Source organism: Gorilla gorilla, chromosome 4 (assembly GCF_029281585.2).
Source record: "Gorilla gorilla gorilla isolate KB3781 chromosome 4, NHGRI_mGorGor1-v2.1_pri, whole genome shotgun sequence".
NCBI lineage: Eukaryota > Metazoa > Chordata > Mammalia > Primates > Hominidae > Gorilla > Gorilla gorilla.
Window position 1 is genome coordinate 54,947,597 of NC_073228.2, and position 1,153,433 is coordinate 56,101,029.

General features: G+C 43.1%; 12 protein-coding genes, 2 long non-coding RNA genes, 1 other non-coding gene and 4 pseudogenes across 90 annotated transcripts; 10 read left to right on the plus strand and 9 right to left on the minus strand.

Moving 5' to 3' along the window:
• The first annotated feature begins 3,904 nt into the window (after positions 1–3,904).
• Positions 3,905–89,229, plus strand: LOC115933340 (neurofibromin-like). Its single transcript, XM_063706488.1, has 12 exons — positions 3,905–4,048; positions 39,239–39,381; positions 42,252–42,335; positions 46,423–46,613; positions 53,151–53,257; positions 64,609–64,676; positions 64,906–64,981; positions 65,702–65,859; positions 83,256–83,429; positions 83,871–83,993; positions 84,244–84,318; positions 89,108–89,229. Exons 2-11 carry the CDS (start codon positions 39,301–39,303, stop codon positions 84,304–84,306), a joined length of 1,125 nt encoding a protein of 374 aa, XP_063562558.1. The 5' UTR covers positions 3,905–4,048; positions 39,239–39,300; the 3' UTR covers positions 84,307–84,318; positions 89,108–89,229.
• On the minus strand, positions 9,748–9,854 carry LOC129534015 (U6 spliceosomal RNA). The gene has a single exon (XR_008680426.1). It is a non-coding gene; the product is annotated as a U6 spliceosomal RNA (small nuclear RNA).
• A 24,842-nt stretch (positions 89,230–114,071) lies between the features above and the next one.
• Positions 114,072–128,788, plus strand: LOC134758471 (14-3-3 protein epsilon-like). Its single transcript, XM_063705967.1, has 5 exons — positions 114,072–114,209; positions 115,682–115,782; positions 116,394–116,499; positions 125,452–125,709; positions 126,115–128,788. The coding sequence occupies exons 1-4, from the start codon at positions 114,072–114,074 to the stop codon at positions 125,545–125,547; spliced, it is 441 nt and encodes a 146-aa protein (XP_063562037.1). The 3' UTR covers positions 125,548–125,709; positions 126,115–128,788.
• A 47,395-nt stretch (positions 128,789–176,183) lies between these two features.
• On the minus strand, positions 176,184–190,465 carry LOC129533536 (tigger transposable element-derived protein 1-like; annotated as a pseudogene).
• Positions 190,466–224,794: 34,329 nt separating this feature from the next.
• HNF1B (HNF1 homeobox B) lies at positions 224,795–284,163 on the plus strand. Of its 4 annotated transcripts, none has more exons than XM_004041863.5 (9): positions 224,795–226,064; positions 230,948–231,147; positions 236,839–237,025; positions 238,751–238,986; positions 260,324–260,484; positions 265,950–266,082; positions 269,810–270,004; positions 271,794–271,912; positions 283,628–284,163. In XM_004041863.5, the coding sequence occupies exons 1-9, from the start codon at positions 225,721–225,723 to the stop codon at positions 283,646–283,648; spliced, it is 1,596 nt and encodes a 531-aa protein (XP_004041911.1). In that variant the 5' UTR covers positions 224,795–225,720; the 3' UTR covers positions 283,649–284,163. The 4 variants fall into 4 exon arrangements, with proteins under 4 accessions (XP_004041911.1, XP_018884113.1, XP_063562572.1 ...); XM_004041864.5 differs by having other exon boundaries at positions 225,513–226,064; positions 236,761–237,025; XM_063706502.1 differs by lacking the exon at positions 271,794–271,912 and having other exon boundaries at positions 225,509–226,064; positions 236,761–237,025.
• LOC134758533 (uncharacterized) lies at positions 281,502–361,080 on the minus strand. Of its 2 annotated transcripts, XR_010133814.1 has the most exons (6): positions 360,897–361,080; positions 352,962–353,045; positions 305,423–305,587; positions 286,597–286,806; positions 283,774–284,003; positions 281,502–281,682 (listed from the first exon to the last, which is right to left on the minus strand). It is a non-coding gene; the product is annotated as an uncharacterized lncRNA (long non-coding RNA). The 2 variants fall into 2 exon arrangements; XR_010133815.1 differs by lacking the exons at positions 352,962–353,045; positions 360,897–361,080 and adding an exon at positions 327,374–327,500.
• DDX52 (DExD-box helicase 52) lies at positions 327,378–357,902 on the plus strand. 3 transcript variants are annotated; one of them, XM_019028431.4, is made up of 15 exons: positions 327,378–327,576; positions 328,602–328,800; positions 337,511–337,641; positions 338,631–338,816; positions 340,762–340,905; positions 341,808–341,919; positions 343,626–343,698; positions 344,520–344,723; positions 346,185–346,275; positions 349,106–349,228; positions 349,349–349,499; positions 349,677–349,752; positions 350,786–350,857; positions 352,242–352,334; positions 356,275–357,902. In XM_019028431.4, exons 1-15 carry the CDS (start codon positions 327,490–327,492, stop codon positions 356,330–356,332), a joined length of 1,800 nt encoding a protein of 599 aa, XP_018883976.1. In that variant the 5' UTR covers positions 327,378–327,489; the 3' UTR covers positions 356,333–357,902. The 3 variants fall into 3 exon arrangements, with proteins under 3 accessions (XP_018883976.1, XP_055244380.1, XP_063562571.1); XM_055388405.2 differs by having other exon boundaries at positions 327,446–327,576; positions 352,242–352,345; positions 356,275–356,359; XM_063706501.1 differs by lacking the exon at positions 327,378–327,576 and adding an exon at positions 335,326–335,378 and having other exon boundaries at positions 328,674–328,800.
• Positions 361,081–361,136: 56 nt separating the features above from the next.
• SYNRG (synergin gamma) lies at positions 361,137–451,241 on the plus strand. Of its 50 annotated transcripts, none has more exons than XM_055388362.2 (24): positions 361,137–361,327; positions 370,197–370,237; positions 374,252–374,373; positions 384,157–384,287; positions 385,278–385,383; positions 385,949–386,060; positions 391,298–391,600; positions 393,119–393,352; positions 394,312–394,389; positions 398,730–398,926; positions 399,832–400,080; positions 401,789–401,922; positions 407,814–407,932; positions 408,146–408,208; positions 412,714–412,761; positions 415,651–416,595; positions 427,147–427,740; positions 429,177–429,340; positions 430,481–430,534; positions 431,306–431,402; positions 433,593–433,741; positions 449,061–449,171; positions 449,495–449,530; positions 450,628–451,241. In XM_055388362.2, exons 1-24 carry the CDS (start codon positions 361,251–361,253, stop codon positions 450,757–450,759), a joined length of 4,296 nt encoding a protein of 1,431 aa, XP_055244337.2. In that variant the 5' UTR covers positions 361,137–361,250; the 3' UTR covers positions 450,760–451,241. The 50 variants fall into 50 exon arrangements, with proteins under 50 accessions (XP_055244337.2, XP_055244340.2, XP_055244343.2 ...); XM_055388365.2 differs by having other exon boundaries at positions 429,240–429,340; XM_055388368.2 differs by having other exon boundaries at positions 427,282–427,740.
• A 4,962-nt stretch (positions 451,242–456,203) lies between these two features.
• DUSP14 (dual specificity phosphatase 14) lies at positions 456,204–491,158 on the minus strand. Of its 4 annotated transcripts, none has more exons than XM_063706510.1 (3): positions 491,040–491,158; positions 458,895–458,982; positions 456,204–457,514 (listed from the first exon to the last, which is right to left on the minus strand). In XM_063706510.1, the coding sequence occupies exon 3, from the start codon at positions 457,420–457,422 to the stop codon at positions 456,826–456,828; it is 597 nt and encodes a 198-aa protein (XP_063562580.1). In that variant the 5' UTR covers positions 457,423–457,514; positions 458,895–458,982; positions 491,040–491,158; the 3' UTR covers positions 456,204–456,825. The 4 variants fall into 4 exon arrangements, with proteins under 4 accessions (XP_063562580.1, XP_063562582.1, XP_063562579.1 ...); XM_063706512.1 differs by lacking the exon at positions 491,040–491,158 and adding an exon at positions 479,952–480,326; XM_063706509.1 differs by lacking the exon at positions 491,040–491,158 and adding an exon at positions 479,609–479,764.
• On the minus strand, positions 488,735–557,279 carry TADA2A (transcriptional adaptor 2A). 7 transcript variants are annotated; one of them, XR_008680167.2, is made up of 17 exons: positions 557,185–557,253; positions 552,769–552,890; positions 546,642–546,748; positions 544,083–544,142; positions 533,285–533,376; positions 530,472–530,629; positions 528,485–528,573; positions 526,366–526,438; positions 512,532–512,595; positions 508,980–509,023; positions 504,065–504,175; positions 502,072–502,143; positions 499,080–499,212; positions 498,475–498,518; positions 494,988–495,061; positions 492,040–492,812; positions 488,735–491,573 (listed from the first exon to the last, which is right to left on the minus strand). XR_008680167.2 is itself a non-coding variant. In XM_055388360.2 (17 exons), the coding sequence occupies exons 2-16, from the start codon at positions 552,791–552,793 to the stop codon at positions 492,627–492,629; spliced, it is 1,332 nt and encodes a 443-aa protein (XP_055244335.2). In that variant the 5' UTR covers positions 552,794–552,890; positions 557,185–557,270; the 3' UTR covers positions 488,735–491,201; positions 492,584–492,626. The 7 variants fall into 7 exon arrangements, 5 of the variants coding, with proteins under 5 accessions (XP_055244335.2, XP_063562577.1, XP_030867172.2 ...); XR_010133816.1 differs by having other exon boundaries at positions 488,735–491,583; positions 492,151–492,812; positions 557,185–557,250; XM_055388360.2 differs by having other exon boundaries at positions 488,735–491,201; positions 492,584–492,812; positions 557,185–557,270.
• An 8-nt stretch (positions 557,280–557,287) lies between these two features.
• On the plus strand, positions 557,288–881,660 carry ACACA (acetyl-CoA carboxylase alpha). Of its 11 annotated transcripts, none has more exons than XM_031011317.3 (56): positions 557,288–557,873; positions 628,120–628,166; positions 637,902–638,154; positions 680,559–680,691; positions 682,154–682,292; positions 687,565–687,674; positions 688,456–688,537; positions 689,526–689,624; positions 691,279–691,385; positions 695,011–695,121; positions 702,089–702,298; positions 706,432–706,602; positions 707,588–707,749; positions 708,095–708,258; positions 712,934–713,084; positions 713,868–713,971; positions 717,308–717,389; positions 717,825–717,970; positions 719,008–719,158; positions 720,780–720,914; positions 721,261–721,407; positions 722,437–722,625; positions 723,946–724,046; positions 725,436–725,524; positions 730,898–731,022; positions 739,536–739,649; positions 740,882–740,995; positions 742,393–742,482; positions 744,153–744,271; positions 755,505–755,528; positions 758,199–758,342; positions 759,120–759,216; positions 760,127–760,234; positions 765,500–765,556; positions 765,800–765,844; positions 772,567–772,608; positions 773,675–773,890; positions 774,707–774,862; positions 777,516–777,719; positions 784,595–784,750; positions 786,538–786,684; positions 803,893–804,162; positions 810,143–810,240; positions 814,462–814,582; positions 815,915–816,025; positions 835,671–835,814; positions 836,404–836,524; positions 840,089–840,185; positions 843,253–843,349; positions 844,390–844,525; positions 852,602–852,779; positions 854,248–854,360; positions 868,689–868,843; positions 869,511–869,681; positions 877,602–877,738; positions 879,217–881,660. In XM_031011317.3, the coding sequence occupies exons 1-56, from the start codon at positions 557,836–557,838 to the stop codon at positions 879,338–879,340; spliced, it is 7,152 nt and encodes a 2,383-aa protein (XP_030867177.3). In that variant the 5' UTR covers positions 557,288–557,835; the 3' UTR covers positions 879,341–881,660. The 11 variants fall into 11 exon arrangements, with proteins under 11 accessions (XP_030867177.3, XP_055244334.1, XP_030867183.3 ...); XM_055388355.2 differs by having other exon boundaries at positions 557,298–557,873; positions 637,992–638,154; XM_055388357.2 differs by lacking the exon at positions 557,288–557,873 and adding an exon at positions 602,394–602,561.
• On the minus strand, positions 577,912–591,932 carry C4H17orf78 (chromosome 4 C17orf78 homolog). The gene is made up of 4 exons (XM_031011325.3): positions 591,824–591,932; positions 590,002–590,088; positions 588,587–588,832; positions 577,912–578,023 (listed from the first exon to the last, which is right to left on the minus strand). The coding sequence occupies exons 1-4, from the start codon at positions 591,879–591,881 to the stop codon at positions 577,935–577,937; spliced, it is 480 nt and encodes a 159-aa protein (XP_030867185.2). The 5' UTR covers positions 591,882–591,932; the 3' UTR covers positions 577,912–577,934.
• LOC101136489 (large ribosomal subunit protein eL20-like) lies at positions 802,803–803,327 on the minus strand (annotated as a pseudogene).
• LOC129533802 (high mobility group protein B1-like) lies at positions 821,599–822,304 on the plus strand (annotated as a pseudogene).
• Positions 822,385–829,626, plus strand: LOC129533801 (small ribosomal subunit protein uS5-like; annotated as a pseudogene).
• Positions 881,661–909,785: 28,125 nt separating the features above from the next.
• Positions 909,786–1,019,634, minus strand: AATF (apoptosis antagonizing transcription factor). The gene is made up of 12 exons (XM_019028176.4): positions 1,016,653–1,019,634; positions 1,015,463–1,015,654; positions 1,012,576–1,012,986; positions 1,011,965–1,012,102; positions 979,213–979,327; positions 977,224–977,425; positions 976,535–976,699; positions 975,094–975,177; positions 947,262–947,329; positions 945,312–945,392; positions 934,986–935,057; positions 909,786–910,062 (listed from the first exon to the last, which is right to left on the minus strand). Exons 1-12 carry the CDS (start codon positions 1,016,741–1,016,743, stop codon positions 909,999–910,001), a joined length of 1,683 nt encoding a protein of 560 aa, XP_018883721.3. The 5' UTR covers positions 1,016,744–1,019,634; the 3' UTR covers positions 909,786–909,998.
• LOC109027035 (uncharacterized) lies at positions 913,711–921,435 on the plus strand. The gene is made up of 3 exons (XR_002006155.4): positions 913,711–914,404; positions 920,676–920,754; positions 921,066–921,435. It is a non-coding gene; the product is annotated as an uncharacterized lncRNA (long non-coding RNA).
• Positions 1,019,635–1,021,263: 1,629 nt separating the features above from the next.
• On the minus strand, positions 1,021,264–1,029,066 carry LHX1 (LIM homeobox 1). Of its 2 annotated transcripts, XM_063706513.1 has the most exons (6): positions 1,028,616–1,029,066; positions 1,027,493–1,028,122; positions 1,025,348–1,025,574; positions 1,024,977–1,025,254; positions 1,023,499–1,023,664; positions 1,021,264–1,023,113 (listed from the first exon to the last, which is right to left on the minus strand). In XM_063706513.1, exons 2-6 carry the CDS (start codon positions 1,027,660–1,027,662, stop codon positions 1,022,734–1,022,736), a joined length of 1,221 nt encoding a protein of 406 aa, XP_063562583.1. In that variant the 5' UTR covers positions 1,027,663–1,028,122; positions 1,028,616–1,029,066; the 3' UTR covers positions 1,021,264–1,022,733. The 2 variants fall into 2 exon arrangements, with proteins under 2 accessions (XP_063562583.1, XP_030867321.1); XM_031011461.3 differs by having other exon boundaries at positions 1,027,493–1,029,066.
• Positions 1,028,888–1,058,877, plus strand: LOC101135405 (uncharacterized). Its single transcript, XM_019028456.4, has 2 exons — positions 1,028,888–1,029,302; positions 1,058,334–1,058,877. Exons 1-2 carry the CDS (start codon positions 1,028,888–1,028,890, stop codon positions 1,058,531–1,058,533), a joined length of 615 nt encoding a protein of 204 aa, XP_018884001.3. The 3' UTR covers positions 1,058,534–1,058,877.
• The last annotated feature ends 94,556 nt before the right edge of the window (positions 1,058,878–1,153,433 follow it).

Genomic DNA, 1,153,433 nt, shown 5'->3' on the forward strand with positions numbered 1-1,153,433 from the left:
ACTACTGAACTTGTCAGTAGGCACATCAGTGATCTCCTACATGCCAAGTCTCGTGGACATTTTTCTTCATGTTGTTTGACTGCTGCTCTGCCTGACTGGATATTATAATCTCCTTTCCTTGAAACCCTAGGCTACTGTAGCACTACACTTTACTGGTTCTCCGCTTACCTTCGTCACATCTCTTTTGTTTTTTTTTTCCCGGATCCCTCCAGATGTGGCCTAGGAATCCTTTTAAACACAGTGCTCCAGGCAGAAGTTAGTTGGAGGTAGTTCACAAGATGCAATTTATTTGCCATCCACCCTTGCATTTCAGCTCCATTATTTGTCCTTGCCATGCCTATCTATAAAAACACTTTCTCCTTCCCAGAGATGGCAGCTAACAAGACCTAGCAAAGAGAAATGGGAATTTTCATTCACAATTTCATAGGGAGAGCAATTGGTAAGATTATTTTACTGCCAAGGGTAATAAAATTAATGAGAGAGTTGAAGAAAGAGGCACGAATTCTGAAACTGTCTAGAACCATCTAAGAGGTAAAGCTGAGGAGTTTTATCCATATTTGTAGGCTGTGATTATTTTCATAGAAGTACTCTCTGATTTATGGGTATGTCACTGATTACCACTAGAATTGCAGATTGGGCACATTAAGCACGTCAGCGTAAAAATCCTTGACATTTTGGACAGGCGCGGTGGCTCACGCCTGTATTCTCAGCACTTGGGGATGCCGAGGTGGGCGGATCACAAGGTCAGGAGTGTGAGACCAGCCTGACCAACATGGTGAAACCCCGTCTCTACTAAAAATACAAAAGTTAGCCGGGTGTGGTGGCACGTGCCTGCAATCCCAGCTACTCGGGAGGCCGAGGCAGGATAATTGCTTGAACCCAGGAGGTAGAGGTTGCAGTGAGCCAAGATCTCACTGCTGCACTCCAGCCTGGGCAACAGAGGGAGACTCTGTCTCAAAAAAAAAAAAATCAAAAAAATCCTTGACATTTTAAAAATACCTCTGGCAGGGTTTCAGTGTAGTCATGATATTTAAAATATCACCATGATTTGTCAGTTTCTTAAGTATAATTTTGTTTAGTTGCACGTATGATAAGAACATACAGACTTCTTGCTGGGGGCATTGGCTCATGCCTGTAACGCCTATAATCCCCACTACTCAGGAGGCTGAGTCGGGAGGATTGCTTGAGGTCAGGACTTTGAGACTAGCCTGGACAATAGAGCAAGACTCTGTCTCTTACAAAAAACATAATCATAAATAGATTTCTTGGTTTGTGGGGTTAACTTTTTAAATTTTCCTCTCATTAATTTGCCACATTTTAAAAAAAATTTTTGAGATGGAGTCTCACTGTGTCACCCAGGCTGGAGTGCAGTGGCACGATCTCGGCTCACTGCAACCTCTGCCTCTCAGCTTTGAGCGATTCTCCTGCCTCAGCCTCCCGAGTAGCTGGGACTACAGGCGTGTGTCACCACGCTCGACTAATTTTTTGTATTTTTTTAGTAGAGGTGGGGTTTCACCGTGTTAGCCAGGATGGTCTCGATCTCCTGACCTCGTGATCTGCCTGCCTCGGCCTCCCAAAGTGCTGGGATTACAGGCGTGAGCCACCACACCTGGTCTAATTTGCCACTTTTATCTGACTAAGATACCTTAACTTTATTTATTCTTTGGATTGGTAATACAGTGAATGATTAGGGCAGGGTTTTGAAACCAGAGAGATCTGGGTTCAAATCTTGGTGTGGGCTGTAGATGTTGGGGGCAATGGCCTTAAATCCTCTGACTTTCCAGTGATTTTTCAATGGGTAAAATAACCCTTACTTTGTGGAATGTTGCAAAGATTAGAGAGGATGTATATAAAATGTTTACCTATTACAGTGCTTGCTATGTAGAAGATGAATTCTACAATTACACTGACCCATTTTGCCCATTGCGGCTTTAGAATAGAAAAGTATACTCATACACTAGAATTGTGCACCTAGAGCTAAGTGACTCCAGCCCTGTGGAACCCTTCAATGCCAAAATGGCATGTAGGACTAGGTAGATGAATGTCACCTGACCCTGACTGTCTATTAAAACTCACTGTGTTGGGCCGGGAATGGTGGCTCACGTCTGTAATCCCAGCACTTTGGGAGGCCGAGGTGGGTGGATCACGAGGTCAGGAGATCGAGACCATCCTGGCTAACATCGTGAAACTCCGTCTCTACTAAAAATACAAAAAATTAGCCGGGCGTGGTGGCGGGCGCCTGTAGTCCCAGCTACTAGGGAGGCTGAGGCAAGAGAATGGCGTGAACCCGGGAGGCGGAGCTTGCAGTGAGCTGAGACCGCGCCACCACACTCCAGCCTGGGCGACAGAGCGAGACTCGGTCAAAAAAACACAAAAAAACCCCCCAAAAAACCAACCAAACAAAAAAAACACCTCACTGTATTTTATTATTATTATTTTCGAGATGGAGTCTTGCTCTGTCGCCCAGGCTGGAGTGCAGTGGGGTGCAATCTCGGCTCACTGCAACCTCTCCCTCCCAGGTTCAAGGGATTCTCCTGCCTTAGTCTCCCGAGTAGCTAGGATTACAGGCACCTGCCACCACGCCCAGCTAATTTTTTGTAGTTTTAGTAGAGATGGGGTTTTGCCATGTTGGCCAGCCTGGTCTCCAACTCCTGACCTCAGGTGAACCACCCGCCTCGACCTCCCAGAATGCTGGGATTGCAGGCATGAGCTGCCGGGCCTGGCCAAATCTGAAATACGTTTGATGCCAGGGTAGCCTTAGTGGAGTGAAACGCTTATTAACAATGACAGTATTTGAAAAATATGAGATATACAATCATCAGAATTGAATGACCTTTCTAAGGAATGGTTTTATCCTAATTAAGTAATGATCAGAGTCGGGCGAGGTGGCTCACGCCTATAATCCCAGCACCTGGGGAGGCTGAGGTGGGCGGATCACTTGAGGTCAGGAGTTCAAAACCAGCCTGGCCAACATAGTGAAACACCGTCTCTACTAAAAATACAAAAAAGTACCCGGTATGGCGGCGCGTGCCTGTAATTCCAGCTACTCGGGAGGCTGAGGCAGGAGAATTGCTTGAACCCCAGAGGCCGAGGTTGCAGTGAGCCGAGGTCGCGCCACTGCACTATAGTCTGGGTGAGAGCAAGACTCTGTATCAAAAAAAAAAAAAAATCCGATTATAACATCTGTAAATGGAATAATTTGTAGACTCTTGGCATGCAAGAATTTGATGTTAGCTTTCTCAGCTGTTTATGAACCGTAAAGGTTCATGATGCGTATGTTCTGTTGAGATGGAAACTTGAACGCTGTGTGCGGTGGAGGCGAGGTTGAGGACGTCGCGTGGCGGATGAGTAAGCCTCACCCATCTGGACAGCAGCATTTACACTTCAACTTCACTTGTAACTTCGTATTTGCTGCTTGTTGTTATTTACGTGGTAACTAGCATGAATGATTCACATACACACGTACGTATTCTTTGTCTCCTTGTGAAATATTACACCAAGGAGAAAACACCATTATGAAGCTAGTGATAGTAAAGTAGTCCCCAGACACAGTGCTCTTCAGTGCAAACGTTTGAAGTTTATGGAAGAAGCTCTGTGTCAGTAATAGCCATAAACTTTTGGAATATGCAAAGATCTTGAAGTATATCTCTCACTTATACCAGGGATTTTTGTAGAGTAGAGAATTGAATTTTGAGCCTATGAGAGCTGGTAGCATTGGATTTTTTCGCTTTTTGCTTTTTGTCTATCAATCCATTCATGCGGTTTTTTTTTTTTTTTTTTTTTTTTTTTTTGAGATGGAGTCTGGCTCTGTTGACCAGGGTGGAGTGCAGTGGCCCAATCTGGCTCACTGCAAGCTCCACCTCCCGGTTCACGCCATTCTCCTGCCTCAGCCTCAGGAGTAGATGGGACTACGGGCGCCTGCCACCATGCCCCGATAATTTTTTGTATTTTTAGTAGAGACGAGTTTTCACCGTGTTAGCCAGGATGGTCTCGATCTACTGACCCCGTGATCTGCCCGCCTCAGCCTCGCAAAGTGCTGGGATTACAGGTATGAGCCGCTGCGCCCGGCCACCATTCATGGGGTATTTTAAGATTTCATGTCAAAGCTCCATTTGTCTCAGATGGTACAATTGTCTGCCGTGTTGAAATAGGTGGTAACGCAAATTAATATTACACTGAAACAAGACTTTGTTTATTTTATTTTTTATTTTTAAAATTTTTTAAAATTATACTTTAAGTTCTGGGATACATGTGCAGAACGTGCAGGTTTATTACATGGGAATACATGTGCCATGGTGGTTTGCTGCACCTATCGACCTGTCGTCTAGGTTTTAAGCCCCACATGCATTAAGTATATGTCCTAATGCTATCCCTCCCCTTGCCCGCCATCCCCTGACAGGCCCTGGTGTGTGATGTTCCTCTCCCTGTGCCCATGTGTTCTCATTGTTCAACTCCCACTTATGAGTGAGAACATGTGGTGTTTGGTTTTCTGTTCCTGTGTTGGTTTGCTGAGATGATGGTTTCCAGCTTCATCCATGTCCCTGAAAATGACATGAACTCATTCTTTTTTATGGCTGCATAGTATTCCATGGTGTATATGTGCCACATTTTCTTTATGCAGTCTATCCTTGATGGGCATTTGGGTTGGTTCCAAGTCTTTGCTATTGTAAATAGTGCTGCAATAAACATACGTGTGCATGTGTCTTTATAGTAGAATGATTTACAATCCTTTGCGTATATAGCCAGTAATGGGATTGCTGGGTCAAATGGTATTCCTGGTTCTAAAAGTCTTAAAATATCCTCTAAAGTAGATTTCAAAATACAACATACATGAGCCTGCAGGAGACCTGCTCACAGAAGGCATCTGTAATTTATAGGAAGATGATGCTGACACTAGATTAACCATGCATTTAGCACACCTCAGTTACAGTGAAAATCCAATTTTGTGCAAAAAGTGGGAAATAAATGGAGGCGTGTTTGCTTTACGAGACTTTATTTGATTTTTGTAAATAGAAAATGGTTTTATTACATGTAAAATATAATTTCAATTGGTCACTGTGAGGAATCGCCACAGTCTTCCGTAATGCTGGAACTAATTTACACTCCCACCAACGGTGTAAAAGCGTGCCTGTATCTCCACATCCTTTCCAGCATCTGTTGTTTCCTGACTTTTTAATGATCTCCATTCTAACTGGCGTGAGATGGTATCTCATTGTGGTTTTGATTTGCATTTCTTTAATGAGCAGTGATGATGAGCTTTTTTTCATATGTTTGTTGGCCGCATAAATATCTTCTTTTGAGAAATGTCTGTTCATATCCTTCACCCTCTTTCTGATGGGTTTTTTTTTCTTATAAATCTGTTTAAATTCCTTGTAGATTCTGGATATTAGATCTTTCTCAGATGGATAGATTGCAAACATTTTCTCCCATTCTGTAGGTTGCCTGTTCACTCTGATGATTTTTTTTTTTTTGCTGTGCAGAAGCTCTTTAAGTGTTTATTTTAATATTTGTGTAATAATGCCCAGTTTTACCAAGCAGAATGATCTACATAGGAGCTTTTATGCAGAACTCATTGTTCTTCACTAAGAGATTGTTAGTCCAGTAGTAAAATCAAATCCATCTTCAGTTGCTACGTGGCTTTGTTAAACAGTTAAACTTGAGTTGGAGATGCTCTGCTATAGGGAGGAATTTTCTCTCCCCACATGTGTTTGTATGTAATATAATGTATTTTTCCCCTCTCCCCTGTGGAAACTTTGTGGAAAGATTATTTCAGTGTTAACCCTGATTGACATTTTAGTAATCGAACAAGTGTCTGTTACTCCTTTATTCGTTCATTTATCAAGTGCTTAATGGGTGCCTTCTGGGTGCCAGACACTGTGTTAGACTCTGGGGAATCACAGGTGAATCACACTTAGTCTCTACCCCCTGGGAATTTATTCTGGTTAGAGAAATTGTAAACACATAATCATGATCCTATGGGATATTTTTAAAGTATGAAATGAGATAATGTGTGTGAAAAAGCTTTGTAAGCTTCACACATTTAAGATTTTTTCTCCAGTGCATAGCATGATGTCTGACATATTTTAACTGCTCGTTACACTCTTGAATGAACTGGGGAAGAGCCAAGAGTTATGAGAGCATAATACTAGAGCGTAGATGAATTAGTTCTGCCTGGATGGACAGGAGGGACGCGGAGGCTTCCAAGAATATAACTTTTGAACTGGACTTGGAAATATAAGTTGTTTATGTTAAGAATCGAGAAAGGAGGTTCTGGGGGGACAGCTATCAGTCGTTAAAGTACCTGGATTTAGATGAACCACATATCTACAGGCTTATGCAGTTTACAAGATGCTTTTGTTTACAGTATCTCTTTTGAGCCTTATGACAGGTCCATGAAGTGAGTTCATACAACCAAGAGAAGCCTTGACCAGAACCTGGGTTCTAGGGTGTAAGAGACAGCATCTGGCCAGTTTATTCTTTACACTTTCACAAATGTTATGATTGCTAATATTATTGTATTTCTATTATTATATTTGTGAAAGCATGGTTTTCTGAGTTACAAGTATATGAAAGACAAATGTGTACATGTAATAAAATGCATAGTTTTCTTTTTTTCTTTTTTTTTTTTTTGAGACAGAGTCTCGGTGGGTCCCAGGCTGGAGTGCAGTGGCGCGATCTCGGCTCACTGCAATCTCTGCCTCCGAGGTTCAAGCTATTTTCCTGCCTTAGCCTCTCAAGGAGCTGGGATTACAGGCGCCTGCCAGCATGCCTGGCTAATTTTTGTATTTTTAGTAGAGCGGGGGTTTCACCATGTTGGCCAGGCTGGCCTCGAACTCCTGACCTCGTGATCCGCCCACCTCGACCTCCCAAAGTGCTGGCATTATAGACGTGAGCCACCGTGCCCAGCCATGGTTTTCTTCTGATTTCTGTAAAGCAGGTTAGCTTGTATTGATACATGAGGAGGTTTTTTCCAGAGGTTTCAGAAACAAGCTAGAAAATGCTTCCATAATATTTCATAGATTCTTTATGATTCAAGCAGTTTTTCAGGATTTTCAGTGCATTTAAACCATTTATCTAACAAACACTAAGTAGAAACTATGAGCTCTACATTCTCTCGTAAGCTTTCTTTTTCTGTTATAGTTGAGCAAATTTGCTGACATTTTTATTTTTATATTTATTTATTTATTTATTTATTTATTTTTGAGTCAGAGTCTCACTGTGTCGCCCAGGCTGGAGTGCAGTGGCACGATCTCAGCTCACTGCAAGCTCTGCCTCCCCAGTTCACGCCATTCTCCTGCCTCAGCCTCCCGAATAGCTGGGACTGCAGGCGCCTGCCACCACGCCCAGCTAGTTTTTTAGTAGTTTTAGTAGAAACGGGGTTTTACCGTGTTTGCCAGAATGGTCTCGATCTCCTGACCTCATGATCCACCTGCCTTGACCTCCCAACATGCTGGGATTACAGGTGTGAGTCACCATGCCCGGCCCAGATGTAGCTCTTATGTTTAGGTCTTCGATCCATTTTGAGTCAATTTTTGTGTGCGGTGTAAGAGAAGTGTCCACCTACATTCTTTTGCATGTAGATAATGCAGTTTTCCCAACATTATTTGTTGAAAAGAGTCTCTTTCCCACTGAATGATCCTGGCACTTTTGTTGAAAATCACTTCACCATATAAGCGAGAGTTTATTTTTGAACTCTCTATTCTCTTTCAGTGCTCTGTTTTTATGCCAGTACAACACTGTGTTTTGTTTCTGTTTTTGTTTTTTTGAGGTGGAGTTTCACTCTTGTTGCCCAGGCTGGAGTGTAGTGGCCTGATCTCGGCTCACTGCAACCTCTGCCTCCTGGGTTCAAGCGATTCTCCTGCCTCAGCCTCCCGAGTAGCTGGGATTACAGGCATGTGCCACCACGCCCGGCTAATTTTTGTCTTTTTAGTAGAGACGGGGTTTCTTCATGTTGGTTAGGCTGGTCTCAAACTCCCGACCTCAGGTGATCCGTCCGCCTCGGCCTCCCAAAGTGCTGGGATTACAGGCATGAGCCACCAAGCCTGGCAACACTGTTTTGATTACTGTAGCTTTGTGGTAAGTTTTGAAATCACGAAGTGTGATGTCTTCACATTTATTCTTTTTCAAGATTGTTTTGACTATTTGAGGTCTCTTGAGATTCTACATGAGTTTTAGAATGTATTTTTTTTTAATTTCTGCAAAAAACATTCTTGGGATTTTGACAGGGATTTTATTGAATGTGTAGATTGCTTTGGAGTAGTAACATCTTAGCAACATTAAGGTGTTGCAATCCAAGAACATGAAATGTCTTTCCATTTATTTATGTTGTCTTCAGTTTACTTCAGTAAAGTTTTATGATTTTTCTGTGTACAAGTCCTGCATTTTCTTCATTGCTGACTTATATATACTTGTTTCTTTTGTTGTTGTTGTTGTTTTTCTGAGATGGAGTTTCACTCTTGTTGCCCAGGCTAGAGTGCAATGGCACGATCTTGGCTCACGGCAACCTCTGCCTCCTGGATTGGAGCAATTCTCCTGCCACAGCTTCTTGAGTAGCTGGGATTACAGGCATGCACCACCACGCCCGACTAATTTTCTATTTTTAGTAGAGACGGGGTTTCTCCATGTTGGCCAGGCTGGTCTTGAACTCCCGACCTCAGGTTCCTGGTGCTTCCTATTGCACCATCTTCCCAGAATCCTCTCCCTTCCCGTTGTGCTTTTATAGCCACACCTGCTTTCCTCCTGCCGCCAGACTTAGTCGTAACTGCTAATGTATTCCTCATTTTGGTAATTTTGTTATCTCAAGGATGTTATATAAATGGGATGAGAGAATTTGTAATTTTCTGAAGGCCAGGTGCCTGGCTCACGCCTGTAATCCCAGCACCTTGGGAGGCTGAGGTGGGTGGGTTACTTGAGGTCAGGAGTTGGAAACCAGCCTGGCCAGCATGGTGAAACCCTGTCTCTCCTGAAAATACAAAAATTACAGGGATTAACCTGTAATCCCAGCTGCTTGGGAGGCTGAGACATGAGAATTGCTTGAACCCAGGAGGTGGAGGTTGCAGTGAGCCGAGATTGCACCACTGCACTCCACCCTGGGTGACAGAATGAGATTCTGGTCTAAAAACAAAACAAAACAAAACAACATGTAATTTTCTGGGATTGAGTTTTTTACACTAAGTTTAATTCCTTGGAGATTCCTCCGGGTTGTTGCTTAGTGTTTGTTACGGTTATACTGCACTTTGTTTACTTATTTGCTGAAAGATAATCTCAGTTATTTCCACTTGTAGGTTATTATGAATAAAACTGTTACAAACATCACACAGGTTTTCATGTGAACGTAAGTCTTCATTTAGTAATGTTGATAGGTGGGTAGTGATATCTCATTGTGTGTATTATTATTATTATTATTATCATTTTTGAGACAGGGTCTTGCTCTGTTACCTAGGCTTTGAAGGGCAGTGTCATGATCATGTCTCATTGCCACCTTAACCCTCTGAGTAGCTGGGACTATGGGTGTGTGCCACTACACCCAGCCAATATTTTTAGAAATATGTTTTTGAAGAGATAAGGTCTTGCTATGTTGCTCAGGCTGGTTTTGAACTTCTGAGCTCAAGTCATGCTCCAGACTGGTCTCCTAAAGTGCTGGGATTACAGGCCACTACACACACCTCATTGTGTTTTTAATACGTATTTACTTAGTGGCTAATGATGTTGACCATCTTTTCAGGTGCTTATTTGGTATCTTTTTTTTAAAATATGGAACACTTTAAGAATTTGCATGTCATCACTGTGCAGGGAGCATGCTAATCTTCTCTGTATTGATTCAATTTTGGTATATGTGCTGCTGAGACAAGCAGTAGTACCTTTATATATCCCCTGTTCATCACTTTTGGCTGTTTTCTTTTTTTGAGACGGAGTCTCCCTATCTCTACTCAAAAACAATACAAAAATTAGCCAGGCATGGTGGCACATGCCTGTAGTCCCAGCTACTTGGGAGGCTGAGGCAGGAGAATTGCTTGAACCCAGGAAGCTGAGGTTGCAGCGAGCTGAGATTGCACCACTGTACTCCAGCCTGAGCGACAGAGTGAGACTCTGTCAAAAAAAAAAAAAAAAGTATTCCACTCTTGCTGGGTGGAATGTCCTGTAAATGTCCATGGATCCAGTTAGTTCATGGGGTTGAAGTAAATATTCTTGCTGTGATCATATGTGTAGTTTTAACAGTTGTTACAGAGAAATACTGAAGTCTCTATAGTGGATTTGTGTATTTCTTTATTCTGTTCCATCAGGTTTTCTTTCACAGATTTCGTAGTCTGGTTTTTTGCTGCATACACATTTAGGAATGTTATGTCCTCTTGGTGGATTGACCCCTCTCTCAATAAATAATTTCCTTCTTAGTCTCTAGTACTTTTTCTTTGCTCTGAAGTATACTGTTTCTGATATTAATATAGTCATTCACTTTTCCTTAGTGAATGGTTGCATCATATACCTTTTGAATTTTTTTTTTTGCTTTCAACGTGCTTAGATTGTTATATTCGAAGTAAATGTCTTGTACACAAAATAGTGTTAGGTTATGTTTTCTTTCTTTCTTTTTTTTTTTTTTTTCTTGAGATGGAATCTTGCACCGTCGCCTGGGCTGGAGTGCAATGGCGTCATCTTGGTTCACTGCAACCACCACCTCCCGGGTTGAACCGATTCTCCTGCCTCAGCCTCCCGAGTACCTGGGATTACAGGTGCCCACCACCATGCCTGGTTAATTTTTTATATTTTTAGTAGAAACCGGGTTTCACTATGTTGACCAAGCTGGTCTCCAACACTTGACCTCTTGATCTGCCTTCCTTGGCCTCCCAAAGTGCTGGGATTACAGGTGTGAGTCACTGTGCCTGGCCTTTTTTTTTTTTTTTTTTGAGACATGGTCTTGCTCTGTCACCCAGGCTGGACTGCAGTGGCACAATCATGGTTTACTGCAGCCTGGACCTCCTGGGCTCAAACAATTCCCCCACCTCAGCCTCCCAAGTAACTGGGACCACAGATGTGCACCATCACACCCGGCTAATTTTTTTATTATTTGTAGGGACGAGGTCTTGTTATGCTGCCCAGCCTGGTCTCAAACTCATGGGCTCAAGAGACCCTTCTGTCATGGCCTCCCAAAGTGCTGGCATTACAGGCGTGAGCCACCATGCTTGGCTGTAGGTTATATTTTTTAAATCTAGTTTGTCAATCTTTGTCTTTTTCTTTTTTTTTTTTTTTGAGACGGAGTATCACTCTGTCACCCAGGGTGGAGTGCAGTGGTATGATCTCGGCTCACTGCAACCTCTGCCTAGTGGGTTCAAACAACTCTCCTGCCTCAGCCTCCAGAGTAGCTATTACAGGCGCCCACCACCATGCCTGCCTAAATTTTTTTTTTTTTGTATTTTTAGTAGAGACAGAGTTTCACCATGTTGGCCAGGCTGGTCTCGAACACCGAACCTCAAGTGATCTGCTCTCCTCAGCCTCCCAAAGTGCTTGGATTATGGTTGTGAGCCATTGTACCTGGCCAGTTTTTGTGTTTTATTTGCTGTTTTTAGGTATTTGGGTCATTTACATACTTACAGATGTTGTCAGAATCCTTTTTTTTTTTTTTTTTTTGAGACAAAGTTTTACTCTTGCCCAGGCTGGAGTGCAGTGGCTCAATCTTGGCCTACTGCAACCTCTGCCTCCCGGGTTCAAGCAGTTCTTGTGCCTCAGTCTCCCAAGTAGCTGGGATTACAGGCATGTGCTACCACCCCCAGCTAATTTTTATATTTTTAGTGGAGTTGGGGTTTCACCATGTTGGCCAGGCTGGTCTTGAACTCCCGGCCTTAGGTGATTCACCCACCTTGGCCTCCCAAAGTGCTAGAATAACAGGTCTGAGCCACCACGCCTCGTTTTAGTTTTAGTTTTTTGATTGTTCTTTTTCCTGCTTTCTTTTGAGTTACTTGAATATTTTTGGAATCCCATTTTTCTTGTCGTATTTTTTTTCTACCCCAATTCAGTATGCCAAAACCATTTTTCTTTATTGTATTTTATATCTGCTTATTTTAGTTCATTGATATGGTTTGGATATTTGTTCCGCTGAATTTTGTTTTCTTCTTTTTTGAGACAAACTTTTGTTCTTGTTGCCCAGGCTGAAGTGCAATGGCGTGATCTCAGCTCACTGCAACCTCCGCCTCCCAGGTTCAAGTGATTCTCCTGCCTCAGCCTCCTAAGTAGCTGGGGTTACAGGCATGTGCCACCATGCCCGGCTAAGTTTGTATTTTTAGTAGAGATGGAGTTTGTCCATGTTGGTCAGGCTGTTCTCCAACTCCAGACCTGAGGTGATCCACCCACCTCGGCCTCCCAAAGTGATGAGATTACAGGTGTGAGCCACCATGCCCGGCCTAAAAATTGTTTTTGGGAGGCCAAGGTGGGTTAGTCACCTGGGGTCTGGGGTTCAAAACCAGCCTGGCCAACGTGGCGAAAACCCGTCTCTACTAAAAATACAAAAATTAGCCAGGAGCGATGGCGGCACCTGTAATCCCAGCTGCTCAGGAGGCTGAGGCAGGAGAATCGCTTGAACTTGGGAGGTAGAGCTTGCGGTGAGCTGAGATCGTGCCAGTGCACTCCAGCTTGGGCAACAGAGCGAGACTCCGTCTCAAGAAACAAACAAACAAAAAGCAACAACAAACAAACAAAAAATTTTTTCAGTTAATTCTGATGTATCTGTGAGATATTAGAATTAAGATATCTTGATGTTTGCATTTGTTTATTGCCTTTTTCCATTCAATTTGAAATCTTCTGGATTCTTCATATCTTTTTGGTATCACAAATAACTTTTGATTGAAACCTGGGCATTTTTGTGTTGTCATGAGACTATGCATCTTACTTAAACAACTGTTTTAGTTTTTTTGTTTTTTTGTTTTTTTTTTCTTGGAGACCGTCTTTATCACCCAGTCTGGAGTGCAGTGGCGCCATCTCTGCTCACTGCAACCTCCGCCTCCCAAGTTCAAGCGATTTTCGTGCCTCAGCTTCCGGAGTAGCTGGGACTATAGGCACCGGCCAACACGCCCAGCTAATTTTTATTTTTCGTAGAGGCGGGGTTTTGCCATGTTGGCCAGGCTAGTCTCCAACTCCTGACTTCTGGTGATCCACCCGCCTCGGCCTCCCAAAGTGCTGCGATTATAGGCGTGAGCCATCGTGCCCGGCCCTGTTGGGGATTCTTTTTTTTTGGTCTGTGTTCATCGGTGTCCTGATGTACTCACTTCCTCCATTCCAGGAGTAGGATACATTAGGCAAAAAGAAGAATACCCAGGGAATTTACTGCTATATTGTGCCTTGTGTCCTGTGATCCTGAGCTGATTTGCCTTCTCTCCACCTTTCAGAGAATATTCGTTTTATTTACAATGTTCACAGTTTAAATTTGTACTTCGTGGGAGGAACAGGGAAAAAGTATGTCCATTCCATCGTCCCGGAAGTGTAAGTCTAACCTTTCATTTCACTGAGTGTGCCCTATTTTTCTATTTCATTGACTTCTGCTCGATCTTTCTTTCTTTTGCTCTAGTTTCTTAAGGAACAAGGTGAAGTCACTGATTTCTTTCTTTTCTAATATAGTCATGTAATTGTATAAATTTCTCTTTCAATTACTGCTTTAACTGTCTTAAAATACTTGATATATTTGTCCTTTTTTTACCCCTTGGTGTTATGGGTTATGTTATGTTGTGTTATGTTATTTATTTTATATTTTGAGACAGATTCTCGCTCTGTCGCCCAGGCTGGAGTGCAGCAGCGTGATCTTGGCTCCCTGCAACTTCCGCCTCCCGGGTTCAAGCAATTCTCTGCCTCAGCCTCCTGAGTAGCTGCGGTTACAGGCGCCTGCTACCATGCCCGGGTAATTTTTGTATTTTTAGTAGAGACGGGGTTTCACCATCTTGGCCAGACTGGTCTTGAACTCCTGACCTTGTGATCCACCTGCCTCGACCTCCCAAAGTGCTGGAATTAGAGGCGTGAGCCACAGCTCCTGGCCCCCATTGGTTATTTTAAAAGTATGTTTTGATTTCAAATATGGGGATTGCCTATTGATTTTTTTTTCTGTTACTGATTTCTAAATTAATATCACGGTGGTAAGAAAAAATTCATGATAAGACTTCAAACCTTTTAAATGTACCAAGAGTTGTTTTTTTGGCCCGAATATGGTATATCTTGGTGAATGTTCCAAATGCACTTGAACAGAATGTGTATTCTGGTAGGTTGTGCAGAGTGTTCTAAAGTTAGTTAGGTCAGTTTGGTGTTATTCAAGCTTCTGTATCCTTACTGATTTTCTGTCTGCTGGTCCTGTTATTATTATCATTCCTTTCTTTTGAACATGATGTCGCTCTGTCACCTAGGCTGGAGTGCAGTGGCATGCCCAATCATAGCTCACTGAGCCTCCACCTCCTGGGCTCAAGTGATCCTCCCACCTCAGCCTCCCCAGTAGCTGGGTCTACAGGCATATGCTACCACACCCAGCTTTTTTATTTTATTTTATTTTATTTTATATTTTATTTTATTTTATTTTATTTTAATATTTTATTTTATATTTTATTTTATTTTATTTATTTTATTTTATATTTTATTTTATTTTATTTTATTTATTTTATTTTATTTTATTATTTTATTTTATTTTATTTTATTTTATTTTATTTATTTTATTTTATTTTATTTTATGTTATTTTATTATTTATTTTATTTTAATTTTATTTTTGGAGATGGAATCTCTCTCTGTCGCCCAGGCTGGAGTGCAGTGGCATGATCTTGGCTCACTGCAACCTCCATCTCCTGGGTTGAAGCGATTCTCCTGTCTAAGCTTCCCGAGTAGCTAGGATTACTGTTGTGTGCCACCACGCCCGGCTAATTTTTGAATTTTTAGTAGAGACAGGGTTTCACCATGTTGGCTGGGCTGGACTTGAATTGCTGACCTCAGGTGATCCGCCTGCCTCTGGCTCCCAAAGTGCTGGGATTACAGGTGTGAGCCACCACGCCTGGCCCACCCAGTTAATTTTTAAAACTCTTTTTGTAGAGACAGGGTCTCCCTGTGTTTCTCAGGTTGGTCTTGAACTCCTGTGATCAAGCAATCCTGTCTCGGCCTCCCAAAGTTCATGGATAACAAGTGTCATTCACCATGCCTGGGCTGGTTCTATTACATAGAGAGGTTTGCTGAAATTTTAAAATATAATTGTGGATTCTTTCATTTCTTCTTACAGTTCTCTCATTTTTGCTTTATTTATTTTGAAGCCCTGTTATTAATAGGTAAATAAATGTTCAGGATTTTTGTGTGTTCTTGATGAATTAAACCCTTAATGTATATAAAATGATGCTCTTTTTTCCTGATAAAATTTTTATTTTTGTCCACTTTACGTGATAGTATTATAACGATTTCAACTTTCTTTTGATTTTGTAGTGTGTAATAAGATCTTTTTTTTGGCTGCATTGGAATTTTAATTTCTGATTGTAGTCATTTTGGTCATGGTTTACCCTGTTTTTTGGAGATGGGCTTTTATTCTGTCACCTGGGCTGGAGTGCAGTGGCATAGTCATGGCTCACTATGGCCTTGACCTCCTTCTGCCTTAGCCTTCCTGAGTAGCTGGAAGGACCACAGGTGTGTGCCACTACCCGTGGCTAATTTTTGTGGGGTTTTTTTTGGTTTTTTTTTTTTTTTTTTTTTTTTTTGAGACGGAGTTTTGCTCTTGTTGCCCAGGCTGGAGTCAATGGCACGATCTCGGCTCACCCCAATCTCTGCCTCCCGGGTTCAAGCAATTCTCCTGCCTCAGTCTCCCGAGTAGCTGTGATTACAGGCATGAGTCACCATGCCCAGCTAATTTTGTATTGTTGGTAGAGATGGTGTTTTTCCGTGTTGGTCAGGCTGGTCTCGAACTCCCGACCTCAGGTGACCTGCCCACCTCGGCCTCCCAAAGTGCTGGGATTACAGGCGTGAGCCACCATGCCAGGCCATTTTTCATGTGTGTGGTGTGTGTGTGTGTTGGGGGGGTATGTATGTTTTTAGCGATGGGTTCTGCAATGTTGCCCACACTGGTCTCGAACTCCTGGCCTGAAGCGATTTTCCCACTTTGGCTGCCCAAAGTGCTGGGATTACAGGCATGAGCCACTGCGCTCAGCCACTTTTCTTCATGTTTCTAGCGAATGATAGTTCATTAAAAGAGTGCCTTGTTATATATGCTTATAATTTCCCTCAAATATGTGAAAAGTTGTTGGCCATGATTTCTAAAAATTTTTTTTCTATATTATCTCCTGTTTTGTGGCTCTAGTTACAAATATGTTTGGCCTCTTGAAGTTATTTCAATTATCACGTATTACATTTTTTAGTGGTTTTTTTTCTGTTTCATTTAGGTTAGTAATTTTGATTTCATGTGTTGCAAATTTCAAAGTGTATTTTTCATCTTAGACTTTGTAATTTTCATCTTTAGAAGTTCAAATTTTAAAAATAATTCATATTTTTACTTAATATGTTGTTTCTTCTAGCCTTCTGATCATATGAAATATCATCATAATTGTTTTAAAGGACTTGTCTACCAATTCTATTTTCTGTTTCATTTCAAAATTGGTTTGTTTTTTGTTTCATTATGGGGTATAATTTCCTGCTTGTATGTAAGTCTTATAAATTTGGATTGACTTTTGAGCCAGTGTGAATTTTACCTTGTTTTCTAGTTTCTCTAGTTTTGTTTGCCTTTTAAAAATATTTGTGGACTTTGTTCTGTGGCATTATTAAGTTGCTTGAAAACAGTTTCTTTCTGTTGGGTCTTTTATGTTTTCCTTGTTTGGACCAGGGCTGTGTTTAGGGTTAAATTTTTCCTCCTTCTGAAGCCTTTTCTTTCTTAGTATTCCAATGTCACATCTCCAATGTGATATAAATTATATCACATCATTTCCTTTTGGACTTTTGGGTGTGGGTACTATACACATCCTTAAGTCAGTTCTGGATGCTATTACGTCTAATTGTTTTGGTGATTTCTCACCTTGCCCTTGGACAGCTCCTTTACATTGCAAGTGCTGATATGTCATTCAACCAAAAGTTCTAGGGTGAGCCTTTGTAGATCTCTTCATTTCTCTCTCTCTCTCCAGCTCTCTACTCAGTGCTGGTCTCCCTTGTGAGCTCTAGGCACCTTGGCCTCCTTGGACTTCCAGCTCCATTTCCTCAACTTGGGGAGACGACAGGCTCTGTCTGGGTTCCTCCTCCCTGTTCCACGACCTGGAAACTCTCTCAAGGCAGTAAGCTGGGCACACGTGTGGCCCGTTTGTTTTTTGTCTTCCAGGGATCACTGTCTTTTGTTACTTGTCCAATATCTTCAGTGCTGTTGTTTCATTCATTTTATTAGGTTTTTATTATTTCACGCAAGGAGGCTAAATCTGGTCCCCTTAATTCACTCCATCTTGACCAGAAGTGGTATCACGGTGGTTTGAATTTACATTTTCATGATAACTGGTGATATTGAGCACGTTTTAGCTTGTGTGTTGGCCATTTGTGTGTTCTCTTTTGTGATGAGTTTGTTCATTTCGCCTTTACTGTTCTTTGTTTTCGTTTTTCATCTATTTGAGTTGCAGAAGGTGTTTATATGTCCTAAATACTCACCCTTTGTTAGATAAATGTTTTGTAAATACTTTCCCCAAGTCTATGTGGTTTACCTATTTATTTATTTATTTAATTATTTTTGAGACGGAGTCTCGCTCTGTCACCCAGGCTGGAGTGCAGTGGCGCGATCTCGGCTCACTGCAAGCTCCGCTTCCCGGGTTCACGCCATTCTGCTGCCTCAGCCTCCCGAGTAGCTGGGACTACAGGCGCCCGCCACTACGCCCGGCTAACTTTTTGTATTTTTAGTAGAGACGGGGTTTCACCGTGGTCTCGATCTCCTGACCTCGTGATCCGTCCGCCTCGGCCTCCCAAAGTGCTGGGATTACAGGCGTGAGCCACCGCGCCCGGCCTACCTATTTATTTTAACTGTACCTTTTGATGAGCAGAAATATTTATATCTGCTAGGTTTAATTTATCAGTGTTTTCTTTTGTAGTTATTGCTTACTGTGAGCTATTGCTTACTGTGAGCTAAGACACTTTTGCCTAACCTCAAAGTCTTCAAGGTAATTTCCTTTATTTCCTCTAAAAGGATTTGCTTTTGCTAATTTATATTTAGGTCTGTGATGCGTCTGAAGTTACTTTTGTAAGTCTGAGTTTTTTGCATGTGGCTATCCAGTTGTTTTTCACCATTTGTTGAAAAGAGTCTCCTTTTCTCACCGGGTTGCTTTGGGAACATCGCGTGGCTGCATAAGTGGGATCTCTTTCAGAAATCTTTATTCTGCTCCAAAAATCTGTTTGTCTAGCCCTGTTGGAGTATTCGGATTATTTGGTAACTTTATATTGTCTTGAAGTCAGAATTGCAAGTCCTAAAACCTTTTTCTTCTTTTTCAAAGTTCTGCATACTCTACATCCTTCACATTTCCGTATAAATTTTAATCATCTCTTTGCTGTCTTCTCCAAAAAAGGCTGATGGGATCATGATTGTAATTGTCTTGAATCTGTTGATCAGTTTGAGGAGAACTGACATCTTAACAACCACTGAGTCTTAGTCATTAGTATAGTATATCTCTCCATTTATTTAGGTCTTTTTTGTTTTGTCTGAGCAGTCGTTTGTTGCTTTTAGCCTTTGGTCTCGCATGTCTTCTGTTTTTAAAATTACTTAAAGTATTTAAAAAAAAAAATCAGCATCTGGACTGCAGTTGAGCTCCCTAAAGATCCTACAACATTTTTAAGAATCCAGTGTAATTTGTGATTGTTTCAAATCAAAAGTTAAAGAAAGCGACAATTCCCACAACTTCTAGGCCCAAAAATTCTTTCAGAAACTTTTATGCTTGTAACACAACATATACCAAAATTTAATAAAACACTGAATTAAAAGAGTGCATTTACCACATTTAACCTAGTTTTTAAAAAAACAACCATTTATTAGTTCCATATGCGTACCATATTTGAAAGCATAATTCAGTTTCTCTATAGTTCAGCCCTTATCCCTTAAGTCAGGCTGCACCTAACCCCTAATTCACAAACATTGAGTTTTAAACCATATTTTAGCATTTTTCCAGGCGTTCAAAAAAATGCCAAAGAATACCTAAAAATACATATCATGATTTGGTTAGAAGGGAATAAGAATGGTAAACAAGGGACATTCTGCCATATAAGACCAGTTATATGACAAATGCTTCTCTTCAAGAGCATGGAAGATTTTATTTCATATATTCATTCATTCAACAAATATTTATTGAGTCCCTTCTATATGCAAATCACTTTTTTTTTTTTTTTTGAGATGGAGTTACGCTCTGTCACCCACGCTGGAGTGCAGAGGTGCAATCTTGGCTCACTGCAAGCTCCGCCTCCCGGGTTCACGCCATTCTCCTGTCTCAGCCTCCCGAGTAGCTGGGGCTGCAGGCGCCCAGCTGTGGGTTTGTTATAAATAACTCTTATTATTTTGAGATGCTTTCTGTCAATACCTAGTTTATTGAGAGTTTTTAGCATGAAGGGGTGTTGAATTTTATCAAAGGCCTTTTCATCTATTGAGATAATCGTGTGGTTTTTGTCATTGGTTCTGTTTATGTGATGGATTACGTTTATTGATTTACATATGTTGAGCCAGCCTTGCATCCCAGTGATGAAGCTGACTTGATCATGGGGCATAAGCTTTTTGGTGTACTGCTGGATTCGGTCTGCCACAATTTTATTGAGGATTTTCACAGATGCTGAATTTTTTTCTGGGAAGAATTTACTTTGACTTTTTCATCCTACAGGAATTATTCTGGTTCTGAAGGATGCAAGTGTTTCAATGGTGTCCCATTAATATCCCCAGGCCTAGCACAGTTCTTGCTTGGTTATAATAGGCAATTAACTGTTGAATGAATGAAATAATTTTAACTTTATTCTGTGGGTTACAGGGAGCCGTTGAAGAGTATTAAGCAAGTGAGTGGCATGCTCACATGTTTTGAAGAGTGTTTCCTGGTAGTGATATAGAAGATGGATTTGAAAGGACAGTAAAGGCAAGAATACTAATTAAGAAATTGTTATAATAGGGATAATCTGAGCCAGGGTACTCATAGGAAATCAGGGGCAAGCTGGACATGAGATTTGTTTAGGAGATGAAATTGGAAGGCTTCAGATGGATGATAGGGGTAAGGAGGAAAGGAGGAGATTTAATTGAATAAGAGAAAGGAGGAGATTTAAGTGAATAAGAGTTGAGAGGGAGGAGTTGTAAATGACAAGTTTCTTGTTTATTGTTTTGAATAAAGGGGAAAATTGCTTTCAGTTATTCCTAAAGGACTTAAAAATGGGCTTTGATCCCAAAAGTTGTTTTGAAGTTATTTCCTGCTTTATCTTTGGAGACCCTTCCTCCCACCCCCACATCAAAGCAAATGCCCTCAACTGCTTTAGATGCAGTCTTGCATTGAAATAGGTATCACATTGTTTTATTTTGCTTGAATGGGTGCTGTTGGCTTAAACATCTAATTGCATCTGCTTTGTCTTCTTTAGTTGTTGTCTACTTATGGGCCAAAAGAGCATTTCTACCTCTGTAATTTCATTTGCATATTGGTTTTCAGATAAGCTGAAATTTAATTATATGAAGTGTATGGTTTGTAATCTCAATTGAAGGTGAATTTTTTATTTTCCTGGTTGAATATAATGGAATCATTTTGGTATGGAGAAGAAATGGTTAAAAATAGACTAGTGGGTCATCTCAATGTGAAAGTCAAGAGGACTTCTAGGCTTAAGCCTCGTAGCTAAATTTCTATCGGCTCTACCCTCTTCATGATGAGTCCAAGTTTATTTTGATCTGCATCTTTCTTTTTTTAATGAATGAAATTCTCCTTCATTCAGCCTGATAAGTAACCTGGCCATTAGTACATGACTAAATAGCTCAAGCTTCTGGCTTGAATTAAGTTATAAACTTAGCACAGTGGCAGGTGCTTGAACTGCCATTTTAAAACTAGCTCATAGAATCTTTGCCATTCAAAAACTGTTTTCTCAATCCCATGAAGGAGATGAAGCCTACATGGGAATCTTCACTGATTGTGCTGACTTTTCTTCTACAATTTTTCATTTATTACTTGTATAGTTTGTGAATTGTGCTAGGATATTTTGTTAATATGTTCTTAAAAATTCAAATCTCAGGTAAACATCAAATAATTTAATTGTGGCTATTTGACTTTATGGGAGAGTTAACAACCATATTTATATATATGGTTAAATGTGTATAATCTTCATTCTCAGTCTTTCAGAATCCTTATTTTCCATTTTCATTTTTAGCATTAGCTGCATTATTTCTTTATACAGCGAGGAAAAGGGATTATTGAGAAATTTGGCTGATGGCTTTTTATTTTGTAGAGACAGGATCTGTCTCTGTTACCCGGGCTAGTCTCTAACTTCTAGTCTCAAGTGATCTTTCCACCTCAGCCTTCCTAGTGTTGAGATTATAGGCATGAGCCACCGCACTGGCCAGATGGCATTTTAAAGAATAATGTTAGGAAAATAATTAATTTTTGCAAGTGAAGATAGTTGAAATGTAAAATGATGACCTAGAGGCAGCTTGTTTTGGTAAATATCTTAGTCAGTTTAGGCTGCTATAACAAAATACCACAGATTTGGTAGTTTATAAACAACAGAAACTTACTTCTCACAATTCTAAGGGCTGGGAAATCCAAGAATAACATTCGTTTAAGCAAGGTTGAATGTACCAGCTTGGGCGATAGTGGCAAGTAGCCTCCTATTCCATTGTTCATTGCATTTGTTCTAGAAAGCATTTTTTCTCTTTTCTATTATTTTTGTCTCTTTGTATGTTTATGTGTTAGGGGGAGAAGGAGAGAGAATATTTTTGTATTTTTCTTTTGGGAGGATATTTTTATTTTTAAATTATAAATACTTCTAATTTGCAAATGATCCCAGATATAGCTGAAGCTGTCTTTAAACCGCTCTCCAATCCCATTCTATCCTCTCTGTTAACTACTATTCTGGAGTTAATTTGTACTCTGTCGATTTTTATCCTTTTATTACATGTGTTTGTGTTCATAAGAAGTTACAGTTTAACATTTTTACATAAAAAATATTCTTGTAAATATTCTGCAATTTGCTTTTTTAAATTTTATTTTTTATTTTTAATTTCTTTTCGTAGAGCCAGGGCCTTGCCTTGTTGCCTAGGCTGATCTCAAACTCCCGGCCCCAAGCAATCCTCCTACCTTGGCCTCCCAAAGTGCTGGGATTATAAGTGTGAACCACCACTCCTGGCCTTGCAGCTTGCTTTTTAAACCTATTCTAAGACTTGCTCCCTATTTATACATTGTATTAAGTTAACTCATTTTAACTGCACGTATAATATTCTATTATCAGTATGTCAGTTTATCCATTTCTGGTATAGAAGAACATTTAATTTGTTTTCAGGGTTTTTTTTTTTTTTTGCTTGTGTTTTTGTTTTATTATAAACAATGCTTCAGGAAGCATATATTGTATTCTTGAATTTTTTTTTTTTTTTGAGACAGAGTCTTGCTCTGTCGCCCAGGCTGGAATGCAGTGGTGCGAACTCGGCTCACTGCAAGCTCTGCCTCCCAGGTTCATGCCATTCTCCTGCCTCAGCCTCCCGAGTAGCTGGGACTACAGGTGCTCACCACCATGCCCGGCTAATTTTTTTTTTGTATTTTTAGTGCAGGTGGTGTTTCACTGTGTTAGCCAGGATGGTCTCAATCTCCTGACCTGGTGATCTGTCCGCCTCGGCTTCCCAAAGTGCTGGGATTACATGCATGAGCCACCGTGCCTGGCCTTGAATTTTTATTTGACTTAAAACATACTGTGAAACTTGTAAGATTATATGAATCATGTTTGTACAGTTTATACTTAAAAAAAACATGGTGAACTCTTATCAATTCACAAAGTAAAAAAACAACATTCCCAATGCTGTGGAAACACCTCTATGGCCCAAATCACAGTTCTTTTCTTACCATTCCCCCTACCACTATCTTGAATTGTATTTTAAAATTTCCTTGCTTTTCTTTATGTCTCCATGAACAATGTATTGCTTTGTTTACTTATTTTGATTTTCATGTAATGGAATAATACTGTAAGTATTCTGATTTCTTTTGTAAGCATCATTTTTCTTTTGAGCATTATCTATGGTATTGTATGCAGTTCATTCAGTTTTACTGCTATACAGTAGTTCATTATTTGTATATGTCACTATCTGGGCTATTGATGCACATTGGGATTGTTTCTAGTTTTTTGCTATTACTAACAATGCTGCTTATGAACATTCTTATTCATGTCTTTTGTGCACATGCAGGAATTTAGAGTATATATCTGGGAGCAGAATGTTTCATTTTATGGGGTATGGGTTTGTTTAGCTTTACTAAGTAATGCCAAATTTTTCTAATTTTTAGAAATTTTTAATTAATTTTTTTTTTGAGATGGAGTTTCTCTCTTCTCCCCCAGGCTGGAATACAATGGCATGATCTGGGCTCACTGCAACCTCTGCCTCCCGGGTTCAAGCGATTCTCCTACCTTAGCCTCCTGAGTAGCTGGGGTTACAGGAACGAGCACCATGCCCAGCTAATTTTTGTATTTTTATTAGAGACGGGGTTTCACCATGTTGGCCAGGCTGGTCTCGAACTCCTGACCTCAAGTGATCTGCCCACCTTGGTCTCCTGAAGTGCTAGGATTACAGGTGTGAGCCACTGCGCATGGCCACCAAATTATTTTTTAAAGTGATTGAATCAGTTGACACTCCCAACTGCAATGTATAAGTATTCCTATTGCTCTGTGTCCTTGCCAAAGCTTAGAATTGTTTCTTTAAAAAATTTTATGGGGCCGGGTGCAGTGTCTTATGCCTGTTCAAGGCCAGCCTGGCCAACGTGGTAAAACCCGATCTCTGCTAGAAAATACAAAAAAATTAGCTGGGCGTTGTGGCATGCGCCTGCAGTCCTAGCTACTCGGGAGGCTAAGGCAGGGGAATTGCTTGAACTTGGGACGTGGAGGTTGCAGTGAGCTGACATCCTGCCATGGCACTCCAGCCTGGGCAACAAGAGCGACACTTTGTCTAAAAAAAAAGAAAAAAAATTATGTATCTGGTGGGTAAGAAATGTTGTTTCATTGTAATTTGAATCTGTATTTCCTTGACTGTCAATGAGGTTTAGTTTCTTTTCAGATATTCATAGAGCATTTGTGTTATTTATTCTGTGAAATGTATTTGTGTTTCTAATCCTGTGAAATGTCTGTATATACTTTTTGCCCATTTTTCTGTTTGGATTGTTTAATTTTTCCTGATTGATTAATAGCAATTTTTTATGGTTTTAGATCTAACTCTCTTGTTTTTTGAGACAGAGTCTGGCTCTGTCACCCAGGCTAAAGTGCAATGGTGCAATCTTGGCTAACTGCAACCTTGGCTAGGCTCAAGCTATCCTCCCACCTCAGCCTCTTGAGTAGCTGGGACTACAGGTACGCACCACTGTGCCCGGCTAATTTTTGTATTTTTTGTGGAGATGGGGTTTTGCCATGTTCCCCAGGCTGGTCTTGAATTCGTGAGCTCGAGTGATCCACCCACCTCAGCCTCCCAAAGTGTTGGGATTATAGGTTTGAGCCACAGTGCTTGGCCTAGATCTAATTCTTGATTTGTGTTGCAAATATCTTTTCCGATTTATGATTGGATTAAAGAAAACTTTGGTGATTGAAATTCTTGATCTTACTGCAGCTGAATTTATCAGTCTTCTATGATTTATGTTTTAAAATTTTTTTGTGTCTCATATCATTAAGATAATTCTCTATTTTCTAAAAATTGTTTGCTTTTCACTTTTACATGGAAGTCTCTAATCCACATGGAAAGACTTTTTGTAAGGATCCACTTTTATTTTTTTGCCATATGATAACAGATAACTGATTGTTCCAGCCTATTTATTGAGTAGTGCATTTTTTCTCCTGTGATCTCAGTGCTTGCTTGGGTGAATATTAAGTGTCAGTATATGCACAGGCTCAGTTTCTAGACTCTCAGTTCGGCTCTCTCCTCTAGTGCCAGTAATCCACTTGATTATTTGTCCTGATTGTGGTTGCTTTATAATAATTCTTAGTATAAAGTATGGCAGGTCCCCAAAAGACTGATAATAATGCCTTTCCATATTGGTTTTACAGTCAGCTTATTGATTTCCACAAAAAATGATACCGGGATTTTGAATGGTATTGCATTGAGTCTTTGGATCAAGTTGGGAAGAATTGATTGACATTGTTATGATATTGAGGCTTCCTATTTAAGAACATAATATGACTTTCTATTTATTTTATGTTTTAAAAAATCATTCCAGTTAAGTTTTATACTTTTATTCTTATGTAAAGAACTTCTACATAAAATGTCAATTTTTCCTAGAGTATTTTTATTATTTATACATATTTAAAAAGTTGTATTTTCTGATTGTATATAGAAATGAAACTAACTTATGTTTTGTCTTCATACTTTTTTTTTTTTAATTTAAAGAAACGGGGTTTTGCTATGTTGCCCAGGCTGGTCTTAAACTCTTGGCCTCAAGTGATCCTCTGGTCTCAGTCTCCCAAAGTGCTAGGATTACAGGTGTGAGCCACCACATCTGGCCTGTTTTTGTGCTTTTATTGACTTATATCTAGATTCTTTGGGGTTATCTATGTAGACAGTGGATGATCTACAAATAGTTGTAGCTTTGTTTCTTTATCTTCAATCTTTTTTTTTCTCTGTGTGTCTGTTGAGGGCTTTTAATGTTGAATGGGGAGATGACATTGGGAAGCTATGTATTGTTTTTAATTAATATATTTTTTTGTACATTGACCTCTTCTGTACCTTGCACTTCTGTTTTGTTTGGTTTTGTTTTTGGAATGCAGTGGCACAATCACAGTTCACTGCAGCCTTGATCACCTGGTCTCAAGCCATCATCCCACCTCAGCCTCCTCAGTAGCTGGGACTACAGGCGTGTGCCACCATGCCTGGCTGATTTTTGTATTTTTTTTTTTTTTTTTTTAGAGATGGGGTTTCATCCTGTTGGCCAGGCTGGTTTCAAATTTCTGAGCTCAAGTGATCCACCTGCTCCGACCTCCCAAAGTGTTAGGATTATAGGCGTGAGCCACTGCACCCAACCCTAGGGTTGTTGCTTCTTTATTGAGCTTGCCACTCAGTGCCTTTTAACTGGGGCATTTAGCCCGTTTACATTCAAGGTTAGTATTGATATGTGTGGATCTGATTCTGTCATCGTGTTGTTAGCTGGTTATTATGCCGACTTGTTTGTATGGTTGCTTTGTAGTGTCACTGGTTATGTACTTAAGTGTGTTTTTTTTTAGTGTCTGATAATGTTCTTTCCTTTCCATATTTAGTGCTGCTCTCAGGAGCTCTTGTAAGATAGGTCTGGTACTAATGAAGTCCCTCAGCATTTGCTTGTCTGAAACGGATCTTATTTCTCCTTTGCTTATGAGGCTTAGTTTGGCCCAATATGAAATTCTGGGTTGGAATTTCTTATCTTTAAGAATGTTGTGGCTGGGTGTGGTGGCTCACGCCTGTAATCCCAGCACTTTAGGAGGCCGAGGCGGGCAGATCTTGAGGTCAGGAGATCGAGACCATCCTGGCTAATGTGGTGAAACCCTGTCTCTACTAAAAATACAAAAAATTAGCTGGCCATGGTGGCCGGCGCCTATAGTCCCAGCTACTCGGGAGCCTGAGGCAGGAGAATGGCGTAAGTAAACCCGGGAGGCGGAGCTTGCAGTGAACCTAGGTCGCACCACTGCATTCCAGCCTGGGCGACAGAGCGAGACTCCGTCTCAAAAAAAAAAAAAAAAAAAAAAAAGAATGTTGAATATAGGCCTCCAATCTCTTCTGACTTGTATAGTTTCTACTGAGAGGTCCACTGTTAGTCTGATGGGCTTCACTTTATAGGTGACACGTCCTTTCTCTCTAGCCGCCTTTAACATTTTTTTCTTTCATTTCTACCTTGGAGAATCTGATGATTATGTTTCTTGGAGATGATCTTTTTGTGAAGTGTTTTGCGGGAGTTCTCTTTATTTCCTGAATTTGAATGTTGACTTCTCTAGCTAGGTTGAGGACGTTCTCATGAATGATATCCTGAAATATGTTTTCCAAGTTGCTGCCTTTCTCCCCATATCTTTCAGGGATACCATTGAATCGTATATTTAGTCTCTTTATATAATTTCATATTTCTTGGGGGTTTTGTTTGTTCCTTTTCATTCTTTTGTCTTTATTCTTGTCTTATTTCAGAAAGCCAGTCTTCAAGCTCTGAGATTCTTTTTTCAGCTTGGTCTGTTCTACTGTTAATACTTGCGATTGCATTATGAAATTTTTTTTTTCTTTTTTTTTTGAGACAGAGTAGTGACGTGATCTGAGCTCACTGCAACCTCTGCTTCCTGGATTCAAGCGATTCTCCTGCCTCAGCCTCCTGAGTAGCTGGGATTACAGGCGCCCGCCACTACACCCATCTGATTTTTTGTATTTTTCGTAGAGACGGGGTTTCACCATGTTGACCAGGCTGGTCTTGAACCCCTGACCTCATGATTCGCCTGCCTTGGCCTCCCAAAGTGTTGAGATTACAGGCGTGAGCCACTGCGCCCGGCCATGAAATTCTTACAGAGTGTTTTTCAGCTCTATGAGGTCATTTATATTCTTTTCTATACTGGCTATTTTGTCTGTCAGCTCTGTATCATTTTATTGTGGGTAGCTTCCTTAGATTGGGTTTCAACATTCTCCTGAATCTCAATGATTTTCATTCCTATCCATATTCTGAATTCTGTTTCTGTCATTTCAACCATCTCAGTCCAGTTCAGAACCCTTGCCGGAGACCTAGTGCAGTCGTTTGTTTTAGAGGAAAGAAGATGCTCTGGCTTTTTGAGTCATCAGAGTTCTTGTGTTGGTGCTTTGTCATCTTTGTGGGCTGATGTTCCTTCAGTCTTTGAAGTTGCTGGTTTTTTTGTTTTTTTTTATCCTATATGATGACCTTGGATGTTTGTGGTACAAGGTGGGTTCAGTTAACTGGCTTCATCACTGGAGGGGCCAGGGCTCATCTCAGGACTCCCAGAGCACATGGGTCCTTTAACTCTGGGGGACTGGCATTGGGCCCCAGCTTTGTTCTCTGGTTCTTTAAGGTTAGGAACCTGCTGCACTGGAGGGGCCGAGGTGCTCCTGGACCTCTGGTCACAATACTCCCGTGGGTTGTGCCAACCAAAGTGTAGGGGGTGGCAGTGGAATCAATTCTTGTTCGCATGTGCCAGTAGCAGTGGCAGCAAGGCCACAGGGTGCTGGCCTCCATGTGGGCATTGGCAGCAACAGTGGCAGTAAGGCCAGGGTGGGGGGCTGCTGGTACACATGCACTGATGGTGGTGTTAGCACAGGGGCAGGGTGCTGGTGGGTGCAGGACTGGGTGTGCCCTCTGTGCACGTTCATGCTGGCTTCAGTGGCCGCTAAGGCGTGGGGATGGGTCCTCTGTTTTCTCTGCCTAGTTTCATCTTGGTGCAGGGGCTCAGTGCTGGTGGAGATGGCACTGGTGGGCTCTGTACCTGCCAGTGCTCCCTTGACAATGGCCATGGAGGGATGGGCAGGGTGTACTCACGCTGGCTGCAGTGGCATGGGAGGGTGCTTGCACATATGTGTGCTGGCGGGGAAGGGAAAACAAGGTACACCTGTGCACACATGTGGGCAAAGCATTTGTGGGGTGGCCATGGGTGAGTGCCTGCCGGCAAAGCAGCATGGAGCAGCCTTCAGTGGGAGGAGGGTATTGGCAGGCTCGTGCTTTTCCACAGGGATCACGGTGGTGGAGCACTCTGCCTGTCAGCACCTTGTCAGTGCAGGAGCTTGTATGTGGCCCCCCTGGCAGTACTGCAAGCATCCTGGCCAGGCTGGGGCCCCATGAGAGACCAGCAGACTGAGGGTACTCAGGTCACACCACCCCCACCTTATGGGCAAGACTGCCCTGCAGAGTTCAGGTCTGGCAGTTCCTCTAGGGCTAAAGTCTCCTATGGGAGCAAGTCGAGCCTTGGGGGATGGGCATTCCTGGCCCTGTTGCACTACAGATGCTCCAGCACCAAAACCTCTGAGCTCTGCTCTGGCTGGAGTTCTGCCCCTACCACTTCTCTAAGCAGCTTTCCCTGCCAGCTCAAGTGTCCTTGGTGGTTGAGGGGTCTCCTTGTGGAGGAGTCTCCTCCTGCAGGGATTCCAGAGTCCCCTGGTGAGAGTGGGTTGCTGCTTCCCTGTTCAACTCAACTGCCTCTTCAGGAGTCACTGGGGGCCAGGAAAAAGTCCCGGTGCGCGGTAGCCCTGTGCAGGGTTCCTTGCTTCTTCCCTCTTCAGTTCAGCATCTGTGTCTTCCCTCTGTCAGCACTCAGTGCTTTCCCTCTGAAGATCTGCTAAGAGTGTGCGAGTCATCCTAGTCCTTTGGGAGATGTTCCTACTGGCTGCAGCTAGTTGGCCATCTTGGAGCCCCCTCCCTGTGGCTTTTCGTGATTTCTAATAATTACATTGATGTTACATTTTGTGGGCTGTTCTTATTGAAATGTAAAAATTTAACAAATCAGTTGTTGGTGTAAACTTGCTGATATTTTGTTTAGGATGTTTGCATCTATGTTTGAGTAAGATTGGTTTGTAATTTTCTTATATAGCCATTGTCTGGATTTCATATCAGGGTGGTTCTAGCCTTACAAAATCAATTGGGGAGTTTATATAATCTATTTGATCTCTGTGTTAACTGAAGTTATGTCTAATATTTCACTCCTAATGTTTATTTCTTTATTTTTTCTTTATTTTTTTTTCTGTTTGTGTATTTCATTTTATTTTTTTGAGAGAGGATCTCACTCTCTCATCCAGGCTGGACTGCAGTGGTGTGATCACTGTTCACTGCAGCCTTAACCTCCTGGGCTCAAGCAATCCTCCCACCTTAGCCTCTCAAGTAGGTGGGACTACAGGCACTTGTCACCATCCCTAGCTAATTTTTAAATGTTTTTTTGTAGAGACGGGGTCTCACTTTGTTGCCCAGGCTGGTCTTGAACTCGTGGGCTCAAATGATCTTCTTGTCTTGGCTTCCAAAAGTGCTAGGATTACAGGCGTGAGCCACTGTGGCTGGCCTCAGTGTACCTTTAAAGACTCATTTCTAGGCCAGACTTGGTGGGTCATGCCTGTAATCCCAGCACTTTGAGAGGCTGAGGTAGATGGATCACTTGAAGTCAGGAGTTTGAGACCATCCTGACCAACATAGTGACACCGTTTCTACTAAAAATACAAAAACTAGCTGGGTGTGGTGGCGGACGCCTGTAATCCCAGCTACTCAGGAGGCCGAGGCAGGAGAATCGCTTGAACCTAGGAGGCGGAGGTTGCAGTGAGCCGAGATCATGCCGCTGCATTCCAGCCTGGGCCACAGAGTGAGACTCCATCTCAAAAAAATAAAAAGACTCATTTCTTAGCTTTTTAAACTTTGTTTACTGTTTTGTTAATTTTGTTGTTACACTTTCTTTCCTTGGGTTTATTCTGCTATGCATTTTTCCCCTAACTTTTTAATGTTACTTATTTATTTATTTTTTGAGACGGAGCTTCACTCTTGTCGCCCAGGCTGGAGTACAGTGGCGTGATCTCAGCTCACTGCAACATTTGCCTCCCGAGTTCAAGTGATTCTCCTGCCTCAGCCACCCAAGTAGCTGGGATTACAGGCGCTTGCCACCATGCCTGGCTAATTTTTGTATTTTTAGTAGAGATGGGATTTCACCATTTTGGCCAGGCTGGTCTCGAACTCCTGACCTCAGAGGATCTACCTGCTTCGGCCTCCCAAAGTGCTGGGATTACAGGCATGAACCACCGTGCCTGGCCTTAATCTTATGTTTAAGTGTGGAAAAATGTACATAACATAAAAGTTACCATCTTAACTGTTCCTAAGTGTATAGTTCAATAGTGTTTTAAGTACATTCACCTTGTTGTGTAACCAATCTACAGAACTCCCTTCATCTCAAAAAACTGAAACCCTTTTCTCATTAAACTAGAACTTCCCACTCCTCCATGTTCCCAGCCACTGGAAACCACCATTCTACTTTCTATTTCTATGAATTTGACTACCCTGGATACCTCAAATAAGTGGCGTCATACAGTATTTGTCTTTTTATAACTGGCTTGTTTCCGTTAGTATGATGTCTTGAAGGTTAATCCACATTGCAGCATATGTCAGAATTTCCTTCCTTTTAAAGGATGAATAATATTCTGTTATTTGTGTAAACCACATTTTCTTCATCCATTCAGGACATTTGGGTTATTTTCACCTTTTGGTTATTGTAAATAATGCTGCTGTGAACATGGGTGTGCAGATACCACTTCAAGACCCTGCTTTCAGTTCTTTTGCATATGTACCTAGAAGTAGGGTTTCTGGATCATATGGTAATTCTATTTGTAATACCTTGAGGAACTGTTTTACTGTTTTCCATAGGTAGATGCACTATTTTACTTTCCCATCAGTAGTGCACAAGGGTTCCAATTTCTCCATATCCTCATTTACATTTGTCATTTTGTGTCTTTTTTTTTTTTTTTTTTTTTGTGACAGAGTCTCACTCTATTGCCCAGGCTTGAATGCAGTGGTGTGATCTGGGCTCACTGCAACCTCCGCCTCCTTGGTTCAAGTGATTCTGCTGCCTTGGCCTCCCTAGTAGCTGAGACTACTGGCACCCACCACCATGTCTGGCTAATTTTTGTATTTTTAGTAGAGATGGGGTTTCGCCATGTTGGCCAGGCTGGTCTTGAACTCCTGACCTCAAGTGATCTGCCTGCCTCGGCCTCCCAAAATGTTGGGATTACAGGCATGAGCCACTGCATCTGGCCTTATTTCATGTCCCTTTTTGATAGTAGCCATCCTAATGAGCCATCTTGGCTAACACGGTGAAACCCCATTTCTACTAAAAATACAAAAAATAGCCGGGCGTGGTGGCGGGCATCTGTAGCCTGAGCTACTCAGTAGGTTGAGGCAGGAGAATGGCGTGAACCTGGGAGGTGGAGGTTGCAGTGAGCCGAGATCGTGCCACTGCACTCCAGCCTGGCTGAAAGAGCAAGACTCTGTCTCAAAAAAAAGGAAAGAAAGAAAATACAGTAGTCTCCCCCACCCCAACACCACTTATCAGCAGTATTGCTTTCCATGGTTTGTTGCCCACAGTCAACTGCAGTCTGAAAATGTTAAATAGAAAATTCCAGAAATAAACAATTTATAAGTTTAAAATTGCATGCTGTTTTGAGTAGTGTGATGAAATCTCACACAGTCCTGCTTCGTCTTACTTGGGATGCGAATCATCCCTTTGTCCAGTGTATCCACGCTGTGTATGGTACCTGCCTGTTAGTCACTTAGTAGCCATCTCATTTATCAGATTGACTGTCATGATATTGTAGTGCTGTGTTCAGTTAACCCTTATTTTATATAGTAATGGCCCCAAGGAGGAGGAGTAGTGACGCTGGCATATTGTTATAATTGTTCTTTTTTTAAAATTAGTAATTATTGTCGATCTCTTACTGTGTCTTATAAATTAAACTTTTTTGTAGGCATGTATGTGTAGGAAAAAACATAGTATATATATAGGGTTCGGTACTATCCCTGGATTCAGGCATCCACTGGGGGTCTTGGAACTTATGCCCCGTGGATAAGGGGGGACTACTGTATCTTTATTTCTCTCTTATTCTGGAATGATAGTTTTGCTGGATATATAGAATTCTGGACAGTTATGTTTCCCTCAGTATGTTAAAGATACTATTTCACTATCTGTCTGCTATCTAGCCATTGAGAATTCAGTTGACATAATTGCCTTTATTTCATAGGTGATATTTTCTCTCCGGTTGTTTTTTTAGGTCTCCTTTTTGTTCTGTAGTTTCACCAAAATGTTTGTAGGTATATGGATCTCTATTTATTCTGCTTTGAGTTTTTGGACTTCTTGGGACTGACATTTGTTGTTGTCTAACAGTTCTAAAAAGCCATTACCTTCTCAAATATTGTTTCTTTTCTGTATTTCTATTAGTTTTCTTCTGGGACTACAATTAGATGTATGTAATATTGTTTGAGGCTGAGCCAAGTAGTGTACTGTGATTAAGTTTACTTTCTGGTACAATGTTTGTGTCTCCTAAATGTAATAAGTCTCATTTAGTCTCATTTTTTTCATTTGCTTCAGTTTTTATGTCCCTATTGTTATTTCTTTACATCATTAACATGTTCTCAGTACAGTGTTTCACATAGGGTCAAACCTGTTAATCTGTCCGGTGTGACCATTTTCCTTGAGGGTTTCCTCCCATGCTACTGTTTAGAATTGGCTGCTTGCTATGCCAGGTGTGCAGCTATCATCCTGTGTTCTCCCTTCACCATCATTTTGGAAATTCCTATTGCTTGTCTCCTGTGTTGATTTCCTTGTTTTGTGGATCTCATTCATTTACAGCACACCTTCCACTAGCTTGCTGGAAAAAAAAAAAAAAGTACAAAGGAGATAAATTTTGAGACCTTGAATGTTTGAGAATGTCTTTATTCTACCTTTTTTGAAAAAAAAATTGATAATTTGTCTAGGTGTTAAGTTCTAATATGAAAATAATTTTTTTTCTCAGAATTTGGAAAGAATTTCTCCATTGCCTTTTAGTTTATCACTGAGATTATTGCTAACCCCAATGCCATTCTGGTTTCTGTTACATTGTCATCAATCTGTTTATTTTTTCTCTTCTAGAATCCTTGGAATTTTTTTTTCTTTATCCTTGCTATTCTGCAGTTCAATAATAACATGTTGGGATACCAAATGGGTCTTACTTAGTTTAGAGACTCTTCAAGTCTGGAAAACTTCTTGTATTATTCTTTGGCAACGTCTTCCTATCTTATTTATTAATTTTTTTCTTTTTTTCACATGTTGGAATTGATTACTCACGTAATTTTTTACTTTTTTTTTCTTTCATGGTCTTTCTTTTGTTCTTTTTTTGTAGAAAATATCTTGACTTTATCTTCCAACTCTTTAATGTTTTCTTTCTTTCTTTCTTTTCTTTTTTTCCTTCTTTTTCTTGAGACAGAGTCTGGCTCTGTCGCCCAGGCTGGAGTGCAATGGCACGATCTCAGCACTCTGCAACCTCCACCTCCCAGGTTCAAGTGATTCTCCTGCCTCAGCCTCCTGAGTAGCTAGGATTACAGGTTCCTACCACCACACCTGGCTAATTTTTGTATTTTTAGTAGAGACAAAGTTTCACTGTGTTGGCCAGGCTGGTCTTGAACTCCTGACCTTAGGTGATCCACCCGCCTGGGCTTCCCAAAGTGCTGAGATTATAGGTGTGAGCCACTGCACCTGGCCTGCTCTCTTTATATTAAAAATAGCATTCTTTAATTTTTTTTTTTTTGAGTCTGCGTCTTGCTGTGTTGCCCAGGCTGGAGTGCAGTGGTGCAATCTCGGCTCACTGCAAGCTCTGCCTCCCAGGTTCACGCCGTTCTCCTGCCTCAGCCTCCTGAGTAGCTGGGACTACAGGCTAATTTTTTTTTTTTGTTTTGTTATTTTTAGTAGTGACGGGGTTTCACCGTGTTAGCCAGGATGGTCTCAGTCTCCTGACTTCGTGATCTGTCTGCCCACCTCGGCCTCCGAAAGTGCTGGGATCACAGGCAGCATTCTTTACATTTTTAAGTACTTTTTGAAGATACTAATAATTTACTGTATTTTGAAGTTTTCTTCTCATTCTTCATTATCTTTTTTCTCAAAATTAGTTGTGTGTACTTGGTTCTTTTTCTCTCATGCTAATAAGGTTTCCTTATACCTGGTGATTCTGAGCTGTTTTCACTTTAAATATCTAAGTTTTGTTTGTTTTGTTTTTTGAGACAAGAGTCTCATTCTGTCGCCCAAGCTAGAGTGCAGTAGCATGATCTCAGCTCACTGCAACCTCCACTTCCCGGGTTCAAGAAATTCTTGTGCCTCAGCCTCTCAAGTAGTTGGGATTACAGGCATGTGCCACCATGCATGGCTAACTTTTGTATTTTTAGTAGAGACAAGGTTTCACCATGTTGGCCAGGCTGGTCTGAAACTCCTGTCCTCAAGTGATTGGCCTGCCTTGGCCTCTCAAAGTGCAGGGATTACAGCATGAGTCATTGCGCCTGGCCTACTCTTAGATCTTAAATGTTTTACACAGACACACACACACACACACACACACACACACACGGTAACTGTGATGATGGATGTGTCAGTTGATCGTGGTAATCATTTCAGAATGTATACATCTATTAAATTATCATGTAGACCTTAAATTATTATTTTTGTCAATTATACCTCAAGCTGGAAAAAAATGCAGATCTACTCTTAAATGTGAGATAATTGGAAGCTCATGTGCATGGGCTAGGGTAAGTTGGTGGAGAACTAACTTTATTGTTGGAGGCTTTCTAAATGTATGTCTTTTCTTTGAACATTAGTTTGTTCCAGAAAATATTGCGTGGTTGGTTGCCTGGGAAGATATATGTCTGATTTTCGGACTTGGAAGCAAGATAAAGGAAAGAGGCTGCTGGTTTATGGTATAGAGATTTTCACTCATTAAGGAAGTAACAAAGTAAGGAAGTAGGATAATTGTAGAAATATTATTTTACAGTTCAAGTTTGTAAAACACAGGTGAAGGTAATCGTTGGTGGGTCTCTTCCTCTGAGATCACCAAATTATCTGTAGACTGGTTGGTAGACTTGCAGAGACCACTTGTTCTTGGACAACAGTTAGAAGCATACTGCCCTAGGCAGTAAAAAGGTGGTTGTTGAGGGCAGCAAGAGGCGGTGTAACATACCAGTTCGTTTTTCTTTTCTTAGCAAGCATGTACTAATTGCCTTTTAAAACTCCTGACGATAGGGATAAAACAATTACAAGAAAGATACCTTCCCTGCTCAAATGGAATTTACATTCTAGCACAACAGTGGATATTAAACAACGTATTATCTGGTTATGTAATTACAGTAATAAGAATCATGTAGGAGAGGTCAAGGAAGCTTACTGCTGTGGGGTTCAGGATGGCATCTCTGAAAATATGAATAAGGAAAGTGGTGGGAGAATAAAAGGAGAGTGGCCGAGACTCAGACTGAGAGATTAATTGGGATAATGACAATTGTGGGACTCAGTGAGGTGTATAATGTGTTTAGTGCCTGGTACTTGTGCTCAGTAAGTGCTAATTAGTAGTTGTTTATAGCAATACTGTTATCTTGGATGATCAAATAGAAGATCCCTAGCAAGTAATTTTATAGAGACAAAAATTTCGTGTCAACTCTATAATAAAACAATATATCCTTAGAATCAGTTATCACTTAAAATCCTTATTTTATAGAAATTTTTGTGTTTCAGAAGTATAGCTAGGGCAAGTCCCCCTTCAGGGTGGATACTTAAAGGAAATGAAATCACCTCATAAAGGTGTCTGCACTCCCATGTTCATTGCAGTGTTATTCACAAGGTAGCCAAGATATGGAAACAACCTAAATGTCTGTTGATGGCAAATTGATAAAGAAAATGTGTGTGTATGTGTGTGTTTATACAATGGAACGTTATTCAGCCTTTAGAAAGAAGGATATTCTGTCATTTGCCACAACATGGTTGGACCTTATGCTAAGTGAAATAGACCACACACAAAAAGAAAAATACTATATAATCTCACTTATATGTGGAATGTTTTTAAAAAGTCAAATGTACAGAGACAGAGAATAAAACAGTGGTTACCTTGGGCAGGAGGAGGAAGGAAATGGGGTTATATAGATAATAAAATAGCAGATATGTAGAATGAAGAAGTCTGGAGAGCTTATGTATAACATGAAAACTATAGTTAATAAAACAAAATTGTATTAAGGATTTTTATTAAGTAATTTAGCTGCTCGTAACACATACACACACACACAGAGTAACTATGATAGATATGTTTTCACTGTATTAACCATTTTGCTCTATCTATACACATCCCAAGATATCAGCTTGTAAATCTCATATACACAAATTTTTTTTTTTTTAAGGTATTGTTGGGGCAGGGATCAGGCTTAACGACCTGCTTTCTCTTGCATAGATGCTTATACCACACCAGTATTTTTGTTTTTTGTTTTCCAGACACAGGATCTCGCTCTGTTGCCCAGGCTGGAGTGCAGTGGCTAGATCACAGCAACTTTCTGGGCTCAAGCAGTCCTCCTGCCTCAGCCTCATGAGTAGCTGGATTACAGGCACACACTACCAAGCCTAGATTTTTTTTTTTTTAAAGTAAAGATGTCTCACTCTGTTGCCCAGGCTGGTGTTGAACTCCTGGACTCAAGCAGTCCTCCTGCCTCAGCCTCTCAAAGTGCTCGGATTACAGGCATGAGCTATCGCTCATGTCGCCAACCAGTTTTGTAGCTGTAAATGGTTTGTTTCTATTTGTTCACTTCTCTGGGTTTGGGAATGAGGGGCCTTGTCCCTTCATTTTCATGTAGATGTTCATCAGTTTGTGGTTTTACTAGAGAAATTCTAGTTTCTTTGATTTTTTTTTTTTTTTGAGACAGAGTCTCTGTTGCCTAGGCTGGAGTGCAGTGGTGCGATCTCAGCTCACTGCAACCTCCACCTGCTGTTCAAGCCATTCTCGTGCCTCAGCCTCCCTAGTAGCTGGGATTACAGGCATATGCCACCGCACTCAGCTAACTTTTTGTATTTTTAGTAAAGACAGGGTTTCACCATGTTGGCCAGGCTGGTCTTGAACTTTTGACCTCAAGTGATCTGCCTGCCTTGGCCTCCCAAAGTTCTGGGATTACAAATGTGAGCCACCGCACCTGGCCGTTTCTCTGATTTTTATGGGATACTTAGGGAGATTCACAAGCTGCATTTTAGTTCCTGCTGTCTTCTAAAAGTTCCATTTTTGGCCTTTCAGGTTTTTTTCCTCCATAATCTTTATAATTAACATTACGAAGTTCTGTAGTTTCTGTTCTGCCCCCTCCTTTACACTCTAAAAATGCTCCCCCCGCCCACCCATTTCATTTAGTATTTCCTTTTTTTTTAATTTGAGATGGAGTCTCGCTCGATCGCCAGGCTGGAGTGCAGTGGCGTAATCTCGGCTCACTGCAATCTCTGCCTCCTGGGTTCACGCTATTCTCCTGCCTCAGCCTCCCGACTAGCTTGGATTACAGGTGCGTGGCACTACACCCAGCTAATTTTTGTATTTTTAGTAGAGTCTGGGTTCACCATGTTGGCCAGGATGGTCTCAATCTCCTGACCTCATGGTCTGCCAACCTTGGCCTCCCAAAGTGCTGGGATGAGCCACCGTGCCCAGCCTATTTAGTATTTCTTTACTATCAAAATAATCGTCCATTATTAACTGATTGAGCAAACTTGGGCATGCCCCTCGGTCTCTTTCCGCCTTTAGTTGTACTGTGTTAAAAATGAGAAAGTTATATTCAGGTTTGTTTTTTTCACAGAGGAACATTGCTAGGTTTCTCTGTTAACATTAGCAGGGTTTAATATTAACAGTAAGTATGTCCATGATGCTTTAAATACAGAATGCTATTTTTGAGCAGAGTAGAGATGAACTTCTGGACAGTGGAACTTAACTCATTCACAGAGAAATGTAAATGTGATCTTCTCATAGAATATTTTTTCTCATGGGATTTATCTACTTGTGTTCTGTTATCCCTTCAATTGTGTAGCTGAGGATGCTTATCTTACTGAGTCAGTCTTATTTTTTTTTCCCAGGTTTTATAGTTTGTTCTTGATTCTGAACAATCAGCAGTTGTTTGCCATTATTGACTAGGGGTCTAGGGCATAGATTTTCTTGATCTGTTTTTCTTTTAATGTTTGAGTTCAATGGATAAGGGAAACGGTTGTATGCATTTTATTGCAGACATTCTCTGAAATAATTTTTAGCCACAAGGAGATAGCTCTATTTCTGTGAGTCATCATTTCTTCTTATATAGTGCTGGGTAAAGAATTTAATTTTGTAGATAGAGATTTATGACTTCCAGAAAGAAAGCTGCAAAAATGGAAGTTTCCAAAGAATTTAAGATTTGCTATAATAAATGCTATCATATATTGGTGTTTGAGATGCAGATATACATATCTGTGTATCATATATTGGAGTTTGATTGAAAATCGGAGTTAGAGATGCAAATATAGGTATCTGTGGTTGATGCAGTTTTCCTAAAACGTCATGATTTTCAATGGGAAGTAAGTTATTTATAGTCGTTTTTAAGGATAAGCTCTTAACGTGTTTTTTTTCTTTTTTTTCAGCTTCCAATAAAAATAGGACAGCAGAACACACATACCAAAGTCAGTACTGAGCACAACAAGGAATGTCTAATCAATATTTCCAAATACAAGTTTTCTTTGGTTATAAGCGGTCTCACTACTGTTTAAAGAATGTTAACAATATGGTGAGTATTTGGGTTACTGTGTTTTGGGGAATTTGCTTTCTTTTGTTTTTGATTAAAAAGTTTAGAACAGCATATTTTGAAGTATGGAAAGTGATTTTCTGTGGACTTTGGATATAACCATTAATCTTATTGTGTTTACGAGCACAGATAACCTTTTTAATTTTATTTTGTCAAATTTTTAATCAGCTGGGTTTTAGATTCAGTGAGTACAACTGTAACTTTCATTTTAATTTATTATTTCCCTTAGAAACATCTCCTATCCTTTGTGACCATGTCTCCTGTTCCAGTATGTGTCTTGAATTAGGATTTCATAGAGCTTTTGTGGCATACATGAATTGACCACAGTAATCTATTACACATATTTTTCTTTAGCATCTTGTTGGAATTTACATATGATTGTCCCAGCCCTAAGTAGATGATAAAATATGATCTCATAGTCCTAAAATGTGGGTTGATTTTTTTATGAAGATATTAATGTGTTTTTTCTTCCTTCTGTAACCTGTGACAGATTCTGTAGTAGTTACCCTGTTGTTGAAACAGTTTTTCTCAAATACCAGTTTCATCAAATAATTCTACTGTTAAAAGCTCATAATTTCTTTCTTCTTCCCATTTTCTAAAATCGATTGACATTTCCTAGACTTCAGAGTACTCCAACTGTTCTCCCTCTGTACCTTTGAACATATAACATCTTTTATCTTTCTCAAGTGATCCCTTCCTCTCCCTAAATTCCTATTTAACATCTCCATTCCAAGCTGTTTCAAACTAACATACTGCGTTCATGGCAACTGATGTGGATTTTTCTTGATTAACTCTGAACTCTCTGCCGGTCTTTAGCATTTATTTATTTATGAATGAGTGAATAAATGAATGAATGAATGACAGGGTCTCATTCTGTCGCCTGGGCTGGAGTGCAGTGGCGCAATCTCAGCTCACTGTAACCTCCCCCTCCCCAGTTCAAGTGATTCTGCTGCCTCAGGCTCCCCAGTAGCTGGAATTACAGGCATGTGCCACCATGCTTGGCTAATTTTTTTGTATTTTTAGTAGAGATGAGGTTTCACTATTTTGGCCAGGCTGGTCTCAAACTCCTGACCTTAGGTGATCCACCTGCCTCGGCCTCCCAGAGTGCTGGGATTACAGGTGTGAGCCACCACGCCCAGCCTGCATTTATAATCCCAGTTTGTGTTTGTTTGTATTGAGTTGTGAAACAACTTCTGGTTATAGATTGTGAAGATTGTTCCCCCTCCCTTTTTTTTGAGATGGTCCTTTGGTTTATTAGATAATATTCTAGTATGACATTGGAAAGACATGAAATTATCTTTTTGCCTTATTCCCATATTTTAGATACTTTTTCTCTTGTTCTATTTTATTTTTTAATTGACATACAATAATTGTACATGTTTATGGGTACATATTGATGTTTCAATACATATAATACATAGTGATCCCACTAGGGTAATTAGCATATCCATCATCTCAACATTTATCATTTCTTTGTGTTGGGAATATTGAATATTCTCTTGTTATTTGAAACTATATAATGTTAACTATAGGCCAGGCGCAGTGGCTCACGCCTGTAATCCCAGCACTTTGGGAGGCCAAGACGGGCGGATCATGAGGTCAGGAGATCCTGTCTAACATGGTGAAACCCCATCTCTACTAAAAAAAAAATACAAAAACTTAGCGGGATGTGGCGGCATGTGCCTGTAGTCCCAGCTACTCAGGAGGCTGAGACAGGAGAATGGCGTGAACCCGGGAGGCGGAGCTTGTAGTGAGCCGAGATGCGCCACTGCACTCCAGCCTGGGTGACAGAGTGAGACTCCTTCTCAAAAAAAAAAAAAAAAAAGTTAAGTATATAATGTTAACATAGTCATTCTACAGTAGTACAGAACACTAAGTCTTATTCTTCCTATAAAGCTGCATTTCGGTATCCTTTAACAAATCTCTACCCACCCCGATTCCTCCTACCCGACCCTTCCTTCCTCTAGTGTCCTCTCTTCTACTTTTTACTCTTTTTAGCTTCCACATATGAGTGAGAGCATGTGGTGTTTAACTTTTTGTTTGCATCATCCTTGGTGTGTTTCCTTTTAAGAAAGTTGCTTACACAATACCCTAAACTTACAAAACTAGTAAACTGGAGGTGTAGAAAATCATTTACCTTCTTTATGGAAAAAATTAGTATTTTCCCCCCAAAAGCAGGACCATTTATAAATACGTAAAGAGATTTACGGAAAGACATTTAACATTTTTTGTAGCTCCTCTGTTGCAGTGTGTGGGGCACAGTTTAGTATTTGCACGTATGAATATGTGGCTGTGTTCCCAGTTAGATTGAAATATTTTAATATTTGGGACCCTCTTTTCAAAACAAAACAGCATTGTTATATTGGCTTTCATTTAGTGCTTATTAAATAAGTTTTCAAAACCATAGTCTGTTGTTAATAAATACATATGTAGTATTCATTTTGAGGATAGTGAGTACTTAAAATTCACTGTGGTGCTATAGCATGTTTTTGCTATAAAAATTAAGACTTTGATTATTTCGTGGCATAAAAGTATAGTTAAATCCCCAATTCAAGATTCTGGTACAGATCTGTATGCGTGTCTAAATCCTACATATTTTTAAAGCATGAAGCAAAACAGCATCTTTTACTGTTAAAAGGTTAATGGCAGACTCTAATAAATGCCATTTCTGTTTGCCTTAGAATTTAGTTTTTATGAGGATTAGGATAAAATCAAATAATATATTTAGGTATAGCATAATCTGGGAGATAGAAGACTATTGTTGGTCTTTTAGTCTTTCACTTTTCAGATGTGTGTTGATTGGTAGCAGAAAGTGAAACTAACTTTTATGCTCTGAATATCTTTTCTGTTAGAGAATATTTGGAGAAGCTGCTGAAAAAAATTTATATCTCTCTCAGTTGATTATATTGGATACACTGGAAAAATGTCTTGCTGGGGTAAGTAAATTGATCTTTAGCAGGCAGGCTTTGTGAATTTAATCTTGAGAATGATCTTATGTCCCAAAGTACAGATGTGGACCAAGAGGACAGTCATATGGACTTTTGTCTGAGACATATGAATATGAGTTTTGTTAATATAGCTGACCTGGTGACAGACAATTTTTCATGAGAAAATTCTCTCATCTTTTGTAAATTAAACAGATATTAAGTTTACTTATAAAATGTTATGTTTCAGCCACATATCTGTCTCTCAGGTTTTAAGGAAATATTTTATGAAGAGATCACTATTTGATTTAACGGATCTCTCAGAGAGTTGTGGGAGAATGGGATTCAGAAGACCAACAGTAATCTTGTATTTCCTCCTGTATGAATATGATTTTAATATTCTACTTTTCAAATTTATGTAAATGAGAACTTAAAAATTAAACCTATTAAGGATAGATGTTACCTTGAGAACACTTGTTTTATGTAGACACACACATATGCGATAGGTATGTGGAGGAGGAGAGTACCAAACAATTATTTCTCTGGTTTCCTGTAAGTCGTTACCACAGTGTATTTCAACCATGACTTAATTTGAACTTTTTCAAGAGTATTTCTATTGTGTAAAGAAAGTATTTCTATACATCATTATCCTTAATTCTTCCTGGAACATGGTAAGAGTTTATATAAATATATAAATTAAATACCTCCGTTTTAATGATCTGCCTAGTCCATGTGTATTGAAATTAACTCATTTTGTATGTTCTCTCTTCCTTTGGCTCAGAATTCAGAATTTTGCTTTTATTCAGAATTGCTTCCCTCTTCACATTATGTTGCAGTTCTCTATAGTAAAACTAGTTGAAAGAGACCTTAATATATGAGGACTGATAGTGTGGTTGAGAAGTGTTGGTGGAAGCATTGGGATAGGGAGTTGAAAAAAAAAATTAAATTGACACAACTGTGTAACCCTAGGGAAGGCTGTAAGCCAAAAAATCTAAGCATAATATATATATATGTATTTTTCCTTTGAGACAGAGTCTCAGTCTGTGGCACAGGCTGAAGTGCAGTGGCACCCTCTCAGCTCACTGTAACTCCACTTCCAGGGTTCAAGCTATTCTCATGCCTCAGCCTCCCAAGCAGCTGGGATTACAGGCATGCACCACCATGCCCAGCTAATTTTTTTGTATTTTCATTAGCCATGGGGGTTCACTGTGTTGGTCAGGCTAGTTTTGAACTCCTTTCCTCAAGTGATCTGCCCATTTTAGCCTCCCAAAGTCCTGGGATTACGGATGTGAACCACCGTGCCTGCCCTAAGCATAATATTTTAAATTTTCTTATTGACCCTTGACCATATTCCAAAATTGTGGAGACAGTGTTTATAAGTTTTCTACTTAAAATCGAAGGTGAGCTAGTTGTTTTTGCATGGTATTTTCCGTTAACTTGTGATATGCTGTTGTTCATGTGTAAAATGGAGTGAAAGAGCAAAAGAGCTGCTACATAGGATGATGGAACTGGGAAGGTGGGCAAATTTTAAACTTTTCTTGAATCAGTTTTTTCCAGTGGTCTTATTACTTTGACTGCAAATTACCAGTATATCAGCCACACCCATGACTGAATGGTGGGGCGTGGGATCATTTATTGCCTTGTTCAGTTTCACAGCTTTTCTCCATTAACATTTGTAATTGAGAGGTAATGATAAATGTATTTTGGAGAATGGTTACTGATATTATTGGCCTCTGTTTGATTTACTGCTCTTTGAAGATAGCCTAATAGAAATGCTAATAAGTGGGCCTAGTATAACTTATATAATGCATATTATCTTGCCGTGCTCTACTGTTGAAAAATGTGTATGCTTTTTCATTAAATTTATGATTTAAAAAATAATGCAATTTATATTATTGAACAATTGTTTTACTTCCTTCAGTGATTTTACTGATGTTTCTTGCTTCTTAGTTTTAAATCAAAGTAAATTGAGGCAGTTTAAGAAGAACGGAGCTCACAAGTACACGTTTGTCATATACATAGTTGGAATAGTTAAGTGAAAGAAAAATACTTACCAATATGTTACGACTGAAATTTTGTAGAATTTGAGGAATCTGAAGTATTTTTGTTCCTGTGAATATGACTATTATTTAAGATTTAATACTTCTCAGATTTTTATTTGTTAAGAGTTAACATCTGTATTGTTTGGTTAGCCTATAAACAAGAAATAGGCATTGTAATGTGAATTCACAGGTTTTTGTGAAGTCTGTTTATGTACTGTCCCTATGTTCCAGTGTATTTGCATCTGAGAGTGCTTGGATTGCAGTTAGAGAATTGAGCGTAGCATACAATTGTACACATTTTTGTTCTTTGCCATCTTGCTCAGTGTTATTAAAATTCTTATCTGCATATAGTTATCAAGACTGTTAGGTGAAATAGTGGTGTGGAACAGCATACCTACAGGATAGCTTATCCATTGATTGTGTGTTAATTGTAAAGTATATATTTACTTTACAAAGTAGAGATTTCACTGTTAACACCAAAGTTATCAAACTTGGTGTCAGTGACGGGACCACCTGGCCTTATGTTCTCATGGTGTGATGTAATATAACCTATAGTGAATCCCCTAAACTGTTTAACCTCAATCTAATCAGACCATTAGGTTTAAATTTTAGCTTACAGAAAATATACAGGCCGGGCGCCGTGGCTCACGCCTGGAATCCCAGCACTTTGGGAGATCGAGACAGGCGGATAGCTTGAGGTCAGGAATCCAAGACCAGCCTGGCCAACAGGACAAAACCCCATATCTGCTAAAAATACAAAAATTAGCCAGATGTGGTGGCGCATGTCTGTAGTCCCAGCTACTTGGGAGGCTGAGGCAGGAGAATCACTTGAAACCAGGAGGCAGAGGTTGGAGTGAGCCAAGATTGTGCCACTGCACTCCAGCCTGGGCCATAGAGCGAGACTCCGTCTCAAAAAAAAAAAGAAAAAAGAAAATATACAATACAGTAACTAGAAGAGCAAATCAACCCATGTCCCTGGAAAATAATTAAATCAAGGATATGGAACATTCTGTAAGGCAGCTGGCCCACTTAAATTCATGGGAAATAAGAGTGTTGAATACGGGCCAGGCGTGGTGGCTCACGCCTGTAATGCCAGCACTTTGGGAGGCCCAGGAGGGTAGATCACTTGAGGTCAGGAGTTCGAGACCAGCCTAGCCAACATGGCAAAACCCCCGTCTCTACTAAAAATACAAAAATTAGCTGGGCATGGTGGTGGGTGCCCGTAATCCCAGCTATTTGGGAGGCTGAGGCAGGAGAATCGCTTTAACCCTGGAGGTGGAAGTTGCAGTGAGCTGAGATTGCGCCCTTGCATGGAATAGTGAAACTAAGGAAACATCATGTTGCAATTGGTGAACTTTTTTGGATCCTTATTGAATAAAAATGCCTATGAAGGACATTTTGGGGGCAGTGGTGAAATTTGAGTTCAGACTTGGTATTAGATGATACAAGGGAATTGTTTATTTTTCCTTGGTGTGTTAATTGTATTGAAGTTACATTAGAGAAAATTCTTACTTTTAAGAGATGCCAAGGCACATGGGGTGAAGTATTCTATTTATAACTTACTTTGAAAAGATTTAACCAAAATAAAATTACTTTGAGTAAGTAGTGTCTGTTTCGGTCAGTCTGCACAAAAGCAAGTGTGATGGCTCACCCAGGAATTTACTTAAATGGTAAGACAGATGACACAATGCACTCATCAATCAACATGAGTTAAGTCGATTCTGTAATTGTAGAACTCACAGCAAACTGGGGATTCCCAGGGAAGGGCTCATTTGATGAACAAGAGAGCAAGCAGGAATGGGAGGACTAGTAAGGATGGCAGGGGGATTGAACTTTAATTGTGATTATGGGGTCAGAGATGGAACCATCCTCTTTATTAAGCTATCTATAGAAAGATGTAGCAAATATGATGAAACGTTAACAGTTGTTAAATCTAGGTGGTGTGTATGTAAGGTGTTCGTTATTTTTGTTCTGTGTGTGTGTTTGAAAATTTTCATAATAGAAAATGTTTACAGGTAAAATTAAAGTTTAGAATAATGTGATTATTTCTATTTTAGCAACCAAAGGACACAATGAGATTAGATGAAACGATGCTGGTCAAACAGTTGCTGCCAGAAATCTGCCATTTTCTTCACACCTGTCGCGAAGGAAACCAGTGTGCAGCTGAACTTCGGAATTGTGCCTCTGGGGTTTTATTTTCTCTCAGCTGCAACAACTTCAATGCAGTCTTTAGTCGCATTTCTACCAGGTTAGTGTGTAAATTCCACATGGGACTACTGAAGTAATATGAATATTAGAAGTCTTGTTTTTTGTCTACATAAAAATAAAAAGTTAATGGAAATGAGGTTTTTTTGTTTTTGAGACAAGTTCTGTTGCCCCTCACAGCAGTTTCGACCTCCCAGGCTTAGGTGATCCTCCTACCTCAGCCTCCAGAGAAATGAGTTTGTCTGCGCTTTCGTAGAAATTTTATGCATTAATATCTTTGACATTTTAATTATGTAATATTGTGATATTGATATGTGCAGTTAAATGAGAGCACTGTTATGAATGTGAAAGTCTAAATTTCAGATAAAAATATCTGCCGTGAGCAGGCTTTAAAAAACAATACTAGGTATGAACTTTTGGTTTGGCTTTTTAAACATATTATCCCTTTAAATGAAACTACCCAATCAGATGGAATAATTAATGAGAGTAGTCAAAATTCAAATACTTTCACAACTCTACCCTTTATCACAAGATCTTAGGTTACCAAAAAACAAAACAAAAACAAAAACAAAAAAAAACCTAAGTGATGTGAAAACACAAGGAAGTGAATAATTGCAAAGTAGAATTCTCCAGAAAGTGGACTGCATTTTAAAGGTATGTAAAATACTGCCATTTATTGAGTATTTACAGCATTTCCTTTGCTGTCTCATCCTCACAGTAACCCTGATGATACCTCCCTCATTTTACAGGTGAGCAAACTAATACTCAAAAAAGTTCAGGTGATGTGCCAAATAGTGGAGGACCCAAAATTTCTAAGTCAGGCTGGCTTCAGAATTTATATTAGTTTCACTATACCAGATTGCTTCCCTGTCTATTTTAGCCACATTTTGATGAAATCCGTTTTCTAAAATATACTTCTGTTTTTAAAGATGTATCAAAAATATAATTTAAGCTTTTATTGGTGACTCAAAATCATTCTGAGCATTAGTTGTGATATGCTACATACAGGTGGAGAAATTACTATAGGTAGTGCCCTATGGGATAGAATTATAAGTGACAGTAGCAAGTAGCTGCAAATTGTTGTTATGCACATGATTTGCCTTTCTAAGGCAAGTAAAGTCAAATGGGTTATTAACTTAATTAGAAAGTATAGCACAAATTATTTAGTGATTCGTGAATCGAAGACTAATACGGAATAGAGAAAAACAATCCTCTTTGTTGGTGCCTGCATGTTTGGCTCGTCAGTGTTGTACGAACAGTGGACTTTGATTAGTCAGATTTACTGATTCCCTTGTTGTTTTCCAGCAGGTGTGAAAGACAACATACATCACCATTTGAGAATTTGTGTTACGGTTTTTTGGGGGAATTGATTAACTTCAAAGTCCTGCAATCTTTTTAATCAACAATGACATTTCTATAATTAAAATCCTAGGCAGCAATATTTTTCAACCTCAATGCAATGCTTGATCCAAAGAAAATTAAAGTTTTATTTAATAGTATATTATTGATAATCTTGGGTAATATTTATATGGTAGAAAAATGTTTTCATGAAATCTTTTGAGCAGTAACATTTTATATTCTGAGTAATAATACAGTGGTTGAGTCAGCAAGGTAACAAATACCTAGAGAATAGGAGGGTGGAAAATTGTATTTAATAAAAAACGCAAACCCTTTTCATTTAGGTGACTGCTAGGCCAGCCTTACTATTTGAAATACCTGTTACATTGAAGGTAGAAAGTGATACAAAAATACCCAAATGTCTTTTAGTCTATCAATGCATGAGCTGCCTTAGAGAACACAACAAATGTGCCACCTTGGAGAATTCTAGAAAATTTCTAGTCACCAAAGGTTTTACTTTATGGGATTTTGCAGCATTAGCACATGTAAAAATAGCAACTTTTGTTTATTTCCTGAATCTGGTTCACTGTTGCCGGAATAGAAACCAAGTGTCTAAAATTTTATTAGCTTTCAGAGGACAGACCGCTCAGAAATGGCATCTGTGAAATAACATTGTTTCAAACAACTGCATTTGCAGTTTCGTTTAGCTTGTATCAGAAATAGGAGCTGATCTTGTGATCACTCACTTAAAAGACCATTATGATGGTTTAGTTTAGGTGGGAACATCTTATGCTGTCATAGTATTAGGTGACTTAAAATATGTGTGTGGCTTGAATGGTAGTTCTTTCTAAAGATTGATTTTATATTTTATATATAATAGATGAATCAGTATCATGAAGATGTTTCGTGTTTCTCCATTCTCCCCGTCAGTGTTTCTCCTTTAAGATTAAGATTTGGTTTTTATATTTCTGACCTTTACTTTTCTTTAGAGGAAGATAGGCTATAGATTTATTTCTTTTATGTTTTTGAGACACAGACTCTCTCTGTCACCTAGTCTGGAGTGCAGTGATGTGAACATGTCTCACTGCAGCCTCGACCTCCTGGGCTCAAGAGATCCTCCCACCTCAGCCTCTTGAGTAGCCAGGACTACAGGCACGTGCCACCATGCCTGGCTAGTTTCTTTAATTTTTTTATAGAGACAGGGTCTTGCCATGTTGCCCAGGCTTGTCTTGAACCCCTGGGCTCAAGGGATCCTCCTGCCTTGGCCTCCCAAAGCGTTGGGATTACAGGGTGTGAGCTACCATGCCTGGCTGGCTATAAATCTTAAGATAGCTTTATTTTTCTCTGGGAGTATACCATTTTCTGTGGCTCATAGTATTTATGTAGCGGAGTAACTGCTTTCTTCACAGAATTACTCCACAAATGCAGTTGATCTAGTTGTTTTGCATGAGAAGGTGCTTCAGAATATCTAATTTGATATACCACCAGAAGCAGAAAACTCAATGACTTTAAAAGTCATTTGGTTCTTTACAGTTTACTATTTGGTTCTATATAAATCTGTTTGTTATGATTTTTTACTCCTGTTTTAAAAATAGTTTTCAGTTTTTGTATATGTCTCTGATCATTTAAAACATATTTTACGTTCTCTTTAGTATTGTTTAATATTGATTTGTTTGTGCTGATTCATTCGTAGTGAATTGTTTCATCTAAGTTTTGGAATCCTCGATTGCAAAGTTATCTTTAGTGTGGCCTGTATTTTGTTTGAGAATCCTTGTAGCCTTGGGCTGAGAGAGTGTTCTAGTGATGGTTTTGCATTTGCATTTGCCAAGTGCCCAGTTCTGGAGCTATTTTTTTCTTAATTTCTCAGTCCCAGCCTGTATGGGCAGTATAAATTTGAACCCTAAACTCGTAGAAGGTAAACAGCTCTAGATGACTTTTTTCACTTTATCCAAAGTTTAGGCAGAGCAGGTGAGCTTCTTTGTGCTGGTAGGTTTTTTTCTTTTTTTCTTTTTTTTTTTTTTTTTTTTTGTGGGGAGTGGGGGCGGCAGGGGGAGTGCATTGTTCTTTCTAGTTCATGTTTTATGCAGGGCCCAAGTTAGAATCCTGAATTATTGGGGTACAAGGCTTTATATCCAGTCTCCATGTGGATGTTAAGCCCCAAGCTCCTAGGTTAAGGAGATCAAAAACCTCACTCATCTTTCCTTTGTTGCAGGGCCGGGTCATGTACTCGTGCACTTAACTCTCTGGTTTTCAGTTTTCTTCTTCTTTTCTGGACCTATACATTTAAAATATCTTTCAGTATGCCTAGTCTTTCTAGCTGTTTTAGTGATAGGTTTTCTACTCTTCATTTCTTTTGCTCAGACTACCCTTTATTTGATTTCTCTGCTTCGGAAATGATGTTTAACCTTCACAAAATACCTGCTCCCTATAAGGGTACCAGACTATAAAAGGGACAAGATTTTTCTCCCATTTTTCACAAACAACCACAAGAGTCAACTTTTCAGAAGTTGGTGTTGCTGATCTGTGATGTTGTGTTTTCTAAGGAGCCGTACTCCATATTTCTACGCGCTTTGCAGCATCTGTGGAATTTTTAGCATTGAGGACAACCTCATTCCCAGCTTGAAATGCTGAGCTTTTCTTACCCTGATGATAGGAAGAGAGTTCATGTAAGTGCTTAGAATAGTTGTACTGTTAGCTGTAGTCTAGTTAAAGCTAAAGTGAGTGAAAGGAGAATTTGAGAAGGAAGAATGGGATTGATTACATTCTTATCAACTGAAGGTTTAGTGTGATGATTAATAACTCCTTTGCAAATTGCACTAAATGATTGAAATTCAAGTTAATTCGTATAAATTATAAGACCATATAGTATTTGTGCCTTTTCACCGTAGCTCTATTGCTGCATTTATAAAAGTTTGCAATTTAATTGTGCTGCTTATATTTTTGATGTCTATTAATATGCATAATGAGTATGCCTCATTAGGTAGCATAATTTAATAGATTAACAATACCAACTTTTGAAAATCAGCACTGTGGTTTTTGGTGTAAAATGGAAGAAAAGTTTAATTCCTTTTATTAACATTTAGGCTAAGTGAATTTCTTTTATCAGTTTCAAAATATCTACATATCTGTTAAGTGTTAAATGTTTCTACATTTGTGATAACTTCATATTCAACATAAGAGAAGCTTGGGTTTAAACAGATACTCCTGTCTTTATAAGCTTACGTTCTACTGTGAAGGAGGGATATTAAGCAAATAATTACATAAACACGTGTACAAACTGTGAAAAGTGCAATGAAAAAAGGCTTACTCGGTTTTCAAATACAAAGTAAATGTACCCTGTGAATATAAAGTTTTGTTCGTGTTTCAAAAATCTAGTTGATAAAAGTAGAAGTTAGTAAAATCAAGCTTACTTATTACAGTTTTACTTTTAATTCAAGTTATACTTTTACTTGTAATTGGAAATATGAATTTTTAAAACTATTCATTGTGGAAAAATTAAAAAATACACATAGGAGAGAGAACAGTACTTCAAATCCCCACGCATCTCTTACCCCGCTTTAACTGTTTCCGGCATGCTGTGGTTTCTCTTCCTCCCTTTTCAGTAATTTAAAGCAAACCCCAGATGTCATTTCACCTGTAAATATTTCAGTATATATCTCTAATAAATAGATTTTTAAGCATTTAACTATAATATTGTCATACCTATCAAGAATCATAATTCCTTAATATCATGCATTGCCCAATTTGTGTTTTTTTTCATTATCTCAGAAATGGCTTTTTTATTTGTTTTGTTCAAATTAAGATACAAACAGGATGCATACTTTGGAATTGGTTGATATTTCTCCTGAGCCTCTGTTAATCAGTATCATTTCTTCATTTCTTCACCTTGCTCTCCATTTTTTCCCATGCTGTTTATTTGTTGGACTGCGTTATTTGCCTTTCTACATTCTGTATTTGGGTTTCACTGGATTCAGGTTCATTTGGTTGGGGGGGACAAGAATACTTTACTGATGATGCTATGTGGTTCCTAATGAATCACATCAGGAAACATGTCCTATTATTGACTTCTAATGTTATGATCAGTGATAGGATTTCGATGTTAGCAGCATTATGCATTCATTATACAGTTTCCCATAAATTTTTACCTAATGTTTTTAGTAATCACTGATGATCACTGCCTGGATTCCACTTCACTGGGGGCTGCAAAATGAAAAGTTTTCTATTCTGTCATTCATTTTTTATTTTAAAATTGTGACTTCTATGAAAGATTTTTGCTTCGTTGTGTGTTTTAGTTATCTTGCAATACAGTCCATGTAGGGAATGCAGGATACAGACTTGACTTTCATTATTCATTATCAGAATGAGTTGGTACCCTAACAGTTGCGAAAGGTTACCCATGAAGTTTTTTCTTTCAATATTATAATAGGCTCATGTAGTTTAATTTATTGTATGTGTTTCCATTGTAGACATAATTCTTTTGATCCTCAGATTATCCCATTTTTGACAGTTGAGATGCCTAAAGTGCATACCTGTGTGATATTTGACATGACTCTGATAGTTGTTGATAGTTTCCATGTTTTCAAGCCCAAGGTGACCTGCCCTCACCTTGTGTATCTTTTGCCCCCATCCTGGAATTAACTAATTTTCCCAAAGAACCCTGGCGCCGAAAGTCGGAAATATCTAGACACCTCAATCTTAAGGATAAGGATGCTACGATGCTACGTTTACTGGATTATCATGGTTTCTTGTATCATATCCCTTAAGTTAGTTATGTTCCTTTAGGTTTTTATAAGAAATATTTATTGCCTTATTTTTATATGTGTCTTTACTCTTATGAACTCATCTTTGGGGGAAGAATCTGTTGAATTCAGAATTTAGAGATACCCTAAGACTTTTTTTGTTTTTGTTTTTTTTAAGAGATAGGGCCCACTCTGTTACTCAGGCTGAAGTACAGTGGTGTGATCACAGCTCATTGCAGCTTCAAACTTCTAGGCTCAAGAGATCCTCCTCCCTTAGCCTCCTGAGTAGCTGGGCCTATAGGTGTGTGCCATCATGCCCAGCTAATTTTTGTATTTTTTTTAGAGATGATGTCTTGCTATGTTGCCCAGGCTGGTCTTGAACTCATGGCCTCAAGTGATCCTCCTGCCTTGGCCTCCCGAAGTGCTGGGATTACAGGTGTGAGATAGCACACCTGTCCCCTAATACTTAATTTGATAAGTTATTTTTGGTTTTTACTTTTTAGGTTACAGGAATTAACTGTTTGTTCAGAAGACAATGTTGATGTTCATGATATAGAATTGTATCAGTATATCAATGTGGATTGTGGAAAATTAAAACGACTCCTGAAGGGTAAGTTTAAATGTATAATATATCTGAAAAAAATCACTGGGTCAAAAACCAGTATCATGAATGTACTAATTATATTAATCGTGCTGAACTAGAACATCAAACTGGATTTTATAATGACATTTCCTTGTGAAATAACCAGTAATACATATGGTTAATTATTTTTCAATCTTTGAAAATAATGCAGTAGAGAAAATGAGCATTTTAAATCTTGGCAATGGAAAGTTTTGCTTAACTACCATTTTTGTTTTCAATACAGAGAATGCAAGGGTGCTATTATTTCATTTTTCTGGAATTTGATCTCTCAAGGCAGGCTATAGGTTACAGAAGCTATCTGTTTAGCTATTATAGCGCTTTACAAAATTGTCTGTAGTGGGATATCAAAGTTTTATTGCAGAATGGAACGAGGAGATTGTGATGTTATGGTGAGAGGATGAATTGAGCCAGAGATTTCATTTCTGACATTTCTGTTTTCAGCTCTCTACTGACTGACTTTACAGCATTACAAAGTCCCTTAACCTTCCATTGCCTGGTTTTGTCTCCTTGTAGAACAAGTCAGTAGTAGTTCCACATGGGGATATTATAACACCTAATATGTGACTTTAAAGCTTTGGAAGTACTTTACATGATTATGTGGATTGAAATAAATGATCAGAAGGAATTGAGATATATTCTGTAGTAAGCAGTGATGTGTTCATGTAAATCAGATATCAGTGAGTATTCATAAACTGAGTATGAATATCTAAATTTCATTTTACAAAAAAATGTTTTTTAGTTTTTGGCATTATTAGACCCTGGCTAATTTAGATATGAAACCTTATACAGTTTACACATATTTTTATTTGTAACTTAAGGAATTGTCAAACAATAATAATTTTAATATCTGACCTAAAACAGATTGAATTATATTAGCTTCAGAAACGTCAGTTCTGCAATGTAGTTTTCAAAATACCTGGTTTTGTTTTCTTAATATTTGCTTTAAACTCAATAACTATCTCACCAGAGATGTAAAAAGGCAATACCTATATAGAGGAATAATATAAAGCTGTGTTCTATTCATATTACCCTTGTTCATTACCCTTGTTCATACTTTATGATTTTAGGTCATTACCATTGTGAAGCCAAGCAACAATTAATTCAGTAACTTTAATAAAGGAAAATATAGGGATGATTTTAGCTGTTATGCCAAGATACAAACATGTGGACAGCAATTATTTTAGATTATAATAAACCACCATTGAATTAATAGTTGAGATTTGCAAGATTTTAATATCTATTATTAAGTGTTGAGCAGTTGAGGAACTGAATGGTAAAATTTAGAGATCTCTGTGAATTAAAGTTAAGAAGTATTAGTGGGATTTTATGATTTTTCATAACTATTCAGTGATGTTTTGGAAACAAGTCTAGTCCAGGTTGCCTGTGAATAGATGTTTAAAACAATAGAAATGTTCAATCCATAATAATTAATTGAAATGGCTCTTGTGTCCAAATAAGAGAAACTAATTGAATGTGTGGGTAAGTGACTTTCTTTTATACTGAAGTAAGTTTCCCATTGAATGCAGCTCCCTCATAAACATAAATTTAGAATATATGCTGATAAATATATAAAGTATAAAACCAATATTAAATAGGCCAGCAAAAGATGGCTCTTGGTGACAGTGGTAAAAGGAATGCACCCTTTCAGTAATGAGCAGTAAAGGTAGTAATGTGTTTTAAATACAATTCAACAAGCATTTGTTGAGAAACTATGTATAAGAAGCCATGCTAAGTGCTGGAATTACAAAAATTAATAAAATATGGAATCTGTCCCTAAGGAGCTCATGGCATGGTTTATGAGACAAGTGATGTCATTATCAATTTATTTGTGGAAAAAAAACTATGATAAACTCAAATAGGGTGAGTGTAAAGTGAGAGAGGAAGTATATATTTGTTTGAGGGGATGAGAGATGAGCAAGATGTGAAGGTACAAGAATAGGTCAGATCATTTTAATAAAAATATGGCCAGGCCTGGTGGCTCACACATGTAATCCCCACACTTTGGGGAAGCCGAGGCAGGAGGATTGCTTGAGCCGGGGCAACATAGAGAGACTCCCATCTCTACAAAAAAAAAAAATATTAGCTGGGTGTGGTGACATGCACCTGTAGTCCCAGCTACTTGGGAGGCTGAGGTGGGAGGATCACTTCAGTCCAGGAAGAGGTTGAGGCTGCAGTAAGCTGTGATCATGCCACTGCATTCCATCCTGGGTAACAGAGTGAGATCCTGTCTCTCTCTCTCTCTCTCTCTCTCTCTCTGTCTCTCTCTCTCTCTCTCTCGATATACCTATCTGTATATAGATATATCAATCTATATGTATGTATCCAGATCTATCTATAGATATATCTGTATCTCTATAGATATATCGAGAGAGACAGAGAGAGAGAGAAAAACATTTGTTATATTTTCAGTCTGCACCGGGCTTTGCGCTATGCAGTTTGCATGCCTTTTCTCATCAATTCTTACAATAACCCTGTGACGCAATACTAGTATTAATATTATCATCTCTTGTGTAGATGAGGAAACTGAGGCCTAAGTAAATTTCCAAAGTCACAGAGCTAGTAATTGTTCAGTAAAGATTGAGTTCACATCTGCTCGTCTCTAGAACCAAAATGCTTGACTGTTGTGCTTATGAGTTATACGAAGCTTTATTTTAGTGGCCCTGGGAAGTGATAGAAAGGCTTTGAGGTAGAGAATACCTTAATCAGTATTTTATTTTAGATATATCCCTTTGCTTGAAATTTGCAGGATGGCTTGGTAGAGGGTTACCTGAACTTCTGGGACTTGGTTATACAGTAATATATGTGAGAAATAATGAGAGTTGTGGAGATCCAGATGATGGAATGGGGTAGGGTAAGGATGGGGACCAGTTTGATAGGTATTTAAAGAAGTGGAGGCTGGGCGCAGTGGCTCACGCCTGTAATCCCAGCACTTTGTTAGGCTAAGGTGGGCGGATCACTGAGGTTAGGAGTTCGAGACCAGCCTGGCCAACATGGTGAAACTCCATCTCTACTAAAAATACAAAAAATGGGCCGGGCACGGTGGCTCACGCCTGTAATCCCAGCACTTTGGGAGGCTGAAGCGGGTGGATCACGAGGTCAGGAGACCATCCTGGCTAACACGGTGAAACACTGTCTCTACTAAAAATACAAAAAATTAGCCGGGCGTGGTGGTGGGCGCCTGTAGTCCCAGCTACTTGGGAGGCTGAGGCAGGAGAATGGCATGAACCCGGGAAGCAGAGCTTGCAGTGAGCCGAGATTGTGCCACTGCACTCCAGCCTGGGCAACAGAGTGAGACTCCGTCTCTAAATAAATAAATAAAATAAAATAAAAATACAAAAAATTAGCTGGGTGTGGTGGCACGCGCCTGTATTCCCAGCTACTCAGGTGGCCGAGGCACAGGAGAATCCCTTGAACCTGGGAGATGGAGGTTGTAGTGAGCCATGATCACGCCATTGCACTCCAGCTTGGGCAACAAGACCGAAACTCCATCTAAAAAAAAAAAAAAAAAAAGAAATGGAATACATAGCATTTGGTAGTTAATTTAGATATATGAGGTTAGAGAGATATCACCAAATATTACAGAATAAGCTGGTTAGAGCAGAAAAGGGAAGAAAAGGTTGATGGCAGAAGAGGGGTTGACCAGGAAAATGATAAATTCAGTTTTAGATCTTCTGAGTTTGAGCTATCAGTAGGATGTCCAACAAGAAACTTGTAGAACTGAAAGTTACTTACTTTGGCTTTGAGAATAGATTATGGTGTATAACACATTTAAGATGTCATAAAGGTAAAGTTGTTGCTAAAGAGCACTGTGAAGAGTAATGTCATTATCTGAAAATCAATGGAGGGTGAGAGCAAAGAGAATTCAAAGGGGTACTTTTAAAAACTGATTTGGAGAGTTACTTATTTGCAAGTCTAGAAAAAAGACTCATCTCTCTCTTAGACACTTACATAGGTGTAGTAAAAACCTTTATCCCTTCATTAAAAGTCAACAGGAGAAGTTCTTTGCCGAGGGACCATTGCCAGTAAAATCGTTTATAGACAGGTGATTTTTTCCAGACATAAATCTTTTTCTAGATGTGGATGATAAACTTATAGAAGAAGAAATTAAAGAACCCAACATATTTATATGGAGAAATGTTTACTGTTACTTGCGTTAAAATGCAGTCTACTATTTTGAACACTCCAATTAACAAAATAAAGAAAATGAACATGGTTTTATGATGACAAAGATAGGATGAAGGCACTTTCGTATGCTGCTTGGTGATAGCAGCATTTGGCCCAACCCTAGTGAAAGGCAGCTTGGTAATCTTTTTCAAGGGCCCTAAAAATATTCATCTCTTTGACTAGACACTTCTAGAGATTCCTTATCTTAAATAAGCAGTGACGTGGGAAAAGATTTTGATATAAAATATTTATTAATGTTATTTATAAGAGTGAAATAACAGAAATAACTTCAGTGTTAAAACTGGAAAACATTTAAATAACCAGTGACTTAATACAGTGACTTAAATATTATGAGGGACATCAAAGCATACTGAAAAGACCTTGGTTTTAAAGCCTAATTCAATCATTTATTAGATCTGTAACCTTAGACACACAGTTTGTTCATCTGTAATATTCTGAAAGCATTAAGATTCCAAAAGAATTAAGTATATCATACTAAAAATACATGATATGTTTTGTTTGTGTAATAGTTACTATTGCATATAGAGCCATCAAAAATAGGCCAGGCACGGTGGCTCACACCTGTAATCCCAGCTACTGGGGAGGCTGAAGCAGGAGAATCGCTTGAACCTGGGAGACAGAGGTTGCAGTGAGCCAACATTGCGCCATTGCACTCCAGCCTGAGGGACAGAGTGAGGCTCCATATCAAAAAAAAAAAAAAAAAAAAAAAGGGTTTTTACTGATATAGAAATAATTAGGGATGCTATGAAAAAGAACAGGTTTGATATAGCCTATGTGATCTCAGTTATGTTAAATATATTTGTTTTCTACATGCATAGGAAAAGTGATGGACGTAAAACCACCAGATGTTAACTGCGATTGTCTCTGAATGATAGAATCATTGATGGTTTTAAAAATTTCCCGTAAACGCTTGTGCTTTTGCTTTTTTTTTTTTTTTTTTTTTTTTTGACGGAGTCTTGCTCTGTCGCTCAGGCTGGCATGCAGTGACATGATTATAGTACACTGTAGCGTTGAAATCCTGGGCTTAAGCTATCTTCCCACTCCTGCTTTCGAAAGTGCTGAGATTATAGGCATGAGCCATTGGGCCTGGCCCTGTATATGTTTTTAAAATTTTTTTATTATACTTTAAGTTCTGGGGTACATGTGCAGAACGTGCAGGTGTGTTACATAGGTGTCCATGTGCCATGGTGGTTTGCTGCACCCATCAACCCGTCATCTACCTTAGCTATTTCTCCTAATGCTATCCCTTCCCCCACCCCCCACCCCCACCCCCACCCCCACCCCCCGACAGGCACCGATGTGTGATGGTCCCCTCCCTGTGTGCATGTGTTCTTATTGTTCAACTCCCACTTATGAGTGAGAACATGTGGTGTTTGGTTTTCTGTTCTTGTGTTTGCCGAGAGTGATGGTTTCCAGCTTCATCCATGTCCCTGCAAAGGACGTGAACTTATCCTTTTTTATGTCTGCATAGTATTCCGTGGTGTATATGTGCCACATTTTCTTTATCCAGTCTATCATTGATGGGCATTTGGATTAGTTCCAAGTCTTTGCTGTTGTGAACAGTGCTGCAGTAAACATACGTGTGCATGTGTCTTTACAGCAGAATGATTTGTAATCCTTTGGGTATATACCCAGTAATGGGATTGCTGGGTCAAATGGTATTTCTAGTTCTAGATCCTTGAGGAATTGCCACACTGTCTTCCACAATGGTTGAACTAATTTACACTCCCACCAACAGTGTAAAAGTGTTCCTATTTCTCCACATTCTCTCCAGCATCTTTTGTTTCCTGACTTTTTAATGATCGCCATTCTAACTGGCGTGAGATGGTATCTCATTGTGGTTTTGATTTGCATTTCTGTAATGACCAGTGATAATGAGCTTTTCTTTATATGTTTGTTGTCTTCTTTTGAGAAGTGTCTGTTCGTATCCTTCATCCACTTTTTAATGGGGTTGTTTGTGTTTTTCTTGTAAATTTAAGTTCTTTGTAGATTCTGGTTATTAGCCCTTTGTCAGATGGGTAGATTACAAAAATTTTCTCCCATTCTATAGGTTGCCTCTGCACTCCAATGGTAGTTTCTTTTGCTATGCAGAAACTCTTTAGTTTAATTAGATCCCATTTGTCAATTTTGGCTTTTGTTGTCATTGCTTTTGGTGTTTTAGTCATGAAGCCTTTCCCCACGCCTGTGTCGTGAATGGTATTGCCTAGGTTTCTTTCTAGGGTTTTTATGATTTTAGGTCTTGCGTTTAAGTCTTTAGTCCATCTTGAATTAATTTTTATATAAGGTGTAAGGAAAGGGTCCAGTTTCAGTTTTCTGCATATGGCTAGCCAGTTTTGCCAATACCATTTATTAAATAGGGAATCCTTTCCCCATTGCTTGTTTTTGTCAGGTTTGTCAAAGATTAGATGGCTGTAGATGTGTGGTGTTATTTCTGAGGCCTCTGTTCTGTTCCATTGGTCTATGTATCTATTTTGGTACCAGTACCATGCTGTTTTGGTTACTGTAGCCATGTATAGTTTGAAGTCAGGTAGTGTGATTCCTCCAGCTTTGTTCTTTTTGCTTAGAATTGTCTTGGTTATGCGGGCTCTTTTCTGGTTTCATATGAAATTTAAAGTAGTGTTTTCTAACTCTGTGAAGAAAGTCAATGGTAGTTTGATGGGGATAGCATTGAATCTATAAATTGCTTTGGGCAGTACGGCCATTTTCACGGTATTGATTCTTCCTATCCATGAGCATGGAATGTTTTTCCATTTGTTTGTGTCCTCTCTGGCTGGCGTCTGGTGGGTGCCCCTCTGGGACAAAGGTAGGAACAGGCAGCAATCTTTGTTGTTCTGCAGAGGTAGGAACAGTTCCAGAGGTAGGAACAGGCAGTAATCTTTGTTGTTCTGCAGCCTCCACTGGTGATACTCTGGCAAACAGGGTCTGGAGTGGACCTCCAGCAAACTCCAGCAGACCTGCAGCAGAGGGTTCTGCCTGTTAGAAGGAAAACTAAGAAAGGAATAGTATCAACATCACCAACATCAAAGACCAAAGGTAGATAAATCCACGAAAATGGGGAGAAACCAGTGCAAAAAGGCTGAAAAAAAAACGAGCACGCCTCTTCTCCTCCAAAGGATCACAACTCCTCACCAGCAAGGGAACAAAACTGGACGAAGAATGAGTTTGACGAATTGACAGAAGTAGGCTTCAGAAGATGGATAATAACAAACTCCTCCGAGCTAAATGAGCATGTTCTAACCCAATGCAAGGAAGCTAAGAACCTGGAAAAAAGGTTAAATGAATTGCTGACTAGAATAACCATCTTAGAGAAGAATATAAATGGCCTGATGGAGCTGAAAAATACAGCATGAGAACTTCCTGAAGCATACACAAGTATCACTAGCCAAATCGATCAAGCAGAAGAAAGGATATCAGAGATTGAAGATCAACTCAATGAAATAAAGTGAGAAGACAAGATTAGAGAAAAAAGAGTGAAAAGAAACGAACAAAGTCTCCAAGAAATATGGGACTATGTGAAAAGACCAAATCTACATTTGGTTAGTGTACCTGAAAGTGATGGGGAGAATGGAACAAAGTTGGAGAACACTCTTCAGGATATTATGCAGGAGAACTTCCCCAACCTAGCAAGGCAGGCCAACATTCAAATTCCGGAAATACAGAGAACACTACAAAGATAATCGTCGAGAAGAGCAACCCCAAGACATATAATCGTCAGATTCACCAAGGTTGAAATGAAGGAAAAAATATTAAGGGCAGCCAGAGAGAAAGGTCGAGTTACCCACAAAGGTAAGCCCATCAGACTAACAGCGGATCTCTAGGCAGAAACCCTACAAGCCAGAAGAGAGTGGGGGCTAATATTCAACATTCTTAAAGAAAAGAATTTTCATCCCAGAATTTCATATCCAGCCAAACTAAGCTTCATAAGCGAAGGAGAAATAAAATCCTTTACAGACAAGCAAATGCTGAGAGATTTTTGTCACCACCAGGCCTGCCTTACAAGAGCTCCTGAAGGAAGCACTAAGCATGGAAAGGAACAACCAGTACCAGCCACTGCAAAAACATACCAAATTGTAAAGACCATCTATGCTATGAAGAAACTGCATTAACTAATGGGCAAAATAACCAGCTAGCATCATAGTGACAAATTCACACATAACAATATTAACCTTAAATGTAAATGGGCTTAATAACCAGCTAGCATCATAATAACAAATTCACACATAACACTATTAACCTTAAATGTAAACAGGCTAAATGCCCCAATTAAAAGACACAGACTGGCAAATTGGCTGAAGAGTCAAGACCCATCGCTGTGCTGTATTCAGGAGACCCATCTCACATGCAAAGTTACACATAGGCTCAAAATAAAGGGTTGGAGGAAGATTTACCAAGCAAATGGAAAGGAAAAAAAAAGCAGGGTTGCAATCCTAGTATCTGATAAAACAGACTTTAAACCAACAAAAAAGATCAAAAGAGTCAAAGAAGGGTATTACATAATGGTAAAGGGATCAATGCAACAAGAAGAGCTAACTACCCTAAATATATATGCACCCAATGCAGGAACACCCAGAGTCATAAAGCAAGTCCTTAGAGACCTACAAAGAGACTTAGACTCCCACGCAATAATAGTGGGAGACTTTAACACCCCACTGTCAACAATAGACAGATCAACGAGACAGAAAGTTAAGAAGGATATCCAGGAATTGAACTCAGCCCTGCACCAAGTGGACCAAATAGACATCTACAGAACTCTCCACCCCAAATCAACAGAATATATATTCTTCTCAGCACCACATTGCGCTTATTCCAAAATTGACCACATAATTGGAATACAACACTCCTCAGCAAATGCCAAAGAATGGAAATCATAACAAAGTCTCTCAGACCACAGTGCAATCAAACTAGAGCTCAGGATTAAGAAACTCACTCTAAACCACACAACTACATGGAAACTGAACAACCTGCTCCTGAATGACTACTGGGAAGATAACGAAATGAAGGCAGAAATAAAGGTGTTCTTTGAAACCAGCGAGAAAAATACACAACGTACCAAAACCTCTGGGATACATTTATAGCAGTGTGTAGAGGGAAATTTATAGCACTAAATGCCCACAAGATAAAGCAGGAAAGATCTAAAATTGACACCCTAACATCACAATTAAAAGAACTAGAGAAGCAAGAGCAAACAAATTCAAAAGCTAGCAGAAGACAAGAAATAACTAAGATGAGAGCAGAACTGAAGGAGATAGAGACACGAAAAACCTTTCAAAAAATCAGTGAGTCTCCTGACCTCGTGATCCGCCGCCTTGGCCTCAGTGAAATCCCATCTACTAAAAATACACAAAAATTAGCTGGGTGTGGTGGCCGGCACCTGTAGTCCCAGCTACTCAGGAGTCTGAGGCAGGAGAATGGCGTGCACCCGGGAGGCGGAGCTTGCAGTGAGCCAGGATCGTGCCACTGCACTCCAGCCTGGGTGACAGAGCAAGACTCTGGTTAAAAAAAAAAAAAAAAAATCAATGAATCCAGGAGCTGGTTTTTTGAAAAGATCAACAAAATAGATAGACCACTAGCCAGACTAACAAAGAAGAAAGAGAGGAGAATCAAATAGACGCAATAAAAAATGATAAAAGGGATATCACCACCAATCCCACAGAAATACAAACTACCATCAGAGAATACTATGAACACCTCTATGCAAATAAACTAGAAAATCTAGAAGAAATGGATGAATTCCTCGACACATACACCCTCACAAGACTAAACCAGGAAGAAGTCGAATCCCTGAATAGACCAATAACAAGTTCTGAAATTGAGGCAATAATTAATAGCCTACCAACCAAAAAAAGTCCAGGACCAGATGGATTCACAGCCAGATTCTACCAGAGGAGGAGCTGGTACCATTCCTTCTGAAACTATTTCAAAGAATAGAAAAAGAGTGAATCTTCCCTAACTCATTTTATGAGGCCAGCATCATGGTGATACCAAAACCTGGCAGAGACACAACAACAAGAGAAAATTTTAGGCTAATATCCCTGATGAACATTGATGCGAAAATCCTCAATAAAATAATGGCAAACTGAATCCAACAAGCACATCAAAAAGCTAATCCGCCATGATCAAGTTGGCTTCATCCCTGCGACGCAAGGCTGGTTTCAGCATACGCAAATCAATGAAAGTAATCCATCACGTAAACAGAACCAATGGCAAAAACCACATGATTATCTCAATAGATACAGAAAAGGCCTTTGATAAAATTCAGCCCTTCATGCCAAAGACTCTGAATAAACTAGGGATTGATCAGACTTATCTCAAAATAATAAGAGCTATTTATGACAAACCCACAGCCAATATCCTACTGAATGGGCAAAAACTGGAAGGATTCCCTTTGAAAACTGGCACAAGACAAGGATGCCCTCTGTCACCACTCCTATTCAACCTAATATTGGAAGTTCTGGCCAGGGCAATCAGGCAAGAGAAAGAAATAAAGGGTATTCAGTTAGGAAAAGAGAAAGTCAAATTGCCTCTGTTTGCAGATGACATGGTTGTATGTTTAGAAAACCCCATCGTCTCAGCCCAAAATCTCCTTAAGCTGATAAGCAACTTCAGCAAAGTCTCAGGATACAAAATCAATGTGCAAAAATCACAAGCATTCCTACACACCAATAACAGACAGCCAAATCATGTGTGAACTCCCATTCACAATTGCTACAAAGAGAATAAAATACCTAGGAATCCAACTTACAAGGGATGTGAAGGACCTCTTCAAGGAGAACTACAAACCACTGCTCTAGGAAATAAGAGAAGACACAAATGGAAAACCATTCCATGCTCATGGATAGGAAGAATCAATATCCTGTGTGTGTTTTATACTTTTTTTTGAAAAAGCAAGTTATTAAAAACAAAAGGAAAAGCTCACAATCATGGACGTCCAAGGCATATTTGCTGTGTATGGAATTTTTCTTTCCTAGCAGACAACTACCGAGTTTTGGGTTTATGTTGGGTGTCTTTACCTTTCATTGCTTACAGATAATATTGGAGCAAAAGTAATATGTAAATGGAAAGTTATTTTGCTCTGAGTTGTATTTGTGTTAACTTATTCTAGAGTTAATTTTTAAACATTGTGTTTTTTCCAGAAACAGCATTTAAATTTAAAGCCCTAAAGAAGGTTGCGCAGTTAGCAGTTATAAATAGCCTGGAAAAGGTAAGTTACAACCTCTCTGGTATTCAAAGTTTGTTTTCGATGATAAAATTTGCTGCTGTTAGCATTCTGAATCAAAAAGTTATGACTTGAGTGATGGTTTCACATTAATTTTCAGGAAGAATACATTGTAATATTATTATGAAGGAAGTTAGAAGTTTGTGACATTTTATTTACTATATCACAAAAGATCACTGCTTTCATATAAAGACATGTGGTTCTTTATTTATAGGCATTTTGGAACTGGGTAGAAAATTATCCAGATGAATTTACAAAACTATACCAGATCCCACAGACTGATATGGCTGGTAAGGATACGATTGATTTTTTTTTTTTTTTGTCTTTTAAATGCCTACTTGTGACATAAAAACCTATCATCATTTTCCAAGTTATTTGTGTTATAAAGGTGCTTTTACATCTTCTATTGTCAACTGGTGTCAAATAGGAAATACTGTTTTTCTCTTGATTTCGAAATTACACCCAATCCTCTTCCTTTCCTTGGAGCAAACAAAGTAGTTTGAAATGAAGATCAGATCTTTAGAGCTGTGATAGGATGGGATGTCTGGCTCTTTGTTGTAAAGAAGCATGTGCTCTGAAGCTTTATTTTGTATTTAGGGAGATGTGTATAAAGTAGTAATATTCTCACCTATAATGTAAGACACAACTGCAAAGCAGAGAATACAGACTCCTGGAGAACTTTGGTAATTCTTTTTGGGAAGCTGTTCAGTCTTTGTTGCTTGGGTATATCACACTTTGCATAAGGCCCTTCACGGTGAGACTGAATACACAATCATCCATTCTAAAATGTAAGCTTTTCCAGGATAGATCAAGATAGCTCTTCTAACACTTAGAGAATATTACATTGCTTGTCTACTTATCAGAATGCATTTGTGTAGTTGCTTAAATGAAGTTTCATGTTTATCTTTTAAAAATGTTGCCCTTGGGTTTTTACATAGTGTCAGCTTTTACTTTAATGCCAGGGATTTTGTTCCTATATAATAATGTCATTTAATATATTTTTCATGCAGAATGTGCAGAAAAGCTATTTGACTTGGTGGATGGTTTTGCTGAAAGCACCAAATGTAAAGCAGCAGTTTGGCCACTACAAATCATTCTCCTTATCTTGTGTCCAGAAATAATCCAGGATATATCCAAAGATGTGGTTGATGAAAACAACATGAATAAGGTAAGGAAGGCAAAATTATTTCCATTATATCTAGATGTGAAGCAGTTTATTTTACTCTAGGTGTGTATTACTTTAGGCTTATTATTTAAGCAAAGTATTTCAGGGAACCATTTAAATTATCATTTTAGGTTTCTTTGTTTGATGGACTTAGAAGAGACATACTCATACATAATTTTATTTGGCAGAGGGAAAATAATACCAGGCAATGATCAAAGATTTAAAATAATCCCTTAATTTCATTCTTTTGTCTGAGAAGACTAAACGATACCTCTGTTATTATTAAACGTAGTTTCTCTAATATTCACTGAAAGGATTGCCCTACTTGAGCTCATCACTTTTATAGTGTGTTATTTGCATGTACTTAGGGTGTGTGTCCATATAGTGCTACTGAAATTATCTAGTAACTCATTTTAAGTATTTTAGAACAGTTTTCAAAGAATTTTGCCAGGAAGGTAAGGCTTTCGCATATACCATCTATAGTGAAATTGGCACCATGACAACTGGTAATTCTAGGAGGCTCTTAAAATTTTTTTAAATAATCACCTAGGCGATTGAAAAAAAAAAGAACTGAGTATTAATCTTAGGGTTTTACTGAAATTTCAATATGCAGTTTGTTTTGCAAATTTTTTTTTTTTCATTTTCTGCTGCTTTTGGAGAAACACTCTTAGCTGGCTAAACATGAGATGGGTTCCTTCATGTTTGCCTGTAGATGGAGATGTTCAGAATCAGCTGAATGATTTATTACTTCGTAGAAGTATTGGACAGGGAATTTATACATTAAAGGGTGAATAAATGAACCAGGTAATCCTTGAGAGTCTGTGATTGCGTGTTACTCCACTTAGGTGTGTATCTCAACTTTTCCATTATGAGGACACCATTTTTCATGGTAGATTGTTTTGGAGCCCTTCAAAATAGTAGGTTTGATGATAAATACTGAGTGTCAACTTGATTGGATTGAAGGATCCAAAGTATTGATCCTGGGTGTATCTGGGAGGGTGTTGCCAAAGGAGATTAACATTCGAGTCAGTGGGCTGGGAAAGGCAGACCCACCCTTAATCTGGGTGGTGCACCATCTAATCAGCTGCCAGCATGGCTGGAGTACAAGCAGGCAGAAAAATGTGAAAAGAGGGAAGGGCTTAGCCTCCCAGCCTACATCTTTCTCCTGTGTTGGATGCTTCCTGCCCTCGAACATCAGACTCCAAGTTCTTTAGTTTTGGAACTTGGACTGGCTCTTCTTGCCTCTTAGCCTGCAGACGGCCTATTGTGGGACCTTGTGATCATGCTAGTTAATAGTTAATATCCCCTTTATATAAATATTCTATTACTTCTGTCCCTCTAGAGAACCCTAATAGAGATTTTGGTACAAGCGGTGTGGTTCTAGAGGAACGGAATATTAAGGATGGAGTTTCTTAGTTTGGGGGTTTCTGGAGTTTGCTGCTTAATATGATTAGACCCTAAAATGCTAAGGACTCTACTTCTAATATTGTGGCGAACACGGATAGTCGTTGGTGTGAACTGTTTAGAGAGTTTGCAAAATAAATGCATTTGACACTCCTGATTCACCACTAATGAGAGGCAAGGAGTTTAGTGACTCTATACATAATACCTTTGACCATATATGGAGAACCAAGGAACATAATGAAGCTGGTTGGTTGCTCCTAAATTCAGTGGACAAAGTGGTGAAAGAAAATGATGAACTCAGGGATTCTGTCTCCCAGCTTCAGAAGCAGATACTGAGCCTCAAATCTGCTAAGATTGACCTGAGTGAGACCCTTATCTCCTGTAGAAAAAGAGCTGAAATTGTGAAAAAACAAACACAAACTCTTATCATGCAAGTGGCTGACCTGCAACAAAAGGTGCATGTACAGCCTAACCAGGTGTCTACTGTTAAAGTGTGGGCATTGATTGGAAAAGAATGGGACCCTGCAACTTGGAAAGGGGATGTGTGGGAGGACCCTGATGAAGCTGGGGACTCTGAGTTTGTAAACTCTGATGAACCTTTTTTGCCAGAAGAAACAGCTTCCCCATCCCCAGTAGTGGCAACATCCCCTCCCTGAGCCATGCTGCCATCAGCCTTTCCACTTTTGTCTGAAGAGATAAACCCTGCACTGCCTGAGGCAACAGGGATGGCCTCCCCTGAGGCAGTTGCCAGGCAAGATAATGTTGATTCTCCTCAGGAGCCGCCCCCAACACCCCTGTTTGCTTCTAGACCTATAACCAGACTAAAGTCCTGGCAGGTCCCTAGAGGTGAGGCTGAGAGTGTGACCCATGAGGAGGTGCACTACACTCGTAAAGAACTACTTGAGTTTTCTAATTTATATAAACAAATCTTACTTGGAGAGACCTTGGTCACGTTTCACGTCCACAGCATATGACACTGGTCTATTACATTAATGATATTATGCTGATTGGATTCTGTGAGCAAGAAGTAGCAAACTCACTGGACTTATTGGTGAGACGTTTGGGTGCCAGAGGATGGGAAATAAATCCGACTAAAACTCAGGGACCTTCTACCTCAGTAAAATTTCTAGGGCTCCAGGGGTGTGGGGGCTGTCAAGATATTCTTTCTAAGGTGAAGGATAAGTTGCTGCATTTGGCCCCACCTACAAAAAAGAAAGAGGCACAATGCCTAGTGGGCCTACTTGGATTTTGGAGGCAACACATTCCTTATTTAGGTGTGTTACTCTGGCCCATTTATCCAGTGACCCAAAAGACTGCCAGTTTTGAGTGGGGTCTAGAACAGGAGAAGGCTCTGCAACAGGTCCAGGCTGCTGTGCAATCTGCTCTGCCACTTGGGCCATACGACACAACAGATCCAATGGTGCTTGAAGTGTCAGTGGCAGATAAGGATGCAGTTTAGAGCCTTTGGTAGGCCCCCATAGGTAAATCACAGCGGAGGCCTCTAGGATTTTGGAGCAAGGCCCTGCCATCTTCTGCAGATAACTACTCTCCTTTTGAGATACAGCTGTTGACCTGTTACTGGGCTTTGGTGGAAACTGAATGTTTAACTGTGGGTCTTCAAGTCACCTTGTGACGTGAACTGCCTATCTATGAACTGGGTGCGTTCTGACCCATCTAGCCATAAAGTGGGTTGTGCACAGCAGCATTCCATCATCAAGTGGAAGTGGTACATACACGATCGGGCTCAAGCAGGTCCTGAAGGCACAAGTAAATTACATGAGGAAGTGGCTCAAATGCCCATGGTCTCCACTTATGCCACCCTACCTTCTGTCTCCCCACCTACACTGATAGCCTCAGGGAGTTCCTTATGATCAGTTGGCAGAGGAAGAGAAGACTAGGGCCTGGTTCACAGATGGTTCTGCACAATATGCAGGCACCGCCTGAAAGGGGACAGCTGCAGCACTACAGCCCCTTTCTAGGACATCCCTGAAGGATAGCGGTGAAGGGAAATCTTCCCAGTGGGCAGAACTTTGAGCAGTGCACGTGGCTGTGCGCTTTGCGTGGAAGGAGAAATGGTCAGGTGTGCGATTATATACTGATTCATGGGCTGGAGCCAGTGGTTTGGCTGGATGGTCAGGGACTTGGAAGAAGCATGATTGGAAAATTGGTGACAAAGAGATTTGAGGAAGAGGTATGTGGATAGACCTCTCTGAGTGGTTAAAAACTGTGAAGATGTTTGTATCTCATGTGAGTGCTCACCAACGGGTGACCTCAGCAGAGAAGGATTTTAATAATCAAGTGGATAGGATGACCTGTTCTGTGGATACCACTTAGCCTCCTTCCCCAGCTACCCCTCTCCTCGCCCAATGGGCCTATGAACAAAGTGGCCATGGTGGCCGGGATGGGGGTTATGCATGGGCTCAGCAACTTGGACTTCACTCACCAAGGCTGACTTGGCTATGGCCACTGCTCAGTGTCCAATTTGCCAGCAGCAGAGACCAACACTGAGCCCTTGATGTGACACCATTCCTCAGGGTGATCAGCCAGCTACCTTGTGGCAGGTTGGTTATATTGGACCTCTTCCATCACGGAAAGGGCAGAGATTTGTCCTCACTGGAATAGACACTTACTCCTGATATGGGTTTGCCTATCCTGTATGCAATGCTTCTGCCAAGATTACCATGCATGGGCTCACAGAATGCCTTACCCACGGTCATGGTATTCCACACAGCATTGCCTCTGACCAAGACACTCACTTTATGGCTGAAGAAGTGTGGCAGTGGGCTCATGCTCATGGAATTCACTGGTTTTTTGTTTGTTTGTTTGTTTGAGATGGAGTGTTGCTCTGTTGCCAGGCTGGAGTGCAGTGACGCGATCTCGGCTCACTGCAACCTCTGCCTCCCGGGTTCAAGCGATTCTCCTGCCTCAGCCTCCCAAGTACCTGGGACTATAGGCGTGTGCCACCACACCCAGCTAATTTTTGTATTTTTAGTAGTGATGGGGTTTCACCATGTTGGCCAGGATGGTCTTAATCTGTTGACCTTGTATCTGCCCCCCTCGGCCTCCCAAAGTGCTTAGGATTACAGGCATGAGCCAGTGTGCCTGGTCACACTGGTCTTACCATGTTCCCCACCATTCTGAAGCAGCTGGATTGGTAGAACAGCAGAATGGCCTTTTGAAGTCCCAGTTACAATGCCAACTAGAAGACAGTACTTTGCGGGTCTGGAGCAAAGTTTTCCAGAAGGCTGTGTATGCTCTGAATCAGCGTCCAATATATGGTACTGTCTCCCATAGCCAGGATTCCCGGGTCCGGGAATCACTCACCATCACCCCTAGTGATCCACTAGAAAATTTTTCTTCCCTTTCTTGAGACATTATGTTCTGCTGGCCTAGAGGTCTTAATTCCAGAGGGAGGAACGCTGCCACCAGGAGACATAACAGCGATTCCGTTAAACTGGAAGTTAAGATTGCCACCTGGACACACTTTGGGCTCCTCCTATCTTTAAGTCAACAGGCTAAGAAGGGAGTTACAGTGTTGCCTGGGGTGATTGACCCTGGCTATCAAGATGAAATCAGTCTACTACTCCACAGCGGAGGTAAAGAAGAGTATGCATGGAGATCCATTAGGGCGTCTTTTAGTATTACCATGTATTGCCATGCCCTGTGATTAAGGTAAATGGGAAACTACAATAGCCCCATCCAGGCAGGACTACAAATGACCCAGACCCTTCAGGAATGAAGGTTTGGGTCACTCTACCAGGAAAAAACCACCACTTGCTGAGGTGCTTGCTGAAGGCAAAGGGAATACAGAATGGCTAGTAGAGGAAGGTAGTCATCAATACCAGCTACGACTGCATGACCAGCTGCAGAAACAAGGACTGTAATTGTCATGAGTATTTCCTCCTCCTTTTGTTAAAAACATGTTTGTGCATGTATACACCTGTACTAAGAAAAATCTTCATTTTATTTCCTTTTTCTTTTATCATATGACTTAAGATTTATTGACTTCACATCAGCATTTAAGTATTGTTAACTTTTAGTATTTGGGTTGGGATAGGTGTGTTTCTGGTTGTATGAAGGATAGTTGTATTATGTTAGGCATAATTATGACCTCATTATCTTTATTTGAAGAGTATGTATGATCTCAGGAGATATGTATGGGTTCAAGTTGACAACGGGTGGACTTGTGATGGTTAATACTAAGTGTCAACTTGACTGGATTGAAGGATACAAAGTATTGATCCTGGGTGTGTCTGTGAGTGTGTTGCCAAAGGAGATTGACATTTGAGTCAGTGGGCTGGGAAAGGCAGACCCACCCTTAATCTGGGTGGCTACCATCTAATCAGCTGCCAGTGTGGCTAGAGTATCAGCAGGCAGAAAAATGTGAAAAGAGAGACGGGCCTAGCCTCCCAGCCTACATCTTCCTCCTGTGCTGGATGCTTCCTGCCCTCCAGCGTCAGACTCCAAGTTCTTCAGTTTTGGAACTTGGACTGGCTCTCCTTGCTCCTCACCCTGCAGACAGCCTATTGTGGGACCTCGTGATCATGTGAGTTAATATTTAATAAACTCCCCTTTATATAAGTGTATATTCCCTTAATTCTGTCCCTCTAGAGAACCCTAATACAGTAGGGTGTTTTGTTTTGTTTTGTTTTGTTGTTTATTGGAAAAACAGAAATAAATAAGCTATAGATTCAGTAGTAGTCGAGTGAATTTACATTTTAATAATCACAACTGTAGCTTTCTAAGTGTTTACTGGTTATTTGTGTATCTTCAGGGAATTGCTGATTTTTCCATTGAATTGTTTGTCTTTTATTGATTTGTAAGGGTATATGTGTACATTTTTACTTGGTTTCATTTTTAAACTTTATGAGTTCTTTTTACTATATAGATATTTAAAATTTGCATGTAGTCACCTCAGCCTTGTTCCTTTTTGTCTCCTAGCTTTTTTGATCAGATCTCTCTTCCCAGAAGATATTATTCATTTTATGGAGATATAATTCACATACCATAAAATTTATGTTTTTGAAGTGTAAAATTCAGCGATTTTAGTACATTAACAAAGTTGTACAATCATCACCATTGTTTCTGTGCAGAACATTGTCATCTTCCCAAAAAGAAACCCGTTAGTAATCACTCCCTGTTCCTCTCGCCTCACTCGTAGCCCTTGGCAACCAGTAATCTAGTTTTTTCTCTATAGACTTACTTATTCTAAACTAGACATTTCATACAAATGGAATCATTCAGCATGTTATGTTTTTGTCTGGCGGGTGCCAAGATTTTTGAAGTATGCTTTTTAATTTTTTTCTCGTATTTTCTAGATTTAAAAGTTTAGATTTTTAAATCTTTCTGGATTAAAAAGTTTTTTTTTTTTTTTTTTTTTTTTGAGACTGAGTTTCACTCTTGTTGCCCAGGCTGGAGTGCAGTGGCACAATCTCTGCTCAGTGCAACCCCTGCCTCTCAGGTTCAAGTGATTCTCCTGCCTCAGCCTCCTGAGTAGCTGGAATTACAGGCATGCGCCACCACGCCCGGCTAATTTTGTATTTTTAGTAGAGATGGGGTTTCTCCATGCTGGTCAGGCTGGTCTCGAACTCCCGACCTCAGGTGATCTGCCTGCCTCAGCCTCCCAAAGTGCTGGGATTACAGGCATGAGTCATTGCACCTAGCTAACAAATGTATTTTTTAAAATGTATTACAAAAAAAAAAAAAAGTTGGCCGTGGTGGCAGCCTCCTGTGATCCCAGCTACTCTGGAGGCTGAGCCGGGGAGAATTGCTTGAACCTGGGAGGTGGAGGTCGCTGTGAGCTGAGATCATGCCACTGCCTTCCAGCCTGGGCGACAGAGCGAGATTCCATCTCAAAAAACAAACAAAAAATAAAAAATAAAATAGTATTGTCACCCTTTTCTACTCACATTCCTTCTGAGCTGGTTAGTGTTATTGGCTGGGATGTATCCTTCCACTCACATCTATTTACCCATGTATTCAAATGCAAAATATACATACGTAGAGTGGTGGTGGTGGTTGTGTTTTAAAATGAAATTATTTTATGCACATTACTCTGCATCGTTATTTATCTAAGAAAATATTTTAGCTGTTCCTCAAAATAGTTGATAGAGATCTAACACATTCCTTTCAGTATTAGGTAACATTCTGTTACACTAACGAGCCTCATTTACTCAGCCATTTCACTGAATGGGTGGATATTCAGATGTTTTCAGTTTTTTGACACTATAGCTAAGCCTTAAGTAAATATCTTGTTCATATAGCCTTGTTAACTGATGCTCTTAATTCTATAGACTAGAATCTAAAAACTGGGGGTTCCTGTGTCAAGAACATTTGCATTGAAAATTTGTAATAGTTATTACTAGATTTACATTCCCCAACAGTTGCAGCAGGTCAGAGTTTCATCCCCACTGAATTGCCTATTTTCCTGCATTTTTTCAGGATTAGCTGTTGTTCAATCTTTAAAATTTTGCCACACTAACAAGGTAAGATAGTATCTCATCTCAGGTATTCTTACCTTCTCTTTCAGAGGTAAACTGTGTGATGTGATGGGTATGTTATTACCTTGATTGTGGTACTCATGTTAGAATGTATAAGTTTATCAGAACATCATGTTGTACACCTGAAATATATACAATTTTTATTTTTCAATCATACCTCAATAAAGCTGAAAAAATGCCATTCAGAAAGGAAGCAAACAGTAGATACTAGCATTAAAAATATGTTGTAAATTTTCAAGCATAGAATGATAAGATTAGGAACAAGAATATGTGTATAGACTTAAACATTTATATCTGTGAATATTAATGCATAGATACAAATGTTGAAGGCAAGTTACAATCTTGAAGAAAATGAAAATTATGTTGTGTACCTATAATATGAAAATAAAAAATCACACAAAGGCATATACCTTCACTCAAGGATGTATACTCGAGTATACATATTATTTATAATAGCGCAAATTTGAAAACAGCCCAAATGTCCATCAACTGGTGAATGAATAAACCAGTGGTGATGCTTTGAAACTGTGGAATACTATTCAGCAATAAAAAGGAACTAACTACTGACTTGGCAACGTGTGTAAATCTCAAAAATATTATGCTAAGCGAAAGAAGCCAGGCTCAAGAGATGACATACTGTATGATTTCTTAAAACTTCTAGAGAAGACAAAATTCACGACAGAAAGCAGATCAGTGGATGCCAGAAGTGGGAGTTAGGGGAGGAAATTTATTGCAAAGGAGCAGTAGGAGATTGATTGTGATGTTTGAAATGTTCTATGTCATGATCATGGTTGTGGTTACATGACTATTCTGAAAGTTCATATTTAATAAGTGATAAAAGAAAAAAGTATTAATGACTTAAACATTAATTTTCCAAATGAGAGCACTAATAAAAATTCTCAAATAAATGTTGAGAACAAAGATAGTATCTCATTGTAATTTTTATTCTTTTTAAGGTTAGCGAGGTTTGAAAACAGTTCATATGTTTCTTTGCCATTTGCATGTTTTCTTTTGCAGGTGTCTGTTGACTTCCTTTACCTATTATTCTGTTATGTTGCTTCCAGTTCCTTATGAATTTGCGGAACTTTTTGTATATTAAGAACAGTAATCCTACATTTTTAGTCTGTAAATGTTTTTCCAGTCACCTGTTTCTTTTGACTATAGTATCTTTTTTAAAAAAGAAGTATTTGAAATGTACAAAGAATATAACAGTTCCCCATATTCCTATTAACATTTTTGTATTTTGCTCATCTTTTAAGAAATTCATATATGTGTCCACGAAGAGTCAAACTCTATAAAATATTTTAAGAGATTTATTCTGAACTAGGTACGAGTGACCATGGCGCGTGACACAGCCCTCAGGAGGTCCTGAAAACATGTGCCCAAAGTGGTTGGGATACAGCTTGGTTTGATATATTTTAGGAAGGCATGAAACATCAATCAGATACATTTAAGAAATACATTGGTTTGGTTTAGAAAGGCGGGACAACTCAAAGTGGGGGCTTCCAGGCCATAGGTAAATTTAAACGTTTTCTAGTTGGCGGTTGAGTTTGTCTGAAGACTTGGGATTAATGGAAAGGAATGTCCAGGTTAAGATAAAGGATTGTGGAGACCAGGTTTTGTTGTGCAGAGGAATCTCTCAGCAGACTTCAGAGAGAGAGAAGGTTGTAAAATGTTTCTTATTAGACCTAAAAGGGTGCCTGGCTCTTAGTCGATTATCTCCTGGATCTGGAAAGGAAGGAAGGAAAACAAAGGGAAAAGGGGATTCTCTATAGAATGTGGATGTTTTTTCCCCACAGGAGACTTTGCACGGCAATTTCAGGTGTGGCAAGGAAATATATTTTGGGGCTAAATATTTTTTCCTTGTCTCATAATGTTATGCCAGAGTCAGATTGAAAAGTAAGTCACGATATATAGTGTCAAATAAAACCCATCTGATGAGAATTTATGGTTTGTAGGGCATGACTTCCTAGACCCCTTAGGTAGGAGTTTGGGTAAGTTAAAAAATCAGAGCTTAGTCCTCACATGGCTTTTAAAAATTGTGAATAAGTAATACTTCCATAAATTCTGACTTAATTACAAATCCCACTAATTTCTTTTTTTTCTTTTCCAGGGACAGCCACTGCAAAGGGTTAAATGTGTATTCTTCCAGTCTAGCTTCTACATTTTTATGAGGATGGGGAGCTAGACAGAGAAGTATATAGCTCAGTGTTTCTCAAAGTGTGGTCTTTAGACCAGCAGCCTCAGCGTCACCTGGAAACTGGTGAGAAATGCCAGTTCTTAGTTTCTAACTAAATACTTAGTTTCTCACTAAAAACAGCAGTTTTTATTAAGTCCTTCAGGTGATCGTGATGCACATTAAAGTTTGAGAACCATTGTTCATCTAGGTCATCGTCTTTAACTGCTGTATGGTGTTCCCCAAATTGAATATACCCTTTTTTTAAAAAGAGACTAAGTCTTGCTATTATGTTGCCCAGGCTGGTCTCAAACTTCTGGGCCTATGGGATCTTCTTCCACCTCAGCCTTCAGATAGCTACAGCTATAGGCATGCACCACCGTACCAGTTTGAATGTGCCATATTTTAAATTCCATATTGTCAAGCATTTAAGTTACTTTCCTTTAAAAAATTAACGTTAATGCAAAGGAAACAACTGGCAGAGCGAAAAGACAACCCACAGGATGGGAGAAAATATTTGCAATGTATGTATCCAGCAGAGGATTAATATCTAGAATATACAAGGAACTCTGACATCTCAACAGCAAAAAAAAAAAAAAAATTAAAAAATGGGCAAATGACCTGAATAGACATTTCTTAAAAGAAGACAGACACATGACCAACAGATATATTTTTTAAAAAAGCTTGACATCAGTAGTCATCAGGGAAATGCAAATCAAAACCACAGTGAGATATCATCTCACCCCAGTTAGAATGGCTACTATCAAAAAGACAAAAAATAGCAAATGCTGGCAAAGGTGTGGAGATAAGTGAACTCTTAAATGTGGCTAGCGGGAATGTAAACTAGTATAGCCACTATGGAGAACAGTGTGAAGGTTCCTCAAAAAACTGCAAATAGAACTACCATGTGATCCAACAATTCGTTATTGGATATTTATCCAGAGGAAGGGAAATCAGTATATTGAAGAGACATCTGTACCTCCATGTTTATTGCAGCACTATTCACAATAGCCAAGATATGGAATCATCCTAAGTATCTAACAACAGATGAATGCATAAAGAAAATGTGGTATATATACACAATGGAATAGTATTCAGCCATGAAAAAGAATGAAATTCTGTATTTTGAGGCACGTGGATTGAATTAGAGGACATTATATTAAGTGAAATAAGCCAGGGACAGAACATTAAACACTGCGTGTTCTTATTCATACGCGGAAGCTAAAAAAAAGTTGATCTCATAGAAGTAAAAAGTAGAACAGAATACTACAGGCTGGGAACGATAGGGTGCGGGGAGGGTAGGGAGCGATTTCTTAAAGGATTCAAAATTACAACTAGATAGGAAGAGTAAGTTCTAGTGTTGTATACCACTGTAAGATGGCTGTAATTAACAATATGTTACACAGTTTCAAAGAGCTAGGAGGAGGATGTTGAATGTTCCCAGCACAAAGAAATGGTAAGAGATGATGGGTATGCTAATTACCTTGATTTGATCTCTGTATACCTATGAAAACGTTACTATGTTCTTCATAAATATTAATACATCAAAAAATTTAAAATTAATAATGAAGAAAAGATAAAGGGCCCTGAACTCCAGTTTTAGAGCTGAATTGTATCCAGTCAGATAGTTTCGATGTTACTTAAATGTTCACTTTAAATTTGGAGCTGAAATATATTTGGAAATCTTTACTTTTACTATGTTCATTTGTGTGTGTGTGAGGTAAACTTGGTTGGCTATTGGCAAATATATTGGGTCGTTAATAAAACATTTCCTTCCAGTGCTTCAGCTTTCTGATGCTTAGAAAATATGTATATTTAACATAATACGCATTATCACTTTTGAAAGTAACTAATTATTCTAACAGTTATTTGTGCCAAATTAGTAATGTGAATTCGGGAACTATCAGTCTTTTCTATGGCCCGGAATAATTTAAATAATAGAAATTATCTGATAGAAATCATTGTAAAATCATCAAGGTTAGAAGCTGTTAAGATTTTCTTTGACTTTTGCTTATCATTAGTTGTAAAGAAAAAAATAAATGGACATAATGGAAATTTTCACTGTACATCAGGAAGGGAATTCAGTGGAAAAGTAAGCTTGCTATTCACTCTTGACCTTCAGTTTATACTTTTTTTCCTAAGTCAAGTACTGCTACTGGTTTCTTATGCTGTTTCTAGAACTAGCCTATCTGTCTATTGCCTATTTAAAATAACTCATTAATCACCTTTTATTTGAGCTCCCTTATGGATCTGTGTAGTTTTTCTGTCTCTTTTTAAAATTTTGTATGCGGTAAAATGCACATAACATCAAATTTACCATCATAGCCATTTTTAAGCACACAGTTTAGTAGCACCATCTTTCACATCGTTGTGCAATCAATCTCCAAAACCTTTTCATCTTGCAAAACAAATTCTGTATCTATTAAACAGCTCTCCATTCTTCCCTACCCTCAGCTCCTGGCAACCGTCCTTTTACTTTCTGTCTTTGTGAATTTGACTACCTCATATAAGTGGACTCATACAGTATTTGTCTTTTTGACATGGGCTTATTTTACTCAGCATAATGTCCTCCAGTTCCATTCATGTTGCCTTGAAAGACAGGATTTCATTCTTTTTTCGTGGCTGAAATAGTATTCATCCATGTTGTAGCATGTCAGGATTTCCTTCCTCTTTAAGGCTGAGTGATACATTCCGTTGTATGTATATACCGACATTTTATTTATCTAAATTTATCTGCCAATGGATTTTTCAGTTGTTTCCACCTTTTGGCTATTATCAATAATGCTACTGTGAACATGGGTGTACAAATAACTTCAAGACCCTGCTTTTAATTCTTCTGAATATATATCCAGAAGTGCAATTGCTGGATCATATGGTTATTTTATTTTTGATTTTTTGAAGAATTTCTGTTGTTTTTAAAGTCACTTTTGATGGTTTGTTCTTTGCTAGAAAATATATATTTCAATTTTATCAGTGCAGAGTTGTATATAATACTTACATATTTTACTTGTACAATTATATAAAAGTTATATTATATTTCCATATTCTCATATAATTATCTTTAGTATCCATGTTTGTAACCGTTTACTCATTTCTCTGTCCTCGTTCATGTTTACTATTTTATTGGTCTTTAAAACCTAGGCTTTGATTTTGTTTCCTAGCATTTAAATTTTTCTGTTTCATTAATTTTAGCTTTCATTTTATTTATACTGTTATTTCTTGAGGCAATGGCTTGGTTCATCTATTTTCAGTTTTTAAAAAAACTGTAAAGTATTTGTAAGGCTCTAAATTTTATTTTATTTTTTAGTTATAGGAATTTTTAATATATTCTGGTTATTCATCCCTTATGAGATACATTATTTGCAAGTATTTTCTCCCACTCTGTGGATTGTTGTTTCATCTTCTTGATAGTGTCCTTTGATACACAGAAGTTTTTATTTTGATGAAGTCCAGTTTCTCTGTTTTTTCTTTTGTTGCCTGTGCTTTTTTGGTATCTTATACAGGAAATCTTTGCCAAATCCAATGTTGAAAATATTTTTTTTCCTATATTTTCTTCTAGGAGTTTTATAGCTTTACTGTTAAGTTTTGGTCTTTGATCTATTTTGAGTTCATTTTTGTGTATGATGTAAGAAAAGGGTCCATCTTCATTCTTTTGCATGTGGATAATCAGTTTTCCTAGCATCATTTGTTGAAAAGACCGTCCTTTCTCTATTGAATGGTCTTAGCACCTTTGTCAAAAATTGGTCATATATGTGAGGGTTTCTTTCTAGGCTCTCTATTCCATTGGTCTGTTTGACTGTGCTTATGCTAGTACCACATTGTTTTGATTACTGTAGCTTTGTAGTAAGTTTTCAAATAAGTGTGAGTTCTCCAACTTTATTCTTTTTCAAGATAGTTTTGACTATTATGCAGCTCTTTTGAGATTCCATATGAATTTTAGGATGAGTTTTTCTTTTTTTTTTTTTTTTGAGATGGAGTCTCGTTCTGTCGCCCAGGCTGGAGTACAGTGGCATGATCTCAGCTCACTACAAGCTCCGCCTCCCAGGGTCACACCATTTTACTGCTTCAGCCTCCCAAGTAGCTGGGACTGCAGGCGCCCGCCACCACGCCCGGCTAATTTTTTTTGTATTTTTAGTAGAAACGGGGTTTCACCAAGTTAGACAGGATGGTCTCCATCTCCTGACCTCGTGATCTGCCCGCCTCAGCCTCCCAAAGTGCTGGGATTACAGGCGTGAGTCACTGTGCCTGGCCTTTTTTTTTTTGGAAAGAAATACCATTGGGATTTTGATAGAGATTGCACTGAATCTGTGTATTGCTTTGGGTAATATTGTTACCTTAACAATCTAGGAACGTGTGCTATCTTTCCATTTATTTATGTTTAATTTCTTTCAGCAATGTTTTGTAGTTTTTTATTAAGTTTTTCACCTCCTTGATTAATTCCTATATATTTTATTTTGGATGCTATCATAAGTGGAATTGTTTTCTTAATTTCCTTTTTGTGTTTTTCATTGCTAATGTTTAGAAATCCAGCTGATTTTTGTGTGCTGATTTTGTATTCTGTGACTTTGAATTTATTAGCTCTAACAGCTTGTTCTTGGTGTGTATGTGTCATCTTTAGGGATTTGTACATATATGTCATCTGTGAATAGTCATAGTTTTGCTTCTTTCTGTCCAATTTCAATGAGTTTTCCATCTTTTTCTTGCCTACTTGCTCTGTCCAGAATTTCTAGTATTATGCCAAATAGAAGAAGAAAAAGTGGGCATCCTCATCCTGTTCCTGATCTTAGGGGAAAAACTTTCAACCTTTCACTATTGAGTATGTTGTTAGCTATTGGTTTTTAATACATGGCTTTTATGATGTTGAGGAAATTTCCTTCTATTCCTAGCTTGAGTGTTTTTTTATCATAAAAGGTGTTGAACTTTGTCAAGTGGTTTCTCTGTATTGATTCAGATGATCATGTGGAGTTTCTTCTTCATTCTATTAATGTGGTATATTAATTGATTTTTTCATTGTTGAATCATCTTGTGCTCCTGGAGTAAGTTTCACTTGGTCATGGTGTGTCATCCTTTTAATAAGCTGCTGATTTTGTTGAGTTTTTCATCAATATTCCTAAGGTGTATTAGTCTGTAGTTTTCTTGTAGTATTTTTGTCTGGCTTTGGTATCAGGGCAATGTTGGACCATAGAACTAATGAAGCGAAGTGTTCCCTTCTCTTTAATATTTTGGAAGTGTTTGAGAAGCATTCTTTAAATGTTGGGTGGAATCAACCAGTGAAAGCTATCTGGTCCTGGCCTTTTCTTTGGGAGCTTTGTGATTTCTGCTTTAATCCCTCTTTACTAGTTATAGTTCTGTTTAGATTTTCTATTTCCTCATGAGTTAGTTTTGGTAGATTGTGTGTTTGTAGAAATTTGTCCATTTTGTCCAGGTTATCCAAATTGTTGGCATACAGTTTTACATAGTATCGTCTCATAATTCTTTTTATTTTTGCAAAATCAGTAGTGTCACCACTTTTTTGTGTGGGGGGGGTCGGGGGGGGATAGAGTCTTGCTCTTTCGCACGGGCTGGAGTGCAGTGACAAGTTCTTGGCTCACTGCAACCTCCGCCTCTTGGGTTCAAGTGATTCTCGTGCTTCAGCTTCCCTAGTAGCTGGGACTACGGGCGTGCACCACCATGCCTGTGTAATTTTTGTCTTCTTTACAGTAGAGACGGGGGTTTTACCATGTTGGTCAGGCTGGTCTTAAACTCCTGACCTCAAGTGATTCGCCTGCCTTGGCTTCCCAAAGTGCTGGGATTACAGGCATGAGCCACTGCATCTGGCCATGTCACCACTTTCATATCTGACTTTAGTAATTTGGTGTTCTTTCTCTCTGTCTCTCTTTTATTTATTTATTTTTTTGTTAACCGATCTAGCTAGAGTTTTGTTGACTTTTTCAAAGAATCAGCTTCTGGTTTTGTAATTTTTCTCCATTGTTTTTCTGTTCTCTGTTTTCACTCTGATTTTTATTATTTTCTTTCTTCTGCTAGCTTTGGTGTAGTTTACTCTTTTTCTAGTTCCTTGAGGTATATGGTTAGGTTATTGAATGAGAACTTTCTTATTTTTTGATGTAAATGTTTACAGCTTTACATTTTTCTTTTAGCCCTGCATTCACTGCATCCTATAAGTTTTAGTATGTTGTGTTTTTGTTTTCATTTGTCTCACTTTGGTTTCAAATTTCCTTTGTGATTTTTTCCTTTGATCTATTAGTTAACATTCACAAATTTTCACATATTTGTGAATTTTTTAGTTTTTTATCTGCTGTTGGGTTTTCATTTCCATTATGATCACAAAACATACTTTGTATGATTTCCATTTCTTTAAATATATTAAGACTTATTTTGTAGCCTAACATATGGTCTGTTTTGGAGAATGTTCCATGTACACTTGAGAAGAATATATTATGCTGGTGTTGGGTGAGTTTAGTTTTTGACATGTTACATTTGAGCATTCATTTAGGAGAAAAGCCAAGGGAAGACATTTGTTAATGAACTGTAAAGAGGGGTTGACATCACAAGAGTAGGTAATTTTTTTTGAGAAACAAATTTAGAGCAACAGAACAGCCTTGAATATATTCTTATTTAGAAGGCTGAAGGTTGAATATAACCTGGAGTGTTAGAAAAGGGTGGAACAGTTTATCATAGACCAGAGCCAAGATAGTATAATATTTAGACTTTAAATATCAAAAAGAAGATATGATCAGCTGAATTCAAAGTTGAAGACTAAGCGTGGTGGCTCATGCCTGTAATCCTAGCACTTTGGGAGGCCAAGGCAAAAGGATCACTTGAGCCCAGGGGTTCAAGACCAGCTTGGCCAACATGGTGAAATCCTGTCTCTACTAAAAATACAAAAATTAGCCAGACATGGTGGCAGGCGCCTGTAAACCCAGCTACTCTGGAGGCTGAGGTGGGAGAATCGCTTGAACCCCAGGAGGCAGAGGTTACAATGAGCCGAGATCGTGCCTTTGCACTCCAGCCTGGGCAACAGAGGAAGACACCATCTTGGGACAAAAAAAAAAAAAGTTCAGAAAACAGCTTGTTTGGGAAGGACTGTTTTTTGTATTCCTTTAACAATTCAATAAAGAAAATAGAAAAAGGTTTTTTTAAATTTGAGAAACATTTAAATGATGACCACTACTTAAATTATGAAATTGAAAACCACAAATAGAAATTAAGCATTCTTTATAGTATGAGTTTTAGAGGCTGTTAATTTGCTATAATATTAGGTACATCTGGAATAGAAGAAACTTCATATATTATCTTATTGCTATATTTGCATTCTGTAGAAGTTATTTCTGGACAGTCTACGAGAAGCTCTTGCTGGCCATGGAGGAAGTAGGCAGCTGACAGAAAGTGCTGCAATTGCCTGTGTCAAACTGTGTAAAGCAAGTACTTACATCAGTTGGGAAGATAACTCTGTCATTTTCCTACTTGTTCAGTCCATGGTGGTTGATCTTAAGGTAACATGCTTATTCTTTCTCTACTACAAACTTTAAGAAAATTAAATGAATTTTCTAGCATAAGTATTATGTCAAAGATAATTGCTAACATTAAAGTTCTGATTCTTCATTGATAAGTTCATAGGACTTGCTTTTGTTGTTACTGTGTTCATCAGCCTAAATGGACTGAGAATATGAAGAAAACACCATTTTCTTAAATGAGCATAAATATACAGACTTGGGTTTAAAATAATTTGGCAATTAGGGCCTGAAAGGAACCTATATATGGTATAGGAAGAATTGTATCAGACTGATGAACCACAGTATGGGTGCTTTGTGCTTCTTCTGGCAGCTGGATTTTACTGCCATTTGTGTGGGTAATGTGTTGATGTTATTACATGTTAGTAAAGAAATACTGCATGGGTATTTAAAGGCTTTTGTTTTCTGTTGGGATTTTTATAGAACCTGCTTTTTAATCCAAGTAAGCCGTTCTCAAGAGGCAGTCAGCCTGCAGATGTGGATCTAATGATTGACTGCCTTGTTTCTTGCTTTCGTATAAGCCCTCACAACAACCAACACTTTAAGGTGAGAGCATTGGTTTTTATCTAACTGTATTTACTGACGCTGTTATCCTTTATAAACAAAAAGACTATAGAGATTAATAGGTTCACTTTTATCTGTATTTCTCACTATTATGTATTGATGTTCGTTTCAAGACCTTAAAAACTTAGTGTTTTTTTTTAAACTTTCTATTTGCTGTTCTTTTTGGCTTCATTTGTATTATTGAGTATTTTTCTCATAGAAATAATCTGCTATTTTTTTTCTTTTTCTATAGATCTGCCTGGCTCAGAATTCACCTTCTACATTTCACTGTGTGCTGGTAAATTCAGTCCATTGAATCATCAGCAATGTAAGTCCAAAAGATATTGCTAAATTACTAAAAAAACTTTTTCTTTCTTTTCTTTCTTTTCTTTGCAATTTCTTTTTAAGAAATGCACTCCTGGTTTTCAAAAAGGTTCTGAATTTAGATGTATGAAATAGGAAAATTTCTCCACAGTGATTCTATTTGATAATTGATAAATATTTGTATTTTTCATATTAAGTCTTGTCCGAAGGGACCATATTAAGGAAGATGGAGTTAATAAGATGCTTTGGAAAGATTAAATCTAAAACGTTTTATTCAGATCAGAAGCCCTTGAGAAAAATGTCACTGAAAATACAATTTAAAATTTTCATGCCAAAGCTTTTCAAACATATTATTTGAATACTCTTAGTCCTTTTACAGCATTTGATACATTGACTTGCCACCTTACCATTTAAGTTAAAAGTAATAGTATTTATGTTGTAGTCTAGTATAGCACATTGACAAAATGATGGGACTATATTTGATGGTACTTTTAAATCTTTTGATCCTAAATTCATTCATAGTGTAAAATTTCATTTTTCTTAAACAAAATGAAATATTAACATACTTTAAAGTAGGTATTCACAAGATACAAAAGCATATCAGACAAAGTAAGTGAAATCATTAAAAGGTACTTGCGAAACCTTCAACTCTGTCTGACGTGGAGACATTAAATAGACAGCAAAACTTTATCAGATTTGGACTGTGGATTTTTAAAATTCTGTTCTTGTAATTATGAACAACCCTATTTTGAAAGTTTTCAGGTGTTATTTTCCATTGTTCCACTTTTATCAAATGATACTCACATTTATGGGTAAATTGGTTGATGCTTTCCTTCCTTAAAGGAGGCTGTAATCATTGATAACTTAGTATATTTGACCTGTTTATAATCAAATCCCATTTTAAGACTGTGCCTCTGGTGAGTTGAAAATAACCCTTCACCTCATTTGCCCTGGATGTTGTATTTATTTAAAATAAATACTGCCCATATTCTATCCATTCCTGCAGTGGAAACTTAACTGTTGATCAAGCTATTTGGTGACACATTTAATTTTTCTCAGCAGGTGTTTAGTGAGCATTTTGGGAGGACAGTCCTTTGTTGTGCAGGATGCCTTGGGCATTGCAGGACCTTTAACATCTCTGGCCTCATTTCATTAAATGCCAGTTGTGCTGCATCTCCCCATCCCTAGTCATTATGAACAAATAAACATGCCTGAGGGAATGATACCTCCTCCCTTAGTTGAGTATCACTGAGTTAAATTGTAGGTGAAAGTAACATTGAATATGCTTTGTTCCAAAAGGGAAAGTTTAATGAAGATTGTAAATAAGGTATGTTTGTATTAAAAACTTTAAAAAAAATCACTGTACTTTTGTCAGCATAATGAGCCAGGGCATTGTACCTTCAAGGTTTACTTTCAAGGCCATTAAAAAAAAAAAAGATGATTTCCCCCCTCAAGTTTATGTGTAACTCAGAAATAAGACATTATTGCTTTTTTCTGCTGTGGCTCAGAACACTAAAAATATTCAGAGAGTGGATAGCTTTGCATAAATGCTTAAAATTTGTATATAATAAACCCAAATATATACTTTTTTGATACTTTGTGGCTAGTTACTTTAATTGTGAAATATTTTTGTCTACAACTGACTACATAGAGCACTTTGAAGCATGGACTTGGCACTGCTGTAAGTGGCTGAGCTGCTCCTTTCTGGGTTCCAAGCATGCCTGGAGTGGTGCTTCATGCATGCCTCAGTGTACTTGGTGAAAGTGGCTGTGCATCCTCTTCTACTCTAATGAGCACTGCATGTGTGGAGGGTGGAGTGTGTCTGTATCAGAGATCAAGTTATATGAAAATCTGTTTTTATAAAGAAAAAAACTACATCGACTAATTTTTAAATATTAAGTATCAATAACTTTTCAATGAAATAGCTTGAAAAGGAACATAAATATTAGTTCAAAGTATCTTTTTAAATTATGCCTTGGGTAGTGACACTTTATTATTATAGATAGCATGGGAAATTGTTTCTCGTTAGGGTATTTTGTCCCTTGGTTTGAGGCTAATCGCTATTGAATCTGAAGTACTCTTTTGGTTGAAAAGGACTATTTATAAAGTGAATATACAAATTTATGAGATTGCCTATTTTAGAGTTTCATTGAAGACATTTATTATGGCAATATTTTTGTCTTGAAAAATCACAGGAAATTATTCTTAGATATGTGGACTTCTGATCTTAAATTCATTCATAGTGTAAATTTTTTTTCTAATGATTCTTGGTTCAGTGTACCTCATAAGTTCTCTTCTCCCATGGTTCTTTAGCCAGTCCACACATTTTTTTTTAAAGCATCACATTCTCAAATAAGACAAAAGTTTTACTGATGTGTATTGAGGGTTTGTGTAGAAGTAGTAAGGTGTTTGGAGTTCTACTTTTGTGAAACATACTCATACTCAGTTCATAAGTACTGAGTTTAGATCTAAAATATTCTAGTGTTTCTTCTTAGAAAATCTTAGAATATATCCACTATTTGATTCTTATTATAATGCAGGTTCCTAGCAGTTGCTAAAATAGCAGTTGTACCGTCATCTTTTTTATTATGATGTGCCATAAGAGATGAATTATAGTTGTAAGATCTATGTTATATGCATAATCTTCATAGACTTCCTTTAGGTTAAATTAGATATGTAATTGGGAAATTTAAAAAGTAATATACACACTTATGAACCAGTTATCTTAGCCATCACTGGTACATGCTATAGCTGGTATATTACTTATTTCTGTTTTTTTCCTTACGACAATTTATCGTAATTTACATATGGATAGTTCACATACTGAAAATGAGATGATTTCTTTCTACTGAGAGGTTGTAGTTGAAAGGAATTATTTCCAAGGCATTTGAAAATTATTTAAATCTCTTGAGGAATTGCCACATAGTTTGTTCATATCATGTTAAGTGTTGCCATTTGGCTATAAACATGGTATTTCCAAGGAAAAAAAGAGTAAGTCTACTTTAATTGACTGGTGTTCAGGAAGGGCACATTTAGTAACTGCTCAAAATACTAAACGTTTTTGCCAACCACATGATGTCTAGTTTTTCATGCTTATTTTATTTGAAAATGTATATTTTACTTTAAAATGAATATATTATGAAAAATGAAAACTATGAAAATTACTAAATCTTAAGCCTGAAGTTATTTTATATGGTGCACCTGGTACCACAATACAGTTTCAAAAGCTATTAAAAAAAAGACACAGTAATTTGAATAGGATGTTGTATGGGATGCCTTTCTTAATCAGTTTCTGACAAGATCTTATGAGATGTGTTGGGTAAGGAAGACCCTTCACTCAATGACTGTTATTATTCAGCTTTTTGTTACTTTAGGCTGATTAACACAAGCTGTATAATTTAGTAAGTATAAGAAATCAACTTGTATTGGTTGCTTTGGGCAAGTCAAAGTTGCTGAGAGTTGGAGGAATCCATTATACTATCAGACTAAAAATTGATCATTTGTAGGAACTAGATTAAATAAAGTAGGAGTTGAGGGAAAAATGTAAACAACCATACTTTCCCAAAAAAGCATTTCTTCCCTCCCAGTTTTGGGATTCCTCCCTGAATGAGTTCAGTATTCAAAATGTGTATCATAAGTTGGTTTTATATTTTACTATCCGGTGAACAGGATTTGTAATCCACAGTTTGGGTTAAGGTAATATAACTTGATGCTATTCAAAATATTCTGAGAATTCCAAGTGAATAAATTAAAATGTCGAGACTTCAATTAGCTTAGTTTTGAATAAGAAAAAATGTGGGAATGAGATGTGAGAGATGTGAGCCTATTCAATCTCTCTTATCTACAATTTGAATGTATTATTGTTCCAGATATTTTTTATAAACATCTGGAGTATTATAAATTAGAAGCCTGCATTTTAGGTCATTTAATGCATACTCTACATATGTAGTGAAAATTCATCCAGTCAGTTTTGTATTAAATGATAGACTTTAAAGATACAGTGATTTTCACAATTGTCATTTTTTAATAATATATCAAATCATTCATTTTAAAGTTAAAGATATACTTCCAAATAAAATAGGCCCTAAAAAGTAGACATCAGAGCTAAACAGGTTAAATTGAAATAGAAAATACATAAAATAATTGTTTAAAAAATATTTCACTAGGATCAGTTTGTCTTTGTTTATGGTAATTGTTAGTCTCCCATGTATCATGTCATCATTGCATATCAATTTAAGATTATAGGTTTCCTTAATAGTTTTATTTCATTTACTGATTTCATGTTGTAATTATCATTGTTGTCTGTAAACATATAAGTAATGGTTTTCCACATACACTTTTAATACTGTGTTGAACCATTAATCACTTTTAAAGCTTTGATAATAGCATTCTTACCTGGGAAAATATATGCCATGTATGCATGTGTTGCAGAAATTGTAAAACATTAAACTTAAAAAAAATAAAAGAAGAAGATTGGCTACAGATTAGCTCTCTGAAGAGTTTATTTTTCAAATTCACTGGCTTATCATTGAGAAAAGATTGTCTCACATGCACATGCTCATGAAGTGGGCAATTTGTCTCGTGCCCACTATTATGTTTTGTAATATAATATATATGAGTTAGTGTTTGAATTAAAGACATTGTTTGAAGACTTTGGAAATCATGGTGTGTGTTTGCATGGTCTTAGAAAGTTCCCGACAAAAGGATAAAACTTAAAACTACAGTGATAAAGAGAGCATACAACTCATGTAATTTTGTACTTTTTCTTCCTTATGGTCTTTGTTTTTTTCTAGTCGGCATTGGATTGGTGGCCTAAGATTGATGCTGTGTATTGTCACTCGGTTAAACTTCGAAATATGTTTGGTGAAACACTTCATAAAGCAGTGCAAGGTTGTGGAGCACACCCAGCAATACAAAAGGCACCGGTAAGATAAATCACGAATTTTGAATCTCACCTCCTTTCTATTGCATTTTTTTAGTGTCTTTATCCCATTCCTGCTGCTTTGGTTATTTTAGAGAATTGAATGGGTCCGTCATTTCCTCTAAATGTGTGGTATGTTGTATATAGAATATTATTGAATACTAGATTATAATGCTTTTTTTCCACTGTTTCCATGAGTTGAACTTAACTTTTCTTAGATAAATTTTCTCACAAAACATTGAAAGTCTTAATGAATGTCACCTTTTTTTTCTGTTTTTAAAGTTTTTTTTTCTCTTTAAAACTTTTGAACGAAAATATTTTGATTAGCTTCTCACATTTTGGGGATGAGTAAGGGAAGCTGACTCCTGGGTTAGAGTGAATGTTGCTGCTAATGCACATTTTAGCTCATTGGATGGTGGCTATTACACATAGGAAACGAATAAAATTTAGAGTTTTTGTATTTAAAATAAGAATATTTTATATTTCAACAAATATGCCTTGAGGTTTTACAAATGACAGGAACTTTGATACGGACATTTGACTCTAAACTTAATAAAAAGCAGACTTAAAATTGGGTGTTCTCACAGATTATTACTCTTAATATGGAATTTAAAACTCCTATGGAATCAATTTAAAAAGATAATTATAAGATTGTGGAAGTCATTTTTTGGGGTTTACATATAGCAAGAGTATTATACAAGAGCAGCTCTTGACATTGATTAATGGTGCTTTGTCTTCTGCTTCTTATTTTCTATTATTGGCTGCTGTCGCTGACATGATCAGATGCCAGCCAGTCACAGTTTTGCATGGCAGTGGGCTTCTGTGGCTGTATGACCCATTGTAACTATATCAGAAAAGTCCTTGGTTTCTTTGACTTTTCTGTGTATAGTTAACCATTATAGTCACATCTTGTCATTTCAACTGAAAATATAGCATGTCTTCACCTGTTGGTTTTATCTAGTAAGTTAGTCATTTCACAGTTAGGAGATAATGTAAACAGCTTCCTCCCTGGCATGCTTCTCTTTTTCCAAGTCCCCTTAGTAAAATATTTTGGTTTTATACAGTTGTGGTTCACTCTTATCCAGTTGTCAGTAATTATTCCTGAGGATTGTTTATCTTAGATGTTCAAATAGAGAAGTTTTTTATGTCATATATTTCGGGATTATTGAGCCTAAAAAATATAGCCAAAAGATCATGGCAGTGATGTTTCCTTAAGTAAACTTTAAAATGCAAGGTTACCTTTTAGTTGACTTTTTGTAATGCCAAGTACTTCATTTTTTTTTAAGTTGAAAAAATTTTCAATACAGGTATAAGTTGATTGGAGGTAAGCATAAATAATAGCTGTTTAAATGTTATTTACAAGACGTTTTTAAAAGATCTTTAAAAACTACTTGAAGTAAGTTGTTTAAAAGTTATTTATTGACCTGTTTATTCCAGAGATCTTCTGGGAAATTAGAAGTTTATTTGACTTTTTTGTTTTAAGTTTACTACCTTTTCTGGTAGAAAATTAATGGCCTCCAATAATAGGGCTTGGTGGGAGGTTAATATTCACTTCCTATTTAACTTCAATATCCACTTCACCAGCTGCCCATAGTTTTCTGTGAATAAGGACTAAAAATGAAAGTAAATGATTATTTTGAACAGAGGTGAAATTTGATTGGTAGTCTGAATATGTTCTCTACACTTAGAAGTTATTTTACTTCTTAGCCCTAGTTATAAGCTGATTCTCAGAGCTACATATTATTTTACCAAAAAGCCGTAACTAGAGAGGATTCCTCTTTTGGCCCAAGGATACCTGTAATAAGAATTTAGTTTTTATTTCTAATTATTTTCTGAAAATATCAATATACATTTAATTTTCAAAATCATTCCTAAGCTGTTTATGTTTTTGAAATGTTATATGTATGTATTTTTGTACATAATGACTAAAGGACAGCTTTTGGGCTGACATTTCCAGGAGAGAAAATAAATAACAAATTTAATATGAAACAATTTTTAGAATAAGAAAATTTTAGGTTTTGAATGGCTGTTAGGGTAAAATCTCACCCCTCATAAACTTGGTGAGTTAACAGTCAGATAACCAGTATGGAAGTATTGACCTTCTACTTTTTGCCAGGGAAGCATGATGAACTAAACATACACAGCACTTCCCCTCACTGAGATTCCAAGCAAAAGGCTTATAGCTTTTGCTTGAAAATGCATAATGAAGAACTCAACACCGGGCACGGTGGCTAACGTCTGTAATCCCAGCACTTTGGGAGGCCAAGGTGGGCGGATCACCTGAGGTCAGGAGGTCGAGACCAGCGACCAGCCTGGCAAACATGGCGATACCCTATATCTACTAAAAATACAAAAATTAGCCAGGCGTGGTGGTGCATGCCTGTAATTCCAGCTACTCAGGAGGCTGAAGCAGAAGAATCGCTTGAACCTGGGAGGCGGAGGTTGCAGTGAGCTGAGATGGCGCCATTGCACCCCAGCGTGGGCAACAAGAGCAAGAATCTGTCTCAAAAAAAAAAAAAAAAAAAAAAAAAACTCACTACAGGTGGTATGGAGTCTGGCAACACAGGCAAATATATAATAAGTGGTTTACAGATAATATCTAACATCAGAGTTTCCTACTGCTGGCACTATTAACATTTTGGACTGGATAACTCTGTTATAGGGGGCTGTACTGTGCATTGTGGGATATTCAGCAGCATCTCTGGCCTCTACCCACTAGATGCCAATATTCCCTTTACCCCCCAGCCCTCCCAGTCATGAAAACCAAACATGTCTCCAAACATTTCCAGATGCCCCCTGGGGGACAAAATCACCCCCAGCTGAGAACCACTGTATTACAGAGTATGTTCAGTGGGTTGTCTCTCATTTGTATTGCCTTAAATGATTTGAGACTGATAAACCTGAGCCATTAACTTGCTTCAGAAGTAGCAATCAAGGAGTTCTGTTGCAAAACAGTAAAAGTAAAATAATATCTGCTTCAAGGCTTTACTAACATTTTGTATTTTGGAGAGACAAGTTACTTGTTGGAAGGAGCTAATTATTTGAAAATTTTCTCTTCAACCAAGATAGAATCATGTCTCTGTCACTTCCAGCCATCATTGATCCTCTTTCTTTTGGAGCTCTATAGAATACTTCTGATTCTTCCACAAGGTGGCCCTGCAGATATTTGAATAAGGTTATTCTGTACTGCTAGAATTCTTTTTATTTTTATATCGTTTTGGCATTGGAAGGGATTTTATTCTTTTAGCTCTCTCTTTTTTTTTTCTTCTTGAGACAGAGTCCCACTCCGAGTCCCACTCTGTCACCCAGGCTGGAGTGAGTGCAGTGATGCAATCTTGGCTCACTCCAACCTCTACCTCCCAGGTTCAAGTGATCTCCTGCCTTAGCCTCCCAAGTAGCTGGGGTTACAGGCGTCCACTATCATGCCAGCTAATTTTGTATTTTTAGTAGACCATTCAGCACCATTTTGGGCAGGCTACTCTTGAACTGTGACCTCAAGTGATCCACCTGCCTCGGTCTGCCAAAGTGCAGGGATTATAGGCATGAGCCACTGCGCCTGGCCTCTTTTAGCTCTCTTTAAAAGTGTATGTGTGTTTGTTGGGTCTGTTTTTATAGCTAAAGAAACTGAAGCTTAAATAAAGTTATATTAACAACAAATGCATGGTTAATGAACAGTCAACCAGAGTTAGTTCTGTGGTTTCTTGACATTCAGTTCAGTGTCTTTATCAGGTTCTTTAGTTGTCGTTCTTCACTAGCAAGTTAGCTTGATGAAAGCAGTAGCTTTGTCTGGCTTATTCAACACTGAATCCCTAACTTTTGAACAACATCTGATACATATTGGGCGTTTAGTACATGTTTGCAGAATGAATGAAGGAATGAATTTCTTACTTGATCTGGTTTCAAAATCGTCGTCCAGGCCAGGTGCAGTGGCTCACGCCTATAATACCAGCACTTAGGGAGGCCAGGGCGGTCAGGTCACTTGAGACCAGGAGTTTGAGACCAGCTGGGCCAACATGGTGAAACCTTGTCTCTATTAAAAATGCAAAACAATTAGCCAGGCATGGTGGCAGGCACCTGTAGTTATAGCTACTCAGGAGGCTGAGGCAGGAGAATCGCTTGAACCCGGGAGGCGGAGGTTGCAGTTAGCCAAGATTGTGTCACTGCACTCCAGCCTGGGCAACAGAGCGAGACTCTGTCTCAAACAAAAACAAAAAACCAAAACCCTCCTGTTTCTGATTTGCTTCTCTTCTGGAAAGACCAACCTGACAAAAATTTTTAAAATTAAAATGCCATATTAAGATCTGATGTTAGTGATACAGATGTAATACTATGATGTAACAATTGATAAAAGCTATTAAACTGTTGTGTTTGTATACCCTGTTTCTACTAATACAATCTAAGATAGTATTATTATTTTATATTGACTTTTTAGTTATTTAAACTCTTTGGCCATTTTTATATGAATGTTGAGCCATAACTTCTCCTTTGTACTTTTGTAGTATTTTTTTAATATTTGAAATATTTGTTTTAGCACTAATTTTACTATTTGCAAACTAACATCTCCTGCTTTTATAAAATTCAAAACTGCCAATAACAGATGTATGAATTTTCACAAATATTTGTTATTTCTCAACATTTTTTATCTTAAATGGCATGCTGGCTCACCTGGTCTTTCTTACATGCCTGTTATTCAGTCACATGGTCTAAATTAACAAGTGGTTTGGGCCTTTAATAGATATCTGAAGACTCTGGTTCATGAATTTCTTCCCAGACATGATTGCATCTCATCTTTGGCCAGATCACATGTACCAGCTTGTATTCCTACTAGTACCTGCAATATAGGAGATCAGCTAATGAATGAATGAATTTTTTTCTTACATTTCTAATTAAGAAACACATTGCTTCTTTAGCATGTTGTTCCTGACTTTCTGTAACCCACTAAAATTAAAAGGTATTTGAGATGAATTAAATTTATTGGAATTTCTGAAGTCATACATTTCATATTAGGCAGCCATGTTGGAACAGAATTTACATGTTAATACTTGGGATTAAGAGGTGACATAATTAAACTAATATAGTCATACATCACTTAATGACAGGGACATGTCTTGAGAAATGAGTGCATCCTTAGTGATTCAGTCATTGTGCAATCATAGAGTCTGCTTACATGAACCTAGATGGTTATATAGCCTGCTACATACCTAGGATATATGGTTTAGCCTACTGCTCCTAGGCTGCAAACCTAGGCTAAACAGCATGTTACTGTACTGAATACCGTAGGCAGTTGTAGCACAATGGTAAGTATTTGTTTATTCAAACAGAAAAGGTGCAGTAACAATAAAGCATAAAAGAAAAAATATATAGGACACTTAACACAAATGGAGTTCGCAGGACTGGAAGTTGCTGTGGGTGAGTCATTGAGTGAGTGTTGAGTGAATGTGAAGCCTAGGACATTACACTACTGTAGACTTAAAATTTTTTTAAATTTATTTTACTTTTAACACTTTTGCATTTTTCTCATACTCAGGATCTACACTGTAGACTTTATAAACACTGTACACTTAAGCTATATCAAATTTATAAAAAATATTTTTAAATGATAATTAACTTTACGGTAGCTTTTAAAATATAAACTTCTAAATTTTTTAATTTTTTGACTCTTGTAATAACACTTAGCTTAAAACACATTGTACTGCTAGCTGTATAAAATATTTTTCTTTATATCCTGTAAGTTTTTTCTATTTGAAAATGTTCTATTTTAATTTTTATTTTGAAAACTGTTTTAAGATCTGGGACACAAACATAGACATTAGCCTAGGCCTACATGGGGTTAAGATCATCAGTCAGTGTTACTGTCTTCCACCTCCACATCTGCTCCCATTGGAAGGTTTTTAGGGGAAATAACGTGTGGAGCTGTCATCTCTTGTGGTAACAATGCCTTCTTCTGGAATACCTCCTGAAGGACCTTCTGAGGCTGTGTTTCATAGTTAACTTTTTATCTTTAAGTAGGAGTATAACAATACAAAGTATACTATAGTAGGCTGGGCCTGGTGGCTCACGCCTGTAGTCCCAGCACTTTGGGAGGCCAAGGCAAGTGGATCACCTGAGGTCAGGAGTCGAGACCAGCCTGGCCAACATGGCAAAACCCCTTCTCTACTAAAAATACAAAAAAATTAGCTGGGCGTGGTGGTGCACGCCTGTAGTCCCAGCTACTTGGGAGGCTGAGGCAGGAGAATTGCTTGAACCCAGGAGGCGGAGTTTGCAGTGAGCCAAGATCGCGCCATTGCACTCCAGCCTGGGCAACAAGAGCGAGACTCTGTCTAAAAAAAAACAAAAAAAAAGAATTGGACCCTTCATCCTCACCACTGCTTTCTCTGAAATAGGCAAATGTTCCCTGGGCAAAAGTGGCCAAAAACTGTACCTAGGACTTACATTCTTTTCCCGTGTTAGCCCAGAAATTCCTCACTATCACATCAGCTCCTTAATACCTTCAGTCAGGAGACTGAGGCAGGAGAATTGCTTGAACCCAGGAGGCAGAGATTGCGGTGAGCCGAGATTGCGCCATTGCACTCCAGCCTGGGCAACAAGAGGAAAACTCCATCTCATAAAATTTATATATTTAATACCAAATTAAAAACTTTTCCAATTAAAATAGTGAAATGATTATTACTAATATTAAAAATATTGACACCAAGATAAAAATAATTTCATGTTGACATTTAAAATGATTAAGATTATTAAATTTTATCATAAGTAATTATTAAACTTTTAAAAACTCTTTTTATAGTGGTTCTCATTAGTAGTGTTGATCTGAATATTTAGTCTGCCTGTATAAGAAGTGTTAGTGCCAACATCTGAATTTATAAATGTTTCCCTTTATTTATGTTCCTGTACATCATAACTGGGGAAATGATTAAGAATGCTTTTTTTACTAGTGGTTTGAGTATTCTCAAGCAATGGAAGTAAGACAGCAATGAGAATTTGTTAATGTCCTTGTTGTGCATTTGTTTCAATAGACATTGTAGGGATCTGTTAAGGAAGTTAATGATGTTAATTTGCTTTTGATAAAACTGAAAAGATGACATTTATTTATTTATTTTTAGGTTGGGCCCATGAGGTGTGTGCTCTGTATATTCCGGAGGTACAATTTGCCAATGTTTCCACAATGGAACCAATTGTTTTACAGTCTGTTCCACATGATCATTGTAATAAGGTACAGTGGATATTATTTTATTACTGTTTGAATATCACTGCTGGGAAGTAGAAAGGAAGTCTTTGTGTTTTTAAAATTATAGTTCTCCCCAACCTGACTAATACGGTGAAACCGCGTCTCTACTAAAAATACAAAAATTAGCTGGGCGTGGTGGCGGGCACCTGTAGTCCCAGCTATTTGGGAGGCTGAGGCAGGAGAATGGCGTGAACCTAGGAGGCAGAGCTTGCAGTGAGCCGAGAGCGCACCACTGCACTCCAGCCTGGGCAACAGAGCGAGACTCTGTCTCAAAAAAAAAAAAAAAAAAAAAAAAAATTGTAGGTCTCCATCAAATTCAGGGAGATGTGGAAAAAAAATTACTACACCAAACTACAGTTATTAAAATGTTATTAATATGTTACTAAGGTCACAGGAGTACAAAGCAAGCAAAACTGTGTTACCTTTCATAGTAACCTAGGTATTTAGTATTCTACGATTTACAGGATATTTTAATCCTTACAGATTGGCCCTTTATGAATTACTGACCTCTTTTGCTCTTTCAGGTATCAAGAGTCTGTTAAATTTGAATTAATTATTATTTTGCATAATATTCAATACAATGTATCATATTCGTTTTTGAAAAACAGTCCTATATTAGAATGTTACTTGTCCCCCCCCCCTCAAGTTATTTGTACCCCAAGATACGGTTTTTATTGTTGGCCTTAAAAAAAGAAAACTTAATGTTTGCTTTTTTCCTGTATATTTTTCTTCATTTAGTATGTTATTGTTTTATTCTCCTCTGCATTTTAGGTTTCACCATTACCCAGTGTGCCTTTAAATACAGTTTTACCACTTAATTGAAGGTACACATTCCAACTGTGGAAGAAATTGCAGCCAGCTTTAAGATTTTAAATGTTTTTGTGCAAAAAAACTTTTTATTCTGTAATTAATATTTATTTTATTTTATTTTACTTTTTATTTATTTATTTATTTTTGAGACAGAGTCTCACTCTGTCACCCAGGCTGGAATGCAGTGGCACGATCTCGGCTCACAGCAACCTCTGCCTCCCGGGTTCAAGCAATTCTCCTGCCTTAGCCTCCTGAGTAGCTGGGATTACAGGTGCCCACTATCACACCCGACTAATTTTTCTATTTTTTAGTAGAGACGGGGTTTTTTCTGTGTATTTTTGCTTATAGTATATACTTATGAAAAAGTTGAATTGTTTTGCTTATATTTTTTGTTTACTTTTGAAAATTACACAGCATCTTATGTGTGTCAATAAATTGTGTTTCTGTGTATTTTTACTTATAGTATATACTTATGAAAAAGTTGAATTGTTTTGCTTATATTTTTTGTTTACTTTTGAAAATTACACAGCATCTTATGTATGTCAATAAATTGTGTTTCTGCTGTATTTTAATAGATATTTAGTCTGTAATACAGAATATCATGAGATTCAACAAACTGTGAATTTAATTAAGCAACACTTTGTGGTTGAAGGGCCTAGTTTGGTGTCTGGCGTTTAGTATACACTGCTAGCATCTGTGTAAAAGTGTGTGAACATTTTGGAAGCTTCAAAAAATACATTGTGTGAAATCGTCCTCTAGAACTTACACTGTATTAGCTGCATGTGAGATCGCTCATAACCCTATATTATGTTAGGTACACTGTGTTACCCTTAAAAAAATCTTTGCTATTCTTTCTAGTAAAAAAAATATTAAAATGTTTGAATGAGTTTCTTTGAGTACTGGTAAGGTTGGTTATTTTAAAGTTTTTTTTTGAAGATTATTCATGCATGTTAATTGACCTTCCATATCTGTTTATTTTAATATTATAATTTTTTTACAAAGTGTTTTATATTAGAGATCATATTCTTTTGTCTTGTATATTTGCTATGTGTGTTTTTTCCCATAGTTTAACGTTTGGTGTTTAATTTTATTATGTCTTCATAGTTTTTGTTATTGGGATTCTAGCAGGTTAACTTTTTCTAACGCAGAAGTTTACATTTTTGAGGTAATTTACGCAAATGCTCTTTATTGTTTCTGCCTTTGCTGTGCAAAGAAAATCTTTACATTAATGCACTTTTTTTTAGTGCTTTGGAAGTTCATTTTTAAAAACCTTGCTTTTCTTTTTAATTTTAAAAGCATTAAAACTTACAAACAGGTTGCAGGAATAGCACAAAAGAACTCTTCCTTCCCTAAACCATTTGAGAGTAACTTACCAATATAATACGCTGTCACCCCTGAATACTTCAGAATTTCCCATAAAGAAGGATATTCCCCTGGGAATATACAATATACCATCAAAATAAGGAAATTAACAGCGATGCATTATTACTGTCTGATCTTTGGAACCCATTCGTGTTTTTGTAGACATATTCTTTATAGCAAAAGGATCACAAAGTGCATTTTGACTCTTTGGTCTTTTTATTTATTTTTCTTTTTATTTTTGTACAGAGTCTCACTCTGTCACCCAGGCTGGAGTGCAGTGGTGCAATCTTGGCTCACTGCAGCCTCCACCTCCTGGGTTCAAGTGATTCTCATGCCTCAGCCTCCCGAGTAGCTGGGATTACAGGTGTGCACCACCACGTCCAGCTGATTTTTTTGTGCTTTTAGTAAAGACATGCTCTTGCCATGTTGGCCCGGCTGGTCTCGAACTCCTGGCCTCAAGTGATCTGCCTGCCTCAGCCTCCCAAACTGTTGGCATTACAGGTCTGAGCCACCACGCCCAGTCCTCTTTGGTCTTTTTAAATCTCAAATAGTAACTCAGTCTTTCCCTGAGTTTCATAACTTTGATACTTCTGAATATTACAGGTCAGTTATTTTGTAGAATGACCTCCTATTTGGATTTGCCTGATGTTTCATCGTGATTAAATGCAGTTATGTTTTTAGCAGGAGTATCACATACGTGATTCTGTGTTTTTTGTTTGCATCCTGTCAGGTGGTACATGATTTCAGTTTTTCCTTGACCGCTTGGTTAAGGTGTGTCTATCAGGTTTCTCCACTGTGAGGTTAATCTTTTTTCTCTTTATAGTCAGTATGGATTTTGTGGGGGAAGTACTTCGCATATAAACATCTTGTTCCTTGCGCCTTTTCCTCACTAATTTTAGCATTCATTGATGTTTCTTGACCTAATTTATGACTAGGATTGATGGCAAGTAGTGATTTTCTAATTTCACCTTTTCTTTCACATTCATCAGTTGATGTTTCACTGTAAGGTGAAGCTTTCTTTACTCCCTGATTATTTGTATTAGTATCGACTTATGCTATTTTATTTTAATGGGTCATATTCCACTAATACCATTTATTCTGATGTACATACTGTCTCAGGTTTGCCTGGTGGGACCTCTTTAAGCCGGCTTCTGTGTATTTTTACCTATCATTTCAGAGAAGCATTTCTCTACTTCTGACACAACAGTATAATCTAGGCTTATCTTATATTATTCCTGCTGTAGTTCTGAAATCACCATTTCTCTGAGGAGCCTTGATTCCTTTTAGGTGAGAATAATACTTAGAAGCCAAAGTGGGTGCTAGGTGTGGGTTATTGCTACTCTCAGTCAGCATGGCTAGGAAGTTGTGTGTGTGTGTGTGTGTGTGTGTGTGTCTGTGTGTATTCCTACAGAGATACATATTTCTATACATTCACATCGTATATTGTTTTTATATCTATGTAGAAAACTGTGGGCCAGGCGCAATGGCTCACACCTGTAATCCTAGCACTTTGGGAGGCCGAGGCCAGTGGGATGACTTGAGGTCCGGAGTTTGAAACCAGCCTGGCTAATGAAACCCCGTCTCTACTAAAAATACAAAAATTAGCCGGGCATGGTGGGGCACGCCTATAATCCCAGCTGCTTGGGAGGCTGAGGCATGACGAGAATCACTTGAGCCCTGGAGGCAGAGAGGGTGCAGTGAGCCAATATCACACCACTTCACTCCAGCCTGAATGACGGAGTGAGATTCTGTCTCAAAAAAAAAAAAAAAAAAATTGGCTGGGCCCAGTGGCTCACGCCTCTAGTCCCAGAACGTTGGGAGGCCGAGGCAGGTGGATCATGAGGTCAGGAGTTCAAGACCAGCCTGGCCAAGATGGCGAAACCCCGTTTTTACTAAAAAATACAAAAATTAGTCGGGTGTGGTAGCAGGCTCCTGTAATCCCAGCTATTCAGGAGGCTGAGGCAGGAGAATTGCTTGAACCCGGGAGGCGGAGGTTGCTGTGAGCCAAGATTGTGCCACTGCACCTCAGCCTGGGTGACAGAGCAAGACTCCATCTCAAAAAAAAAAAAAAATTAGCTGGGCATGGTGGTGGACGCCTGTAATCCCACCTACTCGGGAAGCTGAGACAGGAGAATTGCTTGAACCTGGGAGTCGGAGGTTGCAGTGAAACGAGATTGTGCCACTGCACTCCAGCCTGGGTGACAGAATGAGATGCTGTCTCAAAAAAAAAAGAGAACAAACTGTGAGGTCACAATACTTTTGATTCATTATGTGAATATACATACGCACTCACATCTCTATTACTGTATCCATCTCTATATATTGAACTCCATATACTCATATTAACTTTGCCAAATCCTACCCAACAAAACAGGGTTCATTTTAATTTTTCCCCCATATTTATGATTCTCAGACAGAAACCTGACTCTCACTATTTTTAATAGTTTACTTATTTGATCAATTTCTCCTGTTTTGACATACCTTCTGTTGCTGCTCCACCCAAGGCATCTTAGGTGTTCTAAGATGTTCTAGAACTGGTGTTCTAACCCAGTTCAGGGTTGCTGCTACTTTCCTGCATGCCAGTCCTTTTCACCCCTCTTGGGATTTGATATTCAGCCTCAGTTCACTGCTTCCACTTTTGTTGATCTTTTCACCTTGCTCTGAGATTGTCCTCACCCCTATCCCCAACCCCTTAGGGAAGCCAGCCTTACTCAGGCTCTTATACTAGTATTGGACTGCCCCCTCCAATATCCATGACCCCCTCATGGATAATTACTATGCTTGAACTCACCTCATGGCTTTTGGGTCTCATTTTGTCACCCAGGCTGGAGTGCAGTGGTGCAGTTTTGGCTCACTACAGCCTCGACCTCTTGGGCTCAAGCAGTCCTTCCACTTTAGCCCTCTAAGTAGATGGGACTACAAGGCGCACCCATCCCACCCAGCTAAGTTTTCTGTATTATTTGTAGAGTTGAGATTTCATCATGTTGCCCAGGCTGGTCTTGAACTCCTGAGCTCAAGTGAACTGCCTGCTCTGGCCTCCCAAAATGCTAGGATTACAGGCATGAGCCACCATGCCTATGCTAGGATTACAGGCATGAGCCAACATGCCTATGCTAGGATTACAGGCGTGAGCCACCATGCCTATGCTAGGATTACGGGCGTGAGCCACCATGCCTATGCTAGGATTACGGGCGTGAGCCACCATGCCTATGCTAGGATTACGGGCGTGAGCCACCATGCCTAGCCCCATCTCATGGCTTTAAGACTAAAGTGTTGAAGCAGAAAAGGAGCGAGGGTAGACCAAAGAAGGAATTATTTAGATATAAATATTTTATTAGTCTAGAATTAATTTTAGAATATGGTAAGATACATGCCCAACTTTCCCCTCCCACCTGGTTAGTCAACTTTTTCAACACTATTGCTGAATAATCTATGTTTTCCATTGTGATTTGAAATATTGTTTGAATCATTACTAAATTCTTGAATACTTGAGTATGTTTCTGGACTTTTTATGTGTTCCATTGGTGTGTCTATTTTTATCCTGGTGCCACACTATTTTAAATTATTATAGCTTTATATACATTTTAGTATATGGTAAGACAAATATTGTCATCTATTTTTCTAGATGAACATTAGGACTAATAAAAGCACAATTTAGACTGTATTAGAGTTACAGTGAAATACTGTTTTAGGGATGAATATATTTTTACAATATTGAATCCTTCCTTCCAGAAGCATGGTGTATCTGTTTATCAAGTTTATTTTTTTCTTCTATTTCTTTCCTTTTTATAGCTTTTCTTATATGCGATTGCTTTATGTTTGTCGGATTTTTGTTGCTGATGATTTGTTTTGTTCTACTTAGTGTTAGAATAGGCTCAGTGGCTCATGCCTATAGTCCTAGCACTTTGGGACGCCCAGGCAGGAGTATCGCTTGAGCCCAGAAGTTTGAGTCCAGCCTGGACAACAAGCGAGACCTTGTCTCTACAAAAAAGAATAAATTTAGCCAGGTGTGGGGAGGCACACGTGTCTGTAATCCCAACTACTCAAGAGGCTGCGGTGGGAGGGTCCCTTGAGCCCAGAGGTTGAGGCTGCAGTGAACCGTGACTGTGCCCTGCACCCCGACCTGGGCAACAGAGCAAGACCCTGTCTCAAAAAAGAACAGCAAGCAAAGAAACACAAAAGAAAAAAGAAAGAAAATTAATGGACCGGGTGTGGTGGCTCACACCTGTAATTTCAGTACTTTGGGAGGTTGAAGTGAGAGGATTGCTTGAGCCCAGGAGAACCAGACCAGCCTGGGCAACATTCTGAGACCCCACCTCTGCAAAAAAGAAAAACAATTAGCCGGGCATGGTGGTGCTCGCCTGTAGTCCCTCCCAACTACGCGAGAGGCTGAGGTGGGAGGATCTCTTGAGCCTGGGAGGTCAAGGCTGCAGTGAGCTATGATCGTGTGACTGTACTCCAGCCTAGGTAACAGAGTGAAACCCTGTTTCAAAAAAATAAAAAAAGTTAATAAGGTTTTGTTCATATAAATTCTTTATGCCTAATAATGGGGCATGCAATTCTGAAATGACAGGAATGATTGGAAAATGGGCTTGAAGACATCAGTCCTTAATGGATGGTAGGTAATAAAGGATAAGTTTGGGAACATTTATTTACTGGGCATTTACTATGGACCTGCTTTGTATCAAGCGTTGTGTTAGATACCAGGAATTCAAGGACAAATAAAATAGAGGGTTTCCTCCTCAAGTAGGAAGACAAGTCAATAAATGTATGAAAATTAAAATATATATTACATAATAATAAGGCTGAATGGAGTATTATGGGTAAATAATGAGAAATTATTCTTGTCTCAGGAATTGAGTAAGGCATACAAAGAGCTTCTAGGGCTTTGCAGAATAATTAGGCATTTGACCTTTGCAGAAAATGATCAACTAAAAATTCCAGACAGAGAAAGTGACGTAACCTAGGGTGGCAGGTGCAAAGGGAAGAGGTGGCAGGTAGGCATGTTCAGAGAGTAAGAAATACTCCTATGTGGCTAGAACCTTGTGGAATTCAGAAAAAAAATGAAATTTTGTGAGTACTGGGAAAAAATTCACTAGAATATCTTTATTGTATATCTAAATAGCAGAGAATTCACTGTATTGACCTGTCAAATTTTCTACATGTCGTTAAATATATAATGGCCAGTTTTAAAAATATTTCTTTCTTTATTTCAGTAGGCTTTTGGGGAACAGGTGGTGTTTGGTTACATGACTAAGTTCTTTAGTGGTGATTGCTGAGATTTCGGTGTACCAATCACCCAAGCAGTGTACACTGTGCCCAGTGTGTAGTCTTCTATCTCTCACCCCATTCCCATCCTTTCCCCCAAGTCCCCAAAGTTCATTGTGTATCATTCTGATCCCTTTGTGTCCTCATAGCTTAACTTCCTTTTATTTATTTCTTTGTTTGGTTGGGTTTTTTTTTTTTTTTTGAGACAGAGTCTTGCTCTGTCACCCAAGGTGTAGTGCAATGGTTCACTCTTGGTTCACTGCAACTTCTACCTCCTGGGTTTAAGCAATTCTCATGCCTCGGCCTCCCAAGTAGCTGGGATTACAGGCATGCATCACCACTCCTGACTAGTTTTTTGTATTTTTAGTAGAGACAGGTTTTCGCCACATTGATCAGGCTGGGCTTGAACTCCTGGCCTCAAGTGATCTGCCCGCCTTGGCTGCCTCCCAAACTTCTGGGATTACAGGTGTGAGCCAGTGCACCTGGTCTATTTATGTTTTATAGAAACAGGATCTCCCTATGTTGCCCAGGGTGGTCTCTAACTCTTGGTCTCAAGGAATCCTCCTATCTCAGCCTCTCAAAGTGCAGTCGTGAGCCAGCATCCCTGGCCAGTGGCCAGTTTTTGTACAATTTAAAGCATTGTATCCTATTTTTATATTTTTGACTGCTAATATTTTCTTCTGTAACGTGTTAACTCATCATTTCACTGACATGTTTTGTTAAAATTACCTTTTAATAAGTTTTCAGAAATGTGAAGATTGTGGCAACAAAGGAATTTGTGAACTTTTTTGGGGTAGAAGCTCGTATTCTTCAGAGTCAAGGAAGCATTCATTTTAGAAAGCTACAGTTTGCATAGAGAGTAGTTAGCAGATGATGACTATATCATATGTATATGTGTATGTGTATATATATATATTATGTGTATGTGTGTGTATATATATATATATATATATATATATATACACACACATACACATATATGCTTCAATAGTCCTTCTTTATTGGATAGCCCTGAAGTAAAGATTGTTTATAAGCATAGGAAGGATGATCATAGGCCAAAGAAACAAAGAAAAACATCAAAAAACATGATGTCATCTAATTGTAAGATTAAACCTAATGGAAGGCTTAGAAATTGCTAACCTGTCTCCCCCTTATTTTTTTCCAAAAGTAATAGTAGTGGATAGCAATTAAGTTTTTATCAGTATATTTAGCGTCTGTGTAAAAGATTTTTGATTTTTTTTTTTTTTGAGACGGAGTCTCGCTCTGTGGCCCATGCTGGAGTGCAGTGGCTCAATCTCGGCTCACTGCAATCTCCACCTCCCCAGGTTCAAGCGATTCTCCTGCCTCAACCTCCCAAGTAGCTGGGACTACAGGCCAGGATGGTCTCGATCTCCTGACCTCGTGATCCACCCACATTGGCCTCCCAAAGTGTTTGGATTACAGGCGTGAGCCACCTCGCCTGGCCAGGACTTTTTTTTTTTTTTTTTTTTTTGAGATGGAGTCTCGTTCTGTCGCCCAGGTTGGAGTGCGGTGCTGAGATCTTGGCTTACTGCAACCTCCGCCTCCCAGGTTCAAGCGATTCTCCTGCCTCAGCCCCCGAGTAGCTGGGATTACAGGCATCCACTACCACACCCAGCTAATTTTTTATTTTTTTAAGGCAGATTCTCACTCCATCACTCAGGTTGGAGTGCAGTGGTGTGATCTTGGCCCAGTGCACCCTCTCTGCCTCCCAGGTTTAAGTGATTCTCGTCATGCCTCAGCCTCCTGAGTAGCTGGGATTATAGGCGGGACCACCATGCCCGGCTAATTTTTGTATTTTTAGTAGAGATGGGGTTTTGCTATGTTGGCCAGGCTGGGCTCGAACTCCTGACCTCAAGTGATCCAGTGGCCTTAGTCTCCCAAAATGCTGGGATTACAGGTGTGAGCCACTGCACCTGGCCAAGTAAAAGATATTTTTGAAAGCACTAAATATTCTTTATGGGTTTTAGGACTCCCAAAAATGAGGTTTCAGGTAAATAGGGAAGCTAAACATTTCATCTATCTGCCCATTGATCTCGTCCTCATTTCTGGCATGTCCTCTTATATGTACCAGGTCTGTATGGTGGATAGACGGGCATCAATCGGTGATTGTTAAAAAATAATATGTGCAAGGATTTTCGAGGTACAGTGAATGTCCACCTAACCTTTAACAGGACTGAGGAAAGAGGGAGGAGGTATCTTAGAAAAGGTCGCAGTTTTTCCTAAGAGTAAGAAACCTCCAGGCGCTGGCTGTGAAGAGAGGAGAAAGGAAAGAGCACGTGAGTGGCTGTTGATTTTACAGATTGAAGGAGCAAAAGCTTTGAAGTGGAAAATAACAAGGAGAGTGGTGAGCAGGGGGAGGGATTTGGGATGGTGGCAGGGAGAAGGGTGGTATTGTTAGGACCCTGAATGTGCTAGAATGCTGAGAGGGACTGTCAAGGGTAAGATGTTCAGGCACCTCATGCATCATGTTAAGGAGCCTAAAGTTTATCCCTAAAGTTATTGAAGGGTTTTTATGTTCAGAAAGGATATGCTTAGGTCTGTCATTCTAATGGATCGGGGGAAGGAGGATTGGGAGATGGAAGACAGACGAGACAAGAGACCTAGAATCTATTTAGACTCCGACAGTGTCCCAGACACTGGAATGAGGATCTGAAGTAGTAGGAACAACGGGACAGAGACATTCGGTAATATGTAAGAGCTTCAGCTGGTGTATGTAATATGTAAGAGCCTGGTGATCAGTTTAATGTGACAGAGAAGAGGGAGGAAGAAATATCAGAATGGGATTTCCATTTCAAGAATATAAGTACTAGGCTCATCACCACCACGTGAGATAGAAAACATACACACACACACACACACACACACACGGTGAGTTAACTGAAACATTTCTTAGAATGAAGAGATAGACACTAAGTTTTAACTTCCTGGCTTACGTTCATGGAACATATTACCCTGCTTGTAAAACAAGTCTTGTGTCTACAAATTGTTCACTGGCGTATGTTAACAAGATGATAATAAGGCCCCCAGATATTCACATTTGTACGAAAGCATTGAATATATTTGCATTTGTCTATAGCTAATAAATGTTTATTTTTGCTTGGCACTTTATACTAGTTACTTAGATGAGTGCTTAAATTAATTTTTCTTTTCTGGAGAATGGAATCATTTTGGAAAGCTAAATCTTGAAGTTCTATCGGTAAAAAATTATTTTGCTCTTTTTTTATAAATCAGCTGATTCTCATTTTGAAATTTCCTATTTGACTTCTCTCTGTTGTCTTTGTGTGCTCTCTCTCTCCAGCCCGCTCTCCCCAACCCTAGTTACACATTCTCTCACATTTGGTATTCTCTTTTTCTCAGGAATAGTAAACTATTATTCATTATATTTGTTTCTTGTGGTCTCTCCTCCCCTTCCCCTCCCCTCTTCTTTTTTTCCAACATGGTCTTACTGTTCCCCAGGCTGGAGTGCAGTGGTGCAATTACAGCTCACTAGCTTCGACCTCCCAGCCTCAAGTGATCCTCCCACCTCAGCCTCCTGAGTAGCTGGGACTACAGGCATGCACCATCATGTCTGGCTACTTTTGTTTTTATTTTTTGTAGAGATGGGATCTCACTATGTTGCCTAGGCTGGTCTTGAACTCCTGGATTCAGACAACCCCCCTGCCCTGACCTCCCAAAGTGTTGGAATTGAGCCACCATGCCTGGCCTCTTTGTGTCTTTTGTGCTTGTCAACTTTATATATTATTTGCTTTCTTACTCTCAACAATTCCAAGACTCAAAGGCCTATTTATTTGATAAGGACTGTGGAAGAATGGCACTATAATATCCCTCATTGTTATTTCTTTTCTCTTAGCTACCAAAGGCAGCAAACATTCCAATCTAAACTTTTGGAAATGGGAGTGTATAGTAGCTAACTTAAAATTGTTCATGAGATTAAAATCTATAATCTCACTTACCAACATTACCTATCTCAGTGCTTTTCTTTTTGTAATATTTATTTATTTAGAGACAGAGTCTTATTAGTCCATCACCCCAGGGTGGACTGCAGTGTACGATTATGGTTCACGATAGCCTCAAACTCCTGGCCTCAATCAATCCGTCCTCCCACCTCAGGCTCCCAAGTAGCTAGGAGTACAGGTGCCACCACCACACCCAGTTTTATTTTTTAATATTGATAGAATTGGTAGAGAGACAGAGTCTTGCTATATAGCCCAGGCTGGTCATGAACTCCTGGCCTCAAGTTATCCTTCCAACTCAGCCTCCCAAAATGCTGGGATTACACTCAGCCACTATGCCTGGCCCTATCTCAGTATTTTTTTTTTAATGTTCATTTGGCTTCTGGAGTACTCTAGATGATAGGTATTTATATAATATAATCTGATAAGAAACTGATTAGGAGATTTTACAAAAACTGATACTTAAGGGGAGGATACATTGCTGGGAAACATGGTATCAAAATAAGACAGGTCAAATTTGAGAAATCTCTGATTCTACAGGTTACCCTACAGGTAACTGACTCAATGTCTCAGTCCTAAATTTCCAGGAGAGCAATTCTGATGTAAGCACCTGGATTTAGAAGCTGTTTTCACCTAGACAAACATGAGTACCTAGGCACTATTCCATTATTAGAAATTGAGCATAGATGCCAATTTCTAGAAAAGAGAGCTGGCTTGTCCAGGTGGGCAAGAAGTTGCAGTTTTGATCAGGCTGCTGCTGCTGGTAATTTTTTTCCAGTTACAAAGTTCCAGGATACACAGTTTGCCTCTTTCTCCCCTACCCCCGGCTGGCCCCCCCCCATTATAGGTCAAATTTATTTTTTTTTAAAGTTGATAGCATTGACGTATCCTGGAATTGTGACCATTTAAATTCCCAGATAATACACCATGTGATCATGTTTTTATAGGGTTATGTCAAGAACCTTTTGTATGTACCACCTCTTCCCCACAGTGATGAAGAAACAAAGAATGCATGCTAGTTGCAAAAAGTCTGAGTGAAGTAGACTCCTAGATTAACGTGTCTTCTGTGACACTAGGAGCATATAGATCATTTTTAAGGGCATATAAGTAACCGTGATGATTAATGTTTACAAATTGGTTTTAATTTTTTGAAACTGTTGTTGTGCCATGTAATCGATTATGGTTTTCTTCACACAAACATTTAAATGGAGTTTTTTCCTTTTTCTAAACTCTTAACCAAAAAATTTTTTTCTTCTGTTTTGAGATGGAGTCTCACTCTGTTGCCCAGGCTGGAGTGCAGTGGTGCAATCTTGGCTCACTGCAACCTCCTCCCCGCGAGTTCAAGCCACTCTCCTGTCTCAGCCTCCCGAGTAGCTAGGATTATAGGTGTCTACCACCATACTCAGCTAATTTTTTTTTGTATTTTTAGTAGAGGCGGGGTTTCACCATGTTGGCCAGGCTGGTCTTGAATTCCTGATATCAGGTGATTTGCCCACCTTGGCCTCTGAAAGTGCTGGGATTACAGGTGCGAGCCGCTGTGCTGGCATTGATTGATGTCTTTTATACCTGATATAAAGAACAGCTTTGGGGCCTATTTCCAATTTTATTCCACTGTTTTCTAATTTGTTTGCTTCTGCTTTTTAAAGCTTTAATACTTACTCTACTTATTATGACATTGTTTTGTTTATTAAGAATTTATTTCTGAGCCGGGCGCAGTGGCTCATGCCTGTAATCCCAGCACTTTGAGGGGCCAAGATGGGCAGATCACAAGGTCAGGAGATCGAGACCATCCTGGCTAACACGGTGAAACTCTGTCTCTACTAAAAATACAAAAAAATTAGCCAGGCATAGTGGTGGGCGCCTATAGTCCCAGCTACTTGGGAGGCTGAGGCAGGAGAATGGTGTGAACCCAGGAGGCGGAGCTTGCAGTGAGCCGAGATCGCACCACTGCACTCCAGCCTGGGTCACAAAGCGAGACTCCATCTCAAAAAAAAAAAAAAAAAAAGAATTTATTTCTGAAATTGTCAAATATATAAAACAGTAAACAATAATATAACAAACACCGTGAGTACATTCATCAACCGATTCTAAAACATGAACAGCTCATAGCCAATTTTTCATACACCCCCTGTAGTAGTTTCCTAGGGCTGCTGTAACAAAATATCACAAACTGGGTGGCTTAAAGCACCAGAAATTTCTTCTCACAATTAAGGAGGCTACAAGTCTGAAATCAAGATATCAGCTGGGTTGGATCCTTCTGAGAACTCTTAAGGGAAATCTCTTCCATGCCTCCTAGCTTCTGGTGATGGGTGTCAATGATTGACACTTTTTTTTTTTTTAATCACCCTAATCTCTGCTTCTGTCTTCACATTCCATTCTTCCTTTGTCTCTGTCTCCATATGGCCATCTTCTTATTAGGAGATCAGTCATATTGGATTAGGGGCCTGCCCTACTCCATCATGTGACCTCATCCTAATTACATTTGCAATGATCCTTTTTCCAAATGAAGTTACTCTCTAAGATACTGGGGGTTAAGGACTTCACATACATTTCTTGGGGACCACAATTCAACCCATAGCAGTCTGCCTTCTGGTCCCGCCAAAATTTATGTTCTTTCCACATACAAAATAGATGTGCTGTATCCCAGTATCCCCCAACAGTGTTAATCTATTTTGATGTAAACTCTATAAGTAAGTCTCACATCTTACCTGAATAGAATAAACTCAGAAAGTCCCAAATCTCAACTTCTGAATCATCTGAATTGGCGATGGGTTAAGACGTTGGTTAATCCTGAAGCAAAATTTCTATCTCTGCTGGGCATGGTGGCTCACGCCTGTAATCTCAGCACTTTAGGAGGCTGAGGCAGGCAGCTTACCTGAGGTCAGGAGTTGAAGACCAGCCTGGCTAACACAGTAAAACCCTGTCTCTACTAAAAAAACAAAAAGTAGCAGGGTGTGGTGGCACACGCCTGTAGTCCCAGCTACTCGGGAGGCTGAGGCAGGAGAGCTGCTTGAACCTGGGAGGCAGAGGTTGCAGTGAGCCGAGATTGCGCCATTGCACTCCAGCCTGGGTGGCAAGAGTGAGACACTGTCTTAAAAAAAAAAAAAAAAAAAAAAAAACCTTCTATTTCTAAACCTGTGATACATAGAAAACAAGTTATCTGTTTCTGAGATGCAATGGTGGGACAGGCAGAGAAGCATTCCCACTCCAAAAGAGATAAATTGGAAGGAAAAAAGGGGCTTAAAGCAGGTTTGTAAGTCTGCAGGACTAATTCCATTCAGTTCTGAGACTTGAAAATAGTTCTCTGTGGCTTGATATTCTGTTCTCTAGGCCCACTGGCACGGCCTTACCCCTTGGTCCTGGGTTGGCAGCCTGCCCTTTTTTTTTTCTTATGACTACTTAGTTCCTGTTTTGTTTTGTTGTGTTTTTCTACCTTTTTAATCTTAAGTACAGATGCTTCTTGAGTTATGATGAGCTTACATTCTGATAAGGCAGGAAGATTATTTGAGCCCAGGATTTTGAGGCTTTAGTGCGTGATTATTGCACCTGTGAACAGCCACTTCACTGCAGCCTAGGCAATATAGTGAGACCCCATCTCTTTAAAAAAAGAAAAGAAAGAAATATACCTTATTTATCTAACACCTTGGCTTAGCCTAGCCTACATTAAACATGCTCAGAACACTTACATTAGCCTACAGTTGGGAAAAAATCATCTGGCTACATGGTTCACTGGTCAAGCAAGCATTGGTTGTTTAGTCTCATGATGGTGTGGCTGACTGGGAGTTGTGTCTTGCTGCCGCTGCCCTTTTATTTTATTTTTGAGATAGGGTCTTGCTCTGTCACCCTGTCTGGAGTGCAGTGGCACTGTCATGGTCACTGCAACATCAACCTCCCAGGTTCAAGTGATCCTTGCTGCTCAGCCTCACAAGCAGCAGGGACTACTGCCACATTGTCGGGGTAAATTCAGTCCATGATATTTCACATGAGTTCTTTTCTATTTTCCCTAAATGTCAGCCGGTCTGAGAAATAAAGGGAAACAGTACAAAAGAGAGAAATTTTAAAGCTGGGTGTCCGGGGGAGACATCACATGTCGGCAGGTTCCGTGATGCCCCCTAAGCTGCAAAAACCAGCAAGTTTTTATTAGTGACTTTCAAAAGGGGAGGGAGTGTACGAATAAAGTGTGGGTCACAGACATCACATGCTTCACAAGGTAATACAATATCACAAGGCAAATGGAGGCGGGGCGAGATCACAGGACCAGGGTGAAATTAAAATTGCTAATGAAGTTTTGGGCACACATTGTCATTGATAACATCTTATCAGGAGACAGGGTTTGAGAGCAGACAACCAGTCTGACCAAAATTTATAAGGCGGGAATTTCCTTGTCCTAATAAGCCTGGGAGTGCTATGGGAGACCGGGGCTTATTTCATCCCTTATCGACAACAATAAAAGACAAACCTTCCCAAAGCGGCCATTTTAGAGACCCCCCCACTTAGGAATGCATTCTCTTTCTCAGGGATGTTCCTTGCTGAGAAAAAGAATTCAGCAATATTTCTCCTATTTGCTTTTGAAAGAAGAGAAATATGGCTCTCTTCCGCCCGGCCCACAGGCCACCAGACTGTAAGGTTATCTCCTTTGTTCCCTGAACATCGCTGTTATCCTGTTCTTTTTTCAAGGTGCCCAGATTTCATACGGTTCAAACACACATGCTCTACCAACAATTTGTGCAGTTAACACAACCATCACAGGGTCCTGAGGTGACATTCATCCTCAGTTTACCAAGATGACGGGATTAAGAGATTAAAGTAAAGACAGGCATAGGAAATCACAAGAGTATTGATTGGGGAAGCGATAAATGTCCATTAAATCTTCACAATTTATGTTCAGAGATTGCAGTAAAGACAGGTGTAAGAAATTATAAAAGTATTAATTTGGGGAACTAATAAATGTCCATGAAATCTTCACAATTTATGTTCTTCTGCCATGGCTTCAGCCGGTCCCTCTGTTCGGGGTCCCTGAATTCCCGCAACAACATGCCATCATGCCTAAGTTTTTTCTTGTTTGTAGTGACGGGCTATGTTGCCCAGGCTGGTGTCAAACTCCTGGGCTCAAGCTATCCTCCTGCTTCAGTCTCCCAAAGTGCTGGGAAGTACAGGTGTTTGGCTCACTGGCCTGGCCTTCTTTATGATTTTTAAAACGATTTTTCTTGGGTTATTTTCTTAGTGGTTGTTGTAGGGCTTACTATCTTTATCTTGCTAGACTGTACTTAATTCTAGTAAGATGTATAAGCATATCTGTTTTTTTCTTAAGCATATCTCATTTTATTGGACTTCTATTTATTGTACTTCACAGGAATTGCATGGTTTTTTTTTTTTTTTACCAAATTGAAGGTTTGCGGCAACCCTGGAGTAAGCAAGTCTATCAGTTTCATTTTTCCAACAGCATGTGCTCACTTAGTGACTCTTTGTCCCTTTTTAAAATTCTCATAATATTTCACACATTTTCATTATTATATCTGTTATGGTTATGTATGATCAGTGACCTTCGATGTTACTATGAGGTGAAGTTAATAAATGTTGTATGTGTTCTGACTGCTGTACTAGCTGGCTGTTCCCTCATCTCTCTCTACTCTCCTCAGGCCTCCCTATTCCTTAAGACACAGCAATATTGAATGTAGGCCAATTAGTAACCCTTTGACAATGCACATAGTTACCTAGGAGCTCTGATGAAGATGTATGAGAAAATGTTCTTTTCATGCCTGCTAACACAACATCCATCCTGCAGTCCGTGGATCCAGGAGTCAATTTGATATAAAAGTCTTATTATTTAAGAAATACATTTCGAAAGGCTATGGCTGCTATATAGAGGGTGATTCCTCTGATGGATCTGGGCAAAGTACATTGAAAACTTTCTGGAAAGAATTCACCATTCTAGGTACCATTAAGAACATCTGTGTTTTATGGGAGGAGGTGAAAATATCAACGTGAACGGGAATTTGAAAAGAAGTTGATTCCGTCCTTCATGGATGACTGAGAGATTCAAGACTTTGATGGAGGCTGCAGATGTGGTGGCCAGTAGCAAGAGAGCTAGAATTAGAAGTGGAGCCTGAAGATGTGACTGAATTGCTGCAACCTCATGGTCAAACTTGAAAGAATATCTTCTCACAGATGAACAAAGAAAGTGCTTTCCTGAGATGGAATCTATTTCCTGTGAAGATGGTGTAAACATTGTTGAAATGACAACAAAGGATGTAGAATATGCCCTATACTTAGTTGATAAAGTGGCAGCAAGGTTTCAGAGAATTGGCCCCAATTTTGAAGAGAGTTTTACTGTAGGTAAAATGCTGTCAAACAGCAGCACATGCTACAGAGCAATGTTTTATGAAAGGAAGAGTCAATTGATGTAGCCACTTTTATTGTTATTTTAAAAAAGGGCTGGATGTGGTAGTTCATTAATCACAACCTTTTCAAAGACAGTAGGATTGCTTGAAGCCAGGAGTTTGAGACCACCCAGGGCAACAAAGCAAGACCTTGTCTCTACTAAAAACAAAACAAAACCAAAAAAACAGTGAAGTGAAAGTGCCACAACCACCACCTCAGTGAGTCGGAAGCCATCAACACTGAGGCAGGACTTTTTACCTGCCAAAAGATAAAGACTTGCAGAAAGCAGTTTTCTCCTGTAAAGCTCCATTGCCCTCTTCCCCCTTTTGCTGTTATTAGAATAAACATTATATAGGAAATCATGCCACTGCACTCTAGCCTGGGCAACAGAGTGAGACTCCTGTCTCAAAAAAAAAAAAAAAAAAAAAAAACCAGGCCGGGTGCAGTGGCTCATGCCTGTAATCCCAGCACTTTGGGAGGCCGAGGTGGGATGATCACAGGGACAGGAGATCGAGGCCATCTTGGCTAACATGGTGAAACCCTGTCTCTACTAAAAATACAAAAAAAAAAAAAATTAGCCGGGCATGGTGGTGGCGCCTGTAGTCCCAGCTACTCGGGAGGCTGAGGCAGGAGAATGGTGTGAACCCGGGAGGCAGAGCTTGCAGTAAGCTGAGATGGTGCCATTGCACTCCAGCCTGAGGGACAAAGCAAAACTCCGTCTCAAAAAAAAAAAAAAAAAAGGAAGCAAGCTGGATATGTGCGTTTAGAGGTGCTGTACATTTTCAGCATTATAAATGAAGAGAGATGAGTGGCAGTAGTTTTTTTGGTCCATAGATTTTTGGTATCTTAACTAGTTTTGGATCTCTTCCACTAAAGGGATTGCCTGTTCAACGTTGTTAGGAATGTAAGTACTGAAGGCAAAATGCCTGGGTTTGAATTTTGTTCTGTCCCTTGCACCCTGCCTGGTTTCAAATCCTAGCTCTGCTTATTAAGTTCTTTTAAGGTGATGATCTTTGAGCAAATGTCTTAGGTTCTGCTTTCCCAGTAAATGGATACAATAGTTGCTACCTTGTGAAAGATTCATGTAATTGACCAGCATTTACCAAGAAGCATCAGTGTTTACTTTCAGTCATTGGTGATTCTGCAGTTGGACTGTGAGGGGGTATTGGGGTGGGGGGTGGTGTGTGTGCAGCACTTAATTGCATGCAGGAAGGAAAAGATACTTTTGATAACCGACAGGCAGCTTTTCTCTGCTTTTGTGTCAAAAGGGAGGAAGGGAGTTTGGAGAGGGAAATGAATTCTCTGTAACACTAAGCTCTCTTCCACAAAAACAGAGGTAGATAGAATGTGTAATAAATTTACAGAATTTCTAGACTGAAACAGTCTGATTTTTTAAAATTTATCTTTATTTTTTCTGGTTGAGACTGAGCTAAAGTTAATCTGTGGCGATGTTCTGGATGCACTGGACAAACACCTCATTCCAGCAGCTACCACTGGCAAGTCCAAGGTTTTCTATTATGAAATGTAGGTTCTATACTAGAAAGGAAAATGTAAGATTAAAAGTTGGCCTTTTTAGAATCATGACTTTCTTCTATGTAGGTTTCCAACTTTTATTTACAAATAATTGTTTAATGTTAGAAGGATAGTTGATGTTGGAATAAAAAGATGGTCAGGCTATTATAAAAATGCATTAGCTTTTGCTTTACTTATTTATATTGTTTTGCTTTCATGGGACCTATCTCATTCCCCTCCCCTAAACGGCCACACATTGCACAGTGCTGGCTGAGTGTTTCATGTAGAAATTTTATCTTATGATTAATACACTCGTGCCATTTCTTGAAACCACTTGCTTGTTTAATTCTAGTCTATCAAGCGATAGTTTTGTTGATATTTAGAGGCTCCTCAGTTAATTTCTGTGGGATTTTTGGTTATATTTAATAAGGAAAATAGTATGAAATGTCTAAGAAAAAAATGAAATGAAGCCAAATATTCCTGAGATTGTTTAAAATTATTGAAGTACACTTGTTAATTGTTACGTATATTTTTTGTCACATATGTTATATAGAACAATTTTAGCTATTTTACTTTAAAAATCATCGTTCCTGGTTTAATTTTTTTTTTTAATTTTGCTGTAGGAAAGCGGACTACCACATGTATCTGGCAGAATTTGCCACAGGAAATGACAGGAAGGAGGTGGCAGAGAACAGCCTGGTGGCTTACAAAGCTGCTAGTGATATTGCAGTAAGAGAACGTTCACCAATGCATCCCATTCATTTATGTCTTGCTCTCAATTTTTCCATATTCTCCTGTGAAATTCTGAATTTCCCTGACCCTGCCTGCAGGTAAGCTGTGGGGAAGAACGCAAGCTGTCAGTGTGAAAGTGAAGAAGGATAGCCATTTGAGTGTTCCGTCTTGTTTCTTGGGACTGCCTTTGTAGGCCTGGCTGCGTAGTAATTCTTACGGCTCTTAGTTGAAGCTGCTTTGTATTAAAAGAGACCTATCTCAACCCAGTAGCATAGCAGTCAGGATAATTATTTTGATGTGGCATATTGTTGTTGTTAGTGGACTGAAAAGAAATCTAACATGTTAATATAACTAGAGGAAGGAAATGAGAGAAAATTATAATATTATCTTAATTTTTGTATATTAGTGTTCAGTCTTTGTGGGCATGTTTTTAACAGTTATTCTCCTAGCAAACATCATTTTATATTTTCTGTTTTAGCATAAACAAGTTTCATTCTTACTGATGTGTGTTAAATTGTTCCCCCTTTTATACTTCAGCTTGTTCCCAGTTTTTGATAATGTAGATACAAATTTAAGGAACATTTATATGTATATAACTTTTTACTTTTAAAAAGTTGTGACAAAATATACATAAAATTTATCATTATAGCCATATTGAAATGTACAGTTCAGTGGCACCAAGTACATCAATAGTGTTGTGTAAATACCACCACTATGTGAAATTTTTTCTTCACTCACACAAAACAAACTATAGCCATTAAACAATAACTCTTCATTTCCCCCTCCCCAGCTGCCAGTAACCTCTATTTTACTTTGTCCCTATGAATTGGCCCATTTTAGATACCTCATAGAAGTGGGATCATATAATATTTGTGCCTTGTGGCTGTCTTTATTTCAGTTAGCATAATGCTTTCAATGTTTTGTTAATATTAAGCGTGGATCAGAGCTTCAGTCCTTTTTATGACTGAATAATAATCCATTTTATGTGTTTTTCACACATCGTTTAGCCATTGAACTTTTGATGGACAGTGAGTTTCTTTTCACCTTTTCCTATTGTGTGACTAATGCTGCTATGAACATTGGTGCACTATTTGCTTGAGTTCTTGTTTCAATTCCACCTGGGAGTGGAAGTGGAACAGATAATTACTTTTCTGTAAGACACAGGATCTTATTCTGTCCCTGCACTGGTGCAATCATAGCTCACTGCAGCCTCAACTTCCTGGACTCAGGTGATTCTCCTGCCTGAGCCTCCCAAGTAGCTGGCACTAGAGGCTCGTGCCACCATGCCTGGCTCATTTTTAATTTTTTTTTTGTAGAGGCAGGGTCTTGCTATGTTGTCTAGGCTGGTCTTGAACTCCTGGCCCAAAGTGATCCTCCTGCCTCAGCCTCCCAAAATGCTGGCACTACAGGTATGAGCCACTGTACCTGGCCTTTTTGCCCATTTTTGAATTTGTTTTTTTGTTTGAGTGTTTGGAGTTCTTTATCTATCCCAGATAGTAATCTCTTTGTATTTTCTCCTGTTTGGTAGGCTGTCATTTTGCTTTGTTGATATTGCTTTTTGTTTTTTTCTTTTTGAGATGGAGTCTCACTCTGTCTCCCAGGCTGGAGTGCAGTGGTGCGATCTCGGCTCACTGCAACCTCTGCCTCCTGGGTTCAAGCGATTCTTCTGCCTCAGCCTCCCAAGTAGCTGGTACTACAGGTGCGTGCCACCTCACCTGGCTGATTTTTTTTTGTATTTTTAGTAGATGGGGTTTCACTGTGTTGGCCAGGCTGGTCTCGAACTCTTGGACTGAAGCTATCAGCTTGACTTCACCTCCCAAAGTGCTGGGATTATAGGCATGAGCCACTGCACCTGGCCAAGAAGAAAAATTCTCTCTGTTTGCCCATTGATTTTCTATGTAGAGAACCCTGAAGATTCTACAAAAAATTGTTAGAGCAAATAAACCAATTCAGCAAAGCGCAAAAATCAGTTGCATTTATATACGATAGCAATAAACATTCCAGAGAAAAGAAAATCATTGTAATAGCATCAAAAAGAATATGGCACTTTACAATAAATTTATCCAAGAAGGTGAAAGACTCACACACTGAAAATGATAAAACCTTGCTGAAAGTAATTAAAGAAGACATAAATAAATGAAAGACATCCTATGTTTACGAAGGAAGACTTAATATTATTATGATGTCAAGACTATCCAAAGCAATCTACAGATTCAATGTAATCCTTCTGAATATTCCAATGGCACGTCTGATTTTCTTTCTGAAATAGAAAACTCATTCTAAACCTCATAGGGAATTTCAAGGCACCCTCCCTGAATAATCAAAACAATTGTGAAAAGGAAGAAAAGAGTTGGAGAACTTGGCCAGGCGTAGTGGCTCACGCCTGTAATCCCAGCACTTTGGGAGGCCAAGGCAGGTGGATCACGAGGTCAGGAGATCGAGACCATCCTGGCTAACACAGTGAAACCTCGTTTCTACTAAAAATACAAAAAAATTAGCCAGGCGTGGTGGTGGGCACCTGTAGTCCCAGCTAGTCGGGAGGCTGAGGCAGGAGAATGGCATGAACCCGGGAGGCCGAGCTTTCAGTGAGCTGAGATCATGCCACTGCACTCTAGCCTGGGCAACAGAGTGAGACTCCTGTCTCAAAAAAACAAAACAGGCTGGGTGCAGTGGCTCACACCTGTAATTCCAGCACTTTGGGAGGCCGAGGTGGGTGGATCTCTTGAGGTCAGGAGTTCGAGACCAGCCTGGCCAACATCGTGAAACTCCATCTCTATTACAAATACAAAATAGCTGGGCATGGTGGCGTGCACCTGTAATTCCAGCTACTCCGGAGGCTGAGGCAGGAGAGTCACTTGAACCCAGGAGGCAGAGGTTGTAGTGAGCCAAGATCACGCCACTGCATTCCAGCCTGGGTGACAGAGTGAGACACTGTTTCAAAAAAAAAAAAAAAAAAGGGAAAAGAAAAACCAGTGATACTGGCATAAGGACAGACATCTAGATCAATGGGGTGAAATAGAGGGCCCAGAAACAAACCCTCACGTCAGTGGTCAGTTGAGTTTTGAAAAGGGTGCCAAGATGTGTTGGGCACAGTGGCTCACACCAGTAATCCTAATACTTTGGGAGGCTGAGGCAGGAGGATCACTTGTGGTCAGGAGTTTGAGACCAGCCACGCCAACATGGCAAAACCTTGTCTTTACCAAAAATACAAAAATTAGCCAGGCGTGGCGGCGCATGCCAGTAATCCTAGATACTCGAGAAGCTGAGGCACGAGAATCACTTGAAGGTGGAAGGTTCAAGTTGCAGTGAGCCGAGATCATTCCACTGCACTCCAGCCTGGGCGACAGAGTGAGACTCTGAGAAAGAGAGAGAGAGTTGAGGTTGCAGTGAGCCAAGATCACTCCACTGTACTTCAGCCCGGGTGACAAAGTGAGACAAGAAAGAGAGAGAGAGAGAGATAGAAAGACAGGGAAAGAGAGAAGGAAGGAAGGGAGGGAGGGAGGAAATAGAGAAAAGAAAAGAAAGAAAGGAAAGAGAGATGTGCCAAGACCATTTAATGGGGGGGAAACAATCTTTTCAATAAACAGTGCTGAGAAAACTGAGTATATGTAAAAGAATGAAGTAGGATTCTTAACATACACCATATATAAATTTAACTCAAAATGGATCAAAAACATAAGAGCTAAAATCATGAAACTCTTAGAAGAAAACATAGGGGAAACCCTTGAAAACATGGGATTCAGCAGTGTTTTCTTGGATATAACACCCAAAGCACAGGCAACACAGGAAAATAGATAAATTGATCTTCATCAGTTGAAGAACTTTCATCAAAAAACACCATGAAGAGAGTGAAAAGAGGCCAGGTGTGGTGGCTCATGCCTGTAAATCCCAGCATTTTGGAATGCCAAGGTGGGAAGATCAGTTGTGCCCAGGAGTTTGAGACCAGCCTGGGCAACACAGGGAGACCACCATCTCTATAAATAAAAACAATAAAAAATAAAAAATTAGCTGGGCATGGTGGCATGTGCCTGTAGTCCCAGCTACTTGGGAGGCTGAGGTGGGAGGATCACTTGAGCCCAAGAGGTCGAGGCTGCAGTGAGCCATGATTACACCACCACACTCCGACATGGGTGACAGAGTGAGACCCTATCTCAAAAGAAAAGACCAAAAAAAGTGTGAAAAGACAACTGACAGAATGAGAGAAGATATTTGCAAATTGTATGTACGATAAGGGATTAATATCTAGAACATATTAAAAAAACTCCTACAACTCAACAATTACAAAAACAAGTAAGCCAATTCAAAACTGGGCAAAAGGCTTAGACATTTCCCCAAAGAAGACAAGCACACATGAAAAAGAAGCTCCACATCACTGATCACACCAGGGCGGTGGCTCATGGTGGAGGGAGGATGGTTTGAATCCAGGAATTTGAGACCAGCTTGGGCAACATAGTGAGATCCCATCTTTACAAAAAGTAAAATAAAACTCAGCCAGGCATGGTGGTGCACACTTGTGGTCCCAGCTACTCTGCGTGGGGCGCCAAGGCAGGAGGATCACCTGAATCCAAGGAATTCAAGCTTGAAATAAGCTATGATTGCATCACTGCACTCTAGCCTGGGCACCAGAGCAAGACCTTGTCTCAAAGAAAAGAAAACTCAGTCTAAACTCAATTTTCATCCTTCTGTGTTCCCTATACATTTGCAAGATACCACACCATTATTCATCATTAAACAGCAATGGCTGCATAACTTTCTAGCCTTCAGATGGCCATAGTGAAATTTATTCACCCTTTCTTGGTCATGTAGGTCATTTCTCTGTTTTTTTTTTTTTTTAAGTGTCTTGCTATTGGCTGTTTATTAGTCTTTACTTTCTGAATCATTTCTGCTTCGGGTCCTGTGGCCCTGCTTGGCTCCTGCCCCTTCTTTCCATTGGCTGCCACCTCTCCCTTCCTCCTTTCCCACTGGGTCAGGGACTTCCTGGGAAAGACACGTCTGGCTTTGTGTGCCTTGCCCATAGCCATGGTTTTACCATGTGATGTCACCACATCACTGACACTTGACTTAAGGAGATGACTCATAACTTGTGCTGTCATTTCTCTCCTGAGAAGCTAAATTAAGAGATACAGGAAATGCTCCTGAGCAGCCCTGGAGAGCCATACTGAAAAGCCACTCACACTTGGGGCTGAGGCCACCGATTTTATTTTATTTTATTTTATTTTATTTTATTTATTTTATTATTTTATTTTATTTGTATTGTATTGTTTTGTTTTGTTTTATTTTTGAGACAGGATCTCACTCCGTCGCCCAGGCTGGAGTACAGTGGTGCTATCTCGGCTCACTGCAGCCTCTGTCCCCCAGACTCAAGCGGTCCTCCTACCTCAGCCTCCTGAGTAGCTGGTACCACAGGTGGATGCCACCATGCCCGGCTAGTTTTTTGTATTTTTCGTAGAGACGCGGTTTTGCCGTGTTGCCCAGGCTGATCGTGAACTCCTGGGCTCAACTGATCCACCTGCTTCAGTCTCCCAAAGTGCTGGAATCAAAGATGTCAGCTATTGTGCCCGGAGGCTACCATTTTGCATCACCCATGTACTGATGGATCAGCCTAGAAAGTGTGTTGTGACAACTCAAGCGTCAGTTACAGATTAATGGGTAAAGAAATGGTGGTAGAGACATACAAGATAATAACATTCAACCCTAAAAAGAAGGGAATCTTGCCTTTTGCAACTACATGGATGGACCTGGAGGACATTATGCCAAGTGAAATAAGCCAGGCACAGAAGGACAAATACTGCATGGTTCCTTTTTTTCTTTTTTTGAGACGGAGTCTCGCTCTGTCGCCCAGGCTGGAGTGCAGTGGCGCGATCTTGGCTCACTGCAAGCTCCGCCTCCCGGGTTCACGCCATTCTCCTGCCTCAGCCTCTTGAGTAGCTGGGACTTCAGGCACCCGCCACCACGTCCGGCTAATTTTTTGTATTTTTAGTAGAGATGGGGTTTCATCGTGTTAGCCAAGATGGTCTTGATCTCCTGACCTCGTGATCTGCCCACCTCGGCCTCCCAGTCACAGAGTGCTAGGATTACAGGCGTGAGCCACCGCGCCCGGCCGCATGGTTCCATTTTTATGAGGTAGCTACAACAGTGAAACTCACAGAAGCAGTGCATGCAATAGTGGTTAGCAGGGGCTGGAGGGTGGGCAAAATGGGGAGTTGTTCCATGGGTGTAAAGTTTCAGTTATGCTAGAGGAATACCTTCTAGAGATCTGCTGTACAACACAGGGCCTGTGAATAACAATGCTGTACATTTCAAAATCTGTTAAGTGGGTAGGTGTCATGTTGTGTTGTTACCACACACGGAAAAACCCAAAACAAAACCAAAACCAAAGAGACACAAGGAAACTTGGGGAGGTGTTGGCTATGTCTGTTCCCTCAGGGTAGTGACAGTATCATGGGTGTTTGCAAATGTCCAGACTTACCAAATTGTACACATTAACCACGTGCAGTTCTGTGCATATCAGTTATTCCTTGATAAGGCTGTTTCTTTTTTCTGTTTTTGAGACAGCGTCTCATTCTATCTCCCAGGCTGGAGTGCAGTGGTGCGATCATAGCTCGCTGCAGCCTTGAATTCCCAGGCTCAAGTGATCCTCCCGCCTCAGCCTTCAGAGTAGCTGGGACCACAGGCATGTGCTACCAGGCCTTGCTAATTTTTATTTTTTTAATTTTTTGTAGAGATGCAACCTCGATATGTTGCCCAGGCTCTTCTTGAACTCCTGGGCTCAAATTATTCTCCTGTCTTGGCCTCTTAAAGTGCTGGGATTATAGGTGTGAGCCTCTGCGCCTGGCCTCCTCTCTCCCTTTTTCTGTTCAGGATAAGCCAGTGGTCCCTGGGGTCCTTTCTCATCTGTACCCCAGGAGTCTTCTGGAGCTGAACCGAGGCTCTTGCACACGCACATCTGGGCTTGGACCCAACATCATCAGAACTGACACTCCAGACACATGGCTTTGACTCCTTTCATAAAACGTCCACATCAGCAGCTTTTACCCATTTGTTCAACAAATACTCATTAGCAGGCTCCTGTTCCCTCAGCCTTGGTGTAGGCCCTGGGGTTACTGGGGGTAATGATGGGTATGGCCCCTACTCTCATGAAGGTTAGTGGTGAGAGAAAGGAAGAAATAACTACACAAGATGCTTTTGGTGACGAACGCCCTGAAGAACAGAAAGCAGGGAGATGTGGAAGTGCCTGGGGTTGGCAGGGCAGGCCTCACAGGGGCACTTGAGTTGAGACCTGGACGATAGATCACGTCAGAGCACCAAGCGGGGCTGTTTGTCACAAACAACAGGATCCCACTCTGGTTAACAAAAGCAGAAAAGGAATGCATGGGAAGGGGTGTCAGGTGGTTCAGAGAATGAGCTGGAGGCCTGGAGAGCTGGGCCAGCACACAGGGGCTTCCTAAGGGAGTCGGCAGCCAGAACCTTCAGCGGAGTCATGCTGCAGAGGGATCTGGTGGGGACCGAGCTGCCGCCACCCTGGATACTGGACGCCATTTGGGCCTTGAAGGCTGGACCCTCTGGCAGGCCCCCAACAGAGGGACCTTCAACCTGGGCCTGCTGACCTGCCCCAGATTACAAGTTTGTCTTCTACTGGGCGTCTTTTAGAACTGAAGATGGCTTCCCATCTCACGCATAGTGAAAGCCACAGTCTTTATAAAGTTCTACATGTAGCTGGTGCAGTGGTTCACGCCTGTAATCCCAGCACTCAGTACTTTAGGAGGCTGTGGTGGGATTGCATGAGCCCAGGAGCTCAAGACCAGCCTGGGTAACATAGCAAAACCCCATCTCTGCGAAATAAAAATTAAAAGAATAGCCAGGCATGATGACACATGCCTAGTCTCATCTACTCAGGAGGCTAAAGCAGGAGGTCAAGGCCGCAGTGAGCCATGATCACACCACTGCATTCCAGCCTGGGAGATACAATGAGAACCTGTCTCAAAAAAAAAAAAAAAAGTTTCTACATGACTTGGGTCCGAGCCTCTGCCCTCATCCATTGTTCTTCCCTTGCCCCATCCTGCTCTGGCCACATTGGCCACTTTGCTTTTCCTCAGTCATGCCAAGCATGGCTCTGCCTTCAGAACCTTTTCCCCAGGTGTCCCCATTGCTCCCTTCCGCCCCTCCTCCAAGTCTTAGCTCAACACTTACCTCGAGGCCCGCCTGAGCTCCCTATTAAGCATAACCTTGCCTGCCCACCCAGTTCCTTTATGCTCATAGTTTTTGCTACTGGTCACCTTCTAACATACCATTATTGTGTCTTCATAGATGATCTCACTGATGACTGTCTCTCAGGGGCCCAGGCAGGGACTGATGTTAGAGTCAATACTCCACAGCTGTTTGTTGAATGAGTAGGTAACAGCATGGCTGACTGGTCCTGGTGCAAAAAGTCTTGGGAGGCCTCAGTTTGAATCGTGCTTCTGTCATCAGCCAGCTGTGTGATTCTGCACAAGTATTTTAACCTCTCTGGGCCTCAGTTTCCCCATCTAACTTGGGGGCCTACCTCAAATGGTTCCTGGTGAAGAGTAACAAGACCATACCCTAAGTTCCAGTTGCCTTTTCCTCTGCCTTTCCACCTTCCCTTCCAGCCCCTCCAAGTCTTTTTGGTTAAGACAGGGTCTCACTCTGTCACCCAGGCTGGAATGCCATGATCTCGGTTCACTGCAGCCTCTATCTCCCAGGCTCAAGTGAAACCCACCACAGCCTCCCAAAGTGCTGAGTGCTGGGATTACAGGTGTGAAACACTGCACCAGCTACATGTAGAACTTGATAAAGACTGGCTTTCACCGTGTATGAGATGGGGAGCCATCTTCAGTTCTTCTGCAGCTGGGACTACAGGTGCGTGCCACCACACCCGGCTAATTGGTTTTGTGGTTTTTTTTGTTTTGTTTTCTGTTTTTTTTTGTGCAGACGGGTTTCTCCATGTTGGCCAGGCTGGGCTTGAACTCCTGGTTTCAAGTGAACCTCCCACCTTGGCTTCCCAAAGTGCTGAGATTACAGGCGTGAGCCACCATCCCCGCCCCCTGAAAATCTGTTAGGACGACAGTCTCGCCAAGGCAATGCAGTCGCAATATGCCGTTTCCGTTGCAATCACAATATGACATTTCCATTTACTTTGGATTATACGTCATTATGAATATTAACAAGACTTAAAAAGGACACCTTCGGGTATGTCAGATGAAAGTACAAAAATTGCGTTGTGGGGCTGCAGTTTGAGGACAGTGTCTGCAGCCGTCACGTGGTAGCAAAACGGTGTTAAGCATTGCAGGAGAGTCTGCATCGACGACAGCCAGAGTCCATACGTCGGGAGGTTTATTCGGTTTGAGAGGGAACAACAGGCAGGATGGGCACCACCCGGGGCTGGACAGGCAGGCGGGCTAGGGTGCGGTTCCTCGCACTCGCCACTAGAGGTGAGGCGTTTACCGCTTCAGGGCTGGAAGATGGGCCCTCGGGGACTGGCTAGTGCTGGCCCGGGGCGGAAACCTGGGCGGGGGTTGGATGCGACGCCTCAGGCGGCCCCCCTGGTTACTGACACCCGACTTTGGCATGACTTTTTTTTTTTTCCCCCATCAGATTTCCTGTCTTTGTGGGCTGATGGACTAGAGGAAAGATGCCTGTTGACGGTCAAAGGCAGAGCCTCTTCGGCAGCTTCTTACAGCGCCTTCTTTAACAGAGAAACAATCTGCATGGGGTCTAGAATGGTTCTGAAATCCTGCTGAAGGTTTCAAAACTTCCTGGGGGGTCTCCTGCCAGAGCGCCTACGCTGCCCCTGGGCTGGCTGGCCAGTGAGCCCCGTCTCCCAGCCTGACAGTCCCCGCATCAGCCTGGACCGTCTTTCGGGACCAGCCCCATTTGCACAGCCTGAGCTGTAGAGGGCCCTGGAGTTCGGGGTTCTTGTCCCAACTGTGCCCCTGCAGGCCCGTTCCACCCCCTGAGGCTCAGTTTTCCCATGTGCCTAATAAGGAAGTCATGCTAGGTGGGGCTTACAGCCTCTTGCAGCTTTGCCATTGATCACTTCCGTGTCTTCAGAGAGGCTGCCAAGTCTCCTCTGAATGAAGTTCCCCAAAAAGCAAACGTAAGAAAATACACAGAGCTTACCCAGACACCAGGCCCTTTAGAAATAGACCATTTCTTACCTTAGGCCCCCAGAAGGTCCTCATTCTAGCTTTGTGGAGAAAAGAAGAGTCTTTGCCTCAGCCCCCAGAGGTTGGGGTGGGGTGGCTGAATTTTGAGGCTGGGATTGGCAACTCTGGTGAAGCCCAAAGTGACACGGATGGTTTCAAAGCCACCTAGAGGATAAGGTGTCAGGACAGTGACAAGACCCCAGGTCCCTATCACACACCAGAGCTCACTGAGCCTCCACCTGGGGTCTCTGCTGAATCTCTGACAGGCTAGGAGAGAAGGGACTGGGGGTACTGACCCCCAGAAAGTCAGAGAATGTGGCAGTTGGAGGACCTGGGTTTGAGTCCTGGATCACCCCTTCCCCACCTTGGCAAACTACTCAGACTCTGGAAACCTGTTTCACCTGTAAGATGGGGATGACAATCAAACCCACCTTGCAGGGCTGTGAAGATGCTTAAGACAAGTGCATGCAAAAACTTTCACACACACAAAGCCTTCCTAAAGATGGGGAGACAAGGCATCATGAGCAGCAGGTGGCCAGGCACTATGTGGGGGCTGGAGTCCTGTTTTCCCTGCAATCTGGGAAAGGACTGATGGGCACTTAGTAGGTTTTGAATCATGACCCTGGACCTCAGGTGGCGGTGTGCTTTGTGTCTGCAGCAGAAGGCCCCAGCCTCGTGCCTGTGAGTCCCACTACCAATGTTGAAGGGGTGGACAGCAGGCGGGTGAGCCCCAGGCTGGCAGCTAGCAAGACCTCTCACGTGTGAGCCCAGCACCCCACTTCCCCTGAAATGTGATGTCCAGTGCTCCAGGCTGGGGGCTGTGGATCCTGATTCCAGCTGTGTGAGGGCTGGAAGGCCCTAGGCAGGTCACCTGACCTCTCTGGGCCTATTTCCATCACACACTTGAGGGGCTGAGCACACTGGACTCTATAGCTGTACAACTCCTTGGCTCTGCTTTTGTTCCTGAGGGCCCCTTAGTAGGCAGGGAAAGTTTGAGGGCCTCAGGGCTGGGCCCCAAGACTCAGATGCTCTCAACTCCCCTGGAGTGCCTAACTCAGGGGAACACACAGGCCCAGCAGGCAGGGTGCCTCTCTTGCTCAGCTCGTGGAGCTGTATGTTTTTTTAGCTTACTATTTTACTTAAGAATAGATCATGAGCATTGACTATTCTAAAACATGACTTTCATGACTATATAAAAGTCCATTGCATCAATATACAATCACTTAACCAATTCTTTATTGAAATGGTGGTGTATACATACAAGAAAATACCCTTCAGCCCTAAAAAAGAAGGGAATCTTGCCATTTGCAACCACATGGATGGACCTGGAGGACATTATGCTAAGTGAAAGAAGCCAGGCACTTGTTTTCCAATTTCTGGTTGATTGATGTGTAACTCTTTAGACATTGAATCTTATTTGGACATGAGATGTGAGGCACAGACGGAACTTTATGCCTTTCCAAGCCCTTAGTCAATCATCCCTGCACCATTGATTTAATAATCAAGACATCCACTCCTCAAGGCTTTGAAATGCCTCGGTGCCCATGTACTTCATTCGTACATTCCTGCGGGTCTGTGTGTGGGCTCCTTTGTCTACTCATCCCACTGCTGTTCTATTCTCGTGCTAGTCCCAAACCTCTTTGACTTTGTAGCAGAAAGTTCAGTGGCCGGATGACCAACCACGCAAGGCTGGTTCTGCTTTGGTTCCTCTACTGGATAGGGCTTGACCCCTGCTTTTGCTTGGGAATGTCAACTGCAGCCAGTTGTTACTGAACATTTAGTATTGACATGGAAAACCAGCACTTTCTATTTAAGAGGGAAAAACTGTTGTGATGATTGTGGAACTAGCTCTTCTAACTACAGTCGTCATCCTTAAGAACGCCCATCATCACCCATATCCAAGAGACTGGGAAATCTCAAGAACTCTGGTGACACTGACTTCTTGCAGTTCTGTAAAATGATCCCAAACTACTACTCTTCTGTTCTCCTAACTGCTTTTTGAAATTATTGTCTCCTTCCTTGGTGTCAAGTCATCCGCAGTCACTTCTTGCCTCTAACAGCTCTCCTTGTCATATTCTGTCCTGATCACCCATGGGTTGCAAACTCCAATAATTAAGCTTGGTGGTGGTATTGGTTGCTGCTGTGTACTGACTGCCTCTTTGTGCCAGGCTCTGCTAGACAGTGTATTTCACCTCGAATCCTTACCACAACTTCGTTATGTAGCTATGATGATCCTTAACATTTTGAGATGAGAATTTTTTAGCAGTGAATAATAATAGACTGTTTCTGAAACAAGGTGGATAGACGTGTATCGGAAACTCGAGGAAGGATTCTCTGGGAAAAGCATCTTAGTAAAGCCCCCAAGTCTCAGTGCATGGGAGGAAGAAGGGGAAATGAAAGTCAGGTTGCAAAGTGTTATCAAGGAATGAGGACGAAGAGGGAGCGGGAGTAGAGAAAGGCAGGGGGCCTCTGGCAGAGCAAGGTGTTGGAGGGGTAGAAAGGGAGTAGATGGAAGAGTTGAAGTGGAGGCATTTGTTCAGAGGAAGGGGATATCCACTCCTCTGAGTTATCATAAAAGGAGGAGAAGCTATATAAAGATGCAGAGAAATGTGGAGGTTAAGCCAAGTGTCTGGTCACAGATGTTTTGTGGGAAAGGAGAGAGAAGTCATTGGATAGAGTTGTGGAGCTCCTTATTGGGATGAAGCTCAGTTGCCCATAATGGTAGCTGGCTTGAAATTGCACTCTGTATTGACTGCTTTCACTTCCCTACCTGACTTCTCTCTCTGCCAGTGTTTCCGGGGATCACCTCCCAAATAAGCTGCTTGCCTGCCTGCCTGCCTTCTTTCCTTCCTTTTTCTTTCTTTCTTTTTTTGACATAGTCTTGCATTGTTGCCTGGGCTGGAGTGCACTGGTGCAATCTTGGCTCACTGCAACCTCCACCTCTCAGGTTCAAGCAATTCTCCTAAAGCAAAACCAAAATTTTGAAAAAAAATTAGGCTGGCGCGGCGGCTCACGCCTGTAATCCCAGCACTTTGGGAAGCCAAGGCAGGCGGATCACAGGGTCAGGAGATCAAGACCATCCTGGCTAACATGGTGAAACCCCGTCTCTACTAAAAATACAGAAAAATTAGCCGGGCATGGTGGTGGGCGCCTGTAGTCCCAGCTACTCGGGAGGCTGAGTCAGGAGAATGGCTTGAACCCAGGAGGTGGAGCTTACAGTTAGCCGCGATCATGCCACTGCACTTCAGCCTGGGGGTCAGAGCGAGACTCCATCTCAAAAAAAAAAAAAAAAGAAAGTTAGGATCCTGTCTTATTTACCTGTCTTTCTACTTAGTACTGGACCAGGCACATGGCAAGCTCTCTGTAAGGCATTAAATATCTCTTATTTTACAGATCAGCAAACAGGCCTACAGAGGGAAAAATGACTCACCCCAATGACACTGCTAGTCAGGGGCGGGGCAGAATGGAATTAAGGATTTGGAGACTCTGTTGTCCGGTGCTGTTCCCTGCACTGCCCTGTTACTGTACAGTTACAGAAGCCGGATTTAGGAGAAATCAAAACACAAAGAGTCATTATTTTCAAGTTTATTATTTTTTACTATGCTTGACTCTGGTCTTTCCAAACATGGTTTTCTTGAAAATTCAGGACCTGAGAGGAAAACCTTCACACAGCTTTGCTCTCAAACGGGTCAGAAAGAGCAACTGGCACTTTGGGAGGCCAGGGCAGGTGGATCACTTGAGGGCAGGAGTTCAAGACCAGTCTGACCAACTTGAACTCTACTAAAAATACAAAAAATTATCTGGGCATGGTGGTGGGCACCTGTAATACCACTTACTCAGGAGGCTGAGGCAGGAGAATCACTTGGACCCAGGAGGCAAAGGTTGCAGTGAGCCAAGATCGGGCCATTGCACTCCAGCCTGGCGACAGAGAGAGACTCCATCTAAAAAAAGCCAGGAGGCCGGGCATGGTGGCTCACACCTGTAATCCCAGCACTTTTGGAGGCCGAGGCAGGCGGATCATAAGGTCAGAAGATTGAGACCATCCTGGCTAACACGGTGAAACCCCGTCTGTACTAAAAATACAAAAAATTAGCCGGGCGTGGTGGCGGGCGCCTGTAGTCCCAGCTACTCAGGAGGCTGAGGCAGGAGAATGGCGTGAACCAGAGAGGCGAAGTTTGCAGTGAGCCGAGATTGCACCACTGCACTCCAGCCTGGGTGACAGAGCGAGACTCCGTCTCAAAAACAAAAAACAAAAAAAAACAGGAGCAACTGGGGCATTAGAGCTGAAAGCAGCCTCTGGGATCATCTAGTCCACCCACCCCACTGCCTCCTCGAGAGGGGAGGTGACTCTTGCACAGTCACATGGGGGGCAGCCGAGCTGGACTCCTTTTACAGTGCTCCATTCATTCACAGGAAGTCAGGTGGCATCGGCATGGGCTGAGCAGCAGAATGGAGCCTGGGTATTTACAGGACAAATGCTCACAGAAGCCTCCGGCACTGGCAGTGAAGCCCTGCAACCTCCAACAGGTCCCCACAGAGGCAGCAAAGCCCATGCAGGGAGGGAGGCAAAGCTTAGGGGGCAAGACAGGTTGGCCTTGCCCCACCCGAAGGACCTTTCTTGTCCATGCTCTTTCCCGACTGCTGCTATGCCGTGCTCTTTACAGCTTTGTCAAGAGGAGGGCAGTTACCATCTGAGCCTAGAGATTTATGGCTGAAGAAGGAACCAGGGATGTCCCACCTTATTCAGCCCTTTGAAAGTGGATTTACAGGATTGATCTCTGGGCTGGGGCACTTCGCCTTATCTTCAGGAAGGACTGTCCCACCCAGTTCTCCTTTGCTGCTGACACCTGCTGGGCCCCATGGCTGGATAAATGAAACACACTGAGCCTGAGACTGGGAAATGCAGGTAGATGTCCCCACGGGAGGGAGACGTGCGTGGGTCTCGCTGGTCCAGGTCGGGGGTTGAGCAGGCCCTGCTGAGTGCCCCCAGGGTTATTGCTGGGACTCAGGAGAGCACAGTTGGGCAGCTGGTAGGATTGCACCTGGTCACGGCTCCTACATAGGCCAGTTTCATTCACTCACCTCTTCATCACACCACCCAACATACATATGCCAAAAAAAAGAAAGAACCCATCACCTACCATGAGTCAGGCAGCTACAGGCTGAGGATCCAGAGAAGAGTAATATCCCAGCCCTGGCCTTGAGGCGCTCCTGGACTAGAGGCCAGTGAACACAGTTACAGCCCGCTGAGGGAGAGCAGTCAGGGAAGACTTCCTAGAGGAGGATGAAAGATGGGAACAGGCACTTCAGGAAGAGGGACCAGCCTGTCCCAAGGCGTGGAGGTGTGGATGGGCAGGCACATGTAGCTCAGCGTGGCATGTGCAGCGTGGGTCAGGGAGAGGAAGGAGGCAAGACGGGTGGCAGTGGACACAGGTCACTGAGATGCATGTGCATCCTGGGGAGCTTGGATTTTATTGTGGAGACCATGGAGAGCCACACAGCGGTTTTAAGAAGAATCCAGATCACACAATCAGATTTGCTGTCATGGAGGCACTTGGGTGGCAGGTGATAAAATGTGGATCAGAAGGAAGTGGGTGCTTGGCTGTGCATCGTAATCACCTGGGGAGCTCTGGGAAGCACTGATGCCTGGGTCCCACCTCCAGAGGCAAACCTGAATGGGCTGGGGTGTGGCCTTAGCATCACGAAGGGGAAACTCCTTCCCCTGTGCAGGTGAGGGTGACCAAGTGGAGAGGGATCCCCATTAGCAGGCACTGTAGCCTTCCAGGTATGAACTGAAGAGGTGGTTTCCGTGCAGATGCAAGTGAGCACAGATTCAGGAGGGAGAAACACAGCCCATACTTATGAGTTGGATGTGGATTCATAGAGAAAAGGAAAAAAAAAAAAAGTGGCAGGTCCTCAAAAGGTTACACACAGAGTAACCAGATGATCCAGCAGCCCCACTCCCAGGTTCATGCCCAGGAGAAATGAAAGCATATGTCCACCCAAGAACATGGACAAGCATGTTCAGAGCAGCAGTTTTTTTTCTTTTCTTTTCTTTTTTTTTTTTTTTTTTTTTTTTTGAGGCAGGGGGACAGAGTCTGGCTCTGTCACCCAGGCTGGAGTGCAGTGGTCTGATCTCCGCTCACTGCAACCTCAAGTGATTCTTGTGCCTCAGCCTCCTGAGTAGCTGGAATTACAGGCACGCACCACCACACCCAGCTAATTTTTGTATTTCTAGTAGAGACAGGGTTTCACCATGTTAGCCAGGCTGGTCTTGAACTCCTGGCCTCAAGTGATCCGCCCACCTCAGACTCCCAAAGTTCTGGGATTACAGGTGTGAGCCACTGCGCCCAGCCCAAAGCAGCATTTGTACAGTAGCCCCAAACTGGAAGTAACCCAAATGCCCATCAAGTGATACATGGATAAACAGAATGCTGTGCCTGTATGCAATGGAATAGTGTTTGGCTATAAAAATAATGCAATACTAATACAGGCAAAAGCATGGATGAACCTGGAACACAGTGTGCTAAGTCAAAGAAGCCAGTGAAGAATGTTGTATGAGTCCATTGACATGAAATGTCCAGAACAGGAGAACCCATGGAGTCAGCACATAGATCAGTAGTTGCCACAGATGAGGAGGAATGGCGGTGGGGGTGGGGGAGCTGGAGGGCGATGTTTAAGGAATATGGGGTTTCTTCGAGGATAATGAAAATATTTGGGCTGGGCACAATGGCTCGTGCCTGTAATCCTAGCACTTTGGGAGGCCGAGGCAGGCAGATCACCTGAGCTCAGGAGTTCGAGACCAGCCTAGCTAACATAGTGAAATCCCATCTCTACTGAAAATACAAAAAATTAGCTGGGTGTAGTTGCATGTGTCTGTAATCCCAGCTACTCAGGAGGCTGAGGCAGGAGAATCGTTTGAGCCTGAGAGGCGGAGGTTGCAGTGAGCCGAGATTGCGCCAGTGCACTCCAGCATGGGTGACAGAGCAAGAAGCTGTCTCAAAAAAAAAAAAAAAAAAAATTCGAAGATTGTTGCAGTGATGTTTGCATAACTATGATATACCAAAACCCATTGAATTGTACTCTTTAAATGGATGAATTCTATTTTATGGGAATTATATCTCAATAAAGCTGTGAAAGAGAGAGATAAGCTGGGTGCAATGGTGCATACCTATAGTCCCAGCTAAGTACTTGAGAGGCTGAGGTGGGAGGATCGCCCGAGCCCAGGAGTTCAAGTCCAGCCTAGGCAACATAGTGAGAAGTGAGACCCCATCTCAAAAAATAAAAAAGACAGAGAAAGGGAAGACTCAAGTTTGGGTTCTGACACTTGGATGTCAGCTAAGTGGTGGTTACATAGATCAGTTACAAAATAGAGGTAAGATGAGCAAGTTGGGGACAGTATGATACTGATTTATTCACTTATTCAGCAAATATTTTTTGAGCACTAGGCAGTGGGAAATATCAGTGAACAAAATAAAAATATCCCTTTCCTGTAGCTCTTACACTCTAGTGGGAAGAGAAAATTATACAATAAATAAACCCATTTGTAAGGTGATCAGTGCAATGGAAAAACCTATAGCAAGCAAGAAGGATGGCATGCCGGGAAGGGCTGCGGCTTTAAAAGGGGTGGGCAGGCATGGCCTTGCAGGAAAGGTGACATGTGAGCAGAGACTTGAAGGCAGCAAGGGATGAACTTGGGTGACTGAGGGAAGAGCATTCCAAGCAGAGGGAACGTTGGTGCAAGGCTCTGAGGCAGGCGTAGTGGAGGCACAGTGGGAGGCAGGGCAGACAAGCAAGGCAGGAAAGAGGAGAAGGGGTGGAGGAAAGGGAGAGAGGGCAATAAGAAGTCGGGGCTCAGCAGGTGGGGAAGTGGAACCCTGCAGGCCGTGTCCTCCACCCGGAGGGTATGCATCTTACTCTGAGTGATGTGGGAGCCATGGGGGATTGTGAGCAGAGCGGTACCATGGCCTGACCTACCAGGTAAAGTCTCCCTCTAGATCAGGATTTCTCAACCGGGCACTAGTGACACTTGGGGCAGGATCATTCCTTGTAATGGAGACTGTCCTATGCATTGTGGGATGTTCAGCAGCACCCCCGACCTCTGTCTACAAGACTCCATGAAGGACCATCTGTCTTAGTTGTGGCAAACAAAAATATCCCCAGACCCTGCCAGATGTAACCTGGGGGGCAAAAACACCCACATTTGAGAACCATGGTTCTAGGATATAGGAGTGTGTACACAGGCAGCTCAGGTCTACACGGGCTGGATTTGAGGTGCCTGTGAGACCTGCGCGCTGAGATTCCTTTGAGCAGGCAGACAGGAGGGGCTGGAGCCCAGGAGAAAAGTCTGGGCAGCTTTGTTGTCTTCAGGCTCAGCGGCTGTTAGAAGGAATTTCGCAGAAAAAAAGAGTGATACCCAAAGAATCTATTTCATTTAATTTAACGTTTTGAGCAAGGATTATGCTAAAGTCACCAGGCAACAGACCAAGATAAGCCCGCCTCACAAACACAGAAACCTCAGATCCAAGGCAGCTATGTAAGGTACAGAACGTTCCGGACTGTAGAAAAGAGAGGGTTAATCCAACCTGATCAGGAGAGAAATGCCATTATCCACTGAAATATTTCTTGACTATCTCCTATATGCTAGTGAAACTCACTAGCATTATCTCATTTAATCTTTGAAAAACTAAATAAAAGTGTGAAGTAAATATTTTCCCCTCCCTTTTTTTTAAAGATTAGAAAACGGGTTCAAAAGGACCCACATACTCAGAGTCACCCTGTCAATGACAGAGTGACTCAACCTGGCACTAGCGACATTTGGGGCAGGATCATTCCTTGTTACTGGCTGTTTAATGCCAAAGCCCAATACTGGCTTCTGGAAGCTTCTAGAAGGTGGGGCTGGAACTTCTCATTGAAGAGGTTGACAGGCAGTGTTGCGGGGAAATGGGAGAGTGAAACATACCAGGGAAAGGGAACTGCTTGGGCATGGCTTCGGCAGAGAACAAGGTACAGAGATTTGAGGACAGGGTGATTTCTTGGAACACAGAGCTTGGTTCAGTAGAAAGAGCATGGGAAAGCCAGGATGTGGCCAGTTGAAAGGGAGGGGCTTTGACCATGTGGTGAGCCATTTTGCATTTTACTCTATTGGCATCAAGGAGACAAATAATGAGAACTCTGACTTGGGAAAAATGTTAAGGATCAATTTATCTCAAATATCACATAGCTCTTAAGTCTGGGGGCCCTCTATTCCCCATCTTACCTAAAAGGCACAAACACACCTCTCCAAGTCAGGTATAAGACCCCCAACAATAGTTGCCCAGTCAAAAAATGCATCCTCAGAGTTGACTACTACTACAATAAATCTGGGGACAGTTTCTGAAAACTTGTTTCCCTAAAGTTTTCATCAAACTATATTCAGTGACATGTAATGATAATCATCAAGACTAAATCACATCCCAGGAGGTATCTGAGTGCAACCGTGAGGTGCTCCTTCATGTCTGAAGATGCATTTATAACAATCTGGAAAACAGTCTAGAAGATCTTCTTGGAAGTTAGACCTTCAACTTTATCTGAGTTTTGATGACAAATCAAGAAGAGCTCTTATTGTGCAGTTTCTGAGGTTCTTCAAAAGAGTGACTTTCTCTGTTTCCCCAGAAAGACTACAATGTGTGGTGTGTGTGTGTGTAGGTGCATGTGCACATATGTGAGTGGGTGTGAATGTGCCTATATGTGTGTGTGGATGGAGTACGTATACATGCTGTGAGTGTGTGTGTGGATGCGGATTGTGAGTGTGGGTGGGAGATTGTGAGTGCATGTGAGTGTGTGGATGGAGTAGATATACATGCATGTGAGTGTGTGTGTGGATGTGGATGTGTGTAGGTGGGAGTTTGTGTGTGAGTGCATGTGAGTGAGTGTGTGTGGTGAGTGTATGGAATGGGTTAGCTCATGCACAGAGCATTTATTAGCCTACTTAACAGCTTAGGAGCCACCTCTTCCAGGAAGCCTTCCTTAACCTGTCTTTCGTCCTGCCCCTCGGGACCCAGGTGACACTGGGCACGCAGTTGCTCTATCGCTGCAGGTTTGCCCCCAACTCATCTCATCCCCAAACACAGACACATGCAAGAATGTGACCCTCCCTTCCCAATACAACACTAGGACATTTTATTCTCTTTGTATTCCTGGTATCTGGCACACGGTAGGTCATCAATAAATAATAAATTGAATTAAACCTTGCAAAGGCCTCCAAATATCAGAATTGGTAAGCTCTAAAGGCTCTGTTTATTCTTGCAGATTCCTTCTCAGGTTTCAGCAGATTATAGGGAAAACCTCTCCCGCCAGTCCTAGTGTCAGTGGGACAGTAAAGTGAAACAGAACCACCACCATCCACTACCCCCTCCCCTTCAGTCCCTCCAAATTGAGCTGCCGCTGCTGGGGAAACCAGAGCTAAGCTTCTGCAGAGGCCTGTGCCCATGTCACTCACCCCAGCTCCGCAGTCCTACCTGGCATGAGTCTTCCCATAACTATACCTAGGCTTGCTGACTGCTCTGTGGGGACACCGAGCCTCATTGCACCACGGGATGGGGCAGTCAGAGCAGGGCTTCTTACACTTTAACATGTGCACGATCACCTGGTTAGCATGCAGATGCTGATCCAGTAGGTCTGGGATGGGGCTTGAGATTCTGCACATCTAACATGCTCCCAGGTCCTGCCCATGTTGCTGGCCTGTGGCCCATCCTTCCACTGGAAGTGCTTAGAAGGCTTTAGTCTTCTCGCGGCTGTTCAAGAGACCATGCGGTGCAAATCGGGTGCTGAGTCATTTGGTCACTGCCGCTTCTTGTTAAGTGGACTTCTATCATTTCACATGCATAGAAGTTTTGACAAGCCCTTGAGTCTTTGTTTCTTTCTGCACCCCAGTAAAAAAGAAAGAACAGGCCGGGCGTGGTGGCTCACACCTGCAATCCCAGCACATTGGGAGGCCAAGGTGGGCAGATCACGAGGTCAGGAGATCGAGACCATCCTGGCTAACACAGTGAAACCCCGTCTCTACTAAAAAGACAAAAAATTAGCTGGGTGTGGTGGCAGGCGCCTGTAGTCCCAGCTACTCGGGAGGCTGAGGCAGGAGAATCACTTGAACCTGGGAGGTGGAGGTTGCAGTGAGCCGAGATCGCACCACTGCACTCCAGCCTGGGTGACAGAGCGAGACTCCATCTCAACAACAACAACAACAACAACAACAACAACAAAAGACAACCAAAAACAAAAAACAAAAAACTGATCCTATACTTATTGCTCCCAGTCTACTAAAGCAGAAAGAAAACTGGACCCGTGACCTTCAGCAGGAGGGACCTCACATGACTCATTCAATCATATACAGAGCTTCTCTATCTTCTAGTGCTCCTGGTCCAGCCACCTCATTTTATAGAAGTGACTTGGTCCCAGAGAGGAAGCGTGACTTGCTTCAGATCACTCAGCTCGTAGATGGCAGTGTTAGGCTTAGAATGCAAGTAAAACCCAAGGCTATTACTCATTAAAAAACAAAATTATTCTTCAATAAAATTCACTTTTCAGTCCAGACACAGTGGCTGACGCCTGTAATCCCAGCACGTTGGGAGGCCAAGGCAGGCAGATCACTTGAGCCCAGGAGTTGAAGACCAGCCTGGGCAATGTGATGAAAACCCATCTCTACAAAATATACAAAAATTAGCCAGGAGTGGTGGCACACACCTGCGGTCCCAGCTACTCAGGAGGCTGAGGTGGGAGGATCACTCGAGCCCAGGAGGTCAAGGCTGCAGTGAGCCATATTCCCGCTACTGCACTCTAGCCTGGATGACAGAGACAGATCCTGTCTCAAAAACATAAAATAAAATTCACTTTTCAATCCCATAATTATTCATCTCCATCACTTCCTTGCATATCCTCAACTCTCTCTTCCTTCACTTCACGCTGCTTTGCCAAAACCACAGCCCTGGTTAAATCCAACTCTGTTTACTTAGCACCTGACCCTGTGTAGCTGAACAAAATTCGTGAAGAAAGCACAACCATACCAGCTGCTCTTGCATTCACATTCACATTTAATGATGCCAGGGAGTCATACTACACATTCCCAGTCAATAGATATTGGCACATCCCACTCAATATTTGTTGAATGAATGAGCTGAATGCATGAATTTTCATTAGGGTCTCATTAATGCTATAGTTCTGCTTGGCTTGTCCGACTTTAAACATTTCACAAAATGAATTTTGAAACCAGGTTCAGGCTGAAATGGTAATATTGTCATCTTTGTTTGGAAGCTGTCTTAATGGTGTTTGCCTGGGCTGGTTCAACCTATAGGCGAAGGAGGCTTTTACTTGATTTAAATTGTTGTTGGAGCCAGGGCTTGACCTGAGAGCCTCAGGACTTTTCTTCCTCCAGAAAGAGCCTTTTGAAACAAGTCTAGAGGTTGGTCCAAAGCTCAGGAGCTGCAAGTCAACTTACAATGCCTTTTTATAGTGTTACTTGCATAAGCTAAATAGTTGGCTTCCTATTTCAAGAAAAGATGTGTTTGTTCTTAAGGCTGTCTCCTGGCACCCATTAGGGATGCTGGAAAACACACCTCTGCCCTCCTGACATTGCTTTGAAATAGCTGGCGCAGTTTGGATTCTTTGACCACAAAAATAATTGTATGCTGCAGCTGAAATACAAGCCACACTGCTTCCTCGGCTCCGCTTTGAATCCCATCTGTCCCCTACCTCATCATAAAGCTTACTAAGAACCTGGCCTCCTTTCCACTCACTGTAGGTGCTCATGCTGACGATATGCATTATTTGTTTTTTATTGATGTCAGCAGTGCTAATGATTAAGTGAAACACTCCGCTCCATTCAAATATCTTGCTTTCACCTGCCGAGCCCATTGTGAAGAAAGGTGCAGCATGCCTTCCAATATTTCTCCTAGAACAGCTCAAGTGAGGTGAAACAGTGGAAAGTCAGCCCTGTTGATTTGAGTCATGCCACCCCACCTTACCAGCGCCCCAAATGTCGGCCTTCTTCCCACTCAGATGTGGTTGTCCTTGGAAAGACCCAGAACAGACATTTCATCACCAAGTGGTACTAGACAAAAACAGAAGGTATAAGCAAAGCAGACATAAGTACTTATCAAGGTAGGTACTTCAGTCGTGCACTCTTTATGTAACTGACAACCCAATTGAATTTTTTTTTTTTTTTTGAGATGAAGTCTCGCTTGTCACCCAGGCTGGAGTGCAACGGCACAATCTCGGCTCACTGCAACATCTGCCTCCTGGGTTCAAGCGATTCTCCAGCCTCAGCCTCCCAAGTAGCTGGGACTACAGGCACGTGCCACCACACCTGGCTAGTTTTTGTATTTTTAGTAGAGACGGTGTTTCACTATGTTGGCCAGGCTGGTCTCGAACTCCTGACCTCATGATCTACCTGCCTCGGCTGAATTTTTTTTTAATGATGCAGAATTCTAGCTCATGTTCTGACTAAGGTAGGATTTAGGGGTGGGGGCAAGCAAGAATGCTATTACTCTGAGGTCTGGGTTGTCTTTAACAAGAGAACACTAAAACGGTGAAGAAAAATTGCCAATTGTTGTTTCAAAAAAAGAACAATAAAAGGCAAGCCCCCTGCCCCTGCCCTCTACTCTTTCCCCCTTAACACTCTCAGTCTCTCCATGAGATTTAAAAAAGAAAAGCCCAGGAAATCCCAAGCATGAATGCCTCCCCAGATAAGACAGAAATGGAAGAAAACCAAACTTTGAAAAGTAAGCATTTTGATCTTCATGCAAACATGGAGTTAATCTGGGGACAGCTAGGCACAATTACACAGATGAATTCATTGTGTGAAATGGTCGCTGAGCGTAGAGAATGTCAGTGCCAGTTCAGAGTCCAAGCTCTGTAGGGGTCATACCTGAATCTGCTGAGCTGAGCACATGGAAACCTCAGTGTGCATTCAGCCTTGACCATTCTTTTTAATTTATTTCAGAGTGGCTCACTGGGGTGGCTTCAGGAAATACAAATCAAGTATCCACCGTGGTGTTTGAAAACATGCCAGGTTTTGATATGTGTTTGACTGAAAATAGAAATAAAAATCTGTGGATCTCTATTTACATGTGTTAAAGTTGTTCTTAAGATAATCGTATGTTTTTTAGACTCTTTTACCCTTCAAGTCAGCTTGTATTCATCTGGAGAGGAAGCCCTCTCGAGTGACAGCCTTAGGCTGATGGCAGCCAGGTTCTGACTCTGGTTGTGTCAAATTCCCCAGGGGTCCTAGGGGACATCATTCCTTGACTCTGGGTCTCCACATCTGGCAACTGAGGAGTCCCAGAACTGGTGGCTACAGTGCAAGTGAGGTGAAACAGTGGAAAGTCAGCCCTGTTGATCTGAATCATGCCACCCCACCCTTCCAGCACCCTGAATGTCGGCCTTCTCCCCACTCAGATGTGGTTGTCCTTGGAAAGACCCAGAACAGATATTTCACTACCAAGGGGTACTAGACAAAAACGGAAGGTATTAGCAAAGCAGAAGTATGTGCTGGACTAACTCCATTATCCAGTTCTCTAGTTCTGAGGCTCCAACTCAGTGGAGTTTGGAAATACCACTCCATCTTGAGGATTTGATTTTAAACAAATGGCTAGTATTTGGACAAGGTAAACTGCTTGTGACTCTGCAGCCTAATTGACTTACCAAACCCACAGACTCAGGGCCCCAGCTGGAAAGGACTCAAGTCTTTTGTTTTAAACTCCCATCCCTGTTCCAATCAAGAAAAAATTCTAAACTCATCAGGTATCATAGGCCATGATGCATGTGTGACATTTAGCATTACAAAGGAACTACATTATTGAGAGGGTCTTCACAGTGTTTATAATTATAAAATATTTGCACTGAAAGAGTCCTTAACAAGCACATAAACCCAGAATGATTAAGCAACTTGCCCAAGAGCACACAGGCAGCAGGGAGGGAGTCAGGACCAAAATGCAGGTCTCCTGGCTCCCAGCCGGGTTCAGGCTCCTGCATGTGCCCTTCAGAGACAGGAAAGTTCACCTTTTGAATTTGCCTTTTCATATTCACCTGCACCCTTAACAAATAGGGAATGGAAATGTTGAATTTTGAATGTTGGAGTTAGAGCATGTTGCAATTCATTAGGGAAATCAGGATTGATGAAAAATTCACAGTTGCCTAGTCTGTAGGACAGATGATGTTCTTCATTTGACGCTGCCCCTGTTTCGTCACCAGAAGCAGAGCAACCAGGAGACAACGGAAGGAAAGAGGCCCTGGTCTCCTCGGGAACTGTGTTACTGACAGAACAAGGAACAGCTTTGGCTGGAGATGTTTATGCTGACTTTGGAGTATGGATCAGAAGAGGGTCCTGGCTTGCTGATGGAGCTCAGGCCTATGGAAAACAGGATGATCTTAGAGTTAAAAACAAACAACCCTGGGTGTGGTCTCAGGGCCTGGGAGGAACGGATGAGTCAGCTGAAACTGATGGAAATTAACGGTAAGTCTAAGAGAAGCTAGCATGGCACTGCAAGGTGAAGTGGGGGGAATGGCCCAGAACCAGAAGAGCTGAGCTTTGCTACATTTGGGCTGTGTGACCTTGGGCAGGAAATTTGCCCTGTTTCCTTTTCAGTGAGATAAGGAGAACCATACCTCCTGAAAGTATTAACGGAGAAGATTTATATCTAGTTCCCTTCCTCCCCCACTTTCCTTACCAGAATCTCTCAAGAGATGCTGCCATTTCCTGAGCGCCCATGAGCTCATCTTATCCTCACAACTGAAAGTGCTTTTTCCGATGTCAGACATGGAAAAATATGGCACCTAAAAGAGGATGTCACTTTGACAACCAATACTCCGCCAGCCCAAAACCAATTATTACAATCACTGATGAAACTGTGATATGGCCTGTGATTCACTTACATACTCTTCTGTGTCCATAAGATCAGCTTCTGTCTTCCGCTTCCACCACTCCCAGTTCTCTCTCACTCTATTCCTAGTGTTACCTCTTGAAGATGATGCCTGTCCCTTAAGTAGCAGAAGCAGCTTTCTGTATCTGGAAGAGGAGGGGCCACACTGGGCTTGAGGAGACACCATGATTTATGGTCCTAGATGATGTCCCCTTCTCACCATTCCCACACACAGTCACCCTCTGAGCTTGCACCATCCTCCTAGGGGACCCTGTTGGCACTACTATGTGGGGGAACAGCGACCCTCAAGGTTCAGGTGCAGAAGCAAGCACCCGTCAGGTGTGATCCTGGCTCTGCCACTCACTGTGGGACCTAAGCCAATCCACTTCCTCTCTCTGAGCCTCAGTTTTCCAAAGGGTAAAAAGAAGGATCTAGATGAGATACCTCTCAAGGGCCACTCCAGCTCAGATCCTCTGACTTGCTTAGTGTGTGATGAGAGTTATCTTCTCCCAGAAAAGGCTTCTTTTTCTAAAGCCAAGTGTAGTAAGGACTCCTCTACTCTTTCTAGGCATTTCAGACTTTCTTTAAAAAGATCTTATTTTGGCCCAGCGCGATGGCTCAAGCCTGTAATCCCAGCACTTTGGGAGGCCGAGGCGGGTGGATCACGAGGTCAGGAGTTCGAGACCAGCCTAACAAACATGGTGAAATCCCATCTCTACTAAAGATACAAAAAAAAAAAAGAAAAAATTAGCCAAGCATGGTGGTGTGCACCTGTAATCCCAGCTACTCCGGAGGCTGAGGCAGGAGAATCACTTGAACCTGGGAGTCAGAGGTTGCAGTGAGCCGAGACTGCACTATTGTGCTCCAGCCTGGATGACAGGGCAAGACTATCTCAAAAAAGAAAAAAAAAAAGAAAGAAAAAAAAGATCTTATTTTACCAGGCTTTTTGGGGCCCACTGCCACTCAGAGGCCAAAATTCTCCCAATGTCAGTGGCTAGAAGAAAATCAGATCAAAAAGCATCCCTGTGCCTCATCTGAACCCAATTTCTGCTTTGAACCTTTTGCCAAGTCTAGGGCTTATCAGCCAGAGTGTGTGTGAATTACCATATGAAAGGACTCTCTTGGATCATATTTAAAAGAATCATCATTCCAATTTAGATCAGAAAAACACCCAGTCCTTCAGAAAATACATATAAATTCTTCTCTAAATGTCCAAACAGATTTATGCCATAGAAGATGTAATTATCTCCTTCTGGGATAAAGGAATCTTCTAGCTGTGAGGGTGAGCCAAGAAGCCAGAACTTTCTGCCTAAGAGGAGACTGCAGCAGGGCCACTACAGAAGGTTGTCCAAGTTGTTCACTGCACAAGGGCACTGGGCCAAAAGTGGGTAGGGGAGGCAGGAGTAGCTGCTTAAATCCAGCCTGAGCTCCACCGGCCAAGTCATGTGTTCAGTGCAAGGTTAGGTCAGTTCAAATGGAGGTGCACCTTTTGGTAATTCAGTAGAGGCACTGTATATGCTAGCAGGCAGCCACTCAGCATGGAAAAATGGGTCTTTCCTTTGTTAAGAAACACAACAGCTCCCAAAGGCTCACAGCAAGAGCAGATGGCAGGAAAGCAGAAGTGAAGGCTGGGTGGTGGGGCAGGCGTGGGGAGAAGACGGGGAAACGATCTTGGGTGTCTGTAGAGGAGCTTACACCCTAATGCCTCCCAGCTGGCCTAAATGAACACAGTTCTGAGAAGACCCCAGTAAGAGACTGTTTCCAGCCCCTCCCCTCCTTTACTGCCCCTCCTTTCGGGCTCTGCTCAGCCTTCCCTGACCTCCCAGCCTACATCAGAGTCCCCATTGCAGGTTCTCTGAGCACCTTTGTTTTTCCTTTACAACACTCAAGCTGCACTTTGTAATTATGTGGGTGTAGGGAATTTGAGTCACCTCTATTCTCCCCCCATTAGACTGGAAGTCGTGTGAAGGCAAACTATGTTGGGTTTTGCTCTTGTATCCTCAGGACCCAGCATAGTGTCTGGGGCATGAAGCAGGAACTATGAATGAATTAAAATGGTGTGAATTAAAGGGTGTGGGCCTTGCACTCTGCATCCCTTTTTGCCAGGCCTAGGAGGCTGTCTGGGCACAGTGACATGTGGTCACCATGATGTAAGTTCTGTGCCCACCCCCAGGAGACACAGTCCAGAAAAGACATATCCAACCCTGGCTAGGCATTCAAAACACATATGAAGACCAATGAAAACAGCTTCCCAAAACCCACCCCAAGAGATTGTGATTCAGGGCTAGGATTTGTGTATTTAACAAGGTCCCCCAGGTGACATGAATCTGCCTATGAGAACCAACAGATACTGTTGCAATAGATACAAAGAAGCACGGGGACCAAAGAGAAGGAGGTCCCACATAAAGATCTGTGGAAGGCTTTCCAGCACAAATGATGTCCCAGCCAGGTCTTGATGGCTGGGAAGGGCATTCTGGGTCAAGGGAATGACATAAACAAAGACAGAGACAGAGACATTGGTGCACATGGGGTGAACAAATGGGGACAGGGCAGCAGGGTTGAATCCAAATGACAAGAATCCATTCCTGGGGGACGATCAAGCGTAATTCACCCACCACTCAGCTGGGCTCCCAGAGCCCTTTTAGGTAAGAAGCCCATATTTTGGCAGTCCCCAGAGGAGTTCCTCTGCACCCCCATTTTTCATGCAGTTTCCATCCTATTTTCAGTCCCATTTCCTGTCTCCCTCTTTCTCATGTTCTTTACCTAGTTAGACTGTGGGCTCCTGAGGTCCCATGGCCATCAGGGAAGTATTGCCATGGACTTCTTTGATAAATAGGCCTGATTTAAGAACTCTAAACTATCCTGGCTGGATATAGGAGACTGCTGAAGCTGGCAAAAATAGTAGTCCCTAAAGCCGATATCTACAGCCACGCATCTCCAGTGTGGCAGAGAAGGGTCATTTTACTTAATATAAAAGCAGTATCTGGAGCATGAAAGTCAGGCGCCAGAGAGGCCTGCACATCATGCTGCACTTCCATCTTTTTTTTTTTTTTTGAGCCCAGAATGCGGAGGTTAACGTTAGAAACAACAGAGAGGATGCCTGTGGGATGGGAGGGCAGATCCTCAAAGACCTGCCTGAGCCCTGCCTGAGCTGGAGGGGAGAATCCACACGCTGGGTGACTCAGGCTGTAGGAATGAGCTCTCACCCCAGGCTCCCATCTATCCTTCCACATCTTTCCATGACTTCCTCTCTCCCCACCCCTCTCCCTCTTCCTCCAATGGGCCTGGGCGGGGTTGGCATGCCGGTGCTCTCTCTTAACTGGACTTTTCTAACGGGCCTGCCTGTTGCCTGGACATGTTTTCTACAAGTAAATATGCTGGAGAGAGGAATCAGAAGTCCTCAGCACGTGGTTCCTCTCTTTGGACCAAGTGGCCTCTGGGGAACCGGTGAGGATCTGAAGTTCCCAGCCTCTGCACCAAGCTGCAGACCCAGGTGTCTTTTGAGCAATGCCCCGCACCACAGTTCAGTGCCACCTCGCCAAAGCCCGAACTATCTTGTCTGCTGTCCGGTTATAAATTAATCTCTTGTCATCAGTGATTAACTTATTCAAGACACAGGAGCTGCTGAACCAAAACAGCCCCTTGGGGTGAAAGAGCCTCCAGCATGGTGTGGCGTGTAGGTCTGCCTGTGACCCTGGCCATGCTGGCTCTTGTGCTGTGTCAGCAGGGCTGCAGGGATGGCCAGGGCAGGGGTCCGGCTCTGGGCACTGCTGCCCTGGAATGTTCACTGAGTCCCTCGAAGTGGAGATCCATGCTGCAGATATCTAGGGCTTGTTTTTGTGTGTGTGTTTGTCTGCAAGGAAGGCTTTGAAAAGGGGGTTGGGGTGGGCCATGTCCCTAGGGGCACATGTCACCTGAATACAAACAGCCTGGACTGATAGAGGAGCAGAGGGGAGCCCAACTTTGGAATTCACAGATGTTGAGGGGAGTTATGGGCCACCTATTACAGCATAAGCCATCACAGTGGAAAGAGGCCTCCAAGGTCATTAGCTCCAACTTCCTAATTCTATAGAGGCCAAGGAAGAAGGCTTGACTCACCCAAGGCCACACTCTAGAGCCGATGGGGAGGAAAAGAACAAATGTCAAATCTTGTCTATATGTCAGATAAAGGCTCATTTAGTCACCACCATGATGATAGGCAACAAACAACTTCCTTAGGAAAAAATTTCCAAGGAATCCTTCTATACCCCACCACTACCATTTAAAGACCTCAAAAGTAAGATTTCTCTGATTTTTTTCTGAATAGCCCTGGTAGATTTGGTCTCACTTCTTAGTTCAGGGCACCTCACAGCAATTTAAAAATGGTGCCTTTATTCACCTCTAGGGTGGTCCTCCCCCAGAAAACCGTAACCCCAGCCTAACCAGGAGAAAAACATCAGAACAACCCAAAGCAATGGATGTTCTACAAAGAACTTCACCCCTACTGCTCAAAACTGTCACGGTCACCAAAGCCAAGGAAAGCCTGAGAAACTGTCACAGACTGGGGGGCTAAGGAGACACGATGATTGAGTGCAATGTGGCACCCTGGATGGGATCCAGGAATAGGAAAAGGTCATTAGGAAAAATTAGTGGAATATGAATAAAGTATAGAGTTTAGTTAACAGTAGTGTAACAATGCTGGCTCCTTAGTTGCAACAAATGGGCTACAGTAATGTAAGTCTATGGCCACACCACCCTGAACTTGTCTAGAGTAATGTAAAATGTTAACAATAGGGGAAACTTGGGATGAGATACACAAACTCTGTACTCCTGTTGCATCTTTTCTGTAAATCTTTTTTTTTTTTTTGAGATGGAGTCTTGCTCTGTCGCCCAGGCTGGAGTGCAGTGGCGTGATCTCAGCTCACTACAAGCTCCGCCTCCAGGGTTCAAGCAATTCTCCTGCCTCAGCCTCCCAAGTAGCTGGGACTACAGGCGCCCACCACCACGCCTGGCTAATTTTTTGTATTTTTAGTAGAGACAGGGTTTCACCGTGTTAGCCAGGATGGTCTTGATCTCCTGACCTCGTGATCCGGCCGCCTCGGCCTCCCAAAGTGCTGGGATTATAGGCAATGAGCCACTGCGCCCAGCCGAGAGTTTCTTAAAAAAGAGAGTTACTTTAAAAAGACAGAGTTTCGTCCTTGTCACCCAGGCTGAAGTGCAATGGCACAATCTCAGCTCACTGCAACCTCTGCTTCCCAGGTTCAAGCGATTCTCTTGCCTCAGTCTCCCAAGTAGCTGGGATTACAGGTGCCCGCCACCACGCCTGGCTAATTTTTGTATTTTTAGTAAGGATGGGGTTTCACTATGTTGGCCAGGCTGGTCTCGAACTCCTGACCTCAGTTGATCCACCCACCTCGGCCTCCCAAAGTGTGGGGATTACAGGCGTCAGCCACCGCGCCCGGCCCTTTTCTGTAAATCTAAAACTATTTTAAAACAAAGCATTTATTTAAAACTTTTTTAAAATGGTGCTTTTTCGTTTTCTTTAGTCTGGAACCTTTATCAGAAGGTTCATTACAGTGTCCATAACATGGTAGGTGTGGAATAACAAGTATTTGAAAGAGGAAAGAAAGAATGAGAGAGGGAAGGAAGGAGGACTGGAGAAGAGAGGAAGGAAAGAAGGAAGGGCAAGAGGGAGGGAGAAAGATATTAAGGGGCAAAATACGAAAGTAAATAGAACCAGTCAGGTGTGGTGGCTCACACCTGTAATCCCTTCACTGAGAGGCCTAGGCAGGTGGATTGCTTGAGCCCAGGAATTGGAGACCAGCCTAAGCAACATGATGCGACCCCATCTCTACTAAAAATACAAAAAAATTAGCTGGGCATGGTGTCGTGTGCTTGTAGTCCCCACTACTTGGGAGGCTGAGGTGGGAGGATCACCTGAGCCCAGGAAGTAGAGGCCGCAGTGAGCTGTGATTGGACCACTGCACTCCAACCTTGGTGACAGAATGAGACCCTGCCTCAAAAAGAAAAAAGTAAGTAGAACCATTCATCAACTGATAAATGGATAACTGTAGTATCTCTATGCAATGGATTCAATGGGATATTGGGCCATAAAAAGAAATTAAGTAGTAATACATGCTATAACATGGAAGAGCTTGGAGACATTATGCTAAGTTAAAGTAAGTCCGCCAAAGAGACCACATATTGCATGATTCCATTTATATGAAATGTCCATATGCAGATATGAAATGTCCAAAGGCAAATCCGTAGAATAGCAAATAGATGAGTGATTACCATCTTATCTGTTGGGGACTGGGGAGGAGAAACAGGAGCAGCTGCTCACGGTCATAGGGTTTCTTTTTGGGGCAATGAAAATGTCCCAGAATTAGACAGAAGTGATGGTTGCACAATCTTGTGAATATATTAAAAGCACTGAATTGTACACTTTAAAATGGTGAATTTTATGGCATGTAAATTACATAATAAAGTTTAAAATAAAATAAATGAAAATTTGCAAAACTCAATACAACCCGATCTGTACCTTCAAGGAGCTCACAGTGTACTGGGGGCACCATTTCAGTCCAGGTGACTATAAGCCTCTCCCCTTGTCTGTAAACTCTATGGGGGTAGGAGCCATAAGTGTTTTGTTCATTCTTGTGCCCAGCACCTGGTAGGATCTCAGTAAGCACTCACTGAATGAAGGAGTCAGTATGTGAAGTCTTCAGACAAGTATATGTACAGGAGCTCTGGGGCCACAGAGGAGAGGCTAACTGTATTTATTTATTTATTTATTTATTTATTTACTTATTATTTATTTAGTTTTGAGACAGAATCTTGCCCTGATGCCCAACCTGGAGTGCAGTGGTGCCTTCATAGCTTACTGCAGCCTCAAACTCAAGCATCCGCAGCAGTGGGGACTATAGACATGCACCACCGCGCCCAGTCTTTTTTATTTTTGTAGAGATGAGATCTCTCTATGCTGCCCAGGCTGGTCTCGAACTCTCAGCCTCAAGCAGTCCTCCCACCTTGGCCTCCCAAAGTGCTTGGATTACAGGTGTGAGCCACTGCACCTGGCCAGAGAGGCTAACTTTCTAAGGTATTCAGAAAAACCACAGGCTCTGATGTGGACAAGATTTAACAAATCATGACACCATAAAGATTTTGAAAACTCTCCCTAGTGACTAATCCAGGCAGTTCCAAGTCCCCAAGCAAAGCCCTGAAAAGGTTGCTGCTTCCAGCCCACTGCCCACTCCCTGTGCTCGGCAACCACTTTCTCTTGAATACCCACAAACTCCTTGGGGAAATGTGGTCTACCCTATCCCAAGAACTCATAGTCTAGAGAAAGGGATGAATCTGCACACCCCCTAACACCCTACCTCTGCTGCTGCAGTATGCTGAGAAGGAGAGCAAAGGGATGTGCCCAGGGCCATGACTAGCAGGTCACGGCCCTGGAGCAGCTTTGGTGACATCATATCAGTATGAGGGGCCTTGAAGCACAAAGGAATGAATTTATTCTGAAATACAGTTTCTGGGTTGGTCTATCTCCACTATTCCTCCTACAAATGGTTGTGTGTTTTCTTCTTCCTCCTTTCAAGCGGGAGTGCTTCATAGATCCTTAGATCTAGCCTTTAATGTCATCAAGGCCCCAGTAAGACCTCCAGGTGACCTGACTACTCAAAGCTAAGTGCCACTAAACAAAAAAAAATGAAAACTGCTTTTTGACTTCTTGAGCCACCCAGAAGGAAGTGAATATTTTTTTAATCTAGTTTCAAGTACCTAAAAATACTGGGCAGCTCTGGCTGGAAACTGTCACAGATACAGAAAGGACTCAGCAGAGAGCTCTTGATCACAAAAGTGAGCTTAGGGGGGAAAGAAATCTACCCAACTAAGCACTGCAGTCTTGGCAGATCAGAAGTGGAAACGCAAAGGACTTGTAGGCGCACAAGGCTGGATGTAATAACAGCCCAGCTATGTCAGCTTAGGAAGGTAAACTCTGAGCCTCATGTGTAACAAGAGGATATAGTGCCCACCTCACTGTGTCATTTTTAGATTACAAAGATTATGGGTGTCAAAGCATCCTGATTAAGGTCTGGCAAATAAGAGACAGTAAACTGCAGGTCTTGTTTTTCATTGTTGCTATTACTATTATAATTATACCTTGTAAATTTGGAAAGTATTTGGAAATAAATTTTTCATCAAAAAACTGTCTCTAATCCTCCAGTGTATTCTAAAGCCTATTCAAAGAACAAATTGAGCCCTGGATCTTTATCCTGGACTAAATTGCAAATAGCGTTTCTATGCTGTTTTGTAATGAGTACGTTGTGATAAAATCACAGAACATCAGACACCGGATTTTAGACACCCACTCCCCTGCCTTTCAGCCTTGTCTGTAAAACAAAACAAAATACAACAGAGCACCAATCAGCCGCAGTGGATAGGCTGAGAAGGAGATTTTGGCCCTAAAATGTCTCAAACTTCACGTGAAATCTGATTTCAATCTTTATTTCTTATTAAAATGTCAGCTTTGCAGGAATGCACTACTTTAACACCTGATAGAAGTAGAAACTCACATGGTTTAAACAGAAGAAGGAGGAAGAGGGGGAAGAAGGGGGAGGGAGAATAAGTGGTAGCAATATAGCAACTGCTCTGCACCAAATAGCTCTGATCTTGGCTAGCTACTAACTTTTGAATTTCTGGAAAATCAAGGGCGATGCATTACACATAGGAGTTCTAGGAACCAGGTTTACCAAGTTTGATTTACCTAACTCATCAATTAGCACATGCTTCCCCACAACCCCGCTCCCCCAACCCCATCACCACCAGTGACCAAACACTATTTGGAGGTTGTCTTCTCCTTGTCCGCCTTCTAAATCCTGCCCACCCTTTAGGGTCCAATCCCCATTCCCATGAAGTCTCCAGAAATGATTCACCATTCTTTTGCTTTGATGAACTCGGACTGACAGAAACTTAAGGTTGAAGTGGACAGTGGAGTTTCTTACCCACCCTCAAATACTGCAAAATTCCCGAGCCATCACCACCTGTGCTGAAATATCTCTGGTAACAGAGAATGCATCACTGAACGTGGCATTCATAGGTTCTGTTGCTGACTGCTAGAAACAGCAGAACCAAACTCAGTTTCCCTGCTACTTCCATTCATAGAGCCCCAGTCAGCCTCAGGGCCACAGAGGGTAGATGTCATTCCTCTTCCTCAGCAGGCTGGCGTCAGGACCCTGGACTCAGAAGGGCACTATGTGACAGGCTCTGCTTTAGCCACAGGGCATTCAATTCAGGGGTGTTTAAGTCATGGTCCCTGCCCCCACCCCCTGCATTTGGAGTGGGTGGCAGACAAGGAAGCAGATTATAAACAAGAGGTTCTCAAAGTGTGATCCCTGGACCAACACCAGCAACAGCACCTGGGAACATGTCAGAGATGCCGAATCTCAGAGCCCCACCCCAGACCTGCTGAGTCAACAATGTTGGAGGTAGGCCCAGAAATCTGTTTGAAGGAGCTCACCAGGTGGCTCTGATGCACACTCAAGCTTGAGAACCACTGACATAACACAATATCATGCAGCCGCTGAAAACTGTGTTTCAAAAGATACTTAATGACATTGGAAAATGATCTTGATATAATGATAAACTAGTGGGGAGAATCAGTTTACAAAATTAAGTATAAAATATGACAATTTGGGGAAGCAGAAACTACAGAGAGAAAAGTGCTGGAAATAAATACTATCAAATATTCATAGTGGCTCTCTCTGGAGCTAAGTTAGTTTATATTTTCTTTTTTTTTTTCTGTGAGACAGGGTCTCACTCTGTCGCCGGGCTGGAGTTCAGTGGCGCGATCTCGGCTCACTGAAACTTCTACCTCCCGAGTTCAAGTGATTCTCCTGCCTCAGCCTCCTGGGTAGCTGGGATTACAGGCGTGCGCCACAATGCCAAGCTAATTTTTTGTAGTTTTTAGTAGAGACAGAGTTTCACCATGTTGGCCAGGATGGTCTTCATCCTTGACTTCATGATCCAACCAACTTGGCTTCCCAAAGTGCTGGGATTACAGGCATGAGCCACTGCGCCCGGCCTATATTTTCTTTTTTATGTTGCTCCATGCTGTCTGTATTTTCCACTTTTATAGGCAGAACCTTACTATTACAATAGATGATTGTAATTCACCAAGGCCCTGCCTTCCTTGTCAAGTCCGTGAAGCCCCATTCACACCTAGGCCTGGGTAGTTAGCAGAACTTACATACCCCTTCTCTCTGCTATAACATTTGGCCCCTATGACCAGATTGTAGCTCATCCCAGATCTGGATTCTCTCCTCCAGAGTGGTAGGAATCTACCCCCTTAGCCTCCTGTCTGGAAGAAGAACAGCATTTACTCAGTGCTAGTTACAGGCTAAATGCCTTGCATGTGTTACATTTACTCTCTCTAAGGTTCCTAGCAGGTTGGTTAAATTCTCCCTGTTTACCAATGAGAAAACTGAGACTCAGAGGAATTAAGTCACTTGTTCAAAGATCACACCTTTTTTCAGTCTGGGCCATTTCTGCTAATAGGCATTTTAACCCTGGCTTCATTTAAAAGCTTTCTGAGCTGGGCGTGGTGGCTCACTTCTGTAATCCCAGCACTTTGGGAGGCCAAGGCAGGCGGATCACCTGAGGTTAGGAACTCGAGACCAGCCTGGCCAACATGGTGAAACCCCATCTCTACTAAAAATACAAAAATTAGCAGGGCATGGTGGTGGGCACCTGTAATCCCAGCTACTTCAGAGGCTGAGGCAGGAGAATCGCTTGAACCCAGGAGGTGGAGGTTGCAGTGAGTCGGGATAGCGCCATTGCACTCCAGACTGGGCAACAAGAGCGAGACTCCGTCTCAAATTAAAAAAAAAAAAAAAAAAAAAGTTTTCTGGAAAACTTAAAAGAAAAACAACAAAAAAAAAACAAGCCTGATTCCCACTACAAACCAATGATATCCACATCTCTGGGGGTAAGGTCCAGGTATTGGTATGTCTTACAAACACCCCAGGTAGTTCCAATGTGCAGCCAGAGAGAGATCCATTAGGGGGTGCCAATTCCTTGAGCTCTTAACCATCCACCCAACCCCAGTAAAATAGTAAACAGGAAATACTTGCTTCTTGTGTCTTCCTCCAGGCCCAGTTGGGTTTAACAGAATTGCACCAACCCGACATTTATTGTACTTGATAGATACTGCTGGACACCACGTGCTTATTGTAAAATAATCACTTGGAGCACTAGGAACCACAATAGATCAAGGCCAGCACTGTGCATTAGCATTTAATAGAGGAGCCCAAGGCCTCAGCCAGGTGGGTGTGGCTATTTAAACACTTGATGACTTAAGGGATTTCAAATATTCACTGGACAATCTAAACTACTGGTCTCATCACAAACACCACATCCAAAGAAGAAAATTAGAATTTTTTTTTTTTTTTTTTTTTTTGAGACAGAGTCTTGCTCTGTCGCCCAGGCTGGAGTGCAGTGGCACAATCTCGGCTCACTGCAAGGTCCGCCTCTCAGGTTCACACCATTCTCCTGCCTCAGCCTCCCGAGTAGCTGGGACTACAGGTGCCCGCCACCATGCCCAGCTAACTTTTTTTTTGTATTTTTAGTAGAGACAGGGTTTCACCGTGTTAGCCAGGATGGTCTCCATCTCCTGACCCTCGTGATCCGCCCGCCTCGGCCTCCCAAAGTGCTGGGATTACAGGCGGGAGCCACCGCGCCTGGCTGAAAAAAATTTTTAAATAATTTTTAAATTATAGTTCTTTCTTTTCAGCTTTATCCCATCACGGTTTCAGGTTGTTTCTGAAGTTTCCTTCTGTTCATGTCACCACTAGATGGTGCACATTACAAAACATTAGCCCAGGAGTGGAGCTGCATTTGTCACTTTGCAATAACTAGAAGGGAATCAGAGGTAGGGCTGCCAGATTGACCAAATCAAAATACAAGACTTCCAGGGGCCAGGTGCAGTGGCTCACACCTGTAATCCCAGCACTTTGGGAGGCCCAGGTGGGTGGATCACGAGGTCAGGAGTTCGTGACCAGCATGGCCAATATGGTAAAACCCCGTCTCTACTAAAAATACAAAAATTAGCTGGGCGTGGTGGTGGGCGCCTGTAGTCCCAGCTGCTGGGGAGGCTGAGGCAGGAGAATCGTTTGAACCCAGGAGGTGGAGGTTGCAGTGAGCTGAGATCACACCACTGCACTCCAGCCTGGGCGACAGAGCAAGATTCTGTCTCAAAAAAAAAAAAAAGGCTTAAAGTTAACTTTGAATTTTAGCTAAAATATCGCATGGGACATACTTATGCTAAAAAAAATAAAAATAAAAATAAAACCTACTCGTTGTTTATCTGAAATTCTAATTTAACTGGATGTCCTAAATTCTACCTGGCAACTCTACTGGGGTGGGGGGGGGGACTTCAGGAAATAAGTAGATAATACAATAGCTCTTAGCTTTTTCAAACACTAGAATTTTTGCTGGCATGCTTGGAGGGATCAAAAGACTCAAAGCCACAGGAAACAAGCCAGCAATTATGACAACACCATCACAACTACAGCACAACAATGTCTTCAGGGTCCAAAAGCCTTAGCAACGAACCCACTACTTCCTGGTTTGCCCCAAGTCATTGCGTTCCTGCCCTGAACACATCTCTTATGTAATCAAGGCAAAGTTCTTGAATGCTTCAGCAAACTCCCTTGCTTTCCTTGGCAATGGCTTGATGGAACCTTGCCCTATGCCATCTAGATCTTAAAGTAAGTTGGACCTAAACTATTTTGAGGCATAGAACCTCAGTGTTCAATTTGACAGGGAAGAGTGTAATCATTTGTAAGAAAACTAATTTTTATATGTTGATCAAAACTTAGCAGCATATATGTAAACGTGGGTATTGCACCTCCTGCCCATAGCTGGCAGCCCTTGGCCAGCCTCAAGTTTAATAACTCGTGGAGAAGAAAAGCTACTTAACCTGCATTCGGAGCTCTTTCTTGACATGCACTGGCTTGACCTGCTTGACCATAAGCCCTCTACAAGAAGGGACCATCTTTACAGCATCTTGAATAGAGAAAAGCTGAAACGCAACCTTGAATTCAGGGCATTGCACTCTGAATCAATGTTGCACTCAATATGCTTTCTAGAAAATTGATTGTCCCCACTTTGTGATCCAAGCTGTCGTCCACAGATCTACCTGTGTGACAAAGGGGTCCCTGAGTATAGGATAGGGAGATGAAAAAAGAAAAAGAGAATTGGAGAAGCTCAGATTGGAAGCATTAACCGTCAAAGCTTCAGAGTTGGAGGCCACTCTGATATCTGATTACTCTCTCTGTTGAGAGGGTGAGGAAGGCCTGATGGTCAGCTAGCTCAGTCTGAACTCCACTATTTCTTTCTCCTGGAAAATGATTGCTTGCAGGAATAGGTAACATGGGAGAAAACATAGATGATACAATTCATTCTTGACTATGCTCTGAAACTTGTGAACACATTGAGAAGAATCAACTTTCTTACTTCTAGAAACCCATTCCAAGTAGAGCAGCCCCACAGAAATGCTGCCTCCCCCATAAGACTAAAAAGAGAATATTCGGCTGGGCGTGGTGGCTCACACCTGTAATCACAGCACTTTGGGAGGCTGAGGTGGACAGATCATCTGAGGTCAGGAGTTCAAAACCAGCCTGGCCAACATGGTGAAACCCCGTCTCTAATAAAAATACAAAAAAGTAGCCAGGCATGGTGGCGTGGCGCCTGTAGTCCCAGCTACTTGGGAAGGCTGAGGCAGGAGAATCACTTGAACCCGGAGGCAGAGGTTGCAGTGAGCCGAGATCACACCACTGCACTCCAGCCTGGGCGACAGAGCAAGACTCCATCTCAAAAAAAAAAAAAAAAAAAAAATAGAATATTCATTTTGCTGGTGAAGAGGGGACATTTGGGAGCTGGGGACCTCCTCTTGGTAGATTCCTGACAAGTTGTGTAAGTCGTTAGGCCCAGGGGAGTTTAGAGAAGATCATGAGGTTTTTCACCTGCAGAATGGGTACATGATCCCTTCGCTTCCTCTCAGTAATCCTTAACTAACATACTCACACCTAGGAAAATTTAGGTCCTAAAGTAACATCCTGTTTAGACAGTCACATAAGAATCGTCAGGCAGTGAGATGATTTAGACATTTTTGCTCTGTGAGATATCCTGAATTCCTTAGGTTAACACATAGATAAACATGCAAAGGAAAAGACCCCACATTTTTCAGATTTTGCTCACAGTCCTCAAAGCATAACCGTTCTGGAGGAAGCTGAGCATTCCTACTTGGGAAGGGAGGGTAGGAATCAAGATTGATTGAAGTGAGTCATCCTAACTCCCCTGCTGAGAGGTTCCCATCCCCAGGAACTCTGCCTGTCTGCACGGATTCATTCCTCACACACCGTTGAGCATCTTGTGTGCCAGGTGCTGCAGATGAAAATATCGCATAGTTTTGCAAGTGAGAAAACCAAGACTCAGAGAGTTCCCAATATAACATAGCAAGTGATGCAGCTGAGATTTTAACCCAGGCAGCCTGGCTGCAGAGAAGCTGGAGTACTCAGCCATTATAGAAACTTCAACAACAATCAAAACGCAGTTCCTGGGCCGGGCGTGGTGGCTCATGCCTGTAATCCCAGCACTTTGGGAGGCCGAGACAGGTGGATCATGAGGTCAGGAGATCGAGACCATCCTGGCCAAGATGGAGAAACCCCATCTCTACTAAAATACAAAAAATTAACTGGGCGTGGTGGCACGCACGTGTAGTCCCAGCTATTCGGGAGGCTGAGGCAGGGGAATCACTTGAATCTGGGAGGCGGAGGTTGCAGTGAGCTGAGATCACTCCACTGCACTCCAGCCTGATGACAGAGCGAGACTCCATCAAAAAAAAAAAAAAAAGTGGTCCCTATTCTCGAGGAGATTACCATTAAGTGAGGAGAGCAGATAAATAAATCAATAATTAAGTAGAGACAGAGTGGTATTAGAGGTGAATCATATAGGAAAGCCACAGAGGTACCAACCAAGGGAACTTAAACCGGTGGTGGGTGGAAGTGAGCACAAGGCGAGCACAAGGAGATTTCCTGAAATAATGAGTTTTGAAAAACAAGGAAGGATCTTCCAGGGAAAAGAGGGGAAGAATTGTTACTTTGTAGAGAGAAAATAGCAGATGCAACGTTTCTGATGCAGTAAGTAGCTTTAAGAAATCTAAAAATATCAGTGATTGGAGCAGAGGGCAGAAGTGGCCAAGAAGAGTAGTAAGAAGTGAGACAGAAGAGGCAGGCAGGGGTCAATAACAAATGGCCTTTTATAGTACTTGAAAGTTGGATTTTATTCTGAAACTAATGGGATCTATTGAAGGATTTTCGACAGAGAGGGCAAGGTAATCTAAAACTTTACCAAGTTTGCTTGAGCAATATTATGGACAATGGATTGGAGGGGCACAAGAAGAAGCTAAAAATACTCAAAAATATCTTCCATACCTGCTCCAGTCTGAGCCAATTGTTCTCTAGAGAAGACACACGGCTTTCTTTGTCGCCCTTCACTCTATTGTCTTCCTACATTGGCTTTATCTTCCTCTTCCTGTCCAGACCTTGTTGGAGTAGATTCCCATGTAAAAATACTAAGGAAATCTGCTTTATAGGAAAAATTTCTGAGTTCTTGTACATCTGAACTGCCTTTATTCTGCCCTCATTCTTGATAGATAATTTGACTGGGTATAGAATTCTAGGTTGAAGCTGCAAAAAAAAAAAAAAAAAAAGAAAAAGAAAAGAAAAAGAAAAGAAAAGAAAAAGAAAAAGAAATATACTTAACCAAAGAAGTGAAAGAGTTCTACGAGGAAAACTACAAAACACTGCTGAAAGAAATCATTGATGACACAAACAAATAAAAACACATCCCATACTCATGGATAGGTAGAATCAATGTCGTGAAAATGACCATACTGCCAAAAGCAATCTACAGATTTGTTCAGTTCCCCTCAAAATACCATATTGTTCTTCAGAGAACTAGAAAAAACAATCCTAAAATTCATCTGAAACCAAAAAAGAGCCCACATAGCCAAAGAAATACTAAGCAAGAAGAACAAATCTGGAGGCATCACATTACCTGACTTCAAATTATATTTACAAGGTTATAGTCATCAAAACAGCATGGCATTAAAATAGGCATGTAGACCAATGGACAGAACCCATAAATCAAATCAAATACTTACAGCCAAATGATCTTCAACAAAGCATACAAAATATAAATTGGGAAAAAGAAACCCTATTCAATAAATGGTGCTGGAAAAACTGGCAAGCCACATGTAGAAGAATGAAATTGGATCCTCATGTATTACTTTATGCAAAAATCAACTCAAGATGGATCAAAGACTTAAATCTAAGACCTGAAACCATAAAAAATTATAAAAGATAACATCAGAAAAACTCTTCTAGACACTGGCTTAGGCAAAGAATTCATAACTAAGACCCCAAAAGCAAATGCAACAAAAACAAAAATAAATAAACGGGACCTAATTAAATTGTATACCCATTCAAAAATAAATAAATGGGGCCTAATTAAACTAAAAGTCTTTTGCACAGCAAAAGAGATAATCAGCAGAGTAAACAGACAACCCACAGAGTGGGAGAAATATTCATAAACTATGTATCCGACAAAGGACTAATATCCAAAATCTACAAGGAACTCAAACAAATCAGCAAGAAAAAGATAAATAATCCCATCAAAAAGTGGGCAAAGGACATGAATAGACAATTCTCAAAAGAAGACAAACATGAAAAAGCACTCAACATTGCTAAGTATCAGGGAAATGCAAACTTAAGCCACAATGAGATACCACCTTACTCCTGCAAGAATAGTTATAATTAAAAAGTCAAAAAATAATAGATGTTGGCGTGGATATGGTGAAAAGGGAACACTTCCACACTGCTCATGGGAATGTAAACTAGTAAAACCACTATGGAAAACAGTACAGAGGTTCCTTAAAGAACTAAAAGTAGAACTACCATTCGACACAGAAATCCTACTACTGGGTGTCCACCCAAAGGAAAAGAAGTCATTATATAAAAAAGATACATGCACGTGCATGTTTATAGTGGCAGAATTCACAATTGCAAAGATATGAAACCAACCTAAGTGCCCATCAACTAACAAGTGGATAAAGAAAATATGGTTTATATATGCTATATTGGAATACTACCCAGCCATAAAAAGGAATGAAATAATGTCTTTTGCAGCAACTCGGATGGAGCTGGAGGCCATATTCTAAGTGAAGTAACTCAAGAATGGAAAACCAGATATCACATGTTCTCATTTATAAGTAGGAGCTAAGCTATGAGGATGCAAAGGCGTAAGAATGACATAACGAACACTGGGGACTCAAGGGGAAAAGGGTGTGAGGAGGGTGAGGGATAAAAGACTATATATAGGGTACAGCATATACTGCTTGAGTGATGGGTGTACTAAAATTTCAGAAATTACCACTGAAGGACTTATCTATGTAACCAAAAACACCTGTAACCGAGAAACTATTGAAATTTTTGTAAAAAGAATTCTAGGTTGAAAAAAACATTTTCCCTCGGGACTTTGAAAGCATTGCTCCATTATCTTCTAGTGATCCCAGTCTGGTTCTCTTTCCTTTGCTCTCCCATTCATAAGAATTGTCTTGTATTTCACATCATCTTGGGCATTACACTTCAGCGGTGCTGGCCTTCCTCTTGTTCCTTGAACATATCAAACTTTACTTACCTACCTCTTGCCTCTTCCTGAAATGTTCTTCCCCCAATCCCCTTGTGGCTGGCTTCATTTCATCAATCAGGTCTGAGCTCAAATGTTGGCTCTGAGAGGACTTTCTTTACCAAACTAGCTAAACTGGCAAACACTAGATGTGTAAAAATACTGAATTAATTTAAAATAATTAATTCATTCATCAAATCTAATTAGGCCAGGCACAGTAGCATGTAATCCCAGATCCTCAGGAGGCTGAGGTGGGAGGATTGCTTAAGCCCAGGAGTTTGAAACCAGCCTGGGCAACATATTAAGACCCACATCTCAAAAAAAAAAAAAAAATTGAGGTTCTGCAGAATATTTCAAAAAGGAGTTAGTATTATTTGAACTGTGCCAAATTCACAATTTTATTCATTTTCATGACTATGCATGTGGGAAACAAATGAATCCCAAATGCCTACCTCACACCATACATAAAAAATAATTTAGGTGCCTTATAGATCTAAATGTAGAAGAAAAACTAATAAATATTCTAGAATAAGACATAAAATATCTTCATGATCTTTGTAGGATGGCAGATTCTTAAGCAGGACATAAAAAGCCTTAACCAAAACTTAATAAATTGGACTAGATTAAAATTTAAAGCTTCTGTTCATCAAAAGACATCATGAAGTGAGTAAAAAGACAAATGAGAATAGATATTTGCAATACACAATGCACAAAGAACCCATTTTTAGAATATATAAAGAACGTTGATCATTACTAAGCAGAAGGCAGACAATGAAGATGTACCAACAGAAAAATGAGCAAAATATTTGAACAAATACTATTCAAAAGAAGATATCCAAGTGGCTGTTAAAGATATGAACATAGTGCTCAACTTCACTACTCCTCAAAGAAATGCAGTTTAAAAGCATAACATAATATCACTATACATTCACCAGAGTAGCTAAAATGAAAAAGACAAATGGTATCAAGTGACAGCCAGTGTTTGGAGCTTCTAGGACTCATATTCAGTGCTGGATGTGTATACTTATCAATTTCCTTTGGAAATCATCTTTAAAGCTAAACATATCCATGCACTGTGACTTGGCAATTCCACTCCTGGAAAAATTCCCGATAGAATTGCTCATGTATTTTCATCAAAAGGTATTTACCAAAAGAATGCTCACAGCAGAACTATTAGTAATAGCCCAAAACAGGAGGCCAGGCGCGGTGGCTCACGCCTATAATCCCAGCACTTTGGAGGCCAAGGCGGGTGGATCATCTGAGGTCAGGAGTTTGAGACCAGCCTGACCAACATGGAGAAACCTTGTCTCTACTGCAAATACAAAATTAGCTGGGCGTGGTGGCACATGCCTGTAATCCCAGCTACTCGGGAGGCTGAGGCAGGAGAATCACTTGAACCCAGGAGGCAGAGGTTTCAGTGAGCCAAGATCATGCCATTGCACTCCAGCCTGGGCAACAAGAGCAAAACTCTGTCTCAAAAAAAAAAAACCAGGAAACTACCCAAATATCTCTCAAAAGTAGAATGGATAAATTGTGCTGTAGCCATAAAATGGAATACTATTTAGTATGAGAATAAATGAACTATTACATGCAACAACATGAATACACCTCATAAACATACATAGTAAGAGAAGCAATATACCAAAGATTTTATATTCTGTTCCATTTATATAAAATTCAAAAATAAGCAAAAACAATCTATGGGTTTAAAGTTATTATCTTTGCTTTCTCTTGGAGTAGGTGGGTAGTGGGGGCTGAACAGAACTGAGAGAGGGCACCAGTGAGATTTCTGGGGCACTGGTAATGTTTTTAGCTTTTGATCTGGGTGCTGATTACATGGATATATTCACTTTGTGAAAATTCATCAATCTATACATTTCTGATTTGTGCACTTCTCTGTATGTATGTTATAGTTCAATAGAAAGGTTGCCAAGAAATGATGTTGTGGGAATTAAATAAGATAAAAAATTAAGTGCATAGCAGATGGCAAGTACCCATTAAATGTTTATTGTTAAATTTCATAGTATAGTAATCATAGTGAGCCAAAGTGAGACTTTTTTTTTTTTCCACGGTAAAAAGTGATTTTGAAAAACAGAATCTTACCCATTAGGATGGCCATTATTTGGGAAAAAAAAAAAAAAACAGACAATGAGAAGTGTTGGCAAAGATGTGGAGACATTGGAAACCTGTACACTGCTGACAGGAATGTAAGACGGTGCAGCCACTGTGGAAAATAGTATGGTGGTTCCTCAAACAATTAAACATGGAATTACCACATGATCCAGCAATTCCACTTCTAGATGTATACCCAAAAGAATGGAAAGCAGGGACTTGAAGAGATATTTGTACACCAAAGTTCATAGCAGCAATATTCACAATAGCTATAAGGTAAAAACAACCCAATGTCCATCAACACGAATGTATAAGCAAAATGTGGTATATCCATACAATTGAATAGTATTCAGCCTTAAACGCTGGGCAGGGTGACTCACGCCTGCAATCCTAGCACTTTGGGAGGCCAAGGCGGGTGGATCACAAGGTCAGGAGATCAAGACCATCCTGGTTAACATGGTGAAACCCCGTCTCTACTAAAAATACAAAAAATTAGCTGGGTGTGGTGGCGGATGCCTGTAGTCCCAGCTACTCGGCAGGCTGAGGCAGGAGAACGGCATGAACCCGGGAGGCGGAGCTTGCAGTGAGCCAAGATTGTGCCACTGTACTCCAGCCTGGGTGACAGAGCGAGTTTCCATCTCAAAAAAAAAAAAATTTAAAAAAAGGAATGAAATTCTGACACATGCTACAACTTGGATAAACCTTGAAGACAGTATGCTAAGTGAAATAAGCCATACATAAAAGGACATGGTCTAAAAAAATCTTTTCCAACTGCTCTGAAATATTATCTTTATCATAAATCAAGTGGCCTATACGTGTCAGTTCACTTCTAGACCCTCTATTCTATTCATGCGTTCGTCTATTTTTGGTCCATAATACCATACTATCTTAGTTACTGTAACTTCCAATAAGGTATGATATGCAGTAGTATAATCCTTCCAGCTCTGTTTTGCTTCAGGATTATCATGGCTATTTGCATTTCTATGCATATTTTAGACTCCCACTGCTTATCAATTTCCATTAAAGCACATGCTGGGATTTTGAATGAAATTGCATTGAATTTATGGATCAATTTCATAAGAATAACGATGCTTTGAATTAGTAACAATCCCCATTATGGAGATGAGAAAACAGATTTGAAGAGATTATGTAACTTGCTCAAAGTCACACAGCCAGAATTTGAACCCAACACTGCACTCTTCTATGTCTGACTTCAGAGCCTTCACATTGAACCATGCCTTCTAAGTAGACTAAAATATCTCTACTACTACTGTCACTCATTGCCACCTGAGGACAGAAATTATGTCATCTATGTTTGTATCTACTTAGCTGCTAGACATTGCCCAGGACTAAGAAACTGTTCAATAAGTGCTGATTCAGTGATCAATTAAATGGGTGGGTGAGTAAGGGAGTGAATAACTAGCTTCTGAGAACATAATGCCTTGCTGGCTGCTAGATGCATTTGCATTTGCCCCTCAGAGACAAATACCTAAATAAACAAACCAAACAGACTGGGTGTGGTGGCTGTCATCCTAGCACTTTGGGAGGCCGAGATGGGAGGATCGCTTGAGTCCAGGAGTTCAAGACCAGCCCGGGCAACATATGGAGACCCTGTCTCTACAAAAAGAAAAAGAAAAAAAAAATAAAAATGCTTAAAAGATTTTTTTTTTTTGAGACGGAGTCTCGCTCTGTCACCCAGGCTGGAGTGCAGTGGCACAATCTCGGCTCACTGCAAGCTCTGCCTTCTGGGTTCACGTCATTCTCCTGCCTCAGCCTCTGGAGTAGCTGGGACTACAGGCACCCGCCACCACACCCTGCTGATTTTTTGTATTTTTAGTAGAGACTGGGTTTCACCACGATAGCCAGGATGATCTCGATCTCCTGACCTTGTGATCCACCCACCTCGGCCTCCCAAAGTGCTGGGATTTTTAAAAACCAAAACTGACATTAATTAGATAAAAATTTTGTTCTGTTACTTTTTTCTTTTTCTTTTTCTTTTTTTTTTGAGACGGAGTCTCACCCAGGCTGGAGTGCAGTGGCGTGATCTTGGCTCACTGCAACCTCCACCTCCCAGGTTCAAATGATTCTCCTGCCTCAGCCTCCCGAGTAGCTAGGATTACAAGATGTGTGCCACCACACCCAGCTAATTTTTGTATTTTTAGTAGAGATGGGGTTTCACCATGTTGGCCAGGCTGGTCTCGAACTCCTGACCTCGTGATCTGCTCGCCTCAGCCTCCCAAAGTGCTGGGATTACAGAAGTGAGCCACTGTGCCCGTCCTGTTCTGTTACATTTTAACCCCTAACAGCTTAAGTCTTACCACCTAACTACTATTTGACTTCCTATAGAACTCTCCAACTCGTTCTCATTTTGATCCAACTGCCATGACTGAATGGAATAACGTCTACAGTGCCATGTAACCAACATCACTAGGTGTAAGGGAAGTCTGTTGGATTAGAACTGCCCCACATTTACTCCCCATCCCTAACAGCATCCTAGTTTCCTTTATTGGAATCACCTCTTCTGCACCAGGCATAGGTTGGTGGTTCTACTTACTCCTAGCTGAGAGGTGGGCGGGTGGCCTAAGCTTGATCAGTCTGATGTTCTTTCCCTGGCATTGGAATCTTGAGCAAAGAGAAAATAAGCAGGGATTGGCCACAGCACCATGCCACCCTGCCCCGCACTGACCAGGCAGTTCCTCGAGAGGATGGCTGCTGAGGTTTTCCAGCCATGCTCTCCAGTCTCCTGATGATTCTTTGAGCCTCTGGGAGCCTTCCAACATCTTTCTTTTTTGCTTAAAATTTTTTACTACCAAAAGTTTCCTCACTGATACAGAATCTAATACCAGAAGTGGGATGTTGCAAGGCTAAGTGGAAGCATTTGAGTGAAAAGAAATAATTGACATCTGAGAATTTAGTAATTCTTTGTTAAGTTATAGTAAACGGCTGGTTAAACCATTGCCTAGTAAGTCCTGAGATTTAGACTATATGCTTCCTGAGGCTTTAACATTAAAGGATGTTGTAAAAAAAAAAAAAAAAAGTTTTGGATTTTGGAGTGTGCTGACAACTTCTTCAGTAAGGTCTTCCAAGCAAGAGGTAAGATTAGACTGAAACTGTCAGGGGCGTTTGAGCCAGAGCAACTCCATCTTGAATAGGGGCTGGGTAAAATAAGGCTGAGACCTACGGGGCTGCATTCCCTGGAGGTTATGACATTCTTAGTCACAGAATGAGATACGAGGTCAGCACAAGATACAAGTCACAAAGACCTTGCTGATAAAACATCATGTGGTAAAGAAGCCTGCCAAATCCCACCAAAACCAAGACGGTGACAAAAGTGACCTATGGTCGTCCTCACTGCTCATTATACGCTAATTATAATGCATTGGCATGCTAAAAGACACTCCCACCAGCACCTTAACAGTTTACAAATGCCATGGCAACGTCAAGAAGTTACCATATACTGTCTAAAAAGGGGAGAAAACCTCGGTTCTGGAAAGCACCCACCCCTTTCCTGTAAAACTCATGAATAATTCATCCCTTGTTTAGCATATAATCAAGAAATAACCATAAAAATGGCCAACCAGCAGCTCATGCTACTGCTCTGCCTATGGAGTAGCCATTTTTTATTCCTTTGCTTTCTTAATAAACTTGCTTTCACCGTATGCATTCACCCTGAATTCTCTTGCACAAGATCCAAAAACCCTCTCCTGGGGTCTGGATTGGGACTCATTTCCAATAACAAAACTGGCCCATCTAAAAGCAAGAGACAAGAGAAAATAGCAGGTTTGCTAAGAGTTGCCTTTTTTGCCACTGGCCTGCTGTTCCATTTGTCCGGGAGTACAGGAAAAGCTCCTTTCTTCACCCTCAAAGTTGGCAAAAGAGCTGGGCATGGTGGCTTCTGCCTATAATCCCAGTAGTTTGGGAAGCTAAGGCAGGTAGATAGTTGGAAGCCAGGAGTTCAAGACCAGCCTGGGCAACATAGTGAGAGTCTACCTCTACAAAAAAAAAATTTTTTTTAATTAGCTGGGCATGGTGACGTGTCTTCCCCCCTACTAGGGAGGCTGAAGCAGGAGGATCACTTGAGTGCAGAAGTTCAAGGCTGCAGGAGCTATGATCACACCACTGCACTCCAGCCTGAGTGACAGAGGGAGACTCCATATAAAATACAATACAATACAGTAGGAAACATAAAGTGAGCAAAAGAAAGGCAGGAACATGGGAACAAAACAGGAAATAAGATTGAGGCCTGAGAGGCAGCCCTCCCAAGCACCTCCTATTATGCCTTGAACAAAGAAGTCAACACTGCCCTTGGGAAGATGCAGCAGGATGCAGCCCGAGAGCAGCACACAACAGGGATTATTGCTCCACGAGGACTGCGGGCCCAGGCCCCCTGGGGTTGAATCCCCACTCTGCCACTTACTAGCAGGTTACTTTATTGCTCCATGAATAGTTTTCCCAAATTGTGCATGGTAACAGTTCCTGTCTCACAGGGCTGCTTATGAAGATTAAGTGAGTTAATAATACATATAAAGACTTTAGAACAGTGCCTGCCCCGTAGTAAGCAATCAATACATGTTACTCCTAATATTCTTGTTGTTATTATGAGGAATGAGTAGTTTGAGTCCTCCCCACCCACCCTATTATTTTGGCTTTTCTCCAGTTGAGGCCAAGACAGAAGCATCAAATTGAAGGGATCAGGGGATGGCCAGAGCACTGGGCCCCATGCTAGGAGGTTGATATTCCCAGGGAGTGTTTTGTTTCAAAAAGTATGACATGGTAAGATCTCTGACTCTGGGTACTCTCCATGGCATTAGCCAGGAGGAAATAGACCAGGACCTCGTTAACTTTTTAAGGGTGTCATTTTGCCAAAGAATCCTCAAGCCTGGCCTACAATGGCCTAGGATGGTGAATTCCAGGCTTCCAAACTCACATCAACAGAGAGAGAGCTGCTGAAACAGAGCAGCTCCCAGAAAGGGGTACCCCTCCTCAATGTGCATGTCACAGGGTCCCATGAAGGACAATCCACAGGACAGATTTTCCCAGACAGACAAGCAGGGGCCCCAGAAGCCAACAGGCAAAGGGAAGCCTTGCAGAGGGCAGAGCTGGGGGAAGTCACTTATTTGCTCCCAGGAGACCAAGTCCATGTGATTTCTGGCAGAGTCAGATATGGGCTATGGGCCAGTGACCACTAGGAGTTGTTTCCTATTCTTTCGTTTTCCAAAGGAGAGTTATTACTGCAATTTCCCTGTTCTCTCTCTACCACTGTCTACTGAGTGCTGATTAAATTTACCATTTAACCTCAGTGGACCACAGGGGACCAATAAGAGATCCGTGTATGAGGACCACACATCACCCAGAGAACCAGAACTGGATAAAATCATGGCTTGTCTCTTTGAGGGAAAGAGGTTGGTTGGGTTTGGTGTGGAGGGTGGATATTTTCGAAGGCATGTTTATGGAGATAGAGGTAAGTGTGGCTTTTGGGCAGCTAGAGGGGGTAGACTGTACTAGACATATGTTGTTTTTGCAACCCAGCCTCCACTCAGTCTTCTGATAAAATAGCCTCTTCCAAATGTGGTTGGGTTGGCATCCCAGTCCTATGCAAAAATCGAGGGATGGGCCTTGATTCTCTTAAGCCAATTGACATGCCCCCACCTATATAAAGAAAGCCAGTGAAATTTGATACATGTACTAAGTCTGGAAAAAGAAGAGTTTCTCACTCCTCTCTCCATCTGTCTTCAACAGAAGTTACTGGAAAGAGACCTCTCTTCCCCTGGATGGCATCGTGTGAAGACGTGTGACTTGCAGTCACTGTGGACATTTGTGACCACAGAGACCCATGAAACTGGATGATGAAGCCAAATCTAATACCACAGAAGGCAGAGCAAGGAGAGGGGGAGAGGCTGGCCTTGGTGACATTGTTTGAATCTAGTCTTCTCTGAATCAGTCCCACCTTAGCCCTTCTCAATCATGTAAGTCAGAATATCCCCTCGTTTAAGCCACAGCTTCTGTCATAGCGTAAGGAGTTCTCATAGGCTCATTAGCACAATTGGTGCTTTTTATCTTTTAATAATAAAACATGTTATTTATCAAGAGCTTTATAGTTTACAAAACATTCGCATAGACAGACCTCTTTTGATGTTGTTACCTCCCAAATATGGCGGGCAGACCTTGCGTTATTATCCTTCTTTTAATAGATGAGGAAACTGGGCTTAGAGAGTCTACTGCCAAGGGACACTCAGCCAGTAATTAGAAGGGCTAGAGCTTGAACTCAGGTCTTCTGACTTTCAGAAAAATTCTCATGTTGCAGTAGGTGTTGCACAGACCCATAGCAGAACATAGCTTCTGTTCTAAATTCTGCAGTAGAACAGGATAGTCCTGCACCCAACCCAACTGATGTTCTCTCTCCATCAAATTCTCAACAGTCTTGCCTGGATTTCAAATCCTGAGCCCCGGAACAATCGCTTCTGCAGGAGGGGAAAGGACTCTGAGATATCTCTGGGGCAGTCATGCGGGAGATCATTTTCCCTTGTGGTTTCATTGATTTTATGATCAGGGAGTCTGTGATCTTAGTTGGAAATATTTATGCTCTAAGGGGAGAGATTCAGGAGTCTCAATCATGTCTGTAGGCCACCCACCCCCAGGGACCTTCTTAATTTAGTGATTCCTCCCCTCCGACCCCCCTTCTCCTGTCAGCCTGCCTTTACTCAGGGCGAGCCAGAGTGGGTGATGTATTTATGAGAGTGGAGTTCCAGAGCCCACGTGGAGGAGTAAATTACAAGTGAATGCACCTCCAGGATGGGGTGGCCTCCTTTGTCCTGGCGGCACTTCAAAGCTTCCTGAAAATTCCCCAAAGAGAACAGCCAGTCTCAGATGGCTTCAACCCTCTGATGGCTTTGTCAGACATCTGTCCAAGCATCCTACAAGATCTACCAGCTTTAACTCACTTGTTTCCTCCAAGATCTGCCAGCTTTAACTCACTTGTTTCCACACCTGCTCACACAGAGAGCGGTGCCCCTTTGCAGAAGGAGACATGGAGGTGCAGGGAGGCCCAGATTATAAAGTTAGAAGGCTCAGGGGCTAAATCCACCCTCCAGATGCCCTTCTGGAGTTCCATCTACCAGCACTACCTTCCCTGAAGGGCCAGAACTGTGTCTCATCTGTCTTTAAATCCCCATCTCTAGCACAAACTATGGCCAACAGATGGGGCTCAGTACATTTTTGTGGAAATCTTTGGCAATTTTGCCATCCTTTTGATTAAAGTCCAACTTGAATTTCCCATTCCTTTAGGCCACAGAGAACAAAGACCTTAAGATGCTCATAGGCATTGGATAGTAACCCATCTGATTCCTCAGTAACTCTTCCAGGTACCAAAATAAAAATCATTTACATTAGTAAAATTGCTTTACAATTTACAAAGCCCCTTTACTTATATCCTGCCATTCATCTCTACAACCATGAGGCTGGCACAGGTTCACCCATCTCAGAGATGAGGAAATGAAGACACAGAGAGTTTGGGTAATTTGCCAAAAGTCACACAGCTGATAAGTGACAAAGACAGGACTCACACCCAGGTTTTTTAATTCTGAGTCCAGGGTTCTTTCCACTGCATCATAACAAGCAGTGTTTCTTGTTTTGTTTTGTTTTGTTGTTGCTGCTGTTGTTTTGAGATGGAGTCTCGCACTCTTGCCTGAGCTGGATGGAGTGCAATGGCGTGATCTTGGCTCACTGCAACCTCCACCTCCCAGGTTCACGCGATTCTCCTGCCTCAGCCTCCCGAGTAGCTGAGATTACAGGCGCCCACCACCACACCCGGGTAATTTTTTGTATTTTTAGAAGAGACGGGGTCTCACCATGTTGTCCAGGCTGGTCTCAAACTCCTGACCCCATGAAACGCCCTCCTCAGCCTCCCAAACTGCTGGGATTACAGGCGTGAGCCACCGCGCCCTGCTATGGTGTATTTTTATCACCACCTTCTCACAGGTCCTGATGGGCTACTGGAGAAAGAGGAAGCTGAGTCCAGGGTGGGAAATCCCCTACTCCACCTGAGGCAATGGAGCAGGAAGATGAAGGTTGTCTCCAGGCTTCCTCCACTTCCTGTGCACCTACTGCAGGCCAGGTCCCTACACACACTGACCTGCTTCCAGGAGAGGATTTACAGAGAAGCTGAAGCTTCAAGCCCCTCCTGTGGCCCCGGTTAATGAGTGCCACCAATTGACTGCACAAGAACACCTGAAATACCCTGAGCTCATAAATAAAAGAAACCTCAGAGAGGTTTTCCCAAATTTGACAACAATCCTAAAAATGTGCATGACATTACAAATAATGATTAGTGGCACTGAATAATAAGCTCCCAGTAATCAAAACCAACTTTTGATGAACCGTGCTATTAAAAGACTGAATTATACTTCTCTTCTGGCTATGGACAATATTACAAAATCTTTGTCATTGTAGGGAGTGATCAAACAGCATTTAGTCAAGACATAGGAAAGAAAGTATTTCAATTTTATTTTATCATTTATTTATTTATTTATTTATTTATTTATTTATTTTTGAGACGGAGTCTCGCTCTGTCTCCCAGACTGGAGTGCAGTGGCACAATCTTGGGTCATTGCAAGCTCCACCTCCCGGGTTCACGCCATTCTCCTGCCTCAGCCTCTCTAGTAGCTGGGACTACAGGTGCCTGCCACCACGCCCAGCTAATTTTTTGTATTTTTAGTAGAGACGGGGTTTCACCATGTTAGCCAGGATGGTCTCGATCTCCTGATCTCGTGATCCACCCACCTCGGCCTCCCAAAGTGCTGGGATTATAGGCGTGAGCCACCGTGCCTGGACAAGTATTTCAATTTTAGATTTGGGGGTATCTGTGCAGGTTTGTTACAAAGATATATTGTGTAATGCTGGCGTTTGGGCTTCTCTTGAATCCCACCCAAATAGTGAACGTAGTGCCCAATAGATAGTTTTTCTACCCACCCTCCCGTCCTTCCTCCCCCATTTTGGAGTCCCCAGTGTCTATTGTTTCCATCATTACGTTCATGCACACCCATTGTTTAACTCCCACTTATAAGTAAGAACACGCAGGATTTGGTTTTCTGTTTCTGCATTAATTTGTTCAGGATTATGGCATCCAGCTGCATCCATGTCACTGCAAAGGATATGATTTCATCAGAAAGAAAGTATTTGAAAGAGCTTTGTTCAGGTAGTCAATTTTTTCTTGGATTTGTGATATTTATGCTATTTGTTGGCTTTTAAAACATATAATTCTTATCAATTCTAATTGTAAATAAATGCTCATTTTGTACCTAACTTATTATAATTTTCCATCCTGTTTCCTTAAAGAAAGCCCCATCAAACTGTAAAAGCCTCAGGTTGGATCCAACCCTGCAGGGCCATCTCATTTAGATATTACTGGCATAATTATGAAAGAATTACTATTATTATCTTCATTTTACAGGTGAAGAAACTAAGGTTCGGAGATGATCATTTTGTCCAGATCCCACAAACTAGTCAGGAGCAAGTCTTGGTTTCAAACTCAGATGTGACCCACAGTCCAAGCTTTTCCTACTGTGTGATTACTAGAACCAACCTTTGTGGAAATTCATTTATGGTCCAGCCACTTAATGTTTTGGGAAACTGTGGTTTTAAAATACGTCCACAAATTATTTGGTACTCTTTCCTCCAAGAGGTCATCCCTAACTCCGCTCCCATTGTGGGCAGGCTGGACTTAATGACTTGCTTTGAGCAAATAGAATATTGAGGATGATGGCAAGAGATTGGATCTTGAAAGATGCTGGGGCTTCCTTCTAGTTCTCTCTTTCTTGGACTACTCTTTCCAGGTCATGCTAACTATCATGTCATGAGGACACTCAGGCAGCCTATGGAGAGGTCCACATGGTGAGGAACTGAGACCTCTGGCCAACAGCTTTTTAAGTCCACCATCTCAAATCTCCAACCCCAATCTAGCCTTCAGATGACTGTAGCCCAACCAACATCGTGACTGCAATCTCATGAGAGACCACCCATTGCAAACCTGATCCTGGATTCCTGACCCTCAGATACTATGAGATAATAAATGTTTTTAGCTGCTAAGTTTGGGGGTAATTTGTTATGCAGCAATAGATAATTAATATGGGAACTGCTTAATGTTGTTGTAATGGAGATGCTGGCTAGGTGTTTCTAAAATGTTTACACGGGAGATTGATTGGGAGGGTGCAATTGGCTCCCTGCAAATCCATCACTACTGGAAAACAATTTCATACACATGTTTTACCAAGGGTGGATCAATATTGTATTTTATTCTGCATTTGCAAATATCCTCTCAATTAATCAGATTAGCTGTGGTGGTGCAGATATTCCAGCTGCCCTCCCATCACCAAAATGATCTCTTTACATTGAGGACCCAAGCGAAGGTTAAGAAGGAAAATATCTCATTTTTTGTTATCTCTCTCACTTGACAAAGGATTTGAAACTTTTTATAATATTATATCCTTTTAGCATATAAATAAGACAATGAAAAACAAAAGTCAAAAGCAGAATGTTGAACAATCTGAAGATCAAGACTAGAGCAAAGTTGGAATGTGCTATGCAAGCTCCAGGTCCTCCACAGTTATTCAAAAAACAAGCCATTCATTTTGGCTCCGAGCTTCCCAGAGGAAGCACAGGAAGCAAATTCCCACTGTCAGGGCCAGCTTCATGTGTCAGCAGCCAGTGAAGTTGCACAAGGCCCTGTACTCCAAAGGGCCCCATACTTGGGAGTAGTGCCCTGAGGTTGCCATTTTGAAATTCTTCAGTATTTTATCCTTGAATTTGTGTTTTGTAAGTGAAATCTGACATCCCAATGGAGCATATAATGGGGATTTGGAGCCTCTGCTCACAGTCTGTTCCTGCTGCCTGCTGCCTGTCACCTTCCTGTCCCCTGGTGGGCTATGCTGGCCCCACCTCCCCTTCCCTTGCCTGCTCTACAACAGCCACCACCCTCCACCCAGGGAGGTATCAGCAGAGGGAGGCCACCACCCTGCCATCACTCTGTGCCCTGCCACAGGGACCTGGGCATAGATGTGGGTAGGATAAGAGGTGTGTGCCCCAAGGTGTGTTGGTGCAGGACAAGGTGGTGGTCGTCCCCACCTCTGGTTGGCAGTGCCCCACGTGTCTAAAAGGAATCCTCCCTACAGCTCTCAGGAAAGGAGAGACTGAGGGATATTCTTTGCTGCTGTGGCCAGGCAGAGGCACTGGCACCGGGGTGAAGAGTGTGGCTGAGAGGCTCCATCCCAGCCATGCAGAGTGGCAGGTCACCTTTGGCTGCAAACTTGGCAGAGGTCTCGTGTCCACCCCGGATCCTGGTACCAATCATGCCCCAGCACAGAGCTTGCAGTCCCTGGGGGTCACCTGTCCACCGTGGGTGGGGCAGCAAGTGCATGGAAAGGGGACATTGACTTCCCAGGGCCCCACATTTTCATTTTGCACTGAGCCCACAAATTATTTGGCCAGCCTTGTCTATTGTGCCCTTGGGAAAGAAGAAATCCGTTTCTGAGAGTTAAGGAAGTTTTTCTGTCCCACGGGTCTAAAAGGAATCCTCCCTATAGCTCTCAAGAAAGGAGAGGCTGAGGGATATTCTTTGCTGCTGTGGCCAGGCAGAGGCACTGGCACCGGGGTGAGGAGTGTGGTGGCTGAGAGGCTCCATCCCAGCCATGCAGAGAGGCCAGCTGCCCAGGGACCCACCCATGCAAGGAGCTCTGCAGCCTCCGAATCCAACCCTGAAGCACCAAGTGTCTGCAGCCCGGCTGAGCTCTCTCAGCAGCCCACGAGGTGCAGAACAGGCTGTGCTGCATTCTCTGTGACTGGAAATTCACTAGGCATTCAGTGAGCCTACTCCATGTGGTTTGAAAACGCCACTAAAATGTCGTACAGGCTTGGCAGCCGGTCCGTGTGTCCTGGGGGGAGTCTCTATGCCAGGGGCTGCTCCTTTGCCTGGGAGCAAATCACAGTGTCCCACACAGGTAGGCTGACTTGGTAAAGGAGGGGACACAGGCCCACCCTGTGCAGGCAGCAGGGGTTTGTCATGGGGGTCTAGAGTCTGACCAAAATCAAGGGACTCTATGGGAAAGATGTGAAGACAGAGTTTACAGACTTGCCACATGGACCTATTTACAGCAGTCTCCTCCTCTCTGCCCTCCCATTGCCTCCTTGTCAAATGAGGCATTTCCAGGTATCTCCCTCTGCAGGGTCTTTGGGGCCAGGCTTGCCAATCCTGAGCAGAGTACAGAATGCACTGGGAGGAATTCATGTCATATTTCATTCCTAGATGGTGAGCTCTTCTGATTCCAAAGGAGTACATTTCCTTTTCCATCCAAAACAAAAATCTCCAAACACTCCCTTGGGCCAACAAGTCTACCTGAGATGTCACCGGCATTTAGGGTTTGTCCAGGACATTTAGATCGTCGTCTTTGTTTGTCCAGGGCTGAGGGGTTTCAGTGCTAAAATGAGGCCACTCTCAGGCAAATAGGAAGGTTGGTCATCCAGTTGCCATTTAGATAACTGAGAAGCCAGGTAAATCCAGATTATTTTTTTCAATAAAAAATTAATGATCACATTTATCACTCACCTTCAGGAGGACATATCTTAATATGAAATAAAACTGTGTGTGCTGAATTTCCTCAGGAAAGCCCAGGGGTCTTTCATGAGGATACAGTAAGGGAAAGGAAGGACAGAGATCTGTTTCCCAGACTTGGCCTCTTTGCCTTAAAGTTGAGTTTTATCTAGCAGCACCTGCAAAAGATAACTCCTCGGATAACTGTGCTTTTCTAGAAAGGCGAGTAAGGTGAGAGGTCAGTTGTTCTCTGTGTACACACGCCTATGTGGGAGAAAACTGTTCAACTTAAAATGCTAGCAAGGGCCTCCTAGGGATGCCTACTTTTCAAAGGTTTGCGCCATTCTTGAATATGAAAATGAGCCTGCAACATCAGCTGTGCAAGAAGATTAACTTTTTTTTAAAGCTCTTAGCTTAAGTTCTACCAGGAGTCTCTGTTGTATTGTGGTGGCGGAAGCTTGATCTTAGCCTATTCTGGAGTCCCCATCTTTTCTTCAGGGTTAATATCGAAGTTAGGAGGGGTCAGGAGAGGGAGTACTTAGTGTAATGCCAAGGTGTAAGGCAAGAAGGTGGGGGCAGTGGCATCTCATGAGACCAGGAGCAAATACTTAGTGAGCACTTCCACTGTGCCAGACACTAAAAGCTTCATCTGTGTTCCATCTTTTGATATCTTGGATCAGTAGTGATCCGTATGATTTTTACCCACATTTTATAGATGAGGCACAGAGAAGATAAGGGGCTTACAAAAGGATTACTTGGCTAGGAAGAGGCAGAGCTGAGATTTAAAACCAAAGGCCTGATTCCAGAGGTAGCACACCTAAGGTCATTCATTTAACAAATATTGACGGATCACCTATTATCTGACCTAGGCCCACAGGATGGAGCCTAAACAGAAAGGAATCCCTGCCTCAAGGAGCTTCCATTCTGGCCTCTTCACTCCACTGTTTCTTGCAGCAGCCATGAGGCATCCACTCCCCGTCCTGGTCCTGGGGCATTATTTCCTCCAGGCTGCTTTTTTCCTTGCTCTCATTCTAGGGGACCCTTCGGGCCCTGTGACTGTTTACTTCCACTCTTCTCCTAGGAAGGTGGGCATGCATTCTGCTGTCTGCACCGTGCTGGCTCGGACCCCTTCTACTTCCACCTGCTCACAAACTCAAAGCACTTCTAAACCCCAGGCACATCCGCTCACTCATCATGCCCAGGGCCATTTCAGGCTGGCACATCGACCATGCACACGGGCCATTCCTGCTCTGGGGCCTGATCCCCAGAACTCTGAACATCTAGCTCAAATGGGGAACAGGGTGTCATAACTGCCTTTCTCAGGAAGATCTACGCATGCCTCATTTCTCTTCTTACTCTCCCCTTTCCCTGGTGGTGGGAAAACTGGTTCTAACTCACCCACTTTTTTCTAGGTCCTGGGTCATCTCACAGCCATGGATTTTAAGTTTCCAAACCCTAAAGCATTCTCTGCTCGCTACAGAAAATCCCTTCCCTCCCACTGGGTGTGTGTGGCTGATCCTAAGTAGCAGAAGGGTCAAGCAGGGAATAGAGAAAAGACAGGGGAACGAACCCACCAGTTAACACTGCACAAGATCCTTTCACTTCAAACACCTGCCTGTTATGATTTCTACATTTCAGGCGCCATAGGTAAACACTTTTCATGCACTACTAATGCTCACCATGCCCTTTTGACAAATCCCCCTTTGTGCCTCAATTTACTCACTTGTAAAGTAGGAATAATGATAGTGCCCACCTCGTACAATGGTTGGGAAGATTAAAATCAGTTACAGAGTATGAAGTGCTCAGAACAGTTTCTGGCAAAGAGGGAGTGCCGTGTACATTGTTAGCTATTATTATTATGATTATTATCATTTGTTGTTGTTGTCATATTTGTCTTTCTCATTACACATGTTTCAGGGTGAAGATAACGTTTGAAAAATTTATCTCCGTATCTGATTCAGCACATACCAGGGCCCAGTACACAGTAGATATTCAGTACATGTTGATTTATTGTTTTTATTTATTTTAGAGACAGGGCCTCGCTCTGTCAGCCAGACTGGAGTGCAGTGACACAACCATAGCTCACTGCAGCCTTGAACTCCTTGACTCAAGCGATCCTCCCACCTCAGCCTCCTGAGTAGCTAGGAAAACAGGCACACACCGCCACACCTGGCTAATTTTTTAAAATTTTCTCTAGAGATGGGATCTCACTATGTTGCCCAGGCTTTGAATTTTAACTGAAGAAACAAACTGTTGCGTTTTGTTCTGTCTTAATAAAAATTCAGATTCAGATCTTTGATGTAAAGAAGTCACTTGACTCGTCCCCATTCACCACCCACCCCTACTGCTTACAAAAGATTACGTTCCTTAGACTGTCAGAGCTGGAAGAGACCTGGGGGATCATCTGGTCTAAGCTTAGTTCACAGAGAAGAATTACAAAGCCCAGGAAGAGGAAAATGAACGGCTCATGGTCACCTAGTGGGTAAAAGAAGAATTTATAAGCCAGCTGGTGGGAATTTAATCATTTCCTTTGCAGGACTGCTCTCTGAGAAACAAAGCTCATCCCTTCCTTGTGCTCATGACTCATTGACAACATTTAATGAACACTCACCCTATGCCATGCTTAGGAGTGGGAAGACTGCAGGCCATGAGGCTAGGGCAGGGTTCAAATCCCAGTTCCACCCCTCGACAGCTCACACCCTTGAATAAACCGAGCCTCATTATCCTCACTTATAAAACAGGGACAAATAATAAAGAGATGGCAGGAGTTTTGAGGGGAGTCAATGAACTAAAGCATTCATGTTTCTAGCATATAGTAGCAATGTTCGTTCCCCTCTTCTCCACTCTGGTAGCAAGCCAAAGAAGCAGAAGATGGGCCCTTGTCCTCAGGGAGATTATGATCCTGTCTCTTTGCAAGATGAAGAAGCTTGAGCAGAGATGATGAGCTGAGTGGAAAGTCAAAGGACAGGGAGAGTTAACTGGGAATGTTTAATGGGAGAGGCAATTCTAGTTTTAAAAGAGAGAAGGAAGATCGCTTGGCAGGGAGCATTAGAAAGATTTCCTAACGTGCTCTTCAGAGAGGCTTCCCCTGACCACCTGTGCAAAGTAGTCCCCCATCACTCTCTGCCCGCTTGCCCAGCATTGTGTGTCACAGCATTTACAGCTCTGACACCCTTGCTTGTCTTTCTGTTTGTCATCTGTACCCCCAACTAGCATGTATGCTCCAAAGAACAGGGAATTCTTCATTTGCCATCTGCTCGGTGCTGTCACTCCTGTTCTAAACAATGTCTGGCATATCATAATTGCTTGAAAAATGTTTGTCATGTGAATATAGAGTGACGAATTGCAAACGTAGCTGAGTGATCTTGGGAAGAAAGGAATGATTTGCCTGGGAAGAGCATCTATGTGTAAAATATCAAGGAATTAGTGAATGGTGCTACAGTACTAACGGCTGGGATTTGACCATTTCTGATGGCAGAAAGGAGGCCTTTTCTGTTGAGCTGGTGCAGTAGCTTCCCTCCCTGGAAGGCCCACATTCCCGACCTTTGGCCAGCTCTTTTCACTCCCATACCAACATGAGCCGAGATAGGTAACCCCACCTCCTCAAGACTCGGGGTGCCTTTAGGTTAGCGCTTTACATGGGATCATCTGAAGTCACAAGTAATTCTCGAGTACGTCTGACTTTGTCAGCTAAGTGTTAGAGAGATGGATGCTCACAGCCCACAAATAGCATGGTTGAATCACCAAGCATCTTGTTTGTGTTAGAGAGTGAGATAAACTCTAGGAGCCTTCACCCATAAAACTGTCTGCAGTATTGAAAACATGCTTCATAAAAACTCCCTGATGACCAGGAATGTATCCTTCTAACATGGGATTGGCTGAAAACACTTTCGAAAACAAATTACTATGGGTTGTCCAGTTTTGCTCATATGCAGTAGGGGGCGCTGTTGATACAAATTCCATCAGTACTACATGGACTCCATTACACTAACCACAGATGCGCCCTGTTCACAGCTTTACCCGGACATTTAGCCCTGGTTCTTAACACTGAAGAGTTAACAGGTGTGCCAGGAGAAGAACGTGGCTTAGTCAAACCGTTTGAAGGATATCATTTTCTTCGTTGGCATCCTATCAACTCTTAACTAGTTCTCTTCCTACAGAAACTTTTTCACCTTTTTCAGTTCTTCCCATATAACATTGACTTTTCTCCTAAAGAGATTATTTGTTGTTCATCCTAAGGATTAATGTTTGGTGTCCTGAGAATCACCATATTGGAGAAATGTCAAGATGTCTAAAATGAGGAAACCCAAGTCCTACCCACCAACTAGAAGAAAATTTAGACAAAGTCAAGTTGAACCCAACTCTCCCAAGAGATGAACTTACTAGGGCTGCAAAGGTACTTGTCTGGAACAGCTCTCTTGGGTTTCCCCATAAGCAATATAGTCATTTAGGGAAGAAAGCTGCCCCTATAGAAGTCCCAAAATGGGGTGCATGAGAGTTTCCGAATGCCAAATATTGTAGGGATATTCACCCACTTAGAAATTGGGCCATAGATTTGCATTTCTGGAAGCTCCGAGCTTATAGAATAAGGGATGGATAAAGGGTACCCTGGACCATGAATAAAAGATGCCCTCCAATCCTTCACCCTCTCTTAAGCAACAACCTTCCAAGGCTGACTGGGCTTCACCAGATCCTGCTTTGGCCATCTTGGGATGACCAAATTACCACGTGGGTGAAGAAAGTACCGAGAATTGGGGGGGGCTATGAAGATACTTTGACCTTTTCTGGAGTCTAGGACCTTCACTGTCCTCGACGGTGCTTCTATTCTAGTTCTTCTAGCAGAGGAGGGCAGTGTTCCTGTGAAGTTCCCATGCTCCCTGTGGCTCAAAGCCTTTGAAACTGGGGATCCTGGCTGAAGGCTGACTCAGTGTCTCAGGACCCAGCAAGCCCCTCAGCCCCTCAGCTCCTTCAGCCTCCCTCCACACAATGCAGTGGATGGAGGTGCCAGAGAGAGGCTGCGAAACAAAGGTGGCTTTCACCCAGAGCCAGCTGAGAGGTGCCGACTGTGGTGGCGGGGTCTGCAGCCCTGAAGCTGGGTGCCGTCCTGTGACTCTGAGCTCAAAAATGTGTGAAATTTCTTTTTGCTGGGTATTCTACATCAAGCGGAACCTGTTCTCAGAGAAACATTCCATTTCACAGACCCTAATGGCTTTCCTCTGTGCTGATGCATTAATGAGGCTCCGGCTCGTTCTAATCAGAAGGAAGCCATGCAGATAATTGCCTGAATTTTTAATTCAGGGTTATGATAGGGGAATCAAAGTCACACTGCAGTTGCTGAGGCTGCCTCTAGTTCCAGGCCATTGACTTTTGCAATTTTCTTTGATTTCCCCCTCCCTGTCTCTTTCTCCCCACTCCCTCTTTCTCTCTCTCTCTCTCTCTCTCAGGCTTGGTGGAGACCGACAGTCAGTTTCAGGTTGGGGTGGAGTAGAGAAATAGGGGCAGCCCTTGGGGTCTCCCACAGTCTTTCTTCCTCCTCCTCTTTTGCAATCCTTCCCCTCCCCCATGAAAGCGTGGATCCTGCCTGCACCTGTCACCCCAGGGCTGGTTCTGGGAGAGTGCCCTGCAACTGGCCTTCCCACTCAGGGTCTCTGTGCCCATAAACAAGGACAGGAAATTTGCCCCAGGAGAGGATCTCCCTTGGCAATTTACTTCTCATTTCATCTCAGGTTTTAGGGCAAAGGAGAGAAATGATAAAGGGAAGGGAAAAAGAGATCAGGTGGCCAGAGCAGCTCAGCATCTTCCAATTCCTTGCAAAGGCAATTTGTTCTCCATTGTTGCTGAGACCAAGGGCAGGTGGGAAGTTGGAGGAACCTAAGCCTGAGGTCCTTCCTGAATTTTTTCCCCTGACATAATCATCACTGAGTGCTAGAACTTTAAAGAACTTACAGAACCCTGACAACTACAAGTGGTAGACAGAGGTAAATGCAAACTGGCTGTATGATAGGCCACTAACCCACAAATAAAAAAAAGGACCCAGAGGCTGGTACAGAAACAGCTCCCTGACATTGGCCAGTTTTCCCAGAATGTCCAGGACCTTGGGCTGACACAGAATTTGCTAGGGTGAGAGTCGGCAGCCTTTATGGCTCAATTCCAACCAATAGTCACTTTCCAGGAGAGTGATTATTCTTGCAAGGGAAGTTTCTTCTCCCAGTATGCTCCAGTGCTGGCTATAGCAACACTATCGGCACACATTTACACTTTAAGCCAGCATTCAGCAGAGTGATTCTTTCCCTTCCAGATTGGTCTCCGAATCACTGGGCACCACACACATGGCATCTAAGAGCAAAATGTATCTCCACATCTCTGGCTGTGTATATCGGTTCAGGATTTTTACTTTTAAGAGACAGAAGATAATTTTCACTGGGACTGACATCTCCTGGGTGCCAAGGACGTTATATACCGTCATTCCGTTTAACCATTACCAGTACGTTGTGAAGAAAAGATGACTGTCTCTACTTTCGAGATCAGGAAACTTGGGTTCACCAAAAAAGAACAGAAATTTTACTGCCACCTGCACCTCACCTTCCAGGGGAAGTTTTGTTATGTGGAATCCAGAAATCCCTTTAAAGGTGCATTTCCAGGGCTTAGCAATGCTACTGATAATGCAGTCTTTCCAATTGCAGGTTACAGCTTTCAGAAATCAAAAGAGGCAGTTACCTTTATTATGCTGGTGGAATTTGACCTCCACTGGGCTTTTGTTTCCTCAATAAAACATGGCCTCATATCTGAATAGCCCCCCTCTCCCAAGAATGCCAAAGCAACCTCACAAACTCTGCAGTCATCCACACACTGACTCCTTAAGAACATCCCCAACAGAACTATCACTTGACCCAGCAATCCCATGACTGGGTATCTACCCAAAGGAAAATAAATGGTTCTACCAAAAATACCATAATAGCAAAGACATGGAGTCACCTAGATGCCCATCCACGGTGGATTGGATAAAGCAAATGTGGTACATATACACCATAGAATACTATGCAGCAATAAGAAAGAATGAAATCACATCCTTTGCAGCAACATGGATGTAGCTGGAGGCCATTATCTCAAAGGAACTAATGCAGGAACAGAAAACCAAATACTACATGTTCTCACTTATAAGTGGGAGCTGACCACTGGGTACATACAGACACAAAGATGAGAACAATAGACACAGGGGACTCCAAAAGGGGAGAGGGAGGGAGGGGGGCAAGGGCCGAAAACCTGCCTATTGGGTACTATGCTCACTACTTGGGTGATACGATCATTGATACCCCAAACCTCGTTGTCATACAATATACCCAGACAACAAACCTGCACATGTACCCCTGGATCTAAAATAAAAGTTGAAATTATTAAAAAAAAAAAAAAAGCAGTCCATCTCTTCTAGAACAGTGGACCTCATCATGGTGCTAGACTATTTTATGATAGCACAGAATATCTCCGGGGATTTTTGGGAATCTCTGTTGAACTTTTAAAGCAAAATCAGTTACCATTTCTTTTTTTTTTTTTTTCATTTTTATTTTCATAAGAGACGGAGTCTTACTTTGTTATCCAGGTTGGTCTTGAACCCTGGGCTCAAGTGATTCTTTTGTCTCAGCTTCCAAAAGTGCTGGGATTACAGGCATGAGCCACTGCACCCAGCCAGGTTTCTATGTCTTTTAATTTTTTTTAAAAAAAGCATGTGCTTTGGGATGCCTTTAGGCAGAGTTAGGGCCTCATTTATTCAATCAATCAGCCTATATTTAATGAGCACCAACTATGCACCAGATTGTTCCAAGCACCGAGTCCTGCCCTCCGAGGGGAGCATCACAGTTTAGCGGGGTAGGTGAATGCAGGCTGAGGGATGTGGCAGAGGGAAACACAATCTGCTATGAACGTTCAAAGGAAATCCTGAAATCAAGCTAACAACATGTGTAAACTCCAACAAAATTGAGAGTAACAGCGAGTGCCCTTGTTCCTGAGCCCAGAACATAGATCCATTCAGGGATGAAAAACCCCATTCTAAACTTTGGTCCCCTCCCATCTCAAAAGCCAACGTTCTCTTAGCTCCCTGGAGACCCGGTCTGCTCCCCAGGTCCTGTGCATTCCAGCTTCAGCCCTGTGAACTTGGAGTTAATGATTAAACCACGTGGTAGTGCCATGGCTGGAGGCCGAGGCTTCCTTGGGGTGAGCTGGGTGGCTCAGCCCTGGAAACTGCCAAGTTCCTGGCTCGGCTCCAGCCAGGGATGGGCCGGAGACAGATCCAGCCCCCACACCCACATGCAGCTCATTTTCAAAGTTGGCTGCAGTCTCAACAACCTCTAGTCACAGAATCCCCTGCTACAAACCTAAGGCACTGTGGTATAGTGGAAAATCCAATGTAAAAGGAAACACAAGTCTTGGTGCAAATTCTGATCCTACTACTAATTCACTGGGTGACCTTGGGGTAGTCTCCTCACCTTTTCTGGGCTTCAGGTTCCTCATCCGTAATGGAACAATGTCGGACCAGAACGTGCCATGTTCTCTTACAATTCTGTGCATTTGCACATGCTGTTACATTTGCCTGGTACACCCTTCCTACCCCTTTTGTCTTCTCACTCATCCTCCAAAGTGCAGCTGAGGGGTCACCATCTTCAGAAAGCTTTCCCTGACCCTCTCCCAACAGGCTAAGCTAGATGCCCCTTCTTTTAGTCCCATAGCACTCTGTGTTTCGTTTATCATAACACTTAGCCTACTGTTTTTACAGGTGTATTTTGGAGATATCGTGGGTTCAGTTCCAGACCACTGCAATAAAGCAAATATGGCAATACAGTGAGTCACACCAATGTTTTGGTTTCCCAGTGCATCGAAGAGTTGCGGTCACACTATACTGTAGTCTATTAAGTGTACCATAGCATCACATCTTTTAAAAAGTACATACCTTAATTTTAAAATACTTTGTTGCTAAAAAAAAAATGGTAGCAATCATCTGAGCCCTCAGTGAGTAGTAATCTTTTTGCAAGTAGAGGGTCTTGCTTCACTGTTGATGGATGCTAACTGATCAGGGTGGTGGTTGCTGAAGATTGAGGTCGCCGTGGCAATTAAAAAAAAAAATAAGACAACGAAGTTTGTGACATAGATGGACTTTTCTCTTTACAAAAGATTTCTCTGTAGCATGCAGTGCTTTTTGGTAGCATTTTGTCCACAATAGAAGTTCTTTCAAAACTGGAGTCAGTTCTCTCAAATCCTGCCACCACTTTATCAACTACGTTTATGTGATATTCTCAATCCTTTGTTGTCATTTCAACAACGTTCACGGCATCTTCACCAGGAGTGGATTCCATCTCAAAAAACTACTTTCTTTGCTCATCTGTAAGAATCAACTCCTCATCTGTCAAAGTTATATCATGGGAATCCAGGAATATGACACAAAGGTGGAATAGACATTAATTTTGTGCATTCTTTGGGACCCATGCACACGTGTGTTTATTGTGGCACTATTCACAATAGCAAAGACTTGGAACCAACCCAAATGTCCAACAATGATAGACTGGATTAAGAAAATGTGGCACATATACACCATGGAATACTATGCAGCCATAAAAAATGATGAGTTCATGTCCTTTGTAGGGACATGGATGAAGCTGGAAAACATCATTCTCAGCAAACTATCTCATGGACAAAAAACCAAACACCGCATGTTCTCACTCATAGGTGGGAATTGAACAATGAGAACACCTGGACACAGGAAGGGGAACATCACACACCGGGGCCTGTCATGGGGTTGGGGGATGGGGGAGGGATAGCATTAGGAGATATACCTAATGTTAAATGACAAGTTAATGGGTGCAGCACACCAACATGGCACATGTATATATATGTAACAAACCTGCACGTTGTGCACATGCACCCTAAAACTTAAAGCATAATTTAAAAAAAAAGAAAGAAAAAAACCCTTCCCCCCCAAAAAATTGTGCTTTCTTTGGTAATTTGTTTTTGTTTTTTGTAACTACAAAGCTTTGCTACAATTTTATGCATTTCATTCAAGTCAGTGATGTGTGTTTGTATAATTTCCACAACATAATTGTTGATCATAAAAATGTAACATCATAATTACATTTCTAACTAGAATTAGTATGTCTAGTTTTGTATCTTTATGCTATATTTTTTATTTTATTTTATTTTAAGTTCCGTAATACATGTGCAGGATGTGCAGGTTTGTTGCATACATAAATGTGTGCCATGGCGGTTTGCTACATCTATCAAACCATCACCTAAGTATTAAGCCCTGCATGCATTAGCTATTTTTCCTGATTCTCTCCCTCCCCCACCCCCCAACAGGCCCCAGTGTGTGTTGTTCCCCTTCCTATGTCCATGTGTTCTCACTGTTCACCTCCCACTTATAAGTGGAAATATGCAGTGTTTGGTTTTTTGTTCCTGTGTTAGTTTGCTGAGGATAATGGCTTCCAGATCCATCCATGCCACTGCAAAGGACATGATCTCATTCCTTCTTAATGGCTGCATGATATTCCATGGTGTATATGTACCACATTTTCTTTATCCGGTCTACCACTAGGTTGGTTACACGTCTTTGCTATTGTGAATAGTGCTGCAATGGACATGTGCATGTATCTTTGTAATCGAATTATTTATATTCCTTTGGGTACATACCAAGTAATGGGATTGCTGGGTCAAATGGCATTTCTGGTTCTAGGTCTTTGAGGAATTGCCATACTGTCTTCCACAATGGTTGAACTAATTTACATTTCCACCAACAGTGTAAAAGTGTTCCTATTTCTCCACAGCCTCGCCAGCATCTGCTGTTTCTTGACTTTTTAATAATCGCCATTCTGGCTGGCGTGAGATGGTATCTCACTGTGGTTTTGATTTGCATTTCTCTAATGATCAGTAATGTTGACCCTTTATTTTTATGTTTGTTGGCCATATAAATGCCTTCTTTTGGGAAGTGTCTGTTCATGTCCTTTGCTCACTTGTTAATGGGGTTGTTTTTTTCTTGTAAACTTAAGTTTCTTGTAGATTCGGAATATTAGACCTTTGTCAAATGGATAGATTGCAAAAATTTTCTCCCATTCTATAGGTTGTCTGTTCACTCTGATGATAGTTTCTTTTGCTATGCAGAAGCCCTTTAGTTTAGTTAGATCCCATTTGTCAATTTTTGCTTAGACTCCCACACAATAATAGTGGGAGACCTTAACACCTCACTGCCAATATTAGACAGATCATCAAGACAGAAAATTAACAAAATATTCAGGACTTGAACTCAGCTCTGGATCAAGTGGACCTGACAGATATCTACAGAACTCTTCACCCAAAAGCAACAGAATATACATTCTTGGCACCACATGGCACTTACTATAAAATCAATCACATAGTTGGAAGTAAAACACTCCTCAGCAAATGCAAGAGAGCTGAAATCATAACAGTCTCTCAGACCACAGCACAATCAAATTAGAACTGAAGATTAAGAAGCTCACTCAAAACCACACAACTACATGGAAATTGAACAGCCTGCTCCTGAATGATACCCGGGTAAATAATGAAATTAAGGCAGAAATCAAGAAATTCTTTGAAACCAATGAGAACAAAGAGATAACATGCCAGAATCTCTGGGATGCAGCTAAAGCAGTGTTAACAGAGCAATTTATAGCACTAAATGCTGTAACACAAAAAGGTAGAAAGATCTCAAATTGACAATCTAACATCACAGCTAAAAGAACTAGAGAGCCAAGAGCAAACAAACCCCAAAGCTGGCAGAAGACAAGAAATAACCAAGATCAGAGCAGAACTGAAGGAGATAGAGATACAAAAAAACCCTTCAAAAAATCTACAAATCTAGGAGCTGATTTTTTGAGGGAAAAAAAAAAAACTGCTAGCTAGACTAATAAAGAAGAAAAGAGAGAAGAATCAAATAGACACAAAAAAAATGATAGAGGGGATATCACCACTGACCCCACAGAAATACAACCATCAGATAATATTAAGAACACCACTATGCAAATAAACTAGAAAATCTACAAGAAATGGATAAGTTCCTGGACACATACACTCTCCCAAGACTGAACCAGGAAGAAGTTGAATCCCTGAATAGACCAATAACAAGTTCTGAAATTGAGGCAATAATTAATAGCCTACCAACCAAAAAAAGCCCAGGACCAGACGGATTTACAGCTGAATTCTACCAGAGGTACAAAGAGGAGCTGGTACCATTTCTTCTGAAACTATTCCGAACAATTGAAAAGGAGGGCCTCCTCTCAAACTTATTTTATGAGGCCAGTGCCATTCTGATACCAAAACCTGGCAGAGATACAACAAAGAAAGAAAACTTCAGGCCAATATCCCTCATAAACATTGATGCAAAAATCCTCAATAAAATACTGGCAAGCCGAATCCAGCAGCACATCAAAAAGTTTATCCACCACGATCAAGTCAGCTTCATCCCTAGGATGCAAGGCTGGTTCAACATATGCAAATCAATAAACATAATTCATCACATAAACAGAACTAAAGACAAAAACCACATGATTATCTCAATAGATACAGAAAAGGCCTTCCATAAAATTCAACATCCCTTCGTGTTAAAAACTCTCAATAAGCTACGTATTGATGGAACATACATCAAGACAATGAGAACCATTTATGACAAACCCACAGCCAATATCATACTGAATGGACAAAAGTTGGAAGCATTCTCCTTGAAAACCAGCACAAGACAAGGATGCCCTCTCTCACTACTCCTATTCAACATAGTATTGGGAGTTCTAGCCAGGGCAATCAGGCAAAAGAAAGAAAGAAAGCGTATTTGAATAGGAAAAGAGGAAGTCAAACTGTCTCTGTTCACAGATGACATGATCCTATATCTAGAAAACCCCATCTTCTTAGCCCAAAAGCTCTCAAGCTGATAAGCAACTTCAGTGAAATCTTAGGATAAAAAATCAATGTGCAAAAATCACAAGCATGCTTATACACCAAGAATAAACAAGCAGAGAGCCAAATCATGAAAGAACTCTCATTCACAATTGCTACAAAGAGAATAAAATACCTAAGAATACAATTAACAAGGGAAGTGAAGGACCTCTTCAAGGAGAACTACAAACCACTGCTCAAGGAAATCACAGAGGACACAAAGAAAAGGAAAAACATTCTATGCTCATGGATAGGCAGAATCAATATCGTGAAAATGGCCATACTGCCCAAAGTAATTTATAGATTCAATGCTATTCCCATTAAATGACCATTGACATTCTTCACAGAATTAGAAAAATTCTTCACAGAATTAGAAAAATTCTTCACAGAATTAAAATGTTATGCTGCATTTTAACACTTTGTATTACTTAGGTTATTTTGTTTTGGTTAAAAAGGCTCAAGTAGAAAAAGCAATCCAATCCGTATTAAGACAATGTAAAAACTGTAAATAAAATGTGTACAGAGAATTGTCTTTTAGGCAACTAGATTTGTCCTTTTATTTCTCCATCTCTATAGAAACAATTTGTACCTCTTATTGCAAGGTACAATTGCAAGGCAGTCTCTATTGTGTCTTCTTTTGCAGTGTCTTCCATGTGAACAGCATAAGCTTGGAGCACCAGTTTGATTATTATGTTTATTACAATTTGTAATAAATTGAGAAGATAGTATCATATATATTGAGAAGATAGTATCATATATATCATGAGATTGCAGCAATTCAGTCGCATCTTCAGGCTCCACTGTTTTTTTAAGAAGCAGGGAGGAGGGAACAGGCTCCATTTCTAATTCTGGTTCTCTTGCTATTTTCACCACATCTCCAGTGACTTCCCCCACTGAAGTCATGCGTAAGGGTTGGAATCAACTTCTTCCAAATTCTTGTTAATGTTGATATCTTGACCCTGACCCATGAATCATGAATGTTCTTAATGACATCTAGAACGATGAATCCTTTCCAGAAGGTTTTCAATTTACTTTGCCCAGATCCATCAGAGAAACCACTATCTATGGCTGTATAGCCTTATGAATGCATTTCTTAAATAATAAGATTTGAGAGTCAAAATTACTCCTTGATCCACAGACTACAGAATGGATGTTGTATTAGCAGGCATGAAAACAACATTCATCTCCTCGTACATCTCCATTAGCGTTATTGGGTAACCAGGTGCGTTGTCAATGAGCAGTAATATTTTGAAAGGGATCTTTTTTCTGAGCAGTAGTTTTCAACAGTGGGCTTAAAATATTCAGTAAACCATGCTGTAAACAGATGTCCTGTCATCAGGCTTTGTTATTCCATTTCTAGAGCACAAGCACAGTAGGGTTAGCATATTTCTTACAAGTCCTAGGACTTTTGAAACAGTCAATGAGCTCGAATGCTCATGCCTGTAATCCCAGCACTTTGGGAGGCCAAGGTGGGCAGATCACGAGGTCTGGAGTTCAAGACCAGCCTGGCCAAGATGGTGAAACCCCGTCTCTACTAAGAACTACAAAAAATTACCCGGGCGTGGTGGCAGGGGCCTGTAATCCCAGCTACTCAGGAACCTGAGGCAGGAGAATTGCTTGAACCTGGGTGGCAGAGGTTGCAGTGAGCCGAGATTGCACCGCTACACTCCAGCCTGGGCAACAGAGTGAGACTCCGTCACAAAAAAAAAAAAGAAAGAAAGAAAAAAAAATAGTCAATGAGCATTGGCTTCAACTTAAAGTCACCAACTCCATTAGCCTCTAACAAGAGAGTCAGCCTGTCCTTTGAAGCTTTGAGGCCAGGTATTGACTTCTTTCTAGCTATGAAAGTCCCAGGTAGCATCTTCTTCTAATAGAAGGCTGCTTGGTCTACACCGAAAATCTGTTGCTTAGTGTAGCCGCCTTCCTCAGAGATCTTAGCTAAATATCCTGGATAACTTGCTGCAGCTTCTACATCAGCACTTACTGCTTCTCTTGCACTTTTATGTTATAGAGATGATTTCTTTCCTTAAATCTCATCAACCAACCTCTGCTAGCTTAAAAAAAAATATTTTGCAGCCTCCTCACCTCTCTCTGCCTTCATAAATTTGAAGAGAATAAGGGCCTTTCTCTGGCCCTGGCTAAGGCTTTGGCTTAAGGGAATACAGTGGCTGGTTTGATTCTCTATTGCCATCACCCAAGCTTTCTGCATATCAGCAATAAAGCTGTTTCCCTTTCTAATCATGCATGTGTCCACTGGAGTAGCACTTTCCATTTCCTTCAAGAACTTTTCTTTGCCTTCACAACTCAGCTAACTGTTTGGTGCAAGAGGCCTAGCTTTCAGTCTAGCTCGGCTTTCACATGCCTTCCTCACTAAGCTTAAGCGTTTCTAGCTTTTGATTTAAAAAGAGAGATGTGCAACTCTTCCTTTCACTTGAACACTTTGAGACCACTGCAGGGATTATTAGTTGGCCTGATTTCAATATATTGTGTCCCAGGGAATAGGGAGGCCCAAAGAGTGGGAGAGAGATGGGAGGACACCTGGTCGGTGGAGGAATCAGAACACGCATATTTATCGATTAAGTTTGCTATCCTATATGGTGAGGTTTGTGGTGCCCCAAAACAATGACAATAGTTAACATCAAAGATCACTGATCACAGATCAACATAATATATATAATAATATGAAAAAGTTAGAAACATTGCAAGCATTACCAAAATGTGACCCTGAGACAAAAAATGAGCATATGCTGTTGGAAAATTGGCACCAATAGCATTGCTCAATGCAGGGTTGCCAAAAACCGTGCACTTGTTTAAAAAAAAAAAAGATTCAGTATACAAGAAGCACAATAGAATGAGGTATTGCTTTGCTTAGCCTCATTCTCAGCCCTGCCCCACCCACTACTGGACTATAAGCTTTTGAAGACAGAAGCTTTTGTTTATCTGTTTTTGTATTGGGCACAGCATAGTGCCACGCACCTGGCATCAAGTGCGTGTTCAGAAATTTTAAGTTTCCTCCAATTAGAATTATTATGGTTAATGATATTTGTGAATTTACTTCTACCATTTTATTTTGTGTTTTCTTTTTATCTTTACTTCTTTTCTCCTCTTTTTTATTTTTATTTTTTGCATTCTACCAATTGATCACATTATTTTTCTTCGTTGGTTTGAAAATTTTACATTCCATTTCTACTCTTTTAGTGGGAACCCTTAAATTTTTCATATAAATACTTGTCCTAATTAGTCTAAAGTTAATCAATATCTCTAATGACTTTTCCCAAAATATAAAACCTTAGGACACTTTAATTTGCCCTTGTCAAATGTCTACTGTGTCCTAGTAATTTAGTTTCATCTTATTTTTAAACCCACCAAAATTACTCTTTTAACAAATTTTTATAGGCCAGGTATAGTGGTGCATGCCTATAATCCCAGCACTTAGAGAGGCCGAGGTGGGAGGATTGCTTGAGCCCAGGATTTTGAGACCAGCCTGGGCAACATAGCGAGACCCCATCTCTACAAAAGATAAAAAAATTAGCCAGGCTTGGTGGCCCATGCCTCTTGTCCCAGCTACTCAAGAGGCTGAAGTACGAGCACATCCCTACGTATACATCTTGGGTGCCTGGGGTTCTGGGTTTTTTTTTTTTTTTTTTTTTGAGACAGAGTCTCTCTCTGTTGCCCAGGCTGGAGTGCAGTGGCACGATCTCGGCTCACTGCAACCTCTGCCTCCTGGATTCAAGTGATTCTCCTGCCTCAGCCTCCTGAGTAGCTGGGATTACAGGCATCCGCCACCACACCCAGCTAACTTTTGTATTTTTAGTAGAGATGAGGTTTCGCCATGTTGGCCAGGCTGGTCTCGAACTCCTGACCTCAGGTGATCCGCCTGCCTCAGCCTTCCAAACTGCTGGGATTACAGGCGTGAGCCACTGTGCCCAGCATGTGCCCGTTCTGCATTTCTAACAAGCTCTCAGATAATACCAGTGCTGCTAGTCCATGGACCACGTTTGACCAGCAAGGGTCCAATACAACCAGACACTGTGTTATGAACATTGGCAATGTGGGGGTTGGAGATGGTGAGTTTAAAAAGAACAACAAAGTTTTAGAAAGGAACACCCAGACTCTCAAAGCTCAGCTTTAGTGACTACAGGAAAATACACTACAGTTATGGTGAAGGGTTGCCTGTTCATACATATTATTCTAGGTGCCCAGGAAAAGGAAGAACAAATTATTTCCCTGTGTGAACCACAGAAAAGGACCCCCCTGATATATTTCTTTGCATTCCAGCCACTTCCCTCTTTAGTGACTAATGCCAACATTTTTTTTTCCTGAGTTCTGAAGCAAAACTACACCAAGGCCACCTCCTTATGGGCAGGGGGAACCCCATCTTCTTATGTACCCACAAATGCCACTGCAGCATAACTACATCAGGTCATTTCATCAGATTACATTGCACAGATGTCAGCCTATCTGGTCCCTCTGAGCCCACCTGCTTGGAGAAACCATCCCAGAAACGTTGAGAATTCCTGAATTGTTGTTATGGCGTTGAAAGAGGGAGAAATTGCAATGATAGGGGCTGGCCATCTGCCTATAAATTTTCATACCTGTAGCTTGTGTTGTTCTAGAGAGCGCCTTCACTACACTTCTCTGATGCCATCAACCTGCTGTTTTTATTTTTAAAGAGAAAAAAAAACCCTATTCCAGTAATAATCTCATCTACATTTAATTATATTGCCCTGGGCACTTTTCTTTCACTGGCAATGAATGCGGCCTGTAAAGTGTCTAGGGCCCTCAGGCCATAGTCACTTCCTGCAAGAGAAACTGAGATGGGATCCCCCAAGCCTGCTTAGAGCTGAGTGGTGCCCAGGGTCTGCACTGCTCCCCAGTGTCATGGGCACACCAAAACTGACCCCGAACTCCCCAAAGAGTTTTTTGAAATAGGCTAGGAAAGAGAGCAAAAATGAAGAAGGACGTTCTCTGAAGGGGCCACTCAAATTCTGTTGCTCTCCAATTCTGTATGTTCAATCTTTTTTTTTTTTTTTGAGACAGAGTCTCCCTCTGTCGCCCAGGCTGCAGTGCAGTGGCACGATCTCAGCTCACTGCAAGCTCCGCCTCCCGGGTTCACGCCATTCTCCCTCCTCAGCCTCCCGAGTAGCTGCGACTACAGGCGCCCGCCACCACACCCGGCTAATTTTGTTTTTGTATTTTTAGTAGAGACGGGGTTTCACCGCATTAGCCAGGATGGTCTTGATCTCCTGACCTCCTGATCCACCCACCTCGGCCTCCCAAAGTGTTGGGATTACAGGCGTGAGCCACCACGCTGGGCCCAATCCTTACTTTCTTGAAGACTGACAAGGAGAAAGCAGCTAAACTTAGTGGAGTTCTACAAAATCCACAGGCCCTAAATGCACAGTGGAAGCAGAGCAGTGGCCCGCACAGCAGAGCTACAGTAACCCTCAACCTTAGCATGGGGTGGGGGTACTTTCAGAGAAGGAGGGACCTCAACAGTTGCCTAAATCAACCCCTCGGTTTCCAGGGAAACCAAGGTCCAGCAAGAAGAAGAGAGGACTGGCCTGCAAATATCCATAGGGTATTTTTAATGCATTTAAAATACAACAATGGGCCGGGCACGGTGGCTCACACCTGTAATCCCAGCACTTTGGGAGGCCAAGGTGGGCAGATCACCTGAGGTCAGGAGCTCGAGACCAGCCTGGCCAACATGGCGAAACCCTGTCTCTACTAAAAAATACAAAAATTAGCCGGGCATGGTGGCAGGTACCAGTAATCCCAGCCACTCGGGAGGGTGAGGCAGGAGAATCGCTTGAACCAGGGAGGCAGAGGTTGCAGTGAGCCAAGATTGGGCCACTGCACTCCAGCCTGAGCGATAGAGCAAGACTCCTTATCAAAAAATAATAATTAATTTAATTAAATACAGTAATTTTTTATTAAGTCCCCTTGGCGTATTGTCACAGAGAACTTCAGAACTGGTTTTTGAAAGCTCAAAAGCTGTAAACCATCAGGCACCAGGAACATGGCCGCCACAGCAGTGAGTCTCACTGTGGAAGGCATAGGAATTTGGGGAATAAGTAGCGATTTTCCCCCAAATTACACTGTGAGGTAACGAGAGAATCAGTCCCCGAATCCAGATCAAACAATTCTCAACACAGTGCTCTCTCCACCCCACTCAAGAGATGTGTTAGAAAACATAAAATATAAATGAAAAGATCACAGCACTGAACTTCACCCCCACACAAATAGGAAAATAGGACTTGTGCACTGAGGTTTACTATTTGATCAAGTGAGCCAGTAGTTTCAATGTATTATAAAAATCAAGATTAGAAAAACTTGTTTTTAATAGTTTAATGAATTCCCCAAGAAAAGAACTAGAGAGGAAGTGAGTAGAGGGACAGCGTTAACCCTAAATGCAAGACTTAGACAGAAATTCCATTTTAGGTTTTAAACCAGAAATAAGTTTAGGAAGAATCCTGTTTTAATATCAAATACTTGAGCCCTGAAGGAATATATGCGTTAACAAACTCACAGATGGTAAATAGCTGCCTTTTGCTGGTCTGCAATTATGCCCAGCCTAATTTCTATTACTTCCTACTGTCTTCAAATTTCTGGCTTCCAACATCAAAATTCCACAAACTGCAGCCTCTTGGTTCCTAAAGAACCTACTTATTACTGACCTGAGTTACTAACGTCACTAGTTGCACACCTTCTTTTGCTACTAGCTTTGGATCAAATACTAATTACATTGCCAATGATTATGTGAATTCGTATCAGCTTTCTAGAAGGCAAATTGGCAATACATGTCAAAAGCCACAGAAATGTCTATACCCTTGGGCTAAAAATCCCACTCCTGGAACTTTTCCTCAGAAGGGAAGTCAAAAAAAGAACAGACATTATAAAAGATACCCATCATGGCGTCATCGAGAACTATCCAACAATAAGGTCAACAACAGCACATCTCTAAGAACAGCTACCATTGGCTGAAGAAATTCTCTGCCAGGCCTCTACATGCTTTACTTCTAAACCTCACAGTAACCCTGCCACGTCTGTGTGACCTCCCACTTCACAGATGAGAAAATAGGCTCAAAGCACAAAGCAGTAACTGAGCCAAGGTCATATGAGTAGTAAGTGTCAGAAGCAAGGCTTGAACCCAAGGCTTTGTGACTCTGATACCTCTGCCTGTTCCATTCACCCCTGGGATTGCTTGCAACCAAGATGCTGGAGCACTGAGTCCCAGGAACAAGCCATGATGCAGTAGCTTCCATGATAAGCAGGAAGAAGCAGCAGTGTCGAAAAAGCCTTCCTGGGCCGGGCATGGTGGCTCAGGCCTGTAATCCCAGCACTATGGGAGGCTAAGGCAGGCGGATCACCTGAGGCCAGGAGTTTGAGACCAGCCTGGCCAACATGACGAAACTCTGTCTCTACTAAAAATACAAAATTTAGCTGAGCATGGTGGCACACACCTGTAATCCCAGCTACTTGGGAGGCTGAGGCAGGAGAATCGCTTGAACCAGGGAGGCAGAGGTTGCAGTGAGCCAAGATGGTACCACTGCACTCCAGCCTGGGCAATGGAGCAAGATTCCATCTCAAAAAAAAAAACCCTTCGTGAAATAACATTCAGGGAAAGAGAAGGAGATTAAATTAAATTAAACCTATAGTATAATTATAATTTTTATTAAAATATGTATAGCATTTAAAAGTGATCACTTTTAAATGGAAATAATTGGGCTAGCATTTGGTCGTGGGGAATGGGTGGTGCTTTATTCTATTTATAGTTCCTTAAATGGTGTTATGCTAATGTCTTAACAGCAAGCCTTAAAAAAATTAATAATAAAGACTGACTTGACCACTGTCTGAAGCTTAATAAAAGCATGTGAGTGTTTTTCTCTCTCTCCTACCTTTGGGTGAGTTCTCCACCCTGCCAGTTCTCTCTCGGTTTCATGATGCTTGCACCTTGTTGAAACCACAACTTCCCTCCAGAGTGTTGCTGAGTACTCAGGAGAGAGTCACTGGTAGGCCTTTTTCAGTAGAGGTGAGAGGACGTTGGAATAATGACATCACTATTCAAATGGCGAAGGAGAAAGGGAGAGCACCAAACAAACTCACACACCAAGGAGAAAACCAGTGGGCTTTTATGGCTCTGTTTATGGGAAGTGCCTCACCAACTGAAAGGTCAGGAGCTGACGTGTCCAACGGCACTGGAGCATTACATGAAATTGCAAAAGTAGAACCTTATAAAAATTCATAAGCTCATGAAACACCCTCTTGACTATATCAGTTAGGGGTACAGTGCCCAGGATTCTGTCAGGCTCCAGAAAAAGTGAAACATTAGCAGCCACATCCTGAGCACCCCAGCGTTGTCTTAGAACAATGTCCTCAGCATTGTTCTAGGTCCTTCTCCTAGTAAAAAATATGCATTGGGTGCTTACTGTATGCCTGTGCTTTGTGGAGCTCCTCCGGTGTTAACTGTTTTCATCCCCATGTACAATCCTATAATAGACACTATCAGCTTGCAGGTGAGAAAGTCAAGGCTTAAACCTACAGTACGATTATAATTTTCATTAAAATGTGTATAACAGCTAAAACATGATTACAGAGGGAAATAGTTGGACTGGCATTTTTGAATGGGGTTAAAACAAAAAAACTTGCCCAGCTGAGATTCAAGTCCAGGTCTGCCTGACACCAGTTGCTGCACTCTGCAGCCTCTCACAACATCACACCACCCAAAGTCTGTTTCAGCCTCTCAACACCCTGTGTGGCTCTAAGCACTGTCCCCTTTGTATGGAGAACATGGCCCTCTGCCTGCATGATCAGAACTGAGTGAGAGTTCACCAGGCTTCCTGCCTTCTCAGTAAAAGAAAAGTGTTCCATGATGGAAAGAATGCGGCCTCTGGCACTAGACGAATCCAGGTTTGCATCCTGACTTCTGCATTCAGTAACTTTAGTAAGTCACCGAACGTCTGTGAGTCTTCATTTTCTCATCTGCAGAATGGAAGCCCGCCTCTCAGTGATGAGGACTGGAGTCCAGCACACAGCCTGGTTAGAGCAGGAGTGTTTTCATGTGGTTATCCATTGATTGTGGAGGAACCGCTAAGGTCCAGCTCTCCCCACTCCAGTGAGGCTGCTGTGAGACAATCATTGGTTATTAGAAGTGCTCTCTAAATAGTGAAGGATGAGCAAGAGGTTCAGTGGCCCCTCAATGAAAAAAACTAATTACCCAGGATGTTTCTCCAGCTGCTACCTTTGCCATTTCCTTCCGCTCCTTCCAACTGATGCCACCAGACTTTGCCCAATTCATCCACCAGTGGGATGTCTCTATCTTTTGATAAGACTATCCATTCCCCAATCTCCTAAGATGTTTATCTTCATCCTCATTGTGCCTAGTCATTGATTTTCTTGTTTTACCCCCCTTTCCAAGCTCACCAGATGCTCTGTGCCTCAACTGTTCCACACTGCTCTTTGCATCTCCTGTAGTTGGCACACAGAAAATTCTAGTAGGGTGCATGACACAAGGGCAGTGACCACATCCCCAGGCCCAAGCACCATGCCTACCATATAGGAGGTGTTCAATAAATGTGTGATATGTGGGTGAATGAAGGAAGGAATGAATCATTAACAAGTTGTATGTATGGCCTGAGTGGAGAGTGAGTTATCCAACAGTAGGTTCTTGCAGAGGACCTACTGTTGGCTGTGAGCAGAGACTCACAAGACAGGTCAGCCAGGCTCCCTGGGAGGCAGGGCGGATTACGTGCAGCCTTTCTGTTACATGTTTCATATGTATCAAGCCTGTCCAACCCATGGCCCATGGGCCACATGTGGCCTGGGACAGCTTTGAATGCAGACCAACACAAATTTGTAAATTTTCTTAAAACATTATGAGATTCGTGATTTTTTTTAGCTCATCAGCTATCGTTAGTGTTAGTGTATTTTATATGTGGCCCAAAACAATTTTTATTCCAATGTGGCCCAGGCAAGTCAAAAGATTGGACATCCCGATATATATCATCTAATTTAATTCTCAAAAGAACCCTAGCCATGCAAGGGGAAACCCCATCTTACAAAGAAGACTCACTCGCCTGGTTACCCAGCAAGGTGGGGAGTCTAACCCGGGTCTCTCTGACTCCAAAGCCAGTGTCGCTTCCTCACGCTGGGGGTTAAGTGCATGGGCTCTGATGCCAGACAATTTGGGTTCATATCCTGATTTGCCTCTTACTAGCAGAGGGAGCTATGACAATTCAAAGGACTCCCAAGTCATGATTATCTTTTTTTTTTTGAGACGGTGTCTCGCTCTGTCACCCAGGCTGGAGTGGCACGATCTCGGCTCACTACAAACTCCGCCTCCTGGGTTCACGCCATTCTCCTGCCTCAGCCTCCTGAGTTAGCTGGGACTACAGGCACCCACCACCACGCCCAGCTAATTTTTTTGTATTTTTAGTAGAGACGGGGTTTCACTGCGCTAGCCAGGATGGTCTCGATCTCCTGACCTCGTGATCCGCCCGCCTCGGCCTCCCAAAGTGCTGGGATTACAGGTGTGAGCCACCATGCCCAGCCCCCAAGTCCTGATTATCTGATCTGTAAAATGAGGATAATTATATTTCCTACTTCAAGAGTTGCTGTGAGAATTACATGAGATAATATAAGAAAAAGATCATGAGCCAAGCGCACAGTAAGTCTTCAGTAGCAGCAGTAACAGCAGCAACAATAGCAATAGTAGTAGTGGTGGTGGTAGTGGTACTAGGAATGGTACGAACAGTGGTAGGAGTGGCAGTGGTAGGGGTGGGATTCATAATGGCAGGAGTGTAATTAATAGTAATCATAGTGGCCAAGTGCTGTGGTTCACACCTGTAATCCCAGCACTTTGGAAGGCCAAGGCAGGAGGATTGCTTGAGGGCAGGAGTTCAAGACCCCATTTCTGGAAAAAATTTTTAAAAATTGGTCAAGTGTGCTGGCATGCACCTGTAGTCCCAGCTATTTGGGGGCTGAGAGAGGAGGATTACTTGAGCCCAGGAGTTCAAGGCTGCAGTGAGCTATGATTGCACCACTGCATTCCAGCCCGGGCAACACAGGGAGACACCAACTCTTAAAAAAAAAAATAGTGGTATATTGGTGGTGGTGGTATTAATCGCGGTAGTGGTAGTAGTAGTAGCAGTATTAATAGTGGTAATCATGGTAATAGTAGTGGCATTAATGGTGGTTGTAGTGATAGTAACACTAGTGGTGGTGGTGGTAGTGGCAATAGTGGTGGTATTAATGGTGGTAGGCGTGACCGTAGCACTAGTCATGTAGTGGTAGCAATTGTGGTATTAATAGAGGTTGTAATGGTTGTTGTAGTAGTGATATTAACCGTGATAGAAGTGGTGATAGCAGTAGTAATGGTAGTGGTTGCAGAGTAGGGTATTAGTCGTGGTGGCAGGAATTGAGTGGTGGTAGTAAGTAGTAGTAGTACCAGGGTGATTTTAATGTTGACGTATCCTGAAGGCATGGTGGAATTTGAGGATGTCAAGTGGGCTTGTTAACTTAAGGTACTTCCACTCTGGGAGACGGGGTGAGTATAGCAGTGGGAGAGGGATGCAACGTAAACCTGTATTCTGGGCACCCAGTTGTCCTTATGAGCAGGAGAGCTGTAATTCCCAGGCACAGCCACAAGGCGGGGGCAATGATTTGACACTCATGACATCGGAACACGCCTAGGAAAAAATAACTGGCTCAGGAGCTGGGAGCACCCTGAGGACCCCAGGAGACTCCCGGGAAATGAAGGAGAGTTGGCTGGCTGAGCCTCAGAAACAGTTTGATCCTTGGGGTTTAAGACAGACATCAGCAAAGCAGGGTCAGCCACAGGAAAGCAGGAAGGGAAAGTGCAAAATGGGATGAGAGCAACAGGGGTGACCCCAAAACTGTGGTTCTCAACTTGTTTCCACCTGAGTGACAACATTGGGACAGGGTGTGTGTGTGGCCCTCACTTCCAGGGGTGGGTGGACGCAAATGGGCCACAGATGACGAGCAGTTCCCCTTTCTTTCTCACTCATCAGGACCCTCTATTATGTGGTGGGTGTCCGAGAGTTTGAGGACCACTGATCTGGACCAGAACATGGTGGCCAGAGGACGCAGAGAGAAAGTTTAAAAGGTACAGTCATCTTTCAAGGAGCTACCTACACACAGAGGACTAGAGTGGCTGAGGGTGGGCTGTGGGTGTCAATGCTAAAAACATGGCTTTAGGGTTAGGGGTTATAAAAGGGGCCCAGATTCCAATTCTGGCTCTACACTTTTAGCTACGTGACCTTGGACAAGGACATAATATTAGTACTGGTAGGTTTGTTGTCCAGAGTAAATCAGATGATATCTTTAAAGTGCTTAGCATGTGCCTGGTAGTAACTACAGTTAACTGCTCAAAAAAGGGCAGCTATGATTATTACTATCATTATTGTTACATGGGCGTGATGACGGAGAGAGATTGCTTTTAAATCCTCTCTCTACAATCCCATCAATGTTACACGGTCTTATACAGGAGCTGTCCTGTATTCTGCTCAAGGTGTGTTATGTGTAATAGAACTGGCTTCCCAATGAGATTTCAAGGCCCCCCAGGGTAAAGCTATATGTCTCTTGACTTTTGGACAATTCCAATTATAACTCTGGACATAGAGTAGTTGGATGATCAATATACTTGTCCATTGGTCTGTTGTAAAATTGGTAGCCTGTAAATTTTCCGGCATGGCACCTAACAAAGCAATGCAATCATTATTTGCTAAAGCACCCGCTGTACGCTGAGAACAGTGGGATAGTCTAATTTGGGGAGATTATCCTATGCATCCCTGTCTTCTCATTGCTAAGCTATGACTCTGGGGGAGTCCACTGAATCTCTCCTCTTCCCTCTACTCTGACCAAACTGACCCCATTTTTCTGGGCAGAAACACTGGCATGGAACAGAAGAGACAGTACTAGAAACTAACTTGCTTCAGTGAATGTAGGCCTTTGTTTGTCAAGTTCACAAGACCATTTCCTGAGGGACTAGACAAAATCGATATAAAGTTGCTGTGACACTGAAGGAAAGGAAGAGAGAAAGAACCGAAAGTACTGCTTAAATAAACTCAAAGGAAGCCAATGGGGTAAAGGTCCACATTAAATATCTTCTCTGGTCTCCTTGGCCTCGTTGCTCTTCTGCCTTATGGGTCTGTTTCCTCATGTGGAACATAAGGGTACAAAAGCAGTGGGTTGCCAAGGTCATTTAAGGACCCTGGACATAGCTCTATGTGGAGACTCACGGTGACAGAATTCTGGCTGCTTTTTAGTCACTAACCCCCTGTGTGGCCAGGGCCCCGGAGTCACTCATCCTCTCCGTACCTCAGCTTCCGCAAGTGCAGGTGACCTCCAAGTTTGCCCTGGCTGACCTTTAAAGGCCATCCCAGCCGGGACACCAATACTAACGTTCTGCCCAGTTCTGCCTGCCCTGCTCTCACCCCTGACCCAACACTGTTTGGGGTTTGAGTGGTGGGTGAGTTTCACTTCTTTTTCTTTGTCTCGATGGCAGGTAACTTTCTTGATGACATACTCCTGCAAAGATGGAGTGGGACACAATTCTCATGGATGGAGGTGAACATGACTGTCCCTTGATACAAGGGGTAGAATTGATTGGGTTGCTGTTGTCCTTTGAGAATCACCACCCGACTCTATGTGGCTGTTTCTTCAATTGCAAAATGAGAGAGCATGTTTCCTTTTTAATCAGCAATATTACCCTTAAGGAAACCTTGAAGGGCAGTTCTATTATTAAATATCTCAAGCACAAACTTTGATAAATGGCTTCTTTTTTTGCAAATTACAAATTGAATAGCCTTCTCTCCTCCTGTGCTCCTGCACTCTCTTCAACCCCGAACCACAGGGGCTCTTTCAAGGGCAGTTACCCCTTTGAGATGGGGAAAGAGGTGCCATTAATATGAACTTTCTCCCTCATCCTGGTTCACCCTCCATTTCATTGCTGGCTGAAGGCCTCCTGTACAACCAGACACATTTGAATAATTAATACTCAGTAAGTTGAATGGTTGACCTTCAACAGCTGTATGGCTCCTGAAACTGAGAATGTTGTCTGTGAAGGCAGGGTCTTATGAAAAGGTCCAGGATGGTGCCTGAGGGAGGCTCCCTCATTAAACTCAAAGAATGTGGGATGAGAGCAGAAGCTGGCGTGACTGCAGCCTCACCCAAGCCTCTGTGGAGAGCATCTTAGGTAGGAACTGGGCTTAAGTGAGAGTCGGTGATAAATGAGTGGCCATACCACATCTCAGAAGAGTGAACATGTGACTGAGATAAAAATGATCCGGTCTGCAGATCAGGAAGAGATGAGGCCCTAAGACCTGTCAGGGGACAGGGAATGAATGTCCTTCATTCATCCACTCAAAAAACAGGTATTGGGTCCGGGCGTGGTGGCTCATGCCTGTAATACCAGCACTTTGGGAGGCCGAGGTGGGCGAATCACCTGAGGTCAGGAGTTCAAGACCAGCCTGGACAACATGGCGAAACTCTCTCTACTAAAATACCAAAAAATTAGCCAGGCATGGCGGCGCACGCCTGTAGCTACCTGGGAGGCTGAGGCCGGAGAATCACTTGAACCTGGAAGGCAGGGGTTCCAGTGAGGTGAGATGGTGCCACTGCACTTCAGCCTGGGTGACAGAGCGAGACTCTGTCTCAAAACAAACAAACAAACAAACAAAAAAGCCACGTATTGAGAGCTACAAAGTGCCAGGCATTGTTGTAGACACTAGGGTTATATTAGTGAACAAACCAGAACCTCCCCTCCCAAAAGAGAAACCCTGCCTTTGTGGGGCTTACATTCTAGTTGGGGAGATAGATGACAAATAAAACGAACTGGTTCAATGCATCGTTTGCCAGACGGTGATAAGTGCTTAGAAGGAGAAAGGAGGCAGAGCGTGGGGCTGGAGAACATTGGGTAGGAGATGAGCTGCAGTTTTAATAAAGGTGGGCAAGGGAAGCCTCCCCGAGGAGATGGCAAATTAGCACACATTTGTGGGAGCTGAGGAGTGGGCTCTGCAGCCATCTGGGGAAGAGGGTCCCAGGGCAGGAAAACTGCAAGTGCAAAGGCCCTGGGGCAGAAATGTGTCCTGATGTGTTCCAGAAAGAGCCAGGAGGCCCCATGGGGGGAGTCAAGTCCGTCTCATAGGGCTTTTGCTCCCAGTGAGACCAGAAGCCATTCGAGCGTTTATCAACAGAGAAAGACATGATGTGGCTTCTGACTTAACAGGATTCCTCTGGCTACTGTGTGGAGAAGAGATTGTAGGGAGCAAGGGAAGATGCAGAGGGACCAAATAAGATGACAGGAAAGATGCCTGGTGTGACTGAAAGGAGAATGGTGGAGGAGCCAAGAAGTGGTCAGATCCTGGGTTTATGTTGAAGGAAGTTTGGCAGATTTGCTGAAGGAGTAGATACAGGTGTAAGAGAAAAGGACAAGTCATTGGTTCTTGTTTTGGGGCCTGAGCAGCTAGAAGGATGAAATTCCCATGTATAGAACCGGGAGAGATTGCAAGAGAGTTGAGCAAGAAAATAGGAAGCAGCATATGAACAATGCGGGGAGGGGACGTGTGGCATGCCTGCCCCACCTAGGAGAGTTCAAGGAATCTTACAAAACCGTGTCAGCTGGGGCACGCTGCACAAGCGGTGCTGCAGGGTAAGAGAACATCTTCTTGAGTCAGAGCACCTGGCTTCATTCAGGTCCCTCGTCTGCCAGTCTCTAGTGAAGGGATTTGGGACACATCATTTAAGCAACCTGTGCTTCAGTCTACTTATCTTCAAAATCCCGGAGTGTGTGTGTGTGTGTGTGTGTGTGAGAGAGAGAGAGAATATATATATAGCTTCTTAAAATGCAAAACATGGCCGAGTACAGTGGCTCATGCCTGTAATCCCAGCACTTTAGGAGGCCGAGGTGGGCAGATCATGAGGTCAGGAGATCGAGACCATCCTGGCTAACATGGTGAAACCCTGTCTCTACTAAAAATACAAAAAACTAGCCATGCGTGGTGGCAGGCGCCTGTAGTCCCAGCTACTCAGGAGGCTGAGGCAGGAGAATGGCTTGAACCCGGGAGGCGGAGCTTGCAGTGAGCCGAGATTGTGCCACTGCACTCCAGCCTGGGGGACAGAGTGAGAATCCATCTCAAAACAAAAAACAAACCAAGAAAATGCAAAACATTAAACCCAGAGGCAGAGGTACAGTGAAAGGAGATTAGACTTTGGAATCGAAAGAGCTGCAGCCCCTTCCTAGCTACATGATGTTGGGCAAGTTTCTTTTTTGGAGACGGAGTCTCACTCTGTCACCTAGGCTAGAGTGCTGTGACGTGATCTCAGCGCACTGCAACCTCCGCCTCCTGGGTTCAAGCGATTCTCCTGCCTCAGCCTCCTGAGTACCTGGGATTACAGGCGTATGCCACTGTGCCCATCTAATTTTTGTTGTTGGTGGTTCTTTTTTTTAGTAGAGACGGGGTTTTGCCATGTTGCCCAGGCTGGTCTCAAACTTCTGACCTCGGGTGATCCTCCTGCTTCAGCCTCCCAAAGTGCTGGGATTACTAGCATGAACCACCATGCCCGGCCAATGTTGGGCAAGTTTTTTAATCTCTCAAAGTCTTGGTTTCCTCATGTGTAAAACGGAGATAGCACTGCCTACCTTACAAGATTGTCATGAGGGTTTCAGAGATGAGGCTTTTAACATCTAGCAGAGAGCTAGGTACATAGTAGGAGCCCGATATAGCTGTTACTACACATAAAATAACAGTTATTATAGGTGTATCTATTTGTGTGTTGGCCACCTGGGTGGCCCCAAAGCCCGGCAACATAGATGATATTATTTTATCTCGTGATGTAACATCAATAAATGATTTATTATGTATTTGCCTGTGGCCACATATACTCTGTGAGATTATGAGCTTCCAAGAAACTCCTAGGAGCTGAGAAATACTAAAAGAGGCTTAAATATCCAATCAAACTTTCTTGAGACAAGGGATCTCATTTTATATTTTTTTCTTTGTATCTTTTACTGCAGACCTGGTTCAATGACTACACTTAAAAGTTATTTAATAGGTAGATAGGATCAAAGAAAGGGAGCTTAGACATTCTTTTACTTAACCACTTTCATTTAAACCTGAGAAAACCAGAGCCCCGAGAGGGCCAGTGACTTGCCAGAGTGAACCAGAAAGTGAGTAGCTGATCTAGGGCTGGTATGAAGCTCGCCTGCCTCTTAGATCGATGGCTTTCCACTCTACTTCTCATCGCTGTGGAATGAATGGAACCAGGCGTGGTGAAATCAAGATCCTTTATTGACTTGGACCCTCTTTGATGGGCTCATCCAGTCTGACAAAGATTCAGAAGACTTCTTTGTAATTCCTTGTAATGACAATAGGATAAAGCAAGGGTTCTTGAATGGTTTCTTGAGCTTCTTGGATTTCTCTGGGCCCTGCAGTGTTTGCACTGGTCTAGACATTTTCCACTGAACCTCCCAGCAAATATTTGAAGGCCTTGATACAATGCCATACAAATAAACATATCTAAAGCTCTCCCGCGTAAACAGCCTGAAGTCCTCAGTCAGTCAGCTGTGATCGCAGAAAAAACAAAACAAAACAAAACCAAAACTTGGCTCCTAGAAACAGTTCTTAAAAGGAAAACCTCAAAGACGACCTAAGAAGTAACACATTTTTGTTGTGGTTAAAGTCACAATTGTTATTTATACCATTCATTGACAGCTGGGAGAGGTGTGTGTGTGTGTGTGTGTGTGTGTGTGTGTGTGTGTGTGTGTGTATTTTAACAGCTTTTCAAAGATACAGAAGAAATTCCCTCAGCAAATGTTATTTTTTAAAAGTAACTTTTAACTTTAAAAGATCCTGTGCCTCTTGTTCTGTTCCAAGTGTTGCACGTATAACATTTAAATTTTAATAAGAGGTAGGGAAAAGACTTTGGAGTTAGATCAAATGGAGAAAAAAAATTACTATGGAATTTTGACGTGGTTCGTATAATAAGTTTCTTGTCATTGTCAGAGAAAAAAAGCAAGCACTATCTCCTCACATATTAGCAGTCTGGCAGTAGCACTAAAGATTTGTATAGGGAAATGCACATGAAATCTCAGGAACAGTAGTTAAGAGTTTATGACCAAAGAAGCCACAGCCAGACACCACAGATCAGAAAGTCCCAGGCCATCACCTAGCCGGACTACCTACTTGTCCCCACCCACTGCTTCCAACCTCCACAGTCTTCATAATTACTTCTGCACTACCTCCCATCCTTGTAAATTAACAATCTTATTTCCTAAAGCCTTCTACTTTATTTATCCCCAGTAATCACAGGTTAATCAGATAAACTACCCTGTGGTCATCAATAAGCAAGTCCTTTAGCAAAAGCAAGTAACAAAATAACCTAAATGTATTATTGATAATCATAGCAACTAACATTTCTGTTGCTTTATGAAAATACTGTGCATTATCTAATTTAATCTTCATTCAAACTATGAATTTGCACTTATATTATCTCCATTTTTACCAATGTAGAACCTAAATTCTAACTAGTACTCTATTCTAGTTTAAATACATAAAGGATCTTTAGCAATAATTGATAGAATTTGAGAATTATAAAAGTCTCTAAGAGATCATATAATCTTAACGTAGCGTATTGCATGTTTATTCTTGTCACTAATATTTGATTGGCAGTAATTCCTAAGCCGTAAATAGGACCATACTACAAAAATGTTTGAAACTTTTTTCAGTTAATATATTGAGATATCATTAAATAAATAAGAATTAGAAAGTGTCAGCAACAGTTGAGGTTAAAGAAACTTGCACTTTCTCATTTTGCTTTAATTTTTTACAATGATTGTATATTACCAAGAACTAAAAAAAAAAAAGTTATTTCCATTTTTAAAAGTTAAAAAGGATTGCAGTGCTTTATAGCAGAACATTGACACAAACGCATTGATATAAAGTTCAGTCATTCATAGGGAGGGGAACATCACACACCAGGGCCTGTCGGTGGGTAGGGGGCAAGGGGAGGGAGAGAATTAGGACAAATGCCTAATGCATGCAGAGCTTAAAACCTAGAGGGCGAGTTGATGGGTGCAGCAAACCACCATGGCACATGTATACCTATGTAACAAACCTGCACGTTCTGCACGTTGTATCCCAGAACTTAAAGTAAATTTTTTTTTAAAAGTTCAGTTATTTACACCAACCTAGAGCTTTATGGTTTGCAAAGTACTTTTGCATGCACATTCCACTTTAATCTTCACAATAACCCTACAAGATATATAATTTTCTGGGGAAGGAAACTGAGGCTGGGCATGGTGGCTGATGCCTGTAATCCCAACACTTTTGGAGGCTGAAGCAAGTGGATTGCTTGACCTCAAGAGTTTGAGACCAGTGTGGGCAATATGGTGAAACCCTGCCTATACAAAAAGTACAAAAATTAGCCAGGCATGGTGGCTCACGCCTGTAGTCCCAGCTACTTGGGGGCTGAGGTGAGAGGATTGCTTCAGCCCAGGAGGTGGAGGTTGCAGTGAGCCAAGATTGTACTACTGCACTCCAGCCTGGGTGAGAGAGTAAGACCCTGTCTCAAAAAAAAAAAAAAAAAAAAGAGTGTATAGTGTGTGTGACTCAAGGTTATATATATATATCCTTAAGGTAGAACTTGAACTCAGACCTCTGGACCCCATGTGCTGCACATATTCCATGACCCCAAGACTTTCCTATAATCACTTATCCATGTATCCCGGGTCCTAAATGCTTTCTGGATTCTGTTCTGTCACCTATACCTAGAAGTTTATATTATGAGTTTTCACTTCCAGGATCTACTATTTTGAAAAGGATATCCACCGTGTAACAGCTGCTTCTCATCACTGGAAAGAACAGAATAATGCTGTTTCTGCAGCTGCTGCCGCCGCTGCTGCTGCTGCTTTTTTCAAAGTCTCACTCTGTTGCCCAGGCTGGAGTGAAGTGGTACGATCTCAGCTCACTGCAGCCTCAACCTCCCAGGCTCAAGCAATCCTCCTGCTTATAGCCTCCTGAGTAGCTGGGACTGTAGGTGTGCACCACCACACCAGGCTAATTTTTTTTTATTTTTTGTAGAGAAGGGGTTCTCACTTGTTGCCTAGGCTGATCTTGAACTCCTTGGCTCAAGTGATCCACCTGCCTCGGCCTCCCAAAGTGCTGGGATTATAGGCGTGAGCCACCTCACCTGGCCAATAACTCTTCTTAACTAGACCCTTCGGGGAAGATGATACCTGCATCCTAGGCATGAACATAGCGCCTGCTAAGAGGTTCTCCCTTTCGCTCTCCTCTTGTTGCCACAGACTTCCTTGAGCCCTGACGTGGGCACACAGAGCCCACGTTATGGAAGAAACTTCCGGAAGCGCATAACCAGTCAGCCCTGACTGTATGTTTCCTATGTGCCAGCGTGTTCCATTGTTTTCTTCATTAAGTCTCAGCAATAATATTATCCCACCTTTCAGATGAGGAAACTGAGCTTTAGAGAAATTAAATCACTAGTGAATGGTCATAGTGAGTAAGGGGAGGAATGGAAATTCCAGTCAGCCTTCTGTTCCCACCTCCCACATTCTTAAGTTCTCCTTTTGGCTCCCTTTGAGGAATGTACAAGGGGGAAAGGGAGAAGAAGGAATCAATGATCTGTTTTGGTGTTTTTGTTTTGTTTTGTTTTGTTTTGTTTTGAGACGGAGTCTCACTCGGTCGCCCAGGCTGGGGTGCAGTGGCGCGATCTTGGCTCACTGCAAGCTCCGCCTCCTGGGTTCACACTATTCTCCCGCCTCAGCCTCCCGAGTAGCTGGGACTACAGGTGCGCACCACCATACCCAGCTAATTTTTTTTCTATTTTTTTTAGTAGAGACGGGGTTTCACCATGTTAGCCAGGATGGTCTCAATCTCCTGACCTTGTGATCTGCCCACCTCGGCCTCCCAAAGTGCTGGGATTACAGGCATGAGCCACCGCACCCGGCCCTGTTTTGGCTTTTAATAGCATATATGCATGCGTGCATGCACGTGTGTGTGTATATCTGTGCAAGCAGGCAAAACAGTACAAAGGAAACAAATAAACTGAATAGCAATTGCCTAGATAAAGAGAGGAGATTGAGAATAAATCTCAAGGAGGAGAGGTGACAAACAGGTGAGAAAGCAGACTTTCTCTTTTTGCTTTAGTAAGTTTTGATTATTGGAATTTATCATAATGTTTATTTGATCTTTTTAAATTATGATAAATACACATAGCATAACACCTACTGTCTTGACCATTTTAAGTGTCCAGTTCAATAGTATTTTAAGCACATTGTTATTATTGGGCGATCATCAGCACCATTCGGCTCCATAACCTTCATCTTGCAAAACTGAAACTCTGTGCCCGTTAAACAATAACTCCCCATCCCTCACCTCCCAGCCCCTGAAAACCACCATTCTACTTTCAGTCTCTATTAATTTGGCTACTCTAGATATCTCATATAAGTGGAATCATACAGTTTTTGTCTTTGCGTGTCTGGCTTATTTCAGTAGCGTAACGTTCTCAAGGTTCATCCCTGTTGAGATATGTGTCAGAATTTCCTTCCTTCTTTTTTTTTTTTTTTTTCTGAGATGGAGGTGTAAGCCACCACGCCTGGCCACAATTTCCTTCCTACTTAAGGCTTAATAATTTTCCATTGTATGTATACGTATATACATGTATATATAAAATGTATATATGTATGTATATATGTTGTATACATGCTATATATGTATACATATAATGGAAAATTATTGTGTCTATTGAGAGATGAATGAATAAACAAATACCTATATATATATAAAATCTCTTAATAGACAGTTGAAGCTGGGCGCAGTGGCTCATGCCTGTAATCCCAGCACTTTGGGAGGCGGAGGTGGGAGGATCACTTGAGGTCAGGAGTTCAAGACCAGCCTGCACAACATGGTGAAACCTTGTCTCTACCAAAAATACAAAAATTAGCCGGGTGTGGTGGTGGGCGCCTGTAATCCCAGCTACTCAGGAGGCTGAGGCAGGAGAATCGCTTGAACCTGGGACGCGGAGGCTGCAGTGAGCCAAGATTGCGCCATTGCACCCCAGCCTGGGTGACAAGAGTGAAACTCCATCTCAAAAAAAAAAAAAAAAAAGACATTTGAGTTTCTTCCACCTTTTGGCTAGTGTGAATAATTCTGCTATGAACATGGGTGTATAAATATCTCTTTAAGACCCTGCTTTCAATTCTTTGGGGCATATACCCAGAAATAGAATTGCTAGATTATATAGTGATATTTATCAGTTTTGTAATTCAAAAACTAAAAGCCTTTTTAAAAGGTGAATGCTCACATAGATTACAATAATATTCAATAACAAGACAGGGAAGACAGTAATGAAAATGACAGGCATAAGGGTCACTGCAGTTGTCATGGGCTGTGAGCTTCCTGGGGGCAGGGGCCAGCTTCGCGGCTTTATACCCCACCCCACCACCCCATGCCCGACACATGCCTGTCTTCTTTAGGTGCTCAATATGTTTAAACTCAGTCCCATTGCCCTAAAGCAATGACTTCACCAGAGTAGCTAGGCAAGTGATAAATCTTCCCAAAGGAAACCAAAGGCCTGCATGGAGGCAGTGCCCTGGTGACAATGGAGGACAGGTCTTGATCACCTGTTCACTCACTGTATGACCTTGGGCCCTTAAGTTCTGGGGCCTCAGTCTCCTTGGTTCCATGAAGATCCTGTCCACCTTGCATTGTCACAGAATTATCGTGAAAATTCACCATTTATTCCTTCAACAAATTGCATGCCTCCTGGTGCAGGTCTAGATCAAATTTGAAAGTAAAAAATTTCATTCAAAAAACATTGCTTGTGTTTTCACGTTTGTATTATTTGCATAGCATTTTTTCATTATTTTCTTTTGTATTCCTTGATTCATTCTACACTGAAATGCCTTGTCTCATTCCTTTGTTTTTAATGCAAGAGTCTAAAAAGAAAAAGAGCTCAGGGTTCTTTAAAAGCTTGGAACATGACTTTCTTCTGATGGCCCCATAAACCAGATTATCTCCCATGCTCTACAGGCGAGAACTCCTGGATCAGGAACTTCTGGGAAACTGTGCATTCCTCTGCTCTCTGAAAAACCTGTCAGCTCTTCTACTCCATAATGGTCATCTCCAGCTGCAAGGAGAAGTTAATGAGGTGTGCAGGACAGTGATGGGAAAAGGTCAGCCTCCACATCACTCCTGACACCACTGCCAAGTGAGGGCCACGAAGGGGAACTGGCCATCGGGTAAGAGAGCTGGACCAGAAAGCAATATCCATTGCATTAGCTGGTGGTTCTGAATGTGTGGAAAGAGGCCAAGGTCCAGCCTATGGACTGTGACGGAACATTCTTACAACACTGAGAGGTCTGAGCAAAGGCCGGGCAGACAGCACAGGCACTGCCTCTGTCCAGTGGCGTCTTGGGGGTATTTTTTCCTTACTTTTTGCCTTTCTCTCTCCCTCTCCCTCCCTCTCTCCCTCTCTCTCTCTCTCCCTTTCTTACCTTCCTTCTTTTCTTTTCTTTCTTCATTTCTTTCTTTTTCTTTCCTTCTCTCCTTCCCTTTTATCTTGCTTTCTTTTTTAAAAAAAGAAAGCTTATTTCTTTTATTTCTTTTCTTCATTATCCCCCTTTTCTTTTCTTCCTTTCTGCCTTTCTCTCTCCTCCTGTACCTCCAATCAATCTCCCTTATTCTTTTCCAAATCGTAAAAAAGTCCTGAGAGGTGTCTGTCTAGTGACCTCTAGGCAAGTTTCTTCTTATCCAAAAATAAAATAGTATTTAGTACTTTTCTACCTTAGAACAGGGGTCCCCAAGAGGGGGAAGCACAAACTGATATATTGAGGGTACAGGATGAAAATCTTGGGTCTTATTTTTTTTTTATTTTTGAGTCGGAGTTTCTTTCTTGTTGCCCAGGCTGGAGTGCAATGGTGCGGTCTCAGCTCACTGAAACCTCCGCCTCCTGGGTTCAAGCAATTCTCCTGCCTCAGCCACCCAAGTAGCTGGGATTACAGGTGCCTGCCACCACACCCAACTATTATTTATTCATTTTTTTGTATTGTTAGCAGAGATGTGGTTTCACCATCTTGGCCAGGCTGGTCTCAAACTCCTGACCTCAGGTGATCCGCCCGCCTCAGCCTCCCAAGTACTGGGATTACAGGCGTGAACCACCATGCCCAGCCTTATTTTTATGTTTATGTTAACTCCATACTTTTTATTCTTGTGTTAGTCTTATAATGAGCATAAAATATTAGTATGGTAGCACATGTAGTAAGTTAATTAATTAATTCATACAAATAGTGGAAATGAGGTGTTCAAACTTTTTTTAATTGAGAGGAGTAACTTGGGAAAAATATTTTCACACAAATGCTTTAAAGAAAAGCCCTTTAAAAACTTAGCAACACTTCATTCAACTCATTCCTACTTATAGTCAGTGTCTTTGCAGCTCAGAAGGGATTTCTGGGCATGCATAGGGCCTGTATGGTAGGGTGGGTGGAGCACACCAACATCCCAAGAAGTCCGAGTTGATTTCCAGCCACACGTCACTTTTGAACCTCCTTCCCCGGGAAGATCCCTCACTTACAACAGAGTCCCGCACACTGCCTTTTCACTGTCCCCTGCCCTTTCATTGTTCTCAATCATACATCCTCTTGTGATACACCACGGATTGACTTGCTGCCTGTCCCTGGCTCTTGCTGGCAGGTGAGCTCTGGGAGGACAGGGGCTCTGTCTGCTGCATTCACGGCTGCATCACCAGTACCCAGAATAGGGCCTGACACAGACACATACTTGTTGAACAAACCAACCAACTGCTGTAAAGGTCTGAGTTACAAACCCAAACGAGGCTTGAGAACTCTCTGTTACAAACATAATTTTCTAATTCTGGTGGAATTAAAATTCTGCTGAATTTTCTCTCTTCTCTTCTTGATCATTAGTTTTCTGAAGGCTAATTTCACAGCAATTATGATGCTTAATTACATGGAGTTACAACACTTTCTGGCCGGGCACAGTGGCTCACGCCTGTAATCCCAACACTTTGGGAGGCCAAGGCGGGCGGATCACGAGGTCAGGAGTTCGAGACCAGCCTGGCCAACATGGTGAAACCCTGTCTCTACTAAAAATGCAAATATTAGCTAGGCGTGGTGGCACTCACGTGTAGTCCCAGCTACTTGGGAGGCTGAGGCAGAAGAATCACTTGAACCTGGGAGGCAGAGGTTTCAGTGAGCCAAGATCATGCCACTGCACTCCAGCCTGGGCAACAGAGGGAGACTCTATCTCAAAAAAAACAAAACAAAACAAAAAAACTTTCTAACTCCCTGGCCACACTGAATTCCTTGAGAATAGAAATTGTATCTTTAGGCTGGGAGCAGTGGCTCACGCCTGTAATCCCAGCACTTTGGGAGGCCGAGGCGGGTGGATCACCTGAGGTCGGGAGTTTGAGACCAGCCTGACTAACATGGAGAAACCCCGTCTCTACTAAAAATACAAAATTAGCCAGGCGTGATGGCACATGCCTGTAATCCCAGCTACTCAGGAGGCTGAGGCAGGAGAATCGCTTGAACCCGGGAGGCAGAGGTTGCGGTGAGCCAAGACCGCGCCATTGCACTCCAGTGTGGGCAACAAGAGCAAAACTCCGTCTCAAAAGAAAAGAAAAGAAAAGAAATTGTATGGTAAATTCTGAATGGATGTTTGTTGAATGAATAAATGAATGTAATCTGGGCCTTGGACATGCAGAAAGGTAGACACAGAACAGAGCAAAAGACGTTGTTGCTTACAGAGCACCTGCTGCATACAGTGCACTGTTCTAAGCACAACTGAGCAACACAGAAGACTTAGACAGTTTATTTCCTGGTGAGGCATGGTGGCTCATGCCTGTAATTCCAGCACTTTGGGAGGCTGAGGCAGGTGGATCACTTGAGGTCAGGAGTGCAAGACCAGCCTGGCCAATATGGTGAAACCCTGTCTCTACTAAAAACACAAAAATTAGCCAGGTATGGTAGCACATGCCTGTAATCTCAGCTACTCAGGAGGCTGAAGCAGAAGAATTACTTGAACCCAGGAGGTGGAGGTTGCTGTGAGCCAAGATCGTGCCACTGCACTCCTGCCTGGGCAACAAGAGCAAGACTCCCTCTCAAAAAAAAAAAAAAAAAAGTGTATTTCCTGTGCTTTAGGGATTTACAATCCACTTAGGAAAGATACAACAATCATGTAACGCCTCAAGAACGGCTATAAATGGTTTTAGACTTCCAACAAACACACACACACACACAAAACAATAGGTTAAAATATGATAAAGTAAGTTCATCAGCTTGTCTGCCAGTACAGTCAGTGAATTACTATGCCCCATCACCACCTTAGGTCCTGGTGCTAAGGATCTGAGATTGACAAAAATTCAACCCTGTCTTTGAGGAACTTCTGGTCTAGACACGTAATGAGGTCATTTCCACAACCTGAGCAAAGAGCCAGGACAGAAATCAGCACAGAGGGTGTGGGAACAGAAAGGAAGTATACAAAATCCCATGTTTCTCAACCTCAGCCCCGTGGACATTTTTTTTTTTAATTTTTAAAAATAGAGATGGGGTCTCACTATGTTGCTCAGGCTGGTCTCGAACTCCTGGGCTCAAGAGATCCTCCCGCCTCAGCCTCCCGAAGTGCTAGGATTATAGGCATGAGCCACCTCGCCCAGCCCCATGGACATTTTAGACCAGATAATTCTTTGTTGTGGGAGGCTGTCCCGTGCACTGTGGTATGTTTAGCGACATCCCTGGCCTCTACCTACTAGATGCCAGTAGCACCCCCCTCAGCCATGACAACTGAAAACGTCTCTAGACATTAGGACCAACTACATAATTTGCGAGGCCCAGTGCAAAAAGAAAGTGTGGGACCCTTCGTTCATAAAGCAGAGGGAAAGTGCCATTGAAGATACTCAGATACAAAGTGTTTTCGTTCCCTAGGGATAGGCACACTAGCAGGGTGAGTGCAAATCCTTGTAGGTGTCTGGTGACCCCACCCCATGACTCAGCATATACACACATGCAACCCACCAGCTGCCATGTCCCCGCTCTGACCAGCCACTGGGCCATGCATTTGCCCTTCCGAGGGCATGGAAGTCAAACCAGGTCTCCCTTCCCACAACTCGCTGCCCCAGCCCATGGCAGATGGACATCCCCCAAGGGCATTACAACCATGGCACAAGGACACCCTTGGTCCAGAGGTGGGTAAAAAGCATGCTTCCCATGTAGCCTATTGCCTAATGCTCCATGGCACTGCCAGCCTGGGTCAGGGATGGCCACTGCCATGCTCCACCCTGAGATGCCGTGCCGCAAAAGCACACTATCTCAACCTCTCCATGCCCACATGAAGACCCCCTAAGGACAGAGAGGGCAGCGGTGGTTGCTGAGTGGGAGTAGGAAGAGAGAGGCCTGGCCAGGCTAGGGGCATCAGTGGATGGAGAGCTGGGGCCTGAAACCCATGCTAGAAAGGCAAGGAGGCAGCAGAAGGGGGACCACACGAACTGAGACTCTAAGCCCCTGGCATACGCTCTATTGTCCCATCAGCTTCATCTACAAAACACAAAGTCAAAGATAAAACTATTAAGAATTTCAAGATGGCAACTACAGTGCATTAAACCCCAAGCACACTCATGAAGCTGGCCCTACCAGACATTACCAAAGCCCCCTAGGAGTTAAAACCATGCCCAAGTGAGAACCACTGAGTAATAACTCAACCTAGGGTCAGGTGGGGCTTCTCTAAGGACTCGAGCTCTCAGCTGATCCCAGAAGGTTAAGGGGTGGGGTAGGGGGGATGATTAGAAGGAACAGCGCTAGTCGGGAAAGCTTCCAGCGGCTCATGAATTTTAAACCACATTCTCAGGGAAGTTGCAAAGTCTGGTTTGCCTGGAAGGAGCTCTTCCAGGTGGAGGAAGCGGCAGGTGAACAGGTATAGGAATGGAAATTAGCAAGGAGCTATAGGGGCTAATAGGGAGAATGGTTTGGCATGGGAAGTGTGGGGAGAGGGTGAGTAAGATAGGGGTCTTTTAACCTTACATAAATTATATCTGAACTTTCCTGTTGCCCTACTGTGGCTTCTGGTGAGTTGCTGAACTTCTAGGCCTCCTCCTGCATGTGGTATGGGCTGTGACTCACTCTTCCTAAGGCCCCGGTGCGTGAAAGCCGAGGGGCACCCATCAGCAACCTTGGAGAGGCTCCTTCCACGGAGACCCTCATCTCCGCCCTGGTTTCTTCCCCTCTGTGCTGCCCTACAACACCTTCACTCACCTCCTGTGGACAAAGGCTCACTGGAGGGTCTCCATCAATGAACCCACTGGGACCGCTTCTCTCTAAGTGTGTCACCTTGGGCAGTCATCATCAAATAAGAGCTATTGGGAGCTTATTGACAGCCTCTCTTCTAATTGCTTTATATATGCATTGACCATTTACTCTTTACAACCTCCCTGTTAGGTAAATGCTATCTCCATCCCCATTTTAAAGGTGGGAATGGTGAGCCCCACAGAGGTTTAGTAAATTGCCCACGTACAGTTAGTGAGCTGTGAGTCCAAAATCTGATTCCTGGCAATTTGGCTACAGAGTCTTCATATTGAACCATTTCACTCAGTTTCATAAAATGGAGATAATAAGAGTAACCTCAGGCCAGGCACGGTGGCTCATGTCTGAAATCCCAGCAGTTTGAGAGGTGGAAGCAGGAAGATCACTGAGGTCAGGAGTTCGAGACCAGCCTGGCCAACATGGTGAAACCTTGTCTCTACTAAAAATACAAAAATTAGCCGGGTATGGTGGCACATGCCTGTAATCCCAGCTACTCGGGAGGCTGAGGCACAAGAATTGCTTGAACCCGGAAGGTGGAGTTCGCAGTGCACCGAGATCATGCTACTACACTCCAGCCTGGGTGACAGAATGAGGTTCCATCTCAAAAACAAAACAAAACAAAACAAACAAACAAACAAACAAAAAACCAGTAACCTCAGGTAATTTTAAGGATCAGATGACATTACACTGTAAATCTTTGCACAGTGATATAGGTACACAGTAAGTAGTCACTACTATTGTTATCGTTGCTACAAGCATTCTTTAAAAAAAAAAGCAAATTAAATAATGGCTTATATGCCATTGAAAACTTTGAGATGCCTCATTGGCTAAGGAGAGAGGATGAGACCCCCAGGCCTGGCATTCAGTGTTTGCCCATGACCAGCCCTGTCCTTACTTTCCAGTGTCATCGTTAGCAAGATTCCTCCATGGTCCAGGCAGCCCAGCTTGCCCTCCTCCCCCGTCGCCTCATTACCTGCTTTCATGCTTGGCTTGGCTCTTCTTTCTGCCTGAAATGTTCTCTGGCTTCTCCTTGATGTCAAAATTCTATGTACTCCTCAAGGGCCCTGAGCCCCGACGGAATTTTGTTGGTTCCCCTATTATTATTGACATTTGCTTCTATTTATTAATTGTGCCAGGGGGGTTTACATATACTATCTGGCCTGCAAATTTCTACACTGTCCTCCTTTTTACAGATAAAGAAACTGAAGTTCAGAGTGTCAGCTTACCCAAGGTCACATCTGAAAAGCAGCAGAGACAGGTTTCAACCCAGATTGGGCTGACTCCAAGCCCCATGCTGATTCCCTGTGGCACCTGCCTCTCGGCTGGTACAGAAAACCAGGGAAAGCTGTATTTGAATCTCAACCCAATCTGAGCAAGAACAAGCTCTGTGCAACTCCAACAGTTTAAGCATCAGTTAGGAACACTAAAAATAATAATAATAATAATACTGTCTCATGGGCAGTTACGAGGAGCAAATGAGATGCTTTGTGTAAAGCAATCAGCACAGCGCTATGATGAAGCCTGCTCCACTCTGTCTAGCAATAGAGGTGTGTGTCCGTGTCTGTCCCTCCCTCTGGATAACCAACTCCTTTAGAGCAGGAAGTGAATCTGGTTGCTCCAGCAGTGCCAGACACTGACTGCATGCCCAGCACATAGCGGATGCTCCATAAATGTTTGCTGCATTGACTCAGCAGCCCTGCATGGCTTTTCACCCCCAGGCCTGGAAACAGGGCACAGTCATCAGAGCACAAAAGGATACCTCGGTCATCCCTTAGTGTGAGGCTGAGTGGTAACTCTCATGCCCAAGGCACAGGTCATGGACAGCACTCCCGACCAGACACAGTAGGGTGAGTGGAGGCAGAGTCCACCTTGCTCCTGCTCTGCAACCAGGACCTCTAGAATCTGAGAAGACTCATCGGTGGGGAGAAACAGGATAACATCAAGTGGGCAGGGGCTGTTGACTCACAGATCGAACTCTTTCCTGGAACCTTTACCAGAGAGGAAGGAAAAAGCCTTTGCCTCACTCAAGCATGGCATCAGGAGCAGAAACTGGGGTGTCTTATTGTATCTTCCTCTTAAGCCTGGTCCCTCTTCCTGGGCTGTGCTTTGTGCTGATCTTGTCATTATACAAACACAATGTCGTGGAGAAAACACTGGGTTCTAGATGCGGAAGTCTCAGGTGGTGATTCTGGCACCTTTTGGGGGTCGTTTTTCCTCTGGGCCTCAGTTTCCTCATCTGTGAAATGTGGGTAGTAGTGCCTGCCTTGCCTTCTTTGCAGGACTCTTTTGAAGATCAAATGAAAGAGGAAAGCTCTTTGCACACCATAAAATACTGTATAAATAGCGTAGTTCTTTATGTGCCAGGTATCTCCTTTGACAGGGAAGACTATGATCTCTCTCACCCTGTCCCCTGTCTCCTTTCTCCCTCTCTCTCTCCCTCTCTAAAGCAATCACAAGATTTCTCCGTGTGCTGAGACTTTCCAGGGTGCTTCTGTGTGTGCCCCCACCTGTTTCGGGGCTCGGAAGGTGTCAAAGTGTCACAAACGAGGCACTTAACATGGGATCTGGGGGTCCTCCGTGCGAGTCCGGGGTTCTGCTCCTTAACCGTTTGTGGGTCCTTGGGCCAATCCTTACCCTCTTGGAGCCTCCATTTCCTCATCATTAAAGCAGGGATGGAGGATATTGCCTACTTCATAGTTCTGTGAGGGAGGAAAAAGGAGAGAGTGTAGCTAGGGCACCTCAATAACACTTATTTATTTAAATATTAATCTGAAAACAGGTTCCAGAAAATTCTAGTAAAGATTATTGCTTTTTTTTCTGAAACACCGCAGCCTAGCCATGATCACTTATTCAGTAAACATTTATGGAACACCTGCTGTGTGCCGGGCCCACCATTTACTCCATAAACACTCATGGGGCACCTTCTGTTTGCTGGGCCAACCGCCAATCTCATTTTTCACGGATGTTGTGGTAAAGAAAGAGAAGTAGGTGGTTGCTCTGGAGCGAAGGCTCTCTATGGTAGGTGTAGTATTTATTAGTTTAATATCATACTAGGTTGCCGGTTTTTAATTTAATCTTTTACAAGCTACTGGGAATACCCTATTTCTAAAAAATGACCCAGCAGAAGGATGTGGGTTGTTGAATCAAAATGAGAGAGAAATCTTCTTTACCTTTAGGAGTTTCCCTGGCAATGATCACCTAATAGCAGCATGTCTGGGAAATAAAAGCTCGGAGCCGAAAGGGATTTCTGGAAAGGAAGCTGATAGTGGGGATTGGTGGGATCTGGAATCTTCCTGTATCCATTTGTCATTTCCTCAAAGTGCTCCCCAGAGTGCTCCACGCAGAGTAGACACTCAGTAGTGTTTGTTAGTGAACTCAGACCAGAAACTCTGCATTTTGAAGGAAGGGAGGGAGGACATGAGGGAGCCTCTGAGCCGTGTGCTGTGATCAAGCAAGTACTCCATGTGTTCCCAGCTCGTGCCAACCCCACACAAGGTGTTTTTCTGTGTTCCTTTAATTCTTCCAACAACCTTATAAGGTATGAATTCCATTATTATCACTGTTTACCTTTGGTGATAATATAAGTCTGAAAGAAATTTAGTAACTTGCCCAAAGTTATGGCTACACACTCCCAGAAAGCAGGTGGCCCATCTGACTCCAGAACTGATTCTCCCAGCGTCCTGTGCTCTTGGGAAAGTCATTTATCCTCCCTGAATCTGCCTCCTTATCCCAAAGAGGAAGACGTGAAAGGGGATGATTTTAAGGTCCCTTTTGGATCTGTGGACTTCTAGTGGCCTAAGTGCTTTATCCACGGGTTGACAAACTGACACATGGGCCAAATGCAGCCAGCTACTTGTTTTTGTAAATAAGTTTCATTGGAACACAGCCACACATATTCATTTATGTATTGTCGATAAGAGCAGAGTTGAGTAGCTGTAACAGAGACCATCTGGCCCACAAAACCTAAAATATTTACTATTTTGCCCTTTATAGAAAAAGTTTGCTGACTCCTGGAATATACTAAGCTATAGACCTTAATGATGATTAACTACAATGATGAATAGGAAAAAATCTGGAGGACGGAACACCAACTGTAAACTGTTGATGGGGGTAAGAATATTATTTACACTGTTTTGTTTTGTTTTTTGTTTTTTGTTTTTTTTTTTCAGATGGAGTCTCGCTCTGTCGCCCAGGCTGGAGTGCAGTGGCACAATCTCGGCTCACTGCAACCTCTGCCTCCGGGGTTCACACCAGTCTCCTGTCTCAGCCTCCCGAGTTGCTGGGACTACAGGCGCCTGCCACCACACCCGGCTAATTTTGTATTTTTAGTAGAGACGGGGTTTCACCGTGTTAGCCAGGATGGTCTCGATCTCCTGACTTTGTGATCTACCTGCCTCAGCCTCCCAAAGTGCTGGGATTACAGGCATGAGCCACCGCGCCCGGCCCTACACTGTTTACATTTTATACTTGCAGTAATTTATTTAATTTACTTTATACTAATTTATAACTTACATATGGCAACATGCACAGATCCCACATGTATAGCCTGGTGATGGATCCACCATCCCAATCAAAATATAGAACCATTTCTAGCACCCCAGAAACCTCCAGCACCACGGATTTGTTTTTAAACTTTTTAACTTTATATAAATGGAATCACACAGTATATACTCTTTCGCGTCTGGTAAAAGTAGTTATTTATTTATTTAGAGAATGGGGTCTCATTCTGTCACCCAGGCTGAAGTGCAGTGACACGATCATAGTTCAATGGAACCTCAGACTCCTGGGTTCAAGCGATCCTCCCACCTCAGCCTCCTGAATAGCCAGGACTGTAAGCATGCACTACCATGCCTGGCTAATTTTTTTATTTTTTATTTTTGTAGAGACAGGGTCTCACTATTTTGCTTGAACTCCTGGGCTCAAGCTATCCTCCCACCTCGGCCTCCCAAAGCACCGGGATCACAGGTGTGAGCCACCACACCTGGCAAGTATTTAGTTTTAACAGTATTGTCCAGAGGCAATCACATGTTCGTTTACTCATTAAGCATTTTCTTGAGCATCTACCATGCACCAGCACTTCTCTAGGCACTGAGGAGTAAGACATAAGATGCCTGCCCCTCATAGGGTTTGCTCTCTGTGGTATATTTTTTCGTGGCTAGTCAAGGCTTCATGTCCACTACTACATAGAGGTCTGGCCTGAGCTCTTGACCCATCTGCCCGAAGGCCTGCAAGTAGACACCCTAATAATTTAAGACCTTTTAGGAATTTCAAATTATACAAAAAAGTTGGAGGACCTAAATGGTTATCCAAACCAATGGCCATTTTTCAAAGGTAGAATCAGAGACCCAGAGAAGGTGCTCACCAAAAATTTTGGGGAGATGAATCACCCAGAAAGAGGTATTGTAGCCAGAAGAAGAACCTCAGGCTCTTTCCAGACCCTGATGTCTAGAATGTTCTCCAGGTTGCAACACTGCTCTCTAACAAGAAGGCCCCTGACCTCCTGCAGAACAGGTTAGGATGGTATTTATGTTTTACTCTAGAGATGATTTTATTTTGAGGCCTTCTAGATACTCTGTGAACCAATGAGAAAGCCTGGGAGAGTGGAGTGGCAGGGGTGGAAATGACTAGAATCTCTTCTGTAAACAAAGAAGTGCAACCGTGAAAAGTAGGGGAAAGATTGCATGCACAAATCAGAAAAGAAATATCACTTGTGCTGCTAAGTTCCAGGGGAGATGAGTTCACAGAAGCCACATTTGCCAATCTGTGGAATGACCAGCATGGTGCTCAGAACACCTTCATAGAATGATGGGTCAACTGGATTTCAACTTATTTTATACCAGGGATTGCACCTCCTATAAAGAAAAAAAAACAAACCTTGGGATATGAACTGCAAATTCATCTAATTTGAGTAGATGAAACTGATATGGTCTTTTCAAATTCAGTAGCTCTTAAAAACACGCTGGGACTATAAGAGCCTAAAGACATCAGTTTCCTCAGTTCTCAGCATGTTTTCAAGATGTGCCTCTTCTTTCTAAATATGTGAGAGCCCACCATATTCTAGGAACCTGTAGTTACTAACTCACCTAATCTTCACACAGGCACAGTAGAGTGTCATTATCATTTTGCACTGAGGAAACTAAGGATCAGAAAGATTATGTAACATGCCAAAAGTCACACAGCAGGTGAAGCAGATCTTGGGTTCAAGTTTAGTTCTGTTTGACTACTCCAAACCCTGCTCTCTATTCTCTGCTGGGTATCCTCCACCTCTCCCCCACAGAATCCCTCTTTCAACTTCTCATCCCTCAAAACAATGACAGCTAGAGACCCTCCTCTTTCATCCTAAAACCCTGCTCAAAAGTTCTGAGCCCCAACCTCAACCCTTCCATTAATTTGCTGAGGTGGCTACAAGCAACCTGAGACTCTCCCATATCTTATTTTTCCATCTTTAAAATGGAGTTATTATATCAGTCCATCACGACTTTATTCTGTGTGAAGCATAAACAGATGTTATTTCAATCCTACTCCGTCTTCCTCTATTTGGGGGAAGTTTAACTGAAGAGTTTTACAAGATAGCTCACTTAACATTATGATCTGCATTCTGAAAGACTATCTGCTGGTCTACTTTACACATCTCTTTTTAAACTTCCATATGAAGGGATTGGTGAATCTGTTTGAAGATCTATAGTACAGAACAATTACTTGATAAGCGCTTATATTGCACAAAGTGGCATATTACAAGGTAGGACTAGGAAGGAGCATTACAGGAAGTTGCTAGATATGAATAGCCAGATCACCTGGAAAACATACCTGGACACTCATAGGAAGTTTGTCCTATCCTCTGTGTGAAATTGCCTGCACATTCACATAGTTAGCTGGGGTGTGGGGAAGAATGGGTTTGCTGACACCTGAATTTTGAGAGAGAATGAGGCTTGGGAATCAGATGGGGCACACAGCAGCTGGAACTGTCAATCAAAGTTTTGTTGTTACAACAGAAGTGATTGCTGTTTTTTAAATGGGTTTTCCCAGCTTAATGCAGAAACTGATCTTCATTACACTTGATGCTTCTATCCTGATAGCGAGTGAGAGACAGAAAAAGAGATTGTTCTTCAGGGACATTTACTCTGAACACTTCATTATCCTTCTTGAGGCAAGCTGGGTAGGCAGAGAATGTTCTTCCGTTGGGCAGAATTATGAGAAGCAAAGATTTGCACCTATTACAACAAACTAGAGGGAAAGAAGGTGAAATGAAAAGCCAACATTTTCATGAAGTTATGACTCCCTGTGGCACCCTGAGGAGTAATGGGTGTCTGGAGGCTGAAGGATGGAGAGGTTCCTGAATTTGGGATTTGCTTGTCTCCGGGAAAGAGGGACTGAGATCAGTGTAAACTTTCCTCAGGCTACACGCACACAACCATCCCGCTTCCTTCTGGCTCTCAGCACAAGTGGCCCAGGCACCTGTAGCAGACCCTGTATTTAAGAGGCATCCTAGCTCCTTAACAGCCTGACATGATAAATTACACCATCAGCCCCTGCACGCCTAGGAGATTAGATCCTGCCCCTAGGCAGATGAGAGCTGCTAGACTCTTCCTCCTCCTGCTGAAATTCCTCTCTATCCCTAACCTAACCTTACTTCCTCCTAGATATCTTTCAAGGGTGGGAGAGGAAGGAAAATGTGCTTAGAAACTCCTTTGCAATTTTTCTGCTGATTCTGAAACCCTAGTCCCCCAATCCCTCCAACCCCAGCACTGTATCACCAATTCTGAATACCCTAAGTTTCCAGAGTAACTCAGTTTTACTACTGGGAACTGGCTTCCCGTCTTCTCAGACCAGAAAGTGTTGAACTTTATTATTAGACCAAGAGGTTGCACAAGTGGCCTCAGTCAATATACACAACCCCCAAAAAAAGGTTATCAGTGGTATCCTCTTTTTGCAGATAAGGAAACTGAGGCTCCCAGAAGGGAAGCGTTATGCTCCTTATGCTCCTCCCCAGAAGCTTTAGGTCTGTGTGTGGTGGAAGCAAAGAAGCCCCTTTCCCTGTTCTTCTACAGGTCAGGTCCTAGCTTGCAGGTTTGGGCGCGCTTCCGCCGCCCTCCCCTCCTGCCCGTCACCAGGGGAGAAGCAGGTGAAACTCCAATAGTGCTGCAAGGCCTATGGCTTCCTACCTGGCCCAGGCCAGAGTGGGAAAAAAAACTTCTTTCCCCCAGTAGCTCTGTCGACACCTTCTGTACTAGGAGTGCAAGACTTCTGCCACTGCTGCAGTGACCTCGTCTACAGAGCTCGTCCCCGGCCCAGGGAACCACAGATGTTCTGGAACTACGAATAAACCAGAAATGAGTGGGCCGGGGGGACCCTCGTCTGCAAGTGTCCACCCAGCTGCAGGTCAAGCTTTGCTTTCACTGCCTCACCATCCTAGTGCCTCACCATTCTGCCTCACCATCCTCCCCCAAGGCGGAGGCGCCTTGACATCCGGGTTTAAACAGGAGAGTGAGGAGCCCCAGGGGTCCAGCTCCCCAGTGGCGTGGCCAGGCTGGGCGCCGGTGCAGCCCAGCTGCTGGGGGAGCTTCACTTTGGCTACTCTCTGTACCCATAAAGTAGTCTCTTTCCAAGAGTTCTCCCGGACTCCTTCACCTTCGCCTACGCTCTCTGGCGGGCAGTTCTGCAAACCCAAACCGCCAGACCAGGCCAGGGAGGTTCTGGGGCCTGGAGGTAGTAACCGAGGTAGAAATAAATGGAGACCCTCCAGGGCGCGCTCACCTCACCTAACGCTGCCTCACCTCCCCCGTGGCCTCGGCGCCCCTTCCTAAGTGGTCAGTTTCTCTTCCGCCCTGCGGGCTCTCCTGGCCCACCACCTGCGTCGGCCGGGACGCATCCAGGGTCTCTACCCTTCGCTTCCTCCTGCGTCCCCTTCTTCCACGAGCACCCCAGCTTCCTCTGGCTCTCACCTGAACCCCGAAGCGTAGTGTCTTCTCTCTGGACTAAAGCGGAACTGAGAACCGGTGGAAAAGCCCCGCGCCTAGGCTGCAAGGCACTGGCTTAACAAGTCCAAAGGTTAGGTGAAGTTTGGCTGATAAGCAGAACCAGTAAAAGAAGGTCTCTAGCCCCCCAGCGTGAGTACAATGGACCCTGGCAAAGCCCCGCTCCCGGCCCAGGTCTTCTGCTCTCCAGGTCTGCCCCTCCGGCTCTCCTTCTCTCCGGGTTTCCCCCTCCCCACCATCATTTGCATCCAGCCGAAAGCTGGGCCCTTCCCACTAATTTGCATATCTTATATGGCCTAATGGTGGCGATCATGGCAAGTTAGAAGTTTTCTGACTCTTTTCGGAGGAGCCTCCGGGACCCCAGGGAGTAGCAGGTGTCCGGAGGCTGAAGGGTGGAGGGGTTCCTGGATTTGGGGTTTGCTTGTGAAACTCCCCTCCACCCTCCTCTCTCGCACCCACCCACCCCCTCACCCCCTTCTTTTTCTGTCCTTGGAAAATGGTGTCCAAGCTCACGTCGCTCCAGCAAGAACTCCTTAGCGCCCTGCTGAGCTCCGGGGTCACCAAGGAGGTGCTGGTTCAGGCCTTGGAGGAGTTGCTGCCATCCCCGAACTTCGGGGTGAAGCTGGAGACGCTGCCCCTGTCCCCTGGCAGCGGGGCCGAGCCCGACACCAAGCCGGTCTTCCATACTCTCACCAACGGCCACGCCAAGGGCCGCTTGTCCGGCGACGAGGGGTCCGAGGACGGCGACGACTATGACACACCTCCCATCCTCAAGGAGCTGCAGGCGCTCAACACCGAGGAGGCGGCGGAGCAGCGGGCGGAGGTGGACCGGATGCTCAGGTAGGCGCAGAGCGAGGTGGAGAGGACCCACCCGAACCCCTGGAGCCCCGGCCCCGGGCCTGAGTGACACTGCGCCCGACCACACTCGCCAAGCCCGTTTCCCACCAGAGAAGTCCCCCGGGGGGCGCTCTGCTTCTCTCCCAACACCTGGACCCTTCCCAATCCCTTAGCGGGACGACCCTGCGGCCCACCCGGCTTCTTCTCCCCAGGCCCAGGCCAGCGTCCGAGACCCAAGGGCTTTTCCCCGCGGGGCTGGGGCTGGGCCGGGGAGAACTGGAGCTGTGGAGCCCTTTGCCGGGAGGTTTGCCCACGCGACTGAAGGTGCGAGTGGGTGCAGTGAAACCGCTGCGACTTCCCGGGAGCAGAGCCTCGCGCCGCTGCAAGCCCCAGGCCGCGCATTTTTCCTGCGCGCTGCCTCGGGTCTGGAAAGCCGCATGTCGGCCTCGGACACATTGACCTGCATGATGACCTGCAGTTCTTTGCCGAAGGACAGGCGGCATCCGGAGCCGGGATCTGGGAGGCGAGTTCCCTGGTGGGCACTCTTGTTAGCCGCGCCCATGCAAGGCCCGGAATTATCCGGGATCCCCAACGCGGGTTTAGATTTGCAAAGGGCATGTTCCATGTAGGGTCCGGGTGGACCCGCGCGGGGCCAAAGAAACCAAGCGCGGTGGTGTGGGGGCGAACGCGTCTCAGACCTCAGTTCGCAGAGGATCTGGTCTCAGTCTGAGAAAGGAGGGCGTTTCCAGACCTCGCTGCCCACCCCCGGCCTCTCCCCGGGAGGTCAGGCCGGCTGGCAGTGTATCCCCAGGGCCGGGATCGTTTGTGGGTCCTCCCCGACCGCCCTAGGCTTTGACAGCTGGTTACTAATTATCTAAGGAGCCGAGCGGTTCCCTGAGACAGCACGTCGCTCCCGGGCCACTCCGCTTTAGGACAGAGCCCATCGCGTTGCTTCGGACACTGAAGCGCCGCGATTTCGGGGCTGAGCCTTGGCCGCACGTCCGCAGCGGCGGTTTGGGGTGGGATATGACCTTGCATTTGAATTTGTGCTCCGAGGGCCTGGCGGTTTGCCCTCTAGCCAAAAACAATCAGGGGAACTTGTAGATTTTTTTTTCCCCCAAACACACTTTGGTGTAATTCATAGGTTTGAGGTTCTTCCCTCGTCGCTCTCCCGCCCGGAGGTGATTTCTCTCCTACCGGGAGAGAACTCCTGCAAGAGAGTTCCGCGAGGCGGAAGGTGTGAGTCGCGGAGGCTAAGAGGGGTCGAGAGAGTGGCCCCTAGGAGCGGCTGGGGCGCCAGGGCTGCCGGGGAGGTCGCTCAGGACCTGGCGGATGAACCAGGCTCCCACCGCCGGCCACCGGGGGCCACAGGGCCTAGGCCCTCCCGCCCGGCCGCAGGCGCCCGCTTTCTAGCGCGGCGCTGGAAGGACCTGGGGCGCCCCTCCGCACCCAGCCCCGCGCCGGGCTGGCCGCAGCTGAGACGAAACATAAACTGCAGCACGTGGAGTTGGGGTGTTATTAATTTATTTCTATAAATCATCAACAGAAAGATACACAAAGAGCCGTGATTAGGTTGAAAAGAGAGGCGGGTTATTCATTGGTGAAGTTGTAAACGCGGCTTAGAGGGGGGAAGGAGATCAAAACGCGGGCGCGGGGCTGCTCGCCGCTCCCAGCGCGCACCCAGCCAGGCGCCCCGTGCGGCCCCGCGGCCTCACCGCTCCGGCGCGGGACGCGGGCTCTCTGAGCGCCCGAGCCGCCCGCGGAGCCCCCGGGTCGCCGACACCCGCAGGCCCGGTCGACGGCCAGGCCCGGCCCAGGGTCCTTAGACCCCAGCCCCCCTCTTCCCTCCCCAAAGCCCCAGGCCCCAGCAGGGCAGGGAGAGGGACTGGGGAGCCGGAGACCCTCGCCGAGTTGGAGACGCGGGACAGACCTGGAAGCTTTTTTCTCCCGTCCCGAGCGGGTGCTGCCTTTCCTCCCCCGCTCCCGGGAGCGCCGGACTTGATTAAAGTAATTTTTCAAGAAATCGCTAGCGGTTCTTAGGTCACTGCACAGGGGGCTCCCGAGCCTCGGGCACACGCACTCCCTTCTTTTGCCCACCGTGTTCCCTTAAGACGAAAAGCAAAGAGAAAGAGAAGTCGCGTTTTGGAGTTCCTGGAGTTCTAGTAAACCTCCTGGAAGAGAAAGGCAGGGAAGGAAGGTCGGGACTGCGCCTTTCCCAGTCCCCGGCTCCCGGCCGGAGCTGGCTTTTCTCGCGGCCTCGAGGCAGGCGCGCCGGGGGCGTCTAGAAAGTGGGCTGCATTCTAAGAAGCCGAGGTTGGGCTCCTTAACGAACGCGCTGCGGACTGCGCTGGAGTCCAGGCTTCTCTGCTCGTGGGCAGCGAAGTCATTGTTTGAGAAGGAGCGTGCGGGACGGACCCTGCGGGCGCCGCGGCCGGCGTTTGACACCTGCGCTTGGGACACCATGGCCGCAGGCCCTCTTCTGGACCGGTGCCTTTCTCCGTGTTAGGGAACCCCTGAACCTGAGCTGTGTTTTCAAACAAAAAAAAAATAACCAGCTCTCCCGGCTCTTCCCGGTGAACACACGTGAATTCTGGGGTCAGAGAGCTGTGAAGGTATAACTGCGCCATCTTACTCCTCACTCTTTTAAGTCGGACTTAAAAGGTTTTGCCATTATTTATAAGGTTTTTGGGGGCTTTTTTTTAACCCTCCCCAATTGTTGGGCTAATTCACTGTTTCCACAGAATCATTCCCACTTAGAACAGTACCCTATTTTTCTAGGTTTCTTAGGCATACAAAATGAACACAGGTAAAGGCATTTAAACAAAAGAAAAATAGCCGAAGAATTTGCTAAAGCAATATTCACTTTTAAAATGCAATTTTTCCCCTAAGGTTCGAGGCGTCTTGTTCGTAGCCGTTGGAAGTATTTTTCCATCCTAAAAATATCTGTGGAAATATTGACCAGAAATAAACTTTTAAATGATCTGTGATGTTTACAAGGATATGTCTAAAACGTTTATTACATTATTTTCCTCTTAATGTGAATTCTCCACGTTTGAAACTGTAACTCGTTTTCTCATTTTTTGTTCTTGTTGTTACTTCCTCATATTGTGTACTTGGAAAGTACCTTTGTAAATACTTGAGAAATTCGTTCTTATATATAATTAATATAAAAAGTTTGCATTTCTCAAAAACATCTCTATCAAAGCCTGTGTTCTCACGAGTTTAATATCAAGATCTTGATAAAATAATCACAACTACCCAAATGATTATAAAATATGTTCGATTACTGGATTTTTATTCATTAAACAAAATTAATTTTATTTGACATATTAAAGGCGCCATTTAGAAATAAAATTGCTTATTATGCTGCAATGCTGTATCTATTTCAGCCTCTACACCGTTTTCTTTTTTGTTTCACCTGAAACTAGTTTTCCCTTCCGTTTTTTTTCTTGTTCTATCAAGCTAATATATATATCAACATACAGTAATGGGGTGCTGGTTTTTGTAAGTTAAATATGTACCTGCATTAAATAAATAGTAAACATGTATATATTGCTTCTTTAGTACTTTTGTTCTGTGCTGCACACTATTTTAATTTCTAGTTTTAAATTATATCTCTCTTTTCAAAGCATCTGTTCAATAAGCAAGAAAAGATATTGGCAAAGTTGAAACCATTCTAGACAAACAAAATTCAAAGGTGCTAAAACTAGCAGTTTACACACCTGTGTTTATGAGAAATGAAAAGTATAACCATGTTCTTATCCAGCATTTAAAATTTATGAGAAACATAATACAGGAAAACAAGCATCTAAAATTGTTAATGTCCGAAATTGAAGTTATTTGTCCCCATTAGCCCAGTAGATTTTGTCTGGAAGGTGGGGCTGTGGATTTTTTTTTTTTTAACTACTTGCCTCACCTCAGTGGTGTGATCCTCCCATCCCAAGGAGATACAACATTGTATTTTGGAAAACTTTTCTAAAACTCTGAAAATTATTTGCTATTTGGCTAAGACATCCTCCTTGCTTCTTAGAAGGTGAACACATACACTTCACCCCTGTTTTATAAGAAATGGAGATACCCATTCAAAAGGAAAATAATGTAGGAGAGGTTGAAGCTAAAATTGGGCAAATTCAGAAACTGATGCTATCCCTACTTCATTGTAGGATCAGTGAGTCCAGCCCCAAGCTAAAGGCATCCCCACTTTCCAGTGGGCCTCCTGCCTTTTAAATCTCCCACATTGCAGGAAAATGAAGGAAAGCAAAATAAAATGGCCAGGCGCGGTGGCTCACGTCTGTAATCCCAGCACTTTGGGAGGCCGAGGCAGATGGATCACCTAAGGTCAGGAGTGTGAGACCAGCCTGGCCAACAGGGTGAAACCCCATCTCTACTAAAAATAAAAAATTTAGCTGGGTGTGGTGCTGGGCATCTATAATCCCAGTTACTCTGGAGGCTGAGGCAGGAGAATCGCTTGAACCCAGGAGGTGGAGGTTGCAGTGAGCCAAGATGCCGTTGCACTCCAGCCTGGGTGACGAGCAAAACTCCACATCAAAAAATAAATAAATAAATAAATAAATAAATCAAATAAAACAAGAGCTTTTCTTTTTGCTTAATAAGAGAGAGTGGTGGTGGTGCTTTTTTATTCCTGAAGATGGGAAGTCCTCTTTTGCCCACTAACCTTGGAAGAAAGGAATGAGGTGTACCGTGCAGGGGCAGTCACCTTCTCCTCTGTTTAGCTTCCATTTTGGCCTCATGTCTATCCCAAAGTTGTAGCTTAGATGGGTGGAAAATTCAGAATTTTGCATACCACAGGTAGCACCCCCTAGAAAAAGGATGTTTCTCCCCAGACGTCTCCCACTAGTACCCTAACCATCTGCTTGTCTGTCTAGTGAGGACCCTTGGAGGGCTGCTAAAATGATCAAGGGCTACATGCAGCAACACAACATCCCCCAGAGGGAGGTGGTTGATGTCACCGGCCTGAACCAATCGCACCTCTCCCAGCATCTCAACAAGGGCACCCCTATGAAGACCCAGAAGCGTGCCGCCCTGTACACTTGGTACGTCAGAAAGCAACGAGAGATCCTCCGACGTAAGTGTTTTCATCCTGCCTCTGCTTCAACCTGAAGTGACCTTTGCCCTCTCACCCCATGGGCTGCCTCAGTTTCCCTTTCATCGACAAGGCCTTGTGAGCACTTGGCAGATATGAGGAAGGTGGCAAGTAGATTTGGCCTTGGTGGTTGCCGCACAATGGATTGGCTTCTGTCATGTTCTTCAGTCATAGCCCCCTTGCTACCCAGCCAGTTGCTCTGAGGAGCCTGTCAGTGTATGCAGCATACCTTAAACTTTTTGGCCCCTCCTTCCACCCCCTTCTCTTTGAAACCAAGTAGGTGACAGAGTGAAATATCTTCCCTGAGAGAAAACCCAGCATCTCCCCTTGATACGTGACCATCAGTCAATTTCCAAAGAAGACATTTCGTTGCAGTCAATAATATTGATTACTATTACTGTTAATTTCCTCCTCTCTGGAAAAAGTATCAACAATAGAATGCATTTGTATAGAGAGATATATTCAGAATTTCACCCTGTTCTTGGAGGATAGTGGGAGGGATTGAATCCTGAGGCAATTTAAGGTGTTTACCCACATTTACCAACATTGGTAGAGTGTGGGGACCTCAGCTGGTGGCCCTGCTCATGAAGAAGCTATTTCTGGCTAAGGCAGGGCACAGGAAAAGCATCTGCATTTGGAACTCTGACCCATCAATTCTTGTCATCCCCATTCCCATCCCAAAGTTTTTTTTCTGTCCCAAGATTTCTCCCACCCAATAATTCTAAAAGGTTTTTGTTTTGAAGTACGTCTAGAGAAGTTTGAACTGCCTGTGAATAACAAGAGTAGGAATGACATACTGTCTGTATTTTAGGAAAGTATTCTTTGACATTACACTTTCATTACTTTGATCCAATCCTTTTCCTGGAAAATTTGTATCGGTTTTCACTCTCCCCACACACTATCCTCTGGCTTTATCTGGGCTTCTCTGTCTTTATCAAGATGTTAATTTCCACCACTTTCTGGGTTGGGTTTTTTCCCTGTTGCTTTTAAAATGACTCTTGTCCTCTGTTACACACTGCTCTGAAGTGATTGTTTCAGTATTTATTGTCTCAATGTCCCTGGGCTGGTGAAAGGAATGGTTTTAGGTGTTCATTTCATATTGTGGTGTTTGTGCTTTTGTTGGGAGCATTACATGAATAGATTGGAAGAAGCAACATGAGAGCTATTTGCTGCTTAGAGCGAGAGACCTTTCCAAGAATGGGTTGGCCCCCCATACTTGGTGACTAGCTCTTTAAGAATTTGTGTTCCTGACATGAAGCAACTCTCTGTAGTTCCTGGAAAGCCTAAAAAAATTCTCAGGAGCCATTGTCTCCAAAGACCCAACAACCCTTGGGCCCTGCCCAATTTAAGCTTTATGCAGCATCTCCAGTCTGTGCTGCCTCTCTGTATTCAACGAGAATTTCTTCAGAAAGGAGAAGGAGGCAGGAAAGGCAGACTGGAAACTTCTCAAAAGACAGAGGTCCAGAAAGTTTCTCAAGATACTGAGGAAGGGATGTTTTACAAATACAACAGCCTCTTCAAGAGATTGTTGTTATTGTTATTTTTGTTTTATTTATTTATTTACTTAACTTTTTGAGACGGGGTCTCGCTCTGCCACCCAGACTGGAGTGCAGTGGCGTGATCTCGGCTCACTGCAAGCTCCGCCTCCCGGGTTCACGCCATTCTCCTGCTTCAGCCTCCCAAGTAGCTGGGACTGCAGGTGCCCGCCACCACACCTGGCTAATTTTTTTTTTTTTTTTTTGGTATTTTTAGTAGAGACGGGGTTTCACTATGTTGGCCAGGCTGCTCTTGATCTCCTGACCTCATGATCCGCCCACCTCAGCCTCCCAAAGTGCTGGGATTACAGGCGTGAGCCACCGCACCCAGTTGTTATTTTTGTTTTAAAGTCACACGAGACATAAAAGCTTAAGAAACATTCCTTCCTTCTGTAACTATTATACAGGCACCTACTATGTGCCAAACACTATGCTAAGCTATGGAATACATAGGTTCTTTTCTCCAGGGACTTACCTGCCATCCAGTGAAGAAGTGGAGATGTTTAAGTAAATAATGACATTCACTTTCTAAGAGCTGTTATAAAGATATACACGAGGGGCAGCAGAGGAATTGCTAAATTGCCTGGAGACATCATGGGAGGCTTCCTAGAAGAGGTGACATTCAAATCATGTCTTGAAGGATGAATGTAAGACATGCAAGCATGATATAAGAATTAGGAAGTAAGAGAAATAAAAGAGGGACACAAGTGAATGGGGTGGGGAGAAGGAGGAAGAGAGGGGAGAGAATAAAAAATGATACCTGATTACAAATTTCCTGGAAAAACTAAAAATAACAAATGGTAATATTCATGGGCCCCTCTACACACACAGAACCTCCTTGTCCAAGCAGCCCCCAAGCCTATAAAGAGGCTACTGAAGCCAACTTCTCCAAGATAATATTCATGGGCAATGAACATTTTCTTCCCCAACCCCAATTAATCTGAAGGGAAGTAGAGAAGAGTTGTTGGTGGCTAGAGGGAGCAAATGTGGGAGTCTAGTTCTTCAAAAACTGGGAGAGGCTAGAGCCAAGCCCCTGATGTCAGTGGAACCCGAATGGTTCTGAGCACCTACAGGCAAACCCACCTGGCTGATTTGAGGACACACTGAGTTCTGAACGCTGTTCAGCCTGCTACCTCCTCAAAGGGCAGGTGAGAGACTGAGGCAGCCCCCACACTGGGGAGCAGCTGCGAGAGTGTCTCACACCCACCAGACACAAAGCTTCAGGAATCGGTTTTGTCACCTCCACACAAGTCAGATACGAAGCGTTTGCGGGGTACGTGGCTTGGGTTTTGTTTTTAGTGAGAGGTGATGCACAGGCTGGTAGTTAAGGAGCCTGCAAGCCTGCAGGCCGGGCTCATGTCCAGGCTCCTGCCCCAAGGCCACATGACTTTGGGCAAGTCACTTAACCAGTCTGAACCTCAGTTTCTTCATCTGTAAAATGGAGGTGGCCATACTTCTCACATGGAGCGGTCGTAAGAATTAGATGAAGGAATATATTTAGAGGATTTGGCACGATACCTCACCATAGAAAAGTTTCAATAAATGTGAACCGTTATTGTGTCTGTTCACATTAAATGAAAAAATCTCACATTGCTCCCAGGCCCTTGGCATGATCCACACTGGCTTTCGCCATTGGTGACTCCACTGGTGCCACACAGGGCCCACGGGGAGGAGGGAAGACACTGTGACAGACCTCACTGAGCAGGGGACATCTCATTCTCCCCCTTTGATTTCCCCTCAAGTAACTGCATTTAGAGAGCTGCTGTGAAGCCAAATACCATAAAGGGGCTAAAGCACTTTGAAAAGTATAATCAGGTGGGGCATGGTGGCTCACTCCTGTAACCCCAATGCTTTGGGAGGCTGAGGTGGTGGGAAGACTGCTTGAGGCCAGGAGTCTGAGACCAGCTTGGGCAACATAGCAAGACCCCGTCTCTACAAAAATAATTTTTTTTAATTAGTCAGATGTGGTGGCCTGCACATCCGTAGTCCCAGCTACTTGGGAGGCTAAGGCGAGAGGATGGCTCGAGCCCAGGAGGTCAAGGCTGCAGTGAGCTATGATCGTACTACTGCATTCCAGCCTGGGTCACAGAGCAAGAACTTGTTTGAAAAAAGAAAAAGTATAACCCCCAAAGGAATTTGGGCCAACATCACTATCATCCTGACTAGGGGTAGATATTCTAAAAGACTAGTTAGTGTCCCTAAGCTTTCAGTCAGTCTCATTCCACAGCTGGGGAGACTAAATGATGAGGGAATTAAGCTGGGGCCCCACATGATCCCACTAGCAGTGACTTCCTGCTAGTACATTTGACAGGGACTCTCTCAGGTCTATAGTGGCATTGTTGGGCACCACTGAAAACAGAGCCCTAAGGTGGCCTAAGAATCCTCCAAGGTGAATGGGCCGAAATCAAAGGCCCCAGTGACACCGTCAGTCCACAGTTAAACAAAGCCCAACACCACCTGCAGTTGGGATCGAAAGTCCTGGCTGGCTAGGGGCCCTAACCATTCCTCCCGATGGAGCAAAATGGAAATGAGCCTAAGATAGGTGGTAAGTTCCCTGCTGCTGGAGGCATATAGCCTGGAGGGCCACTTGGTGTGGGGTTGTAGAGGGGATTCAAACGTTAAGTAGTAGCCTGACTTGAACCTTGAGGATTTTGGATCCAGTTGTCCAAAGGAACAAGAAGGATAGCATGTAAATGATGGCACATCATTTACATCACAAAGGGAGGTGGTAGCCTTCCACTTTCTGTGACCTCTGGGAGTAATTACAGGAACTGAGAAAGAAAGTCATCAAGGTCGGGCACGGTGGCTCACACCTGTAATCCCTGCACTTTGGGAGGCCGAGGTAGGTGGATCACCTGAGGTCGGGAGTTTGAGACCAGCCTGCCCAACATGATGAAACCCCATCTCTACTAAAAATACAAAAAATTAGCTGGGCATGGTGCCGCACACCTATAATCCCAGCTACTCAGGAGGCTGAGGCAGGAGAATTGTTTGAACCCGGGAGGCAGATATTGTAGTGAGCCGAGATCACACCACTGTACTCCAGCCTGGGCAACAAGAGGCAAACTCTGTCTCAAAAAAAAAGAAAAGATATTAAGATCCAGAACATAAGGACCCAGAGCTAGGAGATGAATGTGTTATGTGTCTTTGCTCAGCAGAGTGCTTAGCCTCCATGTTTATTCATCTTTAAAGTGGAATTAATCACTCCTGATGAGCCCTGCTTCATGCAGATGTGAAGACGAGGACAGCAAAGCTTTCTTCTTCGGTAATGTAGATATCAAATCTCATTAAACCATGTGGGCTGAGGCATCACCTCTGGGCCGAGCTGCTGGTTCTCATTCATTCCACAAAAATCTCCTGAGGGTCACAGTATGCCTGGACTCAAGGAATTGGACAGACAGGGAGCATCATTTCCAGCTAATTAAACACTACTCCCAGACAGGTCCTGTGTTTGTAGTCTTTGAAATTATTTGAGATCTAAAGCACATTTTCTTTTTCCAATACAAAGCTCCAGTTATATTTATTTCAAAGCATGTTTCAAAAGGTTTGGGGTTTTTCTAAAAACCTGACTTTATAATGTAGATACCTAGGATATAGGAAGAGGGAGGAGAGGTGGGGAGTGCTATCTACAGCCTCTGAATATTTTGTGCAAGTGTAAATTGTACCTTTGAGCAGTTCTCCCCTGGATGTGAGACTTGACTGAGCTCACCCACTTGACATCAAATACAAGAGTTCAGGATGCAGAGTGTTGCTTCATCTCTGAAGGCCAGTGAGCCAAAGGGGAAAAAAAAATGATTTTCTTAAAACTACGGCTGGCTATGTTTGAGCTCCTTCAAAGAAAGGAAAAGGGTGGCTTTGCTGGAGCAACTGAGGTGGGCAGTAAGGGCCTGTGCTGAGGGCTCCCCATCTCCAGCTCCACATGCAGTGAGAGAAGGTTGCAAAGCTTAGTTAGACGAGGGGAATAAAGGTGTCTTCGTCCGTTGTCTGTCTGTCTGTCTGTCTGTCTGTCTGCTGAGTGAAGGCTACAGACCCTATCAAATCTACTCCTTTCTCTTTTCAGAATTCAACCAGACAGTCCAGAGTTCTGGAAATATGACAGACAAAAGCAGTCAGGATCAGCTGCTGTTTCTCTTTCCAGAGTTCAGTCAACAGAGCCAGGGGCCTGGGCAGTCCGATGATGCCTGCTCTGAGCCCACCAACAAGAAGATGCGCCGCAACCGGTTCAAATGGGGGCCCGCGTCCCAGCAAATCTTGTACCAGGCCTACGATCGGCAAAAGAACCCCAGCAAGGAAGAGAGAGAGGCCTTAGTGGAGGAATGCAACAGGTAACACCACCAGAAGCTCACCTGGGCAGGTGGGCAAGTACACAGACCCAGGAACCCTCCCCTCGGTCCTGGGATATTGAGGCACTAGTTATACAGATAAGTGTGGCTAAATCAGAGCTTCTCAAAGTATGTTCCACAGAACCCCAATATCAATTCATTAATCAGTAAGTCTGAGAATCAGCATATGGATACTTCCCCTTAGAGAGTCACAACATATATTAAAGGTTCCGAGAAGCCCTGCAGTCAAGAAACCCACTTAGCTCTGTTGAATTGGTTGTTACCTATGGAATCTTCAGTAGAGTACAAACAACCCCATGAATTATTCTTCCAGGGAAGATACTCTGGAGAATGCTAATTTAAAATATGATACTTGGGAAGTGAAATTGTGTGTTTGACCTCCCTGCAGGCCAGGGTAAAACTTTCCCTTAGCCACAGACTCTAGATCTGGCCTCTACCAATTGTCAGACATGCAGTGGTCCAAAAGGAAACTTGGCAGGAGAGTAAGAATTGGTCAGATCTGTTCAGTCCACTCTGCCCCCGCTGACTCAACAGAGTTCTTTTTACTTGTTAACTACCAGCCAGGCACGGTGGCTCACACTTATAATCCTAGCACTTTGGGAGGCCGAGGCGGGAGGATTGCTTGAGCCCAGGAGTTTGAGACCAGCCTGGGCAACATGGCGAAACCCTATCTCTATTAAAACAAAAAACAAAAAACAAAAAAAAAATGCTGTGTTATTTTATGTATTTATTTTTAAGATGTGGTCTTGCTATGTTGCCCAGCAGATCTTGAACTGGGCTTAAGCGATCCTCCTGCCTTGGCCTCCTAAATAGCTGGGATTACAGGCTCTAGCCACAGGGCCCAGCTATTTTTTTTTTAAACGATTGGAAAGCCTTGGGAAATCTTTTTACTTCATTCCTGCCCTGTTCTCCCTGACTCCAGTATTGACTTTCTAAAACTTCAGCTCTTTGGTCTGGCCAAGGCCTATGTGCGCTTTCTCTGTCTCTGGGCTGGGCTGGCCTTGGCTGTGGGAAGAATGCAGCCGGGGAGGTCAGGCTGGGAAGCAGGGAGGCCTGTATTGCCACTGAGTCCTCAGGCTGTGCTCCGTACCCCGACTAATGAGATGCCTTGCAGCAGCCAGTAGTGTCTAAGAATCTCTTGCACCTGGTTTTGAGTTTTCACCAGCCCTGATAAAGCTAGAGACTGGCCATCTCAATGCACCCTGCTTTGTACCCCACCCAGCCTGCCTTTTGGAGGAGATAAAGCATCTTGCTTCCTGGCACTCTTTCAGGGAGTTCAAGCCCCAAAAGACCAGAAATCCTCTCGAAGTGCTTTGAAGCCACTCAAGACAGAGCCAGCGAAGGGCTTTGCCTTTTGTGTGGTGGGAAGAATGGCTAAATAAGGAAGCCCCATCTGGACCTTCCCCTGGACTGCCTGTCCCCGGCTTGCTCTCTTCTCCTCAAGAGCCACACCAGAGCCTAAGCCCCTGACTCCCAGGGCGGCATAGCCTGCTCTGTCCCTGCGTTCAGGCCCACTTCAGCCATCTTCATCAGATCGCTCCATGGATTGGCCTTTTCTCTGCATAGGCCTCTCCTCCCCAGCCTTCCATTCTGCCCACGGCCCCTTCATACTCCCAACCAAGACTGCTGTGATTGTGTGTTTTTGGCCAAGCACCAACAAGTCCCCCCGCCCCCCTCACTCACCATCTCCCCTCCATCCATTCCCAGGGCAGAATGTTTGCAGCGAGGGGTGTCCCCCTCCAAAGCCCACGGCCTGGGCTCCAACTTGGTCACTGAGGTCCGTGTCTACAACTGGTTTGCAAACCGCAGGAAGGAGGAGGCATTCCGGCAAAAGCTGGCCATGGACGCCTATAGCTCCAACCAGACTCACAGCCTGAACCCTCTGCTCTCCCACGGCTCCCCCCACCACCAGCCCAGCTCCTCTCCTCCAAACAAGCTGTCAGGTAAGCAAAGGTTGGGCCTCACTGCCTCGGCAACCCAACCATCCTGGTTCTTCCCACGGATCTTATCTGGTTTAAGGGTTTTCAGAGAAGCAAACGCTTTTGAGATGATCCTAGGGCCGCTCTCTCATTGCCAGAATATACTCCCCTGGAAATAATGTGTGGCTCTGATCAGTTTCCTCCAACTCCTGGTTCAGCCATTGCCCTGTGAGGGCTCACTCGGCTTCCAGGGAGCCCTTTACCCTATTTGTCTCCTTCCCTCTTCTTCTCCCTGTGTGGCTGCGGACTCAGCAGTCATTCTACACTGAGGAGGCTGCCTTATGGGTGGGCCAGATCCAAACCGCAGGCAAACAGGTCGTGATGGCGCAGCAACTCTCACTGTGTTGGAGGATGGCACTCTGGCCACCTCCTCCATCCCTGGCCATATCCTGCCCCTCGCTCGGTCCGGCTGCCTTATGGGTGGGCCAGATCCAAACCGCAGGCAAACAGGTCGTGATGGCGCGGCAACTCTCACTGTGTTGGAGGATGGCACTCTGGCCACCTCCTCCATCCCTGGCCATATCCTGCCCCTCGCTCGGTCCGGCTGCCTTATGGGTGGGCCAGATCCAAACCGCAGGCAAACAGGTCGTGATGGCGCGGCAACTCTCACTGTGTTGGAGGATGGCACTCTGGCCACCTCCTCCATCCCTGGCCATATCCTGCCCCTCACTCGGTCCGGCTGCCTCAGGAGAAGCTCAGTGGCCTTTGGGGACGGCCACTCTGTTGGTGGCCTCTGCTTGTTGGCTTCCGTGTGTCATCAGGGTTGGTGGGGGTCAGTCACTTGAAATCTTTGCAGCAATGAGTTGGGCAAAACTGACCGAGTACCTGCTCCATCATGCTTGATTGAGTGCTCCTGTGTGCTGGGCCCTGGCCTGGATTAGAATGCCTCTGCTGTGGGCTTTGGGTTTGTCAGGATGGAATCCTACAACCTCCTTGGGGGAAAGCACACCTACATGCTGAGCACTGTGTTAGGCACAGGCTGGGACGGAGCACTTCTTCTGGTCCTTCATTCTTCTGGCAAAGCTGGCTTCCTAGAATTGATGTGCTCACTGGGGTCTGTGTGGTGCCCATGAGGACAAAGTGCAGCAGCCTCCTGCCTGCTCCAAGAAAAGGGCTTGCGAAAGGAAAGCCAAACACTGTTTCTAACTCAGGGGTGATTCTGAAACCTGTTGGCTCCCCTCACCTGTCGGTTGCCCTTCTGATGAGAAAGGCCTGAGGGCTGGGGGCTGACCCAAGTGTTGAGGGGACCAAAGCCACCAAGACAGGCTCAGAGCCATCAGCTGGGTGGTGTACAAGCATTTGTTCCATGCCTGCTGTCCTCTCCCATGGCACTGCCTCTTCTAGGGCCTCTGGGAGCCTGACAGTGCCCAGCATGAAGCTGGGGCCAGTGCTGGGGGTTTCTGTAGGTCCCACTCCCACAGAGGAGAGAGGCTCAGCCACACAGGAAGAAAGTCTTGGTTACTTAAGAGGCAGAGGAGCCCCTAGGCAAAGACTGGCCTGATTGCAGAGTAACTTCGCCCCTTTAGGGAAATTCAAAGCAGGGTTCTGAGGGTTGTGGCAAATGGCACATGGCTGGCACTGAGCAGGACCAGAGCGCTTGCCCACCACAGCGATCCACGGAGCTGAAGCTGGGAGCTGCAGGGGGCGTGGTTGGGGCAAGGGGCATTACTGTGAAGACAATGGCCATTGTGTTGGGACCTGTGATCTCCACACCAAAGTCAGGGAGCCTGGAAGCCAAACAAAGGCCCAGCAGCCTTCTGACAAGCAAGGGCTGTGCTGAGGTCACCACGGGGTCGTGGGTTTAGGCAGCCTGTGTGCTGACAGGAGACCCAGAGAGCTAGGGCTGGAGAGACAGGGAGCAGGTGCTGGAAACCCAGCAGGGAGCTAGGGCTGGAGGGACAGGGAGCAGGTGCTGACAGGAGACCCAGAGAGCTGGGGCTGGAGAGACAGGGAGCAGGGCAGAAAACACAGCCTGTGTACTCCTCTGACTGGAGTCTAGGAAGGGTGTGTCCCATGGGAAGTGGATACTCTGGGGTGCCCCTGAAGTCTGGATCTTTCTTAAAATCTTGTAATGTTAGAATTTGGAGGGAATTTGAAGAAAGGAACTGAGGCCCAGAAAGAGGCAGTGATTTGCCAAAGTGACACAGAGCAATGGTAGCAAAACAAGGACTAGAGCTCAGGCCTGCTGGTTCCCACTCCATACTTTCCCACAGCACTACGATGTGTTGAATGCTTACCAAGTCCTGGGAATATGCTAGTGATGTACGAGCTGCGCGTCCTGCCCTCTGGGAGGTTACTGTCTGGTAGGAAGGATATCGGGTCACTGTCGAGTCCCCAGAACCAGCTGCAGATGGAGGTTTTGTTTGGGGGCTTTTGTGGATCTTTCTGCGGCGTAATAGATCCTATTACTGTTTCTGGAGCAACAGTTATGGGACACTGAATATTATCAGTGGCTGCCTTTCTTCTGTCTTTTTTTTTTTTGAGAGACAGGGTCTACCTCTGTCACCCGAGCTAGAGTGCAGTGGTGCAGTCTTGGCTCACTACAGCCTCGAACTCCTGGTCTCAAGCAGTCCTCCTGCCTTAGCCTCCCAAAGTGCTGGGATTACAGTTGTGAGATTGTGCCCAGCCCTTCTGCTTTAATTTTCACTCTGGGCTCCTCAACATGGTCCTTGTCCCAAGCCCAGGGACTGGCTTCTCTTTCTCTGAGTGTAGTTATGTATCTGGGTTCTAACCAGTAAGGTTATAACTGTGGCTAATTCACATAACTTCTCTGAGTCTGAATTTCCTGCCTACAAAATGGAGATATAGGACCTTCCACACAGGGTGCGTGTGAGGATGAAAGGAGTGAATGTATAAAGACACCTTTCCCGACAACCCATACTACCCTCATTATGACTCTTAACATTAGAGAGGGCTAAACAAGGGCAGTGAGAAGACTGGCAGGCAGCAGAGATCATTTTCTTTTTGATCTCACACACCAGGGCATTCCCCCTAAGAGGCAGTGAGATGTGGCCTGGCCCTGGAACTAGAAACAGAGGTGGCTGCTGTGCTAGTGCCTGAGATGCACGATGCTGGGGTCAAAGACTTGTGTCCCCATCTCAGGCTGCCAGGATGGCGTGTGTGCCATGACAGGGCTCCCGAGTCATGCACTCAGGCAGACAGCAGGCTGGAGCCCAGCATTCAGGGGTGGCTTCTGTCTGTAGAGCCGCATGGCACTCTTCCCACCTCAGTGCCCATAGCCAAGGTAGGGTCACTAACCAAGCCAGAAACGTAACTGTGTGCAGAATACCGAAAAAAAAAAAAGGCCGGGTGCGGTGGCTCACGCCTGTAATCCCAGCACTTTGGGAGGCCGAGGCGGGTGGATCACGAGGTCAGGAGATCGAGGCCATCCTGGCTAACACAGTGAAACCCCGTCTGTACTAAAAATACAAAAAATTAGCCGGGTGTGGTGGCGGGTGCCTGTAGTCCCAGCTACTTGGGAGGCTGAGGCAGGAGAATGGCGTGAACCCAGGAGGCGGAGCTTGCAGGGAGCAGAGATCGCGCCACTGCACTGTAGCCTGGGCGACAGAGCAAGACTCCGTCTCAAAAAAAAAAAAAAACGCTCTGTGGGCTAGGTGTGGTGGCTCACACCTGAAATCCCAGAACTTTGGAAGGCCAAGGCGGGCAGATCACTTGAGGTCAGGAGTTTGAGACCAGCCTGACCAACATGGTGAAACCCCATCTCTACTATAAAAACACAAAAATCAGCTGGGTGTGGTGGCAGGCGCCTGTAATCCCAGCGACTCCGGAGGCTGAGGCAGGAGAATCGCTTGAATCCGGGAGGCGGGAGGCGGAGGTTGCAGTGAGCCGAGATGGGCCACTCCACTCCACTCCAACCTGAGCAACAGAGCAAGACTGTCTAAAAAAAAAAAAAAAGAAAAGAAAAATCTCCATGTTGCTGAGGAGAGCCCAAAATCCACCGTCAGCACTAGCAACCCCAAAGACTGAGCTGGGGGGAACAAGGCCCGAATCCCTCCACACCCACTCTCCACGCTCTCCCCTCTCCAAACACCGGCACCTGAGCCAGGAGGGCTGGCAGCACCTTGGAGACGAAGCTTCCCCAGAACCCTCTTCCTAGAGAGGAAGAGCAGCCTTTCTCTAACAGCACCTTCCCTCCCAGCCATGCTTACCATCCTGTGGCCCACTTGCCCACGATGACCACGGTGTGACCCTAGTCCTGGAATGTCCGGCACAATAGGGGTGGCAGGAGGAGCACTCTGCCTCTGTCAGCGGCTGATTGGTTACAAGATGCCCTACAAACACACTGTCAGCAGAGTCAGCTGTTTCCAGCGTTGCCCCTCCTTGGCTTTACAATCACACACCAGCATGCAGCCAAGGGTTGTCATGGCTTTGTCTCCCTTATGCATGCTTAATTGACAATTAAGTTGGGGCTTTGAACCAGCCTGGCTGCCGCTGCTGGGCCTTCATCTTTCCAGGGAGTGTCACAGGGGCACCCTTTGTTTGCTCTTCTTGGGGGCCTGAAGTTACTGTAGCAGGCTGCAGGCAGCCATTTATCTTCAGCCTGGAAGGCCTTTATCCGCCCCCACCCCCATTCCAGCTCTTGGCCAGCAGGAGCTGTCCCTGGTTATAGGCCCCATGACAGCCCATTCTGAAGCCATTGAGCAGGTCCGGAGTGATGGCCTCTACCTCCCTTCTGGAGATGAATCAAGAGAAAGGCCCCTAAAAGGTCAGAGGGCAGGGCGGCAGCAAGGAGAAGGACTGGTTGGAGCCTGGTGCTTGTATTGATTGGCTCGAGGAGGAGGAGGAGGAAGTTGGCGCGGGATGGAAACTTGGCTAGCCTTGGCCCAAGCCGTGGTATCTGCTGTGTGATCTGTGGCGACCTTGCTCCCTGTACCCTTTGCTCTAGTCGGCAGCAAGCTCACCTGGCCACTACCTTGAGGAGGAGAGGAGGGGTAAAAGGTCTTCATCAGCCTCTGCTCTCCCACTCATGATGTCCTCACTCTTGTGTCACCTTTGAGAGGGAAGTGGGGACTTATTCTCCTGGAAAGAAAGTGAGGCACAAAGAAAAAGAGAAGAGGCCCTGCCAGGAGGACTTTCAGGGGTCCCGAACCATAGCCCCTTCACCAAAGAGGAGACATTTATTTCTGTGGCTGCTGCTCCTCCCTTTCGCTGAACTCTATTCCTCCCTCTCCAAGCCCAGTGGACTTGACTTCCCTGATGTGGCTTAGAGCTTGAAAAACAGAGAATCCTGCCTCCTGCCTCTCGCTCATCCCCCTTCACAGCCCCTCCCAGGTTACCTGAGGGAATCTAACCCTGGGTCTCAGACCAGCCAAACTCTGGGCCAGGGTACCTATGTGAATGCTGTTGTTTTCCCTGGCACTGAATTCTGCAGGACACAAGGAAATCTCCAAAGTGTCCAGTGGCAAAGTAGTGACTCAACGAGAGGAATTCTAATGGCCAGTGTTGATGGAGCACTTCCTTGGTCCCAGGCCCCGGGTCGAGTTCCTCCATGCATCATCTTATGTGACCCACACAACAACCCTGCAGAGTAGGAGCCATCTCTAGTGTCATCTTCATTTTACAATCAAGAGAAGTGAACTATTTAGAATGGAAGGAATGTGCCCAAGTTCATATTCTTAGTAAGCGGTGGGGAGAGGTTTTGAGCTGTTGCACACTGTCCATCTCTTTTTGCTTTATGCAGATGCTAAGAACTTTTCAGGCACTAAACCCAACACAGAGAGAGAGAGAGAGAAAGACACAGACACACACACACACACACACACACACACACACACACACACACACAGCCCCCAGCAGTTCCTTTTCCCACATTCCTACTGTTCCCCTCTAAATGACACTGAGGCTTTGGGAGATCATGGCCAAAGAGGTGGGGTAAGGGTGAGAGTCTCCCATTCTGGGTAGTTTACTGCTTCCTCCCCAACCACTGCCCCTGACCAAGGTGGATTCTGTGCCCTGCCCAGGCAAGAAATCAAAGCCCCCTCTTTCATGACCCCATCCCCATCTGTGTGGGGATTTGAACTGCCCTTGCAGTCGGCACTGTCTGGGCTACTAAATGCCCTAACAACTTAATGAGGCTTCTGAGACAGTGCAAGCACCTCAGCTCACCTCTGGGAGCCCCGCCCCCTCCCTGGGCAGCAGACAGCGGGAGGGGTTTATGAGGGTAGTTGTAAAAATATTCATCTCAGCAGCAAAGTTCCTCATGGTAAATAAGGCCCATTGTCCTTAAGTAGCAGATTATTTCAGTTCAGAAGAGAGACAAATCCTGCCTTGAAATGTCTGCTATTCTAGGAAACACATTCATACTGACTTGAGGTTTAGTGGTGGACATGGGTGGCTCCAGCATTCTCCTTCTTAGGGACTTTATCTGAGTGCCATTTTATCTCTTGAATTTGAAGGTCATTTTATCTTGTGGGTACCACCCCATCGGCTGCCACTAGATCGGGGAAGACAATCAGGATATTAATGAGATTAAGAGGCCTAGCCTTCAGGGTGTTCTGCTGTCAGCCTCCCCCTGATAGGGGACCAGCCCTGGTCTGCATACAAAGAAACCAGGCTGCTGTGCTCGTGGGGCTCCAAGCCTCTGCACAAAGGGGCCAGGAGATACTGGAGTCCTATCACCAAAGGGTCATGCCTAATCCGCGTGAAGGATCCTTAGACGATTCAAGGACTCCTTGCCGCCTCCAGTGAGCTCTGAGGAGGAAGGAAGCTGCCTGCAAGCACACAGCCCTGGCCTGCAGCTTATGGGAGAAGTGCTCTTGGAAACTGTTGAAGGTTTCATGAGAAGCGGCAGGAACTTGGAGAGAATTAGGTATCACAGGTGCAGAGAGAGGCAGAGATCTGTGCAAGGGCCTTTGAAGCTACCTGCTTAATGGAATGGAACAAGATCTGGCTTTATGCCTCTACCTATTTTTTAGGGGGAAGTATAAACACAAATGAAGAGGAGAGAGAGAAATATACATACATATATATGTATTATTTATATATATATACACACACACACACACACACACGCATACATATAGAAGTTATATATATAAAAGGAATGCAGCCCACAAATAAAGTCAGATCAATTAGTCAGTCATGGTTATTATCCTAGCTATTCATAAATTCTCTAGAACAGGGATTGACAAACTTTTTCTGTAAAGAGCCAGATAGTAAATATTAAGTACTTTAAACTATTCAGTTGTAATTACTCAACTGTGCCTTTGTAGCACCAAAGCAGCCATAGACCATAGACATGGAAGTGAATGAACATCACTGTCTTCCAGTCAAACTTTATTTTACGGGGACTGAAATTTAAATTTCATATAATTTTCACATATCATCCTATAGTCTTTAATTGATTTTTTCTCAACTATTTAAAAATGTAAAACCCATTCTTAGCTTGTGGGTCATACAAAAACAGGCTGCTTTGGCCAACAGACCAGTTTGCTGACCCCGCTGTAGGACAATAGTTCTCAAATGTGGCCACACTTTAGAATTACCCGAGGGAGTATCTAAAAATCCCAGTATCCAAGCTGCACCCTGGACCTGTCAGAACGGCTGGGGAGTGGGACTACACATCAGTAGTTAAAACTTTCTAAGTGATACCAATGTGTGGCTAAATTTGAGAACCAGTTCTAAGGTTCTCAAATTTAGCTTCTCAAATGTTAAAGTGCATGCCAATTCCCTGGGGTGGGGGGTGTTAGGATACAGATTCTCATTCTGTAGGCCTGGGGTGAGGCCTGGGTTTCTGCGTTTTCAACAAGTTCCCAGGTGCTGTTGAAGAGGATGGTCTGGGACACACTTTTGAGTACTGGAGTTGGATTAGCAACTAACTCCCCTTTGCCTCCCAACCTGTGTAATTTGCCTCACCATCACCAGCCTTGACATCTAATATGGGGAAATGCTCTTTTAAATCCAGCCGGCACAGTGACAAAATTACAGGCTATGGAGGCAGACCCAAATTCCAACCTTCACTTTGGCACTTACTGCTGTGTGACCTTGGGCAAGTCTCTGGAATCTCTGTGCTTGCCTCTTGAGGTGTGGAGACATCCACTCATGCAGATGCTGGAAGAATTAAATAAGATAATATATATGTAAAACACTCCAGACATAACAGATTCTCATAAATAGTAGCTGTTACCATTCCTTGCAGAGGCTTGGGGGTTGTTTCTTTGTTTTTTTGTTTTTTTAGTTTTTTCCCTCTTTCCTTGTCTTTCTTGGAGGTTTCATTCAACCTTGATTTTTAAAGAATTTGAGTATCTCCAACTAGATATTCATCTTGGTGTTTGCAGCAAACTTAGGCTGGCTTGTTGCAGCACATTGGGTATGAGGCAATCTCCTGCTCTTCCTAGGACTTCTCTGTGACATCCACAAGGCATATTGAGTGCCGTAAGGCATTTAGTACAAATTCAGGAAACAGTGAGGGGAAGCTGGGAAGACCATGGATTGGTGGGGGCAGAGGGGAGGGTCATGACCATGTAGCAGGAGGTCAGGTTCATGATGTTCATGAAGTCGAGATGACCATGAATTTCCTGTAACTAACAGGGCATTTTTCTTTTTTCTTTTTCTTTTAATTTTTTTTTTTTTTTGAGACGGAGTCTCGCTATCTCCCAGGCTGGAGTGCAGTGGCGCGATCTCGGCTCACTGCAAGCTCCGCCTCCCGGGTTCATGCCATTCTCCGGCCTCAGCCTACCGAGTAGCTGGGACTACAGGCGTCCACCACCACGCCCGGCTAATTTTTTGTATTTTTTTTTTTTAGTAGAGACGGGGTTTCACCGTGTTAGCCAGGATGGTCTCCATCTCCTGACCTCGTGATCTGCCCGCCTCGGCCTCCCGAAGTGCTGGGATTACAGCCGTGAGCCACCGCGCCCGGCCATTTTTCTTTTTTAATTAAAGGAGGTGTGAGTACACCTCTCATGTGTATTGCTTGTTAGTAATTAGCCCTGGGAACCTGCCAGGTAGAGGGGTGTGGGATGTTCCTGGTGGAGGCTGCATCTGGGAAGCTTAATGGCCCCAAACTTCAGGCGAAGGAGCATTTAAGAAGGAGAAGGTGCACACAGCCCCACGGTGAGCAAAGGGAAACCTCAGAGCTCCCAAGGGCTGATTTTCTGGAAACCACTTCCCTCAACCTGTGAGCATGCATCTGCTTCAGGTACCTTCCTGTTACCCTATGCTCCAGCTTCAGCAGCCTCCGCAATAGCACACTTGTGTGAGTTCAGCCACTGAGGAATCAACTGGCAAGGGGGGACTCGATGCTTCCAATGCTTTGGGGAAGTCAAGAGTCAGTTTTCTCAGGACTTGTACTCTGCATGTTCTTCCTAAGTTGGAGAAACACCTTGCAGATGGTCTTTAGCATGTAGACTTTCCCAAGGGAAGCCTACCTGAGCCAAGGTGAGCTGGTTATGGCCAGTCCCTTCTCAGGACCGGATTCAGATGTGTGTGTCTGGGTAGCCAAGTATAGCACCCAAATCAGGCTTGGCTTGGGTTGTGGTTCTGTCACTATCCGGCAGTGTGACCTTAAGTTATTAGCTTCTCTGTCCCAATACCTATCCCCTTAGGGGTGCGATGAGGCTTAAATATGATCAGACACACCCAGTGCCAAGCACAGTGCCTGGCAAGGAAGGTTAGCTGCCATTACAGTATTATTGAATTGACTCAGAAACTTCAGGGTGTTGAGAGAACGGAAGAGCTTGGGTTCTCCCTGGGTTCTTGACAAGGGTCTTACCTTGTAGTTTCAATCGGGAAGGATTTCCCTTTCCATGAACCCTGCTTGTCGTTTGAAACATCAGAAACAATGAACTAAGTATTGGCAAGATCTGTGGTTCTCAAATCTCTCTCCAGACCACATAAAAATCATCCAGGGAGCTCATTAAAAACAGACATGGCTCCCTCCACCCACGCACACCTTTGGAGTCAGAATTGAGAGATGAGGGGTTCACAGGCATAAGAACTTTCGACAAAAGCCCTAAGAGATTCACCTAGAGTCCCAGCTACTTGTGAGGCTAAGGTAGCAGGGTCACTTGAACCCAGGAGTTTGAGGCTGAAGTGAGCTATGGCAGTTGGGTTGTAGACAACAAGGAACACAGGCTGCTTATTTTTGTCTCCTTCTATAAAACACCTTGAGATAAATTAAGCACTTTGTGCCCATTGGCGCCACTGCAGTACAGCCCGGGTGACAGAGTGAGACCCTGTCTCTGAAAAAAAAAAAAAAGAGAGAGAGATTTGGATGCATAGTCAGGGTTGACATTACTAGGCCAGATGGAGCAGGAGAGTTCTGAAGGGGTTGAAGGTAATCCTCATGGCCCCTTGCTGAAATGGGAAAAGAGAAGCAGCCGGGGTGAGGGGCCTTGGACTAGGATTCAGGAGATCAGAGCCACCAATGAGCAAGGGTGACCTTGGGTGAATCATTTAACTTCCTGGGAATTCTGGCAAATGAGGGTGTGGGATGAGGGCCTTTCCACTCTGACAGGCTATTATTTGAAGACTGTGTGTGGCATCCAGTCTTGGGGCCCAGGACTCCGCAGCTTGAAGTGCAGAGGGAGGCTTGCCATTGTGGTATTTTATTGTGAAACTCATCATCGTCTCTCTCTCCTTCTCTCCCTCACTCCCTCGCTCCTTCCCCATTTCAGGAACTGTGTGCTGTTAGAAGCCTTCCACCTTTATTAGGGATCATTAGAGCTTTACAACACCAGCAGATTGGGTGGGGCCAGTCACAATAAACAGATTTATAATGGGTATAAACGAGACACCTATAACTGCTAGAGGTTAACACTTTGAGGGCTTCTGAATAGCAGCTGGCATGCCCATGCCTTCTGGCCCTGTCCACTGCAGGGTACCTCTTCCTGCTTGGCACCCATTGGACTGGATTGGCAGTGAAGTCTATGCGAGTTCTTGTTCAGCAAGAGTGGAAAACCCTTAAACAACATCTCCTATTTGTGTAACATCAGTTTGCACGATGGGCACAAAAGTGCTTAATTTATCTCAAGGTGTTTTATGGATGGAGACAGAAATGAGCGGCCTTTCTTCTTCATTGTCTACAACCCTACAGCCAGGGGAACTAGAGGGTTTGCATCCCTACCTGTAAACTTTAATCTCACCATGAAGAAGAAGGTCCCTGAAGTCTCTGAACACCTTGCTCTGTATGTATGTATTCTGAGTGGCAGAATTGTGGGCCGTACCAACATCTGAGCCTGAGGTAGCTTTCTTCACCATTGTGTCTCCAGCCCATAGCCCTGTGCCTGGCACACGGTAGACACTCCATATATTTGTGAAATAAAGATATCTATTATAGAAGGCTTCCTGTCAAAGCATATGCAGAAACCCCCTGTTTTATAAATTTGGTATTCAGTTTAAGAATTAAACTGAGCCTAGGATTAGTTTTGTTTTATATAGCATATATGTGCTATATAATTATATATATGTATATATAAAGGCATATTTTCTCTTCTCTAGAAACAATGTCACCCAGCTTCAACCCTATTAACACTGCTTAAGTATACAGTTCACAAATTAATGTCAACATTTAATGTTACCAGAAAGTTTTCAAAGAACGTATCATGAGTTTCTCCCTAATGTTCTACTAGTAAACTAGTCTACTCATTTAATTTAGTTCTACTAGTTACTTTAATGTTCTACTACTTTTATTCGTTTTAAAATCTCTTACCAGGATCCCTAGGGCAAGAAAAGAGCAAGAACGTCTCCTCTTGTGTTTCCATTGAGCAAAATGAGGTCTAGAAAAGGGACTGGACTACTGCAAATCAATTATCTGGACAGACAGAAACAAAACTGCCCTGCTCTGGGCAGCCATCAGGTCTCTGGTGGTGCTCCCTGAGCACTTGGCTGGTGCTCCTATCTCAGTGCCCAACACCTGGTGTTGCTTGGGACGAGCCTCCTTGGGCCTGCCGGTGATCGGCAGCTATCTGTCATGATGATGGTGATGATGATGGTGATAATGATACTGATGGAGATGCCCTCTGTGACAGTGATGAAGAGGCTGGGATCTGGCCAGGCAAATCCCTATCACAAGGCAGCTCTGACACTTGCCAGACCTCAAAGGATCTTCTCCCTGGGTATCATCTCCCAGTATGGTCTTTGTTATGAATAGGCTGTGGTGGAAAACCTCTCTTTTCTAAGGCAATTTTATTAGCCCTTCAGTCACAATACAGATGTCTGTTTATAGGACCTTACTTTTGTGTGGACACCCAGTGGCTCAGTCTGCTGATGGCTTTATAGCCTTTCTCCCTTTGCCCAGACCCACTGGGAGCATCACCATTCTCCTTGTCCGCTAAGCCTAGAGGCCTTTGTTGCAGCCATATTATGTCTGCCTGCAAAGGCAGCTGCTCAGAAAATACCAGACCCCGGGAGCCAGACTGCAGAAGGGCACTCTGTGTCCCCACAGCCTTTAGGCCTAACGATGTCCACCATTAACCCTTCTTAGTTTTACCCTAGTTTCTTTGGAGAAAGGGGCATTTAAGTTATTCATGTTGCCACAGTAAATTCCCATTAATTGACTCTTCTCCTTATCCCCAAATCAACCCAGTGGCCCCCAAACTCAGTTCTTCAAATGTGAAACTGCCCAAGTCTATCAATACTGTTTCTTCAATTTTGATGATATTTTAATCTCTCTCTCCTCTTCTCTTACTCCTCTTTCTTCCTCCTTAAAAAGAATGCTTGCCTCTCCTTGCCCACGGAAAAACAGGGAGGGGAGGCCAAAGCAGAAGGACTACTTGAGCCCAGGAGTTTGAGACTACCCTGGGCAACATAGACCCCCCCCATCTCTTCAAAATAATAATAATAATAATAATATTATTAATAAATTAGCCAGGCATGGTGGCATGTGCCTGTAGTCTCAACTATTTTGGGGGGCTGAGGTGGGAGGATTCCTTGAGCCCAGGAGTTCAGGGCTGCAGTGAGCTGTGATTGCGCCACCACAGTTCAGCCTGGGTGACAGAGCTAGAGCTTGCCTCAAAAAAGAAAAGAAAAACTGGGAGATTTAGAGGATAAATGGACATACTCCAGTCACTTCACCACCACTCAACTCAACAGTCTAAAGGTGAAAGTGATGTGGAGTCATCAGTCAGAGTTTAAGCATAGGTTATTCACTCATCATTTACTCCTTCAATAAATGTTTACTGAATGCTTAGCATGACTCTGCCAAGAAGAAAATGGAGAATACAGACAAGGTCCTGCCCTCATGGGGCTTACATTACAGTGAGGGATGCAGCCAAGGAACAAGTAAACAAACCTGCAAAATCATTTCAAGCTATTAGTGGGTCATGATGGGGAGGCTCTACATATCTGGAGCCCATTTGGGGCTTAGGAGGAAGAGGGAGAAGGGTCAGCTTTGGAATACCACGGACTTGCTGGGAGACCCCCTAGCAAGGAGCGGTGCAAACAACCTTGTCCTCTCCGAACCTCAGTTTTCCACTCTGTCAAATGGGTGCTTGTGACACATTGAGAAGCAGATGGGTGTAACATACTCTCAGATGTGAGGACTGCCCAAGTTATCAAGTGCCAGGCTGGTTCCTTTTACCTACAGCAGCAATCTTCAGGCTGAAGTATTCGTTGCAAACTGCCTGATGTTTGCCTGCAGAAACTGCCACTCTAGTAAGGATGAGGTGTGGTGGCCCAGGTAGACCTTGTGGGGGAGGACACACAGAGTTTCTGTTGGTCTTCTACCTCCCCATATGTGCAATTTTTTCAAGTGCACCATGCATGTTAGCTTCTGTTCTCAGCCAAGGTGCTTTTGATGAAAGATTTTTTTTTTCTTTTCTTGGTTACATTTGCTTTGATTTTTTTTTTAAATAAGAAAACCAGTTTGTGGGCTTCCCTTAAGTATCACTCAACTTTTACTCCTTGAGTCAAGAATGTTTACTGTCCCTGCAGGCCTGTCTGTATTTCTCCTCTTATGAATTGAGCTCCTAACTAAGCCATGTTAGGTAGAAAGGGATCCGGGATTGAAACCAGCCCAGCATTTAAATTGCTTTCATCTTGCATCAGCTTTTTCTTCCACATTTGCAGATTTTTAATCTTCTAAACTCTTTGCAAACATGAATCTTTATCCTCTCAGAGGAGGAAATAATAAGAACTAGCAAAAGTCCTGTGCTACAAACAAGGAAACTGAGGCAGCAATGCTAACTCATTCGAAAGCTTTCATTTCTGGAGTTCTCAATTTCAAGCCAGGGAATTGTTCACATTCTTTTCTTCCAAATGGGCCTCTCAGAAGTTCACCAGACGGAATCATTTGTCTCTCTGCCTCTGTCCTTAAGAAAAGTAAAGTGTTTAGGGAGAAGGTAGAGTTATCAGGACACAGTACTGGGTCCATCAAGCCTGGCCCAGTCTCTCCCTGTCATCTCCCCAACATAATGATTTGGCTTCATAGAAAAGATGGCTGTGTCTACTCATAATTTATGAACAATGAACATAGTTATTACCTTTTGGAAGAGCTTTCTCCTTCGCATGCTCTCTCCTGCCTGAGTTTAAATTCCCAGTTTCTAGACCCAACAGGGCTGGGCTGCACTCTGCATGAGGTTAGAAACACAGGGGAAGAATGTGTGTGACAGAGCCCCAGCCAGTTGAGTAATGTTTACTCTGTTGGTGGCTGGGACGCTCACTTACGCTGGCAGAGGTCCACCAGCCGGAGGAACATTCCTGCATTATCAGGGATGGGAGGTTGGCTCTGAAATGTCAAGGGTGAAAGGCATCCCACCAGATTCTGGGTGCAGCTCACAGACTTCAGTGAAAGGAACCCCCAGGCTTCAGTGCCAAAAGCCACATCGTGGGCAAGCTGAGCCCCACATTGCCCAGGAATCCCCACTTTCCTCATTTCTTCTTACTAAAAGAACAATTCTGGTCCTGTTTTCTTGGTTGACATTGCTCTTCTGTTTACCCAGCAGAACCAGTGCATCTCTGACATTATTTTATTCATTCATTATTCTGGCTTGTGAAGAAGGAATATCTGTGTGCCCCTTTCACAGACAAAAATGCCAAGGCTCAAAAGTTAACTGACCCAGAATCATCAGAGAGTTATGGCAGAGAGAGAGAGAGAGAGAGAGAGAGTGAGAGAGAGAGAGAGAGAGAGATTGTTAAAGTGTCTAGAGGCTGGTGCCCAGTTGATCTCTGGAATCATGGAATTGGGGTCTCAGCTGTTTCTTGAAGCTCTTAGAGCTGAATTAAATCGCCAGGGGCTCTATGAGCTGTAGCTCTAAGGCGCTGAAGCACAGGTTTCTGCAAAGTCTCTGGTGAATGGCACCCTGAGCAGCTCCTCTCTGGGGTCCTCCTGTAAGGCAGTCATGTTTGTCTTTGAACACACAGGCACAGTAGGGTCTATATAACCTGACATATGCAGCCTAAAAATCACCAGAGTTTGCTAAGCCATGTGATAAGAACCACAGGGCTTATGGGAAAAACAGGATTAAAAACACAACACTTGAGGCCGGGCGCAGTGGCTCATGCCTTCAATCCCAGCACTTTGGGAGGCTGAGGCGGGCGGATCACTTGAGGTCAGGAGTTTGAGACCAGCCTGGCCAACACGGTGAAACTCTGTCTCTACCAAAAATACAAAAATTTAGCTGAGCATGGTGGTGGGTGCCTGTAGTTCCAGCTACTCAGGAGGCTGAGGCAGGAGAATCACTTGAGCCCGGGAGGCGAAGGTTGCCGTGAGCCGAGATTACGCCACTGTACTCCAGACTAGGTGACAGAATGAGACTCTGTCTCTGAAATAAACTTTTTTAAAAAGCACAACACTTGAAAACTTCCTCAGCGACACATTTTTTTTGTTTTGAGATGGAGTCTTGCTCTGGTCACTCAGGCTGGAGTGCAGTGGCACGATCTCAGCTCACTGCAACCTCTGCCTCCCAGGTTCAAGCAATTCTCCTGCCTTAGCTTCCTGAGTAGTGGGGATTACACCACTATGCCTAGCTAATGCGCGTACCACCATACCCAGCTAATTTTTGTATTTTTAGTAGAGACAGGGTTTCACCATGTTGGCCAGGCTAGTCTCGAACTCCTGACCTCAAGTGATCCACCTGCCTCGGCCTCCCAAAGTGCTGGGATTACAGGCGTGAGCCACTGTGCCCGGCCAACACATTTTTAAAAGATAAGAATCCAATAAAAAGATTACCAGAGTTTTATACCCGTTAAATAGTTAAGAAATATATCAATGCTATATAATAGTAAATATGGCAAGTTTGCCTAGGGAAGTGGGCATCAGAAGGGCTGCGGGTTGTGAGTTACTGTGAAGCAGTGGAGAAAGGGTTATCTGAAATGGGAAGGAAAAGATGTGACTCCATATTGCACGGATGTGTCTTACCAGCGCACACAGTGGACCGAGGCGGCTGGTGGATGTTTGAGGTGCGCATATGTACACGCAGGAGCATTGTTAGTGTTCTCCTATGTGGTTCCATTCAGCTGGATGCAGGCTTCTGAATTCACTAAGTGTTTTCCAGATGTGAAATTGACATTACACTCAAATTATCCCCAATATGTCAATATAATTGGAACAGATTTACACTTTCACTACAATAAATACACAACTGACTGTATTTTCTACTTCTGCTAGACGTGATGCTCCTTGTCTGGGGCATGGGTGCTCAAAGCTGCTGGGGTTTCATTCCTTCAGTCAATAAATATGCACAGTACCAGGCAGTCTGCTAGGCTATAAGGATGCAACAAGTAAAGACTCATCTCTTTCTTTAAGAGGCAGAGAAAAGTAAACATATCATCAGCGTGCATGCAGGGTGACTGACTCCTGCCGTAAGTCTCTGTCTAGTGCATGTAAAATACAAAGGAAGGAGCAGCCATCTCCCAGGATGAATCAAGAAGAGCTTCACAGGGGGGTGACATGTGACACGAGATGCTTTCCAGGCAGAGGAAACAGCAAAGGTGCAGAGGCAGGAGATGGTCAGGCCATTTGAGAAATGCATTAAGATTGTGGTGAGAGATAATGCAAATAAAACAGACGAATCACAAAGGCCCAGTTCTGCCAGTCTCAGGTGTTGGGGCTTTTCTGGAAAGCAGTGAGGAGCCATCAGATGTTTCCAAGCAGAGCAGAGGCATGGTGTGACTTTGTTTTAGAAAGATACCCCAGGCTGCAGCAGTGTGAAAGGACCCTAGAGACGGTGCTGGCACAGGAAGGCAGAGCAAGGATGCTGGCTTCTTGGAACCATGCACCTGTGCCATGCCTTTGGCACTTCTGACCAGTCATATTGGATAGAAACCGAATGATCTGCGTCTGTATCCAGGAATAGCCCAACACCCATGATGCTGATGCCTAGGAATAGAGGAAAGTAGATGATCTACTCACCAGGGCCTCAGGGATGTCTCAATTCCACCTTGGATGGCTTTTGCTGCTGGACACACTTGCTGTGGTTCATAGAGCCAACAATGGGGATGGGGCCAATGAGTGGCTTGAGCTAGGAAGTAAGTGGAAGGTGAATGGCTACCATCTGCCACTGTCATTTCTCCTATGGGTCCTCTGTGGCTATTAACCTGGCATCTTTGGTTAATCAATATTAAACCAGAGCCCTTGTCATATGTTCACTTTAAGAACTTGCATTGGTGAAAGAAGAAGGGAAGATGCTATTCCATTTCTTAATGCTTCCTAACACAGTGCCTGGCACATGGTAGGTGCTCAATAAAGTGGCATGACCTCAGCCTTCCTAAAAATGTCTTTTAAACAAAGACAGTGCCAAAGTAGGAGGAATTGACATGTTTTCAGCAACTGTTATGTGCCCAGCATGGTCTGGGTATTTGGACATCCATTAACTCATTCCGTTCTCTTCCCAATCACCTGACAGATGGATATTGTTAACAGTAAGGAACTGAAGCTCAGGGAGGTTAAGTAACTTCCCAAGATCACACAGGTCTTACAGGGTAGAGCCAAGATTTAAACCCAGGTCACCTGGCTCCAGAGCCTACACACTTTGCACTTATTTTTGTTCTCACTTCAAGTGCTCTTCTGAGTTTTTGAAATATAGGAGGACTGGCCTCTCCTTCCTCTAACAAGAGCACCTATTTTTGGTGTACACCTTGTGATGCGCCCCCACCCCACCCCCTCATAAGATGGCTGGCTGATTACAGCCACCCTCTCAGGGGCCAGTGATTGCCACATTCTTGGTGAGAGGAGCATCGTGGGAACACCTGCAGGTGGATCTGGGGCTGATGAGCAGCCTTGTGCCTGGCTCCCATCACACTGCTGTGACAATGGCCCCCTCCCCACAGTGGGCCGTCCTCTGGCTTATAGATGAGGAAGCTGGTGCTCACCCAAGAAATTGATAGCAGAGCTGAGATTAAAACAGGGATCCCCCAGTTTCCAGCCAGGCCTCTATCACTTAACCAGGGGCTTTTAAAGGAACGTTCAAAGGTCTAGGCTCATCTGTCTTTTGACAGAGCAGCTCCACCGTTATATTTCTTATATAATAAAGTTTTGTTGGGGAGAAAACAAAGTGTAAAAACCACAGCAGCCTTGGAATATGCTGCCTGGATTCTAACAAATGGCTCTTGAGTCTCTCCTGACATGCTCCCTTGTAAAGAAGCCTTTTGTTTCCTGCGGAAATCCTTGGTTAATTATTTTTAAATAAATAATTGCGTAGCCTTTGGTAGGGGAGAAGCCTCCTTGTGACCCATATTTGATCATCAGAGGGCTGGCCCTTTTCCGTCAGCCAAATTAAATAGGCTAAATCCAGAGACTGTTTGACTTGAGACTGAATCGATGATGGGGACAGGCTGGGAGGTGAAAACACACCTGACTCCCAGCGTTATCACCACTCTCTCAGGAGCAGAGCCTCTCGGGGAGGTAAATAGCTGGTTAGGGAGTCAGAGAAAGCAGGAGAAAAACAGGGTGAAGTCCAGTTCCTCCAAAAGAACAGAGCAGGAGGGCAGCGGCTAGACCTCTTTCCCAAGTTGCTTCCAGGGCAAAGCATCAGTGGTTCTGCCAGGGTAGGATTCTTTGGAAACTGTTCTCTATGGAAAGATGATTCCATTCAGTGTTTAGAATCTGTCCTAAGCCATCTAGAATTCTAGGAGCTTAGGGCAAATATCTTGGGGTCCATTCCTATACCAGCTTCCTCCCCACAGCATCCCCACCCATAGTTGCCATTTATATGGCATTTTGCAAGAAACTGTATAGATGTTACCTCTAATCCAAAAAGAGTCCTGTTGAGGAGGCATTCTCTCCATTTTTCTAGAGGAAACAAAGGCACAGAGAGGGAAAGTAATTTTCCCATGATCACAGATCTATTAAGAGCAGCATCAGAATTTGAACCTGAGTTGGTTTAGCTGCAGAGTCCATAGTCTTCCCACTGCCCCTCCTTGATAGAAAATTCTTCCTGTTATTTATTTGAAATCTGCCTCCCTGTTTTCCATTGAACCTAGCTCTGCCTTCAGAGCTCATAAGGTTCAAATCTCTTTCTTCTTTCATGTAACAACACTTTGAACTGTTGGAAGCATCCTGCTGGGAACTGGGTGGCAGATATGAAGAAAGAAGGCCTCATTTAATCCAATGGGATGGCATCGATGGCAAACAGGAGACGTGGGGGCTGCAAATAGGTGCACAGGAGGACAGGGGCCTGGGCACCGGCTGTTGACTTGGGGAGCTGAACGCTGTTCCTCCTTTTAACTTCATGATTTCTGTCCTTCCCAAAAAATGTAGTGCCTTAAACCAATACACCAATGCCAGCGCCATCCCACTGTCACCACCACCCCCACTAGCAGCTCCTTGATTCAAAGAATGGGGAAAATGGCCAATAGAAAAACTCATAGAGCAAGCATCAAGCCACTACATACTCAGACAAGTTGCTCTTGAAGGTTAGAACCCAGCTTTAGCATTTGTTTTGTTTATTTCCCCAGCCCTCTTAAGCTCTAGGTCATATCGGCCTTGGGTAAAGTCCTTAGGAAGATCCAAGGAAAACTGGCTTGGGGCTCATCTAGTCTCATCTTGGTAAGCTTCATCTTAGTGAATTAGAGGCAGATTATGACACTGATTATGGCAGTGTGCCTGGCCCCTGGGGGAACTTTGTAGCCTCCTCTGGAAGGTGGGGCTCTAGCTAGGGCAGGGGGTGGGTGGATGAAAGAGCAACAACAGAATCAGTGTGCAGGGATGGTTCATCTTGGGAAACTGGGCAAAGGAAGACGTGCAGCCAAAGGGTTGGTCCACTTATCCAGATGATTCCATGCCTAGAGCGTTTGGTCTCTGCAGGACAGGGTCCTCCAAACCTTTTTGTCAAATCCAAAGCAAAAAACAAGAACACTGTCTTTCTAAGCACTGAGCTTAGGGGTGAGATGCCCCATGTACCCCCAACCTTGTCCTTGACTGTTTCATGGGCACATCAAGCAGGATTTCCATCTGCAACCTGGACCCAGGCGTTCTTTTAGCTTCCTTCAGTTGCCTGATCTCTGTCCAGAACTTTTCTTTCTGGACCTGTCTGAACAGGTCCAGAACTGTTCAGACCTCCATTTTGGTTCCCGAGCAAGAGGGAGGGTCAGAGCAGTGAGGTTGTAAACATGTTTGGTTCTACCCTTCCCCTGCAGAGCAAACTCCAGTGGTTTACTAAACATCCACATCTGCCTGTGTGTGGTGCTGCCTGCCCCACCTCCCAGCAGACACACCTTTCCCTGTGCCCTGGAAGGCAGCCAAATGGGACCCCCAGCAAAAGAATGTGAGTTCTACAGCCTAGCTCCTAGACGCAGCCTCATCCCTGTCCTGCTCTGCCTGTGTCCGTGCCCCTGACCTCTTGGGCCTGGCCACAAAGGTGGTACACAGAGACTGATGCCTAAGCTACGGCTCTTTCAAGGGTCACTGGACAAGGGCTTCTTCTTCGTCACGTGGGTCTACTTAGACTTTGCAGCACCACGAGAGATGCCAGAGAAACATTTCTAGAAGGCATTTTAAAGAATAAAAAATACTCCAGCCAGTAACAGAAGGCTAGTCTCAACCCCCAAATCCTCAAAGAACTGTGCGGAAGCAATAACAAACAGAATCCATCCAGTCATTCATTCATTTATTCGTCAGAAGTTTACCGAGTGGCTATTCAGTGCCAAGGCACTGGGGATACATCAGTGAACAAAACAAACGAGATAAAAATTTCCTGCCCTCATGGCGCTTACATTCTAGAATTAAATAGAGAACATGCCATATTTACCCTGGAGAAAAGCAGCCGATATTTCTTGTGGGTGGACAGGGGAGGAGAAAGCAACTTTATTTTCTTATTACCCACCCTTCAAAACAAGAGGTGCCGAGTCATTGTTCCAGGGCCCTGGTGGCACTAATGTTCCCTATTGGGTTTGTGTTGTTTTGCAGGAGTGCGCTACAGCCAGCAGGGAAACAATGAGGTCACTTCCTCCTCAACAATCAGTCACCATGGCAACAGCGCCATGGTGACCAGCCAGTCAGTTTTACAGCAAGTCTCCCCAGCCAGCCTGGACCCAGGCCACAATCTCCTCTCACCTGATGGTAAAATGGTGAGTACACCTGGGCCATTGTCGCTCTGGAGCTGATAAGATAAGAGGCAAAACAAACATAACTTCTCACAAGGCCTGCCTCAAACAATGAACCATTGTAGCCCCATAGGGGAAAATGAGGGCTGTCCAGAGTTGGAAAGGAGAGGTAGTGCTGGTGACCCAGCCTTTGGCGGGTAGAAGAGGTGTTCGGTTTGAACCCAGCCAATAAATCTGACAGAGTTCTGCTCTCTTTTTATTGATTGAATGCCTCATAAAGGAGCAAGCCCGGTGGGACACTGTTTGTTTTGGGGCTTGCCAATGACATTTGTGTTGATAAAATGTTCATTCATCCCTCCCCCCAAGGCCTCCAAAGCCAATTTTTTAACTTAGAGAGCACCTCACTTTGACATAAGCCCCCTCTGCCTCCTTACCATCCCCTCAGTACTGACAAGAAGAGTCATTAGCAAGTCAGGATGTAGTGGATAGGAGGCGATGGGGAGAAGCTTCTTGAACTGGAACAGTGAAAGACATGGGACACCATGACAGCGAAGATCACAGCACAAATGGTAGATGGGGTGGGGCGATGCTTAGGGAGGGAGAAACACCAACTTTGAAGTTACAATTGCCCAGGTTCAAATCCCAGCTCCAGCTCTTAATAGCTGTGTAGCCTGAGCAGGTTACTCGACTACTTATGATCTCTTCCTCATCTATAAAATGGGGGCGGTAACAATAGACTTGGTGGGGGCATGAGCGTGATAACATTTGAGAAATACTCTGCAGTGTTTGCCATAGGAAATAGTCAATAAATTGCAGTATTGTTGTTGTTGTCGTGTTAATGTCAATATCATTCTCATTAAATGAAGTTTTCTATATCCGTAACCACAGCCCCACACCCAGATGCAAGTTTAGCACACTTGGTGAAGAATGCACAATTTGAATTTGAATTTTCTACATCAAACTAGATTCTAGGCCAGGTGCAGTGGCTCATACCTGTAATTCCAGCACTTGGGGAGACTGAGGCAGGTGGATCACTTGAGGCCAGAAAGTTTGAGACCAGCCTGGACAACAGGGCGAAACACCATCTCTATTAAAAAAAAATACAAAAATTAGCCAGGAATGGTGGCATGCACCTGTAATCCCAGCTATTCGGGAGGCTGAGGCGGGGAGCTCACTTGAGCCTGGGAGGCGGAGGTTGCAGTGAGCTGAGTTCACACCACTGCACTCCAGCCTGGGCAACAGAGTGAGAGTCGGGTGTCTCAAAAAATAATAATTAATAATAATAATAAAATAAATAAAACTAGGTTCTAATTAGGATTAGGTTCTGATCCTGTAGCAACACAAGTGCAGGAGAGAGTGGCTTATGGGAGAACGGGAGCGTTACGACACTGGCAAGGGTAGAGAATGGAAAGCTCTATTCTTTGGGTCATGCTCTGTTTTTCAGGGGAGGGAGGAGCCGCAGGTTCCTGACTTTCATGCTGAAGGTGGAGCTGCACACATTCCCAGAGTGGGGGCCAGGATGGGTGAGGGCAACAGGGTGCAGAGGCCATTTTAGATCTTGACGTGTGTGCTGTGTAGGCAACACAGAAACGGTGAGTCACAGGTGATCGAGTCCCTGGCTCCCTGGAGGAAAAACAAAGTGTGGTTTCTGAGGGGAGCATGGACCCGGCCAATTCTGGTTTCAGAGGACCTGAGCTGCTCGCCCTGGTCGTGGTCTCTGCAAACAAAAATGAAAGGGCATTCCTGGGGGAGGCATTTTGCAGCCCCCTTCTCCTACTCCCACCTATCCCTTAAGAAAGATTCTTCTCCATATGAAGAACCACTTGTGTCAGTTACCTGTGAGAGGCACAGACAAGTCTTTCTGACTTCTCAAGAGTGTCCCAAACAAGTTAGGGTTAAGGATTACCCAGGCTTCCATGGAGAAGGGTGCCTTATGGAAGAGGTCTTGACTTCTCAGTGTGGAAGAACCTTCCAGGTCTCAGCTCTTACTGCTTGAAGGTCCTTGGGGTTTCCTATTGAGCTCTGCCACTCCTCCTTCTAAGACGCAAGCTGCCTCACCCAGGCCAGGGCCGCTCTAAATGCAGCCTGTGGACACGCTTTTTGCTTCCTGTTCTGCTCAGCAGTGCTTTAACTGGGCAGTGTGTTACTGGATTGATGATTGACCAAGACTGCACACCTCAGCGTTAGCAAACACCTGGAGGCTTGTTTGCAGGGCCTGGCTTTTCTCTTGTCTCCAACACCCTAGTGCATGTGCTGTGTCACTATCATCAGAGGCCTAAATTCAAGAGTCTGTTTTCTTGTTAATATAATAACATGTCCATCATGGATCTCGGTCCCCCAAGGCAAGAGTGGAGTATGGTTAAAAAGGAATGCAGGGAAGGGAACCAGTATGTGCAAGTCTTGGCTCGGTCATTCACCAGCAGTAGTGTGGACAAATTGCTTAACCTCAGTTTCTTCATCTGTAAAATGGGAGATAATGATGCCTACGTCATAGGGTTGGTGTGAAGATTGCTTGTAGCACTGTTGTTCTTTGGGTCAGCCCTGTTCTAGGAATGACAATCTCTGCATGCTGACTTTCAGTAGGACGTGCCTTGAAATCTTTCCCCAAGGACTGGTTTTGGAAATAAAGCCAATCCATTTGAACTCTCTGTTGTACTGTTTGCCCCTACCCACCCCCATGCCCAAATGTCACGCATTGACAAAAAACTGGCCAGGTTTAGGGTTGTCGTCTGTGCATGTCGAACCTTAAAAAAAAAAAAAAAAAGAAAGAAAGAACAAAGCAAAGCACATACTGGATACTTTCACAGTATCAAGCAGTATGTCCTAATGGTGAAAAGCTCAGGCCGTGGCGGTAGATAGCCTGCTTTCAACCCCAATTCTACCACTTGGGCACACTTCTTAACTTCTCTAAATTTCAGTATCCTTCTCTATGAAATAGGGATAATAATACCAACCTTATAGATTATAGGTATATAAAGAACCTAGCATAGTGAAGAGACCATAAATGACAGCATTAATATAATTCAGGCTCTCCAAATTATCATGTAAGGATCACCACTGATATCCTTAGCAGTGCTCTAGCTTCCATCAGTCCAGGAGCCAAGTAGAAAGTAATGGTTGTAGCCGGGCACAGTGGCCCACACGTGTAATTCCACTATTTTGGGAGGTGAGGAAAGATAATTGCTTGAGCCCAGGAGTTCAAGACCAGCTTGGGTAACACAGCAAGACCCTGTCTCTACAAAAAATAAAAAAATTAGCTGGGCACGGTGGTGCATGCCTGTTGTCCCAGCTACTCCAGAGGTTGAGGTGACAAGATCGCTTAATTCCAGGAGTTCGAAGCTGCAGTGAGCTGTGATCATGCCACTGCACTCCAGCCTTGGCGATAGAGTAAGACCCTGTCTCAAAAAAAAAAAATTTAAAAATAATAGTTGCATTTTAGAATGGGAAGTAACTTGATCAAGGTTGCCCAAACTTAGTAAGTGGATAAGATTTAAGCTCCAGCAAAACTGGATTTTAACTCTGGCTTTTTCACTTATGAGTCAAGTGACATAGAAATAGTCTCAACTCTTCTGAAGATCAGTTTCTTAATCTGTAATACAGGGACTGATAGTAATAATGCCTGCCCTACTTGTGTCATTATCTATTAAGGACAATCAGTGAAAGCACTTTACAAATCCTAAAGTCACACACATTTAAATTATTTTTATCATTGGCCTCCACACTTCTCTTATACCATTAACCAAATGCTGAAATGTCAGAGAAATTACTGTCACTTGGTTGACTTTCTCCAAAGGAACTACATTACCCAAGAGATTCAGTCTGAGGGCAGGCTACGGATTTTTTTTTTTTTTTTTTTTTAATGACTGGTATTTTGAAAAACAAGTCCAGCAAACAGGCTGGTTCTCTCTTGTTTGATGTGGTCAGAATTCCTTCTTGGTCATGTGACCCCCTAACTCATTTCTTGATGCTTATTTTAAAAACACAAACAAACCTGTTTGGTTTTTGCTTTCTTTCTTTTTCAAATTAACCTTGGACACTATGGAGTTGACCGGAAGGGCAGGGTGGGAGATAGCATCTTACCTGGGTGCTGGTGGGAGAGCTATCGTCTGAAAAGCTCTGGGAAGTGAAAGATGGAAGAAGGAAAGTTGAGTTACTCAGACATCTGGTGCATCCTAACCCTAAAGCACCTCTCGGGGTTCCTGATGCTCTCAAGCACGCCTGGGTTCAGAATAAGAGGGGCCAGTCCTTTCTTAATAATAACTTTAAAAATTATTTTGAGGCTGGGCACAGTGGCTCACGCCTGTAATCCCAGCACTTTGGGAGGCTGAGGTGGACACATAACCTGAGGTCAGGAGTTCAAGACCAGCCTGGCCAACATAGTGAAATCCCATCTCTACTAAAAATACAAAAATCAGCCAGGCGTGGTGGTAGATGCCTGTGGTTCCATCCACTCGGGAGGCTGAGGCAGGAGAATTGCTTGAACCCACAAGGCGGAGGTTGCAGTGAGCAGAGATCATGCCACTGCACTCCAGCCTGGGCAACAGAGCTGGACTCCACCTCAAAAATAGAAAAAAATTATTTTGAAACTATAAGTAGTAAACTAATTTATCATGGAAAAAGTGTAGGTGTGTTTAAAACTGATCACGCCCTTATAATTACAATTAGAGTTAATGGGAAAACATTGGAAACATTTCTGATAACATCAGAAGCAAAATAAGCACATCTATTACAGCTGTTATTGTTTAATACTGTAAGTTCTAAGCAATACAATAGGACATGTAGACGTATCAGTACTAGCAAGGAAAAGACCCTGTTACCATCAGATGTTTGTATTACAATTACATACTTGGAAAAAAATCAATGAGGAAAAGACACTAGTAGGATTCAGTGAAGTGGTCATGTACAAAGTAAATACACCAAAATCAGTAGCTTTCTCATACGAATCTGTCATTAAAATATAATGGTGATTACAATATAGGATCCTTGACCAAAAAAGAAAAAAAATTTTGTAATGTGTACTGGAGATGTGGAAAAAGTAGAGAAACCTTATAATGGCTAATCTCCCCCAACCCTTAGTAATTTCTGAAGCTGGCTGGTAACTCAGACAGTCAACAATAGATGCACCATGAGGGCAGGGATCACTATCTGTTTTACTTACTGCTCTATCCCCAGCACCTAGAATAGTGTCTGTCCCACAGTAGACACTTCATAATTGTGTTTTTTTCTTTTTTTGTAGAGATGGGATTTCACCATGTTGCCCAGGCTGGTCTTGAACTCCTGAGCTCAGGCAGTCCTCCTGTCTTGGCCTCCCAAAGTGCTGGGATTACAGGGGTGAAGCACCATGCCCAGCCAATAATTGTTATTGAGTGAATGAAGGAATGAATTTGAGAACTAGTCATGCCAAGGACTCGCTAAGTCACATCATGTTGGAAACTGCTCTTTGTGGTCCAAGTCCATCCATGTTTCTCTTGTTTTTTTCTCTCCATCAGATCTCAGTCTCAGGAGGAGGTTTGCCCCCAGTCAGCACCTTGACGAATATCCACAGCCTCTCCCACCATAATCCCCAGCAATCTCAAAACCTCATCATGACACCCCTCTCTGGAGTCATGGCAATTGCACAAAGTAAGTTCTATTCTTCGTTGGAAAACTTGGGGGCAGGGAGAAGAAGAACGGGAAGCAAATTAATGTGGTGAAAAATAACTGTAGGTCTCCTTCAAACTCACCCACGACTAGTAGATTTGGTTTAACTTCTTTAGTTTCTCATCTGTCTCCTTAAATCCAATATTTGGATTGTTTAGCCTAAAACAAGAGAAAATTGTGGAATGGATTTGGATCCTGGTCACAGTTTAGCAGCTGTGCATCCTGGGTCAAATCATTGAAACTTCAGGAGATTCAATGTCCTCATCTATAAAATAGGTTGTTGAAGTGATCAACTGACAGTGAATATGAACATGCTTGTAAATCTCTAAAGCATGAATATGTATAACATCGTAGCTTACACTTTGTCTTGAGTTCATTCCTATCACTAAGTAGGTGGTAGATTTTTCAGGAGGTTCTTTCTGTTTGGTGATGATGAAGTAAGAATGACAGGTTTCCTTCTAAATGGGGAGTTTTGTGTGGTATATGAAATCTCCTTGGCCAGCAGTGAAAATACACCAAGGGAGGATCCAGAGGGAAACTGCCATTGTATCTGAGAGCTTTGAAAACTTTAAGGAGAAATAGCTTGCTTTGGCACATCACACGCCTGAAGACACGGAGATGGATCAGGTCCCTCCAGCTCCAGGAGGCTCATATTCAACAGCAAGCCTGTGCCCTCCCATACATGGGCCATCTTGAGGCATGAGAAGGCTGAAGGGAACTGTGGTTGTGGATATCTCTTTGAGAGTTTTAATGTTGATGAGTATTCAGCGTATTTTCAGCTTCACCATGACAGCTCAGGTGTCGTTGTTTCTCAAAACCATCCTTGTGACCCTTGGATGTATTGCTGGATGTCTTGGGAGAGATCTAAGGGTAACACATTGGTCATCTTTCTTTCAACCTTGTATTGCTCCATTGTCCTCTTACCTTCCTTGTGTCTAGGGCTCATGTTGGCCACCTCTTTGTTTTGTTTCTGCCTTTTTCTTTCTTCCCTCTTCTCTCCCTAAATCAGCTTTAGCTAGGGTCGGAACTTGGATTCTCACTTCTGAAGAGAATGACTTACACATCCTTTGAGGTCAGAACAGGGCTAAGCCCACTGGAGGCACACAAATTTATTGAATATGTGTGGCTCTCACTCTATCCTTAGCTGCTTGGAAATTGACACACAGTGCATTGATTTTGGCAGAAGGAAAATGGGAATGGGGAAGCATTTAGAGAACTCACAATATAAATGATCATTTTAAATGTACTGCCTTTTGACTGGGCCCTCTGGTATATGGAATATGGTAATTATACTAATACCAGAGTTTGGAATGAGATAAGATACCTAAAACCAACTTGTTTGCCATTTAGAAGATTTGATTAAAAGGCCCGTGGGGAAGATATTCCACTTATTTCTGCAACCAAAATAATAAACAAACGGTCCCACTTAACTTCTTTCTTTCCATTCTAAGCTTTCACTGCCATACAGTTATATATATATATACTATCTGAATTAAAATTTTCCCTGGGGCTAGTCTGTATCTTTCCATTTTGTTCTTTCTAATTTCCTCTACCCATATTTCTCTATCATTTCACGATGCTCCTTAATCTCCTATTCAGATGGGCTGCACCAGAGTGCACACTGACCTCAGAAGGATGGCTGTGTGTGTACATACCTGTGTACACTTGGGGTAGACAGAGCATGAGAAATGGTGAGAATCACCAGAAAACTGCTGAGACACAGAGGTCCTACACTATGGAGTGTTAGGATGAGAAATTGGTTGCAGGCATCCTCATTTAACTGACTGATGTGTTGAGTACCATGGGCCCTGCCTCAGAATTGCGGAAGCCCATGGAGAAGGTGGTAACAAATTATTTGGCAGGGCCAATTCCTTATTCTCTACTCATTCTCACCTCTTCATCCTATTCTCTTTCTCTTCTCTTCCCTGGACTGGATAGCATACTTCCCAAGCAAGAACCAGTGCCCAGAAACAGAAACAGATGAAAAGGTCAAGACTTAACCACTGAGGGAGCTGGAATGACATCAGAGGCTCTCAATCCTGGAATTGAGGCACATCAGGATCACAGACTGCATTGAAAATAAGATTCCTGGGCCCCACCTCTGAAGGTTCTGACTCATTAGGTCTTGGGTGGGGCCCAGGAATGTATATTTGTGAAAGAGCTCCCCCAGATGATTTCTGAAGCACATGCAGGTTTCAGAACTATGCCTTCAAATGTCATCCACTCTAGACAGGATCATTTGCTTTTTTGGGCAGCAGTTTCCCAAAAAGAGCAGCAGCAGTGCTCTCAGAGATTTCTCAAAAACGGCACATTCATGGAGCTTTCTGGGAGACTGAGACCATAAGCAGGAGGTAGGAAAGGGAAACACGGTCATCAGGGGATCTGGTGAGATGCTGGCTTGAGGAGACGCTGAGCCCCCTGGGGAACTGGAGACAGTGCTGTTCTGAGGGTGATCAGAGGGTGGCACCCCCAGCCCCCACCCAGGAGAGCCAGAAGCAGGATTCATCCCCTGTCCTTTCTCAGGGGTCTCGCCTTTTAGGTTTCTGATAACAGTATCAGCTAAAGCTCTGAGTAGGCAATTGTTGAGGACTCTGTGTTATCTCCATTGATGACTTCCCACAAACCTGCTTGTGAAACCGTCTCCATTTCAGGAAAGCCTCTCTAGGTGTCCCTTCCACATCCGCCTAAAACAGACCTTTTTCTGGATTCCTTCTTCATCCCATTCTTCCCCCAACTTCCCAGAAAGCAAGAACACAGGAACACAATCGACCCCAGGAAGCAGGTCCAGGTGTCTTCTCTCCTGATCGTCCTGTCCCCACTCCGATCCTACCTTAGCTGTCTTCCTCCATGTCGCTCTCAGGGAGGAGACAGAGCATGGGTACCAGGGGATCCAATCCTCAGAGTGCTGGCCCAGGTTCTAAAGAGGCCTCAGGTTACACAGTTCCAAGTTACAGAGGCCCTGACATCCCCAGAACAGAAAGATGGGAAGACCCACTATAAATGCCAAGAGTCAACCTTTAATGTACTACTTCCTCTTTCTAAAACCTGGTCCTTTTAGTGCCACAAGCCCTATGCTGCCACATAAGATATGCCCGCCTCGCAGACTGGCTGAGTTCCAGTGTTTTCTTCCCTCTCTGTTACAGTCAAGGGAGTTGGCACCTGACCTCTCTGGGGGTCTTTGTACAGTCCACTAAATAAGGGCCTCCCAACTTCATACTCCCGGGACTACGGAAGTTGTTTTTAGTCAAAATTTGGGTCTCTGCACACTCCTGCCCTCTACTGGACAGACCGATCTGGGCAATAACCTGTGCCTCAGTGTGGACATCTTTAACTCTGCCCTGCGGGCACCAGGGCAAGCCTCTCTCACAGCCTGGCATGGATGGAGTGGGCAAGTAGAGCCAGCTTTTGCAAAGCCCTGGTAACCTCAAGAGAGCTAAGTTTGGGAGGTCACAGGATGACTTTGGGAGACTCTCAGGCTTTAATCAGATCTGTTTAATGCTCATCTCCAACCCACAACTCACTGTGGAACTTGAGCAAGTAAATTAATATCTCCAAATCTCCGTTTCTTTACACTTGCTTCCCATGCAATCGCCTATGTAACAGGCTCAGCCCAGTGACTGGGACATTGAGCAGGGGCTCAAATGATGGCATCCGTCCACCTCTCCTTATCCCGGGAGCTGTCTCTGATCTTTTCCTCTTGCTCCCACAGGCCTCAACACCTCCCAAGCACAGAGTGTCCCTGTCATCAACAGTGTGGCCGGCAGCCTGGCAGCCCTGCAGCCCGTCCAGTTCTCCCAGCAGCTGCACAGCCCTCACCAGCAGCCCCTCATGCAGCAGAGCCCAGGCAGCCACATGGCCCAGCAGCCCTTCATGGCAGCTGTGACTCAGCTGCAGAACTCACACAGTAAGGACACGGGCATGTGGAGGGAGGGAGCACTGAGGACCCTCAGTGGCCAACTACTTTCCCTCTCTGGGTCTGAACTTTCTCGGAAGTTTATTGGCTTGGTTACTTTTCCCTGCCTATGATCAACCGACTAAGACAATTTCTCAAGCATAACTCTTGAGTGTTGCTGTACCTTTTCTAGTCCTCTTCTCTACCCCTGAGATTCCCAGGGAAGGGTTTGAAGAGGACAGTGTAGGCCTACAGATGAAGGGGAATTGGCGCCAGACAGCATGTGGAACACACACCGCCAATTTCCCATTCCAACACCTCTGGAAAAGATCGCGTCCATAAACCACCAGCACCTTTTCCCAGTGAACTTCAACTTAGCCTTTGCAATCTAAACTTCCAAGCAGCCATGATCAAATGATCACAGTTGGCATCTAATTTGCATCCTGTTTGCCTTCCCTAAAAGAGAAGAATCTTCTAGAGTCCCGTGTCCTCCAATTTATACACCCCAAACATCTCTAATCAAGAACCATGAACACAAGTGAAAAATACCAGTGGCACGCCATCCTGGGCATTAGAGTTTCTTCCTCCCTGCCACCCCTGCATCCCTGCACACAGACTGTTTCTCATATCCAATCTCTATACCTACCCCAAGCCTACCTTTCGACCACTTATTTCCCATCCAATCCCATCCTCTGTTTCTCTGCCTTTCATCCTGAGTCCCAGGCTTCCAATCCTCCGGCCAGGTCGGGCTATAGCCGCTGACACAGGAGTTTGGGGAGGAATCATGGCTTCTCTGCTTCAGAAACCCCAAGGAAGTGTTCAGTATAAAGCACTAGTCTTAGATCAGACAGACCTGGATTTAAATCCTGGCTGTGATACTTACCAGCTATGTAGCCTAATGCAAGTTACTTAGCCACTCTAAGCCCAATCTCTACATCCATAAAATGGAAATAGTATGCATTTAGAGTCATTATGAATATGAAATAATCATAGGGGTAAACTGCATTTGGTAAGCATAAAAAATTATAAAGATTATTTATAAAGGGACTCGTAGAAGGCAATGATGGTGAAAGAGGTTTGTGTTTCTTCCCTAGCTGCGTCGGATAAGCTGTGGGTTTGGGGGAGAACAGCCTTGTCCAGCCTTCTATCTTCAGGGCTCAATCCCCGCTCAGGCCTGTGGAGCTGGTTTCTGAGCACCATCTCACATTCCAATCACATTTTAGTGGCTTCTGAAAATCTGCCACAGCCTGTAGCAGAGTCTGAGACCACATGTGCCCCACTTCCCTTCCTCCCAGAGCCTGGTGATGTGCTCCCCACTTACCCCATCCCTTCACCTGGCCAGGCTTCCTCAGTGGCGAGGCCTGGGTGGGACAGTCAGAGAGTGGTCACCAGCGACCTGTGGACTGCTGAGGCCCAGCAGGCCTGGCCGCCCATGAAGAGAGAGCCCGTGGTGCCCTGGACCAGGAAATAACCTGCCTCCCTGCATGAGAAGGGCAAGCTGAGGCAACGGCCAGTGACCTTTGCTCCTGTTCCGTACCGGAGGCCTCCCTGGTAGGCCCTGTGTTCTGAGAGCAGGCTGGTCTCTCCCTCACAGCCAAGCATCCACATGCTTTCGGGAGTTGGTCATGTGACTTGGAATTTACATGAATCTTATGGATAACTAATATGAGAAATCCCCACTATAACCACCAGCCCTTTTATCTACCTGAGGAGATGGGAGCTATGGTGTGGGATGGGGGCTCTGTACCTGTGTCTGTGCCTGTGTATGCACCTTGATTCTGTCTTCACTCTGTCTCTCCAGTGTACGCACACAAGCAGGAACCCCCCCAGTATTCCCACACCTCCCGGTTTCCATCTGCAATGGTGGTCACAGATACCAGCAGCATCAGTACACTCACCAACATGTCTTCAAGTAAACAGGTAATGCCAGCAGGATTTGTGGGGGTTGGGGTGTGGGCAGGGTGTGACTAAGGCCATGGATGTGCAGAGGTTGTGGCAAGCATGGACTCGGCCAGAAATTAGGTCCTTCTGAGGCTCCCTGTTGTTTGCAAAGGGAATCCTTAAGGTCCCAGGGCGAAAAAAAAGGGCCACAGGCTGAAAGGGCTTATTGCTCACCCAGATTCCCCAGGAAGAGCACTAAACAAGGACAGAAGTTTGATAGGTTGCTGGAGACTGGATGACATAGAGCGCTTAGGCATTTAGATTGAGTGTTCCCTAATAGAATGATCAATGGTCCATGGAAAAGGTATTTCCAAGGAGGGCTCAGGAGGACAGATCCCCTGCTGAGGTTCATGCTTTGCAAGAGGGATCCCTGAGGATCCACAAAGTAGTCAGCGGAGAAAGTGAGTAGGAAGTCAGAGGTCCTGAGGCTGATTCCCCTGGACCCAGAATGCCATAAGCTCTGGGAATGACCCAGTTATGTCAACCCATGGGGACTCCCCAGTAGACAGCCTGGCTTTTCCAGGGGTAAGCATCCACTTGGGGTTTTATCAAGAAATTTAGAATCAACTTCCTGCTGCACTGAAAGTGGGGAATCCAGAGGCTTAGTCACTGTTTCAGTTGATGACTAAGTCCCACCTCTGAATAGAGGTGATGGAATAGTAGACAGGCAGCTGATGGCGAGGCTCATTGCTGCAGCTTGGACAGCTGGACTGCAAGAAGACACCGAGAGTTAGAAAACAGGACAAGATGTCTGAACACAGGTGATGATTCCAGAGTAACACAATGAGACCTTTTAGTAGCTGGGGTCTGTGCAGTGTGGGAACTGTTTGGCCTCTATCGATTACTAGATAAGTAGGTGACAACCTTGAACTTCATGTCAGAAGCTCTCAGAATTTGGTCTTGTTGATGGTCTTTTTTTCATCTGAGCCCTGCAAATCACACTTCATCCACTGCCATGGGCTTCCCAGGAGGTTCCTTCATGGGATCAGGGTTCTCTATCCTTTCCTTTGCCCCGATCTCCTTGCAGCCCTAGAGTGCAGTGGAGCAGGTGGGTTCTATTCCTGGTTCTGCCATTTGCTTGGTGACCTTGACCTCCCTGAGCCTTCATTTCTTCATCTTCAAAGTGAGAGTTGTAACATCTGCTTTTTCTGAGGATTCAGCAAGCTTGCGTAGATTAAGTAACTGGTGTCTTGGGCACTGAAACACACACACGACCAGGGCAGCTGGGCTCTGGAGCTGGGGATAGAGGGAGAGGTGTGTGGGACCTGCTTTGCCACTCTTCTCTCACCCAATAGAAGATGAAAGGACAACCCCTCACTACCCTGCCCTTCGACTCCCGTGCGAGTTCCCACTCTTTGTAGTGAGCAGGGAAAACATTTATCTGTGCTCACAAATCTCAATCAGGGGGGCAGCCAGGCGCAGCGGCCCTCCTTGGGAATACCTTCCCCTTTGAAAGGTTTATCAATCCATCTGCCGCTTGGTCAGCCCCAGACAGGACCATGATTAATTATTCCTGTCTTTCCCAAGTTGACTTTGATGGTTGCTTGTTGAAACAAGTCCTCTGAATTCAGGAAATGGTCTCTTAATCAAAATACTTTAAGATGCTCCCTGAGACGATGGGCTGGTGCATCGTCTCCTCTCCATTGGACAGAGTGGCCAGCCAACCTTGAAGCTGTATGAGTGGCCTCCCAGAACTGCTGTGACATTGTCTCCATGTCCCCAGACATTTCAGGAGTCTGGCAGTAGACTCATTTCTGCGATGATGAGGATGATTATTACACTCAGTAAGGATGAAAAATACTCACGTGGCATGTTACAGTTTATACTTCTCATGAACATTGTCTCATTGTTTTCTTTTTACTGCAACCTCCTAAGTACAAAGAAATAAACTAAAACCCGGAGATGAAGAGTGACCTGCCCAAGGTCACACAGATGATAAATTCTAGTGCTGGACCTTCAGGCTTTGGTCTTTGACTCCACATACTTGCCTTCCACTACCCATCTTTAAAATTCTACGGTAACTGCTGCCACTCTTGTTGTCTTTGTGGTCAGGAACAAGAGTAAAAAATAAGTTCACTTGCCATATTCCACTCAGGAAATGTTCTTCCAACAAGTTGAAAGAGAAGGAGGAATGGGAAAGGCACAGTGAAGTAAAATGAGGGTAAAGGTGCTGCCTCCTGACAGCAGAAGGTACCCAAGGTGAAGACAGTTTGTACAAACTCTGTTCCTAAGGCAGAGGGTCAGAAGTGAGTTCTGAAAGAGACCTGATGGCAATTCTGCTTTTTTGGTTTTGTTTTAAGGTCTTATATTCCAACAGGAATTTCAAATTCATTGCTGGCATGTTCAGATTTATTGCTTATAGCGATGTCTGTTTGCTTTGCTATAAAGAAATATCTGAGGCTGGGTAAAAGAGGTTCAAAGGCTCATGGTTCTGCAGGCTGCACAGGAAGCATGATGCCAGCATCTGCCTCTGCTGAAGGCCTCAGAAGGTTTACAATCATGGCGGAAGGTGCAGACAGGGCAGGTGCATCACGTGGTGAGAGTGTGAGCAGCAGGGAGAAGGGGGAGGCCCTGCCCTGGGCTCTTATTTATTTATTTATTTATTTATTTATATTTTTATGTTTTGAGACAGGGTCCCGTTCTATCACCCAGGCTGGAGTGCAGTGGCACAATCACAGCTCACTGCAGCTTTAACCTCCTGGGCTCAATCAATCCTCCCGCCTCAGCCTCCAGAGTAGCTGAGACTACAGGCGCACACCACAATGACAGGCTAAATTTTTGCATTTTTTTGGTTTTGCCATGTTGCCCAGGCTGGTCTCAAACTCCTGCGCTCGAGTGAACTGCCTGCCTTGGCCTCCCAAAGTGCTGGGATTACAGGTGTGAGCCACCATGCCTAGCCCTAGACTCTTTTAAACAGCCAGATCTCATGTGAACTAACTCAAGCATGAATTCCTCACCCATCACCAAGGGGATGATGCTAAGCCATTTATGAGCGATCTGTCCCCATGATCCATTACCTCCCACTGAGCCCCACCTCCAACATTGGGAATCACATTTCAACATGAGATTTGGGGGGGACACACATCCAAACCGTATCATTCCACCCCTGGCCTCCCAAATCTCATGTCCTTCTCACATTGAGAAATACAGTCATCCCTTCCCACTAGTCCCTGAAAGTCTTAACTCATTACAGCATTAACTCAAAGTCCAGAGTCTCATCTGAGACTCAAGAGCAAGTCCTTCCACCTATGAGCTTGTAAAATAAAAAAAACTATATACTTACTTCCAAAATACAATGGTGGTACAGGCATTGGGTAGACGTTCCCATCCCAAAAGAAATAAATTGGCCAAAAGAAAGGGGTAACACCCCATGCAAGTCTGAAACCCAACAGGGCAGGCATTAAATCTTAAAGCTCCAAAATAATCCTTGATTCCATGTCCCACATCCTGGGCACATTGGTGTGCCAGGTGGGCTCCCAAGGCCTTGGGCAGCTCTGTTCCTGTGGCTTTTCCATGCTGAGGTTGCAAGCTGCTAGTGGCTTTACCATTCTGAGGTCTAGAGGGTGGCAGGCCCATTCCGACAGCTCCATTAGGCAGTATCCTGGTAGGGACTCTGTGTGTGTGTGGGGGGGGGGGGGGCTCCAATCCCACATTTCCCCTCAGCACTGCCCTAGTGGAGGTTCTCTGTGGGGGCTCTGCCCCTGCAGCAAGCTTCTGCCTGGGCACCCAGGCTTTCTGATACAGCCTTTGAAATCTAGGTGGAAGCTGCCAAACCTTCACTCTTGCATTCTGTGCATCTGCAGGCTTAACACCACATGAAACCCACCAAAGCTTACAGACTGCACCCTCTAGAGTGGTGGTCTGAGCTGTACCTGGGGCCCTTTGAGCCAGGGCTGAAGCTAGAGCAGCAGGTATGCAGGGAGCAGTGTCCCAAGGCTGTGCAGGGCAGCAGGGCCTTTGGTCTGGCCCCCAAAACCATATTTTCTTCCTAGGCCTCTGGGCCTCTAATGGGAGGGGCTGCCTAGAAGATTTCTGAAATACTTCAATGCCTTTTTTCCATTGTCTTGGCTATTAGCATGCAGCCCTCTTTAATCAAGCTAATCTCTCTAGCAAGTTGTTGCTCCATAGGCCACTTGAATTCCTTCTCTACCACAGGGTTAGGCTGCAAATTTTCCAAACTTTTATGCTCTGCTTCCCTTTTTAAATGTAAATTCCAACATTCCAAATGTAAGTCATTCCTTTGCTTCCATAGCTACTGTGGGTTGTTAGAAGCAGCCAGGCCACATCATGAATGTTTTACTGCTTAGAAATGTCTTCTGTTAGATACCCTAGGCTATCATTCTGAAGTTCAAACTTCCACAGATCCCTAGAATATGGACACAATGCAGCCAAGTTCTCTGCCTGGGCGTAAGGAGGGTGACCTTTGCTCTAGTTCCCAATCAGTTCCTCATTTCCATCTGAGATCTCATCAGCCTGGCCTTCACTCTCCATATTTCTATCAGGATTTTGGTCACAACCACTTAACAGGTCTCTAAGAAATTCTAAACTTTCCTTCATCTTCCTGTCTTCTTCTGTTCCTCCAAACTCCCAATCTCTGCCTGTTACCCATTGCCAAAGCTGCTTCCACATCTTCAAGTATCTTTTTTTTGGGGGGGGGGGGCGGGGGGACGGAGTTTTGCTCTTGTTGCCCAAGCTGGAGTACAATGGTGTGATCTCAGCTCACTGCAGCCTCCACCTCCCAGGTTCAAGCGATTCTGCCTCAGAGTCCTGAGTAGCTAGGATTACAGGCACAGGTCACCACGCCTGGCTAATTTTTTGTATTTTTAGTAGAAACAGGGATTCACCATGTTGGCCAGGCTGGTCTCGAACTCCTGACCTCATGTGATCCACCCGCCTCAGCCTCCCAAAGTGCTGGGATTACAGGCGTGAGCCACTGCACCTGGCCATCTTCAAGTATCTTTACAGTAATGCCCCACTCCCAGGACCAGTTTTTTGTGTTAGTCCATTTGCATCACTATAAAGGAATACCTGAGGCTGGGTAACTTAAAAAGAAAATATGTTTAATTGGCTCATGGCTCTGCAGGTTGTGGTGCCAGCATCTGCTTCTGGTGAGGGCCTTAGGAAGCTTACAGTCAGGGCAGAAGGTAAAGGGGGAATAGGCATGTCATATGGTGAGATAAAGAGCAAGAGAGAGAAAGGGGAGATCCCAGACTCTTAAACAACCAGATCTTGTGTGAATTAACTTGAGCGACAGCTCACTTATCACCAAGGGGATGGCGCTGAGCCATTCATAAGGGATCTGCCCCTATGATCCAATATCTCCCACTAGGCCTTACCTCCAACACTGGGTATCTTATTTCAACATGAGATTTGGAAGGGACACACATCTAAACCATATCACTAGGTATCAAGGACATACGAGTGAGGGGAGAGAAGGATTTCTTGGTCAAATATGTTGGGGGAACTGCTGGATTACACAAAGTTAAATGCTACTGGGCAGGGCTTCTCAGAGCATTTTACTTGCTGATGTGTGCACTGAACCGGGCAATTAGCGTGCACCCTGCTCGGGTCAAAGGGACACATCCTGAGCAGTGCTATTTTAGAGGTATTGTACAGTGGTAGGAAACGCCAGCAGACCTGAGCTACTTTCAGCTTCATCACCCCCTGGTATGTGACCTTGGGCAGTTAATTCCCTGTTGGGAGACTTAGTTTCTTCATCTATAAATGGGGAAAATCCCACCCCCATCTCACAAAATATTCAACGTGCCTAACAGAATGCCTAGTACATAGTCCAGTATTCAAAGTGGTAGCCCCCTCCCTGTTTTCTCTCCCGTCTGTGATCCTTTAGGAGATAGTTGTCTCCCCTTCCAGTGACTCTTTTTTTTTTTTTTTTTTTTTTTTGAAATGGAATCTCTGTCACCCAGGCTGGAGTGCAATGGTGTGGTCTCAGCTCACTGCAACCTCCGCCTACTGGGTACAAGCAATTCTCCCGCCTCAGCCTCCCAAGTAGCTAGAACTACAGGCACACGCCACCACACCTGGCTAATTTTTTGTATTTTTAGTAGAGACGGGGTTTCACTATGTTGGCCAGGCTGCTCTCAAATTCCTGACCTCGTGATCTGCCCGCCTCTGCCTCCCAAAGTGCTGGAATTACAGGTGTGAGCCACTGGACCCGGCCTAGTGACTCTTTCAATATCCAATTCAGTGCTTGGTCTACATGCAGTCAAAGGAGGCTGGGAGAAGAAAATGTCTCAGGATTACTACCATCTCTCAAGCACATCCTACCTCTTGGGCCTGGGCTCCAGATCCCTGTTTCCCATTCTCCTGCTGATACACAGACTCCCTGCTCACCTGTTTCCAGGAAAAAAGCAAATAGTTCAGGGCCTGTCAAAGCACCCATACCCTTTGGGCTTAGCCAAATGCCTGGGCTATATTAGATGTTCAGTAAATAACAAAGAATGAACGAATGAACGAATGAATGAATGAATGCAGAACCCGTGTTTTTTGATGCCTCCATTTTCCAAGCAGCACCCCAGATGCTTTTCTAGCTTACATTTCCTGGAGAACCCTCTTACCCATTCTGCAAGGTCGTTATTTTTATACCTGATTTACAAAGCAGAAAACTGAGGTTCAAAGATGGGTATGGATCTGGTCAAGTTCAAGCACATCATAAATTCCAGAACTGGACTTCCAGACTGGTTTTCTCACTCCAAACCCATTAAACAACGTTCATCTTCCAATATCCACTTTTAAGCACCCATAATAACAACCCAAGGTTATGCAGGTATAAGGCTAAAGCCAGGATTTGTACTTGTATCTGTCTGATCCCAGTACTTCCTGTTGTCAAGGCAGACATGCCCCAAGGGTCTTGGGGATTACAGGTCAGGAACCCCAGGCTGGGACTTCTCGCTGCCAAGAATCCTTCTGCATCTACTGCCATCTGTCCCTTCCAGAGCACATACCTCTCCCTCCTTCTCAACTCTTGGGTGCTGGCAAGTTATCTCTGAGTGGGTTTGTGCCTGAGTTCAACAATGCCCCGCTAGTCTGGAAACAAGACCACAGCAACCACTGACCTCAGTTAGAACAAGTGTAGGCAGGTTGTGAGCCAACTCCTGTTTCCACAGTGTTCTCTCCCCACTGCTTGACTTCCTAGTTTATAGGAAGGTGAAGAGAGGGCCCCCAGAGCAGTAACTAGTCAGGGCACTGACAAGGGGGGAGGTGGGTGGCCTCATCATCTATCCCCTTCGGCTATTCCTCTCCCAGCTTCTTCACTGGGTGAGGAAGCAGAGTGTTCTGATGGTTGGGAGCATCGACCTGGGAGTTAGGCAGATCTGGGCTCAAGATTCTACAACTTTCTACCTGTGTGACCTCAGAGAAATGTCTTAGCCTCTTTGAGCCTCTGTTTGCTCACCTGTAAAATGAAGATAATGATACCTCTTTCATGGGATCACTGAAAGGACTAACTGCACGAAGACTTGTAAAATACTTCACTCAGTGCATGTCCCAAAGGAAACACCCAGCCCATGGAAGCTGGGTCACTCTTGGCTTCCCCTGCTAGCACCCCTGAGCGGTTCTGAGTTTGGGGAAAGGGTTTTACGTGGCAAAGGGCATTTATTTCCCCGTGTTGAGGGGATTGAAAGAAGTGCTCTTACATAGGGGTGAAGAGCACAAGCCTTGCTGTTGTGAGACCCCAGCCAACTTACTTATCACCTCTCCAGGCCACACTTCCCTCATCTGTAAAACTGGAATTATAATCATGACTTCTAATTAATGGAGCTACAATGAATATCACATAAGTTCATGGTCATAGAAGTGACTTATCTGTCCTCACTGTCTCCACTTCCTCACCCTCAATTCTCTCTTGAGATCACTGCAGACTGGCTTTTGTCCTCACATCTCACTGTGTCCAGCTCATGATCCCTTCCATGCTGCTGAAACCAATGGTTACTTTTCAACCTCTGTCTTTGACACAGCTGATCTCTCCCTCCTTTTTTCCATGGGAGTTTGGGATACTACCATTCCTCGTTCTTCTGCGGCACTGGCCACTTCTCATCTCCTCAGCTGGCAACTCATCTTCCCAATATTTATGTGTTGGAGGGCCCCGGGCCTCATTCTTTGGCCTCTTCTCATCTATGCTCACTCCTGGGTGATCTCCTCCAGTCCCATGGCTTTAGGTCAAGTGTACACGCCGATGGTTCCTATAATTCTGTCTACAGTCCAGTCTTCCCTACTGAGTGCTCACTCACAAATCCAATGCTGCTTCGGCAGGGACAGATGCATGTCTAAAATATCTAATAAGCCTCTTGAATTCAACGTGCCTAAAATAGGAGCTCTTCATTTTGCCCTATTTCATCCTATCAAAATTGCTTCCCCCATGGGCTTCTCCATTTCCAAAACTGGCACCAGTTGTTCAAGTGAGAGAGCTGAAAGTATCCCTGATTCTTCTCTCCACATCACATCAGTCCATCAATAAGTTCTACTAGGGGACCCTCAGAATACATCCTAAATCTGACCTCTTTTCACACTCCCATCAGGACTGTCCTAGTCCCAGCCCAGGCCCCCTTGTCTCTCCCTGATCTCCTTAGGTGGCCCTTGCCTGTCTCCCACTTCCACCCTTGCCCCACTGGGGTCTGTTCGCCAGAGTGATCTCTTACAAAGAGACATCAAGCATGTCAATCCCCTGTCAAAACTCTCCAACAGCTTTCCATCACAACCAAACTAAAACAGAGACATACAGGACCCTATGTGATTATGCCCCTGCCAGTGTCGCCGTTCTCACCTCCTTCCTCCCTCCATCACCCGCTCAGCTTTAGCTGTGCCAGGGCTGAAGAGATCCCACTCCAGGACTCCTGCATTTGTGGTGTCTGCCTGGAGCTCTTTTTTTCTGTGCATTTTTACATGCTTGCCCCTTCACTTCATTCAGCTCAAATGTTACCATTTCAAAGAGGCCTCGCCTGATTCCCATATCTAAGTTAATCTCTTTTTCCTCGAGCTGCCCTAACCTCTATGCTTATTTTTCTGTGGAGTGCTCATCTCTACCTAAAGTTGTAGTGTGTGTGTGTGTGTGTGTGTGTGTGTGTGTGTGTGCACGCATTTGTTTACTTGTTTATTATTCAAAGCCTTCACTAGGAGGTAAAGTCTGTGAAGAAGTGGGCAGGGTCTTGTTTACAGCTGCATCTCCAGTGTCTAAAAAAGTGCCAAGTACACAGTAGGCACTCAAACGTGTTAAATGAATTCACGATAATCACCTACTTCAAAGGGTCGATGTAAGAATTCGAGGCAGTGATGCTTGTGAAGCCCTTAGTATGGTGCCTGGCATACAGTAGGATGTCGATAAATGTAGCTCTTACCATTATATAACAAATCCTCTTAGAATAAGGATGCCCTTCACATTTGCCACAGCTACCACACCTTTCAGACGGAGGGCCCCGCGGTCTCTCAGAGATCTTCTGGGCCAGGCCCCCGTGGGGCTGCGTGTGCTGGGCCTCCAGTTCTAAGGGACCACAGTGCACCCCTTATCAGATGTTTGTGTTTAGACTCTGAAGGAGGCAAATAACTCTAGTTCTTTTGACAACATTTTGGGCTCTGCCACCATTTTATTATGTGAGCAAACATTTGATAGCTGGGAAGCCCATCCCTAATGACAGGCCATAGAATCTCACTGGCGTCTCCTTATCTGCCCTTCTTGTTTGCTCTTCTTTTGAAACCTGCAAGGTCACAAGCCGTTTTCTCTCTCCTCCACCTGAAATCTGAAAATTGGAAAAAGGCTGATAGTGGGAAGTAAAGAGACTTGAGAGTGGGGGTGGGCCGGGGGAGGAAGAGGAGGCAAAGGGTATCAGAGGACCCTGACCAACGTCTCAAGAATGTGGAAGGGTCAGAAGCCTGTCTCCTCACATGCACGCACTGCTCAGCCCCCCTCTTTTTTTTTTTTTTTTTTTTTTTGTGGGACCAAGTCTTGCTCTGTTGCCCAGGCTGGAGTGCAGTAGCATAATATCGGCTCACCACAACCTCTGCCTCCTGGGTTCAAGCGATTCTCTTGCCTCAGCCTCCCAAGTAGCTGGGACTACAGGTGTGCACCACCATGCCCGGCTAATTTTTGTATTTTTAGTAGGGATGGGGTTTCACTATGTTGGCCAGGCTGGTCTCGATCTCCTGACCTTGTGATCCACCTGCCTTGGCCTCTCAAAGTGCTGGGATTACAGGCGTGAGGCACCGCGCCCGGCCTTCAGCCCCACTCTTAAGAGCACTGAGGAGCAGCAGGGGCTTGGGCTGAAGAACCCCACGTTAATAATAACAATTGTGCCAGGGACCACGCTCAGGACTCCACAGGTGTTGACTCATCTAATCACACAACAACTCCCATGTTATAGGGAAAGAAACTGAGGCACAGAGAGAGTAACTTGTCCAAGAGCACAAAGCTTAGTAGAAGGCTCCTCACCTCCAAGCATGATTGAAAGAGCACATGCTGAGTGGCCACCTAGACAGCTAGTTTGAAGCTGTGGCTCCACACTCTCCTAGTTCTTAAACCATGGACAATTCACTGACTCTCTTTTAGCCTTGTTTTCCTAATCTGTCAAATAGACATGATGGTATCCTCATATAGGGTTATGGTTGGAGCACTGATCAATGCGATAACGGTGGCCTTTAGTGGTATTGGTAGGTGTAAGTGTGTGTGTGTGTGTGTGTGTGTCTGTGTGTGTGTATGTTTGGGGGGATCTTGAGAGAATAAGCCACTAAGTCAAAGGCAGAACCTTAGATGCCAACAAAAGCAAAAGGGAAGGAGGAGACACAGGGAGACAAAAAGAGACTCCCCAGAAGTGAAAAGGAAAGCAGTGACACTCCATGACAGTTCAAATGAATAAGGCCCAGGCACTGGAGGGCGAGGCTGCCCTGAGTTGGGTGAGGTGGCTTCTCTCGAGGGCTTCTCCAGCCATTCTGGGGTCTTCTGCCCTGGCCCACCCACAAGGATGGCATCAGAGGCCTTCAGCCTTTGGATCCTTTCCCTGGTCCTCTGAGTTTCTTATGCTAAAGTAAGAAACCCGCAGAAAGCACTCTGCAATTTGCAAAGCTCCTTCCTGATGAGTAGTTTGAGTGGTCATTTTCTCGTGTGCTTTCTGGCCTTGCTGCCCTAGGTGAGCAGCACTGGCACACCCTGGGAACTTGTTAGAAATGCAGACTCTTAGGTGCACCCCAGGCCTACAAGTCAGAATTAAACCAGAATCCACATTTTCACAGGCTCTCTGGTACTTGTGGGTCCATTAAAGTTCGAGAAGCATTAGTATAGGAGACCTCTGCTCTTAGAGGTCTTAGGAAGAGACCCTTGCTTCCACGAGAGGCAAGAGCTCACCATCCAGCTGCCTTTTCAAGTACACTAAGCACTCTATAAATGCCACTGTCACAGAAGGAGGAGCCCAGCTTAAGGATTAAGGTCAGCAAGTTAAGACTATTTCAAGGTCCCCAGCAATTCACTTCTCTCTTCTGAAGTGGCCAGGAAAGCCGGCTCCCAGGTTTTCCTGCAGGAAGTGTGCCTCGGCATGAAAACTGCAGAACTGAGCAGACACGAGGCCCCCAGCCCCCCACCTGCTGCTCTTTGCTGGTTGAGTTGGGCATCATCTCCCTGAGAGAAGCCAAACTAATGGCCCATGTCCCTGCCAAATGACACAGCTGAGCACTCTCTCTCCTCTCTCTCTGCAGTGTCCTCTACAAGCCTGGTGATGCCCACACACCACTTACTTTGTGCGCAGCAACAAGGACCCTGTTTTCCACACCATCACCCTCTGGGCAGCTGTCATGGAAAAGCCCAGTGACCTGACAAGCACCTGCGAGAGGTCCCTGCTTACCTGACGGACGTCCTGCTGGCACCTCAGACAATCCACTCTCAGGAGGCGCAGCCCGAAGCCCAGCTTCCCTTCTATGCAGTATTGCCACAATGCCTCTCCCACGATGTCAAGGACTCCTGTCTGTCCTGGAGGTGGGAGACAAGGAACCACCGAAGAGGAAGCAAGAAAGCCGTACTGTCTATGTTGTGATCCTTCATCGAACAAACTGATGCGAAAACTTGAATCTGTTACTGAAATGAGGAGAGAAGGACATGTGCTATTGAACTGAGCCAAACACACTGTAAATATCCACAGACTCCCTCCCCTGCCCCCATCCCAAATGATCTTGAGATTTCTTTTAAAGAAGTAAATTTGTCCAATGGCTGTAAACTATAAACTACTGTAATTAAGTGCAATTTCCCCTCTGTGTCCTCTCCCCTCTGCCCTGTATATAATACTAAAGTGTCTATTAGTTTTCTTTGTAAAGGTCAGAGTCAAAATTTCAAAAGTGATCTGTCCCCTCTCCCCTCATGGAGAAACATCCTAAGTGGGAAGTGAAGCCCCTTGTCCTCTCCCTCAGGCCTGGACACTTATGGGGACAGCATACCTTGGACTGACTACCAGCTAACTCCAGTCTCCTGACATTAAGACACACCTCTGGATCCCTGGAGGGGCTGAATGTAGTGTGTCAGAGTAACATGCCAGCTTCCTGTGGGCCAGGAGCTCAGCCGTGCACTCCCTAAGAAACCCCAGGGCAGGGAAACTGGCTGTTTGATAGCAGAAGAAAAAGTTGCAGTCTCAGAAAGCCTTCCATTAAAACAACTTATTTTATCACTACCCAGAGTCTCATATTTCTGTCTCTGATACTTTCCCTGCCATGGTTCCACCGAGAACCCCTGGCCCCTGGTCTCCTTGGAATTTTCTGTGTACTCCACTGGATCCTGTAGTGTGTCATCTAGGGGTGTAGAGAGGCGAGTGGCCTTCTCTTGCCGTCATGCTCCCAGTGTCTGTGTAGGCTTTACTGCTAATTGAGGTAAAGAAGAGTTGAATCCCCCGGTAAGACTCCACAAGTTGCTCAGAGGGAATCTCGCCAGAGCAGGAGCTAGCACCCTTTTCTGCCCTGCAACTCACAGGGGTAAAGTCATAGAGTCAATTCTTGGTGGGTGACGTGTGTGATAGAAACAGACAAAAAGTAGGATGAATGAAAACTCTGCGGGTAAATTGTTTAGCCTCATTTAAAGCATTAATTCCAGCCTTTCTTCCTGCCCTCCTTTTCCTTCCCTTACAGCTCTCAGTCACTAAGTGAATGGGCTCTTGTGGACATCACCTCTTGCCCAAGATTCTCTCTCTGGTGGGGATGCTAAGGAATACAAATAGTCCAAACAGTAAAAAGCCAAAGGCCCAGAGACTCCACCAGCAGGGACTTTACCACAAATAATTCAGTGCTGACTCCAGAAGAAAGGAAGATGGACCTGTCTTCTTTGCTGTTTCCTTTTTTGCCAAACAGCATAGGCCTACTGCCCTGTGTTCTTCGCTTTTAGGCAGAGCATGTCCCAATGAAAGTGGAAGCAAAGATTGTGCTCACCAGGCCATGAGTGATGGATTTTTTCAAAATCCCATTGTAGTGGGAGATTCAGTTCTCAGTGAGCTGGGCAAATTTACTGAGTACCTAGTCTGTGGCCAGAGCAGGAATGGATGGACAAGGAAATACTGACTTTAATTGATTCCTAGCTCCCCCTAACAATGTAATTTGGATTGAAACAGTCAAGAGAAAAGTTCATGACTGGGTTGAGGAGGGCTGAGGACAAGGCCAAGCACTGCGTATGGAGAGAGGCCAAGATCCCCTTTCATTAGTTGAGCTGTCCTGTTGGATGGCTCCTGTGAGCTCCGGGAAGAGGAAAGGAACACAGGCCTCAAGCTCCAGCCCCGATTGAAGCCCTATATCTGGACTCGTGTTGTTTCTAGAAAAGCAAGCATCTGCTGCTGATAGATTTTAGATCTTGCATTTAGACCCTGAAAACCCAGAAGGTCATATTTATCTAACAGGTCATCTGGGCAGAGGTGTAGATGGAAGAGAGGGAGGATGGCTGGGTTGGGGACAGTCTCTAGAGAGTTTTCCTAACGAAATCCTGTTTGAACCAAGATATGTAGACAGCTGACCCTGGCAACTGAGAGCCCCAAGGATGGTTAGCTTCACCTTTCTAAACCAAACAGGGACCTCCCTCCACTGGCTATACAAGGGCCAAGGGGAATCACACACTCTGAAGATTCATTGGCAAGCTTCAACCCCCACACCTTCCTCCCACCACCTGATGGACCAACAATCTCCAGGGTGTCTTTTCATACCCTGACCCCAGGCTCACAGACAGATGGTTCCATTTTTATCAGAGCCAGCTGTCACTTTCTAGGGTGAGCCTGAGGAAGGCAAATTTCATTTTAACATCCATGGATAGGAAATAAAACCAGTACTGAAAACTCGCCTTAAACTGTATTAAACTTTTCCATGCTAACCAGTTATGGGGTATTCCACCAAAGGCAGAGATAACGCAGTGTTAGCTGCTGAATTCAGGTAGATAAGAAAGAATACAATGCAGACAGTCAGGGAATCTGAGCTCTTGGCCCACAGTTGGGGGCAAGTCTTTGAATTACCTTTGGAGCCAAAATTCCTTGATTAGAATCTCCAGCTCCACCATTTAACCTCCCTGGCCCTTAGTGTCCTGCTATGTGAAACTGGAATGATAATGGTAGTACTTACTTTATTAGATTGTTTGAGAAGTAAGAGGGTTAATATATGTTAAACACTTAGAACTGTATATACAATGGGTATTGTGTGTATCATCTCACCCCAGAGTGCCTTCTCCTGTAGTCTTGTGTAGTCTTCTGGGTTTGGTTGACATTTCCAGATAACTTCATCACCAACTTGACATTTGGTTAAAAAAAAAAAAACAAAAAAACAAAAAAAAAACCTGCCAATAATTGGTAACGTTTTTGTTCATCTGTATGGTATATGGCAAATCTCAGTGGTAAACCAAGGCTGAGTCAGGAAGGAGAGGCCTGAGGAGAAGAGAAAGGCTTCACTGGAGAGAGTCTTTGTCCTCCCTAGGAAAAGAAGAAGATAAAATGTGATGATCTTATATGAGTGGGAGGGCCACAGAGAGCACTGGGAAGATGGAACTAAAACCGGCTTTGTGTTCTAAAAAGTGGGTTGGGGATCATGGAGGAATCCAGTGAGCAAGGAAGAGTGAGGGTCAGGAAGAGGTGGGAGCTAACTTCTGTCCAAGGAAAATCAGGGTCAAGGTGTCCCCTTTGACTTAGGAATTAATTCAAACACGCCATCCAAAGCTGCTCTGGAAAATGAGATATGACATATCCATGCCTTAATGCTTCAAACACATCCCAACAGCATCACACAGGCTGAATATTTATGAGAAATTGCAATCAGCTGAACCAAGTGCCTGTTAGGCCCCTCCTCCCCACCCCCCTCCCTCCTCCTCTTCTCCTGGGTGCAGAGGTCATTCTAGCTGGACAAATACTGGATTGTCTGCCGAGATTTATAACATGACTATTTTACAAATGAATCTTTAGAGTTTGCAGGACTTTGCACGTGCCTGGATGAACATTCCTTTTTCCTGGGTGCATGCCTATAGAGAAAACACTTTCTAAGGGAGAACCTGCAAAGCAAATATGAGGGGGACAACATCAAAAGCAGGAAACACCAAAGCAGGCTTCACACGATCTGCATATGTACGTTTACGCCAACAGATCACGCAACACAAAAACAAGATGTTTCTTTCCCCTGTCTTTTATTTTTTCACCAGATACACGCTGTTATATTCCCCAAAGAAAGATTTCTTTCCTGTGCCATATTGTCTTGACATCATTAATGAACTGATATATTAAATTATCCCCAATTAATTATGAAGGTTGAAGGTAATAAACGGATAAAGCTAATTTTTTAAAAAGACCAAAAAATACCAGTATAAGGAAAACATGTCTGATTTCCTGAGCCACTACAAGATCTTCTGTGTATATCTTTGCTTTTGGAAATACATAATTCAAAATAATATTTCCCCTTCATTTATTCAAGAAATACTTATTGGCACTTGCTGCATGTCAGGTACTATCGTTCTAGACACTGGAGATCTATCAGTAGACCAAATAGATAAAAATCCTTACCTTCATGAACCCTACATTCTAGTCAGGGAGATAACAAATAAATGTGTGAATATATGTATGTGTATGTGTGTGTGTCAGATGATTTTAAAAATCTATGCAAATTGGCCGGGCGCAGTGGCTCATGCCTGTAATCCCAGCACTTTGGGAGGCCGAGGCAGGCGGATCACCTGAGGTCGGGAGTTTGAGACCAGCCTGACCAATATGGGGAAACCCTGTCTCTACTAAAAATACAAAATTAGCCAGGCATGGTGGCACATGCCTGTAATCCCAGCTATTCGGGAGGCTGAGGCAGGAGAAGCGCTTGAACCCGGGAGGCGGAGGTTGTGGTGAGCAGAGATCGTGCCGTTGCACTCCAGCCTGGGCAACAAGAGTGAACTCCGTCTCAAAAAAAAAAAAAAAAAACTATGCAAATTATAGCAGGTAAAGGAGATACTAGGGGTAGCCATTTATTTTTATTTATTTATTTTTAATTTTTTTTTGAGACAGAGTCTCACTCTGTGGCCCAGGCTGGAGTACAGTGACATGATATCGGCACACTGCAACCTCCACCTCCCGGGTTCAAGCAATTCTCCTGCCTCAGCCTCCCGAGTAGCTGGAACTACAGGCACACACTACCATGCCCGGCTAATTTTTGTATTTTTTAGCAGAGACAGGGTTTTGCCATGTTGGCCAGGCTGGTCTGGAACTCCTGACCTCAGGTGATCTGCCCACCTTGGCCTCCCTAAGTGCTGGGATTACAGGCATGAGCCACTGTGCCCAGCCTGGTACCCATTTTAAACAGTATGGACAAGGAAGAAGAAAGTGGCCACTGAGAATGTGACGTCTGAGAGCCCTAAGGCTGCTGAGTGAGCCATGTGGACATCTAGGAGGAGAGCATTCCAGGCAGAGGTAACAGCAAGTGCAAAGGCCCTGGGGCAGGAAGAGAAACATATAGCAGAGCAGCTAGAGCAGAGAGAGAGGGATAGTTCTGGTTCACAGAGGTAAACAGGTGCAGGGGCACGATGACAAAGGGCCTTGTGACCATTTGTAAGCACTTCGGCCAACTGGTGTAAGAACTTTGGCTTTTACTTTGTGTGAGCTGGGAGCCAGCAGAGAATTTTGAATACAGCAAGGACAAGATATGTCTTCTGTTTTAAAAGGATCCCTCTAACTGCTGAGCTTTTGGGGAAGGGAGTGCCAACAGTGACAGCAAAGAGATTATCAGGAAGTTGTTGCCATAATCTAAGCATGGGTGATGAGAGCTGATCTGATTTTGTATTTTGAAGGTACAGGATTTGAAGATACCAGGATTTCCTGATGGTTTAGATGTAGAATGTGAGAAAGAGTGATAAAAAATAATTCCAAGATTTGGGCCCTAAACAAAGTAGGAAATAGAAATTAGTGTTGTTGGCCAGGTGTGGTAGCTCACACCCATAATCCCAGCACTTTGGGAGGCCAAGGTAAGAGGATCTCTTGAACCCTGGAGTTTGTGACCAGCCTGGGCAACATAGCAAGACTTTGTCTCCACTAAAAATTAAGAAAATCCAGGTATGGTGGCATGAACCTGTGGTCCCAGCTACTCAGAAAGCTAAGGCAAGAGGATTGCTTGAGGAGGTCCAGGCTGCAGTGAGCCAAGATTGCACCACTGCACTCCAGCCTGGGCAACAGAGTGAGACCCTGTCTCAAAAAAAAATAAAAATAAAAATAAAAAATAAAAATAAAAATAAACCCTGCTGTTGTAGAAAATGAAAAACAATGTTACACAAACATAGGCTGTATCTTGGTTTTTCTTTAAAGTGGTACCTTAGGAAGCATCTTAGTAGTATGTTATGCTGTAATGTGATATTATCATATCCCTAATATGATGTCAGGCTCTTCAGTAACATGACATTCATTTGGTTGATGTATTAGTCCATTCTCATACTGCTATAAAGACATACCTGAGACTGTATAATTTATAAAGAAAAGAGGTTTAATCAGCTCACGGTTATGTGGGCTATACAGGCTTCTGCTTCTGGGGAGGCCTCAGGAAACTTACTATGATGGTGGAAGTCGAAGCGGAAGCAAGCACGTCTTACATGGCAGGCAGGAGGAGGAGAGAGAAGGGGGACATGCTACACACTTCCTTTTTTTTTTTGAATGGTAGTTTCATTTTATTTTATTTTATATATATATATATTTTTTATTATACTTTAAGTTCTAGGGTACATGTGCACAACATGCAGGTTTGTTACATATGTATACATGTGCCATGCTGGTGTGCTGCACCCATTAACTCATCATTTACATGAGGTATATCTCCTAATGCTATCCCTCCCCCTTCCCCCACCCCACAACAGGCCCTGGTGTGTGATGTTCCCCTTCCTGTGTCCAAGTGTTCTTATTATTCAATTCCCACCTATGAGTGAGAACATGTGGTGTTTGGTTTTTTGTCCTTGTGATAGTTTGCTGAGAATGATAGTTTCCAGCTTCATCCATGTCCCTACAAAGGACATGAACTCATCATTTTTTATGACTGCATAGTATTCCATGGTGTATATGTGCCACATTTTCTTAATCCAGTCTATCATTGTTGGACATTTGGGTTGGTTCCAAGTCTTTGCTATTGTGAATAGTGCCACAATAAACATACATGTGCATGTGTCTTTATAGCAGCATGATTTATAATCCTTTGGGTATATACCCAGTAATGGGATGGCGGGGTCAAATGGTATTTCTAGTTCTAGATTCCTGAGGAATCGCCACACTGACTTCCACAATGGTTGAACTAGTTTACAGTCCCACCAACAGTGTAAAAGTGTTCCTATTTCTCCACACCCTCTCCAGCACCTGTTGCTTCCTGACTTTTTAATGATTGCCATTCTAACTGGTGTGAGATGGTATCTCATTGTGGTTTTGATTTGCATTTCTCTGATGGCCAGTGATGATGAGCATTTTTTCATGTGTCTGTTGGCTGCATAAATGTTTTCTTTTGAGAAGTGTCTGTTCATATCATTCATCCACTTGTTGATAGGGTTGTTTGTTTTTTTCTTGTAAATTTGTTGGAGTTCATTGTAGATTCTGGATATTAGCCCTTTGTCAGATGAGTAGATTGCAAAAATTTTCCCCCTTTCTGTAGGTTGCCCGTTCACTCTGATGGTAGTTTCTTTTGCTGTGCAGAAGCTCTTTAGTTTAATTAGATCCCAATTGTCAATTTTGGCTTTTGTTGCCATTGCTTTTGGTGTTTTAGACATGAAGTCCTTGCCCATGCCTATGTCCTGAATGGTATTGCCTAGGTTTTCTTCTAGGGTTTTTATGGTTTTAGGTCTAACATGTAAGTCTTTAATCCATCTTGAATTAATTTTTGCATAAGGTGCAAGGAAGGGATCCAGTTTCAGCTTTCTACATATGGCTAGCCAGTTTTCCCAGCACCATTTGTTGAATAGGGAATCCTTTCCCCATTTCTTGTTTTTGTCAGGTTTGTCAAAGATCAGATAGTTGTAGATCTGTGGTATTATTTCTGAGGCCTCTGTTCTGTTCCATTGGTCTATATCTCCATTTTGGTACCAGTACCACGCTGTTTTGGTTACTGGGTGCTACACACTTTCAAGTGACCAGATCTCATGAGAACTCTAGCACGAGACAGCACTGGGGGATGGTGCTAAAACCGTTAGAAACCACCCCCATGATCCAATCACCTCCCACCAGGCCCCACCTCCAACATTGGGATTTACAATTTGACAGGAGATTTGGGCGGGGACACAGAGCCAAACCACATTAGTCAACAAGTGTTTATTGAGTGCTTACTATACGCTACATACTTCTCTAGGCATGGGAAGGAAAGCAGTTTATAAAAGGTCACTTCCCTATGGGGTTTACATTCAACTGGGAGGGAGCCAACAAGAACTAAACGATATACTAAATATATACTAAATAAACAAAAATACGAATGTTGATACATACTAGAAAGAAGAACAAAGCAGAGAAAGGTGAAAGAGGAGGGTGGGGAAGGAGGTGGATTCATATTTGCATGGGTATCTTTGCTTTCCAAGATAGGATTTCTTTTGGGCACCCTGACCAAAAAGATAACTGAGTGAATATTTCTCAATCACCTGCACTGTCTGCTGAAGACTTTGTTTCCCTACTGCTTCCTCCTCTAGGAGATTCTATCAGTTCCCCCTTGCTGCTGTAACAAATTACCAAAAATGTGGTGGCTTTAAATAACAGAAATTTATTCCCTCACAGTTCTGGAGGCCAGAAGTCCAAAATCAGTATCACTGGACCAAAATCAGGCTGTCAACAGGCTGTCACTCACTCCAGAAGCTCGAAATTCAGGAGAATCTTACCTTGATTCTTCCAGCCACTATTGGCTGTCAGCAGTTCTTGGCTTGTGGCCACATCACTCCTATCTCTGCCTCCGTGGTCACATCGCCTTCTCTTCTGTGTCAAGTCTCCCTCTTCCTCCCTCTTATAAGGATACATGTGATTGTATTCACAGCCCACTGTGTTGCTTAGGATAATCTTCCTTAATTACATCAGCAAAGACCCTTTTTCCTTTTAATGTAACATTTACAGGATGGAGGGATTAGGACCTGACATCTTTGGGGGTCATTATTCAGCCTAATACAGAGACTTTATCACAAACCCACACATTCAAAGCCAGAAAAGGGAACTTAAGGTGACACTTTCTTTTGTACAACTTTTTCCATTATAATTCATCATTATTTTCATAAACTAGGTTGTCTTGTCCAGGAAACATGGATGGTAACAAGAAAGACACTCGTTTCTTAATCAGTACAAAATCTACTTTCAGGAACCACACTTTGGGGCACTTGAATCAACAAGTCAATGAAAAACAAGCATGGTGCTCATGTTTGTATCATGGAGACAAAACAATAGTTTGCCACTGTAGTTAGGGTTAACCATTTATCTACTCATTTGTTCATCTAGTAAATATTTACTGCTGCCTTATAGAGTTGTGGTTAAGAGCTCAGAGTAAGGAGTAATTCAAATCTGATTTCAAATCCTGACTCTACCACTTACTAGCTGTGAGATCTTTGGAAGGCAACTTAACCTCTCTGAATGTTTTCTTACCTGAAAATGGGGTTGTCTGGGGATTAAATGAGATAGAAGATGCATAAAGCCCTTTGCCTGGTACATAAGAAAGGGCTCAATAAATGTTCATCATTAGCATCCAATTCAGGAATACAACATGAGATAGCACAATGGGCCCCTTCCCTACTGTCACTGTCTTCCTCCCACCAGAATATAGGTTTTGTGAGAGCAGGGATGTGGTGTTTTGTTCACTGGTTTGTCCCCAGCATCTGGTACCTGACACACATTGGCACTTGGTAAATATTCTTCAAATAAGGGAATGTGTGTATGTGTATCGTGGAGTTTACTAGTTTTATGTTTGGAAAATGACCCCAATACACACCTCCCACCACCACTATCACCATCACTCTCTGGGGCCTCCCAAGATTCAAAGGAAGAAGCAAGTCATTGGTATTACTTCTATTGCTGGGGATAAGGAGAAAGAAGAGATGAAAATGGCAGTCCTGGGTGGTGTTTTATGGCTAGTGTATTACTATGGATCGTTGGAAGTGTGACTTGTTTAGTACTAAACTAAAAGTCAAAGTTAAAACAATTGAGAGAGCTAAAGAAAAACAGGCCACCTCTCAAACTCATTTCAGCTTTGAGCTGGCACTAAAAAGGGGGGAAAAACCCAACACTTATGCCTAGCCATGGGTCCAATTTCTGTATACCACCTGCAAATACTCCTACTATTCACAGAAAGAAAATCAGATTGCAAACTTCTTAAGGACAAAGGCCTTATGTTATGCCTATCAGCCTAACCCAGGTTCTTCATTCCTTTGACTATATTCTTTGTACATTTTCAATATGCAAAACACGTAAGTGCAGTGGGGAGACACCGCACTTGAGTGTGAGTGCTCATTCAACAAACCTCTTTTGCACACTGACTTTGAGTCAGGCATGGTAGTGGGTGGTGGGGACTCTAAAATGCCCTGAAGGAGTTCCCAGCCTGGCTGGGGAGACAGACAACTTAGCAAGTGATTTCAATTACAGAGTGTAGGTGTTAGAAAGAATATTGATAGGACAATAGAGGAAGTTCTGCTTGGATGGCAATCAGAGAAGTTTCCTTGGTAGATATGTAAACTGTGTCGTGAAGAATGAATGACAGTTCACCAGGTGAATGGGGAGCAGAGGATAGTGGAGGAGGCATTCCAGACCCACAATGCAAAGCGAATGTCCAAATCAATGAGTTCATAGTGTTTCAGTCCAAATCCTCTGTCCTCATTGATTCCCCCAACCCAGCTCTGCATGCCTGAGACCCCTGCCTGAACTTCTCTTGCCCTGGCTCTGTAAATCATGATCTGACAGAGTGAAATGTGTTCTCCAGGCTGCAGGGTGTCAGGTCAAGGTAATGGGTCACTGGTCAGCCGGTGCCTCAGCAGAGTGAACCAGGGCCTGAGAATCAAATATGTAGCCCCCACATCTCAGATGAGCAGAGGTGGGGCATGGGGTAAAGCATGTGATGTTTACGTTCAGAAACTGCAAAGCCACTAGCTTGCAAAGTGTCATTACATCTGCAGGTGGAGGGTAATTTTCCTGTTACTCAAGGTCTCCTAATCGGGCTCTGATTGGTTTGTGGGGAATTGTTTTATGACCCAGAGCCAGGCAGCGATAGATAGGAGATGTGGTTTGGTGGGCAGCAGTTTACAAGGCAGGAAATTGCTTCACTGGGCACAACCATTCATAAGAAACACCTCTGGGAAAAGGAGACCCGGGATCCTGGCAGGTCCACCCCTGGCCATCTGTTTACATCAGCAACGACCCACGTTCCTGGTTACACAATGTGGCAGCGTCATTTTGAGTGGGGGATCTTTGCCCCTTGGAAGAATAAACACATTCCTCACTCTCAGTAGAATTAGCAGACCTCACAGACTTTTCAATGACTCTCCTGGAGGCCTTAATGTCATAGGAAGGTGACTCTAAACATGATTAGCTGTACAACCTCATTCTTTCCAAATTCAGTTGAATTTTCCTTTAAGGGCAGTGAAGGCTTAGATGAAGATACTCCAAAGGCGAAGGGTGGAAGTGATAATCCTTTGTCAGGATTGTCAGTTGCCAAAGCCATGCCAAGTTTCTTAGGAACAATCCAATAGGGCCAGGCACGGTGGCTCATGCCTGTAATCCCAGCACTTTGGGAGGCTGAGGCGGGCGGATCATTTGAGGTCAGGAGTTCAAGACCGGCCTGGACAACATGGCGAAACCCTGTCTCTCCTAAAAATACAAAAAAAAAAAAAAAAAAAAAAAATAGCTGGGCGCAGTGGTGTGCTCCTGTAATCCCAGCTACTTAGGAGGCTGAGGCAGGAGAATCCACTTGAACTCAGGAGGCAGAGGTTGCAGTGAGCCGAGATTGCGCCACTGCATTCCAGCCTGGGCGACACAGTGAGACTCTATCTCAAAAAAAAAAAAGGAAAAATCCATTCACGGGCTTAGGGTCATTGGTCAGTCTGGGGAGGAGGAGGCAGGGCTGCGGGTTGTTCGGACACGTTGCCCACATTTCCACTGTCCCATCAGCTCTGCAATTCCTTAGCTGAGTTCTAGAGTCCAGAGTTTTTAGCACCTAGAGCCATCAAATCCGTGTGCGCCATGGGGAGGAAAGATAAGGGGCAGTGGCAGAGTCTCCAGAACCACAGGGGTCTGTCTGGAGAGTCACTGGAAGCCTCCAGCCCAGCACTGTTCAGTAAAATCAAGAGATGCCAGGCACGGTGGCTCATGCCTGTAATCCTAGCACAAATTAGCCGAGTGTGGTGGCATGCACCTGTAGTCGCAGCTACTTGGGAGGCTGAGGTGGAACGATCCCTTGAACCCAGGAGGCGGAGGTTGCAGTAAGCCAAGAGCCAAGATCATGCCACGGCACTCCACCCTAGGTGACAAAGTGAGACCCTGTCTCAAAAGAGTCATGCCCCAAAGCTTCCTCCTCCCCACCCTATTTGTAAACTCCATCTTACTCCCATCCTGGCCAGGTGAGCTTCACCTCCCTAGGGTCTCAGGTTCTGTATCTTTGAAATGGAGAAAATCATGGCACTTAACGTCACAGCCCTAATTTGAGGACTAAATGAAATAATGAATTTCCTTATTCTTAAGTGTGTTTGCACACTTAAGGTTTGGTGCATTTTCTCTGGAATAGTCGAGCAGGAGGAGGGACTTGGAGGTGAATTTCATTTTACGTTTGTTTTTACTTTCCATATGAGGAATCATAGACAATCTGTTGTTATCCCTGACTTAGTCCAGGACCTACTAACTGTGTTCTTAGGCTATTGGGCAGAACATCCAGGAGCAGTCAGCAGAAGAAAGCCCTGGGCTTGCCCCATTTGAACTTGCTTTGTTTGCTTCCATGGAGACCATTTGTTTAATTTTGTCTCCCACTTGCAAATTCTAAGGGGGCCCAGACCATGCCATTCTTGCTTACCACTATATCTCCAGGACTTCATACAGTGCCTGAAGCATAGTAGGTTCTGTATAAAGACTTGTTGAATAAATAAGAAAATGCATTCATGTGTGAGTGAAAAAAATGAGGGCATCACACCTCTTTAAAAACTTAAAAAACACTAATACAGTGAATCCATAATAAACCTATATGGACTTGGGATCATAGAACTTCTCCATTACCAGATAAAATGTAGTCTTTACTCCGTTTCCTCATACAGATAAAGCAATTGTGTCCGGGAACACTAAACGGAGTATCATGCTAAAGCTACCAAGGCAGTTGTGAGAACAATCCCTAGAGCAGGACCCTTTAGACAGATAATTAGTTCAAGTATCTGCATTAGCTGTTAGTTGTTTTTGTTTCTGTTTTTGTTTTTGAGACAGAGTCTCATTCTGTCTCCCAGGCTGGAGTGCAGTGGTGCAATCTCGGCTCACTGCAACCTCTGCCTCCTGGGTTCAAGCGATTCTCCTGCCCCAGCCTCCCAAGTAGCTGGGATTACAGGCATGTGCTGCCATGCCTCATTTTTGTATTTTTAGGAGAGACAGGGTTTCACCATGTTGGCCAGGCTGGTCTCGAACTCCTGACCTCAGGTGATCTGCCCGCCTTGACCTCCCAAAGTGCTCGGATTACAAGCGTGAGCCACCGCACCTGGCCGTGTTAGTTGTTGTGAACTCCCCTCCGGATCCCATGCTCACTGCTGCTTCTGCCCTACTCATTCTCTGTGAAGGAGACTACAAAAAGATTGGTGGCCATTGCCCCAGACATCTGGGGAATATGGTCACTGGCCACCTGATCTCCAAACCCTGCTGTAGGGACCAGGATAAGCCCAGAGGTGGAGGGATGGTCCTGTGGGGTCTGACTGAAGGAGTGTGTGACCAGGGCAGCATAGGCCAAATCCAGAAGAGTGTTTCCAGGTCACGGGCATGGACCACGCAAGTGTGTTAGAAATCCACTTTGGGGTGGCACCCTGAATGTGGTACATTTGGGCCTGATGTCCCAAAAGGCAAGCTTCTCAAACTAGGGTAATAGGGCTGTGAGCCAGAGGTTGCGAGAAGTCACAGGAAAGATGGCTTATCTTCCTGGAATGTCCGTTTTATTCAGATATAAGAAATGTTAACTGCATTTTTCAATAAAAGCAAACAGATGGATTATGGTAGAAAATAGAAAATTTAAATGTACTTTTTTTTTTTTTGAGACGGAGTCTTGCTGTGTTGCCCAGGTTAGAGTGCAATGGCGCAATCTCGGCTAACTGCAAGCTCCGCCTCCCGGGTTCACGCCATTCTCCTGCCTCAGCCTCCCGAGTAGCTGGGACTACAGGCGCCCGCCACCACACCCAGCTAATTTTTTGTATTTTTAGTAGAGATGGGGTTTCACCGTGTTAGCCAGGATGGTCTCAATCTCCTGACCTCGTCATCCACCTGCCTTGGCCTCCCAAAGTGCTGGGATTACAGGCGTGAGCCACCACGTGCAGCCTAAACGTACTTTTAAGACAAAACATGGGGCTTCGAAGAAAGTTTCTGTGTGCAGTGATCTAAAACCCCATGCCCCTTGTGAAGTGTGAATTCACTCTCTGCCACTAATGGTACTTCACATGAAAAGCTTCAAAAGCGCTGACTGCAAACAGCCACACAGAAAACACCACCCATGGACACTGCACCACACTGCCCACACATACACTGCTAGGCCCCCACTCCACACAGTAAAGGTCCCCTCCATGAGACAATGGCATTGGGATGCAACAGCCTCTCATATCATGTGGGCTGACTCTCAGTCCCCAAGAGATCAACTGGTTGTCCTTCCTCCCACAGGTTCTCAGAGATATCAGTCCCTGTCTGAAAGGAGGAGCTACACCCACGATGTTAATTTCTCTATTCCCACTGTCCAGCATGCTTGGCACAGATGAGGCATTCAATTAATGTGTGTTGGGATGAACTGAACTCCAGACAGATGCCTGCACCTCCTCGTTCCTTCCTCCTGAGGGTGGAGGCAGCTGTGGCCTCAAATCCACAGGCAGCCTAAACCAAATGGTATGGGGCAGAGCTAACAAGCACAGCTCCAGCTAGGGCCCAGTGGGGGCCAGTTTCACTTCTTTTCTTCCCAGAGCTAAAGGGCTGAAAAATCCATTCCAAGTGAAGATACTAGAAATTACTTTTATTCCCATTGTTGAGAGGAGGATACAAGTCACAAAGGAAAAGGCTCCACATGCTGTTAGTTGGCAAGTTATCACCTCCACTCTGGAATGTACCAAGACCAACGGTGAGTAGGTATCTGCGTCTCTGGCGTCTGTGGTAAGTTCACTCTGGGCAAACTTTCCCAAGACCCTAGGCCTCTGGTTGCCGAAGCAGCTTCCTGGGGTCCCCAGATCCAGCTCTTCCTCTGACCTCTAGGGAAGTGAAGCTTCAGTGGGTCTCCCCGACTCCAGCATAAGCCCGAGAGTGGGAATGGTGTCCAGTTAATCTTTGTATCCCTACTGCTTAGCAGAGTCGCTGCACATAAGATACCCTGAAGAAATATGTGCTGGTAGTGATGACACCATTCACCTAGTCATTTAACAATTATATTTATGTTCTGTGCAGTCTTTTGGGCCTAGGAATTCAATGATGAATCAGAAACAGTGTCTTCCCTTAAGGGGCCCATAGCTTAGTAGGGAAGGCTAACAACTGCCAACTGCAATATGGTGTAAACACAATGACAGAGGCCTGTACAGAATAAAGAGGCAGCACAAGGGCCCTCCAGCCAGTGCAGGTGCTGCCTGCTCTCTAGTTGGTGGACTCAGAAGCTTCAAGTGGGGACTTTTAAAGCCATTGAGGTGGGCTCAGTCTCCTGTAGCTGAAGTCATGGGAGGGTGGGGGAGAGGGAGGGTCATGTTCGAAGGTGGGCTTTCACAGTCACAGGAATGCCCAGCGTGGGCGGGCCAGAGGGTGACCTTCTCATCACCCTGTAGGAAAGTGAGGCCCAGCTAACACCTGTTGGAACAGGTAACTCCCATTTGCCCATTGTCCTGTGTTTGCAGAGGAGGAGCAGGGAACTCCTCAGGGAGTAAGAGGGACTGGGTCACAACCAGGTGAGCCTCCTTTTGGCACCACAAGCATTAGCACAGAGATAGGGCGGCTGCCCTGGGCAGGATTTATAACTCCAGATTTCAAGGTCTTATCATAAACAAGCTCTTTCTGAATTGCAACATGTCAGGGGCAGGGGGAGCAGGCAGACAGAGACAGACTAGAGAGCGGTGTTGGGGGTGGGGGGCGTTAGAGTGTGGCTGATAGGGAAATTGTGGGGGAGAGATGGAGCTATTCATGGCTAATATTGTATGGGACATGGAACTGGTTAATAATAATGCTTTGCTTCTTATCCCATTCCCATGGCCCAACCCTGAAAGGTAATAAAACATGATTTGGAACATAGTGAAATCCTGGGGCAAGGCAAGCCCAGAGAGGCGAGCATTGTTTTACGCAGGCTTCTGCTCTCTAGAACTTTCTTCCCCACTCCATGGATTCCTCATCAGTGCATTTTATTGAGTGTGAGTAGGGGGTGGGTGGGGAATGTCTCTGGTCATTACCTAAGGCTTCTGAGCTGTCGCTGGGAAATGGCAAATTGCCCACTCATGCTGCTTTGGTGGGGAGAAGGGGTGAAGCATGGGGCAGGAGTTGGGGAGGCACCTGGCAGAGGCGTGATTGGGGACCTCAGGGCGAAGTGGAGAGACCTGCTGTGGCCCCTTAAGGCACCAGTGCTGCCTCTGGATGCCACTTTCTCTCTTCAAGTCTCCCCTTGACTTTCATTCTCACCGGATGCCACCTGAATAAAGACAATGACCAAGGGAAGCAGCCTACTCTCCAACTGGCCCTGGAACACACTCCTGTAAACTACCTTGAAGGGAGGGGACTAGGTGTCCCCTTCACTACAGGCCTGTCACTAGCCCTTCTGGACTTGGGCCTGGTTTTCCTTCTGTTCAGACCAGGTGGGACGGCAGGCTCAGCAGGGGCTGAAAGATGTCCCTCGGAGGACCCCCAGAGCATGCCTCCCTCCTCCTGCTTCTCCCGAGACATCAAACACACCAGGCCCGGGTAGGCAGGTGGAGTTAATAAACACAGCGAGGCTTCAGGAAGGCATGGAGGCCTCTCCTTCAGACTCCCAACTCCAGCCTGAGCAAATCCCCTGTGACTTCAAAGCCAGCAGCTTGTTTGCCTGGCCACAGGGCAGCAACAATGCTTTCCCTTTTGACCTAAGAAAGCATCCTTGGGGCTGGGCGCGGTGGCTCACGCCTGTAATCCCAGCACTTTGGGAAGCTGAGGTGGGCGGATCCCCTGAGATCAGGAGTTTGAGACCAGCCTGGGCAACATGGTGAAACCCCACCTCCACTAAAAATACAAAAATTAGCTGGGCATGGTGGCACACACCTGTAATCCCAGCCACCTGGGAGGCTGAGGCAGGACAATCACTTGAACCTGGGAGGCGGAGGTTGCAGTGAGCTGAGATCGCACCACTGCACTCCAGCCTGGGCGACAGAGTAAGACTCCATCTCAAAAAAATAATAATAAATAAATAAACAAACAAATAAATAAGCATCCTTGGCATCGTTGCTGGAGGACTGCTGGCCAGGGTGGGGAGTGGAGAGGTCACTGACCTAAACCCTGCTTAGGGGCTCTGAGGTAGACATTCCTGCCAGCCTGCCCTGCTGATCCAAGACCAGGGGGATATGTTGGGCAGGCCTGATAGAAACCGTATCCCCACACTCCTGGAAAGACTGACCCAGCCAGGACTCAGAGCAGACAGAACAGGCCCACCTCAACCCAGCAGGGCATGGCAGGCCACATCAATGCACCCAGGAATGGAGACCATACCATGCACTTGCTGGTCCCCTGACAGCCACCCTTATTTCCAGGGATTCATACCATGAGCGTGGCAGTACATGTGCTTGTCTGTGCCAGGTGTATGTGTATGCATAGAAGTGTGCACATCCCGGCTGGGCACAGTGGCTCACGCCCGTAATCCCAGCACTTTGGGAGGCTGAGGCGGGTGGATCACCTGAGGTCAGGAGTTCAAGACCAGCCTGACCAACATGGCAAAACCCTGTCTCTACTAAAAATAGAAAATTAGCTGGGTGTGGTGATGCATGCCTGTAATCCCAGCTACTTGGGAGGCTGAGGCAGGAGAATCGCTTGAATCTGGGAGGCGGAGGTTGCAGTGAGCCGAGATCATGCCATTGCACTCCAGCCTGGGTGACAAAGCGAAACTCTGTCTCAAAAAAATAAAATAAAATAAAATAAAATAAAATAAATGTGCACACCCCAGTGATCCCAGACATCGCCACACGGTTCTTTAGGAACTATGCTCTTGACTTGCATCCTGAAAAAAAATAAAGCTATGCTTGATCTAAAAGCAAGGGCCTCCTATTGCTGCTATCACCAGTTTAAAAGATAAAATTAAAGCAAAAGCCAGAGAACTATATATGAGAAGCAGTAACTTAATTCAACCTGTCAGCTCAAGAAATGAAGAAACCTATCTTAGGACAGGAGGCTTACATACCCTTCAGCTAACTTCTGCCAAGTTGATGATGAAACACTCATACTTTCGGGGATCCTCACATTGAAGTTTAAAAAAAACCCCACATTATAGCATCCAGCACCCAGTGGATCTTTGACAAGATGCTTTGGTAATGATTATGATGATTATTTCCCTGAAGAAGGGCCTCCATGTATTCTCTAGCCCATGAAAAAGAGGGTATGGAGAGTGTCTAAGCTCTTTCTGAAGATTTGACCTCACCATTGCGACACTGTAGGTTAAGCGGAGGTGTCTGGACACTAAAGTCACCCTGAGCTGGGTTCACATTCTTGTTTCTGTCACTTATTCCCTATGTGACCTTGACTACACTAACACTCCGAGCCTACGTTTCCTCATCTGGAAAGGAGCTAAAGCCTGCTGGCAGTTCCTATCCTAAGAAAGTAATCATGTTCTTGGTTATTGTAATTAGAAATCATTTGGCAAAGAACAGCTTATGGACGAAAACCCAGGACTGGGGCTGCACACCCCACACAGATATCCATTGCAGCTCCCTCCACAATTTAGTGAGACAGTGTAAGATGGTGGTTAAGAGCACTGGAGCTGGACTGCATGAACTCCAATCCCACTCTGCCACTTTTAGCCATGTGACCTTGGACAAACACTTAATCTCTGTGCCTCAGTTTCCTCAACTGTAAAACAAAGATAATAACATTATGTACCACACAGGACTGTTGTCCTTTGGATGAAATAAATTAACGTCATGAAATGAGTTCACATCTATAAAGTGCTTAGAACAATGGGTGGCACATCACAAGTGCCACATGCTTGCAGTTTTTATTATTGCATTGTCAATGCTAGACACGTACAACACTGTCCTTGTGAATATTACACAGGCAAAGTTACAAGTATTTATTGAAGATGAGGAGCATGTGTTGGGGTGGAGGATGTCTATTGATTTGTAAGTATGAGTTTTTGAGCAGGATAGGCAGAAGGGAGATATGGGTAGCTAGGATTTCGGTCTCAAAAACATATCTCGAAGTTGATTTGTGCTAGTCAGATGGAAGGGTGGATGCCAATCCCACTAAACCAGGAGGTGTGAGACTGAGCTGAGGAGAGCACTCCTGCTGCCCCTTCCCTTCCTGTGGATCTTCCAACATCAAGTAAGGTTTTTAAAAATTCATGAAGTGGTTTCATGTAAGAAATTGAGGCTGGAAGTGGTGGCTCACGCCTGTAATCCCAGCACTTTGGGAGGCCGAGGCAGGCGGATCACTTGAGGCCAGGAGTTCAAGACTAGTTTGGCCAACATGGCAAAACACCGTCTCTACTAAAAATACAAAAATTAACTGGGTGTGGTGGTGCACGCCTGTCATCCCAGCCACCTGGGAGGCTGAGGCATGAGAATCGCTTGAACCCGGGAGGCAGAGGTGCAGTGAGCCAAGATTGCGCCACTGCACTCCGGCCTGGGTGACAGAGCAAGGTTCCATCTCAAAAAAAAAAGAAATTGAATTTTAATTCTATAGTAAAAATCCCAATGTACCAGTGTTCTGAAATTTGACGACGGTATTTTATCCTGTCCTGGGACAGCAGTCCTAATGACCTTCCCTACCCCTGACCAAGCAGGTGTTTCCTGGTAACCTGCTGCAGCCTCCAGGCTGCAGGTGGTGCCCCATTTGTCTCCAAAACAGAGTAGATTTCTGTCCTGGTTCCTTCCCCACAGACTTTGCTCTGTCTTGGAGAGCTCCAGAGTGCTGCAGGAAAGGGCATAGGGGATAAAAGATTAAAAACAAACAAATATACCTCCATGGCTTCTGGTCTGAATGATTAGGCAATGCAGGACAATTTGTCTTTGCATTCTGCAAGTGCAGGCCTCGCTCTATATACAGAAGGCATGCTTGATCACATTTATAGATGGCCAATTATGAAGTAACCACACAAATTATTAAATTTAGTGAGGATATATATAAATTCCTGTCTTCAGAAGCATTTTTCTTCTCTTTTTTAACATACAAATAGTATATTTTCAGAAATGCAGTTCAAATAAAAAATATATGGAGGGCTTAATTAACCCTAAACTCACCACAAATAAGCAGTGTGTCATAGCTACTAAAGACACAAATCTAGACAGCATCAATAGAAGTAACTGTGTCCAGATGATATGAGGCCCACTTTGTTTGCAATCCAAATACATCTTAAAAACCTAGCCATCATTTTCTTTACTTTTGTTTTCTTTCTTTTTTTTTTTTCTTGAGACAGAGACTCACTCTGTCACCCAGGCTGGAGGCAGCAGTGCGATCTTAGCTCACTGCAACCTTCCCCTCCCCTGCTCAAGCAATCCTCCCACCTCAGCCTCCCAAGTAGCTGGGACTAAGGTGCATGCCACCATACCCGGCTACTTTTTGTACTTTTTTTTATAGAGATGGGGTTTCACCATGTTGCCCAGGCTGGTCTCGAACTCTTGGCCTCAAGCAGTCCTCCCATGTTGGCCTCCCAAAGTGCTGAGATTATAGGCATGAGCCACCAAACCCAGCCCCATCTAATTTTTGTATTTTTTGTAGAGACAGGTTTTTGCCATGTTGCCCAGGCTGGTCTTGAACTCCTGAGCTCAAGGGATCCACCTATCCCGACCTCCCAAAGTGCTGGGATTATAGGCGTGAGCCACTGCACCCGGCCTAGGCAACATTTTCAAGAGGGACATTGGCCAACTAGAAAGCACTGAGAGGAGAATGACCAGGATAGTGAGAAGTCTGGAAACTATCTCATTCAGACAATAACTAAACCTCCTAGAGACAGGTAGTCTGAGAAACTAACAAATATGTGAAGAGCTGTCAGGTAAAGGAGAAAACAACTCTCTAGATCAGTGGGCAGATTGTGGATTCACATGAGAATTTATTCAACAGCTTGCTGGTGAGGTGAACCCATCCCTGGCAGTTGGTAAATGCCGGAGGATGATCTGTCAAGGATGCAGTACGGGGATAACTACATTACATAGTGGGTTGGATGAGACAAGAAGCCATTCAACTCTAAGAGTCAATGAATCTGTTTTTAAAAAATTATAAATAGGCAGAGTCTTCTGTTTAGGCAAAATACTTGCCTAAAACTCCCACTGTTAAAAACTCATTTAAATGGGTAAAAGCATTGTTTGTTCTGAAGTATCTCTTTTAAAATGCATTCTACGGCCAGGCGTGGTAGCTCATACCTATAATCCCAACACTTCGGGAGGCCATGGTGGGAGGACTGCTTGAGCCCAGGAGTTCACAGCTGCAGTGAGCCATGATCTGCACTCCAGCCTGGGCGACAGAGCAAGACTCTGCCTCAAAAAAATAAATAAGTAAATAAATAATAAGATAAAATGCAGTATGTTATCTGGGATGGGCAACATATTAGCACAGATAGATTTATCAGGTAACTAGCTGGAAGGAAGTATGTAATCATGGAAATGGCATTCAACTGGAAATCGGAAGATCTGGGTGTGAATCTCCCACTTATAAACTGTGTGGTCTTTAGCAAGTTACTTACCTCTTTGAGTTTCTTTTGTTTTTTAAATTTTTTGCAGAGACAAGGTCTCCTTATATTGTGCAGGCTGGTCTCAATCTCCTGGCTTCAAACAATCCCTTCTGCCTCAGCCTCTCAAAGTGCGGGGTTTACAGACCTGGTTACTTCTTTGAGTTTCTGTTTCTTTATCTATTAAATGAGAATAGAAATACCTATTCTCAAACACCAAAGGTGTATACATTTTGAACACCAAAGATACATACATTTTGCTGGTACAGGTCTGGCAGGCACAGCATAGCTCTAAAGCCAATAGCTCTGGTGATATATGCCTGTTAAGGTGGCATGTCCCTTTAACAGCTATCCACTTTCACCACCTGCATTCATTTCATTGCATTTTACTGGCTATCCCAGCCAATGCAATAAGGCAAGGAAATAAACAGGCATAAGGATTGGAAAGGAAAAAATATAATTGTTGCTATTTGTTGACAATATGATTGTTTACATAGAGAATCCAAGATAATGTATAGACAAGCTATCAGAACGACTGAAAGGATTGCTCAAGGTTGCTGGATTCAGAATCAATATACAAAAAGTCAGATGCATTCCTATACACCTGCAAAACTAATTAGAAAATGTAATCTTAAAGGGACCCTGTTACATATCTGCAAAAACTAAAAGGTATTAGCAATAGATCTAATAAAAGAAGTGTTAACCCAAATGAAGAAAATGATAAAACTTTATTGGCGGACATAAAAGAAGCCCTAAATAAATAGAACCATATACCATGTTTGTGAACAGAAATACCCACTATTATAAACACAGTCAATCGTCCCCCAAATTTATCTATAAATTCAATGCAATACCAAAAAAAAAAATCCCAACTTGGCTATATTTATATTTATATATAGTATATAAAAAACTTACAAACTAATCTTCAAATATGAACTAGAAAAGAGTCAAGAATGGCTAAGACACTTGGGGGGCCGGGTTGTTTTTGTTTTTATTTTGAAACAGGGTCTATCTCTGTCACCCAGGCTGGAATGCAGTGGTGTGATTCTTGGTTTGCAGACAATTGCCATTTTGCTACGTCCTCACGTGGCCTTTCCTTGCTCGTGGAGACAGAACTCTCTCTCTTCCTCTTCTTAAAAGGGCACTAATCCCACCAAGAGAGTCCTACCCTCATGACTTAATCTAAACCTAATTACTCATTACTCCCCAAAGGCCTCACCTTCAAATACCATCACACTGGGGGCTAGGGATTCAGCATATTAATTTTGGGGAAACACAAACATTCCCTCCACAACAGTCTACCAGGTACCTCAGACAATAAGGATGAAGGTGGAGTGAAAAATATAAAGACTGATGGAAATCTTTTCTTTTTTCCTTTTTCTTTTGAGACAGAGTCTCACTCTGTTGCCCAGGCTGAAGGGCAGTGGTACGATGTCAGCTCACTGCAACCTCAGCCTCTCGGGTTCAAGTGATCCTCCCGCCTCAGCCTCCTGAGTAGCTGGCACTACAAGCACGTGCCACCACACCTGGTTAATTTTTGTATTTTTAGTAGAGACGGGGTTTTGCCACGTTGCCCAGGCTGGTCTTGAACTCCTGGCCTCAAGTGATCTGCCTGCCTTGACCTCCCAAAGTGCTGGGATTACAGCTGTGAGCCACCACGCCTGGCCTGATGGAAATCTTTGAAAAACAATTAGGCTCCCAGATTCCCTTCCTTGCTTCATGCAGCCAGACCTTTGAAGAGGGTAAAACAAAGTCTCTGGAAAGCAGAATAACAGAAAAGCTGAGCCCAGGTTACTCTGTCCAATCCATGAATCTCCCTTAAACATTCCTGACAAAGGGTAAGCCAGCCTTATGCTTGAACCCGTGCAGTGACAAAGAACTCCCTCCTTACCAGTAATAATAACAATAACTAACCCTTACTGAGTGCTAACTATGTGCCTGGCCCTTTAAGCCCTTCCCATATATTGACTCTTTGAAAGTTGGCTCATTCCAAATTTGGGCAGCTCTGTCTGTAAAAGGTTCAGACATGCCTCTAAAGTTTCCCTCCTACCTTCATGGGTCTCTAAACTGAGGAGGAAGGAGGATTTTCATCTTGGGACAGCAGGCCCATAGAGATTATATATGGCAAGAGAAATGTTCATTGTGTTACATGTTTATCATCAAAAGCACAGTCTATACTGGGCTCTAAAGTAATAGCAATAGTCATAGTTATTGTAAAGCATGTACTCACTCTACATGCATTTACCTCTCTTGATTCACATAACAATTGTATTTTTCTACAAACTGATTCTTTGAAAGATTAAGTGTTCTAAGTTTACAGAGCTAGTAACTGGCGTTCTGGCCCAGTCTGTTTGACCCAGAGGCTGAGCTGTTAATCACACCGGTCAACACAAGTTTTCATCTACTATGTTTCTGAGAAATGTGTACTAGAAAAATCTCTGAATTTGGAGAAGATCTGAGCTCTGCTCCCTCCTCTGCTACTTTCCTGTGAGCTTGAGTAAATTGTTTTCTCTTTTCCTTAAGTATAAAACAAGAGAGCTGAACTAGATGATCTCAAGAGCCCAAATTTAACTCTAATCATCTATGTTCCAAGTTAAAGGTGTCTATAATCCTTCTCCATCTGGTGACATTTCTTGGAGCATCCAATTAACATGTGGAGATGATGATGATGATGATGATGAATAAATGAATGAATGTATGAATGAATGAAGTGAAATCTTTCACATTTTCTTTTGCAAAAGCCTACCCCTGGTCAGATGTTCCTACAGGAGGAAAGAGAGTTCTTGTCTCCCTTTTCGGTTTTGGTTGCTTTTCACCAGTTGGCCTCAAATCTATGGTGTAAATAAAGCCAGCTTCACCCCCAGGCCTTTCTCTCAAGGCCCAGCTGTAGGCTAGAAGCAGAAAGTGAATATGCAGAGTGGCCAATTAGTTCACTGTGTGCCCTCATGACCTCTGACCCCTGCTGGGCCACCCCATCCATTAGCTGTCCTCTTCCCCCTCCACCCTCTTCTCTCAGTTTGAGTCGTTGTCCTGCCATTCTCTTTCAGCAAAGAAACATGCTCAGGCATTCGGGTAGCAGCCTCCACTTTCTGCTCTTTTGTCTCCTCCCTCTGTTGCCCTTGTTGCTAACCTGGTCACCACTCCTTGACCCTACTCTTCTCGCCCCTCCTGGGGCTGGGGAGGGAAAGTATTCCAAGACAGGGTTTGCAGGGAGGAAGAAGGCAAGCCCTTGCTTTTCCTTTTCACTTGGGTTTCATTCCACAAATGAATTTTGATACTACTCCTTATTGCAAGAAATTCCCTGTAATGCTTCCTCGGAGATGATGATTTCTTTCAAAAGCAAGTGTTTTGAAAAGTCCATGTGGGTGAAGGCAGCAGTATGTTCCTTTGAGATGTTGGCTATTCCTTTATGAGGTTGGAAAATATACATACAGTATATAAACATATGTATTATAAATTATACATATTTTGTTGATTGAGGAAGGAAAAGCTGTTCAAGATTATGGGTATGTGAGTATATAGTTGTGAAATATAAAGCAATCATCAAAAGAGAAAATCAACCAATTAACTTTATTACACTTGAAAAAAACAATTTCAAGTGTTGACAGCATCTGCTAAGTCTTCAGAATCTCAGCTCGGACAGAAAAGGAGCTGGTGGTGAGTTTGTTAGAAAAAGGCAAGTGCTTGAGAGTCAGACCCACTAGATTTAAATCTAAGTCCTGCCACTTGGCCACTGGGTGACTTCTGCTAATAATAGCAGCTTCTATTGTCTGACTGCATGCTAGATGCCAAGCACTTTACACATATCATCTCCTTTCATCCTCATAATAAGCAGTGAGTGAGAGATGATCAGTCATCATCCTTATTTTATGAATAAAGAAATGAAAGCCAAGAGTAATTAAATTATTGGCTCAGGGCTGTATAAACAGTAAATGGCAGAAAAGGAGGGTGAACAAGGTAACATGGCTCCAAAGTTCTTAAATCCAATGTTATACTTCCTCCAAATTACAAAGTACAGTACTTAAGTTATTTAACCTTTATGAGCTTTGGTTTCCTTGCCTGTAAGATGATCATCTATAAAATACCTACTAGCAATGATTAACAACTGAATGCTTATTATAGTCCAGGCATTTTTCTAAACGCTCAATTCTTTACTTCATTTAATACTTATGAAGTCCCCCAAAATGGGAACTAGTATCCCCATGCCACAGAGGAGGAAACTGGGGGCTTAGAGAGGTTAAGAAACTAACCCAGATCAGAGGAAAAGGAGTCATTATATGAAAAAGATACTTCATGCATGTTTTTAGCAGCACAATTTGCAATTGCAAAAATGTGGAACCAACCCAAATGCTCATCAATCAACGAGTGGATAAAGAAACTGCGGTATACATAGACAATGAAATACTACTCAGTCATAAAAAGGAATGAATTAACAGCATTCGCAGCAACCTGGATCGGAGTGGAGACTATAATTCTAAGTGAAGTAACTCAAGAATGGAAAACCAGACATCACATATTCTCACTTATAAGTGAGAGCTAAACTATGAGGATGCAAAGGCATACGAATGACTTTGAGGACTTAGGGGGAAGGGGTGGGAAGTGGTGAGGGATAAAGACTACAAATCAGGTTCAGTGTACACTGCTTTGGTGATGGGTGCACCAAAATCTCACAAATCACCACTAAACAACTTACTTGTGTAACCAAAAACCACATTCTTCAAAACCTATGGAAATAAATTTTTTTTTTAAAAAAGAAACTAACCCAGATCACACACAACTACTAAGTGGTAGAGCTGGAATTCTAATTTGAGCCCGTGTGGCTGCAGAGCCCATGCTCTTTCCACTTTCCACTCCGTGACAATTGCCTCAAATAGGCCTACTGAGGAAGATGGAGTATATATACAGAGAAGGCTATGGGAACACAGGGATGGAGAAAAATTAATTCCAACTGAGGGTAACAGGGACAGATTTATGAAGAATGTAGAGATTCACTTGATAGACATTCACTTTAATGCCAGAAAGGCTCAGAAATACATCTGTTTAAAAAAGTTAGGCACACCCTAATTGTGTACTAATGTTAATGCCAAAGAAGCTAGGCCTTGCCATAAAAATGCCTCATAAATAGTAAAGCAGGAACTGTATCCTACTCATCTTAGTAGTACTACCCCGCACCCTTACACTTTCCCAGTCTAATGGCAACTAGAATAGTGCCTTGCACATAGTAGGCACTTGACAGATATTTCCAAGATGAATAAGTGAATGATACTTCAGGAAAGACTTGGTTTGGGACCTTGCTAACTTGGGGGATGCTGTAGCCCCCCAATCTGGAAGACCCTTTTCCCTCTCATCTTTCTCCCTGTAGTTCCTCTGACGAGCCCATAGGCTGAGTGATAGGGGATCCACTGTACCGGAGATGATTTATGGTTCTTTGTTATACAAATCCCTTCACATTCCTCCCCATCCTCTTTTCGCAGCCAATTCATCATGATATTTAAATGAAACTTTGGTTAGTGAACTATGGCTCACCGCCCTGAAGACAATTATTCAAGATGCCATCTCTAAAAAAGTTTTTAAAAAGACCCGCGATCCATCTGGATTGTCTTAGATTTCCCTGCTTTTCCCAAGGACCCAGGGAAAGGCCTTTGCTTTTACCTTAGAGAATCCCAGGTACTCAGCTGGAGCAGTGAAAAGAAAGAAGGCGATGCTCTGTAATTGCTCCATAATTAAAATACTAGAAGCCCCAAGGAAGATATAACCACAGTATTTCAGCCTAGACTACAGAATAACTTTGCAAAGATGCCTCAGAGATATTTTACTTAATGCTCTGGGAACCCCAGCTTTATTGAGTCAATCTGCTATCAAAATGATGATGGCAAAGTAAAATGAAACTTTCTGATTCTTCATGCCATTAATGCAAGCTGGTGTTACCCTAATCAAATGAAACCCCTTATCATGACTATAGGAGTGAAACAGAAGCAAGCATTTCCTCCATCTGTCATTAAGCTTATTTCAATCATATCACTCATGGGATATGATATATGCTGCCATTATCTTGACTGTGTCAGTACAATCAATAGAACTGAGACAAATTCTTGGGCTAAAAAAATCACATGTTAATTCTAATACAAGATCGTGCAGAAATGGGTACTTTTATTTATTGATTTTATATAGCATCACTTTATTATGAAAATAATGGCTGTTAGATACTAATTACATGATATTTTATAATAAAGATGAGTAGCTGCTGCCTTTTAATTTCCTACTATGTGATGCTAAATAAACTCACTGCTTTTCTCTGTGCCTCATTTTCCCTTTATATATAGTAGAAGAATGTTTTGCTTCCCACACTTCTAAAAGACAGAAAATTCAAAATGCAACAGAACACAGTGAGGCATTTTATAAAATAATGTGTATTTTTAAAAGCTGGGCAGCTGGTCATGGTGGCACAGACCTATAATCCCAGCTACTAGAGAGGTTGAGGCAGGAGGATTACCTGACACCAGGAGTTTCGGTCCAGCCTGGGAAACAGCAAAACCACGGGTCTAAAAACATTTTTGTTAATAAAGAAATAAAACCTATTTTCTAAAAAGTTGGGCATCTATCTCAATTTCAGTAATTTTTTTAAAGTAGGGCACACATCTCAATTTCAGTGAACCACATCATAATTTAAATGCATCAAAGCTGCTGGGCGTGGTGGCTCATGCCTGTAATCTCAGCATTTTGGGAGGCTGAAGCAGGAGGACTGCTTGAGGTCAGGAATTCGAGACCAGCCTGGGCAACACAGTCAGACCCCGTCTCTATTTTAAAATTAAAAAAAAATTTTTTAAGTATCAAAGAAACTCACATAATATTCTTTTGTAAAAATAATCAAGCCCCTTGTATACTAGTTTAGCACATTCAAAATTTCAAGTAATAAATTTGCTTAAAAGAGAGGTTCAACTAGGCCAGGCATGGTGGTTCATGCCTGTAATCCCAGCACTTTGGAGGCCGAGGCAGGCGGATTGCCTGAGCTCAGGAGTTCGTGACCAGCCTGGGCAACATTGTGAAACCCCATCTCTACTAAAATACAAAAAATTAGCTGGGCGTGGTGGCGTGCGCCTGTAGTCTCAGCTACTTGGGAGGCTGAGGCAGGAGAATTGCTTGAACCCAGGAGGCGGATGATGCAGTGAACCAAGATTGCACCACTGCACTGCAGCCTGGGAGACTCAGCAAGACTCTGTCTCAAAAAAAAAAAAAAAAGAGAGAGAGAGGTTCAACTAAACTTACGAAGTTCCTTGAGTTCACCCTATGTACTTGGTGGTATAAAATATTTTTATTACATATATTATCAGCTGAAACATTTATTATGTACTGTCCTTGCTTCCCACTCCTTGAATGCAAGCAGTTACCTTTGACCTATATGATGTTAACAATTTATTATTCATTCCAAATGAGCCTGTTTCTGTTTAATTGTCTATAAAAGTCTATCCCAAAGCAATTAGATAAAACAAAAAAGACATGAATTTAAATGAAGAGCAAGATTTTTAAGATATTAATTTTTATACAATTTGTTAATATTCACACTAATTATTAAGTAATATTAAAAATCACAATCTGATTTATATTTTTCCCAAAGAATTTTTTTTTTTTTTTTGAGGCAGAGTCTTGCTCTGTCATCCAGGCTGGAGTGCAGTGGCACAATCATAGCTCACGGTAGCTTCAAACTCCTGGGCTCAAGCGATCCTCCTACCTCAACCTCCTAAGTAGCTGGGAATATGGGCACATACCACTATCCCCAGCTAATTTTTTAATTTTCTGTAGAGACAAGGTCTTGATATGTTGCCCAGGCTGGTCTTGAACTCCTGGGCTCAAGCAATCCTCCTGCCTCGGCCTCCCAAAGTGCTAGGATTACAGGCGTGAACCACCACATATGACCTTCCCAAGAATTTTGTCCCCAAAACTGAAAAAACAATGCTGTGGTAGAACCACAGTTCCCAAACTGTGTCCCAAGGAACTCCAGCTTGGAACAGCAGCAAGTCCATAGAGCAACACAGAATATTTCAAATGTTCAAGGACAACACAGTGATACTCAATGTCTGTTGAAAATCACATGAACTACTGGTATGAGATAGCCATGGTTTCAACATTCAAATAGTACCCTTTTGGTAATGTCAGATCATTGCAAAGCTGAGTTTTCTGTGGTTGCTGGGATGAAAAACAAGTACTATGTGAATATCAACGTGAATCAGGAAATGAGTGTGGCAGTGTCCAATCTGAGCCCAAGGTTTGAGAAGATGTGCAGCATCCAATAAGCTTGTACTGCAACCTTATGTTATAGAGCCTTTTATTTATTTATTTATTTATTTATTTATTTATTTATTTATTTATTTATTTTGAGAGAGGGAGTCTCACTCACTCTGTCACCCAGGCTGGAGTGCAGTGGCACGATCTTGGCTCACTGCTACCTCTGCTTCCTGGGTTCAAGCAATGCTCCTGCCTCAGCCTCCCGAGTAGCTGAGATTACAGGCACCCGCCACCACGACCAGCTCATTTTTGTATTTTTAGTAGAGATGGGGTTTCACCATGTTGGGCAGGCTTGTCTCAAACTCCTGACCTCAGGTGATCTGCCCGCTTCAACCTCCCAAAGTGCTAACAGGCGTGAGCCACCACACCTGGCCTACATTATAGATACGATTATTAGACTCATTTTATAGTTGAAAAAACCAAGGTTCCCAAACTTTATTGATTACTGTGCTTTCAGTGTCTGGGTAATTTTTTTTTTTTTTTGCAACTCTCATTAGCAAGTAAGTGTAATTATTTTTAAATGAAATACAATTTTTTTTCTTTAAATTTATATGTATGGCCCAGGGCGGTGGATCGCGCCTTTAATCCCAGCTTTTTGGGAGGCCGAGGCCGGAGCATCACTAGAGACCAGGAGTTTGAGATCAGCCTGGCCAACACAGCAAAACCCCGTCTCTACTAAAAATTCAAAAATTACCTGGGTATGTTGGTGCACGCCTGTAATCCTAGCTACTTGGGAGGCTGATGCATGAGAATTGATTGAACCTGGGAGGCAGAGGTTGCACTGAGCCGCAATCATGTCACCACATTTCAACCTGGGCAACAGAGTGAGACTCTCTCAAAAAAATAAAAAATGTTTTATATGTATTATTTTTTCAAATGGCTACTAAGTTGTAAAATCATAAATATATATTAAGATATTTGGGCTTAACTTAATAAATGGAATTATTAAGTATTTCTTTGAGCCTGAGTTGTGAAAAAATTACTGAGACTCTAGGAGCACAGTTATCAAGAAAGTTTGGGAACCTTGGTTTTTTCAGGTATAAAATGAGTCTAATAATAGTATTTACAACATAGGGTTGCAGTGAGATTGAATGAGTTAATTTACAAAAAGTATTCGGAATAGTATAGGCACCTTGTAGTAGTAGTAATATTACCACCTCATTACCTAGGACAGTTCTCGTCAATGATCTTACATTCACTTCTATGTGATCGATAAAAGAGTTTTGAAGTACATCTGTATCAGTAACATTAAAACTTTATAACTGCCAACATAATCAGAAGTTGTTTTTGTTTTGTTTTGTTTTTTTGAGACAGAATCTCCCTCTGTCGCCCAGGCTGGAGTGCAGTGGTGCTATCTCGGCTCACTGCAAGCTCCGCCTCCCGGGTTCACGCCATTCTCCTGCCTCAGCCTCCAGAGTAGCTGGGACTACAGGCGCCCACCACTATGCCTGGCTAATTTTTTGTATTTTTAGTAGAGATGGGGTTTCACCGTGTTAGCCAGGATGGTCTCGATCTCCTGACCTCGTGATCCAACCACCTCGGCCTCCCGAAATGCTGGGATTACAGGCGTGAGCCACGGTGCCAGCCATAATCAGAAGTTTTTATTTAAATTTACTATCTGGGAAGAGAACAGAAATTACTCTATTTCTTTATTTTTTGCTTTCTTAAATTTTTAGGTCTTCTGGGATTAAAATTTTCATTCTATTTTTTAAAAAAACTAGAAACCCAGAATTTCTATTACAGAATTAAAAAAAAAAAAACTTCAAAAGTCTTTCGTTTGAAAAAACAATTTTAAAAAATTGTGTTCATGCCAAAGGTGGTGGCTCACACTTGTAATCCCAGCATTTTGGGAGGTCGAGGTGGGAAGACTGCTTGAGGCCAGGAGTTCAAGACCAGCCTGGGCAACATAGCGAGACACCATCTCTACAAAATAAAAATAAAAGTAATTAGCCAGGTGTAGTGGTGGGTGATGACAGTCCAAGCTACTTGGTAGGCTGGGGTAGCAGGATTGCCTGCACCGAAGAGGTCGAGGCTGCAGTGAGCTATGATTGTAACATTGTACTCCAGCCTGGCAACAGAGCAAGACCCTATCTCAAAAAATAAAATAAAAATTGTGTTTAAAGAAGCATCTAATAAGGTATTTGCCCTCTTCTCACTCCCCACACCCCAACTAAGACCTTCTATAAGCTGTTCTGCTAGGAAGGTGAGCAGAATTTACTTGCTACACATTGATTACAGCCTTTATCTTCCTATAGCTTAGTAATCCTTAAAAGTGTTTTACTTATCTCTTTCTTTTTATTTCTTAATTTCAGACTTACAGAAAAGGTATAGAAATTGTAAAAATTCCTGTATATTCTTCACCCAATTTCCTAAATGTTGCTATTTTACCACGTTTGCTTTATCATTTTGGTCATTTCGCTAACATAGTATCTGACATATTTCTCCACTCTAAATTTATAATTTTTCTCTTTATAATTAATACATATCTTGTGGGGGGGACATACTTTGTGACTATGTAAATATCCCATTTCTCAACCAAACTTTACCTGCTAGTTTTTCTATCCATCGATGATTCAATTATTACCACGATGGTTGCTAGATAGTGATTTCCTAATTCCATTATTCCTTCTACATTTATTAGTTGATATTCTACAATAAGAACTCATTTTTCCTTCTCCCACATTTATTTACTCTTATTTATATGCCCACATATGTTATTCAATGAGTTATAATACATTACTATCATTATTTATTTTTATGCTTAATTCTTCCAGATTTGGCCAGCAGCAATCCCTTCAGGGTAACTCTTAGACATTTTGAGATGCCTGATCCTATATTTTTAAAGTACTTTCTAACTTACTAGCTTAATAAAATGTGCAAGGCTCATCTTGTACATCCCCAGCCCTAGCCTCCCTGGAATTGGCCAAATCTTCAAGGAGCTCTGGTTCCTTTAAATAGTGAACAAAATTAGAAATCATGATTTAAGTGACAGGTGTGCTCATTGCTCTTGGGGTGTCATTGTCTCTGGGATTTCTCAGTGAAGAGAGCCAGGGAATATATACATGCATATATATATGATTATATGTACACAATAAAAACATTCTCATACCTTTCTTAAAAAACATGAGTTTTATAGTGTCATTCCAAGTCTAATCCAACACTATACGATTCATTCTACTTTTGTCCCGTTCTAATTTGTAACTCTCTTCTCTCTGTGAGGAAAATGAATTCCATTATCTATAATAAATGTACTTATTTGCCCAATTCCAGAATACACAGAAGTAGTTTTAGAACTGCTACCAAAAGACACCCTCTAGTGCAAAAAAAAAAAAGTAACTAAAATTTAATATTCATTTGCAGTTCATTTAGTCTTTAGTCTGAGAGTACATAGTAAAAAAAAAAAATTATATTCTACAGTTGCTTGGATTGGGTTAGTCCCCCCCACCAACATACCCGCTCTTCAGGGTGATTATATTATTCACTTGAAACTGTTAGGTTGATTTGTTTGTATTCCATTTTAGGATTTCCCTCCCCATTTGTGTGTGTGTGTGTATATGTGTTTTAGTATATGAACATTAACATGATTCCAAAGGTAGACCCATACAAAAAGAAATATTCAAGAAAACTGTCAGTCCCCATCCCCTCCACTCAAGTCCCCAGCCTCCTCACCCTTTCCTCCTCCTTTCCACCCACTTCCTGTAGGTAACCAATCTCACTACTTTCTAATTTATCCTTCCTGGTTTTCTTTTTTGGTCAAAAAAGCAGACACGTGTATGTTTTCTCACTCCTCTTTTTTTTTTACACAAAAAGTAGCATACTATAGATACTGTTTTCACTAAATAATATATCCTAGAAATCATTCTATATCGGTTCACAGACATCTTCCTCATTTTTTTTTTTTTTTTTTGAGACAGAGTCTTGCTCTGTCGCCCAGGTTGGAGTGCAGTGGTGCAATCTCAGCTATGCAACCTCTGCCTCCTGGGTTCAAGCAATTCTCCTGCCTCAGCCTCCCTAGTAGCTGGGATTACAGGCATGCACCACCATGCCCAGTTAATTTTTGTATTTTTAGTAGAGACGAGGTTTCACTATGTTAACCAGGCTGGTCTCGAACTCCTGACCTCAGGTGATCCACCTGCCTCAGCCTTCCACAGTGCTGGGATTACAGGCGTGAGCCACTGCACCTGGCCCCTCATTCTTTTTTATAGATTTATAGTACTCTATTATGTACTTGTACTGTAGTTTATTCAACCACTCTTCTCCACAGGAGACTATTTTTTTCTGAGTCTGCTTGCTAGAGAACCATATGGGAATTTAGATTTTCTCAATTATTTCCCAAATACAAACAATGCTGCAATACATAAACTTGTGCGTATGTATTTTCATATTGCCGTAGGTGTATATTCAGGATAAATTCTTAAAATGATTACTGGGCCAAAAGTAAACACATCTGAAGTTTTTTTGAAACCTATAATGTTTTAATATAGAGATTTAAAGTAGTTTTGTAATAATATTATTTGTCTATATAGGTGTTTTGTTTTAGATTTTGAGTCACCAGACTTTGTCTTTTACACAGCACAATTATACCTTAACGAATATGTGCTGGTGACTATAAGCAATTGAAAAACAAAATTATTCCTAAGTAGTATTAGATTTTGTATTTATTTATTTATTATTTTTTATTTTTGAGACGGAGTGTTGCTCTGTCACCCAGGCTGGAGTACAGTGGCACAATCTCAGCTCACTGCAATCCCCACCTCCCGGGGTCAAGCGATTCTCCTGCCTCAGCCTCCCGAGTAGCTGGGATTACAGGCACGCGTCAAAACACCTGGCTAATTTTTGGATTTAGAGACAGGGTTTTGTCATCTTGCCCAGGCTGGTCTCAAACTCCTGAGCTCAAAGGGATCCACCCGCCTCAGACTCTCGTCAAGTGCTGGGATTACAGGTGTGAGGTACCGTGCCCGGCCTTATATTTATTTAACTAGTTTAGTTCCGAGAGTAATGCTGTATAAAAATAATGGGGTAGGGGGAAGAGCCCTTAGATATGAGAAATAATAGATACATAAGGATAGATCACATTCTGCCTGTGGGAATGGTTGGGGATATATTTTCACATCTCTAAGAAGGACGTATTTCCTCCCAGCAGAGTTGATGATCTGAAGTTGCTGGAAACATGATAAATAGTGAAGGGAGCGGGTCTGCCTGTGCTACAGGGCCTGGTTAATTACACTGTAAATCATGCACATACTGACATGTTGAACAAAAAGCTTCTCCAGACATCTTATCCTTCTCACTAAAAGACAGTTCTTTTAAAAAATAGGCAGATTGGTAATTATCTCAAGCTGGGAATATACAAAATGCTGATATTAACCCCTAGAGATGCAGAAAAGTTTTAGGGCTTTGAAGTCTGTAAGGCATTAAAAAATGCTTAACAAATATGATTTACAAATCATACACTCTTGATTAAGCATTTTATTAATAGGACAACCAACTCCCACTCCCCATAGCCTACAATCAGTAGTATAACATTATTCTAGAATTTTATTATTTGTATCTTTCTTTTGGGAGCCTTCCCTTGTATACTGTCTAGGATTCACGAATAATTCTCTACCCCTTAGAAACGTAAATATTTCATTTGGAAATCTTTGTGCGATCTGGGCTTTCACAGATGGAGATCAAAGATAGGAATTAGTCCTCTACTCCACTCCTGACCAGTGTCAGCAAATCCTCCCTTGTCCCTTTGTCTCTTCCACAATAAAAGCAAAAGAATATGACCATGGTGTACATATTGATATTTTACCACTTTTATGTTACCATTTATACTGTGACCATTTCATTCACATGGTATCTTCCAGGTTGCTCCACTGTAAATTTTCAATTTTTCTCTTTGTAACTAATCAATACCTTGTGGGACACACTTTGTGACTATGTAAATATCCTGTTTCTCATATGTGGCAAAGAGTTTCATGAAGAGGACACAAATTCACAATAGGGGCCCGCATTAGATCTCCTTAAATATGATATTATTTAAACCACCTCATGCCAAACAGTCTATACCTGAAGAAAACCAAGTTTCATTAATTGCTGCTTTTATCTTGGCATCAATAATATGAGGCAATGCAGCCTTGTTTAAAGAGCGCAAGCTTGGGGATCACACAGATTGGGTTCAAAACCCAGTATGGCCACTTACTACCTATATGATGTGAGAGGCAAGCTACTTAATGTCTCTGAGCCCTAGCTTCTTCTCAGAAAAATGAGAACACTGTAGTTTCAACCTCATAGAGCTGTTGTGAGTTCAATGAGCTCATATAATATGAAAAGTACCCTGAACCCAATGTGGCACATAGCAGGCATTCAATAAATGGTATCTATTAATAAATAATAATGGTGAAATTATTTTGGTTACTTTTGAACCCTGATGAAATTTTTTACGGATGGAGACATTCTGGCATACTTGACACCTATTCTATCGATCCAGCCTTACGTCAGAGCTGATTTAAAAACAGAAAAGCAAAGTCCTTGGTAGATTCTCCTCAGGAAATTAAACTGTGGGGTCTATGGGCCCAGAGTTCATGTCAACTCTTCACTTCAATGTGGACTGTCCATTTGGAGGTCAATAAGATGAGTCCAGAGAGCCCTTTATTCGAAGACTGGAGTGCCACCATGAGGTCAGCATTGGTCCTTGCGCTATTTACTTCAATTCTGTCCTAATTAAAAGAATATTTGAGTAGTTACACTTACATTGCATTGTAGCCTAAAAGTACACTCTGTTGACTATTGGTGGCAAAAAAAAAAAAAAAAAAAAAAAACTGTAAGAATTTGGATTTCTTGAGTACTTGATTTGGATTTCTAAAGTACTAGACTATTGGTAAATCTTGAGAATTTGAAGCTGGAAACTCAGCCTCGGGGAAAGCAAGGTTTTTGTCTCACTGTGGGAATGGCTTCCGGATGTTATCCATAGCCAATCACCCTCCCCTCAACTCACTTTTAAATTAAGATCCTGAAGTTACAGTTCAAAAGTTCCTAGCTCCCGTTGCAAAGAAATAATAATTCCTACTTTCAAATAACCATTAGAAACTTCATTCAAATGTCCCACAAAAATCTCAAACTCAACGTATTCAGAATTAAACTTACTATGAATATATAGTCCTCACACAAACCTAGCCCTTCAGTATTCCCCCTTTCCGTGAAAAGGCTCACCCCTACTCAGTCACCTAAGTTTGAGACCCGGGAGTTATTTTAAGTTTCTCCCTCTCCTGCTATCCTCCCACATCTAGTCACTTTACCTCCTTAATGTCCTTTAGATCCGCTCCTTTCTCCTCTTCCTTCCTACAGCCACTGCCTTCTTTCCTCACTAGACTGCTATTTCAATATTGTCCTGGTCTCCCTGACTCCAACTTGCCTCTCTTCTGTGTTGCTGCTAAAGTGATGTTTTAAAATTAAAAACTGCCAGGCACAGTGGCTCATGCCTGTCATCCCAGCACGTTGGGAGGCCGAGGCAGGTGGATTGCTTGAGCCCAGGAGTTCAAGACCAGCCTAGGCAACATGGCGAAACCCCATCCCTACAAAAAATGTAAAAATTAGCTGGGCATGGTGGTGCATGCCTGTAGTCTCAGCTACTAGGGAGGCTGAGGTGGGAGGATCACCTGAGCCTGGGGAGGGCAAGGCTGCAGTGAGCTACGATTGCACCACTGCACTGCAGCCTGGATGACAGGGTGAGACCCTGTCTCTAAATAAATAAATATTAAATTAAAAACTGTTTATATCAGTGGCTTAACATCCTCTAATGGCTCTCAGTGCCTACAAGATCAGGTTCAAAGTCCTCAGTGTATACAAAAGGCCCGTCACAAGCTGGTCCCTACCTACCTGTCCAGCTCCAATTCTTGCTGCAGCATCCACTTCCAGCTTTGTTGAGCCACTAGTAGTTCCCCAAACACAACAACGTGTTTCATCCCTCTTTACATTTGTTGCGCTGCTCTCCTCTCTACTTAAATACTTTTACCTGTGTTTTCTAATTGGTCAACACTTTATTTGTTAAGGCTATGCCAGCTTTGTCTTCTCTATAAAGTCTTTTCTAACTTTCCACAAAGCCCACTCCATCCTGCCACCCTTACTCCCTCACTTCCTACAATTATACTGCAGTGCCTAGAGAATTTCCTTGCTCTGTTTGCAAACAGTTCTCTATCCCTTGCAAACTCAAAGCTACTTGAGACCAAGGACTGTGTCTAGTTCATTTTTGGATCCCTAAGCCCTAGTCCATGCCAGAAACACTGTAAAAACAACCACCAGCAAGTTTGTTGAATGATAAACAAGGAGTGGAAAAAAAAGTTTTCAAAAACATACTCTTAGGACATAGAGTCATCATTCTATTCACAACAAGTTATCCCAAATAGCTTTTCCACTGCAGTGTTATACAGACTTTGTGTTCTCACTTGCTACAGCTGAGAAACCATGTGTGTCTACCAGTCAGACCGTACTGGTTTTTAGAGAAATTCCAGTTATACAAAACCATGATTCAGTTTCCTCACCACTTTTGTTGACAATGCTTCTAAGTTGTTTTGTTTCGTTTTTTCCCCAGGAGGAAATGGTCCTTTAATGAGTCAGCTGGACATTGTGAGGGTATGAAATGCTCTAACAGTTTCTATTTGTCTTCTTTCATTCATTCATCTAAAATTTATCACAAAGCACCAAGCAAAAAACACAAGGTCCATTCCAAAATTCATTGAGGTTGGCAGTTTCAGGGATCTTTGTCTATTTCATTTCACTTCATTAATTCGACAAGATTACTGACCACTTACTGTGAAACAGACTCCATGAGAAGCAAACAATATGAAGATAAATGAGATGTAGGAACAGGCCTCAAAAAGCTCAAAGTCTGTGGACATACATGGAAATATCATTTCAATGCTATAGGAAAAGAGCTAAAATAGAGGTACTTATGAAGTGGCATGAGAACTCGAAGAAAGATGGACTATGTCAAGGAGGGGATATTCAGGGTAAGTTTCACTCAGGAGAGGACATGTAAACTGAGTATTGAAGAATATAAGGAGTTATCCATGGAGGAAAGGAACAGAGGACATTCCAAGAAGAAAAAAAAAACAAGTACAAATGTTCTGAGTTGGAAGCAAAGCTGAAATGAGGTGAGAAAACTAAAGCTTAGAGAGGATACGTAACCACACAGCTGGTTAAGTGATAGGACTGAGAGTTGAACCCAAGCTGAAGCTGTTTATGGGAGGGAGTCATATTTCTTGAGAATGCTGAAGCAGATAAAATGTTGAGAACCACTGCTTAGGGACTGACATACAAGTTATAGTTCAGACTACATTCAGCAGACAATGGGGAATCAAGAGAGGTTTTTAAGCAGAGAAGCAACATGGTCCACATTTGGGCTTCAGAAATATAATTCCAGCAGGTGGATTCTTAATGTTGACTACAATTAGAATCACTTGAGAAGCTTTCAAAAATTACAGGCTAGGGAACCAGTATAGAACAATTAAACCAGAATTTCTGGGGGTGGGAATCAGTTTTCTTTTGTTTGTTTGTTTTGAGGCAGGGTCTTGCTCTGTTGCCCAGGCTGGAGTGTAGTGGTGTGACCATGGCTCATTGCAACCTCGACCTCCCAGGCTCAATTGATCTTCCCAGCTCAGCCTCCCTAGTAGCTGGGACTACAGGTACACCACCACACTTGGCTAATTTTTTAAAAATTGTTTGGTAGAAATGGGGTCTCCCTATGTTGCCCAGGCTGGTCTTGAATTCCTGGCCTGAAGCAATCCTCCTGCCTTGGCCTCCCAAAGTGCTGGGATTTTAGGTGTGAGCCACTGCACTTGGTCACTTGTTTCATAAGTTCTTCAGAAGATTCTATTGTGTGGTTAGGGTCAAGAACTATTGCTCTAGAAGGAAGAACTGAAAGATGGGAAAGAACTACTATTGATTAAGAACCTACTATGTGTGAGATTTTGTTCCAAATGCTTTATACAATAACTACAGAATATATATATATATAAGGATTTTATACATATCTAGTATTCTGACCCATCTCAACCATTTTGAGCCCTGTGTGGTGAAAAATTATGCTACTCCTAACCTCAAGGTAGATATTATAATCCTATAATCGCTATTTTACCAACAAGGAAACTGAGGCACAGACCAGTGAAATAACTCATTTAAGATTATCAAATTACTAAATGACACAATTGGACTCAAACATTAAGTATTTCTGATGCCCCAAACCTACACTCCTTCCACTACACACCACTGCCTATGAGGCTAGCTTAATCTTCAGAACGATTCCAAAGTAGCTATCATGATCCTCATTTTATAAACAAAGAAATTAGTCCCAGAAAGATTAATGTGACCAAATCACAAATCACAGCTAATAGGTGAAGAGGCTGGGAGAATTTAAACTCAGCCCTATTTAACTCCAAGTCCATGCTTATGAAGGTAAATAATATAGTACATATTCAACACTCAATATAATTCTTCCTTCCTCTGATCAGAAAGCAGCAAGTTGAGTTATTACTATAACACAGAGTATTATTCCTAGTGGCTTCCTCTTCCTTCTTCGGTCCTAGGTGGCTAAATTTCTATTGAACTATCAATCTCAGGTGCTTTTCTTGTTGGAGTGGGGAGGACAGAACTCTGCCATAACCTTCCATGATATTAACCTGGCAAAAGTTTAACCCTGGCCAAATCTAACACTGTACACTTCACACCCTTATTTAAGTGGCTGAATCATGCTAATTTGTCTCCTTTTAAATTAATTGCCCTGAACCTCAAATGGGCATTCATTGCCCAGAATTATTACCACCTTTCTTCAGTAAGTTCATTTTCCCACTGTTAGAGAATATTATTTCACACCACTTCTCTTCTCAGCCCTCCAACACACCCTGACAAAATTTCATCCCACCCCCATCCCATAATTCTCCCTTCTCTGTTGCAGCAACAGTTTATACCTTTCCACTGGGTCATCCCATATAATTTACAAACATCTCCTAGCACTCATATTTAAAAACATCGAAAACCAAAAGCAAAACCCTCCTTTGAATCCACATCTGGCTATAGCTACCACCCTACTTCTCTGCTATCCTGCTCAGCTAAATCTTTGGAAGAGTGGTTTCATCCATCTCCATTTCACCACCTTCACCAATCATCTCTATTCACCAGTGTCCCTGAAACTGACATTATCAGGGGCTCTAGTGACCTCCACGTTGCCAAATGCAATGATCTTTTCTGTCTTCAGCCTCTCAACAGCCTTTGAAATAGCTGATCACTACCTTCTTAAAACTTCTGTCTGGCTTTGGTGACACCAAATCCCTGGTCTTCCTACCTCACTGCTTGTTTTCTACTTCACTTGCTTCTTCTCAGACTCTTGTTTTACAGGTGTCTCCTCCTCCACCTCATCTCCAAGCATTAGAGTACCATAGGGTCGGTCCTGGGTCCCCTTCTCTTCTCAATTCACACATTTTCTCTAAGTGATCACATTCATGCTCATGCTTTTGGAGATGGGTTTGTTACCACTTACATAGGGATTAGGTTCTAAATCAGCTCATAAAGAAAAAAAAATCATAAAGTTGAATTTTTTTTAATTCCCTAAGTCATCCACAAAGTATGGTAGTTGTCATTTCATACATATTAATTTTATATATGGCTGTGGCCATATTTATGTGCCAAACTGAAGATCAACACACTAATATTGAGTTTTTCCTCTTATGTTGAAATAGATTAATTTTATTTATTTTTGAGACAAGGTCTCACTCTGTCACCCAGGTTGGAGTGCAGTGGTGCCGTTACAAGTCACTGCAGCTTCAACCTCCCAAGCTCAAGCAATCTTCCTGCCTCAGCCTCCCAAGTGGCTGGGACTATAGGTGTGTGCCACTACACCCAGCTAATGTTTTAATTTTTTGTAGAGATGGAGTTCCGCCATGTTGCCCCGGCTGGTTTCAAACTTCTGAGCTGAAGTAATCTGCCCACCTTGGCCTCCCAAAGTGCTAGGATTACAGGTATAAGCCACTGCGCCTGGCTGAAGATAAATTATTTTTATTGAACAACAGATGAAGTACTTGGGAAGTTCCTATTTTTAAAGAGTAGACACACTTGGGACAGGAAGACCACCCTCCCCCCCCCCCCCACTGTAATAGGGAGTAAGAGACTGAATTCATCCGAGAAACGGCAGATTCACATCCCCCATCACATGCACACCTCACACCTGCTTTCCTTGATTGTAAAGGACTCACCCATACAATTTCAAGTATGTTTCATTCTCTTTGGTCAAATACATACAACTGAATTTTTATAAGTTAAATGCTTATATGGTGCAACTCCTTTGTATCATTTATATGTTGATGACTTCCAAATTAATTTCTCTAGCCCTAATTTTTGTTCCTGAGCTTCAGATTCAGAACCAACTACCTACTTGGATGTCTCCACTTAAAGTCAACTAGGTAGGCATCTTAACACGTCCAAAACATAACAATTGATTCCATCCTCCGTATCTCACTTGTACCAGAAAGCCCTTCTTCTCTCAGGCTTTCTTAGCTCAGTAAATGGCATGCCATCTACTCAGCCAAAAAACTAGGAGTGATCTTTGATTCCTCCCTTTCTCTCACCTCTGCATAAAATCCGTCAGGTACATTTAGCTCTACCTCCAAAATACATGCCAGATCTAATCCATTTATCTCTCTCAGCACAGATACCAACCTAGACAAGCCATGATCATCACTCTACTTTGACTAACCTGTTTCCACTCTTAGCTTTTCTATGGTCCATTCTCCAAATAGCCAGTGTAATCCTTTATGAAACATCCACGCGTTCATTCACCAAAGTGCACAGAAACTGGGGATACATAGCGGAGCAAAGTATATCCCTGTGCTCAGGGACTTACATTCCAGAAGAGGGAGAGGCAATAAGCAGTAAATAATTTCGTACAGATGTAATAAATATAAAAAATTAAATGTGATAAACTAAATCATGTTCTTCTCTCCATAAAAATTTTCACATAGTTTCCCAAGGTGGAAGTCCAAATTCCTTACTATGACCTTGTTACAAGATTCTGTGAGATCTGGCTTCTGTTTGTCCCTCCAACCTTATCTGTACTACTCTATCAGACTGCAACTTGGCTTTAGTCGTACCGGCATTCTTTCTATTCCCTCAAGGTTCCAATTTTTTTCCCTTCAGCCACGTGTTTCCCCTATCTGGAATGCTGTTCCCAGATCTTGGACAGGTTGCTTCCTCTTAGCTCAAGTTATCACTTCAACGGAGTGAATTTCACTAAGTCAGCTCCCTCATCATTTTCTCTATCAATTACACCTTTTTGTTTTATAGCACTTATTACTTTACAGAGATTTTGCTTATTTATTTGTTAACAATATCTGTTGTCCCTACTAAAATGTAAGCTTCGTTAAGAAGAGGAATCTTAAGATGTTGTTTACTATAGTATCCCTCAAAGTCTAGAACAGTGCCCAACATAAGAGGATACTGATAAATATTTTTTAAAAGAATTTACACACGCCTGTAGTCCCAGCAGTTTGGGAGACCGAGATGGGAGGATCACTTGAGCCCAGGAGTTCGAGGCTGCGATTGCGCCACTGCGCTCCAGCCTGGGCGACAGAGAGAGACCTTGTTTCAAAAAAAAAAAAAAAAGATAAATAATGACGGAGTACGCGATAATAAAATAGCCTCGTTTCTCACCCAGCCAGGCTCCGCCTACAGGAGCCAATTATGCTCACGCCCTCTTCCGACGCTGCCCGGGGCCTGGGAAGTAGTCTGCGCAGGCGCTGTAGAACAGTGGAGCTTTCTGGGTAAAGATGGACGTCCACGATCTCTTTCGCCGGCTCGGCGCGGGGGCCAAATTCGACACGAGACGCTTCTCGGCAGACGCAGCTCGATTCCAGGTATTGTGCCCAAGGGACCCAGGGCCGAGTAACTGAGAAGGAGCAGAAGCCCGGGAATGAACCCGCTGCTGGGGGAGGCCGGCGCACATGGACACCGGTGGCCTGGCTCTCCCCACCCTTGGGGTATTTTGCTTCCTTTTGTGTTCGGCTTGCCTGCACGGCTGCTCGGTTCAAGCCTTTTGAATAAGCTCTTTAACTATCCTGTTGTAGACCTAGTTGGGCCTGGCACGGAAACCCTCTTTCCTGCCTCTTATTCAAAGCAAAGTTGGAATCCTCCTTTCAAAAGGAACTTTTTCTCCGAACCTAGAGGAAAGGAATTTCGAAAACAGAAACAACCAAAGATGGAGAAAACAGATTCTCTTACTATAGTCTCCCCAAGTTTGGCTTGGCATGCGTATAGTTGTACTGGGCGTGATTCTTTTTATTGCTTCAACCCCATGGCTTAAGTAACCAATGAGAAGAGCGATTAAAAAATGGGGGCTCTTACCTAGAGAAGTAGTGAGTGATACATCGGGGGAGGTCAATTGGGGCCCAATTCTGGAAAATCTTGAATGTCTACTTTGTTGTTTGGATGTGTATATGCGTGTGACGTGTGTTTCTTCTTTCTCTAACTGGTGAGTATGAACTCTGGAGCCAGATTATCTGGGTCTAAATACTAAGTCTGCCAGTTACTCATTTTTAGACCTACCTCAAGTTACTTAATTTCCGAATGCCTTGGTTTTCTCATTCGTAATACTACTATTTACCTTATAGAGTTATAAATATGAAGCAATTTAATATGTATAAACATGCTTAGAAATCTGCTTGACATTTAGTAAGCATATATGTGTTCATTGCTAATATTAATTTGTTACTATTATCAGGTCAGAGAAGGTCTTTTCAGATTCCGTTTGTCCAGACACCTGTTAGCTCGGCAGATACTTGGTGAAAGGGTAGAAAAGATGAGGAGTCATTGAACAGTTTTGCTTCAATGAAAGCAATGGTATTCTGTCAGTAGGTTTCATTTTAAATTTTTTGGGTTTTAGATAGGAAAAAGGAAATATGACTTTGATTCTTCGGAGGTGCTTCAGGGACTGGACTTTTTTGGAAACAAGAAGTCTGTCCCAGGTGTGTGTGGAGCATCACAAACACATCAGAAGCCCCAAAATGGAGAGAAAAAAGAAGAGAGCCTAACTGAAAGGAAGAGGGAGCAGAGCAAGAAAAAAAGGAAGACGATGACTTCAGGTTAGTGTTTGATTTCTGTCATGTTTTTTCTCTTTAATTTTTTTCAGTTATAAAAATAACACAGGCTTATGGCTACAAGTCAGACAATGAGGTCATTGGTCAGCTGATGGCACTCAGGTTGTTTCCAGGTATTTGTCATTAGAAATATTGTTACAGCAAAGATAATTTTAAGTAAAGATATTTATACATAAATCCTTTTGTACAGGTACTGTTATTTCTGCAGAATACCATCCGAAAAGTAGCATCATATGGTGAAAGGGTATGTACCCTTTCTCTGAAAAATACTACAAAATGACTTCCCAAGTCCTTGTCAGTGCTGAATATTATTGGTGTTAATTTTTTTGCCAAGCTAATGAATGAAACTTTTTTTTTTTGAGACAGAGTCTCACTCTGTCTCCAGGCTGGAGTGCAGTGGCGCGATCTCTGCTCACTGCAACCTCTGCCTCCTGGGTTCAAGCGATTCTCCTGCCTCAGCCTCCCGAGTAGCTGGGACTACAGGTGCGTGTCACCACGCCTAGCTAATTTTTGTATTTTTAGTAGAGATGGGGTTTCACCATGTTGGCCACGATGGCCTGGATCACTTGACCTCGTGATCCGCCCGCTTCGGCCTCCCAAAGTGCCGGGATTACAGGCCTGAACCACCGCGCCCTGCCTGAAACAATTTTATATTTTACTGATAACTGGTGAGGTCGAGCATTTTTTTTTTTTTTTGAGATGAGTCTCGCTCTGTTGCCCAGTCTGTGGTGCAGTGGTGCAATCTCGGCTCACTGCAAGCTCCGCCTCCTGGGTTCACGTCATTCTCCTGCCTCAGCCTCCCAAGTAGCTGGGACTACAGGTGCCTGCCACCACACCTGGCTAATTTTTTGTATTTTTAGTAGAGACCAGGTTTCACCGTGTTAGCCAGGATGGTCTTGATCTCCTGACCTCGTGATCCACCCTCCTCCGCCTCCACCTCCGCCTCCCAAAGTGCCTCCCAAAGTGCTGGGATTACAGGCGTGAGCCACCACACCTAGCTGGTCAAGCATATTTTTGTATGCTTTACTGGACATTAATATTTCACCTTTTGTGAATTGTTTCTTCTTACTCTTTGCCCATTTTGACAGAGGTTTTTGTTTTTTTGTTGTTTGTTTGTTTGCTTTTGAGACAGAGTCTCGCTCTGTTGCCCAGGCTGGAGTGCAATGGCATGTTTTCCTCTCACTGCAACCTCTGCCTCCCAGGTTCAAGCGATTCTTCTGCCTCAGGCTCCTGAGTAGCTGGGACAGGTGTGCCCCACCACGCCTGGCTAATTTTTGTATTTTTTAGTAGAGACGGGGTTTCTCCATGTTGGTCATGCTGGTCTTGAACTCCTGACCTTGTGATCTGCCCGCCTCGACCTCCCAAAGTGCTGGGATTAAAGGTGTGAGCCACCGCGCCTGGCCTTTTTTTTTTTTTTTTTCTTGTACTGTACTCTAGGGCTGTTTATATTTTTTTAATCTATAATATTAAGTTTCCTAGTCATTTACCTTTTTTTGGTAAACACTTGAGTTATACAATGATGAAAAGTAAAGTTCCTTCCTACTGTTTATCTCCAGTCCCCTGTTTCTCCACATGCAGCTACTGTTAATCAATTTCTTTTGTATTTTTCTGGGGACACTATTCCTATGTATTTATGCCTGACTCAAAAAAAAAGAACAAATACTCCTCATACTTTGTTTATATACTTTGATTACTTTATATACACTCTGTTGGGAACCTCTGCTACTACCTTCCCCTTTTTTAAAAACAATGTATCTTGGAGGTTGTTTGGAATCAGTAGGAAGTACATTGCCTTGTTCATTTTAACACAGCATTGTATCCCATTGTGTGTATTGCATAATTGGTTTAACAGGTTCCTGTGTGATGGATAATTATAGTTTGTTTTCACATTTTTGCTGTTGTAGTTTTGCAGTGTCATTCTACTTATCTTTGCATGTATATGTGAGTATATCTGTCCCATAAATTCTTAGAAGTGGAATTGCAGAGTTAACAAATAGATGTATCCACCAGAAACACTGCATCAGTAGGAAGTACTTTGCCTTGTTCATTGTAACACAGCATAGTAGCCCATCATACATTGTAGGGATGCCCCATGATCAATTTGACATGTTACTGTGTGGACATGTTTGCATGCTTTTGCTGTTAAGTGCTGCAGTAAAAGTCATTCTTCCCTGGCTGCAAGGAAGTTTGATAAAACCTTTACCAATAAGAAAGACACGCCACAAACTTAGGAAAAGGATTCAAATTTTGGGCCACCAGAAACATACAGCTATGTACTGTAACCATTGTGGCAACAAATGTATTTAGGCCGTAGATCTATGATAAATGTGTAGGCATGTATCAATTTTTCTTTTCTTTTTTTTTTTTTTTTTGAGACTGAGTCTCACTCTGTGGCTGGGGCTGGAGTGCAGTGGCGCCATCTTGGCTCACTGCAAGCTCCGCCTCCTGGGTTCACGCCATTCTGCTGCCTCAGCCTCCCGAGTAGCTGGGACTACAGGCGCCCGACACCACGCCCAGCTAATTTTGTTTTTGTATTTTTATTAGAGACAGGGTTTCACCATGTTAGCCAGTATGGTCTCGATCTCCTTACCTCGTGATTCACCCACCTTGGGCTCCCAAAGTGCTGGGATTACAGATGTGAGCCACCACGCCCCGCCAGGCATGTATCTATTTTTAACTGGAAAATTGAATAGCTTGTGAATTAGTAATGATTTGGGTCATTTAGTACCAACTGTCTCATAAAGGGAACAAAATTTTTTTAAAGTTATTCTACTTTGCGATGCCTTCCAGCAAGGTATGAGACTTTTCTCTTTTTGTAAATTTGTCTCTTTGTGTACATTGTACCCTTATTGTATTACATTGTTCCCTTATCATATTACGTTCATCTGTTTCTTCTTAATTTATTAAACCTCATATATTGAGGAAATTAGCTCTATGTCTGCCATATTATGTTTACAAATATGCTTCCAGATTGTCATATGTCACTTGTCTTATTTATTTACTTTTTGGCCTTCTGCACATTACGTTTTTTTAAAATTCTAGGCTGGGTGCAGTGGCTCACTTCTGTAATCCCAACACTTTGGGAGGCGGAGGCGGGCTGACCACTTGAGGTCGGGAGTTTGAGAGACCAGCCTGGCCAACATGGTGAAACTCCGTCTCTACTAAAAATATAAAAAAATTAGCCAGATATGGTGGTGCACACCTGTAATCCCAGCTATTTGGGAGGCTGAGGCAGGAAAATCGCTTGAACCCAGGAGGTGGAGGTTGCAGTGAGCTGAGATCATGCCTCTGCATTCCAGCCTGGGTGACAGAGCAAGACTCTGTCTCAAAAAAAGAAAAAAAGAAAAAAAACAACTTCCATGTTTTCTTATTTGTAGTTTCAATTTGTTATATTAAAATCTTTGACCCTGTGAAATTTTATTTGGTATAAGGAGTGAATAGGGAACTAAAATTTTTTTCAGATGTCTGAATAATTGTCTTAATAACATAATTGTCTTAATACCATATGTTGGTGTTTTATCTTATGTTGACTAATTGTCTTAATACCATATGTTGATAATCCGTGTTTTCTCTATTGGACTTTAACGCAACTTTAATTGTATACTTATTTTCCATATATATTCACGTCTGTCTCTGGACCTCTTCTATTCTGTTTCTGTATTTGTACACCAATACTAGCTTGTTTTAAATACTCTGGCCTTATATGTTATAAAATCCAGTAGAGTGGAGAGGCATACCAATATTTTAGGCAACTCAATGTTTTCTCCCTACAGTGATCTACAGAATCATTGCAATCCCAATTAGAATTCTAGTAGAATTTTTTTTGTAGAAATTTCTGCTAAAGCTTTGGCTAACTTTCTTCAAACACTCTCATAATAAGCAGATACTACTCTTCGGCCTTCCAGAAAGTCAACAAGAGAAGTGCCTTGAGCATCCAAAAAACCTGTTGCTGTTGCCTTTGCTCTTGACTGGTCAACTTTTGCTTTGACTGGACCACTTCCACCTCTTGGTAGCCATTGGTTTAATTGTGCTTTGTCTTTATGATCAAACTGGTAAAACCATGTTTCATCTTCTGTTATAGTTCTTCAAAGAAATGCTTTAGGACCTTGATTCCACTTGTTTAAAATTTCTTTTGAAATCTCTGCTCTTGTCTGCAGCTGATTTGGGAGCAGTGGTTTTGGCACCCATCATATGGAAAATTTGCTCAACTAATTTTTCATTAAGAATTGGTGGGAAGAAGGCTGGGCGTGGTGGCTCATGCTTGTAATCCCAGCACTTTGGGATGCCGAGGTGGGTGGATCACCTGAGGTTAGGAGTTCGAAACCAGCCTGGCCAACATGGTGAAGTCCCGTCTCTACTAAAAATACAAAATTAGCCAGGCGTGGTGGCGCATGCCTATAATCTCAGCTACCTGGGAGGCTGAGGCAGGAGAATCGCTTGAACCTGGGAGGCGGAGGTTGCAGTGAGCCGAGATCACGCCATTGCACTCCAGCCTGGGCAACAAGAGTGAAACTCCGTCTCAAAAACAAACAACAAAACAAAGAATTGGTAGGGAGGCCAGGAGCAGTGGCTCACCTATAATGCCAGTGCTTTGGGAAGCTGAGGTAGGAGGATCAGTTGAGGCCAGGAATTTTGAGACCAGCTTGGGCAACATAGCAAGACTCCATCTATACAAAAAATAGGGCCAGGAGCAGTGGCTCATGCCTATAATCCCAGTACTTTGGGAGGCTGAGGTGGGTGGATCACCTGAGGTTAGGAGTTCGAAACCAGCCTGGCCAACATGGTGAAACCCCGTCTCTACTAAAAATACAAAATTAGCCGGACATGGTGGCGCATGCCTGTAATCTCACCTACCTGGGAGGCTAAGGCAGGAGAATCACTTGAACCTGGGAGGCGGAGGTTGCAGTGAGCCGAAGCCGAGATCACACCACTGCACTCCAGCCTGGGTGACACAGTAAGACTCCAAAAAGAAAAAAAAAATTAGCTGCATGTGGTAGCACATGTCTGTAGTCCCAGCTACTTGGGAGGCTGAGACAGGAGGATTGCTGTAGCCCAGGAGTGTGAGGTTACAGTGAGCTGTGATCATGCCTGTATACTCTAGCCTGGCTGACAGAACAAAACCCTATCTTGAAAAAAATATATATGTGGTGTAAGCCAAACCATATATATATATTTGGGATTACAAGCATGAGCTTGTAATTGGTTATATACACTCAGATGTCTGTGGTGTTGGTTATTGTTTCTGCTGTTAATCAACAGTCCTCTTCAATTAGGGCATGAACAAGATGAATTTTTTCCTTATAAATTGATGTGGGTGGTCTGCTGCTACAGACTTCCATCTTCAATATTATCTTGTTCCTTCTTAAAACAAGTTATCCATTTGTAAATAGGTGATTTCTTTGTCCCCATAAACTTTTCATAAAGCATCAGTGATTTCACTATTCTTCTACCCAAGCTTCACTGTAAATTTGGAGTTTGTTCGTGCTTCAGTTTTAAGCAGAATTCATGTTGCTGTTTTCAAACTGCTGTCTTATCGTTCTTAGTGTCTCAGACTAGATCCATTTCACCCGTATTGTAACAAGTTGGTATGAGTTTATTTTGGTGCAAAAAATTTTGAAAGTTTTGCATAGTTTCTTCATAATACGGATTTTCCATGAACTTTTTGAAGACCCCCTTATATATAGATCAGTGAAACAGAACAGCTAGTCCACAAACCCATGCATATATGGTCAATTAGTTCTCAACAGAGGTAATAAGGTAATTCAGCGGGGAAAAGAAAGTCTTTTCGACAAACAGGCTGGATCCATGGGGAAAAAGTGAACATCAAACCTAACTTTATATTGTAAGCAAAAATTAACTTCAAATGACTCAGACTGAAGTTTTAAATCTATAAAAGTTCCAGAAGAAAACACAGGAAAAAAATCTTTGTGGCCTTGAGATATGTCAAGGTTCCTTAGCACAACAACAACAAAAATTCTTTAAAAAGAAAAAATTGATATATTGGACTTATCGAAACTAAAAATTTTCATTCTTCAAAAGATAACATTGAGAAAATGAAAAGGCAAGCCACAGATGGGAAAATATTTGCAAAATGTATATCAAAGGACTTGTATCTACTCGCTAAAGAAGATAATACACATGGTGATAAGCACATAAAAGATATTCAACATCAGTAGCCATCAGGCAAATTAAAACCACAATACAATACTACTACATACCCATTAGAATGGCTAAAAATAAAAAAGAGTGACCATACCAAGTATGGGCAAGGATGTACAGAAACAAGCTCTCACAGTGTTGATGGTAAAATGGTACAACCACTTTGGAAAATAGTTTGGGACTTTTTTTTTTAAGTTAAACATATATTTACCATATTACCCAGCTATTCCACTTGCGATATTTACCTAAGAGACAGGAAAATATACATCTTCAGGAAGACTTGTACACAAATTTTCATAGCAACATTGCTTATAGCCAAAAGCTGGAAATGACCCAAATGTCCCTCAACAGGTGAATGATGAACTGTACATCCATACAATGGAATACTACCTAGTAATAAAACGGTAAGTTGTTGATACATGCTGCAACATAGGTGAATTTCAAAACAACTATCTTGAGTGAAAGAAGCCAGACAAAAATTAGTACATATGACATGATTCCGTTTATATGAAATTCCGGAAAAGGCAAACTAATCTATAGTGGCAGAAATTAGATTGGTGGTTGCCTATGCATTGAGTGATGGATTATAAGGTGTCATGAGGAAATTTGGAGAAGTGATAGAAATAACCTTGAATGTGGTGATAGTTTTTTGGGTGTGTAGATATGTCAAAACTCAGCAAATTAGATACTTTAAATATATGCAGATTATTGTATATATTTATGCCTCAGTGAAGTTGAAAAAATTAAGAAATTAGAACTAGTCTTTGCTAGTTTTAGAACTAATTTAGAAATTAGAACTAGTCTTTGCTTTGTAGAACTAGTCTTTGCTTGTTAAACTTAAAATATTTTTAGGTTAGGCCAGGCACAGTGGCTCACACCTGTAATCCCAAAACTTTGGGAGGCTGAGGCAGGCGGATCACGAGGTCAGGAGTTTGAGACCAGCCTGGCCAACGTGGTGAAACCCCGTCTCTACTAAAAATACAAAAATTAGCTGGACATGGTGGCATGCCTCTGTAGTCCCAGCTACTCGGGAGGCCGAGAATCACCTGGGAGACAGAGGTTGCAGTGAGCCAAAATCATGCCACTGCACTCCAGCCTGGGTGACAGAGCAAGACTCCATCTCAAAAAAAAAAAAAAAAATTAGGTTAGTCTTACATATTTATTCTCCCATACAAACTGTTAAGTCAGCTGGTCTAGTCACCAAAACAATTCTGCCATTACTTTTAATTGGCTAGTGTTCTTCATAGATTGAGGGAGAATGGCTATCTTTATAATATTGAGTAGTTCAAAGTATTGTGTTATGTTCATTGCTATTTATTTATTTAGAGACAGAGTCTTGCTCTGTTGCCGAGGCTGGAGTGCAGTGGCACAATCTCGGCTCACTGCAACCTCCACCTCCTGGCTTCAGGTGATTCTCCTGCCTCAGCCTCCTGAGTAACTAGGATTACAGGCACCTGCCATCATGCCTGGCTAATTTTTGTATTTTTTGTAGGGACAGGGTTTCATCATGTTGTCCAGGCTGGTCTTAAACTCCTGACCTCAGGTGATCCACCCGCCTTGGCCTCCCAAAGTGCTGGGATTACAGGCATGAGCCACCGCACCTGGCCGTTCATTGCTATTTTAAGTGAGATCTTTCATTATATTTATTTTTTAGTTGTTGGTTGTTTACATATAGGGAACGTGGCTGCCTTATTGAAATTTCTCATTTGGCTGGGCATGGTGGCTCACGCCTGTAATCCCAGCACTGTGAGAGGCCGAGGCGGGCGGATCACTTGAGGTCAGGTGTTGGAGACCAGCCTGGCCAAGATGGTGAAACCTTGTCTCTACTAAAAATACAAAACAAAATTAGCCGGGCATGGTGGCGGATGCCTGTAATCCCAGCTACTTGGGAGGCTGAGGCAGAGAATTTCTTGAACCAGGGAGGCAGCAGCTGCAGTGAGCCAAGATCACGCCACTGCACTCCAGCCTGGGCAACAGAGCAAGACTCTGTCTCAAACAAAAAAAAAAAAAAAAGAAAGAAATTTATGATTGTTTAAGTTGCTTTTCAATTAATCCCCTGTTGTTTTCAAGTATACTAAGTACACTGCTGAAACAGCCAACAAAGGGAAGATAGTAAGCTTCAGAACTCTGATCATACCAACACAGAACTTGCCTTTTCATTTCCATTTTTATACATCCTATTACTTTCTCTTATCTAGTTGCATCAGCTGTACTTTTTCCTTTTTTAGTGTGAAGGTATGGCTCTCTTGCTACACATACACCCAAGATTAAAACCTTTTTTCTTTTTTTTTTTTTTTTTGAGACAAGGTTTTTCTCTGTTACCCAGGCTGGAATGCAGTGGCATGATCACAGCTGTCTGCAGCCTCAACCTCCCAGGCTCAAATGATCCTCCCCACTCAGCCTCCTGAGTAGCTGGGACTACAGGCTTGCACCACCACCCACCCTTGACTAATTTTTAATTTTTTTTTGAAGAGACAGGTCCTCACTATGTTGCCTAGACTGTTAAAATCTTTTATTTTTTAAAAATATATTTTAGAAATTGCTTCCCAAGAAGAAGGTGCTACTATACAGTGGATGTCATCTGTAGAAGCAAAGATTGAAGACAAAAAAGTTCAGAGAGAAAGTAAACTAACTTCCGGAAAGTTGGAGAATCTCAGAAAAGAAAAGGTTAGAAAAATATTTTGGGGCCAAAAGTATATATATTTTCTGACCTAGTGACTTATTCGCTGGATTTGGGTTATTCTGTTGTTAACGTGAATATAGTTTTGTTAAGATAGAAGGTTAATTACATTCATTTAGATTTTACTTTAATGAAAACTTAAAGCAAAGTAGGCATTTGTGCTGTGGGTGAACATTTTAAAGTTTAAATTGCTGATACATATATAAAATTCTTGACCTGCTCAAGTTTCAAGATTGATAGTATGTTTAGAATTAAATTTTAAAAATTTCGTAACTGCTTTCGATAAACAAACAAAATTTGGCTCCCTTTCTTCTCTGTTGAGCTCACCGGTTTAGAAGGATTTCCTCTGACACAGATTAGAGGGTTAGAATTCTTAAGAAAGGTATTTTATGACTTGGGAATAAGAGGAGTAGGATATGGAAGAAACAACAAATATACCTTTTTTGTGTCTGCTGTACACCTGCCGTATTCCTGATGGAGAGGTGTATTCAGCTCACTTCAGGGATTACTATGGCAATGCTTCAGTAACCCAGAAACCAGAATTTGGCTGTCTCTGGTCCAGAGAATGGGGAAACAAACCAAATCAACACTACTAGACTCCACTTTTTGGCACTCAGTTTTAATAAGCAGAGTTTTAGGGTAAATCATCAAAAAGCAATGATACTTGTATGCTAACCACCATATTAAAATAGCAGATGGGTTCAATGCCTGCCTTCTAAGAAGTTTATTTAAGGTTAGAAGTTATGACTATGACAATAACACATTAATATGAAGAAAGCATAGACATTTTATGAAGGTTTTCTATGAAAGGGCATGAAATGTACCTAATATCTGTGATGTTTTGATTCTTGGATTTAACGAAAAAGGTTCATATGCTGCTAAAGGTTATCCCAGAAACTGTTAATGTTGCTTTATAACATCTGAGAATGTATTTATTTGGCCATATCCATGGTGGCCTCTTTACTTCACTTTTCAGATAAACTTCTTGCGGAATAAACACAAAATTCATGTCCAAGGAACTGATCTTCCTGACCCAATTGCTACATTTCAGCAACTTGACCAGGAATATAAAATCAATTCTCGACTACTTCAGAACATTCTAGATGCAGGTTTCCAAATGCCTACGCCAATCCAAATGCAAGCCATCCCAGTTATGCTGCATGTGAGTATGAAGATCTAGAATGCCTGTAACATTCCTTCCTCTGTGTGTTTGCTCATTCTCTTCCCTCTCTTCTTGAACTCTTTCTTTCCACCTTATCTCCCCTGTTAAAATCCTTCACTTCCTTTTAAGGTTCATCAAGTGCCTGTGCCTCCATAAAAGTTGTCTTGATCACTCCATCTAGATGTGATCTTCTTCCTTTTCTAGTACCCTTTCCCCCACACTGCAGTTCTCCATGGTATTTGGTGTGTTCTTTTACTTGCAACATTTATTTTACATTTTAAACTACTTTGCATTCGCACCAATCATATTTATCTTTTTCATTTTACTAGTGTGTAACCCCTTGGAGAATGGGGATTATGTTCTATTCATTCATTCGTTCATTATTTAGTTTATAATGCCCAGGAACTACTCCAGAAATACAAATGCTTTCTAAAGTTCTTGTACATAAACTGACTTATTTTTCCAAATACTTTTTATTATTAAAGTATACTTTACATACAATAAAATGCATAGATTTTTAAGGGCCCAGTTTAGTGAGTTTCAGCAATGCATGCCCTGTGTAACCACTATTCCAGTGAAGATAGAGAACATATATATTACCCCAGACAATTTTCTTGTGCCCTTTCCATTCAGTCCTCACCCTGCCCCTGCTCAGAGGCAACTGCTATTCTGATTTCTACTGCTGTATATTCCTTTTGCCTCTTCTAGAGTTTTATATGAGTGGAATCACACATTAATCTTTTATTTCTGGTTTCTTTCACTTTGCGTAATGCTTTGAGATTCTTCTATATTACATAGAGCAGTAGTTTGTTACCAAGTAGTATTATGTTGTATGAATATACCACAATTTGTTACCCAGTCACTTGTTGATAGAGGTATGGATTAACTTAGGTTTTCGGACATTAAGTTTTTCTGAGGTTTGTTTCTGTAGCAATAAAAGTTGGGTTTTTTCCCCATGTAACCGAGATGGCCTTCAGTTCTGGTTTCCAAAGGATATAAGATACCTTTTCATCTCTATACTAGTCCTTTTCGCTTTCTTTGAGAGATGAAATGAGAATACATTCATACATTTAAATGATGCTGTTGACTTATGTTATAGTAAATTTGCTTTTAATTTTTGTTTAAGATTGTTTCTGTCGTGGCTTTAGCTTAAAGCTTAAAAAATCACAGTGGGCTGGGTGCGGTGGCTCACGCCTCTAATCCCAGCACTTTGGGAGACCGAGGCGGGCAGATCACGAGGTCAGGAGTTCAAGACCAGCCTGGCCAATGTGGTGAAACCCTGTCTCTACTAAAAATACAAAAACTAGCTGGGCATGGTGGCGTGTGCCTGTAATCCCAGCTACTCGGGAGGCCAAGGCAGAAGAACCACTTGAACCCGGGAGGTGGAGGTTGCAGTGAGCCGAGATGTCGCCACTGCACTCCAGCCTGGGTGACAGAGTGAGACTCCGTGTCAAAAAAAAAAAAAAAAAAAAAAAAAATCACAGTGAGTTTTTGAAAATTGTCTCCTGTAAATTACTCTGCCCTCAGGTCATTGCCATTTTTTATTTCTTCAGCCATTTTGTTGTTCAGTGAAACCTTCCCTAGTGATTGAACAATACAGATACCAGGACAAAAAGTTGGTTTTATAATTTTATTTTGACAATAGTTTAGTGGAAAAGAAAAATTGAAATAATGGATATAACTTAGGTTATGGGTTATCTTTGGGTTTTAGTTACCCGTATTCTTTACACTCATTCAAAGGGAATTTAAGGGCAATGCTCAGAAACTTTGTTGGGGTGATGGTGGCATGGATGGATGATGTTAGGAAAGCAGATATGACTTGAAAGATTAGATTCATTATGTAAAATTGTATTTGTTTTTTTCTATTGCTGGTAGCATTATTTGACCAGGCTCTGAAAAATTTATGTACTTTCTTTGTAGTATTTAATATACCCTATGTTTTTAGGGTCGGGAACTTCTGGCTTCTGCTCCAACTGGATCTGGAAAAACATTAGCTTTTAGCATTCCTATTTTAATGCAGCTGAAACAACCCGCAAATAAAGGCTTCAGAGCCCTGATTATATCACCAACACGAGAACTTGCCAGCCAGGTATGACTTGTAGCTTTTGAAGAGTATGCGATTGGTTTTTACTTCAGTGATCTTTCTTATTTGAAGGTAATAAAAAGATCTTAAAAAGCAAGGCCCACGTCTTCTGTCATGGTCAAGTATCCTCTACACAGCACAGTGCTCCGGATCTTACTCAATGTGGGCAAGTCTTTTAAGTCTTTCTGTAAGTTTCTAAAACACAGTGATTTTAATATTTACACTTCTTTGGTAAATGCTTTAAGGTCTTTGAAGTTGAAAGGCTAATTAAATATAGCCCTTCTTGGACATTTATTTTTCTCATCTAAAAAAAATGAATACTCATCTTAGTTTTGGTTTTTATTTATTTATTTGTTTGTTTTTTAGCCACAGATTCTTACTCTGTTACCCAGGCTGGCATGCAGTGGTGTGATCATGGCTTACTGCAGCCTCGAACTCCTGGCCTCAAGAGATCTCCCTCTTCAGCCTCTTGAGTAACTGGGACTACAGGCACATGCCACTGCGCCTGGTTAATTTTTTTCTTTTTGTAGAAACAAGGTCTCCCTATGTTACCCAGGCTGGTCTTGAACTCCTGGGTTCAAGTGATCCACCCACCTTGGCCTCCCAAAGCACTGGGATTACAGGTGTGAGCCCCCACACCCAGCCAGTAGTACTGTATTCTGAAAACAATACGAAATAGGTTAGTTTTATCTCTGGGAACTAGTTTATTCCACCTGAAGAAATTATTGAATCTTATTAGGCATTGAAGTTTCAAAATGCTGAGATTTCAGGTTAATCTACAGATTGTTATAAGTTTAATTTCAGATATTCATGGGTTGGTAATAGATTTATTTCATTAATCATGTAAAAGAAAGTATACATCTTGTCCAAGTATGTTAGCAGCTAATGTTTTTATCTTTTTTTTTTAGATTCACAGAGAGTTAATAAAAATTTCTGAGGGAACAGGATTCAGGATACACATGATCCACAAAGCAGCAGTGGCAGCCAAGAAATTTGGACCTAAATCATCTAAAAAGTTTGGTAAGGAATTCATACATGGGATGTAGAGCATGTAAGGAATCTGGAAATTATAAATATCCTAATTGCTATGTAAGTGTTGTTAAAGTATAGTCATGTATGTATAAAATTTGAATTTTAGAAGAACTAAAGCGATCCCCTTCTCACTCTACTGAGAAGTTATACATAAATATATACCGGTAGTTCTCAAATAGAGACAATCTTGCCCCCCACCTTTCACCACAGGGACATTTGGCAATAGTCTGGAGACATTTGTAGTTGTCACAACTGGGGAGAAGTGCTACTAGCCTGTAGTTACTAGCCTATAGCCAAGGATGCTGTTAAACATTCTGCAGTGCACAAGACAGTCCCCTGCAGTGAACACTTAGCTGGCCCAAAGTGGTAACAGTGCTGAGGCTAAAAAATTCTGATTTATACCATTGATTTTTAATCTGCCATGGAAATACTCTGGCAGACAAGAATGGCATGCATAGCTGGGTGCAGTGGCTCACACCTGTAATCTTCTCCATACCTATAGCTATGGAGAAGCTGAGGTGGGAGGATTGCTTGAGGCCAGGAGTTTGGGACCAGCCTTGGCAACATAGCGAGACTCCATCTCTAAAAGAAATATTTTAAATAAAAAAAAATTAGCCAGGCATGGTGGTGCATGCCTGTAGTCCTAGCTACTTGGGAGTCTGAGGTGGGAAGATCACTTGAGCGCAGGAGTTCAAGGCTGCCATGAGCTATGATTGCACCACTGTACTCCAGCCTGAGCAACAGAGTGAGACTCCATCTTAAAAAAAAACAAAAAGAACGGCTTACATCCTCACCCTTATATCAGCCAGATAATCTGCTTTCATTTATTTTTTTTTCTTTTTGTTTTTTGACATTGTCCACTTGGAGATAAGCTTTCATCTGTTTTGTTTTGTTTAAATCTTGGGCCTCTGCATAAAATTCCATGTAAAAAAAATGATTTTCCTGGGGGAAAAAAAGGTTTGAAAATTAAATTGTTCTTTCCTCTTAGAAATTGAGAAGAGGCTGGGTATTGTGGCTCATGCCTGTAATCCGCCATTTTGGGAGGCTGAGGCAGGGAGTTTGCTTGAGCCCAGGAATTCGAGACCAGCCTGGACAGCATAGGGAGACCCTGTTTCTACAAAAATAAAAGTAAAAACAAAATTTACCATCTCTACTAAAAATACAAAAAATTAGCCGGGCGTGGTGGCGGGCGCCTGTAGTCCCAGCTAGTGGTAGTCCCAGCTACTCGGGAGTGAGAATGGCGTGAACCCGGGAGGCAGAGCTTGCAGTGAGCCGAGGTTGTGCCACTGCACTCCAGCCTGGGAGACAGAGCTAGACTGTCTCAAAAAAATAATAGTAATAAATAAAAATTAGCCAGGTGCAGCGGCGTGTGCCTGTAGTCCCAGCTACTCAGAATGCTGATGCCAGAAGATCTCTTGAGCCCAAGAGTTTGAAGTTGCATGCAGTGAGCTATGATCACACATTGTACTCCATCCAGGCTGGGTGACAGAGCAAGACCCTGTCTCAAAAAAAAAAAAGAAAAAGAGAAAGCTGCTCAGATATAATAAAAGGAAAGTAGGGATATAGTAGTTTTGTGTTGTTGGCTATGACTACTTCCCACTTCAGGTTATTAACTGAAGTTGAGGAGGCTTAATTCCTAGTTCAAGAGGGATAAATCCTGTTTTTGCAATTTCTACCATTTGTTTTTCCTATAGATATTCTTGTGACTACTCCAAATCGACTAATCTATTTATTAAAGCAAGATCCCCCCGGAATCGACCTAACAAGGTATAGATGATATTTTCATGTCTTTCGTGTGTATTTTTAATTTAGTTAATTATATTTTGTCCTCCATTGCTTGTATTTTTTGTCTTTGGAGCTTGCTGTTTGCCACCTTCAGTCCGTGTTGGCACTGAGAATAATGGTTTTTAAAAAAAATGCATAGAAAAGAAAACTATCCTGTCTGGAAGAAAGTTACACATTTTGATAAGCAGTTAGTACAGAATTCCCCTAGACCTTTTTGCATCTTTCAGCAATGGTGATGGGGTTAATGAAGTTTATGAAAAGCTCTGTTGTCGTTAGTGGAACCTCGTATCTTTGAGGCTATTGGAATAGGTACATTAAGCTATGTTTATCTTCCTTTTACCTTTTTCCTGCTGTGTTAGTCCGTTTTCATGCTGCTCTAAACAGCTACCTGAGACTGGGTAATTTATAAAGAACGGAAGGTTTAATTGACCCGCAAGTCAGGGCATGACTGGGGAGGCCTTAGGAAACTTACGGTCATGGCAGAAGGGGAAGCAAGACATATCTTACATGGTGGCAGATGGGGAAGAGAGAGAGAGAGTGCCCCCATGAGCCGGTCACCTCCCACCAGGTCCCTCCCTCAACACGTGAGGATTACAATTCGAGATGAGATTTGGGTGGGGATACACAGCCAAACCATAACACCTACTTGTGTTTCTTATTTTTTTTTTTTTTTGGTATGATAAAGTGGATCTGAGAAGCAGCATTATAGTTTGACTTCCTCATGTGTCCACTGTCCCCACAGTTTAGTGAAGTGTCTTGGATCTTTCAGTTCAGTATCCACAAGTTGTTTTGTTATTTCTTAGTGTTGAGTGGCTTGTAGTAGACGAATCAGATAAACTGTTTGAAGATGGCAAAACTGGGTTCAGAGACCAGCTGGCTTCCATTTTCCTGGCCTGCACATCCCACAAGGTCCGAAGAGCTATGTTCAGTGCAACTTTTGCGTATGATGTTGAACAGTGGTGCAAACTCAACCTGGACAATGTCATCAGTGTGTCCATTGGAGCAAGGTATTTAATTGTTTCTCAACATTATCACACTGATTTTTTTTTTTAAATACAAGTCTTTTTTAAAGACTGAAGGAGATAGGTTTCTTGGCCTGAGACTAGCAAGGGAGAGAGTTTTACTGATTGAAATGTGTTCTTTTAAGCCAAGATTGTTTAAGGATTTTCTATTTTAGAGTAATCTAAAAGAAGGTTTTTACATTGTCATATTAACATTCCTGTCATCATGCTTTTAGGTGTTTTTTTCCATCCACAGAGTATAACATGAGCTCTGTGGCCACCTAGAAGATTTAGTTTCTTTGATGGCTTAAATAAGTGGACCACAGAGGAAGAACTTGATGTCACTGAGCCACTTGATATATATTTCCTTTTAAAAAATATTTTGGGGAGCATTTTATGCTAAATAAATGCTCAGTGACAGAAAAAAGTTTAAAGAAATTATAATATTGCTACCTGATGGATTATTATGTAACCCCTGAAATGATGTAGGAAGACTGTAGCTATATGAAAAAGTGTTTGTAGTACCATATTAAGTGAAAAAGTAGCCAATGGAACAGTAAAGAATGCCCTATTTTAAACCTAAAATTCCTGTTTATAAGAATAAAGCAGGGTTGGGTACGGTGCCTCACACCTGTAATCACAGCACTTTGGGAGGCAGAGGCAGGTAGATCGCCTGAGGTCAGGAGTTCGAGACCAGCCTGACCAACATGGCGAAACCCCATCTCTTCCAAAAATACAAAAATTGGTGTGTGCCTGTAATCCCAGCTACTTGGGAGGCTGAGGCAGGAGTATTGCTTGAGCTTGGGAGGTGGAGGTTGCAGTGGGCCAAGATCGCCCCACTGCACTCCAGCCTGGGTGACAGAGTGAGATTCCATCTTGAAAAACAAAAAAAACAGGAAAGCAGAATGAATTCACCATAAACATAATTTCAATGGGAAATTAAACATATTTAAATATAATTAATGTATATTTAAATATATTTAGATAAACATAATTAAATGGGAAAAATATTTATGATACAACCCAGTACATTGTAACATCTTACAGAGTATTAATAAAGTCTTAATATATCTCACCCCTAACTGTTGGTCTATAAATAAATCTTTGCTAATCATTATGAAAAATGTTTAACCATGTGTAATAACAACCTTAAAAATATTTTTATTATTTTACTCAATAATTTTACAGTTAGAAATTTTTTATAACTAATCAAATACCTGAAAATTTGTGACTGAAGCATAAGTTTTAATGGGTGGCATTTCAAGATATTTTTAAAATTAGAAGAAAGCATTTAAAAATAACAATTTTGTCTTCAAGTTAAAGTATAAATAATTCAGTACTTATTAATATTGACAGTGGAAAAATTGATTTTGTTGGAGTTGTGTGTAAATTTTTTCATTTATTTAGAGTTCAGGGGAAAAAGCAAAAATTAACTCTTACAAACTACAAGGTATATTTTCTTCCCAGGAATTCTGCAGTAGAAACTGTAGAACAAGAGCTTCTCTTTGTTGGATCTGAGACCGGAAAACTTCTGGCCATGAGAGAACTTGTTAAAAAGGTATATTTGTATTACCTTCTTGAATTTTGGTAAAGTTTGCCAAGTCTTATATTAGTGGTGGGAGGCTATTACAGTGGTAGCACTGTATCATCATCATCTTGGCTCGTATTCAGTAATCCATTGGTAAATTGATAAGAAAGTACATTGTGCTAACTATATGATCATCCTGCATCGTATTTAGTAATCTAGGAGTAAATGGTTAAGAAGCATGTTGTCCCAGCTCTTATCCCAAGGGACAGAAGCTTGCCTCTCAGAATATGGTACGTTGTCTTTTCGCAGCTCAGATTAGGCTAGGAAACGATCTATCTGATGCCCTGAGAATCTCATTTTTCCACATTTGCCTGCTCCATCCCTCCTCTGGTTTCTTATAGAAGAACTGGGGTGTTGTAGGACACTGAGTGGGGTTTTCTGTTTTTATCCTTTCAGTAAGAACTGAGTAGAAGCCATAGTTAAAAAGTACTGAGGTGTCAGCACTGGACAATACAAGAAATCTCCTAAGCCCTGCCCCTGGAATTTAGTCTTGTTTAGAGGGATAAAATAAATACACTTGTGTAAGATAGTCTCTGATAAAGTGTCATAAAGGGCTAAAGAGTACTTTTTTAAGCATCCATATAGTCATAATGGGGCCACCAGGGTGAGCCAAATTGGTTGAGCTTTATAGAAGAAATGCTACTAAACTGATCCTTGAAGGATTTTCAGGATAAAACGTGGAGGGGAAGAGCACTGACGGCTGGGGGAGCAGCTTGAGTAAACCCTTAAGAGGTGGAAGTGAACACCATGTGTTTGAAGACTAATGAAGCAGTTACCTGTCTAAGGCAAACAGTTTATGGTATGGAATTAAAGAAAACCAGGTGGGACAGGAAAGCTGGGGTCAGGATATTTTTGAAGAATGTGACTACATAATTTTGTTTTTGTTTTTGAGGTGGAGTCTCGCTCTTTCACCCAGGCTGGAGTGCGGTGGTGTCATCTTGGCTCACTGCAAGCTCTGCCTCCTGGGTTCACGCCATTCTCCTACCTCAGTCTCCCGAGTACCTGAGACTACAGGTGCCTGCCACCACGCCCGGCTAATTGTGACTACATAATTTTTAAGGAAAATTAGTTAAACAGTAATATGTAAGGTGAATTGTAATGGGAAAGATGGAAAGTAAGGAAACCAATCAGGCTTTTAAACTGGGGTAGGCAGAGATGAGGAAGAAATAAGGGCAGCAGCCTTAGTGGTGGGACATTAAGTATAGTTGGAGGCTAAAAGGGAAAAGTTTGCAAGTACCTGGTGACTATAGAATGGTTTGCTTTAGTGGTTAAGACCATGGACTCAGGAGCCAGGCTACTTGGGTAGTTCTAGCTCCACCACTATAGCTTTGCACAACTTAACCTCTCTTCCACATTTTCCTTGTCTGTAAAATGGGATAATAATATCTACCTCATAGAGCTGTTTTACTATTAATTCATTAGTACAAGCATAGTACTTATTATATAATAGTGCTTGGCACATAGTAAATGCTAAATGTATTTTATTAAAATTCTTAAGAGAATCATTTGGTACTAGGAAATTTAAGGTTTTCCAGGATATTCCTTGGAGATTATACACCAGAGATTTTTAGCCATGTATGAGCTTTGGGAGGTCTGCAAACCCTCTAAAATTATACGTAAGATTTTTGTGTGAATGAGTAGTTACTTATTAGAAAGTTTCTTAGCTTTCATTAGATTCCAGAAGAGATGTTTAAGCCATCATAAAAAGGCTAAGAAACTCGGCCAGGCGTGGTGGCTCACCGCTGTAATCCCAGCACTTTGGGAGGCCGAAGCGGGCGGATCATCAGGTCAGCAGTTCGAGACCAGCCTGACCAACATGGTGAAACCCCATCTCTACTAAAAATACAAAAAAGTTAGCCAGGCGTGGTGGTGCGTGCCTGTAATCCCAGCTACTCAGGAGGCTGAGGCAGGAGAATCGCTTGAACCTGGGAGGCAGAGGTTGCAGTGAGCCAAGATTGCACCACTGTATTCCAGCCTGGGCAACAGAGCAAGACTCTGTCTCAAAAAAAAAAGAAAAAAAAAAGGCTAAGAAACTCTAATATGAACAGTTAAAAAGATAGAAAGCTGGTTTGAGAGAGAGTAGGGGTTTGATAGTGTAAATGTAAAAATAATTTGCTTAGATTCACAGACATCAGATGTAGTAAAAAAAAAAAAATGTTTACTTAGAGATAGTAGTAGAGATTCAACTCAGTAAAATAAAGATTATATTGAAAGAACTGAGAACCAAGGACTAAGCTTGGGGAGAGCACCAGAATTAGGATAAATAATGAGTTAATGAGGGATGAAGTACCACCTGTGGGGTTCAGTGTACACCATTGGGGTGATGGGTACACTAAAAGCCCAGATTTCCCCAGTATGCAATATATCTGTGTAACACAAATGCACCTCTACCCCTAAATCCATAAGAATAAAAAAATTAATTTCACCCAAAAAACCCAATGAATTAAAAAGATAATTATTTCATTTTAAGCAGAATAAAAAAAGGTTTTGAGGCACAGAAGTCAAGAGATGATTATTTCAAAGTTTAGGCATCTGTTACCATAGGGGGGTGTAGGGGGATTGATTAGACAACGTTATTGGAATTAGCAAGATGGAGAATATAGTTCAAGTTGAGTGGAAATAACCAGTTGGAGAGAATGGTGACGAAGATGGAGGCAGAATTAGACCACTAGCCCAAGAAATTTGGCCAAGAAAGTACACTAAATTGAATTGGGTTCTTAAAAGCTACAATCAAATTATGAAATAATGACCAATTGTATTCTTGATTGAGTTATGTATGCCAATTTTTGTCTTCTTTTAGGGTTTCAATCCACCTGTTCTTGTTTTTGTTCAGTCCATTGAAAGGGCTAAAGAACTTTTTCATGAGCTCATATATGAAGGTATTAATGTGGATGTTATTCATGCAGAGAGAACACAACAACAGGTAAAGTCAAATATATACTTTGAAACTCAGAAGAACTACTTGATTTTAAACTATTGACATTAAATTTATGAAGTACCTGTTTTCATTCTAAAACAATTTAATATATATTCTGTTAACCAGAGAGATAACACAGTCCACAGTTTCAGAGCAGGAAAAATCTGGGTTCTGATTTGTACAGCCTTGCTAGCAAGAGGGATTGATTTTAAAGGTGTGAACTTGGTGATCAACTATGACTTTCCAACCAGCTCAGTGGAATATATCCACAGGATAGGTGAGTTGTCTTTTTTTCCTTCCCCTCTGTCACCCACTGATCTGTCTTAGGACCCCTGCTATTCCCTGCACATATGCTCACTTCTTAGTGCTGTGAAAATCCAGTGACTTTTATAAATGAATTTTGAGAGCCTCCTTCCCCCCAAAATGTGTTTTTTAATGGTCTAATTTTTCTTAGGTCGAACTGGAAGAGCAGGGAATAAGGGAAAAGCAATTACATTTTTCACTGAGGATGATAAGCCATTATTAAGAAGGTAAATTAGAAAAAATAACCTAGTGTTATTGGCAAAATTGCTTCATTATTCTTATATGTATATTCAATTAAGAGATAATTACAAAATGGCTATGTCCCAAATTCTACTGATAATGGTGTTAGTTGGCCAAATTTTAGCCATGGGAAAGGAAAAATGATCAAAAGGCCTTGTTTTTGCCCTTCTGTTATTAGAATTTGGAAATACATATTCAAAATGGAATGTTCATTGTAAGTTTCAGACTCATAGGACTCTTTCAATGGTTGATGTTAGATTTTAATGTAGAAGATGAGTTTCCTGCATTTTGACTGCCTATAGTAATTTTTGGTTGATGATGATTAACACTTCACATTTCTAGCTGATCTAGTTTTGGCCAAAGGAGGTTTGTACTTAGATCTGTTTATCAGTTTTGGTAAATATTTAGATTGTGCTTTCTGAGCTTTGGCTCTGCCACCTGTCAGCCTTTATATCGCTTTAAGCAGATTCAAATGTGCGTGTGTAGAGGGGTATATTCCAACAACCTAGATCCACCATAGGCCTCAGCAACTCCAAGCATGTGAATCCCATGACCCAAATATTAGTGTAACTATGCACCTCAGTTTTCCATCTGTGAAATGAGGATAGTGATAGTATTTACAACACGGGCTTGTTGTGAAGAGTGACGAAGTTACTATACACAAAAAACTTGGCAACGGTGCCAACCCCGTAGTAGGCACTTTCACTTAATGAATTTAAGCTTGACTCTGGCTTCAGTCAGTGCTTCCTCCAAGATTGAGTTTACCAGCTTTATAGGGCTTGATAAATGTTGAAATAGCTGCTATCTATAGTTATTCATCAGTGCATTAATTTCAGCCCAGTGGATAGTTCTCTCTGTAATCCAATGTGCTTACATCAGGTAATAATTGATAATATATCAGAACACTTTGTGGATTACTTTGTGTAGTTTTAGTTCCCTGTAAGGTTGTGCAGAGGGTTTACATTCATAAACATCAATTTAGCAAAGATACAAGTTTATGTTTATGGGTTTCTTTTTCAGCGTTGCTAATGTTATACAGCAGGCTGGGTGTCCTGTACCAGAATACATAAAAGGCTTTCAGAAACTACTAAGGTACAATCTTGAATTTATCTATATCTTTGTCTGTCTCTTTGTATATACATTCTTTTTTTCTTTTCTTGCTCTGTTGCCCAGACTGCAGTGCAGTGGCATGATCACAGCTCACTGTAGTCTTGATCTCCTAGGCTCAAGTGATCCTCCTGCCTCAGTCCCCTAAGTAGCTGGGACTACAGGCATGTACTACCATGCCTGGCTGTAATATTTTTTAGATTTCTGGGGAGTAGAAATGGGGTCTTGCTGTGTTAACCAGGCTAGTCTTGAACTCCTGGCCTCAAGTGATCTTGCTATCTTATATCTTTGCCTCCCGAAGTACTAGGATTACAGGCATGTGTCACTGTGCCCAGTCCAAAACTGCTTGTGAATATTACATGTTATTTCCTTGCCAGTTTTTTATCCTTTATTTATTTATTTTTTTCCTTGAGATGAAGTCTCAGCTCATTGCAACCTCTGCCTCCCAGGTTTAAGCAGTTCTCCTGCTTCAGCCTCTCAAGTGGCTGGAATTACAGGTGTGTGCCACCACGCCCAGCTAATCTTTGTATTTTTAGTAGAGATGGGGTTTCACCATGTTGGCCAGGCTGGTCTCAAACTCCTGACCTCAAGTGATCTGCCCACCTCGGCCTCCCAAAGTGCTGGGATTATAGGCATGAGCTACTGCACCTAGGCTTATCCTTGAAATGTGAAGTATTCAGATTCTTTTAAAAGTATTCAGTATAAGTAAAATATGCTGAGAATTATTTTAGTTCATAAAGCTGGTAAAAAACTTAATTGATCAAAATCAAACTCTGATGCTTGTTGACACAGGATATAAGGTTGGCACAGGACATATTTTAATCACAGTCAGTAGCTTTCTAAAAGGTTGATTGAATTTATCATCCCTTTGAGTTAGCTCTGTAAATCCTATTAGGCGATCTCGTTTATTAAAGTAGTTACAGCCCCACCTTAAACCAGTAAATGGTTTTGAAAAATGAATTTTGTGGCCGAGTGCGGTAGCTCACGCCTGTAATCCCAGCACTTTGGGAGGCCGAGGCGGGCGGATGACCTGAGGTCGGGAGTTTGAGACCAGCCTGACCAACATGGAGAAACCCCATCTCTACTTAAAATACAAAAAAAAATTTAGCCGGGCGTGGTGGTGTATGTCTGTAATCACAGCTACTTGGGAAGCTGAGGCAGGAGAATCGCCTGAACCCAGGAGGCAGAGGTTGCGGTGAGCCAAGATTGTGCCATTGCACTCCAGCCTGGGCAACAAGAGCAAAACTCCGTCTCAAAGGAAAAACAAAAAAAGGAATTTTGTGATCAAGGATCAAAACTAATTTTAGCTTTAACTCTTCTAATTGAAGTTGCACTTAATTTGTTTCCTTTTTTACTTTGTAACTTTCAGCAAACAAAAGAAAAAGATGATTAAGAAACCATTGGAAAGGGAGAGCATTAGTACAACTCCAAAATGTTTCTTAGAAAAAGCTAAGGATAAACAGTAAGTATGTGGTAAGAAAAATGGCTGTTTGACACCATCATAAAGTTATAGTAGGCATTATTTTTCCTTAGGTAAATTTTTAGAAGTAGAATTGATACTACAGTCTGTTATAAAACGTGATAAAAATAATATATTTTAGGTTGCCTATAATTGGGGAATTTGTTTGTTTGTTTTTTTGAGACAGTGTTTTGCACTGTCGCCCAGGCTGGAGTGCAATGGCGTAATCTCAGCTCACTGCCACCTCTGCCTCCCGGGTTCAAGCCATTCTACTGCCTCATCATCCCAAATAGCTGGGATTACAGGCTCCCGCCACCACACCCAGCTATTTTTTTTTTTTGTATTTTTATTAGACACGGAGTTTCACCATGTTGGCCAGGCTGAGCTCAGGTGATCCACCTGCCTTAGCCTTCCAAAGTGCTGGGATTACAGGCATGAGCCACCGTGCCCAGCCAGGAATTTGTTTTAATATTGGAATTTTTCTGTACCAATATGTTGATGATCTGTTTTTTTCCGTCTTGGAAAATATTATTTCAATTCTCTATAAATTCGAATTATACTGCCCACTTTCTCTACACAGCCCACATTAGGACATGCTACTAAGGCCAATAGTTAGGACCATTGACTTACATGGATCTAGTCTTCTTTGAAGCTCCATATTCTGGGCAGGATTTCAATATGATCTCAGGCTTATGCAGATGGACATTGTAACACCTGTAAAAAGTATTACTTAGGTAAATTTGTGCTAGCTTAGCTGAATTTTATGAGAATATTAAAGTATAGTTTTTTAGCATTCATACAGGCTACCTTATTTTGCCCAGTAATACTAGGAAGCTTTATATTTTGAAAAGGATAGGCCAAGATATTTTGAACAGTTATACTCTTTCCACTATTTAAGGAAAATGGCACTCTTCACATTCTACCAGAACCAGGTTATTATATACTCTAATAGAATTGTTGAAGTCTATAATTTATTGTTTTTTTCCTCCCCTGAGAGTGCTATCAATGGCCTAGGATATTACCATTGTGAAATATGCTAATGCTTATATCCAGTTACCTCACATCTGTTCTATAGAAGTCATTAGAAAAAAACTGTTTCCATCAACCAGTAGGCATTTACCAAGTTGTTCTGCAAGGTACTTGGTGGTGGTAGTGTATATAAATGAATATAAAATGAGATCCTTTCCTGAAGTTAGGGAAAGAAGATTCGTGTACATGACAGAAAATTAGAGACTGGCTTTTAAATAAAATAGGAGTTAAGAGAAAGATGATTGTGAATTGGTGTGGTTACAGAAGTTTCAACAAAGTAGAACTATCTTTAAGGATGGGTAAAATTTAGGCATGGAGAAGGGAACAAGATGAATAGAGGCATGAAAATTAGAGTGTGCTTTGTAAATAAGTGAACAAGAGTTTTCACATGTTGGTATTGACTATGAGGAATAAAAGTCGGTTCAAATATACAGTGTATATATAGTGTCTCAAAATTTTATCATACTTTTAATAACTTGGGAAGGATAAGTGCTACAAACTGAAAAAAGTATATTTGAATAATCAATCCTTTTAATTCCATTTGTACTTATTCAGTTTGGGGAATGCTTCACAATCACATTTACTTTTTTTTTTTTTTTTGAGATGGAGTCTTGCTCTGCCACCCTGTCGCCCAAGCTGGAGTGCAGTGTCGCAATCTCGGCTCACTGCAACCTCCACCTCCCAGGTTCAAGTGATTCTCGTGCCTCAGCCTCCTGGGTAGCTGGGATTACAGGCACCCGCCACCATGCCCAGCTAATTTTTTTGTATTTTTACTAGAGACGGGGTTTCACCATGTTGGCCAAGATGGTCTCGAACTCTCGAACTCCTGGCCTCATGTGATCTCCCACCTTGGCCTCCCAAAGTGCTGGGATTACAAGCGTGAGCCACTGCACCTGGCCAACATTTTTAAATTTTAATTTTCTGTCGCAACAGTTTCTGGGTGACACTTAGACCAGTGGATTGGTAGCGAACCTTGTTATGCTTGGCCACTTTGGTCACCTAATCTGTCTTAATAGACTTGTTGGTGGGAGAGGAGTGGGTCACATCAGAACTGTTGTGTATGTGTTACTCTTTGGATGGTCTTAAAGCCAAGATAACAAATGCAGTCCTTTCAGGCACTGAGCAGCAACTGATGAAAGTTTTTACAAAGGTCAAAAATCAACTAGAACATAAGATGGTGGCTATGTTGAATTTTAATAAGATACATCAGTAGTTTAAATAATTATACTTTAAATGCTGATTTGTTTTTGTTTTGAGATGGAATCTCTGTCGCTAGGCGGGAGTGCAGTGGCACGATCTCGGCTCACTGCAGCGTTCACCTCCCAGGTTCAAGTGATTCTCCTGCCTCAGCCTCTTGAGTAGCTGGGATTACAGGCACACACCACCATGCCTAGCTAATTTTTGTATTTTTAGTAGAGACAGGGTTTCACCATGTTGGCCAGGGTGGTCTTGATCTCCTGACCTTGTGATCCGCCCGCCTCGGCCTCCCAAAGTGCTGGGGTTAAGGCATGACCCACCGCGCCCAGTCTAAATGCTGATTTTTATAAGTTTATAGCATTTATACTTCTGGGGTTTTTTGTTTGTTTTTTGAGTCAGGGTCTCAATCTGTCACCCAGACTGGAGTGCAGTGGCACAATCAGGGCTCACTGCAGCCTCGACCTCCTGGGCTCAAGCAGTCCTCCCATCTCAGCCCCCTGAGAAGCTAGGACTACAGGCTTATGCCACCGTGCCTGGCTAATATTGTTTTATTTTTAGTAGAGATGGGGTTTTGCCATATTGCCCAGGCTGGTCTCAAACTCCTGGACTCAAGCGATCTGCCTACCTCTGCCTCCCAACATGGTGGGATTACAGGCATGAGCCACTGCACCTGCCTTCTTCTGAGGTTATTAAAACTTAATTTTTACTAAGACTTCGAAGACACTTGATATAAATCTTGTCATATCAGCCCCCTGCTTAAGGTGCTTTGGTTGTGTCTCCATTTTCTTCATATATAAAGGCCATACTACTTAACATAGCATACAAGCAAGACCCATCATGATCCAACTCTGGCTTTCCTCTATGCTATAGATGTTTCCTTAATGATCCCACCCATGCCTATAGGCTCAGCTCATATTTCTGTGCTGATAGCTCTTAAGGTCGTTATCTTCAGCCCCAACTTCCCCATTGAGCTACAAACCTGAATCCTTGTTGCCTAGTGGACCTCACTTCAGGCACCACAAACTCAGCCCCATGCAGTGAGTGGGGGAGGAACTGGATTTGGAGCCAGAAGAACTGGTTCTAATATCTACTTCCCTGTGTAGAGTTGGGATTTGGGATTATATGAGTTAATATACACCAAAGAACTTTGTATTACTGTAATAATAGTTTGCAAACATTGATTATTTTCTCAAAACTTTTTTCCTTTATCTGTTACCACTTAGTTAATGACATTCAACCTTCACTAGGCTATAGGATCAGACTGATAGGATTCGTGTCTAACATGGATTACCAGTGAGTGATGACTGGCAAGTCAACCACTCTGTGCCTCATTTTCCTCATCTGTAAACGGAGGATAATAATACAATACTCCTCATAAGTTGTTAGGAAAATTACCCGAGTTAATACATGTAAAGCACTTAATAACCGTTTCTAGCATGTAGTAAGCACTGAATCAATGTGAACTCATTAGGTCAGGATCCGAACTATGTGTCATACCATGTAGTAATGTAGTTTACTGTGATGGTTCTGCCTCACTTACGTGATTGTGATTTTCTAAAGGGCAGAGACCATGTCTGATGCATCTTTGTGTTCCTAGTGCCTCGTTATTTGATACACAGTAGGTTTCAGTAAATGTTTATTAAACTGGTGGTAGGGTTATGGAAAGTAAATATATGTAGAATTTTTTATTCAATTTTTCTTACTTTGCTCTTTACAGGAAAAAGGTCACTGGTCAGAACAGCAAGAAGAAAGTAGCTCTTGAAGACAAAAGTTAAAAACAGACTTTAAAAATACTGTCCCAGAAATGTAATTTTATGATCCCAGCATGAATGTTATTTTCATGGAATACTTGAAGTCTTACAGTCACCTGTACCAAACATTTGAAATCAACTACAAGTACATGGGACTGGTGATAAATGATCCTAAACTATCAAGTCAGTTTCAATTTGTAGGTGCCTTTTTTTTTCCCGGTAGAGATGAGGGTCTCGCCATGTTGTCCAGGCTGGTCTTGAACTCCTGACCTCACACAATCCTCCTGCCTTAGCCTCCTGAGTAACTGAGATTACAGGCCCAAGCTGCTGCACCCAGCTCTGTAGGTGACTTTTAAATGATTATACAATGGAAATAACATTCATTGACATGTCTGTGGTTTGAATCCAGAGAGGTACTTCTTATAGAAAAACAAATGTTTATGCTAAAAATAACACCAAAATGTGGTGAACTCTTAAGGACTTTTCCCTTCAAGTGTGAAGGAAGGTGTGATGAATGCTGTGGAGAGGCATCTGGAACAGAAATTCAAAATAAAGCCTTGACATTAAATATCCCTTCCACTGCTCACTTTGTGGATGGTAGCATGGGCTGTCTACCAAGAAGAAACCTGCTGCTCTCTTAATTTTAATATTTCCTAATTTGTGGATGGCCTTTTGTGTTGTGAACCACAACAAAGAGAGGCCTCTTCTGTGGCTGGTTATTCCAGTTCCCTGGGATTTTAAATACTTTGGTCTATTAAGTATCCTTGTATTAGATACTTAATACCTTAGTGCTGTCGTAATGTTGTACAAGATCATGATCAGCTTCTCCCTTTCTTCATTTTCTGTGATTTAACCATGTTCTTTCCTGTCTCTTTCCATTTAAGATATTTTATTTGAATACTGATAAACATTTTATCCTGATAAGGAAGAATGTTCTTGTTACTTGATATACCTCTGTCTTCATTCTCTTACAGCTTATCTTTCCTTAGGTTGATGGTGCCTCATTTAGTAAGTAGATCTCTACTTAAGCTAAAGGATTATGATCATATGGTGTTGGAGACTATTAGCTATTAGATTTTTCTCAAATATGAGTTTTGTACAATGGAATGAAAAATTGACTTCATATACGTAAGACTGGTGCCTAAGAATGACTTGAATGTTATCAGTACTACCACAGAACTATAATATACATTGCCTTTTCTCAGCAGCATTTGAATTCAACTTATTTATTTCCTCTATTCGTAGCTTTTTGTTCTAGAGTCAGAACAGGTGGACTTTGCTTTGAATATTTTAGATGGGACAAAAATTGTTCATCTTCGGAATTTATTTAAAGAAAGACCTACTGGTACAGAGTGTAAAAATACTTACAAGAATATGATTTTTTTGTTTGTTCATGCAAACAGATCCTTTACCCAATATATATTCTGGAGGTAGGTATACTGGTGCAACCCATTTGCCAGCTGTGTGACTTTGAGTAAGTTCTTAATTTCTCAGAGTTTCAGTGTTCTCATCTATGAAATTATGTCTCAAATTGTAAGTACCTAGCACTGTACCTGACACATAGTAAACTCACAATAAATATTTCTTTAACAAACATAGATTTTGTTAGGAATACAGGCTTGATAACACAGTCCTTACCCTTACAATGTAATGTTAGAGATAAAGGAGCAAATAGAGTCACGCATCACTTAATGACAGAGATATGTTCTGAGAAATGCATCGTTAGGTGATATTGTCATTGTGTAAACATCATGTTGTTTACTTCCACAAACCTAGATGGTATAGCCTACCAGTACACCTAGGCTATATGGTATAGTCTATTGCTCCTAGGCTACAAACCCGTATAGCATGTTACTGTCCTGCATGCTATAGACAGTTGGAACATGTAGACTTGTATAAACACTGCACACTTAACCTATACTAAATTTATTGAAAATATTTTTCTTGGCCAGGCGTAGTGGCTCACGCCTGTAATCCTAACACTTCGGGAGGCCTAGGCGGGCAGGTTGTCTGAGCTCAGGAGTTTAGAGACCAGCCCGGGCAACATGGCAAAACCCCATCTCTACTAAAAAAAATACCAAAAAAAAGTTAGCCGGGTGTGGTGGCATAGTCCCAGCTACTCAGGAGTCTGAGGCAGGAGAATAGCTTGAACCTGTGAGGCGGAGGTTGCAGTAAGCCGAGATCGCGCTACTGCACTCCAGCCTGGGTGACAGAGCAAGACTGTCTTGAAAATACACACACACACACACACACATATTATATATATTATGTATTATATATATTAGATATATATTTTTTCTTCAATAAATTAACCTTAGCTTACTGTAACTTTTACTTTATGAGTTTTTTTTTTTTTTTTTATGAGAAACAGGGTCTGTTACCTAATTTGGAGTGGCACAATCATGGCCCACTGCAGCCTTGACCTCTTAGACTCAAGTGATCCTCAAACCTCAGCCTCCCGAGTAGCTGGTAGTATAGGTGCGGGCCACCAACACTCAGCTAATTTTTAAATTTTGTAGAGACGAGTCTTGCTTGTTGTCCAGTTGGGTTTTTTAGAATTTTTTTTTTTTTTTTTTTTTTTAGGGGGGATAAAGTCTTGCTCTGTTGCTCAGGCTGGAGTGCAGTGGCATGATCTCGGCTCACTGCAACCTCTGACTCCTGGGGTCAAGTGATTCTCCTGCCTCAGCCTCCCGAGTTGCTGGGACTACAGGCATGCGCCACCACACCCAGCTAATTTTTGTATTTTTAGTGACAGGGTTTCACCATGTTGGCCAGGCTGGTCTCAAACTCCTGACCTTGGGTGAGCCACTATATCCGGCCTTTATAAACTTTTTGACTCTTGTCATAACACTTAGCCTAAAATGCAAATGTACAGCTGTAGAAAAATACTTTATTTCTTTATATCCTTATTCTAGAAGCTTTTTTTCTATTTTTTTTGTTTTGTTGTACTATTTACTTTTAAAACTTTTTTGTTAAAAACCATGGCACAAACACACACATTATGCTAGGCATACAAAAGGTCAGGATCATCAGTCTCACTGTCTTCCACCCCTACTTCTCATCCCACCGTTGTATCTGCTGTCTGTGGCTGACCAAAACATCATCATGTAGCACATGACTAGTGTAAGTGCTCTGTTAGATGTAAGGCCATGATGCTAAAGCATCACAAGAGGGCATCTAACCCAGATTGGGGATGTCATGGAAGGCCGACATCCTGAGTTGAATCCTGCAAATGTAAAAACCAATAGGCAAAGAAGAGGAACAAAAAGGATTCCAGGACAAACTGAGGTCACATCTAGGATCCTTGACTTTATTGTGTCTGTTTAAAGTATCTACAGTAACCTGTATCAACTTAGTTTGTCAGTGTATTAATACTAAATTTAGCTCCTTCAAAGCAGTTGGAACTATGTGCTACATAAATTTCAGCTTCACACAAGGAAGGGAAGGAGTGAAATTAGTGAATAGGCAGTTACAGCAAAAGAAAAAACATAAAAATTGAATAGCTGGCTCTGGTGAAATGAGCAAGGACTTTGGAGTCAAACTGGCCTGGATTTGAATCCTGATCCTCATTGCTTGTAGCTGTATGATCTGGACAAATACAGTAACTGTTTCTAACCTTGATTTTCTCATCTGTAAGATGCCAATTGTAACTCCTAAGGATACTGAGGATTTTTTAAAATGCATGTACAGTTCCTGACCAGTGGTTTGTGCCTAATAACTTACTACAAATTATTACCCAGTAAAAACCTTGAGACAAGAGTGAAAATGTAAAGCTAATTAATCCATTACTTGTTAGCAAGCAAACTACGTGCTTGAGAAAATTACTCAACTTTCATGTTTTACTTCCAGACAGTAGTTTGATTAAAAGAAAAAAAAAATCACAGTCCAGGCATGTGGCTCACACCCTGGCACTTGGAGGCCGAGGTGGGAGCATACCTTGAGCCTAGCAGTTTGAAACTAGCCTGGGCAACATAGATCCTATCTCTACAAAAAAAAAAAAAATTGGCCAGGTGTGGTGGTGCATGCCTGTGGTCCCAGCTACTCAGGAGGCTGAGGCGAGAGGATCGCTTGAGCCCGGGAGGCTGAGGCTGCTGTGAGCCATGATCATGCCACTGCACTCCAGCCTGGACGACAGAGCAAGACCCTGTCTCAAAAAAAAAAAAAAAAAAAAACCAGTAAAAAATATGCCGAAATAGCTTCAGAGTAATTATGAACTGGCTTCCAAAAACCACTGTTTTGCACTTGCCTGCAAGAATAGGAAAAACAAAAGGACTGTAAGGTGGCAGGATGGCAGAACCAAACGAGTAGTACACCTTGGAGTTTTTTTGAAATATGGGTTGGGTTTTTGGGCTCTTGGTTGATTTAAAATAAAATTTAAATGCCTTCAGCGTCTGTGATAGGTGCCAACATGAAGCTACCGAGTTCCAGAGAAAGAGGGGAGAGCTGATCACTAATCAGTGCTGCGAGACTATCAAAGGGCCCTTCAGGACCTATCTGTTCTTTGTGTGTAAAGAGTAACAATAAAAGAACACCAGTGTAGCCACCGTATAGTTTAAAAATCAGGACTCAGCCTACTCTTTCCACTAACCGCGATCATGGTTTTCAAACGGAGGACCAACGGCGCTTTGCCACTGGGCCGCCAGCTGGGCCCTGCAGAGGGCCTACCAGACAATGAATCAGCTCCCTTGGAGAGGCGCCCGCAACCGCCCCACCAGCCCGAGAGCTAGAATTGAATCTGGGGGACCCCTGCGGCGCCGGATCACGTGCCATGGGCGCGCCACGCCTCCCCGAGGGCCGGGGGAGTCACGTGGGCGCGCGGCCCCGCCCCATCGCCCGGTCCGCGGCGAGGTGGGGCCTGGTGTTTGCCCCGGAAGTGGCTGTCTTCAGCTGACAGCTGCTGATAAGGTGGCGGCGGCGAAGGCAGCGGCAGGACGGGAGCAAGATGGCGCTGCGGCCAGGAGCTGGTTCTGGTGGCAGTGGGGCCGCGGGAGCTGGCGCGGGGTCCGCCGGGGGAGGCGGGTAGGTGTGAAGAGCCGGGCGGGAGCCCGCTGGCCTCCGCGGGGGCGGCGAGGGGCGCTTGGCAGTTATGGCAGTTTTCTCCAGCTCTGATCCTTTTCCTTGGAACTGGGCTGCGGGAGGAGGGTCATCCCCCAGGGACCCAGGCCGAAAGGGGCGTGTGGAGCCCGGGTGCTGGACGCTTGTGTTCCGGGATCAGTTGGGGGCGCCGGCCGCCTGGGGTCGAGCGGGGAGCGAGCGCGCGCCCAGTGTGGGAGGGGAGAGAAGAAGAGGGTCCTCTTGGGGTGGGGGGTGGGGGGCGGGGCAAATCAGGAACCGCGACTCAGCTCCTAGTCCTAGCTGCCTCTGAAGCGACCAGGGTCTTCCCTTTCCCTGGGCTTTCTAGACTTAACCAGATATGTTGGAGGGAGGGCTTTAAAAATCTGTTCACAAAGCTGGAGGACTGTTTCCAAGGGGGGTGTGCGTGTGGACGATTTGTCTCTTCCCCTTTTCGAGTGTCCTGTCCTCTTTATTTCCTTAACCCGCGACAAACAGCAGGAACATCTAAAGACCTCTGAATTAGTAATGGTCTTGAGATAGAGTTCTTGTCTTGTACACTAACTCTTAAGACTTGTCTGTCTTCTTTTTAAAAAGGCATTTAAAAACAAAGATAGTGCACTGTTAAACAGCAGTTGCGCATTTATTAGAACAAAGCTTCCAGACTCAGCCCTTAAACAAATCTGCCCTCTGCCACATTTCAGCCAAGAACTGCCATGGTTCTTATACCCAGAATGGTAAGGGAGATGTACGTTTTACAAGCTGACAGATTCGTTATCATTTAAGAAAGTATTTTATTCTAGGAAGTTTTCACTCCACTTCTGTAATGACCTAGTCTGATTTTGTTTTACTAACCAACACATAACAGCACACACATTTGGAGGTAAAAGTAGCTTTGCATCTTCAGTATCCTAAATTATCTTTGGAAAACGAAGTGTTAGGTTTTTTTTTTTAAATGCAGTGTTTCAATTTCGGAGTCGTGAACACTGCAAAAGTGTAAGGTCCTTAAAGTTATCACCTCTTGCAGGTGCTTGTCAGGAAACGAGCAGTGGCTGTTCAATAAACCACCTGTGTGTAACCCCATTTTTCATTTCCTCTGCACATCTTTAACTTTAGATTTTTAAACTTTTTGCTTTCTCTTTTGTTTTCTTCGTTGTTTCATTAGAGGGTTTTTTAAAAAATAAATACTTCGTATAAGCCAGTTTCTGGCTGGAGAAGAAACATGTGTAATAATTTCCCTTCTATTTGTTTTTTCTTTTTCTTTTGTCTTGTTTGGTTTTTTTCTGGTTTTTTTTTTTTTTTTTTTTTGAGAGGAAGTCTTGCTCTGTTGCGCAGGCCAGAGTGCAGCGGCGTGATCTCGACCCACTGCAACCTCTGCCTCCTGGGTTCAAGCAATTCTCTTGCCTCAGCCTCGGAGCAGCTGGGATTACAGGTGCGCGCCACCATGCCCGGCTAATTTTGTTGATTGATCGATTGAGACAGAGTCTCGTTCTGTCACCCAGGCTAGAGTGCAGTGGCACGATGTCGGCTCACTGCAACCTCGACCTCCCGGGTTCAAGCGATTCTTCTGCCTCAGCCTCCCAAGTAGCTGGGATTACAGATGTGCGCCACCACGCCCAGCTAATTTCTGTATTTTTAGTAGAGACGGGGTTTCACCATGTTAGCCAGGCTGGTCTCAAACTCCTGGCCTCAAGTGATCCGCCCACCTTGGCCTCCCAAAGTTCTAGAATTACAGGCGTGAGTCACCACGCCCGGCATCCTCTATTTATTTCCTATATGTGATTACAGTTTCTAAAATGTCCCTGGATGGTATTAATTTGATCAAGTATATGATTAATCATGGCACCAAGTTCTGGGAAAATGTAAACTTAGAAGAATTGATATCTAGGCCCAAATTTTTATTTACTTAAAAAATGTTTTTGGATGGGGAGGACCTCAGGTTCAGAAATACAAGTGCATTATTCTCTTTAGTTTGCAGTATTTGAGTATCATTGGTCCATGGACACAAATTTTTTAAATAAATATGGGTTGAATTTTGATAGAAATTAGAATGATTTTAAAATTTCCCCCCTTTGTAAATGTAGCAACATCTGCATTCTAAAACTGTAAACGATATACAGGAGAGAAAGAAGTGGTTAAAATGATCCTTACCTTGAAAAATGTATGGTACATATGTTACATATATTGGCAACTTTCTGAGGCTGAGAAGCTGTATCCTCAATAGAAAAAGGAATATTATTTTTTTTAGAGAGTAATGGTGTAAAGGCTGAAGTTATTTTATTTCATTTTTAATTTTCTTTTTGCCACCCACCCTCCCTGAAATTATTTTATAAGGAAACTTAACATTGTGGCAACCTAAGTATATTTGAAGAAAAAAAACAGGCAACTTCTCTACACCTTTAATGGAGAAAATCCATGAACTATAACTGACTGTATTGTTTAGATACTTCTCTCTATTCTAAGAGGCTAAGCAAAACACAATAACATTTTCCAAATTTAATATTACCCTACTTTTGATTGGTGTCCTGGATGAGCTACTTTAGAATAAATGGTAGAGTTGTATAAAGGGCAAAATTTGCCCAAGAGATGAGAAGTATAAATTTTTTTTTTCTTTAATCAAGGCAGAAAAAAAAAAGAGTTGAAAGATCTGGATTAGTCTGTAGTCATTGAATGCTTACATGGGTAAGGTACTGTTCTTGATGCTGTAATGAATTAAAAAGACATCAAAACATGGTCCCCATCCTTGGAGAATGTACAAAATAACTGTGGTACAAAGTAAAGGAGAACAAAGAGGTCACGTTCTTCTGGGATGTTATCGTTTGTGAACTTGTCTATTTTTTCCTGATCTTTTCCAAGCTTTTAGAGGGCTTCCTCATCTTTTCTTCTTTCACTGCTTCTAGCACATTTTTGCACATAAAAAACATTCTGTAAATATTTGTGGATTTCAGCTATATCAAAGGCAAAGAAATGGTATTTCAGTTGGCCCACAGAGTTAGAGGAAGAGGAAGCGGTCAAGAGATCGTCATAGAGATGGGAAGGCCTAGTGAACACTAAGGAAACGATGTACCTGCAGTGCCAGATGACTGTGGCTCTGAGTGGCAGAGAAGAGTTTTGTGAGATAAAACTGCAAAGTAGAGTTGTGCCCAAACTAGAGAGGGCCTTGAGTTTAAACTAAGGAAATTCAGTTTCAGGGAAATCATTCCATAGTTTTAACTTCAGGGGTGCATCTTGCTAAAGGACCATTTAATTATTGCGTAATGGTCCATCATTTAGAAAGATGTCTCTCACTTGTGCTGCATCAGATGAATTAGAAACCAGAGTCTGGAGGTGGGGAGATCCATTAGGAAGTCTTTATGTAGGAGTTTAGGCCTAAGAAGTGAAGCCTAGTGTCAAATCTAGGTTAGTAGCAAAGGTAACTGAAAAGGAGGGACGGATGAGATAGGTAAGTGACAGAGCTCTGCTTTCATACCAAGATGTCAGTAATATAAGAATTAGTGGTTTTACCTTTGAAATTAAATTGTTGGTCACCTTCCTGCCCAGTTTTTTGCCAAGCTTTTACTGTCTTATTAATGTCTTAACTGCTTATCTAACCAATCTTTAAGCATGTTGATATTAGTTGTCTAAACATTTCAGAGAAAAATACGAATTTTTCATAGGTCACTAAGCAGTTCGAGTTGCTAAATTCTTACTAGAGAAAGTCATGTTTGACAGTATTTTGTTTTTATTTCGTTTTCAAAGTAACCTTTATACATCTGTTTATGTATTCATGTCTATGTGATTGTCTTAGCTGAGACTTTAGCAGCCTTGATTCTACGTCCTCATTTGACAGAGGGGAAACCAGACAGGGGGTGAAGGAGATTGCACAGAGCTTCACAGTTACTTTATGGCAAAGCTGGAAGAAAGAAAATATAACACGAGTTTCCAATTCTTTTGAGCCGCTAGGCCATATGACTAATTTAAATGTTTAAGCCTGATTTTTAAAAATCTTGACAGCTTGATTACTTAAATGTATTCGTTGCTCCTGAATGTATCAATTTTAGCATATGAGTAATGTCTTTAAAAACTGAATACAGGCATACCTCATTGCAGTTAGCAGATACAGTGTTTTTTATAAATTGAAGGTTCGTGGCAGCTCTGCATTGAGCAAGTTTATCCGCGCAATTTTTCCACAGCCTGTGTTCACTTCATGTCTCTGTCACATTTTGATAATTCTCACAATATTTCAAACTCTTTCATTATTATTATTTGTTATGGTGATCTGTGATCAGTGATCTTTGATGTTACTAGTGTAATTGTTTTGGAGCACCACAAACCCAGCTCATATAAGACAGCAAACGTAATTGATAAATGTTTTGTGTAGTCTGACTGCTCTGCCTACCAGCTGTTCCCCTGTCTTCCTCTCCAAGGGCCTCCATATTCCCTGAGACATAACAGTATTGAAATTAGGCTGATTAACCCTACAGTGGCCTCTAAGTGTTCAAGTGAAAGGAAGAGTCGCACATCTCTCCCTTTAAATCCGAAGCTAGAAATGATAAAGCTTAGTCATTAAGTGTTGAAAGCTGAGGTAGGTCAAAAGCGAGGCCTCTTACACCAGTTAACTAAGTTGTGAATGCCGAGGAAAAGTTCTTGAAGGAAATTAAAAGTCCTATTCCAGGAAACACAAATGTTAAGAAAGTAAAACAGCTTTATTGCTGATATTGAGAAAGGGTGAGTGGTCTGGATAGAAGATTAAACCACCCTTAACATTCCCTTAAGCCAAAGCCTAATTTGAAGCAAGATCCTTAGTCTCTTCAATTCTGTAAAGGCTGAAGGCTGAGAAATAGGTGAGGAAGCTGCAGAAGAAAAGTTGGAAGCTAACAGGTCAGTTTATGAGGTTTAAGCAAAGAAGCTATCTCCATAACAAAAAAGTACAAGGTGAAGCAGCAAGTGCTGATGTAGAAGCTTTAGCAAGTTATTCAGAAGAGCTAAGATCATTGATGAAGGTGGCTACGCTAAACAATAGATTTTCTTTTTTTTTTTTTTTTTTATAGACAGAGTCTCACTCTGTCACCCAGGCTGGAGTGCAAGTGGCGTGATCTTGCCTCCATGTAACCTCCGCCTCCCGGGTTCAAGTGATTCTTCTGCCTCAGCCTCCCCAGTAGCTGAGATTACAGGCACGCACCACCACGCCAGGCTAATTTTATATTTTTAGTAGAAATAGGGTTTCACCATGTTGGCCAGGCTGGTCACATACTCCTGACCTCAGGTAATCCACCCACCTCGGCCTCCCAAAGTGCTGGGATTATAGGCATGAGCCACCATACCTGGCCAGATTTTCAATGCAGGTGAAGATGCCATCTAAGACTTTCCTAGCTAGAGAGGAGAAGTCAATGTCTGGCACCAAAGGACAGGCTGACTGTCTTGTTAGGGCCTAATGCAGCAGGTAACTTTAAATTAAACCAATACTCACTGACCACTATGAAAATGTCAGGGCTTTTCAAAAGTATGCTAAATCTACTCTGCCTATAGTCCATAAATTGAACCACAAAGCCTGGGTGACAGCACATCTGTTTACAGCATGGTTTACTGAGTATTTTAAGCCCATTGTTGAGACCTACTTCTCAGAAAAAAGTTTCTTTTGAAAATGTTACTGCTTCTTGACAATGTGCCTGGTCACCGAAGAGCTCTGATGGCAATGCATGTGAAGGTTAATGTTCTCATGTCTGCTAAAGCAGCATCCATTCTCCGTGAATCAAGGAGTAATTTCTTCTTTCATCTCTTATTATTTGAGAAATTCATTGTAAGGCTATATCTAAGGCTATAACGCCCATAGATAGTGATTCTTTTGATGGAACTGGACACAGTAAATTGAAAACTTTCTGGAAAAGAATCACCATTATAATTTTTATGTTATTTATTGTTGTTGTTGTTGTTGTTATTATTATTTTGGAGAGATGAGGTCTCACTATGTTGCCCAGGCTGGTCTCAAACTCATGGGCTCAAGCAATCCTCCCACTTTGGCCCCCCAAAGTGCTGGGATTATAGGTGTGAGCCACCAGCCCCAGCCATTCACTAGATTCTCTAAAGAGTATCTGGAAACCTCCTTTTCAGATCCTTGACTCCCGGATTAAGAGCCTTTCTCACTCAGAAGTCTTCCTTGATTTGTCCCTTTTTCTTTCCAGGCTCAGAGAAAGAAGTCCCACTTCCTTTTCAAAGCAGATCCCTTTTGCTACTTTGTTTTGTTTTGTTTTGAGACAGAGTCTTGTTCTGTCATTCTGTCTGCTCAGGCTGGAGTGCAGTGAGGCAATCTCACCTCACTGCAACCTCCGCCTCCTGGGTTCAAGCAATTCTCATGTCTCAGCCTACTGGATAGCTGGGATTACAGGCACATGCCACCACGCCTGGCTAATTTTTGTATTTTTAGTAAAGATGGGGTTTTGTCATGTTGACCAGGCTGGTCTTGAACTCCTGGCCTCAAGTGATCCGCCTGCCTTGGCCTCCCAAAGTGCTGGGATTACAGGCACGCACCACCTCATCTGGCCCCCTTTTGCTCCTTCGCGTGTTAATCCCATTTCCTTAAAAACCTTATAAATCACTAGGTATGTATTTTGTCTCTTAAATTTTTTCTCCCTAGGGTCTCTTCCCCTTTCTTTGTTGAAACTAACTCACTTAACGATCACCATTTTTGAAAGCAGTGATTTATTTTTTAATCTTCATTCTCACCGCTATTCTACAGCATTAGACACTGGTAACTACTTCCTTCTTGAAATGTGGTCCTTCTTCAGTTATAACTCTCAGTTATAAGCACTCCCTTGGTTCTCAGTGACCATTTCCTACTCAGTTTTCACTGCAAGAATTCTCCAAGTTTGTCCTTAGTTGTTTTGTTACTGGATATATGTCCTTGGCTATTTCATCTACAACCAGAGCTTAATTTTTTTTTTTTTTTGAAACGGAGTTTCACTCTTGTTGCCCAGGCTGAAGTGCAATGGCGCGATCTTGGCTCACTGCAACCTCCGCCTCCTGGGTTCAAGTGATTCTCCTGCCTCAGCCTCCTGAGTAGCTGGAATTGCAGGCATGCACCACCACGCCCAGCTAATTTTGTATTTTTAGTAGAGATGGGGTTTCTCCATGTTGGTCAGGCTGGTCTGGAACTCCCAACCTCAGGTGATCCACCTACCTCGACCTCCCAAAGTGCTGGGATTACAGACGTGAGCCACTGCGCCTGGCCAGAGCTTAACTTTTTAACCTTTATTTATTTATTTATTTGAGACGGAATCTCACTCTGTCGCCCAGGCTTAACCTTTATTCAAAAGAGCCTAGGCCAAGTGCCGTAGCTCATGTCTGTAACCCCAGCACTTTGGGAGGCCAAGGCAGGCAGATCATGAGGCCAGGAGTTCAAGACCAGCCTGGCCATCATGGTGAAACCCTGTCTCTACTGAAAATACAATAATTAGCCAGGTTTGGTAGTGCTCGCCTGTAGTCCCAGCTACATAGGAGGCTGAGGCAGTAGAATCACTTGAGCCTGGCAGGCGGAGGTTGCAGTGAGCTGAGATCATGCCATCACACTCCAACCTGGACGACAAGAGCAAACTCCGTCTCAAAAAAATAAAATAAAAATAAAGTTGTCAGCTTAAAAAAACCTTAGAAGAGAGCTTTCTTATGCTCTAAAATGAGGACTTATTGTTTAATGGGTACAGAGTTTCTGTTTGGGATGATGGAAAGGTTCTGGAAATGGATAGTGGTAATGGTTGACAATATTGTGAATGTCCTTAATTATGCCATGGAATTATACACTTAAAAATGGTTAAAATGATAGAATTTTATGTTATGTATATGTTACCACAATAACAATAAAACCTCTGACAACTTCATATAATATTCAAAATAAAATTAAACATTTTAAAGGCCCTTGACCAGGTGCGGTGGCTCACACCTGTAATCCCAGCACTTTGGGAGGCCGAGGCGGGTGGATCACCTGAGGTCAGGAGTTCGAGACCAGCCTGGCCAACGTGGTGAAACCCTGCCTCTACTAAAAATACAAAAAATTAGCCAGTCGTGGTGGCGGGTGCCTGTAATCCCAGCTACTCAGGAGGCTGAGGCAGGAGAATTGCTTGAACACAGGAGGTGGAGGCTGCAGTGAGCCAAGATCGCGCCATTGCACTCAAGCCTGGGCAACAAGAGCGAAACTCCATCTCACAAAAATAAATAAATAAAAATAAAGGCCGTGTACAATCTGCTTGCTTTTAAATCATATAGTTAACATTTAACCTACATTCATTTCTCCAAACATCCCTGCATCTCTGCCTCAGAGCTTTTGCTCAAAATATATAGTGTGCTTCTATTTTCCTTCAAGATTCAGCTCCAGAGCTACTTCCATAAAACTTCTCAAGATATAGCCCATTAAAATTCATCTTTTTCTTCTCATCTCTATTAATAATTTGGACCTCGCTTATAGCAGTTAGCACATTTACCCTGTGGTATAGTTATTTGCCTGCATAGGTGTATTTTTGATTATAAGATTCCATCATTTCATGTAGTTGACGCTCAATAGATGTTGACTGAATTGAATCTAAACTCTCTCATTTTATAGATGGGGAAACTGGAATCCAGAGAGGACACAAAGTGACAGAGCCAGGACTAATTTCAGGGTCTTCTGTCTTTTGTTTCAACAAGTTTCCGTCTTCAGTAGCATGCTGACATGCATCCTATGGATGCTCAGTGTACTGATGTTGGGCAATTCAGTATTGTGGTGCAGAACAAACACCAGGTCCCGTCTACAAGTCTTTTATCCATATAAAAAAGTACACGTGTTATTTGAAATCTTTGTACATATAATGTATTTTTATTCTGTTTTCAGCTTCATGTTTCCTGTTGCAGGTGGGATAAGACCCCCTCAAGGTATGTGAGAGCTTAAGTTTTGAACTTTTATTTTTCACTCTTGTGTTTCTGAATCTGGGAATTAAATAAGTAAATAGAAAATAAGTTCTGTTGCTGCTAAATAGAGTAAAATTTTCTGCACTCTTAAACCTATATGTCCTATATGACAGCTACTCTTAAATTTTCTCAAAAATTATATAATTTTGGGAGTAATAAGGATCACTCCTCGTTTCTCCCAAACTTACATAAACATTATGTTCATAGATTGTTTAACCTCAGAGGTGAAAGACTTTTAGGACAAGAATGTTAAAGAACAGGTGATAAAAATGAAACGAGCTGTAATTCACTTAATGATGTCTTTCTCCTTCTATCTAGTCTTCTGATAGATTGTTAGTGCCATGTCTGTCTAATGCTCATCTAGCATTATCTGTAGCCCCCAGCATGTTGATTTAGCATAATAGGTTATCTGTAGATGTTTGTTGAATGAATAAACAAACATCTTTAGTTGTTTTACACTGCTATTTTTTATCTATATGATAGTATCTTATTATAATCATGTTTTATAAATATATAATTTTGAAATTAAAAGAGATCACATAGTCTGATTCAGCTTAAGTATTTAAGTCTCAGGATTTTGTTTGGTTTTTTTATTTTTATTTTTGAGATGGAGTCTCTTGCTCTGTCGCCCAGGCTGGAGTACAAGTGGCACAGTCATAGCTTACTGTAGCCTCAGCCACCTAGGCTAAAGCATTCCTCCCACCTCAGCTTCCCAGGTAGCTGGGACCACAGGTGCATACCACCACGCCTAGCTAATTTTTAAATATTCTGTAGAGACAGGGTCTCCTTATGTTGCCCAGGCTGGTATCAAATTCCTCGGCTTAAGCGATTCTCCTGCCTTGGCCTCCCAAAGCACTGGGATTACAGGCATGAGCCAGCACATCCGGCCAAGTCTCAGTTCTAGTCCTAGAAATTTCTCTAAGTATACCTTTTCTCTCTTGGTTTCAGACTAGGACCCACCAATATCAATTCTAGCTTTATCTTCAAGGAAATAGTAGTGAAGGAATATAATTTTGACCCATGCTGCCATGCAACTGGGACACAACAGTGAAGAAGGAATAGATCTGCCTTCGTCTGGCTTCTTTCCACTCATTTCTTTCGCTCTGACAGTCTTCCCTCTCCCCTCACACCAAGCTGCTTCTGAAAACTGGCTCTTCTTAAAAAGCCAGCGTTGATTGGTTGTCATAGATTTGCTAGAGAAACAGAGACTCCTAGGTCAGCAGTAGAGATAAAAGATAAAGAGCAGCTCAGTAGCAGGTGGTCAGTGGCTCATCCTGACTTTGTCTTCATTTATAATCAGTGATGGCAGTTGGGTTTCAGGTAAGTTTTTCCAAGGCTCAGTTGTATTCTTTTCATCGTGTTCACATTTATTCATTATTTAAGCTATCTGTAATTAGATGTGTCCCAGATTGAGATCAAATGGTTTGAGATCTTTTGTTCTTTAGGAAGGTATTACAGAGTTATGTGTCCATTATCATGTTTGTTATTTTGCATTTCTATACACTTTCAAGTAAAAATATGCATATGGAGCGAAGGAACTGGACAAGAAGAGACCCCAAAGTGTTGCCTGATATTTTTTCTTAGGGAATTTGGAATTGGTTTGGAGATTTTTTTTTAACAGTTGTTAGAATGGACTTTTTGATCATTTGAAGGCTTTAAATTATGCATGGATCATTTCTGAAAACATATGTAAGAAACCGACAGCAAGGTCATGGCCACAAGATCATGAGTACTTGAACCGGAGACAGAGGAGAGAAAGAGACCTATTTTTTACTGTGTACACTTTTGTGCCTTGAAATATTCTGCCAGATATCTGAGTTACCCATTCAGAAATAAAATCAATTAAAATGAATAAAACTTTAAGTCCAAAGAAATAAGACGGAAAACATCTTACTGTGGCTGTTTTCAATCTGTGTATTCTAATTCTCCCTGACACCTCGTGATCTTTGTACTTGGCGTTCTTTAGTCTGGAATATTTTTCCCAAACATCTGCATGGCTTGGTTCTTTATTTTCTTGAGGTTCTTGTTGAAATACTACCCTGTTGGTAAAACTTTTTCTGATTGCCCTATGTAAAATAGCAACCATTCCATTCCCCCTTGCCCTGCTTTATTTTTTGCCCTAGCTCTTATCACCACCTGACATGTACTTATTTTTTTGTTATCTATCTCTCCTAATTACAGTGTAAGTTCCATGAGAGTGAAGACCTGGTTTTGTTCATGGCTATGTCCCTAGAACAGTGCCTAATACGGAGTAGGCTTCAAATACTTGAATAAGTGAATGGCCTACCTCTAATAACTGTTAGCCACAAATGTGGATGTCCATGCTTCTGAAATTAGGCTAGGTTATAAATAACCTGGGAGGTACACAAAAGCCATAAGATAAACATGGTATAATTTCCTAGATCTTTAATTTTTCAAACTGACAGTTTGATATAAAGTTCCTTATGGTAGAACCAACATGGATGTAGTTTGAATGCAAAATTAGAATGAAATTTGTGCTCAGACTATGTAGGGATTTTGTTTTATTCACTTCTTGTGTACCAAGCACATAGAACTATGCCTAGCATATGGTAGGCATTTAGTATTTATTAAAATCCCAAAGGGATGTATATTCATTCACCTCTGCTCTTGGAAAAGTTTGGGAAACACTAGCCTAAATCATACATTTGTGATAGTTTTCTGCCATTGCACATGCTGATGGCTATTTTGTGGTAACTGTTATATTACCTATTCATGTAAGAAAAAGGAAGAAGAATAACATTTCTTTGAGCATAGTAAGTATTAAACAGTTTTACAAATGAGAAACCAAGGCATAGAAAGAAGCAGATTGCCCAAGGTTCCAAAGTAGTATGTGTCATTTCTAGTTGGCTCCCAGAGTTCATGCTCCTAACTGTTATTTTGTTAGTTATCTGCTGCTGTGTAACAAATTATCCCAAACTTTAAAAAGTAAACATTTTATTATTTCATAGTGTGTCTCTCGGTCAGGAATCTAGGAGTAGCTCTGCTGGGTGGTTCAGGCTCAAGACCTCTTATGAGATTGCAGTGAAGATGTGAGCCAGGCTTGCAATCATCTGAAAGTTTCATGGAGATGCTGCCGAGGTGGCTCACTGAGATAGATGGCAACTTCATGCTGCCTTTTGGCGGAAGACCTCAGTACCTTACCACATGGATTCTCCGTAGGTCTTATCGAGTATTTCATGACGTGGCAGTGGCTTGCTCCAGAGCAAGTGATCCAAAAGAACCAGGAGGAAACTACAGTGTCTTTTAAGAACTAGCCTTCAGGCCAGGCACAGTGGCTCACACCTGTAATCCCAGCACTTTGGGAGGCTGAGGCGGGTGTTGAGGTCAGGAGTTCAAGACCACCCTGGCCAAGATGGCGAAACCCCATCTCTACTAAAAAATACAAAAATTAGCTGGGCGTGGTGGCAGGCACCTGTAGTCCCAGCTACTTGGGAGGCTTGAACCCAGGAGGTGGAAGTTGCAGTGAGCTGAGATCATGCCACTGCACTCCAGCCTGGGTGCCAGAGTGAGACTCTGTCTCAAAAGAAAAAAAAAATAACTAGCCTTCGAAGTTACATGCTATCATTTCCACAGTATCCTGTTGGTTATACTGATCAGCCCCATTCAGTATGGAATGGAACAACACACGGGTATGAATACCAGGAGACAGAGGTCATTGGAGGCCATCTTGAAGGCTGAGTACCCCAATTAGGCCATACTGTTTTTTAATATGCATACAAATTCCATAGAAGAGATATTATCTTCATTTTACAGATGAAGTTTTGTAACTTGTTCAAGATCACACAGCTAAGTAAATGATGGAGTTGGAATTCATATTCACATCTGTCTCGCTCAGGACCCTGTGCTTTTTCCATTACACTCTGCTTCCTGCCAAGTAACAAGTCCTTTAGGTACTTATGGTCTTAAGAAAATAAACTTTAAAACACATTGACTTTAATAATGTCTTTATATTTTCAGCAGGCCTGATGCCAATGCAGCAACAAGGATTTCCTATGGTCTCTGTCATGCAGCCTAATATGCAAGGCATTATGGGAATGAATTACAGCTCTCAGATGTCCCAAGGACCTATTGCTATGCAGGTACTTGCTTCTTTAGTTGGTTTCTTACAAAGTTATTGTTTGTTGTTACGTTTATATATCAAGAGCTACAGGCTAAGAGCTTAATGTTACAATTAGAAATAAGCATAAATAAATGGCTTCCTTCAAACTAAAATGAAGATGTGTTCACCCTCCAAGAGTGAGGGAAAAGGCTAGGTGCAGTGGCTCATGCCTGTAATCCCAGCACTTTGGGAGGCCAAGGCGGGCAGATCACTTGAGGTCAGGAGTTCGAGACCAGCCTGGCCAACATGGTGAATCCCTGTTTCTACTAAAAATACAAAAATTACCTGGGTGTGGTGGCATGTGCCTGTAGTCCCAGCTACTCGGGAGGCTGAGGCAGGACAATCCCTTAAACCCGAGAGGCGGAGGTTGCAGTGAGCCAAGATCATGCCACTTTACTCCAGCCTGGGCAACAAAGTGAGACTCCCGTCTCAAAAACAAAAGAGGCCAGAGGAAAAAAAGGTTTTTGCTTTTGTACTATTAACAGCTATCTTGAAGGCCATATACTGTATTTCTTTTTTACCTAATACTTTACTTATTTTTGCTTTTTTCAACTTATATTTTAGATTCAGGGGGCACATTTGTAGGTTTGTTACACCAATATGTTGTGTGATGCTGAGGGTTGGGGTATGATGGAACCCATCACCCAGGTAGTGAGCATAGTACCAACAGGTAGTTTTTCAACCCTTCCCCCACTCTTTCTCCCATCTTGTAGTCTCCAGTGTCTGTCGAGCCTATCTTTATGTCCATGTGCACCCAGTGTTTAGCTCCCACTTGTAAGTGAGAACATGCAGTATTTGGTTTTTTGTTTCTGCGTTAGTTTACTTATTTACCTAATACTTTAACATTTTCTATTTCTGTGTGTTTTGTTATACAGTATATACTTGTATACAGTAACACATGTATATAACTTATAAATAAGTGATATTAGGAGTTCATGACCAGAATTTTAAGTTGAAACCATTGTTGTTTTGAAGTCGATTATGCAAATAAAGCTTCTGTTTTGTGTTTAAAGGGTCAGGAAAACTTCCAGTGTCATTTTTTATCCGTCTCTAGAAGGAAGGGAATACATTGAAATTTTGTAGGTTTTTAATTCATGTTAAGCTAGCTTTCACTAGGCTGTGCTGCAGAAACAGTCCCCAGATCTCAGTGACTTAGAAAAGTTTATTCCTCACTCGTGATACATATCCTTATGGGTTAGTGCTGACTCTGCTCCATGTTTTCTTTATCCTAAGACCCTCAGCCAGGACATCCTAGGCTCTTGGCATAGGAAAAAGAGATGGCCAAACCCTGTGATGTCTTTTAAAGCTAACACTTGGAGGTAGCATTTATTAGTCACTTCTGCTCACCAAAGTAATGTGGCCTTAACATCAATAGGGGAGGAATATACCAGGACGAATGTAAACCACATAGGGATGTGTAGTTCTCTTAGAATAAAGGTAGCAAATGGCTGGGAGCAGTGGCTCACACCTGTAATCCCAGCACTTTGGGAGGCTGAGGTGGGCAGATCATGAGTTCAGGAGATCGAGACCGGCCTGACCAATATGGTGAAACCTCGTCTCTACTAAAAATACAAAAATTAGCCGGGTGTGGTGGTGCATGCCTGTAATCCCAGCTACTCAGGAGGCTGAGCAGGAGAATCGCTTGAACCCAGGAGGCAGAGGTTGCAGTGAGCTGAGATTGCGCCACTGCACTCCCGCCTGGGCGACAGAGTGAGATTCCATCTCAAAAAACAAAAAAATAAAATAAAAATAAAAGAATAAAGGCAGCAAATAACTAAAAACAATCTACCATAGAATACAGTGTATTTTAAATTAAGACTTCCTAAGCTTAATACTGAATCTTAATAACAATTGATACAAATTTTAAATCATTAATTTTTATTTTAATATTAAATATTAATTAAAATAATTAATATTATTGTAATTAATATAATTAAAATAATTAATATTATTGTAATTAATATAATTAAGATAATTAATATTATTGTAATTAATATAATTAAGATAATTAATATTATTGTAATTAATATAATTAAGATAATTAATATTATTGTAATTAATATAATTAAGATAATTAATATTATTGTAATTAATATAATTAAAATAATATTCATAAACATTATTTTATGACTTACACAATTATCTGAAAAATGTTTTTAGAGTTTGAAACAACCAAAAACAGTAAGAGTCTCTAATATGCAGAACAATAAGAAAAAAGTAAACTATGAGAGTTGTTAGTACCTTAATAATGTCCCTGAATATCAGAAGCTTGTGTATTAATGATTCTAAGACAAAGCAGCCAGTCTTTTTCTTTAACCTTTAATCTTGCTGACAGGCATTATACTGTTTGGAAGCTGCTCACCATTTTTTTTTTTTTTTTGAGACGGAGTTTTGCTCTTGTTGCCCAGGCTGGAGTGCAATGGCACGATCTCGGCTCACTGCAACCTCCGCCTCCCAGGTTCAAGCGATTCTCCTGCCTCAGCCTCCCAAGTAGCTGGTATTACAGGCATGTGCCACCACGCCCGGCTAATTTTGTATTTTTAGTAGAGATGGGGTTTCACCATGTTGACCAGGCTGGTTTCAAACCCCTGACCTCAGGTGATCTGCCTGCCTCGGCCTCCCGAAGTGCTGGGATTATAGGCATGAGCCACCACACCTGTCCGCCGCTCACCATTTTTTAAGGAGAAAAACATCCAGATTTTATTTCCCCCCACCCCGAAACTCAATAGCCCTAACCAACCAGGGACATACATGAAGCAAACCCATTGTTCCTTTAGTTATCTCTTAAGTCTTTGGAGATAAAAGTGATGATTCAGATAAAAGTCAACATAAAAAAATTTAGTCTTTTTTTTTTTGAGACAGAGTCTGGCTCTGTTGCCCAGGCTGGAGTGCAGTGGTACAATCTCGGCTCACTGCAACTTCTGTCTCCTGGGTTCAAGCGATTCTCCTGCCTCAGCTTCCCAAGCAGCTGGGATTACAGGTGCATGCCACCACATCTGGCTCATTTTTGTATTTTTAGTAGAGACAGCATTTCATAGTGTTGGCCAGGCTGGTCTTGAACTCTTGACCTCAAATGATCCACACGCTTTGGCCTCTCAAAGGGCTGAGATTACAAATGCAAGCCATCACGCCGGCCAGAAATTTAGTCTTGATTATTATTATATTATTATTGATTATTATAATCTCTCCCTTCCCCAAAACACCTAAAAAGAAAACACTCCTCATGATGTACAATACATTTTTAAATTATTATTCCGAAGCATTTCAAACATCTAGGCAAGTTTAGAGCACATGATGGACATGTGTAAACCTGTTGCAAACTGTTGTGTTATTGTAAGAAACAATAGAAATCCTTTGCCCAGTTCCCCTATTGGTAAAACTTGTAGAAATATGGTAACACAACCAGCATATGGACATTGGCACAACTGAGATACAGAACATTTCCATCTCCCCAAGGATCTCCTCACGTTGTCCTTTTGTAGCTGTATTCACTTCCTTCCTGCCCCACCTTACTCCTTTTGCATTCACTAGTGTGTTCCCCATTTCTATAATTTTGTGTTTTCAAAAATGTTATATAAATTGAATCATTAACCTTTTGGGTTTGGCGTTTGTCGCTTAGAATAATCCCTTCAGATTCATCCAAATTGTTGCATGTATCAGTAGTTCATTTTTTTATAATCGATGAGTAATAGTCCATGGTGTGGATGTATGACAGTTTGTTTAACCTTTTGCTCACTGAAGGACATCAGAGTTGTTTACAATTTTTGGCTATTACAAATAAAGGTTTTTGCATGAACATATGTCCTCATGTCTTGGGATAAACGCCCAAGAGTGCAATTACTGGGTTGCATGGTATTGCATTTTCAGTTTTTTAAGATGCTGCCAAACTTTTTTCCAGAGTAGCTGTACTATTTTACATTCCCACCGGCAATGTATCAGAGGTTCAATTATACTGCATCCTTACCTGCATTTAGTGTCATTATTTTTTGTTTAACCATTCTCACAGGTACGTTGTAATATCTCATGGTTTTAATTTGCATGGTTTTAATGTGCAGATGATATTGAGCATCTTTTCATTTGTTTATTTACCATCATTACATTTTCTTCAGAGAAATGCCTTTTCATACCTTCTGACCATTTTCTAATTGCATTTTTTGGTATTACTATTGAATTTTGAGAGTTCTTTATATCTTTTAGGTACTAGTCCTTTGTCAGATATGTGGTTTACAAGTATTTTCTTCTTGTCTTTAGCTTGTCTTTTCACCCTCTTAACGGGGTCTTTTACAGAGCAAAAGTTCAATTTCGATGAAATTTAATTTACCAGTTTTTCCTATTATGGATCATGCATTGGTATAACTCTAAGAGTTCATTGCCTTGCCCTAGATTCTGAAGATTTTCTCCTATTTTTTTCTAAAAGTTTTATAGTTTTAATTTAAGTCCGTGATCCATTTTAAGTTAATTTTTGTGTAAGATCTAAGACTTAGATTGAGGTTGTTTTTTATCTCTCTCTTTTTACCTATGCAAGTGTGATTGCCCCAGCAACATTTGTGGAAAAAGCTATTCTGCTTCCACTGAAATGCTTTCACATTTTTGTCAAAAATCAGTTGGGCATGCTTGTATGGATCTTTCTCTAGGTTCTCTGTTCTGTTCTATTGTTTTACGTATATGCCTGTTCCTTCACCAATAACACAGTCTTCATGACGGTAGCTATACGATAAGGTTGATTCCTCCTACATTCTTCTTCTTTTCAAAATTTAACTATTCTGGTTGCTCTGTCATTCCATATTAATTTTGGGATAGTCTTGTCTATCTTTGGAAAAACTCTTGCTGGAGTTTTGATAGGCATTGTGTTAAACCTCTGTATGAATTTAGGGAGAATTGATGTCTTCCAACATATCAATATGGGATGTCTTTTCATTTGTTTAGATCTTTGGTTTCTTCTATCAGAAGACTATGTAAACTATCATTTACATAGTTTTCAGCATAAAAATCACATCCATGTTTGGTTAGATTTACATCTAAATATTTTGATTTTTTGAGTAATTATAATGGCATTTTTTAAATGTCAGTGTTCACATATTCATTGCTAGTATATAGAAATACAATTGATTGTATATGTTTGTTTTATATCCTTCAACCTTACTGAACTCATTTTATTAGCTCTGGGAATTTTTTTGTGGATTCCATGGGATTTTTTATATGGGTAGTCATGTCCTACCTTTATCAAATTTTAACATGCCACATTTGTTTTACATTTTTTTAAAGAATTGAAAAATACTTTCCTTCCTCTCTTTCCTCAGAAGTTGTTATCACTATCATGAATTCAGTGTTTATAGTTCTCGTATGTATTTTTATACTACTCTGTCACCCAGGCTTGGAGTGCAGTGGCGCGATCTCGACTCACTGCAGACTCCGCCTCCTGGGTTCAAGCAATTCTCCTGCCTCAGCATCCCTAGTACCAGGGATTACAGGTGCCCGCCACCTTGCCCAGCTAATTTTTGTATTTTAGTAGAGATGGGGTTTCACCATGTCAGCCAGGCTGGTCTCGAACTCCTGACCTCAAGCAATCCACCCACCTCCGCCTCCCAAAGTGCTGGGATTACAGGCATGAGCCACTGCGCCTGGCCATATTTTTATACTTTTATTATTTTATATATTTGTATACTCATGAGCAATATATCATATTTCCTAGGTTTTACATTTTACATAAGTATGTACCCTTCAAATTCTTGACTTTTTAATTTAATATTGTTTTCCCCCAAGATTTATCCCTGTTGTAAAATTATGCCAAGTTCATTCATAGTAGCTGCTGTGTGGTATTTCATAGAGTGAATATATGTTGTTCTATTGACAGACATTTAAATTGCTTCTAATGTTTTGCTGTTTTGATCTAATTGATTTCTGAGTGTTCATTATATATTCTAGATTCTAATCCTTTGTAGTTACATGTGTTGCCAGTATCTTCTGCTAGTCGTTGGCATCTCTTTTAATTTTGTTTATAGTGTCATGTTGTGTCGAAATTAAGACAGATGGATAAATCATTTCTTTTTTTTTTTCTGGCTTATCTAAGACATTCTTCCCTACCTATATCTTCTTATTTAAAAAAAGTTAAGTTTCTTTTCTTTTCTTTTCTTTTTTTTTTTTTTGAGACAGAGTCGCCCTGTCGCCCAGGCTGGAATGTGGCGCAATCTCAGCTCACTGCAGCTGCCGCCTCCTGGGCTCAAGTAATTCACCTGCCTTAGCCTCCAGAGAAGCTGGGACTACAGGCATGCCCCATTATGCCTGGCTAATTTTTGTATTTTTAGTAGAGATGGGATTTTACCATGTTGTCCAGGCTGATCTGGAACTCCTGGCCTCAAGTGATCTGCCTGCCTCAGCCTCCCAAAGTGCTGGGATTACATGTGTGAGCCAATGCGCCCGGCCTGTCTTTTCAAATTAAGTCTCTAACCTACCTAGAATTGTTCTTTAGAATCAGTGTGTGGTAGAAGGATGTAATTTTATTATGTTCCATTGTAGTCAGTTGTTCCCAAATCATTTATAAATAGCCTTTTTTTTTTCCTTTTTGAGTCAGAGTCTTGCTGTCGCCCAGGCTGGAGTGCGGTGACGCGATCTTGGCTCACTGCAAGCTCCGCCTCCCGGGTTCACACCATTCTCCTGCCTCAGCCTCCCGAATAGATGGGACTACAGGTGCCCGCCACCACGCCCGGCTAATTTTTTGTATTTTAGTAGAGATGGGATTTCATCGTGTTAGCCAGGATGGTCTTGATCTCCTGACCTCGTGATCCGCCCACCTCGGCCTCCCAAAGTGCTGGAATTACAGGCGTGAGCCACCGCGCCCGGCCCTAAATAGCCCATTTTTAATTTATTGATTTCTATGATTATTCCTGTAATATCATTTCTTTATATGCTTTGGATTAATTTCTGAGCTCATGTATTTGTCCCATTGCTGTATCCGTCTTTCCTTGCATCAGTAAATATCTTATGCCTTAATTATCTAGCCTGAAATAAGCATTGATACCTGGTAGTATGGATCATCCTTCTTCTTTTACAGAATTATAGCTGATTCGTGGTCCTTGCCCTTCAGTATAATTTTAAGATCAACTTGTCAAAACACTATTGGGGCTCTGACTGAAATGGACACTTTTACTCTTTTAGTCTTAACTGTCATACTATACTTCTCAACTTATTGAAATCTTAAGTGCCATCAGTAGTTTATCAAATGTATCTCAGATTTCTCAGTTCTTTCTTTTGTTATGTCATCCATTCAGTATATAATTAAAGACTAGTATCTCTTAACCTTTTAGTTTATTTAGGTTTCAAAAGTCTGTTAAAAGTTAGACAGTCCCTCCTTTCCAGGTATAGGGGAAACACAAAATGCCATTTAGTAAATTTGAATGTTCCTCAAGAAAGGAGTTTGTAAGTAAGAAGGCAATATGCATAACACCTTTCTTTCTTTCATTCTTTATTATTTTTGTAGAATACTTTGCCTTGTTTTTAATCTCTATGATTTGGATAGTTTCTTTTGTATTTTATATACTTTGGGTGAAAGGAGTAAAAAAAAAAAAAAAGAAAAATTTAATTCTAGGACTGTGATACTAATTTTTAGCAGCAAGAGATCAATACTATGATTTAAAATAAGTATACACAGCTATCTCCACCCAAGATTTAGAATAGAGAATGTTAGCAATAAACCAATATTGCTCCAGTTGTAGAGTGCTAGAAACCCTCCAAAGGCATTCCAAGCTGGCTGGGCGTGGTGGCTCATGCCTGTAATCCCAGCACTTTGGGAGGCCAAGGTGGGTGGATCACTTGAGGTCAGGAATTCGAGACCAGCCTAGCCAACCTGGTGAAACCCCATCTCTACTGAAAATACAAAAATTAGTTGGGCGTGGTGGCACATGCCTGTAGTCTCAGCTACTTGGGAGGCTGAGGTGGGAGAATCACTTTAGCCTGGGAGGTGGAGGTTGCAGTGAGCTGAGATTGCACTACTGCATCCCAACTTTGGTGACAGAGTGAGACCCTGTCTCAAAAAAAAAAAAAAAAAAAAAGAATTTAAAGTGAATCCTCAATGTTTTTCTCTCCAGCATGGTTCAGTGGTTTTTGTATAAGCATGGAGAAGTCGATTAGTTGATTCTAATCAGGGGTGAAGTTTCCCAGGAGACCATGTTAAGGAATTGACAATTAAGGGAATTAAGGATATTTACAAGGGCATTTAATATGGAACCCTAGAATCTAAGTTGAGCAAGAAGGGAAGTGAGGATATAATGAAGATGATTAATCATGAGAAAAGTGGCAAAATTAACAGGTGGAACCTACAAAATAAGCTCACGGAAAAAAAAATAAATTAACAGGTGGGAGATATTAATGAGATAGGAGAATTACTGGTCTAGATGAGCTAGAAGGACAGGAGGTGGTGGTCAAGTGTCGGGATGCCTACCATCCAGATTTTGGACATGACACAGTCTTTGGTGCAGATAGATCACGGGTATTACCATGGAATGGGAAGCTGGAATTGTATGTTGGGCATGATTGTGATGAGGAGGCTAAAGACCTGGAAGACCACACAGTGTTAGGTGAGTTACCCATGTGGGTGATTGTTGACGTTACCAAGAGCAGTTTGGGGGTAGAATGGAAGACAGCAATGTCTGAAGTGTTCAACTGAAGAGTGAGGAAGTTGAGGGTCAGTAGATGACATGAACAAGATCGGATAGTAGATGATGAAGTCTGTTAGTGAGAAATTAAAATGTATTCAGGTTTTTGAAGGTAGAGAGAGGAGAAAAGGTTTAGAAGAAGCAAGGAGGAATATTCCCCACTTACAGGAAATATAGAAGAGAAGTAGCAGTCTCCAGATGAGAGTGTTTCACGGACAGACTTTAGTTAGGGACAGAAGGGGAACTTTTCAGGGAGAAGGTTGAGTAGTAGAAGAGTTTTCACTCATTAAAAATTAGCCATTTAATTATTGTCATTGTCATCATTCTTAATACTAGATTTTGAGCCAGGTGCCATCGAGGGCACACGCTTATAGCCCTAGCTACTCTGGGGCTGAGGCGGGAGGATCTCTTGAGCCCAAGAGTTGGAGGCTGCAGTGAGTTGTGATTGCGCCTTTGCACTCCAGCCTGGGTGACACAACGAGACCCTGTCTCTAAAAACATAATATTATTAAATTTTGTGATTAGCTATTGTGTTATTCTTATTTCTGGACACTTTAACAAACTTTATAATATTGTATTATGTAATTTTTTATTGAATATGTGTCATTTTCTATAAAAGTTTGACTATTAGGCCTTTGATAACATCAAAATATTCATTATCCTCTCATATATATTGGAAAATCAGATTTAATTTCATTTGTGGTATGTTTACCATATGCCAGGCTCTTACCTATTATTGCAAATATGAAAATATATAAGATATAATGCCTCTTCTCAAAGAGGATTAGTGAGCTCACAAGAATATAACTTGTGGGCATATAGTTCCATAACACACCAATCAGACTATTAGCAGTGGTCACCTCTGGGACAGTGAAGGGAATGGAGGGGTTAGATATTAAGGGGAGGCTTCCATTTTTAGCATCTTTTAATATAATATATTTCTTTGTATATTTGCATCTTTTATTTATTTGCATCTTTGCATCTTTTAATCCAATATATTTCTATTTTTTACAAATAAAAGTATTAAGATAGAATTTATGGAAGTCACATTTTTGTGTGTGATAATTAAAGGGATAAATTGTGTTTTTTAAGCCTTTGTCTATTTCTTCTAGGCAGGAATACCAATGGGACCAATGCCAGCAGCGGGAATGCCTTACCTAGGACAAGCACCCTTCCTGGGCATGCGTCCTCCAGGCCCACAGTACACTCCAGACATGCAGAAGCAGTTTGCCGAAGAGCAGCAGTAAGAGATCACCAGAATTAAAGGATAACAAAGATACATTATAGCATCTATCTTAAGAATTGTCTAATGATCTCTAGTGCAGATTTGAAACTAAAACAGTCAAAAGTTGTCTTTAAAACTCTTAAGGCCTGGCCCAGTGGTTCGTGCCTATAATCCCAGCACTTTGGAAGGCTGGGGCGGGCAGATTGCTTCAGCCCAGGAGTTCGAGACCAGCCTGAGCAACATGGTAAAACCCTGTCTCTACAAAAAATACAAAATATTAGCCAGGCTTGGTGGCTCATGCCTGTAGTCCCAGCTGCTCAGGAGGCTGAGGTGGGAGCATCACCTGGGCCCCGAGGTTGAGGCTGCAGTCAGCCATGATCATGCCACGGTACTCCAGCTTCGGTAACAGAGTGAGACCCTGTTTAAAAACAAAAACAAAAAAGCCTCTTTAAACTACCATTATTATAAGTTTAGAGTCAAAAAGGACCTTAGAGATCCTCTAATTCAACCCTCTTGTTTTATATCTAGTGAAAGTGAAGTCCAGGAAAATGAAACAACTTGTCAGTCCAGGTTACACAGTTACCAGCAAAGCCTGGACCCAAAGGCAGGCTACCTGATTCCCAAATCATTACTCTTTCTGCTGTATGACACTGCCTTCCCAAGCAGGTTATTTTTTAATATGCACAGAGCAAACTGTGTTCTTATGTTTGTCTGCCTGTTTTTTGAGAATACTTTTGTATGCAAAAGCTTGTTTCCTCCTTTTGCAAATTAGATGAGAAATAAATTCATATACATAATTTAGGTAAATCATTCTTTAGACTCATGTCAAATATTTTGGAATTAATATAGTGAGGAAACAGGATTGTCATAAGAAAACTAGATATTTAGCAATGAAATTTACACTTCTGGAAGTGCAACATGATATTGCTGAAACTGTTAGAAATCTGAATATAAAACACAGTGTATAATCCCGGGAGCTGGTTCTTTATTAGATCATTTTTCCTTCAGGAAACGATTTGAACAGCAGCAAAAACTCTTAGAAGAAGAAAGAAAAAGACGCCAATTTGAAGAGCAGAAGCAAAAGCTCAGACTTTTGAGCAGTGTGAAACCCAAGGTAGTATTTCAATACTTCTCTTCACCCAGAACATACACACCCTGAATGTGCCTCTTCCCACTCATTGAGTGGATTTCGTCACTGGGGCACCAGCCCAAGCTGAGGCTGTGATTGATTCTTCTCATTTCGGTTTATCTAATTACTAATGTGAAGGATTTTTCATTTTCTGTAAAGATACACTGCTGTCAATGAGAAGAGGCTATCAGCCATTATCTTTTCAGCTCTTTTTTAGTATCATGGCAATGTTTATAATCTTTTTCTTGGGAAGCAGTAATCCTGAATTCAGTGATATTTCATATTTCTCTTAGAGCCTTCACAGGACACTTAATATCAAACAGGTCTATCCTAAAGTATTTATACATTGGCCTTGTAATGTTTTTATTTTCTGTGGAGTGTCATTGTTTAATCATTTACCAATGTCTTGCTGACTTGGATAATTCATTATCAGAAGTATGTGGTAAAAATATTGGAAATAGATGAATATCTGTGCTTTTCTTAATTTGGGAGGGTTTAGGATACAGTGAGGGATAAGTAAAGAAATACGCATATATTTGTTGTCTCTTAGACAGGAGAGAAGAGTAGAGATGATGCTTTGGAAGCCATAAAAGGAAATTTAGATGGGTTTTCCAGAGATGCAAAAATGCACCCTACTCCAGCATCGCACCCCAAGAAACCAGGTAGTTTTAAGAGGCATTATATTTTTCTTTTCTGGGAAGGTGATTTATGTAGTCCCTGTTTCTTTACCTCGCCATTATATGTGTGTGTGAAAAGTCAATGTAGAACTCTTCCTTCAAGCTAAGTACAGATGTGGATGTTCTCAAATATACAGTGGCTTAAGATCTCTGGTCTGGATAACAACTGTCTTGGGAAGAAAAAACCTCTTTGTCTTCTAATTAAATATCAGTATGACAATTTCACCTGTAAGTTTTCTGTATATAAATATGTTAACATTAGTAAAATCTATTCACTCAGAGCAAATGTAATAAAGGAGTTTACCATTTAATTCTCATTGTTTTATAGTAGTTTTTATGAACTAGCTCTGATTTCATTACTTAATGTGATTAAACTTACAAATTCTTAAAATGCCTCATTTAAAAAAATCATGAGTGTAATAATGCTCTTCTTGAAATTTTAGTTTCCCTAATGCATTTCTTTGTAATTTTTATCATCATTTATTGTCAGGTAAGCAAAAAGAAACGTTCCTGTTTTAGAGCAGGGTAAAGGGATTGGAGGTTGGGGTCTGGTTGTTCTTTTGAACATTTAGCAGTTGAAATGAGTCTTGTATTTGCATAATTGTTACCACATTATTTTTAAAAATTCAACATTTCAAGCCAGGTGCCGTGGCTCATGCCTGTAATCCCAGCACTTTGGGAGGCTGAGGGGGTGGGATCACTTGAGGTCAGGAGTTCAAGACCAGCCTGGCCAACATGGTGAAACCCTGTCTCTACTAAAAATACAAAAATAAGCTGGGCATGGTGGTGCATGCCTGTATTCCCAGCTACTCGGGAAGCTGAGGCAGGAGAATCACTTGAACCCGGGAGGCGGAGGTTACAGTGAGCCGAGATCGTGCCACTGCCCGCTCAAGCTTAGGCATCAGAGCAAGACTCCATCTCAAAAAACAAAAAAAACCAAATTCAACGTTTTGACATTTTATCAGCTGATTCCAAGAAAACACACCTAATAGGTGAACAGTTTTCATAAATCATTTAGCCAGCCAAGAAAGTACTATCTTCTGCTGGAAAATGTTGCGTTGATAAATTTTATCTTGAACCCTTGTATTATAGTACCTTTCATGGGTGATATCAGGGGAGAATAATCACTGGCATAGTAACCAGTTCTTGATTTTTCCAGGACAACTTTGACTCTGTTCTGTTAATTTCACTTAAGATTCCCATTCCAAAAGTATGCCCCAAAATAAAATATACAAGATTGAAAAGAAAACAGATATTAGCAATCAGGCTGAGATTAGAAAGGAAAAACATATCTAAAAATGAAAATTATAAGGTGAATAAGCTAGTCAAGAAGTAATTTAGGAATATATATTAGAAGTTAATACTAAAACTAGACCTAGGCTGGAGGTTAGGAAAAGTAGAGAAAGGCAGTCAGGAGTTCAAGACCAGCGTGGCCAACATGGTGAAACCCCATCTCTACTAAAAATACAAAAAATTAGCCAGGCATGGTGGCACGTCCCTATAATCTCAGTCACTTGGTAGGCTGAGGCAAGAGAATAGCTTGAACCTGGGAGATAGAGGCTGCAGTGAGTCGAGACTGCGTCACTGCACTCCAGCCTGGACGACAGAGTGAGACTCCATCTCAAAAAAAAAAAAACAAAAAACCAAAAACCTAGTCCTAAAGTATTTATAAAAAGAGTTTCCAGCCATTCTACCACCAAAGGCACCTTTTAAATTTCTCTTTATAGATTGTTTATCTTAAAATACTGAATACTGAATATACAAACTATATTGATCATATAACTTTTTTTTTGAGACAGGGTCTCATTCTATTGCCCTAGTGCGGTGACATGATCACAGTTCACTGCAGCCATGACCCCCCAGGCTCAGACAATCCTACCACTTCAACCTCACGAGTAACCGGGACTACAGATGTGCACCACCACGCCTAGCTAATTTTTGTATTTTTTGTAGAGATGGGATTTCACCATGTTGCCCTGGCTAGTCTCAAACTCCTGGGCTCAAGCAGTCCACCTGCTTTAGCCTTCCAAAGTGCTAGGATTACAGGTGTGAGCAACTGTGCCTGGCCCATCATTTAACTTTTATACTTCTTTTTAATCGTATACCTAGCTGCTAGAGTTGGTATGGGCCAAAATATATTCCACGTAGAAGTCACACATTCCAGCCAAATGCAAAGAAACATTGGTTTGGTCTTTACAGTATATCCCAAGGAAATAGGGTCCATTTAAAAAATATTTTAAGTAGCTGGGAACCCAAATTGAGAACCTAAATCCAGCCTTGGTAATTGTTGGGAGACTTGGAATACAATGTGGGAGGGCTTTTTCTTTTTTAAACAAACTTGATTAAGGCAATAATTTTGCATATTTTGCATCTTTCTTAGAACTTTCAGTGCATCCAGGTTTTATTGCATTGATCCTAAAGAGAGGAAAGAAATATGCAGGGTCTCCATTTTTCAGACAAGAGCCATTTCTTAAAAAAAAGACTACTCCTGAGCTTCAAGTCAGTGACAAAAAAAAAGACTGCTTATTGTGAAAATAGACTTTAGTCATATTAAAGCAATTCAAAGTAATTTAAAATGTGGGGAGGCCAGGTGCGGTTGCTCAAGCCTATAATCCCAGCACTTTGGGAGGCCGAGGTGGGTGGATCACCTGAGGTCGGGAGTTCAAGACCAGCCTGACCAACATGGCAAAAGCCTGTCTCTACTAAAAATACAAAATTAGCCTGGTGTGGTGGCGCATGCCTGTAATCCCAGCCATTCAGGAGGCTGAGGCAGGAGAATCTCTTGAACCCAGGAGGCGGAGATTACTGTGAGCGGAGATCATGCCATTGTACTCCAGCCTGGGCGACAGAGCCAGACTCTGTCTCAAAAAAAAAAAAAAAAAAGAAAAAAATGTGGGGCCAGGAGTGGTGGTGCACACCTGTAATCCCAGCTACTCAGGAGGCTGAGGCAGAAGAATTGCTTGAACCTGGGAGGCAGAGGTTGCAGTGAGCTGAGATTGTGCCACTGCACTCCAGCCTGGGCGACAGAGCTAGACTCCATCTCAAAAAAACAAAAACAAAAACAAAACAAGGTGAGGCGTGGTGGCTCACACCTATAATCCCAACACTTTGGGAGACCAAGGCAGGCAGATCACCTGAAGTCAGGAGTTCGAGACCAGCCTGGCCAACATGGTGAAACCCCATCTCTACTAAAAATACAAAAATTAGCCGGGCGTGGTGGTGGGCACCTGTAGTCCCAGCTACTTGCGAGGCTGAGGCACGAGAATCACTTGAACCTGGGAGGCAGAGGTTGCGGTGAGCTGAGATTGTGCCACTGTACTCTAGCCTGGATGACAGAGGGAGACCCAGTATCATAATAATAATAATAATAGTAATAATAATAATAAATGTGAAGAAGCAACAATAAAATAGTATTGTTAATGAGCTTCATGTTAAATGTAGCCCCAGTAGAGCAGGTTTATTACATAAGTGAATTTTACATTTAATAATAAAAAGCCACAGTGACATTTATATCCTTTAGTGCCAAAGATCTTTTAAAGGTAGTTGTGGTCTTCAGGCAGGGTTTACTTTCTTAAATTGACTATAGTTGTTTGATTCAGCTCTTCATGATATCCTAATATTGATGCTTTTCACAAGAAAATATCACCTTAATAATGTGTTTAATGTTCTTGTCTTGGCCAGGCATGGTGGCTCATGCCTGTAATCCCAGTGCTTTGGGAGGCCAAGGTGGGTGGATCACCTGAGGTCAGGAGTTCAAGACCAGCCTGGCCGATATGGGGAAACCCCCGTCTCTACTAAAAACACAAAAATTGGGCTGGGCGTGGGGACTCACACCTGTAATCCCAGCACTTTGGGAGGCCAAGGCAGGTAGATCATGAGGTCAGGAGTTCAAGACCAGCCTGGCCAAAATGGTGAAACCCCGTCTCTACTAAAAATACAAAAGTTAGCTGGGTGTGGTGGCACGCACCTGTAGCCCCAGCTACTTGGGAGTTTGAGGCAGAAGAATCACTTGAACCCAGGAGGTGGAGGTTGCAGTGAGCCGAGATTGCGCCACTGCACTCAAGTCTGGGCGACAGAGTAACAGTCTGGGCGACAGAGCAAGACTCCGTCTCACACACACACACACACACACACACACACACACACACACACACACACACACACACACACACACACACACGAAATACAAAGATTAACTGGGCATGGCGGTGCGTACCTGTAGTCCCAGCTACTTGAGAGGCTGAGGCAGAAAAATCTCTTGAACCGGGGGAACAAAGCAGAGGTTTCAGTGAGCTGAGCTCATGCCATTGCACTCTAGCCTGGGCATCACAGCAAGATTCCATCTCAAAAAAAAAAAGTTCTTTTGTAATTTTTTTTTCTCATATGGTAACTTTACTGAAATATGATCTATGCAAGTGTGTGGATCGGGCATGATATTTCAAAAATTACAGCTTTGTATTGTGCATTATTTCTTACTGAATTTCTTAATAAATAATGAAATTTAGTCATCATGGTATATATCTGTCCAAAATGTATTCAGCACTATGTTGGTAGGTTTTCTTATATCTGATGTATATTGGTTTGAGATAATATTATCTAGATAAACAGATCATTTCAACTGCAAAAATAATCATCACTTTGGTGTAAATCATTAATGGTCTCAGGGGAAAAATTATTAATCTAATAAAAGAAAGACAGTCAAGGCCAGGAGCTCGAGACCAGCTTGGGCAACATAGTGAGACACCATCTCTATGAAAAAAAAAAAAAAGAAAGGAAGAATTAGCTGGGTATGCTGGCATGTGCCTATATTCCTAGCTACTCAGGAGGCTGAGGCTGAAGGATTGCTTGATCCCACGAGTTTGAGGCTGCTATGATCATGAGCTATGAGCATGCCACAGCACTGTAGCCTAGGTGACAGAGCAAGATCCTGTCTCTAAAATAAATGAATAGATACATGTATTTTTAGTTTTACCTTTTTTGAACCAAATACAAAATAGCTATTAAAACTCCCCTTTAAAAAGACATAAAATTGTGTATAAATAGACATCAAAGTGTTTTACGTGCATCATGTAATTCCATTTGACTATTGTTACTTGTTATTTCTTGTTCACCTCCACTATTTATGTTTCAATATAGTCTTTTGGAATTGTACTACATCTTAATTCCTTTTTCTCTGTTGGTTTCCATTTTTGTGTGTTTCATTGCCATTTTCCATTTTGCAGATTGCCCCACATCATCTCATTCTACTAAAACTGTCTCCCCATCACCTGCCTTTCTTGATGAAGAAGAATTCAGTGACTTTATGCAGGGGCCTGTTGAAGTTCCCCCATGTGGGCCTTCTTCCACGTCCCAGCCCTTTCAGTCTTTCCACCCCTCCACCCCACTTGGCCAGTTGCATACACAGAAGGCTGGGACACAGCCTCTCCCTCCAAGTCAGAGTCCAGTGCCTTTTGCCTTACATGGCATCCCTGGGCAAATTCCTTACTTCTCTACTGCTTCAGCCTCACACAGTGTACCAGAAGCAGGTAACTCTTAGCATTATTAATGAAAATATTCTTAAGATATCCTGGTATAACTTATTTCTGTTATATAAGTAGAATAATCCAGTGACGTTGGCAAATAAACATGCACATAAATGTATGACTGCTGTTGAAATTCAACAAAACAAGTGTCTAGATTTTTAAGTTCTGGGGTCTTGACATTCCAGAAAGGTGATTTAAAACTTTTGCTCCTCAACTAGGAGCACTTTAAACTGCCTTATAACTTTAAAAGAAATCTTCTGATTTTTCCAGAAGATTGTTGTTTGGGAGATTCACCGATATCATTTTCGTAAGAATAAGGAGCTAGGAAAGGCTTCTTTAGAAAGTACTCTTTCAGCTTCAGTGACAGGGCACTTGGGGGCAGAAGCCCAGGTTGTTCATTTACTGTCAATTTGTCCTTGGTGTGCCTTAGATTTTGTCATCTATAAAATGAATAGAGACAGCTACACATCCTGGCTTGAGACAGGGTGCTGGGAGGGATCTTGGCAGACATGTACTTAGTCCAGACTGTCTCATTTGATGGACATGGAAACAGACCAAGAGATGATGATGATGTTACTGGCCAGAGGCCTCCCTAGGAGTTAGTGAAAGTGTTATCTTATGTAGGTTGTCAGATTTCAAAGGTAGTGCTCCTTCCTTCCACTACACTCTTCCATCTACTGTCTCATAGAATTCTTTAGAATCACAGTAGATAATTATGTTTACATTCTCTAAAATCTCTGAAGTCTCTCAAGTCCTATACAAATGTGCAGTGATTGAATTATTTCAATGTTTACTTTTTTTTTTTTTGAGACAGAGTCTTGCACTGTCATCCAGGCTGGAGTGCAGTGGCGTGATTTCAGCTCACTGCAACCTCCGCCTCCTGGGTTCAAGTGATTCTCCTGCCTCAGCCTCACAAGTAGCTGAAATTACAGGTGCCCGCCACCACGCCTGGCTAATTTTTTGTATTTTTAGTAGAGATGGGGTTTCATTATGTGGGTCAGGCTGGTCTTGAACTCCTGACCTCATGGTCTGCCTGTCTTGGCCTCCCAAAGTGCTGGGATTACAGGCTTGAGCCATGGTGCCTGGCCACAATGTTTACATTATACATGGCAGGGCCTCCCTTTAGAATATGGGGGTGAGCTGGCCACTGTGGCTCACTTCTGTAATCCCAGCACTTTGGGAGGCTGAGGTGGGTAGATCACCTCAGGTCAGGAGTTCGAGACCAGCCTGTCTAACATGGCGAAACCCCGTCTCTACTAAAAATACAAAAATTAGCCAGGCTTGGTGGCGGGCGCCTATAATCTCAGCTACTAAGGAGGCTGAGGCAGGAGAATTGCTTGAACCTGGGAGGCAGAGGTTGCAGTGAGCTGAGATCATGCCAGTACACTACAGCCTGGGCGACAGAGTGAGATTCCATCTCAAAAAAAAAAAAAAAAAAAGAATATGGGGGTGGAGATGGATGGTTAAAAAGATTAGACATACACAGTTATATACAAATAATCCTTCATGCTCTTTGTTTAGGCCCTTCCTTGGAGGAGAAGTTCCTAGTATCTTGTGATATAAGTACATCTGGGCAGGAACAAATTAAATTAAATACTTCTGAAGTTGGCCACAAAGCCCTAGGCCCAGGTTCCAGTAAGAAGTATCCCAGTTTAATGGCCAGTAACGGGGTTGCTGTAGATGGATGTGTAAGTGGTACCACCACTGCAGAGGCAGAAAATACTTCAGATCAAAACCTGTCAGTTGAAGAGAGTGGTGAGCTCGTGAAACATTCAGCAAAAAACTTGTTTAACCAAACGTTGCTCAAATGCTAACACCTTAAGCATTAATCTTCAAATGAATGCTGCTTGATTTTGCTAATCGAAATTTTGCTTGAAATATATTTAATGCATTCCTTTCTCCAATTAACCCCTAAGATTTTGCTCTGAATTCTTTCAACACACTGTTACTCCTTTTTAAAAATGATTTTGATAACTGGTTTTCTTAATTGGAATCATTTCTGATTTAAATTTTTCTTTCCTTTTATTTTATAAAAACTCTTTTTTCCCCCCTTATACTTTCTGTTCTTCCATAAAGGTTGAAAAGTTAAAATGTAACTGGAAAAGTCACCAATGAGAATATAGTTTTGGTTTCTCTAAAATAAATCATATGCACCACTGCCTAAAAGATCTAAATTGTATAAATTCAACCCTCAGAAATGAATTAGAATGTGGGCAGCCTAGGAGGCAAACTTTTGGGAGGATATTTTATTGGACAGACAGCCCCCAAAAGTCCTATATATTTAAGACAGCAGTATCATATGTAGGTTAAAAAACAATGAAACTTTGCAAAGAAGCATCAGTAAAAACTGCAAGTAAAGCTTGGACAATTAAATATTTTTAGATACATAATTTTAAACTATCATCTATCATGTTTTTTTCCTTAATTTGTAATACATGTTAAATGGTGCAAGGCTTATATGATTTAGAGTATTGATTTGATACATTTTAGTTTTTGTATAATTTACTCTTTAGAACATAGTTAACGTACAAGAGTTGCTTAAAAACCAAATATTTTATTCTGAATCGGAGGCAGGGGGGACCAAGTATTTTAATTGTATTGGTGACTTTTTTTAGTGTCTCCAGCCAGTGCTCTTTATAAAAAACCATGACTCAGTGTGATTTCACCATCTTCTCCATGGACCACTATATACATTAATGTTTCTTATCTTCTAGGTGTGGGAGTATTTCCCTCACAGGATCCTGCTCAGCCCAGAATGCCTCCTTGGATTTACAATGAGAGTTTGGTTCCAGGTAAAAAAGCTTCTTTACCCAGGATTCCCATCTGGATATTTTGGTTTAAATATTGTAAATGTAGTTGTAAATATTTACTGTTGTACTTACAAAATATGCAGGAGGAGTTGTCACTTTTCTTTTTTTCTGAAACAGTACAGAAATTAAATAAATGTCGTGTTTCATAAGACTGCCTCATATATGGAATAACTATATAAATAGAGGAGAATAGTTTTGTTTTAATGTTTTATCAACCATCATACTTTTATTTCTAAAAGCTCTCTTAGATTTATTATGCTTTAATGGACATTATCAAATATTTACTTCAGCAATTAATAACTTATCAAGAATTTTACTAAAATATTTAATGTAATTTTCTGAATTCTTAGTTTATATTTTTAAAAATATTCTTTCTATGACTTGTCATGTAATATATGAAATAAAAGACCATGTGGGATCTTTTTTTTTCACATTGGAAGATGTGAAGGATAGTGTTTACTCTTTTTTTTTTTTTTTTTGAGACAAGGTCTTACTGTCACCCAGGCTGGAGTTCAGTGGCAGGATCTTGGCTCACTGCAGCCTTGACCTCCCCAGGCTCAGGCAATCCTCCCACCTCAGCCTCTCAAGTAGCTGGGACTACAGGTGCATGCCACTACACCCAGCTAATTTTTGTATTTTTTTGTAGAGACGGGGTCTCGTCATGTTGCTCAGGCTGGTCTCAAACTCCCGGGCTCAAGTGATCTGCCTGCCTTGGTCTCCCAAAGTGCTGGGATTACAGATGTGAGCCACTGCACCTGACCTACTTTTTCTTTACATGTATTTTTACTGCTGAGCCAAGAAGGAAAAAAAAAGAAAAGAAAATCCTTAAAGTGCATTTTCTTCTTTAAACAAAAAAAATTTATTTTTAATTTTTGTGGCTACATAATTGTATATTTTTATGGAGTACATGAGATACTTTGATACAGACATACAATGTGTAATAATCACATCAGGGTAGATAAGGTATCCATTACCTCAAGCATGTATTACTTCTTTGTGTTATGAACATTCCAATTATACTCTGTAAGTTATTTTAAGTGTACAATAAATTATTGTTGACTGTAGCTACCTTGTAGTGCTATCAAATACTAGATCTTATTCCTCCTATCCAACTATATTTTTTTGCCCACTAACCATCCCCATTATTCCCCCCGCCACTACCCTTCTCAGCCTCTGGAAACCATCATTCTATTCTCTGTCTCCATGAGTTCAGTTGTTTTAATTTTTAGCTTCCACAAATGAATGAGAATATATGAAATTTGTCTTTCTATGCCTGGCTTATTTCACTTAATATAGTGTCCTCCAGTTCCAACCATGTTGTTGGAAATGACAGGATCTCAATTTTTTTTATGGCTGAATTGTGCTCCATTGTGTATATGTACCACATTTTCTTTATCCATTCGTCTGTCGATGGACACTTAGGTTGCTTTTGAATCTTGGCTTATAAATTAGTACAGCCACTATGGAGAAACCTTTATACTGTTCTCTATAGTGGCTATACTAGTTTACATTCCTACCAACAGTGTACTTGGGTTCCCTTTTCTCCACATCCTCACCAGCATTCGTTATTGCCTGTCTTTTGGATAAAAGCCATTTTAAGTGGGGTGAGATGATATCTCATTGTAGTTTTGATTGACATTTCTCTGATGATCAGTGATGTTGAGCCTCTTTTCATAAACTTGTTTGCCATTTGCATGTCTTTTTTTGAGAAATGCCTGTTCAGTTGTCTTGCCCATTTTAAAATCAGATTATTAGCTTTTTTTCTATTGAGTTGTTTGAGCTTCTTATATATTTTGGTTATTAATTGCTTGTGAGATGGATAGTTGGCAGATATTTTCTCCCGTTCTGTGGGTTGTCCATTTTGTTGATTGTTTCCTTTGCAGTGCAAAAGCTTTTTAACTTGATGTGATCCCATTTGTCCATTTTTGCTTTGATTGCCTTTACTTTTGGGTTATTACTCAAGACATCTTTGCCCAGACGAATGTCCTGGAGAGTTTCCCCAAGTTTTCTTTTAGTAGTTTCATAGTTTCTGGTCTTAGATTTAAATCTTTAATTCATTTCTATTTGATTTTTTTATTTGGTGTGGGATGGGGTCTAGTTTTATTCTTCTGCATATGGAGATCCAGTTTTTCCAGCACCGTTTATTGAAGAGACCCTCCCCAATGTATGTTCTTGGCACCTTTCTGAAAAGTGAGTTCACTGTGGATGTGTGGATTTATTTCTGGGTTCTCTATTCTGTTCCATTGGTCTCTGTGTCTGTTTTTGTGTTATTACTATGCTGTTTTGGTTACTATAGCTTTGTAGTATAATTTGAAGTCAGGTAGTATACAGTAATGTACTATAATTCCTCCAGTTTTGTTCTTTTTGCTCAGAATGGCTTTGGCTATTCTGGGTCCTTTGTGGTACCATATAAATTTTAGGATTATGTTTTCTGTTTCTGTGAAGAATGTAATTGGTATTCATAGGGATTGCATTGAATCTGTACTACCCATTGCTTTGGGTACTGTGGACATTTTAACAACATTGATTCTCCCAAAACATGAACATGGAATATTTCTCTATTTTTTTTATGTCCCCTTCAATTTCTTGCATTAATGTTTTATAGTTTTCATTCAAATGCATTTTCTGATACTACTCATAATGACAAAAGGCTGTTACCAAAATAGTATGTACAATTCAACTGTACTTTAAAATAATGGCTTTTCTTTCAAATGCCTGTTAGACAGTTTGCATCTTTTCTTCTCTGTCCTCAAGCCAAACAAACGAAATCTAGATCTTGGTATATTTTGGAGTTTTATCCATTTTCTGCCAGTTTGTATTACTTTACTTTCTCCCTCTTCCTTCCAAACATACATGCACATATACTTCCTAGTCAAAATATGGTTTTATTTGTTTGTTTGTTTGTTTTTGAGACAGAACCAGTCTGTCACCCAGGCTGGAGTGCAGTGGCGCAATCTCGGTTCACTGCAACCTCTGCCTCCCGGGTTCAAGCAGTTCTCCTGCCTCAGCCTCCCGAGTAGCTGGGGCTACAGGCGTGCACCACCACGCCTGGCTAATTTTTTTTATTTTTAGTAGAGACAGGATTTCACCATATTGGCTAGGCTGGTCTCGAACTCCTGACCTTGTGACCCGCCCACCTCAGCATCCCAAAGCACTGGGATTACAGGCGTGAGCCACCACATCTGGCCAAAAATATGTGTTCTTATGGAGAGCCCACTAACCTGTAATCCATACTTATAATCCCAGATGTAAAATTTTTGTTTTAAACAGTTTCTCTGTCCCACTTAGCCCTACTAACTTTCATTTCCCTAACTAAGCTTGCTACATTTAGTAAATAACCATACAGGATGCCCAGTTAAATTTGAATTTCAGGTAAACAGCAAATAATTTTTTAGTATAAGTATGTCCCATGCAATATTGGCATTCTTTATTTTAGCCCTGTATCTAACAACATTTCCCACTTGGTCCTTTGGAAAACCCATGTTATTGTCAAAAACTCACCAACTGTACCCCCCTTTTTAAGACACTTGTTCTGCTTCCTCACCTTAACAGAAACTGGGTCTTTCCTTAAAGGCTGTATTTCTGTAGCACCTTCTCCAATGGTGTTTTCTCTCACAGCCTCTAATTTACTGGAGAAGAGTGATGTTGGTATAATTCTTACTTCCCGTTGCTCTTTTCAAACTGTTCCCACCATCATTACTCTACAGCTTCTCTTGTAAAGTCCAAAGCATGCTGTCTTGTTACAATCTTCTACTGAATTATAAGACTTTGTCTTACCTCTAGCCCTAAATTTTATCTTTAGTACCAAACTTCAGACTCTTAATTGTCTGCTGGACATTTCCACTTGAATATCTCAAATTTTTTTTTTCTTTTTTTTTTGAAACGGAGTCTCACTGTTGCCCAGGCTGGAGTGCAGAGTGCAGAGTCGCGATCTTGGCTCACTGCAACCTTTGTCTCGGGGTTCAAGTGATTCTCCTGCCTCAGCCTCCTGAGTAGCTGGGCTTACAGGCACATGCAACCACGTGTGGCTAACTTTTGTATTTTTAGTAGAGATGGGGTTTCACTATGTTGGCCAGGCTGGTCTTGAACTCCTGACCTCAGATGATCTGCTGGCCTTGGCCTCCCAAGTGCTGAGATTACAGACGTGAGCCACCACGCCCAGCTGCACTTGAATATGTTTAAAGCAATTTAAACCCTGACATGGCTTCGGTTCTATTAAAGCAGTTTTATTGAAGATTATTCTTGTATACCAACAATGGCACCCCAAAAAATAAATCACTTGGAATGTGTTTCCATTTGTAATCTGGTCTTTCCTTTAATAGATGCCTATAAGAAAATCTTAGAAACCACAATGACTCCAACTGGAATAGATACTGCCAAACTGTATCCCATTCTGATGTCATCTGGGCTTCCCAGGGAAACTCTTGGACAGATATGGGCCTTAGCTAATCGAACTACACCTGGCAAACTTACAAAAGAAGAACTTTATACCGTTCTAGCCATGATAGCGGTAACACAGGTAAACAATGTTTCTTAAGTTAGATCAAATAACTTTATTAATATAAATTGCAAGGATATGAAATCTTTTTTACTACATTGTGTAACTCCTTGTACATTAAAATTTAGATCATTTTCAGGATATAATACTTCAAAAATGTAGAGTTTATAAGATGTGCATAATAGCAAGTTATTCCTTTGTTTAAAGACTTTTTGTTTTGGTTTGTTTTTGAGACTGAGTATCATTCTGTTGCCCAGGCTGGAGTGCAGTGGCGCTATCTCAGCTCACTGCAGCTTCCGCCTCCCGGGTTCAAGTGATTCTCGTGCCTCAGCCTCCCAAGTAGCTGGGATTACAGGCACCCACCACCATGCCCGGCTACTTTTTGTATTTTTAGTAGAGGTGGGGTTTTACCATGTTGGCCAGGCTGGTCTCGAACTCCTGACCTCAAGTGATCCACCTGTCTCGGCCTCCCAAAGTGCTGGGATTACAGGCATGAGCCACCACGCCTGTCCTAAGGACTTTTAATATTAACATTCTCTGAACTTGAAAGTTAGTCAGTAATAGGTGAAATTACTCTGTGTTTTGAAATTCTTCTTTAAAATTTCATAGATACAGATAAAGTATTCTCAGTCTGGTATAAATTTTTCTTTTATTGCAAAGTCATTTTAAATGATTTGATCATATAGAATTAACCAAACTTGTCAGAAAGTGAAAATGTCAGAACTGATATGTGTTGGCCATTTCTTTGTTAAGTATTAGGTTTGCATTGACCTTGTAACTTTTTTTCTTAAATCAAATTCATGAGTTTTGAGAGTTGGAGTGGAAACATGCAAAGGCTACAGATTTTTTTACCTTTCGGTCTCTGCCAGATTTCGACCATATGCGGTTTACAATCCTCTAATCCATTTTCTTTCTATCATTTGTAGAGGGGCGTTCCTGCAATGAGTCCTGATGCTTTAAACCAGTTCCCAGCCGCTCCTATTCCAACTTTAAGTGGCTTTTCTATGACTCTGCCTACGCCGGTGAGTCAGCCAGCTGTGATACCTTCAGGCCCTGCGGGCTCCATGCCCCTCAGCCTTGGACAGCCAGTCATGGGCATTAACCTTGTTGGACCAGCGGGTGGAGCTGCAGCCCAGGCTTCTAGTGGTTTCATACCAACCTACCCTGCAAATCAGGTAAATGGCGAAGCTGTGCATATTTCAAATAATCACTGAAAGTGAATCTGGGCACCATTTTTTCCAGGGATACATAGAGTAGGTTACTGGATTATGGTGAGCACATTTAAATTCTTAGGTTGTATCTTTCAGGAAAACTGCTAAACCTGAAATTAAAATACTTTAGTTTTTCACTTCTCAGATTAGCAAAAATGTTTTAAATATATAATATTTAATGTCATTGAAAAAGTAGGGTAAAAGTAACTAATACACTCTAGGCTTATTGGTACAGCCTTGTTGAAAGGCAGACTTGGCAATAGCTATCAAAATTCTACATGTTGAGCTGGGCATGGTAGTGTGTACCTGTAGTCCCAGCTACCCTGGAGGCTGAGGCAGGAGGATCACTTGATCCCAGGAGTTCAAGTCTGCAGTGAGCTATGATTATGATCACACCATTGCACTCCTGCTTGGCAACAGAAGGAGACTGAGTTTAAAAAAAAAAAAAAAAAAAGCCTCAGCATGTCTATATCTTCTATCCTAGTAGTCACATTATTAGAAATCTATCCCAAGAATAGTAACTCGAATTAGCAAAGATATACAAGAACTTTTGTTGTAACATTGTTTGTTAGAGTAAAAAGTAGAAATAGCTAAATATCCAACAGGAGGAGAAAGGTTAAATAAATTTCAATTCACTCACCCAGTGGTAATCATTAAACTGAATGAGATAGATCTACATGTACTGCATGGAAATGTGTCTTTGTTATATAGTTAAAGTATAGAGCAATATAGTGTAATCTCATTTGTCTTTAAAACAAATGAGCTGTTAACAGTACTTCTGGAGTGTGGGATTAGGAGTCAGTGTCCACTCTTTGTACATGTATGTGATTGGTTATGATGAGCTTGTGTCACTTAATTTGCAAACATGCATGATATATCTGTATGCCTTTTTTTTTTTTTGTAGCATTTTGACCTTTCCTTTTTACTTTTTTTTTTTTTTTCGAGACAGAGTCTTGCTGTGTTGCCCAGGCTGGAGTGCAGTGGCACGGTCGTGGCTCACTGCAACCTCTGCCTCCCAGGTTCAAGCCATTCTCCTGCCTCAGCCTGCCAAGTAGCTGGGATTACAGGTGCCCGCCACCACACCCGGCTAGATATATCTTTTAAAGATGGTAGGCGCTCAGTAACCCAATGAATATCATTCAGCTATTTTACGAATGTATAGATTAGCGTTTTCTTTTTTTTTTTTCCAGCCAGAGTCTTGCTCTGTCGCTCAGGCTTGAGTGCAGTGGCACGATCTCGGCTCACTGCAACTTCCGCCTCCTGGGTTCAAGTGATTCTCTGGCCTCAGCCACCCACGTAGCTGGGACTACAGGCACATGCCACCATGCGCAGCTAATTTTTGTATTTTTAGTGGAGACGGCGTTTCGCCATGTTAGCCAGACTGGTCTCAAACTTCTGACCTCAGGAGATCTGTCCGCCTCGATTTCCCAAAGTGCTGGGATTACAGGCGTGAACCACTGCTCCCAGCCTAGATTAGCTATTTAAACCAGTCTTTTACCATTTGTACTAGAGAGTATTTAAAAATACAAAACAGGATTCCTGCCATAAGCACTTGAGTTAATGTATCTAAACTGAGAAATTTTAAAGGCAGTCTTTGAGATTGACTTTTGATTTGTTGTGTATTTATTTTGTCAGTCAGTGCTATTTACTTAAATGACCTTTATAAACCTAGGTAGTAAAGCCAGAAGAAGACGACTTCCAGGATTTTCAAGATGCTTCTAAGTCAGGATCCCTTGATGACTCATTCAGTGATTTCCAAGAGTTGCCTGCTTCTTCAAAAACAAGTAACTCCCAGCATGGAAACAGGTAGAAAAGAGTTTAATATATTTAACATTGCATTTAACCATTAAGAAAGAGGCATCCATAATAGGAAGGCTAGGTGTGAGAAATTTAAAAATTAAGACTCCTTACTCTACTACTTTCTGTGTTTATTCCCTCTGTATTAATACTTTTACTTTTCAAACTTCTCTCCCCTTTGTCCACCTTAAACTTCAGCTCCTACTGTTTCCTGTAAGTACATACCTGCCTGCCAATATTCTTTTTTACCTGTGCCAAACCTTTGTTATAGCTAAGAGCACCTGTGCAGTGATGACTTCGTGTTCCTGTATTAAAGCAAGGTCTTCAACTGTTAAAAAGTTTTTTAGGCAGGAGCACATAATTGCACATTTTTGTAATGTTATGTACTGTTGCTTTTCCACAGAATCATAATTCAGAACTCTAATCATATTCATTCACATTTCTTGTATATTTGACATTAGTGTCTTTTAAGCCTTCAGATTTCTGTTGTTTGCATAGACAGCTGCATAAACATTTCTCTAAGGTTTTACACGCCACCTTAACCTTCAGGTACAGTAACTGATTCAGTATGTTGTCAGCATTTTTACTTTTTTTTTGAGATGGAGTCTTGCTCTGTCGCCCAGGCTGGAGGGCAGTGGCGTGATCTCGGCTCACTGCAACCTCCACCTCCCAAGTTTTCCTGCCTCAGTCTCCCTAGTAGCTGGGATTACAGGTGTCCACCACCATGCCCAGCTAATTTTTTGTATTTTTAGTAGAGATGGGGTTTCACCATTTCACCATGTTGGCCAGGCTGGTCTCAAACTCCTGACCTCAAGTGAGTCTCTCTACTTTACCTCCTAAAGTGCTAGGATTACAGGCATGAGCCACCATGCCCAGACGGCATTTTAAAAAAAAGTATTTAGATATTTCTGCAAAGTGGAACACATCAGACACCAGAGTAAGCGATATGAATTCCTTTGGTTTTATTTTTCGAATTTGTTATTGTCAGAATACATATTCCATGTCTCCTCTGTTCCTGTTTATGCAGTTTCGCTCATCTCTTCCCCTTTAGCCAATTGATTATCTCTAAGTCAGCACTTTGCTGCATACACACTGTAACAAGAACTAAGGGATAGGCATTATAGAGAATTACAAATTAGGAAAAGAGATTATTCTCTTGATTTTAAAAATATATTAAATGCATGTACATAACATATAGAAGAAACATATAAGGAATGTGACCATAGAGTGCTGGTATTTCCAGGACTGCTGCACCAACACAAGTTAAACCTTCTAGACGCATAAATTATATTTCTACTCCAGATCTCTTCCTTCGAACAAAATTTATATGTACTACTGCTATCTAAGCATCCCTATCTGAATGACTCAAGGCATCTCAAATTCACTGCATGAAATTACCTTTATTGTTTTCCTACTCAAAGCCAAATAAAAATGTGTTAAATCGTTATTCCCTTCCTTGGTGAATGATGTCACCATATTCAGTCACCAAATTAAAAGCATGCTATTTACTTTGGCTCTGTCATCTCTCCTTTACCACCATTAACTCTGTCAGCTCTGTGTGACAGTGTGTGATCTTAACTCCTGCCCACTCTCAACTCTTGCTATTCCCCATGACTTACACTCCAGCCTTGCCAGCATGACTCCAAACTGACCATGTTCTTTCAAGCTTTATCCATTCTGTTTGCTTCAGTCTGAAATACCCTTACCTGATCTCCCTATAGTTATAGTTCCATTTCAGAAATCAGCTAAATATAGGAAGTTTTTCCTAACCAATTCCCACCTCCTTTGCTACTGCTGTAGTACCTGATGAATATCTGTGCCCTAATTGTAATTGCTGGTTTACCTGACTGTTTCCCTTTCTAGGCTGTAAGTATCTGAAGACAATTATTCATGTTTATATATGTAGTGCTTGGCCCCATCATATGTAATTAATAAAGATCTGTTGGATGACTATATTATAGTATGTGGGTTATAAACCTAATTTATCAAATGGGTGGTTTATTTCTCTGAGCAAAACTGTTTGTAGATGAAATTAAAATTTGGGGGTAGAAAGTTTTAAGATGGTAGCCAGACCTGAGATATATGGGATATTAGCAATTTTGTGTGGCATTATCTCCATATAATAGTTTACTTTCATATATGATACTTTGCAGCTATTCCTCTTACATACAGCTCTGACTTGACTACTTCCATACTTTCCTTGAATGAAACTATTTTTTTTTTTTTTAAGACGGAGTCTTGCTCTGTCTCCAGGCTAAAGTGCAGTTGCGCGATCTCGGCTCACTGCAACTTCTGCCTCCCAGGTTCAAGTGATTCTCCTGCCTCAGCCTCCCTAGTAGCTGGGACTACAGGCACGCGCCACTACACCCAGCTAATTTTTGTATTTTTAGTAGAGACGGGGTTTTACCATATTGTCCAGGCTGGTCTTGAACTCCTGACCTCAGGTGATCTACCTGCCTCGGCCTCCCAAAGTGCCGGAATTACAGGCGTGAGCCACCATGCCCAGCTGAATGAAACTATTTTGGTTTTATCTAGAATTCATACTCATTATTCATTTATTCATCCAGCAAACATTTATTTAGTATTTGCTGTATGCCAGACACTGGGATAGGCATGAGAAATACAGAAGCAAAAACCACAGTTCCTGCTCTAAAGACACTTAGTTTTATCTGGTATTTAAATTATCTGATAACGTTCTCTTAGGATTAGTCCTTAAATGTACATATAAAACGTATTCCCTAGTGTATGATAATCTGTACTCCACATTGTTTTAAAAAGAGATTTGTTAAATCATGGTGTGAATAGCTAAGCCTAGGAAAGACCATTTTGGGCAGAAAATGGGCATTACTTGTTAGAGAAGATGAAAAGGCAAGTAAGGTTTTAGGAGTAGACCGGGATGGAGAACATTGTTAGTCTGTGAGAAAATAACATTAGTTAAGGACGGCACCAGTTGTGGGATGGCTTATGACTTATGACATACTCTATTTTAAAGCATTTTAGGAGTAAGAAGTGGCACAATGAAAGTGATTATTGCTACTGTGTATAGAATAAATTCAGTTGCCATGGTAATCCTGCTGTGAGATGATGAGAATTACTCAGGGTTTAGAGTTATAGACACTGAACAGTTTATATCTGAGAAATTGGTTAGACTCGGTGTTAAACTAGATAGTCAAAGGAGAGATGGCAGTTGAGCCCACACATAAGACCTGAAGGGCCTCTGGAAGGCAGCAACATCATCCAGTCATTCATTCAGAAAATACTATATGCTAGGCACTTGGGAGCCTAATCAACAAAGCAGATATGGGACATTGATCATAGAAAAGTTAACAAGGGGGCCAGGGTTGGCCAGGCACAGTGGCTCACACCTGTAATCCCAGCACTTTGGGAGGCCGAGGCAGACATCATCTGAGGTCAGGAGTTTGAGACCAGTCTGGCCAACATGGTGAAACCCCATCTCTACAAAAAAAAAAATACAAAAATTACCCAGGCCTAGTGGCGTGTGCCTGTAATCCCAGCTACTTGGGAGGCTGAGGCAGGAGAATTGCTGAACTTGGCAGGTGGAGTTTGCGGTGAGCCAAGATCACGCCACTGCACTCCTGCCTGGGAGACAGAGTAAGAATTTGTCTTACAAAAAAAAAAAAAAGCTGGCGGGGAAGGCTGGGTGCAGTGGGTCTTGCCTGTAAACCTAGCACTTTGGGAGGCCAAGGCGGGCAGATCACTTGAGCCCAGGATTTCACTTGATCCTGGACAACCTATGGAAACGCCATCTCTACAAAAAATGCAAAAATTAGCTGTGCATGGTGGTGCATGCCTGTAGTACCAGCTGTCCCAGCTACTTGGGATGCTGAGGCAGGAGAATCACTTGAACCTAGGAGGTCGAAACTGCAGTGTGCTATGATCATGCCGCTGCACTCCAGCCTGGGCAACACAGCAAGACACTGTCTCAAAAAAATAAATAAATAAAAGTTCACAAAGGGTTAACATATAGGACTTTGGGGTTGGTTAGTTTATTCTGCTGAGATCAAAATATTTCTTTTTAAATGTATACATTTAGCAGGGTAAGCAACTAAATAAAGCTATCTACCACAGTCATATGGAGTGATTGTAAAACACTAATAGATTCACTAGAGAAAATGTAAAATACTTTTTTGTGGCTGAATTTTTTAAGTCTTACCTTTTAGTAGAATACAGGTTCTTAAGTGTAAAATCATATATGCCTTTCTCACTTGAGTATTTTCATTAGTGTGAAAGTGTAGAAATACCGTCTTCATGTTTGGAACGGTTGATGACTACTGTGTAACTGGCATAAACACTTTCATGGTGATTACAGTGGTTTTTTAAAATAATAACTTCAGAGAAAGAACTGGAATGAAATATTCATTTGCAGTATGCATAAAATTACAGTCTTGAGTCATAACTTTTTTTGAATGGAATTTTGTTGACTTTAATCAGCAAGCAGTAGTTCATTACCCTAAAGATTCTGTTGTTTTTTTTTCCAATTCTGTGAATATAATTTTAAAATTAATAATCAATTAAGTGTAACATTTAGTAGAAGGATTTTTACCATTGAGCCTTAAAAGACCGCAGCTAAAGCTGGAGGGTCATGAAAAATAAAGAAATCATTCAACTTTGGGGGTTTTTTTTCCCTAAGATGTTAATTTCCTTTATTCCCATGTAACATTCTGTACAGTGAACTGTACTTTAATTACTTATGGAACTTTTAAAAAGTCCACTTACAATGTATAGATGATGACTTATTTCATTTGTCAAGATCAGTTATGTAGCAGCTGTTTGGTGGTGACGTGAAATCATAATATCTGATGGCATTAAGCCCTAAAGGACTGTTTACCCCATTAGCATGCAGCTACCAGAGCCTAGTTTTTACCTTGCTTGTAAGCCACTGATAAGAAGGTTTAAATGACTGTGGAAAGATTTTTGCTCCAGGGCGAAGAACTCAATAGAAATCCATTTATATAACTTGTGCATGGTATTGAATGACACAAACTAGTGGTGGAATGTAGTCATTCATATGTAAAGGTGGTTCTTCCAGGGAGCTGCCTGGGTCTGATAAGAGAAGAAGAAGAAGAAGAAGAAGAAGAAAAAGTAATGCTTTTATAGTATGTGTTTAAGCCTTCTAAGAATTACCTACACAGATGCTACTCATTACGCTATTTTTCCATCCAGCACGAAATATGTCCACAGGCAAAAGTATCTTTATCTAATTTTGAAGTGATTGTTGTTTTGTTACAAAGACAGCTTCTAGAACCGCTGTTGTGATCTTTGTAAAAATGCAAATTGTATTAACTCTATGGCAGCTTATCAGATGTATGCACTTCTGCCAGTAGGCAATGCAGTACAATCAGAAGAAAAATAATTTACATTTTGGCTTGAACAGCATTTCATAAATAGATTTTTATCTTAACTATTCTACCTCTGCACTCTGAACCCATTGAAGATAATAATTTATATTAAGGTTAACATGATTTATTTTAAAATATTGAGTATACATATGTGGAACAGTTCACTTTTGCAGTTTTATGGACCTTAAGTTAAAATTTCAGGAAGTCATCATTCTTTAATAATCTACTTCCAACGCCATTCTAGTTGTTATTACGGCTTAAAGAGATGCTTAGACAGTCAGCATGGATCTGACCCCTCTTCATTTAATCAAGAAAAAAATGATTGTTTGGGTAATGTTTTTTGTTTTGTTTTGTTTTTTGAGAAAGGACATGTTTTTTTTTTTATTTGTGGTATATATGTATACTATATAGTTTCTAACTTTTAAAGCAGAGAGCCATGAGTTTTAATGAAATACATGTTTGCCATTTTAATTCTAACTTCCTTTTAGATGATAAAGGAAGGATTCAATGTCATCAAAATATGTTTATTTTTTCCTTCAGTGCCCCTTCTTTGTTGATGCCACTTCCTGGAACTAAAGCATTGCCTTCAATGGACAAATATGCTGTGTTTAAAGGAATTGCAGCTGACAAGTCCTCTGAAAATACTGTTCCACCTGGAGGTAAAAAGTTGGTAAATTCATAAACTTGTGAATGCTAAATTGCATACTATTTAAATTGTATGAATCTTTAAGTGGTGGTCTTCGGTGCTAAATATGTAAAATGCCTGTATACCACATGTTAATAGTGTTTGGTTAAACCAATCTGCCTCACTTCCTGGAGCTGTGATTTCAAGATTCCTAACCTTAACTGAGCTTCTGTCCTTTCTATCATAGATCCTGGTGATAAATATAGGGCTTTCAGAGAACTTGAACAGACAGCAGAGAATAAACCTTTAGGTAAGTTTTTGAGTCCTCAAAAGGATAAATTATTTCCATTTTTAATAAAAAAGGGGTTTTCGATGGTTCTTTCAGTGGCATTCCCTTTATTTTAGTGTGTGTGTGTCTGTGTGTTTAGGAGAAAAAAACTGAATGGATAAAACAATATGGTATAGTAGTGATGTTTATAATAGATACTCAAACTATAAGTATTCTAATTCAAAAAACCTTAATAATAGCAACCGTGTTTAGGCTGGGTGCAGTGGCTCACGCCTGTAATCCCAGCAGTTTGGAAGGCCGAGGAGGGTGGATCACCTGAGGTCAGGAGTTTGAGACCAGCCTGGCCAACACGGCAAAACCCCGTCTTTTCTAAAAATATGAAAATTAGCCGGGTGTGATGGTGCGCACCTGTAGTCCCGGGTACTCGGGAGGCTGAGGCAAGAGAATCGCTTGAACCCAGGAGGCAGAGGTTGCAGTGAGCCGAGATTGTGCCACTGCACTCCAGTCTGGGCGACAGAGCAAGACTCCATCTCAAAAAAAAAAAAAATAGCTATTGTTTTTAAAAAATATCATGATAGGGTCGGGCACAGTAGCTCACACCTGTATTCCCAGCACTTTGGGAGGCCGATGTGGGCGGATCACCTGAGGTCAGGAGTTCCAGACCAGCCTGGCCAACATGGTAAAACCCCATCGCTGCTAAAAATACAAAAAAGTTAGCCAGGCATGGTAGCACATGCCTGTAGTCCCAGCTGTTCAGGAGGTTGAGGCACAAGAATCGCTTGAACTCAGGGAGGCAGAGGTTGCAGTGAACCAAGATCATGCCACTGCACTCCAGCCTGGGCAACACAGCAAGATTCCATCTCAAAAAAAAAAAGAACGATAGGTGCTGAATGGGGGATTATCTAGTAGAAGGGGGATAAGATTACTTCTTATGGTTCTGGAGATTACAAGGAGGTAAATGTGCTTGAGCTATTGAGAATTATTTATTTTCTAAAATTTAGGGCATACCAGGCACAGTGGCTCATGCCCGTAATTCCAGCACTTTGGGAGGCCAGAGTGGGAGGATGGCTTGAGCCCAGGAGTTTGAGACCAGCCTGGGCAACATAGTGAGACCTTGTCTCTACAAAAAATGAAAATAAATAAATAAAAAATAAGCCAGATATGGTGGTGCACACCTATGGCCCCAGCTATTCCAGAGGCTGAGGTGGGAGGATTGCTTGAGCCTGGGAGGTCGAGGCTGCAATGAGCCATGATTGTGCCACTGTACCCCAGCCTGGTCACAGTAAAAATAAAATAAAATTCAGGGCAAATTCCAAATCAGTGTAGTTTCCTCTGAAGATAGGACATTCCCTTTCACGGGAAGCTTGCATGACAAGTTAAATTCCCTTGTCAAATGAGAGCCATGGTTACTCTGATTTATTACACTGCTCAACAATGTACTGCTAATACTCAAACTACACTGCTTGAAGTATTAGCAGTACAGCAGTCTGCGGACTGTAAAGGCAGCAACTAGTCTTTTTTTTTTTTGAAACAGAGTTTTATTCTTGTCAACCAGGCTAGAGTGCAATGGCATGATCTTGGCTCACTGCAGCCTCCACCTCTTGGGTTCAAGTGATTCTTCTTTCTGAGACTCTCAAGTAGCTGGGGTTACAGGTACCTGCCACCATGCCTGACTAATTTTCATATTTTTAGTAGAAACGGGGTTTCACCATGTTGGCCAGGCTGGTCTGAAACTCCTGACCTCAGGTGATCTGCCCGCCTCGGCCTCCCACAGTGCTGGGATTACAGGCGTGAACCACCACACTTGGCCAGTCTTTTTCTTTTCAAGATTTTTTTTTCTATTGTTGTTGCGGTACTTGGTACCATTATTATTTGTTTTTTTTAGCCTTTCACTCATGATCTAGAAAGAAAATATTCTAGAATAACATTATTAAAAATGACTTGATTAAGGCATAGTCACTGCTACATATCATAAAGCAGGTACAAGATACATTCACAGAGGTGTATTACAGTACTGTCTTACATCTATAATACTAGAGCGTACAATTAAAAAGGCATTACATAAGATTTGATTCTACTCTTCCAGCAGAGAGCCCAAAGGATGGTAGGACACAGCTCTCATACAGAAATATACCTTCTTAGCTAGGATTTTCTTCATTAGTAGCATGGTTATAGGTACTCACTTTTCTTCATGAACATCAGCTAAAAATAATTTAAAAACAAACCAATGAAACATTGGATTCCTACAAAGATGACCAAGTGGGAGTAAGCAGGACTCAACCAAACTCGTATTTTACCAAATCCTTCATGTTAGAATGATGAGAGCTCTGTGAAGGAAAGGGAATGGCAAGTAGCAGTTCAAAGCTCGGGCCACAACCAAGACACAGGATCATTTCAAACAGAAGCAGTAACCAAACAATGCTCACTTAGTATGTTCAAGGATACAGACGTCAAGACGCCAGTATTCAATCATCTGCGCACTAATCCAGTAAGAATGAGTGATCAGTTACTATACTTTGCTTGTGTTAAACTCAATCACCACTTTACAAGATTTTCTTTTTTTTTTTTTTTTTTTGAGACGGAGTCTCGCTCTGTCGCCCAGGCTGGAGTGCAGTGGCGCGATCTCGGCTCACTGCAAGCTCCGCCTCCTGGGTTCACGCCATTCTCCTGCCTCAGCCTCCCAGTAGCTGGGATTACAGGCGCCCGCCACCACGCCCAGCTAATTTTTTGTGTTTTTAGTAGAGACGGGGTTTCACCGTGTTAGCCAGGATGGTCTTGATCTCCTGACCTCGTGATCCACCCGCCTCGGCCTCCCAAAGTGCTGGGATTACAGGCGTGAGCCACCGCGCCCGGCCTACAAGATTTTCAAGATTGGCTATAATTTAATGAGAAAGATAAAGAGAGAGGGATTTATGTGCCCATGTGGTTACCATCTCTGATAGTAAGACTTAGAGTACAAGGGAATATAAAATGATCATTTGGGAGTCATATATGTAAAAACTGAAAGTTATGTTTGTGGTTAAATCCTACTGTGAACATGATGGGTAGGGTTTAGATAACCCATAGGTCAAATTATGTTCTGCAAACCTTAACTATGCATGCTATGAAATGTGTATACTCTAATGAGAATTTCCTTCTGGGAACAATACCACATTCTATCTTTATGTATTGAATGCTCAAACTTGGGACATCCTTCAGCAATCTTTTATTTCTACCCTTCTGCTAGGGGTGGGGAAGAGAAGGTAGGTAGGTATGGTAGAAACTGTATTGCTTAATCATCTTTAAAGAAGGAAAGCCCACCTCTTATAAGAATATTCAGCCCCTTATAACTGTTAGGTTCTAGAAATATTTTCTTGTGTTTTATCCAAGCTTTTAGAATGTAATAGCCATTTCTTCCTCAGTGCCTGTATCAGATACACAGTGGGAGTAATAGAGATAAACCTGAGGGGATCTTTTGACTTGTTAGGTTTTTATTTACACCTAGCAATGCTTTCATCAATACTTGGGCCAAGACAAGTTTGGAGTAAAGAGCACATGGTTTAACATGAGGATTCTTGTGTAATATGGTATTAATGACCATAATGTGTATTCCCGTAATAGACAATAGGAAAAGACAGTGGTGTCACCAAAATGTAAGCAGTACCTTAGTCCTGCCTTTTCAATACTTTTTTTTTTTTGAGAGACAGTGTATTGCTCTGTCATCCAGCCTGGAGTGCAGTGGCGCAGTCATAGCTCACAGCAGCTTCCAACTCCTGGACTCAAGCAGCCTCAGCCTCCGTCCCAAGTGGCTGGTGCTGTAGATGTGCATCACCACAGTGGGGTCTTGCTGTGTTGCCCAGGCTAGTCTTGAACTCCTGGCCTCAAGCAATCTTTCCAGCTCAGCCTCCCAAAATGCTGGGATTACAAGTGTGAGCCACCATGGCCAGCCACATTTCAGTACTTTTTAAACAAAGTTCCAGATTGTTGTTATTTTCATTTACTTGCTTTCATTCCTATCTTAACTTTAATTGTAAGGTTTTCCAAGTAGAGTTGCCAACTTTGTTCATTTTAGGAGAATAGATTTTATTTTCCTAAATGGTGTGATATATTTTTTATACTCAAAAAATACATTGGCTTGACTTCGTCAAAGTACGTTAGTATCTTAGAATTTATGAAGAATCTTATAGTATTGTGTTGTTCAGAGCTGTGGGTTTCTTAGGTTACTGAATGACAGAGTTTAATAATATTTCCTTTTTTCCATCTCCAGAGTTGAAGCCATAAATTAAAGTAAATGAGGAAATGTTCTGTATAAAGAAATGACACATTTTTATTGAAATTTTAGCAAAAAAGTGGTCTCTTTTGAGATTTTTTGGAGTCTAAAAAGTGACGGAGAGGGAAACTTACAAGTATGTAGACATTAACCAAAAATCTAACCATGAAATAATATGCTTAATATGCCTTCTGATAGACAAGCTTCCATTGACTGTGACTAATTTATTTGCCAACAAATTCCCTTTGTAAACTCACCCGCTTTTATTTCCTTTTAGCCCTTTCACCCAGCTTACATTTCCAATGGAAAAGTTTACAATTCATCAGTAAGTGTAGTTTGCTGTGGTGATTAAAACAAACAAACAAACAAAGCAATACTTGTCAATTTCACAGATATTTCAAAGCAACACATTAAAAATTTAGGCTGTGATAAAAATGGCCGCTTATCACCTCTACATTTTCAGAAATAATACAAGTATAATCAGTGATACTACTAATCTAAAATTCTAGGGTGATTTTTAAAAGTTTTACATCTTCTGTCAGTTTGTGAAATTGACTTGAGTTTTACTAGTGCTATGTCTTACAAATATAAATTACAGGAAATCTGAATGCTGTTCCTCTCTTATTAGATGAATTCCTTGGTGTTGATGAATTATGCTGGTGAATTGGTTAACTATCTCAGGTTAGGAGGAAAAATCAGCTTGTATTGTTTTTGGTGCTTTTTTTTTTCATCTGCTATAGCCAAGTATATATCTTGTTACAAGCACAGTATATTTTATTTTTTAAATTTATTTTTATTTTTATTTTATTTATTTATTTATTTTGATACGGAGTTTTGCTCTTGTTGCCCAGGCTGGAGTGCAATGGCGCAATCTCGGCTCACTGCAACCTCTGTCTCCAGGGTTCAAGCGATTCTCCTGCCTCAGCCTCCCAAGTAGCTAGGATTACAGGCACATGCCACCACACCCAGCTAATTTTTTGTATTTTTAGTAGAGATGGGGTTTCACTATGTTGGCCAGGCTGGTCTCAAACTCCAGACCTCAGGTGACCCACCCGCCTTGGCCTCCCAAAGTGCAGGGATTACAGTCGTGAGCCACCGTGCCTGGCCCAAGCACAGTATATTTTAAGCCTGCATTATTTTATATGCCAATTTAAGAATTGGATTTTGGTTCTCAATATATTTTTATTATTGATATGCTCTTATATGTCATTTTTAGGGGAAAATGTAATTTTAAAAAATGGGTGAGGAAATTAAAGCTTATATTTTAATTTACTTAATTTTAATCTCCAGAAATGGCAGTCATTTTTTAAAATAATAAATGATGTTGGTTGGTATAGCTATATTTATTTTTTTTTTATTTTTATTTTTGAGACAGAATCTCTCTCTGTCCCCCAGGCTGGAGTGCAGCGGTGGGATCTTGGCTCACTGCAACCTCCGCCTCCCAGGTTCAAACAATTCTTGTGCCTCAGCCTCCCGAGTAGCTGGGATTACAGGCATGTGCCTCCATGCCCAGCTAATTTTTCTGTATTTTAAGTAGAGATGGGGTTTCTCCATGTTGGCCAGGCTTGTCTTGAACTCCTCCTGGCCTCAAGTGATACACCCTCCTTGGTCTTCCAAAGTGCTGGGATTACAGGTGTGAGCCACTGTGTTCGGCCTTGGCATAACTATATTTACATTTGGTTTATCTCTGGTTTTTATTACCTGGTATAGCCTAGTGGATTTTATGGTAGACCTTCAGATGCTATTAGAAAACTGAGATCATCTGTATCCTGATGCTGTACCTGAGTGATGATAACATTACTATGATAATAAAGAATATAGAAACCTTTTAAGAATCACAGGCCTTGGGCCGGGTGCTGTAGCTCACGCCTGTAATCCCAGCACTTTGGGAGGCCGAGGCAGGTGGATCACCCGAGGTCAGGAGTTCAAAACCAGCCTACGCGACGTGGTGAAACCCCGTCTCTACTAAAAATACAAAAATTAGCCGGGCGTGGTGGCAGGTGCCTGTAATCCCAGCTACTTGGGAGGCTGAGGCAGGAGAATCGCTTGAACCCGGGAGGTGGAGGTTGCAGTGAGCTGAGATCGCACCATTGCACTCCAGCCTGGGCGACAATAATGAAACTCTGTCTCAAAAAAAAAAGAATCATAGGCCTAAATTTTTATCAATGTCTTAACTGAGTCTGTTTAATTATTTATGAGAAGTACATAAGTACCCACTCTATTTAACCAGAATATAAAAATAAACAATTCTGAGACACATGTTTCTCAGGATCTCTTGAGAGCTGTGTCATGGGCAACAGAAATTTTATTTAAAAAATAAATAAATAAATAAACAATTCCGTCAGTTACCCCATCCTCAGAGTAGCATAATGTAAACTAAAGTCTAAGTCATACCCTCCAAAACTTTATATAATAGAGTTGGTATTTATTCAAATCCTTTTGAATTTTAATAAATAAAAATAAGTGCTCATTGATACAGTGAGACAGCTGATTTCTAGAAAAGCTCAAGTGCTCAAGGACTTTTTTTCTGTGAGATTCAGCTTATTAGAGACTATGGGGAGGAGCTGCCTTACAATGTGCCCCACCTAGAATGCTTTGCAAATAAATAGATACCTTTTCAAAAATTTTCATCAAAGTTCCCTTCAAATTAATGCCTTCGTTTACTTGAGCACGACCACATAGTATCTAATGTCATTCTTAAAGTGCCTGGCTGAACCAAGTGTTGTACATGCTGAATATTAGATGTAGGATTTTTCATAATACTTTATTGGCACCTCTGATTTTTTTAATGGGTAACATGTTTATCTTTAAAGGGCCACTGTTTTAATATGCCTCTCTTCAAGAACCTCTAGCCCTATTTCTTATTGTATTGTCTGCTTGGCTGCCTAGCTGTGGGAACAAAAAGTCTTGAGAGGAGTACTTTTAGCCAATTGTAGGATCTAGAGCTAAGAGAGATCCCACACTAAAAGCATGAGCAAATGAAAATGGTACCGTCAGGTACTTTCAGTTCGATTTCTATTTATTTCAGTATCACTAGACTTCAGTGTGGAAATAAATGTGTAGTTCGATAGGGTTTAAACTATGTAAACATTATTAAGTAATGTCAAGTCAGTGGAGAAAAGTCAGTAAAATTATGCTTGCGGTTTAATATACTGCGTATTATATGGTTTTCAGTTCAGCATTCCCATTTCTTTGGTGGTATTTTTTCTTTCAGGAGAAAGCTTTGCAGAATTCAGATCTGCAGGAACTGATGATGGTTTCACCGATTTTAAAACAGCCGATAGTGTATCACCACTAGAGCCACCAACAAAAGACAAAACTTTTCCACCATCCTTCCCCTCAGGAACTATACAACAGAAACAACAAACACAAGTGAAAAACCCTCTGAACTTAGCAGACCTAGATATGTTTTCCTCAGTTAATTGCAGCAGCGAGAAACCATTGTCTTTTTCAGCTGCGTTTAGCACATCAAAATCAGTTTCTGCACCACAGTCAACAGGTTCTGCTGCTACTACGACAGCATTGGCAGCAACGAAAACTTCTAGTTTGGCTGATGATTTTGGAGAATTCAGCCTTTTTGGGGAATATTCTGGTCTAGCACCTGTTGGGGAGCAGGATGACTTTGCAGATTTTATGGCTTTCAGTAATAGCTCTATTTCATCTGAGCAAAAGCCGGATGACAAATATGAAGCCCTTAAAGAGGAAGCCAGTCCTATTCCTCTAACCAGCAACGTGGGCAGCACAGTGAAGGGTGGACAAAACTCGACTGCTGCATCTACCAAGTACGATGTCTTCAGACAACTTTCTCTGGAAGGGTCTGGACTAGGTGTTGAAGACCTAAAAGATAACACTCCTTCAGGAAAAAGTGATGATGATTTTGCTGACTTCCACTCCAGTAAATTTTCTTCCATAAACTCGGACAAATCCCTGGGAGAGAAAGCAGTGGCTTTCAGACACACCAAAGAAGACTCTGCGTCAGTGAAGTCCTTAGATCTCCCTTCCATTGGTGGCAGCAGTGTTGGCAAGGAGGACTCTGAAGATGCACTCTCTGTTCAGTTTGACATGAAATTGGCTGATGTGGGAGGAGATCTTAAGCATGTCATGTCTGATAGCTCTTTGGATTTACCAACAGTTAGTGGCCAGCATCCTCCTGCTGCAGGTGAGGAATTGGTGAGATTGCTCTGGTGATGGTGTTGTAGATTTCAAAGATGATTCTGCGGGTGTTGATTTACATGAGTAAGGCTCTGGCCCTTTAGCTTTATGAATCTCTAATAATCAACCTCTTTATTGCCAGTCTCCTTAAAGCAGTGTTAAATTTGATTCTATGGATACTTGATATGGATACTATGGCTACTGTGGAACTTAGATTGGTTAGCTAAGATATTTTTATTTTTGAAATCTAGCACCAGCTTGGTGTTAGAGGCATAAAAAGTCACTGCTAAGTGAACCTCACATTGCCAGAAATTTGATAAAGACTTTTGCAGTGCCGGCAGTGTTCCTTCATTTCTGTGAGTAAAATCAGTGTTTCCCTCTCCTTTTTTCTTCTCTTGGGTATACACAGCAACTGCCAGTATAGTATTCTGTTTGATTTACAGAAATTAACTCTTGTTAGGTCAAGAAAGTAAAAATTTCTAACCACTCACTTGTAGTGCAGTTTGCCATATCCTTTTAAGAGAAGAAGAGGGAAAGAGTTTATATATGAATGTTCTGTATGTCAGGGCCTGGCAAAGAGGAGGGTGTGTGTTGTCAGTGGAATCCAGGAGCTGTTTTCAGTGTTAACTCTATTACTGGAAATATTAAGTTGTAACAAATCTGTAGATGCTAGGGTAGGGTAACTGCTAACTTTCTGATAAAATGTTTGAAAACATCTTATTAGGGAGCCCTCTTTAAATTCTGTGTAGATTTACATGTAGCAATTTACTCTCTAGTTCAACTTCTGTCATAAAAACTAGATTCCCAAGTGTCCTGGTTTTTCTTTTGTTTTGTTTTTTGATATGTATATAGAAAGATAAACCTATTTTGTGGCCTTTTAATAATGAGAAATATCTCAGTATCACTGTATTATTCTAGAAAATGTATTATGCATATGAAGGATTTGGTTTTGTCTAACTAGGGGGGACACGTGAGACACTTCCAAGTTTACAGATTCAGGCAGAAATTGTAAAGTCCTATAGCTTTTGCATATGTCAAATTGGCAAGGTGGAAAACAAAATTGCATCCATCCTTTGGTTATGGAAATGTTGTAGGTATTGCTAAACAGGCTGCTGAATCAGGAGCAAGTTAGCAGAGACATTGCATGTTTCATGTTGCTACTTGCTAAGGTATTTTTCAAATGCAGTGGGCGGTCTGAAGAGCTCCTGTGCCCTTGACTGTCTACTTTCTGTCTTTTTTTTTTTTTTTTGTACTTTTCCTCAGAAATTTTCTTATTTTTTTGCTGCTGTTTGTTTGATAGAGTGATTGTGGGTTTTGTTTTTTTTTTGTTTTTTTTTTGTATGAGCTGCTTGAACCACAGCTGTTGGTTGCAAAGTGCTCTGTTTTCTGAACAATATTGGATTTTTATTTAAAAATCTCATAACATGTATACTAGCCTTTTGGACTCTGAAGTTATTAATTAGAAACTATTTTTCTGAAAGTGAACCTATATTCTTTCACAGTGCCAAGCTAGATGTCTTTATGAAATGAGTCTAATCCGGGTTTGGGGTGTCTTTTTTTTTCCCCCATTTTATTTGGAGGTTGGTTTTTTTGACCAAGCTTGTTCTTACTGACCTGTTAAAATAATCTTCTGTGCTCATGTTCTTTTATGTATGTTTGGAACATCCTCAGCTTGGAGCCTGTAATGTTCAAGCTAACTCTCTTCAGTTGGAGGATATTCTTAAAAGCAGATTGTTTCCTCCCATTGATCTGTAAACCTCCTGTCAGAAAGGAGCAGTATCCCTTTAGAGCGGTTGTTAAAAGGGGTTGATGTCTGACCAATGCGCTATATCGCTGTTGTGCAAAATTGCTGCATCAGTGTATTGTAGAGGGTAAATGGCAAGGACTTATTCAAAGTAACGTAGTTTTATTTTATCCTCATGTTCACCACAGTATCTCTTGCTCTCTTAGTTTGAGGGTTAAAGGTACTTCTTGTTGGAGAAATAAGAAGTGAGCTGATGAAGAGAGAATAAAACATGGTAGATTGCTATCTGCGGACCTTAATCCTGTTTAGAAGCCCTAACTTAACTCTGAAGGGGATACTGTCTCTTTTAACTCTTGCTATAATCATTTGTATGGAAGGTAGATAATACTGATAACATTGCCTGATTTCTCTGCGTATTATTACATTTAACCCTTTGAGCCCTTGCTGCATATAATTTCAACTAGGCTGCTTTTTCCCCCTGACTAAATTTAATCTGTGGCACTGAAGCATCTTGACGTGCAGTCATTAAAATCATATGGTTTTATTGGCAGCAAGAGCTGACCCTCATCTGTGACATTTTCAAAGGGTTAGCAAGACTTCTGTAGCTACCTACCTACCTATCTGTAAAGTAGCTCTTCTTTGACATTGAAAATCTTTGTATTTTAATTAGCACCCTTTTTTTTTTGGCTGCTTTTCTGATGTCTTTTTTTCAATTTAGACATTTTCTGTGTGAATGTGCCTTCAAATTTGCTTTAGTATATTCCTCTGCAAATACTGATCTGCATGCTTATTCTGATGACTTCTTTTCCAGCTCTTCTGTATCACTCTCTTTTGTGATCTGTAAGTCTTGTGTTAATAAATAATTCTTTGGCATATTTTGAAAGTGTGGGGATGTGTGTAATTTGTACTTTTTCAGGGTTAGACCAAAGAAATACCTGGCTGATACCAAGTTTAAAGCAATAGTATCCTAAGACTAGAGGGTTTTCCCCTTTTGTTTTGTTTCGTCAAACACTTGTCTCCTGAGAAAGTATTGGTACATTTTAGCCTTTGTTTCTTATAATTCCATTAATGTAAGTTTTTAACAGGGCATTGGATTGAAATAGAACTTTAAACTTAAATAAGAGTAAACCTTACACTACTTTACATGATAGGGAGAAAGAACATTTGTTGCAGTTTCTTCTCTTGAAGAAACTGATATTTTATTGTAGAGAATCTGTCTCTACTAGGCATTACATTGAAGAGAAGAGAAGGGGAAGGTGGGGAAAAAGACCTAAGAGTTGAGTGTTGTGGAAAGAGTTAACTATAACTATCTAGTTATCTAATAACTAGCTATTAGATATATATCATCAAATAATATTGAAATGGACTTCTGAGCACAGTAAATGTAAACTGTATTTAAATTGATAATCTGCATAATGGAAAGTATTCTGTATTAATAGCAGGAAGTCTTCAGGATGGAATTTGATTTGAGTTTGAAATTGGGTACTCAGCTGGGCACGGTGGCTCACACCTGTAGTACCAGCACTTTGAGAGGCCAAGGTGGGTGGATTGCTTGAGGCTAGTAGTTCATGACCAGCCTAGGCAACTTGGCAAAACCCCATCTTTACCAAAAAATACAAAAATTAGCCGGGCATGGTGGTGGGCTCCTGTAGTCCCAGCTACTCAGGAGGCTAAAGTGTGAGGATCAGTTGATCCTGGGAGGTAGAGGCTGCAGTGAGCTGTGATCACATCACTGCACTCCAGCCTGGGTGACAGAGCAAGACCTAGTCTCAAAGAAAGAAAAATTGGGTACTCCATCCTCTAATTGCAGAGCATGTTAGGTTTGCAGTATGTGTTCTGTATGATGAAGCAACCCTCAGCCTTTTTTTTTCACTCATAGTACATAAAGCAAATTCTTAAAACATGTTACTTTAGGGGGTGTGTCTAACAAAGTAAGGTTTGAACCATTCTTATTTTTAAGAAAACATTTTCTAGAAGGACCAATGAAATGTGGCAACAAGCGTAGGCCAAACATGGAAAATATTTTCTCCATTTTAGAGTATGGTAACAGTAAAAAAACCTTGAGAATATTAATGTTTTTCAGGTTAGAAACCCCAAAGCAATAAAATCCCTGGGAAAAGGGGATATTTCCATGGTTTACATTTTGTATTCTTATGTTTTGAGGCTTTAATTCTTTGTTCTTTTTTAGAATTTGAGGAAGGAAGGAAATTAAATCACTGAAGATGAGGACTTTTTTTTTTTTTTTTTTTTTTTGAGACCAAGTTCTTGTTGCCCAGGCTGGAGTGCAATGGCACAATCTTAGCTCACTGCAACCTCTGCCTCCCAGGTTCAAGTGATTCTCCTGCCTCGGCCTCCTGAGTAGCTGGGATTACAGGCACATGCCAACACACCCAGCTAATTTTGTATTTTTAATAGAGATGGGGGTTTCTCCATGTTGGTCAGGCTGGTCTCGAACTCCTGACCTCAGGTAATCCGCCCGCCTTGGCCTCCCAAAGTGCTGGGATTACAGGCATGAGCCACCACGCCCGTTTTTGTGTGTGGTTTTTTTTTTTTTTTTTTTAAGACAGAGTTTCCCTCTTGTCACCCAGGCTGGAGTGGAATGGCGCGATCTTGGATCTCGGCTCACTGCAACCTCTGCCTCTGAGGTTCAAGTGACTCTCCTGCCTCAGCCTCCCAAGTAACTGGGATTCCAGGTGCCTGCCACCACGCCCAGCTAATTTTTGTATTTTTAGTAGAAATGGGTTTTCACCATGTTGGCCAGGCTGGTGTCAAACTCCTGACCTCAGGTGATCCACCTGCCTCGGCCTCCCAAAGTAGTGGGATTACAGGTGTGAGCCACCGCACCCGGCCTAGAAGAAGATGAGGATTTTGAATAGGACTCCTAAGAGATCACTTGTAGTGGCTTAAATATGCCATTTAAGAAAGAAAAGTTGCATATAGAGGTTTAGGTTAACTCTGAGAAAAGCCAGGCCTGCCATTCAAAATACAGCACTTTCCAGAGCATACTGCTTTAAAAAGTTGAATAATACTTGGTTTCAAAAACCTTGTGTAAATGCATTATATTTTATTTATGATATGTGCTTCCTAACAAATTTGAAAGAAAGAGATCTTAGTGTAGCTTCCATCTAGTGATAATGCCAGCTGCCCTTTATTTTGGATTTTCCCATGCTATTTATAAAACCAATCTCTTGATGGCTTTGACTGAGGAATTTCTTTATCAGTGGAATTCTGTAATGCTAGATTGGTCCATGTAGGACTGCTTTATTTTAACTCTTTTCTGCATTTATCTGAGCAGGCTGCAGAAAATGACTGAATGTAACTGTGTGTAAAGCATACATTCACAAATTGAGTAATGAATATTTCCAAAGTAACATTACTTTTTAGGGAGGTAGTTTTAATATAATGTAATGACTTAAACTTCTTTTGCGAAAAAGACTTGAAGAATTCTATGCTATAGGTTTAAACAAACAAAATACTGTTTTGTTTACCCTGATGCCAAGTAACATATGGTTAGTGCTTCATTTCATGTATCAGTGCCTGAGAAAGTATACCTATGTATCTGTTGTTCTATAGTCACTCTGTTGTTCACATCAGAATCCCTGCTGATTTTTAGAAGTAGCAAATGACGGCCAGGCACAGTGGCTCACGCCTGTAATCCCAGCACTTTGGGAGGCGAAGGCAGGCGGATCACCTGAGGTCAGGAGTTGGAGACCAGCCTGGCCAACATGGTGAAACCCCATCTCTACTAAAAATACAAAAAGTAGCCAGGTGTGGTCGCTCGTGCCTGTAATCCCAGCTACTCGGGGGGCTGAGGCGCGAGAATTGCTTGAACCTGTGAGGTGGAGGTTGCAGTGAGCTGAGATTGTGCCACTAACACTGCAGCCTAGGCAACAGAACGAGACTCCGTCTCCAAAAAAAAAAAAAAAAAGCAGCAAATGAACATGAAGGGAACACTGGCAATATCAAAAAACCTGTGCTAAATCCTAAAATAATGCAAAGAACCAAAAGGCCTCAATTGCACTTCCTGTCTTCTGTGTTCATTTGGTGTCTTTTTGATGAGATTTTTACTGATGACCAGGGGCAGTCCCACTGTGTATCCTGACACCATTCCTTGGCCTTCTGTCTTCCTCTAACTTAAAATGTCCACAGGATTTCCAGTTTTCTTTTTTGAACTTAAAACACTAACACAGAAACCCAAAGGTGCTTCTAGATAGTGTGGATATAATTTATACCATGAAGTTGTGTGAGTCAGTACAAATGAAGAACAGGAAATTTTCATACAGATTAGAAAACACTGGAAGGCAATTAAACAGCAGCATTTTTCAGCCTGTCACTTATACTGTGATCACTTTCATTCCTGTTTTCTTCAGTGTTTGAGACTTATAGGACACAGACCAGGTTTTTTAGTTAATAGAGAATATGAATATGACTGATCTCATAGGTAGATCAAAGATAGAATAGGGACTAAGGGAGATTAGGGCCCAGGGTAGAGAGAAACTGAAATGTACAAGTATTTTACGGTTTGCTTTAGTAAATGAAGTTTAGATTACATCAGTACTGTAAATTAAAATATATTTCTTAGTCCAATGAACATTTTTATTGCTATATAAAATGAGAATAGTGGAATTTGTACATATATCTCCTTTCTTCTTTCTCCAAACTCCTTCAAAAGCCAGTAACTCTTCCTCACCTGGGCATATACTTAACAGCTTTAGCAAATGTCCCTGGGAATGAGCTTGGCCGTCTGTGTCCTGTAGTAGCAGCCTACATTCTTTGTTCCAAAAAATACCGTTTTCATGTACAACATCCATTCAAAAGAGATTTGAATAGAGGTTATGGAAGAGACTGATAGGGTTACTTGCCAGCATAAGCAAGAAATATGTGTTTTGATTTGAGATCCATGATGGAAAACAGATCATATACATTTATTTCTTTGGCCTTTGTAATAGGACATCCCTGATTGCAAACAGATGTATGCATTAAAACAACAATTTGGCATATTATCTGTGTGCAAATGCAGTCAGCCTAGCACAGCCTAGGAGTTTCGCAGCAGAACTGGAAATACAGTAGTGATTTTCTGTTCATTTTATTGCATTCATTCTCCATTTTCTTTTTCCTTTTTCTCTTGCAATTTTCAGAATTCGGCTATCAAATTGAAAATCCATCTATACTAGCTTCAGTGATTACAAACTAAAATGTGGGTTATTCCACATCATTTTTTCTATCACTTATGTTGTAGGTCTTACATAATCTTTAATATTTTTAAGACCATTATACAATAATACCTATAACTGGACTGCTTAGAAATGTAGAACTATTAACAGGGGAAATGAAGAATTTTCTTACTTTAAGCTACCTTCAATGAACTGATGTACCACATTTTTCTTAGTTAATGGTTTACGTATATTTGCTATGCCAGAACACACTGCCCTATAATTATATTGTTTATAAATTCTAAGTTTAGGGGCACGGTGTTCTGTCTCACATTCCTTATGTACCATCAGTACTGGTGTTCAAATGAATTACACTTTACGAAATTACTTTTTCACACTATAATAGCCAACAAATAAGCAAAAGTAAATTTAAAACTCAATTTTGAGGCTTGATTTTAGTGACTCTTGTATATTTGCTCTTCATTTTAAGTATAAAATATTTCTAAGTCTTTCATTTGCTTTCTTAGTCTTTCATTTAGTCTTTTCTGGGAGTTGCTCCAAAAGGCAAGATGTTACAGGCGTATCATTTTTAATAAAAATAAGATTTCTTGAAATTTTTAAAATGCTTAAAAATGCCTCAGCTTAGGCAATCCCTTATTCCCTGTAATGCCTTTTACCTGATTATATTAGTCATTTTAGTTTCTTAAAAGACATTTTCTTGTTGCATAGTTGCACAGAAAGATCTTTTTATTACCATAGTAATATCTTGATTGCAGTGTTTGAACTGGAGCTATCTTTTCATTAAATTTATCATTTGCTTCTAGGAAAATTGTCTCATTTTTTTGAGACAGAGTCTCAAACTGTCGCCAGGCTGGAGTGCAGTGGCGCCATCTTGGCTTACTGCAATCTCCCTGATTCCCTGATTCAAGTGATTCTCCTGCCTCACCCTCCCGAGTAGCTGGAATTACAGGCACATGCCACCACGCCCAGCTAATTATTATTATTATTATTATTTTTTTTTTTGAGACGGAGTTTCGCTCTTGTTGCCCAGGCTGGAGTGCAATGGTGCAATCTCAGCTCACTGCAACCTCCGCTTGCTGGGTTCAAGTGATTCTCCTACCTCAGCCTCCTGAGTAGCCGGAATTACAGGCATGCACCACCATGCCCAGCTAATTTTGTATTTTTAGTAGAGACAGGTTTTCTCCATGTTGGTCAGGCTGGTCTCGAACTCCTAAACTCTGGTGATCCACCTGCCCCAGCCTCCCAAAGTGCTGGGATTACAGGTGTGAGCCACCATGCCCGGCCTGCTAACCTTTTAATAGGAAAGATTCTGGAAGCAGTTCCTAATATAGTTTCCCAAAACGCTTTCGTAGGGCCTAGTAATAAAAATATCTGTATTATGAAACATTTTTCTGAATGTATCTCTCCAAGAATAGTCCTGTATTTAACTGCATCACCCCCTGACTGAATTTCACCTCATTTGAGTCTGGACACCTTCTGGTCCCTTTAAATCATGGGGAAAAAAACGAAAACAAAAAATCACTACAGCAAAAACCAAGAAAGCTTTGGGATAAAGGCTTTTCCATTCATTCTAAACTGTAAATTTTTCACCTGAGGCCAGGCACAATGGCTCACGCCTGTAATTCCAGCACTTTGGGAGGCCGAGACGGGCGGATCACCTGAGGTCAGGAGTTCAAGACCAGCCTGGCCAACATGGTGAAACCCCATCTCTACTCGAAATACAAAAACTAGCCAGGCGTGGTGGCGGCTGCCTGTAATCCCAACTAATCGAGAGGCTGAGACCGGAGAATCGCTTGAACCCAGGAGGCGGAGGTTGTAGTGAGCCGAGATCGCGCCATTGCACTCCAGGCTGGGTGACAAGAGTGAAACTCCATCTCAAAAAACCAATAAAAAAAAAAACAACTTTTCACCTGAGTCGTTTTTTCCTTCTGTTTTATAAACCACATTTGAAGGGTACCATTGCACCACAGAATTTTTAAATATGCCATCATTCTGTGAAAGCTGTTTGCTTTTTGCTGGTTGGTTTTTTGTACAACTAGTGTTTTTTGTTTTTATTATTAACTTAGTACCCCTTTCCTAACAGCTCAAAGAAAGAGAGATTTGGATTATACCATTAGAAGAGCTATGGAAATGTCAGGAGCCTCTTACCCCTCATAAATTATGCAGTATTGCTGTGAATGAAAGAGAAGAGTGACTCCATGTCGGTTCACTTATTGACTTAGTTCTGAAAATCTAGGTCATAAAACTTTTGAGCACTTTCCTTGTAAATCACATATGTGGTTGTCAGAGGGAGAGTCTCGTATTTGGCCTTCTTGCCTCATGTACAGTGACTACAATGAAACGAAATGCATATCAACCCACTTCTCCACACCAGCCAAATTCAGTCTCGGCTTGTTTTGCTTTCTGAAAATGAGCAAGAAAATTTTCTCCTAGTAACACCACTAAAATGCTGAGTTGACTTTTCATTTTTGCTTTGAAATTCCACTGTAGGCCCTAAAGCAGCAATTAACTGTCAAGTTGAGGCTGGTGGCACCTATGCTGAGCAGACACTAGCTATTATGTATTATTGCTCACCAGGCACCAACCTGGCCTTTTACACACATGATCATGGTTGATGGTCATAACACAGTCCTTCCAAGTACATGGTCTTCTCCTCATTTTACTGATAAGCAAACTGAGGTTCAGAAATGTTCAATCATTTGCCTAGTGTCATACAAATAGTAGGTAGCAGGGTTGAACTCAGGTCTTTCCAAATCAAAAACCTACATTCTTTATGCTGTTTTATGCTACCTCTTAAATTACTTAACTATATATTAAGAATGCTTTGTAAAATCAGTCGTCTGCCCCAGCAGTTCTTTCTTTTTCTTCTTTCCTTTTTTTTTTTTTAAATGGGGAGTAGATACATAGTTGAAGGAAAAAGTGGAGCCCAACAGGACCCAGATCTTTTTATTGTATTTTTTTAAGGGCTAAAGTAGATCAGATTGATTTTCTTTCCTCATACTTCATCACAGCAATATGACGTCCAATTTGACCAAAATAACAACTAGGTAAGTAATTGCTTGATTAAAATCTCATGTTTGGCATTGCCTGAGACAGAAATCCTAATAATTGATGATATTATGACAGAAACCCTCATAATTGATTAAAAGTTAGATGACATTATTTTCATTTTAGTTTTGAGAAACTGTCAACTTTTAATTATTTTGCCATGTGCATTTCACATGACCATGTTTTAAAGGCACATTTTCCAACAAAGTCAAGATGAAGGGAGACATGTTTTAGGCAAGGAATATCAGTACATTTTTAAGTTGATAAGGGAACAATTTATTAAATGACCCTAATCTTATATCAAACAGTGTATACTTTGGTAGATGAACCTCCTATCTTTTTTTAGTAATTTTTATAGCCAGAGAAAATGGTTCTTGGTAACTAAATGTAAATGCCAACTCAAGGCTAATGTGGGTTTTTTTAAGATCAGATTTTACAGCCCAACTCTTAATTTTAGTACAAACTCTAAATTTAGCTAATTTCAACATAGTATAAAACTAATCAAATATGCTAGGCATTTTGCTTCTACAGAGTTTAGGGCATTTTGCCTAAATTGCTTGCCTCTAATTGTGGGGTCTTATTTCCCTTTCAGATATAGAGGACTTAAAATATGCTGCTTTTGGAAGCTACAGTAGCAATTTTGCAGTGAGCACACTTACAAGCTATGACTGGTCAGACAGGGATGATGCAACTCAGGGCAGAAAACTCTCTCCATTTGTCCTCTCAGCAGGAAGTGGATCCCCCTCAGCCACCTCAGTTCTTCAAAAGAAAGAGACTTCATCTGGCAGTTCTGAAAACATCACCATGACATCTCTCTCCAAAGTAACAACCTTTGTAAGTGAAGATGCTCTTCCAGAGACCACCTTCCCAGCTTTTGCCAGTTTTAAAGACACGATTCCTCAGACCAGTGAGCAAAAGGAATATGAAAACAGAGACTATAAAGATTTCACAAAACAGGACCTGCCTACGGCTGAACGGAGACAGGAGGCCACGTGTCCCAGCCCAGCGTCCAGTGGTGCCTCTCAAGAAACCCCCAACGAATGTTCAGATGACTTTGGAGAGTTTCAAAGTGAAAAGCCCAAAATCAGCAAATTTGACTTCTTAGTAGCCACTTCACAAAGCAAAATGAAATCCAGTGAAGAAATGATCAAAAGTGAGCTGGCAACCTTTGACCTTTCTGTTCAAGGTGAGTAGCTTCCAAGGTAGATTTTACTATTGTGGTTTTTTTCCACTGAGATGTTAGATGTTCTTAAGAATAAAATGTTGCTGTCTGGTTTAGCAGGAAATAGATTTTTCTAATCTTTGAAATCAGGGTCAATTACAGATAGCTATAATAAAGATTTCCCTGAGACTGGAGTCAAAATCAGCATCCCTCAGATAACTGCTTTATGGGCTAAAAACAAGCACAGCATGCAGGTATTGCTCATTAGCTCGTTTGGTTAGAGGTGTGCTGTGTTAAAAGAGCCAGATAAATGGATTCGAGCCACTTGTAGGCACATTAGCTCCGCTCATGTTCCCTGAGCACAGATAATGTCTTGTAATCCAAAGGTTGCAATGTGGGGGCCGGGGATCTGCATCCAGCCTGCATATCACATTGACCCACACAAAAGATTTTTAAGTACGAAGTAATTGCCAGTATTTAGAAGACATGAGATTTCCCAATCTGGATTTCCAGCTTTTCTTGAGAAGTCATAATATCTGGCACTAGTAGGTCTACACTCCCATATGTTGGCAGCTGGAGCCGAAGAGCACCGCTCCCTGTAGGTGGGTCATTCTCTCTCTCCTACCATAATCCCCACCGCTTCCTGTCTCAGCGGACCTACTTAAGTTATTCACTTTACTTGCCTGGTCTCTGAAGGCATTTGAGTTTGCCTCTTCTGCTTTAATCTCATCCTGACAGGAGGGGTCGTTGATTTCAACTGGATTGAGAGACTGTGAAGGAACTCGGTTACAAATCCATAACAAATGACTGGAAAAGCCACACAACTCTTACATACTGATATTTAGAAAGGTGCTTTTGTTCTCCAGACTCCAGTGATTCTGCACTGGGCATTATGGAAGACTTGTGATAGATCAGAGAAGAGTCATGTTGAAAACGAAACGCAGGGAAACCATGCGAGAGAGAACAGTAGAAAGGATTTAACATGTAGCTTCCCAGAAAGAATGAATGAGGAATGTGTTTGTGAATGCCTCATGACATAAGCATCTGAAGAAGAGGGTCGTGGGCTGGGCGCGGTGGCTCACACCTGTAATCTCAACACTTTGGGAGGGGAGGCAGGCAGATAACTTGAGATCAGGAGTTCGAAACCAGCCTGGCCAACACAATGAAACCATGTATCTACTAAAAATACAAAAATTAGCCAGGCATGATGGTGTGCACCTGTAGTCCCAGCTACTCAGGAGGCTGAGGCAGGAGAATTGCTTGAACCCAGGAGGCGGAGGTTGCACTGAGCCGAGATCACACCACCGTACTCCAGTCTGAGCGACAGAGCAAGAATCTGTCTCAAAAAAAAAAAAAAGAAAAAAAAAAAAAAAGAAGAGGGTTGTGGTAGCGAGGAAGAGCCTCTGCCTGAACTAAGGTGAGTAGCCAAAACCTTTGACTGTATTATCCCCTTCTCCCAGGATCACACAAGAGGAGTTTGAGCCTTGGTGATAAAGAAATAAGCCGTTCTTCTCCTTCTCCAGCTTTGGAGCAGCCTTTCAGAGACCGTTCCAATACTCTGAATGAGAAGCCCGCCCTGCCCGTCATCCGAGACAAGTACAAAGACCTGACGGGAGAGGTGGAGGTGAGAGGAGAACTTTCTACAGGGGGTGGGTAACAGACCAGCAAGCACACAGGGCCCCAAGAAAGAATGCTGTCAGCTTTCACATGGGGAAAATGAGGGGCAGAAAGACACAAAGCACCAGACATAAACTATGTAATTAAAGTGAGGCAAGGGTAACATTAGCCCTGGGTGAAAACATTTCCCAGGTGTGGCACCCACTGAAACTAGTCAGTGACCCTAAAACCAAAACTATTCATGGAACTTCACAAGGATGGTAGTGTTTGTGTAATTCTTCTTGAGCACTTAGACTTTATTGTCTTCATGAAACCTCAAAATAGAGGAGACAGGGAAAATATTCTGATTTTTTTATTTCTGTCTGCTGCATCTTAGTGCCACGCTATGTTCCTCCTATGGTCAACACACTTAACTTCCCACCTTTCCCTACTCCTTGTTACATGTGCACATGAACCATGTCCTCACACACAGCCACACAGCGTTATAACTGGGGAGTGGAAAGCCAGTGGCTTAATAGCAGTTTCTGTACCAGATAGCTACATGCTGAGTGCCTTCAAAGAAAGGCTTACACTGTTACTGATGGAACAAATGAGGCAACACTCACAGGGGGAAGCTGCTGGAAAGCATGTCCCTTAGACTCACAGGTCCTGTGCTCAGAAGTTACACTTATTAGTAATTTAACATAGTTATTAGTGAGTTCAAAAAGATAAACTGCGGCTGGGCATGGTGGCTCATGCCTGTAATCTCAGCACTTTGGAAGGCCAAGTCGGGCAGATCACTCAAGCTCAGGAGTTCAAGACCAGCCTGAGCAACATGGTGAAACCCCACCTCTACCAAAAATACAAAAATTAGCCTCATGTGGTGGTGCGTGCCTGTAGTCCCAGCTGCTCTGGAGACTGAGGTGGGAGGATTGCTTGTGTCCAGTGCAGTGAGCAGAAATCATGCCACTGCACTTCAGCCTGGGAAACAGAGCAAGACCCTATCTCAAAAAAAAAACCAAAACCAAAAACAAAAAAACATAAACTGCTTGAACTAGAGTGATCGTAATAAAAAGGAAAGTCCTCCAAGCACTTTGAATTGACAGAGTCATCAATAGAAGATTCCAGGTTTGTGTGTTTAACCCAGTTCTTTTTAACAAATTCACAGGAAAATGAGAGATATGCATATGAATGGCAGAGATGCCTGGGGAGTGCCCTGAATGTGAGTATGTCACTTTCGCGTTCACACGTATGTGAGTGCTCTTTTGTGCCTTTTTGCCTTCTTGGTTCATTTGAATTGACAGAGGCAAACTTCAGGAGAGCCTTACTTGGATGTCCCTGGGCGAAGTGTAATTCTGTGGAAGTCATGCATCTTAGGTGAGGCTTCTTTCACACTTACAATAGCAGACCGGCTCATGTGTCAGTCTTCCCCTCATCTGTCATTGTGTTTAAGAAATAACAAAGTGATTTCATTAACTCTGACTAAATCAAAATAATATTTAAGCTAAAGAACCTGTCTTGGCTGCGTGCGGTGGCTCAACACCTATAATCCCAGCACTTTGGGAGGCCAAGGCGGGCGGATCACGAGGTCAGGAGTTTGAGACCAGCCTGACCAACATGGTGAAACCCTGTCTCTACTAAAAATGCAAAAATCAGCCAGGCGTGGTGGCACGTGCCTGTAATCTCAGCTACTCAGGAAACTGAGGCAGGAGAATCACTTGAACCCGGGAGTCGGGGGTTCAGTGAGCCGAGATCTTGCCACTGCACTCCAACCTGTGCTACAGAGCGAGACTCCGTCTCAAAACAAAACAAAACAAAACAAAAGGAAAAAAACATATTTTCTTTTCCAGAGAAATGGAGGATTGTTTCTTCAAGGATAAAATGAGATTTTTTGACACCTCCTGGCTTTTCGGTTGGGTTTTCTACTAATAGTAAATTGATTTGCAGTGACTTTTCTCAGTTATGTAAGGTGATGTGATTTCATTTCTTGTAGGTCATTAAGAAGGCAAATGATACCTTAAATGGAATCAGTAGTAGTTCTGTTTGCACAGAAGTAATTCAGTCAGCTCAAGGCATGGAATATTTATTAGGTATGTTCTTTCATATTTTACTATTGAAAATGATGGCACTTTGCATTATTTTCAGTTTTCCCTTTAATTATTTTAAGCTAGATCTCTCAAGTTCCATATGACTTCAGTAAGAAGCATCTGTATTTGTGGGTAAGACACTCAAGCTACAGGCAGAAAACTATTGGACTTAAAAAGTCTCTGTGGCTAAGTTTCCTCATCCTTGTTATATACGTAATAGCAAAAATGTAAAATTATATCTGTGTTACTGGTTTATCAAAGAATCTGAACTACCGATGCACTAAAGTAAAATCATTTTGTCTCCCATCAATTCCTTACCATACTCTATATTCTTTCTCTTGACCGCTTAATGACACCACAGAGTCCTTAACCTCCTGGCCATCTGCAGCAGTTTGATATGTCAGTCCAACGTGAAAGTGTAGTCTCTGTCCACTTCGGTGTTCCTCCCTTCCCCAAGCTCAGGCTTGGCCCGTGGCCAGAGCCACACATGCTGGACCCTAATCTTTTTCAAATCTTTACTCAAATGTCAGCTTCTGAGTGAAATCTTTCCTAGCATCCATCTCTCCAAAGAGTATCGTCTCTCCCTACCCCGGTACTTCCCATCCCATTCTCTGCTGGATTTTCTCCTTAGCCCTATTACCTTTAATTTCTTACATATGTTACTTATTATTCTTTTCTTTTCTTTTCTTTTTTAAGACAGGTTCACACTCTGTCAGCCAGGTTGGAGGGTAGTGATGTAATCATGACTCACTGCAGCGTCCACCTCCCAGGCGCAAGCAATCCTCCCACCTCAGCCTCCCAAGTAGCTGGAACCACAGGTGTGCACCACCACGCACCCAGCTAATTTTTGTAGTTTTTGTAGAGACAGGTTTCCGCCATGTTGCCCAGGCTGGTCTCGAACTCCTGAGCTCAAGCGACCCACCCACCTTGGCCTCCCGAAGTGCTGGGATCACAGGTGTGAGCCACTGCGCCTAGCTACTTGTTGTTGTTTTTACTCTCTGTCTCCCTTCGCTAGAATGAACCTCCAAGAAGGCAAGGATTTTGGTCTGTTTTGTTCACTGGTGTGTCCGCAACACCTAATCTAGTGTCTTGCACATAGTTGGCACTCAAAAATATTTGCTGGATGAGTGGAGAGTGAAGGGATGTAGCCTCTGCCTTACTCCTGCCACCTCACTCGGGGTCTTCTTTTCCTGCTCAAACAGGCACAGTTCTGCATAAGCAGATGTCCACCAGGAAATGGGGCACCTGTCTTTTCTCCTAGTATCCTTGTATCTATGGAAGATTCTCTTAGAAGCCCCCTCACTTGGCTTAGGGTGGGCAGTAATTTCTGCCCCTCTCTTGGGAAAGGAAGAAGAAAAGCCGTAGTGCTGACACAGGGCTGCTGAGGCCCTGCTCTGAAGATCCCCTGGAATTCCTCCAGTGTTCACTTAGAGAGATCGGGGTCATGTCTTTGGTGACTGTTACATTGCAGGGGTTAGGGATGTGTCTGGTGGCTGTCCTTAGAATGTGGAGGTACTTAGCACCTCTCATCCTTGCTTCAAGAGTTCAACCACAATTTAGAGACCATAGGAAAAGAACTGTTCTGCATCCTGTTATGTGTGTAAAATAAGTGAAGTCAAAGTGTTTGTAAGACCTTCAGATTCAGAGGGGTGAGATGTTTCTTCATTACTTTGTGATGCTATTAACATTTAGATTCTTTTAAATTTTTACTATCCCCATTTTCAGCTAGTTTATTGGGATTTCCCAGATTCAAACAGATGGACTCATAAATAAACCTCCCAAAAAACAAAAGCTAATAACTTGCATAGTGCCTGCCATTCTCCAAGCACTGTTGTAAGCCTTCTACCATATTACCCTATTTAATCCTCTCAACCATCCTTGGAGGAGCTACTGTTACCATCCCAACTTCACAGATGAGGAAACTGAGGTACAGAGAGATTATGTGACTTGCCTAAGGTCATGTAGCCAGTAAGAGGCATAGCTGGGGTTTGAACCCAAGCAGTGCAGCTTCTATGCTCTTACCAGTAAGCTATACAGCAGCATTGAGAAGTGGATTGGTCCCAAAGAATAGTAAGTACACCTCTGTCCAGATACACCCATTGTTTCTAACAGATATCAGCAAGCAATAATGCTCCCCTGTCTGGTTCCTCTGTGTCTCCACTGCCAACACTCTCTGCTCTCTCATCCCGTCAGGTGTCGTTGAAGTGTACAGGGTAACCAAGCGTGTGGAGCTGGGGATAAAAGCCACTGCAGTGTGCAGTGAGAAACTCCAGCAGTTGCTGAAGGACATCGATAAAGTATGGAATAACCTAATCGGCTTCATGTCACTCGCCACACTCACAGTAAGCCCATGAGACAACTCAGCAGTTGCTTTCCTTTCCAGAAACCTAAGTTGTAAAGCAGAGTGTATATTCTTATGATGGTACTTACTGGAGGCTGGAGGTGCCAACTGGAGCATGTTATATTAAAGGAGGGAGATCACAGGTGTGTGGTCAATTGAACAGTACCAGGTGGGCTTCTGATCTCTCCAAGGCCCAGTGAACCTAAGGAAAAAACGAGTACAGGAAAACATTCACTCTGGCTACACCTTTCTTAATTCACATAATACACGGAAGTTTTGCAAAGCAGTGGTTTGAGATACTCCCTTTGCACTTCTAGTTATTTATGTCCCCATATGTGTCCTTTCAAAAAGCTATATGATACCTCGTGTTGCCATCCTGTAGTTTGTTTAGCCCTTCTTTTTTTAGGTTCTTGGGTCATTTTCATTTTTCCCTGTTATGAGTAGTTCTCTGAATAGACAAATCACTGTTCCTTTGTGGGGATGTATTTCCTCCAAGTGAACTAGGAGGTCAGTGTGTGTGTCTGCACAGGTGCATGCATGCGTATGTAGCTGTTGTTACATTTATTAGAAGGTTTTCCAAATAGCTTATATTGGTTGCAATGCTACCAGAAATATGTAAGTACATGGATACATTTCTCTACATTATGTCCTATCAATTTCTTAATTTAACAAGCATGCAATTATTCCCTAAGGTATTTTTTACATTTTTTTTTAATTTCATGAGAGGCTTTGCAGTGTTCCAAATGACAATTTACTATTTCTGTTTCCTTTGTGTATAAACGGATTGGACTCTTCTGACCATTTGACCATTTATTCCTTGGAATATGGTTATTGACCTTATATTATATATTTCATATTTGTAATAGATTTATATACATATATAGAAGCTTGTAAACTTTTATCAGCTTTTTTCCTCTTCTATTACTGTCCCTTTTTTACATTTCATTGGGCAAAACTATTTTATTTTTATATATTCATACCTATTCAATTTGTCTCTGATGATATCCTTTATTTCACAATAGTCAGAAGTTTATCTTCCTTCCACAGCTGGAATAAATATGCTATTCCAATTTTTTTTTTAACATGGAACTCTGCAACCCATCTGAATGGGATTGCAGCTGTGTGGGAGGAAGCAGTTCTAATTTTCTGAACTGATAGCCAGGTGGATACCCAGCTACCCCAACTACGTGTCTTCAGCAGCACATCCTCTCACCATTGTCATGTTGCTTCTGGTTTGTAATATTAAAGTCTTTAAGAGTTTAAGTAATTTCCAAAACTTTTTCTTGTTCCCTTGAATCACTTCTCATTTTCTAACCTAAAATTGTATGTAGATAATTAAAAAAAAAAAATACTGTTCTGGCAAGTGAAATAAGAAATGGAGTATTAATATTTGAAAAAAGAGATAAAATTATGTTTACTTGGTGATAATGAAATTCTTTTAAAAATCTAAATTCAAGCAGCCAGGTGCAGTGGCTCACCCCTGTCATGCCAGCACTTTGGGGAGGCTGAGGTGGGCAGATCACCTGAGCCCAGGAGTTTGAGACCAGCCTGAGCAACATGGCAAAACTCCGTCTCTACCAAAAATACAAAAATTAACCAGTCTCATAACCCGGTCTGTAGATAGATAGATAGATAAAAAAATATTTTTTAATCTAAATTCAGGAGTTTAAATGTATTGCATTTGGCAAAAATTCATAACAATCCTACATATTATTAGTAGTTAGAAAATATGATGAAATTAGGCTGGGCATGGTGGCTCATGCCTGAATCCCAGCACTTTGGGAGGCCGAGGCGGGCAGATCAGTTGAGGCCAGGAGTTCGAGACCAGCCTGGCCAAAGTGGTGAAACCCCATCTCTACTAAAAATACAAAAAAAAAAAAAAAATTAGCTGGCCATGGTAGCAGGTGCCTGTAATCCCCACTACTCAGGAGGCTGAGGCAGGAGAATTGCTTGAACCCGGGAAATGGAGGTTGTAGTAAGCCGAGATCGTGCCACTGCATTCCAGCCTAGGTGACAGAGCAAGACTCTGTCTCAAAAAAAAAAAAAAAAGAAAAGAAAATGAAGTTTAGAAACCTTATTTTTTTTGTTAGAAAATATAACGAAGGCCTTAGTGGCTCATGCCTGTAATCCCAGCACTTTGGGAGGCCGAGGTGGGTGGATCACCTGAGGTCGGGAGTTCGAAACCAGCCTGACCAACCCCGTCTGTACTAAAAATACAAAATTAGCTGGGTGTGGTGGTGCATGCCTGTAATCCCAGCTACTTGGGAGGCTGTGGCAGGAGAATTGCTTGAACCCAGGAGTCGGAGGTTGCAGTGAGCCGAGATCACGCCACTGCCCTCCAGCCTGGGCAACAGGAGTGAATCTCTGTCTCAAAAAAAAAAAAAAGAAAAAGAAAAATATAATGAAATTAGAAATCTTTTTTTAAAAAATTATTAACTAATTCAAGCCCTTATCACTTTTGAACTTCTGACCTCATAGCTAGGGTTACTGGTTCCATTTTTTTTTTAATCTCCTAGCAATCTATTCTGCACACCTCTACCAGACTGTTTTTTTGTTTTGTTTTTTTTTCCAGACGGAGTCTCACTCTGTCACCCAGGCTGGAGGGAAGTGGTGTGATCTCGGCTCACTGCAACCTCCACCTCCTGGGTTCAAGCGATTCTCGCGCCTCAGCCTACTGAGTAGCTGGGATTACAGGCATGCGCCACCACGCCCAGCTAATTTTTATATTTTTGGTAGAGACGGGGTCTCGCCATTTTGGCCAGGCTGGTCTCAAACTCCTGGCCTCAAGTGATCCACCCACCTTGGCCTCCCAAAAGTGTTGGGATTATAGGCATGAACCACTGTGCCTGGCCTTGATACGAATATCAGAAAGAAATTTCTTCTGTGGGTTCTCATAAAGAGGAAACTAATATAATCAACATTGCCTTCAAAAAAAAAGAGAAATCCTTTCAGTAAATAAAGCAGCAGTTTTCATTGGGTAGTTTCTTATTACATTTCTCAATATAGGCCAAATGGCATAACTCCAAAGTATGAGTGGAAGTCATTTTAAGTGCTGAAAAAATAGATTAAATTGTAAACTGGGAGGTGTAGTAGTGCATACAGATGGCAGGCTCATGTCTTTGCTCTGTAAAGGAAGCATACAAATCAGTGAGAAATATACCAGCATCCCAGTAACGTATGAGCAAAAACGTGAAGTGATTCATAAAAGGGGAGGTACAATTAATCAGTAAACATAAATTCAAATTAAAACAAGGTTTCATTTTTTACCTACTAATTTTTTTTTTTTTTTTTTTTTGAGACAGATCTCACTCTGTCACTCAGGCTGGAGTGCAATGGTGCAATCTCGGCTCACTGCAACCTCCGCCTCCCAGATTCAAGCAATTCTCATGCCTCAGCCTCCCAAGTAGTTGGGATTACAGGCGCGTGCCACCACGCCCAGCTAGTTTTTGTATTTTTAGTAGAGACAGGGTTTCACCCTGTTGGCCAGGCTGGTCTCGAACTCCTGGCCTCAAGTAATTCACCCACCTCTGCCTCCCAAAGTGCTAGAGGCATTACAGGTATGAGCCACCATGCCCGGCCTGCCTACTAATTAAGCCCAATTTTTGTATGGTCTGTTTGTTTGAATACTAATAGTGTTGATGTGGTAAAATGTGGACTATATACTGTAGGGTGGAATCACCTATGGAAAGAGAAGTGTGGCACCATGCTTTCTCCCTGACTGTGAACTTCTTGAAGACAGAGATCAAGACTGCGTTTTTCATCTTTTCTTCTTTATCTGAGCACAGTGCCAGGCACTATGTAAACATTCAGTAAACACTCAGTAAAAGTTGAATGAATTAAAGGACTTAATATGTATTCAGAGTAGCTGACTCAGTAATTCCAAATCTGAGAAAATGTCCTAAGGCAGCGATTCTAAATATGAATTCACAGAAAGAAGCAAGTTAAGTGCACAAAGTTGTTCTTTGTAAACGTGAAAAATTAGAGACAACCTGAAAGTCCAAATCTAGAGGATTGGTTAAGTAAATTGTGGTGAATCTTTACCCCAGGATCTTACGCAGCCATTTTGTAAAGGAGCATGAAGTTTGAATGACACAGAACTGTTACTACAGGGCTTGAAGGAAATCTGCCAAAATGATACTAGGGATGTGTCTGGGTGATGAGACACTGGATTTTTTTTTTTTCTTTTTTAGACACGGTCTCCCTCTGTCACCCATGCTGGAGCACAATGACGTGATCACAGTTCACAGCAGCCTTGACCTCCTGGGCTCTAGCAATTCTCCCACCTCAGCCTCCTGAGTAGCTGGGACCACAGGTGCACACCACCAAGCCCAGCCAATGTTTTTGTATTTTTTGTAAAGACAGGGTTTTGCCATGTTGCTCAGGCTGGTCTCAAACTCCGTGGGCTCAAGGAATCCATTCACCTCGGCCTCCCAAAGTACTGGGATTACAGGCATGAGCCACTGTGTCCAGCCAAAACACTGGATTTTTAAATATTCTTTTAGTTTTTTCATTTTTTCAACTTTCTTTCGATAGCATTTGTTGCATTTATAATGGAAAAACAAGTGTTTTTACTCTGGTAGGAGAAATGTGTCATTACCCTCCATTCACTTGCACAAACCCTCCCTGTAGATAGCCCTTGTTACCCTTGCCCACTTCTCCTTTCCGTTGTAGCGATAGATTATCAAGTTCTCAAAACTGAATTTTATTTATTTACCTGTTTATTTATTGTTTAGAGACAGGGTCTCACACTGTCACCCAGGCTGGAGTGCAATGGCACAATCACGGCTCACTACAGCCTTGAACTCCCAGGCTCAAGTGATCCTTCCATCTCAACCTCCCACAGCTGGGACTACAGGCATGCACCACCATGCCTGGCTTGGTAGGAATAGGGCCTCACTATGTTGCCCAGGCTGGTCTCAAACTCTTGACCTCAAGCAGTCTTCTTACCTCAACCTCCCAAAGGGCTGGGATTACAGGTGTGAGCCACCACGCCCAGACTACTTTAGGGACTTTAATTGCAGTAAATCTGCATGGCAACCTGACATCTTTACCCTGCCGTCATCCTTTCCTGAAGCAGAGGAGAATCATGCCCAAGCTACCAGACATTTTTTGTCCTGACAGTCCACCTGACTAAGGAGGACTATAGTACCACACATCAGTGCCCCTAAAAGGCAGCTGAATCAGAATATTGCAAACAGAAGCTGGGGAGAAGGAATGGGGGTAGTTTACTACTTATCCTCTATTTCTCTATTTACATTCAGAGAGGCAGAATTCTTGGGGTCTGAATGAGAGTCTTCCAGTTCTGTCCTTAATGGATTGGTTAACTGTTATGATGACTAATCCAAGGAACTTGGGAGAAAAAGCACGTGTTTACTGCAGTCCTCCAATTTTCTTTGAGCTTCTGGAATTCAGTTCATTATCCTCTGGATCAGAGAAATGCATTAAACTCTGCATTTACTTCCTGAGCTGCAGCTACTAATGAAATTGATTGGCTAGTGATATGTGCCGAGGGTGCCTGTGAAGCTCTGGGGTAGAGAAGGATGTGTCACCATTTGTGAACCTGGAGATCAGTATGTGTCTGTGTCTTTCCTAATTCACCCACCTGCTGCTTCCTGACCTTGTCCTAATATGGAGCAGATTAAGCCTGAATATCATCATAGGAGTAGATACTTCTATTCTCCCTGTTTACAGATGAAGAAACTGAAGCACAGAGATACTGGTGAGGCCTGGGTTTATTCTGAAAGTCAGAAGTCAACTTTCTCAACCTCTATTCTTTGTGGCCTCCTTCAGAGGGACAGGTTGGGTGGGTAAAACCAGAGAGGTACTAAAGTTTTTGTCGGGGGGAGTGGGTTGATTTTGGCATCAAGGTTAATGAGTTCAAACACCAGGAGTCTTTTCTGGCAGCAACTTGTTATAAACAGTCGAGTTCTTTTCTGCACATTGCCCTTGTATATACATATACCAGGACTGTAGAGTAACTTAAAAGCCTCCTTCTTTACATTTAGATTTTAAGGTTCTTTGTTTGGGTGGCAATCGGTTCTTACTGCAGTTAACACTTGAAAACTAGATTTCTATACAACCCCCAAATCAGCCACCCATCTCTTCTCTCCTAGTGCTGCTGGGAAAAGATGACAGTGATTACAAAGCATCTTTCTCCTTACCATGAGCTCTTAGAAGAAAAGGTATCACAAAGACCAGGCATACTTGCCAAGCTTGTGAATTTGGGGGAAAGGATAAGTGGGGAGATTCCTGGGTTGCTGCTGTGCGTTTACTTCTTGAGGTAGCTCCTCTCACCAGGTGAAATGCAAGCCAGTTTCATTTTTGTACCTTTTCCTAAGCTCCTGTGGCTACAAGCTTGCTACAGCTGCACCTTCTAGACTCTGAACACCCCTCCACACCTTTTCTTTTCTTTTTTTTTTTTTTTGTAAAATATATATATATGTACAGTAAAATGCGAAAATCTTGGTTGTACCACTCAATGAGTTTTGAAAAAATGCATACCCTCATATAACCCATGCCTCTATCAAGATATAGACTACTCCATCATTCCATAAGTTTTCTTATGCACCTTCCCAATCATCACCCTACTCAGATATAATCGCTGGTGTGTTTTTTTTTTTATACCAAGGATCAGTTTTATCCAGACCTTTTTAAAGAGACCTTGGAATTTGATTTTGTTATTTTGAAGAAAGCCTATTGGGTTTGGGGCCCATCTAACCTGGAGCATTGCCCTGTTCACATATGGTGGCGCTTACTCCTTTAGTGTAAACAAATGTGAGGTAAATGGAGAAAAGGGCTGGGCATTTATGCCCTTCCCTCAGACTCCCATTCCAAGCATCCTTTTCTAGCATCAGTGTCTAGATGCTAAAGAGTGGTTTTACCTAACTTTTGTTTTTTAAGACACCAGGTAAGGGTATAGAGATGAATTAATCTTCCAACTTGACAACACAGGAATGTATTGTAAATTGAACCTGAACACCAGAGTATTCATTTCTCTAATTACCCATGTGCTTTCCGTTATAATTGCTTTTTTCACTAGGTTAGCCATGACAGAACAACAATCATTCTTTGCCCAGATTATACCATGTCATTGTACCCTTGATAACTGCTAGGTGTGTCCTCTGTCTGTGAAACTTGAGTTGCCCACTACATGAGGAATAGCACACATTCCACAGAAATAGTGTAAGGTGTTACTTGTCATGAAGAAGCCTTTACTCTAGCAGAACTGATAAGAATAGCTGCATAAATGTAAATGACATAAACCAACATCTATGTAGTTCAAATCATTTGTAACAAAACTATACAAACTTCCAGGACTCTGGATTAGACGCTCAAAGTGGAGAAATCATTATTAGAAAGAGGCATGATTGAGGTTTTATGGGAAGCTTTTAATGCTTAACACTATTGCTTCATTTCAGGTAAATGACTTCCTAAATGAACTATATTGCCACAGTGAGGCCCTTTGATTCCATACTACTACTATTACTATTACTATTATTACTACTACTACTACTGGTTACCATTTATTAATATTTTGCACCTAGGGCCTGCCGATCCTTGTGCTATATGCTTTACATTCATTCTAATTTAATCCTGGTAACCCCATGTAATCACATGATGAGTCCTTATAAGGGGAAGGTAGGAGGGGAAGAGTGGGAGGAAGTGATGTGACAACAGAAGTAGACAGAAGAAGAGAGTGGCAGATGCTACCTGCTGGCTTTGAGATAGGACCACGAGCCAAGAAGTGCAGAGGCCGTCTCTAGAAGCTAGATTATATTCTAGACGTATAATTTTCAGTTTTACAGGTGAAGAAATTAGGGCTTTGAGAAGATGAAACTTGACTGAAACTGACAAGTCTGTGATTTGAATCCGTATCATTTCAGAATCCATTCTTCTTCCTACTCTATGTTACTTCCAGCTTTTAAGTTACTGAAAATGACTTATTTCTTCCCATGAAGACTCTGTGAGGCTGTTCCTATCGGAAGACAGCTGCATCACTTTCTCCAGTGAAAGTCACCGAATGTAGTGTGGCATCACAGTAGTCATGCTTGGGCTAAGGAAGGCAGGGTACACAGTCTTAAACTCCAAATTGTGGCTCCTTGATGTTTATTTAAGCTGGAAATGACACGGTCATTCCCCTATCCATGGGGGGGAATTGGTTCCAGGACATCCCCCATTTCTGGATATAAAAATCTGCAGACGTTCAAGTTCCTGATAAGAAATGGCATAGGATTTGCATATAACCTATGCACATCCTCCTGTGTATTTTAAAGAATCTCTAGATTACTTATAACACCTAATACAATGTAAATGCTGTGTAAATAGTTATTATATGTATTGGATTTTTTTATTTGTATCATTTTTGTTTTTTTCTATTTTTTCCTCCGAATATTTTTGATCTGAGGTTGGTTGAACCCACAGATGTGGAACCCATGGATACCGAGGGCTGACTGTACTGGCAAAGCTTTATGCTCTCTTTCTCTTTGATACTCTTTATCCATGGACTAAGACTCCCTCTTGTGGTAGAAGCATGTCTCCTCCGGGCACAGACTAAAGACCTGCTTCTTTCTCAAGAGGTGAAACTCACCTGGTTTAGTGAGATGTGATGCACTCTGAGATTGGCTCCCAAGTGACTTGTCATCTAAGGTTTTATCTTGTGAAGTGGGTTGAAGTTCAGTAGGTTTGGAACAAACAGAGAATTCTGTCCTGGGAAATTAATCGATTTTTGCCATATAAAATCTAAGAGAAGAGAAAAGGTTGTTATTCGCCTGAATTTTAGTCAATTGGCAATCACACAGGCTCTCTGATTCCACTGTTCACCTCAGTGAAACATGAATTTTTTACTACTTCCTTTCAATGTGAAATTGACCAGTGAATTTCAGAGTCCTTATTTCCTATTGCTGTGACATATCAGGAGAACAGTTTATTTTCAATGGTGATAGCATTTTTGTCGTCTTGCCAGTCTGCACAATGTTTTAGAGACAGGATCTTTACTATGTCTCTGCATGGCTGTCCTCAGTTGACAGAAGGCAGCTGTGGTAGACAGAATGATGGCCCCCTCAAAGCTACCCATGTCCCGGGAACTTGTCAATATGTTACCTTTGCAAATGGGATTAAGCTAAAGGCCTTTCTTTGGGGAAGGTATCCTGGATTATCCAGGTGACCCCAGTGTCATCACATGGATCCTTAGAAGGGGAAGGTAGGAGGGGAAGAGTGAGAAAAAGTGATGTGACAACAGAAGCAGAGAGAAGAAGAGAGTGGCAGATGCTACCTGCTGGCTTTGAAGATGGGACCACAAGTCAGGGAATGTAGAGGCCGTCCCTAGAAGCTAGAAAAGGCAAGGAAACAGATTTTCCCCTAGAACTCCCAGAAGGAATGCAGTCCTGCTCACCCATTTTAGACTTCTGAAATCCACAACTGTAAGAGGATACATTTATGTTGTTTTAAGCCATTAAGTTTGTGCTTTGTTACAGCAGCAATAGGAAAGATTATACAAGACATTGTAACCAAGCAAATACCAAAACTTTATAATTGCCTATGGAACCTGTGTCTAGATCACCCTTTGTATCAGTCAAATTAGACTAGGTTATGCCTCAGTAACAAATAGTTTCTTCTATCTTAGCAAAAGCAAAGCTTTATTTCTTGCTCAGGCTATGTGTCCATCTCAAGTTGGTGGGGGGCTCTGTGCCATGTCCTTACCCAGGGACCCAGGTTGACAGAGCCTCCACCATGTGGAACATAGCTGGTCACCGTGGGAGTGTCAAGGAAACATGAGAAATAGCACATTGGTCTTAAAGGCTTCCTCCCAGAGGTGACACACTGTTTTTTTTTTTTGAGATGGCATCTTCCTCTGTTGCCCAGGCTGGAGTGCAGTGGTGCAATCTCAGCTCACTGCAGCCTCCATCTCTTGGGTTCAAGCTATTCTCCTACCTCAGCCTCCCAAATAGCTGGGATTACAGGCACCCGCCACCACGTCCGGCTAATTGTTTTGTTTTGTTTTTGAGACGGAGTCTCGCTCTGTCGCCCAGGGTGGAGTGCAATGGCGCGATCTTGGCTCACTTCAACCTCCACCTCCCGGGTTCAAGCAATTCTCCTGCCTCAGCCTCCTGAATAGCTGGGATTACAGGCAAGCGCCACCACACCTGGCTAATTTTTGTATTTTTAGTAGGGACGGGGTTTCACCATGTTGGCCAGGCTGGTCTCCAAAGCCTGACCTTGTGATCCGCCCGCCTTGGCCTCCCAAAGTGCTGAGATTACAGGTGTGAGCCACTGCTCCCGGCATTTTTTTGTATTTTTAGTAGAGACGGGGCTTTGCCATGTTGGCCAGGCTGGTCTTGAACTCCTGACCTCAGGTGATCCGCCCACCTCGGCCTCCCAAAGTGCTGGGGTTACAGGTGTGAGCCACCATACTCCTGGCTTACGTGTGACTTTTGCTTAGTTATTGACTGTGGCAAGTTACAGGCCAATGCCTGATTGAAAAAGGGGCAGGGAAGGCCCATCCTACCATTCCATAAAAAGGAGAAAGATTATTGGTGAAGAACACTAATTACTACCAAACTCTTCTTCCTTAATAAGGATCTTCCTGGACACCATTGTAGCAGTTTATTGTAGGCTAAAGATTCAGGATTATATATCTCAGTCTGACATTGGGACTTATCAGTGTCAGTAGGCCATATATAATATGTATATTTTTTTAAATCTTAACTAAATGCATGAAATACTTGCCAAATAAGGAGATGATCAATTTAAGGTGACTTGTAGAGGGCATACCTTCTTATATGATGACAGCCAAACTGTTATCTTATATGATTGGTGCCAAACTGTTACTATTACACTACAATAAACACCCTGTTTATACATGTATACTTAAGAAGGTTAATTTTGTCAGCTGAAAGAGTAATTTGATCACAGGGTCATTTATGCAGAGCCTTATGGTTTTCACTGGCGATTACAGTATGATCTTTTCATTTGCTTTCCTTATGCCTTTGGTAAACAGATATTAAGGGGCTTCTATTAATTTGATTGATTTCAGGATTCAGAGTTTTCCCAGATTCTAATTATTTCTCAAATAGCCCTGATTCAGTAACATGTTGACTATCTATAATGTGGATTACAGAGGTGATACTATGTTTTAACCTCTTTTAAAAGCTTGCTAAGAGTTCGTCAAAGTGAATAATTGTGATAATCATATAGACTACTTTTCACTTCCAGAGCATGTTTTATGTCCATCTGAGATATATAGAAATGGGAGAGAGGTGTAGGGCAAGTGAAATAGTTACCATTTTACAGATGACTGACTGCAGAACAAACAAGTGTTAGCACCAGCGTCTTCCACATTTGACCAGAGTGACCACGGTTGCACTACAAAAGAAGAGAGAGAAAAGAAAAAATATCCTATGACTTGGCTAAGGCCATGTAAGTTTACTTTGATCACCTACACCAGAGTCCTTTTGCACACAGTTGAAACATACACCTCACCTTTTCTTCTTTGAAAACCGTGTGTTCTTCCTTCCCCTGCTGTCATCTCAGTGGATCTAGCTCAAATGTGTTTAAGACAGATTTGTGGAGCTAGTTCACGGTTGATTATTTCAAATTAGAAAGGAACAGGGAACATCATACATAATCTACACATTTTTATAAGGAGAAATCTTTTTTTTTCCTGGTGAGGAAAAATACGGATCATATAATTTTGCTTTGTTGCTCAAAAACGACGTGGAAACTCCTCAGTGGTTCAGACTGGAAGAACTATGGGAAATGTAGCTGTTAATTTGGCAGGAATTTGCCATCATCCTGGGTCACCTCAGTATCCATGAAGACAAACCAACTGCCATGCCAGGCTCCCAGATGCTTGACTGCCTGGCCCACAGAGCCCTTGCTTCCCCTGCACTTCAGCCACCCACTGGCATCACCACGATGGGCTGTGTTAGCAAACACTGTGCAGCGCCTGTGCAATCTCGAACCCCGACATCGAACTTCCTGAGTCCAGATTGGCGACCCTCCCGTTGTCTCACTCTTCACTGGCACTGCTCTTGTTTTTGGTTCTCAAGACAGGATGTTGTCTCTTTTACTGTGTTCCTATCAGCCCTCTTCTGTCTTCACTTCTTTTCTCACCTCCTTACTCTCCACGGTGCATGGGGCATCCCTCCTCACTCCCTTCAGTCATACTCATTAGACCAAACCCAACTGGAATCAGTGCAGCCATCCACCTTCTCCCCTCACCTTGACCCACTGTGTGCTGGTGGAGACAATCACACCACCAGAGTTTGCTGCTTGGAGCTCGCAAGGCTACTGCTATTTCAGACACAGCTGATGATCTCACCTCCTGCGTTAGAGTGAGGATGAGCCCTCTGAGAGGAACTCCTCAACTTCTAGGCTCCCACCTGAGATTCCATTCTGTCGCACTAGCGTGTTAGATCCAGTTCTTACTGGCTTGCAAGAGTGGATTGTTAAATGTTCAGGCGTTTTATGAGCCAGGTGTTAAACACCGTTACTACCAAAAATTAAATGAAGACTGGGTGCAGTGGCTCACGCCTCTAATCCCAACACTTTGGGAGGCTGAGGTGGGAGGACCGCTTGAGGCCAGAAGTTCTAGACCAGCCTGGGCAACATAGCGAGACCTCATCTCTACTAAAAATAAAAAGTAGCCAGGTGTTAGTCCCAGCTACTCAGGAGGCTGAGGCAAAAGGATTGCTTGATCCCAAGAGTTTGAGGCTGCAGTGAGCCATGATCACACATGCCCCTGCACTCCACCCTTGGTGACAGAGTGAGATTCTATCTCAAAAGCAAGACAAAACACAAATGATATAAACTTGCAGTTACGTATATTATATTAAAAATAGTGGTAATAAATACTTAAAACATTCTAGTTCTTAAATTTTACTCTTGTCTAGCTTTCAGGGTTATTTATGTCTATCACAGGGCAACCAACTGTCCCTGTTCGGTCAGGACTGAGGGATGTCCTCAGTGCTAAAAAGTGATGGAGAAAATGTTATTAGTGCAGATTAAACTTAAAAGTGTGTGGCCAGGTACGGTGGCTCACACCTGTAATCCCAGCACTTTGGGAGGCCAAGGTGGACAGATCACAAGGTTAGGAGTTCAAGACCAGCCTGGCCAATATGGTGAAACCCCGTCTCTACTAAAAATACAAAAATTAGCCAGGTGTGGTGGTGCACGCCTATAGTCCCAGCTACTTGGGAGGCTGAGGCAGAAGAATCCCTTGAACCCAGGAGGCGGAGCTTGCAGTGAGCCGAGATTGCGCCACTGCACTCCAGCCTGGGCTACAGAGCAAGACTCCACCTCAAAAAAAAAAAAAAATGTGTTAGCTGGGCATGGTGGTGCACACCTGTAGTCCCAGCTACTCAGGAGGCTGAGGCGGGAGGATTGCTTGAGCCCAGGAGGCGGAGGCTGCGGTGAGCCAAGATGACACCACCACACTCCAGCCTGGGCGACAGAGTGAGACCCTGTCTCAAAATAAATAAATAAAAATAAAAGTGTGCTGCGGGGCCGGGCACAGTGGCTCATGCCTGTAAACCCACCACTTTGGGAGGATCACTTGAGCCCAGGAGTTCAGGATCAGCCTGGGCAACATAGGGAGATAATCATCTTTACAAAAAATCAAAAAATTAGCTGGGCGTGGTGGCATGCACGTGTGGCCCCAGCTATTTGAGAGGCTGAGGATCTCTTGAGCCCAGGAAGTCAAGGCTGCAGTGAGCTGTGATCACGCCACTGTACTCCAGCCTGAGCGACAGAGTGACTGGACAGCTTTCCAAGATTGAGACCTACCCTTTTAACCATTGTGTGTGTGTGTGTGTGTGTGTGTGTGTAGTGAATTAGATAATGCATATAAAGAGCTTAGTATAGTGCTTGGCAAAGTAAGGGCGTATTAGCTGTTGTTCTATTTATGGTCTTTAGCTGGTGACTTTCAGACCTCTCCACAAGCAGAAGGCCTGTGTGTGTATCCAACCACCTGCTTATATAGCATGTGGCCTTCGCTGTCCCACAGGCAGCTCCAGCTCAGCTTGGACCAAACTGAACTCTTCTCCTCAGCTTCCATCCTCAAACCTGGTCCTTCTCTCACGTGTCTTATTATGGTGAATCCTCTCAGCTGCCCAGGTCCCCCAACTTCTCCCATCCAGCAGGTCACCCAGGCCTGCTTATTCTCCTGCCTTGGCAGCTCTTTCACATGCCCATTTCTCTCCATTCCCCACTGCCGCTGCCTTCATTCTGACCATCGGTATCTGTCTCCAGGACTGCTACAGCAGACTTCTGGCTGAGGCCTGTGCCCTGAGGACTGCCACCCCCAATTCATTGCCTATACTGTAGCGAGAGGGATCTGTCAGTAATACGAACCTGGGCCTGTCGTGATCCAGTTGGAACCCTTAGTGGCTTCCAGGATGCTCCTTATCTTCCTTGGAGTCCTCGTGCTACGGCTTCATCTCCTCTTTTCCTGGGCTCTGCCCCCACCCTCTAGATTCCTTCCCACACCCCATCTTTAGCTCAGAGGCCTTTGCCTGTGCTGCTTGTTCTGCATAGAATATCCTTCCCTCCCCTACCTCACCCAACCCTCCTGTCCCCCTCACCTAGCAGCTCCCATCTACACTCAGCCAAGGTGATTCTAAGTTCTAGGAAGCAGGCCAGGCACGATGGCTTATGCCTGTAATCCCACCACTTTGGGAGGCTGAGGCGGGTGGATCACCTGCAATCAGGAGTTCAAGACCAGCCTGACCAACGTGGTGAAGCCCTGTCTCTACTAAAAATACAAAATTAACCAGACGTGGTGGCGCGCCTGTAATCCCAGCTACTCAGAAGGCTGAGGCAGGAGAATCGCTTGAACCCGGGAGGCAGAGGTTGCCGTGAGCTGAGATCACACCATTGCACTCCAGCCTGGGTGACAGAGTAAGACTCTGTCTCAAAAAAAAAAAAGAAAAGAAAAGAAAAGAAAAAGTTCTAGGAAGCAGTCTCTGGCTTCAGGCCCCATCCTCCTCGAGTTGGGCTAACTGCTGCTCCCTTGTGCCCTGGCACTCAGGACTTCCCCCAAGTAAGCACACCCAGCACTCATGGCACTGCACGGGCTCCCCTGGTGCCCACCTGAGACTGAGTTCTCAGAGGTCAGAGGGCGTGTTGTACTGGTGCCGGCCTTCCTAGCACCTGGAACCATGGCAGGTTCCCAGTGGATGTGTGGGAAGTTAAATTCTTGTAGTGGTGGTGTTTAGAGTACTTAACTTGCCGCTAGGCCTGCTGGGGGTGAGTGATGAGGGAGTGAAGTGAACAGTGTGTGGACTTGCTGGACTTCTTACCCATTTGTCTTGTCATCCTCACAGCCAGATGAAAACTCACTGGATTTTTCCTCCTGTATGTTACGGCCTGGGATTAAAAATGCTCAGGAGCTTGCCTGTGGAGTGTGCCTCTTGAATGTGGACTCGAGGAGCCGGGTAAGTCACGCAGCCTCCTTGCAGACAGCAAACGGCTTCCCTAACATGACTCTGGACAACCTCATCTGGCCCACTTTACTGCAAAGTTTGTGACCAGAGGTGGGGATTTTCTCAAGTCCCAAAAGCTGATGGTAGGAGCAGACACATTCCCTTGAGAGGACGGCGGGGGAGCTGTGGAGGGAATGGACGCGGCTCTCATGCCTGCAGCACCCTGTGCATAGTGGGGAGGTCAGGGGAAAAGGGTGAACCTGTAAAGATGTGTTTGGAGGCAAGAGGTCCTGTTCTGGGAATGTTGTTGACCTGTGGTTTCAACGTTATTTCAGAAAGAAGAGAAGCCTGCAGAAGAACATCCTAAAAAAGTATGAACCAGTTACACCTTATCTTAGCGTCTCCATTTTGAGTGTGGAGGGCAAATTGGATGATTCTATCCATTGCCATCCTGAACTGTTCCAATCATGAATCCTTCACTGAGTCAGTTTTGTTCCCATAATGTTTGATGGAGTCTCCTAATGTGTCTGTGTGGGTCCACTTCTGTCTTATTTGCATGCTTGTTTCACATAATTGGCTTCTGGTGTTGCAGTTATTTTTCTCTGTGATGAATGGGGTGACAGAATGAGCAACTTCTGGAAGCCTGGAAGTTGTAGTGACACACAGATGGAGATCAAAGAGCTTCAGGATGTAGCCATTTAGCCATTTTAACAGACAAGCAGCAAATTGAGTTTTAGAGTTTTGTTTATTTGCAGTGCATATTAGAAAACTAACCCCAGGAAGTGGTTGAGGTTTGGACTCTACTTTTCCATGGCTGACTGTAGCTTACTGATAAGCCTGTTCATCTGGAAATAATTCTTATGTGTTTAATGCCCATTCATTTCGAGGCATTTTTTTTTAACTCTATACCTGTTTGGACTTTTTGATAATGTAGATTCATTAGGCATTAGGGTCAATGCCATTAGACCCTAAGAGTTGTTATCTGTCGTTCTCTGACTCTCTCGTTTTCTAACTCTCTCGTTCTCTAACTCTCTTGTAATTTTTTGTCATGATAGGCTTGTGGTCAGCTACAGGAGTGTAAAGGATTGCATGCTGTAGTCAGATGCCGTCCTTAGGAGGAGGGCTTCCTTCAGCACAGTGAGGGATGAAAGCTATCCACAGCCCTTGGCTACTTCAGTTCCCCTTATCATGATTCCCCCCCTCCACCCCATAACCTCTGTCTGCCTTTTCCATGGAAGATTTGGCCACCTTTTGCTGAAACTAGGTTTAGTGGTAACAATTTTATACCTTTAATTAGCAGTAAAAAACCTTCTCTCTTGAATTCCTGTAGCTATCCGCTCAGCTTTTGTGTGTGTGCCATTTTGGCCTCAGCCTCTGTGACCTGGAGAGATGTACATGTTGGTTGCTGAAAAGCTCTGAGATGCAGAAAAAGCCTGACTTGCCCCACATCTCTGTTTATTTCTGGCAGGCATTCAACTCAGAAACAGACAGTTTCAAGCTGGCCTATGGAGGGCACCAGTATCACGCCAGCTGTGCCAACTTCTGGATCAACTGTGTCGAACCAAAGCCTCCTGGCCTCGTCCTGCCTGACCTGCTCTGAACAACTCCTCTGTGAAGCATTGACTTTTTTTTTTTTTCTGTGACACCCCACGGGGTGACAGGGACCAATAAATAGAATGCGAGCACTGCACAGTTCGCTTCCCTGAATCGATATGAAGAACACCGCAAGGGACGGGGCCCCCGTCATCCCCACGGCCAGTCTGCAGGACTTCAGGTAAAATTGTCCCACCCAAACTGCACGTGGCACCAGAAGCTTGCTCACTTATCTCTACTTAAGATTTTCTGAAATACGGACCACGGCTTTCTTGATCTAAGGAAGAACTTGCTGCTGCAGTATTGAAACTGTGAAGAACTGACATTTGAAGAAAAATAGATTACCGTTGCGGGACTAGAATGGGCGACTGCTTGGAGCCAGTGCTTGTTTTTATCTAGGACACTTACTGTCCTGTGAAGTAGAATGCATTTATCTGCATTTAGTTTGTTAATGTCTGAAATGAATAAAAAGAGGAAATTGCGATTAAACTGATGTTCTGCTTTTTGTGGAGAAGATTCTGCCCGTCTCCCCTGGACAGTAGCAGGCAGGTGAGGGCAGATTTTACCCACTTGGTTGTCACAACTGAACCAGTTCTCTACTCCTTTCCTTCACTTCTGTCCACTCTCAAGACTTTTTCCCAAAACATGCCTGGGCACTCTGCAGCTGTGAAGAACGCTCATTTTGACAGAGGCCCAAATCCTGTGTATTAGGATAATATCCTTCCCCCCAGGAGCCTTCGCTGCAAACCTGTTCTGCCGCATGCAAAGACTGTGACCATGGAGTTTTCTCAGACAAGATTTGGAAAGGCAGTGGAATGAAATCTCTTTGCAGTGGCCTCTCTCCAAATTTCCAAAGATGACTGCATAGGGACCAACACTGCCTGACTTTGCAGTATCTGTGAGAAAAACCTGAAAATTAATTCAGGGTGAAAATGTGGAGCTCTCGGCCTAGTGTAAAGTATAAAGATGTATATTTATGGGATAGATACATGACTTAGAAGAAGTAGAAGAAAATTGTCCAGAAACAGTACTGAATTTTAGATGGAAAAGGCTCATGCTTCCTGGAGTAGGGAATTGTCTTTGCCATTTAATGTGAATGCATAAAATTAGGGGAAAAAACCCAGGTGGCTAAGAGCTATGTTATTCCTGGGAAGAACTACCAATCTAGGGCACACGTCTCTCTGAATTGTTGATTATGCGCTTTATGAAGAGATTTTTCAGTCTCGTACGCTTTACTTTGTGTGGTTTAGGCCCTCTGACCTAGACTTTTATTTTTAAACTGAAAAAGTTGGTCTTGTCTATATAATTGCTGCTTTTACATAATTTATTTTCCCCTCTCAGGACAAATTCTATCTTGCTCCATCTTACAGCTTTTCCATGTTCTCCAAGAAAGGTGTGGAACATTTTCATTAAACAGCTGTTGCTGAGGCTTCTGCTTGACCTTCTGCGTGCCCGAATGCACAGAGAGGCACCGAGGAGAGAAAGGCTTTTCTCACTCGCTCCCGATGATACCGTCTCTGGCCATTCCTGACTGAGGCAGCTCACTCTGAATGGGCACCTTTGGAGCTTTTGCCCACCACAAGGCTAGTGGGGTGTTTCTAACAACACAAGTGGGACAGCTTTTGGCAGGCTTTTCCTGAGGCCTCAGCGCTTCCATCCTGGACAGCACCACTTCCACATGGAGCTGGAATGCAAGCAGGCTGCTAATTGGCCTTAAAAATTCTTTCATTTTTTTTGAGATGGAGTTTCACTCTTGTTGCCCAGGCTTGAGTGCAATGGCACAATCTCAGCTCAGTGCAACCTCCGCCTCCCGGGTTCAAGCGATTCTCCTGCCTCAGCCTCGTGAGTAGCTGGGATAACAGGCGTGCACCACCACGCCCAGCTAATTTTGTATTTTTAGTAGAGGCAAGGTTTCTCCATGTTGGCCAGGCTTGAACTCCGGACCTCAGGCGATCCGCCCGCCTCAGCCTCCCAAAGTACCGGGATTACAGGCGTGAGCCACTGCGCCTGGCCTAAATTTCATAACAGAACCATGACAGCAGAATCTACCTTTGCAATAAGAATGTTTCCCAGGAGTTAGAGACCAGCCCTGGGCATGATGGTAAGACCCCAGCCAATTATACAAAAAATAATTAGCCGGGCAGGTGGAGTGCATCTGTGGACATTTGTGGTCCCAGCTACTAGGTAAGCTGAGGCGGGAGATCACATGAGTCCAGGAGTTTGAGGCTGCACGTGACAGCGTAGGTGATGACAGAGCGAGACACTGTCTCTTAAAAGAATAAAATAAAAAGTTTCCCAGTTTGAATTTGTATTGCTGAAACATTTTTTTGAAATGCTGTATAGATGCCTGTCATGTCACAGTGGCCCAGTATCAACATTTTAAAAAGCTCACTTGGTAGCTGGGCTGGTTTCTATTCCTGAGAAATTCCAGAATGCCTCAGATAAAATTCCTTAGTATAATCCCCATTTTCCTTACCAAGGACGGTAGGCTTAGTCACTCCTTGGGAGGTGCCACAGGAAAATTCAGCAGATGTCAACAGAAAATAAGCCTTTGCTATGAAAAGTATTCACTACCTTTCATATCTCTTGAATACTTGAAATGTTTAATTAGATGCCACCAATAGGGATCCAAGGAGTGTGGTACATGGTTGTGCTGCTTTTCTTTATAAACATTTATTAAAATGGCTCAACGCTGCATTCAGCTTCACCTCAGCTCTTCTTGTCAGCCAGGAGCCCCGTGTCCTTGGAAACCGTAGCCAAGGTTACTTATTTCCATACTGTGCATTGTGTCAGCCCGTTTCACCCCACTGCTTGAATGGCCATTAATAAGCACTTTTCTTTTTTTGGTGGGATGTTTTGCCTTTAAAATTTTTATGGCTTAGTGTGTAATTTAATCTTTGTCTGGACATGCTTGAGATAGAAGAGGTACTGGATATATGAGGATATTTTCCGTGCTTTATTTTTCCCGTGGCTACTAGTTAGCATTCCATAGGGGTTGTGAATTTTTAATTATTTGAATATTTTGTGTACATATACATATTTGAAGGGTTTTGGGGGGGGTCTTATTTGTTTAAAGGTGTCTTCTGTTTGCCTATTTCAAGTGTACTTCAGCTTTGCAAAGATTATAGGGCTGTATGTTACAGAAATAGGAAATGCTGGCCCTGTACTGGGGACCACTACAAAAATTCCCTTTAGCCAGGCGTGGTGGCTCACGCCTGTAATCCCCAGCACTTTGGGAGGCCGAGGCGGGTGGATCACCCGAGGTCAGGAGTTCAAGACCAGCCTGGCCAACATGGCGAGACCCTGTCTCTACTAAAAATACAAAAATTAGATGGGCATGGTGGCAGGTGCCTGTAATCCCAGCTACTCGGGAGGCTGAGGCAGGAGAATTGCTTGAACCAGAGAGGCGGAGGTTGCAGTGAGCCGAGATCGCGCCACTGCACTCCAGCCTGGGCAACAAGAGCGAAACTCTGTCTCAAAAAAAAAAAAAAAAAAAAAATTCCCTTTAACACCTTCGAGGTCAAATGCCTGCCTTTGTGAACAGTTAATAAACTTTGACATTTTCAGACATTTGCCATTCAGAAGGGAGCATTGTAGCCTGCTGTAGACCATTCCAGCAAATGTCAGAATGCAGGGCAAGATGTGTGTCGACTATGTTTTTTATGTTTAAGTTACTTACTTATTTCTTCAGGTAAGTGTGTACCAAATAACAATACTGAAAAGCCCGCCCCTTGCCAGGCCGAGGAAGTAAAGCTTAAGTGAAACAGCTCTTGGGGGAAAAATGCCACTTTACAAATACTTTTCTAACAAAATAGCATTATAATGAAGTTTTTACTTAATTCCATTATTTATATGTTGACGTGAATGTAAGTGGTTAAAAAAATATTCATGTGGGACATCTCATTACTTTGTAGCTGTGGCTTTATTAACCAGTGAATGCTGTGGCCCTTAGCGAAATGCGTTGTCTTCTGCGTGATGTGGAATTCGTGCCTGTATTTTAAAAGATGGTGTGGTTTCTCCCTTGTTTGTGTTTTAATAAACAACTGCTCTAATTGATATGTTTAGACATTATAAAGCTTTACCTTTAAAATATTTTCAGGGTCTGTTCTGAAATCACCCCTTGTTAAACTTCCCTAACCAAAATACAAGTGTAGAAGAATGTCAGGCTACTAAGCCTTTTCTTGGTCTGGTCTTTGTTGGGTTGATTTCACATAGATGCAAGTCACTAGGATGAACAGGGGCCCATGTGCTTAAGATTACAAAGGTGTTCAGCTTCCCACGTGCGAAGAACTTAGTTACAGCCCCGTAGTGCTGCTTGCCAGGAATTCTACAGGTAATTTTCATTAATTACCAAGAACATCTGTCACCAGGTGTCTTCTCGCCCTAGGACAATGGTTATTTGGGGGCTCTTATTCAGAAACTCCCAGACTCAAAGCTGAGCCTCCTACTAAAGCAGCCAGAGCCTCCCTGGATTTTTTTTTTTTTTTTGATCTTATAGCATTTGTTGTTTCCTCTGATTTCCCATAGAAACTATTAATAATTTTTTTCATTTTAATTTTTCTAGAGAATAATGATGCATGTTTATAACAGTGGGCAGCCACGGGTATAAAGCAATAAAAGGTAGAATTTAGATGGAAAAAAACCATTGCCACAAACCAGGTAAAATGTGGAGGATATTTGTCTAAATATGTAGCTACTGGCCTATGTATGGCTTCCTGCCAAAACTGACCCAAAAAAATCTAGAAAACTATTCCTCTGGTGAGCAAGCTACAACCTTCCTGATAAATGAAGCCAAAGAGCAGTGCCGCAGCGGGTTCCCATCGCACGGGCAGACGCCCAGGATGCCCTCCATCCAGCAGAAAGGCACGCCCTAGGACAGTGGTTACTTGGGGGCACGTGGAAAGTGCCCAGGAGTGTCCCAGGAGTGGGACAGGGGCGAGCTCATTCACCTTCTACCATGTATCTGATGATGAGCGGTGCTGCCCGTTTTATCAGGAGCAGTGAACTGGGTGACAGACAGACAGTCCCAAAGTTAAACAAAGGCAGCCATTGTTTGTTGTTATTTGCTTATCGCTCACACTGAGGTTTGGTTTAGGGCATTTTCGTATGTGGTAATAATAGTCAAGCAGAGGCACCTTTTATTGAAAACCAGTTTCTCTGATGGAGGACACGCTGCTTCGGGGCGCTCCACTAACCAAGAGGAAACCAAAACCAGCACCCCTGATCAGAGCGTGCACTATCAATCATCTCCCACCGGCCCAGCACCGGGACGGTGTGTCTGCCCGTCCACCAGGATGTGACGCGCCGACAGGACTCTGCTGGGATGTATATTTTAAGTAATGTTCCCAACTGGCACAGGGGCCACATGTCAGCAGTTAGTTAGTTACTGGAGAGCCCCTTTTTTCCATCATCGACACACACACACCCTGAAATTATTAGTAAAAATTCTAATATGTTAAGCATATAGATTTATTAAAAATAATGCTAATATAATCCTGGGCACATGGATTCCAAGAGAGTTTTTGCAGCAGATTTCATTATAGTTACTTAACAGCTAAATAATAAGGGTGTATTTAACTTACAGAGTCACTAAATAATGGAGGGAAAAGGAAAGAGTAGGGCTAATCCAGTAGAGACTGAAGCTGGTATCAACCTTCCCTAAGCATCTGTCTGGTCCGCAGCCTGGGGCAAAGCTTGTCTCTAAAGGGTTAATGAGGCCCCAAAGTGATTTTTGCACTGAGCTCCTCCTGCACCTACCAAGGTGCCAAAGGCATGAGATTCAGAAGACAGCAGAACCAGTTTATTAAACTGTTCAAATTGGTAAAAATGATTAAAAGCTAAAGATTTCCATAAACACTATTCCAAAATGTTAATTTTAAAAATGTGACTAGCAATGTATGCATTCCCTTTATGTCCCCTCCCTCCCTATCTCTTAAAATAAATTTGAACACCCAGTGTAAAAAACACTTGAGGGAGAACCAGAAGTCAGCCATTTGAGAAGAGAGGAGAGGGAGCAGACGGCGGGGAGCAGATGCTGGCCCCGCTCGGGCTGCTGACACAGGCTTCAGTGGCACTAAATCCCCCAGTAAGGCATCAGGTGTCGGGACTCCTTCTCATAGACGTCGGGAACTATGCCATAAGGTGTCTGTACCATTTTAACTGTTGACTTCCCAAAGAGCTGGCGCTCGTAGTCTATCAGTTGCCTCCAGAAGCCTACGTTGGGCCTGATGACAGGTCGCCGGGCTTTCACCCAGTTGTACGCCTCCAGCAGGCACACGTTGTGGAATTTCATCAGGTACGCGATACACAGCGTGGCTGAGCGGCTCACCCCTGCAGCACAGTGCACCAAGGTGGCCCCGTGCTTCCTGCTCACACTGTGGATCTTGTCAGCCACGGTGTCAAAGTACAGTCCAATGGGGGCATGCGGCATGTCAGCCAGAGGCACTTTAACATACTCAAATTGGGGCCAGTTGAAATTAGGGATCTCAATGGTAGCATTAACAATGCAGGTGATGCCACGAGCCTGGAGGAGGTGCCGATTGGAGGCCACACTGCCTCTGCCCAGGAATAGAGAGGAGGTGATTTGAGCAATGCCTCCTATGTCTCCCTCGGAAATCATCCGAGGGGCCATGAGAGTCCTTGGTAGCGTGCTGTGACCTCTGGAGCTCATGAAGACGCCAGCAGTCACACTTGCATCGTTGGGGGCAAGACCAGAGTGTTTTATTTTCCTCCACCAAGGAATCCAAAATTAGAGTCTCCTTCCTGCAAAATACAGGTATGTGTCAGTACTTTAAATGCTACTGATTCATCACAGCCTTCTGTCACATTTGTCAAATGGGAAGATTAGAGGGTTTTTTTTTAATAATACAGTACAATCTTTCAAGGATACAGACAAATCATTTTCTATCAATTAACAGTTGGGAAAAGTCACCTAAGACACAAACATGTGAAATCAATGTAAAATTCAGCTCTCTGGTGATTGTCCAAAAAAAAAAGTGGGGTGGGGGGGTGGCTGGGCATGGTGGCTCATACATGTAATCCCAGCACTTTGGGAGGCTGAGGTGGGAGGATTGCTTAAGCCCAGGAGTTCAAGACCAGAAGACCAGCCTGGGCAACACAGTGAGACCCCATCTCTACAAAAAACTTTTTTTTTTTTTTTTTAATTAGCTGGGTGTGGTAGTGCATGCCTGTAGTCCCAGCTACTCAGGAGACTGAGGTGGGCAGATCACTTGAGCCCGGGAGGTCGAGGCTGCAGTGAGCTGTGATTGCGCCACCACCACACTGCAACCTGGGCAACAGGGAGACCCAGTCTCAAAAAAAAAAGGAAAGGCCAGGTGAGGTAGCTCATGCCTGTAATCCCAGTACTTTGGGAGGCTGAGGCGGGTGGATCACCTGAGGTCAGGAGTTCGAGACCAGCCTGGCCAACATTGGGAAACCCTGTCTCTACTAAAAATACAAAAATTAGCTGAGCATGGTGGCGAGCACCTGTAATCCCAGCTACTCGGGAGGCTGAGGCAAGAGACTCGCTTGAACCTGGGAGGCGGAGGTTGCAACTAGCTGAGATCGTGCCACTACACTCCAGCCTGGGTGACAGACTCTGTCTCAAAACAAAAACAAAAACCCAAACCAAAAACTATTTCCTATCATTTCGTGACAATGTAAACACAGTAGCATTTCCATGGAAATAATCCCAGGCAATTTGAAGGCCATGGTCTTCAAAGTTCATTCCTGTAAGTTAAATGAGCATTTTACCTGACCTGACCTTGGGTGTGGCTAAATAACTTCACCTTAATTCTGAGCTCCACGATGAATCCCACTGGCTTTTAACGACTGAACGTCACTATCCTCTCATTATTCCAGTGTTTGCTATTAAATGTCAATATATACATTTACATATATAGATATATATATTATATATATATTGACATTTAATAAGAGCAGAAAAGGAAGTTCTCAGTTTCCTGAGATCTTAGATACATCCGTTCCTCTCACCAAAAAAAAATCACAATGCTTTATCACCTGTGCCCAGTGGCAAGTGCGCCTGCCCACACACACCCAGGGGATCGTCGGGAAGCCTGCAGTGATTTCAGTCAGACAAGAGCCTCCCCGGGTTCAACAGGCAGGCAGTGGTGGGGTACTCACTTCCTCAAGAGTCCAGTGTGCGCTGCCTGGGTCCGGATCCAGAAAGTCCTAAGTGAGCAGTGCTGGTGACAGTGGATACAAATCAAATCTGCGGGAAGACAAGGAGGCAAGGACACAGCCAATCAGGAAGTTCCAAAGAATTCCTCACCGACTTTCACTACGACCTCAGGTTTGACTGAAATAGAGCCAGGAAGTGGAAGGTGCACTGAACATTTGCAGGTATGCATTTAAAGGCTGCACCAGTAAGAAACACCAGCCTAAGTCTCAGCTTTTTGTTACTGACACATAACCCGCGGTGTGACAAATAGAGTTTTGACAATAACACAGACAAATCTCATCCTCTTGAGAGGAGGAGACTCAGAGACCACAACCTATCCGCGAAATGTCCGGCACTGCTGCCTGCTCGGTGGGCTATGAGGACACAACACGGACTCAAGTCTCTTCCATGCACCGTTAGCCAGCCCTGCATTGGGAAGGCCTGGGCGGCACCGCGGTGGGAGGACGGACAGGCCAGGTGCAGCAAGGGTGAGCCAAGCAGCCCTGTGCCTGAACACAAGGTGGAGGACAGTGTGCACCAGGAAGCTAAGGACAGGCACGGCCGGGACATGGCACGGAGGACAGCTTCATGAGGAGCAGGACCGCAGATGTGGCTGCAGCCAGGAACGCTAATTACAGGCGGTGCTGGTGTTCAGGATGGCAATTTGACATTTTCCTTCATTTTGTTTTCTTTTCCATGTTGGCCCTATTTTATTCATTTATGTTATGTAAGTACCATGAACATCATAAAAAATGTGTTGTTCTACCACCTGCTCCCCTGCCTTTCCCAGGTAAGTGTCAGACCTGTCGTGTTTTTTTTACAGCTCTGTTGAGGTGTTCTTGACATATAAACTGCTATACAACTTGATCAGGTACATAACCTGATGAATTCTGACATATGTACACAATGGAGACACCAGTACATCATAATAATAAACACATCCATCATCCCCCTCAAAATTTCCTCATTTTTTTTAAATTATCCAACCCTTTCTTGCTCTTTACCCCATTCCCAGGCAACCACTGATCTTTCTTGTCACTATGGTTTGCACTCTAGACTTTTCTATCAATGGACTTTTATATATTTATAGCATATAAATATATATAGGCCAAGCGTGGTGGCTCACGCCTGTAATCCCAACACTTTGGGAGGCCGAGGCGGGTGGATCACTTGAGGCCAGGAGTTCGAGACCAGCCTTGCCAATGTGCAGAAACCCAGGTCTCTACTAAAAATACCAAAATTATCTGGGCATGATGGCACACACCTGTAATCCCAGCTACTTGGGTGGCTGAGGCAGGAGAATCACTAGAACCCAGGAGGAGGTGGAGGTTGCAGTGGAGCCGAAATTGCACCACTGCACTCCAGCCTGGGCAACAGAGCAAGACTCTGTCTCAAAAACTAAACGCACACACACACACACACACACTATATATATATATATATATAGTGTGTATATATATAGTGTGTATATATAGTGTATATATATATAGTACATATAGTACACATATATATATATATATATATGGGTTTTTTTTTTTGGTCTGGCTTCTTTCACTCAGCATAACTTAGACATTCACCCATGACGCTGGGTTATCAACAGCTCACTTCTTACTGCTGATAGTACTCTGCTGTGTAGATACACCACAATCTGTTTATCCATTCACCTACTGATGAACCTGGGTTGTCTCTAGTTTAAAGCTATTGTGAGTACAGCTGCTATGAGCATCCACGTACAGGTCTTTGTGCGTACATATGCCTTCCTCTCTCAGTTCAATACCCAGGAGTGAAGGGCTGGGTCCTATGACACGTATGTTTAACATTTTAAAATGGTTTTTGAAAAAAAAAGTTTATAAATATATATATATGTATTTATTTATATATACTATATATATATTTTGAGATGGAGTCTGGCTCTGTCACCCAGGCTGGAGTGCAATGGCGCAATCTCAGCTCACTGCAACCTCCACCTCCCAGGTTCAAGAGATTCTCCTGCCTCAGCCTCCTGAGTAGCTGGGATTACAGGCGTGCACCACCACATGTTGCTATTTTTTGTACTTTTAGTAGAGACGGGGTTTTGCCACAATGGCCAGGCTGGTCTCAAACTCCTGACCTCAAGTGATCCACCCACCTTGGCCTCCCAAAGTGTTGGGATTACAGGCGTGAGCCACTGTGCCTGGCTCCATTTACAACTATTTCTATCATTATAATGCAGGGGCTCTCAAACCTGAGCATGCCTCAGAATCCCCCAGAGGGCTGTGCGCACAGACTGCTGGACCTTTCCCCAGCTTCTGATTCCGTCCCTCCAGAGTGGGGCTGGAAGAGTTGCCTTTCTGAGGTGAGGCTGCGGGTCGGGGGCACGTCTGAGAACTGCTGCAGAGGTGAGTGCTGTGGCTCTGTCTGCATTCCCCCTGCAAGACTGAGGCACCAGGCGTGCTGGTGCTAACAGACCACAAGTCCCTCCTGGACACTGCCCTTCTCTGAAGGGAGCTGCCTCCTCACTCGAGGCTAGGCCTCGCTTTGGGAGCCCACATCCCATGACTGGTTAATGCTATGGGAGTACACAGAGCAGTCCACAGGTGAAATCACAGCATGAGGAGGAACGAGGACGCAGTCACATAAGGAAACTGCGTGTGTGTAAATTGGATGTAAAATATGAACAGGGCAGGAACTCTGAGAACATCCTTTCCTACAGCAGAGCAGGGTCTCCTGCCACTTCCAAGTCTTCCCTGGCAGAATCCTACTAGTTTAAAAAGCAAAGTCACTGTGGTAATAAACACAAAATTAGGCCTTCAAGCTGCTGGGGATGACGCTCCTCATTGTGGAAAATCTGGAAGATGCTAATCAAATTTCCAAGTAGGTTATCTAGTTGTCGTCTAATTAAGAGAGGCTTGGCCATAGACATGGTGGCTTATGCCTATAATCCCAGCACTTTGGGAGGCCGAGGCGGGCAGATCACCTGAGACCAGCCTGGGCAACATGGTGAAACCCCGTCTCTACTAAAAATACAAAAATTAGCCAGGTGCAGTGGTGCATGCCTATAATCCCAGCTAGTAGGGAGGCTGAGCCAAGAGAATCGCTTGAACCCGGGAGGAAGAGGCTGCAGTGAGCTGAGATTGTGCCATTGCACTCCAGCCTGGGTGGCAGAGCGATGCATCCTCCCAAATTACGCTGTCTGGGAAGCCACTTGCCTTCCTGAGGCAAAGGAGCCCAGGTTCCCTGTGGAAGCAGGGCTGATTCCGTTAACTCGCATTTGCTGAGTGGCGCTAGGGTACTTGGTGCTGCAGGGAAAACAGATTGTGAGCCCTCGGGGCAGAATCCAAGTGAGACAGACACATTGCTGCCTCCCTGCTGCTGCCAGGCCATCTCTTTGCCAACAAACCTGCTTAAAATGCCAAAGCTGGTCCAAAGTTTCAGGAAAACAACTTCCGCCAGAGGGCACGTAGAGGGCACAGATGCTATAGATGCTTCTCTGACAAACACTCCTGACCCCCTTGACAGATTGGAAAATACACGGTTCAGAAAGGGTGAGAGATTTCAACTTGAGAAGTGAAACTAGGAAAAGATGGAAGGTGTCCGGATTTCTAGCTCAAGTCCACACACTGCTTCTCTGCGGTGACTGCATCGTGGCTGTGTTCTCATTACCTGCCTCGCGGCGCTCCAAACCACCAGCCAGCGTCTGCCACACATGCGGGGGGGTGTGGATCTGCCTAAGAAGGTGTTTCAGTGCTACTTACAGAAAGGCTAAGCCCAGATGGGCCGAGCTGCTCCAGTTTCCCCTAGTGCCAGAACAGGGAACTACTGCCACACCCTGGTACACCATTTGGTGCACAAAACATCCCCCTGGCTGCAGAGGGTGGACCTCAGCAAGGAGCAGCCCCAGAGTAGGCACTACAAGAAGCCCTAGAGTCAGCCAGTTCTCAGATCAGATCAGTAGAACTGGATGGTAAAAAATAAAAAAACCCATGGGTATTATATCACAAGTGCATGAAAATCTACTCAGTAAATGTGTCCTGGGAGACAGGGAAAGGAGATAGGGTAGCAGAGTTTCACCCGTATTTGAGGGATCACAAATTGCATGGTGCTCTCTGAGTGAACATGCCATCCCACTGCAGGACAATGGTCTCTGGGACGATGATGACCAGGGAGAATGCTTAAAAATGACCACATCACAGTCTATGGTGTTCAACTTGGCCTTCCCAAGATGCTCTGGCAATGGCACATGCTTCTTGGAGGAAAAAATATTTTCCTGGCTGGGGGGATGGGGGTAGGGTAGAGTGAAAGACAGAAAGGAAGAGCTGTCTTAAACCAACCCCAGGGTTTTTTGGGTTTTTTTGTTGTTTTTGCAGGGGGACGGGGGCGGGGGGGAGATGGAGTCTCTCTCTGTCACCCAGACTAGAGTGCAATGGCGCGATCTCGGCTCACTGCAACCTCTGCCTCCTGGGTTCAAATGATCCTCCTGCCTCAGCCTCCCGAGTAGCTGGGATTACAGGTGCGTGCCACCACACCCAGCTAATTTTTTGTATTTTTTAGTAGAAACAGAGTTTTGCCATGTTGCTCAGACTGGTCTTGAACTCCTGACCTCAGGTGATCCACCTGCCTTAGCCTCCCAAAGTGCTGGGATTACAGGCTTGAACCACTGCGCCCAGTCTGGTTTGTTCTTAACATCTTCTCAGAGACGATGCTGGTCTTTTTGGATAATAAGCATCGAACACTAAGTACTGAACAAAATACAAGATTAGTGTCTTCCCAGCGGGCCTCTAATCTCAGTAATGCATACACCAATATTAATAACACCTGATTGCTCCCTGCTCCACAGAGCTCCTGGGATGCGGGCATCAGCCTTGTAGCCTTGTGGTCAGCACTGGCATCCATACCTGGAGCAGTGGTACCTGACATTCAGAATTGCTACATGGGGTCATGGCCTAATCAGAGACAGCATCCATCCTAATGCCACGGAGGTTACTTTTCTTTAAAAAAAAAAAAAAAAAAAAAGATGACAACCACCAGAATCAGCAGTTAACTGAAATTCTATCTACGGCTTTTCTTTTCATGTTCAGTCAACAGCAGAAAATGGCCACAACAGTGCTTCAGATGACTGTGTAAAATGCTCTCACTAAAATACTTTCAGTTTTAGGAATTTCAGAGGGCCAGAGTATATACTAGAGAGGCCTACACTGTTACCTTTTTATATTCAAAAAGCTTATGTAATCACATTTTCTCCTTCTAATAAAGTAAATGTCTGTCTAGTTCTTTTTGTTTTGAGACCGAGTCTCACTCTGTTGCCCAGGCTAGAGTACAGTGGCACAATCTTAGGTCACTATAGCCTTGATCTCCCAGGCTCAAGAGATCTTGGGATTACAGGGGTGAGCCACCAGGTCCGGCCCACATTTCTGATTTAGTAATGAAAATGATAATCCTAGCACTTTGGGAGGCCAAGGTGGTTGTATCACTTTAGCTCAGGAGTTGGTGACGAGCCTGGGCAACATGGTGAAACCCCATTTCTACCCAAAAACTCAAAAAACAGCTAAGCTAACATGGTGAAACCCTGTCTCTACTAAAAATACAAAAATCAGCCAGGCATAGTGGTGTGCACCTGGAATCCCAGCTACCTGGGAGGCTGAGGCACTAGAATCGCTTGAACCCGGGAGGCGGAGGCTGCAGTGAGCCAAGATCGTGCCATTGCACTCCAGCCTGGTTAACAGAGCGAGACTCTGTCGCAAAATATAAAAATAAAAAAGTAAAATTTCAGCCAGGCACAGTGGCTCACAACTGTAATCACAGCATTTTGGGAGGCTGCGGCAGGAGGACTCCTTAAACCCAAGAGTTTAAGACCAGCCGGGGCAACACAATGAGACCCTGTCTCTGCAAAAAAAATTTTAAAAATTAGCCGGGCATGGTTTCATGCGCCTATAATCCCAGCTACTCAGGAGGCCGAGATGAGGAGGTCACTTGAGTCTGGGAAGTCGAGGCTGCAGTGAGCCATGATTGTACCACTCCAGCCAGGGTGACCCTGTCTCATATATACATATTAAAGTAAAATGAAATAAAAGATATTCACAAATTGTTCTGTCACCTGGAAAGCTTTAGCAATTGTGGTAAAACATCTCAACATCTTCTACTTACTTTGGAGGAGGGATCGTTTTTGCTTTTCTCACTGTATTAATTAACTGATATCATAGGATAATACATGAGGATATGTACACATGATGAGGATAAATACACATAAGATACATAAAGCCAAAGACTGAGAGTCACACTCTGGTTCAGCCACAGATAGTCCCTCAGTGTGACACGCAGCCACAGAGCAGCTGCCTATGTAGGTGTGACCAGGCCAGCCATCTCGATGTCCGCAGATGGACCAGCGCCTGTTCACACTGCATTTGCTGAGGCTAAGAGAAGCCGATCATTGGTTTTTGTTTTTGTTTGAGATGGTGTCTTGCTCTGTCACTCAGGCTGGAGTGCAATGATGAGATCTCGGCTCACCGCAACCTCCACCTCCCGGGTTCAAGTGATTCTCCTGCCTCGGCCTCCCGAGTAGCTGGGATTACAGGCATACACCACCACACCTGGCTAACTTTTGTATTTTTAGTAGAGACAGGGGGTTTCACCATGTTGGCCAGGCTGGTCTCAAACTCCTGACCTCAGGTGATCTGCCCACCTTGGCCTCTCAAAGTGCTGGGATTACAGGCATGGGCCACCACGCCCAGCCCGATCACTGTAAGATACTAGCCAGCTGCTGGGATATGCCACAGCCCAAGAAGGAGAGGGGCAGTACACTAGATAAGCAGGAAAACCCATGCCAGCATCGTGACACGAATGCAAAGATTTGAAGAAGTTCAGTTCCACGTGATCAATTCATAGATTCTCCATGTTGGAAACAGAAAGAGTAGAGATAGCAAGAAGAGACTATCAATAACTATAAAAGGTGGAAGGTCTGCATTTATCTGGGTACCATGGGGTAATCTGTTCACATCTGGAATTGAATTCTTGTATTTGGTCCTCACCCACCTTGGTGCTTAAATTACCTACCACTCATTTACACAACAGTCTTTCACTGAGTTTATACAATGCGGTCAACACCCTGCTGAGTGTTGTTCCAACTGCTGCAGAATGTATTCCCCAGAGATGGCCACAGCATCTCCCATCTCACATGACATTCTTACAATATAACCTTGTTTTTTGTTTTGTTTTTGACACAGGGTCTCCCTCTGTAGCCCAGGCTGGAGTGCAGTCGTATGATTTTGGCTCACTGCCACTTCCGTCTCCCAGGTTCAAGTGATCCTCCCACCTCAGCCTCCTCATGTTGCTGGAACCACAGGTGTGCGCCACCATGGCTAGCTAATGTTTGTATTTTTTATAGAGACAGGGTTTCCCCATGTTGCCCACGCTGGTCTCAAACTCCTGGGCTCAAGCAATCTGCCTACCTCGGCCTCCCAAAGTGCTGGGATTACAGGCATAAGCCACTGTGGCCAGACCCTACAGTGTAATCTTGACACTCCTCCCATCCAACAGTGGGGCTGATGTCCCCTCATTTGAACCCTGAGAAACCTTTGTGATGGCTTCAACCAAAAGAATACACTAAAGGCTGGGCGTGGGGCTCATGCTTGCAATCCCAGCACTTTGGGAGGCTGAGGCAGGATGACCGCTTGAGCTCAGGAGTTCAAGGTTGTAGGGGGCTAGGATGGCGCCACTGCACTCTAACCTAGGCGACAGAACGACGCTGTCTTTAAAGCAACAAACTAACAAAAAAATACAGTAGAAATGATGCTTCTGAGGCCAGAGCACAAACATGTGGCACACTGCTACCTTGTTCTCTTAGGACTTGCCCTTGGAACCCAGCTGCCATGCTGTGAGGAAGCCCAAACTAGCCCAACAGAGCTACCACACGGAGAGGCCATGGGTGTTTAGCTAACATCCCAACTGAGTCCCAGCTGATACCCAAGCTCAACCACTAGATATGTAAGTAGAGATACTTTATTATGATTATAGCTCCCAGCCATCAAGTCACCCCCAGGCTTTGAATCTCCTACCTAAGGCCTCGGACATTGTGAAGCAAAAGCAAGTTGCCCCTGGTAGTGAGGTCCAAATTCCTGACCTACAGGAATCTGTGAGTACAATACAAATAGTCATTTTAGGCCAGGGGCAGTGGCTCAAGCCTGTAATTCCAGCACTTTAGGAGGCCGAAGCGGAAGGACTGCTTGAGCCCAGGAGTTCAAGACCAACTGAAGCAACGTGAGAAGACTCTCTCTCTACAAAAAAAAAAAAAAAATAGCTGGGCATGGTGATGTGCACCTGTGGTCCCAGCTACATTGCAGGCAGAGGCAGAAGGATTGCTTGAGTCCAGGAGGTCAAAGGGGCAGGGAGCTGTGATTGCACCACTGCACTCCAGCCTGGGGAACAGAGCAAGTCCCTGTTTTAAAAAAAAAACAGGGACTTGTAAACAAGTTTTGTTTGATAAGCAAACAAAACAAATAGTTATTTTACAACGAGTTTTAGAGCTGTGTTATGCAGCAGTAGTAACTAGAGCAGGGATATACAGGTAACATAAGGCATAACCCTGTGCTAGGATTTTATCATCTAACAGAAATGACACAAGATACACATATAAAAACAACTGAATAACAGTAAGAGATGGACTACCATTGAGTGAACGAAACAACTGGTACAAAAAAACTGGTGATCAAAGCAAAGTAAAAACAGCCCATAGTACTGAAAACCTGAGTTGTTTCTTGGGGAGTTGTTTTATAGATTGTATACCATGCTTTTTCTCCTCCCATTCTTGCCTTTCAAGAGCCCCCTTGGCCAGGCACGGTGGCTCATGCCTATAATCCCAGCACTTTGGAAGGCCGAGGCAGGCAGATTGCCTGAGGTCAGGAGTTCATGACCAGCCTGGCCAACATGGTAAAACCCTGTCTCTACTAAAAAATACGAAAATTAGCCAGGCGTGGTGGTGGGCGCCTGTAATCCCAGCTACTTTGGAGGCTGAGGCAGGAGAATCGCTTGAACCCAGGAGGCGGAGGTTGCAGTGAGCCGAGATCGCTCCATTGCACTCCAGCCTGGGTGATGAGAAACTCCATCTAAAAAAAAAAGAGCCTCCTGTTTTAGACTTGGAATGGGGGCTATTCTCCATTGGAATGGAGAATACAGCCCTTTTCTACAGCCCTCACCATTTAGCAAGTGTGATCCAAGCCCCAGCAGCATCAATACCACCTGGAGGCTTGAAAGAAATGCAGAACGCAAGCTCTATTCCAAGACCTACAGAATCGGCTCCAGCAGGTTAACAAGATCCCAGGTGATTTGTATACACAGTTTTTGAAAAGTGCAAACTGAATATTAAACTCATTAAAAACTAACTTAATACAATGTGAAAATCTGCCTCATTCTGCCCCATCTGACCTGTGGCAGCACGTTTGGGCACCTGTCCCACATAAGCCACGTAAGCACTGCTCAGCCTCTCCCGGATCAGTATCATTCTGCTGTTGCAGTTCCCAGAGAATCAGAGGTAAATGGAGGTTAAGAGGCTTTCCCAGACTCTACATAGAAAATTAGTAGCCCCACTGGGACCAGAACCGTCCTTCCATGAGTTGTCCATTTGTGGCTCAGTCATACAATTGGACCACAATGGATCCATCCATTCAAAGTCTACCAAAATGTACATTTCACTGGCTGGGGCGGGAGGGGGCGGGAAACTGCAGCAAGAAAGGAGTTAAGGAACATAAGGTCAGGTCGATGTGATTGTGCTTTACTTCTACAGTCTGGGGAGTAATCTCTAAGAATCCTAAACTGTTGGTGGTACAAGATGGTCTTCGGGTGTGAAATATCCAATAAAAAGCTCGCAAAAGTCCACAGCTGTATTTAAACTTGTTTAATGATAACTGGAAACCAATTTGAGCAATGGCTTATATAAATAACATTTTAAAATCTTCCAGGACTAAGTGGTAAAAATTAAATGTGAATCATATGTGCTTGGTTAAATGATAAACTGTTATTTATGTAAGTCAGAACATCTAGAGGCAAAGTGCTTAAAAAAATCACTAATCAGCAATAAAACCCAGGTAGGTATGAGTTTGCCTCAAAACTGTCAAAGTTACTACTGCCCTCTGAGAAGCAAGATCATGACATCTCAGAAAATGCAGGTCTTTTCATAAATAAGATTTCAGTCCTTACAAGCTCATTATTACTTTAAGGGAAGATAAAGAACAGAATTTATAAATTAGAATAAAGTTTACAGGACTAAGAGCTCAGTAGTTAATAATCACCCTTTGATCATCTTTGATGTCTCATCAGACATATCAAAATCCTTAAAGCTCCAGCGGAGAGTTTCAACCTTCACCCTATGAGGACTTCCTTACCATATACCTGGTCCAATTCCACATCTTTTAGTGATTTTATACCAAATTAACTTCACTTATAATGTACTGAGAAATTAATTTCCCATTTTTCTTTACAAATCAAAGGCACCTATAATTACCACGCTAGAGTTTCCGAGCAGGGTGAGGTAAACAGCTGAGTCTTCTGCTTCAGCGGGATGGAGGCAACTGGCGAAGGCCATGCCCGCTCCCATGCTGAGAGCAGTCCGACTGCACTGTGAGGGCAACTGGGTGTCTGTGCCACCCTACAGCAAAGGGAGGGATGAAGTTTTCAGCTGAACGAGAGGGGTCCCAAGGCAGAGGATCCTGAAGTTATTCCCTTAGCTTTAACTGAAAAAATACTGTCTGGAAACACAATATGACAATGTAATAGTTCCCTTTAGAAGACTGCATTACTAATTAGTAAAACATTTCTAGGCTGGGCATGGTGGCTCACGCCTGTAATCCTAGCACTTTGGGAGGCTGAGGTGAGTGGATCACCTGAGGTCAGGAGTTTGAGACCAGCCCAGCCAACATGGTGAAACCCCGTCTCTACTAAAAATATAAAAATTAGCCAGGTGTGGTGGTGGGCGCCTATAATCCCAGCTACTCAGGAGGCTGAGGCAGAAGAATCGCCTGAACCCAGGGGGATGGAGGTTGCAGTGAGCCGAGATCGCCCCAGTTCACTCCAGCCTGCGTGAAAGAGCGAAACTCTGTCTCAAAAAACAAAAAACAAACAAACAAACAAAAACACTTCTAGAGGGTCGGGTGTGGTGGCTCACACCTGTAATCCCAGTACTTTGGGAGGCCAAGGCAGTAGGATTGCTTGAGCCCAGGAGTTCGAGGCTGCAGTGAGCCAGGATCATGCCACTGTACTCCAGACTGAGCCAAACAGTGAGACCCCATCTCTTAAAATAAAAAAATTTAAAAAATTAAAAAAAAAAAGTTTGCCAACTGATATGGTTAGGCTCTGTGTCCCCACTCAAATCTCACCTTGAATTGTAATTCCCATAATCCCCACGTGTCAAGGGCAGGACCAGGTGGGGGCGGTTTCCCCCATGCTGTTCTGGTGATTTTGAGTGAGTCGCATGAGACCTGATGGTTTTATAAGCGTCTGGCATTTCCCCTGCCTGCACTGACTGTAAGTTTCCTGAGGCCTCCCCAGCAATGTGGAACTGTGAGTCAATTAAACCTCTTTCCTTTATAAATTACCCAGTCTCAGGCAGTTCTTCATAGCGGCGTGAGAATGGGCTACTACACCAATCCTTGGTTGAAATTAGTAAGTTATAAAACCATCACAGCATAGTAGACGCATTCTTCAAAGTGTGCTCCCAAGGAGTCCTACACGAGAATCACCTGGGCCGCCTGTTAGAATGCAGACTCCTAGACCCCACCCCAGACCTAATTAATCAGAATTTCTGGAAGTGAAGGCCTGGGAATTCACATTTCTAGCAAGTACCTTTTTAGAAGGAATCTAAAAATATTATTAAGAGTAATCTGATATTGTGGAAAAAATATCTCCTGTACTTTCTAGGAGGATAAATGGAATAAGAAACTCCATAAGTGTAATTTTTGTAAAAAAAAAAAAAAAAAAAAAACTGATTACTTTCATATAATACAGTAGTCATTTGGATTTAAGATACAATCTCGGCCGGGCGCGGTGGCTCTCGCCTGTAATCCCAGCACTTTGGGAGGCCGAGGCAGGTGGATCACGAGGTCAGGAGATCGAGACCATCCTGGCTAACACGGTGAAACCCCATCTCTACTAAAAATACAAAAAATTAGCCAGGCGTGGTGGCGGGCACCTGTAGTCCCAGCTACTGGGGAGGCTGAGGCAGGAGAATGGCGTGAACCGGGGAGGCGGAGCTTGCAGTGAGCCGAGACTGCGCCACTGCACTCCAGCCTGGGCGACAGAGCGAGACTCTTGTCTCAAAAAAAAAAAAAAAAAGATACAATCTAGTACACAAAACAAGTTCCACTCCATTTCCATTTTGGATCACCTTTGGCTGAAAGTTTACACCAAGTAATTGAAGCTCTGTAAAACACTAAATACTTCTCCAATTTTTGTTAACAAGAAACATCATGTGACAAAAAGGAAAAAAAAGAAACATCATGTGAAATGTGAAATGCTCTAAGAGTTCCATCCCCTAAACATAGAACATATGTGACAGTACAAAATAAAGGCTAGTAAAGATTTCTGTCCTTTTTTTTTTTTTTTTTTTTTGAGACAGGGTCTTGCTCTGTCACCCAGGCTGGAGTGCAGTGGTGCAATCTAGACTCACTGCAGCCTCAACCTCTGGGACTCAAGCGATCCTCCCACCTCTGCCTCCTGAGTAGCTGGGGCTACAGGGGTGCGCCACCATGCCTGGCTAATTTTTTGTAGAGACAGGGTTTTGCCATGTTGCCCAGGCTGGCCTTGAATTCCCGGGCTCAAGTGATACTCTGGCTGGCCTCGGCTTCCCAAAGTGCTGGGATTGTAGGCATGGGCCACCATGCTTAGTCTTGTCTTGTCTTTTTTTTTTTTTTTTTTTTTGAGCAAGAATCCTGGAGCACAGTGGCACAATCATGGCTTACTGCAGCCTCGACCTCCTGAGCTCAAGCAGTCCTTCCACCTCAGCTTCCCAAGTAGCTGTAACGATAGCCATGAGCCACCACATCCAGTTAATTTTTGTGTTTTTTGTAGAGACAGGGTTTTGCCATGTTGCCCAGGCTGGACTCGAACTCCTGGGCTCAAGCCATCCACCTCCCTAGGCCTCCCAAAGTGCTGGGATTACAGGCATGAGCCACCACACCAGGCCTCTATGTCCTTTTGACATTCATCAAAAAAGCAGTTTGAAGGCAGAGCACGGTAGCTCACGCCTGTAATCCCAGCACTCTGGGAGGCCAAGGCAGGTGGATCACTTGAGGTCAGGGGTTTGACCAGCCTGGCCAACACAGTGAAACCCCATCTCTATTAAAAATACAAAAATTAGCTGGGCATGGTGGCATGTGCCCGTAATCCCAGCTACTCAGGACGCTGAGGTAAGAGAATCACTTGAACCTGGAGGGCGGAGATTGCAGTGAGCCGAGATTGTGCCACTGAACTCCAGCCTGGGGAAGAGACTCTGTCTTTAAAAAAAAAAAATGCAGTTTGAAGTAAAACTGATATTTAAATAGAGTTGGAAGGAAATGTACCAAATTCATGGGAGTGGTTGTCTCAGTGGGAAGGGAAGAGAAATGGCCCAAGGAAGCTTTGACTTGATAATACTTAATTTCTAAGCATTATAAAAGATAAAGTATGAGCAATGATTTTTGAATGGTGAGTTATGATGCTGGTTAATTTGCTTTCAATAATTTTCTCTTTTTTTTTTTTTTTTTTTTTGAGACAGAGTCTTACTCTGTTGCCCAGGCTGGAGTGCAGTGGCTCAATCTCTGCTCACTGCAACTGCCGCGTCCTGGGTTCAAGCAATTCTCCTGCCTCAGTCTCCCAAGTAGCTGAGATTACAGGTGCATGCCACCACACCCGGCTAATTTTTTGTTTGTTTGAGATGGAATCTCGCTCTTTCACCCAAGCTGGATTGCAGTGGTATGATCTTGGCTCACTTGAACCTCCGCCTCCAGGTTCAAGCAATTCTCTGTCTCAGCCTCTGGAGTAGCTGGGATTACAGGGGTCCACCACCACTCCCGGTTAATTTTTGTATTTTCAGTAGAGACGGGGTTTCACTATGTTGGTCAGGCTGGTCTCGAACTCCAGACCTCATGATCCACCCGCCTCAGCCTCCCAAAGTGCTGGGATTACAGGCATGAGCCACCGTGCCCAGCCTAACACCCGGCTAATTTTTACATTTTTATAAGAGATGGGGTTTCACCATGTTGGTCAGGCTAGTCTCGATTGAACTCTTGACCTCAAGTGATCCACCCGCCTCAGCCTCCCAAAGTGCTGGGATTATAGGCGTGAGCCACTGTGCCCAGCATAATTTTCTATATGATTTCAATTTCTAAAAGTAAAAAATATTTTTAATAGAAGAAAATTAACAACACATAGTTGTCGGTCCAAACCCCCTCTCCACTTCTGGCCTGAGCCTGCCAGTGCTCTTTATATAGGAGCCAGGATAACACCAAAGATTTATAATGATGACACGAAGTGTGTCTTCATTATAAATGTTTTGTGTTTCATAATGAAACACAAAGATTTAAAAGATTTAGTTAAATCTAAGATTTAGATTTTAGCTAAATTGGCAAAATTCTTCATTATAAATCTCCAAATTTGTATGTAATTTGTATGTTGACAGTACTTCCAGATTTTATTTTTACAAGTGCTTCCTTAAAACTTAAAGCAGGCTGGGCGCGGTGGCTCATGCCTGTAATCCCAGCACTTTGGGGGTCCGAGGCAGGTGGATCACGAGGTCATGAGATCGAGACCAGCCTGACCAACATGGTGAAACCCCATCTCTACTAAAAATAGAAAAATTAGCTGGGCGTGGTGGCATGCGCCTGTAATCCCAGCTACTTGGGAGGCTGAGGCAGGAGAATTGCTTGAACCTGGGAAGCGGAGGTTGCAGTGAGCCGAGATCGCGCCACTGCACTCCAGCCTGGTGATGGAGCAAGACTCCGTCTCAAAAAAAAAAAAAAAAAAAAAAAAAAAAAAGCAAGTTCACCTACAGGTCACTTTCCCAGGCAGGGAAGGCTGGTGCTTTGAAGGCGCTCTCTGCCACATAATGTTTACTAGTCAACAGAAGCAGCATGCTCTAGTTAGGGAGTTTTCTCATATGTACCCACACACTCAAAGACATAAGGAGTCAAAACAAACAAACAAACAAACAAACAAACTCGCCCTAGGCCATTGATGCTGAAACTGTTCTGGGACAAAGACAGAAGTAAACCCAGCAGTTGCATATGAACTTCAAAACAACCTTCTCGTCCACTGAGGTTTCAACATGGCATGGGGTGTGAAAAGCTGACCCAACCGGACCTCTGGTTGCTCTAGGTTGGTGCAAGAACAGAATGGGACGTGCCCAGGTGAGCTGGGTGGGCTGCACATGAAAGGGCATGGCTGTGATCTCAGCCCTAGGCCTCCTCGCCCAGGCTGAGGCTGCCCCTGCCCTGCAACAGGTGGAAAATGGAGCTCCTTTGTGAAAGCTGCCCGCTGGAAGGCCGAAGGGGTGACAAAGAACACGACAGGGCTCCTCCCCCATCACTCAGATCAACAGGTTCCCATACTAACGACTTCTTACTCCTCCTCCTTTGGGTGTCTTTTCCTGAAAACTTCTAATTTATCCGCATGTGGTTTCTAAAATTATCATTATTTTAGAGAATCTGAAAAAAAATCTTTACTATAATGAGCAAAAAAGTCTTTGTGACTTATGTAAATAAAGACTGAAAATAGAGTGATTTAGCTATTTTCCAAGATGCTTTAGAGAAGAAATAAAAAGGATCTACAAATCTCAGTCTTTGTGCTAGTGTTCTTCCATCATCCCTCCAGCTAAAAAGGATTCCCCTGAGGTATTTTGTAAACCTACAGAATTGCAGAACATTCTGCTCTAAGGGCAGAAACACAGCACATAATACTAGGCACATGGTAAGTACTCAATGAACACCTGAATTTAACGGCTGCCCTCAGGTGAACTGCCCACCTCTCCCTACACCCTCCCTCCTGCTCCTTCTCTTTCTCACATTCTCTCACTCTCTCTCACACACACACACTTCAAATCCAGCTGGCAAAACTAAACACAGGCAATCAAAGTGAACCTGGCAACTGTCTGTTCAGAAAGCAGGAATTCAAGCTGGGTGTGGCACATGCTGCAGTCCCAGCTTTTAGGAGGCTGAGGTGGGAGGATCCCTTGAGCCCAGGAGTTCAAGGCCAGCCTGAGCCACATTGCTAGACTCCATCTCTTACAAAGAAAATGAACAAAAACGACAAAAACCCTGCTCTAAGCTACTTCTACTTTCTCAGGCAAAGGAAAATTTGGAGAAAAATACATTTAAAAGATTTAAAGGCTGGGCATGGTGGCTCACGCCTGTAATCCCAGCACTTTGGGAGGCCGAGGCGGGCGGATCACGAGGGCAGGAGATTAAGACCATTCTGACTAACACGGTGAAACCCCGTCTCTACTAAAAATACAAAAAATTAGCCAGACATGGTGGCGGGCACCTGTAGTCCCAGCTACTAGGGAGGCTGAGGCAGGAGAATGGCATGAACCTGGGAGGCGGAGCTTGCAGTGAGCCGAGATCGTGCCACTGCACTCCAGCCTGGGCGACAGAGTGAGACTCTGTCTCAAAAAAAAAAAAAAAAAGTTTAAAAGAGTCATTGATTCCTGTAGCACAGAGTCTGTGGTTACTTTGGAATTGCCAAGAAGTATGAGTTAGGGTCTGTGCACAGTGCCTCTTAAGGAGTCTCATCCTCAGAGGGTACTTTACCAAGGATAGGCCTGGGTTCCCACACAATACACTGTCCTACACATTTAGGGCTGGGCACAATGGAAGCATTCACCAGAGGCAGGATTCATTCAAGAGCCTTAAAAAACGTCTAGGTACTAGCCACTTATTTTTAGTACTTCATTTTGCACATTTAAAATTTCCTATAACTACTCATCTGTTCCAAAAAAGAAAAAAAAAAAGATTGATGAAAGGATTCCATTAGATATTTGTCAACCAAACACAGTGGGAAAACCATTTCTGGTGTTTGGGTGGTTAGTCCAAACCATATAACTAAATAAAAATACGCTAGCACATGACAGGCCAGGGATCGGACTACCCAGGGACCTTTATTCATTCATTCAGAAAATATTCAAGCATAATTGTGGTTAAACAGCAAATACAGTGACTTACAAACTCAAGGCTGACACCACTGAAGGAATGTAAATTGGTACAACCACTTTGGAAACCAGGTATCAACTAGTAAAGCTGAAGGTATGCACACCTGACTCAGGGCTGTTCATAATTGCCCCAGACCAGAAACAACCCAGATGTCCATCAACAGTGGAAAGGTAATTTGTGGTATGTTCATAAGACAAAAATGTACTAACTGGGCTGGGTGTGGTGGCTCACACCTGTAATCCCAGCAGTCTGGGAGGCCCAGGCAGGAGGATCCCTTGAGCCCAGGAGTTCAAGACCAGCCTGGGCAATATAGTGAGACCTTATCTCTAAAAAAATTAAAACACAAAAACAACTACAGGCATAGGCAACGATATGGATAAATCTTTTAAAATAGCATGCTGCAGAAATTTAAAAAATTATGTATGTGCGTGTGTATATACATACATACATACACACACACATACATACATACACATACACACACACACACACACACACACGATGCCGGCCAGAAGGAAGGATTCACAAGAGTATCTACTTTTAGTTTGCACTGAGGTTAAAAACAAGCAAAATAAAACTATGTCAATTAGGGATTTATATTTAGGGGATAAAAACTATAGAAAAGAAGGAAATGATTTCCATAAAAGTCAGGGTAGTTTCTGGCTAGGACCTCTGGGGGAGGGAGAGAGTGTGGAGTCAGATGCTTGACCTGCAAGACGGTTACACTTATGTTTTCGTCAAAATAATCCATCAAATTATCCATTTGTTTTAGACACTTTTTTACATAATTCACAATTCAATAAATCTAATGTTGATTTCTGGGAATTCAGAACCATGACAATTCTGGCCAACCCTCTCTGAATGTCACTATTTGCCTGTCAGCTTCATAAGGTCAGAGACCGACCTTACTTGCCTTCTTCCTCTGTATTCAGGCACAGCACCTTTAAGATGGTAAAAGTCCTCGGTAAATGTATAATATATAAATCCACAGAATCCTGACATGAATTTTGTTTTAACCCATCCATTTCCTGAAATTACCGGTTTGAAGGGTGCCCACATTAACACTTTCCTTTGTCTTCACCCAGGTGAAGTGAAGCTTTCATAAATAATAAAGCCATCTTAAATGTTAGCTCTGTAAGTTTATACCCAGGCCTTGGTTGCTTTAGCAACTCTCCCTGTCTTCCACTCCCTTTGACGTTTCTTTATAAGCAAAGACAAGACAATAGGCTAGTAGTCCTAGATTTTTTTTTTTAAATAGGAAAGTTTTATTCAGCACCTAAGAGTAAAACCTAGGATCGTAATGATTCTACTACTTTGAAGTTGTTTAAAAGGGGTAATTTGCCCCTTGCCCTGAGAAGTAACACCGTCTATCAGGATTATTAAAACTTTACCAACAGTTGTACTTAAACACATTACTTGTTCTTGACAGAAGCCAAATCTTTTTAAACAGGACAAGTCAACTTTAAAATAATTAATTTCGGTTAAAAAACCACTTTGTGCAAACGGACATTTATAAAAATGCTTAGAAAAGTCTAAAAAGATATACACAAACCGATCAAGATGCACTCGGCAGTTACTTTTGAGAAAGAGGTTCAAAAGAAAGCTTTAACCTTATTAGTAGAGTTTAAATCTCACAGAGAATGGTTAATGTATTTCTTGTGATTTTGGGAAAAGCATTTTTAATCCATTTTGCCTTAAAATCCCAATTGCAAAGGAACCCATCAAACATGGCCCTCCCTAAAGCCCACTTTTTAAAAATATTAAAGTCTTAAAGGATTTCCTGGACTTACATACTTGGCTAGTCTTTTATGATATGAATATACATTTATGCCATTCTATTAATTATTATTACAGAATTCATACCTGCAGTCAACCGATATGAAAGCTTTCAGATGAGAACTCAGGACACACACGTTCAACACTGACATTAAAACGACTTGGAATGAAGGAAACTGTCTCCAGTTTTATGGGGGAAAGCCAAAAATACCAAGCAACTACCTCTCCTCCCCCAAGCGTCAGAAGATGAGTCAGAGCTGGAGGCAGGAATAGGGCCCATGTGTCAAGCCTCCTATGCAGGGCTCCTTCCTACCTCCTCGTGGCAACCCTCGTCCCTCCCTCAGGTCAGGGTCTCTGCCCCGGCCTGTCCCTGATGTGAAGTGTCCCTGATGTGAATTCTCAGGCGTCTCTGGCGAAGAAGAGGCGTTCACTGTGGGGGTGCCTCCTTCCCTGCATTTCTCAAGGGAACCAAGACTGGGGGCCTTTATGAGTCCACAACAACTAACAATAACCAAATAGCAGCTCAAGGGAGTGGAGCTTCCAGACACACGCACAACTCTGCAAAGAATACAGCACCTTTGTTCCCCTGGTTTTAGAGAGCAGGAAGGAAATGAGCGGAGAGAAACTGTGACTTGTCCAGTGTGACTTAACTTTGTGGCAGAGCTGAGTCTCAGGCATGGAGCTGCCGGCTGGCCTCGGCCTCTCTGACTCTTAAGTGATCTGTAGAATGTCAGGGAGGACGGTCCAACATTCCATCATACTTCTGAGTGGCCTTAGGGACTAGGAATTCCAGGAGACTCTGGGTTAAATCTCTTGGTCCCTATTCTTTTAAGGTTACTAAGGATACCCGGAGTTTGCTCTTCGCCTCCGTTTTTACATCAGTAAAACGGGATGGTAACGCTCTCCACCCCCCTCTCTTATAAAACGATAATGAACAGCTAACGAGTTAACACACACTAAATGTCCGGAGGTCCTGCTGGATAGAAAGTACAAGGTGGTTTAAAAAAAAAAAAATCTCTGCATGGTAAAACTGCATTTGTAAGTCGCTCCTCCTTCCCTAGCCTCTGGGATGCCCAGTTACCATAACACTGGCTGGTACCACTGGCAACATCCACCTAAATAAAATACAGTTATACAATCCACTTAAGGCGGCCACAGCACGCACCTCCTCTTTACAAACAACAACTCAACTTCGCTCCGGAGCAAGGGTACTTAGGAGAAATAAAAAGACAGATGTTAGCACCGCGCACACCCATCTACCACCGCAGAGGAAGACTCAAGTTGGACACTTGGCATCGCTGAAAGTCAAGTTGCTTCTATCCATGCACCAGAAACCTCGGGGAGATGCAAAAAGCGGCGGCGCGCTCCAGAGCCGGTGGATGCCAGCGAGAGTAGGCGGCCTCAGCGGGGTCGGAAGGCGACGGAGGAGGCGCGGCCGAGGATGCTGGAGCCCCGGGGCACAGGGACAGGGTCGCGGGGGCGGCGCGGCGCGGCGGGGGAGCGGCAGGGGGCGCACGCCCAGGGCCGGCGAGGGTGCGCTGCGGAGGGTCCCGGGCCTCTCCTCCGCGCGCCGCCCCGAAGAGTCAAGGACTGCCGGGGAGCAGGTGGGGGCGCCGGCACAAAGTTTCCAGAGGCGGGGTCGCGCGGGCCTCTGGGTCCCCCTGCGACCAGGGACCCGAAGCGCGAAGTCCCGCCCTCCCGCCCCCACCCCAACACCTTCCCCACAACCCCCACCCCCGGGCCTGCGGGTCCCCTACCGGCGCGGCGCGGCGCGGCGCGGGTGGCTGTTACGGATCCGTCCTCCTGCGCGGCCGCCGGCTTCTGCGGGCTGGGCGCCGCGCGCGCCGCCTCCTCCTCCCTCCGCCCGCGCCCGGGGCGGGCCGCGCGCACGCTCCCTGCGCCTGGCCGCCCTCTCCCGAGGTGGGGGTACGCGGCGCGGGGCGGGGGGAAGCGCGGGGCGGCGGGGGACGCGCGGGGCGGCAGGCGGCGCGCGTGCGCGCTGGGCTTCTGCGCCCTGCGGTGTGGTCCGGGCGCGCCCCAGCTCCCGAGGCAGCAGCCTCCCCCAGAGCGCTCCTCCGTGCGGGTCCCCTGATCTCTTACCCTGCCTCACACACCGGCGACCCCTCGCTTCCCCAGTCAGCGTCTGCTTATGAGCCGGGCTTGAGGCGGGCTGCGGGGGCGCTCTGCTGGGGTGCTTTCGGGATTGGAGAGGATTAAAGGCGAGAAAGCAAATCCGATACAGGTGTGAAGCCGCCGCGGGTGGCTCGGGACGGCCTCCACCCCACCCCACCGCCTCCCCAGCCCGGAGAGCCCGGGGGTTGGGACCCAAGAGCGAAGGGAAAATCAGTAGCGCGGCAGTTCCTGGCTGACGCTTGCTGGAACAGGTACGGGCAGCCGTGGCGCCCGAGACCCGGAGGTGAACATGCAACCTCCGTGCGCATCTCCGCCTGCTCCCGCCACGGCAAGGTGCCGTCCGAGTCTCGGAGCCAACACCCACCGCCCGAGTCCCCGAGGCAGGGCAGGGGTTCTCCGGAGCGCAGGCGGGACACGGGCATTTGAGGGCTCATTTGCTGTGTGACTCTGAGGGTCTTTTAAAATTCAGGTCTGCCCATCTGTAACATAAGTCGGTGCGAAACGGACGTTTTCCAGCACAGCCCCGCCTCCCCTCCGCCTCTGGCAGGTGAAGGGAGACACGTGGGAGGCAAAGCGACTTCCTCAAGGCTCTGCCGTGAGTCAAGGCACCTAGGAGTCCTGACTCCATGCCCAGTCCTTGACTCACCAGCCCCTGCTCCTCGCCGTTGCAAATCGTTGGCCTCAGAATTGCTGAGCAGTCAAAACGAGTAGGCATGGGTTTGCGGGGAGGGGTGGAGGGGAGAAGTAAAACCCGCGTTTGGGGTTTACATCTCCCGATGTCCTCAAACAAAAGCTTTGAAGCTTTTTCATGTTCTTCCCGATCTCCACTGCCCAACCGGCTTCAGAGTCATTCGGTGCGTGCTGGACTATCTAAAAGTTAGTGATAATTTTAATCATAATCCTGGGAAACGAAAAAGGCCCAGACTAGAGAGATTTATTTTCGTCTTCGTAAAAAGAGAATCAAAGCTTTAAAATTAGGCAAAATTAATCTAAGAGAAAACAAAGCAGCATACTTTGCTAGATTCAGGAAACCACTCGTGCCTGGGAAAAGCATCTTCCTAACACTAAATTGTGACGTCAGTTCACTTAGTGACTTACTTGTTTACATGCCAATACGAAAAGAGCAAACCTCTAACAGAAAGGATTGTGTGTTTTCATTTCTGCTCAGCACCCCCTAGTCCTTGAAGCTTCAGTCAATTCAATGACTCAGCAACACAAATAGATGCATCCCTCTTCACATTCCAGCTTGTTACACTGTAGGCAGGTTTCCAAAACAAGCTCTAGTGACAAGGAGCTAGGCATTTTCATGGATTATGGGAACTAAACCTACCATGAAGAGTCAGTGAAGAGGAGGGAGGTGGGCTAAAATAGAGTTTGTGTTGTGTGCGATGTGCGTGTCAAGATTTAGAGATTTAGAGATTAAGTAGAAAGAAGTGCTGGAGTCAGACCATTTAATGACTGTACAGACATGCCCTGGGGTAGGGAGGCGCTTTATGCCTTTACAGAATGTGGAAGTGCCGGCTTATACATGCCTGTACCAAAAATGCAATTTGAAGGTATTCTCTTCTGGACCAGCACTGTCCAGTAGAACTTTGTGTGATGATGGACATGTTCTGTATCTCCACTATCCAGTACAGTAGCCACTAGCCTCATGTGGCTACTGAACACGAAATATGGCTAGTGTAACTAAGGAAGTGAATTTAAAATTTTATTTTAGTAAATTTAGATAGCCACATGTGGCTAGTGGCTACCTTACTGGACAGCACATTTCTGGACTATAAGTATGTGAGTTTTTTTATAGGTGTCAATTTTTCTTCCTTTTTTTTTTTTAAGATAGGCTTCAGGATGGAGTGCAGTGGTGCAATCATGGCTCACTGAAGCCTCCACTTCCCGGGCTCAGGTGGTCCTCCCACTTCAGCTTCCCAAGTAGCTGGGACTACAGGCACGCCACCACGCCTGGCTAATTAGTTTTTATTATTTTGGGGGGGACGGAGTTTCACTCTTGTTGCCTGGGCTGGAGTGCAATGGCACGATCTCGGCCCAGCGCAACCTCTGCCTCCCGGGTTCAAGTGATTCTCCTGCCTCAGCCTCCCGAGTAGCTGGGATTACAGGCACGCGCCACCACGCCTGGCTAATTTTGTGTTTTTAGTAGAGACAGGGTTTCTCCACGTTGGTCAGGCTGGTCTTGAACTCCCGACCTCAGGTGATGCCCCCTGAGGTTATAGACGTGAGCCACCGCACCTGGCCTTGTTATTACTAAAGAGACCTAGTCTCTTTAAATAATATGTTGCCCAGCCTGGTCTCGAACTCCTAAGCTCAAACAATCCTCCCACCTCAGCCTCCCATAGTGCTGGGATTAGAGGCATGAGCCACTGCGCCTGGCAGTGTCAACTATTGTGGATGTAGAAACATTTTAGAGGCTGTCTGCTATAAAATTACAATTTGTCTATGCCCAGGGAGGGTTTGGGTTCTCCTGACTCCCAGCTAAATAAGCAGTGCTTTCGAGCAGGGCAGCATCTACGAAGAGTGAGAGCTGATATGATTAATACAGTAAGTAGAGGGTGGAAATTTGTACTCTGCTTAGCTTCTGATGTCTGCCTTTCCAAAAATATTCTCCTTAACTGCTTGGGCAATGACTGCTCCTTAATCAGACTTTTATGGGTCCCTCAGAATGAATAGTTGCATCTTCCATTTGTATCACTGCCTCTGGTTAACAAATTTGCAACAGCTTTGATCTGTCAGAATTAGGGAACAGCGGTCAACAAGGCTCCCAGTCTACAGAAGTTTGATTTCAGGGTGCCATCGGGTCTTGTGGCTCACAGAGATTCGGAAGGCCTGCTTGCCTGTGCCTCTAATTCCAAATTATATGCCATTGATGGCTATAAAAATGCAACTCCCCTGAGATAAGTAAATCTTTAAGCTACTGTCCTTTGGCAGATTTGAGAGGGACACTGGACACCAGGTTTCTGGGAGAAAAGATTTCTTAAAAACTAGCAAGATGGAAGTCTCAGAAGTCTCAGAACACATTTCTTCTACTACATAAGTTTGCCTAAGGCTTGTGCTATTTCATAAGATGTAAAGTAGCACCTTATCTAGATATCATAAGGATTAGCTAGATGTTATTAAATGTAAAATACTTCGAACTTCTACTTTCCGAGTTTTCACAGTTCTCATAAAATGTACTTTCCAAGTAATAAAGAATTGTCACATTACAAATAAGAAAAAGAAAAAAAAGCAAAAAGGAGAGAAAAAGCATTGCTCACCACCATTTTATTACTTAACAAAACAACAATTAGCATCTGGATTTCTTTCTGGTCTTGATTGTATGCAAGATTTTTTACTATTGTTAACACAATTACAATCAAAGAATGCATACAGTTCTGTAACCTGACATCAAGCTTTTTGAGCCAGGCATTATAAAAGGGAACATTACAACATGGATAATTAGGTAATTTCAAATCTGTCTCTGAAATGTTTTGCCCTTAATTCAACCCTTGGGCAGTAGCAATGATGCAGTGACGAGAATTTCAAGATAAACAACATCCTTGTAAAATGCACATCTGTCTGTTTTAACATTTGTTCTTGCAGATCTTCATGTCCCTCTGTGAGACTTTTGCATGATGTGAATTGGGTGGTACAGGAAAATCATGTACTTGCTCATACCTGACCGCAGTGAAACTAAATGTCAAAGGCTCAGTGGGAAAAGAAAAGGAAGGGAGGCACCAGGTGTGTTATATACCTTAACACATTTAATCTTTTGTTGTTTTTGTTTTGTTTTGTTTTTTTGAGACAGAGTCTCACTCTGTAGCCCAAGTTGGAGTGCTGTGGTGCGAGTAGCTAGGACCACAGGCGTGCGCCACCAAGCCCAGCTAATTTTTTGTATTTTAGTAGAGACAGGGTTTCACCATGTTGCCCACGGTGGTCTCAAACTCCTGAGCTCAGGCCGGGCGCGGTGGCTTACGCCTGTAATCCCAGCACTTTGGGAGGCCGAGGCGGGCGGATCACGAGGTCAGGAGATTGAGACCATCCTGGCTAACGTGAAACCCCGTCTCTACTAAAAATACAAAAAAAAAAAAAAAAAATTAGCCGGGCGTGGTGGCGGGTGCCTGTAGTCCCAGCTACTCAGGAGGCTGAGGTAGGAGAATGGCGTTAACCCGGGAGGCGGAGCTTGCAGTGAGCAGACATCGCGCCACTGCACTCCAGCCTGGGCGACAGAGCGAGACTCCGTCTCAAAAAAAAAAAACAAAACAAACAAACAAACAAAAAACCAAACTCCTGAGCTCAGGCGATTCACCCGCCTTGGACTCCCAAAGTGCTGGGATTACAGGCGTAAGCCACCACACCCGGCGCATTTAATCTTCATCAACCCAGTCAGGTAGGTATTACCAACCACACTTTAGACATAAGTATTAAGAAACTGCCCAAGGTTGCATTATTATTAAATACCAGAACAGGGATTAGTGCTCAGATCTTTTCAGTACACCAGGCAGGTAAACAAGAAAGCATTTAGCTGTAGAGGGCCAGTAATGTCAACAATCCCTACTTCTTCCTCAGTTATTTGCTCTATAATTTTTTTATTTTTTTATTTTTTTTTTGAGACGGAGTTTCACTCTTGTCGCCCAAGCCGGAGTGCAATGGCGCGATCTCGGCTCACTGCAACCTCCAACTCCCGGGTTCAAGCGATTCTCCTGCCTCAGCCTCCCTAGTAGCCGGGATTACAGGCATGAGCCACTGTGCCCAGCCTGCTCTGTAAATCTTAATTTTAAAATGGGTGTTTTGGTGGGGCGAGGTGGCTCGTGCCTGTAATCCTAGCACTCTGGGAGGCTGAAGCAGGTGGATCACTTGAGGTCAGGAGATGGAGACCAGCCTGACCCAACGTGGTGAAATCCTGTCTCTACTAAAGATACAAAAATTAGCTGCGCGTGGTGGTGTGCACCTGTAATCCCAGCTACTCGGGAAGTTGAGGCAGGAGAATTGCTTGAACCAGGGAGGCAGAGGTTTCAGTGAACCGAGATCACACCACTCCAACTCCAGCCTGGGTGACACAGTGAGACTCCATCTCAAAAAATAAATAAATGGCTGGTCGCGGTGGCTCAACGCCTGTAATCCCAGCACTTTGGGAGGCCGAGGCGGGTGGATCACCTGAGGTCAGGAGTTCGAGACCAGCCTGACCAACAAGGTGAAACCCCATCTCTACTAAAAATATAAAAATTAGCTGGGTGTGGTGGCAGACGCCTGTAGTCCCAGCTACTCAGAAGGCTGAGACAGGAGAATTGCTTGAATCTGGGAGGCAGAGGTTACAGTAAGCCGAGATTGTGCCACTGCACTCCAGCCTGGGCGACAGAGCAAGACTCCGTCTCAAAAAAAATAAAAATAAAATGAGTGTTTAAAACGATTTTGTTTACAACTCGAATGTATTTGAAGAAAATTTTAAAGAGACCTTTTTAAAAAGGGTAAACGAACTATTCTCCCCTCAGGAGTTAGTTATCTCTGGTAGTAAGTATACCAGAAATGATAAGAGACCTACCTTTAAAGACAAACAAGCTAATGAATGATGCTTTGTGTAAACTCATGGAACAAAGAAGAAAACCTGGTCTTACTGAAGGCGAGTAAATTTCCAAACCAGCCCAAAAAACCTGGAGACTTCTCCTCTAGTTATAGACTACTACATGTATCATAACCAAACTACTGAATATGCAAATGAAGGTGTGCTGAATATGCTAAGAAACAGAATGTGAATGGAAAGGTAGCGGAGGTTCCCAGATTGGTTAAAAGGCAACATCTAACCTACAGTCTTGCTCATCTGCTCTTTGCTTTGCCAAATAGTAGCAAATCTGTTACAGGAAGTCAGAAGACTCAAATTAATTCTTCACCAGACCCAAGATGTACACATCGTTGTAAACAAATCCTTGATGCAGTGTCTCCAGAGCCCTGGAGCAGTGTCTGGCCACATCCTGGATGCTAAATAGGGGTATCAACTTTCATCAGAGGGCCTCTAAGCTTCTGGTCCCTACATCCACCCCATCTTGCCACATGTGCTAGAGATCTGTAGCTTGTCTTCCCCCCTACCCCCCCAACACACACACTCCTAGTTTCCATGGAGACGGAACAGTTTACTCTTTTCCCCCAATTGTAAGCCATGGTTATTTTTAACTGGAAAACTCTGAGCCAGGTCACAGCTGGGATCTGGATGATGCAATGACGTCTATAGCCACCCTTCTCTCCCACAAACGCCTTCTTTTGCACAGTCGCTGGGGGCGGGTGGAGGCACCCCTGGGAGACTTTGCTCTCAAAAGCATTTCGCTTTGCATCTTCCATTTGTATCACTGGAAGTTGAAATTAAATGAAATTAAAACCTATGCCCATCTTAGATCTGACAGGTGTCCTGAATCTGAAGCTATGCTCACCCAGAACAAGGCCAAGATTTTCTTGTTGGGGTTGACAGCCAGGTGAGGTTGACATTCCTATCACCTGTCTGTGGCTAGAGCTTAAATGCTTCTGCCTCCACGGGAGTGGCTTTATCAGCTGCCATTTGCCCTTAAAAAGGCTAAAAAGAGGTTCCTATTAGGGATATTGTGGAAAAGCTGTTACCCCACCTCTCCAAAGCAAATAACCATGATCTCAGGGTGGGAATCCTGCTGTCTCATCTGCTACTAAAAGTTCAAATCAGTCCATCCATCTCAGCTAGAGTCTTCAAGGCATTTCTGAACTTTTTGCGCTTTTTCAATAATTTTTGGGAAAAGCTATTAAATTACCCCAAAAATTGGACAACTTCCTAAAGATTAGAAACTGAAATAAGATTAGAAACAAATAAAAACATCAGTTTTCTTATAGGGGGACATCAATTGGGCAAATGCACTATTCTCTCCCTCGGTCCAGGAGTTAGTTATCTCTGGTAGTAACTGTATCAGAAATGATTAAGAGCCCACAGCCCAAATTCCTTTTTTTTTTTTTTTTAAAGACAGTCTTACTCTGTCACCCAGGCTGTAGTGCAGTGGCACGATCTCGGCTCACTGCAACCTCTACCTCCTGGGTTCAAGCGATTCTCCTGCCTCAGCCGCCTCAGCCTCCCAAGTAGCTGGGATTACAGGCATGCACCACCACGCCTGCCTAATTTCTGTATTTTTAGTAGAGACGGGGTTTCAACATGTTGGCAAGGTTGGTCTCGAACTCCTGACCTCAAGTGATCCGCCCACCTCAGCCTCTCAAAGTGCTGGGATTACAGGTGTGAGTCACCACGCCTGCCCTCCATTGATTTTTAACTTCTTAATATGTTTTTCTGTTTTAAAGGAATTCCCTAAATGATGACAATGAAAGGTGAGGGGCGAGGGAAGGATCCAAATCAATAGTTATATATTGTTCAATAGGAAGAAAGTCTTAGGTCATTGCGAACAATTTCAGAAATGGAGAGTATACTCGGCAGCTAGCTTTCCAACAAGAGGAGAGATATGTTAGAAGTGTCATGAGTTGGCACTTGGCTGTCAGTTCACGGAATAAGGGTGATTTGATGGCAGCATTTCAGCATTTCTGCTTAAGAAAGTGCTGGTTTCTTAAAACAACTGTGAGGCCTTCTCCTTTCCATATTTCCTAAGATGCTGATTCTGTTCAACACAACTCTGGACCAAGGCAGGATTATTAGAAGCTACCTGGAAGCTTTTTGCCACCCACAGCCTCAGGGGAGACCAGACCAAGATGAAAAAAGTGTTGCTTGGTTAAGAAGAGGGGGTTAATTCAACCAAATGATTAGTTTGGTGCCACAAAAATCCATTCTGGTGCTCTAACGTAGAAAATAGGTGCATCAGACTCAATTATCCAGCCCAAGTCTGGGCTGGCAGAAGTTAACTACAGGGTTTTCCAAGACAAGGGTAAGTACAGTGACCTTCAGGGCTAAATCTATGAAATAAATTTTTTGTAGTTTTCAGGGGTTGGAACCTTTTAGTGGTTAACTTCCTGTGCTATCTCCATTTCCTTATTCCTACTGTCAACAGGGAAGGGGGCCTAGGACACAATGCATAACAAGCTACTCAAGTGACAAAGGAATTGTAATGGCAGATGCACGACATTCACCTTTCCCTTAAATAATGTCTCTGATTTGTAGCTTAGTCAATCAAATCAAAGGGCAGTTTGATTGCAGTACACCTTAACTGCTGGAAGCCAAGGCAACAAACAACAGAAAAAGAACTCCCTGCCATTAGACAAAGAAACTGGTTTTCCATACCTCTCAGCAACTGTTCATTTTTCCCTCCTCAAACACAGCACACTAACACGTCAGTTCTGACGCACACTTCAAGGACTGGCTACTTAGGTTCCAAATTCCCAAGTTAAAAGCTCCTCACTTTTTTTTTTTTTGACAGTCTTGTTCTGTTGCCCAGGCTGGAGTGCAGTGGTGCAATCTTGGGTCACTGCAACCTCCACCTCCTGGGTTCCAGTGATTCTACTGTCTCAGCCTCCCTGAGGCTGGGATTATAGGCATGAACCAGCACGCCTGGGTAATTTTTATATGTTTAGTAGAGACGGGGATTCGCTATGTTGGCCAGGCTGGTCTTGAGCTTCTGATTTCAAGTGATCCGCCCACCTCATCCTTCCAAAATGCTGGGATTACAGGCATGAGCCACTGGCCTAAAAACTCTTCACTATTGTTCTCACTCCCAAATCAAGTGCCTATGTCAGCAGGACTATTACTAGTTTCAGGCTGCTGTGACCCTGCTCTTGCTCTGTTTCACTTACATTTGGCTCAAAAGGACTAGGTATTGTCTTTTTTTTTTTTTTTTTTTTTTGGTAGAGACAGGGTCTTGCCCTGTCACTCAGGCTACATTACAATGGCACAATCATGGCTTACTGCAGCCTTGACTACCCAGGCCCAAGCAATCCTCCTGCCTTAGCCTTCCAAGTAGCTAGGAGAAAAAGCGTGAGCCACCACACCCAGCATTCTTTCTTTTTTTTTAATGTAGAGATGGGGGTCTTGCTGTGTTGTCCAGCCTGGTCTCAAACTCCTGGCTTCAAGTGACTCTCCCACTTCAGCCACAAAAAGTGCTGGGATTACAGGCATGAGCCACTGCACCCAGCCTGTGTCTGATTAAAAAGAAATCTTTTAGCTTGGCCAACTCTTCTATGCAAGGCCACAGACATGGCAGTGTCCTGGTGTTCCAAAGATGGTCCTTTCTGGCAGATGTGGGAAAGGTTAGCTGCATTTGGCTAAGCACGTTGGAAAGGAAAGCAAAGCTTCCAGATCAGCAGCACCTCTTGAATCAAACTTTTATTTAAATATAATTTTTAGAAATTCAAACAAAAAGCTAGGTGCATATAAGATACAGAAAACCCTTCTGTGTTGTCAAGAATAATGCAATGTACATTTAGAAGGTGTCCACAAAGATATCCTTAAAAATGAATGGGTGAAGTTCCCCAGAATGCTGTTCAGAATACAGTACCACTGTTTGCTTAAAGATGGGTGAAAAAGTGTTTTTTGGAGGGATTCTAGGCATAAAGCTTTGCAAAGCTGGGTTTACCAAAGAAATAATAAAACTCATACATATTTATGAGTGAGTTTTCCCAAACTGCTGTGTAATGTGGCCTCTGATTCTTCAATGCAGATTGTTTCTCTTGTTACATACCTACATATTTCCTAAAGCTAGAATGTCCTACAAACTGGGATTTTGTTGTTATTGATGAATGCCATTGGTTTTCTCCCTTTTCCAGCTAACCCCCAGTCATTTCAATGACTGGTTGCTTAACTGAGTTCAGATTTTTAAAAGCGGGGGAAGTGAAGACGGTTAACAATAAAAGGAAAGAAACTGGGACCCAGGAAAAGATAAACTGTGAATATTTAGTATTAATTGGTATCTCAAGAGACAGTCTTGGTCTTTGAGCACAGAGAAGAGTCATTACATGGAAAGAGATTTCTTCTTTATTTCCCACCACTTAGAGAGAAAAATATGCATAAAACTCCAGCAGAAACTTTTAACGTTAAATTGCAATAAAAATTTCAGTAAACAGGTCTTATTCATGTCATTAAGTTTCAGGGTAAACTCTCTCTCTTCTGAGACAATCTGGAGAGACCTCTATCAGTGTAGTTGGTTTATGGCCAACCCTGTCTAGAAGCAAAGAGGAAGGATGCAATGCTACGTATCTTTGCAAAGTTCGGTATACCAAAGAAATAATAATCCTACTTTCAAAAATCCAGTCATTTAAAACTTCAGTCTTATTTTTCTATTACTATTTTCAACCATGCCATTTTCCTCATGAAATCTGATTTCCCATCAGCTTTTCAGAGTTCAACTGTTTCCAAGGTTTCTGTCAGACTGTCCTACCATCCTCCCACTCCTAACTACCCAGCTGCCCCTTGTGTTCTAGCCAAATAAATCTCTTGGCGCCACTGTCCTTACACCCACTGCTGCCTCCACATCATTCTCCACCCCCTGTGTGTGGAACTGTCTCCCACTTCCATCTGCCATTTTTCTCTCTCTTCTCTATCATATAATTGCCCCAAAAGCCCACCTCTCCCAGGAAGCCTTCCTTAATCAAGGTTAAGGACTCTTCAGACTACAACAGACATCACCTAACACTGATGGCTAATGCATCCCAACTTTTCAGAACAGGAGTTTCCTTTCAGGGATAAGAGGCAATCACTTCACAACCAACTAGGGGTGATGGTAGTGGTAAAATGTTTTCTACGAGATATGATTTTACAAGGAAAACAGATCATTTCCACGTCATTCTTTTTAAAAAATCGAAGTCCTCTATTTGAATTCCCTCAGGTCCTTAGAGTGTCTTTTTCATTTCTTATCCCTTAGATGAATCCCTTCCCAGCTGCATGCATATTTACAACAGGCAAAAGTTTGAGCAGATGCTTCCAACAAAGCACACAGTATTTTAATTAGATATTTGAATGTAGAAGGAATTAAACAGTCAACTATTCGATGTGATTTGTGTCGATTCTGACGAAGTTATTTCTATATACAACTTTGTTTCTAACAGAAACAAGATAACCATAAGTTTGGCTTCTTATTCTGCAGAAACGTTTGAGGACCAAGTTTTACATGTGGTGGGGCTACTTACCCTCATATCTAGTGAGTCCCGTATATAAAGCTGCTTTACTTCTGTTTTAAAAGCAGCTTTTATTGCAGGCTAGCCTTTCACCATTGAGAAACAGGGTTCAAGTCACAATCCAAGCAAAGCTGAGGTTTGCTGCATCATCTCCATCCTCAGGGGCTTGGTATCCTGGGAAACCCAGGGCAAAAACAGGGTGAGTTCAGGACACATGTGACAGCAGACAGTGCAGCGTGATGGGGCAGGCATCCAACACCTTAAGTGTGTTTCAGTTACCAGAATATTTGACACACCCACAAATTAAATAGCAAAACATTTTAATTAATTCTAAAAATAACAGAGACATGTTATATCCAGTGCCACCTCCTCAAAAGACTACTGCAGATTAGACAGGCAGACTGCAAAGTACAAAGCCAGACATTAAAGGTTTTTTTTTGTTTTTTTTTTTTCTGAGACAGAGTCCCACTTAGTTGCCCAGGCTGGAGCACAGTGGCGCGATCTCAGCTCGCTGCAACCTCTGCCTCCTGTGTTCAAGCAATTCTCCTACCTCAGCCTCCTGAGTAGCTGGGATTACAGGCGTGTGCCACCACACTCAGCTAATTTTTGTATTTTTAGTAGAGACTGTTTCACCATGTTGGTCAGGCTGGTCTTGAACTCCTGACTTCGTGATCCACCCATCTTAGCCTCCCAAAGTGCTGGGATTACAGGTGAGCCACCTTGCCCGGCCGAAGTTAAAGATGCAGTTTGGGATAAGACCATCATAAGGATATTTTCTTCCCCTTTACTCATAAAAGTTGTCAGCTTAGGCCGGGCGCGATGGCTCACGCCTGTAATCCTAGTACTTTGGGAGGCTGAGGCGGGCAGATCACCTGAGGTCAGGAGTTTGCGACCAGCCTGGCCAACATGACAAAACCCTGTCTCTACTAAAAATACAAAATTAGCCAGGCGTGGTGGTGGACACCTGTAGTCCCAGCTATTCGGGAGGCTGAGGCAGGAGAATCACTTGAACCTGAGAGGCAGAGGTTGTAGTGAGCTGAGATCTTGCCATCACACTCCAGCCTGGAGGACAAGAGCAAACTCTGTCTCAAAAAAAAAAAAAAAAAAAAAAAAAGTTGTCAGCTTAAAAAATCCTTCGACGAGAGCTTTCTTATGCTCTAAAACCTTTCTCTTTATTTTAAATCTGTCTGCAGTGTTTGAAGGCAAGACAGATAATCAGCAAACTTACCTCGCAATATAAGGATCTGAGCTGGACTCCTGGGATTACAGACTGTGGTTTAGTTCTATTTCTACCAGCACTGTGATGTGAGGTACTATGGTTCTTTTAGTTACAAGAGGTGTTAGGAATGAATGCCCACTCACATTTAATAATAGCTTATGTAGCACACAACTCTGCAGCATAATACCAACAACAGGAGTGTTTTAAAGCAGGATGGAGAAGAAAGTAGACTTAATACAACTTAAGGTTTCCTTTGTCCTTTCCCCTGTTTTCACCATGAGAATTCAGCTGAAAAACAACTCTCCAGAATGCCCACCCACACTGTCCTTTGACCCACCACATTCCAAACTTCTGACTTCTGATCCCAAGCCCTTGGAGCCTTAGCCTTTAGTGATGTATCCTTCTCTGATGAGGAAATCATAGATTTTCCGGGTTTTGTTCACATCTATCTTGATGAGTGCTCTTGCCTGCGCCAGTCTTAAGCCTCCTTGCTTGTTACATTCGTTCAATAGAGCAGATTTGTATTCTAAATAGGCTCCAGGGACCAACCTCACCATCTGACAGAGCTGCAAGACATGGCAAATTTAATAAACATTAACATCTGTCATTTTCGTAATTTAATCCAGCAGGTATAGCAAAAAATTTTTTAAAGTGACATCAACCCCCAACTATTTATAGGAGCTGATGGGTGGCTGGACTACATTCCATTTAGTCTCTTCCTCTCTGGAGAGAACACTCCCTAAGGACACACACCCAGGAAGAGAAAGCCAGGGTGTGATGCTAGAAGAGCCTTTAGCACGTGCCAGCTGGCTCAGGGGCCTGGGTTTGTTAGGGATTTACAAATATGTGCTCCTGAGGAGCAGCCTGGCTCTTTCAGGAGTCAAACACTAAATGCCCAGGTACAGTCCCAGCACCAATGGTCAGGGAAGAGCCATGGGGCACAGTGGGGGCAGGACGCACAGACACTTGGATTCTCAAGGCTGCATCACATTGCTTTTCGTGTCAGCATAAAGCAGTAGTCCCTGCTTTGGGGATTACATTTCCTACTTCAAAGGGAAAGGAGATAAAGAGACCTTGCTAAGAGGAGGTAACTTTAACTGCTAAAAATCTAGAAAATTGCCACATTATCCAGCAATGAGGAGTCTGAGGTCACCATTATGTGGGTAAGGATAAAAAAAGCTTGAAATTCCAGGCCATTCAATATTTGAATCAGGCTGACCTATGACCTTCTTCAGCAATACACAGATACTACATACATTTCCTTCCACTCCCAAACTAATCCTTACTGTTCCTGGTGGATAAAATAAGACTAACACTATCCCCTACACTATGACCCTTCCTTATTATCTGAACTGAACTAATGATATATGGTGGGAGATGAGGAACTGACCTTGGGAATTATAAAAGGAGCATATGAGGAGCAAAAGAGGAACTCCTCCAAAAGAGGAACAGACTTCAGAGATGTGACAAAGTTTTCTGAAAACTCCTGATGATGACTCTTATGAGGCTGGCTTTAAATTTTAGAAACAGATAAAATCAATATGAAGACATGTCTGATGATTGCAATTGGAAAAAGTAGGTCACATAATTTTTTAAATCAGGCCGGTGCAGTGGCTCACATCTCTAATCCCAGCACTTTTGGAGCTGGTGTGAGTGGATCACCTGAAGTCAGGAGTTTGAGACCAGCCTGGCTAACAAGGTGAAATCCCGTCTCTACTAAAAATACAAAAATTAGCCGGGTGTGGTGGTATGCGCCTGTAGTCCCAGCTACTCAGGGGCACGAGAATCGTTTGAACCCGGGAGGCAGAGGTTGCAGTGAGCCGAGATCACGCCACTGCACTCCAGCCTGGGTAACAGAGCGAGACTGTTTCAAATAAAAAATAAAAAATAGGCTGGGTGAGGTGGCTCACGCCTGTAATCCCAACACTTTGGGAGGCCAAGGTGGATGGATCATGAGGTCAGGAGTTCAAGATCAGCCTGGCCAACATGGTGAAACCCCATCTCTACTAAAAACTACAAAAATTAGCCAGGCGTGGTGGCAAGCGCCTGTAGTCCAGTCCCAGCTACTCGGGGAGCTGAGGCAGAAGAATTGCTTGAACCTGGGAGGTGGAGGCTGCAGTGAGCTGTGATCGCATCACTGCACTCCAGCCTGGGTGACAGGGCAAGTCTCCGTCTCAAAAAATAAATAAATAAATAAAAATAAAAATAAAAATAAAAAATAATTTTTAAAATCAAAATTAACATGACTATATATGATGTAAAAATCTTTTCCTTGGGTTTATAAACATGCTCTGGAGACAATTTACAAAAATGTTTTAAATAATGATTATGTTGTTGGAATAAGTATAGAACTTTTCAAGGCAGCCATTCTAATAGGAAATACCTATTTTCATGTAAAAGTTATTTTAGGTTTACAAAAAATTAATTTTATTTACATAAAGCACTTAGTAGAGTAGCACATGGTAAGTGCTCAATAGATGACAGTTGCTATTATTATGTCATCTACATACCACATGTGCTTTCCCCAAAAGAGGAATGGTGGTAGGGTGACAAGGTAAGCAATTCTCTGAAATCTGCCACAAACGGCTCTTTAGCTCTTGGACTTCTAGGATTCACCAGAGATGTGCATATATGTTAGATGAATGAACAAAAGGGGTTTGACCCTGTAATGGATTTTTAATGACAACTCAATGAATAATCAGCCCCTATTCTCTTTCTCCCAGCCCCCTCCCTTTTGTTACCTCCTTTTCTTTTTCATTCAGCTTCTCTGTGCCAGGGAGGCCAGTGAGGTTCAAGGGTGGTGCACTCCGTCTACCTATAGACAGAGAAAGGAAACAGCATAGATTTAATAGGAGTGACAATTTCTCAGGTGTAAAGTATTAAAAAGTTCAGTGCGGCCAGGCCAGTTAGGTATAGGATCACTATATCCAGCTTAGGAAATCCTGTCCCATTCCCTCAGGCCTGTTTAGCTAACAACATGGGCACCCGAACATTCACTTGAAAATAAAAATGAATTACATATTCAGGGCACATGAATTACCCATAATCTGCTAAAATACACATACAGTCACACATACCTTAGCATCAAATGTAACTACTCACCACAGTAGTTATCTCTTATTTATTATTTTTGAGACAGGGTCTCACTCTGTTGCTCAGGCTGGAGTGCAGTGTTGCGATCATAGCTCACTATAGCCTCAATCTCCCTGGCTCAAGTGATCCTCCTGCCTCAGCCTCCCAACTACCTGGGAAGACAGGCATATGCCACCATGCCCGACTATCACCTATTTCTTCCTAACCATGTAGGAGACTCTAAAATCTGATGCCCAGATGTCATCCAGTTAAGAAACGTCACACAATGCCTGCTTTGACAGCTGACGAATGGAAATAATAACTGCAGAACAGACATTCCCCAATCCTTGCCACTCGGCCAGCAGTACAAGGCAAACATGGTAATTAACCAAGTACTGTGTGCCTTCAGATCAAAGAAAGACTGTTAGGCCAGCAAAAGGCCCTTCTTTTTTATTATGTGAGGGAATATCTGTTCCTTCCAAAGTAGCCCTGTTTACCTGCAAGATCCACAAACAGGAACAATGAGCCATTATATGGCAAAGCAGGGGCTGAGGTCAACTCACACACCTGAGAAAGAAACCCAAGTAGGAGGTCACTGGCCAGGAGGGGAAGCTTGATGAGCAAAACTTTTTTGGTTTTGTTTTGAATGTGTATTAGGGATTGGTATTCAGCTGGGGATGGATAGACTGAGTTAAGCAAAGAAAATGTCGAAGTTTTATAGAGGTTGCTTTTCAAGTGGGGCAGAGAAAGGGGAGGGACTGTTACAAGCTCCACTGGTGGAAAACAGGCTTCTCTGTTATATCAACAAAAGGCATAAGGGATTATTCCAAATCCTCAAAAAGGGAGATAAAACCATTTGGTTCCTCACAAAAGTCACTAGAGGCTAGGCTACAATCAAAGATGCCAGGTTTCCAATACATAGATGCCTTAAGAACTCAGAACATAAAGGAGAGCAAGAGATCTCCTCAGCCTAAATATAAGGGGTGAGAAAGGCTAACACAGGCTAGGAACAAACAATGAACAAGAGGCCGGGTGCAGAGGCTCACACCTGTAATCTGAGCACTTTGGGAGGCTGAAGCAAGAGGATCACTTGAGCCCAGGAGTTCAAGACCAACCTGGGTGATATAGTAAGACCTTGTTTCTACCAAAAAAAAAAAAAAATTTCTCCAGGTTTGGTGGCATTCGCCTGTAGTCCCAGCCACTCAGGAGCTGAACTGGGAGGATCACTTAGGCCTGGGAGTTTGAGGCTACAGCGAGCCATGATCACATACTGCACTCCAGCCTGGATAGTAGAGGGAGACCCTGTCTCACAAAAAAAGAAAAAAGAAACAATGAACAAGTCAGTGCAGAAGGTACAGAGAACAAAAATATATGATCATGTTAGCCAGTTCCTTCATTTAATTTAATTAATTAATTAATTAATTTTTTGAGACAGTCTTACTCTGTCACTCAGGCTGGAGTGCAATGGTGCGATCTTGGCTCACTGAAACCTCTGCCTCCCGGATTCAAGCGATTCTCCTGCCTCAGCCTCCAGAGTAGCTGGGATTACAGATGTGTACCACCACACCCAGCTAATTTTTATATTTTTTTTTCAGGAGAGATGGGTTTTCACCATGTTGGTCAGGCTGGTCTCGAACTCCCAACCTCAGGTGATCTGCCCACCTCAGCCTCCCAAAGTGCTGGGATTACAGGCATGAGCCACTGCACCTGTCCCAGTTCCTTCATTTTAATTAGCCAGTATTAACTTAGTTGTATTTAGATTTTGGGGGTAGAGTGTTGGCAATAAGAAACTTACAAAATAAAACTTTGATTTCACTGTCTTAGCCACTCCCCTAAAACAATACCTTTTTCTTCTTTCCATATTAAGAAAAAATCACTTGAAATAAAGGAATAAATGGGAAAAAAAAAAAAAGTCCCTTCAGTGACCAGGCGCAGTGGCTCATGCCTGTAATCCCAGCACTTTGGGAGGCCAAGGCAGGCAGATCACCTGAGGTCAGGAGTTCGAGACCAGCCTGGCCAACATGGCGAAACCCCATCTCTACTGAAAGTACAAAAATCAGCTGGGCATAGTGGCAGGCGCCTCTAATCCCAGCTACTTGGGAGGCTGAGGCAGGAGAATCGCTTGAACCCGGAAGGCAGAGGTTGCAGTGAGCCAAGATCGCGTCACTGCACTCCAGCCTGGGTGACAGAGCGAGACTCCATCTAAAAAAAAAAAAAAAAAAGTCCCTAATGCGGACAAATCTGAGACCCAGATTCTGAATCTACTGAGACATACCTCCCCAAATTCCCAGTCATCGATTACCAATCACCAAGGATCATCAGATAGCATATGGCTTAATCTTGCTCTGTATACTAATTTCAAAATAGGACATACTCAAAGAGGTAAAACGAAGAAATAGAAATACTTTAGGTCTCTAACTTAGAAATCCTTATGTTTCTGGCAAGTAACATGCTTCTTTGCTCATGTTATATAAAAATAAAAAGCTTAGGCTAGGCACGGTGTCTCACGCCTGTAATTCCAGCACTTTGGGAGGCCGTGGTGGGTGCCTCACTTGAGGTCAGGAGTTCGAGACCAGCCTGGTCAACATGGCAAAACCGTCTCTACCAAAAATACAAAAATCAGCCAGGCGTGGTGGTGCATGCCTGTAATCCCAGCTATTCGGGAGGCTGGGGCAGAAGAATCACTTGAACCCGGGAAGCAGAGGTTGCAGTGAGCCGAGATCACACCACTGCACTCCAGCCTGGGCGACAGACCGAGACTCTGTCTCAAAAAATAAGTAAATAAATAAAAAATAATAAAATAAAGAGCTTTTAATTTATCTCCTGTGAAATAAGTCTCAAAATTAGTGGTAGACACAACTGCAGTAAACTAACTGCTCATGAACATTGGTAAAATAAAGAAGTTACCTCTCTGAAGTTCTTTTTTCCCCTGTCTCTATACTGTCTATACTCTATACTGTCACTCTGAGGATAGTCTCTGTCTGGCCATGAAGGTTCCGAAAACATACTGATGTTTATATATTGGGCTAACACTTGATTACTGTTACTCTGCCTAAGCACCCTGACACCACAGAGGAAGGAAGATTGCTGGGTCACTATAACCCCTACGATGCAAACTTCACAATTAAGACTTGTTCTGGCCTGAGAAATAATTACCTGAATTCGAAGCCATTGGAATGGAAGGACTCAGGCCGGAATCACTACAACGAAGAAGAGGAATTTAAACTTAGGTCATATCAAACAAGGTGATTTCCAAAAGCCCCGGTGAGACTGGGTGCCATTTATCAGGTAGGTCACCTTGAAGAAGTGTAATGAGATAGACTGAACTATGTTTTACAGATATCTCACTGTATTGAGCAGGAAAGAAAATCTGTTCTGAGGAAGAAAAATTCCTCAGATTTGTTAAGAAGAGCTTGTAATCTAGAACACCACTAACACCACTCAAGGGGAAGGGATACAAACATGATTCCCCAATGAAAATCTAGGTATGAAGAGACAGTTGAAGTCATGGGTAGAAGGCTGGGGGAAAATACACTCATTTTAAAAAACAGGATCAAAGTAGTAAAGCATGATTCTAGGAGGTCAGTTATTTCTCAAAACTGTCAGTATGGCACTGTTTCTGAGATGGACTGCTAAAATATTTCTGAATTCTTCCAGCTACTCAATTATTATTACTCTGCCATCTGGGGTGCCCAAAAATATATGTGAAGGCCAAGGCATCCCAGAAAGAATGCCTCCTTCACCCTGGAGTAATTACTCACATGTCAGCTTGCCGGCGGAGCCACTGCTGGCAAGCACTACTGTCCTGGATATACTGGAGAACTTCTGAGAGCATAGTGCGTTTAAGGCGCTCTTCCTCCCGTGTCTTCTTGAGGTGATCGTAGGTTCTGGCACCTGGGGGTATAGAAAACACAATGACCATAATGACAATGCAGCAGAACTGAAGGGCTTCCTAACTGACCAAGAAACTGGTTTTGGGTTTTGTTCTTAAAGTCTGTTTCCTTTGCAAAACTGCTTTCACAATTATTTCTCCAAGACCCAAGTAGATTTTCCCTAGTCTGAAATCCTTTTCTTAACACTAAGTATTAAATATTAAATATTTGTATTCCTTTTCTATCTGTAAGAAATAAGGGGAAAAAAACCAACAGAAAAGTACAAAGTAAGAATTGCTCATATTTCCACTCTCAAAAAGTAACCAACTTTTACTATAGTCATATTTGCTTCCTGTTTTTTCTATTTTTATAAATTTTTTCAAAGTCACAGAAGTGCTATAAGCATATGCCCTTCCTTAAAAAACAATTAGAATTACAAAAAAAGAGTTCTCTTTGACATGTAGTACCTCTTCTCCATATTTCTCAGAGGCAGCCAATATCAGGAAACCAAAATTAGTTATCAGAGTCTCTACATGCATCTTGCTAAACAGAAGAGCTGCGTGGTGTTTTCTACAATGTTAACAAAGGTTCACAGATTCCAAAATACTGCACCAGTGGGTTTCAAAATTCAAACTAGGTTCCACAGAGCCCCAGGATACCACAGGAGTATCTTAGAGGTTAATGTAAAGAGAAAGGGCACTGCCAGATACCGGCGGGTCCTGGGCTCTACACATAAATTAAACCATTAAAGTTCAACCAAAGTAATCCCACTTTTATCTTTTTTTGAGACGGAGTTTCGCTCTTGTTGCCCAGGCTTGAGTGCAATGGCGCGATCTCGGCTCACAGCAACCTCCGCCTCCCAGGTTCAAGCCATTCTCCTGCCTCAGCCTCCGGAGTAGCTGGGATTACAGGCATGCGCCACCATGCCCAGCTAATTTTGTATTTTTAGTAGACACGGGGTTTCTCCATGTTGGTCAGGCTGGTCTTGAACTCTGGACCTCAAGTGATCCGCCCGCCTCGGCCTCCCAAAGTGCTGGGATTACAGGTATGAGCCCAGCCCACTTTTATCTTATTTGTAGATTGGGGCTCACACAACATTTAATTTCAAAAATGGTTTCCACTGTTAAACAGCCATTATACTAGGCTGAACTTACATCCATAAGGCTATGTTGCACCCACATGGCTGTGTTAAGAAGCCAACTATTGCCGGGCGTGGTGGCTCACACCTGTAATCCCAGCACTTTGGGAGGCTGAGGTGGGTGGATCACCTGAGGTCAGGAGTTCAAGATCAGCCTGACCAACATGGAGAAACCCCATCTCTACTAAAAATACAAAAAAAAAAATTAGCCGGGTATGGTGGTGCATGACTGTAGTCCCAGCTACTCAGGAGGCTGAGGCAGGAGACTCACTTGAACCTAGAAGGCAGATTGTGGTGAACCAAGATGGCACCACTGAACTCCAGCCTGCGCAACAAAGCCAGACTCCGTCTCAAATAAAAAAAAAAAAGAAGCCAACTATTTCTTATAGATAGTAGGTGACAGCTATCAATAATCACAAAAACTTCAAATAGGAAGAAGGAGGGAATGCTAAAGATCATTTCAACAATGACAGCAAAACAACAGAAACCGCCATTTATTGAGGAATTATTGTGTGCCAGATACTGTGCTATGCTTATATGTAGTATCTCTAATTAAATCTTTACACTAACTCTAAGAACCTTAGAAAATTAAAACTTGAATAGAGGCCAGGCACAGTTGCTCACACCTGTAATCCCAGCACTCTGAGAGGCCTAGGCGGGAGGACTGCTTGAGACCAGGAGTTTGAGACCAGCCTGGGCAACACAGCAAGAGTCAGTCTCTAGGGAAAAAAAAAAAAGGAAAGAAAAATAAATTTGGATAGAATCACATCACAGAGCTGGCAAGCTGGAGAGCCAAAATTTATACTCAAGCTTTTTAAGTCTAGACCCAAGCTCTTAACTACTATAATACACTATCTCTTATGACCTGGTTCTAGTACTAACTAGCTCTGTAACCTCTTTATACCTTAATTTCTTCACTAAATGGAAGTAACGGTACTTTATAAGTTTGTCATGAGAATTCAGTGACTTGATCCAAGTGAAATGGTTAGCATAGAGACTGGTACATGGTAAATATCTGATAGATGTTAGCTGCTAATAATATAATTATTGTCACTACCCCAAGTAACTGTGATGCAAGCACCTGGAGCCAGTTGAAGCTTCATTATTTTATAAAAATGCTAAGACCATGTATCATTAAATTTGAAAAGGGTGACACACCTAAAATATAAAATTCCTTTTTTTTTTTTGAAACAGAATCTCCCTCTGCCGCCCAGGCTGGAGTACAGTGGCACCATCTTGGCTCACTACAACAACTGCTTCTCAGGTTCAAGCGATTCTTGTGCCTCAGCCTCCCGAGTAGTTGGGATTAAACGTGTGCACCACAACGCCTGGCTAGTTTTTTTATTTTTAGTAGAGATAGGGTTTCACCATGTTGGTCAGGCTGGTCTCGAACTCCTGGACTCAAGTGACCCACCTGCCTTGGCCTCCCAAAGTGCTGGGATTACAGGTGTGAGCCACTGCACCCGGCCCAAGATTCTCTTTTTTTAAAGAGCCTCGGCAGAATCCTAAATCTAAAGCAGCACCTCTCTTTCCTTTGTCTCACAACTTTTATAGTACCAAAGATAATCTATATAAAGGTATTTATAGGGATTAAATAGCCAAAACTTTACTGGAAAGGTTTAAAGCATTCTGGTAAAGGAAAGCTTGTTTTTTAAAAAAAAATTCACAACAACTCAGAGACTTCATCTGTGTGTTTGGCAGATACTTGCCCTCAAGTATGGTATGTAGCTAAAGCATACTTACTACAAAAATTGGTAATGCCTGCTGTCCTGTATTCTTGGAGCCTCTTGATTTCCCTTCGGAGTTCAAATTCCACTGTTTTCCCCAAAAGGAATGAAGGAAAAAATTACAAAAACAAAAGCAACATTAGTGAGCACTTTTGCTTTGAGCATTTTCATTAATTCTGCCTTATAAGACTAGGGAAGTTCATTTGGAGAATCCTACTTGTTGGTAACTTCTCATTAGAAATTTTACCCAAGAGCTGAGGAAAACCTACTCCAGCTATCTTCCAGCTGCTGTCTCCAGAGGCAGCAGCTGGAACTGTCTTCTAGAAAACTTAGTGAAATGGTTAAATTCATTTGTCTACAAAAGTAACAATTTTTTTTTCTTTTTTGAGACAGAGTCTCACTCTGTCGCCCAGGCTGGAGTGCAATGGCATGATCTCAGCTCACTGCAACCTCCACCTCCCGGGTTCAAGCAATTCCCCCCTGCCTCAGCGTCCCGAGTAGCTGGGATTACAGGCATCCACCACCACACCCGGCTAATTTTTATATTTTTAGTAGAGATGGGGTTCTGCCATGTTGGCCAGGTTGGTCTCGAATTCCTGACCTCAGGTAATCCACCCACCTCGGCCTCCCAAAGTAGCTGGCATTATAGGAATGAGCCACCGCACTGGGCAAAATATAATTTTTTTAACAACCAAGTTTCCCTGCTCTAACTATCTTCTATTAAAAGTCCTACAAATCATTCTAATTTGGCTGCTTTTGAAACAGAGAATGAAGGAAGAGCCTGGACAATCCATGGGGTGTAGTGTTTTGGAATGACACATAAACCAGGGGTGTGTCCCAAACTGGGACAGGAAGTAAAAGATCAGTCACCTGGTACAAACCACACAAAGAATGCTAACCAAACAAGGTGTTTGGTGAGGACAACCAACCTGGCTCAGATAAATGTCTGCAATGCTATGTAAGAAATATTTTCATGGTAAGAATAAGGGCCTTAGTAGACTACCTTCCCAGAACTAAACTTAAGAGGCAACATACACAAATGTCATGATGAAAGGTACAGAACAAGCCAGAGTCCATATTATTTTAACAATCTAGGCCTTACTGCCATACCAACATATTGTTTTTTGTTTTGAAACAGGGTCTCACTCTGTCGCTCAGGCTGGAGTGCAGTGGTGTGATCTCAGCTCACCGCAACCTCCGCTACCCGGGTTCAAGCAATCCTCCCACCTCAGCCTCCAAAGTAGCTGAGACTACAGGTGTGCACTACCACACCTGGCTAACTTTCGTATTTTTGTAGAGATGGAGTTTTACTATGTTGCCCAGATTGGTCTCGAACTCCTCGACTCAAGCAATCCTCTTGTCTCGGCCTCCCAAAGTGCTGGGATTACAGGTGTGAGCCACCACGCCCGGCCTCATAACAACTTTTAATTTTTTATAGTGAAAAATCAAATGGTAACTATGTAGAGCTCTCACAGAAATACCACAGAAAGGCAAGAGATCGATGGAAGTACTATCTCCACAAGCTATCCATCTCTGTCCTCATTTTTAAAACTACTTTTAATACTAAAATATTTATGAACAAAATAAAATGATGTCTGGGATTTGCTTCAGAATAATCCAGTTGAGGGCAGGAGGGAAGAGTGAGTGGTAAAGATGAAACCAGACTGGCCATGTGTTGAAAACTGCTGAAGCTGGATGATGGATACACGGGAGTTCATCATATTATTATCTCTACTTCTATATATATTTGAAAGTTCCCATGATACAAAGTAGGGAGAAAAACTACTAAATTATTGTTTATCTGGGGCAATGGGGGAAGTCATTAGGGCTTTTTAACCTCTCTTCTGCCACCCCCATAGTCCCAAATTTGTCTCATGGTAATAAAGGGGAACAAAGAGAGAAATATCCATTTATTTATTTATAGAACTTCACATAAAACACACCATTATCTCTCCTATTTATATAAATATACACACACAAATACTGCTCAAGGCTCAAAAACCACCTACATGCATGGCTTTCAATGAATTTGTCATGTTCCACTGGCCCCACAATTCTTGCAAATCGCCTCATTGTTTCATACAGGTCCTGGACCTCCTTGGGATACCGCCGTTCCATTACTACAGAGAAAATAAAACATAAATGTGTCATGGGAAATGTAAGGATCCCTGAGTTTTCAGCATTTTTTTTTTTTTACAATTAGTAAAATGGAAGAACATTATTCATAACCTCACATGACTAACTTATCCATGACAGGAAGCAAACAGGAAAGCCAAGAATGCAAAACACTAATCATAATGACAGCACCATAGCAACTATCCCACAGGGATGTTGTTATCACTGGAGATCGTCTCCACCACTGAGCACTACTCATCTCCCACATCTACTGTCTTTTTTTTTTTGAGATGGAGTCTCGCTCTGTCTCCCAGGCTGGAGTGCATTGGCGTGATCTCGGCGCACTGCAACCTCCATCTCCTGGATTCAAGCAATTCTCCTACCTCAACCTCCCAAAGTAGCTGGAATTACAGGTGCCCGCCACTACACCCAGCTAATTTTTGAATTTTTAGTAGAGACGGAGTTTCACCACGTTGGCCAGGCTGGTCTTGAACTCTTGACCTCAGGTGATCCACCCGCCTCAGCCTCCCAAAGTGCTGGGATTACATGCATGAGCCACCGCGCCCAGCCACCTCACTGTCTTTTTTTTTTTTTTTGAGATGGAGTCTTGCTCTGTGGCCCAGGCTGGAGTGCAATGGTGTGATCTCAGCTCACTGTAACCTCTGCCTCCCCAGGTTCAAGCAATTTTCCTGTCTCAGCCTCCCAGGTAGCTGGGATTACAGGCACACCACCATGCTCGACTAATTTTTTGTATTTTAGTAGAGACGAGGTTTCACCGTGTTGGCCAGGCTGGTCTTGAACTACTGAGCTCAGGCAATCTGCCCGCCTCGGCCTCCCAAAGTGCTAGGATTACAGGTGTGAGCCACCGCGCCCGGCCACCTCACTGTCTTTTAAACTACACAGGGGCAGGAACTGCTGGCAGTAATGGACGAGACAATTAAAGGCAGATCTTACATTCTTAGGAAGAATTATGGCCAAAATTTATGGTATTAACTCCCACAGGAAAACAAAGAAGCTACAGACAAAATAATCCATCCAGAAGATTTCCCATTAGCTGAGAAAAAGTGTGATTTCTTGCATGTCCCACCTACACATCCTCCAGCAAGGTAAGTATTTTTTTCATCCTTCATATGGGTCATTTTGCCTTTCTCCAAACTAAATTAACTACTACAACTTAATTTACTGCTAATGAAGTTTTATTTGACAACTGTCATGCAAATATCATGCAGAGACACCAGAGCAGCAACTCTGGGGATCACTACTGACCAAACAACTAATCCAAAGATGTATCTGCAAAGAAGATGGAGAGTAAAACTGACTAACAATAACTGGTAGATTGGAGCAGTCAGTAACTCTCGAACTGCTACTTGGGTCGTTTCAATCAGTAATTAGGTTAGTTCTATCTACTCTTGGACTAAAGATACAGACTTTCATTTATGACAGCTATTATTTTTTTTTTTCCTAGCTTACCTTTTTATTTTTTTTGAGACGGAGTCTCGCTGTGTCGCCCAGGCTGGAGTGCAGTAGCACGATCTCGGCTCACTGCAACCTCCGCCTCCCGGGTTCAAGCGATTCTCCTGCCTCAGCCTCCTGAGTAGTTGGGACTACAGGCGCCTGCCACCACGCCTGGCTAATTTTTTTTATTTTTTAGTAGAGATGGGGCTTCACCATGTTGACCAGGATGGTCTCGATCTCCTGACATCATGATCCGCCCGCCTCAGCCTCCCAAAGTGCTGGGACTACAGGCGTGAGCCACTGCGCCTGGCCTTTTTATTTTTTATTTTTGAGACAGGGTCTCACTCTGTTTCCCAGGCTGGAGTGCAGTGGCACAATCACAGTTAACTGTAGCCTCAACATCCCAGGCTCAAGATATTCTCTCACCTTAGCCTCCCAAATACCTGGGACTACAGCCACATGCCACCATGCTTGGCTTTTTTATACAGAGATGGGGGTCTCTCTATGTTGCCCAGGCTAGTCTTTAACTCCTAGGGTCAAAATCATTCCTCCCGCCTCAGCCTCCCAAAGTGCTGGGAGCCACCACACCCAGCCTATGACAGCTATTTAAATTAAGTCCTCTTTTTAGGTGAATCTCTTCTCTTGCAGGAGACATTCTTATCCAAAAATTCTAGAAGCTGATTTAAGGAGCAGCCATAGATCATTTAAAAAAACAAACCAACAACAACAAAAAACAAAGCAGAAGAAAATGGAGTAAAGTTTTTAAATTTGAAGAAAAAAAAACCCTGCCTACCATATTAAGGTCAATTGTATATTCAGTATAATGGCAACTGAAAACCTCTGAAACCACACTGCACACACTACTTCTACACTCTCAGAAGCAACAGAGCTTCCCCTCAGCCCTCTAGAAAAAATATAGATAATAGAATAATGAAGCCAAATTGACCTCTATCAGTTGAAAGAAGAATTTATCTAAGAGTCAATGTCTACAAGGAGTAAAGATCAAAAATTAACTGACCTATTATGGAAAACCCGGGAATTCAGATAGAGAACCTACTACTGTGGCTACTAGAACATGACCAATAATTCTGATCCTGAATTATTTTTACGAATCCACAGGTCTTGATAAGGATGGGGTTCACTAGGGAATCTCATACACTGCTAGAAGAAACAAATTAATACAACCATCTTTTGGAAAGCAACTTGGCAGCAGGCATAAATAATTTTTAGTGGTCATAATTTTAGATGTATTAATCCCACTTCTAAAAATCTACCATTAAAAAAATCCTAAATAATGACAAAGCTTTATTCACAAGTTCATCACAGCATTATTTATGTAATGATTAAAAGAAATGAAAACAAGCTAAATACCTAAAGAGAGAAGTTAAGCATATAATTATATCTCTTATATGTACATATACAACATATTCAACTAATAAAGTACATATTATGTAACCTATAAAAACTGATATCCTCAAAACACTACAGTAACTTGAAAAATATGTAACATAAAGTAAAAAAAGGAAATAAGGCCGGCATGGTGGCTCACACCCATAATCCCACCACTCTGGGAGTCCGAGGTGGGCAGACTGCTTGAGTCCAAGCAGCTCAAGACCAGCCTGGACAACATGGCGGAACCCCATCTCTACTAAAAATACAAAAAATTAGCTGGGCATGGTGGCACATGCCTATAATCCCAGCTACTTGGGAGGCTGAGGTGGGAGAATCACCTGAGCCTGGGAGGCGGAGACTGCAGTGAGCTGAGCCACTGCACTCCAGCCTGGACAACTGGAGTGAGGCCCTGTCTCAAAAAATAAATAAATAATAAAGGACCTAAAATGTAACATACTTATGATCATGGCTATATTTTAAAAAAATATAGATTTTCTGTTGCCCAGGCTGGAGTGCAGTGACATGATTATAGCTCACTGCAGCCTTGAACTCCTGGGCTCAAGCGATCCGCTGCCTCAGCCTCCCAAGTAGCTGGGATTATAGGCGCAAGCCACCATGCCTGGCTAGATATTTATTTAGACTAAAAAGACACTTAACCTTGTTGACTGAACCCTACGATGCTATATATTATTAAATAAATATCCCTACAAGAATCTATCAACTGGGATGTTTTACAATAACCACTAGGTTATTGTACAAACCTAACCATTAGGTTATTCTTTATAAAAAAAGAATATTATGACACACAACTATTACAAATATTTTAATACAAACATTGTGATTGTTATTATGACATCATCCTTCTTAGTTGTGGAAGCCTCTATGTTGTGGAAGAAGAAAAAGTACAGGGACTTTTTCTGCCCTGCTTAGGTATCTCTGATATTTAAAATAATAAAGGCCAGGCACGATAGCTCGAGCCTGTAATAAGGAGGCTGAGGTGGGAGGATCACTTGCACCCAGGAGTTCAAGGCTGCAGCAAGATACCATCACACCACCGCACTCCATCCTGGGCAATAGTGCAAGACCCTGTCTCTTAAAAAACAAACAACAACAAAAAACCACAGTAAGGTCAAAGGTGGCATTTATTTTAAAAATCACTATATGTATTTTTATCACCGTCATATAATATTAAATATCATTTATTTTGTCTGTCTACAGACAAAATAAAGATCACTTTCTGTTATTTATCTAAAATATTTTTACAACCTGAAGATTAAGGTTATGTTATGCTTAACACATAGTTGCAAAACATGACTCTATCCAGAAAATTATTCATTAATATTCACACTGTAATTACTATACAAATTTTTAAAAAAGAATTTTAATACAAGTTTTATTGACTACAAATTAATACATTTATTTATTTGCTTGTTTATTTATTTATTTTTGAGACGAAGTCTCACTCTATCGCCCAGGCTGGAGTGCACTGGCGTGATCTCGGCTCACTGCAACCTTTACCTCCTGGGTTCAAGTGATTCTCCTGCCTCAGCCTCCCGAGTAGCTGGGATTGCAGGTGCATGCCGCCATGCCTGGCTAATTTTTTTTTTTTTGTATTTTTAGTAGAGATGGGGTTTCACCATGTTAGCCAGGATGGTCTTGATCTCCTGACCTCGTGATCTGCCCACCTCAGCCTCCCAAAGTGCTGGGGTTACAGGCAAGAGCCACCGCGCCTGGCCCCAAATTAATACTTTTAAACTCTCACTATGGATCAGAATTGCCCTGAAGACTTTTTAAAAATGCAGGTGCTGTGCCTCCAACCACAGAGATTCTTACTTAATTAGTCTGGGGTGATAGCCAGGCTAATATGCAACTTGGATTAAGAACTACAATACATGATTTATTTAAAATTATTCAATAATATTGTAAAAAAATTGTAAAATAAAGAAAACTGCTAATACTTACATTGAAACTTTCTAAGGTTGATTAATCCATGGTCTCTTATAATTCTAGAATGAAAAGCCACAATAATTTGTGCATTAGAATTATTTTCACATTTACTAATGCTTTACACATATAGCTATCATCAGACATAAACATGCTGAGGTGGAATACAATACAGAGGTCCAAAGAAGTCACTCCCACAAATTTCTGCAGGTCAGTGAATCACTAACACAATTTTAGACTCTCAGGCATCACGGGTTTTTCCTCTTGTTGGACATAGTAGACTCTCCATGACTATTTGCTGAACGAATGAATGAATCAATAACCACTCACAAATGCTGAAAAACACATGTCTGTCACTTAAGATGAAACCGAAAAGAATCTCTGTCCATGTCATAAAGTTAATCTATTCAGCTTGTGGAAATAATTGAGAACAGCCATTTTAGAGAAATCTGCTAAAGGGCACCATGATCACATATTCAACATTTACAACTGTGCATTCACACAACACTGGCGGTACTAGAAATAAATATTGTGCATGTTTAATGAAAGGGCATTATAAAACAAAAGATTTGATAGCAACATCAACAACTGAGTTCTACAGTACTCTCTAGCTCGAATTGTGTTTTAAGCAAAAGAGAATTTAAACCAGGCAAAGTTATGTCTTGAATCTGATTTATACCAGAGGTATTCATAACTAGCAATGAAGTTTCTCATAGGAGCAACTGGGTATGCTTCTTCAGCATTTCATGGAAGCTAACTCCAGACATGCAGAGAGTAAGTTTTACTTTAGATAAGGAGTTCCCAACCCCTGGGCCATGGACCAGTTAGGAACCAGGCTGCACAGCAGGTGAGCAGCTTTATCGCCTGAACTCTGCCTCCTGTCAGAGGAGTGGCAGCATTAGATTCTCATAGGAGCGTGATCCCTATTGTGAACTGCTCACGTGGAGGATCTAGGATGTGTGCTCCTTATGAGAATCTAACCAATACCTGATGATCTGAGGTGGAACAGTTTCATCCCAAAACCATTCCTGCCCCCAGCCATCCATGGAAAAACAGTCTTCCATGAAACCACTCCCTGATGCCAAAAAGGTTGAGGACTGCTGCTTTAGATCACATCTTAGTTCCTCCAGAGTGAATCTCAAGTCCCTTTTTTTTCTTTTACTTTTTTTTTTTTAAGAGATGGGGTTTTCCTAGGTTGCCCAGACAGGCCTTGAACTCCTAGGCTCAAGTCATCCTCTCACCTTAGCCTCCCAAGTAGCTAGGACTAGAGGTTCATGCTACCACACCTGGCTTCTCTCCTTTTTATTGCTGAGATATCACTGTGTCTACAGTTAGTAACATCACAGTAAATACATGCCTACACATACATACACACATGCAAACTTATACCCTCTGCATACTCTTCTCTGAGACCAAGAGGTCTGAGATCCATAATTTCTAAGTCTGAATGTATACTTTTTGATATGTTGCAAAGAGAGGAAGAACCAGTATGCCTGAAACTTGTTCAGAATTTCTTTGAAATCCTTTTAGATGAAAGACTTCTCATTAAAAAATGAACAGTTAGAATGAGACCATTTAAAAAGCACAATAGGGCTGGGGGCAGTGGCTCATGCCTGTAATCCCAGCACTTTGGGAGGCTGAGGTGGGCGGATCACCTGAGGCCTGGAGTTTGAGACCAGCCTGGCCAACATGGCGAAACTGTGTCTCTACTAAAAATAAAAAATTAGCCAGGCATGATGGCACGTGCCTGTAGTCCCAGCTACTTGGGAGGCTGAGGCACGATAATTGCTTGAACTCAGGAGGAAGACGCTGCAGTGAGCTGAGATCGCGCCATTACACTCCAGCCTGGGTGACGGAGCAAGACCGTCTCAAAAATAATAATAATAAAATAAAAAATAAAAATAAAATAAAAAAGCCTAACAGGCCGAGTGCAGTGGCTCACACCTGTAATTCCAGCACTCTGGGAGGCCAAGGCAGTAGGATGCCTTGAGTCTAGGAGTTCAGGACCAGCCCAGGCAACATTGTGAGACCCTGTCTCAAAAAAGAAAAAAAAGGTGTTTTTTCTTTTTTGAGACGGAGTCTCACCCTGTCGCCCAGGCTGGAGTGCAGTGGTGTGATCTTGGCTCACTGCAACCTCCGCCTCCCAGGTTCAAGCAATTCTCCTGCCTCAGCCTCCCGAGTAGCTTGGACTACAGGCATGCACCACCACCCCCAGCTAATTTTTGTATTTTTAGTAGAGACAGGGTTTCACCATGTTGGTCAGGCTGGTCTTGAACTCCTGACCTCAGGTGATCCACCAGCCTCGGCCTCCCAAAGTGCTGGGATTACAGGTGTGAGCCACTGCGCCCAGCCTAAAAAAAGAAAAAGGTTTTAAAATTAGCCAAGTGTGGTGGTGCGCACCTGTAGTCCTAACTACTTGGGAGGCTGAGGTGGAAGGATTGTTTGAGCCCAGGAGTTGGAGACTGCAGTGAGCCATGATACTGCCACTGCACTCCAGCCTGGGAGACAGAGTAAGTGTGACACTCTGTCTCTTATTTAACAAAAAAAAAAAAGGTTGAACACGGTGGCTCACGCCTGTAATCCCAGCACTTTGGGAGGCAGAGGGGGATGGATCACTTAAGGTGGGGAGTTCAAGACCAGCCTGGACAACATGGCAAAACTCCATCTCTATTAAAAATGCAAAAATTAGCCAGGCGTGGTGGTGCACACCTATAGTCCCAGCCACTTGGGAGGCTGAGGCTGGAGAATCACATGAACCCAGGAGGAAGAGCTTGCAGTGAGCTGAGATCACGCCACTGCACTCCAGCCTGGGTGACAGAACGAGACTCCATCTCAAAAAAAAAAGACAAAAGCAAGAATGATTCACAAATATTAAAAAAAAAAAAAGTGTAACAATACTGTCTTGATGCCTTTATTTTATCTTGTTCTTTTACTTCAAAGAGCTTAAAACAGTGTACCCATATTATTCATTGTTCATCATAACGTCAATAAAGGATAAGGACAGAGGATATAAAAATAACACAGGAATTACTATCCTCAATTGAGAGAAGGAAAAATTGAGGTCTAAGGAGGGTAAGAGTCTTCTCCAAGGTCAAAAGATGTGTCACAAGTGGAGCATTCTCTCATGGACTATATGTGATCAATCACTCAAAGCTGAGGCCAGGCACAGTGGCTCAAGCCTGCAATCCTAACACTTTGGGAGCTGAGGAGGGAGGATCACTTAAGTCCAAGAGTTTGAGACCAGCCTGGCCAACATAGCAAAACCCCGTATCTACAAAAAATACAAAAAATTAGCCAGGCATGGTGGCGCACTGCTGTAGTCCCACATGCTCAGGAGGCTGAGGTGGGAGAATCAATTGAGCCTGAGAGGTTGAGGCTGCAGTGAGCCATTATTGTGCTGCTGCTCTCCAGCCTGGGCAACAGAGTGAGACCTTGTCTCTCTCACAGACACACACACACACACACACACACACACACACACACACACACACACACACACACACACACACACACACACACAAAACAATAATCCAAAGCTGAAAGGAGACCAGGATGGTTTTTTATACTTACTTTTTTCGTCTTTGTCTCTCCTTTAACCTGGAATGATAGATGTCTACCACAGCCATCTTCAGAGCTACAAATAAATTCATACATATACTATATATATATATCATATATATATTATATAATATAAATAAAACCAAGACAAAAATAAATCTTTTACCCAAACTTTGAACCTCATATTGCTAATTACTCCACACTCACTAGTCTAGAAAACATAAAAATATTCCAGCATAATGAATTTGTCTATCAATAAGTTATTTTTCCGCTATTTATATATCTTATGGCATTACTCAGATTATAAATTCTGCTTTCTGCAGTCAGAAAAATGAATAAGATCATGTCCTTTGCCAGGACATGAATGGAGCTAGAGGCCATTATCCTTAGCAAACTAACACAGGAACAGAAAACCAAATACCACATGTTCTCACTTATAAGCGGGAGCTAAATGATGAGAACACATGGACACATAGAGGGGAACAACACACACTAGGGCCTATCAGAGGGTGGAGGGTGGGAGGAGGGAGAGGATCAGGAAAAATAACTAATGGGTACCAGGCTTAATACCTGGATGACGCAATAATCTGTATAACAAACCCTATGATACAAGTTTACCTATGCAATATACCTGCATATGTACCCCTGAATTTAAAATAAAAGTTAAAAAAAATTCTCCTATTAAACACCTTTTTTGGACATTGTTATGTATCTATTACTACATACAGTGAATATCTGATCTTTGGTAATACATGGGCTAGAAATTGCATCAGAGTACTCATAAGAATGAATATTGGGCTGGGCGTGGTGGTTCACACCTGTAATCCCAGCACTTTGGGAGGCTGAGACAGGCGAATCACCTGAGGTCAGGAGTTCAAGACCAGCCTGGCCAACACGGTGAAACCCATCTCTATAAAAATACAAAAATTAGCTGGGCATGATAGCAGTTACCTGTAATCCCAGCTACTCGGGAGGCTGAGGTGGGAGAATCGTTCAAAGCCAGGAGGTGAGGTTGCAGTGAGCCAAGATCATGCCACTACACTCCAGCCTGGGGCAACAGAGTGAGACTCGTCTCAAAAAAAAAAAAAAGAATTAATGTTGGTTGGGCACAGTGGCTCACACCTGTAATCCCAGCACTTTGTAAGACTGAAATGGATGGATCACTTGAGGTCAGGAGTTCAAGATCAGCCTGGCCAATATGGTGAAACCATGTGTTTACTAAAAATACAAATATTGGCTGGGCGTGGTGGCAAGTGCCTGTAGTCCCAGCTACTCGGGAGGCTGAGGCAGGACAGTTGCTTGAACCTGGGAAGCAGAGGTTGCAGTGAGCCGAGATGGCGCCACTACATTCCAGCCAGGGCACTGCTGCAAGACTCCGTCTTAAAAAAAAAAAAAAAAATGAATAATGATTGTGGTCATAACTGCACAGGAGTAACAGACAATGTCAAGGCAAGACTAATGTGAATAAAGGTACAGTGTAGAGACTAATGTGAATAAAGGTACAGTGTAGACATTTTCCCAGAGTAGGAGTTTTCAGTTGGGGAGCAGCAACTGTTTAGAGTGTAGAGTTTTGCATTCTGTAGTGAAAAGTTCCATCAAGTACCCTAACCAGTGTAAAAGCCCTGCTTGGTTTCCTGGGACCCAATCCTTTCCTGGCTTTAGTCTCATGTTAAAGACAGAGGGAAGAAGGAGGAAAGAGGCTGTAAATAGTAAAAGTTTTAATCGTGTAATAGTTCTGATTCTTTCTTTCCCTAGCCACTCTTTCCATCTTCAGAGTTCCAAAGATTCTGTTCTAATTTCTTTTTACCCCTCACCTTAGTCCTATAAATTCCTCTACTTCTACGGGTCCAAGTACCATCAAAATGCATAATTTCAAACTCGATATCTATTTTAAGCTCCAGTTCCTACTGCACATAATTTACTCACATGCCCTTCAGTTAAAACTTATATTCTACCCCTTTCCTATCCTCTAAAACTCCTATATTGGATAACTGCATCAGAGTAAAGATAGCTATCCAAGACAGAACTCAATCTGGATTCTTCCTCCTTCTCCTCCATAGTCGATGAGTCTTAGCCACACTGCACTTAACACTTACATCTCTCAAATTCATCCCTTCATCCCTAATCCTATTCCCTAGCTCAGGCATCTTGTCTCTCCTGTCATCTTCATGCTATCTTGTAGGAGAGGCATCATTACTCACTTATTGACTTCATTCTTGCCTTACTGTAACTCACCTCTTCCAAATGGTACTTGAGAAATATTTTAAAGCACAATGTAATGGTGTAATTCCCTTGCTTATAATTCTTCAGTGGCTTCCCATCCACGTACAGTTCAAACTCTTGCATGTTACACAAGACTATTTATTGTCTTGATTATGCTTACCTTTCCACTCATTTCTTTTTTTGGGATGGAGTCTCGCTCTGTTGCCCAGGCTGGAGTGCAGGGGCGCTTGGCTCACTGCAACCTCTGCCTCCCGGGTTCAAGGGATTCTCCTGCCTCAGTCTCCCAAGTAGCTGGGATTACAGGTGTGCGCCACCATGCCTGGCTAATTTTTGTATTTTTAGTAGAGACAGGGCTTCGCCATATTGGCCAGGCTGGTCTTAAACTCCTAACCTCAAGTAATCCACCCACTTTGGCCTCCCGAAGTGCTGGAATTACAGGCGTGAACTACTGCACCCGGCCCCATTCTTGTTTCCTATCACTCCCGCATATGCCCTATACACCATGCATACAAAACAAATGGCCCAAGATCACACAGCTGTTAAGTACAGAGCAGGGATCCAAAAATAAGCAGTCTGGTTCCAGAGTATTAAGTAGGAAAAACACTGAAACTGTCTAAATGTTTACTTTCTCTGTGTTTATGCTATATTCTAAATCTGCCTTAATTGAAAATGAACTGTGTATTTTAAAAAACCTCGTAAGCGGCCAGGCGCAGTGGCTCATGCCTCTGATCCCAGCACTTTGGGAGGCCGAGGCAGGTGGATCACAAGGTCAGGAGCTCAAGACCATCCTGGCTAACATGGTGAAACCCCATCTCTACTAAAAACATAAAAAATTAGCCTGGCATGGTGGCGGGCGCCTGTAGTCCCAGCTACTCAGGAGGCTGAGGGAGCAGAATGGCCTGAACCTGGGAGGCAGAGCTTGCAGTGAACCGAGATCACGCCACTGCACTCCAGCCTGGGCGACAGAGTGAGATTCCGTCTCAAAAAAAAAAAAACAAAAACAAAAAAAAACCAAACAAACTTCAGAAGCAAAAAACTCCCACAGGATTTTTTTTTTTTTTTTTTTTTTTTTTTTTTTTTTTTTTTAATAACCAGAAGACCTCTAGGGTTAAAAAATGAATGCCAGATAGTAACAACACTAGAAGAAAATATGAGTAATGCAAAACTTGGCACTATGCTACATTAAACCTTTCTTCTCACTTATGGATCCTGAAAGCACCTTGAGATTGAATGATTGCAATAGAATCTGAAATTTTCTTAATAAGTTATCAATTAAGCTTTGTGTAAGTTGAGAGTTTGGTGTTTTTTGTTTTAATTACTGAATGTATTTGTGGAAGAGGCTCTATAGCACAACATAACCTGCCACGTGTCCTCTGAAAAACTAAAATACGTTATTCAAATGTTAGGTAATATAATTTATATTTTTCTACAGTCCAATCTTTAAGAATCTGATCTGCCAACTTGGTGTTTTGAACCACCTCGGGGAGCTGATACTTTCACAGGCTTCACCATCTTTTGTGTAGATGCTGCCTTAGCAGCAGCCATTGCGGTCTTTTTAGATGCTAGCTTAGCCTTTTTTGCTTCCTTAGCAGCCCTGCTAGCTTGTTTTCATTGAGCCTTTTTAACTTCATGTTTCTCATTCCTCTTGGCCACTATATTAGCAAGAGATGCACCAGTAACGGCCTTCTGGAATTTGACTGCTCAGCAGGTTCTTTTCTTTTGAATTTCTTCCAAGTGTCCCTTTTTTATGCTTTCTTCTGTAGAGGACCAGTTTATTTGCTGAGGATTCCTTAGAAAGGAATGCCCTTGGCCAGACACAGTGGCTCACGCCCGTAATCCCAGCACTTTGGGAGGCCGAGGCAGGTGGATCATGAGGTCAGGAGTTCAAGACCAGCCTGGCCAACAAGGTGAAACCCTGTCTCTACTAAAAATACAAAAATTAGCTGGACGTGGTAGCAGGCGCCTGTAATCCCAGCTACTCAGGAGGCTGAGGCAGAGAATTGCTTGAACCCGGGAGGTGGAGATGGCAGTAAGCCGAGATCACGCCACTGCACTCCAGCCTGGGCAACAGAGCAAGACTCCAAAAAAAAAAAAAGAAAGAAAGAAAGAAAGAAAGTAATGCCCTCGCATTTTGCACTAAGGAACTGGAAAACCTTCCCATCGGTCCTGGCATAGCGCCTCTTGTGTCTGGGTTAGATCTTGTACCTGCTGAAACTGCATAGCTCAACTTTCAGGGCAGAAGCTCCAGAGGCTCAATGTTAGGTAATTTCTAATAACACACCAACCTTTGTAACAAAGAATTTGGCTACGTATTAGAATCAGTTCTTTCAGCCAGGCACGATGGCTCACGCCTGTAATCCCAGCACTTTGGGAGGCCGAGGCGGGTGGATCACCTGAGGTCAAGGAGTTCAAGACCAGCCTGGCCAACATGGTGAAACCCTGTCTCTACTAAAAAATACAAAAAATTAGCTGGGTGTGGTAGCGGACACCTGTAATCCCAGCTACTCAGGAGGCTGAGGCAGGAGAATCTCTTGAACCCAGAAGGCAGAGGTTGCAGTGAGCCGAGATCACACCACTGCACTCCAGCCTGGGCAACAAGAGTAAAACTCTGTCTCAAAAAAAAAAAAAAAAAAAAAAATCAGTTATTTCAAGGTAGTAAGCTTCAATCCAAAATAGAGCCTAGAGCCTCTGGAATGCTGATTAACTCTGCAGAGTAATACAATCTCATTCCTCATCCAAAGAATGTGAGATCCAAGTTCCAGTTTAGCCCATGAGGGCAATGAGTCAACACATTATTTACATGTTCTACTACAGTAAGTTTTAAACTGTATGTTCAAATAAAATCTTATTTGGAACAGATAAGTCAGATCTGCTCTAGCTGAACCCCTTCTGCCTGTTCTAGCTCCAGCTGCCTTTCCCAGAAGTAGTCCCTGAAGGTGCCTCCATGAAACAACTGGAAGCCACACTTCTGCTGGAAGTAGATGTTAGGGTAGAAAAAAAGTGGGACCAATCAAGTAAAAGAACAGAATACGATGGCTCATTAGAATCAATAATTTCTTTTATTACATGAAAGCAAACAAAAATTGAGCAATGTACAATGCGGATGCACTGTTAATAACCCTGATAATAGAGATAAATTCTGATACCACATACTGACTCATTACTGTGCATCTCACTGCTACCTGCCCTTAAGATACTCTCTTTTTCTTTTCTCTCTCTCTCTACATGTTCTCATCTGAAGGATATTCTTAGACTGGAAAGTTCAATACCAAAATCTTACATGCTGGGCTATGAGCAGATGTCCTATATATATGTATGTAACTTCAATCACTGGGAGATGTCCAGGAGTACTTTATCCAGGTCATTCTCCCTTGGGTCTGAGATAAAAATAACCTAAGTCCTATCTGGATAATCTGAAGAGGTGAGGAAATGCAGTATTTTTAAAAGTTTAGGGTAAAAAAGAAAAATTAACTACCATGGATTCTTTTTGTTCATTTCTAACAAGTTCAAATATTTAAACATTGGTTTACTTTTCCTTATCCTGCCCACAAACTAAAAATAATTCAATACTGTCAGGTCCAAGATTTAAGGCAATAGTTTTCAAACTCTTTTTTTTTTAGGTAGCAGAACTCTTTCTACAAATGAAATATTTCTTGATTTATAGGGTTGTTACATATAAAAGTCCAGATATCATAGAATGCCTATACCTGTCACTGTTTTATAACACAGTTGCTGTGGAATGATGGGCTTTAGAATGTTATGCTGGTGGAGATGCACTTTACAAGCCTATGTGGTAGAAGTGGTGGGTAGAAACAAGGATAGGAAGTGCCTCTGACATATAGTATAACCAAATACAAGTTTTATAGTGGACTCTATCTCTTAAGAGAAAGGAAGGATTAGGAAGTCAACAGTTAAAGCCAGAAAGGGAAACAAATACAATAATGACAGCTAAAACACACTGAGTACTTACCATATTTCAGGATCTTTTTTTTTGAGATGGAGTCTCGCTCTGTCTCCCAGGCTGGAGTGCAGTGGCATGATCTCAGCTCACTGCAACCTCCACCTCCCAGGTTCAAGCCATTCTCCTGCCTCAGCCTCCCAAGTAACTGGGATTACAGGTGCACGTCACCATACCCAGCTAATTTTTGTATTTTTAGTAGAGATGAGGTTTCGCCACAATGGCCAGGATGGTCTGCAACTCCTGACCTCAAGTGATCCACCGCCTTGGCCTCCCAAAGTGCTGGGAATACAGGTGTGAGCCATCGCGCCTGGCCATATTTCAAGATCTTTATAAGCCTTATCTCATTTATCTACTCAGTAAGATGAATTTAATAGGAAAGAAAATGTCTTGAAGAGCCAGTAAAATTACTGCTAATTTTAACAAAACATTTTTGTGATTTATTTTTTATTTTTGAGACAGTTTTGCTCTTGTCGCCCAGGCTGGAGTGCAACAGCGCAGTCTTGGCTCACTGCAACCTCTGTCTCCCAGGCTCAAGCAATTCTTCTGTCCCTGCCTCCCAAGTAGCTGGGATTACAGGTGCCCACCACCATGTCTGGCTAATTTTTGTATTTTTAGTAGAGACGGAGTTTCACCGTGTTGGCCAGGCTGATCTCAAACTCCTGACCTCAGGTGATCTGCCCGTCTTGGCCTCCCAAAGTGCTGGGATTACAGGCGTGAGCCACTGCGCCAGGCCCATTTCTGCAATTTTTGTAAGATACAACATGCCATGTTGTTTTCTGAGATTTGTGTGGGAGTGATTTAATTTTTAAAAAAGGCCAGGCATGGTGGCTCACACCTGTAATCCCAGCACTTTGAGAAACTGAGGTGGGCAGATGGCTTGAGCTTAGGAGTTCGAGACCAGCCTGGGCAACATAGTGAAACCCTGTCTCTACAAAAATGTACCAAAAATATAGCCAGACATGGTGGTATGTGCCTGTAGTCCCAGCTACTTGGGAGGCTGAGGTGGGAGGATCGCTATAGCCTGGGAGGTAGAGGCTGTGGTGAGCTAAGATTGCACCACTGCACTCCAACCTGGGCTACAGAGGGCGTCTCAAAAAAAAAAAAAAAAAGCCAAAAAACAAAAAAACCTGTAATCCCAGACTTTGGGAGGCTGAGGTGGGAGGATCGCTTGAGGCCAGGAGTTTTGAGACCAGCCTGGGCAACACATTGAGATTCTGTCTCTACAAAAATTTTTTTTATAAATTAGCCAAGTGTGGTGGCGTGTGCCTGTTGTCCTAGCTACTTGTGAGGCTGAGGCAGAAGGATCATTTGAGCCCAGGAATTCAAGGCTACAGTGAGCTAAAGATTGTACCACTGCATTCCATCCTGGGCAACAGAATGAGACTCTGTTTCTTTAAAAAAAAAAAAAAAAAAAGCCTCTGAATAAATACTGCTGATAATTGGTACTACAGTTTGATCACTTCAGTAGTTTAAACTTGTACAACTGGCTCTGGAGAACAAAAGGAAGAAAAGAAACACATAGGAGCAAATGGGAGGAGAACTGGAATTCTCCCAGATAAAAATTCATATTTGAAGCTATCTCTGAGCACACTCAGCAGCAACTGAATACAATATCTTAACTGTATGAATAACCTAGGGAGGACAACAGCACAGCAGGCAGAACAGAAATGAGAAGGCAGAATCTACAAGAATGAGAATCACTTGCTCACAGTCTACTTAAAGCAGCTGGAAGCTGCAGTATAAGCTAGCAAACAGAGAACCAGAGATCATTAAAAATAAACAAACAAACCAAAATCACCTGTAATTTGTCCATTGATAGAAGGCCCCTGAAATCTCAGCTTTGGGGGAAGCACAGTCTCCCTGTGATTACACTGGAGAATGATAAAGTTTCCAAACGGCTAGCCTTAAAATATTTCAAGAAGTGGGCAGAAGTCAGAGGCAGCTCCTTCCCACTGCAATGTATTTCTAACATTGTTCAAAATAGCTAACAACATGTTTCTGTTTTCTTGACAGAAGGCACTTACTGCTTGCTTGGCAAGAAAACCAACTCAGAGGCCTTAACTGCAGGGAGGCCAATCAAAATCCCTAATGCAACCAAACAAGTAGAAACCTGTGACACAGGTATTCCCCAGAAGCAACACTATTTAAGTCATTTCCCCCCAAGCTTTTGGCCAAGATGCACACAAATAATTTTGTGAAGGGAAGATCATGTGATCTAATGGCTAAAGTCAGCAACCAGGAAGCATTAGGCCAAGCTTATCCAACCTGTCGCTTGTGAGTCACATGCAGCCCAGGACGGCTTTGAATGCAACCCAATACAAATTCGTAAACTTTTTTAAGACATTATGAGTTTGTTTTTTATTCCTTAGCTCATCAGCTATCGTTAATGTATTTTATGTGTGGCCCAGGACACTTCTTCTTCCAATGTGGGCCAGTGAAGCCAAAAGATTGACACCCCTGGATTAGGCAAATTACTTAACTTCTTTGTCTGCTTCCCTGAACGTAAAACAGGAAAATATCTATTCCTCAGGAATGTGTTGAAGCTATAGAAGATAACAAATGTGAAACCTCACAAAAATGAAACAGCAACAAACATTCAAGGTTGAGCCTGGGCAACATAGTGAGACCCTGTCTCTACAAAAAAATTTTAAAAATTAGCCAGGTGTGATGGTGCACGCCTGGAGTCCCAGCTACTCAGGTAGCTGAGGTGGGAGGATAGTTTGAGCCCAGGAGGTTGAGGCTGCACTGAGCCATGATTGTGCCACTGCACTCCAGCATGGGCAACAGGGCGTGACCCTGTCTCAAAAAAAAAAAAAAAAAAAAATCAAGATTGTAAAGACAGTTAAGTATTGTACAATATTAAGAACACAGACTTGGGGATGACTCTACCTCTTGCTGGCTGTATGATCTCAGGCAAGTTATCTAACCTTTCTTTGCTTCAATGTCCTCATCCACAAAAATGAGGATAATAATAATATGCAACTCATAAGGTTTTGAGGATTAAATGACTTAATATATATGAAGGGCTTAGAATGGTAACTAATAGTAAATGCTATATGTATTAGCAATTATCACTGATAGTATTCATGTCTAAAATATCCTATGTATAAAACAGTGAAATCAGGCCGGGCGCAGTGGCTCACACCTGTAATCCCAGCACTTTGGGAGGCTTAGGCGGGTGGACCACGAGGTCAGGAGATCGAGACCATCCTGGCTAACATGGTGAAACCCCGTCTCTACTAAAAAATACAAAAAATTAGCCAGGCGTGGTGGCGGGTGCCTGTATTCCCAGCTACTCGGGAGGCTGAGGCAGGAGAATAGCGTGAACCCGGGAGGCGGAGCTTGCAGTGAGCCAAGATCGTGCCACTGCACTCCAGCCGGGGCGATAGAGCGAGACTCCGTCTCAAAAAAAATAAAAAAAAAAAACAGTGAAATCACTATAAGTGAAAGGAACTGCCAGTAGGTGAATATACAGAGACCAGGCTGGACCTCTGCTCTACTAATTGTTAAAGGATTTAAAGGCTAATAATATGTGCCAAAGAAATACAATTTGAAAAATACAGTGGGAGGTGAAGGGGTCCACAGATCCAAGCCTAGGAGAGAAAACTTTCTAAAATTACCTTTCCAGAACAGAGGGAGAAGAAACTGTGAACTGTACTAAGGTGCAACCCTGAGAAGTACTGGAAACACAGACCCAACACATAGGAGGAGCTCATGATATCTCTTGCTTGCCTGGGTTATGGGGCAACAATGACTTAGAAGACATTACAACCAGGACTTTAGGATCCTGAGAAACTCAGGGAAAGAGTACTCTAAAAATTTAGGAAGAATTTTTACAAATGAAAGGAGATGGGGAAAGAGATGGCAGCAAGAAGGAACTACACTAAGCATGTGCATTGAGATCTCACAACATACATGAGACAAGACAGTTCTAAGATATGAGTCTTCTCTATCTCTCTTTCTGAACCAAACATTTCTGCTTATTTCAATAAAATATGAGTAAGTACCAATTAGGGATCACGGAACTTCCTTATTTTTCCTTGGATACTGCTTCACTTGCAGTATACATTTGAAATACATTCTGAAAGCCTTCTGGTATGGCTGCAATACAATTATCCCTCCATTGTGTCCCAGGTCTCTATAATGAACCATGCAAACCAAATTTATTAAACAAATTCCATGATTCAAGGCAGAAATCTTTGTGTGGGTGAGGAAAAGGTCTTGGTGGCATCAGCCAATATTCTGGATAGGTTCTAAATACAAAACCCAGCCAAAAGTCTGCAACCTTCCAGTAGTTCTAAATGAGGAACCATAAAAATAATGTTGTTAATGCTCAGTAATATTAAGAGCATAATGGTATAATGGAATGGTAACAACACAAATCTGAATTATGTACCATGTTTCATTAGAGACATTTACACTCTGACTAATCAGTGTCACCTCTTCTTTAATGGCAGAGGACATAAAGAAACAGCAAGCAAGATTCCAAGCACTTACTCATGATTATACCATGACTCAGAAGCAAGCCAGAGGCTGAATCAGTGTCCTGATTTCCACAAAATCTGTGCCCCTCTAACTGTTCCAGGTGTGCTTATAAAGCCCCTTTTCATTCCTTCCTGACTTTCCATGGGCTCCTAGTGCACTTCACTGAGTGTTCTGCGAGTGACAGCTCAGGGACAATATGCCCCGGGACATGGGTCATGCTGCCACAGGAGCTGCTGTAAAGACTCAAAGCTGTAAACAAAATACCTCTCTGTGGCATGAGCAAGTCATTCCTTTGGTCTGTAGTGCTGACAAGCTTCTTTAAACTGTTATCACCTTTTTTATTTTTTAGAGGTGGGGGTCTCACTTTGTTGTCCAGGCTGACCTTGAACTCCTGGGCTCAAGAAATCCTCCCACTTTGGCCTCCCAAAGTGTTAGGATTACAGGTGTGAGCCAAGCATACCCAAATCTGAAGTGTTATCATCTTTTTAAAAGCATTCATTTAGGGCCGGACGCGGTGGCTAACCCCTGTAATCCCAGCACTTTGGGAGGCAGAGGTGGGCAGATCAGTTGAGGCCAAGAGTTTGAGACCAGCCTTGCAAACATGGCAAAACCCTGTCTCTACTAAAAATATAAAAATTAGCTGGGCATGGTGGCGCTAATCCCAGCTATGCCAGAGGCTGAGGCACGAGAATCGCTTGAGCCTGGGAGGCAGAAGTTGCAGTGAGCCAAGATCACGCCACTGAGCTCCAGCCTGGGTAACAAGGTGAGAGTCTGTCACAAAAAAAAATAAAAAATAAAAGCACTCATCTAAACATCTTACAGTTTACTATGGGGCAGAGGGAAAGAATTATTATTTATGTTGTGTTAAAGCTACTATGTATAAAGATTAATAACATAAGTTCCAGTTATAGCTCAAATGAAAATCAATAATTTACAGGGCTATAGAAACTTCAGGGAGAGTACAAATACCTAAAGTATGTTATGGGTTTGAAAAGCTAACTGAACTATAAATTGCTGATCAATCAGTTGCTTCTGTTTCTTTTTATCCCCACTTAATTACAAAAAGGACCCCAAGTGAACCAGAAGGAACTACAAGTCCTGCTCCCATGAAGAATGAAGAATGAAATTAAACACCGACCATTACTACAGTTTTCTTAATAATGTTGAGAAGTATGAATGAAGACCTTGGATTAGGCTCTAGAGAAGTGATTCACCAAGTCAAGCCATTATTAATACTATAGATGTTGACTTCAAAATTCTGTAAAAAATAAATATATAGGTAAAAATAAAAAGCAGGGAGGAGGAGGAGGAAAAACAATAATAATATTTTAAAAATTTGTTTCAAAGGTTTCTTTTTTAGAGACAGGGTCTCACTGTGTTGCCCAGGCTGGTCTTGAACTCTCGGCCTCAAGTGATCAGCCAGCCTCGGCCTCCCAAAGTGCTAGGATTATAGGTGTGACCCACCATGCCCAGCCAAAAATTTGGTATTTTTGAGCAGAATCTAAAAGAATGATATTTATGAAGCTGCCCCTTTTGCGCAGAGTAGTCTGGCGTTCTATAAGAAAGATACAAGCCAGAAAACAATACCATTTTAATTAAAGCTGGTGTCTATGAATGGCAGTCTGCATACTACCTTCAAAGGGAACACCACAAGAGGTGAGAAAAGATAACATGAGTCACTGGGATTGACGAGACTGACATGGAAGACTGAACAAATACAATGGATTTAGTTAACGCTAAAGTAGTTTGCTTTCAAGCTTTCCTCTTTTAGTTCAATCTGCGTCACTTTGACTTTCCTTAAAGTTGTGTGGGAGAAAAGGAGGAATAAAATTTTGCCAAAAAAAAAAAAACCCCAAAAAAAAAACCCACCGCTCAAGAAATGTGTAGAGAAAAATTTCTTAAGGTAAAATTTTTAGGAAGACTATTTCTTTATCTTAGATCTGGTATAACAAATATCCAGGTAGCTCTTCTATGGAGAGAAAAGAATCAAGTTCCCCTTCTAGGGACAGTGTACCAGTCCATGCAATATGAAAACTTGATTTATAATTTAACAAGTATACTCTACTTGTCTTTCCTGCCTGGAATGTAAATTTAACAGAAATCATGAAGATGCTCTTTGGGAAATACAGATTCCAATAGAGAATTACTGATCTACTGTATCATATTCAATTCTGAACTAAAATTTAAAAAAAAAAGTATTGGGTATTATGTAGTATTAGTATATATTAGTATGTAGTTCACTGAAAATGGAAAGAAGGAAAAAAGGGACTCAAAGTCTAACTATCTACTCTTAACAGCTCTTTGGCATTCACCACGTAAGTTTTAGGAAAAGTTAACATAAACCCTTAGAGGGCTAATCAATGATTAGAATTCAGCAATGCTGGGGCAGGCGTGGTGGTTCACGCCTGTAATCCCAGCACTTTGGGAAGCTGAGGCGGGCAGATCACTTGAGGTTAGGAGTTGCAGACCAGCCCGGCCAACATGGCGAAACCCCATCTCTAATAAAAAAAAAATTAGCTGGGCATGGTGGCAAATACCTGTAATCCCAGCTACTTGGGAGGCTGAGGCAGGAGAATCGCTTGAACCTGGGAGACAGAGGTTGCAGTGAGCCGAGATCGCGCCACTGCACTCCAGCCTGTGCAACAGAGTGAGACTCCGTCTCAAAAACAAACATAAAAAAGAATCCAGCAGTGTTGAAAATTCAACAGTCCTGAGAAACAAGAAATTCCCCATTTGGGCCTAAAAACTCTTGAGGAATTTCCATTCTTTTTCCTTGCTAGGGGAAATTTCGGGTAACAAAATATAGTGAACATTTAGTGTTAGCAGTTGCTAATGAAGTCCCAAGAATTCAGACTGATTCCCTTCCTTCTAAGAATGCAAGTGAGGGCCATTTAACCAATTACCTTAGTGTAGACTTACCTCAGATAAAAGTAAAATCACACAGTCCAACAGATATTTCCTACTACTATTATATAATCAATATTTTTACCCTCATCACAAGTCTTATTCACTGTGGTCAAAATCCAACAACACAGTAAGTTTAGCAACTTAACCACTAGATTTTTGAATTCCATAAGGGCAGGGGACATGTTCTATTCATCCTTCAATTCCTAGCACCCAAGACAGTGTCATCACACAGTTGGCGCTCGATAAACATTTGACAAAATAAACTGTTACCATGTAAAATGTCCGAGTCATCTTCAACAAAATCAATGTCTCTCAAGTCCCATTCTGCATAATTGTCAAATTCCTGTTTAGGGGAACAAAAAAATCCCCACCCCAAACCCATCGGCTTTGATTAGTGTCTTTACAGCAGCCATGCTTTAGAAGTAAACAGAAAAAACACAAGCAAACAGTTGTTTAAAAAGTCTAAATAGGGCAAAAGGCCACAATACTGGCACAGGTAATAGGAAGTCATGGGAAAAATCTAAGAGGCTTACAAGCAGTAGTGACAACAAAAAATTGGAATAGTTATGAGTTTAGGAATGAAGCTAAACATACTGCTCTAAAAACTAAAATTAGTCTGAGCTGGGCACAGTAGCATGCACCTATAATCCCAGCTACTCAGGAGATTTAGGTGGAAAAATCACTTGAGACCAGGAGTTCAAGACTGCCTGGGAAACAGAGCAAGAGCCTGTCTCTGAAATAAATAAATAAAGTCACTTCATTCTTTTTTTTTTTTTTTTTTTTGGAAACAGGGTCTCACTCTGTCACTCAGGCTGGAGTGCAGTGGTGTGATCTTGGCTCACTGCAGCCTCGAACCCCCAGGCTCAAGTGATCCTCTTGCCTCAGCCTCTCAAGCAGCTGGGTCTACAGGCATGTGCCATCACACTCAAGTTAATTTTTGGTTTCGGGTTTTTTTTGTTGTTGTTGTTGAAGAAACAGCGTTTTGCCATGTTGCCCAGGCTGGTCTCAAACTCCTGAGCTCAAGCAATCCGCCTGCCTCAGCCTCCCAAAGTGCTGGGATTTACAGGTGTTGTAAGCTACCGCATTTGGCCAAACTATCTTTCAAGTTGTGAATTAGATGATAAATCAAGAGACTTGTGGCTACATTCACATGTCTTTTAATTCCATAGCTGAGCAAGGAACATATAGTTTTTATACACATTCATCATTCTTTATATACTTGTGGATATAGTACAGGAATCAGTAAACTACTATTCAGCCTACTGTCTGTTTTTGTACATAAAGTTTTACTGGAACACAGGCGTATTCATTTGTTCTTATATTATCCCATGCTGCTTTAGCACAATGACAAAGTATAGTTACAATAGAAACTTCATAGCATACTAAACCTAAAATATTTACTATCTGGCCTTTAATAGAATAAGTTTGTCAACCCCTGATACAGTACAATCTTGAAAGCCCCTAGATGTACAATAAGAACCAGACTACAGGCCGGGTGCAGTGGCTCACGCCTGTAATCCTAGCACTTTGGGACGCCGAGGCTGGTGGATTGCCTGAGGTCAGGAGTTTGAGACCAGCCTCGCCAACATGGTGAAACCCTATCTCTACTAAAAATACAAAAATTAGCCAGGCATGGTGGCAGGAACCTGTAGTCTCAGCTACTTGGGAGGCTGAGACAGGAGAATCGCTTGAACCCAGGAAGTGGAGGTTGCAATGGGCCGAGACCATGCCATTGCACTCCAGCCTGGGCAACAAGAGCAAAAACTCTGTCTCAAAAAATAAAAAAAGAACCAGACTATAGGAATTTCATACCTAAGGAAGTGGAAGCCAGCACTGATGCAACTTAAGAAGTGGGTTTGCTGGGGTTTTTTTGTTTTTTGGAGACAGGGTCTTACTCTGTTGTCTAGGGTGCAGTTTAGTGGAATGATCACCACTCGCTGCAGCCTTAACCTCCCAGGCTCAAGTGATCCTCCCGTATCAGCCTGCCAAGTAGTTGGGACTACAGGCATGCACCACCACACCCAGCTAATTTTTTATTTTTTGTAGAGACAGGGTCTCACTACATTGCCCAGGCTAGTCGCGAACACCTGGACTCAAGCGATCCTCCATTCTCAGCTCCCAAAGTGCTGGGATTACAGGTGTAAGCCACTGTGCCTGGCCAGAAATAGGTTGTTTGTTTAAAGAATTTTTATTGTTCCATATGTGAAAATGTTTACAAATGAGAAAAGGCACTCAAACCTAAGAAAATGTGGCTGCCTAAAGGTCCTACAAATTATAGTGCCTTGAAAAATCTCCTTTTAGTGGTATGGAATCTATGGGTGAGACAGAAGGCTCATGAGAAACAAAAACAAATTTTTCCTACTTTGTGCTAACAACACATTTATCCTACCTCAATGAAATCTGCTCGAGCTGGCATGTACCCGGCCATGTCCCGAGAAAGCAAGGAGTCAAAGGTAGGTCGGGGAGGGTCATCTGTAGCTGGAAGAATTTAGAAGGTTTCTGAGTTAACTAATACAATATTGGCATGAAAAAATGACATAATAGTCCAAGAATAAACAAAATTTAAAATGGTTTTTATAAAAGGAAATGTGAAAAAGATAAAGTATTATGAAAAGAGGGTTTTTAAAAAGAAAAACCAAGACTCAGGCAATCCTTTAAGTAAATATGGGGAAATTTCTTCTGATTTCTGCTTTCCTAAAATGAAACGAAATCATGACTTTTTTCTTTTAATATTACAGAACCTAAATATTTGCCGTTGGCTTCGGCTTCCTTATCCCTTAGGATGAACTTCAATTTACAAAACTCATCCAACTGAGAGGCAAAAAAAAAAAAAGACGGGAAAAAAACAAACACTGGAATTGGAAGTTAGCTGAAATTAAGTCCTAGCTCCAACACACACTAGTCCCATGACCCTGCACAAACTAACCTTTCTGCATCGGTCTTCTCGAATGTAAAACAAAAGCACTTGCTCTGCCTATCTCACTGGGTTGCTGTTAGGAAACAAATGGTCTAATGGATTTGAGAACAAAGTGCTAACACCAAAGTGCTATCCAAATAGGAGGTATCAACCAGGCACGGTGGCTCACACCTGTAATCCCAACACTTTGGGAGGCCGAGGTGGGCAGATCATCTAAGGTCAGGAGTTCGAGACCAGCCTCGCCAACACAGCAAAACCTTGTCTCTACTAAAAATACAAAAAATTAGCCAGGTGTGGTGGCACACACCTGTGGTACCAGCTACTCAGGAGGCTGAGGCACGAGAATCGTTTGAACCCTGGAGGTGGAGGTTGCAGTGAGCCGAGGTTGTGCCACTGCACTCCAGCCTGGGAGACACAGCTAGACTCTGTCTCAAAAAAAAAAAAAAAAAAAAAAAAGGAGGTATTACCAGCCTTTAAGTTAGTCAGCTATAAAACTGTTTCTAGAGAGTATGAGGAAAGAGAAAAGGGAAGGGAAAACATTCATATCTCTTTACTTGTGCCCTGAGAGTCATTCAGGAAAGATGGTCATTTATAATTCATCATGTTTTTGGTTATATTTTATTAAGAGACCCACTGGTCCCACACGCACATGAGATTAAAAAGTTCGCTATCACTGACACAACCAAGTGAACAAAAATAACGAACTGATTCTTGGGCTTGACACCGACGCAATTAATAATGAGTCAAATACTGTATTCTCTAAGCAACTCATATGTATAATCATAAGCTCTCCAAAGGGATTGAAAAAAAACTTGCACTCATAACAGCATAGAAAAGGTTTTCCCTTTTTGACATCTTATTTTACAAAGGAAAGCACTAAGTTAACTGATATGTTCAAACGACTCAAGGTAGGTGGAACTACACATTGGCTTCAAGCACCTTGATGTCCTGTATAGAACTCTGACCCTTAGAGTATGTTCCTTCTTTGCCACATTATAATCCTGACTCTTTTTTTTTTTTTTTTTAAGAGATGAAGTCTCACTCTGTCACCCAGGCTGGAGTGCAGTGATGTGATCTTGGCTCACTGCAATCTCCACCTACCTGGTTCAAGTGATTCTCCTGCCTTGGCCTCCCCAGTAGCTGGGATTACAGGTGTCTGCCACCACGTCCAGCTAATCTTTATACTTTTAGTTGAGACAGGGTTTCGCCATGTTGGCCAGGCTGGTCTTGAACTCCTGGCCTCAAGTGACTTACCCGCCTCGGCCTCCCAAGGTGCTGGGATTACAGGCACAAGCCACCATGCCGGGTCGATCCTGACTCTCAATAGCTGCCATACTAACTCCTCCTATCTTCTGTGATATCATTAGCTGTCCAAGTCATCAAATCACTCTTTATCTGCTACTGAAACAGGGCCCAAGGATGAGCTAAGTATCTCTTATCAAGATAGGGAGGCACTTACAGTGAAATGGAATGGCTGTGTCAGCAGTTTTTGCTTCCTCTGCTTGTTTCAGGTTCAGCAGGGTAGATGCAAACAGAGGGTTATTGATGAAATGCTTCATATAGTGCTTCTCACACTCCTCCTTGGTCTTGGTGCACATTTGATTGGCTACATCCTGCCTAGAGGATTGTGGGAAAAAGAGAGAAGTGGTACTTGTATTTACACATAATAGTAAAAGCATCATTTGCTCTTTTCATATTTTAAGTCACATCCATATAATATACTCTGATATTTCCAAATTGATATCAAAAAGATATCAGCAGAAAAATGACATAAATATAAGCCTAGATTGGTGTAATCTGGTGTTCCATATCTTGCTAGTCTAAAACACAGAAATAATGACTAAAAAGTCCTTTCTTTTCCACTTAAAGAAAGATGACTGAGGCCAGGCGCAGTGGCTCACACCTGTAATCCCAACACTTTGGGAGGTAGCTGGATCACCTGAGGTTGGGAGTTAGAGACCAGCCTGATCAACATGGAGAAACCCTGTCTCTACTAAAAATACGAAATTAGCCAGGCGTGGTGGTGCATGCATGCCTGTAATCCCAGCTACTTGGGAGGCTGAGGCAGGAGAATTGCTTGAACCCAGGAGGCAAAGGTTGCGGTGAGCAGAGATCGCGCCATTGCACTCCAGTCTGGCAACAAGAGCGAAACTCCATCTCAAAAAAAAAATAATAAAAAATAAATAAATAAAGATGACTGGAAAATTTGTAAATTTTCCTGTGAGCTAGGCCCTACAGAAATAATTGCTGTACATAATAAGAAGTGACTTCAGAACATTCAAAATATACACAAATATAGTTTTATTTTGCATAATATTTTACAGTTTACCAAACACTTAACGTAAACATTTCTTTACTAGAGCTGCTATGAGATGCCAGGCACTGAGCTAGAAACATTCACAACAGAATTTAAGTTAAACCTAGTATTAAATTTGTGGTATGGATATTGTTACTATCTCAATTTCAAAGAAGGCAAAATGAGGCCCAAAATAATTAAGAAACTTGCTTAAGAATCTGGCCAGGCATGGTGGCGCACATCTGTTATTCCAGCACTTTGGGAGGCCAAGGTGGGAGGATGGCTTGAACTCAGGAGTTCGAGACCAGCCTGGGCAACACAGTAAAATCCTATCTCAACAAAAAATACAAAGATTAGCCAGGGGTGGTTGCACACGCCGGTAGTCCCAGCTACTCGGGAGCCTGAGGTGGGAGGATCACTTGAGCCTGGAAGGTTGAAGCTGAAATGAGTCGAGCTCATGCCCCTGTACTCCACCCTGGGCGACAGAGCAAGATCCTGTCTCCAAATAATAATAATAATAATAATAAAATTTAAAAATCAGCTGAGTATGGTGGCGCACACCTGTTGTTCCAACTACTTGGGAGTCTGAGGAGGGAAGATCCCTTGAGCCCAGGAGTTCAGGGTTATAGTGACTGTGATCACACCACTGCATTTCAGCCTGGGTGATAAAGTGAGACTGTCTCAATAAAAAAAAATCCCTGACTTGAGCCAAGGTAATGGAGAGGTAGAGGTGGAAGTCCTTTCCTCAAGGTCTCTTTTTCACAGCATTTCACTTGACCTCCCCTAAGGCATCACTGTGCTGTTTTGTGTACTTCAATCACTTGTATAGATATTTTAAGTCCCCTGCTAAACTATAAGCTTTCTGAAGACAGGATGCATCTCATAATTCTTAGCTCTAGCCCACTCACTGCCAAACTTAGTGCCTTACCCACAGTGGATAGAGAAGCTATGTCTTTTTTACGTTCTTTGTTAAGAGGGAAGGAGGACAGAGAGGTCTAGACTATTTTAGAGAGAATGGTAAGCAAAAAATGAAAAACTAGGCCAAAGATGACTAGCAAACTCCTCACAAGTGATTACTTTTCTACCTCCTTTGGTATTTCTCATTGTACACAGTATTTTATGATGCTTAATAAATACTGAATGAATGAATACAAGCAAAATGTGAACTAAATTCAGGTCTCCTTCTTCAGGTCCCTGGACATAAGGGAGGCAGCAGAGTTTATTCTGATGAACACCTAGAAAGGTTATATACACTAGTAAGTCAGGACAGGGAGGACCTAATTAAGAGTCCTTCAGTAATAAGCTATGTAATCACAAGAAATCATTTCAACCCCCTAGGCTTCAGATAATTTGTGAACAAAATATATTCAATAATGCCTCTGCTATCTAGTTCATAAAATAAAAGCATCCATATGAAAGTGTTCCCAAAAGATAAAAACGAAAGTGGTAGTATTAAGTGGTGCTGCCCCTAGGTCAACAGCAATAAGTGCTATTCAATTCCGCCGGTTTTGGACTAAGGCAGGTAGGTGTTTGAAAACTAAAAACAGAGAATGCTATCAGGAAGTCTGTGAAACTTGAATCTTACGTATGACCATCTAGCTAAAGTCTGATTCACTTAAATGACTAGGGCATCTACAACTAACAAAAATTCATAAAATCAGAAGGGAGTAATAACTAACGAAACTAAACTTCCCTACTATTCAGAAAGGAATAATAATCAATCTTCCCACTGTTGATACATCCAAAGTGGCCTTTTAAAGCTGCTCAGTCATGGACCGCTAAACATCCCATATCCTTGTGACACATTTCGACACTGGAAAAATAATGTACAGAGGGGACTAACTTGCCTCTAAATCATGGGTTGATAGGAAAGCAACATATACTTTCTCTTCCTGAGGTTCCTTCCTTTACTCTTCAACAACAGCTTCTTCTCTGAGTCCACTAGGGCAGGACAACTCTTAACACCAAGCTCTTACCAATTTCCAAAGCCACAGTCCATCACAGCTTCTAAAAGGGCCATTTCTTCTTGAGCAGTCCAGCTGGGATCAAGGACAGGAAAATCTGAAGTCTAAGGAGAAAAAAGTTTTGCTTAAGAACAGAGATACAAATGGAATCTAGGGGCCAGGCACGGTGGCTCACGCCTATACTCCCAGCACTTTGGAAGGCGGAGGCGGGCGGATCACTTGAGGTCAGGAGTTCGAGACCAGCCTGGCCAATATGGTGAAACTCCGTCTCTACTAAAAACACAAAAATGAGCTGGGCATGGTGGCACACGCCTGTAGTCCCAGCTACTCAGGAGGCTGAGGCAGGAGAGTCACTTGAACTGCAGAAGCAGAGGTTGCAGTGAGCTGAGATCGCACCACCGCACTTCAGCCTGGGCGTCACAACAAGACTCTGTCTCAAAAATCAAAAATAGGCCGGGCACAGTGGCTCACGCCTGTAATCCCAGCACTTTGGGAGGCCAAGGAGGGCGGATCACGAGGTCAGGAGATCGAGACCATCCTGGCTAACACAGTGAAACCCCGTCTCTACTAAAAATATAAAAAATTAGCCGGGCCTGGTGGTGAGCGCCTGTAGTCCCAGCTACTTGGGAGGCTGAGGCAAGAGGATGGCATGAACCCGGGAGGCAGAGCTTGCAGTGAGCCGAGATCGCGCCACTGCACTCCAGCCTGGGTGACAGAGCAAGACTCCGTTTCAAAAAAAAATTAAAAATAAATGGAATCTAGGAACCTCAACTGTAGTAATAGTTTACAGCCGAATGATGAGAGATACCCAGGGTACATTCTTATTAGTTGTCCACCTCTCCCACCCGTTTCCACCATTAGCTAGAAGGGCCTCCATATCACCTATAAATGCCAAGCAATTCATGCAGATATACATATATTTTTAAACTTGACACAGAGGTAGAGATAAATATTTTAGTATGCTCCCATTTAGCTAAGAAAGAGGAAAAGACAAATATATATGTATTTTTTTAAATGGAAGAATAAAACACACTTTAAAAAAAAAAAAGGTTACTATGGGGAGGAAGAAAGAGAACAGGGTAGAGACGTCTATCCAGAAGCTAGACGTCTCTGAATATTCCTTGCTTGTAGATTAACTTTGAAACATAAAGAGTATAATATTAAACTTTAGGCTGGCCTCAGTGGCTCACACCTGTAATCCCAACACTTTGGGAGGCCAAGGCAGGTGGATCTCTTGAGGTCAGGAGTTCAAGACAAGGCTGGCCAACATGATGAAACCTCGTCTCTACCAAAAATACAAAAATTAGCCGGACATGGTGGCACGCACCTGTAGTCCCAGCTACTCGGGAGGCTGAGGCAGGAGAATCGCTTGAACTGGAAGGTGGAGGCTGCAGTGAGCCGAGATCATAGCACTGAACCCCAGCGTGGGCAACAAGCAAGACTCCGTCTCAAAAAATAAAAATAAAAATAAACTTCAAAATCTTAAGAATAAAATGCAAAATACAACGAACTCAGAAATCAATTTGAAGGCATAATCACACAGAAAGGAACTATTTCAAGTGATTTTGAAACACTTAATTTGACTAAATATCTCTAAGTAGGATATACCTTAAAAACAAAAGAAACTGCCAAATCTTAAATTGTTTCTTTAGTATTGACAGTTATTTTGAGATTAGTGTATGTGTATATGTTATGATGTAAAGCAAATAAATAATTACGTTGGTTAGTGTCATTGGGAAGTGTAATTTTTGGCTTGGGAAAAAAAAAAGATATAGCTGTAAGATCTGTGAGGTTATGTAAAAACCTCGTAGTTGGCCAGGCATGGTGGCTCATGCCTGCAATCCCAGCATTCTGGGAGGCCTGGGTGGGTGGATTTTTTGGGCTCAGGAGTTTGAGACCAGCCTGGGCAACATAGTGAAACCCCATCTCTACAGAAACTACAAAAATTAGCTGGGAGTGTTGGCATGCACCTGTAGTCCCAGCACTTTGGGAGACCTGGGTGGGTGGATTGCTTGAGCTCAGGAGTTTGAGACCAGCCTGGGCAACATGGCAAAACCCTGTCTCTACAAAAACTACAAAAATTAGCTGGGCATTGTGGCACGCACCTGTGGTTCCAGCTACTTGGCAGGCTGAGGCAGGAGGATCGCTTGAACCCGGGAGGTAGAGTCTGCAGTGAGTTGAGATTGCACCACTGCTCTCCAGCCTGGGCAAGAGACTCTGTCTCATAAAAACCAAAAACAGGCCAGGCGCCGTGGCTCATGCCTGTAATCCCAGCACTTTGAGAGGCCAAGGCGGGCAGATCACGAGGTCAGGAGATCGAGACAATCTTGGCTAACACAGTGAAACCCCGTCTCTACTAAAAATACAAAAAATTAGCCGGGTGTGGTGGCAGGTGCCTGTAGTCCCAGCTGCTCGGGAGGCTGAGGCAGGAGAATGGCGAGAACCCGGGAGGTGGAGCTTGCAGTGAGCCGAGATGGCGCCACTGCACTCCAGCCTGCCGGACGGAGAGAGACTCCGTTTCAAAAACAAACAAACAAACAAACAAACAGAAAACAAACAAACAAACAAAACTCTTGTAGTCTCGTGTTTAAATTGAAAGTTTTATTATGAACTCATGTGTTGTATCTTAAAAGAAAAATAATTTCCTAACATTGTTCACTGAAAAGGTCTAGGAAAAATGACCAACCCAGTAGCAATGAGTAGCTGGGATTACAAGCATGTGCCACCACACCCGGCTAATTTTGTATTTTTAGTAGAGACGGGGTTTCTCCATGTTGGTCAGGCTGGTCTCGAACTCCCGACCTCAGGTGATCTGCCCGCCTGGGCCTCCCAAAGTGCTGGGATTATAGGCATGAGCCACCGTGCCTGGCAGCAAAGAAGCTCTTAAAGACTATAAAGGTCATGTCAAAAAAATTCAGAAGTCAACTTCCAGAGACTCCTGTTAACTAAAAATGGAATATTTTGAGCATCAATAAGGATAATAACCACAAAGGATTGAAACATCAAATATTTTAAATATGTAGAGGATGCTAGGGAACCAATGCATATTCTCAAAACTAGTAAATAAAGGGAAGTAATCATCATTTCTGTTTCCTTTCCTGTATAAACGTTACTCCAAGGGACCACACAATAATGAGAAATTTCTAACTCATAAATTAAAATGAGTGATAGAATTAAAAGATTAATGTTTTGCAATCCTTGGTAAATTAGCAGATCCAGACAATTGTCCTAAATGAATCTGAAGTAGTCATTAAATGTAACTACTAATTTATAGGAAACACAGAAGAGAGAGGAACACATTAGTCAACAGAATCCAAACTGTACTAACATCTGTAAGACAAACAATCCAGCTTTTAAAAATCAAATGAATAATAAGAAATGAGAGCGAGGAGCTTCTGGGCTGCTGAACACATGGAGGTGGAGGGCGGTGTACCCAGAGAGGACAGGAAAGCTCCGTACCCCTTCCCACATACACCCTGCCTCATGCATCTCCTGTGGCTGGCTGCTCATTTTTCAACATCACCAGTGTTAAATTATGTATCGTCTGATATGATAAAATGAGAAGGCAATTCACCTCTGTGATCTTCCACCTAAACATCTATAATCCAAATCTAATCATGATGAAAGATCAAACCTATGAAGACAAAATTGAGAGACACTGCACAAAATACACTTCGACCTGTCAAGGTCATGAACAAGGAAAATCTAAGAAACTGTCACAGATTGGAGAAAACATTATGACTAAATGCAATGTGGGATCCCCAATTGGATCCTGCAACAGAAAAGGACATTTGTGGAAAATCTGGAGAAATCTGAATAAAATCTATAGTTACTAGTATTGTAGTAATGTTCATTTCTTCCCCCCCGCCTTTTTTTTTTTGAGACCAAGTCTTGCTCCATAGCCCAGGCTGGAGTGCAGTGGCATGATCTCGGCTCACCGCAACCTCCACCTCCTGGGTTCAAGCGACTCTCCTGCCTCAGCCTCCAGAACATCTGGGATTACAGGCACACACAACTGTACCTGGCTAATTTTTTGTATTTTTAGTAGAGATAGGGTTTCACCATGTTGGCCAGGCTGGTCTTGAACTCCCGACCTCAAGTAATCTGCCCACCTCGGCCTCCCAAAATGCTGGGATTACAGGCATGAGGCACCAAGCTCAGCCCTTTTTTCTCTTTGAGACGGGGTCTTGTGGGTTGACCAGGCTGGAGTGCACTGGTGTGATCATGGCTCACTGTAGCTTCAAACTCCCGAACTCAAGCAATCCTCCTGCCTCCACCATACAAGTAGCTAAGAATATAAGCATGTGCAACCACACCCACCTAATTTTTAAATTTTTCTGCAGCAATGGGGTCTTTCTAGATTGCCCAGGCTGGTCTCAAACTCCTGGACTCAAACAATTCTCCTACCGCAGCCTCTCAAAGTGCTGGGATTACAGGAAGGAGCCACCGCACCCGGCCAACGTTCATTTCTCAATTTTGACAAATGTACTATAATGTAAGATGTTAACATTTGGGGAAGCAGGATGAAGGATATATGGGAACTCTCTGTACTACATTTGCAACTTCGGTAAACCCAAAAATGGCTGGGCACGGTGGCTCACACCTGTAATCCTAGTACTTTGGGAGGCCAAGGTGGGAGGATCCCTTGAGTCCAGGAGTTTAAGACCACCCTGGACAACATGGCAAAACTCTATTTCTATTTCTCTATATATTTAAGAAGAAAATTTAAAAAATAATTAATCTAAAATTAGACAAAAAAAAAAGAAATGAGAGAAAGGGAAGGAAAACCCATACAGAATAGAAAATACGTAAAAGGCAACCAATTGGAAAATTGAAATGTGTGAATCTTATTTGTATCTGAATTAAACAAACTGCAAAAAGTAAAAAAAAAAAAAAAAAAAATTGTAATACCACACTACACTGACTAAAATAGCTAAAATGAATGAAACTGACAATGCCAAAAGTTGGCAAGCACATGAAGCAATCAGAACTCTCATATATTGTCAACAGAGGTGTAAAATGATACAAATGCTTTGGAAAACTTGCCAATCATTTATTTAAAAGTTAAACAATCATTTACTCTATGACCCAGCAATTTCACTCCTAGGTATTTATCCAAAAAACAGTGAAAACATATGTACATGGAAAGCTTTATATAAGAATACTCATTGCAGCTTTATTCACAATAGCCTAAACCTGGGCAAGGCCCAGGTGTCCATCAAAGGGAGAATGGATAAAAAACTGTATTATGTTCGTACAACAGAATATTACTCAGTAATTAACAGAAATGATTAGTAGCAAATGTACCAGTAACATACACAACATGAATAAAACTCAAAAGCATGCTGAGTGAGTCCAGGCGCGGTGGCTCACACCTGTAATCCCAGCACTCTGGGAGGCCAAGGCAGGTGGATCACCTGAGGTCAGGGGTTCGAGACCAATCTGGCCAACATGGTGAAACCCCATCTCTACTAAAAATACAAAATTAGCCGGGCGTGGTGGTGGACACCTATAATCCCAGCTACTTGGGAGGCTGAGGCAGGAGAACTGCTTGAACCCAGAAGGCGGAGGTTGCAGTGAGCCGAGATTGTGCAATTGCACTCCAGCCTGGGCAATAGAGCCAGACTGTCACAAAAAAAAAAAAAAAAAAAAAAAGCTGAGTGAAAGAAACCAGAAACAACAGAAGTGTACATACAGTATGATTCCATATATATGCAGTTCTAGAATATGCAAAACCAATCTACGCTGATAAAAAAAAAATCAGAACAGTGATTGTTTCAAGGGTAAAAAAGGCAGCAGGGTTTTAGATATTAAGCCTTTATGAAATGACGGGGAATGTGAAAAGTGACTCAAATTACGTAGAGACCTAATGAAATACTGAAAGATGAAATGATATACTGTCTAGGATACTTGCTTCAAAATAATCTAGAAAGGTGATGGTTTAGGCCGGGTGCAGTAGCTCACGCTTGTCATCCCAGCACTTTGGGTGGCCGAGGTGGGCAGATCACCTGAGGTCAGGAGTTCAAGACCAGCCTGGACAACATGGTGAAACCCTGTCTCTACAAAAATTAGCCGGGCACGGTGGTGTGTGCCTGTAATCTGAGCTACTCAGGAGGCTGAGGCGGGAGAATCGCTTGGACCCAGGAGTCAGAGGTTGCAGTGAGCCGAAATCAACCCATTGGACTCCAGCCTGGGCGACAGGGCAAGACTCTGTCTCAAAAAAAAAAAAAAGAAAAGATAAAAGAAAAGGTGATGGTTTAGATAAAGTAAGATTGGCCACGAGTCAATAATTTTAAGAGTTAGTGATGGGTAAACGGAAATTTATTACCATTATGTGGTAGTTGGTTACAATGACAACCACATTTTCATCTGAGCACGTACTATGAATATGCCTAGCACATGAGGTATTATGAGATCCAAGAGAGAAATTTTGGAGTCTATGTCTATACTAAATTCATAACCCTCTTGGGACTTTCAGCCTAAGTACATCATGTGGAGCCAAGAGCCACCTTCACTGTGCCTAATCTGAATGCCTGACCCACAAAACTGTGGGAGATAATAAAATGGTCATTTTTAAGCATGAGGTTTTGAGGTAGCTGTTACATAGCAATAGATAACCAAACATCATTCTCTCTTGCATATATCTGAACTTTTCTATAATAACAAGTAAAAAAAAAAATAATCTGAAGACCACACAGGAGGTCTTCAGATTACACAGGCACTTAGAACTTGTTATACCTTTTGTTAACGACAAAAAAAAGTCATGATTTGTGAGATTACACTACCAATAAGCAACACATTTTCATCTGAGCACGTACTACGAATATGTCTAGCACATGAGGTATTATGAAATCCAACAGAGAAATTTCAGAGTCTATATCTATACTAAATTCATAATCACTCTCAATTCAGCAAGTACCAAAAGACATGTAAATATGACAACACACACATTAGCTGAAGAGACTGTCATTTGTAAAACTGTATTTTAGAATACTGTTTCTCAACCAACTTTACTGTGAGATAAACAATAAAAACTTTCTACATCACAGACACACCGAAGAAGGCACAAAGCAGTTTTACAAAAAGTTTAATTAATATTATTCAACTCCTGGACCAAACCTCAGCACTTCTGAACCACAATCTCTCACAGAAGAGTCTAGAAATCTACATTTATAAGAAGCTCCCAGGCAATTCTTATGTACTGAAGTTTAAGAATCACTGGTATAAAAGGGTGTGGCAGAAAGAGCTGCCTTGACTTGTTCAAAGTTCTAAGAATTACAAGACAAAAATAGGCATAGAATTCAGAAATCCTGGTTAACACACCACCTACCACAGCATGAGTAACTCCCAAAAATACAGCTCTGTGACATGACAAAAGTACTGAAAACCATTTAAAGTTATCTGAGGCAAAAAATCAAGTTTTGTGTAGAAAGCTAAAATTTGGTCATCATGCCTATAGAAGGAAAGATTCACCGGGAATAAATAAGGTGGGCCACAAAAAGGAAGTATTAGTAACCCCCAAAAGCTCCCCAAAGTAAAGGACAGTACTCTGAAATGTGATTGTATGGGTGTTGAATACGTGAGAAAAGGATGATGTAATCAGAATGAAGTGATGTGGAGTGAAACTTAGTCAGTGCTTTCAGCATTATGAAGAAGACATGATGCCAGAATAGCTAAAGAAAGCTCATGGTCAGCTTTCCTACAGTGAATAAGCATGACTACCAACCTACCCAAGCTATACTGAATTATCCCTTAAGGAGTTATTTCACAATGTGAATGAATAAATTTGTATTCTGACTCTAGGTATTCTCGCATTAATTTGGGAAAAATAAACCAGCTTTCTGAAGACCTGATAACCTTGGTGAAATTAACTCAAATCCACAGCTACTTTGAACAGTCTCCTAACCCTTCATTTTTGCAATTAAAGGGGGAAAAAATTTATTCCAAGTCTTACAATTACTGAAGCCATTAAAAGACTGAAATTGTTTAGAGATGGATAGAGGAAGGCTAGTTAGTTGGCTCCCAAGAACTCTAACTGGTTCTTTGATTAATTCATTGTGGCCTAGAATCTGACCCTGAATATTATAAGCCCAGAAACTCATTTTAATAGGACTCCACCAATAGTCAGGCTCAGAGATGCTGACTCACCCTTTCTAAACTTTTAAGAGACTGAAGTAAATATACTACAGTGCTGTAGGAGGCCCAATTCTAAAGATGTTCTCTGGCTGGGCATGGTGGCTCATGTCTATAATTCCAGCACTTTGGGAGGCCTAGGTGGAAGGATCACTTGAACCCCTGAGTTCGAGACCTGCCTGGGCAACATGGAGAAACCCTGTCTCTATTTTTTTTTCAATAAATAAATAAAATAAAAATAAAGATGTTCCCCTCATCCTAAGATTCCTGTCTTCTGACTAGTCCATCAAACACTAGCGAGGTACTGCTGGGAAAGGACTTTACAGATGGAATAAAGGTTACTAATCAGCTGACCTTAAAGTAGAGAGACTATCCTGGATTACCCAGATAGGCCCAATGTAATCCACATGAGTCCTTATACATAGTTGAGGTGCCTGCTGTGGTGGCTCACACCTGTAATCCCAGCACTTTAGGAGGTTGAGAGTTGAGGTGGGAGGATCACTTGGGCCCAGGAGTTTGAGACCAGCCTGAATAACATAGAAAGACCCCTAGACGCCTGAATAACATAGAAAGACCCCTAGACCCCTGTCTACAAAATTTTCTTTTTTTTTCTTTTTTTTTTTTTTTTTTGAGACGGAGTCTCACTCTGTTGCCCAGGCTGGAGTGCAGTGGCACAATCTCGGCTCAATACAAGCTCTGCCTCCCGGGTTCACATCATTCTCCTGCCTCAGCCTCCCGAGTAGCTGGGACTACAGGCACCCACCACCACACCTGGCTAATTTTTTGTGTTTTTAGTAGAGATGGGGTTTCACCATGTTAGCCAGGATGGTCTTGATCTCCTGACCTTGTGATCCACCCGCCTCGGCCTCCCAAAGTGCTGGGATTACAGGCATGAGCCACCAAGCCTGGCCTACAAAAAAAATTTTAAAATTAGCCAGGCATGGTGGCTTGTGCCTATAGTCCCAGCTAGTCAGGAGGCTGAGATAGAAGGATAGCTTAAGCCTGGGAGGTCGAGGCTACAGTGAGCTGTGATTGTGCCACTGCTCTTTAGCCTGGATGATAGAGTGAGACCCTGTCTCAAAGTAGAAGAGGAAAGCAGAAGAATTACTCATAAAGATTCAGCACAGGAAAGATAAGGCAGTAGGAGAGGTCATAGAGATTCCCTGGATTTCATCAACAACCTCAAGGACTTCCTGTGCTCTTGGCTTTGAGGATGGAGAAAGGGGGCCCAGAGCCAGGGAATGCAGACAGCCTGTGGAAACGGAGAACATGCCCTGATCAAAACAGTGGCATCCTTCCTAAAACCTTAAGGCAGTGAATTCTGCCAACAACCTGAAAGAACCTAGAAGTGGATTCTACCCCAGGGCCTCCAGGTGAGAGCCCAGGCTGGCCAACATCTTCATTTCAGCCTTATGGAACCTGGAGCAAACCAGCTGAGCCTAATGATCTTCTGATCCACAGAACTGTGAGACAAATTTGTGTTGTCTTAAGATATCTAATTTTTGGTAATTTGTTGTAGCATCGATAGAAAACTAATATAGATTAATCTACTATGTGAAATTTTAACTGTCAAGCCTGCCAGGATCCTTTCCTGTAAGAAAAACTGCATGGGGGCCAAATGTCAGAAAACTGCTTGAAGTAGGAGATTTAGTTATATGCTTAATATGCTCTGATAACTGACAAAACTATCTTTTTTTTTTTTGAGACGGAGTCTCACTCTGTCGCCCAGGCTGGAGTGCAGTGGTGCGATCTTGGCTCACTGCAACCTCTGCCTCCTGGATTCAAGCGATTCTCCTGCCTCAGACGCCCCAGTAGCTGAGACTACAGGTGCACATCACCACACCCAGCTAATTTTTGTATTCTTAATAGAGACAGGGTTTCACCTTATATTGGCTAGGCTGGTCTTGAACTCCTGACCTCAAGTGATCTGCCCAACCTGGCCTCTGGAAGTGCTAGGATTACAGGCGTGAGTTACTGTGCCTGGCCAACAAAACTATCTTGACAAAGGTATATATACCCGTCAAGCAGACTGGATATTCACTTTGGCTTATTAAACCACCCACTCCCATGGCCAGGGCTTGGAAGGACACTATGAACACTCTTATTCCTTCTTTAAAGGTGGCATTACAATTAATCTATAGCCAAGTTTTATTCAAGCTTATAAACCAGTCTGCCTCTTCAGTGATTTTATGTATTAACTCATTTGCTGTGTTCACTTTACAACCTGACTCTCAGAAGGTAACTAATTTCCCCAAGGCAAGGGAATGAACTGCTCAACAAAAACACCACTGTCCACATGAACCACATAAAAATACCATGAGCACACAGTGACAACACATTGGCTATGTTTATCAATGAGTTTAAAAAGCAACATACCCGTTATCCTCATATCAAAAGTATTTCCTTTGAATAATTTCCAAATTTCAAACAAAAATCTGAGTATATAAAACTATTTTTGTGCTTAAATACCTTGATAGATCCACAAAACCCTAAAAAACTTATTGGATAACAATTACCTATTTCCGAAGGGGAGAAAAGGTGAAGATACTCAGAGATTAAGAAAACTAATTCCCTGAAGTCCAAGAGAGCTTAAAGAAAAATGGAAGAAAAGAAAAACTACTTCCCAGTCTAATTCTTAAAAAAAGTGAACAGAAATTCCCAGCAACTTCATCATTACCATTATTTCATAAGTATGATCGCTTTGATGTTTCTTGTACTCAAAGCCTCGAGTGAAACACTGCAAAGAAAGAAAAATTAAATTAGCAAAAGCTACTTTCTTAAAGGACAGAGGAGGTTTGTGTTATTCTTCTGACAAGTTTGGGTTTTCAAAATTTTATTTTTGGAGACAGGGTCTCGTTCTGTCACCCAGGCCTAAGTGCAGTGGCACCATCATAGCTCACTGCAGCCTTGAACTCCTAGGCTTAAGGGATCCTTGTACCTCAGTCTCCCAAAGTGCTAAGATTACAGGTGTGGGCCACCACACCACTTCCTGACAAGTTTTTTTTTTGTTTTTGTTTTTGTTTTTGTTTTTTTGAGACAGTCTTGCTCTTTCACCCAGGCTAGAGTGGCGCCATCTCAGCTCACTGCAACCTCTGCCTCCCAGGTTCAAGTTGATTCTCCTGCTTCAGCCTCTCGAGTAGCTGGGATTACAGGCAGCCGGCACAACACTAGAGACGGGATTTCACCACCTTGGCCAGGCTGGCCTCGAACTCCTGATCTTGTGATTCACCTTTCTTGGCCTCCCAAAGTGCTGGGATTACAGGCGTGAGCCACCGAGCCCGGAAAACAATTTTTTAAGGATTCATTTAATCTTGTCTGCAGCTGCAATAGAATGGTGGAATCATGATCACAGCTTTTCAGTGGCCCTCATGGAGAAAAAACAAGTCTGAAAAAAATACTTTTTTCTAAGACAACTCTTTGAGGAGAGCATATGCCCTGGAATCACAATCATATAGCCTAAATTTGAATCCTGGCTCTATAACCGTATTTCAGCCATTCTAAGATAAATATTTTTTCATATTTTAAACTCTGGGCTGGGCATTGTGGCTTGTGCCCATAGACCTAGTTACTCAGGGCAGGCTGAGGGAGGAGGATCATTGAGCCCAGGAGGTCGAGGCTGCAGTGAGCTATGATTATACCACTGCACTCCAGGCTGAAGAGCAGAGCAAGACCCCATCTCTAAAAAAAATTCTTTATTTTTTTTTAAAGAAAAATAAAAAGTCCCTGAAGTAGGCCTGGAGTAATCCTAGCATTCTGGGAGGCTGAGGCGATAGGATTGCTTGAGCTCAAGAGTTCCAGACCAGCCTGAGCAACAAGGCGAGACCCTTTCTCCACAGAAAAAAAAAAAAAAAAAAAAAATTAGCTGGACATGGTGGCACAAGCACGTAGTCCCAGATACTTGGGAAGCTGAGGTGGAAGGATCACTTAAGCCTGGAAGATAGAGGTGGCATTGAGCCATGATCATGCCACTGCACTCCAGCCTAGAGGACACAGTGAAACCCTGTCTCAAAAAAATTAAAAAACTCTGAAATCAAGATTCATCTTATAATCGAAAGTACATCACAACTTTCATCAGCCAGTTTTACATTTTAACATTTCTGAAATTGAGGTGCTTCTTATAATCAATGGTGTCTTAGATCTGATAAAATATGGTATTTGCTGTGTGACCTTGAACAAGTTACTTAACCTCTCTTACCCTAAATTTCTTCATCTATAAAATGGGGATACTAATCATAGGTACTTCATAGGATTATAGTGATGATTTAAGGGTTAATTCATGTAAAGTACTCAAAGTGGTGCCTGGGACAGAGCAAGTACTTATAATTAGTATTATTATTACCATTATCACCCACAAAAATTGTTTCTTCCCTTGTCATCTGTACAGAGATCAGTCTTCAACAAGACAATAAACAGTGTCATCAAAAGGAATAATCTTCCAGTTATGTTTCCTGTAATTTCAATACTTTAAATTAACTTAAAAAAACGGTGTTATGGCCGGGCGTGGTAGCTCACGCCTGTAATCCCAGCACTTTGGGGGCTGAGGCAGGAGGATCACCTGAGGTCAGGAGTTTGAGACCAGCCTGGCCAACATGAGAAAACCCCATCTCTACCAAAAATACAAAAAATTAGCTGGGAATGGTGGCATGCACCTGTAACCACAGCTACTCAGGAGATTGAAGCAGGAGAATCCCTTGAATCCGAGAGGCAGAGCTTGCAGTGAACCGAGATCACGCCACTGCACTCCAGCCTGGGTGATAGAGCAAGACTCTGTCGTGGAAAAGAAAAAAAAGAAAAAAATAGCTGGGCACGGTGGCTCACACCCTGTAATCCCAGCACTTTGGGAGACCGAGGCAGGCAGATCACCTGAGGTCTGGAGTTCAAGACCAGCCTGACCAACGTGGAGAAACCCCGTCTCTACTAAAAATACAAAAATCAGCTGGGCGTAATGGTGTGTGCCTGTAATCTCAGCTACTCAGGAGGCTGAGGCAGGAGAATCGCTTGAACCTAAGAGGTGGAGATTGCAGTGAGCAGAGATCACACCACTGTACTCCAGCCTGGGCGACTGAGTGAGACTCCATCTCAAAACAAAAAAAAAAAAAGAAAGAAAAAGAAAAAGTGGAAGGAATAGATTTAATAAGATATAGATCTCCTTAGCAGTTGACAGTAATCTCCGAAATACTACATCATAAAAAATAGCATAAAACTAGGCTAGAAGAAGCCAGCATTAGTGAGTTACCTGCAAGCAGAGGAAAAAAGCAGGTGGCCCACATTCAGCACACTTGATATAAGGCTCCATGAGGTAGGAGGAGCAGCCTCGGCAAGGTGGCTTATCAGAGGGATCATCTAGAACAAACAGAAAACAAATGCACATTTCAGACCACCTTATGGTTATCTTAAGTGCAAAAAGGTGAAAATCCCCAAATGACCACACAAGTAGTGAGCTGAGCTGAAAAGTTCATGGAGACAAGACGAGCTCATTACAAATAAAAAAAAGCAAAAATTATGATCCTTTTAACTTCAGGGCAGCATTGTTCCTTTTCACACAGCATTTACGTAGATATGAACCCTGCAGAGAAATTTACAAGCATATGTTTGTTTGTTCATTTATTTATATATTTTTAGAGACAGGGTCTTGCTCTGCCACCCAGGCTGGAGTGCAATGGCTTGACAATAGCTCACTGTAACCTGAAACTCCTGGGCTCAAGCAATCCTCCTGCCTCAGTCTCCCAAGTAGTTAGGACTACAGGCACATGCCACCACACCTGGTTAATTTTTTGTAGAGACGATGTCTCACCATGTTGCCCAGGCTGGTCTTGAACTTTTAGGTTCAAAGAATGTTCCTGCCTTGGCCTCTCAAAGCTCTGGAATTACAGGTATGAGCTACCATGCCCAGTCACAAACACATTTTTAACTGGAAGTTTCATAATATCCCAAACTTATTTTTCCAGGAGCATAAAATGGACACATACCTGCACATACAATATAAAGAAAATCTGACAAAATGTTAACAATTGCTGAATCTAGGTAGCAAGCATATAAATAATCACTGTAGGCCGGCCACATTAGCTTACCCTGTAATTCCAGCACTTTGGGAGGCCAAGGTGGGTGCATCACCTGAGGCCAGAAGTTTGAGACCAGCCTTGCCAACCTGGCGAAACCCTGTCTCTACTAAAAATACAAACAGCCAGGGATGGGGGCACAGCCTATAATCCCAGCTACTTGGGAAGTTGAGGCACAGAATCACTTGAACCCGGAAGGCAAAGGTTGCCGTGAGCCAAGATTGTGCCACTGCACTCCAGCCTGGGCGACAGAGCTAGACCCTGCCTCAAATAATAATAATAATAATCAGCTGGGCATGGTGGCTCACGCCTGTAATCCTAGCACTTTGGGAGGCTGACGCAGGCAGATTGCCTGCTCTTACGAGTTTGAGACCAGCCTGGGCAACACAGTGAAACCCTGTCTCTACTAAAACTACAAAAAAATTGGCTGGGCACGGTGGCTCATGCCTGTAATCCCAGCACTTTGGGGGGCCGAGGCGGGTGGATCATGAGGTGAGGAGTTCAAGACCAGCCTGGCCAAGATGGTGAAACCCCATCTCTACTAAAAACACAAAAATTAGCCAGGTGTGGTGGTGCACACCTGTAACCCCAGCTACTCAGGAGGCTGAGGCAGAGGAATCACTTGAACCCAGAAGGCAGAGGTTGCAGTGAGTCGAGATCGCGCCACTGCACTCCAGCCTGGGCGACAGAGTAAGACTCCGTCTCAAAAAAAAAAAAAAAAAATTTAGCCAAGCATGGCGGTATGCACCTGTAGTCCCAGCTACACAGGAGGCTGAGGCAGAAGAACTGCTTGAACCCGGGAGGCGGAGGTTGCAGTGATCCGAGATCACGCCACTGCACTCCAGTCTGGGCAACAGAGAGAGACTCCGTCTCCAAAAAAAAATAAAAAAATAAAAAAACACATCATCATCACTGTACTGTTCTTCTGACTTTTCTATTTAAGTTTAAAATTTTTCATAATAAAAAGTTGGGGCAAATAAGAGAAAACTCCTTTATTTATTTTTTTGAGATAGGGTCTCACTCTGTCACCTAGGCTGAAGTGTGGTTGCACGATCATGCCTCAACGTAGCCTCAACCTCCCAGGCTCAAATGAGCCTCCCACCTCAGCCTCCTAACTAGCAGGGACTACAGGCACAAGCCACCACACCTGGTTTTAAAATTTATTTTCTGTACAGACAGAGTTTCACTATGCTGCCTAGGCTGGTCTTGAATTCCTGGGCTCAAACGGTCCCAGGAATTTGAGCTGCCTCAGCTTCCTAAAGTGTTGGGATTACAGGTATGAGCCATCACACTCAGCTAGCCTCTAAATACATGTCTCTTCTAAATACATATTTTGGAATATACTATTTTATATTTGAGTTTGGATTTTTCTTTTTTTTCTTGAGACAGGGTCTTCTTGAGACAGAGTCTTCTTGAGACAGGGTCTTAGTCTGTCGCCCAGGCTGGAGTGCAGTGGTGAGATCACGGCTCACTGTGGCTTCAGTCTCCCCAGGCTCAGGTGATCCTCCCACCTCAGCCTCCCAAGAGGAGGGACAGACTTGCACCACTGCGCCTGGCTAAATTTTTAATTTTTGTAGAGACAGGGTCTCACTGTGTTGCCCACACTGGTCTTAAGAAGTCCTCCTGCCTCAGCTTCCCAAAGTGGTGGACTTATAGGCATGAGCCACCACACCTGGCTCTGAGTGGGAATTGAAACCCAGGAAGCTTCCTCCCTTTCTCCCATGGTAAGTACATAACACAGCAGATCTTCTACTCCAATGACAGTGGTATGTCTCCAAACTATGAAGACAAGGAGTACAATCCAAACTCTCAAAACTCATAAAAATGCAGATATATGTGTCCCTGGTTGCCCCAAATTCGGCCTCTGGAGTCACGGCAACCTAGCAAAATTGTTCTCTATGATCAATCACAAGAATCTAAGAGAAGAAAAGCTTTGAAGGTAGATGAAGGAATTTAATTTGTTCAGCCTGGAACAGGATTTCTCACATTCTGTAATAGTATTTGCCTCCCTAAAGTCCAAGAAACATTCTTCAAGATACCTTTCCCTCTTCCAAGTGAAGATCACTGTTCTCTTTATTTGTTTTTAAGAAGATATAGAGAGTGGGCGCGGTGGCTCAAACCTATAATCCCAGCACTTTGGGAGGCTGAGGCGGGTTGATCACTTGAGCTCAGGAGTTCAAGACGAACCTGACCAGCATGGCGAAACCCCATCTCCACTAAAAATACAAAAATTAGCCAGGTGTGGTGGTGGGCACCTGTAATCTCAGCTACTCAGGAGGCTGAGGCAGGAGAATCGTTTGAACCCGGGAGGCAGAGGTTGCAGTAAGCTGAGATCACGCCATTGCACTCCAGCCTGGGTGACAAGAGCGAAACTCCATCTCAAAAAAAAAAAAAAAAGACACAGAAGAAAATGATGAAAGAAAAAAATGTACTCCTGGCAGTAGCTTCAAATTCAATATATGAAACTGCGCAGCTACTCCATTTCCCCCATTTTAAATTTTAATGCAGAAGAACAAATCTTGCTATGTTGCTCAGGCTGGTCTCAAACTCCCAGCCTCAAGTGATCCTTCTGCCCCAGCCTCCCAAAGTACTGTGATTACAGGAGTGAGCCACTGCACTGAGCCAAAAATTATTGTATATTAAGTGACAGGTGCCAACTTCTACCAAGTTACCCTCTTCCTCACTTCCTGTTAGATATAAGCTTGCTTCTCTCTTTCCTCCAACTATCCTATTTTTTAAAAAGGCATCAGCCACTGAGCAAAGTAGTTTTTTTTTTTTGAGACGGAGTCTTGCTCTGTCGCCCAGGCTGAAGTGCGGTGGCGCGATCTCAGCTCACTGCAACCTCCACCTCCTGGATTCAGGTGATTCTTCTCCCTCAGCCTCCCGAGTAGCTGGGACTACAAGTGCACACCACCACGACCAGCTAATTTTTTATATTTTTAGTAGAGACAGGGTTTCACCATATTGGCCAGGCTGGTCTCGAACTCCTGAAAAGTGGTCTTTTTTTTTTTTTTTTTTTTTTGAGACAGTGTCTCACTCTGGTTACCCAGGCTGCAGTGCAATGGCTTGATCTCAGCTCACTGAAACCTCAGCCTCCCACGTTCAAGCAATTCTCATGCCTCAGCCTCCTAAGTAGCTGGGATTACATGTATGTGCACTACACCCAGCTAAATTTTGTACTTTCAGTAGAGGGGGGGGTTTTCCCATGTTGCCCAGGCTGGTCTTGAACTCCTGGATTCAAGCAATCCACCTGGCGTAGCCTCCCAAAGTGCTAGGATTGCAGGCCCAAAGTGATTTTTTAAATCCTTATGTCAAGAAGCAATTACTGCATGGGCGACGGTGGCTCATGCATGTAATTCCAGCACTCTGGGAGACCAAGGTGGGTGGATCACTTGAGCTCAGGAGTTTGAGACCAGCCTGGGGAACATGGTGAAACCATGTCTCTACAAAAAAAAACCCCACAAAATTAGGCAGGTGCAGTGGTGCATGCTTGGTGGTCCCAGCTATACAGAGGCCTGAAGTAGGAGGATCACTTGAGCCGAGATCGAGTCTGCAGTAAGCCTTGAGCATGCCACTGCACTCCAGCCTGGGTAAGAAAGCAAGACCCTCTCTCAAAAAGAAAAAAAAAAAAAAGCAATTACTTTGTAAAAGTAAGTTCTTAACATTCCAGACTAAAATAAAACTGTAAAGTATGTCATCCACAATTAGCATTTTGAAAAATATTTTTCCAACCTTTCTTCTATATAATATAGTACATATATTCAACAAAAGTAGAGGCTGGGCTCTGTGGGTCATGCCTGTAACCCCAGCACTTTGGGAGGAAAAGGCAGGATGATCGCTTCAGCTTAGGAAGTCAAGACCACCCTGGGCAATACTGCGAGACCCTGCTTCTACCAAAAATAATAAAAAGAAAAAATAGCCAGGCACGGTGGCTCATACCTGTAATCCCAGCACTTTGGGAGGCTGAGCCGGGTGGCTCACTAGAGGTTAGGAGTTTAAGACCAGACTGGCCAACATGGTGAAACCCCACCTCTACTAAAAATAAAAAATTAGCTGGATGTGGTGGTGGGCGCCTAATCCCAGCTACTCACGAGGCTGAGGCAGGAGAATCACTTGAACACAGGAGAGGGAGGTTGCAGTGAGCCGAGATCACGCCACTGCACTCCAGCCTGGGTGACAACAGCGAAACTCCGTCTCAAAAAAAAAAAAAGAAAAAGAAAAAGTGGAATATCATACATGTTTTTTAACTTGACAACATAATGCGGACATGTTTTCATGACAATACACATTGACCTTCCTTGTTCTTTCTAATGGACAAATAACATTCCATTGTATCAATTATATTATATAACCTAATTGTACTCAACTCCCCCCTAGGGAGACATTTGGAAATCTGAGGAGGTACCTTTTTGTTGCCACAATGACCAGAGCCCCACTGGCATTCTGCAGGCCCCTAAAACAGGGATTCTAGACATCCTACAATGCTCAATACATTCTAATAAAAATTGACTTTTTTGTGTGTCCTGTGCAACTTTCAAATGTCCCACCAGACATTCAAGTGAATGAAAAATCTCATATGACCTAGAATCTAATTCCATGTTATATATAAAGCAAAGTATTTTTGACAATTTTAATATGCACTGAAATTTCCAGAAAGGCAATTGTATATAAGTCTAGAGGACAATGTATTTTGTTTTGTTCAGAACATTTAGTTATTCTAGCTTGTGGTGTTTCTTAGTCACCAACATGACACACTTGAATCATTCTGCATTTGTATATGCACAGTGATTCAACATATGGGTTCAAGTATCTAGTACTTAAATCATGTCTTCTATTGTAATCATGTCTAAACATATTGAAATACATATTGCTTTATTATAAATTGCATTGTTTTACCATAGATTACTTCTCTTGTATTTATCTCTTTTATTATAGTTAGGGCATTATTATTTTTAATTTTTGAAATTATGTATGCCAGGCATGGTGGCTCACGCCTGTAATCCCAGCACTTTGGGAGGCCAAGACAGGTGGACCACTTGAGGCCAGAAGTTCAAGACCAGCCTGGTCAAGATGGCGAAACCCCACCTCCACTAAAAATACAAAAATTGTCTGGGCCTGGTGATGCACACCTGTAGTCCTAGCTACTCGGGAGGCTGTGGAATGAGAATCACTTGAACCTAGGAGGCAGAGATGGCAGTGAGCTGAGATCATGCCACTGCACTCTAGCATGGGCAACAGAGGGAGAGTCCATCTCAAAAAAATAATAATAATAAGTCACCTGAGACTTGTTCCCACTGTACTTACTGCTAAAGGAACCCAAACGGTCCATTCCCTAATTGGCAACGAGTGCTGCTTTGGTCTTCCTCAGCAGAGCTTCTTCAAGACTTCAGAACCGGCCAACACATACACCAAAGCTTGATGACTCCCTAGGAACAAACAAAAGTGGCACATGGATCAGAAGATCATTCAAAAGGACAAGATAAAGAGAAGATATGCAACATACTCAGCTCTGCCACATCTTAGCTTTGTAATGTTGAAAAATTATTCCACCTCTGAAAACCTGTTTCTTCCTCTGTAGTGGGTATAACAGTGCCTACCTTCCAAAGTTGTGAGAATTAAATGTCATAATCAAATATCATAATCCATATAAGTAATGTAGCATGGTACCTGGTCCTCTATAAATGCTACATATTTTTCTTTTTTATGAGGAAGGATCTGGGTCTATGGGGCACTGAGGGTGGCAGGGGCAAATGCTACATATTTCTAATAAACAACTGTTGGCTTTCTCTACTCAGCATCATTTCTCTCCTTAGCTGCCATCTTTATTTGGGAAACTGACCCTCCCACATTTCATGTGGTACTGGTGGGGCTGCCAATCACAATATCCCATTCCCCACCCCTGACAAAAGCTAAAGCAACCAGGTCTCTTCTTCCAGAAATCTGGATCTTGAGTAAGACATGAAAGGACAGAAGGCAGTTGGAGCTTAGTTATTCACTAGAATTCATTCAAAGAATTCAGTCCATGTGCTCTGGCTGTTGAAATCCGTAGCCCCAGGTGGCTCAACTGTTTAACTCTTCTCTCATTTCTCTCTCTTTAATAAACTTTAATAAACTCAACTTTAATCATAAGACTGAACGAGTTTCTGTAACTGGAAACCAAAAAATCCTATCTATTACAACATACATTTGTTCCTCACTCTTTCAACAAGTACGTAACAGGGCCAGGCACAGTGGCTCATGCCTGTAATCCCAGCACTCTGGGAGGCTGACGTGGGAGGATTACTGGGACCCAGGAGTTCAAGACCAGCCTGGGCAACATAGGGAGACCCCATCTCTTAAAAAAAAAAAAAAAAAGTTAGCCGGGTACAGTGGCCCATGCTTATGGTTCCAGCTACTCAGGAGGATGAGGTGGAACGCTTGGGCCTAGGAGGTCGAGGATGCAGTGAGCCACCACTGCACTCCAGCTTGGAGGACAGACTAAGTCTCTTTTTCTTTTTTTTTTGGAGACACAGTCTGGCTCTGTTGCCCAGGCTGCAGTACTCACTGCAACCTCTGCCTCCCAGGTTCAGGGGATTCTCATTCTCCATTTGGTTCTCATTTTTGATTCTCGTGTCTTGTGCCTCAGCCTCCTGAGAAGCTGGGATTACAAGCATGTGCCACCACCATTTTTTTAGGAGAGACAGGGTTGGCCAGGCTGGTCTCGAACTCTTGGCCTCAAGTGATCCGCCCACCTTGGCCTCCAAAAGTGCTGGAGTGCTGGGATTACAAGTGTGAGCCACCATGCCTGGCCCAAAGTATCTTCTTTGAAGCAGAAATAAAATAATATTTTACACTAAGTCAAAAAATAATCCTTCTTCTGTACACTCACAGCTTTTTGTTTTTGTTTTTGTTTTTTTTTTGAGACTAAGTCTCGCTCTCGTTGCCTAGGCTGGAATGCAATGGCACGATCTCAGCTCACTGCAACTTCCGCCTCCCGGGTTCAAGCGATTCTCCTGCCTCAGCCTCCCAATTAGCTGGGATTACAGGCGCGGGCCACCAGGCCTGGCTAATTTTTGTATTTTTAGTAGAGACGGGGTTTCACCATGTTGGCCAGGCTGGTCTCGAACTCCTGACCTCAGGCGATCTGCCCACCTCAGCCTCCCCAAGTGCTGGGATTACAGGCATGAGCCACCGCGCCCGGCCCACTCACAGCTTTTTATCTGGCATTTTTCACATTCTACTTTGTGAGTATTACTTCTGAATGTATATTTTCCCCCACTTCTAAATTAAGTGAAAGCAGGCTGGGTGTGGTAGCTCATGTCTGTAACTCCAGCACTTTGGGAGACTGAGGCAGGTGAATCTCCAGAGGTCAGGAGTTTCAGACCAGCCTGGGCAACATAGTGAGAACCCCGTCTCTACCAAAAATACAAAAAAAATTTGCTTGGCGTGGTGGCGGGCGCCTATAATCCCAGCTACTCGGGAGGCTGAGGCATGAGAGTTGCTTGAACCCGGCAGGTGGAGGTTGCAGTGAGCCGAGATTGTGCCACTGCACTCCAGCCTGGGCGACAGTGCAAGATCTTGTCTCAAAAATAAATAATAAATAAATAAGTGAAAGCAGAGACTATATCGGATACATATTTGTATGCTTTTAAAATGCCAAGCATACAGGAGGAATACAATAAACACATAGTAGTGGACTAATAAATGTTAATTCTACAAAAGGTTAATTTATCTTTAGCTTTTCTGAAGTGATTTTTTTCACCCTGGTAATTTTTAGCTTGGAGAATAATTCATCACTAAGTGTGGGCAACATTTCCGCTAACGCTGCCAGCAAAGAACTTTCCCTTTTTGGGGTGGGGTAGGTCTCCCTTTGCTGTCCTCTCAGGACAAGTTGAGCTCTGAAGAAAAATGAGTCTAGCAAGGGTATATTATGAACGCAACAATCAAATAACAGCCAAATTTACTGAACTTTTTCCATTTGCTAGGTACCCATGGGTACCAAGGTGTGGAGATTGTTTGAATCCTCACTCCCACACTTCTGGGGCAAGCTGCTTTTTCAAAAGCAAGCTCTGAAAGAGTATGTTACTTGCGCAGTGTCTTACAAGGGATAGCTGTGTCATTTCAAATACAGATATCAAGGCTGGACGCAGTGGCTCACGCCTGTAATCCCAGCACTTTAGCAGGCCGAGGCGGGCAGATCACCTGAAGTCGGGAGTTCGAGATCAGCCTGACCAACATGTAGAAACCCTGTCTCTACTAAAAATACAAAATTAGCTGGACGTGGTGGCGTATGCCTGTAATCCAGCTACTTGGGAGGCTGAGGCAAGAGAACTGCTTGAACCCGGGAGGTGGAGGTTGCAGTGGGCTGAGAACGCGCCGTTGCACTTGGCCTGAGCAACAAGTGTGAAACTCCCTCTCAAAAAACAAAAACAAAAACAGACGTCCAGTAAAGGATGCACAGTCAATAGGGACTGATCAACACTCGAAAAAGCACAGTAGGAGGCCGGGTGCAGTGGCTCACGCCTGTAATCTCAGCACTTCGGGAGTCCCAGGTGGGCAGATAACCTGAAGTCAGGAGCTCGAGATCAGCCTGGCCAACACAGCGAAACCCCATCTCTACTAAAAATACAAAAAATAGGCAGGTGTGGTGGCGGGCGCCTGTAATCCCAGGTACTCGGGAGGCTGAGGCAGAAGAATCACTTGAACCCGGGAGGCAGAGGTTGCAGTGTGTTGAGATGGCGCCATTGCACTCCAGCCTGGGCGAAAGAAACTCCATCTCAAAAAATAAAAAAATAGTAGGGCTGGGCGTGGTGGCTCACGCCTGTAATCCCAGCACTTTGGGAGGCCGAGGCGGAAGGATCACTTGAGGTCAGGAGTTCGAGACCAGCCCGGCCAACATGGTGAAACCCCACCTCTGCTGAAAATACAAATATTAGCTGGGCGTGGTGGCCCGCGCCTCAGGCACGAGAATCGCTTGAGCCTGGGAGGCGGAGATTGCAGTGAGCCGCGATCGTGCCACTGCACTGCAGTACAGCCTAGGAGAAAAAAAAAAAAAAAAAGGCAAAAAAGCACAATATTGCAGTCTGCAGAATCTTCTTTCTCCTCCTTTCACAAGAGACCACATTCTGACACCAACTTCCGTGGAAACACTGGCGCTAGCTCCAAACTAACAATCACCAAATTCGAATCAGTTACCGGGAGAAGGAAGTGAGGCACTTCGCCGGGCAGGAGTCCACGTTGGGAGGAGGAAAGGCGCAGGCTCCCGAGTTGTGGAGCCAACGTTCAAATCCTTACGGGGTGGGACCGGCCTGGGCTAGTCATTTTACCTGCGCCTCAGCTCTAACAGGGTACCGAAATACCTACTTTGGGGGGCCTGCTAGGAAATTCAAATGGGCAACGCTGGTCAGGGGCATCAGGCACAGTGGCCATTCTTGGTAGAGCTACGCGCTCCAGGGCTGAGCGGGAAATGGCGAGGCCGGGGCACTGGGGCACCGCCCAGACGCGGGGCGGTCCCCCGGGGTCAGGCCCGGCCCCACACCACCCTCCCCAACAGAGCGGCGAGGCCCGCCGCGGCCAGCCCGCCGGCCCGCCAGCCTGCCGCGTCAAGCCCGCCGCCGGGGCCCGCGGCCCGCAGCCCGCGCCTCCTCCCCCGCCGCACCTCGTGGCCCCCGCTTCTCCCTAGTCCCGCTAGAGGGGCTCGCGCCCCGCCACCCGCCCGCCCAGCGCTGCCTGGCGCCTCACCTCGCCGAGACCCCCTAATCCGCGCCAAAGAGCCGCCGGTCGCGCGCGCCTCCGGGCTTTGCGTGCGCGCCCCCGGGCGGCGCAGTGGCGAGCGCGCCGCGTGCCGCGCGCCCGCCGCCTCCGCCCCTGGGCCGTGGAGGCCCCCACCCGGTGCTGAGCGCCCGCCACCGCCCACTTGGCCTTTTCCCGGTCCCCGCCGCGCGCCCGCTGCTGTCCCCGTGCCCGAGGACTGGGAGGATGGGGCCGAGCCGCTTGCCTGACTTTTGATCCGACCAGTAATCACTTTGCCCGTGTGGCGCGTGGCCCGTTGCCTGAGGCTTCCTGGCGCGTGGGGCTGTTTGGTCCCCTCCGGAGTGCGGTGAGGCGGGCCGAGCCGGGACTGCCTGGGTTTGGGGATAACGTTCCCACCTCCACCCCTGTTGCAGCAAGGGAAATTGAGGCTGAGGGAACTGGGCCCAGGGACGGCGAGCCGTGGCTGCCTCTCCAGTCAGGGCCCCGAAGGGCTGCTCGTGGATGAACCAGACTGATTTTAAGGGGTGAAGAGGGTGCGTTTCAATCAGATGCTTCTGGAACGTCGAAATTGTCTTCTTTGGAAAGAACCATCCCCTCTTTGGGCTTCAGAGGCCCAAATTGAGGCGCAATGATGAGAGGATGTGGTGGTCTACTCTGATGTCAATCTTGAGGGCTAGGTATGTCCCAAGATCTCTTATTACTGCTGTTAATGATGATTCTAATAGCTACCATTTGTCGAGTACTTATTGCATGCCAGACATTGCACAAAGCAGGTTACACATACGGTCTCATTTAAAACTTGTGAGGTAGGCACCTGTTGTTATCCCTATTTTCCAGGTGAAGAAATCTAGGCACTGACATAAATAACTTGGGATCACATTGCTAGGAAGTAGTGGGGAAGGGAATTCAAACCATGGTTTATCTGAACTATATAACTGTTACATCTATTTAGAAGTCTGCCTTTGATAAATTTGCCCAACCTTTTTTTAGAATTCACTTACACTTTATGCCTGTGTGAACCCTTTCATTCTTTTTTGGTATATGCATAATACAAGTTCATTCTAAAAAAAAAAAAAAAAAAGCCCTGCAAGGCGCGGTGGCTCACGCCTGTAATTCCAGCACTTTGGCAGGCCGAGGCGGGCGGATCACAGGGTCTGGAGTTCTAGACCAGCCTGACCAACATGGTGAAATCCCGTCTCTACTAAAAATACAAAAAATTACGCGGGTGTAAAAAAAATTACGCGGGATTACAGGCACCTGTAATCCCAGCTACTCCGGAGGCTGAGGCAGTAGAATCGCTTGAACCCTGGGGGCAGAGGTTGCAATGAGCCAAGATCTTGCCATTCCACTCCAGCCTGGGCAACAAGAGCGAAACTCTGTCTCAAAAAGAAAAGAAAAGGAAAGAAAAACCACCTCCCACCAGGTTAAATAAATAATTAACATTTTGGTATGTACCCTTCCAGACATTTTCCTATGCATCACATCAATAAATATATGATAGGATATTTTACATTTGATGTATCCTGAAGATTAATTCAACAAATGTTTAGTGAATAGGCTTGTTGTAGGTGCTGGGAATTCAGCAGTGAACAAAACAAAGTCTCTGCCTCATGGAGCTCATATTATAGTAGGGAAGACTGTCAATAAGCAATATACACATTACTAAATAATAGATAATGCCCAGTAATGTGGCAAGTTTTAAGGAAAAATAAATCAGGATAAAAGGAGTGATGTGGGGATTCTCTTTTAGTTAGGGTAGATAAGGAAGGCCTCTTAGCTAAGGAGGCACATAAATATCTGATCATTTAATGAGAGAAGGAGCTACATGGACTTCTAGAGGGAAACTATCCTAGAAGAGAAGCAGCAAGTGCAGTGGCCCTGAAATGGGGATTTGTTTGGCATGGAAAAAGGGCAAGACCAGTGTGGCTGGAGCACAGCAAATGAGAGAAAGATGGAAATCATAGGCAGATCATGTATCATCTGGTAAGGTTTGGATTTTATTGGGAAGTGACAGAATATGATGAAGGGTTGAGAGCAAAGGAGTAGCTTTGCTGTAAAAGGATCACTGTGGGCTGGGAGTGGTGGCTCACACCTGTAATCCCATCACATTGGGAGGCCGAGGCAGGCGGATCACTTGAGGTTAGAAGTTCGAGACCAGCCTGGTCAACATGGTGAAACCTCATCTCTACTAAAAATACAAAAAAAATTAGCTGGGCATGGTGACGGGCGCCTGTAATCCCAGCTACTCAGGAGGCTGAGGTAGGAGAATCACTTGAACCTGGGAGGTGGAGGTTGCAGTGAGCCAAGATTGTGCCACTACACTCAAGCCTGGGCAACAGAGTGAAACTGCATCTCAAAAAAAAAAAAAAGGATCACTGTGGCAGCTGTGTGGAGAGTGGATGGTAGAAATATTAAAATTGCCCTTTGCCTGGTGAAGTGGTGTGTACCTGTAATCCCAGCTACTCGAGAGACTGAGGCAGGAGGATGGATTGAGCCCAAGTTTGAGACCAGCCTAGGCAACGTATCGAGACCCCCAACTCTAAAAAAATTTTAAATTGCTCTCTAAGGCATAAATTGTCCTTTTACACGGTAGTTGTTCAACAGATAGTTGATTAACATTAGTGTTTCACCTATAGCTGTACAGCTTTACAACCACTCTCAACTTCACATAGTGGAAGTGGGGTCAGTCATTTAGGACATATCTGTGTCTTTGTCATTGAAACTCAAATTTTGAGACTGGCTAAGGCAAATATCCAGATCTGGATGTCATGATTGTCAACAATGAATATCAGTAATCAGTGTTGTAATACTGTAGAAAAATGAGTCCCACATAATACTGAGATCTAGTCGTTAAAAACATAGCATTCAGGGGCCAGGCACAGTGGCTCATTCCTGTAATCCCAGCAGTTTGGGAGGCTAAGGCAGATGGATCATTTGAGGCCAGTAGTTCAAGATCAGCCTGGGCAACATGGCGAAAACCTGTCTCTGCTAAAAATGCAACAATTAGCTGGGTGTGGTGGCGCATGCCTGTAATCCCAGCTTCTTGGGAGGCGCAAGAATTGGTTGAACCCTGGAGGTGGAGGTTGCAGTGAGCTGAAATCGCACCACTGCCCTCCAGCCTGTTCAACAGAGCAAGAGTCTGTCTCAAAAACAAAAAAACAAAAATCATAGCATTCAACTACCTGGAAATTACCCTCTCCCTTCAGTTGATGTTAGGCTCTACTTAGACCAATTTAGTCAGTGTGCTTAAGAAAGATGTGGAGAGGGCAGGACACGGTGCCTCACACCTGGGATCCCTGCATTTTGGGAAGCCAAGGTAGGCAGATCACTTGAGTTCAGGAGTTCAAGGAGGCACGAGAACTGGGCAACATGGTGAAACTTCGTCTCTACAAAAATTGCAAAAATTAGCCAGGTGTAGTGGCGCATGCCTGTAGTCCCAGCTACTTAGGAGGCTGAGGTGAGAGGATCGCTTGAGCCCAGAGGGTTGAGGCTGCATTGACCCAGTATCACACCACTGCACTCCAGCCTAGGTGACAGAGTGAGACACTGTATCAAAAAAAAAAAAAAAGATGTGGCAAAATTAAAATGCACAGTGAGAAGAAGGGTAACACTGATTACTGATTAAGGAAGCACTCCTCTGGGTTTTTGTCTTAAGTGGATGTGATAGTGGCATCACTTACATGACCAGCTGAAGGAAGAATAGATTTGGAGGAGAAATTGAAAGTTCTGTTTTGGATCTGTGTTTTGCATTCTGACTGGAAATGACAAATACAAGTCTACAGCTCATTGGAAGCGTCAGAACCAAAACTGTATAACTGTATTAGAATTGTTTATTTGGCTGTGTGTCTTACCTAGACAGACCTTGAGGACAGACACTGTTGTCTTTATAACCTCAGTGCTCTGAAGTGTATCCTCAAATACTTGTGAAATGAGCAAGTAAAGGCAAAAGTAAAAATGAAGTTACTGGCTGGGTGCAGTGGCTCACGCCTGTAATCCCAGCACTTTGGGAGGCTGAGGCGGGCGGATCACGAGGTCAGGAGATCGAGACCATCCTGGCTAACACGGTGAAACCCCATCTCAACTAAAAATACAAAAAATTAGCCGGGCGTGGTGGTGGGCGCCTGTAGTCCCAGCTACTCAGGAGGCTGAGGAAGAAGAATGGCGTGAACCCGGGAGGCGGAGCTTGCAGTGAGCTGAGATCGTGCCACTGTACTCCAGCCTGGGCAACAGAGCAAGACTCTGTCTCAAAAAAAAAAAGAATGAAGTCACTTAGGCAAAATGTAGAAGATACATACTCTATGCTTTCACTGAAAGTCCAAGCACCTGAATGTGACTTACAAGTAGCGTGACCATAATTTCTGATTTGCTGAGAATAGCCTGGTTTATATCTGTTGTCCCTACCTAAGTATTAATATTGCCTGGTTTCACTCTCAGTAGTGTCTCCTTTTGTACAATAAATTTATATTGTCATTCTTTTTAGAAGGCCCTTCCAGATCTAGCGTCTTCCTATATCTTTATCATCACTGCCCTATCTTAGACTCCATTTGCCAGCCAGGTGGACATACCTTCATTTCTCATATGCACTCTTAACTTCAAGGTTTTTTTTGCCAAGGTACTGCCTACCTCACTTAGACATCACTTCCTTAGGAACACTTCTCCTGACCCCCCAATGGCTGAGTTAAGTCACCCTCTTACATGTTCCCAGTACACCTTGTATTTAACCTGTCATAGCAAAGATGACTAAGTGCCTTGTTCCCTCACTAAATATCTCTTAAAGGAACCCGAAAAAACACCTTTTGTCCTCTTTAAGCCATAAATTTATATTAATAATATCCAAATCCATGTTGAACCAGTATTTTTGAAGATTGACCTTCAGGATAAACTAATAGCACAATCTTCATGCCCTTTCATTCATAACTAACTGAAAAGGTTGACTTTTGTACCAGGAACCCAACGAAGAAAACTTGTATCTTGTCAGGGTTGGTAACCTGGCTGCCATTGACTGAGACCAAAATATCCCAACAGTTTGTCCTCAGCTGCTTAGCTGCTGTGGTTAGAATCAAACGTAGAGTTTCTGGCCTGGTGCAGTGGCTCATGCCTGTAATCCCAACACTTTGACAGTCCTAGGTGGGAAGATTGCTTGGGCTCAGGAGTTCGAGACTAAACTGGGTGACTTAGTGAGAGTTCAACCCTACAAAAAAATAAAAAAATTAGCTGGGCATGATAGCACACGCCTGTGGTCCCAGCTACTTGGGAGGCTGAGGTAGGAGAATCACTTGAGCTCAGACAGTTGAGGCTGTAGTGACACGTGATCGTGCCACTTTACTCCAGCCTGGGCAACAGAGTGAGACCTCGTCTGGAAAAAAAAAAAAAAGGTAAAGAGACAACCTACGGAATGGGAGAAAATATTCACGACCCCTACATCAGATAAGTGGACAAGGGCCTGAAAAGACATTGCTCAAAAGAAGACATGCAAGTAGCATGGGAGGCCGAGGCGGGTGGATCACCTGAGGTCAGGAGTTCGAGACCAGCCGGGCCAACCTGGTGAAACCCTGTCTCTACTAAAAAAACAAAAATTAGCTGGGCGTGGTGGCGGGCGCTTGTATTCCCAGCTACTCAGGAGGCTGAGGCAGGAGAATCACTTGAACCCAGGAGGCGGAGGTTGCAGTGAGCCAAGATTGCACCGTTGCCCTCCAGCCTGGGCAACAGCAAGACTCTGTCTCAAAAAAGAAAAAGACATGCAAATAGCTAACTGGTATGTGAAAAAAATGTTCAACATCACTAATCATCAGGGAAATGTGAATTAAAACTACCATGAGATATCACCTCACACCTGTCAGAATGATTATTATCAAAAAGCGAGATAAGCATTGGCAAGGATGTGGAGAAAAACCCTGTACACTGTCAGTGGGAATGTAAATTAGTACAGCCATTTTGGAAAATAGTATGGAGGTTCCTTAAAAATTTTTAAATGGAACTACCATATGATCCAATAATCCACTTCTGGGTATATATCCAAAGGAAATGGTATCTGCATGTCAAGGTATCTGTACTCCCATATCCATTGCAGCATTATTCACCATAGCCAAGACATGGAAACAGCCTACATGTACACCAATGGATGAATGAATAAAGAAAATGTGAGATATAGATACACACACACACACACACACACACACACACACACACACACACACACACACACACACAAACAATGGAATACTGTTCAGCCTTAAAAAATAAGGAAATCCTGTCATTTGCAGCAACATAGATGGACCTGGAGGACATTATGCTAAGTGAAATAAGCCAGGCACAGAAAGACAAATACTGCTTAATCTCACTTATGTGTGGCATCTAAAAAAGTCAAGCTTGTAGAAGTAGCAGAATGGTGGTTACCAGGGGATGAGAGAGAAAGAATTGGAAGATTTTGGCCAAAGGATACAAAATTTCAGTTGGACAGCAGGAATAAGTGCAGGAGATCTATTATACTATATGGTGACTATAGTTAAAAATATATACTTGAGGCCAGGCACTGTGGCTCACACCTGTAATCCCAGCACTTTGGGAGGCTGAGGCGGGTGGGTCATCTGAGGTCAGGGGTTTGAGACCAGCCTGGCCCACATGGTGAAACCCCATCTCTACTAAAAATACAAAAATTAGCCAGGCGTGGTGGTGCATGCCTGTAATCCCAACTACTCAGGAGGCTGAGGCATGAGAATCACTTGAACCCGGGAGGCAGAGGTTGCAGTGAGCCAAGATTGCATCACTGCACTCCAGCCTGGGCAACAGAGCAAGACCCTGTCTCAAAAACAAAAACAAACAAACAAACAAAAAAATATATATATATATGCTTGAAAATTGCTAAGAGAGTAGATTTTAGTTGTTCTTACCACACAAAAAAATAAGTATTTGCGGTAATGGGTATATATTTGAGGTAATGGATTTGTTAATTAGCTTGATTTAGCCATTCCACAATGAGTACGTCTATCAACACATGTTGTACATCATGAATATACACAATTTTTATTTGCCAAAAAATGTTTAAATATGCCATAAGTAAATTAAATAAAATATATTTCTTAGAACATTATTTATAAAAATAAAGCAAAAAACCAGATCTGTCCAAATATAACTAATAAACTGACTCTCATTATTTAACACTCAAGAGTTGGCTGGTATCAGGATTTTCATAATGCCATGGCCATTAAACAGTTTTCGTGAATCCAGGCCTTCGTTACCCATCTCTTCTGCTTCTTCCTCACCTTACTGACTTCTTTCTCATGTACACAGAGTGCGGAATATCTGTCTCATGAGTCACCAGCCTTTGGGTAGAACCCAAAAAATTAGGTGAACTAGAAATATATTGTTGCTAAGTGGCTCGGTTTATCAGACAATTCTAAAATGCCTACTAGGCTGCCTAGCTGCATACTTTTCTGCCTAATGTACAGGACCTCCATCTTGTGACTGTCAAAACAGGCTCCTAAATTATTTTGCATCATTTGGTGACAGGCAGTCTATACTGTTGTGCAACCAACAGGTGCCCAATAAATGCTTGGAATATGCAAGGAACTTGGCATTGTTTAATATAATTGAAAAAGCAAGCATGGACTTTGAAACTTTCCTGAATTTGAATTCTGTCTCCACTCCTTATCACCTTTAAGAATTTAGGGCCTGGTGCGGTGGCTCACGCCTATAATCCCAGCACTTTGGGAGGCTGAGGCGGGCGGATCACTTGAGATCAGGAGTTCGAGACCAGCCTAGCCAACATGGTGAAACCCCATCTCTACTAAAAATATAAAAAATTAGCCGGGCATGGTGGTGCATGCTTATAATCCCAACTACTTGGGAGGCTGAGGCAGGAGAATCGCTTGAACCCAGGAGGCAGAGGTTGCCGTGAGCCAAGATCCCACCATTGCACTCCAGCCTGGGCAACAAGAGTGAAACTCCATCTAAAAAAAAAAAAGAATTTAGGGAAGTTATTATCTTCCTGCATCTCCTTTCTCCTCCTATGTAAAATGAAAATAATAATGTCTAATTCATAAGCCTTTCATAAGGATATGATGAAAGCCCGATGCAGTAGCTCACGCCTGTAATCCCAGCACTTTGAGAGGCTGATGTGGGTGGGTCACTTGAAGTCAGTAGTTCGAGAGTAGCCTAGCCAACATGGTGAAACCCTGTCTCTACTAAAAATACAAAAACTAGCTGGGCATGGTGGCATGCACCTGTAATCCCAGCTACCCGGGAGGCTGAGGCATGAGAATCACTTGAATCCGGGAGGCAGAGGTTGCAGTAAGGCATGATCACTCTGTTCCCCACTCTAGCCTGGGGGACAGAGGGAGACTCAGTCTAAAAAAAAAAGGTGGGGGGGGGGTGGGATGATATATGTATGTATACTACTACCTTGTTCATGATGGGAGTCAAATATAATTTTATTTATAGAAGTGCTCCACAGGATGATCCTGGGGCTTATTTAGAAGTTGTTCTACATAGGTTAACTAGTGCTCAGCATATAATTTTTCATTGTTTAAATCAAAAACTCTTATCTACTGGAAACCTGTAGGTTTCAGGAACAACAGCCAATTAAACAGAATTTTTTTTACTGGCAGTTTCTTCAGCATTTTCCTCACTATAGAATACTAAGGAAAGTGTATGTTATCTCACAGGTCGCAGGACAAATGTGTAGTTGCAATATAGGATGGAGGATCCAGCCTTGCCTCAAATGGAGAGCAAACTCAGGAGCTATGTCTCATTTAATTAATGCAAATAGTGAACAAACTTATGCGTTATTAGCAATTAACTATAAGACTGTTCCTTAGAGTACAAAGTACTTTTATTGTAATCAAAACTTAACAACAAGGTTAATCTGATGCATATTTAATAGTATATGTAATTGTTATGGTGTTGCATGATAATTAGGCCCTACACGTTAAATTGTTTACATAAATGACTGTAATTGGTTATTTTTACACAGCCAAACACATAAAGCGTTTGCCTGCCTATTTTATTAATTTTCTAGATTCTATAATCATGCCAAAGACAACAGTTTATCTGAAATCCTTTACTACTTAATCATGCACTGACAAACACACTATTCAAAATGACACAGCAGGGTTTCCCTTGGTACTGAAAATAGCTACTATTCAAGGCTTTCTGTATATATTCTGTCATTTAATCCCTAAGAAACCCTCTATGGGAGGTGATGTTACTCCCATTTTACTGATGCAGAGACTGATACTTAAGAGAATGTAAGTAGGCAGCATAGTGGAGATTCAGACTACTACCACAATCCCTGACACTATACCGTCTCAGAAGGTAATGGATCACAGCAGAGATATGTAAAGTTAGTTTAGGAGACAGAATGGCTCTGAAAAATACAGAATATATATAGCATATCCAAAGGGAGAATGAATCAACCTGAAAAAGAGAGAGGTTAGTCAGTAATGGAACAGTAATGGGAGGGCTGGGGCTGACTTAGTGCCCATTCAAGGAAGACAGCCTTGGCCAGTGCATTTCAGGCATTATTACCCCATTATACTCCACTATATTATAGAGATACTTATCAGACTAATGCCATCTAATATTTAAATTTTAAAACTAACTCCTGTTATTCTAATTTCTTTTTTTGAGATGGAGTCTCCCTCTTGTTGCCCGGGCTGGAGTGCAGTGGTGCCGTCCCGGCTCACTGCAACCTCTGCCTCCCGGGTTCAAGCAATTCTTCTGCCTCAGTCCCCTAAGTAGCTGGGATTACAGGCATGCGCCAGCACACCCGGCTAATTTTTGTATTTTTAGTAGAGACAAGAGTTTCACCATATTGGTCAGGCTGGTCTCTTAACTCCTGACCTCAGATGATCGGCCTCCCACCTTTACTGCTACTTCTTTCTCTTAAATCTACTTCTCCCTTTCTCGATTAATGGGCTCTTCTCTGTCTTACCTGTTGTCATCCAAGTTTCTGTTCTTCACTCTTCCTTCTTTTGTGTTTTTCCATTCAATGAGTTCAAGCAATCTTGTCTTCTCCTGTGGCTTCCAATTTTCCATCAATCTCTTGCTCACTCCCTCATCTATTTAACTCTGACCTGAATGTCCCCCTTGGCTTTTTTCCATTTTTTTAGACGGAGACTCCCTCTGTCACCCAGGCTGGAGTGCAGTGGCGCCATCTCGGGTCACTGCAACCTCCGCCTCCCAGGTTCAAGCGATTCTCCTGCCTCAGCCTCCTGAGTAGCTGGGATTACAGGTGCTCGCCACAATGCCTGGCTAATTTTTGTATTTTTAGTAGAGACGAGGTTTCACCATGTTGGCTAAGCTGGTCTCGAACTCCTGACCTCAAGTGATCCACCTGCCTCGGCCTCCCAAAGTGCTGGGATTACGGGCGTGAGCCACAGCACCCAGCCTCCCTTGGCTTTTGAATCCAAAACACATAATTAACACATAATTACCAACAGATGAATACCACGAAGGAAATTTACACTATAAAACAGTATAGAGGAATCTGATGGAGTTTAGAAGGTCAGACTGAGGAGGTGACTATTGAGCCAATATCTGAAGGAAGAGTGGAAAGTTAAACCGGCTAATAGTAGTGAAGGGGAAAGAGGATGAGAGAGTAGAAACAATATTCCAGGCAGACAGAACAGCATGGGACTTGAGGCAGGAAAGGAGCTAGTCCATTGCCACTGAAGCTAGAGAAGGGGAAGAGTGGGGCAGAGGAGACTGGAGAGAGGCAGATTATCTAGGGCCTTGGCAGTCGTCTTGAGGGTTTTGTACTTTATCCTGATAGCAGTGGGAATTCACTAAAAGTTTTTTAGCAAAAGAGTAACAAGATCAAATCTGTATTTTGAAAAACTGGTTACAATGTGGAGAATTGTATGCAGATTAAACTGAGGCAAGAGAGTGTATGGGGAGACAGATTCTGAGGATATGGTAGTTCAGGCCAATGATATGCTCCCTAAACCCACTTGTTTTCCTAACATTACTTTAGTAGAAGGCAAAGACGTTAATTCTTACATAGTAAATGTGCGTCGAATATTAACTATTATTATTATCTATAGCTAGAGATAAAAGGCTTAAAATTAATCTACCAGGAAGAATGAGTTCATTGGAGTGAAAGGATTTCATTGAAAGCATGGAAATGCGAATCAAATTCTTTTCTTTCTAGAACAGAGGGAGGGAGTTAGAGGAGTTAAAAAGTGATACCACAGGCTGGCCGCGGTGGCTCATGTCTGTAATCTCAGAACTTTGGGAGGCCGAGGCAGGCGAATCACAAGATAAGGAGTTCGAGACCAGCTTGGCCAGCACGGTGAAACCCCGTCTCTACTAAAAATACAAAAAATTAGCTGGGCATGGTGGCGGGCACCTGTAATCCCAGCTACTCAGGAGGCTGAGACAGGAGAATCACTTGAACCTGGGAGGTGGAGGTTGCAGTGAGCCGAGATTGTGCCACTGCACTCCAGCCTGGGCAACAGTGCCAGACTCTGTCTCAAAAAAAAAAAAAAAAAAAAAAGTCCAGGCATGGTGGCTCACGCCTGTAATCCCATTATCCCAGCACTTTTGGAGGCCAAGGTGGGCGGATCACCTGAGGTCAGGAGTTCGAGACAGCCTGACCAATATGGAGAAACCACATCTCTACTAAAAATACAAAATTAGCAGGGCATGGTGGCGCATGTCTGTAATCCCAGCTACTCGGGAGGCTGAGGCAGGAGAATCACTTGAACCCAGGAGGCGGAGGTTGCAGTGAGCTGAGATTGAACCGTTGCGTTCCAGCCTGGGCAACAAGAGCGAAACTTCGTTTCAAAAAAAAAAGTGATACCACAGCAGCTAGAAGAGGAGGCCAGACTGTTTTTTGTTTTTTGTTTTTTGTTTTTTTTGAGACAGAGTCTCGCTCTGTCACCCAGGCTGGAGTGCAGTGGTGCGATCTCGGCTCACTGCAACCTCCGCCTCCCTGGTTCAAGTGATTCTCCTGCCTCAGGCTCCTGAGTAGCTGGGAGTACAGGCGCGCGCCACCACGCCCAGCTAATTTTTTGTATTTTTAGTAGAGACGGGGTTTCACAGTGTTAGCCAGGATGGTCTCAATCTCTTGACCTTCTGATCCACCTGCCTCGGCCTCCCAAAGTGCTGGGATTACAGGTGTGAGTCACCGCGCCCGGCCCCCATTTTAAATTTTTTTATTTGTGCCCACTGCCTTTTTTCAGAGGATGCAGTTAGCAATTTCAGCCACTGGATGGTGCAAATTCACAAGAGTCCAGTGAAAGTTCCTCAATTACGGTCCAAGGTGCACCTGTTGCTACACTGCACCAAGTGAAGGAGGGTGGGGTAAAGGAAAGACTTTTCGGATCTGAAATTTCAGTATAAACATGGATCGAAGTTCACTAGAAGTTCAGATTGAGGGAAATTTTTAGAATTTGATCACTGACAAATCAGGTCATTGAATAAGGAAAGACAAAAGAAAAGTGTTGTAATAATGAAGAGGAAGAGAAAAAGGAACAGATAATGAAATATGAGGGAAAATAAGTCTAAAGAGATGAATTCAAGTGTTAGCAACAATTATAGTATGACCCTTTACTGGTTTGCATCTCCCTGGTAACTGATAGCAACTTCGATATAAAAATAAAGCTTACTTCATTCTCTTCTAGAAAGTCAGCTATGCTACCCTTAGCTTATCCATTTGGTGGTGTGACATTATCAACAAATATTTTTAGTATCTGCTATGAACATGGTGCTTTGTTGATACAAAGTAATATAGAGATATACAAATTAACACAGATACTGGGCTTCAAGCAGAAGAACCAGTAAGTACATATAAGAAGATAAGTAATTGACTGGATTAAGAAAATGTGGCACATATACACTATGGAATACTATGCAGCCATAAGAAAGGATGAGTTCATGTCCTTTGTAGGGACATGGATGAAGCTGGAAACCATCACTCTGAGCAAATATCGCAAGGACAGAAAACCAAACATCGCATGTTCTCACTCATAGGTGGAAATTGAACAATGAGAACACTTGGACACAGGGCTGGGAACATCACACACAAGCGCCTGTCGTGGGGTGGGGGGATGGGGGAGGGATAGCATTAGGAGAAATACCTAATGTAAATGACGAGTTAATGGGTGCAGCAAACCAACATGGCACATGTATACATATGTAATAAACCTGGACATTGTGCACATGTACTCTAGAATTTAAAGTATAATACTACTACTACTACTAATAATAATAAGGAAGATAAGTAATTGAAGGCAACCTGAGGGCCATTGTGTCAACTCAGAAAATGGAATACTTTTTGAAAGTGGGAGTGGAGTATCAGTGGGATGGGGAGTAAGGGATCATAGGACTCTCAACCTGTCCAGGGCAAACAAAAAATAAAAAGATTTCTTCTGGCCTTTAGTCATAAGTACATGCAGCAACTCTTCCTTGGAAAATGGCTAGTTATGGACATAGACATAGGAAAAGTGCTCTAGGTCAGAATCTGCTGGGCAGTGATTAGAAAGCATCCAAAATATTAATAGGAGGGGGTAGGAGATATGAGGAAATAATGGTTAAGGCCGGTACCACTCCTGAAACCACCGTTGCACTAGCCTGGGAGTACAGAAAAGGAAGGATGTTAATGGCTTGTTCAGGCCTTTCAGAGATCCAAAGTCCCAGGTCACTTTGATTTTTGAGATTATGGGTTTATCTAAAAAATGAAGAAATGGCAAAACAGAGATACAAAATATGTTTTATATTTTATTTATATTTATCTTTTTTTTTTTTTTTGAGATGGAGTCTCACTCTGTCACCCAGACTGGAGTGCAGTGTCACCATCTCAGCTCACTGCAACCTCTGCCTCCTGGGTTCAAGCGATTCTCCTGCCTCAGCCTCCCGAGTAGCTGGGATTACAGGCATGTGCCACCACACCCAGCTAATTTTTGTATTTTTAGTAGAGACAGGGTTTCACCATCTTGGCCAGGCTGGCCTCGAACTCCTGACCCCAGATGATCCACCCGACTCCGCCCTCCAAAGTGCTGGGATTACAGGCGTGAGCTACCGTGCCTGGCTGTTGTATATTTTAAGTGTTTCTGTTTAACAAAGTAATGCTTTTAATACACACGCAAATATGGCTGTTTACTTAATGTCATTCAGCAATAACTTAAAAAGTTTAAATTGGAGGTTTTTGTGAATGTACCTTCTTTGCCCTAAGCAACTACCTATCTTAATTTTTGGGCCTATCAAAAAGTATTGGGGTGACATCAACCCTTTAAAAAGGTGGAACAGGCTAGGCGCGGTGGCTCGCGCCTATAATCCCAGCACTTTGGGAGGCTGAGATGGGCAGATCACCTGAGGTCGGGAGTTCGAGACCAGCCTGACCAACATGGTGAAACCTCGTCTCTACTAAAAATACAAAAATTAGCCGAGCATGGTGGTGCATGCCTGTAATCCCAGCTACTTGGGAGGCTGAGGCAGGAGAATTGGTTTGAACCCGGGAGGCGGAGGTTGTGGTGAGCCGAGATCACGCCATTGCACTCCAGCCTGGGCAACAAGAGCGAAACTCCATCTCAAAAAATTAAAATTTAAAAAAAGGTGGAACAGCTTCTAGTCACCTCTAAAACTTGAAAATAAACACAACTTCTTGAAATGTAGTAGTAATATATTAGCCAAGAAGAAGAGACAGATTTTTTTTTTTTTTTTGAGATGGAGTCTTGCTTTGTCACCCAGGCTAGAGTGCAGTGACATGATCTCAGCTCACCGCAACCTCAGTCTCCTGGGTTCAAGTGATTCTCCTGCCTTAGCCTCCCGAGTAGCTGGGATTACAGGCCCCTGCCACCACACCCAACTAATTTTTTGTATTTTTAGTAAAGATGGTGTTTCACCATGTTGACCAGGCTGGTCTCAAACTCCTGACTCAAATGATCCACCTGCCTTGGCCTCCCAAAGTGCAAGGATTACAGGCATGAGCCACTGCACCCAGCCAAAGAGACAGATTTAAAGTGGTGTGAAGAATATGAAGTTTTGTATGTGTCTTTTTATTATATGTGTGTATATATTTATAATGTCCATAAAGAGATATATTAACCACTGATTACATATTAACCAGTGTTAATGATTATCTCTGGGAAGAGAGATTAGGTATTACTTTTATTCTTTATACTTTTGAGTATTTTCTAAAAGCTTTTATAATGAGAATGTACTTTATTTATTTTATTATATATTATATATATATACATATTTTTTGAGACAGAGTCTTGCTGTGTCGCCCAGGCTGGAGTGCAGTGGCACAATCTCGGCTCATTGCAAGCTCCGCCTCCCGGGTTCACGCCATTCTCCTGCCTCAGCCTCCCGAGTAGCTGGGACTACAGATGCCTGCCACCACACCCGGCTAATTTTTTCTGTTTTTTTTTTTTTTTTTTTTTAGTAGAGATAGTGTTTCGCCGTGTTAGCCAGGATGGTCTCGATCTCCTGACCTCGTGATCCGCCTGCCTCGGCCTCCCAAAGTGCTGGGATTACAGGCGTGAGGCACCGCGCACGGCCGAGAATGCACTTTAATAATTATGAAAACAAAGTGTGGTAGCTTAATAAGGAAGAACTTGCAATAGAAACAGCAAATAAGGCTAGGCACGGTGGCTCACGCCTGGACTTTTTACCCCAGCACTTTGTGAGCCCGACGCGGGTGGATCACTTGAGGTCAGGAGTTGGAGACCAGCCTGACCAATATTGTGAAACCCCATCTCTACTAAAAATACAAAAATTAGCTGGGTGTGGTGGCGCATGCCTGTAATCCCAGCTACTGGGGAGGCTGAGGCACGAGAATAGTTTGAACCCGGGAAGCAGAGGTTGCAGTGAGCTGAGATTGTGCCATTGCACTCCAGCCTGGGCAACAGAGCGAAACTCCATCTCAAAAAAAAAAAAGAAAAAGAAAAAGAAAAGAAACAGCAAATAATTCCACAGGAATAATTGGCACTTCCACAGAAACAGTGTTTTATCAAGTTTTGTATAACTTGGTCTATAATGGTGACACTAGAAATGGTGCCCAGCTCTGAAGTGATCTGCAGATCCACATCCCAAAGCCCACACAGGAGTTCTCCTTTCTCCTCTGCCATCTCTCCCATCTCTGTTTTTACAGATCTTCACTGGTAAGGGAATATAGGACTTGAAGTTATTAATGGATTAGGGAGTCAGAAAATCCTCAGAGGGGTCTATGCTTTGTCAGGGGAAACAAATTGTCCCCAAAGCAAAATAATTTTGATTCTGTCTGTGAATTTCTATAAAGTCAGTACAAATGTTACCCAAATTATACTCTTTTTTTTTCTTTGAGACAGTCTCGCTCTGTCACCCAGGCTGGAGTGCAATGGTTCAATCTCAAGTTCAAGCAATTCTTGTGCCTCAGCCTCTGGAGTAGCTGAGGTTACAGGTGTGCACCAGCATGCCTGCCTAATTTTTGTATTTTTAGTAGAGACGGGTTTCACCATGTTGTCCAGGCTGGTCTCAAACTCCTGGCCTCAAGCCATCTGCCCACCTCGGCCTCCCAAGGTGCTAGGATTACAGGCTTGAGCCACCGTGCCCGGCCTCCAATTATACTCTTGTAGAAGAGTTGATGAGCGCAGATTTTGCCATAGGTTTTATCTCCCGGGACATCTCATGTTTCAGGATTAAGGGACATTCAGTGATGGGTGAGGCTGGGAAGGGTGAGGATGCATGTAGGCATTAGTTCTGGACCAAGAGCTTCTAAGTATATAATGCTTTTAATCATCCTCACCAGTGGTCTTGGGAAAGAGCAGGCATTTTTTTTCTTCCTATTTTATTGTCAAACTAAGTCACAGATGGCAAAATAAACTTGAGGCAACATTGTGGATCAGTGGCAGGATGCAAATAATATACTCATTCATCCAAATGCCAACCTCAGTGCTCTTTCCTCTCTACTATATTTTCAAGGTATGCTCTATGGACATTTAGAGGTTCTTTTTTTTTTCTTTTTTTTTTTTGAGATGGAGTTTTGCTCCTGTCACTCAGGCTAGAGTGCAATGGTGAGATCTCGGGGCTCACTGCAACCTCCACCTCCTGGGTTCAAGCGATTCTCCTGCCTCAGCCTCCCCAGTAGCTGAGATTATAGGTGCCCTCCACCATGCCCGGCTAATTTTTGTATGTTTAGTAGAGACGGGTTTCACCATGTTGGCCAGGCTGGTCTCAAACTCCTTACCTCAGGTGATCCACCCACCTTGGCCTCCCAAAGTGCCGGGATTACAGGCGTGAGCCACCATGCCTGGCCCTAGAGGTTCTTTGGAGCTTCTTTGAAACATATCCTCATTATCCATGCTTTATATGTGTTCTCTTTCAGGCTGGACTTGAATATTAAATCGAGCCTTAGGGTGAGATTTTCCCCTGTTGGTATTGTTTTGATAATCACTTTTTGGACAGCACTTGAAGTGAAAGAAAGAAGGATACAGTTTCTGTATTTTTTTTTTTAACCAGAGAACTAAGAAAACAGAATTTCTTAGAAACAGACACATTTCACCAAAATGAAATGGAATGGTTTCAGACTCTTAGGAAAAGAAGCAGGGCCTCACCCTGTCTTATCCCTCCTGACATTTCCTTTTTCACCTCAACATTGATTCAAGATCAGGTGGTTTCACTTTCTCACCAAACTCTTATTTAAGCAGGTTAGATTTGACTCATAGCTATTCTCCTGTGAGAAACAGCATTATCATAATTATTTTGCTCTGGAATCTTTGTCCAAAAGGTATGCAACTCTCTATTAAAGTATGATATAATATCAGAGCCACCTTAGGAATTCTGGATCGTCAGAAGACTTCACTTGGGTGCTAATGGTCTGTAGTCCCTGAACCCCTTGGGGATAACTTATGAGGAAGGCTTTTGGAATGCGTAGGGTCAAGTTCCCTTCAGCAGTGTGTGGATAGATACATGTAGTACCAGAAGCTAAATTACAAAACCTTATAAACGTCAACCAGGGAGATCAGGAGTCCCACTCTAAGCTATTGAGGGCCAGTGAGTGTGAAGTCAGCTGTGAAGATAACAGAGGAGCTGGAAGCTGTGTCACACTAACAGCTGCCTTGTTTCTTAGAGGCTGTGTTTGAGTCTTCTGTCAAAGAGAGCAGTAAGGTCCATTCATAGTGCTTGCAGGGAATACTTTTTGTTCTCGTTTGAGGGGATAGAAAGGTATCCATTTAGATGGATGTATGAAGTGAATTACAGAAGGTTGTGGCTCAGATAGGGGCATGAGGGTAACTCTGCTAAGACCACACTCTCCCTTCATTAACCAGGAATTGGTGTTTGATTGTAATGTCCCTGCTGAAGATACGAGTGTGAAATTGGCAAGAATGTGCCCATATTAATAGGGAGAGGACTGTGTAGTATCATTCAGTCTTTGAGATAGAGCAGAACTTTTCAGAAGTATGTCTGGCGGATAACAGTGATCTCTGCAGCTTTCTTTGGGTTTGATGAATTGGCAGCATCTTGTCCAACCTAGAGATTGAAAGGAAATATGAAAGTTAAAAAAGGATGCAAGTGTATACTTCTTCATGTACCAAGAAAAGGGCTGGCTAAGTACAAAACCCCATGTAATTCCAAGTGCACTTCATTTTGCCTCTTTGTTAATCGATAATTACACTGAGAAAGTATGATCAAGGTGTACATAGGTATGAGAACCAATAATTGCTTGGAACCTATAACCCACTAGCAAAGTAATTAAAAGATCTGGATCATAGTTCTGTTTCTAACAGCTGTGTAACCTTGGGAAGTCACATAACCTCTTCAAGCCTCAACTTAAGTATGAGTAAAATGTAGATACTTGCCCTGGCTACTTTCCAGGATTTCTGTAAGGCTCAAATGAGATAATGTATATAAGATTGCTATCTTAGTACTATTTTTTTTTGAGACAGAGTCTCGCTCTGTCACCGAGGCTGCAGTGCAGTGGTGTGATCTCAGCTCACCGCAGCCTGTGCCTCCCGGGTTCAAGCGATTATCCTGCCTCAGCCTCCTGAGTAGCTGGGATTACTGGTGCGTGCCACCATGCCTGGCTAATTTTTTGTATTTTTAGTTGAGACAGTTTCACCATATTGGTCAGGCTGGTCTCGAACTCCTGACCTCATGATCCATCCACCTCGGCCTCCCAAAGTGCTAGGATTACAGGCATGAGCCACCACGCCTGGCCCTATTTTTATTCCTTTATCATTTAGTAGCTTATTGTGTTCATAGAAGTTCAATCACAGTTGCAGCTACCTGGTTATCTCTAATTCTATTCTGGACTAGACTTTGTAGTCCCTTCAGGCCTATTTCTTCCAATGTTCAGGAGAAATGATAATTTTTTTTTTTTTTTTTTGAGACAGAGTCTCACCCTTTTTCCCAGGCTGGAGTGCAGTGGCTCGATCATAGCTCATTGCAGACTTCAATTCCTGAGCCCAAGTGGTCCTCCCACCTCAGCCTCCCAAGAAGCTAGGGCTTCAGGCACATGCCACCAACTGGCTTTTTTTTTTTCTCTCTCTTTTTGAGACAGAGTCTTGCTCTGTCACCCAGGCTGGAATGCAGTGGCGCAATCTCGGCTCACCACAACCTCTGTCTCCTGGGTTCAAGCAATTCTCCTGCCTCAGCGTCCCGAGTAGCTGGGACTATGGGTGCACACCACCATGCCCCGCCAATTTTTGTATTTTTAGTAGAGACAGGGTTTCACCATTTTGGCTAGGATGGTCTCAATCTCTTGACCTCGTGATCCACCTGCCTCGGCCTCCCAATGTGCTAGGATTACAGGCGTGAGCCACCGTGCCCGGCCCAGCTGGCCATTTATATATATATATTTATATATATATAATTATATATTATTATATATAATTATATATATATAAATTATATATTATAATATATAATTATATATATAATTATATATTATTATATATAATTTATATATATATAATTATATATTATTATATATATTTATATATAATATGTGTATATATATATATACTTTTTTTTTTATAGAGACAGTGTCTCGCTATGTTGCCTAGGCTGGTCTCAAACTCCTGGACTCTAGCAAGTCTCCTGCCTCTGCCTCTGCCTCCCAAAGCACTGGGATTGCAGGCATGATGAATCAGGCCTGGCCTTAAAAATCTTAAAAGTAAGATTCTTGACTCCAATCTAAATGATCTGATTCAGTTTATATGGGGCCCAGAGGTATGTGTATTCAATAAGCACCCTATTGTATCATGTCTGGACTGATGTTAGGAAAACAGTAGGATAAAATCCTACCTATTTCCTGACGTAAGAAGGATTGCCCACATTTGCTTCATAACTGAAGCAGCTCCCTGTTCCCAGCACATTAAAAAAAATTTTTTTCACAGTCCTCTTAGGGACGAATCTCCTAGCACTTATATATTAACCCCATTTTCTGTTTTTCTTTTTTTTTTTTGAGACAGAGTCTTACTCTGTTGCCCAGGCTGGAGTACAATGGCACAATCTTGGCTCACTGCAACCTCCACCTCCCAGGTTCAAGCGATTCTCCTGCCTCAGCCTTCCGAGTAGCTGGGAGTACAGGCATGTGCCACCTGGCTAATTTTTGTATTTTTAGTAGAGACAGGGTTTCATCACGTTGGTCAGGCTGGTCTCGATCACCTCAGGTGATCCACCTGCCTCAGCCTCTCAAAGTGCTGGGAATAGAGGTGTGAGCCACCACACCCGGCCCCTACCCCACCTTCTTTAAGCAAATGACATAAACCACACAGAGAACACTTTCCTTCTGGGGCTGAGAGTCAGGCTTGGATTCAGCTGTCCCAGGTGGCTGGCCTCCCTTCTTTTGCCATCTCCACAACCACTGGCATTGGCACAGCTCCCTGGCTCCTAGGCATTGACACTGAAGGGAGAAAATGACTGGTATTAACATCAAGTGGCTGGTAAGCATTTGGTTTTCTTCCAAACCTCTTGTTGGGCAACTTAAAGGAAGTCATCTCTTCTAAATAAAATATTCAGTCCTATTGGACCTATCCTTCCTAGAAAATGTCTAAGTACAGCAGAGGAAAGGAACTGCATTTAGTGAGCACCTGTGTGCCAGGTGCCTTTCACACAGAATCTCAATCTTTATAACTACCATGAGAGGCAAATATCATGAGACTTATTTTACACATGAGGCCACTGAGGTTAGAACAGTCAAGCAACTTTCCCAACACCACTCAGCTAGTGAGTGTGAGTGGCACATCTCCTCAAATTCCAAAGTCTATGCTTTTCTCCTTATGCCAAGCTGCCTCTGGAACAGAAGAAAGTCTTTATGGGTCAAGTTCAAGGATTCAATACAACAGCAAACTTACAGGACATGGGACTTCAAAAATTACAAATACTATAATGGCAACTCCACTGAGCAACAGGGTGACAGCAATCAGAATTTTGACCACAATACTCCATTTCTGTCTCTTCTCTAGGTTCTCATCTGTGTCTAAAGGAGAGAGGGGAGTGGAAGAGGGAGAAAAGAAAATTTGAGAGAGGAAAGAGATTGATCCTTTGACCTGAAGTTTTTCTGGCTCACAAGACTATTAGAGGCCCAGACTAACCCAGAGGCAGAGGCAGAATTTCCAATTCAAACTCAGGGCTGGAGGGGGTGAGGGTGAGCTGAGCATCATGGGCTCTGCTCTAACTTCTTTTGCACTCTCTTCCCACTGAGTCACCTTCCCTGGAATTGGGGATTTTCCATAATCACATAGGGCTGATTCTTACACTGCTCGCAGGAAGAAAAATCTCGGGTACACATGGAGCTCTAAACTTCTTTTACTGTCAGCTTTATCAGGGTTCCTACCATTTTGCTCTGACACATTTTATGGGATTAGAAAATCGCCTTTCCTATGTTTCTCCTGGCTTTCATAGAATATAAGAGGAAGAAATGTAAAAATTAGCACTGCTTCTGGGTCAGAAGCTCAATCTGGCGGCAAATGGCTAATATGCATTTTTTTCTCACTCTGGCACTCAAGACTGGCATGCAGTGGCACAATCTCAGCTCACTTCAGCCTCAATCTCCCAGGCTCAAACCATCCTCCCACCTTAGCCTCCTGAGTAGCTCAGACCACAGGCGAACGCCACCATGCCCGGCTAATTTTTAAAAATTTTTTGTACAGACAGAGTCTCATTATATTTCCCGCTGAGCTTGAACTCCTGGCCTCAAGTGATCCTACAGTCTTGGCCTCCCAAAGTGCTGGAATATTACAGGTGTGAGCCAACTCACCTGGACCTAATGTGCATTATTACTAATATCACATTTTTCCTCTGGTAGAAACTAGGATGTAACCCAAATTGGAATCTTACAGAATTTTAGTCCTGGCCAATTTAAGGAGGACTGTTGCTAAAAAACAGTGAAGAAGGCTGTGTGCGGTGGCTCATGCCTGTAATCCCAGCACTTTGGGAGGCTGAGGTGGGTAGATCACTTGAGGTCAGGAGTTTGAGACCAGCCTGGCCAACATGGTGAAACCCATCTCTACTAAAAATACAAAAATTAGCCAGGCATGGTGGTGCATGCCTGTTGTCCCAGCTACTCAGGAGGCTGAGGAAGGAGAATTTCTTGGATCCGGGAGGCAGAGGTTGCAGTAAGCTGAGACTGCGCTACTGCACTCCAGCCTGGGGGACAGAGTGACACTCCATCTTAAAGAACAAAAACCAGAAAAACAGTGAAGATGAAAGTATGCTGTTGGAGGCCCGGCGCAGTGGCTCACACCTGTAATCCCATCACTTTGGGAGGCTGAGGCAGGCGGATCACAAAGTCAGGAGTTCGAGACCAGCCTGGCAAACATAGTGAAACCCTGTCTCTGCTAAAAATACAAAAATTAGCCGGGCGTGGTGGTGCATGCCTGTAATCTCAGCTACTCAGGAGGCTGAGGCAGGAGAATTGCTTGAACCCAGGATGGGGAGGTTGTGGTGAGCTGAGATCACATCGCTGCACTCCGGCCTGGGTGACAGAGTGAGACTCCATATCAAAACAAATATATGCTCTTGGGGACGGGCGTGGTGGGCAATGCCTGTAATCCCAGCAGTTTGAGAGGCTGAGGCGGTAGGGTCGCTTGAGCCCAGGAGTCTGAGACCAGCTTGGACAATGTGGTGAGACCCTGTCTCTACAAAAATTTAAAAATTAGCTGAACATGGTGGCACACACCTGTAGTCCCAGCTACTCAGGAGGCTGAGGTGGGGGGATCACTTGAGCCCCAGAGGTCAAGGCTGCAGTGAGCCATGTTTGCACTGCTGCACTCCAGTCTGGGCAACACAAGACCCTGTCTCAAAAAAAAAAAGAAAAAGAAAAGCACTTGGTTGGTGTCATCACTCTTATAATTGCTTAGTGTTTAAATATTGTCCATCTATACATACAGTGGCTAGAATTACCTACTACAGAAATACAGTTTTTTCTGTCCCTAATTCTGGCGACAGGGTGAGCTCATTTGCGTGGAGATAAATGATCATTGATGGTGTCAAATTACAAACATTTCTGGGACCTTTATAGAGAAGCTAATTTTGTTGTTGTTGTTGAGACAAAGTCTCACTCTGTCGCCCCTGCTGGAGTGCAGTGGGACAATCTCGGCTCACTGCAGCCTCCACCTCTTGGGTTCAAGCGATTCTTCTTTCTCAGCCTCTCAAGTAGCTGGGGTTACAGGTACCTGCCACCAAGTCCAGCTAATTTTTGTATTTTTAGTAGAGACGGGGTTTCACCATGCTGGTCAGGCTGGTCTTGAACTCCTGACCACAGATGATCCGCCCACCTCGGCCTCCCAAAGTGCTAGGATTACAGACATGAGCCACAGCACCCGGCCTAGAGAAGCTAATTTTTTTAAATAAAAAATTGAATGATTTTTCAATGTACATTCAGTAACTTCTCAACCTCAAGAAAAATATCAGTAGATCCAGACTAACGTTGGGGCTAAAAATGTTTCTTTTCTGTTCTCATTTTACTCCTACTTATTCTGTACTTTGTCATTTCAAAGCTAGAAAAATTACCGGTACTTGTAGTTTTCTCTCCTTCTTTATTCCCAGGAGTTATAGAATGGGCAGTGGTGGAAAAAGTCTCTGATGAAGCCCCCATCACTGGATAGACTTTACATTGTGAGATCCCTGGTAAAAAAGCTATAAAACAAAGTAGAAAAGATGAAACTTTAGGGGAAAACTTTATCCTGCCTTTGATTTTATCTGATGAAACCCTACCCAGCTGATAGTAAACTTCCATTTGTGGTCCCATTAACCTGTCTGTCCATAGGTTTAGGGTGTGAGCACAAAATAATGCCAAGAGTAAATGAGGATAGAGATACTAATAAGAGATATGGATTAAATGCCCGTGGGACTTTTAACTAACATAGGATCAAAGTGAAGGAGTCATACCAATGATATCATTGCCTATCATTATTTAGGCCATAATAATAATAAAGATGAAGGCCATAAAAACTGTTGACAGTTTCCTTCTTTAAAAAGAGATGGCTCCAAAGTCCAAGGAAGAACATGAAATATCACAGTTAGCCTTAATGACTGCTGCAAGTGTGTCTAGTAGAATCTAGATCAACTACTCTGAGAGGGGACTGGGGAAAGCAGGAGGAGCTGGAAAAAGGAAAAGCCACCCAGCTTCATGTACTCCTTGATTTCATTCATTCAGCAATTTTTTTTTTTTTTTTTTTTTTTTTTTGAGACGGAGTCTCGCTCTGTCACCCAGGCTGGAGTGCAGTGGTGCAATCTCGGCTCACTGCAAGCTCCGCCTCCCGGGTTCACGCCATTCTCCTGCCTCAGCCTCCTGAGTAGCTGGGACTACAGGCGCCCGCCACTGCGCCTGGCTAATTTTTTGTATTTTTAGTAGAGATGGGGTTTCACCGTGGTCTCGATCTCCTGACCTCGTGATCCGCCCACCTCGGCCTCCCAAAGTGCTGGGATTACAGGCGTGAGCCACCACGCCCGGCCAATTTTTTTTTTTTTTTTTTTGAGACAGGGTCCCCTTCTGTCACCCAGGCTGGAGTGCAATGGTGTGATCTCGGCTCACTGCAACCTCTGCCTCCCAGGTTAAAATGATTCTCGTGCCTCAGCCTCCCAAGTAGCTGAGACTACAGGTGCACGCCATCGCACCCGGCTAATTTTTGTATTTTTTGGTAGAGATGGGGTTTCGCCATGCTGGCCAGGCTGGTCTTAAACTCCTGACCTCAAGTGATCTGCCCACCTCGGCCTCCCAAAGTGCTGGGGTTACAGACATGAGCCACTGTGCCCAGCCTGGCCTTGCTTTCAAAGGATCTCTGGGCTACTGTGTGGGGAATGGGTTGGGGTGGGCAAGGGTAGAAGGAGGGTAACCTGTTAGGAGGCCATTGCAAAAGTCCAGATGAGAGATGATGTGATTCACACCAGCAGTGGAAGTGATGGGAGATGGATAGAGTCTAGCTGGAGTCTGGAAATAACCTCACTCGTCTCCAGAATTGACCTAATCCAATTCAGACAGTGTGGTTTCTGTTCTATTTTTAGTGGTCCCATATCATTGCTTATTAAATTAAGGTCTATAAATTCTACTTGACTTTTCTAAATTACTCTTCCATGTCTTAAGTCCATGAGAAAATGATAGTTCTTTACCTCAGAGGCCAGTGGCCATAGTACCAGGCACTGTACACGAAATCATAGGGGAAGAGGTAATCCCCGATTCCAGTTTAATCAGGAAGACAGTGTTGGCAGACATTGGCAGAGACAGACATAAAGTCAACAAGTTCAAAAGAAAAAACAAGAACATTTTCAGCATAGTGCTAGTCAGTTCTTTGAAGTGATAACTTACATGTTTATAAGTCAGATTAGATAAAAATAAACAAATCTCACTTTGGACAAGTCACCACAAGTTCTCTGTGTTTTGTTTTTTTAATCTGTAAGATGGTAATAGTAAAATAATACTTGCTCTACCTATTTCACAGGGGTGTTGTGAAGATCAGAAACAAATAAAAATGAGAAAGCATGTGTGTAAACACTTTGCAAACTGAATGATATTATGATTGAAAGAGGGGGAAAAAGATGACCTAATGAGTCATCTGTCTCCACCAGAAGGAAATTTTGAAATATTGATAACAGCCGTCTTTTCCTTTTCCGAATTTCTTAAATAATAACAAATAGTCTCCATTTACCTTTTTCTACATTCCACGTTGACCCACATCTTCTGATGAGCATTTGTATTGCAGAACATTCTCACCCTTACAGTTCCAAATTTCTATTTTACTTGAGGACATTTTCATGAACTGTCTTCTGACCATTTCCAGGACATCCTCCTATGCAGACTGTCTGGGACAACAGGCGCACACCACTACACCCGGCTAATTTTTGTATTTTTAGTAGAGACGGGGTTTCACTATGTTGTCCAGGCTGGTCTCAAACTCCTGACCTCATGTTCTGCCCGCCTCGGGCTCCCAAAGTGCTGGGATTACAGGCATGAGACACCGCGCCCGGCTCTAATTTTTATTTCTACCCTGTTTGAGGTTTATCACTTCTGGTACTGAGTGGAGATTTAAATTCAGAATAGGAAGTTTCAAACTTGTAGAAGGGATTATGTTTCAAAAGTTCATACATAAATTGGTTGTTTTGGACCAAGTGAGGTGGCTCACGCCTATAATCCTAGCACTTTGGGAGGCTGAGTTGGGCTCAAGTGATCTCACTTGAGGACAGGAGCTTGAGACCAGCCTGGCCAAAGTGGCAAAACCCTATCTCTACTAAAAATACAAAAAATTAGCTGGGCATGGTGGTGCTGTAATCCCAGCTACTCGAGAGGCTGAAGCACGAGAATTGCTTGAACCTGGGAGGCGGAGGTTGCAGTGAGCTGAGGTCACACCACTGTACCCCATCCTGGGGGACAAAGTGAGACTCTGTCTCAAATAAATAAATAGGTTTTTTGGGATTCATCATTATGGTTTCATAAAAATGTATCATGAGTGATGATTAGGTCCCCAAACTAATCTACAAATATCCATTTAATCTTTTTGCATAGCTCAAATAGTACAGAGTATTAGCTTAAATTCTAGATGTGGGAACCAACTACTATGTTATGAAGGAAAGAGGAAGAGTTTCTTTTTCTCTGGGAGGCTAACCAAGTGCAAATTTTTGAATTAGGTCAGGTTGATCTTTGGCATCTCTCCTCCCCCTTAACCCCTCAGTTTTCCTTGTCCCAATTTCTAAGAGCTAATGTCCTTAATTGCCCCAAGTCTCACAATGCCTAGCACTATATTCACTCCACCCAGAGTGCTCCAAACTCCAAAATGACTTAAGTTCACTTTTCCCCAACACAGCTGCCATGGACAGCAAGGTGTCACATGTTAAGAGGGAAACAATTGGATTTAATTAATTTGCATGAATATTTAAAGTTCAAAACCCTGCCAGAGTCTTTTGAGTTTGTTTATTTTTTCAGATGGAGTCTTGCTCTATTGCCCAGACTGGAATGCAGTGGTGTGATCGTGGCTCACTGCAACCTCTGCCTCCCGGGTTCAAGTCATTCTTCTGTCTCAGCCTCCCAAGTAGCTGGGACTACAAGCGCGTGCCTCCATGCCTGGCTAATTTTTTTATTTTGTTTTGTTTTGTTTTGTTTTTTGAGACAGAGTCTCGCTCTGTCGCCAGGCTGGAGTGCAGTGGCGTGATCTCAGCTCCCTGCAACCTCTGCATCCTGGGTTCAAGCTATTCTTCTGTGTCAGCCTCCCGAGTAGCTAGGACTACAGGCACACGCCACCATGCCCAGCTAATTTTTGTATTTTTAGTAGAGACGAGGTTTCACCATGTTGGCCAGGATGGTCCTGATCTCTTGACCTCATGATCCGCCTGCCTCGGCCTTCCAAAGTGCTGGGGTTACAGGCGTGAGCCACCGCACCTGACGCTTTTGAGTTTTTAAGAGTTTTTCTGTAACATCCTGAGAGCCTATCCACTTATTTCCCAGTTTTAGTCTAGAGTTTAAAGTTTTTTCCATTATTCTGCTTGTGGATCCCCAATTTCTCTAAAAATGCAAGTTTTATTTTATTTTTCCAGTAATGTAGCAATAGCATCTAGGGGACTGCCAATTTATAAAGAGGAACTGGCTACACTAAAGAAAAAAAAAACTATATGAAAAAAAGAAAGGGTGAGAAAAGGAAAGGAGGGCAGAAGGAGAGAAACTTCAGGCTGAGGTTAAGAACCACTGCCCAGCAGCTGTGGGGGAATAGGCATTCTCCCCCAATGTGGGTATGCACAATGGAACCAACCTCTAGTGAGGGTAATTTAGCAGTAACTATCAACCTTTGATCCAACAATCCTGCTTCTTGGAATCTTATTGATAAATTGATAAATCTTATTGATAAATTGCAGGTATACAAGAAGAATATATATAGATCCTGAGTAATAGTGAAAGAGGGGAAAAGAATTTATTAAAAGAAAAAAGAGAAAAAAGAAGAATATATACGGTCATTGTTTTCGGAATTGTTTGTATTTGCAAAAGATTGGAAACGACCAAAATATATATCAATAGGGGGCTAGTAGAATATAGAAGAGACACGGCCGGGTGCAGTGGCTCATGCCTGTAATCCCAGCACTTTGGGAGGCCAAGGTGGCCAGATCACAAGGTCAGGAGATCAAGACCATCCTGGCTAACATGGTGAAACCCCATCTCTACCAAAAATACAAAAAATTAACTGGGTGTGGTGGCGAGTGCCTGTAGTCCCAGCTACTCCGGAGGCTGAGGCAGGAGAATGGCGTGAACCCGAGAGGCGGAGCTTGCAGTGAGCTGAGATCGCACCACTGCACTCCAGCCTGGGCAATGGAGCGAGACTCTGTCTCAAAAAAAAAAAAACTATGGAAGAGACATACTATGGAATAATGTAAAACTGTTAAAAAGAATGAGGCAAATATAAAAAAAAAAGTATGGCGTAAATATATACGTATTGAAATGGAACGACCTATAAGATATATTATTAAATGGAAAAGCAAGGGATTGGCCAGGCACAGTGGCTAACGCTTGTAATCCTTGCACTTTGGGAGGCTGAGGTGGGTGAATCACTTGAAGTCAGGAGTTCAACACTAGCCTGGCCAACATGGTGAAACCTTGTCTCTACTAAAAATACAGAAATTCACTGGGTGTGGTGGTGGGCACCTGTAATCCCAGCTAATTGGAAAGCTGAGACAGGAGAATCACGTGAACCTGGGAGGAGGAGGTTGCAGTGAGACGAGATCGTGCCACTGCACTCCAGCCTGGGTGACAGAGTGAGACTCCATCTCCAAAGAAAACAACAACAACAACAAAATAACAATAACAACAAAAAACAAAAACAAGCAAAAGCAAGGGGCAGAACAATGTATATGGTATGTTACCATTTATGTTTTTAAAATATGCACATTCATACATTCTTAGAGTATCTCCGGAAGGAAATATAATAAGTTGATAATAGTGGTTCCATCAGGGATAGAGAACTGGAGAATTGAGAGACAGGAGTAGGAGAGAGACTTACTTTTCACTATAAATCTATACTGTTTGAATATTTTACTGTGTGCATGCAAAATGAAATTAAAAGAAAAAAAAAAAACCTGGCCAGGCACGGTGGCTCACGCCTGTAATCTCAGCAGTTTGGGAGGCCAAGGCGGGCAGATACTTGAGGTCAGAGATCAGGACCTGCCTGGCCAACATGGTGAAATCCCGTCTCTACTAAAAATACAAAAATTAGCCAGCCATGGTGGCAGACACCTGTAATCCTAGCTACTTGGGAGGCTGAGGCAGGAGAATCACTTTAACCTGGGAGGCAGAGGTTGCAGTGGGCCAAGATCGCACCACTGGACTCCAACCTGGGTGACAGAACAAGACACCATCTCAAAAACAAAAACAAAAAAAAAGAAATTTTAAAAAACTGTCGAAAGAAGACCCATCAGAAATGGAGATCATATGAAAATCACAGAGTATCAGGGCTAGAAGGGATCTTAGAGATTATAAAACTCTCAGAGAGCACGTAGATTTGCCCAAGGGGAGGATAATTCATTTTCTTCTTTTTTTCTTTTATTATTATACTTTAAGTTTTAGGGTACATGCGCACATTGTGCAGGTTAGTTACATATGTATACATGTGCCATGCTGGTGCGCTGCACCCATTAACTCGTCATCTAGCATTAGGTATATCTCCCAATGCTATCCCTCCCCCTCCCCCCACCCCACAACAGTCCCCAGAGTCTGATGTTCCCCTTCCTGTGTCCATGTGATCTCATTGTTCAATTCCCACCTATGAGTGAGAATATGCAGTGTTTGGTTTTCTGTTCTTGCGATAGTTTACTGAGAATGATGATTTCCAATTTCAGCCATGTCCCTACAAAGGACATGAACTCATTGTTTTTTATGGCTGCATAGTATTCCATGGTGTATATGTGCCACATTTTCTTTTTTTTTTTTTTTATTAATTTTTTTTTTTATTATACTTTAAGTTTTAGGGTACATGTGCACATTGTGCAGGTTAGTTACATATGTATACATGTGCCATTCTGGTGTGCTGCACCCACTAACTCGTCATCTAGCCTTAGGTATATCTCCCAATGCTATCCCTCCCCCCTCCCCCCACCCCACAACAGTCCCCAGAGTGTGATATTCCCCTTCCTGTGTCCATGTGATCTCATTGTTCAATTCCCACCTATGAGTGAGAATATGCGGTGTTTGGTTTTTTGTTCTTGCGATAGTTTACTGAGAATGATGGTTTCCAGTTTCATCCATGTCCCTACAAAGGACATGAACTCATCATTTTTTATGGCTGCATAGTATTCCATGGTGTATATGTGCCACATTTTCTTAATCCAGTCTATCATTGTTGGACATTTGGGTTGGTTCCAAGTCTTTGCTATTGTGAATAGTGCAGCAATAAACATACGTGTGCATGTGTCTTTATAGCAGCATGATTTATAGTCCTTTGGGTATATACCCAGTAATGGGATGGCTGGGTCAAATGGTATTTCTAGTTCTAGATCCCTGAGGAATCACCACACTGACTTCCACAATGGTTGAACTAGTTTACAGTCCCACCAACAGTGTAAAAGTGTTCCTATTTCTCCACATCCTCTCCAGCACCTGTTGTTTCCTGACTTTTTAATGATTGCCATTCTAACTGGTGTGAGATAGTATCTCATTGTGGTTTTGATTTGCATTTCTCTGATGGCCAGTGATCATGAGCATTTTTTCATGTGTTTTTTGGCTGCATAAATGTCTTCTTTTGAGAAGTGTCTGTTCATGTCCTTTGCCCACTTTTTGATGGGAGAAAATTTTCGCAACCTACTCATCTGACAAAGGGCTAATATCCAGAATCTACAATGAACTCAAACAAATTTACAAGAAAAAAAACAAACAACCCCATCAAAAAGTGGATAATTCATTTTCTTGTAGCTTTTCCTGCTACTGAGTTCTGGCTGCCTTCAAGGATGTCAACTAAAAGTTAGTGCCTGCCCCCTTCCTCTTTTCCAATCTCACCTTTGCCTTTTAGAAGAGATCCAGTCTGAAACTTGGATGTGGGGATTAGGTGACAGCTTGAGGAGGCAGAGCTGTTTCTGCGGGGAGCAGCAATGATTCTCAGGTTCTTCAAAATATGCTTGACCTTTGGCCTTCTCTCCAAATATACAAGGTTGACTTTTACTTTGCTGTCAGAGCCAAGGCACTGCAGGGTAGCTATAGTCCGGTTTTGAATGAATGTTGTCCTTTTGGTTTCTGTGTGAGCTTCTGGAAGGAGAAGAACCAGATAGAAAAATGGAGCTGGTTTTGTTTTTGTTTGGTTGGTTTTTTTGAGACAGTGCCTTGCTCTGTCACCCAAGCTGGAGTGCAGTGTTGCAATCATGGCTCACTCCAGCCTCAAACTCCCTCAATCTCCAAGCAATCCTCCCACCTCAGCCTCCTGAGTAGCTGTGACTATGGGACTACAGGTGTATGCCACTATGCTCGGCTAATTTTTTAATTTTTTAAAAGACAGGGTCTTGCTATGTTGCCCAAGCTGGTCTCGAACTCCTGGACTCAAGCAATCCTCCCACCTTGGCCTCCCAAAGTGCTGGGATTACAGACATGAGCCACCGCACCCAACCTTGAAGCTTTTGCTCTTGTGGTCCAGGCTAGAGTGCAATGGCATGATCTCTGAGTTTTGCTCTCGTTACCCAGAGTTTTGCTCTTGTTGCTCAGGCTGGAGTGCAATGGTGCAATCTCAGCTCACTGCAACCTCCGCCTCCCCGGTTCAAGTGATTCTCCTGCCTCAGCCTCCCAGGTAGCTGGGGTTACAGGCGTGCACCACCACATCCAGCTAATTTTTGTATCTTTAGTAGAGATGGGGTTTCACTATGTTGGTCAGGCTAGTCTCAAACTCGTAAGCTCAAGTGATCCACCTGCCTTGGCCTCCCAAAGTGCTGGGATTACAGGCGTGAGCCACCATGCCTGGCCAAAGCTGGTTTTTAATCTGAACAGTGCCAAGCTAACCCATTTCCATTCATGACCCCTGCTAAACTCCACTGATGTACTTTCTCTCCTTTCAGTTAACTTCTTCAGTTTGTGTTCATAGTACTAATATACAAGTCCTGCCTTTCTTCTGCCATGGTTCCCATGAAGGTTGGTGACAGCAGTAAATTTAGCACAGAGAAATGCTCATAGATTTTCTTTAATGCAGAGAGGGGTAGGTTCTGCCTCCTTCTCTTTTTTCATCTCCATCCATTTGAGTAATATAAGCATGCCTTAGGTAATGACAGTTAATTTAAAGATTGGTTTCCAGAAAGCCTCCTGGGAGGATACATATCCTTAAAATAGGATATTTGAGATATGGGCTAGGAAGTGGGAAGATGAGATATCTTTTAAAGGTAAAAATTTTTTGGAATGGCAATATCATTTTCCAGAAAGGACCCATTCCCTACCTTGCATTTGCAATTCTCTGATGCTTCTCACGTCCTTTGGGAAGATCCCAGGCAGCTGTTCCAGTCGGCAACTGCTATCTCTGAGGTCTGGGGGTGAGCAGAGGGGGAGGAGGGGAACCGGGGAAGGTTTGGGGAGAATCAGAATTTACTGGTACTTACTTTTTAGAATTCTGGGCAATGGAGAAGATATGAAAGAATGCAGTTCCTGCTCATAAAACTTGCAACTTGGGAGATCAAACACTCCCTAAAAAGACTTTACTTTTATTTATTTATTTATTTATTTGTTTGTTTGTTTGTTTGTTTGTTTATTTATTGAGACGGAGTCTCACTCTGTCGCCCAGGATGGAGTGCAGTGACATGATCTCTGCTCATTGCAACATTCGCCTCCTGGGTTCAAGGGATTCTTCTGCCTCAGCCTCCCGAGTAGCTGGGATTACGGGCATGCACCACCATGCCCAGCTAATTTTTGTATTTTTAGCAGAGATGGGGTTTTGCCATTTTGGCTATGCTGGTCTCAAACTCCTTACTTCAGGTGATCCACCTGCCTTGGCCTCCCAAAGTGCTAGGATTACAGGTGTGAGCCACCACGCCCAGCCCTCAAAAAAGAACACCCAGCCAAATACATACAAAGTAGTAGTTGACCTAGTATAAAGAATACTGAGTACCAATCCATTACCCTTAGGACAAAGAAAGGTGAAATAGAGTTAAGAAAATTTACTAAGTTAATGAAAGACTAACCAACCCATTTCCTTAAATACTGCTTATTTTCTCTTCTCCCTCCTATTCTATCTTCTTTCTTGTATTAAATAAAGCTTTTGGAGATTTATATTGTCTGACCTTGGTATCTCTATAGATTTCCACAGAACCATAGGTCTTAGTTATTTATGCTTTTTGGCACATAATTCAAAGGGTTGTGACATTTTTATAATTTGTCAAATTCGTTACTGCTGCACTTTGTGCCATTTGGTCTTAATTCTGATTAGCTAATTTTATTTTTTTATTTTAATTTTTTATTTTTTGAGACAGAGTCTCATTCTGTTACCTAGGCTGGAGTTCAGTGGTACGATCTCAGCTCATTGCAACCTCACCTCCCAGGTTTAAGTGATTCTTATGCCTCAGCCACCCGAGTAGCTGAGATTACAGGTGCATGCCACCATGCCTGGCTAATTTTTGCACTTTTAGTAGAGATGGGGTTTCGCCATGTTGGCCAGGCTGGTCTCGAACTCCTGACCTCAGGTGATCCACCAATTTTGGTCTCCCAAAGTGCTGGGATTACAGTCATGAGCCACCGTGCCCAGCCTTGATTAGCTAATTTTAGAGATGAAATGTTTATGAAACTTTGAAAACTCATATTTTAAATAAGCAGTTACCAAAGAGCAGCAAATGATGCCATTCCACCCAATATCACCCTTTCCCTCAGCTCTCCCCACCCAAGAATATCACCATCTAGCTATTTACATGTACCAACTTAAAAAAGGCAACATCTTATGAACAGTATGAATTTGGGAATCTTAGGTGATGACAATACTGAAACTCTAAAGAAAGCCATCCAACAGTGAAAGGACTTTTAATGTTAATTACATGAATAAGACATAAGAATGCATCACATTCTCTGAAGACCTCTCATCATGAAACAGACAGCTATCTCTCTGGAATGAATAAGTTGCAGTCCTTCTTAGAGGTGAGTGGATACATGGGATTAACTCTGGAAAGTATTGCTTGCTGGATATCAGCTACATCTCTATCTGGTGGAAGAGACCCCGAAACTCTTTCTAGGCCTCTCTCTGTATTTTCCAGGAGATTAGGCTAGAGAATTACATACCTTTCTTGTTGGCATCATAGGATGCAATGATTAGGCTGAAGACCAAGATGGTATCCATGTTAGCTTGAGCACATGCTCATTGCAGACAGACCACTGCTCATCGGACACAGCCCTTGATAGCTCTGCCTCTAGTTGCTTTCACCACACGCAGCTGGAACCAAGTTTGATCCTGAGAGACTCTGATTCCACCCTGATTATTTTGCCCCATTTCCTGAAGACCCAGGAATAGATCTAATTGGAGAAAGGGCTAATTCTGCTTATTAATAATTCACTCAGAGTTCTTCTGACTTCGCTGCCGGTGCCGACATAGAGAACTAGATTACCTAGAGGTTTCTCGAGCAGGAAGGCCATAAACGCCCATTGATATGCTTTACAAATACTTGCAGATAGACACGTAGACATTTACATGCATGCTCACTGACACAGGCACAGAGATTTATATACTTTCATGAAAAGATGTGGAGATTTCTAGTAAGGAATATAATTTCTAGAGCAGGAATTATAGAAATAGAGCAGGAAACTAGGACTAGGAGTCAGTACAATTGAGTTCTAGTACAGGCCCTGTTATGAGCTATCACCTTGAGAAAATTACTTGACTTCTTGAGATCTAAATGTTCTCTTCTATAAATTGAGAGTCCTGAACCATATGATCTCTTTTTTTGTTTTTTGAGGCAGAGTCTTGCTCGGTCGCCCAGGCTGGAGTGCAGTGACATGATCTCGGCTCACTGCAAGCTCTGTCTCCCAGGTTCACACCATTCTCCTGCCTCAGCCTCCTGAGTAGGTGGGACTACAGGCGCCCACTACCATGCCTGGCTAATGTTTTTGTATTTTTAGTAGAGACAGGGTTTCACCGTGTTAGACAGGATGGTCTTAATCTCCTGATCTCGTGATCCACCCGCCTCGGCCTCCCGAAGTGCTGGGATTACAGGCATGAGCCACCGTGCCTGGCCTTTTTTTTTGTGAAATGGAGTCTCGTTCTGTTGCCCAGGCTGGAGTGCAGTGGCATAATCTTGGCTCACTGCAACCTTCATCTCCTGGGTTCAAGTGATTCTCCTGCCTCAGTCTCCTGAATAGCTGGGATTAAATGTGTGTGCCACCCTGCCGGCTAATTTTTATATTTTTAGTAGAGACAGGTTTCACCATGTTGGCCAGGCTGGTCTCGAACTCCTGACCTCAAGTGATCTGCCCCCATCGGCCTCCCAAAGTGCTGGGATTACAGCCATGAGCCACCCCAGCCGGCCCTGAACCATATGATCTCTAGAATTAATCCACAGTTATATACATAAACTCACATTAGCACAGACATACCTATTGAGTTTTGCACATCTTCACACTCCTGAATAGTGAAGTGAGTATTGGTGGACAACATTCTGATGACCATTGGGCTGAGAGGTTGTGAGGAAGAGCTAAATACGGCAGGTGAGTGGTACTGTCTGTGGCTTGGGAAGGTTTTCCTAGACAGATAACTGTTGTTGAAGATTTTTCCAAATTTGTATTTTTTAGTGTCTAGTGTAATAATCTGTAGACTTTGTCATGGCATAGATAGATGGAGCATAAAAGAGAATGAAGGGCCGGGCGCGGTGGCTCACGCCTGTAATCCCAGCACTTTGGGAGGCTGAGGCGGGTGGATGACCTGAGGTCGGGAGTTCGAGACCAGCCTGACCAACATGGAGAAATTCCATCTCTACTGAAAGTACAAAAATTAGCTGAGCATGGTGGCGCATGTTTGTAATCCCAGCTACTCAGGAGGCTGAGGTAGGAGAATCGCTTGAACCTGGGAGGTGGAGGTTGCAGTGAGCCGAGATTGCACCATTGCACTCCAGCCTGGGCAACAAGAGTGAAACTCCGTCTCAAAAAAAAAAAAAAGAAAAGAAAAAAAAGAGAATAAAGATCTACTCCATCTTTATCAAACTCTACAGCTTCTTTGGTCTTGTTTTATTTTGGAGATGGGTTATGTTTTGTAGAGACACAGTCTCACTGTGTTGCCCAGGTTGGTCTCAAACTCCTGAGCTCCAGCAATCTGCCCACCTTGGCCTCCCAAATTGCTGGGGTTACAGGTGTGAGCCACTGCACCCAGACTAGAAAACTTTTTAAAAAATTTTGCTGTGAGAAAGAAAGCAGAGAAATGAGGCCACTGACTAGAGGGAACATAAATGCCTCACATCTTTATTGGTCCAAGCAAATCTTTATTCATCCTCCCCACCCTCTTGCCTCTGGCTGCCTGCTTCTCTTAGCAGAGGAGGTGGTTAGGGCAGAGGGGCTCCATTGCCTTCCTTGGGTTTTGTGATTTTTGCTTACTATTTCCTTAACATGATGACATGATTCTCTGCTCCCCTGAGGTATTATCACCTTCCCTCCTGTTGCTCTATTTGAAACTCTCTGTACATTAGTTCCTAGATGCCACGGTACAATGCTGCCACCTTGGAGCAGGAGTAGGAATTGATCTGAGGGCTTGCTGTTCTCAGCCAGTGTCACAAGGTGGCAAAAGAGCTCAGTTTTCCCAAAAGAGACCTTGTGCTTGGCCAAAGATGAAGTCTAAGTTTTCTTTGATCACCTCGCAGACCCTACCCTTTTCTTTTGTAACTTAAAGACTCTAAAGTCAGCCTGGGCCAGGCACGGTAGTTCACACCTGTAATCCCAGCACGTTGGGAGGCCAAGGCGGGTGGACACTTGAGGTCAGGAGTTCAAGACCAGCTTGACTAACATGGTGAAACCCTGTCTCTACTAAAAATACAAAATTAGCCAGGAGTGGTAGCGCACATCTCTAATCCCAGCTACTTGGGAGGCTGAGACAGGAGAATCATTTGAACTCAGGAAGCAGAGGTTGTGGTGAGCCAACAGCACACCACTGCTCTCCATCCTAAGCGACAGAGCAAGACTCCATTAAAAAAAAAAAGTCAGCCTGCATATTGGAGTAGGCCATACTGTCGGGGACAGAGCGGTGGAAGAGCTGCAGTCAAAATATCCAGGAGTAGGCCGGGCACTGTGGCTCACGCCCATAATCCCAGCACTTTGGGAGGCTGAGTCAGGTGGATCACGAGGTCAGGAGTTCAAGACCAGCCTGGCCAACATGGTGAAACCCCATCTCCACCAAAAATACAAAAATTATCTGGGCGTCGTGGCACATGCCTATAGTCCCAGCTACTTGGGAGGCTGAGGCAAGAGAATCACTTGAACCTGGGAGGCGGAGGTTGCAGTGAGCCGAGATTGCAGCACTGCACTCCAGCCTGGGTGACAGTGTGAGACTCCATCCTCCCCCACCAAAAAAAAAAAATCCAAGTGTAGACAAATAGATCCATGTTTCTATTATTTCTAATAGACTATTTCTCTACTCCTAGATATTTTGACTGACTTTCTAAGCATTTGGAATATCAGTGGAGCAGAGTATATCTCTTCTGATCTCCTTTTCCCACAACAAAAACATCAAATTTAGGAGGAAAAAAGTTATGAGTTTTATGACATATGCAGTTCAGAGATATGACGTTGGAAGAGAGTAGGAACTAGGACCAAATGGATGAATCAGGATGGGTCTGCAGAAGGAGCACTTGACAGGAAGCCAGGAGACCTACCCTAGGCTCTTTAATTGACTAAATCAATTTGAACAGGTCACTTGTCTTCTCTTGGCCTCTATTTCGGTTTCTGCAATGAGGTGGTTAGACAAAATGGCTTACAAGGCCTCTTCTAGCTTTAAAATTATTGTACCTGCACACTATGCTACTCTTTTTTTTTTTTTTTTTGAGACAGAGTCTCGCTCTGTCGCCCAGGCTGGAGTGCAGTGGTGCAATCTTGGCTCGCTGCAAGCTCCGCCTCCTGGGTTCACACCATTCTCCTGCCTCAGCCTCCCAAGTAGCTGGGACTACAGGTGCCCGCCACCACGCTTGGCTAATTTTTTGTATTTTTAGTAGAGATGGGGTTTCACCATGTTAGCCAGGATGGTCTCAATCTCCTGACCTCGTGATCCACCTGCCTTGGCCTCCCAAAGTGCTGGGATTACAGGCGTGAACTACTGCGTCTGGCTTATGCTACTGCTTTTTAAAGGCTGCATGCCATTTTGTTCATTTGTTTTGGTTTGTTTTTAAATTAAAAAAATTTAATAATGGAGGCAGGGTCTCAGTATGTTGCCGAAGCTGATCTTGAACTCCTGGCTCAAGCAGCCCTCCCACCCCAGCCTCTCCAAGTGCTGGGATCATAGGGATCAGCCACCAGCATGGCCATTTTATTTCTTTATTTCTTTTTCTTTATTTTTTTTTGAGACGTAGTCTTGCTGTGTCCCCCAGGCTGGAGTACGGTGGCGTGATCTCAGCTCACTGCAACCTCCGCCTCCCAGGTTCAAGCCATTCTCCTGCCTCAGCCTCCTGAATAGCTGGGATTACAAGCGCCCATCACCACGCCTGGCTAATTTTCGTATTTTTAGTAGAGACGGGGTTTCACCATGTTGGTCAGGCTGGTCTCAAACTCCTGACCTCAAGTGATCCACCCGCCTCAGCCTCCCAAAGTGCTGGGATTACAGGCGTGAGCTACTCGGCCTGGCCGCGGCTGTTTTTTAATTGTGGAATATACCATATATACAGGAGAGTATATAGAACATAAGTATATTTTCAATAATAATAATAATACTGAAAAGGTGAACATATGTTACCATCACCCAAATTAAGAAATTGAACATTGCCAGCATCATGGATGCTCTTTACATGTCTGTGCCTCTGGTCCTCCGGTCTCTTTCCTCCTCCCAATCTTTATTTTTCCATGTTTTGTAAAATCATTGAACTATCAGCCGGGCGTGGTGGCTCATGCCTGTATCCCAGCACTTTGGGAGTCTGAGTCAGGTGGATCACCTGAGGTCAGGAGTTCAAGACAAGCCTGACCAACATGGAGAAACCCTGTCTCTACTAAAAATACAAAATTAGCCAGGCATGGTGGCAGATGCCTGTAATCCCAGCTACTCGGGGGGCTGAGGCAGGAGAATCACTTGAACGCGGGAGGTGGAGGTTGCAGTGAGCCGAGATCGTGACATTGCACTCCAGCCTGGGCAACAAGAGTGAAATTCCATCTCAAAAACAAACAAACAAAAAAATTGAACTCTCTATATATGTATCACTAAAAATATTTTGTTTACTTTTGAATGTTATATAAATGGAATCAAACTCTATGTATTTTTTTTTTTTTTTGAGATGGAGTCTTGCTCTGTTGCCCAAGCTGGAGTGCGGTGGCATAATCTCAGTTCACTACAACCTCTGCCTCCCAGGTTCAGGCGATTCTCCTGCCTCAGCCTCCCAAGCAGCTGGGATTACAGGCATGCGCCACCAAGTCCGGCTAATTTTTGTATTTTTAGTAGAGACGGGGTTTCGCCATGTTGGCCGGCCTGGTCTCGAACTCCTGACCTCAGGGTGATCCGCCCACCTCAGCCTCCCAAAGTGCAGGGATTACAGGGATGAGTCACCGTACCCGGCCCAATTTTTATTTATTTATTTATTTATTTATTTATTTATTTATTTATATTATTTTTGGAGACAGAGTCTGGCTCTGTCACCCAGGCTGGAGTGCAGTGGCACAATCTCAGCTCACTGCAATGTCCACCTCCCAGGTTCAAGCAATTCTTCTGCCTCAGCCTCCCAAGTAGTTGAGACTACAGGCACACACCACCATGCCTGGCTAATTTTTTTTTTTTTTTTTTTTTTTTAGTAGAGACTAGTTTTCACCGTGTTGCCCAGGCTGGTCTTGAACTACTGAGCTCAGGCAATCAGCCTGCCTCGGCCTCCCAAAGTGCCAGGATTACAGGCGTGAGCCACCGCGTCTGGGCTGGAAATTTCTTTTATGTGTTCTCCCAGTCACTACTCACCATCAAAAGTAAATATTATCAGCTGGACACTGTGGCTCACACCTGTATTCCCAGCACTTTGGGAAGCTGAGGCAGGTGGATCACCTGAGCTCAGGAGTTCAAGATCAGCCTGGCCAACATGGTGAAACCCCGTCTCTACTAAATATACAAAAATTAGATGGGCATGGTGGCTCATGCCTGTAGTCCAGCTACTCAGGAGTCTGAGGCAGGAGAATCGCTTGAACCCAGGAGGCAGAGGTTGCAGAGCCGAGATTGGGCCACTGCACTCCAGCCTTGGTGACAGAGTGAGACTATGTCTCAAAAAAAAAAAAAAAAAAAAAGGAGGGGCCAGGCGCAGTGGCTCACGCCTGTAATCCCAGCACTTTGGGAGGCCAAGGCGGGCAGATCACCTGAGGTCAGGAGTTGGAGACCAGCCCGGCCAACATGGTGAAACCTCGTCTCTACTAAAAATACAAAAATTAGATGGGTGTGGTGGTACGCACCTGTAATCTCAGCTACTCGGGAAGCTGAGGCAGGAGAATTGCTTGAACCTGGGAGGCGGAGGTTGCAGTGAGCCAAGATTGCACCACTGCCCTCCAGCCTGCAGTTACAGAGCAAGACTCCGTCTCAAAAAAAAAAAAAAAAAAGAATGTATTATCCAGATTCTTGCCATCACAAATGAGTTTTGCCTATTTTTTTTTTTTTCTAGAAATGGGGTCTCTCTCTCTCTCTCTGTGTGTTGCCCAGGCCAGATTTGAACTCCTAGGCTCAAGTGATCCTACCATCTCAGCTTCCTGACTAGCTGAGACTACAGGGGCATGCACCTGGCTTGTTTTGCCCATTTTTTTGTTGTTGTTTTATTTTGACAGGGTCTTGCTATATCACCCAGGCTGGAGTGGAATTGTGTGATCAAGACTCACTGAAGCCTCCAACTCCTGGGCTCAAGCAATCCTCCCACCTCAGCCTCCCAAGTAGCTGGGACTACAGGCGTGTATCACTTGCCCAGCTAAATTGTTTATAATTTTTGTGAGATAGGGTCTCCCTATGCTGCCCAGGCTGGTCGCGAACTCCTGGCCTCAAGTGATCCTCCTGCTTTAGCCTCTCAAAGTGCTAGAATTATAGGCATGAGCCACTGTTTTGCCTGTTTTGCCTGTTTTGCCTGTTTTTGTAGCAGGAAACATACATTTTTTGCTCAACATTATGTTGGTAAAATCCATCCATATTACTTCATGTAGCAATCATCTGTTCATTCTCATTGCTTTATAATATTTCATTGTATGAATGTATCACAATTTATATATTCATTCTGCTGTTGAGAGACATTTGTGTTGTTTCCAGTTTGTAGCCATAATGAGCAATGTTTCTGGGGCAGTTTTGAAAGTTTCTCCAGGGTACAAATCCAGAAGTAGAAGCTGGTTATAGGGTATGCAGGGTATGTACAACTTTACCAATTAATGCCAAACTGTTTTCTAAGGGATTGTCCTCATTACACTCCTACTTGTAATATATGCAGGTTCCTAGTATTACACATGCTTGCCAAAGGGGCCAAAGAATCTTTCCTGTGTGATGCAATAATAAGCCTGAGTGGGGCCAGGCATACTCACACGTGCCAGCCCTTTGGTTGGTACTCAGAAGCTCAGGCCACAGTCATTTGTTCCTTCCAAGTAAGGGTAAAGGATTCATAATATCCCAAGGTCCCTGATCACATGCTCCATTAACCTGGAAATATTGGGGCGGATGTGTTGGTGAACTGAATTTTCATTTTATTATTATTTTTTTAGATGGAGTCTTGCTCTTGTCACCCAGGCTGGAGTGCAATGGCGCAATTTTGGCTCACTGCAACCACCACCACCTGGGATCAAGTGATTCTCCTCCTTCAGCTTCCCTAGTAGCTGGGATTACAGGTTCCCGCCACCACGCCCAGCTAATTTTTGTATTTTTAGTAGAGACAGGGTTTCACCATGTTGGCCAGGCTGGTCTTGAACTCCTGACCTCAGGTGATTCACCCACCTCGGCCTCCCAAAGTGCTGGGATTATAGGCGTGAACCACAGTGCCCAGCCACTGAATTTTTTATTTATTTATTTTTTGAGACGGAGTCTCGCTCTGTCACCCAGGCTGGAGTGCAGTGGTGCAAACACGGCTCACTGCAACCTCCGCCCCCCGGGTTCAAGTGATTCTCCTTCCTCAGCCTCCCTCACAGCTAAGATAGGGCCTCCACTCTGTTGCTCAAGGTGGGTGCAGGGGGCAGTGAATTTAGTAATGACACAATTTTTTGTTTGTTTGTTTGTTTTTTTGTTTGAGACGGAGTCTCACTCTGTCTTTCCCAGGCTGGAGTGCAGTGGTGTGATCTCGGCTCACTGTAACCTCCGCCTCCCGGGTTCAAGCAATTCTCCTTTCTCAGCCTCCCAAGTAGCTAGGACTATAGGTGTGTGCCACCATACCCGGCTAATTTTGTATTTTTGGTAGAGACGGGGTTTCACCATGTTGGCCAGGTTCATCTTGAACTCCTGACCTCAGGTGATCCACCCACCTTGGCCTCTCAAAGTGTTGGGATTACAAGCATAAGCCACTGCACCCAGCAATCACAATTTCTGAATCAATTGAGGATCCATAAAGCACTCTGTTCTGTATTGATTACTAATAGGAAATGAAAGGAAAGGAACATGGAGAGAAAGGGGAAAGTAATATTTTCTGTGTGCCTACTATCTAACAAGCTCTGTGCCAGAAGCTTAACATGTTGGTTACATCATTTAATCCAAAACACCACCTTAGAAGGTAGGCTTTATATCCTGAATATAAGATAGATATATATAATATAGATAAGGAAACTGAGGCTCAGAAAGGTGTCAGTTCCTCAAGGCCACAGAGCTAATTAGCGACAGTCAGGATTTAAAGCATAGCCTATCTGATTAAAGAGCTCAAGCTGTTTATAATACAGAGCACAGAGAAGGTAGAGTTGCTGCCGCTCTTGAGACTGACACTGCCAATACCAAGAATCGGTTCTTCTCAGTTTTACTTGCCTGTATTCACCCCCAAAACCATGTTATTCAACTGATTATGGCCATCTTGTTCATTGATTGAAGCTACATTTCCTTTTCATGGATTTTTTGTTGTCTTTATTCTTTCTTTTTTTTTTTTTTTTCTTTTTCCAATAAGAAAATTGGGCACATCAGCACAATAGGTCCACTGATAAACAAGACTTGTGTTGGAAAATAACTTTGTACCTGCAGGTCTAGGAGTTAACCAGAGGTGAGATGATGTTTTTTTTTTTTCTGAGACGCAGTCTTGCTCTGTCACTCAGGCTGGAGTGCAATGGCATGATCTTGGCTCACTGCAACCTCCGCCTCCCAGATTCAACGGATTCTCCTGCCTCAGCCTCCTGAGTAGCTGGGATTATAGGTGCCTGCCACAACACCCAGGTAATTTTTGTACTTTTAGTAGAGACAGGGTTTCTCTATGTTGGTCATGCTGGTCTCAAACTCCTGACCTCAGGTAACCCTATTGCCTCGGTCTCCCAAAGTGCTGGGATTACAGGCGTGAGCCACCACACCTGGCCCAGAGGTGAGATTTTTTTTTTAAAAAGATTTGACATTGTGGCCAGGTGCAGTGGCTCACACCTGTAATCCCAGCACTTTGGGAGGCTAAGGCGGGTGGATCACAAGGTTAGGAATTCAAAATCAGCCTGGCCAAAATGGTGAAACCCTGTCTCTACTAAATATACAAAAATTAGCCAGGCGTGGTGGCAGGTGCCTGTAATCCCAGCTACTTGGGAGGCTGAGGCAGGAGAATTGCTTGAACCCGGGAGGCAGAGGTTGCAGTGAGCCGATATCGTGCCACTGCACTCCAGCCTGGGTGACAGAGTGAGACTCCGTCTCAAAAAAAAAAAAAAAGACATGACATTGTGAAATCTTCTGCTCTAAGATATGACATACAGGAAAATTTTAAGACAAGGTATTAAAAGGATAAAAAGAAATTGAATGATGGCTCAATTTTTCTTGACGATAAAGGCTCTACAAAATTATTAATGTTATATTTTATTATGTATTGTGTTTCATATATAATAACAACAATAGAGAGTGAAGGTAGAAGACAGGTAGAGGCCTAAATATGTAGCAGGAAAAACCTGAACCTGATATAGGAATGATGGAGACACTAGGGAAGTCTAAAGAGAAGGTAGGGATGGGGCAGGAAATCAACTTACCAGGAGCACCGTCATGGCTTTAGAGGAAAGTGAAGTCAGGGATGGCTAGGCTATAAAGCTGATCAACATAAAATGTCAGAATCCTACAATTGGGCAAAATCCAAACAAGTCATCTTGTCCAGTTTCCTGTTTTTAAAGAGCCCTTTAAAATTTCTCCAGGTATTTTAGTTGTGAGGTGTGTAGGACTTAGAAAGGGATCTTAAAAACATATATATTGGAGGTGTCATGGAGGAAGAAGTTAAGATTTGGTAACTGGCTGAAGTATAGAGACTGGAAGTGTTTGCTATTGGATAAGGAAGGAGTGAGAGCAGAAATGCCATGTGAAAACCCTGTGTCCATGTGAAAACATCGTGGAGAGTCTCTACTATTCATGCTGTCCTTCACTGTGAAATTCTACCTTTCATCATTAGGACCAGACTTATGAAGTGGCCTTCCTGAGGACATTTTCTGACCTTATGGTATGAAGTTCCTTCAGGCTCTTAATTCTGGATAAACTGGAGTGATTAACAAGAGCAAAGAGACATAGTATTCAGATAAGGACTTTGTGTCTTATTTTTCTTTTATATCACAACTGGAGCCACAGTTGTGGGCAAGGCACTGACTTTCTTGATGAATTCTGTCCATCTGTAAAGCAGCTATATATCCCACTGGAGGCTTTGCCTCTCAGAGACAACGTGAAGACGGATAAGCAGGCATCAGGAGCAGAGTGGCCTCTCAGGTACAGAGCTAATCTTTATTTCAGTCAATGAAGCGCTTACTAATAGAAATACCTAGTCCTACTTTGAAGAGCTATAAAAGGGGGTAGCAAACTATAAGAGATGGTCTCTGCCTTCAGGATTTAACTGGAGAGCTAAAACCAGTATGCAGACAAAAAAAAATATCCTAATTAAATTCTGAACTGTGGGCCAGGCATGGTGGCTCACACCTGTAATCCCAGCATTTTGGGAGGCAGAGGTGGGAGGATCATTTGAGGTCAGGTGTTTGAGACCAGCCTGGCCAACATAGTGAGACCCTGTCTCTGCCGGAAATACAAAAATTGGCTGGGCATGGTAGCACATACCTGTGATTCCAGCTACTCGGGAGGCTGAGGCAGGAGAATCACTTGAACCCGGGAGGCGGAGGTTGCAGTGATCTGACAGCACGCTATTGAACTACAGCCTGGGAGACAGAGCGAGACTCTGTCTCAAAAAAAAAATTCTGAACTGTGTGGTATGACCATATTGCTACAAGAATTCAAAGGAGAGAGAGATCAGTGAAAGCTGGAGAAGTAAGAGAAATCTTGGAGAAAATGGGACTTCCAAGGACTAGAAAGATTCAGAAAAATAGGAGAAAAGTTGGACAAGTCTGCCACCATAAACAAAGGTATAAGGATAAGAATAAGCATGGCAAGTGCCAGAAGCCAGATTAAAGTATAACTATTGGTGGTCAGCAGGAAATAATATCCCAATAATTCCTCTATTCTCTGTCCTAAAGATTGATCACTGACCTTGTTATCTACGAATTTGGATTCATGTTCAGACAGCCCCAGGACAGGGGGCTCTTCATGGTTCTATTTTCTTTTCTTTTTCTTTTTTCTTTTTTTTTTTTTTTTGAGACGGAGTCTCTCTCTGTCTCCCAGGCTGGAGTGCAGTGGCCTGTTGGCTCACTACAACCTCTGCCTCTCCGGTTCAAGCGATTCTCCTGCCTCAGCCTCGTAAGTAGCTGGGATTATAGGTGCCCGCCACCATGCCAGGCTGATTTTTGTACTTTTACTAGACATGGGATTTTGCCACGTTGGCCAGCCTGGTCTCGAACTCCTGACCTCAGGTGATCTGTCCGTCTTGGCCTCCCAAAGTGTTGGGATTACAGGTGTGAGCCACCATGCCTGGACTCTTTTCTTTTTTTTGAGATGGAGTCTTGCTTTGTTGCTCAGGCTGGAGTACAGTGGTGCAATCTTGGCTCACTGCAACCTCTGTCTCCTGGGTTCAAGTGATTCTGCTGCCTCAGTCTCCCAAGTAGCTGAGACTACAGGCACGTGCCACCATACCCAGCAATTTTTTTATTTTTTATTTTTATGTTTTGGACAGAGTCTCACTCTGTCACCCAGGCTAGAGTGCAGTGGCACGATCTCAGCTCACTGCAACCTCTGCCTCCTGGGTTCAAACAATTCTCCTGCCTCACCTCCTGAGTAGCTGGGATTACAGGCGCCTGCCACCATGCCCAGCTAATTTTTTGTATTTTTAGTACAGACAGGGTTTCACCATATTGGCCAGGCTAGTCTTGAACTCCTGATCTCAGGTGATCCACCCGCCTCGTCCTCCCGAAGTGCTGGGTTTACAGGCATGAGCCACCATACCCTGCCGCAAATTTTGTATTTTTAGTAGAGACAGGGTTTCACTATGTTGGCCAGGCTGGTCTAGAACTCCTGACCTCGGGTGATCCACCTGCCTTGTGCTCCCAAAGTGCTGGGATTATAGGCGTGAGCCACCATACCCAGCCCATGGTTCTATTTTCTATTAAGGCACTTTGTTTCCTCCCTTGATTCAACTCAAACCTGACTTGAGAGACTTTCTTGTCCTAAGAGTGACAGGTATTGAAGGCCTTGTTGTTCAACAGAGACTCTGGTACACAAAGAGGGGAACAATAATGATAAATCTTAAACGACTGTTCTCAAACTTTAGGGTGATTAATTATTAGGGATGCTTTAAAAAAAGAAAAAGTCGGCCAGGTCCAGTGGCTCACGCCTGTAATCCCAGCACTTTGGGAGGCCAAGGTGGGTGGATCACGAGGTCAGGAGTTTAAGACCAGCCTGACCAACATGGTGAAGCCGCGTCTCTCCTAAAAATACAAAAATTAGCTGGGCATGGTGGCACGCGCCAGTAATCCCAGCTACTTGAGAGGCTGAGGCAGAAGAATCGCTTGAACCCGGGAGGTGGAGGTTGCAGTGAGCCGAGATCGTGCCACTGCACTCCAGCCTGGGTGACAGAGCGAGACCGTCTCAAAAAAAAAAAAAAACAAAAAACAAAAAGAAAAAGAGAAAAAGTCAACCAGGTGTGGTGGCATGTCCCTGTAGTCCCAGCTACTTGAGAGGCTGAGGTGGCAGGATCGCTTGAGCCCAGGAGTTGAGGCTGCAGTGAGTAGTTGTGATTAAAAAAAAAAAAAAAAGGGCTGGGAATCTGCATTTTTAACAAGCACCCTGGTGGTTTTGTTTTTTTTTTTTTTGAGACGGAGTCTCCCTCTGTCGCAAGGCTGGAGTGCAGTGGCGCGATCTCAGCTCACTGCAAGCTCCGCCTCCCGGGTTCGCGCCATTTTCCTGCCTCAGCCTCCGGAGTAGCGGGGACTACAGGCGCCCGCCACCACATCTGGCTAATTTTTTGCGTTTTTAGTAGAAACGGGGTTTCACCATGTTAGCCAGGATGGTCTCGATATCCTGACCTCGTGATCCACCCGCCTCGGCCTCCCAAAGTGCTGGGATTACAGGCGTGAGCCACCGCGCCTGGCGCACCCTAGTGTTTGTTTCATCAGGTGGTCAGTGGGACATGCTTTGAGAAACGATGCCCTAATCTAAATATTTGACCGAAAAATGCCAAATGAAGCTGTCTGGACAGTGGCGCATATAATGTTTATATATATCTGGGTTTATCAATTTTTGAGAATTTATCTTTTCTCATCTATGGCTATTACAAATTCATATGGCTATCATCTAAAGAGTGTGACACAGACACTCTGTTTTAATGTGCTCGTTTTGTCTTCTTAAATAGACTATAATCACCTTGAAGACAGGGACCTCTCATACTTTTCTGACTTTACCCACAGGAAGATAAGAAAGCAACTTTAAGGTTGGAAGGTAGCTTGGATGCTCAGGATGAGTCCCTAATACCTTTACATCACCTTGAAAACCCTGGAAGTCATATATTTGGGATTTTGTATTCGTTTTATAGGGCTGTTATAGCGAAGTACCACAAACTGGTGGCTTAAACAACAGAAATGCATTTCCTCAGTTCTGAAGGCTAGAAGTCCAAGATTAAGGTGTCAGCAGTTAGTTTTTTTCTGATATTTTCTCCTTGGCTTGTACATGGCCATGGATGCCCTATGTCTTCATATGTGTGTCTGTGTCCTCGTCGCCTCGTCTTATAAGGAGGACAGTCATACTGGATTAGGGCCCACCCTTATGACCTCATTTTAATTTAATTACCTCTATAAAGACTTTGTCTCCAAATATACTCACATTCTGAGGTATTAGGGGTTAGGACTTCAACATATGAATTTTGGGATACAATTCAGCCCATAACAGACCTCTAGTATCAGCTTCTAGAAATTTACCACTCATCCTTCTCTTCCATTTGTTAGTCTCATATAGTAAGTTCTCTCCACCCTTTGGTTCTCCTCCTCCGCCTCTTACAGACATAATAGCTTGTGTAGCAATAACTCATGGAGCAGCTCTAAAGAACCTACAGTAGGGATGGGCAGGTTGTGGCATGCACCAAACACCATAACACTCAGGGGTTGCCGAAACTCCAGTTGTACTGTCTTAAAGACACAGCTCTTTGCTCATTCTCTGCCCAGCTGTCTTAGCATTTGGTGATAACAATTAGATTATTAGATCCTCTGTAAGTGACCTTGGTATCGTAACTCATCCTTCCTTAATTACTTTTTTTTTCACTGTAGCTTCTATTAGGACTTTCTTTGGCCAGTTCTTTAGAAAGCTCAATTATTTAAAATAATCAGTGAGGTCAAAAGCAGGACATGCAGGCGCTGGCTGAAATTTCACCTAAGGACAGTTTTTGAGGGTAAATCCCTGGTTTTGCAGAGCTCGTAAAGCTGGTAAACAGCAACACCATTAAGAATCCTGGGGAGACTTGGCGTGGTGGCTCACACTTGTGGCCAGCACTTTGGGAGGCCAAGGTGGGCGGATCACGAGGTCAAGAGATCGAGACCATCCTGGCCAACATGGTGAAACCCTGTCTCTACTAAAAATACAAAAATTAGCTGGACTTGGTGGTTTGTGCCTGGAGTCCCAGCTATTCGGGAGGCCGAGGCAGGAGAATGGCTTGAACCTGGGAGGCGGAGGTTGCAGTGAGCTGAGATTGCACCACGGCACTCCAGCCTGGGCGACAGAGCGAGACTCCATCTCAAAAAAAAAAAAAAAAAAGAATCCTGGGGAAAGAATTCCTATTACTTAAGAGGATCTAGGAAAGATAAAAGAAAAATAAGAGGCAACCGCATGGTTTTTAGTTCTTTTAAAGTCACTCCCTTCATGTCAGCTTCAGAGACTGCTGTTATGGAAAGGCAAGGCTTCCCTCTTCCCAGGCCATTTTTTTCGGTGAGTCAAATCAAACATCTTACTAAACCAGGAAGTCTTGCCCAATTATCTTTTTCCTCCCACTACATTTGTCCAACTGATTGATACATTAGTGATATAATTATTGTGAAATATGAATCCCTGTTCTGTAAAGTCCACATCTTCTTTCCTAAGTTCTCTGCTTCCAATCCCTGTTATTTAATTAACTTATTTATTTAGAGATGGGGTCTTTTTACCTTGCCAGTGCTGGGGTGCAGTGGCTATTCACAGGCGCAGGCACAGTACACTACATATAGCCTTGAACTCCTCGCCTCAAGCCATCCACCCACCTCAGCCTTCTGAGTAGGTGGGACTACAGTCCAGGTACGTGCCACTGTGCTTGACCCTATTATTTTAAAAATGGGTTGATAAATTCTTAGGGAAGCCCCACTTAGTGGGATTATGAGGGCTCCTAGATAAATATTGTTCCTTGTTGACCAATCTTTCCCTCTTTCTGCCTCAGCTTCCGCCAAGAACTTCTTACCTGGGCATGTATTTCTATCCTATTCACTTTTTACTCTCTGGCGTAGAACTTCTTCCTACCCAACTGTCATCCTCTGCCCCTCTCCTGGCCTTCCTCACAAGTTTGTAAGCATTAAAAAGGTGCGCTGCATGCTTCATTAAATTCCTCCTTGGGAGGGCTGAGTTCACCGTTCTTCTCAAGTGCAATTTTCTCCAAGTTTCTTCCCTACGCAATGTTTGTATTGTGTTGGGACCCCTTCCAGTTATTATTAATTTTCAACACACAGCTACCATGAAAGTCTTGCTATGAAGTAACTGGCAAAACTAGAGACACCGACTGGCTTCCTCTCAAAGGCTCGGCGTGCCCACAGTGGAGGACGGGAAGCATTCTCCAATCCGAAAAGTCTGGAACGCTGTGGCAACTATTTTGCTCAGGGCAGGCGGAAGACGGTGGTTCTTTGGTACATTCCCCTTCTTACTGAGCTTCGTTTATTGAGGCTTCTCCTCAACACGCCAGGATCCAGCATGTATAACACCTTCGGAGTGGGCTGTCTCGGGGCTGAGGAGCGAAACGGGGGGCTGGTTATGGAGTTCCAGCATCGGGTTACTTAGCTCGCCCGGACTTGGAAACCAGCCAGCGTGATGAGGACAGGTAGTGGACGCGATTGCCCACCCCTTGTTAATGTGTTAGGATTAAACAGACAATTAAACGGGCCCGCACACCGCCTGCCCCATTCAAGCCCGCCTTAATTCTGGGTTCCCTTTCCCCCCCTCTACAGGCCGGCTAGTCCTGGCCCCTCACTTGGGACGCCTCTGTCCCTGATGCGAGGCGCATGCGGGACCGCTTCCCCCACTCCCCTCTCCGCCAGGAGGAGAAGCCGAGGGGTTGGCCCCGTACCCGGCTGTGGCAGAAGGGGCCGCGAAGGCCTGGCCAGGGGCGCCACGACTGCCCAGGGCCCGCCCGCGGCCCGCCCGCCCTCTAGCCGCTCGCCCCCGAATGGCAGATCCGCGCTCGGACCATCGGCATCGCCTCACATCGCTCCGCCCCGCGCCGCCCTCCCATTGGCTGCCGCTGAGCCCTCGGGCCCGCGCCTCTCCCCCCGGCGGCCCTGGCAGCGCCGCAGCCCGGAGCGGGGTCGGAGGTGAACGGCCTGGAGTAACCCCGGACGTAGTCACCTCATGGAGCTCGCCGGCTGAGGTGGGAGGCAGGGGCGGGGCGGGGCGGGGCGGGGGCGGGTCAGGCCCCTGAAGCCCCGCCCCTTCTCCGTGTGCCGGGCCGGCCTGGTGCTGCGCGCCTGTCAGCCATCGCCGGAGCCGCCGGCGTCTCCTCCCGCCCAGCGGTTCCTCCACGCAGGGGCTCCGGAATCGCCCGACCGCACACGTTGCCACCCTGAGGTGAGCTGAGGGCCGGCCCAGAACCTGTGACCGGGGACCTGGAGAAACTGGGGCCAAGGGAGGGGCGGCGGCAGGCAGGGGGCCGCCTCCCAGCCTCCGCTCACCCGCACGCGGCCTGGGATCCACACTATCCAGACCCGGTGCCGGGCAGCCCAGCCCTTCCCGCAGCTCTGAGGCCTTGAGGTCCCCTCCCTAGAGACATGGAGAGGTCTGGGGTCTCGGGAGGTGGGAATTCAGATCCCGGAACTGGGAGGCGTACAGTTCAGGACTCCTCTAGGAAGGGGCTGGAGTTTCTGCCTGGAGCTCGCCCGCCACCCCTCCTGCCCAGCTCCAGCGTGGTCTGATTCCTTCCAGACCCCTATCCAATCCGATTCTGGGCTCGGGAGAGGGAGAAGACCACGTGGGAAGGGGGCGTTGCGGGTTGGGTCTGATTGCATTGAAAGTCCTTTCTCTCTTGCAGAGTGAGGTGTGGGTTGCAGACCGCACTTGCTCTCTCCGTGCCTTTGTATCGTGGCGAGAGCCAGGGCCAGGCAGGTTGTCTCTGCCAGTTCCTGTTCCCAGGATTTTATTATGTTCTCTGCGAGGGACATAGTAAATGTACATGCCTTTTGTTACTCTCCTCGTTTGCCATGCTGATCAAGGGAAGTTACTGGAAATAGGACGTAGGAAGCTGATGTGAAGCTAATGATTTCACAGGAAAATGTGCGTGAAGGTCCTGCCCGGATCGGGGCCAACATTATTTTGGATTTGGGAGTGGGAGAGTGGACACTAATGGACACTTGAAATCACCTCTAAAAATCAGGGACTTCGTGTAGGCCTTGTGGGTTTTATAGAGACATTTAAGAATATAACTGCTCAGGAGAAATAGTTTAATTTCAGATATTTTTGTTTGGAGGTTTAAGACTGGAATTAAAAAAAAGACCCTAGGCCTTCCTGATTCCGTTTCTACTTAAGCGATGTTTCAGTAATTTCCTAATGTGTGGATTAACCTAATAACCACATCTTCAGTCTCAGAAGTTTATTTCCTTGGATTTTCTCTCTCTTTCCATTCATTTTTTCCCTCCCAATTCGGTAGTATAGATTGAGAAGCATGCTTTCTTTGGTTACATGGTCTTTTCTCCCTCAGCAGGGAAGAATACTCATATTTGTCCCTTCTTGAGGGGGATGCCCTGGATGTCTGTGATGAGAAGGATTTCTGTGGTGCTTATTTGACAGGCACTTTTCAGAAAAGCATTGTGGCCTAATAGAGCAGGACCACAGTTTACCTGTCCAGATAGATGCCTGCTTGCTACAAATAGCAAGTTTCTTCCCACTTCTCTTGCCTCAGTTTCTTCATTTCTCAGTAAAACTGAATGCATAACAGGAGGACTGATGTGAACCCAAGAATATTAAACATTTTAAAGTGGGCATATGAAAGATGCCAAAGGTAAAGTATTAATTTATGAAGCCATCTGTGTTTACTAGTGTTGTAGAATTTTGTTGTTGTTGTTTTGTTTGTTTGAGATGGAGTCTTGCTCTGTCACCCAGACTGGAGTGCAATGGTGCGATCTCGGCTCACTGCAACCTTCGTCTCCTGGTTTCAAGAGATTCTCCTGCCTCAGCCTCCCGAGTAGCTGGGATTACACGCGTGCGCCACTACGCCTGGCTAATTTTTGTATTTTCAGTAGAGACAGGGTTTCACCATGTTGGCCAGGCTGGTCTCCAACTCCTGACCTCAGGTGATCCACCCTCCTCGGCCTCCCAGAGTGCTGGGATTATAGGCATGAGCCACCACGCCAGGCTTGTTTTGTTTTGATTTACCAGTGCATAATAGAAATACATCAAGCATAAGATTAAATTGCTTTTTAAAAAGGAAGTCTTGGGAAATGGTGGCATTTATCTTAGTGAATTTATAGTTCAATAACTAGGTAATGCTGAAGATCTGGTATTGTGAAAGCCAGCCTCAGAGAACGCTCTCTCATCTGATGTTGACCTCTCTAAAGTGCTGTGAACAGGTTCAGGTGTAGATCACTATGTAACATTATTTCCTTTGCAGTCAATGACTAGGAAAATTTTTATACCTGTCACGTGGACTGGTTTAACAGGTTTAGGGCTAGTGTTTTTCTTTCTTTAAAATCTTTTTTTCCTTTAATTGGATGGCTAATATCCTAATAGTCTTAGTTGAGGAAAGAAGTAAATTAAAATACAAACTGTGGAATAATGCATTAGAAATTAGTATTTTCAACTGTGGGAGGAGAAGAGAATCCTTCTGTAATTCAGAAAAAAAAGTTATGTCATTATCTAACATGTTCTTAAAGATTAATAATTATAGAAGCTGCTGGGAGCGGTGGCTCACTCCTGTAATCCCAGCACTTTGAGAGGCCGAGGCTGGCGAATCACGAGGTCTGGAGATCGACACCATCCTGGCTAACACAGTGAAACCCCGTTTCTACTAAAAATACAAAAAATTAGCCGGGCGTGGTGGTAGGCACCTGCAGTCCCAGCTACTCGGGAGGCTGAGGCAGGAGAATGGCATGAACCTGGGAGGCAGAGCTTGCAGTGAGCTGAGATTGTGCCACTGCACTCCAGCCTGGGTGACAGAGTGAGACTCCGTCTCAAAAAAAAAAAAAAAAAAAATAATAATTATAGGAGCTATGTGTCAAGCACCTTTCCAAACCCGTAAAACAGTAAGATTACAAAAAAGTGAATAAACAGTAGAGACTCATTGGCTAAAAAATTCCTATTAACTATTGAGATAATTACCATTAATCTTATACTTTAACAGATTATTAACAGATTATTAACTGGTTTTTTGTTTGTTTCAATTTAATTTTATTTTATTATTTTTTGGAGTTGGAGTCTCGCTCTTTTGCCCATGATCTCGGCTCACTGCAACCTCCACCTCTCAGGTTCTAGCAATCCTGCCTCACCCCCCTGAGTAGCTGAGACTACAAGGTGCGCGCCACAATGCCCGGCTAATTTTTCGTATTTTTAGTAGAGATGGGGTTTCGTCGTGTCGGCCAGGCTGGTCATAAACTCCTGACCTCAGGTGATCCACCCTCCTCATCCTCCTAAAGTGTTGGGATTACAGGCGTGAGCCACCGCATCCGGCCTCCATTTTATTTATTTATTTATTTATTTATTTATTTGAGACAGAGTTTCACTCTTGTTGCCCAGGCTGGAGTGCAATGATAGGATCTCGGTTCACCGCAACCTCTGCCTCCCGGGTTCAAGCGATTCTCCTGCCTCAGCCCCCCGAGTAGCTGGGATTACAGGCATGTGCCACCACGCCTGGCTAATTTTTTTGTATTTTTAGTAGAGATGGGGTTTCTCCATGTTGGTCAGGCTGGTCTCGAACTCCCGACCTCGGATAATCTGCCTCAGCCTCCCAAATTGCTGGGATTACGGGCGTGAGCCACCGCGCTTGGCTATTTTATTTTATTTTGTTGAGACAGAGTCTCACTCTGTCACCCAGGCTGGAGTGCAATGGTGTGATCTTGGCTCACTGTGACCTCCACCTCCCATATGCAAGCGATTCTCCTGCCTCACCCTCCCGTGTAGCTTGGATTACAGGCGCCTGCCACCACGCCTGGCTGATTTTTGTATTTTTAGTAGAGACGGGGTTTCACTGTGTTGGCCAGCCTGGTCTTGAACTCCTGACCTTGTGATCCACCCACTTCGGCCTCCCAAAGTGCTGGGATTACAGGTGTGAGCCACTGCGCCTGGCCACTTTATTTTTTATGTATTTATTTATTTTTTTTGGAGATGGAGTCTCACTTTGTCACCCAGGCTGGAGTGCAGTGGTGTGATCTCGGCTCACTGCAACCACCGCCACCCGGGTTCAAGCAATTCTCCTGCCTCAGCCTCCCAAGTAGGTGGGATTACAGGCGCATGCCACCATGCCTGGCTAATTTTTGTATATTAATAGAGATGGGGTTTCACCATATTGGCCAGGTTGTTCTCTAACTGACGTCAGGTAATCTGCCCGCCTCGGCCTCCCAAAGTGCTGGGATTACAGGCATGAGCCACTGCGCCTGGCCTTTATTTTTAAGTGTTTTTGATTTATTATTTTTTTAGAGATTCTCTCGCTGTGTCACCCAGGCCGGATGGAGTGCAGTGACGTGATCATTGCTCATTGCAGCCTCAACCTGGGCTCAAGCAGTCCTCCACCTTACCTTCTGGAGTAGCTGGGACTGCAGGTGTACACCACTGTGCCCAGCTAATTTTAAATTTTTTTTGTGGGGTGGAGTGGGGGTCTGGCTTTACTGCCCAGACTGGTCTCGAACCCCTGGCTTCAAGTGATCCTCCGACTTCAGCCTCCCAAAGTGTTGGGATTATAGGCGTGAGCCATTGCACTCAGCCTGTTTCTTTAATTTTAAAAAACTGTAATGAGTACTGTATTCGCTTGAATCTAATGGACTATTTGAAGGTGATATTAAACAGGTAAGAAACTATGACAAATAGTGTCATAAGGATGTTGCACTTACACTGTATAAATCTGATTGATATGGCATTAATTCTTATGAGTTTAGCTGGCCAATCTCAGTTAAGTGTTCTCTAATGATGCAGTTCTCTTACTAATTTGTTACTTTTTCAAGTTACCATTGGGCTGTCTAGTCTTAGGATGTTTAAGGAGGCAAGTGAAAAGTGGCTTCAGCAAGGGCTATTCAGTGCCCTGCCTAAAGGTTGGTGGCCCCAGTTGGTCTTGCCTTCTGATGATGTTGAGACTTAGACTCATTCCATCCTTTTAGCATGCTATACTCATGCTGTTTTATATAAGGAACCACAATAATGTTTACCATTCCATGACATCAGGACTGGAAATTGCATGGCAGTACTATTTATGGAGTGGTTATTTCAGATAGAATAAAATTGTATAAATTATTTTCTTTATTTTGAGACAGGGTCTCTCTCTGTCATCCAGGCTGGAGTGCAGTGGTGCAAACATGGCTCACTACAACCTTGACTTCCTGGACTCAAGCGATCCTCCCACTTCAGCCTCCTGAGTAGCTGGGATTGCAGGCACATGTCACCATGCCTAGCTAATTTTTTAATTTTCTGTAGAGATGAGGTCTCAGTGTAATGCTCAGTCTGGTTTCGAACTCCTAGGCTCAAGCAATCCTCCTGCCTTGGCCTCCCAGAGTTTTGGGATTACAAGTACGAGCCATCATGCCCAGCAAAGTTTGAAAATTCCGAATGAACTCATGAAGTTTAAAAAAACAGACTCAGTTTTGGGGAGTCTTTCTCAAGAAATATAAGGCCTCATTTATGAATATTTGGTTATCCCCTCTGATAGAAATAGAGTATAATACTCATTAATGAAGTTCCTGTAAAATTATCTTCTTTCTTTTTTTTTTTTTTTTTTTTTTTAGACGGAGTCTTGCTCTGTTGCCTAGGCTGGAGTACAGTGACGTGATCTCAGCTCACTGCAACCTCCTTCTCCTGGGTTCAAGTGATTCTCCTGCCTCAGCCTCCTGATTAGCTGGGATTATAGGCGCACACCACCATGCTCGGCTAATTTTTGTATTTTTAGTAGACAGGGCTTCACCGTGTTGGTCAGGCTGGTCTTGAACTCCTGACCTCAAGTGATCCGCCAGCCTTGGCCTCCCAAAGTGCTAGGATTACAGTTGTGAGCCACCGTGCCCAGCCTATCTTCTTTTTTTATAAGCATTTTTCAAATCTGTTCTTAGTTGTGTATATATTTTACACACATGCCAAGATTTGGAATAGTAGGTTGATAGGAGCTTGATTAGTTTTTAAGTTTATTAGGAGTAATATCAGTATATTAGCAGCAAGAAAATGAATCGCTGGGTCCTGTTTTATGCTTTAGCATTTAGTGGTATTCCTGGCCCTGGCAAGGCAAGCTGTTTAATTTTACTTTGATTCTATCTCAAAATTCAATAACTTAATAGAACATTTAGTACTAGAAAGTACCTAAGGGATTTTCTTTTCCAGTTTTCCACTTAATATGAGAGAATATTTTATCTGATGTACGTTTGAAAGTTTCCAACGATAGGCACATCTGGCTTAAGGCATCATGGGGCAACTGATTTTTGGGAGTTCTTCATAATTTTCAACTTAAAACTGCCTCCCTAAAACTGCATAGGATGTTGTAGCTACAAAGGAATTAGGAATTTTTGCTTTAACCTGTAAATGTCTCCAGCATAGATCTCTGTTAGGTAATATAAAGTATAATGCCTTAACACATCCGTAGGACTTGAAGGCAAAAAAAAATAAGCAGTATTTCCTTAAGGAAGAAATTTCTTTTCTGTTTTTTTTTGATAGGGTCTCACTCTGTCGCCCTCACTGGAGTGTGCTGGCACAGTCATGGCTCACTGCAGCCTCACTGCAGCCTCAACCTCTCAGGCTCAAGTGATCCACTCACCTCAGCCTCCCAAGTAGCTGGAACTACAGACACACACCACCATACCTGGCTATTTTTTTTTTTTTTTTTTTTAAATTTTGGTAGAGATGGGGTTGCGTCATGTTGCCCAGGCTGGTCTCAAACTCCTGGGCTCAAGCGATCTTCCTGCCTCGGACTCCCAAAGTGTTGAGATTATACAGCCATGAGCCAGTTCTTTTCCTTGAGACTCTGGTTTTCTCTAAATGCAGCTCTATGAAATAAGATTATGAGCATAAATTAATTCATCCTAGAACTTTCTGAATTCACAAAATGGCATTTTACCTGGAGGCCTCTAAATGTTTCTAGAGGATAATGTTTGAAATAACGACTTAGTTTATGTCTCCTAGTTTTGTAACTCAAATATTCGTTGCAATTCTGATAAAACATGAAGCCTGGCCAGGCATGGTGGCTCACCCCTGTAATCCCAGCACTTTGGGAGGCTGAGGTGGGCAGATCACAAGGTCAGGAGATCGAGACCATCCTGGGTAACATGGTGAAGCCTTGTCTCTACTAAAAAGTTAGCCGAATGTGGTGGCGGGCGCCTGTAGTCCCAGCTACTCAGGAGGCTGAGGCAGGAGAATGGCATGAACCCAGGAGGCGGAGCTTGCAGTGAGCCGAGATCGCGCCGCTGCACTCCAGCCTGGGTGACAGAGCAAGACTCTGTCTCAAAAAAAAAAAAAAAAAAATGCAGCCTGTGAAAGCCTGGTGTTTACACAGCATTGTGAGGCGTTGAGGGTGGTGGATCTAAAACAATTAGAAGAGGCTGGGCACGGTGGCTCACATCCTAGCACTTTGGGAGGCCAAGATGGGAGGATTGCTTGAGGCCAGCAGTACAAGACCAGCCTCATTAACATAGCAAGACCTCCATTTCTCTCCTTTTTGTTGTTTTTGGAAGAGAGGATAACTTTTCCCAGCCTCATCTAGGAGATAACCCAGAGTCAATTACATAGTAACACATATTAAAGAAATAAGTGAATAACATTTCAGTTGTCTGGCTAAATCCTCTGACAGATATAAGATAAGGGATCAGAGTAGCATGGAATTAATTGAGGAAAGCTTCTTATTAAACTTACTTAAAATCTTCAGTTGGTAATACATTCATGTGGTTCAACATTTTATTTTATTTGTTTATTTATTTTTTGAGACAGAGTCTCACTCTTTGTCACCCCAGGCTAGAGTGCAGTGGCAGGATCTTGACTCACTGCAACCTCTGCCTCCTGGGTTCAAGCAATTCTCGTGCCTCAGCCTCCCATGTAGCTGGGATTACAGGCGTGTGCCACCATGCCCAGCTAATTTTTTGTATTTTTAGTAGAGTTGGGGTTTTACCATGTTGGCCAGGCTGGTCTTGAACCCCTGACATCAGGTGATCCTCCGGTCTTGGCCTCCCAAAGTGCTGGGATTACAGGTGTGAGCCACCACACCCAGCCTGTTTCAACATTTTATTTTATATTTTATTTTATTTTTGAGACAATCTTGCTTTGTTGCCCAGGCTGGAGTGCAGCGGTGCGATCTCAGCGCACTGCAGTCTCCACCTCCCAGGTTCAAGCAATTCTCCTGCCTCAGGTTCCTGAGTAGCTGGGATTATGGGCATGTGCCACGCTCCACCACGCCCCTCTAATTTTTGTATTTTTAATAGAGACAGAGTTTTACCATGTTGGCCACGCTGGTCCAGAACTCCTGACCTCAGGTGATCTGCCCACCTCGGCCTCCCAGAGTGTTGGGATTACAGGCGTGGGCCACTGCACCTGGCCTGGTTCAACATTTTAAAAGCACAAAAGGGGGCCGTGTACGTTGGAGTACAATGGCCTGATCTTGGCTCACCACAACCTCCGCCTCCCAGGTTCAAGCGATTCTCCTGCCTCAGCCTCCCGAGTAGCTGGGATTACAGGCATGTGCCACCACGCCCGGATAATTTTGTATTTTTAGTAGAGACAGGGTTTCTCCATGTTGGTCAGGCTGGTCTCAAACTCCCAATCTCAGGTGATCTACCTGCCTCGGCCTCCCAAAGTGCTAGGATTACAGGCGCGAACCACCACGCCCAGTCCGAAACACATTTTTTTGTTTGTTCATTGTTTTGTTTTCGAGACAGGGTCTCGCTCTTTTGCCCATGCTGGAATGCAGTGGTACAGTCACGGCTCACTGCAGCCTCAACCTCCTGGGCTTAGGCGATCTTCCCACCTAAGGGTCCCAAGTAGCTGGGACTACAGGCATGTGCCACCACACCCAGCTAATTTTTTCTGTTTTTTTTTTTTTTTTTTTTTTTTGAGACGGGTTCACTATGTTGCCCAGGCTGGAGTACAGTGGTGCAATTATGGCTCACTGCAGCCTCGACCTCCTGGAATCAAGCAGTCCGCCCATATCAGCCTTCTGTGTAGCTGGGACCATAGGCACGTGCCACTATGCCTAGCTAATTTTTAATTTTTTTATTTTTTATAGAGACGGAGTCTCACTTTGTTGCCCAGCCTGGTCTTGAACTCCTGAGCAGTTGTAATGCCTCAGCCTCCGAAAGTGTTGGGATTACAGGTGTGAGCCACTGTGCCTAGCCTGTTGTATACTTCTATTGCATCACATCCAGTGATGCACACACAGAGTAAACCACACACACATCATACAAGGATGTCAGTTTTTCCTAATATTGGTGATATTTAGTTTGAATACTTAGTTAAGATGGTATCCATCAGATTTCTCCATTGTAAAAATACTTTTCCCTTTTGTAATTAATATGTAAGAATATGGCCAGGTGCAGTGGCTCATGCCTGTAATCCCAGCACTTTGGGAGGCTGAGGCAGGCGGATCACTTGAGGTCAGAAGTTCGAGACCAGCCTGGCCAACGTGGTGCAATCCTGTCTCTATTGAAAATACAAAAAAACTAGCTGGGTGAGGTGGTGGGTACCTATAATCTCAGCTACTTGGGATGCTGAGGCAGAAGAATTGTTTGAACCTGGGAGGCGGAGGTTGCAGTGAGCTGAGATCTGGCCATTGCACTCCAGCCTGGGCAACAGAGCGAGACTCTGTCTCAAAAAAAAAAAAAAGCTACACACACACACACACACACACACACACACACATATGTAAGATATATATATATGTAAGATACATCTTATATACGTATATATGTAAAATATATGTAAGATATATCTTATCTATATGTAAGATGTATGTATATATAATATATATTATATATATGTTTTTTATATATATATATATATATGTAAGAATATGTTGTTTTCACTGAGCATGGTGGCTCATGCCTGTAATCCCAGCGCTCTGGGAGGCCGAGGCAGGTGGATTGCTTGAGGACAGGAGTTAGAGACCAGCCTGGCCAATGTGGCAAAACCTCATCTCTACTAAAAATATAAAAATTAGCCATGTGTTGGGGCACACGCCTGTAATCCCAGTTACTTGGGAGGCTGAGGCACGATAATTGCTTGATTCCGGGAGGTGGAGGTTGCAGTGAGCGGCGATCACGCCACTGCACTTACATCTGGGCAACAGAGCGAGACTCCATCTCAAAAAATAATAATAATAATAAATAATAAAGAATATGTTGTTTTCTGAAAACCCTTTATCCAATGGTTTTAACATATATTTACGATATTTGCCAACATCAATTATTGCATTGGTGTTTTTTTTTTTTTTTTTGAGACGGAGTCTCACTCTGTCGCCCAGGCTGGAGTGCAGTGGCGCGATCTCGGCTCACTGTAAGCTCTGCCTCCTGGGTTCACGCCATTCTCCTGCCTCAGCCTCCCGAGTATCTGGGACTACAGGCGCTCACCACCACCCCCGGCTAATTTTTTGTATTTTTAGTAGAGACGGGGTTTCACCGTGGTCTCAATCTCCTGATCTCGTGATCCGCCCGTCTCTGCCTCCCAAAGTGCTGGAATTACCGCGCCCGTATAGCATTGGTGTTTGTAAAATGAATTATGTTTTCTAATTGCATCATTCTTGGAGGTAATTATTTTGAGATTTTGCTATCTGAAAATATGTCTTGTCCTCACAATTGATCAGCAACCTATTGTGTCTAAAATTCTAGATTGAAAATAATTTTCCTTCAGAATTTTGAAGGCATTGTTTAATAACCTTCAAGCTTCTGTTGTTATTTCTGATAAGTCTGAAAGGCATTCAAATTCTTGATCATTTGTATGTGAACTTTTTTCTCTCAGGAAGCTTGTAGGATCTTTTCTTGTGTTCAGTTTCTGAAATTTCAGTGATGTGCCTTGGTGTCTCTTTTTATTCATTATGGTAGGCACTTGTTGGGCCTTTTTAATCTGGCAATGACCATGGCAATCTGGCATGATTATCAGATTAAAATTTTTGCCCTTTGTTTTGTTCTTGCTTTTGGGAGCTTCTGTTACTTAGATATGGACCTTCTGAACAGGTTCTCTAATCTTCTTTTTCTCTTCTGTTGTTCATCACTTTAAATATTTTTTTTTTTTTTTTTTGAGAGACAGAGTCTCACTCAGTCACCCAGGTTGGGTACTGCAACCTCTGCCTCCAGGGTTCAAGCAGTTCTGCTGCTTCAGCCTCCCAAGTAGCTGGGATTACAGGCGTGTAGCACCACACCTGGCTAATTTTTGCATTTTTAGTATAGTTGGGGTTTCACCCTGTTGGCCAAGGCTGGTCTTGAACTCCTGACCTCAGGTGATCCTCCCACCTTGCCCTCCCAAAGTGCTAGGATTACAGGCATGAGCCACCGCACCTGGCCCTCTTTGACTTTTTATTCTGATTTGTGAAAGCTTTTCTTTAACCTTATCTTCTGAGTTTTTTCATTGCTGTGATCATATTTTTAGCTTTTAAAAATTCTTTCTTGTTAAAAAATTTTTTTTCTTTCTTTTCTTTTTTTTTTTTTTTTTTACGTAAATAGGGATGGCATTATGCTTTGTTGCTCAGGCCGGTCTGGAACTCCTGGACTCAAGCGACCCTCCTGCCTCAGTCTTCCAAAGTGTTGGGATTACAGGTGCGAGCCGCCGCACCTGGCCTAAAATAGTTATTTTAAAAATATTTCAGACCAGCTGTCGTGACTCACACCTGCAGTCCTAACATTTTGGGAAGTTGAGGCTGGAGGATCGCTTGAGCAGGAGGTTGAGATCAGCCTGGGCAACATAACAAAACCCCGTCTCCACAAAAATCACAAAAAAGCTAGCTGGGTGTGGTAGTGTGTGCGTAGTCCCAGCTACTCAGGAGGCTGAGGTAGGAGGATCACTTGAGCCCTTGTATTAGTCTATTTTCACACTGCTGATAAAGACATACTCGAGACTGGACAATTTACAAAAGAAAGAGGTTTAATGCACTTACTGTGCTATATGGCCAGGGAGACCTCACAATCATGGCGGAAGGCAAGGAGGAGCACGTCATCTTTTACATGGATGGAAGCAGGCAAAGAGAGAGCTTGTGCAGGGAAACTCCTGTTTTTAAAACCATCAGAACTCGTGAGACTTATTCACTAACACAAGAACAGCATGGGAAAGACCCACCCCCAGGATTCGATTACCTCCCACCAGGTCCCTCCCACAACATGTGGAAATTAAAGAGGAGGTTTGGGTGGGGACACAGCCAGACCATATCATTCAGCCGCTGGCCCCTCCCAGATCTCATGTTCTCACATTTCAAAACCAGTCATGCCTTCCCAACAGTCCCTCAAAGTCTTAACTCATTTCAGCATTAACTCAGAAGTCCACAGTCCAGAGTCTCATCTGAGACAAGGCAAGTCCCTTCTGCCTATGAGCCTGTAAAATCAAAAGCAAGTTATTTACTTCCTAGATACAATGGAAATACAGGCATTGGGTAAATGTAGCCATTCCAAATGGGAGAAATTGACCAAAACAAAGGGGCTACAGGCTCCATGCAATTCCATAATCTAGCAGGGCAATCAAATCTTTTTTTTTTTTTTTTTTGAGATGGAGTCTTGCTCTGTCGCCTAGGCTGGAGTGCAGTGGTGTGATCTCGGCTCACTGCAAGCTCCACCTTTCAGGTTCACGCCATTCTCCTGCCTCAGCCTCCTGAGTAGCTGAGACTACAGGCACCCGCCACCACGCCCGGCTAATTTTTTTGTATTTTTAGTAGAGACTGGGTTTCACCGTGTTAGCCAGGATGGTCTCGATCTCCTGACCTCGTGATCCACCTGCCTTGGCCTCCCAAAGTGCTGGGATTACAGGCGTGAGCCACCACACCTGGTCTCAATAGATATTTTTTCTTATCGTTTCCCTCCACCCATCTGCTACCCTCAAGTAGGCAATTGTTAATATCTTACATAGCCATAATACTTTTTTTTTTTTTTTTTTTTGAGAGAGAGTCTTGCTCTGTTGGTCAGGCTGGAGTGCAGTGGCATGATCTCGGCTCACTGCAACCTCCGCCTCCTGGGTTCAAGTGATTCTCCTGCCTCAGCCTCCCGAGTAGCTGAGATTACAGGTGCATGCCTCCATGCCCGGCTAACCATAATACTTTAGTCAAAACTATGAAATTAACATTGGTACAATAGTAACTAAACTATAAAACTGTATTTCCTGGGTTTTTTTTCCTCTAGAGATAGGGTCCCTCTCTGTCACCCAGGCCGCAGTGCAGGGGCTCCATTATAGCTCAATATAATGTGAAACTCCTAACCTCAAGTGATCCTCCTGCCTAGGCTTCCCAAAGTGTTGAGATTACAGGCATGAGCCACCATGCTGGCCTTCTGTAGGTTTTCTTTTTTAGTGATGTGTTTTTCTATTCCGATATTTAATGTAGGATGCCACATTGTATTTAGTGGTCATGTCTCATTAATCTCCCCTGATCTGTGATAGTTTCTTCGTCTTTCCTTTTTTGTAATGGCTTGATGATTTTGAATAGTACTCATCAAGTATTTTATAGAATGTCCCTCAATTCAAATTTGTCTGATATTTTCTCATGATTACACTAGGGTTATGGGTTTTTTGGAAAAATACCGCAGAGGTGAAGTTGCTTTCCCCTCCCCTCGACCCCTGTAGTTTTTAATGGTTTCTTGTTCCCTGTAATCTCTTTTCTTCAAGTTGCATTTTTTTAATCTACAGGTAGTTATTTGTTTTTAGTCTTTCATGTTGAAGTTTTTCTCAGACATCTGGTAATCTTTATTGTCTGTTTATATTTAAGAGGAAGTGTTGAAAGCTGATTAGAAGTGGTTAGCTTACTACAGTGTAATCTGGTTGGGCAACTCAATTAGGGACGTTGATGTTAGTAACTTTAGTTATTTTTCTCTCCTTGAGCTGGTCAGATTCTCCGAAGAAGGATCCTCTAGGCTGGGCACGGTGGCTCACACCTATAATCCCAGCACTTTGGGAGGCCGAGGCAGGTGGATCACGAGGTCAGGAGTTCGAGACCAGCCTGGCCAATATGGTGAAACCCCGTCTCTGCTAAAAATACAAAAATTAGCTGGGCATGGCGGTGCGGGCCTGTAGTCCCAGCTACTTGGGAGGCTGAGGCAGAAGAATCTCTTGAACCTGGGAGGCAGAGGTTGTGGTGAGCCGAGATCATGCCACTGGACTCCAGCCTGGGCAAGAAGGATCCTTTAATCTCTCTCCGGGAAGGTGACGATTAGGGAAAGAGGACTGGAAAATCTTACTCAATATATTGACTTAATTTATTTATTTTCAGTATTGTACCCTGCCCCTTACTGTTGCTGGTATCCCCCAATCTAGAAACCCTCTGTTTAACCCTCTCTAGAGAATAAACCTAAAGTCTCAGGATGGTAGAGCAGCAGGCACCTGACTTCACTAGTTGGGGAGAAAATGTAATGATCTGAAGCTTCGGAAACAATTTCAGCCAATCCTCCTTATTTTCTTTAGCTCTCTTTCACCTCCACTTTCTGAACATTTTGGGGAACCTATGACATAAATTGTGTTGATCGTAAGTTTACCACAGTTGGGCTATGATTCAGTTTTCTTGGGCTTGCCTAGTCATTTATTGCTCTTCTGTCTGCTTTCCAAGAAAATTGTCTTGTTGTCTACCCAGACTTTTTAATTTCTTTTTTGGTCTTTTTGTGGGTTATGCCTTTTTAGTTTTATTTATTTATTTATTTTTATTTATTTTTTTGAGAAGAAGTCTTGCTCTGTCACCCAGGCTGGAATGCAATGGCATGATCTCAGCTCATTGCAGCCTCTGCCTCCTGGGTTCAAGCGATTCTCCTGCCTCAGCCTCCCAGGTAGCTGGGATTATAGGTGCACACCACCACGCCCCGCTAATTTTTGTGTTTTTAGTAGAGACTGGGTTTCACCATGTTGGCCAGGCTGGTCTCGAACTCCTGACCTCAAGCAATCAGCCTGTCTCATCCTCCCAAAGTGCTGTGATTACAGGCGTGAGCTGCCATGCCCAGCCCAACCCACTGTCTTCAGATAGTTTTTGCCATGGTGTCCAGGCTGGTCTCAAACTCCTGGGCTCAAGCCATCCTCTTGCCTCAGCCTCCCAGAATGCTGGGATTACAGGTGTGAACCACCACACCTGGCCTAGAGGTTTTTTTTTCTTTTTAAAAAAATTTTTAAATTTCTTTTTTATTTTTTATCTTTTTATTTTTTTCGTTTATATTTTTTGTGTTTTCAGAGATTATTATACTACTGTAATTGTATATTTAGGTGTCAATAGCCACTTAGCTAGGGACAAATCTTATTTATCTTTGAATAATCAGCATCTGTTTCACTATTTGGAACACAAGTTCTTGTTATTTTAAAATTTAAAACTTGTGGTAAATTAAAATAGTTTTTAAAATAAAATTTTCTGTAATCCTTTTATGAATCACTGAATTAATAACCAAAATCCATTAAAAAATAAATGACAAAGTGAAAAAGGCAAATTCACTTATTGTCTTTGAAAACTTTTTTTTTTTTTTTTTTTTTTTTTGAGACAGAGTCTCACTCTGTCGCCCAGGCTGGAGTACAGTGGTACAATCTTCGCTCACTGCAACCTCTGCCTTCTAGGTTCAAGCAGTTCTCTGCCTCAGCCTCCCAAGTAGCTGGGATTACAGGCACCTGCCACCAGGCCTGGCTAATTTTTACATTTTTAGTAGAGATGGGGTTTCACCATCTTGACCAGGCTGGTCTTGAACTCCTGACCTTGTGATCCACCTGCCTTGGCCTCCCAAAGTGCTGGGATTACAGGCATGAGCCACTGCACCCAGCCTCTTTGAAAACATTTAAGTGAACTTACTATGACTTGAGAGGCAAGGACATGTTGTATAAGCTTGGATACTTTTATCAGTGGCTATGAAAACTAATTGCTGCCTCTTTATTAGAATTGCATGGAAAATACAGTGTAATTTGAGTTCAAGGAGAATATGCTAACTAAATTTGGTAAAATCTGTTGTATTTATTTAGAAAAATATCTCTGGGCCGGCCACAGTGGCTCACGCCTGTAATCCCAGCACTTTGGGAGGCTGAGGCAGGTGAATCACCTGATATCAGGAGTTTGAGACCAGCCTGGCCAACATGGTGAAACGCCGTCTCTACTAAAAATACAAAAATCAGCCAGGTGTGGTGGCATGCATCTGTAATCCCAGCTACTCGGAAGGCTGAGGCAGGAGAATAGCTTAAACTCGGGAGGCAGAGGTTGCATTGAGCTGAGATCGTGCCACTGCACTCCAGCCTGGGTGACAGATTGAGACTCCGTCTCAATAAAAAGAAAAAAAAAAATTTCTGAATGAAATGCAGGCTGACTTTTTTTGTTTTTGTTTTTGAGACAAAGTCTCATTCTGTTGGCCAGGCTGGAGTACAGTGGCACTTCAGCCTCAACCTTCTGGGCTCAAGTGATCCTCCCACTTCAGTCTCCCAAGTAGCTGGGACCATGGGCATGTGCTACCACATCCAGCTTTTTTTTTTTTTTGGTAGAGATGGGGTTTCGTCATATTGCCCAGGCTGGTCTTGAACTCCTGGACTCAAGGGATTCTCCCACCTCAGCCTCCCAAATGGCTGAGATTACAGGCTTGAGCCACCACTCCTGGCCCAGGCTGACTCTTAAATACATTAGCTGTAATTAGCTTTACCACATTTTCAGGAACATAAGGCACAGTTTGGGAGCCTTCTGCAAAAATTTTCAAGAGTCTCCAAATAAAAGCTGAACAATACATTATATTTATAGTGTATATATTTAAAAATATATGTGTGTGTGTACATATATATATATATATATATATTTTTTTTTTTTTTTTTTGAGAGACAGTCTTACTTTGTCCACAGCCTGGAGCGCAGTGGTGCATTCTCGGCTCACTGCAACGTCCGCTTCCTGGGTTCAAGCTATTCTCCTTCCTCAGCCTCCCCAGTAGCTGGGATTACAGGTGTCTGCCACCATGCCTGGCTAATTTTTGTAGTTTTAGTAGAGGCGGGGTTTCACCATGTTGGCCAGCTGTTCTCAAACTCCGAACCTCAAGTCATCTGCCCGTCTTCATCTCCCAAAGTGCTGGGATTACAGGTGTGAGCCACTGCGCCTGGCCACATGATATATTTTTTAAATAAAAGAGAATTTGGCATTGTCAACAATTTTATATAATGAAGAAAATAATTTTTATTTGAGTAGGCAGACTGGATCTGGAAAAAGGCCTTGTTTTAGAACTAAGACAGCAATTATATGAGCCTTCGCCAAAGATCAGCTTCTTTTTTAGTCCTCTTTCTGGAGAAAGAGGTCTTAACCTAATTCAGGGCAGGAGTTTAGGAATCCCAAACCTGTATGGAATGAAAATTTTGCATGAGGGTACATTTTTGTCAAGAAAAGGCCCATAGCTTTCATCAAATTTCCAACAGTTGAGACACTTTTAAGAATCGTTGGTTTATGTACTTAACTGGCTGTCTTTGCTGTCTAGTGAGGTTATAAAGTGGAGGGGGTGAGGGAGTAAGGATTAGTTGTGGCTTTAAGGCTTTTTTTTTCTTTTTTTTTGAGACAGAGTCTTGCTCTGCTGCCCAGGCTACAGTGCAGTGGGGTGATCTTGGCTCACTGCAACCTCCGCCTCTCGGGTTCAAGCGATTCTCCTGCCTCAGCCTCCTGAGTAGCTGGGATTACAGGCACACACCACCACACCTGGCTAATTTTTGTATGTTTAGTAAAGACGAGGTTTCACCATGTTGGCCCAGCTGGTTTTGACTCCTGATCTCAGGTGATCTGCCCATCTTGGCCTCCCAAAGTGCTGGGATTACAGGTGTGAGCCACCACATCTGGCCGCTTTAAGACTTTTTTTTGACACAACTCATAATAAAATGTCATTTACATCATGACCTATATATAACTGAAACAAAAATTTACAAAACTATGGATACTGTCATTAACTATGGTATATCTTAACATTTCCTATCTTATTTCATTTTCAAAATATTGGTTATAACTTGCTAAATTGATTTCTTAATGTTTTGCTGGGTGGTAACCCATAATTTGAAAAACACTGGCCTACTGCATTATAGTTTACAAAATCCTTTCATATATTCTTAGTTTTCACAGCAGTCCCATGAGGTACATATGACCTTCTTTAAACTTAATTAAATTCGTTAATTTATTTATTTTTGAGATAGGGTCTTGCTATGTTGCCCAGGCTGGAGTGCATTGGCTTTTCACAGGTGTGGTCATAGCACACTGTAGCCTCCAGCTCCTGGACTCTAGCACACCTCTGCCTCAGCCTCCCAAGTAGCTGGGACTGTAGGTGCACACTACTGCCCAGAAGACTTTCTTTTTTATTTTTACAGATGAGGAGGCTTGTCTGTTTGATATACAGAGACGTTAAGTGAGCTGTTCAAGTCTGCAGTCACTTGCAATACTTGACAGTCAGAGTTTGAGCTTGATTGGTCCTAGGTTTTAACTCCACCTTCACTGCATCTTTGGTTACATGATCCAAACTTTTTCCTTCCTCTTCTCAGTTGTAGGGAATAATACTAGCTCAGACTGCATAACTGGATAAATCCTAATATTCCTAAATCTTGTCCCTTGTCATTTAGGGGTCCTCTCTTGGAAATTTTAGATTTCCCTACCAGTGTAATAGGTTCTTTCCTTTTGTTTCTTCTCTGCCCTTAACGAGTGGTTCTCAAGCGTGTATTTCCATCAGTGTCAATTAACTGTGGAACTTAAAGTTGATATCCCTGGGTCTCCAGCTGCAATTCTGATTCAGCAGATCTAGGGTGGAGTTTAGACTTTGTAAAATTTTTAAAAGCTCCGCAGGTGATTCTTAAACATAATCAGAGTTGAGAATTTCTACCCTAGATAGATTTAAATTGTCAGGCTTAAGAAGGAAACCGAGGATTTGGGGAGTTGCTAGAGACTCTTTGATCCCTTACAGTTTAGGGACTTAGTATAATGGGCACTCTGTCTTCCACCTGGCTCCCAATCTTTGTGTGTAGGTGTAACCGCTTGTAAACATAATCAGAGCTTAAGTGAATTGTAGAGAATCTAGTGGTTCTCTTCTCCCCACTGCCTCTTTTTTGATGAAATATTAGAAATGAAAATTTTGAAATGTATTCATCGAGTATACAATTGGAAAAGCCACCTTGTGAAATGGTAAGCTTGTTCTATTGTTTAATATTTTCTTAAACAATAGTCTTTATGTAATGTGTTTGATTTACAGAATTGAACAAATAATAAACTGCTGAACTTTGTGCTTTAAGTTAAATAATAGATTTGACCAGTAAAATAGATACTTCATATATTATTACCTTTGTATTATGCTGAGCAAAACAGGAATTGACAAAAGTTTGTTTCTTAAAAAAAAAAAACCTTAAAATCTTTCTCTCTTTTTCTCTCTAGGTCTTTTTGGAAGTGGATATCTACTCAGACAGTAAGAGTTATAAGAGGTCAGTTACAAATAATACTCCTTGTTTTCAATGTGATAAAAATTTTGTTCATGTTGTAAAATATCAAACTGTAGGCTTTTGTGTTAAAAGTTGACTTCCACAAAATAATATAGGCAGATTTAGGGTGGATAACCTGAAGTGAACAAAGAGTCTAACAATGGTACTCAACTGTGTTCTCTCTTTAATTCAGGACTAGAATCAGTGGAAATGGGACAGGCTGTGGAGTAGCTTCTAGAGTGTCTGGACAGCTACTCAGTAATTTTCCATACATGACCTCTCTTTTCTGTTGGTTTGTAGGCTCGTGCCTGGGAAATACTATTCAGTACAGTTGCTGGACAGGCTTTTTAGCTGTTCACACTGAGTTGCCTCCAATCTATGTAACCGTTTAGAGAAGGCTGCCTTCATGGTCTTCTTAGCTAGGAACTTGAAGTTGGCCTTATTGAGACTCTCACTTATTAGCCCAGGAACCGTGTTTTATTAACTCTCTTTTTCTTCTCCCATGGAATCAAAGAATTGTGCCTTGTGGATTTTCTCTTTTGTGTGTGGTCATCTAACTTCAGTCAGACTGCAAGCTAGAATCTGCACCTGAGTGCCTTGCTTTCTTACTTTGTGAAGAAGGCACCCATTATCTTCTGTTAGTTGGGATGGGATTTTATTTTTTGGATCTACTGTTACTTTTAAACTTAACTATTTACTGCTGTAAATGTGAAAGAAATAGGCTTTTTGCTGCTGTAACTTTTGGTGTTCTTCAGTGTGGTCAGTCTGTTGGAACTTTCCCTTCCCTCCCCCTTTCTTTCTTTTTCCCTCCCTTTTACCCCTTTTCCCTCCCTTTTCCCCTTTTCCCTCCCTCTCTGCCTTTTTTCTTCCTTTCTTTTTTTTTTTCTTTTGAGACGGAGGGAGTCTCTGTCACCCAGGCTAGAGTGCAGTGGCGCAATCTCGGCACACTGCAACCTCTGCCTCCTGGGTTCAAGTGATTCTCATGCCTCAGCCTCCCAAGTAGCTGGGATTACAGGTGCCCACCCCCACGCCTGGCTAATTTTTTGTATTTTTAGTAAAGTTGGGGTTTCACCATGTTGGCCAGGCTGGTCTTGAACTCCTGATCTCAGGTGATCCACTCACCTTGGCCTCCCAAAGTGCTGGGTATTACAGGCATTAGCGACTGTGCCTGGCCAAAAATAATGGGAGCCCTTTAAAGGTTTTTTGTTTTTTTTTGTTTTTTGAGACAGAGTCTCGCTCTGTCACCTCCCAGGTTCAAGTGATTCTCCTTACCTCAGCCTCCTGAGTAGCTGGGATTACAGGCATGCGCCTCGCCCGGCTAATTTTTGTATTTTTAGTAGAGATGGGGTTTCACCGTGTTGGCCAGGCTGGTCTCAAACTCCTGACCTCAGGTGATCTACCTGCCTCGGCCTCCCAAAGTGCTGGGATTACAGGCATGAGCCACTGTGCCTGGCCTGTATTTTTAGTAGAGATGGGGTTTCCCCATGTTGGGCAGGCTGGTCTTGAACTTTTTTTAAGACCTAATATTTCAAGGGAGAAATGTATAGTAAATTTAGACAGCAAATTTTTTTTGTTGCATGATACTTTTTTTTTTTTTTTTTTTTTTTTTGAGACGGAGTCTCGCTCTGTCACCAGGCTGGAGTGCAGTGGTGATCTTGGCTCATGTTGCATGATACTTTCATATTTGATTCTAGTTTTGTTTTATTTTATGTTATGTTATGTTATGTTATGTTATGTTATGTTATGTTATGTTATGTTATGTATTTTTGAGACGGAGTCTCACTCTGTTGCCCAGGCTGGAGTGCAGTGGCGTGATCTCTGCTCGCTGCAAGCTCCGCCCCCTGGGTTCACGCCATTCTCCTGCCTCAGCCTCTCGAGTAGCTGGGACTACAGGTGCCCGCCACTACGCCCGGCTAATTTTTTGTATATTTATTAGAGATGGGATTTCACCATGTTAGCCAGGATGGTCTCGATCTCCTGACCTTGTGATCCACCTACCTCGGCCTCCCAAAGTGCTGGGATTACAGGCGTGAGCCACTGCGCCCAGCTGATTCTAGTTTTAAAGATAGAAGTTAGCTAAAGTAATCTCCAGTTCACTTTCAGAAAATGTTAGGCTGGGCTCAGTGGCTCACACTGATAATCCCAACCGTTTGGGAGGCCAAGGTGGGAGGATCACTTGAGCTCAGGAGTTTGAGACTAGGCTGGGCAACATATGGAGATGCTGTCTGTACAAAAAAACAAAAAGTAGCCAGGCATAGTGATGCATGCCTGTAGTCCCAGCTATTTTGGAGGTTGAGGTTGGAGGATTGCTTGAGCCCAGGAGTTTGAGGCTGCAGTGAATGAGGATCGTGCCACTGCACTCTAGCCTGAGTGACAGAGCAAGACCCTGCCTCTAAAAAAAAGGGAAATGTCTATAGTTTACTTTTTTTTTTTGAGACAGAGTCCTGCTCTGTCACCAAGGCTGGAGTACAGTGGTGCTATCACAGCATACTGCAGTCTTGAACTCCTGGGCTCAAACAATTCTCCCACCTCAGCCTCCCCAGTAGCTGGGACTACAGGTGCATGCCACCACACGCAGCTAATTAAAAAAAAATTTTTTTTAGAGATGGGATCTCACTATGGTGCCCAGGCTGGTATAGGTTTTCTTTAGTTTTGTTTTAGCAGTCTTGCCAATTTGTTAATTACTGTTTTATTCTTGTACCACAGTGATTCTCAACCTTTAGGGCTTGTGAAAGCATAGATTAATGGATGCTGGCCTGTAGGTTCTGATATGGTTAGTTGGTCTGGGGAAGGGCCCAAGAAATTTGCACTTCTAACAAGTTGCCAGGTGATGCCAATGGTCCAGGGACCACACTTTGAGAACCACACTACTCTAGCATTTATAAATGCTGTTTGTCTCTGTAAGTGAATAAACTGACTCACAAATTACACCAGAACAATCGTGCATATGTAATTTTCACATGTTGAGTGGTGATTCCCAAACATTTTAAAGTATTGACGGTTTCTCATCTGATGTCAAGGAACACTGTTGTCCACTTACTTTCATACTTCACAGTGAGTTATAGCATACAGAGTTATTAATAATACATTTATTATCTATTAATGTACCATATCTTAGAGCACCTCAAAATCACAATTGGGAATTATTATTTTTCTATTTTTATTTTTGCAGTTGCGAGATTTAATAGAGTGAAGACAGAGCTCCCATACAAAGGGAGGGGACCCAAAGAGGGTAGCTGTAGCTGGCTCGAATGCCTGGGTTTATATCCCAATCATTGTCCCTCCTGCTGTGCTGTCAGGCAACAGATGATTGGCTATTTCTTTATCTCCTGTTTTTGCCTAATTAGCATTTTAGTGAGCTCTCTTTAGTATCTGATTGGTCGGGTGTGAGCTAAGTTGCAAGCCCCATGTTTAAAGGTGGAAGCGGTCACCTTCCCAGCTAGTCTTAGGGATTCTTAGTCGGTCTAGGAAATCTAGTTATTCCTGTCTCTCAGTACCCCCTCTCAACAGGAAAACCCAACTGCTATTGGAGAGGTTGGCCAACAACCGCTCTAACTGTTTCCTGCTGAATTGGGGCGTAGTAGAGGTTGTGCAGTTGAGATTTCCTCGGGAGGGGTGCCTTTGATGTCATTAACATCAGAGCATGGGCTAGCAGGCCGGTCCAGGGGTCCTGGTAGATTTTACTCATGGACTGCATCTGGGGCTCCATTTGAAGAACGATTTGTAGTTTTACTGCTTCGATTCTGGAAAAGACAAACTTAACAAGGAGGTTAAAGATACAGGGTCCAAAGAGGAGTAGCAATATTATAGCTGCTAGAGGTCCTAAGAAGGGGAGAATCCAGGGCATCCATTGGCTGAGGAGGCCCCAGGGTCCAGTGTTTTGAAGCTCCTTTGCTCTATGTTATATTCGATCTCGAATTTCTTTAACTTTCTCGGTGATGATTCCGGATTGATTAACATAACAACAGCATTTTTCCTCTAAAAGTAAAAACGTTCCCCCGCTTTCCGCGGTTAGCAAGTCTAAAGCTCTTCGATTTTGAAGGACTGCTGCCGCTAGGGAGTTAAGTTGACCTTGCAAGGTGACCAGGGTATCAGCGACCCATTCCATGTCACCATTTAGTTCTTGAGACAGTTTGTAGTAGAACTGAGTAGAGGTTGTGATACCGCCAATGCCAGTACCTACTCCGCCTAGCACTCCTGCTCCAATAACAAAAGGAAGAATGGGTACTCTTTTGTTGCGGGGCTTAGGTACGACATGATTGTATAAATCTTGTTCAGTGTAGATGGTCATAGGGGCCACTAAGAATGAGAGGAAGCATACAGATTCTGAAGAGCCATTCAAACAACGATAGGCTGAGGTACCACAGACAAAAAATATTCCTGAGGGTAGGCAGACTATTCGTGTGGGAGGAGTTACCCACCTGATGCATTGGGAGTTGGTTGTGTCTATAGTATTGCTAAATTTTACACAGGTGAGGTTTGAGGTATGGGTTATTTCCAGATTGGAAAGAGGACCTACTAAAGCAGAAGTGGTGTTTATTTCTGTGCTGAAGTTGTTCCATTGTTCAGGTATAGGGATTGAAATGTATGGCCTAAAGTGCAGGGGGAGGCACATCCAACAGTTAGTAGGGTTTTGGGCCAAGACCTCATGGAGCCCAGTCAGGGTGGTATTAAATAGGCTTACCAGGCCAGTATGGGTATGGAGGGTTTCATGTAGTTTTGAGAGATCTAGTCCTTTGTAGGGGCCAGGGGTGCTATGTACCCAGGTCAGTTGGGAGATTACTTCCTTTATGTGTTTTTCTCTTGCCTGATCTTGAACTCCACCCCCATCAGACATACTGGTATGAGTGAAGTAAGTCCTCCAAGTCCTCCAGGACAACTGGGATTAATCGTTTTTCCTGTCCAATAATGAGTATTTGCATGCATGCAAAGAGTGGCAGAGTTATAGCAGTTGTGGGGCATATGGGTGTGGGCAGTGAAGGTGGGGGTTCCCTTAGATAAACTCCTATACGATGGGGCATCAATATTTCCGGGACGCTGCATTCTCCATAGAAACTCTTGCTAAGGGGAGCTGCTGGCATGGACGGGGCATGGACGGGGTGCAGTGGCATGGACGGGGTGCAGTGAGAGTGAAAGGGGGTAAGAGAACAGTAAAGAGAAAAATATGATAAGGGAGGGCCAGGGGATTTACGATTTTAGTTACTTTCCCCCTGGTTGTCATTTGAAGAGCAGGCGCAGATCCTCTAGAGGTTCACAGGAATAGCTAGCATTGTCTCATGGATTTTCGAGTTCCTTTGGCAGTATCCAGGGTTTGACTTGAGTGTGATGTATCCAAGACTCCGCTCCAGCCACTTTAACTGCCGTTAGGGTAGATAAAATGACTGGGTAGTTTCCTTCCCAGGATGTATCTAGGGATGGGGAATTAGAGGGAAGGGACTTGACTAATACCATGTCACCAGGGTGGAATAGTTCCTTTCCCTCTTCTTGGGGACAGGCTCCCTGTAATGTTTTAAGAACCTGTTGATATTTGGCTAAGGAGATGATGTCTGCAACTAAGTTGGCTGTCTCTTGGTCAAGCCCAAGTTCATTGGTTAGGAAGGGCTGTCCATACAGCATTTTGTATGGACTAAGTCCTGCTTTTTGGGGAGAGTTTCGGATTCTTAGTAAGGCTATAGGCAACAGAGCAGGCCATGCGAGGTGGGTTTCCTGGATTAGCTTTTTTAGATGTCGTTTGAGTGTTTCGTTCATTTTCTTCACCTTTCCTGAGGACTGTGGCCTCCAGGCGCAGTGTGAGTGATATTGTACACCTAACACCTGGGATACTCCCTGGGTTACTGTAGCCTTGAAAGCAGGGCCATTGTCACTCTGTAAGCCTCGGGGAAGTCCGAATCTGGGAATTATTTCATGAACCTTTATTACCTCTTGGGCCTTTTCTGTCCTACAGGGGAAGGCCTCTGCCCAACCAGTGAAAGTATCTACCCAAACTAGTAGATACTGAAATCCCTGAGATTTGGGCATATGGGTAAAATCTAGTTGCCAGTCTTCTCTTGGGTAGTGGCCTGTTCTTTGTTCTCCTGAAGGAGCTTGGCGATAAGGCAGGGGATTATTTCTTTGGCACACTTCACAGGCCCTGACTATCTGCTTGATAGTTTTGAAAAGGCCTGGTCCAGTAAATAATGATTTGGCCATCTGATGGGTGCTATCAATACCTAAGTGAAAGGTTTGGTGAAGGGTTTTAAGTAATTTCCACTGGTTAGCTGCAGGCAAAAGTATTTTTCCTTCTTTGGTGGCTAGCCATCCTGAGGGGAGGAAACTATGTCCTCGTGAGGTTCCCCATTCTATTTCTTCTTCTGAGTACTGGGGCTTGGTTTCCCGGAGGGGATTACCCCATACTAGGTGTCCTTCTATAAGCATTTCTAATGGAGGGTCCTGCCTTGCGGCTCTTTTGGCTCCAATATCTGGTTGGCGGTTCCCTTCTATTTCCCTTTCCTTTCCTTTCCTTTCTGATGGCACCGGCAGTGTAAGACTGCCACCTCTTTAGGTTTCTGTACAGCCTAGAATAATCTCCTAATGGCTTCCCGATGTTTGATAGGTGTTCCTTGGAAGTTAGGAATTCCCTTTCTCTCCATATTGCTGCATGGGCATGGAGGACTAGGTAAGCATACTTAGAGTCTGTATATATATTTATCCTTTTTCTTTCTCCTAATTCTAGTGCCTGAGTGAGGGCTATGAGTTCTGCCAGCTGAGCACTAGTTGCTGGAGTGAGGGTATTACTTTCAAGTATTCCATTATCACTGACCACTGCATACCCCACTTTTCAAAGTCCTTTTTCTACAAAGGAACTTCCATCAGTATACAAGTTGAGGTCGGGATCAGTCAAGGGAACCTCTAAAAGGTCTACAATTGGGAATTATTAATCTTTTTTTTTTTTTTTTTTTTTCTAGACAGAGTCTCGCTCTGTCACCCAGGCTGGAGTGCAGAGGCATGATCTCAGCTCATTGCAACCTCCGCCTCCCGGGTTCAAGTGATTCTTCTGCCTCAGCCTCCCGAGTAGCTGGGATTATACACTTGTTACCACACCCAGCTAATTTTTGTATTTTTAGTAGAGACGGGGTTTCACCATGTTGGCCAGGTTGGTCTTGAACTGCTGACCTCAGGTGATCTACCCACCTCGGCCTACCAAAGTGCTGGTATTTACAGGCGTGAGCCACCGCGTCCAGCCAATCTTTTTTTTTTTTTTTTTTTTGTACAGATGGGATCTTGTTTTGATGCTCATGCTAGTCTTGAACTCCTGGACTCAAACAATCCTCCTGCCTCTGCCTCCCAAGTTGTTGGGATTATAGGCGTGAGCCACTGCGCCCAGGCTTATTTTCTGAATTAAAATAATTGATCTGGGTACAAGCTATTTAATACTGAGTTGATCTGTAGTTTTGAAATTTTAAAATAGGATTTTTGAGATGACAGAAGAAATATTGTTTCATTTAGTTTGGGTTTTTATTGTTGTGGGCTCTTATTTTGGTTTTTAAAAAATATTTTAAAATTTTTATGGGCAGCACTTCATTCCATAAAAGAGAATGAATGTTGCTGTTTTGGTCTTTATTAATTAGTTTCTTTTTCTTTCTTTTTTTTTTTTTAATTATACTTTAAGTTCTGGGATGCATGTGCAGAACATGCAGGTTTGTTACATAGGTAAACACGTGTCATGATGGTTTGCTGTTAATTAGTTTCTTAGCTGTTGGCAGTATCTAATCCTAACTAGTAAGGCCCTACATTTAGAAAAATTATACTTACTTGAGATGATTATAGATTTTAAATTTGGTGATAGATTCATTTTCTTCTCATATCAGTGTCAGCACATTAGAGCCGAAAGTAGTCATTTTGGGGTGAAATTTTAAAATGCATAATTTAAGAAAAAACTCATGAGGACAAGTAAAGTTTTTTTTTTTAATTAAAAATCACCTATCTGGAGTTTTTTTTTTTTTTTTTTTTTTTTTGAGACGGAGTCTGGCTGTCGCCCAGGCTGGAGTGCAGTGGCGCAATCTCGGCTCACTGCAAGCTCCGCCTCCCGGATTCACGCCATTCTCCTGCCTCAGCCTCCCGAGTAGCTGGGACTACAGGCGCCCGCCACCACGCCCGGCTAATTTTTTGTATTTTTAGTAGAGACGGGGTTTCACCATGTTAGCCAGGATGGTCTCGATCTCCTGACCTCATGATCCGCCCGCCTCGGCCTCCCAAAGTGCTGGGATTACAGGCGTGAGCCACCGCGCCCGGCCTGGAGTTTGTTTTAAAAGTATACACATATGTAAAATTCATAGGCCAGGCACAGTGGCTTACACCTGTAATCCCAGCAGTTTGGGAGCCTAAGGTGAGAGGATTGCTTGAGCCCAGGAGTTCAAGACCAGCCTAGGCAACATAGGGAGTCCCCATTTCTACAAAATATTTAAAAATTAGACCGGGCATAGTGGCTCACACCCATAGTCCTAGCACTTTGAGAGGCTGAGGTGGGTGGATCATGAGATCAGGAGTTCAAGACCAGCCTAGCCAAGATAGTGAAACTCCATCTCTACTAAAAATACAAAAATCAGCCGGGCATGGTGGTGGGTACCTGTAATCCCAGCTACTTGGGAGGCTGAGGCAGAGAATTGCTTGAACCCGGGAGGCGGAGGTTGCCGTGAGCTGAGATCGTGCCATTGCACTCCAGCCTGGGCGACAGAGCGAGACTCCGTCTCAAAAAAGAAAAAAAAAAATAGGCCAGGTGCGGTGGCTCACACCTGGAATCCCAGCACTTTGGGAGGCTGAGGCGGAAGGTCAGGAGATCGAGACCATCCTGGCTAACACGGTGAAACCCCATCTCTACTAAAAATACAAAAAATTAGCCGGGTGTTGTGGCGGGCGCCTGTAGTCCCAGCTACTCGGGAGGCTGAGGCAGGAGAACGGCATGAACCCGGGAGGCGGAGCTTGCAGTGAGTGGCAATCGCACCACTGCACTCCAGCCTGGGCAACAGAGCGAGACTCCGTCTCTAAATAAATAAATAAATAAATAAATAAATAAATAAATAAATAAATGAAAAATAAAAATAGAATAGAATTAGCCGGGCATGGTGGCACGTGCCTATAGTCCCAGCTACTGGGGAGGCTGAGGTAGGAGGATCACTTGAGCCCAGAGTTTGAGGCTGCAGTGAACCATGATTGTAGTCCTGCATGCTGTGTGGGTGACAGAGTGAGACCCTGTCTCAAATAAATAAATAATAAAATAAAAGTTATAGCCTCTCAATATATAGTGTTTGAAGCCAGATGAGCATTATGTAGTTTAAATATCATTTCAAACAACCATTACTCTATCCAGACCCTTACCATTTATTCCCCCATTACTAACAACCAAAATATCAATATCACAACAAGCAGCTTTTGCCTACTGCAAAGGTTTCCCCATTGATCATAATTATTTCCTGGACACCACCAAATGAAAATGAGATTAGGAATGCCTTATAGGCTTTTGAGAAAAATTTATTTGAGGAAAACGGAACTGGTTTTAATTTATGGGCATAGTTATCATGATCTCAATTTTCCTCCCTTGTAGAAATTAAAGGCCCTGAAATAGAATAGCCAAGGAAGTTAGTTCTCAAATTGCCTTGCTTCCAAGTCTCAGCTATGGTTTATTAGATATAAGCTCTGGCTGACCTCAGATATAGATTATTATTCATAACCTGCCTTTCTCACTTTTCATTTTCTCCATAGCTGTAAGAGCTCATTTTGGAGGAATAATGGATGAACCATCTCCCTTGGCCAAACCTCTGGAGCTGAACCAGCACTCTCGATTCATAATAGGTTCTGTGTCTGAAGATAACTCAGAGGATGAGATCAGCAACCTGGTGAAGTTGGACCTACTGGAGGAGAAGGAGGGCTCCTTGTCACCTGCTTCTGTTGGCTCAGATACACTCTCTGATTTGGGGATCTCTAGCCTACAGGATGGCTTGGCCTTGCACATAAGGTAAGAGAGAGTTCAATGGTCTACTTATTTAATCTGTCTTGTTAGTTTTGCTGATTATGTTCTGAAAAGAGCAAGAATGATTTCAGCCAAGACTGCTTTGCCTTTTCCTATGTCACTGAACTCAAAGCTTTGTTGAGGAAGTCAGAAATGATGTATTTTTCAGAAATCATGTATGTTCCCATCAAATTTTTCATGTCCTACTAGGTTTTTTTTATTTTTGTTTTTGTTTTTTGAGACGGAGTCTTGCTCTGTTGCCCAAGCTGGAGTGCAGTGGTGCGGTCTCAGCTCACTGCAACCTCTGCCTCCTGGGTTCAAACAATTCTTCTGCCTCAGCCTCCCAAGTAGCTGGGATTACAGGCGCCTGCCACCATGCCCAGCTAATTTTTTGTGTTTTTAGTAGAGATGGAGTTTCACCATGTTGGCCAGGCTGGTCTTGAACTCCTGACCTTGTGATCCGCCCACCTCAGCTTCCCAAAATGCTGGGATTAGAGGTGTGAGCTACCCCGCCCAGCCTATTTTTTTTTTTTTTGAGATAGAGTCTCACTCTGTCTCCCAAATGGGAGTGCAGTGGTACAATCTCAGCTCACTGCAACCTCTGCCTCCCAGGTTCAAGAGATTCTCCTGCCTCAGCCTCCTGAATAGTTGGGACTACAAGTGCATGCCCTTGCGCCTAGCTGATTTCTGTTGTTTTTGATAGACACCGGGTTTCGCCATGTTGGCCAGGCTGGTCTCGAATTCCTGGCCTCAAGTGATCCGCCTGCCTCAGTCTCTCAAAGTGCTGGGATTAAAGATATGAACCACTACACCTGGCCACTTCTACCTGCTAGGTCTTTCAGTGAGACCTAGTGAGTAAGAGTTAGGTTGAGGAACATCAGTTTTTGTACTACTTTGACTAACATTGTTCTAACTATCTTGATGATTGATAGGACTTCTCCAGGTGTTGTCAGCTTCGTAGTAAGTTTTTTTGAACTAATTCATCAGATTGTCAGGAAGTTATATTCTGTTTCTAGCAGGGCCAGTCCCCAATAAAGGGCTGTTAATAGAGCTCTCCTTTTTCTCTAGAAACACAGTTCTCCCTAACTGAGAATGTCAGTACATAGTAACACTAGATTGTTTTTATTTATCGATGTTTGATTATATAACTAGCGTGTGAGATACTGACCTTTGGTCATTTACTTTTCAGTTCTTGGATTAAAAAGTCTGGATCAGTGGTTCTTGGTTCTCACTGTTCATCAGAATCACCTCGGGGAACCTTGGGAGATAAGCCCCATCCCCAGAGATTTCGATTCATTTGATACTGGCTTGGTGTGGAACTGGGGCTTTTTTTTTAAGGTATCCAGGTGATTGTTGTGTACAGCCAGCATTCAGATTATAGGTGTACCCTAGATAACATAAGTTAGGGTGGCTGTTGCTGCTGTTACTATCTTGGCACCTTTATTATTAATGGGTCATAAAATAATTCAGCTCTATTTTATACACTAAATATACCAACTCTATAATAAAATCCTGTATGAGATCTGGCTGGATGTGATTGTTCTGTCTTACTGTTATCCCTGGGGCTTGGGTTTCAGGGCTTCTGAGAGACTAGGCAGTGTTCGTTAGTGGTCACCCTCATTTAGCTATGTAGAGGTCAAAAGAAAAGTGTAAAGCAAGTTAATTATGTTTTACTTCACAGGTTCCTAGAATTGTAATAAACCGGAGAGATAATTTAGCCTAACACTTTTTATTTTATTTTATTTTAAAAAATTAATTTAAAACATTATTTAAATAGAGACAGAGGTCTTGCTATGTTGCCCAGGCTGGTCTTGAACTCCTGGCCTCAAGCGATCCTCCTATCATGGCCTGCCAAAGTGCTGGGATTACAGGCATGAGCCACCACACCTGGCCACAAAATGCTTTTTAATAGTTGGGAAAACTAAGGCCCAATGAGGAGAAATAACTTGCCTAAGTTTGAATAGCCAGAGAACTTGGATTCAAACTCATATCCTGATTTTATTTCACTAACTTTTCTACTCTACTTTCCCGTCCATACAGGTGTCTTAATTATATAACTAGTTCAGACAAAGTTGGTTTTATGGAGTTAGTGAACAAAGCATTATCTCTGGGTTAAAAAGAGGAATAGAGAGCAGTATTTTAGTGGCAGGGAAAAGGGATTAGGTTTTTATGTAAACATTTTTTATTTTATAGTTCACTTAATGATTGGCTCTAAGGTTAATACTAGTGGTGGCATTCTTCTCTCTTGAGGTCATTTGGAAGTGTGTTGGGGGGTTGTGACTGGCAGGACTACTTGCATTTATCGGACAAAGGACAAAGGACCAATGATACTAAACCTTCTGTGGTATAGTAGATAATCCTACACAACCAAGAAATCTGCTACTCAAAATGTCGTAGTGCCCCTGTTGAGAAAGACTGGTTTAACTCTAAATCCATAAAACTACACAGCACCTTGAGAAATCTGTCCAGTTTGAGTCTATGTGAAACATAATATCCATTTGCTGGATTAGGAAACTGAGTTTGGCTATGGTGAGATAAATGTGTTATAAGAAACTCAGCTAGTGATATCACAAGGCAGTTTGTAGTTGCCAAGTCATTCCCAAAGTTGATGGTTCTTATGCAAAGTCTATGTGGTCAGTGGCATGAGTGTCTGGAATTTCTTTGCATGCCTTACTGTTGCAAAAATCATGTCCGTAGCTCGTGGAGGAGCCATGGATTGAAGTGTGATCAGCAGCATGGAAAGGAGACAATGCCAGTTCCAACTCACTCCTCAGCTAGCTAATGTTCTAAAATAGAAAAAACGTTTTCTGTTTATCCATTCCTTAAGTCACTTCTGGATATGGTGACCTTTGGGGTAATTTTAATTGAGTCAAATTCATTTGATAGGTGAAAGACCTCTGTTATGACATCTGCCACTAATTAGGTGTGTGACCATGGACAGTACATATTATCTCCTTGGAGTCATCTATAAAAATGAAGATATTGATTCAGATGCTCCTTTTCACTCCTGGAACTCAAAGTTAAATAGAGACTAAGTTGAGTTTAGGATCAGCTCTTAGAACGAATAGCCTAATCCTTCATGGGTGACATAGATTAAGGGGGCAGGTACATTCCTAGGAGATGTTAACTGGAGGTCATCTGAAACCAAATGAAGTAATTGCCATAATGTAAGATGGGACTGAGTCTCTCTCTCAAGTTTAGGTGCTGAGAAGTCTAGTGGTATGATGGATGAGCCCAAATAGAAAATAGACTTTTCCTGCAATGGAGATGATTTGCCTCATGTATTTTCTAGAGTCCAATGAAAGACTGGGTGAATCACTTTCTTTTTTCTTTCTTTCTTTTTTTTTTTTTAGAGGGAGACTCGCTCTGTCGCCTAGGCTGGAGTGCAGTGGTACCATCTCGGCTCACTGCAACCTTCACTTCCCAGGTTCAAGCGATTCTCCTGCCTCAGCCTCCCAAGTAGCTGAGCTTACAGGCACCCGCTACCATGCCCGGCTGTTTTGTATTTTTAGTAGAGACGGGGTTTCACCGTGTTGGCCAGACTGGTCTCGAACTCCTGACCTCAGGTGATCTGCCCGCCTCAGCCTCCCAAAGTGCTGGGATTACAGGCGTGAGCCAGCATGCCCAGCCTTTTTTTTTTTTCTTTTGAGACGGAGTTTCGCTCTTGTTACCCAGGCTGGAGTGTAATGGCGCAATCTCCACTTACTGCAACCTCTGCCTCCCGGGTTCAAGAGATTCTCCTGCCTCAGCCTCCTGAGTAGCTGGGATTACAGGCATACGCCACCACGCCAGGCTGATTTTGTGTTTTTAGTAGAGACAGGGTTTCTCCATGTTAGGCTAGACTCGAACTCCCAACCTCAGGTGATCCACCTGCCTTGGCCTCCCAAAGTGCTGAGATTACAGGCATGAGCCTGTAATCTGTGCCTGTCAGCCTATGCCTGACCCTGGCCATTTTTTTTTTTTTTTTTTTTTTTTTTTGAGACAGTCTTGCTCTTTCACCCAGGCTGAATTACAGTGGTGCAATCTCAGCCCACTGCAACCTCCGCCTCCCAGGTTCAAGATATTCTTGTGCCTCAGCCTCCTGAGCAGCTAGTACTAGAGGTGTGTGCCACCATGCCCGGCTAATTTTTTTGTATTTTAGTAGAGATGGGGTTTCACCATATTGGCCAGGCTGGTCTTGAACTCCTGATCTCAGGCAATCCGCCTGCCTCAGCCTTCCAAAGTGCTAGGATTACAGGTGTGAGCCACCATGCCCAGCTGGATGAATCACTTTCTAAGCTTTATGACCCAAACATTTGAAAATAAGACCCTGGCTGGGCGTGGTGGCTCACGCCTGCAATCCCAGCACTTTAGGAAGCCAAGGTGGGTGGATCACCTGAAGTCAGCAGTTCAAGACCAGCCTGACTGACATGGAGAAACCCCATCTCTACTAAAAATACAAAATTAGCCGAGCATGATGGCACATGCCTGTAGTTCCAGCCAGTCGAGAGGCTGAGGCAGGAGAAGTGCTTGAATCCGGGGGTGCAGAGGTCGCGGTGAGCCGAGATCATGCCATTGCACTCCAGCCTGGGCAACAGAGCAAAAAAAAAAAAAAAAAAGAAAGAAAAGAAAATAAGACCCTAAGTAAAAAGTAGTTATAGCTTGGTGGGAATATACAGACCTCATTGTAGACAACTGATTTGGCTTTTTATTTTTAGATATGATCAGCTAGAGGTTGATATATCAGCCAGGTTGATATATTTCTGGAACTCACTAGTATTCAATTGAACATTTAAGAAGAAAGGCTGAATGTGGACTTTTTTTTTTTTTGAGACTGAGTTTCACTCTTCTTGTACAGGCTGGAGTGCAATGGCGCGATCTTGGCTCACTGCAACCTCTGCTTCCTGGTTTCAAGCAATTCTCCTCCCTCAGCCTCCCAAGTAGCTGCGATTACAGGTGCTCTCCACCATGCCGCACTAATTTTTTTTTTTTTTTTTTGAGAGGGAGTCTCGCTCTGTCCCCAGGCTAGAGTGCAGTGGTGCCATCTTGGCTCACTGCAACCTCCGCCTCCTGGGTTCAAGCGATTCTCCTGCCTCAGCCCCCTGAGTAGCTGGGATTAGAGGTGCGCGCCACCATGCCTGGCTAATTTTTGTATTTTTAGCAGAGACAGGGTTTCACCGTGTTCGTCAGGCAGGTCTCGAACTCCCGACCTTGTGATCTGCCTGCCTCGGCCTCCCAAAGTGCTGGGTTACAGGTGTGAGCCACTGTGCCCAGCCCACCATGCCTGGCTAATTTTTTGTATTTTATTTTATTTTACTTATTTATTCATTTATTTTTTTAATTTAATTTTTTTTTTTTTTTGAGTTGGAGTTTCACTGTTGATCCCCAGGCTGGAGTGCAATGGTGCTATCTCGGCTCACCACAACCTCCGCCTCCCGGGTTCAAGCAATTCTCCTGCCTCAGCCTCTCGAGTAGTTGGGACTACAGGTATGCGCCACCATGCCTGGCAAATTTTTTTTTTTTTTTTTGAGACGGAGTTTCACTCTTGTTGCCCAGGCTGGAGTGCAGTGGCATGATCTCAGCTCACTGCAACCTCTGCCTCCCGGGTTCAAGTGATTCTCCTGCCTCAGCCTCCCAAGTAGCTGGGATTACAGGCATGTGCCACCATGCCCGGCTAATTTTGTATTTTTTAGTAGAGATGGGGTTTCTCCATGTTGGTCAGGCTGGTCTCAAACTCCCGACCTCACGTGATCCGCCCGCCTCAGCCTCCCAAAGTGCTGGGAGTATGGGTGGACGTGAGCCACCACACCTGGCTTATTTATTAATTTTTTTGAGACAGAGTTTCGCTCTTGTTGCCCAGGACAGAGTGCAGTGGCGCAATCTCGGCTCACCGCAACTTCCGCCTCCCAGGTTCACGTGATTCTCCTGCCTCAGCCTCCCCAGTAGCTGGGACTACAGGCATGCGCCACCACGTCTGGCTAATTTTGTATTTGTAGTAGAGATGGAGTTTCTCCATGTAGGTCAGGCTGGTCTTGAATTCCTGACCTCAGGTGATCTGCCCACCTCGGCCTCCCAAAGTGCTGGGATTACAGGTGTGAGCCACTGTGCCCAGCTAATTTTTTGCATTTTTAGTAGAGACGGGGTTTCACCATGTTGGCCAGGCTGGTCTTGAACCCCTGACCTCAGGTGATCCACCCGCCTTGGCCTCCCAAAGTGCTGGGATTACAGGCGCCCGGCCAGTGGACATCTTAATTTTGATAACCAGTGCACGATTTGGTGGCATATAACAGAGCCATCTAGTTGTATGGATATTGGCAGTTTCTCTGCTCCTATGGGATGTCACTTGAGGTCAGATCGTTTTGCATACTTAACATTCACCACATGCTATCAACCAAACAGAACTGTAAACAGTTTGTCAACTAATAAGCTGAATTTCTGGTTGAAGTACAGTTGGAACAGGTTATCTCCACATTTGGGTCTTTTACCTCTTTGCATAGTGTGATTTCTTTCCTCTTTTTTAAAAATCCACCTCCTTCCTCTCTAGCATAGTGTGATTTCTTTAAATCTTTTTTATCCTATGCTAAATGTATGGGTTTTTTGTTTGTTTGTTTGGTCTCACTCTGTCACCCAGGCTGAAGTGTTCAGTGGCGCAATCATAGTTCACTAACTTCCAACTCCTGGGCTCAAACAATCCTCCCGCTTCAGCCTCCTGAGTAGTGGAGATTATAGGTGTGTACCACCGTGCTGAGCTAATTTTTTAAATTTTTTTAGAGATGGGGTCTTGCTATGTTGCCCTGGTTGGTCTTGAATTCCTGGCCTCAAGTGATTGTCTGGCCTTGGCCTTCCCAAGTGCTGGGATAACAGGTGTGAGCTACCTTGCCCAGTGTATACTTCATGTTATAGTGAAACAGGAGAGTTCCCTCATCTCCCTTGCAGGATGTACCACAGGGATGTGTCTTGCTCCTTCGGTTGCCCCACTGCTCAAACCCCTAAGGGGAGGATGCAGATGCGCAGGTGCAGCAGCCATGGGAAGCACTTTTTGGCTCCAGCCCCACGGCACCATCTTGGGGTGGTGTCTCCGACTCTGAAAGCCCAAGTGAGCATGTGTTACAGTGTGCTCTTTCAGCTTTGCTGTCTGCAGACAGCTTGTGTTAACCAGCTCAATAGACCATCTGCCTTATTGCAAGGGCAGAGGGCCAGTGTGACAGCTTTCTGTATCCTGAGCCCTTGCCCAGTGTACCAGAAAAATTGGATCACATGTAGGCTCGAAGGATGAGTGCAAGGTTTTATTGAGTGGTGGAAGTGGCTCTCAGCGACATGGATGGGGAGCTGGAAGGAGGGGCTGGAGTAGGGAGGTGGTCTTCCCCAGGAATCAGGGCTCCTGGAGGCCGGAGTCTTCTCTGACCGCCCCGAGTTGAATTCCCCTCGGTGTCCAGACGTCACTCCTCTCTTTCTCTGCCTTGTCGTTCCGCCATTGCAAGTCTGCTGGCCTGCTGGTGTCTGCTGGTCTGTTCCTCTGCTCCTCTTAATGTTCAATCACTTGTGTCTGTGCCTGCTATGGTCTCGGGTTTATTTGGGCACAGGATTGGGGGTGTTGCAGGCCAGAGTGGTCTTGGAAAATGAAGCATTTGGATGCAAAAACAGGCATGCCTGTTCTCACTTAGGTCCATAGGTACAGGTCAAAGGTGGAGCCCTTGGCAGGGACTCTGCCCTTCTCTACCCAGCACTTCCCTGTCCCCTTCCCATATCAATAGTATTTGAAACTTGATCTCAATTTTCTCTCATGTGTCTTAAAACATATGTTCAAGTCATTGAATGATCTTCATTTTATGGTTGACATAAAATGAAGCATGTTTGGTTAACAACTTTATCTGAGAACAATCTGTATTTGCTGTTATATGTGTATACCTAAAACCAGCATAAGATGTCTATCACTGGGGTTCAAGACAATAGTTGTTGCTTTGGAAGGAGAAAGTGTATTCACTCAGGAAGGGCTCTGAAGTTGAGTTATATTTCTATTTCTTTTCTGATCTAGAAAGAAAAGTACTTTACCAATATTTTTGAAAATTGAGAATTCAGATGAGATTGCCTGTAAAGATGTTGGACTCTTCAGAATAATTTAACTAGAAAATTTTGAGCTCTTTTGTAATTAGAAATAATTTGTAAAGTTTCTCCCATGATACTAGTCATAGTATGTTAATGAGTTTGGAATAAGCTCCTAGATACCACATCTCATTTTTTTTTTTTTTTTTTTTGAGATGGAGTCTTGCTCTGTCGCCCAGGCTGGAGTGCAGTGGCGCGATCTCGGCTTACTGCAACCTCCGCCTCCTGGGTTCAAGTGATTCTCCTGCCTCAGCCTCCTGAGTAGCTGGGATAACAGGTGTGCACCACCATGCCCAGCTAATTTTTGTATTTGTATTTTTTTTTAAATTATTTATTTATTTATTTATTTATTTATTTTTTTGAGACGGAGTCTCGCTCTGTTGCCCAGGCTGGAGGGCAGTGGCGCAATCTCGGCTCACTGCAAGCTCCGCCTCCTTGGTTCACGCCATTCTCCTGCCTCACCCTTCCCAGCAGCTGGGACTACAGGCATATGTCGCCACGCCTGGCTAATTTTTGTATTTTTAGTAGAGACGGGGTTTCTCTGTGTTAGCCAGGATGGTATCGATCTCCTGACCTCATGATCCGCCCGCCTCAGCCTCCCAACGTGCTGGGATTACAGACGTGAGCCACCGCACCCGGCCAATTTTTGTATTTTTAGTAGAGACACCATGTTGGTCAGGCTGGTCTTGAACTCCTGACCTCGTGATCCGCCTGCCTTGGCCTCCCAAAGTGCTGGGATTACAGGTGTGAGCCACCACACCCAGCCAGATTTCATTTTCATTCACAATTCATATAAAGCTGTGCAGACCTTTATCCTTGGGCAATAATAGTGTCAAGGTCAGATTCTGGGAGGATCTGGGATTGACTTTCAACTTCTTCCATTGGGTCAAAAGAGAAGTTTAGGGGACAATAGTGAGAGAAGGCCTATCTATTGTTCCTACATTCTATTTTTCACATTAACTTTAGGAAATATTAGTCAAGTTTTCTCACTGGCTAATTAGAAAAATAATGGTAATAATAGGTTACATTTAATAAGTGCTTTACTGTATGCCAGATACTCTGCTGTGCTTTATGTGGAGTACCACACTGAATTATCAAAACAATCCCATGAGGTAAGTATTGTGCTATTATTTCCCACAATTTTTTTTTTCTTTTTTTTGAGATGGAGTCTCACTCTGTTGCCCAGGCTGGAGTGCGATGGCGTGATCTCGGCTCACTGCAACCTCTGCCTCCCAGGTTCAAGCAATCCTCTAGCCTCAGCATCCCAAGTAGCTGGGATTACAGGTGCCCGCCATCATGCCTGGCTAATTTTCATATTTTTAGTAGAGACAGGGTTTCACCATATTGCTCAGGCTGGTCTCGAACCCCTGACCTCAGGTGATCCACCCGCCTTGGCTTCCCAAAGTGCTGGGATTACAGGCAGGAGCCACTGTGCCTGGCCTATTGCCCACAATTTATGGATGGGGAATTGAGACATAAATTAAATAACATGCCCAAGGTGGCCAGCTTGGGTATTGAATCTAGTCAGAGCTTGTACTATAAACTACTACACTAAACTAAAACCTTTGGTGTAACAGATATGCTTTTTTTTTTTTGAGATGAAGTCTCACTCTGTCGCCCAGGCTGGAATACAGTGGTGTGATCTCGGCTCACTGCAACCTCTGCCTCCCAGGTTCAAGCTATTTTCCTGCTTCAGCCTCCCATGTAGCTGGGACAACAGGTGTGCGCCACCATGCCTGGCTAATTTTTGTTTTTTTAGTAGAGACAGGGTTTCGCCATGTTGGCCAGCTGGTCTCGAACTCCTGACCTCAGGTGATCTACCCACCTCAGCCTCCCAAAGTGCTAGGATTACAGGCGTGAGCCACTGCGCCCAGGCCTTATGGTCTGTTGAGCAGTTCTTCTCTAATTAAATGTTAGCCTTGTTAGAAAGGGATAGAAGTTAGAAAATATATATTTATATATACTTGAAAAATTTTTTTTACAGACAAGGTTTCTCTCTGTTGTCCAGGCTGGAGTGCAGTGGTGTGATCATGGCTCACTGCACCTTCAGACTCCTGGGCTCAAGCAATCCTCTTGCTCAGTCCCTGAGTAGTTGGGACTATAGGTATGTGCCACCATTCCCAGCTAAGTTTATTTATTTATTTATTTATTTTTTGAGATGGAGTCTCACTCTGTTGCCAAGGCTGGAGTGCAGTGGCATGATCTTGGCTCACTGCAACCTCTGCCTCCCAAGTTCAAGCAATTCTCTGCCTCAGCCTCCTGAGTAGCTGGGATTACAGGGGCCTGCCACCACCCCCAGGTAATTTTTTGTATTTTTAGTAGAGACAGGGTTTCACCATCTTGGCCAGGCTGGTTTTGAACTCCTGACATCGTGATCCACCCACCTTGGCCTCCCAAAGTGCTGGGATTACAGGCGTGAGCCACAGCGCCCGGCCTATAATTTTTTGTAGAGATGGGGTCTCACCACGTTGCCCAGGGAGGTCTTGAACTCCTGGGCTCAAGTGATCCTCCCACTTTGACCTGTCAAAGTGCTGGGATTACAGGTGTGAGCTACCGTGCCCAGCCTAGAAAAAATATTTTTTAAATCATGCTTTATTAAAGAAGCAGAATAGAAAATAAAAAACAACACAAGCAAGCAAACATAAACGCTTGTATATTTGCCACCCAAAGGTTACTCCCTACCATCTGTATCCTTTTCTATGCATATATGTATATATTCATATTTTTTTACTAAAATGAGGTCATACTGTACACACTGTTTTATAATCTGCCTTTTTTAGTCAAAAAAAATTCACTTTCTATTTCAATAAATTTTAATCTAATTTAATATACACACTCTATTCATTTCTCCAGGGAACCTGAAAATTCTGGTTCCTTCATGCAAGTATCCAATCCACAAATTGTGTATTATGTTCTTTAAATTTCTTAATCTGTCACATTCTATCACATTACCACCCCCCCACCTTTTTTTTATGACAGTGACTAGTGACTCGTTTAAGAGGAAGTTAGCAAATCATGAAAGTATATGATTGCTAGTGAAAATTTGGTAGCATATAGAGAAACAGAAGGAAAAATAAAGGAAGATTTACCATTCTATACTTTTTATAGTTACAGAGCAACAATTGGTATTAATTAATTGTATTAATGATGATATTTTAATGAATTTTATAATCATTTTATGTACCATTTATGACAGAGCTTTTTACTTTTAGCTATATATGTTTGTGTTTGACTAGGAAAGACATACAGATTCTCATTTCTTTTTAGTCTCACTTTAAACTCCTTGAGTTTGAAATGACTTTATTTAAATCTAGTGGTAGAGATAGAGTTAAGTAATAGCTATGAAACTTTTGGAATAGTAAAATGTGCCATACTGGTATAATACATTATTTATTATCAAGGAGTCCTTTTATAAGATAAAAATTTTTTACTGGAAAAACCTCTTTAAGTCTTTTGCATGTTAGTGCTTAAAACTTGGAAATTTAGGTCTGAAAGCCTTTTGATGATGGCAAATATATACTATCAATATTATAATTCACGCGTTGAGAATAACCACTATTGAAAATGCAGGAGGCCAGGCCCGGTGGCTCACGCCTGTAATCCCAGCACTTTGGGAGGCCAAGGCAGGTGGATCACCTGAGGTGAGGAGTTCAAAACCAGCCTGGCCAACATGGCGAAACCTTGTCTCTACTAAAAATACAAACATTAGCCAGGTGGTGGCGAGCACCTGTAATCCCAACTACTTGGGAGGCTGAAGCATAAGAATTGCTTGAACTCGGGAGGTGGAGGTTGCAGTGAGCTGACAGCACGCCACTGCACTGCCCTCCAGCCTGAGCAACAGAGCAAGACTCCATCTCAGAAACAGAAAAAAAGAAAAGAAAGTGCAGGAAATTTTTTTCCTGCTTCCTATCTATTGGTTCATCACTATCAAGCTTTGACATGGGAAATAAGGAAATTGGCTCTGGTTTTGTTTATATTAAGGCTTTGCTTACGGATAGTTTGAGAGTGTTCTTATGTATTGACTTTCTTAGCATTTCTCATTTAGCTTTCTTGAGCTTCTTCCCTTCCCCTAATAGCTCTCCAAACTTTCTACTTTCAGCGCTCCTTCCTTGATATTCTGAGGTTCCCAGTTGCCATGGTGCCTTTGTAGTGAGTAGACAGAGAAGGTCATTATGAGATCTGCAACTTGGTACTCCTTTGCTGAGGGAACTAGTTTCCTCTCTCCATCTCCCATCCTCCCCTTCTTTCCATTCAGAAAACAGGAGCTGTCTGTGGCCATGTATGTGTTTTAGTCTCTGGAGTGCATTCTGTAAACTTAGCTAATTGTGGAAATGAAATTATGAATGTTGTAAGTAAGGCTCGGTACAGCTGCTTGACAGTGTTTATTACTTTTATTATTTCAAGTGTAATGCATGCATTTCCCCCTCTTTTCTTTCTGTTAGCATAAATTTACAAGTGAAGTTTGCATTTACTACTTTATATTATTAAATTATTAGAAGTAATGTAGGTTTATTATTAGAAAAGTAGGAAATCCAAGAAGTTTTTTTTTCCAGATAGAGTCTTGCTGTATCGCCCAGGCTGGAGTGCAGTGGCATGATCTTGGCTCACTGCCTCCGCCTCCCGGGTTCAAGCGATTCTCGTGCCTCAGCCTACTAAGTAGCTGAGATTACAGGTGCCCGCCACTATTCCCAGCTAATTTTTGTATTTTTAGTAGAGACGGGGTTTCGCCCTGTTGCCTAGGCAGGGCTGCCTGCCTTGGCCTCCCAAAGTGCTGGGATTACAGGCGTCAGCCACCGCGCCCAGCCTCAAAAAGTATTTAAAAAAATAGAAACACTGAGGAATACAATCATTCCATAATAATCACTATTCATATTTTATATATTTCCTTTCTGTATTTTTTACCACTTAAGGATAAATGTCATTAAAAATATACATATAGATGATATTATAATGAATATACAGCTCTGCTTTCTGCTTTTTTTCCCCATATAACAACACTTTCTCATGTCATTGCAAATCTTTTTTTCTTTTTTTTTTTTTTCTGTGACAGGGTCTCTGTCACCCAGGCTGGAGTACAGTGGCATGATCACGGCTCACTGCAGCTTCGACCTCCCTGGGCTCAAGTGATCCTCCCACGTCAGCCTCCCAAGTAGATGGGACTACAGACGTACACCACCACACCCAGCTAATTTTTGTATTTTTTGTAGAGACACGGTTTCGCCATGTTGGCCAGGCTGGTCTCCAACTCTGGACCTTAGGTGATCTACCCTCCTCGGCCTCCCAAAGTGCTGGGATTACAGGCATGAGCTACCTCGCCTGGCCTGATTCTAAATTTTGGCTGTTGTGAATAGTGCTGCAGTAAATATGGAGTGCAGATATCTCTTTGATATGTTGATTTCCTTTCTTTTGGATATATACCCAGTAGTGGAATTGCTGGGTTATATGGAAGCTCTATTTTTAGTTTTTTGAAGAGGTTTCATACTGCTTTCCGTAGTGGCTGTACTAATTTACATTCCCATTGTGTTTTAATTTATACAACCATCAAGGGAACCACCAATACAAGGGTTCCCTTTTCTCCACATCCTCTTAGCATTCGTTACTGCCTCTTGTGGGTAAAAGCCATTTTAACTGGAGTGAGATTATATCTCATTGTAGTTTTGATTTGCTTTTCTCTGATGATCAGTGATGTTGAGCGCCTTTTCATATAGCTGTTTGCTAATTGTATGTCTGCTTTTGAGAAATGTGTATTCAGAACTTTTGCCTATTTTAAAATTGGATTATTAGATATTTTCCTATTGAGTTGTTTGAGCTCCTTATATATTCTGGCTATTAATCCTCTGTCAGATGGAGATACTGTTTGTTGAAATGAAAATGAAGTTGTAATAACCATAGTTTGATATCTCATATTTTTCTGAGTATTCTTTCTCCCAAGATTCATAGTTCTTTAGTTCTTTTTTTTTTTTCCCTTCAACTTCTATTTTAAGTTATGGGGTACACCTGCAGGATGTGCAGGAAGTAAATGTATGCAATGGTGGTTTGCTGCACAGATGAACCCATCACCTTGGTATTAAGCCCAGTATCCATTAGCTATTCTTCCTGATGCTCTCCCTCCTGCAACCCCCCAAAATTCTTATCTCAAAATGCTAAATTTAGTAATTCTTCATAAGTAAAAATTCTAACCTCCTCCCTAGTAAAATCTAATGATAGTCATGAAACTGGGACTCCATTAGTCAGGAAAATGTCTAGGAGTTCATCAAGGAAAGATTCTTCAGAGTGTTCAGAATATTGAATTTGGGTTCCAGGATATCCTGATCTGCCAAATGTATCATGACCCACTAATTGTGTCATGTCATCTCTATATTTTTTCCCTTTATATATATTTTTTTGTTTCTTTAAAAATTTTTTTTGTAGAGATGGGGTCTTGCTATGTTGTCCAGGCTGGTTTCAAACTCCTGGACTCAAGTGATTCTTCTGCCTTGGCCTTCCGAAGTGCTGACATTACAGGTGTGAGCCACCGGACCCAGCTGCCTTTATATCTGTTATTTCAGTTCCCGCCATCACTGACCTTATGTAGGTGTTCATTATCTCTAGCCTAGTCTATTGCAATGGCCTTTAACTATTTTCTCTTACTTTAGTCTCTCCCTGTTTCACATCTGTTCAAAAACATGTAATGTTTTCCCTCTGCTTTCAGAGTAAAGCCCAAGATAACAACCCCAACCTTTACTGCCATTTATTGAGCATTTACTGTGAGTTAAGCACTAAGTGCTTTCAATATTTATCTTATGTAACCAAACAACAGTCAGTCCTGTAAAATAGGCATTAATTATCTCCATTTTCCAGAAGAGGAGGATACAGGCTCAGAGAGATTATGTAATTTACCTACCTAATAAGTGGTGGAGGCATTCAGTCATGGTATCCAGATTCTTCCACAATTAGGCCACAGCTGATTTTTCCAGTCTTGTTTCTACCCAGTGTTTTTTCCCTCTTTGCTTATTCCAGTTGCAGTAGACAATTGCCTGTTTCCTAAAATTCCATATACTTTCCATCTTTATGTCCTTTGATCATTCTGTTTGTGTCTCAGTCTCTTTTCCTGTGTCTCTCTTTGTCATGTATCCTTATTGAAATGCCATTTCCCTGACTGTTGAAATTCCATTTACCCTTGGAGGTCATCACTCCTTTTTTTTTTTTTTAATGAGATGAAGTCTTGCTATGTTGTCCAGGCTGGTCTCAAACTCCTGGCCTCAAGTGATCTCCTCACCTCAGTTTCCCAAATGCTAGGATTACAAGTGTGAGTCACCATGCCCATCTGAGGTCATCAATCTTTAAGGACCTTCTGAAATGCTGCCTGTGCTATGAAGCTTTTCTTTTTTCTCTTCTCCTTCTTCTTCTTCTTTTTTTTTTTTTTTTTTTTTTTGAGACAGGGTCTTGCTCTGTCACCCATGCTGGAGTGCAGTGGCATGATCTTGGCTCACTGCAAACTCCACCTCCTGGATTCAAGCAATTCTCCTGCCTCAGCCTCCCGAGTAGCTGGGATTACAGGTGCGCGCCACCATGCCCAACTAATATGAAGCTTTTCTTGTTCTTTCTCCTATATTGTTTTTCTCTTCTGGTAATTTGGCCTTCCATTTTCTGCAACAGTAATTTCATTTCTTCTCCATTGTCCTTAAACCAGCAGTTCCATTTGTGCCATTTCCTGCCTCTTCTAGACACTTTTAATTTATAGCTTTGCCACATTATTTTATTAAGAAAATAGAGACTATCTAGTAATTCTTCTAACACCTCATTTCAAACTTACTTTTATCTGTATTCTCCTTCTCATTTTTCCTTCATGCATGTGTGTGTATGTGTGTGTGTGTATTTGTGTGTGTGTGTGTGTGTGTGTGTTTTGTAACCCAGAACAATGCTGACAACATTTTTCCTTCTTTCCTGAGAAGTGTTCCAAGTGCTTGGAACAGAGGATGACCAAAGGAGGGAGGGTCCTGAGAAGTGTTCCAAGCACTCTGATTTCTTCCATCTTTATAGAAGGCCTTTTTTTGATAGCCACATTCCCTTTGGATTATTGCCTTATCTCTCTGCCCCATTTTATGGTCAAGATTTTCAGAAGTGCTATCCCTACTTCCTCATCTCCCATTCATTCTTAAAGCTATTCTGTTCTGTCCTCTGCCCAACTATGCTATTGAAACTGCTCTCGTAAAAACCACTAATGACTACTGTATTGCTAAATCAGTGGATGCTTTTCAGTTCTCATCCTTCTAAGTCTCTCAACAGTTCCATACAAGTGACTACTTTTTTCTTGAAACACATGCCTTCTTTTCTGCTAAAGACTACACTTTCATGACTCCTGTGTTACCTCCATTCTACTCTTACCAATCTCCAGTCTCCCTTGCAAGTCCTTCTGCTTTCATGCAACCTTTGAGTGTTGAATACTTTCATTGCTTGGTTCTGGTCCTTCTTATCTTTTTACTTGATATACATTTTCTTTCTTTTTTTTTTTTTTTTTTTTTTGAGATGGTGTCTCACTCTGTTGCCCAGGGTAGAGTGCAATGTTGCAATCTTGGCTCTCTGCAACCTCTGCCTCTGGGTTCAAGTGATTCTCCTGCTTCAGTCTCCCAGGTAGCTGGGATTACAGGCGCCCACCGTCATGCCTGGCTAATTTTTTGTATTTTTAGTAGAGACAGGGTTTCACCATGTTGGCCAGGCTGGTCTTGGACTCCTGACCTCAGGTGATCCACCTGCCTCTGCCTCCCAAAGTGCTGGGATTACAGGTGTGAGCCACTGTACCCAGCCACATTTTCTATATATAAAATTCATCCCTTTGCTACTGCTTATATGCTGATGATTCCCAAATTTATAATATCCATCCCAGACCTATCCTCTGAGATCACTTGTTATGTTCACCTATTCATATGACATTTTCATTTGAATGTCTTATAGACATTAAATTCTTGATTTCCCCTATCTTCTTCATAAATTTGATCCTCCCCCAATCTTCTACATCTCACTAAATAGCACCTCCAGCCACTCTGCTCAAACCAAAAAACCTGGGAATTGTACTTCAGTTTGGTTGATTCTGTCTCCAGTATTGACCCCAGTACCTTCATTTGCAATCACCTTAGTCCAAGCCTTAGCACGTCAGCTCTTGCTTGGACTACTAGAATGATCACCTAACTAGATTTCCTGTCTGTATTATACTTTTGCCTCCTTATTTCTTGCTGCACATAGCACAAGATACAAAATTCTAGTTTTTCTGTTTTTTTGTTTTGAAACAGGGTCTTGCTCTGTCACCCAGGCTGGAGTAGTGCAAACAGGACTCACTGCAGCCTCAAACCTTCTGGGCTCAAGCCTCAGACTCCCAAGTACCTGGGTCAGTAGGTGCATGCCACCCTGCTTGGATAATTTTTAAATTTTTTTGTAGAGATGTGTTCTCACTATGTGGCCCAGGCTGGTCTCAAAGTCTCGGACTCAAGTGATCCTCTCGCCTTCACCTCTCAAAGTGCTGGGATTACAGGTGTAAGCCACCACACCTGGCCTAGATACAAAATTTTTAACTCAGCTCATGAGACCCTGAATGATCTGACTTCTGTCAACTTCCATTTGCTGACAGGGCTTCAATCATACTGGCCTTTCAGTTCCCCTGAAAAGATAGTAGTCCAATATTTTTCCTATCTCAAGGCCACATGCACTGGTCCTTATGCCTAGAATTCACTTTCACTCTCTTTGGTCACTTGAGGTCTTTATCCTTTAGGTTTCAGATCAAATATCATTTCCCCAAAGAGGCTCTATTGTTACAGTGTTCCTTTTTTTCCCATTGCAATAGCATTTATCACAATTTGTAATGTTTTTAGTAATATATTTATTTGATTTCTTGTCTCCATTATACTGTAACATGAGCACAGAAGCCATATATTTTGTTTATAGCTGTATACTCATCATTTTCTATAGCATATAATAGTCACTCAGTAAATACTTGTTGAAGCCAGGCATCGTGGCTCGTGCCTGTAATCCCAGCACTTTGGGAGACTAAAGCAGGAGGTTTGCTTGAGCCCAGGAATTTGGGACCAGCCTGGGCAACATAGAGACACCTATACTCTACAAAAAAAAATTTTTTTTAATAGCTGGGCATGGTGTTGCATGCCTGTATTCCTAGCTACTCGGAAGGCTGAGGCGAGAGGACTGTTTGAGCCCCCAAGAGTTTAAGGCCGCAGTGAACTATGATCATGCTACTGTACTCCAGCCTAGGCAACAGAGCAAGACTGTGACTACAAAGTAAATAAAAACATAAAATAAATACTTGTGAATAAATGGTAGAGGTATAAAGATTGATTGGGAACAGTCACAAAAGATAATAGTAGTAGTTTTTGTTTTTCCATTTTCATTTTTATTTTATTTTATTTGAGGGCAGTAGCGCAATCTTGGCTCACTGCAACCTCCGCCTCTCAGGTTCAAGCAGTTCTTGTGCCTCAGTCTCCCGAGTAGCTAGGATTACAGGTGTGCACCACTAAGCCAGCTAATTTTTGTATTTTTAGTAGAGGCAGGGTTTCACCATATTACCCAGGCTGATCTCAAACTCCTGACCTCAAATAATCCACCTGCCTTGGCCTTCCAACGTGCTGGGATTACAGGCGTGAGTCACCACACCTGGCTAGTAGTTTTTAAATTATACATATTATGTATTTGATTTCTGTAGTAGATTTAGGATTATTCAGATTTTCATGTCTTTCTGGGTGGAATGGAAAGTTGTTAAGAAATTTATCAATTTTTTTCTAACATTTCAAATTTATTGGCGTAAAGTTTGTAATAATATGCTTGTTTTTCATGTCTATAGGATTTATAGTGATTCCCTTGTCCTCATTCCTGATATTGGCAATTGGCATTTTTTTCTTTTATTTTTATCAGTCTTAGTAGAAATTTATCAATTCAGTTCCTTTTCAAAGAATTAACTTCTGGCTTTGTTGATATCCATCTCTTTATCTCTGTATTCACTCATAAATTCGTCTTATTATATTCCTCAAGCTTTGATATACATTTTCATTATTATTCAATTAAAATATTTTCTTAATTTCCTTGTGATTTTTTGACTCATAAATTGTTTAGAAATATATCAAGACACTTATGGATTTTATTACCTTTGTTACTGATTTTTAGTGTAATCCATTGTGTTCAGAGCATATACACTATGTGATTTCAGACCTTTGAAATTTATTGATACTTTATGGCTTAGTATATGGTCTATTTTGATAAAGTTTCATAAACACTTGCAATGAATGTATATGTTGCAGTTGGTGATTATAGGTTCTATATATGTTCAGTTTTTCAGTTTGTTGTTCTTCTGTGTCTTTGATTTTTTTTTTCTACTTGTTATATCAGTTGCTGAAGAAGAATATTAAAATATCCTACTATAAGGATCTTATGACTGGGCACAGTGGCTCACACCTATAATCTTACCACCTTGGGAGGCCAAGGTGGATGGATTGCCTGAGCTCAGGAGTTTGAGGCCAGCTTGGGCAACATTATGAAACCCCATCTCTACTAAAAATATAAAAAATTAGCCAGGCATGGTGCCACACGCCTTTAGTATCAGCTGCTTGGGAGGCTGAGGCACGAGAACCACTTGAACCTAGGAGGTGGAGGTTGCAGTGAGCTGAGATTGCACTCCAGCCTGAGGGATAGAGCGAGACTCTGTCTCAAAAACAAAGCAAAACAAAACAAAACAATAAGAAAAAAGACATTCAACACAATAGAAATATGGGGAAAAGACTTCAAAAGAAGATACCAAATGTCAAGTAAGTATATGAAAAGGTGCTCAATATTACTAGTCATCAGGGATTTGCAAATTAAAATTACAATGAGTTAAACACATATCCCAACCAAAAAAGGTAAAATTAAAAAACGAGCAATATCAAGTGTTAGCAAGGAAGTGGAACACACTGACTCTTACACATCACTGGTATTAATATGAATTGGTACAGCCACTTTAGAAAACTATTTAGCAGTATCATTTAAAGCTAAACATGCACATACCTCACTAGTAAGCAATTTCATTTTAGTGTATATTCCCAGAGGAAATTAGTTCATTTATCCATCAAAAATAAGCAAATATTGTCAAAATTCATAAACAACCCAAATGTCCATGAATAGTAGAATAGGTAAGTAAATCATGGTATATCATATGATGGAATACCATACAGAAATGAAAATGAACAAACTACTGCTGTATCACAACATGGGTGAATTTTTTTTCCATAAATTTGACCAAGTGGTAAGCATAGATAAATTTTATACACATAAGGCCAGGCATGGTGGCTCATGCCTGTAATCCCAGCACTTTGAGAGGCCGAGGTGGGAGGATCAGTTGAGGCCAGGAGTTCGAGACCAGCCTGGCCAAAATGGTGAAACCTCATCTCTAGTAAAAATACAAAAAAAATTACCTGGGTGTGGTGGTGCTCACCTCTAATCCCAGCTACTTGGAAGGCTGAGGCAGGAGAATCCCTTGATCCCAGGAGGCAGAGGTTGCAGTGAGCCGAGAGTGCGCCACTGCACTCCAGCCTGGGTGACAGAGCAAGACTCCATTGCAAAAAAAAAAGATTTTATACACATAATATTGATCAAAAGAAGTCAGACATTAAAGTACATACATTATATAACACTATATATATGAAGTTCAAGAGTAAACAAGACTGATCAATGGTTATAAAAGGTCAGAGTAGTCTTTACCTTTAAGGGAGAATATTGACTAGGAAGGGACACAAGTAAGCCTTCTGGGACTCTGGAAATATTCTGTATCTTAATGAGGTGATTGGTTATATGGCTATGTATATATTAATTTTACATATATATGTTTTATACTTTAGGTTTTTCCACTTCATTGTATGAAGTTATATCGGTCATTAAAAAGTAAATAAAACAGGGAGGACTTCCAGGTATAGCTGAATGAGGAGACTGGCAGATCTTCAACACAAAAACCAATTATGAAGATTGACAAACTTGACAAAATTGACCATTTTAACACTCTTGAAATCAACCAAAAGGCATACAATAATTTGAGAGAATTTTATGATTAAAAAACTGCTGGCCAGGTGCAGTGGCTCACGCCTGTAATCCCAGCACTTTGGGAGGCCGAGGTGGGCGGATCACAAGGTCAGGAGATTGAGACCATCCTGGCTAACACGGTGAAACCCCGTCTCTACTAAAAATACAAAAAATTAGCCGGGCATGGTGGCGGGCACCTGTAGTCCCGGCTGCTCGGGAGGCTGAGGCAGGAGAATGGTGTGAACCCAGGAGGCGGAGCTTGCAGTGAGCCGAGATAGTGCCACTGCACTCCAGCCCGGGCGACAGAGCAAGACTCCATCTCAAAAAAAAAAAAAAAAAAAAACTGCTAAAATTCCGTAAAACAGTAGGAGTTTGTGGTATTCTTGTCTGGGATTGTTCCTATTCCCCTTTCCCCAGCTGATTTCGTCATGAAAGTTTTACCAATGTGGGTAGACCATGAAGACCAGCTGCTTTGATGCTGTGGTTGAAGGGAGTTTACTCAGTTTGGGTGGTGGATGATGTCCATGCTCAATGGCATTGTTGGGAGAAGTGACCACTTGGCAGTGGGTGAGTGGCACAGGCCAGTGACTTTGCCAGACTGAGGCCTGTTTGTGGTTGGGGCAAGCATATGGCAGGCTGAGGCATGTACATGCACAGAAGAGACATGATAAGGCCCAACGGAAAGTAACAGCTAGGGCAGACTTGAAAAACCTGAACTTTGAATGCACTACTCTATATCTCCCATACTCCAGACCCATAAACAGAGGATAAAAGCCTTTCTAGCTTTAAGTATATGAGCATAAACTCTATCTAATCATTGGCTACACAGACATAGTGGTGACTCCTCAAAAGCCACATTTAAACATAAAACCAAGAAATAAAAAGAAAATGAGCTGAGACATCAGTGGCTGCACACTGTTAGGGAAACAGAATTCACAGATTTAGCTCAGGCAAATGATTAAGCCAAGAAAGAAAAAAACAAACTGTAGTAACAACAATTTTCATGAGTGAAAGAAATCAGAATCCAAATTGTTCATATGTTCAATTTGTAAATTGTTCATATGCAAAATTTGTTTTCTAATCCCATGACAGGTTATATTCAATTTTTAATTAAAAAGCCGTGAGACATGTAAAGATACAGGAAAATGTGACCCATGTTTAGGAAAAAAGTCAATAGAAATTATCTACAAGTGTCCCTAGATACTGGATTTAACAAAGATTTCAAAGTAGCGACTGTAAATGTGTTCAAAGACCTAAAGGAAAACATGTTTAAATAATTTTTAAAAACATATTTATTTATTTTTATTTTTATATTTTATAGGGACAGAGTCTTACCATGTTGCCCAGGCTGGTTTCGAACTCCTGGCCTCAAGTGACCTTCTTGCCTTGGCCTCCCAAATCTCTGGAATTACAGGTGTGAGCCACTGTGCCCCATCTTAAATACTATTTTTTTTTTTTTTTGAGACAGGGTTTCGCTCTTGTTGCCCAGGCCGGAGTGCAATGGCACGATCTTGGTCACCGCAACCTCTGCCTCCCGGGTTCAAGCAATTCTCCTGCCTCAGCCTCCCGAATAGCTGGTACAGGCGTGCACCACCACGCCCAGCTAATTTTGTATTTTTAGTAGAGATGGGGTTTCTCCACGTTGGTCAGGCTGGTCTCGAACTCCTGACCTCAGGTTATTGCCCGCCTCTGCCTTCCAAAGTGCTGGGATTATAGGCGTGAGCCACCGCGCCTGGCCCGTTAAATACTGTTTTTTTAAGCATGACAACAATGAATCAATAAATAGAACTTCTCAGCTGAGTGCAGTGGCTCATGCTTGTAATCCCAGTGCTTTTGGGAGGCAAGCGGGGTGGATTTCCTGAGCCCAGGAATTTGAGACTCCATCTCTACAAAAATTTTAAAATTATTTGAGCATGGTGGCATATGTCTGTGGTCCCAGCTACTTGGGAGGCTGAGGCAGGAGGATCGCTTGAGCATATTGAGTGTTTGCACCACTGCATTCCAGCCTGGGCAAAAGAGCAAGACTCTGTCTCAAAAAATTAAAAATAAAATAAATAGAAATTAAGAAAAGAGAAATGATTTTTAAAAAGAAGCAAATGAAACCAAAGAGGATATACCTATGGCAAATAAGCACATGAAAAGATGTTTTATAATTATCTAATAGTTATTAGGTATTAGGAAAATGCACATATTAATTAGTATTAGGAAAATGCAAATTAAAATAGCAATGAGATATCATTACACACTTATCAGAATGCCTAAAATAAGAAATAGACATAATACCAAAGGTTTGTGAGAATGCAGAAAAATTGGATTTCTTGTACATTGCTGGTGGGAATGTAAAATGATACAGCCACTCTGCAAAATAATTTGACACTTTCTTTTTTTTGAGACGGAGTCTCGCTCTGTTGCCCAGGCTGGAATGCAATGGCGCGATCTTGGCTCACTGCAACCTCCGCCTCCTGGGTTCAAGCGATTCTCCTGCCTCAGCCTCCTGAGTAGCTGGTATTACAGGTGCCTGCCACCATGCCCAGGTAATTTTTGTATTTTTAGTAGAGATGGGGTTTCACCATGTTGGCCAGGCCAGTCTTGAACTCCTGATCTCAAGTGATCCGCTTGCCTCGGCCTCCCAAAGTGCTAGGATTATAGGCGTGAGCCACTGTGCCTGGCTAATTTGACACTTTCTTATAAAACTAAACTCTCACCATATGAACCATATGATCTGGCAGCTTCACTCCTTATTGTATACCCAAGAGAAAGGAAAGCATATGTCCACATAAAAGTTTATACATGAATGTTCATAACATTATTAATAAGAGCCACAAAATGGAAACAACCCAATATCCATTAACTGATGATGTATAAACAAAATATGGTGTGTCCACACATTGAAATATTATTCAACCATTAAAAGAAATGAAGTACTGATATATGCTACAGCATTGAAAACATTATGCTAAATGAAAGAAGCCAGTCACAAAAGGCCACATATTATATTATTCCATTTATATGAAATGTCTGTAATAGGCAAATCTATAAAGACAGAAAGTAGATTAGTGGTTGGCTAGGATTGGGGAGCATATTGGAGAAATGAGGAGTGGCTGCTACTGGGCATGGGGTTTCTTTTGGGGGTAATAAAAATGTTCTAAAATTGCCATGCATGGTGCACGTGCCTGTAGTCCCAGCTACCTGGGAGGCTGAGGCAGTAGGACTGCTTGAGCCTAGGAGTTTAAGTCCAGCCTGTGCAACATAGCAAGACCTCGTCTCTTTAAAAAAGTGACACATATAATGAAATGAAAATGTCCTTAAATTTATTGTGATGATAGTTCATAACTATGTGAATATACTAAAAACTATTGAATTGTACCCTTCAAGTGGGTGAAATGTATGGTATGTGAATTGTATCTCAGTAAAATTGTTAACAAAAAATTTTTAAATGAATTTATCAAGATCACAGGGTGTAAGATCTATATAGAAAAGTTAAGTATATTTCTATATGCTAGCTAGAAATGAACAATCCAAAAATGAAATTAAGAAAATATTCTGTTCATGATAGCATTAAAAAGAATAAAATAGGAATAAATTGAGCAAAAAAGGTATTAAGACTTATACACTAAAACTTGTGGAACATTGCTGACAGAAATTAAATAAAATCAGCCAGGTGTGGTGGCTCACGCCTGTAATCCCAAACCCAGAGGCTGAGGCGGATGGATCACCCGAGGTCAAGAGTTCCAGACCGGCTGGGTGCGGTGGCTCACGCCTGTAATCCCAGCACTTTGGGAGGCTGAGGTGGGTGGATCACCTGAGGTCAGGAGTTCGAGACCAGTCTGGCCAACATGGCTAAACCCCATCTCTACTAAAAATACAAATATTAGCCTGGCATGGTGGCAGGCACCTGTAATCCCAGCTACTCGGGAGGCTGAGGCGGGAGAATCGCTTGAACCCGGGAGGTGGAGGTTGCAGATTGCAGTGAGCCGAGATTGCGCCATTGCACTCCAGCCTGGGTCACAAGAGTGGAACCCTGTCTCAAAAAAAAAAAAAAAAGAGTTCCAGACCAGCCTGTCCAACATGGTGAAACCCTGTCTCTAACAAAAATACAAAAAATTAGCTGGGCATGGTGGTGTTCTTTTAGTTCCAGCTACTTGGGAGGCTGAGGCAGGAGAATCCTTGAACCCAGGTGGCAGAGGTTGTGAGTGGAGATCGTGCCACTGCACTCCAGCCTGGGAGACAGAGCGAGACTCCATCTCAAAAAAGAAAAAAAAAAAAGAAATTAAATAAAATCTAAATAAATGGAGAGGCAATCCATGTTCATGGATCAGAGGACTCAATATTGTCAAGACAGCAGTTCTCCTTAAATTGATCATAAATTCACAGTCCATATCAAATTTCCAGCAGCCTTTCTTTTTCTTTCTAGAATTTGACAAGCCGATCCTAAAATTTACATGGAAACAAAGGACCTAGAATAGCCAAAACACTTTTGAAAAGGGAATGTGAAGTTGGAGGTCTTCATACTACCTGATTTCAAAACCTACTATAAAGTCACAGTTATCAAGACCATGTGGCATTGCTTCAAGGCTAGGCATATAGGTCAATGGATCAGAATTTAGAGTCCACAAAGAAACCTTTAAATATATGGTCACTTGATTTTTTGACAGAGACACATCCTTGATCCAAGATTTCTCTGCTTGTAAAAGCCCAATGTAAAACAGTCTCTCACAGTGTGTGTGCTGCAGTATAACTCAGACTGCGTTGCAGTCAAGCTAGCGAATGCATCACTGTCTGCCGGGTAAACTGCTACGTCATCCTTGGTGTTTGGCATGTTACAATGCTGGGATCAGTGTGGGCTTCTAGTTGGATTTTGTGCCAGGTATGTGTCTACGTTGGACACTGTTCATGGTAGATTAAAAGGGGGATGCTTTAAATTTGGAGAAATGAATGTGGCTTTTTATTTCTTGTATTCTAATATTAGAGAAAGATTGTGAGCAGCAGTGTCCATAAAAGATCTATATAGATCTCTAGCTTTGCTTTTGGACCTGGGTATGCTGTGTTAGTGTTTGGTTGTTGTAGAAAGATCTGTTTGGTGAAAGGAAGCATAAACTCGATTATTGAGTGTGCCTCTTTAGTATATTTTTCTGATATAGTTGAGTGCAAAATAGTCTGCCTTATTTTTACACTTAGTGCTTTATTTGCATTTTTGAATGGTGAACTTGTATAACAAGTTTGTTTTGTAGACACTTAAGTGTGTGTAAAATTGAGCAGCTTCTCATCTGTGACTACTGAACTGTCCTGAACAAAGGCTGCAGTGCTCTATTTTTGAGACAGGTTATTCTGAAGAGACGTAAAGATAGAAGGGCTCCTCTGTGTCAGCTTGGTTCTTTAAAGGGAAAGTAAACTTGACTAACTTAATGGGCATTGGCACATTGTGGAAGGGATGATGTGAAGTACAGACCAGAGAACAACCAGGACTTCCATTTTTTATTATAGCTGGTTGTCATGTTGGGTGGCCTGATTGAGTTGCTTTCAAATTTGGGCAACTTGAGTCTTTACAACTTAAGTTGCCCGAATGTCCTTCAGATCAATGTTTGTTTGTTGTAATCATTTATCTTTTATCTGATTATTTAACTTCTATCTATGCTCCAGGTCATTTGTGTACTTCTGTTTTTGAAGGTTTTTCTGGAAGCTTAATATATTCTCAGCGTGGTTGGCATCAGATTGTTAACTATTTCTATCCAGCATTTTGATGGGAATAAATTTTTTATGGTTCATGATTCAGGTTAGATTTGGTGTACAGGCCTGAGGACTTGCCTCAGGAAGTTGTCATTCTATAGATTCTAAGCCTTTAGGGTCTTTTGCCATTGATTTTTCTCCTAATACACAGAATATCGTGAGCATCTACTTAAGTAAAAGCTAAAAACAGGAAGATATTACAAGATAACATTCAGCTAGTGTTTATTTCTTTAAGAGATCTGTCTGTGGCAAATTTGCTTTCATAGTAATATATGTGTCTCAGTAAGTAGTCTTTCTAGGCAGGATTTTTCTTCCCTGCTTAAGGGGGTTAGACCTCCAAAATACTTGTCAGGGTCTCTTTTCCTTTTAAGGGTTTAACCCACAATCTTTTCTGTATCCCTTTTGTACCAGCTCCATTCTTATTCTCAAGCTTTGGTGCATAAAACCTTAGTTTAGGTGTCTATATATACCACTACTTTGGCCTGAAAATTAGAATCGTGGCTCACACTTGATTCTAAGTTCCCTAGTAGTGGCGTGTTTCCTTTCTACGTGCTTACTTTCCCACCTGACCTGCTTTTCCCCACCGTGCAGTCTGATAATTGGTATTATTTGTTTTGATTGGATCTCAGAAATTACCTCTTTAGACCGAGCTGTGCTCCTCCCTCTGGATTTCATGAGCCCATTATTTTCTTGGCTTAATTGTCCTTGTAAATTTGGTCTTTTTGTCCTGGGCTTTCCCTGTCATGTGCTCCTGGCAGCCAGGAGAGGCAGTGGAGCTTTTCTCCGTTGACTGTCAGAAGAAAGTGACTGTTGTTGAAAATGTTTGCTGCAACTAAAGGAGAGCTGCTAAGATCTACTTTCTAGTTAAACAAGCTTTTATATTTCTCCCTGGCTCCTCTCAGTTCCCTTGGGAAATCAACTAATTCTGTGTGTAAGCTAAGTGTGTGGAGGAGAGAAGATGCAAAAAGGAAGAGAAAGGTGGGGAAAGAAGGAAATTGGGAACAATTAGACAAAAAGACTATAGTTTGAGGCCATCAGGAGTATTCTAGTCTGACTGAAGCCAGGCAGAAGGCACAGTATCTCTTGTCCTCCTGGGTTTTAAGCAGCTGCAACAGGAGGAGGAACTGCAGCTTGTGTTTACAAGGCCGAAATCTGAAGAAAGAGCTTCCATTCTTTTCCCATCTTGATATGGAGGGTTCTCCAGAGGAAAATAAGGAAATGAGATATTACATGCTTCAAAGGTAAGTGTTAGGCTACCACATTTGGGTAATATATATATCTTTAAAAAAACAGTAAGGTACTGACAGCTAAGCCCTGAAATTTATTTGATCATTTTTTTTTCTATCTTTGAAAAATGAAGGCTATTTTTTTTAAGAAAATGAATAAAAATGGGCATATTGGCTCCTGAATGTCTAAACCTTTATTTTATATTGGGAATTTGAATAAAAGATCCCTGAGCCCATGTGTGACATTTTAGCTACGTTGAAAACAAGCACCCCATGCAGACCCTGCTGTGCTATTATTTCCTGAAGGGAACCTCAGATGTATCAAATTTACTCCCTGGATTTGGCTAGTATTTCCAGTGAAGTCTCTTCAACTGCTGTAAAGGAAAGATATTGTATAGTTTTGCAGAAAACTTTTTTAGAATGTGTGTCTGGGGCTAGGAAAGGTGCCTGCTGTAATTGTGGTATGTAGTCAGACAGAGTTGTTCAGGATGCCGAACTCCTTCACTTTGGGACCTTTCTTATTGCCATTAGAACTCAGGCTGAGGAGGAAATGAGTCAGGCCTTCTTGGGTCTTCTTCAGGCCTCTTGCAGGTCTGCACCTCTCTGCAGAGAACTGACATAAAAGACTTGAATGATTTGCTTGTGCAGTGGCGCAGTCATAGCTCACAGTAGCCTTGAACTCCTGGGCTCAAGTGATCCTCCCACCTCAGCCTCCTGGGTAGCTGGGACTACAGGCATGCACCATCATGCCTGGCTAATTTTTTTTCAAGTTTTTTGTAGAGATGGGGTCTCACTGTGTTGCCCAGGCTAGTCTCAAACTCCTATACTCAAGCAATTCTGCCACTTTGGCCTCCAGAAGTGTTGGTATTACAGGCCACTGTGCCTGGCATCCCTCCATTATCTTTTTTGTTTGCTTGTTTTTATAATGTAGAGTTTTTATTTTGAAGAAAATTACTGAAAGTTAAGCTAAACTTAGGCAAAGACAGAAAATAAACAAAAAACACTGAGTTGGCAAAATCTGTCTTTAGATCATCCTTTTCCATTCCTTTTTTTCCCCCAACTGCCTCTGTAATTGGCCCTTTTTCTTTTTTACCACTTCTTCCACCCTTTGAGGGGATAACCAAGCAAAACTTCCACTGAGAGGCAAAGAGGTATAAAAGTAACTACAATATAGCTGAGTGCAGTGGCATGAGCCTGTAGTACCAGCTACTCTGGAGGCTGAGGCCAGAGGATTGCTTGAGCCCAGCAGTTTGAGGTTGCAGGGAGATATATTCCTGCCACTGCACTGCAGCCTGGTCAACAGTGAGAACCCATCTCTAAAAATTTTTTTTCCAAAGTAACTGAGATATATATAATCTATGTTTGTGTATATATATATAATATAGTATCAAAATTTTTTATGTATATACATGTATAAATATATATTTCAAAAATGTATATATAGGCTGGGCACGGTGGTGGCTTATGCCTGTAATCCCAGTACTTTGCGAGGCCAAGGTGGGTGGATCACCTGAGGTCACGAGTACGAGACCAGCCTGGCCAACATGGTGAAACCCCGTCTCTACTAAAAATACAAAAATTAGCTGGGCGTGGTGGCAGGCACCTGTAGTCTCATCTACTTGGGAGGCCAAGGCAGGAGAATTGCTTGATCGAGCGAACCCAGGAGGCAGAATTTGCAGTGAGCAGAGATCACGCCATCACACTCCAGTCTGGGTGACAAGAGCGAAACTCCATCTCAAAAAAAAAAGTGTATATATATATATGTATATATATACACACACACACATATACATACACAAACACACACACATATATACATATATATATGTACACACACGCGTGTGTGTGTGGTTTTTTTTTTTTTTTTTTCCTTTCGAGACGGAGTTTCACTTTTGTCGCCCAGGCTAGAGTGTGATGGCGCGATCTTGGCTCACCACAACCTCTGCCTCCCGGGTTCAAGCGATTCCCCTGCCTCAGCCTCCTGAGTAGCTGGGATTACAGGCATGCACCACTATGCCCCGCTAATTTTGTATTTTTAGTAGAGATGGGGTTTCTCCATGTTGGTCAGACTGGTCTCGAACTCTCGACCTCAGGTGATATGCCCGCCTTGGCCTCTCAAAGTGCTGGGATTACAGGCGTGAGCCACCGCGCCCGGCCTTAAATGTGTTTTATATATAACATAGTTTTTATATAAAAACCTCATAGCTATACATATAGAAATAAAACGTGCCTATATATTTCTATAAGTATGTATTAATATATAGTGTCTGAATGTGTCTTTGCCAAAATTTATATGTTGAGGCTGGGCGCGGTGGCTCATGTCTGTAACCTCAGCACTTTGGGAGGCTGAGGCGGGCAGATCACCTGAGGCCAGGAGTTCGAGACCAGCCTGGGCAACATGGCGAAACTCCATCTCTACTAAAAATACAAAAATTAGCCGGGTGTGGTGGTAGGATCCTGTAATCCCAGCTACTCAGGTGGTTGAGGCACGAGAATTGCTTGAACCTGGGAGATGGAGGTTGCAGTGACCTGACATTGTGCTACTGTACTCCAGCCTGGGCTACAGAGCGAGACTCTGCCTCACACACACAAAAAATGTATATGTTGAAATCTAATTACCACTATGTCAAGAAGTGGGGCCTTTGGGAGTTGAGTAGATCATGGGGCAGAGCCCTCATGAATGGGATTAGTGCCCTTATAAAATAGGCTCCAGGCGAGGCACGGTGGCTCACGCCTGTAATCCCAGCACTTTGGGAGGCCGAGGCAGGCGGATCACGAGGTCAGGAGATCGAGACCATCCTGGCTAACATGGTGAAACCCCATCTCTACTAAAAATACAAAAAATTAGCCGGGCGTGGTGGCGGGCGCCTCTAGTCCCAGCTACTCTGGAGGCTGAGGGAGGAGAATGGTGTGAACCCAGGAGGCAGAGTTTGCAGTGAGCCGAGATCGCACCACTGCACTCCAGACTGGGAGAGAGAGCGAGACTGTGTCTCAAAAAAAAAAAAAAAAAAAAAAAAAAGTCTCCAAAGATCTGCCTTTCCCCTTCCACTCTGTGAGGACACAATGAGAATCATGCAAGCGAGTAGGACCTGGAGGCAGGGAACCCAAGAACTTCCTAGAGCTAAATCAAATGGAAACAAGCACTTCAGTTATGACAGGAAGCATCCTCTTCCTTTACATAGGATATACACTGAATAAATGACTTTGTAACTTCATCATCTTTATTTACACAGGGTGTATACCAAGTAACAATGGAAATCTCTAAAGGGTATTTAAACCCCAGAAAATTCTGTAACCAGACCCTTGAGTGACTGGCTTGCTTGGGCCAGCTCCCAACCTGTAGAGTGTGCTTTCATTTTCTTTTTTTTATTTTTTATTTTAATTTTTTGATTTTTTGAAATGGAGTCTCGCTCTTTAGCCCAGGCTGGAGTGCAGTGGTGCGATCTTGGCTCATTGAAACCTTTGCCTCCCGGGTTCAAGCAATTCTTATGCCTCAGCCTCCTGAGTAGCTGGGACTACAGGCGCCCACCACCATGCCCAGCTAATTTTTTGTATTTTTTAGTAGAGATGGGGTTTCACTGTGTTAGCCAGGATGGTCTTGATCTCCTGACCTCATGATCCACCCGCCTCAGCCTCCCAATGTGTTGGGATTACAGGTGTGAGCCACCGTGCCCGGCCTAATTTTTGTATTTTTAGTAGAGACAACGTTTCAACATGTTGGCTAGGCTGGTCTCGAACTCCTGACCTCATGTTATCCCCCCACATTTACCTCCCCAAAGTGCTGGAATTACAGATGTGAGCCACTGTGCCTGGCCGTGTGCTTTCATTTTCAGTTAAGTCTCTGCTTTTGTTGCTTTATTCTTTCCCTGCTTTGTTTGTGTGTTTTGTTCAATTCTTTGTTCAAAACACCAAGAACTTGTACACCCTCCACTGGTAACATATTTTGGCAAGCCAGCCAGGAGGTAATCCCAAAGTTTGGGGTTTATTTTTCTTGTTTGTTTTTCCTGCTCCATACAGGGGAATCTCAGTCTCTCCCTCTCTTTTCCTTTCCAACTTGGGATGGTTGGTGGGCAGCACCTAAACACAGAGGCAACTGCAGGTTTCTGGCCGGGGCCACTCTGAAGGACTCCTTTCTATCTTTTCCAGTTGTGGTCCCTGATCCCTAAGTGTGGCACAGCTTGGGGCGAGCTGGCATTTGTTTCAGTGACTTAAACCTTGTTTTCTCATGCTAAATTCTTCTCTTCCCCTACTCTACTGGCTAAGGACAAAAGAAACCCACCCAGCCTCCAGTTCCTATCATTACAGTTCATGGCTATCACTCTAGTGGAACAGGAAGCATGGGAAAGTGTGGTCTTATCAAATTATAAGGATGCCAGAAGTCCAGGCCTTCATCCAGGGACAAAAGGAAACCTCATAGTAGGCCATCGCCTCTGAAGGGAAAACATGCTAAGCAGCACCAGTGCCCACCTAAGGTCAGAGACGTCTGACACTCTAAGACTGGACCCCAAAGGGGGACGGCCCAGGGATCCTCCAGACCTCAACTTCTCCAAAGGGGACACCCTAGGCAGAGTTCTGAGGTCTAGTATTAAGCCCTCCTTAGAATTTTCTCTCGCAGTTGCAATACTGTTTGGCCCCAATATTGTTTGGAATCTGGAGCTTGCTGTTGAATGGGAAAGTGGGATGGAGTTGCATGTGTCAAACTGCTGTGGAAACTGCTTTATCTGAAATTTTGGTTCACAGCCTTCATTGGATTATCTGTTGGGGCAAACAAAGGAAAACCCCCCAAGCTTGTATTGCTATCTCATGCCTTAAGATTCCAAGTTAAAAGCGATTGAATCTTCGTTTGTGTGCGTCTATACATGTCTAGATGTGTTTATTTGTATGCACACTTATTGTTACATGTTGTGTCTACCAAATTGGCTTATAAATAAAAGAGCACTTAAAAATTAAGTAAATAAGTCTAAGCAATTTTCAAGTTCACGTGACTTAAGTATAACTTTACTAAACAAGCTGGCTTTAAAATTATTAGTAAAATAAAACTAGAAATGCCTTCAGAATTGTCAGAATACATTCTCTGTCTGGATTTTATATTTGTCTCTGCTAAATATTTTGAGATGTCAATGTTTGGCATAGAAGGTTATAAAACTACTAACTTAGCCCATACAAAATGATCTTGGTTTGTGTGCCCTTTTTTTTTTCCAACGAATGAGAGTAACTTAATGTTGTTAACTAAGTCTTCTGAGTTATTGGCAAAAAAAAAATACCAGTGTATTTACCTTTAAGGCTGTTACTTAGGTTTAGGTGAACACCTTATGTTCGCTGGCTATTAAAAACATGGTTAGCAAGGAGATAACTAACTTTAAATGATAGTGTCTGATATCTCCGTTTATAGAAGTTATCTAAATAAACTGTTAAACATGAAAGAATTGAGTACAGTGAATGGGATAAATGTTTTAGGTAATCTTTTTGTGTAAATTAAAATCTTGGCCAGGCGTGGTGGCTCATGCCTATAATCCCAGCACTTTGGAAGGCCAAGGAGGGTGGATCACCCGAGGTCAGAGTTCGAGACCAGCCTGGCCAGTGTGGCGAAACCCCATCTCTACTGAAAATATAAAAATTAGCTGGGCATGGTGGTGTGTGCCTGTAATCCCAGCTACTGGGGGGCTGAGGCTGGAGAATTGCTTGAACCTGGGAAGAGGAGGTTACAGTGAGTTGAGATTACACCACTGCACTCCAGCCTGGGGGACAGAGCAAGACTCTGTCTCAAAAAAAAAAAAAAAAAAAGTCCTAAAATTATTTTTGATGCTCATTGAATATCTGGGTCAGTTCCAATTAAGAAAAGGTTGTGACATGGGGAAATATGTTTCTACAAATTGTGGAATTTTTCTTATCTATAATGCTTTTATCTCTGATGGTTCAGGATTTCTTGCTTTTTCGGGTTTCACTAAAGTTTTAGGTTACTAAGGATAAGAATTCTAGTTAACACATGATTCTATATACAAAATGTGCCAGAAAGTGTTGTGTGATTAGTGAGAAAAAATAATAATTTTGTCTAATTCAGAAGTTTTCTAAAAGTTAGTTCAAATTACAGATTTCAAAAGGTTATTTATGAAACAATGTAGTAAGGAACCGGTAAGGAGGGGAGAAAGACGTGGAAAAGTTTAGATAATAAAATATTCCTTAAAACCTGATAGAGAACTGGAGAAATTTGGCTAATTAACATTTTCATAGTTAAAGTTCTTAGTCTTGATTAAAGTAAAAATAAGTATTGTAAAAAAAAAATGTGTCGGCAGTTTGCCAGTTTTTTTAATTTATAGTTAAGCATGAAGCTGGATTTAGTGTGGAGCCAAATTTCACATATGTGCTTGCATTGCTTCACACTTTGTTTCCTGTTTTGCACGGATAGTGCCGGCACTGAAGTACTTATTGGTCATTTGCCTAGAGTCAATTTCTTTTTTTTTGAGACTAAGTCTTGCTCTGTTGCCTAGGCTGGAGTGCAGTGGTGCGATCTCAGCTCACTGCAACCTCTGCCTCCCAGATTCAAGCGATTCTTCTGCCTCAGCTTCCCAGGTAGCTGGGACTACAGGCACACACCACCACGCCCAGCTAATTTTTTTTTTTTTTTTTTTTTTTAAGTAGAGATGTGGTTTTGCCATGTTGGCAAGGCTGGCCTTGAATTCCTGGCCTCAAGCCATCCTCCCACCTTGGCCTCCCAAAGTGCTGGGATTACAGATGTGAGCCACTGCACCTGGCCTTTCTTAAACTCTTTATCCTTTTTTATTCTCTTCTTTTCATTTTGAAATCTTTCAGGATGATGCACAGAAAAATGCTTATGTTTAAAGTCTGATCTTTCTTTTAACTTGCTTATAGAATGCCTTTTTTTGTTAACTTCTGGCTTTTCCTTGAGAGGACTTTATATACTTTGCCCTGTTTAGAAAGTTCCAAGGGGAATCAAAGCTTGTTTTTCTCAAGATGCTTTGAGAATTTCATAGCAGCATAATGGCAGCAAGGGTAAACCTTGAAAGACTATCATTACAAAGTCTAACTGTTTAATGCTTTTTAACTGGTAAGTTTAGTGTTTGCCCCTTACTGCTTTACTTAGCAAGTTGAAACTATATTCACAAAACAAAATCATACAAATTTACATGATGTTATACAGTTATACAGAGCTCTACAAATGCTCGTATCACCCTCTTTAAAATTACCTATTATCCCTTAGGCCATTGAACAGGTAACACATTTCTGCAAGGGTAGTCAGCTTTGCTTATTAGATGCATAAGCACATTTTTAATTGAATATATGACATTCATACTATGTTTTGTGCAACATTAAAAAATTACTTCTTAGAGCAGTCAAATTAACATTCTAGTATCTTCACATTTTTACAGTTTCAATGAAAAAAAAAATTCTCCTAAAAGGCACTGCCTTTTACTCTTGCCCTTTCCTACATGTTTAATTTTATCTTAATTTTTTGATAACTTTAAGACTACATTTATTTAGTATATGTCATCTCAGATTAGTATAATCGTATCAGTCATTTATTTAATAACATCATCAGGTGTTCTTTCAGTTCTTGAGAGAATTGAGATTTGTAATGGTTAGTATGACCGGCATGTATTTGGGGCTTATATGTAAACATTGGAAGACATGGGCAGCAAAGATCTAAGAAATTTGTTCTCCAAAAACTGTTTTAAAGAAACATCACCTGGTATTTGCTCTAAAGTAAGCTCGTCCAAATCACTGCCCATGGACTGCGTGTAGCCCAGGACAGCTTTGGATGAGGCCCAACACAGCTTTGGATGAGGCCCAACACAAATTCATAAACTTGTTTAAAATATTACGAGATTTTTGACCAGGTGCGTTGGCTCACACCTGTAATTCCAGCACTTTGGGAGGCCGAGGCGGGTGGATCACCTGAGGTTGGGAGCTTGAGACCAGCCTGACCAACATAGAGAAACCCTATCTCTACTAAAAACACAAAATTAGCCGGGCATGGTGGCGCATGCCTGTAATCCCAGCTACTCGGGAAGGCTGAGGCAGGAGAATCGCTTGAACCCAGGAGGCGGAGGTTGCGGTGAGCCGAGATTGCACCATTGTACTCCAGCCTGGGCAACAAGAGTGAAACTCCATCTCAAAACAAAAACAAAAACAAATATTATGAGATGTGTGTGTGTGTGTGTGTGTGTGTGTGTGTTTCATCAGCTATCATTAGTGTTAGTGTGTTTCTTTTTATTTTTTTTGAGACGGAGTCTTGCTCTGTTGCCAGGCTGGAGTGTAGTGGTGTGATCTCGGCTCACTGCAACCTCCGCCTTCCAGGTTCAAGTGATTCTCCTGCCTCAGCTTCCCAAGTAGCTGGGACTACAGGCACACGCCACCACGCCCAACTAATTTTTTGTATTTTTGTTAGAGACGGGGTTTCACCTTGTTGGCCAGGACGGTCTTGATATCTTGACCTCGTGGTCTACCTACCTCAGCCTCCCAAAGTGCTGGAATTCAGGCAAGAGCCACTGTGCCCGCCAGTGTTAGCGTATTTTATATGTGGCCCAAGACAATTCTTCTTCTTCCAGTGTGGCCCAGGGAAGCAAAAAGATTGGATACCCCTGCTCTAAAAACATAATTATTTACATGGACATACAGTGAATAATTAACTGTGACTATATTCAGTGCAGGTTAACTTCAGGCAGTATTGTAGGGTATCAAGTTCAAGGACTTAGAGTCAGAAAGGTTGAATTCAGATCTGTTTTGTTACTTCTGGCTGTGTGAATGATCATGGGCAAGTTACCTAATCCCTCTGAGCCTCACTTGTAAAATGGTGCTCAAACATCATAGCATTATTGCGAGGATTAATATGCCAGTGCATGTGAAGAGCTTAGCATAGTGTCTGTCCCATAGCAAGTACTCAGAAATAGTGTTATTTTGTGTAGTTGTCAATAATTAATAAATAATAATCACCATTCAAAAATGTTTGAGCAGGCTAGGTATGGTGGCTCCCACTTGTAATCCCAGCATTTTGGAAGGCTGAGGCGGGCAGATCACTTGAGACCAGGAAGTTGAGACCAGCCTGGCCAACATGGTGAAACCCCGTCTGTGCTAAAAATAGAAAAAATTAGTCGAGCGTGGTGGCACATGCCTGTAATTCCAGCTACTTGGGAGGCTGAGGCACAAGAATCGCTTGAACCTGGGAGGCGGAGGTTGCAATAAGCCGAGATTGGACCACTGCACTCCAGCCTGGGTGACAGAGTGAGACTCTGTCTAAAAAAAAACCCAAAGATGTTTGAGCAGCTTCTATCTGTGCCAGGTACCCTTTGGTGCTGGAGATACAGCAATAAATAAGAAGCTCTGACCTCAAGGGATGAATAAGAGTATCTGACCTCAAGGAACAGACACTATTTATCAGGGAAAACAGATGTGTTAAGCTCATGTAACAGTCCAGTGTGATTGGGAGGAAAGATGTAAGTGCATGTTCTGGTGTGGCGCAGAGGAAGCTCAGTTACCTACCTCCTTAAGGGGTGAAGTTGGAAGGATCCCCATCAGCAGAGGCTCACTGGGAGCACTAACAGTTTAGTTGCATTTTGAAGAATGAATTGGAGTAGTACTGACAAAAATACTATAATGCAGTGGTGGATTCCTGTTGTTGAGAAAGCCAAGTTGTGATAGAGTAGATTATATTACTGCCGGAGAGCACATGGTATTGGTTAGGTATCTAAATGTATATGGGGTAATGGAAAAATGGAAGTTCCTAAGAAGATCAGTCCTAGTTTGCATTTTGATTGACATTTTTGTATCCTCAGACTTTGAAATACTCATGGGATATGAAGTGGAGGTGCCTAGAGGGTTGAAGATAATGAGGACAGATGAAGAAATGTTTGATTGTGCCATACTTACAGTTGCTGATTTTCAAGGTGTGGGTACTTCCTTAGCCTTATTCTCTGTGTTGCCTTTCAATACCATTAGTAACAGTTCTTTAAAAGCCAACTTTATTGAGGAATAATTTACAGCCAGATATACCTGTTTTATGTGGACAGTTAAATGATTTTTTTGCTTTTTTTTTTTTTTGAGATGGAGTCTAACTCTGTCACCCAGGCTAGAGTGCAGTGGCATGATCTTGGCTCACTGCAACCTCTGTCTCCTGGGTTCAAGCGATTCTCCTGCTCAGCCTCCCAAGTAGCTGGGACTACAGGCGCCTGCCACCACGTCTGGCTAATTTTTGTAATTTTAGTAGAGACGGGGTTTCACCATATTGGTCAGGCTGGTCTCGAACTCCTGACCTCAAGTGATCCATCCGCCTCAGCCTCCCAAAGTGCTGGGATTACAGGCGGGAGCCACCATGCCTGGCAGTTAAATGAGTATTTTCAAAAGTCAGGTTTGTTGAGGTATAATTTAAGTACAGTAAAGTTTACCCCTTTTTTTTTGTGGAGGGGGGGCAGGATCTCACTCTGTCACCTAGGCTGAAGTGCAGTGGTGTGATCATAGCTTACTGCAGCCTAGTCTTCCTGGCTCAAGTGATTCTCCCACCTCAGCCTCCTAAGTAGCTGGGACTATAGGCGTGTGCCACGAAGGCCGGCTAATTTTTTGATTTTTTTGTATAGATGAGCTCTTTCTATGTTGCGCAGGCTGGTCTTGAACTCCTGGGCTCAAGCAATCCTTCTGCCTTGCCCTCCCAAAGTGCTGGGTTTACACGTGTGAACCAATGTACCAGGCCAAGTTCACCTTTTAAAATTATGTAGTTTGATGGTTTTAACACATATATCTACCCGTGTAACCATTACTACGAGATCAAGATATAGAACGTTTCCATCATTCCCATACTCCCTTGCAGTCGGTTCCCACAGCCCCAGCGCACTGATTCGTGTTCTGCACTGTAGATTAGTTATCCTTGTCATATAAATGGAGTCATATGGTGTATACTTTTTTGTGTCTGATTTCCTTCTCTGAACATGAGGTTTTTCAGATTCATTCATGTTATTGCTCAGTCTGATACACTGATAATGATCCATGGACTTGGGGCCCAAAAGAAATAGGTTCATGACAAAGTTAAGGACAGGAAGGTAATTTTTATTTATTTAAAAATACATGCAATAATAAAAAAATTAAAAAGAATGTATGAAAGAAAAATGAAGTGATTAAAAAAATGAAACAAAACATGTACACTGGCACTGTTTTTAGACCTCTGGTGTTTATTATCATTAGATATGTTGCATAGTGTAATTGGAAGAACATTGAAATGACCATGAAACCTGGTTTTCTGGTCTATATATGCTACAGACTTCCTTTGTGACCTTAGACAAATCATTCTCCTTGTGGGCCTCTTTTTTCTATAAGGTGCCTCTTAACTTTAAAGTTCCAGTCCAGATGCAGTATAACTAAATACCTGGATAGAAAAGGATGAAGAAAATTTTAATAGATTGACCAGCTTGAAATGTCAGTCTCTAAGAAGGGTACAGAGCATTTTATATTGAGTGCCAACAGCAGAGTGCATAGCCTTTGTTATGGCTGTCCTTAAGTCTAGTAGGCAAAGTAGCTGCTAGACTCTGAACTGTCCCTTGTTTTTTTTTTTGTCTTTTTGTTTTTGAGACAGAGTCTCGCTCTGTCGCCCAGGCTGGAGTGCGGTGGCTTGATCTCTGCTCACTGCAACCTCCGCCTCCTGGGTTCAAGTGATTCTCCCATCTCAGCCTCCTGAGTAGCTGGGATTACAGACGTGCACCACCATGCCTGGATATTTGTTTTGTTTTGTTTTTTTTAGTAGAGACGTGGTTTTGCCATGTTGGCCAAGCTGGTCTAGAACTCCTGGCCTCAAGTGATCCTCTCCCTCGGCCTCCCGAAGTGCTGGGATTACAGGTGTGAGCCACCGTGCCTGGCCTTGTCCCTTCTTGTTATACTCCCGTAGGTGGTGGTTTTGCAAGTTAAGAGCCACACTAAGTCATGTGAAGTGTAGGGAAAATGCCCACTCATTGAGTTTTATGCATAGAGACACTCAGAGAAGAAAGAAAGACTGGTCTTATTTATGTATGTATATGTAAAACTATATGTGCACAGAAAGCTAGATATTGTGCTGCATGTGGGAAGATTTTAATCATACCTTCTTATTTTGAAAAGATACCTTACTGCCCCATCAAGTTTAAATTGTAGGGGAAAGGAAGAAAAGGTGGGAATAGGAAAAGAAAACAGCTGTCTATCAAACGGTGTACAAAGGAGCTTATATCCACTATCTTATTTAATCCTCTGAACACTCTTTTGGAGGGTCTATCAGTCAAGGTGCAGTCACAAGGAAAATAAATTGTACTAGGTGTTATAAACAGAGAACATTCAATAGTGAGAATTGCATAATTGGGTGTTAGAAGAATAAAAGAACAACAACAAAAAAGGCATGCTGAGGTACCCCAGAGTTAATAACTAGAGGAAGTAGCTATCACCCCTAAGTCTGGGAGAACAAAAGGGGAGGTAGTGTTACCAGAACTAGGAGCTTGGTGGAGGTCTCCTGGAGGGCTGGTGCCTGGACCTCTGGGCATAAGCTTTGAGTAGCTGGTACTCAGATCCTTGGCCTGACAGGTGATTGATAGGCCCAGGCAGTGAGGTCCAGAGGATGAGTGAGCATGGCAAGGTTGATATTCTGACTGCCAAAGAGCCACAACCCACTGCTGCTGGTACCTCTGTGGCTTTTCACCAGACTGTTGAAAGAAGCTAGAGACTGGAATTAAGTCTCTGTTACAGCTGGAGCAATGCTGATAACAGCTGGGAAATAGGAAGGAAGGCCCTTTTCTTACCTTTCTGCCTTCCGGTTTGGTGAACAGAACGGGAAGGAGCTAGCAAAGGAGTCTTGGAAATGAAGTTTGCAGAATCTTGGCCCCATTGTCACAGAGCACAGCATAAAAGGGTAGGTTTGGAGCTGAGAGACAATAGGTAAATAACCGGGACAGTAAATATTATGCATATTTTACAAAGAGAACACTGAAGCTGAAAAGGTTAAATTATTTGCAAAAGATCATTTAAGTGGACAGATCTGGAATGTAAACCCAGGCCTGTGCTGTTTCCACTATCATATTTTGTCTAATCCAAGGTGCCATTGATTGTTAGAAACGCTGTTATTTTATGTACCACTAAGAAAAAATACAGTACTGCCAGCCAGGCGCGGTGGCTCATGCCTGTAATCACAACACTTTGGAAGGCCGAGGTGGGCGGATCACCTGAGGTCAGGGGTTCGAGACCAGCCTGGTCAACATGGCGAAACCTTGTCTCTACTAAAAATACAAAAATTAGCCAGGTGTGGTGGCGCGCCTACAGTCTGAGCTACTCTGCAGGCTGAGGCAGGAGAATCGCTTGAACCTGGGAGTTGAAGGTTGTAGTGAGTTGAGATCTGGCCAGTGCATTCCAACCTGGGCGACAGAGTGAGACTCTGGCTCAAAACAACAACAAAAACAGTACTGCCAATTTAATAAGGCATCAATTGTAAAATACATACCAATTTCATATTTTTTTTTTTGAGACACCCATCTCATTCTGTTACCCAGGCTAGAGTGCAGTAGCATGACTATGACTTACTGCAGCCTCAACCACACATGCCCAAGCAATTTATCTGCCTCAGCTGTGCTCCCCCACCCCCCACCCCAAGTAACTGGGGCTACAGGAACACATGACTGTGCCAGCTAATTTTTGTATTTTTTTTATAGACAGGGTTTTGCCATGTTGCCTAGGCTGGTCTCGAATTCCTGGTCTCAAGCCATCCTCTCATCTCAGCCTCCCAAATTGCTGGGATTACAGGCATGAGCCACTGCACCCAGCCTAGGAGATTTTTTTAAAGTAAAAAGAAAAGAAGTAGAACCTTAAAACTGATTAAATATGGCATATTATGCTGCCTTGTAAAGAATTTTGTTTTGGAGTTGTTGATTTTGAAATACCTAGGAGATACCCAGGTAAAACATTTAGTAGGCAGTTTTAAAATGTGGAGTTATATTATAGCTCATAAGAAAGATAGAAGTCAGAGATACAGAGGTGAAAGTCATCTGCACACCAGAGTCGTGATTCAGAAACAACCCCGGTAACTTGTTTTTTGGCTTTAACGGTCTCTGAGTCTATTATTTCTACCATTTATCCTTTGCCTATCTCTTTGTGATGGCATCTGCTGGTAAACCTTGATATTATCTTTTATTATTCAGAAACGCTTTTTTTTCCTTAAATTTCCACAAGCAAGATCATTTTCTTTTCTCTCTTTTATTTGAAAAGTACGTGACCTGCCAGCATGCAGTCTTCACAGGATGCAGTTGTGAAAGTACTGTTACGGGTATGGTAGTGAAAAGCAGGTCTCCAGAAAATATAGGTGGTGTTTTTATGGCTTTTGTATTTTTATAGGTCCAGCATGTCTGGCTTGCACCTAGTAAAGCAGGGCCGAGACAGAAAGAAAATAGATTCTCAACGAGATTTCACTGTGGCTTCTCCAGCAGAATTTGTTACTCGCTTTGGGGGAAATAAAGTGATTGAGAAGGTAAGTTATAACTTGCTGAATTATTTTGTCAAAAGCACTTAGGATTTTATGCTTGCCTAGATTTGTTATCTAGATTTGCTCCCAACTGATATTTAGTTTCTCAGAGGCTTTGCCTCTTTATGTGAATTTTAGCCTTTCTGCCTCCCTAGCATCCTATTAATATAATTTCACTGTTTTCCTATAATATGTATTTACCACAGATAATTTAATCATAGCTAATTAAGGAGTTAAAATAGTGCTCATAAAGTTATTTTTGAGTCCTAGCAACTTGGGGGGCTAAAATGGAAGGATCACTTGAGCCCAGGAGTTCAAGGTTGCAGTGAGCTATGGATTGTGCCACTGCACTCCAACGTGGGCGACAGAGGGACCCTGTCTCAAACAAAACATGTTTTTGAAAGATCTTGTGGTTTTACAGGGTGGGGCTGCACTGATCTGACAGGGTATGAAGAATTGATTAGCTTGTGGGTGCTGGTGGGGAGATAATATGCCACAGCATTGGATTGAAGGCTAAGGGAGTAGAGAGAGTTTCAGAAGAGAAGGATTAAAGAGTTTGATACACTGTGACTTACTGGCTTCCACCAAGTATTTGAGATGTTTCAAGGGAATATACCACATGATATACTTAGAGATTCCAGGTATTTTGAAATGTAATTCCGTGTCACTTTTATCTAAACCATGTCAGAGCTGAGAGGATGACTTGGTTGAAATAGCTTCCGGTGATTAAAAGATTAAAGGATGGGGACCTGTATTTCCACTCCTAAAAGTATTACTTCATCAGCATCCTTTTATTAGTCTTCCAATAAGACAGATTATGTGTCTATTAGTCTATGTTATCCTTAGAGGCATGACTGCAAGATAGGTAAGGAGACGAAAGGTTTGTTTACAGAAAGTCTCAGGATTATTCGATTTTTCTACAACAGTGACCATTCTTTCTGAGGCATTCTCTACAATTCTAAGGTATTGGAGTTCAGTATTTTGGAGAAAAGTAACTAATACCAGGGTTTTTAAACATGTTCAGTGCTCTGTACCTCATTTTATTGCAACAGAGAAGAGTGCATGGCACTGCACTGGTTGGCCTTCCCCCATTCCTGATTTCATAATATATCATCCCTTTGAATTTCATTGTCTTCTGTTCCCTAGTGATTGATATGGTAGTATGGTAGAATAATTCACAAAGTCACAGATTTAAGTAATTGTGACTTTTCCCTTCAAATAAATGAAGTTAGAAAGGAGTATGTTTTAGCTGGCACATACTCAAGTATTTGCTTAGTTAACATTTAAAGATACTGCTTGGACTTGGGGAAGCCAGTTTCTAACAGTCTGGACCAGTAACAAGAATTCTTGGTTGAAAGTATGACTTTTACACAGAAAGATAGATATGCAAAAATTCTCTCATCTCTTTTCCTCCATCGTTGCTTTTTTCTGCCTTTTCTTCCCATTCCCATCTCCTTCCCCCTCCCAGGTTCTTATTGCTAACAATGGCATTGCAGCAGTGAAATGCATGCGGTCTATCCGTAGGTGGTCTTATGAAATGTTTCGAAATGAACGTGCAATTAGATTCGTTGTCATGGTCACACCTGAAGACCTTAAAGCCAATGCAGGTGAGTTATTAGCATTATGAAAGCATCACTCTCAAAACTAAAACATGGAACAGCACAGCCTTTAAGTAGGAGAGTGTTAACTTAGGGGGATTCCCAAACATAGGACTTCCAAGTAAAATCCTTTTAAAATAATTTCTGTTTAAAATGTGTCAGTAATAGACATATAAAAATGATTGCACTATAGTCAACCTCAGTACAGATTCCTGTGTCCTAGGGCTAAGTAGGAAGAAATTTAACAAAAGTGTTGATTTAGGCTTTCAAGTGTATGCCTTTTTCAGTGTTAAATATTTGCTATGCCACATTCTTTGGAATGTGTAAGTGGAAAGATTTAGAGGGAAATGCTGTTTTTTCCTTATGCGTTATATTGAATTATAGAAAAACTTTGGGCTAAGATTTTTTTTTTCTCCTCCTGAGGGAGAGACCTTTTGGGGCCGAAGTGTGTTTCACTCTGTAAATTCGGCTACATATTCTTTTTACTCAGATGGTTCTCTGTCTGATAGTTGTAGATAAAGACTATTGGTATAGCTGAAAGATATGACTAGTCTTTCTTCTCCATACCTTCTATCACTAAGGTATAATCTCTTAAGGTAGAGTACCCACAGATAATGTGAAGAGCTATCTTTTTTTACTTTTTTTTTATCTTTTACTCCTAGGAAGCTGCGAAAAAGAGCTATCCTTTTATACTTATTTTAGTCTGCATATGTTTTTTCTTTGTTGAGACAATGGTATTATGATTATTCCTAAGAAAGAAAGGTTATTATATCATCTTATTTAGAAATTGAGAAGTCACCAATTTATTAGAAAGCAAATGTTATATATTAGATCATTCTTGCATTGCTATAAAGAAATACCTGAGGCTGCGTAATTTGTAAAGAAAAGAGGTTTAATTGGCTCACGATTCTGCAGGCTTTACAGGAAGCATGGTGCTGGCATCTGCTCTGCTTCTGGGGAGGCCTCAGGACACTTACTATCCTGGGGGAAGATGAAGGGGGAGTAGGCACATCACATAGCCAGAGCAGGAACAACACAGAGAATTGTGGGGAGGGTGCCACACACTTTTAAACAACCAGATCTCATATGAACTTAGAGTGAGAACTCACGTATCATCAAGGAGATGGCCCAAGCCATTCATGAGGGAGCTGCCCTCATGATCCAAACACCTCCTACTAGGCCCCATTTCCGAGACTGGAGATTACAATTCAATATGATATTTGGTGAGGGACATACATTCAAACTATCTCATGTTATTATATGAAATCATTTAGATGCACACTTTCGCATCTCTGAGCCACAAGTTTCATACTTATAAAAGGAAGATCCTAATGTCTAATTCACTGGATAATTGTAAAGATGAGATCATCTATAATAAATACAGATTATCTTGCGTGGTTTTTTTTTTTTTCCTTTTGAGAGGGAGTCTTGCTCTGTCACCAGGCTGCAGTGCAGTGGCGCAAACTCAGCTCACTGCAACCTCCGCCTCCTGGGTTCATGCAATTCTTCTGCCTCAGCCTCCCAAGTAGCTGGGACTACAGGTGCGTGCCACCATGCCCAGCTAATTTTTGTATTTTTAGTAGAGACAGGGTTTCACCATGTTGGCCAGGATGGTCTCGGTCTCTTGACCTTGTGATCCACCTGCCTCAGCCTCCCAAAGTACTAGGATTACAGGTGTAAGCCACTGCGCCCGGTCCGGTTTCTTTTTCCCCATTCATTTCTACCTGGTACTCCAATTAATTCATTTATTCATTCACTTAACATGGAGACCGACAGTTGAATAAGATGTGATCTTGTTGTAGGAAACAAATTTCAATACAATGAGGTAAGTGCTATAAAAGAAACATGCACAGGGTCCGGTGAGAACACAGAGATGAGACATCTAATTCTTGGGGGCAGGCTTAAGAGAAAGCTTTCTTAGGCTGAGTGTGGTGGCTCATGCCTGTAATCCCAGCACTTTGGGATGCTGAAGCGGGTGGATCACTTGAGGTCAGGAGTTTGGGACCAGCCTGGTCAACATGATGAAACCCCATCTCTACTAAAAATACAAAAATTAGCTGGGCATGGTGCTGGTGCCCGTAAATCCAGCTACTCGGAAGCTGAGGCAGGAGAATCGCATGAACCCAGGAGGAGGAGGTTGTGGTGAGCTGAGATTGTGCCACTGCATTCCAGCCTGGGCCACAAAGCGAGACTCAGTCTCAATGAAAAAAAAAAAAAAAAAAGAGAGAAAGACAGCTTTCTGAAAGAGATTATGTCTAACCAAGAATGAGTAAGAGTTAGTGAAGCAATTGGGGAGAGAGAAAGGTGTACCAGACAGAAAGAACAGCATATGCAAATGCATAAAGGTATGACACAAGTGGTTTTCTAGAAATTACGGATGGCTACAAGATGTGATATAGTATTTGCCAAGGGGGACCTTGTTTTCCATCCTCAAAAGCACAGACTTTGTCTTTTAAGGAGAGTATGTGTGTGTGTTGGACATCTGAGGATTTGCATTTTAAATGAATGTGTTTTTTGGTGTGTGTGTGTGTGTGTGTGTGTTTTAACTATGTAAAAGTTGAAGAGTATAATGAATCCCTTCCCATCTACCTGTCATGCAATATCAATAATTATCAACTTATGGCTAATCTAGTTTCATCTATATTCTTAACCCCGTGCACAATTATTTTGATGCAAATCCTTGATACCATATTATTCTTCATGTTATCTGTGAAGATACTCTACCTTAAGGTTAAGAGATTATACCTTATTGATAAAAAGTATGGAGGGCCAGGCATGGTGGTTTACGCCTGTAATCTCAGCACTTTGGGAGGCCAAGGCAGGCGGATCACTTGAACCCAGGAGTTCAAGGTCAGCCTGGACCATGTGGTGAAACTGTCTCTACAAAAAATGCAAAAATTAGCCGGGCATAGAGGCGCATGCCAGTAGTCTCAGCTACTCCGGAGGCTGAGGTGGGAGAATCACTTTAGCCCGGGAGGTCGAGGTCGCAGTGAGCCATGACCATGCCACTGCATTCCAGTCTGGGTGTCAGAGTGAGATCCGGTCTCAAAAACAAACAAACAAACAAAAAAGAAATCTAAACCAAAACAATACTGAAGATTTTTTTTTTTACTTACAAAACTCACAAAATTGAAAACATTGATAATACCTAACATAGGTGAGAGTATTTGGTACCCATGTTGCTAGTGAGAGTCTGAAAATGTGAATACCTTTTGACCCAATAGTTTTATTGCTAGTAACATATCTGTGGATATAATTGGACAGCCGTACAGGGACACACATTATTTTATTATTTTTCAAATTATACATAATCTGTACTTCCATCGATAAGTTAGTAGTCAAATGAATTATATAGGCTATTGAAATATTAGGTATCCATAAAAAATATTAAACATATATATACCAAAAATATATATATTTATATACAGTAAAGCATAAACTGGTTGTCTTTGAGGTGGGACAATAGGTGAGAGTCTCGCTCTGTCCCCCAGGCTGGAGTGCAGTGGCGCAGTCTCGGCTCACTGCAACCTCTGCCTCCTGGGTTCAAGCGACTCTCATGCCTCAGCCTCCCGAGTGGCTGGGATTACAGGTGCCCACCACCAGGCCCAGCTAATTTTTTTTTTTTTTTTTTTTAAGACGGAGTCTTGCTCTGTCACCCAGGTTGGTGCAGTGGCGTGATCTCAGCTTACTGCAACCTCTGCCTCCCAGGTTCAAGCGATTCTGCTGCCTCAGCCTCCCTCAGCCTCACTCTGTCTGTGGTGGGACTACAGGCTTGTGCCACCATCCCCGGCTAATTTTTTGTATTTTTTGTAGAGATGGGGTTTCACCATGTTAGCCAGGATGGTCTCCATCTCCTGACCTCGTGATCCGCCCACCTCAGCCTCCCAAAATGCTAGGATTACAGGCGTGAGCCACTGTGCCTGGCCAATTTTCACTTTTAAAATATAGTATTGTTATATTCTGTTGTATTATCTAACATTATTTAATAATTTGCATGCTTTCCTTCCTATAATCAAAGAGAACAATAAGCCTATTTTAATTTTGAAGAAATTCTAGCGGAATTTTTTTTAGTAGAATTTTTTTTAGAAGGGACTTAAAATCTTTTAGAAATAAGAACAAGATAATCACCATTCTGACTGGCGTGAGATGATATCTCATTATGGTTTTGATTTGCATTTCTCTAATGATCACTGATGTTGAGGTTTTTTTTAAAATATGTTTGTTGGCCGCATAAGTGTCTTCTTTTGAGAAGCGTCTGTCTGTTCCTGTCCTTTACCAGTGCATGTGGGGCTTAATACCTAGGTGATGGGTTGATAGGTTCAGCAAACCACCATGGCACACGTTTACCTATGTAACAAACCTGGATGTCCTGCACATGTATCCTGGAACTTACATTTTTAAAAAAGAACAAGATAAAATAAATTTATTATTAGTAAATAATGTTGGATGCTTGAGTTGAAATTTGAAAGCTAAAATAAATTTATAAATGGTGGAAATGAACTTTGAGGAAGTTACTTAACTCCTCCAAGCCATCATTTTCTGTCACATGTCATATATTGGGTTGATGAGAGAATTAAATGAGATAATGTATATACAAAGTGCTAGTTACAGTCCCTACACGTGGTAGCTCTTGTGTTACAATTGTCATTGCCAGAATAGGAAAATAGAGATGTTAGGTGACAAATTTGAAAGGGAATACTGTACAACAAATATATATGAGAAAGTGGTTATCTTTCTAAAGTTTCTTACAAATACCTGTTACCCTCAGTATTCCAGATAAACTCTTTCCAGACACTCCTGTAACTAACCTTTCTTGTTTAGCCAGTTTGCAAGCCATTCAGGCTCTCCTATCTTTCTCCATTCTGTCAAGCTCTGTACCAGGAAAAGGGCTTTCTCTAGGTCCAGTGCCAGTTAAAGACAAAGGATGTCAGGACTAGAACTTCTTCTCAGAATAGAGTAATTGCACTTGGGCCCCTAACTGACAGACACATCAGCCTTGATATAGAAGTCATAAAGATTCCTCAGAAAGATTACATAGTAAAATGTTGGAGAATTGCTATTTTAGTATAAGAGCTTCTAAATATGGGATTAACTCGTATTAGTGCTTGTGACTTAACAAACTAAGAGCCTCGAACTAAATGGTCCTGGAAATTATCCTACTAATGCTGTTTGTCCTGTGGTTACTTATGATAGTCCCTGACCTTTACGTAGTTTTGCTGTGCAATTATATTTCTGGAAAAAAAAAATCATGTGTTCTCTATTAATTCACTTGCATTTTCAGAATACATTAAGATGGCAGATCACTATGTGCCAGTGCCTGGAGGACCAAACAACAACAACTATGCAAATGTGGAATTAATTCTTGATATTGCTAAAAGGATCCCAGTACAAGTAAGAGATGCCAATGTGCCCTTTAAAACCAAATTTAGCCATTTTATAGTTAGGCACAAGGGGATATCTAGAGAAGAACATTTTTGTAAAGCATCGTTTTCGAAAATTATTAAATGCATGTGTATGGGATAACTAAACCAAATAAGGAAAAGAAAGATGGAAATAATGGAATGGCTAAAAATAAGGTAAACATAATACAAACAGAAGGTTTGGAAGCGTCTTCCAGAGATTATTTATTCTAGGTATCTCTCCTTTGAGCCAGTAAAAATTACCTGTTTGTTGTGGAATATTAGCCTAAAGGATGGTGGTATATTAAAGAAGTAGGCTGTTTCTTCCCTGTCACATTGTGTTAGTAAGTTTAGGGTAGGTACCTTAAAGCCCAAAGAGGAAAAAACTCTAAACTTAGATGGCAGTGTAATCAATAAAGATGTAATGGAGTGGCCATAGTAATTGAATATGTGAAACATAGCCAGTTTTTCTAGAAAACGCCCTTTACAGCCTAGGCTATGAATTGAGTTTCCTAAAGAGCAACAAGTATAACTGGATCTTAACATCAATTTCAACTTGGTTTTGACACCTTCAGAAATCTTGCCACAATGAACTACTTATTGTTACTCTGTAAAGAGTTTGCCAACAATCAAGCATAGAAGCTGAATTAAGCATTAGGCTGCTGTGGAACTACTGTACCTCAAGAAACAGGGCCAGCCTGGATAGAGACTCTTGCAGTTTGTGGGGGTTTTGTATGAATTTTAAGAATGAATTATATTATATTCCCTTGCAGGCAGTGTGGGCTGGCTGGGGTCATGCTTCTGAGAATCCCAAACTACCGGAACTTCTCTTGAAAAATGGCATTGCCTTCATGGGTAAGCCGTTCTGACATATTGTCCCTGTCTTTCTGTTTCTTTCTGTCAATTTTGCCCACATTTTACTCTATAGTCTGATTTTCTGCTTAACATGTGCTGGGCTTTCTCTCTCTCTCTCTTTTTTTTTCCCTCAATCTATTACTAACTCTCAGAGTAACCCTCTTCATTTCTTTCTTTTTTTTAATTTTTTGCTTATCTCACTTCATCTTGATTTTGTTTTCTGTCCCTGGGTCAGATATGGAGATATGGAGAAGGCTTTGGTTTCTAAAACACTGACCTTTTAAAACTTTGCAGCTAACCTTAAGAAAGCATGTGGGAAAATGACCTGTTTTTAGATAGTGAAGATAATTGAATACTCAGGATGCCCTGGCAGTGTGCCCTTAAATATGAATCAGCACCTTTGCATTTAAGCATATAGGTGATACTCCTACAAGTGAGAGATACTTCTGACTTTTCTGCTGTCATTATACCAGAGAGAAAAACAGAGGTTATATAGCTCAAAGTATTTTTCTCTCTGTCTCAGAGACCTTAAACAATGAAGATTATGTTTTGTAAACCTTTTTAAAGATGTCTCCTTTTTGGGTTCCCCTAAGACCAAAGAGCGTATACTATTTCAGACTTGAATCCTAAAACTTTAAAGTCCTTATTTCAGGTTATTGACTTAAAAAAGAAGACTTTATTGATCTGGTAAAGTTGGATCATGAGGAATGATAACATTATAGCTAGATTTGTCAAAAATTTAATTCAGCATACATTTATATATATTGAGCTCTCACTCTGCACAAAAAGCTTACTACATTAGGTTTTATAGATGGTACAGAGATAAGTCAAAGCATAATAGTCCCCATAATTTATGATCTCCTTGATATGTGAGGGGTGGGGGGAGGACAAGACAAATACATAAATAGCTATAATACAAGGCAACTACATGTGCCAGAAATGAGGCCAAGGTGTTACAGTCAGGATTCTTTTCCTGTTTCGTTTTTAGGTCCTCCAAGCCAGGCCATGTGGGCTTTAGGGGATAAGATTGCATCTTCCATAGTGGCTCAAACTGCAGGTATCCCAACTCTTCCCTGGAGCGGCAGTGGTAAGAACTGAATTCTTGTTTGTATCTTGAAGTACAGAATAGCTCAGTAGGATATTTGGGACTTACCTCTTTTGAAAAAGTATTGGTATACTTGACAAGAAATGGAATACTGGTTGATTAATGGTACCTTGTAGCTCCTAGCTTAATTAATACACCTGTGATTCTTTTAGTAATATAAATTTAGTTCCAGGTACACAGATGCTAAATTGTGATCTGGAGTGATCTTGAGAGTTAACTTAGAAAAACTCTGGGAAAACATATATATGGTTTTGTGGGTTTAGATGTACTCTGGGTAGGCTAGAATCTTCCTCAGAGGTGGGCTTCCCAGGGGGAATTGGGTCTTCGGACCTGCCTGGGAGTAGCCTGGATCACTAGGAAAAACCTAAAACCCACTTACTCAAATGTTTCCTTGCAAATGTTTTGTTTCTTTTTTTTTCTTTTCTTTTTTTTTTTTTTGAGTTGGAGTCTCACTCTGTTGCCCAGGCTGGAGTGCAGTGGCATGATCTTGGCTCACTGCATCCTCCACCTTCCGGGTTCAAGCAATTCTCTGCCTCAGCCTCCCGAGTAGCTGGGATTACAGGCACCCGCCACCACACCCAGCTAATTTTTGTATTTTTTTGTAGAGACAGGGTTTCACCATCTTGGCCAGGCTGGTCTTGAACTCCTGACCTCGTGATCCACCTGCCTTGGCCTCCCAAAGTGCTGGGATTACAGGCATGAGCCACCGCGCCTGGCGCCAATGTTTTCTTGATATCAACCCACAATCTATTGATGATTTGATTTGACTGTTTAAAAACCATTCAACCTCAGTTGCCCTTGATGCAGAAAATGAGGTCAGTAATTAACCTTTCTTCCAGGCGTGCCAGAGGGGCAAGAATTTTCAAAAAGTGATTTATTCTCAACACATCCCTTAAACAGTTCCATGTGAATTATTATAGCTGATAACAATATGAGCCTTTTTTTTTTTTTTTTTTTAAGTACTCAAGCACTGGGAACAGACATACACTAAAACCTCTTTTAAATGGGAATGACCACTGTCTTGAGGCTGAACAGATTTGAACCCTTGTTACTCTGGCTCTCCAGGGAGATTGCCATATCCTCTCCAGATCTGCTGGGTCAAATAGTTTAAAATAAAAGGTTGAATTTGTTCTTGTTTGAATGGAGAGGCTATAGTGTTCCCCTTGTGGCTGAGTACAGGGACGTTCAGAGAGCATGGAATCATGACTTTGCTGAGGCCGATAAAACCGCCATTTCTATTTCCAAGGGCTCATAAAGATTGAATTATTTCCCAGACCTCTTGGCCCTGGAGCAGGCCTGAACACACAGTTTGAAGGTATTTTGCCTGCTGAGTTGCTGTGAGAAGTATGCTATGTTCTTTTTTTGTTTGTTTTGATCTTGTATGTCTTTGCATTTTTATAAGTTGCTCCCTGTTAATTCGGCTGGCTTTTGCCAGCGTAAGAACCCAAGTTTCTGGGTCATGCTATGGCTAAATCCTGTTAACCCCAAGGACTGATCAGGGTTTTATGGCATCCTGCTTTCTCCCATCCACTCTCAGTTTTGGATAAATACGATAGCATTTCAAAGAATGCAGAGCAGAAAATTGACAAGAGCAGAAGATCTTGTAATTGCCCTAAGTTGCTATTGTCTGTTGCAGGTCTTCGTGTGGACTGGCAGGAAAATGATTTTTCAAAACGTATCTTAAATGTTCCCCAGGAGCTATATGAAAAAGGTTATGTGAAAGATGTGGATGATGGGCTACAGGTAGGTTACTAACTCCAGGGAGTGATACCTTTCAGCTGACCAGTTATAGTCACAAATGTGGAGATTGGGAGCCTGGCTCGTGATATATACCCAAGGTGGTGTTAGGGATGTAAGACCAGGAGGTGTAGTTTGAAAGTATAGAATACGCTGGTTTCTCTTTAGATTGCATAAGTCTGCCTTTAAAAAGTACAGATTGAGGAAGTGACTTTAAATGTAAACAATCTAAATTCATTTTGAAGCAGGCTGCTCATCTGGACAGAACATTTCTTAGGTGATTAAGTCAGAGTTTTAAGGAGGTGCTGATTCTCTCTCTCTCTACCACCTGTTAGTGTGTGAGGGCGGGGACAACAAACAACATACTTTTTCCACTGGTTGAATTCAGAACCAAGAAGCCAGGAAGCAGAGATCAAACAGTCAGCTTTATTACGAACAGAGATGTTGGTGAAAATGGCTTAAGTGTGTAGCAACATTCAGATTTGTAAACTAAACACCAGAGTTAAGCAGGCTCACTCACCCACTGGTTACTGGCAGTGCCGAATGACCACAGATTTCCCTCGACAGAGAGAGAGCTTAATTCAGCTTAGTGTATGGCTGAGAGCTGACAAAGCATATGTCCTGTGCAGTGGGCTGATCCCAAAGGGGAAGAGGCTGAGCTATGCATATTCAGTCCCTCCTTCCAAGTTGACCAATCACATAATTTATTATTTTTCCCTTGGGGAGGAGCAAGGGAATGAACCAAGAAAGACTGAAAGTGTTACTCTTAATTATTGTCTATCCATGTAGAAATGTGAACCTAGGCAAAAGGAGATCCTTTCCCCAACATTACCTTTTCTTTCCTTACAGTTCCCTCCAATTTGTTCCCCTTTCACTTTTATAAATAGTTTAAAGTGTTGGTTATGCTTCCAGGTATAATGAAAGATAATGCAAGAGGCTATTGTAGAAAAATACACTGCTTGAGTTTGACTTGTGTCATGTAAATTCAAGAGGGATGCTGAATGTTCAAATAATTTTGTTGTATTGTTTGCATTTTAAGTTAAACATCCTGTAATCTCCTTAATAAGAAGAATTAATATTTCTAATTGAATTTCAAATGCTTTATTTTGTTTGTTATAATTTGCAAAAGAGTAGAAGCTCTTTATAAGGAACTAGCTATTCTAGCTATTTTGCTTATCGACTAACATTCTTTTTTATTTTTTCTGGTTATAATTATAAACAGCATTTTCTGGTAGAAAATTTGAAAAGCCAAAGATGATGATAAAGCCACATGCAAACACACCATCCAAAGATAATGCGCATTAACCTATTCATTTTTTTATCCCTTTTCAACTCATAGATTTATATCATATACAAATCTTTATTAATAGATTCCTATACTTATGATAATTATAAGTTTTGGGTCTTACTATATGTATTGTGTTGGTAATCATAATACTTTTTTCTACTTAATATTTTTTTGTCCTTCTACCTCCCCGCTCCTTACTTAACATTATATTAAAGTGTTAAAATTCTTCCAAAATATTTTTAATGGGTGACCTGTGACTAAAGCTTTCATATATTTTTAAAAGGCCTACCTTCTTACTTACTGACCTCCTGTGGGATACCCCCTTTTTTTTTAAGTCTTTCTCTTTTTTTTAAGCTATCTCTTTGATCATCTATCACTCAGCAATTGAGTTCATCATACTAATTCTGTTTATATGAGCATAGAAAAGAATAAAGAAACATTAGAAAAGGTGAGACTGTGCATAAAATATTTTCATTCATTAAGTAATCGATTGACATAGATTAAAAATTGAAATGTTCTTTTTCTGGGTGATACTTTTTTTATTTTATTTTTTTGGGTTGGAGTCTCACTCTGTTGCCCAGGCTGGAGTACAGTGATGCCATCTCGGCTCACCGCAACCTCCACTTCCCAGATTCAAGTGATTCTCCTGCCTCAGCCTCCAAGTGGCTGTGATTACAGGTTACCGCCACCATGCCCAGCTAATTTTTGTATTTTTAGTGCAGACAGGGTTTCACCAAGTTGGGCTGGCTGGTCTCCAACTCCTGACTTCAAGTGATCCACCCACTTTGGCCTCCCAAAGTGCTGGGATTACAGGTGTGAAGCACTGGGCCAGGCCTGGTGACACATTTTAAAGATATTCTTATAATGTAGCAAAACCTTAAAAGACTGGAATATTTTGACAAAGGAATGACTTGGTTATTTTATTGAAACAGGGTCTCACTTTGTTGCCCAAGCTGGAATGCATTGGCACGATCTTGGCTCATTGCAACCTTTGCCTCTCAGGTTCAAGCAATTCTCGTGCCGCAGCCTCCCGAGTAGCTGGGATTATAGGCATGCAGTACCACGCCCAGCTAATTTTTTGTATTTTTAATAGGGCCAGGGGTTTCACCATGTTGGCCAGGCTGGTCTCGAACTCCTGACCTCAGGTGATCCACCTGCCTCAGCCTCTCAAAGTGTTGGGATTACAGGCACGAGCCACTACGCCCAACCCCACTTCAGCTTATTTTAAGTGAACTCCTTATGTCTTTTTTTTTTTTTTAATCGTAATACATGGATACCTGCATACTATAAGCAAGAAATTCCAATAATGCAGAAATATATACAGTGAAAAAGGAAAGTTTTATATCCACGCATCTTTCTTTGTTTTTTGTTTTTGTTTTTTTGAGATGGAGTTTCACTCTTGTTGCCCAGGCTGGAGTGCAATGGCGTGATCTTGGCTCACTGCAACCTCCACCTCCCAGATTCAAGCGATTCTCCTGCCTCAGCCTCCCAAGTAGCTGGGATTACAGGCATGCGCCATCACACCCAGCTAATTTTGTATTTTTAGTAGAGATGGGGTTTCTCCATGTTGGTCAGGCTGGTCTTGAACTCCCGACCTCAGGTGATCCACCCGCCTTGGCTTCCCAAAGTGCTGTGATTACAGGCGTTAGCCACTGTGCCCGGACCCATTCTTTTCTAAATCATTGCTGGTATGTACTCTGGACTTCACTTCTTTGCACTTACATGTGTGGGTGTATGAATGCATATATAATTTTGTTTTTGACCCATGTGACATTACTTTAAATTGAACCATAAGAAATTGCCTAGGCCGGGCGCGGTGGCTCACGCCTGTAATCCCAGCACTTTGGGAGGCCGAGGCGGGCGGATCACGAGGTCAGGAGATCGAGACCATTCTGGCTAACATGGTGAAACCCCGTCTCTACTAAAAATACAAAAAAAAATTAGCCGGGCGTGGTGGCGGGCGCCTGTAGTCCCAGCTACTCGGGAGGCTGAGGCAGGAGAATGGTGTGAACCCGGGAGGCGGAGCTTGCAGTGAGCTGAGATTGCGCCACTGCACTCCAGCCTGGGCGACAGAGCCAGACTCCGTCTCAAAAAAAAAAAAAAAAGAAATTGCCTATATTCAGTCATTTTTTTAATCTATGAAAAAGGCAATTTCTTTTGGTTCAACCTAATACTACAAATATTGTTCTACTATTTATTTTTTCATAGTGTATCTTGAAGATATTTCTATTTTATTGTATTTAGAATTACTAAATGACTGCATTCTTAAAGGGAGAAAAATGCCAGTTTTCTCCTTCCCTAGTAATAACACTTCTTCTATTTTTTTTTTCTTTCTTTTTGAAGGCAGCTGAGGAAGTTGGATATCCAGTAATGATCAAGGCCTCAGAGGGAGGAGGAGGGAAGGGAATTAGAAAAGTCAACAATGCAGATGACTTCCCTAATCTCTTCAGACAGGTAGAGTATAAGCTGTTTTTGTTTGTTTGAACTAACATGTATATCAGAGATATATGATTTAACTCATACTATAATTTGGATGCCTAGAAAATATTTAATTTTTAATTTTGTCTATAGCTAACTGTCTTTCTCTCTAGTTTCTACCTGCATATTAGCAGAGAAAAAAGGTTAATGAAATGCCCAACTCAATTTTAAGTTTTATTTAATTAGGTAATTCAAACAGTAGAGTTATTCTGTCTTATATAAACGTGCTCAGTTTGTCAGATAGCTCTTTCCTACATGGTGCGTATGGCTTATAGGACCTCATAATGGCAAAGAAAAATCAATACCTTTCTATATTTTTGTGCCCCTGTTCTGCTGACTTTGTAGGTCATATGTGATATGGTAGTATGATACTGATATGGTTGCTCTTGGCTTGGCCAGGCCCAGCCTCTCTGATTGACTTTTTCTCACTTTAGTTCACATTGCCTAGAGACCTCTGAGTTTCTATCATATGTCTCATCTACCCTGCTGTCCCAGCAGTCTATACCCTAGCCCGTGTTGCATGGCCACCACACCCTGGCACAGGAACCCTATGGCAGGTCTACAGTATATAGGAACTGAGAGTGACTCAGGAAAGCTCGATGTAGGATCTCTCTTTGCCTTACCCTCTGCTTTGCAGCCAAGTTGATGTGGCCATACTATACATTGGTTGCGGAGACGACCAAAGAAGTGATGTCTTTTTAGAATCTTAAACAGAGAGAGAAAAGGGAGACAGGGGTCTCTTTTTGTTCTGCCCTCAGAGTTACCCTCACATATTTAACTCACTTTTTTTCCTCCTACCAATGCATAGTAAAAGATTTGTCAAAAAATGGAAAATTGGGACAGAAGTCTGCTCTTTTCATTCTCCTAGCTTCCCTCTTTTTCATAGTTTCCTCATCATCTTCTACTTTGCACTTCTTTTACTAGTGTGCCATGCTACCTTTTATTTGGCTTTTTTTTTTTTTTTTTTTTTTTTTCCCTTAAAACACTTAGCAGCAAACTCCTTGCTTCACTGTCAAGAGTTAAAAGGAAAGTCTTATGAGCTGGGTCTTCCATGATTTCATATACAGGTGGTCCCCAACTTAAAATTTCAACTTACAATCAACAAACAAACTACAATACTGTGCAAGTGATAATGCATTCAGTATAAATCTTACTTTGAGTGCCCATACAGCTATTGTTTTTCACTTTCAGTACAACATTCAGTAAACTACATGAGATAGTCAACACTTTATTATAATATAGGCTTTGTGTTAGAAGATTTTGCCCAACTGTAGGCTAATGTGTTTTAAGCACATTTGAGGTAGGCTAGACTAATCTATGGTGTTCATTAGGTTAGGTATATTAAATGCAATTTTGACTTAGAACATTTTCAACTTATGTTGGGTTTATTGGGACATAACCTTATTGTAAGTCAAAGAGCATCTGTACTAGATAAAGGAAGTGATAAAGGTGTTGTCTTGGCCAGGCTTGGTGGCTTATGCCTATAATCCTAGCACTTTGGGAGTCTAAAGCGGGAGCATTTCTTGAAGCCAGAAATTTGAGATCAGTCTGGAAGATAAAGTGAGACTCTATCTCTACAAAAAATTGTAAAATAAATAAATCAATAAATAAGGTATTGTTTTGCTACATTATCCTATTTTAAGTGTCAGAAATTGAATATTACCTTGGGTTTTTTTTTTTTTACATTTTTTTCATTGAATTCTAATTTCATAGGTAGATCAGTGACTCAGAGGGTCTAGGGAAAAAAGACTGCTCTTAGAAGCAAAAAGAAAAAAAAGACATGTTAATTAATGTTAACTCTTACAGACATTTCAAAACTACTCATTACTTATGGAATCAAATAGTGGAAAAGTCTTAAAACACTAAGGGATGGTTTTCTGTGAAAGTCCTTAAGTTTCAATACTAGTTGGCTGAATAAACTAATCCTCCCATTGGGAACAAACTAGAAAAGCTGAACCAGAGATATAGATAGATAGATAGATAGATAGATAGATAGATAGGTAGATAGATTAGATATAGATATAGATATAGATATAGATATAGATATAGATATATTACATTTTATGGCATTAGAGACCATTCAAGACAGTGAAGAATTATGGGGCTAACATATAAGAGAAAAAGGAAACCCAGAGATGTGAGCCTGACATATGAGGCTACTTTTCCCCTAGATATATCTTTTAGTTCAAGATAGTAGAAAGGCTGATAAGTTTTCAACAGTCTTAAAAGACTAAGAGGGCTTCCTGGGGAGGGGTGCCCTGGAAAACCTCCCACATTTTAGGTTAGGATCTTTAAGGACTGACTACATCATGGGAGAAAGGGTGAACTGGAAATAGACTAGCCCTCACAGGGACTAAATCTTGGCTTCAAAACATTCAACCTCTGATTTAAGCAAAATGTTTTAGGATTGCTAGTGCTTCTAGACACCTGCAGGAAGCAAATGTAAATCCTTTCCAGAGAAAGATAACATCCAGAACTTAAAATTATTTCTATTAATTTTTCTTACAGCATATCAACCACTCAATTGAAAATAGGCATACAAAATTAGATGATTGAAAACGAAGAAGAACAAAACAGTAGAAACAGACCCACAGAGGGTTTATATAATGAGATTATCAGACAAGGACTTTAAAGTAATTCTGTGTAATATATATTCAAGGAAATTAAAGGCAAGATTAATAATTTTGGTAGAGAACTGGAAATCATAAAGAAGAAACAAAAGTTCTGGAACTGAAAATGCAATAACTAAAATTAAGAAGTCAATATCAGTAGCCGGGCATGGTGGCTCATGCCTATTATCCCAGCACTTTGGAAGGCTGAGGCAGGTAGATCACTTGAAGTCAGGGGTTCAAGACCAGCCTGGCCAACATGATGAAACCCCATCTCTACTAAAAATACAAAAATTAGCTGGGCCTGGTGGCACATGCCTGTAATCCCAGCTACTTGGGTGGCTGAGGCGGGAGAATCACTTGAACCCAGGCGACAGAGGCTGCAGTGAGCTGAGATTGTGCCACTGCACTCCAGTCTGGGTGACAGAGCAAGATCCTGTCTTAAAAAAAAAAAAGGAAGAAGAAGTCAATATAGGAGTTTAAAATTATAGCATATTAGATGCAGTTGAAGAGAATCAGTAACTGGCACTGGAGACTGAGATGGGAGAATCCCTTGAGCCCAGGAGTTTGAGGCTGCCTTGAGCTATGGTCATGCCACTGCATTCCAGCCTGGGTGACAAAACAAAAAAATCTAGAAAAAGATAAATAATTAATGACTGATGAGTAGATCAGAAGGAAATTCAGACTGAAGCATGAAGAAAGACAAAAGGATGAAAAACACAGAGCAATGTGAGAAATTATTTGCAATGGTTTTGTAGTTGTTGCTCTTGCTGTCTTGGAGCGAGCCCTCAGACTACCATGTGAAGAGCCCATTCTAGCCTATTAGAGAGGGAGAGGTCACATGAGCAGAGATGAGTTGTCCCAGCTAAGGCCTCCTAGTCCTACTAGCTGACAGTCAGCAGCACCACATTTGAGACATGTAAATGAGACCATATTTGACCATCTAACCCCAGTTGAGCTGCCAGATGACTATTGCTGCATGAGTTACTCCAGGCAAGATCAGAACTGCCAGTTGTGCCCAGTTCAAAATGCTGATCCACACACTCATGAGAAAATAAAATAAAATGGTTGCTATACCAAGTCACTAAGATTTTGATAGTTTGTTAGGTATCAATGGATAATTGACACAGAAATTGATACCTAACGGTATGATGTTGCCATAACAGAAAAGTAAAACGTAAGACATTGACTTTAAAACTGGCTCATAGGTGTAGGCTGAACATTGGTGAGGAGGATGTTAATGAAGACTGGAAGAATGATGAATTGTTAAGGGAGGCTGGAAAAGCAGTGTGGTAATTGTTACTGGAGTCTGGAAAAAAGATCCATGTTCTGTAATAATGGAACAATTGGCAAAAAAATGTTATCTGAGGTAACTTGGAAGACTAATAATATATTTAATGGAGTCATGGATCTGGTTAAGGAGCTCTCTACAAGTGTTTAAAGTATCTGTGGAGTGCTTCTAGTTGCTTATGCTAAGAAACTGTAAAAGAGAGGTAAGCTAAAGAAGATGTTTTGCTTGCAAGCAGAATTTACAGAATTTACAGAAATGTAAAGGACCCAGAACTTGTTGAAAATAGAATTGTTTCTCATCCCGAGTCTCTCCAGCTGGCAAAAGATTTGCAAAGTAAAAAATGCCTCAGAGTAAAGACCAACTCAAGAGTGCCTGTGACTTTAAGGCCTCAGAAATCTTTAAGGTAGTAGCTAATAAATTACCCTTTCAGCTAGAAAGATGCTTCTAAGTATCTTTTTTTTTTTTTTTTAATGCTTTCAGCTGGAAACATGCTTCTAACTATCTTTTTTTTTTTTTTTTGTTTTCTTGAGAAGGGAGTCTCACTCTGTCGCCCAGGCTGGAGTGCAGTGGCGTGATCTCGGCTCACTGCAACCTCCACCTCCCAGGTTCAAGTGATTCTCCTGCCTCAGCCTCCCGAGTAGTTGGGATTACAGGTGCCCACCACAATGCCTGGCTAGTTTTTGTGTTTTGACTAGAGATGAGGTTTCACCATGTTGCTCAGGCTGGTCTCGAACTCCTGACATCAGATGATCCTCCCACCTTGGCCTCCCAAAGTGCTGGGATCACAGACATAAGCCACCATGCCTGGCCCTAAGTATCTTAAGGGTACTGTCTCACAGCATCCTGACGTGCCCAAAGTATAGAGAGGTCTATGCAGACATGAGTTGCGGATGTGTCTCTTTGGGTGAGCGGTGAACCCCAATATGATTCATAGGAAACCCACAAAGTTGTCAAGAGACTTGTGTTGATGAATGCACCAAGGGACTGAAAGGGCCAGAAACAGTTCAAAATGAAAAGTGACCTCTGAGCCTTAAACTTTTTAATGGGCAGGAAGCAGACAGAAAGCTATTCAGCTGTAAACAGCTGTCATTTCAAATAAAAAGAGAGATTTCTCAGAGAGTAGAGTCAGGAGCCCAGAGGGCAGAGCTAGGAGCAGGGGATGCCATGGATTAAGGACCCACTCCCAGGGAACCAAACTAGACCCTGAAAAACAAAACAAAACAAAATGAAAAGCATTCCTGACCCTGGTGTAAGGGAATCTGACAACATGTACCTATCTGGATTTCAGAATTGCTATGGACCAATGACTACTATGTACCTCCTATTTCCTCCTCTTTGAACAGCAGTCTCATTTGCAGTTATCCCCTCCCAATATCATCATAAATATTGGGAGTGTTGGGGCAGATAACTTGTCTTCTTAGTTCCCAGGTCTTTGGATCAAGAGAAACTGTACCTGAGGAGTTGCACCCAAGGAACCTCATTTTCTTCTGGACATGACTCATGAGAAAATGGACGTCAAGCCCAATGCCATGATTGGATGAGACTTTGGGGGTCTTGGGAGGGGGTGAGTCTATTTTGCATGTGGGAGGTATGTGAATTATTGTGGCCATAGGGTAGAGCATAGTAAGTTGTTTGCAAGAGATGGCCACAATAACTCCTCCCATTCCTGTATGTACACCCTTTGCAATGTGACTTTGCTGTTCCTCCCTTCCAGGGGTGGCATCTATTTTCCCTACCCCTTGAATCTTAGCTGGCTTTGTGGCTTGCTTAGACCATTAGAATGTGGCCAAAGTGATGTATAAATTCGAGAGCCTAGACCTCAAGAGGTCTTACAGCTTCTTCCCCTCTTGGAACACATCACTGAAGAAGCCTAGTCTAGCCTGCTGCAGGATGAGAAGCCACCTGCATTGGAGATGAACGATTCCAGCTGAGGCTCACTAGACCTACCAGCCAGCAGTCAGCACAAATCACCAGACATCTGAGTGAGACCATTCTACCCCACTCAAGCTACCAGATGATGATATGTATGTAAGTGCAAGACCAGAAGAAGAACTGCCCAGATGAGAACAACATCATAAAAGGTTGATGTTCTAAGCAAGCCACTGAGTTTTGAGATGACTTGCTACATGGCAAAACAGAGCAAAAAAGATACAGAGCATAAAAGACATATGGATTATGTGAAATGGTCTAACATCATGTACTTTAAGTCTCAGAGGAGAAGAGAAAGAGAATGGAGCAGAAGCAATAATTGAAGAAATGATGAAGCAGAAGCCATATATGAAGAGAGAAAAGCTAAGAATTTCTTTGAACAGATAAAAGATACCAAGGACAGATTCAAAAAGCACTATGAGCCTCAAGCAGGACAAATACAAAGAACCACATCTATGCTTATCAGAGTAAATCTACCACCCTCCCCCCTATAAAAGACAGAAAGAGAGAAAATCTTAAACCAGCTGAGGAATAAAGATTACTTTCAAAAGAGTAACAGTAAGATTGACAGTTGGCATCTCAGTAGAAACAGTGAAAGCTGAAAATCATTGGGATTATTTAAAGTGCTGAGAAAAAAAATAGTTACCATTTTAGAATTCTGTCCCCAACAGTAATATTCTTCAAAACTAAAGATGAAAGTCCTTTGGCTGCAACAATACCATATATGATGTAATGTGAACCAGGAAAGTATCTTGTCTGGAACAAGTTGTACGTTTGGTTGTACAGAGTACAGGATGGCAGTATTTTGCCCTGTTGTTGGATTTGTGTATGTGCCTATGTTTTCAAATATTTTGGTGTTTACCTTTGTGATGCACCAGATGTTCGTATGTTTTCATATTTATCAATTAATATTGATTATGTAAGAATGCAGCATCTTAAAGATATTAAAGATGACAGCATGGACTGTATTTTATTCAGTTTTGTATTTCTGCTGATTAACATGGTTCCTGACACTTCTGGACATCTGCTTGTTGAAATCAAAGTAGCTTATCAAGATAGATAAAAAGTTTAAAATTTAAGAATTGTTTTTTTTTTTCCCCCTTTTCTAATACAGGTTCAAGCTGAAGTTCCTGGATCTCCCATATTTGTGATGAGACTAGCCAAACAATCTCGTCATCTGGAGGTGCAGATCTTAGCGGACCAATATGGCAATGCTATCTCTTTGTTTGGTCGTGATTGCTCTGTACAACGCAGGCATCAGAAGATTATTGAAGAAGCACCTGCTACTATTGCTACTCCAGCAGTATTTGAACACATGGAACAGGTACATATATTAAAAGGCTTACTTTATGTTTTCTTACATAGAACATTTTTCATTCAGTTCATGCACCAATCTGAGAACAATGGAATTTTAAGCAATGATTCTGAATAATTAATAAAATTATATCCTTTTCTTAGAGAAAAAAAATTCTACTGTTCTCCCACTAAGAGAATTGTCAAGGAACATGTCAAGCTTCTAAAAGTAGTTAACGCTTTCTAAAAAAAATCAGCGTACCATTTCAGGATACAGGGATAAAGAAGAGAAATGTTTTGAAATTTTTAATCTTATGATTGATTTTTTTAAGAGGCTCATAATCAGGTAGTTTTATTTGCTGGGTTGAGTATCATCAAGTCTTCAGCTGAATTTAATCAACTCTATTATCTTTTTTGGAAAGCCCTCTAAATATCTTCAGAGTTCACACATTCTATCTTTTTGTATAGAAAGTAGTTTCTCAAAGTCATGAGTGATGCCTTCTGAATAACTATAGTTTAGAGGCCTGAACATAGTCTTTTCTGGAGTCCTAACCCGGTCTCTACATCAAAATATATTCTTCAAAATATATTTCATGTGTGTTAGAGGTCTATTTCCTATGTTGTATATATATTAGGATGTACTCTTGAACTGCTGTAATAAAGATGCCTTCAAAATACAGTGGCTTGGCCGGGCATGGTGGCTCTTGCCTGTAATCCTAGCACTTTGGGAGGCTAAGGCGGACAGATCACTTGAGCCCTGGAATTCGAGACCGGCCTGGGCAATATGGTGAAACCCTATCTCTACTAAAAATACAAAAATTAGCTGAGTGTCATGGCACACGTCTGTACTCTCAGCTGCTTGGGAGGCTGAGGTGGGAGGATCACTTGACACTGGGAGGTCAAAGCTGCAGTGAGCCTTGATCATGCTACTGCACTCCAACCTGGGTGACAGAGCAAGACCCCATCTCAAAACAAATAAATAAATAAGCAAAATACGGTGGCTTAAACAAGGTGTAAGTTTCTATTTCTCTGTCATCATAGTTCAGAGATGAGCTGTTACCAGAAACAGGTTTATTGCTCACCTGTTGCCTGTTTTTGTAAATAAAATTTTGTTGGAACATGATGCTTATTTATTTATGTGTTATTTATGGCTGCTTTATCACTACAATGGTAGAATTGAATAGTTGTGACAGAGGCTATATGGCCCACAAAATTGAAAATAATTACTATCTGGCTCTTTACCAAAAAAGTTTGCCAAACTTTGCTCTTGGACATTGTCATCTTCATGATTAAGCTAACTCACACAAGATTATGTTCACATTGTGGCCTGTGGGAGGAAGAGACAGGGGATGTGGAGGGCAAGCATATGGAAGCATGATCTTGAAGTCACATACGTCACTTCTGCTCACATTCCACTGGACAAAATTCAGTTACACAATTATACCTAGCACAAAGGATGTTAGGAATTGTGGTCACTAACTGGGTGACCATGTGCTCAGCAAAAATTTCGATTTTTTCCTAAAACGATGAAGTAGAGAAAAGTCACTGGAGGGCATTTCAAAATCTGTGCCTCAGTCTGTTCCTCTGGCTACCTATTATCCCTTTATCCTTTTTCCTACTTTTAGAGCACATATAGCCTTTGTCCAAGGAAGACAGCCTGAAGCCCCATCCAGTTACTAGTAACTGGATGGGTTATTACTGGAGGTGATTCCGGATCTCTATATGATGTATATTCCTCTCCATTAGATATGTATTGTGGCTTTTCATGGGCCAGTGACTCAAAATACAAGTTATTTACCCAGTATTATATCCCCTGCCCCCATACACCCATGTACAATGATGGAATAGGAACAGGATAACTCTCATTTGGAAAAATGAAAAATACATAGCAATCGTTGGTCTGTAGCAGTTATCAAATCCTCCTTTTTAGGTAGGAATTGCAATGATTCCCTGCTATATAATAGAATACTACCTCAGTTAGACCTGGCTGTCCCTGGTTCTGCTACTGCACACTCCAGAGAAGTGCAATAAGGGAGTAAATCCCTTGTTCATTGTCCTTCAAGACACCTGACATTGTTTTCTGGGAAGTTCTTCCTCATTCAGTTTTCTCTGTGAGTTGGGCTTTGGAGACTATGCCTTCTTTGGCAGAACTTTCACAACCCACTTCCTGCTGGTGCAGGATTGAGGGCACAAATATCCCAATCATCAGTCGCAGGCTTTTGAAGGCCAGGTTTGTGGTTTGTTTAGAAATACAATTCCTTCAAATACTTACTAAGCTTCTGGGCTATTTGCTTGCAATCAGCTTTGGGTTGGATTAATCATACTCATAGATTTCTTCTAGATATAGAAACTTTTCTTCTATTATTTACTGGCTTCTGTGATTTAGCCTATCTCTCTTGCCTTGATTTAATATTGTCTATCTTGGGGCCAGCTGAAACTAAAGCAGCACGTTTGATCTTTGACACTGAGTTGCTTCAGGGTGATAATCTCATTTTCTGTTTGGGGGGATACAAAAGAAGTTGGCTTTTTTGACACTCTGACCCTTTCAGACCATCTTTTTTAAGGTTTAGTTGGTGTGTGGTCAGTATCCCAAGTTATTGTAGGAAACAGTTTACCAAATGTTGTGTTATCCCAACAAGGAGATTATCATCTTTCCAGCCTGCAGTATCTGTTTCTCTGCTACCCATTACCCTTTTGCTAAGCTAGCATCTCATATTTTAATATTTTTAAACAGCAACATTCTACCTGCACTTAATAATTCCTGTATCGATTAGGATACAGGTTAAACTGCTATAACAAAAAGGTCCAAAAAACACAGCGGACCCCCCCAAAAACAGAAGTTTATTTTTCTCTCCCATCCTAGTCTGAGGTGAGCTTTTCGGGGCTGGTGGAAGTGTTTTATTCCACGAGGCCATCTTGGGATTCAGGTTCATTCTTTCTTTTCTTTTTCTTTCTTTTATTTTCTTTTCCTTTCTTTTCTTGCTGTTCTTAGTGTGTTCTCATTTGCATGATTGAAGTTGGCTTATACTATCATGACTATGTTCCAATGAATAAGAAGGAAAAAGCCAGGAATAGAGAATGAGACATTTCCTTTTCAAAATATGACTTAGGGCTGGGTGCTGTGGCTCATGCCTATAATCCCAGCACTTTAGGAGGCTGAGGTGGGCGGATCACCTGAGATCAGGAGTTCGAGACCAGCCTGGCCAACATGATGAAAACCCATCTCTACTAAAGATATAAAGATTAGCCTGACATGGTGGCATGTGCCTGTGATCCCAGCTACTCAGGAGGCTGAGGTAGGAGAATCACTTGAAAACGAGAGGCGGAGGTTACAGTAAGCCGAGATTGCGCCACTGTGCTCCATCCTGGGTGGGTGACAAAGCGAGACTCCATCTCCAAAAAAAAAAAAAAAAAAAAAAATATATATATATATATATATATATATGACTTAGGAGTTATGCATATCACTTACCAGTGCTGGTGTCCTGTTTGTCAAAACTTAGCCACTAACCAGGCCAGGCATGGTGACTCGTGTCTGTAATCCCAGCACTTTGGTAGGCCAAGGCGAGTAGATCACTTGAGGTCAGGAGTTTGAGACCAGGCTGGCCAACATGGGGAAACCCCATCTCTACCAAAAATACAAAAATTAGCCAGGCATGGTGGCGCATGCCTGTAATCTCAGCTACTTGGGGGGCTGAGGCAGGAGAATCACTTGAACCCCGGAGGCAGAGTTTGCAGTGAGCCATGAGATTGTGCCACTGGACTCCAGCCCGGGAGACAGAGTGAGACTCTGTCTCAAAAAAAAAAAAAAAAATCTAGTCTCTAACTAGTTAGCTATATTTCTAGGAAGAAGAGGAGCATATTGGAAATACTGGAAACTGGACAAGAGTCTGTCCCCATGTTTTTTTGTCTGCATGCATTTATGTCTGGTGGGGTGGGGTTGCTTTTGATGCAAAGTGAAAAATGCTCTTTTCTCCCGATTTTTCATTGAGTTTTTCATCCTTGTCCAGGGATATTGTATAATAATCAGAAATGTGCTCTCATGTGGCTAAAAGCTTTTGATGGCTCTTATACACACTGAACAGTTGAGTCAGTGAGAGGCTGTAGTGGTCTAGCAGTTGGATAAGGTGAGATACTTATGTTTGCTTATCTCTCTTCTTTGAGTGTGCGGTGAAACTTGCCAAAATGGTGGGTTATGTGAGTGCTGGGACTGTGGAATACCTGTACAGCCAGGATGGCAGCTTCTACTTTCTGGAATTGAATCCTCGGCTGCAAGTAGAGCACCCTTGTACAGAGATGGTGGCTGATGTCAATCTCCCTGCAGCACAGCTCCAGGTGAGTCTCCCTGATCTGGGTTGCAGAGCCTAGAAAAGTCAGAGAGGCCTGAAAAATGGGTTTAACCAGTTTGTGATAAGAGAAAAGTACCTCCTATCTGAGTCACACCTAATGGTCATTTCTGTTTCACGCTGTATGTGTTATGCATGTGTGGTTTGGTTTTCCTGATGTAGTACAGACATAGGAATGTTATTTTTTCTAGCCAGACACATCTGATATAATGTGTCATGTTTTAGAAATAAATGTTAATAATGTATGCTTTATTCAATTATTTAGCTATAGTAAACTTCACAACTTTGTATTATAATTATTCCCTACTCATTTTTTTTTTTTACTAGTGTTCTTTATTGAAATAATTCTGCATCAGAGATTAGTGGTTGAAGTTTTTCCTTACAAGAGTGTGGTAGCACACATATATTTTTATAATTTGTAAAGTGCTTGCTGTCAGTATTATTGTCTTCTCTCAGCCCAGGAAACAAATATTATGGAAAGCAGTAATAGTTAATGATAAGGCTTGATATTATTTTTATCTAACATTTGCCCACATCGAGAACACCTTCTGGGTTCCTATTAAAGACTAAAGATTTACTTACTTCCTCCAGTGGTTTGCAGGGATGGAAGAGATAATTATGACACAATTAAGACTTTCTAGCTGTCTGTTTTTGGATGGCTATTAACATTTACTCCTCTGTTGGATATTTTCATTCTTATTACGTGATGGAGAAATGACAACAGGGGAACTGGTGTCTGTTGCATTAGGAATGTGGGGACTTCTTTAGAAGTGGAGAATATTCTAACTACTTATCTGTAGTGATATATTGTATTTCAAGCAACTTAGAGTTGATGATTGTAGAATACAGGTTATAAAAATAGAATGTTTTAGGGAGTGGCTCCAAAAATAAAAATATTTTAGGTTATCTGATAGCCTCTACACTTTAAGGGAAGTAACTGAAAAATTAAAGATGTGTGTTTTATTACCTTTCAGATTGCCATGGGGATTCCTCTATATAGAATCAAGGATATCCGTATGATGTATGGGGTATCTCCCTGGGGTGATTCTCCCATTGATTTTGAAGATTCTGCACACGTTCCTTGTCCAAGGGGCCATGTTATTGCTGCTCGGATCACTAGTGAAAATCCAGATGAGGTAACCCATCACTTAAAAGGTTTATACCTCCTTTTAATGAACTTTAATGTTAAGATAATATCTGAGCGTATACTTCTGAAATATCTTGGGACTTCCTCTGGAGTGGGAAATCTAGAGGTTTCTCAGAGCAGATAAGTAAATGGTCGTTGCTTCATTGGTTACTTAATCCCACTTAAGTCACTGTAGAGTCTTCAGTGGGTCTGTGGCACTGGGTCTTGGCCTTTATCATTTTTGTGTGTCTTCTCTGCTTCTGTGTGTGATTAACACAGAACTTAAACAATGAATATATAAATCTTCTCTTCCTTCGAAACATAATATGGTCTCTCATTCTTTATTCTCTAACAGGGTTTTAAGCCCAGCTCAGGAACAGTTCAGGAGCTAAATTTCCGCAGCAATAAGAATGTTTGGGGATATTTCAGTGTTGCTGCTGCAGGGGGACTTCATGAATTTGCTGATTCTCAGTTTGGTCACTGCTTTTCTTGGGGAGAAAACAGAGAAGAGGCAATTTCGTGAGTATAATAGCATTTGATTGCATTTTACAAAATAAATTTGTGCTAATCTTAAGTGAAGGTGTGAGCATGGGAATAGGAATCATCTGCTGTCAAAGTAATAATATGAACAACCTTTTTGAAGAAATTTTGAATATCTTTAATTGTACTTGCATTCGTGTTGTATTAAATTATGCAGTGCTTGGCAGATGTTTTTCTGTTTGTTGTTCTGAGCCTTTTGAAGTATTTTTCCTTTCAAATATTTTTGATAAATGTATAAAATTGATTGCTTTAAAGGTATCTTATTTTTCCACAGGAACAGTATTGTTATTGAGCGGAGGTAGATTCTTGGTCAAGAACTAGGTATCAAATAAATCATAGACTTTTATTTTATTTTTTTCTTGTGAGAAGACTTAAAATCTATTAGCAATTTTCAAGTACACAATCTATTGTTATGAGCCATAGTCACCATGATGTACTCTTATAGTTATTTAAAATAATAAAATTATACTGCTCATATTATGAAAAGGACATAAAGAAACTGTCTACATTGCTAATATAAGAGACCTTAGCGTGCTGTATATAACAGCTTATGCAAATATAACTGCTATATCATAAATGTTAGATAATATTCTATTAATCATAAACAATGAATATTAAATTAACCGCACTTTTGCTTGCCTAAAACATAGGGCTGAAGGAGGTAATTTTAACAGCTTAGATCTTTTGGAATATCTATCTAAAATTGAAACTTGAACTAGTCCTTTTCTGTTTTTTAATGGTTTATTGCCTTGTATCAAACATTTAATACCATTCCCTTTACCTTTGAACTGTACACGGAGTAGGTAATTAATAAGTGTTTATTAGTATTAATTACTAATAAATAGCATTTGTTTATTAGTAATTAATCCTAATATATGGTTGTTTGTATTAATAAACACTTATTGATTAGTTTTATATTTTTATCAATTTCCTGAATGAATTAATTTTAAGAGGCAGAGTCTTGCTCTGTCACCCAGGCTGGAATGCAGTGGTGCCATCATAGCTCACTGAAACCTCGACCTCCTGGGCTCAAGCAATCCTTTTGCCTCAGCCTCTTGAATTGTTGGGACTGCAGGTGTGCACCATCATGTCCAGCAAATTTTAAATTTTTTGTAGAGATGGGGTCTCCCTTTGTTGCCCAGGCTAGTCTTAAACTCCTGGGCTCTAATGGCCCCACAAAGTGCTGGTATTACAGGCATGAGCCGCTGCACCCAGCCTTGATTAATTAGTTTTTAATATTATTTTTAGAAGTAGGGAAATCTCATTATTTCTCTATTTTGTCCTTTACATTTCTTCTCATTCTTCAAAACTATAAGTGGAATTTTTCAAAATTAAAATACTGCTACCAGAAGAAAACATTGGTATGAAGTTGCCTTTTAAGCATATTCGCTGCCATATTATGCTCTGCAAAGTGAAAAAGGTTTACACTAGAGCTTGCAAATTGTTGGCTTTCTGGTGAGTCTCAACATACAGATGTGTTTTGATGGGCTCACAGAGTGTTAATTTTTTTTAATTTGACAATATTAAAAAATCAGGAGATTGAAATCAAAATATGGATTTCTGCTAGCTCTTAAAAGTAAGACTATAATGACAACATTGGTTGTACATTCTGGTTGTTAAAAGTTAGCTAATTTTGCCTGGGCACGGTGGCTCACACCTGTAATCACAGCACTTTGGGAGACCGAGGCGGGCAGATCACTTAAGGTCAGGAGTTTGAGACCAACTTCGCCAACATGGTAAAACCCCGTCTCTGCTAAAAATACAAAAATTAGCCAGGTGTGGTAGCAAGTGCCTGTAATCCCAGCTACTCGGGAAGCTGAGGCGGGAGAATCACTGGAACCCAGGAGGCTGAGGTTGCAGTGAGCCAAGATCACGCCATTGCACTCCAGCCTGGGCAACAAGAGCAAAACTCCGTCTCAAAAAACAAACAAACAAACAAACAAACAAAAAACAGCTAGTTTTGTGTGGCTGCTTCTTTTCGACGGGACATAAACTTTGTAGTTAACACAGCTCCTATTCAGTCTGCCTCACTCATTTATGTTCCCAGACTGGCCTCCGTTGGCATTTAGGTTTAAGTCCTGATTTGGCAGACCACTGTGTATTTTCTTCAGGGAATGTCCTATAACCCAGTCCAGAAGCCTTGTTCCTTATTTCTGACCAGCTCTGTACATTTGTCTACAGTACAAAGCTAACTAGCTTAATTTTTAGCACGTTAAAAATACGTTATCTACAATAAGTCTCCTTCTTGACACTATGCCAAAAGTTCATTCTTCAGCTTAGAGCTTTCTTTGTTTCTTATTTCTTCATTTCATTAGGTCTATATCTCAGCTTGGGGTTTGGACTCTTGTTTGCCAGAATGCCCCAACTCATATATTCCAGTATATTCCAGTATAATTTACCATGGGTCATAATCTAAATACCATGAGAACAGGACTGTGTCTTGTTACTGCTATATCCCCTGAACATAGTAAGCATTCAGTAAACGTTGGTTGAATGGATTAGCCACTCATTCCTATCCTTATACCTCTGCTTCAATCATACCATTCCCTGAACTCAAGCTGTATTTTCCTTTTTTTTTTTGAGACAGTCTTGCTCTGTCGCCCAAGCTGGAGTGCTGTGGCACGATCTCAGCTCACTGCAACCTCTTCCTCCTGGGTTCAAGTGATTCTCCTGCCTCAGCTTCCTGAGTAACTGGGATTACAGGCACGTGCCACCATGCCTGGCTAATTTTGTCAACCTGTATTTTCTTCCCTCTGCTTGTTTGTTCTTGCTATTTCCTCTGTTCATTCATTTATTCTTCTTTTTTTTTTTTCTGACATGGAGTGCCCACCACCACACCCAGCTAGTTTTTGTATTTGTAGTAGAGACGGGTTTCACCATGTCGGCCAGGCTGGTCTCGAATTCCTGACCTCGAGTGATCTGCCCACCTCGGCCTCCCAGAGTTCTGGGATTACAGGTGTGAGCCAATGTGCCAGGCCCATTCATTCATTCTATTCAACAAATATTTACTGAGTATCTGCTATCTACCGGTTCTGGCAATACAGTGAGGTCCAAGATAGAATCTCTCTCCTCACAAAACTTTACAATCCAGAGGGTGTAAGACAATTGGCAGTTAAAATACAATGTATTAAGTATGATGATAGTCAGATTATTTAAGGGCATTATAGGATCATAGGATCACAGATGAGTCAACTAACTCAGTCTAGAGGGGTTCTGGGAAGGTATCCCAGAAGACAGTGACATCTAGATTGATAATTGAAGTTTGTAGAAGTAAGTCAGGTCAAAGGAGGACATAGAAAGGAGGACAGAGGTGGGCAACAGAATAATATTTTAGGCTGAGGGAATGCCTGGACCACCTGGAATATGATTCCTCTCACAGTTATAATTATCAGCTATACTTTAGCCCATGTCAGTTTCCACATTTTTCATGAAACTGTAGGGAGATGAATTTCTCCCTTCTTACAACCTCTCCAGAACTTTGTGTAAGTATTCTGACTGGCATTGATGATATTCTGCCATATATTTTGAAAGTGATTATTGTATTTATGTTCTTTCTTCCTTACAATCATAGTATGTGTCTTATTAGTATGAGGTACATAATTAGTATTTGTTGAAGTAAGTACCTGTCCCGTGCAGGATAGACACTGGGCATAAATATACAGAAAAGCCCCATAGTATTTGAAATTCTGCTAAAATTGGATCACTTTGCACTTAACTGGGAAGTAATAAAAGTAATGAGCAAATCATTGCATAGATATCCAAAATGCAGTTTTAAAAAAAATACTCTCACATGCAGTGTCAGGCTGATATATGACTGCACCCAGAGAGTTGCTTTACTGTATGGAAATCTTTAAATTAAGCACTTGGGAAAATTCATTGAACTGTATACTTAAAATAAGTATATTTTATTGTATGTAAATTATACATAAAATAAATAAGGTACAAGGATAGGGAGAATTAATGCCCTAATTCTTGTTAGCCAACAACAAATGAATGGAATAATGGAAACTTAGTAAGTAAAAGCTGAGGGTGGCTTGCATATAATTTGTTATAATTTGTTCTGTACTCATTATAATGAAATGTTTCTGATTTGCTGATGCTGTTATGGTAATATCAGTTAGAATTCATACGTTTTCTGACTTTTTGCAAATTTTCCTCTCTTGAATGCACATGAATGAGCACACTTGACATGTGCACCCTTATTTGTTTTTGGAACTGCCTCTCTCCCTTCCCTCTCAAGATTCCAAAGGAATGAAACAGTTCTTTCTTTTATTTTTATTTTTATTTTTTTGGGGGGGGACAGAGTCTCACTCTGTCGCCCAGGCTAGAGTGCAGTGGCATGATCTCTGCTCACTGCAAGCTCCGCCTCCCGGGTTCATGCCATTCTCCTGCCTCAGCCTCCTGAGTAGCTGGGACTACAGGCGCCCGCCACCATGCCTGGCTAATTTTTTGTATTTTTAGTAGAGACAGCGTTTCACCGTGTTAGCCAGGATGGTCTCAATCTCCTGACTTCGTGATCTGCCTTGTCTTGGCCTCCCAAAGTGTTAGGATTACAGGCGTGAGCCACCGTGCCGGGCCAAACAGATCTTTAAAATTATTGAAAAACATTAAAGTGTTTGTTGCTGAAACAGATTGGCTTCTGTTCTTCTCTCAGAAACATGGTGGTGGCTTTGAAGGAGCTGTCTATTCGGGGTGACTTTCGAACTACAGTTGAATACCTGATCAAATTGTTAGAGACTGAAAGCTTTCAGATGAACAGAATTGATACTGGCTGGCTGGACAGACTGATAGCAGAAAAAGTACAGGTGTGTATTTCTCCACTTGCACAAACAGATGCTGGGATTGGGTTTTTATAGACTTGTGTACTCAATCCCTGTCACTACATGAAATTTATTTGATTCTAATGTAAAGGGTTCTTGATCTACCTGGAAAAATCTAGGAGTCAGTGTAATTTTAGCACTCTGATGGTTCCTGTACTTGTGTCACACAGTCATTTTATGTTCTGGCATTACTTCCTGAGGTATATTTGAAGAGAGGCATGCAGAGATTTAATTACTTTCTTTTTCTTCATTTAATGTTAAACCTGGTCCATAGTTGCCAACTTCTGTATCTACCAGATGCTGAAGAGAGAGGCCTCATTTAGATCAAGAGTTATCACTTATTCCTTAATTCCTGGGGCTATGCTGAATTACCCAAGATTTTGTATAAAATCGTTAGATTCATATAATTTGGAGGTCCAAATTTTGGCTATACACCGCTTTTCTTTGAGATTATTAGTAGCCAAATCGTTGTGTCTTTTTAAATTTATTTCTGTCAGAAGCCTATTTTTGAGCTATTCAATGATTGGCTCAGTGGAAGTCTTAGGGAGAAAAGAAGAAAGTTGTTTTTCATTTCTCTTCAAGTGGTGCCTCTAATCAAATTCTAAAAGTGAATGTGTTCATTTTTATCTAAAAAATCAGTTGGGCAGTGAGAATGGAGATTTTCATTGCTAGCTGTTTCATCACAACAAATTTGAGCCTGATTTCATTTGAGAGGCTGTGGTGCCAAGTGACCATGCATTTGATCTGCCCTCTTTTTCCTTCTTTCAGGCTGAGCGACCTGACACCATGTTGGGGGTTGTGTGTGGTGCCCTCCACGTGGCAGATGTGAGCCTGCGGAATAGCGTCTCTAACTTCCTTCACTCCTTAGAAAGGTAGGCTTTGTTTCTTGTAGGCTACACAAACTAATCAATGGTCCTGAGTACAGGGACTGAAGCTCAAAGACCCATTTATTCTTCTGTCCATTCCTGGCAGCTTATGAGTGCTACTTGTTATTCATGGACCATGGTGGCAAGAAAGAGAGGGGATGTTGACATTTATGGCAAATTATTTGGGGAGTCAAACTGCAGATTCTAGACATTAACTTATACCACAGTTAGAACAGGTTGCTTCTTTAGAAACTGGAATCCATCTGCAGTATATATTCTGTCCTGTATAAGTATCAAATCTCTCCAAACCCTGGTGATAAAAATCTGGTATTTCTCCCTAGCACTGAACCCTAACTATTTCATGTATTACCTGTACCACCTTTCAGAAATAAATAATTCAGGCTGATATTCAGGATGACCTCATGAGTCTTTCAAGTAGAGGGTCAGACATCTATGGGGCTAAACTAATTTCTAATGCTGATTGAGGAGACTAAGCTCTGCCTTTGAGTCCCCAGAGGAATGTTCCAAGTGGCTAATCATTTTAAAGCACTTTAATCACAGGCACTTTTATTTCCTTCTGTGTTGTTAGACTTATATCAACTCCCTTTTGAGGTATCTGAAAGAAAGAAAAGAAACAAAATTTAAAAATTGAACTGAGATTTCAGAGTTATTCAAGTCCTATGATAAGTATCTTTCACTATGTTACTCTCATGTAGTAAAACCTTCAGCAGCTTGGCATTTCTCTTCTGTATCAAATCTAAATCCCTTGGCGTGACTTTCAACTCCCTGTATAAATGGGCCGCTTTTTACCAATCCAGTCTTATTTATTTCTGTTCTGCAACATACAATCTGTAACCTAGTTAAATAGTTTTCTTATTGGTGTACAAATATGTCAAATGCATTTTCCTCTACAAGCCCCCCACCCACCTCCTTTTAAAATGCTTTTGTTTTTTACTTATTTTATTATTTTTATTTTTTTTTATTTTTGAGACAGAGTCTCGCACTGTTGCCCAGGCTGGAGTGCAGTGGTGCAATCTCGGCTCGCTGCAAGGTCCGCCTCTCGGGTTCATGCCATTCTCCTGCCTCAGCCTCTCGAGTAGCTGGGACTACAGGCACCTGCCACCAGGCCCGGCCAATTTTTTTTGTATTTTTATTAGAGACAGGGTTTCACCGTGTTAGCCAGGATGGTCTCAATCTCCTGACCTTGTGATCCACCCGCCTCGGCCTCCCAAAGTGCTGGGATTACAGGCGTGAGCCACCGTGCCCAGCCGCCCGGCCTTTTTAAAGACTCTCAAATAAAGTTTCAGTTGCTAGGAGCAGATATGCTTACACTGAAGTTTTATAATTTTTTCGCATTTAATCTTAATCTTTTTTTTTGAGATGGAGGCTTGCTCTGTCACCAGGCTGGAGTGCAGTGGCGTGATCTCTGCTCACTGTAACCTTCGCCTCCCGGGTTCAAGGGATTCTCCTGCCTCAGCCACCTGAGTAGCTGGGACTACAGGCACGCGCCACCACGCCCAGCTCATTTTTGTATTTTTAGTAGAGACGGAGTTTCAACATGTTGGCCAGGATGGTCTTGATCTCTTGACCTCGTGATCTGCCCGCTTTGGCCTCCCAAATAGCTGGAATTACAGGCGTGAGCCACTGCGCCCAACCTTAATCTTTATCTTTAAGAACAGTTAACACATTCATGTGGTTCAAAATTCAAAAGGCGCAAAAAAGATAAGCAGTGAGAAGTCTCTCTCTTACCTCTGTTCCTTGGCCATCCAGTTTCTGTCCCCTGTAGTAAATTCATATTACCAATTTCTTTTCTAACCTTCCAAAGATACCCTAAACTTACATGAACATATACATGTGTATTAGTCTGTTCTCACACTGCTAATAAAGACATACCCAAGACTGGCTAATTTATAAAGGAAAGAAGTTTAATTGAGTCACAGTTCCAGATGGCTGGGGAGGCCTCACAATCATGGCGGAAGGCAAAGGAAGAGCAAAGACACATCTTTCGTGGTGGCAGCCAAGAGAGAAAATGAGAGCCAAGTGAAAGGGGTTTCCCCTTATAAAATGATCAGCTCTCGTGAGACTTATTCACTACCACGAGAACAGTATGGGGGAACCGCCCCCATGATTCAAGTATCTCCCACCAGGTCCGTCCCACACCACATGAGAATTATGGGAGCTACAGTTCAAGATGAGATTTGAGTGGGAACACAGCCAAACCATATCAACATGCAATATTTGTTTCTTCCCACCTCCTGGTTTTTTGAAACTCAAATGGTAGCATGCTGTGAAGCTGTTATTTACCTTGCTTTTTTTAACTCAACAGTATATTTTTAAAAGTGTTTTTTAGTTCACATCTTTTTAATGTCTGTATGTTTTGTTCCACATGTGAAAACATGCGCAACATCACTAATCATTAAGTAAATAAAATCAAAACCATGATGAGATATCACCTCACACCCATTAGGATGCCCACTGTCAAAAAACAGAAAATACAAGTATTGGCAAGTACGTAGAGAAATTGGGACACTTGTGCACTCTTGATGGGAATGTAAAATGATGCAGCCACTATTGAAAAATGGTATTGCAACTACTGAAAACATTAAAAATAGAATTACCCTATGATCTGGTAATACCACTTCTGGGTATTCTGAAAGAATTGAAAGCAGGGTCTGAAAGATACTTGCACAGCCACATTCATAGGAGAATTATTCACAGTAGCTAAAAGATGGGAGCAACTCAGATGTTGGTTGATGGATGACTGGATAAACAAAATGTGGCATATACATACAATACAGTATTATTCAGCCTTAAAGAAGAAGGAAATTCTGACACATGCTAAAACATAGGTGGATCTTAAGGACATTAGGGCAAGTGAATTAAGCCTGTCACAAAAAGACAAATACTATATGGTTTTACTTATATGAAGTATGAAGAGTAGTCAGACTCATAGAAGTAGAAAGTAGAATGACGGTTACCAGGAACTGGGGGGAGGGGGAAATTGGGAGTTGTTAATGGGTGTAGAGTTTCACTTTTGCCAGATGAAAAAGTCCTGCAGATTGGTTGCAGAATAGTGTTAATATCCCCAACACTATAGAACTGTGCATTTTGTAATGGTTAAGTTGGCAAATTTAATGTAATGTGTATTTTACCCTAATTTAAAAAAATCCATTGTAAGAGTCATAATTGATGTGATCAATTCCTTACAAATGATCATTTAGGTATTTAGGTTGTTTCTAGTCTTTTGTTATTCTAGGAAATGCTACAATCAATAATGTTTTAGATTCTCTTATAACTGTTAGAACTTTGTAGTAAGTTCCTCTCTCATCGTTGTTCTTTCAGGGGTCAAGTCCTTCCTGCTCATACACTTCTGAATACAGTAGATGTTGAACTTATCTATGAGGGAGTCAAGTATGTACTTAAGGTATGCAGAACCCCATTGGAGCTTGCAGCTTACTTTTTTAGCTATCTTTCTTTAGGTTGAGATGCAGGAGAAAAAGTTTGATTTAATGCAGGGATGGAGGTATTAGTGAAATTACCGTCATTATTTTTGTCAGTGTCCTGAAGCAGCATTTGTTGTTCTATGAAAATCTTTTTTGTTGTTCTTCAACTTCACATACACTGCCAAGAGATAAAGGAGAGACAGGGAACAACCACAGTTGGGAAAAACAACTAAGGTTGCCCTCTTTGCTTACAGCAGGACTGAGCCATGTCCACAGACACTGATGCAAATAGCATCAGTGCCATGAATTTTCTTCCTCCTGACAGATCTTTCTTATCTGTATTTTTGAAGCATTCAAATTTCATTTGGAGCTGTACCTGGAAGGGACACACTGATCCTCATTCTCATTCCCTACAGGTGACTCGACAGTCCCCCAACTCCTATGTGGTGATCATGAATGGCTCATGTGTAGAAGTAGATGTACATCGGCTGAGTGACGGTGGACTGCTCTTGTCCTATGATGGCAGCAGTTATACTACATATATGAAAGAGGAAGTGGATAGGTAAGTGGCTGTTTGAGGTCCATTTGCTGGTCATCCTATTAGCCTTTTCTCTTATTAGTTACTAGCTCTTGGGATTTTCCCAGGCTTTTCTTGGTACTCATTTGTAGTTAAAAAAAAAAAAAAAATAGTACATGCACTTAACAAAAATATCAAGAGTATTAAAGTGTTTATAATTTAAAACATGTCTCCCTACCACTCCAGTGTATGTGGACAATGAAAAATAAGTTCCCCTTTTTATAAGTAACCATTGTTAAAAGTTTCTTATATATTTGAGTAGAAATTTTATATGCATATACAAGTTACACTGATGTACATACTGTTTTTCTTTAAATACATTCACAAATGTGGCTGGGCGCGGTGGCTCACGCCTGTAATCCCAGCACTTTGGGAGGCCGAGGCAGGTGGATCACCTGAGGTTGGGAGTTCAAGACCGGTGTGGCCAACGTGGTGAAACCCTGTCTCTACTAAAAATACAAAATTAACCAGATGTGGTGGCTTATGCCTGTAGTCCCAGCTACTTGGGAGGCAGAGGCAGGAGAATCACGTGAACCTGGGAGGTGGAGGTTGCGGTGAGCCGAGATCACGCCATTGCACTCCAGTCTGGGCAACAAGAGCAAAACTCCGTCTCAAAAAAAAAAAAAAAAAGAAATTCACAAATGTTCAACACCAGTTATGGTGTTATGAGAATGAAATAAATTAACATGTTGAAAATGTGTAGAACATTGCCACAACATAGCTAGGCTTCAAGAAATGTTAGCTATTACATCATCAATATCTTTGTGTGTGTTTTTTTAAATGGTGGTACCTGTTATTTTTAATAGTCATTTAGTATTCCATTATATGATTATACTATATTTAATCTGATCCTTATTGAAGGAAATTTTTGTTAATTGACATTGTAAACAAATATGCAGTGTCTGTGTGTGTGTATAATAAAGTTTTCAGGATTTTTTGTCTTTGAAGGTTGACATTCTCTACCATTCTCCTTTACATCCTGAGGTGCTTTCTTAGCTTACATACTTCCACTTGTCTCCTAGATATCGCATCACAATTGGCAATAAAACCTGTGTGTTTGAGAAGGAAAATGACCCATCGGTGATGCGCTCACCTTCTGCTGGGAAGTTAATCCAGTACATTGTAGAAGATGGAGGTCATGTGTTTGCTGGCCAGTGCTATGCTGAGATTGAGGTCAGGGTGGTGAAAGGACTGTGGGATCATGGGAGGGGAAGGTAGGAAAAGGGTCGGCTGGGATGGACTAGGACTGAAAAGTTACAGAAAGGAGGCTGGGCACAGTGGCTTGTGCCTGTAATCCCACCACTTTGGGAGGCTGAGGCAGGAAGATCGCTTGAGCCCAGGAGTTCGAGACTAGCCTGGGCAAGATGGTGAGACCGCGTCTCTATGAAAAATTAAAAAATTAGCGGCATACAGTGGCACATGCCTATAGACCCAGCCACTCTGGTGGCTAAGGCGGGAGGATCCCTTGAGCCCAGGAATTCAAGGCAGCAGTGAATGGAGATTGTACCACTGTACTGGAGTGGTACAATTTGTGGCCTGCGTCACAAATCAAGACCCTATTTCTAAAAAATTAAAAAAAAAAGGTAACAGATTGGAAATAAGAATGAAAAAGAAACATCAGTTGGCTTAATTAGAAGTGCGAACCTTAAGATTTTTAAAACACATAAAAACACTTTGGCAAATGAGGAATCTCTAGTTCTAAAAATAGATACTAGGCAATAGCACTTGTTGAATGTTAGGTGTCCTAACTGCTGGCTATCCAGAGAAAATACATGGAGGTGGGGCACAAAACAGACAAGAAATGTCATGTGATTAATTTTAAGAGAGCTAAGCATAGAGTGCAGAGGGTCACCTAACCCAAATCAAGCTAAGCTTGTATGGGAAGATATTCTGAAAGAAGAGACATTTGATCTTAGTTTTGAAAGACAGATAGTGATAGAGCAGGTGAAGAAGGGCAGGGAAGAGTGCTTAAAGTTGAAGGAATAGCATGTACAAAGACAGAAGCAAGACAGCACAGTGTATTTAGGGAACTGCAAGTATGTGTTGGTGTGGCTTGAGAATAGACTAAGGTTTAATGGGGAGGGACAAGCAAAGATGCTAAAGAAGTAATGTGAGATCTTGAATGTGAGGTTTTGAAGGATCTTATAAGCCATACTAGTAAGTTTACACTATCCTGGAGGCAGCAGGTAATCGCTGAAAGATTTAAGTGGAAAAGTAGTATGATGAGATTTGGGGTCTAGAAAGATTGCTTTTCGTGACCTTGAGGGAGGTATGTAGCAAGTAGGGAGATCTCTTAGGGGGTCTTTGAAGTACTTTGGGCCAGAAATGAAGAAGGCATAAACCGAAGAGATGGCAAGAGAGGAAGATTTTTGAGAAAGGTTTAGAAGATATGTCTGGCTGGGTTGGTAATTGGTAGGTAAGGGAGAAAGAGGAGTGAAGAATGATCCTTAGGTTTTGGCCTGGATGTCTTAGATTGGATTGACTGGTATGAGGATATTAAATTGTTCCTTACTTTCTAAGTACAAAACAAATATAATCACAAATTATGCCAAAATGGTTTTAAAAGTTAGAAAGGAGAAATGTCAATAACTGTTATTAATTCCTAAAGTGAGGTACTGAGAGATTTTCTAATTGCTTGCCTTGATAGTACCTAGGAGATGATGGTAAATTCCCATTTTTTCTTGGTCAAATTAGGTATGGTCCAACTTAGATGCTAAGGGAAAAATTTACCTCTTTTAAGCACTCATCTATGTAAAGAGAGATAAATCTGAGTCTAGTTTATTTTTCACTGTAGGTGATGAAGATGGTAATGACCTTAACAGCCGTGGAGTCTGGCTGTATCCATTACGTCAAGCGACCTGGAGCAGCTCTTGACCCTGGCTGTGTACTAGCCAAAATGCAACTGGACAACCCCAGCAAGGTTCAGCAGGTGAGTAGGAAGGTGCTCCGAATATTGCTGTCTAAGAGCTAAAGAACTTGGTGGTTTGGAGAGGCAAGTGATTTCAATGCTTGGTTTGCCAGTGTTTTCTTTAGCTTTGTCCCCTATTAATCTTATGCCTTGTATTTGTACCTGTAGTATTATGGAACTAGAGTTTGCAAGAGTTACTGTAGTACTAAGATTCTGTAATTTCCTTATGATGTTTCCTCTATTGACTTCCCTCCTGGTAGCTGGGTATGATGTCTCGATTTTGAATGATAACTCTTAAGTTGCAGTGGTATGTTTGTACCTTAGATCAAAAGTAGTAGATGACTTGATCTCTTGTTGGGGTTGACAGGCTGAACTTCACACAGGTAGTCTGCCACGGATCCAGAGCACGGCACTCAGAGGTGAGAAACTCCATCGCGTGTTCCATTATGTCCTGGATAATCTGGTCAATGTAATGAATGGATACTGCCTTCCAGATCCTTTCTTTAGCAGCAAGGTATGAATCACGTCTCCTGGGGAAGGGATGTACAAATGGGATACCTATTCTCCAAAATAGTTCCAAGTCTCATAATGATTGTTTAAGAGGGAGGGAAAGAAAGCTGTTTGGCCTAGAACTCTTTCACCTTCAGTTGTGGGACTTGAGGTCTTTAAATCCATGTTTCTTATCCTTGTCATGGACTTCACATTTAATTGTGATTACTCCTTTTTTTTTTTTCCTCGAGACGGAGTCTTGCTCTGTTGCCCAGGCAGGAGTGCAATGGCACAAACTCAGCTAACTGCAACCTCCACCTCCTGGGTTCAAGTGATTCTCCTGCCTCAACCTCCTGAGTAGTGGGGATTGTAGGCACGTGCCACCAGGCGCGGCTAATTTTTTTTTTTTTTTTTTAGTAGAGGCGGGGTTTCACCACGTTGGCCAGACTGGTCTTGAACTCCTGACTTTGTGATCTGCCCGCCTCGGCCTCCCAAAGTGCTGGGATTATAGGCGTGAGCCACTGTGCCCGCCCGTGATTAGTCCTTCTTAAACTGGAGAATAGGGGCAATGTTAGATGCTTACGTTGCAATTTCAAAGTACTCTATGATAGTTGGCTCACGCCTGTAATCTCACCACTTTGGGAAGCTGAGATGGAAAGATCGCTTGAGGCCAGGAGTTTGAGACCAGCCTGATCAACATAGCGAGATCCCATATCTATTGAAAATTATATAAATTTTTATTGAAAAGAAGTAGTATATGATAGTGAATTCAGATATAGTTGACTCTTGAACAATACAGGTTTGAACTGTGTGGGTCCACTTATATGTGGATTTTTTCAGCCAAACATGGATCAAAATTACAGTATTGATGAGATATGGAACCCACAACTATTTCTATACATGGGTTCCGTAGGGCTCAAGTATGTGCAGATTTTCATATATGAGTGGTGGTTCTGGAACCAATTTCCCACGTATACAGAATGACAACTATATATCTTTTTATTTGGGGGATTGTGTTAACTTGGGTCCTATTTTACCAATGCTTTCTTTTTAGGTAAAAGACTGGGTAGAGCGATTGATGAAAACCCTCAGAGATCCCTCCCTGCCTCTCCTAGAATTGCAAGATATCATGACCAGTGTGTCTGGCCGCATTCCCCCCAATGTGGAAAAGTCTATCAAGAAGGAAATGGCTCAGTATGCTAGCAACATCACATCAGTCCTCTGTCAGTTTCCCAGCCAGCAGGTATTTATAGGATAACACTATATTTTTTTCTGGCTACCAATGCCAGAGTTTATGTTGTAGGATTCCTTCCTATTTGGATCCTCCTTACTTTTTGGATGTTGTGCTTGTATACTTTTAAGCATTGTATTCCTCACAAAACTGCCTCAGGGTACAAACCCAACAGTGAAAGTACTGTATGTGAAGGATAAAGTATCTGTAGTCATGAGAAAAGCACACTTGGATCATGTATACCTTATAGCTTTGTTCCTGGGGCTATTCCCTAATTAGAGGTATTTTCATGAATTGAAAATAGAGTGATATTAGTTGATTGATTGATTCATTCATTCATTCATTGATTTAGAGATGGAGTCTAGCTCTGTCACCAGGCTGGAGTGCAGTGGCTGATCTCGGCTCACTGCAACCTCTGCCTCCCGGGTTCAAGCAATTCTCCTGCCTCAGCCTCCTGAGTAGCTGGGATTACATTCACACGCTGCCATGCCAGCTAATTTTTGCATTTTTAGTAGCCACGGGTTTCACCATGTTGGCCAGGATGGTCTCGATCTCCTGACCTCGTGATCCGCCCACCTCGGCCTCCCAAAGTGCTGGGATTATAGGCGTGAGCCACCGTGCCCAGCTGTTTATTTATTTATTTATTTATTTTTGAGACAGGGTCTCGCTCTGTCGCCAAGGCTGGAGTGCAGTGGTGCGGTCATGGCTCGCTGTAGCCTTGACCCCATAGGCCCAGTGGCTCATCCCACCTCAGCCTCCCAAGTAGCTGGGACTACAGATGTGCACCACTATGCCCAGCTAATTTTTTAAAAATTTTTATAGAGATGGGGGTCTCGTTATGTTGCCCAGGTTGGTATTGAACTCATGGGCTCAAGCTATCCTCCCTCCTTGGCCTCCCAAAGTGCTGAGGTTATAGGTGTGAGCCACCACACATGGCCTATTGGTAGTTTTATTTTCAGAGACATTCTTACTACCTTGGCAGCATCTTTACTCTTTACCCATAAAGCAGATGTATGTGTAGGGAATATAGGTAGATAAGTGGGGAGTGATGTTTGGATCTTGACCTTGAACAGATATTGGTAAGATGATAGTTTTTGTAATGTAGTCATTAATTCATCTGGGAAAGGGTGACAAGGGATGAAATCTGCTTGCTTATTTAGCATGATTCTCTATATAGACTATGCCTAGTAACTTTCAGCTGCTGCCAACATGTGAGAGATAGGAATTGCCATGTTATAAGAAGAAGATTCCTACTGGTCGTGCTATAGAGGCTGATGCTTTGGGGCGTTTTGTTGGGTTGGGCCTCATTTTTTCCCCTTTTTTATACCTTAGATTGCAAACATCCTAGATAGCCATGCAGCTACATTGAACCGGAAATCTGAACGGGAAGTCTTCTTTATGAATACTCAGAGCATTGTTCAGCTGGTACAGAGGTAGTAACTTGTGACTCCAGATTCCCAGACCTGTCCATACTCATGTCTTCCTTCCTTTCAAGTGGTCACAAAAAAATTTACCTCAGATTTGACTTCAAGAAATTAGAAAGCATCTTATATCTTAGAAAGTACCTTGTCTTTTCTAAATATCTTAGAATTGTGAGCTAACTCTCATGCTCAATATTTCTGACTTCTTAATATTCTACATTTTTTTCTGTCAATTATTTATTATTATTATTATTATTTTTTGAGACAGGATCTCACTCTGTTGCCCCGACTGGAGTGCAGTGGCTCAGTCATGGCTCATTGCAGCCTCAACCTCCCGAGGCTCAGGTGATCCTCCTGTTTCAACCCCTCTGAGTAGCTGGGACTATAGCTGTGCACCACCACGTCCAGCTAATTTTTGTATTTTTAGAAGAGATGGGGTTTTGCCATGTTGCCCAGGTTCATCTCAAACTCTTGGGCTCGAATGATCCACCCGCCTCGACCTCCCAAACTGTTGGGATTACAGGCATGAGCCACTGTGTCCAGCCTGTCAATTAATAAGGCACAGAAATTTTGTTGTTTTCTTTTTCCTTGCCATTTTGATGAAGCTCCTAATTTTTCTTCTGTCACAGGGCCCAGTATGACATTTTTTCTTCTTAGCTTATGGAGCCTATTATATTAGGTTGGTGCAAAAGTAATTGTGGTTGTTGCTATTAATACTAAAGGGATATTCACAGAGCATATTTATTTATTTACTTATTTATTTTTTGGAGACAGGGTCTCACACTGTCATCCAGGTTGTAGTACAGTAGCACAATCTCAGCTCACTGCAACCTCTGCCTCCCAGGCTCAAGCAATCCTCCCACCTCAGCCTCTTGAGTAGCTGGGACTACAGTCACATGCTACCATGCTTGGCTAATTTTTTTGTACTTTTTGTAGATAAGAGGTTTTGCCATATTGCCTAGGCTGGTCTGGAGCTCCTAGACTCAAGTGATCCTCCTGCCTTGGCCTCCCAAAGTTCTGGGATTGCAGATGTGAGCTACGGCACCCGGCCTCACAGAACGCTTTTAACTTTAAGATACTTATAAATTTTTCAGATATCTCAGCCATTTCAAGAGTATGGTAATAATTTCTACTTAGCAGTAGGAACTGAATCAAGGTGTTGGTAGGTGGGGCTATGCAGGATTTTGTTGTCTTTTCTTCTTTATTAAAAAGGTCTTGTCTATAGTGAGATTTCTTTTAGGCTTAGAATTTAAGTTAATTTTGTAGTTCATTTTAGGCTGTTCTTTATTCAGAGGGAAAGCAGTTCAGTGGAATGTCGTGGAGGTAAATTTGGCCTTTGGGTTTATTGCTTAATAGTGTTGGATTGTCAGGTTTTTCAGTGGAGACTTTCTATTTGCCTAGGTACCGAAGTGGCATCCGAGGCCACATGAAGGCTGTGGTGATGGATCTGCTCCGGCAGTACCTGCGAGTAGAGACACAATTCCAGAATGGTAAGCCTCTTCCTGAGGACCCTCTAGCTAAGAAAGCCTTCATTCTGATAACCAACCCAAACTATCCCTATAGGACTGTGTAAGAGCTAAGCCCCCTCCTGTCAACAACACTTCCCATTAATAAACAGTCTTCTATCACTACTCCCTTAAAAACTAAACCTCTATATCCACTAGCTCTAAACAAAGAACAACGAAACACAGCTTGATGAAATTAGGAATCCAGTGTGCTTCTGAGAAAGGGCTGAAGTAATTTTTCTAATAGAGATTACTATTCCTGTTGATATCTTTTTGACCTTGTGTAAGTTGGTTGAGTCATCACAGGCTGAAATTGAGAAACCCATATCTGAAGAGCTTGATTCTTGGCAGCTAATCCATGAATTGAACCAGAGGCATCTAGGAAGAGCAAGTTCAGGTTTTCCAATACTTTTTAGTATATCATTTAGGTGGACTTTATCCCTGGCTTTCTCTGAAGAGCTTCACTAAATGATAAATTGTCTCTTAAGTGTGAAATAACCTTGGCTAAAATTTTAAAGCTGTGTACTGCTGACATTGCTTCCTGCCACAAGATGGCAGTGAAACATCACAGAATTTGAAACATTATCTGAAATTTGAAACATTTTCCTTTATCTGCTCCTTTTCACTTCCTTTAAAAGCAGCCTATGCCACTGATGACTAGCAAAAATCCTCATGTGGATATCAGCAAACCGCATCCAATAACATACAAAATAATACATAACAACCAAGTTGGCTTTATCCCACGCATTCAAGGTTGATCAGTTTGGAGAAAGTCAATTAATATAATTTGTCATGAAATAGATGAAAGGAGGAAAAACATGCTCATTATCTCAAGATAACAGGGTGTGGAGAGGGAGCATTTGACAGAATTTAACATCCATTCATGACAAACTCTTGGAAACTAGGAGTGAAATGGAACTTTTAAAATCTTGTAAAAGGGACCCACAAAAAAATCTGCAGGATACATCATGCATTATGGTAAAACGTTGAAAACATTATCTTTAAGATTAGGAATAAGACAAGGATGCCTGCTGTCACTACTTCTATTCAGCATTATAGTGGATGTCCTAGCCAGTGCAATAAGACAAGGAAAAGAATTAAAGGGTATAAGAGCTAGAAAGTAATAAAGCAATATATCTGCCATTATTAAATATGATAGGGTGTCTCTTTAGAAAGCCTCAAAGGATTCACAGATTGATTATTAAATTATTTAAAATCTAACATGATTGCTAAATACAAAAGTCAACATACAAAATTCAACAGTATTTGTTTACAGTAGAGCAATTGTTTAGAAAAGCAGTTCAGGAAAAAAAAAAATTAAAATAGCAGGCTAGATGTAGTGGCTCATGCTTGTCATCTTAGCACTTTGGGAGGCCAGGACAGGAGGATTGCTTGAGGCCAGGAGTTTGAGACCAGCCTTGGCAATATAGTGAGACCCCATCTCTACAAAAAATTAAAAACAATTAGCCAGGCATGATGGCACATGCCTGTAGTCCTACCTACTCAAGAGGCTGAAACAAGAGGATTGCCTGAGCCCAGGGATTCAAGGGTACAGTGAGCTATGATTGTACCACTGCACTCAGCCCAGGCAACAGAGCAAGACCCTGTCTTTAAATAATTAATTAATTAGTTGATAAAATAGCAACCCAAAAGATGAAATACTAAGGAGTAAATCTAACAAATAATGTGCAAGCCTCTTTTGGAGAAAATTATAATCAAGAATATTATAATAGTAAAGAAGATTTAAATAAATTATCAAGGTCTTAAATTGGAATGTACAGTATTAGGTGCCGATTCTTCCTAAATTCATGTGTAGATTGACATTTCAGTAAAAATTCTGTTAGTGTATTTGTAATGCTAATTATAAAATTTCCATAAAAGACAAGTCTCACAATAACCAAGATACTTCCAAAGAAATACAAGGTGAAAAGATTTGCCTAATCAGATATCAAGATTTAATATAAAGCCATATTAATTAAGAAATTGTGAGATAGGTGTAGAGATAGATTTATAGATCAGTGGAACCTAATGACCCAGAAACAGATCCAGCCATATATGAAAACTTATTTTATGATAGAGGAGACATTGTAGATCATGGGGAAAGGATAGATTTTTTTTTTTTTCAATAAATGATACCAGCACAATGGGTTATTCATTTAAAAAAAAAAAAGAGGAAAGAAAGAAATGGAATCCCTATCTTATACCTATACACAAAAATCAATTCCCGATAAAGACTTAAATATGTGCTAAAGAGGTGAAGCTGTTAAATGGTTAGGAGAATATTGTTATAACCTCAGGATAGGAAGATTTTGTTGTATAAGACACAGCAAGTACAAACTACAAAAGAAAAGATTGATTACTTAAACTCCACTCAAGAACTTCTGTTCATCAAAATACATCATAAGGAGACTGAAAAGCCTGTAATCCTAGCACTTTCGGAGGCCAAGGCTGGCAGATTGCTTGAGCCCAGGAGTTCGAGACCAGCCTGGGCAACATAGCAAGAACCCGTCTCTAAAAAAATACAAAAATTAGCCAGGTGTAGTGTTATGTGCCTGTAGTCCTAGCTTCTTGGGAGGCTCAGGTTGGAGGATTGCCTGAGCCTGGGGAGGTCAAGGCTGCAGTGAGCCGTGATTGCATCACTGCACTCCAGCCCCGTTGACAGAGCAGGACACAGTCTCCAAAAAAAGAGAGACTGAAAATATAAGCTACAAAGTGTGAGAAGATACTTACAAAATATATACCTAAAAAATAATTAGAAGTATCTAGAGAATTGGTATGAATCATCAATTTAAAGACATCCTAATAGAGAAATGGGCAAAAGATATAGAAAGATATTTTACAGAAGAAGTACAAATAATTTATAAACTTACACAAAGATGATCAATCCCATTTGTAATTAGAGGCATATAAACCAAAACCACAATGAGAGTGGCAAAAATTTAAAAGTCACATCATCATCTTCATTGCTTCTGTACATGGAAGTACAAATTGGTATACCACTTTGGTAACAGTTGGTCAGTACCTAATAAAGTTGAACTTATTTGTATTCTTTAACCTAGTAATTTTACTCCTAGAAAATATACTTTAGAGAAACTATTACACATGTTTACTAGGAGACATATACAGGAGTATTTGTGACAGCACTGTTCATAATCTTAAAAAAGACAAGAAACAATCTAAATATACATAGGTAGAGTGGATCATTGAAGTCTGGTATATTCCTACCATGGATTACTATGCAGCAGTGAAAATGGATGCACCAAGGCATACACTGAACAAAAGGATGAATCTCAAAAATACAATGTTAAGGAAAAGAAATGGTACAATGATTCCATTTTTTTTCAGGTTCAAAAACCAGGAAAATTAAGCTATACATACATTGGTGATAAAAGTTAAGAAAAACAAAAGAATAATTAACATAAAATTCAGCTTAGTAGTTGTTTCTGAGGAGGGGTACGCAGGGGTCTTCAAAGATACTAGAGATGTTCTATTAAAATTTAATGGCTTTAAAATAACACATGGGTGTTTATTTCAACTGATACCATATATTCTATATATTCTTCTGTATATATATTTCATAATTAAACTGTTTTGTTTTGTTTTTTGTTTGGTGTGTGTTGTTCTTTTTTTTTTGAGATGAAGTCTCACTCTGACACCCAAGCTGGAGTGCAGTGGTGCAATCTCTGCTCACTGCAACTTCTGCCTCCTGGGTTCAAGCAATTCTTCTGCCTCAGCCTCCTTTGTAGCTGGGATTATAGGTGTGTACCACCATGCCTGGCTAATTTTTGTATTTTTAGTAGAGATGGGGTTTCACCCTGTTGGCCAGCCTGGTCTCAAACGTCTGACCTCAAGTGATCCACCCGCCTTGGCTTCCCAAAGTGCTGGGATTACAAGGGTGAGCCACCGCGCCCAGCCAATTAAATGTTTTTAAAAAAGAGTGTCTTGGTATGCAGGATCTTCAAAGTAAAAAAAAAAAAAACAAGAAAGTATCATTGCTTTCTTTCTGTTAATGTCTCCCCTCACCCCGGGTAAATGTGTTCTTTTTATTTCCCCTGGTCCTATTGCCAAAGTTTATTTGTGTTGTCGCTTCAAAGCTAAGTCTTGGTAGAGAAAAATATTAATACAGAACAGCTAATTTTTAAACAGCTTCCCTTTTGGTCTAAATGTGTCTTTTATGAAATTGGCAGCTCTCTCGATACTGTAGTCCATTGTTTTTCAAATATAATTTTATTTGGAAAAAAATTGCTTATGTCAATCTCTAATATTTAGAATAATTAAAAGCCTGGTTACACTGGTCCAGTGTACTCAGTGTTCTAGGAAACCATGATAATGCAGTTTGAACGTCACTATTCTGGTTTGTAACTTAACGTGGAATCTGAACTGAGGTGATAATCCTTTACTGTTTTCATGATTTCATAAAATTCTGACCCTTGAGAATATTCAAACACTAATTCCTCTTTACTTGGAAATTTAATTCTGAGGTAAGCTGTTTTCTAAAGAACTGAATATTACTTATATCCCATGGCAGATATCACTACAGTGTACCAGAGGCTTATGCTTCTGTTGTAAAACATAGCTTTTCTACTCAGAACTAACCTGCCCCTGGTGGCCTTAGGGAAGGCAAGTGAAAATATGCATAACTTTAGTCTCCCTACAGACCTTTTGACTTAATGCAAGGTTCTCCTTGATCTGTACCTTGGGTTGGATTTGGTGTTCCTAGGCATTGCTTAGCTGTTTCAAGGACTAACAGAAGAAAATGTTGATTCCAGGGGTAGCAGTCACACTTCTCATGGATATTGCTAAGTTTGGTGTGGTTTTATTTTTTGAGCTAAAACTGTTCCTACTGATTAGGGTCAACTATTTTCTGCAAGTCAAACATGGAATCAGAATCTCAAGCTCTGGGGGAGACCTTAAAGATCATCAAGTTTAATGATATTTACATTTCTTTTTAAACAGAAATTTCTCGTCTAAAGAAATCATGAGAGAGTTTAGAGTAAGACTGGGGTTTGAGTTATTCCCAATCTTTCAATCTTTAAGGTACACCTACCTCCCCAGTTTTTAAAAAATTTAATGAAATTGAGGCCCAGAGAGGTAAAATGATTTGCCCAGGAACACACAGTAAATTGCTAATAGAACTAGGCCTTGAACCCAGATCTTATATCCAAATTGCCTGACTCCTAGTCCAGTGTTCCTTTTACTAAATCACATTGCCAGTTTCTGTACAAATCCATCCAAGAAAATCCTTATGATGTTTCTTCTCACTGCTCGTCTCATAAATTATAGACAGTACAAAACAAATAGCATGTAAATGTGAACATTTATACATGGGTGAGAACCAGTTCTTTTCATGGTGTGCAGGTCACTATGACAAATGTGTATTCGCCCTCCGGGAAGAGAATAAAAGTGACATGAACACTGTACTGAACTACATCTTCTCTCACGCTCAAGTCACCAAGAAGAATCTTCTGGTCACAATGCTTATTGTGAGTACCATTTTTCAGAACTTGTAAAGACCATCAATGATATGCAAAAAGTATTTTTTTCCTTTTGATGGCTATGGCCAGAGAAAAAAACTACTGCCTTTTATAATTATGGGATGAATGGGGCTTGAGCTGTGGATTAACAGTTTCTCACATCTACCTTTGTCCTTGGTCTGAAGGAACCTGCTTTAGTGAGAAAATGACTCTTCTGGCCATTATGCATATACTCATTCACAGGAACTTATACCTCCTAACTCTGTTTAGAAATGCCCCGTGCTTCACCACTCCTGTGGTCATCATGACAGCAGCTTTAAAATTTCATCTTATTTAGCCAATATATTCTAATTTTAACTCTTGTTCCATAGATACAAGCAATGGCTCTCATGTCAAACTTGAAAAAAAATAAATAGAAATCCAGCACTCCCCCTCTCTGACCAGAGAAATTTAAATGTATTCTGCATCTTCATTGGTCCCTTTTTATTTACACTGAAAATCTAAGCTCGGATTATTGTATTGGTAGTAAATGTATGATTTTTTCCCCTATAACTTAGTAAAATAAGAATTAGTAGGAAGTAGGAATAGGGAGTGAGCCTGGTAAGTTTGATGAGAGCTAATGTGCATTCGGCCAGTGGGTGGAATTTTTGTGGGCTGAAGGATTTTTAAAGAGGACTTGCAAGTCCTTCACTCCTAGCTCATTCTGGTTGAGTTAGTTGTAGGAATTAGTACAATAGGACTACTCCTAGAGTCCCTCACCCCATGGTCCTGAGCATTTGCCTTGCTGCTGCATGCCTGTCTTTTTGGGGACTGTAGTGCCTTTTCACTCCTAGAGTTTTCGTTTTGTCTCTTTGTGGAATTGGGATTCTTGGTAAGTTAATTACATCATTTTTTCATGGAGGAAAAAAACATACATCTTCATAGCTATTTTTTATTTCTTCAGAATGAAGGGAAACTATCTACCATACACCTCTGATTAACAAGAGTGCCAGTCATTCAGTTATATGCCTAGCTGGTTAACTCTAAAGCATATCACATTTTTTAGAATAGCCACTTTAAAAAATATGTAATTATAGGGAGAGTTCATTGCCTTTGCTACCCTAGAATAGCTAGATGGTGGGGAAACGAGAAAGATGCAGTTGAGAGGGAAAAATAAATGTATCAGTACAATGTAATACTTCAACTTCCCCCAAGTGACAGGTTTCAGCTAAGAAATGATACAATCTATGGCAACTTGCTAATTTTTTTTGTCAGTCAAAAGAAGGAAGAAAGACTATTTAGATTTTTTTTTTAAATTTAATGAAAGGATTGTTAAATCTCATTTGGATAAAGCCAAGACTTTCTGTCAGAAAAGGGTAATGATGAGGAGGGTAGGAGAATCTGTCAGTTTGGACCTAGAATGGGGTGGAATTTGCCTTTATAGGAAGCTAATTATGGTGAGTTTTTCTTTTTATTGTGATTACGTTTTTAAGAACTTAACAGTTTTCTGCACTAAAAATAGACCAAAGCCTAGAATCCTTGGAGCAGCGGAAGAGTAATGATTGTCCAAGACTGTCGCTGGGTTTCTTAAATTCTAATTTGTAAGATATAGGGGCTCAGCTCGCTCCTTTTGCGGAGTGATTGTAAGTAACGCTTGCCTTAAGAATCTCATTATTGGAACACGGAGCCATATTTCCTCTGAGAATTCTGCAGTAGCTTTGAGCCAGGGCTGTTCATTTCTCAAGTAATCACGCTGGTGTGATGGAGAGAGAAAATGGCAGCTGTTCGGAGCTCAGGCCTTCAATTTTCTTCAGAGTCCAGTCACTCAAGTGTGTAATTACACGGGGGGTGCTGCAGAGGCGTTGGGCCCTGTCAGAGAACTGGTTTGAGGCTTTGCTTTCTGCTTTTGCCAGTCAGGACAGGCAGAAGCCAATGGGACTCTGACTTTCCACACTGTTCTTTTTTTCTCCCACCTTGTCATCCTGATTACTTCTTACCTGCATGGATAGTACCCAGACTTTCTTTCCAACAGGCTGAGCTCTTTAGAGAAAAGAGCTGTTTCAGAGTTTGAGTTTGGGTGAATAGGATGGAGGAGGAGGAGGACAAGGGGGATGGGAAGAGGAGGAGGAGGAGGAGGAGGAGGATAAGGACAGTTGAACATGTGAACCAGGAAGCCAGATTTGTCCTTTTCTTTATCTTGGTGTCATTACATTTTTCTTTAAAAAAAAACAAAAACAAAATGAGACCCAGTAAACATAAGCGGATCTCTAAGCTTTCATGTCATTAATTTCTTTTCAAATATCAGTTGTTTTCATTTCGTCTTAGAGATTTGGAAATCAAGAAGTTAATGATATGATCAAGCTCAGGGCCAGCTAGCAGTGACTTATGGAACATGGGTAAAAGCTCAAGACGGTGCTCTTTTCTGATCTGATGTTACTGAATGCCAGACATGTCTTCCTCTTTTCCTCTTTGACAACGCTTAGCTGCTCCCCCTTCCTTCTTCCTCTCCCTCCTCCTCTCCCACATCTGCATTAATGGTAGTAGCTGGTAAGAGCCATTTTGGTTGTTTGGATTATTCTTTCCTCGGATCTTAGTATCTTTTACAGATGTCACCTGCACATGGTAGCACTTCGACTCCCCCAGCTTGTGTTCTCTGCTGGTTCCCCTTTCTTTGCATATCTTGGCTTCTTGATTGATGGTTATGTGCCCAGTATTCCATTCTCTGCTTTCTAGAAGTAGGAATGTTGATAGTATGCTTTGCTGAGCTAGATGATGATTTCTGGGGCTTTTGAACCTACAGGGAGGGAGGTATCAAGAAAATCAGGCTTCCGTGAGTCAATGTCATGGGATATGCGTTGCTCTAGTAAAGAGGTACCTTCATCCTCTCCAGGTGTTAGCATAACTTGCCCAGTGGTAACTTGCCTCATGGACTCTCAAGCAGATTTCTGGTAATCTTTCACTCTGTCTGGAAAGCAAAGTATCAGGTAAAAGGCTAAAGTCCTATCAGGTTTCCTCCATTTAAAGGGACATTGTAACACAATTTAACACAAAGTCTGGAAGACCAGTAGTACATTTATTTTTTGAAAGCTCTTCTTATTTCTTAAATTTAACTTTATAGGAAAAAGCTTAGAACTCAGAACATTGTTTATGTTTGCTTAGAGATATTTAAGGAACTCTTTAATCTTTAGCCAGATTAAGCTAATTGGTACAAATACAAAGTATCAACATCTTCATAGCTGTCTAGATGGCAGTGTACATATCTTCTAGCCACCTTGATGGTAAGTAGTCTTCCCCTCACTACTTGTAACTTATTTTTGATACGGTCCACATGAACATGCTATAAACCATGCTTCTGTATGAGTAATGCCATGCCTATGAACCCCTGATTTGGTTTAGATGGGGAGAATTTATGATGCTGATCAGCACCTTTCCTTCCTCCACTTAACCTGACTGCAAATAATTTTGTCCAATATGTAAATAAAGAAGAAAAGTCTTTCTCAGTGATTCCACATTCACTGAATAAGGGTGATATTAACAATTGTTAAACTTACCCTATGACATTTTTTGGGATATCAAAAAGTGCAGATATGACTAGAAGAAGCTACCAGTTCATTGCTGATCCTGGGTTTAGTGCCTACCCGGCTGAATAATAGTTAATGTCTTGAGGGCATTACACATAAGGTCACATTCTTTTCGTTTTGAATTGCCTTCTAAGATCAAGTTGGACTATGTTGGTTTCTTCTGTCAGTCAACTGTGTAACTTTGGCTATGCTTTTTTTTTTTTTTTAAATTAAAGATGTGGTCTCACTGTGTTGCCTGGGCTGCTGTCAAACTTCTGTGCTCAAACGGTCTCGGCATCCCATCTTGGCCTCCCAAAATGCTGGGACTACAGGCATGAGCGACTGTGCCCAGCCTTGGCTATGGGTTTAACGTTTTATCATGTTTGTTGTATTTCTGCAAATTCGAACTATTTCCTATAGTTAGCTACCATCTAGGTCAAAAGTAAAAGCAAGAAATAACTGTTTTGTACCAGTATGGCTGAATAATAATTTTCACTTCGTTTTATGACTCTGGACAGTTGGAACAGACCTTTGGTTGGTGGATTGGGATGCTAGATTTTTGCAAGTGACCTGTAATCCCAAAATCAGCAGGTTGGCTCTTTAAACAAACTTTTTTATGTTGACTAAACACATCTGCTGACCTAGACACCATCTAAAGGTATCCTTACAAAATGTTCACCAGGATTAGATGGTGATGTTTGTTTGTCCAGTTGCCCAAAAGAAGCCTGTCTCTAGGACAGAGGGTAATAAACTTCCTGTTGGATGTTAGTTGGCATCTTAAGATGGGTGGTTCTGAAAAACCCTGGTGTTTTCTTGCAGAACCTGAATGCTGTGTCTAGGTCAGGGACAAGACAGGGTTGAGGAAGTTATTCTATACATAATTTTCTGTTGCCAATTTTTTTCTAAGTATTAATGATGTCAGTGGAGAAAATATTTGAATGGAAAACTTCCAAGTCAGAATAGACTAATGAAAATAGTGGTTAATTCATACTGTTTGATAATTACTTCACATTTATTTATTTATTTATTTATTTATTTATTTATTTTTTGAGATGGAGTTTCGCTCTTATTGCCCAGGCTGGAGTGCGATGGCGCGATCTTGGCTCACCACAACCTCTGCCTCCTGGGTTCAAGTGATTCTCCTGCCTCAGCCTCCTGAGTAGCTGGGATAACAGGCATGCACCACTGCACCCAGTTAATTTTGTATTTTTAGTAGAGACGGGGTTTCTCCATGTTGGTCAGGCTGGTCTCGAACGCCTGACCTCAGGTGATCCGCCCACCTTGGCCTCCCAAAATGCTGGGATTACAGGTGTGAGCCACCGCACCCGGCCTTATTTATTTATTTTAATTTAATTTTATTTTATTTTATTTTGAGACGGAATTTCACTCTTGTTGCCCAGGCTGGAGTGCAACGACACAATCTCAGCTCACTGCAACCTCCACCTCCTGGGCAATTCTCTGGCCTCAGCCTCCCAAGTAGCTGGGATTACAGGCATGTGCCACCACGCCCGGCTAATTTTTTTGTATTTAGTAGAAATAGGGTTTCATCATGTTGGTCAGGCTGGTCTCGAACTGACCTCAGGTAATCCGCCCGCCTCAGCCTCCCAAAGTGCTGGGATTACAGGCGTGAGCCACCACGCCTGGCCCACATTTATTTTTTCTAATCTCCATAGTTCACTTTTCTTACACATACTGTTGTTTTTCCTGAAGCCCTTTTTTACTGCCTTTCTCTCATAATGGAAAGATAAAATAAAAAAGTGGTTTTTAAAAAAAGTGGTTTTACGTGTTTTGCTTTGTTTTGTATTTTAAGTTAGAGCATGATCTGTAACTGCCAGGCGCAGTGGCTCACACCTGTAATCCCAGCACTTTGGGAGGCCGAGGCGGGTGGATCACAAGGTCAGGAGATCGAGACCATCCTGGTTAACACAATGAAACCCCATCTCTACTAAAAATACAAAAAATTAGCCGGGCATGGTGGCAGGCGCCTGTAGTCCCAGGTACTCGGGAGGCTGAGGCAGGAGAATGGCGTGAACCCAGGAGGCGGAGCTTGCAGTGAGCCAAGATTGCGCCACTGCACTCCAGCCTGCGGAACAGAGAGAGACTCCATCTTAAAAACAAAACAAAACAAAACATGATCTGTAACTATGCAAGAGGATAACTCCATTTTTAAAAATTTTAGTTTCATCTGTAAAGGTAAACCTATATTTCTTTTAAAGGGAATGCATTCCATATCAAATCTGATACAGGTTGCGGAGGTGATTAGTGTGCTTTTTTTTTTTCTTTTTCTTTTTTTTTTTTTTTTTTTTTGAGACGGAGTCTCGCTCTGTCGCCCAGGCTGGAGTGCAGTGGCCCGATCTCGGCTCACTGCAAGCTCCGCCTCCCAGGTTCACGCCATTCTCCTGCCTCAGCCTCCTGAGTAGCTGGGACTACAGGCGCCCGCCACCACGGCCGGCTAATTTTTCGTATTTTTAGTAGAGACGGGGTTTCAACCGTGTTCTCCAGGATGGTCTCGATCTCCTGACCTCGTGATCCGCCCTCCTCGGCCTCCCAAAGTGCTAGGATTACAGGCGTGAGCCACCGCGCCCGGCCCTAGTGCTCTTATTTTGTCATGTTGGCTTTTGTTTTTAATGTTGAGACTTTAGTCTGGCTTTGTACAGAGGAGTCGAGTTGTGGCATTACCCAGTACACTTCTTATGTTTTTAGGCATTTTGGTGGGTCATTCCAATGCTTTTAGTAAGTACTTCGGAAAGGAGTATGTTTGCTCTATTAAGAACATTAGGAAAGGGACTTAGGTAGGAAAAAATTATGTTGGTTTCCCTACCTACTGTTATCTATCAATTCTTTCCTTCTGTCTTTCTATGGTCCTGTTTCTGGTAGTTTTACATATTCCTTTGAAATTCTGTTTTGCTCATTAGTTCTCAGCAAAAGGTGAGACTTACTTGCATTTCCTTTCTCCTGTTTGCTTTTATGCCTAGGATAGGTAGAACAGATTCTCTAATCTGTGCTACCTGTTCAATAGAACCTCTGGGTTTATCTTCACTTTAATAGCAGCTTTTATTTTTCTCACTCAGATGAGTGAATTATCTGGGTGAAATGGGTGAAAACAGTACTTGCACTTCCTTAATTATAAATCCCATCATATGTTTTATGACTCTGGACAGTCAGAGCAGACCTCTGGTTGGTGGATTAGGGAACCAGAATCTCATTATATCATTTTCTTAAAAAAAAAAAAAACGGTTTGAGAAACCTTCCCAGCATAATGGCATTGAGTATTTCAAAAGTATTTACCTTGTGATGTGGAAGGTAGGGGTTTTGGAAAAAGCATGTCTTTTATTTATACTGCATTTATTTATACTTCTGTGATAAAGGTCTATAAAGAGTATCCCTGAGATGGGGAAGGTTAAGTATGAAATAGAAATTCTTCAAGAAAAGGGCTGATAATCAAAGTGGGGAGATTAACATGCAGCAACAAGCAGGCCCTTTGGGTCTTCTTTCATGTCCCATTGGTAGTAGGGGGAGAATAAATATTTATTAAAATACAAAGGCAATTCTTTAAAAAAAAATTTTTTTTTTTTTGAGACAGAGTCTCGCTCTGTTGCCCAGGCTGGGGTGCAGTGGCACGATCTCGGCTCACTGCAAGGTCCACCTCCCGGGTTCACGCCATTCTCCTGCCTCAGCCTCCTGAGTAGCTGGGACTACAGGCGCCCGCCACCACGGCCGGCTAATTTTTTGTATTTTTAGTAGAGACGCGGTTTCACCGTGTTAGCCAGGATGGTCTCGACCTCGTGATCCGCACGCCTCGGCCTCCCAAAGTGCTGAGATTACAGGCGTGAGCCACAGCGCCTGGCCTAAAAATTTTTTGTTTTATTTATTTTTATTTTTTATTTTTAGAGATGGGGTCTCACCATGTTGCCTAGGCTGGTCTTGAACTCCTGGGCTCAAGCAGTCCTCCTGTCTTGACCTCCCAAAATGCTGGGATTACAGGTGTGAGCCACCCTGCCCAGCCAAGGCAATTATTTAAAACTCCAAGTAGAGGTAGTGATATCTAAATGGATATATTTTATATGGTGTGGTGTTAATAATTACTACTACCAGTAGCTCTGTAAAGTTCAAAAAGGACAGACATTTATAAAAACTGCATTTACATTTTTTTCAGCTTAGATGGAAATTGCATGGATAATGGATGAATTTAGGGAATAAACTGATATTCCACTGGACTCCAGTAAGGATATTTCTTTCAGAATATGATTGGGATTATTTTCTTAACATTTTTTACTTCTTAGAAGAGGAAGGACCCAATACTGAATAAACCATGGATTCTATAGTAGGAGCCTGTTTTTTTCCTCTAATTCAGCTAAGGATTCACATGTTTAAGTATCATGGAATGATTCTTGGTACAGGAAGAAGAGAAATGATTTGGGATGCAGAATTGCCAGCATATGAGATGGTGTTTTAGTTAGTGTGTGTTTATAAATAAATAATTTATTCTTGTGTTTCTGTTTTGCATCCTCCTGGGTTGCTGAAAATTTGGTTTATGAGATGAAAACCACTGGGGTGGTTCTTTTTGCCTTATATCTACCTTCTTTCCAAAAGTGGGAGGGGAAACAGGAAGGCCTTTAGTCCCTGTTATTTAAAACTTTCTCTTACAACTTTGAGACATATCTATTATTTCTTACTCAGAATCCCCTTGGCCCCTTTTAGTGGTCTCTAATGATTCCTTCTGCGTGTTAAAAGTATAGTGTTGATTTATAAGGAAATACATTAGGAATTTTGAATGAGGGATTTGGGCTGCCTCTCCTTAGCCAAACTTCCTCTGGGATCTTCTTTACCACATTGTTTAGGGTAAAAATAATAGGAAGTTTGCATTTTCTTATTAATCCAGCTGGGTTTACTTTGTTTTCATTCCTTTTCTCTATTTTAAAATCCTATCCACCTGTTCTTTTTAATGTGACTATCTATGTTCTTTTTTACATTAACAATTAGGATCAGTTGTGTGGCCGGGACCCTACTCTCACTGATGAGCTGCTGAATATTCTCACAGAGCTAACTCAACTCAGTAAGACCACCAATGCCAAAGTAGCACTTCGAGCACGCCAGGTAAGGACATTTGTTGGTTTTCTTAGAGGAGGGATGGCTTTCATAGATCAGGCAGTCCTAGACACAATTAACTTTTGCTTAATCACTTTACAAAGAACATGTTATTTTCTATATATGTGTCACGTTTTCCTCAGAACAAATGTTTTCATGTGGTATGTTTTTTAAAGAGAATGGAAAAGATTAATGCTGCGTCTCTTTAAAATAGAAGCCCTTTCCCCATTAAAAAATCCTGGTATCATTCCCTTCCCTCCCTAGTAGCCCTGTGGTAGTAAACCAGGGTCAGGTGGAGGACAGGACACTCAGGGAAGAAAATAGACTCAATATTTCTTACTTCCCAAAGGGAGCTTAGAAGCAGATGAAAACTAGCAAGTGTACAGGAAATAATCAAGTGTGGAAAGCAGAAAGATAATGAAATGAATTTTAGGCGGTAGCAATCAGAACAACCCCAGAGAAGTCCAGTTAGTTTCACCCTGCAGTCTTCATTTCCATTCCAAAAGGTTTCAGCAGGGAAGCCAAAAGTTGGCACTCCCTTTGTGTTTCAGTGCACGGGCATTGACAAGGAAGCAGCATTTGAAGCTGTTCAGTGACCTTCTGCTTTCTTTACAATTGTATCCATGTCACTGAACTACTCAAAGCTATTGAACCTCTCAGTGACTTGCTGAGGGTATTCAGATCCTACCGTGTCACTGTTTGTTTGTTTGTGACACTGCTTTCACTCTCTCTGCCCCTCACACACACTGGTGTTACTTCCTGATGCGTTCTCCTTGGTGCTGAGTACCTGGGGCTGTCAAAGCAGCTTTCCCTAGTCTTTCTTTCTACTTCAGAGTTGTAAAAGGCTAGCTCTGCTGCATCTACCTTTCCCATAGCTGCTCCCTGCCAGACCTGATTCCCAATTAACAGCTAGTCATGCAGTCCCTAGGACCAGCAGCTTTGCAATGGTAAATCACATACACTGATGGAACTTGATCGAAGCTGTTTTCTCTCCCTTCCCCCTGCCCACCATGGGAAATTGGCCACAATGCAAATCATGGTGAGAGTCAACTGAGATTCAGTATTTGGTGGCACTGGCTTTATGTTACAGGACCTAGAAGTTGTTTTACTTGGTCTCTGTTTTATCTGTGATGCCTGCACTTACAGATTTATATTTATTGCTTTTGTATCAGAGCTGCCTAATAGGAGTCTAGAATAATCACTCTGAGGAATGTGTGCCTCCTATTTTGTTCTCACTCTAGGTTCTTATTGCCTCCCATTTGCCATCATATGAGCTTCGCCATAACCAAGTAGAGTCTATCTTCCTATCAGCTATTGACATGTATGGACATCAATTTTGCATTGAGAACCTGCAGGTATATATATATATATATATATATATAAAACCCTTTCCTGCCTATCTGGACTCTTACCTCCTTTATTCTCAAGCATAGTTTAAGTAATTAATCAATTAATTAATTAATTTTGATTTTCCATATAATGGAGTTTCATATCTTGACTTTCTAAAATGATTTATACTTATGAATATTTTTTTCATACAAATGCTGTTAGAATTGTGGTTTAGCTTAAAAATCAAATAGGCCTGCCTTGATAGAAGTGTCCTATTGAAGTCTTTATCTTTGTACTTTACCTAGAAAGTATTTTAGGCCAGAATTAAATGACAAGGCTGGTTGATTTCTGATATATATATATATACACACACACATTTCTCTGATGATTTATGATATTTGAGTCAGATGTATACATAGGTAGTTGTTACTGTTCTGGAGACAAAGCTATTTAAGTACCATTTAATTTTAATTTTATGTTAATGCTTATTATTAAGCTTTATAAGAAGCCCGTTTTTAAGAGATTATTGTCTAATTTTACTACTAATCAGAAGGACCACCGCAATTATTTTTTAAACGTTATCTTCTCAGGAATGACTTTATATTTTTCTACCTGGAAACAAGGATACCATTGTTATATCTGGCCCAGGGGAATCTTTAGACTTTCTGTAACATTTCTTCCTGGGGAGTCTAGAGGGGAAAAAAAGGATGTTTTTTCTTATTTGGTTAATAGCTGAAATCTAGGGTTTCAACTGGAGTTCAAATCTAGGGTTTACCATAGTGGAGTATTGAGACAATATTTATTTTATTTAATTTTTCTGAGACAGAGTCTCACTCTGTTGCCCAGGCTGGAGTGCAGTGGCATAATCTCGGCTCACTGCAACCTCCACCTCCTGAGTTCAAGCGATTCTTGTGCCTTGGCCTCCAGAGTAGCTGGGATTACAGGCACTCACTACCACGCCCGGCTAATTTTTGTATTTTTAACAGAGACAGGGTTTCGCCATGTTGGCCAGGCTGGTCTCGAACTCGTGACCTCAAGTGATCTGCCTGCCTTGGCCTCCTAAAGTGCTGGGATTATAGGCGTGAGCCACCATGCCTGGTGAAGGCAATATTTAGAGAGTTCAGATAAATGTCAGAAAAGAATAACAGTCATAAACACTTATATTAGCATACAAATAATGCATTGTTAATTCAGTATTCCAAGAATTTTACATGTATTTACTCATATAATACAACAGTCCTATGAGGATAGGTATTTTATTTTCTCCATTTTGTAGCTCAGGAAGCTGAGGCACAGAGAGATTATGACATTCAGAGACAAAATTCTTAGGTTTCACTAAATGCTTCAAATGCCAAATAGTGTCCATTGAAATTGTCCTCCTTTTGATGTAAGGCTTAATTAAGCCTGTCTTTGTATCTTCTAGAAACTCATCCTATCAGAAACATCTATTTTTGATGTCCTACCAAACTTCTTCTATCACAGCAACCAAGTAGTGAGGATGGCAGCTCTGGAGGTAAGTATTTATGGTAATGGGACATGACCTTTTCCTTTGTTTCTAGCTGGTTTCTTCTGTCTATTTGGCTGCCATGTCAGTTCTAGTTCTCTGGCCTTAAGGTTGGTTCTTAAGGGTAGTTAGTCTCTTTTCCTCTGAAACAGTATGTGCTTACTCAGATACTTTACTCGAGTGTTTCATCTGAACTCATCACCAGCTTCTAGGTTCCAATCACAGGAAAATAGCTGCCAGCATTTTTCAGTAGTTTCTATTTTCCAGGTATTTGAATTCTCCCATTTCATAATGAGTTAGGATTCCTTGTAACACAAAAAGCGAAAATATATGGCTGATCAGAGCATGTGTCATCTTACCATTGTGTGATTTGGGCCAAATTAAAATTGATTTTAGTTATGTTTTGGATTGTCAGGCAGCTCTTATGAAATACTTCCTCAAAGGAAAGAAAGTAATAGCATTTAATGAACTGTGTTTTAGGTATTTTATCTTTCTCATTTAATCCTACAGTTACTTTAAGAAGTAAGAAGAAAGTGAGACTCTGAGAGGTTAAGTGATTTGTCCAAAATCACATAGATAATAAGTGGAAGAGTTTGCATTTGAACTCAGGCTAATCTGACTCCAAAGACTTCTGTTTCCGCTACAGCACACTACCTCATTAAGCACAAAAATTGCAGGCCCTGAATACCACTGTAAAGTTGCCAAATAGTTGTTTTTTGAAGATGGGGAAAAAGAGTGTTTTAGATGATTTTATGTAATGTAACATCACGGTAGTCTGTTGCCAGCTCTTTTGTGTTACTTTTTATTTGTACTCTGTGGTAGAGTGTAAATTATCCTACTCAGTAAATGCCAAAAGTTTTAAAACATTTAAGTGTTTTGTAGTGTTTTTATGTCATTTAATGAGAAGCTTCCTTATATACTTCCCATGCCATAGAATCTCAGGTAGCATTTTATGTGCATGGCAAATTTGCTGTGAAATGTGTGAGGTTGGACTGACAGTTTTTGCAGAGATGTAGCCTATTGCTGTTTCTTTTTTTAATTTTTATTTATTTTTATTTTATTTTATTGCTGTTCCTTTAACTCTTGAGTCAAGTTTATGTATTTGAGATATTATATGTCAAATTATGTCTTACTGCTTATGCCTTACTGCTTTTGATCAGGGTTTGCTGAAAACTGATTTTGAGCGGGTGGGGAAGTTGGGGAGGATGCAAAACAAAGACATGAGATAGTAAAAGAGTTGAACTGTATTGTGATTGCTTGTGTCTTCTATTTTCACTCTGTAAGTGGCTCAAAATCAGCACCTCTCATTTTTCTCACTGCTTAATCTTCTGTTGAAATGATCATGCTTAATAGATTAATAGTTGTAGTTCTATATGCTGTCTTTTGCTAAAGATTAAACCTTCTCCAGGGTTTAGGTTAGTGCAGAAGAAGGTTTACAGTGCACATAGGTGTCCAGCAGAGGCAGCCTAGTTTTGTTTTCATTAGTAGTCATGGTTATAGTATTAAGACTCCAGCTTTATTAATTAAAGCAAGATATGTACTTATACATAGGGCCTTGGGACTTCTCTCCCCACAGAGCACCTTCTGCCTCAGATACCTCATTTCAAGACTCTTTTTCTGGGCTATTTTCTTAATTTCTGTTTTTGAAATTTATTTACTGAGGGTTTCTTTTGAACCAGGTGTATGTTCGAAGGGCTTATATTGCCTATGAACTTAACAGCGTACAACACCGCCAGCTTAAGGACAACACCTGTGTGGTGGAATTCCAGTTCATGCTGCCCACATCTCATCCAAACAGGTGAGTTTGAGGTGGTATGTGCACCCGAGCCAGCCAGAGGTATAGCATGAGAATCAAGGGGAGTAATGTGTATGACAATTCCATGTTTTTTTAGTTAGAAATGTAGGGCAAAAAATGAACAGTATGAACCAAAAGAGAAGAGCCTTTTGGTGCCCACTTCTTTGATCTAAAGAGAAAAATTATGGTCTAAGTAAGATGAAAGTTTAGGATTACTCCATTCATTCTTGCTTGTATTATGTCACTGAGGAAATAGTTTCTTTCTTTTTTAAAAAATTAGAAAGAATTTACTAGCATTTTACTTGCTAGAACTTTGCCAGAAAAATCACTCTTTTTAACTATTTAAATCAGCAATTAGACCAAAAAAGTATTTTGGGTGGAATGCTTTTCTTTTCTATATGTTTGCTATGGGTTGAGGTTATATCTGAGCCAGTTTCATTATCTCCCTAAAACAGACAACCTGAATTTAGCAGTTGAAATTCAATCAGTTTTTTAAAATTACATTGCAGAACCAAACTTCTTAATCTCAAATAAATTACTGAATTAAGCCATGATAATTACATTATTTGTCCCTTCCTGTCTTTTAAAAAATAAAATGTACATATGGACGTTTTTGTTTCAGAATTGCTTTTGTTTTAAAATGAAAATACTTTATCTTATAGACTATCTTTTAAAAAGTATTCTAAGGCAATGAAAATCTAGGAATTCCACCCACACATAGGTTCATCCCCTCCTGCACTTTCATTCTTTTTAGTAATACCACAGGAAATATAAATACCACAGCCAATCTTAACCTGCCCCTCTCCATTTCTTCTTTATGGCCTTTGGTTCTTCACTTGGTATTACAAAGTACTGTGTCTTTGGGGAACCTTAGTTATAGACACCAGAAATGGTTTTGTTCTAAATTGCCACTTCACCCAAAGCAATAGAAACCCTTTCTGGAGACAAAGAAGTCTGTGCTGAGACTTTTGGCCACTGGATGCCACTGTTGATCCAGCAGAGGTCGGCAGATGAGCAGAGGCATCTTCAGAAAAAGTACCTCTCTTCTTTGTCTCAGAATATCCTTTCACTTCTCTACCTCAAAAATACCTTATGGCTGGCAGAGAAAAGCATATATCCTTGATTTAGCAAGCATCTCTCGGTACATTTTTGCCTCCATGGATTTCAGAATCTCATTTTCTAGAAACGAATGGTTGTCCTTCAGTGAGCGGCGAAGTTCTCATGGCACACATAGGCACAGCACTCAGTCTTCTTTCTTTTCCTGCATTCCTTGAATAATTGTAGAGAACTACACGCTATACTTAATGCTCTTTGTAATTCTCAGGGCAGTTCTCCTTTTCTTCCTGCTTTTTCCTGCTTCCCTTTGGGCAGTGATTTGTAGTCAGGCTGCAGGGCCGCTTCTGATTTCCTTCCCTCCTCATCACTCTCCTTGTCTTTCTTAATTGTTCTCCCTGTCCTACTTTTTTTTATTTGAGGATATGTCCAGTTTGGTGAGGGAATGTTGGCTGAAAAATGAGAGAAATTCTTCTTGACTGCTTTGTTAAGAAATCTTATTCACCTTTCTATGTCAAGAGTATGAATCTTGGTTAGTTCAATGTGGTTACAAAACTTATATGCCTGTCCCTCCCAACATCTGGACATGCCTGTGGATAAAGATCAGACTTGAACATAACAGTAATCCTGTAATCTCCCTGAGGTCTCCCTTGGTTGTCAGTGTAATTCTAAACCTGCTGGATTATTACTGTTATTGTCATCATTATTATTGGTATAACTGTGAAGGTGAAGATAATTGCAAAATAAAAAGGAAAAATAAAATCATCTTTGTGAAAACCAGAAAAATGTTAAAATTTCTTTAATTTTTTTTTGGATCTAAAGTTCTTTTGTTTAGGATCAAATGATCAGGTTTGATCATAAAATGATGTATTCAGTTTCAGAGTATAGCCTGTTCAGTTATTGCAGATTTACTACTTGAATTTAGTTTTATAAGATTATATACATAATATATATAATATATATGAAAAATATGTTTTTTATATATATAAAATATATTTTTCCCCCAAATGTTTTTGTTAAAATTTGGATTTATAACCTTATTGTGACACCAGCTGGTGTACTGCAATTGAATTCTGGCACTAGCCATCTGAAGTTAGATCAGATGCCACAGGCTAAGGGCTCAGTCCACCACCAAATTGTCCCTACTTCAGATGGGACCATAAGTGGGGTCCCCTGGCCACTTGCACTTCTGACCAACTGGCTACAAATTTGAGGGTCCCCTCAATTTTCTCAGTTTGATAATTCCCTCAGAACAACTCACAGAGTTCAAGCACTACAGTTTTATTGTCAGGATCAGGCAAAAGCATGAGACGCTTAGGGTGAAGCGTGGGATGTTCTTAGACACAGAGCTTCCCAGTTTGTTCCCTGTGGAATCAGAGTTTATCAACCCTCTCAGCACATCCATGTGTTCACCAACCAAGAAGCTCCATTGACCTTCAGTGTCCAGAGTATTTTAAAATCAGGGCTTCATTACGTAGGCATACTTGATTAAATCATAGCCTACATGATTAAACTCAATCTCCCCTCCCAGAGGTCTGGCTGGCTGAAAGCCCTCAACCTTCTAATCACACAATTGGTCTTTCTAGTGACCAGCTCCCCTCCTGAGTCATCTCATCTCTTAGCATAAACTCAGGTGTGATCCAAGGGGCTTATAAATAACAATGACACTCCTATTACTTGGGAAATTATAAGGATTTAGTCTCTCTTCCAGGAACCAGAGACAATGGCCAAAGTCTTTATTATACAATAGGCCTGCTCATCTTAAACAGAAATCTAAGCTCTTTTAGATTTAGCTAGTTTTGAGCCAAGTACTTTTCTTCTTTTTCTAACTCCAGTACTTTTTTTGTATGTTATTGTTTTGATCAAGCAGGCAAAAAGCATATTGTTTCTCATTCTACAGAAAGAAGTTACAGAGGGCTACCAATATTTGTTCCACTCTGTCCTGCAAGGCTCAGTTATGTCCACTAACCTCTAGATTAATGATTCTCAGAATTATCTGAGGGGTAATTTGAAAATACACATATTGGGGTCCTGACTTTCAAGACCCGATTCATTTTGGATGAGTCCAGGTGACCACTTTGAAAAGCTCCTCTGAACTCTGATGAACAGCTATAATTGACAGTTACTACTTCTAAACCAGTACTGTCAAATAGAAATATAATACAAGCTGCATGTTATTTAAAATTTTCTATTGGCCACATTTAAAAGTAAAAAGAAACAGATAAAATTAATTCAAATAACATCTTATTTAACCCATTATATCCAAAATACCATTTCAATATGTAATAACAATTGTTAATATTTTTTTCTTTTATTCATACTGTATCTTTGAAATTTAGCGTGTATTCTATACTTATAGCATATCTCAATATAAACTAGCCGTATTTCAAGTACTACCCTAGCCGCATGTGGCTAATGGCTGCTATATTAGACAGTTCAACTTAGACCAAAAATTAATTAGGACAGTCACACTGAGCCCTCTTTTTTTTTTTTTTTTGTTACTGGTAGTGCCCGTGGAGAGAGGAAAAATTATTATTCTTATGTTGCTTATTCTTAGTAGTTACAGGAATTATCCACACTTGATATTATAGATGTTACACTACAATATTTTATGCATGCTTTAAAAATCAGTGAGAATAAAGAAAAGGTATATGAATCATACATATTTTACTTATCAATATAAAACAGAATTTTATATTTTTCCCAATTGAGGTTAACAAACCAATTTTTTTTTTTTTCCCCTCCCATAGAGATGGGGTCTTGCCATGTTCCCAGGCTGGTCTCAAATAATTCTCCTGCTTCAGCCTCTCAAGTAGCTGGGACTACAGGCATGTGCCGCCATACCTAGTACAGACCAAAAATTATTGGGGGAGAAAACAGGTTGGTTTTTTTTTGTGTGGGTTTTTTTTTTTTTTTTTTTTTGAGATGGAGTCTCACTCTGTCGCCCAGGCTGGAGTGCAGTGGCGCGATCTGGGCTCACTGCAAGCTCTGCCTCCTGGGTTCAAGCGATTATCCTGCCTCAGCCTCCCGAGTAGCTGGGACTACAGGTGCCTGCCACGACGCCCGGCTAATTTTTTGTATTTTTAATAGAGACGGGGTTTCACCGTGTTAGCCAGGATGGTCTCGATCTCATTACCTCGTGATCCGTCTGCCTTGGCCTCCCAAAGTGCTGGGATTACAGGCATGAGCCACGATATTTTGTTTAACCAATTTTTTGTGTTTTCTTTCCTTGTACTTGGTCTTCACATTCCTAGCTAGGTGTTTTTGAAGTAGACAAAATTTGTCCAGCGCATCATTAGAAGTGTCTTAGTAAGCTGTAATATCAAAGCAAGACTGCAATCTCATTGTGTATGGAATTCCATTCCTGCAGCTTTTTTTTTTTTTGAGATAGAGTTTTGCTCTTGTTGCCCAGGCTGGAGTGCAGTGGTGCTATCTTGACTCAGCACAACCTCTGCCTTCCAGGTTCAAGCGATTCTCCTGCCTCAGCCTCCCGATTAGCTGGGATTACAGGCGTGCACCACCACACTCCACTAATTTTGATTTTTTAGTAAAGACGGGGTTTCTCCGTGTTGGTCAGTCTGGTCTCCAACACCCGAACTCAGGTGATCTACCTGCCTTGGCCTCCCAAAGTGCTGGGATTATGAGCGTGAGCCACTGCACCTGCCCTTGTTTTTGTTTTTTAACTCCTCTTACTATAATTCCCAGTCACGCAGTTTGTTTTTGACTGTGATTTAGCCTCCATAGGTTGGGGTGAAACATGGCACTCTGTCTGCAAACTGGCAGCAGAGTGTTTTTTTTTTTTTGTTTTTGTTTTTGTTGTTGTTTTTCAGGAAAATCCGTTAGTTGCTGTTGGGATTGAAGACCTGTATCTTACTTATTAGGACCTATTTTGATTTTTAGAGAAGTAGGCAAAATATATTGCAAATGACTAGGGGAGCCTCTGAAAAGGGAGAAGACACCTGTTTTTAGCACACTTGAACAGTTGCTTTGTAGTAACATATTTGGTACATTTTTGTTTTTGTTTTAATTCATCATAGGACTTTGCATTGTTTGACATGTTGTGGTTACTCTGTTTTTTGGTATAATTCGACTATTTTTAGAAAAAAAAACTCCAATAATTTTTTTAAAAAGCAGATTACTAAATAGTTTATTCCTAATCTGTGTGACTTCCTATTTCATCCTTCTTGCTAGGTGTGCATCAGTCGAGGTATATTATCTCCTTTTTGATCTTCTACCCAAGACTTCTAAATTTTTTTTCTGGGGACTGTAGTTCCAACTTATTTGGCATCTGTAGGTCTTATTCAGCAGAGGATCCAGTTATTAGAACTTTACTCAGGCAAGCTCCTGGTCTGGATTTACCCTTTACTTCTAAAATTTCCTTCACTTGAACAGCAGCTAAAGAGATTTTTCTGATTTAAGTATAGTTAGAAACATATATATATATATATATATACACACACACACACATGTGTGTATGTATATGTAACACGTGTATGTTGTGTGTGTGTGTGTGTGTGTGTGTGTGTGTTTCCTTTTTTACCTTCTTAGCATTAAAGGCTGTGTGATTCTTTTTGAGGGGAGGGGATTTTTTTTTTTTAAATGTGTCATTTTTTAACTGACTTGTGTTCTTGAAGGAGAAGTGACTATCTCAAGTTGTTTTCATGGTGCAGGAATATTCAGGGCAACTAGTCTATACTAAGGGAGCATTTTATTATTGTGCAGACTTCTAGAACCTAATTCTCTCATTGAAGATTCTGTGAGCCCAGCCCTTTAGTGAGTTTTACATGAATTAACCCTGGAGTTCAAACTATATCATTGAATATTCCTTTTTCTCCTTCTTTCCCTAGTGAGTCTTAGGGTTTAGAGCCCAAGTTTTGTATATGTCTGTCTTTTTTCCTATTCAGAAACTTAAGTATCACTCACTGGTGCTGGTGATGGGAAAGCTTGTTACACTGAAGCATCATCCTGAATGTCTGTATTTTGCACAATTCATTGAATCATTTGACCTTCAGGATTTCACTAAGCTTTGGGCATATTAAGTGCCTCAGGATAATCTGGAAACAAATTCTTCAGTCAACTAGTATTTGATCTTTTAAAATATAGTTATATTTATACAAACATATGTAAAGTATATTATCCCATAAATTGTGCCTATGCATATGACTCTGTATAATATAATATGACAGTCTGGGAGTACACAATTTAAAACTCCAAATGATTTTTATAATTAATATACGCTAGTGAACATGAGTGATCTTTTTAACCTTTAATCTGTGATTCAAATAAGAAGCATCACATTTGATGCAGGAGATGGAGGTGTACTTTGTTGTACGTTTCTGTACATATATAATGGGTGAGGACCTATTGGTGTTTATTTCCACCTATTTCATAGATGGAAATCCATGCTTTAGTTAAGTCGGATTCCACTGTACCTTCTCTGCTATTTGCTACTTGTGAATTTGGCCTTCTGTGTTATAATGTTTTAATTCAAATACTTCCCTTTTCTCAAGTCTTACCTCCAGAAGAGGTCGGCTGTGTTTTCCCCTGATAGCATGTGTTTTGGTCATGGCTGAGTTTAGGCTGCTTGGCATCCATCCTTAATGTTCAGCTGTCAGTGGCTGGCCTCTGGACTTTTTATTCATAAGGAAGGTTAGAAATCAGGAGCCTTCCATGTGACTAATTGGTAGCCAACTGCCATTCTCAAGAATTCTGATAATCTTTAACACCCAGAGATTAGACCTTTCTTTGGATAGTACTGAGATACTCAGAAGTCATCCAACTTGTAGCATTGTTTCTGCAGTGGGAGCACTTGTTGTAGTTAGCAAGCCAGAATGAGCTATAAATAAATGAAATCTTACAGTGCTTGCTTCCTTCATTCAGGGCAGTCTTCTGATAAGATGCAAGTATCTGGCAGAAGAGAAGATTCTCAGCAGGTTTAAGTGCTTACCAAAGTGCTTTCCTGTATCCGTGGCTCAGCTTCTAGTCTCTGCTGTGTTATTTTGGCACTCTAGACTTGTAAGATTGGAGAGTTGAGTTTAAAACTCTCAATATATCATTAGGGTAGCCCAAGGTCCCTTCTTGTCAAGGAAGACTAGCTGAGTCCTGGGGGAAGGAAAAGCAGAATCCAGGACACCTGTAAATCCCTGTAGTTTTGTGCTGTGGGTTCATAGCTAATTATACAGCAGGCAACAGTAATATGCTGTAGCTCTGTTGGTGTACTTGTTTCAGTAAGAGCAAAACCTTCCAGCAGAGCAAAGAAGGGGCTTTGGAGGGGCTGCAAATGAATGAAGTAATGATCATTTTATTGTAAACTAAAGCTCTGCAGTAGACTCAGGGCATCTGAACTGCAAGGAGGTGGTGGGGGAGATGCCAGTAGAAATACATGGTTCAGATGTGTTTTACAGTTCTTGATTTGGATTTTCCTGCAGAAATATAGTCACGCAAAGAGACCACCACTGGTCACAGCCAGTCAAATTGCTCTTTCTCCTATGGTACTGCTGTTAGTGGCTGCTAGTAGGTTATTCAGCCGACCTCTTCTGATTCTGCTTTGCTGCCTGATTTCAAAAGAGTTGCCCTATACTGGCTTTCAGTCCCAGCTTGATGTAACCACTGCTTGTTTGCATGCATCCCCATCATTTTCATATAGGCTCTTTTTTTTTTCTTCTTCAAGTTAGGAAGCAAAAGAATCAGGAGCATTTTTATATGATAAAAGATTTATGTAGGGCCAGCTAGAATCAAGCCAAATGAAATTCAGCTGGAAGGGATGGTAAAAAGGCTCACAGAACTTGTGGCTGTCAGAGAAGTCAGTGTTCTTTAAATTAAAGAGGGTTCAGCTAGCAGGCGGCAACCCTGACTTCGCATTCATATTGAAGCAAGCTCTCCAGCCATTCTGGGCAGGCAGAGCAATAAAATCAGAGGTGACTTAGTGCCGGGAACCTCAGAATTCACAGGATTTCTCTTGTCTTTCTCTAAAATCTATATTGATGTGGAATGCTAACTTGGAGAGCGGAGATGAGAAAATGCCAAGTCTAGATTGTGGTTTATGACACCATATTGAACAATGTCATTGGAAAGCATCCTCTTTGGTTTTTTGGTTATCACATCTGTAAAATGGAGCTAATCTACTAGAAAGAAAGTGGTTCTAATATTTATCAAATGTTGTAAATGAAGATTCATTATAATAAGTGTTTTGAATAGCCCAAACAGCAGATAAGAAGTGAATTTATGTCCCATTTATGTATTTGAAAATATACTTGATTGCCTTATCAAAGATTGAGCAATTTTACTTTTTTTTTTTTTTTTGAGACTTACTTTGTCACCCAGGCTGGAGTGCAGTGGCATGATCTTGGCTCACTGCAACCTCAGCCTCCTGGCTCAAGCGATCCTTCCACCTCAACCTTCTGAGTAGCTGGGATTACAGGTGTACTGTGTGCCACCACACCTGGCTAACTTTTATATTTGTGTGCGTGTGTGTGTGTATGTGTGTGTGTGTGTTTGTGTGTGTGTGTAAAGATGGATTTTGGAGATGTTGCCTGGGCTGGTCTTAAACTCCTGGGCTCAAGTGATCCACCCACCTCAGTCTCCCAAAGTGCTGGAATTATAGGCATGAGCCACTGCGCCTGGCCTAATTTGACTATTTTTGCGTGATGAGTATGCAGTGGAATGTGGCAAATTTTATTTTTAGCTACATAAATGGAATATTTGACTCGTATACAATCTCTTCCCTTAGTTGTGTATGTGGCTTTTTTTTTTTTTTTTGGTACAGAGTGTTAATCTAGCTTTCTGGTGTATCACAGTAGTGTGCGATATGCCACATTTGTCATATTCTTAAATTGACCATATAGCCCTTGTATAGGATGAAAAATATGTAGTGGCCAGGTTTGCTGGCTCATGCCTATAATCCTAGCACTTTGGGAGGCTGAGATAGGAGGATCACTTGAGCTCAGGAGTTCAAGACTAGCCTGGGCAACATAGTGGGACCTTGTCTCTATTTCTTAAAAAAAGAAAAAGAAAAAAAAAAAGAAAACATGTAAATGATCATTATGGACATGACTAAGTATTTATCTGTTAATAGACAGTTTATCCTTCCTTCCTTCCTTGCTTATCTCCCTTACATCCCCACAGATTCTTATTCTACCTAAGTGGATAAGCTGGCTCTAAACCTACTTACATGATTAATTTGGGACCATTCCTTTAAAAATTAGAGATGTTGGGAGTTTTTGCTTTTTGACCCATACTGTGTAGATGGTGCATAATTCTTATAACAAAGCAGCAGGGGGCTCTCTGTAGGAGCTTGAGAGTTGCTGATGGAGAAAGCCTGGCTTTTTGTTGTTATTGGTGTTCTTTTCAGTTCAGGCCTTTTTCTACTGAAAACATGGCCATCATCCTGTGAAGACTCCCAAAGGGATTAGAATGTAGCTACAGAAGCAGTTAGATTATTTTATTAGATTAGGAAATTTGTTAACAGTTGAGAGAGATTATACTGGTTTCTAGACTCTAGAAACCTGGATGAATGGAACCTGAGGTTTCTTTGGTTGTAGAGTTCTCTCTGAACTGAGATTCATGCTAAGAAACTGTGCAGGCGGCCCCTTTCTTTAGCATCCTTTATATCGTAAAAGGAAAACTATTCTCATTAGCATCTGCAGTTAGTTTTCTGTTCAGCTGTACCTCCCTCTGTTCTAGAACCTGTGCATATTTTTTCTGTATTGTTGAGGCCCAAGTGCATTATAACTAAGGATCTCTTGTAAAAATAAAACCCACTCTCCTGAGTGAGAGGCGTAAAGAATCCAAACAGCAAAGGTTCAGGTTTCTGCACTCGGAGGTTGCTCTTGCTGTCTTATGAATTCACTCTGTGATACAGGTTTGATGCAAAGAGCATTTCTACTCACAAATCACATGAGGTATACAGTTTGTGTGCAGTGATATGTCACAGCTTTTTATTTATATGGCCTGCTCAGTCTATTCTGCTCCTTCTACTGCCATGGAAAGTACATCGTTTTCCTCCCTCTATCTTCCTTCCCACATATCATCAGCACCACCCACTATGTTCTGCCCATTAAGTCCTCTGTGTGCTAGAAAACCCCAACAGTGATTAAATGCTGATAAAAGAATGTTAGAAGGTTAAGATATCAACTGATCAGCCCCCTTACAATGCCCCTAAATTGTAGGTGGTAAGTATAACTTTGCCCATTTGACATTGAAAATAAAGGTTTTTATTTGTTTGATTATTTTTCAGTTGGGGAAATCTTTTAAAAGGAGTTAGTGGCAAAGGCCAAAGAGAATGTGGGAGATGTGCTTTGTAGTTTCCTATTCTTATCGTGGTCTTTCTTTCATGATTTTGGCACATTCTTTATAAGGAAGTTCTATGGTAGTCAAATTTAGATAAGGTTTTATTTATGAGAGGCCTAGAGTTTTTAAGCTAACAGCAATTTTTAAAATCATTATGACCCTAAACTCATTTAATTACAAAGTATTAATTAATTTTAACAACTTGTACTTCTCTGATCATAGAATCATTTATCATTACTTTCCTGCATGATTTTCAGTTCTTTTAAGCTCCTAGAATACAGTACCTTCCCCCCTGCTCTCCTTCATGGGAGGAAGAGTATGGTTAAAAAGACTTAGAACAGGTAGCTGGGAACCCAGATTCCTGGATACTTTTCTTTGGTGGAGAATTTGTAGGTCTGTCACATATCCTGGATAAGCGATTAAAGTAGGAGGAGCTGTGGAATCAACTTCTCTGGACCTCCTTATTACACCTTCAGTAATAGGAACAAGAAAGAAGAGTCTCTAAGAATCCTGTGAAGAATTATATTTCTTATTGAAGCTTAAGTTAATATACCATATCATATAGCTTAAATTAATTTTCATCAGCCTGTGTTTTACCACTACTCTACATTTTTTTTTTTTTTTTTTTTTTTTTGGTAATAGAGCTATTTTTAAAATCCATGGTAAATACATTTTGACCCTTTCCATCAACAGCTGGTGTGGTGAGGTAGGTTAGGAGCATGCCTCTTTGGAGGCATCCTGGGGGTTGAAGGGTAATGAGCACTTAATTATGTCTGCTGAATGCCAGAGCTGCCAAACTGGAGCTCCTCATGACTGGTCTATATCTGCTCTGACAACTCTTTTATTATGGCTTTCACTAACCTATCAGTAACTAACTGTGGTTGTTTAATTACAGAGGGAACATCCCTACGCTAAACAGGTACCGTATGTTTAGTTTCTTTTCCAATTAAAAGCACCTTTATGTAACTTAGAATAGTGAAACCAGGAAAAAAAAAAAAACACAACACTTGACAAGATAATGTGTTATCTGCTAGGGAGTCCTGAGCTCCCCTTTGGACATACTAAATTATTCTTTCTGTTTGGAAAACATGTCTTCAGCTTTTCTTCAGCTGTTCAAAAAGCACTACTTGAAAAGCCTCAGTATGGAGAAGCTCCCATCTAGCTGTATATGATAGGGGGTTTGTCTGCCTTATGTCCGGTCTTGCTAGCAACATCTTCTTTTGCTAAGTTCTCTGTGTAGTTTGGGGCTTTCAGAGGAGAAACCCTTAAGGTTACTCCTATCCTGGCAAATTATTCACAGTTTTTACAATTTTTAGTTTCTCTAATTTGCTTCTCCTTTTAGAGGAGTGCAGATCCAGAAATAGCTGATCTCATGTTTTATCAGTTTGTTAGTTAATTTTCTAAAGTGTTAAAATGTTATGATAGTCAGTTTTTATTTCAGACCTATAATAAGATTAACATTGGAAAAGTATATTTAAGTTTTGATGTGTTTAACCCTGTGTGGAGGTTTCCAGGCTAATATAACATAAGTGATATTTTAGTATTTTGGGTTTCTCCTGTCTCTTGAACCAAGCAAGGCAACACAATGCAAGTTTGAGAGGATAACAATTCTGATTGGAATTGAATCCACAAAATGCAAAAGCAATAGTAAGTTGATGGCAAGGTCTTTGCAGATAATCAGCTACACGTGGAACTATTTATAGATTTACATTTATTTTGTCCCTCTCCCTTTAAAATATTAAGTAATCAAAACTAATCATAGCTTTTAGATCCCAATTTGGACGTGGAGAGGAAAGGGAATGCTTTTAATTGGTCTTGTAATCTTCCCTTGATGAGTGGGCTTGGCTCATTCCTGCCTGCCTTTAGCCACACTGGTTCACAAGCATAGCAGTGAGGGGAAACTGAATAGTCGATATTTCCCATGGGGTTCAGTTGAGTGAAAAAGCTACTTAACCCCATGGTTGCCACAAACATAGTTTGTTAACTTCTTCAGAGGGAGTTCCCTTTAAATGTGGTCTGGAACCCTTTTATCTTTCCTGTCTAATGCCAAGCAAGTAGAAAAGATACAATGCCTCACAAACTTGCTTTTTTAGTAAATATATTTGGTGATCCTAGAAAAGAGGAGGATGATAGCACTTCTGTGGTAATACACCTCTGAATCCCAGTTTCTAGTGAGCACCATGTGTAAGACTTGCTTGATGTGTGTGTTTCATTTGTTTGTTTCATTCATTGTATCAGTGGTTTCCTCTCCCACTTTACCTTCTACTCCCGAGTACTGTCAAAAGATGATGTACCTTTTCCATAGTCATCACTCGCCAAAGGAATAAAAACCTGGAGTGTCAGTCTCTATAGTCTGTGTGAGCAGCACTCCCATCCTACAAAGAATTCCATTGCCTTGTAATTATGATTTGCGATAGGGTACAATATGTACCCAGATATCAAGTACACGTTGTCGTCTCTCTTCCCCCTGCAACACCGCAGGTGGTGTACTTCAAGGAGATTTTTGGGGCAGTTCCCCAAATTCAAGTGCCATTGCCTTGCCCTGAACTTGCTTCAGATCAGTATGCTGGTAACATGTCAGGCAAGTCCTGGAGGCATCCTTTAGCTTGGTCCTTCCTAACAGGCTGTCCTGATTGAGCATTCAGAAACACTTTACAGTATTATTTATCAGTACATACTGTTAAGGTGCATCAAGAAATATAGAGATTCATTGTTTTTAGACTGAACAAATCAGTTCAGTTCTCTTCAGGCATCTCCGTTTAGCAGCTGCTTGTCATGCTTACACATACTTTGAGACCCATGCTCTGCCCTTTTGTATCTTGCTGGAAATTATTAAGGGCTTTCAATGGAGATTTTTTTGTTTTGGTATAGAAGTGCTTAACTATGAAAAGAAAAACGTGCAATTTGGGGTTGAAAAATAGCTGTCTTTCAAAAAGGGAGAACTGTAACCCCAATAACTATCCCTACCAACCCATTAAAGGATAAAGTAAATTCCTCAGTAAAGTTCCTTTTATAGACTGTGACCTGTTTCTGTACCCTAATGTTTTATATAATTATTTACTAAACCATTCCAGGTGACTTAATTACAATTGTTGTTTTACATACATATATATACCTATCTCTTTATATATCTGTGAATACTTACTCTATTACAGTTCCTAGAAAACAAAATGCCTTAAGCATTGCATAGTTACAACTCACTTGGCTTGCTTACTTCCTTTTAAAGGAGGGAATGCTTTAGGGAGGGGGAAGATGCAGGATGGTTTTTAACCCCTATGTGCTATTCATTCATTGGACATCTTATAATGTAGTTGTATTAAAACTGCCTGGAAATTCCTAACAGTTCTTAGCTTTTTATTTGAAGAAATTTTGGAGTGATGAAAATATAGTTTATATAGGGAAATTCAAAAGAAAGGGTTAACATGAATCCAGCAAAACAACCTTATCCATAGTGGGTAAAAAAACCAAGTCTGCTCTGCAACCTGACCCTACTTCAGAGTTTTCTCCTAGTTCCTTTTCCCTACTGTTACTTTCCCAGTCCTTGCTCCTACCCTCCTTGTCTAATGAACGTGATTGAATTACCATTTAGAATGTCCTTCTCCTCCAACCTCAACCACTATGGCATGACCCATGTAGCTAGTGTCAGCGATGTACTGTTGGACAACTCATTCACTCCACCTTGTCAGCGGATGGGCGGAATGGTCTCTTTTCGGACTTTTGAAGATTTTGTCAGGTAAGACATTGTGGAACTATGTCTGTACAAGGGGAGCCATGGACATCTGTGTTTTGGGGTCTCATCTTTCTGCAAAATGAATAAAGGTCTCCCGAATAGCCATGAGCCAGCTAAAAAGATGTAACCCTTGCTGTATATGCCCTTGGAGAGGTATATATCCTTGCATTTCTACCTCTCATTCAGATTCTACAAGCCTCTACTTGTAGTACGGGCCTGGTCAGAAAAAAAGAAACAAACAAAAACCATCTTTTCCTGTGGCGCTAACAGAAGAAGTTGTCTGCTCTGTGATGAGTGAAATGTCAGGAGAAATTAAACATAACACTAGAGTGAGCCCCACAAGAGACGATACATCTTTTGATTAAATGCATTCAGCATCTATCTCTTGATGTATACTGATGCATTACCCTAGGGGGAGGGGTAATTACATTGGTCTGTCACTACTCCAGTTCCAGACACTTTCTGTTACTTTAAGACCGATGATGACAGAAGTGCTCATATCTTACATATGAGGAAAACAAAACAAACAAAAAAGCTTTAGATCATTCTTTCTAAAAAAGAAAAAATATATATGGTTTATTAAAGTTTAAACAATCCATCCTCCTAATTTCTGCCACTTGGTGAAATTTTGCATGTCACCTCTAGCCACTGGTGATTCTATTCAGTTAACTATTGAGCCCAGGCTAAGATAGATTATTCTTTTAGACTCAGCTGCCAATGGCAGTGTTAGTTTCATGCCACTTGAGTTTTCATGGTGGGTGTTTCTCTTATATTTTTTAGGATCTTTGATGAAGTGATGGGCTGCTTCTCTGACTCCCCACCCCAGAGTCCCACATTCCCTGAGGCAGGTCACACGTCTCTTTATGATGAAGATAAGGTATAATGTCCCTTTTGGGAGACTGCTTTGTTCCCCTCAGACATGGGACTTGTACTGTATACTATCTTTCTGACTTTGAACTATTATAGGAAATAATTCATCCTTTTACCCCACTTTATAGTATTTAATTTTGTATGCCTCACCAAAGTATTTTCTGGAAGCAAGTGGAATATAAATCCTAACTTTAAAAAACTATATTAATTTTGGAGTCCATAGTATAGAATGGGCTCAGCTATGTCCATTGCAGCTGCCTCTGAATCTCTGAATGTTGTTTTAAGGATTTGGGCTTTGTTTGCTGGAATTCTTACTCAGCCATGGCTTATATTTTTGCATAGTGGTGCAATCATAGTCCTCAGAGAATGGAGGACTTTAGATTACAGAAAAAAAGTAGGCATTTTGTTTAAAACTTTGTCTTTTTATTAAATCATTTATTTTTATTTATCAGTAAATAAATTATTCTTTCTCTACGATGTTATTTTTTCATGATTTGATACTTCCATTGTTTGATAAATTGTAAGGAAATATATTATGTGGGAACATGTCCAGATGGCTTATATCACTCATTTTCCTTCACATTCTGTGAAGAGATGTGGCAAATAGTTTCACCCCCATTTTATTGGTAAAAAAGGTGAGACATAGTGATCTTCAGCTTCATGCCAAGTAAAGATTGGGCCACCTGTTACTAATGCCTCTGCTGCCTTATCTTTTAAAAGTTATATGCTTTACCTGATTTAATCTCTCTGTGGCTATTGGGCAGTGGTTTCAATTTGCTCATTCCTACTGCTGAGCAAACCAAAATATCCTGTGGGGTGTATCTCTTTTTCAGGTATTCTACCAAATATTATAACTTCTACCTGCATCTGTATTGGCCAGCCTCATAATTTCTTTGACTTGTGTTCTTGAGTTACAGGTTCCCAGGGATGAACCAATTCACATTCTCAATGTGGCTATCAAGACTGACTGTGATATTGAGGATGACAGGCTGGCAGCTATGTTCAGAGAATTTACCCAGCAAAATGTAAGTTCTTGATTGGATGGAAGCTCATGATGTCCCCTTTCCTACTGGCTGTGTATCACAGCTATCCTTTTATCAGTTGCTAGTTTATGGCTATGTCTTTTATCATAACTCTCAGAACTATGGCTAGTTCTGCGTTTAGGGATAAAATCCCAAAGTAACTTAATAATATATAATGAATATCTTTGTGTGTCAACAGATAATAGACCTCAAATATTTAAAATGTTTTTAAGGGAAGTTATCTTCCTAAATCTCTCCCAGAGCTCCAGTCTTGAACTTCAAATCACCTACCAAGTATTTTCCTTTGGTGACTTTCCACGTGTCTAAGCCCAAACTCCCCTTAGGTCCCTTCTGTGTCTTCCCCTCCCCTCCTTTGAAAATATCAGTTATACGTCTATCCTCCTTTCAATTTTATGTCACTTGGATATCTCCTGTTGACATCAAATGCCACAGTCTAAATGGACATTTTCCATCATTTTCCTTCACCTCTTCTCGTCCGTCTCCAATCCCCTCATAAAACAAAACAAAAAACCTCACAACTCACTATACCTTTTACTCCCAATCATTCAAAAGTCATTGACTTTTTCCTTGACATTCCTTCATTCTACCCCTCTACCCACAATCTGTACATATTTATTTGTATCTGATCAGTCACCAAGGTCTGTTAGTTTTTCTTTGCAGTCTTTTTTACCCTTTCTCTTTTTCTTCTTTCCAGTTTTAAAATTCCCACTGCCATCTCTAATTCAAACCCTTACTATCTTATACCTGAGACACTGCAGCAGTGTGATCTACTTGTGATCTACTTATCTTCCTTCACTTTCTCCCTCCAAAGAGTTTCCATTCTGCTCACCACCACAAAATTAAATGTCCCAAATGTGCTCTTTCCAATGTTATTTTCCCACTTAACAGTGATTCTCTCTGACCTTCAGAATACCTCCTTAACTTTAGCTTCAACATCATCAGCCTATTGAGAGACTAACATGTAGCCTTTGCTATTTTGTGAAAAGACCTGTGTTCATTGTCTAATGTGCCTCATTTATTGTACTTCTTTGACTTCCTCTTACCTAGAAAGTTTTCTTTCACCTTTCTTTCTAAATCTTGTTTGTCTTAAGAACTGTCTCAAATTTCATCTCTTCAGTGAGGACTTCTGAGTAGCCCTAACTAAAATGTATGTTCCTCCTTTGAATTCCTATTTGGTCAGCATACATTTATTAGCAATAATAATGCCTTTTATTTATAAAAAAATTCTACCTAAATTTTTTATTTGCATCTTACCACGATTCCATGGGGTTAGATAAGTCAGGAATTATTCCAGTTTTACACATGGGCAAAAGCTGGAGCTCAGAGAAATTAAGACCCCTAGGTCACCAGCTAGAAGATGATAGAGCAGATACTAGAACTTAAGGATTTGATGCCAGGTGTAGGGGGCACAGATCTAGGTACTTTAGTAAATAATAGATTCTTAGCCCTGAAGATGCTTATAGTCTAGTTGAGGGGACAGGATAGACATGCTTAAAACAATAATCTACAGTTATATTTCATTATGATATGTGATAGATAGCAAAGTGTCCTCTTAAACTGCCCTTGATGGCAAGACCCATGTGTTCTCTTGGAGTGGACAGCACTTAGCCCATGGACTTGTTGCAGAGAAAGAACTCAGTAGATATTTTCAAAATTTAATTCAGTGGTGTAGACAGTTCGTACCATTGGCATTCACCTCATGTAATGCCAATGGGAGATATCTAGGGGAAAAAATGGTAAATTTGTGATGACTATGAGTCTTAGTACTTATTCCATGACGCTGTTGTAGCACTTAAACTAACTATGAGATTGCAGTGGTCAATATGAGGAAAAGGTGCTTCCAGAGAAGTGAAAGTAGGGGATATGCCTAGGGCTTTTTCTGTAGACAGAAATTTACCTTCCTTCTTGCCCTTGGCCAGTGACCACATAAAATTAACCTAAAGCCGGTGATCAAGGTAATCTTTGCTGGAAGAGTTTTTTTTTTTTGTTTTGTTTTTTTTTTTTTTTGAGATGGAGTTTCACTCTTGTTGCCCAGGCTGGAGTGCAATGGTGCGATCTCAGCTCACAGCAACCCCCGCCTCCCGGGTTCAAGTGATTCTCCTGCCTCAGACTCCTGAGTAGCTGGGATTACAGACATGCGCCACCACACCCGGGTAATTTTTGTATTTTAGTAGAGATGGGGTTTCTGCATGTTGGTCAGGCTGGTCTTAAACTCCCGACCTCAGGTGATCTGCCTGCCTCGGCCTCCCAAAGTGCTGGGATTACAAGCATGAGCCACTGCGCCCGGCCTGGAAGAGTCTTAATGTTATATGTGGCTGCTGCTGCTGCTTCATGAAATAATCTGTGAAAGTTTCTTCCTAGGTTTTGAGGCACTAATTGCCCATGTTTGAGTATTTTTCCATAATTTGACCACAACTTGACACTTCTTGTTGCCCTCAAATCTAAGTGTCATATTTATCAACGCATGTTGATCTACAAAGACATTTTCAGCCAGGCGCAGTGGCTCACGCCTGTAATCCCAACATTTTGGGAGGCCAAGGCGGGCAGATCACAAGGTCAGGAGTTCAAGACCAGCCTGGCCAATATGGTGAAACCCCGTCTCTACTGAAAATACAAAAATTAGCCAGGTGTGGTGGCGGGCGCCTGTAGCCCCAGCTACTCGGGTGGCTAAGGCAAGAGAATCGCTTGAACCTGGGGGCGGAGGTTGCTGTGAGCCGAGATTGCACCACTGCACTCCAGCCTGGCGACAGAACAAGACTCCATCTCAATTAAAAAAAAAAAAAAGCATTTTCTTCATATTCGCTACATATGTTTGTAACGTTAATGAGAAATAAGAAATTACCCTTTTCCTTGACTAGGTGTAGAAACTAAGGCACAGAGAAATCCAATATCTTTGCCTATGGCTATTTAGAAAGGTAAGGGTAGACTGTGCTGACACTAAGCATAGAGAAGCTATTTACTGCATCAGGTACTGTGCTTATCCAGGGACATTTGGCATTTTCATCTCCTTGTTAAAATATATGTATATATATATATATATATATATATATATATATATGAAAGAAAAGGAAAGAAAAGCAATTTAAGAAAAAAACAAAAGATAAAGTGGCAACTAGTTTTGTTTTTCACTTCATGATCATGCTCCTAGCAGTTTAGAAAAAGTTTTTTTTTTAAAGCACACATTAAACTATCAAATAGGTTGATCCAAATTGTCCAAATAATCTTCTAGTCCCAGCATGTCTTTTTTTCTCTCATAGAAATTAGGATCATATATTTGTAAATGACTTGTGGAGGAGATTGAAGCAGTCAGTGTAAATGGAGTTTCTCCAGGTGCTGACGCCTAATCGCTGGGTAATAGCTGTGGACTTGCTGTGAGACCTGCATTATTACAATGTAATCAGAATCCTGTTGCTCTGCTGTTATTGTCAGCCACTTGTGGAATTTTAAAAGCAATAACAATTTTGATTTTAAATCATGGCATTATTAAAGTTATTTTCTTCCCTTGCCAGAACATAGCTATTGATGCTTGTCTTTGAAGGACTTGACTGTAGTGGAATCTTTGTTGATGTCAGAAGAAGTATTTCTGTTCCTGGCCACACTGAGAAACCCCTCCTTTCTTTCGACACATTTTTTTCATATTGTTGTGTCAATACTTGGTTATTTACAGCAAGGCGTGTGATGGCAGTACAAATAATTTTTTAATGCATTTAAACCAAAATTTATTTATATTTGACCTGATAATTTATTATTTTATTATTTGCTTATAGAAAATTAATTTTTCCAGTTATCTTTTGTTTATGCTGTTAATAAAATTAATTTTATTACTCAGCAATGCCATCGCAGAATTGAAGAAATTGGAAGAAATAACCCAAGAATGTGCTTCCTTATAAGGGGAAGACAATTTAAATTTTAAAAAATATATAATATCATGAATGTTAAGAACTGGCCTATAAACATATCTCTTGGTTGGAGTTATAGCAAGAAATGTGGTCAAACTAAAGTCTGGATGTAGGCTGTGAAAGTCCACATTACTTTTCTATTTGTACTATTCATATGTTTTCTCAGGTCATTCAACTGGTGGGGTTGCTTTCCTGCTTGCTGTTATAATCCTTCTTTGTTAGGGACCTCTAAACACATGTCTTTTACTTAATTCATTAATTTGTTTCTTTGTCCCTGCCTTTTGAAGCAAGTGAGCAGTATAGGGAAGAGGAAGGCTTTAGGTCCAGATGCCCAAGACTCGTATAAGTGGCTGTCTTGAAACTACTGGTGTCTGTTGAATTTTTTTTTTTTTTTTTTTTTGAGACAGTCTCATTCTGTCACCCAGGCTGGAGTACAGTGATGTGATCTCGGCAACGTCTGCCTCCTTGGTTCAAACGATTTTCGTGCCTCATTCTCTCAAGTAGCTGGGATTACAGGAATGCGCCACCACACTTAGCTCATTTTTTTCTATTTTTAGTAGAGACAGGGTTTTGCCATGTTGGCCAGGCTGGTCTCAAACTCCCGGCCTCAAGTGATCTGCCCATCTTGGACCCACAAAGTGTTGGGATTACAGGCGTGAGCCACCACTCCCAGCCTTCTGTTGACTTCTAATATACTAGTCGCCTATGCCTAGTGGAGATATGAATAGTTCCTAAATTTAAAGGCCTATTAAATATTGATTTTAACAATTTTAAAAGAGAAACTTTTTAAAAAATGCCTTCATGTAAGGTAAGGGTGAACTGTTGTATCAAAACTGAAAGGTTACAATTTGTTAGACTGAATTCTAGGGATGCTGTATCTGATGGTAGGTAACATCTACAATCTAAACAGTTTAGGACCTGTGTTTTATGTTTTATGGAAAGTCCTTCTTTTCTCTCTACCTAATTTCATTTAGCATCTTTATCAATATTAATGTTTACATTTGAATACATGCCCAACAGTATGATTTCTATAAGCAGAAATTGTGTCATGGCCTACCTTTATGTAAATCAGTTCTGAGGTAATTTAGTTGACTTCATATCACCCTTTCTCCTCCACAAAGTTCTCTTTCAGTTTTGTCCAAATCAATATACAATTTATTTCGTAAGACTTAGTCCTAGGAGCCAGGTTGAAATTTGTTCACTTGCAAGTTTGAAGGTACTAAGCTAAGATAAGGATATCCAAAAAGGATGTTTAACTCCACCAAAGCCTTACAAGGGCCGAATGGGATAAAATTTAGAATGAATGGAAATCTCATCTATCTTCTGTTTTACATGTTTTTGCTCCTAGAAAGCTACCCTGGTTGACCATGGGATCCGGCGCCTTACTTTCCTGGTTGCACAAAAGGTACTGACATGTGAATTGTACCTCTTTAATATTTCGTATGCTGCTGCTACAACTTAATAAAAATGGGATTGTAATCTTATGCTTACTAATAGAATTTATGCAGAGAAATAACCACTTTTCTGTAAGTTTCATTTTTAAAAAACATTAGTTTAACTCATCATCTTTTACTCAATTTCTTTTTGATTTTGTTACTAATTGCCAACTTCTGCTGTCTTTCCTTCCTTTCTCTCTTTTATTTGAAAGGATTTCAGAAAGCAGGTCAACTATGAGGTGGATCGGAGATTTCATGTAAGTAAAATGAACAATAATGAAAGATTACTTACTGTTTTATTTGTCTGCCACTGATTATTTAACCAGAATATATGTTAGAAGGGCTGGACTGATATTTGGTCCTTCTTCTTTTAGAAATTATTATAATAAATATTCAGTTCTCTGTAATCCCAGCACTTTGGGAGGCTGAGTCAGGAAAATTGCTTGAGCCAACAAGTTTGAGATGAGCCTGGGCAACATAATGAGACCCCGTCCTCTATTAATTAAAAAAAAATTTTTTTTAATTCTTATATCAAGTGTTCCAGCTAAAGGTTTTCTTCTTTTTTTTTTTAACCCTATAATGAATTCTCAATATATCTCTGAGAAATAGTTAAGAATGAACATAAGCATTTATCCAGATGAATAAGGTAGAAACAAGCTAACTAGTAATTTCTTCTGTGCTTGTAGTGAATCAATAATCAAGGACAGCCAGTTGCATTTTGTGGTCTTGGATTCTTTATTGAGAAGTCTCAATTCTAAAGAACAATGATTTATTATTTAAAATGCCTTGATAGAGCCAAGTTGCTATTTTTTGTCTTATGTTAATCGTAGGAACAGGAAATAAGTAAAAATTAAACACTCTGTTGCTTATTCTCCCATTTAACTGAATTAACTGTTAATATTTATGAGATTAAAATTTTTATTGAAAAGAGAATTAAGTTAATAGCCTGGCATCCAAACTATGGTATACCCGTATGATCATACCCAGTACAGTGACAACAGTAAGGCCAGAAATCCAGTTTGGAATCAACAAGTTTTGAAAACATGTTGTTTTCAAAATGACTGATTATAATCAAAATATTTCATAAAAATTGATTCTAATGTAGCTAACTAAGATTCTAGAGGATGTTAAGAAGTCTTTTTTTCTTTTCTTTCTTTCTTTTTTTGGGGGGGAGAGTGTCTTGCTTAGTCGCCCAGGCTGGAGTGCAGTGGCGCAATCTCAGCTCACTGCAACCTCCGCCTCCCGGGTTGCAGCGATTCTCCTGCCTCAGCCTCCCAAGTAGCTGGGATTGCAGGCATGTGCCACCACACCCAGCTAATTTTTGTATTTTTAGTAGAGACAGGGGTTCACCATGTTAGCCAGGCTGGTCTCGAACTCCTGACCTCAGGTGATCTGCCCGCCTCAGCCTCCCAAAGTGCTGAGATTACAGGCATGAGCCACTGTGCCCGGCCTGTTTGGTTTGGTTTTAGCAATTAAGATAATTTGGTTGTTAAGCCTTGCTTGTTTGCAACAATGAAGATGGCATTTGAGATTCTGGAAAGGACTTTCTAAACTCAAGGACCTATGTGTGATTGCTTTTATTACCTTTTTGTTTATTAGGTTTTCAGGACTTGACATTTTGTTTTCCTTCATACAGTTCACCTTGTTGGTCTAGTCTATAGAGAAACAAGAGAGCTAAGATTTTCTGAAATGCTTTAGGAAATGTTGTGGACTGCATGACTCCCCTGTGTTATTGATGTCAGGAAATCAAGCAGAGTGTAGATATATATCAATCAATAACTTTAGATAGGAAACAGAGTCAGTGGAGAAGTATGAGGAGCTTAAAAAGAACCCTAGGGCTTTAGGAAGAAAAATCAGGAGCTTAGAGAATAAAATTGATACTTTGGGATAGAATATGAAAGCCCACGGATAAACACTGTGGCTGGTAGATGCTGATCAGAACTAAGGTAGACATGCCAGAGCCAGGCCCTGGATTTTAGAAGAGTATTGTGCTAGGTTCTTAAATGTTACTGTGCTTTTTATCACCGACTTTAGAATAACAGCATATTCTAGGGAATAACACTAAATTTGTAAAATTGTTTTCCTTTTTGCTAATGGATTAGATGGAATCTTCACATCTATAGCACACTAACTGGTTTCTATAATAAATACACTGATCAACTAAAACTGTTCACTAAAATTTTTAGCAAACCAAAGTGATTAGTTCTCACTGACATTTTCTCATATATGTAACACATAAAAAAACCCTTTCTTGTCTCTGAATCTATAGTGTATAGTTATAAATATGCCCTAGTATTAAGAGTATACTTAACAGCTTTAAAACTTTTTTTTCTCTCTGCTGTCCTGATATTTCTGGATCTAGGTTTCATAGGGACATGTATAGGCAAAATCGGCTAGAAAATGAGGCCAGCAGGGGGTCTTCCGTGACAATCATTGTCTGATTCCTATTTATAGTTGCATCAAGTGGGAAATCACTTAAATTATCAAGTGACTTGATTTGTCATGAGTGTAGGAAAAGCTGCTTTAGAGCATAGAGAACATTAAGGTTTAAGTGAGGACTGCATTTGCTCTGAAGAATTGAATGGCAGAGGAGTTGGGGTGTTTTTATGTTAGTCCCTTTAAAAATGATAAGTGATTTTGCAAGGTGCAAGGGCAACTATTAAACCGAACTCCATCCAGAATCTATTATACAATCCAGGATCTACACTAGCCAGGAAGCGTTGGCAGAAACTGTACAAATCTGGGGGTCACTGTCGTGGTGCTGCTGTGAGTTCTTTTGCTGATGGTAGCTTGACATTCATGAAGCATGCTTATTTAGCCTCTGTCATGTCATCTGATTGTGCTTGCCCCATAGTTAGTGTACTGTGAAAAAGAGGAAGCTTTCTGGGAGTGTCAGAGATGAATCCCTTGATCTCTCTGGCTTCTTGGTAATCCACTGTGATGTATGCAGCCTCCCCTGTCCTATGCTGTGGAATCCCTATATTATTGAATGGAAGAGAGAATTTGCACTTGAGGGAGCAAGGAGAGGAGGAAGGTTACCAAGTTTGATTCAAGCACATTGGTTAGTGGAATAAAGCAAGCTGTGCTGTTATATAGTTGTTGGTCTTTCAAATTGCCTCAGAACCAGAATAAGACAAATGAGGGCCAGAGTAGAGGTTGCTAGAGAGCTGTGTATATTGTTAGGTACTGATTTGGATGACAGTGATTGCTATAAGCATTTACAATACTTCGTAGTTTAGCCACAGTTGTCCCAGATAGCTGCCCACAGGTATGTCTGTTGCCACCCTAGTCCGTTGACACTGCATGGAGATTATTTCTGTGACAGCAGTCTTCACCAGTGTTAAGGAGGCTGGGAGTTGACTCTGTTTCCATAACCATCTAATTAAATCAAGTGCCCATAATGGAATTTGAATAACTGCCTAACGATATTTAAACAGAAACTTTGAGGAAAAACAAGTCTCTTTTTGTAAATATATTCTACTTGTTAAGAAAAAATAAAGTAGATCATGATGTTCATCTGAAAATAAAAGAAAAAAATGGACAAGATGTTAAAAAAAAGGAAAAAGATCAAGGTCTTGAATGGAAAAGAGGCTTCTTGAATTTCTGCAGCTATCTAAACTGCAACTCCACAGTTTTCTATTAGTTAAAACTTATTGACTCACTCTGTCTTAGTTTCACTCACATTTTAGGTCTGGAATTCCAAAAGATTTAGCAGAAAGTGCTGTCTAATTGGGATATAATATTATGCTTTTTTTTTTTTTTTAAGCTTTCCATATTTTTTTCAGCAAAGTTTGGCTAAGGACATCGGAATACAAATTTTCAGGGCTTCTTCCTATCCCCCATTAGGTCCTAAAACCATGATAAGATTCTAAATCAAACAATTTTACATCTGTTAATAAAATGTTACCTTTTGTTCTTGTAAAATTTCATGAGATTTAAAAAAAAGGTCTACATATCTCCCGAGAGAGAGTTGTTGTTTTATGACTATTGTGATTCCCACTTTAAAATGAAATGTTTTGGATTATTTGGACCTTGAAGGAAGAGCTCACTATATGAGCAGTTATCATAATTAGTAGTTCTTTTTTTCTTTTTTTTTTTTTAAGATAGTTCTGTTTGGTAGTGGACCAACTATTAGTTTTCAGAAGGGTTGGTTTGGATTTTTGTTTTAATTACAGTCTATATAATTAGTTCTCAGCATGTTGAGGTAAAAGAGAATTGTACCAGCAAGCTCCCAATTTCTTCATCTCATTAGGTTTTTAACACGATTATTAGTATCATAATCAGCTATGATTTTTTTGTTGCAGGTTTTCACATTCTCTGATTTGCAGGGTGTCTTGATTGGCTAATTTGGGCAAATTATTTTGATTGTCTTGATGATGGTTGGCTGATTAGAACACAGCAAGGGCATAATTTCTTCCTGTGAAACATTGCATTCTTTTGTTTTTTGGTACCAGAACACTAAGAGGGTTTTTCTTTGATATTTGATATTATGATATTTGCCCATGACACCAGTAGAATACTTGGAAAGCAAATACATTGATGATGGAATAAGCATGAATGCTTTCAGTGGAAAAACTGGCAGTATGAGGATGAGATAGGATAAAAGAATTTACTAAAACTGTAGGATCAGACTTTTAGATTTCTTCTTTTCTGTGTTTTCTGTGATTCTGTGGTTTTTGAGTGCCAAAAAAGGTTACTTTTTGTAAGAGTCTTCAGACTTCCATGTCACTGAAGAATTGCTTAGTAGTTCCACTTTTCCATTGCACAGAGGTTCTTGCTATCTCTTGTTCTGAATGTTTAATACTTAAATTGAGGATTTTACCGGGGAGTTACAAATTTACTCAGAAGTTTAAAAAAAAAAAGTTGTTTATATGATCTCATGACACCTTTTCTTAGCTAACCTTAATGAAAGTGGTTTTTCTAATTGGAATTGGTAGTCATTGCCCACCTCTGCCAAGAATTAGTCAGTTTCTTCATTATTTGTATTAAAGGCATTTCCATTCAAACTGCTTTATATGCCTTTCAGTTACTACAAATTTTCTTAATTGGTTTAGTGGAAAAGAAAGTATTTTTTATTACTGTTTTGTTTTTGAAAGGAAATGGTTTTGATCCTATAAATGTACATAATTAAATAAATGGCATCCTAAACAAACATTTTAATTAATTAGCTAATAATAGTTAAGGCGGAATAGAAAAGTGTGTGCGTAAAATATCATATTATCACTTTCCTTGACTTTTCTTTCAGAGAGTTCCATGGAAAGATTTTGTCATTCTTCCTTTTTTGACATTTGTTACTTTTTAGGTAATGCTCTGAAAGCTGTACCTCACTAGAATAAAACCAAAACTAGGTTATATAAAACCATGAGCATGATATTTACCGACACCTCAGCTGAATGCATCTTACTTAACCTTGAAGTCATTCCTATGTGCTTCACTCTCATAGGGGGGGCGGGCGGGGGGGTCAGAGAATTATTTAGAACAAAACTTCATTAGGAGAAGTTCAGTCCTGTGTAAAATCCACTTTAAAAAGGCTTTTAAAAAAGGATTTCCCTGAGGTTGGTAAATGAGCTCCTAGGAACCTTTTAAATGCAGTCTTACAGTTAAAATACCAAGGAAAAGATAAAAAGATTTATTAACTGTGCAAACTTTAGTTAAGGTGAGAGTGAGGTGTAACACTTATGGAACGTATTCAAGCCATTTTCAGGAAATTCAAGAACCACAGGTTTATAGCATGAGTTTTGCTTTGTTTGCTTTCTGCTTTTTAAATTTAAAGTCTTAATTTCTGTGTTTTTGTCTCATCAAAGAGAAATCCTCTAAATGAGGAATTTAGATTATAATAAAAAGAAAAAGATAATACTCTGCCCTTGAGAGATCAGAGGGCATGGGCTCTGGCACTAGAGAGACCCAAGTTTATCTTCCAGCTCTGTGATTCTGAGCACATACTTGAGCCAAGGCTTCTGTAAGATGAGGGTCACAATATCTACCCCTAGAGGTTGTTGAGAGCATCAGATAGGACAACACATGAGAGTACCTGCCACCAGAAGATTTTCAGTCCATGTTTCCTTCACATTTCCTAAAGCTCATTGAGGATGTGTAGGCAGCTAGTCCCGGTCTCTCTGCCTTGTACTGGTAAGTGTTTGATTATATTGCACTCATAATGAAGAAGATGCCTAATGAAACCTCCTATAGAGGCAAATAGTAATGATTTGATTCCAGCACTGCCAGTAGAGCTTCCCATCCGAGAAACAGGGGTATTTGGCATTAGTAAGTTAAATTTCAGAAACTAATGAACTCTGCTAATTGAATTCATCTTTGTTAATTAATAAGGTTCTAGTAAATTGGTTTGTTTTTTGTATAATGCCCTACAAAAAAGCAGGAAGACCTAATGATTACAAGTTCACTAGTTCTAACCTCATTCTTTCCTATACATATAGTGGTAGTGACCAAGGTAGAATCTTATATTTTTCTTCATCTTCAAATGTTATCATTTAAACCCTTGACATTATTGACTTGAGAATAAATGTGAAAATCATGGACTGAGCACTCTATACTGTCTGAGTAGTTTATATTTTAAGAGTTTCTTAAAGAGAAACTTGGGAAATCAGTCCAGTAACTACTATTGCAGTGACTGTGGCACAACGGTATATTGGTTTTATTTGCTGGGTTGTGCCAAGAGCAATACCTAGCAAAAAATTTTTTTTCACTTGGGAGATTTAAAAAATTCATACTTTTTTTTCCCCTGGGAGAGGGTAGATACTAAAATTAGGTTTATAATGTGGTGATTCTCAAATTTGGAAATGGGGTCAAAGTGATGGTTATGCAGAGGATCATTCATATATATTTCATGGACTAAGCTTAGGTAAGAAGCATGTTTTTCTAGAAAACTGTCTTCTAAATGCTTAACTGTTTCTATACTGTTTGTTCTCAAAGAGCCATGTCTATGAACTACTGACACATTTTTCCCCCTTCTTTAATACAGAGAGAATTCCCTAAATTTTTTACATTCCGAGCAAGGGATAAGGTAAGGATTGATTTCTTTCCTATTTAAAAAAAAATTACTTTTTCTTAAAAGCCCAAGAGCGGCTTATCTTTGCCATACGTTCTTCTTGCCATTCTTTTTTCTCTTATTGAACTTGTGCTTTCTGTTGCCTTACATGTGTCTTAGAACTAAAGCCGATTCCTTTCTGAAAGGGTTTGGTTTGGGAAACAACCAAATGTATTGAGCTACTCAATGAAGGTGATACCTTTCCAAATCATCCTTGTCCTGTAGAATGATCCTAATGATGTGATATTAAAGGACCATTCTTGTTATCTACAAATAGTTCACTGATACTCAACTCTACTTTATGTGAATTTGTTTTTCAATTTTAAAATACAAAACTTCAGACCATGTTGCTTTCTTCCTGTTACTGGCTTATATATTTGACTCTCTCTCTCCATTCACTCAATTGACATGTATTCCAGAAAAATACTTTAGTTTCACTGAAACATACAGTACATATACAGTAAATACAGTAAAGTTATATACTAATACAACTTTTAAAAAACATATACAAGTAATTATATATCTATGGATATAGTGTTCCAAAGCCAAATATCTCTTTAATTAAAAAATTGTATGATGTTTCTTTGTTGAGTATTTATTATGTCCTTTGTACTTATCATAAGTGAGAAAATTTTTAGATTAGTTGGGTAAGCTCAAAACATTGGCATGTGAAGTAGATATTAATGTGAAGCAGTCTGTAATTGATATAAAAATGAATTATATAAAGACATTAAATGTTGTAGGAGTTCTAAGGAAATTGAGGATTTTTTGTTTGTTTTTAATGTATATCATCACCACTTGTAAAATCATAAATGATGAAAGTTTAGGAATATCATCCTATAAAGTACCTATATAATAGGTACTTTAGTGCCTAATCTTATGTAAGCTATAGCATTAGCCTTGAACGTAGCTCATTTTTGTGGCTCATTAGCACATCATAGCTTATGTTTCTATTTTCACGCATCTCTTTTACATTCACATTCATAGTATAATTTTGTAACTGCCTCTTGTGAGCTGTTTTTTCTCTGATTCTTGTACTCAGTTTGAGGAGGATCGTATCTATCGTCATCTGGAGCCTGCTCTGGCTTTCCAGTTAGAGCTGAACCGGATGAGAAATTTTGACCTCACTGCCATTCCATGTGCTAATCACAAGATGCACCTGTATCTCGGGGCAGCCAAGGTGGAAGTGGGCACAGAAGTGACAGACTACAGGTTCTTTGTTCGTGCAATCATCAGGCATTCTGATCTGGTCACCAAGGTGGGTGCTGTACTTTAATGAGATGTTATCCCTGAGGGAAGGGACAGAATAATAGATATGATTCAAAATTAGGTTTTATGCTTCTGCTGAGAGAGAACATAAAAAAAAGATCAGGTTTTCATTTTTTCAATCAAGGTTCTTGTTCTATTTCAATGTTTACAAAAGTAAATATTTCATATAATAAAGGCTTTTTTTTTTTTTTACAAAGCAGAAAGTGCATCTGAAAAAAAATAAAAAATGAAGGCTCTTTTTCCACTTTAATTTGATTTTTCTTGGTAGCAGAAGCATAATAACACTCAAGAAAAGAAAAAGCATACAAACAGAAAAATCACAGGAAGAACTGGGTGATGGTAGAGCATAAGGAGATAAGTTAGGAAAGAGGTGATCCCATTGTACACCTGTCTAGAGGTATGGGTAGTGTCTGTATATAGCAAGGCACTTCCTGATGTGTTCATTATTATTATATCCCATAGCCGTACCCTTTCTTCAGCTTTTCCTTTCTAAATAGCTCTGTTTGGCATATGTGAAATATCATCCTATTGAACTTACAGCTATGGGGATGCCCAATATTTCTATCTCTTGGAAGGGAATGATGCACTAAGAGTAAGGAAGAAGGGCTGACATGGACTCTTTATCTGGCCCTTTCCTGCCCCTGCTCCCTGTGGTTACTGGACTGACTCTAGGGAGAAAGATAAACAATCTCTTCACCAAGTGCCTTATTATTCATGACATACTGCCGCTTAAGTGATTATAATAGCCATTTCTTTATTGCCTTTTTTAAACTACATTAATGTTGATTATTTTCTTCCTGTATAGGAAGCTTCTTTTGAATATCTGCAAAATGAAGGGGAGCGGCTACTCCTGGAAGCCATGGATGAGTTGGAAGTTGCTTTTAACAATACAAATGTCCGCACTGACTGTAACCACATCTTCCTCAACTTTGTGCCCACGGTTATCATGGACCCATCAAAGGTACATTTCTCCTTAGCTTCTCTCCCAGCACTAGCAAGCATAAGCACAGAAGTTCATTCATATTTATCTCACTTGGACTTGGAAACAGGTACTCCTTGTTCAGGCTGTTGAGCCCTTAATCTGTAAAGTTTATAGAATGTTTATAAGATTGAGTTTCTGGGACAGTGTCAAAAATTTGATATAGCCATTGAAAAAACAGTTCTCAAAACTGAAGGTTTTGGTGTTAGCTTGCTGGTCACTTATAAGCAGTACAAAAACGTGAAAACATTTTCTTTCGTTGGTACCTATTTTATATTTGCCATAATAGTGGTCCTGTTTTGTATTATTCCCTACTATTTCTCATCTGGAATTATTAATTTTACTGTTACTAAACATTTTGGCTAGATTACTGCTTCTGTGCACTAAATGTTAATTACCTGGTGGCCTTAGTGAGATAATGCACCTTCTCAAAGTGTCTAACCTATCTCTCTTTAGTGTTTTTCCACAGGGAGAGAATTTGGCTGATAAGGAATTTCACATGTATTATGTATATTTTCTTGCCTGAGGGTCTATTCTGAAATGCATTCTATATAATTTAAGGAAGAAAAACAAGGTGATTTTGTACTTGACCTTTTATCCCCAGTGTAATAAAGACAGGCTGCTCTCTGTTTCTGCTCCCTCTAACGCTTTCTTTCTTTTCTTTTCTTTTTTTTTTTTTTTTTTTGAGACAGAGTCTCGCTCTGTTGCCCAGGCTGGAGCAGTGACACCACCTCAGCTCATTGCAACCTCCACCTCCCAGGTTCAAGAGACTGTCATGCTTCAGCCTCCCCGAGTAGCAGGGACTATAGGCATGTGCCACCACGCCCGGCTAATTTTTGTATTTTTAGTAGAAACGGGGTTTCACCATGTTAGTAAGGCTGGTCTCCAAGTCCTGACCTCAAGTGATCTGCCTGCCTCAGCCTCCCAAAGTGCTGGGATTACAGGTGTGAGCCACCGTGCCTGGCCCCTTCTAACTCTTTCTATCATGATACTGTGGAATTTGGATAGGAGAACCAGTATCTCCCTTTTTCAAGATCAGCTGTAGGCATGAATTTTTGCTGCTGCTGCTGCTGCTTTTTTTTTTTTTCTTTTTCTTTTTTTCTTACAGAAACAGGGTCTTGCTATGTTGCCCAGGCTAGTCTTGAACTCCTGGCATCAAGCGATCCTCCTGCCTCAGACTCCCAAAGTGCTGGGATTACAGGCATGAGTCATCATGCCTGGTAGACTTTTGCTTCTTGAACTTAGTATCTGAGATCTGAGAAGTAGTTTTCTACCTTTTTCCCTTCAAAATTCCAAGCTAATGATGGGTTGCTTTAATCTGTAAGGAACGCCAAGGGCAGGGCTACTCATTTGACTCAAATCTCATCATCTAGTTTAAGCAAAACTTCTCCTAAGCATTCTGGGACTAATAAACTGGGAGACTTAAAACATGGCATGGGCATTGTACAGCTGTATTTTTTTTTAGATTTGGCTTACCTTTTCTCTGAGTTTTTCAGATCAGCCTCTGCTTTCATTCTAACCACCCATATACACTGGCTCTGCTTTTCTAATGATAGATAGCTGCCAATTTTCTGTACATAAAGATTGTTGGTTTTTGTTCCCTCAAGAAAAGAATGGGTAAATATCTCTTGGTTAACAAGCAAGTATGATAATAGAGAGGTTAACTCCCTGAAATTCATTCTAACTTAAAATTTTGTGGTGCAGAAACAAACTACAAGGGTGGCACATGCTACTAAAGAACCACAAGAGAAAGGGAATGTAAGATATTCTTGAGATTTTCTAAGAAGTTGAGGAAGCATTTTAGAAAGATACTTCATTTAAGGAAACATTAATTTCGAATAGCATGTTCTAGCTGCATTATGTTCTATGCAGCCATGTTGGGGGAAAAAAAGTTTTGCTTTAGCATGTAAATAACAAGAAATCATGTCTAAAGCCATTTAGTTAAAATAACTGTCCTACCCCTAAAAACTAAGAGCATTAAGCTGCCTTGGTATAAACTTAGAGAAATGTGGGAACATCTGCCGCATCTTATTAAATCCTAGATGGACTTAGCAGTGGCCAAGCTTCAGAGCTCTGTTTAGAGAGAATGTTCTAGCACCACCTACAAATTGCCTTTCTTTAATTTGTGCAATTTACCAAGAGACATATATTATAGAGTTTAATAAAACTGTATGAAAAAAAGCTCATGGTGGTAATTGCTATGTTGATTTAAAGTCCTGTAAGTGCAATGAAACATAGTTACCATGCATATAAATGCTACTTAATAGCTATTTAACTAGAGATTTTATTCTTATTTGGGGCTTCCTCTTAAATCCCATGGCTTGTAATTTTAGATATTACAGATCTTTGATATAGAATATGAATATAATTGGGAAAGGGGAAGGAGTTGCAGAGATTTGGGTGTTATTATCCAGAGAAAACCACTCAAATGCCAGGCCAGCATGAAATTGTCCCTGACTTGTTCCAAGAAAGAATACTTTGGGGAGAAACTATCTGACCACTTTTTGTAAGGTGTGCATCTCCACAAACCAACCTCTTTTTTTTTTAGCCCTTCTTTCTCAAATATGAGCAGACCTGAAACAGGTCTTAGTTAGAAGATATTTAAGTTTTGTGCTTGGTGATGTGTCTGTGTCAGATTGAGGAATCCGTGCGGAGCATGGTAATGCGGTATGGAAGTCGCCTGTGGAAATTGCGCGTCCTCCAGGCAGAACTGAAAATCAACATTCGCCTGACGCCAACTGGAAAAGCAATTCCCATCCGCCTCTTCCTGACAAACGAATCTGGCTATTACTTGGATATCAGCCTATACAAGGAAGTGACTGACTCCAGGACAGCACAGGTACAATACTCAAACAGGCTCCTCAGAGTTTTGATTTGGTCCTACAGATAAGACACTCGTCCTTGTTATAGAAGACCCAAACTCACAAATCCCATTGGTTCACCTGGTGGGGTTATCCTCTATAAGATTAAATGATTGTATGAATTTGAAAAACTTCATCTGCCTTATAAGATTTGCCTATGTTCTCTATCATGGATGTTATAAAACCCTTAACCATTTGTCATGTATTGGTAAGCACTAACAGATGCCAAGTGAACCTGACTCCAGAGGTTATTCTGCAATTTAGGCTCTTTTTTTAGAGGGCTCATGGGTTATTTCAGCAATCTAATCTCTGGTCTGATGCGTCCTTTCCGTTTTCACCATAATTAAACTACTCATTGGCAAGTGAGGAAAAGAGAATTGTTGGATTTATGTCGCCAACTTCTATGTTAAAGAAGGAAAATTTCAACATAGTATAGTGGCATGAGCACTACCATCATCAGTGTCTATCATATTTATCTATTGTGTTCTGTTTCTGTTTTTATCATATTTATTGTGTTATCTATTATGTTGTTCCCTTTCCTTCAAAGATTTCAGGGTGTCATGTATTATACAAGAGCAAAGTGGCAAATTTAAACCCGTTTTCAGGTAGGAAAACTGAGAATGTAAAAATAGAAAGTGAGTCAGTACACTAATTCTGTGAAACAGAGAATTCCCTTTTAATCTTTTTTACTACGTTGGTTTCTAAATATTTCGGCTCTTTACTATGATACTGAAATTAGGTTGGTTCACCATTGTTCACATTTTTGAAGAACTAGGATATTTTATGGCTTTGGCCTGAATTCAAGAATTGCATTTCTTCTGATTAAAGGATGAATGTGCTCCAGTATACATAAACAAGGGTTTCAGTCTATTCCGTGCTTTGGGTGCCAGGGAGAGATTATGTGTCTCTTGTTTTTATCTATATCCTTTTAAATCCAGGAATAGAGTCAGGAAAATATATTTTTCAGTCTTTTGAAGATGAATTTTTAAAAATCTCAGTTTGGACAGTAGTCAGAATGACCTTTCATTTTGTGCTTTGATTCCTAGTGAGGTGGCTAGAGAAATCTATCCTATGAGAAGTGAGCAGTTAAAAACAGAGAGAGAGAGTGCGCAAGAGCGTGAGTGGTGACCAAGAGAAAGAGTGTTCAATATTTTTTGCTGTATTTGATGTTTTTTTAGTGCAACTTTAAAGACATTTTCAGTCAAAGCTTTCAGTGGGTAGGGATGTTTTTAATTAACTTCTACAATAGCTTCAAGGCAGGTCTATTCTTGTGAAAAGTAAGATGGCCACTTGAGATTTTAATGTTTTTGATAAATATGTTTGTTCTTCATAACTACTTTCTTTCTTTTTTTTTTTTTCCTTTCCTTTATTAGGAAACTCTGAGATTTCCCTCATGCTAGCTAATGGTGACACAGGAGTGTGAAAGGCACAGATGCCTTCAATCAGGGTTTAGTATTACACATGGTACAAAATAAGCACACAATGAGCATCTGAAAGAATGAACAAACCACCTTCAGCCTGAAGGAGAACGCTTTTTACCTAGGGTCCTGCATATTTTAAAAGCCCTGAAGGAAGAGGTCTTCTACAGACTCTTCACTTGAGAGAGTTCAAGAGCTACTGCCATATGGGAACTAACTTTTGAGCCTGTGGCTAGACGTGGGAACTGACAAAAGGAGCAGCCTCCAACCCAGTTCTGGTGCTCCTAATGCCTACATGGTGCTTATTGTCAAACTGTTTTTCCCTTTCTTTAATGAATCATTGTATGAAGTTAATACAGAACCATGTCTGTTATTCGTTCATTTGTTTTTTAATTTAATATTGATTGACTACTTATAGTATGTCAGGCACTATGCATATAAAGACAAAAAGCAAACTGTACTCAAGAAATTTACATCACAATGGAAGAAGACATGATTTGTTTCTCTGTGGCAAATATGTGCTATTATAAATAAATACAGGGTTCTAAGGGAGCAGACTATGGGTCAGAAATTATTTTCTAAAATCTTTTTGATGGCTTCTGGTGAAAGGTGTGTGATATATAAAATGTGTACATATTTTCATGAACTTCTAAAACATATACTTTACAGTTTTTAGTTACTGCGTTCATTATAGTAGAAAATGGAACTAACATAGATAGTTGAGTATTCAGGAACTCCTATTACTATCAGCCTCTTGCCCTAGCACATCATTTATTCATTCTGCCAATAAGGAACAAGGTTGATTGGCTTGAGTTTTATTTTTCATTTTCCTTGTACAGTCTTTGTAGTATAGGCTGTAATGAACACTGATGTCAGGCAGTCATAATGGGGAGAAGAGATTTGGGTAATCCATTGCACAAGTGAATTGATTCCCAATGTGCAGTGTAAGAGAAAAATAACATTTTAGGCTGGGTGCAGTGACTCACGCCTGTAATCCCAGCACTTTGGGAGGCCAAGGCAGATGGATCACCTGAGGTCAGGAGTTCGAGACCAGCCTGACCAACAAGGTGAAAGCCTGTCTCTACTAAAAATACAAAAATTAGCTGGGAGTGGTGGCAGGGGCCTGTAGTCCCAGCTACTCAGGAGGCTGAGACAGGAGAATTGCTGGAACTCGGGAGGCGGAGGTTGTAGTGAGCCGAGATCGTGCCACTGTGCTCTAACCTGGGCAATGGAGCAAGAATCCGTCTCAAAAAAAAGAAAAATAACATTTTAAAATCATCTTTGGGCTGGGCATGGTGGCTCATACCTGTAATCCCAGCACTTTGGGAGACCAAGGTGGGAGGATCACATGAGCCCAGGAGTTTGACACTAGCCAGCTCAACAAGGCAAGACCCTGTCTCTACCAAAAAAAAAAAAAAAAAAAAAAAAATAGCCAGGCATGGTGTCATGCACCGAGTACCAACTACTCAGGAGGCTGAGGCAGAAGTATCACTTGGGCCCAGGAGTTTGAGGCTGCAATGAGCTATGATTGTGACACCACACTCCAGCCTGGGCGAGAGAGTGAGACACTGCCTCTAAAAATAATAAATAACACCTTTATTGAAGTGCAATTTACTTATAATAAAATGGACTCGTTTTGTGTGTGCAGTTCAATTCATTCTGTCAAATGTATACACCATGTAAGTACTATCACAGTCGTGGTAGATACATCACTGCAGAAAGTTCTCTTATTCGCCTTTGCAGTCAAAGGTAGAAGCACCAACCCCGGCCTTAGGCAACCACTGATCTGCTTTCTGTTACTATAGATTAGTTTTGCCTATCCTAGAATTTAAATCAAACAGTGTGTACTATTTTGTGTCTAGCTTATTTTACTCAGCATAATGCTTTTGAGGTTCAGCCATGTTGCATAGATTATGTGTATGTTCCTTTTCATTTTTGGATAGTATTCCGTTTCATGGATTTTTTTTTTTTTTTTTTTTTGAGACAGGGTCTCACTATCTTGCCCAAGCTAGAGTGCAATATTGTAATCATAGCTGACCACAGCCTCGACCTCCTTGGCTCAAGCAGTCCTTCCACCTCAGCCTCCTAAGTAGCTGGGACTAAAGGCGTCTACCACCATGCCCAGCTAGTTTTTAAATTTTTTTAGAGACAGGGTCCCACAATGTTGCCCAGGCTTGTCTCAAACTCCTGGATTCATGGGACCCTCCCACCTTGGCCTCCCAAAGTGCTGGGATTATAGGTGTAAGCTGCCGTGCCCAGCCCCATTTAATGGATTTATCGAAATTTTTACATTCATTTATCAAGATGTTTATATTCACAGATATGTTTTGGCAGGTAAGGTGACTAACTGGGAGCTCTGACATATTCCAAGGAAGCAAGGCTTTCCAGAGTTTCCATCAGATATAGCTTTGACTAGCAAGGGGCACCCCCAAAGGGCAGGCAATATCTTGACACTGTTTTCATTTCTATTTCATTTGGGGATTGGTGACTGCCAACTCAGATGTTAGATGGTTCTTTATGAATTAATGGGAGGAATGATGAGAATAGAAGTCTCTATTGAGTAGGAGAGAGTAAACTAAGACCACATGCTTGTGATGATAGTTTACAACGATTTGTGTGAGGAGTTACATGTATATTTCCTAAGTCCATATTCAAATTATGGATATTAAAAAAGACTGGCTGGGCATGGTGGCTCACACCTGTAATCCCAGCACTTTGGGAGGCCGAGGTGGGCAAATCAGCCGAGGTTAGGAGTTTGAGACCAGTCTGACCAATATGGAGAAACTCCATCTCTACTAAAAATACAAAATTAGCTGGGCGTGGTGGCGCATGCCTGTAATCCCAGCTACTCCGGAGGCTGAGACAGGAGAATTACTTGAACCCAGGAGGCAGAGGTTGTGGTGAGCCGAGATCACGCCATTGCACTCCAGCCTGGGCAACAAGAGTGAAACTCCGTCTCCAAAAAAAAAAAAAAAAAGGACTGAAACTCTAGTTCTCATTTTCTTTTCTTTTTTTTCTTTTGGGGTGGAGTCTCACTCTGACGCCCAGGCTGGAGTGCAGTAGCACGATCTCGGCTCACTGCAACACTGCAAGTTCCACCTCCCGGGTTCACACCATTCTCCTGCCTCAGCCTTTTTTTTGTATTTTTAGTAGAGATGGGGTTTCACCGTGTTAGCCAGGATGGTCTCGATCTCCTGACCTCGTGATCTGCCTGCTTTGGCCTCCTAAAGTGCTGGGATTGCAGGCGTGAGCCACTGCGCCCGGCCCTCTAGTTCTCATTTTCTAATTTTCCAAGATAACCTGTTGATGGACGTTTGGGGTTTTATTTCCTAGTTTGAGCTATTAGTAGTAATAAAGCTGCTGTGAACATTCGTTTACAAATCTTTGTGTAGATATATTTTTATTTCCTTTGGGTAAATACGTAAAAGTGTAATTGCTGGGACACAGTAAGCATATGCTTAACTTTATAAGATATTGACAAACTGCTAAAATATTTGTACCATTTAAAGTTCTGCCAGCAATATACATATGTAGCTAGATTGTTTTCTCCAATCCCCTTCCTCAGTGCACAGTTATGTTGCTTAACTATGACCAGCCTGTCTTCATCCCAAAGCTTGGCCAAACCGAGTCTCAAGGTCTTGTCTCTCTTAACAGATGAGAAATGTAGTTCTAGGAACCTGCTGCGTTTACCCAATTTTCTTATTTTGATTCAGCTTACTTGCTCTGAGTACAGTTTTCTCATACTGTACCCTTGCCTTACTTAACATTTTGAATCTCTTAAAACATTATTGCTTTTACTGTCACATTCCTAAGACATTACTAATTCTGCTTCCCCCCGGGTGACTTTTCCTATTGACCTTGTGGAAGAGGACTGGGAGCTCCAGTCTCTGGGTCTTTAAAACAGCCTGAGACATATTTTCCCCAGAACAGGACCTGATTGACAAATTAGCAGAACATTCATTCCTCTGAGCTAAGGGGCTAAGGATTTACAGATGAACTGTACCCACGATTTAGGAAGGTACTTAATTCTATTCCTGTGCATATATATCAGGTCCACAATCTATTCATTAATGGTAGACTTGTGCTTATTTTGTAGGTCTGAATAGATATGTAGGTATACACATACCCTTACATCCCAATCTCCATTTGTATTCACTGCATTGGGAATTTATATTTTATGTATCCATGTATGAAGTGCCTAGTTTAGTGTTATACAACCTCTGGGCACTCAATAAATATTAATTGAATTGAAATAATGGCATCCTTTATAAATATTCATAAGCAAATAAAACTAAATATATGGAGTATGAAGCACTCCTCTAGAAATATTTGAGTTAAAATGATTAAAAACCAGTGTAGTGATTTCATTATGTGACTATATAGGTATTGCAGGAGCTATTCACTAGTTGTAGACAGCATCTTGAGGAGAAGCAAATACGTGTATATATATATGTTTTTTAATATACATAATTTAATATAATATGGTTATTTTACTATATGTAAAATATGAGGCTGTGTCTCATGGGCTAGTGAGAATTAACTATCTAGATGGATGGATGAAATCCACTTCTGGCAGAAATCTTTGAAGCCTTTGCATAGCTAGTAATACTTATGAAGTACCATCTAATCAAGTGGGTTAAAGGACTAAAGCACAGATGATATACTAGAGTCTTGATCTGGCCTTCTGCCATTGGGGAAAGAAGAGAATTATCTTTACTGCATAGCTGTTCTTCAACTTCAATACCAGGGCTGCTCAGACTGGTTAGTTGATGTACTTCATTTCTGAGTATATGAGATTCAACTCACTTTAGATGGCTAGCATGGTCAGTCTGTCTTTGAGATGCGAAATGTGCACCGTGCTTTCTTGTTTATTTCCTTTTTTTTTTTTTTTGGATACAGAGTCTTGCTCTGTCGCCCAGGCTGGAGTGCAGTGGTGCAATCTCGGCTCACTGCAAGCTCCACCTCCTGGGTTCACGCCATTCTCCTGCCTCAGCCTCCCAAGTAGCTGGGACTATAGGCGCCCGCCACCACGCCCAGCTAATGTTTTTGTATTTTCAGTAGAGACAAGGTTTCACCATGTTAGCCAGGATGGTCTTGATCTCCTGACCTCATGATCCTCCCGCTTCGGCCTCCCAAAGTGCTGGGATTACAGGCGTGAGCCACTGCGCCTGGCCTTCTTTCTTGTTGATTTCAACTAATCTAAAAGTGAGAGCAGTTATGGTATATGGCTGGTTATATATATATTTTTTTTGGAGTTGGTTAATCTGTGGAGAGGTGAGAGCACCAAGTACCCAGTGTTAAGAGGCATATCTCAGCTACTCAACCTACCAAAAATGTTTTCAAAGAGATAACATTTGTGCAAAAAAAGCCCCTCTAGGCAGCTCTCTGATTTTTTTCTGTCTCTTAACTCCCCATGCCATTTTTTTTTCCTGCAGATCATGTTTCAGGCATATGGAGACAAACAGGGACCACTGCATGGAATGTTAATCAATACTCCTTATGTGACCAAAGACCTGCTGCAATCAAAGAGGTTCCAGGCACAATCCTTAGGGACAACATACATATATGATATCCCAGAGATGTTTCGGCAGGTAAGATGCCTAACTGGAGGGTCTGACATGTTCTAAGGAGGCAAGGTTTCCCTGAATTTCCATCAGATGCGGTTTTGGCTAGAAGGGGGCACTCCAAAGGGCAAGAAATATCTTGACACTGTTTTCATTTCTATTTCATTTGAGGGTTGGTGACTGCCAACTCAGATATTGGATGGTTCTTTATGAATTAATGAGAGGAATGGTGAGAATAGAAGTCTCTATTGAGTAGGAGAGAGTAAACTAAGGTTATATTCTTGTGGTGATAGTTTACAGTGACTTGTGTGAAGAGTTACCTGTGTATTTCCTAAGTCTATATTCAAATTATGGATATTAAAAAGGAGATCTGATACTTTAGTTCTCATTTTCCAACATAACCCTGGTTCCTAGTTGATACCCTAGATTAATATGATGAGAATCAATATAGATAGCATAGACAAATGGATATAGAGTTCATGGTACACAGTTTAGAGTATAAGTTCTTTTGTGGGAGATTTGTTATAGCTGAATAAAAACTAGCATGAGAAAATATGACATTATGAATCTCAGCCTCTATATGAAAACAAATTCCTTCAATCTGTATGGTGAATCATCTCTATGCTGCAGATTTTTCTTCTATCAATAGAAGGCAAGAAAAATGTATCACCAGTAGAAAATGCAACCAGTAAAGAATAAGGTTTCAAAAGAATACTGAATTTGTCCTTTTTAAAAAAATCTATGAATATAGGATTTTTCCAAGTCTCCTAGTCAATACTACCAGTATTACCACATTTGAATTTTAGTAAAGTAATATATGTGGCCATAGTAAATAGTCTGTGTAGAATTCCTGTGTTATTCACAAATACAAGAGATTACCTTTATGCAACCATTTGTTTACAAGTTCTGTCTCCTGAAAGATACCTTCATTCGGTATTTCGCTTTTATAGCATTGCTAGCCTAAAAGCTGAGTGTTACTTCTGTTTCCCAATGCCAGTGCTATAAATATAATATAAATCACATTCTATATAAATATAATATAAATCACATTCTAAGTAATTCTTCCTATATAATAGGCATAAACACAGTGATTAGGACACATAGGTATGTATGAGTCACTTGGGATTCAAATGTTGCTTTGAGGCAAGCAAAGAAAGAGCTGAACTAGCTCCCACTTCACAAAGGATTTATTTATAGGAAGTTGGAAATGGAAATCATAATATTTTTTAAATGAATTGGTATGTCTGTGTCAAAATTGAGCAGAATTGATCTGCACATTTACAAATAGTCACACACATCTAGTGAGCTAATTCCTGTGTATGGTCCTATAGCTATGAAAAATATTAGAAAGAAGTTTCTTCCCTGGAATTTCTAGTAGAAGCTTCATTCTGGCCTTCTTGGATTTTCTTTTTATTAGCTGAGCGTCATGTCATTTTCCTGGATATTCCTTTGTTGTCAAGTTTCTTTAGGATTTTCCTTTTCTTTGTTTTAAGGAGTCGATGCTACTTATTTAGTTTTTTAATTTTAATATTCCTAGGATAGTGTTAGGTCTTTCCTGTTTGTTAATGCTCTGGTGCTGATTTGGAATCACTCAGTAGTTTGACTTTTTGGAAAAGTGCCTGACTTTTCGCATGTAAAAAGTAATTACAAATCTATTTTAACTGAGAATGGGAGCTGGAGAATTTAGTCTAATGTTTACACTCTGCAGAACACTTGGAAAAGAAGGCAAAACCAGATTGACTGAATCTTAATAATTATTTTTGTCTATATTGAAATTATTGTGACTGATTAGTCAAACTTCTTTTCTCCACTAGTCCCTGATCAAACTCTGGGAGTCTATGTCCACTCAAGCATTTCTTCCATCTCCCCCTCTGCCTTCTGACATGCTGACTTACACTGAACTGGTATTGGATGATCAAGGTCAGCTGGTCCACATGAACAGGCTTCCAGGAGGAAATGAGGCAAGTAGTTGAAACCCCCCTTCCCTTTCTTATCTCTGTGCCCACTAGTACCAGCTTTCTGTGAGGTGGTCATTAAATAGCACTGGAGCATGGTAGTCTTGTTGGGAGAGTTCTTTAGAGAGAGCATTGATTGCGTATCAAGAAATTATTAATTTTTTAGGTGTGATAATGGTATTATGATTTTGCTTTTTAAAATAGTATTGTTTTAACACAAAGAACTCAGTTTTAAAAAAATAAAAAGAAATATTGTTTTCTTTTAGAGATACAGACTAAAACATTTACAGATGCAATGATTTGCTTCTAAATAAAGAGGTGTGAGGGTGGGTGTGTAGATGAAACAGGGTTGGTCGTGAGTTGATCATTGAAGCTAGGTGATAGGTACATGAAAATAGATTATTTTCCCTGTTTTTGTCTATGTGTGAAATTTGGGGATTTTCTTTTTTTCTTTTTTTGAGATTGGTGTCTCACTCTGTCACACAGGCTGGAGTGCAGTGGCTCAATCTCAGCTCACTGCAGCCTTGACCTCCATGTCTCAAGTGATCCTCTCACCTCAGCCTCCTGAGTAGCTGGTACTACAGGTGTGCACCACTACACTTGGCTAATTTTTGTATTTTTTTCTTGAGATGGGGTTTCACCATGTTGGTCTCAAGCTCCTGAGCTCAAGCAATCTGCCTGCCTCAGCCCCGAAAAGTGCTGAGATTTTAGGTGTGCACCATTGTGCCCAGCCAGGATTTTCTATAATGAAAACATTTAAAGTATTGTTTTGCCTAATGTTTTTTCTTATTTGGATTCATATTAATAAATGCATTTTTCAGTGTCTTTTCCATGCTCAATTCATTTGATCTGGTGCTGTTGTGAGCATGATAAATGTGTTCTTGAAGGGGCTCAATCAGAATTAGGGGTTCAAACATAAAAAATGTAGCAAAGAACCCATTTTTTGATAATTATCCCAAGAATGCATTTTCTAGCCTTGGCATCCTTTCTCTCAGAGTGACCTATGAATAGTGATATAAAGTTGTATTTTGCCCTATACTCTTATACTCTTGTCCATGCATTATGATTCTTTCTGATTTTAACTGTGCTCCTAATGTACAGTTATAACAATGATAATACCAGTAACAAACCTAAAAAGAGAGATATTTTTATTTCAACCTTAAATATAATCCCTAGAAAGATTTCATTCCATTGAAGGAGTAATCTTTACCTGTGTTTTCACCACAAATAGGCTGGGTAGACCTTTGGAAATGATAAGCAGTTTGTTTCTATTTTGCTCAATCTTTTTCAAAAAATTTCACTATATATACAAGGTGTGTGGCTATTTCAGTAATATGCCAGTGGATGCCAACAGTAGATGATTTGGTATCAAGATGGATGCAAGCATTGGACCAGATGGAGAGTATCAGACTTGTAGGAGTCTCAACAAATAGCAAAGTCAAGAGGACTGGGGTGGAAGGATGCAAAACATTTTGACAAGCATAGATATATACTCATCAGCACACGAAGTTGAAACAGAGGTTTGTGCCACTGTATGTAGCATCTGCCTAGTGAGCCCCTCAGCAGCAAAGAAAAGCTTCATTGTGCTAGACTTAAATTCTGATTCATTGAACAGTGTAGTCTTCAGGAATGGAAGGCACCCTTGTGAACATGGGACTGAGAGCAAAATGGTTTTAACTAATGTAATTAAAACACAAAATGAGATTTTTGGCCACGTGAAAGCTAGCTGCAGTGCTGTGTGAAACCCCTTGCCATGATCTTTCTCTCCTGCTTTCTTTCTGCCCTCATTCTGTGTTTGAGCGAATGGAGACTCAGGGAATAGTGAAGTCCCAGAGGGACAGAGCTCTGTTCTTGCTGAAATTACAAGCACAGAGCTGCCTGGGCATGAACATGTAGTGTTTACTCTGCCAGTATGAATACAAATAGTCTTATTATACGGGCCTCTGTACCCAAAGACCACACACACACACACACACACACACACACACACACACACACACACACACACACGAATTTTTTAAAAATTAAAGGTTTTTTTTAACCCCTTTAAGACCTAACAAACCTTAGTGGAAAAGATATGTCTTAAACAGTTGCATAGGACTATAGCTATGACTAGTAGTAGATCTAGTATAGGAGCCACATGTTTTCCTTTGTCCAGTGCTTTAATAGTTTTGAAACCAGAAAGTGAATAGTATTTGTTCAAAAGATTTTGAGTTTTTGTCAGTTCTCACTTTCTTCTTGTTCTACAGTTTTCCCTCCTTAGTTGCCTATTTTCTTTGTTCTCTTTTTCTTTTCAAATGATTGACTAGGATTGAGGCTGAGTGTTAGCTTGCTGTTTCTGAGCCTTTGAGCTTGGGAGGAGTTAGACTGATGTTCTTTTGTGAGCAGTTAGTGACTAATGCCCAGGATGGCTGGTGAAGTCAGTCATTGGCCTTAGCTAGATTATAGGGCACTGCACAACAGGAATGAGGTTGGGGTGTTAGTATCAAACTCTGCTACCAATAGCTTGAACATACAATGGAGCATGTCCACTGAGAGACTGACCAATCTAAGGATGGAGTTTCAGCAGTCAGAACTCTGAGGGACAGCTGTGCCTAAGAGATGACAAAGTGTCAGTAGGATGTATTTCCTCGTGCTGAGCCCAGTTTTATCAGGGCAAGTTGACTTTCAGCTATTGCGGTTTAATTTTCTTTGGCCAAAGAGCAAGTTTGTCATGAGCCTGGCACTCTACATATTACCCCAAGAATGATGTGAAGGGAATGAAAAGAGCTCATGCTGATGAGATTTGGAGCAAATCTGTCCTGTCCCAAAGAGAATGGGCATCTGAACAGAGCCTTGAGAAATAGTTTTATTAAAAAAGAATAAAAAATTGACCTGTTAATGTTCTGAAAGCCAAGGCTCAATGTAAATGCATTGGTGCTATGTAGACATTAAATCATCATAATGTGGTGTTCTCCAAAAGTGACGGCTCTACCAGGTCATCATTGTGGGTGGTATTGCATTACCTTCAAGGATTGGAGTTTCTGAGTTTGAAAACTAGCACATGGATGTAAGGAGTAAGGGTAAAATGAGAGATTCCTTCAGAGTTTTCCCATGAATTGAGGTGCTTTTCTCCATGATCGAAGGCAGAAAACTTCTCAATGCACTTATCAGACCATTGGCTGTATGGGTGGCCAGTCTTTCTAATTTTTTTTTCCAGGACAGTAAATAGGTAAAAAGGTGATGGGACCAGGACTTGGACCAATTCAGTTCCATTTAGTTTTAGGTAACTTCTTTGCCATTTGAGGAGGAATATTGGCTGTTTCAGTAGAGATGTGACCTGCATTTTGAACATTTATGCCTGTGTTTAGAGCAGGAGACAGAGCTTTTCTGATGCGGTATTAGCTACTGTCTCCTTTCTATTTTCCTAGTTGTCCCTTCCCCATAAAGAAAGATGTAATTAAGGAGTACCACCTAATGCATGATGAAAGGTATAGGAGAACACATTTTTCTCATTGTCATATTTGAATGGCATTACATTTAGTATGACTTTAGAGTAGGAATAAAAAAGATGTAGACTAAATCTGTGAACTACGTTACTTGCAGATAGCTCCAAAGATGAATTGTCCAAGATTTTTCTTAATAGTTTCAAGTAAAGATGAAAATTGAGGAAAATGTGATTGCAACATAGACTAAACGGATCTCATTTCTAGCTGCTGTGATGCTACAGTGATGGGCACTGTATGTAAATACACAGCTAGATGAATGTGTGCTGTTGAGCCTGGATACAGAAGAAATGCAGCTATCCAACAGTTCTACTTTACCACTTCTCAATTTTGGAGGAATTGTTTTCATTTTCCTGCCAGTTTACTAACCTGTTTTGATCCTTTGGTGGAAGCTATAATTGCAGGTGGGGACATTTTGAGTAACAGTTCGCAATCCAGTACAGCTGCTTTTCGCACTAAATCCTGTTATTAAAAAGCTCAGGCTAAGATCAAGCCAAGGGCTGTAACAGACTTGACAGAGAACAACTTAACTTTGCCTGGTAGGACAAAGAAAATCCTAGCCTTCTTGAGACTATGCTCTTGTTTATTCTGAAATAAGTTACTAGCATTCTTTTATTTTATTTCTTTTTATCAGCTCTGCGAACTAGCCCAGTAATCTCTAAAGTGGGCAATGCTGAAAGATATGTTAGAGAGTCAACTACCATAGTAACTTTAGTGCTAGTAGAAATTAGGACCCTGTTTTTCTTACCATATCAGAACATGGGCAGCTTTTTAACATTCTGTCTCATCATGCCTGTCATAATGAGAAACTGAGATGAGAAGACGATGTTGCGATGTTGTATTTGGAAGCAGTTATAATAATTAGGTACAAGATGTATACCCAGGAAAGGGTTGGTATTCAGAGACTGGAATTCTTGGTATAAAAGTTTTTCTGGGAGGAAAGTATATTGAAAATTGAATGCAACTGGGGCCAGGCGTGGTGGCTCATACCTGTAATCCCAGCACTTTGGGAGGCTGAGGCGGGCAGATCATGAGGTCAAGAGATCGAGACCATCCTGGCCCACATGGTGAAACCCTGTCTCTACTAAAAATACAAAAATTAGCCAGGCGTGGTGGCGGGTGCCTGTAGTCCCAGCTACTTGGCAGGCTGAGGCAGGAGAATCGCTTGAACCCAGGAGGCAGAGGTTGCAGTGAGCCGAGATCGCGCCACTGCACTCAAGCCTGGTTACAGAGCGAGACTCCGTCTCAAAAAAAAAAAAGAAAAAGAAAAAGAAAAAAAAAATTGAATGCAATTTGATGGTCACCTCTACACACACTACCACTCTTAAGAATTGTGGTAGCTCTGAGCCTTCATTTTTTCAGATGGGCGCTAGGTGTCAGGGTTTTTCCTTCTCAGCAGCTTAGCATTCACATGAGCCTCGTGAATGGCCTTGTTTGTGTAGGCAGATTCACTGGTGTCCTTCTTTTTTCAGTTGGTATAGTAGCCTTTACCTAGTGTTCCTGCGATAAGCAATTGCAATTTTAACTCTTTGGTTGAAGATCCTTTGAACCTTGCATTAGGGATCTATTTTTTTTTTTTTAAGGAAGAGGATGATTGAAGAGGAAATAAAGTAGTGTAAATTAAAGTTTAAAGACTAGCTGACAGCCGGGCACGGTGGCGCATGCCTGTAATCCCAACACTTTGGGAGACCAAGGTCGGCGGATCACTTGACGCCAGGAGTTTGAGACCAGCCTGGCCAACATGGCAAAACCCTATCTCTACAAAAAAAAAAAATATATATATATATATATATATATATATATATATAAATTAGCCAGGCGTGTTGGCAGGCGCCTGTAATCCCAGCTACTCAGGAGGCTGAGGCACAGGAATCTCTTGAGCCCAGGAGGTGGAGGATGCAGTGAGCCAAGATCACACGACTGCACTCCAGCCTGGGCGACAGAGTGAGACTCTGGCTGAAAAAAAAAAAAAAGACTAGCTGCCATCATGACTGGTATTTTGGTTTTAGTCCTGCTTTATGTTCTCAGGGGTGAAATGGTAGGGACAGTGGGGATTAGGGGTTCAGTTTTAGAACTGCTAGCCCAACTAATACCCATATTTAATTATTGTTTTAATTGTTGGCAATGTACTGATATCCTATGTCTCCCAAAGTATAGCATCTCATTAATTTTTTTATTTTAAACATATAAAAAAATACACAGTGATATGACAAATACCCCTGCATCTACTGACCAGCTTAAACAAATCTTACCATTTTGACTGGGCTCCTCACTTACATGTTACTATAATCCTTTGAATCTCTAATTTGAGTATCAAAAAAACAATTTAGGAGTTGGTAGGGAAAGGAAGTTGGTAAGCTTATATAAGCCTAAAAGATTAGAGAAATTAATTAGTAGATCCATTTTGACAGTTCTTAGGCTGGACCTCTTAACCCAAAAGACCTCTTATTTTAGAAAAACCACCATTACCCTCTGTCTTAATTCACTTGGTTGACATTTTCCATACTCTCAAAGGAATTGCTTGGGTTATCCTGGACTCAGATTCTAGTGGAAAGCATTATGTTCTAAAACTCTGCCTGTAGAGAGTGTGTATATGCTTATGGGTTTTGGTGGTGAGAAAAGGGTAGGCCATTTCTCATGAACACAGGACCCAAATATTTAACATTAGATTTTTAAAATTGTTTTACTCAATTTAACCTCAAAATAGCTCCATGAATGTGATGCTAATTTGGATGTACTTTACCATGCTTTTGTTTCATTCTTTTGAAATCAGTTTGCCTTTTCATGCTGTGTATAGAAATTGAGTCAGTGTCAGTCTTTTAGATATGTGTTAGAAAAGAGGCATATTTAAATTGTACTATGCTGAAGGTGAGTTCAGAAATAGACCTAAGCGAAGCGGGTCTGTAAAACAGGACCATGGTCTATGCATTGATTGTTCAACTTATAAAAAGGGTCTTTGCCATTAATCTGTCCCTAAAGATAGGAGAATGTTTATAAGTGCTTTGGGATCCTCAGCAGAAAAGGGTCAAATACATATGGTTATGTATAATTATGATTATCCATAAATGATTATGATTATACATAAGTATTCATAATTTGTGCTTGCCTTATTTTTCATCAAGGCTTTGAAAAATCAATTTTGAATCCTTGAGATTAAGTATAGAGAAAGATACATTATGGCATATATGGTAAGATAATTTTATGTTAATTCTATGTTTTGTTCTTTTATTCCCATTCTAAGTAAGTATATTTGGCTGCAAGTCTTTGTCTAAAATGATCTTCCAAACCAAACTTGGATCCCTCATTAGAAAAATATGGAGGCTAATTTTGAAAAATAAGTCTTCTTATCATGGAATTACTTCTAATGAATTTCTGACACTGTTCTTTTGGGATGTATATACTTTTCTCAGAATTCCTTCTGAATGACTATTATTGGTGTTGGAGATTTCTCATCAGGTTGAGTAGTTTTTACTCATTTTTTTGATAGCAAAATGAGGCTCAGTAACCTTGATTGACTTTGAAAATCCTAATGCATCCACTGGCTCACTAAAGTAGTACTTGTGGAGGGCTCCTCAGTTTCTTTCAAAAGTAAGTCTAGAGATAGCCTTCAAACGAAAGAATGTACTTGCCAGCATATTTATACCTGTCTTAAGTTGTAAGATTTTACTGAAAAAGAATGTGACATAGTACCCTATGTCAAGAAACTTTACAGCTCCAACCAGAGGCAATAATGAACATCAGGACAGCAACAGATGACACCAGAGAATGAGGAGTAGTGTGGGGCACCAGAGTTCAGCACTCATTCGTATGATTAATGGACAAGGCTTCTGGGACTATAGTAGGCCACCTTGGTTAATTTCCATACCAACCAATTAATCCTGGGCCCCATTTCTCAAATACCGCTAGCTTCTATGTGCTCCACTGCATGTTTGTTAAAAAATAATTCCTATGCTTATTAAATTACTGTGTGTACATGTGTAAAATTACTGTGGTTTCATGTATATAAATGTTACAGGGGGAAATAATTTCCCTGTTCAAAATTATTATTTCTAATCTTTGATAACATTTTCAAAGAATTACCTCTGGGATGAAAATTTTTTGCTCTAAAAGTTATATTTTTCTTACCCTTTTATCACTGTTTAGAGAGGTTGAGGTGAGTTTATTCAGCCATTTTTGAATTAAGCCATAAGGCTTAAAATACAATATTTGACTTAATTTGTGCCATTTGGAAAAGCCATGCTGAAAAATATGTCAATGCCTTTCCATATTGTATTATTTGCCAGATATCAATGTTCTATTATTTAGTGTTCTGTGATCACGTGAAAGAGCTCAAAATAATTTTCTTAAGAGCTGAAAAACTCTTTTTTTCATGCTTGGATACAAGATACAAAAGGGGGAAAGAGGTAACATTTTGTTATATATCTGAGAAGGAACTCAAGTTCAGATTCCTGCTCTCTGGATCTTAGTTTTCTCATCTTTATGATGCAGATGATGCCCAAGTCTGGGTTAGCGCTAACATGCTTGGATTCTTTGTATTGCTGCTCAAGGGCCTTGCAGGGTAGTCATTTTCCTGGCATTAGCAGAATTAGAACAATAGCTTTTACAGACTCTTCCAAAAAAAACTCAAGATCATTTTAGCATGAATATAACAAGGCTTTTACCATGAATATAACGAATACAGCTTCAACATCTCAGCCACAGCCTAACCTGTATTTAAATCTGTATGGAAAGGTATTGTTAGAGCTCAAGTCAAAGTGTGGAGATGTAAGAAAGGCAGCTGTGGCAAAGATATTCCCTTTCTGCTTCCCACAGCATAGCTAGAGTTGATGGATATGTCTTTCACCCTTAAAAAACAAAATCCTGGCATGTTTTGCCCTTAGCTTTTCCTGCAAATTTCTTTGTTGAGCTTAATATTGTTGTTTTATTTTGTAGTAACAACAGCAGCTTTGGGAAGTGCCTGTGTGTGCTTGCACATTCTATTCACATTGATAGTACAATTAATGTTGATGTCAATTTTGGTGTTAATTTTGGGTCATGATTAGTGTTGACACTTTGTGTCAGACTAATGGCATTTATGGGCACCGTCAGAATAAATGTTAATATTATCATGTTTTCACTATCTGTTATAGTAACATTAAACCAAGGTCCTCCCAGCAGAAAAAATACATATATGGATAGATAGATAATGCCTTTCTGTATCGCTGGTGTTACTCAGCGAGAAAATGACATCTCAGGGCAGAATCCTAATCACTGTTTGGAACATCAGAAATAATGATCACCTCTGATCAGAGGTTGTGAATAATTCATTTGGTTTGATTTTCACGTCCTGTCCAGTGATACTTTTCAAACCAAATGTGTTTCTACAGGAAAATAATGGTCCCACTTCTTATGGAAATACTGTGGCACAAATCATTTTACCCACATAAAAACAGTTAAATAAGACTGTTCTCTTCTGCTTGCTTTCTCCTTCCCATCCCCTCCTCCCTCACTTGAGCTGTTCATTCCAGAATCAGAATGTAGCCAAAGAAATATGTTCTGCCTTAGAACTTGTATAAGGGAAACAAATATTTATTTCTGCTTATCCTTAGCTTATTCACTGTAGCTCTTTTCATCCTCTTCCCTTTTTCACTTTAAGATAATTAGCTTAGGTTGATAACCCTAAACCTAATAAACCTGCTCATTGGAATGTTCTGTTATGAAAAATGATCTGAAATTAAATATTTTAAAACTTATTCATGGCTATAGTAATGACAAAATAATTTGTAGTGAATACCTAGGACCACTTGTTTAGTCAGTGCATGAGAGAGGCAGTGATCAGAGAAGACGACAGTGGCACTGCCCGTTTGAGTCTAAAACTCATTAGACCATAAACCCACCCACTTACATGCAGGCTACAGGGTACCTTTTTGTTAATTTCTTAGCTCTTCCATCTTCCTTCAGCTCTTAGTCCTGGCATGTCATTTTCACTGGGTTTCACCTGGATAAAAATGTTGGAGAGAAAGAGAAGACCCCCAAAAAGAGGGATTTAATGATGGGGTCTCCTTTAGTCATTATTCTTCAGTTAATATACACGCAGATTGGGCTTAGGTGAAATCAGTGAATGTCACATTGCTAATCACATTGTCACACTGTGTATACTTTTATAGTGATTGTAGAATTTTTGATATGAAATCTCCATTATGTATATAATATAGATAGACCCATCTATAGAAAGTAATTTGACTGAAAAACTTAACAGTGTACTAATTAGAGAGTGAAATATGACTCTCTTCCAAAGCAATGACCTAATCCTTTGAGATGAAGCTATTCTTAGGTAGAATATTTTGAACCATTTCTCCTGAATGTTGTAACCCTTTTTTTTTTTTCCTAAATCTAACAAGGGCAGAGGGAAGCGTTTTTCAATCTAGTTTTCATCATCAGACAGAAGGTATTTTGCATTCAGAAACCATTTCCAGTATCAAATTCAATTTTGTCAAGTGATTAGTTGAGTTTGGTAGAGAATAATTTAAAAACACAAAGCTGGAAACGGCTATGGTGCTTCTACACTGGAGGAGAGCTGTTGCTATTCTCAAGTTGCAAGCTTCCTCTCAGTGACTGTGCATCACAACTGGATTATTGTGTTGTATGTCTTTGCAGCTGTTACAGATCTGCATCTGTTGACACCATGTGTTCCTACCCAGGACTGGTAGAAGAAATAGGGGAGTGGGTGAATGAGTACCTTCCCTGCCTATCAGTGCAAACGTCCTTTTACGTACATATGTTTGTAAAGTTCTTTAGCCCTCTTCAAGATGAAAGGTTCTGTATAAATAAAAGCTTTCGATTTTAGTACATGTTTGTAATACATGTGGTACAGTCCTAAATATGTATTTAGCTGATAGGCACTGTTCTTGTCTATTGTACAAATATTGACTTTAAAAATATAAATATGTATTTAACCATCAGACCAGAAAAACACTGAAGCAGTTACTTCTGAGGTAGAGACATTAATATTGTATAAACCTATATATACATATGTTTACACTCTACCATATCATTGCAGAGCATTTCTTTTTAGAAAATGAAATGATAACCCAACAAACTAATGTAGTTCTTGATATTTCTTTCTCTTTAAAGTGAGTCTTGATTTTTAATTTTCATACATTTATCTCTTTCAAATTTTATATAAATAAGATCTGTTGTAGTATGACTAAAATCTAGAATTAGTTCCTCTAAAATATGGGAAATCAGTTAGGCTGGTGAGATTATTTTCCCCCCTTAAATTTTTTTTTTTGTTATGGAAATGCTCAAACATACACTAAAGTAGGCATAAATAATATAAACTCCCATGTACCTATCACCCAGTGAAGAGTATTTGGTAGTTTTCTTTTCTGTTATTTTTTATTTTATAAAAAGTTAAAGTTATCAATGCAATATAAACACAAAAAAGAAAATTTGGAGAATGGAAAAAAAATACAATTTCATCATCCCAATAATTATCACCTCATTTTGCTGTTTCTTATTTATTTTTGTTTTTACCCCACAAAGTGCTTTTCAGTTGATGAAGTTGTCGTTCATACTATGCACTTACTATATACCAGGCACTATCCTAGGACTTAACATGTATTTAATCCTTACAACAAACTTATGCCATAGATTTTTATTACCCTTGTTTTACCAGTGAAGGAACCGAGGTACAGGGAGGTTGATAACTTACCTCAGGGTATATGGCTAGAAAGCTGAGTCTCAGTTCTGTCAAATTATCTTAGATTCAGATTCAGAGTCTCAGAATGTGGCTCCTGAGTCTGAACCCTTTTCTAATTTAGTATTACATCATGGGTATTTTTAAATGCTATTCATAGTCTTCATAGTCATCATCTTATAAGGCTGTACAGAACACTAACAGTGATGTTACTATCCAATTTACTTCCCTCCAAAATAATTTTAGATTTTCCGGAAAGTTACAAAGATAGTATTAGAGAGTTCTGGTATACCCTTTCCCAGCTTCTCTTAATGTTAAAACACTTTATGTAACCATGATATGATTACCAAACTAAGAAATAAATATTGATACAATTGTATTAAACCACAGACCTCTTTTTTTTTTTTTTTTGCCAGTTTTTGTACTAATATCTTTTTAATTAAGGAACATACTTCTTTAATTTCTCTAGTAAAGAAAATGCCATTTCTTGGCTGGGCGCGGTGGCTCATGCCTGTTATCCCAGCACTTTGGGAGGCCGAGGCAGGTGGATCACCTGAGGTCAGGGGTTCGAGACCAGCCTGGCCAACATGGTGAAATCCCGTCTCTACTAAAAATACAAAAATTAGCCGGGCGTGGTGTTACGTGCCTGTAATCCTAGTTACTTGGGAGGCTGAGGCAGGATAATCACTTGAACCTGAGAGGCGGAGGTTGCAGCAAGCCAAGATTGCATCACTGCACTCCAACCTAGGCAGAGGTTGCAGCAAGCCAAGATCACGCCACTGTGCTCCAGCCTGGGCAATGGCCTGAGACTCTGTCTCAAAAAAAAAAAAAAAAAAAAAAAAAAAGAAAATACCATTTTTGTGTATGTGAACCTCCTTTTAAAAAATAAGCACTTTGGGAGGCCAAGGCAGGCAGATCACAAGGTCAGGAGTTCGAGACCAACCTGGCCAACATGGTGAAACCCCATCTGTACCAAAAAAAAAAAAAAAAAGCAAAAATTAGCCAGGCCTGGTGGCATGCACCTGTAATCCCAGCTACTCAGGAGACTGAGGCAGGAGAATTGCTTGAAATCGGGAGGCGGAGGTTGTAGTGACCCGAGATCGCGCTACTGTACTCCAGCCTGGGTGACGGAGCAAGACTCCATCTAAAAAAAAAATAAGTAAACAATTCACATTAGCTATAAGGACAGGTTACTTAATTCCTCTGTGCCTTAATTTCCTCATGGCAATAATTTCAGCTACCTTTGAGTTAATACTGACTACCATTTGAGGGCTTTTGTATGCCAGGCTCTGTACTAGTTTAATATGGTGTTGCTCACAACAATACCTCCAGAAAGGTGCTGTCATCCCCATTTTATAATTGGAAAAGTGAAACTGTAAAACGTTAAGTGTCCAAGGTTATACAGCTAGCATAAAACTGAGATTTGAACCAAGACAGCTTGACTTTGCAGCTTAAGCTCTTAACCACTATCAGTAGTTGTCAACTTTTAGAACAGTACAGCAGATAGTAAATGTTCAATTAATGGTAGTTATTATGATAGCTATTGTTATTTTTAAAATAAAATAGTTTAAGAATATTCAGGACTCTTATTCTATGATTCCTTAAATATAAATGGCAATGTTCTAAGCCCTTGGTGTTAAGTATTTTTCAAGTATTATTTTTAAAAGTGAGGCAGGGTGCAGTGGCTCACACCTGTAATCCCAGCATTTTGGGAGGCCGAGACAGGAGGATCACTTGAGTCCAGGAGTTCAAGACCAGCCTGGGCAAGATGGTGAGACCCCATCTCTACAAAAAATAAAAAAAATTAGCTGGGCATGGTGGTAATACACACGCCTGTGGTCCCAGCTACACAGGAGGCTGAATGGGAGAATCACTTAAGCCCAGGAGGCCAGGGCTTCAGTGAGCTGTATTTGTGCCACTGCACTCCAGCCTAGGTGACATAGCAAGACCCTGTCTTAAAAAAAAAAATTAAATTGAAAAAATAAAAAGACTCTGGAACTAGCAAGCATTTATTACTCCCAGACTATGTTTAGTGTTCCTGGGAAGCACTAGAGGAGATGCTATAATCGTTCAAGATGGTAAGCCAAAAGCAATCCTAGGCAGCATATAATTAGTTATCAGAAGAATTCTCAGGCTGGGCAAGGTGGCTCACGCCTGTAATCCCAGTAATTTGGGAGGCCTAGGCAGGAGGATGGCTTGAGGCCAGGAGTTTGAGACCAGCCTGGGCAACATGGTAAAATCCTGTCTCTACAAAAAAATGCAAAAATTGGCCGAGTATGGTGGCACATGCCTGTAGTCCCAGTTATTTGGGAGGCTGAGATGGGAGGATTGCCTTGAGCCCAGGAGTTGAAGGTTGCGGTGAGCCAAGATTGTGCCACTACACTCCAGCCTGGGTGACAGAGCGAGACTCTGTCTCAAAAAAAAAAAAAATTCTCTACACAGAGGTCTTAGTAGGAGATCAGAAAAGATAGGAATTACTTTAGGCTGGGAGAAGATTTACTGAGGAAATGGAATTTGGATGAACCTTTTGGAATGGGTAAGATTTGGACAGAGTGAGAGGAGAGGAGAGAGAAAGACAAAGTTTTTTACGTAGAAGTTAATATAGTAGATTTCTGCTTCTAATAGTTTGTTTATCAAACCCATGGGTATTATTTTCTTAATTTCGCATGTGGGGACATTGAAGCTCAGTAAAATTAAATAATTTTCTTAAGATCACACAGTTAGTTAATATAAGTGATAGCGCCTGGATTTGGATCTAAGTTTGTTGGACTCCAAAGCCAATGTTCACCTTTATATGCCCTATCCTTTGATTAGCAGTGAAATCTAAATTATTTTAATGTAAATTGAATAATAGTGCTTTCTTAGATGTTTGTCCATCATGCTACCTCAAAACTGAATGTCTTCCGATCAGGAATCTTGCTGCGCTGAGACTGGGATAACACTCTCCATTCTGTAATGGTACTTTTTAAGACGGGGGGGCGGGGCGGGGTGGGGAGGCAGTCGATGAGCAACATACTTTGGAAAGACATTGATAAAGAATAGTGTGTTCTTGGTGCTGCTGTGCTGACACCTAATTAGAACTCAATATTGCAAGCATAATGACCTAGCCAATTGCTGAACTTGCTGCCCAAGTGACACAGTTAGAGTCCCCAGGTAGTAATGAAAGATAAGAGTATTATTTGCCTGCCCAGTGCCACATGGTCACAATGTTTACATTAGCACACAAACGCTGAAGTAGATTCTTCAGGGCTTGTATCTGAGCTGCTTCTGGCCTATGTGCCTAGGGTTAATATATCATAAAATTTGGTGTAAAACGCAATCTTTCTAACTACAAATGCATTTAGAGGAAAATTGACAGAAAATAGCTTTTCATTCCTGAAAAACAAAAGGTTTGGGGTTAGAGGGGCATGTGTGAAGGCAGATAAAGCATTTCTCCTCATGCAGGGATTATATTAACTAGCTTCTTAGAAACCACAACCAAAATTATCCTGATATTTGAATGTTCACTGTGTTATTTTTTGAATGATCTATTTTTCCTTCCTTTCTCTGTCTTTAATGAGTAGATAGAGTAATACCTTATCTTAGAAAGTGATTGGATTTTTTTCTGTGTATTATATCCATTTTGACTTGTATTTGGCCAATGGTATGATATATTAAATAGCTTATATTTATCTGTGGGTGTTTCATATATATATTTCCTAATGCTGAGAATCACAAATAGCTGTGTAGAATGCTTCAACCAGCCTGATTACAGTGGATGTGCAATTGGATTGAGGAATGTGTACTCAGAGCTTATGATCACTGGCCCGGTTGAGTCTGGGTGATGCATGTGGCTTTCCAGGGATGCTGCTATTTACTTCTGTTAATGGCCCTTCTTGATGGCCAGCTCCCCAGTGAGGTGATATGCAGCAGCCTGGGGATGAGGGACCAAGGCTGCAGATGTGGCTGGGGCTCCATTAGGCAGGACCAGGGATGCTCATCTGGTAGGTAGGCTTTGTGTTTGGTGGCGAGTGGTGGGGGCAAGGAGGGGGGTGAGAGACAGAAAGAAAGGGGGAAAAAAAGAATGGAAAACATTACTTATCCAGGTATAGGGGAAACAGACAGGCAGACGTGAAAAACTACAGCTGTAACTAGAGTATGAATGAATAGCATAGAAAAGAAATGGAACTAGCAAATATACAAGTAGAAGGATTGACTAGTTCTCATATAGAAGGGGATTAAAACAGGAGAGGGCTGTGAGAGTTTGGGAAGAGACGTGTCACCTCTGCCTTTTAAGTCAATATCATTTATTTGTGTAGCTGGCCAGATGCTGCTGAACAGAGAGCAGAGATTTACATATAGTGCAGCAAGAGATTAGTTATTTCCATCCTTTGGTTTTTCTGGTGCTAGGAGAAAGCAAGAGATGCTCACAAGGATGCAATGTTGAGCATTGGTAAATTCTAGCAGAAATGGAACATACCTGAAACAAATCAGTAAAGAGTGTTTCTGTTATTCCTATCAAATGCTAGAGGACAGTACAAGGAGCCTGGATCATGAAAAGTGTACAGTCCGTGAGACGTGATCCTTTTTCTGCTTCCTTGTGTGTTAAAGATTTCTTGGAACAAATGTCACAAAAGATGGAAATAGTGTCTGTGATAGTCCATTTGTGTTGCTATAAAGGAATACCTGAGGCTGGATAATTTATAAAGAAAAGATGTTTATTTTTGGCTCATGGTTCTGCAGGCTCTATAAGCATGGCAACTGCATCTGTTGGGCTTCTGCTAAGGGTCTCAGGAAGCTTATGATCTTGGAGGAAGGTGAAGGGGGACCCAGCACATTACATGGTGAGAGAGCAAGAGAGAGGTGAGAGGGAGCAAGAGAGAGGTGGGGGGCAAAGTGCTACACTCTTTTTTTTTTTTTTTTTAAGCACCGTGACATTTTTGAGTTAATTTAAGCCACACCTGGGTGAGAGGGCCCTGCACCTAGAAGAAGGTGTTGGGACTCTTGGTGGTGAAGTATGGCTTATGCTAACCATGCAGGACCCCATGGGGCAGTGGGAACTTGATCTCGGAGTCATGGAACTGTTTGACCGCCAGCTGGCAGCACTTGCTGGCCGCAGTCTCCACCTTCATGATCTGGGTGTAGTGGGCCTTTGTGTGATGCCAGGTGCCCATGTCTCACTAGCACTGGATGACAGCACCCATGGTGGTCAAGTCCTGATATCCAGTACATGTTGTAGGTGCTGCTACGGGAGTCGTAGTGCAGCTAGATGCCAGATTTCTTCACCTGCAGGGGGAATTTCTCAAACACCTACCTACAGTAGACAATTTTCCCTGAAGACTCCTTATCTTCTTTAGCTGAGATACCAAGTACCAGAGACGGGACTTGGCAATGACATGATTAGGTGCAAAGATTCGCATACCACAGAAGGGCAGCATGTGGCATTCGGGGGTGGGCAGGTAGCAACCCACCACCTTGTACTCTTGTAGCGTGCCCAAGGCATTCATAGCACTCTCTTCATGCTTGCTTTCACCCACAAAAGGCCACACTCTTTCAAACAACCAGATCTAGCATAAACTCAGATCAGAGGGGAGCACCAAGCCATTCATGAGGGATCCACCCCATGACCCAAACACCTCACACCAGGCCCCACCTCTAATGTTAGGGATCATATCTCAACATGAGATTTAGAGAGGACAGACATCCAAACCATATCAGTGTCTTAGTATATATGGCAGTAAAATGAGAAATCTAGATTTAATCAACAGTGCCATGGCATTCTTCCACATGTATCCTGAGTGCATTTAGATTTTGGCTTTTCTGTCTTCTTTGAGCAGGCCCAAAGAAGGAATTGAGACAGTTTTGAAATACACAGTAGACCAGCTGTTCTCAGCATAATCTAGCAGTATACTAGAATGTCTTTTGTAGTTTCCCACAGGGAGTTTGGCTCCTTAGCAATGTGTATATTTACATAATGGCTGTGCCTAGGTATACTCTGATACCTTCAATGAACCTGAAAAAAATTCTGCCTGTAAGAAACTTCTGTTCATTTGTTTGTTTATGCCTTTCCAGATTGGCATGGTAGCTTGGAAAATGACCTTTAAAAGTCCTGAATATCCAGAAGGCCGAGATATCATTGTTATTGGCAATGACATCACATACCGAATTGGGTCCTTTGGGCCTCAAGAGGATTTGTTATTTCTCAGAGCTTCCGAACTTGCTAGGGCAGAAGGTATTCCACGCATCTATGTATCAGCCAACAGTGGAGCAAGAATCGGACTGGCAGAAGAAATTCGTCATATGTTTCATGTGGCCTGGGTAGATCCTGAGGATCCTTACAAGGTACACACTAAGAACATATACTACTTCAAGGTGCTATATGGTTATGCTACATGTGTGGAGAGGTGGGGGAACGGTAGAGGTTTAAGTTCAAAAATCACCACTTATGGTAAAAATTAAATATAAACAAAATTATTTGTGAAAATTCTTTAAGACAGCATATTAGAGACAAATTATTTCTCAATATGTTCACTTGGTTTTTCTTCCATCTATAAAACAGGTTGCTGTTTCTTTGGTTGAGCACTAGATGAAATAGTAGGTATGCATTTAGTGCGAGACATGCTAAATCAAAAATATATCTTTAAACTATTTCATTGTGGCTTCCAGGACTTATGGTCAATCATCAACAAAATCCCTTACCTCCTCATCTTCTGCTCCAACCTCCTTGTTCACCTCGAGATCTGTCTCTCCTCTAAAGATATTGCTTCCCCTGTAGCCCTCTGAAGTACTGACTGATTTCTGTCTTTCTTTTGAATCACTGAGCCTGGAAGGGGAATATTGTCCTCCTTGATCCTCATTGCTGCTTCCAGACACCTCTCCCTTCTCTCTGAAAAAATCCCATCTTTGAATATCATGTCATCAGACTGTGCCATACCCTCACTGCTCCTTGTGTTTCCTGATCCTTTGGTCACTCCCTCTCATTCTTTGCATCTTTTAGTTCCTGGCACATTGTCACTCTGTCCATTACTAATAGTCATGTGATAATTCTTGGTGATTGCTATATCCACATAGATGATTCTTCCCATAATCTGGCCTCTTGGATCCTTGACTTCTTTTCTTCTAGTGGTTCTATCCTATACCCTAGCTCAGCCTCTCATTCCCCATAATCTCAATTTCAAGTATCTCTTTCTTTGCTACCCCCTCCATCCTCTCTTTCCAGCTCCCTCTCTCTAGTCCAACAATCCTTTGAAATCATCAGTACCATTGAGTTGAACTCACCTGTTTATCCTCCCACTTTTCTTCTGTTCTTCACTCCCTCCTTACACCTTATTTCATTCCTATCTGGCTTAAACTCCAAGGTCAGTCCTTGATTAATCATTATAATCACCATCTTTTCTGCACCTTCAACTTTCTCTCTCAACTTGCTTCAACTTGCTTCTCTCTTCACTCTGCTTACTCTGTGCTTTTACAGAGTGTTTAAATCCAACTCTCTCCATTCTGCTCCCATGCCTGCACCTGCCCAGCTGAACTTTGATGGAGAAAAAAACAGTTCTGTTGACTGATCTTACTTTAAATTCAAGCTTAGCAACCTCCTGGATGACGGTTTCGCATCTCTCCCCTCAAACCTGTAACACCCACTTCCCTCTCCCCACTCTTAGCTGATACCATCAGACCTTGCTTCCCAATTTTCAAGAAAAGAGAAACAATGAGAAGAGAGCTTATACAAGCTTCCATGTACCTGCATCCATTGTGCCCTTACTCTTCACCTTCTCTTCTACACTTTGAATGAACGGTTCCTACTTCTGTCTAAAGACAATCCGTCCTCTTGTACACTTGATCTCCTTTCTTGCTAACTTAAGTGTACGATCAACACTTCTTCCTGCTCTTTTATGCATCAGCACTTTTTCCCTCTGTACTGTATCAGCCCTTTTAGCATACAAACACCCCTCCAGTCACTGTCCCTCTCCTCCTTCCCTTTACAGGAAAATTTTTTTAAAGGAGTTGTTCTTGCTGTCTCCAGATGTTCTTCTCCCATTCCCTCTTGAACCCACTTCACTTGAGCTTACACCCTTACCATTCCACTGAAGCTGCTTTTGTCAGGGTCACCAGTGATTCCATATTACTGAATTCTATGGTGAATTCTCAGTCTTCACCTTAGTTATTTGACAATAGCATTAGCATTTGGCACAGTTGGTCATTCCTTCATCCTTGAAATACTTTCTTCTGTTGGCTTCCAAGAGTCCAAAGTCTCCTTTTTATCTTCCTGCATTCCTGGCTCCTCTTTCTCAGTTTCCTTTGCTGCCTTTCACATCTTTAAATGTAAGAGTATTTCAGGAGATGATGGAAATACTCTATATTTTGATTGTGGTGGTGGCTACCTAAGTCCATACATTTGTCATAACTCATCAAATTATAACACTTAAAACTGATGAATTTTATTGCATGTAAATTATATTTCAATAAAGTTCATAGAAAAACTTTATTAAAGTATGGGAATTGATCCAATACAGGGGTTTTTCTGGGGCTGATGAAAATATTCTGGAATTAGTGGTAATGGTTGCAAAACATCTGAATATACTAAAGTCTACTGAGTTATACATTTCAAAATGGTGAATTTTGGCTGGATGCAGTAACCCAGCACTTTGGGAGGCCGAGGCAGGCAGATCACTTGAGGCCAGGAGTTCGAGATCAGCCTGGCTAACATAGCGAAATACCATCTCTACTAAAATATAAAAAATTAGCTGGTCATGGTAGCACACGTCTGTAATCCCAGCTATTCGGGAGGTAGAGAGGCATGAGAATTGCTTGAATGCGGGAGGTGGAGGTTGCAGTGAGCCAGGATCGTGCCATTGTACTCAGCCTGGGTGACAGAGTGAGACTCAAAAAAAACTTTAAAAACCAAAAGGTTGAATTTTATGTTATATTAATTTTATCTCTTTTTTTTTTTAAGAGACAGGGTCTAGCTCTGTCACCCAGGCTGGAGTACAGTGGCACATTCATAGCCTACTGCATCTGCCAACTCCTGGGCTCAAGTGATCCTCCCACCTCCACCTCTCAAGTAGCTGGGACTACAGGCGCACACCACTACACCCAGCTAATTTTTTTATTTTTCATAAAGACAAGGTTTTGCTGTGTTGCCCAGACTTGTCTCAAACTCCTGGCCTCAAGTGATCCTCCCACCTTGACCTCCCCAAGTGCTGAGATTATAGGCATTAGCCACTGTGCCTGGCCAGTTTTTTTAATTATAAGAAAAAGTGAATGGAGACATGTCAGGAGCACAGAGGCTGCAGCAGGACCAAGAAGTTCTGGACTCCCCATTCTCAACCCCACTAGGACCCAATGCCCTCTCACCTGGTGGTTTGGCAAGACAGCCAATATAGAAAGTAGGGTAGAAGGAAAAAAGAGATTCAAGGGCTTGGTCCCTGGACTATTCCTCTTTTCCTATTCACCTTCCCTTGGTGATCTCATCCTGTTTTTTTGTTTTGTTTTGTTTTTTTGAGACAGGGTCTCACTCTGTTGCCCAGGCTGGTGTGCAGTGGTGTGATTATGGCTCAGTGCAACCTCTGCCTCCTGGGTTGAAGCAATTTTCCAGCGTCACCCTCCTGAGTAACTGGGACTACAACCATGCACCAGCATGCCTGGCTAATTTTTTTGGTTTTTGTAGAGATGGGGTTTCCCCACGTTGCCCAGGCTGGTCTCGAATTCCTGAGCTCAAAGTGATCCGCCCATCTTGGCCTCCCAAAGTGCAGGAATTAGAGGTGTGAACCACCGCACCCAGCCTCATCCAGTCTTTTAAAGCTTTAAGTTTCATGTACAAGCTGATAAACTTCCAAATTTATATCTTACCCCTGAACACAAGATTCATATATCCAGACTCAACATCTCTACTTACATCTGCCTAAATGTCTGCCTAAATTGTAGCTTCTAATCTTCCTTTAATGTGTTCTTCCCACAGTCTTCTGTCTCAACAGATGGTACCTCTATTGTTTCATTTGTTCAAGTAAAAGACCTTGGAGTTATTCTTGACTTCTGTCTTTCTTGCACACCCCACATTCACTTCCACACCCCATTCATCCATCTAAACAGTAAATCATGTTTACATCCCTACCTTAAAATATATCCAGAATCTGAGTACTTCTAACCAATTCCACTGCTACTTACTAGCAGTAGCAGTAGTCTAACTCTTCTTACCTGCATATTGCAGTACCCTCCTAATTGGTCTTCCTGCCTCTGGCCTTGCTCCCAGCCCCACCCAAGGTCTGTTCTCAACAGAATGTAGAATGAGGCCATGTGTGGTGGCTCATGCTCATGACTGTAATCCCAGCACTTTGGGAGGCTGAGGCAGATGGATCAACTTGAGGTCAGGAGTTCAAGAACAGCCTGGCCAACATGGTGAAACCCTCTGTCTACTAAAAATATAAAAATTAGCTGGGCATTGTGATGGATGCCTGTAATCCCAGCTACTTGGGAGGCTGAGGTGGGAGAATTACTTTAGCCCAGGAGGCAGAGGTTGCAGTGAGTCAAGATCGCACCACTGCACTCCTGCCTGGGTGACAGAAGGAGACTCTGCTCAAAAAAAAAAAAAAGATAGAATGATCTAGTTAAAGTATAAATCAGATCACAAAATTTTTCTCCGCTTAAAACCCTTTAATAGCTTCCCAATTCATTCAAGTAAAAGCCAAAGATCATATAGTTGCCTACAAGGCCTTACATAGATTGGCTTTCCAGTACCACTCTGCCCTCATTTCTTGCTACAGCCTCCCCCGACCATTCCACACGTTGGCTCTACCCGACTCTGCTTTCTTAAACCTGCGAAGCACATCATGCCTCAGTGCATTTGTACTTGCTGTTCCTTCTACCTAGAATGCTTTTTCCTCAGATATCCTCATGTCTCATAGCCTCAGCTTCTTTAGGTCTTTACTCAAATGACACTTTTCAAGGAGGCTTTCCTTGGTTATTTTTTCTAAAAGTTCGACTGTCTACCTTCTCTTTCATTTTGTTTTCCTTAAACATTATTCCCATTCACATTATACATTTTACTTATTTTGTGTATTTCCTGACTTTCCGAGTAGGAGGTATGTTTCATAAGGGTAGGAATTCTTGTCTATTTTTGTTAATTCCTGTTTTTCCAGTGCCTGGAATAGTACCTTGTACATAATAGGCACTCAGTAAATGTGTACTGACTGACATACTAATGACACTCAGTGCTGTCAGGCATTCTCAACCCAAATCATGCAAGACCAATCACAGATTTATGTCTTTCCCATGTTGTGCTCACTGTGGGACATACATTTATTGAGTTAAATGGTGGGCATAATTTCTCATAGTATTTAAAATGCTTCCCTGTGTTTACTTATTTTTTTGACTGAGTGACTAATTCACTTAAGTTAAACACATATACCATGTAACTCTACTTTGTATGTGGCTGTGTGTATAGATACATATAAATCAATTATGAAATGTTAGTATAATTGTTTACATGTAAATGGGCATTAGGAGTTGTTTATTGAAAAAACAAAAGATCTGAGTTCAGTTTTCACTATTAGCACTGTATAGACTTCTGATTTTAATATCGAATCTCCTAGATTTGCGGTTTTCTGTTATCCCTTGCTTGTATTTATTTTGATGATCCTGTGGATTTGAGAGAGTGAAAAATAGTAATTCACACAATTCTTTAATTACATGTTGATATCTTTAATAGAGATGTCACTAAAGATCAGAAAATGACCCTTTAACCCTGTTGAAAATGAAATGAGGCCGGGAGCAGTGGCTCACGCCTTTAATCCCAGCACTTTGGGAGGCCGAGGCGGGCGGATCGCGAGGTCAGGAGATTGAGACCATCCTGGCTAACACGGTGAAACCCTGTCACTACTAAAAATACAAAAAATTAGCCAGGCGAGGTGGTGGGTGCCTGTAGTCCCAGCTACTTGGGAGGCTGAGGCAGGAGAATGGTGTGAACCCAGGAGGCGGAACTTGCAGTGAGCTGAGATCGCGCCACTGCACTCCAGCCTGGGCAACAGAGTGAGACTCCATCTCAACAAAAAAGAAAGAAAGAAAGAAAGAAAATGAAATGAAGGGAATATACTTGGAATTGCAGCTATAAGGTGTCTTGTTTCAAGGACAGTTAGTGAGTGAAAAAATAAGCACTTCATCTTTCAAAGGAGGACTGTCTGTGCTAGTATTCTATTAGACAGTAAACCTAAGAAGTGATGTGGCAATTTAAAGCTAGCTGTGGAACAAGCTTCATTATGTATGCTTTGCTGTATCTTCTGATTATATGACAATGGCAAATAATGAGTTAAAAACTATTTGTGCTTCACAGGGATACAGGTATTTATATCTGACTCCTCAAGATTATAAGAGAGTCAGTGCTCTCAACTCTGTCCATTGTGAACACGTGGAAGATGAAGGAGAATCCAGGTAGGTATATATGTATTGGAATAATTTGGTCATGACTAAAGAAAGGAGAATATGGTATTTTTTTCCATTTTGTACGGCTGTTCATAACCTTGAAGAACATTGAAGATGACATAATCTAGATGTTTTAGGTTTACGTCTAGCTCTACCACTTATTAGCTGAAGAACCTTGGGTTATTGATTGAAGTTTTTAAATTTATAATACTTAATTCATTTTAGAAAAACTGAAACATGTAAACAATTATAAAGAAAAAAAAATTAGCCACAATCCCACCTTCAGGCCATGATTATGAATTTATGTTATACACTTGCTGTCTTTTCTATAGACATATCTTTTTTCTATGTGATTGAGATTATAACAAGAATTTCTTTTATAATTTATCCTTTTCACTAAAAACTATTTTTGGGGAAATTTCATGTATTCTTAAAACATTATTTAAGAATATGATGCTTAATGTCTACATAGTATTTTATTATAATAAATATATTTGAACATTCAGACTATTTCTAATTTTTCACATCCCTGGGCTGAACCCCCTTAAGGGACATTTATATAAGTTTCATATAAACTTTTAGGAATTAAAAGCTCTGATCATCCCTTTTTGGTTAATTTCTAGAAGAGAAATTGCAGGTCAAAAAGTCAATTTTTAAGGATTTTAAAAAATAATTTTAAATTGCCTTCCCAAGATTTGCATTTCTGTCAGCAGTGTAGAATAGGATTTGTTTCCCTCTCTAATTTTTCTTCACCCCTGCCAACATTGATTATTATCAATTAATAAAATGGAATAAAAATGGCAATTGTTATTTTAACTTGTATTTTTGACTCCCAGTGAAGTTGAATGTTTTTATATAATCTATCTGCAACTATTTTTAAGAATGTTAATTGCTTGGCTGGGCGCAGTGTTTCACGCCTGTAATCCCAGCACTTTGGGAGGCTGAGGCAGGCAGATCACTTCAGCTCAGGCAGCCTGGCCAACATGGAGAAACCCCATCCCTACTAAAAATATACAAATTAGCCGGGCCTGGTGGCGCATGCCTGTAATCCCAGCTACTTGGGAGGCTGAGGCAGGACAATCGCTTGAACCCGGGAGGTGGAGGTTGCAGTGAGCCGAGATGACACCACTGCACTCCAGCCTGGGTGACAGAACAAGACTCCATCTCAAAAAAAAAGAAAAAAAAAAGTTAATTGCCCTAATACTATTTACTGAAAATTTACTCTTTTGTGTTTTTTTGTTCTGTCTGTCTGCTCTTGGGTTAATACCACACTATTTAAACTATTCTAGTGAGGCAAATTTTCTCACATTTTTAATTTTTCCTCAAGTATTGTTGGCTACTTTTGCTTTTTTTAATGTAGAGGGTTTTTGTTTTTAGAGACAGGGTTTCACTCTGTTGCCCAGGCTGGGATGCAGTGGTGTGATCATAGGTCACTAAACCCTCAAACTCCTGAGCTTCAGAGATTGTCCCATGTCAGCCTCCCAAGTAGCTGGGACTATAGACAGGTGCCATCATGCCCAGCTAATTATTTTTTTAATTTTAGAGATAGAGTCTTGCTAGGTTCCCCAGGCTGGTCTCAAACTCCTGACCTCAAATAATCCTCCCACCTCAACCTCTGAAGTAGCTGCGATTACAGGTGCAAGCCACTGTGTTTGGCTAGAGTCTCATGTTTTTCTAATTCCAAAAAAGTTCCATAATGATTTTGATTCAGATTGCATTGAGTTTACACATTAATTTAAGAACTGACATGTTCATAATACTAACTTTCCCCAAAAAGAAACAGGGTATGTTTTTCCGTTTATATGAGTGGGTTTTTTTTTGTTTTGTTTTTACGTTTTGTAGTTTTCTTCATATAGGTTTTGCCAGAGGTTCCCAAACTTTCTTGGTTCATGGCATCCTTAGTGTCTCAGTAATTTTTTCATAGCACCCCTGGGCTATAAGATATACTTAATATTTCTGCTTATTAGGTAAACAATAAGTATTTGTGTCCTAAGAACTTAATAATCATTTGAAAAAATTATATACATAAATTGAAAAAATTTATTCTTAAATAATTACAGTTACTTACTAATGAGATATTTGTGTCTGCATAACATCTCAAACCTTGGAATCAGCTTGGATATAGCCACCCACATTTCTTGTTCTTCATTGAGTTTTCACAGAAACTTCAAAAATCTAGCTTGCAAAGACAGGACATTTTCAAAAGGAATGTAGCACTATTCTAACGTTAAGCTAGTAGTTCACATAAGGTCACAGATACCACATATAATAGTGCTTCTCTCAAAAATTTAAAATATCTTGTAGTGCTTCTGGGAGTTCATCATGGTGCCCTGGGACACAATATAGTTACGGTGAGATTCTGCCAATTTCTTCATGCTTATTTCTAAATATTTTGCATTTTTTCTTGCTACTCTGAATGGGATTTTCCCCTATGATATTTTTTAACTCTTCATTTCTGGAATCTATGAATATTGAGTTTGTTACAGGCAAGTCTGGCTGGGTCCTTGAATATTTATGACTATATGGACCTTATACAAACAGGCACACAAACACATATACAATTAATGTAGTTAATTAACCCCCTTAAGGGACAGTAGCCTCATTTCTGACATAACTTTAGGATAGAGTCTAGATACAGAACAAAAGGAAGAACTGGGAAATTAATGGATATTAGGAGAGGCTAAAAATAGAAAGGCAGCAGAATCTGGGAAGCAGAGATGCAAAGTCACAGACCAACAGCAAGGGCAAAGAAAAAGAATTGATGGAGGGCTGGAAATGAAGAAGGGAGCAGGAAAATATGGGGGCAGGAGGAAGTATTTTAAGAGCCACTATGGGGTACTTATTTATTATTTCAATTTATAAAACTATGCCCACTGCCAAGCCTTCTGGGTACACGTGGAACAATAAATAATATATGCCCATCTCTACTTCCAACTTTGTATTTTTCCTTTCTTTTATTAGTTGCATTCCCCATCTCCCATTTCCCATTATCAGCTATCACTCCTAATCCCCTGCCAGGAAGACAGATGAGTGACTCCCACTCGATCCACAGGATGCTTTCTGGACAACTTGGTCAGCATTTCACTTCTACACACATTCCACCTTCCCCTCCAGAGGACATATCCAGGGACCCTTGTGTATATACTTGATATTTATGAAGGAGTACGAATGGGAGTTCAGTATGTTGACCTTTGCTTCATCCTACCTTAGAAGAGGATTTTTGACTTGAGAAACTAAGCTGAGCATTCTCACTACCGCTCTGTTTGGATATTCTCTTCCTGCGTAAAATTGTCTGAAATTGTTGATATGATGCCTATTGCTCATTATAGAGATATACATTGACCTTGCTTTTAAGAAACTTGTTCTAGAAAATAAGAGAGGGCATCTAAAATCTGAGGGCCATCTATAACGTCAAACCTTTTCCTTGTTTGCTTTAGTTTAACTTTCTTGTCAACCTTTAGAGGTAGATATTATTATTCCCATTTTGTAGAAGTTATTATTATTTCTAGAGTCACACTCCTGTGTGTATCAGAGCAAGGATTTAAATCTATCTGCTTGGCCGGGCGCGGTGGCTCACACCTGTAATCCCAGCACTTTGGGAGGCCGAGGCGGGTGGATCACAAGGTCAAGAGATCGAGACCATCCTGGCCAACATGGTGAAACCCCGTCTCTACTAAAAAAAACGAAAATTAGGCCGGTCGCGGTGGCTCACGCCTGTAATCCCAGCACTTTGGGAGGCTGAGGTGGGCGGATCACGTGCTCAGGAGATCGAGACCATCCTGGATAACACGGTGAAACCCCGTCCCTACTGAAAATACAAAAATTAGCCGGGCGTGGTGGCGGGCGCCTGTAGTCCCAGCTACTTGGGAGGCTGAGGCAGGAGAATGGCGTGAACCCGGGAGGCAGAGCTTGCAGTGAGCCGAGATTGCACCACTTCACTCCAGCCTGCCAATAGAGCGAGACTCCGCCTCAAAAAAAAAGAAAAAAGGCTATCTGCTTAATTCCAGATTTCGCTCTTTCTATTAAACCATGTTGCTTCCAGGTAAAATAGGCACCAAGCTAAGAAGGAAAGACATATGAATGAAGAGTATAAAAGGAAGCACATAAAGCCCTGGCATTAAATATAAGCTTTCAATACACTTTTAGCAGCCTTTTAATGGTGATTATTCTTTTAATGGCTTGTTGTTACTGTGTTTAACATTCATAATTTGACATGGCCGTATCCAATAGGTACAAGATAACAGATATTATTGGGAAAGAAGAGGGAATTGGACCCGAGAACCTTCGAGGTTCTGGAATGATTGCTGGAGAATCCTCATTGGCCTATAATGAGATCATTACCATCAGCCTGGTAAATCTTTCCAGAATGTGAAATTTTTGAAGAACTGGCTGTGTGGCTAGGTTTATTTTTTTCTCTATCACTGCTATTCAGTCCCAAATGAGAGCATTTCTTGAAGATTGTATGTCTATAATTATATTTTAATCACACATGATAATGGAAGATAGGATAATATAAATAACTGAATTTTTCAAACAAACCCAGCACTTTGTTTTAGCTTTTAGTGTAACTTCTTTTTATTTTCTTTCTTTCTTTTTTTTTTTTTTGAGACGGAGTCTCGCCCTGTCACCAGGCTGGAGTGCAGTGGCACGATCTCAGCTCACTGCAACCTCCGCCTCCACTGTTCAAGCAATTTTCTTGCCTCAGCCTCCTGAGTAGCTGGGACTACAGGCGAGTGCCACCATGCCCAGCTAATTTTCGTATTTTTAATAGAGCCGGGGTTTCACCATGTTGGCCAGGATGGTCTCAATCTCTTGACCTCGTGATCCACCCGCCTCAGCCTCCAAAAGTGCTGGGATTACCGGCATGAGCTACGACACCTGGCCCCTCTTTCCTTTTTTTTAAGAGACAGGGTCTTACTCTATCACCCAGGCTAGAGTACAGTGGTGCAATCATAGTTCACTGCAGCCTTTACCCCCTGGGCTCAAGTGATCCTCCTACCTCAGCTTCCAGGTAGCTAGGACTACAGGCATGTGCCACCACCTCCAACTAATTTTTAAATTTTTTGTAGTGATGGGGGTCTCACTATGTTGCCCAAGTAGGTCTTTTTTTTTTTTTGAGACAGAGTCTCACTCTGTTGCCCAGGATGGAATGCAGTGGCGTGATCTCAGCTCACTGCAACCTCTGCCTCCTGGGTTCAAGTGGTTTTCCTGCCTTGGCCTCCCGAGTAGCTGGGATTACAGGCACGTGCCATGATGCCCGGATAATTTTTGTATTTTTGCTAGAGACAGGGTTTCACCATGTTGGCCAGGCTGGTCTCAAACTCCTGACCTCAAGTAATTCGCCAGCCTCAGCCTTCCAAAGTGCCGGGATTACAGGTGTGAGCTGCCTCGCCTGGCCCCAAGGTAGTCTTGAACTCCTGGGCTCAAGTGATCCGCCCACCTCAGACTCCCAAAGTGCTAGGATGATAGGCATGAGCCATTGCACCCAGCCTGAATTTTGCATCATTGTATTTTCTTTTCTTTGACCATGAAATTTGTGTGTGTGTGTTGTTGTCAATCAAACAGACTTCATAAAAAGCAATGTTTATTTCTGTTAATTTGGATTTTACTTATCTATGCCTTAGTTCTTATAGCTTCAGAGAGGACATAAATATGTGACATGTAGAATTTATTCTTTTCTAAGGTGACGTGCCGGGCCATTGGGATTGGGGCTTACCTTGTCCGGCTGGGACAGAGAACCATCCAGGTTGAGAATTCTCACTTAATTCTAACAGGAGCTGGAGCCCTCAACAAAGTAAGTTTCTAGGGTTTTGAAGAAGTATGCATAGCTGATTGAAGATTATTGTGTGAATTCTTAATTCAAGATCCTGATTGGAAGGAAGCAGTTCAATCCATGCCTTCCTCAGTCTATCTCTTCCCCTCTCCCTCCATCTTTTCTGCCCATTGACTTGCTTGCCTTTTTATTCATTCATTCATTCGTTTCATTTATCAACTATTTTGAGTGCTTACTGTTTTCTAGGCACTGTTCCAAGCCCTGTGTATATGTTAGTGAACAAACCATATAAAACCGCTGCTCTAAAGTGCTTATGCTTTAGTGTCGTTGTAGAAAGACAGAATTAATTGAACGCTTCTGTTCTGTCCCACCTCTCCTCTCTTTTTCTTAATCTATTAGTAAAAGATGTGAGGAGATCTATACACAGACATTGAGCTGTCTCTGATTCCAGCTGTGCTAGTTCCCATTTCAGGCCTACATCATGAATTAGGTACCGGCCTAGGTGTTGAGACTATCAAGTTTTAATGATTTTGTGAAATCTGTAAATACACCTCTCGAAAAGGGCACCGATGGTGGTCTCTTGTATATAGAAGAAATATTTGGCAAATATTGAGTGGGAAGATGGGTGGATGGATGCATGGATGGGTTACTGGGAAAGAGTATGCATAAAGATTTATCTTCCCTTCCAAAGAAAGGTTTGTGCCTTTTTAGTCCAACTTCACAAGGGTTTTTCCAAAGGGGAAAAAAATGGATGGCAAGGTCACTGCTCGAAAGAGTGAAAACTATCCAAGAATACCTGAATGTATAAAGGACAGTGCAGTTCTGACATCTTTGCAAGCACAGGAAAATTATTTTCTCTTCAGGGCCAGAAAAATATAATGGAATATTCTGAGGCTGACTGCCCTTGTGCAACTTATATAACCTCTCAGCTCCTCAGCTTTCTTATCTGTCAAAGGGGGATAATAATTTAAACCTTTAAATAATGTGGAGCTCAAATGAGAAAACATAAGTAAAAGTACCTAGTTCTACTGGGCATGCCTAGATTCCCAGCTACTCAGGAGGCCGAAACAGGAGGATAGCTTGAACCCAGAAGTTTGAATCCAGCCTGACAACATAGTAAGACCCCATCTCTTAAAAAAAAAAAAAAAAAAAAAAAAGAGTACCTAGTTCTTGGCAAAAAGTGTTGGCCCACATTCAGATTTCAGTTTCCCGTTCCTCTCTCTAACATGATTTGGTGATTGAGCTTATGGAGTTAATACACATACTAAATTGTATCAGATATTATGTTTACTCCACTTGCAGGAACTTTTTATCAAGTCTTGACTTTCAAGTTTAAGGGTAAGAATTAAGTGTTCTGTCATTCCCATTTAGGAAAAAGTTGATAATTCCATTGGTTTAATTAGATTTTGTGGATGTCAGAAATTAGAGGAATCATTTGATGCGATCAGCTTGCTCTGTGCATTCATATGAACTCTGTATCCTCCTCTGGGCTTGCTTTTCTCATCAAGGAAAGGCACAGCAGTGCTAACAGTGGCGAACTTGGCTGTCTTCCTCCCTTTTTGGAGAGTAGCCTGGAAATAAAGGTTGTGAACCACTACTACTGAAGATTATTATTGCAGTGGGAGAAACTGCTGAGAGTCTTAAGGTTGTTGTTTTTTTTTTTAAGTTGCTCTTTTGGATACCTTCTTAGGATGAGATATTGATGAATGCCAAAGTTAATTTTAGGTACCATTATCTATGAGAACAGAATTTTTGAAAGATTTTAAAAATTCTGTTCTCATAGATAATGGTACTTTAAAAACCTATATTTCCATGATGTTCCCATACCCAGTCAGAGAGCTAATTTCTGAAATATATCCTCTTATATTGAGTTTCTTTCTCCCCCCCTGCCCCGAAAGTATATTATATACAAAGAATATTACAAAAAGCAGATGTTGGGTTTTTGGTTTTGTTTTGCTTGAAAACTTGCTAGTTGAATTTCATTTGTGCCATGAAGAAACATTAGAGATTGATTTCTTTAAATCTGATTGAATTGTTCTAATCAAATTCATTATATTCACTGTCATAGCTTACCGGGCTGCTTGTTAAAACAAAAGCTTAGTTACAGGGTGAAAGATAAATAAAGCTATAGCTTTAACTTACCAAACAATGCTCACTTCCAAAAGGGCATGATTGTTTTTAGCTGAAGGGAGTGATCAGATACAGAGGTTACCTAATGTTGCTCTGCCTGCTTCACTATCTTCATGTCAGCTCCTCTTAAGTATAGAGCTGTGCTGCTGAAGACACCCCGATTTCATGCAAATTCGTTCAGAATATCCTATCAGCCCCTTTGCCTATAAGGTATGAAAAAGGAAACTACCATGCTCAGATGGCTTCCTCTGACTCACTCCTTCTGTGTGTGCTGGTGTTTTTCTTCATCTGTTTGCCTTTCTTTCTGTAGGTATCTCTCTGTATTGTGTGCTTTGGGTGTGTGCGAGTCACCCTGAGTGCATGTCTCTTTCTGTGTGGGTGCTGATCTTTCTGTCTCTTTGTGTCTGTGTCTTGCGTATAGATCCCCCTCTTTCTCTGTCTGTGTGCCGCCCTGTGTGTCCATGTGTGAGAAAGTCTTTGTGTTTTTGAAACATTATAGAGCCTCCTTTCTTAAGCCTTGGCCATTTTGCTCATAGTATGTACCTGTGTAAAGTGGAAATGTAGGAGACATATGCAAGCTTATATACAGTCTTAGACTGTAAATATTTGACCCCCACCTTTTTGAGTCTTCATCCTTTATGTTAAACATTGGGGTGAAGAATAAGGAGTGGGGGTGTTCAGAGGTTGTAGGGGAAAAAAATCTTGTGTGTGCAAGTGCCGATCCTGTTGACCCCTTTGAAAATTGAAATAATGATAATGCGCGTCTCCTGACTGCATCAAAGTATCAGCACATCAAAAGCCAGGAGGCATGAAATGCAAATGATAAAGTGAAAGCAGATGGATTGTGCATGATCGCCTGATGCCCAATGAATTTTAAAAGGTGCTGGTTTGCAGGAAGAGGGGGTTGGGGGGTTTTGGGGGGGGACTGAAATAAACACGTTATCCCTGCAATTTTTTTTTGTTCTTGATGCTCACTCCTGACAATATTTTTTCACACTTGAGTGAACACCCTCTCTCTCTCTCTCTCTCTCTCCCCCCCCCCTTCTTCTCTCCCTTTCTCTCTCCTCTCCAACTCCCCTCCTCTGCCCCCCGCCCACCTCTTACACATCTCAGGTCATGTCGCTGCAGCTCCGGTGGAAATAATAAGATATAAACCACGAGGTTGTTATTTGCATAGAAATAGCATGGAGCCCCAGGCAGCAAGGGAGAAGGACACAGGGATGATTTGTCTAAAATTTTAATGAAAACTTTTGCTGAGGCAGAGATTTTTAAAAACTTTCTTTCTCCCTGCTTTTCCCCTTCCTTCCCCTACCCCCCAAACCCCATCATTGATTTTACTTAACATGGTTCAGTTTGAAGAGAAAAGGTTGACACTCCACATATCATACTCCCATAATGCAGCAACCTGTAAATTGTTTCTTCCTTTAATAGATATGACGCTGAAGAGACATGCATTTTCAACTTAATACATTGCATGTGTGCGCCTGGCTTTTATGGCTATACTCCATCTCGGCATACACATGATGTTGCCTGTCATTAGCCTGTTTTTAATTAGTTTACACCTTCCTATCTTTTGCTTCCAAAGACTCTTACTTTTTAAAGGATTTCTTTTTATAGCCAACAGTAGTAACCTTCATATAAAATAAATATTTTCTGGTGTTTTCCTGTTTTTTTACTTTTGGTGGTTTTTCTGTATACTTACATGTTTTATTCATGGATGCCATCCTTTGCCACTGTGTCTTTTATTCCAAAACCAGGAAGTGCTTCCCACCTTCGTATTTTTATCCTTTTCCCCCTGTGAACTCACCATTTGTGTATCTTCTTTCCATGCCTGTCTTGCTTTGTTGCCTGCAGTTATTTGTAAAATATTCAAAATATTACCCAAATTGAGATGAGTTGTAGTATCTGGATTTTATTGAGTGTTACTAAGCACATTTGACATTAGAACTAAAGGCAGTAGGCTGGTGATTAGAAGCAGCCCAAGTGGGTTTGCTTGAAATTCAGTCAAGAATATCTGTCTGGTTCCTTGATATCTTCTGGAATGGGCTAATGGTGTCAGGGCTATATTTCGTAGACAGGAAGGCAAAAACAGAAGGGAAAGTGACTTAGTTTCATTGAGAGAGACTAGATCAGGGTCAGAACATGAACTTTCATGTCCCTAAGTTTCACTGAAGAAAGCTCAGTCCTCTTTGCTTAGTGGTCTGTAAAGCCTAAGAGAAGGTGGTCCGGTCGTTTTCCTGTTTGTCCAAATGTCGTGAGAATTATGACATTAATAAGAGAAGTTTCTAGGGGCTTGCTATTTCATGTCACTCAAGGTAGTAGATCCTAACTCTAGGAACCGTAGGCTGTGGGTGACAGATTCCTTAAAATGCCTCACTGCGTGGCAGACCTGATGTGTGTGGCAAATTACGCTGCTTGAAGGGAGTCATGCTGGCCTGGCAAAGGCAGTAACCTGTGTACTTGGGGAACTGGTAAGATGCACCCTTAAGGAGCTGAGATGATTGCAGAGTCATAAACTCTTAAGTCTATTTGCCACTGGACATTTGCAGAGATGATCATATTTACTTTCCCTCCCCCCACCACTCTTCCTCTCAGTTTCCTTTTTACTTTATTTTTTTCTCCCTTTCCTGGTAAAAGTATTAGTATGTTTAACGTAGTGTTAGGTGGCAGATAGGCTGGGAAGAACTAGTATTGTAAAGGAACACTGATGTGTACTGGAGCCTACTAGCTCTCAATCCATTGCCCCAGACTTGGGGAGAGAGAGCACATTCTCTATCCAGAGAAATAAGAATATGCAGTTTATGGTTGTCCTCTGGACATTAACTGCCTGTGAAGGTAAGGTATATGCCAAAGGCAGTGATATGCAGGTGATAGATTCACCAGGAGATGATATGTGACTTTTCTTGTATTTTAAAGCTCTGCTTCTTTTTTAGAAAAAAAAAATTGTATACTCTCATCCCCCTTAGCGAGATCAGGCCCGTATTTCCACTGAATCTGCCAGGAAAAAAGAAATTATGTGATGGGTATGACTAGGGCCATTAGTTTGGTAGGGGGCTAATTCTGCTAATCTTGCTTTTGAGACTTGGTGCAAGTAAGTTACATTTCTCTCTGGTTCTCATATATGTATTTTTCTGCAGCTATGCAGTATGAAATGTGAAGTTGTCATAGCTGACTCTGTTAGGCACAGTACCAGAGTTCCTCTCATGAGTGGGAATTGTCTGTTACACCAGGGACCTGCACTGTGTAGTCGCCATGCTCACCCACCCATGACTCTGTGAAACACAACATGAAAGTCATGGAGGCTCAAGAAGGGAAGGAGAGATTACTTAGCTCTCACTGTGGGGCGGGCAGCATTGTAACTTTCACATAACGTAAAGAGGTTACGATAGAGACAGCGCTGGGGCAAGCGAGAGCCAGACAGGCACTGGGTGACTCTGTGCCTCGCTGTGGAAAAACAACTAAACATGGGCAAAGGAGATCCTAAGAAGCCTAGAGGCAAGATGTTGTCATACGCATTTTTTGTGCAAACTTGTTGGGAGGAGCATAAGAAGCATCCAGATGCTTCAGTCAACTTCTCAGTTTTCTAAGAAGTGCTCAGAGAGGTGGAAGACCATGTCTGCTAAACAGAAGGGAAAATTTGAAGATATGGCAAAGACAGACAAGACCCATTATGAAAGAGAAATGAAAACCTACGTCCCTCCTGAAGGGGAGACAAAAAAGAAGTTCAGGGATCCCAGTGCACCCAAGAGGCTTCCTTCAGCGTTCTTCCTGTTGTATTCTGAGTATCGCCCAAAAATCAAAGGAGAACATCCTGGCCTATCCATTGGTGATGTTGCGAAGAAACTGGGAGAGATGTGGAATAACACTGCTGCAGATGACAAGCAGCCTTATGAAAAGAAGGCTGCGAAGCTGAAGGAAAAATACGAAAAGGATACTGCTGCATATTGAGCTAAAGGAAAGCCTGATGCAGCAAAAAAGGGAGTTGCCAAGGCCGAAAAAGCAAGAAAAAGAAGGAAGATGAGGAAGATGAAGAGGATGAGGAGGAGGAAGATGAAGAAGATGATGATGATGAATAAGTTGGTTCTAGCACAGATTTTTTTCTTGTCTATAAAGCATTTAACCCCCCTGTATACAACTCACTCCTTTTAAAGGAAAAAAATTGAAATGTAAGGCTGTGTAAGAATTTTTTTAAACTGTATGGTGTCTTCTTTTGTATAGTTAACACACTACCAAATGTGTCTTTAGATAGCCCTGTCCTGGTGGTATTTTCATAGCCACTAACCTTGCCTGGTACAGGATGGGGGTTGTAAATTGGCATAAAAATTTTAAGCAGGTTCTTATTGGTGCACAGCACATGTAAGTTATATATGGGGATGGTAGTTTTTTCATTTTCAATTGTCTCTGATGCAGCTTATATGAAACAATTGTTCTGTTAACTGAATACCACTCTGTAATTGCAAAAAAAAAAAAAAAGTTGCAGCTGTTTTATTGGCATTCTGAATGCTTCTAAGTAAATTATAATTTTTTTTATTAGTTAAAAAAAAAAAAAAAGATGTTATGAGCATGGAGAGGCTAGAGCCAGGCTGCCCAAGTTTAATTCTTGGCTCTACCACCTACTTAGTTGTGTGACCTCGGGCAATTTATTTAACCTCTCTGGGCTACAGTTTTATTAACTGTAAAAGATGAGTAATAATAGTATCTGTGTACCAGAGTTGCTGTGAGAATTAAATGAGCCAAAATAGGTAAAACATTGGCACTGCCATAGTCTTCTCTAAGGTGCATTTAGGGTTCCTTCTCATTGCAATTTCTTATCCTGGTTCTGGAAAGGAAATACGAACACATTATTCTCTATACTTTCTGATTCTTTGAAGGCAAAAATTCCTTCAAGAAAATGTTAGATGACAGTCCTCACTGTGGCAGTACATTCATGTATTGACTTTCCCAATAGATGTATCTAGCAACAATCAACACACTTTGGAAAGCCATTAATGTGAGAGGCACGATGTTCAGTCGTGACAGGGTAGTATATATGTCAGTCATCTGTCTACAAGAGTCCCCAAGGACTTGTTGATACAATAGCTGATAATCACTCTAAGGATCAGTCTAGCAATTTGCATTTTTAAAAGTCCCTAACTACCTATTTTCACAATAGACAGTCCCTGTACTCCCATAGCTCCAGATGGGGTCACTCTCCTTTCTAAAGAGGGCATTTTAGCTTCCTTTCTGAGTAATCCTTGCTTTAGCATTATGAATGAATTCTCAGAGATTATTGCACAATGGACAGATCTCCCTAATTTTCAAGCGCTCCCTCCCCACACATAAAATATTGCTAAATCTGGCCCCATTTGGGGGGATTGTTTTGTTTGTTTTTCATTTGATATTCCTCAAGTTTGGTAGAAAACTATACCAGGTTATGTTTTGACTCTATTAGTGTGCCTTAGTGACCTGCCAGCAATCCTGAGTGCTCTGGTTTGGAGATCTTGCAGGGTGGAATCGCCACACAGAGCTCCACTACAGAAGTTGTCTCTGATTCTAAGAGAGCCCATGCATATATGGTGGCTTAGAGTCCAAGAATTTGGGAGACCCTACAGCAAGTACCAGTCCAGAGCTTCTAGATAAAGTGAAAGCTCTGAGACTCTATTTGGGGCATTGAATACAGACTCGGAAATTATCATGTTTGACAACCTATTATGAATGTGCTCAAACTTTTTGGAGTTACAGAACCTTTAGATTAAAAAAAAAAAAAAAACAAAAAACAAAAAAAAACTTGGCCAGGCATTGTGGCTCATGCCTGTAATCCCAGCACTTTGGGAGGCAGAGGCAGGCGGATCACCTGAGGTCAGTGGTTTGAGACCAGCCTGGCCAACGTGGTAAAGCCCTGTCTCTACTAAAAATACAAAATTAGCCAGGCATGGTGGCACACACCTGTAATCCCAGCTACTCAGGAGGCTGAGGCAGGAGAATCACTTGAACCTGGGAGGCAGAGGTGGCAGCGAGCCAAGATTGCACCATTGCACTCCAGCCTGGGCAAAAACAGCAAAACTCCATCTCAGAAAAAAACAAAACAAAACAAAACAAAAACTTTTGATTGTTCTTCTCCCTGACATTTACTAGGTAAGCAACTTTGGGCTTTAATCTATTTAGATGTTAGTTTCCTCTTTGTGAAATGGAAGGCATAATACATTTCCCATTTTAAAGTAGAAAATCAGGTTGGCGTGGTAATCCTATAATCCAAGCACTTTGGGAGGCCGAGGAAGGAGGATGGCTTGAGGCCAGGAGTTCAAGACCAGGCTGGGCAATATAGCAAGAAGCAAGACCCCCTCTACAAAATAATTAAAAAATTAGCCAGGTGTGGGGGTGCCTGAGATGGGGAACCGTGGAACCTTTGGCAGTGGCATCCAGGGCTGGGACCATGGCCGTGAACAGGGCCTGGGCCCCACAAAGCTCATGGAGGCAAGGCTGAGGGCAAGGAATGGATGACCAAGTTGGGCCACCTGGTCAAGGACATGAAGATCAAGTCCCTGGAGGAGATCTATCTCTTCTCCCTGCCCATCAAGGAATCTGAGATCACTAACTTTTTCGTGGGGACCTCTCTCAAGGATGAGGTTTTGAAGATTATGCCAGTGCAGAAGCAGACGCGTGCTTGCCAGCACATCAGGTTCAAGATGTTTGTTGCCATCAGGGACTACAATAGCCATGTTGGTCTGGGTGTTAAGTACTTCAGGGAGGTGGCCACTGCCATCCATGGGGCCATCATCCTGGCCAAGCTCTTCATTGTCCCCATGCACAGAGGCTGCTGTGAGAAGAAGGCCCACACCATTCCTTGCAAGGTGACAGGTGGCTGTGGCTCTGTGCTGGTGCGCCTCATCCCTGCACCCGGGGCACTGGCATCATCTCGGCCCTGGTGCCCAAGAAGCTGCTGATGATGGCCAGTATTGATGACTGCTACACCTCAGCCAGGGGCTGCACTGCCACCCTAGGGAACTTTCTCAAGGCCATCTTTGATGCCATCTCTAAAACCTACAGCTACCTGACCCCCGACCTCTGGAAGGAGACTGTATTCATCAAGTCTTCCTGTCAGGAATTCACTGACCACCTCGTCAAGACCCACACCAGAGTCTCCATGCAGGGGACCCAGGCTCCAACTGTGGCTACAACACAGAGTTTTTACATAAGAAAAATGAAGTGAATTAAGCCTGTTTTTGGTTTGCTTGTTTTTTTTAAGTAGAAGACCAGAGGATCTCTTAATCTTAAATTCTGTTCAATATCTAGTATTCTGTGATGCTCTAAAGATGCGTATTGATCTGTAGCCAGGGAACTGTTTCAGGCTGGGGAGTGAATAGATAGGAGGTGGGGAATTTTAAAAGTTATTGCATATTAGGGTATTATATATTAAATTACATATTAGTGATATATAAAATTATTACATACTTGTGAGACCAGGAATGGAAGTTGAAGAGCATGATGATTTAAATTTTTTTTTAATTTTGTTTCTTATCCAGATTACAGAAAAGTAAACACTATATGTTGTTCACAATCACAAGTGGCTGTAGAATTATAAATCTTGAGAGTGGGAGGATCCTCAAAAGTTCAACCACACAATTGTTGTGTGAATCTCCTCTGTGACACCATTGCTAAATATTCACCCAACTATGTGTGAAAAATTCAATTGAATGGGAACTGAGTACTTTTGGAGCCAATCCCATTCATCTATGTATTCATCTGTGAATTCTTTTTTATATTTGGCTAAAGTCTGTTTCCCTGTACAGAGACTGATCACTCTTTAAAGACAGTGTTCAAATTTAACAAAGAAACTCCCAGTTTTATGGTATGACCAATTGGAAATTGAATGGAACCAAAATCTTTCTCATGTACTTTTGTGTTCAGAGTCTGGTCTTGTCTCAAGAACAAATGTAGTGAAGATGAAAATGCTATTCCAAGATAGAAAAGAAATTGGATTAATAAATAACTTTGCCAGTTAAAAATGTGAAATAAGTAGAAGATACAAGAGAAACAGTTAAAACTTAATTCCACTTGGAACCTTAGGGGTCTCCTGCAGTGCCATGCAGTACCTTCGGAGCCCAATTATCTCCTGCTTTCTCCTCCTCTGCCTTGTTGAAAGTCCAGATCCTGATACAAGGTTGGAGGATATTTCTTTTTGACTGCTATATTTGTAGATACCAGCTAAAACTCATTGGGTCTAAGATTTGGTGGAATCAGTAAAGGTGATGTAGACTTAGGTACTCAAACCCCAAGGGTACACAAACACAAGCTAAACTGCTAGAATGTATTACCCTCTTTCCTCAGTGAACAGTCTCTGGCTCACTTCATCCATGTGGACCTTCATTATATCTCTACCCTATATCCATTGTCCATTTCCACCTCCAGGGTTCTGATGTGTCCTGAGTATTAGAATGAAGAAATGCCTCTACCTCACACTTTGAGTGGCATGTAGGGTCTCTACACTGTCTGTTTCTAATAAAACATTGTCTCTGAACTCAAGCTAAGGGCCCACTTAGCTCTGTACACAGGGTTCCTTAGGAAGATTGGTTTCTTCGTCTTCTTCATTTTATATTCAGTTGTATGTTACACCTTCATATGTTGAATTTTCTTCACCTGTCTCTCTTTCTACATATATTCATAGCTCTGTCTTTGCAGATCAGTGCTCACTTGAAGCTTTGCTACTCTGTCAGCCCCTCTCCTCTCTTCAGCCTTTCTTCTCCCCCAACCCCAGCCTGAAGCCCAAGTAAATTAGCTTATCACCCCTGCCCCCTAGTTGTAAAAAAATTCCCGTACTCCTCCAACAGTGTCTATTCTTGGATTTGCAGTCAGCAACCATCTCCAATAACCATCAGGCTGTCAGCTTTGCAGCTCCCTACCACCTCCCACCTCCCCCATTACTCACCAGAAGAAAAAGAGAGCCAGAGCAAGAGCTTGAAATATATCATGCAATAGTGTATCATGAATTTGTTGTGAATCACAGTGGTGAAGCAGGTTTATTTATTTCTGAGACCTTAAATCAATACAAAGTAGGTCTCTTAGTTCTGAAGCTGGGATGGAGTGTGAAAAAATGAGCCCATTGTACTCTTAAAACTTTGGGGAAAGGAGATGACAGCTATATAATTCCATTTACCAGGCACTAGGGGCTTTAATGTGAAGGTGACAGGGAGCTCTTTGTGCATTTAGAGCACCATATCTTCTAAATAAAAGATCTGTAGACTTGATAGTGGAGCATAGCTCCAAGTTTAATAATCTCCAAGCATTAGACCGAGCCAATATGTTCCCAAGTCAGAAAGGTCCCCCTTAACACTCATAAATTAAAAGTGCAAGAACCACACGTTAGTAGATTAGAAATGCAAGGACTCCAGTCTTTTCTAGAAGGAAGACAGAGCTGGGCCCTGGCTGTGCACAGACTGGTCTATGAATATGATAAAGAAGCAGAAACGAGACTGTTTAGAAACCTGACTCCTAGCTGTTCATCATTCTAGGGAATGTTCCCTGTGCATGGATCCAAATCTAGCTATGTCCCTTCTCATTCAGATTGGCCATTATCACACAGTCTAATCAGCTAATGTACACAGTCAGGAATGTTGAATTATGAAAGGAGAAGCTTAAAGAGCTTTTTAGATTGAACTACAGATTACCATGCCTGGGCTTCAAGATTTTCTGGCTGATTTTTGACCGGTTCCTAATTTTAATAATGTCTCAGTGTCTGGGATTTAAGCCTTCTAAAATAGTATGCGCGTCTAAGAAATTGAGAAATCAGTGTTGGTAAGGAAAAGAACCCACCCAAATTTAACCAACAGCATAAGATGCAAATATGAGAAGTCAAGACCATTGGAACATGTAATCAACTTTTGAGTATCTTCATTTTCTACCTGACCCATTGGTAAAATATGCCTTTCGCAATAGATAAAGCAGGTTTATGCAGCTCAGAAGGGCATTCCTAACATAATATGACTTTATAGTACTTAGAATTACTAGTTTAATTTTAGCCCATGTAAAGAATTTTGACAGAGAGGGAGGGAAAGGGGCATCTACATTGGGGAAAACTAAAAAGGTAGGAAAATTGAACCACTCCTTTTGCTTCAGAAAGCCACTACACATTATAACACTAATATGAAAGACTTATTTTGCTTATAGTGGTTTAACTTGCTGAACATACTAATCAGTTGAGGTTTTATAGAATACATAGAAATGTGGTAGATCACATGCATTTATTGCATGCCTGTTAGGTATAAAGCTGTTCTTATGCTGTGGCAATACAAAGATGATTCCTGCTTTCATGGAGCTGAAATTTAGCTAAAAGACAATAATAGGCTTTTCATGTGTTCTAAAGGAAAAAATAAAATTGCTGCCCACTAGATGTCAATGAGAAAACACAAACCAAAAGGCCACAGAGATAGTAAGTCAGTGCTACTCCCCTAAGAGTCAGGCCCTGCAAACACCATACTCTTGGGGCCTTGCCACTGGTGAGCAGTGCAGTCAGTCACAGCCTATTCAGTAAAACCAGCAGGAGGCGACTGACAAACAGGGATTTTTAAAAAAGTTTTCCATCTTTAGAAAATACATAATCTGATAAAAGATTGGTATCCAAAAGAATTCTCAAACTCAGTAAGAAAACAACCCAGTAATTAAAAACATGGGCAAGAAATTTGAACAGACATTACACCAAAGAAAATATAAGGATGGTAAATAAGCACATGAAAAGATGCTTATCATTAGTCATTAGGGAAATGAAGATTAAACCACAGCTTGACACCACCGAATGGTGTTTTTTGTTTTGTTTTTTGTTTTTTGTTTTTTTTTTTGAGATGGAGTCTCGCTCTGTCGCCCAGGCTGGAGTACAGTGGCGCAATTTTGGCTCACTGCAACCTCCACCTCCCAGGTTCAAGTGATTCTCCTGCCTCGGCCTCCCAAGTAGCTAGGGACTACAGGCATGTGCCACCACGCCCTGGCTAATTTTTATATTTTTAGTAGAGATGGGGTTTCACCGTGTTATCCAGGATGGTCTCAATCTCCTTACCTCATAATCTGCCTGCCTAGGCCTCCCAAAGTGCTGGGATTACAGGTGTGAGCCACTGTGCCTGGCCTAAATGGTTTTCTTTTTAATGTTTGACAAATACCAAGTGTTGATGAGGATGCAGGACAGCTGGAACTCTCATAGATTGTTGGTGGGAATGCAAAGTGGCACAGCCACTTTGAAAAAGGTTGGGCTTTTCTTAAAACCTGTACACAAATGTCTATAGCAGCATTATTTATAATCCTCCAAAAGTGAAAACAACCCAAATGTACACCAACAGGCAAACGGGTTACCAAGTTGTGGTACTTCCATAAAATGGAATATTACTCAGGAATAAAAATAAACTACTGATACCTGCATCAGCATGAATGAGGCTTAGATGCAATATGCTAACTGAAGGAAGCTAGATTCAAAAGGCTATGTACTGTATGACTCCATTTATGTAACATTCTAGAAAAGGCAAAACTACGGGAACAAAAAGATCAATGGTTGTTAGGGGTGGAGGGAGGGACGGGAACATGAGGAGACTTTGGGATGATGAAAATGCTCTCTATCTTGATTGTTGTGGTGGTTATATGACTATGTGTATTAAAATTCACAGACTTGTATACCTTATGATGGACAGTTTTGCTGTATGTAAATTATACTTCAATAAACCAGACTTTATTTAAAATTTTTAAAAATTGGCTGGGCATGGTGGCTCATGTCTGTAATCCCAGCACTTTGGGAAACTGAGGCGAGAGGATTGCTTGAGGCCAGGTCTTCGAGACCAGCCTAGACAACGTGCAAGACCTTGTCTCTACAAAAAAAAAAAAAGAATTCCTGTTTGGAATTAACTTATCATCAGAAATCTCAAGTCCCTACCTACATGAGCAGTTGGTGGGTCCCCCTAGGGTGAGTGATTACTTTTGGCAGCTTTCTTTCCAGAAGCCTGTGCTTCTTCTCATACATTTAGCAAGCAAACTATTGTGTGGCTCCTCTCTACCTTTTATATTACAAATGAGTCTCTGTTCCTTACCCACTCCACCTTCAAATCCTTATTGTCTTTCTGCTGTCTAATTCATTCCTCTGTTCTCCACTGAGCCCTGTACCTCAGTAAAGAGATGTCTTCCAGTGTCATTTCTGGCCTATATTCAGCCTCTTTTTGGCTGTTTCTTTTCCTTCCACTGGCAGCACCACCCCTTTGCCCCAGTTTATCCTTCAGCATACCTGATCACTTCATAATTTGCTGCTTATAGAGAGATTTTTGGTCTTATAGCAGATGGTCTTGAATCCAGCTGTGGCTCATGTCAGAGGCTTTTCTCTCTTCTGCCCACAGTATGTCACCGACCCCTTCTCTACCCCAACCCTAGCCTAGCACCTGCCAGCTAGCACTCCAGTTTGCCAGTGACAGTAGTGGCAATAAAGTGGGAAAAAAATTATAACCCTTTGCCTATGCATTAAGAAACTGTATTTTGGAACCCCCAAATAATCTTGTTGGTCACATAGGTCCTGGTTCCATCTCCCTAGAGATTTAATTCCATTCACCCTTGGATATATTCCTGAAGAAACATTGACACAGTGATATGTGCAGCACCACTTAAAATTGTTAATTGGAGATTGAATTACTTGTCAGATTTTTAAAATGTAGTCGTCTCAGGTCAGGGAGGAGGATATTAGCTGCACTGAGTAGATGAGCTATTGCATTTTTTTTCTTCTCCTTCCTCCTTTCTCTCCCCCTCCCTTTTCCTCTCTCTCATCCTTCCTTCTTTCTTTTGTCCCTATTTTACCACTTTTCTTCTACTCCTGCTTATTCTTTCTCATATCGGTTCTCTTTCAGCTTTAGCCAACCTTTATCAATAACCTGACAGATCCCAGAGTGACTTTAATATCTAGAATCATGGATGAAGTCCAGTGATGACAATTACTCAGTAAATTTACAAAACCCCTCCTCAAATCCTCTTGAGAATGGAAATGTCCTAATAAGAAGGAGGATTGCAGCGAGGACTCAGCTTGTATAGCCTAATTCTTAGATGCAGGAGGAATTTTGTATTCCCTGCTTCCTTAAATAGATGTCCTGACCCACCGAGGATTGTTTAAAAAGGGGGAAAAGACTGAATAAAAGGGGAAGAGACGGAATAGATTTCATTTTTTATTCCATCATTGATATGCATCATAATTTTTCACATCTTCAGCACATGATTGCAAATATTTGCCTATAAGTCTAAGGGTCCCCAACATAATGTGTATGTCAGGACAAAGGCAATTTTTAAAAAATTGAGCTAAGTTGCATCTGTGAAACTTGGAAATCTCAATGCCTGTGCTGACAAATATCCTGACAAGTAAATACTGCACTCATTCAGTATTACATAGTGATTTCATTTGCACAAAACATCACAATGCTCTGCCACTTCAGTCAAACGTCTGGAGCATGGGGGAAAGGAAGTACGTGTTTATCTTGATCTCCAAAAAGGGCTTTAAGGGAGAGAGCAGGCGGTATATTAGGCTGTTTTCATTGCCTGTCAGCTGTGGTAGACCTGAGCTGTCTGCAGTGTCTCTAGATAAGCAGCAGCAGCAGCAGAGGCCTGAGCATGGACGTATGACTGCATTCATTTGTACTTCTTATGTATCTCAACATTTCTAAAGGCTACGTAGCATCTTTGGTGGAGCCTTTAACAATTGTGTCTCTGCTAATCACTGGCTTTTATGTGGTGCCCTTAATTCTTAGGTCCGCCAGCTGCAATGAATGAAGTACTGGATGAGGCTTAAGTTTATACTGAGAATGAGTCAAGATCCTCTTTCCTCTCAGATTCAGCCCTTATTCAATTCTGTCAGCATGGCACTCTTCAGCAGAGGACCCCAAGGTGGAGCCCATTCCTAATATTGCATGGTACTGCTTCTCCACTTAGATCTGGAGGGCAAGAAAGTGAGGCCTCAGGAGAATCACCTCTGTTTGACTCACTCCTGTGTTTAAATGATTATTGATGCTTGCTGGACAGATAAATTAAAAGTTTGTATCATACAGTAAGTAGAATGTAAGAGGAATATATTTGGGAACTGAAACACGGCAAGAAATGCGTAGGTCAAAGTTTAAAAGAGTGTTGAATGCAGCTCACCTACTTCATGAAAATATGTTGATGAGAGTTGTTGACCCCAGGTTTTTCTGTAGAAGGTCAGCAGGGCAACCTTGAGGAAGAAAAAAATGGTTCTGTCTATGTGGGCTCCATTTGTCTTCCTAGATACTGATGAGGGTTTGTGTAACTGTTATAGCATGATCATTTCAGAGTTAGGCAGAATGGATTTTATCCTAACCCAGATTCTGCTTCCTTGGTTGGAGCTTTTGTTGTGAAGTATTCTAAAATCATTAAAACCACTTGAGTCAGCAATGACCCCTATAAATCAGGAGCTATTGTGTGCGCCCTCATTCTACTGGTGCATACTCCAAACATGTGGTCATTGAAGATGAACTGGAGGGTACTGCTTTCTCTTCACCGATTGTTAAGTAGTTAGGATTGTTAGCATTTGTTTGTGATTAGTGGAGCAGTTTCATTTCTGTGCCCATCCCCACCCTACCCCCCATCTCCCAAGATAAGGCTGGTCAGAGAGTGATATTGGGATACTCTTAGTCTATTCTGTAATTTTTCTCCTTAATTTCTGAATTAAGTGAATTTTCTCACATGACAAACACTTCTTTAGCTCAGAAATAATGTTCTTGGTATGTTAAGCCCTGGTTAGGTTTCTTCTAAACATAGGAAAGGAGAGATGTAGAAATACTGCTGCCTTTTCAGAACAATGCCAAAGCATCAGAACCCGAGTTTTAGCTTGTAAAGAGAAGAGTACTCAGTTACTGAGCCTACCAAGTTTGCCTCCCATTATTTTGTAAAAATACGGGGTAGAATGGATAAGTGGCAGAGGATCACTTTTAAATGAGGAGGCAAAGACATCAGAAGAAAGTATGTTTAAACAGCTGAGCGGTCCCTTTTTCTGAGTGTAGTTCTTCATTGGTCCATTATTAGTTTTGGAGATGTGTGAGATTCTAAGTGGTTGGACATTATCAGGTATTAGAGATAGGAAGAAAATAGTGTCTCTGAGTAGAAAATGGCCCAGCTCTCTCTTCTGGGCAACAAGGAGTACTTGGCTCCTGACCTAGATTGTGAATATCAGATTTTCAGGGTCAGCACAGTGTCTCCTTTTTTATTCCTTTTCCCCCTTTCCAGTTTTATTTTAATAATTAAAAATACTGCTGATCACACTGAATGCCTTCTAACAGAGAGGCAGTCTGTCCCAGAAGGACCAGTTGTGGGCCATCGGGTTTATGACAACCATAAAACCAGAGCCAGATCAGAGCGTGGCCTCCGTAAGTGACAGGGTTTCTGCCTCTACCAGGCTCCCGCATCAACAGACTGCTTTGGATATTTGTTTTGGTTTGGATTTTTTGTTCTGTTTTGTTTCCTGATGCATGTGTGAGTGTGCATGTGTGTGCACATGTAAAGATATAAATGAAACAGGTATGTAATGCCCTCTGCCTGTTAGAAAGACTAAAGCCATAAAAATAACAAACGGTGTATATTTGCTAGAATGTCAAAGTTATGAGTTTATTTTGTAATGATGTGCTCCTGCTTTCATGAGGTAAACTGGCCGTGGCGGAGGTGTTATTAGTAATATGGACTCAGCAGAGCAGAAAGCTGAGTGACCGAGAGATCAGTGTATCAGAGAGAGGGCAAATGGAAAGAGACAGCAGGAGAATGAGAAAAGAGCCGCAGTGCCTGGGCTGAGATTAAAGATGGACTGAGAGGCGGATGGGAGCTCAGTGGTCAGATACCGTCTTCCCTCTTCACGAGGCTCCTTCAAAGGAGCTGCCAGCATGTTGCTCAGCTTGGGGCTGCCTGTAAAGGCTTGTTCTCTGCGCTTCCTTATCAAGGAAAACAGTAATCTGAGAGCAATTTTGCTTTCCATATTCCTTTCAGAAAAGTATCTTATGCCCTTCCTAGCTGAAGTTAAATGGAATCAAGGCCAATTGGGTCACACTGAGGTTATTACTTTGGTCACCAACTTCCTCCATCTTTGGAAGGTCCTGATGGGGGTGCTGACCCAGCATGCAGGGGAACCTCTCAAAGCTCCTAACAAGAAGGGGCAAAATGGGAATATACAGGCAGACTTTGCTGGCCCTTAGTTAGTTAGATTCTCCCCCAGAGACTGAAAATGAATACACCTAAGGAAGAAATTTTGTATTGTTGTTATTTTTTAAAGGAGGAGAGGAAAGGAAAAAGAAAAGGTAAAATACAGTAAGCACTCTACAACTGTTTAGAGCTCTCTGGGGCTACCTTAGATGACTGACAATTACTATACACTCAGCAGTTTGCAGTAGTCAGTGATCAGGCTGCCCGGCTTCCATCTGCTGGGTCAGAAAACCTCCTTCCCTGAAAGAAATTATTAACCAGTCTTCAAGGGAAAAAGAAACCCTACAATTTCCAAGTCCAGGAATATCTTTTCTTCCTCTTTTTTTCTTCTTTAAAGGAAACTTTGTGGTTTCCAATTGCAGGTGCCCTTTGACCTTACAAGGATTAAACTCCTCCAGGGATATACCAGGGATTGAGGCCCTGAACTCCCTGGAGCCTTGGAAGGGAAGGAGGAGGGGAAGCATGCTTGGGTATAAATCACAGCCCCGCACCCAGCACACAAAGAAGACTTGAGACTCAGGGGTTCATGTATGTATCATGAGTTGCTTCAGGTTTTTGCTAGCTTTAGGGCTTGTGCGTGGAGGCCAGTGTTAGGCTGGTGCAAAAGTAATTGTGGTTTTTGCCATTAAATGACAAAAACCACAATTACTTTTGCGCCGACCTAATAAAAATCAAATATAAGGAAAAAAATAATCCTTTTTAAAAATGAGGAACCTAAGGCCCCAGAGTTTCTTTAACTGAGACTTGTCACTAAATATTGTTGAAAGACAGGCATGTTACCTTTTTGTGTCTGTGTGCAAAGAGACTTGCACACAATGAGGTAGCCTATGCCTCTGGGTCTCAGCCTCACCCACCACTGCAGTTTCAGCTGAGGGTGGAAGTATGCTTTGCCTATCTGTGGCAGCTGGTGGAGAGAAAGGGGCTTGCTGGTTTTAAAATTGCAACCATGAATGTGATTGTTAAAAGTATTTTTTGTTTTTTTTTTAAATTTTTTATTTTATTTTTATTATACTTTAAGTTTTAGGGTACATGTGCACAACGTGCAAGTTTGTTACATATGTATACATGTATCGCGTTGGTGTGCTGCACCCATTAACTCGTCATTCAGCATTAGGTATATCTCCTAATGCTATAGTAAGCCCTCTTAGCGCAGCTGGCAGCGCGTCAGTCTCATATTTTTTGTTTTCTAAGTTTTGTTTTTAGGAAGAAGATTCAGATAGTCCCTCAGAACAACCCATGGAGACTGAAATCTCTGTTTTGTGGAGAAAAGAACCCATTTTAGTGCGACTTGTGAAATCGACCATGCCTTTATTTCTATAGAGACAAATGTCTTTTCTCTTGCTCTTTTCTCTAGGTCCTCGGGCGGGAAGTGTACACCTCCAATAACCAACTGGGGGGCATCCAGATTATGCACAACAATGGGGTGACCCACTGCACTGTGTGTGATGACTTTGAAGGGGTTTTCACTGTCCTGCACTGGCTGTCTTACATGCCCAAGGTGAGCCCTTCCTACCCAGCACTGACATGGCCTGCAGAGCCTGTCATTTCCGCCACAGCTCACCGCCTCTGTGTTTAAGGTCTTGTCTTTATGGTGGAGGAATTTTTTTATAAAATATTTCTCTGAAAGCTATTGATTTCTCTTTTCTTTACAGCCATATTTTGCCTTCTACCTTTAAGATGTCTCTGGATTTCATTTGTTGGGCCCCTTTCTAATGTCTTCCAGCCACGGAAGCCCTCATGGCCTAACTAAGGCTCAGATCCCAGTATATTAAGGTTCCTCCTCATTGTGGGTTTTCTCCTTTGTAATAGCCATTCATTCCTCAGAGGAGCATCCCAGAAAGCATGGGCACACTGAAATCAAGAGTCAAAACACACCACTTTGTGCCAGCCTCCTAAATGAGACTATTGACCTATACATGTTCCTTGGGGCCTGGCACATACGTAGGATTCTTCCAGCTGAAGATTGGGACTATTGGGTGCAATTCCATATGTGGGCCCTGCTGTCTTTGTCTATAACTATTGTTGCTGAGTTGGAGTCTAGGGCTGTCTTTCACTGATTGCTGTGCTCTCTTCCAATCTCCTTTTAGAGCGTGCACAGTTCAGTTCCTCTTCTGAACTCAAAGGATCCTATAGACAGAATCATCGAGTTTGTTCCCACAAAGGCCCCATACGATCCTCGATGGATGCTAGCAGGCCGTCCTCACCCAAGTATGTATATGTTTGAGGACCCCATGGTACCTGGCTCTTAAGCTTTTAGCGTTCTTTTCAATCACTATCCAATTCCTGAACAATCACATGTGACTAAGAAAACAGAGCTAAGTACCTAGAAATGAGAAAGACCTGAAAACCGGCCCTCTGAAGAAAAAGGTGGGAAATCCTTCATGAACAAATGAAAAATAAATAAAATGAGATTTCCCAATCACCCATTGAGTCAAGCAGTGCAGTCACGAATACATTTCTTCTGTTTATTCTGTTATTAAAACACTTATTACTTAATGGGTTCAAAGACTTTAACACAGTTCAATATAAGCCATAAAATCGTAAAATTATAGGACTAGAATCTTCAGTCATCTAATCCCTACAACCAAAAGAGATTAATCAGTTTCATTTTAGCACACGTCTTTGAGACCCTTCAGTGTAGAATATGACTTCACTCTTCTCAGCAAGCTCTGAGCACCTACGCTGCATGTGCCCTTCTTATGATATTGGTAATGGTATTGGTACTTGCTTTAGTAATTAATAGAAGGCTACTTTGTAAGTTCATTTATTCATGAAGAGATTGTCCAGAACTTTTAATTATATAGATACATGGAGTGAGAATAAGCCCTCCCTCCAGATATATCTAATCTACCGCTTTGTCTTTTACCTAACTTAGAAACAAAACAGGAAAAAGAAGTAACTCTGTGTACATTCTCATTTGTCAGTCCATTTGGCTGTTCTAGCAAACCTTACTTATCAGGAGGTTCTTTTGTGGAGCACCAAATCCCTCTGCTGTATTTTGAATCCATTTTTTCAAACTATGTGAGGAAGCATTTGTTCTTTTTTGCATATTTATTGCAACTATTTCAAAGAAAGGCTATATATAAAAGTAGAAGAGATTGCAGAAGGTATTTTATTAAGTGTAAAAGTCATTGTGATTTTGCTGAAAGAGAGGTCTTCATAAGGAAGACCTAATAAACTTTTGTGGGTACCCACTGTAAGCCAGGTGGGACTGTAAAGCACTTCCATATACGTTATCTTATTTGCACTTACGACCTCTCTTAGGTAAAGAGAGATAACTATTTTACAAAAATCAGAGAAGTTGAGTGATTCGTACAAGGTCACATAGCTATTATATAGCTATTACATTGTTTTTCTACAATATCTACATTAGACTTTCTATTATATAAAAACATGAGAGAAGTGTTTATTTTAATTTATAACTTTACCTGTTGTCTTCAGTGCCTCTTCTTGTTAATTTTAATAAAACTAAATAGTTTTTCTTTACATGCCTGGAAAATCACCATACTAATCTTCTTTCTACTGTTTCTTTTTTTTTTTTTTTTTTTTGAGATGGAGTTTCGCTCTTGTCCTCCAGGCTGGAGTACAATGGCATGATCTCAGCTCACTGCAACCTCCGCCTCCACTTACCCCTTCTTTCCCCTTTTTTTTGTGCCATGATTATGATAAGAACTATGAGCCTAAGATTACCTGTCAGTCTTTTTTTTTTTCTTTTTCTTTTTTTTTTTTGAGGCAGAGTCTCACTCTGTCGCCAGGCTGGAGTGCAGTGGCGCGATCTCGGCTCACTGCAACCTCCGCCTCCCAGGTTCAAGTGGTTCTCCTGCTTCAGCCTCCTAAGCAGCTGGGACTAAAGGTGCATGCCACCACACCCAGCTAATTTTTGTAATTTTAGTAGAGACAGGGTTTCACCATGTTGGCCAGGATGGTCTTTATCTCTTGACCTTGTGATCTCAAAGTGCTGGGATTATAGGCGTGAGCCACCGCGCCCGGCCACCTGTCAGTCTTAAAATGCAGGACTTTTCTGGGAATGAAGTGAGCCTCTTTACTTCTAGAATTTGGAACAAGACTTAGTGAGTTTTTTCCTGGGAAATACGGGAAGCCATCTTAGCCGGCTTCTAAGGTTCTGCATCGGAACTGGGTAGGATCTACTCTCTGGGGACTGTGAAGCACAACTACAATAGTCAGTGACTCCGCCTACCCCTAGCAGGAGAGTTTTTAAAGAAGAAAACATTTCCATCTTGAAGTTAATTCTGTAGTTCCAAATCCCTGTTATTGAAGTAAGAATTAGAAAATGATCCAAAGATATAAAGTTAAAATTCAGTATTCTGATGAACCTAGAAATTTGGTTTAGAAACTTCACCAAAATTTGAGCCCTTCTTTCATGGGTGAACAGAAGTATGTGTGTGTAGGTGGGCATTATCCTGGCCATTATTAATGAAATCCACAGAATAAAATGAAATTTTTGATAAACTAAGTTTTCTGTTTTTTGGATAATATTTTTTCATTGACTCCCTAGTAATTCATCCTGCTGTCTATGTGCAGCTAACACTCGCTCCCAAATCGAGTGACTTCAGATTTTAATTTAGTGGAAGCGTTAAAGAAAGCAGATGATTCCCTGTGATAAGTTAAAGCAGATATCTTCTAGGTGAAAAGTTAAAGTCATTTATTAGAGGAGATAGTGCTGTGATATTCTTCAAACTGACGCCCAACACAAGACCAGAATCTAAACGATCGGCTTTGGGCTCAAGGATGGAGAGATAATTTTGAAATGGATGATCACATTTTACACTGGGGCCATAGAGGCAAGGAATGTAGAACACAGTAATTACAAGTTTAGTCTTGATAAAACACTCTCCATCCTGTTTAAGTCAGCAGAGGTTAGCTTGCTCAGATCTCCACTTTTAATTGGTTTTGGACTTGGGTTTTTAGGGGGTGGAGGGCCATGTTCAAATTAGAAGAATCACTGAAAACCGTGAGCTGAGAGGGCAAACTAGGAAACGGTTATTTGCAGAAGCTTTTATGGGGCTTTGGTCAAACATTTATACCTGTGGAACAAAAGTTTTTTTTTTAAACTAACATGTTGAAAATTTTGGGTCTTGCCAGTGAAGGAAATTCTATGTGCAAGGAAGATTAATGGCATTAAGTATGTGCCTCTTAACCATTGTATTTTTACTATCTGTCAAGAATATGTGGCCCTTTTTTGTAGAAAGATTATACTTTATCAGCTGTTTAATAAAGTAGATATATCTTGTTGCTTTTGTAGCAGAGAAACTGAGTTCCTATTTTTCCCTCTAAATTTGGATCGTTATCTGATCATTAATACTTATTGTTTGGTTGTTTTCAGCCTTCAGTTAAAGTCAGTGGAATCAAACAAAATTGTAAGGCAAGTTTTAAAATAGAAATAGACATTTTGAAAATATCTTTAATGACTTGGCAGCCTTTTGACAAATGTTTGTAGTGTCTTGAAGAAAGTCAAGTTATTTATTTAAAAGCATGCAAACTCTCTCTGCTAGCTAAACCCTGTCGTTTAACAATAAATGATGCTTTTGCTGATAAATGATTCTTTTTATGCAGACTAGCAAATGAAATAGGAGATGATGTCTGAAGGCAGATGAACATTCAGCTGCCTAATGCTTCCATCTATTATAATTTGGTTAAAAACAACAAACTCCCCAAAATAATCCCCCAAACCACCTTAAATTCGTCAGTTCCAGCACATTGTCAATGGATTCACTGTCCTTATTCTCTGTTTTCTTTCTTTCCCTTCTGTAGCCCAAAAAGGTCAGTGGTTGAGTGGCTTTTTTGACTATGGATCTTTCTCAGAGATTATGCAGCCCTGGGCACAGACTGTGGTGGTTGGTAGAGCCAGGTAAGAGCTCTTTTGTTTTGGCAGCTCTTTTTCCTCCCAACTAAAAATAAGAAAGAAAGAGCCATGGCTCTATAGATATATACCAATAATGTTCTCTTTGTCTGAACTGTCTGAGAATATTGGATTATAGCCATGCCCAAGGCAAAATAATTGGAGTGCTGGTTCTCAGTTACCATTTTGTGTGTCACTCCAATGATGCGTTTAATCTGAAGGCTAATTTTGACAACATTTCCTTTTTATAATGTTTCAGGAAAAACACTTTGGGAGCTGTAAAGCCCAACTACAATAGCCAGAGCCCACCAATGACTTTCCCTCTCCCAAAGACAATTTTCTTTCAGGAATAGGTGACAAGTGATTCAGAGACTCATCTGCTTTTCTATGTAACTGGAAAGAGGTTCTTCGTGGCACCGAGATTATTTAAGTGACAAATGTACTATATTGGATTATAATCAGATGTGAATTGCCAAAAAAAAAAGTTTACCTGAAACAGGAGTAAAATAAGCTGAAATAGGTTGCCAAGATACCTATATTTTTGAAGTGGGAAATTGAAGTTTCTATTAAATTTTAATACCTACTCTAAGAAGTGCTTCACTCAACAGCAAGCTCTGTGCAAAATAATCTGTAGTGCTTGCTATAACGAGCTATAACGAGCACCTGCCACGACTGATCTTAATCTACTTCTGCACTGCAGAGACATGCTGCTGAGGGACCGCATCTGGAGCTCACCTTCCTCTGGGGGCAATCAGTTTTCCTTATCTTGGTGAAAAGTGGCACCTGCTCAAGATTCTCAAACATGCCACATTGGGTTGAGATTTAGATTCTAGCCTTGAAAATAATTCTAGGCTCTGTGGTTCTCTCAGTACAGTAGGTCAGCACGCCTCCATGCTGCCTGTGACAAGAAGCCATCAGAAGGCGAATCCCACAGACAGGGTCTTCCTCTGTGACTCTGAATAGGATTCTGGCCTGGAGTCAGCTCAGACTGAATGTCCCAGAGCCTACCTGTCTGTTTTCTTTAAAGTCTCAGGTCTTTTATCTCACCCCAGGCTTCTCAGTCCCAGTGAGAAGTATTCTCTGTGCCTGGTAAAATTCCCAGTGGGGAGCTTGGAAGTAGGAGATACACTGGAGCGAGAACCCTGATACTCGACTCCTGTATCGGCTTGTTAGATTCCTCACGGCACAGTAAGACCAACTTTTTTGAGATTTGTCTCATCTATTCTGCTTCAGTTTTCCTGTCTGTGAAAAAACATGACAGATTTTAAGTCTCAGAAAGCCAAACCTTTGTTAAGTTCTTTAAGATCCTCCCATGGGAAATAAGAGAAAAATACTTTACACTTATGATTAGAAGAATAGGGATTGCTTTGCGACCAAGATCAGTCAAGCTTGGCTTTGGTTAGCTCTGTCATTGTTTATTGCAACACTCACTCTGATTTCCTCCTTTCTTTCTATCTGACGAGTTCTGGGCTTCTTACTCCAAAAGTGTACACATACTCACAAGTATATAAAACACAAATGGAGCTCTAGCTTCTTTCAAAAGCAATGGCATTTCAAGAAATAAATATAAATGTATTCTTCTGGGATTGTTACTGTAAGTGCTGCCAAAACTCATCTTTGGTATGTATGTTTGGAATATGTGTGCTATTGGCTGTAAATTGTCTTTTATTATTCCATGGCACCTTGTCCAGGGACACACTATAAAACAAGATGTAGCATCTTCATGTGCTAGCCTGATAAAATTTATATGAAGTATAATAGAAAACAGAAGTTGTTCTGAGCTGTTTTCAAGTTCAATAAATAACTGTAATACTCGGATAAAGATGTTCTTTATTAGGTCACATGGGCCCTAATATATAAGTTATAAGTTACCGATTTAGGGTGGCTTTTGCAATTACAAGTTTCCAGTTGGATTGTTAATCATTGTGAACAGAAATATTTCTAAACCCTCCTGTGTACCTCCTGCTCGTTGTCTGGTTGTCTAGAGGGCTTTTGATTCTGATTCAGTGCAGGCAAGTGACAAGGGGGTGGGTGGTCTCCACTCAGGCCCTTGTCAGGCCTCTTGTGATGACAGGAATCCATTTTCACTAGCCAATTTAACAACCAAAGGCCATCTGTCATGGAAAAGTTTGTTATGGAGATGCTGTGAGAAATGAGAGACTATAACCCATCCCAGCCCCAACCCCAAGAAATGCAACAGTGAGAATGAAGACTGCATCACATTTTCCAGAGTAAAGACTCACCCTGTACTTTGTCTTGCTCTCTGATTTTTCCTAGAAAATCTTTATGAGGACCAAATTGGGAAGTCATAGTGGAGTATAAGGTGCAGAGGCTTTGAGCTCCTAAACAGTTTTTTAAATAAACATGGCTTTGAGATTAAATATACACTTCTAATATAGACTTCACCAGCATTACTACTAAAAATTATCCTTGTCCCATTTGTCTTTTCCAAGGAAGGAGAAAATTAAGGGCTTGTTGATCCACTTCCCTATTCTTGGCATGTGTTTTTCATCATCCTCATAACATGCCTACATACTCCCTATACACACATAATAGTAAGACCTATTGTACCCTCAAATCTTATCTGGAACCACATTATTAATATTCCATAGAAAACTACAGCTCCATTTCAGCAAGGTCAGCCCTCATTAAAAGTTACTGAAAGTCTCAGATTCCTACTGCCTTTCAGACCATTTCCTACCATCTTCACCAAGGAGATGCTCTAGAGTGAACTGAGAAATTTCATTTAGCAGCCACAGGGGTAGGGATGTGTATATGTGCTAGGCTGTTGAGTCTAAATGCAGAGGCTCCCCTAGAATAGCCCTTGGTTTGAATTTATCTTGTGTTGGGACATTTCCGAATAGAAGTGATTCTGAGGGTGGTTTCCCACCATATTTAGAGAGTAAATATCAAATCCGTAGAGTCTCACATTTAACTCATAGAAGAATCAGATTTCCCCTGCTCTCTGTGTTTGTTTCTAGTTTTTTCCCCAATGTCTTGACTTGGCATTGGAAAACAAATGGCTAGCTATAATGTTGACATACATTGGGTTCTTATGTGACTCATGTTTTATCAGGCTAGGAGGAATACCTGTGGGAGTTGTTGCTGTAGAAACCCGAACAGTAGAACTAAGTATCCCAGCTGATCCAGCAAACCTGGATTCTGAAGCCAAGGTAGGCCACCTCAAGTACACTGGGGGCTGTGCTTGGAGGGTTTTTCTCTTCGCAGTGCCTGTGAATACATCAGGAACATTGCAAACCATCAGTTTTAGAGGGAAGGGCATCAGCAGCCTTGAATGATTTTAGAACATCATGTGCTCACTTTTAAGGTGAGTCTAAACAGACTAGAAGCTAAATTCTGCCTCAAAAATTAAATAAGTCTTTACAGTAGTCTTCTTGATGCTAGAAAACGTATACTTTTGTTGGGGAGATGGTCTTACAGAAAGGCAGCTGAGATAATACTGAAGGCTCTTTGGTCCCCTATTCTCTGAGTATACACATGGAAGAGCTACAGCTAGAGTTAACGGTGAAGTCTGCCCTAATGCCAAGCGTGAACACCACAGCCCTTTTTTTTGAGACATGGTTCATGGCCCAGGCTGGAGTGCAGTGGTGTGATTTTGACTTACTGCAGCCTTGACCTCCTGGGCTCAAGGGATCCTCCCGCCTCGGCCTCCCAAAGTGTTGGGATGAGCCACTGTGCCTGGTGCCATTATTTTTTTAAAGGATGGATTATATTTTCACATCCTGACACCATTCAGAAAGTGAGGGGTCAGGGAGGCCGGGGAGGAGGCTATTCAGCAGTGTGACATCAATTGTCTATTTGTTAGTCATAGTACAGGAAAATGCTATACTAAGCACAAAGGTGAAAGGACTGGGAGACTATGTACAATTGACTTGCTTTAAAGAGTAGCACAATGGAGCCATTTTAAGTAGCTTTTGAGAAACCTAGAACAAGGGTTCTTAGGACTGCATTCTTCCCTTTTGGCTACAGAGTTGTTATAATCAGGACTTAAAAAGAATAGTATTTGACAAGGTCAAAGATCGAAGATCCTTTCTTCTTTTTTACTCCAAACATGATGATCTTGATGAACAATAGTTTTTGTTGATCTGATTTTTAGTTTTCAGTTTTAAATAAGTAAAATCTTGTTCACCTTGGAGAGATTTCCCCCTGGAGCTGTGTTGTTAATTGTGTCTTCTTTGACTTTTCCTAATAGATAATCCAGCAGGCTGGCCAGGTTTGGTTCCCAGATTCTGCGTTTAAGACGTATCAGGCCATCAAGGACTTCAACCGGGAAGGGCTGCCTCTGATGGTCTTTGCCAACTGGAGAGGCTTCTCTGGTGGAATGAAAGGTGACTGGGCTGCCTGTGGGCTGGAGGGGCATCACTGATTACTGGGCACTCTGCGGCAGAGGGAGGGTATAGATTCAGCAGAATCTGTGGGTGTCCTAATAGCCTAGGCTTTTTGGGGATTCTGCCCTCTCTGAGACATCTTTTGAGTTGCAACTTGAATGGAAAAAAGTACATTTTATAATTCCATACAGAATTTCAGAATAATCTACTACTAGTGTTATGGAGGTGACCTACTGTTGTGGATCTCGCTCTCACAGATGGATGCTGGACCATTCTGATGGTGCTGGGGAAATATGATTGTGACTCTGTCCCTCTTTTCTGGGCATATACTTTGTTGGTGTTACTCCTAATGTTCTACAGTGACCAAGACAGATACTGAAATTAGCATTTACTGGAAGAAAATGAACAAATTCAGTACCAGAGGCTGTTCTTTGTGGCAATTTGTGCTATGTTGTATTATTATCTAACAACAGCCCTGGGCCTGTGGCTCCAGCATATTAGACCGTTATTACAAAGGCTCTACTCCATGCTATGGGAATTGCTAAGTAATTAGGCAGCCAGTATCACCATTTACGGAGAAACCTTGATGTGTAGAGCGACTGTGGACACTACAGGGAGAGCCAAAGGAAACACTACCTCTTACAGTCATGAAGCCCTCTGTCCCATGGCCAGATAATTCATGGCCATGCTAAGCCAGAGACTGCATACCTGGAGGGTATGAGAGTATGCTAAGTATAAATTCCATCTGTCTTGGGGAGAATTTGGGGTTCTAAAGCAATAGGATAGGGCCAGGTGGGGTGGCTCACGCCTGTAATCCCAGCACTTTGGGAGGCTGAGGTGGGTGGATCACTTGAGGTCCAGGAGTTTGAGACCATCCTGGTCAACATGGTGAAACCTTGTCTCTGCTAAAATACAAAACTTAGCTGGCGTGGTGGTGGGCGCTTGTAGTCCCAGCTACCCGGGAGGCTGAGGCAGGAGAATCACTTGAACCTGGGAGGCAGAGATTGCAGTGAGCCAAGATTGTGCCACTGCACTTTAGCCTGGGCAAAAGGGTAAGACTCTGTCTCAAAAAAAGGAAAAAACAGTAGGATAGGTTAGGGGAAGGAGGGAGGAGTAGAAACTGTTGGAGTAAATAGTGATTAGAAAATGCTTAGGATGGCCAGGCGCGGTGGCTCACGCCTGTAATCCCAGCACTTTGGGAGGCCGAGGTGGGTGGATCACCTGAGGTCAGGAGTTTGAGACCAGCCTGTCCAACATAGTGAAACCCTGTCTCTACAAAAAATACAAAATTAGCCAGGTGTGGTGGTGCATGCCTATAATCCCCAGCTACTTGGGAGGCTGAGGCAGGAGAATCACTTGAACCCAGGAGGCAGAGGTTGCAGTGAGCCGAGATTGCACCACTGCACTCCAGCCTGGGCGACAGAGCAAGACTCCATCTCAAAAAAAAAAAAAAGAAAGAAAGAAAAAGAAAATACTTAAGACATACAAAATGTGAAACAATGAACTCTCAATAGGGCACTTAAAAATAACTTAGGGCAGAAGCACCCCCAGCCTATGAGGGAGGAAATGCCTGGGGAAACTACCAGATGGTCAGTTATGTGGCAAGAGGGATTTGAAATTTTTGCCGACAATTTTTCCTTACTCGTCTAGGAAGAGCCCTGTATGGCCAGGCCTCCTTGGCAAAATGTTGACTAGGTTGATTTTGTGTGTGTGTGTGTGTGTGTGTGTGTGTGTGTGTTTGGTTGAAAAGTTTACCTTTGCCTGTATTTGCTGGAGAACTACCACATTTTATACTTTTCTTGGGGGAGACTTGGACTATATATCCAAATTAATGATTGTATATATTTTTTAGATTATCAAGGTGAATTATTTTTTGACCGAGATAATAAATTAGTGGAAATACCATGAGAAATTGAGAGTATATGGTTAAGTCAATCCTACACATTTTTATTGAGTTCTGTGTGTTAGGAACTATGCTAGCCACTTCAGAGAACAAAAATAAGTCAAAATAAGTCAGAAACAATACATTGCCTCACAGAGACAAGAAAAATGTCTTGAGCAAAATGATAAAGCCATAATGTATAAACAAAATACCAGGATATTCAAAAGAAGATGGTAGTAGTATATCAAAGGGTAGGGGGGCCTGAAAACCCCTCATTCATATATATGAGGTTCATTCAACATTAGATTTCACTTGATCCCAAATTCCTTGGCTCTAATATTTTTGTTGAGACCTGGGAGAGAATGCTATGCTATTACTCCTTACTTATCTCTTTGTGGGGGGCCCATTGAGAATGTACTCTTCCTGACATTACTTCAGAGTGTCACCCTGGATATTTTATCCTAACTGGAGTTCAGAGTTCAAAAGTTTCCAATGTGCCACTTCTAGGAAAAGCTTCAATTCTGCTACATATTTTGGCTCAGGCCCAGATTGGCTGCCGCGCTGTAACAATAAGAACAACAACAATTAAGATTCATTGAGCTCTTTTCACCAGAAACTTGTGCTAACAATTTTACATGTATTATCTTACATAATCATCACAACAAGCATTTCTAAGGGGTAGGTTATGTTGTTATGAACATTTTACATAAATTAAGATTTATGTAAATTAGGTTAAGTAAATTTCCCAAGCTCATTCAGCTAAAAAAATGGCAGAGTTGGGAAAGGAAGGTGGATCTGTCTGACTCCCTGTAACACAGTTGGCTGATGTGATGTAGCTCCCTGTAACACTGTTAGAGCCTAAAACCAGAACTAGATCTACTAGAATATCCCTATAACAGAATGTCAAGGTTCCTGAAAAAGTTATTATCCACCTACTTCGCCTCTACTTTGGGGATGTCCTTGGTTATTGTGAAAAGAAATTTCAAGAGCTCAGAAATGAGTTCATTTTTTACTGTGGTAAAATATACGTAATATTTATCACTTTAATTATTTGTAAGTGTACAATTCAGTGGCACTAAATACATTCACAGTGTTGTGTAACTATCACTGGTATCTACACCCAAAACTTCATCATCCTCAACATAAACTCTATACCCCTTAAACAATAAGTACCCATTCCTTTCTCCCTGCTGCCCTTGGTCTGAAATGAGTTTTTGGCCTGATATATAGACCAGGGCAAGTTCTGTCTTAATTTTGGTGCTGATGCATCCTTTTACACCTCGCATAAGACAAATAAGACTTAGGGAAGATAGAGATCCCTGTGAAGGTAGGAGGGGGAGGAACAGTGCCTTTCATATTTACATACAGGTCAGGGTGTTGTATTATCTCATGTAAAGGGACCTAAACTGAGGGCCTCTTGTCATTCTTCACATCCCTTGGGGAGATGTTTGCAGTTTTGGTTTCAATACTGGCTGGGGATTATGCAGGGAGGGAAAATAAACAATTATGCCATCCCTCAGTGCACACAAACACACAGCCAGGAGCCGACTGCACTGTGGGTAAAATGACTCCAAAATTGTGTGTAATGAGTAGGAAAAGATTAGAGACAGCTCTTGCTATGCTGAAAATTGACATTAGTGAAGGGGGAAAAAAAAAAACTCTACTAGTCGGCCTAGGAGGTCTAATTCGAGCAGTAAAAATATAAATAAATAAATAAAAGCATGTCAAGATGGTATTGGTGCGTTTTTTCCAATGAGCTCTGTCTGGCCGGAAGGCTATTCAGCATAATGCAAAATTAAATTATAAAAACTGGCTGAATATTTAGATGGAAGAGCCATTTGGAAGCAGTTTATTTAGACGAACCGGCAATGACCCACAACAGGGAGACATCAAGCGTGAAATTTACTAGAAATTAGCACCAGGGTCCCAGCCTCAGCATGAATAGCTTGATAGGATGCAAATCCCAGTGATATTAAGCTGCCTCACTGCTGGTGCTACAGGGTCACTCTCAGTTGGCTTTTCATGTTATACTTATTATTTTTTCCTGGGACAGGTTATAAATAACAATAAAAAACATTTATTGAAAACTTTAACTGGAATGAAAGTCTATTTTAAAGTCTCTGATTACTAGGATGTTGAAATACAGTGTCAGCCGATTGTAATGAACTAAGGAGAGACATTATGTATATGTAGCTTGTGTATGGCTAATGTTTACCTTCAGTTTCTAACAGATAATCTTGCCCAAGCCAATAAGATCTGTTTCATTTTCAAGAGTGTGGGACACTGTGGAAACACTCTGCCACCCTGTTCCCTTGTTTGATACACATGGCTGCCACGGTTTATCCATGTTTATAACAATAAAAGCCCTAGGCAGGGTTGGTGCCTAGGTGCTGAGAGCACACTGCAAAGGTTGTGTGTGGTCACCATTCATGCAGATGTGCTTTGCCCAGCATGCTAGAAAACTCCAAGCTCCCGCCTCTCCAGTGAGGAACCTATCAGTATTTTCCATTCCCAGTTGCGTTTCTCAGGGCCTGAGAATTGACAGCATGTGCATAGCTTTAAAATTCTGTAGACTGATTTCTAACCTAAACCCTTGGGGATCGCCCCTCCCCTGCTGCTACTGGCTGTGGTTTTGCTCTGTCTCTTAAATACGAAGGGATTTCAGACAATTGTGTGTCAGATTGTTGCCAAGTGTTTCAACCTGCCTTTCAAAATAAGTGGTTTGGGGCAGCTGCAGTTCAGTCTGAGCATGTCGATTACAGAGTTTATTTGTGTGTTTGTTTATATTTTAATAGCCTGCTTTTTGGATGTTTTGATGGTTGGGCTATGGGTCTGTTAGTGTTCCAAGTTAGATGGAGGCAATATATTAGTCCCAAACATGTCAGCTTTAACAAACCCTGATGCTCCTTTCCTACTCACAGTCTTGGGGCTGAAAAATACTTGTTTGGCAGTCAGATCCAAGCCTCACACAGGCTGGTAGTGTTATCAGTACAGTTTTGAACATTTCTGAACACAGAGGAAATCCAGCAACAATTGGGAATATTCAATCATGTATTCAAGTCTCTTTTTCTGGTTTTATTTTACTCATCATATTAGATGTTGGAAAGCAGAGTACCTCAGTCTCATGCTGTCTCTCCTAGCAGTAAGAATGAAGTAGTAGAGGCTGGGCACAGAGGCTTACACCTGTAATCCCAACATTTTGGAAGGCCGAGGTGGGCGGATGGCTTGAGCTCAGCGAGACCAGTCTGGGCAACGTGGTGAAACCCCGTCTCTACAAAAAATACAAAAATTAGCTGCGCATGGTGGCACGCACCTGTAGTCTCAGCTACTTGGGGTGTTGATGGAGGAGGATCGTCTGAACCCAGGAGGCAGAGGTTGCAGTGAGCTGAGGTCGTGCCACTGCACTCCAGCCTGGGAGACAGAGCGAGACCCTGGCGCCCCGCTCCCCACCTCAAAAAAAAAAAAAAAAAAAGAATGAAGTAGTAGAATGTGGACATTAGGGCCAACAAGATCTAGATTTGAGTCTTATCTCCACCACTCACTCTTATTTAAGCCTCAGTTTACTCACCTGCAACTTGGATATATAAATAAGATAATGTTCTGATGATTAAATGATTTATATGTGTGTATATATAATCATGTTCCCTGGTACACAATAAGCTAGCCATGATGATGACAAAAAGGAGCCCACGTCCATTTCATAAAAGTAAAAATCACACACACACACTCATCTTCATTTGAAACTGTTTGCATATACCATGAAATTTAGTATTTTTTTAATAGATGAATGAAAATACATTTTAAATAAAATCTCCCCTTCTTTTTGGGATGTCAATCTGTTAATTATAACACAGAGATAGATTTTGTTGTAGCTAAGTCTTTAACAAGAAGAAGTGAGTAAAAGAGCTGGAAACTTTGTCTTCACTTACCTCTAACTTTTTTTTTCTTTTTCAGGTAGAATGACTTTTTGTGCTGTCTTTTATTGCTTTATTTTCTCCTTTTATCTATACCTTCCATTTCCTCTCTTTGCATGATATCATTGAGGGACACTCTTTTCTGTTACTTGTTCTGAGACTGTACTCTTGGCAGCACTGAAAAATGTACTGCTAATTACACAATTATTTTATTATGTAGCACTGGTTGAAATATCCACTAAAGAATTAATTTAGTTAAAATAATTTGAACTGAGCAATTATTTTCATAACTACAGAATTAGCGTAAAGCACTTAAAGTCCTTTATTCCCTGCTCTTCCTACAGCAGTTGTGTAATTAGCAGTAAATTTTTTTGGTCTTAGCTTTTCTCCCAAAGGAATAAATGTCTTCACTCTGATCATATACATGGCGTACATAATCATACACATTCCACATAGAGTAGGGGGTGTTTTCTGGGGTAACTTGGAATTTCTGAAGTCTTCACAGACACACCAGGTTGGGGCAGTGGAGCATGTGCCTTGCAGTGAACTGTGCTCACTGATGGTTTGTATATTAAGCCATTTTTACTCTGGAGAAGGTGGCAGTTTAATTTGCCAGTAACTACAATGAAAGCAATTTCTATTTGGTTTGCTCTTAACTTCCTGAAAAATGCTTCTTTGCCTTGGATTCCCAGAATTGATTTATTCCAAATTGAGATCCTCTCTTTGATAAGAAAGTTTGATCTCAGTTGAACCTGTTATTTGGTATTTAGAAAGGATCCATTGTGGCTCCACTGAAGTACTCATTAAACATCTGGACTCATAAACCGAAAGCTTTAGCAATGGACTTCGGTGAGCTGGGAAATGGGAAGTCCATAAAAAGTTGGGAAATAAATAACTGATTCAGTTTTCCAGGGACTCACTTTATGTGTACATCATGGGTCCTTTTCTTCAGGCTGCTCCTGGCTTTGAAGGGATTACAAAATGTACTCTTTTTTTTTTTTTTTTTTTTTTTTTAGAGGCAGGGCCTTGCTGTGTTACCCACACTGGAGTACAGCAGCATGATCACAGCTCACTGCAGGTCTCGGCCTCCTAGGCTCAGATCCTCCCACCCCACCCTCCTGGGTTGCTGGGACTATGGGAATGTGCCACCATGTTTTGCTAATTTTTTTGGTTTTTGTAGAGATAGGGTCTCTCTCTGTTGGTCTTGAACTCCTGGGCTCAAGCGGTCCTCCCACCTCAGCCTCCCAAGGAGCTGTGATTATAGGTGTGAGCTACCATTCCCAGTCTACAAAGCGTAGTCTTTAGCAGAATGAAGAGGTGGTTCCTCTCTTGTTTTTTGTTTATTTTGTTTTATGTTGTTTTTGAGACAGGGTCTTGTTCTGTCACCCAGGCTAGAGTGCAGTGGCAAGATCATGGCTCACTGCAGTCTCGACTTCTTGGGCTCAAGTGATCCTCCCACCTCAGCCAAGTGACTGGGACTGCAGGCATGCACCACCATGCCCAGCTAATTTTTTATTATTTGTAGAGACAGGTTCTCACTATGTTGCCCTGGTTGGGTCACTTCTTCTCATGTGGCTGTGTGGTATTTCCTAAGTATTTTTTAAATTTTTCTCTCATTGATACCCTATAAAAATGCAACTGTTAAAGAATTTGTTTTTCTTTCTCATTATATTCTTTCCAGAGTATATAACTAATTTATTCAGCATTCATTCATTCAGCAGATATTTGCTGAGCACTAACTATGTTCAGGCACTGGGCAGGGATATCGGGATACCAAGATGAAAAATAGTTTTTGAAGATAAAATTTTTAAAGGATCAATTTCCATTAGCTGCGCATTTGAAGAGCTCATCCTATGCTAAGCATCATGAGAATAACTGAAAAGAGGTAGAATAGTTCCTTCCTTTAGTAAACTTAATGTAGTGGGAGAGCACATATTGACATGAAAAATACTCAACGTTTGTAGAGCAAATGTGAATTAATGTGGTGAAACCTGAGTACAGAAATTCAGAGAGGATATAAAATGGAAAGGCAATCTGGAAGACTTACACACTGTATCTTGTGAAAGACAGTGCATCTCTCTGTTGCTGTCTTGTGCTTTTGAAGATCCTCTGGAGTCTTGAATGGGATACAGGTCGATACTCCCTTTAGTCTTTAGGGTGGCCAAACAGGAGGCGTAGTATGAGGAGGCTCTTTGTGGCCAGAGGTCCTGAACAGTGTTTAAAAGTACTGCTTTGAGGAAGAGAAATTTCATGATTTCTAATTTGTCTCATTCTCCGTAGATATGTACGACCAAGTGCTGAAGTTTGGTGCTTACATTGTGGATGGCTTGAGGGAGTGCTCCCAGCCTGTGCTGGTTTACATTCCTCCCCAGGCTGAGCTGCGGGGTGGCTCCTGGGTGGTGATTGACTCCTCCATCAACCCCCGGCACATGGAGATGTATGCTGACCGAGAAAGCAGGTAGCGTGCCTTCCACATTTCCATTCACTGCCTTTAGGGACCCTGTAGCTGTTGGTTTCCTCCTGGAGAATGTTACAGCCATGGCACTACAGCACCCACATCCTGTGATTCCAAACCAAAGCTTTTTCGTTCCATTACAGTCCAGGTCCTCACTCTAGCATTTTAGGAAGCTGAAGACCATGGTGTTTGTAGCACCCAAAAAAACTGTAAGGGAGAACCTCAGGCTTGTTGGGAGGTGGTACCTGAAACTACCTAAATAAAACAGATCTAATCTGGCATCCTTTCGTAGTCTGTTCTCACCTCTTTCCTAAGTAAACTTCAGAACGTATTTCTTTGACATTTTCCAAGGAAATTCTTACCTCCAGTCGTTTTAGTGGACTGCCCGCTTCTCTCTTGTCCCCCCAAATTCAGCCTTCTATGTCAGAGGCTGCTTAGGAGAGTCCAGTAGTTTCACTGTCAAACCTCTAGGCTAAGAGGCTTATTATTTACATTCTGTACTTAGGGGTTTATTATTTTTTAAGTCCTAAACTCATCTGATATCAGATCAGAGACAATTCCTCTATAGACTTTGGAATCAGACTGTCTGGTTTCAAATCCAGTTCTGCCTCTTGTTATATTTGGACGAGTCTCATAACTTACTAAACCGTAGTTTCCTCATCTGTAAAATGGGAATAATCACAGAACCTTACTACATAGTAGATGGAGACTGGGCATAGGATTGTTGTAAGGATTTATATGTAAGTTATTAGAACAGTGCCATGTACATAGTAAACATTAGCTATAATTTTTTTAAACTAGAAAGCTGTGGGGTTTTTTTTAAACATGTTTGGGGTAAAGTTTCTGGGGACTGAACATCATTAGTATGCACTAAAAGTAACCCTGAGACCTTTGACTCTGCTCATTTCCATAGTGCGGGGCAGAATGTTTTACCTCCTACTTGGCCTGGCTTAGTGTGTCTGATCAGTGTCCTACAAGCAGACTGACAGCTGTGGTATAGGTGAGGTAGATAGATAGATAGATAGATAGATAGATAGATAGATAGATAGATAGATAGATAGATAGTATTGATGAAGTATTGCCCTTCATTATTGTACATCCTACGTGATGGAAGTGGTTCCCCTGTCACTGTGCCTGCAGCATTTTTTTTCCCTGGAAAATAATGTGATTCCTGTTACTCTTATCAGCTGTAGGTGGTGGAATCTGTATTCTTCTCCCTTTGAAATGGAAGTCGACTGGTGTGGTAATGAGAATTATTTTAATTGCTTTTTGCCAGGCCTTTCTCATACCTCACTTAGACACTTCTCTGGTGCCTACTATTCTCCCCGGGGAGATGTCTGTTAACCATAGGTGGGCAAAATGATAATGAAGCTATTTCCTGGTCCACAAATTGTAACTGGCCTCATTCTGTTGTTTCCTTCCTTTAAAGTGCCTCTATTTCTGTTTTGTTTTTTCTTTCTTTCTGATCCAGGGGATCTGTTCTGGAGCCAGAAGGGACAGTAGAAATCAAATTCCGCAGAAAGGATCTGGTGAAAACCATGCGTCGGGTGGACCCAGTCTACATCCACTTGGCTGAGCGACTGGGTATGTCTGCTTGTCCTCCTGGCAAATCAATGAGCCATTCAGCTGATTTGTAATGAGTGCATTCATAGGCCAGGGGAGGAGGCACTGAAGCATTTGATCAAATTCATGATAATCTTTATTTACTGTCCTCTGTATGGTAAGAACCCTGGTAGAATGAAATAGTGTGTATAATAGGGAAAGTGAGCCCTAAAAAAGCAAAAGTCACCTGATTTTTTTGTCCTGATATTTCCTTAGAGTACAAAAAGCCCGTCTTTCTAAGATGTCCTTGTAGAGAATGATTAGCTAGAGTTGCTGCTGGGGGCAGGCCTCACCAGAGAATATGCTAGATTTAAATATGTCCTGTTTCTGCTTGTTTCTTTGGACAGCTCACTTCATTTCTGAGAGATGGGATAGAAAAGCAGGAGTCTTTACCCAGGCGGTGTTCCGGGGTCATCCTGAGCTAGAGAAATAGAAGTAAAGATTGCGCACTGTGTGCTTCCAAACAGTAGCTGCCGCCAGAATAGCCCTGAGAGCAGGCGTGCTTAATGCTTCCAGCCATTGCTCTGTTGCTCATTTGTTTTCAGAGCTTTTGGAAGCCACTTGGCAATTTGAACATAGGACTAAACCATGGGAGTCCTGTGTTGAGTCCAGAGTCTAAATGAGTTTCAGATTCTTTTAAAACACTGATTTTCTGCCCAGGTCTCCCATTGAGCCCCTTGCTATGTTAGTAAAGATAATTGCTCGAGGTTCTTTTGTCAGTTGGTTTGTCTTGTTTTTGTTTTTTTCTAAAGGAACAGAGATTGCCTTTAAAAGGTAGTGAAACTCAGTGAATGGAGAAGAGAGATGCTAGCTCATTTATGTTCCAAGTGGTAATTTAATTAATAAAGTACCATTTGTGGACTGTATATCCCCACCATCCAAAGACAGAAAAATCCCGTTTGCCTACACTGTGGAGACTGTACATCCAGGCATTTGGAGCCCTGAGCCAGGTTGCCTGCCAAACACGGTGACTTGGGTTACAAGAAACCCTGTTTGTGTCCCATTGTTTGCCACTGGTTAACAGCCACCAATAACTCTAACTCACCACAGTCTGATCCTTTTATGGGGAATGCACACATACAAGAAATGAGAGTTGTTTCTAAAATCTATTGCCACCCAGAACTGAGGTGGTTTTTTTCTCTTTCTTTTCCGAACAGAATTACTTCTGACCAACCCTGTACACTTTAATTAAAGTAACTGCAGCTCAAGAGCAAGTTACTTACAACTGTTCATAGAGAGAGCTCTAAAAGCTTCAGCCACTGATAAGCATCTCACTTAGATGGCTCATAATTGCTCCCAGCATCCCCCAGTTGTTGCCGCTGTGTTTACCACTAATTCCATACAAAGGCAGCAATGCCGCAATTGCAGGACACAGCAAATTGCATCATTTTCCTTTTTCCTTTTTTCCTTTTTTTCTTCCTTTTTCTTTTCCCTTTTTTTTTTTTTTTTCTTTTTGCTGGTTTTCTTTCTGGCCAATTTAAAATTTGTCAAAGTCGGTCTTCTTCTGGATCACTGCCCTTTGATATTTCGCGCACTCCATTTGCCACAAACAAGCCGCAGGGCCGCAGTTCATGCTGACTCTAGCAGAAGCAGAGAGAGCTCCATTTATCTTACACTGCCTGCTGAATTCCTACTCATTAACTGGGGGTTCACTGCCTCTTTTTAACCCCCCAATGGCTGTTATCATCCCTTCAGAGTAACTGGGTGGTAGGGAGAGGGATCCTTTCTCCGTTTGCAGAAGGACTGGATGGTGAGGGGTGTGGGGATAAAGCTTCTTTCTCTTCAAGGAAAGTGATGTCGCTCCCACCTTCAACCAGCACCTTTTAACTTTTGAAGCACATGAAGGGGAGAGGGAGGAGACTCCCAAGTGATAGCCGTTTAATCATTTGTTACAAATCATCTCATTATCAATTTCCTATCCGCATTGGAGAAAACCATATTTATTTAACCTTGACCGAAATGGCACTTGAAAAAGGACCCTTAGTCTGCTAAATGTGAAGCAGGCTCTGGCCTAGGGCAGCTTGGGAACATGAGCAGTGGACTTGGAATAAGAATAACGAACTACGAGTCTTGTAAATTATTTAACTTCTCCGAACATCAGTTTTTTTCCAACCATAAAGTGGAGATCACACCTCTGCCTAGCTAATATGAGGAGCAGATGAGCATGCATTTACTTCATTGCATCATTATCTTTCTGTCTTAATCATTAGAAAAAGCAGATGGCCATGTTTGGTATCCAGTATTCTCTGTGGCTCAGTCCCACATGTGAAAATATGAAAGAAACAGAAGTATAGTCCTGTCTCTCAGGGATATCCTATACGGGCAGCTGTCTCTGCGACAAAGCAGGTCAGCCTGGATATAACAGGACATACTATGAACCCAGTTCCTTTGGGGTTCACAATGATTCTGGCTCTTTTAGTTTGCCTAGAACCAAACTACCAAAATTCTTTTTCACAAAGTGGGTGAAAATGGTCTCATTTTTCAGACTGGGAAATTGAGGCCAAAAAAGTGAATCATCTAAGATACAAAATAAATAAATGTACATCAGAGTCCAGAATGGAATTCTCATTCTCTGTGTTCTCCTTTTCTCGGGATTTCTTCAGATTTTTCCTCAACTGAATACTGAGCCTGAACTAAATTAAACAAGGATTCTTTCCTTTTGTAATCTAAAGCCAATTCCACAGAGAAAATCTGATTTAGGAGAAAGCCTGTAGGAGTGGATGTTATCTTGTGTTGCCGTTCTCTCCCCAAATCTGCCTCTTTACTGGGGAGCGTGCTCACAGATCACTTAGACAAACCAGCGCACAACTGATTGACTGTGTTCAAAAACATAATTACTCCGGGCACGGTGGCTCACGCCTGTAATCCCAGCACTTTAGGAGAAGGAGGCGGGCAGATCACCTGAGGTTGGGAGTTCAAGACCAGCCTGACCAACATGGAGAAACCCCGTCTCTACTAAAAATACAAAATTAGCCGGGCATGGTGGTGCATGCCTGTAGTCCCAGCTACTCAGGAGGCTGAGGCAGGAGAATCGCTTGAACCTGGGAGGTGGAGGTTGCAGTGAGCCGAGATCGCGCCATTGCACTCCAGCTGGGGCAAGAAGAGCAAAACCCTGTCTTAAAAAAAAAAAAAATCATAATTGCTATGTATTTTATAAGAATGAGTAATATTTGACTTCTGAGCAGCTAACTTCATCTCTTCTAGAATTTTTATTTTTTTAAATGGCCTTTTGTCATCTTACATGGTTAGTTTGGGTGGAAAGATAGTGAAATACTAGTTTGCAGGTCTGTGATTATAACAGAAAATATGTAAATAGTGCCTACACTGATTCCTAAAAGAAGTAAAGGGAAGAATTACCTCAGAAAGAAAAGTGAGCAAAGCCCAGGCCCCAGAGTCTTGCATTGCTGAATCAGTTCTGATCCTGATTCACAGAACCAGGGCTTGGTAGAGTCATTGCAAGGAGGAGAATTACTTCCTACCATTTGGTTGCCTTAAGGAAATTAAATTTCTTCTCTGGAAATGGAGCCGCAGCCCTCCAAGTCCTTTTTGTCTCTCTCTGACATCCTTCTACTGCCTCACAAGGCCAGGAGCAGGGAGAGTGGCTGTGGAGCGGGACGGCCTTGCTAGCCTGGCCTCTTGAGTGCTGTGACCTGAGGTCCTCTCCTGGATCCTTCCCCTTCTCTTGTGTTCAGAGAGAAATGACAAATCAATTTAGATGGAGAGAGAACTGTCCAGCCCAGGTGTGAAGCAATTGTAAGTTCCCCACTGCCCCTCTCTCTCAAAACGAAGAGCACCTGGGCAAAGGAGCCGCTTAGGGGAACTTGTTCTTAGTTGTGGCCCTGTTCCCAGGCAGCTGGGCAGCCTGCCATGCAGCACCGCACTGCGCCCACACAGAACATGCCCTGACTGCCTGCCACAGGGAGCAGCAGCATGGACTGAGTGAGCACTGCTGCTGGCCCTTGCCTGGTCCTTCTAGGCCTGCCCACACCCACCATGCCTTCAGGGTCAAGGTTGCCCCAGGTGTAGATATGGAGCATTGTGGTGGCGGGTGAGGATACGCTTCTCTGTAAAAATCTTCAGGAATGCCTTCCTCCCAAGCCTTCTCTAGCAGCCAGAATGACAAGAAAAGGACTGTTCCCTGGGCTAAGGGGACTTAAGGGTTAAGCTGCTTTTCTGGCAGAGGTGATCAAAGTATCTGAGCTGTGTTTTTCCAACTCTTATGTCCATCTTCGAGAGGCTGAAAGCTGAAAAGAGCCAGAGTTGCTTGTTTGAGGCAGAAAGTATGTCTTTGCCTGGAAAGTTAAGACTAGGAAAGAAAGAAGTTCCGATACGCATGCCTTAGTGAGTGGTCTTTCACCTCTCACCTGTTGAACTTGGAGTGTCCTCACTGACACTATGGCCACTGTGTCCTTTGCGGTAAGGAGGCTGATGAGAAATAACACAAGGCTTTCTATCACGAAGGTAGATATGGGATCTTGCCTCCTCTCTTTTGTTAGCAGTAGCTGAAAACCTACCCCCACACTGATTCAGAAGCTATTTGGCTCGGTGAAGTTTAGTGCAATAGTGACAACATTTTCTGAGAAGAGAAAGGGGTCATTTTAGTTTGATCCTTTAATCTGATTGTATTTATAAAAGCACCTGGGCTTGCCTCCCCCAAGGAAGCAGTGTTTCACAATTCTGTTTGGCCAGAGGGACCTGGCAGGCATTTAGTTAGAGGGAACCCAAGAGAAAGCTGTCATCAGAATGTGTCTTGGTCCCAAATGACCAGATCCCCGTATCCTGACCTGCCAGACATAGGGAGAGCAAATTAGGGAAGGAAAATAATGAAGACTACAGAGGCATATTTCTACTAGAAGAATTCAGAGAATTCTGTGCTGTTTCCTGACCTTTTTTATATGGATATGTCTGCGTGGAAACACAGGGACGGGACTGATGGGGGAGCAGTATTTTTTTTTTATTCCTGTTTGGAAATCTCTGGGTTTTCTATTAATATAATTATTTTTAAAAATATGAACAGTAGAGCACTAACACTGTTTCAGGGAACTTTAGGGTTAAACATCCCCTGAGAGGATTGCTGTTAAAATCAATATGCAAATGTGGGTGTATTTAGATAGGTATGGCCCCCTTTGAAGAAAAGCAGATATATGAAAATGGGGTTTTAAAAAAAGCTAGATACATTGGGAGAAATTATTCCCATTACAAAAGGATTATTTGCCTTACCAAAGGATTCACTGCAGGGTTCCTCATAAAATAGCTCCCTTAAGGCATTTAAAACAGGATCTGATTTACGCAGTTTTTCAAGAATGCTTTTGTGTAAAGAAAGGCACACCTGTTATGGATATAGAAATAGTTTTGCAGGATTTTTTTTTTTTTTTTTACCTATCTTACTATGTTTATAGAAAAATTTCTTTCAACATAGAAAATGTGATTACATAGATCTTTTAAACAACTGCTTGTGTTTGTACTTCTGAATCTTAGTAAGATTCCAGTCTTTTTTATGCTGATTTTTCAGTCTCAAGGTTGAGGGATGGGAGTATGTTTTAATATCTGAGATATTCAGGAGCTTTCTGGGGAGGGTGGTCTTGTTCTTATCTCTAGCATCATAAGTATTGAACCAATCAAAGCAAATTGCTTTCTTTCTTTTATTTATTTATTTATTTTTTGAGACAGTTTCGCTCTTGTTGCCCAGGCTGGAGTGCAATGGCACGACCACGGCTCACTGCAACCTCTGCCTCCCAGGTTCAAGCAGTTCTCCTACCTCAGCCTCCTGAGTAGCTAGGATTATAGGCATGCACCACCATGCCCGGCTAATTTTGTATTTTTAGCAGAGATGGGGTTTCTTTATGTTGGCCAGGATGGTCTTGAACTCCCGACCTCAGGTGATCCGCCCGCCTCGGCCTCCTAAAGTGTTGGGATTACAGGCATGAGCCACCGCGCCTGGTGCAAATTGCTTTCTTACGTAAAGGAAGAAGGGCCCATCAAAGTTAAAATTGGATTTAAATTTACATAGGCTTCTTAGTATAACTGTTTTGGTTTTGTTTTTGTTTTTGAGATGGAGCCTCACACTGTCGCCTGGGCTGGAGTGCAGTGGCGCGATTTTGGCTCACTGCAACCTCTGCCTCCCGAGTTCAAGCGATTCTCCTGCCTCAGCCTCCCAAGTAGCTGAGATTACAGGCGCCTGCCACCAAGTATAACTTTTTTAAAAGTTGAGAATGTTTTTAAAAACACTTTAATATCACATTCTTTTATAAAACATTTTCCCTGTTTGCCAGACTGGGATTGTTGTTACATAAATGAGGAACTCAACTCAGAAAAGGAAAAAGATTTCTACAAGGTCGCCTAGAGCCTTTTGCTGAGCAGAGAATTTTTAGTCTACCAGTCTGATTTTTATTCCAAGCTTTGAAGATGTCACCTCCCCCAAATCCTACTTTTAGGATGTAGTTTGTTCATACACAGACTAGGGCTGACCTTCTCCTGGCCTATTTAAGTGGTATGGCTGGGCAAAAAATTGCCTCCTGCTGCAGAAATCAGCCGTTTCCTCTGGGAGTTTCTCTTTAGCCCTTTTTTTTTTTTTTTTTTTTCGGTCAGAAACAGATTCTCACTCTGTCTGCCAGCCTGGAGTGCAGTGTCATGATCACAGCTCACCACACCTCGACCTGTCAGGCTCAAGCAATTCTCCCACCTCAGTCCCAAGTAGCTAGGACTACAAGGCATGCGCCACCACATTCCGCTAATTTTTAAATATTTGTAGAGACAGAATTTCCCTGTGTTGCCTGGGCTGGTCTCAAACTCCTGGCCTCAAGCAATCCTTCCCGCCTTGGCCTCTCAAAGTGCTGATATTACAGGCATGACCCACCATGTCCAGCCTCTCTTCACCTTTGATACCATGGAGGAGAAATGTGGCTTTTCTTTGTATCCTGGCTCCAGGGAACACCTGATAGGCCGCTGTGCTGCGGATACTTTCAAGTCAATTTGAACTGCTTTGTTTAAGGAGCGTGGGCTCTTAAACCAGATTACCTAGTCCAAAATCACAACTCCACTGTTTCCTAGCTTTGTGGCCTTGGGTGAGTTACTTTTTTGTGCCTCAGTTTCCTCATCTTTTAGGATTGTTGTAAGGATTAAATGAGATAAAAAGTACTTTAACAGTACCAGCACACAGTAACATCTCAATACTGTTAGCTCTTCTTATTTGATCAGTGATATTTCGTCTCTGTTTAACTCTTTAAAATTTTTAATTAAAAGTGTGCATTTTTAGGATTTCATGGGGACTTATTTTTTAAGAGACAAGGTCACCGTCTTTCACCTAAGCCAAACTTGTCCAACCGTGGCCTGCAGGCCACATGTGGCCCAACACAAATTTGTAAACTTTCTTAAAACATTACGAGATTTTTTTTACAATTTCTTTTCCAGCTCATTGGCTATCATTAGTGTATTTTATGTGTAGCCCAAGATAATTCTTCTTCTTCCAGTATGGCCCAAGGAAGCCAAAAGATTGGACACTCCTGACCTAGGCTGGAGTGCAGCAGCACAATCATAGTTCACCGCAGCTTGAACTCCTGGGCTCCAGCGATCCTCCTGCCTCAGCCACCAGAGTATCTCTGGGACTACAGGCACGCTTCACCATGCCGGGCTAATTTTGGGGGGCATGCGGGAGGAAAGACAGGGTCTCGCTCTGTTGCCCAGGCTGGTATTGAACCCCTGGGCTCAAGCCATCCTCCCACCTTGGCCTCCCAAAGTTCTGAGATTACAGGTGTGAGCTACCACACTTGGCATTTTGTGTGTGTGTGTGTGTGTTTGTGTGTTTGTAGAGACAGGGTCTTGCTTTGTTGTCCAGGCTGATCTTGAAATCCTGGCTTCGGGCAGTCCTCCCAACTTGCATAGGGACTTTTTATTTTGGATAGGAAAGGGTGGGAGCACCTACCTTTTTACTCCCGCTCAGCCATTTCCTAATGTAGAATTCTAGAAAAGAATGACTTTTCTCTCTGTAGCATATTCTTAAACACACTCACACACGTGTACACACCAACTTGCTTTCCTAAAAACCCCGAGGCCCTGCAATCTGGCTAGAAAAGAAAGAAAACCATTTCAAGATATTTAATTGTACAGGGAGCTTACAGCATTGATCGAGAGCTTAGCTTTTTACAATAGTCCAGTGAATAAGAAATGCTCCTGACAAACGATCAATGATAGGATAATCACTCTTTATCCCCCTCCTCGTTCTTACCTTCTTTCTTTCAGGAGAACAGGGTTCAGAAGTCAAAAATCTTTATAGACGCCACTTTTAAATTAAGCAGAAAATAGACATTGACATATTTGTTAATCTCCCCTAAATCATTACCGGGGCTGGCTGCTTTGCTGTACAAGGAGAGAGGGGCCCTCGGTGTGCAACACATGATATAACTGGCTTAATAGCAGCCTTTTATTTTTAGAAAATAACATTTTAAAAATCTTTTTTCCCCTAAAACAAAGCACACAAATCCTTGACCTTCACATGGGCATTTAAAAACACATATATTCTCCACTTCAGTCTTTTCCTTGTTTTGATGCTTTTTTGAGGTGGGTCTTGAACCATAATCATAGGCATTACTGAAGGAATCAAACAAGGTAGGCTTTGGAGGAATGCCCTGCGATCTTCCTAGTCTCAGGAGGGCCAGAGCATACAGGCATTTATTTTGTTATTCTTTCAAAGCTCTAGAATAGCTTGATTGAGAGGGCAAGACCTTTGTTAGCCCAGAAGCCAGCATCCTCTGTCCTTCCAACTTGGCGAAGCCAAAGCCTGGTTTCTGAAACACTGTCCTCAGCCCGTAGCTGCTCCCTCTTCTGCAGCCAGTGCTGAGCCTTGCTCTTAACTCCTTGCGAACAACAAACCAACTCTCCAGCTGGTTTCTCTATAGTGGCCACTGCAGGATATCTGCTTGCCAGCCTTCAATACCATTTAATGTGGAAGAACACAGGCTTTGGAGAGAGCCAGACCCAAGTGTAAATCCTGACTTTGCCACTTAAGAGCTGGATGCAGCCAGGTGCGGTGGCTCACACCTGTAATCCCAGCACTTTTGGAGGCCGAGGCAGGCAGATCACCTGAGGTCAGTTTGAGACCAGTCTGGCCAACATGGTGAAACCAAATCTCTATGAAAAATTCAAAAATTAGTCAGGCTTGGTGATGGGCACCTGTAATCCCAGCTACTTGGGAGTCTGAGGCAGAAGAATTGCTTGAACTCAGGGGGCAGAGGTTGCAGTGAGCCAAGATCGCGCCACTGCACTCCAGCCTGGGCGACAGGGCAAGACTCCGTCTCAAAAAAAAAAAAAAAAAAAAAAAAAAAAAAAAAGAGCTGGATGCCATTGGGGAAGTCCCTTTACATTTCAGAGCTGTGGTTTTCTTACCTGTAAAATAGACACCCTGGTGTAAAGTTGAGTTGTCCTAAGGATTGGAGATCATGTACCTGAAGCAACTGGGAAAGCACTCAGTAACGTTGAAGTATTCAGCTTGGCAGCAGTGTTAACAGCTGACCAGATGTAGATGTGTAGATCTGTACTGTGCTTGGTGATTATGAGATATGTGATCCTGAAAGATTTGAGTGCAGTGCCTGGTAAATGCTCAATAAGTGGTGTGTTAGATATGGTCCATGTATATGTGCGTTTAGCCATGTCAGTGGTCTTGCCATCCCTTTGCTCCCTGCAGGGCTGTGACTTTACCTATTATTGTATTAGTTCTTGAACTCACAGTAACAAGAGACACAACTCTTAAATCTTAGGCCTGCCTAGGAAATTGCATCTGAATGGGAACTATTGGAGACATTGTCCTGGTCTTAGTTATGGAATTGGGACTAAGATAGAACCTTTATCAGCCAGGAGCCCACCATCATCACTTAGCCTCTCAGAAATTAAAGGGACACTACTACTGAAGCACGTGTCTTCTGCCCAAGTAAGCGAGAAGAGACAGCTAACAGTGTTCAAAAGCTTTGGGACCCAAGCTGCTGCATTTGAGTCTTGGCTCTGTCACTTGCTAGCTTTGTGACCTTGGTAAGTCACATAAATTCTCAGTGCCTCAGTCTCCTCACCTGTAAAATGGGAATAATAAGAATACCAGACTCCTAAGGTTGTTGTGATAATAAATTAACAGATATAAAGCACTTAGAATGGTGCCCAGTACCCTATAAATATTAGCTTTGATTATTGATTGTATGCATTGGATAGCCAGGAATAAGTTTTCTTTTCCAGCTTGCCTAATTTTTAAAACTTTTCAATTTCACAAAAAAGTTACAAGAATAATACAATGCTTTTTTCTCAAATTCACCTATCGTTAATATCCCATTGCTTTATTATTTCTGCATATTCACATGTGTACATGTATTTATTCTCTCTTGCTCCACACACATATGCATTTTCTTTGAGCCATTTGAAAGTAATCTGTGGACCTCTTCCCTTTTTTTTTGTTTTTTTTTCTGAGACAGAGTCTCACTCAGTCACCCAGGCTGGAGTGCAGTGGCGCCATCTTAACTCACTGCAAACTCCTGTTCCCGGGTTCAAGCAATTCTCACGCCTCAGCCTCCTGAGTAGCTGGGATGGCAAGCATGTGCCACCATGCCTGGCTAATTTTTGTATTTGTAGTAGAGACAAGGTCTTGCCATGTTGGCCAGGCTGGTCTCAAACTCCTGGCCTCAAGTAACCCACCTACCTCAGCCTCCCAAAGTGCTGGGATTACAGGTGTGAGCCACCCTGCCTGGCCCTAATGCTTCTTTATTCATAAATATTAGTGTGTATTTCTAAGAACACAGACTTTCTCCGACATAACCACAATATATTTATCAAAATCAAGAACTGTAAACATTGATACTACTGTCTAATCCATGATTCATATTAAAATTTTACCAATTGTCTCAATGTCCTTTTTAGTTTTTTTTTTTTTTTTGAGGGGGCGGTCTGAGATCTGATCTAATGAGCATACATTGAAATTCATTGTCAAGTATTTTTGGTCTCTTTTAATCTGGACTGATTCTTTGACCTTTCTTTGCTTTTCATGTTTTTCACATTTTTGAAGAGTGAGCCACTTTTTTTGTAGCATGTTTCCTCAGTTTGGGTTTGTGGTTAGATTCCGATTCTGCTTTTTGGGCAGGAATGTTGCGGAAGTCACGTTCTGTCCTTCTCAGTACATCATCAGGAGTCATGGTATCAGTCTGTCCTCTTGGTGATAATTTAATTACTTGTTTAAGGTGTTGTTCACTAGGTTAATCCACGATAAAGTTACCATTTTCCCCTTTGTAATTAATAAGTGATTTATAAGGAATATTTTAAGACTTTGTGAATATTCTGTTTCTTATCAAACTTTCACCCACTGGCTTTGACATCCATTGATGATTCTTGGCAGAGTAATTTACTGTGATGCTTGTAAAACGGTGATTTTTCTAATTCCATCATTTCCTCTACACTTATTGTTCTTCTGCTGGAAGAGAGAGTGTTCCCTTTCCCTTCTCCCTCATTTAATTACTTATATGAGGGTGAATTGGTAGATTCTAGTTTCATTCCACAAATATTCTGTCTGTTAATAAATATCATTATTTATTTTAGTGTTCATTGTCCCAGATTTGGGCAGTGGGAACACATTCAAAACTGGCTCCTGCATTTTTCTAACATGTCTCAATCGTTTTTTGAGGGCTTCCTTGTTTTTTTTGTCACAATATACCCCAGGTTCATCTGATGTTTTCCCTACCTCATCCCTAGAATCAGCTATTTCTCCAGGGAATCTTGGTTTCTTTCTGTGGAGAAGGGAAGACATTTGTTTCCCTAGCAAGGGTGTTCTGAGAATGTCTCATCTCCGAAGACACCAGCAAGCCCTCCATCCCTCAGCCCTCCTCCCATCAGCCCTCCTCCCATCAGCCCTCCTCCCATCAGCCCTCCCATCAGCCCTCCCGCCATCAGCCCTCCCCCCATCAGCCCTCCCGCCATCAGCCCTCCCGCCATCAGCCCTCCCCCCATCAGCCCTCCTCCCATCAGCCCTCCCGCCATCAGCCCTCCTCCCATCAGCCCTCCCGCCATCAGCCCTCCTCCCATCAGCCCTCCTCCCATCAGCCCTCCTCCCATCAGCCCTCCCGCCATCAGCCCTCCTCCCATCAGCCCTCCCGCCATCAGCCCTCCTCCCATCAGCCCTCCCGCCATCAGCCCTCCTCCCATAAGCCCTCCCGCCATCAGCCCTCCCCCCATCAGCCCTCCTCCCATCAGCCCTCCCGCCATCAGCCCTCCTCCCATCAGCCCTCCCGCCATCAGCCCTCCTCCCATCAGCCCTCCTCCCATCAGCCCTCCCGCCATCAGCCCTCCTCCCATCAGCCCTCCCGCCATCAGCCCTCCCGCTATCAGCCCTCCTCCCATCAGCCCTCCCGCCATCAGCCCTCCAGCCATCAGCCCTCCTCCCATCAGCCCTCCTCCCATCAGCCCTCCTCCCATCAGCCCTCCCGCCATCAGCCCTCCAGCCATCAGCCCTCCTCCCATCAGCCCTCCAGCCATCAGCCCTCCTCCCATCAGCCCTCCTCCCATCAGCCCTCCCGCCATCAGCCCTCCAGCCATCAGCCCTCCTCCCATCAGCCCTCCATCCCTCAGCCCTCCCGCCATCAGCCCTCCTCCCATCAGCCCTCCTCCCATCAGCCCTCCTCCCATCAGCCCTCCAGCCATCAGCACTCCTCCCATCAGCCCTCCTCCCATCAGCCCTCCTCCCATCAGCCCTCCCGCCATCAGCCCTCCTCCCATCAGCCCTCCTCCCATCAGCCCTCCCGCCATCAGCCCTCCTCCCATCAGCCCTCCTCCCATCAGCCCTCCATCCCTCAGCCCTCCTCCCATCAGCCCTCCCGCCATCAGTCCTCCAAGCAGATCTACACTAGAATGCAATGGGCCTTTGTGTCATCCCTTAGCGTGGGGCCCAGTGCGTTCATGCTGTTCAGGTGTTTTGGAAGGAACACTGCTGAGGCGCCGGGGCCTAAAGCAGCAGATCAGTGGCACCTTCATCACAGTTTTAAAATGGTGATGAGCTTAAAAAAAGAGGTAGAGTTGGGCATCCAAAAAACTAATAAAAATGAAACTTAAGTACTATAGTCACATCCCTCCTCTGTTAACCTGTGTTTATGTATAATACGGCTCAGTCAGCAGCCCAAGGCTGTTTATGGCATATGATTCATTGTGGTGTAAAAAACAAGGCCTGTTCCCAGACACGCATGCTTGAAATAGACCTTCCTCTTCTGCATCCTATCACCTGTGCTCATGTATTTATTTGTCAGCTTTGGTGACAAAGCACTTCAGGGTGTCCCTAACACCAGGGGCTGTCACCTATTGCTCCTTCAGCTAGACTTACTCCTCCTTACTAGGCAAGCAGCTAAATTTTCAGTGTTGATTGCAGATCCCATTCTGAGAGTAATTAGGAAGAAAGGCACACCATAGCAACACCTCTACTGGGACACTATTGATTGGGGGAGGGGTCCCTCCTTGGTATAAGGGGTTCCAAAGTCTCCTGTCTGTTGAGTCAGGGTACCGTGCGCAGTGATCCAAATGAGGTTTGCCGACTGCCTTTCTCTTTTTACATCCTCCTTCTCCTTTAGCCTAAGAAGTAGAATGTCTTTGTCACTCTGGTCAGGGACTGGTTCTGGCAGTAGCAGCCCAGGTGGGAGAGCACAGGCTAACCCACCCAGCTGACACAAGATGTGAGGATCTGGCTCTAATTAGATTGAGTTCTACTAATTAGAGGTTAAGAGTATATAAACCTGAGATTAGAAGCCATGAAGTACTATGGCTTGTAACTTTAGGAGTTATTCAGGTCCTTGCCAAGTTTGGCAGATAACTCACATGTACACAGGGAAACAGGAGCTACTAGTTTGTGCTCGGAGTTTAGGGGTGCTCTCACCACATCCCATGTGTGGAATAGCCCAGCTGCTTTGATGCTGGTCAGCAGGGATGGGCATGGTGTCAGTGTACAAGTACTGGCCTCGGGGGAAGGAGGAGCCTGGGTGGTGTCAGCAATATGCAGCAGGCCTCTAGGTCGCTACTTGCACCTTCGCAGGGAGAGGCATGGGAGAGGGGCTGCCATCTGCCTTCACACTTGTGACTGCCACAGGGAAAAGAGGGCATGTGGGCTTCCTGTGGCAAGGTAAAGACAGGTGTGGCATCTTGTAGGGCCCTGTTAATCAGCAAAGAGCAGAGAAGACAACGGAGAGCCAGGCCACAGAGGGAAGAGGGGGCAGGCTGATGTTGAGCTTCCCGTGATTGTGGCTGCTTTTGTGCAGAGATTCCTGGTCATTACAGAGTGTGACGGGCATGTTTATCTAATTGCAGGGACCCCAGAGCTAAGCACAGCTGAGCGGAAGGAGTTGGAGAACAAGTTGAAGGAGCGGGAGGAATTCCTAATTCCCATTTACCATCAGGTAGCCGTGCAGTTTGCTGACTTGCACGACACACCAGGCCGGATGCAGGAGAAGGGTGTTATTAGCGTAAGTACAATGGTTGCCACTTCTTGTCAGAGGCCCACATGTGGGCAAGTGTGTGTGTGTGTTGCACACAGGCTCACAAGCAGGGAGCTATGAGGGCCAAATTAAAACAACTTCTGCAGATCAAAACATTTTCAATATTTTTTAGATTTTCACTGTTTCTGTAACTGTTATCATCTTAAAACAATGTATAATTTAGGTTTCCATTAATTCCTCAGGAGGCAAGCTGCATTTTACTGGTGGGAAACTGAGTCACATGTGACTTCATTAGTGACGGGTCCTCAGGATGTGGGTTACTATAGGGTCAAGGCTCCCGCAGCAGCTAATTAATAATTGATCTGCAAGTTGTTTGATCCATCTTCTCAAAACCAATTTATCCTTGTCTGGTTATCTGGGAACTCACAGCCTCTTCCCCAGAACATCTCAGCCATGTGTGGGATCAGCATTAGCCAGGCCCATGGCTGTGCACAGTGCTGCAGACAGCAGGGCATGTGGGCTGCATTTCTGCCCTGGGGGACATCTGGAAGTGCTAGGAGTTTACAGCCAGCTCTTGGGTCTGTGAAGGGCTTGCCTGGAGAATCAGTTTTTATGCCTGTGGGTTTCCCTCCAGACTGAGCATTAAGCAGGAATTAGGACTGGGCTGACTAAGTTTATTCTTCTCTGCATGTAGGATATCCTGGATTGGAAAACATCCCGTACCTTCTTCTACTGGCGGCTGAGGCGTCTTCTGCTGGAGGACCTGGTCAAGAAGAAAATCCACAATGCCAACCCTGAGCTGACTGACGGCCAGATTCAAGCCATGTTAAGGCGCTGGTTTGTGGAAGTGGAAGGAACAGTGAAGGTAGGTGGAACACTCAAGCCTTTTTGCTGAGTTCCTCACACCACCTGAGGGCTGCAAGTCTCGCCAGCAAAGAGTCCACAGGCCTCTAAGGGCAGGAGTAGAAGGGAAACATAGAGATCCAAGCTGTTTCCTCCCCCAGCTACTCCCCCTAACATGTCATGTCATGACATCTTGTTAGAAGAGGTGGTAGGGCATATGTTGCAGCTTATGCAATCATTCAGCAGACCTTTTTGAACACTTACTGGGTACTAGACACTGCATTTGCTTCTGGGGGCATGGCAGTGAAAGAGGCAAATGTTTTTCCTATCCACATAGAGCTCACCATCTAGAGGGGGAGACAGATAAAGAGGTTATGCACAATAGTGAGGCCCATGTTAAACACAGCAAAGGGCACAGAGCACAGTGAGAAGATACTTGACCCTCTCTGGGAAGGATGGGGGAGAGTCTAAGAAGCCTTGTGAAGTAAGTGATGTCTCAGGAGAGGCTGGAAAACAAAGCAGAAATGAACCAGAAGAAAAGGCTGGATTTGGGGGCGGTCAGGGCTTAGGAGGAATGTTCCTGCAGAAGGAACAGCATCATCCTAAGCCATGAGAGTAAGAGTAACATGCATCAAAGGAACATCCTGCAACTGTTTCAGGGCAGCTCAGAGACTGGGTGCCTGGTAGGAAGAAGGGGCAGGGGCATGATCACACAGGGCCATGTAAGCTGTCAAGGAGCTTGGACTTTGTTCTGAGGCCTGTCGGAAACCACTCAGGTATTTTAAGCAGTGGAGTGACATGCTCTGATTTCTATTTTAGAAAGACCACTCAGGGGGCTGGCTGTGTGGAGAAGGGAATTGGAGGGGCTAAGAGCAGAAGCCTAACAGGTTGTGATCGGCAGGAGATGCCATGACTACAACTAAAGAGCTGCCTACTTCCAATCAGAGATGGAAGGAAGTATCCACCCTTATGCAGGGAAAGGGACCTATGAAGCTGGCATTTTCTTGGGGTGATCTCACAGAGAGGGCTCGTGACCTAGAGCAGTAACCCCACTGAGATGGTGTCCTTGGTGCTCTAGCCTCAGTGTTGGGGATGGGGTGGGTCTCAAGCCAGGATGACCTAGCAAGGGCACCAGCATTTGCCCCTGGAATAATGGGCTGCATAAGTCACTCCATGGATGGGAAGAAAAAGCTGGAACTTTTATTTCTGTTTATTTTTACTAACAAAAAGAAATTAACCTTTATTAGTAATTAATATATGGATTAATCATTTACATCATATATGCATTTTATCAGAATATTGGTAGTATGTGCTCAAAATATATTTGTCTGTCTTTCTCGTTGCTATGTGATCACAAACATTTGGTGACTATCAGGTTAGAGTATTGATGGAGGGCTGGGTGGCTGGTGGTGGCTGGAAGGGTCCTGGCCCACAAAGAGGGGCACTCTGGCCTCTGCCTAGAAAGTGTTGCCTGAAGCCTCTGCTAATCATTCTCAAGGAGGAGCTCCAAGATTTGCTGTCAGTTTTAAAGCCAGTGAATTGGGGTGCTTCTAGGATTCACCTTTGTATTAAGTCTGCCCATTTTTTTTTTTATGACTGAAAAGCTTCTTTGCATAAATATTTCAAATGTGCAGTTGGGGAGCACAGCCTTCTCTGACATTTGGTTCAGGTTAAGGTCAGTCTGTGGCATCATAATTGAGTGAGACGATTTTGTCAGTGGCTACTGGCAGCTTCTAGTGGAAGTTGGCATTGAAAGTCACGCAAGTGTAAAATAAGAGGTTGTTCTCCAGTTAAGAGTGGCCGGCTAGGTAAATGGAGTGTGTGTGTATGTGTGTGGCCAGGAGAGGCCTGCACTGCCTCCCTACCACATTAGTCACTAATGGACGTGTCCAGCCTCAATAGGCACAAGGATGAGAAGGAATAGTTTCCCCTCAAGCATGAAGCAAGTAGATAGGCCCTTCAGCTTTTCCCTAGCATCCTGCTCCCAAGCGGACAGAGTGTCTGAAGAAATAGGTCACTGCCGTCTCTTATCAATGGAGAGAACAGTTGACCACGTGTGTACAAGCTCCTGGCTGGAATTGAAGCACAGAAGAGAACCCCAACCCCATAGCTCAGTAAGAGGCTGCCTAGGTACTGGGGGACAACTATGCTGAGCATTGAGGCTATTTCCCTTGTGCCCACCTACAAAAGGCAGCATTCTCCTGAGTTCTCTGAGAGGAATGCCAAGGACTGAACGTGAGGATGGGTAATCCTATGATGTCAGGTCATGTGGCTTTGAAACCTCCTTCCATATTCTGCAGGCTCAGCAGGACCTAGTTTAGTGTGGGGTGGGTGATAAAATCTGCAGTGCCCTTGAGAGAAGAAAGGGTTGCAGTGTTCAAAAGCCATCTGTGTGCCTCAGAAGGAGTGATGTACAATCTGCATGCTGTTTGGGGCAGGGGGTGGTTCTTCAAAGAATGATAGATACTGTGTGTTGTGTTTCTCAAGTGCAAAGACTGGCTGAGTCTAGACCCTGGCTTTGCACCAGGAAGTGACCCTCTAATCCTTATTGTGGTTGGTTACTGGTAAGAAAAGACATTTCATGATAGGCATCTATTAGCTATGCCTTGTGTTCTTTTTGTTCCCAGAGAATTTGTTTTCTTAATCTTAATCCTGAAAACAGAAATTCTGGGACAGAAAATTGAAGACACGGTGATATTATATAACTGAGCACTATAATTCTTTTGTTTCCCTTAGAGATATCTGTTACCATGAGTTATGGGAGTCTGTTTGAATCCACTGGGACGATCCTACTGTAGGAAATAGTAGGATTTATGGTTCATAGTTTCACTGCAGGCAGAAGCAAAGCATCACTACAGCTCCTTGACGAAAATAACAAGAACAGTAGTTTAAATTGGGTCATAAGAACATGGCACACATTTGTATCCTGGGCATGGTTTCTCACTTGATTCTTAGATCCAAAATTTGAAGTATGTGGTTTTTCAAACAGGCTGATTTATTTTTTCCCAGACCCCAACAGTAGAAATTGAAATTAGGACTCTGCATGGAAAAATGAGAATGTGGGTTTTGAAATCTCATAAACTTTGGGATCCCAGCTTTGTCATTTACTGGCATGGGCATATTATTTAAGCCTCCATTCCCTCATCTGTAAAATGGGGGTGGTGTTTATGTCATGGGGTTCAGTGAGTTTTAAATAACATAAGTATGGAGCATAAGTCAGATGTGGTGGCTCACGCCTGTAATCCCAGTGCTTTGGGAAGCTGAAGTGGGAGGATCACTTGAGGCCAGGAGTTTGAGACCAGCCTGGATAGCAAAGCAAGACCCTGTCTTCACAAAAAATTTTAAAATTTGCTCGGTGTCGTGGCACACACATGTAGTCCTAGCTCCTCAGGGGGCTGAGGCAGGAGCATCGCTTGGGCCAAGGAATTTGAGGTTATAGTGAGCTATGATGGCGCCACTGCACCCCAGCCTGGGCAACAGAGTGAGACCCTGTCTCCAAAAAGAAAAAGTATGGAACACAACGTCTGGCTCAGTAGACATTCAAAATATGCTAGTTTCCCCTCCTCCATGTTAGAAGGTAAAAAAATAATAGCAACATAGACCAAGTCAAAAATGTACAGCTGATTGACCTCGGCGGAAAGGGGGCTGACTCCTGAGCACAGTGGGTGCTCAGACGCTCTTTGGTTTGGCATGCTCTCATGTTCCCACAACCTGATGCCATGGTGCATTCTTATTGTTCACACAGCTACCCACTCGCTCTTATTCTGGATTTCCAAGTGAAATGAATGCTCAATGGAGGCCCCTGTGAGGACCATAGGAAAAAGCACTATTGACAGGGTCACTTATTTCCACTGACCTCAAAACCTGGCCTCAGGCTACTGATGAATAAGTCTCATACACCAAACTTCTCACACAGGGCCAGGCAGGGAGGAGGTAAGGTAGAACCTGGAAAGTGTTGCTTGGCCCTGCTATGGGCCTGGAGCTGAGATGGGATTGGCTCACAGGAGCTTGGTTCACAGGGGTCTGATGGCCACCCTAGCCCACATGTCCTTTGGCTATTGTACTCTAAAGCCCTTGGAAAAAAAAATCACATCCTTTCTTGGGCTTCTGTTGGATAGGGCTTAGCCTTGTAAGTGTAGGTGTATTGAAAATGTCTTTCCAAAATATGAGTGTACCTTAGGATTTGTATGCCATCCCTACACCCATCAGGCTGTGTGTTTCCCAGAAGTCTAGAAGGTCAGAAATGGGAGGAGCCTCCCTAGCTGGAGGTGTCTCCCAGCAGCTCCCAAGGTGAGTTATTAGTAGGGTATAGTAATCAGGGCTCACATCCATCAGGTTGTGCCCTGGTCACTCCTTGGCCCTGCTGAACCATTGTCTAAGGAGGACTTAACAGCTATCCAATATGTTAGAAATGAAACTTTCCAAACAGGTCATTTAGATGTTGTGAGATAGACTAATTGCTACATAAAATTAGTGAGGCTGACTAGTGCCTGAGATACTTATCCGCTGATGCAGACAGAAAGTGTCTGTTGAACATTCATTTTAGGACAGGCCACTGTTGTGATGTAGAATTATTGATATTTTATTGGTAAAATGTTCTGATACAGATGGATACGCTGACAGGTGGCATACGGGCCCAGGCCTGTCATGATGTTAGCAGCCTAGCATATCACACCTGTTTAAAGTCCACGCTGGAATACTAGGAATGACTGGCCACATTTTCTTTCTTTCTTTTTTTTTTTGTCTCACTCTGTTGCCCAGGCTGCTGGACTAGGTATGATGACTCACTTTCAGCCTCAACCTCCTGGGCTAATGTGATCCTCCCCTCCCACCTCAGCCTCCCAAGTAGCTGGGACTATAGGCACACACTACCCCACCTGGCTGATTTTTTTGTAGAGGTGGGGTTTTGCCATGTTGCCCAGGCTGGTCTGAAACTCCTGGACTCCAGCAATTCCCTGCCTCAGCCTCCCAAATTGCTGGGATAACAGGCGTGAGCCACTGTGCCAGGCCCATTTTCATAATTTTAAGGAGGGAAATAATAATGGCTTCTTCCTGGGAATAAGGTTGGCCTGTCCTTCTGGATGACTGGAATTGAGTCTTACAACTGTTCTAAGAGAGCAAACAAGAAACTGTAGGCTCTGGCTGGGCACAGTGGCACACGCTTATAATCCCAGCACTTTGGGAGGCCAAGGCAGGGGAACTGCTTGAGCCCAGGAGTTCAAGACCAGCCTGGGCAACATAACGAGACCCTGTTTCTACCAAAAAAAGTTTTGCCAGGCATGGTGGGGCATGCCTGTAATCCTAGCTATTCAGGATGCCGATGCAGGAGAATCACGTGAGCCCAGGAGTTTCGGGCTGCAATGAGCTGTGATCATGCCACTGTACTCCAGCCTGGGCAACAGCAGGAGACCCTGTCTGGGGGAAGAAAAAAAAACTGTAAACTCCATAACCCAGTGGAAGGGAGCTTGCTTTTCCCAGGTGGAGCAAATTAGCCCACAACAGTATGGTAACCCTCCCAGGTCTGTTGAGAAAAACCAGTGGCACTATGCTTACATAAGTTTATTTTTGCTAAACATGCAGTTGATTAGAACTTGAGACCCCTTTCCTTCATGTACTCTAGGCTATAATCCACTGGGGTTTGGCGGTCATTGTCATCCAGTTGTACTTTGCGTAAACAGCAGATCTTTTTATAGGACCCATATTTTCAAGCAACTGTAAAACTTGGAATGTGTTGCCCTAATCCTGTCTGGGAACTTTTCAAAATGTTTAATTTAAACACCTAGCATACTCTGTGGCTGCAGGAGGGGAAGGCAGAAGAGTTTTCTCTAGAGGGTAGCTGGCTTTCCAGTGTAGTGTCTGAGCATTGTTGGAAGCAGGCATCTCGTTAGCTAATACATTACACCAATCAAGGAGAGTTATCTTAAGCCACAATTAATCTGCTCCCTGGCATATGTTGATAGGAAAGCATCATGCTGTTTCTTAATTAAAAGCAAACGGATTAAAAATGATTAATAAGAGTATTAAATATTCTCCTAAACTAAAGGCTTTGGGATTCTTGGGTAAATCTAAAAATCTTGGGGTTTTTTTTTTTTTCCATTCTGAAATCCAAGAAGCATTTCATTTATTGTTTTATTTTTCCTCCCCTCCACCCCAATCTTCATAAGTAGGGGTATGTGTAGAAGTCCTGAAACCATGGAGCAGAAGAGTAAATTGCCAATGATGGAAATGGAAATGTTGAAATTTAGGTGGCGACATTTAGGAGTCCAGGGGGACCCATCCATATGTGGGGCGTGCAGCAAGCTGGGTCACAAGAGTGAGTTAAAACCATGTTATGGGAAAAGCAGTGCTACCTTCTCCCTCGTGGATAGGGGCTGATGTGACACTTCCTTTCCTTAGGCGCAAAACACTTTCTCAAGGCAGTTTGGCCTTGAGAGATGCTGGGAGTCCTAACCCACCAGGCACAGAGAGGAGAGGCTCACTCAGGTTTGCACTGACGGGGCCACACACCCCAGCTGAAGAATTGCTGATCTGCTTATCAGTGATTAGATACAGAACTGGGCACATTTGAGTCAGAAAAAGAAATGGACAAAGAACTAAAAGAGACATACTGCTGATCCTTAGTCCCCGGAAGCCTTCATCTTTCCAATGTAAAGAACTCAATTTTTAGAAACAGAGACATCGATGAAATGACATACATTAAATAACCAGTCACAACTAAGTTGGCAGCTAAGTTAGAGACAGGAAGTGACAGTCTGAAAAGAAACCGTTATATTTGAAGGCACGAGATAGTTAGAAAATAGCCTAATGCCCAGTTTTGTACTGCTTGAGGCCTCTTGTGATGAAAACATTTCCTCTGCAGCCCAGTAGTCACAGCTGTGGCTTTGGTGACCTTGCTTGTATACAGGCTTCCTGTAGCCACGTCTCAAACCTCAAAGCCTCAGAGTCCCTAACGCACCCACCTATTAAATTATAGCACCAAACTCATTGTCATTCTGACTTTGACTTCGTTAGTGATAACAGAGAAGGATAGCGCACCTTTAAATGACGAGCTTTGTGTTTAATTACCCAAACAAAATGACATAAATATGAATGAGCCCTAATTGTGGTACTTGGTTTTCCGGAAACCATTAACAAAACGATTCCTAAATGATTTGTAAAGAAAATGAGAGAAGAAGAGAGCAAGGAGAAGGCTATTAGGTTTCTAACACACTCCTGAATTATTATGTAGTCAACCACCTAGGAAATACTCAGCTAAATGATCTTGAAAAGGAGGTGAGAGGTGGTTTGTTGAGACTTTCAGGGTTATGGACGTCTTGATCCTTTCGAATACTCTCATGGGTAATAAAATGGGGCTTAGGTTTCTGAGCTGGTGGCTCTACCCTGGCAACAAGACTTCCCTCCCATCAGTTCCCCGTCCGTGCCTCATCAAAAGACAGCGGGCTCTATTTCAGGAGACTTCATCCATCCAGTGACTGCCAGGCCTCACTGAGGCTAGAGACTTATACTTTAGGCATTGTGTCTCAGCTCCTCTGAGAGCAAAACACCAAATAAACAGCCTTGCCTTCTCAATCACAATTTTACTAAGTAATTTGGGCTTTTAACTGGTTCTCTCAAACCTGTCAGGTTATTGAATTCTCTTAGCCTTTGTCAAATAGGTGGGTCCCTAGAGTCTGACAGGACAGAGTCAGGGTATGAGCACCAGAGTGCTCGGGAGAGCCCCATGGAGACTTCAGGTGTACACCTGTGTCCATAAAGGAAGAGAAGGAGAAGGGGCGCAGCTCCTGCCTCGAGGCCTACTTCCTCCTCCTGCACGATGCTGACAGTGAAGGAGAATCGTGGACATGGAGCACACTTTTGGAGTAAGCACTCCAGATCCTGAACAGTCAGGGTGTCCCGGCCTGGCCTGACCCCTGGTGTTTGACCAAGAGTCATCTGTTTGCAGGCCTATGTTTGGGACAATAATAAGGATCTGGCGGAGTGGCTAGAGAAACAGCTGACCGAGGAGGATGGTGTTCACTCGGTAATAGAGGAAAACATCAAATGCATCAGCAGAGACTACGTCCTCAAGCAAATCCGCAGGTGAGACCAACATGGGGAACTCCGCTAGAGAAGGAAGGAGGGCTAATTTCTTTGGAATAAAAAGTTTCCAAACAAATCATGAGATGATCGCAGAAATCTTGCGATCTCTGCAGTCTCTTGCTGTTTGAGACAGCTGTAGTTGACCCACAGGTAGAGATATGGCCTGAAGCCCAATTCTTTTTCAGCTACTGCTCCCCAGGGGCACTTAGTAATCTCAGCTAGATGAAGGCTTAGTTCACTGTGCCCACCTCTTAGCTCTGAATGCTGATACTCAAACCGGATGAACAACTCTGGGAGGAAAGCTGATTGTGTGTGTGGTGGTTTCCTGGGAAACCACCTCCTTACCTCCTGAAGCCAAGAGTTAGCTGTATTCTTCTAGAGGCTTCAGTCTGCTCCATAGGATCGGTGGTAGAGACTGCAGGGGCATTTTTATAAAAGTTTATTTGGAAACATTTCACTTACAGAAGTTATAAAATTAAAAACAGTACAAAGAACACCCCTATATATAATATCTGTACTCAGATTTACCTGTTACATTTTCTCCCCGTTGCTATATCACTTATGAGTGTGCCTGCCCTCCCACATGTGTATACATTTTTCCTCTTTCTGAACTACTTAAGGGTGTTACATATGTCATGGCCTTTACCCCCAAATATTTCAGTGTGCATTTGCTGAGAATAGGGATATTTTTACATAACCATCATAAAATGATCCACTTTTGTAAATTTAATATTGATTAAAAACTTTTATCTGACATCTACCATCTGTACAACATTGCTCATTTTGAGTTTGTCTGATGTCTCCCCATGATGAGATGCAGGTGAGGCACTCTGGCCAGAACCTTCACAGGGCACCACATCTGGGGGCACATGCTGTTTATCTGCTCCTCCTTGTGTTAATTTCATCCGCTGGTCAAGATGTTGCTCCATTTCTCTACCATATAATTACTGATTTTCCCCCCTTGCACCTAATAAGTAGTCTGCGGGAAGACATTTTAAGGCCATGCAAGTATCTTGCTTTCATCAAAATTTCCCTCTGGTGCAGTCTTTACGATGAGCTTGCAAAATGATAACTTTCCAACTCCAGCACACCCTCCACAATTACCAGTCACCACTCAGTCCTCACTCCTGCTGATTCTTTTATATATTCATTATTGGTATAGACTCATGAAGTTCTATTTTTTAGTGATTTATAATTCATTGCTGGGCTTCTTTTGATGCCCCAATTGCTGTCTTTGTGACATGCCCCCATTGTTTTTGTTTTGGGTTTAATTCCTTTTTCAACATAGCAAAATGTTTTGGGTTCGTCTTGCACTACCTTGGCTGGATATTTGTAATATAGGGAAACAAATAAGGTGAGGCGTGACTAAAATGTCTGCAGTGGACGGTGCACGCATGTTTATTGGGCAGTTCTTTAGCTGTCCTGATCTAGACACCTCTGCTTCTCTTTTCTTCACCATTCTCAATCTTCCTTTCCAGCTTGGTCCAGGCCAATCCAGAGGTTGCCATGGATTCCATCATCCATATGACCCAGCACATATCACCCACTCAGCGAGCAGAAGTCGTACGGATCCTCTCCACAATGGATTCCCCTTCCACGTAGGAAGAGCTCCCTGCCTGTCCCTGCCCTGTCTCTGGAGAAAAGGGCTAGAGCTGCCTTTTACAACTGTAACCACTGTAATGAGAAGGCACAGGAGACCCAGCACTGGAGTCAAATGGCATTTTACTTCCTCTCGTTTCAGGTTATGCATGACATCCTGGGATGTAAGATCACAGAATCCCCCTCCAGCCCACCAGTCACACCTACCCCATTCAGTATTTATTACCCTGGCCAGGCCTAGTCCTCCACTCCCTGCACAGGACTGAGAAGGCAATGAAAGGTACAAACAAACATGTACCATGAGGTCTTACTAACCAAAGCAGGGCTGCCCCTCCTGTCCTGACAGCCCCTTGGCCCCCCAGCATGGGGAAGCGTGAGGAGTTGCCAGGCAGTGAGCAGCCCCCCTCACTCCTGGCCCCATGAGCCGCAGCCACAGGCAGCAGAGGAGGGCTAAGGAGAGGAGAAAGCCTCAAGTCCATTGTTTATTACCCCGACTCTTAGCCCAGCACACAGTAGGCACTGGAGAGGAATGATTCCTAGTTTAACCACACTACGGTACCTTTTATGAAGAAAAATTGGAGCATAAAATCTACTACAAGCTCCATAGGAACTCAAAGATGAAGGCAAAACTGTGAGCCAAGAAGCAGAGAAAGAAAATAGACCCAGTTACTCTTGATTTAGGGGACCTCAACCTTGGGTTCAGTCTCTGAGGACAAAGGGAAAGGTAGTTGTTGGCCTGCCTCTCGCCTGCACGTCACTGCTGGACTAGCTGTCGCATGTGGCTGGGAGCTGCAAGGCCAGTGCTTGAGGGGCCCCAGCAGTTCCACAGGCGGTGAAGCCTGAGTTGGCAGAGGAGGAGCCAGAAGAGAACTGCCCTTTCTGCACTGGTGGAAACTAGTTATTTATGCCATGTGGAGAGCCAGCGAGATAGATGATAGTCTGTTTTGAGGACTTGGAAAGTTGTTCCTATGAAGCCTGGAGCTTGGATGGTTTTGAGAGGTTAATGGTGCCTCCACAGTCACTCTTCCCTAGTTCCAGGATTACTGTCCTAGCAGCTAACGGTTCTACTCTCTTCCCCAGAATGTAGACAGGCAGCAGGTCTCCCCACAGCTCTGAAAGGACCCTGGTGACAGCTACACCCTCAGCACCAGGAGCTGGCCTTCCTGATGAGGGAGGCTTCCAGGAAACAGAATCCACGTGACCTTAAGATTATTTACAACTCAGTCATGGTGCTGCTGTCCTCCAGGCTTACTGGCCCCTCCTGACTGGCATCAGGGGCTTCCTCAGGTGGTGGAGGGAGTTTACTTTCAACAACTAGTTTATTCAAGAAAAGAACTTACTGATTCCTCTGTTCCTAAAGCAAGAGTGGCAGGTGATCAGGGCTGGTGTAGCATCCGGTTCCTTTAGTGCAGCTAATTGCATTTGTCACTGATGACCAAGGAGGAAATCACTAAGACGTTTGAGAAGCAGTGGTATGAACGTTCTTGAACAAGCCACAGTTCTGAGCCTTAACCCTGTAGTTTGCACACAAGAACGAGCTCCACCTCCCCTTCTTCAGGAGGAATCTGTGCGGATGGATTGGCTGGACTTGTCAATGGTTCTGGGTTGCAGGTGGGCACTGTACGGCTGGGTATGGAGCAGACAGCCCCCAGGAGTCAGAGCCTCAGCCCGGCTGCCCTGGTGGAAGGTACAGGTGTTCAGCACCTTCAGAAAAGGGCATAAAGTGGTGGGGGACAATTCTCAGTCCAGGAAAATGCATTGACCATTGCTGGCTATTTGCTTACCTAGTAAGAATTGGATTCATTTTTGACCAGATTATTCTTCTATGCTTTTTTGCAATAAATCAAATCCCACATATCTACAAGTGGTATGAAGTCCTGCACCCCCCAGGAGGCCTGTCCAGGCATGTCTTCAGAGGCAGGGTGGGTTACACTCATTTACCTCCCCTCTCCCCACCAAATTATGACACAAACGAGTATGTTTCCTCTCTAGAACCCTGTAATGCCTCCTCCCCCATCCCCAGAGCTCCTCACTGTAGGTCTTACCCTGGACAAGGATTTTGCAAGTTGGAGGCACAGAACATGAGCAATCTGACATTCCCACAGCCCCTCAAACATGCAAGGCTACTAAGGCAGGAGGAGTATAAATGATGGATATTGACCAAGACCTGCTTGGACGGAGACCACCATATTATCTGTTCTCTTCGTTCACAAAACAGCCTTCACTTGTCTCAGAATTTGACGGACACATACCGTGATGAGCAGGAGCTTCAGATGCACTCTTTACACATTTTGTTGAAATAAACCTCTACATTTGTAGAAGAGTTACAGTTTGTCATTTCAATCCATGCCCAGCCACCTCATTTCTTGTTCTGCTTTCAGCAGGGGCTCAGTGTGGGGCAAGCCCCTCCATGGCCCTGTAACACCTAAAGCCCTTTGTCTCCTGAACTTGCATAAAGATGATGGGTAGGCAGTAAAAAGCTGGCCTTGGCCAGCCCTGTCTTATCCGCTGAATCAAGGTCAAACTCTGAAAGGCTACAAATGCTCGGGAACCCCGTAGCAGAGGGTCAGTTTTTTAGTTTCTGTTGAGTTTTTCAGGATGGGAAACTTCTTCCTGCTGAGAGCTGGATGGGAGTCCTGGCAGGAATGTCCCCTCCAAAAGAGAATGTCTTTAGAGCAGGGACAAGAAAGACCGCAGCTGTTTAGTGAGGATAACAGCTCCAAGCCTTGGAAGCCCAGAGCCCACTGTCCTCCTCAGAAGTCCCTTCTCAGCATACAGGAAGTTGAGAGTGCTCTGATAACTCAGTGTAAACACTGGGGCCGCATGGCCCTTGTTAGAGATTTGAGAGGAAGGTTTTAGATTTTCTTTCTTTAGCTATTCATGGATTTTTAACTCTGGGCGCAAAAAGGCACTCGGGGCAGGAAGCTCATGATTCCGTGCCTTCAACCCTCTGCCTCAGTTTCTCTCTCTAAAAAAACTTTCTATGGGCTGGGCATGGTAACTCACCCCTATAATCCTAGCACTTTGGGAGGCTGAGGTGGGTGTATCATGAGATCAGGAGATTGAGACCATCCTGGCTAACACGGTGAAACCCCCTAAAAATATATAAAAAATTAGGTGGGAGCAGTGGCACACACCTGTAGTCCCAGCTACTCAGGAGACTGAGGCAGGAGAATTGCTTGAACCTGGGAGGCGGAGGTTGCAGTGAGCTGAGATTGCACCACTGCACTCCAGCCTGGTGACAGAGCAAGACTCCGTCTCAAAAAAAAAAAAGAAAAAAAAAAAAGCTTTCTATGAATCCCTATAATTAAGGCAGGAATAAGCACCAATTCCTGAATGTCTGCAAAGATACAGGTCACAGGAGGCAAATCCCTGCCTTTTGCTGATTATTAAACTCAATGTTGTATCTGTCTCTCTCTTTGGGATATATTGCAAAGCAAAGGGTTGCTTTTTCTAAAATGAAATAGAGTGTTAAGAAAATATCAATTTGATTCACCCTGAGCCAGATGTTCCAGAAAGGGGAGTCAGAAGGGAGATACAGGATAAAGGATCCAGGGGGAAGATTGCTACTGTTTGCCTCCCACTGCTGCTCTTCACGGGCAAGGAAGCCCGGTCTGCGTGGCGGCCTGGGCCTCTTCTTCCTTCTTCCCTCCTCCCTAAGCAGGCAGCTGAAGACAGGCCACAGGTGTAAGCACTCAGCCAGCACCTGTTGGTGGTTCTGAGGCAGGATTCCGCTGCTGCCTCCGGGAGCTTGCCCGATACAGTTTCTTCCGCTGGGGCGCTACACTTCCTTCACTCCTCTTTTCAACAAAAGGAAATAATAAATCCCCATTGGTCTTACTTTGGGGTAGTAAGGAAAAGACTGCACAGTGAGGGTTCTAGGATCCAGATCTAGGCCCACCTCTCTTTCCCTGGCTGAACAATAACACAGTGATGAACGCAAATGCCTAAGGACCACAGGGAGGGCTGTTCACCCCTAGTACGCAGGGCTCGGTGCCGGGCAGCAGGGAAAGGCCTGTAGGGAGGCACTGAGCTGAAAGGCAAACCTTCCTTCAAACCACTGGCTCCTCAGGCCCTGGGCACAAGAAGGGTAACACCTGGGCCTGCCCTGTTCCACATGGTGAGGCAGAAAGCACCACAGGCCAGAGGGAGTGGTATGGACAAATGAAGCTTATTGGCAGAGAGAGGCTACCAGCTGCGGCAGGGTGGAAGCCAGGGCATTCCAGGCCAGGGCACTGGGATTTACAAAGTTATTTGGGGGGCACTGGGAAGGTTGAAGGGGAGTAGAGCAGTCACTTGGGGGAGTAATAGACAATGAACTCCCAAAAAACAAGCCGGCATCAGATATAAAGATCCTTAAATGCCAGGCCAAGGAGCAAGGGTTTGTCCTTTGGTGGTTTATGGGCACGTGAAAGCTCTGTATAAAGCTTTCGAAAGCAGCCAATTGAATGAAAAGAGCACAGTCTTGAGTGCCAAGAAAACTGGGTCCAAGCTCAGCTTAATCGTGTGCAGTCCCCAAGCTGGAGGGGCACCCAGGATGGTATGCCCGGGCCACCCACAGGAGTGGGGAACAATCGGCTATTTCCAGTGCTCTAGGAATCCTGCTGTGCCTCAGGCAGCAGTCTTTCCATGACGTTGTCTTTGTGTTGACTGGAGTTTTACCCAGGAAGTGCAGTCCTGGTCACCTCCTGCTGGCCAGTGGCTCTAATGGGTGTTCATAATAAGTGATGGGGGTAGGACATCTTTAGAAATGCAGTATCTTGGTAATAAGCAACATCTTCCAAAGCATGGGGTTTCCTGTGGTTGGTGGAGGGCAGAACGATAACGGAGCCTGAGACTTGGAGCCACACAGTGGGCTCAGCCCACGAGGAACTGCACGGAGACAGGACAGAATAGCTCAGAAGGCGCTGAGTCTGATTGCCAACATTCTGTGTCATGACTGGCCTTCTAGAGTAATCAGGGAGGGCTGGGGGTGGGAAGAGGCAGAACCCACTGTACAAGTCCAGGCTCTGCAGCAGGAAAAAGCTCACAGAGCATTCCTGTCCATGCAAATAGCTCCTTTCATAGTCACTTACAAGAACAGGGACTTTGGAATAAGCCTGAGCTGATTTCCAGTATCCAGCCCCTCACTCTTGTCCTTGAGCAAGTTCCTGCCTCCTCATCTGTGAAATGTGGACCTCAATGGGGCATTTTGAAAAATGACATTAAATTAGTTAATGTGAATCAAGTGCAGGGCATGAGCAGCAAACCCTCAATGCAGGTCAGGTTTCTCCATGCCCTGTCTCTTTTGCTCCCAAGACTGGGCGCCTGTCATCACTCAGGGGCACCTTCCTCATAGGGTATTGGTGGAGAACTGTCCCCCTGGCGAGGGCAGGGTCTAGGGATTGTCTCTACGTGTTGGGTGACATGGACACTAAGCGGAAGTGCCACTGAGGAGCTGTGCAGCTGAGCCTGAAAGCCGATCTCTAAGCCTGGCTGCCCTCACTTAGGGCAGGCCTTGAGCAGCTCAAGGGTGTTCTGGAGTCCTGCCTTCCCTGGGATGTGAAAGTAGAGTGTGGAACGAGAAGATCCCTAAGATCCCTTCCAGCTCTAGGCAGATTTTCATCTGGGATCATGGGTAATGCTGAAGTCTAGATAAAAATACTCCGTGCCCACTGGCATTGTCAGTAACAGCAGTAACTCAGCAGCAAACATCCAGGGAAGACCAGTGGCTCAGCTTGGCTCAAGCAATAGACCAGCAGCCTAGCTAGAGCTTTAACAGAAGCAGGAAATGAGACAGCCACAAGGGGCTTGATAAGCTCCCCGCACATCCACACAGGAGAGACCAGAGAAGGCCCAAGCTAGTCACACAGCCCTAGCTGATAGAACCTGTGGGCACATGAGGAGGAAATGCCAGAGGGCCCAGCAGAAAGTAAAAGCCAGGGCAGATTTCAAAACTGCTGAAATGTTTTAATATGTAGCCCCCACACGCACACACACACACACACACACACACACACACACACACACACACACACATCAACTTATCAGCAGAAGATAGATGCCTTGCTGGCTCAAGATACATCTGCCTAAAGCATTGGCTGACCATTAGGCACAAGGGTGGCCCCTATGAAGCTAGGCTTAAAAAATAAGAAGTTTTAAAAAGAAAAACTGAGCAGAGGCTGGGTGTGGTGGCTCAATTCCTGCACTTGGGGAGGCTGAGGCGGGCGGATCACTTGAGGTCAGGAGTTCGAGACCAGCCTGGCCAACATGGTGAAACCGTCTCTACTAAAAATAAATTAGCTGGGTGTGGTGGTGTGCGCCTGTAATCCCAGCTGCTTGGGAGGCTGAGGCAGGAGAATCGCTTGAACCCGGGAGGTAAAGGTTGCAGTGAGCCAAGATCGTGCCACTGCACTCCAGCCTGGGTGACAGAATGAGATTCCGTCTCAAAAAACAAACAAACAAATAAACAAAAACAACTGGGCAGAAACTTAAACACACACACACACACACATTTACAGAATTAAAGGGTCAGGTAGGACAACCTTGGGCCCTTATTTAAAAAAAAAAAAAAAAATTGGCCAGGCATGGTGGCTCACACCTATGATCCCCAGCAATTTGGGAGGCCAGGGTGGGCGGTTCGCTTGAGTCCAAGAGTTTAAGACCAGCCTGGACAACATGACAAAACTCCATCTCTACAAAAAATGCAAAAAAAAAAATTAGCCAGGTGTGGTGGCACACGCTTGTCGTCCCAGCAGCTTGGGAGGCTGAGGTGGAAGGATGACCTGAGCCCAGGGAGGTAGAGGCTGCAGTGAACCGTGATCACGCCACTGCACTCCAACCTGGGTGACAGAGCAAGACCCTGTCTCAAAACAAAACAAAAAAAAGCACATTCTGAATAAAATTCTGAAACATGCTGCAACTTGGATGAACTGGGAAGACATTATGCTAAGTGAAATAAGCCAGACACAAAAAACAGATATTGTTTGATTCCACTTATATGAGGTATCCGAAATTATCAAATTCACAGAGACAGAAAATAAAACAATGATTACCAGCGGTTGTGGGGAGAGGAATTTGGGGATTACTGTTTTTGTTTTTAGAGACAGGGTCTCGCTCTATTGCCCAGGCTGGAGTACAGTGGTATGATCATAGCTCACTACAGCCTCAAACTCCTGGGCTCAAGCAGTCCTCCCACCTCAGCCTCCTGAATAGCTGGGACTACAGGTGCAAGCCACCATACCCAGCTAATTTGGAAAAAAAATTTTTTTTTTTTTTTTTTTTTTTTTTTTTTTGTAGAGACAGGGCCTCACTGTGTTGCCCAAGCTGATCTTGAACTCCTGGGCTCAAGCGATCTTCCTTCTTCAGCCTCCCAAAGCACTGGAATTATAGGCATGAGCCACTGTAGCAGCTGGGAGTTATTGTTGAATGAGTACAGAGTTTCAGTATGGGATGATGAAATGTTCTGGAGGTGGATGGTGGTGATGGTTGCACAACAATGTGAATGTCCTTAATGTCACTGAACTATACACTTAGAAACTGTTAAAATGGTAAATCATATATTTATCCCAGTTTTTGAAAAGGAAATTCTGAAAAGTTGACCAGAGGGACTACACAGATTTGGGAAGACAGAAGAATCAGTGCATGTGAAATCATAGAGCAACAGAATTATCCAATGTGAAGAACAGAGAGGAAAAAAAGAGTGAAAAATGAATAGAGCCTCAGACTCCTGTGCAGCAACAGTGCATTTACCTACATATGTGTACTGGGGGTGCCAGAAGAGAGAGAAATGGAAAAAATATCTGAAGAAATAGTGGCTGAAAAATTCCCAAATTTGATGGAAAACATGTATCTGCAGATCCAAGAAGCTCAATAAACCCCAAGTAGGATAAACAAAGATACTTACACCTAGATACCTCATGGCCAAACTGTTGAAAGATAAAGAAAAATCTTAAAGGAAGCTAGAGAAGAACAAGTTTTCACTTACAGAAGAATAACAAAATAAATCACAGCTGCCTTCTAATCGAAACAATGGACCCCAGGAGGCAGTGGGGCAGTATTGTCAGAGTGCCACAAGAAGAAAAAAAATGCTGTCAAACAAGAATCCTATATCCAGCAACACTGTCCTTAAAACAAGTACAGGTGAAATAAAGACACTCCACAAAAAAAGAGAATTCATTGTTAGCAGACCAGCTTTATAAGAAATACTAAAAGCAATAGTTGAGGCTGAAAAGAAATAATTCCAGATAGTAATTCAAATCTACTCAAAGAAATGAAAAGGCACTGGGAAAAGGTAAACAGTACCTAGGTAAATATAAAAAACTGTGTTCTCTTTAACTTCATTAAAAGACATAAAGTTGCATTAAACAATAAGTATACCACTGTATTTTGGGGTTTATAGCATATAGAACCGTAATATGTATGACAGTCACACAAAGAAGGGGGTAAAAATGAAACAACATGAAAACCAAGTCTCTATGTGTTGCCAGTATTAAGGTAATATTAATCTCAAGTATAGTGTTATGTAACCTCTAGAACAACCACTAAGAAAGTAACTTTATTTATTTATTTAGAGATGGAGTCTTGCTCTGTCATCCAGACTGGAGTGCAATGATGCAATCTCGGCTCACTGCAACCTCCGCGTCCCGGGTTCAAGCAGTTCTCCTGCCTCAGCCTCCTGAGTAGCTGAGATTATAGGCGCCCACCACCATGCCCGGCTAATTTTTGTATTTTTGGTAGAGACAGGGTCTCACCATGTTGGCCAGGCTGCTCTCAAACTCCTGACCTCAGGTGATGCACCTGCCTCGGCCTCCCAAAGTGCTGGGATTAGAGACATGAGCCACCGCACCCAGCCAACAATAACTTTAAAATGCATAGTAAGGCTGGCAGCAGTGGCTCACACCTCTAATCCCAGCACTTTGGGAGGCTGAGGTGGGAGGATCACATGAGTCCAGGAGTTTGAGACCAGGCTGGGCAATACAGTGAGACACTATCTCTACAAAAAATTTTTTAAAAATTGGCCAGGCATGGTGGCACATGCCTCTAGTTCCAGCTACTTGAGAGGCTGAGGCGGGAGGAGCACTGGCTCAGGAGGTTGGGGTTGCAGTGAGCTGAGATCGCACCACTGCACTCTAGCCTGGGCAACAGAGCAAGACCCTGTCTCAACAACAAAAGGCAAAGGGCTTAAACCCATTTTTTCAAAGATGATTTATGAATGGTCAAGAAGCATATAAAAACATGCTCAGCATCATTAATTGTTGGGGAAATTACATTAAAACCGCAACGACACAACACTTCATACCCATTAGGACATATGCTATAAAAAACAAACAGAAAATAACATGTTGCAGACGATGTGGAAAAATTAGAACCCTTGTGCACTGTTGGCAGGAATAGAAAATGGTGTAGCTGCTATGCAAAAATGGTTCCTCAAAAAATTAAAAGTAGGGCCGGGCGTGGTGGCTCACACCTGTAATCCCAACACTTTGAGAGGCTAAGGTGCCCAGGAGTTCGAGACCAGCTTGGGCAACACAGTGAGACCCTCATCTGTATAAAAAATTAAAAAATAAAAAATTAGCTGGGTGATGGCACGTGGCTGTAGTCCCAGCTACTTGGGCGGCTGAGGTGAGAGGACTGCTTGAGTCTGGGCAATACAGCGAGACTCTGCCTCAAAAAAAACAAAAATGAAACAAAAATGAAAAATAGGAGGCTGAGGTGGGAGGACTGCTTAAGCCCAGGAGTTTGAAGTTGCAGTGAGCTATGATCAAGCCACTACGCTCTAGCCTGGGCAACAGAGTGAGACCCTGTCTCAAAAAAAAAAAAAAAAAGCACTACATATGATCAAGCAATCTCACTTCTGGGCAGATATCCAAAAGAATTGAAAGCAGGGCCTTGAATATATATTTGCACACCCATGTTCACAGCAGCATTATTCACAATAGCCAAGAGGTGAAAGCCACCCAAATGTCCATCAAAGAATAAAGTGATAAACAAAATGTGGTCTATACTTACAATGGAATATTACACGGCCTTAAAAAGGAAAGCAATCCAATCACATGCTAGAACAGGAATAAACCTTGAGGACATTCTGTTAAGTGGAATAAGCCAGTTGCAAAAAGACAAATACTGTAGGATTCCACTTATATGAGGTATTTAAAGTAGTCGAATTCTGCTGGGTGCAGTGGCTCATGCCTGTAATCCCAGCACTTTGGGAGGCCAAGGTGGATGGATCACTTGTGGTCAAGAGTTTGAGACCAGCCTGGCCAACGTGGTGAAACCCCATCTCTACTAAAAATACAAATGTTAGCTGAGCATGGTGGTGCACACCTGTAATCCCAGCTACTCGGGAAGCTGAGGCAAGAGAATCGCTTGAACCCGGGACGCGGAGGTTGCAGTGAGCCGAGATCGCATCACTGCACTCCAGTCTGGGTGACAGAAATTCTGTCTCAAAAAAATAAATAAATAAAAAATAAAGTAGTCAAATTCATAGAAACTGAAAGAAGAATGGTAGTTGCCAGGGGTTGGAGTGAGGGGTAAACTGGGAATTGTTAAATGGGCATAAAGTTTCAGTTTTGTGGGGTGAGAATTTTTGGAAATCTGTTGCAGGACAATGTAAATATACTTAACACTATTGCATTGTACACTTAAACATGGTTAAGATGGTAAGTTTTATGTTTTTTTAGCCACAATTTAACATGTATGTATGTAAATATATATATATATTAAAAACAACACTGGGGCTGGGTGTGGTGGCACACATCTGTAACCCCAGCATTCTTGAAGCCAGAAGTTTGAGACCAGCCTGAGCAACAAAGTGAGACCCAGTCTCCAGAAAAATTAAAAAAAAAAAAAAAGCCAGGCGTGGTAGCATACACCTGTAGTCCCAGCTACTCAGGGGGATCTCTTGAGCCCAGGAGTTCAAGGCTGCAGTGAGCTGTAATCGCATCACTGCTCTCCAGCCTGCAGGATAGGGTAAGACCTTGTCTCTAAAAAACACAAAAGCAAGCAGTAAAGGAAAAACAAATGAACCTTATTAATAATTACATTAAATTTGAAAGGACTAAACACTCCAATCAAAAGATAGACTGTCAGATTAGGTGAAAAAATCTAGGCTGGGTGTGGTGGCTCTTGCCTGTAATCCCAGCACTTTGGGAGGCTGAGACAGGCAGATTGCTTGAGTCCAGGAGTTTGAGACCAGCCTGGGCAACATAGGGAGACCTGGTCTCTGCAAAAAATTAAAATACAAAAAATTAGCCAGGCATGGTGGCATGCACCTGTAGTCCCAGCTACTCGGGAGGCTGAGGAGAGACAATCACCCAAGCCCTGGAGGCTGAGGCTGCAGTGAGCCTAAATCACACCACTGCACTCCAGCCTGAGTGACAGAGTGAGACCCTGTCTCAAAAATAATAATTAAAAATTTAAAAAAACAAACAAAATGCCTGTTACTCCTGCCTCAGCCTCCCGAGTAGCTGGAACTACAGGTATGTACCACCACACCTGGCTAATTGTTTTAATTTTGTGGAGGCTGGGTCTTAACTCTTTAAGAAAAACACTTTAGATTCAAAGACACAAGTGGGTAAAGGTATAAAAACACCATCTACTATGCAAACAGTAACCGTAAGAGTTGGAGTGGCTACATTAGTATCAATATCTATATCTATATCTATCTATATGTATATATATAATGTCATTAGAGACAAAAATAAACATTTATTATGCTAAAAGAATCAGTTTGTCAGGAAGCTATAACAATTATAAATGTATACATATTTAACAACAGAGCCCCAAAATACAGAAAGCAAAAATTGACAGAATAAAAAGGAGAAATAGACAACAGGTCTGGATCTGGATCAACAAACTTCCACCCCAAAAAAACAGAGAAGAAAAAAGAGGAGAATAAACTAAACCCAAAGCAAGAAGAATAAGGGAAAACATAAAGGTCAGAGTGGAAACTAGTGAAAGAGAAAACAGTAAACAACACAGAAAAGTCAATAGAAACTTAAAGTTAGCTCTTTGAAAAAAATCAGGCTGGGCCTAGTGGCTCACACTTGTAATCCCAGCACTTTGGGAGGCCGAGGTGGGTGGATCACGAGGTCAAGGGATCAAGACCATCCTGGCCAACATGGTGAAACCCCATCTCTACTAAAAATAGAAAAATTAGCTAGGCATGTTGGTGGGCGCCTGTAATCCCAGCTACTCGGGAGGCTAAGGCAGGAGAATCACTTGAACCCGGGAGGCAGAGGTTGCAATGAGCCAAGATCTCACCACTGTATTCCAGCCTGGGGACAGAGTAAGACTCCATCTAAAAAAAAAAAAAAGGAAAAGAAAAGAAAAAACCAATAAAATTGACAAGAAGAAAAAGAGAAACAACACAAATTTCCAAAATCAGGAATCAAAGAGGGGACATTGCTAGTGGCTCTACCAAAATTAAGATTATAAAGAAATATTATGAGCAACTTTATGCCAAGAAACTAGACTTAGGTAAAATGAACACATTCCTAGAAAGACACAAATTTACCAAAACTGACTTGAGAAGAAACACACAATCCAAATAGACCTATAACAAATAAAGAAATTAGTCACTAAAAATCCTCCCACAGGCCAGGCACGGTGGTTCACACCTGTAATCCCAGCACATTGGGAGGCTGAGGTGGGGGAATCACCTGAGGTCAGGAGTTCAAGACCAGCCTGGCCAACATGTGAATCCCCGTCTCTGCTAAAAATACAAAAATTAGCCAGGTGTGTTGGTGCACAAAAGTAATCCCAGTTACTCGGGAGGCTCAGGCAGGAGAATGGCTTAAACCCGGGAGGCGGAGGTTGTGATGAGCCGAGATCATGCCACTGCAATCCAGCCTGGGCAAGAAAGTGAGACTCAGTCTTAAAAAAAAAAAATTCCCACAAAGTAAAGCCCCAGTCCCAGAAAGCTTCACTGGTAAATGCTCTGTCAAATATTTAAAGAAGAAATAACAGCCAGGTGCAGTGGCTCACGCCTGTAATCCCAGCACTTTGGGAGGCCAAGGAGGGTGGATCACGAGGTTAGGAGTTCAAGACCAGCCTGGCCAACAAGGGGAAACCCTGTCTCTACTAAAAATACAAAAATTAGCCAGGTGTGGTGGTGGGTGCCTGTAATCCCAGCTACTTGGGAGACTGAGGCAGGAGAATCACTTGAACCTGGGAGGTGAAGGTTGTAGTGAGCTGAGATCACGCCACTGCACTCCAGCCTGGGTGACAGAGCAAGACTTCATCTTGGAAAAAAAAAAAAAAAAAAAAAGAAGAAATAATACTGGTCCTTCTCAAACTCTCTTAGAAAACAGAAGGAACACTTTCCAACTCATTCTACAAGGCCAGTATTGTCTGATACCAAAGCCAAAGACATCACAAGAAAACTACAGGCCAGTATCCCTTGTAAACACAGGATGCAAAAATCCTTAGCAAATATTAACTAACTGGGCCAGGTACAGTGGCGTGCATGTAGTCCCAGCTATTTGGGCAGCTGAGGCAGGAGGACTGTTTGAGCCCAGGATTTTGAGGCTGTAGTATGCCATGAGCATATCCTTAAATAGCCACTGCACCCCAGCCTGGGCAATGTGGCAAGACTCCATCTCTTAAAAAAAAGAATTAGCAAACTGAATCCAGCAACACACACCCACACTTTTTTTTTTTTTTTGAGATGAGGTTCTCACTCTGTCATCCAGGCTGGAGTGCAGTGGCATGATCACAGCTCACTGCAACCTCCACCCCCAGGTTCAAGCAATCCTCCCACTATCTGGGTGTGCACCACCACACCCAGCTAATTTTTGTATTTTTCAGTAGATACGGGGTTTCACCATGTTAGTCAGGCTGGTCTCGAACTCCTGACCTCAAGTGATCCACCCATCTTGGCCTCTCAAAGTGCTGGGATTATAGGCGTGAGCCACTGTGCCTATCCTAGCAATATATAAGTATATATATATATTATATATATATATATAAATTTTATTTCTTCTAAAAAAAAAAAACAGGATACGTGTGCAGAATGTGCAGGTTTGTTACATAGGTATACCTGTGCCATGGTGGTTTGCTGCACCTATTGACCTGCCCTCTAAATTCCCTCCTCTCGACCTCCTCCACCTCCCAGCAGGCCCTGGTGTGTGTCGTTCCCCTGGGTTCATGTGTTCTCATTGTTCAAATCCCACTTATGAGTGAGAACATGTGGTGTTTGATTTCCTGTTCCTGGGTTAGTTTGCTGAGGATGATGGTTTCCAGCTATATCCACTTCCCTGCAAAGGACATAATCTCATTCCTTTTTATGGCTGCATAGTATTCCATGCAACATTTTTTGTTTTTTAGTTTCACAACTTTAATCCCAGCACTATGGGAGGCTGAGGAGGGAGGATTGCTCAAGCCCAGGACTTCGAGACCAGCCTGGGCAACATAGTGAGACCCTGTCTCTACAAAAAAATTGTAAAAAGTAGCCAGGTGTGGGCCAGGCATGATGGCTCATGCCTGTAATTCCAGCATTTTGGGAGGCCCAGGCAGGCAGAACACATGAGGCTAGGAGTTTGAGACCAGAGGGGCCAATATGTTGAAACCCTGTCTCTACCAAAAAATACAAAAATTAGCTGGGCGTGGAGCCACATGCCCGTAGTCTCAGTTACTTGGGAGACTGAAGCAGGAGAATCACTTGAACCTGGGAGGCAGAGGTTGCAGTGAGCCAAGATCATGCCACCACACTCCAGCCTGGGCAACAGAGCAAGACTGTCTCAAAAAAAAAAAAAAAAAAAAGAAAAAAGAAAATTAGCCAGGTGTGGTGGCACACGCATGTGGTCCTAGCTACCCAAGAGGCTAAGGTGGGAGGATCGCTTGAGCTCGGGAAGTTGAGGCTGCGGTGAGCCATGATCGCACCACTGCATTCCACCCAAGAGACCCTGTCTCAAAAGAAAAAAAAGTATTCACCATAGCTAGGTGGGATTTGTCCCACGAGTACAAAGTTAGTTTAACACCCAGAAATCAATTAATGTAGCACACCATCTTAATAGAGTAAAAGACAAAAATCACATGACCCTCTCGGTAGACACATAAAAAGCATTTGGAAATACAATACCCATTCCAGATAAAAATTATCAACAAACTATCAATAGAAAGAAATATCCGCCGGGCGCAGTGCTCACGCCTGTAATCCCAGCACTTTGAGAGGCCGAGGCGGGTGGATCAGTTGAGGTCAGGAGTTTGAAACCAGCCTGGCCAACATGGCAAAACCCCGTCTCTACTAAAAGTAAATACAAAAAAATTAGCTGGGTGTGGTGGCACGTGCCTGTAATGCCAGCTGCTTGAGAGGCAGAGGCAGGAGAATTGCTTGAACCTGGGAGGCAGAGGTTGCGGTGAGAGGAGATTGCACCACCACACTCCAGCCTGAGCGACGTGAGACACTGTCTCAAAAAAAAAAAATAGAAATAAATTTCCAAAACCTGAGAAAGGGCGTCTGTGAAAAACCTCAAGTAACTTCATGTTTGATGGTGAAAGACTGAATGCTTTTCTCTCTAAGATGGAACAAGGCAAAAATATCTGCTCTTGCTACTTCTCAGCATTGCACTGGAGGTATTGGCCAATGCAATAGGCTACACGAAAATTAAAGGTTTATAGATTGGAAAGAAGAGATTAAAACTCATTATTCACAAATAGCATGATCCTATATGAGGAATCCATTTTTAAAAACTAGAACTAATAAATGCATTCAGCAAAGTCACTGGCTACAATATTAATTTAAAAACTCAATAATAGTATTTTTGTACACTAGCAAGAAGAAATCTAAAAATGAAATTAAAATAATTTCATTGACAATAGCATCAAAACCAATAAAATACATAGGAATAATTTTGCAAAAGAAATAGACATGTACCCTGAAATTATAAAACACTGCTGAGAGAAATTAAATAAAAACAATTGAAGAGCTATTCCATGTTCATGGATTAGAAGACTCAATGTTGTTGGGATGGTAGTTCTCCCCAAATTGATCTATAGAGTCAGTGTAATCCCATCAAAATTCCAGCAGACATTTTTCTAGAGATTAACAAATTTAGGCCGGGAACAGTGGCTCATGCGTGTAATCCCAGCACTTTGAGAGTCTGAGGCGGGAGTATCACTTGAGCCCAGAAGTTCAGCATCAGCCTGGCCAAAATAAGGAGATCCTGTCTCTACAAAAAATAAAAAAAATTAGCTGGGTGTGGTGGCATGTGCCTGCAGTCCCAGCTACTCAGGAGGCTGAGGTGGGAGGATGGCTTGAGCTCAGGAGGTTGAGGTTGCAGTGAGCTGTGATTACACCACTGCATTCCAGCCTGGGTGAAAGAGAAAGATCCTGTCTCAGGCAGGAAAAAAAAAAAAAAAAAAAAGGAAAAAGAAGAAGAAGAAGAAGGAAAAGCAAAATAAATTAACAAACATATCCTAAATTTTTTTTTTTTTGAGATGGAGACTCACTCTGTCGCCCAGGCTGGAGTGCAGTGGTGCGATCTTGGCTCGCTGCAACCTCTGCCTCCTGGGTTCAAGCAATTCTCCTGCCTCAGCCTCCTGAGTAGCTGGGACTACAGGCGCCTGCCAGCACGCCCGGCTAATTTTTGTATTTTTTTAGTAGAGACGGGGTTTCACCATGTTAGCCAGGCTGATCTCGATCTCCTGACCTTGTGATCCGCCCACCTCGGCCTCCCAAAGTGCTGGGATTACAGGCGTAAGCCACTGCGCCCGGCCATGTATCCTAAAATTTATATGGAAATGCAAAGGACCCAGAATACTCAAAACAATTTTGATAAAAATTTGGAAGACTTAAACTACCTGATTTTAAAATGTTCACAGATATAAACACAAGCAAATAGAATGGAATATAATTGAGAGTCTCGAAATAAATCCTAGCATTTAGGGTCAACTGATTTTCCACAAAGGAGTCAAGACAATTCAATGGCGGAAAGTCTAGCCTTTTCAACAAATGGTGCCAAGACGTTCAGATATCCATACACAAAGTTATATTTTTAGACTCTTACACCATGGACAAAAATTTACCCCAAATATATTACAGACTTAAATATATAAGCTACAACTATAAAACATCCACAAGAAGACATGTAGGAGAAAATTTTTGTGACCTTGGATTTGGAAAAGATTTCTTAGATATGACATAATCCATAAAAGAAAAAAAGAAATTGATAAATTAGGCTTCATCAAAATTAAAACCTTTCGTGCTCCAGAAGAGACCATTAAGAAAATGAAGACAGCCGGGTGCAGTGGCTCACGCCTGTAATCCCAGCTCTTTGGGAGGTCGAGCCGGGTGGATCACGAGATCAAGAGATCAAGACCATCCTGGCCAACATGGTGAAACCCGGTCTCTACTAAAAATACAAAATTAGTTGGGTGTGGTGGCAGAGGCCTGTAGTCCCAGCTACTTGGGACACTGAGGCAGGAGAATTGCTTGAACCCGGGAGGTGGAGACTGCAGTGAGCTGAAATTGTGCCACTGCACTCCAGCCTGGCAACAGAGCGAGACTCCATCTCAAAAAAAAAAAAAAAAGAAAAAAAAAAAAGAGAAAAGAAAATGAAGACAAGCCAGAGAATGGGAAAAAATATTTGCAGACCATATATCTGATAAGGGACTTGAATCCAGGATATATAAAGAATCCTTACAAGGCAACAAGGCAACTCAATTTAAATTAGGCCAAAAGATGTGAATAGGTGTCTCACCAAAGAAGATGATACATGAATAATGAACACATGAGAAGATGTTCAAAATCTTTCGTCACTAGGGAAACAAAGCCACAATGGGAGTCCACTATTTGCCAGAAAGGCTATAATTGGAAGACAGACAATTACAAGTGTTGGCACAGATGTGGAGAAACCGGAGCCCGCACACTTTGCTGGTGTAAATATAAAGTGATACAGGCACTTTGGAAAACAGTTTAGCAACTTCTGAAAAAGCTAAACATAAGCTTTCATACTCAGCAATTCCATGCCTAGGTATCTGCCCAAGGGAAATGAAAACATCTTTCACAAAGGCTTGTGATTGCTCCTATCAGCTTCGTACAGAATCGCCCAAATCTGGAAACAATCCAAATGTTCATGAGTAGGCACGTGGATAAACAAAATGTGGTATATCTACACAATGGAAGACTAGTCAGCAATCAAAAGGAATGTACTGATATATGCTACAATAAAGATATAAACACCTCATGCCAAGCGAAAGAAGCCACACACAAACACTCCAGATTGTGTGATTCTTTTTAAATGAAATGTTCAGAAAAGAAGGCAAATTACCTGGGGCTGGGAGCAGGGAGTTCCGGCAAAGCTAGAGGAACTTGTGGGGTGATAAGAATGTCCTAAACATGGGCCGTGTTGGTGGCAGCACAACTCCACAGATGTAGCAAAAACCATGGAATTGTACATTTACAACAGGTGAGTTTTATGGTATGTAAATTCTACCTCAATAACAACACTGTAGAAAAAAAATGGAGACTGGGCGTGGTGGCTCATGCCTATAATCTCAGCACTTTGGGAGGCCAAAGCGGGTGGATCACCTGAGGTCAGGAGTTGGAGACCAGCCTGGGCAACATGGCAAAACTCTGTCTCTACTAAAAATACAAAAATTAGCTGGGCGTGGTGGCGTGCACCTGTAATCCTGGCTTCTCAGGAGGCTGAGGCAGGAGAATCGCTTGAACTAGGGAGGTGGAGGTTGCAGTGAGCAGAGATCATACCACTGCACTCCAGCCTGGGTGACGGAGCGAGACTGTCTCAAATAATAACCACCACCACCATCACAGGGTAGAGGCTACACAGACCTTACCCCGCAGCCTGCCCTCCTGCCCTGCAGCTGTTTCCACAAACGCCTCCTACTCCTTCTATCCCCAGCTGCTCGCCAGTTTCTTTTCAGCTCCAGCCTGGCTGGTTCAATGGTCACCCTCCTATCTGTCCTCACACGGCACCCAGCCCCTCCTCAGGATCAGCAGCTGCGGCCATCAGCTGTCCTCGCCCAGCTCCTCCAGAACAGCTTGTTAAAAGGGATCCACCTGGGGCTGAGTTCCTCCAGTTGGTCCCGGTGAGCTCTCACATAACAGTAATGAAGTTTAAACTTCTCTTTAGCAGCTAAGCACGGAAATTGACCCTGGCACCTTGCTAAGCTAATCGAGTTACAAAACGAATCCTTTAGGATCAAATTCATTACAACAGCCGCGTCTATGACCCATTTTATTATAACCTTTTCTCAAAATCTGCTCTGGTCTGCCACCCTCTGATCTTGCCCAACCAAGCCCTAGTTAGCCTGTGTCTGAGGATGCCTGGCGGGCCCGGCGGGATGCTGTGGAAGGTGAGGGCTTCCAGTCACCTGTAAGCAACTTCGGTCGTAGGTGCCCAAGGCTCAACTCCTGCAATCTATTTCTGTGACCTCAGGTCCCAGCAGAGCTCTGATTTCAAGCCACAGCCCTGGCCCAGGCCCAGACTGTGTTTATGACTCAGCATCCAATAGGCATGTAAACAAGATTACATCACAGATTTTCCCTGGCCCATACCTCCCGGTCCAGACTCTGGCTGAAGAGGGACATTGGAGCTTGGCCCTCAAGGAGCTAGCTCCACAGAGTCACCGCCAGCCATGAGGGAACTTGTCACCTAGCCCTCCTCTCACCTGCACAGGCTCAAACCAACCAGGAGCAGGGCTCCCAAGGGGTGAGCTTTATGCAAACACCCGGGGTGGGGTTCCTGGCCACCAACCTCTGCACGTGGCGCTGCCTGGAGGGAAGGTTCCGGGACTCTGGAATGGACTTCTGCCCAGTAGGAGTGGCGAACTTGTGGCTCTCACGGCTTTGCGTTATTTGTTACAGATACACCTCCACTACTTTACACACTATTAGAAAGTTGAGTACCCCAAATCACTTTTAGGCACATGCAGAAATGCAATTTTAGGAGGCAGAAACTACTCAACTCCAGCAATGCATCTAGACTCTACCCTAAAATATCTGCATATTAAACTACCAAGGACAGTTAAGCTTTGAAAGGGAGAAGATCAAAGTGCTGTCATCTTTTAATTTAATCCTGTTGTTGCATCAATGGTCTTAAGAGGGATGAGAGAGATCAAAATAAAAATGGAAACAAACTGTATCTTTGTGGCTGTTGTGTTTTAGTCTTTTTTTTTTTTTCTCAATTTGGGCCACAAAATAGGTCAGCTCCATTACTGATCAGCCTTCCCACAAATATTTAAAACAAATTGAATTGCACACCCAATACCCATCACAATTACACCAGGCACAATAACTAAATTAGCAATTCAACAAAATAATTGGAAATGCGATTCTCTCTATTCCACCAGTCTCCCTCGAGGGTTGAGCGGATCTATGGGGGAAAGCTCAGCTTTCCTAATTCTGCAGCTAATTAGAGACACACTTGTAAATGAAGTTGTTTGTCTTAAAGTTGAAATTCTCTTCTGGGGGTGGGGGAGAGGCAAGGAGAGATGAGAAAGTCCTTCCGCTCCGGAGCAAGTGTATATAAACAGGTATAAAAACCCGTGCCTGGGTTCTAATTAGCAGCCATACCTGCAATTAATAAAGCATCACTATTTTACCTTCACTTATCTGGTAATGGACGACTTTGGAAGAACCAGCCTGGCTGACAGCCTCGTAAATAAAGCGGCGCACATTTCTGATGGCACTTGCGACCAGTCACTGTGGGCTGCCGTTTTGGGAGGGGGCGGAAGTGCCAGGACAGCAGGAGCTGTCAGTGGTGGCCAGTGTGTGCTGCCGGCTCCCACGTGCCCCCCCCCACCGCCCCCGGTTTGGGACAGGAGAACCAAAGGCTCACCCTAAAAGGAAGCAAGGCAGAGAGAGGCTCCCCCGCCCAACAGACCCTCCCCTCCTGTGGACCGCCGTCAGCAGCCGAACCTGGGCCCCGCTGGCTCGGGCCAGCCCACCAGCCAGAGTTGCAAATCTACCTCGGCCCACTTGCTCAGGCCACTCTTGGAGAAGCAATCTTGAGGTTTCAATTAGGCTGTCCTTGGCCTCTTTTTGTTCCTTCAGGAAGGAAAATCTCTGTTTAATTATATACCCAAGAACTAGGACTTAAAGCCGGCCCCTCTCATCCTTCTCCTGGAGGATGGAGACGTGACCCGAAAAGGCAAACTCTCCCCAGGGCACCAGAGGCTTGAGGAGCCTGTCACGGGGGCTTACTTCCCAGGCCAGGCCCTTCTCCCTGCCCTGCCCGGCAGGAGCCTCCCGGACACATACACCTGCGGCCCGAGCACTCCCGGGAACAAAGCCCCGGCCTTACCAGCAAGGTGAGCAGATGAAACGGTGGCCCCACAGCCCGGGGAAGCCTTCAATTCCAAGATCCTCGTGGAACATCACGGCACCTCGGTGGGGGGTGCGGAGGGACAGGAGCCTGCGAAAACGCTGATAAGTGAATTCAAAGCACCTGCTCCTTTTTGCTTATCTCCTCAAACAATATGAACTCAAGAGTTATCACATTTAAAGTGCTCTGTATTTGCCTTACATTTAGCTCTTAAAACCAAGTGCAGTGTGCTACAACTTTAAAGGACACAAGAGTCAAACTGGAAAATAATTTTATGGCATCAGGGATTCAGCTCCGAGCTCAGTCCCTCAGGAGGAGATGAGACTGAGTCAGCCACCCGGGCTCCCCGGACCACCCTGGACACCAAGGCAGAAAACTGCCCACTTCCCCACGCCCTCCACCTACCCCAGGTCTCAGGGCCAAGAAATCAGTGGAGACAGGTCACACCACCAGCCCCAGCTCAGGTCTAGAACAGGGCCTTCCACCCAGCCTGCTGGGGTGGGCACAGGTGTGTGAAGACACTGAGCCCCTCAGCCCAGGTACAGCTGGAGCTCCTGCCACCCCAGCTGCTGACCATTTGCCTCATCTTTAACTTTAGCACTCGCAGTGCCTTGCAAAAGGCTGGAAAATAGTCATACAGATCTGAACTAATACATTAGCGCTAGCCATCCTGCAAGTGCACACGTGGCTGGTGGCTACCATGCGGGATAGCACAGAACAGCCGGATTACATTCCCATTATCCTAGAAAGTTCTATCGGACAGCTCTGGTCTAGATGCTCCGGACCACTCCTAGAGTTAGAACAGGCCCCCAGGCCTCCCCACAGGAGAAAGGACGGTGCTGGCCATGCAGGCAAAGGAACCAAAACTTGAGCCACACTTGCTGGGGAAAGGCAGAAATTGCAGAGCAGCAGGCTAATTGCTTTGTGCTCTGTATCAGCACACCTGCATACTAATGCACCTGCGTTCCCGCAGGCGGTCTCTCAGAGCCAGACTTTGAAGGCCCAGGATGTAAGGGGCCTTGAGCACCCGGGCTACCACCCTCCCTTGAGGCTGCGCTTTCACCTTGGAGAGCCAGAACCTTGGGAAAGTAAGTGATGCTATGCCTGAAAATGCGTCCAGAGCCTGAGCTTCCAGGAGTTCCAGCCAAGATTAAGAGCAACTGCAGTGGGGGCAGCAGTTTTTGATGAGACCCAAGTCTAGAGAACCCTATGGAAGAAGAGAGGAGGTCAACAGAAACCGCCTAGAGACTGGGTCACCTGCCAAAAGAGCCCCTTGCTAAGCCCCCCCCAGTGCCTGTCACACAGTAGGAGGTCAAGAAATACCTGAAGGAATGGACTTGAACAGCATTCTCACACCGCACTCACCCCCGTCTGCGATGCTGCTTTTACTTAGAAACAGTGGCTTCAGAATGGGAAAGTCCTTAGCAGCCATGAACTGACCCTCAGATCACTAATAAGGACCCCGAGGGAAGTGACTTCCTCAAGGTCAGACCCCAGCAGATTTGATTTCTAGTCCATGATTCTCTCCATGACTCCAGCCTTCAATCACACGTGTCCTCTACTCAAACATCACACAAGCCAAAGCCAGCACTAGCAATGTGTTCTTAAGTCCCTCTTAGAACCTGGTAGCACGGGAGGGGCAGATCGCAGAAAAGCGGCCAGCTGCCGGTGCCAGGAACCTGTCTGCCCAGCACACATGGAGCTCATTTCCAACCCAGTCCTAGAGAGGCAGATGTGGGGGAGGGGTGACCAGGAGTCTTCATGTGTTACCGTCGGGATGCCTATTGAGATCCTTATATTCTTTTTCTACCCGATCAGTGATGTGCAGCTGTTGCTTTTTTTTTTTTCCACATTCTTTAAAATTTTCTTTCCTGAGAACATGGTGTCCTTGACCTCAACAAATGAACTCCAAGAACCCGGAACCAGGGGAAATAAATGGAGTAAACTTCTCAGGAATATAAATGCAGTTGAGGCAACGATCCTATTGGCAGACCCCACACGATGGGCAAGAAAGGCACCGTAAAGGAAATCTATAGATCTACGAGAAAAACAAAAGTTAGATAAGGCGCACTCAGGCTGCATTTACAACCTTCCTCCCCTCCACACACGAGGAGCGGATAATGAGGACTTCATCGATAGAACTGTTGGACAAATTGAATCCACACGAATCAGCAGGGCGATGTGCAGCCTGGACTTAAGAGAGAATTAGTTAATGAACTTACCAAATTGCTGGCAATTATTTTTTAAATGTTATGAAGAAAGAGAAAGAAAAGAAAGTAAAAGAAGTAAACTTAAAAAGAGAATGGTTCTCTTCACGAAGGCAAGCTTTAATTTCTAGCACAATGCCCCGATACACATGCACATACATACATTTATTATTATTTTTTGAGATAGGGTCTCACTCTGTTGCCCAGGCTGGAGTGCAGTGGCACAATCATGGCTCACTGTAGCCCTGACCTCCTGGGCTCAAGTGATCCTCCCACCTCAGCCTCCTGAGTAGCTGGGACTACAGGTGCACACCATCAATTAGCTCAAACCTGGCTAATTTTTTTCTGTTTTTTGTAGAGAGGGGGCTCTCACTTTGTTGCCCAGGCTGATCTCGAGGTCGAACTCCTGGACTCAAGTGATCCTCCCACCTTAGCCTCCCAAAAGTGTTGAGATTACAGGCATGAGCTGCTGCACCCAGCCACATACATAAAAATTAAAAACACAGGAGGCCGAGGCAGGCGGATCACCTGAGGTCAGGAGTTCAAGAACAGCCTGGCCAAGGTGGTAAAACCCCATCTCTACTAAAAATACAAAATTAGTCAGGTGTGGTGGCGCATGCCTGTAATTCCATCTACTCGGGAGGCTGAGGCACGAGAATCACTTGAACCTGGGAAGTGGAGGTTGCAGTGAGCCAAGATCACGCCACTGCAGCCTGGGCAACAGAGTGAGACTCTGACTCAAAACAATAACAACAACAAAAAAGTAAAAACACAAACTGAGGTGCAGAAAACAAAGTTCATTCATTTTAGGCCAGGCTCACTGTTGCGTCTGTGTTTATTAAACATGGGCAACAGAACAGCAAGGATAGAAAGTGGCACTGTTCTGATGTCACCAGAGGGGCAGGCAGTGGCCCAGGCATAAAACACCCATGCTTTTGCACCCAGCCTTGGGCCCTTCCCTGACACCCTTCACCTCCACCCACCTGCACAGTTGTGCTGAGGCACGCACCTACCTCATTTTTGCGTCTGGATCCGGGGAGACGTGGATCTTGGCATTAACACATTCCATGTACAGAGTGACTGCTTCATTCCTGGGGAATGGTACAAACCTTTATGACCAACATATTTGGATTCATTCTAAGCCTCAAACTCTGCTCTCTTTGGATTAAATGGTAAGACTGAGAGAGGCAGTCACGTTGGAGGGGTTTTAGCAATGCATGTGGAGAGCAGGAAATCAACTTCTAAAAAGGAAACTGCATCCCTAAGCTGGCAATGCAGAGTCAGCTGCTGGAGTGAGCGGGGGGCTGGCTTTCCTGTGTCTTCTCACACGCCCAGGGGTTCCAAATGATGTTCAATAGGGAGCCCTAGCCAGCGTTCCTGGAGAGAAATGGCTGCACACCAAAAGTCTAGAGGACAAGGAAAACCTGCCTGGGAGACCCCAGGGTGAAGGCTCCGAAAGTAGCAAGAACATGAAAACAAGAGGGGCACGTGGAGAGCAGATTATATGCGATCCAGCAGCCAGGAAAAAATACGGGCGCCTGGGAGGGAGATGATGGTGTCACTTTCTGTTTATCCACCATCTTTCACTGGAGCATCATTTCAAAGCACATTATAGGAAGCAGCTCTTTAATCCTCCCAGAGAAGCATGCTGATTTCAAGGGGTCCCTGGGGAGCAAGAAATAAATCCCAGGATCAAATTCCAGGGCCAGTGTCCTCCTGGCTCCTCCACGCCCTGTGTTACACACGGCCTGGCCTAGGCAAGTGGGGGTGGACGAGGGCCCTGACGCCGCCACGATGTTCCAAGAGCCCTAAAAACACACAGACTCTTTCGCTTGATTCCTTTTACTCCTAAAGATATACACCAAGGAAAACAAAAGTCTCAAAAACCACAATAAACAAGCTCGATGCACAAATATTCTCCTCTACTATTATCCTGTATATTAAGAGCAAAAACCTAGAAACAATGTAAATGTCCCCAAACAGGGGATTTGGTGAAATATTGATACGGGCCCCAAATGGAATGACTAGTTAGTAATGAAAGTGTGACATCTGCGAAAACATGGAAATCATCTGACTGAGCTATTAAAATGCAGATCACTGTGCACCGTGCTTCTCAGCTGGCATACGTGTGTGCAGGGGGTGGCAGACATGGCTGCATGAGGATTTTGTTTTTAAGGATAAGTAAAAAATATCAAACAGTCTAGAAGTAAAAACCAAGTCTTCCCCTGCAAACTGCTCCCTGGCTCCTCCCCTGCTGAGAATCACCGGGGCTATTCTGTATGATTGTTTCTAGACACAGAAGAGGACCCCAAATTACTAAAGATGACAAGTGGGGCCGGGTGTGGTGACGCACGCCTGTAATCCCAGCACTTTGGGAGGCCGAGGTGGGCAGATCACTTGAGTTCAGGCCACCAGCCTGGGCAACATGGCAAAACCCCGTCCATACAAAAAACACAAAAACTAGCCAGCATGGTGGTGCGTGCCTGTGGCCCCAGCTACTCAGGAGGCTGAGGTGGAAGGATTACCTGAGCCCAGGAGGTCAAAGCTGCAGTGAGGCGAGATTGCACCACTGCACTCCAGCCCGGGTGACAGAGCAAGAACCTGTCTCAAAAATAAAATAATAAGACAAAAAGCCAGCCTTAGCATTTCCTCTACCCTGAAGGGAGGCCCTCTGCCCTCTTTCCCAGATCTCTGGTGCACACCTGGGCAGGGTGGAGCTGTGGCTGCAGCCACGTTTCAGCGTGACCAGCTCACCGCCTTGCCGTACTGGTGAGATCTTTAAGGTCTATGGTTTATGAGTGTCTCGTGTGAAGCAGTCAGCTGGGCAAAAATAAAATAAACGCAAACTCCACACAAAAGAGAGGAATGCTTCAGTCAACACTGAAAAAGGGCTCTGGATTGAAACTCTTGATAACTGTTCTCAACTCATTTGAAAGTCAGCATTAGCTACCAAAATGTAAAGTATTAGTTTTATTAAAATGCAAATCAATCAACTAATCTTTCTAGTAACAGTTGAATTGCAGTATCCGTGTCAATTAAAATAGTTTCCAATTTATTCTTGGCTGGAAGGAGGGTGGTCTTCTGAATTTTAAAATGCAAAGCCTCCCTTCAGTGAAAATTCTGTCAGTTCCTTCTTTCTCAGCTCTCATTTTTAACTCATTTTAATTAAACTTGCTGGACTCCAAATATTTTGAAGGACATGTTTAAATCTTTTTCTTCATCAGAGTAACAATGACAAAGGTTCTGTTTAGGAAACTCGGGTTGGCGTCGGGCTCATAGAAACCTCAGTACTAAGAGGTCATTTCCTTGCCGTCCTACCAAGCATCATCCGGAACCCTCACGGCTAGATGGACAATGTTGGATGTTCTGTATTTTAAAAGGGGATCATTTTGAAAGCAGTGAATGTGGGGGCTCTCTCCTATTTCGGTTGAGTTTTTTGGTAACTGGAGACACATTGAAAAGTAAACATTTCCCTGACAGTCAAGCCAAAGAGGTGATTGTAGAGACAAGAAAAGTCACTGCATACCAAGGTCCAATTAATATGAGATGGAAAAACCCTCCTCCCTCCTATCTGCCCCATCCTGAGCTCAGCAGATTCATTTATGTTAAAACTCAACTGTGATGCAGATGACGTCAGGCCTCGCTGCTTCTGCAGTCCAGCCGAAGGCACTGTGCGGCTGTCCCTGACACCAAGGCAATGATGTAGAGGATTCCTGGGGACAAAAATCTGTCCCTTGGTTTTGACATTTCAAAGCAATATCAAAACTCAACTTTGAAAGCAAGTAGTTAGGACCAGGCGCAGTGGCTCACGCCTGTAATCCCAGCACTTTGGGAGGCTGAGGCCGGCAGATCACTTGAGGTCAGGAGTTCGAGACTAGCCTGACCAACATGGTAAAAACCCATCTCTACTAAAAATACAAAAATTAGCCAGGCATGGTGGCACAAGCCTATAATCCCAGCTACTTGGAAGACTGAGGCATGAGAGACTCGCTTGAACCTGGGAGGTGGAAGTTACAGTGAGCCAGGATTGTACCACTGCACTCCAGCTTGGGTGACAGAGCAAAACTCTGTCTCAAAAAACAAACAAACAAGTAGTTATAGTAACTACAACTCAACTCAGTTGCCTGGATCCAAAATGCCTTCTCTAATCCCATAGCTCTAAATAAAGAGCTGGGCAAAGGACCTATGAGATGCTCAGGCCAGCATGCTGGCCACCCATATGCACACATTACTTATGCAAGATAATCTTCACTGCATATTGACCACAGCAAGCCAATAAATTCCCCTTATGGGGATTTAATTTCCAGCTTTTGACCTTTGGATGAAAAACAAGTGAATCGTCTCCTGCCAGATTTACACCAGAGCTAATATCAATAGTGATTTAGGAATGGTGAGCATGGAAAAGGACTCTGGAAGAATCTTTATAGGTGAAAAGAGGAGACAAAAAAAGTCAAACAACCGTATATTTGTGACAACAGGCAAATGCCTCCAAATTACAAAGTCCCCTAGGTTTTTGGGGGAGTCTCTGCTCCTCAGAGCTGTGATAAACCACTAAACATTATCCACTCAGCAGCATCCTAGCCAGGTGTGGTGGCACACACCTGTAGTCCCAGCTACCTGAGAGGCTGAGGTGGGAGGGGATTGCTTGAGCCTGGGAGGTAGAGGCTGCAGCGAGCTATGATCACAGATCACACCACTGCACTCGAGCCTGGGAGACAGAGCAAGACCCTGTCTCTCACATACACACACAAAAAAACCCTTTTAAATTTAGTTTTTTAAACTGCTCCTTGCAGAGCAGGGGTACCCCCATAGGCAGAGTGTGCCCAGAGTAGCTGAAACCTTTTTTAAAAAAAATTAAAAGAAAGAAGCATCCTATCCCAGAATCATTCCTTTTAAGTGTTTTTTTTTTTTTTTTCCAGGAGTCTCACTCTGTCACCCAGGCTGGAGTGCAGTGGCGTGATCTTGGCTCACGGCAACCTCCACCTCCCGGGCTGAAGCGATTCTCCTGCCTTAGCCTCCCAAGTAGCTGGGATTACAGGCACATGCCACTACACCCGGCTGATTTTTGTATTTTTAGTGGAGACTGGGTTTCACCATGTTGGCCAGGCTGGTCTCAACCTCAAGTGATCCACCCCCCTCGGCCTCCCAAAGTGCTGGGATTACAGGCATGAGCAGAAGCGCCTGGCCTTAAGTGTTTTTAAAATTAATAGTTTAAATTGACAAACATAATTGTATCCACCTATAAGGTATAATATGATGTCTTGATAGTGTATATACAACATAGAACGATTAAATCAAGCCTGTCCATGTATCCATCACCTCACTTACTTATCATTTTTTATGGTGAAACATTTGAAACTTACTGAGTTACTCTGAAAAATACATTATTGACTATAGTCACCCTGCTGTATAACAGATCTCAAAACTTCCTCCTCTGGCTGGGAACGGTGGGTCAAGCCTGTAATCCCAGCACTTTGGGAGGCCGAGGTGGGCGGATCACTTGAGGTCAGGAGTTCGAAGCTAGCCTGGGCAATATGGTGAAACCCCATCTCCATTAAAAAAAAAAAAAAAAATCAGCTGGGCGTGTTGGCAGGCGCCTGTAATCCCAGCTACTTGGGAGGCTGAGTCAGAAGAATTGCTTGAATCTGGGAGGCGGAGGTTGCAGTGAGCCAAGATTGTGCCACCGCACTCCATCTCTAAATAAATAAATAAATAAATAAATAAATAAATACTTCCTCTGATGTGAAACTGTAGCCTTTGACCAACATGTCGCATTCCCTGCTCCCCCACGCCCCTCAGCCTCCGGTAACCACCATTCTACTCTTTAGTTCCATGAGTTGGCCTTTTGTAGATTCCACGTATAATTGAGATTAGGGGGTCTCTGTCCTTCTGTGCTTGAGTCATTTCACTCGGCATAATGTCTTCCAGTTCAACCACATTGTCGCGAGTGTCAGAATTTCCTTCTTTCTAAGGCCGAATACCCCTTATCCATATAAGAAACCCAAAAGCAAGAAAACAAATAACCCATTTCAAAAATGGGCAAAGAATCTGAACAGATATTTCTCAAAAGAAGACATACAAATGGCCAACAGGCTTATTAAAAAATTATCAGCCTCACTAATCATTAGGGAAATGCATAGAAAAACCACAACAAGGCCGGGCGCGGTGGCTCATGCCTGTATTCCCAGCATTTTGGGAGGCCGAGGTGGGCAGATCACGAGGTCAGCAGTTCAAGACCAGCCTGGCCAATATGGTGAAGCCCTGTCTCTACTAAAAATACAAAAATTAGCTGGGCATGGTGGCAAGCACCTGTAATCCCAGCTACTCAGGAGGCTGAGGCAGGAGAATTGCTTGAACCTGGGAGGTGGAGGTTGCAGTGAGCCGAGATTGTGCCGCTACACTGCAGCTCGGGAGACAGAGCAAGACTCAGTCTCAAAAAAAAAAAAAAAAAAAAACAAAAAAACCCAACGAGACATCACCTCAGACCTGTTATAATGGCTACTATCAAAAAGATGAACCCCTAAAATGTATACAACTATTATATGGCAATAAAAACTTTTAAAAAAAAGATGAAAGTTAGCAAGTGTTGGTAAAGACGCGGAAAAGGGAGCTCTGGCATGCTGCCAGGGTGAACGTGGACTGGCACAGCCATTATGGAAAACTGTAAGGAGTTACTAAAAAAACTAAAAATTCAACTACCCTACGATCAAGCAATCCCATTTCTGGGTATATATACAGATCAATGGACGTTACTGTGTTGAAGGGACACCTGCACTCCCACGTTCATTTCACCCACAACAGCCACGCTATGCAAACAATCTGCATGTCCGCCAGGGTGAGTGGGTCAAGGAAACGTCAAGTCTGACATTGTATGAGGAGGCCACTGGACTAGAAAAAAAAAAGCTCAGTAAATGTGTCATCCACTAGAACCAAACCAGACTGACTCTCAGCCTCTTAAGAAATCACAAGCAGTGGTGGCGGTAACAATGCTCTTTATTTGTGGCGTTTAAAGGCGGGGTTGGGCGGGACAGCGCCCTTGCATGTATTAGTATTAGGCACAGGTTCGGAACGCAGCACCTTCCCAGGGGCTTCCCTACTAGCTCAGCCCCATAAAGTCACTGGTTTCCTCCATCTGGACCAGCAACCGCACCAGCCAAGGTGCCCACTGGGTGTCAGAGGTGGGCGATGTCAATCCCCATGGCCTTCGTCGGGAGGGTGCAGCTGGCCAAAAAGAGAGCGGTACAGTTCTGTCCTAAAAGACAAACACAGCAAACTGGTTAACACACTGGTTCACTATTCAAGGTTAAAAAGGAACGCAGAAGCTGGAAAATACCCCATTCTGTTTCTTCTGTTGAAAACACAGCCATGTAATTAAAAATGCGTCCCACAGCTCTTACTCACAAATACAACAGAAGGAAGAAACCCAATCAAACAGTAAAATATGTAAATGGTCCAGTGCGGCTGGACACCCGTCTCCAGGGAATGAGTGTTCTGTAAGTTTGCCCTTTGCAGACAGGCTCTTCAAGTAAGAAAACAAGATTGAATATTTTAATAGGATGTAGGAGACCGCCACCCGATGAGGAGGATTCAATCAGACATGGGATGTAGGGGGATATAATTTAGTTTTCATACATTTTCTTGGACTTGGCAGTACTTGAAAAACAATGAAAATGAGCCAGCAACACGATTCCAATTACTATCATCTGTGCAGTTGTTCAGGAAGAGAACCAAGCTTCTTCCACACTCCCCAGCTGCCCTGTCTCTATTCTTAGTCTAATAAATAATATGATTGGCTAATTTATTTCTAAAGTTGGGTTTTGACATTAAAACAATAACATGCCAGGGTCTTGGGCCCCTAAAAAGGAAAGTAAATGACCACTTTCAAACTCTTTTAAATGCAACATACACACAAACATCGGCCAAAGCCATGTGTCAAGGCCTGGAAAACCTAAAAGGGGTTTGGGTGGGGCAGGGATCTTTCCTATCATTGAGACAGAAGCTCCAGAACACTTTCCCCTGTGGATACAGAGCAGATCCTCCCTGCAGAGACATGAGGGACCCATGAGGTTCCAAGCAGGCAAGACCCGTGTGAGGACGTCCCTGTCATCAGGGAGGTGGGCGTGTAGCACGTGGCTGCAGAGGCAGCCATCCATGTCCACGCTCTGCAGAAGGCCCAGCCAGTAGCCCTCGCAGAGACAGGGCAGGCGCACACAGGGCTGAGGTCATGGGCCAGGAGCCCCAGAAGAAATCTACACCTGCCCGAATATTCTCAAGATGGAACTCAAATTCCAGCCTGCCGTCTTGTTTTAAAAGTGCTCTCATCATCTGAGGGTCAGCATCGGCACATCAGACTTTAAAAGCAAAACCAAAAAACCCCACCTTTCAAACAGCAAGGCTTCAACACAAAAAACTATTGGTCTTTTTTTGAAGTCACCCTACTATAGTTATGGATAGGAATAAAGGTACTACAATTAGGAAATCCAACAAAAGGAATAGAGTATCAAAGCTTTAAAAAAGTCAAAAGAAAAACATCTTAAGGAAGAACTACAGAAGCCACAAATGTAAGCTAGCCTTACGTTGGGGACCGCGGGAGGGACAGGCAGTGAAAGTGCAAGCCAGAAAACAACAGGCCTCCAATTTTATTACAGGAATTTTATCCCAAGAATGTGCTGGTGCCTTCACCCTGAACTACCCAGCACCCCTAGGCCACAGACAAAGGACACAGCTTCCCCCTTGGCTCCACCCATCTCTTCTGCTCTTCTGTTACACACATCCATGTGACTAGCCTCAATCAGCCCAGACGAGGCCTGCCAAGGTGGAAGGCAGCCCCAGACCAAATGCAAACCCACGGCTTCCAAATCAGCAGCTCCGTCACACGGATACTTTGGTGCCCAGGGCAGGCTCCACTTCATCACACCATGGCCTGCCTATTTGCCAGTAAAGACAAGTCTCTCTAGCTGTTTCCACACAAAAAATTAAATGGCGTGAAAGGGAGAGTTGCCATAACAAAAGGACAGTGTGACTTTAAGACGACAACGTCTGATGAGAAGGAAATGCAGAGGCGCGAGGCTATTTAGCCCTTCACAATCATACCCTTTCCAGCCTCGCCGTGCTTGCCTGCACCAGACCCCATCATTACCACTGAGCAAATGCTTCCACTCTGCGCGCAATATCAGTGCAATGCCTGGGCCGAAGGCAGCAGTTACTGTCCGCAGCAGGGTTCACGTGTCAGGAGCAGAGAGTGAAATGCTGAAACCCATGTTTTCATAGAACATCATTTCACACTCAGGTGGGCAAAGCTGACAAACATATGCAGCTGTTCATGGCAAAGCAACCTGGGAAGCTGAGTGGTCTGGGTTCTTAAAATATTTTCAGAGAGAGAGAATATCAATAGGGGATTATTTCAATCTAAAAGTCCCCAAGCAATTTCAACTTTTACATCTTCCTCACCCACTATCACCAGCTGGTGACCGTTTTTACCTTCAAAGCATCTCAAACTTCACAGCTCCTCCAGGCTTCCACTAGGTCAGATCTCACCGTTTCTCATGAAGCACACAGCAACAACCTCCTGGCTGACTCTTCCACTACCTTCTCTGAGACAGACAAAGTAGACCCTCCCTGGGGCCCAGGAGCAGCATGGGGATGAAGATCCCCGCCCCACACGCCCCCCCACCAGCCACCCCCACTGTAGATTCCAGCGGTTCAGCTTGGCCTCAGCCCTTCCTCTTTCCAGGTCCTGGCTTTGGCTCCTGCCCTGAGCAGCTGGGTGGTACAGGGAGGCACAGCCCTTCCTGCCTCTTTACTAGGTTGGAGAAGGGAGGGTTGTGCATTTTTATCACGTTTTTCACAATAAGTTTAAATAGTTACAAAATATATAATGACCAGGATGTTGTGAAAATTAACTTTTGTAATGCCTGCAATGGAACCTACGTGCCATAATGATTTGATACTCATCATTCATTCAAGTAACACATAAACTATTTTTTTTTGAGATGGAGTCTCGCTCTGTCGCCAGGCTGGAGTGCAGTGGCGCAATCTCGGCTCACTGCAACCTCCGCCTCCCGGGTTCAATCGATTCTCCTGCCTCAGCCTCCCAAGTAATTGGGACTGCAGGTGCGTGCCACCACGCCCGGCTAATTTTTTATTTTTAGTAGAGACGGGGTTTTACCATGTTGGCCAGGATGGTCTCCATCTCTTGACCTCATGATCCGCCCGTCTTGGCCTCCCAAAGTGCTCGGATTACAGGTGTGGGCCACACATAAACTTTTTAACTTGGACATTTTATAGCACCTTTTTCTTTTTAAATTTTATTTCCACCTGACTTTTCCCTACAGAGTTTTGTCCTAATATAATGGTTTCATGCTTGAATGTCTTTTATCAATCACCCTTATCATACTTCTTGGCCACATTAGTCTGTAAATAAAAGCACTTTTGAAATTTTTAAAATTCAAAAAATTGAAATGAAAATATTTTAATTGTTTGACATTATAAGGCTCTAAGTAGTTTAAAAATGTTCCTCTGATTATTAGGATATAATCAATATATAATAATATGATATAATATATCCTAATTTTAGTGAAAATTTAGTATTCATACATGTGTAAAATGTTATTGGAAATGCATCCCTTAATGATATGGATGAGGCTTTTCCCTCCATTTGTTCATGGATCCATGGAGGAATATTATTTATTGCCAGAATGAAGGAGGGTTCAGCATCAATTCTACTCCTATTTTTTGTTTTTTGTAGACATAAGCACTGAGAAATGTTGTCATATAAACAAGCAGATAGGAATGACAGAGTTCTGGCATAGCAATGCCACTTGATTCTTTTCGCTCTTTCTGAATTATACAGCACACACAAAAAATCGCACAGTGACTCGTCCCCAAACATTAGTCCTAACGGTCAACCAACTGCCAACTCAATTCCACTCGTGTTCTCCGGCGATTCTGCTGGAAGTGAAGACCCGGAAACCACCCGGCCTGCACAGGGCTTGTCCTCTAGTCCTTACGCGTTTGCTTTCTCAATCTCTGTACCCATATTTCCAGCTGTCCTTGTGTTTGAGGCCCTGGAGGTTTTCCTGTGGCAGCCCAAGGTCCATGTCACTTTAAGGAGGGGCTCGAGGGAGGCTTTTCAAGGCCGGAGAAGGACGAGGGTAAAAGGAGAACCTAGCCCTCCAGCACAGGCCTGCTCTGGGGCAGACAGCTTTAGGAAAGAGCGTATGTCTGCAGACGGACTCCTTGACTATCCGTGTCTACCTTCCCCTTGGAAAGTCTCTGCATACCCCAGTGTGAAGACTGAGCCGCAGGGTGCACTGAGCTCTTCCTCCCTCAAACCTAGGCAGGTGTCTAGGTGCTTAGGGAAAGGCAAAGACATCTGAAAAGAAACAAAACATGTCCATAGCCCTTACCCCATCCCAAGAAAAACTGCAAGTAAAGACGAGGCTACAAAAAGGTGCCACGGGACCGAGGGCCAGACCGCCTTCCACTGCATAAACATTTCCCCCCAGCTGCATCTTCTTAACTGGGATTTAGCCATGTGGAGAAGCTAAACTATCAATCCTCCAGGTTAACCTTGTTCCATCGGATTCTCCAGGGTAAGTGTGTAGTTTCATACCTGAGGTCCCCTTAAGGCTATGCATAATCAACTTTTTAAAAAAATACATAATTCCTGCTCCTCATCACATTAAGAATCAAGATGCAAATCACTGATCTGTAATACCCCCACCCCCCCAGCACACACACACTCATGGTCAGTGGGAGTGTCCACTGTAGACAATGCGTTCATGCTGGTATCACGCAGGGGAGCAGCCTGTGGAGTAATTAACAGGACTTGGACATGAGGTAGAAGGTCGATAGCAGGGGCTCTTCCTTGAATTAAAATTTAACTTACCCTTTATTGCAAACTACAAAAGCAAGTAATGAGCACTAACATTTTTCTTTCTTTTAAACTGTCATTAGGCTGTAGAGGGGATAATTACCTATCTCTAGTGCAGTAAGGTTTTATAACCCTTAGTGAGGCATTTTCTAATTTAATATTTTTACTATATTATCATAAAACCTGTTTCTAGAAAAAAAATGATCATGGATTAGCAGCCATTTTCCATAAAGACAGAATGTGCGTGCGTGCGTGTGTGTGTGTGTGTGTGTGTCTGTCTGTCTGTCTGTCTTAGGATTCGGCTTACTTATTATGTGATTCTTCTGAAGAGACTTAAAATATGCACATTGTAGCTAGCTGTGAACTGCAATCACTTGAGTGGCAGGTAAGGTTTTAAAAGCTCTGAGTGAAATGGGGGTGTATGTGTATGAGAATGCAGCCCCTCACCGATGTGTGGACCCAAATATGTTCCCTTCAGTTCCACATGTGCACTCACCCCACCACAACACAGATCACTGTCTTTCACGACGTCATTTGGGCAAACAGTACAAAGGAGCATATTAAACCTGCAAATAATCTGTGTGGGGCTTTCAATTTGCTAAGTCAGTAGCTTGCAGCACTGGGGATTCTGAAGGAATTGTACCACCCACTCTACAGAAAACCACACTCCTCCTACACTGGCCCTGGAACCCCCAGGCCTCCAAGACATCCCTGAGCTGTACCTACCCACAAAGACAGGTGGACAGCAGAGAGAACACAGCCATTCCACTGCTCCCCGAAAAAGCCTGTGCAGCCTCCCAAAGCGCATCATGGTCTCCGAGCAAGTATTACGTGCCAGTCTTCCAAAGGAGCTGGCGGAGACAATGCTGCTGCTTTCCAGACGAAAAGAGACTCATAGGCCAGGTATGGTGGCTCATGTAATCCCAGCACTTTGGGAGGTTGAGGTGGGAAGATCACTTGAGCCCAGGAGTTTGAGACCAGCCTGGGCAACACAGTGAGACCCTGTCCCTATTAAAAATAAATAAATACATAAAATGATACACATAATTTGCCTTTGACTAATTAAAAATTGTTCATTTTGTTGCTTCTTAGGAGTGGGGGGTTTCCCTAAATACATAAGACACACCCCAGAATGTCGTGGCCCTTCCTTCCTTTCTAATCCTCTACCTCTCCCACACTGCACACAAAAGTGCTGTAGCATTTGCTTCTGCCTTAACTCAATCCTATACATACATTGCAGAATCAAGGGAAAAGAAGAAAGCACACGGCAGGCAAGTCGGACAAAGGGTTCCAATCATAGCAGCACTCACGGCTAGCAGGGTCTGGATCCGATCTGAAACCCTACAAGTAGAGTCTGCCCAGATATGGTCAGTCAGCGCAGAGATTCACACGCACGCCTGCTCTGCACAGACCAGCGCAGTCACCAATGACAGATGTGTGCTTTTAAAATTATTGGTGATGTACTGATGCTGCCTTTTTTCACGTTTGTCTTTGAAAACAATTTGCCTAGTGTGGTGGAAGCTTAAACATGTACTAGATGTATGTGATTCCTGGCCTCAAAACCTAACATACTACAGGTATAATCAATTAATTAAAAATATTTGAATGCTTATTTGAACTTTGTTAGATTTTGTGGAGGTTTACAAAGACATGAAAGGCACAGCAGAAGCTAGATCGGGAAGGTGAATACATGCAGTAAGTGTGTCTCAGACAAACCACTTCATTTGGGGAGACACACAAACATTCTTCCTCCTGCTGAACCCAATTCTGTCATTTTAGGACTTACAGCCATGGGCTCTTGTCCCTCTAAAGCCAGGAGAGAAGTAAGGCTGACTACTCTTCCCTGTGGCAGCACTTCAACTATTTGATGTCTTCCTCTAACTAAATCTGTTCTTTTCCGGGTTCAGCGGCCTCAGTTGCCTCCATTCCTCCTGTGACCGAGTCTGCTTGCCATCCTGACTGAACTCCTATGAGCCCTCCATTTGCCATAGCTCCAAAAGCAAGGTCTTTGGAACCCACAGCCCTCGTGAGCCCAAAGCAGGTGGAGCAGGACTCCATCTCTCCTGCACTCTGAACACATACTTCTCTCTCTGTCTTCCCAAGACCTCCACTCTCTTCTGTTCTATCTACCAGTATGCCCAGGGCCTCCCAAATGTCTGCGGAAAAAGATGTCTTGCCAATTATCACTTGGCACGTGCTAACGGCACCAAACAAAGGGATCCTTCTCCAATAAAGCACGTGCCTCCATTCTGATTGCCAGAAACCAAAGTAGGCCAAAGGGCAAAGGCTACTCACTCCTCCATTTTCCTCTTAAAAATGTCTACAGACCACAGGACAGCAGCTTTCTCTTTTTTTTTTTTTTTTTTGAGACGGAGTCTCGCTCTGTCACCTAGGCTGGAGTGCAGTGGCGCCATCTCGGCTTGCTGCAAGCTCCGCCTCCCAGGTTCACGCCATTCTGCCTCAGCTTCCCGAGTACCTGGGACTACAGGTGCCCGCCACCACGCCTGGCTAACTTTTTTTTGTATTTTTAGTACACACAGGGTTTCACCGTGTTAGCCAGGATGGTCTCGATCTCCTGACCTCGTGATCTGCCCGCCTCGACCTCCCAAAGTGCTGGGATTACAGGCGTGAGCCACCGCGCCCGGTTTGGACAGCAGCTTTCTTTTCTTATATACTCAGAGAAGCCAGCTTAATAGAAATCTTGAATAGTTAAATAGAACAAGGCAAATGCTTTTATATGGCATAGAGCATGGTAGCACAAATGCAGAGGGGCTGGAAGGTGCTGTCAGAGCTGGTTCTGACTGGCTCAGGTCCTTACTGGGTCTAGGACCTTAGGTAAATTACTTAGCCCCCTGAATCTTAGCTTCCTCATCAGTAAGATGGTGACAATATCTTCCTTAAACATACTGTTTTTACAGCACTAAGCAAAGTCCGCATTGCATAAATGGCATCGTCATGTATGATCATGAGAAATGGAATGAGACAGAGCAACATGCTGAGGACCTGTGTGCATGCATTACAGTTGCTCCCAACCAACACGAGGGACAAAATGGCACCCTCCTTTCATCATTCCTTTGCTTTCCCCAACCCAAATTCTTCCTACTCTGTATCAGTGACTTTACAAATGAGAGAAAGATATTTGAGAAGTGTCTCTATGACCTAAAAGGAGAAACATACTGATCCAAATGGCAGGCAATCGCCCTGTGCTCTTTGGGGCTGTGTGCTAGGGGCAGCCCTATGTATGTCACGGGAATGGGCTCAGACACAGGCGACATGCATTAGAACTTAGCTCCTCAAGGCTGGGAGCAGTGGCTCACACCTGTAATCCCAGAACTTTGGGAGGCCAAGGTGGGCGGATCACCTGAGGTTAGGGGTTTGAGACCAGCATGGCCAACATGGAGAAACCTCGTCTCTACTAAAAATACAAAAAATAGCTGGGCGTGGTGGTGTGTGCCTGTAATCCCAGGTACTTGGGAGACTGAGCCGGGAAAATCACTTGAACCTGGGAGGCGGAGGTTGCAGTGAGCCGAGATTGTGCCATTGCACTCCAGCCTGGGCAAAAGACTGAGACTCCATTTTAAAAAAAAAGAAAAAAAAAAAAAGAAAAACTTAGCTCCCCAAGAAGGCTGGATTGCTGGGAAAGTAATCCAAGTAAAAAGACACAGTGCTGATAAGGAGTTAGTATTTAGTCAGAATGACACAAAAATCACTATAGTAAAAAACTTAGGATTTCTGAATACGGCCAAAAAGTCGGTACTTACTCTCCCTCACTCTCCTCTTAACATCCCCCAACAACCCAAGGAGGATCACAGGCTTCTCTCCTGAAATCTCATCATAATTCCATACCAAAAAACAAACCAAAACTGAACAACAACAAAAACTCCCATAAAAAAACCACAAAGCAGAAGAAAGGAGGTAAAGGGGAAAGAAAGCAGTCTTCTTTCAGCTAAGAATTATTTCTTAACAGGATCAACTTAGCAAAATAAGAATGACTCAGAGACACCCCTTATCTATCACTAATTACCTAAATCTAGATACAAGGCAAATCATGTCCAATCCGACACTAGCTGAAACTCTTCACAAGGTTCCAAAACAACAAAACCGCAGCCGCCCGAATCTGCCACAAGGTGGCAGTACACGACTCGTTTCCAAGTGGACCCAGCCACCAGTCAGCGGAGCCCATAAATTACCCCGTGTGTCTGTCTGCTCTCATCACCATCCTCCCCAGTGCTTGAAGGAGACTCTAGAAGGTCTGTTCCAATTCGTTCTTTTGGTCAGGTCAGAACTAGGTCCTTCAAACCTCTGCAAAAGCTTTTAGCCCTACAGCTCTAAATTACACATGGTGACACACGGCCTCTGGCCTGTCCCCTAAAGATTAGACAGACTCAAGATTTATAAATGTTCCAAGAAGCAGGTTCAGGCCCCAAACAAAGGAACTGAGAGGCTGGGGAACAGGGAGGAGAGGGGAGAGGGATGGGGGCGAGAAGGGGACTGCACGTGGACAGGTTTTCTTCTCACTTGTGCTTCCTCCTTACTCAAGCCAGTCACAAATCCCCTGCACTTTAACAAAGGAAGAAAAATACTCAAAACTCCCACCATCCCTACTACTAGCTTCAAATCTTCCACATGATTTTAAAGAAAAATAATTTACCTTAGCGGACTTGCAAAAAAGCAGAGGGGTGGGGGAGGAGCCACTCTTCAGACAAAAGGGGCGCCGCTCCTTCCACGCATTAATATTCCATATTCCCGGGATGATTTCCACTTTCACAGTTTGACTGTTTTATAACAGATTTGATGTGAGAGAAGACAAATGGCCTCACAAAGGAAAGACGACAAATCATCACACTGCTTTTAGCAGGGTTTCTCTTTATTTTTATTTATTTTTATTCCGGACCTGGGATGCAGACCTCTCTGCCTTGCTGGAGATGTTTAATATTAACGTCAAGCCACCACAGTCCCCGCAATAGAGTTGGCTGGTGTTGTGTTTACGGTTTTGTGACTGCTGGCTTCAGGAAGATGAAGCTCCTTGTTCAAACAGCAGCCCCTCTAACAGCTCCTGTTAAAAGCTAGGGGATGCTTCACTGCTTAGACGTGAATCACTTCCCCCAGCCGCACAGAAGGTGAGACTGACATTCCAGTTACATTTGTATCCGTATCAGGATGCTGCCCAACAACCCAGGGCGTGTGTGTGTGCGTGTGCGTGTGCGTGTGTGTGTATGTGTGTGTTGGGGGAGCACAGGATGCATCGCTCAGCTCTAGCTTAACTTCAACACGCAGGAATTAGTGAGGGTATTCAATGTCAACCCACAGAGTTTCGGCAAGGCACTCTGCTATTACTTCTGGTAATAAGTTGGAGGATTTCTTTTGCTTAGAAATCGGGTACCAATCAAAACGCACAAGAAGTAACTAGTAAGTGAGCAAATGCAAAGTGCCAGCTCTGCAATGCGAGTCAGGGGACACAGAGGAACCGCTGGGGCCTGGGGAGCAAGCCCTTCCAGCTGCTGGCCAGCTGCCCTGCCCGGAAGTCTCCCCCGGAGCATTCAAGGAGCATGTGTTCTCCTGGCTCTCCTCTGCCTTCCTTCTCCCAGGTTCTGCTCTTGGCTTCCTCTCTTTTTTTGACACCCTCCCCTGGTGATCCTACACACACTCTAATAGTCTAATGGTCTCCTCCGCGCGAAGGACCCCAGAGCCCGAGTCCCCGCTCCCCTGCCCTCCCCCTAAACTCATCTCCTGCCTTGCAAGGCTCTTCTGACACCCAAGCTACCATTTCTCCTAACAATGGCAGCAAATTCTTTTTTATTCACATCCCACACAACTGTTTAATGGCAGTGAGCTGTAAGACAAAATTACAGATATCGATACCACATTTTCTGATGAAAAAATAAAATCCAGTCTGAGATGGGGCTCTTGTTCAGACTGTATGCCTATTAATTGATTAAAAAAAAAAAGGCTGCTCTCAATCTGTCCATAATTTTTTTGGTTTTTAATAGTATCCTTCAAAGAACTTCCTTCCTGCCTCTGCAAATCAGAAATTCAGCAAAAGGAGCATCTGTCCTAAACACCTGCCAGGTGAGCTTTCCCCAGCAGCACTGAGCAGGCCTGCAACAGGGGGCCTGCAACAGGGCATCTCTCCCACTCGTTTCACCAGCTAGTCCCTGAGGTCAGCAGTTTGATTACCTCAGCCAGTTATACGATTGGCTCTAAAAAGCCTGACCGCTAAGTGCAAAGTGAGCAGTTTGCATTTCTTCCCCTGAACCCTGAAGAGTCTGTCTGGCTGTATAGTTGTGTTTCCCCCTGTAGGAGCGAGCTGTGGAAGAGAAGGCAGAGTGCTGCCAACTGTGTGTATGAGAAAATGTGTATTGATTTCTTCTTTCTTATAGGGGAGCACAAAGCATTGAAGAACAATTGCTCGTCTTTGCAGCATTTCACATTCCATACAAGAGACAAAAGGCCCAACCCCCCACTACCCTCTGAGAAGCAGAAAGGGGAACGGAACAGGACTGTGTCTCCTGGGTGTCGGCAGCCACCAGTGCTGCTGCAGGTCAGCTACTGAGACTCCAAACACCCTTGGGCCCACGCCTGCTCGCCTGTCTCTCATCAAGTAATTTCCCTTCTGGGCTGATGTTTCCTCATCTATATTGTAGAAGAAAGGCCTTCAGTCTTATTTACCATGTAAGTGGAGGTGCCCAGGGGGTCAAAGAATTAATGTTTATAAAGTGTTCTGCTCCCCAGGGAGACAGTGGTAAAGCATAGGGTGTGGTTATGGCTCATTCAAGACCTCATTTCTGAGGGTGGCTGGTGAGAGCTTCCCATGACCAGGTGCTGCCAGCAACTTGAACTCCAAGTCTAAAGAGGTAAGGTCCTCGATCTAAATATCCTTTCTTAGCTTGACACTTAATACCAACACTAAAAATAACAAAGCAGCCAGGCCTTTATGCTTTGTTAATGCACTTACAGAATCCATTCCAGAACTGTTTTCTTCTTAAAGAAAAATCCTGAAAGCGGAGTCCAGAACACTGACCGAAAGCTATAAATCACTACAGAGCCCTGCTGGGGTTCTTCGTGCTCCATAGTAACTGCATGGTGAGTATCTCTAACTCAAGTATCTAAAATCTGAAATGCTCCAAAATCTAAAACTTTTTGAGCACCGACACGAACTATGCTGTAAGAAAATGCTCACTGGAGAACTTCAGATTTCAGATTTTCAGATTAGGCATGCTCAACGGGGATAATACAAATATTTCCAAATCCAAGAAAATCTGAAATACGAAATTCCTCTGGACCCAAGAATTCGATAGGTGACACTTGACCTGTAATAATTTATAGGAAGGCCATCAGAACCAAACCTGGTTTAAATAGCACAGAAAACCTGTAGTATATAGTATATAGCAGGAGAAACCTATAGTATATAGTATACAGCAGGAGAAAACCTATAGTGTATACAAAGTTTAGGGTCTTGGAAGTGATGGACATGTAAGAGTGTTCTTGAGAGAGCCTTTCCCAGGGTTCAATCCTAAGTAAAAATGACCCCAAAAACCCTCTAAGCAAAGGGTTGGGAATCAGAAGTCCCAGAGGAGAACCTTTCATTCTGGGTATTTTCCAACATTGCCATGAGCTAAGAACAAAATAAGGAGCCGGCCCTCAAGCAGTGCAATGGTTTAGCATGGAGACCTAACCTATGAATAATTAGGAAACAACCTGGTGGTAGATGCTATACATAATATGGATCTATACAAAGTGACATGGAAGCAGAGGAAAGTATATTAAAGAAGTGAGATGATTTGGAGAGATTTCAGCAAAAGAGGCAAGAAACTCATCTTCATCTTATAGGACAGTTGCAAAAATAATCTTGTAAACAGCAAACTGTAAACAAACATACAAGCTGGGGGCCTTTAAAAGCATCTCAGACAGGAAGCCTCTACCCAACTTTTTTTGGGGTTTGCACAGAAATGGCTATGTCTGTATTGCATGCTGAGGGACAGTGGCGTAATACACAGATGTGAAAACACAAAGTTTGTTTATTTAAATAATTATCTGTTAGGGGTTACATTTAAAATACTCCTTCTCAGAAATTAAAAAATTAAAAAGAACATTTTATTCTCAAGAATCCAGTGAACAAGAGGCCTGTTTTCACTATGTAAAAGAAAGAAACCATGGCCCATAAAGAAGGCTTCCCAGGGTGGCACTGCATACGAGCGAGGGCATAAGGTGCTCAGGAATACTGAGTCAGCTGCCGAGCTCAGAGGAGGCCGACAATAACTGGAAAAAGACCTTAAGTGAAGTGTTTTGCAAATACTACAATTGAAATTAAAATATATTATTCCAAATATATGAAAATAAAATCTCGATAATACCAAATACAAGATTACAGTACACACAGGCATACTTCTTTGACTTTTAAGTTAACATACTTAGCAAGAAAAAAACCCCCAATAAGTGTGTCTGTGAACTGTTATACAGTTAACAGTCTAACTGTTTGGGAGGAACAAACAGAATGGGTTCAAAGAAGAAAAAGCCACTTGCTCAGTGGGGGTGGAGAATCTGAAGTCTCCCTAGAAAGGCTGGTGACCTCATGACTGAATATTTCAACAGGAAACAACAGTGAGACGGGGGTGGGAGATGCTGCAGGCTGTGAGCAGAATGAACAGACATGCAGAATAGGGAGTGTGTCCCAGGGATTGCAGGTGTCTGCTCTGGGCAGCACATGGGGTGAAATAGGCGATAAGGAGAGAAAAGTAGCAAGGCAACAAGTCATCAATGGCCTTGACTGGCAGGCTTGAGAGTCTGGGTTTTACGCTAGAGGCAAAGAGTAGCATGTGATATTGGAGGAAGGTGAATCTGGCAATGAAACAGAACTGATGAGAATACAGACTATTGGTTAATATGCTGTTAATGTAATAGTCGATGTGGGAATCAAAAAAAAAAAAAATTTGCCAGGCGCGGTGGCTCACACCTGTAATCCCAGCACTTTGGGAGGCCGAGGTGGGCAGATCATGAGGTCAGGAGATCGAGACCATCCTGGCTAACACAGTGAAACCCCATTTCTACTAAAAATACAAAAAATTAGCCAGGCGTGGTGGTGGGTGCCTGTAGTCCCAGCTACTTGGGAAGCTGAGGCAGAAGAATGGCGTGAACCCGGGAGGTGGAGCTTGCAATGAGCCAAGATGGTACCACTGCACTCCAGCCTGGGTGACAGAGCAAGACTCCGTCTCAAAAAAAAAAAAAAAAAAAAAAATTAAAAGGCCAGGTGCAGTGGTGGCTCATGTCTGTAATCCTAGCACTTTGGGAGGCCGAGGTGGGAGGACTGCTTGAGTCCAGGAGTTCAAGACCAGCTGGGGCAACACAGCAAGACCCCGTCTCTACAGGGAAAAAAAAAAAAAAAAAGCTGGGTGTGGTAGTGTGTGCCTGTAGTCCCAGCTACTTGGGAGGCTGCAGCAGGAGAATCACTAGAGCACAGGAGTTCGAGGCTGCAGTGAGCTATAATTGGGCTACTGTACTCCAGCCTGGGCAACAGAGTAAAACCTTGTCTTTTGTTAAAAAAAGAAAAGAAAAAAAAAAAAAAAGACCTGGACTCAAAAAAAGAGGCAGTAGAAATAAAAAGTGAAGATCATTGAATAATATATTAAAATAATGCTCCCAAGTAGATTGAAAGAAAAAAAATTCAGATGAAATTAAATAAAATATAGGTGAATAATTGTTCTGGGATACAGGAGAGATTGCCTAATCATAAAACAATGAAAAACACCCCCCACAAAAAGGTTCTTATATATTTAATCAGGTTAAAAAGTAAAACTTCTATGTAACCAATAAAAATCATTAATATTGACAGGTAAGCAAAATATGGAAATCTACAAAAACCAGGAAATGTTATATAACCATAAATATAGCCATAATATAGAGAATTCATACAGGAAGAAAATTCATAAAGAAAAGTCAAAACTCAAAAAGAAAATGGGCAAAGGATAGAAAAAACTACAAATGATAGAAATACATGATTAATACTCTTCAAATTTACTATTATAAGAGAAAATAAACATTAGATTATAGCCCACTGCCTACCATATTATATGTCCTCAATAAGGTGTCATTTGTTATGAACTTAAAAACAGTAAGTAACTTTTATATCTAAATAGGAAATATTTTTTAAAAGATAGCTCTCCCGGCCGGGTGCGGTGGCTCACACCTGTAATCCCAGCACTCTGGGAGGCTGAGGCGGGTGGATCACCTGAGGTCAGGAGTTCGCGACCAGCCTGGCCAACATGGCAATACCCCGTCTCTACTAAAAATACAAAATTAGCCGGGTGTAATAGGACATGCCTGTAGTCCCATCTACTTGGGAGGCTGAGGCAGGAGAATCACTTGAACCCAGGAGGCGGACATTGCAGTGAGCCGAGATTGCACCATTGCACTTCAGCCTGGGCGACAGGGCAAGACTCCGTCTCAAAAAAAAAGAAAAAGAAAAAAGAGCTCTCCAGCTTAGCAAAGATAAAATGACATAAGCCTCAGCTGGAAAGAAAAGAGTCATGTAACTTAGTAAAACTCATCAAGAGTCATTAGAAAGTTTAGATATTTGACCCAGAAATCTATTCTAAAGACACAGCAAAACCTAGAACATAGATTTCTGTATATATATGTTCACTGCAGCACTACTTGAAAAGAAAGGCAACTACAAACAACCTAAATGTCCAACAATAATACATATTCCATAATAGATTATAAGGTTATTAAAATGCTTTTAAATATACTTAAGGCATTAAAATGCTTATAAGTTAATCTGAAAAAAGATTCAAACACATATGTATATATCTGTATAAAATACATACACACAAAATTCTATAAGAAAACATGTAAAAGTATTAATAATGTTCTACCCTCAATAGCAGGATGACAAATTTTTCTTTGTCCTTTCTATATTTTTCAAATTTTCTTCCATAAGCATGCACTATTTTTATTATATGGGAAAAAGATACTGTCTCTAAGAAAAGTAGGTGATAGGTGCCTGACTACGGCAGAGAATAGAATTACAAGCATAAACTGACTAAATATACCAGATCAGGATTCAAAGCTAATTATGAGGTCTAAGGTCTTTGTAACCAGAATGATATAACATAAAACCAGGTTTGGGAATCCAGTGATTCACACTAAAATATTAATGACTGACAGGCAAAACCTTCCTGTATAGAAAGCATCTCTTCTATAAAAGAAAGCGTTGGGGGGAAAGCATTTTAATCTAAAGAAGTTTTCCGGCCCCAAATAAGTTTTTGAAAGAGTAGCTAGGGGTGGGGGTGGGGGCCTTCCCTGTGGCACATGATTCCCAAATATTTCTAAAAGCTTGTGAATTTCTTGGCAACAGCAGTGGGGGTTGGGGACCACACTCTTAGATGCACACACCTGTTTTACTACTTACTTGCTGTTCAACTTAGGCAAGTTATTTAATTGTTCCATGCCTTAGTATTCTTATAAAATGCAGATAACATCAATCACTGTTTTTTTTTTTTATGAGGAACAAATGAAAATATATGTGAAGGGCTTAGTGCAATGTCTGGCATATAGTAAACTCTCAGTAAGTGAAATATGATATGATTATTCTATGTTATTTCATTGCCCATCAGACACAGGGGACAGACTTACAATGGATAAATCAGAGCGAAGGATAACTGCGCTTAGAAACAGAAATGGTATCTTAGCAATCGACTGTTGGCTCAGTGCTCACTGTGGGGCACATCAATAACATGATTATGACTAACTAAATTAAGGTGAAAAACTTAGCTGTTGCCTACCCGCTTGCAAGTAACTTGCCAGTTACTTAGCTGTGATTAATACAATATCTGTAAGATATTGCAATATATTTAGAAAGCCAATGATAATAAAAATTAAAAAACAAGTCCTTAAGAGAAACATTTACACACACTTTAAAGAATGTGAAATATCCCTTTGGGAAAAAAAGAGGATTTACAATCCTTTGAAGAAGTGATGAGAATATAAGTGCAGAAATGAGAACTATAGTCAAAAAGGCCCATTTTGAGGAAGGATTTATCTGTTCAGCATCTACAAATCTCTTTCTAGAAGATGTGCTTTTATCACTCTACCTCCTGCTAGGAGCCAAGGCTTCATTTTGACAATGCAAGTTCTCTAGAATAAGAGACTGAACAGTAGCAAATCAGGAAAAATAGAAGAAACAACAACAGTGTTTTTTTTCCAACCCAGTTTTAAAACTCTGGCCCAAGCTTTAGGTTTGAACTTGAGAGTGTTTCCTTTGTCCTTTCTGACATTACTGGCGAAAGAAGGCCCCATGCCCCTATCTCTGTGCTGGACGCCATCCTTAATGATGATATATGCAGGTCTTTTCCCCTCAGCACTGCTGGGGGGTCAAACGTGTGGTGCTACCCACCTGAGAATCAACAAGCAAATTATAAACTGTGTCAATCCGAGTTAATGCAAAGCTGTAATCCTCTTTAACAAGAGATCAAATCACTGCCATGAGTTATGTTCATTCTGTAATCTGATAAGGAAGAGAGGGAACCTCTAATAAAAGTAATGGGAGCCTTTAATGACGCTGGTAAAAGGTAGCCCCAGTTAAAACATCACTCTTGTTCCTGCTGATTAGATCAATGTTGCATATTTGCCTGGGCTTGTCTCACCTGTCAGAATAACCTGTGTCTTTTTAGGAGATAAGAAGCCTCAGAGAAAACATCTGTACTTTAACCATTCTTGCTTGCAAGTTTTTAACCAACAGAAAATGCTCTATGGAGGGTATTTCAGGGGTTATTAGCTGATGTGTTCTCAAATGCTGAGCAAGCTACACCAGAATATCTCACCATGATTCAGTGCATATTCCTATTAAATATAGGTAGGGGGGAGCAAGAAATGGTTTAACTATCTTCTGGGTTACCAACTGGGGGAAAAGAATATCATCAGTAGAGTGGTAGAGTATGCCCATATTTAGGGTGCAGACCCATACACAAAAATGGCAAGCTGAAGATAAATTGCCTGTACAAATTCTATTATACCAAGGCATCTCAAGAACAACGTGGCAGTGATGTTGACAAAGCACTTTACAAGGCTGGATTACATTTGTACATTTCTTTTCTAAAACTCCAGATGTAAAACTCCAGATGTAATGTATTTGGTGCCCAGTACTTATCATTAAAGGATCCTCTCCTTGCTCTTTTTTTAATGCCAGCAGCTTTATAAAACGAGTGGGAAAGGTAGTTTTTTATTTTTGGGGAGAGAACAGGGAGCTAAAATTGAAACTCTTGCTGTACATATTGAGAATTTCTTTAAGTTATTTGCAAAGGAATGGAGTACCTACAAAATGTTAATCTTGCTACCATTTTTGGAATAAGGGGGGGAAATCTATTTAGAAAAATTCAATACCTACACTTTTAACAGACAGTACCAGCATCAAATCTATCTAATATCCTCTCCTTGAAGCAGCATTTAATGCAAGGCAAACACCTATTTTCTTTGGCATGCATCAAGCTGACTGCCATCACCAGACCCTTTCCATCCTGACAGCCAAAACCAATGCCAACAGAGCAGGTTCACATGAATGCCCCTTCCCAAATCTGAGTCAGTGGCCAGTTTTGAGGAACACATCTCTTCCTGTCTCAGGGGTCTCAGTCAGTATTTGTTTGTCTTGTCATACTAGCATTTTACTGACTTACATCCACACAACAAATGACAATTAACTTAGTCTGCCTCAGAGGGTCTGTCAAAAACACAGGCAAAAAGCAGATGCTTATTTCCATAACCCCAAATTCCTTCACTTTGTTAGAACTATAGTGAGAGATCATCTGCATTTATTTTATTTTATTTTCATTTTTGGAATGCTTCTGTATTAGGCCATTCTTGCAGTGCAGTAAAGAAACATTTGAGGCTGGGTAATTTATTGAGACAGGAGGTTTAATTGGCTCACGGTTCTGCAGGCTGTACAGGAAGCATGAACCAGGCATCTGTCCAGCTTCTGATGAGGCCTCTGGAAGCTTACAATCATGGCAGAAGGCGAAGGGGAGCAGACGCCTCACAAGGCCACAGCAGAAGCAAGAGAGAGAGTGGGGACAGGGGAGAAGCCACACACTGCTAAACAACCAGATCTCTCAAGAACTCATTGTTATGAGGACAGCACCAGGGGAATGGTGCTAAACCACTGATGAGAAATCCTCCCCCATGATCCAGTCACCTCCCACCAGGCCCCACCTCCAACACTGGGGATTACATTTCAACATGAGATTTGGCAGGGATGCCAATCCAAACCGTATCAGCATCCAACACTGGCTTTTCTTTTTCTGTATTGATAGATTATATGTGTACTTATTTATGGGGTGCATGTGATATTCTGATATACGCATAGCATGTTCAATGGTCACATCATACTCCCTCTGGTCTAATGGCATGGGGCAGGTGGGATTTCACATTACACAATGTAAGCACTGTTTCTAAAAGGTCCTTGATGAGCTTAGAATAACTTCAATAGAGAAGTGAACAACAGCCCTGCAAATCATGCAAGTAAAGTACTGACCCGCTCTTGCTGGTGATAATACGCTTAGAGGATTCTCTACCAATGAGATGTCAAGCCTTTTCTTCTCAGGCCACTGATAGCTCTGGCTCTACAAAAACAAGTGATCCTTTGCCTCTTAAAGATGACGCTGTCAGCCAGGTATGGTGGCTCACGCCTATAATCCCAGGACTTTGGGAGGCCGAAGCAGGTGGATCATGAGGTCAAGAGATCCAGACCATCCTGGCCAACATGGTGAAACCCCACCTCTATTAAAAATACAAAAATTAGCCAGGGGGTGGGGAGGGGTGGCGGGCGCCTGTAGTCCCAGCTACTCGGGAGGCTGAGGCAGGAGAATCACTTGAACCCAGGAGGTGGAGCTTGCAGTGAGCTGAGATTACCCCACTGCACTACAGCCTGGGTGAGAGAGCGAGACTCTGTCTCAAAAAAAAAAAAAAACAAAAAAAACAAAAAGATGATGCTGTCCTGGGAGCTGAGCTACCCCGTGTCAAGAGCATCAAGGGTTTAGCAAAGCCAGGGATCATTTTTAGGCTTATGGTAACCTCCTCCCTTGCAAGCAAACACATAATACACGGACAAATTGGGCTTTCTTTTGTTTTCTTTCAATATTGGGAATGCTCATCAGGCATGCAATACAAACCATCTGTAACCTCATACTGGAGAAGAGTATAAGATCTACTAGACCAGCACATAGAAAGTATCAGGGGTTGCATAAGATTTCCACTAACAAAGGAGATCCGAAAGCATTAAATCAATATCCAACATCTACCTAGAAGGAAATGCCCCAAAGGGAAATTTGGTAACAACAGGGACACAACTTGGCTACTTTGCATTTTAAAAGGTTTAAAAAAAAAAATAGATCGCTTGAAGAGAAAAATTCTTAGCGTGAGAAAAGAATTTGCATCAGCAGAAATTAACTAAATAGATAACACTACTCAGACCACACAACAGGAGAAACAAAATGAAGATGCCACTATCCTTTCAAAGAGAGCATTTCTTTCTCCACCAGGATATACCACCAGGATAATATCCTGTGTTAAAGATCTCTCTCTCTCCCTTAATGAGCTACGTTCCAGTTTCAATTTTAGTCAACCAGGGGCAAATTTACTGAGTTCAAACTGGAAAAGGGATATGGGGGGGATTCAAGGATACGCAACTGGACACCCCACCAAAACCACTGAGGATTAATCCAATTTAGGCACGTGTGGAAGGGTAAACTGGAACCAATGAGCAACTAAGGAAAAGAAGAGGGTTTCTACTTCCAGATGTGGGTAAGCTAAGAACCATAAGCGGAGGTGCCTCTGGGAACAAGAAGTCAAAAGGGCAGAACATTTTGTTTCATATATTTTACCACAATTAAAATTAGTGGAGTGTGGTGGTGTGCATCTCTTAGTCCCAGCTACTCAAGAGGCTGAGGTGGGAGGATGGCCTGAGCCCAGGAATTGGAGGTTGCAGGGAACTATGATTGCACCACTGCATTCCTGCCCAGAAAATACAGTGAGACCCTGTCTCAAGAAAAAAAAAATTATAAATTCATTGAATGATTTTACTGTGATTATTTAGTTTGGGTCATTTGGATTTTTTATTTTTCTACAAACAATACTGCAATAAAGATCCTTGACACAAATGTATTTGGCAACTATTAAAGACTATCTCCTACAAGTAGATTTTTCTGTGTTAACAGACACATTTAAAAGTCAGAAACAGGGCCAGGCATGGTGGCTCACGCCAGTAATCCCAGCACTTTGGGAGGCTGAGGCAGGTAAATCACCTGAGGTCAGGAATTAGAGACCAGACTGACCAATGGGAGGCTGAGGCAGGAGAACTGCTGAACCCAGGAGGCGGAGATTGCAGTGAGCCAAGATTGCACCACTGCACTCTTGCCTGGGCAACAGAGCAAGACTCCATCTCAAAAAAAAAAAAAAAAAAAAGTTGGAAACACAATGTCAAATAATCCTCCCAAAAGATTTTGCCAATTACATTTCCAAAATGCAAAGGTGCATTTTTCCTTACACCATCAACACTGGGTATTACTAATCCTTTTAATATTTTCCAACTGAATAAGGACAACAAAAAGGAGGGCGGGTGTGCATGGTGGTGCACGCCTGTAGTCCCAGCTACTCGGGAGGCTGAGGCAGGAGAATCGCTTGAACCCAGGAGGTGGAGGTTGCAGTGAGCCCAAATAGTGCCATGGCTCTCCAGCCTGGGTGACAGAGCAAAACTCTGTCTCAAAAAAAAATAATAAAAAGAAATCTCGTTATATTAATTTGCATTTCTTTGATTAGGTTAAAAGTGCTTATGGTTTTTGGCTCTTGAAATTTTTCTTTTTTGATTTTTTTTTTAAATGGAGTCTCATTCTGTCGCCCAGGATGGAGTGCAGTGGCACGATCTCGGCTCACTGCAAGCTCCGCCTCCTGGGTTCACGCCATTCTCCTGCCTCAGCCTCCCAGTAGCTGGGACTACAGGCGCCCACCACCACGCCCGGCTAATTTTTTGTATTTTTAGTAGAAACGGGGTTTCACCGTGTTAGCCAGGATGGTCTTGATCTCCTGACCTCGTGATCCGCCCGCCTCAGCCTCCCAAAGTGCTGGGATTACAGGTGTGAGCCACTGTGCCCGACCTTCTTTTTTGATTTTTAAGTCTGCTTGTTGATATGCTGTGTCCATTACTGTTATTGGGATATTCTTAGAGATTTGTAAAAACTCTTTACATAGTAGAAAAATATGTCATCTGCTGGAATTTTTTTGTTCAAGTTCATCATTTACCTATTAACTTTGTTTTTGATGTCTTTTTCAATGAGACTTTTATGTAGTCAGGTCTATTAATATTTTACCTTTTAGTTTCTGGCCCTGTGGTCATGCTTATAAAGTCCTTCACTACCTTGAAATCATTTAAAAAAATTCTCTATGCCCCCGGCACACCAAGAATGACATACGTATAACTTAGGAAAACCAAAAGTATTTACTTGAGGAAAAGTAGCATGCAGTGATATTAATATTCTAACAATTATGAAAGCTTCCTATTTGTGGTGTACAAATGGGACACAAAATAGAATGGTACTAGATTACTTCCACTTTTGTTTTTCCACTAAAGAAAAACAAAGGAGGATAAGCTATTACTACTTCCTTCTTACTTAAGATAAAGTTAACAATACCTACTGGCTCTAAAAATTTTGATACTAGGAGAGAGAGCTAGTGCCTATTTACTGTACCCATAGTTAATGTGGCCTATTCAAACCATAAAGCATGAGCAGTTGATATGGACACGTCTCCCTATCCTTAGGAAACACAATGAGAATGGTGCGCACTTTGGTAAAAACAAATGTTCAGTTCTCCAGCTACAAGACTATATTATTCCATTCCTTAAGTAGCTAAACCAGCTGGAGAACAATGCTGGTAATTAGGAATCAGTCCACAAGGGATAGCCCTTTCTCCTTATAAATGTCACAAGGACTGTCACCCAGCAAACACATTCCTAACCCCTTCTCCCTTGCTTGCTCTACCTGGAGTGGCAACGTAACACAGTTCTGGCCAATGAAATACAAAAAGTTTGCTGAAGGGAATTCTGGGGAAGGTTTTACTTTTCTGATTAAAAACAAACAGGTATGGCTGGCACAGCTCTTTCCTCTTCTTCCTGCCTTGAATGCATGTTTGATGGCGTTAAGTTGCAACAGCCATCTTGGGACCACAGGGGAAAGACCAAGAGATGTTGGCCCTAACACCACCGAGAAGCAAAAGCCATGGACAACAATTGCCTACCACCCCTAGAATTATCCTGTCACAAAGATGAACTTCCATTTCCTTATGCCTCTGTAGTCAGGTTTTATATTTTTTATAGGCCATACCCAAATTAATCCTAATAGAGTCATTTTCAAATAATTTTTATGTCTAGCAAATAGTAGACCTTCAAAAATTAGGAGTTAATATTGGTAAGATTCTGGAAAAACTAAGTACACCTCAAGGGATTCAAGTAAAATTCCAACTAAGAATGGCATAAAGTTGATTTCTGAATGATTTCATAGTACTATGATCAAAAGATACCACTAATATCTAAACCAGATTTCATTTTATGCCTGGGATAATAACGTAACCTTAAAGGGTTTGGTTTAATTTTCAAAATCTAGTTTTGCTTTCTTCTTGATATAATTTTTTCACGGCATCCTGACAGGGAATCTAAGATGCACTCACTTTACTCTGCAATTTTTAAACAGACTGGATCCAGAAATGAACAAAAAACCACGGCCATATCTAGACATTCACTAGCAAAGCACAGGATAGCAGATGTGGTCACAAAGCCAGACACAACTGTACTCAGAACCATCCATAGGCTGTTTTGTGCTCAAAGTACTGAATAAACCAAATAAAAAATAATAATAGTATTTGTCAAAATTTGCAGATCTCATACTTTCAGACAAGGAGGGGAAAATCTGATGGCATTTGGTAGCAAACAAAATACTCTAAAATAAAAAGGTTATATGTAGTTTGAGGGATAAAACTGGCAAAAACCACCTGTGCCTATGTTATGACCAATAATTTCACTTGGTAAATATGTTTAAAAATGCTTCTCATAGCATTATTTACAATGATGACAATTAAAAGCCATTGAAATGTCCAACAATCAGTGAATGGCTAAATAAATATTATAACAATATTATTTGGTCATTGAAAAATTTTAATTAGTTTAACGACATGAAAATGCTCTCAGTATATAAAACATTTCCTGAATATAATTTCAATATAAAAAAGAAAAACAGGAAAATACTGAAAGGGAACTTACAAAAACTGAAATGAAATGCTGTAAGATGTTAAAAGTGCCTGTCTTCTGTGTATGTGTGAGTGTATATACATACACTTCCTGTCTCTGCTGACAGGTCTAGAAATAGCAATACTCACTAACAAGGAGCACCCCTAGTACCTAGATCTTGGTTTCTAAATACCACAATCCACTAAACAGAACCAGGGCTCCTTCAAGAAAGACTGATTTCAGGGCTGGAAGATGCAAAGTCTAAGATGAGCATTAAACATCTTCTTGTGCCAGAAAGTAAGGAAGTACTCAAAGAATGACTGAAGACAACTTTGAAGGACACAAGCCAGTTTGACGGCACTTCCACTATCTGGGACAATTTTAACATCAAAATAAACATAACTCATTGAATAAAATAGTAAAACATGAGTCCATACTGATATAAATGAATAAATAAATGGTAAATAAATGAGGGAGAAGAAGCAGCTCTTCATTATAGAATGCCAATTAATAGATACAGAAGAAACTGTTATTTTAAAAAGGTTATCCCTGAACAGTAATATTATGAGCATACACTTTTTTTCTGTATTTCTCTCTTGTTTCAGCTTTATAAAATAAACATATACATCTTTTGTAAAAACACTCACAATTCCCAACGAATACAACATATGCACATCTCCAGAGCACTCACTAGAGCCACTTTCAAAAGGAAAGCATACGCACAACAGCCCCAAGTACCAACGGCAAGAACATGGGCCACCTGCCCTGTCCTAGAGAGCTCACATGTCCCAGGGCACTGGGCCAAAGTTCAAAACAAACAGGAAAAACAAACAAACCACCAAAGGCAGCACTGAAATTTATGCAAGTTTTTGGTTTGGTTTTATAGTAATTATGAGGGTGAAGAGATGTGACCCTTACTGTGATGCCAATGACAAATGGTTAACTGATAAGAAGAAATGGAAAGGGCGAAGGCTGTAGAGCAGGTCAATATCAGGCTGTCATGAAGCCATTTGAGACACATAATTAATCTATTACTCACCTGGCATCATCATTCATTGTAGTATGGTCAATAGGTGCCATGAAACTCAGTAGCTTGCTAAGGACATGAAACCTAAATAAAGCAGGAAGCAAACAGGCAGCAACATTAGTAACTATTAACCTAGGAGAGGAAACACATTCAGTGAGTTAACAAACTCCAGAACTGATCACTGGAACATCTGGCTACAAAGTGGGATAGGGAAAAATTCATAGGCACTTACCACCGTCACTGGGATGACCAACTACAGTCATCCCACGGTATCTGTGGAGGAATGGTTCCAGGACTCCCTATGGATACAAAAATCCACGGATGCTCAAGTTCCTTATATAAAATGGCATAGTATTTGCATGTAATCTACACACATGCTCCCATATACTTAACTCATCTCTAGATTACTTAAAATACTTAACGCAATGTAAATGCTACGTAAATAGTTGTACAATGTATTGTTCAGGGAATAATGATGAGAAAAAAGTCTGCACTTGTTCACAGGTACAGACACAACGCTCCTTTCCCCATGCCTGAATATTTTCAATCCGTGGTTGGTTGAATCCACGGATGTGGAACTCACAAATATGTAGGGCTGACTGTACATTTTTCCCTTTTTCCCTAATGCTACAGGAGAAAAGTCTGATAACAGCATACTGTAAATGACAATTCAACACAGATTCGTTTATAGCACAGCCCCCAAAAAAGAATAGGTACACTTGTGCTTTTGAGCAATATACAACCCTTAAACATTATTACAGACTAAAGACAATGAGGAATTGACTACCTCATTTTCTTCCTCTACATATATCTTAAGCATTTTTCATTTTAATAGATGTCACAAAAGCCATCTACTGGCAGCAGCACAGGTAGTGGTATAGTATCTGAATGCAACACCTCACCAACACCACACACACTGCCACTGGTTTCCCAAGGCAGAAAAGGGGTCTGCAATTCCACGTCATCTCCATGCACTAGATCCAGGGGGTCTTTCATTTCCCCCACCTTTAAATGGAGAAACACAACTGAATTCACAGTAAGTTTGATTCCTAGGTCTTCAGTCTAGGTACTATGGAAGTTTAAGTTGTATCACCTACATTTCCCACCAAATGGAAAAAAAAAATATTTTGTATGATGTGTTTGAGATGCTCTAGAAAATATATGACCTTATACAGACCAAATCATACCAAAGATAATTCAAAGGGGTATCCTTTTCTACTCATTATGATGTGCCCTCTCTATATACATAAAATAAAATTCTAACCCAAAAAACTCTACTAGGGCAAAACACTATCCATAAAACAAAATGTGGTATTTTCATGTATTTAATACACAATATTTTAAAGTTTTAGGAACATTTTTACACATATCAAATAATTTAATTATTTATTATATCACCCACAGCTCAGCCTCCCAAAGGTAATTCTTTATTTCAACAAATGAATTTTACAAGAATAATACTGGTTAAGATTTTTCCTATTATACAAGTAATAGTGGCAGGGTGTGGTGGCTCATGCCTGTAATCTCAGCACTTGGGGAGGCTCAGGCAGAAGGATTGCTTGAGGCTAGGAGTTCAAAACCACCCTGGACAACATAGTAAGACCCTGTCTATACCCCCACACCAACCCAGAAAAAAAGTAATACAAAAGGTATAAAATACTGAAAATTGAAAAAAAACCAAACCACACAGAAAACACATACAGTTGGCCTGGCGCAGTGGCTCATGCCTTTAACCTGAGCACTTTGAGAGGCCAGGCAGAAGATCACCTGAGCCCAGGAGTTCAAGACCAGCCTGGGCAACATAGCAAGACCCCATCTCTACAAAAAGTAAAAACAACTGGCCAGGCATGGTGGCTCACGCCTGTAATCCCAGGACTTTGGGAGGCTGAGGGGGGCAGATCACCTGAGGTCAGGAGTTCAAGACCAGCCTGGCCAACAAGTTGAAACCCCATCTCTACTAAAAATACAAAAATTAGCCGGGTGTGGTGGCACATGCCTGTAATCCCAGTAAATAGGGAGGCTGAGGCAGGAGAAACCCTTGAACCCGGGAGATGGAGGATGCAGTGAATCGAGATTATGTCACTGCACTCCAGCCTGGGCGACAGAGAGAGATTTTGTTTCAAAAATAAAACAAACAAAACCCAAAAAGTAAAAAAAACTGGCTGGGTGCAGTGGCTCATGCCTGTAATCCCAACACTTTAGAAGCCTGAGGCGGGTGGATCACCTGAGGTCAGGAGTTTAAGACCAGCCTGGCCTGCTAACACGGCAAAACCCTGTCTCTACTAAAAATACAAAAATTAGCCGGGCGTGGTGGTGTATGCCTGTAATCCCAGCTACTCGGGAGGCTGAGGGAGGAGAATCGCTTGAGCCCAGGAGGCAGAGGGTGCAGTGAGCCGAGATCAGGCCACTGCACTCCAGCCTGGGTGACAGAGCAAGACTCTGTCTCAAAAAAATAAATAAGTAAAATAAAAAAGTAAGAAAACTAGCCAGGCACGGTGGCATGTGCCTGTATTCCCAGCTACTCGGGAGGCTGAGGTAGAAGGATTGCTTAAGCCTAGGAGGTTGAGACTGCAGTGAGCCCTCCGGTCTGGGCTTTGTAGCTCAGGCTGGAGTGCAGTGGTGTGATCATGGCTCACTACAGAGTATGAGCTTATCTAAAAAACAAACAAACAAAAAATCCCACACACAATCCTTCTACCTATAGACAATTGTTGTTACGTTTGTTTCACATAATGATCCTTTTATATATATATATTCATACAATTTTGAATGAATTCTTTTCTCACCTAGCCTTATAAGCAATGTCCCATAAACAATTTATAAATAGCTGCATATAACCGTAGGAACAGAAGTACCCTATTTTCATATTTTTGAACACATACATTGCTTCTAATTCTTCACTTTTTGTTGTTGTTGTTGTTGTTGACACAGGGTCTCACTGTCACCCAGGCTGGAATGGAGTGGTGCTATCTCGGCTCACTGCAACCTCTGACTCGCAGGTTCAGGCCATCCTCCCACCTCAGCCTCCTGAGTAGCTGGAACTACAGGAGTGTACCACCATGCCCAGCTAATATGTGTATTTTTAGTAGAGATGGGGTTTCACTATGTTGCCCAGGCTGGTCTAGAACTCCTGGACTCGAGTGATCCACCTGTGTTGGCCTCCAAAAGTGCTGGGATTACAAGCGTGAGCCACCATGCCCAGTCTAATTCTTCACTTTTTATAAAATGATAAAAGGCCTCTATGTATCCTTGTTTTTTTGTTGGTGATGTTTTATTTTGTTTTTTGAGATAGGGTCTTGCTTTGTTGCTCAGGCTGGAGTGCAGTATGCGATCACGGCTCACTACAGCCTTGACCTCCCAGGCTCAGGCCATCCCCCCACCTCTGCCTCCCAGCCCCGACCACCACCAAGGAGCTGGGACTAGAGGTGTGCGCCACCATGCCTGGCTAATTTTTAAATTTTTTTTTTTTTGGTAGAGAGAGGGTCTTGCTATGTTGTCCAGGCTGGTCTCAAATTCCTAAACTCAAGTGATCCTCCCACCTCAGTCTCCCAAAGTGCTGGAATTACAAGCATAAGCCACTGAGCCTGGCCAATACATAACTCTTAGATGTGAAATTGCTGAATTGAAAGGTATGTATATGTAAACTTGACTGAGTCAAAATGCCCTCCCAAAAGTTATGTCAATGTATGAGCATAAATATTTATATAACCTTTTTATTTAAATATAAACCAAAAATACTGTTAATTAAATATATCTTTTAATGTCCTTAGGCCTCACTAAACTTCAGTGTCCATCTGAAAGTATGATTACTATTCTTGGCTGTGTCCACAGATGGCTTTAATTCATTTTCTGGACAAAGACTATGAACTGTACCCTACAGTTGTGTTATGCAATACAGTAGCTACTAGCCACACGTGGCTACTGTGCATTTGAAATGGGGCTAGTCTGAATTGAGATGTACTGTAATTAAGTATAATATACAAACGAGATTCTGAAGACTTGGGACAAAAAAAATACATATCACTAATAATTCTTAAAATAGTAAATTGTTGAAATAATATTTTTATATATTGGGTTAAATGAAATGTCACTAAAATTAAGTTCATCTTTTTCTTTTTACTTTTTCAATGTCGCTACTAGAACATTTAAAATTGCATAATACATATTAATATTTTTATTAGATGGTACTGCTCTGTAGAATATCTTTACATTTAATACAATATAGATAATAACTATTAACTACATGATGAAATACAGGCTTTAGGAAGAAATCAGATTAAAGACCATTTAGTAATCTGTACTTAGCATCTAATCTCAGTGCCACTGAAAATGGGTGTATGTTTTAATATTAAATCACCTTTTACCAACCATACTAAGAAAAGACAAATATTATTTTGTTGTGGAAGAACAGACCAACACAGTAAGACGTCATATTATTAAAGGCTTGGGAGTTTGATCCATTTACATTATGATTTCTGATTAAATCATAACTAAATCCACTTATATGTAATGCTGAGTAGAATACTGACAATCAATAATTATAATTACTGTATTTCCAAAAACCAAAATATTTGTTTTTTTAAAAAACGTTATTTTCTAGCATCCAATTAGCAAGTCTGACCAGGCTGTACCATTTAAACTAATGAAGTGTTACTATTTAAACTGTTTCCAGAAGGTAATGTTAATCTTTGCTACAACATTTCTGGAAGTCTTACATATACAACCCTATCACAAACAAGGAGCAAAAATTGCTCAATGGTGGGACCTACTATCAGTGATGACAGCTGGCATACACTGTCTGTTCTTGAAGTTTAACTCAAGAAAGTTGTTTATAATATTCTCATCTAGCCTGGGAGGCCACTTGGTTTAACCCCTTAGGAAAGGATGCTAAGGTGGCCAAGATGTCATTCTGGTGCCTGTATAGGGTTGGTCCTGCCAGTGAAACAACTCAAGATCCAGAGATTAGAAGAACAGGCTCTGGAATCAGACCAATTAGTTCAAATCCCAGTTTGCTACTTACTATGTAACACTGGGGATGTTACGTCACATGAATTAGCTCATTTAGTCTGCATAACCACCCTATGAAATTGTCACTTCTATGATTATACTCCTTTCACAGATGAGGAAATTGAAGCACAGAGATGTAAAGTAATTTGTTCAAAGTCTCAAGGCCGGGAAATGGAAAAGTCAGCTTTCAAACCCAGGCAGTTTGGCTCCAGAGCTTATGCTCTTTCTGCCTCCGCATGTAAACTGCTTAGCAGTGCCTGACCTGGGATTTCTGGAGATGTTAGTTGTTATGCTATTGCTATGAGTAAAGATTACTCTCTGATTCTGACCACATCCTCACATTTATGGTCTCAAGATGAGCCAGGTGAGTACAGATGACAAAACCAAAACCAATTCAACACACATGAACTTACATTAAAAACTTTTTGTTCTGTAATAAGTTTAGGCTTCTAAGACCCCACATTACACCTTGCTGTGATGTCTCCTTAGTCTCCTGCAATCTGTGACAGTTCCTCAGTCCTTGTTTTATCATTACTTTGACACGTGATAAGTACTGGTCATTTATTTGGTAAAGTGTCTCACAATGTGGATTTGTATGCTGTTTTATGATGACATTAAGGTTAGGCATTGTTTTGCAAGAATACCACAGAAATGATGTTGTATCTTTCTACTGAAGAACAGGGGGTATAGATATGTCTTTTTACTGGTGCTGTTCATCTTGAACACTTGGTTAAGGTGGCATCTGCTAGATTATTGCAAAGCCACTATGTTTCTCTTTGTAATGGACAAATATCTTGGGGGAGATGCTTAGAGACCAAATAAATACAGTTTCTCCTCAAATTTTTGCCCATTGATTTTAGCATCTATTGTGGACCTTGCCTGCAAAAATTATTACTGTGGGGCTTCCCTGGTGGTGGTTTTCTATTTCTCTCATTCCCTTTACAACTGGATTCCAAAAGGCTTTTATGAAACAAACTAATCAAGATAGTAAAAGTTTACACAGAAATTCTAGAGGCCTTTCAAGTATGGAAAGTTTTAGTTTGCGGTTTCTGGAATTCTTCAGTAACCAAAGGCATTTCATGTGAAGAAATGTGATCACAAATGAAACGATGCTGCCCTTTTGTGATTTCTCTGAGGCACCAGGCGCTCCTGACCCCTTACTAAACACTGTCCTGTATTCACCGCTGTCGTAACCTCCTCCTGCCCTCCTCCCTCAATGGCCACTGTTCCTCAGCATTCTTTATGGGCTCCTCTTACTCTATTTTACGTATGTTGACATTCTTCAGGATTCTACTCTTGTCACTCTGTATTCTTGTCACACCATACCCTCCCTGGGTAAACAGCAATTAAGCTGTTGCCAAACTATCAACTAATAAATACCCACATCCTCCTCTCGACTGAAAAATATCTCAACTTGGATTTCTGAAGGTTGTGTCAAACTTCAACATATTCAGAAACTGAATCCACTCCCTCCCTCAAAAAACAACAACAAAAAAGATGTTCTCCTTGCAGCCTCTCTCTTATACATATCAATGATTACTACCAAGACCTATCTAGTTCCCTGAAACTCTGGGAGTCATTCCAACCTTCTCACTTTCCTTTACCTCTTCATGTGTGGCCACTCTTAAGTAAGAACTACTCACCTGTATAAATGTCTCTCAATCCGTCATCTCCTATTCCTTCCAGGCCTTGCTCTCATAACTTTCTAGTCCTTTATAGAAAATCTCCTACAATTATCTTTTTTTTTTTTGAGACAGGGTCTCGCTCTGTGACTCAGGCTGGAGTGCAGTGGCATGATCTCCGCTCACTGAAACCTCTGCCTCTCTGGTTCAAACGATTCTCCTGCCTCAGCCTCCCGAGTAGCTGGGACTATAGGCACATGCTACCATACCTGGCTAATTTTTGTATTTTTAGTAGAGACGGGGTTTCACCATGTTGGCCAGGCTGGTCTCAAACTTCTGACCTCAAGCCATCCACCTGCCTCAGCCTCCCAAAGTGCTGGGATTACAGGTGTGAGCCACTGCGCCCAGCCAATTATCTTTCTAAAATGTGAATGTGATGACAATATTCCTCTGCCTAAAATCTTTCAATGACTCACTACAGTCTACAGAATAAAGCCCAAAATTCTTAACGTGGCCATGATCTAGCACTCACCCATGCATGCAGCCTTATCTCCTGCCATTCTCTCATATTCACTTTTGGTGCTGGCATAGGCCAGTTGGTCCTGCCAGTGAAACAACTCAACAGCCAGAGGTTAGAAGAACAGGCTCTGGAATCAGACCAATTAGTTCAAATTCCAGTTTGCTACAAAAGTCTCTGCCAAAACAAATTAATTACAGTTCCCAAAATGGGTCCCAGACTCTCTCAAGCTTACAAACCTTTTTGTACACATTCTCTTTGTCTTTCACTGGGCAAACGCCTACTAATCTCTCAAGGCTCAGTGAGGAAGTCGTCTTGTGCAAGTCTTCCTGAGCAGTCTGCATCCCTCAAGGGTGGAGCAGGATTATTTCTACTGCTACACCTCCCACACAGCACCTCAGTCGGCTAGGGTCTGCCATCCTCTCCAGACCAGTTGGCTCTCTGATGCTGTGGGGTCAGCATCCACAGATTTAATCAACCATGGATCAAAAATACTTAAGACATAAATGATTGTGTCTATATTGAATATGTCTCAATTTTTTTCTTATTATTCTAAACAGTGTAGTGTAATAGTTATTTACATGGCGTTCATATTGAACTAGGTATTATAAGTAATCTAGAGATGATTTAAAGTATAGGGAGGATGTGTGTAGGTTATATGCAAATACTATGCCACTTTATACAAGGAACTTGAGCATTGTGGATTTTGGTATCTGCAGGGGTGGGGGTGTGGGGCTGTTTGTGCGTCCTGGAACCAATCCTCCACAGATAGCACAGATGACTGTGTATGCTCCCTGAGGGCAGACTGGGTCTTAACTACCACCTAATGACCATCTTCTTAGAAGGTGAAGGATACTAAAACCACTTACTATGTTTTCATGTTTAACTCTGTTTAAAAAGAATGTCTCTTGCCAGAATAAGATTTTACTGCCTCTGGATATGAGAATGTGGGGATCTCCACTGCTATCAAAATGCTGCAAAAGCAAAGGTATCTAATTGCATTGACACATACCTGTAATGAACAGTTTAATGAAGCTAGTTGAATTCATTAATATAAAAAGCAGTTGCTATTAAAACAAAATCCTGGTTTTTTCCTTTCAAACTGATATATTGAACATTTTTGAATGCCTACTATGTACCAGATATTTACACATGATTTCATTTAATTCCCATACCAAATCCCCAAAGCAGGGATTATTACCTCCACTTAGTAAATGAGAAAAGTGAGGCCCAGAGAATAAAGAACAACCAAAATCATATCACCAGACAGAGTCAGGGTTTGAACGCAAGTCTTGTGATTTGAAATCCTAAGCTCTTCCTTCTAGAGAACATTTATGTCCTCATAAAATTACAATTTTAAAAGTACAGTATTGGAGAAAAATTTGATCCCAAAAATAAAAAATAAGATAATCATTCAGCCTAGTCACCTATGAAGTACTATTAGTAACATTTTTCTTTAAATCCTTGAAGGGGGCTGGGAGGAGACAGGTATGGAAGAGACGTGTCAGTAAACAAATAAATGAACACTAGGAAAAGAGACTGACCCAACCTTGGAATACTGATAGCAATAATAATGACAGTAATAATGGCAACAAACACTTGTACAGTGCTTAACTATGTACCTGGCACTATTCTAAGAGCCATACATACCCTATTCATTTAATCATCACAGCAACCATTTAAGGCTGATATATTATCATATCCATTTTACAGATGAAGAAACTAGCACAGAGTTTAAGGGTCTTGCCCAAAGTAACTACTAATCAATGTCAAAGCTGGGATTCAAACTCAGGCAGTCTGGGTCTTACGTCCATGCTCTTCACCTCTAAAAATGAACCTAGAGAACTATGAAGATTCGGAAATTTCAAGGCATAAAAAGAGGTAAACAAATTATAACAATTTAACCTGAGATTTTAAAAAAGTGACCCTAAATCAAAGGACGATACTTTGCAAAGCTGTTGATACTGTGTACTTCTGCAAAGTTAAAGAAAAATCAGCATTTCCTGATGAGTTGTGTTAAATACTAAAACAAGTTCATTAAAGTAATTGAGAAATCTACTTCTCTGAAGATCTTTAAAAATCAGATAGACCCACATTTGTCTAAAGGGAATTTAATGATAGGCAGGTTCTAATAAGGATGTGGGTTTAACTACCTGCCTAAAACTATCCTAACACAAGTTTAAGATTTTCTCTCAGTGTGCACCTGAATTACAGGTAGTTTGACACTGAGGCTTTGTGTGATGACACTGTGTTTCTCTCACACACACACACACACACACACACACGACAGTTACCAAGACTAAAAGTATAGCGAGGTCAATTTCCACTCTTGCTACTTCTTTTATCTGTACCCTTATAAAACTCCTTAAAGAGCTCACAGGGGAGGATTTTCCTAAAGTCAGAAATTGCTCTATTTTCTCATAAACATTTTATTTCTCTTCTCATTTAATAACTTTGTTAACATTCCCTGTGGTCCTTCACTTATATCTTTTTAGCATACTGTGTGCACATATGGCATCATAAAAATGGACCAATAAGACAATAACATTTTTATATTTATTATTATTATTATTATTTTAGATGGAGTCTCGCTCTGTCACTCAGGCTGGAGTGCAGTGGCATGATCTTGGCTCACTGCAGCCTCCGCCTACCGGGTTCAAGTGATTCTACTGCCTCAGCCTCTTGAGTAGCTGGGACTATAGGCACCCGCCACCACACCCGGCTAATTTTTGTATTTTTAGTAGAGATGGGGTTTCACCACGTTGGCCAGGATGGTCTTGATCTCCTGACCTCAAGTGATCTGCCCACCTCGGCCTCCCAAAGCGCTGGGAGTACAGGTGTGAGCCACCACACCTGGCCATAACATTTTTATATTATTGTATAGAAATTAATTGTTAAAGTTAATATAATTTCAACTATTTTACTTTTGTTTTCTTATTTTTTCTCTTTCAAGGGAATGCATATATTATTTCACCCATCTATTCACAACAGTAGCACAAAAGTCAATGAAACTATATTTCCATTTTAGAATAAGAAAAACTGAGTTGCAATAAACCTTCAAATATTGTTTATTTTTCTGATCCTTAAAAACAGAATCATCAGAAGAAAAAGAAAAATGACATAACAGCCAGAATGCAAGAGAAGAGATACATATACAATATATGTTGACATTTTTTCCGAAAAGTAACTCACCGAAGTTTCCTGCCTTTGCTGGCTTTCCTATCTACTTTTTTGTGGATTTTGCTTCGTAACTTCTGGATCGCAAGCCACTGCCTGGAAAATTCACAAGCAATGTTATGCATCATCACTAACAGAAATAGTTATACATATTGACAAATTGGAATTATTCTAACAACCCTGCAGAAAGAAATCATCAACCTACATCAAGTTCCTCAAGCTAGTCTGGGGCCAAACTGACTAATCAATTGAACGGGATTTGTGCAATGGTAAAAAACAAACGGCAGCTGGGAAATTCTACAGCAAATTTGGTTCACAATGCTCCTTAGTATTTGGAGTTGCTGTGACAAGCACTAAATCTACCAGTCTGCAGGCAAACCCATCACATTTAGTAGAGCTGCTTGGGTTTTCTTTTAATGTTTTAGCTATGCAGCATGTTCTGTTACTAATGTTGCAACTGCTGGCTAGTTTGAATGCATGAATTTTTAAAATCTAACTTTCCCTTTGGTAATCCTCCAGTGCTTTTTCTTGTGCTTTCCAATTTTTGCTAATTTTTAAATAATTATCCACTACTGATACTAGTTTTTAATTGTTTTAAATTGTTTAAATTGTTTAATTGTTTTAAATTGTTAATTTTCATTTCATCTATAAATATTTCAGTACGTGTTGCTATACAAGAGAAGCGATAAGGACTCTTCTCCCCTCAATATAATCTCAATACCATTACCACATCTAAAAAAAAAAGTCAACAATAATTCTTTATTATCAAATATTCAGTCAGTCTTCACATTTCCTGGAATGTCTCAATTTTACAGTTGGCTTGTTTGGATCAGAATCCAAACAAGATTCACATATTCTGCAGTCATTTTAGATAACAAGGAATTAATTTTTCAATAAGGGATACTAGGCTAAGAAAATCTTCATAAATTGCTCATATGGACTAAAGTGAAAAAAAGAAAAAGAAGGAGAAACAGCAGCAGCAGCTAGTCATCCTACCTGATTTATACAACGAAAATTCAACACCAGAAAAAAAAAATCTAGGGAAATCCAATTACTGTAATCTTAATATAATCTTAATTACCATAATCTATTTTATTGTAAAGTCAGATAAATGTACAATATAATCACCACTTAAATGCAATTTGCTCTATCACATTAAATTTATAGCGAACAGCTCTCTATAACATTCCAGAGATAAACGAAATATCAACATCCTACCCTAAAATTCAAATAATATTTTACTTAAATAAAATTGTTTCATCAACACAAATTTTTCACTGCTTTCTCGAATGGCTGCTCTGCCTAGAATCCCATTCTGGCACTTGCAGCTTTTGTTTCCTTTCATGCTTTTGCAAATTATGGCTCATGGCTATTTAAATGTACACTATTCATTAGGTAGCACTCTAAATGCCCTTTTTATTTTCCAACCACAGGATGAAGCATACACACAAGGGCCTTCCTTCACTACTTTACATTCTGCCCTGACATCTGGGTAATGCTGCCACGTTCCACTTCTAATTGTGCTGAAGCTTTTACTGAAGAGGTGGAGGTCTAAATTAGGGCAGACTCTAACAAAGCAGATTCGACTGAGAGCAAAGAACCTGTTGTGCGCAGTGCCATGTTCTGACAGCTGAGAGCTCACATTTGGGTGGCTGCTTTGTATCCACTGGTCAACAGATTGATATGGATACAATCACAATGCAAAACCAGGGAGCAAAGAGCATAAGAAAGACTTTGGAAAACAAACTCTAAAAACAAACACATAGGTGTTTTATAATTTCTTTACAAATTGCACTTTAGGCAATGTAGGGTAAACAATTAGTCACATTTTCTTTCTAGCTCTTACTTGCTTAACTTCAATAATTATAGGACCACTCACTGCTTTGCAGGTAGAATTAAAGGGACTCAAGGGGAGAAACTATTACATAGGCTGCTTGCATGAACAGAAAGCTGTATCTAGATTACCTTCCCATGGCCACCTGATCGTTGGGATCCAAGGAGCTGGTCTTCCGTTCTATGAGTTCTCGAAGGAGCTAGGGGAAAAAGGAAAGCAACGAATTTATTTATCATCTTCCAGTACAACTGACTTTAAAAGGGCAGAGAAGGAATTCTGAATGGCATAGTGACAGCTCTAAAACTACAATCAATAAGGGACAACCCAGTGGCAAGAGCATTACTGAATTCCCATTAACGCTTTCATAGTTATATATCTTTTAAAAGGTGGCTATAGCAGTAGCTGAGAACAGAAGTCCATTTGGAAGACTTATTGTACCGCAGTTCATTTCAAATAGATCAATGAGTGTGCAACATTCCCTTCATTATTTTTATGATTAGTTTTGTCCACTCCATTGATATCAATGGAGAATCTTTAAAAGGTCAGGTGGGAAGGGCCGTGTGGCAAAAAGGGAAATGCATCAGCTTCTCACCAACAGGATAATGGTGCAAGGTTAACTTCTGAACTATAACCTCTAACAGTCAGGAAGGTCTTCCTCAGGCAAAAAGCCTTTACTGTATGTAATTAAAAGTGTGGGCATCGGCCTCTTGTTTTCCACAGCTGCTACTCTACCATGCTTGCTATTAAGTGATTTAGCCACACATGATACCAACACATTCATAGCCACACAAATTTTAAGAGGGAATCTAAAGAAAGTCATTTGCATACTGCAAATATACCACAGAGGATTAGTCTCTCATCCCATACAATTAACTCCATGGGAGTTATTCTAAATGACTCTCTTACTGTCATTTTAAGCCTGACTCCTCTGCACCCAGTTGAAATCTACATCTGTACCTTTCATACAGACTTAAGAATCTGCACTGAATCTTAAAGTCCTGGGCGAAGAGAAGCAATGGTTTTAAAAGTTAAACACTAAGGGAGAAAAACCCTGAATTACGATAATAGAACTACAAGTGCTATACGCAGAGAAAGAGAAACAGAGATTAAAATTCCAAAAATCTTCTGAGAGAAATTTAAAGAAGACGCTAAGATAAACTAGTTCTGCTAATCATCTGTCAATAATCCAGGTTTGGCCTTAAAACTTGTTTCTTCATAAAAATTAGCAATGATTTTGTAGGTGAGGCATGGTGGCAATAGAGATATTTCATCAAATCAAATAGCTGAAGCCTGTGGGCTTCAGTGGTTCAAATGAAGAAAGAGAAATAAATTCCTCTGAAAGCAGATCTCTTTCTAATTTCATATGTTTATGTAAGTAGGCACTGGAAGAAGTAAAACAAATTTATAAAAAATATTCACTTCCAAAAGATGAATCTTTATTGCAAAAGGGAAAAGGATATCTCAATTGCAATTAGAAAACCTCCCATGATGTTTTTTCATTTGCTTATTTTGGACATTATTACTACAGCAATTATGTTTAAGAATGCAGGGACCAGAAGCCGCTGGTTTTATTATCACTAGAAAACAGCAAGCTATTTCTCTACCCTGTTTATCTGATTGATTCCCAACATCTTTCTGGCAGCCAATCTATCAGTTTATCTCTCCTACTTCATCACAGTCACTTCTGGCAGCTAAATACAAGATCCAAATCCAGTGTTACACAGACATACGACACAGTAAACCTATGTAACACTGCTGCTGTGTAAACAGCTGCCCTTAAGGCTAAGCAGAAATGGGCTTCTGGTTCCTAGTCAATATTCTGTCAAAAGCAAGGAGTAGGGGGAGTGAGGGGGAGTGGTTAATAATAATAAAGAAGAAGAAATAAAAGAGAAAGAAAAATAAAAAGGAAGGAAAATAACAGAATAACTGCATTTCATTGCCCTTACCTCATTCCAGCCATACAAAAGATTACAACAACCATTCCTGGTTTTCCTAATTTTCTCAGATCCCTTGAGACTGGGCAATCAGGGTCACCAGGGAGCAAGTGCTCATGGAAGGCTGCCCCAGCACAACAGGGTGATCCTTGGGAAGAATATGCCCTTGACAAAGGCTGGAAATTGGAGCTCCCCACTGCAGTGGTCTCTGCAATTCCAACACCAAGTTGGTGCAGCATTTACTTTCAAACACTTTGTGTACTATACATATTCTGAGCTGCATTTTTGCACACAAGTGCTTTGCATGACTATTTTTACTCATTCATGACTTGGAAGATTGTTTTATTGGTCTATCTAGCTAGGTCTAGTTTATTCAGTCCAATATTTCAGAAGATTCTGTTGTGTCCATGGTAAGAAAAAGAAAGCAACAACAACAAAAAATACAGTTAAACAAATGATTCCCGTGGCTATTACTATTTTCCCGAAGCTACCACTATCACTGGGTTTAAATTTAATTAGAAAATTGCTTTCAAAACAGTCGCTAAAAAAAAAAAAAAAGAGATTTGAGATATTGGCTGAAGAATTCAATTTTACTTCTGATTTTAATTTGTATAGCTTTAACTTTACAAATAAACCTTTCTACTAAAATTCAAGTTTCTGTTACAATTATTAGAGCTTTTTATTTCAACAATGATAATATAGTATTTGTAGTAATTTTCTATGTGATTTGGAAAATGGAGAGAGATAAAATGTTTTTGCTCTAGTCTGTTAAAATTCCTCCAGATAATCAATTCGGAAAGGCTTGATTATACCTCTAGTTCTAGGGGAAAATCATAGATACAGTCAGGTTTTCAGGTTGGCCACAGAAACCTATTTAACCCATACCAATATACATGAGGAACAGGACTAATAGTACTATTAAGCATCTAATCAACATTTATAATACTTTCATTAGAAAAAATGCATGCTAGAAACAGTTAAAAATGGCAGATTGACACATTAGTTTATCTCTTCTCAACCCCTCTAAGAGACAGTTGAGGAATAAAATAAATATTAACTCCTAAGAAAAAAGAGAAAGGGAGCACTAATGTGCGCATATTTTCATAAATTTTTCCAAGACAGTAAGGAGATGGAGAAGTTATCACCCAAATGCCCAGAGTGAATAAAGGTGAAGATGAAGCTAATTGTATTAGGCCGCAGAATTCCTGTGAGGATCAGCTCTCTGGCAGTTACCACGCAAGGTGGGAAAAAGAGAAGGAGCAGAACCACTTGGGCCTCCTCCATTATCCCACACAGCCAAGTGACTAACCACCTCTACCACCCACCTCCTCTCGTGAGAGAAAAGAAATTTTATTCTTTGGAAATATTGAACCACAGAAGCTCCAGAATAGAGGATACCAGGCAAAGAAGGCTGGAATGAGGTACAAGGGAAAGGCTCTATGTTAATCTCTGAAACCTCTCCCTTTCTCCCACCTCATTTGTAGAAAGCTAACATCCCATTCTATAATTTCCTAGGCAGGAAAGCAGAGGAGCCTTTTCTGGAAGAAACTGAATGGTGTCTGCCCTCCCACCCCCAAAATTAGATTTCAAAGTTGCTATGGTCTTCTGCATGTGTCTCCCAAAATCCGTATGTTGAACACTTAATCCCCAATGCAACAGTATTGGAAGGAATGGCCTTTGGGAGGTGACTGAGTCACGCAGGCTCTGCCCTCGTGGATGGGATTAGGCGTCCCTCTAAAAGGGCATGATGGAGGGAGTCTGTCCCTTTTGCCTTTCCACCTTCTGCCATGTGAATTCCCTCAGAAGAATTCAGCATCAAGGCACCATCTTGGAAGCAGACAGCAGCCCTCTCCAGACAACAGAAACTGCCAGCTTCTTGTTCTTGGACTTTACAACCTCCAGAACTGTGAGAAATAAATTTCTGTTCTTTTAAGATTACCCAGTCTGTGGTATTTTACTATAGCAGCACAAACAAATAGATATATAGAAAACAAAGCAAACAAATACAAATTCTGACATCCAAGGCTACTCTAACAAAGAGGTCAGTTCACAGCATAATTATATTTAAAGAAGTCAAAAAGCTCTGCCCAGGTTTCAGAGATTCCGAATAATAAACTTTAATGCTTTACTCTTAAATATGAACAGACAGTTAAGGATCGCCTGCATCTGAGGAAATCCTCATGCACAAACCAAACAAATAGAAAAGACACTCAAGGAAGCAATGCAGAGAACAAAATAAATAATTAAAAAGGAGAAAAAAAACCCCAAAACTTACAATGAATATCCCAGGAGTGGGAGAGGGTATACTTTGATAAGAGCAGGATGCTGTGAAAAAGACTAAAATGAGAAATTAAACACTGAACAGAAAATTTTAAAAAATCCAACAGAACTTAAATGAACGAAAATCTCTCATATAAAACAAAAAGAAAGCCAAAAGGCAAAAAGATAATATCCCCTTGCTTATTTGCAAGACAAGACAAAAATTTAGAGGATAATCCAGAAAGTCAAACATCTAACTAACAAAGGCTGGGAGAAAATGTTTGAAGGAATACTGAAAATTTTCCCAAATCAAAGAAAGAACAGGAATACAACTGCAAAGACCTAGTGCAATGAATAAAAAAGGGCCTTTGTCAAGACACATCATCATGAAATGTAGAACACCAGAGGTAAAGAGAAAATTCTAAGCAGTTAAAGAAAAAACAGGTTACATATAAAGAGGTGATCATATGTCCCAGTTTACCAAGAAAGTCCTGGTTTACACCTGTTGTCCTAATATGCTGTCAGACTAGCACCTTACATGTCCCAGTTTTGATAATAAATTATACAGTCGCCCTACACATTAAAGAATGGATATCTGAATGGGAAAAGACATCTCAATAGCAAGAGCAGATAGCAGAGGACAGCAAGGTACCTTCAAAATTCTATGGAAAATGACTTCCAGACTCAAATTCCATATAAAACCTTATCATTATTATTATTATTATTATTACTAAGACAGTCTTGCTCTGTCACCCAGGCTGGAGTGCAGTGGTGCAATCTCAGCGCATTACAGCCTCTGCCTCCTCAGCCAAATTATTAACCAAGTATAATGAGAGTTACATAAATGCATTTTTCATACACGTAAGGACTCAACGATTTACTTTCTGTGTACTCTTTCACAGGAAGATGTACTTCAGTAAATGAGTATACAAAAATCAAGACATAAGATATTAGAAACGAGAGGTCTAACTCAGGGAAGAAGCAAAGGCAAGTCCCAGGAATACAGCCAGCAGGCCTGGTGTGCAGCCACGCCAGAAGAGTCCAGAGAGCTCTAGGATGAGGTCTCCAAGGGGAAAAAGTAGAAGGGAGGTGCAAAAGGATAGGTTATTTTATATATTCAAGGCATGTGGAGTATATAGGGAAAAACAGCAATAGTTACACAGGAAACTAGGCAAATCTTTTAAAAACAGGCATTATTAGCTCTAGGAAAAAACAAATTTGTAAGAAAAATGTAATCATAATATAGCGCTTGTTCCTATAGTTGGGATGTTTGTCCCCTCCAAACCTCATGCTGAAATTTGCTCTCAATGTTGGAGGGGCCTAATGGAAAGTGTCTGGGCCATGGAGGTAGATCCCTCATGCATAGATGAAAGTCCTCCCTTGGTTGTGGGGAGTGAGTTCCCGCTCTATTAGAGCCCAGGAGCTGGCTGTTGAAAAGAGCCTGGCATGCCTCAGTCCTCTAGCCTCCTCTCTTGCCACGTGATCTCTGCACATGCCAGCTCCCCTCCGCCTTCCTTCATGAACAGAAGCAGCCTGAGGCTTCCACTAGAAGCCCAATCTTCTCAGCAGCAGAAGAGTGAACCAAAGAAACCTTTCTTCCTCAAAAATTACCCATTCTCAGGTATTCCTTCATAGCAATGCAGAACAGACTAAGACACTTGAGAACAACACTTACTTAGTAATAATAATGTAAACACTGACTGACAGCCATCCTAGCAGGTATGATACATTCTCATTGCAGCTTTGATTTGCATTTCCCTAATGGCTAATGATGCAGAGCATTTTCCTGTGCTTACTGGCCATTTGTATATCTTCACTGGAGAAATGTCTATTCAGACCCTTTGCCCATTTTAAAATGAGGTTATTTGTCTTTTCGTTATTGAGCTGTAAGAGTTCTTTATATATTCTGGATACCAGTCCCTTATTCATTTTCCTTCTGTAATGTCTTTTTGCTTTCTTGATAGTGTCATTTGAAGCAGAAAAGTTTTTAATTTTGATACAGTCCAATTTTTTCTTTTGTCATTTGTGTTTTTGATTTGTATCTAAGAAACCATTGCCTAACCCAAGGTCATGAAGCTCTACTCCTATGTTTTCTTCTAAAAGGTTTATAATTAATAGTGTAGCTCTTATATTTAGGTCTATGATCCATTTTGAGTTAATTTTTATATATAGTGTAAGGTAGGGGTCCAACTTCATTCTTTTACATGTGGATATCCAATTATACCATTTGTTGAAAAGACTACTTACCCCACTGAGCTGTCTTGGCACCCTTGTTGAAAAACCAAGTAACTTTAAAAGCATTTTGGCTTTATGACCACATATTCCTTGGCTTTCTGAATTTGTGACCCAGAGTTATTGATTCCTACTTTTTAGGCTTCCACAGTTCATAGCCACAGATGCTTGAGATGGAAAAAGCTTGGCGCAACCCTCTATCAAACTTACTTGGCCTAGCTGAGTCAGGGTTCCTCAAACTTCCTCACTGGGAGATACAAAAGCAGACTCAAAGGATTGGGTTTACTCTTCCTGTGAATTCCCTCTCTCTCCCACAAGACTTCTTAGTGAAAACGTATCTATTTTTGCTCTACCTCCTGCCTTACCTCCTTTTTTGGTTCTCAGCTCCCTAGTCTTTCAAATTATCCCCAAAAGGGCCGGGCGTGGTGGCTCACGCCTATAATCCTAGCACTCTGGGAGGCCAAGGCAGGCGGATCACTTGAGGCCAGAAGTTCGAGACCAGCCTGGCCAAGATGGCGAACCCCGTCTCTAGTAAAAATACAAAAAAATTAACTGGGCATGGTGGCGCATGCCTGTAATCCCAGCTACTAGGGTGGCTGAGGCAGGAGAAATCACTTGAACCCAGGAGATGGAAGTTGCAGTGAGCCGAGATTGCGCCATTGCACTCCAGCCTGAGCAACAGAGTGAGACTTCAACTTAAAAAAAAAAAAATTATCCCCAAAAGAAGTCTCTTGCAATTTTTATATACCATATTTGAGGCATACAAAAAATAAATTGCATATACTATAATTTCAAATAGTTGGGAAGGAATTATTATACCTGCCTATAATACAAAATTGGCACAAAATGACCTATTCCCCAACTATATGTTCCCACTCCACATTGCCCATTCACTCCCGAACCAACTCCACCACCTAATATTTCTGCTTCCATTATTCTATTCAAACCACCTGTGCTAAGGTCTCAAGATCTCTATGTCTAATGGGCATCTAGCACTACTCGTCCTATTAGACTTCTTGAAGCAGCAACTGACACTGGACTTTCTCACCTCACTGAAACACTCTTTTCTCGGTATCAGTGAGGCATCTCTCTGTCTTTACTCCACATTCAGCCAGCCCCTCTAGCCAGCCATTAAATACCGCCACTCCTCACGACTCAGTTCCAATCTTTATTTTCTTCTCACTCCACAGGGTTTCCCCCAAGAACTTCCTTCTGTTCTCAAGGCTTCAATGACCTAAGAGTTACCCCTGGAAATTCCTCTTCCCTTACACCCAATATCTCAACTATCTCAAGTCTTACATTCACGAATTTGTCCAACTTTTCTCCATCTCCGCTGCCTCCACCCAGTACAGGCTACTATCATCTTCGTTCGCCCCATACTTTTTTTTTTTGAGGCAGAGTCTTGCTCTGTCGCCCAGGCTGGAGTGCCGTGGTGCTATCTCTGCTCACTGCAACCTCCACCTCCCGGTTTCAAGCAATTCTCCTGCCTCAGCCTCCCGAGCAGCTGGGATTACAGGCGTGCACCACCACGCCGGGCTAATTTTTGTATAAATTTTTAGTTGAGACGGGGTTTTTCCATGTTGACCAGGCTGGTCTCGAACTCCTGAACTCAGGTAATCCACTCGTCTTGGCCTCCTGAAGTGCTGGGATTACAGGCGTAAGCCACAACACCCGGCCCTCATACATATTTTTTGAGTACACTGGAGAAACAAGAATAAAACAGACATGGTCTTGCCTGAGGCAGTGTAATGATTTCCTCTCATTTACTCTTGTCCCTCCATTTTTGTCTCCTCATTGTACTCAAGAGTAGTATTTTCAAAAAGGAAATGTGTCAGGACATTTAACAGGGTACCACTAGGGCCCTTGTCTACCTCTCCAACCTAACCCACCTTCCGCCTCTGTGCTGCAGGCCCACCAGGCTTCATTCTGTACGAGAAATGCTCCGTGGGCCCTCACACCAGAGGCTGCTTCTGTATATGCACTGCGGGAACAGGCTTCCCTAGCCACTGACCTCCCACGCCTCCTCCTCTACTCATTTGTTAAATCTCCACTTCATCATCTCTTCCTGAGGGAAACCTTTCTTAACCACAGCTGCACTCACACACACGCACCATACCTTTGCTGTTCTTACTGTACACTGTACTCATGGACTCCTTGATAACGTCTACCTCCTCCCCTTGCTGACTGTATGCTGTGTGAGAGCAGAGACTCCATCTGAACACAATCACCACTCCATCCCCTTCAGGGGCCCCTTGAAGGAGCTCCATATATACACAGAGGGGAAAATAACAATAATAATAATTTTTTTTGAGATGGAGTCTCGCTCTGTCACCCAGGCTGGAGTGCAGTGGCGCGATCTTGGCTCACTGCAAGCTCCGCCTTCTGGGTTCACGCCATTCTCCTGCCTCAGCCTCCCAAGTAGCTGGGACTACAGGCGCCCACCACCACGCCCGGCTAATTTTGTTTTTGTATTTTTAGTAGGGACAGGGTTTCACCATGTTAGCCAGGATGGTCTGGAGCTCCTGACCTTGTGATCCGCCCGCCTCAGCCTCCCAAAGTGCTGGGATTATAGGCGTGAGCCACCACGCCCGGCCAGAAAACAATTATTTCTGAGAGAAAATACCAAATCTGTGTTTGCTTTATCATTTCCCCCACCACATACACATACCATTTCAGTGTTTTTACACAAAAGGAGTCAATATACAATAACCTGGCTCTAATCCAGGGCACCATTATTGACCTAGGAATAGAGAAACCTACCTGTTTTTTGTCAGTTGTTTTTGAACATATCTTTGTCATTGCCATTTTCAATGATATGACTTCCCCACACAATATTCTCCTTCTCACATGTCTTACATAGGCCAGATGACCTACACAACAAACACATAGACTGGTCTATTCAACAAACCTGGACGGTTTTAAGCGGATGAGAATTATCCTTTTTACCCCTCCCCATTCCAAGAGTCTTGAATTTAAAATAAAAAAAACCCATTTAACTGGGGCCAGGCACGGTGGTTCACACCTGTAATCATAGTACTTTGGAAGGCCGAAGTGGGTGGATAACCTGAGGTCAGGAGTTCGAGACCAGCCTGGCCAACATGGTGAAACCCCATCTCTACTAAAAATACAAAAAAAAAAAAAAAAAAAAAATTAGCCGGGCATGGTGGCAGATGCCTGTAATCCCAGCTACTCGGGAGCCTGAGGCAGAAGAATCACTTGAACCCAGGAGGTGGAGGTTGCAGTGAGCCGAGATCACGCCACTGCACTCCAGCCTGGGCAAAAAGAGTGAAACTCCATCTCAAAAACCAAAACCCAAAAACCAAACCAAAACAAAAAAGCCATTTAACTATTTAAACTCATTCTTTGACTATTAAAATGATACAGATCTACACTCCCTTTTGTGTCTCATTTCCTAAAGGAAAAAGTTGGTTCTTCTCAGGAAATGAGAGCAAGCACATCTTTGGTGCTTCCTCTATACTCCCCACAACCCTTAACCTTTCCTGTAGTCTCTTTAAGTTGGTCCTTTTACTGCAAGACAGATGTCTTGACATCTTTGTAATAAAGGTCTGAATTAATTTCAGTTACAGTGTGTGTGGTTTTAGAGACAGGCCCTTGCTTTGTCGCTCACACTGGAGTGCAGTGGCATGATCATAGCTCACTGTACCCTTGACCTCCAGAGCTCCCACCTTAGCCTTCTGAGTAGCTGGGACTACAGGCATGCATGCCCAGCTAATTTTTTCCAATTCTTGTAGAGATGGGGGGTCTCTCTATGTTGCCGTGGCTGGTCTTGAACTCTTGACCTCAAGTGATCTTCCTGCGTCAGCCTCCCCCACTGCTGGGATTACAGGGATAAGCCACCATGCCCAGCCTAATTACAGGGTTTTCTATTTAAATATCTTTTATCTATGAAATAGGCTTGTCAAATACCAGTTACAGGTTTCCATCTCCCACTCTCTAAGAGCTAATGCTTCTAGGTATGAATTTTCACTTATGTGAAGTGCGTACTGCACAGTTCAATCTAAGTGTAACTATCTGCCAAAGAGTCTGACTTACCTGTCTTGAATTCCAGCTCTGCCCTTTACTACCTGTGTAGTTTAAGACAAGTTCCTTGAGCTCCCTGAGATTCAGTTTCCTCATCTTATAAAGTGGTAATTATACCTCACAAAGTTGTTTTGGGACTTAAAAAGATGATAAAAGTAAAGCACTCAGCAAAACATAAGTATTCAATAAACAGAAATACTGTGGAACATCAGATCATGCTCATAGATAATCCCTAAACCCCATTTAGGTTAAAATAAATCATCTTCCACAGCTAAATCGCCACAGCTGCTAACAATCAACAAGTACAGTAATTCAATTTTCCTTTCTACTGATTTTCAAACGTAGGTAACAAATAAGATGTGTAACAAATAAGAGTGAAAGGATAAAAATGTAACAAGTATAGAAAATCCACAAAAATGGTAAGTCATACATTTAAAAAGTATGCTGTGGGTTACAGGACTTTTCCAAACTATATCATGAGAAACTGGAGCAAAAGTCATCCTCTCCTTTATCATTTATTCTGTTTGAACTATCTGCGATTCTCTTTTCCTGACCTTCAGTTCCCCCACAATCCCCTGATTACACAATTCCTTTATGTAGAAGGCCTCCTCCCAACCTCAGAGTATCTAAAATCCTGGCCATCCTTCTTTGAAAGCCCAGATCAAATGCCATGTCCTCTTCCCTGGAGCCTTCTCTAATTCCCTGAAACTATTATTTTTCTCCCTCTTCTGAATTCTTCGATACACACTCACCAAGCGTTCTGGTTATTTATGTTTATGTCATCTTGCTTGCTTGACTATGAGCTTCTTGCAGGCAGGGGATACATCTGACTGAAACTCTCACCCCTAATACCTGGAACTCCACCACTGCCTTTGCATACAGTGATTATTCAATAATATTTCTAAGGGCTGGGCACAGTGGCTGATGCCTGTAATCACAACGCTTTGGAAGGCTGAGGCAGGGGGATCACCTGAGGCCAGTAGTTTGAGACCAGCCTAGGCAATGCAGTGAGAACCTGTCGCTAAAAAAAAAAAAAAAAAAAATTAAATTAGCCAGGTGTGGTGGCATACACCCATAGTCCTAGCTACTTAGGAGGCTGAGGTGGAAAGATAGCTTGAACACAGGAGTGTGAGGTTGCAGTGCGCCATGACTGCACCACTATGGTCCAGCCTGGGTGACAGAGTGAGACCCTATTTCAAAATAATATTCCTAAAATCAAAGAGTCAAGTAGCAAGCAGTCTTCTAGATTTTGTCAACGAGCATGAAAAGCAGCCACCTTTTGCAAGGGGAAGTGCAATATTTACAGAATAACACAGGGAAGAATGAAAGGAAATCAGGTTATGCGAATAAGGTCTAAGAAGCATCTTAATACTAAAGTTACAAATAGTCCACCTTTGGTTACTCAAATAAGAGAATGTATAGCTAGAGGCTACCACTGAAAAAGTCAGCCTAATTCGGCCTCACTGCCCTTGGTCTTTAAGGATTTGATTAGTTTTTCCACTTTTTGATTCTGCGTTGCAGCATGCCTCCACTCCGGAGCTAGCGCTAAGGCCTATGATTTGGAAGAAATGATAAATTCATTCATTGAATAAAGCAGTACTATTTTCTCAGCACAAGCCCTAAAATACTTCAAAGGCCATAATATTTCACTAAGCTTGGTCATTTGGGTTAAAATTTATTAGTCAACACAGAAAAGTTTCTCATCAGACCCCATATATTTCCAATAGGCATGATATATTGTGTCTCCCAATGTCTAATTATTAACTAGAAGTGTAAGTAAATCACTATCAGTATTAGGCCCTGATGAGTGAAGACAGAGTAAGAATTAAAGCAATTCAAATGCTAAAAAACTTGCCAATTTGCTTTTCTGTTTCCAACAAATAAAACGAATTTTACAAGGACTAAGCGACTGACTTATGCAATTCTTTTTTTTTTGAGACGGAGTTTTGCTCTTGTTGCCCAGGCTGGAGTGCAATGGTGTGATCTCAGCTCACTGAAATCTCAGTCTCCTGGGTTCAAGCGATTCTCCTGCCTCAGTCTCCCTACTAGCTGGGATTACAGGCATGCACCACCAAGCCCAGGTAATTTTGTGTTTTTAGTAGAGATGAGGTTTCACCATGTCAGGCTGGTCTCGAACTCCTGACCTCAGCTGATCCACCCGCTTTGGCCTCCCAAAGTGCTGGGATTACAGGGAAGAGCCACCGCACCTGGCCCTCTTTTTTTCTTTTTTAAATTTAAGGAAACCTCTTTTTTTTCTTTTTTTAGAGACAGGGTCTTGCTCTGTCACTCAGGCTGGAGTATAGTGGCACAATCATAGTTCACTGTACAGCCCTGAGGTCCTGCGCTCAAGTGATCTTCCTACCTCAGCCTCCTGAGTAGCTGGGACCACAGGTGCAAGCCACCATGCCTGGTTACTTTTTTTACTGTTTATTTTTTATTTTTTATAGAGATAGGGTCTCACTATGTTGCCCAGGTTAGTCTCAAGCTCCTGGGTTCAAGCAATCTTCCCACCTTGACCTCCCAAAGTGTTGGGATTGCAGGAGTGAGCCACTGTACCCAGCAAGCCATGCTTTCTAATCCATACTAAAAGTAACAATGTACGGAAGGTGCTGTTTAGATTTTCCAAGAGTTCCCACTTCAAAAATTCTGCCCACTGGTCACTAGATGGATGTCTTGGTGTGTACCTCCCCCTCCATTTATAATAAAGGCAGGAAGAAGGGTTTCAGATCCTCTTGGATACCAGCTCAGTTACTATTTTTTAGCATTCTTTATTTAGCAAGGTTTCTTTTACTATATGTCATTTGTGTTTAAAGAATAAAAAGGAAGTCATTCTGAACTAGAGAAGGATTCACAAGTAGGAAACTGAAAGGGTAGTACTAACTTGTATTCTGTGATTATGTCCCTTAAGAATCAAAAGCCCAGCTGAAATAAATCTCTCCCTATATTTCCAGCATTCTCCCTCTAGCCTTCAGATGCCAATAATTCTTCAGCACCACCAGAATCAATAAACCATCAATCCTGCCACCTTTTCAGCATCCCTCTTCCTCTTCTCCTGTGCTTACTTCTCTCCTTACCCAGGTGAATGAGATTCCAAAATCCATCAGGATAATCACCCCTGATATACACCCTGAACTCCCCTGCAAGCTATCCTTTTGTCATACAGACCCACAGTCCCTTAGGGATAGATGTATCTTGGAATTCAGAATGTTTCATATTTTAGAAAGGTAATACACTGCATATGTCATAAATGTGTCAGCAGAGTCTGGGGCAGCACCCCAAAGTCAAACACAAAATTTCTGTAGCAAAATATATATTCCCACATATATGTGATAAATAAAGCCTATAAATAGCTTCATGTTCATTCAGATCAGGTGCTGCCACCACAATAGTTTGCCAAACTTACCAAAACAAACAAAACTACAAGTTTTCAGATTTTTAATCTCGGAATTGTTGGCAAGGGATTATTTACCTGTACTTCCGTGGCAAAACCCCAAGCCATGTTAAATCTCAGTACCTGCATCCACATGGATGAATGCAGTGAGAGAAAGACCAGATCTTGCAAACTGGCCTCACTTTCATATTACCAATAACCTGTGGGTCTTTTAGGCTACCTGACAGTGCAGCTACGCTTTCCTAGTCCATTCACTCTCTGAGGTAACTTTTTCTTACCCTCTCTTTTCTCAAACCTCCATATCCTCCTACATCTTATCACTCTCAGCTCCTTCATTCATAAGAAATATCATAAAATAACATAGAAGCACTCACATGAGGACTCTGCACACGCTCTCACCCCTTACCTCCCTGCAACTGTACTCATAAGTCTTGCCTTCCCTCTATCCATCACACCAACCCCTCCCTACTTGTGTACTGACCAGCAATTCCTACCTCTGTCCTGCAACATCCATTTTTACCTCTCTACGGGATCATTTCCATCAACATACAAAATACATCTCCTATCTTAAAACTCTCCCTCAAACCTTCCAGCAGCTGTCCCATTTCTCTATTCCCATTACAGCAAACCTCCTCAAAGCTGTCTATACTCACTGTCTCCAATTTATTTCCTCTTACTCTCTCTCTTTTTTTTCAGACAGAGTTTAGCTCTTGTTGCCTAGGCTGGAGTGCAATGGTGCGATCTCAGCTCACTGCAACCTCCGCCTCCTGAGTTCAAGCAATTCTCCTGCCTCGGCCTCCCAAGTAGCTGGGATTACAGGTGTCCGCCACCACGCCTGGCTAATTTTTTGTATTTTTAGTAGAGATGGGGTTTCACCATGTTGGCCAGGCTGGTCTTGAACTCCTGACCTCAAGTGATCCACCTGCCTTGGCCTCCCAAAGTGCTAGGATTACAGGCGGGAGCCACCAAAAAAAAGTCTGCAACCTCTACCTCCTGGGTTCAAGCGATTCTCCTGCCTCGGCCTCCTGAGCAGCTGGGAGTAGAGGCGCATGCCACCATGCCCTGCTAATTTTTTGTATTTTTAGTAGAGATGGGGTTTTGCCATGTTGCCCAAGGCTGTTCTCAAGCTCCTGATCTCCAGTGAACTGCCCAACTTGGCCTCCCAGAGTGCTGGGATTACAGGTGTGAGCCACCATGCCCGGCCTCCTCCCATTCTCTCATGAACCCCCTCCACCAATCTACTAAAAGAGTTCTTGTTGGTCAGACATGGTGGCTCGCACCTGTAATCCCAGCACTTTGGGAGGCTGAGGCAGTCAGATCACTTGAGATCAGGAGTGTGAGACCAGCCTGGGCAACATGGCAAAACCCCATCTCTACTAAAAATACAAAAATCAGCCGGGTGTGGTGGCGCACGCCTTTAGTTCCAGCTACTTGGGAGGCTGAGGTGGGAGGATCACTTGAGCCTGGGAGGCAGAAGTTTCAGTGAGCCCCACTGCACTCCAGTCCTGGTGACATGAGACCCCGTCTCAAAAAAAAAAAAAAAAAGTTCTTGTCAAGGTCACCAATGGCTTCCACATTGCTAAACCAAGATCAATTCTCTCTCAGCCCTCATCTTACTTAATCTACCTGCAGCATGAAGATTTACTCCTGTTTTTTTTCTAAAAGTTTAATAGTTTCAGCTCTTATGTTTTGGTCTATGATTCACTATAGTTAACTTTTGTGTAGGTGTGAGGGAAGGCTCCATCTTCATTCTTTTGCATGTGGATATCCAGTTGCTCCAACACCATTTATTAAAAAACAAAACAAAAAACTGTTCTTCTGCCCACCGAATCGTCTTGGTACTCCTGTTGAAAATCAATTAACTATAAACGTAAAGGTTAACTTCCGGACTCTCAATTATATTCCATTGATCTATATGCCTAGCCTTATGCCAGCACCACTATGTCTTGATTATTGGAGCTTTGTGGTAAGTTTTGAAACTGGAAAGTGTGAATGCTCCAACTTTGTTTTGTTTTGTTTCCAAGATAATTTTGGCTATTTTGGGTCCTTACATTTCCATACGAATTTTAGAATCAGCTTGTTAATTTCTGCCAAAAAAAAAAAAAAAGGCAACAGGAATTTTGATAGGGATTGTTTTGAAGCTTTAGATCCATTTGGGGAGTACTGTCATCTTAATAATGTTAAGTCTTCTAATCCATGGACATGGGACAGCTTTCCATTTATTTAGGTCTTTAATTTCTTTCAGCAACATTTATAATGTTCAGTGTGTTAAATATTTCATCTTCTCGGTTAAGTTTATTCCTAGGTATTTTATTATTTTAGATGCTTTTTTTTTTTTTTGAGATGGAGTCTCGCTCTTTCACCCAGGCCAGACTGCAGTGGCGTTATCTTGGCTCACTGCAAGCTCCGCCTCCTGGGTTCACATCATTCTCCTGCCTCAGCCTCCCAAGTAGCTGGGACTACAGGCGCCCACCACCACGCCTGGCTAATTTTTTTTTTTTTTTTTGTATTTTTAGTAGAGACGGGGTTTCACCGTGTTAGCCAGGATGGTCTCAATCTCCTGACCTTGTGATCTGCCCGCCTTGGCCTCCCAAAGTGCTGGGATTACAGGTGTGAGGCACCATGCCCAGCCAGATGCTATTTTAAAAGGAATTATTTTTCTAATTTCCTTTTTAGGTCATTCATTGCTGGTATACAGAAACACAACTGATTTTTGTGCATTCATTTTGTATCCTACAACTTTGCTGAATTCATTTATTAATTAGCTCTGTAGTTTTTTGGCAGCTTCTTTAGTATTTTTTTTTTTTTTTGAGATGGAGTCTCCCTCTGTTGCCCAGACTGGAGTGCAGTGGTGCTATCATGGTTCACTGCAACCTCCACCTCCCAGGTTCAAGTGATTCTCCTGCCTCAGCCTTGTGAGTGGCTGGGATTACAGGCGTACACCACCATGCCTGGCTAATTTTTGTATTTTTAGTAGAGGCGGGGTTTCACCATGTTGGCCAGGCTGGTCTTGACTCCTGGCCTCAAGTTGATCTGACCCACTTGGCCTCCCAATGTGCTGGGGTTACAGACGTGAGCCACCGTGCCTAGCCGGTACTTTCTATATATAGGATCATATCATCTGCAAATAAAAAATAGTTTTACTTCATCCTTTCCAATTTGGATGTCTTTTCTTTTTCTTGCCTAACTGCCCTGGCTAGATAGTATGATGCTGAATAAGTGGCAAGAGCAGACATCCTTGTCTTGTTCCTAATCTCAGGAGAAAGCATTCAGTCTCTGGTCAGTAAGTATGACGTTATTTGTGGTTTTCACAGATGCTCTTTATCAGGTGAGGAAGTTTCCTTGTATCCCTAGTTTTAAAAATGTTTTTCTCATGAGAAGATGTTAAAGGCTTTTGCTGTCTCTATTGAGATGATCATGTGGTTTCTTTCCATATTCTATTGATATGTTATAGTACATTGATTGATTCTTGACGTTAAACTAACCTTGCATTCCTGGGCTAAATCCTTCTTGGTCATGGTGTGTAATCCTTTTTATGTTCCTTTTTTTTTTTCCTTCCTTCCTTCCTTCCTCCCTCCCTCCTCCCATCCCTTTTTCTCTCTCCCCTCTCTCTCTTTCTCCCTCCTCCCTCCCTCTCTCCTTTCTCGCTCTCTCTCTTTTCTTGGTCTTGCTCTGTTGCCCAGGCTGGAGTACAGTGCCACAATCACAGTTCACTGCAGCCTCGACCTCCCAACCTCAAGCAGATCCTCCCACCTCAGTCTCCTGAATAGCTGGGACTACAGGCATGGACCACCATGCCTGGATAGTTTTTTTGCTTTTTATAGAGACGGGGTCTCCCTATGTTGCCTATACTGGTCTCAAACTCCTGGGCTCAAGCAATCCTCCCATCTTGGCCTCCCAAAGTATTGGGATAACAGGCCTAAGCCACTGTGCACAGCCTGTAATTTCTTCTTTGTGATGTTTTAGTCTGGTTTGGGTATCAGGATAATACTGAATTCACCTTTTTTTTGTGGGAGGTGGGTAAGAGACAGAGTTTCCTTCTGTTAGCCAGGCTGGAGTGCAGTGGTATGATCATAGCTCACTGCAGCTTCAAACTCCTGAGCTCAAGCGATCTCCTCCTTCTTGAAACACTTTCTTTACATGCAACCTGGAAAATCACTCTTCCTTTATTCTCTCTTACATCACTGATTGCTCCTTCTTCATAACTTTTGTTGGTCCTTCCCATCTCCCCAATCTATAAATATTTGAATGTTCCAGGACATGGGCTTCGAATCTCTTTTTCTCTCTGCCTTCATTTTCTAGGTAGTCTCATTCAATCTCATGGTATTAAATACAATCTATATGCTGATGGCTTGCAAATTTATACCTTCAGCCTGGACCTTCCCATGAACTCCAAAAATATATATATAACTCTTCAACAACTCCACATGAATGTGGCAGAAGTATCATAAACAATATAACTAATCTGTAACCAAAATAAAGCCAACATAGGTCCTAGTAACAAAAATAAAGCCAACATAGGTCCACAGGGGTTGGGAGGAGGGGGCAATATAACCAAAACCGAGCTCCTGATTTATCTTCCAAACTAGCTTCTCTCACTGTTTTTTCCCAACTCCGTAAATAGCAACTTAATCCCTCCAACTGCTCAGGCCAAAACCTTAATGGTCATTCTTGACTACTCTCTTTTGATATACCACATACAACCCATCAGCAAATCCTGTGTCAGCTCAACCTTCAACATAAATCCAGAATCCAACCAGTTCTCTCTTCCAAAACCACCCTAGTTTAAGCCACTGCCATCGCTTGCCTGGATTATCACTAGAGTCTTTTAACTGGTCCCCTGTCTGCCACCTTGCCCCCTATTCTCTCGTGTCTACTCTTAACACAGCCATCAGTGATCCTTTTAAAATATGAGTCCAATCATATTACTCCTCTATATTCAAAATCCTCTGGTAGTTTCCCATCTCAGCCACATCAAAGTGCTATAGTGGCCTACAAGGTCCCACAGGACCTGGCCTCCCATTACCTCTTGACTTCCTCTCCTACCATCCTCTTTCTTGCCTACTCCCCCACCGACCCCCATGACTCTGGCCTCCCTGATTTTCCTGGAACACGCTAGCCTCTCTTTTGCCTCAGAGTCTGTGCACTTGCCATCCCCTTTGTCCCTAATGCTCTTCCCCCAGACAACTGCATGGCTCTGTTTGTCATTTCCTCAGGTCTCTTCTCAAATATCTTTATCTCCTAAACATCCTAAATTAAAACAATAACCATCACTTCCCTATCCTAGGGCTTGCTTTCACCATAACCAGTTTCATCATTCTCTACTGCATTTGTCACAATGTAGTTCCCTGTTTCATCCTACCTCTAAGCTAGAATGAACGCTCATGAGGGCAGGAACTTTGTTTTCTTCCAGCCTCTAACAGAGCTCCAAGAGAACTTTCTGTGGTAATGGAAATGTTCTACATTTGCACTATCCAATACAATAGCAACTAGCACATGTGGTTACTTAGCATTTGAAATATAACTAGTGTGACTGAGGAGATGAACCATTTATTTTATACTATTTAAATTAATCAAAATTTAAATCTAAACAGCCACATGCGGTTACTACATTAGACAGCACAGCCTAGGACAGTAGTTACTCAATAAATACACAGTAGATACTCAAATATTTGTTGAATGAATGGAAGGAAAAAAGAAATATGACTTTTTTCCTCTTTAACTTTTTATTACAGAAATTTTCAAACATCCACAAAAGTAGACAATAGCAAAATGAACCCTCTTCTACCTATCACCAATCTGAAGGTTCTTCTACCCTGAAATAAGTAACAGTGGATACCAGCAACTCAATACGGCTTCCAACAATGATTACATTCTTGGAAAATATGGAATTTGTATTATCCAATAGTGCCTCGTAAGGCCTTTTACAAGTTATAGAGAAATTACTGTAGAATTAGATCAGGTGTATGTTGAGGGGTAAACCAGTAGGCTAATGAATGCTTGAGGCATGTTTGTGAGAACCCTAGAGAACCACATGTACATTTTTATATCAAATACCTGATTGCTCTTTTCAACATTTATTTTCTCCACCTTAATTTTATTAAAGTCACACTCTTAATTTTGTGACTGCATAGATATTCACTCTTCTTAGGTAACACAAATTCTTTGGGCAGGGATTTTGGTCTTACTTGCCTTTATAAAACTAGCATCTGGCATAATAAATGTTTTTGTTGTTGTTCTTAGAGACAGGGTCTCACTATATTGTCCAGGCTGGCCTTGAACTCCTGGACTCAGGCAATCCTCCTGCCTTGGCCTCCCAAAGAGCTGGGACCATAGATGTGAGCCACCGTGCCCAGACTAATAAATGTTAACTGAATAAAGTTTATAACTGTATAAAAGTGATACTTGTGAATTGTCAGAGTGCTAAAAGATACAGTAGATCTCCAATGTCCTAAACAGATATAGATTTGAAAATAAAATTCTCAAAGGATTTTCAAACTTGTCCAATCAGAAGGGAGTATAATGTGTCAGAAAGAAAATCAAACTGGGAGCAAGAACACAGGTTTCAATGTCCTATTTCACTAAGTGAGTAAATCTTACAACAGTCATGTACTCCCTTCAGGCTCCATTTTCTGCACTTGTGAAAAGAGAGTTTGGACTTGATGGTCTCCAAAGACGCTATCCAACTTTAAAATGATTATGTTTTTATCTAGATCAACAATACATATACATTTTTTTTCCCATAAGTTACTGGGTTACAGGTGGTATTTGGTTACATGGCTAAGTTCTTTAGTGGTGATTTGTGAGATTTTGGTGCACCCATCACCCAAGCAGTAGATACTGCACCATATTTGTAGTCTTCTATCCCTTGCCCCTCTCCCACTCTTCCCCCCCGAGTCCCCAAAGTCCACTGTATCATTCTTATGCCTTTGTGTCCTCATAGCTTAGCTCCTACATATCCATGGGAACATATGATGTTTGTTTTCCATTCCTGAGTTACTTCACTTAGAGTAATAGTCTCCAATCTCATCCAGGTCACTGCAAATGCTGTTAATTCATTCCTTTTTATGGTTCTGTAGTATTCCATCATATAGATATACCACAGTTTCTTTATCCACTCGTTGATTGATGGGCATTTGGGTTGGCTCCATGATTTTGCAATTGTGAATTGTTCTGCTATAAACATGTATCTGCAAGTATCTTTTTCAAATAATGACTTCTTTTCCTCTGGGTAGATACCCAGTAGTGAGACTGCTGGATCAAATGGTAGTTCTACTTTTAGTTCTTTAAGGAATCTCCACACTGTTTTCCACAGTGGCTGTACTAGTTAACATTCCCATCAGCAGTATAGAAGTGTTCCCTGTTCACTACATCCACACCAGCATCTACTGTTTTTTGATTTTTTTATTATGGCCATTCTTGCAGGAGTAAGGTGGTATCGCATTGTGCTTTAAATTTGCATTTCCCTGATCATTAGCGATGCTGAGTATGTTTTCATGTTTGTTGGCCATTTGCATATCCTCTTTGGAGAATTTTCTATTCATGTCCTTAGCCCACTTTTTGATGGGATTGTTTTTTTCTTACTGATTTGAGTTTGCGGTAGATTCTGGATATCAGTCCTTTGTCAGATGTATAGAGTGTGAAGATTTTCTCACAATACATATACATATTTGAAGATGCCTATAAACTTCCCCTTTCTTTGCTAAATCATTTTTCCGATATGTTACTTTTAAAGGAGCAACACATTAATACCAAGACCTCATGCCTACTTTAGTGAAGAGGTAATGTCTCCATTTCTTGAGGAGTGCCAAATTCTATACTTGAGGCTACTAAAATACTGCTGGGATCCTGTTTAATTTACACTCAGTTGGCTGACACTGGGCATATTAGTACAAAAAGGGTAATTTTGGCCACATATTTGCCTAGCAAACTCTCCAGGTACCATTTGTGTTTGAAAAAGTTTCTTCAACACTTCTAAGCCAATTCTTATCTCTTTCCTAGCTGGCCCTGTAAAATGTACTGTTTTAGGCTTCGTTCTGAGGTTTTACCTTTGTTTAAACGAAGTAGTAGTACTCAAGTCATGCTCTGATGTTTTTTAAAGCAAGAAACCTGAAAGAAATGAGGGCCAGTCATGTGCACCTTACCTTGACGCTCCTGTTTGATGAAATTTCTAGACTTCGCATTTAAAATGTGGCTTTTGCTTCCTGTTCTGTGCAGCTTCCACAATAGTGAGCCCAAGCTAGCAACCAAATGCTAATATTGATGACATACCTGGGTCTAAACATTGACAGATATACAATGGCAGCACTATTGGTGGAAAATGTCTTAAAGAAGCAGAAACTACCATGCAGTTCCAATAAAATTCTTATACATGGTATATAAAATAATCTTGCAGTTATTAAAACTGAAATTTAATTAGGCCCTGGTATTTGCTTTGAGTTGTTTTTAATACCATTACTATGCCCCAAGAAACCTAATTCCATGCTATATCTTCAATCATAATTTCAATTTTTAATTTTTATTTCATTTATTTATTTATTTATTTATTCTCTGTCACCCAGGCTGGAGTGTAGTGATGCGATCTTGGCTCACCGTAGCTTCGACCTCCTGGTCTCAGATGATTTTCCCACCTCAGTCTCCAAGTAGCTGAGATTACAGGCAAGTGCCATCACATCTGACTCTTTTTTTTTGCATTTTTTGTAGAGACGGAGTTTCGCCATGTTGCCCAGGCTAGTCTCAAACTCCTGGGCTCAAGTCATTCACCCACTTTGGCCTCCCAAAGTGCTGATTACAGGTGTGAGCCGCCATGCCTGGCCAATTTTAAAATTTATGTACTTCATACATATGTTCTCTCTAAAATAACCATAAATATCTATGAGTAATAAGTTTCATCAAACTTTTAAGAAACACTATCCAGATCTCAAATAACAGCAACATTTTAAAGTAAAACTAAAAACAAAATACTGCCCTGAACAGAAGACATGAGTCCAACAACTCATTCACAGAGGCAGGTTCAAATCAGACTTATAAACATGTTATTAACCATCAGTTGAACCACTGGAAAGATATATGCCAATAGTAAGAATATCATCCTGCCAGGCTGGGTGCCGTGGCTCACACCTGTAATCTTAGCACTTTGGGAGGCTAAGGTGGGCAAACTGCTTGAGCCCAGGAGTTCAAGACCAGCCTGGGCAACACAGCAAAACCCCGTCTCTACAAAAAATATGAAAATTAGCTGGGTGTGATGGTACCTGTCTATAGTCCCAGCTACTTGGGAGGCTGAGGTGGGAGGATTGCTTGAGCCCAGGAGGTCGAGGTCGCAGTGAGCTGAGATCGCACCACTGCACTCCAGCCTGGGCAACAGAGTGAGATCCTGTCTCAAAAACAAACAAACAAACAAACAAAATAAATCGATAAATAAAAACAATAAATATATTAAAAATATCGTATCACCATTAACATAAGGGTAGCTTGGGACACCTCTTATTCACACTAAGATCTAAATGCATACAATTCCACCACATCACCTGTCCATATTAATCGCTCACCAATTTAATCAAAGTAAACTGTCATGTCAAAAAGCCTGCCTCTTCTCTATTTCTCAACATTATCGGCTTTTAACAGTTCACTGAATTAGTAATTACTTGTTTATGGCATTATCAAATGTCTTAGACACAAAAATTCAGCATGTGGCAAGGTCAGTTATAGACATGTCCTGATGGCAAATGAAAGAAGAAATTTAACCCATCAAAGTGGTCATCAAAAGAGCAAAACCTATTATGCCGTTCTCTACATACTCTTGGCTAGAGTCAAAGTGACAGGACAAACCAGATCAAAACTAAACAGAGCTAGAAGCAACATACAAAATCCTAGTGAACTCTTAGAAATCCAGGTATTGATCTGTTGACATCTAAGCTCAATTAGTCCTTTCAGAACAAAATATTGCATGAAGTGACAAGAAACTAGTTTGCGATCTGGGATATGAAAAGAAGAAAACCAGCCACTTTATATAGCTTATTGCTAAGTGCAGCTACATCACAATACGAGGATCTTGTGAGGATTAAATCAAGACACATGCCAAGTACCTATCTACTTAGTCCAGGGACTGGCACGCCACTAGTGTTTAGCAAATCCTGGTCCTTCCCTGATTCTTTAAAAACTTAGGCTTATCAAGTCAAAGATCATCTGATGGTTTAAAAAAAATAAAACAAAACAAAAGCCTTAAATGGTGATACAGACAACAGATCTGAAGAGAACTGAATGTTATGAAGTAGCAGATAGGATCATGACATAACAAACAGACACTGAAAACATTTCTGAATGGCTCATCCTTCGTGGTCATTTACAACCTTCATGTTTTGTGAAACTGCCTTTAGGAATGTGCTTTGACAAGAAATAGGCCAACTGTAAAGTAATTCTGTTTGGAAGTAAAATCCCGCAATGCTTTTCTGAAGCAGATGAACAGTTTCTCTCATAAAACCTTCACCATTGGCTATACTTCATGCTTTCAGCAATTCCAGTTACCAAACAAACCGGTAACAAAACTATAAAGCTAATTTTTTCATTAGAATTGTTTAAGTAACATAAGTTCAATAAATCATTTGCCTTCTAAGGAAAAAAATTACTTTCTAACACAAAATACTTTTTCTGGTTCTATGAAAATAAAGCTTATTTATTTACAAAGTGAAAACTGTAATACTACAGTGAAATCTCTTTATGGCTCAAGAATGAAATATTTAAGAAATAAAGGTATGGACAGAGCAAGACTTGGTCTAAGAAGTCCTGACATTAACTACCAGTGTTGCCATTTACTATATGATGTCAGACAGTTACTTAACTTCTCAGGGTCTCAGTTTCTTCTAAGGTTCTTTTCAGCTCTAAAAATGATAAGATTATTTATGATATCAGATACTATCTTCTATGGCCCACACACATACATATGTATGTATGTACACACACATATACATACATATATACATGTACCTTTATTAAATAATACAAGTATATTTTGAAAGATATGGTAATTTAAAGCCCATTAAGAAACAAAGAATGAAAGTGTGAATGAGTATGTGTGTGTAGAGGGGGAGTGTTCTGAGCCCACACATCATTCTCAGTAGTTAGGGCATTCACACAGCTTCAAGACACCTGAATTAACCAAGTAAGCCTTTAAACCCTTACAATGGAACATTAAAATTCAATGTGGCTATAATCTCTTCCTTACAAAACATGAACCCAAAGAGTCTGGCTTCAAGTATGGTTTTAAAAAAGGGGGAATGTATTATATTCACCACCCAGCTCTTCCATATGACCATGTTAAAAAAAACACACACACAAATGAAAACTCACAGGCCCATTGTAATATATTGAACCACTTCTGAATGCAACACTTACCTCAGGCTTACTACTCTGACAAATAAAGGAAAGCACTTTATGAAGCCAATTTAATTGGGAGGTGACAGAAAACATACAGCCATTTTCTTTAGCCTTATCACTGAATTGGCTTCAGCTCCAATCTCTGGCAAATCCCACTCAACAGAAGAAATTAACCAGGTCAGCAGAACAGGTGCTACCTTGTGTCTGTCAAGGGCCTGGCATCACCATAATTACTTGCACACAATGAAGCAGTAATCTTTACAGATCATCTCTCCCAAGAAGCATATTTGGGAGGGGGAGGAAAACTGAAGGGTGAGGGGAGTGAGAAGAAGAAGGGGAATGGGAAGCAAAGAGAAAAGGCAAGAAAAGAAAATGAATGTGCAGCTACCTTGCAGCTCAGCAGATGTCGGAATGTGATGTACGAGGCTAGGATAAGCTGTCGTAGCCTGCTGCCAAAGAGTGGTAAGTGATTAAAGCCTGCACAGTTCTAAGCACCATATTTAGAATCTGCAGGGTTTCAAGACTTGCACCCATTCCTTGCTGTGCTGCCAGATGTTGGCAACTGGTCCAGCTCCTACTGACTGTGCATGGATGGCAGCAGTTGGTGTAGCAGCAAAGCAATCTGGAATGCTTCCGGAGATGCTGTACATTAACAAGTGTCACCCATCATTCACCTTTACAGAAGGCTGAAACAACTCCAATTTGCTGCCACTTCCCTCTTGGGAAACAGCCAAGATAAAGTTGTGCCTGGCAGCCCCATTTGTTTCACTCAGGTGTTTTAGCTGCCTTGCTGACCTCTATTAGTTTAAGTTTTAATTTAGATTAACCCCAGCACCCCAATTAACCAGCAAGGGGAAAAGCTAAGATGTGACTACTCATAACTCTGAAATCAGAATTTATCGAAGTTAAAATTATTAATTGGGATGAAGGGCCAATCAAGTAATGCTATTTCTTTTTAAACAGACCTCCAGGCAAAAAAAAAAAAAAAAAAAATTCAGACTAAGGATTGCCAACAGAGGCAACTTCTCCCCAGTAATTTCAGTTTATTTTATTAAGCCTATTTAATTTATGATGCACTTTCCATCGAACAATGTACACTTCAATTAATGAGGACTGGAACATTTTTGATTGTCTCCCGTGATCTCACACAATTATACGGCATTAATATCCCATATCAGGTACTTCCTTAGACACTCTAGAACAAAATAGAGTTCCTTACTCTTCTGACAAATGAATATAATAAGAGAAGAGGAAAAAAGAATCAGGACCTCTGACAGGGAACAGCTGCAGCCACACCAATCTTTTTTCCTATACCCTCTCGTCATTACTTTTAAGACTTACTTATGGCAATAATTTTATCAAACATTATAGAACGAATAAAAAAATTAATAGAAAGTCTCTTTCTCTTTTTAGGGTGAGACCAGAGGTATCCCCAATATAAAATCACTTGTTCTATATTGACTTTACATGTAATTTTCCTAAGAAGTTCTTCTTCATATCCATATACACAGTACAGCAGTCATGGCTAAACCCTCAACAAGCAGTCGCAAATTACTTGGCTAAAGTTAGCACATTAAAAATTTGACAGAGAAAAAAATTATCTTGATAAACAATGGCTCAACAATAACTGGTATATCACTGCTGAACAGCTTCCTCTATTTTCCACTAAGCTAGAAAGGGTACAGCCTAACACACACTCTATTAAGAAGTATAATTTGTCTGGCCGGGTGCAGTGGCTCAACCCTGTAATCCCAGCACTTTGGGAGGCTGAGGCAGGGAGATCACCAGGTCAGGAGATCAAGACCCTCCTGGCTAACACGGTGAAACCCCGTCTCTACTAAAAATACAAAAAATTAGCCAGGCCTGGTGGCGGGCGCCTGTAGTCCCAGCTACTCGGGAGGCTGAGGCAGGGGAATGGCGTGAACCCAGAAGGCAGAGCTTGCAGTGAGCCGAGACTGCGCCACTGCACTCCAGCCTGGGTGACAGAGCGAGACTCCATCTCAAAAAAAAAAAAAAAGTATAACTTATCAAGAGACTCAGGAATACAGGAAGTTATTTCAGTTCTCTAGAATAGCCCAAATGTTTAGTCTATCTTAACAGTCTCTGGCATCATTAAAAAGAACAGCATGCCAGCAGACAGTAATGTCAGGGAAAGAAGTGGAGGAGTCTGAAAACATATTGAGAACTGGACTATATTTCAACTTCTACCAATTCTCTCTGTCTTCAAAAGCACTATGCTCTTATTATAATCAACAGTTGCAGACATTCTCAATACATACTTAACTGACTTCAACAGGCACAAAAAGACATTAAGAACAAGATTTAACAGATAATAGGATCAGTAGCGCAATTCAAGCACTCTGGCTCCACGTCCCATTCTAATAGTAATGAGACAAGAAACCAAATAACTAACAAATCCTCCATCATCAAAAATGGCTCAGAAAGAAGAACCCACTTGACTCAAAGAAAAAAACCTGAAACTGTTTTACAGCTAATTTACACTCAAGCAACAACAAAGTAGCTATAGCTGTTTTCATTTCAAAAGGAAAACATAAAATAGAAGAAAAGCAACAAATCCACAATGACACTGTAAGTCAATTTTGAACGCGGGAGTTCTAACTCACTGTCTGACTCTATCCTTCCAAAATAAGCAACTTCTTTGTTCAGAGAATTCTATAAGCTGCTTTAAAATGCTAAAACATGATTTGTAACAAGAGAGTGTAAAAGTCTCACCTGGTGGTAAAAGTCATCATCATCAAAGATTTCTTCATCCAAGTCCTTCAGATGAGCATTAGCAGGGGCTTGAGGAAGGATCTCCTATGTTAACAATGAGTAAGAAAAGAGTGAATCCCAACAAGGTTATCTAACTAATGTAGCTACTATAAATAATATGTAGAACAGTCAAAGCACTGTTTTCCTTAAGATATAAAAAGTTCTTAAAATTAAAAAACAAAACAGTCCAATATGAAAACAGGCAAAAACATTAACAGGCAGTTGACCAAAAAAACCCATAAATAATCATATGAAAATATGTTTACCCTCATTCAAATTAAATATGTGTAAATTAGAATTAGAAGATACCATTTTTCACCTCTATGACTGAAATTAATGCAGCCTTTTTGGAGGCAATTTGGCAACATCTATTAGAATTTGGTGTATTTTCTTTAACACTTCCACTTCAAGAAATCTACCCATATATTTATACGAACACATAATACATGTACAGGAATCTTTCCTGTAGCAGTGTTTCTGAAACTGGAGACAACATAATATCCATTGTTTGTATAAATGATAGTGCATATCCATACAATGGAATACTTTGAGGTCATTAGGAAAAATGAGGTAGATCTCTAGGTAATGAAATGGAAAGAGTATCTAGGACTTATTAGATTTTAAAAGTTGCAAGACTTTAAAAACAGTTGTAATATTTTACATATTTATACATACATAAATGTCTCTCATTTAGTAAAAAAGGCAACCATATTTATACATATATATTTGTTATTTGTACACATATATAGTTACACAAATAGAAAAGACCCAAAAACTTGTTACAACTGTTATTAACTGTTAACTTGTTACAACTATTAAATACTGAAAATTTCACCTCAGGAGTTACGTTAACAGGCAATTGACAAAGAATAAAAAAATTTCACCTCAGGAGTGAAATTTTCAGAGTAGAGAATTTTGCTTTTCATTTTAAGTTGCTATAAACTAAAAAACCATTAAGTATATATTTCTTCTATAATTAAAAAATTTTAAATGTTTCCTTTAAACAAAAGAATTTGACTATTCCACTTCTGCACCCTTTCTAAAGTACCTAAATGGCAAACGTTGATCCTAAAGTACACACTTGTTTCAACACTGACATTTCTACAGAAGTAGCTTTAAAACTGAATTTTGAAAATTGGATTATGAATGCTTCTACTACCAGACTCCTGCATCAAACTCAAAATTAAGAGAAGATGACACACAGGAGTTAATAGAAGCCCCATTTTTAAAAACTCTCTCCTCTCACATACACTCAAGTTTCTCTCAGTAATCCAGTAAAGTAGTGTTGCTTTCCTTTCTCTCACTAACCTCTTATATAAACAGGTAATAGCTACAAGTTTTTCAGCTAATAAGCCTCATAGAAACTATTCCCCATAATCACTCTGCATTACAGAGTTCTTACCGGTTCCCCTGGCAAACTCTCTGGGACAGGCTGAGCTGCTGGCTCAGGTTTGCCAAGAACTCGATAGACAGAGCGCTTGGTCTGTGTCCTTCGAAGTAATCTCTCTTTGTCCATCAGAATATGGTCGATCTGAGTCAAGATTGAGCGTTCAAAGGCACCAAAACCCTGCAACAACATTAAGCAGTGTCAGATAATGCAGAAAATCAGTGCTGAAGGCAAGCTACATTGGTTTCTCTATCTTTCGGTGTCAGCAGAGAGATAGAAAATCGTCTTTTCAGGAGGGACTTTCTGTAAAGGACTGAGTTTGTGAGTGGCTATAATTGTTCTTTAAAAAAAAAAAGTTAATCTTAAGCAGGTCATATCATTTTTCTACACCCGGAGATTAGCTTCTGATACTTTAATAATTATTGCTTTGAAATCCACTCCTTTAAAGTATTTGGATTTTCAGCACTTGAACACTTACAAGGCCTCAATTTTAAGAATAAAACATTCTTTCTAATAAAGTTAAAATCCCAAGTCTGAATCGTATAAACCCCAGTGCCAGTTCAGTAGATTTTGCTATAGAAATGAATGATTACCATTACATCGTGACAACATCCATATAAATGAGCTGTAGTTCCAATTTCTTAAAACTTCTTCAAGTTGCCACAACCTATCTTACACACACATGCACGCATACACACACTTGCCTTCCCCAGTTTTCCAGAAGCCAGTTTGGTTTTATCGTGCCATTTCTGAAGTGTGCGGTTCCTGTAGACTGTAAAGTCGGCAAAGCGCTTTGCCATGAAGCTGGGATAGTCCTCCATCTCCAGCTTCCTCTTTACAGGGACCTTTCTTCGTTGCTGCTTCTTCTCTTCTACCAGCTCATCATCTTCACTAGAAATCTCCTCACTAGAAAACCAGTAAGAATATTATGTCCGGTGTAAACAAACGTTACTTAAATTTTAAAAACTAGGCTCACATAAAGGACTGAGAATATTTAGGCCTTACCTGTTCTGTCTCCATTCAAAATAACACCAAAGATATGAGGATGGCTTTTGCTCTTTGAGAAGAATATTCATGAGATCAATCAAAAACTCGTGTAACTTTTTTTTTTGAGACAGTCTTGCTCTGTTGCCCAGGCTGGAGTGCAGTGGCGCGATCTTGGCTCACTGCAACCTCCACTTCTGGGTTCAAGCAATTCTCATGCCTCAGCCTCATGGGTAGCTGGGATTACAGGTGTGTGCAACCATGCCCGACTAATTTTTTTCATATTTTTAGTAAAGATGGTGTTTCACTATGTTGGCCAAGCTGGTTTCAAACTCCTGGCCTCCAGTGATCCACCTGCCTCGGCCTCCCAAAGTGCTGGGATTACAGGGCATGAGCCACCACACCCAGCCTCATGTAACTTTTAAAACAAATATAAAAAGAACTAGTTTCAAAATATTTTTTAAAAGGTAAGCAAACCATAAAAATAAATGAGGTTTTAAAAGAATTATTAGAAATGTGTATGAACCAGGCCTGCAGTATTATAGGACAGTATTTAAAAATTAAACACATAACCATATTTCTACGACCTTAATCCTCAAATCAATAAGGGAAATGTGTCTCTCTGTAACCAACTGTTAAGGAAAGATGAATAATATTAGTTGAACCAAATACAAGAGAAGCTGAATGTGAAGAAAACTCAAAGCGGTAGGCAACAATTAGCACTAACTAACCTGCAGTGCCATCTATGCAACTGCCATGGCAATGTAATACAACCTCCAACTATCTGCCAGTTGCACTCACTGGATTACTGACCTCAACATATAATAGGTGCTCAGTAAATGTGAGCTTCCTTTTTGTCCTCCCAACTAGTTCAGTAGATAAAAAGTGAAACAAAAGATAAGCTGGAGGGAAAAAAAAGCAAGCAGGTATATACAGCAGGTGTAAACAAAAGGGGGAAAAATCTTCATCAAATGTAATAATTTCAGGGGGAAAAAATAATTATTTTGCTGTTTTCTGAAATTTTTCCATCTTTCATAATAACAGCTTTTATTCAAAGGAGATGGCTGTGACCAGTGATTCCAATATATGGTATGGGCACAGAATGTTTCATAAACATTAATTAAGCATTAATATTTTAAAAATGTGCTTTTGGCCAGGTGAAGTGGCCCATGCTTATAATTCCAGCACTTTAGGAGGCTGAGGTGGAAGGATGGCTCGAGCCCAGGAGTTTGAGACCAGATAGGGAAACACAGCAAGACCCTGTCTCTACAAAAAAAAAAAAAAAAATAGCCAGGCATGGTGGCAAGTGCCTGCAGTCCCAGCTATTTGGGAGGCTGAAGCAGGAGGACCGCTTAAGCCCAGGAGTTTGAGGCTGCAATGAGCTGCGATCACATCACTGCACTCCAGCCTGGATGACAGTATAAGACCCCATCTCTAAAAAACAAAGTGCTTTTATCTTCTAATTCCAATAGATCTAAAGAGAAGGCAAGCCTTTGTCTAAGACCACAAAGCACATCAGGTACAACTAAATATAAAAATCTAAAATCTAATCACCAACTTATGTGCCATCCTGACCATCAGGTAAATATGAGACTCTATTTTACTAACATTAATATCTGCCTGAAGAGAACTTAGCTTTTCTTTCATAAATGATGGGAAACTATCCAAATGAAAAGAAAATAAGCAACTCCATGATTCTGTTCTCTTACCTTCCCACATTGGGCTTTGTCCCATCTACTAGATATCTAGTGTCTGGGTACTGGAAAAGCAACTCTTCCTGAAGACCTACCAATGACCTCAACAATGCTTTAAGTGCCTTGTGACCTGGGAAATAAAGGACAGAGAAAGGACAATTAATTATCTACAATTCTCCAAAGTAGGTGATGCCTATAACTCATGACTCCTGAGCAGTTCTGGCTGTGGGGAGTGAAGGGGAGGCACAGGATACGCACAGGAACTAAATACTCTCTGAAATATTCCCAAATGGAAATAACAACATTGCCTATCTCACAGGATTGTTGTGAGGAACAAGCAAGATCATGCATGTAAGGTGCTTAGAAAAGTGTCTGCAAAGAGTAAGAGTCCAATACATTGTCAGCTCTTAAATGTATTAAGTTTGACAAACTCCTCCCCAGTCTCTCATTATAACCATTAATTTGTTCCGTTGGTGTTAAGTTTCTTAGGTATCTTCCTACAGGTCACCCGCTGACCTCCTGGACTATTCCTTATCAGTCAGCTCCTTGAGCACTTCCTTCTCTTCTCCTAAAGAGTAGGACTTTGTCTAGGCATCCCCACCACCAGCACCTTCCACCTTGCCCCCAGGAGATCTCATGTGCCTCTGGTTTGAGCTGCCACAACCTTCACTCCATCTCTCAACACATATCCTTATGGAAAAGTTCCTGTTCACATACGAAAACCCAAGCTAATGAATGACTTTCTATTTGCAGTATTGAATTGTATATTAAAAATTTGGGCATTGAGAATATATTCTCACCTGGTTCTCCTTGGAGCCAATAAGATGCATATGTAATAGAGCTGGTCAAGATGATGTATATAGTCTACGGATAAAAACTTTCAGAATAAAAACTGGTCGGCCGGGCGCTGTGGCTCACGCCTGTAATCCCAACACTTTGGGAGGCCGAGATGGGTGGATCACAAGGTCAGGAGTTTGAGACCAGCCTAGCCAACATGGTGAAACCCCATCTCTACTAAAAAAAAATACAAAAAAATTAGCTGGGGGTGGTGGTGGGTGGCTGTAATCCCAGCTACTCGGGAGGCTGAGGCTGGAGAATTGCTTGAACCCAGGAGGCGGAGGTTGCAGTGAGTCAAGATCATGCCACTGCACTCTGGCCTGGACGACAGAGCAAGATTCTGTCTGGAAAAAACAAAACAAAAAAAACTGGTCCTCGGGGAGGACTGCTTGAGTCCAGGAGTTTCAAGACCAGCCTCAGCAACACAGTGAGACCCCGGCTCTAACCAAAAAAAAAAAAAAAATTTAGCCAGGCATGGTGGCGCGTACCTGTAGTTCCAGCTACTTGGTGGAGGGGCCCTGAGGTGGGAGGATGGCTTGAGCCCAGGAGGTTGAGGCTGCGGTGAGCAGTGATCACTCCACAGCACTCCAGCCTGAGCAACAGAGTGAAGGTGAGACCCTGTCTCCAAAAAAAACCACACACACTGAACAAACCTTATCCTCAGCCAGGGGCAGTGCTTGTGCCTATAATCTCAGAACTTTGGAGGCCAGGTGCAGTGGCCCATGCCTGTAATCCCAGGACTTTGGGAGGCGGAGGCGGGTGGATCATCTAAGGTCAGGAGATCGAGACCAGCCTGGCCAACATGGCGAAACCCCGTCTCTACTAAAAGTATAAAAATTAGCCGGGCACGGTGGTGTGCACCTGTAATTCCAGCTACTCAGGAGGCTGAGGCAGGAGAATCGCTTGAACCTGGGAGGCAGAGGTTGCATGAGCTGAGATTGTGCCACTTTACTCCAGCCTGGGCGACAGAGTGAGACTCTGTCTCAAAAAAAAAAAAAAAAAAAAAACAACTTTGGGAGGCCAGGACGGGATGACTGCTTGGGCACAGGAGTTTGAGTCCAGCCTGCTGAACACAGTAAGACCCCAGCTCTACAAAATTTTTCTTTAAAACTAGCTGGTTTTGATGGTGCGCACTGTAGTCCCAACTACTTGGGAGGCTGAGATGGGAGGATTGCTGGAGCCCAGGAGTTTGAAGTTACAGTGAACTACAATTATGCCACTACACTCCAGCCTGGGCAACAGAGCGAGACGCTGTCTCCAAAATCTCCCCCAAAAAAACAAAACTGATCCTCTGACAACAGAATTCTTACCTTCTCTATTAGAATAACCCTACTCAAGGGGCTAACTAGACACTGAGAGTCACCATTTATGTGTTGAAAGCACTCAGACACCTCTCCTATAATCAAACTCTCACATATCCAGTGACTGCCAGAAAATCTTCATGTGGTTGTTCCATCACTCCTTCACACATACTGTGTCAGAAACAGAACTTTTTTCTTCCTACCTAATACCTCTCCCTGTCTGAACCTCTCTGCGTCGTTCAATGTGTTTTCATAGATCACTCACATTTGGGTGCTCTTATTCTAGATGTTTAATTGGTTGCTGAATTCTGTGTTTTCCATTCTTACTGTCACTAATAATTGCCCATTTATCTCTGGCCATGCTTCTATCACTCCTTCCATTTTTCACTTAGTAACTGTAGTCTCACAAGCATCCCTACTTCTGTTCAACAATCCCGACATTCATATATTTACATTTCACACAAACTGTAGCCCACACAAACTTAGGTTAAATGATTTTTATGTCTTATTCTTTCTTTTCTGCTTCTACCCTGTCCAGCATGAGCAGACTTCTCACTAGTTTATATCCCAACTTTTTCCATCAGTAGGACACCAATACATGAGTTAGACAAGTTCTCCATATATTTCATACTATAGCATTCTACTTCAATATCAGGCCTGAGAGCCAACCTACCTGAGAGAGCCATCTCAGACTAGTCAGAAAGAACTCAATGGTCCAGTAACTACTTTGCATTCCTTCAAATAATCTGCATATCAAACTATATAAATACAACTTCCTTGTTTAAAATAAGGTCTTTGATTACATCATTTCTAAATTCTGTAATCCTTTATAATCTGCATATCATACCACTTGGGAGAATTTGTAATACATAACTATCACCAAAAAAACTCAAAATGCCTTTGTTCCAAACCAAGATTCTTAACCAGTTGCTCTCTATCTTAAGAAAAAAATCAGTCTGGGCACAGTGGCTCACACCTGTAATCCCAGCACTTTGGGAGGACGAGGTGGGCAAATCACTTGAGGTCAGGAGTTCAAGACCTGCCTGGCCAACATGGTGAAACCCTGTCTCTACTAAAAATACAAAAAAAAATCAGCCGGGTATGGTGGCGCATGCCTGTAGTCTCAGCTACTCGGGAGGCTGAGGCAGGAGAATCACTTGGACCCGTGAGGTGGAGGTTGCAGTGAGCCAAGACTGCACCACTGCACTCCAGCCTGGGCAACAAAGTGAGACTCCATCTCAAAAACAAAAACAAAAAAACTAAGGCCTGATGTGGTGGCTCACACCTGTAATCACAGCACTCTGGGAGGCTGAGGTGGATAAACTGCTTGAGACCAGGAGTTCAAGACCAGCCCGGACAATGTAGGAAGACCCTGTCTCTACAAAAAAATACAAAAATTAGCCAGGTATGGCAGCGTACACCAGTAGTCCTAGCTACTTGGGAGGCTGAGGTGGGAGGATCCCTTGAGCCTGGGTGGTTGAGGCTGCAGTGAGCTGTGATCACGCCACTGTACTCCAGCTTGGGTGATAGAACAACACGCTGTCTCTAACAATAAAATTTTTAAAAATTAAAAAAAAAAAGAAACACTAAAAAAAATTTTCCCAGAAGGGACTTTAAAATAATTAGGCTAAGTGAAATAAGCCAGTTGCAAAAGGAAAAATATTGTATAATTCCAGTTACGTGAGGTACCTAAAATCGTTAAATTCATAGAGACAGAAAGTCCAATAGTAGTTACCAGGGGCTGAGAAGAGGGGAAATGGAGAATTACTGTTTAATGATACAGAGTTTCAGTTTGGGATCATGAAAAGGTTCTGGAGGCGGATGGTGGTGACGGTTGCACAACAATGTGAATGTCCTTAATGACAATGAACTGTCCACTTAAAATGATAAGCTTTACGTCATGTATATTTTACCACCATTAAAACAAACAAACAAAAAAACACTGGGCTGGGCGCGGTGGCTCACGCCGGTAATCCCAGTACTTTGGGAGGCTGAGACGGGTGGTCACGAGGTCAGGAGATGGAGACCATCACAGCTAACACCATGAAACCCCATCTCTACTAAAAATACAAAAAATTAGCTGGGCGTGGTGGCACTTGCCTGTAGTCCCAGCTGCTCGGGCGGCTGAGGTGGAAGAATTGCCTGAACCCGGGACAGGGAGGTTGCAGTGAGCCAAGATTGTACCACTGTACTCCAGCCTGGGCAACAGAGCAAGGGTCCATCTCAAGGAAAAACAAAAATAAAAATAAAAAAATCCCAAAACCAGAGTATAATAAGTAATCCCACCATCCCAGTTCATCGTTGTATAGAAAAGAATCATCTATAATGCTTCAAACTGAGCCTACTCAAAAAACAAAAAAAAACAAAAAACAAACAGGAAAAAACAATGGAGTATTAGTCAGACTTAAAAAGGAAGAAAATTCTGACATGCTGCAACATGGATAAACCTTGCGGACATTATGCTAAGTAAAATAAGCCAGTTAGAAAAAGACAAATACTATTTCCAATATATGAAGTACCTACAGTAGTCAAAATCACAGAGAGAAAAAGCAGAATGGTGGCTACCAGGGGTTGGAGAAAGAGGGAAATGGGGAGCTGTTGTGTAATGGGTTGAGTTTCAGTTTTGCAAGATGAAAAAGTTCTGGAGATTGGTTGTACAACAATGTGAATATATTTAACACTACTAAACTGTACACTTAAAAATGGTTAGGATAGTAAATTTTGTTATATGTTGTGTACCACAATGAAAAATTTAGGCTAGTTACCGTGGCTCATGCCCGTAAACCCAACACTTTGGGAGGCCAAAGGGGAGGATCATTTGAGCCCAGGAGTTTGAGACCTGCCTATATAACACAGTGAGACACTGACTGTCAAAAAAAAAAAAGAAGAAAAGAAAGAAGAAGAAGAAGAAAGAAGAAAGAAGAAGAAGAAGAAATCAGCCAGGCGTGGTGGCACACGCCTATAGTCCCTGACACTTGGGAGGCTGAGGTGGGAGGATCACTTGAGCCCAGGAGTTCGAGGCTGCAGTGACCCATGATCATCCCACTGCACTCAAGTCTGGGTAACGAAGCAAGACCCTGTCTCAAAAAAAGAAAAGAAAGAAAAGTTAAAAGAACAAGAAGAGCAAAGTGTCTGGCCCTTAATTCCTGTAAGTACCATGTGTCCATGATCTAAAAAATAAAATCAACAACCACCCAGAGAATAAGCTGCAAAGCAGTCTATATTATTTATAGCTACTTGTCCTCAACATGCATGTCAGAATTTGACTCTAACATATAGCATACCCAAGAATTGTGAAAATATCCAACAAAAGACTACAACTTTTAAGGGCCATTTTCAAGTAGCTATGCGAGCCTTTTTATTTTGTTCAAGTCAGTTTTAAAAAAATCCATTGCAGATATATTAGGCAGCATATCAATCCAACAAGAAAGCAGAGAGCCAATATCAGTAAATCAAAGTGTGCCTTTCTGTTAATACTCTCTCATATGTTCTCATTTTATACACCCCTTCACCCAGTCAGAAAGTAGCCCTGGAGTATTTAGGCTCCATTCAGGGATAGCACTACCATGCATCAAAGTGTCAAGAGACCTACCAGAGATGAAATCTGCAAATCTGTACTTCTAACCACCAAAAAAAAAAAAAAAAGTTTATCAAAGTAAATGTCACCAGTGGCCCAATACATGGACAACTTCCTATAAAGAGATTTAGAACACAATTCTTATTTCTTTGCAATATTAGGGCTGCATTTCCTTCTAGATGGCATGTAAAATCTGAGACAATGGGACAATCCTTTGCTGCAAGTGGTAAGCCTCCTCCAAGCCAGAGCTGACAAGAGTGAGGGAAAGACTCTCTCCCGGAAACTCAAATCCAACAGTGAATTCTTCCCAGCCAAAACAAACAAATAAACACATTTAAAAAAAAAACACTCTCTATTATTCATACAGGACTGAATTCTAGCTGTTCAACCCTGTGAATAATAAATAGAATGAATCAACAGTTTCTAATTCACCTCTAATTTTTCTCCCAATTATTACAAGAGTTAAAAGTTAAGAAAAGTAGCAAAGATTCATATACTTTCTTCCCTCTCCCTCTTGGCACATGGCCACAAAACAAACGGACACTGTCAAGAATATATATGTATATTTTACCCTACATGGTCCATTTCCAAAGGTCTTTCCCTTAAGAGGAGATTAAGAAGGACATATGCCTCATCATATTACCAAGATTCAACCTTAGCATCTGGCCACCAGCTTTAGGAATAATTTTCAGTAGAGGATAAATGTAAACAGTACTTTACTGGGGGTTAGGGGCCCTGTATTTCAACCGACACTGTCACTAACTAGTCATGCTATGCTGAATGGACCAATTTAATCTCTTTGAGTCTCAATTTTCTCGTTTATAAAATGTGGACAAGCCTTTGCTTGTTGATCTCACAGAATAAGGTAAAAATAGTAACTGTGTTATTATATATTAAGGCATTTTAGAATTTTTTAAATGCTGTAAAAATAGAAGGCATATTACTATCAAAAATCATATTTCACATGGTAAAAATCTTAAGCTCTGCTTGTACTAGGATTGGACAGTATTCACAGACTCCTATATTAGGTATTCATTTATATGCTACCCATATGCAAGCATTCTATATATAAAATGTCACCAATCTAAAAACCATTTTCACCTAACAGCTTTATTTTTTTCCCTGATTCATCTAGGCTGTCCAACATAAACAAAACTGTAAGCGAGGAATAAGTTTGGGCATGGACACACAGTTCATTAATTAGATTATAAACCAATAAGTACAATTTCTGGCAATGGCGTGAAGTGAGAACAGGAAGAGTGAGTGTATAAAGTAAATAAAGCTTACCTTATCAGTTTTTAAATATCTATACAGTTGTTTTTAAATAAATATGCAAACATTACAATTATTTATGTACAAGTACACATAAACTCCCCCATTCATATTACCCCAGATAAATACATTGAATTGGAATTTACAGATTACAAGAGCATTTTTTTCTCCTTCAAAAGTAACTCTAGAACTAGAGCTAAACTATAGGTCAAAATGACACACGATATATTGGCCTGAGAACAATACTTTTCATTCAAATCCACACAAGCCTGCCACTTGCACTAGTCATCCCCAGCAATTAATCCCCCAAGAAAGACGTTTGATTAAATCTTTTCAAGCAAATCCTTTGCTTTGCTTTTGTTAGTTCACTTCTTGTCAACATCTATTAAAATATGCCTTTAATTCTCCCACAATCTTAAAAAACACCGATTCCACTGTCTTCAACTTTAATCAACTGTATGGCCGGCATTTTTCATTTCATAATAATGTGCTGCTTGGAATTCAAGAGGCAGGCTCAGCATCAATCATCTGGTAAGAATTTTTCCACTGCAATAAATATGCAAATGAGGAGAGCCAGTCAGTCGTATTTCAGGCCCGACTTGCTAGTGTTTTAAAAAAGACACAAATTTATTAATTGCCGGTGGCCAGAGGAATCCTATTACTTTGGGCATTGATTACAAAGCTGTGTGAGTGATTATTGTGCAACTCGCGGGCTACCCAGGCATGAGGAAAAATTATTAAAGCAAGGCAGAGATTATCAACTCAGAATAACAATAAGCCTTAACATTTAGGCCCTAACTTCTTCAACAAAGAATTGCGTGAAGGCTCCACTGTATCATAATTCCGAATTCTGTCAGTATTACTGTTTGGGCTTGTTCTATATTCCCCAAGCAGAATGGCGTTACCAGTAAGACAGAGGACTGCAGGTTACAAATTCCTCAACATCAACCATTTGGATAAGTTGCTATCATTTCCAACATATGGCCAACTAGAATTTTTAGATATCCAAGTGTATATACACATATACAGGTATATGTGTATATATATTCAGATTTAGATAAATGTGTGTGCTATTATGAGGACCACGGTTTTAACTGGAATAGTGTGAGGACTTCTGTCCCAGTTTGTTGGTGAGCTCTGCGGACTAAAAGTAGAATTTTTTTTTTATGGTACAAAATAACCACAAGGATAACTTTTCAAAGCAGAGTGTAGAGACTTATATTCTAAAATCATGAAGGCTAAGCCAAAAGCAGACGTGGGTTTTCATATCTCAGAGGGCACCACAGTAGAAGGTGTGCGATCTATGCAGGAGTGTACGGAGGAAACAACTTGATAGGCTAATTCTGAATGCAAAGTGTTTTTGTGAGAAACGTTCAACTCAAGATATATTAAATCAAATAAGAAAGAGGACTCAGTGGACAAAACTTATTTTTTTCTTTTAAGAGAATGATGTGGGGAATTGGGGGAGTAAGTACAAGCTGAAATAAGGGAGAGCTGAAGAGACATATGATAAAATATATGTTGGGTGAGTCTCCTCATAGAAAGAAACAAAAAGAAAAAAAAATTCTTACCATTTTACATTACTGCCATACTAAGTAACATGATAGATAGTGTGCATTTGAGTTCTGTGGAGGGACATCCCACTCAAGCTGTAATTTCTGACCAGGCATGAATTTATAAGGAAGGGAAAAGAACTGCAGAATTTCTTAGGTTTCCCTGAATACTCTCTCAAATACCTTGATGAAGTATGTCAATAAATCCTTAAAAAGCCCTATAGGACACAGCAATCTAGCTGATCAATGTACTTCCTGAAATCTACTACAGTTACCTTCCACTTCACAGTTCCTAGACAACCTGCATCGCTACTGAGCACTTTGCCAAAAAGGAAAATTTACTCTCCCCCTTTAAACAGAAAAGAGTAAATGTTCAGAATATGAGGTACTTAAACACCAAGTTTATTTACAAGTACTGTAATTGTTTAAACTGTCTTACAGTAGTTACTCAGGGAGAGTGTGGATACTTTCATTTTTATTTGATATACTTTTGAACTGTGTGAATATTTTATAAGCATACATTACTTTTACAATTTAAAATTTTATTAAAATTTAAAATAAACTGTGAAGAAAGGAAACTTATTAAAAATAAAATTAGAACCACAATCCAAGTAACCCCCTCTGATTTTTAAGAAGTCTCACTCTTTCATATTATAACGTCTTTAAAAAAAAAACAGCCTCTGCTGTGGTGAAACTGTCTCTAAGCAAATGCCCAAATTCTCTCTATAGTATGGGTCTGGAAAAAACTGATGAAAATGGAGATTCAGAAAATACCTTTCTAAAACAGGGATTGCATGCAGAATTAATCACTCCTCTCTCAGGATCCTTCATATCGTTACAACACTTAACCATTTTGTGCTGTGTCTGATTTCACCACCTTAAAGCTGCTTCAGGGCAGCTTCAGCCTGTCATCCAGCATCCAACACATCACCTGGGCCATAAAAGGTATGCTACAAATGTTTTCTTCATTTAGAGAGATGTTGCCTAAGTCGCATGGCAGAATATGATCACACTACCACTTCCAAATCTAAATGCTGACAAACAAAATGTAGACTACATACTTCCTAACTTTAATATCAACTATGTATCTTCAACAAACTGACCTTTTGTTAAGCAAGTAGTCAAACAACATTTTCTTTATTTTAATATACCAACTATAAGATAATTGGGCTACTCCCGATTATCTTAGAGTGTCTCAAAACCATTTTGCCAGACAGAAATTTAAAAACAAAAACAATTAACAACTTTTGCTAGGCACATTACAATGCATTCTCCTGAAAATTTAGTAATTACCATCGCTTAAATTGAAACACTGAGACTCAGAAAATAAAATATTGTTTTAATTGTGTTTCTTTTAATACTAGTAAGACTAAGGTTTGTTTATCCTCCAACTCAAAATGAAACACTTTGAGAGGTTGTGTTTATGTAAAAACACTTAAATGATGCTTTAAAAGCAGCTTCACCTTACTATGAGCTCCTTGAGAGCAGAAACTGTTAACTACTCACTTGGGTATGTTTGGTGTTGGCAAATGTTATTGAATGAATAACTGAAAAAGAAATAATAACATCCTAATATCTACTTTGGTATGTACTTTTTACATGTGCATTTCAAGTCTTCAAAGAACTAGCTGTATGTATAGTACTGTCTTTATTCACCTAATCCTCTCAAGAAGAGGAAAACAAATACTGTGGCCCAAGAGCTATATCCTTAAAAGATTGTACCATCACTATTCAGATTAATAGTTAATACTCAGTAAGGACCTGCTAAGTACCACACACTCGCCTAAGCACTTTATATGTACTAATTCATTTAAGTCCTCTAACAATCCTTTGAGGTAGATACTATTATTGCATCACCATTTTACAGATACAGAAATTGAAACACTACTATAAGCTTAAAAAACAATTGCACAGTTTTCATTTTCTAGATCAATGTACCCTTGAGGGTTATGTATCAAAACTATCTGGGAAACAGAGTGTAATGAAATTTTCAATTACTAAAAAAATGACAAAACTTCCCTCCCCAATACCATCACATGATAAAAAACACAAGTGAGATTCTGTTAAAATGTCATGTCCAAACTTGATTCCCACACTTGAAAAAACAGTGGAGACACTAAAGGAAGCCCACATCACATGGATGGAAAGCAGGTCCAGTAAGGCAAGATAAAGCAATACTTGCTGAATTTGAAAGAAGAATGTTAACAAATGGATTAATAGTCTCCAAAATTCAAAAGCCCACGTACATCAGAGAAGATGCTTAGCTTTACTAATAAAAATAATTTTTTAAAGAAAAACTTAAAACAGTGGGATATTTTTCGGATAATGCTTGATGCTGGCAAAAACGTGCCGAAAGGGGCACTCTGCGTACACAACTGATGAGTTTAGTTAGCATGACATAGCCAGAAAGCAATCTGACAAAACGTATCAAAGTTTTATATATGCCTAGCTCCTGACCTACTGTTCTTCTAGAAACTAACCCTCAGGAAATAATTTTAAAGCAAAGAGGTAGGTACAAAAATGTTATTTTCAGCATTGTTTATAATAGGTAGAAACTGCAAACATCTTAAGTGTCCATTTATAGGGGACTACTTAATTTTAGTTTAGCCAAGTAACTTTTTGTGCAGCTGTTGAAAAGGATTAGTATAAAATGGAACTTGGCTTAAGTAAACCAAACTATAAAAAACTTTTTGGGATAAACGAAGTAATCTGAATATGAAGTACGCATACAGTATTAGGAATATTAATTTAGTTAGGTGAGATGACAGTGTTACTAAGAAACATCCTCATTTTTTAGAGCTATAAACAGAAATATTTAGAGGCAAATGGCATGATTGTAATTTACTTTAAAACGCTTCAAAAAGAAAAAAAAGCAAATATAACGAACATTAATTTTAATGAAAAAAAAGGACCTGCAGGCATTGACATGGGAAGATGTAAAGCATAATTTCATTTATGTTTTGAAAAAAGTTTATATTGACACAAAGTATCTGGAAGTCAGATAAATTATTTAAAATGGTTATCTCTAGAGGACACTTTTACGAGTGGGAAAAAGAATACTTTCACAATCTATGTTACATATTTCATTAAGTATTGTTGGGCGGGAAGAAATAGACTCAGTACTGTCTGAAAGAAAATAACATCTCACAACAAACTTTACTTTTATTATTTTTTAAGGCAATTAAGATTAAACTTCAACAATACAAAGAGGTCTTCTGAGGTAGATATAATTCCAGAAAACCAAACAAGAAGAAACAGATTAAAGCAAAAAAAAGGAGAATTAGAGTGGCATTAAGGTTGACTGACAAGGAGATCATCTATCCCCAGAACCAGTTCAAAATTTTCCCTGTTTGATTCACAAAAGAAATAGCAAGGACCAATAAATGTAAGGGAGCCAAAATGTTTATCTTCATTAAACATCGGGAAATGTAAATTAAAATAACAGATACCATTTCCCAGATACCACTTGTCAAAGTGACAAAGATGAAACAAAATTATTGTATCCGATGTTGACAAGGATAAGGAAAACTGACACTCATATAAAAAGGTGAGAATGTAAAAATACAACTTTTCTGGAAGGCAACTTGGCCATATAGATAAAAAGCCTTAAAATTTTGCATATTCTTAGAAAATGTACTAATTCCACATTTAGAGATTTATGCAACAAAGTAAGTATGCATATGAGTAAAGATTTACTAATAATGATGTTTACTACATCATTTATAAAAATGAAAACCTGGAAACAATCCAAATGTCCAACAATAAAGAACTGGTTAAACTATCCACACAATGGAAACTCTATGCTATCATTAAAAATAATGCTATAGAACAATATTTAATGACAAGGAAAAATATTCATAATTTCTGTTGAGTAGAAAGAAATGGATTGCAAAACAAATTACAGAATAGAGTCCCATTTTTGTTCTAAGTACATAGCCACTGAGAAAAAAAACCTAGAAAAGATATTTACCATGTACCAAAATATTAAAAATACTTAACTCTTAGCTGCTAGGATTAGGGAAGAAATATTTCCTTAATTTTGCTTGGCTATTTTCTGTCTTTTCCTTTTGTTTTTTTTTTTTTTTGAGACGGACTCTCGCTCTGTGGCCCAGGCTGGAGTGCAGTGGCACAATTTTGGCTCACTGCAACCTCCACCTCCCAGGTTCAAGCGATTCTTCTGCCTCAGCCTCCCGAGGCAGGGATTACAGGCGTATGCCACCATGCCCAGCTAATTTCTGTATTTTTAGTAGAGACAGGGTTTCACCATGTTGGCCAGGCTGGTCTTGAACTCTTAACCTCTAGTGATCCACCTGCCTCGGCCTCCCAAAGGTCTGGGATTACAGGCGTGAGCCACCGTCCCCAGCCTCCTTGGCTATTTTCTAAATTTTATACAAGGAATACATATTGTATTTTTATAATTTATCATGAGAAAAAAACATTATTTATCACCTAAAAAATGGTCTTACCTGCCTAAAGGAGAAGGAACTAGATCAGCTGACCCCCTGAAAGTCTAACTCTTAGTGAATGAAACAGTATCCAGGAAATAGCATCTTCAGAAAAACTGAATGACATGTCTACTTCTTGTGCTCTAAGCCTTCTGTCCTATAACAAATTCATCTCCATATTTCTCCTGCCTTCATTGCTTTAAGCTGTGACATTTATTCCATATCTATGTTTCTTCATACTCTCTTTGAAAAGGGGAGAAAACCCTCAGATGAAAGAGTTAAGTTAAACCATATGCATAGTGATTGGGCAGTGTGGCCAAGAGCAATGTTTGTGAGGCACAGCAGACCTCAGTTGCTACACTGGCTTTGCCTCTCACCAATTGTGTGACTGTCTTGTACACAGTCCTTTAAAAAAAAGGACAAATCCTTTAAAATCCTTTTAAAAAAGGATTTACTTTCTACTTTTTCACCATAGCCCCCTCTTTTGAATAATTTGTTCCTATTTTGGTACAATGTATCCTTAAGGAGTTTCAATGAGTTGTGAAATAATTGTTACTCACAAGCAAAAAGAAAGGAAAAAAGAAAGAAAGAAGAAAAGAAAGAAAAAGCAGGATTAACTGCAATTGCCCCTACAACTCAGAAACTTGCATCTTGCACTTTCACCATGTAAATAATGCACAGATCCTGCGGGAACATGCCAAACACCAAGATTCTTAATTAATGGAGCTCTTTAATGTGCAAATCAGGAACAAATTGCAAGTTCTGACTTGCATTGATTATGAAAACATTAATTGAATGAGCAAGACCCTAAAAAAGACAGAATCCCGAGTCTTCCAAGAGACAGAAAGAATACAAAGCTCTGGAAACCAGACAAGTCTGACCAATGTCTAAAATGTAAACCTAAAACTGAGTGTTCTCACTAGTAAACAATGAATTAAAAAACGAGAAACAAACAAAAAACCCCAACAGTTTCATCAGACAGCAATCATGATAAATGCATCTATTACACTATCATCTTGCATTAGGAAAAAAAAAAAAAATGTTTACTCCAGAAGCTTACAGACACTGCTTTAAGAGGGGGAAAAAAACACTTTCTATACACACACACTTACATGTATATAGGTGTAACAAAACAATGCTGTCTCTTTAAAAAAAAAATTCATCCTATATAAATTATAGCCATAAACTTTTCCTGCAGTGCAGCCTAATTAATTCTTGTTCTATACACAAAGGGAAATGCTGGGTGACAAATGGGTGTGAAGCCAGAAAGCTGCCAGGTCTGCAAAACATTTTCTACTTCAATTTATAAGCAATTTTGCAGTAAATCATCAACCAGAACCTGGAATCTCAGGAATCTCTGAGTGTCCAAACCACATTATATCACTTATCAAAGAGAGAAGGAAAAAGAGTTTAAAGACATCTCATTTTTCAGTTCTAACCCACATCAAAATCTAGAAGCTCTGTGTAATCTATTATTCTCTTCTGGGTAAGGTTTTAGTACCAAGGATATATATTTCAAGCAAAAATGACACTATAGGTTGATGTGGCCCATTCCTCTATCCCTAGAAGTACTGTATCATGTATCCATTACCATAAGAAATATTCCCAGAGTTATCTGGGAATAAGCACACATATACCCCCTCCCTCAATCCAAGCAAAACGTACACAACAATCAAGCCAGGCTGAAGGGTTCAACAGAGAGCCACTGTGGAAAACAGGTGGAAAATACTCCAAGGAAACAAGATTAGTGGAGAGGAAAATAGAAACTCATAGAAAACAAAGAAGAAAGCTGGGCTGCCTCTTTGCACTCAGACCTTTCTCCCATTCCTAATCCATGGTAGCCACTGATCTGTCCCAATAATTTTACCTTTTCCAGAATGTCATATAAATGGAATTTCCAAGTATAAAATCTTTTGAGGCTGGCATATTTCACTTAGTATAATACCCTTGAGGTTCATCCACGTTTTTGCATGTATCAATAGTTTATTCCTTTTTATTGCTGACTAATGTACAATTTGTTGCACATTTGGACATTTGGGCTGTTTCCAGTTTTTGGTGATTATAAATAATGCTGCTATGAACGTGCATGTACAAGACTTTGTGTGAATGTATGTCTTCATTTTTCTAGGGCAGATATCTAAGACAGAGACTACTGGATCAGGCTCATATGATGAATATATGTTTAGCTTTATTTAAAAACTGCCAGACTGTTTTTCCAAAGTGGCTGTACTATTTTGCATTCCCATCAGCAATGTATGAAAGTTCCAGTTGCTCTACATTCTTCCCAGCACTTGGTGTTGTCAGGTGTGCATTTGTGTTTGGCCTAATAGGTATGTAGAGGTATCTCCTTGTGGTTTTAATTTGCATCTTGCTAAACATTAATGATTAAGTTAAATCTCTTTTCATGTGCTTATTTGCTATCATATATTGTCTTTGATAAAGTGTCCAAATCTTTTGCCCATTTTTTTTTGAATGGGTATTTTTTATTGTTGAGTTTTGAGAGTTCTTTATACACTCTGGACACAAGTTGATTGTTAATTATGTGATTTGCAAACATTTCCTCTTGGTCTACAGCTTATCTTTTCATTATTTTAACATATCTTTCACAGAGCAAAAGATTTTAATTCTGATTTGGCCCAATTATCAATTTGTCCTTTTATGAATTATGTTTTTGATATTGTATTTAAAAACTCTTTGCCTAACCCAATGACATAGAGTTTTCTCCCATATGTTTTTCAAAACACTTCATGATTTATATTTAAGTTAATATAAATTGACTGTCTTGTGTTAATTTTTATATCAAGTATGAGGTACAGGTTGAAGTTCTTTTTTTTTTTGCAAATGACTGCACAATTGTCCCAGCACCATTTGTTGAAAAGACTATCCAGGCCGGGAATGGTGGCTTATGCCTGTAATCTCAGCATTTTGGGAGGCCGAGGCAGGAGGGCAGGAGTTCGAGACCAGCCTGGGAAACGTAACAAGACCTCATTTCTAAGAAAAATAAAGAAAATTTAGCAGGCCATGATGGCATACACCTGCAGTCCCAGCTACTCAGGAGGTTAGGGTGGGAAGACTGCATGAGCCAGGAGCTCAGTGCTGCAGTGAGCCATGATCGTCACTGCATTTCAGCCTCCACAAAAGAGGAAGACACTGTCTCTTAAAAAAAAAATAAAGAAACTATCCATTCTCCACTGACTTGACTGACTTGACTTTGCACCTTTAAAAGTCAACTGCCCATTATTTGTATGAATTTGTTTCAGAACTCTCTATTCTATTCCACTGATTAAGGTAACTTTTTTAAAAAGTAACTTTTAAAAGGAGTAAACCCACAAAAGAAAGGCAAAGAATGAGAGACAGGATAGCAACTCAGTTCTGTAACCTACCTATACAATTATTAGAATGTTTAAAATTAAGAACATACCAAATGTTATGAGGAAGTGGAGCAACTAGAAATCTCATACACTGCTGGTGGGACTGCAAAATGGTATAACCACTTTGGAAAATAGCTTGGCAGTTTCCGAAGTTAAACATGCATTTACCATGCGACTCAGCCATTCTATTCTTAGCTACCCAAGAGAAATGAAAGTCTATGTCCATATAAAAACATCTATACAAATGTTTGTAGCAGATTTATTTGTAATAGCCAAAAACTGGAAACAAAACAAATTGTGGTATATCCATACAATGGGATACTACTCAGCAACAAAAGGCAATGAACTACTGACACATGAAAAAATATGGAGGATGCTCAAAATAATTATGCTGAGCAAAAGCCAGACTAAAAAGGATACAAACTGTATAATTCCACTTATATAGATTTCTAGAAAATGTAAACTAACCCATAGTGACAGCAGATTTAGTGGTTGCCTAGGGACAAACAGGGAAGGCCAGGAGGGAAAGATTATAAAGAGGCTGAGGAAACTTCTGGGGATGAGGAATATGTTCATTATCTTGACTGGTGATGGTTTCCCGGGTGTATATAAATGTCAAATTACACACTGGACATATGGGCAATTTATTATGTCAATTATATCTCAACAAACCAGTTTTTGAAAAAGCAAATGGACAAATAATAACTGACTTAGCTAACCTAAGCAAGATGACTGGGGTGCTAGCAATGAAGAATCAGATGCAACCTCACTTACAGTCCAGAAACAGAATGCAGAGGATTCAGGAACTGGCAGTGCCCAGCACCTCTAGAAAAGGAGATCAAAGCAGGCCTAAAAACAAGTGGAGCAGTTGAAATATCTTATCTTCTTATTTAGACAAAATTTAGAGGTTTATCCTTGAAGAGAGCTAAAGAGAGGGTCTCTGGACAGGGAGATTCCAGATCATAGTTGAGGGCAAAGGCATAATATTGAAAACAAGGGGACTAAGCTGAAGTTTACAGACTGAATGCCTAGATCCCCAAGCCTACCCACCTCCTAGAATGTTGGCCACCAGACAGGAAACTGGAATTCCTCTAGATTTTGATCTCATAAAGAGCAAAGATCTAAAGATACTGCCATTGGGAGTTCTTCCAAAATGGTGCAGATAGATTGCTTTACAATGGAAACCATAGACAAAAAGCCCCATCCAACATACAAAGTTCCCAATCAACTTTTTGGTATGATACACTTAAAAATCAACAGAGACCGCAGAGGATCACCAAAAATCCAAGAAAAACATGTAACATGTTACACAGGAGTTAAAGCAAAAGCAAAAAAAAAAAAAAAAAAAAGCAGCTTAGAGGAAACAGACTGTGCAGGAAGAACACATACAAAAATACATAGGCCAGGCGCTAGGGTTCACATCTGTAATGTCAGCGCTTTGGGAGGCTGAGGCAGAAGGATCACTTGATCACTCGAAGCCAGGAGTTCAAGATCAGCCTGGGCAACACAGCAAGACCTCATTTCTACTAAAAATAAAAAATAGCCAGATGGGATGGCATGCACCTGTAGTCCTAGCTACTCAGGAGGCTAAGGCAGGAAGATAACCTGAGCCCAGGAGTCTGAGGCTGCAGTGAGCTATGATCACACCACTGTACTCCGGTCTAGGTGACAGAGTGGGACCTTCTCTTGAAACAAGAAAAAAGAAAAAAACCCAAACAATAAATAAAATAAAATAAAATAAAAATATGATAGAAGAGGCCATGCACGGTAGCTTACGCCTATAATCCCAGTGCTTTGAGAAGCCAAGGCAGGTAGATCACCTAAGCTCAGGAATTTAAGACAAGCCTGGCCAACACAGCAAAACCTCATCTCTACAAAAACTACAAAGAATTAGTTAGGCGTGGTGGCATGCACCTGTAGTCCCAGCTACTTGTGGGGCTGATGCAGGTGGACTGCTTGAGCCCAGGAGGCCAAGGCTGCAGTGAGCCGAGATCAAGATCAAGCCTGGGTGACAAAGTGAGAGCCTATCTCAAAAAAAAAAAAAAAAAAAGAAAGAAAGAAAGAAAAAGAAAAAAGAAAAAAATAGAAGAAAATTTTAAAAACTCAATAGAAAGTACTGAAAATAAAGCTGAGGAAATGTCTTAGAAGAGAGAGGGAGGGATGAAAAATTGAAGAGAAAAAGAATCACAGAAACAGTCTGATGCCAAGTAATAGGCCTTCCAGAAAGAGAGAGGACAGAGAGAAAGGAAACACAGGGGAGATAGTAAAAAACAAAATAATTCCAAGAGGATTTTCCAGGACTGAAAGATATGAATTTCTAGATTGAAAAGGCCCTCCAAATGCTCCAGACAACAGACAAAAACAGATCTACGCTATGGTGCATCATTATGAAATTTCAGAATTCTGTGGACAAAGAAAAGTCTGCAGTTTCCAAAAAGAAAAAAAAAAAAAAAAAGGCAAGGTCTGGAATCAGAACAGCTTCTGACTTACCAATTGCAACTTTAGAAGCTGAAATACAATGTAACATTCTATAGAATTCTATATACAAACCATCAATTGTGATGATAGAATAAAGGTATTTTAAGACAACTGAAGTCTAAAAAAATTTACCTCCCACACACCCCTTCTCAGCAAGCTATGAGAGGATGTACAACAAAAATTGGAAGTAGCCAAGAAAGACTCTGGAATAGGAGATCCACAGAAGCAAGAAGCTAAGGTAACACCCAGGATGATGCTGAAGGCACATCCCAGCATGACAGCTGGACACCTGAGAAGGTGAACAGGCCAGATGAGAGCAGGTTGAAAAGCTCTGGGAGAGACTTAAGGAACATCAACTGGCACAATATTTGATGCAACTTTAGACTTGAGAAGAGATTTAGCTAACTGGAGAAAAGTTTGGGCTTGAATTAACTACACAGAAAACTCAAACAAAAATGTAACAATCAACTCTAGAAAACAAAACAATGTGTGGGAAAGGAAAATAATCATAGTATATTTATTACATGGCTCAGCTGTGAAAAATGTTTACAGACATAATAATGTAAATACTGAACACTGATCTAACCAAACTACAATATAACCACAAAGGGACAAATTAATAACATAACCAGAAAGTATGCATGAGTGTAGTAGGAATAAGAGCTAAATCTTCATTTTTATAAAGGGGAGTCAACAGGTAATGCCTAAAACTGAAAAGTCAAGTAGAAACAAACCATGTTAATTAGAGAAACCCATGGATTCAAAACAAAAAACAAAAAAAGATATAACAAAATAACTTAAAATTGTTGCTTCAGGAGAAAGGGTTATGGCACAGAAGTGATACACCCAAGCAGCAGACTACTGGTTTTCATAACAAGCTTCCTAGAATTATCTGACTCTTTAAATTGTATATAGGTATTGGATACAAATTTTAAAATGAGGGCACAGTGGCTCATGCCTGTAATCCCAGCACTTTGGGAGGCCAGGGCAGGAGGATCACTTGAGGCCAGGAGTTTGAGATCAGCCTGGGCAACATGGTGGGCAACCCCATCTCTACCTCCTCCCCTCCCCTGCCAAGAAAGGAAAATGTCCAAGATAAACAAAAAATCTGGTTGAGACAGGAACAATTCCAGGAATTAAAATGACTTTACAACAACAACAACAAAACTTTAAATTTACATAATATACTCTTATTAATTATACAGAAAAGGAACACTCAGGAATCAAAAGACCCCTTAAAGATTAAAAATATGATTTAAAATGAAAACTTCAGGGTGGGCATGGCAGTTCACACCTGTAATACCAGCATTTTGGGAGGCTGAGGCGGGAGGATCACTTGAGCCCAGGAGCTCAAGACCAGCTTGGGCAACACAGTGAGACCTCATCTCTACCAGAAATTTTTTTTAAATTAGCCAGGCACAGTGGCACACACATGTAGTCCCAGCTACTTGGGAGGGTGAGGCAGGAGCATCACTTGAGCCCAGGAGTTTGAGCCTGCAGTGAGTTATGATCACATCACTACACTCCAGCCTGGGCAACACCACAGCAAGATCCTGTCTTACAATAAAATAAAATATGAACTCAGCAGCTTAAAAATAACAACTTAAAAAACTGATTTTTTTAAAAAAAAAATCTGGAAATCAGCTTCAAAAATCTTTCAGAACATAAACATGGTAAAATCACAGAAAGATGGAAAATGTTAAATAACACATAAGAGACACAACACTAGTTCAGGCTTAAAATCTAGGAGAACAGAGAAAATGGAAGGAAGAAAATTATTAAAGAAATATTAGAAAAGATTTTCCCAAAACTGAAGGACCCCAGTCTTCATACTTACTAAGGTAAATGTTTAGCATAATAAATAAAAAATGACCCATACTTAGACATCTCTTTAGCCAATTTCAGAAAATCAAGAATAAAGACAGCCTGGGGAACACTGCAAGACCCCATCTCTATAAAAAAGAAAAAAGAAAAAAATTAGCTGGACGTAGTGGCACGCACCTGAGGCCCAGCTACTTGGGAGGCTGAAGCGGGAGGGTCACTTGAGCCCAGGAGTTCGAGGCTGCAGTGAGCCATGATTGCACCACCACATTCCAGCGTGGGCAAGAGATGAAGGCCCTCTCTCAATAAAAAATAAAAATACAAGAAAAAATAATGAAGAGAAGATCCCAAACATGTCCAGAGACCAAAAATAAGTCATCTACAAAGGAATGAGATTCATACCTTGTCACTGGAAAACACTGGGATGGTAGAAGACAATAAGGCACATAGTAGGCTGAATAATGGTCCCCCAAAGATATCTACATCCTAAACCCCAGAACATGTGAATGTGGCTTTGTCAGTAACATATCAAAAAGTCAAAAGGACTTTGCAGATATAATTAAGGATCTTGAGATTATCCTGGATAAGCCAGGTGGTCCAATGTGATCTCAAGGGTCCTTATAAGAGGAAGGCAATAGGGTCAGAGTCAGGAAAGGAGAGGTTGGAGAGATGGAATTGCTGGTTTTAAAGATGGAAGAGGACCATGAGCAAAGAATGTGGCCGCCTATAAAAGCTGGAAAAGGCAAGCAAACAGATTTCTCCCCTAGAGCCTCCAGGAACAAAGCCCTGCTGACACCTTGATTTTAGGACTTGTGACCTCCAGAACGATATGATAATCAATGTGTGCTGTTAAGTCACCAAGCTTGCGGTAATTTGTTACAGCAGCAAGAGGAAACCAGTAACAGGCAATACTTTCTAATTCTGAGGGAAAGTAATTTTCAATCTAGAAAGGTCTACCCAATCAAACAAGAATACATCAATGAGGAATGAGGGCACAGTATTTTCAAACCTACAAGAACTCAGATAACTTACTCTGGATGCATGTTTGGCAGCAAACTGACAGTAAACTGAGATAACAAAAGAGAGCCTGAAAACCCGAAAGCAGTAGCTCTCCCCAGAAGAGCAACGAAAGGCCCAAGAGCACAGCTGTGCACTACTCCTAGAGAACAACCAGCTCAAAATGGAAAATTTAGCACAAGAGATGGCATGATGTAAAGTTTAGGAAAAAAAGGATTGAGATGATAAAACTGAGCTACGGTGTGGGGGGGGAGGGGGGCAAAAGGGAAAAAATAAATAAATAGGAAGCGAACTGAAAATAGCATGATTTTAAGCAGGTAATGGAGAGCAACTAAAAACTTGAACTAAACTAGGAATATTCTCCTTTGAGTGGCCTAGGAGCCATGACTGAAAAAACAGGGAAGAAAACACAATTTTCCAATTCTTCCCTGTCCTGGTAGTCTACCTTATTTACATGGTAATACACTGTAAATGCAGTTTATTGGTTTTTCTGTTTTGTTTTGTTTTAAAGACAGTCTTGCTCTTTCACCCAGGCTGGAGTGCGGTGGCGCAATCTTGGCCCACCGCAACCTCCGCCTTCTGGATTCAGGTGATTTTCCTACCTCAGCCTCCTGAGTAGCTAGGATTACAGGCACCCGCCACCATGAGATGGTCCACATTGCTATCTAAGGCACTCCTGTGCACTGGCCCATCTCCACTCCATCCCCACTCACCCACTATAGGACACTGTGACAACAGATGTCCCCCTCTCCTGCATCATCAATTTCCCCCTCTCTGCTGGGTCACTCCTATCAACATACAAACATGCTGATATTTCACCTTAAAAAAAAAAAAAACAAGCAAAACACCCCTCTCTTGACCACATCCTTCACCATCCAATGCCCCATTTCTCTGCTCCCCTTTAAAGCAACAACCCTTCAAAGAGTTGCCTATACTTTACTATTTCATTTTCCCCATTCTCTTTTTTTGTTTCTTTTTTAAAATTAATTTTTAAAAATTGAGACAGGGTCTCACTGTATTGCCCAGGCTGGTCCTGAACTCCTGGGCTCAAGTGATCTGCCCATCTTGGCCTCCCAAAGTGCTAGGGTTACAGGCGTGAGCCACTGTGCCCAGCCACTCCACTGTCTCTTAAACCCATTCCAGTCAAGCCTGTAAGCCTACTAGCCTGCCAAACTCCATCAAGGTCAAGGATGCCCACCATGTTGCTAGATAAGTCAGTTCTCAATCCCCATCTTACTTCCATTAGCAGCAGTCTCACCTTTCATATCAGAGAATAAATAAATCAAGACAGAGATATAAACAAATTATCTAAAGTTACAGAAGTAAAACAAATAAAATGAGACTGAATGTCAGTCAAAGGAGTACTGTCTTCCTGAAGGCTTCTGTATATTTATCTTACTCCTGTGTGATTTTAAAAAAACAATTTAAGAACAGGTTTTAAGACATAAACAATAGAGTATCATCTTATGCAGCAGTTGGGTTCTAAAGTCTAAGCATAAAGCAAAAAATCAAGTTTTGACAAAACCACTTTGAAAATCCCTTATATTGTACATAACGTGTGGCATTGTGCTACCTTTCAGTAAGTTCAACACAGCCAGTCTTTCCCCTCGAACATTAGCCCATACAGCACTTTGTCAATTAAACACAGATGATTCAATTTAGGGACCGTCCTGTACAAAGACTGCATGCTGTAACTTTAAGCACTAGATTGATATTCTGTTGATCGATGCTCACTAAAGAGGTACCCAAGAACAAAAAATAACCAAGGCAATAAAAGAATCTGCCTGCCATCTCATGCATACCCTATGCTCACTGAATAAAGTGGCAGGCAGAATTATTGGCACTATATAAACAGTTTCTCTCCCCTTGGTTTTTGTTTTGTTTTGTTTGAGACGGAGTTTTGCTCTTGTCAGGCTGGAGTGCAATGGTGCGATCTTGGCTCACTGCAATCTCCACCTCCCGGGTTCAAGCGATTCTCCTGCCTCAGCCTCCCGAGTAGCTGGGATTACAAGCATCCGCCACCACTCCCGGCTCATTTTTTGTATTTTTAACAGAGAGGGATTTCACCATGTTGAACTGGTCTCGAACTCCTGACCTCAGGTGATTCGCCTGCCTTGGCCTCCCAAAGTACTGGGATCACAGGCATGAGCCACAGTGCCCAGCCTCTCCCTCTTTTTCTTTTGGCCAGGCACATATAGTTATGTTTGAGTTAATTAAATGTACATATAAAGAGGTTCCATTGTGCAATGATATATACAACTTCACCATGAATATAGTGACACAGTGATCCTACTATGGAGCTACTAGCTACTCCAAGTCAGGGCTACTTTCTTATCTAACTCATTAGTATTAAACATTATTTTTCTGAGCTACTCTGGGCCACTCTGCCTATGGGATAGCCCTGCTCTGTCTATGGAGCAGTCAAAAAAAAAAAATTGTTTCTGATGCTGAAGACAACTCTCACTCCTAAGAAACCCAACCCCAAAACAGTGAAATGCATTTTCTAGCTAGATTGGTATCAGTAGTTTTTAAGCTGCCCTTAGCTCACACAGGTCTGTGACCCATTTAGGGCTTATACTCTTAGGGTAGGTAGAATCAGTGTATAAGAATCTGACACTCCCCTCCTCATTCCACCACTTGGTGACTTTGGAAAAGTTCTTGCTCTGTGATCCAGCTTTACTCTCTACATTATATAAATGCCTAATTAACTAAGTTGGACAAAGTAGTAGCTCAAAAGGGACAAAAAGTCTTCCTACACAGAACTCACTCTCTAATAAATAGATAAAACAGTGCATATGTTATTTCAGTGCTAACAGGTATTATGTAAATATCAAACAGAAACTTATCAAGAAATGATTGCCTTCATTTCCCACCTACAGTTTAGCAAAAAGAAGATCAATAATACCTAGTGGAGGCAGGAGTGTAGGAAAACAACTGTTACAGATGAGAATTTAAATTGTTACAATTCTTCCAGGGGCTAGTTAGGCAATATATTCCAAAAGCCTTTTTAAAAAAACAATGTACAAGGCCCAGCACCGTGGCTCACGCCTGTAATCCCAGCACTTTGGGAGGCTGAGACAGGCAGATTACCTGAGGTCAGGAGTTCAAAACCAGCCTGGCCAACACAGTGAAACCTAGTCTCTACCAAAAACACAAAAATTAGCCAGGCACGGTGGTGGATGCCTGTAATCCCAGCTACTCAGGAGGCTGAGGCAGGAGAATTGCTTAAACCCGGGGGGCAGAGGTTGCAGTGAGCCGAGATCCTGCCATTGCACTCCAGCCTGGGCGACAAGAGTGAAAACTCTGTCTCCAAAAAAAAAAAAAAATCAATGTACAAGTCCTTTGTCCCAGCAACTACACTTCCAGGGAATATAGATCTGGGCAATATGATACAGTATCCACTAGCTACACGTGGCTACTAAGCACTCAAAATGTGTCTAGTCCCAACTGAGATGAACTGTGATTATAGAATATACTCTGGATTTCAAAGACTTAACATGAAAAAAGGAATGTAAAATATCTCATTAAGATTTTTATATTGATCACATTGAAATTATAATATCTTTGATATATTGGGTTCAATATGTCTAAAATTAATTTTAACTGTTTCTTTTTTAAAATGTGGTTATTAAAAAATTTTAAATTACATGCGGCTTGCATTATATTTCTACTGGACAGTGCTATTTTTAGACAAACTGCACAAATATGTATGTACAAGGATGTTTATTAAAGCATGTTTTATACAAGTGAAAAGCTAGAATAAACCTAAGCACCCATCAATACAGATTGGTTAACTAAATTGCAGTAAATCTATAAAAAGGAATACTTTAACTCCTAAAAATGCTGATGTACATCTAAATATACTGACATGAAATATTAAGTAGGAAAAATAAGCTTGACAATAGTACATATTTATATGATTCCATTTTTTGTTTTAAAAAGTGTGTGGTGAGTGTGCGTGTGCATGCGAAAAGGTCTGCAAGGATATTCATCAAAATGACAACTATGGTTATTTCTGGGCAGTAGGATTACAGCTAATCCTTATTTTCTTCTTTATGCTTCTATGTATTTTCCGATCTTTGAAATAAGCATGACATACTTTTATAATTAGAACACTGAAGCTATTTTAAAAAATGATAGCCATCAGCTGAAGCAAAAAGATCAATCTTACTCACATCATCTTGGCTAGATGAAGTCTGCAGCAATAAGGGTCCTTAAGCCTACACAATGTTACAATTAGAGGGGGTTGCAAGTGCCTTTATCCCAAGCAACACTTAAACCCATCCCAAGTAATTAAAAATATTTCAAGGTTCTACAGAACATTGTGAGAACTTTGCCAAAAACCCATAAAGTGTTAACTGAGAGAACTCCGAAATAATCGTTTATGGATTTGTCACCTAAGGCAACTAAGTAATTTAAAAGGGGGGGATTTCAGTGATAAAATTGGTTGCCTGTGGGACAGGGTACTGGGTGGCAGGGGTACAGGATTATCACTGTATATATAGTCCTTAGTATTTTTGAATTTTGAACTATGTGAATGTACTGCCTACTTAAAAATAAGTGAAACTTTAAAAACAAAACATTATCAAGACTCCACGATTTCCCACAGCTTACGCAAAATTTAAAACATTATTATTTAAGGTATCTATTATTGCTGAGGACAAATTACCATTAAAAATTTTAGTCTAGCTGGGTGCAGTGGCTCATGCCTGTAATCCCAGCACTTTGGGAGGCCGAGGCGGGCGGATCTTGAGGTCAGGAGTTCAAGACCAGCCTGGCCAATATGGTGAAACCTCGTCTCTACTAAAAATACAAAAATTAGCTGTGCGTGGTGCTGCATGCCTGTACTCCCTGCTACTCCGGAGGCTGAGGCAGGAGAATCACTTAAACCCGGGAGGCGGAGGTTGCAGTGAGCCAAGGTCGCACCACTGCACTCCGGCCTGAGCGACAGAGCAAGACTCCATCTTGGGGGAAAAAAAAATTTTAGTCTAGTCAAGTCAAAATAATTGGGGCTTTTGGGCAAGGACCACAAAGATATGAGAGTGTAAGTATGAAACAGGAAGATAACAGGGTGCAAACAAAATATAACTTATTAATAGTGAAATTTGTTTTCATACTCTTAGGAAAGTAAAAAATCTTAATACTTCCTCTGTATTTATATTACATTATGCTGTGTTCTTGGATGTTTTGCTTACGGGAAATATCAAAATGTCAACCATTGTTTCTATTAAAGGTCTTTAATGATATTGCATTTTAGACCTGTAATGAAACACGGTGCTCACTGCAGTTTGTAATGCATCTCATTAAATACATTAATAACATGCGTTGCACTAAAAGGTCAACTTATTATGACTGAAGTTTAGCTTTCCTTTAATCACTTCATTTAAAGCTATAGAGCAAACTCGGAAAAAGACAGTAGAGTACCCGTTACAGAAATACTCTCTAGGACCTTTTGCCTTAAAGAAAAGAAAAAAACAAAAAAGACATTTACTTACAATTTTCCCACCCATCCAAATCAGTCATGTTTTTTGTTTGTTGGTTTGTTTGTTTTCTTGAGACAGACTCTCGCTCTGTCACCCAGGCTGGAGTGCAATGGCATGATCTCTGCTCACTGTAACCTCTGCCTCCTGGGTTCAAGCAATTCTCCCACCTCAGCCTCCTGAGTAGATGGGATTACAGGAACCCACCATCATGCCTGGCTAATTTTTGTACTTTTGTAGAGACGGTGTTTCATTATGTTGGCCAGGCTGGTCTTGAACTCCGGACCTCAGGTGATCTGCCCACCTTGGCCTCCCAAAGTGCTGGGATTACAGGCATGAGCCACCACACCCAGTCTGTATGTTTGTTTTTTTTGAGATGGAGTTTTGCTCTTGTTGCCCAGGCTGGAGTGCAGTGGCGCAATCTCGCCTCACTGCGACCTCCACCTCCCAAGTTTAAGAGATTTTCCTGTTTGGCCTCCTGAATAGCTGGAATTACAGGTGCCCGCCACCACACCCAGCTAATTTTTTGTATTTTCAGTAGAGACGGGGTTTCACAATGTTGGTCAGGTTGGCCTCGAACTCCTGACCTCAGGTGATCCACCTGTCTTGGCCTCCCAAAGTGCTAGGATTACAGGCACGAGCCACCTCACCAGGCCAGTTATGTTTATTAAGAAATTACTGTTAATGTTTTTACGTGAGATTATGGTATAATTTTTTAAAATCCTCATCTTTTGAACATACATGCTGAAAATTTTACTGATGACAGAATGTGTACTATTTGCTTCAAAATAATCCAGAAGGTGAGCAGAGTTGGTACAGCTACAGATGAAATAAGATTGACCATGAATTGATTATTGCTTAAGCTGGTGAAGGCATGTGGGGGTTCACTGTGCTATTTCTCTACTTTTATATAAGTTTGATATATCCCATAATGAAAAGTTTTAAATAACTCATGGTGAGATTTCCTTAAGTAACTTCCCTTCTTCCTTACATATCATTGCCACCAACATAAAAGATGTATTTCCTAATACAGTAGAAATTCTAAAAGAGAGAAGGCCAGGCGCGGTGGCTCATACCCGTAAGCCCAGCACTTTGAGAGGCCAAGGTGGGTGGATCACGAGATCAGGAGTTTAGGACCAGCCTGGCCAATATGGTGAAACCCCATCTCTACTAAAAAAAATTACAAAAATTAGCCAGGTGTGGTGGCATGCGCCTGTAGTCCCAGCTACCCAGGAGGCAGAGACAGGAGAATCGCTTGAACCTGGGAGGCAGAAGTTGCAGTGAGTTGAGATCGCACCACTGCACTCCAGCCTGGGTGACAGAGAGAGACTCCATCTCAAAAAAAAAGAAAAAAAAGAAAGAGAGAAAAAGCAAACCCTTTTAGAGAAATGGTTTTGTGCACAGAAAATCCCTTAATTTTGTTAAGATTACTCCATGACTTACCACTTATGCAGCCACTAAAATATCAGACGATGTCTTTGAAATCACTTCCACAGTTCAAGTTTAAATTACCAACATGTAACACCAAGGTGACTGGGGACTAAGTTTATGTGTTTGGGGTGGCGTGTGGAGAGGAAGGAGATATTCATTTAGTTTCTGAAAAGTAGAGTTTAGGGTGCTGAAGCTACAAAAGCATGGTACTCAGGAGTTTACTGGAGCTAGAATACAGGTGGAAGTCTGTTATTTTAGAGGCAATAGTTAGGGTTATCAGAGTAAGTGACAGTGCCAAGGAGAGACTATATTGAGAAAACGCAACCTGAGGACAGGATTCTAAATGGAATGAAATTTACATTGAGAGGATACAAAAGGAACCAGAGAAGAGATCAGAAAGGTAGGAGAACCCAAACAGCACAGGTAGTGTCACCAAGCCAAAGAAAAGTATTTCAAGGAAAAGTTAAATGCTTCAAGGAGGTAGTAGCTGGGTATAGCAATAAGGAAATCTGTAGCCATCTTTCCATAGCGTCGTAAGAGGCCAACACTGCATTGTAAGTATTAGTAAACTATAACACTTTCCAGAACAATTAGTTAATTTAAATTATATAAAGAATCCAAATACTAATAAAAAAGTAAAAAACACTGAAGACTAGTGAGGCTCAGTTACACTGATAACTATTGAGTGATTGCTCACATGGTCGAACACTGCCAAATGCCTCTTTGAGCAGAAAAAGATAATATTAGTACCTAACATTCATGGTGAGATGTGTGCCAGACACTGTGCTAATGCTTTCTATTGATTATGTCCTTTAATCCTCACAACCATATTATCCCCATTTTACTGTGAAGTTAAGTAACTTGCCCAAGGTCACATGGCTAATCCATGGCTGAGATGAAATCTAAACCAAGCCGGTCTGACTTTAACTACTCTGTAAGACCAAGCAAACTGAAAAGAGATTTAATTAAAGACAATAAGTTCCAGTGGTTGTTCTGGGGTTGGTACAAATTCAGCCTATGTTCCACACCAGCTATACAGCACAGTAACAAATTGGTCATCCAGAGTAATGTGCTCAAGAATTTTCTCTCTCTCTTTTTTTTTTTTTCGGGGGGACAGTTTCGCTCTTGTCGCTCAGGCTAGAGTGCACTGGCACGATCTCAGCTCACTACAACCTTTGCTCCCGGGTTCAAGTGATTCTCCTGCCTCAACCTCCCAAGTAGCTGGGACTACAAGTGTGCACCACCATACCTGGCTAATATTTTTATTTTTATTAAAGATGGGATTTCACCACGTTGGCTAGGCTGGTCTCAAACTCTTGACCTAAAGTGATCCGCCTGCCTCAGCCTCCCAAAGTGCTGGGATTATAAGCGGGAGCCACCGTGCCCGGCCAAGAACTTTTTTTTTTTTTTGAGACGGAGTTTCACTCTTGTTGCCCAGGCTGGAGTACAATGGCACAATCTTGGCTCACTGCAGCCTCCGCCTCCCAGGTTCAAGCAATTCTCCTGCCTCAGCCTCCCGAGTAGCTGAGATTACAGGCACCTGCCACCACACTTGGCTAATTTTTGTATTTTTAGTAGAGATGGGGTTTCACCACATTGGCCAGGCTGGACTCAAACTTCTGACCTCAGGTGATCAGCCCACCTCGGCCTCCCAAAGTGCTGGCATTACAGGCGTGAGCCACTGCACCCGGCCAAGAATTTTTTTCTTAAAGTCTGTTTATCAAGACAGGGGAGTATACAACATATCATGTCATATTGCCACAAGAAAAATTAGCTACTCTTCAAATGCACAGAAATTCTCATTACTTGAAAACTCCCTACCCTCCCACCTTAGAATATGTGATACCAAACTTCCTTTCTTCTCCCTCCTCCACCACAACCCACCCTGTCAGATTAATAGATGCTGTCAGATTAACTGAGGTTCATCAATGAGGTAAAGGCAATTGGTTAAGTACAAAAAAAGAGTAAAAAGATCAGAACAAAATAAAAGTTAAATAACACTGCAGTGATTAAAGACACTAAATGGGTTGAGTATGGTGGCTCACACCTGTAATCCCAGCATTTTGGGGAGGCTGACACGGAAGGATCATTTGAAACCAGGAGTTTTGAGACCAGCCTGGTCAACATAGTGAGACCCTATTTCCACAAAAAAAGAAAAAATTAGTCGGGCATGGTGGCTCATGCCTGTAGTACCAGCTACTCAGGAGGCTGAGGCGGGAAGATCACTTGAACCCAAGAGTTCGAAGCTGCAGTGAGCTATGATCACGCTACTGCACTCCAGCCTGGGCAACAGAGCAAGACCCTGTCTCATAACAAAAAGAAATTAAATCGTATCCAAGAATATGTGTCCATTATACTGGACACTGACTAACCCCTAAAATATCTATATTTAAAGATGAATTTTTTAAAATGAAAAAGGCTCAAGCAAAAAGAATAATGAGTAACAAAATGAAAACAGGCCTTATCGTGAAACATTTAAAACATTTAACCTAGAGCAGTCTAGGTCTCATTCCAAAGGCATACCAGGAATTAGGGTACTAGGACACTAAAAATAGCAGAGAAGTGCTCCAAAAATCTCAAAAAACTTGAAAACCATCAATCTGTCATCTATTTGAGAGAGAAAGGAGGCAAAGACAGGGGCGGGGATATAAATGGCCCACCTCACCCACACAGGCCACATAAGGTTCCTGGGAAGGACTGCCCAGACTTCCCACAGGGGAAGAAGCAGGCTTCAAGTGTGGCAGGACACAAAACCCAAAAACTGGACTCTAGGAAGCCATTCCTAATGACATCAGGTATTCACCTACAAGAAACGTTCACTGAACTCCCTACCTGGGAAATCCTATACATTGATCTTGAATGGCTTAAGGCGGTTCTACCTAAAGGCAGATGCCAAATTAGATATCCTCCTCAGGTCCCTTCCAACTCTAACTCCATGATACTAAAAAAATAAGTTTTAAAGAGCAAATGAAAACATGAAGTCTCAGCATGCAAGTAAGACATATTGATCCCAGCTGAGCGCAGAGGCTCATGCCTGTAATCCCAACACTTTGGGAGGCCAAGGCCTCCCAAATATATATATAGATAGATAGATAGATAGATAATCTATAGATATATATCTATGGATATAGATATCTCTTTCATGAGGACTCTGAATATCTAGATATAGATATATACAGATCCCAAACACAGCACACTCACCCTAAATCTCCCTCTGCCCCAGTCCTTCAGTGCCACTGGGCACACAGGCAAGCAGCACACAGGAGGCAGTGTGGTGCAGAGGGAAGATTCCTGCATCATAAGGTAGAAAAGTTGGAGCCTCATCTCTGCCATACACAAAAAAGCTCTGCAACTTTGGGCAAGTCATTCTGGGTCTTAATTCTCTCATGTGTAAAATGAAGACATTGGGAACTCAATAGTCTCTCAATTCCTTTTCCTCTTCTAGAATTCTTTATAGCTCAGTAATTTTCCTCTAAAATGTGTTTCTCCCTCGGCATATCATCTTTCCTCACTCTATGCCACTCAAAGAAAGATATAAACAAGATCATCTTAGCACATTGTTCTAAAAACCTCTCAAACATAGGAAGCATCTTTTAAACACATGATACAACCAAGTTTAATGAGCTGAATTAGACATTCTTTTTCTCCCTTTCTACATCAGTGGGTTTTCAACCAGTGTCCCCTGAGCTTTAAAGAATTAACTCAGGGCCAGGCTCAGTAGGTCACATCTGTAATCCCAGCACTTTGGGAAGCAAAGGTGGGAGGACTGCTTGAGGCCAGGAGTTTGAGACCAGCCTGGACAACACAGTGAGACCCTGTCTCTACAAAATATCCCACTCTACAGGCATGGTGGTGCGCGCTTGTGGTCCCTGCTACTCGGAAGGCTAAGGTGGGAGGATCACTGAGGTGGGAGGATTGCTTGAGCCCAGGAGGACGAGGCTGCAGTAAGCTGTGATCACGCCACTGTACTTGAGACTCAGCAACAGAGCGAGACTCTGTCTCAAAAAAAAAAAAAAAAAAAAAAAAGCAACTTGGAAAGCCAAGGGGGATGGGGAGGGGAGAGCAAGGGCAGATGAGAAGAAAGCACAATAAACATGGCTCAAGCTCCCAGTCCACTTCAATCAAAGCTGTCTTCATTTGACAAAGTGGTTCTAGGTATTCCAACAGGACATAAGTATTCTTACTATTTTTCAGGGCGCTGGAAAATTCTGGGCCACCTTTGTCCTTGAACAATGGGAAAACATCTGGTTGAGGAAGTTGGTTGGTGGTCAACAGAGCTTTTTGTAGTTTGATCCTTCCTTCCAAGAGCTGGTCCCACAGTGCTGAAAAGAAGAAAAGAGAATCCCATTCCTCAATAATAAAATATTCTGAGGGTGAGGTGGCAGGGGCGGGGAAGAACAGGAAACCACACCAGTCTCTAAGCACCACAGCTTTAACAGTTTTATGCCATGGAAACAAATATTCTCTATTAGAGAAAATAAATTCAGCATCCATGAAGCAAGTATTTGCTACAGCAGAGTGGGAATGCTAAAACCCAAGGAGAGGAGAAAACACTCTTGTCTTCAATCTTCCCCAGTTGCAGGAAGTACTAGAGCAGAACCAGCTAAGCAGATCAGTGCAGAAATGGCTGGCTAAGCATACAGGAATAGGGCTTTAGGCTTCTGGGTAAGTGGGGCATGTCACAAACTAATTGAAAGGACACAGGAGATAGAGAATAGCCAAAAACAAACAAATGAAAAGTAGACCAAATGCAGATACTTTGAAAAACAGGCAATCAGCAAAACCATGTACAAACCTATCTGGTTCTTCACGGCTCTTCCTTTCTCCACTTCCTCAGAAACTTTGACACTAGAGAAGGTCATCACCACACCATCATCCTCACTGTTTCTATCTCCAGCCCTGTCTTCCTCACTCTCGCCTTGGGAGTCTTCCGCGTCATCCCCTTCCTCCATGCCACTCTCTTCGTCTTCCTCCTCCTCACTGCTCCCAAGGTCATCCATTCCCTTGGTAAATTTCTCAAAGTCACTGATACTCTGGACACTGAAGCCCGGTGTTTTTGCAGAGTGGCTTCTGCTCTTCTTGCTCTCCCTGTGATCACCACACTCCTGTTCCTCAGCAGCACCCAGGTCATCCTCATCATATTCCTCCAGACCCAGTCCCTCTGAATCTTCATCTCCAGACCCTTCCTCATCAGATATTTCCTCATCTACAAAGAAGAGAGGGAAGAAAGAGAAAAATGGGTATTACCTGGAGAAAATACCAAGCCATAGACTTCATTTCAACTAAAGCACTGTGGCATCAGGGGGAAAATCTCTTACTGCACTCAATTCAACAATATATTTATTACACATCTACAATCTCCAAAATGCTAAGGGAGAAGCAAAGATGAATAGAACATGGGTCCTACCCTAACAAAAGGAGCTAGTGGGAAAGACAGACTCACAAAATTACAACTCAAGGAAGAATCAGAAGTGCTTTGACAAAATTTCAATAACCCAGAAGAGTGAGAAATTTTAACTGTGGGGCAAGTGAATTTAAGCTAAGCTCTAAGGAAGAGCTAGCATTTGCTCTGGCCCTTGAAGAACAGTAAGATTTCAACTGGTGTTACAGAATTACCAGTTTTCCCAAACCTGATCTGAAAAAATGTACAATCTATCACATCCGTGTGCCCTATTTACTAAATACTTATTAAGCACTCATTATGAGCCGGGGCTAAGGAAAGGCAAATAGAATTTAATACTTGCTGGGAGGAGTTCATGGTCTGGTGGGAGTGGTAGATATGCATGCCAATAATTATATTACAAGGTCATTAGTACACAGTGTATGGAGATGGAACCACCTAGCTCTCCTGGAAAGGTGGGGGATGGTATCATGTGGAGAAGGAGACATTATAATTTTACTTATGAAGCATAAGGCAACAGCTCATAGACAATGAAGGGAAAATGCACTGGAGTGCAGGATGCACAAGGAAGTGATGGGAGATGAGACTAATCAGGAAGGGTCTCGTCTTTCATGAGGACTCTGAACTTGATCCTATAGTAGACAGAGTGCTAGTTAAGGCTCTTTGTTTGACTTATGCTTAGAGTATCATCTGATATTTAGAGGTTTTTACAGTTTATCCAATCTGTTCCATGGTAGAACGTAAAAGCCCCATGTGTTTCAAGTACGATTCTAAGACAGAGGGACCAGTTTCCAAAAACTTTCTTCAATAAAATAAAGATTTTAGGAAAGCGTGACAGGTCTTCAGCGCTTCTTTAAAAAGGTATATATAAACTTAAGACACAAAGCTGCCAAAAATATAAATACAAAAACTAAGTGCCAAAACAGTAAACAGAAATTATTATTTAAATTCTTTGAATGTACGCCATTTCTCAGATTAAGAAACATTCATACAGAGTTTACTAGAGTGTACATCTTGGAGTCAGACAGCCTTCATTTGAATCATGTTTCTTCCACTTACTAACTATATGACCTTGCGCAAACTTATGTAACCAATTTGCCCCACAATTTCCTTATCTGTAAAATGGGGCTAAGTAGTAATAACTTCCTGTGCAATTGGGAGGATTAAATTAGGTGACACATGTAGTGATAATGGTGATAATTTTTTATAAAAATCTGTACAATTCCAGGTAATTTTATAATTTTTTTTTTGAGGACTTACTGTGTCCCAGGCTCTTAGAACTTAAAATTATAGAGCTAAACTCAGTGCCTGACGCATGGTAAGAACTCAATAAATATTATCATATTTGTCTCATGATTGGTCCCTTTATCAGTCTCTAGGCAAAGAATATGAAATGAGCTTATCAGGAGCTCCCAGAACTACATCAAGGACTAAATCATAGATATCATAACCTAAATGATAGTCCCTTTTATATTATCTGTGGATTCTCAACATGACACCCCTGACCTTTCCAAAGGAAAACAAATGACATTCTCCCAATAATCACCATATCTAGCCCCTTCTTCCACTCTGAGAAATTTACAATTCTTTAAAACTATAAGCGCACAGACTCCTAACTCTTTTGCAGGGAAGAGAAGGATTATGTGATTTTTTAGAATGGCAAAAAATGAGTTTCACAAATAACTAATATCACACAGTGCTTCAATGCAAGTCCTGGAAAACCAAAGGTCAGGGGTCACAATTCAAGGGTAACATGTTCATCAGACACAATGGTTTTTCAGCTCATAACCCTCTCCAGTAGCCAAAATGCACTGCCTTCTCTGTCACTCCATCGTAGGGTGAGCCATTAGTCCGAACATAAGGAGTATAGCAACTTAATCACTGGGCTTTAGATTCCTTATGAAGTGAAATGAAGTAACCTCTAAGACCCTAATACCAAATCAATGGTCTCTCCTAAGATAACAGATAGGGGTGCCTGACCAACATGGACGAACCCCGTCTCTACTAAAAATACAAAATTAGCCGGGCGTGGTGGTGCATGCCTGTAATCCCAGCTACTCGGAACGCTAAGGCAGGAGCCTCGCTTGAACTCCAGAGCTGGAGGTTGCGGTGAGCCGAGATGGCACCATCACACTCCAGCCTGGGCAACAAGAGCCAAACTCTGTCTCAAAAAAAAAAGATCCGCAGACTACTCTTGCAAAGACCATGGGGGGTGACCGGAGGATTTTAACCCTGAAAAAATTAGGGAAGAGAAGAGTTCCATTCAAAAATGTCTACTCACCAGACGATCCTGGCAGAGTCTGCTCCCAATGGTCTTCATTCCATGCTTTTCTAGAGGTGGTTTTGCCGCAATACCTTTTGTCTGTGTCCAAGAGGGAGGCTGATGCCAGTTTTCTAATGCTACCCACTGCTAGGAAATCACCTTCCCCATCTTCCCCTTCATCAAACCTGTCAATCACCCTGGCAGCAGTGGCTGTCGGGGGGAAAGGGAAAAGTAAACAGAATCTCCAGGTTAGCAGAAACTTTAACGGGAACCCTGGTCGACCCATTTATCTCATAGTTGAACGTCCTTTACGAAATCCCCACCAACTTCCAGGAATAGGAAATTCATTCTCTCCCAAAGTAGAACACTGTCTTACTGCTGTTTCTAAACAGAAAGTTGACTCCCGGCATCTACTAGTGGGATCTATTTCTATGACTTGGATCCTATCAAACTAGTTGAATTCCTCTTCAATGTGTGACAGTCGCTCCAATATCTTAAATCAGTCATCACGTTCTCCCCTCACTCTGTCCCATTCTTTGGGGAGTTTTCTTTGCTTATTCTGGCTAAACAGTCCCGGGTTTCTTCAACTGATCTTCCTAAGATACGGTTCAGCACTCGCATTTATCCCTCCTTATTATCCCTTTCTCACACTTCTGACTCAAGTCTAAAGCAGGATTACTCCCAGCTAGACTCTGAACATCAGCTTACAGAACAGGAGTCTCAGTCGTCAGCCACTGACCAAGTGTCTTGAGACTTCAAGAGACTTAAACAGCACCAGAAAATCCTTCCATCAGTCTCCAACTTAGTTTTGAAGGGCAACCTGAACTAAAAACATGCGACTTTCTTCTCCCCCTTTCTAACGCAATACCAGAAAGGGCATCCTCAAAGCTAACTTCCAACTTGCTAGCAGACTCTCTGGCTCCCTCCAACAGGCCTGGAGCAAGTAAACCTGAAGACCAGCTCCTCTCGGCCTGAGCCCTCGATCTGTTCCGCCCATCCAGCCGAGCACCAAGTTTCGAGTGCGTGTGAAAAGAAGCCGAAGCCCTCCTCCCGAGGCCGGGACCCCCCTCGCGGGAGGCGACGTTCCTCTGCGCCAAGCGAAGGAGCGCAGGCCCGGCGGCCTCGCGCACGCCCCTCCCACGCCGCCCCCGGGCCCCACAGGGCCTGGCCCACCGCTCCGCACGTGGCCTGCCCCAGTCCGGCCTCACCTTCCTCGGGGTCCGCTTCAGGGTCCGCCTCGCTTGGTCGCGGGTTCAACAACTGTTCCAGTTGCAGCGCCAGGGGCTGCGGCCCCGCCATCGTCACCAGCTCCCGGTCCACTCCGCTTCGCGCACGTAAATGTGCGGCCCAACCCCCGGCCCCGAAGCTCCTTCCCTGCCGGATCCTCTCGCCTTGAGCCGATTCCCCGACTCCGCCAGAGACTGCGCGGAGGCCACCCCACAGCTCTAGACCGGCAACTTCCGGGAGGCGCGCGGGAGGGGGCGGGGCCTGCGCGTCACTGCGGGCGTTGCTAGCATGAAGGCGGAAGCGCGCAGAAGGTTGAAGGGATTGGAGCCGTGCGGGCGCGTGTGCGCGTGCGCGTGCGCGTGCGCGGGAAGGGGCGGTGCGGAAGCGCGCCAAGGCACGTGACCGCTTCTGTCGCTGAGATGCGATTGCGATGCGCGCGGCCAGTGTCCCCTTGTACAAAATATGCCTCGAGATTTGTGCGAGATTCGCTTAGGAATAAAGCATAGCGTAGCCGTGGCCCACGGTGGCTGATTTGGGAAGGAGGAGGGAGTAGGGCTTAAGCTGCTCGAATCGCGGGTGCGCACTCGGGCACGCAGAGACTGGGACCCAAAACAGGTTTGTCATTTCTCAATTTAGAGTAGTCTGAGGCTGGGCACACGCCTCCCGCCCTTCAGCGGCCAGGATTTGGGAATCCTATGTCAGGGATATGCACGTGTAAGTGTGTGGCGGACTGCTGGCGTCTTTCTTAATGGGAATACTTAGGAATCGCTGTGGCTAAAGATAGTTTCAGTAGCGTCTCTAAGTACCCTTGCCTGAGCAAGGGAAAGGGGGTGGGGTGTGGATTACTCCACTGCATACCCCTCGGCATTGATTATCTTTGCTGTTCAGAGATGAGTGCATGCTCAGACACCTTAAGCAGGTGCACAAATGCAGAAAAATACAGGTCTACCGTTACAGGGACAGACTCAAAATATAAAGACTTAATAGTATAAATGTAATTGCACCCGGCACACGGAAAGACACAATCGCTTTACATCCTCTTTCCTTCATCAAGCATTCCCTGACTGCCCACTATGTGGCAGGCACTGCTAGATAAGATACAAGATAAGTAAGTTGGATTCTCCTCCCACGGTAATCAGCCTAGGAGGGTAGACAAACATGTAAACAGAAACTGCAATAAGGGATGATAAGTGTGACTACAAAGTGGTCTATTCTTATGGTATCTGTTGGAGGTTGCCTGTAGAGACCTAGACCCCTCTAAACAGAATCTGCCTCAAAAGGATCCAGAAAAGAGATGTTAGTGGTGCACTGTGGCAGTGCCCCTTGGGTACAGCCCGGGCCAGCTGGATCCCACAGCTGAACAACTGGGGAACCCTCAGCTCTCTACTGTCTCCCATGAAAACCAAGGGAAGAGAGGATCTCTGACTTTCACAATCTTCATATGTCCTCAGGGCCAAGAGCAATAAGAGGACACCACTTTAGTGGAGCCTGTTCCATGTCCCTGTAAAGTGGCTCTTGAAGAATGAAGACAACCAGGGCTGCAGAGGGGAAGGAGAACCTGTCTGAGGGTAAACCCCCTCAGACATGGAAGGAAAAGAATGCCAGGCTAGGCAGGGCACTCAGGAGAAGAAAACGGCTTTTTACCATCCATAAGAGAGCTTAGCCTAAGAGAACAGTTTTTCGTTTATCCTCTATAATTGCAGTCTTGTGCCTGTGTCCGGGCCTCCCAAGCAAAAGTGTGTTCCTTGCTCCTTGACAAGGTGCCATGGGGCTTCAAAGGACAAAAATGTTTCTCCCACCCCACATTTAAGAAACTACTTCCTGCAATCCTATCCCCTTGCTACGTTGGGTACTTACAATGCTTAGAAACCTGGCCTTTGAGGTAAAGAGAAGGAAGAAAAGAGAAAGGGAGGTGAGTCAGTGCAGAGACCACCTCTAAGCTGTCATGCAAACAGGACACTGCTGGTCAATTTGGGGGCTGTGCTGGGCAAACACTCAGCAGAAAATGCCATAGACCTGTTTACTTACTCTCCCTTCTCTGTCCTGGTCCCTACTGACTTGGGAAGCCATTTTAGCAAGGAATCAAGACCGTTCTACTGTCACACACATCCCAGGGCCCCCCAAAATGTTTGCCTGACCTTATACTGAAGGTAGAAAGAGGACTCCAGGAGTGGAGGGAAGAGGAATTAATTCTAGGAATTAAGATGCAACTGAGAGTAGTTGAGGCAAGGGACAGGGGAGCAAATTCTCAAATACTCCCTCTGGGGGCCTCTCCCTACCTGCATTCCAGTGTCTTGAGATGGTGGGGGAAGGGCTTATTGATGGGGTAGGGATGGAGATGGAGAGTGGACTGTGGCGAGGAGTTTCAACCTCTGACTGATGTAGAGATGAGAGCAGATGAGAGGAACAGGGAGAGGAGAATAACGTTGAGCAGTTCCCTAACAGAATGGCCTTCTCCAGAGAAGGCGGAGGGGCGCCCAGTCCACAATCCCTCTCCCTGCCCTCCAAGGGCTGCAAAGTGGCAGGCGATTAGGCACAGCAGAGGATGGGCAAGGGGTGACACTTTCCAATTGTCCTAAACAACTGTCTGCTCACTTGACAAGGAGTTTCAAGAGTTTGAGAAAACCAAGTTCCCACTTGCCTCTCTTCAGATGCTGTCCACCCTCAGGTCCCAGCCCTGGCAATGCCTATCCTGGCTCTCCACAGGTAATACTTCCCCAAGTGCCTCACCTAGAGCAGCTTACCAGCGGCAGCCAGCCCAGAGAAGTTGGGTGGGTGAGCTTCAGCTCCCTTGCCAGAGCAGATGGTGGCTCCCTGCTGCTGGAACCCTGAAGGCAGGTGGCGAGAGGCACAGAGGTGGTGGCTTTAAGATGGCCACAGGGAGAAACCAGGCTGCCCTCCCAGGCGAGAGGGGACTGCAGTGGCGCTTCCCTCCTGCTGCGCCTCCTGCGGGAGCTCCGCCTAGGTATGGTGCCGCACGTCCCCGCACCTCGGGGCCAGAGGTGGGCGGCACAGCACTGATGGGAAGGAGAACAGGCCCTGACATTTCCAGGCCTCCTCCTTAGGGCCTTCGGCTCCAAATTTGACTGCTGAGCGTTGCCACCTGTTCGGGTTTTCGCCAGGATTCTGAATCCCGCGACGAGGGGAGAGACTGCGCCACAGCCACGTTGTTAGAAGAATCGAATCCACATCGTGTGCCCAACTCGAAAACGCTTCTTATCAAATACCCCGATTCCACAATAAAGCTGCTAAATAATTCAGCAGCCTTGATAGGAAAATGCAGCTTCCCAGTGAGCGCAGTTCATTTAAATGAATGTCTTTAAAGGAGGCTAGGGAGTAGAGGCTATAATGAATAAGTTAGCTAGGATTTAATGTGTATAAACGCTAAAAAGGTAAAAACAAGCCGATCCAGTGATTGCATATAAAGCAAATAAAGAAATGTGCTGCATGCAGAGGCTGGGAGTTTCAAAAGTCTCCTCTGTATTTCATACATTTTTATTTCTGAAAGAACACTGCCAGATTCCTCCCGGATAGCCTCCTCCCCCATTAGATAAGCCATCATATGGATGCAGTGAAATATTGCTTATTTTAAAGTCTTCTCTGAAGGAAAGACAAACTTGGCTGTGTCTTAATAAAATTTGAAAACAGCACTGGAAATTATATACCATTTAATGTCAAACCTTTGACTTTTTAAATAAGGAAATAAATAATCCAGAGTGAAATCTAGGTGATATGGAAAAGAAATCCTGGAACTCTAATAGCATCTGATACTGAAACACACACATCCACAAGAATATTTCATAGTAGATAAAATATTCAAATTTCTTCCAAGTCTAATGAAGGACTGGAAAGAATCGAGCTACTTTTAGAATCTTTTGAGTTGAAATTTGATTTCGATATTAGTTATTTTTGTTCATCTTTCAGAGAAAATTAATATGTATCTTGTGCCAGGCAAAATAGTTTTCCTTCTGGGGAACTTCAAAGGTAACAAATACTATAAAACAACAATTTCATATCAGTTCTGTGAAAGGGATTAAAGTATTTCATTTCTAGCTGTACTATACATTCATTTTACATTATCTTCCAAACCACCAAATTAGAAAGCCTTTACATTATCTTTCAAACTACCAAATTAGAAAGCCGGATTATCTATAGGAAATGAATTGAAACTGAAAAGGACCATCTCTAACTATGTATTACAAGTATCTGATACTCACAAGCCCAGTTTTGCATGTGCAGGGAGAGTGAAAGAGGGAATGCCTTGGATCTTATGCCTAATCACAGACCTGGACCACTCATTTTTTAGCCATGGATTTGATTTCTATTTCAAATTCTATATTAACTTATCAGCAAACATCTCTTCAACGGTATCAGTTAAATCCACAGGATATAAATCTGTAGCTAATAACAGCAGGAAGCCACAGAGAAAAGCTTGGCTGGCATTAGCAAAAGGTTTCAGCCACAGCCAAGGCAAAAACAGATATATCATCCCAATCCTGCCTCTCTTTTCCACCTGGCTTCTGAGGACCCATTCAGCTCCCCATCAGGGTTCCCCTTTGAAAACATCAAATAACACACCAATTATCTAAACATCAGATTTTCTATTTTTATTAAAAACTCACAAATTTATTCAACATGTTTTCTTTCATACAGTGAATGGTCTAATATGCACTGGAGGTCACACAAGCTTAGGTTTATTAGAACAATAAAAGACATATGAGAAATTTAATATATAAAGAAAAAGTAGCAGCTGTTGACTGCATATTTGACCATAAAATTTAAATATTTTGGACTTTTATTTTAAAGACACAAAAATAAAACCTGTGTGGGTCTATATAAGTCATATTAACAATTCCATGAATGTTCAACAGGACAAAAAATTAGCAAAGATGTTTTTTTTTAAACCTTGTAACACTTTTTTTTTTTTTTTAACACTTTCTCAGGTTGCTGGTGCCAGGCACCTTTACAGTATTTGTGCTATAATTATTCTATTTGGCAACTGTCTGAATAGCATGTTTTCTCTTTGCCTCGTGTAAACAACACCTTTTTACATACTAGCACAGTGAGCCGAAAGCCCTGCAAATCTGTCAGAACATCTACAGGAAAAGAAAAGGAACAATTTTGGTTGATTGCTCAAAACATTTTGTTTTCGAACAAGAGGTTTCAAAACAGGATATATTAGTAAAACACTGAACTCCTGAATTTAACATTATACGTAAACAGTTGACTGTTTTTAGTTCAATAGTCTTTTTTTTTTTTTTAACTTTTTGTGTGTGAAGGTAGAATACTTTTCTTGTACAGCTGATGTTCAAGTCATTTTACTGAGCGGTCTGGCTGGAGACCATCTTACCGAGTGTGTCCGTGTACGTGTGTATGTGTGTATGTGTAGTTTTGCGAAGGTAGAAGAGTTGATACGGAGGGCTTTACATTTAGAATTTTGCAATTTTGGCAAAAACAAAAACCAAAAATCCAGATAGACAAAAAATATATATATAGTCCCACCTGATGCACGGCAGGTCGGCGTTTCTGAAGCTATAAGAGTTTGTTGTCGCTGTTGTTGAACTCTGAGACAACACTAATAAGGGATATCCCAGAGCTAGAACCCTCCTGGCTGGCCCGGGAGCGCCCTGGGCCGCTTCACTTCCTTCACCCGGCTGTGCTCACGGCCTCCCTCCCCACGGCTCCTGGCATCGCCAATGGCTGTGCGCACCCGCGGCTGCCCTGGACGTCTTTTCGCCGCCCGCCTGCCAGGCGCACACGCCCGCGGGGTCTGTCTACGGATCCGGGTCCAGGTGGGAGTTGGGGAGAGGTCTGCGTTTCCTTTGGGGAGCCCCAGTTCTGCACGTCGACAGCCAGTGCGCGGATCCCAGTCCCACCTCGAGGCCGATTTGGATCCTATTTCGTGTCCCCCTTTTCCATCCGGTCTCCCCAGAAGGAGAATGGTTCTCGAGGCTGGAGGAAGGGGGTGGGGACTTGATTTTTATGTTTTTTTTTTTCTATTTTTCTTAAATAAAGGTTCATTTCTGTACAACCACGAACTCCGCAGACCGTGCGAGACCCCGCTACCACACGGCCGCCTCGTTCATTTCGGGGGGGTGGGACAGGTGGTTTCCGTAGCTCGCCCCACCGTTGACCGACAGCGACGAGAAGGGCGGGCTGGGTCCGAAGACCTCGGCCGACATGGAGTGCAGAGGCCCGGGCAGGCTGGGCTCGGGGCTGGGCGAGTCCCCGGGTGGGTGCGCCAGGATGTCGGTAAACCGCTGCGCCTCGCTCGACGGGTGGTGGCCCGGCAGCGGGTGCTCCAGGCCACCCAGGGGCGTCCCGGACGGCCCAGATGACGGCACGAAGGGTAGGTCCACTGGTGTCTGGGCCTGCGAGGACGGGGGGCCTTGCGGGAAGAAGTCGTAGTTGCCCCCGGGCCCGTAGTATTCGCTCTGGTAATCTGCGGAGCGGCGGGGAGGGCGCAGGACGTCAGGGCCCGGCCGGGGGCCGGCGGGACCGAAAGGTAGGGAAGACGCGACCTCGGCGGGCTGAGGAAGGCCACGCGGGGAACTCGCGGATCGCGGGGAGTCCTCGCGGGCCTGGGTGCAGGGAGGAGGCTGGGCGCAAGCCCGGGAGCTGCCCCTTACCAGCCACCCCCGTCATTCAGGGGCGTGAATTGGGCCCTCGGTCTCGCCGCCTCCCCTTGATTTACTCCCAGCCTTCTCCCTACTCGCCCCAACTCTCCAGTGGCTTACAGAGAGCGAGGCGTGCCCCCCGCGCTGCCACCCGCTTCCAACGAAGCCCGCCCCGACCTGGCCGCGCCCCGCCATTCGGCGCGCACCCACCTCCGTAGAAGGAGAAGGGACCGTTGGGGATGAGCTCGCCCGGCTCCAGGCGGTCCACCAGCGGCCGCATCCGGCGCGGACTGCGGAAGAAGGCGTGGCGCCGGGCGCCCAGGGCGCTCAGCTGCTTCATCCTCCGCTCCTTGGAGCGCCGGTTCTGGAACCAGACCTGCAGCACATGGCGGCGGTGTGAGGCCACCGAGACTCCACCCCCGACCCCGGGGTGCTCCGGGCCTAGCCAGCACCCCTCCACCGCCCGGCCAGCCGACACCGCGCGCGCGCACGCGTGTGTGTGTGTAGGGTAGTGGTGACGGTGCGATCTCTGACTAGGACCACTCAGGGCCGACCCTGAGCCAATGGTGAGCAGGAATCCCACAGGAGGACCTGGACAGGCCGCCGTGTCTGGAGGGGGACAGTTGTGGTATAGATGGAGTTTTTCTAACAGTCACACTATCACAGTTACCGCTTCTCTGGGGCTGTACACACATAGAGACTACGCCTCTCCAAAATAATGTCACACACACACCGCGTTTCCATTTCACGGTCTCTTGCATTAACCCTCCCCCCAACCATGACAGAGACACAGAAACAGCCTATGATACCAAAACCTACAATCTCCTTTTCACACCCATGTACAGTCTCACAGTGCCAAACATACTTATCCACAGCCTCTTGCCAATAGTGACACAGACACACGACTTCTCATTCATGTACACAGGTTCTCACAGTCTCCTGTAGGCCTCAGGGCCTTCCGTGTTGCACACATGTGCACATGCACAGCCAGCCTCCCAGGCAGGTACATCCACCCACACCCACGCAGGGCATCAGGCCCGGTGAACCGGACACCTAGCACTGAGCCAGAGACTCCCCCTGGCCTGGAGCTCCAGCAGTCTCACCTCCTTTCCGCCCACAGGCCCAGCTGCCTCCAGGTAGGCTCCCATCCCCAAATTTCACTCCAACCCGCTGGAAGCAGAGCTGACTCCCGGCGGAACCACCTCTCTTTGGAGGGGAAGTCCCTGATCTGGGGCTTGTCTAATTGGAGCAAGCGATCACAAAGTTGGAGTTGCAGACTTAGGAAGAGTTCACTTCGTGCAGAAGGCAGAGGGACTGATTGACTCTGGGGGACACTGAGACTTCTCTGACCCTTCCGAACCCGAGGTGGGGTGGGGTATGTGCAGAAAGAGGGCTCCCCACTCTCTCCAGAGTGTTCAACAGTTCTCCTCCTCCAGCCTCTGGCTGAACTCCCGTCCCTCCCCCTCCACTGCCACGATCACCTCTGTTGGGCTGGGAAGAGGACTTTCTAGATGCTCGAAGGCATCAGGCATTTCATAGGTCCCGCAGGCTCGGGATGCGTCTAGGCACCCCACCTCTGGACTCCATCTCTCACTTCTCTCTGGATTCTGGGCTCTCCCGGCTCGGCCTGGGTGCCCAAAGTGGCAGTGTGGGCCTCTGTGGGATGGAGAGGCGCGCCGGGGCCTGACCTGAATGACGCGCATGTTGAGGCCGGTCTCCTGCGCCAGCTGCTCGCGGATGTGGCGGGTGGGCTTGGGTGTAGCAGCGAAGGCGGCCTTCAGCGTCTCCAGCTGCTTGGCTTTGATGGTGGTGCGCGGTCCCCGCCGCTTGGCGCCCAGGTTCTGGTCGTCATTCTCGTTGCTACCCCCTTCCTTGTCCGACACGTTGGCGCTCTCCGAGTCCTTGGCGTCGTCCTGCGACGGGTCTTGGGAATCCGGAGACAAACTGGGGTCACTGCCCGTGGTGGCTAAGAGGGAAAGGACAGATGAGCCGGGGCCTTGGCGAGCCTTCCTCCCCCAGGACCCGCTTGCACCTAGCCAGCCAGGAATTGGGGCCTCACCCGAGTGAAGGCTGTTCTCTTTGGCAACACTGCTGTTACTTAGGTAATCCTCTTTGCAGACGAACTTATTCTCGTCGATGATGTAGAGTTCCTCGCCAGTGGAGAGCTGCTTGTTACACATCATGCAGGTGAAGCAGTTCAGGTGAAACACTTTGCTCCGCGCTCTCCGCACCAGGTCGCTAGGGGAGATGCCCTGCGCGCAGCCTGCGCATTTGGTACCGAAACACCTGCGGGGGGTGGGGGGCGGGGGCGGGGATGGGTCAGCCAGGGGCAAGGGGAGACAGGCGGAGAGAAAGATAACAGCGAGAAAGAGGGAAGATGTAAAAAGTGGAGGAAGTAGGAGAGGAGGAATGGAGCACAGAAAGAAGGGAAGAGAGAGATAAAGAGAGGCAGAATTCCGGTTAAACAGGTGAGGAGGCAGCAGGAGAGAGAGCGCGGCAGCAGGGAAGAGTCAGGGAGGAGACACACGGGGTTAGAGCCAGGGGCCCAAGCTAACCCCCAAGCCCCAGCCTCACTCCCAGTGTTATCCCAGAGGAAAGATGCATCGTCTAAAGAAGGTGGCAAGGCAGTGACCTGTGTGGGCGGGGGAAACAGGGGCACTTATTTTCCGATTAGATTCAGAAAAGTCGAATTACAATTAGAACTCTATATAAACGTGCGCGGAGCGCCGCTTTTCTCTCCTTCATCGCAAAAGGACCCGCACATAGGCGTGGGGTTGGCGATGTCTAGCCCCGCTGTTGGTAAACAAACATAGCCGCGGAGAGCCCCCACCCCCGTAGCCTTAGCGGGGCCGCCGCCACGCTCTTGCCTAAAGCGGGACAGGTTGGCAAAAGCGGGAGCTGCGGGAGCTGGCTCTGGGCGCTCTGCCGCGGGTTGTGGAAGCCAGGCTCAGGGACCCACTGGCAGCGGGTACGAGTACGGTTTGCCACCCTCCCGCTATGATCCAGTCCTTGAGGAAAACCGGGCAGCCCGCGGAGGCTCAGAGGCTCAGCCTGCGCGTTCTCCCGAAATACCAGCGAGCACGGAGCTTTGCTTCGTGGTTCCACGCAACCCAACCCCAGCCACGAGTCCTGGAGCGGCACTGGGGACAGCGCGTCTTGGCCCTCTGAGTGGCTTTGAATCCCTCTTCCTCCTGCTCCCTGGTTTGAACTATGACCACAAACTCAGAAAAGCAGAGACCAAGTTAGCCGAGTAAATTGCGATATTTCACATCCGTAGGGTGGAATTACAATTCGCATTTGTGCCCGTTCTTCTCTGTTGACTTGTGTGTTTGTGTGAATGGAGCGGCAAAATTGTGAGTGTACGATAATATAATTAAAATGCTAAACGAATAAGGGGGGTAGGGAGAAGTCTCCCCACCAGCAAGCTGGAGGTCTCGGCTTTCCCCCAGGTTTCATCAAGGAGGTTGCTAGCTGTGGCTGGCAGTTTCCTAGGAGGACTACTGAGCGGAGCCCGTGGGAGTCGGAGTCGCCTGGGGCTGAAGCCGAACCACCAGACAACTTCGGCAGCCAGGGAAGCAGGAAAAAGCTCCGGGCACTTCGCAGGCTACAGTGCAGCAGTTTGTCCAGGTCTGCACTCAGAGGCATGTCCGGGTTTGGGGAAGACCCCCGGGCGTGCAGGATCGGCTTTAAGGCCGAGTTCTTTCCTGCCGCTGACAGGGCAGTTGGCCCTGACACTCTACGCAAAAGGCTCGGAGCTTCCCGCCAAGACCGCTCGGGGTCGGAAAAGGTAGTGGCTGGGAGGGAGCCTGGGCTCTGCCTGGAGGGCAAACAACCCCGAAGGCCTGGAGAATGCAGTTGCTGCAGAGCTTGGCTCCGGGAAAGACAGCAGTCCGGGCTACAACGCCCGAGGCTGCCCTGTCTCTTCCAAGCTTGAAGGGGCTTCTGGGCCGAGTCAGGCTCAGACCCTTTCTTCCCAGGCACATGCTGCCAAACCCAGACCCATAGTTTCCAGGATGCAAGCAGGGCCGCGTCCCGGGCTCCCAGCGCGCCAGCTGGCGGAGAGGCGGGCGCCCGCGGGACTTGGCTGCCCTCTCTAGAAGCAGTTCCTAACTGGGCAGCGAGGCCACGCTAACCTCTGATCCGAAGCTGGCCGGGAAGGGCCCGCGGGGAGGTAGCAGCAGAGGCGTGGGAGGAAAGTACTCACCGGAAGAAGTCGTTCTTGCAGTAGAGTTTGCCTTCCCTGGAGAAGCACTTCTCGGTCAGGTTGCATTTACATTCACAGCACTGGACGCACTTGACGTGCCAGGCCCTGTCCAGCACGTTCAAGAGAAAGCGGTCCAGGATGGGCCTTTTGCAGCCGGCACAGTGAACCATGGTCTTTGGTTTGGTCTGATGAGGCCCAGAGAGAGAGAGGGGCAAAGTAGAGCCCAGGGGATGACTCCTGAAGACAACCGGCACGAGCTCCCCAGTCTCTCCAAAAAGAGGACACACACTCGGCCGTGCAAGCCAAAACTCGCACCAGGAAATCAAAGTAGGGTGGAGGAAACGAGGCTGATCGGGGCCTGGGGGCGTCTCAGTGAAGTGTGCAGCCGGGGAGTCCCGGGGCCCCGGGCTGGAGCGGCGCCGCCTGAGCTCCCGGGGCGAGGAAAAGAAGTCTCAGGCGGGAGAGAATGCGACCCTTCTGCTCAGAGCCCGCGGAGGAGTGAAGGTCAGCGAGAACGGCGGCGGGAACGGAAATAAATAAATAAAAACGGAGAAGAAGAAGAAGACGACGACTCGCCGAGCTCGGGTTGCGAGGAAAGCGCCGCTGAGTTCTCCGGGGCTTGAGGTAGAGCTGTCAGAAGTCAAAGTGCATCTGCTTTTGTCGGGGTATGAGGGCGAGTGTGTGCGTGCCAGGCTGCCCACCACTGGGATTTCCCCCCTCTTTTTTTAAAAAAGGGAAGGAAAGAACAATAGGAGCAGAGAAGCTTTGGATCCTAAACTGCCGGCATCGCGCCGCGGGTCTGGACGCGCCGAGCGCCCGCGCTGGGCCTGGGGGAGGGGGCGAGGGCCGACCGCGGGAGAAGGGAAAGAGGGGAGGGTAGGAGGAAGATCTTGGTGTTGATTGCTGTTGTTGCTTAGGTTTCCCCGCTTTTGGAGAAGTGTTTGTGTCAATCGAAAACAGAGAGGGACAACTCCGTGCGGAGGCAGCCAGGCGCACTCGCTCCTTCCCTACCGCCCCAGCCCAGTCACCTCGGCCCTTGGCCTGCCTGGCGGCCTCCGTGTCCTCAGGGCGACCCTCCCTGCGCCCGGGCTCCTTCGGGAGGCACTACGGGCTGGCTTCTCACCGCGCCTGGGCGTGCATCGTGGCTCCAGTCACAACTCGCGGCCGCCTGGGCGCACAGCCCCGCATCGCTCGGCCCACGCTCTGTCTGCCTCCGTCTAACCCCACAGTCGCTCGACTTTCTCTCCTTTTCCTTTTCCCCTTCTTTTTTTCGTTGTGGTGGCAAATCTGGGTTTCCTTTCTAGCCTCCTTCCTTTTTTTTTTTTTTTTGTTTTTCTTTTGCAGCGGGAGGAGTCGGGGAGGAGGGGGGCAGCTTGGAGAGCTTTAAAAAAAAAAATGTCCTGGCGCAGCGGCTACAGTAGGCCGGCGGCTGGAACGGCTCGGCGCGGACCGCCGCTGTCGCCGCCCGGGCCGCGGCTCGTTGCTGGCCCTCCCCGGGCGCGTCCCTCAGTCCCTGGTCTCCTGGCCCAGTCGCCGCCCCGGTGCGTCTCTCCCCAGCTCCGGCGGCTCGGTCACTGCTCCTGGCTGTTGGCTGAGCTCTGGAAGCCCCCTCGCCTTAATGCAGCGCCCGCCGACGTCACTGCGGCCTGCGACCAATCAGCGCCTCGAGGTCCCTCTGTAAACCATTCTGCATCCCCCGGCCCGGGAGAGTGCGGGGAGACCGCGTTTAGAGGATCAGTGGCGGCGGCACCCGCGGCCCCGCGCGGCGCGGACGGCAGGCAGCACCGTGCCTGGGCCCCCTCCTGCTCCGGTAAGGCGTGGGTTTCGATGGGAGGGACAGAGAGAGAGAGCGGGAATAGGCGCAGGCGGAGGCCAGAGTTCTGCTGTAGAGTGGGGGTAGTCCAAGACCGAGCCTTGTGGAAGGTTGGGGTGCAGCCGGGTCCGGAATCCCAGGCGGCTCCCCTGCACTGCTGGGCTTTGCAATTCAGCGGCTGTTGCCATTGTCCCCGCGTACTTTCTTGACCTGGAAGTTTGTCCCAAGCGCAGCGCACATCTTTGGAGGGGGAGGGGGCTCTTAGCAGCAGAATCTCCCTCCTCCCGTCCCTCTTTCTGTGCTCCCTCCCCCAATCCATCCAAAGTCCACAGGGTCCGGGTCCTGGGCGAGCTGAGTGTCTGTCTCCCGCAGAGCACTCTCGCAAAGTTGATTCGGGCGGTTTCCTGATGGGGGCGGGGAGACCGGAGGCGCGGCGCCGGCGCGGGGGAAGGAGTGGACCGGGAAGCGCCTCGGGTGAGGAGTTGCAACCCTGGCGAGAAAGTTGTGAGAAAACTGTGATCCGGAGACACCTTTTACGTACAAAAACAAACGACTAGGCGGGAAACCGGGAGCTCCAGCGGCGGCTGGGGGTGGTGGTCGTGGCGTTGGGAAGAGGGAAGGAGGAGGGGGGTGCCGGGACGCCACGAAGAGGCTGCAGTAGATGGGCGTGCAGTGCATGGGCAGCGTGTGCCGGGATTCCAGTCCTCCCCTGTCCAGGCTTCGGGTTGGCACCGGCTTCCCCAGACAACAGCAAACCACAGCCTCCATAGTTCACTCCTCAGGGAACCCGTAACTCCCTAATCCCGCTCTGGCTAGGAACTCGGGACAGCCGCCCCCAGGGGCCTATTTTCCCACACGTGGGGGACAGATCCTGGTCTAGAGTGCCTTCGCCTGGAAGAGTTACTGTAGTTTTTCGGAGCACTCAAGTCAAACCCTAAATTCCGTTTCGACCACACCTGTTCTGGGTAGGCTTAACCAGGATTTCTCCTGAAGTGGAGTCTGAAGGTGGTTGGGCTGGGCGGTCCCACTTTTGCTCCCCGTTTTTGTGCTTCGGGGGAGGGGGTGCTAGGAAGGCTCATTTGGCCCGAGCATGGAAGGCAGTGTTGGTGGGCGTCCCTCCGGAGCTGGCTGGTATTGTGGAATTGGCCTTTGGACCCCACTCGCGATGCGCAGACCAGACGGAAGCTGAAACGGGGGAAATGCTCGGGGAAGCGGAGTCGCAGTGAACCTGGGCTGGCAGGGAATCCCGCTGTGCAGATGGAATACCCTCTTCGGACGAACGGGGAAGCTGCTTCAGAGAATCTGGCTTGCGCTCCGTGGAACCGTGGGGTTTTAGAGCTGTGCCAACGCCCCTTTGCTGACTCCGCCCGCACCGCCCAGCAACCTCAAGGCCCACAGGCAGCCCCCCGCCTTGCCGCCGGCGTCACCATGTCATGGAAACCGAAGCCGCGGAGACCCGCAGTGCGACTCGTTGGCGTTCTGCCCTGACCCCTGGTTGCCGGGACCCTAACGCCTTCTCCACACCTTCTTGCACATACACATGTGGGCTCCCCGCTGCGAGCCGGAGGAGCGTAGGGGACTAGTCAGCTCCGGCGCGCCGCCGGCCTCCGCCGGTCGCTCCCAGACCCCGACGCGGGGCAGGGCAGAGGATGGAGAAGGCGGTTCTGCGATCTAGGGGGCGGGCTCCGCGGGCTCGGACTCGGCTTCGCGCTCCTCCTGCGGACCCGGCACTTCCCGGCGGAAGACGACCGGTACTCGGTAGGCTTCTGGCACCCCCGGAAGCGCCAAAAGCCGTGTGGCACGGGGTCCCCACTTCTTCCACCCGGACCCCCAGGCGCCTCCCAGCCTGCTGCGCTGCGTGAGGCCTGCGGGGAAGGGGCCAGTCCAGCCCTGCTGTCCTCACACTCCTCCCCTCCCCGCAGCTGTCCCGGTTCTCGCCGCCAGCGCCCTCGACCCAACCGCCCCTTTCTGGAATCTATAGTGGCCCCAGTCCCGGGTGGCTCGCCTCCGCCCCCGTCCCAGCTGGGCTCCTTCTCATGCAAAGCAGAGGGGTCACGGTGGAGTGTGGGGCGGTCAGTGGGACCTACCGGACGACAGCTGGACCTAGCTGTCGGCCCTTTCCCAACCCAAGGCCTGTCACCTCCCTCTGGTGGGCAGGAGGAGGTTGCTCCATCCACTTAGGGGTGTAAGAACCTTGGGACCTAGGTATAGGGGAAAGAAGGCCCCTCCCCACAGACGGACCAGCGAGGCAGGAGAGTTGAGGATGAGGACAGGACGCTCGCTCTAGGGCGTCAGGCTCCGCTCGTCCTGGTGTCCAGATGGCTCAGTAAACAGGTCCGCAGGAGCCAACCCTGGCGTCTCTGCAAGGGGGGCCAGGAGCGCAACTCAAAGTGCGCCTCTCGGCTCCAGATTCTAGGTTTGGAGTCCAGATTTAACTCCTCCACGGGGACAGCACATTAGACTAATGGTGGGTTTTGTTTTGTTTTCGCTTCCATTGAGCTTTTGTTTTAAAACATAATCGGTCGCAGGGACATGGAGAGAAAATTGACCAGGCTTTCTAAATTCGCCATCTTCGAAGCCGCTCAGCTCAGCTCTGCATTTAAGCCAGTGTCTGTTCAGCGAAGAGCACCAACCTTCCCTCCTCACCTTCCCGGCCACATTTATTGTCTGCATCCTCAACTACGCAAGCGTTTTCCTACCCAATGTCCTCCACAGACCCACAGCCACTTACACCGCCCAGGACCTGTACATTCTGGACCAGGGTCCGCCGGGATCATTTTCGCCCATAGCTCGGTGACTGCAGAATCCTTTCCACCCTCCTCCCAGGCACCCCCGGATACGGCCCCAGAGGGCCTAGGAGGTGACTTTCACAGTCCAGGTTTCTTTTCTTGAGAAGCTCCTTGACGATCAGCCCCAGAGGGACCCTGGTCAGAACCTGGGTTGGAGAGGGTTCTGTCAGCCCTCTCCAGCTGCCATGCAGTTTGGGGAGCCTGAAGGTGCCCCTCTCAAACTTCCACTTCCCTTCCTTCCCCCGCCCCCGCCCCCTCCAGGTTCCAGAATGACGCTCGGCCCATGGACAGAGCCTGCCCAGTCACTCTCGGCTGCTATTGATCCCGAGGATGATGGCCGCCCCTGGCCATTTCCCTCCTCTCTCTTCGGTTCCAGAACAGCCCAAGGAGCAGAAAAGAGTGACAAGGCCGTGAAAGGAGGCGCCTGGGGCGTAGCCGGCTCTAGGAGGTTACCCCATGCGGAGTACACACCCTGCTACACCCATCCCGGAGGAGGGAGGAAATAGCCAGCCCGGAGCACCCCTGGACTCTGCCGGTCCCAGAGGCCACACAAACTCCGCCCAGACTCGGTGAGGCCGCGGTAATGCCACGCAGGGAACTGCGTGGATAAGGTCGCTCGGATCTGAGCGCCAAGGTCTCCCGCCTCTCCTTCCCGTCTAGTTCTCTCCGGACTCAAATTGCCTTAATCTCACCCATCACTCTCTCATGGAAATGATCTACTCGTGTGCAGTACTTTACAGCTTGTATCACGGTCTCCCCCGAACCGTATAGCAAGAGGGTGGTGAGGGGTGGAAGAGAAGGGTACTATCTCCACTTTCCCGGCCAGGAGGCCCAAGTTAGGAGGCTTGTCCGAGATCCCTAGGTCAGCGCACTATTTAAGGTGAGAAGTTGGGTGGGGAGCTTGGCACCTTGCTCCAGTGTGCACTTTGCGCCTGGCCATGTTTTATAAGCAAGGGGGGCTTGGGCTGGTTAAGGGGGAGCAGGGACCGCAGGGCCAGGAAAGGGCAGCATCCGGCAGGCCGAGGCGTCACGGTGTGTGCCTGGCCTGGGTAAACAACTCCGGCTTCCCACGAGCGCTGGAGGGACCCTGGGCATGGGGCAGGGGCGTGGGGAAGGGGGGCAGGGGCGTGGGGGTGGGCAGGGAGCGGGTGGAACAGCGAGGTCAAGCGTGGAGATTCCAGCTGCGAGTCGGCTCCGCGCCGCGGAGCAAAGACAGGACGTGGATAATCTTGGGAGGGAGACGCTGAGCTGAAGAACAGAAAAGAGAGATAGAGGCAGAAGTGAGGAGAGAGGGACAGGAAAAGAAAATAAAGGCAGAAAACCAGAGAAAAGATGAGACGGAGTGCGGAAAAGCAGGCGGGGATAAAGGAAGGAAAGATCTGTCGGGGAAATGCGGGGAGAAGTGGACGAAAAGAAACAGAAAATAGACCCAGAGAGAGACCGTGCCACGAAGAAGGCCGCGGGGACGGGCGCGGAGCCGAGGGCCCTGCAGGCACGGAGGGGGCGTCCCGCGGGTCTGGGGGTGTGCGGCTTTGGGACAGGCGAGTGCGTGCTGAGAGAAGGAGGCAGCGTGTTTGGTGGGAGACTCTGCGCCCGTGGAAAAGCGGCTCTGGGCAGGAATCCAACAAATAAATAAAACGTCTAAGACGGCGTGACAACAATGTGTATTTGGGTGCGTGCCCGTGTTCCTCTGTCTGAACACAGTCACACCCAGTAAGGAAGACAAACGGGGCTCGTGCCTCACAGTAATTAATCCTCTCACTAATTGACTCTCTCCCCTTACCTAAAGGCGGTGGTCACTGCCTTTATCTGGAGAGACATCAAGTGGGGGGAGACAGAGAGAGAGAACCCCAAAGCTAACGACCTTTGGGACTGGGATTGAGTTTTTTCTGGACTTGGCAGCTCTAAGCCCTGCCCCCACCTCCACTTTTGGGCAGAGTTCCATAGATGTTGCTGCCTTCCTTCCCCCTCCAGGTTTTGGGCAGCATTAATAAAGATCTCCTCAGATTAGGGTGATGTGGTCACACACACTGAAGCCCTTCTGCCGCCCTCCACCTTGGGAGATCAGTTTCAGAGGCTGAAAGCCACCCCGTCCCTGGGACATTTCTTACCTCCCTGCAATACCAGCTCCCCCTCCCATGTTGTTCCCCCAGGGGCCCAGACCCTGCACCCTCTTCTTTCAGGCAGTACTAACTCTTCCAAGGACCTGGGCGGTGTCCTGCAGTCCCCTAAGGCAGGTGAGGTTTTGAACGGGCTGAGAAGCAGTCTGGGGTTGATGGAAGGAGAACGGTGGGAGGTCAGGGCAAGGATGGGGAGAGGCTTCCAGAGACAACCCTCCTCAGACTTGGGTTGAGAGACACAGAGGCGCAGAGAGGCGCAGTTGCCACCAGGCAAGAGAGAGGCCTCTAGGGACAAAGGAGGGAAAGGTGGGCTCTATGCACTGTGGGAAGGCGCGCCAAGTGTGTGAGAGGCAGGAAGGTGGTCATGTCTCTGTGACTGTGAGGGTGACAGTTCTGGTCTCTCTGTGTGAGCATGGGGAAGCCCCCTATGTTCCCTCACAGCACCCTCAGTTCTCAGACTGGGGAGAAGAGGCAGGGGACTGGTCTGGGACTTGATGGTCCCCTTGGTAGCTGAGTTGGCTGGAAGGGGTCCAACGCCCACAGTCTGTCTGGTAATGCAGCTTTGAGGCTTAGGTTTGGGAGGTGAATGTCAACTCTCACCCCTGTGAGGTGGCAGCTTTGCTCTGTTGGCCTCCTCAGAGGCTAAATAAAGAAATGCTGAGATCTATAAACCACCCAGCCCAGAGAGAAAAAGGAGGGAGGAAGGGCAGCTCCCTAGAAAAAAATCCACACCCCCCGCCCCACCACTAAACACATTTTCAATTGTCCCTTGGGAACATTTGTACATTTGACCAAAGCAAATCTCAAAGCAGCAGCAGCAAAATAAGTCAGAGGGGCTGGTGGTCCAGAGAGAGCTGGGGATCGGAGATGGGGAGGTGAGGAGAGGTGGCAGGCATGTTTGGGAAGGTGAGAAACTTGGCTCCTTTCCCACCATCTCTGTCAAGCTTTAGAAAGAAAGTGAGCAGGAGAAATAAAGTTCCAGGGGAAAGAAAGAGAAGGGCATATAAAAGGCAAATCCAACCCAGAAAGGAAAGAAAGTGAAGAAGAAAGAAAAAGGCAGGGAGTGGGGAGAGACTATAATAAAAGAGGGTGAAGGCGGCCCCAGGAGGCTGGGCCTCGTCCCAAACCATCCGTCTTCATTGTCTCCGTGTGTGCAAAGGCAACTCTGGCATAAGGAAAACCCGCTATTGGAGCCGAGGCTTTATTTTATATCCTATACATCAGGAGGGAGGCAAAGCTTTATTTTCGCCAAGAGACAGATATTTTATTTCTCTCTTACGGTTTTATGTGTGAGAGATGTCAGGTTGCCACAATGGATGGCTAATGCATAGGCAAGAGGAAGCCGTGTTGGCATGCTGTGTGTCATGGGGTCTTGGGGGGGGTGAGCGAGCCTGGGATTTAGGGCTGATGGGACACTCTGGGGGATTTCTGCTAAAATATCTCTCTTCATAAATCCAGAAGCATGGTCAGCTCAACAGGGAGAAGACGGAGTTTTAGAGGGAAAAGAGTTGGGCTTAGTAATAAGCGAACACACAAAGGAACCGCTTACCTTCCAACAGGCTCGGGCAACAGGGGCACGACAGCCCCATGGAAATGCAGACACCCATGTCCACGCACACAAGCGCCATTCACAGGGAAGTATTTTCCTGACACAAAATCCAATGTCAGTTTCCTTTCCTTTCCCCGTTTTATATTTTTCCACCCCCCTTCACCAGAAATCTTTTTTAACCTCCTCAGAGCCTTGGGGGAAAAGAGCCATTAATTTGCAAATCATCTGATCTGTGAAAGGATCAAGATGCCTGGTTTTCACTGCTAAATCCAACGTCTTGAGTGGACACAGAGGCACACACAAGCCCGTCATGCTGCCAACCCTTGGGAGCATAGGTGCCAGATCTGAAGCCAAGAAAAGACTCCCTCTCCTCCCGGGACCTGCAGCTGAATTAAGCCTTAGATTCCAAACTGCATAATGTTCATATTTTTAAACCTGGAGAGAAGTGGAGAGATGAAGGGGGACAAAAAGAGGGGGAACTTTGTTAATTAACGTGTTCCATTCAGGACTTAGACTAATTGTCTTCCCCACTTCCAGCCGCCCCCCAACCCAAGCCATTTCTTACAGGAGTTGCTTTTATTCATTCTCATGTTCTACTTTTCTCATTTTTGGATTAATATCTACTTGTTTAGTATCTACTGTGGAGCAAAAACGTGACCACGCTCTTTCTTTTCAGAGGGTTGGAAGCAGCACAGGATTCCTAGACAAGGAGCTTGGAGACTTGGCTACACTGTCCCTGGCCATTGGGGAAGACATTTAGCCTTTCCGGGCCTCAGTTTTCTCATCTGTAACATGAGGGTATTCGGCTAAATGATTACTGAGGTCCCTTCCAGCTCCGATCTCCTCTGGCCGAATGAGATAATGTGTGAAAACACTTTGTGAACACTAACACCGGACGGATGCCAGGGATCATTATTGCAATTCTAATCAATCCTCTTTTCTCCACATGGATCTTGGCTGTTTAGTGCCAGCAAGCAGGCTAAAGGGGGCTGAAAGCAAGAAAGCTTAGCGGAGATGGAAAAGCTCTGTGCAGTGGGAGGGGAAAAAAAAACCCCTGCATCTCCAGAAACATTGTGTCTCTGTGTGCCCCCTGAGGCCTAGTGGGAAGGGTTGGGGAGGAGGAGGCCTGACTTGGTATGACCCATTTTGGTCTACATGGCGGCAGAGAGTGTATTTCTTCAAAAGCATTGTTGGTCTCCAAGTGACTGACATGGGAACCTGATGGGAAGGCGATTTGCAATTGTTTTTTTCCAGGAAGAAAGAAAGAGCAAGGTGTAGCTGATTAGCAAGTTAATTATTTCAGTACCCCAAGGGTTCCAGTGTGGTGGTAAGTTGTCCAGCCCTGGTATAATTTCACAGTCTGTGCATTTCCTGGTGAGCACCTGGGGTGCCCGAGTCTGTCTCTTTCTCCTTCCACCTGCCTTGTGTCTTCCTGACACACCTGGGGAGATGAGCAGGGGCTGGGGAGGTTGATGGTACAAGGTACACATTCGGCTTAGGCTGCGGGTGGGGGCCACACCAAGAACAGGGTGGAGGAAGCCCAACTGATGCCATCTACCTCCGCTGAGTGTTTAATTATCTGGCCCTTTCTTCTTTAAAAAAAAAATCTTTTGTTTAATAAATATTAATGAGGCGGGTTATCGGAAAGTGTAGTTGCCATGAGGTTATTTCCCCAGCCTTAGCATGGAAAGAAACTGGGTTTGAGGAGCCTTTCGGCCCCTCACCGCCTTCTGCCCCCACCAGCTCTCCCGTGCTCACGTTCCGCAGCAGCTCTTCCGGTCTCACTTCAAGATTTGATTTCCCCTTGGGGGAGGGTAGGGGAGGGAGGATCATGTGGTCAAATGGACACTTCCCCTCGGAGAGATAAGCTGGAGATGTGAACATTAGCCTCAAGAATTAACAGCTTCTGCCGCTCTCTGCTCTGGGGGCTGAGAGGGCCAGCCCCCCGCTGCTCCTTCCGCGATGGATGAAGGGAGGGCTCTACAGTTTACTTAAGAGTGGTCCCATCTGCTCAGACTGGCCTTTCATAAGGGGAGGGATTTATGCAGTGTCCTTGTGCACAGACCTGGGATTTGGCTGAAAACCTTGGGCCTATGAGAATATTACTGAACGCTAAAACGTTCAGCCATGGAGATGATTCATGATTTTGTCTGCATGGACAGTGTGTGTGTGTGTGTGTGTGTGTGTTTGTTGGGGTTGCACGCACAGTGATGATGGGTGCTATTCACCGTTCTCACTTTGAATCCAAATGTTAGGAAACTTTTTTCCTTCTGTATTCACTCAGGAGACAGGCCCTGGCACCAGGCTCTGGAGACCCCACTTCCTGACTCCAGCGGTGCGAAGATGATACAATACTTTCTGGTGCTGACATTCAGCTGTCCCCCAAACAGGTTGGCTGATAGCCCTGCCGGTCCTTGAAGAGGGGCCGGGTGCTGTCTAAAAAGACAGTTCTGATGACTGCTTCGTTGCTAGTGGCAGAGGATTTGGGGCACAGGAGTGGAGTTAAGTCCAATTGCTGTTTAAGTTGGACTTGGCCTCCTTTATTTTACAGTCCTAAGGGGTCTCCATAGGAGAAAAAGTAGCGAGAGAAACTTAGAACACAGGAAAGCAAGCATAGGGAAGAGTTTCTTGTCTCAATCTTGGTACTGCCGTGCCAAAATGAAGCCCAGGGATGGTTAAAAACGGATCCTAGGGACCGGGCACCTTGGCTCAGGCCTGTAATCCCAGCACTTTGGGAGATCAAGATGGGAGGATTGCTTGAGGCTAGGAGTTCGAGACCAGCCTGGCCAACATAGTGAGACCTCATCTCCAAAAATAAAAACTTTAAAAAACAAAAACAAAAATACAGATCCTAGGGAACAGAGCTTTGAGGTTCCCTGTGGGATCTTGGCCTGACTCTTGGGAGATGAAGAAGTCCTTGGCAAATTTGAAAAGATCTACAAGTGCCATCTATTCAGGGGACTAAATGTGATTTCTTTTCACTGCCCAGTGGCTGGTAAGGAAGGAAGCATTTTGCATTTTCAGCTTGTAGGATGGTTATTGGTGGTCCTACCATCTTGCTCATGTTCAAGTTTGGTCGTGTAGATGAAGACCCCAGCTTCCCAGCTCTTAGTTTTTCTTTTCCGTCAGGCCATTCATAATTTAGCTAACATTCTAGTCCATTGACCAGCATGCATTTTGAAAGGTGAGCTGGCGAGCCTGTAACTGTGTGCAAGGTTGTTCTCATTTAGGCTCCAGGAAGGATATAGTTTCCCCATAAGAAAGAAAAGTGGGCGAGAGGCTGAGGTGGGAGGTCACTTGAGTCCGGGAGGCAAAGATTGCAGTGAGCTGAGAACCATGCCACTCACTGCCTTCCAGCTTGGGTGACAGAGTGAGACCCCATCTCGAAAAAAAAGAAAAAAGAAAAAAAAGAAAAAGAAAGAAAAAAATAAATAAAAGCAAGGAACTATTTATATTAATCTTTTAATGAAGGATTTACCAATCTGATAAGTACGAAGCTCCTTTTCCTCCTTCTGAATGAGTAACTATGTCAGTCAATGTTGAGGGTCTGCAGAACCTATACAAAAATGCTTTCTTTGGTCTCTCAGTTTTAACACATGCTGGGGCTTGGGCCTGCCTCTGACAGACTGGGGAGGAGTAGACACATTCCAGAGACCAGGTCTTGGAGGGTTATCTCTTCCCCCACCTCAAATCCTCACCCTCCACTTTATCTGTCTTTAGCACGAATGCAGAGACCTCCTAGGGAAGTGTGAAGGGATGGGTTTTCGTCAGGTTTGGGGAAGGAAGGGGAATAAGATGAGCCCCAAAGAAAGATGGGGGTCATTTGGAATTTTTAGATGACACTCTTTTGTTATACTTTTCTTGTGTTGTGTATTATGTCCTACAAATCGTGCATTTGTTACAGTAAGCCACAGTGTGTATGTGTGTTTGCCAAGTGCTGCTTGGCCAAAACAGTGTTAAATAAAATTGTAAGAAATGCTACCAGGGCCTTGCATGGGTTATTTAATTCTATCAATGATAAACAACGTTAATGTGTAGCATCTCAGTTGGCACAATATCATGTTTCATTTATATATGCTGAGATATATTTAAGCATGAAAGATACAGTTTTCCAACATATATATTTCCCAGTGATTACTTAGGGGAAGTGTGATAGAAACAGCAGAAACCTTTCTCTCTCACGTATACCTGCATCCTGCAAACACAGACTGCCAGTCACACTTAGTCACATGGCCAGCCAGCCATGTACATATTTTCATATATATGCCTTCACAGGTAAGTGTAAATGTAGATTTTAGAAATGTACATTCAGATTTCTGTACTGGAACACGATTCTAGATACATGTAGCAGCACACACAGGCCGCTTTTCAAAGTCTTTGTTACATTTACACATTTTCTCACACACTTACCTACCCTCCTGCATAGACGGATGCTTACAGCAACATGCGTCTCACCCCACATGTGGATATGTATGTGTACACATGTTGGTACTCTCACTGCCAAGTGCTGATGTTCCCAGAAGGATGTGTGCCCACATGCAGGAGACTGTTCTGCCCAGTCTCCTCCTGAAATGTGCATTTGTGTGCATGTGCACATTTGCACACACACAGGCACACTCCTCCACCCCTGCTCTGGGGAGTACACTAACATTCACTGACACGCTCCGTATGGCCATGGAGCAGCAGCTGCTCTGTTACTCTTGGAGGCTCCAGACCTGGTAGACAGTTTTTTTGACCTGGGAACTGTGTGTTTGCCTTATGAACCCTGAGGCCTTCGGGATGGGAAGCCTGGAGGATCAGGGTCAAGATGCCAGCCTGTCTAGCCTCTGATGAAAATAATATGAAAACGTAGGAGTGGGAGAGGGGGTGGGGTAGCTGGTCTCTGCAGACAGATGCCTCCAAAAGAGGATCAACCTTTTATTTGCTCATTTGACAAACATGTCAGAGAGGTATATAGGAGTCAGGATGCCTGATCAGCTTCTCTGATCCTGATTCTGCTGCCAGTTAGCTGTGTGGATCTAGGCAACCTGCTCTCTAGGCCTCAGTTTGCACATCTGTAAAGAACGGGCCTGGGGCTGGACGTGGTGGCTTATGTCTGTAATCCAAGCACTTTGGGAGGCCAAGGCGGGTGGATCACCTGAGGTCAGGAGTTTGAAAGCAGCCTGGCCAACATGGCGAAACCCCGTCTCTACTAAAAATACAAAAATTAGCCAGGTGTGGTGGTGGGCACCTGTAATCCCAGCTACTCGGAAGGCTGAGGCAGGAGAATGTCTTGAACTCGGAGGGCGGAGTTTGCAGTGAGCCAAGATCGCGCCACTTCACTCTGTCTCAAAAAAAAAAAAAAAAAAAAAAAAAAAAAAAGAATGGGCCTGGATGGGCAGTTCTCAACCTTAGATGCACAGAGGAATCATCCGGGGAGCTTTCAAAAAATACAGATGTCTGGGCTCCACCCCAGACCAGTTAGATTAGCATCTCTGGGAGGTGAGTTCCTTGCATCTTTTTTTTTTAAGCTCCCCAGGTGATTCTATGTTCAACCAAGGTTGAGACCCAGTGGCTGAGATGGTCTCCAAGGCTCTTCTAGACCAAAAGCTCTATGACATGGAGGACTTTCCATACAAAAAGCACTGTGCTGGGTACCAGGGCACCCTGCTGAAACATCTACATTTACTTGTATAAGGTCATTAAAAGTTATTAAAAATTATTCTTCTTTCAGTTTAGGCAAAGAATAATTTCAAACAAAGTATATTTATCCTGGAAACACTCACACTTGCATTTCCAGCTCTCTTTCTGTGTCTTTGTTTCCTTTCCAATTTATCTCTCTCTGACTCACTCATTGAACATTAATTATATGCCACATGTACAAATACTATACGTGGGGATCTGATAAATGTGATAGATACTTTTGCTACCCACACATATTTCCTGGCTAGCTCCTCACCCAACCTGTTGGATAGCATAATATTTTTAGCAGGGTAAATGATAAGGCACAGGCTTCAGGAGGAAAGTTTTCTCCCCCCGCCCCCCAAGCCCAGCTGTGAGTCAGAGAACACCAGCCCCCAGGCCCGTGCCCCAGTTCTGGAGGCTGGCATGGTGCTGAAGAACGCATTGAGCTGTGTGTCCTAGAAAGCTGCTCTCAGACCTGGGCCTTTGGGAATCCCACATTAATATTCTCCACTAACAGTTCCCCAGGCAGGGCCAGTCCCCCTTGAAAACAAACCTGCTCTGTGACCACACCTGCCAGAGAAGACTGCCTCTCATCCACAGTAGCGTGCAGAAGGCAAAACTGAGACAACACAGCCTGAGCTGCCGCCTGCGGGCCACTTCTCTGTTGGAGGATGTTTAGGAGAGTATGGGGGAGGGCTTCTGCCTCTCATCTGTGGTGGGATGGAGGAGAGGGTTTTCATTCTGTATGGAGGGCCTCCACTTTTCCCTCTGTGTAATCACTCACTCAGGCCTCCGAGAGAAACTCAGACGGGAGCCTGCTTCTCTCTTTCCCTCTCTCCCTTTAGCTACACTGGCCTGCAGAGTTTTGGATGAGTTTTCTTTAGGAAAGTTGTCCCAACGTGGCCATGGTGGCGGCTCTTCTGTCCAGGCGAGTGCCAGAGTAGGGATCAAGGCTGAGACCCTTGGGTTTGGTCTCTAACCCTCTCATTCACTCCTGTTTGCTGCCTGTGTCTTTGTTTATCTCTGTATTTCCCCCCCCTCTTTCATTTTGTCTTCTCCTCTGATGACATATGGATCAAGTCCTGGCCACCAAGGTGGCCTTGAACATAGCGTAGGAGAGGTTGCTGGGCACAGCGGACCTCTCATGCCATGCCCAGTCCCTCTTCTCCCCTCCCCTCTCCTCTTGCATAGAGGATGAGTTTGGTGCTGAGGAGGGAGAGGCAGCAGGGGATCCTCAGATTCTAAACTCTGATCCAGGGCCCAGCTTCCCAGGCTTGAGTCCCTTCCCAGGGCCCACCTCCCCTTGGGTCTGGGGAACGTCACACCCCAGGAAGTGATGGATTCCCCAGGCACCTTCAAAGAGCTCTGCATTTGTTTGCAATGCAGACCTTGAATCTTGCTCTGGTCATAAATGTTGTTTATTTTGACTAGGACCTACTGAAAGGGGCTGAGAGGTATAGAAGGCAAAGAGAGAATTCTGTAGGGAAGATCATAAAACCATTAGCAAGGCAGGGCTTCTAGGGGTCACAGGATCACAGACATTTTCTGGTTGGAAGGAGCATAGGCCATCAGGAAGGTCAGAGATGACCACTTTGTCAGCAAAAGGCCTTCAGGGGCCACACAGGGCTAGGGTGGGGGTCTTTGGTCCTCTTGTGTGCGGACTGTTTCTAGAAAGTGGACCTAAGGTATGGGGTCATGACCCCCCAGTAACCTTATGCCAGGCTGGGGAGGCCAATCTTGCTGAATCTGATGGATTTGCCCTCCTGGTGGGAAGAACCAGTTGCTTGGCTGTGTAGCAGAGCCTCCTATCCTAGGGAGTGGGCACAGCTCCTGGGTGGAAGATTCTGCTTCCAGCAGCTCCTGGGGAAAAGACTTTGCTTCCACTATTATTGAGGGAGCAGCTGTATGTGCCAGGGGCTGTGCCTGATGCTCTTCTAGTACCTTGTCTTATTCACCCTTCAGGACAATGCTTGAAAGAGAAGTTTTCATCTCCATTTTGCAGATAAGAAAACTGAAGCTCAGAGAGGAGAGGTGGTTTGTCCAAGGTCACACAGCAAGTTAGTGATAAGGCTGGGAGTAGGCTTTAAGACTTGGGACTCTTTCAACCTAATCTTCTCCACATCTCTCCTCTTCTTCACCATCCACTGTGGTCAGGTCTTCTGCAGCCTGAGAGAACAAATGGGAGTAGGGTTCCCCTCCCTCTAAAGCATATATTGGGCTGACAAAAAACTCAAGAACAAACTTCCTTCTTTTTTATTTTTTTGAGAGAAGGTCTTGCTCTGTCACCCAGGCTAGAGTGCAGTGGCATTATCATGGCTCCAACTCATGGGCCCAACCTATCCTCCCACCTCAGCCTCCCAGGTAGCTGGGACCACAGGAACATGCCACCACACCTGGCTAATTTTTAAATTTTTTATAGAGATGTCTCCCTATGTTACCCAGGCTGGTCTTGAACTCCTGGGGTCAATCAATCCTCCTGCCTTAGACTCTCAAAGTGCTCGGATTACAGGTGTGAGCCACCGTGCCCAGACTGCAAACTTCCTTCTTGTAGAGGGAACAGCAGAGCCTTGGGCCCCTTCCAGTCCCTGGCACAGACCTGGCTCACTCTTCAGAGAACATTCTCCCATAAATCCAGTCCACAGTCAGGTAGCTATCCTGGTTGCCTTTCACTCATGGTGTGACTCAGAGCAAGTCACTTCACCATTCTGAGTCACACCTTCCAGATCCACCTCCAGACCTGGGGGCTCTGTGGAAGGTGAGGCTTGGCGGAGGTGGTGGCAAGCGGAGCCCTCTTGAACTCCTGTTTGGTGTAATAGCTCAGGGCTGGGCAGGAGGAGATGAGACTTGGTTTTGCCCCTAAACCTAACTCAAGTTACATAAAGATTCTTCAAAAAGCAGGCAAGGCAGGGCTTGGTAAGATCCCTGCTGAGCCCGTGAGAGGCGGAGAGCCAGGGCAGAGGCAGCTTAAGTAGCAGTTCTTCCCTGATCCCCTGACTGTGTAATCCAGTTGCTCAGAGAATGGAAAATCCCTTTCGCCTCCCCTGGTCCCCTCCCCCACAAAGGCCTCCTAATAGGCCTGCCAGCTTTGGGGTGCTAATCTGCCCAGACATCACTCTGTGAGCAGGTTGCCCAGGGTTCCAATCCCAGCCACCCCACAGTGGGAGATGGGGAAGGCTGGGCGGGGAGTGGTTCTGGGGAGTTGAGTGTGGGGGATTGCCTGCTCTCTGGCCTGCCCAGAAGATCAGAGAAACAAACAGGCTCTGTGCTGAAAGAAACTTTGGGGATGGAGACAGGGCACAGGATTGGAGGGAGGTGGGCAGCAGGGCTGGGTCCCCTGGCAGAGGTGCCTTGGGCAGGGCTTATTATGAAACAGTCCCTGTCACTTCATTCGCCAAGCTCCTTTCATTTTTATTTAAAAAGGGCCCCCTCTCCAGCAACTTCACCTCCCCACCCCCTACACTTTCACTCATCCATCCACTGAGCCGCTGACAGCTGCCCTGCGGGTGAACTCCTGATCCTCCCGCGGCTGGGGCTGGAGCGATACTGGAGGGGCTCAGGCCAGATCACTGCCCCCCTCCAGCCCTCCACCCTCACCTCCCAACACACTCACTCACTCCCTCCAGATAGGCCCACCTCCGGTCCCCTGAGTCAGCCAGAGAGAGAAGAATACGAAGGAGGTGACAAAGCAGAAAAAAGGACCGGGTGGAGGATGAAAAGACATAAATGAAGAGTGGAGAAGAGGAAGAAGAAATCAGAGAGGCTAAAAATCAAACAGTGAAGGAGGAAAAGGGAGGAACTGGAGAAGGAAGGAAAGAGAGGAGGAAATGAAGTACAAGGAGAAGATGGAAAAGCAAGAGGAGAAAGGAAAGAAGGAAGGAGGGAGAGAGAGGGCAGAGGCTGGAAGGCTGGAGCCCAAGCCCAAGCTATCATCCTTAATAGCTGAAGATGCTGAAGGGAGGGGAAAAAGCAGGGTTGGGGAGGACTGGCGGGAGGAGGAGACCGCACAGGCAGGAAGGGAAGTACGAGGTTGCTCCAGGTATGAAGCATGAGCCTGGATGGAGCCTCACCCACCCAGCTCCCAGCTCTGGAAACACAGCCCTCCCTCTGGACGAAGGTCCCTCGGTGCAATGCCGCAGACTGTGTCCACGGCCATGCAGGCTGCAGGCAGAGGAATCTCTCACTTGGGGTGGTCAGAGTTGTGGGACCGGTTGGATGGAGCCCTACACTCTCTTCCTAGGATGGCAACAGCGTCCGCCCCAGGCTGCATGACCATGCCAGTTTCAGCTGGCTTCACCGCCTGCAGCGTCTGGGTCCTGCCTGCTCCCTTTGGTTACAGTTAGAAATTTCTCCTGATTTGAGATTTTATCTTATAATGGACTGGGCCTTAAAGACCAAGTACTTTCCACCTCCTCATTTTATAGATGCGAAACAGGCCTGGAGAGGGGAAGAAACTTGTTTACAGTCACATTGTGAGTTAATGGGGAGCTCTGCCTTTCTAAGCTCAAAGACCAAGGCTGAGACAATAGCCAGAGAGGACAAGGGAGTGTGGTGTCTCTGCAGAGGGCTCAGCATTTGATTCCCTCTGCTGGGAACACGGCCACAGCATTTTATATCCTAGATGAGAGAAAACATTTGTGGCTACGATAGTTCCCATATTTTAAGTACCTACGATACACCGGCTTTGGCATACATTATTCTCAATAACTCCTCATACATATCCTGTCATGTAGATATTCCATGTCCTGCATTTACAGAGAAATAAACCAAGGCCCAGAGAGGTTGAGTAACTTGTCTGAGGTCACACAGCTAGGAATTTGAGCCGGGATTTGCTCAAAGCTCATGCTGAATCTCTTATGTCATGCTGTCTCTTGGGTGTCCATAGCCAACACTCTTCTTCCCTACCTCATTCCTACCCCACCACCCCATGCATAGCCCAGGGATTAAATCTGAGACGTCCTCATGGCAGCTGGAATATTGCCAGGGAGAACGCAGCTGGGTGGACCTGACCATGTCTCCTCATCTCCCCTCAAAGACCCCACAAAGACAAGGGGAAGGTCCCCTGAGACTCTGTATGATTTATCTGATGATATTGTTATTTTATGGGACGGGCCAAAGAGGTGTCAGGAAGCAAGTTCGCTGTAAATCTCTTTTCTCTGTTCCCTTTCCCTCTGCCCGTCCCCTCCTGGGATTTATGGTGAAATCTGTTCAGAGCTAGGGACTTGGGGCTTTGGGTTCAGGCTTGGGGTGGTACGGCAAGGGACCATACATCTTCCTTCTCTGGGATCTGCTAAAAGTGTGCTACCCACACCCCATCACGAGCTGCAGCATTGAGTCCACAAAGCCCTTATTAAGATCCCATGGCACTCGAATAGCTCTGCAGACAGAACACATGACTTGCAGTGGAGATGTGTTATCTGGACCCACCCATAGGCTGGTGGCCCATGTGTGGCCCCCTCACTGGTGGGCATGAGTTTCTGAATCCAGCCAGGAACCTGGGAGCAGAGCCCACCTGGGAGCAGATGTGTGACCCCCACACAATAGCTCTGAGGCCAGGAAGAAGTGGCGGGGCTGGGGGTGCTCCTCACGGAGTGGCAGGTCAGGGGCTAGCTGGAAAGGAACCTGCTTCTGGGTCCTTTTTGAGATGGGGGTGCACAGGAAGGAAGGCAGCTTGAAATTTGCTCGCTGCCCCAGGGCAGGCAGGCTCAAAGCGACCGGCCCTGCAAACACTGCTGTGGGCTCTGTCACTGGGGGTGAACACTAGGGGTCACACACTTGAGAGGGCAGATGAAGGCTGGGCACCCTATCCACCTTCACACTTCTGCCCTCCTCGGGGGCTTTCACATCTGCAAATGCTGGGCTGATTGTCCTGAGCTGAGCTTGTCCAGTCAGAGGCCAGTATGTGCTGGTTGCCGCCAGAGGCCTAGAGACAGCTCAGTCCAGGGAGGGAAGAGACAGGAATGAGAGGAGGGCAGAGGAGGGGAAGAGGAGGGAAAGGAGGAGTTAAGAAGGGGAGGGGAGGAGCAGGAAGAAGAAAGGAGGAGATGCTAGCAAAAGCCTTTCCTGACCTGCCCCCACCCAGACCTCTCCTCCACTGTGATGAGAAATCTTGTCTCATTACAGCTCCTTAGAGGGTGCTAGTGTGGCCTCCCACCCACGGTGGCCTCCAGTATTCATGAGCCAGTTGTTGCAGAGGAATTTCTTCAAACAGCCCACGGCCTCTGGATGATGTGTCTTGAGCACCCATGACTCCCCACAGTCCCAAGTCCAGTGTGCAGAATCTTAGGGAGGGCTGGGTGAATCCTGGCTAAATGAATACAGAGAAAAGAAAAGGGGAGAAAAGAAAAGAGTGGATACCAGATGTCTCCCCCATCCCGTCCTCACCCTGCTCATCTCCTGACTGCCTGAACCAGGGCTGTGCTGTGTCTCCAGTTAAATATATGGAATTATCTATTACAATACTTTGATATTTATTACATTGATTTCGCTTTAAATGCTTTGTAAATCATAGCAAAAAATAATGGCCTTCTAACAGAGAGTCATATACCGTGATCAACTGGAAGAAAGTCGGCATTGTAATTTAAAATAAAAAAAAATCCTTATGTGAGTCTCTCGTTTAAATTAAGAGACAGGACGTGATTCAAATAATAAGGCCCAAGTGAGGCTGGTTTTTCTTGGCAAATTAGTAGAGGTTTTAACTGGAACTGAAAAGGTGTTAAGGTGGAACACTGACCTTATTAGACCTTAATTATTTTCTGTTGTTACGTTCCTGGAGCCGAGGGTTTTTTTTTTTTTCTTCCAAAGTGGCCATGTTAAACCTCATCTCAGGAACTTTGGCTTTAGAGGGATATCACTTCTCAAGAGGCATTAGTGGGATAAAAAGCAGACACTTTGCCAGTGTCCCTTTTCTCCACCCTCGAGTTTCATGGGCACCCATAATTGCTGGTTTGGAGGCAATGTTCTTGTCATTGAAAGCTGAGAATTTGCCCCACTCATGTCCCTGATTCCTTTAGCTTTTTACCTGTGGCCTTCCTAGTGGTAGCCTCCTCTCCCTGGATCTAGCTTCAGCCCAGGCTGATGGAGCCAGCATCCACCTGGCCAAGAGAGAGGAGAGGGATGCGTGTGTGTGTGTGTGTGTGTGTGCATGTGTGTGCATGTGTGTGTGTGTGTGTGCACGCATGTGCATGTGTGTGCTGATTGGTGGGACACAGTGGGCAGCATTTTCCTCACCATGTACTGCAATCTTCCTATTCCATGGCCAGAATTGGCTGATCATCAGTCCCAAAGCTGACCAGGCCGAGACCAAGATGCCCACAGCACTTAGAGATAAAAAATGGAGCAAATGCCACCCCCTTTAAGTGGAAATCATGCAAGTCAATGGCCTAGCACTGTGCCTGGCCCAGGGAGGCCTCCAACCGTGGTAGTTTTATTTTTGCTGGGAGGAAGAGCACTCAGCAGAGTGTTCTTTTCACTTGCTTCCAGTCTCCCTCCCACATGCCCTGCTGGCCCTGGGGTGGGGTGCAGCGGTAGGGAAGAAAGAGCGAGCCCCAAGAGTCCTCAGGACAGACATCTATTCTGCAGCCACATGCCCCTCCCTGAAGATAACCCACTTGAGCTCTTTTTACTAAACACCATTGGCTCCCGTCCTCCCCCTGGCCTCCAAATCGACTTTGGTCTGATCAGGGTGATGGAGAACTTTTTCTGAGGCTGGGTCTCTTGGGGACCATGTCTGGTGGTTCATCACTATCCCAGGGAAGGTAGGGGTGGGGGTGGAAGATGACGTCGAATCAGTGAGAAAGGTCTGAGAGTGAGCAGGACCCGTTAGGCCATCACAGGTGGGACAGCTCCCCCAAGGAGGAGGAAAACCAAGGCTTTCTATGGTTGCCTATCAGCGGAGAAGTGGGGCCAGCACTCTGCAGAGGACCTCCAAAATCCTAGAACATCAGGTCGAAAAGGTTTTAGGGCCATCTCAGCATACCCCCTTGCTTTGTGGAAGAGGATGCTGAGGCAATCTGAAATGATCAAACACCCTGCGTGAGTATCCAAGAGTGGGGGCAGTGTTGAGATGGCAAAGGAGGGGACGCAAGAGCTATGGGTGCTGTGGCCTCTGACCTGGAGGCAATCTTATTCCAGCTGAAGGGGCCCTGGTGCCTCAACATGCAAGACCCACCTTCAGTTTTGGCATAAGTGGGTGAATCCCTGCTTCTGGCCAGTTGGGGTGACCCTTTCTGGATCCCAGTGACATCTTTCATCACCCAGAAAGGCCACACGGATGAAGGAGGGCATGCTGGGAGGAGTCAGATGTCTGGGCTTCAGCCCTGCATGATGCAGGGAGCACTCCCCCTTTCTTTTTTTTATTATTATTATTGTTTATTATACTTTTAAGTTCTAGGATACATGTGCAGACTGTGCAGCTTTGTTACACAGGTATACACGTGCCATTGTGGTTTGCTGCACCCATCAACCCATCATCTACATTAGGTATTTCTCCTAATGCTATCCCTCCCCTGGCTTCCTACCCCCCGACAGGCCCTGGTGTGTGTTGTTCCCCTCCCTGTGTTCATGTATTCTCACTGTTCAACTCCCACTTATGAGTGAGGACATGCGGTGTTTGGTTTCCTGTTCCTGTGTGAGTTTGCTGAGAATGATGGTTTCCAGCTTCATCCATGTCCCTGCAAACAACATGAACTCATTTTTTTTATGGCTGTGTAGTATTCCATGGTGTATATGTGCCACATTTTCTTTACCCAGTCTATCATTGATGGGCATTTGGGTTGGTTCCAAGTCTTTGCTATTGTGAACAGGGCTGCAATAAGCATACGTGTGCATGTGTCTTTATAGTAGAAACACTCCCCCTTTCTAAACCAGGTTCCTCCTGGACCCACTTTCCTAACCCAGCGTGTGGCTGATGAGAATTTGCTGGGAGGCTAGTCACGCAATAGCTTTGTAGACTGTGAAGTGCCGCACAGGTAGGAGGGACTGTCGTGGCCAGCCCGGATAGCCAACCCAGACGTCGAGAGGAGGACTTAATCAGACATTCATTTGCCAGCCCAGAGTGATCTTCTGGCTTTTACTTCCCTCTTTTCTTTTCTTTTTTTCTGTTAATAGTTTTTTATTTATTTTATTTATTTGTTTTTTATTATTATACTTTAAGTTCTAGGGTACATGTGCACAATGTGCAGGTTTGTTACATATGTATACATGTGCCATGTTGGTTTGCCGCACCCTTGCCTCCCTCTTTTCTACCTTCCTTGTGGCTTAACTCCAAACTCTGCCCCACCAGGGAATGGGACAAGGGAAGGAGCTTAATCTTCCCCATAATATGCCTCTGAGATAGGTATCAGCATACCCATGTTATAGATAAATAAACCGAGGCCAAGAGAGATTAAATAACCCTACCCTACGGCTGCTGAGAGGCAGCACTAGGATATGAACCCAAGTCACTCTGACTCTAGATACATCCGAATCCCAAGGTGGGAGGTAATAGTACACGGTGGAATGTGAGCTACACAAGAGCCAGGATTCATTGACGATTTGTTCACTCCTGTATCCCCAGCCCCTGAAGCAGCACCTGACACTGTCTACAGTCAATATTTTAAAATAATACATATTGGCTAGGTGCGGTGGCTCACACTTGTAATCCCAGCAATTTGGGAGGCTGAGGTGGGCGGATCACCTGAGGTCAAGAGTTCAAGACCAGCCTGGCCAATATAGTGAAACCCTGTCTCTACTAAAAATACAAAAGCTTAGCCAGGCATGGTGGCGGGCACCTGAAATCCTAGCTACTTGGGAGACTGAGGCAGGAGAATCGCTTGAACCTGGGAGGGAGAGGTTGTAGTGAGCCGAGATCACGCCACTGCACTCCAGCCTGGGCATGACAGAGAGAGACTCTGTCTCTAAAATAAATTAATGAATATCAACATTAATGTAAAAGTTTGGTGTAGCCAAAGTGACTAGGAATAAAAAAGTTATTGGGAGCTATATCTTACATCCCCGTTTTACAGAGGGTTCTGTGTGGTGGATAATTTGAGGTGGCATTTCTTTTTAAAGATAGAGGTGGGGTCTTGCGACATTGTCCAGGCTAGTCTTGCTCTCCTGGCTTGAAGTGATTCTCCCGAATGGGCCTCCCAAAGTGCTGGGATTACAGGTGTGAGCCACGGAGCTGGGATTACATGTGTGAGCCGCTGGGTTGGCTAGGGGTAGCAGTTGACTGTTCATGGTAGCGGTTTCTCTAGCCATGGCAGAGGTTTGGGCCTCAGAGAGTAGTTGAGTAAAAAAGAAATAGCGTTAGCAGTGAAGTAAAATCTCTGTGGACATATATAGATTATATTAAAATTACGTCATAGAGGCAAATCCTACTTTGCCCCTTGGTAGGCCCCTTGGGAAGACCTTACGGAGAAGAGAACACTGCATGCTTTAAAAAAAACCATTACAGCCTTTAATTTTATATATTTAAAGATATTGGACCTTGATGCAAGGAAACCAACTTTTAATTCATCCTGTTTATTTATTTATTTTGAGACAGAGTCTCACTCTATCGCCCAGGCTGGAGTACAGTGGCATGCTCTCTGCTCACTGCAACCTCCACCTTCCAGGTTCAAGCGATTCTCCTGCCTCAGCCTCCCGAGTAGCTGGGATTACAGGCACGCACCACCACGCCAGGTTAATTTTTGTATTTGTAGTAGAGATGGGGTTTCACCATGTTGGCCAAGCTGGTCTCGAACTCTTGACTTCGGGTGATCCGCCCACCTTGGCCTCCCAAAGTGCTGGGATTACAGGCATGAGCCACCGTGCCCAGCCCCCAATTTTATTTTTACTGAGCACCTACTATGTGCCATGCACTGGGTTAAGCCCTGGCAGTTTCAGAGATGTCCAAGGGATGGCCCTCAGCTCTAAAGAGCATCTCAAGGCCAGGGCCCTTAGGGAGCCCTCCCTAGGGAGAGCCAGGGGCAGAAGGGCATGCTCAGGGGCTCGCTCTGCCCAGTGTGGCTCTGTCCGCTTTCATTCCGGGTGGGTGGGAGGGTCAGCTTCCTGCAAGAGATCAGTCTGGGGCGTCTCTCTCCTGTCTCTCCCTCACCTTCCACACTCCACCCCCTCCTCTGGCTGATTGAAAAGGTGCAAGGGGGAATCTGAGAGATTCTGTGCTGTTTGTTTTGGGTTCAATGGAATCTCATTTACACGTGTTAATTACAACTAATTGGCACTAATTGGATGAACAGGAAACCTCTGGGAGCACTCATACCTTTAATTTGTAGTAAATATCATTAATTAACATATGCTAATTAGAGCCAATTAACATTGATTAAGGGTTGCCAGCTACTTGGAAAGTACAACTCTGTGTCCTCCTCCCTTGATTGTCTGAAGTCAGCACAAAATATGATACATGAAGTCTGAGGGGAGGAGAAGATGGCACATGGAATCGGGTGGCGTCTCCCAGTGGAGGGCATCATGGCTCCAGCAGCCCTCACCCAAGCTGGGCACTTAGAGGATGGCACCACCCTCACCTTCCCCAGGGAAAAGGGGTCTACAGGGGAAGGGCCCTGTGAGATTAGCACTTCTCAGGGAGTGGGAAGGAGAGATGGTGGGAGGTTCTGGGTGCTGAGATGTTCTCCCTTTTGCCTGGCCCCCAGATGGCAGACCCAGCCAGGGTGGGTTGAAACAGGACTGGAGGTCAGCTGGTGGGGAGACCGGGGCCACTGAGAGCAAGGAATGTTTGGGACTCCTCCTCCAGAGATGAGTGGTGGTGAGCTACCCACTGCCCATTGACCCAGTACCATCTGGCATGGGGCGTATGTGTGTGGCCAATTGGAGTGACCCTTTCTGGATCCCAGTAACATCTCTCATCATCCAGAAAGGCCACACAGATGAAGGAGGGCATGCCAGGAGGAGTCAGAGGGGCATGTGTGTGTGTGTGTGTGTGTGTGTGTGTGTGTGTGTGTGCGCGCGTGCGCACAAAGCCTCCTCCATCTGACATGGATGTATGAATGGGGATATATCTCCTCCATCTGACACGAGGTGCATAGATGATAGGACCACCTCTGTCAGACATCTCCTTTGAGAGTTTTGAGATATTTTTTACTGAAGACTAGGATGCTATTCAAACTTCCCGGGGGCGGGGGGGGTGTCAGTTAAAAAAAAAAATCATTTGCCCAGGAGCCAGAATGCTTTTAGTTTCCACTTTCAGTTCTGTTACTAACTAGTTATGGGACCCTTGGGATTCATTTTAAAAATGTATACATTGTTTTATTTTAGTCTAATTACAAGAGAAATAAATGTTTATGGCAAACCTCACCCTCTCCATTGCTTCCTTCTGTAATGGGCATCTGAGGCCCCACCCTTCCTCTTCTATAATATTCACCTTGTCGTTTTGTGTTCAATGTCCATCTTCATCAAGAGGCTGTGAGTTTCCCGAAGACAGGGTTTAAGTCTGTCTTGTTCATTGTGCTATTTCATGGACACTAAAAATACTTGCTGGCTAGGTGTGGTGGTTCATGCCTGTAATCTGAGCACTTTGGGAGGCCGAGGTGGGAGAATTGCTTGTGTCCAGGAGCTCAAGATCAGCCTGGGCAACATAGAGAGACCTTGTCTCTATAAAAAATAAAAAATTAGCTGGGTTCAGTGGTGCATACCTGTGGTCCCAGCTACTCGGGAGGCTGAGGTGGGAGGATCACTTGAGCCTGGGAGGTCAAGGCTGCAGTGAGCTGAGATCATGCCACTGCACTCCAGCCTGGGCAACTGTGAGACCTTGTCTTCATAAAATTAAAAATAAATAAAAATAAAAATATTTATTGCATGAATGAGTGAATGAATGAGTAAAACAAAAACCATCTGTATTTTCTACCACCACAGAGAAAAATGACATTTGGCATTTGGGATGTGTGTGTGTATGTGTTTGTGTGTGTGTGTGTATATATATATATATATATATATATATATATAAATAAAACATGTTATATGTAAAGTACACACACACACACACACACACACACACACACACACACACACACGGCTGTCCCAAAAGGCTTAGTGTAGTTTTTGCTTTAATAACTTCAAAAGTGTAAATGCTACAAACTTTAAAGAACAAAAAAATCTAAAACCTTAATAATTTCAAATTATTATACACTTAGCATTGCGCCCTCCAGAAAGGCTGAAATTGTTTACAGTTCTGTTAGCACTGGATGAGAATGTGGGTTCCTCAGATTCCAGCCAGCCCTGGGCACTGCTTCTCTCTTTGAGCCACCAGGTAAGTCATTAAGCCCTTTTACTCATCTGCGGAATGGGGCCAGTGACATCAGCACTACTTAACCCTCCTGGTCTCTCATGTGGGAGAATGGGGGTGATTTTGTGACCCAGAGACAGGAGTGTTTGTTCTTCAAGAGATTTGAGTGTTATAGCTCCCAGATTTGAGCTGCTGGCTCTGATGAAAAGAGATGGGGGCCTGGGTGGGACAGAACTTGGAGAAACCTCACCTCCAAGGGAACCTCTGTGGGTAGGTCTTCATTCACCTAACTCAGAGAAATAGGGCTTTCCTGGAGGGGTTTGGGGTTCAGGACAAGGCAAATCATAAAGACTGGAAAAGTCCCCCCATAGCACCACACAGGGTAAAGTGAGTTAAGACCCTTTGCTGTGGGACAGGCCCTCTTCTATATTCTTACATGCTTTCATTCCTTTAATCTTCCCACAACCCAATGATGTAGGTTACTAGTATTAACCCATTTTGCAGATGAGGAAACTGAGGCTCGGACAGGTTAATTAACATGCCCTAGGTCACACAGCCACCAAGTGGCAGGGCTTCGATGTGAATGGAAGTTTAGAGCCTGTGCTGCCTGCTGTGTACTGCACCCTCCCTTACACCCACCTCTGGTTTGAGGAAGCTGTGGCTCCTGGGGTGGAAGCCCCAAGGTGAGGAGCCCCCTGCCGCCTAGGTCCCAGCAGCACTGCTGCCTGAGTCCAAGTGGACCCCCGTTCCCAGCTCCTTCCCCATGGAAATCTGAGGTCTGAGGGAGAGCTGCTGGCGAGGTTCACAGCAGCTTAATTACCAAAGTAATTTTAATTTGTTTGTGTTAATTGAAATCTCATTAAGCAAGTAATTTACTCCAACACAGCTTAGGAGTCCACAGTTCCATGGGTGAGGAGGCTAAAGGGGTTTTTAGAACTTGCCTTCATCTGGGGACTGTGCCTCTTACCTGATCCTGTGGCCTGTGTGCCTCTGAGTGTGTGTGTGCATGGGCTTCCCACAGAAGGGTCCCCCAAGGGGACCAGAAGCACCCTTTCTCCTTCTTTGCCCATGCCCCCCTGCCCCACTGCCACAGGGCTCTAGACCTTCCCTGCCTTGCCTTGTTCCCTGGAGTGATGAGGAAAAAATGAACCTGAGCTGCCCCTCTGCAGTGGATGTGTGTACCCAGGTGTGTGGCACGTGGTGCAGACACACACAGATACCATTTCGTATTCACTTATTTTCGTGCCAAGTGCTGTTCTAGGCACCAAAGGTGCTGGGAGAAAAATGGGTCTTCACTTCCTATAGTAAATAGCTCCTTTGCCCCAAATGGTCTTGGGGACAGAGGTCATCCAGGAAAGAGGCAGTTTCTGGGCTGGCTTCTCCCCCATCTCAGCCTATACAAGTACCCCCACCTCTCAAGATCATGTTGTGGCCACTTCTCCAAAGAGCATTAATTCCCTGCGTCCTCCAGATGCACTGCCTTTCTCCTCGGTGTGTTTCTTCTGAGTTGTGTGGGTCCCCCCTCTGGATTCATTCTTCTGTGTACCAGAGAGACGTGCTTCTCTTGCTAGCTGGACTGAAGCACTGTGAGGCAGAGAACTTGCTTTATTTATCCAACCTGAGACGCAGAAGACAGAAATTCTTCCAAACCTGTGCCTTACAGGTGCTGTTCAACTATTGTGCAGCAAATGAGTGGATGAGTTGTGTCCTGCCCCTCCTTTAGAATGCAGCTGAAATGACACTTTTTTGGCAGGGGACGGCGGCGCACAACTAAGATTTGTAAGCACTGTTTTTTTAAATTGTGGTAGAATACACATAACATAAAATTTACCATTTTCCACCATTTTAAAGTGTTTAGTTCAGTGGCATTAAGTACATTCACATTGTTATGCAACCATCACCAGTGTCCATCTCCAGAGCTTTCTCATCGTCCCAAATTGAAACCCTGTACCCATTAAGCAATAACTCCCCATCTTTCCTCCCCCAGCTTCTGGCAACCACCCTTTTACTTCTTTCTCCATGAATTTCAGTCCTCTTGTACTTCATGGAAGTGGAACCCTGCCACGTTAATCCTTTTGTGTCTAGCTTAGTTCTGAAATGGCACTTTTTTTTTTTTTTTGAGATGGAGTTTCTCTTTGTCACCCAGGCTGGAGTGCAGTGGCGAGACCTTGGCTCACTGCAACCTCCACCTCCCAGGTTCAAGCGATTCTCCTGCTCGGCCTCCTGAATAGCTGGGATTACAGGCGCCCACCACCATGCCCGGCTAATTTTTTGTATTTTTAGTAGAGACGGGGTTTTGCCATGTTGGGCAGGCTGGCCTCGAACTCCTGACCTCGTGCTCCACCGCCCTTTGCCTCCCAAAGTGTTGGAATTACAGGCGTGAGCCACCGTGCCTGGCCGTCACTTTTAAAGGGAGGTCTTTTCTGAACTCTGGACTCTGTCAGTTCACCTGTCACATGTTCCTGGGTCCCCTTCCATTACTCTCTCATGCAGCACAAGTCCTTGCCATTGTCTTCCTTCCCCAACTGTAATCTCCAATAGGGCAGAGGACACGTGGCTTCTTTCGGGCTGGGGTCCTGGCTTAGATGTGATGGTTTTCAACAGGGTGTTTCACAGTGGGGCCACCACAGGCATTTGGGGAGGCCAATTTTTTTTTTTTTTTAAATTGAGACAGGGTCTCACTCTGTAGCCCATGCTAGAGTGCAGTGGCAAGAACACAGCTCACTGCAGCCTTGACCTCCTGAACTCAAGGGGATCCTCTTGCTTCAGCCTCTTGAGTAGCTGGGACTACAGGTGCACACCAACATGCCTGGCTAATTGGTTTATTGTTATTATTATTTGTAGAAATGGAGTCTCACCATGTTGCCCAGGCTAGTCTTGAACTCCTGGGCTCAAGCAACAGGAAGGCCAATTCTTCCTTGAATGGGACTGTGTGGGCCATTTAGCATTCCTGGCCTTGCTTATTCAGTGCCCGTAGCATCCCCCAAATAATTGTGACAACCCAAACATACCCTCCACATCTTCCTACCTTCCCTGGGTGGGGTGGGAGTTTGAAACTAGTACAATTGCCTGTACACTGCCTGGCACATAGTAGGGGCTCAGTGAGCGTATGTTGAAAAGGTGACTGAGAGCGTGTATGAGCTGTGCCTCTGACTTGGCTGGTGTTCCGAGATGGGCACATGCGCATGTAAGGCTGCGGCACATGCCGCTCCTCTGGCCTGTGCCCCTGGGTGTACTGTGCCAGCTGAGGATTCTGAGACCTGCTGTAGACCAGGACCCTGCTTCTCTGGAGTTCTGTCTGCATTGAGTGTCCACAATTTTTGTCTCTCCTCGTGGCCCCTGGCTGCCTCCTCCCTTTGCCCCTGACTATGGCCACTTGGTAGATTTCCAGGCCTGACATTTCGAACATGCAATGCCATATGTATTGCCACTCTCAGGTAATTATCACGTAAAATTAAGCTAGTCTTGTACATGAAACCAGCAATTAGCCAGGGATTGAAGGTCAGGGAGAGCTCGTTTATAGAGTCGCTAACAAAATGTTAAGTGGAAGTGTGTGTCAGATGGGCCAGGAGGCTGGATTAGCCGGGGTCGCAGCGGTGGGACTGGAGAGCTGGTGGAGACTCCTAGCTCTGTAGTACTGGGCACAGCGGGAGGAGCTGGGGATTTACAGCTCACACTTTTCTCTTCCAGCTCTCAATCTGGGGCATGACTTTGAAGGGAAGGTTGCTAAGCCTCCTAAATCCCGATACACACCAATGCCGTTTCCCCACTCATCTGGAAACCCGGTGGGTCCTGCCCAAACGCCTGTATGTCAATTCCACCTCCTGCTTGGCGACCCACCATGCCCACATTTTCCACTCAAGCCTTTCAGATCTGCTTTGGGCACCTGAAGACAGAGAGAATCATCTTTCAAGAGTCAGAAACTTTGCACGTGCCATTCCCTCTGCTTAGAATGCTTTTCCCTTTCTCCCAACTGCCTTATCATCAGCTTGGAAAAATATTTATTTTGGTTCCTAAAATCTCAGATATCACTTCTCCAGGAGCTTTCCCAGATGCCTCACTTGATTCCAGAAGGAGCTATCGCCACTTTGCCTGGCGAGTACGTTTTCACGGTTACACTTATACGCTATGGCAATTTATTGGTGATTTGTCTGTCTCCCCTACTCAATAGTGAATTATTCATCTATCTCTGGAAACCTGGAACTGCTCAATAAATGTATGTGGCATGAATATACATATTATTCTCTTCTGCCTTTTGTTTTTTTACACATTCTTCAAGGCCCTGCTCGGGCATCACCTCCTTTGTGTAGCTTTCCTGGATTCACTTCCCTGGTAGAACTAATTATGCCTTCTACATTCCCATGGCACTTTGTGTGTGATTTCATTACAACACTTGCCAAATCGCTTCATATTTCCTTATCGGTCTATCTGGGGCTACCACATTGCACAACTCCAGGGGACACAATTTGCATTAAATCAAGCAACGCAGAGATGGCACCTGTACCTGCCCACTAGGCAGTGACCTTCGGCAGAGCAAAGACCCCATGACTTTATTAACACCCTGCATACAATGTGCTTTTCTTGTCCACGTTAGTGTCCATTCAGAATAGGTATGCAATAAACATGCAGTGAACATATGTTTAATTATTCATCAGGGACAGGAGGTTCAGTGGAGAGAGCTCTAGAGTTGGAGACTGGGGATGTGGGTTCCAGTTCTAAATTGCTGTGCAGCCTTAGGTGAACCACTTAACCTTCCTGGTTCTCATCCTTTAAAATCAAGTCATATATGCTGAAGTGCCTAGGACAAAGTAGGTGCACAATGCATATCAGTTTCCCCCTTTTCTTCATCTGTAAAATGAGGAATTTTAATATTCCTCGTATTCTTCTTCTTTTTTTTTTTTTTGAGATGGAGTCTCACTCTGTCAGCCAGGCTGGGGTGCAGTGGCGTGATCTTGGCTCACTGCAACCTCCGCCTCCTGGGTTCAAGCGATTCTCCTGCCTCAGCCTCCTAAGTAGCTGGGACTACAGGTGCCTGCCACCATGCCCCGCTAATTTTTGTATTTTAGTAGAGACGGGGTTTCACCACATTGGCCAGGCTGGTCTTGAACTCCTGACCTCGTGATCCGCCCACCTCGGCCTCCCAAAGTGCTGGGATTACAGGGGTGAGCCACCACACGAGGCCTATTCCTTGTATTCTTGTAGAATGATGAGGTCTCAGGATTGGAAGGAGTTTTGAAAGGGATGTGGCCTAACCCTTGGCATCTTTGAGAGGTCGTCATCGAGTTCCGGTTTGTGCATCTCTGGTAATGAACTACTTCCTCACAAAATAGGCTATTCCACCTTCAGACAGCTCTGCCTTGAAAAGAGCTCTATTGTCTGACTCTTGGCTTCCAAGATTCTCCACCATACGGACTGGTTTTATATCATGAGGCTAGTCCCACTGCCTCAGATGATAGTCATAGACAGCGATCTGCTCTAGGCTCAAAGATGCCAGTTCTATTGCCATTCCTTATGTGACTTGATTTAAAACCCAGTCACCATCTTGGTTACCCTCTTCTGAGCTTGCCCCCCTTTGTCCAAAGACCTCTTAAGATGGAGCATCAGAAAAGGATAGGACTCTCACCTTCCTTTTCTAGAACGTGCACTTTTTTTTTTTTTTCCTGAGATGGAGTTTCACTCTTCTCACCCAGGCTGGAGTGCAATGGCGCGATCTCGGCTCACTACAACTTTTGCCTGCTGGGTTCAAGTGATTCTCCTGCCTTAGCCTCCCTAGTAGCTGGGACTGCAGGCGTGCATCACTACGTCCAGCTAATTTTGTATTTTTAGTAGAGACAAGGTTTCACCATGTTGGCCAGGGTGGTCTCAAACTCCTGACCTCAGATAATCCACCCGCCTCAGCCTCCCAAAGTGCTGGGATTACAGGTGTGAGACACTGTACCCAGCCAGAACATGTGCTTTTATTAATGGAACCCAAGATTGTGTTGTTGGCATCCATATACCTTTGTTTTTCTTTTTTCTTTTTTTGTTTTTGAGACTGAGTCTTGCTCTGTTGCCCCGGCTGGAGTGCAGTGGCACAATCTGGGCTCACTGCAACCTCCACCTCCCAGGTTCAAGTGATTCTCATGCCTCAGCCTCCCAAGTAGCTGGGATTACAGGAGCGTGCCACCATGCCTGGCTAATTTTTGTGTTTTTAGTAGAAGAGTTTCGCCATTTTGGCTGGGCTGGTCTCAAACTCATGACCTCAAATAATCCACCCACCTCGGCCTCCCAAAGTCCTGGGATTACAGGTGTGAGCCACTGCACCAGCCTATATCTCTTTCAATCCTAACAAACATTTCACCATAAGGAGGCAAAGTGCATGAGCAGAATTTCTTTAAAATTTTATTTCACATTTTACAAGTCTGCATTAAAAAAAAAAATCCACCATATGCAAAATACAAAAACCAATGACAAACTAGGGGAAAAATATTTGCAGCTCACACCACAGGCAAAGAGCTAATTTCTTTAATAGACCAAAAAAAAAAAATCCACAGCTCAGTGTGAAAAATATCCACAATCTAACAAAAATATGAGCAAAGGATATTAGAAAGTTGACAGGAAAGGGCCTGAAATTGCTTTGTTTGTTTGAGACAGTCTTGCTCTGTCTCCCAGGTTGGAGTACAGTGGCATGACCATGGCTAACTGCAGTCTTGACCTCCCGGGCTCCAGTGATTCTCCTGCATCAGCCTCCTGAGGCGACTACAGGCGCACACTACCATGCCCAGCTAATTTTTGTTTTTTTTTTTTTTTTGTAGAGATGGGGACTCCCTAAGTTGCTCAGGCTGGGCTTGAACTCCTGGGCTCCATTGATCCTTCCGCCTCTGCCTCCCAAACTGCAGAGATTACAGACATGAGCCACTATGCCCAGCCTTGAAATTGCTCTCAAATATATGAGAAGATGCTTAACCTCACTCATCATAAGAGAAATGCAAATTAAAATCACAGTTGTTTTTCACCTGTCACCTTGGCAAACATAAAAATATCTGATAACATTTTGTTGGTAAAAGTGTGGGAAAATAGGCACTCCCATACATTGCAAGGGTAAATTGATAGACTCTGTCTTGGTGGGGATGGGGATTTGGCTTTATCTACTAAATTTTAAAAATGCACAGATGCTTTGTTTCGGCTGTTCCACCTCTAGGAATGTATCCTGAAGATGTACTCACACGTTCACAATAGAAGTCATGTTCCATGAGGGCAGGGACTTCTGCCTGTTTTGTTTACTGTTCTATCTCTAGCACCTGGAATGCTGCCCAGCACATAGTAGGTGCTCAATAAATGTGCTGGGCACATTTAGTAGGTGCTCAACATTTTTAGTAAGAGCAAAAGAGCAGAAATAATGTAAATGTCCCGTTATTATGGAGGAGTATACTGCTGTTAAAAAGACCAGGACAGCCCTCCGTGTACTGATATGTAAGGATCTCCAAGGTATATTACACGAGAAAACCAAGGTGCAGAAAAACGTATGTAATAACAATGCAGCTGGGTACTTGCTTGTCTAAACACAGAAGGTCTCTGGAAGGAAGCTCTCAAACTGGCCACTGTACTTGCTTTTGGACAGAACGAATTGGGGCCCTGGAACATGGGGTGAGAAGTAGCTTAATTTTTCAGCATATTTGCATATATATATATATATATATATATATATATTTTTTTTTTTTTTTTTTTTTTTGAGAAGGAGTTTTGCTCTTGTTGCCCAGGCTGGAGTGCAATGGCATGATCTTGGCTCACTGCAGCCTCTGCCTCCTGGGTTCAAGCGATTCTCCTACCTCAGCCTCCCGTGTAGCTGCAATTATAGGCTCCTGCCACCACACCCGGCTAATTTTTTATATTTTTAGTAGAGACGGGGTTTTGCCATGTTGGCCAGGCTGGTCTGGAACTCTTGGCCTCAGGTGATCTGCCCACCTTGGCCTCCCAAAGTGCTGGGATTACAGGTGTGAGCCACCACACCCAGCCATTTGCTTATATTTCATTTGGATTTTAGATACTGTGAATGTATTACATTTATTTATTTATTTATGAGGCAGAGTCTCCCTCTGTCACCTAGGCTGGAGTGCAGTGGCACAATCTGGGCTTACTGCAACCTCTGCCTCCTGGATTCAAGCGATTCTCCTGCCTCAGCCTCCCAAGTGGCTGGGACTATGTACTCACCACCACACCTGGCTGATTTTTGTATGTTTAGTTAGAGACAAGGTTTTACCGTGTTGGCCAGGCTGGTCTCAAACTCCTGACCTCAGGTGATCCGCCTGCCTTGGCCTCCCAAAGTGCTGGGATTACAGTCGTGAGCCACTGCACCCGGCCATGTTTAAATAAACAAATACAATCCAGAATTTTAAAATAGCTGGGTTCAGGAATTAATCCTTTGCTTTTGAAGTGTACATTCATATACATGTGTGTCTGTACATTTTTTTTTTTTTTTGTCTGAGGCAGGGTCTTGCTCTGTCACCCAGGTGGGAGTGCAGTGGCACGATCATGGCTCACTGCAGCCTTGACCTTCTGAGCTCAAGTGATCCTCATTTTTTGTAGAGATAAGTTCTCACTGTGGGCTCAAGCAATCCCCGCACCTCGGCCTCCCAAAGTGCTGGGATTATAAGTGTGAGCCACTGGGTCCGCCATGTCTGCACATTTCTGAAGATGTGCATGTATGTGTATGTGTGCATGCATGTATATTTCCAATCTATTACTTTGTTCACAACTGCAGATTAGTCTAGACTAAATGAAACAGGTCCCAAGGATTTCCCCTGTTCGACAGTCTTTGATGGCTCCCCCTTATCTATAAAATCCAAACTCTTAGTCCAGCGTCTCAAGATCTTCTGTCATCTGACCCTAACCTACCTCCTGCCACTCCCTTCACACAGTTTTGCCACAGACAAATGGAGCTACTTGCTTTCCCTATGTCCACCCGCCAATATGCCATCCTATGTCTTGAACTGTGTTCTTTAGAAAACCAAGAACCCCTTCACTTTCATTACTGCATCAAATCATACCCACTCTCCAAGACCCATTAGGAGCCTCTTTCTCCAGGAGGGCTACCTTGATGTCCCCAGTGGGAAGTAGACTCTCATTTTTCATCTGCATTTCTCTTACAGCATTCAGGTTTTTTCAGCCTTGTAATGAAAGCTGTTTCCACACCTGATCACTATTCTCCTAAGCTATTGGAAGGAAGGCAGGGTCCAAGCTTGATTCCTATTTGCATGGTCCTCAGAGGCATGCCAGGCACATAGTAGGTGCTTGAGAAATACTGAAGGAATGGATATGCCTGTGTCTATGTGGTGGTGATAAGTCTGTCTGTTCTTTGTATAGTCTGAGCCATCACTATCGTGTTCGTCATCGCTGGGGAAAAGCCTTTTTCATACCTCGCTGCACCCGGCCCTGTGTGGGGCCTTCTGTAGAGCAGCTCAGCGTGAGCCACCACAGCCCCTCCATACCCACCAGCCTCGCTGCAGAAGAGGGGCCCAGACGTGACCAGACGGTGAGGCAGCCACATTCCAGACGGATGAGGCACGCCTGGGAGGTCACATGTCTGGCTCACAACCCACCTGCAGGCACTCAAGCTTTACCGACCCTTGAACTGCCCTGGGGTTCGAATCCTCACTCTCCCTGTGAGTCTGTGCAAATGGGAACTCGCTGTCTCAAGGTTCTTGTCTGTAAAATGGGGATGGCAAGCCCTGCCTCATGGCTGCCGTGAGGCGTGGAGAGACCGTCTGGGTAGTGCCTTGCCGAGGGCCTGGCATCTGGCAGGTTCTCAGAGGTTGACACGCGGGAAGCCACATCAGCCCGAGCTAAACCTAGAAAGGTAAATGTATTGCCAAAAACCCCATATGCCAAGCAGCACTTTAGTACAAAGCCAAACAGATTTTTTTTGACTCAACCATTGTTTGGGATTATTTTGCCACAGTTAATGCTCTGTGGGTGAGAACTCAAGACCCACCCAGGGTGTGGTATGAAAGACGGCCTCACACGTGTGAATGGCCCCGTGTGCACGTACACAGACACATGGGTGTGCGCACTTGTTCTGTAGGGATGTGTACATACATTCACATGTTGGTGGACTCCGCAGCAGTCGTGCATGTGTGTCCGTGTGTCCATGCGTCCATACACGTGATGTGTTTACTCCCGGCCATTCATGTCCTGGTGCTGGCCTAGAGGTCCAGGCAAACTGGGACACACCACCAGAAGGAATAAGGGCTGGCTGGAGAAACACTGAGAAAAGACGGGTAAGAAGGAAAAAATATTGAAACACTCAACGCGTGGGTGAGGGGCATGAAGGGCAGGAGAGTGTAGTGGCTAAGAGAGCAACCTCTGAACCTCTCCTAGGTTCAAACCCTCTTTCTGCTGATTCCCGGCTTATCGCTTGGGCAGGTCGCTCAACCCCTATCTGCCTCAGTTTCTCATCTATGAAATGGGGATTAGAACAACAGCACCTATGAAATAGGCCTGTTGGGAGGAGTAAATGGGTGAATACACAGGAAGTACTCAGTGGGGCCTGGTACCAAGTAAGTGCTTGCTTCAAAAATACTGGTGGTGAGGGATGGCCTCTACCAGGGCTCTCCTTTCCTTCCTCTTCCTCCCCTCTGAGTTGTCGCCTCCCAGCATCTTTCCCTCCTCTCTCCTCCCCTACATCACTCTGCAGCCCCCCAACAATGTCCTGGTCTTTGCCAGAGCCAGGTTGGGAGCATGCAGCACGTGCCACTGGCAGGGAAAGAAGGCCAACATGGAGCAGGAGGAGGTGGAGACGGCTGGCTCCGAAATGTTGCTTCTTTTTTTCTCCCTGTTTCCCCAGCATGCTCCCAGAGGCAGGAGGTTTGGGGGGCAGTGGGAGGGCTCCAAAGAACAGACAATCCCAGCCATTCCCCAGCGGGCCGTGGGTCAGGCCCCTCCTTGCTCCATCTGCCTCTGCCGCAGCCTGTGCCATCCGGTTTGCCAGCCCAGCCCAGCAGGCTGGGACCCCAGGCTGTGCCAGCCCTGGCCCCGCTGGGGGTGGGAGTGGGCCATGGCCTGGGGTCCTTGAGGGGTTCTCTTGCTTTGTTTTATTTTTCTTTATCTCTTCTTTGCTTTCTGAGCCCTGGTTTTTCCCAGCCCTTGTGGCTCTGACTCTGTCCTGCGCCAGCCTCTCTAGCTGTCTCACCCGTCCCTGCATCTCTGCCACCACCTGCCCCGGGTCTTCTGCCAGCTCTGGGCTCAGGGAGCATCAGGCCCTGTCAGCCTCAGCTCCTGCACACACCCCTCTCCGCCCCCTGGGCTGAAGGCTGGCAGCCCCAGCATCTGGAGGGGCTGGCTCTCTGCTCCGGCTGCCTTGGACCGAGGGTCCTCCTCCTTGTTCCCCAGCCTGTCTTCCCCTCTTCCCCTCTCCCCAGTGACTAGAGTCCTCTTCCCACCCCTCTGCATCCTCCCAGCCCAGGACAGCTTGCTGCCCTCCAGGCCTTGGCTGGAGGCTCACAATGAAGCTGCCTCCCCCCACAGACTGGGAGGTGGAGAATCACCATGGCAACCAAGAAAGCCTCCCCTTCCTCCCCTCCTCTCCCCTTCCTCCCCTCCTCTCCCCTTCCTCTCCCGGCTTCACAGAAGGGGCTAGAGCTCTGAGGGTGCGGGGCAGTCCAAGCCCTCAGAGATACAGGATGGAGAATGGCAGAGGAACAGGAGTAGCTGATGGGACATTTGTGAGAGAAATGGGCCAGTCATGGGACCATAATTCTTGAGGAACTCGGTCCCACTGATTATGTGACTAGTGTGGTCCCAGCCACCAGCTGAGTTCCTATGGCTCTGACTCATCTGGGCACCTTGTGAAATGCAGAGCTTCAGCCTCCATCCTAGACCTACTGAATTCCATCTCCACAGTTGGGTCCTAGGGACCCATATTTTAGATTCTCTCTAGATGATTTCTTTTCTTTTTCTTGTCTTGTCTTGTCTTGTCTTTTCTTTTCTTTTCCCTTCCTTCCTTCCTTCCTTTCCTTCTTTCTTTCTTCTTTCTTTTTCTTTCTTTCCTTCCTTTCTTTTTTTTTTTTTGTCTTGCTCTGTCACCCAGGAGTGGGATCCCTTCAGTGGCGGGATCTCGCCTCACTGCAATCTCTCCCTCCTGGGTTCAAGTGATTCTCCTGTCTCAGCTTCCTGAGTAGCTGGGATTACAGGCGCCCACCACCACACCCGGCTAATTTTTGTATTTTTAATAGAGGCGGGGTTTCACCATATTGGCCAGGCTGGTCTTGAACTCCTGACCTTGTGATCGACCTGCCTTGGCCTCCCAAAGTGCTGGGATTACAGGCATGAGCCACTGCACCTGGCCCTCTCTAGGTAATTTCTATATATGCCAAAGTTGAAGACCCACCAACAGGCCTGTGTTTAAATCCTGGCTTGGTCACACAAGATCAGAGGGCAAGTCTTGTGATTGTTCCAAGGCTCAGTTTTCACTTCTGTAAAATGGGATAATAGTACCAGCTCCCTAGGGTGTTGTTGAGAATTAGTGCTCGCAGATAACTTTGCACAGAGGTTGACGGCCTCCACTTTCTGCTCTAGGCTCTGCCATCTCCTGGAGACCAGTGGGATCTGTCAGGGAGCATGACCCCCTCGCTCCATGCCTGCCATGGCCTGAGTCTTCTCTGCCATTATGTGTTACAAGACACTGAGAATTCTTGACACTGGAGCAACATGAAATCATTAAGGCAAAACAATAAATAAAGGCCTAAAAGTTATTACAGAGCTGACAGCGCACAACACCATCCTGCAAAGCAAATATGAATTATTTCAGAACATTTTAAAATGAAAAATCCTCTCTTCCTGCCCAGCCCTGTGATGCATTAACTCCTCTTTCCACCCTTCTCACCCGTGTGAGAGGAAGAAATCCTCTCTTCCTGCCCAGCCTTGTGATGCATTAACTCCTCTTTCCATCCTTCTCACCTGTGTGGAGAGTGGCCAGGCCAGGAGGGCCCCACCCAGCCCAGAGCTCCCAGGGAATGGGGCTGGAAGTCAGCCCATCGTTTCTTTGGCCTGAACGCCTTTTGGTTTGCTCAAAGTGTCTCCTGGTTCCTTGTCTGCACCCAGGATCAGTGAGCAAGCATTACCGGGAGCCTTTCCTACTCCTAACATTGTGTATCCCTTCACAGTTTCCAGGGAACCCTCCCTACGCTCCAGGAAAATGGGCTGTATTCTTCCCATTTTACAGATGGGAGACAGGTTCAAAAGGTTTCAGTGACAAGCCCAGGGTCTGATAAATGGCAGAGCTGGGACTCAAAACTGCTCACTTCAAATTTAAATGAGATTAAATAAGACAATGTATGCAGAGTACTTGCATAGGATACTCTAAAAGCTATATTATTATTATTTTTGAGACGGAGTCTTGCTCTGTCACCCAGGCTGAAGTGCAGTGGTGCAATCTCAGCTCACTGCAACCTCCGCCTCCCGAGTTCAAGCAATTCTCCTGCCTCAGCCTCCCGAGTAGCTGGGATTACAGGCAGGTGCCACCATGCCCATCTAACTTTTGTAGAGATGGGGTTTCACCAGGTTGGCCAGGCTGGTCTCGAATATCTAACCTCAGGTGATCTGCCCGCCTTGGCCTCCCAAAGTGCTGGGATTACAGGCATGAGCCACCGTGCCCGGCCTATTATTATTATTATATTCAAGGACTCATCCAGGTGCTGCCCTGTTGTCCAGCACTGGAATAGGACTGCTGTGGCCATCTGTCATTTTTGACTGCTCAGCATCCCTCCCTTGCTCTGAATAGCACCCCTTCCCTTTGAAGTAATGTCCTCTCCTTTCACTTGGTCTTAGCCAAAAGGCCTAGAAGCAATTGTCCTCTCCTTTCCATTTCAATGGATAAGCTGTCAATCACTGTACCATGCCCTCTCCTTGCCTCTAACACGGACATGAGATCCAGAAATTTAGGATTGCCAAATCATAGTGCCCCATTTTTCTAATTACAGGGACTGAACCTGAGCTGGAACCACTGGAAGATTTAGCTGGGATTTTCTATACAGAGGCAAGTTTTCCCTCTCTCTACCTTACCAGTTCCATGAGGTCATGCCATCTGTCCCCACCCATCCTTCTTACCCCAGATGAAGGAAGCACATCAGGAGGAGAGGATGTAGCCAACACAAAGACAGACACAGAGTTGTAAGATTTGGCAATATTGCTTGAGTGCCTGGATCCAGCTGCACCTGAAGTCAGCTGCACCTGCCTTTCCCAGTTACACAGGCCAATGCTCCCCTTTTGGATGAAACTAGATTAAGCTGGGTTTCAGTCGCTTGCTCTGATGGATACAGGTGCTGTGTGCATGGGAGCACGGCACATGGCCTTTGGCAGTATATCCAGAGAGGAAGGCCCAACCTAGGAGACCCCTGAAAAATAAGGGCATATCTTATCACGTCTAATCCCTCCGGGGATATAGGAGGCTGAGTGTGCCATTGAAAGAGCCCTGGACCTGGAGCCCAAGCCCAGGGGTATAATCTTGGCAGAGCCATTGCTTCTGCCCTCTGGCGGATTCGTAGCAAGCCCCACTTCTCTGGACCGCAGCTTCCTCATTTGTAAAATGAAGGTATTGGGGATTAGAAAATGATACCCCACAGTTTGGCACTTTGACATGCTGAGTACTTTGAACTGGAGGACACTGGCGGGACCTCAGAAACAAAGTCTCTCTCTGACCTTCTCCTGGTCTTTTTTTCTCCTGCTCCCTTTTCTCCCCCAGGGCAGGCCACGGAAACTAGAATCCCTCTTCTCCAAGACGGGTCATAGAAACTAGAAATATTACTCTACCCCTTCCCCTGCCTTTGTGTGTAGGAGGTGGCCATAAAGAAATTCTCTGACCTACCTTGTCTGGTAGTAGGTCATAAGACCCTCATTCCAGAAGGGGTCCTGCCCTATACCAGCGAGGAAGGAATGCTATGCAGAGAGGCCAAGAAGAATCTGAACAGACAGGCCTTGCTGGGCTCCCCCACTCAGTCTCTTACTGTTAAGTCACATCTTTTCTGTCTAATCACATTTCTATATGGCTGTCCCCTTCTTCATTGAACCTAAATGTAAAAATAGACAGTTTTCTCTGAGTCTTTGGGTTTTCATTTCTGAAGGCTCCTGTGTCACATCAAACTTTGCTTAAATACATTTAATGCTTTTCTCTTATTAACTTGGTTTTTGTTATAGAAATTTTGGCTGTGACCCTTATGATGGGGAGGAAAGGTATCATATCCTTTCTACCCCTTCAAAGATGCTATTATCTCCAGAACATACTGCTAAGGTTCTAGGATTCACTTTGTATGTCAATGTGTACTAGGCATGGCTACAGGACCTTCCGCAATCCCACCCCGGCAGACTCTTCAGTTTCATCTCCCATGATTCTACCACAGTTATCCCACTCCCTTGTACTCTACATATCTCTGCAGTTCTAATTTCTCTTTAGTTTAGCTTCTTGAACAAACCATCCACCCATCCATCCATGCAGCCAGCCATCCATCCATCCATCCATCCATCCATCCATCCATCCATCCATCCATCCACTCAACCAACCAACCAGCCAGCCAGCAAACCAACCAACCAGCGAGCTCATTAGAGTTAGAAAATGGAAGATGTAGGATGCTATGGCTGCCTTTAATTAGGGGGGCCATAGCTCTCTCTGAGGAGAGATAATTCTTTAAGGTGAGCCTTGAAGATTGAATAGAGAATAGTCAGGGATGAAGGGAAAGAACATTGCAGGCAAGTGGAACAGCATAGAGCGTGTTATGAGTGAAAGAAGCTCGTAATGGAAAGTACACAGGCAGCAAAAGGGAGGAGAGCCCAGTGTGTGGCCAAATGTTGGTGGGAAGCAACATGATAACAATTCACTCGTCACCACGTTTACCTGGCAAACTCCTGTTCATCCTTAGAAACTCTGCTGAGACATCTCCTGTGAGAAGTGCCATCCCCAACCCGAGTTGATCACTCCTTCTTCTATACACTGCTTGTACTTCTGTAGGTGCACATTTCCGCCAGCCCTATGATGACCTCTTGTCACGTTTGTCTTTTCTCTTAGATGTATATTCCTTAGGGCATGAAGCTGTCTATAGTTGCAGCCTAGCACACATGGGTACTCAACAAATGCTCTCAGATGGAATTGGATCGCATGGCAACCATGAGAGAACTGTTTGTGTTTCAGGAAGGGGCAGGAGGAGAGGCAGGCATGTATATGGGTATCTCTGCGTTGGGACTGAAATTCAACAACATTTCCAGAGGGCTGTTTAGACTCACTGGACTGTGACAAGCTGCTGACCATTTTCTCAACACCAAGAAAAACTGGCTCTGCTGGAGGTGCGGAGCTGGCTGGGGCTGGGGCTGGGTTGCCTGTTTGCTTCTCCCCGATCTCTCCTTGATTTTTTGTTTCCCCCTCTACAAAGTGCACTTAGGGGTCCCCAGTTCTTCAGGACTCTTTGGCGGGGTAAGGTGGCAGACTGAGGCCATGGCCCTGACCTGGGTGCCCACTGGCCACTGGCCAAGCTGGCTTCCTCAGTGAAGATGCTGATCAATGGCGGCCCCAGGCTCCAGGCCAGGGGAGGTCCTTCTTTCTAATCCGTATCGACTGCCCCCTCCTTTGCCTGCCAATTTGTATCAGGCTGTTGTCTGCAGTGGTGATGGAGAGTGTTGGGTCCATTTCCAGTGATCCGTGAGGGGGATCAGAGGCCTCTGCGAGGCTGGGCTGGGGTGTGGGTCGGTGGGCAGCCTTACCTAGGAAAAAAAACCCTGAACCAGCTGGGAAGGAGCTGCTCCGCGTCCTTTATCTGCTTAAGCTCTGAGGGGGCTGGTCCTTCCCCAGGGCAAGAGAGGACAGGCAGTGGGTAGGAGAAGAAGAAATAAGGACTCCTCACTCACACCATGTCACCTGCAGGCCAGGCGCAGAGCAGAGGCCCTGTGCAGTTCCAGCTTCCTTAAGATGTGATGTCCTCCACCCAGGCATTTCCATCAATTAACAAGCACGTAGCCCACCCTCATGCTTCAGGGCAGGAGGAAGCCACGGGCGTGTGTGGAGAGCCTGCACTGCACAGGCTCCTGGCACAGTCACACTGAGTTCTCTCAAGAGTGCTGGACAGATACTATTTAATAGTACTCGTACCATTGAGGAGATGAGAAAACTGGGGCTCCAAAAGTTTCGGAAGCGTGCCTGAGAGCCCGAGCCTCTGCTCTCTTCTCTCTTGTTCTACCTGACTGGAAGGAGCCGCCCCCTTAAGAGAGACAGGACACTTGGCTGGGCACAGTGGCTAATGCCTGTAATTCCAGCACTTTGGGAGGCCAAGGCGGGAGGATCACCAGAGGTCAGGAGTTTGAGACCAGCCTGGCCAACATGGCAAAACCCTGTCTCTATTAAAAATACAAAAATTATCCAGGCATGGTGGTATGCGCCTGTAATCCTAGCTACTCAGGAGGCTGAGGCAGAAGAATCGCTTGAACCTGGGAAGTGGAGGTTGCAGTGAGCTGAGATCGCACCACTGCACTTGAGCCCAGGCAACAGAGTGAGACCCTGTCTCAAAAAAATAAATAAATAAATAAAAGACAGGAAAAAAAGACAGGACACTCATAACCGAAGATGTCAATGGCCATCGTGGTCAGGCCAGGCCTCCCTTTATGAACATGTGACCCACAGGCGCCGCTTCCCCTGTGGCCATCTGGTCCATGGCAGGGCTCCCTGTCCCTACTCTTTGCTTCTGAGGATGCCTTGGTTCTCTTCTTTCTGTTTCTCACCTCTGACCACTGACCCCCAGAAACTTGTGCCTTCTTCTAAGCCTTGGTGCAAGAATGAGGAGAGAAGAGCCCCTGCTCCATGGTCACTGTGGGTGAGATGGAAGAGAGGGGAATCAGTTCTGTGCCTGGAGGCTTAGGTTAGGCCCAGAATGAGCTTTCCTGCAGCTTTCCTAAGGTCACAGATCGTTTAAGCTCTCGAGCCTCAGTTTTCTCATTTGTAAAATGAAGCTACATCTCCCAGACTTCTCTAGAGGAGACTTACAAGAGATAGGGCGTGTATGTTGCAGGTACTCACGGAGTGTTTGGAAATGAAAATGAAGAGTTGGAGTTTGGCTTGGGGAGAGGGTCAGGGTGGGGCAGGGGTGGGAGGGATAAGGGGACTGGTGTGTATAGGAGGGCTGGTGGGATGAGGGAGCAGGGGAGTGTTGAGGGCTGTGGAGAGACCCCTGGGCTGAGTCACAGGAGTAAGGGCAGATAGGGTGAAGTTTGGGGGTTGCTGAATGCCAAGCTGCCTTTGGACTTTGTCCTACGGGTTGGCCCTTTTCCCACACTGAGTCCTTTGTTCAAATGCAGTCCTGTTAGGAAACCCAATAGGGCAAGTGGATGAAGGGCTGAACTGAGGCTGGGGTCCCAGAGTCCTGCTTTTCAACCCATCCTCATCACCCTCAATCCCAGGTGCTCCATGGACCTCGCAGAGCTACCCTGAGCACCTTCAAAAAGCCTCTGCATGGAGAATGAATCAGAGAAGGCTTTGCTGAAACTCCATGGACTTCCAGGAGGCCCGAGAGAAGAGGGCTGGGGAATGGGGCTCGGTGCTTTTGTTCTCAGCGCCCCTCAGGGCTCCTGATCCTTGTTCCATTCACCAATGATGATGCCATCTGCCGGAGGCTGGGTCCAGCTATCAGTTTTCCCTCAGGTCAGGTTGCCTTTGCATGGAGAACAGGGTACAAGAGTCACCAGGGAAGCCCTGGGAGATGCAAGCTGGGTGTCCCCTGAGGGGTCCAGGTAAGGGAGTGTAGCGGTCTCACTGCTGGTTTCAAGGCTCAGAGGTGGATGCCTTGTGGGGTGCCTCAGCACATGCCAAGGGCCATCCTATCACTTGCCTTCCTTACCTGCTGCCATGGACATTCTCTGGGAGGGTTGCACACTTCCCTCTTTCACTCTGCTTCTCCACCTGGCTGGCTTCCACGTGTCAGGCCTCAGCTTGGGCATAGTTTCCTCCAGAACGCCTTCCTTGTCCCCCTCTGCCATGTCCTCACTGCCCTGGGCTAGCCTCGCTTGCAGCAAGGATCCCCATGTGCCGTAAGCATCTGCTCATTTGTCTCTTCTCTGCTAGGTTTTACATTTGAGGGTGGGGCATTCTATAGCCAGAGCCTCGCACAATGCCTAGTAGATGGCAGTGAATGAATGAAAGAGCCTTACTCCAACACGGGTGCAGGGAGAGACCAAACTCCATCTTACTCCACCATGGGTGCGGTGTGAGCTCTTCACATTTGAGGAATGACCTTCTAGAGAAAGGCTGGTGAATGGCATGAAGGCCCAGCCAGGGAGAGGTTGGGAGGAGAGCATAGTCACTGGGGTTCCAGGGCTGGGGTGGCCCAGTTCCACTCAGTACGTTTACCTCTTTTCATTCCTGCGTCTTCCCGATGGGGGATTTGCCCTCCAGATCATACTAGCCCTGGGCATCGGACAGTGTCTGCTCTCCACTCTCCATGCCCACCTGTGCATGGGCGTATCCACCCAGGGGCATTAGGTAGATCTTTGTGTCCTTGGGTCTGAATGAACACGATGGGTACAGGGCTGCCTGGGAGTGTGTCCGAACACATGCACACATGGCACTAACAAACATGTGTGTCTTTGTGTATCCAGGTATGGGTGTGACACCTTTGCGTGTGCAGCTTTGTATGCAGAACATGTCCCAGCATGGTTTTGTATCTGTGAGTGTGTATGTGCTTGCACAGACATAAGTGTGCCCACTGGGGCAGGGTGGGGCCAGGTGTTTTCTGTCACCGTGCTCTGATTAGCCTTCACTTGGAAGCATTTAGGTGACAATTTACAGCTGCCCCTGACCCTGGCCTCTCTGCCTCGTCCTGTGTGTGCTGCTACGGCTGCCCCCTGCCCCCTGGCCACATAACTGTGATTTATGGCTGGCCTGTGGGGAGCAGCCCCCTCCCCGCTGCCCACCTCTCTGCAGCTCCTGCACCAGATGGGCTGCCTGCTGCTCCCTGGAGCAGCCTTCGCCAGGGAGGGTGAGGCAAGACGACCCACCACCAGGCCCGGCTGGGACCCCTCCCTCGCCCACTGTTCACTCCCTTTCAGACAGTCCCTGTCATCCTGTCTTGGACTTGCTCATGGCTGTTGGGATTGTGAACTGAGATGAGAGGTCAGAGTCTGTGACACAGAACAGAAACCACCCCCAGTCCCCCATTCATCTCCTCCCCAGACACAGACAGACAGACAGATGGACAGACACACAGATAAAGGTACCGATAGGTCCTCATACAGGGACTGCATGTGCATCTGGGCGTGTGAGCACACACACATACACACGCACACAGTGAGAGTTTGTGGGGGATCTGCATATGTGTGGGGGCTGGGAAGGAAGCCAGGCCCCCTGCAGCCAGGCCAAGCCTCCCCAGCTCCCCACCGGGTCTCTGCCTCCTTTCTCCTGTGCCTACAATCCCTGATGCCAAAGGGGATCTTCTCCAGCTCATGCCAATCCATTATGAAGGTCCACTCAACCAGCAAGGGCATTTCTGGGGGTGTCCCTGGGGTGGGCCCTTGGGGGCTGGGGCTCAACCTTGTACCCCCAGGCTGGCATTGCTGGAAGCGGGGAGTGGCAGAGGGGCTGTGTCAGGCTGAAGGTGAGCGCTGGAAACAAAAAGATTGGAGTAAATTATTATTCCCCCCATGGCTTTCCCAAGGAAAGTGGAAGCAGCAGCCTGAGGCCCGTTTTCCTATTTGATGGGGAATCAGATAAATGGCAGGCAGCTTGCTCTGATAAGGCCTTGCTCTGGGCACAACCTCTCTCTCTGAAACCCTCTTACTATGCATAGAGGAAGGCTATCTGTGCAGCTGCACCTTGACACAAATATATCTGCACCCGAGATGAAGCAATTCCCCCAGAAATTACAGCAGGGGGATTGCATCTGAGGAGGGGGCCCTGGGGAGGGGTGGGGGCTGCAAGGGAGGGAGGGAAGAAGAGGCCTGGGACAGGCAGGGAGGAGGAGGGAGGCGGCTGGGAGGTTGGGAGTGGGAGCAAGAAGTCTAGAGGTTTGCACTGGGAAGGGGGCTCGGGAGCATCTTTGTATAAAATTTACGTTTTTCCCCATCAAGCAGCTCGCACAGAAATATTCTTTTTCCCCTGTATCATCGTCTTAATAGGGACATTCTCACCACCACCCTCATCTTCCTCCTCCTGGCTCCACTGCTGCCCTGACCATATTCTCCCTGCTCACAGAATTAAAAGGAAAATACATGTATGATCTTTACAATTAGTCGCCTAAATGGAGGAGCCTCAGCTGCCTTAGACATTTTCTTTTTTCTTTTCAAATGAAAATTTTGCATTTCTTTTTAATTAAAAAATTTTTTGCCTTCAGCTTTTCTTTACACATTAAAAAGAAAGTGGGGATGGGGTTGTAATGTGATTTTAATAAATACGTGAATAAATAAATATTTTTGAAAAGATGGAGAACACAGAGTGCTGATTGGGTATTTGAAACACTTTTCCAACTTGTCACACGGCTTCATGAGAGTGTGTGTGTGCACGCGTGCACATGTATGCATGTATGTCTGCAAAAATGTGCACGAATATCCCTGTGGGGGGGGGGAATGTGTTCTCATGTTCTCTCACACACGCACCTAGTCTGACAATACCCCAGGCTCTCTCTCTCCCCTTCCAGCAGTGTTTTGCTCATCTCTGTGAGTTTGTATACCTTGCCTCTCCCCTTCCCAGGGTGAAGAACTGGAGGCTCCAGCCTCTCAGGAGGCCTGCAGAAAACTCTCTGGTCCCAGAAGAGAAGCTTGAGTAAAGAGACATCCCATCAGGCATAAGGGTCCCCTATCTCCTGCCAGACAGCCCCTCCCCCCAGCTCCTCCTTGGCTGGGCAAAGGTGCTCAAGGGCGATGGCAGCGGAACTTGGCAGGACAAGGGCTTGGGGAAGGGGTAGTAGAGTCATGGGGAATGTGGGTCTCATCCCCCAAACCCTAGGTCTTGGAGGGACAAGGTGGGCTTATTGGGGTGGGGAAGGGTGGCAGGAGACATTGCATTTACACGTGAGGGTGAGGGGAAGAAGTGGAGTTTGAGTGCATGTTGAGGGCGCTCATGCCCCTCCCTCCCCAAACTGGCACCTGCCTTGGGTCTGACTGTCAGAGCAGCTGCAAGACACAAGAGTCGGTGACAGATGCCACAGCCCCAGCCTTTGTCTGAGCAAGAGAAAAATCACACCCTCCCCTTAAGCCCCTGGGGCAGCTGAAGCTGGGAGGCTTTAGTCATCTCACCCCTCAACTCCATCGCCAACCCTGGAGAGCAACAGGGGCCTTTTTCTTGTCTCCCAACTTTGGGGAATTTGAGTGGTGATGGGAAAGATGCAGGAAAGTGAGGGTTTGGGGGAGAGATCCCTTGAACCTGTCTGCCTAAACTGCGTGACACCCTCCCAGAACCCACTTAGGCTGGGGGTGGGGTGTGTTCTGCCACATCAACCTAGATCAGCTGGAAAAGGGCTGAGCTGGCAGGTGGGGATCAGGCTTCTAGTTTCATCTCTGCCACTTCTCTGCGGCCACCTACTTACTCTTCTGGGCCTTGCTTTTCTCAGCTGTAAAATGTGGGGAAGCAATCACTCAAATGACAGATGCAATGGTAACATGGATAACTGTGGATTTTAGACACATATCAAGCCAAGGGGTGAGAACGTGACTGGTTGTGACTATATCTCACTTGCTACTGGTTTGGGCTGAGTCTGGAAGAGCCAGAGGCCTGGTCTCCCTGCAGGAAATAATCCCTGGAAAGTAAGTAGCCTCTTCCAGGCTGCTGGGATCTTTTGGACTCATTTGCAAGCTGTCTCTGGAGATTGGCTATGGAAGTCCAAGGGGAACTCCAAGAGGAACTACTGTGGATAACCAGGCTGGGGTGTGTTGGGGCAGACGCCCAAATTTTCTGCAGCGGAGGACTTAGCCAGAGTAGGGACCCTGGGAACTGTCACCCCTTTAGAGCAAATAGTAGAAAAGCTCCAAGGGAAGCCTAGAAGTCACAAATAGGTGTCCTATTGATCTTCATATTGGCAAGCTGGTGTCTACACTGGGACATGAACTCCCATCCATTTCTATAGTGGGACTTTGGCTATCATTGATATCACATTGGAACATTGTTACCACCACTTTTGTATATCATTGACTGCCATTGATCCAGATATTGGGACAGTGCTCCCTACATTGGGACATCGATTTTCCTTAACCAACTCTGAATTGGGGCATTGATCTCTACATTGGGATGTTGACTTTCTTACCCATCTGTATGGTGGGGGACATCAATTCCTCTCAACCAACTCTCCATTGGGACATTGATGCCCATATGAGATGCTGATGGCCTCAACCAAATCTTCACTGGGGTATTGATTTCTACACTGGAACTCCCTTTCCTGTCCAACTCTGGATTGGGACATTGATCCCGCATTGGGACATTGATTTATTCCTCTCTCTCAGTATCTGGGCATTATCCCCCACCCAGCCGGGAACAAGGATGCTGATTTTTATTTTAGGGCTTCAGTTCATTCATTCCACCAATCATTCATTTCTTATAGCTACTGTGTGTCAGTTTTGTGCTAATGGTTGGGATCTCTGTTTTTCTTTTCTTTCCTACCATCGATCCCTATGTGAAGACCCCAATTCTCTTCAGTCTTCATATTTGAACACTGATACATACCTCCTGCATCTATCACCCCCTCCAGCCTCCCCTACTGACTTCAACTAAGGTCTCTGTTCATGAGGTGAAGTTGGGAGCCATATTGGAAAGTGCACAGTCTTTGGGGTCATGAGTTTGAATTTTGGGCTTTGCCACTTGCCAGCCTCACTTTCCTCTTCTTTCTTTCTCTCTCTCTTTCTCCTTCCTTTCTTCCTTTCCTGCCTTCCTTCCTTCCTTTTCTTTCTTTTTTCTCTTTCTCTTTTCTTTTTTCTTTCTTTCTTTCTTTCTTCCTTTCTTTTCTTTCTTTCTTTCTTTCTTTCTTTCTTTCTTTCTTTTGAGACAGAGTCTCAATTTGTCACCTATGATGGAGTGCAGTGGCTTGATCTCTGCTCACTGCAACCTCTGTCTCCCAGGTTCAAGCAATTCTTGTGCCTCAGCCTCCTGAGTAGCTGGGATTACAGGTGTGCACCACCATGCCCAGATAATTTTTGTATTTTTAGTAGAGACGGGGTTTCACCATGTTGGCCAGGCTGGTCTCAAACTCCTGGCCTCAAGTGATCCAACCACGTCAGCCTCCCAAAGTGTCTTCATCTTTCAAGTGAAGACAAGGATACCTACTTTTCAGGCTTCCTGTGCAAATGAGAGCACTGAATGGGACCCAGGCATAGAGAGCACCATCCTTCATAGCAAGGCTTTCCCCTCCTTGTTCTCTTCCCCCAGTCTGGGGAGATAGCTCTGAACTTGGCATATCCATGTGCCCCCCATCACATACTGCTGAGGGGGTGACACCTTCCCTCTCCTCAAATGCCATGGGCAGCATACCTCATAAAGTAAGTCCCTCACAACATTTCAGACCTAGCTCTCATTTTTTAAAATCCATATTATACAGATAGCAATGAGGAGAGCAACTTTTCTACCCCGAGCCTGTGTGTAATTACATATTTTGGCCGCGTGCTGGGCCTGGGATAAATCTGTATGGTAATGCAGGCCAGGGGCTTACGATGTAGGCACACATGCTAATTTTTAAACCACAAAATCGCGGCTGTTTTTCATTTTCATTTCCGACAACACTGGCGGAGATTAGGTCCTATTAAGCACCATGGGGCCTGACCTCCCCCTGGCCACCTGCAGGGCTCCTTGTGGCTTTCGTGGGCTCGTTGGGCCTGGTGCTGAGGCAAACACATCCTTCTTAATTGTGGGACAAAGCTCTGCCCAGCGGGAGGTGCCCAGGTTGGCAGACCAAGGCCGTCTTCTCTCGTCATCCCCACCCAGGCTGGGGCTAGGTCCCATGCCCGTCCGGGGAGGAACTCGGAGCCTGCGGTGCCCAGGAGAATTGAAATTCCAGGCTGTGCCTATCCTCATGGACAAGTAAAGTAGGCCCTCGCCCATCTGCAGAGCCCCGAGATGTCCTTAGGGGCCTGGAGAGCAAGGACTCAGGTCACTGAGCTGTCTGTCCAGTCCTAGCCCAGCTCAAGTGACCTTGTGCAAGTCACTTTTCTTCCCTGGGCCTTCGTCTTCCGTCTGTCAAGTCCATGAAATGTAAACTGGGTGATCTGAAAACACTTTGCATTTGAGCTACCTGTCCCCTGCCGAGAGGCAGACAGAGCAGTGATGACAGCAGCTCTCATTTGTTACACACGCATCGTGGGTAAACTATACATGTTCATTATCTCATTTAATCTTCCCCTCGACTCCCCGAGGTGACAGCGTGTTAAACAAAAATCCCATTTTCACCACTCACAGGCCGGATGATCTGTTTTCTCATCTGTAAAATGGGGGAGTAACTGATAACAGTGCTACCGGATAAGGTATTATCACGATGGAATGAATTGCTGCAGAGTACACAAGACACTTAGAACAACACCAGGCCCAGGGTTGCTATCATTATTATTACAGATAAGGAGATGGAGGCTGAGGAAAGGATAAGGAACTCACTCAAAGCCACCCGGTTAGAACCCAAACCGCAACCCACGAGCCTCATATCTCCCACTGGAGGCTTTGCCGCCTCCAACTCTTCCTGGCACAAAAGCTTCTCTATCCATCCAGAGAAGCAGCGTCAGGCCCTGCTTCCCTTTAGTCGTCATTTCTCAGTATTGAGCAAAAATGGCAGCAGAGAGACGCAGAGATAAGCAGAGAGATGCTGAGGGGCCCCCTGAATGGGTGTCTGGTCGGGCTGCCACCCCAGCCTTGACTCCTAGGGGTGTTTGGGCGCAAGTGAGCCAGACCAGGCTAGCCCATCGCTGGGGTCCGGCAGGCCCTCTGCTTGTCGGAGGAGAGCTGAGGGTGAGGAGGGGCCCGGGAGGAGGAGCTGAGCCCCTCCCCCTTCTATTCTCTCTCCATCTGCACCCAGAAGCAGCTGAGCGTGGAGCGGGGCCACCCCTCCCGCTCCCGCCCCCTTGCCTTCTCCCCTCCTGGGCGGGGGCTGCCCCGTCTCTGAGGGGGAGCCTGGTCTGTGCTCAATTTCATGCCACTTAATTCACAAGTCTGCCCGTGAAAATGGCGACAAATCGGCCCCAACTGCCCAAATGTCCCGTCCCATCTCGGACGTCTCTCCTGCAGCCCCCCCTGCTCCTCCGTCTGACAACCCCTCACCCATCATACTGGAGGGGGAGCGGACCGTGGTGGCAGCCAGCCGAGGGCCCTGCCGCTGACTTAGACGCCACACATATCCCTTCTGCAGCGGAACCAGGCCCCAACGGGGGCTACAGCCGAGACTCCAGGTGACCCTCCAGTGCATGGTCAGAGGCTGGGGACTGTTTTAGTTTGGATTTTAATGTGACTGGGTAATGTTTATTTTTAAATTTACTTTAAGAACAATTTAGTTTTTTTTTTGAATACGTAGCACATTCACATGATTCAAATTTCAAAAAGTGGCCAGGCACGGTGGCTCACGCCTGTAATCCCAGCACTTTGGGAGGCTGAGGCTGGTGAATCACTTCAGGTCGGGAGTTCAGGACCAGCCTGGCCAACATGGTGAAACACTGTCTCTACTAAAAATACAAAAAATTGGCCGGGCATGGTGGCACACGCCTGTAATCTCAGCTATTCAGGAGGCTGAAGCGGAGAATCGCTTGAACCCTGGAGGCGGAGGTTGCAGTGAGCTGAGATAGTGCCACTGCACTCCAGCCTGGGCAACAGAGCGAGACTCCATCTCAAAAACAAACAAACAAAAACAGGCCTGGCTTGGTGGCTCATGCCCGTAATTGCAGCACTTTGGGAGGTCAAAGCAGGCGGATCACTTGAGGTCAGGAGTTCCAGACCAGCCTGGCCAACATGGTGAAACCCCGTCTCTACTAAAAATACAAAAATTAGCCAGACGTGGTGGCGGGCACCTGTAATCCCAGCTACTCGGGAGGTTGAGGCAGGAGAATCACTTGAACCTGGGAGACGGAGGTTGCAGTGAACCGAGACCATGCCACTGCACTCCAGCCTGAGCGACAGAGCAAGACTCCATCTTAAAACAACAACAACAACAAATTTCAAAAAGCATAAGAGAGGGTGGAATGTCTCCCTCTACCTCTACCCCGGTGTCCTGGTTCTCTCTTTCAACTCCCAGTTCCTATCCTAAGGGGAACCAATGTCCCCAGATTCTTGGGTGTCCTTCCAGAGACCTTATATCCAAGAATAAACAAATATGTATAGTCTTTCCCACCTCTGCCACAAATGATGACGCGCTGTACACAATGACTGCACCTCACTGGTCTCACCTGCATGTCCCGGTGACCAGAGCCTCCTCACTCCACCCCCACCCTCCCACCACAGAGGCTGTTTGAAGTTCTCTCTCCTCTCCCTTCACCTGCCCACCAAAAGGGCTTTGAAGCCACAGAGTCCAGAATTCAAGTCCTACCAGCTCCAACTATTCTCTGGGTGACCTTGACGAGTTCATTTCCTCTTGGGCCTCAGTCTCCAATTCAGTAAAATGGGAATATTCATGTATACCCACCTCGCAAGACTATTGGTGGGAGGGTGGGTAGTAAAGAAGATACTGGGCAAGGTGCGGTGGCTCATGCCTGTAATTCCAGCACTTTGGGAGGCTGAGGCGGGCAGATCACCTGAGGTCAGGAGTTCGAGACCAGCCTGGCCAACATGGAGAAACCTCATCTCTACTAAAAATACAAAATTAGCTGGGCGTGGTGGCGCATGCCTGTAGTCCTAGCTACTTGGGAGGCTGAGGCAGGAGAATCACTTGAACCCAGGAGGCGGAGGTTGTGGTGAGCCGAGATCGCGCCATTGCACTCCAGCCTGGGGAACAAGAGTGAAACTCCATCTCAAAAATAAAAGAAGATACTGGATACAAAGTGAGGAGGTGAAGTGTAGCTGCTCCCTCCTCTCCCCGTTCCTCTCTGTCCCCCCATCAAGGGAATACCTACTCATTCTTCAAGCCCTGGTTCAAAGTCGCCTCCTCCTGATGCCCACCCGCTGCAGGAATTGAACCTCCACTTTGCATCTATAGTGCTTCAGACCAGCCTTGAGGAGAATGTCACTGTGGTGTGGTGTAGCCATCTATACTTATCCTCCTCCTACAAGGCTGTGAGCCACTTGAAGGCTTCTGATGAAGCAGGAACAAAAATATTAAGATGTGAATATTTACAGCCTTTCTTCTCCTGCCATGTTCCCACATCTGAGCTGATCAAGGTGATAGATACGGATACAAAGTGGAAGATGCTTCACTGAAGAAAGAGCATAAAGTTAGCAGCAAAAGCTGGATCAGAATAGAATTGATCCAGTCAACTAGAGGTGGAGGCAAGAGAGAGCAGAGCTGGAGTTTTAGGAGAGAAAAAGGAAAAAGAAAAAAGGGGGTGGGGGAGTGTAGTGACCTATGACACTTTGGGGAAAGGCAGGCCTGAAGAGGATTTGGAGAGAGTTTTGCTGTCTGTTGTACAACATAGTTTCTTTTCCCACCTTGCTGCTTGTTCGGGAGTTTTGCAAAGGCTTCATTGCCAATCAATGCTTTTGGAGACTATCAGGGTTTCTTCTGGATGTGACCCAGGCTTCAGATGGCCTAAGATTTGTTCAGGTTGCATTGTATATTTTGGGCCCAGCTCAGCAGGTATGCAGAATAATACAAAGATGAGACAAAAGAGCAGGCGGAGGGACAGGAGGAGGAGTGCACACAGGCTGTGGCTCTCTGTCCCTCTCTGGGCAGACCACCATAGTGGACAATGCTCATGTGTTCATGACAACATGTTCCCCAGGGAGCCCCAGATTTTGATGAACCATCTCCCCAGGTCCCGCCTCTCCCAAATTGTGGATAAATAAAGCCCTAAGATTTGTGATAGGCACAACCATTGAGGATGCATCAGAAATACTCCCTCTCTGTGGTTTTGGTGCAGACAGGAGGGGATGGGTGTTGGGTGTGATTCTCTTTCAGCCTTTCTTTCTTCCCCTCTCAAGAAAGCTTATCAGGAAGCACACAAGCAAAATACTTCCAGATAAATATTACTTCATTTGACTCCTTCTAGGAATCTTGTGAGGTGGGATTAATGTTCTTATTTTAATTTCAACTTCCAATTGTTTATTATCAGCATGTAGAGATATAATTGATTTTTGAATATTGACCTATTATGAAATTTTACTGAACTTAATAGTTCTAGTTTTATTTTTGATTGATTCTTAGAGTTTTCTATGAAGACAATCATGTTGTCTGTGAATAAAGATTGTTTCTATTTTTCCTTTCCAATCTGTATGTCTTTTATTTCTTTTTCTTGTCTTATTGCACTGGGCAGGATCTCCAGGTCAGTGTGAAATAGGAGTGATAAGAGCAGACATACTTGCCCTTTTTCTGATCTTAGGGGGAAATATGTCTCCATTTTATAGTTGAGAAAATTGAGCCACAGAGATGTTCAGCCACATGCCCAAGGGACCCCAGCTAGTGAGTGCCAGTGCCAAAATCAGAACTCAGATCTGCCTGTCTCCAAAGCCTGTGCTCTTTCTACTGCTTCAAGCTTTGTTGTACAAAAGTATGGAGTTAAAATAATTTCCTCTTTGAAGCCCTCAGTTCTCCAACCAGGTCCAGGAATATAAACGGCTGCTTGGTGAACACTTGCTATTTGATTGGAAGTGGTGAGCTACAGTGGAAGGCATGAGCTAGAGAGCAAGATGATGGGGTAATCTCCTGCCTTGATGTGGGGGTGCACAGTGAGGTTGGGGATGGAGGGATTTCCATTCCACTCTGCAGCCTGACGTCGGGAAGAATGGTCCCTTGGGTACAGAAAGGACAGCTCTTAGAGACAAATGTGGGATTCAGTTTAGAAGACTTTGAGGGGCAAAAGTGAGTGTGGGGCACAACTGGATCTTTAAGAGGAAGGACAAATGATAGATCAAAATGAGGACTGTGAAGACTGACTTTCCAGGCTTGAAGCCCAATTCCACCACCTACGAACCACGTGACCTTTGGGAGAGTTATTTAGCCTCCCTGTGCTTCAGTCTTCTCATCTGTAAAACAGGGATAATTGTGTTTCTACCTCATAAACTCATTGTGTGGGTTACATGAGTTAATACACAGTAAGCACCCCTGGCAACTGCTATCTCAAGGTGAGTGATTATGATTTTTAATGAGTCACAGGACTGTCAGGGGGACTTCTAGAAGTTATAAGGGACTCTTCCTCCTCCTTCTTAGAAAACACACATACATCCTGATCAAGCCCCTCCAATTGTAGGTAGAGAAAGATGTGTCTCTCCCAAGTGGCCAAGTTACTTAATTTCTCTGAGCCTCTGTTTCTTCAGGAATGAAATGGGATAATGAGCCTTATCTCACACTGTGAAGAGACAAGCAGATAAGGCATGGGAAAGCCCTGTCAATACTTGGTAACAGTAAAAATTGTGACAACTTCCAAGTGCTTCCTCTCTGCAAGGCAACTGAGGGTGCTTAATCTGTGTTTATGTCCCTGTGAGGTAGATTGGCTGTTCTACTTTCTACATGAGGACACTAAGCCCCAGAAATCAAATGACATACGGGCCATCAGCCAGGTTTGAGCCCAGGTAGGCCGATCTCCAAAGCCTGGATCTTTATTATTTTTGTACAATTCTCCTTCCGGGACCAAGGGGCCTGAGCTGCAGCATCTGGGTACAGGTGCCCCCTCCCCCAGGCATCCCCTCCCAGGCCTTCCCCTTGGTGAGGCGCTGCCCTTCAGTCACTCCCTTGTCCAGCCAAATGCGGGCGGGCGGCTGGCGGCTTTGGTGCATGAGGCAGATGGGACCTTCACAAAAGCCCCCGCACCTCTCCAAGCTGGTCCCCCCCACACGCCTGATTACCCCCCAATACCCAAGTTACCATTGATACAGTGGTGCCGGGTGATTCAATTAGTGCAGCCGGCATGAAGGCAGCAGCACAAAGAGCTGGGGTAGTTAGAAACTCATTTTCTTTTGATTATTATAGCATCTCACACGTGGAAGCAGAAAATTATAGGCTCATGTGTCTTTGCTTAATATCCTCTGGGGCCAGATTTGTCGTCATGTTGAAGTTAGCTGTCAGAATTGACAAAATCATGTGGAGTTGATGGATTTACAGTGCCGGGGCCCAGCCAAGCTGGAGAGGTGCAGACTTACACAGATACACAGACAGAGACACACACACAGACACAGCCGCACACTCCCATACACCCTGCGCAGACACACATACGCCCTACTTTAAGATACTGATAGACACGCTCACAGTGATTTGTGCACAGATATGCACACTCCTCAAACGCTGAAACACACCCATTCAGACCTACACAGAGATACACACACATACTCCACACACTGACACCCCCGTACAGAGACACACATACTCATACCCAGCACACTAATATACGCTCACAAGTCTCACATAGGATACACATCCCCCCGCACCAACACACTCCTCCCAGACACAGATACACAAACACACCCCACATCCCATATACTGAGAAGATAGACACAGTCATAGGCACACACTCACCCTCCATGCTGATAACCCCTCTCTCCCAGATGCTGATACACCTAGACACCCACACACACTGTCACACACCCACATAGGTGCATGCAGATACGCATACATACTTCTGACTCATCCCTTCCCAGGCACTCACCCCTCCACACTGATACACACTAACCTAGACACACTCAGATCTTCATACACCATTGATATGCACCCACGCAGACACACACTCAGATACACCCATAGATGCTATCATACACATGTTCAAACATACACACCCGATAGACTCCAGTTCAGACACACATGTACACAGACACAATCCCCTGCTTCACACACACACATTCAGAGCTATACACACATCCATGCAGAGACGGGTTCACACACCCACACACACACAGAGCAGGAGACACACACAACTACAGCATGCACAGGCACGAAGTTACAGTGATACATTTCTACACACATGCAGATGCCCAGACAAGTACACCAACACATCCATGGACAGAGAGAGAGAGAGGGAGGGAGGGAGGGACAGAGACAGGACAGAGTCACAGATACAGAAAACAGAGAAACGCATTCACAGAGACATGGGGGCATGGGTGCAGCTCCCAGCTTCCACCGCTGTAGCCCCCTTTTCTCTTCCCTTCTTTCTCTCCTCATCCTCATCCTCCATTGGCCTGGCTAGGAGGGGAAGATTGTGGGGAACAATATGGAAATAGAAACACAGGGTGAGGACTGGGGCGCCCCCCACCTCTGAGTCAATACACCCCAGCCCCTGGTTTCTGTTTGTTTGAGTGAATGGTAGCCAAAAGGCTGCTGGGGGTGGGGTTGATGGTGAGGAGAGGTTGTGTGTTCAGAGGGAGAAGGTCTTGAACCTTCACTGAGCACCCATTACTGTCCCCATTTTACAGAGCTGGAGACTGAGGCCCTCAGAAGGCAAGTTCCTCCCTGATGCCACACAGGGTGCTTTCACGGCTGTTAACTAAAGAAGCCCCTTCCAGTCAGAGTGCACACTTTGGTGAGTGGACAAGGGCCACGTGTGTGGGGCACACCCTTACTCAGCAGCCATGGAGACAGGATGGTTCTCCAAGGGGAATTCCTGGGAGAGGACAGGAAGGCTGGCTAGTGCTGGAAGATTCCAAGCCCACTGCCTTTCTTTATAGAGCTCCCCACCCCTGCCCACCAACGGGTAATGGGGCATCTGCTATGGGAGATATGCTGGGGCCCATGCCCCAAGGTCTCCCAGGCAGAGGGGCCACACTCAATGCTGTCTGTATGGTGGGATATTGCTGATGAGCCCAGACCAGACTCAGACAGGCTTGGACCCAGGCCCTGTGCATCATTTGGAAAGCCCTAGGTTACCATCAGTGTTGCATCAGAGCAGAGGAGGAGCCTGTGGCAGCCCTGCCAAAGCCATGAAGAGGTGGGCTCTGATGAGTCCTAGAGCCTTTGAGCCTTGGCTCAGCCAACCTCCATTCCCTCAAAGGAGGAAAACCCTGCCCAAACTCCATGGCACACACATGAGACACCTGACCTCATCTCCTTCTCTCAGCAACCCTGTGAAGTTGGTCCTATCATCCCTATTGGCCAAAGAGGAGCCCGTCAGATGCTCAGCAAGGGCAATGACTTGCTTGAGGTTACAAGGCTCATAAAAGACAGGATTTGAACCCAAGGCTGTTTGACTTCCAAGCCCTTGCTCACTCCCCTCCATCACGTGAGGCCGGCCTTCCTCTAACATAGCAGGCCGGAGGGACCCCCTAGCTCAGTCAGGCCTTAGGGTCCAGGGCCAGCCACTAACTTCCTTGGATAAGCTTACACCCCAGGGCCCCTCCCCAGTGGGTGGGAGGCAATGGCCTGAGCTTTGGGGGTCAGACCCAGCTGGATTCAAATCCCAACTCTACAACCTTGGGGAAATCACTTTGCCTCTCTGAGCCTAACTTCCTCATCTGTCAAATTGGGATTAAAAATAACCCCATTTAAGAGTCACAGAGAATACATGTGCAGGGCTTAGTCCACAGCGGGTATTTCACACATCATAGCTGGTTTTTGTGGTTCAAGGCTCCCCAGCACACCCAGTGCGGTGTCTTCAGTCCATTCCCAAGCTGGGTTACTCAGTCCATTTTTTTGCTCTTCCCTGCCTCTTCCATAGCCCTTGCCCTGGCCCCGGCCCAGGCCTCTGGCTTCTGAGGGTCTTAGGGCCTGAGCGTCCCGGGAGACTTGGAATAGATCCATGGACTTCTCAGGATTCCAGCCACCATTCAAGTCAGGGGCTCTCATTCCTGGCTGTACATTAGAATCATTGTTTTTTTCACACACACAAAAAAAATTCCAGTGTTCAGGCTGTTCTTGCAAAGGTTCTAATTGAATTGGTTTGGAGTGAGCCCCAGGCATTGGTCTGCTTTTTATGCTCCCCAGGCGACTAGGGTGCAACCAAAGGTGAGAACCACAGAGCCAGGACCTCTAAAGTGTGGCCTGTGGACTGGCAGCATTGGCATCAGCTGGGAGCTTCTTAGAAATGCAGAACCTGGCCGGGTGCAGTGGCTTACGCCTGTAATCCCAGCACTTTGGGAGGCCGAGGCAGGTAGCTCACGAGGTCAGGAGATTGAGACCATCCTGGCTAACACAGTGAAATCCTGTCTCTACTAAAAATACAAAAAATTAGCCGGGCATGGTTGCGGGCACCTGTAGTCCCAGCTACTGGGGAGGCTAAGGCAGGAGAGTTGCTTGAACCTGGGAGGTGGAGGTTGCAGTGAGCCAAGATTGTGCCATTGTACTCCAACCTGGGCAACAGAGCGAGACTCCGTCTCAAAAAAAAAAAAAAAAAAAAAAAAAAAACCAGGCGCGGTGGCTCATGTCTGTAATCCCAGCACTTTGGGAGGATCAACTGAGGTCAGGATTCGAGACCAGCCTGGCCAACATGGTGAAAAACCATCTCTACTTAAAATACAAAAATTAGCCAAGTGTGGTGGCAGGCACCTGTAATCCCAGCTACTTGGGAGGCTGAGGCACGAGAATCGCTTGAACCTGGGAGGCAGAGGTTGCAGTGAGCCAAGACTGTGCCATTATACTCTAGCCGGGGCAACAGGAGCGAAACTTTGTCTCAAAAAAAAAAAAAAAAAAAAAAGGCAGAATCTCACCCAGACCCCCCAGATCAGAGCCTGCGTCTGAGGATGATCTCCAGGGCTTCATACTCATATTAAAGCTTGATCGGCCCTGCTCTGGCCCAGGCAGCTTCGATGGACACTGTGGGAACAAGGCTCCAGTTAGTCTTTACTGATGGTGGCGACGTGTCCTCTTCTCCAAAGACGACCACTGGGGCTGGGACATCTCCAACCCACCTCTCTGAGGGGGGTTCCTGGTGACCTCTGCTCCTCCTGCCTCCTCCATCTGGGTCTGGTCTTGGAGATATGCTAATCAGTGTGGGAGTCCACCCTTCACATAATTATCATATACGAGAGGCTCCTCATCTCAGGGTAATTTTCTCATCTGCATAATCATCTTCGACTTCCTTACGGATGGAAAAACCCCCTTACCTTGGGCGAGTTAATCTTCATTGATTGAATATCAAATTCATTCGAATGAGGGAGAAGAGACTTTGCTTTCTCAGCAGCAGAACCCTCTGAGGCTGAAAGCCGTGCTCAGCTGGGGGCTGAGGGGTCTTCACTTTGTCCCTGTCCTTGCCCCGCTTGTCAACGGCCCCCTCCCCTTCCCCTCTGACTCACTTTCTCCATGGCTGCACCTTTCCACTTCTGCTTCTCTCTTTCTTGCTTTTTCTCTGTTTTGTCTTCATCTTTCTGTCTCTGTTGTGTTCCTTAGTGTCTTGGTCTTTGGTTCTGTTTGTGGTTGTTGTTGTTGTTTTGAGACAGGGTCTTGCTCTATCGCCCAGCCTGGAGTGCAGTGACATGATCACAACTCACTGTAGCCTCAACCTCCTGGGCTCAAGCAATCTTCCCACCTTAGCTGGGAGTAGCTGGGACTACAGGCATGTGCCACCATGCCTGGCTAAATGTTTATACTTTTTGGACAGATGGGGTTTCACCATGTTGCCCAGGTTGGTCTCAAACTCCTGGGCTCAAGCAGTCTGCCCTCCTTGGCCTGCCAAAGTGCCGGGTTTACAGGTATGAGCCACCCTGCCTGGCCAGCTCTGTTTTTAAATTTTCCTGTCTTACCTTTGTTTCCTTTCTTTCCTTGTCATCCCATCCCTTCCCTATCTCTCCAAGTCTCAGACTCTTTCTTTTATTTTATTTTATTTTATTATTATTATACTTTAAGTTTTAGGGTACATGTGCACAACCTGCAGGTTTGTTACATATGTATACATGCGCCATGTTGGTGTGCTGCACCCATCAGACTCTACTTGAAACCCCAAGTGTCTCAGCTATGTCCCCATTCACAACTTGGTGAAAGAAAAAAAAAATCCAGTGTGAACTCATTGCAGAAGCAGCTGAGATTCTTGGGGAGACAGAGGGCCTCAGCAGCGGTGGAGGTGGGGATAGGAGGGAGGAGGACAGGATGTCCTGGGACTGTGATGCCCTGGATCCCAGGTCCTGGCTGGGAGGCCCATCCTTAGCTTAGAAAATGTAAGACCTAACCAATAAGAAATGTTGTAGGTCTTCACAGCCACCCTGAGAGTGGTATTTTCCTATTTTCAAACAGGGATATGATCAACATGTCCAAGTCCCATGAGTAATGGCAGGACCAGGACTCGAACCCAGGCCTGTTTAACCATGGAGACAGCCCATGATTATTCAGGAGGAGGCTGAGGCCAGGCCTTCTGCTCTCAGTAGGCCTTGAAGCAGGTGAATGAATCAGCTTAAGTCTAGAACCTGTCATTTCTCCTCAATCCTCTCCCCTGTCTTAAGAATGAGCCCTAAGGGGTCATCTGGGTTCAGGCCATGGGAGGAATTTTCAGGGACTTTAGACAAGAGAGGACACAGGATTGCTTCTCCCTCTGGGGCCCTGGGCTTGTATTACTTTGTGTTTTTTTTGTTGTTTTTTTGTTTTGTTTTGTTTTTTTGAGACTGAGTCTTGCTCTGTCACCTAGGCTGGAGTGCAGTGGCACGATCTTGGCTCACTGCAACTTCCGCCTCCTGGGTTCAAGCGATTCTTGTGCCTTAGCCTCCCAAGTAGCTGGGATTACATGCACCCGTCACCATGCCTGACTAATTTTTCTATTTTTTTTTTTTTAGTACAGACAGGGTTTCACCATGTTGGCCAGGCTGGTCTTGAACTCCTGGCCTCAAGTGATCCGCCTATCTTGGCCTCCCAAAGTGCTGGGATTACAGGCGTGAGCCGCTGCGCCAGGACTCACTTTGTCTTTGAAGGGCAGGAAACAGACTTCCCAGTTTCATCTCTGTGGAGGGATTTATGCCTGAGGCTAAGCCCTGCAGAACTTGGGGCATAGACTTTAGACTTTTTGGTCGTTTACCAGTTTATCCATAAATCCATGTCTTTGCTGGGCACTTTCTATGTTGTAAGGCACTGGTGATACAAAACTTGATGGGCCACAAGTCCAGCCCCAGAGGACTCCACAGTCTGGTCAGACAATCAGATATAGGAACAAATAATTACAATGCACTCTGATAAGTGCATCTGTGCAGGTTTCTGTGGGTGCAACGTCCTCTGCTACAGAAAGGGAAGATTTCAATGAGGAGGTAATATGGAAAACGGGTCTTGAAAGCTGAATCAACATTTTCTAAAGAGAAGAGCGGGATAGTGTTCCAGACAGAGGGTCAGCCATGTAAACACCCACGAGTATGAAGGCCATGCTGTGTCAGGGAATAGAGCAGTTCTGTGATTGAACACATTTTCTTTTTAAAGGTGGGGGTGGGAGATGGGACTGGAAAGGTGGCGGAACCCAGATTGTGAAAGGTCTTATAGACCATGGCCAGGAGTTTAGGCTTTATTCTTCAGATGGAGGAAACCATTTAGAAGTATGAACCCATTTAGAAGTATGAACCAGGGCCGGCTGCAGTAATCCCAGCACTTTGGGAGGCCGAAGTGGGCTGATCACCTGAGGTCAGGAGTTTGAGATCAGCCTGGCCAACATGGCAAAACCCTGTCTCTACTAAAAATAAAAAGAATTAGCTGGGTGTGATGGTGCATGCCTGTTAGTCCCAGCAACTTGGGAGGCTGAGGCATGAGAATCACTTTAACCCAGGACATGGAGGTTGCAGTGAGCCAAGATTGCCACTCCATTCCATCCTGGGTGACAGAGTGAGACTCTGTCTCAAAAAAAAAAAAGAAAAAAAATTATGAACCAGGAGTGAATATATTATTCTTTAGGTAAGCCTGGCTGCTGTAATAAGTAAACCGCCAAATTTCAGTGGCTTCCCCCAAAAGGTGTCCTTCTTACTTACACAGCAGTCCAATATGGGTGCTCCAGATTGCTGGGTCACTTCTTCCACATGGTGATTCAGGACCCACCAGCCTCCTTACACCCCCGTCTTAGTCAATTTGGGCTGTGATAACAACCAACCATAGATAGACTGGGTGACTTAAACAACAAACATTTATTTCTGATAGTTCTGGGGGCTGGGAAGTCCAAGATCAAGCTGCCGTGGATCTGGTGTCTGCTAAGGGCCCATTTCCTGGTTTGCAGACAGCTGTCTTCTCGTTGTATCCTCACACGCAGAGAGCAGAGTGTGACAGGGGATACTGTGTCTCCTCTATTCATAAGGGCAATAATCCCATTCATGAGGGCCTCACCCTCATGACCTGATATCTACCCGTAATTACCTCTCAAAGGGCCTGCCTCCAGATACTATCACATTGGGCTAGGATTTCAACATAGGAATTTTGAATTTGATTATGAATATTAATTACAAATATCAATTTTTTGGGGGGAGGCACAAACTTCAGTCCACAACACCCCTAAGAGTGAGGAATCTTGGAAGGTCTTGGAATCCCCCACTTCCAGCTGGTGGACAAGGAAAGAGAGAGGGTGGAGAAGGTACAGTTGCTTCTTAATCACTCGGCCCAGAAGCAACACACATCACTTCTGCCTGCATTCCACCCGCGAGAAGTAATTACACGGCATCAAGCAGTTGCAAAGGGCTCTGGGAAATGTAGGACCTGGCAGGGTGGTGCCCTCCAGTGATATATGCCCCCTTTGAAAGGTGCAGCATGAACTTTTGGTGGACAGTTAGCTGCCTCTGCCACCGGTTGAGTTTTAGGACAGTACCTCTATCAGTAGAGTAACAACGGACTATGAACGAAGGTTTGGAGGAGAAGCAACTAGAGAAGTCCCAGTAGGAGGCTGTTGCATTAGCCCAGAAGAGAGAGAATAAAGTCCTTGTACTTAAACTGCTTACTCTAGACAGCCCTCTCCTTGAGGGGCATTGTGGGGAAATAGAAGACTTCTACCTTCCCTACATTAGTATAGGACTTAGGCTGAGCCTAGGAGAAGAGGGTGGGGTGGGAGGTAGGGGATGGGAATGGAGATGGGAGCAGATTGGTGGACCTGGCTCCAAATCCTGGCTGCACTGTGTCCTCAGTCCATTACCTTGAGCAGTTTACTTGACCTCCAAGCCACAGTTTCCTCATCACTAAGATAGAGATGATAATGACACCTGGCTTACATGATCATTTTAAGTGCTTAGCAGACTGTCTGGAAAGTATCCAATAAATGCTAGACAGTCTCATGAGTGTTGTTGTTGTTATTCAAAGACAGTCTGGGGGTTCAAATGCTTGCTCAGATGCTTGAAATCTAAGTGAATTTAGATACAGGCTCTCTGAGCCTCAGTGGACTCATCTATAAAGTGGCGATAATAATAATAATAACTGTCTTGCAGGGCTGCTGTAAGGATTAGAGTTCTACAACAGAAGACCTAGCACAGTGCCAAACACATTGTAGGAGCTCAGAAGATGTCAGCAATAGTTTTTATCTTACCACTATCACTAATGTTACTACCATTGATGTTATTTTCATCATCATTATAATTATCTCTGAGTGCTCAGCATCTAGTAGATGCTTGGTAAATATCAAATCAGTGGATGAATGACTACCTCTAGAAGCTCCTTTTATTCCTTCATTACAGGTCCTGGCTCCCTGACTTCATTTCTCCTATATATTTTATGCAGGATCTGCTTCATGGCAGAACCGAGTAATGGTTAAGAGCTGGGTTCTGGAGGGAGCAAGATGTGATTGTGTGTCTGTGTCCCAGCTCTGCCACCTGCTAGAGGTATGTAACCTCTCTGAGTCTCAGTCCCTCCATCTGTAGAATGGAATTCTCAACAGTACATGCCTCACGGAGTTGTAGAAGGTGTATCCAAGTTGATGCTTAGAATACAGCGCCCAGTGCTGTAAGCACCTGTAAGCACTCAACGAAGATCATCCACCTTCCCTACATTAGCATGGGACTTTGGCTGAGCCTATGGAGAAGTGGGTGGGGTGGGTGATAGGGGATGGGGATGGAAATGGGAGCAGAGAAAGAAGGTGAGGCCAGGCTGTGAAGGCCTTGAATGCCAGGCTAGGTGTCTCTAACTGGGCCTTGCCTACTCTCTCAGGATCCTGTAAAGGGGCCCTGGTCTAAGGGCTCCGCCTGCAGACCCTTTGAGACAGAGCAAGGCTAGGGCGCCCTACAGGGGCAGGCACACATCTTCTTTGGACTCAGCTGTCTCCAGCTGGAGTGGTGGGGAAAGGAAGGTCATTTGCAATTCAGATCTGGGGCAGATGGGAGGATGCCATAGATTGGTGGGGGGGCGAGGGGGACACGAGTCGAGTCAGCTGCTTTACTTCTCATGCACATCCTCCACCAGCCCTTCCTAGCCTGGCTGCAGCCCCTCAGAGCACAACCCAGGCTCAGGTCTGTCCCAACCCACTTAGACACATGCTCTAAGTGCTTTACATAAGTGAACTGATAACCATATGAGGAAGATTATTTTACAGATAGCGAAAGTGAAGTCCAGAGAGGCAAAGCAACGTACCCAAGGTCACACAGCAGAGCTGCAGCTCACGTCAGGCTGCCGGGCTCCAGAGCCCATGCTGACTCATGCATTGCACCATCAGAAAATTCCTCCCAGTTACAGCGCCTCCACCTTGTGGCCCAAAGACCCGGGAGGATGTTGTGTGAAGTGCGTTGGACACACGTAGCCGAGTTTCTCCTGTGAACCTGCAGCTGGCCTGGGGGTATCTCCCACCTTCTTCACAGTCCATGCGGCTCCCCTGGGGCTGCTAGGCCACTTTAGCAGGGAAATCACAGACCCAGGCCCCTCCCACTCTCTGGGTCCTGAGTCTCTTGCCCCTCCTCTCCCCAGCTCCCCTGGGGCTGCTCTAGAACTGAGACCGTGCTGGCTGTGCCAGGTCAGCCACTGTGGGTCCCGCTCATCTTGCCCCTCCCAGCTCACCCTCCCTGGGGCCGATTGGGGCACTCTCTGCCCACAGGCTGATGGCCTGGGTGTCAGAGAAAGGCTGAGTCTTAGGAGAAGGCTGTGTCCTGAGGTGGTAAGGGGACCTCTGGATCATCAAAGGGGACCCAGGTGATAGATCAGGACAGGTAGGTGCAGGGACTCAGGGGCAGACTGACCCCCGGAGATGGTTAACCTAGGACAAAGCAGGTCAAATATCTGGGGACGACTGCTTTGCTTCTCCCTTTCGACGGAGAGGAAGTAGTGGGTGTGAAGCACCCTCACACACATGCCCATCACCCCACTCTCCAGCCACCATGTGGTCCTGGGAGGCGGGGACTGTTGGCTCCATCTTACAGCAGAGAAAATGGCAATTCCAACAAGGCCTTACTTGGCGAGTCTTTGTTCCTTGATGGCCAAAACGGTCCATTCCCCATCCCCTGGCCCCTCTCCTTTTCCAGTCCCCGAGGGAGAAAGGACAGGTAGGCTGGCAGCTTCCCTGCTGGATGGTCCTTTCCCGTCCATGGGACTTTTGTGCCGATGAAGTCATTCATCCAGGTGGGACACCATGCTGTGAGTGACTGACTGACTGGGAAAGAGCCAGAGAGGGCCCTGGCCAGCCTCTCCTCCCTGCTGAAGCTGGATATTGGCCCTCACTCGCTGTGTGACCTTGTGCCAGCCATTTTCTCCCAAGTGCCACCATTGTCTCATCTGTGAAGTGGGTAGCACATTCACCTCTTCACCAGATTAGTTTGTGAATGCCCTTAGCCAGCACCTGTGTAAGCCCCAGCCCGCCATCCGCTTAGTGACTGAATGCTCTAATCACTGCCCCCACCAAGATCTTGGTTCCCCAGTGGAGCCCATCCTCCTCCCTCTGTGACCTCTGACCCCTTCTCCTCCTCCCTGCGATTCCTCCTCAGCAAGGGCTGTGAGTCCCTTCCCCCCATGAGGCCCAGGGGGCCCAGAGAAATTAGACTGAATCAAAGCAGAAAATGAGTTTTCATTCATCTCGGAATGATGCGAGAGGTTACGGGCAAGACAAATAGCAGCCTCCCCCTCTTCCTTTATCACTGTCACCGCAATTAATAGGCTGTGGCCTTCGTTATCCAGGCCTTTGCTAAGGAGAGAGCAGGTCCCCGGGCGATGCTAACGAGGGAGAGGAAGCAGGCTTCACTCCATCCAAGTCCTGCCATGTGGCCATATGCTCACCTGGCCCTTCAAACTCACAAAGGAGGGGTGCAGCCACCCGCAGGGCAGGCCGGGTGAGAGGGGAACAGTCTCCCAACACCTCTGAGAGTGCCTAGCCAGTCTGTGGTTTGATGATCATCACAGCTGCCTCATCACAAGGACAAGCTATGTGTTATTTCCTCTTCATACGACAGCCTAGGAGCCAGGCGTCTCTTCTCCAATTTTTCTGATGAGGAAACTGAGATTCAGAGCATACTTATTTGAAGCTACTTGTTTGAGGAGGTCACGTAGATTGGGAAGAGGAGGAGCCAGGCTTTGAACACAGACCTGCTTGACCCCAAAGCCTGGGTTCCTCACTATCATATTCTATTGACCAACCATATGGAAGGAGCGAGGACTGGCAAACAGGTCCCTGAAAGTCTCTGAGTCCAGGGTTTTCGTATAAAAAGAGCTTTAGAGGTCAACTGAGTCAACATTAGTTCCACACTCTGGCCCAAACTTGGGGCCTCAGATCCTGCAGGGACATTGGAGTTATTGCCAGTCCTTAGCCTGAACGATGTCTTTGTCAAAAGGACCAAGATGAAAGTCCTTTATTCAAGTGTGAGTTGATACTATTCAGATAATTTTAAAAATGAATTCCTTTAAAGGCTGACTGAACGCCAAAGGGGCTTGGTTCATTGAGTACTGCTCAATCAATGAATACTGTAGTACTTATCTATTACTGTGTAACAAATTATCCCAAAACTTAGTAGCTTAAAACAACAATAAATATTTACTATTTCTCACAGTTTCCATGGGTCTGGAATTCAGGAGTAGCTTGGCCAGCGGCTCTGGCTTAGGGTCTCTTGTGACGTTACAGTCATATGCTGGCGGAAACTGCAGTCATCTGAAGGCCTGACCGGGGCTGGAAGATCTGCTTCCAAGATGGCACACTTGTGTGGTTGGCATGTTGCCACCTGCTCCCAGTGGGAGGCCTCAGTTCCTTTTTATGTGGAGCGCTCCATAGGATGGCTCATACCAGGGCACCCAGCTCCCCGAGAGCTGTGATCCAATAGAGCAAGGCAGAAGCCACCTGCCATTGATGACTTAGCCTCAGAAGCCATATACTGTCACCTCTGCCATACTTTACTGGTCACAAAGATCACCCTGATTCGATGTGGGAGGGAATTAACATGGGAGTGAACTCCAGCTGGTGAGCATCATCTTGGGGGCTAAAATCAAAAGAACATTTTGTAGAGTTACGAAGGGAGCCTCAAGGTTCAGAAAACAGGGGAAACAATCTAGTGTTAACAATCAGGACAATCTTTACCTTTTGGGGAAGTTGGGACTGGGAAGGGCCATAAGGGGACTTCTTGGGAGTCAGTGATGTTTTATTTCTTGGTCAAGATGCTGATGAACTTTGTGAAAAATCACTGTGTGTGTTTATGATGCTTCAGTAAAAAATTCTAAAGAGGGGTCCTTATCCTTGAAAAGGTTTGGAGCCATCTGTGTAGGTGGTGGTTGTTGTTGTTGTTGTTGTTTTGGAGACAGAGTGTAGCTCTGTCGCCCAGACTGGAGTGCAATGGCATGATCTTGTTGTTGTTTTGGAGACAGAGTGTAGCTCTGTCGCCCAGACTGGAGTGCAATGGCATGATCTCGGCTCACTGCAACCTCCACCTCCTGGGTTCAAGTGACTTTCCTGCCTTAGCCTCTCAAGTAGCTGGAATTACAGGCACCTGCCATCATGCCTGGCTAATTTTTGTATTTTTTGTAGAGACAGCGTTTCACCATGTTGGCCAGGTTGGTCTTGAACTCCTGACCTCAGGTGATCTGCCCACCTCCCAAAGCGCTGGGATTACAGACATGAGCCACCTTGCCCGGCCAGTTCTAATCCACAGGGGAGAAAACACTGGGACTCAGGGACGGAAGGTGACTTGCTCAAGGTCCCTTGGTGGGTCAGGTGTGGAGTTTTGGACTGGCATTTGGGACTCCTGGGTCCCGAGGAATGGCCTTTTACAGGCACTGTGGGGACAGGAGCCGATGCCATCAGCAGGCTGGGGCTGGGGCTCTGTTTCCTGAACTCTGCTGCCCTTCCTCTCCCCAGGTCCCCCCAGGGCTGCTCCAGAACTGAGACCGTGCTGGCTGTGCCAGGTCAGCCACTGTGGGTCCCGCTCACCCTGCCCCTCCCAGCTCACCCTCCCTGGGGCCGATCGGGGCACTCTCTGCCCATAGACAGACAATCTGAGTGCCAGAGAAAGACTGAGTCTTGGGAGAGGGCTGTGTCCTGAGGTGGTAAGGGGACAAGGATAGGAGGAAGTTTGCTGTGTTAGAACATGATTCACTCAGATGAAAATGACTGTCTCCCTTGGCCAGACTCAGGCCTTTCAAGGCAGGGACCCGGCCTGATTCAGCTCTGTGTTTCTTGTGTCCATCAGTTCACCCAGCAAATATTTACTGAGCACCTATGATAGGCACTGGTGATGTGACAACGAACAGAAAAGACAAAAGCTCTGCCCTTAGGGAACCAACACTCTGGTAAAGGTAGACACAATAAAACAGGTAACATATAGAATATGAGGTGCATAGGAGCATGTGTGTGGAGTTGTGTCAGGGAAGACTTTATTAAGAAAATGACATTTGAGCAAAGACTTGAAGGAGACCAGGGGGGAGCCTAAGGTTGTCAGCAGGAAGAGTATTCCAGGCAGAGGGAAATGCATGTTCAAAGACTTGGACGAGAGAGCACGCGTGGCGTGTTAGGAATAGCAAAGGGGCCAGTGAGGCCAGGCAGGCTGAGCAAGGAGGAAGCTCAAGCTAGGGGGCCCATCTGGCCTTGGTTTGAACCCTGGTCCTGCTATTCCCTAACCAGTGACCTGAGGGCTCTCTGTTGCACAGGGAGGGTAATCCCACCTACCTCAAAAGTCCTTTTCAGGCTTTTTCTTGAGACTGGATCTCCCTCTATCACTCAGGTTGGAGTGCAGTGGTGCAATCTCAGCTCACTGCAGCCTCCGCTTTCCAAGCTCCAGCCACCCTCCCACCTCGGCATCCTGAGTAGCTGGGACCACAGGCATGCACCACCATGCCTGGCTACTTTTTGTATTTTTGGTAGAGATGGGATTTCACTATGTTGCCCAGGCTGGTGTTGAACTCCTGAGCTCAAGTGATCACTTGCCTTGGCCTCCCAAAGTGCTGGGATTACAGGCATGAGGCACCGTGCCTGGCCTTTTTTTTTTTTTTTTTTTTTTGAGACAGGGTCTTGCTCTGTTGTCCAGGCTACAGTGCAGTGGCACGATCTCAACTCACTGTAGTCTCAACCTCCCAGGCTCAAGCGATCCTCGCCTCTCAGCCTCCTGAGTAGCTGGGACTATGGGCTTATGCCGCCATGCCCAGCTAATTTTTTTTTTTTTTGGATTTTTTTGTAGAGATGGAGTTTCATCATGTTGTGCAGGCTGGTCTGGGCTCAAGTGATCCACCTGCCTTGGCCTCCCAAAGAGCTGGGATTACAGGTGTGAGCCACTGCACCTGGCCCCTTTTCAGGTTTAAACTCAGCCATACCTTTAGTGACATGTCCACAAAGGTTGAAAGAGACAGATGGTCCTTGTCTGCCCCCCTTCACTGGGATATAAGCTTCACGATGGCCAGGGATTTTGTCTGTTTTGTTCATTGTTAACTTCCCAGACCCAGAATAGTGTCCTCAACAGGGGCCTTCACGCGCCTTACAATTAAACCAACAGTGACAATATACTGTGATGAAACGTACAACAAAGGGGAGATGCAGGGAGCTCTTGGCAAGGGAGCTGATTGGAGAATGTCAGGGAGGGCTTCCTGGAGGAAGCTGCGGCTTTGACCTGCTAATGAGTAGGGGTTAGCCAGACGGGGGTTCCAGGCAGAGGGAACAGCATGCGTGAAAGCCCAGAGGCTGGAGAGAGCAAATTACTTTGAATGTTTCAATACAGCTAGAATAGAGCATTGGGAGGGTCGAGTGGGCAGAGTGGTATGGGGTCATGGGACAGGAGGGGCTGGGGTGGGGAGACATGGCTAGAAATTAGGTAAGCAGAGTGCTGTATTCTAAGAGCAGTGAGAATATTCAGGTGACAATCATGTAGGTAACACAGTACCTGGCACATAAAGTGAGATGGAGGGAGGGAAGGAAGGAAGGAAAGGAGGGAGGAGGGGAGGGAGGAAGGAAAGGAGCGGGGGAGGGAGGAAGGAAGGGAGGGAGGGAGGGAGGAAGGAAGGGAGGGAGGGAGGGAGGGAGGGAGGAAGGAAGGAAGGAAGGAAGGAAGGAAGGAAGGGTAGAAGGGTAAATGGAAGGAAGGAAGATTCTAGCCAACCATAGTCTAGCCCCATGCTGTTTTCAGTAGCCCTGTGGCTGGAGCTCCTCTGTAACCCTGCAGCTCAGCAACACTCCTGGGGTATCCAGCCCTACGGCCCCTTTTCCAGGCCCAACAGGCCTCAAGGCCTCCTAGGACAGAGTCTACCCTGCTCCCTCCCACTGTCTGTGCTCTGCACCATGCAGGGTGGGGTGGGGCAGACAGCCCCAGGCTCCCCACCATGAACATGTGTTCTGGTTCAGTGGAAGGACCTTAAATGCACAGACAAGGACACAGCAGTAAAGGATGATGTGGCCGAACCCCCCGGTTCCACGGCGAGCAGACCCCAGGTGTGTGATCGGGAGCAGTTAAATTTCATCATTACCCTTTCTCCGATGGTGTTTTTTATAGTCTTTTTTACTACTGGCACTAAAGGTTCTGGACTCATCCTGGCGGACTGGAGGACATCACTCGTCGAGTTGACTGCTCTGTGATATAAAAAAATGACAAGTCCTGGCTTAATCTTTCTGATAACTGTGTTCCGCGCCTCCATCCATCTCCACCAAGGGGTTTGGGCGAAGCTGGAAGACAAGAGCATCCCAGCATTTAAGAATGAAAAATTAAGTGCCCTTTTTAAGCACAGCGTGGAGCTCCCTGGCTTGGTGCTGTTCTAGAGGTGGGGGGAGAGGGGGAGGGGAGGGGAGAGTAAGTCCAGCTGGGTCTCCTTCAGGTCCTAGGGTGGGGGGATGGACAGCGGGTCCCACACAGTGTCGTGGGAGTGCCAGGTGTGAGCACGTATACTTGGAAGTGTGCACGTCTTGTGCCCCCCGGGTGGCCCCTTGTGCCTGAGCCTCTGTGGCTGTGGTTTTCTGTGTCTGTATCTGGTGGTGTATGTCTAATATGGGAGAGTTAAAATAGCCCTGCACTGCAAGTCAAGATGCCTGGGTTGGATTCCTAGCTCAACTTTATTTTAATTTTTTTTAAGAGAGCCTCCCATGTTGGCCTCGAACCTCTGGGCTCAAGGGATCCTTCTGCCTCAGCCTCCCGAGTGTCAGCTCTACTGGCTTTAGCTATGTAGCCTTTTGGCAAGTCGTTTTCCTGCTCCGGGCCTCAGTTTCCTCATCTGTAAAATCAGTGAGCTGGGATCGCCCGGAGCCAAGGTCTTCAAGCAGCACCCACTGGCTGGCTGATCCCAGGCCTGTCGCACGTCTATTTTCATCTGTTTCCCTGTCTGTCCCAGGAGACCTTTGCTCCAGATGACCTCCAAGGCCACCCAGGATGTGACAACCCTAGAGCCAGGGAGCCAGCAAGACCCCTCCGGGCCCAGGTTCCCGGCCCAGCATCCCAGCTCTGGCCCAAAGCCAGCTTCCAGGTGTGGCTCAGACTTTTCTGTGCCTAGGAGAGCAGCCACCTGTTTCCTTTCCATGCCCCAGAAAGGGCCAGAAGCTGGGGCGGCCCCTGGGAACAGGGTGCAGAGGGCAAGAGCAGAGGCTTTGCTTCAAACCTGGCCTTTGATTCTAGTCTTTCTTACCAGTAGTATCGTGACCTTCTGAACCTCAGTTGTCTTGCCTGTAAAATGGAAATGAAGGGGATGGTTAGCACTCCCACTGGATCAAATAAGCTGCACCTCATACATAGTAAGTGCTCAATAAATGGTGGTTAGTATCAGATGTCCCTGAAGGAGCAACCCTCCCTCCCAAGCTTTTTATAATCACCAAAAGCTCTGAACAGAATTTGCCTGTCTGCCACCCCCTAATCCCGTCTCCAATGCCTTCCTCTCCCTCCCTTGGAAATCCATCAGGGGGGACAAATGGCCGTCTGGCTTTTGATGAGAGAGGGAGGGGGAGCTAGTTGGGAGACCCTGGCTGCCAGAGGACTGGCTTGTCCCTGAAGGGGCCAAACATTTGTTGTAAATAATAGTGAGAGGAAGAAAAACAAAAACCAAAAAACCTGCAAAAAGCTCCCACCTGGGCCCCAGCAGATGCAGCCCCCTACACAATCCCTTTATCACCAGCGCCTGTGGTTTGGAGAACAAGATGCCAAGCCGATAGGGCCTCGGTTATCTGAGGCAGGCAGTGTTTATCTGGGCAGTTTCCGCAGGCCAGGGTCCCCATTGGTGTGTGTGTTATCTGGGCCAGAGGGGGAGCAGCGGGAGATTTGGCCCCACTCCCCCACTCGGCAGAGTCAGTGGGAAGCTTTAGGATGGGGAGGGAGGTGGGCAATGAGGACCTCTTGTGCAGCTGGGAAGATTTGTGGTGAAGAATGGCCAAGGTCCCCGCAGGCCTCAGGCCCAGGCTTCCTTACCCTGGGGCATTTGGGGCTGGCGTGAACTTGCCCGAGAGATTCGGTGTCATGCCCATGCCAATGGAGGTCAGTAATCTTATTTACCCTGTGTGCGGGGGGAGCCATCCCATTCTACAGACGAGTCCCGGACAGGTCGTGTCACTTGGCTAAAGGCACCCAGCCAGTAAATGGCAGAGCCAGGATTTGAACTCTGGTCTGCCTAACTCTAAAAACACTGGCCTTCCAAAACAAATCCTATGACCTGGGCAGAGGGGTCCCCAGTCCCTTTCAAAGGAGTGGCACATACATCCTCAGAGACTGTTTGGGTCCATTCACTCTACAATCCCACGCCAGACTTGGAGACTGGGAGTTTAATTAAGCTTTATCTTTTCCCCCATTTTACAGATGAGGAAACAGAGACCCGGAGAGATACAGTCCTTGGCCAGTCAGCCAAGTTGGAGCATAGCTGGGACTTTGAACCCAGTCTCCCAGCTCCCAATCTGCCTGCAGCCCTGTCCCTCTCCACCCCCAAGCCCTGACCAGAATTCTCTTCTGTACATCCAGAAGGGCTTTCCCATTCCTCAGACTCTCTGAGGCAATTACAGTCCCTACCACTCATGTGGCCCTTAATCATTTACTGCCCTTGCAAACAGCCTGTGGTCAAAAGCAATAAAGTTCGGACTTGGACAGATCAGACCTTGTGTGGCTGTTGTTTGTGCACACGGCCCACCTCCTTTACTGACTGGAAGAGCTCAGAGGGCAAGAACCAGGTGGCTAGAGGTTTCCGTGTTCTCCCTGCACTGCTGCCACGCTGAGAGGGTTTGGCGAGCGAATGCACACGCTTGGACCTGGTGCTTGGCACATCAGCTGGGGAGGAGGCATAGGGTCAGGGACACGGGAGGAGCTGGCTCCTTACACTCTAGAGGACCAAGGTTAAACCCAAGGCCTGGCCAGCCCCATTGGCCAACCCTGGCATCCTACATGTTAGTGACTGGCACCACAGCCATTCCTCCTCTCTCACTCCACCTTCTCCTCTCCTCTCTCACTCCACCAACCAGTCATTTCCAGCTCCCATCAGTTCTGCATCTGAAATACTTCTTTTTGGTCAGGCCACCAGCTGCACACCCTGGACTACTGCACCAGCCTCCTGATTGGCCTCCCTGCCTCCTGATTGGCCTCCTTGCCTCTGGTCTACTCTCCAGTTGCAATAAGAGTGATCTGAAAATGAAAACTTCAGCTTGTTCCTCCACTACTTAAATGTTCCTGGGCCGGCCAGGCACGGTGGTGTGAGCCTGTAATCCCAGCGTTTTGGGAGGCTGAGGCGGGTGGATCATTTGAGGCCAGAAGCTTGAGACCAGCCTGGGCAACATGGTGAAACCCCATCTCTACTTAAAATACAAAAAAATTAGCTGGGTGTGGTGGTGCATGCATGTAATCCCAGGTACCCCGGAGGCTGAGGCACAAGACTCACTTGAACCTGGGAAGTGGGGGTTGCAGTGAGCTGAGATTGTACCACTACACTCCAGCCTGGGCGACAGAGCAAGACTCTGTCTCAAAAAAAATAATAAAATAAATATATGCTCCTGGGTCATAACTCTCCTATGACCTGGTCCTAGCCCACCTCTCCAGCCTTACTGCTGGTGCTCTTGGCCACTCTGAACTCTGGGTTCTTCAAAATGACCCCCACACCTTGCCCTGGGTCATGGCACGTGCTGTTCTGTCAGTGGGAGGAACAATCCTCCCTGCCCGGGCTCCCCTCACTGGCCAGCTCCTCCTCCTCTTCCTGGTCTCGCTTGGTGTCACCTCCTCCAGGAAGCCTCCCCTATCCCCTACTGAGGTAGGTGCCCACTTGTCCAAGCCAGCTTTTGCACGAACCTATTATGGCCCCGAAAACACGGATGGGGAAGTGCCTGTGAACTTGTCCTCTGTCTCTTCCATTAAACTCCAGATTTCATGCAGGCAAGGGCTGTGCTCCTGTTCACTGAGGCTGCTTCTCAGTTAGTGTTTGGGAAGGAGCACGTGCTTGACATCGCCTCTCTTTCCTGATTCCTTTAACCCCTCAAAGGGACTCAAACAGAGAGTCCCTGGTGCTGGGGAACAGAGAGCATGGAGCCCACCCCTCTGCCCCTGGGTTTCCTGGGTTGTTCTGAACGATGATCTTCCCCTCCCAGTCCTGGGGCCTGTGGCTACCCTGTCCACTCCTACCACCCTCCTACGACCACAGTGCAGCCCGCTCCCCAGAGATGGAGTGGGCAACAAGGCTCCGGCTTGGGTCTTCCTCTACAGAAACCCTAAAGTCACTCCACCTCCTGGTGGAGTCAGGGTGAGGAGTACCAGAGGCCTTCTGGGGGAAACCTGGGGCCCTGGGGCCGGCGGAGCATTCCCCAGGCCTCGCCTTCTTCCCACCCTCCTCCTGGGAGCCTCACCAGCCACTTCACTGCCTTCCCTGGCCTCCCTCTCCCCTGACTGCTGGGCCCTGGCAGAGGGCGTGGGACCGTGCATCCTGGTATGTGTATCCAGCTGCTGCTCGCCACAGCTGGCTGCATCGGCCTCACAGAGCCAGGGAGGGCACGCTCTGCCCCCCACCATCCCACCTCCCTCATTCCTCCACCCCCAACCCCACTCCCAGACCGCGACCCCCCTGCTCCATTGAATGCCCAAGATTGGAAGAGGGTCAACAGAATGTGGGGCCATTCATGGGTGGGGGCAGGACGTAGGTGTTCAGTGCCAGCCCCCGACTTACATGGTCCCTTCCTTGTTGGACACCCTGAGCCCCGACTCTCCTGGCTGCTCCCCTCAGGACTGTGAGAGGCAGCACCGTTCTCCCTTCTGGGGCTTCGGTTTTCTCTTCCGTACAATGGAAGATAGGCTGCTTTGGGAAGGCCCTCACCTTGCGGGGAAGTGCCTAGAAAGTACAGCGAGGATATATGCACTTCACTGAGCAGCTCAGGGCATTGTGGGAGAGGCTCCAGGTGTGGGAGGCGGGATCAAAGCCCTGCTTGGGGGAGATTATGCCTGAATTGGGAAGGGGAGCAGTCAGAGGCAGGGCGGGCTTCGATTTGTGGGTAGAGTACAGAGGAGGGAGGCTCAGAGCACCCGGCCCAGGGCTGCAGGGATAGCATGGGATTGCTTGTGGCTGCAGACGGTACCATTCTAGATGAAGCGGCAGGGCGGGCCTCCGAGTGTCGGCTGGGGGAGCTTCCCAGCAACCTACCCACCCTAGCAGGCCGGGACCCCCGCACAGGACACCCATCCTGCCAACAAGCCAAGAAGCATTTGAGGAATGCTACCATGTGCCAGGGAAGAGACAAGTCCCCACACTTGGCCGTCAGAGAGTCCAGCACAGCAACAGGAACTGCCGCTGGGCAGCAGTCATGAAGTGGCCCAGGGAGAGGGCACGCCTGCGGTGCCAGGCCCCGTTTCCATGCCCCGTTTCCTGCACTCATGGCATTAGCTCCTTTCTAACTCTCATGACACCCCTCTGAGGTATGTGCTATTGTCTTCATCCCCATTTTATGGATAATGAAAGTGAGACACGGAGAGGTGAAGTTATTTGCCCAAGGGCACACAGTTGAATCCCCAGGAGAAAAGCCTGAATCCAAACTTGGCCAGCTGGCTTCAGGGTGCTCTTCTCAGGCCTATGCCACTGACCTCCTCCCCAGGAGACAGGGAAGCTGTCTCCACATTTTGCGGATGAGGGAAGCAAAGCTCGGAGTGGAAGTGGTATAAGTGCCTCCTGTTACCTGTGGCATGCTCTAGTATTCATGACCTAGAGGTCAGGGTGCAAGGTTTCTTTAGGAGTGGTGAGTTTCCTTTGGACAAAGGTGCCTGAGCCAGCTGAGTCAAGGTTGCCAGAAACACGCCGCACATTTTTGTGCGTGAGTGTGTGTAAATGTATGAATGCTCATGTGCACTGTATCTTATAGGCCTCAGCCAGCTCCCAAAAGCCTCATGGGGCTGCCTCCGCCCTGCCCCAGGCATGCTATTCTCGGGACAGACACAAGCCCATCTGTCCCAAGACCCCTGTGCCCAGCTCCTGAAGCCTGGCCTAATGCTCCCCACCCACCTCCACGCCCCAGCCTCTGCTAATGCCATCTGGTGGGTGGCAAGATGCCCACCCCCGGGGAGTGGGTGCCAGGGGCCAAGAGGGGAGCAGCTGGGAGGTTGAGCTGACCCCACGAGCTGCAGCACAGCCCCAGGCTCTGTCTGGGGAGCTGTAGCAGGGTCACTGCACCTCCTAACCCACGAGAGACACACTGTGAGGGTCTTTCGCTGGCCTCAAGACACAAGGAACCAGCTTGAACTGTTTACCATTGGGAATTCCCATCTCTGGGGACTCACCCCTCCCCCATAACTCACTCCAGAGAAGGAACGCGGGGTGCAAAGTCTTCCCGAGCACCCCCACCCAGAGCACTTAGCTCCCGCCACTGCCACTGTCTGTTTAGCAACAACGGTTCATGCTTTTGCAGCTCTTACTTTGTGGCAGGCTCTGTTCTCAGTCCCTTTCTGTTGATTGACTCCTTTAATCTTCACGCAACTCTATGAGATAGATGTAATCACTACCCCCATTTCACAGATGGGAAAACGGAGCTACGAAGTGCTTAAGTAACATGCCCAAGGCACACAGCTGCTAAGTGGCAGAGCTGGGATTAGAACCCAAGCAGTCCAAGTCCTTCACATTGATTTTGCGCCTCCTATGGACCAAGCATTGTTCTGAGTGTTTTACATGAAGTAGCTCATTTAATCCTCGCAACAGTGTTGCTATCATTTCCATTTTACAGGTGAGGAAACTGGGGCACAGAGAGGTTGCATGACTTGCCTAAGGTGACACCAGTAAGAGGAGGAAATAAGTAGTGGGATTTGAACCCAGGCAGTCTGGCTGTTCACAGGATCCCAAGGTTCATGGGTGAAAGGTTCACTCAGTAAAATGCTGTAAGAATAGATGGAGATGGGCTCATTCGGCCTCCGCTCTTGTCTCTCTTCTCTGCATTATCCCATTCTCGGTAGCCACAGCCAGGGAGACAAGGCAGAGGGAGGAGAGAGTATCTGTGAGCTGGGCAGGCGGGCAGGCAGGCAGGCGCGGGCAGAGGCTGCACATGCTCACGACGTCTCTTCTGTGGCCAATTAAACAAATTGCAGCAAAACAGCATTTTATTAGTATTTGCCCATAGCAGTCTGGAGCTGCAATAAATTTCCTCCAGGCTGTGGCACTGGAGAGGCAGGCGGAGGGGTGTGTGTGAATGGGGGAAGAGATCGGTGCCATTGGAGGGGCGTGGGGAGCAGGGTGTGGGAGGGAGACTTGGCATGTTAAGCAGTGGATGGTGGAAGAGAAACATCAGGAATGGCCCTGGGGGCTGTTGGGTATCAGAGTGGCTGTCTTCCCAAACAACCGCTCCGCTTCATCATAAGCACAGTGAGTTATGAGGCGGTGTTGTGCGCTGCACACGAGCAGTGGGGACCATGAAACTGCCTGTCCTGGTTAGGCGGGGGGTGGGCAGGTGGGGGTGGGCAGGGAAGCCCAGTGCCTGGCTGAGGGTCCCCCCAAAACTCCATGGCAGCTGCCCTGGGTTCAGCCCTCATGATGGGATACCTGGGTCGCTGAAGTGGCCGCCTAATTGGTCTCTCCTCCTCCAATCTTGATTCATTCATTCACTCAAGAGGTATTTATTAAATGCCTGCTGTTTGCCAGGTCCTGGAGTAAACTGTCTGTAAACTCTATCATTCTTCTATTTAAAAAACGTTTCCCTGCTGCTTTCAGTATCAACCCCAAGCTTCTGAGCCCGGTGTTCAAGGCCCTTCCTATGCAGGCTTCCTCGTCCCTTTCTAGCTTGTTCTGTGGCCACTCCCCTCCACCTCTCTGATAATAATAATAATGATAGCAGCTAACATTGATCAAATGCTCACTGTGTGCCAGGCACTGCTCTAGGTGCTTTATCATGTACAGTCGTGTGTTGATTAACGATGGGGATATGTTCTAAGAAACGCATTGTTAGGCGATTTCATCACTCTGTGAGCATCAGAGAGTGTGTTTACACAAACCTACCTGGTAGAGCCTATGACACACCTTGGCCGTATGGCATAGCCTGTGCTCCTAGGCTACAAATCAGTACAGCACATTACTGTACTGAATACTGTAGGCAGTTGTAATACAATAGTAAGTATTTGCATATCTGAAGATAGCTACACAGGCTGGGCACAGTGGCTCACGCCTGTAATCCCAGCACTTTGGGAGGGTGAGGTGGGTGGATCATGAGGTCAGGAGATCGAGACCATCCTGGCCAACATGGTGAAACCCTGTCTCTACTAAAAATACAAAAATTAGCCAGGCATGGTGGTACATGCCTGTAGTCCCAGCTACTCGGGAGGCTGAGGCAGGAGAATCGCTTGAATTTGGGAGGTGGATGTTGGAGTGAGTGGAGATTGTACCACTGCACTCCAGCCTGGGTGACAGAGTGAGACTTCATCTCAAAAATAAAATAAATAAATAAATAAATAAATAAATAAATAAATAAAAATTTAAAAAAAGAAAAAGAAAGAAAGAGGGAGAGAAAGGGAGAAAGAGAGAAAGAAAGAGAGGAACTGGAATGCTGGATGCAAACCAGGAATTCTGACTCCACTCCCGCACAGCAGCCCACTGTTTCTTACACCCAGCCTTCCTTACCCCTGTGTGCTGTGCTCATGCTTTGCTTCTGCTGAAAACGCCCTCCAACCACTTCTCTGTCTGGCAAACTCCTACTCAACCATCAAGACCCCCTCAATACCCCCTCTTCTCTCTGGTTCCAGGTAAAGAGAGCTGTTTGCATCTCTGTGCCTGCATAGCACCTGGAGATGTCACCCCTATGGCACTAATTGCACCGCCTTGAGGAGTTCTTGTGCCCTGCTGAGCTCCCTCAGAGCAGAACCTTCTTTGCATCCTTGGTGCCTCGCCCTGGCGTTGGACCAGGATGGGCTGCCTGGCAGGGGTTAGGGGCAGTAGGCATTGAGGCTTAGCTGTAGAGTGAACCTTCACCTCCTCTCCATTCTGGAAGTCCTTGGGCCTAGGCCCTCCCTCCCTTCGGACCTCAAACTAAGGATCCTGATGGGAGATGAGGCTGGAGGAAGATAGGAAAAGGCAGGGCTCTGGAGGGTGGCCTGGGGAGGAAGTGGCATTAACCCCTCAACCCCCCAGGGCCTACCCAAGGGCATGGCGGGGTCGCCTGATCCTGGGACCTGTCTTCTGGCTTTGGGCCCAGCCAGTCAGGCTGTTCCAGTTGAGAGCTTTCAGCCACAAACGTTTTTTGGTTTTGTTTTGTTTTAACTTAAACTATATTCCCTCCTCTCCGTACCCACCTCCAGGCCTGCCATGGGTAACTTAAATCAAACCAGTCCCCACCAATTGCTTAGGGGTATGGGGGGACTAGTCTGATCTAAGTTTGATCTAAGATGATGGCATTTACAGGTGCTGTGCAGGCACAGAGAGAGAAACAGCTTCCTTTACCTGGAGTAGGATGCTGAGGGATCCCCTGGCCAGCCCTCCTCCCATTGCTAGGGAGGTTTCCATATGTAGGAGACCAGCAAAGGGCATGGGAGGCAGGACACCCCCTACACTCACTGTGGACTGCCAGGGCATCTAGGACTCAGGCCACACTGTTCTCCCAACCTCCTGGAAACAGGCAGCCACTCAGCTCCCTCCTCCTCTTCTCACCTCCCTCCCTTCCCCTCCCCGCCTCCCCCAACTCCAGTCCTTTTCCTCCAGGAAAACGTGCTTCTTTTCCCCCAGTTTTAGTGAGATGCGTTGGCAATTAAAAATTGCATATATTTGGCTGGGCACAATGGCTTACACCTGTAATCCCAGCACTTTGGGAGGCCGAGGGAGGCAGATCACTTGAGGTCAGGAGTTTGAGACCAGCCTGGCCATCATGGTGAAACCCGTTTCTACTAAAAATACAAAAATTAGCCAGGTGCGGTGGCGCGTACCTATAGTCCCAGCTACTTGGGAGGTTGAGGCAGGAGATTTGCCTGAACCCGGGAGGCGGAGGTTGCGGTAAGCCGAGATCGCACCACTGCACTCCAGCCTGGACAACAGAGTGAGACTGTCTCAAAGAAAAAAAAAAAAGCATATATTTGAGGTGTCTAATTTGATGATTTGATAGATGTATACATTGTGAAATATTCACCATAATCAAGCTAACACATCCATCACCTCACAGGTACCATTTTCTTCTCTTTCTTTTGTTTTGGTGGTAAGAACACATAAGACCTATCCTCTTAGCAAATTTCAAGACACAGAGGAAAGGAACACCAAGAGCGAGTCTCTGTCTTTCTTCCTTCCTTCCTTTTTTCATTCTTTCTTTCTTTCTTTCTCTTTCTTTCTTCTTTCTTTCTTTCTTTCTTCCTTCTCTTTTGTCTCTCTCTCTCTCTTTCATTTTATTTTTATTTTACTTCAAGTTCTGGGATACATGTACAGGACATGCAGGTTTGTCATGTAGGTGTACATGTGCCATGGTGGTTTGATGCACCTATTGACCCATCCTCTAAGTTCTCTCCCCTCATCCCCCACCCCCTAACATACCCTGGTGTGTGATGTTCCCCTCCCTGTGTCCATGTGTTCTGATTGTTCAACTCCCACTTATGAGTGAGAACATGTGGTGTTTGGTTTTCTGTTCCTGTGTTAGTTTGCTGAGGATGATGGATTCCAGCTTCATCCATGTCCCTGCAAAGGACATGATAATCTCATTCCTTTTTATGGCTGCGTAGTATTCCATGGTGTATAGGTACCACATTTTCTTTATCCAGTCTGTCATTGATTGATAGGGATTTGGGTTGGTTCCATGCCTTTGCTATTGTAAATAGTGCTGCAGTAAACACAGGTGTGCATGTGTCTTTACAGTAGAAGGATTTATATTCCTTTGAGTACGTACCCAGGAATGGAATTGTTGAGTCAAATGGTATTTCTGGTTCTAGATCCTTGAGGAATCCACAAACTGTCTTCCACAATGGTTGAACTAATTTACAATCCCACCAACAGTGTAAAAGCATTCCTATTTCTCCACAGCCTCACCAGCATCTATTGTTTCTTGACTTTTTAATGATTGCCATTCTAACTGGTGAGAGATGGTATCTCATTATGGTTTTGATTTGCATTTCTCTAATGATCAGTGATGTTGAGCTTTTTTTCATATGTTTGTTGGCTGCGTAAATGTCTTTTTTTGAGAAGTGTCTGTTCATATCCTTTGCCCACTTTTTGATGGGATTTTTTTCTTGTAAATTTGCTTAAGTTCCTCGTAAATTCTGGATATTAGACCACATTTCTTTCTTCCTTTTCTTTTTCCTATATATTCCTGTATTTAAGTGTCTTCTAAGGAGCATATTCTGCTCTTGTAAGTTTCCAAACAATATTGGATTGTTTTTACAGAGAAGGCATGGCACCCATACATGGGAGAAGGTGGGGTAGAAGCGTTCCCCTTCTCAGTCATCTTGGGAGGTGTGGGACCATTGATTCTCAGACAGCAAGGCAGGGAGGCCAGGTTCAAGGCCTTGGATTATTTGGGTGGGAGCAGAGGTGATAGACCAGGGCCGTAGGGCCCAGAGAGCATGGCTAGGAGGTCACATCCCAGCCTGGCTCAGCCACCCAGGGTGTGGGGACCCAGCCGGGGCTGGTTGAAGCAAATGGGAATGAAAGCCCGATTCTCCAATAAATCAAGTCTAGGAGTCCAGCATTGCAGCTTCCACCATTGACAAATCAGGGGGTGGGGATGGGGCAGGGTGTCAACAGAGTCCTTGTCCACTCTGGTTCTATCTCTGCAGCATGGCTAGGATGGCATTAGAGCATAGTGAGATGACTGTGACTGGCTGTGAGTAGAGGGAAAAATGTAAATATGTATCAGGTGTGGCCCGTTATGTTTACAAAGCAATTTCACATTCCTAAGACAACTTGTCACCACAGCCCAATGAGATGTTGTTAGACTCATTTTATAGATGAGAATCCCGAAGTTCAGAGAGATCATTTGCCAGAGATCACGTGACTGGTGATGAGCTGAGTCTTAACCTAAGTCTTCTGATTACAAAAAGTGTCTTTTCCTATGGAGTTTTTGGGGGCAAGGAGGACAAAGAAACAGGTCAGCTCAGCTTCTAGGCCCCCAGACTGCTGCTGCGGGGGAGAGCAAGGAAAGAACAGGGTGTCATGAGTTCAGTGGTCCTACTGCAGAACACACTGCGTCCAGGCTGTCTTCCGGGACACACTGACTTTCAGTCTTGCACAGGAATGACATTCGGGGCCTACGAGATGCTCTCTTGGGCTTCCTGTGGGCCTTAAACTGTACAGGCTTGAGATGGGCCAAAGCTGGTAAGACTCTCCATGTTGAGGACATTTAAACTCAGAGAGACAAAGCAATTGGCCCAAGGTCACACAGCAAGTCAAGGTCTGGGCTGAGATTAGGAATCTGAGTATGTGACTCAGAGGCCCTTCCTTTCTGGGTCTTCTCTGAGTTACCATCCGTCTTCCTGCCTTCTTTCCCATCTCTCCCCGCAGGGGCTGGGGCTGGCAGTTTTGTTGCATGTTTTTTTTTTTTTGTTTTTTCTTTAGAGATGGAGTCTCACTCTAGCCTGGAATGGAGTGCAGTGATGCAATCTTAGCTCACTGCAGCCTTGACCTCCTGGGCTCAAGTGATCCTCCTGCTTTAGCCTCCTGAGTAGCAGGGACTACAGGCATACACCACCACGTTGGCTAATTTTTTATGTTTCTTGTAGAGACGGGGTCTCATTATATTGCCCAGGCTGGTCTCCTGGCTTCAAGCAATCCTCCCGCCTGGGCCTCCCAGAGTGCTGGGATTACAGATGGGAGCCACAGTGCAAGGCCGGAAGCTGGCGGTTTCTGAGCATCAGACTCTGCTATTTTCCTTCCTCTCTAGATAACTGGGCCTTTGTAGAGCATTCGCAACCCTTTTCCAGAGAGAACCTCCAAGAGTCTAGCCTAGGCCCTAAGTGGCAAGACTGGCTAGAAGTTTGGGCCAGAAGTGGCAGGTTCCTCTAAAGACCTGGCTGGGTAAGTCCTCCCTCAGGGGCCCCTAATCTCACCTCCCTCCTTGTTGGAATAACCAGTGGTATCTTGGACCCGTTACTGGATACCTCCCCCTGCTGGGGTGTGCATGCCCCCACAGGCACTGGGTGGGGGTGAATGACAGACAGTAGCAGGCCCCAGTGGCACACTGAAGATAACTGCTCTTGACAGATGAAGATGCAGCCCAGGCAAAAGCTACATCCTATTTGGCTTTTAATTTGGAGGCCCCAAGAGTGAATTCGGAAGCTCCCACTCTTGTCCTCACGTGCAAAGTGGATCTGACTTTCAGGAAATGACCTGAAGTGAAACCACATTACTCATCAGCACGTCTCTCAAATTCACAGCCTTCACGCTCCCGCCCCCGTCCCTGGAGGGATCAGGATTTCCGCTCACTTGTTCCAGTCCCTTCACACACATACCTTTATCTTATCGAGGGGCAGCTGGTGTGGCCCAGGTCCCTGGTAACCTCAGGAGTGAGTGGGGGTGGAGGGGACGGGGGAGAGCAGATCTGGGCTGCAAGCTTGGAATTGGGAACTTCACCTAATCCAGGAATCTGCAAATGATGGCCCATTGGCCTATTCCAGGTGGCCTGCCCCTGTTTGTATATGGCCACGAATGAAGGATGACTTTTTTAAAGGTTGAAAAAAATCAACAGGAGAAATGTTGTGACATGTGAAACTTATATGAAATTCAGATTTCAGCATCCATAAATAAAGCATTTATGGAGCACAGCCACGCCCACTCATTTATGTTACGTCTCTGGCTGTTTTTGAACAGCCACAGCAGAGTTGAGTAGTTGAGACAAAGAGTTTATGGCCCATCAATCCTAAAATATTTACTACCCTGGCTCTCTGTTTTTTTTTGTTTTTTTTTTTTAATGGAGTCTCACTCTGTCACCCAGGCTGGAGTGCAGTGGCACAGTCTTGACTCACCGCAACCTCCACCTGCCAGGTTCAAGCGATTCTCCTATCTCAGTCCCCCGAGTAGCTGGGATTACAGGTGCATGCCACCACACCTGGCTAGTTTTGGTATTTTCAGCAGAGACGGGGTTTCGCCATATTTGCCAGGCTGGTCTTGAACTCCTGACCTCAGGTGATCCAGCCGCCTTGCCTCCCAAAGTGTTGGGATTACAGGCGTGAGCCACTGTGCCCGGCCTACCCTGGCTCTTTGCAGAAAAAGTTTGCTGATCTCTGATCTAAACGCTCACCTCCCCATGTTGAAAGCATTTAAAAATCAGTGGGTGGGCCGGGCACAGTGGCTCATGTCTATAATCTCAGCATTTTGGGAGGCCAAGACAGGAGGATCACTTGAGGTCAGGAGTTCGAGACCTGGCTGGCCAACATGGTGAAACCCCGTCTCTACTAAAAATACAAAAATTAGCTGGGCATGGTGATGCTCACCTGTAATCCCAGCTACTTGGGAGTCTGAGGCACGGGAAGAGAATCACTTGAACCTGGGAGGTGGAGGTTGCAGTGAGCCAAGATTGCACCATTGCACTCCAGCTTGGGTGACAGAGTGAGACTCCATCTCAAAAAAAAAAAAAAAAAAAAAAAAAAAATCAGTGGGTGGCTGAGTGCGGTGGCTCGGTCCTGTATTTCCAGAGCTTTCGGAGGCTGAGCCTGGAGTTCCAAGGCTGCAGTGAGCTATGATTGCATCACCTCACTGCAGTCTGGGTGACACAGTGAGATCCTGTCTCTAAAAAGAAAAATTAAAAATAAAAAAAATCAAAGGCATTGGGGCGGGAACAGGGGAGGAGTTGTCCTGAAACCCCATCTGCACCCCCACTAGGCAAGATGAGGGGACCTCTGCTCACTCTCCTCCCATCCTCACATCTCAGAGGGTGAAATGAAATGCGATCATCACACATTCAATGTGCACACCAGGACCAGCTCTACGCAGCCTCTGCTGCAGGTAGAGGAGATGGGAAGATGACTTAAGACCTGCTCTCATTCCCAACCTCCTGCAGCCCACCAAGTGCAGGGTTAAGCCCAGGAGGCAATGGTGAGTGCCCCTGGCCCTAAGTTCAGGGCGTTCACAGTCTGGGGTGAGAGGTCTAGACAGAAAGGTAAACAGAAAACTACCCTGTCCTGTGATAGGTGTGACCTGTGGAGATCTACCTCAGGAGCTGAGGCGACAGAGGGGGTGGGTCTCTAACAGCCTGAGGCATTAGGGAAAGCCTCCTGGGGCACTTGTAAGAGGGCTTTGAAGACCCTGCCCAGAGCCCCCAGAGATTCCGGCTGCATCTTCTGCGGTGGATCCTAGCTTGGGAAAGTGTGTAGAGTTTCCCAGGGGATCCGAACATTCAGCCAGGGCTGTGAAGTGTCTAAAGAATTAGCAGGAATTGGCCAGGCTCGGTGGCTCACGCCTGTAATCACAGCACTTTGGGAGGCCGAGGCGGGCGGATCACCTGAGGTCAGGAGTCTGAGACCAGTCTGGCCAACATGGCGAGACCCTGTCTCTACTAAAAATACAAAAATTAGCTGGGCATGGTGACGCACACCTGTAATCCCAGCTACTTGGGAGGCTGAGGCAGGAGAATCGCTTGAACCTGCTGGAGGTGGAGGTTGCAGTGAGATCGCACCACTGCACTCCAGCCTGGGTGACAGAGCGAGACTCAAAACTAAATAAATAAATATAAAGAATGAGCAAGAATTGGCTGGGTGAAGTGGGCAGGAAGCAGTCCAGACAGAGGAGCGACAGCCAGCGGGAACGGCCAGGCGTCCCGGTATAGATGGCTGAGCTACCCGGTTGGTAGGTCACTTGGGCCCTCCCCATGGCATGCCCCCCACCCCCAGGTCCTTCTCTCCACTGCTGCTCCCAGAGGAAGACCTCCCTCCACCCTGATAACCCCCTTATCTCTCCAGGAAAAGTGCTGATCCCATCAGATTCATTCACAAACTGAGCCAATTCCGGGGCTCAGGAAAAAGAATGTCCCTTGGTGTTAAGATAAGGAAGGAAATGGTAATCTACACATCATTAGGTCAAATGCCCTCCCACCTCCCTCCCCACACCCAAATCGTGCTGTGATTTAATCCCAGGGCCAGGAGCTCCCCAGGCACAGGTAAGCGGAAGCTTTGAGGCTCCATTTCCCCTAACCCCTCAGGAATGAGGCCTGAGAGGTGGCAGTGGGGCTAGTCCAGGCCTCATCTTCCTGCCTGGCCCTGCTCTTGGTCCTCCAGGAGCTGTCAGAACTCTCCGGACTCACACGCCCTATCTTTGATCGCTCAGGTAATGGCCTGGCCTGCTCTCTGTGGAGACAGGGAATAGAGTTAGCACCCACGCTCTGGGAGCCCTGACAGCCCGTTTAACAAGGTGTCCAACATCCCATTTCCTCTGCACTTCCTCTCGCTTTAATCCTTTTATGTGAAACCCACTCAGGAGCAAGCCCTGTGAAATTGATGCCTCTCTGTACACATGGCCTGGCTCGCTCCCTGTTTCTCACGGAGCACAGACCCCTCCCATTCCAGACACTAGGAATAGCAGGGCCTGGCGTGGGTGGGGAGCCTGGTGCCCCAGAGGGTCACCCCCAAGCTCTGGAGGGTGGGGTGCTGATGAGGCACCTCAGAAATGGCTTAGAGTTGCTGGCCCCGGGTTGGGGCTTCTTGGAGCTGCAGCTCAGGCCTGACACCCAGGCCACCAATGGACTCCCCTCCTCCCTAGCTCACTGCCCCTTCTGGACTAGAAAGAAAGAAGGAAGCTCCTGGTGGCTCCAAGGAAACCTGTGACCCCATGCCTGCCCCCCAGCCCTAGCCCCTCCAAGAAAAACAAATCATTAACTTTTCAGCTTGAACACCCAGGGGCGGGAAATGAGAGTCCTCCAGGCCATCCCAGCCAGGGCAGGAGATGAGATAAGGCCCAGGCTATCTCCGTTGATGGTGGGGAACATAAAATGCTAATGAGAAAGGAGAGGGACTGGAAAAGGAGGGTGGCCCAGCCCCCCACTTTTTCTGGCTTGGCTTCCTTCTGACCTTCTAGCCAGCCCCCTCCTCGCCATCAGTTCCATCTGCCCTTCCCTCACTTGCCTCATGAGAGTGGGATGCCTCAGTTTCCCCTGGGGAAAATGAGGCCCAGACTCCTCTCTGGCTAACATGGGAGAGAGCCTGACACCCTGTAAGCACCAGCCTCTCTCCCTTGGCTCCTCGAACCTGGCTCTGCTGTGGACATGTGACAGGTGAGGGCCATACCTGGGCAGTTGGCCGTGATGAGCAAAGGTACTTTGGCTTGGAGAGGGGGGCTGTGGCAGGGGCAAGGGACCCGATGGCCTGCAGCTCTCCCCACCCCTTTTCCTCCCTGGGGCCCAGGGCCTCACAGCCCAGCCCAGATCACAGACTGGTGGCTCTGCCAGTCTTGCCCCTGCCCTCTCCCCTCTCTGTCCCCACGGCCACCTGGAGACACAGAGCAGGGCCTGGCCTGTTGTCAGTGAGCAGTGAGGCAGAAGAAGAGGGCAAGGGATTTCCAGGAGCAGAAAAACCACACAGACAAATGCGGTGCCGAAAAAGGGACCGCGAGATGGGAAGGGAGACAGAGAGACCAGGAGAAGGAGGGGATGCGAGAGAGAAACAGAGAGAGAGGAAGATGGAGCAGCCTCTAAGGAATGCTGATCTTTAAAGCTGACTGATAAAAAGCTTGTTCCAAAGACAAATTCTTTCAAACCAACAGCTCCAATGAGACTTTCCGTCATTCTCCCTATCACAGCCTGGCCCCTTCTTGCCAGGAAGAAGATGAAAGAACATTTTCATCTGCCCTCCACCTCCAGAGTCCTAACCACCTTCCTCCTCCCAGCACTGCTATAGCCAAGCTCTGAACCTCCCTCCCTGGGAGGCCCTCCCGCGTCGCCCACTATTCTGCACCCCTGCCCTGCTGTCCCAACACCCATTTCCCACTCCCCCCACCCTAACTTCCTGTTTCTCTGGGTCAAGGGGTCCTCTGGTCCCTGATTCTCTTTCCTTCTCCCCACTCTTGTTTTCCCTTCTGCACTGTCATTGCTTCTGACATCACCACTGCTCCCCACCATGGCTCCTGAGTGATGGCTCTAGGCTTTCTCCCTTGGATTTCTGAAGCAATCCTATCAGCCCAAGCTTCTTGCTGGGGAAATCGAGGCCAGGAGGGCACCTTCATCTCATCTCCTCCTCCATCCTTACTATCCCAGCCCCTCAGAGGCTCTGGGAACCGGGCCTGGTCCCTGTCTGGCTGTGAGCACCTAAGCTGGGTCTCCTTTCAGGGATAAGGGGTGGGCATTCTCTCCTCACTCTCTCTCCCACTTCCCAGCTACAGCTGAGTCCAGAAACCTCCCCACCACACTGCTCCAGCCTCTCCCTGCTCCCCACAATTAGCTCTACCTGTGCCCACATTTGAACACATCCTAGATGAATCCCATCCCGAATTGCTTAACAATAGCATCCTGGCCCAAGATCCAGGAAAGAATTCTGTCTCTTGGTGTTCCTATTCAGGGTCTCTCCCCTGTCAAAATCTCCACTCTGTTCAACATCTCTCCCTCTTCCTCTGGAACAATCCCTACTTATTCTTCAAGACCCTACTGCCACCTTCTCTAGGAAGTCCTCCTGACTCTCCCAGCTGCTCCTTCTGAGCTCCATTTGCACAAAATAGCAGCATGTGCACTGACCCCTGATAAGACTGAATTCCTTGAAAGCATCAACTTCATCATTTTATTTAACAAACACGTATTGAGCACCTAGTGTGTGCTAGGTGTTGGTTTGGTTATACAGAGATTCATTCATTCAACAAGCATGTATTGAGCACCTAATATCTGCCAGGCTGGGGATATAAAGGTGACCAAAACAGACACAATTCCTCTTCTCCTGGGGCTTGGACTTTAGTAGGAGATACAGACGTACAAGTTACCATGTAGGATGGTAAGCGGTGTGATGGGAGGAAGTAATGGGCACTCCAGACCCTCAGGGAGGGCACCTGACACAGCTCGGAGGGTCGGAGAAGCTTCCTGGAATGGGGCTGAATGGGATCTATTCAGGTGAAGCAGAGGGGAGAGGAGGTCCTGGGATTAGGGCATGGAAAGTATGAGAGAGCATGGCTTAGATGGAGGCCACCAGGAGGTGGGTAAGACCTGCCTTTGGCAGGAGTGGCAGGTGGGTAGAGGTGAGGAACCATATCTGAATCATCATCTTCCTCCAGCCCATGGTAGGAGCTGGGTTAATGTCTTTCTTTCTTTCTTTCTTTCTTTCTTTCTTTCTTTCTTTCTTTCTTTCTTTCTCTCTTTCTTTTTTAGAGATAGGGTCTCGCTCTGTCATCCAGGCTGAGTGCAGTGGCATGATCACAGCTCACGGCAGTCTTGAACTCCTGGGCTCAAGCAATCCTCCCACCTCAGCCTCCAAATAACTGAGATTATAGGTGTGTGCCACTGCACCAGGCTCAGGTAAATTTCTTGCCATTGAATGAAGGAAGTCCAGCTTATATACACTAATCAAGTGTCTGCCATGTGCGGGGCACCAGAGCTTGGGATAGAAGACAAGATTTACAAGGATAATAATAACGAACAAAAGCCAACATGAATAAAGCCCCTCACAGGTTGTGGGTCAAGCACTGTGCCGGGGTTTCCTAGGTGTCACTTCACTTATTCCTCATGGCCACCCTGTGTGGGATGATTTCTATGATCTCTTGGCCTGGTGGGCTCAGAGAGGTGAAGGGAACTTCCCAAAGCCACACTGGAGCCAATTTTTTTTTGAGACAGAATTTCACTCTTGTGGCCCAGGTTGGAGTGCAATGGCGCCCTCTCGACTCACTGCAACCCCCACCTCCTGGGTTCAAGTGATTCTCCTGTCTCAGCCTCCTGAGTAGCTGGAATTATAGGCGCCCACCACCAGGCTCGGATAATATTTAAAATATTTTTAGTAGAGATGGGGTTTCACCATGTTGGCCAGGCTAGTTTGGAACTCCTGACATCAAGTGATCCACCCTCCTCTGCCTCCCACTCCCAAAGTGCTAGGATTACAGGCATGAGCCACCGTGCCCAGCCTGGAGCCAATATTGGAACACCGGCTCAATTGCAGTCCAGCAGCCTCTCCCCAGACAAAGCAGGGACTGGCCTTGCCTCCTGCAGAGACCCTGGCCCCCCAGCCCTCTGAACTGCTGCCTTCCGTCCCCTGGGAACTGCAGCCTTCCCGGGAAACCCAGCACATCTCCCTCCTCTTTCTTTCCTCTGCCCCCACAGCCTGAATACTTCAGTTCCTCCCTGGCCTGTCCCCTCCCCTCAAAGAAAGAAAAAATGGAGAGGAAATGGATCTTTAAAGATACATGTATCCATCACTATTATTTACATTCTAATGTGCGTCTGTGGCTCGGCTCCAATGGGGGAAATGTAAATCAGGTGGACACCGCTCCTGAAAGCCCTAAAGAGCTTGGCTCCCCCAAATTAGAATAGAAAATGCTCTTTTAAAATGCACCTTTAATATGTAAAAGCCCGCCGACCTGGGCTCTAAATAAACCAAACTTGAACCAGATGCCAAATAGAGTAGATGAAGGACAGGTGCACAGAGGGTCCCAGGCTGGGGAATGAGGCCTAAACAGCTATTTATATTAATGCAAAGAAAGTTCAACATTCTTTCCCTTGATATATGCTGCAGTGGGAGGTGGTTTTTGTCCCACCAGCAAGAATAAAACGCACAGCTCATGATGGGCAGGGTCACGTGTGCGAGATAAAAAGCTCTGGGTATAATATATGTCTCCAGCGTGCATTCTCTGCAGGCTTTGCATTAGATCTGTGGATGACAACAAGAAAACACTTACTCAAGGTTAGACTCCATTCGCCAGGCTTCCAATCACAGCTGTCTGTCCTGAGGGAATGCAGCTGCCTCCAGGCTGGGCTCCTGGGGCACCCACTTGCCTTGGCGTTGAGACTGCGAGTGGGTCCTGGTTGGGGCTGGAAGGGGGCTGTTGGCCAGGGCCAGGGAATGCCTGCATGTGCCAGCAAAAGGGGGAATGTGTGTCCTTTTCACTGGGGACACCCTGACCATCCAGACTCCCTGAAGACAGGCTCACAGCTGCCTAGGCAGTTTACAAAGCAGGCTTATGTGAATGAGGGAAGAGGTAATCTTTAGTTTTTTTCTGGATGTGTTACATGAATTCCTGGTCTCTTCTTTGCAGATAAGTCAGAATTCATTTATTCATTTAGTAATTTCATGAAGGCAACATTCAGTCATTCAACAGAGTATTACTAAGACCCTCGGCAGGACCATAGGGAGGCAATCGAGTATAGAGGTTCTGGAGGATCTAGAATAGGACAGTAATAGTGATTGTTCGAAGAGATCAGCTCTGAATGATGCTTCGCCCAGTGCAGGGCAGTGGTAGGCAGTCAATAAATATTGGCCTTCTCATCATCGTTGTTGTTAGACAATGTGTTGGGGTGAGGAGAGAGATGGAAAGATGACAGAGATGCTGCTAAAATGGTTACTATCTATATCTACATCTGGATAGATAGATAATGCATCTTTTTTTTTTTTTTTTTTTCGAGATGAAGTCTGGCTCTCTGTTGCCTAGGATGGAGTGCAGTGGCGCAATCTCAGCTCACTGCAACCTCCACCTCCCGGGTTCAAGCAATTCTCTTGCCTCAGCCTCCTAAGTAGCTGGGATTATAGGCGTGCGCCACCACACCCAGCTAATTTTTGTATTATTAGTAGAGATGGGGTTTCACCATGTTGGCCAGGCTGGTCTCGAACTCCTGACCTCAGGTGATCCGCCCGCCTTGGCCTCTCAAAGTGCTGGGATTACAGGTATGAGTCCCATTGCCCAGCCAGATAATGTATCTTATAACATCATGATATAGGCCTTAAATATACACAATACCATTTTAAAACATTTTAAAATCAGTATCTCCTCAGGAGGAGACGCGAGAGGAACACCGTTTTAGACAAAGGCAACAGCGATGGCTTGTGACAGAGCTGATGTGATAAGGGAATGAAGAGAAGCTCAGTGTCTCTGGGGCCTGAGATGTGAAAGAGGGTTGGGAGAAGAGGAAAATGTGGTTGGAGAGAGGTAGACAGAGAGCGTAAGCTCACTGAGGGCCTTGTAGGCCAACCTAAGAAGTTATATTGCATTTAAGAAGAAGTTAAGTTACATTTATTCTGGTGAGTAGGGGAAGCTTACACATTGAAGAACTGTTTTCCCTGATTGGGGTAGTGTAGGCATCTGACCTAAAGGCAACTAATCCCCACACTGGCTCAGTGAATGGTCAAGGAGAAAATAAACAAACAAACAAACAAGTTCACAGGATAAGCCTGGGCAAAAAGATAAGATGGACCAATCAGAGGCTCTTTCTTGGTGGATTAGTCAGGACAGGACAGGTTATGTTGTGGTGACAAACATCATCAAAATTTCAGTGGCTTAACACAACAAAGGTCTACTTTTTGCTTAAAAAAAATCTTCTGTCAGTCTGGGCAGCTTTCTAGGGAAGCTGCCACCATGTGATGACAGAGATTCCAGGCCACCTCCACCAAGATATCTTCATATCAACATGTGCTTCCATGGTAGCCGAGAGAAGACATGGAGAGTTGTACCTTGGCTCTTCAATACTTCCACTGGAATGACACGTACCACTTCTGCTCGCAGTTCATTGGTTCACACAAAACACAAAGGCATGACTAACCTCAGTGGGGTGGAGAAGGCAATCTTGTTGCATGCGCAGAAGGCAAGTAGAACTCAAAATAGCATCCAGTGCTTGCAATGCCTATCACCATTGGGAAGTACAGAAAGAGCTGGTTTTCACTGGGAGAAGAAGCTGAGAAGAGACTGAGAAGAAGAGTTTCCATAGACACCTACTCAGGAGGCTGAGGCAGGAGGATGGCTTGAACCCAGGAGTTCAAGGCTACAGTGAGCTGTGATTGCACCACTACACACTTTTGTAATGTTCCTCCTGGCTCTAAAACTTGGAGACTCTAAGCTTTCACAGAAGTCTTGTGACCTCCAGGAGTGGGGTGGAACACTGGTGGTACCAAGGAAGGGGACAGGGGCCCAGACAGAAGTTGGTCCTTCTCTAACCAAAATTTCAATACACCTTGGAAAACAGTTTGATTGGCCAATGGGGCTGGTAGTGGGAGACACGGGTGCTATTCCAGGCTCAGGTCAACATCTTCCAGTAGATCTTGATTCATGTTAGAAACCTCGGGATGGGGCTGGGCGTGGTGGCTCACGCCTGTAATCCCAGCACTTTGGGAGGCCAAGGTGGGTGGATTACCTGAGGTCAGGATTTCGAGACCAGCCTGGCCAACATGGTGAAACCCCGTCTCTATTAAAAAAAAAATACAAAAATTAGCTTGGCGTGTGGCACATGCTTTTAATCCTAGCTACTCAGGAGGCTGAGGTAGGAGAATCGCTTGAGCCTGGGAGGCAGAGGTTGCAGTGAGCTGAGATCGTGCCACTGCACTCCAGCCTGGCCAACAGAGCGAGACTCTGTCTCAAAAAGAAAAGAAAAGAAACCTCTGGATGGTAGAAAAGGGAGATGTGGGTGGAAGAGGCAAGGGCGGGGCTGGATTTAGAAGGCCTGAGCCCAAAGACTTAATTCCCCTGAAGCCTGAAGCCAGTGGCAACAGGCTTGGAAGGGCCACAAATAGCAGTCAGGGCCAGGATTCTCCCACTCCCATGGGTGCCAGGGCCCTGGCAGACAAGTGCAAGGCAGACATAGATCCTTTCTAGGGCATTTGGCCAGCAAGGCAAATACCACAGTCCTCTGCTTGGCCCGCAGAGGAGGAAGGGTGGTGGGAGCAGGGGTCATCACCCCGACCCCTCATCCCCTCAGACACCTCCAGATTGCTTCAGGGTTTGGCTCCCTAGGGATATAACTGATGCCACAAATCACAGGGTGGCAGGTCAGGGTGGCAGGTCAGGCTAGTTCTTTACAATGTGGATGGGAATCCAGGAGCCAGGAGCGGGGTCTGGTGGGAGGGTGAGGGAGGGGGAGCAGCCCCTATGCCCGGCTCACTCCTGAGGGGTCACAGGGAGGGCAGGGAGGAGCCTTGTGCTGGGGGTGCGGGAAGCAGGGAAAGAAGAGGGGATGGAGGAGGAAGAGAGAAAAGAAAACAGTGAAGGAGGGCCAGGTGTGGTGGCTCATGCCTGTCATCACAGTGCTTTGGGAGGCCAAGGCGGGTGGATCGTCTGAGGCCAGGAGTTCAAGTAACACAGCTGGGCAACACAGTGAGACCTTGTCTCTACCAAATAATTTTTATTTTTTGTTTATTTACTTATTTTTTTGAGACAGAGTCTTGCTCTGTTGCCCAGGCTGGAGTATAGTGATGTGATCTCGGCTCACTGCAACCTCCATCTCTTTGTTTCAAGCAATTCTCATGCCTCAGTCTCTCAGTGAGCTGGGACTACAGGCACCTGCCGCCATGCCTGGCTAATTTTTGTAGTTTGTTTGTTTGTTTATTTGTTTATTTATTTATTTTTGAGACAGAGTCGCACTCTGTTGCCTAGGCTGGAGTGCAATGGCACGATCTCGGCTCACTGCAACCTCCACTTCCCAGGTTCAAGCGATTCTCCTGCCTCAGCCTCCTGAATTGCTGGGATTACAGGTGCCTGCCACCACGCCTGGCTAATTTTTTGTATTTTTAGTAGGGACGGGGTTTCACTATGTTGGGCAGGCTGGTCTCGAACGTCTGACCTCATGATCTGCCCGCCTTGGCCTCCCAAAGTGCTGGGATTACAGGCCTGAGCCACTGCGCCTGGCCTAATTTTTGTAGTTTTAGTAGAGACAGGGTTTCACTATGTTGGCCAGGCTGGTCTCCAACTCCTGGCCTCAAGTGATCTGCCCACCTCAACCTCCCAAAGTGCTGGGATTACAGGCGTGAGCCACCGTGCCTGGCCTACAAGATAATTTTTAAAAATTGGCCAGGTGTGGTGGGGCACACCTATGGTCCCAGCTACTCAGGAGGCTGAGGCACGAGGATAGCTTGAACCCAGGAGTTTGAGGCTCCAGTGAGCTGTGATTGCACCACTGCACTCCAGCCTGGGCAACGGAGTGAGACCCTGTCTCAAACAAAGAAAAGAAAACAGTGGAGGAGAAGGAAAAAGAGCGGGGAGGAAAAAAGGAGAAATCAAGGGAAGATAGAAAAAAAAAAGAGGAAGTAAAAACAAAGACGAGCAAGTCAAGGGGCAGAAAGGAAGAAGGGAGGAGGAAAAGTGTGATGGGGAAAGAGGAAGCTGAGAAAAGAAAGGAAGGAAAAAGAAAGAGTGGAGGATGAATTAAAGGAGGAGGAAGAGGCCAAGGAAAAGGAGAATAAAAATAAAGGTGAAAGGAGACAGAGAAAAGCACAAGGAAAGAAGAGGAATTGAAGTCGGAGAGAGAGAGAGAGAAGGGAGAAGCAAAGCTGCCAGGCACTTCCTGGGCCCTGGGAGCTGAAATGCAGGCACCGGAGCTGCCAGGAGGGGAGCTGGGGCAGGGCTGTTAGGAAGAGCACAGTAGGCGCTATGAAGATCTATTGGGCCCCGCAGTGCCATTGTCTTCAGAAGGAATTAAAAACAAATTGCTGAGGGCCAGCACATAATTTAAAGACTCACGGCAATTTTATGACTTGCTAATGTTCCTAATTACATGCCCGTGAAAGGCTTAATTAATTGGGGGATGTAGCAAAAAGTGGAGCCTGTGTTTGTTATCATGGTTCCACTGCATTGATTTTAGTGCCTATGGAGAATTTAGGGCCTCTTTATTTGCACAAAGAAAATGCAAGTCTCTCGAAAAAATGCACATTAAGATCAACCCCTCGCTGCTATCTAATATACTTTCCTCTACTTAACCAAAGCGCTTGTAATCATATTTTGTAAATGTTGGTGCCGTTAATTGCATTGTGAGGGAAAATAGGTTCTGCTTGGCTGGTTGTGGAGAATTTTATAAAGTTCGTTCCTGGTGCCCCATTCCAGGGGACTCTTCCCAGGAAACTTGCGGAGAAGTTGGGAAGCCCAGCCTGGGAAGCTGGCGCGGCTGCCCTGAGATTCTCTGCTCCTGGCCGTGTTTTGACTGCCACTCCTGCTGCCAGGGCCCTGATGGCCAAGGGGAGTTGAGCCTGTGCAGGAGTGGGACTGAGGGCAGTGGGCATGGGAGGAAGGCTGCAGATGGATGTTCCTCTCAACAGCACTGGAACAGAGGACATTTCTGGTGTGGGCCCAGCCACACCTTATCTGTGAGGCCTTAGGTAAGGCCCTTAGCTTCGCTGATCCTCAGTTTCTTCATCTGTGACATGGGGTGGTGGTGCCCACCCTGCTGACACCCTCAGATTGCTGTGATGATCAAACAAGAGAATGGAAGTGAAGGGAGGTCCTGATGTCAGCCTTGTGGCTGTTTCCATCAGCTGCTGTCTCTGCTCTTCCTTCCTCGGGGCACCACAGAGAAGTTCTCCTTCCAGCTGGGAGCTCTGTGTGACAGGGGTGACCACCCACACTCTGCCTTTCTTTTTTTTTGAGATGGAGTCTCACTCTGTCACCCAGGCTGGAGTGCAGTGGGGCAATCTTGGCTCACTGCAACCTCTGCCTTCCGGGTTCAAGAGATTCTCCTGCCTCAGCCTCCCGAGTAGCTGGGACTACAGGTACGTGCCACCACACCCAGCTAATTTTTTATTTTTTATTTTTTTTAGTAGAGATGGGGTTTTACCATGTTGGCCAGGCTGGTCTCAAACTCCTGACCTCAGGTGATCCACCCGCCTTGGCCTCCCAAAGTGCTGGGATTACAGGCGTGAGCCACCGCGCCCAGCTCACACTCTGCCTTTCTACAGGGAGGGGCACAAGGAGGTTCAGCTGGAGATGGGCTGGGTCCCTGAGATCCAGGGGAGGAGCAGTTCCTGTCACCGTCTGAGAAGCTGTTCCTGACGCTGCTCCCTCCCTGAGAATGGGCACTCACCTTTCCTCTCCCCTCCCACTGGCGCAGAACTTTCCCCATGGGTTGTCATTGTCGGTGACTGCAACTTCCTTCAGGACAGGGACCAGGCCTCTCACCCTCCAGCCCCAGTGTGTCCCTAGAATCTGGCACCTTGGGAGACACTCAATAGCATTTTACTGAATGAATCAATGAATCAATGAAATCACTAATTTGGGCAATGGGGCTGAGTCACAGTGGGCTAACCAGGCTCAGCTTCTTATTTCTTCCTCTCTGGCTGAGTTCACTGATCAACGGTCTCTTCCCATCTACCAATCCCCACCTCACACACACACTCCTCAGGGACCCCTCTCTGGGCAAAGAGGGTCTTCTTCCAGAGAAGATTGGAATAGTTGGGACCCTGCCACCATGCTTCCTCCCTACAATCCATCCCTACATGGTGACCAAAGGGACCCTTTAAAAAATGCAGATTAATGGCCGGGCGCAGTGGCTCATGCCTGTAATCCCAGCACTTTGGGAGGCTGAGGAGGGCAGATCACTTGAGGTCAGGAGTTCGAGAACAGCCTGGCCAATGCAGTGAAACCCCATCTCAACTAAAAATACACAAATAGGTCAGGTATTGTGGCAGGTGCCTGTAATCCCAGCTACTTGGGAGGCTGAGGCACGAGAATCACTTGAACCTGAGGGGTGGAGGTTGCAATGAGCCGAGATCACGTCACTGCACTCTAGCCTGGGTGGCAGAGAGAGACTCTGTCTCAAAATAATAATAATAAAATACATACAAATGCAGATCAACTTACGTCAAGTTCCTGGTTAAAGTCCCCCACACCACTTCCCATAAAAGCCTCTCACGGGGCCTACAGGGCCTATCACTGTGGTCAGGCCTCTTCCTATCTCTGGCATCTCATCCTGTATTGCCCTCCCTTAAAATCACCCACACTGCCCAGAACACTGTTTTCCTTCTGTTCCCCAACAGGCCAAGTTCAGTCTGGCCTTGGCCTTTGCACTTGCTGTGTCCTCTGCCTGGGATACTCTTCTCCGTCTCTTTGCATGGCTGGCTCCGTCTCTTCATTCAAGTCCTATCTCAAGAGTCTTCCTCCAGACCTCTTCCCTGGCCACCAATCTCATGTCATTTCTTTTTTAAACATGGGAGATAGACAAATTTTTGGGGTTCTCTGTTTGATGACTCCACAATATGAAATCCACAGGCTCCCCATCGGGTGCTCACTGTTTTGGCAGACGCTCACTCATGGTTGTGTATTTCCTTGGGTGATGTGTGGTTTTGAAATGCGGGCTCGGGCTCAGGCTCAAAGAGCTTTATGTAGGAGAGTCATAGACGCCTGTATTGAAGGTTTGTCTCTCCAGAGAGGATCTGTATTTATCTCAATCTTAAGGGTGTTACCAATGTAGGTCTGTTTTAGTTCACTTATTGCCTTGGGTTTTTCTGCTCTCCATGGGTGGTGTACAGCTGAGACCCACCCCATATGAAGACAGATCGATGGTTATAGAATTCCCAGGAGACGCTTTTATATTTTCTTTTTCTTTCTTTCTTTCTTTTTTTTTTTTTTTTTTTTTTTTTGAGATGGAGATTTGCTCTTTCACCCAGGCTGGAGTAAAGTGGCACAATCTCGGCTCACTGCAACATCCGCCCCCCAGATTCAAGCGATTCTCCTGCCTCAGCCTCCCGAGTAGCTGGGACTACAGGTGCCTACCACCATGCCCAGATAATTTTTGTATTTTTAGTAGAGACGGGGTTTCACCATGTTGGCCAGGCTGGTCTCGAACTCCTGACTTTGTGATCCGCCTGCCAAAGTGCTGGGATTACAGGCATTAGCCACCGCACCTAGCTACAGTTTCTTTTTCTTTATATGTGTGGTTTTGTTTTTTTGTTTTGTTTTGTTTTTGTTTTTGTTTTTTGTTTGTTTGTTTTTGAGACAGTCTTGCTCTGTTGCCCAGGCTACAGTGCAGTGGCACAATCTTGGCTCACTGCAACCTCCGCCTGCCGGGTTCAAGTGGTTCTCCTGCCTTAGCCTCCCGAGTAGCTGGGACTACGGGCACCCACCACTATGCCCGGCTAATTTTTGTATTTTTAGTAGAAACAGGGTTTCACCATGTTGGCCAGGCTGGTCTCGAACTCCTGACCTCGTGATCCATCCGCCTCAGTCTCCCAAAGTGCTGGGATTACAGGTGTGAGCCACCGCACCTGGCCTACATTTTCTTAAAAAAAATTTCATTTTAGAGATGTGGTCTTGCTGTGTCATCCAAGCTGGAGTGCAGTGGTGTGATCATAACTCACTGCAGCCTTGACCTGGGATCAAAAGACCCTCCTGGCCAGGCACAGTGGTTCACACTTGTAATCTCAACACTTTGGCAGGCCAAGGTAGGAAGATTGCTTAGGGAGGCCAAGGTAGGAAGATTGCTTAAGTCCAGGAGTTGGAGACTAGTCTGGGAAACATAGTGAGACCCCATCTCTACAATTTTTTTTTTTAAATAAAAAGAGAGAGAGATCCTCCCACCTCAGCCTCCGCAGTATCTGGAACTACAGGCACATGCCACCACGCCTGGTGGCTTTTTCATTTTCACTCGAGTCCAGGTGAAGACAGGAGCAGTCTTCTTTGTTTTGACTCCTGGAGATTTCCCTCAATTTTTTGCCACCTTGACTGTACCTGTGGTAAGATGTTTGTTATATTTTTTTACCCGGCATTTCTAGGTGTTTTGTATTGGAAGGTTGTCTGCAGGGTGTCCAGTCCATTGTATTGCTAAGGAATGGAGGCCTCTCAGGCATTCTCAATCATAAGTCCCATTTCTATTGTCTTCATAACACTTGTCATCCTTGAGATGATGATTGTCATTTGTTTACTTGTTTACTCCCTGCATCCTCCCGCTGGAATGGAAGCCCCATGAGGGCAGGAACCTGGTTGCCTTGCTCACTGCTGTCCTCAGCACCTAGAACAGCACCTGGCTCCCGCAAATATTAACATTGGTTGAGTGATGAAATAAGTTAAAAAACCTGGGTTCAAATTTCAGCTTAGCAACTTGGGCAAATTACCTAGCCTCTCTAAACTCAGTTTTCTCATCTATAAAATGGGAATAGTAATGTTTACCCTTACTTTAAGGGAGCTTTATGAAGATTAAATGAGATATTTGTCAAGAACTCCCTTAAATCAATGCTGGACACTCAATAAGTGGTAGTTACTATGACTGATGACTTCCAGGTCTTACGTGGTCCCATCCCACCCACCTCCCAGGACTCCCACCAGGAACAATTGGAAAGATGGTTCTGCCCTTCCCATCTCCTTGCAAGAGCTGAGTGGCCCTCTGTAACTTCATAATGTGAGGAACCACGTTCTTTCCCTCCAGCACATAGCAGGCCCACCTGGCTCCTGTGTGGTTCACAGTCCCTCCTCCCTGCCACAAGGAAAGTCCTTGGCTTCGTGGGAGGTGGAGGCAGGAGATGAGAGAATGGCCCATATCTGCACAGATAGCTGTGGGGGAGAAGGCCCGGGAAGAGAGGCCTGAAGGGTGGACAGCTGCCTGCAGAGGGCTTAGACATGTGGGAACTTGGGGTTCCTAGCCTGGCTGTGCCACTTACTCTGGTGGTCTTGAATAAGATATTTAACCATTCTGTGCCTCAGTTTCCCCATCTGTAACACAGATGGCTACTTATAGAGTGGCTACTTTATTTTTTATTTATTTATTTGAGATGGGGTCTCACTCTGTCACCCAGGCTAGAGTGCAGTGGCATGATCTTGACTCACTGCAGCCTCCATCTCCTGGGTTCAAGCATTTCTCATTCCTTAGTCTCCCGAGTAGCTGGGATTACAGGTGTGCATGACCACACCCAGCTGATTTTTTGTATTTTTGATAGAAACAGGGTTTTACCATGTTGCCCAGGTTGGTCTTGGACTCCTGAGCTCAGAAGATCTGCCCCCTTGACCTCCCAAAGTGCTGGGATTACAAGCATGAGCCACTGTACCCAGCCTTAGAGTGGTTACTTTATATAACTGTTTTCAGAATAAATAAGTAAAGTGCTTAGAAGTGAGCGTGAGATTAACATGTTAATTATTATTACATCTATTTTGTTCACTGCTGAATTTCCAGTACTTTGCACAGTACCTGCCTATAGTAGGCACTCAATAAATGTTTCCTGAATGGATGGATGGACAGATGGATGGTGGATGGATGGGTGGATGAATGGATGGGTGGATGCATGAATGGGTGGATGGATGGATGGACTGGCTAGCCTGAGAGGCGGGGAGAGTATGTCCATCAGATCCCTCAGATGTGTCCTATTAATTTTGCTAACAATGTTAACAGAATTTAGGCAGACCCCGCCACATCATGGACTCCTAGAATGCTGGGAGTGGAGGGTCCTGAGAGATCATCTCAGCCAGGTGTGGGTAGCACAATCCCCAGGGGCTTCTTCAAATGCCTGCTCTCCCTTCCCTTATGGAGATGAAGTCACCTTGGCTGGGTGTGGAGGAGCTCCTTGTTGGTTCTGATAGCTCTGTCTGTCGACTCTCCTTCATCTAATCCACCAGCCTCAGATTTCAGAGGAGGAAATGGAGGGTCAGAGAGAGACAGCAATTTGCAAAAGGTCCTGCAGAGAGTTGTGAAGGAGTTGACTCAAGCTCAGGTCTTCTAAGCCCTGGTTGCATGCTCTAGTACCACTCTGCTTCTCTGCACCCTCTCCACCAGGCTGAAGCAACTTGACTATTTACAGTCTTTTTAAAAATTTATTTATTTATTTATTTAGAGATGGAGCCTCTCTCTGCTGCCCAGGCTGGAGTGCAGTGGCATGATCACAGCTCACTGCAGCCTCAAACTCCCCGGCTCAAGCGATTCTCCCACCTCAGACTCCCAAGTAGCTCAGACTACAGGTGTGCACCACCATGCCCAGCTAATTTTTTCTTTTTTTGTAAAGACAGGTTCTCACTATGTCACCCAGACTGGTCTGGAACTGCTGAGTTCAAGTGATCCTTCCACCTCGGCCTCCCAAAGTGCTGGGACTACAGGCGTGAGCCACTGAGCCCAGTCTTAAAAAATTAAAAAAAAATTTTTTTAATGAAAGAGGGGTTTATATGATAAGGATACACAGAATACTTAAGAAACCATGGGCAGGAATGCAGCTGGCCTTGGGAGGTGGTGCCTGGGTCCAGGCCTAGGAAGCATCAGAAACTTCTCTCCATTTCTGTCTCTCTCCCTCTCTCTCTCTTTTTTTGGGGGGACATGGTCTGGCGCTGTTCTCTGTTGCCCAGGCTGGAGTGCAGTGGTGCAATCATAGGTCACTACAGGCTTGACCTCCCAGGCTCAAGGGATGATCCTGCCTCAGCCTCCTGAGTAGCTGGGACTACAGGTATACACCACTGCGCCCAGCAAATATTTTTTAATTTTTTGTCAAGATGGGGTCTCACTATGTTGCCCAGGCTGCTCTCAAACTCCTGGCCCCAAGCAATTCTCCTGCCTTGACCCCCTAAAGCACTGGGATTACAGGTGTGAGCCACCATGCCCGGTCTCTATATCTTCTTAAATTGTCTGTCACCATTCAGAGCCTCCCACCCCGTTCTTATTTTCTAAATTAGCTTTTTTATTATGAAATATTTCTCATACAAAGAAAACTATAAACAATAATATAATGATCACCCATGTATCTTCTACTCAGCTTTGTTAAATCTTAGCATTTTGCTATTTTTGCTTCAGATATATATCTTTTTAAAGAAACAAAACATTATAAGTATAATGGAAACCCCCTGTATGTTTCCCCCAAGACTCATTCTCCTCCCTCCGTTCCCAGAGGTAATCACCCTCCTGAATTTAGGATTTATTCTTTTGATGCAAGTTTTAACTACAGATTATAAATACGTAAGCATTATATTGTATGAGTTTGCATACTTCTAAACTTTATATAAGTGGCATCCCATATATAAACTTCTGCACCTTGGGTGTTTTGTTCAGTATGTTTTTGGGTTTTATTCTTGTTCCTACAAGTAGCTCTGTGCCATATTTATTGAATGAAGAAATATGCCTCAATTTGTCCTTCATTTCTTGATAGGCTATAATAAGCATCCTTGTATATTTCTCTTTGTGCACACATACAAGGGTTTCTCTGGGGCATATAACTAGGAATGAAATTGCTGGGTGACAGGTCTATCAGTTATCTATTGCTGCATCATAAACCTCCCCCAAACTTAGTGGCTTAAAACAACATCCCTTCTATTTGCTCACAATTCTATGCATTAGAAATTCGGCAGGGCACAGTGAGAACAGCTTGTCTCTTTCCACAATGTCTGGGGTTGCATCCTGGGTGACTTAAACATCTGAAGCAGCTCAACGGGACCCTATGCGTGGGCCTGTGGTTCTAGCTGTCAGATGTGTTCCTCAGTTTTCTTTTCGATAGCCTCTCCATGCGGCTAGCTTGGGCTTTCTCACAGCATGGTGGCCTCAGAATTCTAAGAGGTAGTGTCCCAGAGAACAAGCCACCCTGTGCAAAGTGCTTATCAAGCCTCTGCTTGCCTTACTCTTGCTAATAACCCATTGGCCAGAGGAAGTCAATGGCCATCCCTAGAGTTAATGTGTGAGTCACTGGGAACTATCAATACAACAATAGGTACAAACATTAACAGTTTCTGAGATATTGCCAAATGGCTCTCCAAAGAGGGTGTATCCATTTATAATTTCCCAACTCTTTTTTTTTGAGATGGAGTCTGACTCTGTTGCCCAGGCTGGAGTGCAATGGCACGATCATGGCTCACTGCAACCTCTGCCTCCCGGGTTCAAGCAATTCTCCTGCCACAGTCTTGTAATCCCAAGTAGTTGGGATTACAGGGGCACACCACCATAATAAAAATAATTTTTTTTTTATAGTAGAGATGGGGTTTCACCTTGTTGGCCAGGCTGGTCTCGAACTCCTGACCTCAGGTGATCCACCTGCCTTGGCCTCCCAAAGTGCTGGGATTACAGGCGTGAGCCATTTCACCCGGCCTAATCTCCCAACTCTTGAATAATCTCCTTCCAACAGTGTTAGGTTGTTCTACGTCCACACCAATACATGGGTATCGTCAGACTTTCAGTTTGCCAGTCTAATGGATCTGAAATGATGTCACACTGTTGTTTGTCGTTCTTGCGTTGCTGTCTGTTTCTTGGGGTTTTTTTTTTTTGAGCCAGGATCTTACTCTGACACCCAGGAAGGAGTACAGTGATGCCATCATGGCTTACTGCAGCCTCAACCTTCTGGGCTCGAGTGGTCCTCCTGCCTCAGCCTCCTGTGTAGCTGGGAACACAAGTGCATGACACTACACCCAGCTAATTTTTTGAGTTTTTGTATAGATGGAATCTCCCTTTGTTGCCCAGGCTGGTCTCAAACTCGGGTTCAAGTGATCCTCCTGCGTCAGCCTCCCAAAGTCCTCGGATTACAAGCATAAGCCACTGTGCCTGGCCTCACACTGCTGTTTTAATTGCACTGTCCTGAACTAATGGAGTGGATCATCTTTCTCTATTTGTTGATCATTTATTTGGGTTTCCTCTTTTTTGAATTGCCTGTTCCTATCTTTTCCCATATTGCAGTCACTATTTTTTCTTTCTTATATTAATTTATAGTTTGTGTTTTTTGGATCCCTAATTTATAAATGTTTAACCTGACCATGGAGGGGATATCTTCTCACTCCCAACCACCTGGAACAGGATACTGTTACTGAGGACCTTGGGGCACAGACTTAGGTGGGGAGTTTGGGGCTCTAAGGTCCTTTGGGTTCTGATTCTACCTGGCCTCAGCATCTGTCCCACCCTCTGGGTGTCTCTGCCAGAGTTAGAATGTGGATGGGGAGACCCAGAGCCCCTCCATCACCATGGTCTATTGACACTGGCTACCTTCCTTTCTTGCCCCTTCCCTTCCCATGGCTTCAGATGGGTCTTCTCTTCCTCCAGCAGAGACGGCCACCATTGGTCCTCTGGGAAAACTGGACAATGATCTGAGCACAAGGTGAAAGAAAACTGGGAAATCTTCATGTCCTGCTGATCCTACATATATCCTGTGCACTAGACATTGACCCTGAGCATACTCTATCTTTCCTGCCTCTGTGCCTTTGCTTATGCTGTTTCCACTGCCTGGATGCCCCTACCTCTCACTAACCTCCCCTGCCCAGATCCTCCAAGGTCTACTTCACTGCCCTCTCCATGAAAGTCCCCCTTAGGTGGCCCTCCCATGCCCGCCACGATGTAATCTATCTCTCTTTTGACATCATCCCATAGGATTTTTCTTTGTATTTGTTCCTTTTTACAGACCTAAATATGGGTTCTAGAGAGGACATGTTTTCTCAATAGTTAAGACTTAGTGGTTTAGGGTCCCTCCCCCCTCCAAAAAAAACAAAACCCAAACCAAAAAGTTCAGTTTTGATAAACTTAACCAGAATTTTGCAAGCAAAAAATCTAGAAAGAAGTGATGTCAACTTAGCATGATCACATATCATGCGGCTATATAAATGTTAATTAAAGTGAAATGAAATTAAGTTTATCTCCTGAGTCACACTGGGCACGATTCAAGTGCTTCATAGCCACATGTGGCTAGTTACTATCATATTGGACAGTACAAATACAGAATAGTTCCATCATTGCAGAGCATTCTATTGGGCCAGGAGCGGTGGCATTCATGCCTGTAGTCCCAGCTATTTGGGAGGCCAGGAGTTTGAGAACAGCCTGGGCAACATGGTTAAACCCTGTCTACACACACACACACACATGAAAAATTTAGAAAGTTCTATTGGACAGAGCTGATATTTATTAGCTCTGTTTCACAGCTTCATATTGTTTCTATTTTGAAACACCTATATCAGCGGGAGAAAACAAAATTTCTTCATTGTTTAGGCTTCCAAAGATCTAAATATTACCCTGGTCCCACTAATTTGTTGTGTGGCCATAAGAAAGTCACCATCTCTCTGGGTCTCAGCTTGAGGGAGCTGATGTAGAAGGGTCCTTCCGCCTCTGCCACGCCTGTTCCGCCCGGGAGAATTGCTTATTTATGTCCTGGCAGGAAGAGCAGGGGAAGGGGTGGAGAGGGGAGAGAGGCGGAGGAGGAGAGGAGGAGATCATTAATGGCTCCCAGGTTCTTGCCTTTGATCAGGTTGTCTGGAGCGAGGTAAGCGGCCAGGAGATGGGGTGCTGAGAGGAAGCGGAGGGCCAGGTGAGGGGTCAGGTGACAGAGGCTTCGGCCTGCGCTGGAATGGGGGAGGTCTTCCGCTCTGCCTCTCTCCACCTGGGAAGGAGCGCATGGGGGCTGGCCCCTACCACCCCTCCATTATTCTAAGGGGGAACTCAGCGTTGAGACAGGGGTATTCCTGTTCTGCGGGTTCTCCAGTCCTTGCTGCCAGAAATTCAAAGGCAAAGTGAGAGTTGATGTGCCTGGAGGAGAAGAAAACTGGGCTCCCTGGCAGACACCTGGCTGCCTGTCCATCCTACCTGTGAAGAGGAGGGGAGGAAGGAAATTAGCGCACGTTGAAATAAGAAAGGGGCAGCCTTTTATGAGATGCTGGCTTTGCGGACTGAAGCATATCACTGGATTAGTGGCCAGGAATTGGGAATTGACCTCTCTTTAGGGTGGTAGGACTCTCCAGTGGGGAGACAGCCCTGGATATGGGATCGGAAGGTTTCCAATCCTAACTGCTGGGATATGTTATTTAACTTCTCAAAGCCTCCGTGTCCTCATCTGTAAAAGGGGACCCAGGACACAATGATGACTGTGAGGAAGAATGAGGCCATCCCTATGTGTGAAGACATCTGGCAGTTAATAGATGCCCGATGCATGTTTGGGAGTCCTCTGAAATCTGTGTTTGTGCCCTGGTCCTGACAGTTGTCCCCAACCCAGGGTCCTAGACTTCAGGTGAGGAGGGGGCCAGGACCCTTTGATCTCCCAACTGCAGCATCAATGGAGGGCTGAGTGGGCTGGGTGGGGTGGGGGCACTGGCGTCTGGGCCTGATTGGCACAGACCCAGGAGTCCAGATTTCAAAGGCAAGCTTCAAAGGCAGGGTTACGTGAATGTGGCTTCTTTTGTACCTGCTCAAGGAAGGAAAACAAACCAGTGCCCCCTCCTGCCCCAGGATGGCAGCTCAGATCCTGGGAGATACTCCCTACCCCACCTTCCTGCCCCAGGACGGTTAGTTTGATCTCTTCATCCATCCGCAGGGTTTTTGTCTCATCAAAGCAGTGATAAAGGAGCCGATTGTGGTGGGCCCTGCCCGGTCTCACCTGTGGCCCAGGGCACCCCACGGAGGGGAGCCAGCACCGGCACCAGCACCGGAGGTTATGGTGACATGGGATGGGGGGAGGAATGAGAGAAGGAAATCCGGGAGGTGCAGCTTTCATGGAAAGGGGAGCGGCAGCGGTGGTGAAGCAGAGCTAGCAGGGAGAAGTTTGAGGTTCAGGAAATTGACTGGGAATGTGGTATGGGCGGTGCCCATGGGTGCTGCTGGAGCCTGTAGGCAGGGGTGAGGCTGAGAGGGACTCCCCTCACCCTCTTCCTTCCTCCAGCTCTCAGAGTAGGCCAATTACCTGTCACCAGTCTGAGAGGGTCCCACCTCCCTCTGCTGGCTAGACTCACCCCTGCTGGCCCAGGAATGGGGGGCGCTGCCAGTTCCTGCACCCCAGGGGTCAGCCGCGCCAGCATCTCTGTGATCTCAGCACAGCTCAACACTGCATCTAGGTGACCCCCCCCCACCCCCCCGCCGTGCCTTGGCTGGGCCCCAGCAGGGGAGAGGGGTGAAGGGAAGGAGAGTAGTCCAGCCCCTCCGACAGTGGAGCTAAAGCTCTTCCAGTGGAACAGGCCAGGGCAGGAGGCCGCTGGAAGATGAAGGACACACTTATTCTTGTCAAGTTTCCCACGCCTTGGCCTGAAATCCTGGGGCCTCAACCATGTGGATAAACTCTGCCCCTTGAAGAAAAGCCTCCACCGCCTCACCTGCCTCCACCCTTCCCAGAAGTTTCAAAAGCCCAGGAACCTTGGATGAGCAGGACTCTCTTGGGTTTGGTTTCCCGATCTTAGGTGTCAAAGTAGAGCACCAGGTGTAAATTCATTCACTCATTCACTCATTCATTCATTCACTCATTCACTCATTCATTCATTCCTTCAGCAACATTTTACTGAGCACCTCCATGTGTTAGGCATCCTTACCGAAAGTCTGCAATTTAGGCTTTTTTTTTTTTTTTAATTTTTGACTTTTTTTAAAAATAGGGTCTCACCATGTTGGCTAGGCTGGTCTTGAACTCTTGAGGCTCAAGCAATCCATCTGCTTCAGCCTCCCAAAGTGATGGGATTACAAGCATGAGTCACCGTGCCCAGCCTAGGCATTTTTAAATACTTGAGCAAATGGAGAGTCTGGGAGGTTAAGCAACTTGGCTGAGGTCACACAGCAGCTGAGGGGCAGAGCTCTTTGCACCAGTTTTTGCCCCTGCCCCACCAACTCCCAGCTGGAGGCTGAGGGAGGAGGGCTCTCCCAGCCCGGCTGGGAAGGGGCCTTTGTACTCCCTCTGCACCTGCGCCTGAGCTTGGTAGACCTGTCAGTGCCTGGTGTCTGTTGCGCTGCCTGGGCAGGTTGTAGTCTGGGCTGTGCTGTGAGACACTGAGTGAGCCCTTCCTATGGGGTGCAGCTGTGTCGTTGTTACCTGGGCCACACTTCCACATCGGCAGTGAGGTGGGTAGACTGGCTAGGTGGCTGCACTTGAGTATTTAAAAAAGACAAATGCCTCTTCCCCTACCACTCCCACCTATCCCAAGAAATTCTGATTCTATTGGTCTGGGCTGGGCCGCATGCCTCTGTACTTTCGAAAGTTCTCTAAATGAGTTAGGTGTGCAGCCAGGACTGAGAACCTCTCGAACTAGATGATGTCTACTTCTGTGAGCTAAAAGTGGCAGCCCAGCCCCTTCCCCAGGCTTGAGACCATGGGCACAACTCTTCGCCATCACAGCCACTCATGGCCTCTGAGTCTCTGTTCTCAGGGTCTCTTTAAGGAGTTGTGTGCTGGGAGCCAGCCGAAGGCCACACCTGCTAGGTTCTGATGGTCAGAGGGACTGGCCCTGTGAGCCAGGTGTCCTGAAGGAGGCTGTGGGGAGCAGGTGCTTTAGTAGGAGTCGGGGGAGGAAGGAGGAAGGGAAACTCTCAGGCCTGGGGCAGGGAGCAGAGGGACTGAGGTCCTCCTTATTCTGGAGAGAAGCAGCTCCTCGGTCTGACCCCTTGGGGCCAGCAGGTGCAAGGACGAGCATCAAGACCATGGTGCCTCTGGGGAAGGTGAACCTGGTGCCCTTGGCCACCTGCCCTCCATCCCTGCACACAGCGTTCTCACACTCACGTGGGAGGGGAGGGAACTAGGGGCACCTTGACTCTCCTTCCAGAAAGATCTGCTGACAAAGACAAACCCCCACCCCCACTCTCTCTGGCTGAGGCTGGCAGGCGCCTCAAGCGGTTCAGGTGGGGGAGGGCCCCTCCCTCCCGCCTTTCCCTGTACCCACAGCCACAACCTGTCAGGCCTCAGCTCTCCCAGAGTCTGTGTGCACTGCTCAGATTTGGGGGCCCCCGGCAGCGGGAGGAAGGCCTTTGAGACCTGGGCCTGTCCTTCCTCTTTTCAGATTTCAGCTGGAGCAGGGTTTCTCAAACTGTGATGGATAGACACGTCACTCCCAGCTCCTGTTCAAGCAAATTCTGATTCAGAAGGCAGGGCCTGACACTCTGCATCCCTAGCAGGCTCCCCTGGGGTGCTGTACTGCCGGTCTGTGGACCACACTTTGGGCAGCAAGGAGTTAGAACACCCACACAGATGTTCTCTGAGCCCAACCCTCTCATGGGCCTGGCAAGCAGCTGGCACCCACCAGGGTAGGGCCAGGCTGGGCCAGGCTGGGCGGAGAGCCACCATCCCCTGGTACCCCTAACGAACAAGTGGTCCTCACTAGCCTGGCACGTGGCACCATTGACGGCTCAGTGCCCAGAATGGGGAAAACATAAAATCTCATTTCAAGCCCCAATGATGGTTTGGTTCAGCTTTCCTAGCTTTTTAGGAACTTAATTCCATGCGTTTTTCTTAAACGCAAGGCTGCAAGGCACCTGCTTAAAATGATATTTTCCCCTCTACATTTGAGTAGAGACAGGCAGAGGGAGGGAAATGCTTTTTCTCCCTTTTTCAGGCTGTGTGTCACTCTGTCTCTGCTGTGTCTGTTTTGATGTCTGTCCATGTTGGCTTCTCTTATCTCTGTTTCTATTTTTCTCTGAAATAGTGCAGGGTTTTGCATCTGTACAGACCTGAGTTGGAGTCCTTCTTTTGCAACAGTTGATTAGCTCTGTGACTTTGGGCAAGTCTCTTAACTTCTTTGAGTGTCAGTTTCTTAATCTCTAAAATGGGCTCATTATTAGATGCTTGTTGGAGTGGCTGTGAATATTTTTATTTGAAATCATAAACACGAATATCCTTTGTAAGGTGAAAAGGATTGGCCAAGGATACAGGATCATTATAAGGCAATGATTAAGAGCACATGTGAATTGTGACTTTACCAGGTATTAGCTGTGTTGGGTGAGTGACCTAAATGCTCTCAGCCTCAGTTTCCCCATTTATAAAAAGAGGATAATTATACTATCACCCCACAGGATTACGAACAGGGGTACACAAGATTACCTATGGCTACTGCTCAGCACAGGGCCTCACACACACACACACACACACGCACACACACACACACACACACAGACTCCAAGTTGGGCTCATACTGCTTTTCCCCTTTAACACTATATCACGGACATGTGCCTATGTTTTTATGTATTGTTGATGCATATATCCTATAAGATGAATGGATGAAAATTAGTGGACTGCATGCTTCATTGTTGGTCATTATGGTTGTTGGGCTGAGAATCTGGAGTAAACATTTACAAAAAGAAAGAGGGCCTTATAACCATTTCCTTTCCCTTCTTTTTGGCCAAACAGGTAAAAGGCCACCTCCCTGGCCCACAAGCCCCTCACCCAAGGCTTTGGCCAGTTGGCCTCTTCACTCAGTACATCCTGCTACTTAGGAGCACAGAATCCTTTTCCTTCAAGGGGTTCCTCTGTTAACCCCTGGTGCTGCAGCGCTGGCATTGGGTGTTGCAATTTGCCCATTGCTGTCAGAACTGGACAAGTGACCCAGCAGGAATTCTTGGGATACTGAGGCAGATATGCTAGCAAGGAGGCCTTCTTGACATTGAGAAAAAAAGCGCAGGTAAGGATGAGTGACTGGGGTGCCCCAGGGCTGCTGGCAAGCCCTCACTTCTGTTTCTGCTGGAGAAGGGCTGCCCAAAGGTGGAGGAGGTCTTTGGGGCATTAGGGTGAGCCCCAGCTGAGCAAGGAAGGCAGGTTCCCTTTCCACTCTTCCTCTCAGGAAGTCCCACCACTTACTAGGTTGGAGGAGACCTTAACTCATCTATCCCTCAGTTTTCTTATCTGTTTTAGGAGCATAAAAGAGCATCTATTTCATCGGGCAGTTGGGAGAATTTCATGAATCCACATCTTAAAACAGCACGTTCTGGCTGGGCACGGTAGCTCACGCCTATAATCCCAGCACTTTGGGAGGCCGAGGCGGTGGGCCAGTTTAGGTCAGGAGTTCGAGATCAGCCTGGTCAACACGGTGAAACCCCAATTCTACCAAAAATACAAAAATTATCTGGGTAGGGTGGTGCATGCCTGTAATCCCAGCTACTGGCTGAGGCAGGAGAATCGCTTGAACCCGGGAGGTAGAGTTTGCAGTGAGCCAAGATCCTGCCATTGCACTCCAGCCTGGGCAACAAGAGCAAAACTTCATCTTAAAAAACAAACAGACAAATAAAAAACAGCACATGTCCTTCAGTGAAGGTTCAAATAATACAATATTAGAAAGTTTCGTGGTTCCCAGTCTCAGTCTATCTGTGTCCTCTCTTTGCCCCTTCAGCCTTCCCAGCATCTCATGGTCACCCACACCCCTAATAGCCTTCCCCTCCAGGAAATGTAACCTCTCCAGGGAAGCTTCCTGAGCAGCAGGGCTTACTCTGGAATTATGTAAAGAGCCGCCACAAACCTACAAAGTGCCACCCCACCCTGCTGAAGCAATGTGTCCAGAGGCCACAGGGACACAGGGTGGGTGACGGAAAGAAATACGTCATGGTGGGCAGAGTCCCAGAAATTGGAGGTTCCCCAGCTTCAAGAATACAACCTTTGTTGTCGGGCGTGTTGTTTCATGAAGGACCATATGAAGCAGCCTTCTACATCCCTAAAAGGCCCAACAAGAGTCGGGGGATTAAATTAAAGCAGCAGAGATTTGAGTGAGATACAGGCAAGGCTCTCTTGATAGCCAGGGATAACACCCAGGAGAGGCTAGGGGAAGACGGCTGTGTTGCCCTGTCCCAGGAAGGGAGCCTGGAGAGGATTAGGTCTCAGAGCTGGCATGGGTGCTCAAGAAATGCTGGTCGAATGAAGAAACTGGTGCAGGAGGGTGTGTGATCTCGTCTCTCCTGGTCTAGAACTCAATAATTTAATTTTGATGTGATTCCTAAATTTCCTTTAAGCTTAAAGAAAAAATAATCCATATGAGCTTGAAGGTGGCATTCAGCAAAGGGCTTCACTGACAGGGGCCCCCACCTGCACCCTCCAAGCTTCCCAAAGGCACGTTTGGCTAAGAGACAAAGTTCGAGGTGGGAAACCCGGCTGTCGATAGAGTCACTCTCTGCAATCAGGCAGAATTAATTGTATGAACACCATTGATCAAACCACTTAATACTTACAGGGGCTGAGAAAGAGCTGAAATGTAATTTCATTACCAACCTGCTCACCCCTAATCAAATTCCTAATAACTCTCTAATTTTTCCTTTAGATAAGGGCTGATAGGTGGAAATGGGGGTGGGGCAGGGGATAGCCATGGAAACTTATTTTCTCTTCTTTGCTAGACTCTGTCTAGATAGATCCCAGTTAAATGCCTACTTCCAGAGCACCTTGTCGAAAGTCGCTGTAAGGGTTGTAGCCAAATTTGCGATTTATGCCTGGGATGGGGTGTGGGTGGGGGGCAGGGTGGAGGATGGGTGCAGATATCCTGAACTGCGAGTGAAGTTCACAAAAATCAGTTCTTTTTTCTTTCTCTCTTTTTTGAGATGGGGTCTCACTCAGTCATTCAGGCTGGAGTGCAATGGTGTGATCTTAGCTCACTGCAACCTCCACCTCCCAGGCTCAAGTGATCCTCCCACTTCAGCCTCCTGGGTAGCTGGGAACACAGGCATGCGCCACCAAGCCAGGCTACTTTTTTTTGGATTTCTGTTAGAGATGGGGTTTCACCATGCTACCCTGGCTGGTCTTGAACTCCTGAGCTCAAGCGATCCACCCACCTGGGCCTAACAAAACTCAATTCTGATTTGACTTAGGGTGATTATTCAGTGACTCAAGATCAGCAGATACCTTTTCAGGCAGAAAACAAAACACATATAGGCTCCCTTGGCCCACAGCAAGGGGTGGAGGTGGGCAGTGCAAGCAGAAGTAGTCACAGGTTCAAAAATATCCAAGGATAGTAATTCCAGGAGAATGACTGCAAGGTAGGAGACTTGGCTCAAGTCCTGAGTGGGCTGGCAAAAGCTCCGTTGCAGGGCCTGCACACGCACACACAGACACATGTGCACACTACACAGACATGTATCACATGCCCACACACATGTACACAGGTGAATGTCATGCTTGCTGTTTTGTCCTGTGTCCATAGGGTGTTTGAAATGTAGCAGACCCTCAACTGATATTTGGAAAATATGCTCAGAGCACATAGGCCTACACACACATGACCTGCACACATATGTATACACACGCGTGCACACGTGGTCTCTCACTCTTTGCTCTCTGGGAGGGCAGGGAACCTGGCAGTTTTATTTGCCACTTGTCTCTGGCACATAGTGGGCACTTGGAGGCATCTGCAAAGAAGAGCTGGAAGCAACAGTCCTGGGGCAAAGCTGCCTCCCCCGCTGCCATGGTTGGATCATCCCTTAATTTAAAGCTCTGGTCAAGATTCTCGTCTCCTCGGAGGCCCTGCCTGCTCTGTGGCATTCTCCAGGACCATCCACACACTTGAATGATACCTGTTCACACTGGTGCTGTGGGCGTCTTTAGTGTGTACCTCCGTCATCAGACTCCTGTCTTCCCAGACCACCTCCCGTCCCTCACTCTATGTCAGGAATTTCTTTAGAGGAGGGACCCTCTTCCCTATCAAAGTGGGAGCCCCTGGATGGCCCTCCCATCCCCTATCAGTCCAGAAGTCCCCCTATTTGAGAGTTCCAAAGGCCACAAGCCTCCCTCATCAATTCTTATGAGAGGTAGGTGCCTCCCTTCATTTTTCTAGGTTGGTGAGATGACAGCTCCTTCTTGTTTAGTTTCTGCCTGACCCCCTGAAGTCTCCCTGTGCTGAACAGATGCCAGAAAGCCTGCCCAGTGCCCAGGTGCCAGGGCTGAGCTCACAGGGTGGGTATGTAGGCAGGTGAGGGGAAAACAGCATAAATAACTAGATCTGGAGAGGTGTGCATGTATACATTTGTGTGTCTGTGTTTGTTCCTGCGTGCAAGAGTGCGTGTGTGGAGGTGGGTCCTGCCTTCCTGGACTCAGCCAGTTTGGGCAGTAAGATCATCGTTTATGACCCAGCCCACCATGCTCTGCCCAGGGCTCCCCCAGCCCAGCCCCAGCCCAGCCCCAGCCCACCCCAGGGAATTGTAGCCTTGCAAGGATGTAGGAGGGGCATCCCCCGCCAACCAGGTCTTCACTCCCACCTCTCCACAGTCTTCTTTCCTGTCCCAGCTACTTTACCTGGCTTCTGAGACCTGTGAAGGAGGAAAGTAGGCAGGGAGGGGTGGGGTGAAAGGTGGGGGCAGTGGAGGGTAGTTATTTACAAAGCCTGTGCCCTGGGGACCCTTGTCCTGTACAACAATTACAGCCCCTTAATTAACTGAAATGCAGTCCACCTGTCGATGGAGGCCTGTCCCCCACTGAAGTTAGCCTGTGCCTGCCGCTGTCTAGTACTGGTTAATGAATATAAATCAGATAGTTTATAGTTAGCGAGCACGGAACAGGCTGGCAAGGGCCTGAATTCCAATGCAGAATGCCCGAGGATAGGAACATGCCCTCCATGGGCATGGGGGCCTGGACACCCACGGGGGTGGCACCAGGTGGGTAGGGGAGTGGGCAGTAAGCCAGCCTACCTTGCACTTGGGCTGTGAGTGCACACATGAGGCACACAGCACAGGCTTTCTTTGCATATACAACATTACATACCCACAAAAGTGAACAACACAGGCCCTCTACAAGATACACGGAAACAAGGAGGAAGTACAGCTCCCAGAAAACCCTGGCTCCTGCCTCTTCTGAAATCCACAGAGCCTTGGCTCTGAGCAGCTTCTCTCTTCATGCTAGAGCCTATGCCCACTGCCCCCTGCAAGAGACAGATGCAGTCTCACCCCCAGGCCAGCTCGCCACCTGATTCTGGGGATCAGCCCAGGTCCAGAATGCTGACTCAGTTTCCCCTCCCCAGGCTGGAGTCACTGAGCTGACTGCTGTGGTGGGGGTGGCAGTGGCTATGGAACCCTGGTACCAGGCACGGAGGCTTCTAGAATGTGTGTGGGGATTTTACCCAAGGTCTTCACAGCTGCAGAGGAAATAGATTGACAAGGTCCTAGCCCAGGGCCAGGTTCATGGGCTGGTGATCTGTGTACAGAGCCCTGTGGTTAGAAAGTTTAATGGTTTAATGCTCTTCTGTCGCTATCTTGAAAGCCTTAATAATGTCTGAACAAGGGGCCTGCACTTTCATTTTGCATCGGGAACTACAAGTAGTGTAGCTGGTCCCATTCTCACCCCAGACATAGGGCCAATGGGAGAAGACTGTGTGAAAAGTGTGGGTATGGGGTTGTGGTGTTTACAGGGTCTCTGAACAGAGATCTAGCAATAGGGGTCACTTGTGGAAAGTACACTTTACCCAGACCTGAGGGTTCCTCCTGCTGGCTTTGTCACCTGGGGAAGGTCCCTCACCTCCCTGGGCCCCAGGTTCAGGCTTCCAAGGAGATGGCCTTTCAGCTCCCTTCTAGCTCAGCCTCTCCTCTTTGGGAAGAGTCCAGACCTCCTTGGAACCTTGGTTCACACACACACGCACGCACGCACATGAATGCACACACGCACACACACGCGCATACACGTACACACGCAACGCATGCACACACCCACACACGTACGCACGTGCACACACACACACGCACATGCACGCACACGCACACACGCAGGTACACACGCACACACGCACACACATGCACACACACGCACGACGGAGCCAAATCTGCAACATAGAGTTGCATTATTGCCTCTGGAGAGATGGAGTGGGGTTGTCCCCACCCCCAGACAAGTCCTCACAAGCAGCTTCTAAAATCCATAGACCAGCCAACACCTCTCCCTGAGTGGGTTTGTTTACTCCTCTACTAGCGGAGAGGGAGGGGATGCGGGTCCAGCAGCGGGGCGGGGCGGGGTGGGGGGGTAGGTAATGGCTTGGTGGGGGCAGATAAATAACTGTCATCCAGGGCTCACTGACACCCCTGCGTTCCGCCTGGCTAGTCTGGGCTGGGAGGGGCGACAATTATTTGCTTCTCCTGGGCTCCCCTGCTGGTAGAGCTACGGGGAGGAGGGGAGGGTGTGTGGGTTCTGGAGACAAAGGAAAATGATTCTATGACCATGGTGTGAGTGGTGGCGAGTGGGGCAGGGCCCAGGATGAGACAGTGTGGCCTGGATACCAGGCAGGGTGGCTGGGGGTGCGGGGCGGGGGGGTGGCATGCACAGGCAGAGCCCCCAAGTGGCTGAGGCTGGGTCCCGGTGCCGCAGACACAGACGAAGACACCTGTCATGCGGTGGGGGGCTGAATGTCTGTCGCCAAGGGGGCCTCTCACACCTTGGGTGGCAGCAAGGGCCCCACAGCTGGCTAGCTCAAGGCTGCCCACAGCAGAGGTCTCTGGGCAGTGGCATAGGGCACTCCAGCCTCTCTTCCTGTGTGACAGCCCAGGAGAGGAGCAGTCACTTGGTCAGGCAGCTCTTCCATCTTGATGGCGCCAACGCAGGAGGTGGGAGGTGGTAGATGCTCAGCTAGGCCAGAGTCTCAAGCCTCATGGAGTGGGTCTTTCACAGAAGCATCTCTCAGTCCCAGCTAAGCTACTGTGAATACACCCATTCCATAGACGGAGAAGTAAAGAAAGAAGGCACTCACTCCCTGGAGACCTACAGTAAAATGAAGGTTAAAACCCAAGTGACTCCTCCCTGATTCCGGATTGGGGCCCTGCTAAGAAAGTAAACACCCCAAATCATCCCCAATCCTCCCCCACAGACTCATCACATACACATACACATCACATACACACACACACATACACTCATCACATACACCCAAGAGGTGGACAGGAAGTCCTTGTTCCTGTTAGACTTGAGAGAGGAGCCTGGAAGCTCCAATTCTTTGACAAGATTCCCCCTAACAATGTGTCCTGATAAACACTTTCCTGGGCCCGGAACATCTGCTGATCTTCACAGCCCCTGGGTGAGGAGGACTGGGAGGATGTCAGGAACTGAATTCACAAAGATTGCAGCCAGAGAAGGGGCCTGAAGGGGTTTGCACTGTGACTTAATTGGAGGTGAAATCCACCTTGACTCCCAGCCCAGAGCACCCCCATATCTGAGACACCCGGAGGATGCCCCAGCTTAGGAAGCTCAGCTCCCCGAGGTTGGAGTGGGGGCAGGCACAGGCAGGAGAGGTTTTTGTTTATTTGTTTCGGCGAGGATCTGGCCACCCTCCCTTCTGTGATAGAAAGGCCCAGTCCTCAATTTGGCGACACCACCTAAGATCAATCTCTAAGACACTCTCAGATGCTAAGGACTCTGTGGTCTTAATCAGGGAAGGCTTCTCGGGGGAGGCAAAATTGAAGGATGCTTTGATCAGGGCAAGGACAAGCCTGGGCAGAGATAGGAGATGTGTGCACAAGTGGCCAGCCCCTCGCTTTCCGCAGTCTCTGGGCTCAAGGGCAGCAGGCATGAAGCAGCCTCTTACCTTGATGTGAAATGAGGAATTGGGAGCTCAAGAAACCTGTGATCATGTTGAGGATACTGACAACAGCCCATCAGACAGAAAGATGGATAGCATGGGAGGCCCGTTCAGGCTCATCCCTGGCTCAGACTAGCAGACACAGGACGCCTTGGACAGGCTCCATCCAGGGCATCTGTGGGCACTGCCCCTGGCTGAGGGCAAGCCAGCTTTGGTTCAGGCCCTTCCATTCCTCTTGGGAACCTTGCTTGGCGCTCACTTCTTCCCCAAGGCCTCCTCAGACTGACCCCAGAATCCGCCCCCCACCCAAGCTTCCGCTTCGTCTCCTCCTCCCAGGATGCAGGGAGGCCGGGGGTACCACCAAGACTCCCAGGCCATACGTGAATTCATCATCTTCTTCGCGTCCTCTGTAGAACGTGGGAGAGAGGCGAGGGAGAGAGAATGAGAAAGAGGAAGGTGCTTGTCCACCCACGTGTGCCGGGTAGAACTTGACGAGCCAAATTCTCCACCTGTGGGCTGGACAGAGCAGGACAAGCAGGACTGGAGAGCAGAAAGCCTAGGTTGATGTCCGGCCCAGCCACCCTGTCACCCGGAAAAGGCACCGTGACCTCAGAGGCTCTCAGTTCGCCCCCCTGTGCTGAAGCCCCCTCGGCAGGGATGTTGGGAACCACAGAGATAATATAGGGGAAGAGCCCGGCCATGGCCCTGGTTTATTATTAATTAGTTCTAATCGTAGAAGCGTCCGCTTACACATGGCGGGAGGGAGGCCCTTCTTTGGGCCATGCAGGTCCACAGTGCGATGCCAGCCCAGCCCAGCCCACGCTGCGGAATGTGTGTTTGGAGAGAGGCAAGGGAAGGGAGGGAAAGGTTGACTGCTTTTTTTCCCCTCCCTCCTTTAGCGTGGGTGACACTGGCGAGAAGCGAGCAGCTGACCCGGGTTTGAATTTAGAGTGTTCATTAATACGATATTATGCCATATGCTCCGCACACTGTCTCCCTCGAATGCAGCCGCCAATTTGCTGAGCAGCCCTAATTAGTAATGGTATAATGAGAGTATTCAGAGGGTAATGTGGTGGGTGGGGATGGAGGGACGGGACTGAGCCTGGCCGCTGGGGGAGGGGCAGGTCTGGCTGCAGAGGGCTGGGGGACACTGCGGCAAGGGGTCATCTTGACCCAGGGCTGGCTGAGGCCCAGGAGATGAGATACCTCCCCTTCCTTCCCAACACCCACTCCGTTCCTCAGGGAACAGAGGCTCAAGGTTGCGGAGTGGGGTGTGTGGTGAGGGGGTGGACAGGGTAGAGGGAGAGGTGAGAGAGCCTGGGTGAAGGAGGAGGCAACGGGTGGTCCTTTGTTTTCAAACCAGAGGCAGATGACAGAGGAGAGGTGATGGTGGGGCGTGTGTGTGCCTGTGTGCATGTGTATGTGGTGTAGATGCTAAATCCCCTGAGTCTTTATCATGTGCCAGGCATTCTGCTGGCCCTTCAGAATTACCCAGCCAGGTGGTATAACTAATGCTATTTTTCGAATGGGGAAACTGAGGTTTAGGTAGATTCAAAGGTCAGTCAACTGGTGAGGGAGCAGAGGACTGGCAACCAGGACTGGCAGCTTCCAGAGCTGGATAAGCTTGCCTTGGCCATCATTGGCTGCTGTGGCCACGGAGGGGAAGGGTGGAGAGCACAGCGTGGGGCTGGGGATGGGCACAGGGAAGGAGTGAAGTGAGCCACATGCTCCTCATTCCTCCCTCTTCCTCTGTGCTTACATGTCCCTCCCTTCCCTTCTCAGGCTGTAGCTTCCCAGACCCCATCCACAGGGGGAGACAGTTCCCAGGACTCCTATTTGAGGGGCCACTATATGTGAGGACCAGGATGTGCTCCACACCTTCAGCCATAGTCATGCCAGTGGCACCTTCGGCCTGGACATCTCCTGAGTGTGGGTTCGTGGGTGCGCAAACCTCAGAACCTCAGAACCCTGGTATTGTTTTCTACCCTCTCCCTCTCAACCTCCCTAAGCCTCATTTTCCCCATTTTTCATGCAACTCTGGGCTCAGGAAAACATCTGCCCCTTGCCACAGGTGAACCCCAACAAAGGACTGGGAGCCCCACGGGGCACGAAGTATTTGTGCCTCAGATTCGGACTGCCCCGACCTCTCTGAGCCTCCCAAGGCCAACGGTGTCGGCAGGAGCAGGTGGGTGGACCCTAAAACCTGCCTCCTTCAGAGCCTATTGCCAGTGCCCCTCTCAGCCCCCCTTCTTCCCAGGCACGGCTGGGCAGTGCTCCCTCCCCAGGGGATCACAGCTCTCCCGCAAACCCACGCTCAGGAGATGAAATATTCATCACGTACATATTGGCTCCTCCAGCGGCTTTTAGGGAAAGCAAATGAGACTGACTCCGGGAAGGAAATGAGTGTGAGGCATGGGGGTGGAGGGGGCGCGGCTAGGACACGGGTGGGCAGTGCCTCCCAGCCTCCCTTTTCTGGAATCCAGCTTCTGGGACTGGGCTGCACCTTGCATTCCTGGTGCCCCCAACCTACCACATCCCTGTCTTCCAGCCACCCCATCTCTTCTCCTGGAAGACAGGAGGTTCATAGTTTTCCTCTAACATACCCAGGCAGAGCTGCGAGGCATGGATCCATCCATCCAATAGTCACTCTCAGGTGCGTTCCAGAGACCTAGCTTATAGGGCCAGACAGGTAGCCAGGAACCCCTCAGGGAGGACACAGACAACCAACAGGCCACAGACATATGAGACCGTGTCAAGGTGGTGTCTGAGGGAAACGAAATATCTATTTTAGCTTGGTGGGCAAGGAAGGCCTCTGAAAAAGTGGCATGGGAGCTGAGATCTCGATGGCGAAGACAAACTTTCCAGGTGGAGGAAATAGCAGTGCAAAGGCCTGGAGGAGGGAATGAGCTTACAGCGTTCAAGAAGCAGCCAGAGTCCAGTATGGCTCTGATCCAGGGGGGCGAGTGAGTTTGAAGAAGATCGCAGGGGCATGATCACACAGTCTCACAGGCCACAGAAGTCTTGGGGTTTATTCTAAGAGCAAATGAAAGCATTTGGGGGCAGCAGAAAGAGCACTGGATTTGAAGCCAAGGACCTGGGTGTGAGCTTGATCAGGTCACTTAATCTTCTAGCCTCAGTTTCCTCATCTGTGAAACGGTGATGGGGAAGTGCAGGCCACAGGGCTGTTGCGAGGATTAAATAACGTCATTTATGTGGAAGTCTGCCACTCTTCAATGTTGGTAGTGAAGCAGTTCCTTCTGCCTGTCCCTGGGTAGTCCCCCAAATGTCTGCCTGGACAATACCAAGTTGCAGAATCTCAGAACCCTGGCATAGAGCAGGGCTTTAGAAGTCTGTCATTCAGTGAGTATTTATTGAGGAACTATGTGCCTTGTGCTATGCTTGGTGCAAGATGCAGCCGTGAACATGATAGATTCAGAGTGTGGACTGGAGAGATCTGGACCAGCCCATTTCATAGATAGGCAAGGTCAAGGCCACACAGTGCTGACCAGAAAGAGAGCCCAGGTCCCCCGACCACCAGTCCAGTGTTCTCCCCAAGATGCAGACAATGGGTGCCCTTCCTTTCCTTTGCCTGACATTTTCTCCCACACTAGGGCTTGCTTGGGAGAGAAGGCAGCTCCCTGTCCCCCGTGGCCTTGCTTGGATGAGGAAGAATTCTGAAGGGACCAGGATCGGCTGTGATGGGCCTTGAAGGATAGATGTGATTTGGCTGTGAGGAATGGAAGGACACTGGGCAGAAGGGACAGCAAAGCCCTGGAGACAGACAAGTGTTGACCTGCATGTTAAATAGCAGGCGGGGCTCTCAGAGAGGAAGAAGAGGCCAGCATGCCAGATCTGGAAGGGCAGGCAGGTGCCATTTCTCCAGCAGTGGGGGCCGCTGGAGCTGTAAGTTAGGGAGTGGTGCTGGCAGGATGCTCCTGAGAGAGCGCTGGCAGCTCAGGGCGACTGCATCAGAGGCGGGAAATGGAGGTAGAGAGACCTCTGAGCAGCCTCGTGCAGTGGCCCGCGTAAGTGCTAGCAAGGACTCCACTAGAGCAGCAGCAGGGGCAAAGAAGAGAAAGGAGCCATTCGAGAGGCTTTCCAGAGGAGGAGGCCACCAGCCGCCCTGATGGAGTGTGGGGAGCAGGAGGGAGGGAGGAGACAAAGAGCTTTCAGAAGATGGGAGATTTAGCTGTCCTTTATTGATTCCACGAACATTTCC

Coding starts and splice junctions, on each gene's coding strand:
- LHX1 (XM_063706513.1), bottom strand. CDS start 1,027,662: ATGGTTCACTGTGCCGGCTGCAAAAGGCCCATCCTGGACCGCTTTCTC. Junction 1,025,255..1,025,347: donor AGAGAACAGCCTTCACTCGG/GTGAGGCCCCAA, acceptor TTTCCCTCTTAG/CCACCACGGGCAGTGACCCC. Junction 1,023,665..1,024,976: donor TCAACATGCGCGTCATTCAG/GTCAGGCCCCGG, acceptor CATGTGCTGCAG/GTCTGGTTCCAGAACCGGCG.
- LOC115933340 (XM_063706488.1), top strand. CDS start 39,301: ATGTCTAATCAATATTTCCAAATACAAGTTTTCTTTGGTTATAAGCGG. Junction 39,382..42,251: donor TAAAGAATGTTAACAATATG/GTGAGTATTTGG, acceptor CTTTTCTGTTAG/AGAATATTTGGAGAAGCTGC. Junction 53,258..64,608: donor ATTAAAACGACTCCTGAAGG/GTAAGTTTAAAT, acceptor TGTTTTTTCCAG/AAACAGCATTTAAATTTAAA.
- LOC134758471 (XM_063705967.1), top strand. CDS start 114,072: ATGGAATCTATTTCCTGTGAAGATGGTGTAAACATTGTTGAAATGACA. Junction 114,210..115,681: donor ATTTTGAAGAGAGTTTTACT/GTAGGTAAAATG, acceptor TTTCTGGTTGAG/ACTGAGCTAAAGTTAATCTG. Junction 116,500..125,451: donor AAGCTGCTAGTGATATTGCA/GTAAGAGAACGT, acceptor TTTTTTGTGCAG/ACGGGTTTCTCCATGTTGGC.
- DUSP14 (XM_063706510.1), bottom strand. CDS start 457,422: ATGAGCTCCAGAGGTCACAGCACGCTACCAAGGACTCTCATGGCCCCT.
- TADA2A (XM_031011312.3), bottom strand. CDS start 552,793: ATGGACCGTTTGGGTTCCTTTAGCA. Junction 533,377..544,082: donor ATCATACTTATGAAATAATG/GTAATGATGAAG, acceptor TTTTCTCCTTAG/ACTTCAGATTTTCCTGTCCT. Junction 504,176..508,979: donor CAACCTTAGAAAGTTTCAAT/GTAAGTATTAGC, acceptor TTTTCTCTGTAG/TAATGGAACGGCGGTATCCC.
- LOC101135405 (XM_019028456.4), top strand. CDS start 1,028,888: ATGTCCTGGCGCAGCGGCTACAGTAGGCCGGCGGCTGGAACGGCTCGG. Junction 1,029,303..1,058,333: donor CTGGGCCCCCTCCTGCTCCG/GTAAGGCGTGGG, acceptor TTTCTCTTCCAG/CTCTCAATCTGGGGCATGAC.
- DDX52 (XM_019028431.4), top strand. CDS start 327,490: ATGGACGTCCACGATCTCTTTCGCCGGCTCGGCGCGGGGGCCAAATTC. Junction 328,801..337,510: donor AAGGAAGACGATGACTTCAG/GTTAGTGTTTGA, acceptor AATATATTTTAG/AAATTGCTTCCCAAGAAGAA. Junction 340,906..341,807: donor CACGAGAACTTGCCAGCCAG/GTATGACTTGTA, acceptor TTTTTTTTTTAG/ATTCACAGAGAGTTAATAAA.
- C4H17orf78 (XM_031011325.3), bottom strand. CDS start 591,881: ATGGATACCATCTTGGTCTTCAGCCTAATCATTGCATCCTATGATGCC. Junction 588,833..590,001: donor CAGAGAATTGCAAATGCAAG/GTAGGGAATGGG, acceptor TTCTCCTTCCAG/AAGCTCACACAGAAACCAAA. Junction 578,024..588,586: donor ATCTCTTCTAAAAGGCAAAG/GTGAGATTGGAA, acceptor TTCTCCCTTCAG/TGTCAATGCCTAGGAGCCAG.
- AATF (XM_019028176.4), bottom strand. CDS start 1,016,743: ATGGCGGGGCCGCAGCCCCTGGCGCTGCAACTGGAACAGTTGTTGAAC. Junction 947,330..975,093: donor ATGATGACTTTTACCACCAG/GTGAGACTTTTA, acceptor TTTTTCCCCTAG/CTCCTTCGAGAACTCATAGA. Junction 910,063..934,985: donor ACAATGAATGATGATGCCAG/GTGAGTAATAGA, acceptor TTTGTCTTTTAG/GACAGAACTGTACCGCTCTC.
- HNF1B (XM_004041864.5), top strand. CDS start 225,721: ATGGTGTCCAAGCTCACGTCGCTCCAGCAAGAACTCCTTAGCGCCCTG. Junction 237,026..238,750: donor TTAGTGGAGGAATGCAACAG/GTAACACCACCA, acceptor ATCCATTCCCAG/GGCAGAATGTTTGCAGCGAG. Junction 238,987..260,323: donor TCCTCCAAACAAGCTGTCAG/GTAAGCAAAGGT, acceptor GTTGTTTTGCAG/GAGTGCGCTACAGCCAGCAG.
- SYNRG (XM_055388362.2), top strand. CDS start 361,251: ATGGCGCTGCGGCCAGGAGCTGGTTCTGGTGGCAGTGGGGCCGCGGGA. Junction 385,384..385,948: donor TGAGCAGTGTGAAACCCAAG/GTAGTATTTCAA, acceptor GTTGTCTCTTAG/ACAGGAGAGAAGAGTAGAGA. Junction 408,209..412,713: donor AGCAGAGAATAAACCTTTAG/GTAAGTTTTTGA, acceptor ATTTCCTTTTAG/CCCTTTCACCCAGCTTACAT.
- ACACA (XM_031011317.3), top strand. CDS start 557,836: ATGTGGTGGTCTACTCTGATGTCAATCTTGAGGGCTAG. Junction 708,259..712,933: donor AACAGAGAAGAGGCAATTTC/GTGAGTATAATA, acceptor TTCTTCTCTCAG/AAACATGGTGGTGGCTTTGA. Junction 804,163..810,142: donor ATCCTGAGGATCCTTACAAG/GTACACACTAAG, acceptor TGTGCTTCACAG/GGATACAGGTATTTATATCT.